Source organism: Prionailurus viverrinus, chromosome E1 (genome assembly GCF_022837055.1).
Source record: "Prionailurus viverrinus isolate Anna chromosome E1, UM_Priviv_1.0, whole genome shotgun sequence".
In the NCBI taxonomy this organism is placed as follows: Eukaryota; Metazoa; Chordata; class Mammalia; order Carnivora; family Felidae; genus Prionailurus; species Prionailurus viverrinus.
In genome coordinates, this window is record NC_062574.1 from 25069263 (window position 1) to 26222695 (window position 1153433).

The window sequence follows — 1153433 nt, forward strand, 5'->3', positions numbered from 1 at the left end:
ATATTTTTAATCTTAAATTTTACTTTTGAAAAAAATGTGCACTTCAACAAACTCACTAAGGCCACTCATGCTATAGATACCTAGGATTGCAATTAAAGAATAGTATTATTTAATAAATCCTAAAGCACATTCCTTCAGATCACCAACAGGGTAAAACCAGTTTTCTGCCTAACACATTCCTGAGATTTGTGGACAATACAACTACTAGTGTTCAAGCTGGATAGTAATCCAAGTGTCAGATTAAAAAATTTTCTTTTTCCTAGCAAGAACTGAGGTCCTCCAAAGCCAAGAGGTGAAATATATACATTAATTTTTAAAGCAAAAATAAAACTCTTAAAAAAGTCTATACTTATATAAATAAGTATTTTTCCAGTAGTAACTTTGCCATCCAGGAAAGGAAGAGTTTGCAAGCAGCAAGGCTACAAATTCTCGGGAGAAAAATAAAGACCAAGTGGCAGTTAAGAATACCTGCTACTAAGCAAACCGTTGTTTCAATTCGTAAAGTACGGCCACAAGCTTCAATTGTGTTTCAGGTGTGTTTACTGTTCAGCATTCTGTTTGCACGTAAGGAGCTACCAAATGGCACTCCCATTTATGTATAAGATTGCAGCCTATGTACTTAATTTTCACAACATTATGAACTCTTCCCAAACAGGCTGGGAACAAAGGCCTTTGTCAAATCCTTTATTTTCACTAATGAGCGCATACTGCACAAGGGTTACTACAGAGCAATGGTGAGTTTGTTTTTAACCAAGCAGAGACAGAGCTTTGATGACAATAGAGGTCCTAAAGCTTTGGGCAAAGTCAGCTTTGGGAACCCTTAAATATGGTGTTCTAAAAAACCAAATCAGTTCTATTACACTGGATGCTGGAGTGACTGACAATCTGTAGCACATGAGTATTTGTAGAGCCCCCTGATGCACCCAACTTGAATAGCACCAAACTTTAGGAAAAAGACTGGGTAAGAGGAAAGAAATGAAAGTCAGGAAGAATGAGACCAAAGGCCCTTTATTATTTTGCTGAACTTTCAGAAATATCTTTAGGTTGGTTTAGGCTTCCTTACACCTAACCCCACCCTATGTGAAAAGCTTGTGCAAGCTATTGGTTATTGTGAGGTAAATTTTCTTTTCTTTCTTTGAGATTCTTTTTAACCCCATAAATCATGGTGACATTCACCTCTCTAATTTACCCTAAACATCCCTAGGAAAAGGATAAATCCCACACTTAAAATCATAAGGGTATTATTCATTAGAACCAGAATTAATAACATATTGTTAGATCATTAACAGAAACTGGCAATCTCTTTTCTCAACCTACAGTGTTTGCATTAAATCAAAGAGATTTAGGGGCGCCTGGGTGGCGCAGTCGGTTAAGCGTCCGACTTCAGCCAGGTCACGATCTCGCGGTCCGTGAGTTCGAGCCCCACGTCGGGCTCTGGGCTGATGGCTCAGAGCCTGGAGCCTGTTTCCGATTCTGTGTCTCCCTCTCTCTCTGCCCCTCCCCCGTTCATGCTCTGTCTCTCTCTGTCCCAAAAATAAATAAACGTTGAAAAAAAAAAAATTTTTTTAAAAAAATCAAAGAGATTTACAGAACACTACATTAAAGCAGTGGTAATAAAGGGAAACTACCAATGGTTTTTAGAAAAACTGGCTGCCACTTAACATTATCACCCTGTGATCTTAGGCTTCTAAATATCATGTTGCTTTATAGCTCAAACTGAATTAAGAGAGGATGAGGCCTTAAGTCATTTGCTTGATTTTATCATAGGAAATGCTGTATGTGCACAAAACCAAAAAATACAGATTACAAAAAAAAAAAAAAAAAAAAAAAACTTCGTATGGAAACGTGAGTTTCAAAATATTTATTGAAAAACAATTTACCATGACATTCCTATACCACAAACATACCACAGGACTCTAAATAACCAACAAAAGTATACAAAGCCTATCCTGAAAATATCTTTGGAGGTATTAAATATATAGGCCCACGAGGATAGAGCTGAGTAACTTAAAAAATGTTAGTCCTTGGTCACAGACTATTTGGTAATTAACAAAGAGGTGCCTCTTGGCATTAGACTGCAATGAGCTGGGAGGGGAGATGCAGGTGTGCCAATGTACTCCTTTTAAAATTAAAAAGAAACTAATTCAATTTGAGGAATAAACTCAGGTTTTGAAATCATAGTTATAATCCTAGGGTCCAGGCTTGTTTCATCTCTTTACGTACCTCCCCCAGTCAATTCCCTCCTGGGGTGTTAAAAACACTGGCTCATAACTAACAAGACTGCAAATAATAGTTTTAAACAAGATTAGATTTGCGAAGTTCAGAAGTGTTTAAAATCAAATTGATCTGAAATCTCTAATTAATTTTTCTGTACTCAATGTGGCAGACAGTTTAGATTTCTTCCTCCCTCCAACCCCAACGTGCATGTTAAAAGAAAACCAAAATTCAACACACATTCACTCACCCACAGACTACTCCAAGCATTAGCCAAGAGCAACATCTCTAACAGCCAAGTCATGAACCCCTGAAAATAGGGGGGAAAACCCTGATTCTTAACTATAGAGGCACCCAATAGGCCACTATAATAAGAACTGAGGTAACAGCAAAAGACCTTTTGTTTCTTGAATTGCTACATGTTACAACTTCCCAAATTTGAATATTAATTACCTCAACATTAAATAACCCGACTGGGTTAAAATTTAAAAAATCAAAACCCAGTAAAAGGAAGACAAGTTAGTGAAATAGATATATAATTAGGGGATCTTTGTATTTGACTCTTGAAGTTCAAATAAAACGACCCAGTTGTACTATTATTACCATAAAAACAAAGGATCTCAGAAGAATTGCTTCTTTTGGGCATTCATTTTTCCATGAATCCCCACAAACCACATAGTAACCTAAAAGTCCCTCCCAAACATGAGCTATTATTTCATGACTCTTAGCCAATATACTTGTTAATTGCACTGATTATTAGGGTAACATTTAAAATGAGGGGGTTGGTTGCGGCAGATATTTATAGACTTGCTTATGGCACTGCCATCTGTGCACACTGACTAAAGATATGCCACTGAAATTGCCAAATTTCTCAAGTTTGGTGTCTAATTACATGAATATAAGTTTTGCATTATTACTTTTCATCATATATCTAAATGAAACATTCTACTGATAAAAGTATATGCAGGGGCTAAAATAATAACCTAAAGCCTCTGGTCCAAATAACCCCTTTCTAGATTAGGCTGGTCCATTTTAGGTCCTCCTGGTCCTGTCAGCAAATGCTATCAGAGCATCTTGCATTGTTGTACCAAAAAACCCCAACACAACCAAAGGGTTAGTAAAAGTGCTGGTCTGTTAGCTTTTCTATGATTTACAGATCAACACTGGTCCAGTTCAGATGAATCTGACAGTCCTTCCCGTAAGAGAGCTCTGGAGTGGTTGTATCCACTTCCGTGGGTAAGGTGGCCAAACCTAAGTCAGGATGTCCCTCTTCTATCAGCACTGTGTTAACTTTTCCATACTGCATATAAAGATTTTCCCCATAAAATTTCTTTACAATACAGTATTGAATACCTCCACAAGGAAGAATTATATGTTAAAAAGTTGTTAAAATCATCCTTACGTAATAAGAATGCAACTCTTTTAAACTCTTAAATAGTTTTATTTAGGGGTTCTTTTCAGGCTTTCTGCAAAATGAATTATTTTTTTAAATGAAAAAAAAAAAAAAAAAACAACAACAAAAAGATTTCCTGTTGTTTGTTCTACTAGGTTGAAAATATGGGCCAGACTACTTATACATGCGGTACATGCTGAATATAACTGAATATATGCTTATTCCTACGGACACTCTGCAAGATAGGGATCACCCAAATAGGGTCAATGGACTGGACCAGTGTTTCAATGCAAATTCCAGCCCCAAAAAACAACATGGTTTTGATTTCACAGTATGAATTCCCTGGAATCTGGGAAAAGGTAAATTAGTTAACTGAGGTACTCCCTCAGCAGCTCGGTCCCTCCACATTCTGAGAAATCAAGAAGGACTGTACCACTTCTTCAGTGGACTGGGGGCTGGTGTTGACGTCTTCAAGAGCATCGGTCACCGAATACTGACGATCTCGCAACCGGTTCCAGTTAGACAGAACGTTGTGATATTCAAACACTTTCTCATAATTCCCAATGGAGTTGTAAAGTTTAATGAGACCTCGGTAGTCATATTCTAGTCCACTGTAGCCTTCACCAAACAGTTTCTTCCCTGAAAGTAACACACACACACACACACACAAGGAAAGAAAGAAAGAAAGAAAGCTCAAATAATGAAGCAACAAGAGGTTCTTAAAGACAACACAAGTTCAATTCTTTAAATAGGATGGCTTGGTTTTATTTCCTAGGATAAATGAGAAACTAATGAGATTGCGTACCCACAGACAAGATAAATATATTCAATTACATTAGAATTAAGAACTTCTGTTCTTTGAAAGGCACCATTTAGAAACAAGCAACAGAGTGAAAGTTATCTACCTGCAACACATATAACCAACAAAGGGCTTGCTGCATCCATAGTATATAAAGATCTTCTATAAACCAATAAGGAATGATAGGCAATTCAATATAAAAATAGGGAAGAATTTTTTTTAAGTAATCACTACCCCCAGCATGGGGCTCAAACTCATGCTCTACTGACTGAACCAGCCAAGTGCCCCAAAACAGGGAAGAATTTTAACAGGCACCTTAGATGATGGCCACAGTATCTTATTTTGTAAAAGGCCTGAAAATGGAAACCAAATGTTCTGAATATCCATTAACAGCAGAATGGATAAATAATGATATACTAATCCAATAAAATATAGCGCTAGAAATTAATAAACAACAGTGATATGGAACAACACAGATGTATTTCACAATTCACGTTCACCAAAAGAAACCAGACATATAAAAATATACATTGTATGATTCTATTTTATCAAAAACAGGTAAACCTGATCTATGATGTTAAAAGTCAGGAAAAGGGAGGCGGAGGGAGCAGTAACTACACAAATAGTTTAGAATTACTGCTTTTGCCTATCCTTGACACTCTGCCTAAACTGTCATACTTCTTGCTACTGGCTTCAACATCAATAAATCATCTTTAGCAAATGTTTCAGATGAGTTTTGAGTGGTTTCTGGATATCCTTAGCAGCTCTAAACTCATTGAAGTCTTAGTAATTACACTTCCCTACACAACATATGGGACATGTTGATATCTAATCAGTTGACTAACAAAATTTTAAAATAACATACCAATCGCTATAGAGCGCAAATAAAGTTTCTCAGCATTTTCATACTGATTCATGTCATAATTGTATAAAGAAGCCAGATGTCCCACGGAAAGGGCTACTTCATAATCTTCTTGACCAAGAAGTTGCTCTTTAATCTGAATTGCTTTGATGTGCATTTCTTCAGCTTCCTGAAAAAAAATGAAGCTGTATTAGCATTAGATTATATTCTTTCTTATGTTAACAATTCTTACCCAACAAGCAAGATTCTTCTAAATGCCAAAAACATGGATGGCATAACATAATCAGATCAGAAACCATACTATGTTAATCCAAAAGTCGCCTATGCGCAGCATTACTACTTTGGGAAGTTACACACTTAGTTGATGACAGTAATAGTGTCCTATGCCAAAAATGATGAGAAAACTTGTCCTGGTAATAAAAAATTATTAGAAGAAATTAACATTAAAACCTTTTAAAATGAAAATTATTTGTTAACATGATCCCAAATTTAATTGAACCTTGTTAAGAAACCCCATACTATAGTACGTTCATTCACATAGGCATACACTTGATTAAGAATTTATACCCCAAAATTCTAAAAGAGAATTCAGTAAATTTTTATCATTACAATTAATAACACCTTAGTATCTGACATTCCCTGTATACCAGCCTGATGCCCCGCTGTTAGCTATATAGTCTATAGTTATATAGTCTATATAGTTAGCTATATAGTCTATAACTATGGACTATATAATTATAGTCTAACTATAATAACCATAATAGCCTTTATGGTTTTTGATGTATTCTTATTTTTCCAGGGTCTGGATTTTGAATTTTGTTTATATTTTGACTCTGTTGTTTTACACTAGCTATCTTCTCAATTTTTTCATGGAATAAGGTAGGAGTAAAATAAATGTACACTCTGTTATTTTTAAAAATTGTTTAAAGTTTATTCATTTTTGACAGAGACAGAGGGTGAGTGAGGGAGGGGCAGAGAGAGAGGGACACACCCTGAAGCAGGCTCCAGGCTCCAAGCTGTCAGCACAGAGCCTGACACAGGGCTCGAACTCACGAGCCATGAGATCATGACCTGAGCCGAAGTAGGATGCTTAACTGACTGAGCCACCCAGGCACCCCAATAAATGTACACTTAAATAGTTAAGATTACTGATGATGTATTATTTAAGACTTGTTATTTAAGACTGGACTTTATTACCTAAAATTATTTAGTAAGAGAAAAATGTAGTAAAACAGGCTTTTACCTTAAATTTTCTCATTGACTGGTAAAGTCTTCCAAGGTTTCCATAGTGTTTTGCAGTCTGTACATTAAATTCCCCAAAAGCTTTTTTAGCTAGTTGGAGTGAAGACAGGTGCAAATCATGAGCTTCTTGAAGCAGCCTCTGTTCAGTTTCTTTATTATGACAGTCAATTGCAATCTCCTCTAAAATAAGAGCTGATTAAGAAAGCAATAAAATTAGCATAAATAAAACCATCAAAGCTAATCAGAGCATATAATTTAAAATTAAATTCAACAAATGTTTGTGTTTATGGTTTAGAACTGGTAAAGATGAAAATATTCCACTTTAATGAAAATATATACTTTGGGGAGGGTCATTCTACTTCGGATAGTATAATGAACTTCGAATTTAAAAACAATGGTACACATCAAATATTTTGCAGAATTAATTTCTGCTTTACTAGAGTGTTATATTTTGCCAATGTGAATTCCTTATGTAAAGCAATCCGAGACAAGGAGGAAAAGGCAAAATTTTTAAAGTTATGAAACTGTGTCAAGGAGTACCTAAGTACCGTTGAACATTTTGAAGCCAAACTTTATAAAATATAACCTTTAACCAAATACAACAGAAAGAACTGGTTTCCTCCTACTCATTTGACCAACTAAATCAGGCAAGAAGACAGTGCAATTTCAAAGTCACATACAAGACTTTCAAATTCCACTTAAAGTCTTAAAAATACATATTCTTTTACGAGGTGATTTTATTTCTAGGAAAATTGTCCATATGCACAAAAGTAAAAGAAGTTTAGTTCATTATAGCATTAAAAAAATTTTTTTAATGTTTATTTTTGAAAGAGAGAGAGAGAGAGAAACAGTGTATGAGCAGGGAAGGGGCAAAGAGAGAGGGAGACACAGAATCTGAAGCAGGCTCCAGGCTCTGAATTGTCAGCACAGAGCCCAAAGTGGGGCTCGAACTCATGAGCCGTGAGATTATGACCAAGCCAAACTCAGATGCTTAATTGACTGAGCCACCCAGGCACCCCCATTATAGCATTTTTAAAGAACAAAAGGTTAAAAACAATATAAAGGACAAATAATAGAGGTGAGGTTAAAAACATTAGAAAAGGATATATATCCGCATGTACTGCAATGAAAACATGTTCACAATGTATAAAGTGAAAAAAGCAAAATACAACTAAAAAAGTTCATTCATTTCATAATTTGGGGAAAAACAGTATAAAAAATATTCACCAAAATGCTGAATCTGGAAAGATTCAGAAGATTCAGAAATTTAACCTTAACCAAATATAACCTTTAACTTAATTTATTATTTTTATTTTTTCTCTAACTTTTAATTTTTACGTTAAATATGTATTACTTGTGCTTCTTAAAAATGCAAACCTAGAGAGAAAAAAGAACCAGTTCCAGAATTAAGGTAAAAACTTCTCCAATATGCATGGCATTACACTAGTGGCCCAATCATGCTGGCAAAATAAATGCTTTCAATGAAAGGGCTTTGGTGGTGATTAGAAGAAAAGTGAAAATAAGAAGAGAAGAAAGTCAGGGCACCTGGGGGGACTCAGTCGGTTAAGTGCCCAACTTATGCTCAGGTCATGATCTCATGGCTTGTGAGTTCGAGCCCCATCAGGCTCTGTGCTGACAGCTCAGAGCCTGGCGCCTGCTTTGGATTCTGTCTCCCTCTCTCTCTATGCCCCTTCCCCGCTCACACTGTGTCTCTCTGTCTAAAATAAATCAACATTAAAACAAATTTTTAAAAAAAGAAGAGAAGAAAGTGGTATTTAGTAACAGTCCTGCAACATTAAGGGTAACCTGATATAAAGCTGCGTTTCAAAATCCTGCACTATAAAGTTGAAGGTATGTAAAAACTCATCTATAGTCTGCTATCCATGTTACTGTGCAATAATCGTGCTATTCTTTCATCCTCCTCTCAAAAGAAATGAATGAAGGAAGGCATGACAGAGAGGAAAAGGAGGAAGGGAGGGAGGAAGAAAGAAAAAAGAGACAAAAGATATTCTGGCTTATTAAAAATACTATATGACAGAAATTAACCTTTTTACTATGAACTACTGGAGATTCTTAAGTAGAGCTGCAGGCAGATACATTAAATCAGTGACCTGGCTATCTTAGTAATATGTAGATATAGTCTAATCCTATGCTACTACCCAAGGAAACAAATAGTCTTAACATATACCATATATCATTAAAAAATTATGAGACTAGACATATATTACAACTGACAGCAAAACAAATCTAAAAATATATATATATATACACACACATATATTGGAGACTAATTGTAAAGGGTACCTTTCACCCTCTTTGAAGAAGCCAAAAGAAGATGATCTTCAGGTAGAATGTGGGTAATGATACCAATAGCTCTTTCTGCATGAAATCTGCAATACAGACAGATATATTCTGGCATTTTTTAGTTACAAATAATTAAAGCATTTTTTAAAAAATCACAATTTATAATGTAATACCGATGAAATTTCTAAAACTATCTGTGGTAAAGGGTGCTGGTTTTTGTTTTTTAAATTTCCAATCTGTTGTGGACTGGACTTTTGGCATCCAACAGATTTCCATCTCCCACAGAATAAACTGTGAAACTGTTATTGCAGCCTACAAGTCTCAACATGATCTTTCACTGGGGCTGCTTCTCCAACCTCATCTACATTCTCAGAAACAGCCCTCTCCTTGCCCTCCAAACACAAAGGCATCGCAGTTTTCTGAACATGCAAAAGCATACTCTCACCTAAGATTCTTGCACTTGCTTTACCGTCTCTACAGAATACTCTGCCCCTGAATATCCATCCATGGCTTACTCTTCAATGAAAAGCCTTTCCAGACAAGCCTATACAAAAGTCCCTAAAAAATGTACTATAGTTCTTTACTGTTAGTTTATTTTATTCTTCTTCACATAGCAAGCATTCTCATCTGATGTGTTTGGTTGTTTGTTTATGGCCCCTCTCACCAAACAGAAGGTAAGCTATCTGCCTATTTTATCTACCAGTTCCTCTCAAATAACTCCAAGTCTTCTATCCCCATCTGCCAGGTAATTATTAATTTTCTCATATCTGTCTTCCAATTCACTAATGGTCACTTTTGTTGTGTCCAATGTGCTGTTTAACTTGTCTACTGAGGTCACTTTTGTTGTGTCCAATGTGCTGTTTAACTTGTCTACTGAGTTTTAATGTCAATGACTATGTTCTAATACTAGCTATTACATTTTATTTTTTCAAATAGCTCTTACTGAAATATGATTCATACCACACAATTCACCCATTAAAATGTACAAATTCAGTGGTTTTTAGTATATTCAGAGTTGTGCATCCATCACCACAAGCAACTTCAGAATATTTTCATGACTCTAATAAGAAACTCTGGCATGGGATGCTTGGCGGGGGGTGGGTGGGTGGGGCAGGGGGCGCCTGGGTGGTTCAGTTGGTCAAGCATCTGACTCCTGATTTCAGCTCAGGTCATGATCTAATGGTTTGTGAGATCGAGCCCTGCATAGGACTGTGCACTGATAGTGTGGAGGCTACTTGGGATTCTCTCCCTCTCTCTCTCTCTCTCTCTGCCCCTCCCCCACTCACGTGTGGCACATGTGCATTCTCTCTCAAAATAAACATTACAAAAACAAAAACAAAAAAAGTCTCTCTTGACTTTCTTCCAATTCTATCAGCCCTAGGCAACCACCAATTTACTTTCTGTCTCTTACAGATTTGCCTATTCTGGACATCTCATACAAATGGAATCATACAATATGTGGTCCTTTATGACTGGTTTTTCAATTAGAAGAATGTTTTCAAGGTTCATCCAGGTTGTAGCATCTATCAGTTGTTTTATTTTAAAATTTGCCCTTTTTTTCACCTTTATCTACCCTCCAAAATATTACTGATTCCTTCTTTTACATCAAGGTCAGCAAATTTATTCTGTAAAGAAACAGATAATAAATATTTTATGTTGTGTGGGGCCATATACTCTGTCCCAACTTCCCAAACTCTCCTGATGTAACATGAAAGCCACAGACAATACATAAGTGAATGAGTATTGCTATATTCCAATAAAACTATTTTCCCCATAGGCCATAGTTTGCTAACCCATTTTATATATTTAATCATTTAAGAATACTTACTTTATAGTATCAACCAAAAAGTTTTATTAGCTGATACTGTTTGGGTTCTAATCCTGTTCATTATATCTGCTGATTCCCACTAATAGAAGAAATGCTTCCCTAGTGGATTTTGAAATACATATTTTTAAAGTCTATTTATTTTGAGAGAGAGTGACAGACAGAGAATCCCAAGCAGGCTCCATGCTGTCAGCACGAAGCCTGATGCAGAGCTCAAACTCACAAACTGTGAGATCATGACCTGAGCCAAAATCAAGAGTCAGATGCTTAACTGACTGAGCCACCCAGGTGCCCCTATTTTGAAATATTTTTATGGTGAGTTCATCTTAGGTAGAGCTAGATCTATGGAAAATCTGTATGGTTTCAGTTGAGAATTAATCATTTTCGAGAGTTTTGCATTTTCTTCCAAAAGGCATCTCAGGAGAACTAGCAGTCCTAAAGTACTTTTTAAATGTTTTCCTCAGTTTGGGGGTTCCTGAATGTATGACAGTTATAAATTCTGCTATGAGGCTCCTTTTTTGTTCAACTGAGAGCCCAACCTGAGATGAACAAGTTTCCTTGCCCCCTTTCTTGTCAATGGGAATTTTTTTTTCCCTCCCAGTCTGCCCTTTCTTTCCCTGAGGGTGCAACCTTGATCTTGGCTTCATCTGAGTGTTTCACTTCTAACTCACACCTTCATGTGGGCTAAACGCCTCTTGAATCCAGGATTGCTGTCAAACCAAGGGTACAGAAACTTCTAAGCTTTCTCGTCATCCCAGGGCAGTTATGCCATAGTTCATGTCTACCCTATTGGATTTTAGTCCATGACTGGCCCTTGGGGATTTCCTCTCTCTCCTTGAAGCTCAGTTACACATTTAAAAAGATGATTGTTATATTTTATTCAGTATTTCTGCATGTTTTGAGCAAAATGTTTCTAAGTCTATCATTTAGACAGAGGCTATTGTATTATACCCAAAGAAAAATTATTAAAGCATTCAAAAGATAAGCCATATTCTGCATGAAGATATACAAGTCCCAACATTAAACCACATAAAATCTAAATGAATGGCTTATAAATTGGTACTATTTTGGATGACTTCAAAAACATTTTAGGCATCTTGTTAAGACTCCAGGAAGACAAATTTAATCCATAAAGGATTAAGAAAAACAAAATAACAGCAACAACATTTAATCTCTCACTGAAAAGGAACGTGGAACTTACAGTGCATTGTCAAATTTCCCAGAGCTATACTGGTGAACATAAGAAGAATAAGCCAAGTCTTCATGAGCTGTTGCTACATGGATATTTTTGCCACCAAACACGGACTGCCGAATGTCAAGGGCTGCCTGAAAGGGTAATGAAAACACTACTATAAATCCTTAGAAAATGCTACCCAGTAATATTAAGCACCCTAATAATTTAAATATATATTCTATGTACAATCTCATCAGTTTTGAGGCAAAAGTCCTGCTGTATTTAAATCACAAGAGAACATAAAAATCACTTATAAGGCCTGATTTTCTGAAGACTGAATCGAACTTAAAAGGCAATGGTTTCATACTAAAAATCATTCATATATCTAGGAATCATATCAGTATTTTTGTCTATGTCCTTCTTCAAAAGTGAACTATAAAATCAAGAATGCCTTGTCCAGAGTGATGGCATAACACATTTACCTGAGAATGACTAATATAAGACCTAAAAGAATTGTTATCAACTCTCGTTGCTATTACAAAGACAGGTCTAATGACTCATACCAAATCAACAATGAAGACAAGTCATTACGGGGGCAAAATGATAAATGGAAAAGTACTCTTAAATATGAGCCCACAAACTAAAAATTCTTTTCCTGGATAGTTCTCTTTAACTCTTAAAACATTTACTTTTAATCCTTCTAGATATTATTTAGTAAAATAATGTGCCATATTTGAGGAGGGGCTCAGAAAGAGTTGTTCTTAGAAAGTGGGTTATACACCACAAACAAATACAGGTCAGCAAGGCAATTCCAGTTTAAAGAAAAAAGTGCAACCATTAACATACCTGATAAATTGCAACAGACTGACAGATATTATCTACATTGAGTAAGTAGAACCCATAATCTAGCAGTGTATCAGAGTATTTTGGGTGTTTGGATCCAAAATGATCCCTATAAAAAGATATAAAACTATTAGGATATAAAGCAGGGAGAGACAATTTGAAATGGTATTTTTATTAATAATCACCTACCGTGCCAAATACACTGCATGTTTAATTAGCTGTTCTGCCTTCTTAAATTCACGTTTTACAACACAAGCCTAAGGATAAAGCAAAAGATTATTAAATAACTCTCAGTTAATTGGTGTGCTAAAATAAGTACATATTATATATTCAGACTATAAAGGTCAAAAGAAAAAAAGCATCTTCAAACATAAATAAAAGGGTTCTATTTATTAATTTCTTCCCTTCCAAGCACTTGAAAATTCTATTATAAGCAGATCTGTACATATTCTGGGAAATTACAAAATTAAAAATTTTGACAGTCATGCCCAATACAAACCTGTTATAACAAAGTTATCTTACAAAGCTGGTATACTCCCATCCTTCCAGATTACATAATAAGTAAGTGGGGGGGGAGGGTTCAATATAGTATTTTCTAAGCTGCTTATTTATATCTCAGTTCTAGAGTGGCTTAAGTATCTTGTAGTTTTCCTCTGTTAATTTTAAAATGCATAGAATTTCAAGTTTTCTTATTCTTAAAATATTCTGATTCATGAAAATAGCCAATAGTTTTCAAACTCTAAATATTATCTGCATATAGAAATACAAATCTTGGGGGTGCCTGGGTGGCGCAGTCGGTTAAGCGTCCGACTTCAGCCAGGTCACGATCTCGCGATCCGTGAGTTCGAGCCCCGCGTCGGGCTCTGGGCTGATGGCTCAGAGCCTGGAGCCTGTTTCCGATTCTGTGTCTCCCTCTCTCTCTGCCCCTCCCCTGTTCATGCTCTGTCTCTCTCTGTCCCAAAAATAAATAAAACGTTGAAAAAAAAAAAATTTTTTTTTTTAAATAAAATAAAAAAAAAAAGAAATACAAATCTTGGAATCTTGCACCTATATATATTAAGTTTATTTTGAGAGAGAGAGAGAGAGAGAGAGAGAGAGAGAGAGAGAGAGAGAGAAAGGATGAGCAGGGGAGGAGCAGAGAGAGAATCCCAAGTAGGTTCCGTGATGCCAGCGCAAAGCCCAGTGCGGGCTCAAACTCATGAGCCATGAGATCATGACCTAAGCCGAAACTAAGAGTTGGATACTTAACCAAATGAGCCACCTAGGCACTCCTAAATCTTGCATATATATTAAACTGTCTTAACATTAAGTGTATATTCAATGTTTTAAATTAATTAAAAATATAGTAATATCCCTCTTCTAGCTCTGATAATCTGAATAAAGTTATGCTACTTACTTGTCTAAAATGACTTATTTAAGAAGTTTCGCAGAATCTTAGACCCTTTTAAATTACAAATTTAGGATCTTTATTCTAACTGAAATTTCCATAATTAAAATCAACCAAAATGGAATACTCAAAACTGAAAAACCTCTGGGTAGAAAGAAAATACTTGAAAAGTATGACACTGTGAGGCTGTAATACTACCACTCTAAGATTTAATACTAGGTTAGCCTTGAGGAGAAAAATGACCAAAGTCCCTACAATTGTGGCATAAGGAATTGAGGCTGCTGGAAAGGCTAAGAAAAACAAAAGCAAACTTGGGGCGCCTAGGCGGCTCAGTCAGTTAAGCATCTGACTTCAGCTTAGGTCACATCTCATGGTTTCTGAGTTCTAGCCCCATGTCCGGCTCAGTACTGACAGCGCAGAGCCAGTTTCAGATTCTTTCCACACACACACCCCACCCCTCCCCCTCTCATGCACACGCACGCAAGCGCACGTTCTCTCTCTCTCAAATAAATAAACATAAAAGAAAAAGAAAAGCAAACTCAAGTTAGGATAGCACCAAAATAATGTTTCAATCTGTACTTCAGTGAGTTGTATTATCAAAATGAATTTTTTCATGGGTTTTCTGGATATAGGTAAATTAGCTCAATTCTATACATAGGATAGTTTTAGAAACCAGTTTTCTGAAAGTGAGCATAGAAACTTAGAAAATAGACCTTGTTGGTCCATGAAGTACATAATACCTAACTTGTTAAATAACAAGTTAACTAAAACAGATTTAAAGCTTGCTAAATCTTGTAATTCATTAATAATTTTAACATTATACTCACCTTAGAAGCTTGTCTTAAAACATCCACCACAACTTTGACTGGTAAGCCCACTGTGATTTCTTTCATTGCCTCAATGCACCATTTGTAAGCCTAAAAAATATTTACAAAGAGTAAAAACTGATTAATCAAACTGACAGTATGTAATGAAATGATTGTGTATCTCTCTCCTAAGCTTTCAAGTACCTGAATAAGAACACACACAAAGTATTTACACTTAAAATTTTCTGAGACTAAGTTTTCTTGAAAGTGTGAGTTTGTTACATTTTTCTTTGAAAAACTGACAATGAAGAAATCAAGAGCATGTTCTCTCTTGCCCACAAGCCTTTGCAGATACTGCTCCCTCTGCCTTGTATACATTCTTCTCTCCTGAACTCTTAAACCCAAGTTAAGTTAACCAAGTTAGTTAAGTTAAACCCACCTAACTTGTCTTTCAAGCCCTAGATTAGGCTTCCTATACTTTCTTCTCCTAAGGCAATGCTTATTATTTTGTATCTTAACTACCTGTTTAGTTGAGTGCTTACTTTGTGAGAACTACTATTCTAAGCACTTTATGTGTATTAACACATTTAACTGACACAACAGCCCTATGAGATGCAAACTACTATGGGAAAATGAGGTGCAGAGAGGTTTGGTGCCAGGCAATGTGTTAACACCTAGGTATCTATTGGGAAATAAAACAATATGTCCTTCCTCTCCCAGTGCTTAGTGGAAGAAAATACTTCCTTTGCAAGCTTCCTTCTCCATTCCACCTAAAAGATTCAGAAGCAATTTTTATATAAAAATGAAATGTATGTGATTTAGGCCAAGAAAACCTGGTTTATAATAACCAGATGTTTTTTCAGAGTAGTAAGTTAAAATCCTTCAAACTGTAGTGGACTGTAATACTGCTTTAAAATATTTACTGCTCCTGGGGTGCCTGGGTGGCTCAGTCAGTTAAGTGTCTGACTCTTGGTTTTGACTCAGGTCATCATCTCATGGTTCATGAGTTCGAGCACTGCATCAGGCTCCGCGCTGACAGCACAGAGTCCGCCTGGGATTCTCTCTCTCCCTCTCTCTCTGTCCCTTGTCCGCTCTGTCTCTTAAAGTAAATAAAAAAAAAAAAAAAAAAAAAATTAAAATATTTACAGCTCCTCTTTGGGGAAGGATATACTTCCCTTCCATATTAAAGATGACATGCTCGGGGCGCCTGGGTGGCGCAGTCAGTTAAGCGTCCGACTTCAGCCAGGTCACGATCTCGCGGTCTGTGAGTTCGAGCCCCGCGTCAGGCTCTGGGCTGATGGCTCAGAGCCTGGAGCCTGGTTCCGATTCTGTGTCTCCCTCTCTCTCTGCCCCTCCCCCGTTCATGCTCTGTCTCTCTCTGTCCCAAAAATAAAATAAACGTTGAAAAAAAAAAAAAAATTTAAAAAAAAAAAAAAGATGACATGGTCATGTGATTTCCTTTGGCCAATTTAAAAACTAATTAAAATATGAGAAGTGAAATGTGTGATTTCTGGGAAAAAGCTCTTAGAGCAAGTAATACTTCCTCATGATGTTTTTGCCTCTGCTCTAAGGCTGGTAATGTTCTAAATAGAGGATGCTTACCACATGGTTTTGATCAAAGTGTAAACAATGTTAAGCAGAGCCACAGGCATCCCAAGACAGAATGTAGCATGAGCAAGAAAACCTTATTTTTCCATGTCATTGCTATTTTGGGGCTTATATTACCTCGGCATAGCTGAGGCCATGCTAATATCAAAATATGATGATAATTCATTAAGCTATATCCTCGATATTTGCATACTTTTCTGTAGCTATCAATGACAAACTTATCTATTTTTAAAAGAATAAGCTATCTAGGGTGCCTAGCTGGCTCAGTTGTTAGAGCATGTGACTCTTGATTTTGGGGTGGTGAGTTCAAGCCCCACACTGGGCATAGAGTTTACTTAAAAAAAAAAAACTATCAAAATCCTTCAAGATACATTTACGGCCTTAAACATTCCTCATGAATGTGCTGAGTGTTGCAAAGACCACGAATAAAAAACAGTATAAACTCTTAATCTAAATGTAGACACAAAATAACTGTCAATTAAACAGTAACTGCCTAGTAAAGAAAGTGGGAACTGATAAATAAAAGGCATTTTTGTTCCACTGAATACACTGGTGAGTCTGGACCACCAATACATTGGTAGAACTGGGTATGAAGCAAAGAATGGCAAGATATGAATCAATCTACATGACAGAAAGAAGAGTGCAGAGTTCCAGAGGACAGTATGAACAACAGGAATGAAAAGAGGAATTAGAAGTGCCTAAGATGAGTTCCTATGCAGAGATATAAAAAGATGGGGGGGGGGGGGGAACGCACCTGAAGAACTTTAGAAGTAGGCATTTCTTTCTCTCTTTTTTAATTTAATTTTTTAAAAACGCTTATTCATTTTTGGAGGAAGCGAGAAAGAGAGGCAGAGGGAGAGAGGCAGAGAGAGAAGGAAACACAGAATCTGAAGCAAGCCCCAGGCTCTGAGCTATCAGCACAGAGCCCGACATGGGGCTTGAACTACTCATGAACCTGAAATCATGACCTGAGACAATGTCGGATGCTAAACCAATTGAGCCACCCAGGCGCCCCTCTTCTTTTTAAGTAAGCTTCATGCCCAGCACGCAACCCAATCAATGCCAGGCTTGCATTCATGACCCTGATATCAAGACCTGAGCTGAGGGGTGCCTGGGTGGCTCAGTTGGTTAAGCACCAGACTCCAGATTTTGGCTGAGGTCATGATCTCAGGGTTGGTGAGATGGAGCCCTCCCTGTGCATTGGGCTCTGTGCTAGGCCTGGACATGCTTGGGAGTCTCTCTCTCTCTCTCTCTCTCTCTCTCTCTCTCTCTCTCTCTCCCTCTCCCTCCCTCCCTCTCTCTGCCCCTCCCCAACTTGTGGGAGCATGCGTGCACATCACTCTCTCAAAATAAATAAACTTAAAAAAAAAAAAAAAAAAAAGACCTGAGCCAAGATCATGAGTTGGATGATTAACCAAATGAGCCACCCAGGTGCCCCTTAAGGTAAGCATCTCTACTACTCAAACTGTTGTTGGAGATCTCTCTCTCACTTCCTCCTTTACTGTCATTGGAGATCTCATAAAGTCAGCTATCCACACAAAGGCCTTCTGTGAATGGGTTCTTTGCTCTTGGTGTGTGAAAATAAAAGAAAGAGGCTAAGTTCTATATTTGGGTTGAGAAGCTATGGAACAATCATTGCACACAAGGGGCAGCAAAACAATCCATCAACAGAACTAATTCAGCAGATACAGGATTCATCATCAAACGTAACCAGAAAAACATACATAACACCCCTAAGAAATTGAAGGCATGTTGGTAAAGGTTTTAGATTTTTACAGGTGGGTTTGATGTCTTCTTACATGGATATGAATAGCAGGATGATCCTAGCAGCAGGGTTGCACGTCATTGTATAATCATTCTAGAATTTTCTAGCTTTACCTCTAATTGTAATTTTCCTTTATGGAGAATATGGAATATATTAATGGGGCAAAAATCAAGATAGGAATAATTACAAAATATGAAAGTTAAATGACAGTTATGTGACAGCATAAAATAATTATGATATCCTTCCCATAAGTAAAGCAACCAAGTAAAGGAGTTAAAAAGACATAAATCACTTCTCAACTACATATTCATTAGCACTAAAGCATTAATTTAATAGTATAAAGACAGGAGCAAAGTTATCTTTCTCATAAGGCAGAGGAAGGAGAAAAACAATGCAATAAAGTATAATAAATAAAACCCAGCTTCCCATTAAAATGAATGCCTTCAAGTTATGATATTTTACCCAGAGCTGCACATCCAATAAGAAACCATCTACTAAAGGTTCATTTGACAGAGCATGCCCATCAAAATAATTTAGATAGCAATATATTTGGTCAAATTAAAAACAAAAATAGGCCATAAATCATATATGTGTATGTTTAAAATACATCTCACAGAATGTTTTTTTGTCTCATTTTAAATATTCCATTACAAAAAATAAAATCAAAACAAATAATAAACATTCCATTACAAATGTGTATTGCTTTAAGTAAATCCAGTATGTAAAAATATGATTAAGACAAATATAAGATTGTATGATTTATCCTTTCAAATTTTTATTTTATTATTTATTTTCATTTTTTAAACAAACTTCATTATTTTTTTTTAAGTAATCTCTATACCCAGTATGGGGCTCAAACTTACAAACTTGAGATCAAGAGTCACATGCTTTACCGACTGAGCCAGCCAGGCACCCCCGTCCTTTTTTTTAAATCGAAGTACAGTTGGGGCGCCTGGGTGGCGCAGTCGGTTAAGCGTCCGACTTCAGCCAGGTCACGATCTCGCGGTCCATGAATTCGAGCCCCGCGTCGGGCTCTGGGCTGATGGCTCAGAGCCTGGAGCCTGTTTCGGATTCTGTGTCTCCCTCTCTCTCTGCCCCTCCCCCGTTCATGCTCTGTCTCTCTCTGTCCCAAAAATAAATGTTGAAAAAAAAAAAAAATTTAAAATAAATAAATAAATAAATAAATCGAAGTACAGTTGACATGCAATGTTAGAGTGGCTTCAGGATACAACACAGTGATCTGACAATTTTATACAATATGCTATGTTCACCACAATAAGTGTAGTTCCATCTGTCACCATACATTATTACAATATTACTGACTACAGTCCCTATGCTGTACTTTTCAAGCCCATGACTTATTTTGTAACTGGATATTTTGTACCTCTTAATATCCTTCACCTATTTCTCCCATCCCCTCAGCCTGTAACTATTAGTTTCTCTTTGTTTATCTGTTTGTTTTGATTTTATCCTGTTTATAGCTACCTGCTGAGCACAATGAAATGCACTTCAAAACACTCACCTCATCATAGTGACTTTTTGCAAATAGTAGTGCACACAGTTCTCCATACAGTGCAGCTTTGTTTGCTTGCTGGCCATGTTTTGAGAGTTTATCCATGTATGTCTGAGCTAACTTAAACGTCTCTTCACCCAAGTGATATTTGCAGTTTCCATTTCGCACATGAAGCAACCTGCAAAACCAGAAATAACATTCCTCTATTTTTGACATTTCTAGCATGGTCCTCTCACAGATCGCTACTTAGTACCACCCAAATGAGTTAAGGAAACTAGATGTAAGAAGTACGGGGCAGCACTGGAAAATAACTATCTGGCCCAAACCATGACTGACTAAAGCACACAGAGTTGTCTCTTCCCAGAAAACTACCCATGATTAATCTCATCCAACTCTGATTCTTTTTGTTCTTTAAATATTTTGCATACTTTGTGCACTCAGAATGTGCTACATCTAACCCTTAACTCTTTTTGTTTCAAATCCAAAAGTAATGCAGTCTCATTATAAAAAAAAATTGGAAAACAATGAAAAAACAAGATCAACATGAAATACTATTACCTACCATTACTTTCCATTCTTTTGTTCTAGTTTATTTGTGCAATACTTGATTACTAACTTTATCTCATGTTGCTTCATAAATGCTCATTTTTTTTGGTTATCTTTCCAGTAAGGTAGGTTGACTGAAAATAGTGGTATTGTCACCTATTTCTTTTATAACCTTTATCTTCTACGGTGGAAAAACACAGTTCTTTACACAAAGTAACTGTAAAACCATGTACACTATCTAATGATATATAAGAGTAGCAAAATGCATTAGGTCAGATTGTGGTACCAACAGACTACATACATCTGTATAGACTATGCAAGACAGAACAGTGAGGACCTGACATATATTTATGTATCTATTGTAATGCTGGCTAGAACTTTATGTGCATGTATTATGCCAATACAATCTTCTGAAAATGCTCAGCCCTGAGAGGGAACAGGGTATAAAAATCATTTGAAAGAAACCAGATATGGAGAATCTGGGAAGGATTCTTCAAGAATATAAAAAACAGATATTTAAAATTTATTTTTTCTAACTATACCAAAAATATTAACAGATCAATGACTCAGAATGAGAAACATGTAACAGTCTTCTAATCGCTATCATTTCTTTGTACAGTCAGGGAAAACAGATGGAATAACTTCAAATGAACCAAGACAACTCAGAAAGGTGGCAAACAGTATACAATGCCAGTGTGTATCCTTCCAACATTCTCCATACAGTTATCTGCTTTTAGAAAAGACTAAAACCCTCCAGCAAAATAATATACTAAGGTTAACCAAAGATTCTGAATTTTTTATAACATCAAATTCAAACTTAAAGCAGAAATAAGCAGTCATTTTCAGGCTTTCCTAGAATGGAGAATTGAATGGATTTATATTTTTAAGCAGAAATATAAAAGAAAAAAACGTATGTTTTGGTATACATTTCAAGTAAAAAAATTTTTTCAATGTTTTATTTTTGAGAGAGAGAGCATGAGTGGGGGAGAGACAAGGAGGGGAAACAGAGGATCTGAAGCAGGCTCCAGGCTCTGTGCTGACAGCAGAGAGCCCAATGCAGGGTTCAAACCCACGAACCATGAGATCATGACCCAAGTTGACGTCAGACGGTTAACTGACCAAGCCACCCAGCATCCTGGTATATAGAAAATTTTTAATGCTAAAGTAAGTGTACTGATACAGAAAAAAGAGAAAATGTCATGTGACTGCCAAATTGCTATTCTAAAGGTCAAGTAGTTAGCAATGATCCCTGTCACAATGGAAACTACGCACAGGAAAATAGAACTGAAAACTAGTAAAAGATTACTGGAAAAAGAAATATGCTGGTTGATATGATAAAGTTTTGAGAGACTCTTACAGTCCATTATTGACTGAACACCTATTATGTGCCAGTCATTTTTCTAAGTGAAAGGGATGCAGTGGTAAATAAGACCCTAAGGAGATTCACTCTAGGGGGAAGGAGTACAGGATAGGCAGACAAACACACCAAAAAGTAAGACATTCATTTAAAAATAAATGCGGGGTGCCTGGGTGGCTCAGTCAGTTAAGCATCCAATTCTTGATTTCAGCTCAGGTCATGATCTCATGGTTCTCTGAGTTCGAGCCCCGCATAAGGCTATCTGCTTGGGATTCTCTCTCTCCCTCTCTCTGCCTGTCTCAAAAATAACAAATACACTTAAAAAAATATAAATGCTACGAATCTTATAAAAATAGGGTAACATTATCAGGAACTTCCTTTTTTTTTAAAGATTTTATTTTTGGGGCACCTGGGTGGCTCAGTCAGTTACGTATCCAACTCTTGATTTCATCTCAGATCGTGATTCCAGGGTCATGGGATTGAGCCTACACTCAGCGTGGAGCCTGCTTGAGATTCTCTTTCAATCTTTCTCCACCCCACCACCTCTCTCCCCCACTCACTCTTGCTCTCTCTCAAATTAAATTTTTTTTTTTTTTTTTTTTAAGAAATCTCTACATCTGGGTGCCTGGGTGGCTCAGTTGGTTGGGCATCTGATTTCAGCTCAGGTCATGATCTCGCAGTTCGTGAGTTCAAGCCCTGTATTGGGCTCTGAACTGACAGCAAGGAGCCTGCTTGGAATTCTCTCTCCTTTCATCTCTGCCCTTCCCCTGCTCACTCACTCTCTCTCTCTCTCTCAAAATAAATAAAATAAACATTAAAAACAAAATAAGAAATCTCTACATCCAATGTGGGGCTCCAACTCACAACCCCAAGATCAAGAGTCATGCTCTACCGACTAAGCCAGCCAGGTGCCCCATGATCAGGAACTTCCTAAAGAAGGTTCTCAGGGTAGATATGGAAGAATTCTCTTGAGAAGCTAACATCTGAGTTGATACCTAAATGATGAAGAAGCAATCATGTGAAGGTCTGTGAGGAAGCATGTTTCAAACAGAAGGAATAACAACTTGCAAAAGCCCTAAGGGAAAAAAATGTGGCATAATCAAAGAACAGACAGAAGACCAACATGTCTGAAGTATTATGAATAAAGGATTATGTAAAAAGAGACGAGAAACCAGGGGTGTCTGGATGGCTCAGCTGGTTAATTATCCAACTCTTGATCTCAGCTCAGGTCATGATCTTAGTTTGGGAGATCAAGCCCTTAGCTGGACTCTGTGCTGACAGCATGGAGGTTGCTTGGGATTCTCCCTTTCCCCTTCTCTTTGCCCTTCCCTCCCTCTCTCTCTCTCTCTCAAAATAAACAAACTTAAAAAAAGAGAGAGGGGGCACTTGAGTGGCTCAGTCAGTTGAGCGTCCAACTTCAGCTCAGGTCATGATCTCACATTCTATGGGTTTGAACCCCACATCGGGCTCTGGGCTGACAGACAGCTCAGAGCCTGGAGCCTGCTTCAGATTCTATATCTCCATCTTTCTCTGCCCCTTCCCTGCTCATGCTCTCTCTCTCGCACATTCTCTCTCAAAAATAAGTAAAACATTAAAAAAAATTTTTTTTAAGAAGAGAGAGACATGAGAAAGCAGAGATAACAAAGATTTAATAGGGCCTTGCCAGGTCAGGGTAAGGAGTTTTGGCTGTAACAGTGAGATCTGGTTTATGCTCTAGAACAACGCTAATAGAATTTCCTGAAATATTCTATATCTGCTCTGCTCAATCTGGTAGCCACCAGCCACAAGTGTCTACTGAGTATCTGAAATGTGCCTAATGTGACTGAGGACCCAGTTTTTAACTTTAATTAATTTTATAAAGTTGTACATGGTTAATGACTATATACTGGACAGTGCAACTCTAGAAAGACTCCTCTGGCTACAGTGTGGAAGATGGATTATAATAAAGCCAAGAGTGAAAGGAAGACAACCAGGACAGAAGGTATTACAACAGTCCAAAAAAACCCAAAAATGACCTTGAGAAAAAAGGATGCGTATTAGAGATACAGAGTTGGTAGTGATCCAAAGGGTTCAATGAGGAAAAGGTTAAACTCAAGCACAGGCTGTAAACTTACAGAAGGAAAAGAACAGTATTCACCTTTCATTTATACAATACTAGAAATTGCATTTCCAACAATATTCACTATATTCTCACTAAAAATAAATTTCTAGAAATTATTTAATAATTGGCATATGATGGGGTATCAAACTAAATATTTTAAGCCAGAAATGCACAGCTTGATATTTTCTCCACTTCCTGCTGGTTGTCTACTGAAACAAAAGGGCAAATTAAACATATGGAGACTCTTCAGGGTCTGTATGTCCATCTGGGCTGACACAGAACAGGATGAAGGATCCAAGAAACTTTTAGATCCAACTGAGGATCCAATTTTGCCTTAATATACTCAGTCTAATGAAAAGGCAGGTTCTCAAGGTTCTCCAAATGTGGTTCTACAATGTAAGTATAGTATTTTATTATCTTTTAAAAATATTTTATTTTTAAGAGCAGTTTTAGGTTCACAATAAAACTGAGAAGGTACAGATTTCTCATATACCTTCTTTCTCATAGCATGTTATTCTTTTTTAATGTTTTGTTTTTGAAAGAGGGCGCGCAAGCAGGGGAGGGGCAGAGAGAGAGGGACAGAAGATCCAAAGCGGGCTCTGCACTTGACAGTTGCAAGCCTGATGCAGGGCTCAAATTCATGAACTGTGAGATCACGACTTGAGCTGAAGTCAGACACAACTGACTGAGCCACCTAGACGCCCCTCCCATAGTATGTTATTTTTATGAGAAAATACATTTGTATCTACCTGATCAACAGCTATTGTCAAAAGCAATTACTATTTAACTGGTTAAACTATTCACTGTTTGGAAGGAAAATATACAAGTTTAGAAGTCATTAGCTTATGAATATATTCATGTTAAGACTGAGCAAGATGGGGTGCCTAGGTGGCTCAGTTGAGTTCCAACTCTGGATTCTGGGTCACATGATCTCGTGGTTCATGAGTTTGAGCCCCATATGGGGTTCTCTGCATCAGCACAGCCCACTTCAGATCCTGTCTCCCTCTCTCTGTGCTCCTCCCCTGCTCGCACATGCGCAGGCTCTCTCTCATTCTCTCTCTCAGAAATAAATAAACATTAAAAAAAATGTCAAATCAAATTTTGGGACAGAGAGAAAACTTACATAAAAATACCCATAACTAAATGTTACATAGAAAAAAACGAAAACAGTAAAAAAGAAGAGTTATTTCTAGCCTTGCCTGCCTTTCCTTTAAGTACATGTTAAAAAATGTATTTTTAAAGAAAATAGTTATTTATAAATAAAATACTAATCTTATTACACAATTCTAGAAATGTAAACGGGGTAAAAAAAAATAAACACCCAAGAAAAACATGTTTTTATTTTCCCAGCATCCAGTGCCTAGCACAGTTTTGGGTACACTGAGGCATTCAATAAATAATTGTTGAGTGAATGAACACACAAGCTCTACGACATAGCAAAAATATATATATATAAAATAGGGACACCTAGGTGGCTCAGCTGGTTAAGCATTCAACTTCAGTTCAGCTCATGATCTCAGGGTTCATGAGTTTGAGCCCCACATTGAGCTCTCTGCTGTCAGCACAGAGCCTGCTTCAGATCCTTTGTCTCCCTCTCTCTCTCTGCCTCTCCCCACTCTCATGCTCTCTCTCTCTGTCTCCCAAAAATACATACATACATACATACATACATACATAAAATATACAGTCTGGTTCATAATATTCAAATCTAAACTAAGATGCCCATAGCAAGTTAACTATATTTTGGTGATCAGAGATAGGAGGCCAGACTAATGAAACTATGACAAACAAATATAACCTCTGAGGTTTGTCCAATTGTTAGGAGTATACTTATACAAGCTAAAACTATAAAAGCCACTAAGGACCATTACAGTAGGATTTGTTCCAACTTACCTCACACAACATTCTACTGCACGAAACCAATGAAGCATCTCATCATGTAGAGTACACAACTGAAGGCAGGACAGAAAAACTTTCTCAGCATCACTGTACCATCCTGCATCTGAAAGAAAGCCACCTAAAGGGCAAGAAAACCAGTAACTTTAAATAATTTTAAATAATTTAATAAGTAATTTTTTAAATAATTTAATAAATCACTTGAAAGCTAAAATGACACGCTTAAAATTAGTATTATCTAAAATGAAAACACCCGTAATATTAAAGTCCTGTGTTTAGCCCAAAACAAAGCTACTGTGAAACAAAAAACAAAACAAAAACTTTCAAACTAGGGGGATTAGATCAAAGTTGAGACCTTGAATAAGGAGTCAAGAGTTTTAACCCTCTAAAAATACTCTATACTCTAAGAATTGACATTTTCCAGTTAATTAGCCATATATTTCAATAATCCTAACATTTTCAGTCTCTCTATACCCAATCTCAAAGAACATCTCAATAAAGCTATTATTAAGAAAATTGTCTCCATTGTCTCCAAATTGCGGTAATTTTAGGATCAAGACCAATAACTTAACTATGAGTGTGTTAGAACTTGATTCTACCTGCAAGATATTTCTTCAGTCTGGCTCATTATAACAACCAGACATTGGTATAAATGTTTGTGGAGCTGACAGAGGACGTCAATGAACACTAAAAACTTTCTGCCTTTCACTTTGGTTGATACTGAAGTTGTTCTACAGATTTTTACATAATCATCTAGGACCAAAGGGATGTCAACCTTAACATTCATCAAGATCACAGATACTCTTTTGCTAGAGACATTTTTGGGGGACAATTCTTGGTTGCAGTTTTATTCCATGGGACTATCAGAGGATAAATTTCTTTTCAGGAAAAATGTTCTGAAGTTCTTCCAGCAAACTGTCTATGACCACTACAAAGAATTATTCTAAGATTGAAGGAAATGATCATGAAAATTTGTTAGCAAAGAAAGTGTATGTGCATGTGTAAGAGAGCTAAAACAGGCATGTGCACACATTAATGTAAGGAGTTAAAAATGAAAGGTAGTCTGTGTTGATGGAACAGTCCTGTATCTTGATGGTAATGACAGTTATATGAATCTTTACATGGAATCAACTGCATAGAAACATACACACACGTGAGTACATGTAAAAATTGTTGAAAATGCAATAAGGTCTGTAGTCTACTTAACAGTACTGAACTTGGGGGCACCTGGGTGGTTCAGTTGGTTAAGTGTCCGTCTTTGGCTCAGGTCATGATCTTACGGTTCATGAGTCCGAGCCCATCAAGCTCTGTGCTCACAGCTCAGAGCCTGGAGCTTGCTTCAGATTCTGTGTCTCCCTCTCTGCCCCCCTGCCCCCCTGCCCCCCACATATCTCTCTCTCTTTCTCTCTCTCTCTCTCAAAAATAGACATTAAAAAAACTTTTTTTTAAACAGTGTTAAAGTCATGTCAATTCTTGGTTTTGATATTGTCTGTGAATCTATAATTATTTCAAAAAAAATTTTTTAAAGAAAGTAAAAAGAAGGGTAAGTAACAACTTTAATAAGTAGTTGCCTGAAACATACTTATCTATGTAGATTTGTAAAAAATATATAAAATGTTATGCAGGGGTGCTTGGGTGGCTCAGTCGTTTAACCGTCTGACTCTTGATTTCAGCTCAGGTTATGATCTCATGGTTCATGGGTTCGAGCCTCATGTCAGGCTCAGTGCCGACAGAACAGAGCCTGCTTGGGATTCTCGATCTCCATCTCTTTCTGTCCCTCCCCCATTCACGCTCTCTGTGTCTTTAAAACAAACATTTAAAAAAATTTCTTTTTAATGTTTATTGCTTATTATTTATTTTTGAGAGAGAGAAACAGAGCACGAGTGGGGGACAGACAGAGAAGGAGACACAGAATCCAAAGCAGGCTCCAGGCTCCAAATTGCCAGAACCAATGCAGGGCTTGAACTCATGAACGCAAGATCATGACTTAAGCCAAAGTTGGCTGCTTAACTGACTGAGCCACCAGGCACCCCCAAATAAACATTTTTTTTAATGTTACACGAAATTTAAACAGTATTTTTCTCTGTATATAACAAACAAAACCTTCTCAGACTCCTTCCCCATATGTTTTCAGTATTCTTGTAACATCCCATCAGGAAATACAGGATTACCCTCATTTTAGAGACTGAAAAACTGAGGCCTTAAAAGGATTAAGTCTCATGCCACAGCATATGGTAAGCTGGTGAAAGAGGCTGGAGGCAGCAGGACATGTTAGCAAAACATGTGATAAGGAATTTATAGATGCAGGATTCTAAACTTTTAGTACACTACCAGCTATGTGACTTGAGTAAGTTCTTAACTTTTCTGAATCTTTCATTTGTAAAGTGCCATTAATACCATCACACCACTGGAATGTTATGAGGATTTGGAAAATATAACATTTAAATGCCTACTTTAGTGTTTGGCACAAAGTTAATATTCAATAAATCACACCTAATTTTTCTGATGTTTTTCTCAACTTCCTTATGTAGACTTTGGGAATGTTCTGGTGTAATCCTTTATCATTAGTAGGTTTAATGAGTCATGTCCTACAATAAAACACTCCTCTATTTTACTATTACTTACCTAAAACAAAGCCAACCTGAATGGCTTTTTCTTTTACTGCAGCATCAGATTCTGCTATGTAAGAGCACCGCCTACTGAATGAGTAGGCCAAGACTGAAGCAACTTTCACACCATGATCCATCAAAGCCTGGAAACAATGATGAAGCAAATGTCTGAAAGAGAAGAAAAGATTATTTTACAAAGATAACATATTTTACAGTTTTAGAAAGTGCTAGCTTGATTTTTATTTTTTTTTAAGTTTATTTATTTATTTTGAGGGAGAAAGAAAGAGAACACATGTGCATGGGTGTGCACAGGTGTGTGCAAGCAAGCAGGCAAGGGGCAGAGAAAGAGGGAGAGAGAGAATCCCAAGCAGGATCCACGCTGGGAATGAAGGGCTTGAACTCACGAACTGTGTGATCATGACCTAAGCCCAAATCAAGAGTTGGACACTTAACTGACTGAGCACCCTGGCGTCCACTAGCTTTCTTTTTAAAAAATAACACTACCATTATTTTCCAACATGGAATAAGATACAAAAAACTTTCTGCCTTATGAATTATGAGGCCGTAATAATCCATAATTTAGCCTAATATTTTTATTCAGTAGATCACTGTGTGTTCCTGTATGTGTAAACAAATGTCAATAAAAAAGAATAAAACTAATTTTTCTTTTTTAAAAATTATTTGAGAAAGAGAGAGAGAGAGAGAGAGAGAGAGAACACGAGCAGGGGAGAGGGGCAGAGGGAGAGAGACAGAATCCTAAGCAGGCTCCACACAGTGTGGAGCCTGACGTGGAGCTCAATCCCACAACCCTGGGATCCTGACCTGTGCCAAAATCAAGAGTCCCTGAGCCGAAATCAAGAGTCAGATGATCAACCAACTGAGCCACCCAGGCGCCCCTAAAACTAACTTTTAAAAACCAAATGATCTTATAATTCAATAATAACCCAATTTAAAAATGGGAAATGGATTTGAATAGAGATTTCTCCAAAGAAAGTATACAAATGACCAATAAGTACAAGAAAAGATGCTCAACATCATTAGTCATTAGGGACATGCAAACCCAAATCACAATGAGATACCACTTCACACCTGCTAGGATGTAATCATTATTCTAAAAAAGTGATGACAAAAATATGTAAAAATTGGAACTCTCATACATTGATGGTAGGAACATAAAATGATACAGCCACTATGGAAAACAGTTTAGAGTTTACTAAAAAAATTAAACAGAGTTATCATATGTATACACCCTTAGTTATATACACAATTGAAAACATATGCCTACACAAAATCTTGTCCATAAATGTTCACAGCAGTATTATCATAATAGCCAAACAGCCAAAATGTTCACCAACAGATGACTAGATAAATAAAACACAGTATATTCATACAATGGAAAATTACTCAGCCATAAAAGGAAAGAAGTACTAATACAAGCAACACCATGAATAAACCTTCCAAACATTGTAAGTAAAAGAAGCCAGTCACAAAAGACCATATACCATATGATTCTCTTTTCTAGAACAGGTAAATCTAGAGACAGAAAATTGATTAATGGTAGGCTGGGGGTAAGAGGAAATAGGAAGTGATTGTTAATGGGTACAGGGTTTCTTTATGGGGTGATGAAAATGTTCTAGAATTAGATGGTGGTGATGGTTGCAAAACCTTGTGAATATACTAAAGACACTGAATTAATTATATAATTTAAAATGGTGAATGTGGTGGTATGTGAATTATATCTTAATAAAAAACTTTTAAATGACAAAATTGTAAATACCAGAATCACTGCTTTGGATAAAGGGGAAAAAAGTCAAACTACATGCTTTTAGTTTCACAAATACATTAAACACTTACCAAGGGATTTTGACTTGGTGAAAGATAACCTGAGAGATGAAAGAGAGGTATTCCACTAAATCTTTACAATGGCTATGTTTAGAATTGTATAGAGAAATTTAAATTCCAGAAAGGTAACCTTTTCTTAAAGAATGCTTTTTTAAAAGTTTTGCTATAGCCTTCTTTCACCAAAATGAAGTTCTCATTTATTTATTTTACAGATTAATTTTAATTATTCAACTAACCAAAGAGTTTCTCTACAGTACATAGGCCACATTTCAAAGTTACCTCTAACAGCGAAATTATATTATTTACCTATTATTTTCCTCTCTCAAATACAAAATCCATGAGGAAGAGATGTTGTAGAACTTATTCACAGCATCTTGAACAGTACCTGATTCGTACTAGGCATTGAACAAGTATATACTTAGTTAATTTGTTGAACAAATAAAACAACTTGGCAATATTCATATTAGAAATTAGCAGTATTTTGTAAAACTATATTCCTATTTTCCTAGAAGTGTGGGTTAGGAAAAAGAAATAGCATTTAAAGCAAATTTCAGGAAGAATGCTAAAGAGAACAGCAAGTATATAATCAAAGGCTGTGTCGTCTATACTTGTATGTGGCTCCACCACATGTAACAGCCAAAATGGGGAAGATGAATTCAGTCTCCTTTTCTTGAACACAAAAAGCAAGGTGGTAATGATGGTTTCACAACATTGGGTAGGTAGGTACTTAATGTCACTGAATTGTACACTTAAAAAGTTACAATGATAAAATTTAGGTTATGTATAGTTCACTACAATTTTTAAAAAGTGTATTTACCTTTTATCCAAAGCTCTCAATACTTTAGCAAAAACTTCCAATTCACAAAATTCACTGCCCAGTTGACATAAGCGTCCCTGTTGGTAAAGCTGAAATGAAAAATAAAAAAGGTAATTAAAAATTTTTAATTTAATTTTTATTTTACTTTAATTATACTTCTAGATATAATTTGATGGACTTAATATTTAATGAATTTAATGGGTACTACCCAAAGTCAGTATGATTACACAGCAATAGTAAATTAACAAATTTTTACAATTCATACAAGACATTTTAATAGTTGTATATAAAGTTAAAAATTAACATTTAAAATTAATTTAATTTAAAAATTAGTATCTGGTACATGTTGAATTCTACAAAGTGCTATACACTTATTAAATAAACATAAAAAGTTATGTTCAAGAAACTTTTAAAATTAACAGATCATGTCTAAAGTAATCCAGGAATGGGGGGGGGGGGGGCGGTGCCTGGCTGGCTCAGTCAGGAGAGTGTGCAACGTTTGATCTCAGGGTTGTGAGTTCAGGCCCCACATTGGGTAAAGAGACTGCTTAAAAATAAAATCTTAAATAAATAAAGTAATCCAGGATGAAAAATAAATAAATTAAAATAATCCAAGATGGCAGGATTTCTAATCATGTCACAATCCCTTACTCATTTTGCCTGACTTTTTAGAACTTCTTTTAAAAGTAACATTTTGGGGCGCCTGGGTGGCGCAGTCGGTTGAGCGTCCGACTTCAGCCAGGTCACGATCCCACAGTCCGTGAGTTCGAGCCCCGCGTCGGGCTCTGGGCTGATGGCTCAGAGCCTGGAGCCTGTTTCTGATTCTGTGTCTCCCTCTCTCTCTGCCCCTCCCCCGTTCATGCTCTGTCTCTCTCTGTCCCAAAAATAAATAAACGTTGAAAAAAAAATTAAAAAAAAAAAGTAACATTTTAACAAATGTGTTCACTGTTTATCACAAATAATATATGCACATGGTTAAAAAGAGACAAATACTACTGTCCCTCCTTCTCCCACTCCAGCTTCACCAAATGCTTTGAATTTTTATATGCTATATAAATATAGTGCCTTAGAAGGCTGGAATTTTATCTTATTCACTTTATATTACACTTAACTCTTAGCTCAGTTTACAGAAGAGGGGTTTCAAAAAGACAAGATCTAGAGTTCATGTGCCAAAATGGGCCAGTTAACTTTGTGCTGGGAAAATATACTACAAACTCAATCAACTAGTTCTTGGGCATAAATCACTAGTCACAATGGAAGCCAGGTCAAATTACATAAGTATATTAATGCAAATCAATAAGGACTGCTGTGAAAAATCCGTAACAATTACCGAAGAGAAGAGATAAGGGGCTACCACATGCCCAGGAAGGGGAAGCAAAATGTTATCTTCACATAAAATGGCTGGATACTCATTAACAGTAAACTTTCGTAAGGAAAGATTTGCTAATTTTAGAGATGATTATGTTTTCTGCTATAGTAAGAGCTTCTGGGAATGTAAACAGTAAAATTCACTATTATTAATCACTGTCATATTTACTTTGACTATTAACCAACAGAGAATAACTCAGAAAATAAAGTTGAGAATGTATGACCTAATCTGTATTTGGAAGCTTAACAATGTGATAAGTTTTTATCTAGGGCAGAAAAGTAAATCTACTTATCAAAATAAATATATACACACACTCCCAAAATGGTATAATACAAAAAAACCTCACTTCTTACCAAAATAACTTATCATTAGCAAACTTAAGGCTTAGAATTTCTTTAAGATAGGAGAAATGAAAACAAGTTATACAACCTTTTTGCCTGTACTCACCAAAGACAATTAAGCTTTGTATACATTACAACTCATCGTATGCCTTTAATGACTGAAAACTGGTACATCTTACTAAATGGGATTTGAAATTAAAATTCTGAAAAGTTGCTTCCTTAGTTACAATGTAAACATGCCCTTATTAACACAAGCCCCTCCCCCTTTTACTCTGTTCAATTTTTCTAGCTAAAAATGGGTTCACATTTAAATTCTGGGAAGAGGGTAATGACTTAATTGTTTCCAATTATCCTTACCAGGTTTATCCAAAAATGCAAACTTAGACATTCTGTGAATGGGATTTATGGATACTGATCCAGAATAAAAATAGCATTTAATTCTTAAAAAGATCTAATATGTGCCAGGCATTGTTCTAAGTGCTTTACATAAGTTACTCACTCTATACTTTCACAGATAAGGAAATTGAGGCATATAAAATTAAATAACCTGCTCAAAATCATACAACTAAAAAGGGGTAAAGCACAAATCCGGCCCCTGGCAGTCTGTCTTTACATCCATGTTCTTAATATTGTACACTACACTGCCTCTTAAAGATAATCTATCAGGAAGGAAGAGTATATATAAAAAGAGTAATTTTTAGCTTGGTTGGGGGGAGTCGGATGGGCTAAATGGGTAAGGGGCATTAAGGAATCTACTACTGAAATCATTGTTGCACTGTATGCTAACTTGGATGTAAATTAAAAATAAATAAATAAAAACGGTAATTTTTAACGTTTTTATAGAAGACTTAAAGATTTATTCTTTCATAGATTCATACAGCTTATAGAGTAGAGCTTGGAGGAAACTGAGGCTCCAGATTCCTTGGTAAGAACTCTGATTAGATTTTTAAAAATCTGACTTATTTAGGGGCGCCTGGGTGGCGCAGTCGGTTAAGCGTCCGACTTCAGCCAGGTCACGATCTCGCGGCCCGTGAGTTCGAGCCCCGCGTCAGGCTCTGGGCTGATGGCTCAGAGCCTGGAGCCTGTTTCCGATTCTGTGTCTCCCTCTCTCTCTGACCCTCCCCCGTTCATGCTCTGTCTCTCTCTGTCCCAAAAATAAATAAATGTTGAAAAAAAAAAAATTAAAAAAAAAAAATCTGACTTATTTAGGGGGTGCCTGGGGGCTCAGTTGGTTAAGGTAACGATTTTACAGTTCGTGAGTTCGAGCCCCACAATGGGCTCTGTGCTGACAGCTCAGAGCCTGGAGCCTGCTTCAGATTCTGTGTCTCCCTCTCTCTCTGCCCCTCCCCCATTCATGCTCTGTCTCTGTCTCAAAAATAAAAAAAAAAATTTAAAAATGTTTAAAAAAATTATTTATTTATTTATTTATCTTACTTACTTCAGTTCATTGTTAAGTGTTTCATATTATATTCTGTACCCAATGAATAACAAGGCTATTAAAAGACTCTATCAACTTTTGGTTCTTTAAGGGAAAATAATTTTTAGAAGTAGGTAAATTACCTCCCAAGAAATATAAAACCAGACAATATAATACAACTAAAACAATACTGGAAAGGTATGAAGACAAACCAATCAATGGAACAAAATGCAAACTTCAAAAGTAGACCACAGTATGTGTAAAAAATTAACATGATGAAGAAAAAAATTTTTGATCACTGAAGAAGGAGCTAACAAAGAGTGCACAAAAATGGGGAAAGGAGGAGCGCCTGGATGGCTCAGTGGGTTGGGCATCTGACTCTAGATCAGGTCATGATCTCAAGTTCCAGGTATAGGCCCCATGTGGAGCCTGCTCAAGATTCTCTCTCTCCACCCTTCCTGTGGGTGCATGCATGTACTCTCTTTCTCTTTCTCAAAACTTAAAAAAAAAGGGGGGGGGCACCTGGGTGGCTCAGTAGGTTAAGCATCAATCAGACTTTGACTCAGGTCATGATCTCACGATTAGTGAGATCCCTTTGTCCCCCGTCTGCCCCTCCCCTGGCTCGTGTGCATGCTGTCACTCAAAAATAAATAAACATTTAAAAAAAGAAAAAAATGGGAAAGCAAAGTTAGATGTCTCCTAATAAAATATAGTAAAAATAAATTCCAGACTTAAATGACAGCAATACTAAAAGCTACTTGGTAAACACTGCCTTTTGAAACATATCACAGGCAAAAATCATAGAGATAAGTGATTACATAAAACCCTAAAATGCCCAAGAATATAAAATATTATAAATAAAAAATGTAAATACAATGAAACCGAGTAAAATATTAGTAACACACATATATAAGAATTAACACCTTGAAGATACAAAGGGATGGAATTCCTGGTGATGTTTTAGAACAGACTAAAGTAAAAATCTTATAACATACTGAAGGAAAAACTACTGCAAGGGCAATGCAAGCCATCCCCAAACCCAGAAAACTCTTTGGGAGATAAAGATGGGGATGAAAGTCTTCCTTAACCAGAGGATTTTTAATTGGTTGCTTTCCCAGCCAACTCAAAATCACCACAGGCTAAGACTGAACAGCTTAGTTTTGACATCAGATTAGCATACAAAATAATCTTGGCTAATTCCCAACAACAGAAACTTGGAAAGGTTTAGAAAAAAATGTAAAAGAAAGTGAATTCAAACTATGGTCTAAGAACATACAGACACAATCTATGAAACTCATGTAACTCATGTTTGAAACTGTTATCCCCTCTTGAAGAGTCAGTAAAGAGCAAAAATCTTCAGAAATGAAAAGCAGTTGTTATCAAAGAAAAATTACCATGACACGTAAAAATGAACAAATTTTAGAAAAGTTTGAGCAATATAAGCCCTCTTTTGTTTTTAAATTGTTTATCTACCATTACATATGTGTATGTTTTTTCAAAAGCTGGACAATATTCAATAAACTGCACACCTGTGAGACAGGATTTATATTTCAAATCGTTCACTTGGATTACTGAAAAGGTTAGGGAGAACTGGCTTCTCCATTACCACTCTTGTCCTCTTCTAATCAATTCCACACAGCAGCCAGAATGATCTTTTAAAAATGTAAATTATTTCATGGCATTCCTTGTTTAAAACTTTTCAATGGCAGCCTCAGTGTGAACATAATTCAAAATTTTTAATATGGGCTACAAGTCTCTAAAAGTTATCTGACTCCTGCCTATTTTTCAAACCTCATTTTTTACCATTCTTTCTCCCTGTCTCCTATATTCCTGCCACATTAGCTTTCTTTTAGCTCTATCTCACCTCGTGAGTTTTGCACACATATGCTACTGCCTCCACATGAAGCACTAGTACCGTGATTCTTTGCCGGGTTAATCTATAACTCTTCCTAATGGTCTCCACTAATTTGTCACCTTCTCATAGAGACCTGCCCTTTACTCCCCAATCTAAATTCTGTTCCCTGTTATACTTTCTCATGACACACTGTATTTTCCTCCATATCAGCATCAAGACATACATGCACACATTCACTAAACTTGTTCAACATGTCACTCCATTACACTCTACACTCCGTGAGGTAACCACTGTTATCACTATACCCCCAATACCTAGCACATTGCATAGCATTAGCTAGATATACATTCAATGCTTTCTGAATCCATAATCCAAATTGGTAACGATCTACTTTGGATGGAACTCAACCTCAGAAGAAACAAACAAAAAAAATCAAGACACAGTCTCTATTCTGAAGTTTACAGTTAGAGAATCAAATATTTAGTATTGTTATTCTATCATTATTTATTGAAACTGCCCAAATTTCGCTAAAGAATTCAACACTTAGGGAAAAACCCCAGCTTCATACATAGTTACTTATTGTCTCCCAACCACACTGTGAGCACCTTAAAGAGAAACACTGATTAGGCATAATCTTATGTCCTTTCTTCATAGTACTCTATACAATAGTGCTCATACAATAAACTCTGAGAACAAATTTCAATGCAAACTTCATACACTAGTGTACCCTAGCGATGAAGAACATAAACTGCCAGTACCTACATGCGAAAGTCAAGAACAAATTCTAAATAATAGATGCTTAAGTTGATAGACAAAAATAGATGTTTCCTATTAACATCTGATCTTTTACCAAGTACCCTGGCATATTCAGTACATGAAACTCATGGCTTACTGAACCTGTTTTATCTTTGTCATTTTTCACATCAAAGGCAAGAAAACTATAGCTAGAAATATTCTACTTATTTTCTCATTAATAAATATCAGGAACATTTGTGTAAGACACTGTGCTAGGTATCAGGGATATATTAGTGACTATGATCATCACAGGAATACAAAGTAAGAGTTGTTCTCTGACCTCAAAAAATGTAGAATCTGTCAGAGCAGAAAGATAATGCTCATAGATTATACGATGGAGGTAAACAGAGTGTTTTAGTATCACAAATGAAGTAACTACTCTAAGAAGAATTTCAGCTGAGTTTTGAAGACAAACCGGAGTAAAGCTTCTGGCAATAGGCAGATGACAGCGACACATATGAAAACCTTCCAGCTCTTTTCCAAACAAAAGGAACTGCTGAATAAAGTTATCAGAAAAGAACTTTTGGATAAATAGCTGAGTTTGAAACCAAGAGCAAAAACTTCACAGCTGTCAAAACTCAAAAACAGCTGGGAAGGAAGAAAAACAGAATAGTTTATACCTCTGAGTGGTTGTGGGTAGAGTACAAAACACCAGATAGGAAGGAGTCCAGACAGCAGATCCTTGTAAGCAAAGGGACTTGGAGCTGAACTACCTGCCTAAACCAGGAATGAAAAAGTCAAGAATATCCACAGCCTTCAAAGTCTGCAGTGAAAAACTGAAACTTCAAACCTAAGACACATAGGACTATGCAGTCCCAATTCATACTACCTAAATGATTTACAGACCCCAAACCCAAAACTTTGTATTAAAAGCTGAAAGCTGAAATCAGTGAAACCCATGAAGCCCCCACAGAGACAAAGACTAAAACATCTAGAAGGGATGATGAAAATGTTTTATATCATGATCACTGAAATCCAGGCTACAGGAAAACTATGTACTGTCTGTAAGACAAAGGATTCTCTTTCTTCAACAAATAAACTGCAAAGATAAGAAAACAGATGGAAAGGCCACCTATAGATCAAAAAAGACTTAAGAGAGAGATCAACCAACAGCCAACCTGTAGAACTTATCTAGATCCTGACCCAAATAAGCAAACTGTAAAATTACATACAAATTTCACATTTAAAACTGAAAATTGAATAACTGTATATTCAGTAACAGTAAGAAACTATTAAATTTTTTAGGGGTTGTAAGAGTAAGGTGGCTACTAAAACATTAGCAGATGAAATTATATGATGCCTAGATTTGCTTCCAAATACTATAGGAAAGGGGGATGTGGTAGAACAGATTTACCAAGACTGGCCAAAAACTGGTAACTGTTAAAGCTGGACAACAGACACACAGAGGTCTTCTATCTACTTTTGTGTTTAAATTTTTTAATAAAAGGTTTTTAAAAAATGTCTCCTTTATCTCTAAACAAATGTATCCTTCACCTCTAAAATAAATGAAAGTAACAAATTGTTCTATTTAATACACACGTACTATCTTCACTCATGAGATATATTTACTCGAAAAATTCTCTAATCTCAAAATTCATCTGAAATGTAGCTCTGAAAAAATTCACATTGTAATATATTATTTCCTTTGCTCTTATATTGTATATGATATGTAAATCCTGTAACTGATTACATTGGGGTTCAGATTATAAATTCTTGGATTAAAGTGTCACAGAAGTATTTTAACATAATACACACATAATTAAAAGGTAAATGCTTTCTTTTGAAGACAACACTTAAATGTCTTGCTTCTTATTAACATTTTAATTTCTTAGCTGCTCTACCCTCATTGGTTCCATGTCATACTTTTTTAAATTTAATTCAACTGACCAACATGATTATTCTTATCTTGCAGGGCAAATGCTTTGCTTATTGGCAAGTAAGTCCAAGAGGTTAATACACTCATATTATTAAAAAGCACAAGAAACAGTTAACACTCAAATAAGAGGGCAACCCTTTACTAAAGTTTAAATATGCTGTCCACATATGAAGATGCTATTACATCCACATCCATTTAACAAGAAACTAAGAGTTTTTTCCCCAATCATTATGAGGATGAAATCAGGTCTAATATACAGATTCTCTAACTCTATCCCTCACTTGAGGGGGTCACTTGTGTAATTTACATGAGTATGTTAATGGTGGAAGAGGCTACCATGATATAAATGATCAAAAAATCTGGGTTAGTAGTAATACCTAACAACGATAACCAGCCATATGTAAGTCAGTATGTGTCTGTGATCTCTATTATTTGGTAAGAAGTTTCTCAGCTTCTCAAAGCTTCATTACCAATCTGCGGTGAAAATTAGGTCTATCCAGGAGGCAGTAGAAAGACAGCAGTATAGTTCTAAGAAATACATTCTGTCTCTATATGGAAACTCATTCTGTATTGTAGGTAACCAACTTTAAACAATTTGCTTCCTCTGACTTAGAAGAATTACATGTTTTCAGAAAAATTAGAGAATATGGAAAATAATGTATAAAAAGGAAAAACATTCACTCAATTTTACCATCTAGTGAAAATCACTATCAACATAATAGCACATTTCTTTTCAGTCCTTTTTCTTACTGATTTGCAAGAGCCTTGAGTATGTTTCATAAACTTTAATACTCCATTATGTAAATTAAAACCTTTTTCCATTTCACATTTTTTAAAATTTGTATTTAAGAGAGACACAGAGAGCATGCAGGGGAGGGGCAGAGAGAGGGAGAGAGAGAATCCCAAGCAGGTTCCATGCTGTCAGCAGGGAGGCAAATGTGGGGCTCAATCCCACCACCACGGGATCATGACCTGAGCTGAAATCAAGAGTCAGACACTCAACTGAGCTACTAGGCACCCCTTAAATTTCTTTATTCTAATTGCACTAATCAACACCTCAGAAATCCTGAATATGCAGTATACAGTTCCAGAAAGAAGTATGAAAAGTCTAAACACTTAAAAAAATAAAAATAAAAATAAAAAAATCTAGGGGTGCCTGGGTGTCTCAGTTGGTTAAGCATCCAACTCTTGCTTTTGGCTCAGGTCATGATCTCACAGTCAGTGGGTCCAAGCCCCACATCAGGCTCTGTACTGACAGTGTGGAGCCTGCCTGGGATTCTCTCTCTCTCCCTCCATCCTGCCCCTCTCCTGTTCGAGTGCACACTCTCTCAAAATAAACAAAAATAAACTTAAAAAAATAAAAACAAAAAAACTGAATGATACTCAACTATATTTCACTTAAGAAAAAAATCAGTCCAGGGCACTTGGGTGGCTCAGTTGGTAAAGTGGCCAACTTTGACTCAGGTCATGATCTCATAGTTCAAAGGCTGTTTGAGCCCCGTGTCGGGCTCTGTACTGACAGCTCAGAACCTAGAGCCTGGAGCCTGGAGCCTGGAGCCTGCTTTTGATTCTGTGTCTCCCTCTCTCTCTCTCTGCCCCTCCCCTGGTCACCCTCTGTCTCTCTCTCTCAAAAATAAACAAACATTAAAAAAAAAAAAAAAGAAAGAAAGAAAGAAAAAAGAAAAAAATCAGTCTGGAGTGCCTGGATGGCTCAGTTGGTAGAGCATGCAACTCTTGATCTTGGGGTTGTAAATTTGAGCCCCATATTGGGTATAGAGATTACTTAAAATCTTAAAAAAAAAACAAAAAAAAAAAAACAAAAAAAGGAAGAAGAAGAAGAAGAAGAAGAAGAAGAAGAAGAAGAAAAAGAAAAAAATCAGTGGCCAAAAGAAACAACAATGGCAACGATACGGATAATAGAAGGTATCTTATTATAGTCCTGATTTTAATCGGAATGCTTTAAGTGTTTCACCACTAAGTATTCCTGTTTATATATATATATTATCTTTTAAGTATGTTTATAATGTCAATCTATTTCCTATTAAAAGTTTAAAGGGAGAGATGTTTAGGTTTTTATATTATGATGATAGTTCCCTGTCTTATTAATATGATGAATTATATTAATAGACACACTGATTTGTATTTGTTATTATTTAGAAATTCTGCCTCATGAATCACAAGTGAGGTTCTCAAGAGATCTTCTTTTTGTTGCTACTTTAGGTTTAGGTATCAGTGTTACGTTGACCTGTTTTGTTTTGTTTTTGAGGGAGGGAAGAGGCAGAGGAAGAGAGAGAATCTCAAGCAGGCTCCAGGTCCAGCACAGGGCCCAACTCGGGCTGGATCCCATGATTGTGAGATCATGACCTGAGCTGAAATCAAGACTTGGACGCTCACTGACTCAGCCACCCAGGCACCCTATGTTGACCTCTTTTCCTTTTTTTTTTTTAATTGGAAAGAATTAGGTCGGTCTGAAACAGGTTAAGTTCCAGTAGCATCAATTCTTCTCTGAATACACTCAAGAAAGTTCCTGAAGTCAGTGGTAGTTGTTTGCCTGCTGAGGGAGAAGGCAGATGTACAAAGGGAGAAATATAATTGTTCAACTTTTTAAAATGGTTTTTAGTCTATTAACTTCTTTGGTCATTTATATTTTCCTAGAAACATAATTTCAGTAAAGTTTTCAGGCAGATTAGCATAGAATTATACACACTCTCCTACAACTAAAGAAGCCATTCTACAATTTAAAAAGCTACTTTCCTCTTTCCAGTGTATCTGTGTGGTTTTATTATTTTCTTTCTTATTCTTAATTTTGAAAATGAGAGCTTTCACTCATGTTTCTTGATTTGGCTAGCTACTGAATCAACTATGTAATTAATTAGTTGAATTATTTTTTTGTATTAAACTACATGGACTTAGTTCTCATTCACACTGACAAATATTTGAGTTTTTAGTTTATTAGGACGATTTCACATTCAGATATCCTATCTTAAAAATTCAATTTTTAACTCAACTGAGACTGGGTGGCTCAGCTGGTTAAGCATCCAACTCTTCATTTAGGCTCAGGTCATGACCTCACAGTTTGTGAGTTCGAGCCTCATGTCAGCCTCCACAATGACAGTGTGAAGGCTGCTTGGGATTCTCTGTTTCTCCTTCTCTCTCTGCCCCTCTCCTGCTCGTGCACATACACACACTCTCTCCCTCTCAAAATAAATAAAACTTAAAAAAATTCAATTTTACTTATTTTATGTATCAAAATAATACATGGTCATAAAAATCCAAGTATTAAAATAAAACAGAAAGGATGTGCAAAGTAAAAAGCAACTGCAATCCTATCCCTTGAATAAATACCATTAAAACTTTGTGTTTCTCTAGATTCTTTATTTCAACGCACATAGAAACATACACATATATTCTTCTACTTTAAAATGCACGCAAGTGTGCACGCACACACCCCTGGGTGGCTCAGTTAATTAAGTGTCTTGACTCTTGGTTTCAGCTCAGGTCATGAGCTCACGGTTGGTGGGATCGAGTCCCATGTCAGGTTCTTCGCTGACAGTGCACAGTCTGCTTGGGATTCTCTCTCCCTCTCTCTCTGCCCCTCCCCCACACTTGCTCGCTCTCTCAAAATAAATAAATAAGCATTTAAAAAAAAAAAAACACAAACAGGATTATGTTATTCATACTACTTTATAAATAGCTTCTTATTCTCCCCACTTGATGTGCTCTGGCATCTCTACCTCAGTATATACAGCCTCCTCATTCTTTATAACTGCAGTATTATATTCTGTTCCTGTTTGATTAGCATTTAGTTTGTTTCCAATTTTTGCCATCATAAACAACATTGTAGTGAACATCCCTAAATGGAACTTTCCCACATTCACAAGCAGTCCTGTAGAATTAAAATCTGTAAATGGTATTGTGGTTAAAGGATATGAATGATTTCAATCTTTAAGTTTGACAATCTGATAAAGACGGATGTTATTCTTTAAAAACCTTTTTACTGAAGCATAACATAGAGTGTACAACTCATATTTAAATGTAACAATAAATTTTCACAAAGTGAACACACATGTAAACCAACATCTAGATCACAGAGTATTATCAGAATTCCAGGCACCTCCCTTTGTGACCCTGTGTAATCAATACCCTCCAAAGACTAAAAAAGAAAAAAAAAAAAAGATCCTCTCCTGACTTCCAACACTTTTGATTAATTTTGATCGTTTCTGAACATTAAATAAATGGAAAAATACACAATATACCCACAGTTTCCAAACTGCACCAAGGGTGCCTGGGGATTGCAAGTTATTTTAAATTTGAGAGAAACGATATTCAACATCTGTATTACACCATGCCAACTACTAGATTGCTATATTCTTTTCAGTGATGTCTAATCTTTGTTAATAAGCTGCCATTTTCAGTGGTTGCTATAATAATAAGTAATGTGTAAAAATCAACATGGAACAGAAAATGAGGGTGGTGGGTGTCCAATCTGATTCCAAGATTTGAGAAGTTGTACAGTGCTGAAAGTATAGATCCCATTACTAACTAATTGTGGTTATTTAAAAATGAAATAAAAGTACTAATTTTTTTTTCAATTTTTGTGCATTATTTTAATGGCTCTTAACTTGTTGGGACGTAAGTATTACTAAGTTGTTCATATCTACTACTTAATAAACAGAACAGTTTAGGTATTTCTTTTGGCCCACAAGTGCCATGAACCAAGTACCATGAAGGGAGAAAGTCTGGGAGCCTCTGGTGTATATTCCTGTCACTGGTTTCTTTTTTTTTTTTCAACGTTTTTATTTATTTTTGGGACAGAGAGAGACAGAGCATGAACGGGGGAGGGGCAGAGAGAGAGGGAGACACAGAATCGGAAACAGGCTCCAGGCTCTGAGCCATCAGCCCAGAGCCTGACGTGGGGCTCGAACTCACGGACCGCAGATCGTGACCTGGCTGAAGTCGGACGCTTAACCGACTGTGCCACCCAGGTGCCCCGTCACTGGTTTCTTACAGTATCAGTTGTAAGATTCATTCATATTGTGTCAAACAGCTGCAATTCGTTCATTTTCATAGCATAATATTCCACTACATGACTATTCCACTACTTACTAATTCTACTGATGGTGTGTGTGAATTTTAAAAATTTAAATTCCAGTTTAGTTAACATACAGTGTTATATTAGTTTCAATGTACAATATGGTGATTCAACAATTCTATATGTTACTTAGTGCTCATCACAATGAGTGTACTCTTGATTCCCTTCACCTATTTTAACTACCCCCCCACACACCCATCTCCCCTCTGGTAACCATCAGTTTGTTTTCTTTTTTTTTTTTTTAATTTTTTTTTCAACGTTTATTTTTTTGGGACAGAGAGAGACAGAGCGTGAACGGGGGAGGGGCAGAGAGAGAGGGAGACACAGAATCGGAAACGGGCTCCAGGCTCTGAGCCATCAGCCCAGAGCCTGACGCGGGGCTCGAACTCACGGACCGCGAGATCGTGACCTGGCTGAAGTCGGACGCTTAACCGACTGCGCCACCCAGGCGCCCCCATCAGTTTGTTTTCTATATTTAAGACTCTCTTTTTTCTTTGTTCACTGTGAATGTTCTTAAGTGTACATTTCTTGAAGTGGAATTGCTGTGTTCCAGAGTATGTATATGCTCAGTTTTAGCAGACAGGCTAGTTTTCCAAGATAGTTCATCAATTTACACTCCCAGTAACAATGTTTGAGAGTTCTGATTGCTCCATGTCCTAACATTGTTTTGTTTTGCTTCATTTAGTCATTCTGAAGAATGTACACTACCACAGCAATTTCCCAAAATGAGGCTGAGCCCCTTTCATGCAATCATGATTGCTTTCCAAACACTTGCTTGGTCCTTTGAATATTGGTCTTTTTAGGTGCCTATTCAAGTTCTTTTCCCATTAAAAAAAAGGGGGGTATATTAATATTAGATGCAGGATATTTGTCTTTTTAGGTGCCTATTCAAGTTCTAATTCTAATATTAAAATATAGCATTGAATATTGGTCTTTTTAGGTGCCTATTCAAGTTCTTTTCCCATTAAAAAAAAGGGGGTGTATTAATATTAGATGCAGGATGAGTCTTTGATCAGGCATATGTCCTTCAAGCATCTTCTCCCACTTCTCCCACTCTGTGCTTGGTTCTTCATGATCTTAATGGTATCTTTTAATGAATACATGGTCTTAATCTTAACATAATCCAATTTATGAAATTATCCTGATGTTTGGGCCATTTTGTAAATATATCTTTGTTGACATAGTGAGAATTGTTTTCCAAATTTAGGTCAGCAAACCATCCAAAAATGATCACTGCATATGGTGGTAAGGTAAAATCATGATACTTTTCCTCCTATATGGATATCTAATTGACCAGCCTATTTATTTGACTTTCCTTTCCCCACTGTACCACTGTGTTACTTTTATCATAAATCATGCGACAGTATACATATCAGTCTGTTTCTGGACTGTTTTATTCCATCAATCTATTTGTCTATCCATGTGCCAATGCCACATTAATCTTAATTGCTACAGCTTGATACTTGGGTGTGAATCCTCCAGATTTTTTTTCTTGTTCCTCGTGATTGCTTTGGCTTGATTCTGCATTTCAGTTGAGCATCTTTTGATGTTTACTGGCCATTCATATCTTCCTCTTGTATGAGCTGGCTGTTCAGGTGTTCTGGAAATGAGTTGGTTATTCTTCACATACTGATTAGTATTACATCTTTCTCAATTAGAAAATACACCCCTTATAAACATTAAAAAGAAAAAACAGGAGGGGGCACGGCACCTACGTGGCTCAGTCAGTTAAGCATCCAAACTCTTGATTTCGGCTCAGGTCATGATCTCACAGTTTGTGGGTTTGAGCCCTGCATCAGGCTCTGTTATGACAGTGCTTGGGATTCCCTGTCTCCCTCTCTCTCTCTGCCCCTACCATACTGCTTAAGCTATCTCTTGCTCTCTCAAAAATAAATAAATAAACATTAAAAAAAAAAAGAAGAAATATAACCCATGTGTCAAATGCTGTCATTTCCATAGTCTTTAAAAAAATGCTTACATTTTTTCCCCTACTTTTTTAATGTACTTAGAAGTATTGATTTTTTTCCTTCTAGGTTCTGGTTTCGCGCTTAGAAAAGCCTTCTCCATGCCAAGATGGCATCACAGTGTTGGCAAAATGAGTAACGTAGGACTTCATCTTTTACGTTACGTATTTTTATAATGTTTGACTTTTTAAATTTATTATTTTTTTTATGTTTATTTTCAGAGAGAGAGAGAGACAGCGCACATGCGAGTGAGGTGAGGGGCAGAGAGAGAGGGAGAGAATCACTTGGGGCTCAATCCCACAAACCTTGAGATCATGACCTGAGCTGAAATCAAGAATCGAATGTTTAACTGACTGAGCCAGCCGGTGCCCCTATAATGTTTGACATTCTTTACATTTGTAAAGCACCTTAATAATTTCTTCAAAGAAGAAATTTCAGTCATTTCCCACAACAGAATAATGACCCAATAATTTATTCTGATACTTATATGATTTCATTTGCCATACTTAAATCTTTAATACACCTGGAAGTCATTTTAATATATAGTGCGAATATATTCCCCCAAACAGCCAGCTGCCCAAGGTATTTTATTTTCCCCAATTAAGGCACCTGGGTGGCTCAGTCGGTTGAGCGTCCGACTTTGGCTCAGGTCATGATCTCACGATCCGTGAGTTCGAGCCCCGCGTTGGGCTCTGTGCTGACAGCTCAGAGCCTGGAGCCTGCTTCCGATTCTGTGTCTCCCTTTCTTTCTGACCCTCCCCCGTTCACACCCTGTCTCTCTCTGTCTCAAAAATATTTTCCCCAATTAAAATACAGCACTGTTAGGGCACCTGGGTGTTTCAGTTAGTTAAGTGCAGCTCAGAGCCTGGAGTCTGCTCCAGATTCTGTGTCTCCCTCTCTCTCTGCCCCTTCCTTGCTCGCTCGCAGGCATGCTCTCTCTCTCAAAAGTAAATAAAGCATTAAAATATAGCATTGTCTCTGGGGTGCCTGCCTGGGTGGTTCAATCAGTTAAATGTCCAACTCTTGACTTCGGCTCAGGTCACGATCTCATGGTTTGTGAGTTCAAGCTCTGAGTCAGGTTCTGTTTTGACAGTATGTAGCCTGCTTGGGATTCTCTCTCTTCTTCTCTCTCTGTCCCTCTCTGCTCGCTCTCTCTCTCCCAAAATAAACTTTAAAAAATTAAAATATAGCATTGTCTCTTTAATCATTTAACAAATTCTTTTTAAAATTTTGTTTTAATGTTTATTTTAATTTTGAGAGAGAGTGTGTGTGTGTGCACACGTGTGCAAGCAGGAGGTGGGAAGGGGCAGAGAGAGAGGGACATACAGCATCTGAAGTAGGCTCCAGGCTCTGAGCTGTCAGCACAGAGCCCGACGCAGGGCTTGAACCCACAAACTATGAGATCATGACCTGAGCTGAAGTCGGCCACTTAATCAACTGAGCCACCCAGGCGCCCCGTATCATTTAACAAATTCTTAAATGTGCTTTCACTTCTATTTAGACTGCCTACTATGTTCTATGAATCAATTTATCTCTCTGCTGTTCTTGTGCCAATGCTACACAATTTTAAAATATGTAGCTTTCTAAGGTGCCTGAGTGATTCAGTTGGTTAAGCATCTGACTCTTGATTTCGGCTCAGGTCATGATCTCAGGATCAAGAGATGGAGCCCCACGTCAGGCTCTGTGCTCTCCCTCTCCCTTCCCCTGCTTTTGTGTGCACACGCACGCACGCACACACACACACTCTCTCTCTCAAATACATAAAATATGTAGCTTTCTAATGCACTGGACTACATTATAATGCATATGTCTCCTAAATATTGTGCATCTTGGAAATTTCTTTGACTCCTTTATTCCAATTTCTCCAGATGAACTTCATATTTAGTCACTTTCCTGCACTGGTAAAGTTTTGAGCATCTGATTCATATATCAGATGAATTCACAGCTTAAATTGAGATGAGCTGACATTATAACATATTACCTTACCATCCAGAGATACATGGTATGTTGGGCTATTTATGTTCTTTATGCCCTTCCCCCATAAAGTTTTTAGCTCTCAATTTATTAATCTGAAGAGCTCATTATATGAAAAGATTATTAATTCTTTGGCTGTCAAATATGTTGCAAGATTTTTTTTTTCAATTTGTTACCAGCCAATTTTAAAAGAGTACCAAGGATATTAGTTGAGGCTTTATATAGCTATACAACAGAAATATACATAGAAAAAGAAAACATTGACTCTAATACCAAGTAAAGGCATTAATTTGTATGGTTTTCTGCATGAGACAAAGCCAAAATCATTGAAGTTAAGACTAAAAATAATAAATTGGGCCACCTGAGTGGCTCAGTTATGAATCTGACTTTGGTTCAGGTTGTGATCTTGCCATTGGTGAGTTCAAGCCTTCCATCAGGCTCTCTGCCGTCAGCCCAGCCTTCTTTGGATCCTCTGTCCCCACTTCCTCAGCCTCTCCCCTACTTATACGCTCTCTTTCTCTCTCTCAAAAATAAACAAACTTAAAAAAAAACTAAAAATAATAAATAGAACACACTGGGGCATCTGGGTGTCTCAACCAGTTGAGCATCAGACTCTTAATTTCAGCTCAGGTCATGATCCCAGGGTCATGGGATTGAACCCTGTGTCAGGACTTCATGCTCTGTGGAGTCTGCTTAAGATTCTCTCTCTGTCTCTCCCCCTCCCCCTTCAGCCCCACTTGCATGCTGTCTCTCAAATTAAAAAACAACAAAAAAATTATGGGCACCTGGGTGGCTCAGGGCATGATCTCACAGTTTGTGAGTTCGAGCCCCCGCATTGGGCTCTGTGCTGACAGCTCGGAGCCTGGAGCCTGCTTCGGATTCTGTGTCTCCCTCTCTCTCTGCTCCTCCCCCACTCATGCTGTCTCTCTCTGTCTCTCAAAAATAAAATAAAATAAACCTTTTTTTAAATTAAAAAAAATTAAAAATAAATAAACAGAACACATTACTGAAACACCTCACCTAGCCAAAACTTAACTCTATGGCCAATTTTGTAATTGGAATAGGACACAAAACAGACCAGTCAGCAGTTAAAAAGATCCTAAACTTCATTCTTTAAAAACCCAGCCCTACACTCTATATTTGCTTTCACTTGGTACACAGCTTTACAATTCCTTCTATTTATCTTTCCATTTCTATACCTAAATGGTTGAGCACTCCTGGTTAAAAGCTATACAGATTCAAAGACATTATTTTACAACATATGGATTTTTATTGAACCATCTATACCACCTGTGACTTTTTAAAAATTTTATTTTTTTTCCACCTGTCACTTTAAAAAAATATATTTTCTAATGTTTATTTATTTTTGAGACAGAGGGAGACAGGGCATGAGCAGGGGGAGGGGCAGAGAGAGAGGGAGATACAGAATCTGAAGCGGCTTCAGGCTCAGAGCTGTCAGCACAGAGCCTGATGTGGGGCTCAAACTCACCAACTACAAGATCATGACCTGAGATGAAATCAGAAGCTTAACCGACTGAGCCACCCAGGCGCTCCTCCACCTGTCACTTTTTAAAACAAATTGTTAATAAACTTCCCTTCCCATATACATCAACAGCCACTTCCAACTTCGGTTTAGCTTCCCTACATAGAAACCACACCACTCCTATCCCTTACTCTCAGCAGATGATCTTACCTCCTTATTCAGGATAACCATTCTTTGCAAACTTAGCTATGCTGACACCTGAAGTCCCTAACTTGTTCCATTTGATCTTAGAGAAAAAAGTACTCTTTCTCCAACTACAATTTAAGACCCATACCTTAATTTACACATGGTGAAGGAAGAGACAAGACTCATTAATTAATTCTCTTGTTCCAGGTCTCCACTCCATAATCCATTTCCCACCTAACTTATACAATTAAACTCTCATTCCATTTTCAGCCAATAAATTCAGCCAATATATTCTAATGTCGTCCATGCTTTAAAAAAAATCCTGGGGTGCTTGGGTGGCTCAGTTGGTTGGGCTTCCAACTTTGGCTCAGGTCATGATCTCGCGGTCCATGAGTTTGAGCCCTGCATCGGGCTCTGTGCTGAGAGCCCAGAGCCTGGAGCCTGCTTCAGAGTCTGTGTCTCCCTCTCTCTCTGCCCCTCCCCTGCTCATACTGTGTCTCTCTCTCTCTCAAAAGTAAACATTAAAAAAAAAAAAATCCCTTCACACTTTACCCTTTCTACATATTTCTCCCTTCCTTTCCTTAGGGAAAAGTCAGCATGCCTACTTCACCTTCCATTCATTCCATTACCCCATCTCCTAAAGCTTTATGACTGTGCCTTTGCCTGAAGCTACTCACAAAAATTAACAGTGACACTGGACTACAACAATCAAGAGGAACTGGGTATTTTTTTGGTTCCACAAATACTATGATTTTGTCTATAACTATGCCTATTGATGGAAGTTGGGACTGCTGAAGGAATCTGATTATTAATTTCTCCTTGGCTCTAAATTGGATAAAATTGGAAACTATAAGCAATCTCTTAAAATGCTCAAAAACTGGGCAAGGGGTATCTTATATTTATATGCATTAAAATGCTTAAAAAGCATTTTATATTTATGTACCAAAACGGTGTTTTAAAGCAAGAAAAGTTCCTTATATTTCTATCAAAGATTCAAGTCCAGGGAATTAGTTCTATAAACGTCTTTCATGAAATAATCGATTACCTCAAAATGCAAAATCTTCTCAAGCAAGAAGGCAGGATAGGTAGGAACTAAATACTAAATATTAGACCTTGATTAAATTACTTAACTTTCTCACCCTTAATACAGGGTTATACCTTACTCTACAGTTTAACTGTGAGGATTAAACAAGACGTGTAAAAGCACTTAGCACAGTTCCAGGAACACATTAAATACCTTCCTTCACTTTAGCGCAATGCCATACTCCAAGATACATACAACTATTTAGAAGTAAAAGTGTATCAAAAAGAAACAATATTAAAACTTTGTGAACTATTTGAAACAGAAAATGTGGCAAAAGCACCATCTGTTTATACTAATAATAATCTTCAAATGAAAGGCTTCAAGTAGAAGCACAAGTTACTAAAAGATGTTCAAGTATTTTGAGGGAATTCAACTACTAAACGTACTTAGCTTGAATTTCCAATGTTCTCCTCTACGGAGTGTAAAAGATTACATAAAATTTAATAAAATGGACAGAGTAAGCATACACACAAAGCTGTAGTTTCCCAGGTTGAGAAAGACAAATCTAAACTCACCCTTCCTTGGGAGGAATGGATCTCAAATATACGAAGTTTCCTTAGATATACACAAAAGCAAATCAATGTATCAAAGGGATTTGAATGAATGGAGGCTTTCTTTACTTTAGGGGCCCAAATAATAAAATGAATAACCAAAACAAATCCTCTCCAAATATTTATGGGGGGAAAAACATTTTAATTATTAGAATTGGTGTAAAGCAGCTGGCTTGAGTAGAATGTAGCAAGTCGGTTGCTTTCTGAAAAAATATTGTGGGGTGGAGAAGGTGGGCAATCTTCCCAATAAAACAACTGCCATAAAACCCTATACATACATAAGAATATACACATCTGTTAAGTATCAATTTACACTGTTCTGCCAACTTAGTAATCAAGAGGAAGTATTTAAGATCTAAAAAATAAGTCATATTCCACTTCTGGTCACATTTTGCACGGGTGGCTACTGGCAAGTAGGGGTTATCTACGCAGATTCAAGGCAGTGAGGACTGAATAATAAATCCACTGTTCACTTTCAAATGTAGAGGGAGAGGAAAAGGGAGGCTCCGAGTCCGTAAAGTATCTCCTCCCTCTCTAAACACTGCAAAAACTGTCCAAGGCTAAGACATTTACCCCTGAAACTCCTTGGAGAGTGACTTGGGAGACTTTGTTCAGATTTCTGAGGGGGAGCTATTTAGGAATGCGGCAAGATTGCAACTTTCAAATACATGAACGTAACTTTAGAATTTAAGTATTTTTTCTTTCAGGAAAGATTTTCCCCCTTTCCTTTCAAATAGTTTACCACCACTCACATATTAACAAAATCTCCAATTCAACCCCAAGTATAAACAAAAACCAAAGTTAAAAAAAAAATGCCAATAAAGCAGACAACTACTTCTACTAATTCCTCATCTCCCTCTCAATTAGGAACGAAGAACACGAAAGGCGAAACGAACACGAAGCAGAAAAAAAAATGCTTGGCAAGAGAAGAAAGTAAGTAGGAAGGAGGGATATGAGCAGAGCAAAAAGTTCAGCTGATGCTGACACCTAATATGGGTAAAAAGGGAGAAAATATTCTGAAGACACAGGTGAGAAGTAAAGAACTGAGTGGGACAGGGGAGCAACAGAGGAAGTCCAAGCAAAAGGCCTATGGGGGTGGGGGGCACAGTGTTGGAGGGAACACCAAAATACGCGGAAAGATTCATTAGGAAGAGATACCAATCAAGGCCCAAGAACTTGAGAGACAGAGGATATGGAGACAGAGTATTCCTATCCTGGCAACCACGAGACCGCGCCAGATGTCTGGGGAGGCGATCCTGCTACGAGGGGTGAGGGGTTAACTGCGGGGGCTCGCAGACGTGGAAGGGGGTGCGGCCCTAGGGGTTGCAGCAGGGGAGCGGAGAGCAGGCCTACGGTGCGTACCTTGTAGTAAACATCGAATTGGATGTTCTCGGGCAAGGAGCGGATGTCTCGGCGGGAACGGATGTAGTTGTCCACGACAGCGGAGATGGCGGTGTTATACAGAGTCTCTGGGATCCACTCTAGTTCCACGGCCGCCATCTTCCTTCCCTCCTCCTCCGCCTCCTCCGCCTCCTCCTCCCGAAGGCCCCCGCCTCCCTCCGTAGCGAACTCCTCTGCGGCCCCGGAGGATTCGGACGGGCGGCGGCAGCCACGCGGGCACACGGCAGAAGCGCACGGCCACCCTGGCTCCTTCGGGGCGAGCTGTAGGGCAGCAGCGGCGCACCCAGGCCCGGGAAAACAGCGGCGCACGGGTAGAGGGAGAGCCAAGCCCAGGCCTCACATTCCGGGTTTGAGAGAAACCCGGGTTCCGTCCCAGCACCGAGCTCTGCAGGGGTGGGGCTGCGTGTGCGGCGTCATGACGTCAGCGCACGCTGACGCGCCGGAGGGAAGGAATGCGGCAGGCGGAAAACTTGGGAAGAAAAGAGTGGTGGTTCTTTTCGCAGAGAACGTACTTTCCGAAGGGGCCGCAATTGGGTGGGTGGGGGTGGACTTTTCACACTAAGACGAGTAACGCTCTAGCATTCCCGATTACACGGGCGCGTCAGTCGTGCCACGGGAGTTCCTAGGCATGGACTGTATCGCGGCTCAGGTAAAAGTTTGGATCCTTCACAAAAGTGCACAGTATCTGCACACTGAAAATTAGGCATTCAGGGAATTCATATGGGTCTCAACACCCTTCTTTAGATTCGTAAGCCAACTTACGAACCTTCGGTCCAGGAACTAAGAGTCGGCGTAGGTCATTGTATAACTAACCACTTGCATTTTTGAACTTTTTACAATATTTTCTTTTTCCAAAGAAAACTTACAAACAAAAAATAAGAAGAAAACTCCTGCTGTAGAAGAATTTGGTAGGAAGGTTAGCCTGATTATGGAATTACAAATAGTGGTGAGAGAAAAAGGGCTAATTGCTGGCTGTGTCAGGGGTCAATGGTGAGATAGAAATCAAGATTTCAATTTTCTCCCATAATTCTAGTCCCAGCCTCAGGGGATTGTTGAATAATTGAGAAAACTTGTTTCAGCTCCCTTCCTTACTCAGCCTGAACATCTGCTATTTATGTAACTTAATTTTCCAAGTCGGCCATCTCAACAACTTTATGCAATATCTTTCTGCTCTAGGAATTTAACAAGGAAGTTACTGGCCGTAATTGATGACACTGTTTCATAGTCACTTTATAACAATGCAAAACTTGGAGACAATAATGATAATATGTCCTGACTTAGAGCTAAAGGAATTGGAAGTGGTTCTTGGAGTTCACCTTGGTATTTTTATGTTAAATGTCTAAATAATTTGGCAAAAAAGAAACACAGTTCTTTTCTCAGTCTATACCAGTTCTATAATCCATGAATCTAGGAAATCTCTGGTTGGCCTTAAGGTAGGGTTGCAAACTGAGCAAGTAGAAAAAATATATAAATGCCCAGTTACATTTTAATTTCAGATAAACAATGAATGGCTTTTAATATAAGTATGTTGTGTACAGCAGTTTTACGCACCCATTTCAAGTCACTGTAGCACATAAGTTTCTTCCAACAAATTCTGCATCAGGTGTTCTTAGATCTTTTGAGGCTGTTTGGACCTTTTTCCACAAAAATGTATAATTATCCGTATATTATCCATGCAAATGTTGCATGGGACATACTCATACTAAAAAATTATTCATTGTTCACCTGAAATTCACATTCGAATAGGCATCTGTATTTTATCCAGCAATCTTACCTCAAGAGATCCATGAATGCCCTGAAATTGAACGCAGATGTTCTAGGAAATTTTGACTGAATCAAGACCTGGGCTCAAGTCCTATAAAAAGATTGAGCTGTGTCAGACACATTTATTGATTGCTATATGGACCTTAGATGCTGCTGGGCAGAGTTAGACATCAAAAATGTATATAGACAGAGGGGTCTCAATGGACAAACAGGCCTCTTGATCCCTTCTTCATTGTTTTAAGATTGAAAGTTATTAAAATGTGTTTGATGGACTGGGAAGCCCTGACCAAGGGTGACAGATTGCCTGAAAGGACAGGACCTCCAAGAAACAATTCAACATGAGGGTTGGAAGAATCGGGACCAAAGTCCTGTACAAAGGACTAAGCATCAAAGGGGAGCATTGACTCCAGAACTAGACCCATCTGCAGGTTTGGGCCCTCAAGAACTGGCTTAACAAAGAAACCAGTGGAAACTAGGCTATTTTTCTTGTACACTACCATCAACTGAGGGAAGAACGGTTCTCCCTTGTGCCTAGGAAATTAATGAGTCCCAGCAGAACTTGGATTTGAACTCAATAATTATATAAATAATGTCTTGCCATATATTGTACAATAGCATAGCATCTGAGTTTTCAGTGGTCAGGGCCAGGTCATAAACGGGTTTATATGTAATGCTAATGGACTGGGACTTTATCTTAGAGATAATAGGAAATCCTTAAAGGATTGTAAACAGGGAAGTAAAAGGATCAGATTTATGTGTCAGAAAGAAGACAGAAATCATCTATGATGGAAGAGCCAGAAGGTCCAGAAGCATGCACTCTTAGCTATAGGAGGGTAGAATACAGAAGAGGCCTACTAAATTGTCATGACCACCTATACATTTGATGGACAGATGTCCCTTTTATCACGAAGTTACCTCTACAGTGCACCAAATCCTCTTTAAGCCTTGGTAGCCTCAAATTTGGCAGAAGTCTTTCTAGCATACAAAGCTATATGAGGCATGAACCTGGTCCAAAAAGAATCCTAAGAGGCAATCTACATCGTGACCATTTTTAAATTGCAATTACTCCCTTAATCGAGTTGTGGGGTCTAAGTACCTTTCTTTTGAATGTGGTTAGATTGTGTCTGCTTCAACAAGGAAAGTTCAGCAGAAGTGATGCTAGGTCAGAAAAAGCCATACAGAGTCCACTTTGTTCTCTGGAATACTAATTTTTGGATTCCTGAGCCACCATATTAAAAAGAGGAACTACCATGAGGCAACCATGCTCTCAAAAAACCCAAGCCACATGGAGATGCTATGCCTAAGTGCTCCAGTCAACAATTCCAGGTGAGTACAACTTTTGAGTCATCCCAGCTCAGATGCCAGTTATTTCAGTGAAGAAGCTTCCAGATGATTCCAACTCCCAAGACATTTGAGTCACCCTAAGCCAGTGTTCCCAGATGAGGGCTTAAGCACCATGGAGCTGAGACAAGCATCCCTGTTCTGCTCTGAGTTCCTCACCCACAGGAGCATAATAAAGTGATTGTTAATATACCACTAAGGTTGGGTGGTTTATTATGTTACAGTAGATCATTGGAACACCCCATTCCAGTCCCCTAAAGTTCAGGAACGCATCACCTTAGACTGCATATTGAACCTATTCCCTTGCAGGGCTACATATTACTAAGGATATAAATGCATTCATGAAATGATACAATTCACAACCCATGCTAGACAATCTTAACTTTCTGATGAATTGTCCAACCATAGAGTATCAGCATAGAGACAATTTTTGTCCTAAATTTGAAGAATCTTTTTCAGAACCCTCCAAGTCTAAATCCACATATTCAGCACCCATTAGCCACAGACCAAAAATCACAGGGACCTCAGAAATAAGATTGTCAAGGCACACCTATGACATGACACATCATAGAGGCAAAATGACTAGGTCATGTAACTTGCAGCCACCGAAGAACAGAGCAAGGGTTTGTCAACAAGTTCTTGTCATTTGGGAAAATAATGCAGATAGGAGATTCGGCCCAATTCTCATTCCTCTGTACTATTACCCATATCCCTAGAAAACTTATGCTGCTGATGCTGGTCCATCGTATGGAATAAAGGCTTACAGATCATTCTTGGAAAGACAGACACATAATAATAATAATACAGTGTGAGAAATACTGTGATAGTTTGCACAGGACATTGTGGGAGTACTAAAGAGATACTGAGTTGGTTTGGGATATAGTAATGCTATAACGGTTCCAATGTAGGTTAGTTCTCAAAGTATTCTTAGTTGCAATGAAATTCATAGGAAAAGAACATTTGAATAGATTCATTTGAACAATTATAAGTAAGTTCATTTTGCCATGACACTACACCACGAATTTTGGGGAAATTTCCTAATTATCAGAATGTAAAAAACACATGGAAAAGAGTGAAAATTGTAGTTCTTCAATAGTGACAGTGAAAAGTTTTAGCTTTTTCAATGAGGTAGAAATAGGAACGAGGTAAGTGATATAGTAATAACTCTTGAGCCATCCTAGAGAAATGCCATTATCCTACCTGAGTGATCCCATTCACCTCTAATGCCCCACTGAACATTTTAGTTAAAATATACAAATGATACAGATTTTTAACTTAGATGACAAAATGTACGGTGAACACATTTACTGAGCTTAACAACATACTGAAGAGCTTAGGTCCAGTTTTGGATTTTTAAAGTATGATATATGTATAAGATACAAAGGCAGACTTGGGAAAGGTTTCAAGTGTGGGAAAAAAAAATCTTGATGTTTATGATAGTTGAAGACAAGAGAGTATATAAAAAGAAAGGAAGACTGTGTATTCCAGAGAAGAGAAAAAACTAAGAGATCACATTATAATCTACCCTGTAACATCTCTTATAATGATGTCTTACGTCAATTATATCATGCATGGATGCCTTATCTCCCCAAAGCGCTCATTAACATCTTGAGGACTGGACCATAAATAGTGTGTGTTTCAGATACAAAGCCTTATGTCTTGGTGCACTAGCAGACATAAAGTGAACATTTGGTAATTAGATTGATAAATGGCCTTCCTACCTCTCTTTGCGGGGGGGGGGGGGGGCGAACCACACAATTTGCTGTTTTGTAAAATATTTATTTTACACTCAAATTTTCAAAAACATACTCTTTAAAGTGTTTTGTTCCTTTTTTAAAAATTGTGGCAAAATATACATAACATTAAATTTACTATTTTAGCTGTTTTTAAATGTACAATGCATTAAGTACATTCACAGTGTTGTGCAGTCATCACCACTATCCGTTTCCATAACTTTTTCATCATCTCCAACAAAAACTCTGTATCCATGAAACAACAATTCCCCATTTACCCCCTCTTCCCGTCCCCGGTAACCTCTAATCTGCTTTCTGTCTCTATGAGTTTGCCTATTCTAAGTACCTCATATAAGTGGAATCATGCATTTGTCCTTTTGTGCCTGGTTTATTTCATTTAGCGTGTTTTCAAGGTTCATCCATGTTGTAACATGTATCAGAATTTCATTCATTTTTTTTTTAAACATTTATTTTTTTAATTTTTTTTTTCAACGTTTATTTATTTTTGGGACAGAGAGAGACAGAGCATGAACGGGGAAGGGGCAGAGAGAGAGGGAGACACAGAATCGGAAACAGGCTCCAGGCTCTGAGCCATCAGCCCAGAGCCTGACGGGGGGCTCGAACTCACGGACCGCGAGATCGTGACCTGGCTGAAGTCGGACGCTTAACCGACTGCGCCACCCAGGCGCCCCTCATTCATTTTTTTTTTTAAGGATTTTGTTTTTAAGTAATCTCATCCAGCCTGGGGTTCAAACTCACAATCCCAGGATCAAGAGTCACATGTTCAACCAACTGAGACAGCTAGGCACCCCTATTATTTGTTTTCTGTTTTTGTTTTTTCTACTTTCATTCTTTTTTAAGGCTGAATAATATTTCAATGTATGTATATAATACATTTGTTTATCCAGTCATTTGCTCATGGCCACTTTTTCCAACTTTTGGCAATTGTGAATGACACTGCTATGAACAGAAGCATACAAACATCTGTTTGAGTCCCTGTTTTCAATATTTTTAGACATATACCTAGGAGTATAATTGCTGGACATTTTGGTCATTTTACCTTTAGCTTTTTGAGGAACTGCCAAACTGTTTTCCACCCCCATTTTATATTCCCACCAGTGATTCACAGGGGTTTCCATTTCTGCACATACTCACTAACACTAAAAAAAAAAATTCCATTTTTTCATTTTTTGGATAGTAGCCATCCTAATGACTGTGAAATGTATTAGAATATTTTTGTGTTCCACCAAAATTCATGTTAAAAATATTCAAATTCCAACTTAATTTATAGATGTTTCCTCATGTGTTCAAATAGACGTATATATAAGGATGTTCACACAGCTTATGTGGTTATCAGTTTTAAAATATGTACAGCAACAGTCCTCCCCCTCCCTCCACATTGAGACAGCAGACAGAATGGTTCTATGCCATTTGTTTTTAGTGAGAGGACATGGAAGAGGGAAAACAAGGAACCTTTTATTTGCCTTTGCATTTTAAAAGTCTAGGCCCTGCAGGGAAACAGAAAGAACTTACATGCATGGACAACTCGGTAGATTTGATTAGTAGAGCTTCCCCCTCCCTTACACCAGCCAGTGTCCCAGGAAAAGAGAAAGAATGAAGAGGGAAAACCCAAAGTAAAATGATTATTGTTTATGATAGTTGAAGACAAGAGAGTATATAAAAAGAAAGGAAGACTGTGTATTCCAGAGATTCCAGAGAAAAAGAATAGGAACCTGATAATGGAGGAAGTGCCCTACATGCCGTACCCTGACCACAACTACCCTTCACTTCCACATCTCTGTATGGATCCTAGAGTAGCTATGAAAAGAAGATTTAGGGTGGTCTGAGTGCAGAAGGTTTACTTTCATAAGCAGAATCCAGAAAGGCAGTAAGAATGTACAGTGAGAAGGGCTGCCTGATGACAGGCCCAGGCAGATGAGCCTAAGAACATCACAGGGCTCTCCAGCATGATAGGAGAGTAGTAGAATGACTTTCTTTAATTATTTGGGGGTAACCAGCATTTATGAAGGGCTTTCAGCATCCCAAGAGTTGCTCAGAACAATTTCTGTGCCCAAGAGCCTTACACAGCCTCCCAGAGCTGGTCACTGGCTGCCTGTCACAGGGGCAGAAAATCCAACATACAGAAAGTGCCCATGAGGGAGGAGAAAGAATTTGTCTCTTAAGAACCTCTGAGATCCAGAAGGAGAAAAGTACAGCAGTGATGGGCATGGATTATGGCAAAGATCTAAATAGGACATTGACATCTTGAAGATGCTGATCATTAGCCAGATAAAACAGCTTCAACCCTTTTTGGTTCTCAGATCACATGACTCAAGATTCAAATTCCAGGAATAGAGAGTTTGATTGGTTAGCTTGGGTTACATGTCCACCTTTGGCCAGGGAAGTACAAGGCAATATAATTGACTATTCACCAAGACTATATCAAGTAGAAAAGATTATTTTTACATTTATTTATTTATTTATTTATTTATTTATTTATTTATTTATAAATATAATTTATTGTCAGATTGGCTAACATGCAGTGTGTACAGTGTGCTCTTGGTTTTGGGGGTAATTCCCATGATGCATTTGCATTTTAGGGGCACCTGGTGGCTCAGTCGGTTAAGTGTCTGACTTTGGCTCAGGTCATGATTTTGTGGTTTGTCGGTTCGAGCCCCATGAGACTCTGTGCAAGACAGCTTGGAGCCTGGAAACTACTTTGCATTCTGTGTCTCCCTCTCTCTCTGCCCTCCCCATCTTGTGCTCTGTCTCTCTTTCCCTCTCTCAAAAATAAACAAAACAAACAAAAAACATTAACATTTTTTTAAACATTAAAAAATTTTTAAGTAAAGATTTAATATTTTAGTTTATTTATTTATTTTAATTTTTTTTTTATTTTTGAGAGGGAGAGCAGGGGAGAAGCAGAGAGAGAGGGAGACACAGAATCTGAAGCAGGCTCCAGGCTCTGAGCTGTCAGCATAAAGCCAGATGCGGGGCTCGAACTCACAAACTGAAAGATCATGATCCTGAGCCAAAGTTGGATGCTTAACCAACTGAGCCACCCAGGCATCCCAAAATATTTTCCATTTTAAAGATTCTTTTAATAAAGGGAGGACGTGCTTTGTTTCCAGAGAGAAAGACAATAATGTAAAGATGTGATTTTTACTTTATTCTCAACAATTTCATGTCATTTTTATGGTCAATATAGCATATAGTTGGACTTTATCTTTTAAAAAGATATATAGATTCATGTTAATAAGTGGTATATATAATTTTGCTCTAGTGATCATGGTTTACATTTTCTATCATTGTATATTCTTGTTTCCTTTCTTTTTCCTGTCCCTTTGGCTAAATCGATTTTTTAAAAATCTGTGTTGTTTAAGTACTGTACCCTATTTCCATTTTTAGACCAGTGATTTTTACCTTTTATAAAATAATAGTTATCGTTATTTTCTAATTATAAAAGTTATACATACCCATGAAAAGAAATTTGGAATAAATAGAAAAGTAGGAGAAATTTTGCTGTAATCCCACCATGTAGATGTTAATCACTGTTAATATCTTTAAACTTTTTATGTCTTTAAATTTTTTTCAAAGAAGTAGTGCACACTTCCTGTAACAATTTCAATTAATACATGGCCACCATAGTGGACATATTTTATTTTTGCTTGTCCTGTATCTATTTCTTCCTTTTCTGGTAACAATATCCTGATTTCCCTTTGAGGAACTCTCTCTTTCCCTCATTTTCAGTCCATATGTTTCAGATGGGACTGATCCCACCCCTCAGCTCCAAGCACAAGACTCAGGTTTGGTCAGTGATAAGAACCCAGGCTAGACTAATGAGAAACAATTCTAGAATATTGATTGAAACTGTTGGGAAAAAGAAATTCTCTTTCTCTGCTGTGACAAATAGAATATGGTGGAAAGCATACTATGACTTCCAAGGACATAGCTTCCACTCAGTGTTCCCCTTGAATTATTCATTCTGGGGTAAGCCAGTCACCATGTTATGACCCCTATAGCCTTGTGAAATGGACCTGAAAAGAGGAGCTGAGGCATCAGCAATGTGAGTGAACCATCTTGAAAGGGGGCCCCTCCACACTCAGCTGCGATTTCAGAAGACTGCAACTCCATCTGACATCTTGACTGAATCTTCATGAGAAATCCCAAGCCAATGCTGTTCAGCTAAGCTCCTCCTGACCCAAAGAAACCTTGAGAGGCAATAAATGTTTGTTGTGGCTTTAAGTGATGAAGTTTTAGGGTAATTTGTTATGTGGCAATAGATAACTAATAGAAGACTTAAGCCAATGAGAACATGGCATTCCCAGGTAAACTCTATTAGTTTAGGAACAGCCATATTACTAAACTGTCCCAAATCTACCAAAGGGACAGGCTTCCTTTTTTTTTTTTTTTCAAATAGTTAAGTGAGCAACTCTCTTCCACTTATCCATAAACATTAAAACCTATATTCAGATTGTAACTGGCAACCATTCTATTATCATAAAGGAAGCCTAGTTTAGGATGAATATAATATTGCAGGGTACAAATCACACGGATCAAATAAAGTGGGACCTTGGTGAAATCATTGAGCTATAGAAATAACCATAAACCCCTCCTTAACTTTACCCTTCCAGTTATATGAGCCAATACACTTCCTTATCATTTTACCCACAAAAACCTTCTTTTGTTGGCACGTGTTTTAATATAAAACATCTCCCTTTATTTTCAAACTGTTTTAGTCATATTATTTCAGGTGTGTCTTTGGGGATTTTTCTTTTCTCAACACGAGTGCCTACAAATGGGAGAATTTACTGCATTTACTTTTATTGTACTTAAATCATACCTATTCTTATTATTGCTATTTTGGCTCATGCATTCTATGTATTTTACTTTCCTGATCTTTAGTAATTTTGAAGTCCTATATCAGTGGTTGCAAATTGATAGTTTATATTCAGCCCACAGATATGGTTGGGTTTTCTTTTTGTTTTTGTCTTGGCCTCATAGAGTATTTAAATTTTTTTGATCTAATATTTAAAATTCTGGATATTTCACATAGAAATTCAGGTATCTGTCTAGCCACACTTGAAAAACCAGAAGATCTATAATAAGGTGCTCCTAGCATGGCAACAATCATCTGGAACTAAATGGTGGCTGGTCCCCTATAGGAGGTATGTGCCCTCTGGTCTACCATATTTTTCACCATTTTGTGTTCTTCTTTTCAAGGTGGAAAGTAAATCTCACTTTGTATTTATAATCTTTGTTTGCACTTTTGTTTTCTTATGGTAGAACATGCCTCTGTTCTCATGGTATGATCATTTTTATTAAAGACTGAAGAGGGCCATTGCCATGGACTGAATTGTGTCCCCTGCCCCCCATATATATGTTGAAGTCCTAACCCTCAAGTGATAGTATTTGGAGATGGGGCCTTTGGGCAATAATTAGGTTCAGAGGCAGTCATGAGAGTGGGACTCTCATGACGGGATTAGTTCTTTTATAAGAAAAGATACCAGAGGGCTTGTTCTCTCTCTGTTCTATGTGAGGACACAACAAGAAGGCAGCCATCTGTAAGCCAGGAAGAGAGCTCTCACCGGAACTAGATTATACTAGCACCTTGTTTTCAGACTTCTAGCCTCTGGAACTGTGGGAAAATAAATTTCTGTTGTTTAAGCCAACCAGTCTATGGTATTTATTATGGTGGCCTGAGCTGAACAATACAGCTATGTTTCAAGGGAAAAAAAAAGGTAAGACTGCTTACTTCTATGTTACCTCTCTGACCCCTGTGGACATTTGAGTTTGCAATTTTTGTTTCCGTCCTATTTCTCTTTTACATGTGGTTACCCATAAATTGTTAAGAATTATGATGGGAAACAACATTTTTTATAACCATCAGGATACATTATCTAATTTTTGCTCCCCTATAAACAATTATTTTATTTTATTTTATTTTATTTTATTTTATTTTATGTATTGGTTTAACAACAGAAACTTATTTTTCTCACAATTTTGGAGGCTAGAAGTCTGAGATGAGGATGTTGACAGAGTTTCTCATGTAAAGCTTATATCACTTTTACCTAAATTTATTACTAAGTACTTTCAGGGTATTTTTGCTATAACTAATAATTTCCACTACAGATTGACCTATATTTTTCTAAGTATTGCTGCAGTAGAAAAAAATGGGTTGATTTATGTTTATGTTTATTCCTTCCATTCACATTACCCAATTTTTTTAACATTTTATTTTTTTTTAATTTTTTAATGTTTACTTTTGAGAGAGAGAGAGAAACAGAGCACAAGCAGAGGAGGGGCAGAAAGAGATGGGGACACAGAATCTGAAGCAGACTCTAGGCTCCAAGCTATCAGCACAGAACCTGACGCGGGACTTGAACCCACAAACCATGATATCATGACCTGAGCTGAAGTCGGATGCTTAACTGACTTAGCCACCCAGGTGCCCCCACATTACCCAATTTTTTGATGGATTCTAAACGTCTTTAATTTTTTCTTGGTTGCTTGCATTTTATGGAAATATAATCCATCAGCAAAAATAGAGCATTTTATTCTTGTTTTTCTAGTGTTTATGCAAGACATTGGATGCTCAAAAACTTCTAAGGCAATGAATAATAATGTTGACAATAGACATACCTGTCTAGTTCCTAATTAAATTCAAATCTTTTTTTAACTATTGATTTAATTTTATAACTCTACAAATTTTACCTTTTCAGAATTTCAAAAAACTTGAGAAACATAAAATTTTTTTCATTTCACTAAAACACCTCAAGTCCAATATAAAATGTGCTCTATACGGGGCGCCTGGGTGGCGCAGTCCGTTAAGCGTCCGACTTCAGCCAGGTCACGATCTCGCGGTCCGTGAGTTCGAGCCCCGCGTCGGGCTCTGGGCTGATGGCTCAGAGCCTGGAGCCTGTTTCCGTTTCTGTGTCTCCCTCTCTCTCTGCCCCTCCCTGTTCATGCTCTGTCTCTCTCTGTCCCAAAAATAAAAAAATAAACGTTGAAAAAAAAAATTTTTAATGTGCTCTATGACTATCATAATTTAATTTCAAAGGCCTATATTTTTATGGGGTTAGTTTTTTGGAGAAAAAAGTCTGTATCATATTTTATTAGTACCTATTTTTAATATCTTACTTATATAGAGAAGTTGTATGGCAAAAAAACCCCAGAGCTATTGAATTTAGTCAAATACATTTTCACTATCTACTGATCTACCAACATGAATTGTTTATTTTAGTGTGTTTTAATAATTATTATTTATTTCTGGATATTAAAATAAACTTGCATTCCTTAAACTCTAAAAAACAAAAAAAGATGTTGACAGAGTTGATTTTTTCTGAGGCTTTGCATCTTGGCTTGCAGATAGCTACCTTCTTCCTGTGTCTTCACGTGGCATTCCCTCTGTGCATTCTATGTCCTAATCTCATCTCTTTAAAAAAAATATTTGTTTATTTGTAATTTTTAAATTTTTAAAAAATTCCAGTATAATTTACATACAGTGTTATATTAGTTTCAGGTGTATAATGTAGTGATTCAACAATTCTATACATTATTCAGGGCTCATCATAAGTGTGCTTTTAATCTCCTTCACCTATTTCCCCCATTCCCCCTTTCACCTGCCCTCTAGTAACCACCAGTTTGTTCTCTATATTTAAGATGCTGGGTTTGTTGTTTGTCTCTTTTTTGTTTTGTTCCTTTTTTTTTTAATTAAAAAATGTTTATTTATTTTGAGAGAGAGAGAGAGAGAGCATGTGTGCATGCATGAGTGGGTGAGGGCTAGAGAGAGAGGGAAAGAGAGAATTCTAAGCAGGGATCTGTGCTGCACTGTCAGCACAGGCCCAAGGCATGGCCTGATCCCACAAACCGTGAGATCATGACCTGAACCAAAATCAAGAGTCGGACACTCAACTAACTGAGCCACCCAGGTGCCCCCTTTGTTTGTTTTGTTTCTTAAATTTCACACATGAATAAAATCATATGGTATTTGTCTTTCTCTGACTCGCTTATTTCACTTAGCATTATACCCTCTAGATCCATCCATGTTGTTGCAAATGGCAATATATATGTATATAATATGTATATATGTGTATATACACATATATTATGTATATATATAATGTAAATAATGCTACGATAAACATAGGAATGCACATATCTTTTCATATTGGTGTTTTCATATTCTTTGGGTAAATACCCACTAGAAGAATACTGGATCATACAGCAATTCTATTTTTAATTTTTTGAGGATCCACTATATTGTTTTCCACAGTGACTGCACCATTTTACATTCCCGCCAACTGTGCACGAGTTTTCCTTTTTCTCCACATCCTCACCAACACTTGCTGTTTCTAACATGTGTTTTTGATTTTAGCAATTCAACAGGTGTGAGATGATATCTCATTGTGGTCTTGATTTGCATTTCCCCATTGATCAGTGACGTTGAACATCTTTTCATGTGTCTGTTGGCTTCTTTGGATGAAAATGAGTTAAAAAAAATGCTCATCACAACAGTCAAATGACATCAAGGTGTCTTCTTTGGAGAAATGTCTTTTCGTGTCTTCTGCCCATTTGGATTATTTGGGGTTTTTTGAGTTGTAGAAATTCCTTACATATTTGGATATTAACCCTTTAGCAGATATGTCATTTGCAAATATCTTCTCCCATTCAGTAGGTTGTCTTTTAGCACTGTTCATTGTTTCTTTTGCTTTGCAGAAGCATTTATTTTGATTAAGTCCCAATAGTTTATTTTTGCTTTTGTTTCCCTTGCCTCAGGAGACATATCTAGAAAAATGTTGCTATGGCAAATATCAGAGTCATTTCTGCCTATGTCCTCTTCTAGGGTTTTTATGGTTTCAGGTCTCACATTTAGGTCTTTCACCCATTTTGAGTTCATTTTTGTGTATGGTGTAAGAAAGTGGTCCAGTTTAATTCTTTTGCATGTAGCTGTCCAGTTTTCCCAACACCATTGGTTGAAGAGACTTTTTCCTATTGCATATGTTAGAGGATACTTTTACCAAGACTTTATTCTCCCCTTCCTTTTACCCTACTTTCACTTTTATGGTGAGTCAGTTCAAGATTGCTATTAATTTTTCTTATTTTGTCTCTCCTATTTTAAGAATTTCTTCTAGGAATCACCTTAAACTTCAAAATCACTTTACCAACAACTATTTATACTTAACTCTAAGCTTTCCAGTTTCTTTGCTTATCACTATTTCTTATATATCATGCTTTTTTTGAGCTTTTTATTGTGATTAATTTTTTTATTAAGGACAAAAAACTGTAGATAGATGGTTTGCACTCCCTCAGAACTTGTGTCAGTCACTGAGCTGTTCAATTTCCCCTGAGCTAGGCCTCCCACACCAAGGCTGCAGCATTCTGCTGGCAGGCTTTATCCTAGGGGTGATACATGGGCACAGAACAGATCTGCAAAAGAAGGCCCTCCCAGGCAAGAAAGCAAAGGAGGTGGTGGTCTTAAGGTGTTTCATTGATGTCATTTGACTGTTGTGATGAACATTTTTTTTTTTTTACTTATTTTCTCTTTTTCCATTGTGGTTGCCTAAAATTAGTTTGATCTCAGCCAGCTGATCTCTCTGACTGCCACAGTAATTTGCCACTTCAGAGACAGCTAGGTATAACAGCCTAGGATCATGATCTTTTCCCCTTAAAACAGTTAGCAGAATTCCATTGTTATTTTTCATCTACATATGAGAATGCATGGAATCTTATGAGTTTCTACTTATCTTTGGAATAAGAAAGTCCTCAGGATTCATTTGGAATCACCTTTGATTCCCTTCTTTCTCACAGTGCATATCCTACCCACCAGGAAATCTGGTTAGTTCCTCCTTCAAATTGCATGTAGAATCTGATTACTTCACACCGTATCTATTGCCACCAGCCTGGTCTAAGCCATCATCATCTCTCCCCTGGATGCTGAGATAGTTCCTAAAATGATCTCACTGTATTCGCTCTTGTTATTCCTCTACTCAAAACCCTGCAATGGTTCCCCTTTCACTCAAAGTAAAAACAAAACCTTTGTAATAGCCAACAAGACTCCACAAAACTTGAAGTTCCTCCCACCCTACTTCACCTCCCTGATCTGATCTCCTAATGCTTTCTTCTTCATTCTATTCCAACCACAGTTGTCATCTTGCCCCTCTGTTTTCTCTGCCTGGAACACTCTTCCCACAAATAACTTCACTATTGATTTGCTTGCCTTCTTTAAGTCTTCACTCAAATGATACCTTTCAAATGAGACCTTCATTGGTCACCCTAAATAATGTTGTAACTAGCCCTCCAACCCATCTACTCCAGATCCTCTCCTTTCTCTGCTTTATTTTTCCCATAACACTTACAGTCTTCTCACATACTACATATTCTCATAATTATTATGTGTATTGTTTATTGCATCTTCTCCTGCTGGAATGAAGTTCCACAAGGGCAGGGATTTTTGTCTGTTTTGTTCATTGTTATATTTCCAGTGACTAGGGCAGTACCCAGCACATAGCAGGTACTCAATAAATATTTGTCGAATTGAATGTATGCAATATATCTAAATGTGGCTTACCTTTTAGGAACCTAAAATAAAGACAATACCAGCTTATATTTTTTTCCCAAAAAGAGGTAATCTTTGGGGAATTCTCAATGCACAAGGTTGTTTGTTTGTTTGTTTGTTTGTTGTTTGTTTTCTTTTGTTTTATCTCCAAATGAGATAGTCCCAAACTTTAGAAAATTGTCCATATAGTTGCTTCTCTGCTCCAAACCTTTCAATAGACTTAGATCCATAGAAATTACATCAAGATTAAAGTGGGAAATGGGTTCCTCTTTAGTTTCCAGAAAAAATTTTTTTTTTACAATTCTTGAATCATTTCATCAGGAAGTTGGAAAGATAGGAAGTAGAAGTGTGTGATTTGTTCACTACCTTGGCCAATTCAACATCTGTTTTTTTTTTAATTAATTTTTTTACTAAACAATATTTAACACATTTCTGACTTCTACTTAAAATGGTACTTTGTTGTTTTTTTTTTTAATTTTTTTTAACGTTTATTTATTTTTGAGACAGAGAGAGACAGAGCATGAACGGGGGAGGGTCAGAGAGAGGGAGACACAGAATCCAAAACAGGCTCCAGGCTCTGAGCTGTCAGCACAGAGCCCGACGTGGGGCTCGAACTCACGGACCGTGAGATCATGACCTGAGCCGAAGTCGGCCGCTTAACCCACTGAGCCACCCAGGCGCCCCTAAAATGGTACTTTGAACAACCGTGGGTTTTTTTGTTTCTTTTTTGTTTTGTTTTGTTTTGTTTTTTTGCCAAAGATCCCTCTTGCAAAACTCCATTATAGAAACAATGAAGGTATTTAAAAAATAAACAAGTAAGGATAAAGAAAACAAAAATGATAATAGCAATCATATTTTGGCAACTGGAATGGAGATGGATGGGTATTAACTGACTTAGCAGATCTTAAGGCAACAATGGAGAAAACAGGGAATCAATCTGATTTGTATCAGAGAAACTCATAAAAGACTCAGAAGTTGGTGGCACCAGACACTTCTGAATTGGGGGAAAATGAGAGGCTAAAGACAGAAAGATTGAAAATCTGATTAGGAAATGTTAGGCTCCCGGGTGCCCACCCACACATCTGCTGACAAAACAACTTTTGCTTCTTCCATCCTGGCAGAAGAATGGAAGCTTGTTCTTTAGAAAGGGTAAAATACAGGGTCACTGGACTAGGTGATACCAGGTTCATTTGAAGGTAAGGGTTTCACACTAGAAACAAGTATACTAAATAAAAATTCTTATAACAAATCTTGAGGTGCCTGGATAGCCCAATCAGTTAAGTGTCCCACTCTTGATTTCAGTTCAGGTCATGATTTCACGGTTCATGAGTTCAAGCCCCGCATCAGGCTCACTGCTCTCAGTGCAGAGCCCACTTTGGATCCTCTGTCCTCTCTCTCTTCCCTTCCTACACTCATACTCTTTCACTCTCAAAAATAAACTAAAAGCATATATATATATATGTATGTATATATATATATATGTATATATATATATATATACACATATATATATATATATATAGTTGTTGAGATACTTCCCTACCCCTGTCCTTCCTGACTCAGCTCCCAGAATGCTAACATCCAGGTCCACATCTTTCATTCAAGAGAAGAGGCTTCTCTAGAGAGTCTGATCAGCCCAAAACAGCTAAAGAAAGTGACATCAGTGGTTCCTTGATAAAACAGCTAAGTCAGGTTGCCATATAGTAAAGGCCACAGTGAACAATTCCTACCCACATAAAGAGGCTAGAGGAAGTGCAATATTAAATATGAGCACTTAGCCACACATCATCAGACATTAAATGAAAAATCTAACATGAAACACAATAACTAGGAAAAAAAAAACAGAAAAAGCAACTTGGAGGAAATCTGTATCATACGAAAGAAGAAAACAAATAAAAAAACTATTTCTCATAGCTTCAGAGATATTTCATCTATAAAACAAGAATAAGTTGCAATTAAAATGGACTTTAAATTTTTTTAAAGAGACCTTATTTTTTTAATGTTTATTTATTTTGAGAGAGAGAGAGTGAGTTGGGGAGGGGCAGAGAGAGAGGGAGAAAGAGAGAGAATCTCAAGCAGGTTCCACACAGCACAGAGCCTGAGGCAGGGCTTGATCTCACAAATCCTGAGATCATGACCTGTGCCAAAATCAAGAGTCGAGACACAACTGACTGAGTCACCTGGGCGCCCCTAAATTCTAAATTTTAAAGAGCAATACAAAGTCTTGGAAATTGAAAATATGATCACAGAAATTAAAATCTTGGCTGTAGTTTGGGATTCTGACTTGAAGAGATCTCCCTGAAAATTGAGAAAAAACTAAAAACTAAAAAAAAAAAAATTATAGAAGAGAAAACAATGTAGGATCAGACTGAGAGGAATAACATTTTCAAAGAGTAGGAGTTTTGTTTGTTTTTTGCTTTTAAAAGGGAGAAGAGAGAAAAATAGAGGGGAGAAAAATAATCCAGAAATAATTTATGATTTTATTTTATTTATTTTTTTTTTTACTGAACCACAGGACATGAGTTTCTAGACAGAAAAGGTCTACCAAGTGTCTAGTAAACATGGATGAACACAGGCTTCCACCAAGGCTTATCACTGTGAAATTTCAAAGCACCAAGGATAAAGAATAAATCCTTCCAGCAGGATTTTAAAACACAGTAAAAATGACAGTAAACCTATCAGCAGGAACATTACTATGAAAATATTTATTAGTGTACACTCTCAGGAAACCTCTTTGAGAGAAAATTATTTCTAACCTAAAATTCCCTACTCAGACAAATTATCAGTTGTGGAAGTAAAGTAAAAATATTTTCAGGCATAGAACATCTCAAAAAAAAAAATGTATTCACCATTTACCCTTTCTCAAAAACAACTAGGAAATGGACTCCACCAAAGTCAAGGAGTAAGCCAGGAAGGGGGGAAAATATGACACAAAATCGAAGGTCCAATCAAACAGAACTAAAGTAGTAAAACCCTTAGGAAGATGGTAAAGGCAGTGACCAGCAAAATAGTGGTACAGGTCTACAGAGAAACCAATATAGACTGGAAAGCTCTGGAAGAGATGTCTAAAAGTAGATTAAATTGATAAAATATTATTGCTAGAATACCAATGTTTTTGCATGTATCAAAAGCAGATTTCTATAACTAGAGGAAGTTTGAGGTTACATTAATAAATGAAAAACCAAGGGGCGCCTGGGTGGCTCAGTCAGTTGAGCGTCCGACTTCGGCTCAGGTCATGATCTCGTGGTTCATGAGTTTGAGCCCCACATCGGGCTCTGTGCTGACAGCTCAGAGCCTGGAGCCTGCTTCTGATTCTGTCTCCCTCTCTCTCTGCCCCTCCCCTCCTCACGCTGTCTCTCTCTCCTTCAAAAATAAATAAACATTAAAAAAATAAATAAATGAAAAACCAAGATAATCACAATAGATAAAATGTGAAAGAAAGGAGAAGTGCTCATAGTATAATACTAACTTCAATAAGAATAGCATTTATTTAGTTTTATTTTTTTATTTATTAAGTTTTAAATTTTAATTCCAGTGTACTTACCATACAGTGTTCTATTAGTTTCAGGAGTACAATATAGTGACTCAACAATTCTACACATTACTCAGTGCTCATCATGATGAGTGCGTGAAAACATCATTTACATAATTATAATAAAGCAAATGCTGTATGTTGCTCTTTTGAAATTCTATTTCAATATATGAGAAGCATAAGGAAATGGGAAGAATACATGTGACATGGTACAGAACAGCAAAAGAGTTAAATCCTCATCTTCCGTGAAAGGAAGACAATAAATAATGCCTGAATTTGAAAAATAAGAAGCAGCAATGCAGGGGCACCTAGGTGTCTCAGTCGGTTAAGCGTCTGACTCTTGGTTTCAGCTCAGGTGGTAATCTCATTGGTTCCCCACATCAGGATCTGTGCTGACAGCGTGGAGGCTACTTGGGATTCTCTCGCTCCCTCTCTCTCTCTCCCCCTACCCCCCCCCCCCCACACTGTCTCTTTCTCTCTTGAAAATAAATAAATAAGCTTAAAAAAAAAAAAGAAGAAGTAGCAATGCATGTTATTTTAGAGACCCGGAGGTAAATTCCAAAAGAATTACCTAAGAAGGTGAAAATTGGTTGCCTCTTGGGAACATATTTCATAAAAAGGGTAAATAAGTAACAAACATATTAAGCTTTTCAATGGAAACATCGTTATTGAGAAACTGTTACTTAGTGTATACACTCTGTAAATAACCTTGAAGGAAAAACTGTTTCCAATCTAAAACAATCTGAGAACAGAAAATGGAAAGAACCGCTATTTTATATATTAGAACTTGTAGAATTATTTGACTCTTGAAATTACATGAATGTGTAGCTTTGAAAAAACTAATTATAAAATATTTTATGTAATTCTGTTTGGAGAACCATATTAAAAAAAAATGACTTATGGGGCACCTGGGTGGCTCAGTCAGTTGAATGTCTGACTCTAGATATCGGCTCAGGTCATGATCACAGGATAGTAGAATCGAGCCCTGTGTTGGGCTCCGCACTGAGTGTGGAGCCCTCTTGGGATTATCTCTCCCTCTGCCCCTCTCTCCTGCTCACATGCTCTCTCTCTTTCTCTAAAATAAAAAAAAAGGAAAGACTCATGATGATTGAATTAGCTGGTTAATTATTATTCATATATGGAAATAAAAAGCTAATTTTTCTACTTGATAAAGTAACTAGCAAGTGATTAAGTTTAATGTTTTGAAAATGTTTACTTGTGGGGCGCCTGGGTGGCTTGGTCGGTTATGCGTCCGACTTCAGCCCAGGTCATGATCTCACGGTCCGTGAGTTCAAGCCCCGCGTCCGGCTCTGTGCTGACAGCTCAGAGCCTGGAGCCTGTTTCAGATTCTGTGTCTCCCTCTCTCTCTGCCCCTCCCCTGTCTCTCTCTGTCTCAAAAATAAATAAACGTTAAAAAAAAATTAAAAAAAAAAGAAAATGTTTATTTGTGTATGGATTCAATAAAGTCCTTTGAGGGGCCCCTGGCTCACTCAGTCAGAAGACACAATACTTGACCTTGGGGTTTTGAGTTTGAGCCCTACCTAGGGTGTAGAGGTTACTATAAATAAATAAATAAATAAATAAATAAATAAATAAAGTTAAACTTTAAGTTTTATAAATTTAAGTTTTTTGTGTTTATTTTTGAGAGTGAGAGAGAGAGAGATGTTTTTTAAAATGTTTTTAATGTTTATTTATTATTCAGAGACAGAGACAAACTGTGAGCAGGAGAGGGGCAGAGAGAGCAGGAGACACAGAATCTGAAGCAGGCTGCAGTCTCTGAACTGTCAGCACAGAGCCCAACGTGGGGCTCAAACTCACAAACTGTAAGATCATGACCTGAGCCGAAGTCAGTCGCTCAACCAACTGAGCCACCCAGGCGCCCCAAGAGAGAGAGAAAATGAATGTGAGTGGGAAGTGGCGGGGGGGGGGGGGGGGGGGGGAGAGGGGAGGGTAACAGAGGATCCAAAGCAGGCTCTTTGCTAATAGCAGAGAGCCTGATGTGGGGCTCGAACTCAAGAACTGTGAGATCATGACCTAAGCCAAAGTAGGTCACTTAACTGACTGAGCCATCCAGGCGCCCCTAAAATAAAAAATATTTTTAAAAATTCCTTTGACCCACATAAAGAAAGAATCTGACATTCACAAAAATAATGTGACATTCATGTCGTGGTAACTTGAAATCCTTTAAAATAGTTGTTCTGTAGTTTAACATTAATTTGGTTTTTCTTTTTTAACATGCTTATGTTATGAGAAAAAACTTCTGTCAAGCCTGAAAAAAGGGAATGAATTCTTCTTTTGCCTGAGGGTCCTGTCCTTCCCTGTGCTGAAACCACATAAGTGGCTGGACTTCAGTGGAAGCCAAGAAGAGTTGAGAAGGTCTGACTAACCAAAGGTATCTTCTCCACCTGGCTGTTAAGATGTCAAAAAATTTCCTCCTATCAGTTACTCTTTTACATGTGGACAACAGGTTGAAACAGGCTTTAACTGAGCAAATTTACTAAGTCATCATTTATTAAAAATTTAGACAATAAGTTTACCAGACTTAATCTCTTAGCAAAATCTTGGTGTTACAGGACCAGAAATGGTGAGCATTGAGGAGGAGAGAACAAAGAATTGTCTGAATCAGCACTGTCCAACAGAAATGTAACATGAGCCACATATGTTAATTGAAAATTTCTGGTAACCAACATGTAAAAAGAAACGTGGAATTTTTAATATATTTTCTTTAAAACAATATATCTTAAATATTAACATTTCAACATAGAATCAATGAAGAAAATTACTAAGGAGATATTTTACATTCTTTTGTACTAAGTCTTTCAAATCCAGCGTGTACTTACAGCACACCTCGATTTGGACTAGACTCATTTGAAGTGCTTAGTAGTCACATGTGGCTAGTGGCTATTGTATTGGACAGAGTGGGTTTAAATCAGAGCTTCTCAAAATGTGCTCCCTGGACCAGTAGTATTGATAAGGACTAGAAGCAGAAAAACGTTCACCTTCAGCCCAGGAGGCTGACCTATAGCCTGCATAGTTTCGATAAGGATCAAATACATGCTGATTGCTACATTCTTAAAGGGTCTCATGACTGCCTATATATCTCACCAATAGCTAATATCGAACTGAATGATAAGCACCAGAGAAATCTTGTGAAAGTAGTTTTATGAATAGAAATTCAAAGAAACATATATGATGTAATACTCCCTGCTCAAATCCCTCCCCCTTGAGCACAAAGCATATAACCACCAGCTTCATAGAGCAAAAGTGTAGCTCTTTCTGCCCACTAGTCCTGCCCTCCTGATATTTAAATAAACTTACTAAGTTGCACCATAAAACATCTCAAGAATTCTTTCTTGACCATCCTGCAACAGTATCAGCATCACTCTAAAAGTTGTTAGAAATACAAATTTTCAATCCCTACCCTTGACCTATTGAATCAGAAATTCTGACATTGGAACCCAGCAATCTGTGTTTTAATAAGTCTTTTGGTGGGATGCCTGGGTGGTTCAGTCCATTAAACATCTGACTCTTGATTTCAGCTCAGGTCATGATCTCATGGTTCTTGGTTTCAAGCCCCATATTGGGCTCTGCACTGATACTGTGGAGGCTGCTTGGGATTTTCTCTCCCTCTCTCTCTGTCCCTCCCTTGCTTGCATGCACACATGCACACACTCACTCTCTCACTCTCTCTCTCAAAAATAAATAAATAAACTTAAAACAAAAAACAAAAAAACAAAAACAAGTCTTTTGCTGATTCTATCACATGTTAAATTTGAGAACACCAGTCTAAATCATGGAGGCTCTTTGGTCTCAGCTGTAGAAACAAGGTGACGAAGGGGGCGTCATCATTTGGAAAACATCACAGTAAGACCCACTTATGGGTCACGTACATCATGTTGTGCCACTGCTGGGCTTCAAGGCCTACCACCTTCAGAAGTTGACCTGTGGTGGGCGTCTAGGTGACTCACTTGGTTAAGTGTCTGACTTCAGCTCAGAACATGATCTTGTGGTTTGTGGGTTCAAGCCCCACATTGAGCTCTCAGCTGTCAGCACAGAGCTGGCTTCAGACTTTTTGTCCCCCTCTCTCTGCCCCTCCCCTACTCACACTCTCTCTCAAAAATAAATAAATGTTTAAAAAAAAAAAAAAGCTGACCTGTGGTAAATGTGGCTCTCCTGCCAAGCAGAAGAGAAAGTATAACTGGAGTGCCAAAGCTGAAAGACCAAATACCACTGGGACTGGTCGAATGAGGCACCTAAAAATTGTATACTGCAGATTCAGGCATGGATTCCTGAACCCATGAACAACACCTAAACCCAAGGGGGCAGCTGTTGCAGCATCCAGTTCATCTTAAGGATTTCAGCATTTAGTCACACAATATATGTTCTGATTTAAATAAACAAACACATAAATAAATCATGGGGAACTGGTAGGAGAATCTTTTTTACTTTACTTTTAAATCATAGGGAACTGGTAGGAGAAATGTTGTTCTTGATATATTCCACGTGGTGGGGGGTGCCTGGATGGCTCAATTAGTTAAGTGTCTGACTTCAGCTCAGGTCACAATCTCACAGTTCAGCCTACGTTGGGCTCTATGCTGACAGCTCAAAGCCTAGAGCCTACTTTGAATTCTATGTCTCCCTCTCTCTCTCTGCCTCTCTCCCACTCATGCTCTGTCTCTCTCTCAAAAATAAATAAACAGGGGCACCTGGGTGGCTCAGTCGGTTGGGCAGCTGACTTCGGCTCAGGTCATGATCTCGAGGTCCGTGAGTTCGAGCCCCGCGTCGGGCTCTGTGCTGACAGCTCAGAGCCTGGAGCCTGTTTCGGATTCTGTGTCTCCCTCTCTCTGACCCTCCCCCATTCATGCTCTGTCTCTCTCTGTCTCAAAAATAAGTAAACGTTAAAAATTTTTTTAAATAAATAAATAAATAAACATTAACAAATTTTAATATATTTAACATGGTTCAAAATATTTTTAAGTACAAAAGCATATACAGTGAAAAGCTTCCTTTCTTGCCCTGGCCCAAACCATCAGTTTCCCCTCCCCAGAAGCAATCAGAATGGTATATTGGTAGGCAGCCTCCAAGATGGCTTCCACTGATCCCTGCTTCCTGGTATTTACTCCTCTGATATTGTGATGTAATAAGAAGCATATGTTTTGGTCTTTATCCCCAACCCCTGGCCAGAGCTCTTAAAACCTTTGTAATTTTCTAAATGATAAGGGTGCTAGAAGAATCTTTTGTTTGAATATTTGGTCTTTGACACTGATTCTTGACAGAGCTCCTAAATCTCTTGGAATTTCCTGGGTGGTAGAAGCATTTTTTGTTCTAATGAGTTGATTTAGTCTGCTCCTGGATGGTTTCAGGACGGGGGCTGGTCACCATAAAGACGAGTCATGATTAGAAGGTTTTCAGCCCCACACCCTACCCAAGAAGAGGAGTTAATAATCAATCATAGCTACATTATGAAGCTTTCATTAAAATTCCTGAACTATAGGGTTCAGGGAGCTTCCAAGTTGGTGAACACATCCACATACTGGGAGCATGGCACACCCAAACTCCAGAGGGACAGAAGTTCCTGCATGGGGATCCTTTCAAACTTCTTTCTATGTTTGAATGACTGTCATCTGTATCCTTTATTACATAGTAAAATGGTAAGCATAGGTATTTCCCTGTTCTGTGACCTATTCTAGCAAATTATCAAACCTGAGGATGGGGTCATGAGAACTCCAATTTATAGTTTCAGTCATCAGAAGTATGAGTGACAACTTGGGACTTGTGATTGACATCTGAAGTCTTGAAGATGGTCTTGTAGGACTGAGCCCCTAACTTATGGGATCTGTTGCTAACTCCAGAGAGATGGTGTCAGAACTGAATTGAATTGTAGGACACCCAATGGATTTGTTGGAGTATTGGTCAGTATGTGGGGAAAAAAACACAACAAAACACATAATTCATGACCAGAAGTAGAGTAGGAAAACAGGGTATTTTCCATAAACAACTTCCTTGTAGAGTCTCCTCTCACAGTGTACAGGGATGGTCTGTGTGACCAGTAGTATACTGCAGGGGTGATAGTATGTCCATTCTGAGTATAGGGTATAATAAGATATTATGGCTTTTGCCTACCACTCTTTGGACCACTTACTGGGAGTGGGATGAGGAACAGTTGCTATGCTGTGAAGATACTCAAGCAGCCCTATACAGGGTCCATGTAGTAAGGATCTGAGGCCCCCAGCCAACAGAAAGAAGGAAACTGAGGCTTCCTGTTAACAGCCATGTGAGTGAACCATCTTGGGAGCCCAATAAGTCTGCAATGACTGCAGGCCCCAAATGATACTTGAATTGCACTCTGATGACACACCCTAGGTCAAAAACACCCAACTAAGCCCCTTCTGTGATTCTTTTTTTTTTTTTTTTTTTTAACGTTTATTTATTTTTGAGACAGAGAGAGACAGAGCATGAACGGGGGAGGGTCAGAGAGAGGGAGACACAGAATTTGAAACAGGCTCCAGGCTCTGAGCAGTCAGCACAGAGCCTGACGCGGGGCTCGAACTCACGGACCGTGAGATCTTGACCTGAGCTGAAGTCGGCCGCCCAACCGACTGAGCCACCCAGGTGCCCGGACCCTTCTGTGATTCTTGACCCACAGAAACTGTAAATAAGAAATGTTTGTTATTTTAAGCCACCAAATTTTGTGGTAATATCCTATACAGTAATAGATAATAGATAATAGTAATAGTAATAGTAATAGATAATAGTAATAGTAATAGATAATATACTATGTCCAGGATAAATTTCAAAGAGTTAACTCAAGGTTTATACATATAGGAAAAACTGGGCCAAACGAATCTGAACTGCTGCCGTAAAAATATGTCACTCATACTAGCTTTTGGAAAACAAAACAAAATAAAACAAAACAAAACATGACAATTCTTTCCTAAAGTTTAAAAATTATAAACATAATGTGTCTTTGTTTCATACACACACACACACACACACACACACACACGCAGTACAGAATTATATGAAGTAAATAGGATACCTCATTCTCTGAAACTGCCCTGATTCCAGCAACTCCTGAGTATTAATTTTTAAACTTTTCCTTCCTTTTCATGAAATACAAAATATTTTTAGTATATTCTAATTCCCCCCCCCCAAAACCACCCAGAGTCTGTTTCTTTTTCCTTTTTTTCTTAAACTTATTTATTTATCTTATTTTTTGAGAGAGGGGGAAAGGGGCAGAGAGAGGGAGAAACAGAAGGAGAGAGAGAGAGAGAGAGAGAGAGAGAGAATCCCAAGGAGGCTCTGCGCTGTCAGCTTGGAGCCCGATGTGGGGTTCAAACCCACAAACTGTTGAGATCATGACCTGAGCTGAAACCAAGAGTCGGACGCTTAACCAGTTGAGCCACCCAGGTGCCCCAGAGTCTGTTTCTTTTTGATGCTATCAGAAGAATATTGATTGTATAAGATGGAGGAACCATATTTAACCTGTCTTGTCCCTGGACATTTAAATTATTTTAAGGCTTATTTTTATTTTGTTGTTGTTTAATTTGAGAGCGAGAGACCGCTCAAGGAGGTAGAGTGGCAGAGGGAAAGAAAGAGAGAATCTAAAGCAGGTTCCATGCTCAGCACAGAGCCAGACTTTGGGCTTGATCCCATGACACTGGAATGACTTGAGCCGATATATCGAGTCAGACGCTCAACTGACTGAGCCACCTGTGTCCCCCTCACGTTTTTAATATTATTAAAAAAATTTTTTTACACTTATTTTTGAGAGACAGAGAAAGACAGAGCACAAGTGGGGGAGGGACAGAGAGAGAATGAGACGTAGAATCTGAAGCTCTAGGCTCTAGGCTCTGAACTGTCAGCACAGAGCCCGATGCAGGGCTCGAACTCACAAACCGTGAGATCATGACCTGAGTCCAAGTCAGACGCCTGACTGACTGAGCCATCCAGGTGCCCCAAGTTTTTAATATTACTAATAAACATCCCTTATATCTTTACATACCTATACACTATCTTTAAAATAATTCCTAGAAATGAAATTGCTAAGTGAAAGAGTATATACATTTAAGCATTTGATAAATATTGCCAGATTTTTTTCAAAAAATGTCATACCACTATATACCTTCATGAACTGTATTATTGGAGATTTTAGATGCTCCTTTCCCCATATCTACCCCAATTCTGATTAATGAAGAATATCACCCCCCAAAAATTGGTCAAATGGTAATTGAAGTGCAATTCCATTAATATGGACAAGATCATACTACTTCAATGCTAAGCTGTAATTTAGCTTAGGTCTGAGGCCAAAATACAGATTCCAATTGCTGGCCTGAATTCAGATCTTGTGACCCACACACTCAGCCAGTCTTGCAGAGAAATCAAAGTCAAAAAATGAAATTCCCTTAGTCTTATAAATTAAAGCCCCAACTTTTATCCTCCCCACTTTCTATTGGGCCTGATGAATCTGGTTTCCAATAGCAGTATCTAAATCTCAAATCTTGCCTCTCTCCAAAAGTGAAGCCCTTTTGAAATACCTCCGAAGTGGAATTAATCTTCCCTGTTGAATAGTTCCCAGATGAAGGAGTATTCTCTTGCTTCAGAATGAAAAAGCGCATGTGTAGAGGTAGTCCCAAAGGATTCTTTTTGTTGAGGAAGAGAACTAGGGTCTGTTTCTCAGACTTGTTTTTTTTTTCTTTGTAATGTTTTATTTATTTTTGAAAGAGAGAGAGAGGCAGAGTATGAGTGGGGGAGAGGCAGAGAGAGAGGAAGACACAGAATCCAAAGAAGGCTCCAGGCTCTGAGCTGTCAGCACAGAGCTGATGTGGGGCTCTAACTCAAGAACAGTGAGATCCTGACCTGATCTAAAGTTGGATACTTAACCGACTGAGCCAAAGGTGCCCCCCCTTTTTTAATATGAAATTTATTGTCAAATTGGTTTCCATACAACACCCAGTGCTCATCCCAACAGGTGCCCTCCTCAATACCCATCACCCACCCTCACCTCCCTCCCACCCCCATCAACCCTCAGTTTGTTCTCAGTTTGTTTGTTTGTTTGCTTATTTTCCTTCCCCTCCCCCATGGTCTTCTGTTAAGTTTCTCAGGATCCACATAAGAGTGAAACCATATGGTATCTGTCTTTCTCTGTATGGCTTATTTCACTTAGCATCACACTCTCCAGTTCCATCCACGTTGCTACAAAAGGCCATATTTCATTCTTTCTCACTGCCATGTAGTATTCCATTGTGTATATAAACCACAATTTCTTTATCCATTCATCAGTTGATGGACATTTAGGCTCTTTCCATAATTTGGCTATTGTTGAGAGTGCTGCTATAAACATTGGGGTACAAGTGCCCCTATACATCAGCACTCCTGTATCCCTTGGGTAAATTCCTAGCAGTGCTATTGCTGGGTCATAGGGTAGGTCTATTTTTAATTTTCTGAGGAACCTCCACACTGTTTTCCAGAGTGGCTGCATCAATTTGCATTCCCACCAACAGTGCAAGAGGGTTCCCATTTCTCCACATCCTCGCCAGCATCTATAGTCTCCTGATTTGTTCATTTTAGCCACTCTGACTGGAATGAGGTGGTATCTGAATGTGGTTTTAATTTGTATTTCCCTGGTGAGGAGCGACGTTGAGCATCTTTTCATGTGCCTGTTGGCCATCTGGATGTCTTCTTTAGAGAAGTGTCTATTCATGTTTTCTGCCCATTTCTTCATTGGATTATTTGTTTTTCGGGTGTGGAGTTTGGTGAGCTTTTTATAGATTTTGGATACTGGCCCTTTGCCTGATATGTCATTTGCAAATATCTTTTCCCATTCTGTTGGTTGCCTTTTAGTTTTGTTGATTGTTTCCTTTGCAGTGCAGAAGCTTTTTATCTGCATGAGGTCTTAATAGTTCATTTTTGCTTTTAATTCCCTTGCCTTTGGAGATGTGTCAAGTAAGAAATTGCTGTGGCTGAGGTCAGAGAGGTCTTTTCCTGCTTTCTCCTCTAGGGTTTTGATGATTTCCTGTCTCACATTCAGGTCCTTTATCCATTTTGAGTTTATTTTTGTGAATGGTGTGAGAAAGTGGTCTAGTTTCACCCTTCTGCATGTTGCTGTCCAGTTCTCCCAGCTACATTTGTTAAAGAGACTGTCTTTTTTCCATTGGATGTTCTTTCCTGCTTTGTCAAAGATTAGTTGGCCATACTTTGGTGGGTCTAATTCTGGGGTTTCTATTCTATTCCATTGGTCTATGTGTCTGTTTTTGTGCCAATACCATGCTGTCTTGATGATTACAGCTTTGTAGTAGAGGCTAAAGTCTGGGATTGTGATGCCTCCCGCTTTGGTCTTCTTCTTCAAAATTACTTTGGCTATTTGGGGTCTTTTGTGGTTCCATACAAATTTTAGGATTGCTTGTTCTAGCTTCAAGAAGAATGCTGGTGCAATTTTGACTGGGATTGCATTGAATGTGTAGATAGCTTTGGGTAGTATTGACATTTTAACAATATTTATTTTTCCAATCCATGAGCACAGCATGTTTTGCCATTTCTTTATATCTTCTTCAATTTCCTTCATAAGCTTTCTATAGTTTTCAGCATACAGATCTTTTACATCTTTGGTTAGGTTTATTCCTAGGTATTTTATGCTTCTCGGTGCAATTGTGAATGGGATCAGTTTCTTTATTTGTCTTTCTGTTGCTTCATTGTTAGTGTATAAGAATGCAACTGATTTCTGTACATTGATTTTGTATCCTGCGACTTTGCTGAATTCATGTATCAGGTCTAGCAGACTTTTGGTGGGGTCTATCGGGTTTTTCATGTATAATATCATGTCCTCTGCAAAAAGTGAAAGCTTGAATTCATCTTTGCCAATTTGGATGCCTTTGATTTCCTTTTGTTGTCTGATTGCTGATGCTAGCACTTCCAACACTATGTTAAACAACAGCGGTGAGAGTGGGCATCCCTGTCGTTTTCCTGATCTCAGGGGAAAGCTCTCAGTTTTTCCCCATTGAGGATGATATTAGCTGTGGGCTTTTCATAAATGGCTTTTATGATGTTTAAGTATGTTCCTTCTATCCCGACTTTCTCGAGGGTATTTATTAAGAAAGGATGCTGAATTTTGTCAAATGCTTTTTCTGCATCAATTGACAGGATCATATGGTTCTTATCTTTTCTTTATTAATGTGATGCATCACATTAATTGATTTGCGAATGTTGACCCAGCCCTGCAGCCCAGGAACAAATCCCACTTGATCATGGTGTAGAATTCTTTTTATATGCTGTTGAATTTGATTTGCTAGTATCTTATTGAGAATTTTTACATCCATATTCATCAGGGATATTGGCCTGTAGTTCTCTTTTTTTGCTGGGTCTCTGTCTGGTTTAGGAATCAAAGTAATGTGGCTTCATAGAATGAGTCTGGAAGTTTTCCTTCCCTTTCTATTTTTTGGAACAGTTTGAGAAGGATAGGTATTATCTCTGCTTTAAATGGCTGGTAGAACTCCCCTGGGAAGCCATCTGGTCCTGGACTCTTATTTGTTGGGAGATTTTTGATAACTGATTCAATTTCTTCGCTGGTTATGGGTCTGTTCAAATTTTCTATTTCTTCCTGTTTGAGTTTTGGAAGTGTGTGGGTGCTTAGGAATTTGTCTATTTCTTCCAGGTTGTCCAGTTTGGGACATATAGTTTTTCATAGTATTCCCTGATAATTGCTTGTATTTCTGAGGGATTGGTTGTAATAATTCCATTTTCATTCATGATTTTATCTGTTTGGGTCATCTCCCTTTTCTTTTTGAGAAGCCTGGCTCGAGGTTTATTAATTGTGTTTATTTTTTCAAAAAACCAACTCTTGGTTTCATTGATCTGCTCTACAGTTTTTTTAGATTCTATATTGTTTATTTCTGCTCTGATCTTTATTATTTCTCTTCTTCTGCTGGGTTTGGGGTGTCTTTGCTGTTCTGCTTCTGTTTTCTTTAGGTGTGCTGTCAGATTTTGTATTTGGGATTTTTCTTATTTCTTGAGATAGGCCTGGATTGCAATGTATTTTCCTCTCAGGACTGCCTTCGCTGCATCCCAAAGTGTTTGGATTGTTGTATTTTCATCTTCATTTGTTTCCATATATTTTAAAATTTCTTCTCTAATTGTCTGGTTGACCCATTCATTCTTTAGTAGGGTGTTCTTTAACCGCCATGCTTTTGGAGGTTTTCCAGACTTTTTCCTGTGGTTGATTTCAAGTTTCATAGCATTGTGGTCTGAAAGTGTGCATGGTATGATCTCAATTCTTTTATACTTCTGAAGGGCTATTTTGTGACCCAGTATGTGATCTATCTTGGAGAATGTTCCATGTGCACTCAAGAAGAAAGTATATTCTGTTGCTTTGAGATGCAGAGTTCTAAATATATCTGTGAAGTCCATCTGATCCAATGTCTCATTCAGGGCCCTTGTTTCTTTATTGATCCTGTGTCTAGATGATCTATCTATTGTTGTAAGTGGAGTATTAAAGTCCCCCGCAATTACCACATTCTCATCAATGAGGGTGCTTATGTTTGTGATTAATTGTTTTATATATTTGGGGGCTCCCATATTCAGTACATAGACATTTATAATTGTTAGCTCTTCCTGATGGATAGTCCCTGTAATTATTATATAATGCCCTTCTTCATCTCTTGTTACAACCTTTAATTTAAAGTCTAGTTTGTCTGATATAAGTATGGCTACTCCAGCTTTCTTTTGACTTCAGTAGCATGATAGATAGTTCTCCATCCCCTCACTTTCAATCTGAAGGTGTCCTCAGGTCTAAAATGAATCTCTTGTAGACAGAAAATGATGGGTCTTATTGTTTTATCCATTCTGATACCCTGTGTCTTTTGGTTGGAGCATTTAGTCCATTTACATTCAGTGTTATTATGGAAGGATATGTGTTTAGAGTCATTGTGATGTCTGTAGATTCCATGCTTGTAGTGATGTCTCTGGTACTTTGTGGTCCTTGCAACATTTCACTCACAGAATCCCACTTAGGATCTCTTGTAGGGCTGGTTTAGTGGTGATGAATTCCTTCAGTTTTTATTTGTTTGGGAAGACCTTTATCTCTCCTTCTATTCTGAATGACAGACTTGCTGGATACAGGATTCTTGGCTGCATATTTTTTCTGTTCATCACATTGAAGATTTCCTGCCATTCCTTTCTGGCCTGCCAAGTTTCAGTAGATAGGTCTGCCACTAGTCTTAGGGGTCTCGCTTTATATGTTAGAGCGTGTTTATCCCTAGCTGCTTTCCGAATTTTCTCTTTATCCTTGTATTTTGCCAGTTTCACTATGATATGTCATGCAGACGATCGATTCAAGTTACACCTGAAGGGAGTTCTCTGTGCCTCTTGGATTTCAATGCCTTTTTCCTTCCCCAGATCAGGGAAGTTCTCAGCTATGATTTGTTCAAGTATGCCTTCAGCCCCTTTCTCTCTCTCTTCCTCTTCTGGAATTCCTATTATACGAATATTGTTCCATTTCATTGCATCACTTAGTTCTCTAATTCTTCCCTTATACTCCTGGATTTTTTAATCTCTCTTTTTCTCAGCTTCTTTTTCCATAATTTTATCTTCTAATTCACCTGTTCTCTCCTCTGCCTCTTCAATCCTAACTGTGGTCACCTCCATTTTATTTTGCACCTCATTTATAGCATTTTTTAGCTCCTCATGACTATTTCTTAGTTCCTTGATCTGTGTAGCAATAGATTCTCTGCTGTCCTCTATACTTTTTTCAAGCCCAGTGATTAATTTTATGACTACTATTCTAAATTCTTGTTCCATTATATTGCTTAAATCGTTCTTGATCAATTCATTAGCTGCCACTACTTCCTGGAGTTTCTTTTGAGAAGAATTCTTCCGTTTCATCATTTTGGATAGTCCCTAAGGTGGTGTGGAACTGCAGGACACTTCCCCTGTGTTGTCTGGATAACTTGTGTTGGTGGGCTGGGCTGCAGTCAGACCTGATGTTTGTTCCCAGCCCACAGCTGGGGCCGCAGTCAGACTGGTGTGTACCTTATCTTCCCCTCTCCCAGGGGCAGGACTCACTGTGGAGTGGTGTGGCCCTTGTCTGGGCTACTTGCACACTGCCAGGCTTGTGGTGCTGCTGTGATGGGATCTGGTATATTAGCGGCGGGGGGGGGGGGGGGTGTCTACAAGGTGCACAGGGGCGGGAGGAGTAGGCTTAGCTCAGTTTGCCATCGGTGGCAAGGGAGGGGCCCTGCAGCACCGGGAGGGAGGCAGACCCGTCAGAGGGATGGATCCACAGAAGCACAGCATTGTGTGTTTGCCCGGTGCAAGCAAGTTCAGTGAGGAGAACTGGTTCCCTTTGGGATTTTGGATGGGGGATGGGAGAGGGAGATGGCTCTGGCCTTTGTTCCCCACCGAGCTGAGCTCTGTCTTCCAGGGCTCAACACCTCTCCCTCCTGGTGTCAGACTTAGTTTGAAAAATAATTGACTAGAGACTGGAAAGGCTCATTTCTGCTTCACTGTTGTTCTGTTGTTCCATTGGTTGGATGGAGTAGACACTTGATTTTTGGTGCCAGTGGTTATATTAAGCTATATTTCTTGGGGCAAGTAGTTATAAAGGTGGGGTGTTGGCTTACTGTTACATAGTTACTGATAGCAGGGTACATTTCTAAAGTATAAATATATTGTTTTACTTCCCTGATTAAAGACCTCTCATGATTCATCATTGTCCAAATCATAAAGTCTACATTCTCCTAATTTGGCTTTTAAAGCCTTCACAGTGGAATCCAAACCTACATTTCTTACCTCTTTCATTATTCTTACCCTGCCTTTTACCCCACTCCCCTATTTTTTGAAATCCAGTTTTCAATTATGCTAAAAAAATGGCCATTGCCTCATTAGGCAACACATGATGAATCGTGTTCTTGACATTCTTATCAATATTGAGAACACCTATTTACCCTGAATTACTCAGAGTATATCCTGTCTGGGCTGTCAGGCAGCTCAAAGTTAACTTTGATGTCTATGCACTGAACTGCTATTACTCTTATTAATTACCCTGATTATCTTTTCCATTTCTTTGGACAAGATCTCTGTCCTTATATTTGAGATCATGCTTTTTTTTTTTAATTATAAAATGTACAGAGTATAGAAAAGGTAAAGAAGAAAAATATTATATATTAGTTTTTTAAAAAAATAAATAATGCTGTCATTTTTTTAAAGGACTTAAATGTATACAGCTTTACTCCTAGGTATATATCTAACAGAAATGTAGATATATATAAACTAAAGAAAAAAATGTGAAAGAAACAATAAAAAAATATTCATAATAAATCAAAACTAGAGACAACCAGTTACAGACTGCACAAATAAATTTTAGTGTATTCAATAAAAATACCATGTAAAAACAGAAATTAACAAATTATAGCAAGATTCAATGTGACTATATCTTACAAATAACGATGCCCAAAGAAGCCACATGAAAGAAAATATTCTGTATGGTTACACTTATATAAAGTTCAAACCAGGCAAAACTAATCTGTAGTGATAGAATGAAGGAAATGGTTATCTTGGAGAAGATGCTTGTGTCTAGGAAAGTGCATGAAGGGGCACCTGGACTGTTAGTGGGTGTAATTGCTTTGTAATAATTTATTGAGCTGAACATTGATGTGGTAAAAAGATATTGATCTCATTATTTTTAATGGCTCCAGAGTCTTCCATTAGATGGATGTTTACTAATTTATTTAACAATTTCCTTTTTATTTGATATTTACATTGAACTTGGGTGGGTTTTTTTTTTTTTAAGTTTTTTTAAAGTTCCTATTGTAATACTGCAGTGGACAACCTTCTACATGTATCTTTTTCCATGTATATGAATATGCCTGTAAGATACATTCCTAGTAAAGGAATTGATACTTTAAAAGAAGTACATGTTGTAAAGGTTGACAAGCATTGCCATATAACCCTGCAAAAAAAGCTGTACCAATTTGCATTTTCACTCACAGGACATGATTGCTCATTTCCATAACTTGAAAATTCACTTGGTAGTATTGGTCTTTTACACTGCTGCCTCTCTGGTAGGTGAAATGAAAACATTTTCTTACTGCTGTATTCATTTGTATTTTTAAATTTTTGGCGATATTGAAAACCTTTTCATATTATTAGCCATTTGATTATTATTTTTCATGAGATGTCTGTTTATTTTTTTCTCCTTTTTTCTCCCTCTAGGGAATGATTTACTTCTAATAATATATATTAAGAATATATATATATTCTAATATATATAATTCTATATATACTTCTATATATACTATAATATAATAATATATATATAATAATTCTTTATATACTTCTAATAATATGTATTAAGAATAGGAACCCCATATCAAGTGGTGCAAAATATTTCTCCTGGTTTGTCCTTTGTAGTTTGTCTTTGTTTATGGTTATTTTTGGCTTTGGAGGAATTTATATTTCTGTGTGTTCTGTTTTGTATTTTTAATGTTTTCTAGTGTCTTGTCAGACTTGAAGTCCACTAGGCAAGTTTTTCAGAATTTGTCATGTGCTGACCATTTTGTATCAGTTTTTCCTGGAACAGTGTAAACTTTGCATGTTCTAGGGAAGGAGATCAAGTAATATCAGACAAGTCCTACCCACACATCCTGGACTGGGCTCCCAGACACTGGTCTGGAGCAAGTAGGACAAGCAGTCTAGTTAGTTTAGCTCCTCAAAGCCTTTATGAATGCCTCTTTGATACTGGCCTCTGAAGCCTTTGAAATGGGTCAAGGCAGAACATTCACTTTTTATCCAACAGCTACATTATATACTACCTGAGAAGTCATGTTATTTTCTGCTCAGTTATATTTTCTATTTTTTTTTTATTTATTTGAAGGAGAGAGAGGGAGAGAGAGAGAGAGAGAGGGAGAGGGAAAGAGAGAGAGGAGAGACAGAGAGAGAGGGAGATACAAAATCTGAAGCAGGCTCCAGGTTCTGAGCTGTCAGCACAGAGCCCAATGCAGGACTTGGACCCATGAACCTTGAGATCATGACCGGAGCCAAAGTCGGGGCTCAACCAACTGAGCCACCCAGGTGCCCCTTTTCTCACGTCTAGTTTATTAGATGACACCACCCAAATAATACTATGCTAGCTCTTTTTAAAATCATAACATTTGGATTTTAACAGAATGATCCCTTTTCCTTATGTTTTAAGAGAAATTGATGTTCCCCAAAATGAATCTGTTTCTTACTGCCAGAGAAAAATTAAAATCCCCCAATTTTCCCTTTCCCAATTCTGGATTTTAGCTGGAAAGGTCTCATTCAGGTACCTGCTTATCATCAGGGTTCTTTCTTTGACTACTACAGCTCTATCTATCTTTCACTAGACTCACTGTGGTTCTTCTCTTTCCAGAATGTGGCAATCCAATTCTATACTTTTCCCGAGTTTTGGAAGGACACATGAAAATGTTTCAGCATAATCCTCTAGTCCACAAAACTTCACTTCCTAAGCAACAGTGTTTTCCATAATCTAATAGCAGTCTAAATCCACAGACTAGGTGTCAATCTAGGAGAGTTTGCATTGCTGGGGCTAGAAAGTAGAGAAAATAAGAAAGGGCTTCCTTGTTTTAGATTTGCCGTGAGTCTTATCAGTTCCTTCCAGATATTCAGAACATACCATCTATGTAATGGAACTTCAAGTGGGAGGAGGTCCACAGTAAGAAGTTGTGACGCTAAGCTTCCCACGACCTGAGAAGAAAAATTTACCTCACATAGAAACTTCCCCTTCTCAAACAATAGCATCTGAATTACCTCTTTCTCTTTAAAAGAAAAAGAGAAAGGAAACTTGTAATAGTTTTTCCTAAGACCCAGATTAATGGGCTTTGTTTTTTGCTGTCCACCATCCAACTATTTCCTGGTAAGAAGTAGCAGTTCTCTTCCCACTACATAAACCAGAGAGGCAAATCCTCCCTCCATCTTTCTCCTTCTTAGCAGCCAGAACACAAAATCAAACAAATGCTCCCATCCAGGGATTTGAGCCTTGATCCAGTGATGAAAAGATGAAGTGATGGTCAATTTCTTCACAAAAGGGGCTGTTGTTTAAAGACACCTAGGGGGCATCTGGGTGGTTCAGTTGGTTAAGCGTCATTGACTCTTGATTTTGACTCAGGTCATGATCTCAGTGTTCATGGGTTCAGGCTTCTGTGCTTACAGCATAGTCTGCTTGGCATTCTCTGCTCCTCCCCCACTCTCACGTGCTTGCTCTCTTTCTCTTTCAAAAATAAATAGATAAATATTTGGGGCGACTGGGTGGCTAAGTTGGTTGAGCGTCCAGCTAAGTTCGTTTTGGCTCAGGTCATGATCTCACAGTTTGTGAGTTCGAGCCCCACATGGGGCTTTGTTCTGGCAGTGCGGAGCCTGCTTGGAATTCTCTCTTTCTCCCACTCTCTCTGCCCCATCCCCTGCTCTCTTGCTCACTCTTTCTCAAAGGAAATAAACTTTAAATAAACAAATAAACATTTAAAGATACCTAATTTGTGGTAATTTGCTATGGTAGCCCTAGGAAACAAATACGGGCACTTACAATTATTTTCATAATACTATACCCTTCTAACTCCTGTCTTGTGGTGAGCTTCTAGAGTGAGATATGAAGTCAATGAGCCTAAGGTCTGAAAACTTCCTCTTAACCCAGCATGTCCTTGGTGGGGCTCTTAGGGAATGAGCTTTCCATTGTCAGCTGGGGATTCAACCCAGTCTGATGTATGACCTTTTGTGGTGTTGTCATTTGTGGAGCTTTCTGGCTCCCATTTCATGTGTCTCAGTGTCTGTGGGTTCCCTTGGCTTCATATACATTCTAAGCCCAGCTTCATATACATCCTAAGCATGCTCCTTTATCATATGTCTTTATGTGTAAGATGGGCTTACACACACACACACACACACACACACACATGCACACACACACACACACACAATTTTTTTTTTTTTTGCTTCTTCCAGAAGAGATTTTTCCACAACATAGAATTAGCTCTGAATCCCCCATTGTTTTGGAAAACAGGGGTAAAAGGGTGGGGACATCACTGTGTAATATCTGAAACAAAAGTCAGTAAGTTCTGATTGTAAGTTCAAAAGCCATTTCTGTACTGTAAAGCAAAAAATACTAAGAAAGTAAATAAAAACAGCCAGCAGAGAAGAGACTGAGAAAGTGACTTCTTACTTCCATGACCACCCTCCCATCCCCACTCAGGGAGGTTAAAGTCCAAAGGGAAGAAGGACCAAGTAGAAACAAAACTAAACACACTGTATTTTATTTAAAATTTTTTTTTAAGTTTATGTACTTACTTTGAGAGGAAAAGAAAGTGTGAGTGGGCAAGAGGCAGAGAGGAGAGAAAGAAAATCTCAAGCAGGCTCTGCACTGCCAGCTTGGAGTCCAACATGGGTTTTGAACCCACAAATTGCGAGATCATGACCTGAGCCAAAGTTGGATGCTTAACTGACTGAGCCACCCAGGTGCCCCTCAACACACTACAAGAATTAAGGCATAACTGAATTTGATTGTTTGCCTTAAATTGGCAAGATTGTTTTCTGCCTCAGGCAGGATGGAGACTCAAGGTCAGAAAATACACTTGAATTGTAGAGAATAGGTCTGCTTTATACACAGCCTGCACTTCTGGGAGCCTGAGAGGGAACACCTCCTTCATTGTACACTCTAGTGCCTCACTTACCAGCCCTGCTCTTTATTTACTGCTTTCAGAGGGTAGCTTTCTTTCTTCCTTTTTTTAATTTTTAAAGATTTTATTTTTAAAATCTCTATACCCAGCATGGGGCTAAACTTTACAACCCTGAGATCAAGAGTCACTTGCTCTACCAACTGAGCCAGCCAGGAGCCCCTCAGAGGGTAACTTTCCACAATTTCCTAAACTTTTTTCCAGGAAGAGATTCAGCTACTTCTGAGGGTACTGCTTGATTCTTCGTTATATCTTTTGGGGTCCCCAATCCTCCCTGAAATAGTAACAATTGATGGACTGCCTGTTTTCCAAGACCATTATATCTGAGTAAAGATTTTTCATGTGTCCCTTCACTTGTAAGAGCACAGTCTTTTTTTCTGATAGGGCTTTCTCCTCCCTCATGTCCTAATAACCCCTAGTCTATCCTCTGCCAATTCTGTATACAAACTGCTGTTTGCTTCTTTGTTTAAAATTTCCTATAGTCACAGGGACACCTGGGTGGCTTAGTTGGTTAAATGTCTGATTCTTGATCTTGGCTCAGGTCATGATCTCACTGTTTATGACTCCGAGCCCCAAATCCGGCTCTGCATTGATGGTGTGGAGCCTGCTTAGGATTCTCCACCCCGTCCCACCCCTCTCCCACTTGCACTCTCTCTCTCACTCTTTCTCTCTCTCTCTCTCTCGAAATAAATAAATAAACTTACTAAAAGTTTTTTCCGGTAGTCATTCTTCTTTCTGCCAGAGGCCCTTCCTCCATCTCTCTCAGCCTAACTCTTAAGGTGAGGATTCCAAATGCAGATTCTCTTTAACTGAAATTTCATAAACCTAAAGGTCAAAAATGTCACTCATTTTTCTCCCACTTTTTTTCAAGAAGCCACACATGGTTCACATGGATTTTTCCGTTCACTGTTGTTGCATGGGCATCATGGATGTCTGAAACGCAGAAGTATAAAGGCTTATCTAACAACTACTCAGAATTCCTAATCAGCAAAGAATGGGAAAGTGGTGGTGGTGGATAAGTTAAATTCCTTTGGATTTAAACAGAAAGTGACTGCTACATGCTAAGGGAAAGAGAAGAAATTCGATGTTGAAGCAGCTCATGGGCCTTGAAAAAAATAGTCTTGTTTTGTTTTGTTTTGTTTTGTTTGTGTGTGTGTTGCTGTTTTGACCATTTCAAAGTGTACAATTCAGTGGCACTAATTCTAATCACAGTGTTGTGCAATGTCACTACTATTTCTTTCCAAAACTTTTTTCATCACCCCAAACAGAAACTCTGTACTCATTAAGCAATAGCTTCCCCATCTCCCAACCTCCCAGACCCTGGTAACCTCTATTCTATTTTCTGTTTCTATGAACTTGACTATGCTAGGTACCTCATATAAGTGGACTCATACAATATTTTTCCTTTTGTGTTTGGCCTATTTCACTTAGCGTAATGTTTTCAAGTTTCATCCATGTTGTAGCATGTATCAGAATTTCATCCCTTTTTATACTTGTTTTTCTGTCTATCTGTGAGTGGACACTTGGGTTGCTTTTGGCACTTGTGAATAATGCTGCTGTGAACATGGGTGTACAAATATCTAGTTGAATCCCTGTGTTCATTTCTTGTGGTCATATACCCCAAATTGGGCTGGCTGGATAATAGGGTAATTCTGTATTTAATTTTTTGAGGAATCACCATACTATTTTCCATAAATTAATCTTCTAGTAACATTTATTTTTTACTGATTCCTTATGGGATTTAGAAAGTATTTCTTGGGGTGCCTGGGTGGCTCAGTCAGTTAAGCATCCGACTCTTGGTTTCGCTCAGGTCATGATCTCTTGATTCGTAATGGTTTGTAAGTTCAAATCCCGCAATTGGCTCTGTGCTGACAGTGCAGAGCCTGCTTGGGATTCTCTCTCTCTCCCTCTCTCTCTCTGTCCTTCCCCTGCTCTCCCTCTCTCTCAAAATAAATGAATAAATAAATAAACTTAATTTTTTAATGAAGTATTTCTTAAATGTGATCATATCATAAATCTTGGAATAAATAAAAGAATCTTGTCATTTTCCATCTGCAAAAGAATATGGGATTTTGCTAGGGATTACATCGAATCTGTAGATCACTTCAAGTAGTATTGACATCTTATCAGTATTAAGTCTTCTGATCCATTACATGAAATGTCTTTCTATTTGTTTAGGTCTCTAATTTTATCCAGCAATATTTGATAGTTTTTTTTTGGTTTTATTTTTTTATTTTTTTATGAAATTTATTGACAAATTGGTTTCCATACAACACCCAGTGCTCATCCCAAAAGGTGCCCTCCTCAATACCCATCACCCACCCTCTCCTCCCTCCCACCCCCCATCAACCCTCAGTTTGTTCTCAGTTTTTAACAGTCTCTTATGCTTTGGCTCTCTCCCATTCTAACCTCTTTTTTTTTTTTTCCCTTCCCCTCCCCCATGGGTTCCCGTTAAGTTTCTCAGGATCCACATAAGAGTGAAACCATATGGTATCTGTCTTTCTCTGTATGGCTTATTTCACTTAGCATCACACTCTCCAGTTCCATCCACGTTGCTACAAAAGGCCATATTTCATTTTTTCTCATTGCCACGTAATATTCCATTGTGTATATAAACCACAATTTCTTTATCCATTCATCAGTTGATGGACATATTTGATAGTTTTAAGTATACAAGTCTTACACTTTCCTAGTTGAATTTATTCCCAAGTATTTTATTCTTTTTGATCCTATTACAAATAGAATTTTTTTTTTGCCTGTTTGTTTTCAAGGAGCTTACTCTTTATTAGGAGTGTATATATACAAGCAACCTTTTTACATTAGTTTTTAATGTTCATTTATTTATTTTGAAGGAGAGAGAGAGAGAGAGAGAGAGAGAGAGAGAGAGAATGGAGGAGGGGCAGAAAGAGAGAAGGGAGAATCTCAAGCAGGCTCCACGCTGTCAACGTAGAGCCTGATGCCAGGCTCCATCTCATAAACCATGAGATCATGACCTGATCTGAAATCGAGTTGGACACTTAACCTACTGAGCCACCCAGGTGCCCCAGAAATCTTTTTTTAAAGTGAGGCATAATTGACCTATAACATTGTATTGGTTTCAGGTGTACAAGATAACATTTTGATAATTGTATACATTGTGAAATGATCCCCACAGTAAGTCTAATATACCATCTGTCATCATACACACTTAAAAAAATTTTTTTTCTTGTGACAGGACTTCTAGAATCTACTCTCTTAGCAACTTATAAATACCAGTATTATTAATTATAGTCGCTATGCTGCACATAACATTCCTATGATTTGGAATTGTTTTCTTAATTTCCTTTTTATATTGTTTGTAGCTAATGTATAGATACAGAAGTGATTTTTGTGTGTTTATTTTGTATCTTGTAATATTACTAATGTCATGCATTAGCTCTAACAGGTTTTTTTGGCAGATGGACTCTTTAGGGTGTTCTACATATAAGATCATACCATCTGCAAGTAGAGACAGTTCTACCTCTTCCTTTATAATTTGGATACCTTTTCTTTCTTTCTTTCTTTCTTTCTTTCTTTCTTTCTTTCTTTCTTAATCACTCTGCCTAGACTGGAAAGAATAGACCCTAGAGCAGTCCAGGTACCTCAGAGAACTTCTTGTTATGCTGACATAGGGCATCTCCATTCTAGACTGTTTCTATGTGTCTCCATTCAAAATTGCAATTCCTGGGAGATAGAATCTGCACATGTTCATGACTGCTGGTGCCCTAATCCCTGCAGGTGAGGTGTTATGATTAACCTAGTTTGGTCATATGCCTTCTCTCTGCCTAGAACGTGAGTCTGCTAGCAGAAGAAAGTGATGGCAGAGATGCCAAGCAGATAAAAGCAGTAAGTACTTCAGTAATTGAGGATCCCACAAAGAAACCACCCATCAGGTCTGTATAAATTTGATTGAGGTTGTCTGTTTTCTTGTTGATTTTCTAGAGATAAGTAAAAAGTTCAATCTTAGTACTTTGCTGTCAACTGGATGGATTAGGATTTTGGTGAGGCAATAAGAAAATTCTTTGTTTGGGATCAAAGCATTATACCTAATATCCAAGAGAAGATGGGAGAGTTCAGGTACTCCTAACTAAACAGAACCTGCCCGTGATCCTATGAACAATCAGGATCATTAAGTCCATCATGTACTAAGATCTAGAACCCAGATAGAACCCAGATGATAACTCACTGTGGACTAGCAACAGAAATCTCTCTTACATCCTGATGATATGTAGTATCTTTCTTTTCTGCTAACAAGTGTCCTCAGGGACCTGGTTTCTTCAGAAGAGACACACCCTCTCTGAAACTGGATGTCAATTTTAGAACTTTGGATCATTCCCCAATTAGGCAAGAGCAAATTTTGTAACATAATGTTATCCATTCTATTTTGAAAATGCCCTCTGGTGGACAGAACTAGTATCGTTTTCCTTTGTAACAGTTAACAACAGTCATTGAAGATAATAGAATAGGCATAGGGAGTGAACAAACCCCTCTACTTGGGTTCACTCTCCGTGTAATCCAGCCAATATGGCCTTTGATGACCACCACCATTTTGCTTGTCTTTTCTGCTTCCCTCTAAATTAATCATAATACAATTATTAAGAGGAAAATATTTGTTTTTACAATTTATGTTATCATGCTGTCCAAGTTTTTAGGTATTGTGGTAGCAAGATATTTTAGGAAGGTATATGCAGTAAAGGTCAAGTGCTATGCAATTATGGGAAGTTAGTCATTAAAAAAATTTTTTAATGTTTATTTTTGAGAGAGAGAGAGAGAGAGCAGGGGAGGGGAAGAGACAGAGGGAAACACAGAATTTGAAGCAGGCTTCAGACTCTGAGCTGTCAGTACAGAGCCCAACATGGGGCTCAAACCCACGAACTGTGCAAGATCATGACCTGAGCATGTGCAAGATCAGACTCTAAACTGACTGATTCACCCAGGCACCCCAGGAAGTTAGTTACTAGTATATCCACTCTCCAACAGCATAGAATGCCTGTGCTCACCAGGAAAACCACTAACCCAAAAATCCTATATATCATCTAAGAATTCAATAGATGCCTTATTACTTGCAAAAAGTATAAATCATGACTGTTTCCACGCATAAGAGTAGCAACCAAAAGCTCTGGAAGTTTTTTTAAACAAAGGTAAGAAGCATTCCTTGACCTCAGACATTGAACCATTTTAGACAAGATCCTTGAAATCTTATCTTGAGAAATGTCAGAGAAAAACTGAAATCCAATCTGGGTTTAAACAGAAAAACTATCTGAAACTTATAGAAGCACTTGAAACATCAAATTATCAGTGACTACACTTTTCTTGAGTCATGTAGAAGCCCTTTTGTGTTTCTTCCCTCCTGTTGATCTGTCTCCTAGGGTTAGTGGAATAGTACATTTCTCCCTCTCTCCCAGCCAGGAATTTCGTATTTGAATGTTGTCAGTTAGAGGAAGTGACAGAAATAAACACCTATTATAAGTTGTCATCAATAATAGTTTCTGATGAGAAAGTTTTAGAAATAAGGGGAGGGGTCTATGGCAGACCCTCTGGGCTTCCTCCTTATATCCCCTCAACTCATCTCTGCTTTCAGTCACAGCTGTGGTGGATAGTTCTGTGTGAGTCAGGTGTGTTTAGCACTGACAATGCCCATGGCCATATACTGTGCATCTTCCATATTCTGCCCTAGGACAGTCCCCAGTGCCACAGGAGTCTGCTAGACCCATAGACAAGTGCAGTCCAGGGCAAACTCATCTGAAGGGGAATGAGAGGGGATGATGATCCAGGCTCCCGTCCTTCAGATGGACCATTCTGAGAGGCATCCTGTAGTTTCTCAGGAGGTCCTGGCTAACTGGAGCCCCTGTTGCCCACAAAAACAATCTAGTTAATGACCCTTATGTGATCTTTTCCTTCTCTATTTCATTCTCCTCAGTCCCTCCTGTGATTATCTTCCAAACAAACTACCTTTACCCAATTCCTTCTCGCAGGTTCTGCTTTCAGATGAACTGAATAGTCATCATTGGTATTTGAGTTCTCTGTACAGGAACCCAGATATCTTGGCACTTGGTCCCTCCAGGGAACCATGTGGCTGGGGATATGTGGGAACAAACTGATGGCTTTGAGTCTAGGATAATACTGCAGTGAACAGAGACAGATAAGGGAGGAGAGAAAAGAATTCAGACCTGGACAAGGCAGAAGAGGAAGGGTTTTCATGGAATGGAGAAGAGGATCAGTGGGGGTCCTGGACAATCCAAAAGGAGCATACACCTTCACTCTAGAAAGGAGACTAGCTCAAGACTGTACTGAGGCTACATTGACATATTACTCCCCCTTCCTATTCTTCCCTAATTCTTATTCTGATATGATCTATGAGCCCCAGACACGTGCAGGAACATAGAATAATGGCTATTACCTCCATTCCAGGGATGATATATGACAAATATGAAACTTCTAAGGAGAGAAGGGAGTGCATGGGTCAGGCCCTATAGCCAAGAATCCCTAGTTCATTCCTACCCTTCCTTAGCCCCTTATCTCCCTGCTTTTTTTGATATTCCTAGCTGGTCATCAGGTAGACATTCATGATAGGTTATAGGAAGGCAAAGGGCATTGAGCTCTTCACTTTTACCCTGTATATGTGATTCTCGGGTTCAGGAGTTGTGGTGCAGCCTCAGTGCTAGGTCACTTTTGTACCCTTATATGATCGCACTGTTATTTTGCTTTCTCCATTTCTCCCTCTAATTTGTCCAGAGGAGTAATTCTCTTCTTCTTGTACTCTTTGGGAATGGGTTTCTAGATACTGTTACTCATTCCCTAAACATATGAAGAAAAATTAAAATCCATTAGGAACAGACTTCAAACCTCAAGCAGTCTCTAAGACAGACTCAGCTTTCACTTTTGCTTGCAAAGAGCCTTAAAGTCAGCCTGAAATTAGTAACTAGAATCTTCTCCATTCCCATGTGTCTCCTGGGCATGTGCACAGCCTTGTGCATTTGCACAGTCTTATTTATTTATTTAATTTATTCATTCATTCATTATTTATTTATTTATTTCATTTATTTTTAAAGATTTTATTTATTTATTTTTTGATTGGTCTCTCTCTTTTTGTTCTTTGTTCATTTCTTTCTCTTTTTTTTGTAATTTAACTTTATTTTTATTTTTTAAAATTTACATCCAAATTAGTTAGTGTATAGTGAAGCAATGATTTCAGTAGATTCCTTAATGCCCCTTACCCATTTAGGCCATCCCCCCTCCCACAACCCCTCCAGCAACCCTCAGTTTGTTCTCCATATTTATGAGTCTCTTTTGTTTTGTCCCCCTCCCTGTTTTTATATTATTTTTGTTTCCCTTCCCTTATGTTCATCTGTTTTGTCTCTTAAAGTCCTCATATGAGTGAAGTCATAGGATTTTTGTCTTTCTCTGACTAATTTAACTTAGCATAATACCCTCCAGTTCCATCCACGTAGTTGCAAATGGCAAGATTTCATTCTTTTTGATTGCCAAGTAATACTGCATTGTGTGTGTGTGTGTATACACCACATTTTCTTTATCCCTTCATCCATCAATGGACATTTGGGCTCTTTCCATACTTTGGCTATGTTGATAGTGCTACTATAAACATGGGGGTGCATGTGTCCCTTCGAAACAGCACACCTGTATCCCGTGGATAAATGCCTAGTAGTGCAATGGCTAGGTTGCAGGGTAGTTCTATTTTTAGTTTTTTGAGGAACCTTCAGACCGTTTTCCAGAGTGGCTGTACCAGCTTGCATTCCCACCAACAATGCAAGAGATCCTCTTTCTCCGCATCCTCGCCAACATCTGTCGTTGCCTGGGTTGTTAATGTTAGCCATTCTGACAGGTGTGAGGTGGTATCTCATTGTGGTTTTGATTTATATTTCCCTGATGATGAGTGATGTGGAGCAGTTTTTCATGTGTTGGTTGGCCATCTGGATGTCTTCTTTGGAGAAGTGTCTATTCATGTCTTTTGCCCATTTCTTCACTGGATTATTTGGTTTTTGGGTGTTGAGTTTGATAAGTTCTTTATAGATTTTGGATACTAACCCTTTATCTGATATGTCATTTGCAAATATCTTCTCCCATTCCGTCAGTTGCCTTTTAGCTTTGCTGATTGTTTGCTTTGCTGTGCAGAAGCTTTTTATTTTGATGAGGTCCCAATAGTTCATTTTTGCTTTTGTTTCCCTTGCCTCTGGAGATGTGTTGAGTAAGAAGTTGCTGCGGCCAAGATCAAGGAGGTTTTTGCCTGATTTCTCCTCGAGGATTTTGATGGCTTCCTGTCTTACATTGAGGTCTTTCATCCATTTTCAGTTTCTTTTTGTGTATGGTATAAGAAAGTGGTCCAGGTTCATTCTTCTGCATGTTGCTGTCCAGTTTTCCCAGCACCACTTGCTGAAGAGACTGTCTTTATTCCATTGGATATTCTTTCCTGCTTTGTCAAAGATTAGTTGGCCATATGTTTGTGGGTCCATTTCTGGGTTCTCTATTTTGTTCCATTGATCTGAGTGTCTCCTCTTGTGCCAGTACCATACTGTCTTGATGGTTACAGCTTTGTAGTATAGCTTGAAGTCTGGGATTGTGATGCCTCCTGCTTTGGTTTTCTTTTTCAAGATCGCTTTGGCTATTCGCGGTCTTTCCCGGGTCCATACAAATTTTAGGATTATTTGTTCTAGCTCTGTGAAGAATGCTGGTGTTACTTTGATAGGGATTGCATTGAATATGTATATTGCTTTGGGTAGTATTGACATTTTAACAATATTTGTTCTTCCTATTGAGGAGCATGAAATCTTTTTCCATTTCCTTGTGTCTTCTCCAATTTCTTTCATAAGCTTTCTATAGTTTTCAGTGTATAGATTTTCACCTCTTTGGTTAGATTTATTCCTAGGTATTTTATGGTTTTTGATGCAACTGGAAATGGGATCGATTCCTTGATTTCTCTTTCTGTTGCTTCATTGTTGGTGTATAGGAATGCAACCGATTTCTGTGCATTGATTTTGTATCCTGCAACTTTGCTGAATTCATGAATCAGTTCTAGCAGTTTTTTGGTGGAATCTTTTGGGTTTTCCATATAGAGTATCCTGTCACCTATGATGAGTGAAAGTTTGACCTCCTCCTGGCCGATTTGGATGCCTTTTATTTCTTTGTGTTGTCTGATTGCAGAGGCTAAGACTTCCAATACTATGTTGAGTAACGGTGGCAAGAGTGGACATCCCTGTCTCATTCCTGACCTTAGGGGGAAAGCTCTCAGTTTTTCCCCATTGAGAATGATATTAGCATTGGGTTGCTTGTATATGGCTTTTATGATCTCAAGGTATGCTCCTTCTATCCCTAATTTCTTGAGTATTTTTATCAAGAAAGGATGCTGTATTTTGTCAAATGCTTTCTTTGCATCTATTGAGAGGATCATATGGTTCTTGTCCTTTCTTTTATTGATGTGATGAATCACGTTAATTGTTTTGCGGATACTGAACCAGCCCTGCATCCCAGGTATAAATCCCACTTGGTCGTGGTGAACAATTTTTTTAATGTATTGTTGGATCCGGTTGGCTAATATCTTGTTGAGGATTTTTGCATCCATGTTCATCAGGGAAATTGGTCTATAATTCTCCTTTTTAGTGGGGGTCTCTGTCTGGTTTTGGAATCAGGGTAATGCTGGCTTCATAGAAAGAGTTTGGAAGTTTTCCTTCCATTTCTATTTTTTGGAACAGTTTCAAGAGAATAGGTGTTAACTCTTCCTTAAATGTTTGGTAGGATTCCCCTGTAAAGCCATCTGGCCCTGGACTCCTGTTTTTTGGCAGATTTTTTATTACTAACTCGATTTCCTTACTGGTTATGGGTCTCTTCTAATTTTCTATTTCTTCCTGTTTCAGATTTATTTATTCTTTCTTTCTTTTCTTTTCTTTCTTTCTTTCTTTCTTTCTTTTGTTTTTAAAGATTTTATTTTTAAGTAATCTCTACACCCAATGTGGGGCTCAAACTCACAACGCTGAGATTAAGAGTTGCACGTTGTACTGACCGAGCCAGCCAGGTGCCCCTACACAGTCTTTCAGATCTCCTGGAATATGATACAGCTTTTCAGAGTTCCCTATGGTTACCCAGTTCTGCAGGATGTACTCTAAAATTCCTATCCTGTCTCTTGCTAACTGCAACCAAAAAAGCAAAGACTTACGCAGCAGCAATGTTGCCAGTAGATGGCTATTATTTTTGAAGATGCCCTGGGAGTAGGGCTTTTCTTTTTTTTTCTTTCTACTGAGCTGAAAGAATTCCGAGTTAAATCAAACAGCCAGAACAACCTAAAGAAAGATTTTCCAGGGAGCTGCAAAGTTTGGACAAAGACACTGTCTGTGCTCTGAGGATGTTGCTTTTAACTGAGCTCCACAAGAGGTCAGTCCTCTCCATTGGCCATGAGACTGCTGACTTTTTTTTTTTTTTACCACAAAGTGAGCTGGGAATGGAGGGTGGATGGAAATAGCATCCCATCCATAAGTTAAAATACCCCAGATCCCACTTTCTAACCGAAGTTCAGTAGTTTCTCTTCAATAGATGACTTCCAGTTTGTTCTGTGGTTCTGGTTAATTTCCAAAATTCTAAAATGGTTCACTTTAGTTGTTTTGCCAGTATCTTCATTGTTTTTGCGGAAAAGCAAGTTTCACTGAGGTCCTCATTCTGCTATTCTGGAAGTTGATTTCCCGGCAAGCTCATTCCTAAACATGGTTCTTCTCACATATCCTACATCTCTGCAACAGAGCTTTTATTTAAAGTTTGTGCTGCTTCCATCAGACTCAAGGTCAGAATGTGAGTCTTTGTCACAGCATGATTTAAAATTATTTTGATGTGAAATATCCCAGTTATCTTTAAGGTGTATGGTTCTCTTAAATGGAACTTCCAGAGATCACTGGAACATATTTCATCAAGAGCATCCCACTAGCCAGCTGTGCAACAGAAGATTGCTTACTGACAGCAGACCCTGACAGAAGGTGATCACTTGAGTGCTGTCAAGTTCTCTGTACAACTGCCGTAGCTGAAAAAAATCCCAGTAGATTCTTCTCGTTCTGTTTTCATCCTATCGCCCAGGATGTGTTCTTGACCCATCATTGCTACCTTTGGGGAAGGGAAAAGCATCATGGGCTATTTGGAATGAAGTGCTAATCTTTCCTCCTTAGCTCTGGACCTTTCACTTGGCATTAGTGGAGCCAATCAATAATGCCTTTTTTGCAGACTTCTCAGTCCCTCCCCTAAGAATCAGTTCATATCATTTCCATGTCATTCATGACTTTACTGCTAGGACATGAACTATGCCTTTTTCAGGTCCTAGGTGCTAGTCTGACAGAAGTTTTCTGTCTTTAATGAGCTTGTTGTTACCCTCCAACAATTGAGAGTGGGTGAAAGACATATATACCTACTCCCCTATCTCTATGGAGCTGATTGAAATAATCAAAGAAAATAACACCAATGATGAAATGATGGAAGGGAGATGTGGATATATTCCACAATCATAGAAGAATTTTTGGTAGATAATGGCCACCTAGGACTCAATGTAAGGCAAAAACCCATACATATCATTCTCAAGAAAGTAGTGTAGTATCATGAAAACTAAGCAGAGGAAATCCTGGCAGAGCCACACTAGTACTTACTAATCTAAAAAATAAAATCTCCTAGAAAAAACTGTTTTTTGGAGGGATTGAGGCCATTATTACTTGGAAACTCTTTTGATGCTGCAGATAAATAGTACCTGAAGGCCGTTGCAGAATTTAGAAAAGGAGGCCATGAAAACAAAACAAAACAAAAAACTATGGAGACATCTTTCCCTGACTGTACCTCTCATTAGAGCAGGTAGTTCATCTCAACGCTGGAAGAAGTTTCTTTATTTTCAGGGACAACTGACCCTGTGAGGCAGCTACCCTCAGCGCAACTTACAAAACAGCCAGGAAGGAAGTCATACACCTGTCCCAAAAACAGAAACCAGGCCAAACAGAAAATTGATACCAAAAACTGTTACCTACGGCAGCAATTTGAACAAACAATGGGAAAAGTTCTACCAAGACAAAGTTCTGAATAAGAAGACCCATGACTCTGACTTCCTCTCAACCCTGTGCAGGATGCTGAAACACTGAACTGGTGATTTAAACCCACATAATGAAGGACTCCCACAGCAGCCAGGTAAATAGTGAGGGACCCAAGAAAAATAAAGACAAGATATTTTTAGTCAATTATCATGTCTATCTAAATCAGGGGTTGGCAAGGTTTTTCTTAAAGGGCCAGAGAGGTAAATATTTTAGGCTTTGTGGGCCAAAAGACACAATCAAGACTATTATACAGATACTTATATAACCATCTAAAATGTAATCATTTAAAAATATAAAAACATTTCTCGGGTTGTGGGCTGTAAAAACAAAACAGGTGGCTGGCCAGTTATGGCCCATGGGCTCTAGCTTGCTGATCTAGACTTATCCTCACTCAAATATGAATAATGAGGGAAGACACTGAGTCTGTGATTCTTATGAAACATAGAAGAAAAAGATAAACAGAGCATACACAAGATATATAAACATTAGTTAAGATACTTCTTGTCGTGACAGAAATCCAATTCATACTAGCTTAAGTAGAAAAAGACTATCAATTCAGATAACTGAGGATGGGTGCTTCAAAAGGAGGGGCAATATCATACTTTTTATCCCTTCTCTTATCTCATCTGCTTCTCTATGATTTTGTCACTTTCCTTCTGCATATGTAAATTAAAATAAATATGTGTTATGTCAGAAATTTAGATTAAGTGAAAGATTTGGGGAAAATAAAAATGACTAAAATTGACCAAAAGAAGATCTGAACAAAGGTATAACATGAAAGTGATTTCAAAACTAGTCAAGAGTGAGCTGCAGAGTGGGTAGCTCTGGACTTCAGGGGGCTGGAGGTGAGTGGGGGAAGCTTGGGATGGTGGGAGAGAAGAATAGGAGGGGCCTGACCAAGGACAAAGTATAAGATTCTTGAGCATTACTCTGCGCCTGCAGATCCAGAAATTTGTTAGCAGCATCTATCTTCATGGCATTTCTCATCATTCTCGGTATGGGGCAGAGAAAAGGGCACAGAATTTATTTTAGAGATGGTGTTTTAATGTGTAGGTTGATTGAAGAAGGAAGGGATGTGAGGGAGGTGACAGTTCTGAAAGAATAGCTGAGGTGACAAGCCATGGAGGTTAGACTAAAGAGTGAAAGAAGTGAGGCAACAATGGGGCTGGTGGGTGGGGAAAAGAAGAAAGATCAAGAAGCTATAAGTATTTAACAGTTAAACCTCAATAAATATGGAAAATGAAAATAAACTATAGGTCTCTCTGTATGACCTAAGAACAATAGTAATGAAAGTTAGAGCAGGTAAAAGGTGGAAGACAGAGAATGGTAGGTACATTAGAGTCAAAGATTTCTAATGTGGAGCAGTTTCTAGCATGGTCATGTGTGAGTCTGGTTGACCTGGAGTGAAGGATGTGTGTCACTTGAGTTGAGAAAGTCATGGAAGTGTGAGGTTTAGGGGTTTAACGGTTCTTCCAAAAGAAAGTTATCAGAGTGCTGGCACAATATGGGATTTAGAGGCAGATAGGAGCCTAGTGCTACATGCTATTCTTATAAATGTAGAACAGTAACCATAAACTGGAAGATAAGAGAGAAAGTGGTAGAGGGATTTTTACCCATCTGAGAGGAATACTGGTTTGGCAATAATGGAAATGAGAAAAATTCAAAATTCCCTCAGCCCCTATACTGTGTGGATTATGGGAGACCACAAGCCCCCTAACTTCAACAGGATAGCAACCGGAATAGGATTTTCAGGATAAGACAAGAAGGAAAGGAGGAAGGGAAGAATATAGGAGAGAAGAGTGTGGGAAAGTTTGTTTATAATGGAAATAAATACCCAGAAGGCACAGTGGAAAAGTAATTTAGGCAAGGGAGCAGTGGGATGATGAGTCAGGAAAGAGAGAATAAAGTGGTTTTGGTTTGGAAGTATGGAAAAGAAAAGAAAAAAAGAATGGGAGATATAGAGGTTAAATGATGGGTTGCCTATATTTTGGGCAAAATCCGAGAATGATAGGTGAGTTCAACTGCCCTTTAGATGAAATCCTGGTGTCTGGCTTCAGGAGATCTCCTAAGATGGCTATATCTAGATAAGGTCTCAGTGGATTTGTATCATGATATCCAAGTTGGGGAGCTGAGGCAATCATATTGGAGCCAGTCTAGTTTGGCTCTATCATTGAATAACTTCCAAGCTATTGTATATAGTGAGTGTTCAATGTGTATTAGTTATTTGTCCCATTTCAACAGTCCTAGGACTGGGGTGGGAGTTGCCTATCCCATAGTGTGATGGGAATGGCCTATCCTAGGGAACTGGAATAGCAGAGACCATCCTGCCCAAAGGCAAGGGTATTGACCAGATGAACTTAATTTTGGGTAGGAAAGTGTGTTTATTGAAGAGGAGGTAGAGGGAAGAATTCATTGTACTCTATCCCATGAAACATGTCCAAAAGAGTCACTCACTGAAAAGTCTATGAGACTCAAGCTTCTGAAAAGAACATAGGGAAATCATTTCATTATCAGATGAGGTGGAAGAAATGTCTTTTAAACAGAATTTCCCTGCCCCTCTCACTCCCTACCATCATCTTCATCTAATCAATCTACAATTGTGACATTTCCTTACCTCACTTAATCTTCTGAATCTTTTCCCACAGATCTAATCTCAATGATGTTGTCACTTCTTCTGCGATTTTATTGTGTTGTAGTGTATGTTTGTTTATTGATTTGTTTCCTCCTCTCTTTACTATGCTGTAGTAGAGAGGGTGCTGAGCGGGAGGGGGCAGAGAGAGAGGGAGAGAGAGAATCCCAAGCAGGTTCTGTGCTTCCAGCACAGGGCCTGATGTGGGGCTCAAACTCAAAACTGTGAGATCATGAACTGAGCTGAAATCAAGAGTCATAGGCTTAACCGACTGAGCCACCCAGACAACCCTACACCATGTTTCTGGAAGTAATTAATTTCGTTCTAAAATGTAGGAAATAGGAAAACTTCCTTGACTCCCAGCAAATTTTTAACTTCTATTCTTATCTATTAGGGGCACCTGGGTGGCTCAGTCGGTTAGGCATCCGACTTTGGCGTGGGTCATAATCTCAAGGTTCATGAGTTTGAACCCAATGTCAGGCTCTGTGCTGACAGCTCAGAGCCTGGAGCCTGCTTCAGATTCTGTGTCTCCCTCTCTCTCTGTTCCTCCCCTGCTCATACTCTCTCTCTCTCTCTCTCTCTTAAAAGTAAATAAATATTAAAAAAATAGTATTAGTATTTACCTTTGCAGAGCTATTGTATTAAGCATACAAGGAACCCAGCATGAAATAGACAAATAGTGACCAGTATTATAATTTTAATTCCCCATAAACTATACTTTTTTAAGTATAATAGTCCAGTTGAATAAGTAGTTGGCAACCTAAATAGGAGACTATTGAGAGTTTGTGTGAAGTAATATGCTTAAAGCTAATCTCTGTTTAATTGGTACTACACCCTAGGGATCACCACTTGGGATCTGAACAAAACTGAAAGAGGTTGTTCCTGAAACCATATCCTAGATTCTGGAATCCCAAAATTCATTAATACCAAATGGAAGTTAGCCATTTCAGTGTTGCCTGGGTGGCTTAGTCAGTTGGGTGTCAGATTTCAGCCCAGATTATGATCTTGCACAGATCGTGGGTCTGAGCCCTGCGTCAGGCTCTGTGCTAACAGTTCAGAGCCTGGAGCCTGCTTCAGATTCTGTATCTCCCTCTCTCTCTCTGCCCCTCCCCTACTCATGCTCTGTCTCTCTGTCTCCCAAGAATAAATTAACATTAAAACAAAAAATTTTTAAGCTCTATAGTATTAAAAAAGAAAAAAGCTACCGCACTTGACCCACTTATTTGACACTTAATCTGAACTGAATTCACATTACAGAGCCCTCAAAAGACTATATTATGACATGGTTGAGAACATAGCCCTGGATTTAGACTGTTTGGGATCAAACCCCACCACTTATTTTCTGTGTGACTTTGAGCAACTTATTTTCTTCAAGTGTCACCTACAAAATAGGGATAATAATAGAACCCATCTCATGGAGCTATTGTGAGGATCACCTGAATTCATATGTGTAAAGGGCTTAAAACAATACTTAGCACACACAAAAAATGGCTCAATAAATGTTAGCTATTACAGTAACAACAATATATATTTTTTCTACAACTTCTCCTGAATGGTCACCTAGAGTTGTAGATGAAGTTGGGTGTAGCTCTAGATTTGATTTAATTCGATCCTCCCACAAGATCTTCATGAAACAGATTCAAAGAGAGAAACTGACTTGAAGCATTTCCTATGACACACACTGGGCAGAAGTACTTACTGCATAATCTTATTTAATTCTCCCCAAACTCTGTGAGATAGGTACCATTCCCATTCATGTCCCCGTTTTACAGGTGAGACACTGAAGCCAAGAGAAGTTAACACACTTGCCCAACACCGCTAATATGTGGTGAGGCAGGATTAGAAATCAGAGCCTCTCATTCTAGAGTCTATCCCTTAGTAAATTCTATGTCACTCTGCCTTTTGAAACCAATTGAATTCCTAAATTTCTACATCAAAGCACATGGTCAACAATATTCAAGCATGGAAATTTCCGAAGCAGAAGTTTCCAGTTAACCAGCTAAAGGAAAATCTTGCTAATTCTTCCACTGCCCCACATAACTTCCTGGTCAACTTGTCTGGATGAATTAATTGCAAACATTCCTTTAATAAGTAACAAAATAAATAGACTTTTTGTATGGTGTTATGAGGAGAGTTAATTGGAGGGCATTAAGCTTCACCTAATACTTATGTTCCTTATTCCATCCTCCTCTCTCTCTTGCTTTCAGCTGATGATTTCACTCCTACTTCACAGAGAAGATACAGGCCAATAGGCAGGAAATTCTTTAGCATCCTACCTCCCCCCAAAATCTACAAAATTATCTGCAGCCCTGTCATTGTTTGCCTTTTCCTTATTTTCTCAGTGGTGAAGTGATCTCTCTTTGAAGGTGATTTTCTCTACACATACAGTAAATCAGTGATTCTCAGAGTATGATCCCTGGGCAAGCAGCATCACCAGCACCTTGGAGCTTGTTAGAAATGTAAATTCTCGTGCCCAATCCCAGATGTACTGAATCAGAAACTCTGGGAGTGAGGCCCAACAACCAGTTTTAACAAGCACTCAAGGTGATTCTGGTGCATACTTAAGGCTGAGAACTGCTGGTCTAAATTCTTACTATTCAAAGTCGGGTCCATGGACCAGCAGCACTGATAATATCACCTGGGAGCTGGTTGGACATGTAAACTCAAGGAGTGTCTGGGTGGCTCAGCTGGTTAAGCGTCCAACTCTTGATTTTGGTTCAGGTCATGATCTCACAGTCCCTCTCTGTCCCTAGCTTGCTCACACATTCTCTCTCTCTCAAATATAAGTAAAATAAACTTAGAAAAAAAAAGAGATGTGGAATTGTAAGCCCCAATCCAGATTCACTGAATCAGAATATGCATTCAATAGAATCCCAGGGATGATTACAAGATCTCCAGGTGACTCACATGCATATATAAAGTTTGAGAAGCACTGCTGTAGATGACATTCTCAGAGACCAGGCTCATTTTTATTGATCTATTACATTCACTCCTTTGGATCTTTCTGATCAGCATTTTACTTTATTATTTTTTTAATTAGTTTTACTTTTATTTTTTTAAAGTTTATTTATTTTTTTTTTTCAACATTTATTTATTTTTTGGGACAGAGAGAGACAGAGCATGAACGGGGGAGGGGCAGAGAGAGAGGGAGACACAGAATCGGAAGCAGGTTCCAGGCTCTGAGCCATCAGCCCAGAGCCCGACGCGGGGCTCGAACTCATGGACCGTGAGATCGTGACCTGGCTGAAGTCGGACGCTTAACCGACTGCGCCACCCAGGCGCCCCTAAAGTTTATTTATTTTTGAGAGAGAGAGGGGGAGAGAGATAGCGCACGAGGGGCAGAGAGAGAATACAGAGAATCCTAAGCAGGCTCTATGCCATCAGTGTTCTCTCTCTCTCTCTCCCCCAAAATAAATAAATAACAACTTTTTTTTGCTCATTTATTTTGGGAGAGGGAGAGAGTGAGCGGGAGAAGGGCAGGGAGAGAGTGAGCGGGAGAAGGGCAGAGAGAGAGGGGACAGAGAGTCTGAAGTGGGCTCTGTGCTGACAGCAGAGAGCCTGATGTGGGGCTTGAACTCATGAACCATGAGATCATGATCTGAGCCAAAGTTAGACACTTAACCAGCTGAGCCACCCAAGTGCCCCAATAAATAAAAACTTTTTAAAAATGATCCTGTCTCTTCATAATTTAAAAACAAATTATTTCCTGACCCCTTCATCTACTTCTCTCTTTCCTTTCATTCACACGCAAGCTTTTTGAATGATTTGCCTATACCATAATTAAAGTCTCTTGATTACCATCTCTCACTCATTCCATATCAGCCTAACTTTGGCTCCTACCACCCTCCTGGAACTTCTTGGGCAAAGGTAACAAGTAACACCTTTATGGATGAATCCAATGGATGATTTTTAGTCATAAACATACTTGACCTCTCTACAGTCTTTGATAATACTGGCCATATCTTCCTTAAAATTTTCCTTTGGCTTTTGAACAAGCCATTTTTTCCATCTTCTACCTCTCTGACCACTTGTTATCAGACTTTCTCTGGTATGTACCCCTCCCTCACCTAGTCTTGGTGCTTCAGAGGAGTGGGTCTACTTGGTCTAAAACAGGATTTCCCAGTCTCAATATTCTTTTTTTTTAATGTTTATTTTTTTATTTTTGAGAGAGAGAGAGCAGGGAATGGGCAGAGAGAGAGAGGAGAGAAAGAGAGAATCCCAAGCAGGCTCCAAGCTGTCAGTGTAGAGTCTGAAATGGGGCTCAAACTAACGAACTGTGAGATCATGGTCTGAGCTGAAATCAAGAGTCAGACGCTTGTGGGAGCTGTCCTGTGCATTGGAGAATGTTTAGTTGTATCCCTGACACTAGATGCCAGTAGTGGCCCCTTCTTCCAGTTGTGACAATCAAAAATGTCTCCAGATATTGCTAAATGTCTTCTCAGGAGAAAAAGTGCCTATGGTAAAAGTGCCTACGGTGAAAGTGGCTAAAAGCAATCTAATGTGACCTAGTTCTAATAAGCACTAAGAGAGGTTTCCTGAAGATTTCTAGGAAAGTTCTGTACTTGAGAAAGAGCTATGGAAAGCCATTCTTTTTCTCCCACTACATGTGGGAAGCATGTAATGTTGATTGCTACAGGCAGCCATCCTATAACTCTGAGTGAAGAATGAGATGCATCTCATGACATCACTGGATCACTGGATCAACCAGTTCTAATGTCTGTTCTTCCTCTGGATTTAATCTTGAATAATATACCTTCCAAACTTACTCATCTTGTTGCTTCCTGTTGTCTCATTTCCTTATACTTGTTTTTTGTCTCAGCTTGTTCCCTTTAGACTGACGTTTTATTTGCACTTTATGTTTGGTTTTCTACTTTAGTTTCCCAGTGGAGACTAATTTTTCTTTCTTTCTCCATGTTTTTCATGGAGGCCAGCCATTTCACCACTGGCCTGATGACTCCCAGCTCCCAGGGCTCAACTGAAACCTCAGAAATAACTCTCTCTGCGCAGCTGAAGGGACACCTGGAACACGTAAGTCAGAAAAGAGGTCTGGCTGGGCTCCAGAACCCTCTTTCGATATACTTAAGGCTCAGTGGTTCCCTCTGCTGATATTATTTCAGGAGACTGAACTATTCTAACTTGAAACCAATTTTCTTTGGAGTTTTAAGAACTCCACTTAATCCTACAGAAGAATTGGAATTGAGAAATAGAAACAGGAAGTCCAAAAATTAGATTCTTGCAGTTACAAGGACACATAGACTGGCGGGGCATGGATGACATTTGGGGAATACATATTTCTGTCTGTTTTATTTCTTTCTCTGTCCCCAGTGCATGGAACAGTCCTGGTCCATGGTAAGTGCTCAGTCAATATTTGATGAGTGAAAGTGTGCTGATGAGCAATTAAAGGGCTGGTCTGCTGAGAAAGGCATAGTTGAGGCCCTTTATGCCCCTAGAAAGATAAAGAGAACAATTGCCTTGGTTTGGTTTCTGACAAGTCCCTATTCAAGGTCCTAATTCGTCCTGGTAGGCTTCCTGAATTTTGGTTCCATGAGAGACCCCTATATTTGTATAACAAATTCTTTTTTTTTTAAACAAAAAAAAATTTTTGAGAGAGAGAGAGAATCTTAAGTGAGCTCCACACTCAGCACATTTTATTTATATTAGAGAGAGAGAGAATGCATGTGCGAGCTGGAGAGGGGCAGAGAGAGAGGGAGAGAGAGAGGGACAGAAAGAATGCTAAACAGGCTCCTCAATGTCAACACAGAGCCCAGTGTGGGGCTGGAGCCTGATGTGGGGCTGGAGGCCAACATGGGGCTCAATCTTATGACCAGGAGATCATGATGTGAGCCGAAATCAAGAATCGACACTTAACCAACTGAGCCACTCACAACAAATTCTTTTTTTTTTTTTTAATTCTTTTTTTTAACGTTTATTTATTTTTGAGACAGAGAGAGACAGAGCATGAACGGGGGAGGGGCAGAGAGAGAGGGAGACACAGAATCAGAAGCAGGCTCCAGGCTCTGAGCCATCAGCCCAGAGCCCGACGCGGGGCTCGAACTCACGGACCGCGAGATTGTGACCCGGGCTGAAGTCGGATGCCTAACCGACTGAGCCACCCAGGCGCCCCAACAAATTCTTTTTTAAGAAGAAGAATTGGGGTTTGGCCTAGACTGCCATAGAATTTTTAATCTGGGCACACGGTCCATTTAGAAAGAGGAATTCATTTCCCAGCCTTCTATAAGTTAGTGTGGTCAGGTGAGTAAAATCTGGCCAATAGGATATAAGTAGAAGTGTTCTGGGCCAGTTCCACATGACACACATGCCTCGGACCATACTTAGAATATCTGTGCTTAGCTCAAGGACTGACCTGGGAAACCCTACTTCCCAAAGAATGAAGATAATGGCAACCAAAAATTTCTAGAATACTCTGGATTTTATCTCAGAGATTATACTTTTTATAGATCTGATATCATTCTCATAATGGCACATTTTATTTCCTGACCCAGTCCCCACTATACTATTCATTCAATTTTCAGTGGTATCTGCCTGCATGAATGGCTCATTCCCTTCTAAGCATTGCCTTTACTTTAAATCCCAGATTTTGAAGTGAGGGGAGACAAATCCTTTACGTGCTGGATTGCAAAGGCAATCGCCTCTACCCTTGAGTAGACTGACAAAGAGCTGGGTCAGCTGAAATGATCTGGCTCAGCACAAAGGGCTATAATACTACTAGTAGATACCAGCACTAGTGTTTGAACTCCTTTAGACAATTGTCCCACAGAATATCCCTTTTGTATTCATGGCCATTCCTCCAAATAAAAAACTCTGGTTGATTAGTGTTCTCTACTCCCTCCCATTTCCCTGTAAATACAAAGAGCAGATGGGGCGCCTGGGTGGCGCAGTCAGTTAAGTGTCCGACTTCAGCCAGGTCATGATCTTGTGGTCCGTGAGTTCGAGCCCTGCATCGGGCTCTGGGCTGATGGCTCAGAGCCTGGAGCCTGTTTCCGATTCTGTGTCTCCCTCTCTCTCTGCCCCTCCCCCGTTCATGCTCTGTCTCTCTCTCTCCCAAAAATAAATAAACGTTGAAAAAAAAAATTAAAAAAAAAAAAAAAGAGCAGCTTGGGGCAGGGTGTGTGTGTGTGTGTGTGTGTGTGTGTGTGTGTGTGTGTGTGTTTTCCTGGAGCACTATTTGTAGAATGTCCTACCAAGCTTACCTCTCTATGGGATAATGAGACCCTAGGGGACTGTGTGCACTCTGCTGACTCTGCTATAAACTTCTTCCACAATAGGCTTTGTGTTGTATCTGTATCATGTATCTCTAGTATGTTTCTCACAATCCTATGCTTGACAGAATCTTAGAGATTCTTAAAGAATCTCTAAGTTCACTGCTTACCAGTCACACAGATGGATGACTGTGTCTATAATTTCAAATGGATTCTTAGGGAATGCCCGTGTCTCTATATATCTTACTGATAGTATGACAGATCCACCAGTATTCCCACTACAGAATTTATGTCTAGTAAATCACTGCAGTCCTCTAGGCAGAACACCTTGTTTCATCGTAATTATGGTTTTCGGTCATGTTACTTCTCTATACCCTCAGGATCACTTAAATCTTTAGAATCCCTACTTAGAACCTGGGCAAAGTATAGACCACCCAGGACAACTACCTTCAAGACTCCCCAGCAAGACAAGGTACAAGGAAAGGATATCTGAGTAAGAGATGGTGCCTAACTGGTGCCTCTCTCCCTCTCCCTTTCTCTCTGTATGAGTGTACTATCCCCTCAAAGCAAAGCCACTATAATGAGTTTATGAAAGTGTTAGACAGTTTGCTGGCTTTCTGTTTTCAGGTGGTGATTCCCAAAAAGTGTTTTAAAAATTCCTCTCCAATTGCATCAGAAGATACTTATCTATTAAAGGAAATGCAAAAATCAAGCAGAGGATGCTTAAGATGGCAAAAAAAAAAAAAAAAAAAAAAGGAAAGAAAGAAAGAAAGAAAAGGAAACAAGAATCTATAGAGTACCATCACACAACCTTACCTAATATTTTGCAAAATGTCTTGGAGAAAATCAGAGACATCCAGATGTAGTGAGTACACAAACTCAGGTCTGGGAGGAATGTAAACTTATTTTCTATAATTATGTTCATATTTAATATCCCTACTTTCCCAAGTTAATGAAAAATTAATCTTTTAAAAATGTTTATTTATTTATTTTGAGAGAGAGAGAGAGCATGTGCAAGTTGGGGAGGGGTAGAGAGAGAGGGAGAGAGAGAATCCCATGAAGGCTCCATGCTGTCAGCACAGTCTAATGTGGGGCTTGATCTAATGAACCATAAGATCATGATGTGAGCTGAAACTGAATCATACGCTCAATCGACAGAGCTAGCCAGGCACCCTGAAAAATTAATCTTAATTATTTGAATGTTCTTTTTTTAAGTTTTAATTTAAATTCTAGTTAGTAAACATACAGTGTAATATTAGTTTCAGGTGTACGATATAGTGATTCAACACTTCTACAACACCCAGTGGTCATCACAACAAGTGCACCCCTTCATCCCCATCACCTATTTAACTCATCCTTCCACCCACCCCCCTCTGGTAAGCACCAGTTTGTTTTCTATAGTTAAGAGTCTGTTTCTTGGTTTGCCTCTCTCTCTCTTTTTCCCCTTTGCTCGTTTGTTTTGTTTCTTATATTCCACATATGAGCGAAGTCATATAGTATCTGTCTTTCTCTGATTTCATTTAGCATAATACTCTCTAGCTCCATCCGTGTGGTTGCAAATGGCAAGATTTCATTCTTTTTATGGCTGAGTAATATTCCATTGTATATATACGTACCACATCTTCCTTATCCGTTCATCAGCTGATGGACACTTGGGCTGTTTTCATAATTTGGTTGTTGTAGATAATGCTGTAAACATCAGGTTGCATGTATCACTTTGAATTAGTATTTTTGTATTTTTGGGTAAATACCTAGTAGTGCAACTGCTAGATTGTAGGGTAGTTCTGTTTGTAACTTTTTGAAGAACCTCCATACTGTTGGCTATACCAGTTTGCGTTTCTAACAAGAGTGCAAGAGGGTTCTCCTTTCTCCATATCCTTGCCAACATTTGTTGTTTCCTGTGTTTTTTATGCAAATTGAATATTATTTTAAATATATCAGATGAGCTGATTCCATTCAGGGTCTCACATATGTGAGGCTTTACTTAACTTGAGTGGTGAAAGGGACCTTGGATACATCTTCCCAAATCCTAAAGGTAGTCATTTCTACTTTCCTGATGCCTTACCATGGTGGACAGAGCAGAGAGGTAAGGCTTAGAGGTTGCTGCCTTCCCAAGAAAATGAGGCAAAACACTGGAGGATCAAACCATGTGGAAGACTTTGATGGACTTCCCCCAAGCTTAGCTCGCAGAGAAGACTAGGCACAGGATAACATTCTCTTGAACACACCAGTATCTAAGATCTTTAGTTTCTCCTTTAGTTCTCTTCTTCATACAGGCTATGGAATCATTTGCTTTTTCTCTTTGAGAACTTTTTTTTTTTTTTGCAGAAAATGTAGAGAACACTAAAATGAACACCTGTGTCCTCACTACCAAGGAGTGAAGATTGTTAATATTTTCATAACATCTTTTTTACCTATTTAAGTAAAATAAACGAAATATCACAGATACTTTGATGTTTCTTTGGGGCTAGATTTCAATTCCCTATTACATCCAAGTGTGGGGAGATGTGTTCAAGAATTCCTTATAGTTACATAAATGGGTTAAAAAAACTTAGGGCAGGGGCGCCTGGGTGGCTCAGTCGGTTGAGTGTCCAACTTCAGCTCAGGTCATGATCTCACACTCTGTGAGTTCGAGCCCCGCGTCAGGCTCTGTGCTGACAGCTCAGAGCCTGGAGCCTGCTTCAGATTCTGTGTCTCCCCTCTCTCTGCCCCTCACCTGCTCATGCTCCGTCTCTCTCTGTCTCAAAAATAAATAAAAACATTAAAAAAATTTTTTTTAAAGCTTAGGGCAGAAAGCCACCACCATAGGGCGAAAGCACCCAAGGTTAGTTAGCAAGATATTATAATGGGATAATGAGTAACTTGTTATATTACCTGCAGGAAACTACTTTCTGTCTGGCACCAATATACTTTGATCACAACTTCAAACTCCACTTGCCCCCCTCCACCCCAGACCCTTTGCTTCTTACACACACAAGTTAATGATACTATCTGATTGTTTTCTTCATGTTCACTATGTGTGTAAGATCTTGAGAGCTCAATAAATTCGGACACAAGGGGCACCTGGGTGGTTCAGTCGGTTGAGTGTCTGACTTTGGCTCAGGTCATGATCTCACGGTTCGTGGGTTCAAGCCCCGCATCAGGCTCTGTGCTGACAGCTCAGAGCCTGGAGCCTGCTTTGGATTCTGTGTCTCCCCTCTCTCTGCCTCTCCCCCACTCACGCTCGGACTCTCAAAAATAAATAAATGTTAAAAAAATTAAAATAAATAAATACAGAGATGAAATCCCTGTTCAGGGCTCTTGTCTTCTCCCAGACATCAGCCTCTCTCATATGCAATTCTGCGTCCACTCTCTTGCTGGACAAGAGAGAACTCCAGACTCATAGTCTGCAACATCCATGCACTACTGCTCCCACATGGTGAGCCAATGCTGGTTCGCAAACTTGTTTATTCCAGTTGTTCTTGTTTAATTATATATTTAATTAAATGTTGTGCAACATGATGAAATATGAATGTAGGAAAAACAATTTCTCTCCGTGAAAATTAAATTCAATGCTTTAAGAAGATTTAATAAAGGCAAATCAATAACAACAACAACAACAACGAAACCCTGCTGTGAATTAGGTATACATGTGACAACTATAAAAGATTGATGGTGTTTTGGGTAAATTATAAAACCCAGAAGGATTCTGCATTGAGAGCACTTTGCATATGTTTTTAAGGTCTTGTTCCACTTTATAGTAAGTAGGAAAACTGAAAGACTTAGGTGATACACTATTGATGTGGTTTATGAAAAAAAAAAAGGATGCTGAACTCCAAACAGTGGACTCATATACAAAGTAAAGGTCTTGGCTGTACATCTAAAGATTGGCAAATTAATATATGTTCATGCAAATGAAAATAAATGTGTAAGATATGCTTGTATATGTGTGTTGAAAGCTATAAATTAAGCAGAGAGGTCTGTAAACAAGAGAACTGGAATTGAAGTTGGTAATTAGGAGGTAAGAAGTGGTTCAGGAAGGTAAAGAAGATGGAGGCCAGATTACAGGAGAGTAAGGTGAAAAATAAAACCACTGTACTGAGAAAAATTAATCAAGATGCTTAATAACAATAAATCATTAATAACAAATGACAAGAGATAACATTTACTGAGTGCTTATTGTATGCAGGCACCATCCTAGACCTTTTCCATGCCCTATCTTCCTACAAACAACTAAGGAGGTAGATACAATGTAACTCGTGCCAAGTTAAATAGCAAGAAAGTGAAATGGATTTTTCTGTTAAAGCACATGCTTGGGGGTGGGGGAAGGATGGGGAATCTGGATTTTTCTGATGTGAGAATATCCTAGGGAAAAAAATAATAAAAAGTTTAAATCAAAAGCCAACTGTAAGTTATTAAGTGTTCTTGCTACTTGGCCAATATTCACTTAAATGTACAAACTTCCTCTCTTTAAATAGGTGATCTAAAAGTTCACTTTTAACAGTTACTTCTGACATCCCTACTAAGTTCACTCAAGTCCCACAGACTGGATGGAGGAAGAAAATGGGGTGGTGGAGTAATATCATGCCTTACAGCTCAGCACAGGGTATGCAGTGAGTATTCTAAGTAATCTGTTCCTACCCTACCTCAGAAACCAAATGTAATGTTTGAATTTTATTGGTTTCTCTCTTAAAGGTGGTCTCTGATTTTGTCTCTAATTCTGGAGGACACATTCTTTGGGGCTTAAAATTTTCTCCAACATAAATATAGTAAATAGTACTACTGAGTAAAAATAAAGCACACAGTAGTTACTTCAAGGAAAAAAAAGATTTTTCTAAATTATTTAAATAACTTTTGTGTAACTTATCAGAAAATGAAAAGAATGGAACTTACATCAAGGAGAAGCAATAAATTCAAGAGTAGGTCTCTTTAGAAGAAAAGGCTAAGTGTATAAGTAGAGGTATCTAAAAAGAAATAGTATGAGCATTCTTTCCACATTAATGACTCTGAAAATAGTTATCTGCAGAAAACATGACAGATTGAATTTCCATGGCTAATTAAGAACAGATACAGGTTTGACACCTTTGGGACTCTGGCAGCAGTGATTCTAATTTTGTGTCTCCTACCAGTTTACATTTGCACACAACGAGTGTGACAGCAGTAGCCAGATTAGACTGATTATTTTGTCAAATATTGAGTTACAAAAACAACAGGGGCAGAGTAAAGGTAGAGTCATAGAATTTAACCTCTTGAGGCACATTACCTCACAGTTCTAAACACACAAGGTGGCTCTGATAGATGAACAATAGACTAATACTTAGGAGTAGATATTACTGATTTTTTTCTAGCTATGAGAAGAAACAATAGGAAATTAATTAGGTTCTTATTTTGGTTCTAAGATTAATTCTTATAGTCTACATTTGAAGACTTTGAACTCAATACAAGCAAGACAGGACTCCCAAATCAATAAATCAGTGTATAGGAATAGTTAACCCTGAAATAGATCCCAGGGTGTGTAAAAACCTACTATCTAATAATGGGAGTATCACTAATCAATAGGTAAAAAAAAATGGATCATTTCACAAAAAGCACTGGGGAACAGTTATTTGAAAGAAGTTCAAACTCACTTCACGCCAAAATAATTCCAGAGAAATTTTAATGTCAAGACCCATTTTAACCATTAAATATTCTAGAAGAAAAAAAATGCTAGAAGAAAATATGAAACTTTAGGGGCACCTGGCTGTCTCAGTCTGTTGAGCGCATGACTCTTGATCTTGGGGTTGTGAATTTGAGCCCTGCGTTGAGTGTAGAGATTACTTAAAAATAACAAACCTTTTTTTAAAAAAAGTTCTATAAGTTCTATTGAACTGATCTCAAAAGATAAAAGGACATTTTAAGCATAACATCACTGGAAATATAAGAAAGGAAATATCAAGAGTTTTTTTAGTGTATTCTATCCCATATTTTCTTCTAGTACTTAAAAAAAATTCCCTTACTATTATAAGCAATGCTGTGAAAGTCCTTACATATGTACCTTTTGCAAAGATGCCCGTATGGTAAATTCCTAGCAATGGAACTTCCAGGCCAAAAGATACGTGTAGTTTAAATTTTGTTTGATATGAACTGATATTAAATTACATTCCCACTAATAGTTAATGAGAGTGCTTGTCTCCACACCTTTCCCAGCCTTACATATTACTAAATTTAAAAGGTTTTTGCCAATCCAATAGGTAAAAAAATATCTCATTGTTACTTCTTGCACTCTTACACTTTTTTCTTAATGTAGTTCTTTAATCCACTTGCCATTTCACTTTCAGGGTGGTCCAAGTTGAGGACTTCATCATTTTCACCCCTCAAGAGAGTGAGTTATCCTACCAAAGGGATAGCCAGATGTCCTCACATCAGTGAATAATCAGTCTTTCCCTCAATTGTTTGAAATGTCACATCCATCATATACTCCTTTGCATTGTATATTGATTCCTTTCTGGACTCCTGGTTCCAAATGACCAAATGGACATTTATCTGCCACTGTTGATTTTATAAAATATTTGATATCTGCAGGGCACCTAATTGTCTTAATATTCTTCTTTTTCAATAACATCCCTTTTCTCTTCTGGATAAATTTGAGAATCAACTTGTCAAATTAAAGAAAAAAAACCCAGTTGGGCCAGTTGATAGAGCACGTGTGACTCTTGACCCCAGGGTCCTGAGTTCCAAGCCCCACATTGAGTGTAGAGCTTACTTAAAAAAAAAAAATCCAGTTGGGATTTTGATTAAAATGATGATAAATTTATAGATTCATTTGGAATAAACAAGTTTCTCATCCAGGAATGTGATTTATTTTCCCATTTATTCAGAGATTTATTTTTTCCTTTATAACAAAAAAATTTCATGGTTTTCTTCATAACAATTTTACACATTTCTTCCGGAATGAATGAACGCATTCACAGAACAACTTTTTGTGTTAGGTTCAGGGAATATAGAGATGAACAAGGCAAGTTCCCTGTTTCCATGGAGCCTATATTCTAATTGAATAAGATAGCCAATAAACAAATAACTAAAAAAGATCAGAGGGGTGCCTGACTGGCTCAGTCAGTAGAGCATCCAGCTCTTGATTTCAGCTCAGGTCATGAGCCCAAGATCATTGGATCGAGTCCCGCCTTGGGCTTTGTACTGACCTTGGAGCCTGCTTAAGCTTCTCTCTCTCTCTCTCTCTCTCTCTCTCTCTCTCTCTCTCTCTCAGATAAAACAAATATAGGAGCACCTGGGTGGCTCAGTCAGTTAAGCATCTGACTTTGGCTCAGGTCATGAACTCTCTATTTGTGAGTTTGAGCCCCATGTGGGGCTCTATGCTGAAAGCTCCAAGAGCCTGCTTCAGATTCTGTGTCTCCCTCTCTCTCTGTTCCTCCCCTGCTTGCACTCTGCTCACAATCTGTCTCTCTCTCTCTCTCTCTCTCTCTCTCAAAAATTAAATAAATAAATAGTTAAAAATTAAATAAATAAAAAATAAAAAGAATACAGGGGTGCTTGTTGACTCTGATGGTTAAGCGACTGACTTTGGCTCAAGTCATGATCTCGTGGTTTGTGAGTTCAAGCCCCGATTAGGTCTCTGTGCTGACAGCTCAGAGTCTGGAGCCTGCTTCAGATTCTATGTCTCCCTCACTCTCTGCCCTTCCCTCCCCCCTCTCTCTCCCTCTCTCGAAAATGAATAAACATAAAATAAAATAAAATAAAATAAAATAAATATATTTATTGATTTAATTTTTTAAAAGTTTGCTTTTGACAGAGAGAGAGAGAGAGAGAGAGAGAGAGACAGAGCATGAGTGGGGGAGGGGCAGAGAGCAAGGAAGACACAGAATCTGAAACAGGCTCCAGGCTCTGAGCTGTCAGCACAGAGCCTGATGAGGGGCTCAAACTCACAGACCGCGAGATCATGACCTGAGCTGAAGTCAGAAGCTCAACTGACTGAGCGACCCAGGTGCCCCAAAATAGATATATTTTAAAAAGATCAGATAGTAAGAAGTCCTCTGCAGAGAATTTAAGTAAGGTTATCATAGAAGTCGCTTTTTCTTTAAATATGGAATGCTTCACGAATTTGTGTGTTATCCTTGCGCAGGGACCATGCTAATCTTCTCTGTATTGTTCCAATTTTAGTATATGTGCTGCCCAAGCAAGTGCTAGGGGCCGCTTTTAAAAAACAGGCCTGACTGCTTTCAACAAGAGCAAAACTATGGAAAGAGCCCAAATGTCCATCAACTGATGAATGGATAAAGAAGATGTGGTTTATATACACAATGGAATACTACTTGGCAATGAAAAAGAATTAAATCCTGCCATTTGCAGCAATGTGGATGGAACAGGAAGGTATTATGCTTAGTGAAATAAGTCAGTCAGAGAAAGACAGATATCCTATGTTTTCACTCATATATAGAACTTGAGAAACTTAACAGAAGACTATGGCGGGTGGGAAGGGGAAAAAAATAGTTACAAACAGAGAGGGAAGGAGGCAAACTGTAAGAGACTCTTAAATACAGAGAACAAACTGAGGGTTGGTGGAGGGGGTGGGGGAAAGGGGAAAATGGGTGATGGGCGTTGAGGAGGGCACTTGTTGGGATAAGTGCTGGGTGTTGTATGTAAGCAATGAATCACGGAAATCTAACCCCAAAACCAAGAGCACATGGTATACACTGTATGTTAGCTTGACAATAAATTACGTTAAGAAAAAAAAAAAAGAGAAAAGAAAACAGGCTTGAGCAATGGCAACTTGATCAAGGCAAAAGGGCCCCCAGCAACCACTTGGCTGAATACACAGGCCCATCAGGCGGCCCACATCAAAATATCTATAAGCTCTAGCTCACCAATGGGCTATTTATATCCAGGCAGTTACCAAAAAGGGGAAAATTTCATATGTCCCCATGTCTCCTCACCTTCTTGCTTTAAATACAACCTCCACCCACTGCCTCCTTGCGGACAGTCTCTCCTTTGCAGTCCTGCCTACCCATCCCTTGCAGTGTATTCAACAAACTTCTTTTTTGTTGTGCTTTGGGTGAGCCCTTTCACCGTCCATGCCACCATCTTCCACCCAATCATCGCCTCACATTTGGGGGCCGCCATCCGACTGGGCAGAGAGACACCGTACGTTATGTGGTAGAAATACTGGGTGGCTACTTTAGACTGGATAGCCAGGAAAGTCCCTTAATATTTAGACTGAGGTCTGAATAGCATGAAGAATCCAGCCTTGTTAAGCTACTAGAGGTGAGGCAAGCATTCTTTATTTATAATTCTTTATTTACAAGTTTATTTATTTATTTTGAGAGAGACAGAGACAGCGTGAGTGGGGGTAGGGGCAGAGAGAGGGGGAGAATCCCAAGCCGACTCTGCACTGTCTTCCTGATGTGGTGCTAGAACACATGAAACAGATCATGACCTGAGCCGAAATCAAGAGTTAGTTGCTGGACTGACTGAGCGACCTAGGCTCCCCCACAGGCATTCTATGGGGAGGGAACAGCTAAATGCAGAAAGTCCTAGGACTGTTAAATAGATTGGCTGGTTCAAGGAACAGAAAGAAGGCCAGTGAGGCTGGAGTGTAGTGGGGAAGGGGAAAACTATTATGAAATAATGTTATTTTACTTTATTATTTTTTATTAAAGAATAATTGACATACAATATTGTATTAGTTTCAGGTGTACAACATAGTTGGTTAGAAATTTATATGCGTTATGAAATGGTCACCACAAAATCTAGCTACCATCTGTCACCATACAAAGTTGTTACAATATTATTGATATTTCCTATGCTGTACGTTACCTCCCCCTGTCTTATTCATTTTACAACTGGAATATTGTACCTCTTAATCCTTCACTTATTTTGTCTATCTTCCCACCCCCATACATATTATTTTAAATGTGAGGGGAAGTCATGGAGCATAGTGAGTCGCAGAATGACTTGACCTGATTTACGGTTTTGAAAGATCACGATAGTAGCCAGTGGAAAAAGGAATGCCAGGGTCAAGAGTGAAAGAAATGAGATTTTGCGAGGAGACTGATGTAGTGACCCAGGTGAAAGGTAATAGTGACTTAAACTGGGATGGCAGTGGTGGAGGGAGTGAGAAGTGGTGGATTCAGTATTGATCTTGGAGATTTAGTCAAAAGGATTTGCTGATGAATTAGAAGGATTGGAAATTGGTAGGGAGATGGAGTGGGGGGAAGAGAATGAAAGAAAGAATAAAAAAACTCCTAGGTTTGGTTTTTTTTGTTTTGTTTTTGTTTTTGTTTTTTTGGCTTGAATAGCATGGTGGATAGTGATGCTTACTGATGTGGATAAGACTGAGCGAGGAGAGCTATGGTCCTGGATGCTGTTACCTAGGGGGAGTGTATAGGAAGAGAAAAGAGCCCAGGACCAAGCCCTGGACTCTCCCCAGCAACTTAAGGTCTGGCTGGGGAGCAATCAGCAAATGAAAATGAGAAAGGGTGGTTTGTCAATCAGGTAGGAAGAAAACCAGCATAGTGTGGTTTCTTTTCAACCAAGAGAAGTTTTAAGAAAGAAGCATTGGTTTGACTTGCTACTAAGTTTCAAGAAGGAAACAGTGGTTTCATTTGCTTCTTCATTTGGAGCAGAGTCAGTAACAGAAAAATCATTCTTAGCTTTGGAAATAAAGAGGTCTGGTTATGTCACAAAAAGTCTAAGAACAATGGGTATTGTTGCTTGTTTGGAATAGGTTAAGGAGAAATTATGAAGTAGGAATTAAATGTAGAATATTAGAGACAAATCTTTCAAAGAATCTTCCTGTGAGGGGAGCAGAGACATGGGGTAGTGTAAGGGGTCAAGGTAGGTAGTTTTTTGTTGTTGCTTTTTTAAGTGTTTATTTTTGGGAGAGAGAGCAGGTGAAAGCAGGGGAGGGGCAGAGAGAGAGGCAGAGGACCTGAAGTGGGGTCCAAGCCGACAGTAGAGAGCTGGATGCAGGGCTTAAACTCATGAACCATGAGATCATGACCTGAGCCAAAGCCAGAGGCTTAACCAACTAAGCCACCCAGGTGCCCCTGTTGTTTTTTTTAGTTAAAATAGAAACCAGAACATGTCTGTGCACAGATGGAAATGACCCAGTAGAAGAGGAAAAACTTATGAGGTAGGAGCAAGAAAAGATAATTGGTGGAGCAAAGCTCTGGGGAAGGAGAGAGACGAAAGGATCTGGAACACAAATGGAGGGTTTGCTTTTAACAGTATCAAGACCACTTCATGAAGAGGAGAATTTGGAACCAAGACAGGGTGTTGGATGGAAAATGTGGATTACATTTTGAAAAAGTGGCTGAGAAGTGACAAAAATAGCGGAAGAAAGGAAGACAATGAGCCATGAACAAATGAAGAGGGAGTTACTAGGGTGATGACATCTTGGTGTAGTAGCAGTTGGCAGTACTTTTAAAAAGCTTGGGTTTTTGAAGGAAAAAGAGAAATGATTTGGAGGAACATGAAGAGCAGGTTTGAAGATAAAAAAAAAAAAACTGTGAGAAGTAAAACAATCTCCTCCACTTGGAAAGTTGCAAGAGAGGTAATTTTGCCAGGTGATAAACCAGTTTTCAGTTGGAACAGGAAGTTGATGGGAACATTTAGAGAAGAGGTGAAGAATAAAGGGGAAATGACTGTTAGCAGATGTTGAAATCTAAAGTGTGGAGTGAAATGGTTAGAATGGTTGGTGAAAAGTGGACGCTGAATCAGATTAATGGAAGTAGTGGGTAGCATGGAGATGCTAATCAGTGTAATGGTGTATGACCTGGAGGCTACCGGTTGTGAATGAATGAAAAGGATTATAAAGCTCAAGGGAATTATCTTTTTTTGTAATCTCTAGGGAGGGAGGGAAGGTGGGTAAACTGTTTAAGATGAATAATATAAAGCTACACAAACTGTTTTCTCTTGCAGGTCTCAAGGTATGCAGGCTACTGGGTTAGAACTGCTAATTTTTCATTTAGGATTTTTGCATTTACAGTTATAAAATACTCTATAGATTTTCTTCTGGTGTTATGATTATTAGGTTTCTTGTTTATTTTTTATTTTTAGAGAGAGAGCTAGAGTGGGGGAAAGGGGCAGAGGGAGGGAAAGGAGGGCAAGAGAGAGGGGGGGGTAGAGAGAGAGAGAGAGAGAGAGAGACATTGATTCATAAGCAGGCTCCATGCTCAGGAAGGAGCCCCACAAGGGGCTTGATCCCATGATCCTAGGATCATGACCTGAGTGGAAATCAAAAGTGAACACTCAACCACTGAGCTACCCAGTCCTCCTGATTGATTTGGTTACAGGATTTGATTATCTTTCAAAACAAGCTGGTATTTTTTCCAAGTATTTTCACACTCTGAAACTATCTGGTCTAGTGTATTTTGGTGTATAGGGTCATCTCTGATTACACTTTTAATTGTAATTTTATGTAATTCAGATTTTCTACATTTTGAGCTTGTTTGTTTGTTTGTTTTTAAGTTTACTTACTTTGAGACAGTACGCAAGGGGGGTTGCAGAGGATCCAAAGCAGGCTCTGTGATGCAGTTAGCCCCATGCAGGGCTGGAACTTATAAACCAAGATATCATGACCTGAGCTGAAGTCAGACACAACCAACTGAGCCACCCAGGCGCCCCCTGATTTGGTTATTATTAGTAGTAGTAGTACAAGGAGGTTTTTTTTCTCCTATTTGTACTTCTTGAGCCAACTTTTTTTTTTTTTTTTGGTGCCAATTGTTTGAATGAACATTTTCCCTACTCCTATTTCTGTACTAGTAGAATTCCATTTGAGACTCTGGAAAGCCCTACAGCAAAAGGCACACGGGAGAATTGATGAAGTGGCTAAAACTGGAAAAAGGGAACTTTAAACTGATTCACTTCAAGAAAGTTTGCAGCTAAGAACATATAACCTGCCTACTCTGAGGTTTCATTTGTGGAAATCCGTGCAAAGGTTTCAGTGCTTCGAATACAACCTATTGGGCAAAGGGGGTGGAAAGCTAACCCAATTGTTAGAGCACTGAGTGCTTGGCAATTTCCGTAAGCTATTTCCAAGTGATAACTTGAAGTGGTACCACCAAAGGAGTACAATACTGTACCCAGGGCTCGTTGGGAAAAGTACTAGGTTTAACAAAAGCTGAAAAGATGTTTAAAATTAGTTAAAATATAACCCTTTTAAGTCTCCGACATACTAGTTATGTGAAACAAAACTGCAGCGGATGGTGGAAATTTCCCGTTTCCTTAACAACACAAACTGGATTCCCTGCCAGTCGGATACATCCCACCCAAATCCAGTTCAAGAGTGCCCCACTTTTTCCAGCCTTTTCACAACTACCTTCCTAAGTGGGGTTTCCCGCCATTTCACTTCAAGGAATGAAAAGTTTCCCCTCCCCAGATTGTCCACTCGTGGGAGGCCCGAGCCTACGCGGCTTCCCACTCAGGCGAGCGGCGGAACGCCAAGCGCAGTAGGCTGCATTACGATCCCGGCGACTGAGCAATAAAGGTGACAGCCCAAGCTGTACAAGTGCTCAGCATCCGACGAAAACCCAGAGGCGACAACACCCACGGCAAAGCGGAAAGCCCGGCAGGGCAGCGCGCGGGCCCAGTGCCCGCGCACGGAGGATGAAGCTCGGCCGTTGCGGGTAGGAGCGAGGGGTGGGGGCGGGTTTGCCCCAACCCGACTCCGGATTGGTCAGGCCCAGAGAGCCGAATGACGACAGCCAAGGAGAACGTCTGATTTGTGTGGTGGGCGCGGGCAGGCGGGGAAGCGCATTGCGCAGGCGCAGCTGCTTGGCTCCTCTCGCCCCAGAGCCCCGGCCCAGCTCTCGCGGACAAGTCCCGACATCGCGTGCCCCCCCCTCCGGGACCGCCCCCTCCCCCCTCTCGGCGTCGTCGAAGGTAAACAATAGTTGGCCGGCGGGCGCGGAGTGTGTCTCCCGCCGCCAGATTCGGCGGGCTGCGTGGGACCGGCGGGATCCCGGCCAGCCGGCCATGGCGGGGCTGTACTCGCTAGGAGTGAGCGTCTTCTCCGACCAGGGCGGGAGGAAGTACATGGAGGACGTTACTCAAATCGTGGTGGAGCCCGAGCCGACGGCTGAAGAAAAGCCCTCGACGCGGCGGTCGCTCTCTCAGCCGTCGCCTCCGCAGCGGTCACCGTCGACTCTTGCTGGCAGCGAAGTCTCGGGGAGAGGCCCGGCGGCGGCAGCCCGAGAAGCTCGCGACCCTCCCCCGGACTCCGCGGCCTCACCAACTCCCGGTCGCTGCTGCCGCCGCCGTTCCTCAGTGGCATTTTTCGCCGTGTGCGACGGGCACGGCGGGCGGGAGGCGGCACAGTTTGCCCGGGAGCATTTGTGGGGTTTCATCAAGAAGCAGAAGGGATTCACCTCGTCCGAGCCGGCGAAGGTTTGCGCTGCCATCCGCAAAGGCTTCCTAGCTTGTCACCTCGCCATGTGGAAGAAACTGGGTAAGTTCGCTGGCTTGTTTGTCTCTTCTTCGTGCAGTTGAGGGCTCTTATAAGAGCGCCAGCCCCGAGTGGGCCCCCGGCAGCCAGATCGCTACAAAGTGCACCTTGGTTGTAAGTGAAGTCTCTCCTAGGTTCAGTAGCGCTTTCGAGGGTGGCGGGTCGGGCGAAGTGGCTTTGGGAAAGATCGGATCGCCGTCTCCCCGCAGTCGGCCCGCGCTTAATTTCCACCTTCCAAGGACCCAGGGAAGCGGTCCTCTCCCAGCGTCACTTTGGTGGCAGCCTGCGGAAATGTATTTGAAACCTGGCGCCAGATTTTGGCCAAAAGATGAACTGAAGATACGTTGTTACCTGGGCCACGCGCAAAGGAAGCGGGAGACGGCAAAAATGAGAGTGCTTCCCTAGAATCTGTCATAATTTTGCTCTGGAAGGACTTGTCCCTGTCGGTTGCCTCCTACCGGTGGTGTCAGTTCACCAAATTGACCCCGGGTGGTTGGTAGTTGAAGTATACTGCAGACTAATTTAATAAGGTTAAATGTAATTATCCAACGAGTTAAGTCTTGGGAGGAATTCGGTTGCTTATCATAAAATGTATTAAAGATCTTTATGCTTATACTGCTTATGGGAAAAAAAAAAAAGGCGGGGAATGCATTGCTATGTCTCAAACTGGCCCCGCCTTAGGCGTGTGTGTTAAATTCGACTAGGGCTTTTTAAAAGTATACTTTTTTTTTTTTTTAATAGTTGCCTTAGCTAAGCCATCAGATAATTCTCACCATTTCTCACTTTTACTACTTAAAAGTTGTAACTGCCGGTCAAAGTAACAGGAGAAATTACTGATATGCTAAAAGGAAATAGCTTTATTTTTAAAAATTCAGCAGAGTTGTAGTTTCCTCTAAGCTTTAAATGTTTTCTAAAGCAGCCATTGTTTCTGTACCCAACATGTGTTATACAGAGTTATAGGTGCTTATCCATTACTCCGAATGAATGGCATGAGCCTTTTTTTAGAGAGAGGATAATAACCTCTGTCATTTAAAAAGTTCTCGTTTGTGGTAGCATAATATTGCTTTATTTTCGGCAGCGGGACAGGGGGATAGAAGAGTGTAAAAATTGGTCAAATAGAGAACAGTTTTTATAAGGTATTGTCAGAGTTGTAGACTAGCTTCTTTCAAAGTCTGTTTTCTGTTTGCCTGGCTTTCTGCCAAAAATTGTTTGATTGACTCATAGAACAGCCAGTCCTCCTGTCAGAGGCGTTTCCCATCCAATCCCAGAGGCCCCTATTATTTGTTTTGTTTTTGTGGAGGCAGAGCAGAGCTGGAAAGCGCTGCAGTATATTCCAGAAATATGTCATTTCATTGCCTACAGGGCAACTAGGAGTGGACATCAAGATAGAGGAAGATTAGACACAAAGAAGTATTTAGAGGCCTATTTATTTTGCAGTACACTTGGAGCAGCATGAGTGTGCCATATATTTGAACTAAAAGTATAAAGTATAAACCTTGTTACTTGAGCATTTTTTTAATAAGGCAGGGACCATGCTGTCAAATGTGAATGTGTATGTTTTTTGACATACCATACTTTTTAAATCAGACTTTCACTCTTATGAGGCATAGTTTAGAGCCTTATACACCAAACGGATGTTAAAGTTTGCTTTGTTCCACAGCTAAGCCTTGTACTCAAAACTTGAAAAAAAAAATATTGGGTGCCTGGGTTGCTCAGTAGGTTAAGTTGCCTGGGTTGCTCAGTAGGTTAAGTGTCCAACTTCGGCTCAGGTCATGATCTTGCTGTTTTTGAGTTCCAGACCCTGCATCCAGCTCTCTGCTGTCAACACAGAGCTTGCTTTGGATCCTAGGTTCCTGTCTCTTTCTGCCCCTCCCCCACTAATTCCCTCTCTGTCTCTCAAAATAAATAAACCTAAAAAAAAAGGAATATGCTGAGTATATGAAAGTCTTGACACAGGAGTTGCAGATTTTTTTTTAAGTTTATTTATTTTGAGAGAGAGAGAGAAACAAGCAGAGGAGGGACAGAGAGAGGGAGAGAATCTCAAACAGGCTATGCGCTATTAGCTCAAACTCATGAACTGTGAGATCATGAACTGAGTGGAAATCAAAAGTCAGATGCTTAACCGACTGAGCCACCCAGGCACACCCAGGAGATAAAGGTTGTTAGAAAAAAATTGTTCTTCAGTCCCAAATTCATGGATAGCCCCTCATTTTCTATATAAATGAACTGCGTTTATAATTTATAGGGTAAGCCCTTCCCAGTCCAACTTTAGACTCTTTATTCAATTTTGTTACCCACATTTCTATTACATTAGTCTTTTCACAGTCCCAGAGCACATTGAAATACTCCATTTTCTTGAATTCTCCCCCAAAAAAGAAAACTGAAAAATAAACTCCTGTAAGTTTCTAAGTCAATATGTTTTCTTCTGTGAAGGTTTCTGTTTCTTTTGGAATTAAGCATCCTTTGTTTCTACTTTTGTAGTGCTCCTTAGGTTATAGTAGTGGTTCTCAAACTTTCTGCTCTCAGAACCCTTTTTACTCTTAAATGATTGAGGACTCTGAAGAGCTTTTGTTTATGTGGACTACATCCATTATATTTGCACTGTGAGAAATTAAAACTGAGAACATTTAAAAATACTTATTAACCTATTAAAAGTAAATCAAATGTATGTTAATACATTTAAATGAACATATTCATAATTCATCATATTCATTATTCAATAAATATTATTAATATATAATTAAAAATTTTTTTAACGTTTATTCATTTTTGAGAGAGTGTGAGCGGGGGAGGGACAAAGAGAGAAGGAGGGACAGAATCTGAAGCAGGCTGGAGGCTCTGAGCTGTCAGCACAGAGCCCGATGTGGGGCTTGAACTCATGAACCATGAGATCATGACCTGGGAGGCTTAACTGACTGAGCCATCCAGGCACTCCAATATATAATTTAAGTGAAAATGCTTTTTTCTGAAATAAGAAATACTGAAATAAATATTCTCATATCTGTTTCTGCATTCAGTCTATTGTGTTGGGTTTTCTGGTTGAAGTATGTAAGGAAAAGGCAACCTCACATATATAATAGGAAAAGGGAGGAATAGTTAAGTGGTGTTTTCAGATAATTGTGGGTATCCTACACCAAAGTGATAGTTTCTTAAGGTTGGTAAAAATGGAATCTGAAACCTGATTGATTGGTCTGCCTTGCACTTGGAATGAATCATGAATCATTACCCATGTGTAATTTATGACATGGTACATTAGTCATTTGGGAAATAATCACTGAATTATGCCTATTTTTGAAATATTGACATTTTATTATGCAATATGAAAATGTCACATTGGGGCGCCTGGGTGGCGTAGTCGGTTAAGCGTCCGACTTCAGCCAGGTCACGATCTCGCGGTCCGTGAGTTCGAGCCCCCCGTCAGGCTCTGGGCTGATGGCTCAGAGCCTGGAGCCTGCTTCGGATTCTGTGTCTCCCTCTCTCTCTGCCCCTCCCCCGTTCATGCTCTGTCTCTCTCTGTCCCAAAAATAAATAAACGTTGAAAAAAAAATTAAAAAAAAAAGAAAATGTCACATTTGTTAATATTCCTGATCTCATCAGAAAAGTCTTAAGATTGGGAAGCTATCAAGTTCACTGTAGTGAATACACATTTTCCAAAATGTGAGTTTTTAAGTAGCAATTAGAAATTCATCACTGGCAGGGCACCTGGGTGGCTCAGTTAGTTAAGCGTCCAACTCTTGATTTTGGCTCAGATCATGATCTCACGGTTCATGAGTTTGAGCCCCAAATTGGGCTCTGCGCTGACAGAGCAGAGCCTGCTTGGAATTCTCTCTTTCTCTCTCTCTCTCCCCCCCTCCCCCACTTGTGCTCTCTTGCTTTCTCAAAAAAAAAAAAGTTGATCACTGGCAACAAATACTGCCAGTTGTTTTTCTTGAAGTCAAGAGCTCACTTTGTACATATTGTTTACTTTTTCTTTATTTTTTAATGTTTTAAAATTTATTTTTAAGTGAGACAGCACAAGCGGGGAAGGGCAGAGAGAAAGAGGGAGACGCAGAATCTGAAGAAGGCTCTAGGCTCTGAGCTATCAACACAGAGCCCAATGCAGGGCTCCAACTCACCAGCTGTGAGATCATGACCTGAGCTGAAGCTGGATGCTCAACCGACTGAGCCACCCAGGTGCCCCTTGTTTATTATTTTTTAAAGTTTATTTTATTTGAGAAAGAGTGTGCTTGGGCACATGCATGGGGAAGGGGCAGAGAGAGAATCCCAAACAGGCTCCATGCTGTCAGTGCAGAGCCTGATATGGGCTCACGAACCGTGAGATTGTGACCTGAGCAGAAATCAGTAGTCCAACGTTTAACCAACTGGGTCACCCAGGCGCCCTTCACTTTGTTCATTTTGAAGAAAATGTATGTCAAATGCCCAAGTGTTGTTAATATAGTTTATCAGTCTTGCAAGTAAAAATGATGGTCCGTGAAAAATGGGCTAGATAATTTCATAACTCACAGAGTCAAAGGTACTTTTCCTCTAGACAGGCATAATATGCAACAGAAGCCTGTTGTATGTACTTCTCTTTCTCTACAGAATATAAAAAGACACGTGTTCATGGGTGGAGGCTTAATACAATTAATTTTTTATTGCGACATCAAGGACATTAAGTAAAACTGGTTTGGTTCCCTCCCCCCACCCTCACCCCCCCCACTTGGTTTTTGTTTTTTAACTGTAAGTGGGTGGCTGTGGAGAATACAGAGACTACTAATTCAGTTTGGTGTCACTGCCTTGATTCCTGCTAAGGCACCAGCAGTTTTACAAACCACTGCTTTTGAACCATCAGTTCAAATGTCAACACAGTGAAAAGGGCAAATAAGCTCTTAGAATTATTATGAAAAGAGTTTGGCTTTGTGAAATCCCGGTAAAGATCACACAGACAATTGTGAGATGACCATTACGTTTTTATCTGTCTTTCAGGTAAATTTTGAGGTCTTTTGGTTGGGGATGCCTTACATACTTCATAATTAATCTCTTAGAGCTGATTTCTTGCTTAAAGTAGCTGCTAGTTTAGTTGAATTTCTGTGGGTGAAATGATTAAATTGGATTTTTTACTTCTATTTTTTAATTACAAAAATTTTTCCCATTTAAAAAATTGTGGTAAAATACATACAAGATTTACCATTTTAGCCAATTTTATGTATACAGTTCAGTATACTCACAGTATTGTGTAACCATCACTATTGTCCATTTTCAGAATTTGTTCATCCTCCCATACAGAAACTGTAATCATTAAACAGTAATTCCCTATTATCCTCATCCCTAGCCCCTGGTAACGTCTGTTTTACTTAGTGTCACTATGAATTTACCTATTCTAGGTACCCTGTATAAGTGGAATCATGTAATATTTGTCTTTTTGTGTCTTATCTCACTTAGCATAATGTCTTTAAGGTTCATCCAGATTATAGCCATGTATCAGGATTTTTTCCTTTTTAATGGTGAATAATATTCTATCCTATGTATATATGACATTTTGTCTATCCATTCATCTGTTGATAGACATTTGGGTTGTATCCACCTTTTGGCTAGCATGGATAATGCTGCTGTGAACATAGGTTGTTTGATTCTGTTTTCATTTCTTTTGGGTAGAAACTCTAGAAATGGAATTAAAGTCATTTTTTTTCATATTATTTTCTTATTTTCTTTACTCTTTGTTCCCAAGTTATAATACGTACCTGATTTATGTGTATTCACATGTATGCATTATTCTTGTGTTATGCTCGCCTTCTAAGAAATAATGTTTTAAAGTTTGTGCTTTAAAAAAATTTTTTTAATGTTTATTTTTAAGGGGGGGGGGGACATTTTTGAGGGAGAGAGAGAGACAGAGGCACAGAATCCAAAGCAGTCTCCAGATCTGAGCTGTCAGAACAGAGCCTGAGGCCGGGCTTGAACTCATAAACTGTGAGATCATGACCTGAGCCTAAATCAAGAATCTGATGCACAACTGACTGAGCCACCCAGGTGCTGCTGAAGAATAGGTTTGGCAGATAGTTTTCATTTACCTTAAATTTAGAAATGAGACCAACACTGAAAGAGAATGGGAGGGATAGAAGGAAAGATAAGGGAAAGTGTGATAGAATTAAATTTGAAGAAGAGTTCTCTCAAATCAGAGAATTTTAAACCTGTATCTTTATTTTGGTTTGGTATTTCTGTTTTTACTTTCAAGGACCTTCACCTTCTCACACATCACATGTTCGAAAGAGTTTGCCATGTTTATCCAGTACTAGATTTTTTCTATTTTTGTCAATCATTTCTTTCGATCAGTATTAGATAATTTCTGTTACCACATGTTTTGGCATATATCAGTAGTTCATTCCTTCCTTTTTACTGAGTAGCATTCCATTGTGTAGATACACCACAATTTGTTTATCCATTCACTTACTGATGGACATTTGGGTTGTCTTCAGTTTTGGCTATTACAAATGTGTAAGGCTTTACAGTAGAAAGGCCACTAATAAATGTAGCAGGAATGATAGAGAATCATGTTTAGTAACCATCATAATAATGATTCAATCAGGAGACATAAGTGAATGCTAAAACTAGTGGGTGAAAATTTGAGGAACAGAATTATATTAGTTTCTTAAAGGTGTTATAATAAATTAGCATGAATTGAGTAGCTTAACATAACAGAAATTTATTCTTTTATGGTTCTGGAGGTCTGACATCTGAAATCAAGGTGTTAGCCTCTGTTTTGGAAGCTCTGAGGGAGAATCTGTTCCATGCTCTCTCCTAGCTTCTGGTGGCTTCCAGCAATCCTTGGCATTTCTTGGCTTGTAGATTTATCACCTAGTTGCCACCGTCTTTTTTTTTTTTTAAGATTTTATTTTTAAGCATCCTTTTTTTTTTTTAAAGGTTTATTTATTTGAGAGAGAGAAAGAGAGGGGAGAGGGAGAGAGGGTGGACACACAGTGGGGAGGGGCAGGTTGAGGGAGAGAGAACATCCGAAGCAGAGTCCACGCTGTCAGTGTAAGACTGATGTGGGGCTTGAACTTGTGGACCGTGAGATCATGACCTGAGCTGAAACCAGAAATCCATTCGGATGCTTAACTGAGCCATCCAGGCACCCCTGTTTTAAAGCACTGTATACACACAAAGTGGGGCTGGAACTCACAGCCCTGAGATCAAGAGTTGTGTGTTCCACTGACTGAGCCAGCCAGGAGCCCCATCCACTATCTTTATATCCCTTTGTGTCTTCTCCCCTTCTCTTTTAAGGGCACTTGTTCCCTTTAAGGGCACTAAATCCAAAATTTAGGGCCCAGTCTAATCCAGGATGATCTCTTAAGATCTTTAACCTAATTACACCTGTAAAGATCTTTTTCCCAAATAAGGTCACATTCACAGGTTCAGGGTGGACCTACATTTCATTCAACCCACTACAAGGATTTTTTACATGGTCTCAGATTATCTTCCCACAAAATACTTATTAATTACAAGAGGAAAAAGATTAGAGTGGAGAAACCTGGTAGACACGAACTTAAGTGACCAAAGGTAGTGTTATTTTAATGCATAAATTGAGATTGCATACTGCCAGCAATGAGAAGATGATATTTAACACTTCTGTGTTATTCCTGCCAAAAATGCATAATCTGAATACAAACATGAGGAAACATGAAACAAACCCAAATGGAGAGACATTCTTGAAATGATTGATCTAGTAGTCTTAAAAAGCATCAAGGAAACAGAAGAATTTTTCCAGATTGAAAGGCTAAAGAGATAGGATGAGTAAATATAATAAAGAGGTCCTGAATTTTATCCTTTTATTATAAAGCATATTGTTAGGATAATTGATGAAAATTTGAATGAGATCTGTAGATTAGTTGGTAGTATGGTATCAGTGTTAATTTCCTGATTTTGATGGTTGATTGTGGGCCTGTAGGAGAATGCCTTTGTTTATAGGAATTAGATACTGTGATAGTACTTGGGAGTGATGGGATATACTCTTGGCTATTTAGTCTCTATCCGTTCAAGAACAAGAAATTCTCTGAATTATTCATGCATAATTACTTCATTTTATGCAAAAAAGAAAAAAAGTAAATCCAAAGAAACAGGTCTCAGAAAGATCGGAAGCCTGGGTATCTCCAGGAATTTAAGTAGCAGTTTCATCAGGGCCTTGCTGCTGAATGCATACCAGATAGCCAAGGCTGTATTTACTTGTTTTACTAAAGAGGATAAATCAGAAACAGCAGTTGCATTTAGGATCACCACTGAATGTAATCCACTCTCGTTTTCCAAGAACTGTCAGAACTTTTGCAGTGGTCAAACTATAGAATTAAATATGTTGGATCCCTACCCCTGCTTTCATGTTTTAATGGTGCCAACCAATCTTTGTGATTCTTTGAGAGATGAGATAATGCTTTTCATTTACTATTTTGGAGGAGAGTATCATTGTTAGGGTGCTCTAAAATCTCAACACTTGGCCTCTTCAAGTATAATAGGCTTCCTGACTCGTCAATTAAGAGCTATGAGGAGAAGCTATTAGTTGCTGCAATTATTTGGGGACTAAACTAGCTGTGGCATAGGTTTGGGGTTCCACTGAGCCTGAGGTGGACTGGATTCAAAGTGCTATTTAGTACTTGCTCTCCATGAGCCTTAGCCCATGACCAGTGGACTGTGGTTGTGTTCTGTAGCTCCAGAATTATTATCTTAGAGCCGTCATTCATTAGTTACTCAATAATGTGGGTATTTCTCTTTCCTTGGTGTACAAGTACATGTAAATGGCCATATACCATTTTAAAGAAGGTTAATGATTTCTTTAATTAAACTAGGAAAAGTTTTTGGTTTTTGTTTTGTTTCTTGTTTTGTTTTTGATTCTTTGAATCAAGGCCTTGTGAGTGACCATTCTGGAGATGCATTTTTTCCCTCTGCCCTGTTGTCAGTTAAGTAAGGTAACCCTACCAACTTTGCTTTGCGTTAACTACTCCTATCTAACTACTCCTATCTGATCTCTGTAACCTCATGGTTCTCTAATCCCTACACAGATCAAGGAACCCATTTTAGTTGCGGCTTCTTTGACTGATATTCTTGCCTCAAGAGAAGGGTCAATAAAATGTGTTTAAAAGATTTTAGTGTTGGAACGCCTGAGTGGCTCAGTTGGTTGAGTGTCCAACTTCAGCTCAGGTTGTGATCTCGCAGTTCGTGAGTTTGAGCCCCACGTTTGAGCCCCCTGCTTTAGATTCTGTCTCTGTGCCCCTCCCATGCTCATGCTCTGTCTCTCTCTCTCAATAAATAAGCATTAAAAAAATATTAAAAAATAGATTTTAGTGTTTACCTAATTGCTTCCTTTTTTTTCTTGAATTTTTAAAAATGTTTATTTATTTTTGAGAGAGAGAGAGACAGACAGCGTGGATGGGGGAGGAGCAGAGAGACAGGGAGACACAGAATCGCAGGCTCCAGGCTCTGAGCTGTTAGCATAGAACCCGACACAGGGCTCCAACTCACAGGCTGTGAGATGACAACCTGAGCCAAAGTTGGATGCTTAACTGACTGAGCCACCCAGGCGCCCTATGATACTGTCTTTTTAATATGCTCCTAGTTTTAAGTCATTTGTTTTTAAATCATTTTTTGAATACATTTTTTAAAAAAGTTTATTTAGAGAGAGAGAAGAGAAAGGATCCCAAGCAGGCTCTGTGCTTCTAGTGCAGGGCCTGTTGTGGGGCTCAAACTCATGAACCATGAGATCATGACCAGAGCCAAAACCAAGAATCAGACACTTAATCGACTGAGCCACCCAGGTGCCCCTTTTTTAAGTCATTGAAAAAAAATTCTTTTTAATGTTTATTTTTGACAGAGAGAGAGAGAGAGAGAGAGAGAGAGAGAGAGACAGACAGAGACAGAGTGTGAGCCGGGGGAGGGGCAGAGAGAGAGGGAGACACAGAATCCCAAGCAGGCTCCAGGCTCTGAGCTGTCAGCACAGAGCCCAACACAGGGCTTGAACTCACAAACTGTGAGATTGTGACCTGAGCTGAAGTCGGACGCTTAACCGACTGAGCCACCCAGGTGCCCTGTTAAGTCATTTTTTAAAAACTAAAAGATTAAAATAAAATGTAAAGTAGAAAACAAGGAACACTAATTATAAAGATGTTGATTCCTTAGTATATAAATTTATTGCAGTTTTAATCAGACCTCAACAGGGTTTGTTATTTTAAATTTCCAACTTATAAAGTTTTTTGGAATTCTTTTTTTTTAATGTTTTTATTTATTTTTGAGACAGAGAGAGACAGAGCATGAGCAGGGTAGGGACAGAGGGAGAGAGGGAGACACAGAATCCGAAGCAGGCTCCAGGCCCTGAGCTGTCAGCGCAGAGCCCGACGCAGGGCTCGAATTCATGGACTGTGGGATCATGACCTGAGCCGAAGTCAGACACTCAACCAACTGAGCCACCCAGGCGCCCCATGGAAATCTTAAGATTGTTAAAAATAGAAGAAGAATTGGGGAATACTTAAATTCCTAATTATTGAAAAGAACCATAAATAGATTAGTAGGATGAGTCTAGAAATAGGTCTGAGGCAAAATGTAGCATATGATAAAAGGTGACTTTCAAATGATGAGAGCATGTTCAGTATTTTTAGATCATTGCAGAATATCACTTTGTACATATTAGTGTTTTTGACCAAAAAATGTGATTTAAATAATGTTAATATTATAATTTTGAATATTCTTTTTCTTTAAAGTTCTTTTTCTTCTTTTCTTTTGCAAACAGCTGGTAAATTTTAGGTAAATTTTGCTTTCTGAATGTGCTTAAGAACCTTTCTGGGAGTTCTCTCATTCATACTTACTGTGATAATTGTTTTTTACAGCTAAGAACTTAAAAAAAATCTATTTTAGCTTATTTGAAAAGAAAAGGTTTTATGGGGGCGACTGGGTGGATCAGTTGGTTGAGTGTCCGACTTTGGCTCAGGTCATGATCTCACAGTTCTTGAGTTCCAGACCTGTATTGGGCTCTGTGCTGACAGCTCAGAGCCTGGAGCCTGCTTTGGATTGTGTCTCCCTCTCTCTCTGCCTCTCCCTCACTTGTTCTCTCTCTCTCTCTCTCTCTTTCATCTCTCTCCATCTCTCTCAAAAATAAATAAATGAAAGTTAAAGAAAAAGAAAATTTTAAGCGGGAGCTGTAGTTAACCCACAAAATAATTGAAAGAAACATTCAACATACTGTAGGTTGAGCTTCTAGGAGTAATACCTGTGACCAAACTGGGAAAGTAGATGGGCTAGGGAGCTGTCTGCTGTGATCTATGCATGCAAAATTGATGCTTCCTTCCTGCTTTTTTGTTTTTGTTTTTGTTTTTTAACTTTAAACAAAATGTGAAATATAGCATACGTATAAAAATGTCACGAAACGTAAATGTACACTTCAATGAGTAGTTACAAAATGAACTTTAAAAGTTAAGTAAGAGAACATTGCCTGTACAACAGAAGCCACATATGTCTTTTCTGATCTCATATTCTTATCTTCTCAAGGGGTAACCACTGTCCTGACTTTTGTGGTGATAGTTCTATAGCAATTTACTTATTTTTCTTTCTTTTTTCCTTTTTAAAAGAAAGTTTTTTTGAGAGAGCAAGCACGAGTGGAGAAAGAACAGAGAGGGAGGGAGGGAGGGAGGGGGGGAGAGAGAGAGAGAGAGAGAGAGAGAGAGAGAGAGAATCCCAAGCAGGCTCTGTGCCCTACACTGAGTCTGACGTGGGGCCTGATTCCATGACCACAAAATCATGACTTGAGCCGAAATCAAGAGTTAGATGCTTAACCGACTGAGCCACCCAGATACTCCTTAAAGATTTTATTTTTAAGTAATCTCTTCACCCATCGTTGGGCTCAGACCCACAACCCCAAGATCAAGAGTCGAATGCTCCACTGACTGAGCCAGCTGCCCTGATTTACTTATTTTTCTCAATAGTTTTACTACTTATTTTAAAACATGATAGTTTTCTTTTGAAGAAAATCATGCGGTTTGCTTTTTATCTCATGCTTCTTGTGAGATTCTTACATGTTACATGTAGTGTAGTCTATTGTAGTCTTTTGTCACATTGAAGGACATTTGGGTTGTTCCTCCTTTTCAGCCCATATGAATGATGCATCTCTGAACATTCATATGTATTGTGTGTATGTATATGTGTGTGTGTGCGTATATATATATATATATATATATATATATATATATATACGCACACACACACATTGATTTATGGTATATGTCTAGGGATAGTGAGTAGTCAAAGTGTATACGTATATTTATTTTTGATAATGCCTAGATGTTTTCCCAAGTGGTTATATCAGTTTATACTCCCACCAGTAGTTGATAGAACATGTTGCTCCATATTCCTAATCACAGTTACTATTGTCAGACTTTAATTTATGTGATCTGATAATTGTGTAGTGGAATCTCATTGTGATTTTTATTTTATATTTCCCTATTGATTAAAGAAGCTGAATACCTTTGCATGGTTTTTGTCTGTTTGGATTTCCTTTTATGCAAAAGGCCTGTTCAAGCCTTTTGTCCATTTTTTATTGCATAATCTGTCTTATTGATTTGTTTTGTAGGAGCATTTTATATATTCTGGATACTATTCCTGTGGAATGTATATATATTACAAACTCCATTTTTTGAGATATCTTTTCGCTCTACTCATGGGATCTCCTGACAAGAATTCTTAATTTTGATGGTAGTACAATTTCGCATTTTCTTTATATGGCTAGCCCATCTTTTGTCTTTAGGAAATCCTTCCCTATCTTGAGGTCATGAATGTACCTTCCTAAGTATTTTCTAAGCAGCTTAAGCTTTACTTTCATATTAAGTCATTTGATGTACCTGGAATTGACTTTTTGTGCTTGGCATCAGGGACCCAAAATGTTTGGTAGTTTTGGGGTTATTTAAAGAGAGAGAGAGCAGGGGAGGGGCAGAGAGAGAAGGAGAGAGAGAATCTCAAGCAAGCTCTGCGTGGTCGGCCACCCAGACACCTGTTTTTTGCTTTTTGTTTTGTTTTAAATCTTGTTGCAATTTCATGTACTGGATGCTATCTTTACTGTTCGTGTATCAAGTGTTTAAATATGCATGGGTCCGTTTCTGTGCTTACCATTCTCTTGTAAACCATACTCTGGTTTACAACTTTTCCATAAAAGTCTTGTTAGAGATTTGTTAGCCACGTTCCCAGATATATACCTTTTGCTGTTAATTGTGAGTGGTATTTTAAAAGTTACATTTTGTAATTTTTTTTAAAAGACAGTAAGAGAGAGAGAGAAAACGTGTGCCCCTGAGCAGCGGAAACGGGCAGATGGAGAGACAGAATCCTAAGCAGTCTCCATGTTCGGCACAGAGCTGGATATAGGGCTCAATCCCACAACCCTGGGATCATGACCTGAGCCCAAATCAAGAGTCAGATAGATGCTCAACCAGCTGAGCCATCGGGCACCCCAACATTTGTAACACTGTAATTTTTTGTTGCTGGTTTACAGAAATAGCATTGATATTTTATATAACAATATATAACCGTACCGAACCTTGTCAGTGCCAATAATCTATAGATTCTTAGGATTTTTCCACAGATTTTTTTTTGGGGGGGGGGGGCTTTTTTGTTTGTATACTCCTCTTGATGCCTCTCAGGCTCTTTGCTTTTCTTAAATAATGGTCATAACAAAAACTAATATTTATTGAGCATTTACTGTGTGTCTAGTACTGTTGCAGTGGTTTTACATTGTGTGAATTTCTAGCTTCATCAGTATTGGTAGCTGTTCTGGTTTCCCTCAGCAGTTGTGAGGGCCATTATTTCATATGTTGCAAGCAGCCCTCTGCTGTGAATGACAGGACATTCTGTGGGGTGGATTCCATCTGCTGGATGAGATGAGGAGATGCACTGTAGGATTCAAGAAATATCTTTTTAGCGTATGTAATATTGTAAAGAAAAGAACTCTAGGTAGAGGCGCCTGAGTGGCTCAGTGGGTAAGCATCCGACTTGATTTCAGCTCAGGTCATGATCTCACGGTCCATGAGTTCAAGCCCCGCATCGGGCTCTGTGCTGACAGCTCAGAGCCTGGAGCCTGGATTCGGTGTCTCCCTCTCTCTCCATTCCTCCCCTGCTCATGCTCTGTCTCTGTCTCTCAAAAGTAAATAAATGTTTTAAAAAAAAAAAAAAAGAAAAGAACTCTAGTTAACCTGAATACACTAGAGAAACCTTGTGGCTATGAAAGGTGTGTAGCACCCCATCCAGTTTTTTAGGCCCTATTTCTTATCCCTCATCCCCTTTGAGCCCCTGTTGTCTCTATCAACAGATGCATCACTTCCCTTAAAAGAAAGGTATTATAATTACTGGCAGCTTAAGAACTAAAATGTTTCACCTTTTACTGTGCAGAAGTTTAGGCACTGACCTAGCTCCTGAAGTTTTAACTATATCTGCCAAACTTCTGCTATCTATTCCTGACACAGCTGCTGTCACTGTCTGTGAGTTTGAGCTTTTCTGGGACTCTTTTAACAGGGAAAACTGATGTATTGCTTTTTTTACTGACTGTGGTTTTTGCTTATATTGGATTACAAGTTTTGCATTCTGATTTTTCCTTTAATGTAATTCCATTTCTTTAAAATTCTGGGGATTCCTCAGATTTGCTTATGCCCCTTCTCTGTGTTCATGACTGCTATGGACTTTTTCTAATACTCATGTTCTGTCCTTTCAATGGGATTTTGGTGAGGAGAATGTGTCAGTGTTTGGATTCAGTTGGCTATCTTGAACCATAAATTGTAGTTTATTTAATATTACAGAATATTTCAAGTTTTTTTTTTTTTTTAAATTTTTTTTTTTTTCCAACGTTAATTTATCTTTGGGACAGAGAGAGACAGAGCATGAACGGGGGAGGGGCAGAGAGAGAGGGAGACACAGAATCGGAAACAGGCTCCAGGCTCTGAGCCATCAGCCCAGAGCCCGACGCGGGGCTCGAACTCACGGACTGCGAGATCGTGACCTGGCTGAAGTCGGACGCTTAACCGACTGCGCCACCCAGGTGCCCCATCAAGTTTTTTAAAAGTTTATTTTAGAGAGCGAGAGCGCGCTCACAAGTGGGGGAGGGGCAGAGAGCGAATCCCAGGCAGGCTTTGAGCCTCAAGCTCACGAACCCTGAGATCATGCATGACCTGAGCTGAAATCAAGAGTCGGACCCTTAATTGACTGAGCCACCCAGGTGCCCCCAGAATATTTAGAGTTTTTCAATAACAATGAACTAGACATTTAAGATTTTGGAGTTGAATATATTGGGTCTCTGCCACTTGATATTTGAGTTGTCTTGAGCAACTTTCTGAACTATTTCAAACTATTGATTTCCCTATTTGCAAAATAAAAATAATGGGAATAATTTTACCTGTCTTGGAGGTTTGCTGCAAGTATTATTTTAATTAAAAAAATTTTTTTTAATGTTTATTTTTGAGAGAGACAGAGTGTGAGCGGGGGAGGGGTAGAGAGAAGGAGACACAGAATCTGAGGTAGGCTCCAGGCTTTGAGCTGTCAGCATGGGGCTCGAACCCACAAACCATGAGATCATGACCTGAGCCAAAGTTGGATGCTTAGCATACTGAGCCACCCAGGCGCCCCATGCAAGTGTTATTTTGTTGTTTTTTTTGTTTTGGTTTTTGCAAGTGGTTATTTTAGATTATTCATGTAAAGCTCTTAGCACAGAACCTGGTATACAATAAGTGCTCAATAAAAATGTTATTTGTTAGATTATGAATATTCAAAACAGCTACTTCAAAAACAACTCAAGTAGCTTTTTTATGGAAATCTTTTCAAAGAGAAATTAACAAATAGATGCTAAGCTACTGGCTATAGAGGTATCAAAACTCTGAGGACATCCTTGCTGCTAAATGTAGTTAGGACTAAGACATTTGGAACTAGTTACTTTATCCTATAATATATTTTTAAAAAAATATTTATTTATTTTTGAGAGAGTGCAAACGGGGTGGGGTTGGGAGAGGGGAGACAGAGGATCCAAAGTGGGCCCTGTGTTGACAGGCTGACAGCAGCAAGCCCAATATGGTGCTTGAACTCACGAATAGGAAGATCATGATGAGCCAGAGTCAGACACTCAATCAACTGAGCCACCCAGCTGCCCCTATCCTGTAATATTTTTTTCCTAATGTTTGTTTGATGGTTGTAATATAATTATATTATTTATAAAATTCATTAATATATTGATGAAGGAATTAACACAAGTTCTTTTTGAATAGCTTTAAAAATATTCTTAAATTTTATTCTATGCTAATTCAAGTCTTTTTTTTTTTTTTCTAAATCAAGTCTGATTCAGCACATGTTGCCATTTTTATTCTGATACAATACTAATGTTTATATCTGGAAGAGTAAAATATTTTATTTCTTATTACAGCAGAATGGCCAAAGACTATGACAGGTCTTCCCAGCACATCAGGGACAACTGCCAGTGTGGTCATCATACGGGGCATGAAGATGTATGTAGCTCACGTGGGTGACTCAGGGGTGGTTCTTGGAATTCAGGATGACCCGAAGGATGATTTTGTCAGAGCTGTGGAGGTGACACAGGACCATAAGCCAGAACTTCCCAAGGAAAGAGAACGAATCGAAGGACTTGGTGGGAGGTAATCCTTGTGCTGTTTTGTCTTTCCTCTCTTGGTTCTGTTTAGTCCTTTTCTGCTTTACTAACCAGATTGACCTTTACTCACTTTTGAAGTTATTTTCTCAGTATTACATGTTTTTAGTTTGCCTAATAAAGTACCCATCTGTGTTCATACTTACCTCATTGTTTTGAATTGACTTTTTTTTTTTTTTTCTAATAATGGCTCCAGAGGGAAATACTATTTTAATGGGAGTCAAGTAACACATACAAGGATTTACCGATCACCTTTTACATAAATACTGATCAGCATGACTTTCAGAACAGAAGAGCCCTTAGGATTCTGGAGTAGAACAGTTTGAATCTGGCTTTGAGAATAGAATTTTGTTACAGTTAACCTTCAGCTCTTTGTTTATTTTTTTATTAAAAAAATTTTTTTTTAATGTTTTTATTTATTTTTGAGACACGGAGAGGCAGAGCATGAGCAGGGGAGGGGCAGAGAGAGAGAGGGAGACACAGAATCTGAAGCAGGCTCCAGGCTCTGCGCTGTCAGCACAGAGCCTGACACGGGGCTCGAACTCACGGACTGTGAGATCATGACCTGAGCCGAAGCCGGACGCTTAACCAACTGAGCCACCCAGGCGCCCCTAGCTCTTTGATTTTTAAGTCAGATGTGCTGCTGCAAACCTTTCTTCTGATTATTTTATTTTGCCTGTTTCAAGTTATTGTTTCAATGTGTAGTTTGTAAACTATGAACTGAAAGTGGCTTTAGCATATTTTATGATGCACACTAAAATGCAAGATTATTCTAAAAACCAGAGGAATGAATAACATGAGAACATTTAAAAATTATTCCAATACTAATTTTTAAAAATTCAGGGTATGAGGCAAGTTAAATAGAATCCAGTATTTTCTAAATAATTGTTCTAACTAAAGTCTTACCATGATATTATTTCTTGCCTCCTTTTTCTTCCTTCTATTAGATCAAAATAGTTTTTTTCCAGAGTATTAATAAACTGGGAAAAGAATTAATATCCTTAAACTATAAGGGGTTCAAAAATCAGTAAGAAAAACACTAAAACACTGCCACACCCAGATGGGTGAATGAAGGAGAGGACTTTTGAACAACAGCAACGAAAATGCAAAAGCGAGTAAATAATTTGAAAAAATTGCTGAAGTGAAACTATTTCTTGCTATTGGGTTACCAAAGTTAAAAAAAAACAAACAAACCAGATACTTCTCAATATTTTATAGTGTGAAATGGGAATCCTGTTGGTAGGATTATAAATTGGTATGACCTGTATAGAATATAATACACATCACTAACTTAAAAATGTTTATAGATTCTGTAATTTTGGGAATGTATTCTAAAGAAATCTGAAATGTGGACCAGAATATCTAAAGAGAGTTATTGATTGCAGTGATGTTTAATGGCTGTTGAAGCCTGGAAATAACTTGAAGGCCCAACAATTGAAGAATTGTTAAGTAAATTATCAAACATATTTATAACATTGAATATGATATAGCTATTAAAAATAATGTTTATAGTAAGTTTTTAAAAATCATAGTGTTAAGAAAATTTTCAAACATAGGTAAAGGTAGAGAGAGTAGTATAATGAACTCTCATATGTATGAAGAATTTTTAGTAATATAGGATAATGCTTGCTAGTCACAAAATAAGCAGGATGTAAGTTATATTTGTAGTGTGATCTCAACTATGCAGAGAAATAGGAGTAGTATAGGAATACACCAAATGTTAATAATTTTCTGTATGATGATTTACATATATCTAAATATGTATAATTTTTAAATTTTTTTTTTTTTCCAACGTTTATTTATTTTTGGGACAGAGAGAGACAGAGCATGAACGGGGGAGGGGCAGAGAGAGAGGGAGACACAGAATCGGAAACAGGCTCCAGGCTCTGAGCCATCAGCCCAGAGCCCGACGCGGGGCTCGAACTCACGGACTGCGAGATCGTGACCTGGCTGAAGTCGGACGCTTAACCGACTGCGCCACCCAGGCGCCCCTGAATATGTATAATTTTTAATGGGAGCATTCATTTGGTTAAAATTTAGGTAGCATAAAATGATGTACTTTAGAAGGTCTCTCAACTACTACTGTCCCACAGGCCACCCAGTTCCTCTCCCTCTCAAGAAACCAGTATTACTGTGTATTCTTTGATGGCTATTCATGCACAATCTAATATGAAGCTGTACCATGTATGGATGTACCATCATTTATTTAACTAGTCTCCTGTTGAAGAGTATTTGTTTCTATTTTTTTGTTGTTGTTGATATTACAAACACTACTGTAAAATGAAAAATCTTGTGCACGCATCTTTTTGTGCATACAAATATATTTGTAGGATTATTTCCAGATGGAATTGCTGGGCCAAAGAGGAGTATTTTTAAATTTTTAAATCATTAATTAATTAATTTAAAATGGTTACTTATTTATTTTGAGAGGGATCGAGAGAGAGCGCATGTGATTGGAAGAGGGGCAGAGAGAGAGAATCCCAAACAGGCTCTGCACTGTCAGCACAGAGCACAACATGCTTCCCAGAAACCATGAGATCATTACCTGAGCCAAAATCAAGAGTTGACATTTAACTTACTGAGCCACCCAGGTGCCCCAGGAACCCTTTATACTCTTAAAAATTGTGGACCTCAAAGAGCTTTTTGTTTATATGGATTATATATAATGATTTTACCGTATTAGAAACTAAAAATGGAGACATTTTCAAATATTTCTTAATTCATTAAAAAATAATACTAAACCCATTGTGTTAATATAAAGAACATTTTTATGAAAAATAGCTATTTCTCAACACGTGTATTTAGTGAGAGGATTGGCATTGTTTTACACTTTTGAAAGTCTCTTTAATGTCTGGCTTAATAGTGATAGCTAGATTCTCATATCTGCTTCTGCCTTCAATCTGTTGTAAGATGTTTTAGTTGCAGTATCAGAAGTAAAATGTGGTCTTTCATAGATACATAATTGGAAAAAGGAGGAGTATTTTGTTTCATTCATTCATTTATGTATTTTTTTTTTAATGTTTATTTTTGAGAGAGAGCAGCATGTGAGCGGGGGAGGGGCAGAGAGAGAGAGAGGGTGAAATGGAAGCAGGCTCCAGGCTCTGAGCTGTCAGTACAGAGCCCAATGCGAGGCTCAAACCCACAGACTGCAAGATTGTGACTATAATTGACTGAGCCCACCCAGGTGCCCCAAGGAGGAATATTTTAAAAACTTTTCCATGTATTGGAGATATTCATCTTTGATGTTATTCCAGAACTCAAAAAGAGGTAGTTTCTTAAGGGTTAATAATAGTATATGTTAATGACCTTTTTATACACTCACATTAAGATCCATAGGTATATCAATTGAGAGCTATTGCTTAAATGGCTTTTTTTTTAAATCCACATAGGATTTTTTTTTTTATTAATAGACTTTATGTTTTAGAACAGTTTTAGGTTCATGGCAAAATGGAGTGGAAGGTACTGAGAATGCCTGTATACTCCCTGCCTCCTCCTATACACACAAACTTCACTCCTACACCAGAGTGGTGTATTTGTTACAATTGATAACCCTACATTGACATATCATTATTACCCCAAGTCCGTAGTTTACCTTAGGGATGTTCTAGAGTTTTGACAGACATACAGTAACATGTATCTACCATTACAGTATCATAAGAATAGTTTCACTGTCTAAAGATTCTGTGTGCTTTGCCAATTTATCCTCCCTACCTCCTTTGTTACTGGCAACCAGTGGTTTCTTTGTTGTCTCCATGGTTTTGCTTTTTCTAGAAGATCATATAGTTGGAATGGTATAGTATTTAGTGCCCATGTGTGATTTTGTAACATAGGCATTGGTCATTTGTAAAATACTGGTTTATTGAGTTACACATATCCAAATATTGACACGTTTTATCATATATCATATCAAGACATATAGCCTTTCAAAAATTCCACTGTATACACATGGTCTTACGAAAATAATTTTGACCTGGCAGACCCCCTGAAAAGATCTGGGAATCACTTTTCTAGTACTTGTATGGAGAGACCTTCAGTCTCCCTGGAATTTTAAAATCTGAGATGTGTAGTAGGGTACAAGTAATTTTTTTTCTTTATGGCCATTAGTAGCTACTGGAACAATTATATATCTTTTTCTTACTGATTAGAAGTCTTTACCAGGCATAAAATTCCTCTTTAATGGGAAGATGACCTTGAGTTTACTCTCTTCTAGCACTGTTTCTCTGGTTAAGATAAATAACAGAGTGTTAGCTCTGTTATAAGGTAACATTGCTTATGGTATACTGATCCTTGAATTGGAACTGTATCTGTTTAGAGAAGATTTTGAGTGTCTGTTGGAAAGCACAGACCTTATTAGCAGCCCTATATCATGCAGTTTGACTTGTGCAGGGATGGGCTATTAAAAGACACTGATTTCCTGTGGCATATGAAGCTCATTTATGGGGGCTAGAAAATGGCTCTTGGATTTCTGTTAAGGATCATTTCTGGAGACAACATGACTGAAGCTGCCATGCTGGCATACTGTGCTTCCTGTTCTGTATCCTACAAAGTTAAATGAGCCTGGTTTCATGCTGTCATTTATGTGATCCTATGAGTTTGAAAGTCAGTCTGTATCTGAGACCACTACTGGTAGTCATGCAAAGTGGGCTTTGCAATTATAAACTGAATTCCTCTATATCCTTGGGTCTTTTTCTGAGCTTTTTTAATATTATATGTGTACCAATAGCATGCTTTTTTTTAATTGAGGCTTTGTTGCAATTTTTAATATTGGTAGGCCTGATCCCTTTTCATTAATCTTTTAAAAATATTTTCTTGATGATTCTTTATTTTTTATATGAATTGTTAAATTAGATTTTCTTTGATTTTTTTTTAATAACTTTTTTTAGAGTTTGTTTTTTGTCTTATCACTTAAAATACCATCTGGATAGTTGGACAGATGCTCTTTGCCATTTGGGAGCAGGTGTCTTTTTGCACAAATTGAGCTGTTTTATTAGAAGTTATTTCCTCCTTTCCCTCTGTCTCACCCTAGGCAACTGGCCAGTGCTATGTTTTTCCAGCCTTCTGTTGCTGCTCAGTCAGCTCTCTGCATATCAGGCTGTTCCTTTTGTGTATGCCTTTTAATCATACAGGACAACAGCAGGGAGTACAATAAAAGCAGTCTGCTTTTGTTTTTTGTTTTGTTTTTTGTTCCTCAGAAACACAGAGACCATAATATCTTTGACTATTAAGTGTCAAGAGAGCTCCTACTTAGATTTATAATGGAAACAATTTGGGTAGCTACTGTAATTACCTAAGTATGTATTAAAACTTACATTTTAGGGAGCAGGTTTAGGAAAGAATAGGACTTAGGTGGTATGAAGACAGAATGATGGTGTTTCTTCTTGTGAATGGTAGATTTAATCTTTACTCTCCTGTTTGTTTTTTGAGGATCAGCATCGAAGAAAGCATAGAATAACAAAATGGCCACCTTTGATAGTCTCACTCTTGAGACTATGACCTAGAATAATGTTGCTTTGAGGACTGTGAATTAAACTAAATGGGTTCTCAAAGGGATAGTAAATAAACAACTCTCTTAATTTTCTCTTCTGTGTTATCATTGACAACGTTTTGTGACCATTCTGTACTTGCTTCATTCCTCCTTTGTGCTATCCAATATAGTTTCCACTAGCCACATATAGCTGTTTAAATTTAAATAGAATTAAAATCAAATAAAATTAAAAATTCAGTTCCTCATTTAGCACTAGCCACAGTTACAGTGCTCAGTAGCCATGGAGAGCAGCAGAGTGAACATTTCCATCGTTACAGAAAGTTTCGTGAGACAGCTGCCCAAGTCCCCTGGCATGCCCTTATCAGATAAGTTTGTTTTCTACTTCAGAAAGGTTGAGGCTGTTCTGCCATATTCATGTTTTTCTTGGCTCAGAGGAAGAGTGGCCTTTTCTCATTTATATGGCTTATGCCTTTATTTTTCTTCTCTTAGGACTTTTATTCCATTTGTTATCTCTTTTTTCTCTAGTATCTTCATTCTTTTGAAGTTAGAGTAGAGATAGAAAATCCATAGTTGGGGCTTAACTAGCTGGCAGCTGCTGAGGTATATGGCATTTTATAGTGACATTCCTTTGAGGGTGGTTGCCATTAGTTGTCCTGTCTTCAGCTTTCTAAATCTTTTTTTTTTTTTTTTTTTTTTTTTTGAGAGACAGAGACAGAACATGAGCAGGGGAGGGGCAGAGAGAGAGGGAGACACAGAATCAGAAGCAGGCTCCAGGCTCTGAGCTGTTAGCACAGAGCCCGATGCAGGGCTCGAACCCACAAACCGTGAGGTCAAGACCTGAGCCGAAGCTGGATGCTTAACCGACTGAGCCACCCAGGCACCCCACAGCTTTCTAAATCTTAAAGCCAGTTTTATTTTGGTGTTCATCAAGTTTAGGAGGATAGAGTCATGCTACCCAAGGTCAACATAATCAACTGATAAGGGACTCATGTATTCATCAAGATGTCTTAGTACTCATTAATCATGAGAAAAATAACTGACAAAACCTCATGTTATTGTCAGTTGGCCTGCTGTTGATGAAATGAAATTTCAGATTATAATCAAAGGGTTTCTGGATGCATGGGAGTTCTAAGTGAGAAGACTTAATTATATTATCTTAGTGTCATCTGTCTCAGAGTCTTGGGAATTACCCTCTGTCTTCTGCATGTATCTGTCAGGTAGACTTAATATCAATTAGGCTAATATAGTTTCTTGAAAATTCTCTTTGTGTTTTTCTCCCCAACTTTTTTAGCCTTCCAGAGGAACATTTTTCTTGTGTAGATTTTTTTTTAATCCAGGCAGGTTATTTTTTTTTTTTTTTTTTTTATTTAAAAAAAAATTTTTTTTTCAACGTTTATTTATTTTTGGGACAGAGAGAGACAGAGCATGAACGGGGGAGGGGCAGAGAGAGAGGGAGACACAGAATCGGAAACAGGCTCCAGGCTCTGAGCCATCAGCCCAGAGCCCAACGCGGGGCTCGAACTCACGGACCGCGAGATCGTGACCTGGCTGAAGTCGGACGCTTAACCGACTGCGCCACCCAGGCGCCCCCCAGGCAGGTTATTAAATTAAGAGTCAGTTTACCATTTCAGTCATGCCAGGTAACTGCAGAGAGACCATCTCTATTGTGTTATTACTTTTTTTGTTCAAAGATTGACTATATTTTCATGTTTTAGGTACCCTAATATGTACTAACTTCTCCATATACTAATTACAGATTTCTGTTGCTCCTATGCCACATTCCTTTTTAAGAGTTTCCTTATTCTGTAACTCCCACATCTATAGCTCTACAGCTGATCTGCTTGCAAAGTCTACTCTCATACTTCTAATTACAGAAATATTTCTGTAATACATAGTTGTTTCTATTTAGGTATATCCTATGCCTCAAATTAAGAATATTAAAACTGAATTTGTACCGTTTTCAGTACAAGTCTCAAAAACTACATAACCTTCCCCTTTTAATTTTTTTATCATTATTTATAGCCTCTTCCTCTCCTCAGTTTTGTTAGTTATCACATTACCTTGCTTTTTTCTCTGACAAGTTATCTACTCATTTTTCTTCTCATTACTGCCACTCTGTTCTGTCTAACCTACCTTAGTAATCTCCAAATTCCCCATGTTAATCTACCCTATTTTGTCTTTGCTCTTTAAACAGGAATCTTGGCTTATGCATCTTTGTGTCTGAAATAGATAAGTCATTATTTCGTGATAATTGATTGTATTAGTTATTTGACACATTGACCTACTTTGTTATATTTTATTCATTTAGAGTATTTTTATGAACTCTTTTTTCAGTGTGATGAACAAGTCTGGGGTGAATCGTGTAGTTTGGAAACGACCTCGGCTCACTCACAATGGACCTGTTAGAAGGAGTACAGTTATTGACCAGATTCCTTTTCTGGCAGTAGCAAGAGCGCTTGGTAAGTAGGACTTACTTAGTGAAATCCTATTACGTTTTCTACAGTGTACGGTGGTAACATAAAAGAGGAAACTAAGAACTAAACCTTCATTTAACAGATAATGGGGGTAGAAATATGCTGTTTTAATAGTAAATGCTTTAACACTCAATCCAGGGGAAGGTTAAAATACGGATTTCAGTGCCAATTGCTTCTTAATTAGGAGTCACGTTTAATGTTTCGCTGATTCCTACCTATACTTAGGGAAGTATATGTATGTCTGGGCTTGGTGTTACCCTTAAAACTGTTTTTAAATGTGCTTCCTTCAGCCTTTCATATTTCTCTTAAGAGCCTTTAAGGTTCTTTTTCTTTTTAGCTAGCAAAATAATTGTTCATTACAAAATAAAAATACTTCTTTTCTAGTCTACCTGGTTTTGGAAGAAAGGCTAGAGGATTATAGCTACAGAAATATCTTACCTGGGATGTGCCAGTTAAATTTTCTTGTACAGCAAATTTCTTTTAGGAAACACTGATTTTTTCCTTCTTTCCTCTAACAGAAACTTGAGTACTGACTTAGTGCCAGGCACTGAATTAGGCTTTGGAGAGATTTTACTGGTAGATATATTCTGTTTGTTTTCACGGAACAAGAAAGACTATGTAGTTGAGGAGATAGGCAATAAAGAAATAAGCTTGTAAATGAAATAAGTATGGATTAGGAAATACTGTGAGGAAAAGAAATGGGGTTCTGTAATAAAAAATAATTTAGAATGGAAAAACTTTTATATAGTGTAATAGAAATGCTCCTTTTAGGAGGTGTTATTTTAGCTGAGATTTGATGGCTGAGAAGGAGCTATTCTTGTGAAGAGTCTGTTAAAGAATATTTCAGGCCTGGATCCTGAATTGGGAAAGAACTTGACATGTTCTAGGAATTATCAAGAGACTGGAGTTAATGAGGCAGACATGGGCCATATCATGGCAGATATTTGCATTCTAGTCTGAGTGTACTGGGAAACATTGATACTAAGGTAAAGAGTAACACCATCTGATTTGCATTTTCAAAAGATCATTCTACCTTTCATATTACTATCTCTTAATTCATCTTTGGTGATCAAATGCAGATAGGCTTAGCATTCATGGAACCTATAATCTAGTGGAGGAAATAGACAATAAATGAACAAATGGGAAAATTGTTCTAAAAAGTGTCATAAAGGAATTAAACAAGGTGATATACCTGTAATTGGTAGGAGGCTTAGTGGGTAACAGTGGAAGGCTACATTAAAGAGGATGATCAAGGAACATTCTTTAAAAAAGTATTTATTACTTGAGTTAAGACCTGAAGGAGGAGAAGGGGGCGAGGAAAATAATAGTCAAAACATTCCCACAAAGCCATTAGGCAGTAGGTATTTGATTTGGGGCAGTGGATGGGTGAGTTGTCCAGCATGTATTCTCTTTTCCTACTAAATAACATACTGAAATTTTGGGAATTATGTCTCCCCTAATACGTGCAGTCTTAATTTAGACGTTCCTATTCAGGGTCCTTTTGTAAAACATAGGTCAGCTCAGTTAAATCAGTCAGATTCTCTATTCTAGGATTTTGAATTGTGACTCTAGTAAGGACAAAAATTAAAAACAAAGAAACTGGTTGGAATGAATTCATCTTAGGAATATTGACTTCTTTCGGCAGTGCCCATTGATATGGTAGGGTTTTCCTGCCTAAGGCTTGAAACTGACCTGTATCCATGCTTCGTTCTCCAGCTTCTTGTCTGTTGTGTGAACTACTTGGGTTTTCTTCTGAGTTGCCTTTTGGGCCTAACTTAACCTGAGTTGGAAATTGTCATTTGCAAGCACAGAATCCTAATGCAGGAAAGAAAGGGCTTGATGTCTTTAAGGAACATGAATGAAACCAGTGTGAGAGAGAGGAGGTAGAGATGTAAAATGAAAGTGGAGATGAGGATACTTACCCAATTAAGAAGGGCTGTGCAGGCTAAGTAAGGTAAGTTTGGTGAAGACATTATGGGTGGTAGGCAGGAACTAAACCCCACAAGGCTTTATGGCTAGACTATGATAAGGAACTTCATTTTAAATACTTTTGAGAAAAGGGTACCTGGGTAGCTCAGTTGGTTAAGCATCTGACTGACTCTTGGTTTCAGCTCAAGTCATGATCTTGTGGTTCATGAGATTGAGCCCTGAGGCATTGGGCTCTGCACCGACAGCGTGGAGTCTGCCTGGGATTCTTTCTCTTTGCTCCTGTCTCACTCATGCTGTCTCTCAAAATAAATAAATAAACTTTTGGGGCAACTGAGTGGCTCAGTTGGTTGAGCATCTCACTTCAGCCCAGGTCATGATCTAAGCAGTTTGTAAGTTCGAGCCCCACATTGGGCTCTGTGCTGACAGCTCAGAGCCTGGAGCCTGCTTTGGATTCTGTGTCTGCATCTCTCTCTGCCCCTCCCCAGCTCGCACTCTCTCTTGCTCAAAAATAAATAAACATAAAAATAAATAAACAAATAAATAAATACTTTTGGGAAGGAATTGAGGAGTAGAAGTATACCACAGTAGTTGAGAGAAACTTTGGAGCCAAGATTCCAAGGCTCCAATCCAATGCTGTTTACTTACTATACAAACTTGGGCAAATCACTTATTATATGTAAATTACTTAATGGGGTATAGTTTTTTCAGCTGTAAATGGGGTTAATGATGGTACCTGCCTCATTCTTTTGTGAGGATTGGATGACAATATATTTAAAGTGCTTAAAATAGTGTCTGGCACATCACAAGCACTCTATAAATGTTAGCTGTTGTTATCGCTTATCGAAGTAGGACAGGGACTGATTCAGTTTTTTATTTTATTTTTTTATTATTTTATTCATTTAATTTTATTTAAATCCAAGTAGTTAACGTATAGTGTAATAGTGGTTTCAGGAGTACAGTTTAGTGATTCATCACTTAAAAATAACATGCAGTGCTCATCCCAACAAGTGTCCTCCTTAATGCCCATCATCCATTTAGTTCATCCCCTCACCAGATACCCCCTCCAGCAGTCCTCAGTTTGTGTATATTTAAGAGTCTCTTATGGTTTGCCTCCCTCTCTGTTTTTATCTTATTTTTCCTTCTCTTCCCATATGTTCATCTGTTTTATTTCTTAAATTCCACATATATGAGTGAAATCTTAGGATATTTATCTCTCTGACTGACGTATTTTGCTTAGGATAATACATTCTAGTTCCATCCACGTTGTTGCAAATGGCAAGATTTCATTTGGTCACTGAGTAATATTCCATTATATTTATATATATATATATATTCCATTATATATATATATATATATATATATATATATTCCATTATATATATATATATATTCCATTATATATATGTATTCCATTATATATATATATATTCCATTATATATATATATATATATATATATATATATACACACACACACACACACACACACACACACACACACCACATCTTCTTAACCCATTCATCAGCTGATGGACGTTTGGGCTCTTTCCATAATTTGGCTATTGTTGATGGTACTATCGAGTTTGTTTTTAAAGGGTCGTTTTGGCTGCTATAATGGCTAAAATTATAGGGTAATAAAATTAGAGACAAGGGTACTATTTAGGGGCTTGTAGCAGTATATAGGCACTTTACATATTTTGTAGATTTTTGCAGAACTAGAATGCTATCTTAGTTACCCAGGTTATTCATGTCATAGTATAAGCATGTGATGTAAGAGATCCTTCAATTCTTAGCAAGGAAAAAGAGGGAGGAAGGTGATAATTGGTAGAGAATTAATACTACTAAAGGATAGAGGGTTTTTTATGGGGCAATTCACTGGACTGAGGGCAGGGTCTCACTTCAGGTTCAAAAAGTAAAGTGAACCTTCAGTTTAGATTCTGGGGTGCCTGGGTGGTTCAGTTGGTTGAGTGTCAACTCTTTATTTCAGGTCAGGTCGTGATTTCACAGTCATGAGATCAAGCCCTGCATCTGGCTTTGGGCTGGCAGCTCGGAGCCTGCTTGGGATTCTCTCCCTCCCTCTCTGCCCCTCCCCTGCTCACATTCTCTTCACAAAAATAAATAAACATTTTTTAAAGAGTAGATGCCAAGTTATTATGTATATATGAAGTATATGTGCCAAGTATTTTAAGCCTTGAAACCCATTAGTGATTGTGTAGTGGAAAAGAAGGAGCAGAAAGACCAAGAAAACTAACTGGTTTTTCTGTTTCACATATTCTTCTGTTCAGAGATATCTCTAGAGCAATTCAGACAAGAAATAATTCAGCCCATGCTTGAATATCTTCAGTAAATCCTAATATTTCATAGTATAAACACTTGCATAATTGTCAGTTAAAATCTGCCTCCATGAATCTTTCAGATGTTGGCTCTAGTTATGTGTACTGAAACAAAAACAAAGCAGTATATTTATTTTGCCTTTTGCCTAATGACCATCATTTTACCTATTCAAAATTGCCTAGCGTGTTTCTCTAGTCTTTCCTCTAGGCTAATTTCAGTCTCTTCATTATTCTTATCATATTCCTCTAGATGTTTCCTTCAGTAAATGTTCCAGAATTGAAGACACTCTACAAGATGTGGTGTGACCAATTTGAAGTATAATGGAAATACTTAGTTCCTGCTACCTGAGTGTTGTACTTCTACTAATAAGAGTCCTGGAATCCTGTCATTAGCTTTTAGTAATCACATCACATTTGTTTTATTCAAATAGCTCCAGTCTTTAGATGTTTTTCTTATTAACTGCTACCAGGTCAAATTTCTATATTGCATCTTTGTTCTTTATTGGGATAGTGAGGGTGGGGAGATGGAGACTGAATAATAGCATTCAATGAGCTTCTTACAGAATGTATAGTCAATACAAAAAGTATTGATTGGTGTATTTGGAGAGATTTTTTTTTTTTTTTAAGAGAGAGCACAAGCAAAGGAGGGGCAGATAGAGGGGAACAGAGAATCCAAAGCAGGCTCTGTGCTGACAGTAGAGAGCCCAATGTGGGGCTCAAACCCACGAACCATGAAGTGTTCCATGAAGTGTTCACATGGCTAAATGGCTACCCATTGTGGTTAGCATAGATTTCTACAGTGGATAGGAAGTTAGAGAATATAAGACTTTGAGGATCTCTTATAGTTTTGAGAGTCCGTGGTAATATTTTTCAAATTGTTGATCTTTGGGATGTGAGGGCGATCTGGCTGTGACATCTGTCAACCCATTGATTGCCAGGGTTGATTTGACTGATCTGGCTGGCTAGGTGGGTGTCCCCTTCCTCCCTCACTGCTCCATGTGCATCCCTCCTGAAGCTGCATACTTGGTTGATGAGGATGACCTTCCCTGATAGAGGAGGACCCTTCTTCGGTTAAGGGTATATTAGTAGCTGTGCTCCCCAGCTAGAGTCTCCAAACAAGCTCTCAAGGTCCACTGATAGGAGAACGTAGGGTAGTGTCAAGCTTCCAAGACTCCAGACACATCCAAATAAGGTCTGCATGTGGCAGTCTGCCTTTTTTTTAAATAAATAAGTTAAACAAACAAATAAATAATTAAATGTTGATCTTTGGATTAGCTTTCTATCATAGTCAAAACACCTTTTTTTAACTTGCTCTTTTCACTATGTGTTGTTTTTGAGATTTATTCATCTTTATAAATGTAGTTTTAATTTAATTGTTGACTATTAGACGTTCAGTCTCACTATGAAACTGTATTTTCTTCTTCCACACCCTGATTGGACAGTTAGGTTATATCTATGCATTTGCTACTATGAAAAATGCTGCTATGAATATATACACCTATGAGATTTCTTTAAGGCATATAAATTGGAAGTGGAATTGCTGGGTCATAGTACATTACTTACCAACTTTTAATCTGTATTTATTTTTGAGACAGAGAGAGAGAGAGAGAGAGAGAGAGTGCGAATGGGGGAACAACAGAGAGAGAGGGAGACACAGAATCTAAAACAGGGTTCAGGCTCTGAGCTGTCAGCACAGAGCCTGATGCAGGGCTCGAACTCATGAAACTGTGAGTTCATGACCTGAGCCAAAGTCAGACACTTAACTGACTCACTCAGGCGCCCCCTACTTTTAAAACACCACATCAGGGGCATCTGAGTGACTCAGTCAGTTAAGCGTTCGACTTCAGCTCAGGTCATAATCTCCCAGTTCGTGAGTTTGAGCCCCATGCTGCTTTGGATTCTGTGCCTCCCTCTCTCTTCCTCCCCTGCTCATGCTCTGTCTCTCTCAATATCTGTCTCTCTCAATAAGTAAACATTCAAAAAATTTTTTTAAATACTATGACATACACATACAGTATGATAATATTTCTTCAGTAAGTGAAGGAGGCTACTTCAGGCTGGAGGTAACTGGCCTAAAGGCTTTAGCCACTCAGGTCCCATCCTGCTAACACATGGTCATACTCAATCCATTTAAGGCATACCAGTTGGAAAACTCAGTTCATAGATAACATTTTTAATGTTGTTAGATCTTACTCAATATCTCCCCAGAGTGAGTAACTGAATTAGTTATCTCTTGCTCTCTGACAGAATATTCTCAAACTTAGTTTAAAACATTTATTATTTCATATGGTTCCTGTGGCTCAGAACCTGGGAGTGATTCTGGCTCAGGGTCTCGCATGTAGTTGTAATCAAGATATCACCTATGGGTATCATCTGAAAGCCAGAATGGGGTTGGGGTATTCACTTCTAGGATGCCTTACATACTTGGCTATTGGAAGTAGGCCTCAGTTCCTTGTCCTGTGCGCTTCTCTGTAGGGCTCTTTGATGCAGCTGGCTTCCCCTGATCAAGTGATGCAAGAGAGCAAGGTGCAACAACCATAATGTGTTTTTATGGTCTAGTGTCAAAAGCGACACATCACCACTTCCTCTTAGACTAGACTAGAAAATCTAGTCAATTTTTCTTCTGAGCAGAATTAAGCTGTGCTTCTTACGAAGTATAATGAATTTGTGCACATATTTTAAAACCACACAGAGTTCCCACTTCTTCATGACTCATAAATGAATCTTTGTTGATTTATTTACCAAATATCTATTAAATGTCTATTATGTGCCAGGTACTCTTCTAGGTTCTAGGGATTCCACAATGAACAAAACAATAAAAAAATTCCTAGACTCATGGAACTTACCTTCTAGTAAGAGAAAACAGACAATAAAGAAATAATAAGTAGACTATGTATTGTGTTATGTAGTGAAAGGTGCTATCATGAAAAATAAAGCAGGGAATGTTGTGGGAAGTAGGGGTGTAATTTTAAATGGAATACTCAGGAGATCTGAAAAAAATGACATTTGAATCAAGAGATGAGGCATTGAGACCTATGGGTGTCTTCTGGGGCAAGAGAATTTATTAGGCAGAAGGAACAATGAATGCAGATATCCTTATTAATGATTTTTTTTAACTGAACAGCTATTAATCACATAGCAAATACTGAAACATCAGTTGTAAAAGGAGGTCAGGAGTTCTGTTTTTAACAAGTTAGTTTGAGGTGCTTATCAGACATAAAACCACTGATGTCCAGTTGACTTCTGGTTATGAAAATTGGCAGTAGGTGAGGTCCAGGCTGGAGATAGCAATTTGGGAGTCAGTGGCATAGATAGGAGTATTTTAAATACTGTTGATGGGGTACACCTGAGTGGCTCAGTTGGCTAAGTGTCCCACTGTTAGTTTCAGCTCAGATCATGATCTAATGGTTATGAGATTGAGTCCTGTGTCTTGTTCCGAGCTGAGCGTGGACCCCGCTTAAGATTCTCTCTCTCCCTCCGTCCCTCCCCTGCACATATGTGCATGCGTGTACTCTTTCCGTCTCTCCCCACTCCTGCTAAAATTTTTTTAATTAAAAAAATTAATAGTTTAACGTGTTGCATGATAATACTTATTGGCTCATAGTAAATTAAATTATCGTATTTAGCACCATTCTTATGGTATGTGGCCATTTTTCTTCTAGCGTTTTGGGAAAGAGGGAAGTTTGCTTAGCAGAAATTGGTATCGTTTTTAGGCACTCATTAGGATATAGTTACTTGAGTACAGATGTGACAAAAGTGCCTTCTTGTGGCTGCCTCATGGAATTGCATGTGAATCTTGCAAATCATTTATTCATTGAACAGATACTGATTACAGTATGTGTCAAGCATGTGGTTGGCCTTTGTCCTCATGGAATCTTACAGTTTAGAGAAGGGGAGAGGCATTCATCAGATCACAAAAAGGACTGAAAAATTACATCTCTAAATATTTGTATGCATGTTAATAAGAACTTAAAATAAGAGTATTTTAGGGGCACCTAGGTGGCTCAGTTGGTTGAGCATCTGACTTTGGCTCAGGTTGTGATCTCACGGTTCATCATGAGGCTCACTGCTGTCAGCGCAGAGCCCACTTGAGGTCCTCTGTCCCCTCCCCCCCTTCACTCTCTCCTCCGCTTGCACACGTGCACTCTCTCTCAAAAATAAATAAAACATTTAAATAAAATAAAATGGTATTTTACTAGCTGCAGAAGCAAGAGATATTTAAGTCTGAACAATTACTTGATGTTAAAAGTGGAAGAATGTGTGTTCTAGGCATAGGAACTGCATTTACGAACAACTCTGTGATGGGAGGAAGGCTGGTGAATATAAGGAGCTCTGACAAAGGACAGTGTAGCTAGAACAGAGATTGATACAGGAATAAGAGGCACAGATAAAGTGAGAAAATATTTCATGTTTTTAGACTGTGGTTAAGAGTTGTGTCTTAAGAATAGGAATAAACTGTTGCAGAGTAGAAGTGGGAAACAACTTGATTTGTGTGTGTGTTTTCAATTATGGCAAATACATATATAGTTTTGCCATCTTAACCATTTTATTTTATCATTATTGTTTTTAATATATGTTTATTTATCTTGAGGAAGAGAATCCCAAGCAGACTCTGCGCTGTCAGTGCAGAGCCCAATGGGGGGCTTGATCCTATGAACCTGTGAGATCATGACCTGAGACCAAATCAAGAGTCAACCACTTAATTGACTGAGCCACCCAGGTGCCCCCCATCTTAACCATTTTAAGTGTGCCATTCAATGGTAGTGTTAAGTACATTTACAATGTTGTGCAACCATCACCACCATCCATCTTTTTCTTTTTTAACTTTTTCTTTTAACATTTATTTATTTTTGAAAGAGAGAGAACACTAGTGGAGGAGGGGCAGAGAGAGAGAGACGGAGGGAGACATAGAATCTGAAGCAGGCTCCAGGGTCTGAGTTGTCAGCACAGAGCCTGATGCGGGGTTTGAACCCATGAACTGTGAGATCATAACCTAAGCCAAAGTAGAACACTTAACTGACTGAGCCACCCAGGCGCCCCATACCACCATGTTAAATTTGAGTTTTAAAAGGATGATTTGGGTTGCAGTTTTAAGAATGGATTAAGTGAGGCAAAAGTTGTTTGGGAGCTCTCCATGGGAAGCCACCCAAAGAGGGTAGGGAGAGGAATGTTGAAATTCACTAGGGGTGAGGACCACTGTGTCCTGTGCACTGGGCTGCCATGTGCCACAGAAGAAAGCAGAAAACATACTGAAACCAGAAGGAAGACCTCTTTCTCCTCTGGGGTCCCTCCAGTGCCTCTACTGAAGACAAAAAGGAAACAGCCAACAAGCAGGCAACCAACTACATCTGCCCCAGTGCCCAAGGTCCCTCCCTTTAGAATGTACAGGAATGATACTCTGTGATCCTATTTTGGTGTACAAACTGTAGGTCAGTGATAGAAACAATTAGTTCAAGGGCCAATTCTAATCCTCATTCATTTGATCTCAGGTAAAGCCATGTAAATTGTCTGAATTGGTAACATAAGGGAACTGTGGCTATATCATATATTCTTAAATCTGGCTATGAATACAACTCACGTAATGAGTTTGTTAAAAATTAACACTCCAAGGACTTTTACTGGCAAATTTAAAGCAACTTGAGCATCAAAGCAAATAACGACAGGAGTAATTTATAGCATATTGAAGGAAAAAGAATCCATAAGTTTATAAAGATACTAAAAAGATTATAAACAAGTAGAGGAGAATGGGAAACTCTTCTTCAGAAAACACAACAAAAAGTGTAATTTAGAATGTTCTTATTCTGTCACCAGTTTACAACCATCATAGTAACAGTTAATTATAGAGAGTTAAAGTTAAACATACAGTTAAACATAGGGGGCTAAGAATCATTAATGAATGCTAAAACATGGCATATTTTGGTGGACAAGAGGATATTTCACACAGACTCAAAGCTACCACCCTTTGGATTACATATCAATTACAAAATGAAAAGGGCACCTGTACAGTGGTGGTTGATAGCATTTGAACCAAAAGGTTCAGGTTGGCATTGCCAATGATGGGAGAAACTGACACACTGTGCCTCTTAAGTGAAAAAAATTACTTATTTAAAAATATTTTTAAATTTATAAAGGTATTAATACTAGTTTATACATGAGAAATTGTGGCCCTTTTTAAAGGTCATGTAATCTGCATTGTATTGAAAATTGGAATTTCTTTTTTTACATAGATTTTAAATTTAGAAATATGTTCTTACTTGGAATGGCAATAGTAATTCCAAATAATGAGGAAAAACTGCTTTTGAAAGCTTTTAGCATCACTTATGAATTCTGTACTTGCTATATTAATATTTATCTGAACTGTTTCCATGCTCATTTTAAAAGTTTCATCAGCCAAAGAACTTTGTTTTGCTAACATAAAGAACTAAATGTGTCTTTGTGAGTCGACCTGGATTATAATTAGCTTTTAGTGGTCCCATGTGTTCTTTTTTGTTTGTTTGTTTTTAAAGATTTTATTTTTAGGTAATCTCTAAACCCAGCATGGGGCTTAAACCCACAACCCCAAGCTCAGGAGTTGCATGCTCTACCAACTGAGCCAGTGAGGTGCCCGTATGTGCACTCTGTTGCTACTCTGAAGACTGAATTGCCCCTTTCTCTTTCAAGGGACTTGTTTAGCAATGAATTTTGCTCTTTTAGAGTGGAGTAATTGATATGAATTATTTTTTCCTTAGACTCTGAGCATGTTTGAATTGGCCGATACTTCTGCTGGGTGGTAATAGGGAAGCTTAAGTAAGGAAGAGAAAGGACCAGGAGCTTCCTCTTTTTTAAAAAGAAGTCAGACATGGTGAAAGTGCAAAAACCACCTTCTTGTCTGAAAACCTTTTGCTTTTAATTTAGGTCTTTACTCAGAGTACATTTCACTATAAACAAAAGAGTCAGAGATTAATGTTTTCTCCTTTCTTTCTACTCTTCCCCCAGTTTTGGGGAGCAAAAGAAAAGTTACATTGTTCCACTTATTTTGTGTTATGTATCACAGAAGAATAAATGGTTTCTGTAAAATGTTTTTTCTGTCTCACTTGTAAAAATCTTTTTGATGGCCTGAGTCAACTAAAAGTTCTTAAGTTGCACATTTTGAGGTTTGTACTAATACGTCTGAAAGGTAGGAGTTTAGGTATTGTTTCACAGAGAGCTAATCAAGAAGGAGGGTAACTGAATGAGGACTTCTTTTCCTCACTCACTGAAAGGGTGAACTATTAATCTCCAAAGACTGGTCATGTGGTAGATTAAGAACATAAAAATGCTCATTTTTATTTCTAGAATTTTCTTCCAAGTGACTGACATTTATTCTGTAAGTTTTGACTAGATCCTTTCTTGACCCTACGGGTGAGCAGGGGTTTTCAGATAGCAACTAAGACTCCTCGTTGTTAAGCAAGTTCTGTCTTTTATCTTTTCTTCACACTTGTCTTGGTTAATCTTGGCCCTTGTTCTTCCCTGTACATTTTAAAAATAAGCTTGTCATTCTACAAAAATTCTTTAGGGGTTTTGCTTGGAATTACATTGACTTTAAAAGCTATTTTTGGGAGAATTAACATCTTTAAAGTATTAAGTCTTCCTTTGAAATAGTTTATTTCTCCATTTATTTAGATAGTCTTTTTAATGTTTTGTAATCTAATTGTATAATTTTGTCCACAAAAGACTTGCACAACTTTTGTTAAATTTATTTCCAGATATTTACATTTGGTTAACTATTATAAATACATTGTTTAAATTTATATTTACTATTTCTTACTATTGTCTAGAAATACAGTTCACTTTTATAAACTGGGTTTGTATTTAACAACCTTTCTAAATGTTCCTTTTCTGATAATTTATCTGATTTGGTTTTGATTTCCCATGTAGAAATAAAATTATCTGAAACAAATGGTAGTTTATTTTCTCCTTTTCAGTTTATATATCTGATTTTAATTGTTTAAACTTACTATGCAGGGAGGGACCTTCAGTATAGTGTTAGAAAAGAACTTTTATCTTGTTAAGGGAGTTGTCTTTTATTTCTAGTTTGCTTAAGAAGGTGTGTGTGTGTGTGTGTGTGTGTGTGTGTGTGTGTGTGTGTGTGTGTTTTAAATCATGTGTAGACTTTGAATGTTATCAAATACTTTTCTACATCTGTTGAGATGAATATGTAGATTTTCTCCTTTAATCTGTTGACATGATATTACTAGCTTGGAAATAATACTTCTTGCTTCTTACTTCTGCCCCCCACCCCCAGGTGATTTGTGGAGCTATGATTTCTTCAGTGGTGAGTTTGTGGTATCACCTGAACCAGACACAAGTGTCCACACTCTTGACCCCCAAAAGCACAAGTACATTATCCTGGGGAGTGATGGACTTTGGAATATGATCCCACCGCAGGATGCCATCTCAATGTGCCAGGACCAAGAGGAGAAAAAATACTTGATGGTGAGAAGTGACTCAATAATTTGATATTATGACCTGTACATTGTTTTAGTACGTTGGTCAGGAGTCTTGAATATGAACTAAGGATGTTCACTTTGTGTAGATTTTTGCATTTGCCTGGCTCTAGAATTAGTAAAACAGACTTTGCAACTCATCAGGAGAAGGAGACAGGATATAAATAAATGAAACTAGATAACAAAACACACAACCATAGACTTTTATGAATAGCCTTAAGACTTAAGGGTCTATGAAACCTCATTAATTTTTTATTTTATTTTTTTTTTAAGTTTATTTATTTTGAGAGAGAGAAAGAGAACACGAGGGGCAGAGAGAGAGAGAGAGGGAGAGAGAGAATCCCAAGCAGGCTTCGTGCTGATAGCACAGAGCCTGACACAGAGCCGGAACCCACTAACCATGAGATCATGAGCTGAGCAGAAACCAAGACTTGGATGCTTAACTGACTGAGCTGCCCAGGTGCCCCTGATTTGATTTTTAGCAATGGATCTATTAGGCTTCCTTTTGGAGGCTACTGTTATATTCCAAATGAGAAATTTTGCAAGCTTGATATAGGGTAACAGTGGTAAAAAACAACAAATCCATATATACACAATAACAAAAGAAATACATGAGTGGTAGAATTGGTAGAATTTGGGTTTTTAAGGAGGAAGAATGTGGTGATGCCCAAATTTTTGACTGGTGATAGCTATTATCAAGAAGAAACACATTATTCTGGGGTAGAAGGGTGATAATTAATTCAGATGTAGGCATGTTGAATTGGAGGTGCTTGTGGTTAATCTAGATAGGTATTTTCATTAGGCAGAAATATTTGAGAGAGAAGCCTCTCAAATACAAATTTGAGTATTAAGAGTTAGGTAAAGCTGTGACAACTTATGAGATCACCTAGTAAGAGTGTATGGTGGAAGAAAATCGTTTTCATTTCTGTTCTTTGAAACTTAGTAATTATTGAATACATGTATTGAATCTGTGTATGATACTAAAAGTTTTATTCCAAGCCACATTTATTTGCATAACATGAGATCATTTGGAGTTTTGTTTTTTTTTTTATTCTTTCTGTTTGTATGTGGTGATCTCCATACCATAGCCACTTACTGTATTGTTTTTTTCCTCATATCAGTGGCATCATTTTTATGTACAGTTGACCTTTAAACAACATGAGTTTGAACTACGTGTTTTTTGTTTGTTTGTTTGTGTTTCTTTTTTTTTTAACCATGCCTGATTATCTCATTTGCGAATTGTTTATCTGTAATAATTTGATGTTTACTTCCCATTTTAGATAACTTCTATATAGCTTTTCCTAATTAAAGTTACAGTGAAGACTAAGTTTCTTGCTACCAAAAAGAAAAAAACACAGGTGAAATTTAACCACAGCATAAAGCCTTGTTTTATTACTTTAAAAAATTTAGAGCAATACTATTTTAACATAGTTATGGGGACTGTGGATAATGTTTGAAATTTTGGAGATTTAATTTAAGCCATATGAATACCCCATTTTAAATTTGATAAAACAGGGACGCCTGGGTGGCTCAGTTGGTTGAGCAGCCGACTTCAGCTCAGGTTATGATTTCACAGTTTGTGAGTTCGAGCCACGTGTCGGGCTCTGTGCTGACAGCTCAGATCCTGGAGCCTGCTTCGGACCCTCCCCCACTCACACTCTGTCTCTCTCTCTCAAAAATAAATAAACATTAAAAAAAAAACCCACACACACCTTTAAATTTGATCACAGATATAGTGGCAACTAAATCTGAGTTGTGAACTTTCTTTCTTCTTGTTCTTTTAAATATAGGGTGAGCATGGACAGTCTTGTGCCAAAATGCTTGTGAATCGAGCACTAGGCCGCTGGAGGCAGCGTATGCTTCGAGCAGATAATACTAGTGCTATAGTGATCTGCATTTCTCCAGGAGTGGACAGTCAGGGAAATTTCACCAATGAAGATGAGCTCTATCTGAACCTGACAGATAGTCCTTCCTATAATAGTCAAGAAACCTGCGTGATGACTCCTTCTCCATGTTCTACACCACCAGTCAAGGTATGTAATTCTCTTAAATGGTATTTAAGTTGTTCTAATAAACAGAATTTCTTTGGTTGGTGTTGCCTGAAAAGTTTTCAGATTCTTCATAGAAAAGGATTTTGGATTTGAATGAGGTTCAAGAAAGTGATAGATCTTTGTCATGTAACTTATTGTCATTGATTCATCTTCACATCAGTGCTATTTTGAATGCTAGCTATGTGTACAGCACCTAATAGAAAGGTGATGTAGATGTAATAATATTCTAATGATCCTCTTCTAATACTATGAACATTTGTGTAAGCATTTAAAAGTTTGTGAAGTACTTTCATATATATTTCATTTGAACCTCATAACCCAAATAGGTAAATAGTGCAGTTGTTACTCTGTCTTACAGATAAGACTGAGAGATTAAACAGTTTGGATTAGATCGTACAGACTCAAGATTGAAGTGGACCTTAGGATATCAGACCTTAGAACTGGTTGTCTGATAACATGGATAAGAAACATTATTCCTCTTCTTACTCATGTTAATATTGAATGAGTTTAAGATAGGCTATGAAACAAATTTAAGTGGTACCATATTTCCTTTTTTTCTGATTTCATCCCAGTATTTTCCTACTAAAAATTAGTAGTATTGATAACTACTTTGTTATACTTGGGCCTTCTGATAATGTGCTTTTTAGAAGACTGACCATTAAAATAGGAAATACAGTAGAATTTTATGTTATGTATTCGACAGTTTTTTAAGGTATTCAGAGCTACACAGTACAAAAAATTTGATTGATTTTGGTATTGTGATCCTATGCTCAGTACTTGGAAATTTACTTTTAGTGCTTTCTTTTACTTCACATACAGGTGGCAACTTAGTTTTCCTTGCATTGACTCTTCATTTAGAAACTGACAAATTAATATTTTGTACTTATATTCTTAGAAGAATTTCTTGTCAAAGCTTTCTTTTGTTTGAAAACTTTTGAATAATAATGCAGATTGAAACCTTTTAAAATCTCCTTTCTCTTTTTGAGAGTTGTGAAGGAGCTTATGTTCATTTGAGTATTTGTCTATTCCTCAGTTTGAATGTATTCATTACTTTCGTGTTCCCTAATGTATTTATTTGTATTTGAATCACTGACCTTTAGGCAGAATAAAGAAGGAAGCATTCATTAGAATGGAGATAAAGGGTAAGGGGCCATAGATTGTGATAGGAATAAATATTATTACTTTTTAAGTTAATTTATTTTGAAAGAGAGAGCGCAAACAAGCACGCGACCAAGTGGGGGAGGGGCAGAGAGGGGAAGAGGGAATCCCAGGCCCTCTCTGCACTGTCAGCGCAGAGCCCAATACAGGGCTCCAAGTCATGAACCATGAGATAATGACCTGAGCCAAAGTTGGACATTTACCCAAATGAGCCACCTGGGTGCCCCCAGGAATAAATAAATATTCTTAAAAATTTTTTTTTTCTTTAATGTTTATTTATTTTTGAGAGAAAGAGACAGTGTAAGCAGGGGAGGGGCAGAGAGAGAGAGGGAAACAGAGAATCTGAAGCAGGCTCCAGGTGCCGAGCTGTCAGCACAGAGCCCGACGTGGGGCTAGAACCCACAAACCATGAGATCATGACCTGAGCTGAAGTCGGATGCTCAACTGACTGAGCCACCCAGGCATCCAAAATAAATACTCTCTTTTTTTTTAATTTATTAATTTATTTATTGTTTAATTTATATCCAAGTTAGCATATAGTGCAACAATGATTTCAGGAGTAGCCCATCCCACCTCCCACAACCCCTCCAACAACCCTCTGTTCTCTATATTTAAGAGTCTCTTATGGGGTGCCTGTGTATACACCATATCTTCTTTATCCATTCATACACACACCATATCTTCTTTATCCATTCATCTGTCGATGGACATTTGGGCTCTTTCCATACTTTGGCTGTTGTCAATAGTGCTGTTGTAAACATCGGGGTGCATGTGCCCCTTCAAAACAGCATACCTGTATCCCTTGGGTAAATACGTAGTAGTGCAATTGCTGGGTTGTAGGATAGTTCTATTTTAAATTTTTTGAGGAACCTCCATACTGTTTTCCAGAGTGGCTGCATCAGTTTGCATTCCCACCAGCAGTGCAAGAGATTTCTCTGCATCCTTGCCAACATCCGTTGTTGCCTGAGTTGTTAATGTTAGCCATTCTGACAGGTGTGAGGTGGTATCTCATTGTGGTTTTGATTTATATTTCCCTGATGTTGAGTGATGTGAGCATTTTTTCATGTGTCAACCATGTGAATGTCTTCTTTGGAGAAGTGTCTATTCATGTCTTTTGCCCATCTCTTCACTGCATTTTGTTTTTTGGGTGTTGAGTTTGATAAGTTCTTTATAGATTTTGGATACTAACCCTTTATCTGATATGTCATTTGCAAATATCTTCTCCCATTCTGTCAGTTGCCTTTTAGTTTTGATAATTGTTTCCTTTGCTGTGCAGACGCTTTTTATTTTGATGAGGTCCCAGTAGTTCATTTTTGCTTTTAATTCCCTTGCCTTTGGAGATGTGTCAAGCAAGAAGTTGCTATGGCCAAGGTCAAAGAGGTTTTTGCCTGCTTTCTCCTCAAGGATTTTGGTGGCTTCCTGTCTTACATTTAGGTCTTTCATCCATTTTGAGTTTCTTTTTGTTGTATGGTGTAAGGAAGTGGTCCAGGTTCATTCTTCTGCATGTCACTGCTCAGTATTCACAGCACCACTTGAAGAGACTGTCTTTATTCCATTGGATATTCTTTCCTGCTTTGTCAAAGATTAGTTGGCCATACATTTGTGGGTCCTTTTTTGGGTTTTCTATTCTGTTCCATTGATCTGAGTGTCTGTTCTTTTGCCAGTACCATACTGTCTTGATGATTATAGCTTTGTAATACATCTTGAAGTCTGGGATGGTGATGCCTCCAGCTTCGGTTTTCTTTTTCAAGATTGCCTTGGCTATTTGGGGTCTTTTTTGGTTCCATACAAATTTTAGGATTGTTTGTTCTAGCTCTGTGAAGAATGCTGGTGTTGGGATTTTGATAGGGATTGCCAGAATAAATATTCTTAATATTGATTTCACATAAAAATTATTGCAGCCTGCTGATTGGCATTAGTAAAAATTGTACATATGTTTCAAAAGTTATTTCTAGAATTTTAGAAATGATGATCTAGAGATATAAGGATCTAGGAAAATAATGATTATAGAGAAATAATGATCTAATACTAAAATAAAGATAAGGAGATTTATGTATACACTAACTTATATTTAGGCATAGTTAGTTGTTAACCAATTGGCCCCACCCAAATAGAGGAAAATATTTGGAGCCATCCAGCATAATTAGTGTTGTTGGCTCTGACCTAACAAGTAAGTAAAGGCAAATTTCTTCCCAAGAAATTGTGTTTTATCTTAATTGGCAACCATAAGTACATTGTCTCTGATTTATTTCCTTGTTAAAATAATCCCATGTTTAGTAACATCTAGATAAATATAATGACGTTTTGGGCAATTTGGTTTTTAAGACTTTCCCACATTTAAATTTAAGTCACAAAACAGATGAACATAAGGAAAGGGAAGCAAAAATATAAAAACAGGGAGGGGGACAAAATGTAAGAGACTCTTAAATGTAGAGAACAAGCTGAGGATTGCTGGAGGGATTATGGGGGGGGGGGTGGGGTAAATGGGCAAGGGACATTAAGGAAGACATTTGTTGGGATGAGCACTGGCTTCTACTTCCGAAATCATTATTGCACCATGTGCTAACTAACTTCTATGTAAATTAAAAATAAGGAAATAAAACAGACTGTCCCACATTTGGACTAGGCATTTGAGTGTAGGTTTATCTATCTATAGACATGTGAACTTGGGTATGGATTCTAAGGTATACCACTAGTTATATCTTTGTTTTGGAATAGATATGGTAGAAATACTTTGTTTAAGTGATATATTACTCTGGCACACATTTCTTTCTCCATCCTTTTTTTAGGGCAAAACTAAATTTACCTTTTTTTTTTTTTTTTTAAATAAGCCAAGAGCTATAGGAAGGAGGAATAGGGAAGGGAGTTGTTTCAGAAAATTAACATTTGGTTTCAGTTGAGTTCTCCACACAATTTTCAATTAGTTGTTTAATATTGTTGGATTGTAAGGTAGATGGAGCGAGGAAGTTGATCTCTGAAGTAGTGAAACTTGTAAAGTATGTATTTTTAGGAGGTAATCTCAATATCACATATGTTTTATGAACAGTAAAAAGGTCTAGTAAAACAACTAATTAATTTGGGATGAGTGTGAGAACTCTAAGCAGTTGCCTGTGCTGACAGATGCAACGTATTCCCACAGAATGCCAATAAAAAGAGAATGAAAAGGAAAAGTTCAAGGAGAAAGTGGGGGAAGAAAAGCCAGCACGCCTCTAGTGTCAGAATAATAATCTGTGAATTTAAAAAGACCCAGCACACCAGAAATTACAATAAATTGTGTTAAAATGTGTAACGTTGTTTTACAAACTGGAGCAGTATATTCTATTCCTATCAGTGGCTTGACTATTACCTTCTTTCTTAGGCCTGAATTAGTGATGTGATTGTTTGGTTAGTAGGAATCCTTCTGTCTGCCTTGTCTTGTTGTAAATCCTTTTTCTGTATTAAAGCAGGACAAACTCGAGGTCAATAATTTCTTACGAGTAGATACAGTTTTCTGTGATTATCCAGAACATGCTTGTGACCACAGTAGGCATTGGAATCAACTAATGCAGAAGGATAAACTCACCTACAACTCTTGTTGATATTATTGAAAGTCATATGTAAATATCCTGGAATGAAGACTGTTCCGTTGTCCTTTCTTGACAGTGGCACTTGGAAATAAGATTGCTGCCCAACATCTAGTCAGTGTTAAAACAGATAAGAACTGGGCTTTCAATAAACTATGCAATATAAAATAAATGAACCAATGACTGCAGAAGGAAAGAGTATTTTCTTAGTTAAAACAACAACGATAAAAACAGCAGCAATCTAATTGAGGCAGTACCAAATTAGGAACTAGGGTTTCTCATCTCCAGTCTCCATTTGACCTAAAGTCATTATATTTTGATTTGGTTTGATTGAAATGCTTTCAGATGGCTTAAATTTCCCTTTTTTTTAATTCTAGAAACATAAAGCATTCTTTTTAGAAGTATACTTTTATATAGCACTTTCTGAAAGGTGTTTATTTCTAAGGGATTTTATATCAGGAAAATAATATGTTTTCATTTACCCTTCTATAAAAGGGTTTACTTCAGAATATGTTAATATTTTAATAAACTTGATTTGATTTAAAAGAGGTAATGATTTGAGGGAAATGTTACATACCTGAAGGAGCCATAATATTTATGCTTAAACTCCATTTTTGAGAAACTATTAAGACAAGGATTTAAAATTTTTTTTTAATGTTTATTTTTGAGAGAGAGAGAGAGAGAGACAGAGCACGAGTAGAGGAGGGGCAGAGAGAGGGAGACACGGAATCTGAAGCAGGCTTCAGGCTCTGAGCTGTCAACACAGAGCCTGATGCAGAGCTTGAACCCATGAACTGTGAGATCGTGACCTGAGCTGAAGTTGGACACTCTACCGACTGAGCCACCCAGGTGCCCCAAGGATTTTATAAAATATTAGTGGTGTGGAAGATTTGGGTTTGATAGGAAAAATATCATCTACCAATGGGAAAAATATTCTGAGTGTATGTAGAGCACTATATCTGAAGGAGTAATGCATATCTGAATCACTTGTCAAACTTTTAAAAAACTATCTGAAAGTTTCCATATGATTTTCATTTGTTTCTTTGAGAGTTGCCCCATCCATGCTCTGTAGGTTCCCATATGTCCTGCTTTTCTCAAGTCACAGAACAGCCTCTAGTGTTTGGGAAATAGGTACAAAGCAACGATATGAGTTTGCATTATGACATTGTTGCTTTAATGTTACACTTTACATTATCTATACTACTAAATATTCAGAAATGAGAATATAGAAAAAAATGGGAAAGTAGGAAATAAACCAACCAAATTTGTCACTTACTCTAATGAAACTTCTTCATCTCCCCAATGGTTGAGTTGAATTCTAGAATAAATTATTTATTTGGCTTACTTTCTTGTTTTTCAGTCACTGGAGGAGGACCCATGGCCACGGCTGAACTCTAAGGACCATATACCTGCCCTCGTTCGTAGTAATGCCTTCTCAGAGAATTATTTAGAAGTCCCAACTGAGATAGCTCGAGGCAGTGTCCAGGCGGCAGTCATACCCGCAAAAGATCCAGAGCCACTTGAAGAAAATTGCACTAAAGCCCTGACTTTAAGGATACATGATTCTTTGAATAATAGCCTGTCAGTTGGCCTTGCGCCTACCAATTCGACAAATACCATCATGGACCAAAAAAATTTAAAGATGTCAACTCCAGGTCAAATGAAAGCCCAAGAAGTTGAAAGAACCCCTCCAGCAAACTTTAAAAGGACATTAGAGGAATCCAACTCTGGTCCTCTTATGAAGAAGCATAGACGAAATTGTTTAAGTAGAAGTAGTGGTGCTCAGCCTGCAAGCCTCCCCACCACCTCACAGCGAAAGAACGCTGTTAAACTTACCATGCGACGCAGACTTAGGGGCCAGAAGAAAATTGGAAATCCTTTACTTCATCAGCACAGAAAAACTGTTTGTGTCTGCTGAAATGTGTCTGGAAAATGTTTTTTTCCCAAACTTAGGATATAAGAGGGCTTTTTGAAGTTGGTGCAGAACTTGAACTTTTTTTAGGGGGACAAAATAAAAATAGTATACAGTTTCACTTTTTGGAATTTGGCAGTTTTATCCTGGCCTTGTATTGTATTATAAATGTGAATTTTGTAGATGTTAGGGTATAAGTTGCTGTAAAATGTGTGTAAATTTGTATACTCCACACAAACTCAGTCTCTTATTCTGACACAGTAAATGTAACAACAGGGCTAAAATTTAAAAAAAATCAAAAGAATCTATTAGATTTTAGAAATACATTTAAACTTTTAAAAATGCTTATTAAGAAATTTGTATAAGTCACTTGTGATGAAAACTACACAACTTTTTAAAGTAAATTATTAAGCAAACTGGAAAAGTGATGTATTTTCATAGTGACCTGTGTTCCACTTAATGTTTCTTAGAGACAGCTAGTGTCTTTTAAAAATTATTTTTTATTTCTAATTTCATAATTCAGAACTAAATTTTTCATAGCAGAAGTGTTGAGCCATGCTTGAAGTAGCTTGGCATTAGTCTTCTTGTCCTAATAAAAAATACTATGCAGTATCTCTTATTTCATTAGCATTTTTGTAAAACATCAATCATCAGATATACTCCTCAAATCTTTGGAGTAGAAGGAGGTGTGTTTGCCTAAAAAGGTGCCCTTCTCAATCATCCCAGACATTCAGTGGCATTATTGGGTCTTAAAGTAGTTACCCTCTTCTCGTGTTTGCATAAAATATGTGAAGTTTTTCTTGCTATTTCAATAACGGATGGTGCTGCTAATTCCCAACATTTCTTAAATTATTTTATATATTGGACAGTTTTCATTGATTATATGGATATATGTTTGTTCATCTAATAAATCAGTGAACTGTTGTTGATGTGCTGGAATTTTGTCGTTGGTTTAATGGTAGATATTAATTTTTTGTTGTGCTCTGATCATGCTTTAGAGCAACATTTTAAAAATACATGTTTATTTTTGCACTCTTGACTTTTTTTAATGTTTATTTATTTTGTGAGAGAGAGAGAGAGACCAAGCGTGAGCAGGAGAGGGCCAGGGAGAAAGGGAGACACAGAATTTGAAGCAGGCTCCAGGCTCTGAGCTGTCACACAGAGCCCGACGTGGTGCTTGAACTCTTGAACCGTAGGGTCATGACCTGAGCCGAAGTCAGACGCTTATCTGACTGAACCATCCAGGTGCCCCCCCTCTTTTTTACATGTTTATTTAGCTCTTAACTTTTGGTTTTTTTAATGTTTATTTATTTTGAAGGAGAGACAGAGCATGAGCAGGGGAGAGGTAGAGAGAGGGGGAGATAGAGTGTGAAGCTGGGCTCCAGGCTCTGAGCTGTCAGCACAGAGCTGGACGCGGGGCTCTAACTCACAAGCTGTGAGATCATGACCTGAGCCCAAGTCAGATGCTTAACCAACTGAGCCACCCAGGCACCCCTTAGCTCTTGACTTTTTAATGTTATTTTAGAATACATTGAAACAGGCTAAATATCCAACAATAGACTATGGTTAAGAATATGGTTAAGTCAGTTATGGCTTGTAACCATTTGATGAAATATTATGTCCCACTTAAAAGTGAGTAGAAGTATACTATACCTAAGAGTATGTCATTTTGGTATGAATTGTTCTCCAATAAGAAAACTTTTTAATTTATTAATTTAGAACAAGATATCTCATTAAGAGATTGAAGAGCTAATTCATGCATTCAACATCCACAATATGCTAGGAACTGCACAACCGGAAGCATACCAGTTTTCAATAACAGGATTGAGAACCAGTGGTCCAGGTAAAACAGTAATTGTGGTTCTTAAAAAGGATTTTTAGTTACTGAAGAGTTTGCTTTTCCAATCTTTCCAAGACAGAGACCTAGCAACTAATAGACACTTTAGAAGTCAATTTATTGTGAAGGGTTATTCCATCTTGTATTTATTTTTTTTTTGGGGGGGGGGTTCCATCTTTTAGACCTATGATACCATCTTAGCTGCACCAACTAGAAATTGAACCAATCTGAATGTATATTAAAGAAAATTCATTTAACTGCTTTTACTTTTTTTGCCAGTGATTGTAAATGTATCTACATGAAATTAAAATTTTCACTTGATTAGAGTAATGCATTATTGAATCTTGATTTTTCAAATCAGTTTTTTTTATGTTTATTTGTGAGAGCGAGCGTGTGAGCGGGGAAAGAGAGAGGCAGACACAGAATCTGAAGCAGACTGCAGACTCTAAGCTGTCAGCACAGAGCCCAATGTGAGGCTTGAACTCACAAACTGCAAGATCATGACCTGAGTCAAAGTCGGACTCTTAACCGACTGAGCCACCCAGGTGCCCCTCAGGTAAGTTTTTTAATGTAAAAACGTTACACATTTCTTTCCTAGATCACCTTTTTAGTGCAATGGAGTCCAATTCCATATAGTAGTAGCTATTTAATACTAGAAACATTTTTGGTTTAAGACACGACTACAAATGCTAAGATTAGCCCTTTTCTGTATGCGTTTCTAGGATTGTGTTTAGTCCTGTACTTTAAGGAGTTGAAGATGTTATGCAATCACAAGCAGTGTTTTAATGTTTCTACTTTGTTTTATTTTCTAAATTTATTTGCCTGTGTGACATAGATCAGTAGTATAGTACATTATGGAAAGTATATGATGTATGAGATGGTACATAAGAACTCCCACCTCGGTTCCCAAGGCAGCCAACATTTCCCCCTTTTTGTGTTATTTTAGTGATAATCTATGCATAGCATGCAATACACATGCAAATTTACCTCTTGATCTTGAAAATTTTCTCTATCACTATTTCACAGAGCCTCCTCAGGTTTTAGTATTCTAATCTGTGGATATAAGTTTATTTAACAGTGCATTACCTATGTCCACTGAAAGGAAAACATTTCTTCCTTTACTCACGATACTTATGACACCAGATGTGTGGGTTTTCCTTCACCAAGCAATTCTCTAATTTTCTGTAGATACCAGTTGGGTGTCCTACAATTCAGTTCAGTTCTGACACTTCCTAGGGTTATCATCAGATCCCACAAGTTAAGGGCTCAGTCTCACAAGACTGCCCCCACTCCAGAAACCAACTGCAAGTCCTCGGTTGTCACATATACTTCTAATCAACTGGCTCTAAATCTGTTTCCACAAGCCCCTCAAGATTGATAATTTGCTAGAACAGCTCACAAGAATTTAGGGAAACGTTTACTGGTTTATTCTATAATAAAGGAGACAGATGACAGCTAGATAAAGAGATGTATCAGGTGAGGTCCAGAATGGTCCCAAGCAGAGGAGCTTCTGACCATTGGCTTGGGGTGAACCTCTTTCAGCATGTGAGTGTATTCACCAACCTAGAAGCTCTGAACCTCATACTTCAGGGATTTTTGTGGAGGCTTCATCATTTAGGTGATCAATTATTAATCTCGAGCCTCTTCCCTTCCAGGAAAAAAAAAGGTGTGTGTGTAGTGAGCTCTCCAAGAAAGAGTTATCTCATTAGAACAAAAGCTGCTCCTACCAGGAAATTCCAAGGGATTTAGGAGCTGGTGTCAGGAATAGGAGTTAATGACCAAAGACAAAAGTTCCTAGTGACTTTATTACCTAAGAAATCACAAAGGTTTTACATACTCTAGCCAGGAGCCTGGGACAAAGGCCAAAATATGTGTTTCTTATTTTATCACAATATCACATCCACACACTGGTTCTTTTCAATATTTTGTAAAACATAATTATCCTGTTTCTCAAAGATTAAAATACGTATTATATATTGCTGCATAATAATACCTCAAAATTCAGCAGCCTAAAACAACAAAAAACATTATCTTCACAGTTTCTAAGTGTTAGGGAACTGGGAATGATGAAGCTAGGTTACAGAATCATGTGGTTGCAGTCAAGATACCAATCAGGGCGACAGTCATCCAAAGGCTTCACTAGCACTGTTGCACAGTGCTCACTTAACCTATCTGTTAGTAGGAGGCCTCAGTTACTGTCACATGTACGGCTTCTCACAACATGTTAGTTAACTCTTCCCCCGCCCCTGCCACCGCCATAGCAAATGATACCGGAAACAATGCAGAAGGCTCAATGTCTTTTGTAAACTAACCTCAAAAAAATATACCAATTCTGTGTTTAATCTTTTTCTTTTTATTTTTTTCTATTAAAAGATTGAGATTTAATCATAATATTATAGAATGTTTTTCCTCCTCCACATCTTACCACCACACAACAGAGTATATCCAGTATAAACACAGAGCTGAAACTAAAATTTAGACTTTCTCTGAGTAGTGCAAAGCCCAAAGTCAAGAGAGGACACAAAAATTAAGTGATAGGAATTTGAATTTATTGGCACCTCTGGCTACAGCCAACATTAAATAAATCTGACTCCCAGCCAAACCAACATAACCCTTCATGCTAGACGCATACTCTAGTTCCTATTACTTAATGCATGTCTGGATTTTTTACAAGTTTTTCTTTAAATTCCACACAGTAACATACAGCGTAATATTCATTTCAGGTGTACAATTTAGTGATTCATCACTTACATATAATACCCAGTCCTCATTACTACAAGTGCCCTCCTTAACCTGTCAGACATTTAACACAACCCCACCCACTTGATCTCCAGTAACTTTCAGTTTCTCCTCTATAGATAAAAGTCTGTTTCCTAGTTTGACTCTCTCTCTCTCTGTCTTTTTACCTGTATGTTTCCCTGTTTTATTTCCTAAATTCCATAAATGTGTGAAGTCACATGGTATTTGTCTTTCTCTGACTGAATTATTTTGCTTAGCATAATACTTTCTAGTTCCATCCCCACCATTGCAAATGGCAAGATTTCATTCTTTTTTATGGCAGAATAATATTCCATTGTATATATATACCACCTCTTCCTTATCTATTCATCAGTCAATGGACATTTGGGTTCTTTCCTTAATTTGGTTATTGTTTAGAATGCTGCTATAAACAATGGGATGCATGTGCATGTGATTCCCTTTGAATTAGTGTTTTTGTATCCTTGGGGTATAAAATACAAAGTAGTGCAATTGCAATTGTAGAGGAGTTCTATTTTTTTTTTTATTTTTTAAATTTACATCCAAATTAGTTAGCATATAGTGCAACAATGATTTCAGGGGTAGATTCCTTAATGCCCCTTACCCATTTAACCCATCCCTCCTCCCACAGCCCCTCCAGTAACCCTCTGTTTGTTCTCCATATTGAAGAGTCTCTTCTGTTTTGTCCCCCTCCCTGTTTTTATATTATTTTTGCTTCCTTTCCCTTATGTTCATTCATCTGTACTGTGTCTTAAAGTCCTCATATGAGTGAAGTCATATGATATTTGTCTTTCTCTGACTAATTTTGCATAGCATAATACCCTCTAGTTCCATCCATGTAGTTGCAAATGACAAGATTTCATTCTTTTTGATTCCCAAGTAATACTCCATTGTACAGATGTACCACACCTTCTTTACCCATTCATCAGTTGATAGACATTTGGGCTCTTTCCATACTTTGGCTATTGTTGATAGTGCTGCTATAAATATGGGGGTGCATGTATCCCTTGGATAAATACCTAGAGGTGCAATTGCTGGCTTGTAGCATAGTTCTTTAAATTTTTGGAGGAACCTACATACTGTTTTCCAGAGTGGCTGCACCAGTTTGCATTCCCACCAGCAATGCAAAAGAAATCCTCTTTCTCTGCATCCTCGCCAACATCTGTTGTTGCCTGAGTTGTTAATGTTAGCCATTCTGACAGGTGTGAGGTGTTATCTCATTGTGGTTTTGGTTTGGATTTCCCTGATGATGAGTGATGTGGAGCATTTTTTCATGTGTTGGTTGGCCATCTGGATGTCTTCCTTGGAGAAGTTTCTATTCATGCCTTTTGCCTGTTTCTTCACTGGATTATGTGTTGAGTTTGATAAGTTCTTTATAGATTTTGGATACTAACCCTTTATCTGTTATGTCATTTGCAAATATCTTCTCCCATTCTGTCAGTTGCCTTTTAGTTTTGCTGATTGTTTCCTTCGCCGTGCAGAAGATTTTTATTTTGCTGAGGTCCCAATAGTGCATTTTTGCTTTTGTTTCCCTTGCCTCTGGAGACATGTTGAGTAAGAAGTTGCTGTGGCCAAGATCAAACAGGTTTTTGCCTGTTTTCTCCTCAAGGATTTTGATGGCTTCCTGTCTTACATTGAGGTCTTTCATCCATTTTGAATTTCTTTTTGTGTATGGTGTAAGAAAGTGGTCCAGGTTCATTCTTCTGCATGTCACTGCTCAGTATTCCCAGCACCACTTGCTGAAGAGACTGTCTTTATTCCATTGGATATTCTTTCCTGCTTTGTCAAAGATTAGTTGGCCATACATTTGTGGGTCCATTTCTGGGTTCTCTATTCTGTTCCGTTGATCTGTCTGTTTTTGTGCCAATTTCTGTGTTTTATAAGTTGCACAGACCAAACTGGTAGCAGTGTAGGAGGCAACTACACAGGGCACGAATATCAGCAGATGGGCATCATTAAAAGCCATCTTTGAGTCTAGCACAATCTAGAAGTTAAAAGCATTAATCATGTAAAATACAGGCTTTTTAGCATTGCTTTCATAAGCTGTGCACTAAGTTTGTTTTGGTCACATTAATGATGTTATTTTCATCTTCCAGATATCTGGAAGATAGTGCTTTAATGGAGGGAAGCATTTTAGTGGGCTTTTTTCTCTTGAATATACTATGTCGTAGAAAAGTTGAAAACTTAAACTTTGATCCTTGAGGCAAAATATTTTGGCTCTGTGAATGGTTGCATTAGGGATTACAATATACAAACTTTGGTAGTCTGCTTAAAGTCAGTATTTTACCACTTAAAGTACAATGTAGAAAATTTACCACTGTATTACCCTCTCCTCTATATGGTATAGTTGTCATATCTGTATATGTTGAAAACCCCATCATGTGGTATTGTAACTTTTGCTATCAAAAATCAAACATTTTAAAGAACTCAAGAGGAGAACGCTCTGTGATATTCATCCAGATATTTACCATCGCTATTCCTCTTTTTTCATTCCTGATATTCTAGGTTTCCTTCTAGTATTGTTTTCTGGTTTCTGATGAAAAAATCTGTAGTCATTCAAATTGTTCTGTGGGTAATGCATTGTTTTTCTCTGGCTGCTTTCAACAATTTTTCCTTTGTCTTCAGTTTTTAGTAGTACGATTATGAAGTGTCTGTACATGGATTCCTTCGAGGTTTTCTCTTTGGGGTTTGCTGAGCATCTTGAATCTGTAGGTTTATATCTTTCACCAAACTTGAGGAGGTTTACAACCATTTCCCCCCTTCCCCATTTTTGTTTTCAGCATCACATTCTTTTTCTTCTTTCTTTGAAACTCTTTGTTTTTCCTTTTGTTAGAACATTTGTTGTTATATTTTTGAGTTTGAAAATTTCCATTTGGTTCTTTATTTTTATTTTATTTTTTCCATTTGGGTCTTCTTTGTATCTTTGCTGAGCTGTTCTGTTTTTTCATGCATGTCAAGGGTGTTCACAATTGCCCGTAGAAACTTTTTTTTTTTAAGTTTATGTATTTATTTAGAGAGAGGAAGAGAGCAAGCTGGGGAGGGGCAGAGAGAGAGGGGGGACAGAGGGGATCCAAAGCAGGCTCTGTGCTCCAGAGAGCTGGATACAGGTCTGGAACTCAGGAACCACGAGATCATGACCTAAGCTGAAACCAGGAGTTAGTCACTTAACTGACTGTGCCACCCAGGTGCCCCAGGAACATTTAAAAACATTTTTTTTAATCTTTATTTATTTTTGAGAGACAGAGCATGAGCGGGGAGGGGCTGAGAGGAGACACAGAATCTGAAGCAGGCTCCAGGCTCTGAGCTGTCAGCACAGAGCCCATCGTGGGGCTCAAACTCACAAAATGTGGGGTCATGACCTGCGCTGAAGTCAGAGGCTTAACCGACTGAGCCACCCAGGAGCCCCTCCAGAAACATTTTTATAGTACTGCTTTAAAGTGTTTGAAGGATAATTGTCATTTAGGTATTGGCATCTGTTGATTGTTTTTTCTCTGTGAGTTAAGATTTTCCTGGTTCTTTCAAAGTTCTCAAAGTCTTTGATATGCTAATTAGGACCAGATCCTTGCTATCTATAAGGTCCCTCTCCTGAGTTCCTCTCTTCCTACAGTCTCCATGGTACTTTCCCTACTCAGCATCTCCCCTTTTCAGTTTTTGTTTTTAAGTTTATTTTTATTTATTTTGAGAGAGATAGAGAACAAGCAGGGGAGGGACAGAGAGAGAGGGAGACAGACAGAATTCAAAGCAGGCTCCACGCTGTCAGCACAGAGCCTAATGTGAGGCTCAAACCCACGAACTGTGAGATCATGATCTGAGCAGAGATGGAGTCCAACAGTTAACTGACTGAGGGAGCCCCTCCCACCACCTTTTTAAATATTTATTTTTGAGAGAGAGAGAGAGAGACAGAGAGACAGAGAGAGACAGAGTGCAAGAGGGGGCGTGACAGAGAGAGAAGGAGACACAGAATCGAAAGCAGACTCCAGGTTCTGAACTGACAGCACAGAGCCCAACACAAGCCTTGATTTCACCAACCATGAGATCATGACTGAGCCACCCAAGTGTCCCTCCCCTTTTCAGTTCTCTGGGCAGAAAGCTGTGACTTTAGGAACTATGCACTTCTACCACTGTGCCTACATTTGGAGCTAAATGGCTTAACACCTTTGTGTCTTGGTACTCATCTATAAAATGTAGATAATAATACCACAATGCCTGGCCTATATAGCTAAATGTTACCTAATATTACTCTTATTAAATGTTTAGCCTCTCAAAACTATTAATACAGATTCGGTTTTCTCAGATTTTAAAGCAGTTTTTATTCAGGGTTATGTGTATATGGGGAAGGCAAACTATGCCCTGGGCATCATTAAAACGGTTGATGAAACTAATTTTTGATCTTTGTAAATAGTTTTGGTTTTCAGTATCTTTTAATTATAAATACATGCTCCAGATTGCAGGATAAATCGTTGGGGTTCTGACATGTAATTTTTCCTGTTAGTTTTATGTTTCATAGTTTTATGGAGAATAGAAATGAAACAAATGATCCCTTCTAAAGAGTTTCCATGTTTTCTAAGTAGACAATAGAATTATACATTAATCAACTAGAAGAGTTACAAAGTAGTACTAATGTATCAGAAATAAAGGGAAGCCGTATTTAATGGTTTGCCTGAGACAGTCCTACTCTACCTTTTCTTGCAGGTGTGTGTGTGTAATTGTTAACAGACCCTCATTTCATGAAGGTTTTCTGGTTAGGATGATAAATGGTATAGATACTGGTTATTTTCAAGACAATGAAAGGAAAACAATCACCATGTCTTCAGAAAGTTTGCTGGGCCTCAGAATGAGCTAAATGAATCTAAACAAAGACTTAGAATTTTGAATAGAGATGTGGGAACATGCTGTTTTAGAAGCCACAGTTATGTCCTAATATGCAGGACAGATAAATGGCAGGCACTATTGCAATCAAATAGATATGAGGTGATATGACCTTTGTTGGTTTTACTCTTCTACAAAGTTTAGAATTCTACTTTTTAGGATATTACTATAAAAGGTAGTGTTCAAAAGTTTCAACCGAATAAATGCACCAAAGAAAGTCTATATAGTGAGTAATTAATGTAGTTTTACCTCACAATTGGGGGATTTTAGAGAAATGTGATTTTAAACAATAGACTTTTTTTTTAAGAGCAGTTTTAGGTTCATGGCAAAATTAAGCAGAAAGTGCAGCTATCCCACATATGCCCTCTCCTAACTAGTTTCCTATCACTTTCTACTTATACAACACATGTATAGTATCCCTCATTATCAAAATCCCCAGAGTGATACAATTGATGATCCTACATTTGATGATGGTTATTTTTTTTACCTGTTTGGTTTTTTTTTCCTTTCACTTGACTAAAAACTAAAATATTAGTGTTTATCATAGTTCTGTGTGAAATCAGATTATTTTGCCACTGCTTAAATCATGTGATTGTTGTCCAAGTGGTTTTGGTGGCCAAGGTAAATGAGGCATTGGCTTGCTTGAGGCTAAAAAGGACTCCTAACGCTACCAAAACAAAAACTCATGATAAAGTATAAACTGCCCTTGAAATTGGTTTTCTTCTTTTCTAATTTTTTACTGTTTTTTAATTTATTTTTGAGAGAGACAAAGACAGAATGCAAGCAGGAGAGGGGCAGAGAGAGAGGGAGACACAGAATCCGAAGCAGGATCCAGGCTCTGAGCTGTCGGCAAAGAGCCCGATGCAGGGCTTGAACCCATGAACTGTGAGATCATGACCTGAGCCAAAGTTGGACACTTAACCAACTGAGCCACCTAGGTGCCCCAAAATTGGTTTTCATATGGATCATTCCCTGATGATTTTCTGGAGATTTTTTTGTTTTGATTTGCAGGGCCATTAGGAGAGGCAATTTTAATCATTAGTGATTTATTATACTGGATCATTTAGGAACTGGAAGAACACAGAATTCTGGCTCGAAATCACTCTTTTACACTGAAAATCAGTTTCCTAGTTAGTATTGCTCAGCTACAAGAACAGATTGTTGAAAAGTTTCCTCATATACCAATGCTTTAAAATGACTCAAAAGCTGGCAATATGTACTGAGTAGCCTTAAGTTACTTCCATTTAAAAAATGATCTCCACAAATTTGCTTTCTCTCTATTTGAAGTCTCATGAGAGAATCTTATACCATCTCTGTGGAGAAAAAAAATGGAGTAATTAGACATAGTGGTTAATTAGAAGTAGTTAATTTGGAGAAATTTCTAACTGGTTCTAAGACTCTATCTATCTATCTATCTATCTATCTATCTATCTATCTATCTATCTATTTAAAGTTACTTATTCATTTTGAGAGAGAGAGAGAGCACAAGCAGGTGAGAGGCAGACAGAGGGAGAGACAGAATCCCATGCAGAATCCCAATACCTGACTGAGCCACCCAGGTGCCCCTGGTTCTAAGAATTTAAAATTTCTTTACTATTCATAAAAATCCTATGAACCTCAGAATAGTCTTTTTACAATTTATAAAGGATGAAACCAAAACACAGAAATGCGCCCTTCCTAAAAATGTGTAACTTCACCAGTGTTCATCCTATTCATAATGTCATCACTTAGTTGTTAAAGCCCAAAACACAGGCATCATCCTTGATTCTCTTTTTCCCTTCTATCCCACAACTAACCCAATACTGCTTCACTTCTAGGCCCAGTTCTAGACTGCATCTCCCACCTGGTCTACTGAAATAGCTTCACTACTTGACCCACTGCTTCCACTCATACTTCCTCCCTGACAACAGTTTATTCTTTGTATACTGGATAGAATACTCTTTTAGAAATGTAAATATGATCATGATACTTTCTAGGTGAAAGTCCTCCAAAAGATTCCCACCTAGAATAAAATTGAAACTATTATTCTATACAAGACCATACTCCATCTGCCACTACTTACCTAGTTTGCTATCACTTTCTACTTATCTCACTTTGCTTAAATCATACTCTTTTTCTCACTCTTCATCAAAATTCATTCCCTTCTTAGACCTTTGTACTTGTTCCTTTTGTCTGGACTGCTTTTTTCCCACAGTAGCTTTCTCACATACTTCATTAAAGTCTTTGTTAAAATACAGAGAAAGACAGATACCATATGTTTTCACTCTTATGTGGATCCTGAGAGACTTAACAGAAACCCATGGGGGAGGGGAAGAAAAAAAAAGGAGGTTAGAGTGGGAGAGAGGCAAAGCATAAGAGACTCTTAAAAACTGAGAACTAACTGAGGGTTGATGGGGGGTGGGAGGGAGGGGAGGGTGGGTGATGGGTATTGAGGAGGGCACCTTTTGGGATGAGCACTGGGTGTTGTATGGAAACCAATTTGACAATAAACTTCATATATTGAAAAAATAAAAAATAAAAAATAAAATGTTATCTCCTGAGAGGGCTTCCCTGATGACACTACGTATATCCAGCCATCTATTTATCTGGATTATTATATTTTTTTCATAGCATTTTACACTACTTGAATTTCTCTGTTTATTTCTGTATTCCCATCAGAATGTAAATTCTCTGGCTGAGGAAAGCACATTGATTGATTTGTTTATCACTGTACCTGTGGAGCTTAGAACATGCCTGACATTTTATAGGTATTAAAATATTTGTTGAATGAATGAATGAATGAATGAGTGAACTTGTGTACAACTGTATTCTTTATGTTTTTTTGTTTCTTTGTTTTTTTCCATAGCTTTGTAGAGGAATAGTCAAAGAGCTATGGAGTTTAACAATGCATATGAAACAGCTATTTTAACTGAATAACTTCATACAAATGCTGGTTGTCCCATTTGTGATTATTACCTATTGGTTTCCTCTGGATTTTCTCTTTATTCCTGCTCTGGGTCTTGACGGCATGAAAATAGTAATTATTTAATTCAAGTAAGTCTGAATTTTGAAATACCTGTTGTGTTTGGGGCTGTTAGGTGGTAAGAGGGATTGAAAAATATGAAAACTTTAGTCTTCTAATACCTAGGAAAAATTTAACATTCTAGTTGGGGAAAATGCGATATGCACAAGAGAAACTCCAAACATTTCAAATACAGCAAAGAAGTAAGCTAATGATAGCAATAAGAGCAAAAGGAATTTAGAACTGTGGAAAGATTCTTCCGTTAGTGGGCTTAATGTAGGAAGCAAATCTTAAAAGGCCATGGTGCTCAGAATTTGTGTGTGTAGTGGAAGAAGATAAATGTTCAGAATCTGTTATTAGCCAATGTTCAAACATTAGCTCGATAAATAGCACTTTGGGTGTGCTATTTATTGGCATTGATAGAGCGTCAAGAGCATATAGGTGGTTTCTTGGCTACATCTACATCTATATCTATATCGGTATATCTATCATCTATCTCTCCAGCACCTGATTAACTGCATATTTCCGTTGAGGTAGTTTCTTTACTAAACTTTTCCATCCTCCATTGTGCTTAAAACCTTTAAAAAATTTTTATTGCTGTTTCAGCCAATTTTCTACAAACCTCATGCCTATTAATAAGCTATATCCTCATGGGATTGCCGTATTACATTTGATAATACTTATGAATTACTTAAGACTGTATTGAGCGTTGTTTCAAAAAATCTATAAATGTAAATGTAAAGGAAACGTAACTGACGCAATGACACTGGCGAAATCGCGATCTCTTCCATAGGCGAAATGGAAACAGGTAAGGAAGGAGTCAGGTGAGCTCCACAAACCTTGCTCAAATTGACACGATCACCGGCCGCGCCCCTCATTTAGCTCAATACCTCCTTGGCTCTAGGTTTGCCCACCCGCGCAAGCCAGCCGAGGCTCCCGGAAGGTAAACACATCGAGAAGGGCGGGGCAGAAGGCGGGTTAGGGATGGGTGAGTGGCCAGCAGAAAGTGATTGGCAGCTGCCATGTCCACGTGCTTTGTGCTTCGAACTAGCTGTCGCGAGAATTCGATGTAAACAGACCAGTCCCGGGTCCTCCGACTCCCAGCCCGAGACGCTCAGCTGAGGTGCAGAGGAGTCTGAGACCTAATTCCTTTTGACAAAGCCACGAAGGTGTGCTGTCTGCAAAGGAAAATAGACATGTTCGTAACTCTCCCTACCTGCCTGCGTTCGCAACCGAACCTGACACCTCGGCTTCACCCAAACTTACATACTGTTTTGTTTTCCCTGGAGCCCCAGCGGATTGGATAAATTCAGGAGGCGGGTCCGCCTCTTTTCTACTTGCTGGTTGGCGAAGCTGACCTCCAAGGGCGGTGCCCGGCCGTAGCCAGTTTCCTTCTGGGATTGGCTAGAAAAGTAGTTCCGCTGAGGCGTGGTAGGAAGTGGTAGCCGTCAATCATGAGGGGAGACTCCAAACAGTGAGCCTTGAGCTGGAGAACAGCGTTTACCGGCGGGGCGGCCGGTGAGAGGGCTGGTGGGGCTGTGGCTTTGGGGAGGCTTGGAGAGAACGAGGTGCAAGCAGCGTGAGGGGAGAGGGCTTGACTGGTATGGATTCGACGAGAGAGAGCTATCGAGATTGGAGGGGGAGGGGAAGAAGGGCAAGGGGCCAGAGGGCGGCCGGGGGCAGCGGTGGCTCCGCGTTGGAGGTTAAGTGGGTATCGCTGTTCGTGTCTTTCAGGAGAGTGGGGCCTGAGGGTCGTCCTCAGGAGACAGGGCCCTTATAGGACATTTCTTGGAAGGCTCTGTTTCGGGAAATGAAGGGTGGAATGGAAATGAGAGTGCTGAGGGGTTGGTGGTGAAGATACCTACCGAGGAAGGGGTACCTGGACTAGGTGGGGCAAAGGGTGTTTTTGTTGTAGCAGGTGAGACTCCTCAGTTTGGGAATTTTCAAATACGGTGAGAGAATGCTTCTTACTTAGAAGTGATGGTTTTAAGGGCTTTCAAGATTAGTTCCAGGTTGTGGACTTTCCTGAGCCCTGTAAGAGATCATTGATATTGCTGTCAATCCTCTTTTAGCCTTAACCAAGTACACTCTATGTTCTTAACATCTACACAGTGATTCAGATGCTTAATGACCATTAAAGGATCAAGATTCAGTGATGTGACAGGAAAGGACAAGGGGCTTCTAATGTCATATAGGTTTTTATTACTTATTAAGGCTCTGGTGTTTAGGTTATAATAGTAAGGGGATTGACAATCTGATTTAAAAACTCCTGTCAAATTATGATCATGCAATCCTTTTTTTATAGCTGTTACTGACATAACGTTGTATTAGTTTCAGATGCACAACATAATTTGATTTGATATTTGTGCATATCTTGAAATGATCACCACAATGTCTAGTTAACATCCATCACCAAACATAGTTACAATGTACAGTCTTGCTTATAGATTCCCAACAGTTTTAGTTGGAAGATATTACCTCACTGTTCCATTAAGTCTCCAAATAATGTGTTATGTGTATTTTCACTATCTCAATTTAAGATTTTAGTACATTTAAAAATTTTGGCACACAGAGATAGCACATTTTTAAAAAATATTAAGTGGTCTTGTGCTAGACTCTCTATGTAGCACATCTTACCTTTCTAGTTTGTGTTAACAGTGGATGAGAGGGGCCAGAAAGAGTCTTAACTAGTTTTGGGGTTCTGAGGCTTAGTCCAAAAAAACCCACAAAAACCTCTCACGATAATTAGAAAACTTCTTTATCTACTTCCTCTCCTAATCTTCCCCCTTTCTGGTATAATTGGAATTTCTGGGAAGGTTTCCTATATTTTAGGCATTTTTGATAAGGGATCTCTAGTGAGCAACCATAAACCTTTCCCTCTACCGCCAACAATAATGATCAGTTTTTTTCTATCTCTTCCATTCTGCAAACAGGTTTAGTGAATGAAGCTATGGCTACAGATTCTCCCAGAAGACCCAGTCGTTGTACTGGTGGAGTTGTGGTTCGCCCCCAGGCTGTCACGTAAGCAAATTTCAGTATAAGCCTAAAAGCTAAAGAAAATTTTCTCAGAATAGTAACTAACATTCAGGTTTCCTTTCTGAACGTTGATTACTTTTTAAATTTAATTAAGGCTTTATAGGATGATAAATATCGCCAAGGCCAAATAAAAGGAATAATGGGAGGGTCAAGTCGATGTAGTCACGTTTACAGAGTATGTCAAAAGCATTGTGCTAAATTCTAAGGAATGATCGTTTTTCCAACTCCAGGTTCAAAAATTGGTGGATCATTAATTCAGTGGATCAGGACCATTATTTAAAAAATGAAATAGCATATAATAGAAAATATAATTGGGAGTATTCTTTTGTGACACACACATGGATATTTTCATATGTATGTATATGTTCACCAGATCCTGATGTAAAATGTATCTCTTACTCTAAGTCTCAGTCAGAAAGTTTCAGAGTCAGTGTCATAAAGAGTACATTCTATATTTTAAGCATTCTTTGACAAAGCCTATTTATACTTTCTGGGAGCATATGATCTTTTTTTTTTTTTAATGTTTATTCACTTTTAGAAAGGGGGCACGCATGTTTGTGCACGTGAGCAAGGGGAAAGGCAGAAAAAGAAGAGAGAGAGAATGCCAAGTGGGCTCTGTGCTTGCTTGATCTCATGATCTCTGAGATCATGACCTGAGCCAAAATCAAGAGTTGGCATTTAACTGACTGAGCCACCCAGGCGCTCCTAGGAGCATATGATCTAATGTGGTTTTAAGATATGTTACTTGAGGGGCACCTGGGCTCAGTCTGTTAAGCATCCGACTTCGGCTCAGGTCATGATCTTACGGTTCATGAGTTCAAGCCCCGCATTGGGCTCTGTGCTGACAGTTCTGAGCCTGGAGCCTGCTTCAGATTCTATGTTTATCTCTCTCTCTCTCTCTCTCTCTCTCTCTCTCTCTCTCTCTGCCTCTCCCCTGCTTGCACTCTGTGTTTTTCTCTTTCTCTCTCAAAAATAAATAAACATTAAAAAAAGATATGTATACTTGAAATCACTATAATTAACAAAAAAGATGCCAGCACAACAGCATGAGAATTGAAAGGAGTATTCTAGTGGGAGTATTTAATGGGAATATTTTAGTATTTTAGATCCTAAAGGGTTTTATTAAGAAGCTAACATAATGTACTTTAAAGGCTGAATGGAGTTTAGACAATTAGAATCAAAGGTACATTTTAGGCAAAGGGACTAGAGTGAACAGATATGGGTAAGGCAAGCTATTTTCGTAAATGGAATATAGGGAGGTTGACCTATATAAAGTAGGTTAGGGTGGACAATTAAGATCCTTCAGTATTTGGATGAGGTGAAACTTGTTTTCTACCTTTTAAAATGTTTATAAGGGAATGTTAATATTTTGTATTATTCCCTTGGGCAGTTTAGCATGTTACATAAAGATTGCCTTTTCAGACTAAGAAAAGTATATGTATTTTACTATAATACTTCCTTTTTTTCCTTCCTGTATTTCCTGGGGCCATATTTCTTTGCTAACTATGGGCCATGGAACAAGTTAAGCATGTTATTAGCTATGAGTTAGGTACTATTTCAGTCTTCATTTTTTCCCCCTCCCTCTCAGCCTTTGTTTTATAGGTGAGAATACCAAAGCAGGGAGAAATTAAGTAAATTGCCCTTGGGAACAGCCAAGAAGGGGAACCTGGATAAAACCCAGGCAGTTTGTCTCCAGAGCCTGTGCACTTAGGCAGTATTGTATGTTGCATTACCATATTGGTATTCAACATATATTGCTTTTTTTTTGTTAATTAAATACGTAATTTTAGTGTTTTTTTAAAAAAAGTTTTTTATTTATTTGTATTCTTTTAACGAATAATGCTCAAACATCCACTCCATGCCTAAAGTACTGGATTGTAGATTCTGGAGGTAGAAGGGAAAATGAGAGTTGGATTCCTTTCTGTAATAGAGTTTATATTCTAGTGGGAGGAACACTAAGTTACTATAGGCTTGAACACTACACAGTGTGCTATGATAGAGAATGATAGTAGGGAGTAGGACTTAGGCTGTCAGGAAGGGCCTCTCTGAGGAGGTGACACATAAGCTGGAGATATGAAAGGATGGAAGAGTATGGGAAAGATTCCTGACAGGAACAAAGCTGGTGTAAAGGTTTTGATTCAAGGAGCTTGGTCTATTTTAGGAATTGAAGTTGCAGGAGACTGAAGCAGAGTAAGTTAGGAGAGTGGCAGGAAAATAAGGTTGGAGAGGTAGGCCTAATCAAATTGTTTTTCTTTTTTTTTCTTTTTAGGCCTAATCAGTTTTGGTAGCTATCTAAGGCATACCGCTTTTTTTATAGGATTTAGGATAACTCCTATGATTTTATTTAAATGTAATTTTTCACATGAAATGAAATGAATTGATTTGGTATTTTGAAGAATTTTTTCCCACTTGCTGATATCCATATACTTCCTATTTAAAATATCTCAGTGACCCTAACAGTATCATTTTTCTTCACTTCTATGCATTGTAATATTTTCTCATGTCTTGTCTATTGCAAAAGTTCTGTGAGGATGTCTTAGTATCTCCTAATTTTGCACCTGCAGCAAAATACAGATTCATTTTGCTGTATACAGGTAAGAGACTAAGTACGTAACCAATTTGAAGAAAAGGTCATGAAATACTGAGTCATCAGCAACAGTTTTTCTTGCTCTGGTAAATTCTTTTGCTTTGACTCAAGAGGAAGGTCCTGCCATAGCCTTGTGTCATCACTCTTTCAAATACAAGTTAGAATATCTGTGTCAAATTAAGAGAACCTGACTTTTAAGAAGAGACAATGTTTAAAAATATTAAAATTTCATTTGCATTTCACTTAATAACATATTCAAAGAAACTAGAAAGCAGGGTTGCAGAACTATCAGTTGATGAGAGTTGGTTTTTTTTCTTTTTTCTTTTTTAAATATTTTAAGTGACTTTAGAAAGAACTTTTTCATGTTTTGTTTTAAGCTGTCAGGATAAATTTTATCCATTTCACCCCTTTCCAGGGAGCAGTCCTACATGGAAAGTGTTGTGACTTTTCTACAGGATGTTGTACCACAGGTAAGTGTCTGTGTAGTTTCAGAAATAGTAGGCCCCAGGAGTAGAACCATTGGCCAGGAAAGTTCTGAAATGTTGTCTTTCCTAAACTTGACACAGGTCTCATCAACTTCACAAAGACTTTTGATGTTTTAGCATCCTGAGCATTGGTAGGGTAGAACCATACTTGTTAGTATTACATGTGCCTTAGTTTTGTGCTGACAGTGGCACAATTATCATTCCTCAGGACTTGCTCTCATAAACAGAATCAAGGTGAGATATTAGTTGAGAGATGGGACTTGGGACTCTCTAGTTGGGTTCTATTTCCAGAATCTTTCTCTTGTCCTCGTTAAATGTTGCCTGTCTGAAGTGATTAATGCAAAGTATATATTTTGCATTTTATTAACTAGATATTATATTAACTAAATACTATACTGAACACAAATCTATATCTTTTTCATATTGAGCAGTATTTATATGCCAAGTAGAGTATACCTTGTTACTCTAACTTATACAGAGTTCCATCTATATAAATGTAACAATAAAGAATAAGAGCAGCCCTTCTGGGATCATATCTAGTGCAGTGTTGTCCAGACTTAACATAAATGTCACTTGGCTCATGTGTTAAAAATAATAATTTCCAGGCCCCTTTCCCAGAGAGTTTGACTCAGTGGAATTGAGGTGGCATCCAGTTTGAGCCTCTGGTGATTCTTGTGAAACAGTAGCTGTGGGAGGCACTGTTCCGTGGAACTACTGAAGGGAAAGTTATTTTCTCCTTGTGGTGATGTCAGTATTTCCTGACTGCAAGGGATCTGTAACTGCACTGTTCAGAAAAGGACATTCATAGATCCAGTGTCTCAGCTTTATGACCACATCCTAGAAAAGTCTAAAATCCAGATCTCAGTTATACTAAATAAATTGTATTTATCAAATAAATTAAAGTATCGGGGTATTGGTATTCCTTTATTATGTTCAGACAACTCTAATGGAAATAGGTCACAATGACAAGGTTCATAGGAGCATGTAAAGAATAACAAATGCTTTGCGGTGCCTGGGTGGCTCAGTCAGTTGAGTGTCTGAGCTTGGCTCAGGTCATGATCTCACAGTTTGTGAGTTCAAGCCCCACATCGGGCTGCTGCTATCAGCACAGAGCCCACTTCAGATCCTCTGTCCCTCTCTTTCGGCTCTTCCCCCACTTGTGCGTGCACTCGCTCGCTCTCTCTCTCAAAAATAAATAAAACATTAAAAAAACTTTTAAAAAAGGAATAATAAATGCTTTCCTTTTTTGAGGAACTTGGTTACTAAGGGAAGTAAAATTGCTAAAACAAGCATATCAGTAAGTGTTCTACATGATAGTACAGACTGAATGTGTAATTGCTAAGAGAATGCATAGCAGAGAAAGAGTGAGAGTCAAGTTCCAAAGGATATCAAAAGTAGCATTAGTTAAAATGAATGGAATGCTTGCGTATGTGATGTTGGAGGAGGCTGGCTACCTGGGTATGGTAGGCAAAGGAATTGCTGTGGCTGTAGAGTATCTTAGACTATGTACAGAAGAATAGTTCTGGAGAGCAACCTGGGACTGAAATCCAACCTGGGCTCTACAAACTGCTCTTTCTCTGAAGCCCTGAGCCCTGGCATGAAACTAGTTCCAAGGAAGGGGCGTTTAAAATTTTTTGTAATTTGCCTGCCCCTGGAGTGCCTCTTTATCACATTTTTACAAAGGCACCTTTTGTGTTAGTGGAAACCCTGCATGGCAAGCAGTTCTTGCTGGCTGGAGGAGAAAGGCTGTGGTCAGAGGCTTTGAGGGAATAGAGAGTTTGGTAGAGAAACAAGAATACCAGATTGAGTAATAGATTGACAAAAGGGGGTTCTTAAAACTGATAGGGTAAAAGTTCTGGAAGGTATAAGATTAATATAGTGTTTATGAGCATTACTACATTAGAAAGGGGATAATCTGTGCAATTGATTGTGAAGATTTGGATCAGAGTAGCAACTGTGGAGGTAAAGCTGTAGTCATGGATCTAAGAATTAGAATGTTCATTCAAGAAATATGTAAGTCATTATTCTGTTTACTCTGGAAAGAAAGCAAAAATTCAGGCAGCAGACATTTACTTGAGCACCCACTATGGGACAGGCACTGTGTTACACTGAAGGGATATTTGGTGCTTCTCCTTAAGGCTTCATGGTCTTGTGTAGCAGTAGTTGGCAAACTTTCCCACAAAGGGCTGGGTAAGCTCTGCAGGTCATACAATATCTGTTGCATCTACTCAGTACTGCTTTTTATGTAAAGGAAAGGGCATGGCCATATTCAAATAAAATTTTATTTATGAACACAGGTGGTGGACCAGATTTGGTGTTTGGTGACCTCTGGTCTTTTTTTCCCCATATTTAATCCAGAATCCCCCAGTGGTACTGTGCAGTCAACCATTCGGAAAAATTATGTTTTTTGCTGATGTTATGTTCCAACTCCTGTTCTGGAAATCGTCAAATTCATGGAGCCTAGAAATTATTCTCTGGGTTTCCAAATAGCCACAAAAGGGGGAAAATGTGTTGTTAGACTGGTATCAGCTTCTTCAGCTGTTACAGATAGAATGAATTACCACTGTGTTCAGCAGATGTCATTGATGCCTTTTAGATGCCCTTAGCTGTGCTGTTTGATCTAGTAATTGTACTTATGAAAATTTATTAATAAATAATTCAGCAAGGAAAAAGTTAAAGCTCAGAATTTTTCATTTCAGTGTTTGTGTGTGAAAGTTCTACATTTTCAGTGTAAAAAATTGTAGCCAGCCCAGGGGTCACTGGGTGGCTCAGTCTTACTTAAGCGTCTTACTTTGGCTCAGGTCATGATCTCATGGTCTGTGAATTTGAGCCCCGCAATGGGCTCTGTGCTGACAGCTCAGAGCCTGGAGCCTGCTTTGGATTCTGTGTCTGCCTCTCTCTTTGCCTCTCCCCAACTTGTTCTCTCTCTCAAAAATAAATAAAACTTAAAAAAACTTAAAAAAAATTATAGCCAGCCCAAATGTCAATAGCAGTCAAACAAATTATGGTACGTTATCCCTATAGAATAATTTGCGGTAATTAACAATTATACTTTTTGGCAAAAGGGAGGTTATTTCTGTATGGTAAAAGAAACAAAACATATACGTACAACAAAAAAATACAACATACCTACAATGGCTGTAACTATGTCTTTTAAAGTTCAACAAAAACTTTATGCTTATGAATGGGTATATGTGGTAGAAACCTGGTAAGGAATAAAAGGGAAAATAACAAAATACTGTAAATAATGGGGTGGAAGTTTTGATTGTAAATAAGAGGGCTAGAGTAATTGCATCTTGGTTGAAGAAGGATTGCTAATAATCAGTGCTCGGCAGGAGACTTTTGTGTGGTACGTTGATATTGACCTCCATTAAGGTAGCAAGTGAAAGCTGGATGGGCACTGGGTGAGTATGTGCCTCACTAAGAATAAAATACCTACACATGGGCAAGAGATATCATAAGCTAAGAGGCAAAATGACATGATGTCACATGCCTTTTTTGTGCAGACCTGCAGGAAGGCACACAGGAAACAGCACTCAGATGCCTCAGCTTCATATTTTTTTCAAGAATGCTTAGTAAAGAACACCATGTCTGCTAAGGAGAGAGGAGAACTTGAAGACATAGCAAAAGTAGACAAGGCTTGTTTTGAAAGTCTTATTTTCCCCTGAAGGGGAAAGAAAAGTTCAAGAATCCCAGTACACTGAAAGACCTCATTCAACTTTGTTTTGTTCTGCATATCACTCAGAAATCAAAGGAGAACATCTTGCAAATGTTGCAGAGGAATTGAGAGAATGTTGAATAATGCTGCAGGTGATAAATCTGCTAAACTGAAGAAAATTCTGAAAAATGTTACTGCTTTACCAGATGAAAGGAGAGCGTGATGTGGGGAGAAAAAGTTGTCTTAAGTGCACTGTGCTATTCCAGATTGGATCCTGGAACTGAGAAAGAACATTAGTGGAAAAACTGATGAAATCCAAATGAAGTGTGGGGCTTAATTAATAGTAATGCATCACTGTCAGTGTCCTAGTTTTGAGAAATGTTCCATGGTAAAGTCAGATTTGATTAGATAGTTAACATTAGGGGAAACTGGTTGAGGGATATATGAGAACTTTGTACTGTATTTAATAATCTAAAATTATTCAAAATAAAGTTTATTTTTACAAAAGATTTTAAGCATAAAAAGAAAGAGGAAGGAGGTGAGGATGAGGCAGTTGAAGATAAAGTTGATAAATTAGTTAGATATAGTACAGGTTTTCTCCTCTTCTTCAAAGGAATTAACTACTCTATACACATCTCACTTTTTTTTTAAAGGCAATGAGATTTGTGAGGATTTGTAAGATAATTTCTTTTACGTAGTAAATTTATTAAAGTAATTTTGTCTTTTAGTAGTATTTTCAATGTAGATAATTCTTTTTGAGAGAGCGTGCGTGTGTGTGTGTGTGTGTGTGTGTGTGTGTGTGTTTGCATGTGTGTGCACTAGCAGGGGCAGAGAGAATCTCAAGCAGCCTCCATGGCCAGTGTGAGCCCAATGCCGGGCTCTGTCTTACCACTGAGATCATGATCTGAGCCAAAATCAAGAGTCAGATGCTTAATTGACTGAGCCACCCAGGCACCCAATGTAGATACTTTTCAGTTATCATACAAGGTAAAAGGGCTGTAAACTGGCATGGAAATTTAAAGTGGGTTGAGTATAACACAAATTATATGCAGGTTGGTAGTTTTTATATGCTTTTGGTACAGTTTATATTAAATAATTATTTTGTGAACTGGGTACCACTTTATAATTGAAAATATTGCAGGCCTTTTGTTGACATTCTAAATGCTTATAAATATATACAATTTTTAAACATTTTAAAATGGAAACATTTGCTTTATGCAGCAATGACTCCCTTTAAATACGGATGGACACCGTTGACACTTATGATTTCATGGCAGCTAAGCTTATCTTTGTGAACTTTGCTGGCCTGCAGAAACCAGCTAATAGGTTGGGTCTAGAAGCCAGATAAGAGACTTAAAAAGTTTAATACTGTACTTTTTTATTCACCCCCAACTCTGGCTCTTGTCTTCTACCTGGAACTGGAGGCAAGCAGAAAGTAATATGTTAGAAAATTCTAGGTAGAGTGTAGTTACATGATCATAAACACCTGAGACTAAATAGATACGTGTGGTAGTTTTGTTTTTTTCTTCTTTTTAAAAAAAAATTTTTTTTTTAACATTCATTTATTTTTGAGAGACAGAGACAAAGTGCGAGTGGGGGAGGGGTAGAGAGAGAAGGTGACACAGAATCCGAAGCAGGCTCTGGGCTCTGAGCAAGCTGTCAGCACAGAGCCCAATATGAGGCTCAAACCCACGAACCATGAGATCATGACCTGAGCTAAAGTCAGATGTTCAACTGACTGAGCCACCCAGGTGCCCCAATTTTGTTTGTTTCTTAAGCCTTCTTATTTGTTGATCAATATAGGGGGTGATGTAGGTTTTTGAGTGCCTTTCAGTTATAGTGATGTTTCCTAATAGACTATGATCATTGTATTTTAGGTTTCTGCAATTCTTTAGTAAGTTAAAACTCCTTTTCTTGGCCAAGGTTATCACAGTTCTATATAACTTTCTTTGGGAGTAAAGATACTACAAAATGTGCTAGTTCCTAAGATGTTGGAACATCTTGGTGAAGTTGGAAAGAGATAAGATTGGCTTTATTTAAGTTACTTTTTGTCTTGAAAATCTATAATACTATAACTGTAAAACATTTTTATTTAAACATTTCTATTTACTATGCAGGCTTACAGTGGAACACCTCTGACAGAAGAAAAGGAGAAAATAGTCTGGGTCAGATTTGAAAATGCAGATTTAAATGGTATGGTTTTAACTTTTTTGGAACATATGAATTAAATGTTTGTTGGAGGATGACCTAATTCTAAAAAGAACTCTTACTTTAGATTACTTTCTCTACAGTAAGTTTTTAGTTTTCAAACGAAATTTATTTTTAGTTGAAAAAGTAACGTAACCACACTATGGAAACTTCATTAGAACTTGTACAAGTCTTTAAAAAAAGTTTTTTTTTTATGTTTGGTTATTTTTGAGAGACAGAGAGAGACAGCATGAGTGGGGGAGGAGCAGAGAGAGAGGGAGACACAGAATCCAAAGCAGGCTCCAGGCTCTGAGCTGTCAGCACAGAGCCCGATGGGCTTGGACTCACGAACAGTAAGATCATGACCTGAGCCGAAGTTGGACACTTAACCGACTGAGCCACCCAGGCGCCCCTGTATTGTACAAGTCTTAAAGTAACTGTAACATATGGTGCCTAGCCTTAAGCTTTAGGACATAAAGATTTCTTAGAGAAGTTAATGTTTGATCAGTTGTATAGGATTTATAACTGCACACTTATCATTACTGTTGAACTTTTTAGACTTTTAACATTTTTTTCTGGACAGGATTTATGTCTGGGTTGGCTCTTTTGTTCTCACATACATTCCTGCATTCCATTTCTTTGCTCCATCCTGCTCCCTTGCAAGGTGGCTGCCCATTGTCTTTTTCCCATGATACCATGTCTGTTGTCTTCTGCTGAGTTTGGGAGGCATTGGTGAGAAATTGAATGAGAGGATGGGAGAAAGGGAAGAGTATTATTCCTTCTCCTCTCTCTGTTAGTGACTGCATTTCCTCTGTCATTCTAGCTTCTTCCAGGCAGTTCCATTGGTGTTCCAGTTTTTGCCAGATGACCCAGCATCCTATACTCTCTGTCTCCCTAGCCTAGGGGTGGTAATGGTTTCCTACTGTTGTTAATACAATAGGCAGCCTCAAAGTTCCTTTTTTGGTCTCTCAGCTATTCTGTCGTCTGTAACCAGTTGTCTTTATTAAATTCTCAGTTATGAACACACTGAATTATTTTCATTTCCTAGTGGGTCTTTGACCGATATCATAATCTTGAGTCTTCATCTCCTCTAAGACTTTGAAAATGTGATGCTGTATTTTTTTTTTCTTTAAGCTACTGTCCAGGAGAGAGAGGCTAAGTAGCACTTCTGCAAATTGTTTTGTTTTGTTTTGTTTTTTTTTTTTTTTTGCATTTTGGATTCTTTATTAGCTGATTCATTCAAATAATAGCAACTTGTTGGGCTCTCTTTGTGGGAAATAAAAATTCATTTGTATGGGTAATTATTTATGACGTATAAACTTTTCCTACTATGTTTGCCTTTGAAAGCTTCTTGTATCTTTGATTTTCTTTCTTTTTATGACTGTTAAATTGCCTTGTTTACTAGTGTATCCTTCCTTCTTTTTTCCTTTCCTCCATTAATAACTAGGTAACTATTCATCTTTTGTTTTCTATCTTTTCCTCTTGAATTCAGACTCTTCTTTTCTGGAAGTATATTTTGTTTTGTGGATGTCAGAAAGTATTAGAGAGCTCTCTCTCTCTCTCTCTTTCTTTTTTCTTTTTTTTAAAGATTTTATTCTTAAGTAATCTCTGCTTCCAGTGTGGGGGTCAAAGCCACAACCCTGAGATCAAGAGTTGTATGCTCCATTGACTGAGCCAGCCAGGCTTAGCATTAGAGCACTTTCTTTCTTTCTTTCCTTTTTTTTTTTTTTTTAATGTTTATTCTTGAAGAAGAGACAGAGTTCAGGCAGGAGAGAGTCAGAGAGACACAGAATCCAAAACAGGCTCCAGGCTCTGAATGGTCAGCATAGAACCTGATGTGGGGCTTGAACCCACAAACTGTGAGATCATGACCTGAGCCAAAGTTGGATGCTTAACTGACTGAGCCACCCAGGTGCCCCTAGAGAACTTACTTACCTTAATAACAAAGCAAATGGTTGTCATCTTGGAAATATTAGTGCCAGATAGTAGCAAAAGCTTGTTATACAACATACGTGAAATATTAAAAATAATTTTTATTTTTTTTATTTTTTAACTTTTAATTATTATTATTTTTTAAATGTTTATTTATTTTTGAGGGAGAGAGACGGAGTGAGAGCAGGAGAGGCAGAGAGAGAGAGGGAGACACAGAATCCGAAGCAGGCTCCAGGCTCTGAGCTGTCAGTACAGAGCCTGACATAGGGCTTGAACTCATGAGCTGTGAGATCATGACCTGAGCCTAAGTTGGACGCTTAACTGACTGAGCCATCCAGGTGCCCCTTAGCTTTTAATTATTTTTTTAATTTAAATCCAAGTTATTCAACATATAGTGTAATAATAATTTCAGGAATAGAATTTAGTGATTAATCACTTACATATAACACCCAGCGCTCATTCCAACAAGTGTCCTCCTTATTGCCCCCACCCCTTTAGTCCTTCCCCCTACCCAACACCCTGCCAGCAACCCTCAGTTTATTCTCTGTATTTAAGAGTCTCTTATATTTTGTTCCCCACTCTGTTTTTGTTTTAATTTTTTAATGTTTATTTATTTTTGAGAGAGAGAGAGAGAGAGAGTGAGTATGAGAGGCAGAGGAGCAGAGAGAGGAGACACAGAATCCGAAGCATGCTCCAGGCTTTGAGCTGTCAGCACAGAGCCCGACGTGGGGCTTGAACTCATGGACTGCGAGATCATGATCTGAGCCGAGGTCGGACACTTAACTGACTGAACCACCCAGGCGCCCCTGTCCCCCACCCTGTTTTTATATTATTTTTGCTTCCCTTCCTTTATGTTCATCAGTTTTTTTATCTTAAATTCTACCTGAGTGAAATTGTCTATTTGTGTTTCTCTGACTTGTTTCATTTAGCATAATATGCTCTAGTTCCATACACGTTCAGATGGCAAGATTTCATTCTTTTTGATTGTCGAGTAATATTCCATTGTACGTGTGTGTGTGTGTGTGTGTGTGTGTGTGTATGTATGTATATATGTCACATCTTTTTTTTTTTTAAATTTTTTTTAACGTTTATTTATTTTTGAGACAGAGAGAGACAGAGCATGAACGGGGGAGGGTCAGAGAGAGAGGGAGACACAGAATCTGAAACAGGCTTCAGGCTCTGAGCGGTCAGCACAGAGCCCAACGCGGGGGCTCGAACTCACAGACCGTGAGATCATGACCTGAGCCGAAGTCGGCCGCTTAACTGACTGAGCCACCCAGGCGCCCCTGTCACATCTTCTTTATCCATTCATCAGTGGATGGACATTTGGACTTTTTCCATACTTGGCTATTGTCAATAGTGCTGCTATAAACATTGGGGTGCATGTGGCCCTTTGAATCAGCACTCCTGTATCCTATGGTTAAATAACTAGTAGTGTAATTGCTGGATTGTAGGGTGGTTCTATTTTAAATTTTTTGAGGAACCTCCATACTGTCTTCCAGAGTGGCTGCACCAGTTTGCATTCCCATCAGCAGTACAAAAGGGTTTCTCTTTCTCCACATCCTTGCCACCATCTGTTGTTGCCTGAGTTGTTCATGTTAGCCATTCTCACAAGTGTGAGGTGGTGTCTCATTGTGGTTTTGATTTATATTTCCCTGATAATTAGTGATGTTGAGCATTTTTTCATGTGTCAGCCATGTGGATGCCTTCTTTGGAAAAGTGTCTATTCGTGTCTTTTGCCCATTTCTTCACTGGATTGTTTGTTTTTTGGGTGTTACACTTGATAAGTTCTTTATAGATTTTGGATACTAACCCTTTATCCTATATGTCGTTTGCAAATATCTTCTCCTATTCCATTGGTTGCCTCTTAGTTTTGTTGATTGTTAGCTTAGTTGTGCAGAAGCTTTTTATCTTGATGAAGTCCCAGTAGTTGATTTTTGCTTTTGTTTCCCTTGCCTCTGGAGACATGTCAAGTAAGAAGTTGCTGTGGCTGAGGTTAAAGAGGTTGTTGCCTATTTTCTCCTCTAGGATTTTGATGGCTTCCTGTCTTACATTTATGTCTTTCATCTATTTTGAGTTTATTTTTGTGTGTGGTGTAAGAAAGTGGTCCAGGTTCATTCTTCTGCATGTTGCTGTCCAGTTTTCCCAGCACCGTTTGCTGAAGAGACTATCTTTTTTCCATTGAATATTCTTTCCTGCTTTGTCAAAGATTAGTTGGCCATTCATTTGTGGGCCCATTTCTGGGTTTTCTTTTCTGTTCCATTGATCTGTATATCTGTTCTTGTGCCAGTACCATACTGTCTTGATGATTACAGCTTTGTAATACAGCTTGACATCCAGGATTGTGATGCCTCCTGCGTTGGTTTTCTTTTTTCAGGATTGCTTTGGCTATTGGGGTCTTTTCTGGTTCCATCTAAATTTAGGATTGTTTGTTCTAGCTCTGTGAAGAATGCTGGTGTTATTTTGATAGGGATTACTGAAAATAATTTTTAAAGGCATAGGTTCATGTCCACAACAAAAAACAAAATGATTTTAATACCGCAAAATTAACATTTAGAAAATGTCAAAATAATCTTTACCTAAGCATGGTTTCTGTTGTTTTGTGTTTTTTTTTGTTTTGTTTTTAAATAGTGAGTAAGAATTGCTGGCATAATATTCCATAAAGCCTTTGCTTTATTGAAGTAAAATGCACCTGGAAATGTAGATGGGTCTTGCTTGAAAATTATTTTAGTCTGTGTGTGCTATTGAACTTACAGTAGTTGTTTTATTTTTATTTATTTATTTATTTTCAGAAGGTTATCTTTTGGTTTTATTGATTGTTTCCTCTGCTGTACAGAAGCTTTTTATTTATTTATTTATTTAAAAAAATTTTTTTTTCAACGTTTATTTATTTTTTGGGACAGAGAGAGACAGAGCATGAACGGGCGAGGGGCAGAGAGAGAGGGAGACACAGAATCGGAAACAGGCTCCAGGCTCTGAGCCATCAGCCCAGAGCCTGACGCGGGGCTCGAACTCACGGACCGCGAGATCGTGACCTGGCTGAGGTCGGACGCTTAACCGACTGCGCCACCCAGGCGCCCCTACAGAAGCTTTTTAAAAAATATAGTCCAAATAGTTTATTTTTGCTTTTGTTTCCCTTGCCTTAGGAAATGTATCTAGAAAAGTGTTGTTACAGCTGATATCCAAGAAATTACTACCTGTGCTCTCTTCTAGGATATTTATGGTTTCAGGTATCACGTTTAGAATACAGAGCTTTCACCTCTTTGGTTAAGTTTATTTCTAGGTATTTTGTTATTTTTGATATAATCATAAATAGGACTGCCTTCACAATTTGTCTTTATGTTCCTTTATTGTTAACGTATAGAAGTGCAACAGATTTCTATACACTGATTTTGTATCCTGTGACCTTACTGAATTCACTTATGAAGTGTGAATTCACTTACTGAATTCACAGAAACTTGTAGTTTTTTGGTGGAGTCTTTTAGGGTGTCTTTTTTTTTGATATTTTATTTCATTTCATTTCATTTCATTTCATTTCATTTCAGTCATTTACATCCAAATTAGTTAGCATATAGTACAACAATGATTTCAGGAGTAGATTCCTTAATGCCCCTTACCCATTTAGCCCATCCCTCCTCCCACAGTCCCTCCAGCAACCCTCTGTTTGTTCCCCATATTTAAGAGTCTCTTATGTTTTGTCCCCCTCCCTATTTTTATATCATTTTTGCTTCCCTTCCCTTATGTTCATCTGTACTGTGTCTTAAAGTCCTCATATGAGTGAAGTCATATGTTATTTGTCTTTCTCTGATTAATTTCACTTAGCATAATAACCTCTAGTTCCATCGACGTAGTTACAAATGGCAAGATTTCATTCTTTTTGATTGCCAAGTAATACTCCATTGTATGTATGTGTGTGTGTGTGTGTATGTATATATATATATACATATATATGTATATATATGTATATATATATGTATATACATACATATATATATGTGTATACACACACACACACACACACACACACACACACACACACCACATCTTATCTATTCTTATCTATTCATCCATTGTTGGACATTTGGGCTCTTTCCATACTTTGGCTATTGTTGATAGTGCTGCTATAAACATTGGGGTGTATGTGTCACTTCGAAACGGCACACCTGTATCCCTTGGAAAAATACCTGGTAGTACAATTGCTGGGTTGTAGGGTAGTTTTATTTTTAATTTTTGGAGGAAACTCCATACTGTTTTCCAGAGTGGCTGCACCAGTTTGCATCCCCACCAGCAGTATTAGAGGATTCTCCTTTCTCCACATCCTCACCAACACCTGTTGTTTCTTGTGTTGTTAATGTTAGCCATTCTGACAGGTTTGAAGTGGTATCTCATTGTGGTTTTGATTTATATTTCCCTGATGATGAGTGATGTGGAGCATCTTTTCATGTGTCTTTTGGCCATCTGGATACCTTCTTTGGAAGAATGTCTCTTCATGTCTTCTGTCCATTTCTTCCCTGGATTATTTGTTTTTTGGCCATTGAGTTTGATAAGTTCTTTATAGATTTTGGATACTAAGCTTTTATCCAGTACATCATTTGCAAATATCTTCTCCCATTCCATAGGCTGCCTGTTAATTTTGTTGATTGTTTGCTCTGCAGAAGCTTTTTATCTTGATGAAATCCCTATAGTTCATTTTTGCTTTTGTTTCCCATGCCTCTGGAGACATGTCAATAAGAAGTTGCCACGGCCGATATCAGAGAGATTGCTTCCTGTGTTGTCCTCTAGGATTTTTCTGGTTTTCTGTCTTACATTTAGGTCTTTCATCCATTTTTTAATTTATTTTTGTGTATGGTGTAATAAAGTTGTCCAGTTTCATTCTCTTGCATGTTGCTGTCCAGTTTTTCCCACACCATTTGTTGAAGAGACTGTCTTTTTTTCCCTTGGATATTTTTTTCTGCTTTGTTGAAGATCAATTGACCATTTAGTTGTGGGTCCATTTCTGGGTTTTCTGTTGTGTTGCATTGATCTGTATATCTGTTTTTGTGCCAGTACCATACTGTCTTGATGACTGCAGCTTTGTATTATAGCTTGAGGTCTGGAATTGTGATGCCTCCAGGTTTGCTTTTCTTTTTAAAAATTGCTTTGGCTATTTGGAGCCTTTTCTGGTTCCATCCAAATTTAAGATTGTTCTAGCTCTGTGAAGAATGCTTTGATATGGATTTGCATTTGGTAATTTGATATGGATTGCATTAAATGGCTAGATTGCTTTGGGTAGTGTAGACATTTTAACAATATTTGTTCTTCCGACCTATGAGCATGGAATGTTTTTCCATTTCTTTGTGTCATCTGCGATTTCTTTCATAAGTGTTCTATAGTTTTCAGAGTACAGACCTTTTAGCTTTTTGGTTAGGTTTATTCCTAGCTATCTTACGTTTTTTTGGTGCAATTTTAAATGGGATCAATTCCTTGATTTTGTTTTCTGCTCCTTCATTATTGGTGTATAGAATTGCAACAGAATGTACATTGAGTTTATATCCTATGACTTTGCTGAATTTGTGTATCAGTTCTAGCAATTTTTTGGTGGAGTCTTTTGGGTTTTCTGCATAGAGTATCATGTTGTCTGTGAATAGTGAAAGTTTGACTCCTTTCAATTCCATTTGGATGCCTTTTATTTCTTTTTGTTTTTCTGATTGTTGAGGCTAGGACTTGAAATTTTATGTTGAGCAACAGTGGTAAGAGTGAACATCCCTGTCTTGTTTCTGACCATAGAGAAAAAGCTTTCAGTTTTTCCCCATTGAGAATATTAGCTAAGGGTCTTTTGTATATGGCCTTTATGATGTTGAGGTGTTTCCTCTATCCCTACTTTGGTGAAGGTTTTTATCAAGAATTGATGCTGTATTTGGTCAAATACTTTTTCTGCATCTGTTGAGAGATCATATGGTTCTTATCCTTTCATTAATGTGGCATATCACATTGATTTATGAATATTGAAGCACTCCTGCAGTCCAAGAATTGTGGTGAATAATTCTTTTAAGGTACTGTTGGATTTGATTTACTAGTATCTTTTTGAGAATTTTTGCGTCCATTTTCATCAGGGATATTGGTGTGTAATTCTCCATTTTAGTGGGATCTTTGTCTTGTTTTGGAATCAAGGTAATGCTCGCCTCATAGAATGAGTTTGGAAGTTTTCCTCCCATTTCTATTTTATGGATCAGTTTGAGAAGAATAGGTATATTAACTCTTCTTTAAATGTTTGGTTTAAATGTCTGGTAGAATTCCCCTGGGAAGTCATCTGGCCCTGGACTTTTGTTTGTTGGGAGATTTTTTATTACTGATTCAATTTGTTTGCTGATTTTGAGTCTGTTCAAATTTTCTGTTTCTTCCTGTTTCAGTTTTGGTAGTTTGTATGTTTCTAGGAATTTATCCATTTCTTCCAGATTACCGTTTGTTGGCATATAATTTTTCATAATATGCTCTTATAATTGTTTGTTTTTCTGTGGTGTTGGTTGTGATCTCTCCTCTTTCATTTGTGATTTTATTTATTTGAGGCCCTTATCTTTTCTTTTTGATAAGTCTGGCTAGGGATATATCAGTTTTATTATTTCTTTCAGAAAACCAGCTTTTAGTTTCATTGGTCTGTTCTGTTTCTTGTTTTGTTTTGTTTGTCTGTTTCTATGTCATTTATTTCTGCTCTAATCTTTATTGTTTCCCTTCTTCTGCTGGCTTTAGGCTTTATTTGCTGTTCCTTTTCTACCTCCTTTAGGTGTTAGATTAGGTTGTGAATTTGAGACTTTTCTTGCTTCTTGAGGTAGGCCTCTATTATAATATACTTCCCTCTTATGATTGCCTTTGCTTCATCCCAAAGGTTCTGGACTGTTATGTTTTTATTTTCATTTTCTTCCATGTATTTTTTTTATTTTTTCTTTAATTTCCTGGTTAACTCAATGATTCCATAGTAGGGTGTTCTTTAGCCTCCATGTATTTATCGTCTTTCCAAATTTTTCTTGTGGTTGACTTCAAGTTTCATAGTGTTGTGGTCTGAAAGTATACACGATATGATCTCAGTCTTTTTGTACTTGTTGAGGACTGATTTGTGACCAAATATGTGATCTATTCAGGAGAGTGTTCCATGTGCACTCAAAAAGAATGTGTGTTCTGCTGCTTTATGATGAAATGTTGTGAATATATCTCTTAAGTCAGTCTGGTCCAGTGTGCCATTCAAAGTCTTGCAGAATAATTTAGAAGGTTATTAGCTGTCTATAGATTTAAATTATTTTATATTATTAATGAAACTCTATTAGCTATTAATTAAATTAAAAGTTACAGTGTTCTAATTGAAAATTCTGCTCTGGTGGTTGCTTTCTCCTCCTTTCATCAGGCCTGGAAGCTCTGCTTTTTAGTTTGGAATGATAAGAGTGGTACCAGTTGGCCCTTTGTCTCCAGATTGCAGCCCGTTTCATTATGACTTATCATGGTTGGGGGTTGAGTAGTTGACGACTGACAGAAGATAATTCTAAGGAACATGGCTTATTGGGACTCTCTAATCCTGGGTTTTCCTAGGTGTCTCCATTCTTAATCATTGCATTAACTTTGACTTGGTGTTAGGTAGAGACTACTGCTTTTGGAACTCATTGGAGAGTGGGATTATGTCCCTTAGTGTCATTGTCACTATTCTCTTTCTGCTTCCAGGCAGTCTGGTTTATATCTAAGCTTGTTTTTCTTGAGGCATTGTACTGGAAAAAGCACAAGAAGTAGCCAAAGCAAGTTAATATCCTAACATTTTTCTATCAGATTCCCTAAAGGTGAGCATATAATTTGAGTCCCAAAATGCATCATGTTAACCAGCTGGTTTTCTATGGTATTACAAGAACTGCCAACCTTCTAGCCTGTGAGGGGAAATTCTTATCACTCTCTAGCCCATCTTGACTTGGTCAGTTCTAGTATAAAAGTACTAGTATACTACTATATTCCATGTGTTATATAGTGCATTATATATACTATGCTATAGTATAGTATAGTACTCACTATTATACTTAGGTATCCATTTTTATATTCAACAGGTTTGTTTTTTTCCAGGTGTGATTGGTTTAAGAGAATCAAATTTTTTTTTTATTGTGGTAAAATACATATAACATAAAATTTACCATTTTAATCTTTTAAAAAGATGTTTTTTTAATTGAGAGAGAGCCTGAGTGAGTGGGGTAGGGGCAGAAAGGGAAGGAGAGAGAGAATCCAAAGCAGGCCCTGTGCTATCAGCACAGAGGCTGCTGTGGGGCTCAATCCCACAAACTATGAGATCATGACCTGAGCTGAAATTAAGAGTCTCTCAACCAACTGAGCCGCCCAGGTGCCCCCATTTTAACCATTTTTAAGTGTACAGTTTAGTAGTGTTAAGTGCATTCACATTGTTATGCAAACAATGCCTAGACCTCTTTTCATCTTGTAAAACTGAAACTCTGTACCCAGCCCCACATTCTCACCTTCCCATTAGCTCTTGGCAACCACCATTTTACTTTCTGGCTCTATGAATTTGACTACTCAAGGTACTTTGTAAGTGGCGTTTGTCTTTCTGTGCTGGCATATTTCACTCCAGATGTCAAGGTTCATCCATGCTGTAGCATGTATTTCCTTTTAATATGATATAATGTATACTATATTATATTTAATATATATAAAAAATATAAATAATTATTAAATATTATATACGATATGATATTTCTTTTCTTTTTAAGTCTGTATAATATTGCATTGTTTGTATATATCACATTTTGTTTATTTGTTCATCGATGGTCATTTGGGTTGCTTCCATCTTTTGGCTTTGTAAATAATTGTGCTATTAATATTTGTGTACAAATCTCTCTTTGAGTTTCTGTTTTCAATTTTTTCTGAGTATATATCCATAAGTGGAATTGTTGGCTCATACATTAATTCTGTTTTTAATTTTTTTGAGGAGGCACCATACTAGTTTTCATAGGGGAATTATTTATTTATTTATTTATTTATTTATTTATTTATATTTTAGAGAGCACGAGTGGGGGAGAGGGATGGAGGGAAAGAGAGAGAGAATCCCAAGCAGGCTCCACGCTCAGTGCAGATGGAGTCTGATGTGGGGCTTGATCCCATGACCCCGGAATCATCTGACCTGAGCCAAAATCAAGTTGGATGCTTAACCGATTGAGCCACCTAGGTGCCCCAGGAGAATTAGTTTCTTTATCCTACTCATATCATATAGCTGGAAAGGATAGTGGCTTGAAACTTCTAGTCATTCACTTCTTGCCACTACTTCTTTATGAATGCTTGCTTCTCTTCTTTGACTTCTCTAACGAGGATGGAGCAGTGATTACTCAGAGCTCTCTGATCATACCTTTATGATTATGCTATATGATCAAGGAGGACAAAGTATTCTTTCGGTGATCCACGAAGATTACCTTCCAGTTACTGGTATAGTTGCAATGGCCAAGGATGTAGTACTAGAATTGGCTCAACTGGCTGTGTGCCTGTTCCTATGCTTAGTGGGGAGTGAGATCAATTACCAGGTAAGGGGGGAGGTTTAGAGTAAGAAGTGTGTGAAGCATACAAAGATAATAGCTGCTGTAAGTCTCTGTTGCTCTAGTGTGCTTGGGTCCACATTTCAGCTGTCTCCTAGACCTTTCACTTAGATGTCTCACAAGTGCTTCAAACTCTTATTCCTTTTCCCATCTATGTCCCCTCAAAAGCTATATTTCAACCCCACTTGGCTTTCAGGTCATTAATGGCACAGAACTTTTCATTCCTCAGAATCTTTGTACAGGGGGCCTTTTGGCTGAAACATTCTTTTCTGCCTTACTTCTCATTCATCTACTAGCATCTACTAAAAATGACGTCTCAGTTTTTAGACTGGGTATTGGCAGTTTATTTTATTTTATTTTTATTTTAGAGAGAGTGTGAGTGGGGGAGAGGGTCAGAGGAAGAGAGAGAGAGAGAGAGAGAGAGAGAGAGAGAGAGAGAGAGAGAGAATCTTAAGCAGGCTCCATGCTGACTGTGGATCATGAGTCTGGGATCATGACCTGAGCCAAAATCGAGTTGGACACTCAACCGACTAAGCCACCCACCAGGTGTACCTAGCTGGGTATTGGCAGTGTGTTGCTGCTGTTAGTACAATGTGGAATACAGAAGAAGCTGGTTTGGGAGAAAGATCTAATTTCACTTTACACCTAGATTTTTTAGGTGAGTCGAAAACCCAGCCCCTGCCTCCTCCACCAATTGCAAACATTTTTCTAAGGAGGGAGAGTGTACAGAGTGCAGTATGAAGTTCACTTATAAGACTGGACAAGGTTTTGGAAGATGGGTGAATGAAAGGAGAACATTGTAGTTGTCTAAAACCACAAAAGAATGCTACATATCTCTAAAGGAGAGACTGTAAAATCCATATTTATGGGTGGAATAAAAAAGAAACCAGAAAAGAAGATAAAGAGCAGCTATGGGTAGAATAACCAGTGATGGTATAATAGAGGATATAAAGGAAAGTCAAAGAATAAGGATGCATACAATTTTTATAAAATTAGGAGTTTCATTCAAGAGTAATGAAGTCTTCTGTACCACCATCCAGAGAAAGAAAAGTAGTGCAAGTGACTAAGCAGAATCTAAAATAAGAGAAAGGAGATTTTGTTCATATAATGACCTCAGGGTTTTATATGTGGCATTTGAGCCCTTCTAAAAATAATAATCTGTGATCAAGATGGTAGCTGTATTAGAAAGATACCTGGATTGTGTATCAAGAATCTGGAGATTTCTTGGGGCACCTGGGTGGATAAATTGGTGAAGTGTCTGACTCTTGATTTTGGCTTAGGTCATGATCTCATGGTCATGAGATTGAGCCCCAAGTTGGGTTCTGTGCTAGGTGTGAGACTTAAGATTCTCTCAAAATCTCTCTCTATCTCTCCCCCTCCTCCTTCCCCCGCCCTCTGCCCTTCTCCTGTGCTCACATGTAATATCTCTCAAAAAAAAAAAATCCTGAGGGATTTCTTCAGTTTTGAGTAAATTATACCTAATTTGTCAAAATGAAATTGGCTCCTGCTCTTTGTATAAAACAGGATTGTTGTGTGTCAGATTAGATGATCTAGGTATCAGAGCACATCGAAAACTATGAAAGACTATTGATGTTAGATATAAAGAGAATTATGCCCTTGGAAAATAAGTTTGTAATTCTGAATTTTCCTAGACATAGAACCATGTGCTGTTAACTTTGTGCCAGGGAATTTGTGTCAAAAGAAAGTAAAAAAAATGACTGATTATAAGCTTTGTTAAACATTTTGATCTTTATAGTTGAGCAATGGGGCATAACTAATATAGTGGATGGAGGTGAAGAAGTATGTCATTATTTGTATTTTTTAAAAAAGCACTTGTATGGAGTTTATGGGCAATGGTGGATGCAGGAAGCCATTTTATGCTTTTGGAGTTGATGTTGGTGTAAGAAGAGAGCTGTTTAGGAAGACACAGGTGATAGATTGGTGGTAGATTTATTGCAAGAGAGAAGGAAGAAGGTGATTCCTGACTTTGCCAACTGGCTAGATAATCATGCTATTCACCAAAATTGTGAACCTTGGAGGAAGATCAGGTTTGCGACAAAATCATTATCTTTCTTTTTTTTTTTTTAATGTTTATTTTTGAGAGAGAGAGAGAGAGTGTGTGTGTGTGTGAGAGGAGGAGAGGGAGACACAGAATCCAAAGCAGGCTCCAGGCTCTGAGCTGTCAGCCCACAGCCTGATGCAGGGCTCAAACCCATGAACCACGAGGCAGTGACCTGAGCCGAAGTGAGAGTCTTAACCAACTGAGCCACCGAGGTGCCCGGGAAATCATCTTTGAGTAGAATTTGATTTTCTACTGAGACGTCCAAAAACCTATGTTGAGGAAGTCACTAGCATACACTAATGGAATTAGTGGATGGAATGAGACCACTTGAGAGAGGGTATATTGTGAGAAGAAAAGAGTGTTTAGGAATTAGCTTTGGACAACTTCAATATTTAAATTTTTTTTTTCAACGTTTTTATTTATTTTTGGGACAGAGAGAGACAGAGCATGAATGGGGGAGGGGCAGAGAGAGAGGGAGACACAGAATCGGAAACAGGCTCCAGGCTCTGAGCCAGCAGCCCAGAGCCTGACGCGGGGCTCGAACTCACGGACCGCGAGATCGTGACCTGGCTGAAGTTGGACGCTTAACCGACTGCGCCACCCAGGCGCCCCTGGACAACTTCAATATTTAAAGAATAGTTGGAAAGGGTTGAGCCAGTGGAGGAAATGGTGAAGGAATGATTACAGCAATAGGAGGAAAACTAGGAAAGGTTGTACATGGAAAACCAAAGGAAAATATTTTAAGGAGAAACTGATGAGCATTGATTATAGCTGCTAAATAGTCTGAAAAGATGGGCTTAAAAAACACATGTTGCATTCAACAACTTGGAGATTATTGCTGAGGTTATATTGATTATCAGTGAGAACAGAAAACGTTTTGAAATGGATTTGGGGTGAAAGAAATGCAGAATAGACGACAGTGGCAAATAATCAAGGAATTTAGCTTCTAGAAGGAGAGGAGAGTAATGAAGTCAAATAAAGGAAGAGGGATATTATTGTTTCAATTTATGATTTTTTAAAACCTTATTTATTGTGCAAATATATCATGGTAAATAATACAAAAGTATGGCTCAGTGAACAAATTTTTACAAAACCACCTGTGTAACAATCACCTAGGGTAAGAAATAGAATATTGCTACCTAATTGCCTAGTGATTTTGAATTTCACATAAATAAAATTATTCACTATATAGTTTTTTTTATATCTGGCTTCTTTTGCTTATTATGTTCGTACGTTCATCCATGTTATGATGTATGGCAGTGGTTCAGTACTATTCCATTGTTGCAATATACCCACTGTGCTTTTCCACTTTCGTTTTGATGGACATTTGGATTGATTCCAGCTGTTGGCTCTTTACAAACACTGTTGCTATGGAGGTGCTTGGCTGGCTCGGTCGGTAGAGTGTGTGACTCTTGATCTAGGGGTTGTGAGTTCAAGTCCCATGTTGGGTGTAGGGATTACTAAGAAAAAAATAAATAGGCTTGAAAAAAATTTTTAAAGTTAATGCTGCTGTGGATATTCATGTGCTTGTCTCTTGGCTTCAAATGAGTGTATATCTGGAGTAGAACTACTTGGTCAAAGGGCATGGTATCTTCAATTTGAGAATATATTGTCAAACTGTTTTCCAAAGCGATTGTACTGCTTTACATTCACTAGCAGTAAATAAACAATTACTTTATTCCACATCCTGCCCCTTGGTTTTGTCATTGTGGTTTAAAAAAAATTTTTTTTTAACGTTTGTTTATTTTTTTGAGAGAGAGGGCGGGGGAGGGGCAGAGAGAGAGGGAGATGCAGAATCTGAAGCAGGCTCCAGGCTCTGCGCTGTCAGGACAGAGCCCGATGTGGGGCCCTAACTCATGAACCATGAGATCTGTAAGATCATGACCTGAGCTGAAGTTTGGGTGCTTAACCGACTGAGCCACCCAGGGGCCCTTTGTCATTGTGGTTTTAATCAACACTTCCTTAATTACAAATGCGATTGAGCTACTTTTCATATTTATTGATATTGGATTTATTTGAATATCCTTTTTTTGAAGTGTTTTTTCACATCTCCAGCCTGTTTTTCTAATGACTTTTTCATATTGATTTTTAATTGTTATGTGTATGAGATATGTCCTTGTGGGGTTATATTTGTTACAAGTCTCTTTTCCCCTGCTGTGGCTTGCTTTTTCACTTTTCTGGTAAGGGTGGCTCATGATTAATTGAAATTCTTCATTTTAATGTAATAGATAATGTAGGATTGTGTAATATTTCTTTTTTTTTAATATTAAAAACTTTTTTTTTTTATTTTTGAGAGAGAGAGAAAGTGAGCATGTGTGGGCATGTGTGTGAGAGCAGAAGAGAAGAGAGAGAGGGGGACAGAGTATCCAAACTGGGCTTTGTGCTGACAGTAGAGAGCCTGACGTGAGGGTTGAACTCATGAACTGTGAGCTTATGACCTGAGGCAAAGTTAGATGCTTAACTGACTGAGCCACCTAGGTGCCCCTAGGTGATATTTTGTGTGATATTTCTATAGCAGTGCTGGATTGCCATAGAATGTACTAAGATAATGGATAGTTGGATTCATCTAGGATTGAGATTTTGTGAGTTGGGCACCATGCAGAGATTCCACAAAAAATGATTTGAGACTGTAGATTATTGACAGAAGTTACTGAGATAATTGATCCAAGGTGTAAGATGGAAAGAGTCAATATAAGATGATCTATAGAATAGAGAGAAGGTAGGGGTGTCAGTGGACCTGAGGGCCTAATGAAGTCAGAGAATGGATCATAATGGAAGTGGTTGAGCAAACTTGCTGGAAGATAAGGTTGTGATTTAAGAATAGAATGCTTGAATTAGTGTTTTGTGAGGTGCCATAGTTTTGTTCAGGAAGGATATCTTTTGTCATATTGATTTTATAACAGATGCTTAATATTCATTGATGTGAATTGGAAGTTGATTACACAAGTACATATAATTCTCTTGTAGTGGACTCTATGCCTGGTGTTTAGGTATATCAGGATTCACTTCCTATACATGAAGGAATATAACTTGTCTTCCACTGTTAAATTTACAAATATTAGAAATTCTAGCAGATTATACTTCATATTTATATTTAATTAATTTTAGTAAAATTTTTTATTTTCATGTATCACTTACAGATAGATGGTTTTGTTCCTGGTATTAATATTCCCAAGTTCTCTAATGAGACTTTGGTTTTTAAAACCTTACTTGTGCAGATAATTATAAGTACTGTTAAAAAAAAATACTAGTTTTCTAATTTCAGCTTCCTGATCCCTGTTCACTTTCTTTTAAATGATGTCTTCCAAATACTTTTTATTGAAAAAATGTTTGTTTATTTATTTTTCTTTTTTTAAAATTTAAACCCAAGCTAGTTAACTTGGATTATATAGTGTAATAATGTTTTCAGGAATAGAATTTAGTGATACATCATTGAAAAACAATTTAAACAACTGTTACACTAATAATATTAAAGAAGAGTAGTTGTTTACTTTTTAATTTGCTTCTTTGTGACTTAATTCTAATGCAGATACATCAAGAAATCTGGAATTTCATGAAATACACAGCACTGGGAATGAGCCGCCTCTGCTGATTATGATCGGCTATAGTGATGGAATGCAAGTCTGGAGCATCCCGGTAAGTATGAAGAAGGTTGAATCCCTAAAATATAATACTTTCCACCATGCTAGCTGATGTGAAATCTGGTGATACTTTCTGTAAGGTCTCATTAACTCTATTAAGTAGTTGTTATTATTATTATTATTTCCCTTCTATTTTCCAGAATGGTAAAAAAGCTTGCAGAAGGCTTTTTCTTTTCTTTTTTCTTTTTAAATTAATTAATTAATTAATCAAAATTTTTTTTGGAGAGAGTGAGAGGGTGCAGATGAGCAAGGGAGGGGATAGAGAGGGAGAGAGAATTCCACGAGGGGCAGAGAGAGAGAGAAGTGGGGCTCACCCGAAGCGGGACTCGAGCTCACCTGATGCGGGACTCGAACTCATGAACCCTGAGATCATGACCTGGGCTGAAGTCAGATGCTTAACTGACTGAGCCATCCAGGCACCCCTCTTTTCTTTTTTAAATTAGCAGTCATTAAAAATCAAAGTTTTGAATCAGTTAAAACATTTATGTGGTACAAAATTCAAGTTACAAAGGGTTAAAAAACCTCCTTTCCACCCTTGTCCCCCATTTCCCCTCGAGGCAACTAGGATTTCTAGTTTCTTTTGTATCCTTATGGCTGTATTTTATGCAAATGATAACATAAATAAATCTGTTTCTGCTACCCTGCCCTCTCTAAAAGATGGTAGCATAATTTGCAACTTAGTCTATACCTTGCTGTGTTTTACTTTTTTTTTAATTAAAAAAAAATTTTTTTAATGTTTATTTATTTCTGAGAGAGAGAGAGACAGAGTGTGAGCAGGGGAGGGGCAGAGAGAAAGGGAGACACAGAAGCCAAAGCAGGCTCCCGGCTCTGAACTGTCAGCACAGAGCCGGACGTGGGGCTTGAACCCACGAACTGTGAGATCGTGACCTGAGCCAAAGTCGGACGCTTAACCGACTGAGCCACTCAGGCGCCCCTCTGTTTTACTCTTAATGTCGATATTCAGAGAGCTTTTTCTTTGAAGGTTATAGCTGTGTATAATTCCATTGTTTGGATTTTCTTTAATTTATGTCATTTATTTCCTATATTGAAAAAACTTGAATGTCTTTTTTTTTTCCCTGCTCTTAGCCATAATGATATAATATGTGAATTTGAACAAAGGTTATTTTATGTCTGTGTATCCGTATAAGATAAATCTAAATTTTGATAAATGTTTAAAATTGCCTAATATTGGTCCCAGTTTGCCTGTTAAATCTTACATGTTCCTCTTTGGGATGACGAAAAATAAAATGTCCTAAAAGAGGAAGAGGCTAGGTAGGATCATAGCTGAGTGAACTGTAGTAAAGATTGCATAATTTGGCTTGTACTTACATTCTGGTATGGCCTAAATATCGTATCTCTCCAGTAGATGATAGGGGGAAGGGGAACTTCTGTTGTGTGGTTCTTTTGCAGTTGGAGGCTCAGGGTCAATACAGAGACTTTTAATTTATACCTTTAATAAATTCATTCACCAAATTGTTGTATGTGTGTGTTTCTGCTAAAATTTTTGCCCCCTCTTTTTGGTTCCATTGGGTAATACCAATTCTTAAAAGATTTATAGGAAAACATAGTTTATTATGTCAAATTTAAAGGAATTTGAGATGTTCTTGAGTACAGAATTTGGCTTCAGTGGCATAAGGATTATTAAGTAATGATCACATTGGACTTCATAATTCTTTAACATTTTTAGTAAAAAATTATTCTTTGATAAATCACGAACTTCAGTCTTTCATCTAATCATATAATTAATTATGTATGGTATTATTATTTAGGGTTTGGGGTTTTATATTTCTTGTTTTTTTTTTTAAATTTTTTTTTTCAACGTTTTTTATTTATTTTGGGGCAGAGAGAGACAGAGCATGAACGGGGGAGGGGCAGAGAGAGAGGGAGACACAGAATCGGAAACAGGCTCCAGGCTCCGAGCCATCAGCCCAGAGCCTGATGCGGGGCTCGAACTCACGGACCGCGAGATCGTGACCTGGCTGAAGTCGGATGCTCAACTGACTGCACCACCCAGGCGCCCCTATATTTCTTGTTTTTAAAGATTGGCTTTTTTTTTTTCAGAGGTAGAAGAATCCTGCTGATATGTCATATAATGAGTGTCCTCTTTCTTTTGCCTTTTTTGGATGTGTAGTTGATGTTTTTTCATGGGTCTACAATGTTGTTTGTGATTTAAGTATCATGCCAAAGACGTGGACAAAGGACTTAAAATTAGGCAGTGTTTTTTTGTTTTTTTCCCCCCTACCAAGAGAAATATTTCTAGGTTGTGATCAGAGGAAAAGATTTTGTAAGTGTAACTTTTTCTTATTAATAGATACAACATTTTAAACCCTTATGCTGTCTGTTGACAGTCTTGAAGGCAGAGGGGAAGCTAGAGCTTTAACAAGAAGGTTGAGTCTGTGTGATTAGGGGTGTTGACTGGATTGAGCACATTCCTTTGGTGGTACTCAGGCTACCCAGTTGTTTTGGTTATAATTAGAGGTATCACTTTTAATAGTTTTAAAGTTAATTTGTGTTTAGCTGTGAGTAACTTTAAAAGTTTTCTGACTAATTCGGGGCGCCTGGGTGGCGCAGTCGGTTAAGCGTCCGACTTCAGCCAGGTCACGATCTTGCGGCCCGTGAGTTCGAGCCCCGCGTCGGGCTCTGGGCTGCTGGCTCAGAGCCTGGAGCCTGTTTCCGATTCTGTGTCTCCCTCTCTCTCTGCCCCTCGCCCGTTCATGCTCTGTCTCTCTCTCTGTCCCAAAAATAAATAAACGTTGGAAAAAAAAAATTTAAAAAAAATAAAAGTTTTCTGACTAATTTAAATTACTTCTTTAAAATAGTTCTTATGCCCAGATTGTATTTTGAGAGACTTGAATAATCTTTTCTTCATGGAATATTCATTAGCTGGTTGTTTACTCTTGTAGTATTATAGCTCTGTGAGAACTATTTCATGAATTAGGAGGCATTTTGGGAAAATAGGCTCCTTCTGTTGCATTGATTGTGCTCTTACTATGTCCAAAGCGTTTTACATACACATGATCTCATCTGTTGTATACTGTGAGGTAGAAGTTGTCGTATTTATAGGTGTTAACATCACACTACGTGTAAGAGGCGGGATTAGAATTCAAACCCAGTTCTATCTGACTTCGTCTTCAAAGCGTATGATCTCAGAGCTGTACTTCATTACTCTCCAAATGTGATAGCAAAAGATATGCCATGCAAGTACACCAGTGTTCATTGTGAAAGGTTATGATATGGCTTCAAATATTCATCTTTTATAGAGTATCATGACTGTTACCCATTACTAACTAACCCCTTCCAAAACTTGTTTATCACTAGTCAGTTATTCAGTAATCACTTAAGTGTTACCATGTGCTAGACAGTGGGGAGCTTTATGTTGGTCAACCCAGGAATAATCCCAGCTCTTAGGGGTCTTTGCAGACCATAAATCATATTTGCTTTTGAGTAAGTGTGAGTGGGCAGAAAGTCAATCCCTGTCCAAACCATAGCTCAGTTTTTGCTTCAAGTTTGTGAACAGGGTTCCCTCGTGTTGATTTTATATAACCTGTGAGTCTCAGATGAAGAAAATAAACATATCCTGGGTAAACATTTAAAAAATTGTTTACAAATTGCACAAATTTGAACAAGGCTTAAATAGTGCCTTGACAGACAGTTAAGTGGAGTTAGCTCAGAAGCAGAACTGCCCAGAAGTAGTTTCTCGACTGCCTAGTCCCCACCACTTTGTTTACAGGGTGGCTGTAGGAAAACACTGGCTTTCCCAAGCTGTCAGGCCCTTCTTTTTTCAACACATCTGATGTAAGAAAGAATGATTATTTGTTGATGTTTTGGATAAACAGGCCCTTTTCCCATTCATGCCTAACAATCTCTTTGCCTCTTTTTGTAATATAAATACAGGTTCTTGTGCTTAAAATTCTTAATTTAAAAAATAAATAAATAAATAAAGGTTGTACATGGACTAAAAGCCAAATAGTTTTATGAGATTTGTTTTAAAAAAAGCAGCTCTATACTTTTCCTTTCATGACTCCTTTAATTCTATTAGCTCTTATCTCAGTATATATTTCAGTTATTTTAATACATCATACTTACATTCATTATTTTTCTTTTCTCCGAGTCTTATACATAGAGTGATTTCGTGCTGTGAACTATGAGGACTTAAAAGGTGTTCATTTATTCAGCACAGGCCTGGGATAAAATAATGTATTTTGAACAAAACAGACATGGTGTTTGCTCTAATGGAGCTAGTAGGGGAGGTGAATTTAAATAAAAATCAATTAATATACAACTTAAATTGAAATTCAAGGAAAAGAATAAGAGATTATAGTAAGAAAGTGGCCTAGAAGTTAGGATTTAGCCAGGGAAAGCTTGAAACAGCAAACAGTAAAGTCTGTGGCTCTGAGGTGGAAATGTTCTTTTCTGTATGGTTGGACATTGATTTAGATTTTTTAAGTTTTTGTCTTCTTAAAGAATATTGAGACAAATATCTTTATGATCATGTAATTTGGAGAGATCAATGAAAGTAGATACACCAAGGCTCTTGATAGATTTTCCAGATTGCATTCTTGTAAAGCCATTTGTACTTACCCCATTCATTTATTAATTCACTTACTCAGCAAAGATTTATTGATTTTTGTTTATAAGCCAGACCCTGTTCAAGGTGCTGGGAAAACAGTGAACAAAACAAAATCATTCTTCGTGTGGTAGGGAGGAAGATGATAATAAACAAACATCTAGCATACTAGATGATGGTAAGTGTTAGGATGGGGTGGTTGATGTTGCTGTGGGTTGCTGTATTATACAGGGTGGCCTGGGGAAGTCTCTCTCAAAGATCTTTTGAGCAAAAGTGTGGAAGAGTGATCCTTATGGGTATTTGAAGGAGGAACATTCAAAGCCAGTACTCTGTGGTAGGACTTTGTTTCCTGTGTTCAAGAACAGCAAGGAGGCAGTTTAGCTGGAGGTGGGTGGGCAAGGTGAAGAATGCTTGGAGATGATACCTGAGAAGTGGTCGTGGGCTAGAGCTTTGTCAACTACAGACTTCACAAATTTCAAATGTAGAGCAAAGTTGTGACAATTTTATGGTGAAAGCATGTATATCTACACCTAGATTTGAACCATTAAAATTTTACTATACTTCCTTTATTTCATATCCATCTTGTTGAATGCATTTCAAAATAAATTGTAAACTTCAGTATACTTTACCCTATTTTTTCGTGCTATCATTAATTAGAGTTCAATATTTGATTAATTTTTGTTGGATAAACTCTACAACCATTAAATACACAATTCTTAATATGTCAAGTTATTGAGCTTTGATAAATGCATACACCTAGGTAACCCAGATCTCTGTCAAGATACAGAACATGTTTATCACTGAAGAAATTTCCTTCATGTCTATTCCTAGTTAATTTTTTTCCATCCCATTCAGAAGCAACCACTGTTCTCATTTTTTCCCTCACTATAGATTAGTGTTGCCTGTTTTATAACTTCCTGTGCTATTCTACTATATGCACTTTTTCTTTTTTTGTGTGGAAGGCTTCCTTCACTCAGCATGTTTATGAGATTCACCCATGATGTTTATTCCTTTTTATTGCCAAATAATACTCCTAACTTATGAATATACCATAGTTTATCCCTTCTTTTAGTGATGGATAGCTGGGCTATTTGTAGCTTTTGCCTTTTCTGACTAAAGCTGCTGTGAAGATCTTCTGTAAGTCTTTTTGTTAAGTGTGTGTTCATTTCTCTTAGGTAAATGCCTACAAGTGGAATTGCAGCTTCATAGGGTAGGAATGTGGTCAGTTTTATAACCAACTCCAAACCTTTTTGTACCATCTTATATTTTCCCCAGCCGTGTAGGAGTTGTTCCATTAACCTCATCAACATTTGGTGTTGTCCATCTTTTTAATTTTAGCCATTCTTATGGGTGGCACCTTGTGGACTAATAATGTTGGACTACTTTTTCATATATTGTTGACCATTTGAGTATCTTTTAGGAATATCTTTTAGGATTTTTTTTGCCCACTAAAAAAATGAGTTGTGGAAGTCATTTGAGGATTTTGAACAGATGTAGACAGCGATGCCTCTTACAAAATAGTAAAGGTATGATAAAGAGCAAATATGGGTGGAAAGATAGTGAGTTCAGTTTTCAGTTAGTGGAGGATGAACTGGTAGTGCAGGTCCACGAACTGGTAATAGTGAAGTATTTGTTACTGTATGCAACAAAATAAGTACAGAAAATGAGAGTAAGCTTTTAGACATCCATAACAGTTTGCTAGTTGCACATCATCTAAATATGTGTTTGTCATTTACAGAAGTATCTGTTTGTGCCAGAATGGAAATTAAAAAATAAATAATTGGGCATTTATAACATGGTTTGACAAATACTATCAACAGGGCATCCAGGTGGAGGAGGAGTTGTTTATGATAGTGTCTATGTTTTAGACATTGTGTAGTCATGTTATTTTATTTAACACAGACAACTCTCACTTCTATGATTGTTAACATCCATTTTAGTGGTTATATGCACTCTGGACATGGGATGAGATATAGAAGTTTCAGGGAAGAAATCTGAACTGCAGGATGAGAACTTGGATTTATTAAATCTTTCAGCCAGTGTGAACTCATTAAAAATCCTTGAGCAACAGAGATACATTGCAAAATCCATACTTAATAAACATTTATTTTGCAGTGACAGTGGGATGAATAGAGAATAGGGAGAAAAGAAGAGGTTATAAGGCTACTTAGGAATCAGTTTCAACATTGTCCAATGTGAGGTTGAGAACCTTGAACAAAGTTTGTTTTTGTGGTATCTGATAAGATATTAAGAGGAGAAGAAAGAGTCAAAGATGTTCCCAAGGTATTGACCTGGGGCTGGTGCTACCTGGTATGTAAGATGGCTAGTTTTAGAAGAAGTAGAATTTATTATTAGACTTATACTTACATTATGTTAAAAATTATATGAGGCAAAAATTGTATTGCATAGTGTAAGTAATAGAGTTCTCACTTAAAATTTTCAGTGGATAAGAAACCCAAGATATACCATTATAAAAGTCTTGATAGTTTTCCCTACTTTTTATGTTGTCTCTTTTTTTATTTATTTAAAGATTTAATTTAATTTTAATTTTAATTATTTTATTTTTATTTTTTATTAAATTAAAAAAAGTCTTTATTTTTGAGACAGAGAGAGAGAGAGAGACAGACAGACAGACACACAGCATGAGCAGGAGAGGGGCAGAGGCAGAGGGAGGCACAAAATTTGAAGCAGGCTCCAGGCTCTGAGCTGTCAGCACAGAGCCTGATGTGGGGCTTGAACTCACAAACCTTGAGATCATGACCCAAGCCAAAGTTGGACACTTAAACAACTAAGCCACCCAGGAGCCCCTTAGTTTAGTTTTTAATTTAATTTAATTTAATTTAATTATTTAATTTAATTTAATTTTTATTTATTTTATTTTATTTTTTTTTCAACGTTTTTTATTTTATTTTTGGGACAGAGAGAGACAGAGCATGAACGGGGGAGGGGCAGAGAGAGAGGGAGACACAGAATCGGAAACAGGCTCCAGGCTCCGAGCCATCAGCCCAGAGCCTGACGCGGGGCTCGAACTCATGGATCGCGAGATCATGACCTGGCTGAAGTCGGACGCTTAACCGACTGTGCCACCCAGGCGCCCCTTTAATTTATTTTTTAAATTTACATCCAAGTTAGCATATACTGCAACAATGATTTCAGGAGTAGATTCCTTAATGCCCCTTATCCATTTAGCCCATCCCTCCTCCCACAACCCCTCCAGTAACCCTCTGTTTGTTCTCCATATTTAAGAGTCTCCTATGTTTTGTCCCCCTCCTTATTTTTATATTATTTTTGCTTCCCTTCCCTTGTGTTCATCTGTACTGTGTCTTAAAGTCCTCATATGAGTGAAATTGTATGATATTTGTCTTTCTCTGACTAATTTCGCTTAGCATAATACCCTCTAGTTCCATCCATGTAGTTGCAAATGGCAAGATTTCATTCTTTTTGATTGCCGAGTAATACTCCATTGTATACATGTACCACATTTTCTTTATCCATTCATCCATCGTTGGACATTTGGGCTCTTTCCATACTTTGGCTATTGTTGATGGTGCTGCTGTAAACATTGGGATGCATGTGTCCCTTCAAAACAGCCTACCTGTATCCCTTGGATAAAGACCTAGTTGTGTGATTGCTGGGTTATAGGGAAGTTCTATTTTTAATTTTTGAAGGAACCTCCATACTGTTTTCGAGAGTGGCTGCACCAGTTTGCATTCCCACCAACAATGCGAAAGAGATCCTCTTTCTCTGCATCCTCGTTACCATCTCACAACTAGTATGGAGGTTCCTCCAAAAATTAAAAATAAAACTACCCTACAACCCAGCAATTGCACTACCAGGTATTTTTCCAAGGGATACAAGTATGCTGTTTCGAAGTGACACATGCACCCACATCCTTGCCAACATCTGTTGTTGCCTGAGTTGTTAATGTTAGCCATTCTGACAGGTGTGAGATGGTATCTCATGGTGGTTTTGATTTGTATTTCCCTGATGATGAGTGATGTGGAGCATTTTTTCATGTGTCGGTTGGCCATCTGGATGTCTTCTTTGGAGAAGTGTCTATTCATGTCTTTTACCCATTTCTTCACTGGATTGTTTGTTTTTTGGGTGTTGAGTTTGATAAGTTCTTTATAGATTTTGGATACTAACCTTTTTCTGATATGTCATTTGCAAATATCTTCTCCCATTCTGTCGATTGCCTTTTAGTTTTTAGTTTCAGTTTTAGTTTTGCTGATTGTTTCCTTCACTGTGCAGAAGCTTTTTATTTTGATGAGGTCCCAGTGGTTCATTTTTGCTTTTGTTTCCCTTGCCTCTGGAGACGTGTTGAGTAAGAAGTTGCTGTGGCCAAGATCAAAGAGGTTTTGCCTGATTTCTTCTTGAGGATTTTGATGGCTTCCTGTCTTACGTTGAGGTCTTTCATCCATTTTGAGTTTCTTTTTGTGTATGGTGTAAGAAAGTGGTCCAGGTTCATTTTTCTGCACATTGCTGTCCAGTATTCCCAGTACCACTTGCTGAAGAGACTGTGTTTATTCCATTGGATATTCTTTGCTGCTTTGTCAAAGATTAGTTGGCCATACATTTGTGGGTCCATTTCTGGGTTTTCTGTTCTGTTCCATTGATCTGAGTGTCTGTTTTCTTGCCATTATTTTTTTTTTAATTTTTTTTAACGTTTATTTATTTTTGAGACAGAGAGAGACAGAGCATGAATGGGGGAGGGTCAGAGAGAGGGAGACACAGAATCTGAAACAGGCTCCAGGCTCTGAGCTGTCAGCACAGAGCCGGACGCGGGGCTTGAACTCACGGACCGCGAGATCATGACCTGAGCCCAAGTCGGCCACTCAACCGACTGAGCCACCCAGTCGCCCCTAGCCATTATTTTTAATTTGAGAGAGAGAGAGAGAGAGAGAGAGAGAGAGAGAGAGAATCCTAAACAGGCTCCATGCTCAGCATAGAGCCCGACATGGGGCTCGATCCTACAACCCTGGGATCATGACCTGAGCTGAAATCAAGAGTCAGATGTTCAACTCACTGAGCCACCCAACTGCCCCTTAAGATTTTATTTTTTAATTTTTTTAATGTTTATTTATTTTTGAGAGAGAGAGAGAGAGACAGTGTGTGTGTGTGTGTGTGTGTGTGTGTGTGTGTGTGTGTGTGTGTGAATGGGGGTGGGGGGAGCAGAGAGAGACAGAGACACAGAATCCAAAGCAGGCTCCAGGCTCTGAGCTGTCAGCACAGAGTCCGATGTGGGGCTCAAACTCATGAACTGTGAGATCATGACCTGAGCCTAAGTCGGACGTTCAACTGACTGAGCCACCCAGGCACCCCAAGATTTTATTTCTAAGTAACCTTCACACCCAACGTGGGACTCGAACCCTGAGATCAACAGTTGCATGCTCCACTGACCAAGCCAGTCAGGTGCTTTTTCTGGTGTCTGTTTAAGTGGCTACTTAGTTTTATCATTCTCTTTTGAAATTCTTAATGTCTTAAAAAAACTTTTTTTAATGTTTATTTTTGAGCGAGAGAGACAGAGAGAGGGAGGGAGGGGGAGGGGCAGAGACAAAGAATCTGAAGCAGGCTCCAGGCTCTGAACTGTCAGCACAGAGCCTGATGCAGGGCTTGAACTCAAACCACAAGATCATGACCTGAGCTGAAGTTGGACGCTTAACCTACTGAGCCACCTAGGTGCCCCTGAAATTCTTAATATCTTAAAAAATCTTGAAAATATATTCATTACAGTACCTAGAAGATGACGGTTGCATTGCACGAAACGGTATTTTTTCTTTTTTTTTTCCAAAGGTTTTTTTTAATGTTTCATGTTTTTATTTAAATTCTAGTTAACACACAGTATAATAGTTTCAGGAGTAGAGTTTAGTGATTTTTCACTTACGTATTACACCCAGTGCTCATCACAACAAGTGCCCTCCTTAATACCCTTAATCACCTTAATACCTCCTTAATCACCCTTTTAGCCTAAATCCCCCACCCCCTACCTCCCCTCCAGCTCCAAGAAAGCACTCCAAATGTTAACTTACTGAACCTAAGGTTCATGTGGAGTGCCTTCTTGGAGCTTTGAATGTACTTCAAAGATGTGACACTAGGTGTCACTAACACATTGCGGTAAGAAAAGTGCAGCTGTTCCCTTGAAAGAAATATTTCCCCTAGCTTTTAGTGTATGTAGCTTTTACACTAAAGCTTTAGAGAAACATGCAAGGGCATATTTGAGGTAAATACCAATTAGTCTTTTATTTATTAGAAGTTGGGTGCCAGTAGACCTTGCCATGTCACGATTGTTAGCCAGGAACAATTTTTATGAGTTTCACTTGGGAGCAATATAAAGTCTATGATTTGGGTATCTGGCAAACAGAGGAAGTTTGAATATGGACCTGAATCAAAAAATTGTGTTCATTGAAAATAGGTCCTTATTTTGTTTGGTCTAGTCTCTTGTTTACTGGGAAGAGAAGTAAAGGATGGCTCTTTAGTCATCTGCAGTAGAATAGCATTGATTGTCCTGGAATGAATGGAAGCAAAAATGAAGAATGATGTTACAACAACTTCTAGAATCCACCTGTATTAATAGAGAAAAATACTTTTGCTTAGAGTGTTTCTTACACTGTCACTTTAGAAAAAGTCTTACATCTGAAGTTTAATTTTTCCTTGTGTTTTAATAGTGGCTTTATGTTACTTTTGTTGATGTAATATATGCACTCTACTTTGAGTTTGAAATTTATTACCACAAATTGGAATCTTGTTTGAAATATTTTTGATGTTTTTCTGTTCTAAAGCAGAAAGTATTCTTTGGACACAGACTTATGAGTGTGTGGAACGCAATTTTTTCTTTTGTTATAAATCCTCTTGTTTTAAATTTTATTGAGTATATTAAATACAGTAAAGTACACAGGTCTTAAGTGTGCAGACTGAATTGTTTTATATGTATATAACCTTCTGTAGATCACTCAGAATAAGATATAGAACATTTGCAGCAACTCTGAAGAATTCCACTTCCCTGTTAATATTGTCCTCCCTATACCTCCAAATAACCAATATGCTGACTTCTACTGCCAGAGATTAGTTTTTCTGTTTTTGAACTTCATAAAAAATATCATAGATACCTGTGTTCTTTTATGTTTGGCTTCTTTCTCTTTTAACAGTATGACTATGAGATTCTTTCATGTTCTTGTGTGTAGCAGTAATCTGTTCTTATTTTTTTTCTGTGTAGTATTTTATCATGAATACAACACATTTAAAGAAGTCCACTATATAGCCAATAGACATTTTTGGTTGTTTCCAGTTTTTGAGCATTATAAATAAAACTGCTCTGAATGTTATTTTATATGGTTGTTGGTGGACATATACTGTATCCATTTCTCTTGGATATATAGACCTAGAGTAGATTTGCTGTGTTACAGCGTATATGTATGTTTAATGTTAGTTCATATAACGAGTTTTCCAAAGTAGTTTTACCAATATGTATGCCCACTAGCAATGTATGAGAGTTTCATTTGCTCCATATTTCTCATTGGTTTTTGGTATTGTTAGCTTTTAAAATTTTTACCATTCTGGTAGGTGTGTACTAGTACCTCATTGTGGAGTTTGAAAGATGCTTTTTATTTTGCAATAATTTTAAACTTCCAGAAAATTTTATAATTAGTACAAGGAGCTCCTTGATTTACCCAAATTTACCGGTTATGGACATTTTGCCTCACTGGCTGTATCTTTCTCTCAGTTTTTTTATTTGTGCACATTTTTTTCTGAACGGCTAATAAGTAGGAGAAATAATGTACCCCTTTTCCATAAATAATTCAGTATATATTCCTAAGAATAAGGCACATTATCTTATACAACTATAGCACTATCAAAACCAGGACATTTACATTTGATACAATACTGTTATGTAATCCACAATCCATTTTCTGATTTCATCATTTGTCCCAATAGTCTCCTTTATAGGTATTCTGACATTTTCACTTTTCTTTATGATTTTACTCTTTAAAAAATTTTAAAATTATTTATTTATTTATTTATTTATTTATTTATTTATTTATTTATTATTTCCAAGTTAGTTAGCATATAGTGCAATAATGATTTCAGGAGTAGATTCCAGTGATTCATCCCCTATGTATAACACCCAGTGCTTATCCCAATAAGTGTCTTCCTTAATGCCCCTTACCCATTTAGCCCATCCCCCCACTCACAGCCCCTCCAGCAACCCTCAGTTTGTTCTCTGTATTTAAGAGTCTCTTATGTTTTGTCCCCCTCCTTGTTTTTATATTATTTTTGCTTTCCTTCCCTTACATTCATCTGTTTTGTATCTTAAATTCTGCATATGAGTGAAGTCACATGATATTTGTCTTTCTCTGACTAATTTCATTTCGCATAGTATGTTCTAGTTCCATCCACGTAGTTGCAAATGGCAAAATTTCATTCTTTTTTTTTTTTTAATTTTTTTTAACGTTTTATTTATTTTTGAGACAGAGAGAGACAGAGCATGAACGGGGGAGGGGCAGAGAGAGAGGGAGACACAGAATCGGAAGCAGGCTCCAGGCTCTGAGCCACCAGCCCAGAGCCCGACGCGGGGCTCGAACTCACGGACCGCGAGATCGTGACCTGGCCGAAGTCGGACGCTTAACCGACTGTGCCACACAGGCGCCCCCAAAATTTCATTCTTTTTGATTGCCAAGTAGTACTCCACTGTATAGATATACCACCTCTTCTTTATCTGTTCTTCTGTTGATGGACACTTGGGCTCTTTCCATACTTTGGCTATTGTTGATAGTGCTGCTGTAAAACATTGGGATGCATGTGTCCCTTCAAAACAGCACACCTGTATCCCTTGGATAAAGACCTAGTTGTGCAATTGCTGGGTCATAGGATAGTTCTATTTTTAATTTTTTGAGGAACCTCCATACTGTTTTCCAGAGTGGCTGCACCAGCTTGCATTTCTACCAGCAGTGCAAAAGAGATCCTCTTTCTCCGCATCCTCACCAACATCTGTTGTTGCCTGAGTTGTTAATGTTAGCCATTCTGACAGGTGTGAGGTGGTATCTCATGGTGGTTTTGATTTGTATTTCCCTGATGATGAGTGATGTGGAACATTTTTCCATATGTCTGTCAGCCATGTGGATATCTTCTTTAGAAAAGTGTCTATTCATGTCTTTTGCTCATTTCTTCACTGGATTGTTTGTTTTTTGGGTGTTGAGTTTGATAAGTTCTTTATAGAGGCATACAGTATGTACTCCTTTGTGTCTTTTTTTGTTTAGTGTATTTTTTAGATTCATCCATGTTGTTGTATGTTGTCATGGTTTGTGTTTTTGATTTTATTACTTTGATCATGTTTTCATGGTCTTTATATATCTGGTACCAAGTACATTGTCTGGCAGTTAGTTGGATATATATATATATATATATATATATATATATATATATATATATGTATGTTTATATATATACATTTATGTATGTATGCGTACATGTACACATATATATGTGTGTACATGTTTAGTAAATGTATTTTAAGATTTCAATATTTTGCTGAGTATTTTCATCTAAGAGTGCTAGAGAGTCAATTTTAGAAAGATACAAACTAAAGTTCATAATCGTTTGCTATTGGCTTACATCCCATTCTATTCCCAATCTGTCCCTTCTTCCTAAAGTCTCTATGTTTATTAATTAATAGCACCATACTTTTTCCATTTAGCCACATTGAAGCCTAGGGTCTATGCCACGTATTAGGAGATACAAATATCACTAAGACCTGAGTCCTGAGCAGATCACATTCTACATATGTGAGGTGTCACTACATAATTGCAGTCTGGGTCAGTGCTTCCCAGATGGGAGTGCTTTTGCCCGCAAGGAAACATTTGCCATGTTTGCGGACATTTTTTATTGTCACGATTGGGAGTTGCTACTGGCATCTAGTAGATGAAAGCCAGAGATGTGCAAAGCTTCCTACAATGTTTAGGACATTTTTGCTCAACAAAGCATTGTCCATTCCAAAATGTCAGTAGGGCTGAAGTTGAGAAACCCTGGCCTGTGAAATTCATGTTCCAGTGGAGGAATGAATGGAGCACCGCAGAGCACTGAGTAGTGAGGAGATGCCTGGGGGAGTTTCTGACACTTGCGCTGCCTAGTGAAATTTCATAATGTTAATATAAATAATAGCATCTGTAATTTGAATAATCAGAATATACCACACCATCATATTAGGTGCATCACCTATTATTCTCTATTATCCTGTCAATTTTACTATTTTTTTTTTAAGATTTCTTATTTTTGAGTACTCTCTATACCCAACAATCAGGTTTGAACTCACAACCCTGACATCAAGAATTGCACACTCAAGATGCACACAAGAATCTTTGATTTAAGCCAGGCAGGCACCCCTTAGTTTCACTATTTAGTGTCATTCTCATTTTGTAGATAAAAAATTAAAGCTCATATTTAACCCTTAAAATGCACAGCCTCCCCACTATCAACATTCCACATCAGTAGTCCCCTTTATCTGTGGTTTTGCTTTCCATGATTTCCGTTACCCACAGTCAGCTGTGGTCTGGAAGCAAACGATCCTGCATCTGTTGTATTGCCGTAAGGTGAATAGTAGTCTAATACTACGTCACATGCCTGCATCATTCATCTCACTTCATCTCATCACGTAGGCATTTTATCATCTGACATCACCACAAAGAGAGTAAATACAGTACATTATGTTTTGAGAGAGAGACATTCATATAACTTCTCTTATAGTATATTGTTACAATTGTCTTATTTCATTGTTGTTAATCTCTTACTGTGCCTAATTTATAAATTAAACTTCACCATGGTATATACATATAGGAAAATATATTTATAGGATTTCTTACTATCCACAGTTTCAGGCATCCACTGGAGGTCTTAGAATGTATCGCTCATAGATAAAGGGGGACTGCTGTATAGTTTTGCCTTTCCATAATGTCATATAGTTGGAATCATACAGCATGTAGCTGTTTCAGATTGGCTTCTTTCACTTAGTAATACACATTTAAGTTACGCCCAAGTCTTTTCATGGCTTGATAGCTCATTTCTTTTTAGCACTAAATAATATTACATTGTCTGGATGTACCATAATTTATTTATGATAGATATCTTTAAAAAATTCAGATATAGCATACATACTCTAAAAAGTACAAACCTCAAGTCTGTAGTTTGAAGACTCTTTGTGTGTATATGTGATTATGTAAATGTGTATGTTTGTTTGTACCCATATGTAAATAAGTGAAAGTAACATTGAGAACAAAAGGTAGAGCATTTTTCTTACTTATATAGTTCTCCAGCCAATATTTCCCTTCCCCTCGGGTAAGATGATAACTATTCTGACCACAGATCTGTATTGAACGTCATATAAATAGAGGCACACAGTATGTACTCCTTTGTGTCTTTTTTTGTTCAGTGTATTTTTTAGATCCATCCATGTTGTTGCATGTTGTCATGGTTTGTATTTTTGATTTTTGATTTTATTACTGTGTTATATCCCACTGATTAGATATACCAATTGTTTAGCTATTATCCTTTTGGGATGGGCATATATGTTTCTATAATGAATATAGCTCCTATGAACATAATTGTAGATTTATGTGCTCTATTTTTGAGTATGTACTTAGGAGCAGCATTGCTGGGCCACAGGTCAGGCATATATTTAACTTGATTAGAAATTGCCTACAGGTTTTTCAAAGATGTTGAACCATGATACACTTTCACCTGCAATATCTGAGAGTTGTAGTTGCTCTGCTTCCTGCTACCATTGATGTTGTCATTCATTTTTTAAATCATCTTGTCAGTCCTACAAGTTCATAAGGTATCTATTTTACAGAAGAACAATCTTAGGCTTCTATTTAATATAATGTTTCTTTTTGGTTAGATATCTATGCAAAACTATCTTCAGCCAACAGATTGTATCAGGATACATTTACAATACCAATCAAATATGACAAACTCAGTCTTTAAAAATTTTTTTTTAACATTTATTTATTACTGAGAGACAGAGCGACACAGAGCATGAGCAGGAGAGGGGTAGAGAGAGGGGGAGACACAGAATCTGAAGCAGGCTCCAGGCTCTGAGCTGTTAGCACAGAGCCTGATGCGGGGCTCGAACTCATCATCTATGAGATCATGACCTGAGCTGAAGTCAGTTGCCTAACCAACTGAGCCACCCAGGCGCCCCCAAACTCAGTCTTTTAGAAGTAGAAAGAGGCTGTAATCCAAAATTGGCTTATCTGTAGTACTGTTTTCTCTCTTTCCAATTGGACATGTATTCTGCACAAAATAAAGTAACAAGTTAAAGGGAATCCAGTTTGTGTGTCTGAGTGATGATGAAGTGTTTATGACAGCTGCTAGGCTGACACTCTCTGTAATGGTGTTACATTGACTTCTGAACACCTTCCAGGCTGCTTCCAGCCATATGTGTCTGTGTAGTCTGAGTGGTTTTACATTAACATCTACCCTGAGTAAGATCTTTTGACTACAAAAGTGTTACTTTCAAATGGAAGATACCATTAGGGCTGCTTCAAAGCTCGGAATGGTATTTGGATTGGTGGTGCTGAAATAATGGCTGGGGTTTTGAAGTGTAAGGTCTAAATCTGTGTTGCATAACCAAAGGAACGTGTGAGTTTAAACTGCTTTTCTTTGATCTTCCTTTCAAAAATCAGACTGGAGGGGAAAGGTTAAAGTCGCCTTAAAGTACTCCTCTGTGTGTGCAAAAATTTGGAAGTATGAAAATATGATTACAAGTTCCATTCATTATTTGTGTTCTGTGGTTTTCATATTGTTCTTGAAACTCACTTCCTTCTTGCTCAAGTTTTGTATTTTGAATTTCGTGTCAAGAACAAAATATAGACTCAATTGCTGTCTGCTTTATGTGGTTAGCAAATATCTGCTCTATAAGTTGTTAGTCCTCAAAAATATGTGTTTCAGGTGGTTTTTGTGGTTTGCATTTTTTTTTTTTGATGGCATACACAGTAGGTTACAGAGATACTGACACTCTGACATTAACTGAATCATTTGTGGTTAGTTAGGCAAAAATAAAACAAAAACATTATCCCTGTCTTCCTCCTAATTTTAAGAGCTTTCCAAAGCTGTTACTATTAGGAATCCTTTCTTCAAACTGTGCTGTCTTAAGTTTTTGAAATTGTTGGAACAGAGTTGTAAAACATAAAATAACGCCCTGGCAGTGACTTGTTGGAGAAAAAAGGCTTGAGGTTAAAAACTGTTTTGAATACAGTATATTAACAGGAGATTTTGATGCCTCTTTGGTCTGGTCATGTTTGGAGAATATTGTTTTTTGTTTCCTTACATCTAAAATGAAAATATATCATCAAATTGGCTCATGGGGTGATTCTAGAGAGAGACTATCAGCTCTCATTAGAGATTGCTTTGTAGTTATAATAGTTACTCATGTAGCTAGTGGAGTCATTTTGTTGCTTATTAATCGAATACCATGGTATAACGTCATACTTCTCACTCCTTTCCCTATATTTCTTTGTATTTTTGCTTTTCCTCCCAATTAAAAAAAACTTGTGACTTCTAAAGTTAAAAAAAAAAGTCATTAAATGTTCAGTTTTTTAAAGAACTTCATCGTCAGTTCAGTTGTGTGGTCTGTATGATTAGCACATGTGAAGTAGTTAGCAAAGTGGTAACTATACACTTGTACATACATTTAAATAGGCGAAGTGAGTTCCTTCTGTTGCTTTAAGAACTGAATTCCCTTAGTATAAGACCTCATCACCTCTTCATTCTCACTCTCTGTATTTTTGGGAGGGGTATCAGGAAAGGTTAAAATTTATTTGTGGAATTTCCACATTTTTCCATACCTATATATGTAAATAAAAGTTAATAGACATTATTTTTTTGACCAATTATAGGTCTACCTAAAAATTGAGTAGAAAGTACAGAGTTCCCATGTATCCCCTCACCACCGTATTTGCCCCTGTTTAACATCTTGCATTAGTGAGGTACATTTGTTAAAATTAATGAACCAATATTGATATAAGTTATTAATAACTTTATAGTTTACATTTTCTCCTTAATTAAAAAACTTTTATTTGGTGTTACCTTTCAAGGAAATGATGCTCTTTTTTTAAGGAACTTCATTTCAGTTGTATCTGTGTGGTTAGTACATGTGGCACATTTAGAAAGATTGATAACTCTCTATTTGCATATTTAAATGTGCTGTTTTTAAAACATCATAGTTGGTAAGAAAACCTGTTGCAGGTAAAAACATCATATAAACACATAAAGATTGGAATGAGTGTAGGGTATTTGCTAGAGAGGGTGGAGACTGCCTTGTAAGAACTGTTGCACAGATGATGTGCTGCTTTCCACCATGGTAATAGCCCTTTTACTGAGAGCTGTAAAACATAGGAAGTAATATACTGGTGGCTTCAAGAATGAGATGTACCAAATGTGTTTTATTGTATGGTATTATAACACATTTTCAGACATTAAATATTAATAACATGCTTTGAGAACAGTGGGGCAAAGTCAGATTTATGCTAAATACCATTAAGATTGAATAATGAGGCTGATATAGACCCAGTCATTTATTCATCCATTTATTCAACAAGCATCTTTTTGATTTAACTGTCTTTTTTGTTACCTATTTTAGATATGCAATTTAATCATTACAGTTGCCTTCTTAGATATATCATCACCTCTATTTTATTTTTTGAGAGAGAGTGAGAGCAGGGGAGGGGCAGAGAGAAAGGGGACAGAGGATCTGAATTGGGCTCTGTGCTGACAGCTCAGAGCCTGGAGCCTGCTTCAGATTCTGTGTCTCCCTCTCTCTCTTTACCCCTCCCCCCACTCGTGCTCGCTCGCTCTCTCTCTCTCTCAAAAATAAATAAACATTAAGAAAAAAAATAGAGCCAAACTCATATTTAGCAAATTTGTATAGTTAATAAACACAAGTCCAGTTTGTTTTCTACTAAAATAAACTGTTGGAATATTTGATGTGGTTGATGTGTGATATTTGCAACCTATGATCCTGGCATATTGTTGTATGTACTTGCCATTGTACTTGTCATTGTTGTACTTTCCCTTGATTTTGGGAAAAGAATAAAACTTCCAGGGTCCCACCTGTGGGCTGCTTTTACTCTGTCAGACTTTCCAAGTGGAACCGGAGCCATTACTGGTGTGGAGAACTCTGACATGAAAGATATTTTTGATTGAAAGTCTGCATGTGCATGAGATAAACATGGGGAATTTTTTTCTTTTGTCTTTCATGTCTGGTGTCTTGGTTTTCTTTTTTTTTTTTAAATTTTTTTTTTCAACGTCTATTTATTTTTGGGACAGAGAGAGACAGAGCATGAACGGGGGAGGGGCAGAGAGAGGGAGACACAGAATCGGAAACTGGCTCCAGGCTCCGAGCCATCAGCCCAGAGCCTGACGCGGGGCTCGAACTCACGGACCGCGAGATCGTGACCTGGCTGAAGTCGGACGCTTAACCGACTGCGCCACCCAGGCGCCCCTGGTGTCTTGGTTTTCAATTCATATTTCTAGCCTGGAAATCATCTGCTATATATGCTGTACCCATTTTGAAAAAAAATAGGCAAATTAATACTTCTTTTTAATTTTTTTTAAAGATGAAAACTTGTTAAAGTATCAAGAAAAAGAACTACTAGTCATTATCTTTTGTTTGAGCTGTTTGAGTTCCAGGGAAAGTATAGCAATTTTTGTGTGTTTCCTATCTTTAACAGAGACGGAATTTTCTTTGAATGTTAGTATGAATTTTTACAAATCAATATTTTTCACTTCAAGAGATGGATATCATGTCGCTATAACCAAGCCATTGTACCTTGTTGAAGGGAGGGTTGCTTATTTATTACTGGATTTGGAATTAAGATACGAATTTGATTAGCTACAAAGAGTTCTACCTTTTTCTTGAAATGAGTTCTTGAGTCTCATTCATATTCTGAACTATTCATCATATATACATGTGGTAATCAAGGGTCCTTCAGGACAAAAGTCTTACATCATTTTCCCTGATGGCAGGCCACTACAATAAAGACTATTTATATAGTTAGTTTGAGGCAGCATTACTTTTCAGAGGATACTGACCTGCATTTCATTCGCTGTGCACAATAGATTTAAATCCATAATGTCTTAGAATCAGGGAACTGTAGTGGGCAAGAGACTTTAACAGTCATTCATGGAATAGTATAACTAATTCCAATAAGCATATGAAAAGGTGTTTGATCCATCTCCTTAGTCATGAAGAAAATACAAATTAAAACCATAGTGAAAGTCCCATTGAACACGCCAGAGTGCCTGATACAAACTGTTGGTGAGGAAGTGAGCAGGTAGAACTCTTTTTCATTGCTGGTGGAAGTGTCAATTTGTACAATCACTGTAGAAAACTATTTTGTTGAAATCTACAAAATATGCACATATGCCTAATATAGGAGCAATTCTAACTAGTAGATTTATACCCAGGAGAAATATATATATATTCACTAAATGAAATGTGCAAGAATATTCATAACAGTATTCTTTACAATGTTCTTTTAAAAATGCTAAAATCATGGCTCTCCTACAACTGTAAAATGGAACAGATGTCATAGATTTTATTTAACTCATTAATAAATGAGGTGTTTGGCAAGTTGTTACAGCTGGTTCAAGGGAGAATCTGAAGAACCAATATAGGCAATTAGAAATACTACAATGAACTTTTTACGAGGTGCAAACCTGGTTAATACACTACTGAAACTAAAATGTACTGCCTGGAATCATCTTTTTTATAGAGTGGAATTCAATTGTATCTCTTCCAGACAAAATTCACTTGCATTTCTGTGGACAAGAGTCAGTTACTATCAGTTTTCTATAACTTACAATATTGCAAAACAAGGGTATAGATGCATATAAAATCAAATAACCCCAAAGGGTCCACTAGACACTCTTGGTAATCCATTGAAAGGACATATAGTGATCTTTTTCTCATTTGAAAATTTTTTCAATTTTTCCTGACATCTTAAGAGCCAAGAACTAGAAACAACCTGGAAGTCCACCAATAGTAAAATGGATAAATTGTAGTATTTTTCACACAGTGGAAATCTGTATAGCAATAGAAATTTGAAAACTACAATAAAAAAAAAACCAATCGTATGCAACAACATGAATGAATTTCATACATATGTAATTCACAAAAGAGTGTATACTGTGTGATTCTATTTGCATAAATTTGAATGAGTAAAATTTATATGTAATGAAGTCAGGATAGTGGTTATGATTATTCTTGAGTTGGGTTTGTGACTGGGAAAGGGGTGTGAGGGACCTTCTGAGTATCTGTCATGTTCTGTTTCTTGATGTCTGTGCTGGTAACAGAGGTATTTTAACATGGAAAATTCATTAAGCTGTACATATATGTATGACTGAGGTGTTATTTCTGTGTCTGTTATTCAACAATGTTTGATAAAAAGAATTAACTGCAGACACAATTCTCCATTTGACTAGTATCTAAAAGGGAAGTTGGGGGTGTAAATATGTACTCTTGTCCTAATTCTGTGTCATAAAGCATTATTATTGTCCATGGTATTTGATTGACTTTTCTATTTTGTAGTCATATATCTTTGAAAAGTCATCATGATTTCAGAAACAAGTTTGGTTCTGAGGGCTAGATGACCTTCATTTGCTTTTAGAATTTTCTAGAGGTAGTTATAAACTCCCACAACTTTTATAGCCCTTTCCCTGTGTGTATTGTCTCGGCTGTTATAATTTCCCTTTGCCTTAGATTGAGTTGTGAGATTCTAAACTTGTACTCTCCCCCCCACTTTTTTGGTTTGGTATGTAATTTGCATATTTTCACCATGCGAAAGCTATTTTCTATGGTTGGAAAAGATTTTTTTCCTACAGTGTGAACAAATCATTCTTTGTTCTCCTTATTGTGCCTCCAAACTGGTACGTCCGGTTTATGCTCCAAACAACAAAAGTCTGTCATCAGAAATTAAAATGCCAGTAAGAACAAAGGCAGAGACCCATGAGGAACTCTTGGAGAGGTTTCCTCCCTGTTTGCGCCTCTCCCCAAGTTACCACAGTTGCCAGGAAGTTGGAACATTGCTTGGTACAACTCCTTCCTTGTAGTTCTGCCCTTGTATTTATTATTATTGTTGGTTTAAAAATGAACTTAACGCTCCTGGTAATTCTTGTCAGGATATATAAAATCCTCATCTCTGAGATTTTTTTCCCCCATTTTCAGTGAGCTCTTTTTTAAGAAATGTAAAAATCACTTTGAAAGCCTTTAAAAACTTAATCAGTTTTGACACGCATTTATTTGAGAGCAGAATTACCAGTGAACATGCTGTATAAAATTATTAGAGACAATTGAAAGCGGCAGCTAAAGCCGAGCCTGTAAGGACATATCCAACTTGTGTTCTTTCTAAAATGTGCACGTCTTATCTGTACACACTTTGTTGGCACTCTTCTGAAATAGTATTCCAGTGTAGCATTTGTACACATTATTTGGAGACTTCTCTCATCTCAGAAGTTTGGCATTTGAGACTCACTTAGGATACTTTGGAATTATGCTTCTAACCACGTTGATTTTAACATAGTCACAAATATTTGTAAATAGTGACAGAATGTTTCTTCATCCCTCCCTTCCCTTATGTTGCAATTAAAGATTCAAGGATCTTAACTTAGAGGTAATAAAGGATGGGTAATAAATGTGGGATGCATTTTGTAATCAGTCCTAATGTTTTTTCTTACCTTTTGCGGTATATTTAAAGAGGGATTTAGAGTAGAAGCTTAGAATAGAATAGAGCATTTAGGTCTGTTTTGAAAGCTGTTATGCTGGAGAGCATGGTGTGTTCAGATTTCAAAATGTTTTTCAATGTCAGAGTAAAGCTCATGTGAATTAAATCCAGTGTTAACAAATGTTTATCATATTGTGAGAATGCCAAGACACGTTTGCCTTGTTCTTTATTATTTAGTATAATTTAGTACACATAGGTCAGTTAAATATGATTAGACTTTTATTTTTTATTTTACTTTACTTTAAGGCTTTATTTGATAGAACCAAAAGCTAAATGCTAGATCTGTGGAATATGGCCATAATAGTACACAGCAGACTTTGTGTTAGAATATTATGATTTGTTAAAAGTATGAATGTATATTTGTTAGAGTGAGAAGTGTTTTTCATTGCTCTGAATTACAATTTCAGTGCAACTTCTATAATATTGTTTTATAATTTTTTATTTCCTTGTAAGTAGAATAGTCTGTATATTGAAGAATATTATTTATCCATTTTTATATCCCCATTTTGGTGGAGATAGCTAATAATAACTCTATAATATAAATGTATTACATTAGTGACGTACCTTTCAGCAAAAGTGTGCTTAATATCAGCAAGATCATACTTTTTGGATTTTAGAGAATGTGTGATTCCTGTGTTGGGTGGGAGGTTGAACAAAGTGACCTTTTAAGGCTTTTTCTAAATTTTAAATTCTGTTCTATAATATTAAACTGTAGACTTAAGAGCTATAGTATATAATGGCCATGTTTTTCATGTAGAAAATTAATGTTCACAAAGGAGTTTGTAGAGAGCTAAATTCTTATCTTTTGCTATACTGAGTTTATAGTTTGGTGTGTTTAATTGGTGATAGGTGGTGCTGTTGTTGCACAGTTGGTGAGAAGAGCTTAGCATTCCTCAAACCTGCATCCCAAGTGCTATAGAGAGATTTGCCATTGTGGCCAGCGAATAAGTTTATAGTAATTTTTATAGGCAGAATGAATATGATGGCTCTTTAGGCATCACCATAAGTTAACATTTATAAGAAACAAAATATTTATAGTTTGCAGTCCTTAAATTCAGACAGAAGAGAAGCTGAAGATCTGAAAAAGTAGTTAAAGGAAGTGCTGCAGATTTACAGTTTAATATTGAAAGCTTTATAAGCCTTTTATCTTATATATGTTGTTTATATTTTAAACTGCTTGTTTGGCAGGCCCTATTGAAAAAAAACTACCATCCGCATGTTTCTCTTATTGAATGTTTATTACATGTGTTGTAAGTTCTTGAGTATTTAGAACTAGTTTTATAATTTTGGCCATTTTCCCCATCTGATATCACATATTCCATCAAACGCTTGAGAGTTATGAAAATGTATCGGGGACTAAATTATCACTTAAAGCAGTCTTAACTAATTCTAGTTTAATCTGCTCAATACTTCAATTAGCAGCAAACTGTTCTCTTGAAACACTAATTTGGAAAAGCAGTTGTTTTTGCACTTGCCACATATATTGTCATACCCTTTTACCTTTGGATTAATATACTACTGTACTCTTTATATCTGAGGAATAAATCTGATATGACTCAAAACGAACATTCATACAGTGTTTGATCTATGTGTGTAATAAAAATGATGACATTTAAAGATGCTTACATATTACTTCTTTAATTCATAGAATATTGAAATGATTAGTATTTTGAGGTTCTTTGGCACCTTTACCTTTTAAGTTTATAAATGCAAAATAATACAGGCTTATGGGAGGTGAGGGGAGTGGAGAGATGTTGGTCAAAGGGTACAGAGTTGCAATTATGTAGGATGAGTAAGTCTAGAGATATAATGTTCAGGCATGATGCCTGTAGTTAATAGCACTGTGTTGAATACTTTAAAAATGTTGAGGGTAGATTTCATGTGTTCTCATCATACAAAAAAGGAGGAAATGACTGCAGTAATAATTTTATTATGTATGCATATGAAACCATCATGTACACCTTAAATATCTATGATTTTAATTCAAAATATATTAAAAAAAGAGAAATATATAGGTTTATAGATGCTAAATGATTTATTCAAAGTCGTTAACAGGAAGGTAGTTGCAGAACCATAACCTGGTGCACAGGTTATTCATGTTCCACTATGTGTTCTTTGCAGTATGTTTTGCTTTTTCTCCTTTACAACATATTTGCAGAAATTACTGCATTTAAGTTCTGTTTTTCAGAATACTAAGAATATTTACCTTTTTGTTACGTGGAACACCTGGTACTAATTAAAAAAATCATAGCTGCTCTGCTCTAAAATGAAAGGCAATCATGCAGGAACTGAGCAGACTAACAGGAGTTTCTTAAAGATAAGAATTATAGACTTTAAGAGCAGATCATTCATTTTCCTGTTTATATTAAGTGTGTGCTCTTATCATTTTCTAAAAATATTTGTGGTAATTTAAATATGAATATGCTGAATGTGTATGAACAACCATAAATGTGTGTGTCTCTGTGTGTACATATATTACATTTCAGACAAAAAATTGTGATAAAATTTAGGAGATCTTGTTTTCATATAATCATGTTCTGACCTGTATTTTCATTTACGGAAATTTTTTGTCTTCTCATGCAGATCAGTGGGGAAGCACAGGAGCTCTTTTCTGTTCGACATGGCCCCATTCGGGCGGCTAGAATCTTGCCTGCTCCACAGTTTGGTGAGTGTAGCCCTTAAGAAGAAACAAATCATTTAGGAGTTTCTCTTTTATTGGTCTTGGACTACAGACAGCAAGAATGATAACTAAAGTCTGTTTTCCTCCAAGTGTCCATGCCCCATCCTCTCCTCCCCACAAGATAAATTCTTGTTCTGTCAGTTGAGATGGAAATAGGTAATCTTAACCAATTCAATATGGCCATTCACATTCTACTGTGGTTTTGATTTATCTTCATCCTCTTTGATCTCAATTTAGCCTCTGACTTTGCTGGCTCTTTCTTGAAACCCTCTTCTCTCTTGGTTTTCATGGCATCACTCTTCCCAGATCCCTTCCTTGCTGACTGTACTGCTTTTGTTATGCTTCTGGCTTAGCTTTCTTCTGTGGGTATTCCCCAAGTCTCTGTTGTTCTCATGTCTTTGCTCTTCTTCGCAGTTATTCTTAAACTGCCTTGGAGAGCTTGGTTTTCACCATTATCTCACTTGTGGATAAGTCTGCTGTCTACATTTCCAGCCTTGTCAGAAGTACAGTTTCGGGCTTTTGACCTTTAATCTCTGCTTTAAAAATGAATACTTCTTAATGTTGTATTTAAATATTATGTATGTTTTGATTTAAAAAGTCAAATATGTGTTTAAATTAAATATGCTATTTGGGTGCCTAATAACTCCTGACTCTTTAGTGATATGTTTTCTCATTAATTTGCCTGTGTTCACTCAGAATGTTTTTGCACGAGCAATGAAAACATAGTCATTTTAATCTTGTTTGCATACTCTAAAATCTTTTTAAAAAGAGGATATTAAAAAGTCTAATTCTGTTTTTAAAGTTTACTAGAAGTTGGATAATCTTCCTTATAATACTTCATTTAGCTTATAATTCTCTAAACTGGTGAGAATGAAGTTCATTAAAACTTACTACTGTGTGTGTTATGCACTAACCATATGTGTAAGTAATGTCAGGGATCAATTTAGCGATTAAATCTGCTTAATTGAAATGGGAAGGGTGGAGGTAACAAGGCAACAGCATCCTGCAGTCATGTAGAGATTTTTCTCCTTGTTATTGGGCTGTATGACACATCCAGAGTTCAGCTGTCTCTCCTTTGCTCTCTCTCACTCTCTCTTGCTCTGATTTTTATTGCATTTGAGTTTTGGTGAAATCCTTTAACAAGGAAGATTGTTGAACATCTTTTTCTGGAAGGTTTTTGGAGTAGCCAGCCGTCTCTTTGGGTAGTTGGACTCAAGAACAACTTTATTATTAAAAGACTCTGCTATGTCTTTGTTTCTTTTGTATGTAATTCAGAGGCAGATTTTTCTCCTTTCAGTTCATTTATGAAGCTCTTTTGTATATGTCAATTATTAATTTCCCACGTTTTTCAACTTTTACTTTGGGCAGAAATACTTCGTGAGAGAGTATAAAGCTATAAAAGTTATTGTTGGTAGTAGAATTTGAATATGCTTAATTTATTTTTTCTAATTAAAAAAGATTTCTCTTCTATAATATAATATTTAAAAATATAATATATTTAAAATATAATTTCACACAGCTAAATGTTCTTGTGCAAAAGTTACATATGTATCACTTTTGTTGTATTTGATTAATTTTTAGGTTTGTTTTCACTGAAGTTCTACATGTGACTGATCACATAAAATTTGTAATGGAAAATAGAATACCCCATCCCTCTCTTTCATCCATTTTGCTTTGTGTGATCATTTTGATGGAGTAAGTTCTTTAGTAGCTTCTGGAAAAAAGATGTGTGGTAAATCTTGTTTGTCTGAAGTTGTCTTTATTCTTTCTTAATTCTTGATTGCTAATTTGGCTGGCTAACAAATACTTTTTTGTAAATGGTGTTCAGAATTTTTAAGGCATTCATCTAGTGTTATGGTTGAAGAGTCTGAAGCCATTTTGATACCTTTTTCTTTGTCTATGGCTTGTTTTTCTCTGGGAACTAGCATAATGTTAGTCTTGTTCCCAGTGTTCTCAAACTTTACAATGATGTTTCTTAGCTCATACATTGTCCTGGGCCCCTTCAGTGAGGATGAAAATTAGTGCAGTTTTAGAAAATTTCTTTAAATTTATTTTTTGATACCTTCTTTTAGTTTTATTTGTTCTCTCAGGTACTTACATTATTTGGCTGTTACACTCCCTAGAATGATTAATTTTATTTTTTATTTTTTTAATTTTTATTTTTTAATGTTTATTTTTGAGAGAGAGAGAGAGAGAGAGAGAGAGAGAGAGAGAGAGAGGCAGAGCATGAGTGGGGGGGGGGGGGCGGGCAGAGCGAGAGGGAGACACAGAATCCGAAGTAGGCTCTAGGCTCTGAACTGTCAGCACAGAGCCCAATGCAGGGCTTGAACTCACGAACCATGAGATCATGACCTGAGCTGAAGTTGGGTCGGATGCTCAACCAACTGAGCTACCCAAATGCCCCTAGAATGATCAGTTTTAAAAAACAATTTCTTTCCTGTTCTTTTTGGGAGATTGTCTCCCTCAGGATTATAAACTCTTCTGTTGAATAATTCTTTTCTATTATCATGTTTTTCTTTTTTTTTCCTTATTTTTTAAAAAAAATGTTTGTTTATTTTGAGAAAGAGAGCATACACGTACATGCATGAGTGCACGAGAGAATTCCAAGCATGCTCTGCTCTGTCAGCTCAGAGCCCAGTGTGGGGCTCCATCCCATGAACTGTGAGATCGTGACCTGAGCTGAGATCAAGAGTTGGACTTAACTAACTGAGCCACCCAGGCACCTCTATACTAACTTGTTTTTCTTAATCTTACCTTCTCATACCCAACAATTCGCTCTCCCTCTCTGCCTACTCCCTTCTTATCCTCTCTCCCTCCCCTCTCCCTCTTCTTCTCTTTTCTTTCTTTCTTGATGTAATTTACATATAAATATTACCAACTAGAATCCAGTGATATATGCAAAGAATGATATATCATGACCGAGTAAGATATTTCAGAAATACAAGGTTAGTTAACATTTGAAAATCATTCAGATCATTCAGTGTAATTTGTATTAATAGAACAAAGAAGAAAATCCAGATGAGCATCTTATTAGAAGTGGAAAAAACCTTTGATAAAATTCAGTAATCATTTATGATTAAAAAAACCTTTCCACAAATTAGGATAGAAACATCCTCAGTATGATAAAGATTATAAAAAACCTACAGCTTACATTATACTTAATAGTGATATATTAAATACTTTCTGCTGAGTTTGGGATAGCTTCTACCACAACTTTTATTTATCTTTGAATGTAGATCCTAGACATTACAATAGGCAAGAAAAATAAATAAAAGATGTAAATACTAGAATGAAAGATGTAAAATTGTCTTTATTCATCGATAACTTGATTGTATATATGGAAAATGCAAAAGAACCTATAAACTTTAGAATTAAGAAGTGAATTTAGCACAGTTGTTGAATCCAGGTTCATTAGATCTTTTGTGAACTGATCCCCTCACTGTATTTTTCCAGCATCATTTTCAGCCATCCTTTTAAAAAAATATTTTTTTAAGTTTATCTATTTAATTTTGAGAGAGGGACAGCATGAGAGGGGAGAAGAGGAGAGAGAGAGAGAGAGAGAGAGAGAAAGAGAGAGGGAGAGAGAGAGAGAGAGAGACAGAGAGAGAGAGACAGAGAGAATCCCAAGCAGGCTCCATGCTGCTAGCACAGAACCCAGTGCAGGGCTCGGACCCAGGAACCATGAGATGGTGACTTAAGCTGAAACCAAGAGTCAGATGCTTAACTGATTGAGCCACCCAGGTGCATGCATTTTCAGCCATCCTTAAAGAGTGTCTCACATCTTCTTCCTTGCTCTGATAGTACTCCTTTGTGATAGTTGTACTGAACTTCTTTCATTTCCTCAAATGACCCATTCTCTTTAAGGTCATTTCATTGCTATTTCCTTTTCTAGAATTCTCATGTTCTGCTGACCCTTTTGCTCCATATTCAATTTAATAGTATGTGCTGATGTACGATTTACTCTCCTTTTTTAAATTTTAGTTGCTCATTTACCTCTTGTTAGATTGTTTTTGTTTTAAAGATTTTATTATTTTAAGTATTCTCTACACCCAACATGGGGCTTGAACTTGCAACCCCTAGATCAAGAGTCACATGCCCCACTGACAGAGCCAGCCAGGCACCCTATACCTCTTGGCTAGATTTGTATTCTGTCTTCATATCTTTCGCACTTCACCAAGTACTTGTTTCAAGGTGTGAATAAATATTTGTTGAGAGTTGTTACATGGTGGGGCACCTGTGTGGCTCAGTTGGTTGAGTGTCTGACTTCAGCTCAGGTCATGATCTCATGGTTTGTGAGTTCGAACCCCGCAGCAGGCTCTCTGCTTTCAGTGCGGATCCTGCTTCAGGTCATCTGTACCCTCCTCTCTCTGTACCTCCCCCTCTCTCTCTCTCTCTCTCAAAAATAAAATAAAAACATTAAAAAAAAGAAAAAGAAAGAAAGTTGCTTCAAAAGATGGTAAGATCTTTTGAAAATTATGACCCAGAAGAAAAGCAGGTTCCCTTTCTGTAGGTGTTTCTGTGGAAAGTCTGTCCTTTAAAAGTGAGAAACTGAAGGATTTGGATGGCATCTTATGCCATGGTAGGTCGTTATTAAATATAATATACTATAAATGGGCATTTACTCATATCAGCATAGTTTGTGCTTTCCATGGTCAGCAATAATTGATTATTTTCTTAATGAACCTACACCTGCTTTAGAATGTTTTATGAGAGTATTTCAGAAAAGTATGACCAATCAATTGGTGTTCTAATATCAGATAAAAACTGTTATTTATTTTTCAAAATTTTCAAGAACTTATTTCAAGCAAAGTAGGTTCTTCATATCATTACTCTCAGTAGCCATTGTGGTTTTTAGTATCTCAGTACCTCACATTTGAAATAAAATATATTAGCATGTATGTGTTAATGTAAAGTTAAAAATGTATATGATTATAAACTTTGTGCTAGTAATGATTATTTCCAAGGAGTGGGATCAGAAAGCACTTTCACTTTAATATGTTTTTAATATCTTAAAATAAAGACCATATAATTCTAACCAGTTAAAATATTTATTATAAAGATTTAAAGAGGGGTGCCTGTCTGGCTCAATTGGAAGAGTGTGCGACTCTTTCAGGGTTGTGAGTTTGAGTCCCACATCGGGTGTAGAGATTACTTAAATGAATAAAACTTAAAAAAAAAAGATAAAAATTAAAGCAATACTAATTGTAGAAAGTGAAAATTCATTTGGTTCTGTGTTATCAGAGATAAATCTAGGTTACTTCTTTCCTTCCTTTTCTTCCTTCCTCCAGATACTGAGTTCACAGCTTAGAGTATCCATTTCCTGACTTTTCCCCTTAACATGCATGAAATTAACTTGTAGTATTATTTCCAGGGCCTGATTCAAGTTCTTTACATATGTTGCATGTATTGGCTCTAGGGTGTGTGCATCATTCCTTTGTATAAACATTTATATTAATTTTGACTTTCCCCCTAGCAGGTTATGTTGTTACATACTTCTATATATGTGCAATTAAAAAATACAGGGAATTATTTTCTTAGGATAGCTCTTAAATTTTTTTTAACGTTTATTTATTTTTGGAAGACAGACAGAGCATAAATGGGGAAGGGGCAGAGAGAGAAGGAGACACAGAATCTGAAGCAGACTCCAGGCTCTGAGCTGTCAGCACAGAGCCTGATGAGAGGCTTGAACCCATAAACCATGAGATTGTGACCTGAGCCAAAGTCGGATGCTTAACTGGCTGAGCTACCCAGGCAGCCCTTAAGATAACTCTTAGAAGGGAATTACTGTCCCATAACCAGTAAGGAAATCGAATTAGTAATCAAAAATCTGCCAAAAAACAAGAGTCCAGGGCCAGATGGCTTTCCAGAGGAATTCTACCAAACACTTAAGGAAGAGTTAACACCTATTCTCTTGAAGGTGTTCCAAAAAATAGAAATGGAAGGAAAACTTCCAAACTCTTTCTATGAAGCCAGCATTACCCTGATTCCAAAACCAGAGACCCCACTAAAAAGGAGAACTATAGACCAATTTCCCTGTGAGCATGGATGCAAAAATCCTCAACAAGATATTAGCCAACCGGATCCAACAATACATTAAAAAAATTGTTCACCACGACCAAGTGGGATTTATACCTGGGATGCAGGGCTGGTTCAATATCCACAAAATAATTAATGTGAGTCATCACATCAATAAAAGAAAGGACAAGAACCATATGATTCTCTCAGTAGATGCATAGAAAGCATTTGACAAACTACAGCAGCATCCTTTCTTGATAAAAACCCTCAAGAAAGTAGGGATAGAAGGAGCATACCTTGAGATCATAAAAGCCATGTATGAATGACCCAACGCTAATGTCATCCTCAATGGGGAAAAACTGAGAGCTTTCCCCCTAAGGTCAGGAATGAGACAGGGATGTCCACCCTTGCCACCGTTACTCAACATAGTATTGGAAGTCTTAGCCTCTGCAATCAGACAACACAAAGAAATAAAAGGCATCCAAATCAGCCAGGAGGAGGTCAAACTTTCACTCATCATAGGTGACAGGATACTCTATATGGAAAACCCAAAAGATTCCACCAAAAAACTGCTAGAATTGATTCATGAATTCAGCAAAGTTGCAGGATATAAAATCAATGCACAGAAATCGGTTGCATTCCTATACACCAACAATGAAGTGACAGAGAAATCAAGGAATCAATCCCATTTCCAGTTGCACAAAAAAACATAAAATACCTAGGAATAAATCTAACCAAAGAGGTGAAAATCTATACACTGAAAACTATAGAAAGCTAATGAAAGAAATTGAAGAAGACACAAAGAAATGGAAGAAGATTCCATGCTCCTCGATAGGAAGAACAAATATTGTTAAAATGTCAATACTACCCAAAGCAATATACATATTCAATGCAATCCCTATCAAAATAACACCAGAATTCTTCACAGAGCTAGAACAAATAATCCTAAAATTTGTGTGGAACCGGAAAAGACCCCGAATAGCCAAAGCGATCTTGAAAAAGAAAACCAAAGCAGGAGGCATCACAATCCCAGACTTCAAGCTATACTACAAAGCTGTAACCATCAAGACAGTATGGTACTGGCACAAGAGCAGACACTCAGATCAGTGGAACAGAATAGAGAACCCAGAAATGGACCCACAAATGTATGGCCAACTAATCTTTGACAAAGCAGGAAAGAATATCCAATGGAATAAAGACAGTCTCTTCAGCAAGTGGTGCTGGGAAAACTAGACAGCGACATGCAGAAGAATGAACCTGGGCCACTTTCTTACACCATACACAAAAAGAAACTCAAAATGGATGAAAGACCTCACTGTAAGACAGGAAGCCATCAAAATCCTCGAGGAGAAAGCAGGCAACAATCTCTTTGATCTTGGCCACAGCAACTTCTTACTCAACACGTCTCCAGAGGCAAGGGAAACAAAAGCAAAAATGAACTACTGGGACCTCATCAAAATAGAAAGCTTCTGCACAGTGAAGGAAACAATCAGCAAAACTAAAAGGCAGCCTACAGAATGGGAGAAGATATTTGCAAATGACATATCAGATAAAGGGTTAGTATCCAAAATCTATAAAAAGCTCACCAAACTCCACACCCGAAAAACAAATAATCCAGTGAAGAAATGGGCAAAAGACATGAATAGACACTTCTCCAAAGAAGACATCCAGATGGCCAACCAACACATGAAAAAATGCTCCACATCACTCATCATCAGGGGAATACAACTCAAAACCACAATGAGATACCCCCTCACACCTGTCAGAATGGCTAACATTAACAACTCAGGCAACAACAGATGTTGGCGAGGATGCAGAGAAAGAGGATCTCTTTTGCATTGTTGGTGGGAATGCAGGCTCTCGAAACCAGTAGGGAGGTTCCTCCAAAAGTTAAAAATAGAACTATCCTGTGACCCAGCAATTGCACTACTAGGCATTTTTCCAAGGGGTACAGGTGTGCTGTTTCAAAGGGACACATGCGCCCCCATATTTATGACAGCACTATCAACAATAGCCAAAGTATGGAAAGAGCCTAAATGTCCATCAACGGATGAATGGATAAAGAAGGTGTGGTATATCTATACAATGGAGTATTACTCAGCAATCAAAAAGAATGAAATCTTGCCATTTGCAACTATGTGCATGGTACTGGAGGGTATTATGCTAAGTTAGATTAGTCAGAGAAAAACAAAAATCCTATGACTTCACTCACATGAGGACTTTAAGAGAGAAAACAGATGAACGTAAGGGAATGGAAACAAAAATAATGTAAAAACAGGGAGGGGGACGAAACAGAAGAGACTCATAAATATGGAGAACAAACTGAGGGTTATGGGAGGAGTTGTGGGAGGGGGAATGGGCTAAATGGGTAACGGGCACTAAGGAATCTACTCCTGAAATCATTGTTGCATTATATGCTAACTAATTTGGATGTAAATTAAAAAAAAATTAAAAATAAAATTAAAAAGAAGGGAATTCCTGGGTAAAGAATATATACGTGTAAAATTTTGATACATCTTGTAAAGTTGCTTCTCAGAGAGAGTATACCGACATCTGTACATGAAAATTCCTTTTTTCTCCAATTCTGTCCTTTACTGTCTATCTATTATGCATCTTTACAGTTTTTGCATATCTGATGGAGGAAAACCCTTTTCATTTGTAATTTTTTGGTCTTTGAGTGCTAGGAAGAGTAGAAAATCCTCACATTTTTGCTGTTTATTCTGATTAATACCTTGCTTATTTGTACCCTTTGCTCTTATTGATTGAGCTCTTGATTATTATTAGTGATATATTGTTATGGATATGTATCCTGTAAACTTCATATATAGTTTGCCATTTGTCATGTTATCTGATGAAATCTATCAGTCTTTAGTTTCATGCAAAGAAAATCTTTGCATATTTTATAACCATGTCTAACTTTAAATCTTGACTCTTCTTGAAAGTTGAATTTAATTTTTTTTGTTATTTGTTTTATTTTTATATTTTCTTGGTTGTTCCTTGACATCTTCTGATTTTCATAGGTTTTTGGGGAGTTTCTCCTTTATTAAGGTGTTTTTCCATACTATGATATATTTCTTTGGAATAATGGGACAGCAATCTAATCACCACTTTCTCTGCAGTGCTTTCCATAATTATGTGGAAAATGCGTAGTGACCCAAAATGTATTTATTCTGTATTTCACAAAAGAGGAACTAGAGCTCTACTTTTGTATAAAGTATTTTTTAAAAATCATTTGTCAGTGACCAAATGAATAATGCTGTTTTTAACTGTAATAGAGCTTGTAACTGTATTAGAAGTTATATTAGCCTTGTATTCATGCTGTTTTCTTATTGGTTATGGAGAAAGATTATTTTAGTCTCAGACTTGAATCAGATTTCTTAGAAATGCAGATTAAATCTTATTCATTATCCTTAGGAGTCCAGTGTACTGAGTACCTGAACTTCTTCATATTGAGAATGTATTAGAACTAATTCTTATAAGCCAGGACCTTTTTTTCTGAGAGTAGAAGGACTCTGGAGATAGAAGTTTCCTCGAGTGTCTATGAGCCAAAGTTCTCTCATCCACAATACTGGGTAGCCAATTTGGTTTATTTCTTCTGGGTTATTTATACTTATCACTGGAAAGGTACTATTATTTTTTGTTCTGCTATAAGGAATTTACAATTTCACATCTCAAAATATTTAAGGGTTTAAAAAGAACCCTAAGATCCAACCCAGTTTTTCCTAGTGGAAGGTAAATTCCAGGTATTTTCTGAAACTTATAATATTTTTTTTTTTTTTAAATTTTTTTTTTTCAACGTTTATTTATTTTTGGGACAGAGAGAGACAGAGCATGAACGGGGGAGGGGCAGAGAGAGAGGCAGACACAGAATCGGAAACAGGCTCCAGGCTCTGAGCCATCAGCCCAGAGCCCGACGCGGGGCTCGAACTCACGGACCGCGAGATCGTGACCTGGCTGAAGTCGGACGCTTAACCGACTGCGCCACCCAGGTGCCCCTGAAACTTATAATATTATAAACAGACCACCAGGCAGTCAAAAATACTAATCATTGCTGGTTTTTTATGCTATGAATGGCTAAAGTTATTTTTCTAGAAACAAACATGCAGGGTGATTCTAAAGTTAAACTTTTTTCATTTGCTTATTTTTGTAAATTTTCAGAGTACTTTTTCATAAGGTACAACCACCAGTTTCATCCTTTTCGAATGACTTAAATGTGCTTTTTGATCACATTCAAAGAAGAGCTGTTTGATTTTTCAGCTGTGTGAATTCAGAAATTTTGACTAACTTCACCAGAAGGATTTGCTATAATTTTTTTTTTTTGTTTTGCTGTAAAATTCTAACTTCAAACAAATAAATCCTGTTAACACGCACACAGACGCACAGAATCTGTTCAACCAAGACACCGGCAGCCTTCCAAAAGTAGGCCAACTGACATTTGCTCATAGTCATCACCAGTACTTTGCAAAGAGGAAACAGGCTTATTGACATTTTAAATGGCCAAACTATGAGATTTAAGGCCTCCCTAATGTTTTCTGCTCTAATTATTTCTCAGTTTGCCTTGTGTATTCTTTTTTAATAACACCTCATCTTTTTCGTTGGGGCCTTTACTACTTGGAATCATTTAGGTTTTTACAAAATTTTGCTAAACCTGTGATTTAGGTAAATTATGACTGGAAATATATATTCCTCTTAAATTTCTTTAATTGTTTTGGTCGGAGAAACAGTTTCCAGGAGAGAATATCTGTTTTAGAAGTGCTGCTTTTTTGGTTTTTTAGTTTTTGTGATGTCATGGTGTTGAATTTGAGACATTGATCTAAGAGTATTCTCAGTTTATATCTATTTGAACCCAGTAATTAAAGATTTTTCCTATGAGGGCTATAGTGAGAGGGAAGTGTACTAAATAGAAAAGATAGGAAGTAAATTTATAAATGAGTGAATAATAATGCTTGATATTTTTCAGATGAAATTCTAGGTTGATTATATTCATTATCATCACTTTACCACTAGTCTGGAAAGGTGAGTACCATTACCCTGTTTGATAGGTAAGGAGACTTAGAGCTCAAAGTTGGTAAGTGGCTGGCATAAAGACATATAGCTGACGGGTGGTGGAACTGGAATTTGAACTTTAAAGCTTGGCCTCTTAATCATTAGGCCTCACTGTCTCCATGTTTACAGGGCAACACTTTTACCAAATTCAGGTGTTTCTAGGTTATGCTTCTGACTGAAGAAATCAAACAGTTGTGTATTCATTGACATGCGTAAAAAGTAGCTGTTTCTCTGTATTTCTTCCATTTTGAAAATTTAAAGTATCTTCAGTTGTTTTAGTGTCTTCATTGTATTTGGAGTCCTTGGTTGTTTAGTCTAAGGGTGAAGAGCAATTAAAAGAGTCAATCTGGGCATCAATATATAGAAAAGCCATTATCCTACATAACTACATTTAAAATTTTAAGCTGTCAGGATAAAGTATGTCACAGAAACAGCTGTAGTCTATTCAAGTTACATTCACCTTAAATTAAATCAACTGTTGAAAAGAAATGTTGGTTTCTTTTTATAGGACTTGGTATAAACTACTAAAAGTACATCAAAAGGGTTAGTGACGGATATCTTGAATCAGATAAAAACAAAGGTGTAACACGAAGCAACTAAATTACATGTGAGCTTAATGATTCTGACCCAAATAAACAGACTTGTAATGGAGATGCTGATGATTATCAGTGCAGCTTAAATGCTTTTTACTGTAGAGCTGTAAAGAAGAATGTGGGTGTCTTAGTGAATTGGACAAGTTGTGGTCTTGGAAATCTTTGTTCATTTATCATAACACATTCCTAGGTGTGAAAGTGAAAACTCATAATTTTCTAAGTATACTTATTGTAAAGTTAGCCTTTTATAAAATTCATCTTTATTGAGAAATAATTTACCTATAACACAACTTATGAATTTTGGGTATATAATTTGAGTTTTGCCAGATGGATGCAGTTATGGAACTACCACCACAATCAAAATACAAAGTCTTTCTTTCACTATAAAAAGTCCCCTTTTCCAATTCACACCCACTAAAATGGCTTACATACAAAGAGAGGTAATAACAAGTGTTGGTGAGGATGTGGACTAATTGGAACTCTCGTATGTTATTTATTAGAATGTTAAGATAGTACAACCACTGGAAAACAGCTTGGCAGTTCCTTAAAATATTAAATATGGAGTTACCATTAACCCAGCAATTCTACTTCTAGGCTTGTAGCCAATAAAAATGAAAACATACATCTATAGAAATTTGTAAATGAATATTTATAGCAGCGTTATTTGTAATAGCCAAAAAGTGGAAACAACCTAAATGTCTATCAGCTGATAAAGAAAATGTGGTATAACCATACAATGGAGTATTATTTGGCCATGAATAAATGATGTTGTGATATATACTGCAAGATGAACCTTGAAAACATCATGTTAAGTAAAAGAAAGCAGCTGCAAAAGGCCACAAATTGTTGATTCTGTCTATATGAAATATCCAGAATAGGCAAATCTGTAGACACAGAAAGCACATTAGTGGTTGCCTAGGATTAGGTGACTCTGAGAGTTTGGGGAACAACTGCTAATATACACAGGATTTCTCTTTGGGGGCTATGAAAATGTTCTACATTTTTTGATTAGTTGTTGGGGTACCTGGGTGACTCAGTTGGTTGAGCGTCTGGCTCTTGGTTTCGGCTCAGGTCATGATCTTGCTGTTGGTGAGTTTGAGCCCTGCATTGGGCTTTGTGCTGATAGCACAGAACCTGCTTGGGATTCTCTTTCCCTGTCTCTCTCTGCCCCTCCCTTGCTCACTCTGTCTCTCTCTCTCAAAATAAATAAACTTAAAAAAAATTGTGGTGATGGTTGCACAACTGTAAATATACTAGAAACCATTGAATTGTACACATTAAATTGGTGAAATATATTTATGTGAATTATATATGTGTATATTTTTAAAGGCTTTTTAAAGTGTATTTTTGAGAGAGAGTGTGAGAGAGTACGCACAAGTGGGGGAGGGACAGAGAGAGAGGGAGACACAGAATCTGAAGCAGGCTCCAGGCTCTGCACTTACAGCAGAGAGCCTGATGCGGGGCTTGAACTCACTAACCGTGACATTATGACCTGAGCTGAAGTCAGATGCTTAACTGACTGAGCCACTCAGGTGCCCCTGAATTATATATTTTTAAATGTTTATTTATTTATTTTAAGGAAGAGTGAGAGAATGTATGTGCACACACAAGCAGGGGAGGAGCAGAGAGAGAGGGAGACAGAGAATCCCAGGCAGGCTCTGTGCTGACGCGGGGCTCCATCCCACAACTGTACGATCATGACCCGAGTTGAAATCAAGAATTGGATGGTTAACTGACTGAGCAACCCAGGTGCCTCTATGTGAATTATATTTAATAAAGTTGTTTATAATAAAATTCCCCTTTTTAAAATTTTTTTTTAACATTTATTTGTTATTGAGAGACAGAGAGAGTGAGCAGGGGAGGGGTAGAGAGAGGGGGAGACACAGAATCTAAAGTAGGCTCCAGGCTCTGTCAGCTGTCAGCACAGAGCCCAAAGCAGGGCTCGAACTCACGATCTGTGAGATCATGACCTGAGCCGAAGTCAGTCACCTAACCAACTGAGCCACCCAGGCACCCCTATAACAAAATTCCTCTTGTGCCCCTTACCTCCCCGCACCTGGAACACCAGCAATGACTAATAGAATTTATGTCACTACTGTTTCTGCCTTTCTAGAATTTGAAAAAATGGAATATGTAGCATTTATATGTGCTTGGTTTCTTTCACTTCACATAATGCTTTTGAGAATCATCTATGTTGTTGTTTCAGTTGTTCATTCCCTTAAAAAAAAAATCTGAATAGTGTTCCATTGTCCAGATATACTAGTTTGTTTTTTCTTTCACCAGTGAATGGGTGTTTGGATTGTTTCCAGTTTTGTCTCATGCATAAATCTTCTCTGAATAGTTGCTTGGAGATACATGTTTTAATTTCTCTTGAGTGAGTAAGAGTAAGATTACTAGGTCATATAGGAAGTGTAGGTTTATCTTTGTAGAAAATTGCCCAGCTGTTTTCCAAAGTGACTATACTGTTTTGCATTCCTACGAGCAGTGTTCCAGTTATCCTAACGACTAATGATACTGATCTTTCTTGTGCATATTTGCCATTTTATTGTTTTTATAAAACTATTGAAATTTATTGCCATGTTTTAATAGTGTTGTTTTATTTAGTTGTAAGAGTTCTGTATATAGTCTAGATACAGGTCCTTTTTTAGATGTATGTAAAATATGTACAAAAATTTTATTCCTTTGTGTGACTTACCTTAATGGGATTTTTTAAATAGACTACTTTTTTAGGGTATATTTCGGTTCACAGCAAAATTGAGCAGAAGGTACAGTGATTTCCCTTATATGCCCCATGTGCATATTCTCCCCTATTATCAACATCCTCCCACAGAAAGTACATTCAACTTTTCAGGAGCAAATTTTTTTTTTTTTTAAGTCTATTTACTTATTTTGAAAGAGAGAGAGAGAGAGAGAGAGCGAGTGTGCACGCTGGGGAAGGGCAGAGAGAAGGAGAGAGCGTCCAAACCAGGCTCCATGCTGACAGCTCTAACCCACAAACCATGAGATCATGATCTGAACTGAAACCAAGAGTCCACACTTAACCAACTGAGCCACCCAGGTGTCCCAAGAGCAAATATCTTTAATATTCAAAAGTTTTTACATTTTAAACTTCATTTTTAATTTCCAGTTTATTGAGTTTTTAAAAAATAGGTTGTGTTTGTTACGTTCTCTTTTTCATTCAGTTCAACACATTTCCTAGGTTGCCCTGTGATTTTGTCCTTGACCTATGGTTAGTTAAAAGGATGTTATTTGTTTTTAAATTTTGAGAGATTTTCCTGATGTTTTTCTATTACTGATATCTAATTTAATCCCCTGAGAAGACCTAGTTTATATGATTCCAGTCCTGTTAAGTGTTTTGAGATTTGTGTTATGGCCCAGAATATGGTCTATCTTACTTCATTGATCTCTATCCTTAGGAGTTGTGTTCCTGCTTATTCTGTCAGCTGTAGAGAAAGGGTTGTTGAAATCTTCCATAATATTGTTTGGGTATTCTTGTAATGTTATCAGTTTTTGCTTTATGTATTTTGCTACTCTGTTATTAGGAGCAAAACTATTTAGGATGGTAAAAGTCCTCTTTGTGAATTGATCAGTTTATTGTTACTGAAATCCCTGGTAATATTCCTTGCTCTGAAATCTTCTTTTTCTGTTATTATTATAGACATTCTTGCTTTCATTTTTTAAAGTTTATTTATTTACTTATTTTGAGAGAGAGAGTGAGAGAACGTGCACAGGAGGGGCAGAGAGAGAGGGAGAGAGAGAGAATCCCAAGCCGGCTCAGCACTGTCAGTGCCAAGCTCAGTGAAGGGCTTGAACTCACAAACCATGAACCTTGAGATCATGACCTGAGCTGAAATCAAGTGTCAGATGCTTAACCGACTGAGCCACCCAGGCGCCCCAGACATTCTTGCTTTCTTTAGAACTAGTGTTGGCATGACATATTTTTTTGTGATTTTTTTTTACTTTTAATCTTTGGATTTCTTCATATGTAAAATGCATTTGAGGCGCCTGGGTGTCTCACTCGGTTGAGTGTCTGACTTTGGCTCAGGTCATGATCTCATGGCTCATGAGTTCTAGCCCTGCGTCAGGCTCTGTGCTGACAGCTTAGAGCCTGGAGCCTGTTTTGGATTCTGTGTCTCCCTCTCTTTCTGCCTCTCCCCTGCTTGTGCTCTCTCTTTCTCTCTCTCTCTCTCTCAAAACAAATAAACATTAAATTAAAAAAAAAATTTATATGTACAATGCATTTATGTAGGCAGCATAGAATTGGGGCTTACTTTCTTATCTACTATTTCATTGTCTTTTAATTAGGTCTTTAGACAATTTTTTTTTTAAATTTTTTTTCAACCTTTATTTATTTTTGGGACAGAGAGAGACAGAGCATGAACGGGGGAGGGGCAGAGAGAGAGGGAGACACAGAATCGGAAACAGGCTCCAGGCTCTGAGCCATCAGCTCAGAGCCCGACGCGGGGCTTGAACTCATGGACCGCGAGATCGTGACCTGGCTGAAGTCGGACGCTTAACCGACTGCGCCACCCAGGCGCCCCTAGACAATTTACATTTAATGTGTATATCAGTGGGAATTGATTTAAATCTGTTAGTTTACTATTTTCTCTTTTTCATATGTGTTCATTGTTGTTCTTTCCCACTTTTTCTGTCTTCTTTTGGATTGGGTATTTTTATATCTCTACTTTATCTCCTTTGTTTATGTCTCTTTATCTTGTTTTTAGTGGTTCTTTAGGATTTATAGTATATATCTTTAACTCATCGCAGCCAATCTTCAAGTAATATAATGCCATTTCACATATTGTATAAAAATCTCAAAACAACAAAAAACCTTATTTAAAAATAGTCACATGACTTGAAGAGATATTTTTTCCAAAGAAGGTATAAAAATGGTCCGTAAGCACATGAAAAGATGCTCAATATCATTAGGGAAATGCAAATCAAAACCATGATGAGCTACTACTTCATATCCATTAGGATGGCATTATTAAAAAAAGGAAACAAAAAACCCCAGACAATAACAAGTGTTGATGAGGATGTGGAAAAATTGGAACTCATATGTTTAGTGTAGCCACTAAATAGTGTAGCCACTGTGGAAAGTGGTATGTGGTTTCTCAAAAACAGTGGATTTATGAAAAATTTTGGTTATTTATATAAATATTAAAAAAATAGAATATATATTTTTAAATAGACTATTTTCTTAATTAAAAATGTTTTTTAAATTTATATTTATTTATTTTTGAGAGTGAGAAAGACAGAGTGTGAGCAGGGGAGGGGCAAAGAGAGAGAGGGAGACACAGTATCTGAAACAGGCTCCAGGCTCTGAGGTGTCAGCACAGAGCCCGACACAGGGCTTGAACTCATGGACTGTGAGATCATGACCTGAGCCAAAGTTGGATGCCCAACTGACTGAGCCACCCAGGCACCCCTTAAATAGACTTTATTTTTTAAGAACAGTTTTAGATTTATAGAAAGATTGAGTGGAAAGTACAGACGGTTCCCATATATTTCCTGAAATGAGAGTTTCTATTGTTCTGCATCCTTGCCAGCATTTGATGTTGTCAGTTTTGGATTTTGGCCATTCTACTAGCTGTGTAATGGTATCTCAGTTTAATTTGTTTTTCCCTAATCATGGATGATGTGAAGCAGAAGCAGCATCTTTTGATATGCTTATTTGCCATCTGTATGTCTTCTTTGTAAGGTATCTGTCAGGTCTTTAGCCCAGGATGTTTATTTTCTTATTGTTGAGTTCTAAGAGTATTCTGTATATTTTAGATAACAGCCCTTTATCATACACACACACACACACACACACACACACACACACACGTACATGTATATATGATATGTGATATATATCGTATGTAGTATTTTTCAAATATTTTTCCCCAGCCAGTGGCGTGTCTCATTCTTTTGACAGCATCGTCTTTCCCAGAGCATATTCAAAAGTATCTAGTATATTATTAACTTATCTAGTGTATTTTTTCACCTCAAATGCTGCATTTTTCATTTTTAGATGTGTGTGAGTGTATGTTTATCTATATGGCAAGATCTTCCATGTGTCTTTAACTTGCTCTCACTTTGCTCTCCTTTTTTGAATAAATGAAGTATTTTTCTGATAGTCTTTAAAAAAATGTTTATTTAAGAGAGAGGGAGAACATGCACACATGTGCATGTGAGCAGGGGAAGGGAAGAGAGAGAGAGAGAGGGAGAGAGAGAATCCCAAGCAGGCTCCACGCTTTCAGCGCAGAGCCTGACATGGGACTTGATGCCATGAACTGTGAGATCATGACCTGAGCTGAAATCAAGTCATCGGATACTGACTGAGCCACCCTGGTGTCTCTCTCATAGCAGTTTAAATATCACTTTATTCTGTTGATTCATTTATCTCCTTATATGGGTCATATTTTTTTGCTTATTTGCATGTCTTGAAATATTTGTTTGGATGCCACACACTGAATTTTATGTTGCTCAGGGCTGGTGTTAGTATTCCTTTAAGTATTTTGGGGCTTTGTTTTGGGCTACCTGACTTAAGTTACTTGAATTTTTGCTTGATATGCCTGGAACAGCCTTTATTCTAAGACAGGGGTGTGCAAACCTTTTCTTAAAGGGCCAGATAAATATTTTAGACTTGTGGGCCATATAGTATCTGTCGGGACTATTCACCTCTGCCGTCACAGTGCAAAAGCAGCCATTGGTTGTACTTAAATAGATTAGAATGTTGGAACATTCATAGGGCTCCCTTGTCTCAAGGATTACTGGTCCTATGCTGCCTATTGTTCAATGTCTGGAAGCTGTCTTTCCATACATCTTATCTTTTTCAAGTTTCCAGCAGGAGGGTATATCTACTCCCTGTTACTTCATTATGGCTGGATGTGAAAGTTCAGCATTTTGCTTTAATTCTAAGTTTTAGATAGTTTTTCTTAAGATTGTTTAGGACAGCACCTGGTACATAGTAAAAGCTCCATGTGAATTTTGTAAATTAAGCAAAGAAATAAATTGGATTTGGATTTTATTTGTAGGATAGTTTAAAATTTAATGTATCTTTAGAGAAGTTGAATCTCAGATCCTTTAAAAGTTGCCAGTATTATACAGGAATTTCTAGAGGTATTGTAGTCTTAATTGTGCTTTATTCTCTCTGGTGCTAGATGTAGTAGCAAAAGAAAATGATAAAAACATCAAGGGATTCCTTTATTTCTTTTGATCTCATGAATAGGTAGAGGTGGCTTAAACTTTCCTTCCTCTTTTACTGTCACCAAGGGACTGCTGTGATTCTTGGCTTTCAGAGAATGGCATCTTGTTTTTTTTTTTTTTTTTCTCCTTTGCTTGTGATGCTTTTAGTCTTAAAAACAAGAGGATTGAGCCTTTGTTGTTATCATTTGAAGTATCTTCTTGGCACCTACTGTTTATCCTAGGTTTCACTGAAAGTTTCCCTCTTGTTGCTGTTGCTGTGCCTTGCAGTTTTAATGTGTATATGGTTTTACTTTGGGAATATTTTTGAATTTCCATTATTTTCACTTGTGTAACATGAGAGAATCTATTTGAGGCCACATGCATTTATTCAGCTTTATATTTAACAGCAACAGCCTGCCACATGAACTAATCAAAACTCTAGTTTTAAGATGTGAAAAACAAAAATACAACTCTGGGTGTATGTGTGTAAGAGTGAGAAACACGAAGTTTAGGAGAATGGCTACCTGGTAGTGGGTGAGTGTCAGGGTATGAATCTATATAAGTAAATGGAAATTATTGGTAATATTTTACTTCTCATTTTTGGGTGATGGGTTCATAGGTGTTTAGTTTATTATTAAAACATACAGGAGAGGTTCAAGCGTTCACCATTGAAGAGAAATAAACCAACGATTATTAATGGTATAATTCTTTGCACTCATTGCCCTAGGTGGAGAGGAGAAAGAAGCAAGCAAAGAAACTGAATATGGCAGTCTTTACTGGGACAGAAATGGAAATCAGAAATGAGAATTAAAAGTTTAGAGTAAAGAAGTACAAGGGCGGGTTATTTTTCTCTGTATGTATTTTGCCTTGAGAGATTTATTTTATTTTTGCATAAGGATACATTCCTTAATTTGTTAATGTTTTAACTTTAGTAGTATTAAATCAGTTCTTTGTTTTAAAAGTGTGTGTGTGTTTATGTATGTATATATGTGTGTATTTTTTTCCCTCTTTTTCTTTTATTTTCATGTAGAGCAGTGACTGCATGTATGGAGCTAACATCTGTTCTTGGTATTTTTATTAATATTATTGAAAAGACCAGTGCAGTATCATCTCAAATTAGTCTTTTGACCTGTAGATCAACGTTTTAAATGTAAATAATATCCTTTTTAAACTTTTTTTATATGAAGTTTATTGTCAAATTGGTTTCCATACAAAAAACTTTTATTTTTTTAAATGTTTATTTATTTATTTTGAGAGAGAGTGTGCATGTGAGTGGGGGAGGGGCAGAGAGAAAGAGAGAGAGAGCGCGCATAACAGAGAATCCCAAGCAGGCTCCATGCTCAGCCTGGAGCCTGATGCAGGGCTCGATCCCACAACTGTGAGATCATGACCTGAGCTGATATCAAGAGTTGGATGCTCAACTGACTGAGCCACCCAGGTGCCCCAATATCCTTTTTAAACCTACCTCACAGAACTCTCATGAGGATAAATGAAGTAAAGTGTAATTCTTTTGAAAGGTTTTACTTTTTTAAAAGTAATCTCTATACCCACGGTGAGCTCAAACTCACAACACTGAGATTAAGAGTCATATGCTCTTCTGACTGAGCCAGCCAGGCGCCCTAAGTAACGTGTAATTGAAATTTTTTCTTCACTGATGGAAGTTGCTAAAATGAGCAGGTATCAAGAGGGAGTCCCATGACCTCCATTCCATTACTGACAGGAGAGAAAAAGTGGCTCTAGAATTCTTAGTGTCTTCCCCATCACCTCCTTCTCCTCTCACACTATACTCATAGTGTTGCCATCACTATCTGGAGACCATGGGAACTAAATTCCTCATGTCCTTTATTCTTGTGTTACTCAATTGCCATAAGAAGCTTAAAGATCATCTCTCATCCTTACACTCCTTCCATATAGCATTCACTTGCCAGATTTTTCAGATCTCTCTCTTAATTCCCCTTCTCCTTGCACTGCTCACCCCAGCTCCTGAAATTTTTTTACCAGGCCCTCTGGAAGTCATTGTTATCTGCAAAATCCCCTGTATCCTCAACCAACTTCTTTTGGAATGTTCTTTTCCTTTTTCCATGTTGCAGTCTTTCTTGGTTATTACCTTTTTGGTTTTCGAAGATTAAATTTTTATTTTGTGGTTTTATGTATCACATTCCTGATGATAGCTAATGATGTTGAACATCTTTCATATGCTTACTTGAAATCCCTGTATCTGCTTGGGTGATAGCGTCTATTCATGTATTTTGCTAATTACTGTTGAATCTAGAGAGTTCTTTACGTATTCTAGATTCATGTCCTTTGTTGGATATATGATTTACAAATAACTTTTTTTCTATCTGTGGCTTTTTTCCCCATCATCTCAATTTAAATGAAGTCCAATTAATCATTTCTTTTCAAATGAAAGGATTCTTTCCTCAGGAATATTTTGGTACAGTAGTAGAGATCCATCTACACATTATTAACTTTGATACTCAGTATTTTGGTTCTTGTTTCTCAGATATTGTTATGCTTGGGGAAACTGGTGCTTATTCAACAAGGATTCTGTGTTATTCAAGATTTATTTCTCTGTAGTCTGCAAATCCTGAAAGGAACTAGATAAATCCCCAAAGTTTACTAGTTGATATAGTTGCTCCCTGGGTGGTGTAAGAGGCTTTACATCTCTCTATGAGTATATAATTACCTATCATGTAAAAAGACCAAGCCTGGTATTTGACCAGGATGAGGTAGTTTATACCTAAATACAAATTTTTGCAGTACCCTTTTTGGTTAATACAGTAGTAGTGTTTTTAATTTGTCTTAATTGTGCCTTGATTCTAAATACATTATTCTATCACTACTAATAGAGTTAGTCTAAATCATGCATGTGTGGCATGATGCTCTTTGAAAAGTATTCTTGGTAATATAACTTGAAGTCTGGAATTGTGATGCTTCCATCTTTGCTTTTCTTTTTCAAGGTTGCTTTGGCTATTTAGGTTTTTTTGTGGTTGCATACAAATTTTAGGATTGTTTGTTCTAACTTTGTGAAAATGCTGTTGGTATTTTGATAGGGATTGCATTAAATGTGTAGATTGCTTTGGGTAGTATAGACATTTTAACAGTATTTGTTCTTCCAGCCCATAAGCATGAAATGTCTCCATTTCTTTGTGTCCTCTTCTCTTTCTTTCATCAGTGTTTTATAGTTTTCAGAGTACAAACCTCTTTGGTTAGGTTTATTCTTAGGTATCTTCTGGTTTTTGGTGCAGTTATGAGATTGATTCTTTAATTTCTCTTTCTACTGCTTCATTATTGGTGTGTAGAAATGTAACAGATTTATGTATGCTGATTTTGTATCCTGTGACTTTACTGAATTTGTGTATCAATTCTAGCAATTTTTTGGTGGAGTCTTTTGGGATTTCTGTATAGAGTATCATGCCATTTACAAATAACAAAAGTTTGATTTCTTACTTGCAATTTATTTCTTGCTGTTATCTGATTGTTACAGCTAGGACTTCCAGTACTATGTTAAGTAATAGTGGTGAGAGTGAACTCATTGAAACTACACTGTGTGTAGTGAGTCCTTAAACTAATAACTTTTTCATTTAGATACTAGTTTTTGTAAACATCTGTGTAGGAGCATATGGAAATAGAACTTTATTTTTTTAATTCAGTAGAAAAAATAAAAAGTATTCTTGGTGGGTATTTAATGTATAGGCTCTGACATGGTTATTGGAACATGGTATATTATAGTATTTTAGGGAAAAGAATAATATATTTTAAAAAGTTGACATTTATCCTTTTAACACTTTAGGTAGCTTCTCATACACAGAAATTTATTGGGGCTGAAAGTAGGCCTTTTATTTTATTTTATTTTATTTTATTTTATTTTATTTTATTTTATTTTTTTAATGTTTGTTTATTTTTGATTGAGAGGGAAGGAGGGGCAGAGAGAGAGGGAGACAGAGGATCTGAGCAGACTCTGCTCAGAGCAGGGAGCCTGATGTGGGGCTTGAACTCAATAACTGTGAGATCATGATCTGAGCCAAAGTCAGATGCTTAACTGACTGAGCCACCCAGTTACCCTGAAAGCAGGCCTTTTAATACTAATTTTTGATAATTTATTTAGAAGATAGTTCCTCTTAAACAACATGACCTAGAGCTTCCTATTATAAGTTGTAGCCACTCAGAGCATAAAAGGATGATATAGGTAGTGATCAGAGTGTATGAACAACGTTGTTGCTTCTAATTTCTAGGTTGGAGTTCTTTACATCTTTCTTAGAGTTGTGGCTAAATGTGGCATTTTTTGAGGTACACTCCTAAGCTAATTATAGGATATCTATAGATACTTTGATAGACATACATGGAAACAACTTAAATGTTGGCCCTTTAAGATAATTTTTCCACCATGTTTAAAATTTTTTTTTTATTTTGGGATTTGAAGTCATATCCCAAAGAGTTTTCCTTCTTCTCCTTGTTTTTCTTCTTGAATTTATTCTATCATATACTTAATTGGATCATATTTCCTTGTATTGTCTCTGTCTTGTTCTCATCTTTTTTCTTAGTCTTTAAAATTTTTTTTAAATTTATAAAAATGAATTACATGTAGTTATACATGTATATTTCTTTGCAGGAATTCTATTTCTTTCTTTATTAGTGAAAATATTAACAATTGGTGTATGTGTTTCCAGGCTTTTTTCTAGGTGTGAATTTCTTTTTATTCTACTAGAGATTTATCAAGCTTATTGGATCACAGGATTGTTGCCTTTACATAATTCTGGAAAATTCTCTGCTTATCTCTTTGAATATCATATTTTTAGTTCTTTCTGTCCTTCTGTCATTGCCTTTATCATGTTCCACAAAGACATTTCTGTCAAGAATTCAACCAGGTGAACAACCTAGCTAGAAAACAGGCTAACCTTCACAAAAGGAAAAGAAACCCTCACCAGATACTTAGTTTTTTGTTTTTGTTTTTGCCTTAAATAGGAACTGAAAATTAAGAATGAACAGCATATGAGGATAACTAGTGGTTTAAAGAGCAAATATACTTGGGGTGCCTGAGTGGCTCAGTTAGTTGAGCATCTGACTTTTGATTTTAGCTCAGATCATGATCCCAGGGTCGTGGGACCAAGCCCCTCATCAGGCTCCGTACTGAGCGTGGAAAGTGCTTAAGATATTCTCTCTGACTCTCTTTCTCTCTCTCTCTCTCCCTCTCCCTCCCTCTCCCTCTCCCTCCCCTCCCTCTGCCCCTCTCCCCTGTTCAGTGTGTGTGTGAGTGCTCACGCGCGCGCTCTCTCTCTCTCTCTCTCTCTAAAAGAAAAAAAAAGGAAAAAAAAGAAAAAGAACAATATACTGTTAGGAGAGTCTTGAATTATAGATGAAATACTGTATTATTTGAAGATAAATTTGTATTTTCCTGATAATGAGTGAAATAACTTAGACACATACTGCAGTTGTTAGAGCAAGAGAGAAAAGGAAAAGCAGAAGGAAAAAAACAACAAAACCAAATAAATGTAGTTCATCATACAATAGAAGGGATAAAATAGAATATTAAACAAGACTTAGTTAATCCAAAAGAAGACAGGACCTAGTTATATGCAGTCAATAAAAAATAAATGTTGAATATAAAGATACCAATACATTTAAGGTAATCAGGTGGTAAATTTATACTGTGTAGAAACTAATAATAAGAAAGCCAGAGTGGCTATATTAGTATTGGGTAAAGACTTTATTTAGAGACTTTATAAGAGCAAGTATTCCTAGGGATAAAGAGGGACATTTCATAAAGACGAAAAACATCAGTTCATTGGAAGACAGGACAGTCCTAAATGTGTATTCATTTAACAACAGAGGTTCTTTTTTTATTGAAATTTAAGTTTTATTTTTTAGAAATCACTCATTTACCTAGCTTTATTTATCTATTTATCTATTTATTTATTTAGAGTTTATTTTATTGAGAGGGGGAGGGACAGCGAGTGGGAGAGACAGAATCCCAAGCAGGCTGCTTGCTGTCAGTGCAGAGCCCAACACAGGGCTCTAACTCATGAACCATGAGATCATGATCTGAGCTAAGATCAAGACTTGGACGCTGAGCCAACTGAGCCACCCAGGTGCCCCTCATTTACCTAACTTTATTTTATTTTATTTTTAATATGAAATTTATTGTCAAATTCGTTTCCATACAACACCCAGTGCTCATCCCGAAAGGTGCCCTCCTCAATACCCATCACCTGCCCTCCCCTCCCTCCCACCCCCCATCAACCCTCAGTTTGTTCCCAGTTTTTAAGAGTCTCTTATGCTTTGGCTGTCTCTCTCTCTAACCTCTTTTTTTTTTTTTTTCTTCCCCTCCCCCATGGACCTCTGCCAAGTTTCTCAGGATCCACATAAGAGTGAAAACATGGTATCTGTCTTTCTCTGTATGACTTATTTCACTTAGCATAACATTCTCCAGTTCCATCCACGTTGCTACAAAAGGCCATATTTCATTCTTTCTCATTGCCACATAGTATTCTATTGTGAATGGGAAAAGATATTTGCAAATGACATATCGGACAAAGGGCTAGTATCCAAAATCTATAAAGAGCTCACCAAACTCCACACCCGAAAAACAAATAATCCAGTGAAGAAATGGGCAGAAAACATGAATAGACACTTCTCTAAAGAATACATCCAGATGGCCAACAGGCACATGAAAAGATGCTCAACGTTGCTCCTCATCAGGGAAATACAAATCAAAACCACACTCAGATATCACCTCACGGCAGTCAGAGTGGCTAAAATGAACAAATCATTTACCTAGCTTTAAATGTCAAATAACCTTAGGACTTGAAAAAATTAGTCATCCTTTACAGGCAGAGTGTCAAGACCCTAAGGAGGGAACATTGTTTGCATATTTGGGTAACTTCAAAGAGGATGCTAGTGAGACAGAAAGGGTGAGGGGTGTTAAGAGACCGGTGAGAGAGAAATAAATGATGAACCAAAGGATGTAGGACTTGTAAACCATTATAAGTATTTTTGGCTTTTATTTTCCATCTCTGAATGAGTTGGGAAGCCACTAGAGGGTTTTGCAAATTAGATCAATCAGACTTGTACTTTTATAGCATCATACTCTGCTGTGTGGAGAATAGAGGGTACGGTGTAGGGCTTTATGTTATTCAGTTTTGGAAAATTGTTGTATTATCATTTTATTTATAATTTCCTTCTGTTTTTCTTATTCTCTTTTTTTGGAACTCTTACAAGTTAGATATTGGGCATCTATAACTTTCTTATTTAATTTTGCTTTTTATCTTTCATTTTCCATTTGTTCTAATTTTGGAGGAGGATTTCTTAAATTTATCTTCCATTCTGTCAAATTTAACTTAAATAACTTTTGGTTTCTGATTATATTGTAAATTATAACAGGTTTAGAAAAGTACATAAGACATATACAGTTTAACATATATAGCTTAAGATATACAGTGTAACATGAGTACCTTTTCAGCAACATGGAGGATAAGAACCACAACACTGTTAGCAAGCCCAAAGCCCCCAAGTGACTCATTCGAGTCAGTCTCCTTTCCTTCCTCTAAAGAAATCACCATTTTTGATTTTTATGGTGAATAGTTCCTTTCTTTGTTAAGCTACTGCAAATGTGCATCCCCTGAACACTATGGTTTTTGAACTTACATAGAATCATAGAGTATACATTCTTTTGCATGGCTTCTTATTTAGACATGTGTTTTCAAATGCCTTCATGTTGTTTTTTGAAGCTATAGCTTACCAATTTCCATCACTGTAGAGCAGGGTTTCTCAGCACTAATGACATATTTGCCAGAAAATTCTTTGTTGCGAAGGTCTTTCTTGCATAATTTTAGGTGTCTAGCAGCATTCCCTGGCTTCTACCTATTAGATGTCACTAGCACAACCTCCTTCTGTCCCCTTTGTGAACTCCCACTGCAGTATAGAGGCTGACATAGAGCAGGGGCTGACAGACATGGCCACAGCTGGTTCCCTGTTTTTTTTTTTTTTTAATAAAATTTCATGCAATACAACCATGTCTATATGTTCAAATATTGTCTAAGGCTGCTTTTGTGCTAAGTGGGCAAAGCTAAGTAGTTGTTTCAGAGACATCATTGCCCACAGGCCTGAGATATTTACTGTCTGTCCCATTAAGAAAAAGTATGATGACCCTGTGAAAGTTACCCACTGTATGAATGTATCATATTTGTCTGTTTTACTGTTAATGGACATTTCAGTTTTATCTGGTTTGAGACTGCAATGAATAATGTCCTCCTCTGCCCCTAGTCATGACAATCAGAAATGTCTCCTGGCATTGTCAAATCACCCCTGGTTGAGAACCAATGTGTTAGAGCACTCATTATACAGATTAATTAATTTGTTGATTGAGCAAAATCCCAATCAAAACACTAGGGTGTTGAAGAAATTGACAAGTTGATTTAGTTATTTTTTTTTTAATGTTTATTTTTGAGAGGGAGAGAGACACAGTGTGAGCAGGGAGGGGCAGAGAGAAGGAGACACAGAATCAGAAGCAGGCTCCAGGTTCTGAGCTGTCAACACAGAGCCCAATGCAGGGCTCGAGCTCACGAACCATGAAATCATGACCTGAGCCAAAGTCAGATATTTAACTGACTGAGCCACCCTAGCACCTCAACAAGTTGATTTAGAATTTATGTGGAACTGCAAAGGACTTGGAGAAAAATAAGCTTGAGTTCTCCATCCCACTCCCTAAATCAGATTTCTCATTGTTAACTAGAGTCTTTATAAATAATGCTGCTGGTTAATTCCTCTCTAACTAGTGGTTTTATTTGTTTGCTTGTTTGATAAAGGCTTATTGTTGTATATCACCTTTAATTCCAAACTCTCTTTTTTAGGGTCCAAACTGGTCCAGTCCTAACTCATCAACTTTATTTTTTATTAGTCAATTGACAATAAATCCTTGTCTAGTTAAACATATACATACTTTGGACTTCAGTCCTATGTTGATTCATTTGTATTTCTTGTGTCCATGTTTTTATTTTTTTTCCTCTCCTTATCCACATATTCTTATCCTTCATGGACCCCTAATTCCAATTTGATATTCTCCATGAAACTTTTCTTATCAACCAAGCAAAGATGATCTCTATGAGCTATTTGGTGCTTGAAAAGAGAACCTAATGCCTATCATTTAGTTTTCTTCTTATTATTTCATGTGTGGTAGTTTTCTGAAGTCCATAAATTCCTATTGAGGAGGTATGACTTTAATAACACTACTTTTGTTTATCTCTTGCATTCTTTCAAATAGCTTATAGCACTGTGTGAAGCTCAACATTGTTTTTTAATAATTGCCTGCTATGTTTAGTTTATGGTGAAAGATTTGTGCTCTTCTGCCAACTTTTTAACATCAGCTCTCCCCTAGAATTCTTTCATTTTATCTTACTTTATTATAATAGCTGCCATTTATTAAGCACTTGCTATGTGTAGGTTAGGTAGAATCTCATTTATAGAAGTGGAGACTAAAGTTCAGAATTAAGGTTATAAAGCAATTAGTTGCAGAAATGAGTTTTGTGTGTTTCTGTGTGTCCACCTGTGTCTGACTTCAAATTCCATGCTCTATTTACTATATTATGTTCAAATCAAAATTTAGGACTAGAAAACATGTTCATTGGCCTTTGGATATTTTGCATTAAATCTTAACATGTTAAGCTAATTAAAATCAAGTCTTTAAGTGCATGCATATTTATATTTACACATTTGTAAATTTTTACATTTGTAAATAGATAATTCCTAAGCATCTTTAGATTTTTGGTAATGTGGTTTTGCTTCCTTTATTGTCATACTAGCCATATAATAGAATTTTCATCATGAACTTCCTCTTTACCTTTCTTACCTGAGTGTATTTGTTCTAAATGTACATTCTTTTCTGGTATATACAGAGTTTCTGTATTAATATAAACTGTGATGTAATGCCACATGTATGGTTTGAGACTAATTTTGCTTTTTAATGCTTTTTTTTTTTTTAATTTTTTTTTTTTTTTTCAACGTTTATTTATTTTTGGGACAGAGAGAGACAGAGCATGAACGGGGGAGGGGCAGAGAGAGAGGGAGACACAGAATCGGAAACAGGCTTTAATGCTTTTTTTAACAAGTGTATTTATTTTTGAGAGAGAGAGAGAGAGAGCGCGTGCGCGTGCACGCGCGTGCACAAGTAGGGGAGGGGCAGAGAGAGAGAGGAGACACAGAATCCGAAGCAGGCTCCAGACCCCGAGCTGTCAGTGCAAAGCTGGACATGTAGCTTGAGCTCACTAACCATGAGATCATGACCTGAGCCAAAGTCAGATGCTTAACCAACTGATCCACCCAGTGCCCCAGGAGGAACGTGAATTTTAAAAGCTTTTTTGGAAAATGAGCAAACAGTGTTTATTAAATTAAATACATCTAGCAATCCCACACATGTCTTTTGACTTAGCAGTTTCATGTTCGAAAGTCTATTTCATAGGAACAGAAGTATCAGTCAATACTGATATACTATATATTTACAAGAATGTTTATAGCAGACAGCCTGGATGCACACATTAAGAGGAATAGTCAAATAAATTATGTTGTGGGTGCACCATGGAATATTAGGAAGCTATGAAAAAGTGCATTAGATGTTGACCTGGAGGGATGTACATGATGCATTGAGTGAGGAAAATAAGATTCAGATGATATGTATACTGTGATCCCATTTTGTAAAACACATCTAAAAAAAATCTGTATTTAATATACATATGTTTTATTTGAAATGTGAAATATACATGTATACAATGACTGTGAATATGTAGGAAATTTATTATATTCATGATTAAGACTCAAGAACAATTGTAAATATTATTTGACTTTGATATGGGACTGTGCATGATCATGTTCACGTTTGTAGTTCAGCAATTCAAATGAAAGATTAGTTATCCTTTCTGAGGTTATTTTGCGTTTTAGGCAAACCTTTTTTCTAAAAAGTTTGAGGTAAAACTTGTTAAAAACCTTTATGTTGTAGCATTGGCCATCACTTCTAAAGTGGATATAATTAACATTTTGAGTGAAGTAGATTACTTTGTATTCTAATGCATATATATTCCAACTTCTTATTTTGAAAAACATCAAAGCCCCAGAAAGGTAGAAAGAGTGGGATAATAAACTCCTCTATACCTTTTTCCCTGAATAATTATAAATATTTTGGTCACATTTTAGATAAGAAAAAGGAAAAGCTCACTAGTCTTAACCATTCTAATTAACCATTATCAATGTTATGCACACAGTTTATTTCCTTTGCTACTGAACAAATTTCTCATTTGCTTCATATTTTTAATGCAGGTATAATTTACCAAAGAGAAATACATATATATTATAATGTAATCTGTTAAGTGTTTTGAAGAAAAATCAGAGTTAGGAGCCTGAACATGATTAGCGATGATCTTTCTGATTGGAAAATATTTAGCATGACCTAAAAAAAAAAAAAGCATGCAAGTGACCTATGCACATAACTAGGGCATAACTTGGTATTTCTAAGCAGAGAGCAGAAAAGTGCAGCATTCCTGAGGCAGAAGTGTGCTTGGCATATTCCATTATGAGTGTACAAGACACAGAGGGGGTTAGGTCAAAGAGATACTGGCCCCATGGTAGGAGAGCAAATAGAAACTCAAGGATGTGAACAGTATTTTGTTTGTTTTGTTTTGTTTTGTTTTGTTTTGTTTTGTTTTGTTTTGTTTTTTACCAGAAAAGCAGATGAATGGATTCACCACACTAGAGTTGCCAGCAACAATCATAACTACATCAAGATTATTGAGTTGTTACATGTTACAGCACCTTGCTTAGTCCATTGCATTTATTATCTTTCTAAATCCTCACAGCAATCCTATGTGAGGTATTGGTATTTATCCTCACTTTACAGATGAAAGAATTAAAGCACTAAGGGATTAAATACATTAGCCTTTGCCAATAATTTTGTTTATTTTTCAGCAGGGAAGTTGATCCTAATTTTCTGGCAGTAGCTTTTTTCAGTGACCAATGGTAGCAAAGGAAGGAATTCTGGACTGTCTTTCAGGTTCACATGTGGCATTTAATAGCACAACAACTTGGTCGAGTTATTTAACCTCTCTTAATATCAGTTTACTCAGCTGTCAGATGGATGGTTTGTACTTTGTGTTTGTTAGGGTCTGAGGAGTCTCATCTGTGAAAGAGCCACAAAGGCCAGATTATTATTATTATTTTTTTAATATTTTTTTTCAACGTTTATTTATTTTTGGGACAGAGAGAGAGACAGAGCATGAACAGGCGAGGGGCAGAGAGAGAGGGAGACACAGAATCGGAAACAGGCTCCAGGCTCTGAGCCATCAGCCCAGAGCCCGACGTGGGGCTTGAACTCACGGACCGCGAGATCGTGACCTGGCTGAAGTCGGATGCTTAACCGACTGCGCCACCCAGGTGCCCCATGGCCAGATTATTAAAGTGAAGCATGTGATGCCATTATTAAGGGATACTTCACATATCGAACACTTTAATTTATGGAGGAAGGTAATAAAGCTAGCTGTAATGAAAAAATGTCTTTAATATATTAAACTTTTTGAAACTGTGGAAGCTAAAATGTATTACACATATTTTGGATGTTTGAGGCAAATGACAAATATGTCTTTGGTGGTCATATTTAGATAAAATTGTTCAAGGTAATAAGATTTCTGTCCTGTTTATCTTCCTTGTGGTTGGTTGATGGAACCTGCAACCTCTTTATCTAGTTTCCTGTATCTATCTCCCTGCTCATCTCCAACTTCATCTCTGTCTTCTCTGTCTTAAAAAATTCCTTGCATTTTTCTCTTTTAGGTAAGATATAAATATGAGGATTACCCAGATTATACTGGAGATTATTTTGAAGCATAAAGTAGAAAATTTTGTAAGAAAATATAATTTTTTAGTGGGAAAATATCCTGAAAGAATCTAAAATTACACACAATAAAATTTGATTATAAATGACAATAGAATCATATTTCTAGCTAAAATTTAGATCTGCAGAATAATGACTGCAACTTGAAGCTCACATTGAGAGAATCTATAAGGAAAACTGGACATGGACAAACTGGTTGGATTAAATCTTTTCTAAAAGAAAATTATTTCAGTAAAATAAGAAAAAATGGAAGAGGCTTGGAAATGGTTTAATTAACTGATAAGATGAATTAAATTGTTCAATGGGATCTTTCTGTAAAATACATTCTCATTTAAATTTTATTAGTATTAGCATACTTTTGTGTAAGATCTTTATGTTCAAGGCATCATAGTAGAGTTGGAATATTTCATTATCACTTGGATTTGTATTTGCCTCTGGATCTGTTTTCGGATCCTTGCAAAAGTGGTTTCTGTTTGATTTCTTGAAATCTTTAAGGCTTATTTATGAGCTTAAACTCTTTGGTTTAAATGAGTTTATAATGGTATGTATGGTGGGGGATATTATTTAACATTTTCTGACATGCAGACTGTCTTGAATTTTGTTGAGGGAGAGGGGAGTTGTGACTTGGTGGGCAAGCCCATTTTCATTACTTTAATTGTGCGATTTATTAGGATTTTAAGCTTTTTATAAATGTTTTAGTGTTATAGGACAGAATTAAAAGGATTTAGAATAAAAGGAGTTTAACAAAAGGACTTTACAACAGGATTGCAATAGTTTTTATATTTGATGGATTTGGCTAGCCGCTTTTCATTTCAATCATCATGCTACATTCTGTTAAATGCTGTAGAACAGGTGTGTGTAACGTCATTCTCTCTATTGTACATGCAAATAAACACAATTTTATATATAAAAAGTTAATCCTCTACAATTTGGAGGATTACATTATGGGAGGGTGATGACTCCATTAGGCATCATGGAGAGTACATGCTCCTATTTATACTGCATGAAAAATCAGGTTAATAGCTATAGTGTTCATGAGATTGTAGAATTTTTATACTAACACTTTAAAAACTGTATTTCTTCAAACCATCTACAATGACATTATTTAAAGCAGAGTTAAGGTTTTGTTACTTAGTTTTCTAACTCCAAAATTAAAGTTTTTTTTTTTTTTAAACTGAAAAGCATGCCTCAAATAGATTTGGAGGTTCTGTTATTATTTGTTTGCTTATTGTTGACATTGGTCTTTTCTACTTGCATGGTTTTGGTAGTAGTTGCATTGGAGGTTATGCTTTTGGCAAGTTAAGGTTTTTAAAATTGTGTTGAGGGAGAGGGTTTAAAATTTTTGCTTGGCTGTCTTCTCTGAATATCCATGAAGAGTATAAGTCTTCAGTAAGTGTCAGGTGGCTGACCTTCTAGTGCAAAGTCGGGAGTACTTATGTAACCTGTTAGGTCAGCTGAAACCAATGGGAGTTCTCTGTTTAGGTTTGAGAAATGCAAAACAATCAAACTATTCTTGCCAGTATTATTTGCATTTTAAAGACATGATGTTTCATTCATCAGAATATCAAGTTGTTATGTATAACACAGGTACAAACTGTAAAGACCTTACAGAGACCAGGAAGCAGAAGTAAAATAGTTATTGTTAAAAGTGAAGGTGAAATATGTAGGAGTGAAGAATTAGGTTTGCATAGATGAAGTCAAGCTGTAATTAATTTGGAACATAAATATTGTGGGCTTTGGACCAGTTAATTGTTAACTTGTGCTTCACTCAAGTTACATTGTTAATTGTGAAATTTGATTTATTTGTTTAGCAGGGATAACAGCACATAATCCTTAGTAAATTAATCATTTATAAAGTTAGTTAACATATAATGTAATATTGGTTTCAGGAGTAGAATTTAGTGATTCCTCACTTACATATAACACCCAGTACTCACCCCAACGACTGCCTTCCTTAATGCCCATCACCCATTTAGCCTGTTGCCCACTCACCTCCCTCCAGCAATGTTCAATTTAAATATACTTTTCTCTATATTTAAGTCTCTTATGGTTTACCTCCCTCTATTTTTATTTTACTTTATTTTTCCTTCCCTTCCCCTATGTCCATCTGTTTTGTTCCTTAAATTCCACATAATGAGTGAAATAATAGATGTTTCTCTTTCTCTGACTTATTTTGCTTAGCATGATAACCTCTAGTTCTATCCGCATTGTTGCAGATGGGAAGATTTCATTCTTTTTGATCTTTGAGTAATATTCCATTGTGTTTGTGTATATGTGTGTGTGTGTGTGTGTGTGTGTATGTATATGTGTGTATATATATCATATGTGTATAAATATACATACATAATATATATGTACAATGCATATTGTCTATACATACATATATGTATATATATTCTTATATATATATATATACACACACACACATATACATACACACATATATGTATGTATATATTCACACACACATGCCACATCTTTATCCATTCATCAGTTGATGGACATTTGGGCTCTTTTCATAATTTGTTATTGATAATGCTGCTATAAACAGGGTGCATGTGCCCCTTCAAATCAGTATTTTTGTATCCTTTGGATAAATACCTAGTAGTGCTATTGGTGAGTTGTAGGGTAGTTCTATTTAAAAATTTTTGAGGAACCTCCATACTGTTTTCCAGAGTTGGCTGCACCAGTTTGCATTCCCACCAACAGCACAAAATTTTTTTTGCATCCTCACCAACATCTGTTGCTTCCCAAGTTGTTAATTTTAGCCATTCTGACAAGTGTGAGGTAGTATCTCATTGTGGTTTTGATCTGTATTTGTCTGATGGTGAGTGATGTTGAGCATCTTTTCATGTATCTTTTAGCCATGTGGATGTCTTCTTTGGAAAAGTGTCTGTTCATGTCTTCTGCCCATTTGCTCTCTGGATAATTTGTTTTGGGTGTTGAGTTTGAGAAGTTCTTAATAGATTTTGGATAATAACCCTTTATCTAGTATGTCATTTGCAGGTATCTTCTCCCATTCTGTCAGCTGCCTTTCAGTTTTGTTGCTTGTTTCCTTTGCTGTGAAGAACTTTTTATCTTGATTAGGTCCCAGTATTTCATTTTTGCTTTCGTTTCCTTTGCCTCTGGAGACATGTTTAGTAAAAATTTGCTGTGGCTGAGAGGTTGCTGCCTGTTTTCTCCTTTAGGATTTTGATGGTTTCCTGTCTTATATTTAGATCTTTCATCCATTTTGAATTTATTTTTTTGTATGGTGTAAGAAAGTGGTCCAGTTTCATTCTTCTGCAAGACATATGTACTTTTTTGGGGCGCCTGGGTGGCGCAGTCGGTTAAGCGTCCGACTTCAGCCAGGTCACGACCTCGCGGTCCGTGAGTTCGAGCCCCGCGTCGGGCTCTGGGCTGATGGCTCAGAGCCTGGAGCCTGTTTCCGATTCTGTGTCTCCCTCTCTCTCTGCCCCTCGCCCGTTCATGCTCTGTCTCTCTCTGTCCCAAAAATAAAAATAAACGTTGAAAAAAAATTAAAAAAAAAAAAGACATATGTACCTTTTTAAGGAGTAAAATCCAAATTATTTAATATTGTAGAAAAACATTTATAAAGCAATCCTAGCAAGGAGTTTTTTTGAAATACTATGTATTTTTTTTTTTTATTTTTTTTTTTTCAACATTTATTTTTTATTTTTGGGACAGAGAGAGACAGAGCATGAACGGGGGAGGGGCAGAGAGAGAGGGAGACACAGAATCGGAAACAGGCTCCAGGCTCTGAGCCGTCAGTCCAGAGCCTGACGCGGGGCTCGAACTCACTGACCGTGAGATCGTGACCTGAGCTGAAGTCGGCCGCTTAACCGACTGCGCCACCCAGGCGCCCCTGAAATACTATGTATTTACAGGAAGTTGCAAAAATACTAGAGAAGGGTGCTGTGTACCTTTCACCTAATTTTTCCCACTGGTTACATCATATATAAGTATAGAATAATATGTTAACCAAGAAATCGACAGTGCTGGAATGTGTGCACATAGTTCCATGATGTTTGATCACAAGTGTAGATCGCTTTAACCACCACCACAAAAAAGATACAAATCTAGACCATCACTACAACGATTTCCTTCATGTTGTCTTCTTCCACCATCCCTAACTTTTGAGAACCATCAGTCTGCTCTCCATTTCTATAATAATTTTGTCATTTCAAGATTGTTACATACCTGGAATAACACAGTATGTGAAGTTTTGAGATTGGCTTTTTCACTTAGCACAATGTTCCTGAGTTATATTTGAGTTGTTCAGTGTATGAACAGTTTCATTTTTGTAATGATTAATATTACATGGTATAGAGATATCATTCATCTGTTGAATGACATCTGGGATGATATCACTTTTTGGCTACTACAAATAAAACTACTATAAACATTTGTGTACAAGTTTGTTTGGAAATACGTTTTTATTTCTCTGGGATGAATGCCCAGTACTGTGATTGCTGGGATGTATGGTAAGTATATGTTTTGTTGTTTTTGTTGTTGTTAAAGAAAACATCAAACTCTTTTCTAGAGGGACTGTACTATTTTACATTTCCACTAGGAATTTATGAAAGATCTAGTTTCTCTACATCTTTGCCAACATTTGTCACTGTAATAATTTTCTCTTCTAGTTATTCTAATAGCTGTACAATTGTATCTCATTGGTCTTAATTTCCATTTTCTTGATGGCTGGTAATGTTGACAGTCTTTTCATCTGTATTATTTGCTACCCATATCTTTTCAGTGGAATATCTCATTTTTTTATTTAAAAATTTTTTTAATGTTTATTTTTGAGAGACAGAGAGAGATAGAGTGTGAGTGGGAGAGGGGCAGAGAGAGAGAGAGAGAGAGAGAGAGAGAGAGAGAATGAATCTGAAGCAGGCTTCAGGCTCTGGGCTGTCAGCACAGAGCCTGACACAGGGCTCAAACTCACAAGCTGTGAGATCATGACCTGAGCCAAAGTTGGATGCTTAACTGACTGAGCCACCCAGGTGCCCCTCAGTGGAATATCTCTTTATATCTTTGGCCCATTTTCTTTTCTTTTCTTTTTTTTTTTTAATATATGAAATTTATTGTTAAATTGGTTTCCATACAACACCCAGTGCTCATCCCAAAAGGTGCCCTCCTCAATACCCATCACCCACCCTCCCCTCCCTCCTACCCCCCATCAACCCTCAGTTTGTTCTCAGTTTTTAACAGTCTCTTATGTTTTGGCTCTCTCCCACTCTAACCTCTTTTTTTTTTTTTTTTCCTTCCCTTCCCCCATGGGTTTCTGTTAAGTTTCTTAGGATCCACATAAGAGTGAAACCATATGGTATCTGTCTTTCTCTGTATGGCTTATTTCACTTAGCATCACACTCTCCAGTTCCATCCACATTGCTACAAAAGGCCATATTTCATTCTTTCTCATTGCCACGTAGTATTCCATTGTGTATATAAACCACAATTTCTTTATCCATTCATCAGTTGATGGATGTTTAGGCTCTTTCCATTATTTGTTTGGCCCATTTTCTAATAGGATTGTATGTTTTTTTTAGCGTTGAGTTTGAGTTTATATATTGTGGATATGGGGTTTTTGTCAGACATGTGTTTTGTAAGTATTTTTTCCCCCAAAGTGTAGCTTTTTTTTTATTATTAAAAGTTTTTTGCTTGCTTTTAATTTTAAAGATTAAATCCAATCTATTGATTTTTTTTGGTCCTGTGAATCATACTTTTTATGTTGTGTATGTCTGAGACTCTTCTAGGTCCTGCAGGTTTTCTTCTAAATCTTCTTCTAAAAGCTACATAGTTTTACATATAAATCTATGATCTATTTTGAGTTAATTTTGGATAAGGTGTATGGTTTAGGTTAGGTTTTATTTTTTTCTTATGGATATCCATTTGCTCCAGGACTATTTGTTGAAAAGACAACTACTCTTCCTCCATTTAATTGCTGTTCCCCTTTATAAAAATCAGTTGGCCATATTTATGGGTGCTTTTCTGTTCCCTTAATCTGTGTATCTTATATCAATTATATATCTCCATTTATTTGGATTGTCATTCGTTTCTTTTGTCAGCATTTTGTAGTTTTCGGTATGTAAGTTCTACACATGTTTTGTTAGATTTATACCTGAGTATTTAATTTTAGAGCAATTATAAATGTAATTTTACTTTCTAAAGAAGTTTTTATTTAAATTCCAGTTAGTGTAATATTAGTTGCAGGTGTACAAATTGTTATTGTACCTTTAATCTCATTTTTCATACATTCATTGCTAGTAGATGGAAATAGCTGATTTTTCCCCCCAGCTTTATTAAGGTATTATTGACAAATTACATTACATATTGGTATAATTGAGGTATACATTACATTGAGGTATAATTGCCAAATTATATTACAAATTACATATATTTAGGATTACAGTGTGATGTTTCGTGTATGTATATATCCTGAAATGATTACCACACTCAAACTAATTAATATAGCTATCATTTTACATAGTTACCGTTTTTTGTTTTTTTGTGTTGTTTTGGTGTGGTGAAAATAAAATCTACTCTGTTAGCAAAATTCAAGTATACAATATAATATTATTAGCTACAGTCACCATGCTGTACATCTCCAGGGTACATTCATCCTGCATGACTGAAACTCTGCACCTTTTGGCTAACATCTCGTCATTTCCCCCACTCCCCAATCCTCGTCAACCACCATTCTACTCTCTGCTTTTATAAGTTCAATTTTTGCAGATTCCACATTTATTTTTTTCAGTGTTTTATATATATATATATATGTATATATATATATACACACAGTATATATATATAATACATATAATTTATAATATTTAGTGTATAATATATATAATTTATAATATTCAGTATATGATAATATATAATATATAACTTATAATATTCAGTGTTATATATATAATTTATTGTCAAATTGGTTTCCATACAACACCCAGTGCTCATCTCAACAGGTGCCTCAATACCCCTCACCCACTTTCCCCTCTCCCCCAACCCCCATCAACCTTCAGTTTGTTCTCAGTATTTAAGAGTCTCTTATGGTTTGCCTCCTTCCCTCTCTGTAACTTTTTTCCCCACCCTTCCCTTCCCCCCCGGTCTTCTGTTAAGTTTCTCAGCATCCACATAAGAGTGAAAACATATGGTTTCTGTCTTTCTCTGCCTGACTTATTTCACTTAGCATAACACTGTCCAGTTTTATCCACATGGCTGCAAATGGCCAGATTTCATTCTTTCTCATTGCCAAGTAGTATTCCATTGTATATATAAACCACATCTTCTGTATCCATTCGTCAATTGATGGACATTTAGGCTCTTTCCATAATTTGGCTATTGTTGAAAGCGCTGCTATAAACATTGGGGTACAAGTGCTCCTATGCATGAGCACTCCTGTATCCCTTGGGTAAATTCCTAGCAGTGCTGTTGCTGGGTCATAGGGTAGATCTATTTTTAATTTTTTGAAGAACCTCCACACTGTTTTCCAGAGTGGCTGCACCAGTTTGCATTCTCACCAACAGTGCAAGAGGGTTCCCATTTCTCCACATCCTCTCCAGATCTAAAGTCTCCTGATTTGTTCATTTTAGCCACTCTGACTGGCGTGAAGTGGTATCTTAGTGTGGTTTTGATTTGTATTTCCCTGATGAGGAGCGATGTTGAGCATCTTTTCATGTGCCTGTTGGCCATCTGGATGTCTTCTTTAGAAAAGTGTCTATTCATATCTTCTGCCCATTTCTTCACTGGATTATTTGTTTTTTGGGTGTGGAGTTTGGTGAGTTCTTTATAGATTTTGGATACTAGCCCTTTGTTCGATATGTCATTTGCAAATATCTTTCCCCTTCCATCAGTTGCCTTTTAGTTTTGTTGTTTCCTTTGCAGTGCAGAAGCTTTTTATCTTCATGAGGTCCCAGTAGTTCATTTTTCCTTTTAATTCCTCTTGCCTTTGGAGATGTGTCAAGTAAGAAATTGCTGCGGCTGAGGTCAGAGGTTTTTTTCCTGCTTTCTCCTCTAGAGTTTTGATGGTTTCCTGTCTCACATTCAGGTCCTTTATCCATTTTGAGTTTATTTTTGTGAATGGTGTAAGAAAGAGGTCTAGTTTCATTCTTTGCAGATCCCACATTTAAATGGGATCATGCAATATTTGTTTTTCTTTGTCAGGCTTATTTCATTCAGCATAATATGCTCCAGGTACATCCACTATAGGATATCCTGTTTTATTTTTTTAATTTTAATTTTAATTTTAATTATTTATTTTTAATTTACATCCAAGTTAGTTAGCATATAGTGCAATAATGTTTTCAGGAGTAGATCCCAGTGATTCATCTCTTATGTATAACATCCCAGTGCTCATTCCAAGTTTCTTTCTTTTTTTTTTTCTTTTTTTTTTTTTTTTTTAATTTTTTTTTCAATGTTTTTATTTATTTTTGGGACAGAGAGAGACAGAGCATGAATGGGGGAGGGGCAGAGAGAGAGGGAGACACAGCATCGGAAACAGGCTCCAGGCTCTGAGCCATCAGCCCAGAGCCTGACGCGGGGCTCGAACTCACGGACCGCAAGATCGTGACCTGGCTGAAGTCGGCCGCTTAACCGACTGCGCCACCCAGGCGCCCCCCAAGTTTCTTTCTTAATGTTCCTTACCCGTTTCGTCCATCCCCCACCTGTAGCCCCTCCAGCAACCATCAGTTTGTTCTCTGTATTTAAGAGTCTCTTATGTTTTGTCCCCCTCCCTGTTTTTATATTTTTTTTGCTCCCCTTCCCTTATGTTCGTCTGTTTTGTCTCTTAAATTCCTAATATGAGTGAAGTCATATATTTGTCTTTCTCTAATTTGGCTTATCATAATACCCTCTAGTTCCATCCACGTAGTTGCAAATGACCAAGATTTTATTCTTTTGATTGCTCAGTAATGCTCCATTGTGTGTGTGTGTGTGTGTGTGTGTGTGTGTGTGTGTGTGTATATATATATGTGTGTATATATATATATATATATATATATATATATATATACACACATACATACACATACCACATCTTTTTTATCTGTTCTTCTGTTGATGGACATTTGGGCTGTTTCCATACTTTAGCTATTGTTGATAGTGCTGCTATCACATTGGGGTGCATGTGCCCCTTCGAAACAGCACACCTGTATCCCTTGGATAAATATCTAGTAGTGCAATTTCTGGGTTGTAGAAATAGTAGTGCAGCACACCTGTATCCCTTGGATAAATATCTAGTAGTGCAATTGCTGGGTTCTAAGAAATAGTTGATTTTTGTATGTTGATCGTATCTCCTATAACTTTGCTGAACTAACTCACTAATTCGCTTCTTTTTTATTTTGTTATGTTTGATGTTGATTCTATGTGTCAGTCATATTATCAGCACATAGGGATTTTATTTCTTCCTTTCTTATCTGTATACCTTTTTTCTTTCCTTCTTGTCTTATTGCCTTGGCTAGAACTTCCAGTAGTATGTTAAATAGCAGTGGTGAGAATGGATATTCTTCCTTGCTTCTGATTTTAGGGGGAAAGTATTCAGTTTATATGATGTTAGCTGGGGTTTTTTTTGATGTTATATAATACCTAGAGTAGCCACTGGAATTCTTGCTTCTGTAAACAACCTGTTTTTTTTCCATGGAGACTTGTAGAAACTTCTTCTTGCCAGTATCCTGAAACGATACACATCGGGGTTGATCCGTTCAATCAATTGTTCTAGACTCTCAAAGGGCTTATAAACTCATATACTTTTGTTCAGTGAAAATTTTTTTGAAACATTTCATAGATGATTTCTTCCTCTCTGTTTTCTCTGTTTTTTTCCCTTTTCTCCTATTTATATTAGACTTTTGAGATTGCTCCTTTAACATTTCATGTGTGTGTGTGTAGATTATGCCATTTCCCTCTAGTTTTGTGTTTTTGCTCTCTGAGACATTTTCTCAGTTTTACCTTTGACCCTTGTGTTGAGTTTATTAAATAATCTATCTTGTTTTTTAATTTCCAGGAGTTCTCTTTTATTCTCCAAGAGTCCATTTTCATTGCATTCTTGTATTGTTCCATGCCTAAAATAGCTTCTCTTATATCTTAGAAATGATAGATAGATAGATAGATAGATGTTTTTCTTCCTGTATAGAGTTAGCCACTTTGCAGATGATTGTTTTCCTTTTCCTTGTCTGCACATATTTATAAGTGACAAACTAAAAACCTGATTGAAAGTTCTGTGATGTGTTTGTCAATTTTTAATTTATTGTTTGGTGCTTTAGTTGTGCTCTTTGTTGGGGTCTTCTGACTGACAATGTCTTTTGGTCTTTTATTCATGGACTGACTTGTTAAATTCTCCAGAGAAAGCTTACAAACTCCTTTACAATCTCCTAACTGTATAAGGATAAATCTCAGGTATACCTGGTATAATCAGGTGTCAAGTAATTTGAGTCTCAGATTCTGTTTTTTTCTCCCAAGAGTAGCTTGAACTTTCACTTAGGACTGCTAAGTTAGTTATCACTTATCTAGTTCCAGTATTTGTTGATGTTATTATATAGTTTTTAACCCTGTTTGATTTAATATGCTTTCACTGGAATTTTCAGAACGGACAAAATGAAATGCATATCTTCAGTCTACCAGCTTATCTCAGAGAGTGAAATAAACACATACTGGTGTCTTCTGGCATTTGTCTCCTTATTTCAAAACAAAGCAAAATTTGGGGGGAAATTAACATGTTCATATGGTTTTAAAATTAAAAAGTATAAAGTATATAGACTATGAAAAACTTTTTTTCCCATTTTTGTTCTCTATCTTTTGCTTTTTCCATTCTCCCTCCCATTGGTGGCCATTAGATAAGATTTTGTATGTATCTTAGAGTGTGTGTGGATATGTTTATATGCAAATAAGTCTTTTTTCTCCATGTTATACAAAAAATGGGACAATATTTTGTATTTTTCTGCTATTATATATATATATATATATATATATTTTGGATTTCATTCCATATTTTCATAGAGCATACATTTATTCTTTTACAGCTATAGGAAATACTTTGTTATATATTTAGAACTTACTAGTCCTCTGCTGTTACAAACAATGCTACAGTGAATAATTTTGTGTACAAGTTACTTTCCTCATGGCTGAGTATATATGTAGGATTAAATCTTAGCAGTGATATTTCCCTATTGAAGGCTATTTGCATTTATAACTGATTGATATAACCAGAAAATTTTACAGAACTTTTGGATTTTTTTGAGAAGGTCTTATGTAAAGGTCAGTGTTTATAAGTATAATTTAAACATTTTTAATGGAAAATTTCTAATTTATTCAGAAGTAGTAAAAATAGTATATCAATCTCTAATCATCTATTACCCATCATTTTATGGCTAATCTTATTTCATTAACATCTATTCCCCTTTATCCAGAAAATTGTGAACTATCCTCTCCCAGATATCATGCCAGCTTATTGGTTAATATTTTATTATTTATTTCCAAAATATAAGGAATCTTAAAATTATAACCATAATACCATTATCACTTCTGAAAATTAGCAAATTTCAATATAGTTTTAAGTGGAATTTCTCTCATGTGTGAGGTTGAGCATCTTTTTTTTTTTTTTTTTTTTTTTTGTGGTTCTGACTCCTGACTTTATTCTTCTGCTTGTTGCTGCTATTACATTGATTTTATATCCAGCAATATTATTGAACTCAACATTATTGAGTTCAATATTATTATTATTGAACTCAATATTATTGAGTTAATTTATTGTTATTATCCTGTTTAGGACTTCCAGAATAGGGTTGAATAGAACATTTAATTGGATATCCTTGTGTTATTACTGAGTTTCATGGCAGTACTCTGAAAGCATTACCTATGATTTTGTTGTAGAATATTTTGTAAATAATCATTATTGGGACAAGAAAACAAGTTTTTTTGTTTTGTTCTCATCATGACTAGATGAATACAGGATAGTATATAGAATAGTGCAGAATAGAATGTTTTTTCTGCATCTGCTACATTGCTAATATAAGCAATTACATTAGTAGGTTTTGTAATGTGAAATTATAACTTGAGTAAATCCAACTTTGTTATGAGACTTTGTTTTTTCTCATATATTGCTACTCAGTTTACATTTTTAAAAAGGAATTTTGCATTTATGTATATTGATAATGGCCTATAATTTTATAATTTTTCTGGCCTGACCTACCTTTATTTAGTTTTGACATGAAAATTATACTAGTCTTAGGTAATTAGTTGGTGGAGTTGGAAGAGGTTTCTGATCTCATGGAGAATGTGTATAAGATTGAAGTTGGTGCCAGTTTTTTAAAAAAGATATTTTAAATGCTGGTTCCACTTTAAAAATAGTTATGTTTTACTTATAGCTGTTCTATTTTTGTTCAGTCAAGTGTATAAATTATGTCAATTTATAATGAATGTTTTGCTGTCTCTTCAGCTGTAAATAATTTGAGAGCATGAAGATAATGGAAAATATACAAGAATACTTCTCAAAGTTTTATTTTACATTTTATTTTATGTTCTTTATCAGGTACTCAAAAGTGTGACAACTTTGCTGAAAAAAGGCCCCTCCTTGGTGTTTGTAAGAGCACTGGATCTTCTGGGTAAGGAAATTAAAAAAATTCTTTGAACCACTATTAAAAGTTTATATTGTTATTCCAGAGAGTGAATTTTGCTATCCTAAAATCTTTGTTACCATAAGACAATGCTCTTACAAGAGAGAAGAGAAAGGAATTAAAAACATATTTAGGGTTTCCTGTGGCTCAGGCCTTGTTATTTCCCTGCCTACTGTTTTCTCATATGCAGGGTGACAGTAGGAGACAAAAGAAAACAAGTAATAGAACAGAATTCAGTTTTGAAATAAAAGATTAGCATCATTAAGGAAAATGTTTTTTAGTTTCTGTGTTTTTTTATTGTAGTAACTTTTATGATGGCTTTCCACAGTGGAGACTAAACTAAAATGTGGGGAGACTTGAAACTGTTCTGGATGTTGGATATACTACCCTGACCACACATAGATCCTTTTGGAAAGGATGACAACCTTTATTGAGTATTTAAGTAAATTCTCTGTTGAATCATTGGCTAAGCTACATAGACACAGGGGCAACTCCAGGAAACTAGGCTTTAAAATAACAAGAATTAAAGAAAAGCAGAGCAGAGCAGAGACATTAGTAGCTGCGCATTGTGGAGGAAGACAGATTTCTAGAGTTGTTATACCATATATTCATATAATATGTTCTAAGAACTAAATGAGTTGTGTTTCTAAAATTAAAGAAAGCATGGTAACAATGACTCAACAGATAAAGGATTTCAGTAAGGAGTTAGAAATTATAGAAAACCAAATGGGAATCCTGGAGTTGAGAAGATGCAAAAAGTGAGATGATAATCTGGCTAGAGGAACTCAATACTATATTGAAGCCAGCGTGAGAATTAGGGCACTGATGTGTTGACAAAGGTGCTGAAAAAGAATGGGTGTCACAGAGAAGAAGATAAGCTGCTGTGCTGGAGGGAAACTTTGTTGATTTCAGTTTTCCTGATGTTTGGCCCTTTAAGTTCAAGTGCATGTAGACCTGTGGAAACTCCACAGAAAGATGTATTCGTAGAAGGCATTTGCCTACCTGCTGGGTTGGGTTTGCAGTTCTTGAAAGGTTTTCCATTCCTTATCAACCCTGCTAACTGTATTATTAAGGAGATTGTTTTTGTTTTTACAAGATTCATTTATTGAGGGATCATTTTATAAAAAAAAAAAATAAGACAAAAAGGAAGAGTAAGGTGATTATATGTAATTGGTGATGAGGTCATTTATTGAGGGTTGAATTTAATGGTATGGGAGTCATATTAGTTAGGGTTCTCCCTAGAAACAAAACCAGTATCATGTGGGATATATGTGTGTGTATGTTTATGGTGAGAGAGAGAGACAGAGACAGAGACAGAGAAAGAGAGAAAGAGGGAAGGAGAGAGATTGAGATTTCAAGAAATTGGCTCATGATTGTGAAGGCTGGCAAGTCCAAAATTTAGACACTGAGGGAGGAGTTGCAATTTCAGTCCAAAGATAGAATTCTTTTTTCCCCCAAGGAGGTCAGTTTTTTGTTTTGTTTTTGTTTTTTCATATTAAGACTTTCAACTGACTGGATAAAGCACACTCACATTATAGAGCATAATCTGCTTAAGAATCAAACTTTACTGATTTAAATATTAATCTTACGTAAAACTACCTTGACAGAAACATCTAGAATATTATTTGGCCAAATCTGGTTATTGTGGCCTAGCCACATTGACACAAAATTAATCACCACAGGGGCAATGAATGTAGTCCTGATTAAAATAGAATTTGCCTATTTAAGAAAGTATATCTATTGTAGACATTTATTTTTCTCTTCTCATTTCTGCTCCTTAAATTATTTCACAGTAGAGGAATCATTCTAGCAAGAGACTTCTATATCATTTGCTGGGTGGTTTTAAGAGTGGTTATTGATGAATAAATGCAAAGATACTTTTGAATTAAGTTCACAAGTCATTTCATGGACTGTAACTTCTGTAACTTCTAGGGTGTCTTGTTATTATATATAAGCTTTCTCTTGCCTGCATGCTGTCTTTTTTCTCTCTTGTTTTATACCTTTCTTTCTAATGGAAGATGATGGCAGGAAATACTCATTTTGTTTTCACTTATTTGCTGATCTGATTATAATAAACAACTGTATGTAGCATCTCTGTCAGAATGTTTATTGTCTCAAGGACATTTCCACATAGGATTGTCTTGTGTTTCTTGCAAGTGTTGCATTATGCTTGCTGGTGAATAGAATTTTCTCTCTGAGCTAGTGCTTTGTGAATATGTACACATTTTAAGAGTTAATTCTAAATGTGCAGTGGGTTAGAAGATGGTGATGTTGAACAGATTAGACACTTTTTAATAACTCCAAAGTTGAATATAATAACGAGTCTAATTATAGGTCAATTCTTTTAAAATCTGTTTCCCAGATTCTGGGATTTAGAAAAAAGTTATAACTCAAAATTTTTATGAGGCATATGCTTGTTGACTATGCTATTATAGCACTGGGGAATGGAAAGCAAATGTTGAATGCCTACTATGTATCTAGTCTGTTACATATTTTCCATTATGTAACATCATTTAATCTTAAAACAAGACTGTGGAGGAGATTGTGCTATTCTCATTTTATACATGAAGAAACTGAAACTAAGTGAGATTCAGTCATAGTTAGTTGTGGACCCAGGCCTTTGCCCACTTGCCAGGTCTGTAGATGGAACATACCTTTGCATTTAGGGTACCCTAACTTCTTGTTCATGCATCCAACCTTCCTATTCTCTGGCCAGTTATTTTTAGAGTTAATAATAGAATTATTTTAAAATTAGCAAATAAGTTACACACTTACTTAAACAGTAACTTCTTTTTTTTTTTAATTTTTTTTTCAACATTTATTTATTTTTTGGGGGACAGAGAGAGACAGAGCATGAACGGGGGAGGGGCAGAGAGAGAGGGAGACACAGAATCAGAAACAGGCTCCAGGCTCTGAGCCATCAGCCCAGAGCCCTGCGCGGGGCTCGAACTCACGGACCGCGAGATCGTGACCTGGCTGAAGTCGGACGCTTAACCGACTGTGCCACCCAGGCGCCCCAAACAGTAACTTCTTAGTAGAGTTTTTGTTATGTGCATATGTTGTCTCAGTATATTTCTGTAGAAGTGGAGTATACTTTTGTTGTTGATTTTACTTTTATTGTTTAAAAATTTTTTTTTTCAACGTTTATTTATTTTTGGGACAGAGAGAGACAGAGCATGAACGGGGAGGGGCAGAGAGAGAGGGAGACACAGAATCAGAAACAGGCTCCAGGCTCTGAGCCATCAGCCCAGAGCCTGACGCGGGGCTCGAACTCACGGACTGCAAGATCGTGACCTGGCTGAAGTCGGACGCTCAACCGACTGCGCCACCGAGGTGCCCCATACTTTTATTGTTTTAAACAGAGTGACACATACTGTTACATAGCTACTTAGCTGGAAGTTTTTCAGTGTAAAGGGACTGCCCTGATTTGTTTGTTTGTTTGTTTTAACACATTGTTTTATTAAATGCAGAGGGGATCTTCTTTGCATGATAGCAGGAACATGCAAAGCACATGGAGATTGGAAAATAGAAGTAGCTAATTTAAGAAATACATAAAAATTTTTTGTTGTTTTTATTATGTGCTACATTAATACACTGCATAACCTTCCAGAAGAGGTAGATGATCATAAATGAGTTATTTTTCATCAATCAGGAAAATGCTTCCTTAATCGATGTTCTCCAAACCACATTGCACTGTGGTTACCAAGGCCTAGAAATACTCTTATTTAATGAAGTGTAGTGCCAACTTTTGTCTAATGCAAAGTAATTTCAAGACAGGGCATGTTCCCTCCCCACCCATTCCAATTTTTTTTTTAAGTTTATTTATTTATTTTGAGAGAAAGAGTGAGTGTGTGCACAAGTGTGTGAGTGTGTGTGAGTGGGGGAGGAGCAAAGAGAGAGAGAGAGACAGACAGACAGACAGAGAGAGGGAGAAAGAATCCCAAGCAGGCTCTGTGCTATCACTGTAGAGCCCCATGCAGGGCCCAATCTCCTGAACGATGAGATCATGACCTGAGCTGAAATCAAGAGTGGGATGCTCAACTGACTGAGCCACTCAGGTGCTCCCACCCCATTCCAATTTTAAATAAAGTAACAAAAATGGAAGGCACTTGAAAGGAGGGTATGAGTGTATCTAAGGTATAGTAGTCCCCCGTTTCCTAGGGGGAGTATGTTCCAAGACCCCCAGTGGATGCCTGAAACCATAGATAGTACCGAACCTTATATATACTGTTTTTTCCTGTACATACATACTCATGGTAAAGTTTAATTTGTAAGTTAGGCACAATAAGAGATTTTTTTAAATTAATTTTTTTATTATGAAATTTATTGTCAAATTGGTTTCCATACAACACCCAGTGCTCATCCCAACAGGTGCCCTCAATACCCATCACCACCCACCCTTCCCTCTCACCCCCCATGAACCCTCAGTTTGTTCTCAGTTTTTAGGAGTCTCTTATGTTTTGGCTCTCTCCCTCTCTAACCATTTTTTTTTCCTTCCCCTCCCCCATGGTCTTCTGTTAAGTTTCTCAGGATCCACATAGGAGTGAAAACATATGGAGTCTGTCCTTCTCTGTATGACTTATTTCACTTAGCATAACACTCTCCAGTTCCATCCATGTCGCTACAAAAGACCATATTTCATTCTTTCTCATTGCCACGTAGTATTCCATTGTGTATATAAACCACAATTTCTTTATCCATTCATCAGTTGATGGACATTGAGGCTCTTTCCATAATTTAGCTATTGTTGAGAGTGCTGCTATAAACACTGGGGTACGGGGCGCCTGGGTGGATCAGTTGGTTAAGCGTCCGACTTCAGGTCAGGTCACGATTTCACAGTCTGTGAGTTCGAGCCCCGCCTCGGGCTCTGTGGTGACAGCTCAGAACTTGGAGCCTGCTTCAGATTCTGTGTCTCCCTCTCTCTCTGCCCCTTCCCTGCTCATGTTCTGTCTCTCGCTGTCTCAAAAATAAATAAAAACATTAAAAAAAAAACCACTGGGGTACAAGTGCCCCTATTAGGCACAATAAGAGATTAACAACAATAATAAAATAGAACAGTTATAACAATATGCTGTAATAAAAGTTATGTAATGGTCTCTTTCTCTCAAAATATCTTATTATACTGTATTCACTCTTCTTGTGACAATATGAGATGATAAAATACCTATGTGATGAGATGAAGTGAGGTGAATGAAGTAGGTGTTATGACGTAGTTAGGCTACTATTGACCTCTCATGGTACTTCAGAAGGAGGATCATCTGCTTCTGGACCGTGGTTGACCATGGGTAACACTGAAATCCAGAAAATGAAACTGTAGGTAAGGGTAGACTGCTGTAGTTTGAATTAAGAAACTCAAGTTTGGGGTGCCTGGCTGGCTGATTTGGTAGTGCATGCAACTCTTGATCTTGGGATCATGAGTTCGAGCCCCACGTTGGGTGTGGAGTTCACTTAAAAAAAATAAACTCAAGTTCATAGACATAAAGGTGGTTGATATAAGGAACCATTGAGGAAGGAAAAGGAAAAAACTGAACTAATGGAAAGGTAGGAGAATAATTAAAAGAGAAATGACTGAATCAAATGGAGATGGAGAAAGCCATACATTCATGCAGTGGCTGCTTGAGATACTGTCTAATGTCACATGCACCTTGAGAATGTTGACTTTATCTTGACTTTATTATCTTCTTGTTATTAAGCACAATGTCTTCTATCTAGTAGGCCCTCAAAATATTTATTTTTTAGTGAATAGATTTTAATAAGCTTGCTTTATAGTCATACTAGCCCTTTATTTGAATATTAGTAGCTCCAAAATATAGAAATCATTTTTTATGATTGAGAAAATCTCAGGGGAAGGAAAAACAAAATAAGATAAAAACAGAGAGGGAGGCAAACCATAAGAGACTTTTTTTTAAAAAAATATTTTTTAAATGTTTATTTTTGAGAGAGAAAGAGACAGAGTGTGAGTGGGGGAGAGACAGAAAGAGAGGGAGACACAGAATCCAAAGCAGGCTCCAGGCTCTGAGCTGTCAGCACAGAGCCTGATGCAGAGCTTGAACCCAAGGACTGCGAGATCATGACCTGAGCTGAAGTTGGACACTCAACCTACTAAACCACCCAGGTGCCCCAAGAGACTTAATACAGAGAACTGAGGGTTGCGGAAGGGAGGTGTGTGGGAGGATGGGCTAAATTGGTGATGGACATTAAGGAGGGCACTTGTTGGGATGAGTATTGGGTGTTATATGTAAGTGATGAATCAGTAAATTCTACCCCTGAAACCAATGCTACACTATATGTTAACTAACTTGAATTTAAGTTAAAAAAAAAAAAGTCTCTTAATCTGAGAAGCCATACATACTGCACCTGGGTTTTGATACCTTCTTCCAAACCAGTGGTGCACAGTCTTAAGACCTCCTCCTTCCCCCTGTGGAGATGTACAAGATGTGTCCATTGCCATCCATTTCTCTGGCAAATACTTTGTTGATAACCTGTTGCTATGGACATTGTCAGTTGCTTATACTGCTTATTAAATTCTTATGAAAAGTCAACAGCATTTTCTTTCGATTTGATTGGATTATAATTTTTTATTTTTATAAATTTATAGTGCCTTTTCAAGGAAGGGGTAATTGCTATGGAAATAATCCTAGTCTTCCTCATATTTTATCCTTTTTATATAAGTATGTTGTAGTTAGCCCACAGTTTTTTGTTTTATTTTATTATTTTTTAATGTTTATTTATTTTTGAGAGAGAAAGAGAGAATGAGCAGGGGAGGGGAAGAGAGAGAGGGAGACACAGAATCTGAAGCAGGCTCCAGGCTGTGTGCTGCCAGCACTGAGTCTGACGTGGGGCTCTAACTCACGAGCTGCGAGATCATGACCCAAGCCGAAATTGGATGCTCAACCGACTGAGCCACCCAGGCGTCCCTAGCCCACAGTTTTAAATTGCATGCATGACTATCACTAAAATATATATTTTGGTATTCTAGTAATTTTTAAATTATTATTATTGTTTGTGTGTATGTGTGTATGTGATTCCATAATAATTCCAGATAAGCCATTTAGGTTTTGGAGGGAGATTTTGGTGTAATAATATGAGGGGAGGAGAAGTACAGACAGTATACTACAGAATATACACTCTTTTAGGAAAACCAGAGTTCATTGTATACTGTATGCTAAATGGCTCCTAGAATGTAGCAAAAGAGTAACATTATTTAACAGCTGACTGCAGACCTTAAAGAATGTTTAATCATATAATACACTGTCATCACTTTATATACATTATATGGAATAGAGATATGTCCTTTATAATGACAGAATCATAGAAAATTGGAAGTGGAAAGAATGTTGAACATCACATAGTTTGTCTCCTGATAAAGATAAAGAAAATCTTGGGGCACCTGGGTGGCTTAGTCGGTTAAGTATCTGATTTTAGCTCTCAGGTCATGATCTCACTCTTTGTGAGATCGAGCCCCGCATTGGGCTCCGCACTCACAGTGTGGAGCCTGCTTGAGATTCTCTCTCTCTATGCCTTTCTCTCTGTGCAATTTGCACATTCTCTCTATGTCTCAAAATAAATAAATAAATTAAACAAACAAACAAAACAAAGCTGTTCCAGAGACTTCTATCATATATCCATTTGGTGGTGAGAAATTCTTGTAAGAGTGAGAAAATTTCCTCATTTCATTTGGTTTGGAATCCCTTATCTCTTATTAAATAGGCACTCTCTGGCCATATTTCCAAGATTGGATTTTAATAATCAGAAAAATTGAAATTTGGCAACCAAAGACATGTAAAAAACATAAAATACCTGTTTTTATCTTAAATTCACCTTGAAAAAAGCAAAGTAAGTTAGCTATATATAAGACTAAAGTCTTAATTTAAAAATTAAGGACTGTTCATTGAATATAATACAGTTAGTTCAAAGGATTAATTTTTTGCAGTTTTTTTTTTTTTTTTTTTTTTTTTTACAGACTGCCAAAGAGTCATCTTGGATTGACAGGATTCCATGGGATGGGTGTTTGGTAGCCACTGCCTGAAAGCAGTAGTTATTTGGGTAGAAGTTAAGCACAGTTTCAGTGTCCTGAAGTGTCACTGAAGAGACTTTATTTCATGTTGTGTCTAAAGTAAATAAAAGTTCTGTTAATTAGAAGTAGAAGGGAGATTGCTTGGGATAATAGGTATGCAATGTTTCTTTTTGTTGTGAAATGTCACCAATGATTTTACATGTGATACTATGTATTTTGAGTTTTGACTAATTTTCATCCTATTGTGTTCATGAGGAATGAGGAAATCACATTTGGGGCTGGTATTGCTTCTGCAGACACAAAAGAGAGATTTATGCTAGTCTTCCAGTCTTTGATGTTTTTTTAATACATGCGCTTTCCAAGCAGTTCCTTGGCCTTCTTTCAAGCACAACTCTTTCACTTGCCCATCTCTCTGGTATTTTTCCCTCCTGTGGGTGTTCTGCATTTTCTTCTAGTTCTCTGCATGGCCCTCTGGCTCTCTTTACTGCTTTCAAAGAATGGGCTTTTACGTAAAAATCTTTGACATATCACTAATCAGAGCTGCCACGTTGGCATAGCGGTTTTTAATGCAATCAGTCTGTATAGTAGGGTATCGAATATCATGGATTGTTCATGAGCCTCTGGACTTTAGTATTTATTATCTAGAGTATGCCTTATTCATCTAATTGTAGATGTAATGAAATCTTAAAGAAATAAGATGACATTACTATTACTTATATCTTATAATGACATTAGAAGATGACATTACATTACAGTGCTTTCTCTCATGGACTTAGAGATATACTTTATATATCTTGAAATGTTACACTGCCTTTAGTAAACAAAAGTCATTAGCATGAATGTTAATTATGCAACATTTACCAAGTTCACTTACTTAAAGCAAATTTTTAATTTTCCCATGGGGGAAGGAAGAGAGCCAGGATACTACATACTTGACTCACACTTATAAAGTTTTAAAACACATGCTGGACAAATCTGTAAACTGAGACACATATTATTATGTTATATTTTAACCCGGGAAAGTTTTTAAAATGTATTTATTTCAAAAAAATAGTATCTGAACTATGGACACTCCTAAGTGGTGTGTTGTAAGGTCATATTTACAGATACTGCTGTATATTTCCTTGTGATCCTGAAATTGGCACAAATCTCAAATGGCCCAGCAAAATGGATGTATGTAAGTGACCAAACCAAAGGAAAGTTGGCTTAGTTTTTAGAAAGAACTTCCTTATTTGCTATTATATGCTATATGTATTCCTCAAAACCTGTTTTGTTAGGGTCTTGCCTAGAAACAGACTCAAATTGGATATTTTGAGGAAAGTTACAGTGAACCATGCGGGAGCTGAGACCTTTTACCATTTTCAGACAAGGGGAGAGAGCCATTAGCAGAGCCTGAAAAGGGACCCCTGTCAGGAGGGTCACATACAGAAGCAGTGGCCTCTGGTGGAAGGATTTGGTAGAGATAGAGCAATCAGAGGTGTACCAATTTTACTCTCTTTTCTCTAGATGGCTCCCTCAGGCTGAACCCAGCCAGAAGCCAGAGGCTGGGTTCTGAAGGTTCAGAGAGCCCATTTAGCAACCTCTATAGTGTGGGTCAATCTCCCAAGGCAGGAAGCAGGGTGCAGAGAATATAAAGTGTATTTGGAGGAGCAGCACGCTTACATTCAGCAAAATTTCATACTAAAGCAGAGTTTATGGGGAAAACAAGTGTGGAGGAAATTTATGCCATGTTGTAATCAGAGCAATAATCCTGATTCAAAATCAGAACTATTAAAAAGAAAGGTTAATGCCAATAAAAATTACTAGTAAATAAAGAATTTTACCTAGAAAGGAGAGTGAAGATACCTTGTTGGAACGGGGGTATAAGGAAGAGTTGAGATAGTTAGGTTAGCGAAGAAAGAGCAAAATGGACAACGATCAGATAGAAACAAGCTCTAAGTACATTGTAGCCCGAGCACATGGTTAAACTGAGCCATAAAGAACCTGATTCCTCCTGGTTTTATGCATTCAATTGAGCCAGCGTATTCAATTGCTGTTATGTTGTAGCATAAAAAATTAAAATACTGTCAGTTTTATTTATTAATACAACTTCCTTGATATACTGACATAACTCTCCGTTTAGAATTATAAATTGTAGCAAAAAAAACCCTGTAATGTGTGTGCACATACTTTTAAATGGCTTTATTGAAGTATAACTGACGTAAAATAACCTATATATACTTAAAGTGTACAATTTTGTGTTTGACATATATATACACTTATGAAATCATCACTATAAACAAGATAAGGAACATATTTATCACTCCCCAATATTCTTTGTGTCCCTTTATAACTCTTCCCTCCCAGTTTTTTTTCCTCAGATGATTACTTATCTACCTTCTATCACTATAGTTTACATTTTCTAGAGTTTTATATAAATGGAATCATACAGCATGCACTTTTTCTTTGGCTAGGTTACTTTTTCTTCTGTTATGCAGCATATTTAATTTGAGGTTCATCTGTGTTATTGCATTTATCAATAGGTCATTTTTATTGCTTACTACTATCTTATGATGATTGATTATCCATTCACCTATTGATGTATCTTTCAATTGTTCCTGGGTTTTGGCTTTTACAAATAATGCTGCAATGAACATAATTTTCAAGTATTTGTATAAACATGTGCTTTCTTTTCTTTTGGACCGATACCTATGAGTAGAATGGCTGAATCACATGTTAGGAGTGTGTTTTTCAAAGTGGTTGTCCTATTTTTACAATCCTACCAACAGCATATGAGATTTTTAGTTCTACTTCCTCATTAACACTTGGCTTTATCAATCTTTTTCATTTTAGCCATTCTAAGAAATATGTAGTGGTTTCTCATTATGGTTTCATTTTGCACATTGTCAATTTTTAAAAAATCCTCAATCTTCAGTTAATTCTTCTTTCATATCTTCTTATTATTTGACCATTCTGAGTTTGTGACTTTCTGATTCATAGTGGTGTTCACATCTATAATTGATTATTTAGTTACAGACTTACCATATGTAATAGTTCTTTAAAATCTATACAACTTTTTCTTCTTGTTATAATAGAGCTTTAACACAAAACGCAGTAATTGAATATGAAATAAGAGTCCTATTTCTACATATGGTTTCAGGTGAAGCTACCACTGCAGCTTAATCAAAACAGTAGTTTCTAGTCAGAATATTCTATCAAATAACTTTTTTTTAAAAATTTTTTTTTCAACGTTTATTTATTTTTGGGACAGAGAGAGACAGAGCATGAATGGGGAGGGTCAGAGAGAGAGGGAGACACAGAATCGGAAACAGGCTCCAGGCTCTGAGCCATCAGCTCAGAGCCTGACGCGGGGCTCGAACTCACGGGCCGCAAGATCGTGACCTGGCTGAAGTCGGACACTTAACCGACTGCGCCACCCAGGCGCCCCTCTATCAAATAACTTTTAAAGTACACTACTTCTAATTATTATGGTTAATGTCTTTCAGTGAATCGAACTTCCCAGTCCCACCTCTCCATGTTCTTGTATAGGCCCCTCCCACTTGAAACTAAGCTTGTTTATGAGACTTGCTTTAACTAATAATCTATCAGTAAATGTACCACAGTCACATGCTTGATAAATATTTGCATACTGAAGCCTCTACGTCAAGTCATCATCACCAGCAGCATGTGAGGGTGAAAGTCCACATGGAAAGAGACTTAACCATTCTTGCTTTCCCAACTGAGCCCAAAGCTCAGCCAACTTAGAAAGTGGAATATGAGCCCAGGAGAGAATGGCAGAACCAGCACCTCTCCAATCCACAGAATCATGGGAAATAAAGTGGTTATTGGTCTAAAGCAGTATGATTTTTAGTGCTTTGTCATATAGCAATAGGTACATGAACTGTATTAACCATTATTTTTTATACCTGGTGAGAAGGAAGATGTGGAAGCACCTTCTTAACTCTTGTCTGTTTTTTACAGCCACAACTTTCAGATGTTGGGAACACTCTTTTTATTTTTTTGTGAAATAGAATTTATTGTGACTCCAACTATGTATCTGTGGGATGTGCCTGGCCAGGCCAGCTAGACTCGTATGGTTTGTATAATAAATACATCAGAGGGGCCTGCTCTCTTCGGCCAGAAAGCACCCACACCAGTTTCCACCCAGCTTCCAGTTTCTCACTTTCACAGGATCCTTGCCCACCTTCTTTTCAGTATGTTTGGCCTCCAGCTCCTGCTGATGCTCCTCTGAGCTTCTTCCAGGCTTGCTCAGCTTTCCCTTACGGTTCATTGTTTCCAGACCTTCCCAGTTGTCTTTGCTCCACAAATCTGGTCTCGGCTGGGCGCCAGCCTCCCGTGGTACCAACAGGGCAGCAAAGGGACTACCTTTGTTACTGGGCTCCTGGCCACCCCAGTTATACTCATTGGCCAGCCGTGTGTCCTCACGGCGCTAGGGGACTTGGGTCCTGCCACCCCTGCTGGTCTGGGAACACTCTTGATTTTAGTTTTTATTTTGTCCCAGTATTTCTCTGCTATAATTTTATTTAAATGTGTGATCTGGGAGCAGGGGATCCATGAATCCCAAAAAGGTTGAAAAGCTGATGGGGAGAATGGTGTAGATAAAAGAGAAGCAAAGGGAAAAAGCTTAAATCATTAAGCAAAAGATGGTCTTTTTTATAAAGAGGATTGAAAATGGAAATCGAGTTTTAAAAAAGGGCATTTTCTTAAGAATTAGCCAACTACTGACCTGGTGTATGTTCTCAGAAATTATATCATGTCATTAGAAATAGTCATATTTGAGAACCTTAAAATGTATGTGATGTATTAAATGGAGACAAACTATGAGAAGTCAGTCAAGCTTTCACATTGTACTTTTGTTCACACACAGATTCTTCTTTTATGGCTATGTGAGGTTGAAAAATTTTTTTTTATTATCATAGTATGATGGAAAGGTAATTCTCATTAAACATGTCTCATTCTGATACTGGATATCCACCTGAAAGTAGGTCACCTGAAAGGAGATTTACCTTCCATGAAATGGACTTCCTGATACCTTTAAAAAAAATTTTTTTTTTTAACGTTTATTTATTTTTGAGACAGACAGAGCATGAACGGGAGAGGGACAGAGAGAGAGGGAGACACAGAATCGGAAACAGGCTCCAGGTTCTGAGCCATCAGCCCAGAGCCTGACACGGGGCTCGAAGTCACGGACTGCAAGATCGTGACCTGGCTGAAGTCGGACGCTTAACCGACTGCGCCACCCAGGCGCCCCCTGATACCTTTTTTAAATCAACAACCACTTACAAACAAGTCTTTCTACTTTGACTAGTGTGATAAACTTTCATTACATTATAATTAAAGTACAATGTGTATTTACTTTCAGACTAATGTTTGTCATGTAAGTACATATTTAGTATTTATTTACTATCTTTTTCTCTGTGAAAATCTGGATTGGAATAGAACTTATTACAGTTTTTACCATTGAAAGTAATAGAAATGATTTTCCATTTAATGCCTTTTCATTTAGTGGTAGAGTTTTCAGGAACAAATTAAAGTCACTAAGTGAGGCATGCATGTTTAGGTGATTATCTTGTACTGTGGGGTTATAGTTTTCTATTTTGTGGGATTTGGGGGGGTATTTTCATTAAGATAAAATTCTGTTTTTTAGTAGTTTAGTGTGAATGTTATACTAATTTCTTTTTTTCTTTTTCTTTTTTTTTTTTCTTTTTCTTTTGTCTTTTTTGCTCATGATGAACACAGTATGTTTTTTTTTCTGGGCCAGTTTTAACAATAGTTTTATAGAGGTTAGGAGTTGTGGTTGGAGGGGTTCAGATGTGTTACCTGGTTTCCTAGTGGGTGTATGTTTTTTTCTGTAGATATGGTGAAGTATAGGGTTTCTTTAATAAATGACACCTTGGGGCAATGACTTCAGTTCTTCCTCTTTTTTTCCCCCCCTCCTCTGTTTTTCTGGTAAGACATTTACCTTCATCTGCTTTCTTCCATATTTTCTTTTCCTGTTGAGTTCCTGAGGACATGTCTGTTGTGATTCCTCTCTGACGCTTTCCCTCTGACTGGCATCTCTGGTCCTGCACTCATTCTCAGCCCTTTCCATTGATTCATTAGTAGACAACACTCTGATCCAACTGATCTGAGACCTGTTTTCAGCAATTCCCCACTTAGGTGAGACTTCTTGCTTCTGGAAGTAAATCCTAGGTGATTTTATCTATGTTCTGCCACTAGTAGGACCTTGCAGTTTCTACTTTTTTCCACATAATCCTTACTGAGCTCTGGGCCCAGAGCTCAATTTTGAATATTTCTGATCTCCCTATGTAAATGTTATTTAAATTTGTTGGTTTTTCTCGTTCTTAGTTATGCTATAGTACAATTCAGGAGTAATTTCATTTGCTTTCCTTGTTGAGATATATATATATATCTCAAATATATATATATTTGAAGATATTTGGAGATTCAGAGTTAATTGGCCATATATACACACACAAACACATTTTTAAAAAACATTTGGGTTGTATCATTCTTATTTGCACCTTGCTTGTTTTTGCCTTTTGTTAATATGGTGTGTTTTCATTTAACAATGATTATTAATGCTACCTTATGCACATTATCCTATTGTATACATATTTCATGAATATACATATTTTAAAACATATTGATCATAAATAGAAAGCTTAAAGCTTAAAATAGGCCATGATGTGCTATCACCAGATCTAAGGATCTCATGTTTAGTTTTGTAAGATTTTGTGTAAGAGAATGACGGTAAGGCAAAGAAGAAAGCATTTGTGAAAGGTTTGTTTCCTATACTGTCTGATTCTAAATTTGAGATAAAAAATTAGCCACAAATTTTATTAAAATGGGGCTGTTTCTCCTGCCATTTTACTACAGTGTATGTTTCATGTAGCAGTGTTGCAGAGAGGTGTATTTTCCAAGAGCTACATTTAATTCTTGTCATGTGGTTCTGCCTGATTTTAGTAGAAGTCCTTGAGGAACGAACCCACACAAAGTTTTGACCCTCTTTTTCAGAAAGTGAGTGTTGAAATACATCATTACAAGGAGTTGAGAAGATGCTATCTCTTCTCTTGGATGTGTTTCGTATGTTTTCCACTTTTCTTTAGGATCCGTATACTTAAGTATTAGCTGACTAGCAATTCTTGTATTGTTCAAGCAGATTTGGCTATGAGAAATTTAAACATGGTTGATGCCAATTGAAATGATAATATTGTGGATATATTATGTAAAAGTATATTAAAATAAATTTCACCTATTTCTTTTTACTTTTGTTTAATGTAGCTACTAGGAAATTTCACATTACGTATGTAGCTCACTTTATCTTTTTATTAAACTGTGTTGCTCTAACCTTAATTTGGTGTATGGGTATACATATGGATTCTTTCTGATGACCTCTTTGTGGAAAACCATCACAGTTTTTCTCTTTTTCTTCCCCACATTTTCTTGTTACATGTACAGATCTATAGATTCATCTCTCCTGAGCTGTTAGCCAGGAATATTTACAGGAGTTCCTGGAAATGTAGTGTAAGGAAAGATTGCCAGAGGATAATAATCTATAATGTATAGTTGAAGAAAGAAGCCTTCAAAGCAAACCTTGACTTTATGATATTCTGGATGACATTGAGCCTTCAGTGGCAGCATTTTTAGTATTAATCTAATAAGAACACTACCTATTGTGATATTTGTGTTTAATGCATCTGGTTTTCATTTTTGGTTCTATAATTCTCTTTCTGTAAACATTTATGCTGAGGTTAGTGCTCTATAATATTCACTAATACTCCAGAATGCATGGCAAAAAGTGTAGAATAATGGAAAAAAAAAACAAAGGTTTTGGAGTCACACAGACCTAGATATGAATTATTAGCTGCATAAATTAGTAAATTAGTCAACAGTATTCAGGCTTAATTTCTTATTTGTAAAGTGGTGCTCATAGACAGCTACTGGGCTTGGTTCTTGTGAGGATTTAATAAGATAATGTTTTCAAGTATCTCATACAGTGTCAGGTCCATATTAGACGCACCTCACATTAATTGGGTGAGAAAGATATGAAGGGCAGCCAGGGAATACTCGACCATGTATGTATGTATATGTGCATGTGTGTGTATATATGTATACGTTATGTATATATGTAATGTTTGGGGGAAGCTTTGCCTGTATGACTGTTGGAGAAATGTGGCCGTGCCCAGTTTATCCAGTACTTGTGCTACAGGTTTGTCAGGCTTCATGTCTTAGCCCAGTACTGTCTATCTCTGATGAACAGGAGCCCTTTACTTTCATTGGAAAATGGTTATTTGTTTATATTCCCTAAAGAAGCTCGTGCTATATTTATATATTTATATTTTCACTGAGGTGTAACTGAAATACAACAAACCACATCTTTAAAGTGTATTGTATGGCAAATTTTGACGTATGTACATACCATGAAACCAGCACTCCTGTGAAAGTAATGAGCGTGTCCATCAGGCACAATAATTTTTTCATGCCCCTCATTAATGCATCCTTGCTGTCCCTCCCAGTAGGAAGAATAGAAGCAGCACATTTTTATGTAATAAGTCTCCAAGTATCACTGAGGTCTTTTTTTGGGGGGAGATACTTTGCTGTCATGTAGTTTAAGATGACTTTAGTATATAGTTAAAAACATAAAGGTAGTAGTTTTTAATTCAAAATTGTTTTTTCTTCTGCTCTACATCTGAAGCTAAAGGCCTTTTAAAAGAAAAGCTTTCCATCTAGGACAAGTTCATAAAACTACTAAAGGGCTTACGGTTTCTCTGTGTAATCATTTCAAAACAAAATTTTTCAGCCACCAAAAGGATGCAGTCTTGACATATAAATAGAAAACAGATTGAGTTTTTGGCTGATATTGCTATATTGGTTTAGATGTTGGTTCGGTCAACTTCAGGCTTAGATTACAAGATTTGCAAATTAAAGGAAAACCAAAAGGGGAAGAACATCTGCATAGATTCCGACTTTGTGGAATTCCATACAGGCCCACTGACTCTACTTCTGGTGGAGCAGGGCATGTGCACAGTGAATAAGCTGTAGAAAGAGATCACTGTTTTGTTGTGCTTGTCCTAAAGACAAAATTGATGATGAAAATTAATTCATTATGAAGAACCATGGCAGTTTCTAAATCAAGTATAATTCCATAATTTTGGGGGGAAATATTTTGTTAATGCAGCCATATGGTATTTAGCCAGAATAAAATCTTGCTAAATGTCACTAGTTGTGACATGGTGACAAGGATGCGGAGAAAGAGGATCTCTTTTGCACTGCTGTTGGGGATGCAAACTGGTGCAGTCACTCTGGAAAACAGTATGGAGGTTCCTCAAAAAATTGAAAATAGAACTACCCTATGACCCAGCAATTGTACTACTAGGTATTTATCTAAGGGATACAGGTATGCTGTTTCAAAGGGGCACATGAGCCACAATGTTTATAGCAGCACTATCAACAATAGCCAAAGTATGGAAAGAGCCCAAATGTCCATCGATGGATGAATGGATAAAGAAGATGTGATATATATACACAATGGAGTATTACTCGGCAGTCAAAAAGAATTAAATCTTGCCATTTGCAAGTACGTGGATGGAACTAGAGGGTATTATGCTATGCGAAATTAGTCAGAGAAAGACAAATATCATATGACTTCACTCACATGAGGAATTTAAGAGACAAAACAGATGAACATAACGGAAGGGAAGCAAAAAGAATATAAAAACAGAGAGGGGGACAAAACATAAAAGACTCTTAAATATGGAGAACAAACGGATGGTTACTGGAGGGGTTGTGGGAAGGGGGATGGGCTAAATGGGTAAGGGACATTAAGGAATCTACTCCTGAAATCATTGTTGCACTATATGCTAACTAACTTGGATATAAATTAAAAAAAATAAATAAAATGGCAAAAAAAATGTCACTAGTTCTGTTACTTGATGACTTTCTTGAATCCAAGTATTGGGATTTGAGAAAGATAATTTGCTTTAACTAAGAATTAAACATGTTTTAATCAAGGGCTATGTTGATTACTACATAGCAGTAAATTGACACATTTCAGTGAGATATAAGGAATCCTTACTTCTGAGTAAATCATACCTGTGTGTGTATGATTTAAAAATGTTTGCTATGAAAAAATGTTTGCTATGGATTACCTATGCTGCTATCACAAAGAAATGCTTTAATATTTTTCCCTTTTATCCTAAGAAGGATCATTATATTCTCTCTGTTTTTTAAAGTTTTTAATGTTTTATTTATTTTTGAGAGAGAAACAGATTGAGAGTGGGAGAGGGTCAGAGAGAGAGGGAGGCACAGAATCTGAAGCAGGCTCCAGGCTCTGAGCTGTCAGTACAGAGCCTGACGTGGGGCTCGGACTCAAACAGTGAAGTCATGACCTGAGCTGAAGTTGGATGCTTAACCAACTGAGCCACCCTGGCACCCCTATATTCTCTTTTTAAAATGTTTACTTATTTATTGAGAGATAGAGAAGAGAGAGAGAGAGCATGCAAGCGAGCATGTACATGTGTGAGCAGAGGAGAGGCAGAGAGAAAGTGAGTGAGAGAATCCCAAGTAGGCTCCACACTCAGCACAGAGCCTGATGTGGGGCTCTATCTCATGACCATGAGATCATGACCTGAACTGAAATCAAGACTGAGATGCTGAACCAAATGAGCCACCCAGGCACCCTGAAACATTATGTTAAGAAATATTTATGGGTTCCTACTATATTTCAGCTACTCTCACAGTATCTGGGAATTTAATAGTAATCTGAGGCAATGGTTTTAAACTGCGGAAAGGAAGGTGGATGGGAGGTGATTTTGATCTGAGACCCATGGCAGTGTCTGGGGACAATTTTTGGTTGTTATAACTTGAGGTGGGGAGGAACTAGTGGGTAGAGTCAAGGATACTGCTAAACATCCTGTTATGTAGATATCAGCCCCTGACAATAAAGAATTATCTAGCCTGTCAACACAAAGGGCCAAGGTTGAGAAACTTGCACCTAAGGAGACAAAAAATTATGCACCAGATGAGCTGGCATTCTAGCATAGAGAGAAACAAATAAGTAAAATACATAGTATGGTGATGAGAGATATGTAAACAATACTAGATAAGGTGGTTAACTGATGTTGGATAGAGCAATATTATGTGTTTTTGATGGATATTTAAATAACTTGATGTTTGGGCTGTAGTGAATAGAGCTGATCATTTGTGTCCATGTGTATACCCTTTTGGAGTATATTTCTGTTTGGCATATATACCTAGGAGTAGGATTGCCATATCATAAGTTATGCTTTGTTAGATAGTTCCATGCAGTTTTCTAAGGTGTTTTACCTTCCTACCAGTAGTCCATGAGGGTTCCAGGTGCAGTACTTCTTGTGAAAACTTGGCATTGATAGTCTTCATTTTAGCCATTCTGATGGGTTTGCGTTGGTATCTCATGTGGTTTTTGCTTGCATTTTACTGACAGCTAATGAGTTTGAATACTTTTGCATGTATTTGTAAGCTATTTCAATATCTTCTGAAGTGCCTGTCCAAGTCTTGCTCATTTTTCTTTTGCATTATATGTCTTTTTCATTTGTAGGAGTCCTTTTAATGTGTGCCCCTTTTATGATTAAATCCTGGTTACCCCAAGGTCATGAAGCTGATTCCAAAATGTACATGGGTATCAATACAGAGGTCCAAGAATAGTGAAGACAGTTGTGAAGAACAAATTTGGTGGGGTTACACTACTTGATATCAGCTTATGAAGTGACAGTAAATAAGACACATTGGCCTAAGGAGAAGGTTTAGATTAGTTGAATCTAATTCAATTAGTTGAATTAGTTGAATTAGAGAGTCCGGAAACAGATAAAGTTGTTACTGCAGTACAGAGAGTGTTCATGTATGGTTCGTTTGGATATTCATATGGAAAATGAAGAATCTTATTCCCTACCTTATACCAAGCAAAAATAAATTTAAGATGTATTGTGGACCTAGATCTGAGGGAAAAAAACAACAATATTTGAAGATAAATCATCTTCATGACTTTAAGGTAGGCAGATATTCCCTAAACAGAACATATTAAGTCCTGACTAAAAAGGAAAAGATTCATGAGGTGCCTGGGTGGCTCAGTCAGTTAAACATCTGACTTCGGCCCAGGTCAAGATCTCATGGTTCGTGAGTTTGAGCCCCACGTCAGGTTCTCTGCTCTGAACCTGGAGCCTGCTTTGGAGTCTGTGTCTCCCTCTCTTTCTGCCCCACCCCTGCTTGTGTTCTGTTTCTCTTTGTCTCTCAAAAAGGAATAAATGTTAACAAAAATTTTAAAAAAAAGGAAAAGATTTATATTCTGTTAGTTTTGATATTATACAGAAAATTGCTTCACTGGGTGATATATCATGTTTTTGTGATAGCCTTTTATGTGAATGCAATGAAAAGCTAGGATTTCATTGTCCCACAAACCTTTATTTAATGTCAGCATGTGGAATTATCATCTAGTGAGGACAACACAGCAGAATGTGCATCATTTCCTATGTGGATGATACTGTAGGTCCCATAAGATTGTCCTAAAAAATTAGCTTTGAAATCTTGGATTTGCTTTTTCTCCATTTGTAGTCCTTTAAAAAAAATTCCTTTGTGCCTTAATTTATCTTCCTAATATTCCAATTATTGAACACTTTGATGTAGCATTTCTTTATGTTTGAGAAATGTAAATGCAACTATAATGGTACAAAACATGATATTGTCTCATAAATCTAGTTGGAAAACTTACCTGAAAGATAGCAGAAATCCTTAAAGTCATCTAGGTCATGGGGGCAGGGGAAAGGACAAATAGGAAGTCCTGGATAGTTACTTTGAAAGGGCATGCTAAATGAAATGGTAGAGGAAATTTTTTTTAATGCTTTAAATTCCTGGATTTTGTATTCTGTGCAAGATGGTATAGAGGGTCACAGTTTTCTTGTTTATTTCTATGCGTAAAGCTGTTAGTCGTATCTTAGGATACTTTGAAGGGGATTTAAAAAGAGAGAAAAACTCCTTTTGGACTAATACTTTGCTGAAAACCTTGAAAAAATTACAAATGAATTGAAGTATTGTTTCATGTATATAAACAGATTATTATTATTTAAAAATAAACTTTCTGGCCTCGATAAGGTAGTTGTCACAATCAATATAATATCCCAGAGGCAAGATTTATTTTTGTTGTTGTTTTTAAAGTCTTTTGAGTGTGTTATATCTTAATGTTAACTGATTTTATCCTTTGTTAGACACAATTGTTATAACAAGTGGTTTTTCTTGGCATTCAAGTAATTTTATTAATATCTTGTTTTTCAAACACAGTCTAAAGAAGGTTACAGCAATTACTGTGAGGTATCTGGCACATTAGTTTGAGCCTCCTGCTTGGGTGGGGGTGAATGTGCTTATGGACTAGCAGCGTGGGTAGAGATGCACAAGAGACAGTGTTTTGAGTGCCCCATTGGAGTTATTATTAACATTTTTTAAACCTATAAGGGCCACGGATCGTTTAAACGTGTGGTCTGTTTAGATTTTATCACTTACTTAAATGTAAGTTACTCTTTCTCTCTGTGGAAACAATGAAATATAATAAATTTGTGTGTTGTAACATTTCCCATTTCGTTTTAAACTCTATTTTCTTACAGTCTTTTCATTTCCTTGAAAAGTTTCAAGAACACATTCTGAATGCATCTGTTTGTCAGTTTTTTCCACGTACCTTTCTCTAACAAAGAAATAAAAGTTAAGTTTATGTGACCAGATAGCTTGATGAAAACAGCTGCAGAGCATACTTCTGTGAGTCACTTGTCAAATGAAGCAGTGACATAGGAAAAATGGTAATGCACCCCTCCAGTCTCACCGACAAAACTGCTGCGTTTGGGGCCACTTGAAATTATTAAACACTAAACGCCATCATGTTAATTAGAAGAGGAACAAACTCTACAAAGATAAATATGTTTTCAATATGATTCTTAGGGAGGGTACAGTAGAAACCAGTGAATAGAGAGGAAATTTATTTCTGGCAGGACTCTAGACATGGAACTGTGGCTGAACTTTTTACCCTAATTACCTCCTGCTAATGCCTGCAGCGGTCTGGAATCAAAGTGGTGCTTCGGGCCCTGGAAATTCTCTGATGTGGCAAACGTTTGTTGTGTGAGGAGGGTTTCTTAAGAAAAAGCAGAATATTGTGACAGGATTTAAAAAAAATTTCTCAGTTACCACCCACCTCACTTGTTGCCTACAAAAATAGAGTAATTGTTTGCATCTGTGTGTGCTTTTTTTCCCTCTAAGAAATAACTGTTATAAATCAATGTGACATAGATCCAGTGAACTGAGGCTTGCCCGAGGTGGCTTTTTTAAAAATATGTTTCTCCTTTATTTTAAAATTTAGGTTCAAATGTAAAGAAGTTATTTTTGCTAAGTGAGAAAAAACATTCTGTCCATTTCTTAGGAGAATTCGGATCTTAAAGTATGCTTTGCAAAATGAAGTGTAACTACTTTCGTAGTATCAAACTGATAACTATTAAGTTGCTTAATCCTGGAAGATGAAATGGGAATTTCCAGTTTCCCTTTTTAACTCTCCATCCAACTGGGACTTGAACCTTTGAGACATTTCTTTTTAATTTTTCTGAAACTTTACATCATTCCATTTATCTGTCATAAAATTTCTGGTTCCTTGTACATATTTTTGAAATGAAAAGAGTAAGTTTTGTGAAAACCACCTGCTTTTCATCCTTTACTTTTAAAATCAGTGTTTCTATACTATACATAGGATAAATACATCGACCTTGCATTCTCTATGTTCTGAGACCATCCACATTTCAATTATGAACATCTGTGCTAACTTACATCTCCAGCTCTAGCCCTTTACTAATCTTAAATACCTTGTAGATAATTCTTGAAAAACACTAATTGCACTGTTATTTTGTAGTGCAAATAAATTCATGGTTTCCCTTGAGTAGAAATTTATTTTAGCAGTCTTTTATTTAGGTATTGTATAGAAATAGCTTTAATTTATAAAGGTGATAGGTTATTAGTTTTCTTGATCCTGGGCAATAATTTTTATTCCTCATAATGAAATAAAATCTAAAATTTCTTATAAGGCTTGTCACAAATTCACATCTTGCTGTGGTTAAGCTGTGGTTACAGTTGCTCCAGAACAACCTTAGTATTTTGTATATTGTATAGTTTTGCACTGCATCTGTGACCACTCAAATAGTTTTATTTGTGAATTGTGGATTAGGGTTAGTTTTTTGACTTAGCAGTATCAAAATTATGTTGTAAATACTTTATTTTTATTTTGTTCTGTACATAGGTTTGTAAACAACTTTTTAATTAGTGGAAGGCAGTTATACATTTTCTCTTTAATATATTGTTTTGAAATTGTAAATATCCATATTGGATGTAAAATATGAATTTCACAACTTTTGTTGTTTGATTCCCCTTGATTCCCTCCCATTCCACATACCTTTACAAGAATAGTCAAATAAAAACAGTTTTCTTCTAATTATACTATAAAAGTAATCTTTTATTGCAATAATACTGTTAAAACTGGAAAACTACTTATGCTTTAACCATGTCTATATCTTTAGGCATTTAGTGCTGTTGCAATTTAATTTATACTTCATTATAAAATAACTTTGCATATTATTCGAGAAGTATTTATAGCCTCATCTGCTTTTTCCTAAATCTGATACCTCAGGTAAAAGAAGTGACAATGATGTGGCTTTATTGTGTATTATGGAAGATAAATATTCCTTCTAGCTTTCAAACAAACACAGTCTGTGGTACAAATAATGACTTTCTTGAACTTTTAATAAGTCAAATTAGAAGAATTGATTTTGAACAGTATATTTAGTTTTCCTCTAAAAAAATAAAAGAAATGCTCAGATTTCTATTAAGTATTACTACTTATAAGTATTAATACTATATTAAGTATTAAGTGAAAAAAATAGAAGTAACAGATTTTACACATGTCCTTTTCTGAAAGTATATGTGAACAGCAGTACATGTTGGTATTCTTTGATTTTGAGAAACAGATTTCATATAATCTATTAACTACTTTTCCTACATTTTTCAAGGTGTCTCAAATGATGTAATAATTTGTTGGATTCTTTGACATGTTTAATAAGTTGGTTTGTACTGGTTCCATGCACATTGATAAAGCCTTAGGGTAACCCTGGAATAATAAAACTATGTGTGCTTTCACACTATAATGTATTTGGCCTCTGTGCTTGCTTGGCAGAAGTTGGTGTAGTTAACATCTTTTTGTAAATTGAGCCAGACTTCAGTGTTCTCATTTCAAGTATCCCATGTTTGTCAGTTAAGCTATGGTTATACATATCTGTTGATGTGCAACATGATTCTGTATATACTTTATTTATCATAACAGATAAGCAGTTATAAATTAGTTTGCTTAATAGGGAGATAAATTCAAGCAAGATTTTGCTTTGTTTTGTTGGAGCATTATTCTACCATAAACACCACATACATTTCCCTTGATACAGTCTTTTTCTACTCAAAGTTTCATTATAATATTATGATTCAAAATTAACTATATCTTTTTAGGGAACGTATTATGTATTTCTTAATTATTAAGTAAATTTTTAATTTTTAACTTTTTGTCTCTGTTCTTCTGTATCCCTCTGTCAGTGGTTTTCCTTATTTTAGAGGAAAATGTCCATGGGAAGGAAAAAAATAGGAAGTTACGATCAAAGTTTCTAATAGACTCACTAAGAGGGTGTACCTGGTAGGCTTGGTTGGAAGAGCATGTGACTCTTGATCTAACAGACTCACTAAATTTCCATATCTTCCAAACTTATAAAGTAGTGAACAATTTGCAAATATTTCTGCAATGATAAATAAAAACTTTTTCTTCTACATAGGGAATTACAAAGTGAGATTTTAGGATCCTGAACTATTACTTTCAAGAATACTATATTATAGTTATAACTGTGGCTAATTATAATATTTACTATGTGAATACCAGAGGCAGATTTATTTGTTTTCCTTTTGAGTTTTCGGAAACATGCGGATAAAAGCAAGGTTGGAGCTTTTTTAGCCTTTGTTATCCTTGTTCTCTTCTGTGTCTATAAATCACTTTTTGAAGCAACCAGTAAGTGAACATCAGCACCTTAAGATATTAGCTATCTAATATTTGAAATCTTTGCTGTTGATATAAACATTTCCTATGGTCTTTTTATTACTGAACATTGAAATTTATTTGAAGAATGAAATAAATGCTTAAAGAAACACTTTCCTCTATAAAAATTTTTCCTGCACCATAGGATCATTGTAATGGTTAAAATTAAATACTACATATAATGTCTTTATAACAATAGCTGGTATTTATCAAATGCACAGTAATCAGAATTACTGAGCTGCCACAGACATGGGACTTAGTACTAGAAAAGTAAGATTCACAAAAGGTAGAATGTCAAACATTTCATACCTTTTTTCAGAAATGGAGTTTTGCCAAGTATCTCTCTTTTGATTTTATTTACTCCTTTAGTTTTTTAAAAAAATAGACTTCATTTTTTTATAGCAGTTTTAGGTTCACAGAAAATTTTAGCGGAGGGTAGGTACAGAGATTTCCCATATACACCCTTTCCCCACACATGCATAACTTCCCTCATTTTCAACACCCCCCCCCCCAAGAATGGTGCATTTGTTACACTTGATGAACCTACGCTGACACATCATAATTACCTGAAGTCCATGTTGTACATTCTGTGGGTTTGGACAAATGTATGATGTACCACCATTATAGTATCATGTAGAATAGTTCATTGATAATAAGTAATTAACATTGATTAATTAGTTTTCTTAATTCTTGATTCTTTTAACGAATAGTATAGTGTTCAACATACAACAATAAAGAAGATGTAGTCTCTGCCTTATAGAAACTTACGGTTCTTTTTCATGAAAGGGCTTATATGTCTGCAAAATGTACATGTGGCACTAACTACCTTTGTTTAGTCCCTTTGTTAGCATTCCTTCATTAAGAATGTTTTAATATCTCTAAATTATTAAAAAACATGGAAAATATTTTGGGAGGATTAGTGGACAGTTATTTTCCTCATTTGTTGGAATAAACTATTTGTATGTTTTAAATTCTGTTATTGTCCTCAGAAATGTTGGAGTTGTTCATATGGATCGTTAATGTTATTTATAAATATCTCACATGTATATTATTATGAATTGTCATATCATTTTTGCAGTTGTATCATGTTAATAGCTTTGAAATAAAATGTTTCCTATTTAATTATAATAATCTTTAAATAGTTATATATTACTTTATGTTAGGTCAGGTTATGTAGGAAAGTAATTAAAATATGTTTCACTTGAAAAAATACGTTTCACTTGTACCTAATTAGTCTAATTAAAACCTGATGAGAAGTTTAAAAATGTTCTAATTCTTACTGATCTTGTTGAGTTATTTTGGGTGGGGGAAGATCCCTAGATTTTAAAGTTAGGAGAGATATTTGAGAGGCTTACAAAGTTACACTTTGTGTTTTTGGGAAATGAGACTTGATAATTTCTTGGAGACTTGGAGGATTTTCTATTCTCAAATGATTGCACTTTAACCTTATTTTCCTTTTATCTAGTGGAAAATTTACCTTCTTAGTAGATGTCAGAAAAGTTCAACTATTTAGATTTGGATGGTAAAACGCATATTAATGGGTGTATGTACAACATTTAATAAATAGATGTAACAAAAGATGCTGAATTACCTGTTCTAAACATTCATAACTTTGTTTAAGCCGTTTCATATTTAGCAGATTACCATACCTGTTTTTTTAAGTTTTTATTTAAAACTTTAAAAATTCCTGTAACATACAGTGTAATATTCACGTGTACAACATAGTGATTCAGTACTTCCATACAACACCCAGTGCTCATCACAAGCACACTTCTTAATCACCCTGACCTACCTATTTACTTCATTAGATCTTTAATCCAATCTATTTGGAATTCCCCTAGATTATTTCTCCTCTGCCTCTAAACTTACCTATGCATAATTATAAAGGAATACCTGCTTAATCTGTGTAATATATCTGATCACCTAACATTTTTTTATTCAGAGGAGATGACTGGCAAACACATGTTCTTTCTTGAATATGTCAATATTTTAGAAAATGACTATTCAAATATGTGTTTCAAAACGCACACATTTTCAAAAGACATGAAGCAGTAATACAGCTGAAAGAGAGAGAGAGAAATCAACAATTAAAATTAGAAATTAACCCTCCTCTTTTGGTAACTGATGTAACCAATAGGAAATCGGTAAGGATTTGGAAGACATAAACTACATTATCAATATGACTGAACTGATATTATAGAATATTATATCCACATACTTTTATGTACACATGGAACATTTACAAAGACTGATCATACTGGATGATAAACCAAGATTCAGTGATAGACTGTGTTTTATAACCATGATACAATTAAATTAGAATTCAATAACAAACATCTCTTTGGAAAATCTGTACAATGTTTGGAAATTAAACTGTGGGTCAAGAAATATCATGAAAAAATAGAAGTGATATTGAACTGAATGATTAAAAGAACATAGCATATCAAAAATTTAGGATGTAACTAAAGCAGAGACAGAGGGCTATTTATAGCACCAAATGCTCACATTTGAGAAGAAGAAAGATCTAAAACCTTTCACTTTAAGAATCTAAAAGAGAGGAGTAAGTTTACCTAAAATAAGTAAAAGGAGGAATATAATAAATGGAAATCAGTGAAATAAAATGGGTAAACAACAGAGAAAATCAGTTAAGCCAAAAATTAGTTCTTATCAAGAAGAACAGAAGACACATTAAAAAAAAGAAGAAGAGGAAGAAGAATGGAAGACACAAATTACCAATATCAAGAATGCATGAAGGGGCATTACTACAGATCTTATGGTCATCACAGGATAATAAGCAATAGTATGAACAACTTTATCTTTGAAAACTTACATGAAATGGATTAATGGAGAACTTAGCTCAGTTAAAAGTTATTAGTTAAGTGAAGAACAATCAGTAGAATAATGTTACTATGGAGCAGTTGATAGCTGTAAACAAATATTTTACAATTTTTTTTAATGATTTAATAAACTGATTTTCTCTCTGAAGAGCACAAAACAGAAATACAACTCAGGGAAGACAGGGTGAGATAATAGGAGGGGAAGAAATAGAAGGAAAAAGCCCCACAAATTTATTACAGAATTGATGGAGAAATTAGAAGGTACAGAAGGGAGAAGAGATAGAAAACTGAATAAAACAAGAACTTGAGAAAAATGGAGAGAAAACAAGAACAATAACATAGTTCCCAAACAAGAGAAGCAAAGTAGTCCAATGAAAGGAAATATTAAATATCAGAATGGTGAGTCCCCAAAGAAATCACTGTAGAGTTTCCTATATTTCAGGAACTCAGGCTTACCTCATTTTCTCCCACAACAATTGAAGCAAATAATTTAAGACCCTTGAAAAAGACTATGTAAAAGCAACTCAGTTACATTAGAATAAAAAACTGCAGATCATGTATCAGTAAAATTTTTTTGTCATATGCAAAATTTTTTTAAATGTTTATTTATTTATTTATTTTGAGAGGGGTGAAGAGAGAGGGGCAGAGAGAGAGGGAGATGGAGAATCCCAATCAGTGTCTGTACTGTCAGTGCAGAGCCCGATGCAGGGAGGGCTTAAACTCATAAACTGTGAGATCATGATCTGAGCTGAAATCGAGTTGGATGCTTAACCGATTGAGCCACCCAGGCGCCCCCAAAATCTTTTTTAAAAATGTTTATTTATTTTTGAGAGAGACAGAGCACAAGCCAGGGAGACACATTCTGAAGCTGGCTCCAGGCTTTGAGTTGTCAGCACAGAGCCTGACATGGGGCTTAAACCCATGAGCTGTGAGATCATGACCTGAGATGAAGTTGGACCCTCATCTGACTGAGCCATCCAGGTACCCCTACAAAATGTTTTAAGCTTGGTAGATTGTATGGTCTCTGTGGCAGCTACTGAACTCAGCCTTAGAAAATACATACATTCATACATAAGTGTAGCTGTGTTCCAATGAAAGTAGCAGTAGGGTTGGATTTAGGATGTAGTTTGTTGACCTCTACTACACATTAAATTTTTTGAAAATTTTTTCTAAATCAAATTTTAAGTGCTATGTTTATGAATGGTTTTTAGGGGACAAAGATTGTGTAGGCATTGTTGAAAATAGTATTGTAAATATATAAATTATATATATGTTTATATTATTCATATATGAATACATGAAATAAACTGAAGACTTGTTTCCTTAATATCTTTCTTCCAGGATTTGAATTTCCCTTGCATTTGTTTTTCACTGTGGTATTTTAAACATATTTCCTTGTATTCTTACTTTATTCTCTACCCTTTTTAAAAAATCAGCTGATTATTTAAAATCCCCTTGAAGGTAGGGTATTTCTAACTCATCTTTGCATTTAAGTACAAATAATAAAAACTTGGGGCGCCTGGGTGGCTCAGTCGGTTAAGCGTCCGACTTCGACTCAGGTCATGATCTCGCGGTCCGTGAGTTCAAGCCCCACGTCGGGCTCTGGGCTGATGGCTTGGAGCCTGGAGCCTGCTTCGGATTCTGTGTCTCCCTCCCTCTCTACCCCTCCCCCGTTCATGCTCTGTGTCTGTCTCAAAAATAAATGTTAAAAAAAATAATAATAAAAACTTATTTAAAAAATACAATGTATTATGCCTTTGGCTGCCTCTTAATGGTATGTTAGATGAGGATCACTATTGAAGAATATCTGATTCCAACCCTGATTCTAACATTACCTCCTATTTTTATGTGAAGATATTACTTCTTCCTGCATGATTACCACCCCATATAAAAGCATCATTAATACCATTCTCTCAATGTATGGGAATGTTGGGAGGTTTAATTACCCAGTGTTTATTCAGCACTTTACAAAAGAAAAATGTTATTATTAACGAGGCTAATCACAAATTTAGCTTTTAATATGGTTAAGTTTCCATTTCTTTGCTTTTGTTTTTAATTACTTAATAAAAAACGTGACCAACTGGCTTTTGTTCTTTAGGAGCTGAATAAGAATACAACTAATGTAATACTATCAAAAATTTTCCTCTTACATTTAAAGGATTAGATTCAGTAACACATGTTGAAGGTTGTGCAGCTTTTTCCCATTTAAAAATAAGTGTTTCCATGCTTCTTGCAATTTGTGGTAGATTTAAAATGTCTTTGCTATTTTGTGTTTCAGTTTATACATGCACATTCTTGGAAAATGTCACTTTCTCCAATACTTTGTTCCGCTTTTCCTAATTTTGGTTCAATCTGTTAAATATCATGAATAAAAATAATAGAAGTCTTTGTAAAGAAAAATGGTATTAATGTTTAGAATTTTCAAATCATAAAAGCCATATTTCACATTGCTTTAACATGATGCTCATTGTATTGCATTACAAAAATACTATTTTGAAAACATCATCCATGGTAAGAAATGGCTATGATTCTGATAAAATATATGAAAATAAAAAATGTATTGTTATAAAAATTGAAAGTAGATTGTGAGAGTGAAATTTTAAGTATTTTTGGTAGAGATTTATAAATTTGAGCTTAGGAGTTTAATATTGTATTATGTGTAATTATTGTTTTCCATCAGGCACAATAGATAGTTTTGTATCTAATACACCATTTTTAGGCAGTCTTCAAATTTCAAAGATAACGTGTAAGGATGCCATCATCATTTGTTCATACATTATTTTTTTTAATTTCTAAATGTTTATTTTGAGAGAGAGAGAGAACATGAGTGAGAGGGAGTATGAGCAGGGAAGGAGCAGAGAGAGAGAGAGAAAGAGAGACAGAGAGAGGGAATTCCAAGCAGGCTCTGCAATCATAGCTCAATCAGTGCTATCAGCACACAGCCCAATGCAGGGCTCAAACTCTTGAACAATGAGATCATGACCTGAGCTGAAACCAAGAGTCAGATGCTTAACTGACTGAGCTACCGAGGGACCCCTGTTCATACATTATTTTAAAAAATGCCAAAGTAGTCAACATCATACTAAGTCTTCACAAAAAGCCTAAAATACCTAGGTCATTCCTCATTTTCTAGATGCTGATAACCTAGTTTTGAGAGGATGGGGACTAGTAATGGGAAGGAATTATTGATTCTTCCATGGAAAGATGTACTTTAACAGGAATACTTAACTGTACAGACCTAAAAATCTTATTTAATTCCTGTCCTTTGACCAATTCAGTGCTCCTTTTAGTGGTTTATTTGGCTAGGCTTCACCATATTGTTGATTTTTTCCTTATGTTGTAATTGTTGAATCTGAAACACTGTCAGAATGTTTTCCCATGTTTACAACATGTATAATATTATTTGTATATAAAATGATTCTGAAGTAATAGATTTAGAGTCTGATGATCACTTAGCCAAATGATGTGGTTATGTATATTTGGCTAAATCTTTTAACTGCACGACCTCAATTTATTAAGAACAATTTCTTGATATAACTTAAGAAAATTAAAATAAATTTTTGATTAAAAGTGCTTAATGCTCAGTAGTTTTCCAGTTTTATTATTTTGGAAACTGTCTCTGTTGTCTTAATAAAAGTGGATTAGGATACCAATAATGTTAGTGTGTCATAGAAGAACCTGAAAAATGGAAGTCCACTCAGATTTGTTTCAGAATGGCTTATATTAGTGAAATTAAAACAAAAAACATATTTAAATATGTATTGGTTTAATTGTTCATGTTATACTTTAAGAAACTTATAGGGGCGCCTGGGTGGCGCAGTCGGTTAAGCGTCCGACTTCAGCCAGGTCACGATCTCGTGGTCCGTGAGTTCGAGCCCCGCGTCGGGCTCTGGGCTGACGGCTCAGAGCCTGGAGCCTGTTTCTGATTCTGTGTCTCCCTCTCTCTCTGCCCCTCCCCCATTCATGCTCTGTCTCTCTCTGTCCCAAAAATAAATAAATGTTGAAAAAAAATATTAAAAAAAAATTAAAAAAAAAGAAACTTATAAACTAGTAAACAGTAAATCATAATTCTAGTTACACTGCTGAAATTTAATCGTTAAATACAGTGAAATGAAAAGACAACCTGATGTTATTTGAAGTAGTACAATGGCAGAAGGACTTAAACTTTTATATTTCCATTGAAAATCCTACTGGTCTTTGGGATTGTACTGTATTTAAAGATCATTGTGAACAAAAGAGGGAGAAGGTCTTTATTGGTTATTTGTTGCTGTGTAAGAAATTATGACAGACTTAATGTCGTAAGACAACAAACACTTATTATTTCATGGTTTCTATGGATTGGCAGTCCAGGCACAACTAAATGGGTCTTCAGTGTAGGGACTTAAAAGGCTGCTGTCAAGATGTCCACAGAATTGGGTTTTTATCTGCAGGCTTGACTGGAAGAGAGTCCATTTCTAAATTTAGTCAGGTTCATTTCTTTTGTAGATTTAGGATTGAGGGCTCTGAAATACTGTTGGCTATGTGCTAGAGGCTGTCTGCAGTTCCTGGACATGGGGGCTTCTCCCACATGGCTGCTTAATTACTTAATCAGACCACCAAAGAGAGACATATAGTGATGACCTTTGAGAGGATAGGGACTAGTCATGGTAACTTATTGAGGCATGAGGAACATTTCTGAGATACTGGAAATGTATTTTTCTATCTGTGTAGAGTTACATATGTGTATCTACCTTATGAAAATTCACCAAGACTTCACCTTAGAATTCATCAACTTGTACACTCTTCTTTATGTATGTTTACTTCAGTTATCTTTATCTGAAAATAATTATAAAACATAAAACAACTGCTAGTGACTTACATATTTTTCAGTGTATTTTTTAGTTTTTCAATGTTTTTCATTTTTTTCATATTTCTTAACTTTTCTACTTTGAAACTAATTATTTGGTCAATATTACTTATCACTAGAAGTGAGTGATAGGTAAATCCTACCACTTTTTTTATTTTTTTATTTTATTTTTTTTATTTTATTTTTGGGACAGAGAGAGACAGAGCATGAACGGGGGAGGGGCAGAGAGAGAGGGAGACACAGAATCAGAAACAGGCTCCAGGCTCTGAGCCATCAGCCCAGAGCCTGACGCGGGGCTCGAACTCCCGGACCGTGAGATCGTGACCTGGCTGAAGTTGGACGCTTAACCGACTGCGCCACCCAGGCGCCCCAATCCTACCACTTTTTAACCATAGATCATTGGATAATAACCTTTTAAAATAGGAGATGTTTCTTTTTAAATTTTTTTCAACATTTATTTATTTTTTAGAGGCAGAGAGAGACAGAGCACAAGTGGGGGAGGAGCAGAGAGAGAATGAGACACAGAATCCGAAGCAGGCTCCAGGCCCTGAACTGTCAGCATAGAGCTCGATGTGGGGCTCGAACTCACAAACCATGAGATCATGACCTGAGCCGAAGTTGGACGCTTTGACAACTGAGCCACCCAAGCACCCCCAATTTTTTAAAAATTCCAGTTAGTTAACATACAGTGTAATGCTAGTTTCAGGTATAAAATTTATACCTGAATCAACACTTACATAAGACACCTGGTGCTCATCACAAGTGTACTCCTTAATCACCAATTTAACCTGTTCCACTCCCCCCCGCCCCCACCTCTCTTTTTGATTGCAGTGGAATTTCATTTCAGTTTGTTGGTAGTGGACAGCCGTACATTATTTGGTAAATTTATTAGGAATCTTGTAAACATTGATGATGTTAAGAATGCTACTTCATAGAATATCATATGTAGTGGTATTGGCCCTTAATATTACTCTGGTGTTAACTTTTGGGGCCAAGGTACTAACAGCCTATATGATGATAGAAAATAGAAGGTGGGGTAAAACAAGCTTTTTCAACTTTCTGTTTAGAACCCTGACCATAGCTAGTTCTAAGCCATTTTCCTTCTCCTTCCCAATATTCCACATACTTTGTGGAATAGGGATTCTGTCTGACCTCTTATGGTGGGATATAGTTCTTTCTCCACTTTTCTGTTTTCTTATTGATGTATAGGGTACTTTCCCCTTCTCTCTTTCTTCCTACTCTGGTGTCCAGTTTCTAGGGTCTGTCTTTTATATTCTTAGATTCTGCCATTGTATTGAAAATTAATTCCTCCATATCTACAGCCTGGCTTTCTTTCAAAAGACAAAATTTCCTAATAATACTCCCTTAATTTGATCTTTGTATTCTCTTAGCTTTATTAATTTTTATGTGCCTTTTTGATCGTTGTTTTATGTAGTATTTGTTGTTTAAAAAAATTGGCTTAAAATATGTAATTCCTCTTTCCCTAGTGTCTGTGTCACTGTTCAGTGAAGAGGAAATCTCATTTCCATACTCCAGACAAGATGTGCTCTCTTGCTCTTCTCCCTACACTCTTAATCACACTGCCATTTTGTACCTTGTGACCATAATGACAGATTGTGCCTGTTTACAGGTTTATATTAGTCCTCAGAAGACACCAGTACACGCAGGTTATTTCTAATTCTTACTCTCTAATCCTCGTAAGACTTTGTGGGCAGTGAGGCATATCCTTTCATCCCCTGCACTTACTCTTTTAACCTGCTGTGTTTTTCTTTATTCATACTATTCACCAATATTCACCAACGATCAAATCATTTGGTTTATTTCACTTATTTATGTATTTATGTTTGTCTTCATCTACTAGAATATACTCAATAAGGGAAAGATCTTTGGCCTTTTTGTTCAGAATACCCAGCACAGAGATTAGTAATTAAATTTATCAAATGAATAGATTAATGAAAAGATAAAAGGCAATAATTCTCTTCCATCATTCTGAAAATAAAACCTAATTTTGACACTGCATTTTGTTCATTGTTTACTTCCATATTGCTTTATAATGTTATTGCTCTTTAACCATTTTAAATATGTGATATATGAGGTGTTAGGATATACTGCCATCACCTATAATCCTCTTTTCTCTGAATATAGTTCTTTTTTTTTATTCTTTTTTTTTTTTCCTTTTTTAAGGTGCTATGGTACATCTCTATATGGATACAGTTTTATACTACAGCTACCCATAGGTTGCTTGTCCTTAAGTCAGATACATCCTCTAGTCTAAGGGGAGGGCCTTTGTAGCAAACAGCATGGCCTTTTAAGACTGCTGACTAGTCATGGGATGGTTAGTAGGACATTTCTCAGTAAGTCGATTATGGCTGGTAGATCTTTAATTGACCTGGCAGATTCATGAGATTTCAAAGAAAGAAGCAAGTACTTCAAGCTAGGAGGATGTTATTGTGCTTATTATGAAGAATGTTTTAGATTTAGTGGAGTTGGGAGTTGTGTGGAGTTGGGGATGGAATAGAACCAGGTAGATAGAAATCATGAGTTAAAAAAAAAAAGGCACTAATGGTACATGGGCTAGGTGACTCGGTTGAGCATCTGACTCTTGATTTTGGCTCAGGTCATGATCCCCAGGTCATGAGATCAAGCTTTGTGTCCAGCTCTGCACCGAGCATGGAGCCTGCCTAACTAAAATTCTACCCCGCATCCTCCCCGCCTCTCTCTTCCTCTGCCCCTCTCCTCACACACTTTCTCTAGAAAAATAAAATACAGGAGAGAGTGTCAATTAAATATTTAAAAAATTGAGTCTATATCATGGAGGGCTTTATCTGCTTAGATGAAAGGTTGAACAAATTGTTGAATAAATTCTGTGAGAGTGAGTGCCTTTGAAAGTTTCTGAAACAGAAATAAATGATCGGAGATGTTGTTTAAGATTACTGTGGCAAAGTAGATAGAGTTTTAAGTTTGTAACTTTTGAGTGTGATATAATGAAACAGATCAAAAATCCTTACACTGATAGTCCTTAATTGTGGGCACTGCTCATTACACTCTGTTTCTGAACATCTTCTTTTTCCTTCATTCACTCTGATTACTCTCAAAAATATTTATTGATGGTATACTATGTTCTAGGCACATGATGAGGGCATGAAAAATGAATATGCCATTAGTGGCTTGAACATGATTGCAGTATATTGGAGACTTGAAAATAGATAATTTTGATAAAGCATAATAATATCATAATATTTTTGAAATGTGATTATTTCCCAAGGTTCCATCTTCTGTTCTATTCTCTAGGTCAAGTTTCCTTTTCTACTTATTTATTACCTTTTTCTATCAATATGGTTGAATATATACACATAGATGCTCCCACTGACTGTCTTGTTTAATAATATTACTGTGTTTCTCAGACTGGATAATGGCATGTGTCTGTCATTATTGTATCAAGCAGAGTATTTTCACTGCTCTAAAAATTCTATGTGCTCTGCCTATTCATCCTTCACTCTTTCCCTGACTTCTGGCAAGCACCAATCTTCTTTTATTATCTCCATCAATTTGCCTTTTCCAGAATGTCATATAATTGGAACTTCATTTTAAGGCCAAATAATATTATATCATATGTGTATACCACAGTTTGTTCATGCTTTCATCAGTTAAAGGGATGAATGGGTTGTTTCCAATTTGATTGTTATGAATAATGCTGATATGAATGTTGATGTATTTCTATGGACATATGCTTTAATTTCTCATGAGAATATATCACGTACGAGTGAAATTACTGGGTCACATGATAATTTTTTAAATTTTTTTTAACATTTATTTTTGAGACAGAGAGAGACAGAGCATGAACGGGGGAGGGTCAGAGAGAGAGGGAGACACAAAATCTGAAACAGGCTCCAGGCTCTGAGCTCTCAGCACAGAGCCCAACGCAGGGCTTGAACTCACGGACCACGAGATCATGACCTGAGCCGAAGTTGGACGCTCAATCGACTGAGCCACCCAGGCACCCCATATGTCTAGAGCCATCAAACTGTTTTCCATGGAGGCTGCACCAGTTTACATTCCTATCAGCAACAGACCAGGGTTCCACTTTCTCTACATCCTTGCTGATGCTTGCTCTTTTTCAGTTGTTTTATTATGACCAACCTAGTGGGTGTGAAGTGGTATCTCATTGTGGTTTTGATTTGCATTTCCTTAATGACTAATGATGTTAAGCATTTTTGCATATGTTTGATGGCCATATCTCTGTCTTCTTTGGAGAAATGTCTAATCATATCCTTTGCCCTTTTGTAAATGGGGTTGTTTGTCTTTTTGTTGTTGAATAGTAAGAATTCAACATATTCTGGGTACTAGACCCTTATCTGATCTCTGATATGCAAATATTGTCTCAATTTTTTTAGGTTGTCTTTTCACTTTCTTGATAACACCCCGTTTTTAAAAGAATGTTTATTTTTGAGAGATACAGAGCATGTGTGCAAGCAAGGAAGGTGCAGAGAGAAAGAGAGAATCTCAGGCAGGCTCTACACTGTCAGCACAGGGCCCACTGTGGGGCTCAAACTCACAAACTGTGAGATTATGATCTGAACTGAAATAAAGAGTCAGATGCTCAACCGACTGAGCCATCCAGGCGCTGTTTTATAATGCCCTTTGATGCACAAAAGTTTTGTGCACAAAATACTGATGTAATCCAATTTGTCTATTTTTTCTTTTGTTGCTTGTGCTTTTGGTCTTGTATCTAAGAATATTGCCAAATCCAAGGTCATGAAGATTTATCTCTCTTTTTTCCTTCTAAGAATTTAGAGTTTTAGCTCTTACATTTAGGTCTTTAATTTATTTTTAGTTAATTTTTACATATGATGTAAGATAGGAGTCCAACTTTATTCTTTTGCACATGGACTTTCAGTTTACCCAGCACCATTTTTGAAGATACTCTTTTCCCCCTCATTGAATAGACTTGGCATCTCTCTCAAAAACTAATTGATCATAGAGGTATGTGTTTGTTTCTGGAATCCTAATTCTGTTCCATTGGTTTATCTCTCTAATATTTCACTATTTCAGTGTTTTGATTAAAATCACTTTGTTGTAAATTTTGCAATTGGGAAATGTGAATTTGCCAAGTTTGTTCTTTTTCATTATTGTTTGGCTGTTTGGGGCCTCTTGCATTTCTACTTGCTTTTTTAGGTTTGCTTTTCATTTCTGCAAAAACAAAAATACATCTTTGGAATTTTGATAGAGATTGCATTGCTGTTGTTAAAGGAACTGCTTTCTTAATTTCTCTTTTGGATTGATAACTGCTGGTTTATCTGTTTGATATTATACTCTGCAGCTTTCATGAATTTATCAGTTCTAGTATTATTTCTTTTGGATCCTTTGGGATTTTGTATGTATTGGATCATGTTGTCTGTGAATAGAGCAAGTTGATAAAACTTCTTTTCCAGTTTAGAAGCTTTTAACTTCTTTTTCTTCCCAGCTGCTTTTGCTAGATCTTTCAATATAATGTTGAATAGCAGTGTTAAAAGTGGGCATCCTTTTCTTTTTCCTGAATTTAGGAGGAAAACATTTAGTCTTTTGCCATTGAATATGTTAGCTCTGGGTGTTTCATAAATGCCCTTTATGATAGTTAGAAAATTTCTTTTATTCCTAGTTTCTTATGTGTTTTTATCATTTAAGGATGACTTTCAGGAAGTGCTTTTTCTGTATCATTTGAGATGATCATGTGTTCCTCCCCTACTCCCCTGCCCCCTGCATTCCGTTAATGTGGTGTTGATTGTTAAAGAGTTTATTGTTTAATCCCACATACTTGTGGCTCAGTGATTGTTTAAGAGGTGTTTAATTCAACATATTTGTGAATTTCCAGTTTTCCTTCTGGTTTTGATTAGCAGTTTCATTCCATTTTGGTTAGAAAGCTTGTTTTCATTGTTTTTAAATTTATTGAGACTTGTTATGTGGCTAACATATGGTGTACCCTATAGAATGTTCCATGTGCACTTCAGAAGAATATGTATTCTTTTGTTAGGTGGAGTCTTCTGTAAATTGGCTAACTTTAGTTGATTTATAGTGTTGCTCATAAGCTGTGTTAATTTTTCTTCATTCTTTTTTAATTTTCCTCTGATGTATAATTTCAGTTGTCTTATTTTCAAGTTTGCACATTCTATCTTCTGCCTATTCTGATATTCAGATATGCTTTTGAAACCTTTAGTGTGTTTTCCACTTTATTTTATTTTATTTTTTGAACATTAAAGTCACTTTTTAATGTTTGAAATATGTGAATCATCATTATTAAAGCCCCTCAAGCATGCAATATCACATATATTAGAGCTGAGCATTCTTGGATGTAATTTCCCTATCAATAGAGATCTTTGAAACCAAAGAGAAATAAGCAGGTGCCTGTGTGGCACAAATACACTCCCCTCCCCACATTACTACCTGAATTTTGTCCCAGTGGAACCCAGAACTGCTGGGGAGAATGTTTAAAAACAGATTTAAACTTAATATAAATTGTACTTGAATGACCAGGAGGAGAACAAAACTGTGAGGTCAGGACTCTGATGAGTTTTGTAAAATCAGGAAATCAACACAATGTTGAAGAAGATCACGGCAGGAGATAGAAGAGCTAGCCCCTTTAAACTCACAGAAGTCACAGACCAGCACAAGCTGCTTTCCACATAGCATTCTTCATCTCTAATGGCATCATTCTTCCATGCTGTCTCCATCATCCTTGTAGTCATTGAACTCGTTCTTTGCCCTCCCTAGAGCACTTCAGCACTCAGTACCTTCCATTCCATTTGAATCATGACCATGTGATTTGGTCACAACAGCTTCCCTTCCCAGGTTGCACTCTCTGGTCAGCTAGTTTAATGGTGTCCTCCTCACTACCTTGGACTCTGTTCTTTTCGTAAGTTCCAGCTGGACTTGTTTCTGCTATTTGAATTCCTGACTGTGAGAAATTGCAGCCCAGCATGACAGTAGTAAGGAGTTCAGGCTCTGGAATCCAATGGAACTAGATTTGAAACCACTTGATAGCTGTATGATCTTAGCAAGTTATTCAATTTCTCCAAGTCTCAGCTTCTTTTTCTGAAAAATGGAGATCATAATAGCACTTCGATCACAGGATTACTGTTAAGTATAAATGATACCAACCATGTGAAGTGTCTGGCTCAGAATAGGCATTTGATAAGTGTTAGCCATCACGAAAGCCATTTTCTTTTTCTTTCTTTCTTCTTTCTTTCTTTCTTTCTTTCTTTCTTTCTTTCTTTCTCAAGTTTATTGTGTTTTCCATTTTAATTATTGTACTTTTTAGTTCCATTATTTCTATGTGATTCCTTTTTTCATAATTTCTAGATCTTTATTGATATTCTCAATTTGTTCATCTTTCTCTCTTGTAGTTTCTTTTAGCTCTATGAGCATAATATTTAAATCAATTGATTTAAATTCTTTGTATGGTGAGAAATACAATGTTTTGGTTTCCTCTGATAGTTTCTTTCAATTAATTTCCTTAAAAAATTTTTTTTAATGTTTATTTTTGAGAGACATTTATTTATTTTAGAGCATGAGCTGGGGAGGGGCATAGAGAGAGGGAGACACAGAAACTGAAGCAGGCTCCAGACTCTGAGCTGTCAGCACAGAGCCTGACATGGGGCTCGAACTCACTAACCGTGAGATCATGACCTGAGCCAAAATTGGACACTTAACCAATTGAGCCACCCAGGTGCCTTTCTTTCTTTTTCTTTTTTAATGTTTATTTATTTTTGAGAGAGGGAGAGAGAGAGACAGAGTGTAAGCAGGGGAGGGGTAGAGAGAGAGGGAGACACAGAATCAGAAGCAGGCTCCAGGTTCTGACCTATTAGCACAGAGCTGAAGCGGGGCTTGAACTCACGGACTGCGAGATCATGACCTGAGCCAAAGTCAGACGCTTAACTGACTGAGCCACCCAAGCGCCCCCCCCTCTCAATTTATTTTCTATGAATAGGCCATACTTTCCTGGTTTTTTTTTTTTTTTTTTTTATGCCTTGCATTTTTTGTTGATCAGTGGACATTTGAATATTGCAATTCGGCAACTCTGAACATCAGGTTGTCCTCCTCCCCAAAGTATGCTGGTTTTGCCTGCATCTACCCATTGTTTAATGGCTTTTCCAAACTTTTTGTATGTTTATCGTCTTATGTGATTACTGAAATCTCTATTATCTTGGCAGTGAGTCAGTGACCTGACAGAGGTTTGCTTAAATGGCAGACCCCAAAATGAAAAAATAAATACTCTAACTTTTGCAAATTGGTACTGAGCTGGAACAGTCCTTGAGTGTGTAGTTATGCCATCTATTATTCTGCCTTAACCCTCACGTCCAGCCTGTGCAGAGTCAAAGGCCCAGCCAGAGATGCAAGTCTAGTGTCCTTGTGGTTCTTTTCTGAGCATACATCCAGCTCTGGGCATGTGTATTATATACTGAATTACCCAGTATATCATTCAGTTTACACACCCATACCCACACACATGATTTTGCTTTTTGTAAAAAAAATCATTTTATTTTAATTTTGTTATAATTAACAACAGTTTTATGTTAGTTTCAGGTATACAGTATAGTGATTCAACATGATTTTCATTTAAAGGAATTATGTGATTGTAGGGGATGGCAGTTAAGAAATAGGGTGGGCTGGCAGGCTGGAAATTATCAGGTAGGGATTGATGCTACAATCTTGAGGCAGTTTCTTCAATGATATGTATTTCCATAAATTGAATTTCTATGTTCAGTGATTTTTATCTGTTGTTTTCCATTTCATCCCTTTTATTCATTTCCTCTTTATTCTGGAAATGTTTCTGAGGTTATCCTATACTTCACAGATTCAATTTTCTGAACAAATTTGGACATCATTAAAATTAAATACTTCTGCTTTTCAAAAACACCATCAATAGAATAAGAATACAAAACAGTGACAAAACACTTGGAAAATACACATCTGATAAAGGACAGAGATCTCTTAAAACCCAACAATAAGAAAATGAACGACCTGATTAAAAATTGGGCAAAAGACCTCAAACCAATATATAGATGTCAAATGGGCATGTGGAAATATGCTCCGTATCTTATGTCATCAGGGGAAGCCAATTTAAAACAACAATGAGATGTCACTATATACCTGTTACAATGGCCCAAATCCAGAAAGCTGACAGCATCAAATGCTGGTAAGGTTGTGGAGCAACAGGAACTCTCATTTATTTCTGGGAGGAATGCAAAATGGTAAAACCACTTCGTTAAACAGTTTGGCAGCTTCATACAAAGCTAAACTCATACCATTACAATCCTTGAATTGCCTTGCTTGGTGTTTACCCAAAGGAGTTGAAAATTCAAATTTTCACAAAAAAGTGCACATAGGTGTTTATCTTTGCTTTATTTATAGTTGCTAGAACATGAAACAATCACGATATCCTTCAGTAGATGAATGGAGAAATAAACTGTTGACATCCAGGTAATGGAATGTTAATCAGGACTAAAATTAACTGTTAAGCCATAAAATTAAATGGGGGAAAGTTAAATGCATATTACTAAGTGAAAGAAGCCAGTCTGAAAAGGCTACATCCTATATGATTTCAACTCTACTCTCTGGAAAAGGCAAAACTATGGAGACAGTGAAAAGATTAGTGTTTGTCAGGGGTTGGGGGTGAAGGAGGGACGAATAGGTAGAGCATATAGGAATTTTAGGGTAGTGAATCTATCTTTTATGATACTATAATGTTGGATATATGCCATTATAAATTTGTCCAAACCCATAAAATGTACAACACCAAGAGTGAACCCTAATGTAAGCTGTGGACTTTGGGTGATTATATGTCATTGTAGATTCATCGATTGTAGCAAACATTCCATTCTGATGGGGGATGTTGTTAAAGGTAGTCTATGCATGAATGGTGGAAGGGGTATATGGAAAATCTCTGTACGTTTTCAATTTTGCTATGAAGCAAAAATTGCTCTAAAAAAAAAACTTACATTAAATATATTAAAATATTTTTAATGTGGTGAAAAGTATTACATAGAAAGTAAGAAATACTTAAGTAGGCAAGATATTTATATGGAAATGTTTAGTGTTTTCTTGGTGTTTATCTATAATATTTATAGATGGTATTTATAGGTGGTATTTATAATATTTTCTTTTTTTTTTTTTAAATTTTTTTTTCAAACGTTTATTTATTTTTGGGACAGAGAGAGACAGAGCATGAACGGGCGAGGGGCAGAGAGAGAGGGAGACACAGAATCAGAAACAGGCTCCAGGCTCTGAGCCATCAGCCCAGAGCCCGACGCGGGGCTCGAACTCACGGACTGCGAGATCGTGACCTGGCTGAAGTCGGACGCTTAACCGACTGCGCCACCCAGGCGCCCCTATAATATTTTCAATATTTTTCCTTTTGAGAAATCTAATGTAACTACTCGGTTTTATAGTTCCTTATTGCTTAATTTAACCATTGCATTTTCTTTTTTTTTTTTTTAATTTTTTTTTTTTTTCAACGTTTATTTATTTTTGGGACAGAGAGAGACAGAGCATGAACGGGGGAGGGGCAGAGAGAGAGGGAGACACAGAATCGGAAACAGGCTCCAAGCTCTGAGCCATCAGCCCAGAGCCTGACGCGGGGCTCGAACTCCCGGACCGCGAGATCGTGACCTGGCTGAAGTCGGACGCTTAACCAACTGCGCCACCCAGGCGCCCCTAACCATTGCATTTTCAATAATGGAGGCTTTTAAAAAAATTTGCTCTTTAAGTAGTTCTAGTCAATGCTCTTCACTGAAATAGATGAAATATGTAAATATCATACCATTGGCTACGGAAGGACTTTTCCAAAACTCTCTAATAGAAGCTTAATAATTTCCCTTATGGGTATAGGTCACTGGTACAGTAGGTGACACATTATTCTGATACAAAAATTTTCAACTTATGTTCTTGGTTGCTTACTATAAAACAGGCTACTTAGGTAAAGAAAAGGTCAGTTAAGGACAATTTGTATTCGTGTCTGTTTTTTAAGTTTTTAAAAATGTTTTATTTACTCTTGAGAGAGAGAGAGAGACAGAGCATGAGTGAGAGAGGAGCAGAGCAAGAGAGGCACACAGAATCTAAAGCAGGCTCCGGGCTCTGAGCTGTCAGCACAGAACCTGATGTGGGGCTTGAACTCATAAGCTGTGAGACCATGACTTGAGCTGAAGTCGGATGCTTAACCTACTGAGCCACTCAAGCACCCCTGTATTCATGTCTATTTTATATTTATCATAAAAAGTGTAACATAACTTTATACTATGCATGTTGCTGTCTGTGTATTGGTAAGACAGAGGTGCTGGGTTCACAAGTTAGAGTTCTTGAACCAACCATTTAATAATAAAAACTGCATCATTCCTGCTTTTTCTTCTAACCTGTGGTGTTTGCTTGCAATATATTCAGTTACGTTCTACATTTGGCTCTCAACATATCTATGTGGAACTTTTTTCCTTAAAGAATTAATTAGGTTTATTGTAAAGTTAAGTCACAGCTTTATCTTTAAATGTCAGACACAAACATATGAAAATGTTACCCCATTCAAATTCTAGAAATCTAATGAAAACTCATTCTGTAAACAACTTTCTTGTGGCACTGTTTGGTGTATACTAGAGTGCAGAGTCAAAACTTGTTTCATATCTTCATTTGAGTTTAACACATATCCTTTCTGTTATGGGGCATGCACACTGCTGCTGTTATGGAAAGCTTTCTCATCAGCCTACCCATGAGAAAAATTAAGATTGTCTTGCTGTGTCCCAGGGAAATAGTCAAGGCTTTTAAAAAGAGAAAAAATAGAGAACAAAAGGATATGTCAGGCGTGTACACAACTGTGTTATTGGCAGATAGCATGACTGACTCCTTTATGAATGTGTGACTTTCTGAAAACTCTTGTTTTAAAAGAATTATCTTTTTTCTATTAGGCATTGAATAAAAGGTCCCCCCCCCCCCCCCCCCCCGCCCCATATAAGTAGATTTTTCAATTCTACCAAGTCTTGTTTGGTCAACTCTAAACTGAGCCTTCATAGTATTTGTTTTGTCTGTTTCTGTTGAAGATTTTCTGCAGGAAGAATCTCAGTTGTGACATAGTATGGATGCCAGTGAAATGATCAGAATTCAAGTTTCTAGTGTACTGTGGCTATACTGAGCTGCTAATTGAAGGTGACAAGCTGTTTTTTTCTTCCCAATCGGTCTGGCAAAATGTTAGATTTCATTCATTATTAACTCATTGCTTCTCAGCAGAGGACTGGATTAATTAGTTGGGAACATTAAGAAAAGAATTTTGCCTTGTGTCAATTTAGAGATTGAAGTTCAGGTTTTACTAGTTTCCTCCCACCCCAGTTTTGCCACTTGTATACAGTTGTGTATCAAGTGTATCAAGACACAGCAACATTTCCATTATCCCCAGAATTTTCTCATGGCACTTTACTTCCCTCTTTCTTTGTCCCCTGGCAACAACTGATCTACTTCAATAATTATAGTTTTACCTTTGAAGCTTTTCATTGAAAAGGGACTCATGCAGTGTGTAGACTTTTGTATCTGACCTTTTCTTTCTCACTTCCTAATGGTTTTAAGATTCATTTTGTATGGATAATTCATTTTTCAAAATTGCTGAGTAATATTGCATTACCTCAATATATCATAGTATATTTATCCATTCACTTATTGACTTACATTTAAGTGTTTTGTTATTATGAGTAACAAATTACCTAGATGTGACACAGTAAGGGTATGTTCACTGTATAAGAAGCAGCTATTTTTCAAAGTGAGTATATCATTTTGCATTCCTAACAGCAGTGTATGACAGTTTTAATTACTTTGCATTCTTATATTACCAGTCTTAAATTCTAGCCATTCTAATGAGTATAGTGGTATCCCTTAGTGGTTTAGTGGTTTTAATTTGTATTTCCATGATGTTCAGCATCTTTTCAAGTGTTTAGTTGCCCTCTCTATATTTCCTTGGTAAAGTGTCAAATATTATGGCCATTAAAAAATGTGTTGTATGGGGGCGCCTGGGTGGCGCAGTCGGTTAAGTGTCCGACTTCAGCCAGGTCACGATCTCACGGTCCGGGAGTTCGAGCCCCGCGTCAGGCTCTGGGCTGATGGCTCAGAGCCTGGAGCCTGTTTCTGATTCTGTGTCTCCCTCTCTCTCTGCCCCTCCCCCGTTCATGCTCTGTCTCTCTCTCTGTCCCAAAAATAAATAAACGTTGAAAAAAAAAATTAAAAAAAAATGTGTTGTATGTATCATTATTGTTGAATGATAAGAGTTCTTTTTATGTTCTGGGTACAAACCCTTAGTCAGATATATCTTTTGAAAATATTTTCTCACGATATGGGGCTTGCTTGTTCATTTTTAAATATCAATTAAATTGTCCATCAACTGATGAATGGATAAAGAAATTGTGGTTTATATACACAATGGAATATTACGTGGCAATGAGAAAAAATGAAATATGGCCTTTCGTAGCAACGTGGATGGAACTGGAGAGTGTGATGCTAAGTGAAATAAGCCATACAGAGAAAGACAGATACCATATGGTTTCACTCTTATGTGGATCCTGAGAAACTTCACAGGAACCCATGGGGGAGGGGAAGGAAAAAAAAAAAAAGAGGTTAGAATGGGAGAGAGCCAAAGCATAAGAGACTTAAAAACTGAGAACAAACTGAGGGTTGATGGGGGGTGGGAGGGAGGAGAGGGTGGGTGATGGGTATTGAGGAGGGCACCTTTTGGGATGAGCACTGGGTGTTGTATGGAAACCAATTTGTCAATAAATTTCATAAAAAAAAATAAATATCAATTAAAAATTTTTTAAAAATTTTATTTTTTATTTTTTAAAATTTACATCCAAATTAGCATATAGTGCAACAATGATTTCAGGAGTAGATTCCTTAGTGCCCGTTACCCATTTAGCCCATCCCCCCTCCCACAACCCCTCCAATAACCCTCAGTTTGTTCTCCATATTTAAGAGTCTCTTGTGTTTTGTCCCCCTCTCTGTTTTTATATTATTTTTGTTTCCCTTCCCTTATGTTCATCTGTTTTGTCTCTTAAAGTCCTCATATGAGTGAAGTCATATGATACTTGTCTTCCTCTGACTAATTTCACTTAGCATAATACCCTCCAGTTCCATCCACATAGTTGCAAGTGGCAAGATTTCATTCTTTTTGATTGCCAAGTAATACTCCATTGTATATATATACCACATCTTCTTTATCTGTTCATCCATTGATGGACATTTGGGCTCTTTCCATACTTGGCTATTGTTGATAGTGCTGCTATAAACATGGGGGTGCATGTGTCCCTTCGAAACAGCACACCTGTATCCCGTGGATCAATGCCTAGTAGTGCAATTGCTGGGTCGTAGGGTAGTTCTATTTTTAGCTTTTTGAGGAACCTCCATACTGGTTTCCAGATTGGCTGCACCTGCTTGCATTCTCCAAAAAATAAAATTTGTTTTGATAATTTTGTGTTGTCAATTATGTCTGTGTTCATACTTTCTTTTTCTTATTTAAGAAACAGATTTATCTAGGGGCGCCTAGATGGCTCAGGTGGTGAAGTGTCCGAGTCTTGATTTTGGCTTAGGTAATGATCTCACGATCTTGAGTTTGAGCTCCACATCAGGCTCTGTGCTGAATCCTAGCACAGAGCCTGCTTGGGATTTTCTCTGTCCCTCTCTCTCTACCTGTCCCCCTGCATATAAATCAATCAATCAATGAATCAATCAATCTTAAAAAAATATATTTTATCTATATTTTGTTCTAGAAACTATTTGGTTCTTATATTCTTAGGCTGTGATCTATTTTGAGTTATTTTTTATAAAATAACATGTAAAATAACTTATGTTTTATAAAATAACATATATATAAAATATATAACATAAGTTAGGGAAAAATTTAATTCCTTCCGTGCAAATAATTAATTTTTAAAAGCAACATTTGTTTAAAAATTATTCTTTCATCACTTAATTATATGGCACCTTTGATGAAAATCATTAGGTCATACATGTGAGTTTATTTATGGACGCTCTATTCTGCTCCCTTGACCTATATGTCTGGGCTCAGACCAGTACCATAATAACTTTTTTTTTCTTAAATTGAGATACACTTGCCATATGACATTATATTAGTTTCAGGTATACGATGTAATGATTTGATATTTGTGTATACTGCAAAATGATCACCACAGTAAGTCTAGTTAATATTTGTCACCACACAGTTACCATATTTTACTTTTGATGAGAACTTTTAAGACCTACTCTCTTAGCAACTTTTAAATATATAATACAGTATTGTTAACTATAGTCACCATGCTCTACATTGTATCCGCAGGACTTATTAATCTTCTAACTGGGTGTTTTTTCCTTTTGTCCATCTTCTCCCGTTTTGCCTACCTCCTACCTCTGGCAGGTATAGTCTGTTCTCTGAATTGATGAGTTCATCTTTTTTTTTTTTTTAATTCCGCATATATGTGAGATCGTACAATATTTGTCATTGACTTATTTCACTCAGCATAATGCCCTCAAAGTGTATCCATGTCACAAATGGCAAGATTTCCTTCTTTTAAAAATGCCTGAATAATGCTCCATTGTGTATGTATATCTGTATCTACCACATTTTCTCTATCCTTTTATCCATTGATGGACCCAGGTTGCTTACATGTCTTGGCTGTTGTAAATAGTGCTGCAATGAATATACCAGTGCATGACGTATCTTTTATTATTGTTATTATTATTATTTTAAGTTTTATGTTTATTTATTTTGAGGGCAATAGCAGGTGGGGGAGGGGTAGAAAGAGGGAGATGGAATCCCAAGCAGGCTCCATGCTCCAGTGCAGAACTCTGTGCGGGGATTGAACCCACCCACGAACAGCGAGGTCATGACATGAGCCAAAGTCAGAGTTGGACGCTTAACCCATTAAGCCACCATGTGCCCCTTGAGTGAGCCTTTTTTTTTTTTTTTTTGATAAATACCCAGAGGTGGAATTGCTGGATCATATGATGTTTTTACTTAAAAAAAATTGTTTTTAACTTAAATTCCAGTTAACATACAGCATAATATTAGTTTCAGATATAGAATTTAGTGATTCAGCACTTCCATACAACACCTGGTGCTCATCACAAGTGCAACCCTTAATCCCCTTTACCTATTTCACATACCCCCATTCACTTACCCTCTGGTAACCATCAGCTTGTTTTCTATAGTTAAGAGTCTGTTTCTTGGTTTTAATTTTTTGAGGGACCTCCATACTATTTTCCATAGTGAGTGCTGCAATTTACATGTCCCACCATCAATGCACAAGAGTTCCCTTTTCTTTGCACCCTTGCTAACTCATATTTCTTATCTTTTTGATAATAGCCATTCTAACAGATGTGAGGTGACATCTCCTATTATCTTAATTATTATAGATTAATAATGTTTCATACATATAAAGTCACTAATCATGTTTTGCAAATTTTCATAAATATTTAGAAATTAACTTGTTAAATGAGAGTGGTCAGAGCAGACAGGTTTGCCTTGTTCTTGATCTTTTGGTGAAAGATTTTTTGTTTTGTTTTGATTTGTTTTTAAGTCTGTGTAGATGTCCTTCAGCAATTTGAAGTTGTCTTATATGCAACAACCTTTCATTCCTGGGATAAACCTCGTCTCATTTTGTATTGCTGGATTTGATTTGTTAATATTTTGTTGGAGAATTTTTATGTATAGTCATGAGATACATAGATACAGAAATGTTATCTGTAGTTTCTTCCAAAGTATTTGTTTAGTTTTGCAATCAGGTGTTACTTGCTTCATAAAATAAGTTGAGAAGTTACTCCTCTTCTACCTTCTGAAAGTGTTTATGTAGGATATCTAAATATTTTTGTTTAAATGATTAATAGGATTTACAAATGAGCCATTTTTACAAGGATTTCACTGTGAGAAGTTTTAAATTATGAGTTCAGTTTCTTTTGTAGATACTGGAATAGTCAAATTATTTGTTTCTTTGTAGATTGGTTTCAGAAAACTAGGTTTCATGTTTTCTTTTCTTTTGCTTACTCCCGTTTCAATTCATTGATTTCATATTGTATTTTATTATTAATTCCCTCATTGAACTTTTATCGGATTTAACTTGTTCTTCTTTTCCTACCTTGTTAAGGTGGAAACATGAATCTCTTTATCTGTTCTAGAGTCAAGAACCCAGTCTCTTAATAACTATACCTTTCCAAAATAATCTGATCATGTGGAATGTACATTTATATACATTTTGGAGTGAGGTCTCATTCTGGTAGATTTTTTTATTAGAGTTGAACTGTTTCAGTTTAGAAAGTCTGTCAGCCTGTGGTATATACTTCAGTTTATTTTGATTTGTTTTGTTTTGTTTCTTTTTGTGTAAATATGTCAAAATTTTTACTTAGATTTATTCCAAGGTATTCAATATATTCATATATCCAATATATACGGATTTAAAATTTCACTTTATAATGGTTTGTCCTTAATTTATAAAAATATGGGTGGTATTGTACCTAGTGACCAGGGTAAATTGATATGTCAATTAATTAGCAATCCATATTACCAATTAATTCATGTATTAATCCATATATTAATGGTTCTTCTTTATTGTGGGGTTGTCTTTATGTATATTTTGACATACAGATTTGTCTCACTGGGTTTTATACAAACACAGGCAAATTCTTGGCAAATAATGACAGCTTTTTTTCTTCCTTATAGTAATTTCTTTTCTTGCCTTATGCACAGGACTTTTGCATACTGTCTTGAGTAGATGTGGTAATAATGAGTATTCTTGTCTAGTTCCTGATTTTAGGGTGAAGGTTTTCAGTGTTTTACCATTATATATAATTGATAGTTTTTCTTAGTTTTAAGGTTGCTATACATTATCAGATTAATGAAATATTTCTTATGAACAAGTTTTTAATTTTATCAAATACTTTTATGTATTTATTGAGATAATCTTATAGTTTTCTTTTGTATAGTAATAATTTGGTGAATGAGTTTCATTTTCTTTTTTCCCCCTAATTTTGAATTAATGAATTGATTGGGATATATTATGATATTATGAACTATTTTAATAGTTCAAGTAAATTTCCTTGTATTATGTTAATTAGGGGTTTTAAGATTATGTTAATAAGAAAATATAGAGCTTACTGCCCCCCCCCACATTTTTAAAAATATGGCTTTTGTCTTTTTTTCTTTTTGTTTTTCTTTCTTTCTTTCTTTCTTTCTTTCTTTCTTTCTTTTTAGCACAAGTCCACCTTACTGTTGTGTAGATCTATATTCACTTCGTACTGGTGAGATGGTCAAGTCTATTCAGTTTAAAACACCTATCTATGATCTCCACTGCAACAAGCGGTAAGCATTTTTTCATGTATTTCTTCTTTTTAAAAAATATTTTTTAATGTTTATTTATTTTTGAGAGAGAGAGAGAGACAGACAGACAGACTGAGCAGGGGAAGGGAGAGAGAGACACACACACAGAATCTGAAACAGGCTCCAGGCTTAGAGCTGTCAGCACAGAGCCCCATGTGGGGCTCAAACCCATGAACCTCGAGATCATGACCTGAGCCGAAGTGGGATGCTTAACCAGCTGACTGAGCCACTTTGGTGCCCCTTTCATGTGTTTCTTATACAAAGTAATGCACCTCCTGGGCATGTAGAGCTCTACTGGTATCATTGACTATCTTTGATTTATTCATTTTTTTTAAAGTTACAAAATACCTTCCCTGAATTTTGCCAAGTGGAGTAACTGTTAAGATTTCTGAATGAATGTTTTCAAACTTCCAGTCTTGATCCATTAGTGAATTAAGTTTAGCGAGTCATAATCAGTATTTTAAGACTGAAGATTAAGCATTGCTTTGGGAATACAAGCATACAAAGATTAAGCATTGCTTTGGGAAACTTTTTTACATGTATAACATAGCTTTTTAATATATAGAATGTATGAACTTCTGTGGGTTTACTGGTTTATAATGTGAAATATAACTTTCCTGTTAGCATTCATCAAAACAAAGCATATATCTGAACAATAAAAGTGGCTTTTAAATATTGTTATTTATTTATATTTAACAGTAGAACTAAAGCATGGACTAGATACATTTTCCTTCTTTCAAATCTATTTTGTTAAAATCTCTAAGAAAACACTCAGATCTGGGTTGAACCTGACCTAATGATAATGAAGATTTAACTTATAGCCATTGAATATTAGGGGAGAAAGGGACCTTAAGAATCTTCTATTACTCAGCACTTCATTTTACGTTTGAGAAAATTGCAGCCCTGCATTGCAAAATGTCTTGATCAAGGTCATGGATGCAGACTGTAAATCTGAACATCTCATCAAAAAGCAAACACATGGAACATGGAAAACACAATATTTTGTGCTGTGTCAATATAAAATAAATTTTGTAATAAAAGACTCTCGGGTTAGATTTTAAAGAGATTCAAAAAGTGACTCAGAAAGGTTGAATATAAAAAGAAGCTAAAGACAGACCTGACAAATGCAAACTAAAAGGATATGTGGGCTTTGATACTAATGATAAAAGTGTTTGAATTCAAGTATAAAAACATGAACTAGGACAAAGAAAAGCTGTTCAGTGACAGTGTGCAGTTCATAGTGAAGATCTAATTATTATGCATATTTATACTTTAAATAATCTCAAACTCAAAATTATAGGAAACAGAAATATTGTTGCTGGGATAACGTAATTATCCAGTGACACAGCAAATTATTCAAAATCAACATTATTGAATGGCTGGATCCAATGGATAATATATTTAACCTGGGAAAATGTAATGAAAGCCCTTTTTCAAGTGTCCTTGTGCTGTCTCACACAACAGATTACATACCTACTTAGCCAAACAGCAACTTGCACACACTTGGAAAGGGAGATTAAGTACAAATAAGATTTGTAGGGCACAATTTACTTGTAGTACTACAAATACGCAAATACACTAGAAGACAGAGGAACAAAGTGCACTTAAATTTTTAAAAAAGTATTTCTTGCAAAATATTTTAAAACTGTTACAGAGACAGGGTGCCTGGGTGGCTTAGTTCGTCAAGCTTCCGACTTCGGCTCAGGTCATGATCTGATGGTTCACGAGTTCGAGCCCTGCGTTGGTCTCTGTGCTGACAGTTTAGAGCCTGGAGCGTGCTTCAGATTCTGTGTCTTCCTTTCTGCCCCTCCCCCGCTTGTTTTCTCTCTCTCTCTCTCTCTCTCTCTCTCTCTTTCTCTCTCTCTCTCTCTCTCTCTCTCTCTCACACACACACACACACACACACACACACACACACACACACACAAATAAATAAGACATTAAAAAAAACACAACCTGTTACAGATGCTATGAATGGCAGATTTGGGTTTTTCTTAAGTCTGCACTTGTTCCAAGTACTGTGTTCCAAGTACTGCAGTTAGGTCAGCTTTTCCTACAACAAATATTTTTGTGTTTATCACTTTTAATTTTAGCCATGAAGTAATGAGCACATTTAATGTGAAACAGATATAAATTACATTGAAAATTAATACAGTTAATTTTTTTGTAGTCATCAGTGTGCTCGTCGTAATTAGTAATTGTGAAACTTGTAAGTAGGAGTAAAAGGAGATAAAAGAGTGATTTATGAATATGAGATATCATTAATGAAAAGTGATTATGAAATTCTCTGGATATTTGGTTGATATAGCAAAGGTTCATATTCTACCTTTATTTTTTTTTTAAGAAAAACTATTTGAAGATATGTTCCAACAAAAAACATCTGTTGATTTGGGCACATTATGTAGTATTTTTAAAAATTGATTTTCCCATTAGAAGTTGCATGAGTTCAAATGGTGAAGGTTAGAGGAAAAGCTATCATGCGGATTTCAGGATACTGCTTAGATTTTGCTCTATAAAGTGTCAAATCTATTCACCAGGTCTTTCCCTGGTTAATTTTGCATTTGGTTTTGCAAATCAGCTCTATGGCACAGTGTTTTGGACTTAGCAATATTCATAATAAGTTAAACTGTCCTTGTTGGAATCATTCTTTGTTACTGTATTATGGGGAGGGGCTGCTTAATTATAGCAAAACTTTTCATCTCTGGTTTTCTGCGTTTTCTCTCATTTGAGTTTGTCACCTTCTTATTATGGGTTCCCTAAGCCTTTAACCTGGGTCTGAGGATTGGTTGGTTTCTTATGTTAAGTGCCATGACTGACTCATTTATTATGTGTTGTCAACTGTGTTAAGGATTTTGTTTTGCATTAGCAAATGAACAAGATTATTAAAGCATGCATGTTGAAGACAACACTTTTCTTTTTTCCCCGCTCACCATTAACATCTGTTACTCAGGCTTACCTCCCCCAAATTTGGAAAAATACACTGAGCATGTTAAATATTTAACAATTGTAATCTTTAATTATTAAAATGACTTTGAAATTTATATCTTTACATTAATGTTATGCAAGGAGAAGTATTCTAAAACATAATTTATAAAATAACTTCATTTTGGATGTATTTTAGGAATTTTGATTATGAAAAAATTTTATAACTGAATTATGTTCCTAATTATTTGCACATCTTGGGCTTTGGGAGATAGTTCATACAGATTCTGATTAAATTTTAATATATTGAATCAATCAGAAATGGCTCATTTATACTGAATAACAGTTGTCTGAGTTTGCTTTCTTTCTTTTGCTCTTGTGTTGGGAAATTCAGCAGTCATTTTAAGTGACAGGTTACATAAATCCATTTTATGTTTAATTTCATGACTTTGAGCAGCACTGGAAAACACTTTTAGTAAATAGCCAGCAGTTTATTGATTTCATACATTCCTAATGAAGATAGATTTATTTGATTAATAATGAATGAAAATAAAATTTTATTCAGAGAAAAATAATTTTTTAAGCTATAGTTTGTTCTGTCACTTTTCTTCTAATCATGTTTTTCTTGATTACTATAAGGATTTTGTGGTTCTGTTTTTATATTTTAACAGGCAGAGGTTTCTTGCCAAAATTGCATTGGTAGATACTTATTTAAATCTAATGATTTATCTTATTTATAATTTAATTTACAGAATTTCACATTCACATTTTTTTCCCCCCTCTAATTTTAGGATCCTCGTTGTAGTCTTGCAGGAGAAAATTGCTGCCTTTGATAGCTGTACTTTCACAAAAAAATTTTTTGTCACAAGTATGTATCAAATTGATTTCTTATACATTTGAGTTTATACTATTTGATAGAATCAGCAAACTTACTGTAATCATAACATCAGTGTTTCGTGGTTATTTGATTATTATGATATTCCAGTGTTTCTGTGGATCTCTTACTACTGTAATTTTATGGTGTATCTTTACAACCCACAGCACATTTTCTATCTGTTATCGAGGACACCTTGTACTGTATTGCCTCAATTTCTCCTTAGTCTCCTTGAGTAATTGTGATTAATTTAGGTTCATGTAGCTATCTATGTTATACTTTCAAAGCCTGTGTTAAATTACTTTATTAACATAACATACTTGAAGAGATATCTGGGTTATTGCAACTGAGGGATTTGAAACTTAGAGAAATGTTTCAGTCTCTTTCTGTGTCTCCCTCCTTCTTATTCCATCTCCCATGACTTCTAGTACTGTTTGAAAGTGCAAAAATAAGCATAGAATCTGGAGCCATACATGCACTCACTGATTGGTCGACTGATTTTTTTTTTTAAGACTTATGTATTTATTTTGAGAGAGAGAGAGAGAGAGAGAGAGAGAGAGAGAGAGAGAGAGAGAGAGAATCCACACACACATGTGTGGGGGAGAGAGAGGGAGAGAGAGAATCCCAAGCAGGCTCCATGCTGTCAGCTCAGAGCCTGATACAGGGCTTAAACTCATGAACTGTGAGATCAGGACCTGAGCCAAAATCAAGAGTCAGATGCTTAACTGACTGAGCCACTCAGGCACCCCTGACTGATTTTTGGTTTTTTTTGAAAGGCATTGGTTCATGCAGTTGTGGGGGCTGGCAAGTCCACAGTTGTGGGGGCTGGCTGGCAGGTCAGCAAGGTGGAGATTCCAGTAGGAACTGAGTCCAAAGGAAGTCTGGAGTTAGAATTTTTTTCACTATACTTCTAGTAAAATAGTAGTTTTCATTCTTATCTTCTATATTTTAACTTCTATAACTCACCATCAAAACTATATATGTTTTTTCCAAAGAGTATAATTATGCATATGCTGCAGAAATAGTTTTGTTGGAACAGATCCCAGGTTTGTTATAACTAGGGAATCCAAATCATATTGCTGTAGCTCTTGAAGTATCACGGTTATTTACATACTTATTCATTAGGCTTATCAAATATCTGCGATGTATTAAGCACTGGGTAGTAGACATTATCCTTTCTGATAAGAACTCATGTTCTTGAGATAACTAGCACATTTATATGGAATTGCATGTATTATATATGATATATAACACATAATGTAATAACTCATAATGCATGGTTTATAATTTTGTAGACTAGGAAGGAGAATTATGACAACTTGTCTTTGGCTTGCAATCATCTCTCAGAGATCCACAAAGATAATAATGGAGATCATGTTACTGGGATATTTTTTGTTTTATCACAAGGCCTAATGTGTACCATTCATATCTTTGGCCCCTGGGACATTGATTAGCACAGTGTAGGCTCTCATTAAATATTTCTTGAATGAGTACATTAATCCAGCTATCAGTGATTTTATGGTGATCAGAAATGTATTTATATTTTAATAATTATTAAATGTAGATTATTAGGCAGGATTTTATATTGTTACATTTATATGTAAAAAAATTAAAAAGTTTTTGAGGAACATGTATATTTGTTAATAACATCTTCATTCACAAATGTATTATATAGGTAATCTGGGAAACTTTGGATATTACATGGCCTGTTTTAGCTTATTGTTTCTTATACAGGTCTTATGCATTAATCTATTACATTATATTTGTATTACTCATTATTACAATTAAAACAATAGAGAAATAGAACATATCTAAGGAGCCATGTCTGAATCTATCCATTACTTCCATGGGTGTGGGCTACAGAGCAGTGAATCAGGACAGTGTGAACACTTCAGTCAGATTCAGATACCAGGTTTTTTTGAGCATTTATGTTACATTTTATCAGTGGTCTTCTGCCCTTCATCATTAATCAAAGATATGTGTGGCCTGACTTCTGCAAAGTCAGATATCTCTGTTGTGACTCCATATCTTTTTTTATATATTTTTTTAATGTTTACTTATAGAGAGAGAGATAGAGAGAGAGAGAGAGAGAGCGAGCGACAGAGCATGAGCAGAGAGGGGCAAAGATAGGGGGAGACACAGAATCTGAGCAGGCTCCAGGCTCTGAGCTGTCAGCACAGAGCCCGACGCGGTGCTCGAACTCACAAACCGTGAGATCATGACCTGAGCCAAAGTCGGTTGCTCAACCAACTGAGCCACCCAGGCACCCCTGTTGTGACTCCATATTAATTTTACACTTAGAATCTCTATTTTTTATTAGCTAATTTTACCTTTTAAAATCAGTTCAGGAGAATAGAACTACTTTCTTTTTTCTTTTTAAAAAATAAAGATAGCCTACTTTTGCCCTCTCAGCTGAGTGTTAAATTGGGGGGAAAAATCCCAAATCATTATTTGTTAAGATAGTTTATTTAAATGACAATGTATGTTTTGAAATTTAAACCTTATTTAAACATTAGGCTCTACTGGACTGTGTATGTTGAAAGTAATATTATATTTACCAATAGATCTAAGTTTCTTTCTTTGTAGTAAGTGTTGGTAAAACTTCAGTTGTCACAGTGACTAAAGAGAAGTTAATAAATATAAATAATTTAATAATAGAGATATTTACTTTAATTTATTTATAGTTTTTTTAGTAAATAAGTAAAAAATACAGATTTTCAGTAATTAATTACCCAGTATAGAATTTTAAAAGAAAAATTAAACTTTATTATAAAGGAACAACTATAAAAGCGTTGGTGTACAATATAGTAATTCAGCAATTCTACACTTGATCTTACCCAAAAGGCCAAGAAGTGATAGTAATTCAACAATTCTACACATTACTCAGTGCTCATCATGATATGTGTGCTCTTAATCCCCTTCACCTATTTCACTCATCTTCCTCTTTCCCCTGGTTTGTATTCTGTATTATAGACTCTGGGTTTTTTTGTCTCTCTTCTTTGATCACTTATTTTGTTTCTGAAGTTCCACATATGAGTGAAATCATATGGTATTTGTTTTTCTCTGATGTATTTCACTTGGCATAAAATCATTAGACTTATGTATTGAACTTATAATTAGATTTGAAGGACACAAGCTTTGTAATATTTTTGATACACTGGAATAAGAATAGGCCTTCCAGAGTACTCTGAAGGGAGAGGGGCAGAGAGAGATGGAGACGCAGAATCAGAATCAGGTTCCAGGCTCTGAGCTGTCAGCACAGCCCCATGAGGGGCTTGAATTCATGAGCCACGAGATCATGACCTGAGCCAAAGCCGGACACTCAACTGACTTGATCCACCCAGGCGCTCCATTAGTGTTCATTCTTCCTTGAAATTATGAAGTTCTTGTTGAAAGAAGGTGAATTTTTAGTTACGTTAAAATGGTTAAATGTATTTTTGATTTTTAATAATTTTGCTTATTTGATAGACATTTAGTATATATACGGTAAAAATATTGTGTTTTATTAAATTAATAATGCTGCAGAAATACTATTTCATCTCCTATGAATGCCATTGAAACATTTTTAAAAAAATTTCAGTAAGTACATACTGTTATTTAAATAAAGTCATGGTATAATGAACCACCATGTACTTATCATCTAGTTTCAAGAATTATCAGTTCATGGATAGTCTTTTTTATTTATACCTTTCCTCTAATTATTTTGAAGCATATCCTGGACATTATTTAATTTCATCAGTACATATTCTATTATGTATATCTAAATGATAAGAACTTACAAAATTATATTTTTGATACACTAAATGACCATATATAATATGTCATCTAAACTGAGGTCTTTTTATTTGAACAAATGCTATACTTGATTTAATCTTGTCAAGTCTGGTTAACAGGTATACTAGAAATGTTCTGGGCCAACAGGGACATGTATCTTACATATTTCCTACCATCTCAGCTTCCAAGGTTTTTAACATAGAAAAACCTTCTTAAGAATATCCAATATCCTTGTCAACTCTTTATTTCTACAACTCATTTTCATGCTGCTTATGCTACATTTATTTTGAACCCCACTCATTATCCTCATTTCTTTGCAGGTACACTGTTGCTTTATTTTCCTGCCTCAGTTGGCCTTTTCACTAGCACCCTGCCTTCCCAGAATGTATTAAGCCTACATATCTTTCTAGGCCCTGTATCTGTTTTAGTTCTTTTTTTTTTTTTTTTAAATTTTTTTTTCAACGTTTATTTATTTTTGGGACAGAGAGAGACAGAGCATGAACGGGCGAGGGGCAGAGAGAGAGGGAGACACAGAATCGGAAACAGGCTCCAGGCTCTGAGCCATCAGCCCAGAGCCCTACGCGGGGCTCGAACTCACGGACCGCAAGATCGTGACCTGGCTGAAGTCGGACGCTTAACCGACTGCGCCACCCAGGCACCCCTATCTGTTTTAGTTCTTATGTGAACTATTTCCTGACACCTTTAGTTTAAAGCAACCTTGCCTTCTTTTAAGTCCCCAAAGATAACAATTCCCAAAGTCTGTTGGCAGAACACTAGACCTTCAACATGTGCAAATCAGAATGCCCTGGTCAAATATACTCAGGAAATGCTCTCTCCTATTGGAGAATGGTAATGGTGATTAACCTTTTTATTCTGCTTAAATTTATTTACTGCCATTTCTTTTTTTAAAGAAAAAAATTTTTTTAACATTTATTTTTGAGAGACAGAGTGAGACAGAGCACGAGTCGGGGAGGGGCAGAGAGAGAGAGAGAGGGGAGACACAGAATCCAAAGCAGGCTCCAGGCTCCTAGCTGTCAGCACAGAGCCCGATGTGGGGCTCGAACTCACAGACCACAAGATCATGACCTGAGCCAAAGTCAGACGCTTAACCGACTGAGCCACCCAGGCACCCCACAGGTCATGATCTCATAGTTATGAAATTGAGCCCCGTGTCAGTCTCTATGTTGGGCATGGAGCCTGCTTAAGATTCTCTCTCCCCCCTCTTCCTCTACCTTGCTCATGCTCTCTTTCTTTCTCAACACCCCCCCCCAAAAAAACCAAAAAAAACACCCGAAAAACCTTTATCACAGCTATTTTCTGGTTTCAAAGCATCAGTGGCCCTTTACCAAGATGTTTAGTTAACCAATATAGTTTAGAATGTAGTACAGCTCTGTTACAGGTCATCAGATAAGGAAAAAATTATTAATATAAGATCAGTACTGACCTCATGGAGGAGGTCTGAGGTAGAAATTAATAGTTTTTGGTGAATATTTAAAGAAATGAATATATGAATGAAGATTCTCCTACATATTGTGTTGGAGTAAACCCAGAAATTTTCTTGAAATACGAGTTTATTTGAAAAATGTATGTTTGTAGTCATCAGCTCTTGAGTATCTCTCCTGTACATGGAGTGTTTCCCCTTTTGAGAATAGGAAGATCTGTTTTATGAGCCTTTAGCAAGTACAAACTATCAGTGAAGTTAAAGATGAATGGGAGACTGAATCATTATTACTCTTTCTTAATGCTTTTGTTTTTTCTTTTTTAGTTGATATCCCTTGGGACCTTTGCCATGTAGTCCTAAATGCTTCCTTCTGCATTGCTGGACCCACCGAGTGGTTGAAATAAGTGTTATTGAAGTGTTAGTCTCTCTTGTATTCTGTGAATTGTGCATGATAAGAAGAGATCTGGAGGGATTGGCAGTGTATATAGTATTGGAGTCAGGTGCCTTATAAGTGACATACAGCTTTATAAGTAAGTCTTGGTCAAGTGGCTGGAGGCCCCAAGAAGTGAGTTTTTAGTAATACCTGATTCATTAGGATTATTACTTATTCTCTCAGTGTGGTGTTTGTAAAATAGCTCTCATGATATCGGGATGCCATAAAGTCTATTTAATGTGAAGGTCATTAAATCTGAAAGGTATGTTACTAAAAAATATTGAAAACTGGGGTAGTATAAAAGTACACCTGTCATTTCTGGGGATAAATAAAATGGAAATAAGTGTAATAAACTGTGCTTTAAAGCCCAGTGATGTCTTTTGAGGACAGATGTTTAGTATAGTTGTCAGAAGGCAGGGTAGTGCATAACCTTGGGAGAATAGGACTGGAGGGTATATGAGATTGGGCTTTTGGGATTCTATAAAGTTTTGGGGTTTTTGTTTATTTTGTTTCAGGTACTGCATATGCGTGTATATGTTCACTTTGTTGATTTGGGAACTTATGTGTATATATACATATTGTACTGAAATATATAGTTTACATAGAAAAAGAGTTGAGAAAGCATCAACAGCAATGACAACAACAAAAGTCTGTGATTTTCTGAATACTATCCATTGTAGCATTTCACAAGTCTTCCCAACCCCTTCATCTGTGAATACTCTGACCAATAGTGGTAACACACTGCATTTCCTATTTCTGTGGAGAAGTATCTCATTGTTAGTTACATATTATTTTACTTGACTTGAAAACCCTAGAGATTGGATTTGTGTGAATGATGTAGGGTCAGTAAGATTGATACTATTTGTCAAATATTTGTATGAAGGAATGTAGCTTCTTGTCTCTGAAGTGCTGCTTCACCTAAAGTGATTTATATCAACATGTTGAACAAAATTCAGAATAACCTAATATTTAAGATCAAGGAACAAGCGAGCCATTTCCTAACTTGATAGAAGCTTTTTTTTCTTTAATTACTGCCATCTTCCTACTGTTCTTTTATACAGACTGAAACTTTTAGCAGGTGAAACGAGTCATGTTTATATTTGTTTCTCTAAATTTGGGTTATCCCATGAGTATAAGCCATCCTGCCTGGGGCACTGAAAAGATGCAGCTGAGCCAGGCGGCATACTGAAAATAGCATTCGTTGTAGTCCATTTGCCTGTGCCACATAGTATATTTCTCCAGTGATTGGTTTCTAGTTCTTGAAGAATTAGGACCAAAGCCCACATAGACTGACATATTCTCTGCTTAATGATAATGTTTTGATCATGCAAGCATTTGATTTCTAAAGTAGTTTGAAAAGCTCTTGTATAATACGATTGTGAGTGCCTTAGTTATATATGAATACAATGATGGGACTGTAAAATAAGTAGAGACACCTGTGTCCATCAGAGAAGGCATCATGGGAATTTGTGACAGAGGGTGGAAGGATCAGGTAAAGAGAGCTGATAGAGAACTAGAAAGGGAATGCAGCCAATATAATGAGAAAGGAGACACCTTTGTATTTGCCTGTATAGAAACCGTGGCCTTGAGCAGCTGTCTGGTGTGGAAATTCAAAACCCATGTATGATTAAGAAAACAAAAGACAAGGACTGATAGATGTCATTAGCAGTCATTTCCAGTGTGCTTAAATTGAAAGTTAGATATGAAGTCTCTGGAGAGACCAGAGGATTGTGTAATAAGTAACTCTTTTCAGTGGCCTCTGTATTTACTTTGGGGAAGAAAATTTATTCCTTATAATCATAATGTTATTTCTTAGTGTTACTATGTGTATTTTTGATTTATGTTAATGATGAATTAACAAATACAAGGAATGAATTTAAAGGATCTTAAAAATGTAGGATTATTTTTAGTTTTGGAAAGAAGAAGCTTCCTTTTTATGTTTAGAACCAAATTTGTAACATTTTTTAGGAGAGATGGGCAGGTTAATGTGAGCTCTAAGCTCAGGACAAGTTAAAAGTCAAATCTATCCCTCTTCTTTCAGGTTCCCATCTCTATACTGCCATGATGTTTTCACAGCCTGGGCAGTTGCCCAGTACAAAGTGGACACTCAATGGATATGTGTGCAGTGAACTAACTTGTGACTTTCCTACTTCTCCACATAATTCCTACACATTTAACCCCACAATGGCAATACTCTTAAATTCATGATACATTTATATACATGAAAAATAAAGCAAAAATAAGTCAGAAAGCTAATGGAACTTTAAGAAGGTCATTAATCAGGGGTGCCTGGGTGGCTTAGTCGGTTGAGCGTCTGACTTTGGCTCAGGTCATGATCTCACAGCTTGTGGGTTCAGGCTCTGTGTCGGGCTCTGTGCTGTCTCCCTCTCTCTCTCTCTCTCTCTCTCTCTCTCTCTCTCTGCCCCTCCCCCACTCGTGCTCTGTCTCTCTCACTCTCAAAAATAAATAAATGTTAAAAAACAAAGAGGGTCATTAATCAGTTATAAGAAAGTCAAATTAATCTCTTAAAGTGGTGTTTAATATTTTATGTGCTTATATGTCTTTTTGAGAGGGTGTTGAGAGTTTTTTTCTGGACTTCATAGAATATGTGGTCTTTTGTGACTTTTTTTTTTTTATTGAACATAGATAATCATAGTTCATGTTGTAGGATGTCAGTTCTTTTAAAAGGTTTTTTTTTACATTTATTTTTTTAGAGCAGGTTCTTAAAAAATTTTTATTTATTTATTTTTTTGAGAAAGAGCATGTGTGCAAGCTAAACAGAGGGAGAGGGAGATAGAATCTCAAGCAGACTCCACACTAGGGAGAGCCCGGTGCAGAGTTCGCTCTTAACAAACTATGAGATCATGACCTGAGCCAAAATCAAGGGTTGGATGCTTACCCAACTGAGCCACCCGGGTGTCCCAAGAGCAGTTTTAAGTCTACAGCAAGACTGAACAGAAGATACAAAGATTTCACTGTCCCTATACATGCATAGTGTCCCCCATTTTCAATGTTACTTATCAGAGTGGTACGTTTGCTACAGTGACACATCATTATCAACTGGAGTTTGTAGTTTACCTTAGGGTTCAGTCTTGGTTTTGTACATTCTGTGGATTTGGATAAATGTATAATGACATATATCCATCATTGTAATATCATACAGAGTATTTTCGCTGCCCTAAAAATCCTCTGCTCTGCCTGTTCATCCCTGCCCTCCCCGCCCCAGCAACCACAGATCTTTTTGTTATCTCCATGGTTTTGCATTTCCTAGAATGTCATATAGTTGGAATCGCATAGTACATAACCTTCTCAGATTGACTTTTTCTGTTTGGTAATACAATTCAAGTTTCTGCCATGTTCTGCCTGACTTCAAGATTTACTATCAAGCTACAGTAATCAAGACAGTGTGAGAGTGGCAAAGGAATATACAAATAGATAAGTGGAACAGAATAGAGAGCCCAGAAATAGATCTTTGACAAAGGAGCAAGGGTAGTACAATGGAGCAAAGATAGTTTCTTCAACAAATGGTGCTAGAACAACTGTACATTCACATGTGAAAAACTGAAGCTAGACACAGTCCATACAGCCTTTGTAAAACTTAACTCAAAATGGATCACAGACCTAAATGTAACACACAAAAGTATAAAATTTGTAGAAGATAACATAGAGAAAACCTAGATGACCTTGAGTATGGTGATGACTTTTTAGATATAACACCGAAGGCACAATTCATGAAAGAAATAGTTGATAAGATGGAATTAATTAAAATGAAATACTTATGCTCTGCAAAAGACAGCATCAAAAGAACGAGAAGGCAAGCCACAGACTAAGAGAAGGTTTTTGTAAAAGACACATCTAATAAAGGACTGTTATTCAAAATATACAAAGAATGCTTAAAACTCAAGAAGAAGCAACTGAATTAAAAAATGTGTCAAAAACCTCAACAGACACCTCACCAAAGAAGATACATAGATAGCAAATAATCATATGAAAAGATGCTCCACATCACATGTTTCTAGAGGAAGTAAAATTAAAACGAGATACCATCACACACCTATTAGACTGACTAAAATCTAGAACACTGACAATGAACACCAAGTGCTGACAAAGATGTGGAGTAACGGAAACGCTCATACATTGCTGGTGGGAATGTAAAGTGATACAGCCACTTTGGAGGATGAGTTGGCAGTTTCTTACAAAACTACACATATTCTTACCATACAATCTAGCAATCACACTCCTTGGTATTTACCCAAAGGAGTTTGAAACTGACGTCCGCTTATAAAACTTGCACAGTTGTTTATGGCAGCTTGATTCACACTGCAAGCAAGATGTTCTCAGTGGGTGGATGGAAAAATAAGCTGTGGGATTTCCAGACAACGGGATGTTATTCTTCATTTCTTTTTATTGCTGAATAATATTTAATTGTGTGGATAATACCATATTTATGTATTCATCAGGTGATGGACATTTAGTTTGTTTCCATTTTGGGACTATTATGAATAATATTTTCATGAATGAAAGGTTTTTGTGGGGACATACACAGTTGACCCTTGAACAACATGGGGGCTAGGGGTGCCAAATGCACACACAGTTGAAAATCCACGTATAACTTTTGACTGTCCCAAAACTTGGCCTACTGTTAATCAGAAGCTTTATCAATAACATAAGCAGTCAATTCATACATATTTTGTATGTTGTATGTATTATATACTATATTCTTACAAAGTAAATAAAATGTTAGTATGAAAATCATCAGGAAGAGAAAATACATCTACAGTAGTGTTCTGTAAAAAATCTGCGTAGAAGTAGACCTGTGTAGTTTAAACTCATGTTGTTTAAGGGTCAACTGTATTTTCAGTTATCTTGGATATAAGTATTTGTGTGGACATGTGTTTTCATTTCTCGAGTATGCAATGAGGAGTTGAATTGCTGAGTCATATGGTAATTCTATCCTTAACTGCTTGAAGAGCTGCCAGGCAGAGTGATTGCACCAGGTTACATTCCCACCTTCAGTGTATGAATGTTCCAATTTCTTCATATTCTCACCAGTGATTGTTACTACCTTTCTTTGATTATAGCCATATTATTAATACCTCATGAAATGCTATCAGATTGTACTTTAGATTTGTGTTTCCCTGATGGCTAATGATGTTGAGCATCTTTTCATGTGTTCATTCACCAACATATATCTTCTTTGTCAAAATTTATGAGTTATTTGTGTTTTCTTTATCAAGTTGTTACAGTTCTGTTTATATTCTGGATACAAGTCAGTTAGACATATGTTTTGTAAAACTTCCATTCTGAGTTTGTTTTCTTTCTTAGTGATGTCTTTTGAAGCACAAATGTTTTAGTTTTGGTGAAGTCCAATTTTTCTATTTTTTTCTTTAAATTTTTTTTTATAAATGTTTATTTTTGAGAGAGAGGGAGTGCACAAGCAGGGAAGAGGCTGAGAGAGAGGGAGACACAGAATCTGAAGCAGGCTCCAGGCCCTGAGCTGTCAGCACAGAGCCCAGTGCGGGACTCGATCTCATGAACTATAAGATCATGACCTAAGTCGAAGTCGGATGCTTAACCAACTGAGCCACCCAGGCGCCCTACTTATTTTTTTCTTTTATCACGCATACTTTTGGTGTCATATCTAAGAAAGCATTGCTTAATCTAAGGTTATGAAGATTTACCACTATGTTTTGTTCCAAGAATTTAATAGTTTTAACTTTTTTGGTAGTTTTATGGTTTTATTAACACAAATATGACATGTACAGAAGCTGTTTGTCTATTCATTTTCTTTGCTGTGCAGCCTGGCCTTGGGATTGGTGGCTCTAATGGCCAGCTGGGCTACTCTTTCCATAGTGGCTTTGTGGTTCTTGGAGGAGACACTGTGAGCAATCTCTGCACAGTAAGATTTGTTACACATCAGCAGCACTTTATGACATTGTGGACTAGGAACTTCCAGAAGCTACTGGACAGCATGTGCTTTGTTTTGTTATTGCTCCTGTAACCAGTGTTGGGCATCAAAATCTGGCTCTTAAATCTTCTGCACACCCTGTTGTCATTGCCTCTGGGTTTACACCGGTTGCACTTAATTTCAACATATCAGTCTGACGGGTGTCGGATGAACTTCTTGGTCCTCTTTTTTATGCTCGTGGACTTCACCAGAGGTCTGAGGGCAGCTAGGAGATGGCTGCCACCCTGCAGGCAGTGCCAAGGAAGAGAGCAGTACTTTTAAATTTTTGATTTAAGTCTTTGATTCATGTTAATTTTTGTATGCACTATGTGTGAGGTCAGGTTTCAGTTTCATTCTTTGGCATGTGGATATGGAGGTGGCCCGTCATCATTTGTTGACAAGACTATTCTTTCCCCATTGACTTGTCTTGCTACCCTTGTTGAGAGTTAATTGACCATAAATGCAGACATCTGTTTTTTTCAAAAAGTTCTGAAATCTTTTGAGTTGTCTTTATCAAGAAAAATAAGGCAGAGTGTTACAGAGAGTAGTTAAATCCTTTGTTTTTCAAAATGGGATCAGGTCACCTCCCCATTAGGGATCAACCTTATGGGAGGATGCCATCTAAAATTGTATCATTCTCCTGTGCCTTTAAAAATATTTCTTTAGTAATGGAGGAATCTTCATTTAATGTGTTATTCTTGGATTTTACCTTTATTTCGATTTGGAAATCTCCGTATTTTTAATATACAGTTCTCTTATTTTATTCACAAACATTGTAAAACATGTTGGAATTAGTCCTAGTATTATAGAGATTGGGTTTCCCCCCCCTTGTTTTCAAAGTTTAGCTGGAGGCAGTGGTTAATTTTTAAAGGAGTCATGCTTATAAAGTTGGGATAGTGCTGAGTGGCTGATGGTCTGGTGATTCCAGCTGTAAAGTGTTTTTTGGAGAACAGAAAAACAATTTGCTTTCATTCTAGTACATAATAATTCTTGAGGTCCACTGAGTTTGTAAAAACATTGACTCAAAAAGTGAAATGAAGAATTGTTAACTACATTTTTCCTTTAGTATCTTCTAGTATTTGGAAAGGAGAATATACTTATTAAGATCTATTGAGATGAAATTGTTACCTGAATTGAGTGATAGTTAGATTACATTGACTTTAAAGTTCAGGGCATTAGCCACATATAATGTAATGCTGAAGTTCACAAGTATTTATTTCTGTTTTTCATTTGGTTCTTTTTTTCATGACATTTTAAAAGGGGGAAGTTGTCAAAAAATATTTAAAAGGGGGAAATTTTCTTATAGGACATTTTCCAGCTCTGAAAATATCTATGCAATATGTGTTTGAATTAGTTTACTCAATGGGATTATAATAATTAAATCTATGTAGAGACTGCACAACATATGTTAGAGTGTATTGTCTTTGTACTATTTTAGTGGGCCTTGGTCCTTTGTATGTGTCCATAATATGTGGACACATTCAGTGGATATATTACTTAGAGGTCAGTTTTCCCAAAATCCAAAACATCCCAAACACAACCCTTTAAAGCTTGAAAGAAACAAAAAGTTGTGTTTGTTTTTTTTTAAGATGAGCAAAAATTAGAAACCTCATATTTGATTTGTATTTCATTTGACATATGGATCTTCTCTTAGGGCCATTATCTGCTTTATAAAATCTTTATCTTCTTTAAAAAGGAAAACTCAGGGTACCTGGGTGGCTAAGTCAGTTAAGTGTTTGGCTCTTGATTTCGGCCCAGGTCATGATCTCATGGTTTGTGAGTTCGAGCCCTGCATGGGGCTTCACACTGACAAGTGAGGACCTGCTTGGGATTTTCTCTCTCCCTCTCTCTCTCTCTGCTCCTCCTCTACTGGAGCTCTCTTTCTCTCTCAAAATAAATAAATAAACTTGAACAAATAAATAAAAAGGGAAACTCAAAATAGATGGCATTTGAAGGAGCTCAAATGAAAACTGCTATGTCATGGAAGCAGCAGCAATGTGTGCTTCTTTAGTGCTTGCGAACACAGTGGCACTAGCATTTCAGAATGGTGACTGTTGCTATTCAGAAGGCTTTCTGAGTCAGAAAGCATGTAATACATGTTTACAAAAGATCTATGTTTTTGAAAGATTCCTATTAAAAAAGTGGCTTTAAAATGAAAGATCTGGCTTTTAGGTGAGCACACTATTTGAGTATTTGAAAAGTTTTCTTAATTTGTTCAGATGTATTTATCAAGCTGCATTCAGGTGTTATTCTAGGCAGTGGAGATTCAGCAGTGAATGCAACAGACACAAATTCTTGACCTTACATACCCCCTAATCAAGTGGGAGGAAGATAGAAAATAAATTTAAAAATAATAAATATATCACAGAACATATAAATTATTTTTATTATTGAAAGTAAGTCTTAAGGTAGTTTATTGTTCTTTTTCTCATTAATAAGTGTGCTTTTGGATAAAAAATTATCATACATTGATAACTCTATTCCTCTTAGGGTCAGTAACACAGACCAGGACTTCTGCAGGGTAACACATTGTCAGGTGTGCAGTTTACAATTCAGGTCATGTTATTTTTTTGCTATTATGGTCATGATTCAGGTAATTTGGCTACTATTTTGCTACAAGAAGAAAAGCGTTTTGTTATAAAATCTTGTTTGTCTCAAGATTGTATAAATTTAGATTCCAAACTGGGACCTAAACTGTGAAATAGAATACCTCAGTTTGATCCTCTGGTGTACATTTTGGAGGAGAACATTTGTGAAAATATTAACCAGATACTTGTGGAATGATAAACTTGAAGTTCTTTAGTTTAGGCTTTTTGTGTTGTCTGATTTTGCAGTTGCCTTTGAGTAGATCCTTTAAAGCTGTTTTGTGACTCAGTGGAATATTATTTTGTGTAGTTGATGATGAGGGCATTCGACTCAAAGACCTAACTGGCATGGCTAGGAGGGGAGAGGAGAGCCTCTAGGATGACAGACATCACTTACTTGACTGAATTGTGGTGTGTCTTGGTTAGTAGTTCAGGAAGACGGCATTGGAGTTTCCATGCATTGATGGTGTCCACTATCACGACTGTATGATTTATTCTTCTTGAGAGGAGGAGCCACAAAGCAATCCTTCCTACTAGTTTGCTATTGGCTGGACTGAAAGCAGGAAGAATGAAGTAGAGTGCTTAATGTAAATACACAAGATTATGCAAATTAGTTTTCCATCATCTTTCCATTGAGGCAATCTTGGTGAATTACGTTGCCCCCCTGGTGCCTTACTTAAGTACTTGCTCTGTTTTTTTCTTCTCACCAGTGTATCATCATTTTCTTTTTAGGTGTTTGTTATCTTTTGCCTTTAAATTCATGAACCAATTGTATCCTTTTTCTTTCTTCTCTAAACATTGTTGCTTGACCTAAAAGCATTGTTTCCTTTTAGCTACTCTTTCTTGTTCTAGGAGTAATTGTAAAAAATGCCCAATTTTTGCTAAAAGTTATTACCAGTTGTTCCCAGATTTGTTTCTTATTGGAATGGTGCCAAAACCAAAAGGAAACTGTAGAGGGGGAAAAAGAAAGAACTTCACTTAGCTATTAAAATAATGACCAGTTTTATGGGAATTTTATGTGAGACTTGAGAAAATAAAACCATTTGGTTGTTTTGTTTTTATGGCATCAAAATATGATGCGCCAACAGAAAACTTATTAAGAAATATCTCAATATTGCCATTTCAAATTTTTCAGGCTGCTATCCTTGCCCAGGGCCCAACATGAATCCTATTGCTCTTGGGAGCCGTTGGCTTGCTTATGCAGAAAACAAGGTAAGGTGTGGCTCATGTTTGGATTGTTTGTAATGGAGCAAGTGTTGAAGAATTTTCCAAAGTTCATTGCCAACCAATAATGAATATTTAACTTACTAGTTTTTCTTTGGTTAGATTTTGGTTTTAATTGGGCAACCAGTAATTATCCTATCTCCCTTCTTGCTTAGGATCAGTATTTGGTCTCAACTTTAATTTTCTAGGCTTGGTTTTTGTTTTTTGTTTTTAATTTTTTATGTTTATGTGTTTATATAATTTTATTTTTTTATTTTATTTTTAATTTTTAAAAAAAATTTACATCCAAATTAGCATATAGTGAAACAATGATTTCAGGAGTAGATTCCTTAATGTCCCTTACCCATTTAGCCCATTCCCCCTCCCACAACCCCTCCAGCAGCCCTCAGTTTGTTCTTCGTATTTAAGAGTCTCTTCTGTTTTATCTCCCTCCCTGTTTTTATATTATTTTTGTTTCCCTTCCCTTATGTTCATCTGTTTTGTCTCTTAAAGTCCTCATATGAGTGAAGTCATATGATTTTTGTCTTTCTCTTGACTAATTTTGCTTAGCATAATACCCTCCAGTTCCATCCACGTAGTTGCAAATGGCAAGATTTCATTCTTTTTGATTGCTGAGTAATACTCCATTGTATGTATGTGTGTGTGTGTGTGTATATATGTATATGTATATATCTATATCTATATCTATCTATATCTATCTATATCTATCTATATACCACATCTTCTTTATCCATTCATCCATCGATGGACATTTGGGCTCTTTCCATGCTTTGGCTATTGTTGATAGTGCTGCTGTAAACATGGGCGTGCATGTGCCCTTTCGAAACAGCACACCTGTATCCCGTGGATCAATGCCTGTATCCCGTGGATCAATGCAATAGCTGGGTCGTAGGGTAGTTCTATTTTTAGTTTTTGGAAGAACCTCCATACTGTTTTCCAGAGTGGCTGCACCAGCTTGCATTCCCACCAACAATGCAAAAGATATCCTCTTTCTCCGCATCCTCGCCATCATCTGTTGTTGCCTGAGTTGTTAATGTTTGCCGTTCTGACAGCTGTGAGGTGGTATCTCATTGTGGTTTTGATTTGTATTTCCCTGATGATGAATGATGTTGAGCATTTTTTCATGAGTCAGTTGCCCATCTGGATGTCTTCCTTGGAGAAGTGTCTATTCATGTCTTTTGCCCATTTCTTCACTGGATTATTTGCCTTTTGGGTGTTGAGTTTGATAAGTTCTTTATAAATTTTGGATACTAACCCTTTATCTGATATGACATTTGCAAATATCTTCTCCCATTCTGTCAGTTGCCTTTTAGTTTTGCTATGTGTTTATTTTGAGAGAGAGAGAGAGAGGGAGGGAGGGAGAGAGAGAGAGAGAATAAATTCCAGGCAGGCTCCATGCTGCCAGCACAGAGCCTAACGCTGGGCTTGAACTCACCAGCTCAGGACCTGAGTCGAAACCAAGAGTTGGATGCTTAACTGAGCCACCCAGGCACTCCTAGGCTTGGTTTGTTTGTTTGTTTACTTTTAATGTTTATTTTGAGAGAGAGAGAAAGACAGAGCATGAGCAGGGGAGGGGCAGAGAGAGAGGGAGATACAGAATCTGAAGCAGGCTCCAGGCTCTGAGCTGTCAGCACAGAGGCCGATGTGGGGCTTGAACTTACGAACTGTGAGATCATGACCTGAGCGAAGTTGGGTGCTCAACTGACTGAGCCACCCAGGTGCCCCTAGGCTTGTTTTTTTATAGAGAACTTTACTCCATCGATCTTAGGTACAGCATTGATACTACTTTAATAGCTTCTGTGGAGCTAGAAATCAGGGGGCAGGAATGACTTAAAAAAATTTTTTTTTAAATGTATTAATTTTGAAAGACAGAGCACGAGTGGAGGAGGGACAGAGAGAGAGGGAGACATAGAATTCGCTCCAGGTTCCGAGTGGTCAGCACAGAGCCCTATGTGGGGCTCAAACTTGTGAACCGTGAGCCCATGACCTGAGCCAAAGTCGGCTGCTTAACTGACTGAGTCATCCAGGTGCCCCTGGAATGACTTTGTTTTTATTGGTAGATTGGGAACTGAGGCATAGAATAATTTAATTGATGTTATGTGTCTACAACTAAATCTAAACAAGGGTTAAACTATTTGTCTTAATAATTAAATCATAGGTGATCACATTTTGTTGAATCTTTTAGTTGTTTTTATGTTTTATTTATGTCCAATTCAAAACCAAAGACAAATTGAATTTTCAGAAAGAAAATGTGAAATCTTTTTTATACCATTTAGTGCCCTTCATGTGAATATAGGATGAAATCTAAAAAATATTACAGACTTCAAAGAAGATTATCATTTTTTGTTTCATTTTAGTTTGCTTATATAGTTATATATTGAGATAATAGCAGAATAATAGGAAATAATATTTATTGAAGAGTTCTTAACACAAATCTGGATATGGTAAGTACAATAATTGGAGAAACTACATTGCATGTAAATCTCTGGAATTCACAAAATCAAGAAACTACTGAAGAAAGTTATTTTTGTAGATGAATTCCTTGATACTTTTTCCAAAATTCTGTTTGCTACAGATAGATACTTTGTATCTTACTGAATGCCATGTTTATGCTCCATTCTGTCATTTCTCTTCATTTTCTAGTATATCTCATAAAAATAGCTCTTTACAAATTACTCTTTTCAAACAAGGCAAGAGGCATACAATTCAGTGTGGTAACATAATGGTGTCTTCAAATGTTTAAATATATAATACGTTTCTTTGAGTGCTGGAGACATCCAACAAGAAGATGTATAAATTGTCCCTTGGTTCTTGTAGATGTATTCTCACATGTGGGAAAGTACCCATTTAGAATTGTAGGTGATATGCAAATAGTTACATATCGTTTTCTAGCAGAGGAAACTCCCTTCACAGATACATACTGGGTGTGTGCCAGTTATCTTGCTTGTCTTGCCTTTGTAGAGATATGTGTTGATAATATCTAGCATTACATACAGAGATCAGAAAGTGTAGTGGCATTTATGGGGAGTTTGCTAATCAGATAGCTCTACCATCCTTTGGAAGAAATATTTTCAGATACATGTATTTCCAATAGCATTTATGTAAATGCTAGTATTCATTAACAGTTTCTGATTGTTTTAGTACCAGTGTCTGATTGCTTTGGTTTTGGGGCTGAGTGTGGAATTGCAAACTTAATTGAATTTTGGAGTAACAATCTTTTTTAATTAAAATGCTTTTTGACTAAAATTTTAAGCAAGACGCCATATATACTGATTGGGTTTGCCTTTCTGTGGTTCTCTTTATTTTATTTTATTTTATTTTTTATTTTTTAAACTTTACATCCAAATTAGTTAGCATATAGTGCAACAATGATTTCAGGAGTAGATTCCTTAGTGCCCCTTACCCATTTAGCCCATCCCCCCTCCCACAACCCTTCCAGTAACCCTCTGTTTGTTCTCCATATTTAAGAGTCTCTTATATTTTGTCCCCTCCATGTTTTTATTTTTGTTTCCCTTCCCTTATGTTCATCTGTTTTGTCTCTTAAAGTCCTCATATGAGTGAAGTCATAGGATTTTTGTCTTTCTCTGACTAATTTAACTTAGCATAATACCCTCCAGTTCCATCCACATAGTTCCAAGTGGCAAGATTTCATTCTTTTTGATTGGCAAGTAATACTCTATTACTCCATTATATATATATATATATATATATATATATATATATATATATATATCACACCACATATATATATGTGTATATATATACACACCACATCTTCTTTATCCATTCATCCATCAGTGGACATTTCGGCTCTTTCCATACTTTGGCTATTGTTGATAGTGCTGCTATAAACATGGGGGTACATGTGCCCTTTCGAAACAGCACACCTTTTTCCTGTGGATCAATGTGTAGTAGTGCAATTGCTGGGTCGTAGGGTAGTTCTGTTTTTAGTTTTTTGAGGAACTTCCATACTGTTTTCCAGAGTGGCTGAACCAGCTTGCATTCCCATAAATGGTTCTTTTTAAATGTCCTTTTAACTAGGAAAGCTTATAGAAAAGTTGTAAGAATAAATATAGTACAAATAGCACAAAGCACACCCATATATCTTTTACTCAGATTGACCTTTTAATTATTTCAGAGTAAGTTGCATATATCACATTACTCGTAAATACTTAGTCAATTTAATATTTTTTTTTTTTTTGAGAGAGAGAGAGAGAGAGTGAGAGAGAGAGCACAAGTGGGGGAAGGGCAGAGGGAGAGGGTTCATCTAGCATCTGCCCTGTCTCAGCCCTGGAATCTGCTACTTCTTATTTTCCTGGTTCCTTTTAATGGGCCAGAACTTTAGATACTTAGCTTTGTCCAGTAGATGTGCTCATTGTTACTGGGGTGTTTTACTTCTAGACACTTTCATTGGACAAAGTTTGGAAACACACATACTTCTATGCATACATAATGGGAAAATATACAAATACATATATGTATTTGTACACCTATACACACACACACGCGCGCGTATTTTGGAAATGAAGGTTAGACATTGGTATTTTCCACAGGATTCTTTCCTTTCATCCTCCATTTATTTCTTATTTATATGTTCCTTGTTTCGCATGGGAGACTCTGATATCACACATTTGTTTCATTTGTTGAATCCTATAATGGCAAAAGTAATTGCAGAATTGTTTGCTCACACAACTACAAATATCAAGCCAAATAAAAAGAGTTCAGGATTTCTTGTAGTTCTCTCCAGTCCCATTGCTGCCCCAAACTGAAGATATACAGTCAAATACTGTGTTCAAATATTACTTTGATTAGATTATCCTTATCTCTCCCTTTCTGCCTTCCTTCATTGTTGTTACAGTTTTCATTTGATATCTAATTACATACACTTATTTTTATTTTTATGTTTTATTTACTTGCTTATATATTTCATTGTTTTATGTATTTATATTTCCCTTTCTTTCCAAAAGATTAAATAATATACTTGCTCTTTCGTATGTTGCCTTTTAACTTATATTTTTTGAAAATCAGTCCATTTTATAGAGGTTTGCACTACAGAAATTTCTGATTCATCTTTAATTTTTGATGAATTGAGTTGCAAATGTAATTTTCTAACAAGGCTAAAGTTTAAACAAAAATTTCTGGCTTAGTTATGTTTGTGTTGAAATGCTGACTCAGTTTTAGTTGAATTGAAAAAGTGATAGTGTTGCTTATTTTCACATATTTATCCTTGATTATTTTAATTACTGGAAGCAGAGAAAAGATGGTAGTATTTCCAAGATAATGTCTTTCATTGCATATGTGGCAGGAGGCAGCAGAGGGATAACTTGCATAATTCTTTGAAATTGTATTTATGACTGAATGAGCGAGTGAGTGAATGAAAGAGATACTTTTTATTAGCTGAAATGATCACTTTCAAACTACCTGTTTTCCCCTATGTGAAATCACATTTGTGATCATCTGTCATTTGAAAAATTCCCTCACTACTGACCTTGAAATCTGCTCACGCAACAACACGTTTAGTGTGGCAGCTTGACATTTTATATCAGACTTCTAAAGATACCCCATTATAACATATTATTATTGCTTTGAGCAATTGCTTTTCAATGTAGTGTCAGCGATATAAAAATTTTGATTTTGGAAGAATAAAAAGGTGACATTCATATTTATCAAATAATCATGTTTTAAATTATATAAGCATTTTTGTTTTTATGTTCTGAAAGAGGTAGATTCTTTCTGAATTATGTAGGCTTTTAAAATCATAACACAATGTGGAGCTTTTCTAATACTCTACAATTGTCATTTCATTTTTTTAATTTTTAAAAAGTTTATTTGTTTATTTTTGAGAGAGAGGGAGAGTGAGCAAGCAGGGAAGCGGCAGGGAGAGAGAGAGAGGGAGGGAGGGAGGGAGGGAGAGAGAGAGAGAGAGAGAGAGAGAGAGAGAGAGAGAGAGTCCCAAGAAGGCTCTGTGCTGTCAGCACAGAGCCTGATGCAGGGCTCGAACCCACAAACTGCGAGAAAATGACCTGTGCTGAAACCAAGAGTTGGATGCTTCACCAACAGAGCCACCCAGGTTCCCCTGTCATTTTATTAAAAAAATTTTTTTTAAAATATAAAGATCTGGCTAATGAATTAAAAAACCCTAAATTTAGGAAGTGTAGGAGCAGTGGAGATTTTAATCCTGGTTTATTGCTTTAGTCCATGAGAGAATCATGCTATCAAACTAGTGATTCACTTTGAAAATTGAATCAAAGTGAATTGATTTGGTTGGTTTATTTACATCAGTCGTGGCTAAAGGCACGTCTTTTTCATTCTGTGGTAATACTAGTAAGCCCTCTGAAGTGGACAGCTACTATATGCCTCACAGTTGATTTATGCATGATTTGTGCCACTATTCCCCTGACTTAATTGAAAATGGAAATATGATAAATTATTTTGCCTCTTTTTTGGCTTTTCTTTTACCATCTTTATGTAGGAATTAAGAGGACAAAACCTCCAATTTGCTAGTATGTTAAACATTTAATGTTAGAAAGTCAAGTCTAAGTCCTTTGATTATGTTTTAAAATTTATTTGTGGAATGGCTGCCAGGTCCCAAATACTACCATTTTAGAGTTTATGAATTCTTAAAGATTATTCATCTGATAAATAAAAATTGTATTTGAGCATGACACTGCCTGAGTGGCACCAGTAGATTATAAAAAGAGGGAAAAGTGTCTTGGTAGGGCTTTTAGCTGTTTGCCTGAAACACTCATACAAACATTCACCCCTCCCACCCTCATTCTGCTTGATAAATAAGCTCCGTCCTAATAGCCTGTAGAATTAAACAGTTTAATAGGAATAACTTTCTGGCTTTTCTCTCTGTCTCTTTTTCCAGTTGATTCGATGTCATCAGTCCCGTGGTGGAGCCTGTGGAGACAACATTCAGTCTTATACTGCCACAGTCATTAGTGCTGCTAAAGTGAGTATTGAGTAGTCCCTAGGAATTGTGATTTTGTGGAGTAAATATCAGGTTTCTCTCCTGAATTGTGTTGAAATTTTTCCTTCCCTTTTTGTTCACAAATGTGGAATAAACTTAAGTAAGTCAGAATATTTTTGCCACTCGTGAAGATTGATGAATACATAATTAGATATTTAATCTCTTAAGGTTCATAAATCATACATTTTCTATTATAATGATTATAGGGTTTGTATTTATCAAATTTTAAATATTTAAGTCTGTTAGCTAGATTAAAGTCTATTATATAATTAATAACACTTTTGAGAGAAGTTTTATATATATGTTTTAAGTAGTGACTTCTGGGTTCTTTTTCTGTGATTTCCATCATTCCATCTATACTGACATCCTTTTGTATCTTTGAACATTTATGAATCTTCATGTAAAAAGAATATTATTCCTTAAGAAAACTTGAGTCAAACCCCTGGCACATTCAAAGACTCTTTCATGTCACAGGGCTGCCCTCTGTGTGTTTGTCAAGTGAGCTCTGTTTGTGTGTGTGCGAGGGTTAATTTTGATGATGGCTCTTAAACTTTATGCTGATTATAAGGTATTCTTATAATCACTATCCTTTTGAATTGTGAAGTATACAACAAAACAATTCTAATAATAGGGATGACATAGTGAATCTAAATGACAGCATGTAATAGAAAGCACAACTATTCAGAAAAGAACAACAGTTTAAAGCAAACCACAGGGAGGGAATGAAAGGTCACACTGTTTTATGTAAAACAAATACAAAAATACTTCAAGATTGATCACAAGTACTTACATGATATGCTTTAGAATGTGTTCCTTGGTTTGATGAGAGAAGCATTACATATTTTTTACTCAGAAAGGAAATGAAATACTGAATGTCTTTATGCTTACAGCACTATATACTTTGGATTTTAGAATGTTCAAAAAAATGGCTTACTTTTCTCCATTGTGTATGTAAAAATTATGATGGTTTTTTCAGTGAAGAGAATTCTGAGACAGAGTAGCCAGCATCAGTGTTCGTCTATAGTTAGTTTATAATAGATCCACAAAATATACCAATGAGATCTAGTTCTCATGTATTATATTCATTTTAGACTTATCTGTGCCATACATGTTAATTAGGATAGTTCATTGTATTATCATTTGAATAATTTTCAGTTCTCTGGTAGTGGACAGCTTTTCAGGTCTTCTTTGCTATAATGTGTTTGTGTGCTTATGTAAAAGAAAACTGACCTGCTTCATTCAGTAACAGTTTTGCTGTTTAACTTTTAGCTGAATGTGGACATGTGGACAAACTCTAGCTAAATGAGGCTAGAGTTAATGTGCTTGGAAAAGAACAAGTTTGAACTCTCCAGTTTTCTATACCACATATTGAGAACTGTGAGGGATAAGCTCATGTCTTCCACATTTTAAATTCTCAGAAATTATAATGATGACAACACTCTAATTCAATCAGTTTCCAATAGACCATTGGTCACCAGTGGAATTGGTGTTGATTGAAATTCATCATTAGCTCAGACAGTTGATAAAATTCTGCCATTGACCCTTGAATAAAGTAGTTAATATTTAATTTTTGTTTAAATGCTTTTGCCTGATTTTTAAAAACATTTTTACTTATTTTTTTAATGTTTGTTTATTTTTGAGAGAGAGATGGTGCAAGAGGGGAGGGACGGAGGGGGGGCGGCAGGATAGAGGATCTGAAGCAGGCTTTGTGCTGATAGCAGCAAGCCTGATGTGGCACCTGAACTCACAAACCTGGAGATCATGACCTGAGCCGAAGTTGGACACTCAACTGACTGAGCCACTGAGGCACCCCGCTTTTGTCTGATTTTAATGCTTATCCATGCTCCTATTTATAAATTTACAAAATGAAAGAAAAACAAAACCATAAACATAAAAGTTACCCATTTCTTTTTTTTCCCCCACATTTTTATTTAAATTCCAGCTAGTTAACATACAGTTGCAACATGAGTTTCAGGTGTAGAATTTAGTGATTCATCACCCACATACAACACCTGGTGCTCATCACAAGTGCCCTCCTTTTTACCCATCACCTATTTAACCCATCCCCCTGCCCACCTCACCTCCAGTAGCCCTCAGTTTGTTCTCTATGGTTAAGTGTCTGTTTCTGATTTGCTTCTGTTTTTTTTCCCCCTTATGTTCATTTGTTTTGTTTCTTACACATATGAGTGAAATCATGTTTTTTGTCTTTCTCTGACTTCTTTTGCTCTCTAGTTCCATCCATACTGTTGTAAATGGCAAGATTTCATTCTTTTTTATAGCTGAGTAATATTCCATATGTACATATTATATATCCATCTTCTATATCCATTCATCAGTCAGTGGACACCTGGGCTCTTTCTGTAGTTTGGCTCTTGTTGATAATGCTGCTATAAGTATACAATAGGGTGCATGTATTCCTTTGAATCAGTATTTTTGTATCTTTTGGGTTGGTACCCAGTAGTGCAATTGCTGGGTTGTAAGATAGTTCTATTTTAATGTTTATTTTTGAGAGAGAGAGAGAGAGCGAGAGCGAGAGCGAGCAAGTGAGCACAAGTGAGGAAGGGGCAGAGAGAGAAGGAGACACAGAATCCTAAGCAGGCTCCAGGCTCTGAGCTGTCAGCACAGAGCCCTATGTGAGGCTTGAATTCACCAACTGCAAGATCATGACTTGAGCTGAAGTTGGACGCTTAACTGATGGAGCCATCCAGGTGCCCCAGATAGTTCTATTTTTAACTTTTTGAGGAACTTCCATACTGTTTTCCAGAGTAGCTGCACAAGTTTGCATTCCCACCAGTACTGTAAGGGGGGCTCCCCTTTCTTCGCATCCTCACCAAACCTTTGTTTCCTGTGTTGTTGATTTTAGCCATTCTGACAGGAATGAGGTGGTATCTCATTGTAGATTTGATTTGTATTTCCCTGATGATGAGTGATGTTGAGCATCTTTTCATGTGTCTGTTAGCCATCTGTAAAGTCACCCATTTCTTGAGTCTTACTGGACTTACCAGGTAGTAAAATCCATATTGTACACTGCCTTTTAAACTTATGTGTAACTTATATGCCATGAAATATTTTTGAAAACACTTTCATATGTAATATTTATGTACTTATGGACTCCTGTGTTACCATGAATGTTTTGAGATTTACTTAAAAATATTAAGTTAATTTGGTATTTAGTACTAGTATTTAGTTATTTTCCTGAAATTCTACCAGAAATAGAATGATCCTTCATTTCACTTTCAAGGTATGGATATTTTATATAGGAAAGATTGGAAAGTTGAGATGATTTTGCCTCCTACGTGATAATTTCTTCTAGTAAGATATTAGATACAAGAAGCTTTGTGGGTAAATTAGCTTTCTGAGGTATAAGGCAGTTCCAGTTTTCCATGGTAGGTACATCAGAATTAAGTAGTCTTTGTTACTATTACATTATGTATTATACTTCTATTTATATTAGTATATTCACTTATGAAAATTCATCATGATGTACACTTATAATTCCTGTACTTTTCTGTATGAGGGAATATAAGTTTACTAAGAAAAGAACAATGTCACGTATATATCTTCAGGCCTAGAAACCTTTTCCAGAGAATGCTCACATTTAAGAATGAACAATGGCAATATTACAAAGACTCTTCCATAGAATAAGAGATAATGCCTAATATTGTTTTATGATGCAGGATGACCTTGAATCTTGACAAGAGCATTGTGAAAAAGGAAAACTACAGTCCTGTCTTACTCATGAACATGAAAAATCCTGAAAAATCCTAAACAAAATATTAGCAGAGAAAAATTAAATATGTTGTAAGGATAATGTGTCCCATCCAGTTGGGATAATTCCATAATATAAGGCTGGTTTATTACTCAAAATCAATGAATGTAATTTGTACATGAACAGAATAAAGGAGAAAAATTATATGATTATCTTAATATATACACAAAAAGGGTTTGATAAAATCAAACATATATGCATTGATAAAGTCTTTTAGTAAATAGTGATCATTTCTGGTTCTCTAGAATTCAGTTTTTTCTCAAATTACCAAATTGTTTAAATGTAGTAAACATAGTTAATATAAAGTCTTCCTGATAACTCCAATGTCTGGCTTCTTTTTGGGTGTATTTTTATTGTTTGCTATTTTTGCTGGTTCTCACTAATGATGTCTTGACTCCTTGTTTGCCAGAATTTATTTTAAAAATCTGTAGAAACAAGTTTGAATTTGAGATACCAGAGTTCTGTGGCACTCTTAGTCTTGGACCCTCCTAATCCAGTTTCAGGGATTGAGTTCCTTAAGGAATTTAAAGCTCACCTGAAATAGTTATGGGAGCCTGATTACTACAGATTAACTATTATTTCTATTGTTGTGTTCCTTTGTGCCTCAACCAAAAACATGGAAACTCATTAAATAGATCCCCTTGGACATGACCACCTAGTACCACAGGTCCATCAAAAACACCACTTAGAAGTCTCCTCTAGAATCATCAGATCCATCTAGGCCTAAATACCCAACTCACATGTGTGGGATTTTCTTGTTCTCTTGGATTTGGATCTAGAAGCTCTCTACTATCTTGTTAAATATTCAATACCTTTAAGCAGAGTTAAAAAAAAAAAATTCTCCTCGGTTATCCTACTTGCTTTCATTGGTAGGATTGATCTGATTTACCTAGCCTGCCATTATTGAAAATAGAAAATAAAATTTCTATTTATTTTCTGCCTACTTATTTATCTACTTAGAAATGATAAAAAAGGTAATTTTTGAGGGGCGCCTGGGTGGCGCAGTCGGTTAAGCGTCCGACTTCAGCCAGGTCACGATCTCGCGGTCCGTGAGTTTGAGCCCCGCGTCAGGCTCTGGGCTGATGGCTCGGAGCCTGGAGCCTGCTTCTGATTCTGTGTCTCCTTCTCTCTCTGCCCCTCCCCCGTTCATGCTCTGTCTCAAAAAAAAAAAAAAAGGTAATTTTTGAGATACAACATGGAAAATATTTAAAAAACCATGTAGTATGTGCTCCTTAAAATACTAATCTTAAAATATTAACTTTGAGGAACTTGTGAAATCACTTTTTCTGAAAGTGATCACTTGTCAAATCACTTTTTCTGAAAGATTAATCATTAATATTTTTCTCTTGCTGATGACAGCTGCTTATATGACTTCATAGAGGTTAACCACTTTGTTATACAGAAGGACTCATTATTAAATTTTTATTCTTATTTTTTGTCTCACTAGATACTTGTAAGCAAAAATATGTTAATTGCGTATGTACTTGGATCTCCTTAGAGGAAATAATGTTTTTACATTAATTTTATATTAATGTTTCTCTGGATTTTCAAATAGTAGTTAAAATTTATCTTTCTACTTCTAGATTTTTCTCTTTGTTTTTCCAAATAATTTATTTGGCTTTCCTTATAAAGAATATAATGGTGATGAATTCTCTGTGGCAGTGCTAAGGGGAAAAATTTAATACTTAAATAGTTCAAATTGGGTTATTTTGATACATTTGTAAAATCTTGGTCCATATTTCCTAGTTACCACATAATTACCACCTATTTGATTTTTCCTTTTAATGTGTTTTAACCCCAGTGTGGTAAATTGATTTAGTAAATATGCCTCTTTTTTTCCCCCTGGTTATCTGATAACTTCTTAATGACAACTAACAGCTTTTGTGAGAGCAGCACCATTAGCACTAATGGACAGGGGTGGACAGCTGATATGGCATGAGAAAGGTTAAAGATGACTAGCGACCCTTTGACAAATCTGTCTGCACACAACAGAATAAGTACCATGCTCATTTGAATTTTTGGTCTGAGTGGATTATCTGACATATTTGTTATAATCTTACATTCAGCTCTCTTACGAGATAGAGTTTGGTCCTGTGGATACTCCTGTTAAGGTTAGTCAGGAATATGGTAAACTTTTTAGCTACCTCAGGCTGTGAAGACACTCAGTGTAAGTTAATATCTCCATTTGGCCAAATTAGATTTTTTTTAGTCCTAATTTTTACTGAGTCTTCATCCTTTTTTGGTATGTTGAGGAAATTATCAGGTATGTATACACTCTTTTGACTAAAATGTAATGAAAAGACTACTCTGAGGTGATTTAGATATTTAAATATGTTATATAGACACTATTAAATAACATTATATATTTCTTCTGGACAATGTGTTTGAGTGTAACATGGAAACAAATTTCTTCTAGAAGCAAAGGTCTTTATTGATGCAGAAAACTTCCAGTACCCCTCTCTCATCCCCTGCATTATACCTTATTTTGAAAGTTAATGAACTATAATAGATAGTACTATCTTGTCACTTACTATAAAAGTGCAGATTTGATGACTGTTAAGTCTTGGGTTTAGATTTTATCCACTAATAAGATGACCCCACTGGTTGTTGTTAAGTTGTGTGTGTGTGTGTGTGTGTGTGTGTGTGTGTGTGTGTGTGTGTGAATTATCAGTAACTCTTCATGTGTTATGAGGCTTTGTGAAATATACTACTCTGTTTTCCCCCTTCCTGGAGTTTTTTCCTAGTTCTCTTGTATTGACTTTTCCTTTTATCTTATGGTTTCTTTGGTACATTTCTTCCCACTTTCTGTGTGCTCCAGTTATTTTAGTTTTATTCCTATTCATTGGTATCAAAGCATGAAATAATAGGCTCAAGGGCAAGTTGGGAGGATATACAACCAAAGGCTTGAAACCTGAAAGGCACATTCCTTTGATAAAGGGATAGCTCTGTTTAAGTGGGAGCATCTCCATTAGCATTAATGGAGTAAGTATAGCAGCTGAGGCATCTTAGAGGTTAATCAGGCTTCCTAGCCAGCTTTGACATCAATACACTCTGGCGCCTGATTTTGTTGGTCCTTCAGAGGCTTTCTTGACAACACTAACAGACTTTGTGTAAGTCATTTCTTGTGAATTATTGAAACAAATGTTTGGCTGCTAATTGAGGAACGCTAATGTGTTTTATAATCACTGCAGCTTGAGTTTTTAGTGCTAAACAACGGAGTTACAATTGATTTGTGGCCTTTTCTTGGTTTCAGTCAGCTATAAGTTACATCTTTTTGCTCAAGTTCAGCAAATGGCTTTGATGGTCATTTTATTTAAGTATTTATTAGGACACACTATTATGGTCTTCATTCCCCCCACCTCCCCAGAATTTGTCTGTGTTCTGAATTCATGAAGTGTGAGATCACAAGTAGTAACAGGAATAGATTACAAAGCAGTACTGGTTGGTGGTTAAAATCAGGCTTTGGAGATAGACAGTTCTATTATTGAATTCCGGCTTTGTCATTGGTTAGCTGTTTGAGATGCTGTTTTGCATCTACTGTGGTCTCAGTTTTCTGTTCTATAAACCTGAGGTGTTGTAGGAAATCTGTACAGATCATTTATGTTAAGAGCCTTGACAAGTTCACAGTTAAGTTTCCACAGAACATAGTTACAGTAAAATGATACATATATTACTAGTGTTATATGGTGTTTTAATGAAAAATTTCCTTGGAAAATAGATTTCCTTATCTTAATTCCAATCTAATTGTTGCTTAAATCACGTTTAGGCCTTTATAAATTACCTTCTTTGCCTACCATTTATAAAACTATTTGAAATATTATGTATATTAATAATTTTCATTTTAAAATTTAGCTATAGTATATATCAGAGTATAGGTGAGCATATTTCTTTGATTATTCTGAAAAGAGAGTCACTTCATTAAAGGTTAATTTGCAATATTTTAATAAAAACTTTCTCACAATTGGAATTGGAAGAAAATTATTTCTAAATGTCTGTATTACATGTAAATTTTGATATATCCATGTAATCTACATTACTTATTTTGGCTCTACTGGTTAGATCTTTTTTCACTATTTATGAGTCGCGTGCTTTTCTTTTTGTTTTTTTTTTCTCTTTTAGACAAAAAAATCCCACAAAAACCTGTTGTTACTTTAACATTATTGTTAAAGTAATCAGATAATAAGATTCACATAAAAGAAAAATACTCACATGAATTAGTTTATCTATTTGCTTCAAATGAAATGGAACTAAAATGTAATTATAAAACATCTTAAGTTGTCTTTAATTGAAATAGTATATTAGAAGTATTACATTGAATTGTTTTCTGTTACCAGAGAGAAAATAACCTTCTTAGCTAATCTTTTATGATGTTTTATTCATCTAGTAATTGGTATCTTGGATGGAGACTGTATTTCTACGTGCCAAATATTTTTTTTAATTGAGGTAAAATTGGTATATAACATAGACTTTTACATGTACATTATAATTGACATCTGTATGCACTACAAAGTGATCACCACCAAAAGTCACCATTCATCACCATCGAATTGACTGCCTTCACCTATTTTGCTCACCTCCCAACCCCCTTCCCCTCTGGTAATCAATCTGTTCTCTGTATCTGTGAGTTTGTTTTTATATTCTTCTGTTTGTTTCTTAGATTCCACTTATGAATGATATCAAATGGCATTTGTCTTTCTCTGTCTGACTTATTTCACTTAGCATAATACCCTCAAGCTCCATCCGTGTTGTCACAAATGGCAGTATTTCATTCTTCCATATGGCTAAGTAGTATTTGTGTGTGTGTGTGTGTGTGTGTGTGTGTGTGTGTGCACGTGTCAGACACACACACACACACACACACACACACACCCTCTTTATCCATTTATCAGTGGACACACTTAGGTTGTTTCCATATCTTGGCTATTATAAATAATGCTGCAATGAACATATGAACATAGAGGTTTATATATCTTTTTGAATTAGTATTTTCATATTCTTTGTATAAATACTCATAAGTAGAATAGCTGGACCATATGGCAGGTCTATTGTTAATTTTTTGAGGAATCTTAATGCTAATTTTTGTAGTGGCTGCACCAGTGTACATTCCCACCGACAACATATAAGGGTTCCCTTTACTCCACATTCTCTCTAATACTTGTTATTTCTTGTCTTTTTGATAATAGTCATTCTGACAGGTGTGAAGTGATATCTCATTGTGGTTTTGATTTTTATTTCCCTGTTGATTAGTGATGTTGAACATCTTTTCATATCTGTTGGCCATCTATGTCTTCTTTGGAAAAATGTCTCTTCAGATATTCTGCCCATTTTTTAAAAAAAATTTTTTAATGTTTATTTATTTTTGAGACAGAGAGAGACAGAGCATGAACAGGGGAGGGGCAGAGAGAGAGAGGGAGACACAGAATTGGAAGCAGGCTTCAGGCTCTGAGCCATCAGCCCAGAGCCCGATGCGGGGCTCAAACTCACGGACTGCGAGGTCGTGACCTGAACTGAAGTCGGACCCTTAACCAACTGAGCCACCCAGGCGCCCCATCATTTTTTTTCTTATTGTTGCTATTGTTGAGTTCTAGGAGTTGTTTATATATTTTGGATATTAACCCTGTATCAGATGTATGATTTGCAAATATTTTCTCCCATTAAACATTTTAATTTTGATGTTGTTTTCCTGTGCTATGCAGAAGATGCTTTTTGGTTTGATACAGTCCCATTGGTTTATTTTTGCATTTGTTTCCCTTGCCTTTGGAGTCAGATCCACAAACACATCTCTAAGATTGATGTTTGTGAGCTTACCGCCTATGTTTTCTTATAGGAACTTTGTGGTCTTAGGTTGGTCTTACATTTAATTCTTTAATTCATTTTGAGTTAATTTTTGTGTATGGTATAAGAGAGTAGTCTAGTTTAATTCTATTACATAACTGTCCATTTTTTCTGGAACTATTTATTGAAGAGACTGTCCTTTCTCCATTGTATGTTCTTGGCTTCTTTGTTGTAAATTAATTGTATATTTGGGTAGTTATTTCTCAGCTATCAATTTTGTTCCATTGATATATTTGTCTTTTTTATGCCAGTACCATACTGTTCTGATTACTATAAGTTTATAGAATAGTTTGAAATCAGGGACCATGATTTCAGCTTTGTTCTTTTTTTCTCAAGATTGCTTTGGCTATTCTGGGTCTTTTATGGTACCATGCAAATTTTAGAATTATTTGTTCTAATTCTGTGAAAAATGCCTCTGGAATTTTGGGAGGAATTGCACTGAATCTATAGATTGCAGTGGTGGTATGGACGTTTTAACAGTGTTAATTCTTCAATCCATGGGCATGGAATATCTTTCCATTTATTTGTGTCTTCTTCATTTTCTTTCATTAGTGTCTTATAGTTCTCAGTGTACAGGTCTTTTGCTCCCTGGTTAAATTTATTCATAGGTATTTTATTCTTTTGATGCAATTGTAAATGACATTGCTTTCTTAATTTCTTTTTTACTGATAGCTTATTATTAGTATATAGAAACATCACAGATTTATGTATACTGATTTTGTATTCTGCAACTTTACTGACTTTGTTTATTCGTTTTAACAGTTTTTTGATGGAGGTTTTCTGTATTTGCACATAGTAATGATTTTACTACTTCTTTTCTGATTGGATGCCTTTTATTTATTTTTCTTGCCTTATTACTGTGACTAGGCTCCAATGCTGTATTGAATAAAAGTGGAGAAAGTGAACATTCTTGTCTTATCGTGTTCCCAATCTTAGAGGACAATCTTCCAGTTTTTCAGTATTAAGTATGATACTAGCTATGGGTTTATCATATAAAGCCTTTACTATGTTGAGGTATGTATCCTTCATACCCACTTTGTTGAGAGTTTTTATCATAAATGGAGGTTGGGTTTTTTTAAATGTTTTTTCGGCACCTATTGAAATGATCTTATGATTTCTATCCTTCATTTTGTTAATGTGGTGTACCACATTGATTCGTGGATATTGAACCATTCTAGCTTCTCTGGAATAATTCCTACTTGATCATGGTGTATGATCCTTTTAATGTGTTGTTGAATTTGGTTTGCTAATATTTTGTTAAGGACTTTTGCATCTATGTTCATCAGTAATATTGGCCTGTAATTTTCCTTTGTTGTAGTGTCCTTGTTTGGTTTTGGTATCAGGGTAAAGTTAATGTCATGTTTTACATCTTTTTATTTTATGCATCCCTTAACTAATTGTAGTTTTAATTAGTTTTACTACTATTCTCTTTTAGCCTTTATACTTGTTTTATAAGTGATTGATCCACTCTCTTTACAATATATTTATCTTTTCCAATGAGAGTTTTCCTTTTGTATGTTTCCTTGTGATTAAATACTAAATATTAAGTATTTCTTTTCAACTTAAAAGAAGTCCCATTAACATTTCTTGTAAGGCCATTTTAGCAATGATGAACTCCTTTAGTTTTTGCTTATCTGGAAAACTCTTAATTTCCCCTTCAATTATGAGTGATAACTTTGCTAGGTAGAGAATTCTTGGTTGGAAGTTTTTTCCTTTTAGCACTTTGAATATGTTGTGCTCTCTTCTGGCCTGCAAAGTTTCTGCAAAACAATCTTGATAGCCGTATGCGGTTTCCTTGTATGTATTTATCTTGATACTTTTAAGATTCTCCCTTTAACTTTTACCATTTTAATTATAATGTGTCTTGGTATGGAACTCTTTGGGGTTCCCACTTGTATGTCTATTTCCTTCACTAGATTAGGGAAGTCTTTAGCTATTAGTTTTTAAAACTTTTTTTCTGGCCCTTTCTCTCTTCTCTTCTGGGAACCATGTAATGTGAATGTTTTTCTGCTTGAAGTACTCCCAAGTTTTTTTTTTTTTTTAATACATATATGTTTATTTTAATTCTTTTCTCTTTTTGCTCCTTTGTCTGGGTGAGTTCCATTGTTTTGTCTTCCAGCTCACTGTTCTGCTTCATCTAGTCTGTTGTTGAACCTCTCTAGTGTATTTGTCAGCTCACTTATTATATTTTCAGCTCTGTAGCTTCTGTTTGATACTTTTTAATGTTTTCACTCCTTTTGTTGAAGTTCAGTCTGTGTTAATTCATTCCTCTGAGTTTTGTGAGCATCTTTATGGCCATTTATTTGAACTCTGTTGCTTATCTCATTTTATTAAGGTCTTTTTCTGGGGTTTTGTTCTTTGTTTGGAACATATTCCTCTGTCTTCTTATCTTGTCTTTCTGTGTTTGTTTCTATGTATTAGGCAAATCAGCTACCTCTATACCAATCTTGAATGAGTGGCCTTCAAGTATCCTGTGGGACTCAAGCATTTATCCTTCCTGGCCACCCAGTGCCAGATGCTCAAGGGGTGTCTCCTATGTGAGCTGTACATGGCTGCCCATCTCCTGTGGAGGAGCTGTGGCTGTGGCATGAGTGCATGGGGCTCTTGTCTGGCCCATCTTGTCTGTGATGTGTGGCTGTGACATAGGAATGAGTGTCTACATGCCTAATCTTGTTGTGCAATATTATATAACAGCATATTATAGATTTAATTTGGAAGCATAACATTTTTCACATAGGCATTCTACCAGTGTTCAGTCTTTTTCATGCTAAAAAATAGATTGAAAATTAGATTTATAATATTTCAAAAAATAACCATAGATGTTGGTGAGGATGTGGAGAGAAGGGAACCCTCTTACACTGTTGGTGAGAATGCAAACTGGTACAACCACTCTGGAAAAACAGTATGGAGGTTCCTCAAAAAGTTAAAAAATAGAACTACCCTACGATCCAGCAATTACACTACTAGGTATTTACCCAATGGATACAAAAATACTGATTCAAAGGGACACATGCACCCTGATGTTCATAGCAGCATTATCAATAATAGCCCGGGTGTCCGTTGACTGATGAATGGATAAAGAAGATACATTAAAACAAACAAACACAAACAAATACAAATAAATAAATAAATAGGAATATTACTCAGCCATAAAAAAGAATGAAATTTTGCCCTTGTTATAGGCATTAAAGACAGGAGAAAAAAGAAATATTTTTTTAGAAAGATATAATTGTTCCTGGGGTGCCTGAGTGGCTCAGTTGGTTAAGCGTTTGACTTCAGCTCAGGTCACAATCTCATGGTTTGTGAGTTCAAGCCCCACATCGAGCTCTGTGCTTACAGCTCGGAGCCTGGAGCCTATTTTGGATTCTGTGTCTCTGTCTTTCTCTCTGACGCTCCCCCAAACCCTCTTTCTCTCTCTCTCAAAAATAAATAAACATTAAAAAATATATATGTAAATATATACTATATATCTATATGTAAGTATACATACATATATGTATATGTATATACACATATATATGTATAATTGTTCCCTTATGTGAAACAAAGTTCTTTAATCATTTACTTGTGGCTTTATTCTCACTATGCTGATTTTGGGGATTCTACTGATACCATTTACTCAAACTAATACTGATTTTCTAACTAAAATTTAAGATCGTATGAAAAGTCAGACTGAATTTCTGTGACAGTTCACTGCTACATATAGGTTTGTAAGACAATAGGGAATTGAAAAGGTAGGAGAATGAGCCAAATGCATATTTCTGTTTAGAATTCAAATACTGATGTGAAGTCATATATTTTATATTTCATTGCATAGACATTGAAAACTGGTCTGACAATGGTCGGGAAAGTAGTGACTCAGCTGACAGGCACGCTGCCTTCAGGTGTGACAGAAGATGACATTGCCCTCCATAGTAATTCAAGGCGGAGTCCTCTGGTTCCAGGCATTATCACAGTAATTGACACTGAAACCGTTGGAGAGGGCCAGGTAAGAACTTCCAATGCAAGTAATGTAAAAATAATACCTGTAGGGGTGTCTGGGTGGCTTAGTCAGTTAAGTGTCCAACTCTTGGTTTTGGCTAAGGTCATGATCTCATGGTTTTGTGAGTTTGAACCCTGCTTCGGGCTCTGTGCTAACAGTGCAGAGCCTACTTGAGGTTCTGTTTCCCTCTGTCTGTGTCCTTCCCCCACTTGCCCTGTCTTGTCTCTCTCTAAATAAATAAATCAGCTTTAAAAAAATAATGAAGATGACACTTGATAGAACCTAAATTGGAAGATTAATAATTGATCTTTAAGGCAGAGGCTTGCTGATAGAAGCAATCAATAGGACCTTCCATATTTTGGAGGGAATTAAATAAATTATTGATTAATTATGATAGTTACAAGTGACACTACTGTAAATAATATCAAGTTTTATTATAGACATTTATAAATATGAGAAATACATAAAGTCTCAAAGTATATGTTAAGATACATACATGGTAATGCTTATCTTCATACATACGTTGTAATCCTTTATCTTCAGATAATGCAGAAACATTTAGATTATAAAAATCTAATTATTATAAACATGGAAAAATAAATTACATAGTGTAAATCTGGCTGGTAAGAAACCAGTTGGGTTTTTTTCTTCCCCCATGTATTCATAAAAATCTTTTTCTTTTGTATCATAGTCTTGAATTTTAAAATACATCTCTGGGGGTGACTGGGTGTCTCAGTTGGTTAAGTGTCTGACTCTTGATTTAGGCTAAGGTAATGATCTCATGGTTCGGGTGTACAAGCCCCACGTCAGGCTCTGGGCTGGTGGCGTGGAGCCTACTTGGGATTCTCTCTCTTTCCCTCTGTCTCTGCCCCTCCCCTGCTCGTGTTCTCACTTTCTCAAAATAAATAAAATAAACATTAAAAAATACATTTTGAAAGGAAGGTAATTTTAAAATTCTAATAGTTTGTGATCATTGCTACAAAAAAAAATCCAATCTAAAATTGATTACTAGAATAGGATAGGAGTAGATCAACATTTATGAAATAGAAATTATTTTAATTTTATATAGAATATATATTTAATTCTTTTTTCAGAATATAATGTCTGGAAGCTATGTGAGTCTTTAAAGTATTAAACCTAAATACTGCATTTTTTTTTTTAAGGAAATATGTTTTCAGTTTAAATGGTGATTCGATACCTGATAAAAAATTAGCTTTGACTCAATACTCATGTACTAGTTCCTACAGTAAGATCAATTCGCATTTCTAAAAAACGTAGACTCTACTGCAATTAAAAGACAAAAAAATCTTTGAAGTTCTAGATTACTGAATTTAGCTATTGTATTTTATTTGAAATCTGAATAATAATCAATCTCCACCACCCCCGTGTTAACTTTATGGTTCACCAAATATGTTAGAGTGCAGGCCTGTATTCTTGTTTAAAACTCTTTTTAATGAAGTGCTAGCAAACTTTTCAGTTGACTTATAATGAATTTTTTTAAGTTGTGTTAATTAGCTCAAGTTGATAGATACAGACAGATGTTAATTTTCTTTCTTAATTGGAATTAAATATTTAAACCCTAGTGTTCTATGAGTGTTAAAGTAAAAAATATTTTCTTTTGTCCTTTGATTCTTAATCAATTTACCTCCAAGGCCACACACATTTACTGAGTAGTAACAATCCTCCTGAACATTGTCTAGTTTGGTGAGCATAAGTCTGTTAAACATCTAACGTTTGTTGACAGATGGATTGTGGTCATTTAAAAGTAGAAAATGTTATCTCATGATTTTTGATGAAATAGAGGTATAACTCAATTTATTTTATTATATTTAAGTGTAGAAACATGTAAAAAGAAAAATTTTACATAATTATATAATTCTAATTAATGACATATTAAATAGTGGCCTTATGTTTCCAAATATGCCCCCCATTCTTTATTAACTTTTTATAACTTTAAAGTGCAATTCTCAGATTTGAAATATGGAAATGAACTGTAGATTGTGGAGTTGCAAAAGTTCACTTTTCTTTGGTAAATGAATTATTAACACTTGAAACAAGTAAAGTTGTTTATTAGGAAATAAGAATTATAGAAATGTTAACTTTAAAAGTTAAAAGAAGTTAAAAAGTGTTACTCAACCTGAAAAATATTATCTTTTCTATTATTTGTTGAGCTCATAATCTCTTTTCATTCCCACTTATAACATTCTGAATTTTTATTTGATTTAAAAATTGTTTTTATAAGGGAGGAAATAAATTGATACTCAGTAAATGGTAAGTTACTATGTGCATTTTGAAAGAATTATAACTATTTTTTTAAGCAACAAGATTTCCTGACTATAATACTATCCTCCTTTTTTTTTTTTTATTACTGTGAATCTGTTTTTTGTTAAGAAGACATTTTTGTCTCTGATACATAGTTCAGTTGGAGTACAGAGCTGCTTTTAGGTTATGCTGGATTGTATTAAAAAGACTTCATGGGTTATTGTCCTAGATTTATCACCTCTAGCCCTTTCCGACTGATGTTTGACCTTAGCTGTAATGTTTTTCCTTTTCCATCTAAAGCTGACATTATGTCCACTTTTTCTGTTTAAATCCATTGAGCCTTTAATAAAGACATTTTCATGTTTACAGTGGCAATGTATAAAATTTGATTCACCATCTTTCTAATGCTAAATTGATTAATTTGATTTTATGTTGACGGGATCATTGCGTGGTAACTGCATTAAGGAAGAGTGGATTTGATTGACTTTGTGTCCATTTTTTAATCTGTGTTACTTGTTTTATTTAAAAGCATTTTGTGGCTAAGATAAGCTAAGTGATATAATTTGCCTTTACACATTTATATAATTGAAGTTAGCAGTGTGGCAAAGTCCCTAATCAAAGGAAAATGCTCCAGAATGATGACCTAAACTTGAGCTATTTCTTTGGGTACAAGTGTTATTCATAATAATTTACTGGTTCCTGAAGTGTTTTATCTATCTTTTTGTTCACACGGCAAAAGCTTATCCACCTTGTATCAGTTAAAGTACTTTGATTAATTTTAACATAGTCAAGTTATTATTAATGTATACTTAAGAAGTTCAGCCTGTTTAGTTAAATGGGTACATATCTTAGGATAATTGTATTGGGATGTATTTTATATTATTAATTTGATGTTTTAGGCGAAGTGATAAGGCAATGGAGAAAATCCTTCCAAAAGTATCTGGTTGTTATGTTTGTGAAACTCATAAAGAGAAGCTTCAAAAAGTCTTATGTAATGGTATCAGGCTTTACTGTGCACCAAGATTAATGTGCCTTTTTACTAGACGGCTTCTGTATTGGTACCATCAAATAGAGTACTCAGTACTAATTGTATTGGAGACGGAGATATAAGATTATAGTGTATGAAAGGAAAGGGAATCTTCTAAGATTGAGTTAAAATAGAAAAGTAGACAAAACACAAATATTTCACAGACAAAAATAAAACATACAGATTGTCCCTGACTTAAAATGTCTTGAGTTAATGATTTTTCAACTTTATGATGATATGAAAGTGATAGGAATTCAGTAGAAACCATACTTGGAATTTTGAATTTTGAACTTTCCCTAGCCCAGTGATATGTGGTATAATACTCTCTTGTGATTCTGGGTAGCAACAACCAACTGCAGCTCTGAGTCAGCCTCGTGATCGTGAGGGTAAACAACTGATACACTTACACCTGTTCTGCACTCAGATAGCCATTGTGTTTCTCGCTTTCAGCATAGTATTCAATAAGTTACATGAGATATCCAGCATTTTACTATAAAATAGGCTTTGTGTTAGATGATTTTGTCCAACTGTAGGCTAATGTGAGTGTTCTGGGCATGTTTAAGGTAAGGTAAGCTAAGGATGATGTTTGGTAGGTTAGGTGTATTAAATGCATTTTTGACTTAAGATGTGTTCAACTCACGATGGATTTATTGTGATGTAACCTCTTTGTAAGTTGAGGAAGATCTGTATATAAATGCTGTATAATCTATATCCATGACTTCACTTGTTATAAGGAAAGACAAATTTAAACTACACTGAGATACCATTTGTCGCCTGTGAGAATGAGGGAAATTCAAAAGCAGTGTATTCTACGTTTTAACTTCTAATTTTGAAATAATTGTAGAGTCACATTAAGTTGCAGAAATGTATTCATGTGATCTTTACCCAGATTCCTGCAACTTCCCTTGAATAGCGACATCTTACATAGATGTAAGAAAATATTAAAACCAATATCAAGTTGACAAATATCAATACTGTTCATATACTATAGACCTAGGATGTCTGGCTGGCTCAGTCAGTGGGGCATGCAGTTCTTGAGCTCAGAACTGTTAGTTCAAGCCCTGTGTTGGGTGTGGAGATTACTTAAAAATAAAATCTGTAAAAAAATATGGCACAGACTTTACTCAGCTCTCACTATTTGTTTTACCTGAATTTATTTGTGTGTTCCTGGGTGTATATAGTTCTATAACTTTTATTCCCCATATAGATTCACATAATCAACAACACCATTAAGATATAAGACTATTGAACACATACATTTTTTTGTATTCAGACTCATCCTTCAACCTACCCCTTCCTTTTCTCCTGAAAACTATTATATGTTCTCTATCTCTGTAATTTTGTGACTTACAGAGTGGATATAAGAGAAATCATATAGTATATTACATTTTAAAGTTAACTTTTGGACTAAATAGACTAAATATGATATCCTTGAAGTTCATTTAGTTTGTTGTGTGTAATTAAGTCTTTATTATCTCTCTGTTGTATTCCTGTGAATAGCTGTGTCTATTTGTGCAACCATTCACTCACTGGAAGACATTTGAGTTGTTTCTAGCATTTTGCTGTTATTAATAAAGCTGCTATGAACATCTAGGTAAAGGTTTTTGTGTGATTTCTGTAGAGTTTTCATGTCTCTATATTAAATGCCAAAGAGTATGATTGATAAATTTTATAAGTGCATATTTAGTTTTGTCAGAAACTGCCCAACTTTTTTTGCAGAGGGGCTGAACTGGTTTACATTCCTTCCAGTAATGTATGATAGGTGGCAGTTTTCTCATCAGAATCCATGGATGATGAAAGCAGTGTTAGAACATCTTTAAAATAGTGAAATAAATGAACTGTTAAACCTGGTTTAACATTCCCTTTCAGGAATGAAGGGAATATAAAGACATTCTTATAAAAGGAAAGCTAAATTAATCACTAGCAGATCTATTTAAGACATTCTTATAAAAGGAAAGCTAAATTAATCACTAGCAGATTTATTTATTTATCTATTTTTTAATGCTTATTTATTTTTGAGAGGGAGAGGGTGGGAGAGAGAGAAAGAACGAGTGAGCGAGAGAGCACATAAGTAGGGAGGGGCAGAGAGGAGACTCAGAATCTGAAACAGGCTTCAGGCTCTGAGCTGTCAGCACAGAACCTGACATGGGGCTTGAACTCGTGAACCATGAGATCATGATGTGAGCCGAAGTTGGATGCTTAACTGTCTGAGCCCCTCAGGCACTCCTATGTTTTTAAATTTTTATTTGTTTGAGAGAGAGAGAGCGAGAGAGAGAGAGCACATGTACAGGAGCAGGTCAGGGGCAGAGAGAGGGGGAGAGAGAATCCCAAGCAAGCTTTGCACTTCCAGTGTAGAGCCTGACGTGGGGCTTAATCTTGGGAACTGTGAGATCATGACCTGAGCTGAAACCAAGAGTTAGATGCTTAACCGGCTAAGCCACCCATGCACCCTGCAGATCTACTCTTAAAGAATGTCTAAAGGAAGTTTTCTAAAGAAATTATAACAGAAGAAGGCTTGTAACTTCAGAAATAGAGAACAGTGGAAGAGGTAAAAATAGAAGCGTATATAATATATCGATTTTCGTAAGTTAAATTTGGTTGAAGCAAAAATGATAACATCTCATGTTATGATCAACATATTTATGAGAAATATTTGTGGGGAAGTAAATTGAGTTTCATAAAAATGTTAAAATTTTAAACTGCATATCACTGTATCTGAAAAGTTTAAACACAACCCACTAAAGGGGAGAAAATATTTGGAAATTATATTTTTTATAAAGGACTGCTATCCAGAATATAGAAAGAACTACAACTAAATAAAGAGATAGATAATCTAATTTTAAATTGAACAAAGATATGAATAAACATTTTTCTGAAAAAGATTTACCAATGGCCAATAAACACAAATGAGAGCCCTCATACACTGCTGGTGGGAATGTAAAATTGTGCAAATGCTTTGGAAAAGAGTTACAAAATGACTTAGCAATTTATCTTCTAGGAATACTCAAAAGAAATGAAAATATATATTTACGTAATTGTATGTTCATAGCAGCATTATTTGCAAGAGCCAAAAACTAGGAGCAACTCTAGTGTACCTCAACTGATTAGTAGATGGATAAATAAAATGTGATATGCACTTACAATGTAATATTCTTCAGCAATAAAAAGAAATGAAGCACTGTTTCATGTTATAATGTGGGTGAGTCTTGAAAATATTATACTTTGTGAAAGAAGCCAGTCTCAAAAGAGTGTATGTTGTATGATTCCATTTATATAAAATGTCTAGAATAAGCAAAGCAATAGAAAGAGAAAATAGATTATAGTTTCCCAGGGCTGGGAGTTTGGAAGGAATGGAGAAATGTGGGGTGACTGTTAATAATTATGGGTTTTCCTTTGGTGATGAAAATGTTCTAAATTTGGTTGTGGTGATGGTTCTACAATTGTGTGAATATACCATATATCCCAAAACAAACCTTTAGTAAATATTTAACAAGTGTAGTTTAACACACTTTCCCAGATACTATTACTATAAGACTTCGTTTTCTTGTTCTTCTCACTTAGTACTTTGAAAGTCAATCGAACAACTAAAAAGAGAATAACTTATAATGCATGTTCCCCTCACCCCCATTGTGATAAAATATGCATAACATAAACATTGACATGTAACCATTTTATAAGTTTACAATTCAGTGCATAAGTGTATTTACAATGTTGTGCCATCACAATGGCACATCACAATATCCATGGTTATCACAATAACCATCACTGTTATCTATTTCTAGAACTTTTTCATCATCTGGATTCATTAAATAGTAAACAGTAACTCCCCAAGCCCCTGTCCCCACGGTCCCTGGTGACCATCATTCTGATTTCTGCTTCTAGTAGATTGCCCATAATTAAAAAAGATGTACAATACAAAGTGTTGGAAAGGTTGTAGAAAAATTGGAAACCTCACGCTTTACTGATGGAAATATAAAATGATGTAGCTATTTTGGAAAACAATTTGTTAGTTTCTTTAAAAGTTCACCATATGTTTACCATACGACTGACCAGATTCACTTCTAGGTATCTCCCCAAGAGAAATAAAAACATATTCACAAAAATACGTGCACATAGATATTCATAGCTGCCTATGCATTGTAACAATTGACTAGAAATAATCCAAATTGCCAAGAACTGGTGGGTGAACCCACATGTTGTGGTATTTTCATACAGTGGATAACAGTTTAGCAATATAAAGAAATGAATGATACCTGAAACAACATGGCTGAACTATAAAAATTATATAAGTGAAAGAAAGTAGAAGGCAAATTGCATGATTCTATTTATATGAAACATTTTCAAAATTTTTAGAAAAGGCAAAAGAGATAAAATATACATAGGGGTTGCCTGGGGCTTAGGGTTGGAAATCTACTGTAAAGTTAATATGAAGACATTTTGGGGATGGTGGAAGAAATCTAAATGGAGAATGTGGTGATGGTTACACAATTGTATGGATTTACTAAGCATTATCCACTTATGTATTTAAAATGGGTGATTTGAACGTATAAATTTACTGATGTTTGGGGATGACTATCAGTTATGCTAAGAGGTACATAAGTAGATCCTGTCTCCAGAAAATGAATACATTACTAGAAAGAATTTTTAAAAATAACTATCTGGGGACTCCAGAAATTGACCAAAACTAAGAATGAAATGATAAGTGTGTAAAGACTTTAGAGCTTGGATAATAGTTGTAGGAGAAAATGGCCTTTTTGCATGAGGCTGCTCTCATTCACATCTGCCTGGAGCTTGGTGAGTGTGATTAGTTTAACCAGTGCAGAGTGGGCCATGTAAACAAGCCTTTTCCCTTCTAGACAGGGGATTTACTTGATTTGGAGTAGTATGTTAAAACCCAAGCCCAACAGTATTTTCACTTGGTGGGTGATGAGTAAGGGAAAATGTGTAGCTCCACTGGCCTGAGATTGCAATTCAGTTGGGGGCCAATTTGAAGAACAGGAGAAAAAAATGTTGGTGAAGTATAAGCAGAGCCACAGAGACCTTTGGGACAACGTCAAGTGTACCAACATATGTGTGACTGGGATCTCAGAAAGAGAGGTGAGAAAGGGGCAGAAAAACATTTGAAGAAATGAAGTGTATAAATACTTACCTTTCTCTTCCCTTAATTTCTTTAAAAGGTAGTTTAAAACGATTGTTTTAGGGAATAACTATAACGTTTCTCAGCTGATAATATATATGACAACAGTAGCACAAAGGAATGGGGAGGAAGTGCAGCTATATTGGAGCAAGGAACTATAATTTTTGCAATTAACTGACAATCTTGTAATCTGTATTGCACCTTGTTACCTATACAGCATCCACTAAAAAATTAACCCCCCAAAATTAACAGAGGAATTAAAATAGTAATATTAAAAATAACACAAAAGAAGAGGACCAGAGGTACAACACCTGAGACAAAGTAAATAGCAAAATGGCAAACCTAAATCCAATTATGTGCATAATTATATTAACTATAAATGGACTCAAGTTAAAAGACATTGATTATCAGACCAGAATCATTCAGATTCAAAGACATAATTGGCTGAAGTAAAAGGATTGAGGAAACGTACCACATAAACAGTAACCATAATAGGACTGGAATGGCTATATTAATATCAGAAATACTTTGTCAGGAAATATTGCCAGAGAAAAAGATATTTCATAATAATAAGAGGGTCGATGTAATAGGTAGATAAAGCAACTATTAATGTGTAAACAGCTACAGCATTTCCCAACAAACATTAGGCAAAATCTGACAGATTGAAAGGAGAAATTATAGCTAACTAACATTTACAGCATGAGATTTAAATACTGTGCTCTCAATAATTGATAGGAAAAACTAGACAAAATTTGTGAGGATTTAGAACACTACCAACCAGCACGGTGTAACACTACCCTCCAAACCTGTAGAATTTGCATTCTTTTTCTTTAAATATTTTTAAAAGTTTATTTATTTATTTTGAGAGAGCAAGAAAGCAAAAGAGCGAGAGCGAGCGAGCGAGAGAGAGAGAGAGAGAAAGAGAGAGAGAGAGAGAGAGAGAGAGACTTAACTGACCAAGCAGGCTCTGTGCTGTCAGAGCCCTGACATGGGGCTCGAACCCATGAACCGGGCGACCCCAGCCAAAATCAAAAGTTAGACACTTAACTGACTAGAATTTGGATTCTTTTCAAGAACATCTGGAATGTTTTCCAAGATAGACCTTATGGTTGGGCAAAAAAATATATAAATAGCTTTAAAAGTATTAAAATTATGAGAAGTATGTTTCCTGAGAACTATGGAAATCAATAACAGAATGGGACGCCCCAGTGGCTCCATCAGTTGAGCGTCCAGCTCTTGATTTCAGCTCAGGTCATAATCTCATGGTAGGTGAGATCAAGCCCCACACATCGGACTCTGTGCTGGCTAATGGGGACTCTCTCTCTCTCCCTCTCTCTCTGCCCCTCCTGCGCTTACCTACTGTGCTCTCTCCCCCTCAAAAATAAATAGACTTAATTTTGTCAAATGCTTTTTCTGCATCGATTGACAGAATCCTCTTTTCTTTTACTAATGTGATGTATCACATTGATTGATTTGCGAAGGTTGAACCAGCCCTGCATCCCAGGAATGAACCCCACTTGATCATGGTGAATAATTCTTTTTATATGCTGCTGAATTCGATTTGCTAGTATCTTATTGAGAATTTTTACATCCATATTCATCAGGGATATTGGCCTGTAGTTCTCTTTTTTTGCTGGGTCTCTGTCTGGTTTAGGAATCAAAGTAATGTGGCTTCATAGAATGAGTCTGGAAGTTTTCCTTCCCTTTCTATTTTTTGGAACAGCTTGAGAAGGATAGGTATTATCTCTGCTTTAAATGGCTGGTAGAATGCCCCAGGGAAGCCATCTGGTCCTGGACTCTTATTTGTTCAGAGATTTTTGATAACTGATTCAATTTCTTTTCTGGTTATGGGTCTGTTCAAGTTTTCTCTTTCTTCCTGTTTGAGGTTTGGAAGTGTGTGGGTGCTTAGGAATTTGTCCATTTCTTCTAGGTTGTCCAGTTTGTTGACATATAATTTTTCATAATATTCTCTGATAATTGCTTGTATCTCTGAGGGACAATTCCATTTTCATTCATGATTTTATCTATTTGGGTCATCTCCCTTTTCTTTTTGAGAAGCCTGGCTAGAGGTTTGTCAATTTTGTTTATTTTTTCAAAAAACCAACTCTTGGTTTCGTTGATCTGCTCTATAGTTTTTTTACATTCTATATTGCTTATTTCTGCTCTGATCTTTATTATTTCTCTTCTTCTGCTGGGTTTGGGGTGTCTTTGCTGTTCTGCTTCTATTTCCTTTAGGTGTGCCGTTAGATTTTGTATTTGGGATTTTTCTTGTTTCTTGAGATGGGCCTGGATTGCAATGTATTTTCCTCTCAGGACTGCCTTCGCTGCATCCCAAAGCGTTTGGATTATTGTATGTTCATCTTCCTTTGTTTCCATATGTTTTAAAATTTCTTCTCTAATTGTCTGGTTGACCCATTCATTCTTTAGTAGGGTGTTCTTTAACCTCCATGCTTTTGGAGGTTTTCCAGACTTTTTCCTGTGGTTGATTTCAAGTTTCATAGCATTGTGGTCTGAAAGTGTGCATGGTATGATCTCAATTCTTTTATACTTATGAAGGGCTATTTTGTGACCCAGTATGTGATCTATCTTGGAGAATGTTCCATGTGCACTCAAGAAGAAAGTATATTCTGTTGCTTTGGGATGCAGAGTTCTGAATATATCTGTCAAGTTCATCCGATCCAATGTATCATTCAGGGCCCTTGTTTCTTTATTGATCCTGTGTCTAGATGATCTGATCTACCCATTGTTGTAAGTAGAGTATTAAAGTCCCCCGCAATTACCACATTCTTATCAATAAGGGTACTTATGTTTGTGATTAATTTTTTTATATATTTGGGGGCTCCCGTATTCGGCACATAGGCGTTTATAATTGTTAGCTCTTCCTGATGGATAGACCCTGTAGTTATTATATAATTCCCTTCTTCATCTCTTGTTATAGCCTTTAATTTAGAGTCTAGTTTGTCTGATATAAGTGTGACTACTCCAGCTTTCTTTTGACTTCAGTAACATGGTAGATAGTTCTCCATCCCCTCACTTTCAATCTGAAGATGTCCTCAGATCTAAAATGAGTCTCTTGTAGACAGCAAATAGATGGGTCTTGTTTTTTTTATCCATTCTGATACCCTATGTCTTTTGGTTTGCGCATTTAGTCCATTTACATTTGGTGTTATTATGGAAAGATATGCGTTTAGAGCCACTGTGATGTCTGTAGATTTCATGCTGGTAGTGATGTCTGGTACTTTGTGGTCCTTGCAACATTTCTCTCACAGAATCCCCCTTAGGATCTCCTGTAGGGCTGGGTTAGTGGTGATTACATACTTTCTTAATAAAAACCCTCGATAAAGTTGGGATAGAAGGAGCATACTTAAACATTATAAAAGCCATTTATGAAAAGCCCACAGCTAATATCATCCTCAATGGGGAAGAACTGAGAGCTTTCCCCCTGAGATCAGGAACACGACAGGGATGTCCACTCTCACCGCTGTTGTTTAACACAGTATTGGAAGTGCTAGCATCAGCAATCAGACAACAAAAGGAAATCAAAGGCATGAAAATAGGCAAAGATGAAGTCAAGCTTTCACTTTTTGCAGGTGACGTCATACTATACATGGAAAACCCAACAGACTCCACCAAAAGTCTGCTAGAACTTATACATGAATTAAGCAAAGTCGCAGGATACAAAATCAATGTACAGATATCGGACAAAGGGCTAGTATCCAAAATCTATAAAGAGCTCACCAAACTCCACACCCAAAAAACCAAATAATCCAGTGGAGAAATGGGCAGAAAACATGAATAGACACTTCTCTAAGGAAGACATCCAGATGGCCACAAGGCACATGAAAACGTGCTCAACGTTGCTCCTCATCAGGGAAATACAAGTCAGAACCACACTCAGACATCACCTCATGCCAGTCAGAGTGGCTAAAATGAACAAATCAGGAGACTATAGATGCTGGCGAGGATGTGGAGAAACGGGAACCTTCTTGCACTGTTGGTGGGAATGCAAACTGGTGCAGCTGCTCTGGAAAACAGTGTGGAGGTTCCTCAAAGAATTAAAAATAGATCTACCCATGGATAAAGAAATTGTGGTTTATATACACAATGGAGTACTACATGGCAATGAGAAAGAATGAAATAGGCCCCTTTGTAGCAACATGGATGGAACTGGAGAGTGTGATGCTAAGTGAAATAAGCCATACAGAGAAAGACAGATACCATATGGTTTCACTCTTATGTGGATCCTGAGAAACTTAACAGAAACCCATGGGGGAGGGGAAGGAAAAAAAAAAAAGAGGTTAAAGTGGAAGAGAGCCAAAGCATAAGAGACTCTTAAAACCTGAGAACACACTGAAGGTTGATGGGGGGTGGGAGGGACGGGAGGGTGGGTGATGGGTATTGAGGAGGGCACCTGTTGGGATGAGCACTGCGTATTGTATAGAAACCAATTTGACAATAAATTTCATATTTAAAATAAATAAATAAACTTAAAAAAATAACAATGAAATTATGGAAATATCCAAATATTTGGAAATAAAACACACCTATCAATAGCTCTGGGTGGAAGAAGGAATCCCAAGGATATTAGAAAATATTTGGAATGGAATAAAAATAAAAAGTGAACATATCAGAATTTATGAAGTGCAGCTATTCTTTTACAGAGAGGGAAATTTATAGCTTTAAATGCTTATAGTAGGAAGGAAAAACAGTCTGAAACTAATAATCTTCACTTTTCCCATTTTCTAATCTGAAAAACAAGAGCAAATTATAACCAAACAACAAATGAAGTAAATACCAAATATATGAACATAAGTCAACAAAATAGTAAATAATGAAATATTGGGGAAAATCCAAAATTGGTTCTTTGAAAAGATAAAAAAAAATTGATCCTCAAAAAGTTAAAAATGAAACTATCATATGATCAGCAATCTGATTTCCTGGTTTGTATGCAAAAGAATTCAGAGCAGGATCTGGAAGCACTATTTACACACCCTCGTTCATTGCAGCATATTCACAGTAGCGAGGATATGGAAGCAATCCATATATCTATCACTAGGTGAATGGATAAAGAAAAATCTGGTATATACATACTATAATATTATGCAGCCTTGAAATAGAAGGAAATATTGTGACATATTACAACATTGACAAACCTTGAGGACATTTTGGTAAGGGAAGTAAAGCCATCACAAAAGTGTAAAAACTATATTCTTCCAGTTATTTTGACTCTCTAAAGTAGTCAAAATCATAAAAACAGAAAGTGGAAAAAGTGGTTATCAATGGCTGGGGGGAGGGAAGAAGAAGAATCAGAGTTTAGTGGGTAGAGTTTCAGTGTTGCAAGATGGAAAAGTCCTGGAAATTTGTTACACAGCAATGTGAGTATACTTAATGAACCGAACACTTAAAAATTGTTAAGATGGTAATAAAGATCTATGCACAAAAATTTTGATATATCAGTAGCTTTACTGAATTGTAGGTTTGAGTCAGCAATAGGCAATAAAATTAAAGCATTAGGATAGTAAAGGATGACAAAGCAGACATTTCTATATAATGGATTGCTGTAATGGTTACAGTACTATATAAAATCATTGAATTGTAAACATGAAATAGGTGACTTTTATGGTATGTAAAGTATGCCTTTGTAAAGTTTTTCATACTAAAAGAAAAATTAACATTGCCCGTTTAGGATTAGCTCCTGATTTACTTCAGATTAAATTATTTATGTCTGAATATCATGATCTAGTAATGATCTAGTTGTAAGCAAACATCTTCCAGTAGGTCATAACATAATAAGAATTGTATGTTCCTGTCTTTGGATGAAGCTCTGCAAAGCTGATTTTATGCTTTTTGTTTTTTTCTGAACCTCTACTTCAAGAAATTTTTGTCTCTGTCATCTACAGTAAAGCCCATCAACTGTTTTTAGAGTTTATGTGATTGATCTTCTGGAGTATATTGTATCTTTTCCTCATTCCTAAAGTGGCATTCTCACCTTACAGTGACAATAATCTTCCAGTATAGTGGAAGCAATCATGCATACTTTTGGTCAGGGATATTGTAGTGTAGCTGTGTATATCTTCAGGCTCAGTAATTGGTGAGTAAAGTTTAATTTCCATTTTCCTTCTTTCTTTCTGTGAAGGTGCTTGTGAGCGAGGATTCTGACAGTGATGGTATCGTGGCCCACTTTCCTGCTCATGAGAAACCAGTGTGCTGTATGGCATTTAATACAAGTGGTATGTCCTTTTTCTTTCCATTTATGTCATGGGATTTCAACAAGTTTTTTTTTTTTGGAAATGGAAAATATGAAATATGGAATCTGACTTTTCATAATGTGTCAATGTGTATCAGAAAAGTAAGTAGACTTCAGTAAGTGGTTCTTGAGTGAGTGAATTTAAAATAAAAATTTAGGCGGGTGGGGGGCTAGGTGGCTCAGTCAGTTAAACATCCAAATTTGGCCCAGGTCATGATCTTGCAGTTCATGAGTTTGAGACCTGCATCAGGCTCTGTGCTGACAGCTCAGAGCCTGGAGCCCTCTTTGAGTTCTGTGTCTCCCTCTCTCTCTTTCCCTCCCCTGCTCACACTCTGTCTCTCAAAAATAAATAAACATTTAAAAAAATAAATAAAAATTTAGAAACCCACCAAGCATTAGTTTTGCTCTCAGTAAAGAGGTAATTGAATATCAGCAGTAGGTAAACTGTGCTATTGAGTTGCATTAATTTCTGTATTATAATTAAGCCAGGAACTGCAGTATTCCAGACTACATTTTAATGTATGTAAGTGGCACTTTCCTTGTAATTTAAAATTTCTTTTTCACTTTCACATACAAGCGTATTATAAAGTATTTGCTTGTATTTTTCCCTGTGTTTTGGTAGTGGTTTTGTTTTTCTATTTATTCTTAAAGCATTTGATTAGGAGAGATGTTATAGTAATGTGGAACGTCCTACTACTTTTCATTTTTTTCTTCAAACTTTTTGTTATAGAAAGTTTCAGACATAAAAATAGATTTAAAAGATAGTATAGTAATGACCCATGTATCACTACCTTGATTAAATAGGTGTTCACATTTCTGTGCATAATAAATAAATATATATATGTATAGGTATGTGTATACTTACATATATGTACTTGTATACCCATGTATGTATAATAGATGTACATAAGTATATGTATTTTGTTGAATCATTTGAATGTAAGTTATGCATGTAATGACAACTTACCCACTACAAATTAATCATGATTTCCTAAGAATAATGACCTTTTCCCATATAGCCAGATATTATATTGTAGTTTTGAAAGTTAACACATTATGTTATCTAATATCCAAGCCATAATTTAAAGTTTCCAATTATCTCAAAAATGTATCCTGCAAAATATATAATATGATACTGTGTTGATCACATGGCTATGTTGGTAGACCCTCAAAATATCTACATATTGGAGATAGGTTTTTTTTATGGAGATCAGCAAGTAATCTGCAGAGCATTATTTTGGCTTCATTTCTTTTTATCTATTTCTTTTTTATTTTAGAGAGGGCAAGAGAACATGAGTGGGGGAGAGAGGCAGAGAGAGAGAGAGAGAGAGAGAGAGAGAGAGAGAGAGAGAGAATCTCAAGCAGACTCCATGCTCAGCATAGACCCCAACGAGGGGCTCGATCCCATGACCCCGGGATCGTGACCTGAGCTGAAATCAAGGGTCAGACACTCAACTGGCTGAAGCCACTTGGCTTCATTTCTGAAACAACTTTTTACTTAATAGTTGTATTATGTTGAAGCCTGGAGAATGGTGGTTTTTCTAATAATACCATGTTTTCTGCAAGATTAACTACTGTTCTATAAAAAAAAGTTTTCTCTCATCAACCAGGAATACACCACAGTTCTCTTGTATGTGAAAGGCAGGATAAATACTTAATTCTTTCCCTTTACTTACCAATTTTCATTGTTAGGAGTTGGTTTAGTACTTACAGTGGTGTAATTCCATTCCAGTGTAGTCATTTTTAAAATACTTTGTTTTTAAGTAAAAGATAAAATTGCTCTTTTGCTTTGGGAGCTGAAATAGTCTTCATAAACTTACAGTCGTTTTAGATCTTATCCCTTTGGTTGATGGATCTGAAAGAGATTGTCATTTTTATCTTATTCTGCAGAAATTATCCTATCAGTTAAAATTGATGGAAAGACCCATCTTTTTTTCCCTTTTCATCTTTTCAAATAAAGAATGATGGTAAGAGGATAATATAGAGCATTTTGAATAATCTTCCTTCTAATGTCTTAATTAGTCATTTTTGATAGAGAGGAAGATTTTTGTAGCGGTTGTTGATCAGTAGGATTGATTTAATTAATAAAGACAAAGATTTATGGAAATGCTTTGAATGTTATGGGAATTAAGTTAAATTTGAAGAAACAATCTGGAAGTTATGTCACTTACAGCACTCTACTTGGAGTAACCAGTATGACTCATTTTGATGGTCCATCTGTTATGTCAGATCTCCTTTGTATGAACGTATATTTCATATCTCCATAGTCAGAATGCTTTAGACATTGGAAGCTCTACTTTTTCCATCCTGTGGCTTTCCATTGTAACAAGAACATACCACTTACCTTAAAGAATATTATAGTTATCTGTATCATTGTCTAGCAATTAATTCTAGAAAACCACAGTTTACTATGATTTCATAATTTTGACATACATTTTTTATTTGATTTTATTTGAACTCGCAAATTTGTGTTTTTTTGGTAAGATTAAAAATTTTTATATTTATACCTTCTTTTTTGTGTTCCTAGAGCACTATTTGTTTTTTGTTTTTTGTTTTTTTTTTTTTTCCTTGAACTCCTGCCTGTTCTTTTCCACTATCTTCTATTCTATTTTATTTTATTTTATTTTTTTTTTTTTTGTTTGTTTGTTTTTTTTGTTTTTTTTATGAAATTTATTGACAAATTGGTTTCCATACAACACCCAGTGCTCATCCCAAAAGGTGCCCTCCTCAATACCCATCACCCACCCTCTCCTCCCTCCCACCCCCCATCAACCCTCAGTTTGTTCTCAGTTTTTAAGTCTCTTATGCTTTGGCTCTCTCCCATTCTAACCTCTTTTTTTTTTTTTTTCCTTCCCCTCCCCCATGGGTTCCTGTGAAGTTTCTCAGGATCCACATAAGAGTGAAACCATATGGTATCTGTCTTTCTCTGTATGGCTTATTTTACTTAGCATCACACTCTCCAGTTCCATCCACGTTGCTACGAAAGGCCATATTTCATTTTTTCTCATTGCCACGTAATATTCCATTGTGTATATAAACCACAATTTCTTTATCCATTCATCAGTTGATGGACATTTAGGCTCTTTCCATAATTTGGCTATTGTTGAGAGTGCTGCTATGAACATTGGGGTACACGTGGCCCTATGCATCAGTGCTCCTGTATCCCTTGGATAAATTCCTAGCAGTGCTATTGCTGGGTCATAGGGTAGGTCTATTTTTAATTTTCTGAGGAACCTCCACACTGCTTTCCAGAGCGGCTGCACCAATTTGCATTCCCACCAACAGTGCAAGAGGGTTCCCGTTTCTCCACATCCTCTCCAGCATCTATAGTCTCCGGATTTGTTCATTTTGGCCACTCTGACTGGCGTGAGGTGATACCTGAGTGTGGTTTTGATTTGTATTTCCCTGATAAGGAGCGACGCTGAACATCTTTTCATGTGCCTGTTGGCCATCCGGATGTCTTCTTTAGAGAAGTGTCTATTCATGTTTTCTGCCCATTTCTTCACTGGGTTATTTGTTTTTCGGGTGTGGAGTTTGGTGAGCTCTTTATAGATTTTGGATACTAGCCCTTTGTCCGATATGTCATTTGCGAATATCTTTTCCCATTCCGTTGGTTGCCTTTTAGTTTTGTTGGTTGTTTCCTTGGCTGTGCAGAAGCTTTTTATCTTCATAAGGTCCCAGTAATTCACTTTTGCTTTTAATTCCCTTGCCTTTGGGGATGTGTCCAGTAAGAGATTGCTACGGCTGAGGTCAGAGAGGTCTTTTCCTGCTTTCTCCTCTAAGGTTTTGATGGTTTCCTGTCTCACATTTAGGTCCTTTATCCATTTTGAGTTTATTTTTGTGAATGGTGTGAGAAAGTGGTCTAGTTTCAACCTTCTGCATGTTGCTGTCCAGTTCTCCCAGCACCATTTGTTAAAGAGGCTGTCTTTTTTCCATTGGATGTTCTTTCCTGCTTTGTCAAAGATGAGTTGGCCATACATTTGTGGGTCTAGTTCTGGGGTTTCTATTCTATTCCATTGGTCTATGTGTCTGTTTTGGTGCCAATACCATGCTGTCTTGATGATGACAGCTTTGTAGTAGAGGCTAAAGTCTGGGATTGTGATGCCTCCTGCTTTGGTCTTCTTCAAAATTCCTTTGGCTATTCGGGGCCTTTTGTGGTTCCATATGAATTTTAGGATTGCTTGTTCTAGTTTCGAGAAGAATGCTGGTGCAATTTTGATTGGGATTGCATTGAATGTGTAGATAGCTTTGGGTAGTATTGACATTTTGACAATATTTATTTTTCCAATCCATGAGCAGGGAATGTCTTTCCATTTCTTTAAATCTTCTTCAATTTCCTTCATAAGCTTTCTATAGTTTTCAGCATACAGATCCTTTACATCTTTGGTTAGATTTATTCCTAGGTATTTTATGCTTCTTGGTGCAGTTGTGAATGGGATCAGTTTCTTTATTTGTCTTTCTGTTGCTTTATTGTTAGTGTATAAGAATGCAACTGATTTCTGTACATTGATTTTGTATCCTGCAACTTTGCTGAATTCCTGTATCAGTTCTAGCAGACTTTTGGTGGAGTCTATCGGATTTTCCATGTATAATATCATGTCATCTGCAAAAAGCGAAAGCTTGACTTCATCTTTGCCAATTTTGATGCCTTTGATTTCCTTTTGTTGTCTGATTGCTGATGCTAGAACTTCCAGCACTATGTTAAACAGCAGCGGTGAGAGTGGGCATCCTTGTCGTGTTCCTGATCTCAGGGAAAAAGCTCTCAGTTTTTCCCCGTTGAGGATGATGTTAGCTGTGGGCTTTTCATAAATGGCTTTTATGATCTTTAAGTATGTTCCTTCTATCCCGACTTTCTCAAGGGTTTTTATTAAGAAAGGGTGCTGGATTTTGTCGAAGGCCTTTTCTGCATCGATTGACAGGATCATATGGTTCTTCTCTTTTTTTTTGTTAATGTGATGTATCACGTTGATTGATTTGCGAATGTTGAACCAGCTCTGCATCCCAGGAATGAATCCCACTTGATCATGGTGAATAATTCTTTTTATATGCCGTTGAATTCGATTTGCTAGTACCTTATTGAGAATTTTTGCATCCATATTCATCAGGGATATTGGCCTGTAGTTCTCTTTTTTTACTGGGTCTCTGTCTGGTTTAGGAATCAAAGTAATACTGGCTTCATAGAATGAGTCTGGAAGTTTTCCTTCCCTTCCTATTTCTTGGAATAGCTTGAGAAGGATAGGTATTATCTCTGCTTTAAACGTCTGGTAGAACTCCCCTGGGAAGCCATCTGGTCCTGGACTCTTATTTGTTGGGAGATTTTTGATAACCGATTCAATTTCTTCGCTGGTTATGGGTCTGTTCAAGCTTTCTATTTCCTCCTGATTGAGTTTTGGAAGAGTGTGGGTGTTCAGGAATTTGTCCATTTCTTCCAGGTTGTCCAGTTTGTTGGCATATAATTTTTCATAGTATTCCCTGATAATTGTTTGTATCTCTGAGGGATTGGTTGTAATAATTCCATTTTCATTCATGATTTTATCTATTTGGGTCATCTCCCTTTTCTTTTTGAGAAGCCTGGCTAGAGGTTTGTCAATTTTGTTTATTTTTTCAAAAAACCAACTCTTGGTTTCGTTGATCTGCTCTACAGTTTTTTTAGTTTCTATATTGTTTATTTCTGCCCTGATCTTTATTATTTCTCTTCTTCTGCTGGGCTTAGGCTGCCTTTGCTGTTCTGCTTCTAGTTCCTTTAGGTGTGCTGTTAGATTTTGTATTTGGGATTTTTCTTGTTTCTTGAGATAGGCCTGGATTGCAATGTATTTTCCTCTCAGGACTGCCTTTGCTGCGTCCCAAAGCATTTGGATTGTTGTATTTTCATTTTCATTTGTTTCCATATATTTTTTAATTTCTTCTCTAATTGCCTGGTTGACCCACTCATTCGTTAGTAGGGTGTTCTTTAACCTCCATGCTTTTGGAGGTTTTCCAGACTTTTTTCTTTGGTTGATTTCAAGCTTCATAGCATTGTGGTCTGAAAGTAAGCATGGTATAATTTCAATTCTTGTAAACTTATGAAGGGCTGTTTTGTGACCCAGTATATGATCTATCTTGGAGAATGTTCCATGTGCACTCGAGAAGAAAGTATATTCTGTTGCTTTGGGATGCAGAGTTCTAAATATATCTGTCAAGTCCATCTGATCCAATGTCTCATTCAGGGCCCTTGTTTCTTTATTGACCGTGTGTCTAGATGATCTATCCATTTCTGTAAGTGGTGTATTAAAGTCCCCTGCAATTACCACATTCTTATCAATAAGGTTGCTTATGTTTATGAGTAATTGTTTTATATATTTGGGGGCTCCGGTATTCGGTGCATAGACATTTATAATTGTTAGCTCTTCCTGATGGATAGACCCTGTAACTATTATATAATGTCCTTCTTCATCTCTTGTTACAGCCTTTAATTTAAAGTCTAGTTTGTCTGATATAAGTATGGCTACTCCAGCTTTCTTTTGGCTTCCAGTTGCATGATAAATAGTTCTCCATCCCCTCACTCTCAATCTAAAGGTGTCCTCAGGTCTAAAATGAGTCTCTTGTAGACAGCAAATAGATGGGTCTTGTTTTTTTATCCATTCTGATACCCTATGTCTTTTGGTTGGCGCATTTAATCCATTTACATTCAGTGTTATTATAGAAAGATATGGGTTTAGAGTCATTGTGATGTCTGTATGTTTTATGCTTGTAGTGATGTCTCTGGGACTTTGTCTCACAGGGTCCCCCTTAGGATCTCTTGTAGGGCTGGTTTAGTGGTGACAAATTCCTTCAGTTTTTGTTTGTTTGGGAAGACCTTTATCTCTCCTTCTATTCTAAATGACAGACTTGCTGGATAAAGGATTCTTGGCTGCATATTTTTTCTGTCTAGCACCCTGAAAATCTCGTGCCAATTCTTTCTGGCCTGCCAAGTTTCAAAAGAGAGATCAGTCACGAGTCTTATAGGTCTCCCTTTATATGTGAGGGCACGTTTACCCCTTGCTGCTTTCAGAATTTTCTCTTTATCCTTGTATTTTGCCAGTTTCACTATGATATGTCGTGCAGAAGATCGATTCAAGTTACGTCTGAAGGGAGTTCTCTGTGCCTCTTGGATTTCAATGCCTTTTTCCTTCCCCAGTTCAGGGAAGTTCTCAGCTATTATTTCTTCAAGTACCCCTTCAGCACCTTTCCCTCTCTCTTCCTCCTCTGGGATACCAATTATGCGTATATTATTTCTTTTTAGTGTATCACTTAATTCTCTAATTTTCCCCTCATACTCCTGGATTTTTTTATCTCTCTTTTTCTCAGCTTCCTCTTTTTCCATAACTTTATCTTCTAGTTCACCTATTCTCTCCTCTGCCTCTTCAAGCCGAGCTGTGGTGGTTTCCATTTTGTTATGCATTTCGTTTAAAGCGTTTTTCAGCTCCTCGTGACTGTTCCTTAGTCCCTTGATCTCTGTAGCAAGAGATTCTCTGCTGTCCTGTATACTGTTTTCAAGCCCAGCGATTAATTTTATGACTATTATTCTAAATTCACTTTCTGTTATATTATTTAAATCCTTTTTGATCAGCTCATTAGCTGTTGTTATCTCCTGGAGATTCTTCTGAGGGGAGTTCTTCTGCTTGGTCATTTTGGATAGTCCCTGGAGTGGTGCGGACCTGCAGGGCACTTCCCCTGTGCTGTAGTGTATAACTGGAGTTGGTGGGCGGGGCCGCAGTCAGACCTGATGTCTGTCCCCAGCCCACTGCTGGGGCCACGGTCAGACTGGTGTGTGCCTTCTCTTCCCCTCTCCTAGGGGCGGGATTCACTGTGGGGTGGTGTGGCTCGTCTGGGCTACTTGCACCGTGCCAGGCTTGTGATGCTGGGGATCTGGCGTATTAGCTGGGGTGGGTAGGCAAGGTGCTCGGGGGCAGGAGGGGCAGGCTTAGATCGCTTCTCCTTAGGTGATCCACTTCAGGAGGGGCCCTGTGGCAGCGGGAGGGAGTCAGATCCGCTGCCGGAGGTTTGGCTCCGCCGAAGCGCAGAGTTGGGTGTTTGCGCGGAGCGAGCAAGTTCCCCGGCAGGAACAGGTTCTCTTTGGGATTTCGGCTGGGGGATGGGCGGGGGAGATGGCGCTGGCGAGCGCCTTTGTTCCCCACCAAACTGAGCTCTGTTGTCAGGGGGCTCAGCAGCTCTCCCTCCCTTTGTCCTCCAGCCTTCCCGCTTTCCGAGCAGAGCTGTTAACTTATGACCTCCCAGACGCTAGGTCGCGCTTGTTGTGGGAACACAGTCCGTTAGGCCCCTCCGCTTTTGCAAGCCAGACTCGGTGGCTGTGCTTGGCCGGCGAGCCGCCCCTCCGCCCCGGCTCCCTCCCGCCAGTCCGTGTAGCGCGCACCGCCTCGCCGCCCTTCCTACCCTCTTCCGTGGGCCTCTCGTCTGCGTTTGGCTCCGGCGACTCCGTTCTGCTAATCCTCTGGCGGTTTTCTGGGTTATTTAGGCAGATGTAGATGGAATCTAAGTGATCAGCAGGACGTGCGGTGAGCCCAGCGTCCTCCTAAGCCGCCATCTTGCCGCCTATCCCTAGAGCACTATTTGTATAACGCTATGATATAATTTATCTTGAAGTAATCATTTATTTAAATACTTGTCTTCCTACCTAACCTCTGAGTTCCAGTTTACATTATTAGGGTTCACTCTTGGTGTTGTACATTCTGTCAATTTTGGCAAATATGTAATGACATATATCCACCATTTTACAGAGTAGGTTCGCTGCCCTAAAAATCCCCTTTGCTCTACCAGTTCATCCCTACCTTCCTCAACCCCTGCCAGGCAACCAGTGATCTTTTTTACTGTTTCCATAGTTTGTTTCATTTTCCAGAACGTCACATAGTTAGAATCTTACTGTATATAGTCATTTCAGATTGACTTCCTTCAATTACTAATAAGCATTTAAAGCTCCTCCATGTCTTTTCATGCCTTGATTACTCATTTCTTTTTAGTGCTGAATAACATTCCATTGTGTGGACATACCATAGTTTATTTGCCATTTGTGTATCTTCTTTGATGAGGTGCTTGTTCAGATCTTTTTTCCATTTTTTGATTGGGTTGTTCATTTTTAAATTGTTGACTTTATGAGTTCTTTGTATATTTTGGATAGCAGTCTTGTATTAGGTGTTTTGTAAATATTTTTTCCAAGTCTATGGCTTGTCTTCTTATTCTCTTGAAAGTATTTTTGAAAATCAGAATTATTTAATTTTAATGAAGTCTGAGTTATCAATTATATTTGTCTAGATCATTCCTTTGGTGTGTATGTAACATTTTAAAATATACAAATTGATGTTCTTCTGTTGTATTCTTAATTCAATTTCACATTGGATGTTGTAATTTCTTGGAGGGAAGATCTGTATATGAGAACTATTTTATGAGTTTTAGGATCTCTTTCATTTTTTTCTTGAATCTCAAATGAAGCTTCTTAACCTCAGTCTAAGATCTGGAAGGTTTATGGATAGGATTCAGAGAGTATGTGAACTTAGGAAAAAAATTACATCTTTATTTTCTCTAATCTCTGATGAAAATTTCCTTCACTTATGAAAATGTAAAATAAAATAGTGAAATATTAGCTGTACTCCTGAGTTTATGAACAAATAAAAATAATAGATGTTTTCACATCATTTCTATCTTATTTACATAATTCTCCCAGTATTGCTTATGGTTCAAAATTATAGTAGATACTGTATTTTAATATATAACAAAAAAAAAACTAAAAAAAAGACATACACTGTATGTCAATTTTTAAAATGTTATGTATTTTACTTTGTCTTAAAAATATATTATTCTGAGAAAGATGTTCCTAGGCTTTACCATATTGCTTAAAAGGTTCATGGCACTAGAATGTTTAGGATCCTGTTAATCAAAAAGGTTTATGCTCCCTAGAGACTCCATTCACATTGCCTGGCTCAGTCTTTGTGATTAAGTTAACAAGGGACAGTCCTTACTCATGGCATCTACTGGTGTGATAGGGACTTAAAGCAAGGAAGGAAAATCCTTTGTGGAGTAAGGACAGAATGCTAGGAGATGAATATTTACTTGGTTTCGACTATTGGGGAAAGTTCTTCAAAAGAAGTCAATTCTAAATTGGAACTTAAAAGATGATTAGGAAATAATGATTCTGTGTCTGGTATATAAATAAATATTGGTTGAATGAATGAGGCAAGAAAAATATGGCATATTTGACATAGATTGTGAAGCAGGGTCTATACAGTGGACTCATCCGTTTATTATGTGGCAGATACATTTTTCAGTGTGTCATCATTTCTGCAGCATTTTATAAATGCTTTGTACATGTTTAAATATTTGAATTAAATGGAGGATTCATAACTCAGCGACCACTCACAAAATTGGTTTGCAAAATCTTTCATATAAGATAGTGGAGATTTCATGCAACTGCTTGCAATTCATCTTAGTTATTTACTGTTCAGCTCTGAGTGTCTTTGCTATTCAGAGTATGACTGTTATTGCTTGAGTATAAGCAAGTGTATCTATAAAAGATTCAATTCTCAGTGATTTGAAAGCCTTGACTTTTTTTTTTAAGCTGGTCACTATCTGAATTGTTACTTATAGAATGATATTGGGTTTAGCTGTGGCTGCTAACTATTACTCAGCTCCTGTGTGACATTTTATTTTACTTGTCTAGTTTCTGTATTATATTGTTTGTTTTATCCTAACCTTCTCAAATTGAGAATGCATATGAAATGTTTGAAGCAAGAGGCTGCATTGCCCTTTGTAAATGCATGGATTCCTTAGTAATTGTTATTTTTCCCCTGTAGTTATTTACGTTATAGTTTAAAAAAATATTTTTGGGAGAGCAAATGATGTATTTTCTATTGATCTTTAAATCCTCCTATATTATAAAATGATACATTTTCTTCTCTCTGGTTGAAAAAGTTTTATTAGCTTCTGAACTTTTATTAATTGGTATTTTTTAGAAAGGTGTGTAATTTAAATGGGCATTAAAACAGTACTTATAATTTTTTACTTAAATTGATCTTTTCAAAATACAACTTGTAGATCCTCTAGTAACACCTTCCAGTTTTTCTTTAACATGTATCCATACATATTTCTAAATTTATTTATGTCAATAAGTTTTAACTGTTTTGCTCCTCCAATAATTCTCTTATTTAGTTAAAGGCTTTTTCATGGGGTATGTAGTGTGGCCAATAATAACAGTAGTGCTTGTTAGAATACTTTTTACAAGTTTAGGGAAGTTCATTAAAAAATAAGCAGAACAAAACATAGCAATGTTTATTGTGTGTTTTGTTTTTAAACCTGATCATTCTGTAACCACTTTACCTGAACATATCCCTGTTATGCTTAACAATATAAATACATTTCTTAGTCTTTTTTTTTTTTAGAGAGGCATATTTTCCGATGACAGAATTATTAAGATGTCCTAGACATACATCAGGATTCAAGGAGAAAACCAGACCTGTTGTCCACCTTCTGAGAAATTTTAAAAACAATGTAAAATGTACATGATGAAATAACAGTCCAAAGTGAATTAAGGAGAAAATGTAGGTTGTCTGGGTGGTATGCAGTTCGGTTTTGTATGGGACCTATTCAGCAAAGAAATTAAGGGATGCCATTAAATAGCGTTGTGAAACTTTTAGTTCAGCAGCTGCATTCAGTTTGTTTTTCAATTTATCCTCCCCCTTCTTGTTTATTAGCTGTGACTCTGAGTCCTGAATTAAAACAAATATTTTAATGGCAACATTTATGATATGGTTTGAAGTGCCAGAGAGGCCTCCGGTGCTTAGATCTGGGTAGGTTCAATATGGGTGGTGTAAATTTGTTGGTTTCAGTGATTTAGATACACAATGAGTAACATTTTCTCAGGAGCTTTTTTTAAAATTAATAAACTCCAATTTTGGGGGGCAGTTTCAGGTTCACAGCACAATTGGAAAGTACAGAAAACTCTCATATAATCCGGCCCCCACTCCAAACCTCCTACACTATTGACATTCCACACCACAGTGGTAGATTTGTTACAGTTGATGAACATATATTGACCCAATCATTATCAACCAAAGTCTGTAGTTTACACGAGGGTTCACTCTTGGTGTTCACATATTCTCTGTGTTTTGACAAATTAATATTGACATATATCTACCTTTATAGTATAATACAGGATAGTTCCGTTGCCTAAATGTTTTTCATCATGTTTGGGATGTTATTATTTCTTTAAACATTCTTTCTACCTTTTTTTCCCCTCTTTTCTCCTTCTAGGACTCCTGCTACTCACAGATTAATCTTGGTGGTGTCTAACAGGTCTCTGGGGCTCTATTCATTTTTCTTCTTCTTTTTTTCCCCAAACTCGATAATCTCAGTTGATTTCTTCTGCCAGGTTCAAAACCACGATTTGAGCCCCTCTATTGAATTTTTTATTTTAGTTATTGTACTTTTGAACTCTGGAAATTCTATTTGTTTCCTTTTTTTATAATATTATCTCTTTATTGCTATCCTTTGCTTGGTGCGACATTGTTCTCATACTTTCCTTTAATCCTTTTAACATGCTTTCTCTGCATCCGTGCTGGCATTTGGTATTATTGCCACTTTTTAATTTTATAAATACTAGATGGGGACCTCTGTAAGAGAGGTCATTTGGAAATCTTTTTTCCCAGTCAGAAGTTTGTATTTTTATCTTTTTAACAGAGTCATTTGCAGAGCAAAATTGTTTACTTTTTGTCAAATCCAATAAAAAATGTATCAGTTGTGTTTTTGTGTTCCTGCATAAGAAATGTGCACCAGTCTGGGGCCTGAAGATTTTTCTCCTATGTGATTTTCTGATAGTTTTCTAGTTTTACATTTTGTATTTAAATTTATTTTTTTTTGTTTTTATTATTATTTTAATATTTATTTTATTTTTGAGAGAGAGAGAGAGAAGGAGGAGCAGAGAGAGAGGGAGACAGAGGATCTGAAGCGGGCTCCGTGCTGACAGCAGAGAGCCTGATGCAGGGCTCGAGCTCACAAACCAAGAGATTATGACCTGAGCTGAAGTTGGATGTTCAACTGACTGAGCCACCCAGGCACCCCTACATTTTATATTTAAATTTATGATCCAAATTCATTGTTATTTTTTGTATAATGTATCGGATTAGGTCATGGTTATTATTTTTTGGCTTATGGATATCCAGTTGACACTTTATTATTTTTTCAAAATTCCATTCTTTCTCTGATGAGTTTCTTTTGTACTTTTTCATTAAAGTAACATACTTCTGTTGGCTATTTCTGGATTCTCTGATGAAGATGACTTTTTAGCTATTTTCTGTATGGGAATATCTGTATTTTGCCCATAATTTTCAGGCATGTTTCGACTAGATAGTTTTTGACAGTTACTCATTAATTTTTCAGCAGCGGTCAACACTCTTACTTTGTTCACAGCTTTTAGTATTATTACTCTTGATACTCTTGATTAGTTGGGTACAGAGTTGAATTTTTGGGGGGCAGCATTCTAATCTGTAGCATCAGCTCACTGAAAATTTTTGAAAAGGTTGCTGTGTTCTCCTTGCCTTCACATATTGTGGGTTTCTCTTCCTCCGGCTGTTGTTCTGCCTGATGTAAGAGCTACTATTTTTATTTATGTTTTTTTGTATTGAACTTTGAGATAGATTTTTTAAAACTCTGGGGTTTTCTGTTTTGTTTATTGGTTTTGTTTTTGTTATAGGGTTAAAACAGCAGTCTCTTTTGATTTTACAAATTCAACCCAAAATCCTCTTTGCTGGTCATTTGAGTGGGTAAAATGTTCTCAGGGACCCTAAATTTAGGCAGTAACCTGTGTACATATATTAGCTTGGGCTGCTGTGACCAAATCCCATAGATGTAGTAGCTTAAACAACAAAACCTTTTTTTCTCACAGTTATGAATGCTAGAAGTCTGAGATGAAACTTCCAGCTGATTTGGTTTCTAGTGAGGTCTTTCTTCCTGACAAACAAACAGTCACCTTCTCAGTGTGTCTTCACGTGTCCTTTCTTTGGTGCAAGGAAGTGGGGACAGAGAAAAAGAGCTAGTTCTGTGGTGTGTGTGTGTGTGTGTGTGTGTGTGTCTTTTATTTTTTATTTTTTTATTTTATTTATTTATTTATTTTTTAATATATGAAATTTATTGTCAAATTGGTTTCCATACAACACCCAGTGCTCATCCCAAAAGGTGCCCTCCTCAATACCCATCACCCACTGTATGTGTCTTTTAAATTGAAGAATCATCAACATACAATGTTATATTAGTTGCAGGTGTATAACATCTTGATTTGACAATTCTATACATTACTTGGTGCTCACTATAACAAATGCAGTCACTATCCGTCACCACACAATGTTATTACAATAATATTGGCTATATTCCCTAAGCTGTACTTTTCATCTCCCTGACTTATTTATTTTATAACTAGAAGTTTGTACCTCTTAACTTTTATCCATTTTGCCCATCCTCCTTACCTCCCCTCTGGCAACCATCAGTTTGTTCTCTATATTTAAGAGTCAGGTTGTTTTTTTTGTTTGTTTGTTTGTTTATTTGTTGATTTGTTTCACTTTTTAGATTCTACATTTAAGTGAGATCATATGCTTTTATCCTTCTCTGTCTTATTTCACTTAGCATAATACCTTGTAGGTCCATCCATGTTATTGCAAATGGCAAAATCTCATTCTCTTTTATGGCTGAATAATATTCCTTATTTTATTTGTAAATATATATAACATCTTTATCCATTCATCTATCAGTGGACATTTGGGTGGCTTCCATATCTTCGCTATTATAAATAGTGCTACAGTAAACATAGGGGTGCATATATCTTTTTGAATTAGTATTTTTGTTTTCTTTGGGTAAATACCCAGTAGAGGAATTACTAGATCATATGGTTGTTTTAATATTAATTTTTTTAGGAACTTCCATATTGTTTTTCATAGCTGTTACACCAATTTACCTGTCCCTCCAATAGCGTACAAGGGTTTGTGGTGTCTCTTCTTATAAGGACACTAATCATACCAGATCAGGGTCTCAGCCACTGACCTAATTGAAACTTAATTACTTCCTTAGAGACCCCATCTTCAAATATAGCCTGGGTTTTTAGAGTTTCAATATATGAATGTGAGGGCTGCACAGATATTTAATTCATAATAGTACATATATAGAATCATTTGGTTACTCTTAGTTTTTAAAAGACTCTTATTTGGTCATAGTCCAATTCTGGGTTATTCTGTTTGTGATTATTGTATCATACTTTTTCCATGTGTTTAGTTTCATTTTAAGATAAATATTTTAGGGGGGCCTGAGTGGCTCAGTCGGTTAAGCGTCCGACTTCAGGTCAGGTCATGATCTCGTGGTCCGTGAGTTCGAGCCCCATGTCGGGCTCTGGGCTGATGGCTCAGAGCCTGGAGCCTGCTTTGGATTCTGTGTCTCCCTCTCTCTCTGCCCCTCCCCTGTTCATGCTCTGTCTCTCTCTGTCTCAAAAATAAATAAATGTTAAAAATTTTTTTTTAAAAAATAAAAAATAAAAAGATAAATATTTTATAAGAAATGTTAAATGTTAATGATCTCTTCATCTTGTATTGTGTTGTCCAAAAGTATAGAGCCTGGCACAACTTTAATGCTTTAACCCGTTCTTCTACCTTTCCTTCCAACATTTAGCCATACTATTTTTCACCTCCTTAAACATTTTACATCACTTTTCCTCCACCTGAAATCCTCTTTTTCCTGGGCAACTCTTATTTATCTCTCGAGTCCCATTTTTTATGTATTATTTTGTGAAGACCTACATGACCCTAAACAAAATATCATGTTCTCCCCACCCCCACCTTGCTGCTTAATTGGGCAAGTAACTTAATACGCTTGCATCCCCCCTAGTACTTCAGTTTTCTCATCAATGAAATGAGAGGGTGATAATGGTATCCAAAACAATACCCAAAACATAGGGTCACCTCCAAAAATTTAGCTGTTGCTGTTTTCATTATTATTAACTTCCCTCATCCTAGTTTAAATTTTATACCCATCAAGAGTATTCTTTCAACATGTTTTCTGCTATAGATAAGCTTTTACTTCATACCCAGGTATTTATTATTAGCCTGGTAATTTTCACATAATTAATAAGTAAACACTGAATAATTACACTTATTATTTTTTTCTATAATTATGAAAAAAACCATGGCAGGGCAGAGATAAGGCACTAATTCAATGTAATTACTCATTTGTTGAATAAAACTCAGTTATTTCTAATTTGTAGTTTGAATGAGAATTGTCTTTTTCCCTATGAATTGTAGGAGTGATCCCTGATGCCAAATTGTATAAAATGAAGAAACATATCACACATCCTTAAGATTGAAATATGTAACATATATTAAAAATATCTTGTGGAAATTAAATCATATTTGTGTAACTAAGTAAACTAGATTGGGGTATTAAGTATATTACCTTTGACATAAAAGAAGATAAGCATTTTTATTAATCAAATTGGAAATTAGAAACATAAAAAAGAAATTCTTGGGGTGCCTGGGTGGCTTAGTCGGTTAAGCATCTGACTCTTGATTTTGGCTCAGGTTATGATCTCCCAATACATGAGTTCAAGCCCCGCCCATGTCAGGCTCTGCACTGACAGCATGGACCTGCTTAGGGATTCTCTCCTTCTCTCTCTGCTCCTCCTCTGCTTGCTCTCTCTCTCAAAATAAATAAACATTGAAAAAAAGAAAAGGAAATTCTCAACTCTCTGCAGTAAGCCTGACATTTCTAAAACAGACCTGTTGTCTTTAATTTGGTAAATAATTGATCTATTTTCCAGAGGCATTATTTCTGCCAGCTGAGTAGCTGAGAGCTGTGAAGTACAGCACATCTACATTTTAAATAATTGCCCTTCCTTGGCAGAGAAATTGCTTTTCCATCCATTAATAAGAGGAAAATTAATGTTGGGTCTGTAGTAAAGTAGATTAAACATGTATCCCTTTGGATGCTTGACTGCATCTTTAACAGACTTGAAATTTTTCTGGTTACTTAAATGTTGTATATTGAAAGGTGATGGTGGTCGTGGGTTAATCATTAAAAAACTTTAGGTTGGATTTTTTTTTCTTTTGCACAGAGTTTCCCCCATTGATCACAGTAAGTGGTCAGAAAAATACCTTGTCTTGATTTTTGCTAACATCTATAATGCCTCACAGATTTACAGAATTATGTGGCTTCTGAGTTTTCCTCTCATCCAACAGCTTCTGGTTTATTACTGCCAGTCATTTATACTATATCACTAATAATTCAAAGACAGCTTGAAGAGTTTATTGCTTTTTTTTCCCTAAGCAGGGGATGTTTCCATTATAGATTTGTAATTACTCTCCTCTGTCGTCATCTTGCAAAATGACATATCTTACTCACATAATGGATTACTCCCTGAAGGATTTGTTCTTTTTGCTCTCTGTTCATTGTGGCACAGGCCTTATATGAGAGTTAGTGGTAACTTTTCAGGTTTGACTTATAAAGTACAGTAGGCATCATAATTTTGGGCCCATGCTGGTATTGTGGTCCCACCAAAATGTTTAATTCCTTTTAAAAGGAAAAAAATAATAATAATATTATTAAAAGTAATAAACTTTTAAGCTAATGGAATACTTTAATATATTTTTAAAACCAGCAACTGTAATTATAAAATATAATTGTAAATATTTTTTTTTCATGGAAGAGGAGGTCCATAAAGGCAAAATTGCCCAGGGCCCATGAAAGTCCTAATGTAGCCCCAGGTCCTGGGTATCCATTAGTAAGGAAGAGCCCTTCTCTTTCGCCACCACCATTGCCACAGTATTTCTAGTTAATTAAACAGAGATGCCCAATTCACACTAAATGAACTAATGAAAGATGTGAATACATACATTGGCATACTATGAAAAATGAGGTAAATGCATACACAAACACACACACACTTGTAACACTATAGCTACCCATAACAGATATAACTATAACAGTATTAAATTTTGAAGAATGTAAAGAATATCTGTAGCCAAGTACATACATGCAAAGTAGCCAAGGGTGAATTAAACTTTTTCTTATCAGGACAACTTTAGTGGTTGTTAAGCAGTGAAGTACTTGAATATTTATTGTCCCTTCTGCTTTCCTGTCCTCTGGAATGCTCTGGCCCTCCCCCAGATTCAGGCTTGTTTCAGTGTTCTCATTCAGATTTGTTTATACTCTTGCCATGCATTATTTTGAACAGTACTTTGAAAACAGTGAAAATATGTCTCAAAAACACATATTTCAAAGGACCTACATTACATCCAGTCGGGTGGGTACCTATGGTGGGAAGGGATGGGAATGAGGACTGGGTGCAGGAATGGAGGATGAATAGGAGAATGTAAAAAACAGTAGGCCGTGTTAGTATTCAGAATTAATATAATGGGTGTTACAAAATCTTTAGGGTACCAACAGTATAGAAAAAAATAAAATTCATGGGACGTGGGTGGCTCAGTCGGTTAAGCATCTGACTTCAGCTCCAATCGTGATCTTGCAGTTCATGAGTTCAAGCCCCGCGTCGGACTCTGTGCTGGCAGCTCAGAGCCTGGATCCTGCTTCAGTTTCTGTGTCTTGCTGTCTCTGCCCTTCCCCCTGCTCACACTCTCCCACTGTCTCTCAAAAATAAGTAAACATTAAACAAATTTAAAAAATGGTAAAATTATTCTTCTCTAATTTAAAATGAACTAATCTTTTGGTTTTCCTTGTGTTGCTTTGATGGTTTCAGGGAAGTTTCTGATGGTTATTGTTTTGGTCTCTTTTTTCAAATCCTATCTTTTTGATGGGCTAAGAAACCACTACACTAATCTGTGTAGATATAGATGTATAGAGTTAGGTTGTGCAACAAATGCCTACCTGCTTAGAAATCTTTGTTATGTGTTAGCGGTTGTTCTTATAATTACTCTTTCTGAAACATAATTAAGGAGTAATGTTTTGAAATAGATCAGATAGGTAAAGAAAACTAATTTCCAGAGACACTTGGTAATTTGCTAATATTTGATATATTTGCAAATATACCCAAAATAAAAATGCTAAATGATGGGGGCGCCTGGGTGGCTCAGTCAGTTGAGCGTCCAACTTCAGCTCAGGTCACGATCTCACGGTTCGTGAGTTCGAGCCCCGCGTCAGGCTCTGGGCTGATGGCTCAGAGCCTGGAGCCTGCTTCTGATTCTGTGTCTCCCTCTCTCTCTGCCCCTCCCCCATTCATGCTCTGTCTCTCTCCGTCTCAAAAATAAATAAACATTAAAAAAAAAATTTAAAAAAAAATTTAAAAAAATGCTAAATGATGAAAATGTTTATTTTTCATCTAATACTTTTTTGTTCTATAGTTATTTATTTTTTTAAAAAAAGATTTTATTTTTTTTAAGTAATATCTACACCTAACATGGGGCTGGAACGTACAACCCTAAGATCAAGAGTTGTAGGAACCACTGACTGAGCCAGTCTGATGCCCCTGTTACATAGTTTCTGATCTCCACTACTAGAACCTTGACTGAAGTCTGTTATACTGTCATATATGCGCTCTGGAATACATGATTTGTGGTGCTTTGACCACCCATTTGGCCAAGCTACACATCTGAGACTCATTGACCTCTTTCTTGACTCCTCACTATGTATCTATATTTCTTATACATCCCTCTCTGGCTGCTGTGTTTTTAGATTTTGTTGTATTTACCCCATCCCACCCCATAGGGGTAGGATTTTAACTTTCTTTCTTTTTTTTTCCCTTTTGGAATTTTTATTGGAATTGTATTGAAAGTGTAGGTCCATTTGGGATAGAGAGATGGTATCTTTACAATATTGGGTATTTTTATCCACAAACGTAGTATATCCTTCCATTTATTAAGTTGTCTTTTAACATCTTGCAACATAGTATATCCTCCCATTTATTTAGTTGTCTTTTAGCTTCTTGCAATAAAAATTTATAGTTTCTACATAAAGGATTTGCCCATCTTTGTATTAGAATTGTTCTTAGGAGCCTTTCTTTCTTTTTCTTTTTCTTTTTCACATTAACAGGTATTATTATTATTATTATTATTATTATTATTATTCTCAAGTTAGTTAACTTTATAGAGCGTAGTCTTGGCTTCTGAAGTAGAACACAGTGATTAATCTCATATGTGACACCCAGTGCTCATCCCAAAGAGTGCCCTCCTTAATGCCCGTCACCCATTTAACCCACTCATTCATGGATTTTAAGTTTCTAACTACTGTGTTTACATTCACTGTATGTAAAACTACCAGTTTTACTCTTACCCTTATTTTTGTTTTGGTTTATATTCATTTTTATTGAACTGTAGCTTACATAAAGTAGATTGCATAAATGTTAAGTGTCTAGCTTGGTGTATACACACACACACACACACACACACACACACACACACACACACCTGTATAAGCTCTACCCAGAAAATTTAAATGTTCTGTTTTACACATCCCTGAAGCACACTGAATGGCATTCCTTTGGAAATACTTAATTTCCAAATTTACCTTTCAATTTATATTTTATAGTCCTAATACATAGAATATCTGCTCCAAACTGACTGATCTGCATGACATCCTCTTTACTTCTTCAGCTTCTGCCATTTGGTCATATTTCACTTTCTTCTCCCTTCCCTCTGTCTACCGAATTCCTTTTAACCTCAATTTAAAATGTATTTAATTTTGAACTTCTAGCAGTGATTGTCTGTGATAGTTGTGTGTATGTGTGTCTGTGCCTGTAATTTGTCTTTGAGGATAGAATGTTGTATTGGTGCATAATAAGGACAATACAAGCTAACACTTTTATCTTTAGACTTTTAAATCTGGTTTTCTCACTGTCTGTGGGCTTCAGTTATCATACCTGTTAATTGAAGTCAGTCATGCTATTTCTTATTTTTAAGATTTTTTAAAGCCCTTTTACTTTTTTTTTTTTTTTTAACATTTATTTATTTTTGAGAGGGACAGAGACAGAATGAGAGCTGGGGAGGGCAGAGAGAGAGGGAGACACAGAATCTGAAGCAGGTTCCAGGCTCTGAGTTGTCAGCACAGGGCCCAATATGGGGCTCGAACTCATGACCTGTGAGAACATGACCCAAGCCGAAGTCCACCACTTAAGCAACTGAGCCACCCAGGCGCCGCAACATTTTTTTTTTTTAATGTTAACAGTTGGCATTAAAAAAATTGTTTTTAATCCAAGTTCATTAACATATAGCATAATAATGGTTTCAGGAGTAGAATTTCATGATTCATCACTTACATATAACACCTAGTGCTCATCCCAACAAGTGCCCTTCTTAGTACCCATCACCCATCTAGTCCATCCCCCCACCCAACACCCCTCCAGAAGCCCTCAGTTTGTTCTCTGTATTTGAGTCTCATATGGTGTGCCTCCCTCTCAGTTTTTGTCTTATTTTTCCTTGCCTTCCCCTGTGTTGATCTATTTTGTTTCTTAAATTACACGAGTGAAATCATATATTTATCTTTCTCTGACCAACTTATTTCACTTAGCATGATACACTCTAGTTCCGTCCACGTAGTTGCAAATGGCAAGATTTCATTCTTTATGACTACCAAGTAATATTCCATTGTGTGTGTGTGTGTGTGCACGTGGGTGTGTGTGTGCGTGCACGTGTGTGTGTGTGCACGTGTGTGTGTACGCATGTGCATGCACATGCTCGCACAATCCATTCATCAGTCAACGGACATTTAGGCTCTTTCCATGATTTGGCTGTAGTTGATAGCACTGCTATAAACATTGGGGTGCATGTGCCCCTTCAAATCAGCATTTTTGTATTCTTTGGATAAATACCTAGTAGAGCAATTGCTAGGTCGTAGGGTAGTTCTATTTTTAATTTTTTGAGGAACCTCTATACTGTTTCCTATAGTGGCTGCACCAGTTTGCATTCCCACCAGCAGTGCAAAAGGGCTCCCCTTCCTCTGCATCCTCGCCAACATCTGTTGTTGCCTGAGTTGTTAATGTTAGCCATTCTGACAGGTATGACGTGGTATTTGTGTCATTGTGGTTTTCATTTGTATTTCCCTGATAATGTGTGGTGTTGAGCATCTTTTCATGTGTCTGTTAGCCATGTGGATGTCTTCTTTGGAAAAGTGCCTCTTCATGTGTTTTGCCCATTTTTTTCACTGAGATTATTTGGTTTTTGGGTGTTCATTTTGGTAAGTTCTTCATAGATTTTGGATACTAACCCTTTATCTGATATGTCATTTGCAAATATATTCTCCCTTTCCGTCGGTTGCCTTTTGGTTTTGCTGATTGTTTCCTTCACCATGCAGAAGCTTTTTATTTTGATGAGGTCCCAATAGTTCATTTTTGTTTTTGTTTCCCTTGCCTCTGGAGACATGTTGAGTAAGAAATTGTTGCAGCCAAGGTCAAAGAGGTTTTTGCCTGCTTTCTCTTCAAGGATTATGTTGGCTTCCTGTCTTACATTTAGGCCTTTCTTCCATTTTGAGTTTCTTTTTGTGTATGGTGTAAGAAAGTGGTCCAGGTTCATTTTTCTGCATGTCGCTGTCCAGTTTTGCCACCACTTGCTGAAGAGACTGTCTTTATTCCATTGAATATTCTTTCCTGCTTTCCTTTCTTTCTATTCTTTCCTCAAAGATAGTTGGCCATATGTTTCTGGATCCATTTCTGGGTTCTCTATTCTTTTCCATTGATTGGAGGGTCTGTTTTGTGCCAGTACCATACTGTCGTGATGGTTACAGCTTTGTAACACGTCTTGAAGTCTGGGAGTGTGATTGCCTCCAGCTTTAGTTTTCTTTTTGAAGATTGCTTTGGCTATTTGGGGTCGTTTCAGGTTCCATACAAATTTTAGGATTGTTTGTTCTAGCTCTGTGAAGAATGCTGTTGTTATTTTGATACGGATTGCATTGAATATGTAGATTGTTTTGGGTAGTATTGACATTTTAACAACATTCGTTCTTCCTATCCAGGACCGTGGAATCTTTTTCCATTTTTTGTGTGTTCTTCAATTTCTTTCATAAACTTTCTATAGTTTTCAGTGTATAGATTTTTCGCCTCTTTGGTTAGATTTATTCGTAGGTATTTTATGGTTTTTGGTACAATTGTAAATGGGATTGATTCCTTGATTTCTCTTTCTGTCGCTTCATTGTTGGTGTATAGGAATGCAACTGATTTCTGTGCATTGATTTTTTATCCTGCCACTTTGCTGAATTCACGGATCAGTTCTAGCAGTTTTTTGGTGGAATCTTTTGGGTTTCTACATACAGTATCATGTCATCTGCGAAGAGTGCAAGTTTGACCTCCTCCTGGCCGATTTGGATGCCTTTTATTTCTTTGTGTTGTCTGATTGCAGAGGCTAAGACCTCCAATACGACATTGAATAACAGTGGTGAGAATGGACATCCCTGTCTTGTTCCTGACCTTAGGGGGGAAGCTCTCAGTTTTTCCCCATTGAAGATGATATTAGTGTTGGGTCTTTCATATATGGCTTTTATGGTCTCGAGGTATGCTCCTTCTATCCCTACTTTTTTAAGGGTTTTTATCAAGAAATGATGCTGTATTTTGTCAAATGCTTTCTCTGAATCCATTGAGAGGATCATATGGTTCTTGTCCTTTTTTTTATTGATGTGATGAATCATACTGATTGTTTTATGGATATTGAACCAGCCCTGCATCCCAGGTATAAATCCCACTTGGTCATGGTGAATAATTTTTTAATGTATTGTTGGATCTGGTTGCCTAATATCTTGTTGAGGATTTTTGCATCCACATTCATCAGGGAAATTGATCTGTAGTTCTCCTTTTTAGTGGGGTCTTTGTCTGGTTTTGGAATCAAGGTAATGCTGGCTTCATAGAAAGAGTTCGGAAATTTTCCTTCCATATCTATTTTTTGGAACAGCTTCAAGAGAATAGGTGTTAATTCTTCCTTAAATGTTTGGTAGAATTCCCCTGGAAAGCCTTCTGGCCCTGGACTCTTGTTTTTTTGGGAGATTTTTGATTACTAATTCAATTTCTTTATTGGTTATGTGTCTATTTAAATTTTGTATTTCTTCCTATTTCAGTTTTGGTAGTTTATATGTTTCTAGGAATTTGTCAATTGCCCATTTTATTGGCATATAATTGCTCATAATATTCTCTTATTATTGTTTATGTTTCTGCTGTGTTGGTTGTGATCTGTCCTCTTTCATTTTTTATTTTATTTATTTGGATCCTTTCTTTTTCTTTTTGATCAAACTGGCTAGTGGTGTATCAATTTTGTTAATTCTTTCAAAGAGCCAGCTTCTGGTTTCATTGATCTGTTCTACTGTTTCTTTTTTGGGGAGAGGGGGGTTCAATAGCATTGATTTCTGCTCTAATCTTGATTATTTCCTGTCTTCTGCTTGTTTTAGGTTTTATTTGCTGTTCTTTTCCCAGCTCTTTAACATACAAAGTTACGCTGTGTATCTGAGACTTTTCTTCCTTCTTTAGGATGGCCTGGATTGCTATATGCTTTCCTCTTATGAGTGCCTTTGCTGCATCCCAGAAGTTTTGGGCTGTGGTGTTATCATTTTCATTGGCTTCTATGTACTTTTTAATTCCCTCTTTAACTTCTTGGTTAGCCCATTCATGCTGCTTAGCTTACTGGGGTGGATTGTGGGGCTTGTAGGTGTATGTACGCATGCATGGGAGGGGTGAAAATGGCATCACCCAGCTACCCAGTCTCTAGTATTGGAACTTTGTTCTCTCCAATCAGCAATTGTGCACCCGTCCTTTGTCTCTGGCCTCTGTCTACTCCCTGCTTTTACACTGTCTGTGACCAAACCATCAGGTTGCCAGGAGGCATCTCCCTCTTGCGTTTTATCTCAGATGTGGCTGTGTTTCCCAGCCCCTCACTTCTGAGGGACTGCGGCTTTGACCCACTCAGATCCTCTGGGGGAGAGTCTCACTAAGCAATGGCTGAGTGCCCACCGCACCCAGGAATGTTCGCAGGACCATGCTGATGCCAATGCCCAGAGACTGCAGTTGGGTGCCAGCCTTCCCCAGAAAAAGTTCACAAGATCGTGTAGCAGCAGCATTTAAGGGATTATGGAAAATCGCAACACACATCTGGCACCAGGCTTCACCCTTAATGACCTTGTTCCATCACCAGTGAATGTGGTTGTTCTCTGGGGTCTGCTGGACCAGGTGGCCACACAGCTTCTACCAAATATCCTTCCAGCAGTGGAACTGCTTCTCCCCATGTAGCCTGAAGACCTTCTGGACCCCACTCTGCTCCTGGGGATTTGCCCTTCCCACCAGGGCACTGCCAGGTATTGAGCTGTAGAATTTCAGACTCTGTGCTCCCCCTGTTTATAGAGTCTTAATGTAATTTAAACCCTCTCCTTTCTCCTTTCTCCCTTTTTAGTTCAGTCCCTATGGCTGTTTCCACATTTCCACTTTCTCTCCAACTTCTTTTGTGTGTGTAGGGTGCTTTTCCCAAACTCTCCCCCCATCTCTGTCCTCTCTCTGCAAGCAAAAACAGCTCCCTGCCCTCCACGGCTTCTCTCTCCCCCAGTTCACCTCTCTGTGCCACGTACTTGCTGAGTTCTGTAGTTCAAGTTGTGCAGATTGTGTGTTAATCCTCAAATCAGTTTTCTAGGAATGCAGGTTTAATGTTGATCTGGCTATATTTCATGGATGCGAAACGCAAAAAAAACCTTCCATGCTGTTCTGCCATCTTGGCTTCTGTTCCCATTCAAATTTTAGAATTTTTGTTCCACCTCTGTTAAGAATGCTGGTGTTATTTTGATTGGTATTGCATTGAATGTGCAGATTGCTTTGGGTAGTAGTGACATTTTAACAATATTTGTTTTCTGATCCATCAACATGGAATGTTTCTCCATTTCTGTGTGTCTTCTTTACTTTTTTTTCATAAGCTTTCTATAGTTTTCAGCGTACAGATCTTTTACTTCTTTGGTTAGGTTTATTCCTAGGTGTTTTATGGTTTTTGGTGCAGTTGTAAATGGGATCGATTCTTCGATTTCTCTTCCTGCTGCTTCATTATTGGTGTATAGAAATGAACCAATTTCTATATGTTGATTTTATATCCTGCGACTTTGTTGAATTCATGTATCAGTTCTAATAGTTTTTTGGTGGAGTCTTTAGGGTTTTCCACATAGAATGTCATGTCATCTGTGAAGAGTGAAAGTTTCACTTCTTTCTTGCCAATTTGTGTGCCTTTTAAATTTATTTTTGTTGTCTTATTGCTGAGGCAAGGACTTCCAACACTATGTTGAACAACAGTGGTGAGAGTGGACATCCTGTCTTGTTCCTGACTTTAGGGGGAAAGCTTTCAGTTTTTACCCATTGAGGATGGTATTAGCTGTGGGTCTTTCATATATGGCTTGTATGATCTTGAGGAATGTTCTATCTATCCCTACTTTTTTAAGGGTTTTATCAAGACAGGATGCTATATTTTGTCAAATGCTTTTACTGCATCTAGAGAGGATCATGCAGTTCTTATCCTTTCTTTTGTTAATCTGATGTATCATGTCAATTGATTTGTAGACATTGAACCACACTTGCATCCCAGGAATAAATCTTGATCGTGCTACATAATTCTTTTAATGTATTGTTGGGTTCAGTTTTCTAGTATCTTGTTGAAAATTTTTGCATCCATGTTCATCATGGAAATTGGTGTATAATACTCATTTTTAGTGGGGTCTTTGTCTGGTTTTGGAATCAAGGTAATGCTGGCTGCCTAGAATGGATTTGGAAGTTTTTCTTCCATTTCCATTTTTTGAAACAGCTTCAAAAGAAGAAGTATTAACTCTTCTTTAAATGTTTGGTAGAATTCCCCTGGGAAGCTATCTGGCCCTGGAAGGCATGCTATTTCCAAGGCCCTTAGAGTTGTAAAACTCTGAAATTGTATGATATGTTTTTTTCCTGAATAAAGACAGGAGTCAAATTACTCTTCCCAATCTATACTTCCTTATCTTCCCAATTCTTCTACTTTATCTAAAAATTTTACATTTTTGCCCGCCATGTTGTGAGGTGTACAATATGATAGGGTAAGAAAAACCATTCAGTTATGAAAGAAAATTATATTTTATAAAAATATTTAATCACTTTTATGCCTTGGTATCTTATTAGTGTTTTGTGTTAGTATTGTTCACTAATCGTTAACTTTATTAAAAGTGCATGGTTAAATCAAAAGTAATCAACACAAGTTTATTCTAAAATTGTATAGAAATTCAAAGGATCCTGAAAAAGATGGGTGAATTTTGAAAGCTGAAACTACCTAAATATCTGACCTTCTCTAATTGTACAGTAATCTAGAGAGTATGGTGTTGGGCAAATATAGTTATAGGTGGATGGAATGGAATCCAGAATTTGATTAAACTCACATGGTCACTTGATATATGACCAAAACAGTAGGTGATTCAATGTGGATGGTATAGTTGTCTGAAAAAATGTTGGTGGAACAACTGGGATATCCACTTAGGGAAAAAAATAAACTTTTACTTAATGTCATGCACAAAAATGAACTCTAAGTTGATCATAGACTTAATTTAAAATCTTAAACTGTAAATCCTCAAAAATAAAACAAAGGATTATATCATTGTCACCCAGGAGAGATAAAGAAAGAGGTTTAGGTAGGACACCAAAAACACAAACCATAAAATTGTTCTTCTTTAAAGTAAGCACCTTGGGAAAGATATTGTTAGGAAAATTAAGTGGGAGAAAATATCATATATGATATATATATATATATGTATACACACACATATAATTATATATCATATTCATAAATATATATGTAATAAAGGGACAAAACAATTTAAAATGGACAAAAGATTTGAACAGTCATGTCACAAAAGAAAATATGCACGTAGCCTTAACACATGAAAAGCCGTTCAACATCACCAATCACCAAGGAATATGGCATACTAAAACCATAAGAAATCATCAGATACTCACTGAAATGATTAAGATTTTGAAAGACTAACAGTATCAAATGTTAATGAGTCATGGGGCTCGTGGGAAAGTTAAAATGATACAGCTGCTTTGGCTAAACATTTTCAGGTTTTTTTTTTTATCAAGTTAAACATACATATGAGCTAGCAGTTCTACTCCTAAATATTCACCTAAGAAAAATAAAAACATATGTTCACACAGACACTTGTTTTGAATCTTACTGGGGGTTTCTTTCACAATAGCCAAAAAGAGAAATAACTACTGAATGGATATATAAATTATATGTGTTTATAATGGAATGCCACCCAGTAATATAAATAAATGAATGTAGTACTGTTACTCACAGCGGTAGGTTTAACAAGGTATTGTGTGAATCTATTTACATGAAATTCTTAAGTAGGCAATATTAATTCATAATGACAAAGCCAATGAGTGGTTCCCTGGGGCTAGGCAGTGGGGATGGGATGGACAGCAGGTGGACACAATAGAATTTTATCACATGTGCTCTATCTTAATGGCAGTAGCCTAGGTGTATATATACTTGTCATACTCATCAAACTGTAGTAAAATGACTGCATTTATTGTGCATAAATTATATATTAAAGGTTAATAAAGTTTAGAAACTTTTCTGGAATCTGAGAAAAAAATATATTCAGCCACTTGGAAAAAAAATACACATAGACATGCACCACTTTCCTATATGTCTCTTGGATGAAAAGACCATTTAAAATAATAGTAGAATATTTAATATGAAGACCCATTGGATATAGCCAAAGATGTCTTCAGAACTCTAAATATGTCATGACGCTAAGTGAAAGAAGGAAAACAAAGTCTTCGAATAAAGATGTTAGAACATTTAACGTTGAGACTCCTAAAAACACGAGGATAGAAATAGTAAGCTATAAAATAAGTGAGCTAGAAACCCAATTATGATTTTAGTTTTTCCCACATGGAAAAAATTGGTAAGAACCATATCAGGTATTTTGGTCTAATTTATCTTGATCGTGGATATATGCAACTTTAGGAAGGGATAAAATGAATCATGTGTTTTATGTGTTTGACAGTGTGTACATCAGTGCTTTTAACAGTGTTTTTGAGCTTAAATTTTAGAAAGACTTTTACTATATCCTGGACCACAAATTTAGAAAAATACAGTGATGAGTTTGATTATTAGCATCTTTAAGCAGGTTAAGAAATCTGCTAACACTGACGCTGCCCACAGGGAGACTTTGAGACCATTGTTTTCAGGTATTCACATTTACTTTAAATCAGACTTTAATAGGCTATTATTGTGATTTTATGTATTTGAAGACCTAAAAGACCTTGATCAGTACTAGGGTTCTGTTTCTCTGCTTTTATGGTTACAAATTAGACTAGTAACTTTATTTTTTTTTATGTTTATTTATTTATTTTTGAGAGTGAGAGAGAGAGAGAGACAGACAGACAGACAGGCAGGCAGGCAGGGGGAAGGACAGAGAGAGAGGGAGACAGAGAATCCCAAGCAGGTTCTGCGCTGTCAGCACAGAGCCCGACATGGTGCTGGAACCCACGAACCGTGAGAACATGACCTGAGCTGAAATCAAGAGTCAGACAGAGGCTTAACTGACTGACCCACCCAGGTGCCCCTGGACTAGTAACTTTAAAAGATAATTAGATAATGTGTAAGTTTTTAATCTGTACAAGTACTGATGGGGAAGTATTAAATTCACAAGAATTAATATCAAAATATAAAATTATTTTATGAGTGATATATTTTGAATTCCTGTAAGGATTTCCATTTGCCCCAGCATATCAGTGTTTATATCTATTTTTGGAAGAGAGTGTGAATAGCTGGTAATTTGTTTTCCAATTCATATGTGTGCACGTGATAAAGAACCGTACAATTAGGGAGGTGTTATAAATAGGATACGGTAAAAAAGACCTACCTACTCATGTTTCCAAGATTTTATAACATATGCCCAGTAGAGGTTTGCTACTCTTTAATTTTGTCTTTTGGGCTAACCAGCTGACGCCCAGTTGAAAAGATTTATGTTCTTATGAGGCCGCAAAAGCCTTAATGTTCAGTCTCCAGCTACCTCAGATTTTGGAGAACGCCATGTACCATCAGCAGCTTCAGTCTCCACCCTCTAATGCTAATGCTCATCTATCAAACTTGAGGCTGAGAGTGAGGGAGAGGAAGCTTCCAGATAAACACACAGCAGCGCCTAAACAGCTAATCACTCTAAGCTTCCGCTTCCAGGCCCTATAATTAGAAGTCCTTCTTTTCCTTGTATTCCCAGATGACGCAAATGCTTTTTGTGGCTTGGCACCTCATTTGGGGCGTGGGTTTTAGTTTATGGCCAGGCTAGAGTCTGGTTTAGTCTTCTGATGCTGCATAAATAGTTCTTAAGCCACAGTCTACTCTGTACCAGTTTTTCCTTTTATGTATATCTGCTTTTTAACTTGTTTTCTAGAAAAAAAAAAAAAAGCTTGTCTTTCTCCCAGCAGAATGTGTGCAAAAGAGGAAATTATAAATTAAAAGAAAACATGATTGTATAATACTATACTAGTTATTTATTTCTTCTTTTTCTCTCTGCTCTTTTATTTTTATTTTACTTTATTTTTTCTTACTATTTTAAAGTTTTGTCAAAAATGGTAAGTTCATTGGTGGATCACAGAAACTACATTTACATGAGGAAATGGGAAAAAACTTTTGGGATAGGATACACAGAAGATAATAAAGATACATTTTCAGTGGCCCATTTCTCTAAAAATCTGAATTCATTTTACATATTAGAAACCAGACAGATGTTGAAAATCTAGGAGCATGTTGAAAAGTGTACATTTGTGATTATCGTTCACATGCGAAACAATAATCCTCTTAATATGGCTACTAGGGACTTTTATTGGAGTGCTTATTATGAGTAAAATACTGATATGATTCTAGAAGAAATGAAGTTTGTCTTCAGTAGGTGAGTCATATATTTGTATTATAAATATAAGCTCATCATTTTCCTGTCAGAATGTTTCAATTGAATTGTTTATCATGTGCAGAAAATAGTTTTGTAGTGGAAAAGTGATATCAGAACATAGTAGAATTGTGATAATTCAGACTTAGTATAACTCAGCAAAAAGTAGGAGTGAAGAAATATTGTTCACAAAAGGACAACTAAGCATTCATGCCCAATCTTAGAAATTTGTTGGTCGGTTAACAACAATAAGATGGACAGAATATAAAGTATGTCAGTGACCTCATGACCATAGCTGGTTACAGGGTGGGATCTAATTGTTATCTAAATGTTATCTAAATTGTTATACATTTGAAGTAGATCTCAATAAATAACACTTTTTTATTTTCTAAAATGTATTCTCTTGGAAATAGGCATCTAGTATGGTATTTTTTAATTTAACATCGTGACAAGAACTGTACCTTTTATTACACTAGTAAATAAGAAGCTCAGATATACTTCATCTTTCTATTTAAATGTTTACCTTATCTTCTCACTAGTACTTAATATTCTTTCATACATTTTTTTTCAAAAGACAAAAGTTTTAGGAGTTAAAAAATGTGATTCTGCCTCCGGCACAGCAGAGTAAACTAACAAACCATTCTTCCCACAGAAAACAAATATAAATTCTGGACAAAATATAAACAAACATGCACAAATTTAGATATGTGTATTATAGTTCCAAGAACGGCTGATAGAAACTTAAAGAGAGACACAAAAAAAGGAAATGGAAAAATTAAAATTGGGTATTAAAAATATTGAAATCATATAGAAAAAGGGAAGAAAGCAAGAACAGAGAAACAAAGAATAAAAACAAAGAAACCATCAGAAAAATAATAAAAAACAATAAAATGGTAGCTATAAACTCAACCAATAAGTTAGGCTAAATGTGAATGAACTACAAACACCAATTATAAATCCAGAATTAGATTAAAAAAAAACAAATTAGACCTCAATTATTACCTAAAACAGTCATTTTTTTAATGTTTATTTTTGAGAGAGAGAGAGAGAGGCAAAGCATGAGTGGGGGAGGGGCAGAGAGAGGGAGGCACAGAATCCAAAGCAGGCTCCAGAGCCTGACATGGGGCTCAAACCCACGAACTGCAAGATCATGACCTGAGCCAAAGTTGGACACTCTATCGACTGAGCCACCCAGGTGCCCCTAAAACAAAGTCATTTTCAGTACAATTATATTGATTATAAAAGTGAAAGAATAGAAAAGTATATGCCATGAGTGCACCAATCAAAACAAAGCTAGAGTGATGGTATCAGTATCAGAAAAGTAGACTTCAGAACAAGGAAATTACCAGGTTAAAGTGGGACATTATGATGAAAGAGGCAGTTCGCCAAGATGTCCTAAGAATACTAAATGTGTGTGAACTTAAAAGTTTAATATTTGGGGGCTATATAATAAACATACCCACAATTATACTTGGAGATGTTCAGTGTTCAGTTCAATAGTAGAACAAGAAAGCAGGCAATCAGTAAGGATATTGAAGATCCTAACAACGCTATCAGTAAACTTGAATTAATTGACCTTTATAGAACACTCCAGGTGTTTCAAGTATACATGGAACAGTCACCACGATCTCTTCTCAAATATAAAACAAGGTTTAACAAATTCCTCATCGTCACTAAAAATTAGTATGTGAAAGATACCTGAAAAATACCCAAATACTTAGAAAAGCTGAACAATATATCTTTAAATATCCCATGAGTAAAAGAGGAAATATCTAGAAAACATTTAGAACTGAATGCAAAAGAAAAGGCAGCGTGTCAAAATTTTGGAATTCAGGTTTACAGGGAAATTTATATCAATATATGCTTACTCTGAAAAAGGAGAAAGTTCCTGAAAAAGTAATCTAAGCTTCCACCTTAAGAAAACAGAAAAAAGAAAGAGCAAATAAAACTAAAGCAGGGAAAATGAAGTAGCAGAAGATACTAATAGCAGAAGGAGAAAGATAGGAAAAAGCAGAAATTGAAAAAAGAAATCAGAAAATCAGTGCTACTCAGAATAGATTTCCTTGAAAACATCTAGCTAGAATGATCAAGAAAAAAAGAGGGAAGACAAATTGTTGATAACCTCAATGAAAAAGTGGACATCACCAAAGACCTTACAGGTATTAATAAAGGCCATTTCCTTGAGTTACAGAAAGTAATTCACCCAAGGACATTTAAATTAAGCCCCCAAATTTTACATTTTAAAATAATAAAATTTAAATTACAAAGAAATTAAATTAAAAATATTTAAAGGTATTTTTAAAAAATTTTTTTAACGTTTATTTTTGAGACAAAGAGACACAGAGCATGAACGGGGGAGGGTCAGAGAGAGGGAGACACAGAATCTGAAACAGGCTGCAGGCTCTGAGCTGTCAGCACAGAGCCTGACGCAGGGCTCTAACTCACGGACCGCGAGATCATGACCTGAGTCGAAGTCGACTGAGCCACCCAGGCGACCCTAAAGGTTTTTTTTTTTTAAAGGCCCATATAGTTTTACTGACAAATTCTACTGAAAATCTAAGTAGGAAATAATAGTGGTTTTCCGCAATCTCTTTCTCCAGTTTCACAAGACCAGCTTTAGCCTGATACTGAAAACAGACAAACACGTGATTAGAGAGCTACAAACCAATAACCCTCAGGAACAGTCATGAAAATCTTAAAACCTTAGCTAATTGAATCCAGCAGCATATAATAAAGGATTTTGACCAGGTGGAGTTTATCCTAGAAATGCAAGTTTTATTTGACGTTTGATTTTGTTTGACATTTGATTATTTACTAAAATTCACCATATTAATTGAGTAAAGAAAAAAATGCGTAGTCATGTCACAGGTGTAAAACACTGTACACAATTCAACATGCATTCATTATAAAAACTATCAACAAATTAGGAGTAGAAAGGAACCTCCTTCACTTGATAGAGAGTATTTATATTAAAAAAAAAAACCCTACAGCTAACATCATACTTAAAGATTGAATGCTTTCTCCTAAAATTTGGAAGACACGAATATTACTTCTCCCCATTTCTGTTTTCCTCAGCAGTGTAGTAAGTGAAGAAAAATAAAAGGCATGTAGTTTGTAAAGGAAAAAATCAAATTATGTCTATTCACAAAGTACATCATAATCTGTAAAGAAAACTCCATGTAATCTACAAAAAGCCCTGACTAGAACTGGCAGACTATCCAGTCAATATAAAAAAATGTCCATTATGTCTCTATATGCCAGCAGGGAATAATTGACAACTGAGATAAAATAAAAAGTACCATTTATAATGGATCCAAGAAAAAATGTATATAATTTATGTGCTCAACAGGAAAAACAAGAAGTCAAAGAAAACATATATCAAGAAATAGGAAGTGTTCATAGATTAGAAGGCTCAATATTGTTAAGCTGTCCATCAGTGACAATTTGATTTATAAACTTAATATAACCTTCCCCAAAATCCTAAGAATTTTTATTTATTTAAGATTTTTTTAATGTTTATTTACCTTTGAGACAGAGAGAAACAGAGTGCGAGTGGGGGAGGGGCAGAGAGAGAGAGGGAGACACAGAATCTGAAGCAGGCTCCAGGCCCTGAGCTGTCAGCACAGACGCTGACCTGGGGCTCGAACTCACGAGCCATGAGATCATTACCTGAGCCGAAGTCGGCTGCCCAACTGACTGAGCCACCCAGATGCCTCCCTAGGAATTTTTAATATCAAAAATCTGATTTTGGGGTACCAGGGTGGCTCAGTTGGTTGAGTGTCTGACTCTTGATTTCAGCTCAGGTCATGATTCCAGGGTAATGGGATGAAGCGCCACATCTAGCTCCGTGCTGAACATGGAGCCCACTTGAGATTCTCTCTGTGTCTCCCTTTGCCCCTCTCCCCACTCATGTGCTCTATCTAAAATTAAAAAAAAAATCTGATTTTGTGTTTGGAAAGGAATTGGAATAACCAAAATAATGTTGAAAAAAAGGTTCTTTCTTCAACATTTGATATAAAGTTATGGTAATCAAGCAAGTGTGGTATTAATGAAAGTATAGACACAGAAAATGATGGACTAGAATAATACTTCCAGGTGAAGACCTATGCAGATACAGCCAGTTCATCTTTGGCAAGTTGACAATGGATAAAGAATAAAGGATAAAGACCTCAGTGAGTAAAGAATATTCCCTTCAAGAAATCTTGCTAGAATAATTGGACATTGTTTGCAAAAAAAAAGTTAGTTTGATACCTCACAATTTATACATAAGTTAACTTAAAATGAATGATAGACCTCTATGCAAAATATAAAACTGAAACTTTGACAAGAAAACAAAATTTTTGTGACCTTGGATTAGGCAAAGAATTCTTAGCTATGACATTTCATCAAAATTAAAAATTTGCTATGTGAGACACTGTTCAGCATTTGAATAAATACTATGCCAGGGTAGAGAAATATTTTTAAACTGGTGGATTAAGTGTAGGGTATTTCAGATACACTGAAACTTAAAATTCAGGTTTTAAGAAGTGGCAAAAAATGGGAGCAAGTTTTAGTTCCATGGAGAGAAGTCATTTTCACATTCTTTGTTATCAGATTTGCTATATTAAAAGGCTTGTGAACTCTCCATAAACTTTTCTCTACTAGTTGTACAGGAACCTCATAAAACCTTTACAGCTAGTATCCTCACTATGCTTGTATACTGATATGGCATTAAGGTTTTGTGTTCATACAGGAAAAAGATGCTGCATTTTAATTTTTTTTTTAATTGGGGAAATTTTTTACATCTTTGGTCATTTTTTCCTTCGGTGATATTTTAAAGCATAATGAATATTTTGTGAAAATATTTCATCAACATACATAATTGTTTTTATTTTTACTCTCTTTTTGGTGTGTTCTTCAGGAATGCTTCTAGTTACAACAGACACCCTTGGCCATGACTTTCATGTCTTCCAAATTCTGACTCATCCTTGGTCTTCGTCACAAAGTGCTGTCCATCATCTGTATACTCTTCACAGGGGAGAAACTGAAGCCAAAGTAAGTTGTATATTTTTCAGAAGGTGTGTGTGTGTGCATGCGCATGCATGTGTGTAATATGACATCTAAAATAACTGGTTATTTATATCATATTGAAGCTTAATGTTAGTGACAACATACTATTCTTGGTGATAGAGTATATCAGGTAATTAAGAAAAAATATTTATCCTATAAATATTATTCTATATAAATATTTGGCCCCATAAATACATAAGTAGTAGGTGAACAAGTCAATGAATGTTGATAAAACAAAAGTTCCATAAGTTCTATTTATCCTTCTCCTCCTACCCTGTACCATTTCTTGCCCCAGCAAAAACTCTGTCATCCTATCTGATGTCTCTCCAGGTGCATGCATACATGTACACACACACACACACACACACACACACACACACACATACACATACATGTAAACACATTCACATATACACAAAAATAATTGAGTTTTGTAATGTATGACTATATGGATAATATTCAGTGGTATGTAGGAGTCAGTTCACAGTGGCTAGTGAGAATGAGTTATGTACATTTCTCCCAAACTCTGGATATAGTGACATTGTATTGGTGGTATGAAATCATCCATGGTAAGAGTGTTTACATAATTGGAGTGAGGAAACGCTACAAATCAGAACTATTTTTTTCTTATTTAGCCAGCTTTTAACATTTAGCAACACATCACTGTGCACACATGTATGGGCATGCCCACATCCACACATCCACACACACACAACCACATATGTAATTTACTAAGCATTTGTATTAGGCACCATGCTAAATGCTTTTACATGTATTTAATACTCTTAATATCACTTGGTAGATACTGTGATAGCTTAATAAGCTAAAATCCCAACTATTCTTTTGTTTCCCAGAGCCTGTGGTTATGCATTTACCAGTACACTACTGTAAATACTTTATTCTGAGAGATAGCTCATTGCCACCCACCACCATTTATTGACTAGTCTTGTCCTTTCCCAATAGTCTAAAATGCTGTTTTAGAGGGGCACCTGGGTGGCTCAGTTGCTTAAGCATCTGACTTCGACTCAGGTCAAGATCTCACAATTCATGGGTTCGAGCCCTGCATTAGGCTCTGTGCTGACAGCTCAGAGCCTGGAGCCTGCTTCGGACTCTGTCTCCCTCTCCTCTGCTCTCCCCTCCCCCCCTTGTGCGCTGTCTCTCTCTCTCTCAAAAATAGATACACATTAAAAAATTTAAAGAATTTTCTATAATAAAATGAAACATCTTAAATATATAGCAATCCATGAGTTTATAATGATACTTTAAAAGGAAGCATTGGACATAATTGTAGGTAGCTTGTTTACTAACTCATTATCCTCAAAACTGGTAATTAAAGAGAGAATATTCAGCATTTACCTTGTCTTCCTTGTATCAATTTAATAAGATAACTGAATAGTTGATGAGGTAAAGTTTTTCCTTATGGAAGAGTTCCAGTATTAAAAATTTTAGAATTTAGATTTAGTGTGGAGGTCATTTTGTAATATATACACAGAGTGAATTATGTTGTACCCCTGAAAGTAATATCATGTTGTATGTCAATTATATGTCAATTAAAATAAAAGTTAGAATTTTAAGAATCACCATTGTCGCTACCCCTAATGAAACAATGAATTTAGGCAATAATCATCTGTATTTGGCTTTAGCTGATGAGTCTTAACATTACCAAAGTGGAACAGTCAGATATCATTATGTGCTTCCTGATTTGTGTAATAGGATGTATATATACAATATCATCTATGAAATATTTCTTCCAAGTCCTCTCAATTAAATCTGAATCTAATTCAGCCCCTAAATATAATTAGTACCTTACATAAAAGACAGAGATAGAGGGTCAAGTTAAACAGTATCTTGAGAATGCAGCTAGCCAACTCTGAAATGTAGGAAGTTCCTCATTATAAATGTGGCCTGATTTTTTCCAAGTTTTTTATTTAAATTCCGGTTAGTTAGCATACAGTATAATACAAGTTTCATGTGTAGAATTTAGTGATTCAACACTTACAATATCTGGTACTTAACATGGACAAGTGCACTTCTTCATCCCCATTTAACCCAATCGCCTCTGATAATCGTCAGTTTTTTCTCTGTAGTTAGGAGTCTGTTTCTTGGTTTGCCTCTCTTTAATCCCCTCTATGTTCATTCGTTTTATTTCTTAATTTCCACATATGAGTGAAATCATATGGTATTTGTCATTTTATGACTTATTTCACTTAGCTCCATGCACGTTATGGCAAATGGCAAGATTTCATTCTTTTTTATGGCTAATAATCCAGGGTGTGTGTGTGTGTGTGTGTGTGTGTGTGTGTGCGCACGTGTGTGTGACATCTTTTTTTGAAGAAGAGACTTATGTATGTATTTATTTATTCTTTTTTTCAAGTTTTTATTTAAATTCCAGTTTTTTAACACACTGTATAATATTAGTTTCAGGTGTAGAATTTGTGATTTGTTGCTTCACATACAATACCCAGTGCTCATCATAACAAGTGTCCTCCTTAATACCCATTACCCATAACCCATCCCCTCCTATCCCCATCCCCCTCCACCTCTTGCCCACCTCCCCTCCGGTAACCCTCATTTTGTGCTCTATAGTTAAGAGTTTGTTTTCTGGTTTGCCTCTCTTTCCCCCACCATGTTCATCTGTTTTGTTTCTTAAATTCCACATATGAGTGAAATCATATGGTATTTGTTTTTCTTTGACTGACTTACTTCACTTGGCATAATACTCTTTAGCTCCATCCACATTGTTGTAAATGGCAAGATTGCATTCTTTTTTATGGCTGAGTAATTAATATTCCATTGTAAATATATATGCTGCATCTTCTTTATCCATTCATAAATGGACATTTGGGTTCTTCCCATCATTTGGCTATTGTTGATAATGCTGCTGTAAACATTGGGGTGCATGTATACCTTTGAATCAGTATTTTTGTATCCTTTGGGTTAATACCTAGTAATTGTAATTGCTGGATCATAGGTTAATTCTATTTTTAACTTTTTGAGGAAACTCCCTGATATTTTCCAGAGTGGCTGCACCAGTTTGCATTCCAACAGTGTAAGATGGTTCCCCTTTTTCTGCATCCTCACCAACATCGGTTGTTTCCTGTGTTGTTAATTTTAGCCATTATCACAGGTGTGAGGTAGTATCTCATTGTGGTTTTGATTTGCATTTCCCTGATTATGTGTGATTTTGAGCATCTTTTCATATGTCTGTTTGCCATCTGGATATCTTCTTTGGAAAAAGATCTATTCTTGTCCTCTGCCCCTTTTTAATTGGATTATTATTATTATTATTTTGAGTGTTGAGTTTTATAAGTTCTTTATATATTTTGGATACTCACCCTTTTACCAGATATGTCATTTGCAAATATCTTCTCCCATTCTAAAGATTGCCTTTTTGTTTTGTTGATTGTTTCCTTTGCTGTGCAGAAGCTTTTTATCTTAATGGAGTCCCAGTAGTTCATTTTTGCTTTTGTTTCCCTTGCCTCTACGGATGTGTGTAGTAAGAAGTTGCTACAGCCAGTGTGAAAGAGGTTGCTGCTTGTGTTCTCCTGCAGGATTTTGATGGTTTCCTGTTGATGGTTACAAGTTAGGTCTTTTGTCCATTTTGAGTTTATTTTTGCATATGGTGTAAGAAAGTGGTCCAGTTTCATTCTTCTGCATGTCACTGTCCAGTTTTCCCAACACCATTTGTTGAAGAGACTGGCTTTTTCCTGTTGGATATGTTTTCCTGCTTTGTCAAAGATTAATTGGCCATAGAGTGGTAGTTTCATTTCTGGGTTTTCTATTCTGTTTCATTGATCTGTGTGTCTATTTTTGTGCCAGTACCATATTGTTTTGATTACTACAGCTTTGTTATATAACTTGAAATCTGGAACTGTGACACCACCAGTTTTGTTTTCTTTTTTTACAATTTTTGGCTATTCAGGGTCTTTTGTGATTCCATGAAAATTTTAGGATTATTTGTTCTAGCTCTGTAAAAAACGCTCTTGGTATTTTGGTAGGTACTGCATTAAATCTGTAGATTGCTTTTGGTAGTACAGACATTTTAACAATATGTGTTCTTCCAGTCCATGAGCATAGATTTTCTTTCCATTTGTTTGTGTCATCTTCAATTTCTTTTGTCAGTGTTTTATAGTTTTCAAAGTATAGGTCTTTCACCTCCTTGGTAAACTTTATTCCTAGGTATCTTATTATTTTTGGTGCAATTGTAAATGGGCTTGCTTTTTTTTTAAGTTTATTTATTTATTTTTTAAGTTTATTTATTTATCTCTCTCTTTCTTAAAAGAGAGAGAGAGAGAGAGAGAGAGAGAGAGAGAGAGAGAAAGAAAAGGACATGGAGAGGGAAAATCCCAAGCAGGTTTTGCATGGGCAGTGCAGAGCCCCATGCGGAGCTCAAACTCATAAACTGTGAGATCATGGCTTGAACCAAAACCAAGAGTTGATCGCTAAACAACTGAGCCACCCAGGCACCTTTGGGATTGCTTTCTTAATTTCTCTTTCTCTTCCTTCATTACTTACTGTATAGAAAAGCAATTGTATTTCTGTACATTTATTTTTGTATCCTGTGATCTTACTGAATTCATTTATCACTTTTAGCAGTTTTTTGGTGGAATCTTTTGGGTTTCCTATATACAGTATCATGTCATCTGTAAATATTGCAAATTTTGTTTCTTCCTTACCAATTTGGATACCTCTTATTCCTTTGTGTTGTCTGATTGCTGTGGCTAGGACATCCAGAACTATGTTGAATAAAAGTGGTGAGAGTGGACATCCTTATCTTGTTCCTGATCTTAAGGGGAAAGATTTCAGCTTTTCCCCATTGAGTATGATTTTAGCTGTGGGTTTTTCATATATAGCCTTTATTATATTGAGGTATGTTTCCTCTAAACCTAGTTTGTTGAGGGTTTTTATCATGAATGGATGTTGTGCTTTGTTGAATGCTGTTTCTGCATCTATTGAAATGATCATATGGTTTTTATCCTTTATCTTTTTGATGTATTATATCACATTTGTTGATTTTTAAAATTTTTCTTGACTAATTTCTCTGACTAGGACTTCCAGTACCATGTTGAGAAAAGCGGTGAGAGTGGACATCCTTGTTTTGTTCTTGACCTTAGAGGAAAAGCTTTCAGCTGTTGACTGTTGAGTGTGATGCTAGTTGTGGGCTTGTCATAGATGGCCTTTATTATGTTGAAGTATATTCCCTTTATACTCATTTTGTTGACAGTTTTTATCATGAATGGATGTTGAATATTTTCATATGCTTTTTCCTTATCTATTGAGATGATAACATGGTTTCTATCCTTCTTTTTGTTAATGTGGTATGGATCTCAGTCAGCATCTAGATAGAGGCTGATTGGAAGCTGGACTGTCAGGCCACATCTTTTAAAGTATGAAAAAATACTTCTTTTAAGGATGGTCTAAGAGATGGACATTTTAGTCTACTGTTCTGGTTTGTGCCCTGAATGGATAGGGGGTTAAGAGAAATCATTTTAAACTATGTAAATATCCCATTTTCCCCCCAAAATTTGTAACACTGCTTTTATTTATATATATCATTAAATTCCTATTTTATTCAGTGGGTTATATTCACTCAGTAACTGTTTATTTTAATGCTCTGAATATCCCAGATTTGGCCAGTTAGCACCTATCAACTTGACATCTGTGTCCTTTGACATATCTCCATTTTTCTCTGACAATGTCCTTACCCTCTGGCACAACTAAACTTCTTTTTTTTTTTTATTTTTATTTTTTATTTTTTTATTTTTTAATTTTTTTTTTCAACGTTTTTTTTTTTTTATTTATTTTTGGGACAGAGAGAGACAGAGCATGAACGGGGGAGGGGCAGAGAGAGAGGGAGACACAGAATCGGAAACAGGCTCCAGGCTCTGAGCCATCAGCCCAGAGCCTGACGCGGGGCTCGAACTCACGGACCGCGAGATCGTGACCTGGCTGAAGTCGGACGCTTAACCGACTGCGCCACCCAGGCGCCCCACAACTAAACTTCTTTATTCTTATTTTAGTTGCCATTCAATTTTGTTTCTTTTGTATGGAAGGTACCAATTAGATGAACATTTTGGGTTAAAAATTCAATATTTCACTGTACTGCTGGGCACATTTTATTTCTGAACTCTGGTCCTCACCAGTCACTGGTATTCCCTACCTTAGCTATAACCTCCTAGAACTTGAGTATTTTAAATATTTATACTTTTTTTTTACCTTATACCTATTAATATATTTAACTTATACTTCATTTGCATTAACATTATTTATCATTTAATTTACTTGAACATGCAATCTGGAAATAGAGATCATGCTTAACCTTCTTGGTATCTGTCATCCTTAGAACAGTGCCCTGGACATGGGCAAACGTTTATAGGTACAGATATTTGCTGCTGCCAATGTTATTCCGGTTTAACATGTAGGGAAACCAAATAGAAATTATTAAAATTATTTTGTTCTGTGTCACACCCTGTAATTTAGGAGACTGGAAATTTCTAAATGTCAAATATTAAGATCTAAAGAAACTCAATGACCATAAAATTAATTTTTGTAACCTTCTACTAAAAATTATTTTGAAATGATATATAAAATTTAACACTGATTTTGAAATCTACTTAGCATATGATCTATCTGTCTTTGAGTACTTCAAAATCATGTCATTCTGGATTCTTCCAACAACTCTGAGGGTACTTTAATCAGGCAAGGAAAAAAACCTCAAGTATGTGGATCTAATTATGTTGAATTAAGTTGTTTTGTGATCTATGACTTGGGATATCCTCTGCATCTGACAGCAATTTTCCTCATAAGTCACATATGCAGTTAGAAAAATATTCCTAGTTTTCAACAGTCACACACACGCATACACACACACACACACACACATAGTAAAACCTTACAATATTTTGTTAATATACTTCCATAATATCTTATTCAAGCAGATACAAGTCATTTTAGTACTTAACATGCTAATTTTAGTAAATGGTCAGCTTACTTTGGAAACATTTGCACATCAGATAAGTGTTACTTCTACCTTATCAGAATAGTTGTATAAAATGGTAAGATTTTAGGCTTAATTCTCAATGGCAAAGAATCTAGCTATTTAATATCACTAATTGATAGTATTTGATAGTTCAGATAAAAATAAATAATTTTAGTATGAGTATGTCTAGATTGCCTACTTATGTTTATACTGAAATTTAAATTTTACTGGACTTTATTTTTTTAATGCTTATGTATTTAATTTGAGAGAGAGAGAGAGAGAGAGAGAGAATGAGCAAGAGCTGGGGAGGGGCAGAGAGAGAATCTCAAGCAGGCTCCACACTGAGTGGATTGGTAGTCACTAGCTATTAGTAGTCACTCCTCATTCCCCATCCCCAATTTTCATATATATTTGGATGGTGCTTAGTAATTATATTACCAAGGATGAATTATCTACTTTCCTTAAGTTTCAATTTACTGTAAAATGGGACCAAAGTCCATTTCATAGCATTTATTTCAAGAAATGTTAGAAATAATATATGTAAAATGTGTTTTACTATGCTTAGTAGAACATTTGGCACAGTAAATGACAAGGATTTAACATGAGGACCTTCACGTTTGGTCATTGTAGAGTAAGAAGGAGATTGGTGGGAAGATGGTGGAATAGGAGGACTTTAAGCTCTCCTCATTTTAGGATACAGCTAGATAACACTTACATCAGTATAAATAACCTAGAATAACAGGAACTGGATTTACCTTCCTACCTGAAACAGTTAAAGAACAAACAGTACTTTTTTAGAGACTGGCTATGAAGGATGGGATGTAAATGAGAGAAACCCTGTGATTGCCTCAGCTTACTGCCTGGGCAGAGTTTCCATCCTGTGGTGCAAGAAGGAGGAGCCCAAGTGGTGCGTGGTAGACTCCCCCTGTTGATAAGGTAATGCTAAGAGTGCTGAGAGGTGAAGATCATGGAGTTCTCAGGACAGAGTACTGGAGAGATAAAAGCTGCAATGATACAACCTCCTGAGATCTGCAGAGGAAATCTTAGGCCATGGAAAGAATCATCATCATATCAGAAAGGAAGAAAGTAAAACTGTGTGTATTTAAAGATGATGTGATTGTCTGTGTAGAAAATCTAATGGATTCTACAAAAATAGTTAGAGTAAGTGATTTTAATTAGGTTTCAGTATATTAGATCAGTATATAGAAGTCAGTTGGACCTCTACATGCTAGCAACAAACAATAGGTAATTGATCATTTAAAAAAGAGTTAAGGGGCGCCTGGGTGGCTCAGTTGGTTAAGTGTCTGACTGGCTCAGGTCATGATCTCACAGTTCATGAGTTCAAGCCCCGCATTGGGCTCTGTACTGACAGCTCAGAGCCTGGAGCCTGATTCAGATTCTGTGTCTCCCTCTCTCTCTGTCCCTCCCCCACTCCTGCTCTGTCTGTGTCACTCTCAGAAATGGATAATGTTAAAAAAATTGTTTTAAAGTTAAAAGTAAAAAATAGTGTGTAATATGTACTTACCATGTGTAAGACATGCCCTTTGAAAACAATAAAACATTGCTGAGAGTAAAGACATAAATAAATGGAGAGTTGAACCTTGTTTTGGGGGTTGGAATACTTAATATTGTTAGGATATCAGTTCTCTCCAAATTGATCTGTATATTCAATGCAATCCCCATCAAAAACTCAGCAGGATAAAAACAAACAAAGCTAGCAGGAATTTTTGGAGAGGGTGTAGAAATTGACAAATTACTTCTTAAATTTTTTTTTTCAACGTTTATTTATTTTTGGGACAGAGAGAGACAGAGCATGAATGGGGGAGGGGCAGAGAGAGAGGGAGACACAGAATCGGAAACAGGCTCCAGGCTCTGAGCCATCAGCCCAGAGCCTGACGCAGGGCTCGAACTCCCGGACCGCGAGATCGTGACCTGGCTGAAGTCGGGCGCTTAACCGACTGCGCCACCCAGGCGCCCCAACAAATTACTTCTAAAATTCATGTATAAATACATAAGGCTTATAATGGGCAAAATAATGCTGAAAAAGAAAAACAAATTTGGAGGAATATTACCACCTGATATCAAGACTTATTAAAGCCACAGAATCAGTAGGGAATCCAGGAACATTCCCATACATATGGACAATTGATTTTTGACAAAGGTGCAAAATGAGAAAGGCTAGTCTTTTCAACAATAGTGATGGACTGCTTGGGTATTTATGTGCAAGAAAAATAAGCATCAATCCATCCCTCATCCCATATACAAAAATGAACTCAAATTTGGATCATAGATTTAAATGTAAAACCTACTATGAAAAGCTTTTAGAAGAAAATGTAGGAGAAACCTTTGTGATTTGGGTTAGACACAGCTTTCTCAGATGTGACACTAATAGCAAAATCCATGAAAGCAGTATTGATACATTGGGAGTTCATTAAAACAAAACATATCTGCTCTTTGAGAAACACTGTTAATAGAATGAAAGGCACAAATTGTCTTCCCATCAGCCAATGGAATCTTACCTTGGGCATGAGTGACCCAGATTGTTCAGTTATCACTGTGATTTGTTTTGTGTACTCTTGGCCTTAAAAGAGGGACATCTGCAATCTGCCAGTATGTAGTCTTCCTCATGGTAAACCACACTAGGTTTGGCCAGTGTGTCAACAGTATTGTTTAAAGCAGGGTCAGCAAACTTTTTCTGTAAAGGCCAATAGTAAATATTTAAACTCTGCATCGTATATATTCTCTGTACTCACCTTTGTCATCTAGTACAAAATCATCTATAGATGATATATAAACAAGTGGATATGAATGCCCCATAGCTATAGTGACCCTTCAATTAAAACTGAGGTCAGCTTTCCATTATCCTGCTGTGCTAATTGGTCTTCATTTGTTCCACCAGAGTTTTTGTTGGGGCTGTACAGCTGCCATAGGCTAGTGGACACCATCAGTTTTCATCTTAGCCAAGCCATCAGGGAATCAGGCACAGGCATTTAAAGGAAGCTCTGTGAGTCAGGGGTCTATTAAACCAGTGGCATTGCTTTGGGCAGTGGAGTAGATGATAAAGTAGTTGTAAAAACAAGATGTTTCTAGGGCCAGGCTGGAACATACTCTGGAACATACCATTTCCACTTGACTAGCAAGCTCTGTTGGGTCCTTACCATCATGTTCATTATCAGATTTGAGTTGATCCATTCCAATATCGGTCTTGAAAAATCACAAGGCCTCATGGGTCAGTTGTTCATTCACAAGAACTTAGTAGCAGATTAGTAGCTACCATCTGAAAAAAGGGAGTGTATTTGGTTGTTGGACCAGGCAGGTGGCGATGTTGTACTGGGATAACACCTTAAGTACTTCAGCAGCCATTAAGTCATTACCTAACTTATTCCTACTGGGATTCTGTTGTTTGTATTATATAACATTGGGAAGGAACTGGAAGCCTAGTAGGCACTCTGTCATGCATTTTTCCCACTATTATTTCAGTCTGCATGGCAGAGGATACCGTCTGATACTTACAAGCATGTAAATACAATCAATTAAGCCATTAATACCAGTTACACATTTATCAACAGAAGCACAAGAGTATTCCTACAAGGTCACTTTAGCTTCTCTTCCCTATTGCAAACTTTGCTTACATTTCATTCCAGGGTATTTTCCCCCACCCCCACAAGGACATGGAATTCTTTTCCCTACAGAACACTGACTAATGTATTTAATGTGCACATGTCAGTTATTTAAGTGACAGCTGCCAGGCAATCATATTATTCTGTCTTGTTGGCAGGGGAGGCTAGCCTGCAGATACTATGGGGGCAGCCAGAAGTGTTGGCCTTTTTTCTCACTTGGCCAAGTGTTGGTTCCCCAGTGTTTCTGCCACTTATTTCCCTATGGGCAGTAGTGCTACTTGCTAGCATCCAGTGAGTGTCCAGGCATAACCACCCCTTTTTTTTCTGCCCCCACTCAACACTGCTGAGTTTCATCCCTACAGCCTTTGGCATTTTGGACACCCCTCATCCTTGTTTCCACTCAAGTTCTGATTGCAGCAGGAGCTGGCTATTTAGCACTGCTGGCTCTGTGGTGTTTGTGAGGCATCATATTCACTTTTTATTCAGTTCAGATTTTTATTGAAATAATTGTTGATTCAATTGGACTTGTAAGAAATAGTACTAAGAGATCCCATGTACCCTTGGCTCACTTTATCTCAATAAGGTAAACATTTTGCAAGCTAGAGTATATCACAACCAGGATATTGACATTGGTACAATCCCTGATCTTTTTCACATTTCATTAGATTTACTTGTACTCATTTGTGCATTTGTGTGTGTGTATGTGTGTGTGTGTAAATGAGTGTGTTTAGATCTGTACAATTTAATGTAGGTTTGTATGTCCATTAAGATACTGAACAGTTCCCTCACATTGCCCTTTTGTAAGTGGACCTACATTCACCTGGCATTTACAGTTTGGGGCTGTTATGAATATATTATGTGAACATAGTTTTCATTTCTCTGATGTGGATGCCCAAGAGTGCAGTTGTTGGTTCAGATGATAATTGCATGCTGCTAATTAACATTAGCTCATTTTTTAATTTGTGACACTTTAGAAGAGTGTAAAACCTGTAATAAGCTTTCCATAAATATTTACTGAATAAATGATTATGAAGAATTGATAGGGAGAGGGAATTGGGCAGATAGGATAGAGGGTCTGTGGGGATTATCTGTCTAATTTAACACATTTCCTTTCTAAGCAACTTATTCCCAAGTAAACTTTTATTGCCATTAACCTTGTCATGATAGTAAGAATTACAGCATTTAAAATGAAAGTTTATATTAATTTTGAAGGATAAAACCTATTGAAATGTTGTGTTGGGAATGTGTCTAGAACTTGTATATTAATTCTTAAGCAAATAACTTCTTTTATATATTTTACTATAAGTTTTCATTAAACATAAACATCTGAGGGCTTGGACCCTGGCTAGTTTTTGCTCTATGAGGGACTTATCTTTATAGTGTTGACTGCCATTCTTACAAGCTTCTGAAAAACAATAATACTCTTGGATTGTAGACTTTCTATCCAAGTGCTGTCTGCTTTTGGGTTTTCTTTCCTTTTTTCTTTTTAAGAGAATTGGAAAGCAATTTGATATTTGAATCAGTAGGTTTATATTTGGCTACAGAAAGAAAATCATATTTAACGATGGTTTTAAAAACTTAGGATTTATTTTTGTCATGTTATAAGAAGGCTGCTGCTAGTTTTGGTACAGTTGTTCAACAGTGTCCTTGTGACTTTTTTGTTCTTTCCCTCATGACTGCTTTATAATTGCCACTCTTGTGGGTATCATTTCTGAATTCAAGGCACTAAGATGGGGAGTTTTGGCAGCCTCGGTGATGTTAATTTCTTATATCAGGGAAGGAGATACTTTCCCAGAATCCTGCAGTAGTATCCTGCTTTTGTCTGACTGATCATAATTGTGTCAACACTTCCTGTTAGTCTGGGCAAGTCTGAAGTATCTGTAGAGGTGTCAGGTGTGAGAGAGAATGTTGGAAATGCTTGATTTGCCATTTACTAGTCATATATGTATAGCCATCACAACAATCAAGATACAGATGATTCTCATCATCTCAGAAAATTTCCTGCATCTTTTTTTCAGTCAATATTCTACCTCATTCATGCCCTGGGCAATCATTGATATTACTTTGTTATTTTTTAAAATATCTTTTAATGCTTTCTAACGTTTGGTATGGGAGTAGGGGGACTGCCGTTTCTGGCCACTTTATTTTCTGGCTCCGTATTAGAGACTCTAGGTCAATATCAGAGTCATTATCTGAGTGTTCCAAAAGTGCAAATTTCTTGGTTATGTCTCTCCCACCTCCCAGTACCTACAGAATCATAATTCTGAAGGTTGGACCAATTATCTGCACTTCTTACAAATAACTTAGGTACTTCTTTTCACACTAAAGTTTGAGAAATTTTGCTTTAGATTTTAGGATATTATACTGACCCTATGCTTTTATTGCTGTTATTAATTAGGTTTTGGTGATGAATTTGTGGCATAAGTTGGAGCCCTTTAAAATGCTGATTTCTATACCTTAGATGCTTAAATGTGGTACCACTTAATTCTAGAGCTCAAATACTCTTTTTCATGTGTAATTTGAATTCAGCCTGTTTTATGACTTAAATACACATTTGGGATGGAGTTTTTTTTTTTTTTTTGGTTTTGATAAAATGGGCGTAATTGTTCTAAGTATATGTCTGCTAATTAGATTTGGTTGCTCCATATATTGTTGCTTTGGATTATTAAATCAGCAAAATATTTGAAAATGGATAATTTAGATTTTCAAAAAATATTTGTATAAATTAGAATTACTGGAATATATTACCAACAATAGCCAAACTAGGAAAGAGCCCAAGTGTCCATCAACTGATGAGTGGATAAAGAAGATATGATATTTATCTGCAGTGGACCATTACTCAGCCATCAAAAAGAATAAAATCTTGCCATTTGCAATGACATGGATGGAACTAGAGTGTATTATTTTAAGCAAAATAAGTCAGAGAAAGACAAATACCATGTGATTTCATTTATATGTGGAATTTAGGAAACAGATGAACATATGGGGAGGGAAAAGAAGAGGAGAGGCAAACCATAAGAGACTCTTAACTATAGAGAATAAACTGAGGGTTGATGGAGGGATGTAGGTGGGGGATGGGCTAATTGGGTGATGGCTATTAAGAAGACACTTGTTATGATGAGCACTGGGTGTTATTTGTAAGTGATGAATCACTAAATTCTACTCCTGAAACCAGTATTGCACTATATGTTATCTAACTAGAATTTAAATAAAAATTTGGAAAAAACAAAGATTTACTGGAATATAGCTATATTATATTTTAAGGAACAAATATATTAGCTTTCTAGAAGCCTAATGGTTTCTGGTAGCCAAACTTCACATCATTGCAATAAAAAACAGTTGTGAGATGTTATCAATATTCCAAATAACACAGGAGCCATTTAGCAAAAATAAATTATGTAACTTAGTATAAATTTGCAAAACATTTAATTAAGTACTCTGTATTTTTAAAATTCATATCTCATTAGCTAAGAATTTTGACATTTATATTCTTTTTTATTTTTATTTTTTAAATTAAAAAACTTGTAATGTTTTTATTTATTTTTGAGAGAGAGAGAGAGAGAGAGAGAGAGAGAGAGAGCGCACAAGCAGGGAGGGGGCAGAGAGAGACGGAGACACAGAATTAGGAACAGACTCCAGGCTCTGAGGTGTCAGCACAGAGCCCAACACAGGGCTCGAACTCACAGGCTTTGAAATCATGACCTGAGTTAGTTAGACACCCAACTGACTGAGCCAGCCAGGCGCCTCTGACATATGTATTCTTAAAAGCCTCTAAAGTGATAAAATTGATAATAATGAGCATCTAATGAGGATTCCCAGACTATGTTAGTTACTCTTTGCTTGATTTTTTCTATCATTTTATACCACACTTCTTTGCTGAATGGAGGGACACTTAATAAGAATATACTGCTTACCCATGTTATGTTGTAGTCACTTATTTACTCCAACCCCAGATGTGAAGTGAGCCATGATGGGCACAGATAAAATGCTAACTTAGGCTATGTAGCAGCTGTGTATCTTCTTTTGAGCACAGAATAATAGAGACACCTCAAAGAACTAAATGACAGTTAAAAGAAACCTCAACTATAAAAAGAGGCTGTAGAACTTCCCTTTTAGCAAACTGACTAGTTAGTTTTTTCATTTTTTTAAGTAACAGCTTTTCTGAGACAGAATTCACATACATAAAGTTCACCCTTTTAAAGTGTACAGTTTAGTGCTTTTTAGTATACAGAATGGTATATTGATCACTACTATTTTATTCTAGAACATTTTCATCACCCCAGAAAGAAACCTGGTACCCATGAGCAACTATTCCCCCTTCCCTTCTTCCTGGCTCTTGAAAATTGCTAATCTATTTTCTATATCAATGGATCTGCTTATTCTGTACATTTCATATAAAGAGAATCATATAATATGTAACCTTTTCTCATTTTACCTACTATTTTAGAAGTTCATTCATGTTGTAGCATGTATCAGAACTTTATTACATTTTGTGGCTGAATAATATTCCCTTGTATGGATATACCACATTTTTTCCATTTATTAGTTGGTAGACATTTGGGTTGTTTCCACTTTTGAACTCTAAGGATACTGCTATAAACATTAGTGTGCAGGTTTTTGTTTGAACATGTTTTCGGTTCTCTTGGGTATTTAAGAATGAAAGTGTATGTTTAACTTTTACAGGAATTTTCTGAGTGTCTACACCATTTACTTTTTTCCCAGCAATGTATGAGGGCTCAACTTTACCCACATCCTCATCAACACTTGTTATTTTATCTTTTTTTTCACTGTAATGAGGTTTATTTATTTTTTTTATTTTTTATTATTATTATTTTTTTCAACGTTTATTTATTTTTGGGGGGACAGAGAGAGACAGAGCATGAACGGGGGAGGGGCAGAGAGAGAGGGAGACACAGAATCGGAAACAGGCTCCAGGCTCTGAGCCATCAGCCCAGAGCCCGACGCGGGGCTCGAACTCACAGACCACGAGATCGTGACCTGGCTGAAGTCGGACGCTTAACCGACTGCGCCACCCAGACGCCCCTATTTATTTTTTTTAATATGAAGTTTATTTTTATTTTTATATTTATTATTTATTATTTATTTATTTATTTTTTAAATGTGAAATTTATTATCAAATTGGTTTCCATACAACACCCAGTGCTCATCCCAACAGGTGCCCTTCTCAATGCCGATCACCCACTTTCCCCTCCCTCCCATCCCCCCATCAACCCTCAGTTTACTCTCAGTTTTTAAGAGTCTCTTATGGTTTGGCTCCCTCCCTCTCTAACTTTTTCTTTCTTACTTACTTACTTACTTTTTTTTTTTTTTTAATAGCCATTCTTTTCAGTATGAAGTGGTATCTCATTGTGGTTTTTATTTACATTTCCCCAATGACTAAAAAGATGTTGCACATCTTTTCATGTACCTTTTGGCCATTTCTATACCTTCTTTGGAAAAATATCTTTTCAAAATTTTTGCTTGTTTTAACTGAATTATTTGTCTTTATGTTGTTGAGTTGAAAAACTTATTTATGTATTCTACATGCTGGACCTTTATCAGACATATTATTTGGAAAATTTTCTCATATTCTATGGATTGTCTTAAATTTTTAATAGTATTCTTTGCTGCAGAAAAGTTTTTAATTTTGAATAAGTACAATTTATCTACTTTGTCTCTTGTTGCTTGTAGGTAGTCTCAATTAATAATCCATTTAAGAATCTAGGGGCGCCTGGGTGGCGCAGTCGGTTAAGTGTCCGACTTCAGCCAGGTCACGATCTCGCAGTCCGTGAGTTCGAGCCCCGCGTCGGGCTCTGGGCTGATGGCTCAGAGCCTGGAGCCTGCTTCCAATTCTGTGTCTCCCTCGCTCTCTGCCCCTCCCCCATTCATGCTCTGTCTCTCTCTGTCCCAAAAATAAATAAACGTTGAAAAAAAATAAAAAAAAAAAAGAATCTAATGTAGTAACCTGTTAGAGTGATAATAGTCGTTTAGTCCTTGTTGTTAGCAGTGAAAATAGATGTTTGAACAGAATAGGGATATATTTTTATGGTAATTCTGATAATTATAGCAAACATCTTTGTTCATTGTTTAATAAATGATAGGCACTATTCTAAGTGCTTTACATGTTAATTCATTAAATCTAAAACCCCAGAGACTTGCATTATTGTTTTCATTTTACCTGTTGAAGAACCATAAGGCAGAGAGTTGTTAACTAACTTTTCCATGGCTCTGTACCTAGTAAGTGATAGATACATTTACTCCTCTGTGCTACCTGTAGGGAAAGCCTGTAATCACATGTAAAGATTTTATACTTAACAGTGCTGTTTCCATATGTTTTCACTATCTTTTTTAATATTAAAGTTTAATGATTATTTTACATTTCAAATTGGTTACTCTTATCCAATGAAAATTATATGTGTATGTGCATGTCTCACATGTCTTTGTGTATCTATATGTGTGTTTATGTGATATATATATACATATATACACATAAATATCTATACATACTTATCTATTTTTGCATTAAGAGATGTCCAAGATAATTTGAAATAGTTGTCTCTGGGTTTGGGGGTTTATATGTGTATATGTGTGTGACTTTTTTTTTTTCAACCAAGATGACTTTCTCCAATAGTTTTGGGTTAATGTTGAATTGAATACACCTCTATTCACCTTGAAGACAAACAGAATGTCTGCTGGCTGTTGAATTTAGAAAAGAACTATAATTTCATTGGTGTCATGTTCCTAACTAATATCTTGCATGGATTCTTCTTATGGGGAAGGCTTTCTGTGTAGTTTTCCCTCTCTTTACTGTGGAGTATCTTGTAAACCATAGGAATAATACTGACTTGAGGGTCTTACTGTGTTTTTAACTTTGACTTTAGATTTTCAAGGCCCTTTCTGCTTTGAAGTTTATGATGATTTGACAAGTTTACATTTACTACCATGGTGGTGGTATAAAATGGGTCAGCAAACTGTGGTCCATTGGCCATATGTGGCCCTCTGTCTATTTTTGTACATCTCATGAGCCAAGAATGGTTTTTATAAACATCAGCATTGGGATCTACTTGATGATAATGTTATGGGCTTTGAACCCTAAATAAACAAAATATTATCTCCTGTAAAAAACAGATGCCATTCTTCTTATTAGTAGACTTACATTATAAAAATTATATTTGGTAAAAATTTTGTCAAATTTTGTTTTCTTTCTTGTTATTCTCAGTACCTAGATAGTATCCTTGGTTTTGCTTTCTTGCCTGAAGAGCCTAAAATTTTACTTTCTGGCCCCTTATGGAAAAAGTTTTCTGACCCCTGTTCTGAGAGAAACCTGTACTTGTCTCAAGTCCACATTCATTCTGTGCTCTAGTTTCATAACAGTTTGAAATGCTAAGTAGGAGCCATACAATATATCTCTTGCTGTCCAGATCTGCTTGGATTGGGTTAATTCCTGAGTTCAGTATAGTAAATAGTCCTTAAAAATAATAATTATCTAAGTATGCTTACTTCCTAAATTTGAGGGTACATGTTTGGACCATACTTTTTTGGTACCTGTACTTGTTTAGTTTAAGCTTCTAACAATTGCCTGATGTTACTTGCCATGATATTTAGTACTGTAGCATGGAAACAGAGATATAGCTGACATCTAGCTTTCCTGTTTTGTGAAGAGAAAGTCTTTATTAGAAATATCATTTCAAAATTGAGGTCCAGAAATGCTGCAGATGATGTTGTCATTTTATTACTAGTTTGCCATTTTATAGTCTTTTTTGTCTTTAATAATATATGAAAAACCACCCAACTTGTTTCATAAGACCAACAGTTATATTATTTTGCATTTTGTGAGTAGATGACTTATTATCTTCTATGTTATGTAAAGGATTAAACTTTCTCTAAGTCTCTTGACGGCTAATATCTTCTGTGTTCATTTAAGTATCCTGATGTGTCTCAAGGTCATAGAGCAGAATCACTTCTTTAATAGCACTTTTGTAAGCAAGCATTTAGGTGGAATTCTGTCTTCCTGCCTTGACCCTGATTGTTAGCACCACTTTATATCAGAAGTGTTTTTAAAATGAAAGAAGAAAACTTCTTTTCATGGACAGACCAGGAAGTGGTCTTGATTATAAAGTATTCTGGAAAAAGGTTTTATTTTTATTTTTTTTTTTTTTTTTAAATTTTTTTTTTTTCCAACGTTTTTATTTATTTTGGGGACAGAGAGAGACAGAGCATGAACGGGGGAGGGGCAGAGAGAGAGGGAGACACAGAATCGGAAGCAGGCTCCAGGCTCCGAGCCATCAGCCCGGAGCCCGATGCGGAGCTCGAACTCCCGGACCGCGAGATCGTGACCTGGCTGAAGTCGGACGCTTAACCGACTGCGCCACCCAGGCGCCCCTGGAAAAAGGTTTTAGATAACGTGGATTAGTTGCCCTGTGGATGGAACACAAGTTACTCAATAAGTCTACAGGTGTTTTTTCTTTATATGTTTGATTCTGGATTATGTTAATGCATTTCATATTACAATATTAAACTTGTCTGGAACTATTTTTCTTTTCCTTGCTTCTGCTGTTTATACTTTTCTTTGTCTCCTTCCCTGTATTTTGCTTTTCTGTAAGTCTGTTTAGCTGGAAGTTATTGTAGGCATACTGCAGAGGTAAAGCACTTGTGGACTAGCTTTTTATTCATAACTCTAGAATCTTGGGAGTTAATTTTTTCAGATTTCAGGAGGTCCTTTTAACATTAAACATAAACATGTCATTAGGATATATCGCAGTGATTGAAATAAAAGGAGTTTGGTTGAATTTTGGGTTTATCTATGTATTGATAATTTTAGTCTAGCAATAGCCTAGCAATGAAGTATCCTGTCTTGATATATATGACTAAGATTTCTTTTGATTTCCAAGGTTCTGGGCTCTTTTAGAGACTTGTACTTTGATGTATACTTGTAGGTTTTGTTGGTAGAATATTTCTGGAATATTAGTCGTGGTTTTAATCTGAACTTAGACTTATTTGAACATCTAATATATTGGAAAGTATTGGTTTCTCTGACTGCTGAAGGAGTTTTACTTAGCTCGTATTATAATGCTATGCCACACATTCATATATTATGTGTCTATACCTGTATACATTTTCCATGTTAAATTCCACTTACAAGCGTATTATCTTTATTATACCATACTTTTACTTGTTTGAATTCTTTTTTTTTTAAAGCACTGTTTGACTATAGTTTTATATGGTGGAAAATTAATCATTTAGTCAATAATACAGAAAATCTTAACAATCTGTAACTTGCCTTTATTTTAGAGGCTATGCTTTAAAATGGCTAGAACAACGTTAAATTTTACTTGATTTTCTTTTTAAGAAGAAAAGTAAATGGAGACATTTTTGTTCAAGTTTTTATCATTAGATTGATATTAAGATGAGTGTAGTAAATTAGGTTTACTAATTTGAAAATAATTGAACTTCTGTATTCAATGCCTGGTAAGTGTCATACAAATTAGTAATTAATTTCCCCTAAATCAAGTGTGTGATCAGCCACTTGTTGCAAATAAAGGTTTCTTTGAACATAGTTGCACTCATTCATTTATATATTTTCTGTGGCTACTTTGACACTAGAAGGTCAGAGCTGAGTAGTTATAGCAGAAAATAGAGACTGGATAACCTGTAAAAGTTTGCCAACCACTGCAGATACATGAGGTGTAGGGGTGTGTGTGTGTGTGTGTGTGTGTGTGTGTGTGTGTGTGTGTGAAAAAGAGAGAGAGAGAGAGAGAGAGAGAGAGAGAGAGAGAGATTAGAGTGCTTTGAGACCTTTTCTCTTCTGCATTCCACCTTTCTTAAGGGTCCTATGTTCCTGACTGTTGAAGGAACTTTTACATAATTTTCCTTCAGTCACCCTCATCCCTGCTGCAAATCCACTCCCCTGCATTTCACTCCCATAATCATTCTTCCAAACCTGAAATCTTGATTGCACTATTTCTTAAATAAAACGCAGACACCTCTTGTTCTGGATTTGCCAAGTCTGATTTTTTTTTTCTGACATGCTGAACTACTTGCTCATCATTTCTGTGTTATGCTTTTGCATTTATAGCTAATGTAGAATATCTGAATATCTCTAAATTGGAGTGTCTTCTCTTATTTCTTTGTAAGTATATCCTACTTCAAAACTTATTTCCAGAATCCGGGTCTTTCCTATACCTCCACCTTCACCATCTCCTTTTTACCTCTTACAGAGACTATATATTTCTTCCTTTTTCTTACCACTGTGCCTGGTACACAAGACACTTATTTGCTTTTTAATATAATACATTATCACAAATGTCTCACATGTCTTTAACTCCTGTTAGACTGTGAGCCCAAAGATTATTTCCTATTCACCTTTTTATTCCTGGTGCTTAGCGTGGAACCCAACAGATATTTGCTCAGTGAATGATTGGATTAATAACTTCACCTACATTGTATAATGTTTGTTTTTATTTTTACTATTTTATGCTTATTAGAAGGAAAATTAATTTAGAGAAATAAAGCTGACCCATATTTTTGTAGCTCTGTAGGTAAAACTGCCTAGGTCTGGATTTTTTTTACTTGGCACTCTGTGCTGCAAGGGACAGAACTTTCTACTCTAAAACTTATCAAATCCCTGATATGGTGGTTTGATCAATATTCACCATGAAACTTGTCTGTAAAATAAAAAGTTTTAAGTTGTACTTGATCTTAGGTAAATTTGGTAAGAAAGGCAAGTATTTCTATTCACATCTGCTGATATGTATGTGATACTCCTAGATAAATCCAAATAGTTTCAATCTCTCTTTTTGCGTTTTTCCCTATCCATTTCCAGGTACAAGACATCTGCTTCAGCCATGACTGTCGCTGGGTTGTGGTCAGTACACTCCGGGGGACTTCCCATGTTTTCCCCATCAACCCTTATGGTGGCCAGCCTTGTGTTCGAACACATATGTCACCACGAGTTGTGAATCGTATGAGCCGTTTCCAGAAAAGTGCTGGGCTGGAAGAGATAGAACAAGAACTGACGTCTAAGCAAGGAGGTCGCTGTAGCCCTGTTCCAGGTCTATCAAGTAGCCCTTCTGGATCACCTCTGCATGGTAAACCTAATTTTCTCTCTCTCCACTGAACCTACTATCTTTCTCTCATTATCCTTACTAGTCAAGATCTGGGATAAAATAATTAAAACATTTTTCCCCCTCATGTGTTCATGCAAAGACAAGATCTTAGGCTTATTTTGGGACATTCTTAATTTATTAAATAATTTAATAAATTGAAGTCCATATGGGAAAGGTGATTTTTGCCATGCTAACTAACTTTTAGTTCATTGAGAAATATTCATTGTTGGAGAGTAATAGTCATGAGTCATGTGTATTTTGGAATAGCATTTGCATTTTATTTATTTTTTTAATATGAAATTTGTTATCAAATTGGTTTCCATACAACACCCAGTGCTCATCCCAGAAGGTGCCCTCCTCAATACCCATTACCCACCCTCTTCTCCCTCCCACCCCCCATCAACCCTCAGTTTGTTCTCAGTTTTTAAGAATCTCTTATGCTTTGGCTCTCTCCCTCTGTATGCATTTTATTTTAAAATACACCTGTGGGATTATGTTTATGAGATTAATTCATGTTGTTCAATGGAGGTTTACTTCATTTATTTCCATTGATCTTAGGTATTTCATTGTACAAATATGCTTCTATGTATTTATTTGTCTATCCTTTTTACTACTATTGTTGATGTATATTTGGGAGGTTTCTGGTGTTGGGTTATTGTACATAGTGATGCAGTGAAAATGTTTGTACTTGTTTCTTGGTGCAAATGTGTTCTCATTTGTGTGTGTGTGTGTGTGTATGTATTCTCATTTTTTAATGAAATGCTGGGTGTGTATGTGCATCTTGACCTTGGTAGCTAATACCGGAGTGGTTGTACCATTTCATTTCCATTAGAATGGCAAAAAAAATTGTTTATATTAGATGATACTTTTTCTAGAGCATTGCAGGTTCTTCTTGACAGATGACCAATTTATATTTTTAAGAATAGAGGATTTTATACAGAGAGATTATGGTTACTACAGAAACCAATTTTTAAAAAATGTTTTAATGTTTAGTTTTGAGGGGGGGGGAGGGGCAGAGAGCGAAGGAGACACAGAATCTGAAACAGGCTCCAGGCTCCTAGCTGTCAGCACAGAGCCCGACACGGGGCTCGAACTCACGAACTGTGAGATCGTGACCCGAGCTGAAATCAATAGCTCAACTGACTGACCCACCTAGGTGCCCCACTACAGAAATCAATTTGTATTTATTCAATTGATCTGAAATGTACATAACATAAAATTAACCATTTAATATTAAGAATTCAATGGCATTTAGTACACTCACGATGAACCACCACTTCTAACTAGTTCCAAAATGTTTTCCTCACCTAAGAAGAACACCGTGTATTCTTTAAGCAGTTACTACCTGTTCCTCTCTCACTAAGTCCCTAGCAACCACCAGCCTGTTTTCCATCTCTGTGGGTTTACTTGTTCTGGATATTTCATATAATAATCCATATGTGATCATATAATATGTGATTGTTTTTTCTGGCTTATATGACATGGTATAATGTTTTCAAGGTACAGCCACACATAGTATATATCAGTACTTCATTCCTTTTTATGGCCGAGTAATATTTCACTGTATGTATATACTCCAATTTTATCTATTCTTCCATTGATCAACATTTGGGTTGTTTCCACCTGTTTGCTGTTTTGAATAGCGCTGTGCTGAATATGAGCATGCAAGTAGTTGTTTGAGTACCTCTGAAGTTCTCTTGGCTTTATACCTATCCTTATTTGTTTCAGCTTCTGCTTAAACATGTATCCTTTTGTAATACCTAATCAATTCTAGATATATATTTTCTGTAGGAAGTTTTAAGATAGACTGAAATCATATAAGTACATAGAATCCCGGGGAGAAATTCTGTAACTCAAAAAAGCTTGGAACCTCGTTTTCTCCTTAGGTGATGCTATATGCTTTGGCCCCATTATTTTTATAAGAATAGTAGTTATTTATGTTTATTTACCTAGTGACCCATGATCTTCAAGGTTGAAGATCTTTAGAATCAGTCCTATGTGAAAATCTTCTAGAATCACTCCTAGAAGTCATTTTGAAAAGCATTTAGAATTAAAAAAAAAAAAGCTTAGAAAGTTACGGGATATTTGTATTTTCAGCCATTTGCAAGAAATTTTACTTCAGAAATAATTACTTAAACTTTGTTGTATAATTAGCCTCATAGTGTAGATTCTTTGAGGACCTTTCTCTTTGTGTTAAGGAGTTTCCTTCAATTAAATTTCACCAAACACTTTATGGAGAGAGATTCAGAGTACACATGGGGCAGCTAGGTTGACCAAAGAACAGAAGTAATCATAAAAAATTACGAAGGATTTATAGTCCTTATATTTGTACATCTTAAGAGAGTATCTTTTGAGCATCTTTTTTCTTCCTGTTCTTCCTTCCCTGTTAAGCTTACTACACACCAGTCTTTGGTTACAAAGTTCACAAAAAATTAAGGTGATCTCTGCCGTCAGATATCTCTGGTCCAAGAGAGAATGCAGATATTAAATGACTGTGAACAAATACCTTTCAGTGTATTTTTGTAGAAGGGTGCGATGTGCCAATCAATTAAGGATGTGTCATTTGTGAAAGAACAAATAGTTGAAGAGAAATACTTGATTTCTGAGTAAAAATACATGATTTTCTCTCAGCTTTATTGATTTCACAGCTCTGTTCATTTTTTTGCGTGAAGCTAACAGAAGGCATCTCAGAGAGGAGATTATACTGTTTGACAGTACTGCTGTGCTTAACATTCCCTTTGAAAGCTAGGAATTTCAGGAGGCATTTTCTTCCTGATAACATGTCTTATTATGTTAGAATTTCACCCCATATTTCTGTGTAGTATTTCTCATTTGTAAAGCATAGACCTTTGAGTGATGGTCATTTTTCTCCATGATCTTTTTGTATCTTACATGTCAAAACAAAATGGGCATTGTTGTTGGATAGTTCTAAAAATGATGTATTTACAGTTTGTGTGGATAAACAGTCTGATGCTGGTCAAAAACAATGTAAACCTTTGAACAGGGAGGGATTCATCTTGAAAATGAATCATGCTTTGGCAGTATTACCGTTGTTTGTGTGTGCTCTTTTTAGCAAAGTAAAGGAAACTGTTAAATAACAGTTGATATAGGGATATTTCCTTTTTACTCTCTGGAGTCAATCCAGTTTAGGTTAGGATTATTTTATCTATTTGCCTTTTTTTTTCTTAACAGAGGATGTTTATTTATTTGAAATATATTCTCTCTAAATAATCTCTTTCATTTCCGATCTTGTTGCCTGGACCTTAGTCTCTCTGAGGGTTCTTAACTTAAGATCCATGAACATGCATGGGGAGAAATTGCATCTTTGTATTTTCTATCTCCTAACCAAAATGAAGCATTCATTTTTATTTTGAATATAGACAAAACATCTGTGTTTTTATTGGGGACAACGTCACAAGTAGTACATTGTCACCAATAGAAACACAGATATTTTCATATCACATTATATGCAAAATATGTGTATCTTGAAATGCTTTGAATTAGTGAACATATTTTGAAATACTGATTATGCTCATCATTGCTTTGCAGTTATAAGTTATGACATAATAATATTACTGATTTAAATATTTATTATGTATAATGCTATACAGAACTTAATTTTTAGAATGTATTGATAACTATGCTTCTAAATAATTTTTAATTTGTAATTCTATTTATTTCATTAATTTGTAAGTATTATTCCAAAAAAGAGTCCACAGCTTTCCCAGACTGCCCAAGTAGTCCTTGACACAAAAATTATTAAGAGTACCTAATCTTTGGGGCGCTTGGGTGGCTTACTCGGTTAAGCATCCAACTCTTGATTTCAGCTCAGGTGATGATCTCACAGTTTGTGAGTTTAAGCCCCACCTCAGGCTCTGCGCTGATAGTGTGGAGCTTGCTTGGGATTCTCTCTCTCTCCTTCTCATTCTCTCTCTCTGTCCTTCCCCTCCTCGCTTTCTCAGTCTCTCTCTCTCTCTCAAAAATAAATAAATTAATTAAAAAAAAAACAAAACCCTGATCATCATTTCTTACCTCATCTGTTTCAGTAGCCTCCAGCCTTTTGTGACTGTCAAAAGCATTTCCTTTGTTAACCATAAATATGATCTTCTACTTTTCTGCTTAAAATCTTTCAGTGTCTCTTCATTCTTATAGAATATTAGAGAAGGTTCCATCTTATTTCCAACTTCTTGTCCCTCCCACCATAGCTAGGTTTCCCTGAATATGCCACATGTGTCTATTTCTTGGCACCTTTCCTATTATATACTTTTCTCTATTTGAAATAATTATAACCCCCTTGAATGCCTATTAAATCCCTATTTAGCTAAAAATATCCTTTCATCTTTTAAGCTGTCTTAAAAATCTCTTGATGTTGTGTCAGTCTGTATTAGCCTTGATGTTGGCTGAAGATGGGGTCCTTTTCTTGTTTGTATTTGTATTTTGATACCTCACATAGTATTGGTAAAATGTAGACTCTAAGGCTTCAAGCCAGAGTTTTCAAACATCTTTAGAAGTTCTAATAAAAACAATTTAGATTTAAATCATTGCTTGTCAGGGGCGCCTGGGTGGCTCAGTCGGTTAAGCGTCCGACTTCAGCTCAGGTCATGATCTCACAGTCCGTGAGTTCGAGCCCCGCGTCGGGCTCTGGGCTGATGGCTCAGAGCCTGGAGCCTGCTTCTGATTCTGTGTCTCCCTCTCTCTCTGCCCCTCACGTTCTGTCTCTCTCTGTCGCTCGATAACAAATAAACTTAAAAAAAAAAGTATTTAAATCATTGCTTGTCAGAATGAAGAGCTTCTCATTCATAGTAACATTGCTTTTCATTTTAACATCTGTGAGATACATTCATTTGTTCAACAACTGTTAATTAATGTTTACTATGTCCAGGCACTGTTCCTGAGCCCTAGGAAAAGAGCAGTGAACAAAAGAGGAAAAAATCCCTATTTCCATGAAGGTGACTTTTTAGTATAGTGATATGAACAATGAAAAGGATGGATGGATGGATGGATGGATGGATGGATGGATGGGTAGGTAGGTAGATAGTTTTGTGTGCTGTGGAGAAAAATAAAGGATGAAAGGGGAAGTAGGGGATGCCTGGATAGGATCCCAGTTTGAAATTAGAAAGGTTCCCACAGGCCTTACTAAGATGACATTTGAACAAAGATCTGATGGAAGTATGGGAGAAAGTCATGCAAATATCTGGGGAGTATGTCTGAGGAAGAAGGAACAGCCAGTGTAAAATCCCTGCACTGGGAGTGTGCCTAGAGTGTTCAAGGAAAGGCAAAGAAGACAGTGTGGCTGAAGCACAGTGTGCAAGGTGCATACTAGAAGATGAGGTTACAGAGGAAATATGGTCAGATCATGTCAGCCTCTGACTTTTACTCAGAGTGAGGTGGAGAAGCTGTGAAGAGAGCTTGGAGAAAAAGAGTGACATAAGACTGTGTTTTAGTAGGATCAGAATGGAGATTTGTATTAAGAATTCACAGTCCTAGGTGACAAGGGTAGAAGCCTAGTGAGACTGGTTAGGAGAGTATTGCAGAAATCCAGGTTAGAGAGGAAAGGCTTAGACTGAGTTGTTTATAATGGAGATTGTGAGTAGTGATTTTATTCTTGATACATTTTGATGGTAGGGTTAACAGGATCTGGCATTTATTATGTCAAGTATGACAGAAGAGAGGAGTGAGGGTAACTAGTAAGGCTTCTGTCCTGAGCAGATGGAAGGACGGGGCTGCCTTCATGTCAAATGAGGAACACAATGTTAAAGTAGGTTTGGGGATAGGGGCAGGATCAGAAGTTTCGGACATGTTTAGCTTAAGATGTGTCTTTGGCCTCCTAGAGATATTAAGTGGATATTCGGTTCTACAGGCCTGGAGTTCAGTGGAAAGGACTAGACTGAGGATAAGTGTTTGGAAGACACAGGTGAAGCCAAAAGCTGGATGAGATCATCTAGTGAGTTGAGTAAGAAAAAAAAATAAATATGTCCCAAGACTGAGACCTGGGCCCTCCACCATGAAGTAGCTAGTAACAGAGAAGGAAAACCATATATGAGAAATCCTAGAGGTCAAATGAGAAAATTTTTTTCTGAGAAAAGGGAGGGATCCAGGTGTCAAATTCTGCTGATAGGCCACTTAAGATAAAGACTGAGATGGGAATGCAAACTGGTGCAGCCACTCTGGAAGACAGTATGGAGGTTCCTCAACAAACTAAAAATAGAACTACCCTACGACCCAGCAATCGAACTACTAGGCATTTATCCAAGGGATACAGGTATGCTGTTTCGAAGGGACACATGCACCCCCATGTTTATAGCAGCACTATCAACAATAGCCAAACTATGGAAAGAGCCACATGTCCATCGATGGATGAATGGATAAAGAAGATATGGTATATATATACAATGGAGTATTATTCAGCAATCAAAAAGAATGAAATTTTGCCATTTGCAGCTTCATGGATGGAACTGGAGGATATTATGCTAAGTGAAATTAGTCAGAGAAAGACAAATATCATATGACTTCACTCATTTGAGGACTTTAAGAGACAAAACCGATGAATATAAGGGAAGGGAAACAAAAATAATATGAAAACAAGGAGGGGGACAAAACAGAAGAGACTCATAAATATGGAGAACAAACTGAGGGTTACTGGAGGGTTTGTGGGAGGGGGAATGGGCTAAATGGGTAAGGGCACTAAGGAATCTACTCCTGAAATCATTGTTGCACTATATGCTAATTAATTTGGATGTGAATTTTACAAAATTAAAAATAAAATTAAAAAAAATAATAATTTATAGAAAAAAAGACTGAGAAAGCAATAGAATACCATCAAATTTCGTAATGTAGAGGACATGTGACCATGATAAGAGCAGTTTGGTAGAGTGGGAGGAGCCTGATAGGAATGGATTCTGGTGAGACAGGAAGAGGGAAATTGGAGACTGGTATTAACAAGTCTTTCCAGAAGCACTGATGTAAAAGGGAGCAGAAAAATGGGGAGAAGTTAGAGGGAAAGAAAAGACTGCTTTTGTTTCTTCATGGAATCAGGAAGTGAGGATGGTGGCAGGTATTGGGAGCTTTAAGGAAAAGGGCAAAGGTCACAAAATAGTCCTCTAGGAGAACAGCATTTCTTTTACCAGTTAGTAAATTTTTGATGAATAGAGAAACCATTTCTTCCACGATTATTTATGCCCCAAGCAAATTCAATGACTTGTCTTCGCTCTCTAGTATGATACCTTATTTCTACACCTGAACTGCTTTCTGCATATTTCTTCTGGTACACAATGCATTTTTCAACCTCAGCTCAGATTATGATGTGTAACTTTATGTATTTACTCATTCTGTATGCTCTTGTTGCTTACTACTTTGTACCTTTTTGTTTCTTCTTTTTTTGATGACCTCTATTATGAAGCTGGAATGTGTTCAGGGAGGCAGTTGGAGGACTAGAGTCAGACTACTTGTGGTGGAATCTATCCCCCATGATTTCATAACTCTGTAATCTTAGACAAATTACTTAAATACCTGTGCCTTAATTTTCTATCTATAAAATGGGGTTAATATTACCTACCTGGCAGGATCACAGCACTTTAAATAGTGTTTGTACATATCAAATCCTAAGTAAAAATTAGCTGCTATGATTAGTGTCATTGATAGTGTTTATTATTGAGGAGGTATATAGGACTGATTCATTTTTTGTATTTTTATATAGTACCTCTTGAATCCAGAAAACAGAATAAACGAGTAAGTCACTGAATAATGTAAATGAAATATAATTGTGACTTTATTGTATATAGGTTTTAATATCATTATAGAACTCAGTATTGGTAAGTTGACTACTTTTTAAAAAATGTTTATTTATTTATTTTGAGAGAGAGAGAGAGAGAAGGAGAAAGAGAATCCCAAGCAGGCTTCACAGTGTCATTGCAGAGCCTGAAGCAGGGCTCGATCTCAGAACCATGAGATCATGACCTAAGCCGAAATCAAGAGTCGGATGCTTAACCAACTGAGATACCCAGGCGCTCTGATAAGTTGACTTCTGATATGTTTCTGAAATGAAGGGAGATACCAACACAAAACTGAAAGTGCAGGTAGTGGTATTCCTTCTTTTTTATCTGTTTTTGTTATTTTAATATCATCAAGAAATACATTTTGATTAATTTATTCACCTCTTGTTTAGTCCTTTGCATTTCTTTACAAGTGATAGGGCTTTTTAGCCTTTTTTTTTTTTTTTTAATCCTGCTATTTCCACTGAGTTAACACAGGGGTTTTGGATTCACTTTTGCACTTCTCCAGAGTTCTTGGAAGTGTCTCCTTTCCCATCAACTCGTTGTTCCTCAGGGGAGGAGTCCTCTTTGAGTCACAGTTTTTGGCATCTGAATTCCAGATTCTGCTTCTTCCAAATGGAGCTGGCTGATGAGACTGAGACCTCTAGAGGGGCCTCTGAATTCTTGGATGTGAAGCCTCTAGATTTTAGTAAAGTACTTTTAAATAACTGGTAGCATTACTAGTCTTTTTAGCATCTGTGTGTTGCATTCTTTTTACCGCTCAGAAATTGTTTATAGTCTTTATGATGGTTTTGTAATTACTTACTTTTGTTGATCAGTAGTTTTCTTGATACAGACCACAACACAATTGTAAATACAAAACAACCACACATTTCAGCCTTATACAGTTTCACCTACTTAAGACAATCAATAATGTGATGATTCCTGACTTCTCTTTCCACATCACTGTTTACGTGTGGATTGAAGTTTCCATTTGTATGTTTTAATTTTTGCCAAGAAAAATCAATCATGTGCACTGTAGTTCTGCTTTAAATTTTATGCCTCATATCACACAGAGTATATATAGAGTATATACATGTTAACTGGATAAAATCTTCTTTTAGGCTATATTAGTTTACTACCTGGATTTTTACTGGTTATATATACTTTACTGTTTTAGTTCAGATTGAAGTCTTGTTTCTAATTTGTTCTTGTTAGATCTAATAGTTTTCCCAGTGAATTTGTTTTCTTATAAGTTCTTTGATCATCCTTTTTACAATGTTGCTACAATATTATGCTAGTCTTTACCTTTACCATGCACCAAAATCATATGGTATTTTAAGTATTTTTATGTCAATTCCTATTGCTCCTCAGAGCAGATGAGTTCTTTAGGGCAAGTGGATTGAAAAGAGAGACCTCATAATTAATACCTTACTGAAAACAAGATGCTTTCATTTCAGAAGCAGTAATTGAAGAACCATCTATTAAATAAAGATAGCATAATTTTTTACTAGACTATTTTATAGAGCAGTTTTAGGTTCACAGCAAAATCGAGAGGGAGGTTCAGATAGCATAGTTTTTGAGGAAAATAAAATTACCTGTGGAGTATTTTTAAAAACTCTTACATTGCCTGTAAGATAAACTTTCGTGTAGTGCTATGAAAACTGATTAAACTCTGCTAGAATATTTTATCATTTTGTCTATTTCATTTGGACTATGCTACATTTTTTCCCTCTGGAAGTTTTCTCTTAAATGCCACATAAGGTATTTAGCAATTGAAACCCACCCAGAATTTGTTCTTTCGTTTTTTACTGCTCATGCAATTATATTCTCTCTCTATTTTTTGTGTTAGCAAATCAGACTCCATCCAGGTTTTTATAGTTTTGCTTTTAAATGGTTAAGGAGACATGCCTCTAGAGGGCGATCTTTTCTAAACTTTCCCATGATTGTAATCATGGCCACCCTAGCATGAACTTGGTGTACTATGGATGTGGATGTCTTATAACATTTTATAATAACCTGGCTTCCTTGTTACTATGTTTTCTATGGTTTATTTCTCAGAGTCTTCTTACAGAATCAGACTTTTGAAATATATTACAATTAATTAATATCCATTTTAGTACTCCATCCAGATGCCTAGCTTCTGGAGGCAAATTTTTTAATCATTTGAATAAGTGATGTCTATATGTTCTAAAAATTCCTTTCTTTAGTCCTCTGTGTACTACTGTTCAAGGATTTGTTATCTCTATACTTTATGGGACCAGAGTGATTAAAGTCTACCACTGAGGCATTATTAGAGTTTACAGTTAATCTCTGCTTCTCTTTTCTGTTAACATTGTTTGGAGTTTTGTTGTTTTTCTTTACCTATTTAATGTATACTTTGGTCAAAGTAATACATGTATTATAAAAGTCAAATAAGACCACAATTTTATAATGACAAATGCACTCTCTTGCCTCACCCCTCTCTACTCTTAGGTGTCACTCCTGAGAGACGTCTTCTTTCAGTTCTTCATAGTTTCTTCCTTGCTGTTTTCTTTTTTGCCCCTTTCTGGAAATCATGTTAGTTGGATAATGGATCTCCTACATTGAATCTGTAACTTCCTTTTCTATTTTTCTATTTGTCTTTTTGTTTTACTTTATGAGAGTATCCCCAACTTTGTCTTCTAATCTTGTATTTTTATTTCTGTATCATGTTTTTAATATCCTTTTCTCCAAATGATTTTTTTTAACATTTATTTATTATATTATTGAGAGAGAGAGAGACAGAGCATGAGTGTGGGAGGGGCAGAGAAAGAGGGAGACACAGAATCTGAAGCAGGCTCCAGGTTCTGAGCTGTCAGCACAGAGCCCGACACAGGGCTTGAACTCACAAACCGGGAAATCATGACCTGAGCCAAAGTCAGATGTTCAACCAACTGAGCCACCCAGGCGCCCCTCTCCAAATGATTTTTTTATCACATCCTTTTCTTTTTTTTATAGGTGGAATATTCTTTATCCTTTTGAGATATGGATATAGTTTTGAGGCATTTTTTTTGCTCGATGCATTATCTCTATTTCGTATGAGTTCCTTTTTCAATTTTTTTGTTGTGATCATTATCTTTCATATTAGGACAGTGGTTCTCAACCCTGATTGTACCTTACAATTTACCTTATAAGTATAAAAGGTACTGGTGCCTAGGCCCAGTCTCAGACTGATTAAACCAAAATATTGACCTGGATATCTTTGGAATCCTTGGTGATCATTCTTATTTTTATTATTGAAATTTTATTACTTATTAATTTGTTTCATTATTTTATTTTTATTCAGCTAATTAATACATCTGTACTAAAGAAATGATTGGAAGTTCTTTGAGCAGGAGGAGGTCATACCAACTTCTAGTTCCCACTGATCCCTCAGGTGGGACTGGCAATTGTATTAGGGAACCCCCAATCAATACTATTTGTAGATCTTTTCACTTAGACTGGTCAGTTTTCCCACAAAGGAATCCTCTGTTTGGGGTGGATTTGGGGTAGTAGAAACTTTCTCTCAGTAAACTTAGAAGTCAGTTTTCAGGGAGTTGAAGGAGTTATATTATTTTAGTGATTAGAATAACAACAAGAGGATTTGGCATATCTGTTTGTATGTTACTATATTGCCTTACTTTTCCAGTGAGGAAGACAAAGAAGTAAGAAAATTCTGGTCAGAGTCCAGTGAAACATTTTTTTCAAAATTTGGTTTTAGAAAAAGTGGAGAAGGAAAAGAGAGTAGAAATTAGGCTTCTTAGGATACATAATGACCAGTGTCTGAATAACTGACTCCAATAAACAGATTTAGAAATTATCACAGCTGGGAGTAGCAGCCATGAGTACTCTTGAACTTAAAATCTGAGCAGGAAGTAAAAATCTGACTGCTGGCCCATAGTTTATAAGCTACAAAAGGGTACAGAGAGTGGGGTCAGGGCTGTGCCAGGGTTACACATACTGACAAATAGAAACTATTATGGTTCTTAGCATAATAGGTTCTTAGCATAAAATGATGTTTAGAATTTGGAGGAGGATGAGAAAAGGAAAGGGATTTAAGGTTCATTGAAAGAGTTATTAACATTGGATGGTGTGTTTTTGCAGGTGAGAATATTGAAGCTAGAACGAGGCACAGGAGTGAAACTATTTCAGAATGCATATACTGGAATTGATGTGGGCATTGTTGTTGTTGGCAGCCTCAGAAGAGAGAGGCTATTCTATTTTCATCCTTAGTTGGGAATGCTTAATATTTCACCCTTGTCTGATTTGGGAGTGGATTGAAATGTGTCCACATTTGATAAAATCATGGATAAGAGAAAATATAAAATGACAGTACTGATAAATGAATATGGTTTTTGGCAGTGAGCCAGCTGATTAAGAAAAAGTGTTTCTGCTATGGCAGAAGAATTACAGGGAAGGATATGGCGCCCAGATATGGTCATAGTAGCACTCCTCTTTGTGGTTCTCACTCTCAGGGAATTTCTATCAAGGGAGTTTTTATGTACATGAGTAAATTCATGGTTTTGCTTTAGGAAAAGTTAGTTTTTAAGACAAGGACTTGAACATTTTATTAGCACCCTTATGGCATACTCTGATTTTTTTTGGGGGGGGCGGGGAGGAGGTGAACAATTCTCTTTCACAAATTGTTGGTAATTTAGGCAGCTAAATTGGGCATGGGTTTCCCATTTTCTTCTTGAGCAGAACATGTAAGCATACTTTGATAGAGAGATATTTAAATGTTTTTAAGCTGGAAATAAAATATATGTGAATATAAAAGGTTTTATCTTCCCTGCTGTCAAAAAAGCTGACTTGGCCCTTTTGCACTATACTCCCAACTTTGTATGGTTGTTAAAATCTGTTGCTCTTTCCCATCTGAAGGAAATGCATCTTTGACACTTCTCATGACCTGAGTCATGATGCTGAAATAGAGCCAGAAAATATCCTTAACAGTCATGGGTAAAAAGAAGGGAGGCTTCTGTGTGGTGGGGGTGGGGGAGCGGGAAGGAGAGCAGGGGAGCAGGGCATCTTTGCTATTGATATTCCAGTTTATATCTTTTTGAATATTAGGAATGTTGCTTACATTTTACTACTGTAATTGTTCAACAGAAAATACTCTGATTTTATATTTAATTTTTCCTTAACTATACAGTGCTTATTTGCAAAAGACAAGTTTTGCAAATGTTAAATTAAATCATTTGAATCCTCCAAGTCTGAAACAAATGCACCTAAATCTTGCAACTTATTTAATATGTTGTCTCAGTGTTTGTTTTTATCTCATAGCCAACTCCCAATTCTTCCACATGCTCTATGTTCAGCAGTTTAAGTAATAAAGTTATATTTGTTGAATGATGCAGATAAGTTTATGTATTTTTTCCTTCAGACAGTGAAGTTCATCCTCCTGTTTGCTTTGCTGACATGATACAAAATTCATTGTGATATAAGCATGGGGGATATGAGCGTAGGTATATTTTCAAAAGAATTTCAGTGAGGATTTATTTATACTTTGGGAAGTTCATTGAACCCCAAATTTGGTTTAAGTGATGCTAGATTGCCGGGTTTTTAATTCTGGAGATTTTTCACCAGGGCTAACAGTCTTCACTTCTGAGCACTCAGAAGCTTGAGCTCAATTCAAAGTGGGAAATTTTGAGGCTGCTTAAATATATTAGATTTAGGAATAATGTGAATCTTAAAGTGAAAGACCCAGGATTCTTTTCTTTTATTCTTCTTATTCATAAAAGAGTTTGCTTCGTCATCTCTAGTGTTAAATATAGTCTAAATGCTGTTTTGTTTGTTTTTTGTTGTTTTGTTTTTGATATTTCATTGTTGTAAGAGTGGCAGGCTACAATCCTAATGTTTATAATGAATTAAAACTTGCTAAAACTTCTTGATATTTAAATTATTTAAGTTATTTAAATTAAAACTTAAATATTAAGAAGTTTTATAGTTTATAAAATGTTTTTCATCTCCAATCTTGGAATGCTCTAAGAATAATAAACTTAAAGTAATGAAATTTTTACTTAGGGAGGAATTTTTTTTCATTTATTTTATAAATTTGGGTTGGCTATGTGATTGAGACTAAATTGTGCCACAAATGTAGTGGAGAGGAAATGTAGGCAAGAGATTTTCCTACAATGTATTTCATTGCCTATCTCATACACCTTATTTTATCTTGAACTTTTTGGACATATTTCTTCTATTTTCCTCTGTTTATATTTTTTTCCCCTGTTTATATTTTTATATTTTATAAACGATGTTTCTAACTCTTGATCTCGTCTCCCTTTTCAGGCTTATTTTTACATTCCAGACTCCTTGTTCTAAGCATGCTTTAGTATCTTTTTGGAGCAGGGTGGATTGTCCCTTGCTGTATGTATAGTTTTAGCAAACTGGTTTCTTTTGATTTTTATTTTTGTGTTCTAACTTTCTGAATTTATTGAGTTTATTTTAGATTTAAGGAAAGAAAAATAATCAAACTTGTATATGATAGTTGTGAGCCATTTAAATCATTAACTGGTGAAAATGTATTCAGACTACAGAAAGGAAAGCAATCTAGCAGTTTTTTAATTTATTTATAAACATATATTTGTATAAATAGATAAACAAATTTATATATAAATAGTTATTCAATAATTAGTGGCATCTCAATTCTCCAGGGCATAAAGTTTTAATTCTTCTGACATTTAAGAAGCACTAGCGCAAATCTCCACGCAGGCGACTTTGTATGTAGTGAGACGCAGTGATGACAATGTCATCATTCAAAACCTCAGTCCCCATCACGTAAAAATAAAAAAAAATAAAAAAAAAAAAAGGATTGGACACTGGTTTTCAAGTCGGATTTGTGGGAGATTTCTCTTCTTACCTTCCCACCCTTCCCCAAAGTACCTAGTGTAATGTCTGTGTCGCCGTGAACTGTTTGGTTGAAAAGCAACAAGTGTTTTTGCTTGAAATGCATAAAGATTTGCAGCACTTTGATTTCATCATCTGTCACTCCCCTCAGAAAAGTTACAAGGAGAAACAAGTCAATGCCCAATCAGGATTGTCCTGAACTCTTTTCTGTCTTGAACTTTGTCACCCAAACTGTTTGATTGTTGTGTTAACAGTCTTTTAAAAAATATGTATATATTATTTTTTCTTTTAATTGTGTGTTCTACTCTCCCTGGCTCCTGTGAACAAGCATTGCTTCCGCCCAGTTTGGTATGTGGGTCAGAAGGCGCTGTTTCTCACCAGGGCGCTGCTGTTTCCTTTTCCTACTTGAGTAGATTACAGATTATACTGGAATACGCCTGAGAAAAGGTCAAAAAGGAGGGTGAAAGTCCTGGAACTGCAGCTGGGAAGCTTGTCATTCTCATCTAGGAAAGGAGAAAGAAAAAAAAAAAAGAACAAGAGAAAGAAAGAAAGAGAGAAATAGAGACTCCCATCTCAACCAAAACAACCCACATTCAGGAAATTCCTATTTGCACAGGATACTTTTTATATACTCTGAAAGGATTTTATTTGGTTTTGATTAAATAATTATCGAGTGTTTGGCTGAGAAAGCTTTAATGTTAAATTAGATGGCAAGCTAGCGCTAAGCAGTGTTTTTAACTTTTCAGAGCCCAGATTTCCAGTGATTGTTTCAAAACAAGCTACCATTGTACTCTTTGACAGAGTCAAGAAGTCGGGAGCTTTTCAACTACAGAGTTAACTTAGTTAAACTCACTGGTATATTTTGGATTTTTATCCCTGTCAATTCCACAGCAGGATATTAAAAGCAGACCAAAAGTTTTGGTTGTCTGTGGAAAGCAAAAAGCACACACAAAAATCCCCATACGAACTTATTACCCGGTTTTTATTTTGGAAAGATATGTAGGGGATAGAACATCTACATGAGGTCTGAGAGTAGGGAAATTGACGGGAGGAGAACAGTCACAATGGGATATTGGGAGTGGGGCTCTTTCTATAGAACTGCCTTCTTGGGAGTGCCAGGGTGTTATATGGACATTGGCTTTCAGTGGCCGTCATTAATCTGATTACAAAATGTAATGGTTCAAAATATTAGCAGACCAAGGACCCTAACAGGGAGGCTTGTATCCTAGAATAAGAGTGGATCTTGTTGATAAGTGTATAGAGAGGTGATAAGAAGAGAGTTTGATACTATTGTAGGAGTCTCATATATAGAAAAGTTTCTGTGGTAAACCTTCTGAAAAGTGGAATACCTAAAGTGAACAAGTTCTATGCCCATGATAAGGAACAAAAAGTGAGAAAAAAAATGCAGACCTTCCAATAATAGTTCTCTCCCAGAGGGCATGGTCAACACAGCCTGGTGTCCTTTGCTTTTTTACAACTACACCTTTGCCATTTTTGTATTTATCCCTGTGTCCCTACTGACAACAAAAGACAATGCTCCTTTATCCTTCAAATGCTCCACTTGGTTCACTTTATTCCATGATAGTTCTTAGTTTCTTACACCTTCTGATCCTAGAATATTCTAGTCCTGTAACCCCCATTGGCAGCAGACTGTAGTTTGTGCTTCTAGAAATCTATAATAAAAAGTTTTCCCTTTCTTACTGATATGATACTGTCTTAAGGTACTTTCTGATTTATAACTCTATCCCTTGATTGCTTAATGTCATTTTAACTGCTTTTATTTGCTTTAGTTCACAGTATGGTGGGATAGGGAAAGTTTTTAAAGTGGGAGAGGAGGCAAGTAATTACATTTATGGCTTGTTTTTCCTCTTGACTGCATTTAAGAAGAAATGCATACACATATAGATAAACTGATATTAACTTTAATATTTAGCATAATCTGAAATGGTCAACAATTTCAGGATATTGCTGGCTTCAGAAACTTCTTGAAGCTGGCAGTTTGCCACATTCACGTGTTCTCACATCACTGCATTCAGAAGCTAAGAATCCCAGCCTGGCAGCTTCTGAAGAGAGGGTAAAGATGAAACAGAAAGGAGTCTAGCCACATTACCTGGGAGTTGTTGCTGATGTCTTTTCCACAAATGTTCACGTTTGTCAAAGCCCAGTAAATCTTGCAAAGTTTATTTTCCTTGTAGCATCTGTGTTTTATAATGGGTCTTTTAATTTGTTTTTACTTTGTCTGCAGGGATTTCTTTTGTCCGGAGTTTTCAGACTCTGTCTTTTTTTTTTTTTTCCTGTGGAAGTGAGTCCATTAATGATGACTGGTTTGGGAATATGCCTCTCTGCAAAGCTGACCTGACAAGCTGTTCCTCTAGTGCAGCAACAAAGCCCATTGTTATTTTCTCTCTTTACTTTTATACTCAACTTAATCCATTTTTCCTCTGTGTTTTTATAGTATAGAATGTCTGGGAAAACATACTTAGGGACAATGCATAGATGATAAGATGGCATTTTGAAGTTAGCAAAACTTCTTGTAAACAGGTTATACCATGTCAACCTGACACACAGACAATGGTACCATATGTTGGTATGGAGATTGAGAGTTCCTCAGTAAAAGGTATCTGCAGGTATTCTTCCAAAAGGTGGAAGGAAAAAAAAAAAAGAGTGCATGAGGTTGTTTTCATAATTCCTTTTTCAAAAATGCAAACTTGTTCAAGTAAACCCAGAAGTCAGTGGTTAAAGCCCAGTGTGAACTGTACTGGTTTAGTGCCTTGCATTCTAACAATAAAAACAATAATAATTAAGCAAATAAACAACTGAAAACAAAAACAAAATATCATAGCTTTAAGCATCAAGGGATGTTTTATAAATTCTGATTTTTAAATGATTTCCTACTCCCAAATAGAATTCCTGCTTTAGTTTATTGAGAAACCATTTTATTGGAACTTGGGATTTTTTTCTCCCAAGAGAACTCTGTCTATCTTGGAGACTGGTAAACCTCTAAAGGATCAAAGCTCTTGTGGATTTGGATAAAGACCCAAAAGCCCGAAGGCTTATAGAAGTTTATCTATATAGAGTAAGCCCAAAAACTGGGATGAGAGTCTTAGAAGAGCTTATTTTCTCATGAGATCTTTGGGACTTCCTCTGTTTGGATGTGCCAGAAATACTGTGAGAATATCCATTCTCATGGCATTTGTCACTTACAGGTCTTGTCCCAGCTGGAATTCAAAAGTATAATGGTGTGTGGAAATATTACATGTGTCTTAAGATTTTAAAAAGCTTACTACTAAAACTGCAATTCAACAACCTCTGCTATTTTCATTGTACTTATACAATTAAGAGAAAAGAGAAAAGGAAAGAACAGTTCGTGAAAATGACATTTAGCATATATGTAGTGACTCTTCATTGAGCTTGGAAATTTTTAATTTTACTGTTACTCTCATATATATATGCCTGAGAGGTGCAAGAAAGAAATAGTGCTACTATTCCTTTCTGTCCAATGGGAAATTGAAGGATAAAATGGAGGGACAGACTTAATCCTCATCCAAGACTTGGGATACTACAAGTTTCTTCCTGCTGAACCTCATTATATTAAGAGACTTCAGGCTTAATGAAAAATCTTGACTTGGAAATTTAGGCTTGATATACCCGTAAGGAAGTGTCTGAAGATCTGTTCGAAAAGTTATCAAGTCTAGGCTTCTGGTTCAGTCAACATGAGACTAAGCAGAATAGCTAAAGCCATAGATTCCAGCATCTGGCTATCTTCTGAAGTATTTTGTGTCCCTCCAAAATTAATTTTTTCTATGGATCATAGGACTCTGTTTTCCTGTACTTCCTGGATATGGGAAAAAATATATTTATTTCATTCATTCAGCAAACATTTGTGCTGTCCACAATAGTAAAACACTGCCCCTACTCTGGAAGAGTCTCCAGTTTTCCTGGAGAATAAATCTGGAGGTTTGTTAGATCTAGCTGCATTTTCAAAGAAAATCCATGATACAAGAGACAGTGAAAAATTATTTTTAACCAAAGACTTTGAACACTGGAAAAGGGAAGGAAAGGATCATTATGACTTTTGTATGTTTGATTTATTGAGTATGAACTTTCATTTTTAAATTTGTTGTTTTTTAATGTATATTTTTTACACGTAGATCATTATGTGTCAGCTAATGAGATTTCCTGTCTAAGCCATTTCCCTCATTTTACTAACTGCTATGGAATTGTTCGCACATCTCTCATTTTATCCTTTATTTTCTATTTGAAAAATAAAGGTATAAAGATACAGGTTTCTTCCTCTATGCTTAAAATTTGTATGCCTTAGCTTCCCTTTTAAGTTGTCCCTTTGAAACAACATAAAAATGTCTCCCTTTTATAGTTGTTGTTCCTGAGACATTCTGCAGATATCTTTGTTAGCATGTTTTCGCCCATTTAAAATTTTTTGTTTATATACTTTCTGTCTCATTATGTTATGAACTCTTTAGGAGGCCCTTGGACTTATTCATCCAGGGCTAGAACAGGGCCTTATACTGATAAGGCTCAAAAAATATTAAGTGAAAGAATGAATATTGATGAAAACTTTGCTTGGGACAGTGACTCATCTTGATGTCTGCAGACATCAAAAGAATGTCTTATTTTCAGGCCCAAAGTTCTTATATCTGTGTTCTATATCCATTACCTTGATCATTTGCGATCAATGTTTCTTTTACTTATCCCTTTCCATCTGAGTTTTCCACCTCTTTACTGAAACGACCTTATTGAAGATTACCAAAGTTAGTAGTTTTTTGAGTTTACCTTCCTGAACCTTATCATCATGGATGTTTTATTAATCCATTTATTCTTTCATTAAAGCTATTGTTATAAGTTGCTTGCCATGTCCAATAAAATATAAGACAGACACTATACCTATATGAATATAAAACCCTTTACCCTTAAGGTAGACTTACTTTACCCTTTCAGATGGACTGCGTGTCAGAGGCTACATCATAAACACAGACACCAAGAGTAAATGCCCACAAACTTGGGTGTTGCTTGGCAATACAATAGCATGCTGAGAGGGATAGGTATGAAGCACCTTGTATACTATTATGAGGTGAGGGGTTTTAAGTTATGGCTAACTATATCACAAGATTTGGAGCTTCTCAGTGAATCACTTCATTTTTCTAGACCACTCATCCTACCTATAAAGTTCAGTGATCTCAAAATCTGTATATTCCCTTGCTGAAGAATTTACCTAAGTCCCTGCTCCTCTGGCTCAATTAAAAAGTTCTTCTAAAACTGAAATCATTTAATCTTCCTACTGCTTTCTATTATAATCTCCTCTCGTTAGAGATTCCTTACTGTTGCTCACATATGTGGCATCCCTTTACACCCTCTGCTTTTCATGTTATCCTTCATGATCAGCATATTTCTTCTCTCCTAGTCATCTCCATATTTTGCACATCTTTCAAAGCCTAGGTTATGTCCCATCTGCTCCATGATCTCTTCTCCAAATAGTTGATCCCATTTGTGCTTATCTTTCAGTACTAGGCCGTTAGCATTTAAATTATTCCTGTTTCATGCTTATAAGACTGTAAGCTCTGTGATAACAGAGAAGGCAGTCTTCACAGCATGTAATCTTAGGTTAAGGCACTCATGAAATATTTGACTACTAGTTGTGAAATATGTGTCATGAACATTCCTTGAATTTCATTAGCTTGTGATATTTTAGTGCTGCAGTCTGATTTCAGATTCAAATTAGTATTACTATAGTTGTCTAATGGTGAATCTTGCATCTACAGTGGTCTAAAGAGGGTCATAATAAATCACTGAATGATTTAACCATATTTTTTTTCTTTTTTATGGTTTATTTTTAAACTTCTTATTGAAATTCTAGTTAGTTAACATATATGGTAAAATTGGTTGCAGGTGTAGAATTTAGTGATTCATCACTTACATATAACACCCCGTGCTCATCTCAAGTGCCCTCCTTAATGCCCATCACCCATCTAGCCCATCCCCCACCCACCTGCCTCCATCAACCCTCAGTTTATTCTCTATAGTTAAGAGTCTCCTTGCTGGAGAGGATATGGAGAAACGGGAACCCTCTTGCACTGTTGGTGGGAATGCAAACTGGTGCAGTCGCTCTGGAAAACAGTGCGGAGGTTCCTCAAAGAATTAAAATAGATCTACCCTATGACCCAGCAATAGCACTGCTAGGAATTTATCCAAGGAGTGCTGATGCATAGGGGCACTTGTACCCCAATGTTTATAGCAGCACTTTCAACAATAGCCAAATTATGGAAAGAGCCTAAATGTCCATCAACTGAAGAATGGATAAAGAAAGTGTGGTTTATATACACAATGGAATACTACGTGGCAATAAGAAAGAATGAAATATGACCCTTTGTAGCAACGTGGATGGAACTGGAGAGTGTTATGCTAAGTGAAATAAGTGATACAGAGAAAGACAGATACCATATATTTTCACTCTTATGTGGATCCTGAGAAACTTAACAGAAGACCATGGGGGAGGGGAAGGAAAAAAAAAGTTAGAGAGTGAGGGAGCCAAACCATAAGAGACTTTTAAAAACTGAGAGTGAAATGAGGGTTGATGGGGGGTGGGAGGGAGGGGAAAGTGGGCGATGGGCATTGAGGAGGGCACCTGTTGGGATGAGCACTGGGTGTTGAATGGAAACCAATTTGACAATAAATTTCATATTTAAAAAAAAGACATAGAAAAAAAAAAGAGTCTCTTATGGTTTGCTTCTCTCTCTCTTTTTCCCCCTTCCCCTATCTTCATCTATTTTGTTTCTTAAATTCCACATATGAGTGAAATCATATGGCATTTATCTTTCTCTGACTTACTTTGCTTAGCATAATACACTCTGGCTCCATCCACATCATTGCAAATGACAAGATTTCATTCTTTCTGATGGCTGAGTAATATTCCATTGTGTATATATACCACATCTTCTTTATCCATTCATCAGTTGATGGACATTTGGAGCTCTCCATAGTTTAGCTATTGTTGATAATGGTGCTGTATATACATCAGGGTGCATGTGCCCCTTCAAATCTCTATTTTTGCATTCTTTGGGTAAATACCTATTAGCATAATTGCTGGATCATAGGGTCATTCTATTTTTAACTTTTTGAGGAACCTCCACACTGTTTTCCAGAGTGGCTGCACCAGTTTGCATTCCCACCAGCAGTGTAAGAGGTTTCCCCTTCATCCACATTCTTGCCAACATCTGTTGTTTCCTGTGTTGTCAATTTTAGCCATTCTGATAGGTGTGAGGTGGTATCTCATCATGGTTTTGATTTGTATTTCCCTGATGATGAGTGATGTTGAGCATCTTTTCATGTGTCTGTTAGCCATCTGTATGTCTTTGGAAGAAAGTCTGTGTCATGTCTTCTGCCCATTTCTTAACTGGTATAAAAAAGTTTTCTGTTATTCCTCTACAGATATCAAATGTTGTATTCAGAAATTGAGGAGATAGATAAAAATTTGTGTGAATTTCTTTTCTTTTTCTTTTTTTTTTTTTTTTTGCTGCCCATTGTGTGAGCACAGAAAGAGAAGCTTTTTTTTAATATCAAATTTATTGCCAAATTGGTTTGCATACAATACCTAGTGCTCATCCCAAAAGGTGCCCTCCTCAATAAGAATTTCTTACATTGCTGAAGAGACATCAGTATTTAACCTGATTATTCCATAGGTTTGTGCCCCCAAAAAAAAGTCCCATTTGATTAAGCCATTATGCTAAATCTGAAGATATCTTCATTTTTGTAATGATTTTTTTTACATTTTTTAAATGTTTGTTTATTTTTGAGAGAGAGAGAGACAGAATGTGAGCAGGGAAGGGGCAGAGAGAGACACACAGAATCCAAAGCAGTCTCCAGGCTCTGAGCTGTCAGCAGAGAGTAGACGCAGGGCTCAAACTCACGAACCATGAGATCATGACCTGGGCTGCAGTCAGGTACTTAACCGACTGAGCCACCCAGGTGCTGCTTGTAATGATTTTTTAAAAAGAACTTCTTACCATTCCACTAACTCTGAAGCTACCATTAATTATGGTGTGATAGTTCTCCCTCTGTATTGAATCCATGCTGTTTTAAGAGTGAATGTCTTTGAGAGAACACAGGCAGTAAATTCTTTGACATCAGCCATTGCAACTTCTTTCTAGATATGTCTCCTGAGGCAAGGGAAACAAAAGCAAAAATAAATTATTGGCACTACATCAAAATAAAAACCATCTGCACAATGAAGGAAATGATCAACAAAACTAAAAGTCAGCCTTAGAATGGGAGAAGATATTTGCAAGTGACATATCCAATAAAGGGTTAGTATCCAAAATATATAAACAATTTATAAAACTCAACACCCCAAAAGTGAATAATCCAATAGAAAGTGGGCAAAAGAGGAATGCCTGGGTGGTTCAGTCGGTTAAGTGTCTGACTTCGGCTCAGGTCATGGTCTCATGGTTTGTGAGCCATCGGGCTATACACTGACACTGTGGAGCCTGCCTGTGATTCTCTTGTGCTCATTCTCTCTCAAAATAAATCAATAAACTTAAAAAAATGGGCACAAGATATGAATAGACATTTTTCCAAAGAAGACATACAGACAGCTGAAAGACACATGAAAAGATGCTCAGCATCACTTATCATCAAGGAAATGCAAATCAAAACTACAATAAGACATCACCTCACAACTGTCAGAATGGCTAAAATCAACACCACAAGAAACAACAGGTGTTGGCGAGGATGTGGTGAAAGGGGAATCCCCTTACACTGTTGGTGGGAATGCAAACTGGTGCTGCCACTCTGGAAAACAGTGTGGCGGTTCCTCAAAAAGTTAAAACTAAAAGTTGTAGAACTACCCTACAACCCAGCAATTGCACTAGTAGCTATTTACCTAAAGAATACAAAAATACAGATACAAAGGGATACATGCACCCCAGTGTTTATAGCAGTGATTATCTACAGTAGCCAAATTATGGAAATAGCCCAAATGTCCATCAACTGATGAATGGGTAAAGAAAATGCGGTATATATACACAATGGGATATTACTCAGGCATTAAAAAGAATGAAATCTTGCCATTTGCGAAGATGTGCCTGGAGGTAGAGAGTATTATGCTAAGTGAAATAATTCAGGCAGAGAAAGACAAATACCATATGATTTCACTCATATGTGGAATTTAGGAAACAAAACGAATAAAAGAGGAGGGGAAAGAGAGAGAGAGAGAGAGAGAAACCAAGAAACAGACTCTTAACTATAGAGAACAAACTGGTAGTTATCAGAGGGGAGGTGGGCGGGGGAATAGGTTAAATAGGTGTTGGGGATTAAGGAGTGTACTTGTTGTGATGAGCACTGAGTGATGTATGGAAGTGTTGAATTGCTATATTGTACACCTGAAACTATTAAGCTGTATGTTAACTAACTGAAATTTAAATACAAACTAAAAAAAAGAATGTCTTTCAGGATGTCATTTAGAAATAAGATATTCATTCTGATCTCTTGGGGGGATTGTTTGCTTTTTTTATATAAATTTGTCTTATTCAAATTGGTAAAAAAAGAGAGATCCTGGAAGATGGCAGCGTAGGAGGACGCTGGGCTCATCGTGCGTCCTGCTGATCACTTAGATTCCACCTACACCTGCCTAAATAACCCAGAAAACCACCAGAAGACTAGCAGAACGGAGTCTCCAGAGCCAAGTGCAGACGAGAGGCCCACGGAAGAGGGTAGGAAGGGCAGAGAGGCGGTGCACGCTCCACGGACTGGTGGGAGGGAGCTGGGGCAGAGGGGCGGCCCACCGGCCAAGATTAGCCCCGGAGTCTGGCTTGCAAAAGCGGAAGGGCCGGACGAGTGTGTTCCGACAGCAAGCGGGACTTGACATCTGGAAGGTTATAAGCTAACAGCTCTGCTCGGAGAACGGGAGGGCTGGAGGACAACGGGAAGGAGAGTTGTTGAGCCCTGGATGACAGAGCTCAGCATGGCGGGGAACAAAGGCACTCGCCAGCGCCATCTCCCTCGCCCATCCCCAAGCCAAAATCCCAAAGGGAACCAGTTCCTGCCAGGGAACTTGCTTGCACCGCGCAAACACCCAAAGCTGTGCTTCTGCGGATCCATCCCTCCTGCGGGTCTGACTCCCTCCTGGTGCCGCAGGGCCCCTCCCGAAGTGGATCTCTGAAGAAAAGCCAGCTGAGCCTGCCCCTCCCGCCCCCGTGCACCTTGCCGATCCATCCCAGCTAATACGCCAGATCCCCAGCACCACAAGCCTGGCAGTATGCAAGTAGCCCAGACGGGCCACACCACCCCACAGTGAATCCCGCCCCTAGGAGAGGGGAAGAGAAGGCACACACCAGTCTGACTATGGCCCCAGCGGTGGGCTGGGGGCAGACATCAGGTCTGACTGAGGCCCCGCCCACCAATGCAAGTTATTCAAGACAGCACAGGGGAAGTGACCCGCAGTCCCACACCACTCCAGGGACTATCCAAAATGACCAAGCAGAAGAATTCCCCTCAGAAAAACGTCCAGGAAACAACAAGGGCTAACGAACTGATCAAAAATGATTTAAACAATATAATAGAAAGTGAATTTAGAATAATAGTCATAAAATTAATCACTGGGCTTGAAAACAGTATAAAGGACAGCAGAGAATCTCTTGATACAGAGATCAAGGGACTAAGGAACAGCCAGGAGGAGCTAAAAAATGCTATCAATGAGTTGCAAAATAAACTGGAGACAACTACGGCTCGGATTGAAGAAGCAGAGGAGAGAATAGAAGATAAAATTATGGAAAAAGAAGAAGCTGAGAAAAAGATAAAAAAATCCAGGAGTATGAGGGGAAAATTAGAGAACTAAGTGATGCACTAAAGAGAAATAATATATGCATAATTGTTATTCCAGAGGAGGAAGAGAGAGGGAAAGGTGCTGAAGGGGTACTTGAAGAAATAATAGCTGAGAACTTCCCAGATCTGGGGAAGGAAAAAGGCACTGAAATCCAAGAGGCACAGAGAACTCCCTTCAGACGTAACTTGAATCGATCTTCTGCACGACATATCATAGTGAAACTGGCAAAATACAAGGATAAAGAGAAAATTCTGAAAGCAGCTAGAGATAAACGTGCTCTAACATATAAAGGGAGACCTATAAGACTCGTGACCGATCTCTCTTTTGAAACTTGGCAGGCCAGAAAGAATTGGCACGAGATCTTCAATGTGATGAACAGAAAAAATATGCAGCCGAGAATCCTTTATCCAGCAAGTCTGTCATTTAGAATAGAAGGAGAGATAAAGGTCTTCCCAAACAAACAAAAACTGAAGGAATTCGTCACCACTAAACCAGCCCTACAAGAGATCCTAAGGGGGATCCTGTGAGACAAAGTCCCAGAGACATCGCTACAAGCACGAAACCTACGGACATCACAATGACTCTAAACCCATATCTTTCTATAATAACACTGAATGTAAATGGACTAAATGTGCCAACCAAAAGACATAGGGTATCAGAATGGATAAAAAAAACAAGACCCATCTATTTGCTGTCTACAAGAGACTCATTTTAGACCTGAGGACACCTTCAGATTGAGAGTGAGGGGATGGAGAACTATTTATCATGCCACTGGAAGCCAAAAGAAAGCTGGAGTAGCCATATCAGACAGTAGCCAATCAGACAAACTAGTAGCCAATCAGACAAACTGAGTAGCCAATCAGACAAACTAGACTTTAAATTGAAGGCTGTAACAAGAGATGAAGAAGGGCATCATATAATAATCACAGGGTCTATCCATCAGGAAGAACTAACAATTATAAATGCCTATGTGCCGAATACAGGAGCCCCCAAATATATAAAACAATTACTCACAAACATAAGCAACCGTATTGATAAGAATGTGGTAATTGCAGGGGACTTTAACACTCCACTTACAAATTAGTAAAAAAAAAATGCTTACTGTTTGCTGTTATTTATAAAATACAATATTTATTGTTAACCATTGAACTGGGCAGATAACTTTTATAAGTTAAGAACAATTATTTGAAAATAACATTGGGTCAATAAGGTGTTTTCTGTATGGAAGAGTTGTTGAGTTATAAACACTGGACTCGTTTTTATAACATGGAAAGTGTGGAAAATTTTCTGTAAAGTTTCTGTGTAAGTGCATGGATCACTATGAAACTACAGTAATCAACAGGGTGCCTGGGTCACTCAGTGACTTGAGTGTCCGACTCTTGATTTCGGCTCAGGTCATGATCTCACGGTTTGTGAGATCGAGCCCTGTGTCTGGCTCTGCTCTGACAGCACAGAGACTGCTTGGGATTCTGTCTCTCCTCTCTCTTTGCCCCTCTTTCCACTCATACAGGCTCACATGTGCGCTTTCTCTGTCCTAAAAAAAAAAAAAAAACTACAGTAATCAAGAAAATGTAGTATTAGTGAAAGGATAGACACATGGATCAATGGAACAAAATCTAGGAATAGATGCACACGTGTATGGTCATTTGATTTTTGACGAAGATGAAAAGGCAATTTAATGGAGAAAGGATCATCTTTCTAATGGTGATGAAACAAGTTGATATCCACTTTCAAAGCATGAACACAACCTCAACTCACACCTCAGTCCATATACAAAAAATAACTTAAAATGAATCATAGTCTGTTCTTGCCACTTCTGTTCAATATTGTACTGGCAGTTGTAACCAAGGCTTTTAGGCAATAAAATAAATAGAAGTCATCTGGACTGGAAAGGAAGAAGTAAAACTTTCTTCTTTGAGGATGACATGATCATGTATGTAGAAAATACTAAGGAATCCACAAGAAACTGAGATAAGTTCAGCAAAGATTATAGGATATAAGATCAATGTACAATAATTAATTGTATTTTTATACATTGGCAATTAACAGTTTGAAAAGTGAAGTTAAAAATAATTCTTTTTACAAGTTGCATCCAAAAGAATAAAATAGGACTAAATTTAACCAAAGAAGTATAAAACCTGTACCCTGAAATCTACAAAATAATGTTCAAAGAAATTAAAGAATACTTAAAGAAATGAAAAGACATCTCATATTCTTGGCTTGGTAAGATGGCAGTAGTTCCTCAGCTGATCTACAGACTCATTGCAGTTCCAATCAGAATCCTAGCTGGCATCTTTGCAAATAAATGACAACGTTGGTGGAAGCAGCAGGTTTTGTTGAATACAGTGACATGAAACCACTGACTAAAAGAAATGAAATTCAATATTATTTTTCTCTATTTTTTTTCTATCTTTAGTCCCTCTGAAAAACCATTATTTACTGGGACAGAGGTGCTTCACAATAATTTTTCCTTGGAAAAAGGTGACTGAACAGGGGTGCTAAGAATTTTGAAAATAAAAGCACATTTTTAGTGAATTCTGTGTGCATTTGGGTAGATGTTTGTGTAATGTCTATTTTAGAAGTTATGAGTTGTTTAGGAACCTAATTCCCAATATGACAGCATTTCAAAACATGGACATTCAGAAAAACACGTAAAATATTCTAAAATTTCTAATCCCATGTGGCTTGTATCTGAAGAGAACTTTGATAACATAATAACAATTTCTGTCTTTGTATTTCATAGCCTTCTCTCTATGAGATCTGTAACTAATTTGAATTTTGTAGCTGTAGGCCACAAGGTGGTGACACCAAATAATATAGAAATAATAAATGTCCAAGTGGGTGCTTCTGTTCCAGAATATAGTATGTTCCCTTTTGATATACTGTTCTCTTTCTTTTCAGTAATTATAATACGATTTCTTTTTGTGTTAAGAAAACAATCCTGAGAAACTTAACAGAAGACCATGGGGGAGGGGAAGAAAAAAAAGTTAGAGAGGGAGGGAGCCAAACCATAAGAGACTCTTAAAAACTGAGAATAAAATGAGGGTTGATGGGGGGTGGGAGGGAGGGGAGGGTGGGTGATGGGCATTGAAGAGGGCACCTGTTGGGATGCGCACTGGGTGTTTGTTGTATGGAAACCAATTTGACAATAAATTTCATATTAAAAAAAAAAAGAAAGCAATCCAAATTGGCATACCACTTCAGCTCACCAAAATTTAGCTCAAATTTGTCATTTGGTGAATATATCAAAAAATTACAGAGATCATGGATCCTGCCTTGTCTCAGGCTTCAGTTATCATAATACTGGAGTAATAGACATTATCAGTAATATTTTATATTGGTAATATCATAAAATTTTTATCATTAATATCAGGGCACTGATTAAAAAATAAACAAAAAAATCCTAATATGTAAAGTTGCTATAAACTTCACTTAAACTTTGGAGATTTTGTTTTATTTGCTTTCATTTGTTTCATTTCATGTCATTGTTATTTTTTTTAAAAATCACATTTCATACCTTAAAAAATTACCTGTATCATGTAACAAATGATATAAATTATATATATGAAGATAAAATACAAGACTTAAAATTTTTTAGATTGAATTTTTTGGCCTTAGGTTAGCCGAATAGTTCATCAATTCAACACCACATATACTAAACAAATTCATGAGGTGGACTTTATGGGAAAAAATCTTTTGCTTATTGAAAGATCTGTAAGAAGACAAGTTACAGGGTGGTAGAACATATTTGAAAATTTACAAAAGGCTTATGTCCAGAATATATAAAGATCTTTTAAAATTTGAGAGTAAGATCTATAAATAATTCCTTACATTTGTAGCCTTTTGATTTTCAACAAGAGTGCCAGGACAATCTGTTGTTGTGGGAAAGAAGAGTCTTTTCCGTGGAAAGACTGGAACAAGTGGATATCCAAAATTCACAGTAATGATATTGAACCCCTACTTCACACCATTTATAACAATTGATTCAAGATAGATCCAAGACCTAAATGTCAGAACTGAAAATATAAAACTCTTAGAAGAAAATATAGGCATAAATCTTTGTGTCCCTGGATTTGGCAATGGTTTCTTAGATATGACAATAAAAGTATAAGCAACTAAAGAAAAAATGGATACAGTAGACTTTATCAAAATTAAAAACTTTTATACTTCAAAGAACATCATGAAGAAGGTGAGAAGACAACACATGTAATGGGACAAATATATTTATAAATAATATATTTGACCAGGGGCTTGTATCCAGAGAATATGATTAACTTATGACTGAACAGTAAAAAGACAATCCAATTTTTATTTTATTTACTTTGAATTTTCTAAAAATGTTTATTTTTGAGAGAGAGAGAGAGAGAGAAAGAGAGAGAGAGAGAGAGAGAGAGACATAGCACGAGTGGTGGAGGGGCAGAAAGAGAGGGAGACACAGAATCCAAAGCTGGCTCCAGGCTCAGAGCTGTCAGCACAGAGCGTGACATGGGGCTCAAACTTATGAACCATGAGATCATGACCTGAGCTGAAGTCGGACGCTCAACCAAATGAGCCACCCCGGAGCCCCAGACGATCCAGTTTTTAAATGGGCAAATATTTCAGATTAGACATTTCTCCAAAGAAGATATACGAATTACCAAACTGCACATGAAAAAGATGTTTAACATCCTTAGTAATTAGGGAAATGCAAATCAAAACCACATAAGACACCACTTCATACCCACTAGGATGGCTAAAACAGGGGCGCCTGGGTGGCTCAGTCGGTTGAGCATCTGACTTCAGGTCAGGTTATACTGTCACAATTCATGAGTTCAAGTCCCGCATCAGGCTCTGTGGTGATAGCTCAGAACCTGGATCCTGCTTCAGATTCCGTGTCTCCCTCTCGCTCTCTGCCCCTCCCCTGCTTGCCCTCTGCCTCTCCCTGTCTCTCAAAAATAAACATTAAAAAAAATTAGGATGGCTAAAATAAGAGGTAGACAATAACAGTATTTTTGAAGATGTGGAGAAGTTGGAGCCCTTATACATTGGTGCAGCCACAGGTTGGCAGTTCATCAAAATGTTAAATACAGACTGAAATGTTCCACTTCTAGGTGTGTACCCAAGAAAACTTGAGAACACATAAATGGATAAGTCAAATGTGGTACATCCATGCAATGGAATGCTATTTGGTTATAAAAAATAATGAACTACTGACATGTGGCACAACATGGATGAACCTTGAAAAGATACTAAGTCATAAAAGGCCACATTGTATATGATTCCATTTATGAGGCATCCAGAATAGGCAAAGCCATAGAATCAAAAAGGAGGTTCCTGGTTGTCAAAGGCTGAGAGGTGGGACAAAGGAGGAGTGATTGCCAATGGGTATGGGCTTTCTTTTTGGGTGATGAAAATATTCTGAAATTTGATAGTGGTTGTGGTTGTGCTACACTGTAGAATATACTAAACACCACAGAAGTGTGCATTTTAAAAGAGTGAATTTCACAATATATGAATTATATCTCAGCATAAATATTGACTCAGTTTTTAAAATGGGCACAAGATTTGAGCAGATACTTTATCAAAAAAGAAATATGGATAACAAGTATATGAACAAAAAAGTACTACATTGTATTATGCATTAGAGAAATCCAAATAAAGGCCAGAATAGCTAAAATCAAAAAGAATGACAATACTACATGCTGGTGTGGATATGGAAGATCTGGAACTATGATACTTTACTGGTGAGAATGAGAAATGGTTCAGGTACTTTGTCAAACTGGCATTTTCTTATAATCTTAAAACATACAATTATTATGTCCATGCATACATTCATTTACTATGACCAGCAATTCCATTCTTAGATTATTTATCCAAAAAAGGAAGCTTATATTCATACAAAACCTGTACATAAATGTTTATAGCACCTTTATTCATTAATAGCCAAAAGCTGGAAACCTAATAGCCAAAAGCAGTGACTAGATAAACAAACTGAAGTATTCCATATAATTCCATCATACTCACGAATAAAAGGAAAGATCTGGGGTGCCCTGAGTGGCTTAGTTGATTAAGCATCTGACTCTTGATCTCAGCGTTGTCAGTTCAAGCTCCACATTGGGCTCTGTGCTGGGAATGAAGCCCACTTAAAAAAAAAGGGGGGGAGGAGAGGGAAAGATCTGTTGATACTTTCAGGAAAATATAGAGTGGGTGAATCTCAGATGCTTATTGGCAAATGAAAGAAGCTGGACCCCATAAGCCCCATACTCTGATTTCATTTATAGGACATTCTGGAAAATACCATGGAGAGGGAGAAAAGATAAATATGTAGGAGGAATTTGGCTTACTAGTGAGCTGAAAGTAATTATTCCCTCTGCAGATCAGATTTTATTTCACAGATGAGTTTGTTTTTCCTGGTTACTAGTGAGCCATAATGACTATTCTTTTTATTTTTTATATTAATGCCCAGCATAAAATAAAGGGAAATGTGTTGATTTTTGTTTTTAAACTTTATGATGGAGGGTGGTAGATATTGGGAAGAAGGTTATGATTTTACCTATGACTTCTGTTACTCATCCTGTGTCTCCTATTCTCTGTGGATACTCATCTCATGACTCCTCTTTCTTCCACCCTCCCAGCTTTCACAGGCTGCTGTGGCTGGAATATTCTACCCACTTACTTTCAGCTTGTTTAGAGAATTGCTTCATGCCTCCTCTAGACTACCTTATATCTTCCTGTTTTGTTTTCTGTTACTATCCTATATTCCTTCATAAGATCATAAAATTATAATTAAATTTTATACTAATTATTTGTATAACCACTTAACATCCATCCATTTCTGTATCCTCCATTCCCCTATCCTCAAAGACTAAAATCTCTGTTTATAATCAAGTCACACTTGGTGTTACCAGTATCCTTTGTTTTTTCCCATCCATATAACCATGATTCTTTTAGAATCAATTCTGCCTTTGATAACTTTCTTAAATGGTTAGTGGAGTGAGTGCAAATCACATGAGAGAAGGAAACATCTCTTGGTGATGCTTTTCTTTATTTTTCTTTTTGTAGGGAAACTAAACAGCCAAGACTCCTACAATAATTTTGCCAACAACAACCCTGGCAACCCTCGGCTCTCTCCTCTCCCCAGCTTGATGGTATTGATGCCTCTTGCACAAATCAAGCAACCAATGACATTGGGGACCATCACCAAACGAACAGGGTAAGGCCTTAGGCTTGCTACTTTTTAAAATAGCTGCTTTAGAGGATTGGATACATAAAAATAAAACACATTTTCTTTGGGTCGTTTGAGTACGTTCTTCATTTCCAGCCCATGTGAGACTTAATGGCAGCAGAATAAGTACAAAGTATAGAACATGTACAAACATACTCAAATACAACCATGTGCACATACATTCATAGCAAAGACAAAGCAGTGACAAGTTGTGAAAACTAGTACTGGCTAATAAAAACCAGACCCATCTACTCAGTCTTATACTTGCTGCCTTGCGGCTTTGTCTGAAAGTACAGTTTCAGTTTCTTGCTTTTGTGGACATAATCTGTGTTTATAATGACCACCAGATTTTACCTGGCCCAAATACTAAGGAAAGAACTTTGTTAGATGACAACCATGTTTCTGAAACTTAAAGGAAAAAAAAAAAACCTATATCGTGGTATAATTTACAAATAATAATCTGTCATTAGTGTTACGACAATGTGATATTATGGGTAGTTTTCAAAAGCCAGAGTCCTAAAATTTGGGCTTTACTCAAGATTGGTCATTAACATCCACAAAGACATTTGATGACTCACTTGATGTGTCTGTGCTTATTTTAGCTATTTAAAAACATTTTTAATTGCTACTGGTTAGGAATATAAAACTCACTTCTTTGAGTTCTTGAAAATAAAGTACTATATTTAAGATATCATTAGATGATCAGTCGCAAAATGATTCTGAAATTCCATTTGTACCAGAAAAATATGTATCTATAGGCAGATTACCTGTTTCATCAATATGCAATCCTGAGATTGTTATCTAATTTGAAATGAAACAACTGTCTTAAATTTTGTCTGCAGGTAGCTCAGAGAAAACCCAATCCTGGCTTCAAACAATCCTCAGGGCCTTTCCAACAAAAGAAATAGATTATATTATTTGGCTACTATATCAATAGGTCTTAATATTTTTGTGCTGGATGGTAAAGTGTTTATAGAAGTCACTTTTGTGAGAAGAAATACTCATGCTCAGGGATAAGGCCTTTGAACTCCCGATTTCACCATAGCACAGAAATGGACCCTCTACCTGGTGGGGTGGTATTCGTATACAAAGTGATCTTATTGCTGAATGCAGAAATAAAATGGAGTTTGTGGCATATTTGGGGAGGGGGAAGGAAAAATATACTTAGGTCCCAAATTAGGCATGTTATGATATAGATCATTGGGCCTGTATCCCTTTTTTTTTTTTTTTAATTTATTTCAGCTTTTTAACTATGTTCAGTGATTTAAATAGAATGTTGGCTTCCCTTTCCTCTTTTAGTTTCTTTTTTTTTAAATAAGATAAGTAAAGGGTGCTTGGGTGGCTCAGTCAGTTGTGTCCGACATCGGCTCAGGTCATGATCTCGCTGTTTTTAAGTTTGAACCCCGCATCAGGCTCTGTGCGGACAGCTCAGAGCCTGGAGTCTACTTCTGATTCTGTGTCTCCCTCTCTCTCTGTCCCTCCCCTGTTTACTCTCTCTCTCTCTCAAAAATAAATAAGCATAAAAATATTTAAAATTACAGTAGCTATTAATAGGAAAGAGGTTATGAAGAGGTTATTTACTGTTCATTCATTTTTTCTTTTACTTTTCTGGGATGTAGAATCAAATAAAAATTAGACTAAATCTTGAATCATAATTATAAGTTATTTTTTTTACTTATAGAAATCATCCATAATTGTACCTTTTTGATTCAACTGAACATTGTACAATTCTGCAAAGTACTTATGAGTTTTTGTGTGTGTTTCCTGAATCCAAGTGAAAGAATACTCAAAATTCTTCTTCTTGAATTTAATTCTAGCTTTGTTTCTGGTGTTTATTGTTTTTAAAACTTACGAGCTATGCTATTTTTATAATGTAAAGAATTAGCTCTCTTTTTCAAATAAGCTTTTGTAAGACAGTGACTGAGGTTCTATGCATGAAATCCTATTATATTAGAATTTAATTCAACATAGTTGTGGGGAGGAGTGGAAACTGAGCCTACTTTTGTATGTATATGAAATTTTCCACAATAAAAAGAGAAAGTCTTTCACACTCTTTCACACTCTCTCTTGCTACTCTCTATTTCTCTGCCCTTAGATGGACAGAAACTATTAATCATCTGGTGTCTCCCTCCACTGCCATATTTTATGAACTTGGATAAATTCTGTTTCTTTTCTTTTTAAAAACTTAGTCACAATTCTTAGATTTTTAGATTGTATACATTAGGCTCCTTTATGTTATAGACAACTTAGTAATTATTTATTAATGAAATAAATGAATTTGAATTATGTGCTTTGGAATTAATATTAGTTCAAGGTACACATGTTGCATTGTTGACTTGGTTTTATATCTCAGTTCCCAGACCATTATATTTTTGCTGAGTTTTTAAATTCTTTTTAGCATGTCCTGTGTTGAAGTGTTTAAAGAGAATATTTGTCCTACAACGAATACTTGGTTTGTAATTTTTTAAATTTTCGGAGGATTCAGATTTACAAAAAAAAGTTATAAGACCAGTAAAATGAATTCCCATTTTCCCCAAATGTTGACAATCCAATATTTTTGCCTTATCATTCACATTCTCTCACTCTGCCCATACATGTATGCACACGTGTGCATACACACACACATACAAACACACACACACACACCATATTTTTCTTAAATTGTTTCAAAGTAGAGTTAGTAATTCCTTATTCCTACAAATTTCAATATGTAACTTCTACAGACAAGGATATTCTCTTACATAACTATAGTACAGTTATCAAAAGAAGAGATTTTAAAACTCACTATTGGTCTTTTTCGTAGAGTTGTCTGTAATGACTTCTCTACTTGTGGCAGAGCCATTAGTGTAGCACACATTATTACCCTGCCCATTATTTTCCACTCTCCCCACCTGCTGTTCTTTTTTTCCCCACCCCTCCTGCTATTTTCTCTGGCTTCCTATTAACACAGATCACAGTGACCTATAAACACTTTGATAATAGTATTAATAACTTATAGTTGGCTCTTCTTATGAGACTTAATACCCTAAGCCACTTTTTTTTTTAATGTTTATTTATTTATTTTTGAGAGAGAGATTGAGATTGAGAAGTGGGGCTTAAACTCACGAACTGTGAGATCATGACCTAAGTTGAAAGCAAGAGTTGGATGCTTAACTGACTTGAGCCACCCAGACACCCCCTCTAATCCATTTTCTGAAGGGTTTGTTGATTATATCCAGAAATTGCTATAGTGTAATTTCCTTACAATTTTTATTCTAAGTCACCCCAACATTTGTTCATAGAATTTTTAGAATACAATTTATGGTTTTATTACCTTAAAATTTGGCATTTTCACTGAAATACATGTATTTTGCCTTACCAAAAGTAATATTTGTTTTATGAGAAAAAAAATTCCCTTAATTTCCATTTTTTATATATGCTGAGATTTGAACCAAATCCCATACATCTCATATCATTAGATTTCATCCCATTAGATTTTAAAAGCTATATTTATTTCATTTTTATTAACATTTTTTTACTATGACCAAGTCTCATGACTATAGTTAGCTAAGTTGCATTATTTCCATTAAATTTTGTTACATTTACTGAGAATTTTGCTTGCTATATTAAGGTTACCAGAGTGATGAGCAAATGGGATTTTCATTTTCCAGGTCTCTTTTCATTCTAGAAATTCTCATTTACTCTAACTTTGCTTCTATGAAATGCCTTTGGTAGCATTTTAAAAATAAAACTAACAAGAAGTATTTGACATAGAATATGTAGAAATAAAGCACAGAGCTGACTCATTTATAGACATGTAAGTTTTGTGACTACTTCCAGTATACCTGATAATAATATCTAATAAAATTATGTACTTACCTAGGCTACATCAACCTTTATTTACTCCATGTCCTAGATATTTGGCAAAAAGTCAAAATAAGCACAAAAAGTTGTATTTCTAGCACAGAGATTTTTTAAGGATTGCCTAGGATCCTATACTAGAATATTCAAATTGAGATAGAAGCCTCAGTTCAAACCTTGAGGGGATAAAACGTGTGCTTACCATATTTCACATCTGCCCTCTTATTTTTGGAAATATATATCCCTGGAAGCCTGTGCAATGTCAGGGACCATCTGTCTTACTTCAAGACATACACAAGGCCAGTAGAACTGCAAATGGCAAAAGACAGATGTATTTACACCTTCATGTTCTGTACCTTGAAGCAGCACTTGGAGGAAATAAGGCCCATTTTGGCAACAGCTGTTGCTTAACCTGACTACAGTATACATTGATGAAGGCAAAGCAAGTGCTAGAAATCACTTGGCTCAATAATCATTCATTCAAACAGGGTCCATTTTCTTCCAGTATAAGACTGGAGAATTGGAAAAACCTCCATCATGTTTTGTGACACATAAATAAGAATAGTTCTCATCTCTTAAAGTGAAACTGGGTACTAAGGAATTGCTCATTTTTTTGAAGTGTTAAGTATTAATAGTAGGGATTTATTAAGTAGCATTTCATAGATGTTTGGTTGAATTACTGAATCAAGTAAGTGATAATTGTTTGTTTGAATGCTTCCTATGTAAAATTTACTAAATAGATAATTTTTCATCAGTATGCTTAATTTTATGTGCATTAAATCTAAAGTTATTAACCTATACATATCATTGTCCAGGAACAAATAGAGAGCAGCAAATTTCTAAAAGAGATCAGAGTAATTTCATGGGAATAAAAAATACAGATATTGGTAATGAAGTTACTTCCTTACTCTTAACTAACAGTGAAGTAAACATGAGACGATTTGTTGTCTTTCATGTTTCCTTTGTCTTAAGTGAAGAAGCTTCTTGTTCTTTTCCCTTCTCCTGTCTTTATATTTATTCATGTCTTTGTGAGCAATTTGAAGTGTGTATTAAGAACCTAAAGCCCGACACTGTAGAAATAGGTTAATGTAGTCAAAGGATATTGACTTAGAATCTGATGCCTTGACTTCTCAGTTGGCTCTGCTACGTATTACCATTGTGTCCTAGATAAGTTTCTTCATCTGAAGAATATAAGTTTATGTATTTGGATTATCATCTTTTAGCTGTACATTGTGTGAGTTCCTACCAGGACTTTGGTTCCATTCCCTAATTTCTAAGCCTCACTCATTGTCAAGGTATAGGCCAGTAACAAGAGCTTCATTTAGAAAGCATAGATGATTGTTCTTATTTAGAAATGGAAATATTTAATAGCGTTTATTTGATTATCTCAAATTTGTAGACAAATCTGCCACAGAGGTTGCTAAGTGGGTAAATGACATTGGCCTACAGTAGGCCTTGCAGAAAGGTCCATTCCTTCCTTGGCTTATCTAAAGTTTGCCTGAACCCCAAACCTTATATGCTAAGTTCTGAGAATTAAATGGGAAAGATTTGGAGAAAGGCTCACCAGATACTGTAGCAGATGGTAATTTTCCACTTCCCAGCCTTGTCTTATATAGGTGTTAGTTTTTGATAACTAAAGTTATAAATGTTTGGTTCCAAATATGAAATAAGATAATGTATTTTCATTAGAATGGATATGGATATATCTGCATGTACAATATACTTACCACAGTTCGAGTTTACAATTTTCATGCTCCATCAGTAGAGTATTTAAAATATGCCATGGTTTGTTCCATTTTACCATAAATCTATGGATTTTTTAGTTTTTGAATTAAGTCTACTATTAAAAATCAACAGTGGTAACTTTATACAGAAATTTGATAGTCTGTGCTACTCCAGTCTCTTCTGAAACATCTGGTAGAATTTTAACATTATCTAATGTTTTTCTAATGAAAATCTTGAGTTTGTAATTTAAATTTGCATGTTGAGTATATCTCAGATAGTGAACCTGTCTGTTTCAGCTTCAGTTTGCCCTGTAGATCAAGAATTTGAGAGCCAACAGTGCCATGGGTGTCTTTATTATGGAGTGGTTAAAATTAAATTAATGAAAAGTTATAAGTAACACTGGAAAAATTGACACAAGGACTAATTTTGCTCATATGTATGTGAGAATTGTAAGTCCATTTCTGTAGCTCTTTAACAGAGGATATACAGAATGTAACAGAGTCATTTAAGTTCCTAGGATATATTGGTAGAGGATACGTCTTTACTTTACAATTTTACACATACTATTTTCTCTACATTTAACATTTATATGAGCTTATTTTTTTTCAGTTTTTTAAAGACATAATTGACATGTATCTCACTATATAAGTTTAAGGTGTGTAGTGTGATAGTTTGATTTACACATATAGTGGAATGATTACCATAATAGGTTCAGCTAACATCCATCTTCTACTGATACAATAAAAAGAAAAGAAAAAAGAAAAGAAAAAAGGAAACACTTTTTCCTTGTGATGAGAATTCTTAGGATTTACTCTCTTAACAGCTTTCTTATATGTCATACCACAGAGTTAGCTATGGCCATCATGTTGTACATCACATCCCTAGTACTGATTTATTTTATAACTGAAACTTTGTACCTTTTGACCACCTTCCTCCAACTCCCCCTTCTCTTACCTTCTGTATCTGCGAACCACAAATCTGATGTCTTTTTCTGAGTTTTTCTTTTAAAGATTTATCTTAAGATAAATAAGATCATACAGTATTTGTCTTTCTTTGACGTATTTCACTTAGCATACCTTCAAGGTCTTTCCATGTTGTTTGAAATGGTCAGATTTCTTCATATTTTTATGACTGTATAATATTCCACTATAATATATAATATATTAAATATTAAATATAGTTAATATATATGTAATATATAATATAATATATATAATATATACATATACACATCACAACATTTTTATCTATCCATTCATCTATCCATCAATGGACACTCAGGTTGTTTCCATGTCTTGGCTGTTGTAAATAATGCTAGGAACGTGAGGATGTAGATATCTTTTTGTGTTTGTATTTTTATTTCCTTTGGTCATATCCCCAGAAATGGAATTGCTGGATCATAGGGTAGTTCTATTTTTAACTTTTTGAGGATCCCCCCCCCACTGTTTTCCATAGTGGCTATACCAATTTACACCAACCATGCGCAAGGGTTCCCTTTTCTCCACATCCATGGCAGCATTTCTATCTCTTGTCATGTTTAATTTAAATTTTAATTAGTTAACATACAGGAAATATTGGTTTCAGGAATAGAATTCAGTGATTCATCACTTACATGCAACACCCAGTACTCATCACAGCAAGTGCTCTCCTTAATACCTATCACCCATCCAGCCTATCCTCCACCCACCTCCTTCCATCAACCCTCAGTTTGTTCTCTATTGTTTTTACTTAATTAAAAAAAAATTTTAATGTTTATTTTTGAGAGAGAGACAGAGAGTGAGGGAGGGGGAGAGAGAAAGGGAGACACAGAATCCGAAGTAGGCTCCAGGCTCTGAGCTGTCATCACAGAGCCCAGTGTGGGGCTTGAACTCATGTAACTGTGAGATCATGACCTGAGCTGAAGTTGGGTGCTTAACTGACTGAGCCACCTAGGCGCCCCTCAAAATTTTTTTTAATGTTTGTTTATTTATTTACTTATTTATTTATTTTTAACCTTTATTTATTTTTGAGACAGAGAGAGACAGAGCATGAATAGGGGAGGGTCAGAGAGAGAGACACACAGAATCTGAAATAGGCTCCAGGCTCTGAGCTGTCAGCACAGAGCCTGACATGGGGCTCGAACTCACGGACTGCGAGATCACAACCTGAGCCGAAGTTGGACGCTTAACCGACTGAGCCACCCAGGCGCCCCAGTGTTTATTTATTTTTGAGAGACAGAGAGAGAGGCAGAGACAGAGGGTGAGTGGGGGAGGGGCAGAGAGAGCCAGAGGCACAGAATCCTAGCTGTCAGCACAGAGCCTGTTGTGGGGCTTGAACCCACAAACCGTGAGATCATGACCTGAGCTAAAGTCAGATGCTTAACCAACTGAGCCACCCAGGCACCCGTGTTCTCTATTGTTAAGAGTCTCCTGTGGTTTGTTTCCCTCTCTCCTCCCCCACTCTCACTTCCCATATGTTCATCTGTTTGGTTTCTTAAATTCCACATATGAATGAAATCATGTTTTTTGTCTTTCTCTGATTGACTTATTTTGCTTAGCATAATACATTTTAGTTCCATCCACATCATTGCAAATGGCAAGATTTCATTCTTTTTGATGGCTGAATAATATTCTGTCATATACATATACGTATATATGTATATATGTATATATATGTATATATGTGCGTGTGTGTGTGTGTGTCTGTGTGTATACAAACACATTTATATGTGTATATATACACCCACATCTTTATCCATTCATCAGTCAATGGAAATTTGGGCTCTCTCTGTAGTTTGGCTGTTTATCTCTTGTCTTTTTGATGGTGGCATGTTAACGGGTATGAGGTGGCATCTCATTTTGCTTTTAATTTGCACTTCCCTAATCACTACTGATGTTGGGCACCTTTTCATGAACATGTTGGCTTTTTGTATATGTTATTTGGGAAAATGTTTATTCAAGTCATTTGCCCATCTTTTGATTGGGTTGTTTTTTGCCATTGAATGCATGTGTTCTTTATATATTTAGGATATTAAGCCCTTATTAGATAGATGGTTTGAAAATATTTTTCCCATTCTGTATTCTGTAGGTTGTCTTTTCACTTTGTTCGTGGTTTGTTTCGACGTGCAGAAGCTTTTTAATTTATTTTTAATTTTGTTGCTTGTGCTTTAAGTGTCATCTTTTAAAAATTACTACTAAGATCCAGGTCAAGGAGATTTTGTTTCTGTATTTTCTTCTAGGAGTTTCATGATTTCAGGTCTTACATTTAAATCTTTGATCCATTTTGAGTTAATTTTTGTGACTGGTATAGGATTTGGGTCCAGTTTCATTCTTTACATGTGAATATCCAATTATCCCAGTACCATTTATTGAAGAGACTGCATTTTTTCTATTGAGCATTCTTGGTCCCCTTGTCAAATATTAGTGGACCATGTATGTTTGCGATTCTTTTCCATTGGTCTATTTGTTTTTATGCCAATACCATACTGTTTTGATGACTATAGCTTTATAGTATAACTTGATGTCAGGAAGTGTGATGCCTCCTGCTTTTGTTTTCCTTTTTTAGGATTTTTTTTTGGCTATTTGGGGTCTTTTGTGGTTCCATATAAATTTTAGGGAAGTTTTTTTCTATTTCTATAAAAAATGCCATTGGAACCTTGATAGGGATTGCATTGAATTTGTAGATGGCTTTTGGTAGTATTGACATTTTAACGTTAATTCTCACAGTACATGACCACAGGATACCTTTTCATTTATTTGTGTCTTTTTTGATTTCATTCATCAATGTCTCATAGTTTTCAGAGTAGAGATCTTTCATCTTCTTAGTTATATTTATTCCTAAGTGTTTTATTGTTTTTGTTGCTATTGTAAATGGGATTGAATCCCTTGTTTGTTTTTCAGAAAATTTTTTATTAGTGTATAGAGACACTACTGATTTTTATATGTTAATTTTGTATCTATATAGATCTAACAGTTCTTTGGTTAAGTCTTTAGGGTTTTCTATAAATAAAATTATGTCATCTGCAAATAGAGACAGTTTTCTTTCTTTCTTTCTTTCTTTCTTTCTTTCTTTCTTTCTTTCTTTCTTTCTTTTTTTCCGATTCTGCTTTCTTGCCTGATTGCTTTAGCTAGGATTTCCTGTACTATATTGAAAAAGAGTGGTGAGAGTGGGTGCCATTGTCTTGTTCCTGATCTTAGAGGAAAAGCTTTCCATCTTTCACCATTGGGTATGATGTTAGCAGTGCTTGTTTTATATGGCCTTTATGTTGAGGTATATTCCTTCTTTGCCTGATTTGTTAAGAGTTTTTATTATGAATGCATGTTAAATTTTGTCAAATGCTTTTTCTGTGTCTGCTAGATGATCATATGATTTTTTTTCATTCTACTAGTGTGATGTATCACATTGATTGGTTTGTGTTATGTTGAATCATCGTTGCCATCCCCAGAATGAATTTCACTTGATCATGGTGAATGATCCTTATAGTGTGCTGCTGAATTTGGTTTGCTGATGTTTTATTGAGAATTTTTCCATTTATATTCATTTTGAATATTGGCCTATAGTTTTTTTGTTTTTTGTTTTTTGTTTTTTGTTTTTTGTTTTCCTAGTGGTGTCTTTTTCTGGTTTTGGTATCAGGATTATGCTAGCTTTGCAAAATGAGTTTGGGAGTGTTCCATCCACTTTGATTTTTTGGAAGAGTTTAAGAGTTGGTGTTTTTTCCTGCTTTCTCCTCTAGGGTTTTGATGGTTTCCTGTCTCACATTCAGGTCCTTTATCCATTTTGAGTTTATTTTTGTGAATGGTGTAAGAAAGTGATCTAGTTTCATTCTTCTACAAGTTGTTGTCCAGCTCTCCTAGCACCATTTGTTAAAGAGACTGTCTTTTTTCCATTGGATATTCTTTCCTGCTTTGTCAAAGATTAGTTGGCCATACTTTGGTGGGTCTAATTCTGGAGTTTCTATTCTATTCCATTGGTCTGTGTGTCTGTTTTTGTGCCAATACCATGCTGTCTTGGTGATTACAGCTTTGTAGTAGAGGCTAAAGTCTGGGATTGTGATGCCTCCCACTTTGGCCTTCTTCTTCAAAATTACTTTGGCTATTCGGGGTCTTTTGTGGTCCCATACAAATTTTAGGATTGCTTGTTCTAGCTTCGAGAAGAATGCTGGTGCAATTTTGATTGGGATTGCATCGACTGTGTAGATAGCTTTGGGTAGTATGGACATTTTAACAATATTTATTCTTCCAATCCATGAGCATGGCATCTTGTTCCATTTCTTTATATCTTCTTCAATTTCCTTCATAAGCTTTCTATAGTTTTCAGCATACAGATCTTTTACATCTTTGGTTAGGTTTATTCCTAGGTATTTTATGCTTCTTGGTGCAATTGTGAATGGGATCAGTTTCTTTATGTGTCTTTCTGTTGCTTCATTGTAAGTGTATAAGAATGCAACTGATTTCTGTACATTGATTTTTTATCCTGCAACTTGGCTGAATTCATGTATCAGTTCTAGCAGACTTTTGGTGGGGTCTGTCAGGTTTTTCATGTATAATATCATGTCATCTGCAAAAAGTGAAAGCATGACTTCAACTTTGCCAATTTGGATGCCTTCGATTTCCTTTTGTTGTCTGATTGCTGATGTTAGAACTTCCACACAATGGAATACTACGTGGCAATGAGAAAGAATGAAATATGGCCTTTTGTAACAATGTGGATGGAATTGGAGAGTGTTATGCTAAGTGAAATAAGTCATACAGAGAAAGACAGATACCATATGTTTTCACTCTTATGTGGATCCTGAGAAACTGAACACAAGACCATGGGGGAGGGGAAGGAAAAAAAAAGTTAGAGAGGGAGGGAGCCAAAACTTAAGAGACTCTTAAAAAATGAGAACAAACTGAAGGTTGATGGGGGGTGGGAGGGAGGGGAGAGCAGGTGATGCGTATTGAGGAGGGCACCTGTTGGGATGAGCACTGGGTGTTGTATGGAAACCAATTTGACAATAAATTTCGTATTTAAAAAAAAGAGTTGGTGTTAATTCTTTAAAAGTTTTGGTAAAATTTACCAGTGAAGCCATCTAGTCCTATGCTTTTCTTTATTAGGAGATTGTTGATTACTGATTCAATATCCTTACTAATAATTGTTCTGTTTAGATTTTCTATTTCTTATTTAGTCGTGGTAAGTTGTATATTTCTAAGGTTTTTTTCCTTTTCTTTTAGATTGTCCAGTTTGTTGGCATATAGTTGTCCATAATATGGGCTCATTCTGATGTCTGTTATACAATAGTGTATGAATTTTCATAAGACCTGAGCAATTGAGAAATAGGACTTTCAGAGTATATTTATAGAATTTTTCTCTTAGACTCCAGTTAATTCTTTAAAGATGATTGAACCATTTATACCTTTCAGCGCTAAAGTTGGGTTATGGAACACTTCAGCGCATTCAAAATAAAATCTAGTTTTACTTTTTCCTTGCATTTAAAAAAATCTTGGTGTGCCTGGGTGGCTCAGTCAGTTAAATATCTGACTTCGGCTCAGGTCGTAATCTCATGGCTGGTGGGTTTGAGCCCCGTGTCAGGCTCTGTGCTGACAGCTCAGAGCCTGGAGCTTGCTTTGGATTCTGTGTGTCTCCCTCTGTCTCTGCCCCTTTCCTACTCACACACTGTCTCTGTCATTCTCTTAAAATAAATTAACATAAAAAAACCTTCATGTTTGCCTTGCTTTCAGCTAGTAACACCAAAGCTTTTGTTTTATTATGTGACATTCAGCCAAATGAATCAGTGTTTAAAAACTTATATAGCATTTATTATGATATAAAACACAATTCCTTCTTGGTTTCTGAGAATCTCTGGAAGAAACCCGTTGAGAACCAATGGTCAAGTCCCTTCACGTTGCACTATAAATAAGTATATAAAAAATATTTCTGGATTTTTCATCTCTTGGCCAGTCCTGATGTTTTTGAATCAGAATTCAGCTTAAAAAGGACATAACTGTGACAAAGTGAATAGATTTTGTATGGCAGGATTGTTAAACCTGTTGAAACTTAATAGTGTTGAGAAAACACAGAAATTCTTAATATCTGAACATCATAATTTGAGTTGCATATGTTAATATAAACCATTTTATTCAACATACACTCCCACTCACATACTCTCTTCTTCCTCCTAACTATCCTCATATAAAACTACAAATGTGGGATTTTGAAAGGGGAGGGGAAGTCATAGGCAAAGACAGCTGGATCATGGACTTGTCCTTTGTGACTTTATATTTTCATTCTTTTGCTACTGAGGAAAGATGAAGCAGACACATTTCAAAAGAACAGCTGACACTACCCATACAAAGTCAGTAATTATGTGAGTCACTCTAATTCTTTGGAGTTTGTGGCTCTTCTTTTACATGTATGTGGCAGAGGTCCAGTTTGTAGGAGTGGGTAAGAAGTGGGTAAGTGTAAATGGGGAACATGCCAAGTGTATATGAGAGCGGGTCCTCATTCAGTTTCTCTAGCCCTCTATTTTCTCCTTGAGCTGTGTTAGCCAATGGATCCTTATTTGGTTGAAGGAGGGTTGCTTTTAACTCACACAATTGGGTTATGTTTTGAACAGTGAGAACCGTATTGTCTTTAAATTTGACATTGCTGCTGCTTTGTACCGGCCTGTTTACTACAGTGTCTGGAGAGTTAACAGTCATTTTAGGATTGTGGGGAAAGAAATGGTTGTTGAAATCTTTTGTTAATAACATACACTGCTATTGCCTAGAAAGGAAAATTTAGGAGATTTTTTTTAAGCTTGTGTTTAATTTGTTTGGCAAATTCATGTTTCCTTTTTATATATATGGAAACTTTAACCTAGGAAAGGGTTTTTGCTGGCTCTACAGGTGGGGAGCATCAACTGGTCTTTTGAAGTGTAGAAACTTTAAAGTTTTGTTTCAATTTTGTTGGGTTGTTTTTTGGTATCAGTAGAGAAGCCTTTTAAGTCATGAAGGAGTAGGATGAAACTTTCAAATGTTTTACAGTGACTTAGCTGTAGTCTGATATTTAGAATAAGATGGGACACTGTCCAGTGTTGATATAATATATACACTGAAGAGCGACTCATGTCTAGATGTTCCCAATGGTCAGCGCATGTGTCAGAATCATTTGAACTGTTTGTTATTTCACGTGCCTTGCCTAATGAAACTCAAAGGAAGTTGGGTACTGTATGCTAACAATAACCTTTTCATTTTGGAAGTATTTGTGGGCATATAGAAACATATCGAAGCTTCCATTTTCTGATAATTTCTGCAGGGCATTATTGTGTTACTGAGATTGGAGTCTTCAAGTGGTCTGAGTTATTTAAATGGGTGTTTGGTTTGTCGGAGTGCAGGGTGAGCTCCAGTAACATTTTGTTTCTGATACAATTTGTGAATCATGCAATCAGATAAGGGGATTGTGACTATTTTTCATTAATGATATAGAATAAAATAAAATGTAACTTTGCTACTACTGGTTCTGCAAACAAGCAGCTTTGGTATGACCTGGGAGCTTGTTAGAAATATAGAATCTAGGGCCTCACCCAGACCTACCCTGTCAGAATGTGCATTAATCTTCCTTGTAACTAAATCCCAACATTAATGTTTATAAAACATTGAAATATAAAATAGTAAATTTGATTACAGACAAAAAATACATTCATTCAATTATTGTTTCAATTTATGTGTATTCATGTACACATCAGCCTGCACCTTAAAATGTATTTTATGGGTCTCAGTTAAAAAAGTTTGAAAATCCAACGTTTTAATGTGGATAATGACATCATATCTTTTGGTTGTGTCTTATTAACTATGAGAGAGATTTACTTTGCATTGACACCATTTCTAAAGTTTCTTTTCTTTCTCTTTGATATCCCAGTTCTTCCAACTCACTTTTCTCTGATTAGTATCTCTAATCAGAGATACTTACCTTTCTGTTCTTCTCTTTGTTTCTTCTGTGCATCAGTCCTGAGAATTGTACTCATTGTTGTGAAAACATTTTACCCAAGTTTCTTTTTGTGAAACTCAATTCACAGGCAGATTAATGCTAATCATTTGGCAGAAATTTTTATTTTTATAATGTTCTTAACACCAAAGTTGAAGAAGAATATCCAGGTTTTGCCAGTGTGCTTTCTTTCTCAATTTATGTCTTACTTCCAAATGTCAGATACTACAGCAACACTTTTTTTGGATATAGTTAAATCAGCCAAACTTCTTTGTATGCAAATATGTGTAGCATGTCTGAAATGGCGGTGAACAGAATATTAATGAGTATGTGTAACAATGAAATTGGACTTTGTATCCCCAGTTGTATTTAAAAGAAACAGTTGTGGCTTTACAGTATTCAAACCTAACCCAATGCAGGCTGGGTAGAAGAAGCCAATCTCTATCACTATTAAGAGAAATGCTAATTTCTGGGAATGTGACCCTACATGGAAATAAATCATACTACTTATATTTAGTGTTTGTTCCTTTGGCCAGCAATGCACAGTTCAATTTACTTTAAATAAGTAGCCTAGAAAATACATGCTTTCTTTCTGTGGCTCTGAGAATGCAATCAGTGAAGAGCAAATAATGCTTATCAATTTTTTATTGAGTTCTCTTTAGCTGATTTTAAACATTTTGTGTCATACAACCACACATCTGTTGCTCCTGATTCCACTCTTCTCTCTATCTGATTATTCCACTTGTACTTTGTTTTAAGGGCCTCAGAAGTGAAATTTATTTTATTTTACCTTAGGAACCCTACAGGGGTACTCCAGAAAAGGGGGAGAAATAGACCATTTTGAAATCGCCAATCCTATGAAAATTAAGGGACTTGTTATTTCACGTCATTCTATTTATTGGTTATATCAGACTCATTAGTATCTACAGCAGAATTGCAAATGATTACTAATTTTTTCAGTTATTTTATCCATACTCGATAACAGTATGATATACATGTATTTGTTAATGTGAAATGAGTTTTCCTCTAATTTTTTGTGCGTTTTCCCCCCTTTTCCATGAAGGCCTTATCTGTTTGGAGCGGGGTGTTTTTCCATAAAAGCTCCATGGTGAGTCCCAGTTCAGTCCCGCATGCCTAATTCATTTGCTGTACTCTCAAAAAGTAACTCTGTTTCGTACTTTTGTCTTCAGTTGCATGGCCTGATCACAGATAGATGCACATTACTGAACAATTTATCGATGGGACATGAATGTTGATATTTAAGCTTTAAAAGAGCAGGGTTTTCTTTTTTTTTTTTTTTGGTTTCACTTAATTTCTTGAAGAGTCAAATAAAACAATCACAGACTAATATTTAAAAATAAGAAATTAGGATTTTCTCATAATGCTAGTGTATGTTATAAGACAAGGCTAACAACAGAGTTTAAAGCTTTGAGTAGTATAGTGATAAAAGCGCCTTATGTATCGTGCTGAACATTTGAAGATAGGATTTATTTTGAAATATAAAGATATTTAAGGTATACTAAAAATAGCCTATAAATTTTTACTGCATTTTATTTGGTACCTAAGGAATAGGGTCAGTTCTGTTTTGAAGAGTTTAAGTATTTAAGGGCCTACATGATGAAGAAATTTGTGATTCACATAAAAACCCCTAAATAATTTATTATTTTGACTATAACTTATTTATTTACTAAATTCGCATATAATAATGCCTAAAATATAACTTTGTCAGTCTTAGACACGAGAGTCATAGAAAAGAAACAGAGCATATGTAATACTTTCAGGTAAAGATGTGAAGTAGAATGAATTTAGAGCCTGGTATATTTAATATTCTGGTTAAAAGTTAGGCCTCCAGAATCAGACTGTCTAGGTCCTAAACCCCAGTTCACACACTTACTACCTATATGATCGTGCGTAATTTTCTAAAACCTTCCTGTTTCTCGGTTTCCTTATCTTTTAAGTGGCACATAGTAAGAGATCAGTAAATGTTAGCTGCTTCTACTACTATGTTGTTAAAAGGAAAAATACCATTTTTGAAAAGAAGCTTCTTTGAATTAGATCATACTTTTTTTTTTTTTTTTTTTTGCTTTTAAGAGTTAAGTGAGCCAGAAGGACTGGGGCAATATAAGGTATATCAGTTTTATAAATGTAGTCAGACTACTTGAGAGAGTTTTGCACATGTGTGTGTAGTTCTTATAACTGTTCCTGGGAATTGTTCATACTGTCCCATTATCCTAGGGAAAAGCCTGCCAATGATTTTTCTCCTGAATAAAAAGAAACTGCCGTAGTTCTTTCAGGTACACTCTAATGTAATGCAAACTAATTTCAGTGTTCATTTGCCACAGGAACATCTGAAAATTTTATTATCATATAAGAACAGGGTGACAAATCATAAAGACTTCCTCCTTGAAATGCAGCATCAAAATTAGGACACAGATTGTGAAACTATTTTAAAGAAATTCAGGGAATAAGGGCATAAAAATTCCCTGCAAGTCCATCTTCATTCTTTTTGTTAACCAGATTTCATCCCCAAACAAATAAGATACATGGATCTTACTTAGGAGCTTATAGTGAGCAGTTTTTAAATGCTAGATTCAACATATGACAGATTTCCTTTGTAGACTAAACTTAGAATTAGATTCCATCTTAGGATAAATTTCTCATTCTAAGTACAAAGAAAAGAGTTTTAGTATGTTAATAAAGACTGAAGTTTTAGCATGGAAGTAAATAAAGATGGAGTAACAAATGTTGTATGTTAAATAAGAAAACTCCATTCCTTCACCGGCTTATATGCTCCTCAAATTTAAGCAAAAGCACTTGTCAACCAGAAATGATTTGAGGTTGAAACAAGATTAAAAGAGCCAGATTAAAGAAAGGGATATATGAAATATAGTAGACTTTTAAATCATTGCCTGTCTTTTAGAAGACTGCTTTGTGGTTTGTTTGATGCCATCGTTAGCTCACAAGAAACTCGTTTTTAGTCACTTATACTGGCCTAAAAGATCCTCCTTTAAAATACGTTCCTTCACTAGTGGTGCATGTTTTTCCCATTAAGATCTTAATGAAACCTCAAATTAAGGCAGCAAAATGAATATAAATTTGACAACTTCTAGCTTGTTTATAAGAGCTTCTTTGTTTTAACAGTTTTTGCTGTTTTTCCATGCTATTTAGCATTCAACCGGAGGATGTTTTTATTTACAGTTCCGAAATAAAACGTTATGCCAAACAAATATTTTTATAGTACTTCCAGTTGCAGGTTAACATTTGTGTTTTGGAAGAATATGAAATTTTTATAGTTCCTCTTAAAATGTAATGAACACTTCATACAATTTTTTTTATTACTTTCAAGTTGCAACCTTTGTATTTAGCTAAGATTTTGCTTTTGATAGATCACAGTTTCTGCTAATTCTTCATTCTTTGATAAACTGGTTTGTTTTTATTCATGCAGTTGCAGTGAGTCAGTTTAAAATAATGTCTTTCCTTTTGATAACAAAATAAACTTGTTGGAAAGTTATATAGGTCGTCTTCGACATTTTAGCCATCTTCTACACTCTGGGGATTGTGCATCCTCCAGGATATATGAGTTTGAATGACTGTCTAAAATATTAGAAAAGAATCACACATATAATACTTCTTTAATATGGAAATTTTAAGAGAAATAGTCATTGTGAATTGTTAAAAATGGATTTTGCTTTCAGTATTACAAATAAGTAACAAGTATTTATTGAGCTTCCAATGTACATGAAGTATTATGTTTAAACTGCTGGTATTTTTGAATTGCTTATCACAAGAAAAAATATATACATAGTAGTGTGGACAAAAATAGCCCATTTGGATATATCCCATACTCATAACCTGTATTTGTATTATATAAGGTTAAGTTAAAGAAGAATTAAAACTTACATATCAAACTATATTTAAATTTTAATTAGTGCTGCCTGAGAATATTCAATTTATATATAAATACTTTATTTAAACTAATCTTGTTCTTTTGAGAATCTTTAAAATATTAGAAATTCATTTTTGAAAGGAAAGATTTACATGGAGGGGAGAATCTTATTTGTTAAGTTTACATGAATCTGTTAGAGCTTTAAGAATAACTTGTGATAGAATAATTTTAGGTATATTATTAATATCTTTATTTGAAATAAAATACTTTCAGTTTCCCTCTTAGTTCTTCTTTTAGAAAAATAAAGTTGAAGAGTGAGAGAAAACTTCTAAATTCCTTTTAAAAGTTCAATCACAGTGAAGAATATAAAAAAAGATTTTTCTTCTTATCTACAAAGACACCGTACCACTTGTAATTCTTACAGCAATATTGTGTCCAACATTTAAACTGGAATATCGAGTGTACCCTTATGTTCTAGGAAAGGAAAGAAATGGTGCTTCTATCTCAATTTAGCTCTTTCCATGCTTGTGTCCTTCTAACCAAGGCACAGAACCAAGGCTGCTTTTCATGCCTTCCGCAGATACTCCATTTGTGCCCTGTTCTATGGGACGTAGTAGATTTATCCAGATGGACATAATTTTTCTGTAATTTTAAAGCAGATATTATTAGTTTGCTTTTTTTTTTCCTCTTTGCAGTAGGGTGTGGAGAAACAAAAAAGGCAAGAGGAATTCAATATGTTAATCTGATTGGATTACATAATACAGTAAAAGCCAATGGGTAACTTCAGTAGTCTCTATAAGTATTTTGGAAGATGTCATAATGTTAATGTCCCTAGAACTTCTGATGGCAGTGAAAATGATTCTCACTTAACAGTTAGATGGTTAAGTCTCTCAAAAAGAAGTGACAAAAAGGTAAACTCCAGAGTTTTAAATTTAGTACCTTATTTGTTTTTGGTTTTTTGTTTCTTTGTATGTTTATTTTACTTTTTATTATGTTGTTTTCTGGTATAAAATTTAGCAAATATGATATTCTATGATCATTATTGTGCCCAATATGGTGAAAGTTGAATTCACTTCATTTTTCTTTTACATACTGCACACAAATTAAGCCAAATTCTACTTTTAATTTTTGAACATGTTATTTATGATGGGCTCAGGAGAGTAAAGAGCAAGAGTTCTCAGTAGAAAGGAATCCATCATAAGCTCTATCAGAATGCTTTTTTCTGATTTAAACCATAACCAACACAATTGAATTTCTGGACACCATATACATTGAAATTTTATTTTTTATATCAAGACAATTTAATACGTTGATAAATAAATGAAGGAAGGCCTCCAAACACCCAGAGGTATTCTTTTTAAACTTGCAAATGTTTTGTAATGGGATTTATTAAGTCCCTTTTCCAGAATAAAGGGAGAGGTTGAGAGGAAGAAAGAAAAAAAAAGGTAGTAATGGAATGCTTTCCTAAAACGGTTGGGTCACCAATATAAAGTGAACATGATTTACAAGACTACTACTTTTATCTTTTGTTCCTTCCATGTATGTTTCCCTTTTCAGTGTTTTATTTTTCTGCCAACAGAACGTTATTTTGCAATAGAAGTATTCTGGATCGTTTTGGAAAAGTTCATTTCTGCTTCCATCCAAAATTCCTGGTGTTGGTCTTTTTAAAACTTAGGATAAAGAGCAAAGTTAGTCAAAATTAAATTTTCTCCCTTTAGGTAGGAATACTTTATTAATAGTAACCTTTTCTTCAGATTATTTCTCCTTTTAATTTTTCTGAAAGTCTTCTAGACACATGCATATTTTTATGTTGTTTTGTTAAATACCACAGTCATTCCAAATATAGATTGATGATAGAAATGACTTGCTATGAATATATTCACCAAATCTGCTCTATCCCCAGTACACAGCACTATACCATGTACAAGGTAGCAAGTTATTCTCAGGGATAAAAACTCTTTTAATCACTTATTTAACACAAACTTTTACTAATATGATTTATTAAGACCCTATCAGAAGAAAAAGAAGAAATAAGGTCTAAAACTTAAAATGATGATTTTTTACATAATTTTAAGCATACTTTTATCATAAGATACTTACTCTCTGCAGCAGATAATGAGTTTGTGTAAGATAATACCATGTTGATGCTTTTTAGTTGTGTGCTCAGATGCTGAGTTATGTGTAATATTATGGAAGCGTAAGAAGTTTTAGCTTTTGTCATGGACTGAATAGACAATATGCTAAAAACCACACACAGAATATATTTTTGCATGGCCAAAGATTAAGTTGATATCTTACCATATTTCTACTCTTTATTACTGTGTTGTGAAGGTAACTATCTGGCCTGATAGCAACTATTTTTTAAGTCTGTTCAGTAGGCACATTTTATCTGTACCATAGCCTCTCTTAAGAAGTGTCATGCTGTTCACTTGTATTCTATCTTGTTGCTTACCACATGCTTAAAAAACAAAACAAAACAAAACAAAAATAGCATCCAGTAATTTGCAAAGAGCTTTGAATTTGTCCCTGTGAAAGCTTATTTGTACATTGTAGTATTATTGTTCCCTGATGGTGATTCTAGTAAAAACACATAGTCACATAATTGGAAACACCTTTCAACAAATTATGGAATTTTTTTTTCTCTCCTCCTCTCTCCAACCTCCCCAAACTCCTAAGGGTTAAAAATGACCAGAGGAACTAAAAGATGCTAGTTATAGCAACTTACTTGCTCAGTGATAGCAGTTCAGTGATGGAAATAAAGGCTTTGAAGGAGAATTTGGACTCTAAGGTATTCCAGCAGAGAGCATCATAACCAGAAGGGATAAGCTGATGTTGGTTACCCAGATATGGAGGAAAGGTACATGTTTGTTCTGGTGTAGGTCAGGGTGGAGGAGGGGGTGGGCTGGTGTCTTCTTTCCTGTTGGTAGATTATTGTAGTTGTGGCAAATGCAACAAGGAAGTTGTGAAACTGTTTGTAGAACCAGATTCATTTCCTCACAGAAAATTTTAAAAAAAACAACAACAAAAAAACATGTCTTTATCCCCTGTCAGTGGAAGTCTGACTGTGACTGGTATTGGTATTTTAGGCACAGGTATGATTTTTATGGGTGATGATGTGAAGTGATTAAAAAATGTAAATGATGGAAAGAAGAGGCCTTTTCATATATGACAATGTGCATTACCATAGATTTGGTACAAAGGGAGAGACCAAAAAGATCAGTCACAGTTACCTCTGATCCAAGCTTTTTGCTTTCCCTAGCAGGAAGATGTCAGAGCTGAAGGCTGGGGAAATAAAATATGTGGAAGCGTATTTCAAGTGTCATATGGGCCTGGAAACTGAGATAACCAAAGCACAGTCTGATGTTTTTGAAAATTAGGTTAAGGCTGTGTGCCATATAGAAGACAGTTAACATTGTTGAATACCATAATATGGGAAGGGCTTGTTGAGTACCATAATATGGGAAGGCACTGCCCTGATTGCTTTATGTACTTTTCCTAATATAGCAGTTCTTAAACCTGAACATTCACTGGAATCTCCTGGAGGGCTTGTTTAAAAAAAAAAAAAAAGATTATTAAAAAAAAAGCACAGATTATTAGCCCCATCCTCAGAGTTGGGGTGTGGCTTGATGAATATTTGCATACCTAAGAAGTTCTCAGGTGGTACTACTAGCCAGGGAGCATACTTAGAGAACAAATACAATAAAAAAAAACGCTTAAAATAACCGTATGATGTAGGCATTACTATTTGTATTTTACATATTAGTAGTCTGAACTCTAAGAAGTTAAATACCTTAACCAAAATCACCCAGCTAATAAGTGGCAGTATTCAGGTTTCTTCCTGACTCCAAAACCCAATCTTTCTCTACCTAATCATACTTTATTAAAAGATAAAGAGATAGAGGATAGTGAACAAAAGAAGGTAGAAATAATGTTATTTGACATTGGAGACTGACTAGCAGAGTAGGAACATCAGAGCTCTGGTGTCCCAGCTGGGCTGTGATCTTGACCAATATGCAGCAAGGCTATTTTCTGGTGTATGAATTAGAGAAAACCTTACCATTGTTTATCTGAGGTGGTCAGCAGGATTGTCAGTGAGTTTTGAGGAAGTCTTTGCCAAGTCAAAAGAGTCACAGAAGATGAAAGGTTGATATTAGAAGTTGATGGTATGAAAGCTAAATTGGAGAAAACAAAGAAGAAAGCAAGTACTTTTTTATGGTAGTTACATCAGTTACTTAATGTGTCCTCAAATATGTGAAGAACAGAACAAAAACAGACACATCATTTTCACAGACCCTTGAAGAAAAAATAAACAACAAATAGGCAGATCAGTGAATATTGCCCTAGAGCACTAGATCTTCCCATTCATTGTCTCACCGTGCATAGCATTGTGGCTGAGACCATTTGCAGGGTTTCATTCTGTATCATCTCGTTATTTTCACACATGGTGTGTGCTTTCAACTGTATCATCTCGTTATTTTCACACATGGTGTGTCAATCCCACGTCTTATATATCAAAATGAAATGATAAACTATTTTATTATTGTGAGATGTTTATGTTGATTCTATTGTTCTTTAAAATCTCCAGAAAAATGTTATTCATCTGAAAAGAAATGAGTTGGATTTCACCAGCACATAACTCAAGGAGTTAATTTTTATCATTTTTATAAGTTACTATTCTCATAATACTCTGGAATTTTGAACTAATTTTACTTTTACTGCAGAACGCAATCTCACACTGCCAATTATTACTTAAGGCAAAATGCATGTCCACATTGAAGGGTTTGAATACTTAGGGTAGAATTTTGAAGAAAATATGTCACTGTCTTGAGGTCTGTGATTCCATCATGGTAATTTTCTTACTATCATTTTATTTTTTAAGCAAAGTTAAACCACCTCCACAAATCTCACCCAGCAAATCAATGGGCGGAGAATTTTGCGTGGCTGCAATGTTTGGGACGTCCAGATCGTGGTTTGCAAATAATGCAGGTCTGAAAAGAGAAAAAGGTATGTAGTTTACTGATGCTTAAATTTGCCTTTAGTAAAATTCATAGTGGTTCTCCTTGAATAATCTTGGACCCAGTATTCTCTAAATCCATTTTCCATTCAGTTAGCGTATCCATCCTCAACTACTCAAGCCTCGTGGAGGAGAAAGGCTATCCTCTCACTATAAATGTGAAATAAACTTTTAGCCCATCTGAATGTTTGTATTTTGTTTTATTGGCCACAGTCTACAAGTGTCTTCAACATTGTTAATTCCATACCATTATACATTTTTTTTCATTACATTTTTGACAAGCTAATTTCATGCCATTGCCTCTGAGGTGTGGAAAGGAAAACCCTTGTTATCCCTGTTTTAGAGACAAAGAGCTTGAGATCAGCGAGTTTAAATGTCTTAGCTGAAAGCACCAGTTAGGAGGTGATAGTATCAGAGTTTGAACCCAGGTTTTCTAAAGCTCAGTCTTGACTTTAAAAAACAAACCAAAAACTACCGACAACTTTGTCGTGTTATAAATTAAGATAAAAACAGTCTCCCACTCAGAAATAGGAGTCCTCTTTTACAGTAACCATTGCTTCTTTGAATTTATATAGTTTGTTTTTTATCCCTACTTCAGTCACCAAGATCAGTACCTAAAATTTATATAATTACAGTTTTAGTGTATTATTCCTTCTTGTGTAGAAGAGTGCCTGCATTCATGGAACAGGTATTTGATGTTGAGTGTTAAGACTTTGTCTTTATTATTTTAGCACTATTAAAGTAGGTCAGAAACTGAGTTGTTAGCGAGGCACTTTTCTGCCGTGTTCCACAGGCTGTATTGTTCTTGGCAAAATGGCTCTGCTTTACACTTAATACTGGCAGTCAGACATCAGCCCTCTCCCTTGTTATCGCCTTTCTGTGACCCTTTCCTTGGAAATAGGATCTCAGGCACAGCAGGTTTCTTGCCTAAGTGGGAAAGGATACAGTAGAGTATGCAGGCCTTCCATTTTCTTATCCCATCTTTATTTTTTTGTTACCTCCTTAGTTTTAATGATGCTATCAAAATGACTTTTTGTTACTAGTTAAAACCCTCCGTGAAACTCGATTTCAAATGCTTCTCCCTTCTGTTCTAATTACCCTTTTAACTTACTACTCCTTTATGTCTGACTGACTGGTCGTTAGCCATTTTCTCAAATCAGCTGTAATTGATTCCTCTGGCATGGAGATAAGGTGACCCACCCAGCATTCATGAGTGATTTTATATGCTCCTAGGTTTACTGTAAAACCCAAGATAGAGAATTAAACCTGTTTTGGTCGTGAGGACATGTGTACTCCTTATAAAGTCATTTGATTAAATCCATATTCAGCACCTGACCTTAAAGTATGAGTGGTCTTCATTTACTATAGGGGCCAGTGATCCCATGGAGAGGAAAGAAGAAAGAGGATTTGGGGGGAGGGGGAGGACTTGCATGTTTTTCATTTGTTGATTTTAATCCAAATTTAAAAGACAAAGTTTTCTGAGAGAAAGTAGAGGAGAAGTTAGGCTAATTTAGGCATACAGAGAGCCTCTCATGCAGTTGAGTTAGTACATCCCTTGTAACTAAATACTTAGTCCATACAATGTTCCTTTCCAGTCAGTCCTTCCCTGTCCCACCTGATGTCATTCATTTTTTGTAATGTGGAACAAATTACATTGCAGACAAATAAAAAAACTGAAATATTGTTTCACTGTATTAGAATTTTGGTATATTTTCAACATTCTTGAAATTAATTGCTTAAGATTTAAAAATATTTTGATAGCACAGAGATTCTCATATTCACTAGCATCTACTTCCAAGAGGCAACCTTTAGGCAGGGAGCAGGCACCATGTAAAAAATTTCCTGCTGTATTTTCTCTCAACAGCCTCAGAAAGGTCTCTTTCAGCCTCTGAAAGGTCAGTAACTTATAAAATTTATGCTGTGCTACTTTTATGCCATTATCACACAACCAGGTTCCCTTTTTCTGTTTGTAGATCAGTCCAAACAAGTTGTCGTTGAATCTCTCTACATTATTAGCTGCTATGGGACCTTAGTGGAGCACATGATGGAGCCACGACCACTCAGCACTGCCCCCAAGATTAGTGATGACACCCCACTGGAAGTGATGACATCACCTCGAGCCAGCTGGACTCTGGTTAGGTTAGTACCTCTTTCCATTGTTTTAGTGGCTTTATTGAAGTATAAAATATTAAAAATGTACAGTTTGATAAAGTTGACATATGTATACGTCTGTGAAACTGGCACCATAATTAACATTATAAAATATCCATTGCCCCCAAATGTTTTCTTTCGCCTCTTTGTTGTCTTTCCCTCCTGCCCCTCTTTATCCCTACCTCACCCACCGAACTCCAGGCAATCACCGCTCTCTGCAACTAGAGGTTAGTTTATAATTTCTAGAATTTTATATAAATGGAATCATAGTGTGCGTACTCTTTTTTGTCTTACTGCTTTTCACCCAGCAAAATTATTTTGATCCATCTCTGCTGTTGCATTTATCAGTAATTCCTTTTTTGAGATATAATGTACATACAATCCATTTAAACTGAATTTTCAGTAGGTTTCCCTACAGTAGTGTACCCATCACCACAATCAATTTTCATCACCCCCAAAAAGAAACTCTGTACCCATTAGCAGTCACTCCCCACTTTCCCCCAACGCTTCAGCCCTAGACAATCACAATTTACTTTCTCTTTGGATTTCCCCACTATGGACATTCCATATAAATGGAATCATACAAAATGTGACCTTTTACATTTGGCTTTCTTCATTTAGCATAATGTTTTCAAGGTCCATCCATGTTGTAACATGTATCATTCCTCTTTATGGCCAAATAATAGTCCACTGCATGGATATACCGCATTTTGTATCCATTTGTTTAAACATTTTGTTTATCCATCAGTTGATGACATTTCCGCTTTTTAGTTGTCATGAATTATGCTGCTAAGAACATTCACATACAAGTTTTTGTGTGATCATATGCTTTCAGTTGTCTTTACTGTATGCCACCTTTTGAATTACTTTGTCCTTGCATCTTTGTGTTATGTTTTCTAGGACTTGGGTTGTTTTCTGTCTCACAGATAGAGCTTTATGCTTCCTCTGTTTCCATTCTCACGTTCACTGAAAATAGAGAGTACATTGGAACAGCCATTAAGGGGACTGGAAACTAATATAAATAGATTGGAAGGTTTCCTTTTAAAGTGATTCCCCAGGATATAATGGCTAAGCACTGTAGAAATGTTTATTAAGAGTCAGAGTCCTTCTAAAAAGTATGTGATCATTAGAATCTTTATAAGCAAGTATTAAAGAGGGAGAAATAAAATCTAGAATAATACCTGTTCAATTTAGTGTACAGTGTTACAGAAGAGGCAGAAAAAAATTTGTCCTGACAAGTATGGAAGGAAACAGACAAAAATGGATCTGAAAATAAGCCTCTCCTTTTGACATTTAAAATATTCTTATATTGATTTTGGGAGGCTCCAGCATTCTTACTACTACTTTACTGGACCAGATTGATCTGATCAATATCTTATTTATCAAGCTATTTAGGAGCAGGCAGATCTAATTAAAATTACTGCACTATCGTTGAAATAAGTGGCTTATTTTGGAACTCAAATACTAATTAGGTCTGTAATAAGTCAACCATTAATTTAACTGCATGGTGTTTTTTAAAAACCACTTTACCTGCTTTATTTTATCTTAAAATATACACATATTCTGAATAGTGAGCTCTAACAGTTGTCCAAAATTAAGTAAAATTAGAACTACTTAGTTGTGACATTTGAATTCTACACTCCCTCTCTGTCCAGTGCTTTGAATGTCTTGTCTATGCTATTAGTAGGTCTTCTGCCATTAAACTAATATCAGCTCTACTTAACTGTATGACTCCCTGCCACCTTTTTATTCTTTTTAAGCAGATGACCTTGTATTTCAGGTTTCAGCATTCCAACAAGTTCATTTTAATGATTGCAAAGATAGTGTGAGTTTATATCAGTGTCTATAAGTGGTGACAGTGATGGTGATTTACATCCCATCTATTAAGCTTAAATATTAATATTCTTCTGCTGTTTCCTTAGAACTCCTCAATGGAATGAATTGCAACCACCATTTAATGCAAACCACCCTCTGCTCCTCGCTGCCGATGCAGTCCAGTATTATCAGTTCCTGCTTGCTGGCCGTAAGTAGTTCTCATTGTTTTTTATTTTCCATACAGTATTTTGAGATTTCATCTTAAAATGCTGACTTTTAATGCAGCCATGCATATGACCACTGGCCCATAGGCTGTAAACAATCAGATTGAGGCAAATAAGAAATTTAATATAAAAGTAAACCGTAAGCTTTAGCACACATTAAGTATGCCTCTATTCATATTACTTGGCCATGAGATATACTCCTGCAATTATATAAGTTCATGGGGGGTATATCTGATGGTCTCCAGAGTTTTTTTTTTTTAATTAGGATACTAGGATATAATAAACTTCATAAAACTTGGTATCTGTTTCTGACATGAAAAAGCACTTCTCACCGTGAAAGTATCAGCAGGTTTTTCTTTTTGTAGGATTTTACTTGGAACAATGAAGCAATGATTGCAACTCCATGGGGTATTTATTTGTTTACTTTCATATCTAAGCCCTAACATTTATAGAGATTGATCCACGGTCTTTTTTCACGTAAGGGAAAAATGTACAGTGAACTGGAAACAGCGTTTTTTGCAGGGGAGACATAGAAAGACAATTTAGTATTTATTATCCAGTTTATGTTCATAGAATTAAAAATTCTTTACAATTATAACTTAATTTTGTAGAATTGACTGGATCCTTAATTTCACTTGATGGCTATGAGCACTGTATGTTTTTAAGAAACTTCCTAAAGAATCAACATTGACATGCTTTTAATGGAGTTTTGTTGTATTGAACTTACTATCTTGCCTGGCCGTTTTATGCAGCATGAAGTAAAATAGTTCTAAAACTATTTTATTTTATGTTTATAATGTGTTACATATTACACTGGAAACAGAAAATTTACTGACTTTCCTTGAAATTTCTGAAACTCCATAATTGTAACAAATAGTTGGCGCCTTGCTCTCTTATAAAATTGAACTCACTGATTCTTCCAGCATGTATTTACTGAGTGACTTCTGTGTGTCAGGCACTTGTGATTTAACATGAAGAATATGTTGCTTCACTAATGCAGGAGACAGGCGTTTAATAAAGAAGTAAAATAAAATGAGATGGGTATATTAGTAACTGTGAGGGCAATGACTTTAGTTGCTAAAGCCCTCACAGGGGGGTGTGGTAAGTCATTTTCAGGTTCAAGAAGCAGAATATATAAAAGTTGTTAGGTTCTAGGTTATTGAAGCATGTATTTAATTTTTATCATTTGAATTGGGGAAAAAATGTAATTTGTATAATATCACATGAAAATCAGGAGAACATTTTCTCCCTGCCTCTCAACAGTGGTGAAAATAGTGTTGAATTAAGAAGAGTTGACTCAGAATTAATAATGGTTTTCTTTGTTTTGTTATTCTGATATTTTGTTATTTATTGTGTTCCATAGACAAATAGTAACAAGTCCCAGATATATAAGACAAAGATAGGGGCATAAACCAAATGCAGCTCTGTCCCTTGATTTTTGTGTCCTGGCAAATTAAGCTGATTGACATTACTTGATTTTAACAGCTGTAAACACCTTTGTCTAATTCTTCGAGTTACAGAGATCCCCAGGTGCACAGTTTAAGAACTACCACTATAGGCAGTAGCAAACCACCAAATGTTTTCAAGCGTTGGAATGACACCATCAGAACTGCATTTTAGAAAGATCGCTCTGACAGTGTTGTAATGGGAGGTTCAGAGGAGGGGAGGGGTGTGGAGGCTCGGTAACCCTGGAGCAAGGTGAGATGGCTTTAATTATGTCTGTATTACAGAGAAGACAGGACAAACCTGTGAGATGTTGCAGAGTTGGAATAGAAAAGAATTAGAGATAATTTGTAAGAAAGTAGTCACTGATGATTCTACAGTTTCTAGTTAAAATATGTAATATAAATGCATTTCATGTTAGACCATTCCAGATGGACTAGCTTAGGCCAAGGATAAAGAGGCCCGAGTTCCAGTACCAAACCACCTCTCAATAATTTGATAAGTGTAAAATATTAATAACAACACTTGCTCTTAATAAAGATGTTATTATGGTCAATGAAGGGATGCTGAAGTTCTGTAAAAACTGTAAAACAGTTTAAGCATCACTCTTTATCTTTGTTTCTTGTCTCAAAAGTACTGAATTCCAAATAATAGACTTCAGAGAGTTAATAATGAAATACCTATGCTAACTATGCGATACTGGCCATGTTGTAATATCTGTTTTCCAAATGGCGAATATAATTAATTTGTTTTCTCTGATTTTGTGAAATGTCACTGTAGATATGATTTAATAGGGTATAAAAACACCTAGGAGATAAGTATTTTTGTAATAATTATTATACTACTTCTTTACACTGATGGTAGGGACACAGAATTAGCCTGATTTTAAAGTCCTGTTTTCTTACACAAAGAAAGTCTGTTTGATTGAGAGTCCTTGGACATGCCCGTGTATTACAGGACTGAAGCAATTAAATATGCAAAAGATGGACATCGGCGTCAGAGGAATAAAAGCCTGAAATAACAATTGGTAAAAGCAATGCTGGAGCCAGTTTAGAGAGAATGTCTTTACCTGCCCATCTGTTGGCTCCTTTATGCAAGTTAGAGCCTCATTAAGAAGACGTTCTTATTACCCTCTTGCTTTCTCTCCAATTCCTCTTACTGAAACCATTTGAGAAGATGTTGTGACCTCTTAAAACACAAGGATACCATACCTGATGCTGGGAAGCTTTTGTTTTACCTAACCATATTGGAAATTACCTCTTATTTGCCAACTTGAAAAATTGATAAATATATTACTCAAAGTATTTTCAGATATAACCATTTGGAGGAAAACTCTACTGCAAACGTCTCAGATGTTACACACATTTTCTTTGTTGTATTTGGATCTGTGAATCAAGTGAAGCAGACTTGTACAAACTCCGGAAATTATAATAATAGTAGACAAAGTATGATGTAAATGGAAATGGGAAAGAGACTTTGTCTCAGGGAGAAGAGAGTAGGAGAGCAGGATGTTTAGCAAGGAATCCCCACTCCCCTTCCAGCCCTGTAATCATAATAAGTACACTGCTAGTTGATAAACAAAGTTCTGCATATGTGGCAAAAGGGTGACTGATGGGGGAGGAGAAGAGAAACTTGCCTGAAACACTAAAGACTTCTCACCTAACATTGAACTGAAGGAAGCAAAAACTCCAAATGTTGTGTTCTTAACTGTAAGTCACATTTCCCACCTGTATTAATTGAATGGGAATGATGCAAAATTGAGGCATTTTGGTCTATCAGAAATTGAATCATACCAGAATGCTCCTTACTCTACAGAGGTGGAGATGTCTTCTTTGTTATTAGGTTGAACCTTAGGAAATTACCATTTTGAGTAAGTAAAACAGAAGTCAAATATCAGCAAATTCAAATTGTTTGAGTACATTGATTAATTTAAATGTGTAAAATGAATGTACAGTTGGTAATCTAATCTTGCTGTATGGCTCAGTAAAGGTAAAAGTCAAGAATCTAATATGAAAAAAATGTTTTGCTTTGGTCATAAGAAATCTTGGGAACAGTTTATAAAAAGATTATAGCAGAGGAAATTAGTAATTTTTGTGTTAACACATAAAAAATTTTCTCCCTTCAAAAAAATTGCATACTGTAATTACCTTTTCTGAAATAAGCACTTTATTTCAGTGCATTACTTTGCCAAAAACAAAGATAAGCATTAGAAGAGACTAACAAATATCATTTTGCTTTGAATATGACCCCAAAATAGACAATAGCTTTTTCTTTAGTCTGCTTCAGTGCTTCCCAAATTATAAATTAAAGATAGGATTTACTGAGTTGATTTGGGAAAGTTTTATTTAGGGGAAAAATAATGTTTCCTCCTTTTCTTTCAGGTAATTTGGCAGCAGCAGTATTTTTAAGTTGCTGACATTAACTAGCTTTATTGGGGGGAGGTCAGACTTTGAACTTCTTTCTGAGATAATCCATGGGTATGTGAGAAGTTCCTCCGTAAGCTTATTGAATTTTCCTGGTTAAATGGGAACAGGAGATCATTCAACAGAAACATAGCCTTGATACACAATAGAAAGGTAACTGGGATCCATAGAATCTGTCTCTGTTTTATTTGGGATATAATTGTTTTCCTCTACCTTTACAAGCATTATAGGAAAGGTGGACAGAACTTTTGACACCATATGGAAAGGAATGAGAAACACAGAAAATGGTTAAAACATATAATATATACTTTAGATATATATGTTTCAATTGGATTTAAAATTTTATGTGTGTGAAAATAATGTTTTTATTGGGTATTTCTCAAAGTTCCATTTGGGTTGTACCATTCTTCCTGAAACAACAACAAAACCCAGAATATATGTTTTCAAACAGAATATATAACTGTTTTCAAGTTACTGGATACCAGATATTGAAAGACAGTGGTTCCTGGGGTGCCTGGGTGGCTCAGTCGGTTAAGCGTCCAACTTCGGCTCAGGTCATGATCTCACGGTTCGTGAGTTTGAGCCCTGCATCGGGCTCTGTGCTAACAGCTCAGAGCCTGGAGCCTGTTTCGGATTCTCTGTTTCCTTCTCTCTCTGCCCCTGCTCTGCTCACACTCTGTCTCTGTCTCTCAAAAAGTGAATAAACATTTTAAAAAGAGAAAGACAGTGGTTCCTGAGAGATGGGAAACAAACGAGGCAAGCCTTACAACTGCCTCCATTTATTGCCTTGAAAGAGTTTCTGGGCTGTTCTGCAGTGAGGGGGGGCAAGGGGGGATCCAAGTGGAATACAGAGAGAGGACACAGAGCTGAGAGTCCAGTAAGACCAAGGAAGAGCATCTACCAGCAAAGTATTATGAGCTATTATCATAAATAAAGTTCACCTGTAACAGCCATACCATTTCATTTATATGTTGTCTCTGGCCACCTAAAAATTATAACCAGAAAGTTGAGTAATAATGACCCACAAAGCACTACCTATTTACTGTTTGCTAACTCCTAACTAGAATTTTCTGGATTAAGCCATCAGAGAGAATGGATCTGCACAGAATGTGAACTCTGAACATCTGCAGAGGGTCCTTCTCTAGTATTCTGCACAGTACTGGTGGTTGTAGGAAACCACCAGAAGCCAAGGAAACAACCACCAGAGAGTCCTAGAGCTCACACAGGGTCAGGAATAGTGACTCTAAAAGAGTGATTGCAACTGTGTTCCATATGTTTGAAAAGATAAGCAGAGACATGGGAAATTTTAAAGATTCAAATCAAAGTTCTAGATAAGAAAGCCTACATGTGAAAGTTGTACTGGATAAGATTGAAGATAAATTAGAAATCATGGAAGAAAATACTAGTGAACTTGAAGATAGACCAAGACAAATTGTCCAAAATGAAACACAGTAAAAACAGTATTTTAAACAGTTTCACTGAGCTGTAGGATAACCTGCACTTGAAAGCAGAGTCCCTGAAGGAGGGGTTGTATGACAAGAGAAATAGTCAAAAAATGTCCAGATATGATATAAATTATAAATTCACAGATCTGAGAAGGTCAATAAATCTCAAGCACAAGAATCTTGAAGAAAACCATACCAAAAAGTACATTATAATCAAATTGCTCAAAATCATTTAGAAAGAGAAAAGTCTAAAAGCAGCTGAAGAAAAAAAAAAAAGATGTTACATACCTAGACAAAAAGGTAAGAATGGCAGATTTAAGTACTGAAAGGAAGCAACTGTTAACCTAGAATTCTGTCCCCCTTCCCCAAAAAAATCCTTCAAAAGGAAGGCAAAATAAACATATTTTTCAGATATACAAAAAATTTAAAAAATGATCAGCCATAGATGTGTTCTGTATGGAATGTTAAAGGAAGTTGCAGAAGAAAAATGATACTAGATGGAAAGGAGTGAAGAACACTGAATATGGTTAAAACACAAAATATGCGGGGTTTTGGGGTAATGATTTCTGTCTCTTTAAAATTTACTGTTAACCCCAAAATAGTATCAATGTATTGTAGTCTTTAAAATACACACACACATAATGTATTGTAGTCTTTGTGTGTGTGTGTGTGTGTGTGTGTAAATGTATGACAACAGTAGCATTGAGGCCAGGAGTGTGGGAAATGGAGCTATTCTAAGGCTTTTATAGCATATTTGAGTGGTATAATATCACTTGAAAGCAAACTTTGATGTATATAATTAAATTTATATAATGTATATAATGAAATGCATGTGATGTATATAATGAAACCAAAAGCAACCTACACCAAGAAAGAAAATAAAAAGAAATAAAGGAAATAAAAATAGATAAGCATGATGATGTAACCCTAAAGCATATCAGTACTTATATGAGTTATAAATGGTCTAAATGTTGTAATAAAAAATCAGTTTTTAAAATTGGATAAAAAAATAAGCCCCAACTATATTCTGCTTAGGAGAAACATACTTGATACCCTGAGTTACTACATTAATATCAGACTACATGAAATATTTCATCCAACAAAGTATGATACACATTCTTTTCAAGTGCACAGCAATGACCAGGATAGACCATATTCTGAGCCATTAAACAAGTCTCAATAAATTGAAAAACTTTCAAGTCATACAAAGTATATATTCTCTGATCACAATAGAATTAAATAAGAAATGAATAACAGATCTCTGGAAAATCCAGAAATATTTGGAAACTAAACAACATACTTCAAAATAATACATGGTTCAAAGAGGAAATCAAAAGCGAAATTAGAAATTATTTTAAACTGAATGAAAATTACAACAGAAAAGATCCATATCTTAGAATACTATTCAAGAAAAAAAAAGTGGATTGAAGTGTAAATATATGCAACAAATTGGCTGAATCTCGAGGACATTATGCCAAGTGAGAAAGCCAGTCTCAGAAGTTTGTTTACTACAGATCTTAAAAGCACCAAGAGACAAAAAAGAATTCATTTATATAACATTCTCAAAATGACAGAATTCTAGAAATGAATAACAGATTAGTGTTGACCAGGCCTTAGAGACAAAATAGAAGGGAAGATACTGAACATGACTGTAAAGGGTTAGGTCGATCTTTGTAGTGATGGCATAGTTCTGTATCTTGATTGTAGTAGAGGTCACACAAATTAACACATGGCAGAATTTGATAGAACTCTACACGAACATATACATACCCTTACACAAAATGAGTGTATGTAAAACTGAATATACAAAACTCATGAAATCTGCATAAGGTCTGTGGATTGTACCAATAGCAATTTACTGGTTTTGAAACTAGCTGAAGGCTATACAGAAGACTACTCTATATTATTTTGCAGCTTCTCATGAATCTATAATCATTTCAAAATAAACACTTTAAAGAAAAATAGAAAAAAATGCATGGGGTGGCACTACCTCAGTTTTCAAGAGCAAATTTATAGGACTAAATAATGCCTAATGTTATGAAAGAGAAAGTTCTGAAAGCAATGGCCTCAGCTTCCACATTCAGAAACTAGAAAAAGTAGAGTAAATTGAGGCAAAAGAAAGAACATGATGAAGATCAGAATGGAAATCAGTGAAATAGAAAACAAAAACAGTAGAAGAAATAGAAAATATAGAAAAAAAACAGGAAAAATCAATTAAACTATGATGTCATGGGGTGGTTTTCTTCTGCTTGGGGTTTATGAGATTCTTGGACTTGTGAATTTATAGTTTTTGTGAAATTTGAACACTTTTATGGAATTACATGTTCAAATATTTTTTTCTGTCACTTCCCTTCTCTCCTTTTGTGACTCCAGTTATATGTATGTTGACCACCTGATATTTTCCCAGCTTACTGAATTTTTTTCATTTTTAAAAATTCTTTCTTTTTCTCTCTGATTTCATATAGTATTCTACCTCTTTTAAAAAGTTTATTTTGAGAGAGTGTGTACATGCATGCTGGCAGGGGGAAAGGCAGAGAGAGAGTGAGAGAGAATCCCAAGCAGGCTCCACACCACCAGTGCAGAGCCCAACACAGGGCTTGATCTCACAAACCATGAGATCATGACCTGAGCCAAAATGAAGAGTTGGACATTCAACTGACTAAGCTACCCAGGTGCCCCTCTACATATTTAAATACATTAGGTCTTCTACTCGGCCTAATCTGCTGTTAATTTCATTCAACATATTTTTAAAATTTCAGGTATCATATTTTTCATCACTGGCAGTCCCATTTGGATCTTTTTTATATCTTTCATTTCTTTCCTCATCATGTATGTGTTTGAACATATGGAACATTTGTTTTATAATGGCTCTTCTGGAATCTCAGGGTTCTATTTCCTTTTACCACTATGGTGTTTCTTGGAGGTTTTTCTATTGATTGATTGTTCTCCTAGGTCTGGGGTGTGTTTTCTTGCTTCTTTATATCCCTAATGATTTTTGATAAGATGCTGGGCATTTTCAGTTTCATGTTGTTAAGTGGTGGATTGTTCTTTACTCCTAGGATGCATTCATATTACTTGTAATAAATGTGATTCTTTCTATGCCTATTCTTAAGCTTTATTATGGAGGTTCCAAATTGCCTTTTGCTTAGGCCTAATTTAGTTATTTTAGGAGATAATGAAAATCAAGTCTCTCTTATGTGGCCAGTAGTGGTAATGTATGATCATAATTATTTTTTAAGCTTCAGTTGCTTGAAACCTGTGTATTATCTTAATTATTATCTTGCATTACACCACTTCTGCAGTTTTACTTCTGACTCTTTTTACTTTTTGCCTCTAACATAAACACAAATAAGAAAGATATATGTGAGTGACTATAACACATTGTGATAAGTGCTATGTTGATAGCATGAATTAATTGGTACAAAAGTTCAAAGAAGAAAGAAGTTAGTTATTAGTGGGGCTGGAGAGAAGTGGCTGAGGAGGTTAAATCTCTAGGATTTAGAACTATGTAAGGTGACTGAAGAAAAGTGAGGAGGAAAGGATGACTGGCTTGGGCAATAGCTTATGCCATTCATTGCAACATTAACCGAACTATGTTGTCTAGAGTAGGAAAGAGAATTGGTGATTGCATTGTGGCTTCTGTATTGGTACCTGTGGTAATGTTCAGTAGGCTTTTAGAAATAACCCCAAAACTTCCATATGTGTGTTTACAGGTTGCAGCTCCCTACTGAGTTTTGTTTTGTTTCTTTGTTTTTCTTTTTTTTTTTGTGGGGTTTTTTGGGATGTAATTGGTAATGCAGGTACACTTTCTATGAAATAATCTTATCCCAGCAAGAGTGTAGAAAGAAGCAGTAAGGTTGCATTGTGATTCTCTAGACAGTACGACATGTAAGAAGGTGGTATTCACTCTAAAAATCACTCTAAAAGCTCCAACTGGAACATTACTTTCAAGGAATAGTGTTGCTTTGACAGAAATCTTAGTTTATTATTATACTAAAGAGAACTAAGTTCTGAGTTTCTTTTGAATAGCTAGGCTCTCTCTTGGTATGTATGGTTTCAAAACATGTTATTGCTTTACTAATCTCTTACACTTCAGTAGCACTTTTATTTTAGTCTTTATATATAATGAAGGAGATAGTACCTGAAAATAGTATTGAGATTTATGTTACATATAAAAGTATAAAAATCACAAGTCAACAGTGTATTTAAGATTAGAATCTAGAGATCTGATTCCCAACAGATTTTGTACTACTGTCCTACCAGCTATAACCATGAAAATAGAAATAGCAAATATTTTCCCTTGTAATATAAAGTCATACTTTTGACTTCAGAATGAAGTTATTTTAGAATTTTACTATCCTATTGTTTTATTGGTTTTACAATATAGTGGTGATATATTTTGAACATATTGATACAAAAAGGAAAAAAATCACTGGTCTTATCTCCTATGGTCATTGTCAGTGCCTCGGAAAAGCAATTAAATATGCAGTGCTTTTCTGAGCTGCTCTCTTTTGAATGTGACATCGGATTTAACTTAACATCCTGGATTGCATTGCTGCTGTGGTATGTACCAAGTATGATGGAGGTACTCAACAATATTTCCTTGCATTGTCCATAATAAATATTTGCCCAAGAGTGGGTAGGGTGGAAGGGGAAGAAAGAAATGTTTTTCTCTTGTAGAGGAAACTTGTAATGTAGGACTTATTTAAAGAGTATTTATAGTCTATTGTTGGTCCTTGGGTGTGTCATACTGCTCTATCCAGGTCTGAATATCTGAGGTAGTTAAGAAACCACTTCAGACTGAATTGTATTCGATGATTTCTCTTATTTGTACTTAATTTTATCAACTTGACATGTCCTTCCATAGATAATTTTAGTGAGATGAGTGTTTTTCTTCAAGAGACCTCAAGTTTAATATATATTGACCCCGAATTTAGCCATATATATGTTGTATAACTTGGGGAACACTATGAAATTAAATACCTTTTCTTCAATGTAAAGATGTTGAATAAAGGAAACTACCATCAACAATCTGCAAACTTGATAAATTATGGATTGAATAGTTTAGATTAGATTACCCTTTTTCCTTCTTCTTTCTCTTTGTGTCTCTGGGAGATATACTTCTTATTGATACCCATATCTTTATGTAGAGCTTCACATTTATGGAATAGTTCCTTGGGTTTTTCTGTCACTGCTGATTTATTGTCGAGATGTTTCAACCAGAAGCCCTGTTTGTTACGATGTAATGACCTATATACTCCATTCTGAAGTGAACCTTAGCATTCCTGTCATTTGCTTGAGCATTTACCATTTGGGGAAAAAAATAGTTTACATGTCAGTCCACCTTCCTGTCTTAATTGTCCTTAAATTTGAAACGAAACAAAAGGAAAGTTTTTTTTTTAAAGGGCTGTTTTGTATTTTTATTTTTTGTTGTTAATTTTTTTAATGTTTATTTATTTTTGAAGAAGAGAGACACAGCATGAGTGGGGAGGGGCAGAGAGAGAGGGAGACACAGAATCCCAAGCAGGTTCCAGGCTCTGAGCTGTCAGCACAGAGCCCAACACGGGGCTTGAACTCACAAGCTGTGAGATCATGACCTGAGCTGAAGTCGGATGCTTAACTGACTGAGCCACCCAGATGCCCCCCTTGTTTTGTATTTTTAAATGTCCTTATTTTACAGAATTGTAAGTGATACTAGTATCTTAATGTTTGTTAGGTTGTTTTATGACTTCCTTTTTTCAGGTACAGGTTAGAGTATACATTCCTTTTCATTGACACTATTACTGTTTATTATCAGTGGATTGGTAGATTTGACTAGGAAAGGACACTGATTCTGATTGGTTAAAGAAAAATAATTTGTAGATTACAAAGCCTCTAGTCCATGAGTACCTTGGCTTCTGATGTCATTTATACTATCCCACCTGAGTTTAAGGTTCGTATATTCAGACCCTGATATCCCTGAATGTTCATTTTGTCAGTTGATTAGTGGGAATATAGGGTGGAGGGTATGGGGATATTTGTTTACTTCTTTTCTTCAAAAAGAAGGAGCTAGAGCAGAATGATCTGTGTCTGCTTACCTGCGATAATGTAATGGGTTGATATTGGCAGGAGCTTGTGGTTTGATGTGCCATCACTTCCATCAGTAAGGTTAATTGCTAACAAATGACTAAATGGGAATTTAGGGGGAATGCTACAGCTGTCTGCTATGTTAGTGGTAACAGGAGTTCTGGCGCCATTTCAGGGTCGCTATTTGTGTCTGTCTATCAGAGTTAGAATACAGTTGTTTCTCTCAGTTTCAGCCTTCTCTATAGAATTTCTGTCAATTGTTTGACTCCATTAAGTGTGGAGAGGAAATAAAAGCTTGAATGACCAATCCACCAGGGGCTATGGATAGACTCTTTCTTTGTCCATACCCAGAGCACTGCATTAGGTCTCATTATCCATTTATAATAAGTGACCTTTGCCCCCTGGGTCATTGAAAAATATTCAGTGTGCTTTTCTGACACATAGGGCACCTTTCTCAGCAGACACATGAAACAATGGGACGTCTGGTAGTCTGGAGGACCAATACACATTTTAGGTTTTAAAATACACAGCCTTGTGCCAAGTCACTTTGGCAATTTTTTTTCTCTTTGCTCTTTCATGGTTCATAAATGGGTTAAGGGGATTCTAATGTCTGGAAGATAAGTGTAGTTTTCCTTTTTTTTTCTTGTAATTCAAAAAAAAAATTGTTGCCATATTTTTCAGTTTTGTTCTCTAGAAGGGGTTTGCCTTCATCTCTACTCTTGTATTTTCTGATAGAGAAATATAGAGATTTGGATGTAGTGCATGGAGAGAGCTATCATATTTGGAAACTATTTGCCAAATATACCCAGGTGCTCTGGAAGTTATCTGTGACATATTAAAAACCTGTCTTCTAGTCCTCTGCTCTGCCCAAACTGGTAGTGGTTAAATCTCCCAGTTGAAAAGTTTGAGAAAGGATTTGACCCTTTCTTGGTTACTATAGTCCAGATTTCTAGTGTGATATGAACTTGGACCCCGGACCAGAAATCCTTGCACATCTAGTTGTTCTATCTCTGGCTCCTAGTACATAGATAGACCTGGAAAAAGATGGAGATAGCATAGTAATTAGCAGATGAAATATATTTACAAAGCAAAAAACCTGTCACGTCCAGAGCTTCACACCGTGTAAAGTGAAGCTTGACTGCCAGTAACTAACTGTGTGGCCTTAGTACACTGTGTGTGTTAAGTACTGGTGAGTTCTTGCCTGAAGAATGTTGGGGTAGGGAAAATAAAAGATTGAGACTACTTCCTTAGCAATTCATATGCAGAAAATTTTAGAATAGGGGAAAATGTTTATAGAAGTACTTTTTTTTTTATTTTTTATTTTTTCAACGTTTACTTATTTTTGGGACAGAGAGAGACAGAGCATGAACGGGGGTGGGGCAGAGAGAGAGGGAGACACAGAATCGGAAACAGGCTCCAGGCTCTGAGCCATCAGCCCAGAGCCTGACGCGGGGCTCAAACTCACGGACCGCGAGATCGTGACCTGGCTGAAGTCGGACGCCCAACCGACTGCGCCACCCAGGCACCCCTAGAAGTACTTTTTAAGTTTAAGATGCATGCATTTCCTTAGTAAAGCCTTGTTCCTCTCTTAGAAGCCTACTTATTTTGTGTTTAGTGTCACATGTATTGGCTTGCTAACTTTACTAAAAACATATGAGACACACAGGGATTGAGAGAAACCCAGCTGATTACAAGGAATCAGCCACATTGTCCAGTGGAACCCAGGTATCTTTATTCCGGCAAAGTAGTTTTCCTATTAAGTGATGTGCTATGGCATGCTCTCAGATATTGGGATATAGAGGTGTTATCTCCCAAGAATAACCTGTGAGACCCAGTACAGATTTTTCTTTCCAAACCAGTTATAGAAAACCACTTATGGTTGACCGTTGAACAACATGGGTTTGAACTGCATGGGTCTCCTTATACGTGAATTTTTTTATAGCAGTACTGTAAATTTATTTTTTCTTCCTTATTATTTTCTTAATAACATTTTCTTTTTTCTAGCTTACTTTATTGTTTATTGGTATGACTTCCGGTCAATAGTAGGCAATTAGCAGTAAGTTTTGGGAGAGTCAAAAGTTATATGTGGATTTTTGACTGTGGGGAGTTTGGCACCCCTAGCCCCTGCTTTGTTTAAAGGTCAACTGTAGTTGTCAGAACTCTCTCCATGACAAGAATTAATATATTAACCGGATTATAGCACCATTTGACAAATTGCTTACTAAATACATCAAAATTGATTGGACATTCTGTATTTGAATTGACAAATGGCTGCATTAAGAGAAGGAGGGAAATCCATTAATTATAGCTGCTCTCAACCATAGGAAATATAATCACATAAATATGGATTTTGTTAAAACAAAAATCTCTGCTTTATGGTAGTGTTGCTTATGTGTGTATCTACACTTCTTTGCCATTAATAAAAGGGCTGCTCTTACCCACTGTCCTTTAACTGAGACAAAAATAATAATTTCTGCTGTGTTATAGGTCTCAGGCTCTACTGACTGTAAAATAGTTTTTAGTTATTACTCCAAAAAAGTGGAAAATACTGGGCAGCCTCTGTAGTTGAGCCTTGCTGCTCAGTTCTTGATTATATCTCTATTTGTCCATCTTGCATGTGTGTTCTCGCTTAAGTCAAAGCTTTACTTTAGCTTTGATGTTGTATAGGCTTTTTATCATCACTGAATTTCTCCTTTTTAGAAAAAAATTTTTCGCATGATCTGTCTTACTAAAGGTAACCATCCAGTGACCGAGGCATAAGGGAGGTGGGTGAATGCCATAGATTGTCTCTTTCCAGTTTGAATCTGTTCTCCTTATTGTTGTCATATGACAGGAGGCATTTTGCCATGTGATTTTGTGGAACTTGGTAGAGAGACAAGAAACACTGAATTGCCTTCATTGCTTTTATACCATTGGTTTCTTTGCCTTTTCTACTATGCTCTCTTTGTATTTTATGACCACATGAAGAACATCAGAATCACTCTTATAGGATGTCAAGTCTGGGTCAGACTGAGATTTATAAGGAGTATTTTGAGGCTAGTGGTTATTTTTGGTTTTTGTTTGTTTGTTTGTTTGTTTGTTTTCTTCCTCTTGGGCACTTTGCTGCCTTCCAACGCTATATTCCAAGTGCCAGTGGTCCTTCCATGGCTATGTCAGTTGGCTTTTAAGTATAAGACCAATTCAATATTTTCTAACATGAAGTCTTCTAATTCCTCAAGGGTATTATAGAGAATGTAGAGTTGTGGCCCAAAGTACTTTCTTTGTTTCTGTCACTACATGTAAAGCTCCCTTGAATGTCTGCAACTTCCTTGTGTTGTGAACTTCTGGTCAAGGTAATTTTTCTCCATTGTTTGATAGCATTATATGGTAACTCAGATCAGGATACATAGATGTTTATTAAGATGATAAAATGATTACATTAAATTAAGGAGACATGGAACACAGACATCATGGAGACTAAATCAATGAACAGTTGATATTTGAGGATAAACATCTTTTATATGTTTATATGAAAATTTTATTTTAAAATAAAGAACCTATTAGGTAAAGCCATGATGAGTTGAGGCAGTTTATGCTTGAGATTAAGAACTTGGTCTTTGGAGTTTGCAGTTGTAAATTCCATTTCTACTAAATGCTAGTGATTTGGGGCAAATAACCTCTCTGGGCTTTTGAAATGGGAAGTTAATAATACATTATAGATTGTTGTTAGTTAGATTAAATAAGGCTATTCATCCAAAAAGCTTTACACATTATCTTGGATAGAATAAAAACTCACTAGAGATAGCTGTTAGTTGTAGTTGGTATTAATAGAAATAGTATCCTTGTTCTCTCTGGACGTCTTTCTTGCCTGTCTCAATTCGAAGTGCTTTATGACTAAGATACTACCAGATGGCATGGCTAAAGATGCTTTGTTGTTAACAAACAGCAGTGAAGATAAAACATTGGTGCTGAATCATATCTCTTCTGTTCTTAAGTGGTCATCTGGATAAGTGTGGCTCTATCCTAGTATGTGTGCATTTTCAAAGCTATGGAAAGAAGTTTTACTTAGCAATTCTAATTTATTGATGCAAATTGAAAATTTCTCCTAGACTTCTTTGTTTTGAGTATCTTCATTCCCTTAGTAATTTTATAGGGAGTGAGATTTTTCTTGGCATCCACTGCATTCTAAAAGGCTTTACCCTGAAGGTCCTTTGTAATGGTTGCTTTAAGACTCTGAAATTTTTACTTAACAGGTAAGACCCTCAACCTTAAGATTTCTGAAAAGCCAGAAGAACATTTGATTTTCTGCAAGATTATCATTAAAATCACTGTTCACTATTTCCAGTAAGCCTTTCATTTTTTTTACTTCATGTTCTTTGAAGTTTATTATAAACATGTATTCATATAATATTAATTAGGTGATTTTCAAAAGTTTTTTGGAAAGCAAAGAGAGAAAGAGAAAGGAAGGAGGGAAAAAAGAAGGCAGGAAAATAGAGAAGAGAAGGAAAGAGGAGGAAGGACAAACTATTTCAGTTTGTTATAGAGACTAGACATTAAATGTTACATAGTAAACTAGAGCTAAAGGAACTAACAAATGATTCTCATACATATAGTGCTGTGTGAAAACAACATAGTTCTGAATACTTCGCATATCTCATAGCCAGCCAAGAGAAGAATCAAGATGACTCTGTCAGTCTGCAGATCAAGAAATGTCTTCTCAGTTGTTTTCAAACATTCACACAAGTCTTTTAAATATGTTTATTATGGAAATGTTCAAGCATACACAGAAATACAGTGACTAGTATAATGAAACTACCCATTACCCAGCTTCAGCAATTAACAGCGTTGTCCCTGTCTTGTTTCCTCTGTTTTTTAAAATCTTTTTTTTTTAAGATTTTATTTTGAAGTAATCTCTACACCTGACGGGGGGCTCAAACTCACAACCCCGAGACCAAGACTTGCATGCCCTACTAAGCCTGCCAGGTTCCCCCAAATCTTTTTTTTTTAATGTATGGCAGATAAAGTATTATGATAAAGCCCACCCACTATTGTATCTTTTCACCTACAAATACTTGAGTGTGTATCTAATGATAAAGTTGAAAGAATCATAACTACTGTGCCATTACATAATAGATAGTTTATACAGTGATGATGATTTGTGGAAGTAACTCTTTCCAGTAGTTTTACACTGTGGAGCAGTAGAGGGGAGAGCAAGCCTTGGAAACTGTTCTTGGAAACATTTGGAAAGAGAGAAAACCCTGTGGTTGTTGTAGGCTAGAATTCTCTGTCTCATTCTTTCCTCCATTTTCTTGGTTCTGTGAATTTTCTGATTTATTTAGAGGTAAAATTTTGAACATGTAGTTTCTCTATTGTGTGGAATACATCATGGATCCTTAATGATTGTTTGGAAAGATTTTTATTATATTCTTAAGCATAGGTTGCAGACATTGACGTCTTCCACGTCTAAAAGCTTTTAACTCTCCATGCCAAAAGAACTTCACCTCTTTTGCTTAGGCAAGAGAAAATCTGTACTTAATTCTTCCTGCTGTATAATGATCTGGACTTTCCTAATATGTAACTAGATAGTAAGTAAATGAAGCATGGAAAAGACTGCGTTAATTCTTTGCAAAAAAAAAAGATTTTTGTTGTTTTTACATTTACAAATAACTGTCTCTATTTTTGTTTGTTGTACTTTATTGTGGGGGCTGGACTAATGACATTAGAGTGTTTGCTCTTCAACTATGCCATTAGAGATGGGACCAAGAACAGTAAGTTTAACTAGCCTGTTGCCTACTTGTACAAATTGGTACATTGATGACTGAATTCAGTTTAATGAGCAAAAACAGTGATTTGTTTTTTCTTTTTACCTTCAAGACATTAGTTCACAATAGTTTCTGCAAATCCTCTACTTATCTTAGTCTCTTTGCAAAGGGTATTCTATTTTAGTGTTCCTTGAATTTAGAATGGAAAATTGATTATTCCTGAGGGAAATGCATCTAGCATACATGGTTACCTGTAAGAATACATTTGCCATTATTGAAGGATTACAGCTCATAATTCTACATAGAATTAGCATTGGCAGACCTGGCTTCCAGCAAACAGTCATTTTCCTCAACAGAAACACATACTACCACATGTCCTTGAGCAGTTGCTAAAAGCTGGTCCTATATTTGATACGTGTGTGTGCAAATAGAGAGATAATGATAAATGGCTATATATGGAGATAAATGGCTATATATGGAGAGATAAATGGCTATATGAGTGTGTATACGCACTTCCACAGTTCCCCCTTAAAGAAAATATCACTAAACCTAAGAAAATAGGGGAGAAAATGCATGACTCATTATGCAATAAGCTCAACTTTTGTTTCATACATTGGTTTCCATCATTCACTGGTATGCAACTGATTTCTATGTTTTCCTTTCTTGGACTTCTTGGATTGACTGCACTTACCGTATCAATTGTAGTGTGCTTGTTCCACAACTTTTTACAAATATCAGTTTTTAAATAGGTACATGGTAAATACAGTTTTAAAGATATCAAGGAATGTTAAATGAAAAATAATCTGTCTCTGTGCCCAGCCATCCTCATCCCCTCCCAGGAGGCAGTTGCTATAACTGATGCCTTATAATCTACATTTCTGTAAAGGAGAACTTTGATAAGAATGGTTTTGTTGTTATTCAGACTTACACGTCTTGGTAGATTCCGTGACCCATGGTAAGACAAAGTTGTTATCCGTAAGCTCCAAGCAAAGTATTATGTAGTCATAATATGATCCTTTAAAATAGTAAGGGTGGACTTTTAAAGCTATCCTGCTCTTGTTTTAATGTATATATAATGTAGTTGAACTAAGAATTGAGTTGCCATAATACATATTAAATAGGCATTGTGTGCATCATTCCAGGTAAATAAACTCCACCTTGACCTTAGTTGCAGATGTTTTGAAAGGACTGTTGCAGTCTCTTTAGCTCTTAGAAGTATATTAGGTCAGTTTGAAATATTTAGTGGAATACCTGATCTTGCTGATAGCATGAAGCCATGTTTTCTTCTTTCTCTTCATTTTATGATATTTAGGGGTATGGTGAGCAAAACTAAATTGTGAACCCTTTCAGACTACCTCCAGGTCTAACTTGTCCAGATGCTGTATGTCAAATGACGGTTAGGGCAGCAGGAATAACAAATGAAAGCTCCTTAGTTTATGTCTTCTGTGGGAATATTATATGATACTTTGGGGGTAGAGAAAAGGAGACAGAGCAGGGCGAGGAAGAGGTGCATCCAGTGTTGTCAGTTATTCAGTGAAATCTATTATCTCATAGGCAATGAGGATATGTCATTTTTCTAATTATATATTGCCTGTGACTGTTCTTCTGGGAATGTGGAATAAAAGGAAAGTGAAACCAGAGATGTACAATGAGTGACTGTTAGAAAACTTTAATAATTAATTAGAGAACATCTATGGTACCACAGGGTCAGGGTGCAAGGAAAATCATTGATCCGTTTAGTATATAACGTAGGTAAAGCTTGTTCCATTTTATGTATTGTAACACTTCAACTATTGTTGCTCTGGTACAAGAGATGGCCCCTAATAAACAGAATAGCCAGTAATATATAGTGCTATTGCTTAACTCCTCTATGTACGAAACTCAGTGAATTTACTTTTAAATGGAAACATTTATAAATCAGAGAAAAAACTTCTTTCTAGACTTGAGTAGAAATAGAGTTGCCTCCTTAATAAGAGTAAGAATGTTTCCCATTTCTTTTTTTTCAACGTTTTATTTATTTTGGGGACAGAGAGAGACAGAGCATGAACGGGGGAGGGGCAGAGAGAGAGGGAGACACAGAATCGGAAACAGGCTCCAGGCTCCGAGCCATCAGCCCAGAGCCTGAACGCGGGGCTCGAACTCACGGACCGCGAGATCGTGACCTGGCTGAAGTCGGACGCTTAACCGACTGCGCCACCCAGGTGCCCCAATGTTTCCCATTTCTTAATGTATTTAGGTGTGACATTTTTGACCTGAGAGCCTTCTCCCTTCTTTTTTATTTTTTTAAATTTAATGTTTATTTATTTTTGAAAGAGAGGGAAAGACTGAGAGGGGAAGTGGGCAGAGAGAGAGAGAGAGAGAGAGAGAGAGAGAGAATCCAAAGCAGGCCCCAGGCTCTGAGCTGTCAGCACAGAGCCTGATATAGGGCCTGAACTCATGAACCTTGAGATCATGACCCTGAGCCAAAGTCAGATGCTTAACCAACTGAGCGACCCAGTGTCCCTAGCCTTCTCCCTTCTTAAAAAAATTATTTTAAAAGACTAGGGTTTAATTTTTGCCAGTTTGATAGTATAAAAGCCTAACTTGTTTAAATTTGCAAGTCTCTGATTGCTACTGTTTACATGTGTTTGTTGGCTGTCGTATTTCCTCTTTTGTGAATTGCTTGTTCACTGGAAAATGCCTTAGACCACTTTGCTTTTAGATTGTCTTTTGAGCCTTTCTTTTTAAAAGGCAAATTTTGATTTCTGTACTAGGAAAGTACATTCCTAAGCAGCATTTCTTCCTCAGATCCCAAGTGCTTTCTGATCAGAAACAGAGTTTGGTAAAGAGCCCTCTCTTATTGTATGGCTGCTATATAAATGCTGTTTTTAATAAGTACCAAAAATATATTGAAGTTTGTCCTTCGGTGAGAGTTTATCACTGTTGGCCTTTGGGTGAACTTTGAGCCAGAGCTGTTTCATTCAAGGCAACATGATGTCATTTAACTCACAAATTTCTCTTTTGCTAGAAAAAGGAATGTTGTTCCCCTAAATAACTGAAAGGACCAAATAATGCCGGCACAACATTATTCACCTCTCAGGTCTCCACTAAAGACTTCAGCATGGTGAAGGTTTTATTGTTTGTGGAGGATGGGGTAGGGGGGTGGGATACGTTAGGGAGTAGGAAACAAGCTGCATTTGGTCTTGAGTCTTTCGAAGAATACTTTATTCCACTGCCCACACGGCTGCTGCTATGACCCAGCTCACACTCCTCCAAAAAAAAACCTTTTGGCTCCACATTCATTTCTTCATTAAAAAAGACTCTCTAAGTTTGTTTCTAAATTTATATATTCAGGTTACAAACACATTTTAGGTTTTTCAACAGGAGCTAAACCAGAGAATTGTATCTCATATAAAAAACTAGATACCATTTAGATTAACATTTTGCCCCTTATTTGAGAAGCAGACTTCTCTATTCCAATAGCGTTGAGGTTCATTTCAGGGAGTAGAATAGTTTTTTAAAATCTTCTAAAGTTGGGAGTGTGGAGTTCACTGGCAGCAGCACCTGTAGTTGATTAGCTATGTCCTCTGAAGCTTCCAGAGCTCCATCTAAAAGAATTTATTACTGGGAGTTCAAGAAATGTAGGGAACAGTAGAACAAGAACAGAATAGAACCAAATAGATTTTCCTTCATTGGCTTCATACATAATCACTGCTCATTGTTCAGTGTTATGCTTTGTGTTAGTTTATGTAAAAAGGATGCTTATAACCTGTAAGTGGTTGGTCTGTTTACTTTGATATGCATTGCCAAATCTTTTTTCTTTCATTGTTTTAAAAGCACATGGTACTGGGAGCAAATAATTACTCCTTTTATTCCAACATCTTAACAGAATACCTAGACCCTGGGTACTCTGTTGTAAACTCTATAGTTAGGAGATCTGACTTTTTTTTTTTCCTGAATATCTAAACCATGCCCAATACACTAAGAAAATTAATTACCTGCCCTAATATGTTCAATATATTAATGGTGAAGACTTATCTTCAACCTTCTAATTGGAAGACTGGATATTTTATAGGTGAATCTAGATTACTGAGATCTAGCTGTTACTTTTAGCATATTTTAGAAAGAATTTGATTCCTTGGAATTGAGGATATACTGTTATTGTTTTGGCAAAAACACCCTGAAATGTCAAGAAGTTTAAATTTCTCCAGGACTAAAACTCATTTTTGGAACCTTGATTCAATCCTATATACCCTAACCTACAAGTAATAGTCTATATTCATTCTATTACTCAATGTTAACAAGAAGACTTAAGTGTCTTTAGATGTCTGTTAACACAATGTTTATAACTTTCACTTAGTTATTATTTGAATCGCTTACTACTTTGTATTTATAGTTTAACAGAATCTAAAGCAATACTTTTAACTATCTCTAACCCAGAAATACTGTTTTTTGTATGGATAATTTGTAAAAATTCTGTACTGTTTGATCCTTGTGTTACAGGGCAGAAGACATCTAAAAATTGAAAACCAGAGAACTTATGCAAAGTATTTATATATTTGAGAAGTTATATTATGAATTGACATTTACCACTTTATAATATTGAGAATTTTGTTATGTGGGATTCAGACTTAGGGTTGTTATCAAAGGAGCATTTAATCTTTCTGTTCATAATTTTACTCATGTTGTTCTACTGACTTGGAAGGTTTTTGGGTTTAGATTAACAGAACTAATTTGCAAAGGTCGGCCCTGCAGCAGATTTGTTTTTGCTTTGCATATAAACACATATTAAAATATATAAATATGTACATAGGAACACACACATATGTACACATACACACACCCATATATCACTTAAGACAGCAAAATACACGTCGTGATTTTTTTTTTTAGCATTTATTTACTCACTAGAAGCATGATCTGCTTTCCTGAGAACACAATATAAACAAAGTCTGGCTCACAGTTACCTCATAATGATCTGCTCATCCTGCTCTTGCTTGTTGATCTATACTTACCACATGCCTGTGTGTAGAGGCAGTACTTTTGAAGTTGTATTCTCTAAAGTAAATTGGTAGTGTATCCTTTTTAGTTAGATGGATAGGTTTGTCTTAAATTATTATTCTAAAGGTAGGGAAGGAACATGGCAGAGGTTTTTATTTCAAAATTCCATAGTCTTTTCCCACCCCAAGCTTATTAATTATCTAAGAACAGTTGGCAAATGCAGAAGATACTAAACATTTTTCTTTATATAGAAGGTGTGTATGTTGGTCCATTAAACTTAGGCTTGTGAGATACAGAGCTTAATTTTTTTCTATAAAAAAACTGCCTTCCTGTAATTCTCTTTTGTGCCTTCTTTCTAACATATGTGGAAAAAATTGATCTCAGTCAATTATACCCCCTCCAAAATTGCATCTAAATTCTATAGGGCTTTCAGAGTGCAAAGATATGAGATAGGAGAATTGGAGACATTTTATCCTTAGCATGACCACTGGGCTGTTCCAGTTCCCTGCCTGATCGTTGGTTACTGGTTCAGATAGGTCTCTGCAACATTCATCCGTGTTTCTACTTCCAAGCCTTCTAAATACCTGTCAGTTCTCTGGATCTCATCCATATTACTCTTGGACACATACTAAATATTATTCTCACCTGATCCATGGGGAACTTGGAGAGGTTATCATAGACTTGGTTGTGTAGACACACTATGTGCATACCTCCTTTTCTCTTGCACCGTGTGGAATCTCTTGCTACTTCCCCTGAACTCTACTCAAGAATAAAGATATGATTTTTCACAGATGTTTTATCCCTAAAACTCTCGGGATTCTGCCATTTTTTACCCTTCCTTGGGGACTGGACTCTCTTTTTATCCCTTTTATGGCACTCTTGCTCAAATCTCAATCTTTCCTAATAATGGGCTGGTTAGAGAACATGGAAGCTTTACTCTTTTTTTTTAATATGAAATTTATTGTCAAATTGGTTTCCATACAACACCCAGTGCTCATCCCAAAAGGTGCCCTCTTTATTATCATACTTAAAATTTTTTTTTTGTCCCAGGGTCAACATTTTGAATTCTTTTTTCATTGTGACTTCGTGGGTCATTGCTTCCTTAAGGTAGTGAACGTGACTGTTCTTCTGACCTGTATTAGGGAAAATTTTTTAAACACAAAGAAAAGTGAGAGAAAGGGAAGGATATTTATTTGATGCTGAAAATATCATCCCACCAGACTTGTATTTTATATTGTGAATCTTCTGAATGCTTCAGATCTATTGGAAAACTATTTTTTAGTGAATGTAAGGTAATGGAACACTTCTTACAATCTCTATTTAAGAATTCAGGATTCAGGGTTAATGTTTTATAGATATATGTTTGGTATTTTTATCACTTTCTTTGGAAAGTAGAGGACAGTTGGGAGGAGAAAGAAGAGGATTCTTCTTTTTCTTTTTCTTCCTATTTTTTTTTTAACTTTTTGCTATGGGAAATGCCAAACATACACAAAATTAGAAAACAGTAGAATAATGATGGCTCCATGTACCTATCATCCAGCTTCAACAATGATGAACTCATGACTAATCTTCTTTCATCTACAGTCCTACTCCTTACCCCCTCCCTGACACTGCATTCTTTTAAAGTTTATCCCATTTTGATAATGGATAAATAAATGTCCAACCATTCTGGTGCCATTACTTAGTCCAGAACCCCAAACTCCCTTCACCTAATACTTACTGAGTGCTTATTCTGTGACAAGTACTAGCTTTGACTCAGCATGTAGAGAATGCAACATAAACTCTTGGAAAAATTCTCATCAAATACTAGTTAGTTATAAAAGGGTGCAATTTCTCACTTCGCATTACAACTTTCTTATATCTTTCCATCACATTACCATAGCTTTATCTTTAAAAAACAAAAATCCCTAGGTTTGTCGTCCCTCTCTGCCCCCTTTGTTTTACTGACTCATCTTCCACTCTCAACCTGCCTCCTCACACCCAACCATGCTAGCCTCCTAATAATTACTGAAAATTTTCCTTTATGTTCTCACTTAAAAATTTTTTGTACTTGATATTCTCTTTGTAACACTTTCCTCTCATATATCTGTACGGCCTATTACCTCACCTCCTTAAAATCTTCTTTGCCCTCAACTGCTTTTCAAAGGCTGTCCTAACCTTTAAATATTTGTCCTTAGTTACCTTCTCGACTACTGTTTGTAGAGGGTTTGAAGGATCCACTGCTCTGTTCTGTATTAAGAATTTAATATAAAATTTATTTATTGAAAAGATAATAAATGGTTTAGAAACAACTCAGCCTTTTGCAAACATAAATGTACTTAACAGTTTTGTAGTATACACCAAAATTATTCCCAAGAGGATGCTTAAATATTAATTAGATAATTATTATGATACTCTTTTCTTCATGGTAATCATTTAGAATTGCAAGAAATCAGATGTTATGCTTTGGTGGTCATTGGTATTTTGTGCCAAAGGCCACACGCCTCTCACTAGTAGAACTATGATTTTGAAAAAATAGCAGCTAATCATTTTAGCCACTGCAAATCTTACACTTGAATACTATTTATTTCCCTCTGACTGGTAATTGATGGCTTAGGTACCACTTGTCCTCTGCCACCAAGTTAAGTTAGGTTTTTGTGAGTGTACATCCTTTTACAATCTTGCCCAAGGTTCTTCTACTCGGTCTACTTCATCTGTTATCTGTTTCACTAAGATTTATTTCTTCAAGATACCTTGTTCTGGCAAGAGTGCAGTGAGATTTGTGTTCTCAGTCAGTGCTCCTGAAAGTGTATAACTCCTAATAAGCTTTGAGATATTTAAATATGTTCATATCCTTTTATTTCCTTTTTAGGAATGTAGCCAAGGAATGTATCTCTGGGTGATGGAAATTATGAGATAATTTTCTGTTTGTAATTCTTTTCTTTTTTAATACTCACCTATTTTCCTCCCTCCTTCCCCCCCTACTTTTCCTTTTCTATTTCCCCCAGTACTTCACTGTTTTATTTCTCTCAGTATTAAAATCATACATGGAAGCAGAGAGTATATGAGAAATTACTGTGCCTTCTGCTCAGTTTTGCTGTGAATTTAAAATTATTCCAAAAAATAAAGACTATCTTATAATAAAAATAAGCAAATAAATATTTAAAAAGAAGCGAAGTTTTTATTGGGTTAATATTTGGTTTATAGTAGGAACTCAACAAATGTTTGTTAAATAATTTTATCACTTTGACTAAGCAAAGGTTCTTCTTTGTGTGAGAAAGTAGGCTTTTTGTGTTTTCAGCCTATATTCCACCACTGAAGAACTGGGGAAACTAATGAAGTGCCCAAGGAAATGAAATATTTCTTTGGATAAATGAAATGTTTCAGGAACTGAAAATGTTTTTAAATTAAAAATGCATATTTATGCCTTGTAATTTATATGTAACTATTAAATAGACTCTTAAAGAATCTTGGCATTTGTTTCAAAAATTCCTTCACAAATTATAGGAACTGCATCAAATTAATTTCTTTGTTAATTGGAGGTGATTGAAATGTCCTAAATCCTGAAGGCTATGAAATACACTGGTGCATGTGTAGTGGATTTGTCACTGCTCCTTAACGTACTTGCGCTGTTAAGATGTAGTTGGTTGTTTATTTCTTTTACACCGATATATGTCATGATGAAATTTGTATAGATATTTTTTAAAGTATACTCTTAATTGGAGATCTTTCTTAGTCCTAAAAAATTCAGTCTTTCTTGTTCATTAATTATTTAAATTGCCTTTGTGCATTTAATGTTGTATTTTATCTTAAAAATTAACACAATATCCAGGATGGTCGTGCCCACATTAATTTTTCCACTGCACGGGTTAAAGTTGTTAAAATATGTTTTCTTTCTCATACAGTGGTTCCCCCTGGAAGTCCTGGGTCCATTACTCGGCATGGGTCCTATGACAGTTTAGCTTCTGACCATAGTGGACAGGAAGATGAAGAATGGCTTTCTCAGGTAAAACTGTAAAATGTTTGCCTACTAAAGTGAAAGAGAACAGAAATCCATTGTCTGTTTTTATTACTGAATTTTAAGAACTGAAAAATTATTTTCCTTAGAGGAAAATAGGCAGAATTTGGAACTCTTTGTAGGATCACCAAGAATTAATCAGTTGTCTTTCCATATTAAGAATTTCTTATAGGGGGCTCCTGGGTGACTGTTAGTTGAGCATCCAACTTCAGCTCAGGTCATGATCTCTCAGATTGTGAGTTCGAGCCCTCCATTGGGCTCCGTGCTGACAGCTCAGAGCCTGCAGCTTACTTCGGATTCTGTGTCTCCCTCTCTCTCTGCGGCTCCCCCACTCGCACTCTGTCTCACTCTCACTCACTCTCAAAAATAAATAAATAAACATTTAAAAATTTTTCAAATAAAAAAATAATTTCTTATAAGTACTGCTGCAGGGATGTATATCCATATATTTTATATGTATTAGATACATATGTGTATGTGTACATTAGCCCTCTGTATAAAATAGGCATTTCTTTCAAACAATCCATGTATATCTCTTAGAACCTTGGATTTTAGATGGACTGTTTGGGTTAAAATAAGAATTGGCCTTGTTGAAAGTGCAACCATTCAACAATCTGTGGGATTTGTTTTGTGGAGCCAACATTTTCTGAAGATTGGGCCCATACTTTGATTAGAAAAGTTCAGCATTCTAATCTGCACATGTCCTGATTGTGCCCAGCTGGGTTTCTTTTCCTCAGCTCATGTACTACTGCTTCCAGTGGTCTCCAAAGCAGTCCTGTGACAGCTTCAGCTGACCCTTTCTCCCTTTGCCAGGTGAAGCTGTCTTCATCTCAAGGGCTTTGAAATAAAAGATACTTGGGCAGATTTCAAAATGATGAGATTACAAATGACTTCATTACAAATGCTGTTATGTCTGCCTCAAGTCTGACATCATTTGGTGAAGTTAATGACCTGTCTCAGATTACCAATCCAGAGGCTTTTCATCAGACAGGTGCCTCAGTGGAGGCCCATGCAGTTTCACTGCTTTCTCAGGGAGGGTAGCGCCAAAAAACAAAAGGGAATCTGGAAGTTGGAGAATCAAACTGTTTCTAGGTAACATACATTTCATTACACCTAAAGTACTCACAGGAAGCTCCTTGGATAAAGGGTTGATACTTCAGCTCCTGGCATATGGAGATGCCTCCTTCCTTGAGGAGATACCACGATGAAGTAAAAAAACCTAAAATGCTGGCAAAGAACCCACTGTCCTTCACTTCAACTTTTCAATCAGAAAAAGGGGTAATGTGTGCTGTCAGTGTGAAAGTATATACAATATGTTTGTACTGCACACAACAGGAGAGTGAATAGGAACATCTGGCCATCGCCTCAGTGAAATTGCATAGGCATCTGTTTACCTCTCGGCTCTGTGACACGGATGGTTTTGAGCTTAAAATACACAGAATGCTTTATCTGTGGCCTAATTTGTGTTGTGGAATACAACTACTTGAATCAGAAATCACTGTCCTAAATCTGAGTAGTTTTCGCCCTGTGATTAGTGGGAATGTGAATATTGTTCCAAGACCATGATGCTTTTGCCCTTTAGGACTTAACAAACCCAGAGCTGCACTCTGAACCTTTTCAATTTATGTTTTGTTAAGAATTAATCACCGCAATCAGAGAAATGTGATTAAATATAAATGAACTCAGGGCAAAAATACGGCATGTGGAAGTCAGTTCTATGAAGTGTATATACAGACATGGATGTAGCAATTAAAGACATTGAGAAGTAGTTTTTCACCAAATGTTTGCATATTTAGTGTCTTAGTCAAGTTGCTCATGTATAAAATCATTTGATATGTTTATTTTCAGGTTTTATCTTCTACTCTATGCATTATCTTTAAAGTCTTTATTATAATATTGGCACCATTCCCTATCCCCTCCATAGAGCATGAAACTTGTAAACATTTTAGTGTTACTGTTTTGCCACACTTATCGGTAGTGGAGGAAACATTCTAATTGAATAACAGTATTTTGAAGACAAATCTAGTCTGAGAGAAAGTATATAATACTCTTTTCATTTATTTAAAAGTTGATTTAGGGGAATTTTGAGGGCAGTATAGTAAATATTATAATATTTAATTGTAGAAAGAAACTGGCTTTGGGTGTTGAAAATTATTTCAGACCTTTTCTTTTCCTTGGATAGTTCAAGAACAACTTCAAGTTTGTCATGAGCTTGATCCTCAGTGAAGGAATTACTTTTAATCTGTGGATTGATAGGTGTAGTATTCAGTGCATGGCCACAAAGTGGTAAGTACTGTCTAGAATGAATAAAAAAGGTACTTCCTAGGGAGTTGATGCTAGTTATATGAGGCAGGCAACTGGTCCTTTTACTCTCACGTGACTTTGTGTTCTGTATGTGGGGGAGCATGTGTGTGTGTGTGGATTCACACCTATATAAATACACACACACACACACACACACACACACAATGAATTTTTCATTTATTGTGGTAAAAATCAGTACAGGGAGGTAGTGAATGTTTATATAGGCTGTGATTACCATTTCCTTCTGATTGTGGATGCCCCTTACCTCTCCCACTTGGTTAAGATGGGCTTCTCTTAGAGGGTGTTCAGAGACAAGATGGAGGGAATCATGAAAGGCTCTTTGAAGGAGGTCATAATACATTTAAATCATGATTTCTAATCTGTTCCAGGTAGAAATTGTAACGCACACTGGACCCCACAGACGTCTGTGGATGGGTCCACAGTTCCAGTTCAAAACCATCCACCCCTCAGGCCAAACCACAGTCATATCATCTAGTTCATCTGTGTTGCAGTCTCATGGTCCAAGTGATACTCCACAGCCCCTTTTGGATTTTGATACAGATGATCTTGATCTCAACAGTCTCAGGTAAGAAATAAGAACTGGGGAGTGATTTAAGTAGATTAATATATTCATTTGTAATGAGCATCTTAGGTTATATTTACCTAATTTACTGTGTCCTTTTGGCACACTACTAATGGTGCAAAATACATGCACTGTAGCTTGTGATTCATTATTATTGGTGGAGAATCTTATGTGGGTTCTCCTCACATTCAGTAAGTATTTGTATTTCAGATTGTGTTTTCCTAAACCTAATATTCAGTGCATTAAAAAAAAAATCTCAGGGGCTCATGGGTGGCTCAGTTGGTTAAGCATCTGGCTTCAGCTCAGGTCATGATTTTGGGGTCCATGAGTGTGAGCCCCATGTTGAGCTCTGCGCTGATGGCTCAAAGCCTGGAGCCTGCTTCGTATTCTGTGTCTCCCTCCCTCCGTGTCCCTCCCCCTTGTGCTCTGTCTCTCTCTCAAAATAATAAATCAACATTAAAATAATAATAATAAAATCTCATGCTGCTTTCCTCCTATTTCTAACTGCTTAAAGTCTGAGAGTACCCTCCTTTCCTGATCTTACTGATGCTTCTTCATCTTTCAACCAACCTTCAATCCAAATCCTGCTTATTCCCTCTTTTAGGCTTTAAAAAGTTTTTGGATGAGAAAGAATTGATATAAATTCACTTATAGTTGATTGTATCTATATATTCCTCATAGGTATTCTCTGACCCTCACTTGTAAGAGTCATAGTACAAAGTTTACAAGTATGCTTTTTATTATTAAAGATCTTTTTTTTTTAATGCAATGGAGAACTTTTTGACTTTTTTAGGTCTCAGGTTTGCTAACCAATTTAATTTGTTACACCCAGACTTGACACATTAGGATATAACACATTAGGATATAACACATTAGGATATGACACATTAGGATATAACACATTAGGATATGACACATTAGGATATAACAATGAAGGGCTTAGTCTAATGTAATCTCCCTTTCCTTGTCTTCTCTTATAAAAAGTTCTGTAATGTATCTTATTTAAGTCTAAAATAGACACTTTTCTTGAATCTCTTTAAAAATTATGGAAAAGTATGTCCCAATCATATGTTGGAAATATATTTTTATATATCTCTTTGTCAATATCATTTCTAACAATGCAAAAGGTGTTGCAGAGATAGATTAGTCCCAAATGTTTCTTCCTTAAGAGTGATTCATGGGGGGCACCTGGCTGGCTCAGTTGGTAGAGTATGCGACACTTGATATCAGGGTTGTGAGTTCAAGCCCCACATTGAGTGTAGAGCTAACTTAAAAAAAAAAAAAAACAAAAAAGAGTTGGGCACCTGGGTGGCTCAGTCGGTGAAGTGTCTGACTTCAGCTCAGGTTATGATCTTACGGTTCATGGGTTTTAGCCCCACATTGGGCTCTGTGCTGACAGCTCAGAGCCTGGAGACTGCTTCAGATTCCTTGTCTCCCTCTCTCTCTGCCTCTCTCTCTGCCTCTCTCTCTCTCTCTGTATCTCTCTCTCTCTCTCTCTCTCTCTCTCTCTCTCTCTCTCTATCAAAAATAAATAAACATTTAAAAGATTTAAAAAAAAGAGTAATTCATATAATGGAACATGCCTCCTGTAATACCTTTTTCAGTGTTTTAATTTTTTGTTTGCTTTGTACTTTATTTCTTTCCTCTATACATTTTTTTTTAACCTAGCAGATCTTCAGCTTTTCAGAAGTGGGACTTTTCCCCCAAGATGTTAGGCAATAGTGGCAGTACTGAGTGTTAACGCCAGTTTTCACCGGTACCAACTATTAAATGTGATCTGGTTTAGATAGCCAGTCCATTTTCAGGAAGTCATCAGTCCTCAACTTAATGATTTAGTGTGTAGTTATTCATGTTTCTAAGTCACTCATGTACTTTAATGTTAATAATAAAGCATGTAAACTACGCTACGACCTAGCAGTTGCACTACTAGGTATTTATCCAAGGGGTACAGATGTGCTGTTTCGAAGGGGCACATGCACCCCAAATGTTTACAGCAGCACTATCAACAATAGCCAAAGTATGGAAAGAGCCCAAATGTCCATCGATGGATGAGTGGATAAAGAAGATGTGGTACACACACACACACACACACACACACACACACACACACACAGTGGAGTATTACTCGGCAATCAAAAAGAATGAAATCTTGCCATTTGCAACTATGCGGATGGAACTGGAGGGTATTATGCTAAGTGAAATTAGTCAGTCAGAGGAAGACAAGTATCACATGACTTCACTCATATGAGGACTTTAAGAGACAAAACAGATGAACACAGGGAAGGGAAACAAAAATAGTATAAAAACAGGGAGGGTGACAAAACAGAAGAGACTCATAAATATGGAGAACAAACTGAGGGTTATGGGAGGGGGGATGGGCTAAATGGATAAGGGGCACTAAGGAATCTACTCCTGAAATCATTGTTGCACTATATGCTAACTAATTTGGATATAAATTTAAAAATAATAATAATAATAATAATAAGCATTTAAAATAGATGACTCATAAAACTATATATATTCTCTTTATTGAACTATTCACAAGTTCTTTTTTTTTTTCTGATGACTGTCACCTGGTGCTGTAATAAACCCCTGTCCCTTTTCTTTGGAGGACATCTCTAGCTTTTCTATATAGACAGCTCTGTTCCTCTGCTTTGTGACCTCCAGCTTGCTTAATTACTCTTTACCTCAGACAGAGCCCTTCATCTAAGAGCTCTCTAACTTGCTTCTTCAGACAAAGCTACTTTTCTGAACTCCTTCTAGAATTTTCCCTAGGGGCTTTCCTTTTTCTTATAATGAGCATATAGACTCTTGGTTACAACCTTAACTTCCATTAGAACACAGTTTTGATGGGAAATTCAGATTTGACTTACATCATTTCAGTTGCAAGTGGACTGTTTAGTACCATTTCCTGCCCAGAATCCAGCTAGAAATGCAACTATTTACATTCTCCTCATTCCTGTTTACTATTGCTCTTAGTGCCTCACCTCTATTTCTTCTACATTTCTTTAGTCTTATGTACAATGACACCATGGCTGTTAGCCTTATTTTGTCCTTTGAATTGTAAAAACTTATTTAGATGTTTTTGATACAGCCTAACCCTTTAACATCTGGTACCCTGTCCTGCACTCCATAAGGTATCACCAAGAATTACGTGGTGCTCTGATAGTCTGCCTCTCTAGATCCTGATCTAAGTGGGGAACAGGCAGGTGTTGAGTTGACTGTCATATTCATAAGGACATCAGGGATGGCTTAAACTCATGGCAGCTCCTGACTTGGGGGAGGGATTTAAACTGTAAAAAAGGTGAATGAAATATTTATTCAGAGACCTAAGAAATAGATCACATAAAGAAGCTGAGATACAAAGTCTAGTTTTCTACTCAAGAATAGCTCCTTTTCCTTTATTATTTTATTTTTTCATCTGCTTAATTAACACATCCATCAGCTCACATATTTAGTGTGTGTGTATATATATAATATGCATATTATATATATATATAGGCACTATATATATATATATATATAGTGATTTTTTTTTGAGGACCTCTAAGTTCTCCTCTTTTAACAGATTTCATTCATGTAACACCGTGTTATCAATTATAGTCACCATGTTATACATTAGGTCCTCAGACCTTATTCATGTTATTTTATTTTAAGTGATACATAGGGGCACCTGGTGGTGCAGTCGGTTAAGCGTCCGACTTCAGCCAGGTCACGATCTCGCGGTCCGTGAGTTCGAGCCCCGCGTCGGGCTCTGGGCTGACAGCTCAGAGCCTGGAGCCTGTTTCCGATTCTGTGTCTCCCTCTCTCTCTGCCCCTCCCCCGTTCATGCTCTGTCTCTCTCTGTCCCAAAAATAAATAAACGTTGAAAAAAAAAATAATTAAGTGATACATAATTCACATAACATAAAATTCGCTGCATAATTCAGTGGTTTTTAGTATATTCACTATTTTAAGCAATATCCCCACTATCTAATTCCAGGACATTTCCATCACCTCTACCAGTTTGTTTTTATTTTTGTCATTTTTATTATGGAAAAATTTCAAACATATATAACCATATTAAAAGTTAAAGAAAATAATAGAATAAGTCCCCATGTATCTGTTGCCAACTTCAACACATCAATTCGTGACCAGCCTTGTTTCATCTATAACCCCATGTACACCCCACCCATAACTCTGGATTTTTCAGACACCCCGATATAGATTGAATTAATAATGGGAAATTTATTAGCCCACTTAAACTATTTAGACCAGGAGGGGGCTTTACTTTGGATAAATTGATCATATCTGTCTAGCTTCTTTTCTCTTAAGAACCAGGAAACATCTTTTCCAGACACCAGCTCCTCTTCTCCCACTGGCCCAAATTTGCTTAGGCCTGCCCATCATGGAGTTGACTAATCTCTGCCATGAGATGATGAGATTACCATGACTGGTTTAGCAAAATCAGCTGGGGTAGAACGAATGCTGGGTGGTACATGTTGTCCACAATAGCAGTGACCAGTATTTGTATATCAGTATTTCTAGCTTCCATCTTCCAATGCTGAATCAAATGCATTGTCCTTCACCTGTCTCCCATTTCTTTTACTCACACAACAAATACACGTAAGTTTAAACTGAGCTTTCAATAACTACTCTTTTTCTGAAGTCTGTACTTGGTATTTTAGGCTTCTATAACCTGTCCATGGCGCTTATCAACCGCTTCTCTTCCACCAGTATCCACTATGAACTCTATGCTTCTGCCAAATCATGCTCCTCAAGATGCCCTGCATTTGCCATGCTTAGTCATCAATCCAACGCTCTTCTTGTTCCAGTTCTGTGCTTAAAGAGCACTTCTTGCTCCTCTGCATATGCACACATCCTGTTACTGTATTCACATCCAATTCCTGTTACAGCTCCACAAGATCTATCTGCTGTGGACCATGTATTCATTCCCCCGTTTTCTCATTCTGAGCTTTTATTACCTATTGCACTCATTTTCACACTTTTCTTTTGCATCAGCCAGGAATGTGCACCTGCTATACCATATATCCACGTGTACACCTTACATTTCATGTTTTGTTTCTGCCTGTTCCTAAAATAATACTGATGGCATGATTAATATTCACCAAATACTCATTGAATGAATGAATTTGCCAAAAATGCATGTTTGTATTGCTATGACAAGTTTTTATTCCTCTATGTTGCTTAGGCTCTCAGATCTTCTAGTCATACAGGTATTTTTATGTTAATAGTATTAATCTAAGACAGCTGGAAATAGACTCTGTATTTGTAGATTTATCATTCCTAAGCAACTTGAAATTATATGTAGTAAATTTCAGTTTTGATGAAACTCTAATTGATTCTCACATGCTAATTGGTAATTTTATGGAGGTAACTCAGATGATAGTGATCCTAGCTAAGCCTCTGGCCCACACATTTGAACACAGCTTTGTTTTCCTCCGCTTCTTGTCATATATAAAGTAACTTTCATTAAGGATCGTAAGGGAGTTGCTCAAAATTTTATATCTAGTATATGCTGCGTTTTATGGCCTGTGTTACTAGCTATGGTGCTATTCATGAATTTTAAGAGTGTTATAACTCTCATATCTGTCCTTTGGAAATGTCAAAGGTTTTGGTATAAAGTATTTTGTTTCCTTTCCCATTATATTAAATTTATCCTTTTGAATTAATGTCAATTTTTCGATCCCTTACTTAAAATCTATTGAATAACTTACAAAGAAAAGAAGGGGCCCGGAGTGTAGGGAATATTTGCAGTCCTTCAGCTTTGTGCAAGAATTAGGAACTACAGTTCCCCCGTTTGTCTAGTTTTAGAATGAATGGTTCTTTAATGGATTGGCCTATTCCAGCATTCCTGATTTAAGGTCTGTTGTAGCATGCGACAGTTTTGATGCCAGTAACATATGTGAATTAAATTAAATTGCATTGCAGGATCCAGCCGGTCCGCTCTGACCCAGTCAGCATGCCAGGGTCATCCCGTCCAGTCTCTGATCGAAGGGGAATTTCCACCGTGATTGATGCTGCCTCAGGTAGAAAACCACCTCTAAAATGTGTGCTGGAGAGTTCTGTGCATTTTAAATTTCTTTTCCTGCACAATGTAGAGAATGGTATTTTTTTTTTTTTTTGCCTTCCTCTTCTTCTTCTTTTTTTGTTTTGTTTTGTTTTGTTTTGGGATATGTGTGCATGTGTGTATGTGTGTATCTGTTAAACCAATACTGTGCCTACATTTGTTGCTAAACAATGCCATGCATTTAAGTATTGTTAAGTTTCGTGAATAATGCTGTGGGGTTGGCACTTGATTAAATGTAATGAACACGGTATTGAAGGCTACAGGGTTGATCATTGTTTTGCCTTTGATCTCTCAAATGTGGAGAAGCAACCTTGACAGAGAACGTAAATACAATATATGGATTCAATTTACTCAACCTGTTGAGTATCAAAGTGCTCGATCTGTGGAAGTAGAGTCCAAGTGCTGTAACTTAAATGGTTTTATTATTGAAAGCATAAAGTTTAGAAATTCATTAACTTAACTTTAGTCTATCTATCACAGTTATTAACCACCTATCCTTGGAACCAAGCCATGGCTATGTATCATTAGTATCTGGAAGTAGGTCTTTGCCTCTGTAGGTGATAGTTGCTGCATTAGTATTGTAAAACTGTGTTCTGCCAGGTCTGCCAAGTAATAGAACTGTTTATAATAATACATTTTTCATCTCTGAATGCATTGATAAAGAAAATAAGGACAGTGATGCTTTATATTATGGTGCAGCTGCAGAGCATCTGAAGCTAGCGTACAGCAGGGTTTCATCAAGAAAAAGTCTCTCCTGAGTGGAATTATTAAATACTCGGCATTAGTCAAACAGTTGAGTCAGACAGGATTTTAATCTATAGCAATTTCAAAATCCCCAGAGACTGCTGATTTGATTGAGGCTTAAACTGTGAAAGAAAATGGAAACAAACACAAAACTGATTTGTGAAGGTCACTTTTTAAAGACCAAAGCTTCTGTTTCTGATTCTGTGTCTGGATGTATTTTGAAGTTTGAAAGCTAAATGGTTTTGTACGTTTTCTTAGCTTTCTGATTTTTTTTCTCTCAGTGGATCGGACCTTGTGTCTGATTGAGCTGTCCGCATCCAGGGCTGTGCCTTCGTTTGTAGTGTAGACTCTTGCTTGAGAGGGCTCATACTTGTCCTTCTGCTTTCGCTTGGCAACCATGCTTGTCCCCTGGAAACAAGCACAGAAATGTGTGAAGTCTCTAGCCTTCCTTCCCTGCATTGAATGAAATATTGAGATAGGTGTCTCAAACAATAAATCTTTTTGATAGTTTCGATCTGAGAGTGCTAAGAGATCTTGCTCATCTGGAATTATCATTTAAAAATTGTGAATCCTGGAAGTGATGTATTGTAACCTAAAGTATTTTATTCAAGATTACAGTAGTAGCCTTTGTTGTAGGGGTTTAACATTCTTGAACTGCCATATTATTAATGTTTTAGAGTCAGGTGACTCCCAGTCAAGTAAAACACACATCACTAAAGCAGTTGTTGTGCGTTATTAAAAGTTGCCATATTCAGCGCTTTACTCTGAGGTAATGATACTCCACATTTATCATATAGCAGTATATCAATTTTAGCTCTTTGTAAAGATATCCTCATGCCACAGAGAGGAATATCAGTGCACTATTGGCAACCATAGTTTGATTTAAATCTGCTGCAAGAAGAGTTTTTAAAATGATGTTTAAAAAAGGAAACATCTTTGCCCTTGATTCACTCATATTTCCATCAGAGACACATTGTAGGAGATTCTAGGGTATTGTTCTACAGCTCTGAGCCTCTGCCTGAAAGTGATAATCTTTTTGAGTAGAGAAAGAGCTTCTTGGTGACTAAGCTCTGTTGTTATTTTTCTAAGCCTGTTTTCATTCCAGAAAGCCATAGTTCCTTTCTGAGACAGAGCAATGAAATGTGTGTGCTGCTTTCTGTAACTTGGAGCTAAAGAAACCCTATAGATGAGGAGTCGGACTATTATGAATAATTCTCTGCCTCTCAAATGGTTTGGATCCCTATTGTTCAACGTATTTTTTAAGTGAGTGAAAATAATATCTTGTTGGGGAAACTTAATCTACTTTATCCAGTAGGACCGGTGTTGTAACAGACTTACTTTTCTACTGATATTTAGGGAAGTTAGAGACTAAATGGTTCGGGTTCCTTATAAAAAGAAGCTCATGGGAAAATTCCGTTTTAGATTTTTCTGTTAAAAAGAGTCTAATAAATTTGTATAACTGCTCCTGAACCAGGAAGTACTTCTCTGATTATGACCATTGGAGTCAGCTGCATATTATGAAGATGCTTATCTGGAGTTCTGATTGCCTTTGCTTAGAGATAAGACCACTGTGGTGCCTCCTCTGAATGGTCTTCATGGCTTTGTCTTAACCTTCAAGCAATTTATACAATTAAATGTATTGTCTTTTTAATTGTTCTTGTGGCACATTTTATAACTATCCTTCTATTTTAGTGACAGCAATTGCTCTGTCTAAACTAGTGGTGCAGTAATTATTTTTCGTATGATTACTTTTCAGAGGCATTTAATGAAATGAAATTTAATGTGTTATGATTAATTTTTGACAGTTGTAACAATTTTCAAAATGAAAATGTTTTATTTATACTTTATTTATTTATTTATAGCATGTTATGTTTTAGAGCTCTATCTATTTATCTGGCAATGTTATTCTGTTCAAACTAAAAGAGATCAGCAGAGCATTATACCACTTTTGCTAAGAAATTTTGTTTTTATGATTTCTTGATCATCTAGTATATCTGTGCTTCACTCCTTCACATCAAAATACGTTTCCCAAAATATGTATGTTTTGCTTATTAACTTCAGTGATTGAGGCATGGCATAAATTCTATGCCTTTAGATACCTACGAACCAGCTTCTTAATGTCTCTATATAAATATGTGTATTTAGACTGGCAGAACTATAACTGCTTTATAAGTAGATGTCACTCCCACAGCATGTTTCATCTGAACTTTGGTGAGTCAAAATGTACTATCCTAGCTAAATTTTGAGTTTAGATAATTATGAGATGTTCCCTTCTTGACCAAGAAGAAGACCATTCTGGAAAGATACTTTATAGGATTTTACCCTTATACACACAGGCTACGTAGGACAAATGAGATTTGAAGGAACTACTCCATTTTTCATTAACATCAGTGTCTCCAAATCATAGATAATATTTCTAGATGAAGTACTTTCTTTCTCTGTACATTTCCTTTCGGTCAGCTATCTAAGAATTTCTTTTCATTGTTTGTTTTTTTTTATAACCTGTGTCCTTCTTTTGATAAAGATATAGGACCTCTGAAGGAAAAGTAGAAATATAGCTGCCAATATCCTATTCAAACTTTGTTTCTCATTCCCAGACCTGTAGGCTATACCTGTTGAGTAACTTAATAATAGCTCTAAAGTTGCTTTTGAGCCCTCCAGGCAGAAAGCCTAGAAAGATCTGGTTCATCCTAAGTTTGCTTCTCCTCATTTGTGGTTTTACTATGGAAATTGATGTTTACCAAGAAAGAACTCAAAGCAACTGAGATTTAAAGACAGACTCATGCCTGGTTCATATGAAGAGCAGGCCTCTTTGTCAAACTCTACTAAAGTAAACATTTTAATAGAGAAAATGTTATTGGAAGTGGTAGGAGCAGTATTTATGTACATTCCTGAGGAAGATGACAGTAGAAGGAAAATTGTGACAGTTAAGCAAAATGAGTTCTTATCCTGTAGAGTAGGCTTTGATAAATAAGGTATTAGTGTTATGTCAAGTATTTCTACAAATAAGGACAAAGTTCCAGACTTAGTATTTGATGTTCTTGACTTAAGAGGAATATTATTTTTGTTGTACAGTTGAAGTAATCTAAATAATTTCCAAGAGATTTGTTAATTCAGGAGATACTTTTTCGACACCCATTTTTTCCCATTAGCAAAGTAATTTGTGTACTGAAGAAAATGATATGCTTAAAACCCAAACTGATTTGATTTGGTGGATTTTGTAATAATTTTTTTGGGCCTGCTCTGACTGATTTTGTAACGATCATTTGTGCCTGCTTTGTGTATTTGGCATTTGATGCATCAGGCGTTTTTTTTTTTTAAAAAGGTACTTACTAGAGAAGTATGATTGGGTAGGCAACAAGGAGATTATTTAAGTCAAACCTCTGCTGGAAGGAAGGACGTTCACTTGGGGCATGCTTTTATTTTACAGAGATTTTTCTGATATGCTGGGGGAAGAATATTCCTAGGGATTATATTTCATTGTATCTATAGTTGCCATTCCAATCTGAGGCAGACAAGCTTAGTCACTGTGTCTTACTGCTATCAGAGACACAAGAGATGCTGGTGGTAAGAAGCAAAGAGATTTGTAAGAAACACCATTAGTCTTCCAATGGTGAGGCAACTTAGTGCCGTGATTTTAAAAACTAGAGCTGAATGATGAAAGCCATGACATTATAATCCTGGTTTTGAACATTTGTTGAAACTTTCAACAAGTGATGTTTCCTACCTATCTAGTCTTCTCTGCGTCTGTAAAAAGAGTTGAAGGTCCCCCACACACAAAAAAAATTGTTTTTCTTTTTTTGGCAGGGACATGTTCATTATTTCCTAAAATAATTCTCAGATATAAAGTTTTTTAGAAATACTGATATATTTCTTTGAATACGTGATGTGGCTTTCATTTAATGGACTTCCATATATTCTTTGTGATTATAAGGTGACGAAAACCCCAGGCATACTTGTACCTTGAGTATTCAAAGCCTATGTGGGATCAGTAAGAGGATTATGGATGAGGATGAAATTAAAAGAAGGCTTAGTCGTGAACTGTGAACAGTCCCTCAGAGAGGAAAAAGGAGGTCAGCAATTTTACTTTGACACTATTTATGCTTGAGACAGTTAGCAAATATTCGAATTCAGATATTAAGACTGGCTTTTTTATTAGAAAAGAGGGAGTTTATGCTTTGTTTCAACTCTAATGAACACCTACTTGTCTGTATAGAATCAAAAATAGGTGTTAGAGATTAAGAGCATAGGGAAAAGACCTGATTTTGCCATGAGGAAGGTGATCAGCCACATCTCTCTCCTTCTGACTTAAATATTCCTCTCATTCTTCTTTCTAATATTTATAGGATGTTAGAAGATGAAATTCAAGTTAACAATGTGGAAAATTTTAGCTCAGCACAATTAAGAAAAAAAAAGTGCCCCACTTGAAGATGAAGAAATTGTAAACAGAAGTAGAAGAAGCTGTTGGGAAAGCTTTTTTCTGCTGACACATTGCTTCTTTGAATAAATCTTTGTGTCAACTAAAACCTCGCCTTTGCTTTCTCTATTGCAAGCACCAAGTCCTTGACATGACTTTAAGTCTTTCCTAAGCATTTTGAGAAGGAATTGATGGAATTCTCCCTACTGTTGATACACCAGGGTGCCACATATTTACAAGGGGCTTTTTGGCCAAAAGACCCAACTTTCCTTTTTTGTACCTTTATTACTACATCTTTAATACAAGGCTGGACTGTTTATGCAGTCTGTTGCCTGAGACTGTGGTGGCAGAGGGACAATATTGGGGGCAGTATTAGAATTTGTTTAAGTCTGAACCGGGAATTCCATTTGTCTTAGTGACGTTAGTGTCAAACTGTTAGTGCCACGCTATTTTAAATTGTGTCCAAGAGCCTGAGAGGCTTATGCTTATAGGTGCCATCTATAAACTTAGAAAGAAACAAAAGAGTCTCTTTCCATTGAATATATAAGCCCAGTGAGCAATTAAAAAGCAGCCTGGGACCTCACCCGGGCAACTAGTCGGAACCAGAGCTCATGATAGTCCCCTGGATATTGTTGAAAACTGTCAGAGAAAAGCTAAAGCAAATAATCGAAGTGAAAATAATTGTTCCCAGGAAAAAGTCTTGTTTTGTAAAGTTGGTGTAGTGTAAAGAATAGAGACTAGTAACTTGTGAATCTTTGGCTCTGTTCTCAACTTTGCCTGTAATTACCTGTTTGGGAAATTGCTTCAAAACCCAAGACTTTTCTACCATAAAATGAAGGAATTGAAGTAGATTATTTCCAAAGCCCCTTCCAGCTTGAGAAATTGATAAACTTGTACTTTGGATCACCTTTGAAGAATTTTTAAAAATCAGGGTAAAATTTATATGTAGCAGAAATGTACATATCTTAATCATACAACTTGATGAATTTTTATATCTATGTATATCACTACTCAGAATAAATTAGAATGATTTCCATGATTCCAGAAATTTCCTTCATGCCCCTTCCAGTCAATACTACCTTTGAGCTAGAGATGACCACTATGAGTTTTATCATCATAAATTAGTTTTATCTATATTAAACTTTATAGATACTTTTTTGTGTCTGGCTTCTTAATGGTTTTGAGTTCATCCAGGTGTTACATGTGTTACTAGTTCCTTTTTTTACATTGCAATGTAGTAAAAATATAACACAGTTTATGTATCCATTGTCCTGGGAGCCTGGGTGGCTCAGTTGGTTAAGTGGCCGACTTCAGCTCAGCTCAGAAGCCTAGAGCCTAATCCAGGTTCTGTGTCTCCCTCTCTCTCTGCCCCTCCTCCACTCACAATCTCTCTCTCTCTCTCTCTCTCTCTCTCTCTCTCTGTCAAAAATAAACATTAAAAAAATGCTTTTATATATCCATTGTCTTACTGTTTTCTGCTTTTAGCTTATTATGAATAAAGCTGCTATAAACTTTACTGTACAAGCCTTCTTTTTTGACATATGCACTTTTTTTTTTTTACATATACATGCATATATTTTGAGCATATACCTAGGACTGGAATTGCTGGCTCAAGAAGTAGGCATGTCTTTAGCTTTATTAGGAACCTCCAAGAAGGTATTCCAAAATGACTATGCCATTTTTCATTCTTAGAAATGTATGAGCCATTCTTGTAAATGTAAACGGTAGTTTCAATTTGCTTTTCTCTGATGAATATCAATACTGAGTACCTTGAATATACTTTCTGGCCAGTTGGAGATCTTCTTTTGTAATGTACTTGTGGAGTGAACTTTTATGTGGTCTCTTGTCTTATTACATTTAAATTCTTTAAATATTTTGGATGTAGGTCTTCTGTCATATTTTACAAATATTTCCTTTTAGTTTATTGCCTTTTCACTTTCATATTGGTGGTTTTTGACAGCCAGAAGTCCAATTTTTCCACTTTTTCCTTTTATGTTTTGTGTTTTAAACAAAAATTTTTCCCCATTCCACCCAGTCTTGAGTGATGCTTTTCTCTAGTAATTGTATAGTATTGGCTTTTGCATTTAGGTATATGAACCTTTTCAAATTATTTTTTATCATGCTATAAGGCAAAGATCAAGGTTCAGTTTCTTCCATGCAATTTCTTCTGGCACTATTTATCAAAAAGATACTTTTTTCCTCCAATGAATTTCATTGCTGCCTTTTTAAAAAATCCATGTTTTTCCTGGATTCTCTATTCTGTTCCTTTGATGTGTGTGTGTGTGTGTGTGTGTGTGTGTGTGTGTGTGTGTGTATGTGTGTGTGTGTGTGTATGTGTATCTGCCTTTACACCAATATGATACTGTTTTAATATTGTAGCGTTTTAGTAAGAGATATAGCAGTTTAATATCTTCACTTTTGCTTTTCATGTCTGTCTTGGCTACTCTAGATTCTTTGCATTTCCAAACACATGTGTATGTATATACATACCAGTAATTCCTGGTGTGGTCCACTGACCTATGGAAGTCCCCAAGACACTTTTAAGGGATCGGTGCTTGAAAGCTATTTTTATGGTAATATGAAGTGATTATTGGCCTTTCTTTTTTATGCTGTGTTGATTAAGTACAGATGATGCGGAAGCAATGGTTGATAAAACTGATGGCATCTTAGCATAGTGAAAGCAGTGGTACCAAACTATGCTTGTAGCTATGGGTACTCACTCATAGTTTAAAAAAGCTACAATTACTTAAGAATGTCTATGATACAGACAAAATCATTGACATGTGAAAATTTTATTCAATTTTGCTGCTTGTATACTTCTTTTTATTATTCTATATATCACAGTTGAATTAATGAATGATAGTTGTCTTGACAAAATGCACTTGTGTGATTATTGTGAACTGAACTAGCAACTATTTTCATGGAATACTATTTTATTAGAAAGAACAACTGGCAAACTTTGTTTATTCAAACCTGGGTATTTGGCAAAAATTTTCTCAAAAATAAACAAAATAGGCCTGCCACTTCAAAGAAAACAACTGACAATATTTGTTACCAATGATAAAACTCATTTTCAATTAAAACTTGGAAAATTGAAAATCGTATATCCATGTATCTACCACTGTTTAATAAGCTCCCAATACTTAAAGACATTTCTGATGACATAGGTGGTGATATTAACTAGTGTGATATTTTTATGTCATATAATAATATAAATCCACATTTGGAGATCTGAAATATTTTCTGAAAGACCAATTTTATTATATTACAAAAGTATGTATGGGTAATGGACTCATTCCAAATGTAAGAAAGGACAAAGGATTTTCATGTAACAGACTACAAAAGTTAATTGATACCGTTTCAATTAACTTGTTAAGGGTCATCTCAAAGAACAATATTCTAAGAATCTGAAAAGGCTCAGGATCTGAATATGTTCTATCCTTCTCCAGTTACATTTTTGAGTGAGGCCAACTTGTCTTTACATACTCAACCAAAACAACATATCACAACAGATTGAATGCACAAATTGATAAGAGAATCTACCTGTTGTTTATTATAAAAGTTTCTGTCCAAAAAAGTAAAAATGACATTCTTCTCATTATTTTTCAGTTTGGAAATTTTGAATAAAAAATATCACTTATGTTAATACATAGAGAGTTTCTTGTATTTTAATGAGTTAATACATAAATGTTTTCAATGTTGATAGATATAAAATACATAAACCTTTTGTGCTCTTTGGAAACCTCAATTTTTAAGAGCACAAAAGGGTCCTGAATCAAAAAGTGTTTGAAAATCACTGAGATATAACTATATCCTCATATACATACACATTAAATGTATAATCATCTCTACAGAAATTTAGATGAGATTTCATTGGATCAAATTTTGGAGAATTGACATCTTAACAATATTCAGTCTTCTAACCCATGAACATTTTATAGCTCTCCATTTAGTTAGGCCTTTTTAATTTCTCCTACTACTGTTACATTTCAGTGTAGAAGTCTTAAACATATTTTATACAATTTACTTCAATTATTTGATGTTTTGATGCTAGTATAAATAGCGTATTGTGTTTCATTTTTCAGACTTTTTTTCATAGCATATAGACTACATAATTTTGTTTGTATGTTGACCTTGTATCCAGAAACCTCTTTTTTTTTTTTAAATCTTCCAAGTTTTTATTTAAATTCCAGTTAGTTAACATATAGTGTAATATTAGTTTCAGGTGTAGGATTTGGTGATTCATCAGTTACCTACAACACCCAGCACTCATCACGAGTGCCCTCCTTTCTAAATTCATGTATTCTAATAGATTCCTTTGGATTTTCTACTATGTAGTCATTGATCTGCAAACAAAGATGATTTTCTTTCTTTCTCATCTTTATACCTTTTATTTCTTTTTCCTCTTTATTGTACTTGCTTAGACATTCCAGCTAAATGTTGAATAGAAGTGAAGATATTGAACATTCTTGTCTTACTCTTAGAAAGAAGTTTTTAATATTTCCGTATAATGTTACATGTAATTTTTAAAATGAAAACCTACATTTGAATATTATTTCTTTATTGGAGTGAGGAATAGATGGACAAAATTCATAAAAGAATCAAACTGACATTCTAAAACTGAAAAATATACCTTAAATAAATAATTTGTGGAATGGGCTTAATAGTTGACTGGATGCAGAAGAAAAGGATCAGAGACTCAAAAACAAGTCAAAAATTATCAGACTGAAGCACAGAGAGAAGAAAATAATGAAATAAAACAACTCAGTGTGAGAAGCATGTGGGGTAATATTAAACTGTCTAATGTATGTGGTTGTTACACATGGATGACAAGGAGGGAAAGGGCAAAAAAAAAAAAAAAAAAGTGAATGGCTGAGAATTTTCCAAAATTACTTAAAGACCTGAACTCTCAAAGTTTCAAGAAGCTCACTATACCCCAAGTAGGATAAAAACAAAATCACATGAAGGCATATCAGAGGCAAACTGTTGAAATCCTTAAATCATGAAGCAATTTTAAAAACTCCACTGTATTTCTTTATTTCTTGGGTTCATATTTGGGTGAGAGTTTAGAGTTATGACAAAATTAGGGTGATTCTTAAGTTTCTTTGGCAGTATGAGATCCCCATCTCCCCAGTATGAGATGAGGAATCTTTAGGATATTCACCATTAGATAGAAGTAAAAGATATGGAAAGCCAGTATTTATTGATAAACAGGTCTGTGCCCAACACTGTGCTAGGTGCTTTTACATGGCTTATCCCACTGAATCATATTTAATTAGGATCACAGGCCCATCTCAGAAATATGCAAAGCATGGGACCTAAGACACCTAGCTCCTGATACTTAGAATTACTTAAAGTGCATTATGGTGACACCTCAGATAAGTCCAAATCTCCTTTTACCCTGACTGATCAAATATTCATTTCAAAACACTGTATGCTGAAATGAGTCACATGGGAGTTGAAGAGAATCAACTATTCAGGTGGTGAAAATGTGTGAATGCAGCTGGCAGATGAAGTTCCAGTATGATGAATTCCCAACTTGTCCTTATTGCTGCAGGCAACAACTGACAGGCCTGACTGGTCATTGGCTTTCCATTTCTGGCATTGATAGGACTGAAAATTCTTCGTGTCACAGATACTTAAAAGCTGTCCCTGTTATAGTGGATACAAACAGTGCTGGAGGGTCCTTATTGCATAGAGATGTAATCAATATGGTTTAGAGTTCTTGACCTGAACCTATAATTATCTGGATGTTATAAAGGTAGCTTGTTGTTACAGAAAATGCTTATATTCAGAACTTTGGGACTAAGTTGTGAATGGAGGGAAGAAAAATAGAAGCTTTGTCCCTCTTCCTATATTTCACAGTATTTAGGAAGCTATCATAGTAATCACAGAACAGGGTATTCTTATAGGATTAGTAGAACATTGTATCATCAGGCTTTGGGGTGCTGAAGTTTAAATCTTACCTCTGATGCAATCCTAATCCCAGAAAAAGTTGTGACTTTAATGTTTTGCAGCTTGTGGCTATGATTGTTTTGAATGCCAAAATAGGGTTTTTTTTTTTTTTTATTGAGCCAAATTCCTGGATTTGAAGTGCAGCTTTAAATAATAATACATTTTGAGTTTGCTATTTTCCTGCTGCTAAGAGTATGGTGAAAAAAGCCGGGTAAGCAGACATTACAGCATCTGTGATCCATGGGCAGGAGTGAGCAGAAGGAGATGACACTGGTAGCAGTTCTTAAGTCATTGTTTGTACTGATGTGTTTAAGTATATTGTGATCGAGATTAATTTGCCATTGAAAATAGTGGGGGAAAAGGCACAGAATGACTTAACAGGAGATGTGAATCCTGATTCCTCTGTTACTGCTTGGTTTAACATAATTCTGGATGGCATTATTATTGGATTACCCTATGGATAGGATGCCTTGAAAAAGAGGGGGGAAGTAACGTTTTATAGTAAAGGGCTCTTTAAGAACAAGAGCTGTCTTTGTATGTCTCATGTCTGGTATTGGTGCTTGGCATGGAACAGATAATCAATATTTGTTGCATTGTTGATTTCTGATAAGGCTTAAAATATACCATAAACTGATTAAAATTTAATAGCATTGCATCTTTATATCTACATTACATCACTTACACCTAGAAAATATGATCTTGGCCTAGAGTTCTTTATTAGAGTTGCCCTTAGGCTTATTGTCACTATTTCTTTGTTTGGGCCGTTAGTAAACTGTGTTATCAGTAGGAATATTTTTTTTAATTTTTTTTTTTTGATTTTTTTGAGAGACAGAGAGAGACAGAGCATGAGCAGGGGAGGGGCAGAGAGAGAGGGAGACACAAAATCTGGAAGCAGTCTCCACGCTCCGAGCTGTCAGCGCCGAGCCTGATGTGGGGCTCAAACTCATGAATTGCGAGATCAGGACGTAGGCCAAAGTCAAACGCTTAACCGACCGAGCCACCCAGGCGCCCCCAGTTGGAATATTTTTGCAGAGCATTTCAAATGATCTTTCATGTCATTTTTTAAAAGCAGCATTATGTTTAAGTAGTTTGTTTCTCATCTTTGATAGCTTTTACATAACCAGATAATAAAAATAAGGGAATTATGGCCCTCAAATCAGTTGTGTTTTTGTAGTATTAGACTTGCATAGGAATTTGTGTTTTAAGGTTATCTTTACAAATCATTCACTATAGCAAATTTCTGCTTTCTGGAATCTTCTCAAGCCTGGAAAACATCCACTGAAAGGAATGGACCTTCTTTTGTTTTCTGGTCATACTGGGCTAATTTTCAGACATACCATTGTATGGTTATTTGGGGCTGTCTTTTAAGCTTGCCTGTCTTATACATGAACCCAGGATATTAGCATTTAGGGATATCTGACCTAAATTCCATTAAACCAAAATAATTTCTTGAAGAATTGCCACCATTTTTGTAATGTCATTGCAGTTCAGTGACTTGTACTTATGCTCCAGGCAGCCCTGTGAGACATGGTATCTTGAGTCTTAAACCTGTTTTACTTTGGTGAGCTAAGAATATTGGAAAGACCACAATTATTCTATAAATGCTCCATGTTAAGACTGGAGAGAATACCAAAGTTACACTTGAAACTTTAATTGAATTCCCGTTAGTAATCCCTTTTTTAGATGAGTTTATATACTTTTCAAATGAACAATGTTTGCATGATTGGGAAGAGAAAAGACTTTCATTTCACTCTTCTGTTTCTTTCTACCTAAAAAGGACACTTACAGCATCCATACTAGTCCCTTTGACATTCTCCTATTGGGCTGACCTTTCCTATGTTAGAAATTTTTAGCCATGAGTGAATACCTTTAAATAGAGTATTTATAGCCATGGTAGGATCCTAATTCCCGGAGTCAGAGGGCCTAAACTAGAGAGATCTTAGTAAAATTTTGGTATGGTGCCTGAAACTTTTCATTTGCCTTGAAACCTGTTCTTAATTTTACTCTTTATTCCAATTCACCCCATTGATTAAATTAATTGCTTTCTCCGCTGTTCTTAAACTTTTACTGTTGTGTTTATCACCTCATATTAAAGTTAGCTGGGAACCATTTCCCATTCTAGACTGTGAGCTCATCTTTGTGCTCCCCACAGCACCCTGAATGGTTCTGACCCATAATAGGCACTCAATAAATGTTAATGAATTCAACATTTCAGCATGAAATATTGAAACCAAATTTTTGCATTTGACTAGATACAGTAGTTGCCTTTTAGGAAGGGAACTGAGTGGCCAGGAAACAGAAATAAAAAGGAGACTTTTTTTTCAATGTAGTCTTTTAGAACATGTGTATGCATTATCCACAAAACATAAATGAAACTGTTTAACACCTAACATATTTTTCAGTATTTGATAGGTTACCATTGCAAGTTGTTTGTTTGTTTATTTACATAAATGAAGAAACTGAGGTTAAGGGATGTTAAATAACCTGTCTGTTGTCACATAGCTAGTAGGCAGCAGAGCAAAGATATGATTCTGTGAAACCTTCACTTCTTCCAGGGTATTAAATAGCATCTTGGCCACAATAGCCTGCCTTGATTTCATTCATATGATTAGCAGGTGTTATATCTGACCTAGGAACTGTCTTTCTTTCTTTCTTTCTTTCTTTCTTTCTTTCTTTCTTTCTTTCTTTCTTTCTTTTAAGAGAGATAGAGCACAAGTGTAGGGAGAGGGTCAAAGGGAGAGAGAGAGAATCTTAAGAAGGCTCCACACTTAGCCTGATGCAGAGCTTGATTCTACAACACTGGGATCATGACCTGGGCCAAAATCAAGAGTTGGGCACTCAATCAACTGAACCACCCAGGTGCCCCTATTCTTTATAGCATATATTGTGTACATCATAGAATTCTTCAACTACAGCCTTTCCACTCTTGGGTGGCACCTCTATTTTAAGGAGCCATTGGCCAGACCTCTTTGATAAGGTTTTGATGGCTCACGTAGGTATTCCTGCTGCTCACAGAGAAACTCTTACTCTTTTTTTTTTTTTTTTAATTTTTTTTTTTTCAACGTTTATTTATTTTTTGGGACAGAGAGAGACAGAGCATGAACGGGGGAGGGGCAGAGAGAGAGGGAGACACAGAATCGGAAACAGGCTCCAGGCTCTGAGCCATCAGCCCAGAGCCTGACGCGGGGCTCGAACTCACGGACCGCGAGATCGTTGCCTGGCTGAAGTCGGACGCTTAACCGACTGCGCCACCCAGGCGCCCCAGAAACTCTTACTCTTTAAGCAGTAAATATTTACTTTCAGCTAGGAAAGCCACTATCAATCAGGTAATGCTTTCTGAAGCTGAAAAAGGCATTCACTAAAGAATGGTGATTGCCCAAGGTCACTTTCTTTTCCATCTGCTTGTGGGCAAATGCAAACTAAAAGAATACTAGTGTTTGAAACTCACAATTTATTCTGCATTTGGGGGTAGGGGAGAGGGAGGCAAAGTGATGATATTTCTCTTAGAAATATTTTTAATTGCTTTTTCAAAGTATGGATTAAAGCATAAAAGAAGCCAAAAATGTCCTGATACTAAATGGACTGGACATCTTGATCTATCATGGCGTAATATATGAGTGGGGATTCTCAAAGGACCTTTGTACACTACAATATTTATTACTGTAAAGATCTATGAGTTCTTAGCCACTTTGAAACTTATAAAAGCTGTTCACATCCCATCCACTGGACTTGTGTTTTCACATGTTTAAGTTATTCTGGTTTGTTTTGTATAGTTTATTCAGAAATAACTCCCCACTTCAAATTCTGAAAAATAATATCTGGCCCTTTAATAAAGGTGGAGAAAAGAATTCAACTCTGGTATGAAAGTGTACATGAAAGAGAAATGTATTTGCTTGCTTTTCCTGTCCATTAATGCTTGGGAACTACAGGATCTTTAACCAGCCCATTTATGCCTCTGTTTCTCATCTGCAAAATGGTAACTAAATATTTGCCTTGTATTTGGTTGACATAAACAAAATACTAACAAACCAAAAGGCTCTGGATTGATACCTCTGTCAGCTCCTGCTGTCGATGGTGGAATTTTCACTTGTAGTTTGTTCATTGTTATTTCAAGAATAAACATTATGACTTATTCTTGGTTTATTATGGTTTATTTTTAACATTATAGTCTTGGGGCACCTGGCTGTCTCAGTCGGTTAAGTGTCTGACTCTTGAATTCAGCTTAGGTCATGATCTCATGGTCCATCGGATCAAGCCCTGTGTTGGTCTCTGTGCCGACAGCATGAAGCCTGTTTGGGATTCTCTCTCTCCTCCTCTCTCTGCCTCTACCCTGCTTGCATGTGCTCTCTCTCTCAAAATAAATAAATACACTTAAAAATAAAACAAAAACAATATAGTCTTAAGAATAAAAAAAGAAGTTACTAAGGAACATTAATGAATATAAAACCACTAACATGCACAAAAATAGCTATATGCTTGGGGCGCCTGGGTGGCTCAGTCGGTTAAGCGGCCGACTTCAGCTCAGGTCACAATCTCGCGGTCTGTGGGTTCGAGCCCCGCGTCGGGCTATGGGCTGATGGCTCAGAGCCTGGAGCCTGCTTCGGATTCTGTGTCTCCCTCTCTCTCTGCCCCTCCCCCGTTCATGCTCTGTTTCTCTCTGTCTCAAAAATAAATAAAACGTTAAAAAAAATAAAAAAAAATAGCTATATGCAAACTAATAGGTGTCCTTGACTGAGACAAAATTATTTTGAGGTGGTGATCATGAAAATTATCATAATTTTAAATTATGTGTTTCCCTACTTACGAAGGAAACCTAACTGGACTATGTATTCTGGGAAAGTTATAACATTAAAAGACAATAAATAGGATATTTAACATCTCTATTTAAATCTTGAGTTACATGCAGCCTATACAGTTCCTGTGCTGCATATTAAATTTTATATATAATAAATAATACCTTTTTTTACAATATTTGATTGCTTAATATACTGTGCTAAGTACTTCATATACATTAGCTTTTTTATTCTTCATAAAATTCCCATGAGGTAAAGGTATTGTTATACAGTTGACCCTTGAACAGCGTGAGGGTTAGGGGGGCTGACCCCCCTGTGCAGTTGAAAATCCATGTATAAATTTTGACTCCCCTAAAAGTTAATTACTAATAGCCTGATGTTGGCCAGAAGCCTTCCTGAGAACATAAACAGTCAATTAACCCATATTTTGCATGTTATATATATTATATACTGTATTTATATACTGTATTCTTATAATAAAGTAAGCTAAAGAAAAGAAAATGTTATTGAGAAACTCATAAGGAAGACAATACACATTTACAGTACTATACTGTGTTTATGTATTTAAAAATCCATGTTTAAGTGGACCCATGCAGTTCAAACCCATGTTGTTCAAGGATCACCTGTAATTCCCTTTTTTCAGAATAGGGAACTATGACTCCGAAAAGTTATGTATGCTGTACTATCTTCCACTTTGGCAATGCCATCTAAATTTCTTTGTCATGAACGTGTTTGATGTAGCTCTCTATTAAATTTTATTTTTGATAGGTGCATTTTTAGAATAGGCAGGTTACACGTAGCAGAAGTACATGAACTTTGTGGTCAAGTGTAAATTCTGTCCTTATAGCCAACCAGGTATATGACCTTGCGTCTCTTTTCCTTAAGAATATAAGAACACCTGTCTCCTATTGGGAAAATTCATAGGACATTTGTAAAGATTCTGGCCATAGCCCAGGTATACAACAAGGACTCATTAAATGTTAGTTCTTTCCCTGTTACTGTTACTTTATTTCAGTGATGATGATGATGATGATGATGATGGTGATGCAGCAATAGCTTTTACTATATCAAAGTTTTGGTACACAACAAGGACTCATTAAATGTTCTCTCCTTGTTACTTTATTTCAATAATAATGATGATGATGATGATGATGATGATGCTTCAATAGCTTTTACTGTATCCCAAAGTTTTTGTTTTCTATATATTTTATGTTTATATACCTTTGGAGACTGGCTATAGTATTGTCCTCATTTTATAATTGAGGACACAGACTTTGAGAAGTGGTAGATCCTATGTTGGAAGCCAGGCAGTCTAATGCCAGAGCTTGTATTCTTAACTAATATGTAATTTTCTTGGAAGACATGTTCCATTAACAATAGATTACATCCTGATATTTTAAGCAACAGTTTAAATCTCAGAAATTGTCATCCCACCCCCTCCTACACCATCCATTTCTTCCAGTTTCAGATTGTGACAGTATGACAATTTCTTTCCTGATCCTCATTTGATTCCTATGGTAAGTTTGTTAGATTAGATATGTAGAGACCTTTCTGATTGTAAAATCTGTGATCCTATATTGTTTGGTTACATTTGCAGTATTCTGAGGCAGCTCTGATAGTCCCTTAAGGGAAAGGGATTCATCACTGATTTTGATAAGGAATATGTTGACTTCTTGACTGAACTGAAATTAGCCATTTCATGGGAGTTTTGGTGGGGACTACAGAATAGGAATTAACTCCTTGAGCTGCTTCACTCCTTAAAAAGAGGAACCTCAAAATAGTTCTGCCCAAACGGATTTGACTTTAGGGATGTTCGTTTTTGCATATAAATACATTTCACTCAGTCTTCAGAAGGTACTCTGTCTTCAAAAATGGAGCTTGTTTTGTTTGCGAGGGGAGCAGACCACTCTCCGGAGTATGTTAGACTGGCTGTTTACATTTGGTTTTGACTGTCTTGATCTGTCCCTGTCTCTCCTTCACTCTTTTTACCCCTGTCTCTGTTTCAGTTTGTCTTCTGTTTCTCTTTCTCCTGTCTAGCTTCTATCTTCCTATTTTGATAATTCTGCTTTATTTCTGTAAGTGAAAGACTCTCCCAGGATGCTGAATATGCCTTTATTTTTACAGCACTCCTTATATGCACAGAAGATTTTAGCTTGGCTATAAAGCTTGCTCTTGGCATAAACTTGGCAGATAGTTTTTAGCCTGGGTGAGACTTTTTATTGGGATCATGAAAGTGTTGGGCCGTCACTGCCCTCCACTTTTCCTTCTTGAAGTATGACATTAGTGGTTTCAGCTCTTGTTGACCCTTCTTTTTAAACCAAAGCTTTATAGCTTATTAGTGCATAGTGTGGATTTTTCTTATGATATGTTGGAGGGAAAGAAAAAAACTCCTCTAAAGTTACAAATGGTTTCACTTACCAAAATGATTATTTCTCTTGGAAAGTTCTGTCTTTTCTTTAAAATTTCCGGGAGTTGGGTGGGCTCGATGTCCTCTCTCCCACTCTTTCTCTACCCACACTCTCACACTGGCAGAAATGCTGAGAGCTTTAAGCATAATTCCAGGCTTCTAGGAGGCAAATCATTGACCAAGGAATAACCAAGACACGCTTATCTGCTGTTATTTTTAAAGAAAGTTTTTCAGTCAAAATGGAAGTAAGGACAGGATGCTGCAGGCTTGTTTTTGACTGTTTGTTTCACTTATGGAACATAGAACAGATGCTTTAGAACATCAGTAATGAGTATTTCAGGCACCGTTGGGGAATTGAAATCTATGCTTTTCAAATCTGCAATTAATCTCATACTTCGTCATTTATTGGATCAAATAGTTTCATTTGCTTAGGATCCAGGTCAGCGCCTTGAGCTCCAAATCAGGTATTACTTGTCCCTTTGTGAGAGATTCTCTGCTTTGCCCCTATCTGTTTCTGCTTCATTTAAGCGTCTTCATTTTTCCAAGGTATCTAGGGCTTTAATGAAATAAAAATTATTTGCCCTCTCCCTAAAAATAATACTTAAAAGACTTTTATCTTACATTTTGTTTATCAGAGTAACTTTGCTCAGCCTTGGAACAGAGCACTCTTAATGTGAGCCCGATAGATCTAAGCTTCTGATGGGTCCACAAGAAACCACTGAAGAAATTTAAGGATTTCCTGGCCAAAGCAAGTTGTGTCCTTCGGTAGGGTTTCAGATTATAACATAAACCTAGATACATCTGAAAAGAAGAAAAATTGTGATTTTTTTTTATCACCATAAACTGTATAAATACATACTTCAGGTAACCTCCATAGGTTGCCTCCCTGCTCTTGGCTCAGCAGTGGATTTTAATGGAGCCACTTCTGCACCTCTGCTCTTTCATCCCTCCCTTTTTATGAGAATAAAAAGTAAATTGGGTGCTATTTAAATATTCTCAACTTACATTTATTGAAAACTACCCTGCCGTGGGGCATAGCACTTTGAAAAACTGCCTTGCTTTAGCCCAGTTTTCCACCCAGGTGGTTTACCCCAAAACCTGGACTTTGCTTTACTCAGACTTTTAATTTCTTTAAACTAAATAGAAGGAACCTAGTTTCATTTGTGAGGTTTTTCAATAAAAGTTAAGTGGAGTGTGGCTAGGAAACCAGACCTGTGAAAAGCCATGACTCTGCTGACACTAGAGGAAAAGCTACAGAATTCTTATACTGCTTTTGCTTTCAGTGTTCAGGAGAAAAGAGGAAATGAGGAAGGTGGAAGAGCTTTAGTGCTGATACATTTTGGGAAAGCAGGGGAGCAAGGAAAGTTTGTTGGGGTTCATGTGTCACTTACTGGTGCTTTATTTGAAAGTCTCCCCTACTTGTAGGTCTATGTTCTTTCTAGAAAACTTGTCAAGTACAAAAAATTATAAAGAATAAAATTTAAAGACTGATTTCATTCCACAGATATAATTAGTCTTAACATTTTGGCATATAACTTTTTAGTGCCTTTTTATTTATAAAATATTAGGAAATTGGCAATACATTAAACAATATTTTGTAACTTGCCTCATTTACCATCAGCAGATTTCTTTTAAGTAATTAAATATTTTTTAAATTTTTTTTTCAACGTTTTTAATTTATTTTTGGGACAGAGAGAGACAGAGCATGAACGGGGGAGGGGCAGAGAGAGGGAGACACAGAATCGGAAACAGGCTCCAGGCTCCGAGCCATCAGCCCGGAGCCTGACGCGGGGCTCGAACTCACGGACCGCGAGATCGTGACCTGGCTGAAGTCGGACGCTTAACCGACTGCGCCACCCAGGCGCCCCTAAATATTTTTTAAAACATAGACAAGTTTTGATGTTTAGCTATTTTGCGAGAGGGAGAGAGAGAGTGAGAGAATCCCAAGCAGGCTACATGCTATCAGTGCACAGCCCAAGATGGGGCAAGATCATAACCCAAGCTGAAATCAAGAGTCAGATGTTTAACCAACTGAGCCACCCAGGCACCCCTCAAAACATAGATAATTTAATAGTTATATTCTTTGAATTATTTGTCTAATCTTCTGTCATTAAATTTTTTGGTTTTTAATTTTTTACCATGCTAATTAAGAATAAATAAAATTCTTATATATAAATCCTTGGTTTATATATTTCCAAACATTTAGGGAATAATTAATATCAATCCTTCTCAAATGCTTCCAAAATAGAAGAGTAAGGAACACCTCCAAACTCGCTTTACAAGGTCAGCATTACCCTGATAGCAAAACCAGATTAAGGACACTATGAGAAAGGAAAATTACAGATCATTATTCCTGGTGAACATAGATACAGAAATCCTTAATAAGCTATTAGCAAACCAAATTCAACAATATGTTAAAAGGATCATATATCATGATCACATGGAATTTATTCCAGGGATGCTTGGATGGTTTAACATCCACAAATCAATCAATTGGTGTGGTACAGCACATTAACAAAATAAAGGATTAAAATTATATCACCTCAATAGATTCAGAAAAAGCACTTGACAAAATACAACTTCCATTTTTTATAAAGACTCTCAACAAAGTGGGCATAAGAGGGAATGTAAAGGCCATATGTGACAAACCCACAGCTAACATTATACCCAGTAGTGAAAAGCTTAAAGGTTTTCCTCCAAGGTCAGGAACAACACAAGGATGCCCACTTCTGTGCTTTGATTCAACATAGTATAGAAGACCTAGCCAGAGCAATTAGGCAAGAAAAAGAAATAAAAGTTATCCAAATTGGAAAGGAAGAAGTAAAACTATCACAATTTGCATATGACAGATGTTTTATATAGAAGCCCTAAAGACCACCAAAATGCCACTAGAACTGATAAATGAATTCAGTAAAGTTGCAGGGTACAAAAACAATATATAAAAATCAGTTGTGTTTCTATACACTAATAACAAACTAACAGAAAAAGAAAACAATCTCATTTACAATTGCTTTGGAAAGAATGAAATACCCAGGAATAAATTTACTGAGGTGAAAGACCTGTATATGGAAACCATATGACATTGATGAATGAAATCAAAGAAGACACAAATAAATGGAAAGATACTGTGTGCTCATGGATTAGAAGATTTAATATTGTTAAAATGTCCATTCTACCCAAAACAGTGTACAGATTCAATCCATTCCCTATCAAACTTTTAATGGTATTTTTCACAGAAATAGAACAAGCAATCTTAAAATTTGTATGGAACCACAAAAGACCCTGAATAGCCAAAGAAATCTTGAGAAAGAAGAACAACATGGAGGTATCATGTTTCCTGATTCCACTCTATATTACAAAGCTATAGTAATCAATACAATATTGCCATAAAAATAGACATATAGATAAATGAAACAGAATAGAGAGCCTAAAAACAAACCCACAGATATATGATCGATTAATTTATGACAAAGGAGCCAAGAATATACAATGGGGAAATGATAGTCTCTTTAAAATTTTTCTTAAAACTTTTAATTGATTTTTTATTTTTTATTTTTTTAGAGAGAGCATGTAAGTGGGGGAGAGGGGCAGTGGGAGAGAGAGAATCTCAAGCAGGCTCCATGTTCAGCACAGAGCCTGACTCAGGGCTCGATCCCACGATCCTAAGGTGACCTGAGCTGAAATCAAGGGTCAGATGTTCAGCCACCCAGGCACCCCAGGATAGTCTCTTCAATAAATGGTTTTGGAAAAACTGGATCACTATCTTACAACATACACACATTTCAACTGAAAATAGATTAAAGACTTTAATGTAAAACCATTTTGAAACCATAAAACTCCCAGAAGGAAACAGTCAGTAAGCTTGACATTGGTCATGGCGATAATATTTGAATTTGACACCAAAAGAAAAGGCAATGAAAACAAAGGTAAACAAACAGTTGAGACTACAGACTACAAAGCTTCAGTACAGTGAAAGAAAACATCAACAGAATGAAAAATTAACCTATGGAGTGAGATAAAATATTTGCAAATCATGTATCTGATAAAGGGTTAATATCTAAAATATATATAGGGGCGACTAGGTGGCTCAGTCTGTTAAGCTCAGGTAGTGATCTCACAGTTCATGAGTTTGAGCTCCGCTTTGGGCTCTTTGCTGACAGCTCAGAGCCTGGAGTCTGCTTCACATTCTGTGTCTCCCTCTCTATCTCTGCCCCTCCCTTGCTGTCTCTCTCTCTCTCTCTCTCTCTCTCTCTCTTTCTCTCTCTCTCTCTCAAAATAAATAAATAAATAAAAATTAAAAGTAGAACTACCATATGTTTCAGCAGTTTCACTTTTGGGTATTTATTTGAAACACTAACTTGAAAAGATACCTGCATCCCTGTGTTTGCTACAGCATTATTTACAATAGCTAAGACATGGAAACAACCTAAGTATCCATCAATAGATGAATGGATAAAGAAAATGTAGTATATATACAATGGAATATTTTTCAGCCATAAAAAAGAAGGAAATCCTGTCATGACAACCTGGATAAAATTTGAGGGCTTTATGCTAAATGAAATAAGTCAGACGGAGAAAGGCAAATGCCATATGATCTTACCTGTATGTAGAATCTAAACAAAACAAACTAATCTCATACATACAGAGAGACTGGTGGTTATCAGACATGGGGTGGAGGTAGGAGGTGGTCGCAATGGTGAAGGTGGTCAAAAGGTACAAACTTCCAGTTATAAAGTAAATAGAGTAAATAAGTCCTGGGGAAATAATATACAGCCAGGTGTCAATAGTTCATAATACTGTATTGTATATTTGGAAGTTGCTAAGGGAATAGATCTTAAAAATGTTCATCATTAGGAAAAAAGTTTGCAACTGTGCATCTTGATGGATATTAAATAGGCATACTGTGATGATCATTTTGCAATATATACATATATGATCATGTTGTACACCTGAAATTAAGATAATGGCACATGTCATTTGTGTTTTGATTTTTTAATATAAATAATGGTCAAAATAGCAAATTTTGTTATATATATTACCACAAAAAAGAATGAGTTTTATTTTTGTTAAAATAACAAGCAAGAATCAACAAGATTTATTTTTGTTAAAAAGGTAATTTTAATTTGTATTTATTATTGAAGTTGAACACTGAAAAATTGTTAATTAGCCATTGACCATTACTTTTGGAGTTTTCCTATTCTCATTGATTTTAAGATCTCCTATAGATATAGATGGATACCCAACATTTCTATATCATTATGTTTGAAATGAGGTTCTTATAGACAGCATATTGTTGAGTCATGTTTAAATTATCTACGAATTTCTCTTTTATTTGGTGTTCGTAGGCCATTTACATTGAATGTAGCTATATGTTAGGGCTTAAGTATACCATTTTATTTATTGTTTTCTATTTGTTCTCTATGTTTTATGTTTCTTTGTTTTCTTTTCCCTGCTTTCCTGTGGGTTGCTTGAACATTTTATAAAATTCCATTTTGATTTATCTGTTTTTTATTTACCTCTTTGTACAGCTTTATTGGTGATTGCCGTAGGTGTACTACATTAACTATGCATAACTCTACTACATGCTTGCTCTCTACTACATGCTGTACTGATGTTGTCATTTTACCAGTTTGAGTGAAACTTTTCCTCCTGTTTTGTTCCTTTACCTTCCTATTTATAATTATCTTAAAGAATATTTCATCAATATACATCAAAAACCACACCAACGATGGTTACAATTTTTACTTCAACTCTTAAATATAATTAAGAAAGCTCAAGAGGAGAAGGAAAGCCTATTATATTTATCCTTATTTTTAAAAAAATTTTTAATGTTTATTTTTGACAGAGAGAGACAGACAGACAGAGCATGAATGAGGGAGGGGCAGAGAGAGGGAGAAATGGAACTTGAAGCAGGCACCAGGCTCAGAGCTATCAGCACAGAACCCAACATGGGGCTCGAACTCACGAACTGTGAGATCATGACCCGAGCCAAAGTCAGACACTTAACCGACTAAGCCACCCAGGCGCCCCTACCTATATTTTTGTTTCCTATGTTCTTTCTTCCTTCTAATGTTACAAGATTCCTTCTTTTATTGTTTTCTTTTTGTTGGAGAACTTCCTTTAGTCATTCTTTTAGAGTATGTCTTCTGGGAGTCCATTCTTTTCATTTTTGTTCATCTGAGAATGTCTTAATTTTCTCTTCATTCCTGAAAGATATTTTCTCTGGATACAGAGTTCAGGATTGATGATTCTTTTCTTTAAATGCTCAAAATAATACTGTTTTACTTTTTCCTAACCTCCATGTTTTGTTGTTGTTGTTGATGATGAGGAATCTGTTGTCATTTGAAATGTTTTCCCCAACAGGTAAAGTGTAATTTTTCTCTGGCTGCCCATAAGAGTTTTTCTTTGTCTTTAATTTAAAAAAATTTTTTTTCAACGTTTATTTTTGGGACAGAGAGAGACAGAGCATGAATGGGGGAGGGGCAGAGAGAGGGGGAGACACAGATCGGAAGCAGGCTCCAGGCTCTGAGCCATCAGCCCAGAGCCCGACGCGGGGCTCGAACTCACGGACCGCGAGATCGTGACCTGGCTGAAGTCGGACGCTTAACCGACTGCGCCACCCAGGCGCCCCTGTCTTTAATTTTTAGAAATTTAATTATGATGTGTCTTTCCATGAATTTATTTGGGAATATACTGTATAGGGTTATTTAACATGTAGATTTATGTGTCTTGAAAAAATTGTGTAATTTTCATTCATTTTTTTTTCAAATACCTTTTTAGCCCCACTCCCATCTCCACTTCTTCCAAGCCCATTATGACTTAAAAGTTAGACTTTTTTTTTTTAAATCCCACGGATCCCTAAGATTCTGTTAATCTTTCAGTGTGTTTTCTCTGTATTGTTCAAATTGGGTAATTTCTATTGTTCTTTACAATTTACTGATTCTTTCCATTGTCCCTCCATTCTGCTGTTGAACCTATCCACTGAATTTAAATTTTGCTTGTTGTATTTTTAAGTTTTAAGATTTCCATTTGATTTTTCTTTACATCTTCAACTTCCTTGCTGAGTTCCAGTTTCCTTGTTTAGGCTTTTTACTTTTTCATTTTTTCTTGTTCTTTGAAACATTTTTTTATCATGGCATTAAAAAAATACTTTGTCAGCTAATTTTAACATCTTTGTTATCTTGGTGTTGGTTGTCTTTTTTTCATTCAGTCTGAGATCATCCTGGTTCTTGGTATATTGAGTGATTTGCAGTTGAAATTTTCTAAGGTTTGGATTATATGTAAACCCTTTGCTTTAACTGGCTTTCTCAGACATCACTCTGGCAGGGGAAGTGAGAGATAGAAGTTCCCCTTGAATAGCATTGCCATCTAAGGTCGGATTACTATGGGCAGAGATGGGAGTTCCAGTTCCCCATCTGGTCTCCACTGATAATGCTGTGGGGTGGCCTCATTACTGCTGGATGATGACATAAGACCTGACTTTCTCCTAGGCCTCCTCTGACAGCACCCAAGTGAGGAGGAGCAGGGGTGATTCTTTACTGCCAGATAAGGATGGAAGTCCAAACTCTCTATTTGTTGTGCTTTGACACTCTGTGTGTGTTAGGGGGTTGTACTTATTAACAGCTGGCAGAAATTAAAGTCCTCCTTCCTACTTAGCTTGCTCTGAGACCACCCCAGTAGAGGTGTTGGGCATCTTGTTACTGGCTCATGAGAGTGAAAGTCTAGGTTCCCCACTTGGCCTTTGCTGGCATGGATAGTGTGGTAGAGCCAGTTGTTTCCTGTGGTGTTTGCTAGAGTAATGCAGTTATTTTTAAAAAGTTTCCATCTAGTGAAGCTGCTCCTTTCATATTCCTTTGGCTAGAGAGATCTTGTTTTTGTTCAGACTTTTTGTGCCCTTATCCATTGGCATTTTCAGGTTTCTGACTTCTTCAGCTCCAAGGCTAGGATATTTGAGGCAAAAAGAAAGCCCAAGGCCTTCATGTTCCTTGTGTCATTACTTGTATACTGAAGAGCCTAGCTTGACTGCTTTTCCTCCACCTTTCAGAATCATCTAGTGTTTGTTTTATATATAATGCTCAGAAATTTTGGTTGTGCCTGGCAGGAGAAATGTGCATCTACTGCTGTCTTCCCTTAAGTGGAATCAGTTTTTGCAATTGACTCAAATCTTTCACCAAAATATATATGTATATGTCAGTCTGTGTGTATATGAAGAAATCACATATCTTGTAAGTGAACCAGTCGTCCATGATTTGTCAGTATCAGGAGCCAACAAGTTGTATCTCTAAAGAGCCATACAGTAAATATTTTAGACTTTGAAGACCATACTGTAATGGTAGGCACATTTGAATTTTTTATTTCTTCCTTTATTCCTTTTACTTTACCCGTATCTTAGAGCATCCTGTTCAGTATTACACAAGTCAAAGACCAAGCTGGAAATTTCACCCGCAATAAAGTAAGCTAATGTTTGCCAACACTACCTCTCTTTTTGAAATATGTTGTAAAAAAAAAAAACTGGGAAGGAAAAATATTGAAACCACGATGACCATAGATTGTGCCTTGACTGAGTATGAGATTGGTTTTGTGTATGGAATCTTGAGGCTTACTAAGTCTGGGTGCAGACTTTGCTTTCTTTCCATTTCTTTTATCTGGCTTTATTCTTTTACAAATAGAGTTTGTAGACCAATCTCTTCTCTGCTAGCAGCCTTACTAGTAAACCTGCAGAGATCTCAAATTCAGGCTTCTCTGAAAATGAGATGGTAGTCTTTCATACAGTAGGTGATTTGAGTTACTGCCTCTGTTTAGTTCCTTTGTGTACTGAGTATCTTGCAATTGAAATGTCATTACTCAGGGATGTAGTACACTTCATAAAATGAAGAACCTATCCCAAAGATGAAATCAGAGTATTTTCTTTCTCCAGGTCATTGTGTAGTTTCTATCACAAACTGGTAGAATCTGTAGCAAACTAGTACTAAATCTAAGGATTCTAATGAGCTATAGAAATGTTCAATGCCTGCCAAAGTCGGGACTAACTTCTTAGGATTCTAGTGCTCTATTTGTAATATATATTATTTGTGTGTTTTCTAAACCAGCTTTATTGTTTCTTATTCCATACTGATACTGAGAAAAAAATGTGTTATGGTTTTTAAATTATCTTCCAAAAAGTTGACAGTTCTTGTGTTTGTCAATTACTTTAATATTCTATATATTTTTAAATGGTGGCTTGGTTCAGAGTCTCTAGACACAACACTTCACACTAAGTAAGACTGACAGCTAAGTGATGTGGAAGCCATTATCTCACCTTTGTGCATGCAGGCTGGGGCCTCTTGCCTTTTCCTATTTCATAATAAATAGCATTAGCATTCAGGAACTTTGTAACACCTATTGAGGACAGGATTTTTATAAGCCCCTATAAGACAGTATTTTAAAAATGAATGACTAAAACCTAACAAACATAACATACAAAAAAGAGAGCTATGCATCAATCTTACATTTGAATTTAGACTCATAAATCTCAAATAAAATACCAACAAGCCAAATTGGACATTACAATAAGAATCATTTAGCATGACCAAATATGATTTATTTCATGTTAGAAAATCTGTGGTTAGTTGGTCCAGTAAGAAAACATGATAAACTCACTAGATGCTGAAAAGGTGTTTAATAAAATTCAGCATTTATTTATGAGATTTATTCTGTGGTAACTAGGGATAAAATGATAAATTCTTTAAATAATAAAGAATAGCTATCTTAAACCAATCACCAGCATCACTTTTAATGTGGGATACTATTAACATTTCTTCTAAAATCAGGAATAAGGCAATCATGCCATGACCATTATTATACAATTACTCAGAAAATTTCAGACAGTGCAGTAATACTAAACCATAAAGAAGAGATACAATTACAAAATCATGATTCATAGACAATATAACTTTTGACCTAGAAAATTCAAAAGCATGAACTTTTTAACATGTTTATTTATTTATTTTGAGATAGAGAATTCATGCATGCAAGCATGAGCAGGGGAGGGGCAGAGAGAGGGGGAAGAGAGAGAATCCCAAGCAGGTTCTGCGTTGACAGCTGAGCCACCCAACTGAGCCACCCAGGTACCCCCAAATCATCAACTTTTAAAGAACTCACACTAATCAGATACTCAGTTAATAGACAAAGCATCCATGCAGTTTTTATAAACCAATAAAACTAATTAAATGATCTAATTCTTTAAAAAAGTTTATCTCAAGGGGCACCTGGATGACTCAGTTGGTGAGTTCTCACAGTTTGTGAGTTCAAGCCCCACGTCGGGCTCTGTGCTGGCTTGGGACTGTCTCTCTCCTCCTCTCTCTCTGCACCTCCCTCTGCTCTCTCTCACTTTCTCTCTCTCTCAAAATAAATAAACTTAAAAAAAATTCTCTAATGATAGTATCAGAAAACATAAAATATTTGGAAAAACCCTAAGAAGAAATATGGAAAGTCTGCAATAAGTAAAGCTTTGAAACTCTTCAGAGAAATACAGATTATTTATATACATTAACAATATATAATGTTTCTGAATAAGGAAAGTAACTATTGTAAAAATTGCAGGTATTCCAAAATTAATTCAGAATTAATTGCTAACATTTTGTAATATCTGTCTAGAATAAGGTTTAAATAAAAATGAGTGAACTGTGAGGTCTGTTTCTGCTTTAAAAGTGGTATCAGCTGGGGCATCTGGGTGGCTCAGTTGGTTAAGTGTCCAACTCTTGGTTTCAGCTCAGGTCATGATCTCACACTTCGTGAGATCGAGCCTTGGTGTCAGGCTCTGTGCTGACAAGTGTGGAGTCTGCTTGGGGTTCTCTCTCTCCCTTTTTCCCTTCCCCTCACCTGCTCACACTCTCTCTTTCTCTCAAAATAAATAAATAAACATTTTAAAAGTTTTTAAAAAGTGGTTCAGCTACAGACCCATTTCTGTCCTTTTCTTTAAAGCATAACTCCTCAAAAGAATTATCTGTCCTTGCTGTATGCAATTTCTGTGTGTGTGTGTGTGTGTGTGTGTGTGTGTGTGTGTACACACATGTTCTCTCATCTCTTTAACTCCTTATTATAAAAATTCCAAATATATGCAAACATAGAAAGAATAGCATAATGAACACCTAACTATCAGGTTCAACAATAGACAACTCTTGACCAGACTAGTTTTGTATCTTACCCCGCAGCCCCAACCAGATTATTTTTTAAAATATATTTATTATTATGTTTTAGAGAGAGTACAAGAGGGGGAGAGGGGCAAAGGGAGGGAGAGTGAGAATTCCAAGCAGGCTCCACGCTCATCATGTAGCCTAAGCAGGGCTCGATCCCATGGCCCTGGGATCACCACCTGAGCCAAAATCAAGAGAAGCTCAACTGACTGAGCCACCCAGGCACCCCCCTAACACACACCATATTATTTCGAAGTAAATTTAGACATCCTGTCATTTCTTCCATATGTATTTCAGTACATATTTCCACAATATAAGGACTCTTTTTTTAAAGCATAGTATTATCAAGCCCAAAAAAATTAATAATAATTCTTTAATATCAAGTTTCCAATCCATTTCAAATTCCCTGATCATCTCATTTAAAAAAATCATGTTCCATGTTTCCATTGCAATTGGTTGACAGATCTCATAAGAATCTCCTTATATATAGGTTTCTCTTCCATCTCTTTTTATCACCTCCTTGTATTTTCTGAAGAAACAGGACCATTTATGCTACACTGTTTCCTTTCCCACAGACAGGATTTTGCTGATTGCATCTCCATGGTGTTCTTTGGTTTCTGAAATTTCCTGTGAATTGTTAATTACATCTAGAAGATTTCTTAGATCAGATTTTATTTTTCGGCATAAAATGCTTATTTTTTATGAATTTTATGTCATGGGCACCTGAAAAAGGAATATTCTCTGTTTTCAGGATATAAAGTTATATTGATGTTGGGTAGATTTACCTCCTTAATTGTGTATTTTCTGATGCTATGTGTATATATTATTAAGTTTACACACATACACACACATCTCCTATCATGCAGTTAAATTTAAAATCTCATGCTACTAATTTTCTCATTATCTCTCCTTATATTCTGTAGCTATACTATACAATGTTAATGTTATATGATGTGATATGTGGATATGCATAACTCTTAGGGATTCATTATAGAATGAATATAATATACCTAGGTATCCTTTTTAACTTTTTTTTGAGGTGCATTTTATTTTATTTTATTTTTATTTTTATTTTGGATCAAATTCTGCCATTTTTAATACACAGTTAAAAATAAAACTAAATAGGGGTGCCTGGGTGGCTCAGTCGGTTGGGCGACCGACTTCGGCTCAGGTCATGATCTCGCAGTCCGTGAGTTCGAGCCCTGCATCAGGCTCTGTGCTGACAGCTCAGAGCCTGGAGCCTGTTTCAGATTCTGTGTCTCCCTCTCTCTCTGACCCTCCCCTGTTCATGCTCTGTCTCTCTCTGTCTCAAAAATAAATAAATGTAAAAAAAAAAACTAAATAGCTTATCAATAGCATGCAGATTCATACAAGTCATATAATGTGATTCAAGACAATTGTGGATATTTTTCAAAACAAATATTATATCTAAAATCATTTATGTTAAATAAACATTAATGAGCAAATCTTTACAGATGAGCAAAGAATTCATGATTTTGGTTTCTGTGACTTAATAGGATAATGACAAAGCTATTCTACAGCATATGTAAAGTCCTATTATGCTGACTTTATTATTTATTTTATCATTTAATTTAATTTATTTTTTAAATTTACATCCAAGTTAGTGTATAGTGCAACACTGATTTCAAGAGTATATTTCTTACTGCCCCTTACCCATTTAGCCCATCCCCTCTCCCACAACCCCTCCAGGAACCCTGTTTGTTCTTCGTATTTAAGAGTCTCTTGTGTTTTGTCCCCTCCCTCTTTTTATATTATTTTTGCTTCCCTTCCCTTATGTCCATCTGTTTTGTCTCTTAAAGTCCTCATGTGAGTGAAGTCATATGATATTTGTCTTTCTGTGACTAATTTCGCTTAACATAATACCCTCTAGTTCCATCCACGTGGTTGCAAATGGCAAGATTTCATTCTTTTTGATTGCCAAGTAATACTCCATTGTGTGTGTGTGTGTGTGTATGTGTGTGTGTGTGTGTGTGTGTGTGTGTGTGTGTGTGTATACCACATCTTCTTTATCCATTCATCCATTGATGGACATTTGGGCTCTTTCCATACTTTGGCTATTGTTGATAGTGCTGCTATACACATTGGGGTGCATGTGCCACTTTGAAACAGCACATCTGTATCCCTTGGATAAATACCTAGTAGTGCAATTGCTGGGTCATAGGGTAGTTCTATTTTTAATTTTTTGAGGAACCTCCATATGTTTTCCAGAGTGGCTGCACCAGTTTGCATTCTCATCTTTTTAACATTTTTAAGTGTCCTTTTTTTTTTTAATGTTTAGTGCTTTTTGTTTATTAAAATTATGACCAGTGCTTTTCATTTTGTCATTATAAACAAGGATACCAAACTGTATAAAATGTTATTTTAAAAAAAAAGTATGTTTATATACAATGTTATAGATATAGCTATAGGTATGTGATAAACTAGAAGGATACAGACCAGAGTGTAAACAGTTTTTGACCTCTGAGTGATAGGATTATGGGCAATTTTAATTTTCTTCTGTAAAGTCTTTCCAAAGTTTTTTACCATGAGCCTGTGTTATTTTTATGAGGCTCAAAACCCTTTTATTTTTACAGAAGAAAATATTAAAGAAAGTATACAAAGTAGTTTGGTTTCCTTAATATTTTCAGCATATATATATGTATACACACACACACACATACACACACACACACACATATATATATATTCAGCAAATAAGTGTGTGTATATATATATATATACACATATATATATTCAGCAAATATGTATATATATATATATGTATTTTTTTTCCACAGCCTAAATAATGAGCTAGGGACAGTATTGCACAGCACCCCCATCCCCATTTGAGTCACAACTAAAATCATACACATGACTCTTCCAGCGACATGTTTGAAATGGGAAAATTTGATTGCTAGGAATTGCTACACAAGTGAGGAAAAATTTACCGGTCTTTGATATGATTCGAGGTCTGGGAAGGAGAACATGGGAGGCCTCCTGAAAACCTGCCCAACATGCACTCAGGCTCCTCTTGGTTCAGAGCCAAATAACGAATCCTTCTGTTGAATTTTTCTGTCCAGACACTGGCTTAAATGAAGGTATACTTAACTTGGAAATATCATTTCAGCTTTTGGCTGGAAGAGTTGTTGTAGAGGAGTTTCTTTAGATGTGAGACCATGAGGGAGTTCTCGGAGTACATGCATTTTCACACATCTGCTAATGCAAAAGCCCCCGTGTGAGCATTAGTACTCAGGAATGTGATGTGGATTTGAGATGATCTCCCCAGGATTTTGGCAGGTCAGGACAAACATTATCTTGCTCCCATATGTTTTTGTGGGATCTTGAAAGGGAAATCATATACATTTCCTTAGACTGACATGCCGAATTTTCCCACATATACCAAAAAAAAACCCCTCTCAGCAAAAATAAATTCAGCAATATGTATATATGACATTCATATACTTAGCATCTGTTGTCAATACAACAATATAACCTGATGGCTATTGGGAGTCACATACAGTTTGCATTTACTTTGATTTATGTTTAAATGGCTTATCTCAGAAAACCTGGCCCACAGATAAAAACTGTGAAAGATCCCACATTTTCAATAAGGCCTTTTTATTTGTTTCTACTCTGCTTTTCCTTGGGGGCAATGTACATGGAGCTAGGGTTCCTAATTTTCAGTAGTTCTCCATTGATAGCACTGTTCCCCCACATGGATACCTCCTCCCCCAGTTTTGTAGTATCTGATGTGTATGTGACACATTCAGTATAAAAACGACCAGGGAACCCTGTGAAGCTAAGAAATTCCAATATAACAACAACAACAACAACACATACTGTGTGTCGAGACTGTGTCTGTTTTTTAATCACCCTTGAGCAAACCCAGTCCTGTTCCATGTGGGGTTTCATAAACAATAGGTACTCATTTAATGTTGACTAACCCTTTTTCTGAATCTTCCCATTCTCCAGTCTCTAGTCCCCCTAGAGAATGATATATCATCTGCCCAGTAGTTTGGCTCCTTTTCTGTGCAAGTATATTATTAAAAGTTGAATAAAGACAGCACTAGTTTCAGCTACTTAATGGTCTGTGTGCCAAGGATAGCACATTGGCTGATTCTCATGGGCATGCAAGCTGATAGACATAGTCTTCATTCTGTGTCACAACTCAGCCCTCCTGTAGGACTAAACCTCATTTTGAGAGAGTAATAATCCCTAATCACTGTTTGTTTTCATGTTTTGTAAATGAGTTTTCTTGCTGCAGTGTCACATGCATAATCAAATCAGCCCTCCAGTTCTTGTATCTGCTTATACCACATAGTTTTCAGGCTATCAGATGATATTTAAAGGAATATCTTAGATCTCTCTCTCTCTCTGTGTCTCTCTCTCTCTCTCCCCCCCCCCACCCCCTCTCTCTCTCTCTCTCTCTCTCTCTCTCTCTCTCTCTCTTTCTTTCCGCATATGGAGGGAGGTCATGTATGTATCTTTGACCTCCTTTCCTTTATTTTGTGCTTATTTATTTACCACCAGTGGTTTACTATTGGATTATTTAGCTGGAAAAAACATGATTTCCACAGGGAAGCAAGAGCTGGGATTTTGCTCCGTAAAGGAAAACATGCAGATGGAATATTATAAAGTTAATTTAATTTTAAAAAATAGGTCTTGAGTTCTTTTCCCAGAGTCTTGAACCACTGAGGTCATGAGCTTTACTTAGTCTGATTTTTCAGTCTATAAAGGTAGGGATCCTAACAGTATATCTTAGTTTGTTGACTGCATTCTATTCTGGAACCTGTTATATCATTTTTAAAATCTTGTGATTCCCAGAAATATTGGTATTTCTGGACTAGTTCTTATTTCATTGCCTGTTGGTGCTTTGGTATTAGTTCTTACATCCACGGTTGTTTTTTAGGGGGCAAACATGGAAGAGTCTTTAGTTGGGTTCCCCCCCCCACTTATTTTCCTTTGTGAGTTATACACTTAATTACATGAAAATGTTCTTCTGTTCTTAAAATATGTGAGATTTTCAGTCCTTTGAAAAAATGCTTATAGTCCATTTTCCATATATTACTCAACATTAGCGATCTGCCTGCCAAATGATCCCAGGTGTGGGATTGCAGCAGGTAATTTCCTGAGCTGTATGGTACAGATGATTTTCTGTGTTGGAAGATGCTATCGGCTCACCTGGCCTCTTAGTGACAGAGAAATCCTTTGTTTATTCATTTAGTAGGCAGATTAACCCTAATGAATATTGGCTTCCTGGAAATAGATACAGGTGACAATGGCAAAGTGAGGAGAGGGGAGAAGTAAGACAAATTCCCTTTTCTTTCTTCACTTAGAAATAATGGTGGCTTTCACTGGAGAGTGTTTTAAGTCAGAAAGGAATGCAAAATATTTTAATTTAAAAGCTAGATTTAAATAATCAACTTTCAATTTTTAGTTTTGAAAGTCTTTATGTTCAGAAGGACTAAAGATTTTCTCATTTTGGCAAACAAGTTAAAAGTTATATGTCTTTCAGGTTACTTACACGAAAATATTTAATTAAACGCTCCATGCCGGTTTGGGCACAGCCAGTCATTTGAAGAGGAGAGTGCAATCCTAATATGTCCTTGCACTCAGTTAAAATTTTATGAATTAAAAAAATATATCATTCCTCAGCCTCTCCTAGCATATGAAAGAAAATGTGCATTGTGCCGTGGTCATTTCTAGTCTTTTCATACTGCTTCAGTGACAGATTTATCTGTTTTCTGGGAAGCAAAGATGAAGAACTAATACAGCCGTTAGGAAAATTATTCAGAGTTATAGTGTAAATTGTAAGAAGTTTTTAGCGTTAGGCTATTTTAAATTCTCTGGTTTGCAATAACATATTGGCAAAAATTATTTAAATTAATATAATTATGGATATTTGATGTAACTCTCAACAGCATATGATGAAATGTTTGCTTACTGAAGGAAGGAGTACTTCACAACATTTTTCTGTGAATGGTTTTGGAGATACATTATTCCCAAGACATGAGTGTGTAGAGACAGATGGGAAAATCTCTTAACGTTCAACCAAACTTTTCCAGATCTTGCAGCTATAATTTATTCTGCACTCTCCAAAGACTCCCAAAATGTCTTCTTTTACATAACTTTATCCATTGGAGGAAAAGTTAAAATTCTTCTCCTCCACATGCTGAATGATGGAGATAGGCTTTTCACGATACATTTTGTAGCTGACTATAAAAGCTCTAGGATTTCAAGGGAGAAGTGAAAAAGCAGAGTTTACTTCTCTATGAAGATTTAAAATTTATGATTTCTTCTAGCTATAGGGTTGAGATGCTGCTTGAATTGTGTTATGGAGAGTTCTGAATAATGTAAAATATATATGAATCAGAGGCAGTAATAAATTCTGAATGAATCTTTGGGTTTTTACTTTAGATTACTTTATCCTTAAAACTAATGTTTCTATAACCTCTGACCGAATACAGAAGATCCAAAGTACTTCCAGGGGTGAGAATTTTTCCTGGCCTCGTGTGAGTAGTTTAATTCATTCTGATTGTGTGATCCAGGATAGCATGTGATATGACTACAGCAGAGGTATATTTACAAATTTTTAATTTACATGTCACCTTGCCAAAATACAAGGCAATCCTTTACTGAATTGTCCGGAATATTTTCAACGATACTGGAAAAAGAGAAAGCAATGTATATGTGTCATATTATCTTCAGATGAACGACTCACTGCCTGTGTTAACTGGATTTTTCTACCCTTTTAGTGAAAAACCAAAGGACAACAGTCATTATACGATTTTGTGTTTTAAGTATTTTCATAATCCAACATAAATTGGCCCACCCAAGGATTATGTCTGTCTTATAAAGATGTGTTTACATAGTCATTGGGTGAAAGATTGCAGAAGTTGAACCACTAGTTTTGAAAGTTGAGCCAGACCAGGAAAAATCAGGATACAATTTGGCACTTATGGAGACGAAATGATTTCCTTTTTAGCTGCTGATTTCTACTGGGAAATGTATCCTTGGACTGAAAATTGCATCCGGAAAAATGTTTATGTAGTGTTTTTCAAATGACTGATTATTCTTCTAACCTTTAACATGAACTATGTCTAATTTTGTTCTCTTTTAACTCTTTCACGACTGGGGAACTTTTCTCTTTGTGGGAAAAAAGATTGCTAACAAACATATCTTTACTACTTCAGATACAAGAATGTCTTATGTGGCAACAAGATAAAACGTGTTAAGATTTATTCTTGAGTTGTTTTTCCAGGTGGTAGTACAATGCCCGGCATAATCCACCCTTTATCACAGGTGCTTAAGTTTTATATTATGATACATCTTTATATTATGGTACAGTGGTTTTCATCTGCATGAGCTCCTACAGCTCCCCCTCTTATTCCACCACCACCTGTATATGGGAAGTAGGAGCTTCTTGACATTTTCATGGGTCACATTTGACCCTAAGTTCTTCACAAAGATTAGACTATGCTCTATTTTCTTTCTTGTATATTTTTGTGGCTTTTCTGGCTAAGTAATTGTCAGGTAGCACGGGTCTTGATTTCATGCTGTATCCACTCAGGAACCTAGGTTAACTAAGGTTCCAACAATGAATTATGGCAAGTGACAATGTCAGGGTGGAAGGGGACACTGGAGGTCTCACAACTGGTTACTTCTTATAACTCATAAGTTAGAACTGTGCTGTGTGGTATGATTTGGTTACCTAATTTAAATGTGAAAAATAAAATTTGTAATTGAGTTCCTCAGTTGCCCTAGCCACATTACAAATCTACTATACTGGACAACAGAAATGTAGAACATTTCCGTTAACACAGGAAGTTCCATTGGAGACGACTGTACTAGAATGTTAAGGGATGGGGAAATGCAGTCCTCTTGTGTGCCCAGAGGTGGTGAAGTAGCAAATATTACTGAACTGCAATAATGTCTACCACCTTTGGTAAACTATATGCTTGCAGATACTCCCTGAGATCCTCTAAGCCCTTTTTTTTAACCTTGTGGTGTGTGTGTTTGTGTGGTGTGTGTGTGTGTGTGTGTGTGTGTGTGTGTGTGTGTGTAAAACATGAAAAGGGTAAGATAGATCAATATGTGCACACACACACACACACACACACACACAGACTGCTTCTAACTGCATGAAAAAGAAAACATAAGAAACATGCAATTGAAACTAACATTTTGCCAAGGGAGAGTCCTCATGTTAGATATCCTTTTGAAGGAAGAATCTGTACTGCATTCGTGTGGCTCTGGAAACAAACACCACAATTCCCATTGAGCTCAGAAAATGTGATTAAGGAATTTGAATGTAATTACCCAAAGTTTGGCTTTTCCTTTAAAGAACCCATTCATTTTAGAGATTCCTTGATACTGTAAATCTGACAACTAAATCTGGTTGTTTTTGGAAGACTTCCACCAGGAATAGTGAGAATCAAGGATGAGTACATAAAAAAGAAGCCCATACATCAAGGACAGCCTGAGCAATATTATGTTTTGACTTAAATCAGATTTTATCTATGGCTGATATACAGAGGGGATAGTTAGTGGAATGTGCAGGGCTTTGTTTGAGATTCCTATCTTATTTGATTGGTGTACAAGCTTATTTAAATGAATGTTGAAGCAACAATAAATATACATTTAAGCAAATCACACTGCAGTTATTTCTGAACACAGTAATAATAGATTTGGAACATTTTCTCTGTTTTCAAAGACAAAGTTCCTTTTTACCCCATAATCAATGTATTAGAATTTGACAGGTAATAGACAAACCTTCAGTGCCTTTCTATCCTAAATTGTTTGACAGCTGTGTAAAATCCCCAGAACACAAGTAACTCAGCAGAGTTTGTGACAAACTGTGAACCAGCCTTTCTGGCGTTCCTGTGCTGTCGTGTCCAACATCTGGAGATCAGCATGTTTGCAGCCATCTCACAACATGACTTTGCATTTACATCACTGTGCTTGCTGGTGAAGTTGTTTTTTTTTTTCTTTTTTTAAGAAAAGAAATGCAGCAACTTTTGGTCTGTCACAAGGTCAAGTGATGATTAGTGATGCAGCCTCTCCTAAACATATGTTTAGCTCAGAAAAGTTAAAGCAGTTCCCCTAAATTTGGTAACCATTAGAGTACTTCCTAAGTCACTTCCGGATGTCAAGCCTGAGGTGGAGGGGGACAGGGCTATAGTGAGTTCTCTGCAGTTTTCGAGCAAAGGGACTTAATTTGGCAACTGATCCAGCCAAGGAAACACGCAATGGCAGCACTAGACAGGAAACAGTTTTGAAAGTGCTGTTTTGATAGAGGATCATGAGATCAGGCAAAGGGCTGTGAACTTTATATGTAGCCTAGGCCATATAGCACAGGGCTAGCCACCTGAGGGTAGAGAATAAGAAAGGAGGGCCATATAATTTATGTGCAGTTTTACTAAGAGGAATGCTAAAAATTATGAAATTCTTTGAAGTAGAGGAGCATAATTAATGATTTTGTTGTGGCTGTTGCTTTTGTTTTTGGTAAAACATTCCACCATCATTATTCACCTTTACGTTTTTAACATGATTGTTAGCATAGACTTCAGGAGCTAACCTCATCAATTCTAACCACCTTTTTATAGCTCTCAGAAGAGCTGTCTACCAAGGAAAACATTGTATTGAGCAAAAGTTGTACTTTTGGAAGATGGACGTTTTATAATGATAAGTTTTGACAACTTGCTCTGGTCGCCATGTGTCTCCCAGGCCTGCCAGTGGGTGGGTATTTGTCAGGAATGAGAATATGTCTGAGAGGGGCTGCTTTACAGCAGCCAGACTTGATTTTCAACTTCCATGGCTTTGAGTCTCCTTAAAGCACTCTGGAAACAGAGAGGAGGGGCTTTGCTGCTCTTATGTGTGACGTTGGCGGCACCTTGAGTGTCCAGTTGAGGGAGGTGTAGAGCCTCAGTGTTTGAGCCTTTGTTTGACACCTCTTGCTCGTTCTCCTGTGACTTCTTCATGTTGTTCTGTGCCCACATTTTAGAAACTACATTTGACTTATTTCTTTTGTTGAGCCACTCTGCCAAGTCTGCAGAAGCCATCTTTGTGCAGAAGGTAAACCTGTTTGTTTCTCACAGCAGATCATTAAATTATATCGTGCTTAATTGCAAAATTTCAAAGAAAAATAAAATCCCTATCTGTACTTAAAAAATGCTGCCAACACTTCTCTGTAGACCAAGAGTGATTCTTGGTTTGTTTGCAAAGCAATGTTGTGTTCCACAACATCTTCACCCACACTCAACTTCCGTGGCTCAGACAGCTGGCAGGTCCCAGAGAGAGCATATGGATGATGCCCTAATAGCATCTGCCCAGTTGTTCTAATCACATATTTGGTAGACAGCTGAAAGGCCCACATTCAACTTTACTAAGTTTATATGACTAATTCTAAATTTACTGTAAACACTTTTTTATCCAAAGCCCTTTCAGATGCTTATTAATACTTAACAATAATTGCTTAAGTATTTCTCTCAATTCTAATTTCCAGAGCTTCTTAAAAACCAACAAATAAAACATGTTTCCAATTAATTAGGAGAAACCAATCTGTACAATTTAGTTATCATCATTAGTTCTCTAATATCCCAAGGAATAATCAATACAACTCATCAGAATAGCACAAAACTGATTCTTAACTACTTCTTGCCTGGAGCACTGTAGCAGTATCCAAGTTGGTCCCACAAACCTAAGTCTCTGATGCCGCCAGGTCACTCTGTTTCCAAGAACCTTTGATATATCCCATTTTACAACATGAAGTCTAAATACTGTGGATGAAGATTCACAATTCTGGCCATGTTTCTTGTATATCCCTTCTGTAAGCACCTGGACTCAAGTCAAATTGACCTTTTTGGTTCAGTCTCCAAGCAGTTGAGGTTCTAGCTTCTGAAGTCAGTATCAAGAAACAGGTCTCCTGAGGTCTTATGAGAGTTTTTCTTCATAAAGTCAATGAAAGAAAAGGGTTCTGCTTGAAACAGGACAAGCAGGAGGCTGTTTTATGCAGTTAGATTCAGGAAGTATTCATCGCTTTGATGGATGCTAGTTCCTTAGTTATATTTTAATAATATTGGAGTGTTGGAAAACTAGCATTTTGGGATAGATGTGACTCTGCCTCAGAGGTGGCTCCTCTGTGTAAGGATAAGGTCCATATCTGTCAGGCCATGGTGAGATAATATTATTATGCCAACAATGTTCACAGACAACAAGCAGTAAGGTGCCAACAGAGTTGGGACAGTAGTAACTCTTGGCTCCTGGGCAGGTGTGTTGCCTCTGTTGCCAGATAGCATCATGTATTTGGCTAAATGTCACTCATGATTTCCTTCTGGAGTCCATGCCATACACACTCTGTCATAGGCTGATAGATAAAAAGTAGGGTTTTAGGTTTGTCAGTAGAAAAGTTAGCATCAATTTTGGAAGCCATGGATCCAACTTTTGCTTGCTGATTTGCATGCCAAGCTATGGTCTGATTTTAAACTTAAGGGGTGATTTCATATTTATACTTGTCTCCAAGAGTCCTAGAAGCATTTGCCATCATCTGGATCTATCTTCCTATGAAAAGTACTTGTTCTCTTTAACATGAACTCTGTTAGCTCTTCAGCGCATTAATGCTCTTGGAAAAATTGTTTATAATAATTTAAATAATACCTTTAATTTAGGAGGAAATTGCAACAACCCTATAATACGTTCAGTAAATATGTAAACCCCATTTCACAGATGGAGAAATTGAGACTCAGACTATTGGATTATTTTGTCAAGATAAACCAGTAAGTGGTGGGTATAGGACTAGAGCCCGCATTTCTTGACTTATATTCTACTTTTTTCTTCACTTTTCTCACTCTCTGTAAGTGGTGGGATTTCAGTATTTGCCTCATGCATGAGATCTGTAGCGGTACAAGATGTTTGGAATCCTAGGTTCTAGAGGAAACTCTGCCACCAACCAGCTATGCTGACTTTTTATAAGACCGTTTAATCTTTCTCTTACAGTATTTCTAAGATCCTTCCCAGTGAAAAAATACAATGTGTTTTTAATTTTATGATCCTTATTCCATTTAAGCAAAGTAATAGTCATATCATAGACATTAGACAGTTCTCACCTGGAATTTTTTATTTCATTTCTTAATAATATCCCTGAAAACAAGAAGCAAGGAGTTTCTGACTTCATTTTAATTTTAAAAATTTATCTCCTGCCCCTCTGCCTTGGTTTTACTCAGCTTTGAATTAGCTATTGAAATCAGTAAGCTGAGGTACAAATTATAATTCATTAAGCAAACTCATAATCTATTTTACATTGTTCAAATGAAATTATATTCCAAACTCTTACACTTAAGTGTGAACAATTTATTTTTGAGGTTTTAAAATAAATCCTAAACACAGGAGTGCTATTCTACTTTGCCTATGCCTAACTTATTATTTCTACACAAAGACCTTTCTTCCTTGAGGCCTGTGAGCCCCCAGGTTTTCTCAGCATAGTGGTCTACACGTCTCTGTTTTTCTTTCCCTGGGAGTGCTGATTAGTGACTTGCGGTGTGGATTCTGATTTATCGCAGACCAGAGCTGCCCCTTAGGGGCTGAGCAGAAACACTCATGAAGGAGCCCTGATTAAAAAGAGTGGTAATGAAGACAAATGTTTCAGAGGGAGTTGAGAGAAAACCAGTCTTTGGCATTCCCCGTAGCTCCTCTGAGCTTTTGAAAAGGAGGCAGTGGTAGCCAAAGGAAATATTTCTCCTTTGTTGTTTATTTCTCATGGCACTGGAAACATTTTTCTTTTCCTCCTGGGTGTTCTAATTCTCACTTGTTAACTGCTTTCCATGCAGGGTTGCAATTAACCCCTGGCAGATTCCTCACCAGGTTCCCCTTATAGCCACTCCATCCCCAAAGAAGTCTTTAATGCTTTGACCTATAACCATTTTTAAATTCTTCAGACTTGACACTTGTGCCTAATTTCTCAGATCATTAAATCACACTTCTGGGTTTTTTTTTTTTCCCAATGATTTTTAATAAATTTGATGTTAGGTAGATGCCCATAATCACCTTTCCTTCTTCTTGGTTTTTGTAAGACAGAATGCCAGTGGAAAAACCAAATTCTCAAGTTCTCTTGGTAATTTTAATCAAAACTAGGTCAAAAGTTTCATATCTTATGTCCATAACTAAAGACACTATTCCAGAATTACCTGAGTCTAGGTGGGACCTTTGCAAATAAGTGCCATGGCTTGATTGGGGTCTTTGGGCATGACCAAATCAGTAGTCCCACCATGTGTGGCCATGTGAGCTATAATCCACTGCCCTGGTCAAACGTAACCAATATCCTGTTTTCTTTCAGAAGAATCACTAACATAGGAATTAATGCTAAGGATCTAGATTGTTTCTGACAGGCTTACACAATGAGTCTCTGAACTACACTGAATGGTCAGAGTATCATATTCGGAACACATAGAAAGATAAAGTACCTTGGAAGCTATGAAGTAGTCTGGTGAGCAGGAGCAAACCACTATGCATGCATCTGGTTAGTGGGCTGCATACTTTGTTCAGTGCTGAGGAGGATGCAATATTCAAGGAGGAAAGAAGGAAAGGCAAGGAATAGAAGTTAGAGTCTGCCTCCTGCCCCTGTCTTTATTAGCAGATCTGCATGCATTAACAGGAAAATATCAGAGCATCCAAGCAAAGTTCAGGAAATGCTACCCCACCCCTGACTGACCTGGCCTACTAAAAGGTTTGATTTCCAGAGGCAAGTAGTGGTTTCTTATTGAATCAAGTGGATCCCTTTTTGCAGAGTCTCAGCGAACTTAGAGAACCTTGTCAAACGTCTAAGGCTAAAGGAAAATTTCAGTCTAATCCTATCAGATGAACAAAGCTGATTAAAACAATCATTAGTGTGAGAAGAGCCTTTCAAGTTACCCTTGTGGCATTTTTATTTCTATCCTAAGGCAAAACAAAAACAAGGAAACAAATAACAACAACAAATAATTATGAGCTTAATATTTGTCAAATATAAGGGAGTATTAGAGGTTATTCCATGCTGACAAACATACGAGATTAAAGATCAACATTAAAGATTAAAGAGCACTCACTGAGAGAACACTGGGTAAAACCTTTCACACTTAGGTTGTTTCTATTGAGGTTCAGTCCCTCTGAACTCTTCTTCAACTATAAAGGCAAGGTCAAGGTCTGAGTCTAGGCTAAACGATGTCAAGTACAGGGCTGTAGGAAAGGCCAAAAATTGCTGCAGCTCATCTGGCAACAGATGAAGATTCAGGCTGCTGGAGTAATGGCCAAGATCGTAGGATTACTTCAGGAGCATGCTCCAGGGTAGTAGAATTCCATGCAAATTAGAGCCGTTTGACATTACCTCCCTGTTAACTGGGGAAGAAAGACTCTTTTAGTAATTTCCAAGACTGTACCAAATTCCCCCCAAGTACTGATGGACTCTTCCTGGTCTTAAATACTGGCATACTGTTCTTTATTTTTCCTGGCTTCAAACAGGCATATTAAGATTTCATGGATATCTGAATCTTTCTTTGAGTATCTGGGAACACATCAGAGAAATCAGATAGAAAAGAGGGAAAAGGAAATAGGTTATTTCCTTAGCCTTTTGAAGCAAGTGAATTGGAAGGATGCTTTCTGTGACGTTCATTGGCCCACAACTGCCTAGAATCTCCAAAACATCATCTTTTGTTCCTTATTGTGTAATCTTTAACAAAGTATTTCACAGACAGATTTAGCGCATGATTTTCACATATGTATTCCCAGGATCCATGGAGCCAAGTTGGGAGAGACCAAAGCCTTAGAAGACTTCAAAGTAATTTGAAATTGAGGGATGTACTAGGGAAGGAATCACACACAGGGAAAGGTGGAATTTGCCTGATTTGGAATAGTCTGTTTTAGTTCAGTGTGGTCAGCCAGTAGGGTTAGGTATGGGTCAGGTTCAGTACAGCAGCAGTTTACTCACATTTCTTCAAAAGATGAATAGAGGAAATACAATTTTATAAGTAAGAAAATTGAGATTTTTCCAGAATTTACTCAGCTGATTGGCTGGTTGAGCCAGGATTCAAAACCATCATAGTCTGACTCCAGAGCCCTCACCTTTTTTTTTTAAGTTTATTTATTTATTTTGAGAGAGTGCACACACACAAGTAGGGGAGGGACAGAGAGAGACAGAGGGAGAGAGAGAGAATCCCCAGCAAGCTCCATGCTCAGCGTGGACCCCAACATGGGGCTTGATCTCATGATCACAAGATCATGACCTGAGCCGATATCAAGAGTCAGATGCTTAACCAACTGAACCACCCAAGTGCTCCCAGAGCCCTCACTTTTTATACCAAGATATCCTACCTCCCTGTGTGACTTTGGTCAGTCAATCCATTTAGATAACATGAGAGTTGAAATGTACGATATCTAGATTATTTTCGTTCTGCAATTCTAAAAAAGTATAAAGTTGGGAGAACTCTCTCATGGTGAAACATTTGAGAGGAACTGAAGTAGAGATTGTAATACCATTTCAAGTTAATGACAGCTAGCATCAATTCAGCATATATGTAATTAAATTTACAAACAGCTCAATTAATCCTCAAAACAGTCCTTCTGACATAGGTTTATTGTCCCTAAGAAAGATCATAATTATTCATAAAGAGTTGACCATATTAAAGATGTAAAAGACAGTTGCTTAGATTTCAAATGGCTGTAGTTATTGTAGTATACTACTTGTGGCTCATAAAAGTAATAAAAAATTTGGAGTCAGGAAGCAACAAAATTTTTAAGGAAATGTTTCTCTAGATTAGTAGTCTGTGCTTTTCTCATACATAATTTTTTTAATAAAATATTTTTTGTATGTATGTATGTATGTATGTATTTATAAATTCCAGTATGGTTAACATACAGTGTTATGTTAGTTTCAGATGCACAATATGGTGATTCAACAATTCTATACATGACTCAATGCTCATCACAGTAAGAGTGTTCTGAATCCCCTTCATCTATTTTACCCATCTTTCCCCTCCCCTCTGGCAGCCTGGTTTTTGGTTGGTCTCTTTTTTCCTTTGTTTTGTTTCTTGAATTCCACATATGCGTGACATCACATGGTGTTTGTCTTTCTCTGACTTATTCCACTTAGCCATATACCCTCCAGATCCATCCATGTTTTGCAAATGGCAAGATTTCATTCTTTTTTATGGCTGAATAATCTTCCATAGTATGTATATTCACAGCTTCTTTATCCATTCATCTACCGATGGGCACTTCAGTTGCTCCCACATCTTAACTGTTGTAAATAATGGTGCAATGAACATAGGAATGTATTATCTTTTCAAATAAGTGTTTTTGTTTTCTTTAAGTAAATACCTGGTAGTGCAATTACTGGATTATATGGTAATTCTTTTAATAAAATATTTTTAAGTTGTATTAAAAGTCATACATTTTCTTTATAATTTGAATTCATGTTATTAAACCTCTCTCTTGAAAATAGCTCCAAATTAAAGGTATGAAGTTTCCAGTAGCTTGAGGTCTGCAGAATGTGACTTGGGATAACTTCAGGACCATCTGAGAGAGTGACAATACCTAAACTATGTGTCATGCACCCTATTTCATACTTCTCATAGTGACACTGGGAGGTATTTGGTATTATTTTCATTGTAACAAATGATTACAAATGAAGAGTTGTTTCTTAACAGTTGGTGCTTTTTGTCACTTAGTCCTAATTGTCTTAATTCAAGGACATACTTTGAGTGCTGGGGAGCTGGTTTAAGGATGACTTTTCTGCAGTAATCAAATTACATCAGTGTCAAGTGCCCACTAATTATGAAGAAATTTATATCTGCATTAGGTAAATGTCATTTCACCACAGTAGCCTGAAATGAGCTATTTATTCCTTTAGTTAGCATACCATCTCATTGTAAGTATTAGAAGCAAGCTATTGATAAAATTTAGACCCACGTCCATTTGTTCTTTAGCTACAGGATGGTCAGTACTTCTAGAGATCTGAAGAGAAATGCCCTGCTTCATTTTTTATCTGATCAGCTAATTTGTCACCTTGAAGTCCTACGTATTCACTATGGCAGGGTTGGCAAACTACTGCTACCACCTGTTTATGTTCAGCCCATGGGTTAAGAATTGTTTTCACATTTCTCAATGGTAGAAAAAATCAAAATACCAAGAATGTGTTATTAAACCTGAAAATTATATGAAATTCAAATTTTAGTGCCTATAAATAATGTTTTTATGGAACACAGCCATATTCATTCATTTATGTATAGTCTAGGGCTGCTTTTTCACTAGGATAGCAGAGTTGAGTAGTTGTAACAGAGACCATATGGCCAAAAGATACTTCCTGTCTGGTTCATTACAGAAATGTTTGCCAACCACTGATTATAAGATCAAATCCAAACTCTTTCCTAGCATGGTGTACAAAACCTTTATGCTCTGGCTTCTGCATACCTCTTCTGCTTCATCTGTACTCTTTCTCTCTGATAAGCAGCCTAAGGTCTAACTGTTCTGAGCTAACCATTCTGAATTACCAGAACTTCTTAGACTCTGGCATGATTTCTACATATCTAAATATTTCCCCATGCTATTCCCTCTGTATGAAATCCTTTCTTTCCATCCTGAGCACCCCTAGCATTCGTCTTCCATTCTTTTGGTTTAAACATCCTTTCTGTGCAACCCTAGCATTATGTGCTCTGTTTCCACCTTGAACACCTTCACTGTACAGAAAGCTTTTATAAGACAGATGTTGTCTCCTGTTCACCTTTGTAGCCCTAGTAGAGTTTCTCAACGTAAACACTATTGGTCTTTTGGACTGAATAATTCTCTGTTGTGGGGCTGTTCTGTGAACTTGTAGGATGTTGAGCAGTACCCCCAGCATCTACCCGTTAAAATACTAGTAGCCTTCCCCATCCCCTGCCCCATTGTGGCAATCAAATGTCTCCAATCATTGCCAGATGTTTCCTGATGGTCAGAATTGTCCCCATTTAAGAATACTGCCCTAGAACTTTCCACAGTCACTAGCCCATAGTGGATACTGAATAAATCTTGAATTACATATTGTACACTTCAAATGGATGATTTATATAGTGTGTTGTCTCTCAATAAAGCTGTTTTTTAATAAAAAAGATTTGGTTTACTATTAGTTATTACTAATGGTACTATTATGGTGGGGTTTTTTTGTTTGTTTTTGTCTTCTAGAATAGTTGCCAGTGCAACTGATTGCACCATGTACTGTACTAGTTGATCCCAAATCTACATTGTCTTATTTAATACTGACCTCAGGCCTGGGAAGTGGCCCGATTTTTCTCGTTACTTTTTTAGGAAATGCAGACACAAAAAGATTTATTAATTTACTCAAAAGTCATGTGACTAGTGAGCATGTATGAAGGAATATAGAGGACTCAGCTCTTGTCTGGTTTTATTTTATTTTTTTAGTATTTATTTATTTTTGAAAAAGAGAGAGGGAGAGGGGGAAGGACAGAGAGAGAGGAAGACAGAGGGTCCAAAGTGGGCTCCGCACTGACCACAGAGAGCCTGACACGGGGCTCAAACTCACAGACCATGAGATCATGACCTGAGCTGAAATCTAGAGTTGTACGCTTAACCAACTGAGCCACTCAGGCACCCCCATCTCTCGTCTGGTTTTAAAACTTGTGTTCATATCACTTGACCAATTTGCTTCCATAGCCAGATGTTAGCCACAAGAAGCCTAACTTCTTAGATTAGGTAAAAATGCATGTACCTACCAAAGAGAGTGTATGTAGGTAGTAAATATGAGCAGTTTCTAAATAATGGGAGCATTATTTTTGTTCAAAGTACTAAATAGTGAGTTTCTTATCATTAGAATAGCATACATGCTGTATGGTGGGTTTTTTAGTTTTGTTGTAGTTGTAGCTGTTAGGGTTAGTTTGTTTTTAGTGTTATACCAAGGGGACACTGATTTCTTTTCCATATCTTTAGATCCTGAGGTGGTGGAGAATCTATTCTAAAACATCATAAAGACCTAATTTTTATCCTAAAACAAAAACAAAAGAAAATCAATAGGTGGCATTATCAGTTCCATCTTTCACTTTGCTTTGGAGCAATGGCACTAAAACAAATATAATGTGTAGGACTGGTAATCTTTAGAATGGTACTGTACAATAGAACTTTCTGCAGTGATAGATATATGCTGTTTAGAGCCCTTGCCATCCAGTATGATAGCCACATATGGTTGATATAACTGAAGAACTGAATTTTTAATTTAATTTTAATTGAAATCTGAATAGCCGTGTGTGTCTAGTGGCTATGATATTGGACAGCATAGCTTTAGAAGTCTTTACTTTTTCTAAAAAATTTTTTAATGTTCATTTATTTAAAACTTTTTTTAAATGTTTATTTTTGAGAGAGAGAGACAGTGTGAGTGGGGGAGGAGCAGAGAGAGAGAGGGAGACAAAATCTAAAACAGGCTCCAGGCTCTGAGCTGTCAGCACAGAGCCCCACACAGGGCTCGAACTTGGGATGGGTGAGATCATGACCTAGGCCAAAGTCAGATGCTTAACCGACTGAACCACCCAGGCACCCCTCATGTTTATTTATTTTTGAGAGAGAGAGAGAGAGAGAGAGAGAGAGAGAGAGAGAGAGAGAGAGAGAACATGAACAGGCGGGGGAGGAGCAGAGAGAGAAGGAGACACAGAATCTGAAGCAGGCTCCAGGCTCCAAGCTGTCAGCACAGAGCCCAGTGCGGGGCTCAAACTCACAAACTACGAGATCATGACCTGAACTGAAGTCAGATGCTTAACTGACTGAGTCACCCAGGCGCCCCTAGAAGTTTTAGCTTTGATAAAGCCACACACCTAAGCTTAACCCCAGGGAATATCTTAAGGGATCAGAGACCCCAGTTTCAGACTGAATAAATTATCACTGTTGAATACATACAGAAGAGTGTAGGATATCTATTTTTATAGTATACAATTTAAAAGGTTACTGTTATATTCAGCTATGTGACTTGTAGAGGACAAAATTACTCTGTAAGGGGTAAACTCACATTGCAGTGTTAATTCAACATTTATGCACATCTTCTAGTAAGCAATTTTGTATTTTTCTGATGACTTGATTCCTATAGTGATAAGTTCTCCATTAAGGAGTAATGTTGAGACATTGAGGAATAAAATGAATAATGTGATATGTTTAATTATTTTAGGTACTTAAGAATTATTGTGGCAATAAGAGACTTTTGCTTTGTTGAAATTCTAGAATCATTTACTAGAATATTTGTTTTTTGTCTTGGTCCACATGAGAGCTACATTTTACTAATTCAACAGGAAACTAACAAAATTTTTCTTGAGTATATTGTGGAGTATTTTCAGAAGATGCAATGTTTTAGAATATTCTTTTCATATCTGTGATATTTTACTTATGCTGATGAAAATAAAAATGATGTTACATTGGTATATTTTCATGAGCAATACATTCTTAAAAAGGAGAAAAATATTTCAAAGTCCATCTTAAATTAATAATTTGTAATGTGGGGCAAGTTATATTTAAACCCATTTTATGCCTTTGCCTGTATTTGTTTATTAAATCTGTTGGATCTAGGAAAAAAGCAACTTCAGTATAGTGGAGACAGAGATGAGTTTTATTATTCTTGCATTTTTAAGAGTTATTGTTAATTTTTTATTTATATTTTATCCCAGCACTTACCTTGTATTAATTGCTAGTAATTGAAGTTCTTAAATATAGATGTATTTTTCACTTGATCTTAGCCAAAAGGCCAAGAAGCAATAGGTGCATTCTTAAAGATTATTCGTTTTTCTCCTTATAGTTACAGATGATCTAATCTAAAAATTTGGAAGAGTTAAAAATAAGTTTAAAGATATTTTTTTTTCCCTTTTCTACTTGCTCCTTTTAAGAAAGTGTGATAAGGTTAAAGATGTCTGTGATCTGTGATCTGGCCAAAAGACTTTCACAAATACTGTTTCCATATTTGTGGCTTTGGTGTTTCCTCTTACACATGTGTCTTCCTTCTTCAGTTTCCTACCCTGTCAAGAGAGAATTGGTTGCTCTATTTGTATTCTGTGCATGTAACAGATGGGCTCAGTGGGGGCTTTGTCTATAGCAGAAACCATAATGTCCAGGAATTGGTGGGATAATTAAGAAATTTCCTTCAAAGAATTCCTTGTGCAGACTGCTTATTAGAAAAGATGTAAGTGCTATTATTGACGGTTTCCTAGGTCTCAAATATGCAGCATAGTTGAGTGTGATTAGAAGTTTCCACGTCCCATGCTTTAGGGGGTACAAAAATGAAAAAAGCATGCTTCCTGACCCCCAGGAATTCAGAATTCAGAACTCAGGTGATAAGGAAAAAAACTCTAGTGACTATAGCAGAAGGCAGATCAAGTCCTCTTAGAGTACGTAGGAGGGAAAGACTAGTTTTAACCGGGGTAAGTCAGAGAAAGTTTAGTGGGGAAAGTGCCATTTGAGCTAGAATCTGGAGAATAGTTAGAATTTTGATAGGTGAAGATTGAGAAAAGGGGCTCGCTCCTCTAGAAACAAAGGCACCAAGGTGTACATGTACTGGACTAATTTGAGGACAAACTTGAATCTGCTTTGAATATAGAGGAAATGATATGTGAAGGGAACTTGTGGAGGTCTCAGCTATCTAGGGAGGTTCGGACCAGACTGTGGAAGGAGAGTGCTGGTAGAAGAGTTGGAATAGGGGACAAGGAATGAAAGGTTTTTGAGGTAGGCAAGTGATGAGTTTAGAAAGCTTATTCTAGCAGCAGAATTGAATAGATGTGGGAAAGACTAAAGAAAACCATTAAGTGGTTATCACAGTCAAACATTTATCGGATAATCACAACTGAGGCTTAATTTGTAAAACCACATGAAAGTTGCTAAGCTTTCCTTTCCCCCCACCCCCACCCCCACAGGAGAAATAGTGCTCTGGCATTCAGCCATGTTAGCAGACCTTTATATAACTTTGAAATACAAAAGAGAGAGAGAGAGAGAGAGAGAGAGAAAAGAACACTTTCATTATAAAGTCCGTAAAAAGCTAATTTGTGATTTTTAATTAGTAGATAGATAGTTTTTACGTAAGATTCTTGTGTCAGTTCTTTTCCTTAGGAAATGACTAAATGACATTGGGCACGTTACAGATTGTAATGTAATGATTTGATAGTGCATCATTTAAGATACATTTTGTCCTAATCTGCAAGAGTCCTGACACTGTTAAGTAAGCAAAAAGCATGCCTCCCTGCGCCCTTTGTTCGAGTGATTTTTTTCAAAAGTATAATAGTGAAGTGGTGCAGGTGTGAAGCCAAGTGAGAGACCCATTGCTGCTGCTACTACTTTTCATTATCAGTGTGATCACTGCTCTTTGCTTGACTCTGGCCCACCTGCACAAATGGACTGGGCTGGTTCATTCAGATAAGGTAGTGAGCGTTGATCCCCCTCTACCCTGACTCTTTATATCAGTATATACATATTACATTCTTTAACCAAAGCCTTTTACGTTTGTGTATGAGACATTTGATTTTTTAAGGTTCAACATTCATGGATAGGTTGAATCACCTGTTTTAGACTATAAGCTTAATCTAATCTCATTAAACAACTATAATCTTTAATCCCATTAAACAATTATACTCAGATACTCAAGTTCTTAAAAGAAGTTAGTTGAGAGTACAGTTTATAAAAATGGACTCTTTTTACTCTCATTTCCTCCCTTACTTGCTCCTTTTCACTGTACACATACCCCTTCTCATTGTTTTATGGGTCACATGTAAGATTCTGTTGCTTAATTTTTAAAAGTGAGCTATCACTTATTAAGGTTCTTGGCTAATAAGCACTCTGTATATATTATTTCATTTACTCTTCTTGACAATTCTATGAGGTGTTAATTATTCCAGTTTTAGTGATTAGGAGACAGAAACGCAGAGAGGTTAGGTAACTTGCCCAAGGACACCAAGTTAGTAATTGGCAGAGCCAAATTTAAAACCAGATCTGAATGAATGAAGCCATTGTCTTAACCACTATACTTCCTTAACCACTGTGCCTGCCTTGGTGCCAGGTGACGTGACCCCAGTTTTGGTAACAGAGGAACACTGGCCTAAAGTGATGTCTCCATAGGGGAGTCATAGAATTTTAAGAATGGAAGGGTATATGGAGGTCATCAGCCCTCATGTATAACAAAAGTCCTGTGTATCTAATAAGTGCTCTCTATTTAATTAGATTCATATAGTGCCTGAAGTAGTAGTAATCAGTGTGTGTGCATCCTATGTGTGTGTGTTGTTGGGGGAGGTAGTCATCATCAGACAAAGATTGCTTTGTAGGTAGAGGTGAAGGCAGAAAGAGGCAGTCTGTGGAATAACGTACTTGGAGGATCTCTGCTTTTCCATGTACTGTGTCTGATTTGATGACGTCTGTGATTTGCTTCAAAAACAGTACAGGAGGAGGGAAGCGGACATGGATGTGGATGGGGCAGGATCGTCCATGGTTTGATGGTTGTTGGCTTGTGCAATGGATGCTTGGGTTTTATTACATTTTTTTGTCTATTTTGGTGTATGTTCAAAATTCTCCATAATAGAATGTTTTAAAATGTTATTTGAAAGCACTGTTTTCATGATTTTGTAGTGGTTAGATTATGTATATGTCTTCTTATTCAAAACTCTCTTGGGTGTTTTAGTCAAAAGAAGCATTTTTTCCTAGCATTTGTTCTCTGTAAAAAACTCCTTCATCTCTTTTTCTGATTATTTGTTAGAGAAAGAACCCAGCGTTCCCAGTGAGGAAGGTGAAGTTAACAGTCAGCTGCCTACATGGCTACAGTATTGGGATAATTTATCTAATTTCTCTTATGAGTAACTTCTCTTTGACATTATTTTTGAACTCAAAGACTTGCTTGCATTGTTCTTGTTAGTAAAAAAATCGCTAGGATGTACTTAGTAATTGGAGTCAGCTGCACTTAAGACTGTTCCGCCAGACTGTTATTTTAGCCTTCACTAGTAGGGTTTTTAACACCAGTTTGACCTTACTTTGAAACATTCTCAAAATACCATACTTTAATATCGATTTATACACTTTCATATTAAAGCAGGGCAGGGTCCCTGGGGAAAAAAAAATAATGAAACTCTTACTTCCCACAAATATAGGAATAAAGGTAGATTTTTCGGATTTTGCTTTTTAGAAAAAAGTAGGGAAAGAGTTTGGGTTAAGTTTTCCTTTGGTCAGGTATAGCGATTGCAAACGTATTCTAAAGTACGCAAGTCACAGAATGGAAGGATGCCTTCCAGTTCAGGGGGCCGATTCCCACGGCCTGCGTGCCTTACTACTGACTGCTTAAGGATAAAGACTGGTTCCTCAGTTCGTAGCACCGAGTAGATGCTCCATGAATTTGTTTCTGACTGGCAAATACTAAATGCCCATTACATCATGCCAATTATATTTGAGGCAAGTGAAGCTCAAATTTTATAAACTATTTCTAAAAATAAATTCTTAATTTTTGTTCATTCCAGAGAGGTGTGTTTCCTGATTCCTTTCTTCTCTTTGCTTTTTTTTTTTTTTTTTTTTTTTTGCCATTGTCCTTATTTTTTGGCCACTGGTAAACTCCCACATGGGAGAATGTCAGAGGCAGAATAAAGCAAGAGTGTAGTTCTTCTTTTTTTAAGTAGATTGAGAGGGTTATAGTACTCTCAGGACATCACTTTTTTCTCTGAAGACACATCCATCAGCAACTCCATATAAGGCAACTGGACCCCTCCCTTCTCTTCTGAGCCTTCTGCGTGTATGTCTAGATACCATAATAGATCCAATGCCTGTGAAGACCTGGAACACTTCAGACAATAACTCAGACTTGTTTTGTTATGCTATATTTAGGAATTGAGCGAGTGTTTTATAATGAAATATCTCTCCATGCATTCTGCATTGTCTAGTGATACAAAACCCTCAGGCACCCAATAAGCATCCCTTTTTAAGTTTAAAATGGTGGCTACTTTAGTTATTACCTTTCTGAAATGTTTGGCCCAGTATTTTTCATGAAAATAATAGGATCTGTGAAACATTAAAATTTTGTAATGGTTGATCCTCACTAGCTAAAAATGAGCTCTTTAACGACAGCATTTCTCTGCATGTTCTGGAGGTATAAGTTCTTGAGCATTTAAGTTTGCTTTAATTAACCCTTTATTTTTCTTGACTTTTCCACATTAGCTATTGGAATCATTTGTGAGTTGCTGAGGAAGCTAAAGGTTAAAGATAGTTTCTTAGGAAGTTGATTTACATCAAAGAATTACTTCATGTAGATTAACTGAAATAATGATACCAGTAAGATTTCCAGACCAGGATCATTACAGGATTTTGAGTAGGCCCGCAGAGACAAATTGCTCTAAACCTGTTTGACTCACCACCATAAGGTTTAAAACATAAAAATATAAAAGTGTTTAAATTTTTCTTTCTGTTTCCTTATCAGAAATATTCATTTAGACCATAACAACTGTTAGAACAAGATAACAACTCCAGGCCAGCTGTCAAATGTTTACCATTATCAAAACTCTCCCTGGAGGGAGATGCAACTTTGGCTCGCCTCACCGGCAGTAATTTAATTTTTCCTTCATTCTGACTCGGAAATGGCAGCATTTTTCAAAGCTTCCTCCCACTGATGGCTGAAATTTTCCTTGTGAAATGATTTCCACCAGTCTTGAATCTTTCTTGTTTCTGCCGTCTTCACCTTTGCTGATGGTTCTGCAACTCATCACCAGCTATGCAAACTGACAGTTCACATCCTGGGGCAGCAGCAGGGGCTGGCCTGCAGAAAGGAGCAGCCTGACCAAATTTACGCTCACAAGATCTCTTAATTCACAAAAGCATTTGCTCTAGTTCCTGTTCTCTGCTGCAGGGGCTATGGAGAGGGAGTGGGGGATGGGGCAGGACCATTGGGAGAATGTTCTGAAGAGAAGAGAGGCTCTCTTCACACTCTACTGAGTACACAGACTTTGGAGATGAAAAACAGACGGAGAGAGGCATTTCCAACCATCTTGCTGATCTGTGCAGGAGTTCATTGAACTGTACAGCATAGCACCAGACCCTTGTGTCATTTAATGTTACTTTTTAAAATTGTTCTTAAATGTTCAGCACAAATATCCCTCCCTTTTACTTAAGTTGACAAAGAATATGAAAACAACAACAAAAAAAAGAAATTAAAAAGCCAGATATTGCAATGAGAATGACCAGAAATCGCTTTCCTCTCTGTAGAGTTCTGTTTAATATGAAAGTCCTCTTAACAAGAGTGGACAGAGGAAGTTTTAGGTTTGATTTGAACTTCATGTACATGACATATTTCATTTTTTCCTTCTCTCACAAGTTTCAGCCCAGGCACTTGTTTGAAAAACCACCAAACCTTCTCTGGCTGCTTCTAAGATACTCCTGGAATTTGAGGTTGCCTTTTATCTTCTTCTTGGTAGAGACCTTTTTTTTTTTTTTTAAAGAGAGAGAGAGAGCAGGGGAGGGGCAGAAAGAGAGAGGGAGACAGAGAATCCCAAGCAGGCTGCATGCTGTCAGCAGAGAGCCCAATGCGGGGCTCAAACCCATGAACCGTGAGATCATGACCTGAGCCAAAATCAAGAGTTGAAGGCTCAACCGCCTGAGCCACCCAGTAGAGACATATTTTTGTACTTTTCCCTGGAGCGCCTCGACTCCTCTACAGAGGACTCATCCCTGGTGTGTCTAGTCTACCCTAGACATGCAGTTGGTACATTACCATTCCATAGCGCGAGGTCACTTATGTACTTGTGTACCAGTTTGGCTCAGTCTGAAAATTGCTTTCAAACACAGATTGTTTAAAATGACTGACCTCTTAGGTTTATTTCTACCCACTCCCTCCCCAGAGGTCTAAAGCGACCTAATCAAATTGGTAGGTTGTTTTCATGGCTTTGAAAATAAAACTATAATTAAAGTAAAAACAACAGAATCCTGAGCTAGAGAGGCAAATTTGAATTTTAGGCTTTGCCCTTGCACTGACTTTGTTCTTCAAGATTTCTTCCTTGTAACCCTCACAATCACAGCAAAAAGATGGGATTATGGCTGATAACAAAATCAAGTCCCTAATTTGGACCCCACTAATTTAGAATGTTTGATCATGCTCAATTATAGCTGATCTTTGAACTACCTGTGAGTAAAGTATGTTATGCAAGTGGTGTTTTAAACCATATCTCAGAGAGGAACATTCACTTATTGAAGAAAATGAAAACATTTCAAACACTTGTATGTATGCAGTTAGTTGTATACAACATTCCCAATTGCAGGTGTTTCTTATATCAAAGTAGCTTTAACAGACTTCTCCCACTCAGCAAGTATTCTTGTTAAGTATCACTCTCCTGTTTCCTTGTTTGAGACTGGCCATTTCTCTAATTGCCTGAATTAGGGTTACTTCTATGTTCTGAACAATGCTGTGGGAATACACACTTAAGGGGCTTACAAGTTGGTTGGGAGTGCAAAGACCAATACAAGGTAGTAGTCTGCTAAATTCCAGAGAAAGCACTATAAAAAGTAAGTGTTGTAGGAATTTTAGATCAGTACAGATATTAGGAAGGTTTTGAAAACAACACATATATATATAAACACATGGGAGGGAGGTTTTTTGTTTTTCATTTTTCATTTCCAGAGCTTGATACATCGTTTGCCACATAAAATGTTTTCCTGATAAACCTCTGTCGATTTTGGTTTCTTCTTATAATACCTATCTTTTCTTGAGTATTTCTTATGTACCAGACATTTTGTGCAGACACTGTTCCAAACTCTGTTTTAAACTATTCAAGGAGGGTTCACAAACTCCGATTCACTGGCTAAGTTTAAGTGGTAGGGGCCATGGCAAAGTACCTGTGTTTCAGGTTGCTGCTGCTGCTGCCACGTTCCATGTTGCCACTGCAGAAATGTGCGTGGACTTGGTATTGCCAGACCTTCCATTTAGTCAAGAGAGACAGGAAATTCACATTTTTATGGATATTTCCTGATTTTAAAAACAGTATAGGCCAAGTAAACGTTTGTGACTTTTACATTATAATACTCAACCCCGTTTTATCCTCACAACATCCCTGAAAAATAGGGATAATTATTTGTACTTGCCCACCTTCAACACGGCTAATAAGTAGCACAAGTGGAATTCTACCCCCGGTCTGTCTCCAATGGCTCCAGTGTTACCGCGCTCCTTCCTTCCAGTCTTCCTGTAGATTCACCGGAGTGGTGGTGGTGATAGTTTTTGGCAGAAAAGTCATCTTTGGTTAAAGCCATGCCCTTATCAAAATTATCTCATCAGGTAATGCTGTACCAGAGTGTCATCTTCCAGAGAACAGTTATTTATGGCTTTGGGGAGAATTAATTATAACAGGAAGCTGTTGGTGACTGTAAGTATCAAACAAAAGCTCTGTCGCCTTTGCTGCGGATTTATTATTTCAAACCCATGGTACTTCTAGAAAAGCTACACAAATATTCTATCGTTGGTAGAGTTCTTCAAGTTTCACAAAGAGTGGCCAAAGTATTTGTGGCAATTTTACAAGGCCTGACCTTGCCAGAGAGAGAGAGAAATCATTAGTTCTCAGGATCTACTAAATATTTAAGCACTTTTGTTAAAATTCTCAATGAACTTTGTGGCCTGAAGGAGTTAACACACCTCCACAAACCTGCTTTCAGCTGGTAAGATCAGGCCCATTATTATTATTATATACAGCTGTAAAAAGCTGGTTACATAGCATAAATTGCATTGAGACACTTAGGCCACAAGATTACTCAAGAAGAATTGTATTGCTTGTTCGGTCATATATTTTGATCTTTATTGCTAGTAGTTTATTCTCATGAGAGTTGGGGATTAGCCTTCCTTTTAATGTAAAAAGTGTATCTATGAGGGTAAAAATATAAAATGAAAATAGATTTTTAATGGCAACTTTGGTTCTTAGCATTAATTTTACATGCATTTTTCATTCTGAACTTTTAAACAGTTTTGAGAAACGCATGAGAGATTTGTGAACAGGGGCAAGAGAGGGTCAAATGTATCAAATCCTTGGATTCCAGCAAATGTAGGATTTGTGGAAGAGCAGAGAAGCACACATGTGTTGGGAATGTAAATTAAAATAAAACCTTGGTGGAGACTTTGAGAAGTGAGTGCACCACACTATGGCAAATGTCGGAGGCGTTTATCTTCTTAATAAATTAACCAAATATTAAAATAAACATTAATTTAATCAGTCTGCATTTTTTCCTCTCTGGATGAAAGTGTTTCAGGAAAAATCATAAAAGAATCTATGGTAGCTCAGAGAGGTTAAACTCAACAGTTGTTTTCTTTGAAGTCCCTGGCCATGAGGTTAATTGCCAAAACTGCTTGTGGAAAAGGTGGTAACAATTTAACAAGACTGTACAACTGCAGAGACGTAGATGAATATCAGGTGTTTGCAGATGTTTTTTCCTAACAGGAAAGGGGGTGGGGAGGAGAGGAGGAAAAGAATGAGAAACAGGGAAAGAGAGAGGCCTGAGTAAAGTCCCAACTAAACAGCCAATAATTCTTTGTTTGCTTAGCCAATCATCCTGTAATTGGCCAGGAGGTTAATAGGAGTCTATTGATTGGTCAGGAGGAGTGCTTACGGTGGCTATTTTTACAGTATGCTCCCAGACAGAAGGCTGCAATTACTGGAGCTCTCATTCCCACTCTTTAGGGCCATTGCTGCTCTGATTTATGAAAGCTGAGCAGGTTGCTGTTGGCAGTTTATGTTTTAAGTGTTGCCTTCTGGGTCTTTGCTGCTTATGGGTCAGTGTGCTATTTCTCATCATTTATTGTGGTCATTTGAATAGGTAAGCTTATTTATGGCTTATTGAAGTAGGAATACATTAAAAATAATAACCACCACCCACATGGTGGAAAGTGGGAACAATCATACTCGAAGTGTGATCGAGCCCTACCTGCTCTAGAAATAGAAATTCTGCTACCGGCATAGAGTTTACAGTAGTTCCAGAAATCAGTCGTCTTTTCTTTACCTGCCTTCAAGAGATGTGTTTCTCACCTCCTCATAATTTATACTAATTGATTACACTTGGATTTTGCTTTTGACTTCTGATAATTAAATTTGCTCACTGATACTTTAGAGTTAAGGAAACTGAGGCCTTGTTTAAAATGTCTTTGAGACGCCTTCTGGAGCTTGCAACGGGGTTCTTCTGTCTTAACCCACCCTGACCTGGTCCTGACCTTAGCATTACTAATAAGGTACTTACTTCATCATTTCATTTCTCACTTGCTAAACCTGACTATAAATCCTTCCGTTACTCAAGATCTTGGTTTCCCACCCTTGTTCAGACCTTCTTTTGTCCTTCAGAGTGCCCTGGGAGCCCAGGTGAAGGGGAGTAAATCTTTACTGATGATAAGGCCCCTGAGCCACAGAATTCTGTGTAGCTGCATCCAGACCACTGGATTTCACCTCCGCTTCCAGCTTGTCACTTAGGGCTGTGGTGACCACAGCTACCGTGGCTACTGTTTACTTCCTCCTGTTTCTTCTACTCTTTTAATTTCACTGCTACTACTTAAAAATGTTAAAGTCTTCTGCAGATCCTCCCATTGCTTTGAAAGCTCTCCATCATTCAGCATCCATGTCTTGAATGACTGCTCTATTAGCAGACACCCCCTGGAAGTGCCGTGGACACAGTGGTGGTGACGACAGACCACAGCTGTGTGTACCGATCGTGCCCCCGCGAACATGATGAACATTCCTTATCCCGCCTGACTTTCTGTAAGAAGTATGGCAAGCACCAACCCCACAGAGTGACACAGTACAAGAAAAGCAAGGATCCTCCATATGCCCACTGGAAGCAGTGTTAGGGACAGGAAGCAAAGTGGTGATGGCAGGTAGCCGAAGTAAATTTCCCTCAAAAAAGGCTAACTCAGCCAAGAACATGGTGCTGAGGTTTGGCTGTGTTGAGCCCAACAGCAGATCTCAAAGAATGTTGGCTAGGAAAAGATGCAAGCATTTTGAACTGGGAGGAGATAAAAGGAAGGGCCAGACATCCAGTTCTAAGCTTCATGTTTCATTTTGTTAGGAAGAGTGTAAAATATTGAGGGTATGTTTAAAATCCTAAAAGACCACAACTATCCCAACACTGCAGATTCCTGGTCATTTTCCTTTTGGAAAGAAAGACACCCTCTAGTTTGATGAGTACACCTCCCTCTACAAAGCTGTGAAAGGTATGGTTGCCCCACCTGAGGCTATGGATCTACAGACAACCTCCCAGGGATTTCTTTTCTGCAAGGGAGCCACTTATGACTGAACTGTTGTTATTTGTGCTGCCTGGACATTGCAAGAGAGATTTCCTTTCCTTCTTACTTCTTTTAAAAATGTGCTTCTATCGTCCTATTCTGACTCAGTTTTTCTCATCCTCCCGAGCTCACTAGCGCTCAAAAGAACCTTGATGGTTTTCTCTCTGGTCAGTTGTACATGGAGCCCTCTTTCTCTTCTGTTGCCTCTGCAAATATGGGTGACTTTTGCCTTCCCTCCTCGCACCACCTCCTGCTCATTACCTTACTTTAGAGGTCTATTCTGATTAGGATTACATCTTTTAGGAGAGTCTATTCAAAGTCTTCTGACCTATTGTTACCATAATGTCATGATGTAGGAGAGTGTAGTCTCTCAGTGTGGTAATTATGGTTCAAGTAAAGCAAAATGTTAGTAGCTAAATCTCTTGTAGGGTAGTTTGGCACTGGTTCCACTAGACTTTGAGAATATCACTCCTGCCTTTCTTCATTCATATCTAGGCAAGATTACCTTTTCTCTCAGTCTGTTTGCTCTGTTACTCTTTTCCCCATAAATATCAGAGGGAAAGAGATGACTCTGTGTGCTTTAAAGATCTGACTTCACCAAACCCTTAAAGTAATGTGACCTCTCCTTTTTACTTAATTTGGAATTCATAAGAGAAAATAGCTTAGTACTTTCAGACTGATGGCATGTTTTTTATCTTTTGCTTTTACCATAATCCAAAAATCTAGAGACCCAGAGAAAGGTCCCTGAAATGCATTCTCTGTTGTATGCGTTTAGAATCCTTGTATTGTTTGTTTTCTTGTTTTTGCTAGACATTACTGCTGACCTCATTATCAACTTTTATATCACAACTCAATAGCATTTATAAGATTCTTTAGTAGCACAGCTATGTTCAAACTTCTGTCTTCCCATTTGGGGGTAGAATCTGCTACTGTTTTCCTGTTTTCCAAAGGAGTTAACAACCACCACCACTGACAACAAATTTGAATGATCCATGTTCTGAAACAAGCCAGTTTAAAGGGCTCATCGTTTTAGTGTCCTTTCCTTGTTGATAATTGAATTATGAAAAAAGGAGAATAAACAGACAATTCATTCTTTTAGAGAAGGGAAGCAAGGACTGAGTAAAGAAGTGTGGGGTCATTCCCTAAGACCACTTTGTTCTCTTTAAGTACCCTTCATTTAGATATTTGTCACACTGCCTTCCTTCAATTTTGTTTTGTTTTGAGCTGGCCATGCCCTTTGCTGGATGAGCATGTGTAAAAACAGAAGGGAATAAACCATAAGAGACTCTTAATGATAGAGAACAAACTGAAGGCTGATGGAGGGAAGTAGATGGGGGGATGGGCTAGATGGTGATTGGTATTAAGGAGGACACTTGTGATGGGTTGTATGTAAGTGATGAATCACTAAATTCTACTCCTGAAACCAATATTGCACTGTATGTTAACTAACTGGAATTTAAATAAAGATCTGAAAAAAAGGGGGGGGGGAAGGGAAGGAAGGGAAGGAAGGAAGGAAAACTCATGTAATACAGCAAGCAGATATTGTGAACTGAGATACAAATACAATATTTGGAGATAGAATTATTTTAAAAACTTTGGGCTCTGACTCAGTCATGACACATTCACCTTTTTGGGAAAACTCAGGGAAATTTTTTGGTGAAATTCTGTGATTTTTGTTTTCGTAGTTTCGGACACAACTCCCCACCACAGACTCACATTCTTGAGAACTAAAACATGACATTGGTTAATCACTGGAATATTTATTATTTAATGTGTTCACTGTACGAAGGAATAAAATTTATTGTGAATGAAGGTACAGGCGCTAAGTATAATCTTATTTTTTTAATGTAAATCTGAAGTATTCCTTTGATTGAATGTGACCTTTTTTTTTTTTTTTAAGACAAAAGAAGTCATTTCAGAGATGTGTTCCTGTCTGCACTTTTACTTGAAACGATCTTTTGAGTATAGAAGAGTGGCCAATAAACAAAACAGAATTTTTAATGAGACTTTTCAGGCTTTGTGGAAGGTTTGTGTGTGCTTCACTCGTGTGAGATGGCCTCAGCAAACTCATTTTACTACACGATGGAAAAAAAAAAAGTATACGAAGCTTACACATGATAAAAATGTTTCTCCATCCTAGAGCATGGATTCAAGTAACTTTGACAGAGTAAAAAAACTATTAAGCATAGTTTGATATGAATTTTGGTGAAAGTTATCAGAGACCCAAACAGTGGTGGACCAACCAAACTGGTATCTTTATAGGAAAAAAAATGAATTGGGACAATAAATATGTCCTGAGGCTTTAGTGGCATCAGAAAAGATTTGTGCTTTGTTCTTTGTGATTTTATTACTTTATCGGCACAAGGGAGCATTTGTGCTCAAAAATGGATAATTCACATAAATCTTTCTCTATTTAATCAAGCTTAAATTACAGGTTAAACGTAGTGGCAAAAGAAAAAAAAAAGCTACAGAAAAAGTGTAATACCTAACTTGAATCTTAGTTTAAATTTGCCACCCAATGCTGAGTTTTCACATGTGTCTAGGGGCAGACTCCTCTGGTATTTGTCAATAAGCAAAAGAAAAACACTGGCTTTCAAATACCAGGCCTTTGGTGAACTGGCGACAGTCGTGCGAGCGAGAATGTTCGAATGACTTCAGCTCTTTCCAGCTTCATTATGTCAGGCTGGCAGATCGCATATGGCATTATGGAAATCAGCAAATGAAAACCATATTGATCAGCATTGAGAACAAATGTAAAAAAGGTGGTCTTGAGGAGGAGCCAGGGAGAAGAATGCTTTCCTGGTCAACCTGATAGGCCCTTGTTAGGGCCTTTTAATCATTTATTAATGGAACCCTCCTTCTTCCCTTTCCACTCAGATTACCTCAGCCACAGAGCATCCTGCTCCATTTATCTTTTAATGTTTCCTTTATTTAATTTATTCTTAAGCTCTAAGTTATACTCTTATTTCAGAATTGAGTTTTACTTTTCATGGGATTGTTTTAAGTGACTGAAATGACTTTTCCCAACAAGCTCACCAGGCATTCAAAGGGAGAAACGCATTTGCTGAGATTCACCTATCAGCAAATAATTTACTTGGTATGCACCACAACCAGAAGCAGAGAGACAGAGAGAGACAGTCAGCCAGACATTAAAAAAAGAGTAAAATCGGAGTCGTTCCTAAACTTAATTCTCTAGTTAAGGTTTGGGTCAGTGTTTCAATTTTAAAGTCTCTTTCTCAGGGTTTGGAATTTAGCCTGGTAAAATTACTTTAGGTCTAAAACCGGGATCTGTCACCTTTCCTTTCCTTCTTCATTCTGTGATTTCAGTAGAAAGCTGCAGCTTTCTTTTATCGTGTTGCTTTGGAAGGAAACTTAGAGCAGTATTCTGTCTGCCTGCATGAGATAGAGAAATGGAAGGCTGTGTTTGTGGAGGATTCAGTTTTCCAGGAGTTTCCTCACCTGAAATGCATCTTGGGTTTTGGAAGGTTTGCTGCTTTTCCTAAATCACATTCAGACCTAGGTTTGAACGGGTCTTCTCTCCCTGCCTCTTCCCTCCCCCAACTCCTGCCTCCCCTTACATTTTTATGTCCAGGTTTACCATTTGGAAAGAAATTTCCAAGATGTTTTCCTCGTACAGAACCGTGTGCTTTCGTAGTTGATGAGTAACCTGTGAATGTGATTCTTCAGAATGCTGATTGGCACATGACAATACTTGTTTCTTCCCTGCCTTGAAGCATAAATCACTCCTAAAAAAGATTCACACACACAAAAAAACCCCAGAATATGGATAGAAGTGGATGCCCCAAACTGCTGCATACAAAACAGCTCTATGATGGACTCCTCCACGAGTTATTTAGCCAGTTGACAAAACTGAGTATTTGCCATTTTTTTTCCTTTTGAAACCACCTTAAAAAAAAACAAAACACTTCCACAATAAACAACTGAGGTTCGCTTTCCTATAAATTTAGCATTAATTCTGGAATAGGTATTTCTAAAAAAAAAAAAAAAAAAAAAAAAGGTTAATCTCTGGGTGCCCTGGGTGATCGAATCATTGAACTTTCTTTTTGCTCTGGACTCCTTGTCTGTGGCCGTTTAGGCATGATTATTTTTATCTTCACTTTGCTATGTTTCCTTTGCTTCCTGAGCATTTTGAGGAAACATCACTGATTTGGAAATCAAAAGATATACAACATGTAGATCTCATTTAGCTAAGTAGAATCAGGAATTTTATTTTGGTTTTCCCTTGGGACCCCAGGGACACATTCAATAATATATTTGAAAAACCCATAGCTAAAATCTGTGTTTTTCCTTCTTGCATACTCATTGATTTCTAAGTGCTTTTCCTCATAGACTCACATTACTATCCCCCTTTCCTTTCTGGGCTCTACATCAAACAGTGTAGGAATTACAGCAGGAGTGCTATCTGTGGAAGACTTGCCCTCCTTGTTTGTTGCAGAAGAGCAGAACATTAAACAGTGAGTGGACTATGCAGAAATGCTCTCCCTCTCCAGTGTTTTTTTTCTTCCCTCCCTGTCTCCCTCCCTCTTTTTTCCACTCTTCCCTCTCCTTCTCTTCCCCTCTTTCTCTCGCTCTCCCCATTCCCAATGGGAGTGTTGTTTATAGAGCATTATAATTTATAACTGAAGAGAGTGGATTTAATTTCAGTGGAGAGGCTCGCCAGCAGGGCGCCAGCCTGCAATCATATGAATCAGCAAGCTGCAAACTCTATTGAATGGAAAGTATTATCGCTGGCCACAAACGGACACTGTTTCTCCTAAACAACTCCCTTGGTGCAGGAAGACCTTGTCTTCATTCATCTATTTTACATATCTACTTCTGTTTTAATTTTGCCATTTCCTAACAGTGTTTTCTCTTTAGATTGCAACTTTTCTCTACCTTATTTCCTGACCCAACATTGGAAACTGCCATTGTATATTTCTGGCTGATTTGATATTTCTTCTATCTCCATCCTTACCATATCTGACTTTAGTTTTCCCTTTGCTTCTCCTTCCTGCAAGTGTTTTTTTTTTTTTAAATGGGAGCTGTTAAACATACAAATAAGACTATGATGAACCATTAGCATTAATATTGTAAAAAGCTAGCCAATTTTAATCACCTAATGTTTTATTTAATCGTGGATATTTTCCTTATACTTGGATTTTTTTTCTGTATTCATGGAAAAATTTGTTTTCCTGTCCTTCAAATCTAGGAGATAATTTCTTATTCTTGACATGACCCACCAAATCTCTTGTAATGTCAGTACTGTACCTTATGCCAAGTTTTCCAAGTGCTTCAGTCATGTTTTAGAAAGTGCTAGAATATGTGCATGACTTTTTGTGGTTGGTATTTATTTTAGTCCAACATTGGCCGCTTCCATGTAGTTAAGCTAAATCTCTGAATAATTTTAAAAATCAAGTTAGACCTACAAGGCTGGTACCTTTTTCAAAAACATTTTACTGACTTCATGTAGCTATTATAATTGGTAATTTTTGGTAGTAAATCTTTAACTGAGATTAGACAGATTGCATTAATATTGCATCAAATATCAGGCTGTCTTTATCTAGACTTTTGAATAATTTCCACACTCCTCTCTCAACAATGAAATAAATTCAAGTTGTACAAATAGCCGGTTGGCTGATACTGTTATTTGCTTAAAAGGAGAGAGGGGTAGTACGTGAGTCAGTAAGGAAGCTCCAGTAAAGGAATTCTATTTAGACATCGGTGGAAAAGCCAGAGTAGTCTGACTACGTTTGTTTAAAATAAGGGTCTAATGTATTTGAAAAATACTACAAATACGAAAGTTAGCAAATAACCAAAATGCTAAAAACTCAGAAATTTGATATGACGTTCACATGTCGTATTGTCAGAAATGCATTTATTTTTTATGTATATATAGGGAGAAATTATTTATATATGAGCTTGCATATTTTCTTGACACAATTTAACATCAACAAATCAAAATACATGTAGCCATAATTTTTCTCATTTAAAGCACAAACTTATGAATCCATATGTATTCATAAATTTTTCTCCTTTAAAGCCTAAGAACAGAGTTATAGTCTCCACTGTCTCAGCTAGGGATTTTTTTTTTTTTTGCCTTTGATTACTCAATAAGAATTACACATAGGAACAGAAAATCAATATGTTTACTTCTGCTTATTTTCAAAATTGAATGTTGCTACGGTTTAATATCAGAGAAGGCATACCCAGGGTCAGCCTAAAGAGGTTTCGTTTGGTTTAGTTTTAAATTGCTTATGGTGGTAGTTGTTACCTCTAACAACAATTAATTATCAACAAAAGTAAAATTTCCTATCAGTCCGTTTTTGTTCCAAGAAGCGGTATGTGAAATGAGGAAGAAGGTTGCAGGTGAATGTATTTCTAAATCCTTTCACTCCTGACTTAAAACCGTTAGTTGGTAAGCCGTCATGACTCTCTGGGTATGTGGATTTTTATTAAATTAAGATTAGGAAAAAGTACTTGCAGCTCAGTAATGAATATCTTTACGAAGAAATATTGTGCATTTTTAACATCCTTGAGGATGCGGGAGATCTACAGCGAAGCGCAAGCATTTCAGTAAGGTTGCAGTGGCTCAACAATAGTGAAAAGACCCTGGGCTTCGTTGTTCCTTTTCAGAGTCAGGGAAAGGGAGGGCCTTTGTCTTTTCACTTGAGTGCTGTGGGCTTAGTTCTTGTGTTTTGGTTGTTTGGGGGGGGTGGGTATTTTTACCTAAATGATATCCCCCTCTTTATCTATAATATAAGATTCAAGACAATCATGGGGGTTTTGTGCCTTATTCTGATTAATTCCTGTTTTTAAAAAATGCAACCATGAGAACTCTCAAAACCCAGTCCCAGAACAGGTAAATTCTGTTTGCCTATTGTATGGAAAGGATTCATTTCTCTAAATTATCACCATTGTTAAATTAATTCCTTTGAGAATTTTCTGAAATTGAAGTAGAAGAAAAAATGGGTAGTTATCTTTGATTTAAATAAAAGTGAACCATCTATAAATACATTCATCCAAAATCATTATATGCTACTAGATTCAAAAATACAGAGTAAGTGCAGGAAAGTACAGTTCCCTGAAAAGTTGCTCTTTTGGCCGAAAGCAGGGTGGTGGTTGGTTTTTTGTATTATTTATTTGCACAATTGTTGTCCGTTATAGTGACGTGACTTCTTAACATATCTGATTCCTTGATCAGAAAAACTTTATCAAATAGTCTGAGTGGATTTTGAAAATGTTCTTGGGTGACCTTGCAGAAGTCCCTACCCTGGTCTTAAAGAGAATAGGTTGCATTTACATAATTGCTATTGGCTTTCTTGTCTGTCAGGGGTTCCAAGTGTTGCTTTAATAAAACACGTTTGGGCATGGAGGCCGACATTTACGTTTCCCCTCCCTGTAACTCTGCTTCTGGACCGTGTGCTTGGCCGACTTAGCAAAGCTTAGAAGTCAGCTGCATCCGTGTGAGCCAACTCTGCTTTGGCTGGGAGCAATTGAGTACACCATTTGTTTTCTTTTCTAAATATCACAAAAGTTTTATTTCTTATTCACTAGGGCTTTTTTAAAAAATTGCCTTGGGCCAAGGGTTTACCAATTTTTCTAACATCTATACTTCCAAAATATAAAAAAGGTCATGTCCTTGTTACTGATTGCAGTGGATAACACTGTGGCCGTGCTAGTTAAAACTGTGACCTGGGTAGGGGGATGGGGAAATGCCCTACTGGTGGCTGCTTTCCTCACTTTTTGGAACTTTGATGTGTTTCTGCAACTGATATAAATGCAGTGGTGTTCAGGGAGAGGCAGCTGGCTGGCAGCAACAGATTAAAATATTTCTGACCCACAAAAGTAACCAAATGCCCATATTTCTTCATTTAACATAATTAATACCTTGTATTTCCATTGACTTTGATAAAGTGGCCTTCCTCCTCCCACCCCATCCCCCTTCCCTCTGTCAACTTTCGGAAGACTGCAAGAGATCTATAGTTAAAATGCTCTACAGATGATGAAGGATAGCATGTCTTAAAAAAGCTAACATCAAAAGTCTCAATTAGGTTGCTGCCTAGCAGGAAGCTTATAACCACATTAAAATGGAAAAGTTATTTCATTTTTAGTATACTGTATTTCAGCAGCAAGGGTTACAATCTAAGAGCAATATGAAACATTTTGGTCTGGCTGCCAAGTAAATCCACGTTTTGTTATAAATGTGTAATTACAGGAAATATATGAAAAGTGTTAAACATCTCTTATCAAATATTGTTAAAGAGGAATTTGGTGCATGTGGAATTTAGAAAAAGCCTGGGATGGATTTCACTCATGGTTGCAAGGTCTACTTGTATTTAATTTAAAGCAGTTGTCCTTTTTTCATTATCACAGAACACACTGTTTTTCAGTTTATTTGTTAAATATAGTGCAACAGAGACAGTGACACAAAATATGCCTGTAGGTTTAGGCAAAATTTGATCAGTCAGTGTCTTTTTTTCTACATTTTTGTACCTCAGTGTACACACTTCTGAGTGAAAAGACTGACAATGCCTTAACTTTGAACAACCTAAGCAATGGTTGAGCAAGCCATCTGGAAAGGTGATGTCAGCCGAGGGCAAGGGTGGTTGCTGGTTGACGGTAGTGCTCCACCCCTGCCCCCCAACACACACACCAGCCTTGCAAACCCAGTTTCATGGTGCCTGAGTTGCTGTCTGGTTGGTTGAACTCCTTCTCCTCAGCTGATATTTAACTAGTAGCTTGTGCTGGAAAAGTATCAGTACTGCCTTCCCTGGCCTTTTATAAACACGATTGCTAGACAAAGATGAACAGCACTGATCTGCTATGATGGACAGAATTCAATTATGTTACTCTCTCAGAGGGGAAAAAAGTGCACATTTGATGCCATAACTAAATTGGATTCCTTCTAAGAAATCCTAAATTTGTGTATAATAGATAAATGTAGAGCTGATTTATATATACATGCTGAATGTAGATTTGGTTGATAGAACATATAATTTAGTCTGTATGTGGATGGTTTTACTATCCCAAGTGGTATGTATGTATCCTGATCCTGTGCAGTTTTTTTTTAAGTGAAAAGTAAAGATCTCATATCAGAAAACATCCTGGGTAAGGAGACAGTGACTGCAGTGTGTTTGGAGCCGCCATTCGAACAGGTGTGTGTACAGGTCACATAAGAAGGGGAAGCCCCAGAAGACTGCGTGTGATTCTTACTAGGATGGGGGTAGATAGAGAATCATGTCATGAGGGATGATTCTCACAGTGGAATTGCAGAAGTGCTCTTGACAGCTGGGTTTCTTTTTATTTCCAACCAATAGAGGTTTCACATGTATTTACTTCCACAGAAAGGGAATTTACTCATATTATATGGCTACAGAGGAAGGACAGATACACACACCATATTTTATCTGGAGACGTCCTGACAGGATTCTTCACTATCTTTTTCTGTGCTACAATCTGTTGTACAGCAGCTAAGACCGAGATGATCCCAGTAATAAACCTTATTGGTATGGTTCACTGATTTTTTTGGACTCTGCATTTATTTTAGCAGACGTCTCTGATAGCTTTTTGCAGTTTTCAGCTTTTTGTTGTTGAAAACAAAAATAATAAGTAAACCAGTTCAGGGATATATTTCTCTTTCTGAAACTGATTCCATGTCATAGTGCCCTCCTTAGGGAGGAGCTATATCTCCAGCCAAGGCTGGAACCTGAGGAACCACTCCTGATGGAATATGAGAACGAACAAAGTACTGTTTACATTCTTAATGTTCTTGTCTTTTCTTAGTGTAGGAGACATTCAAGAGGACCATCATAGTGTTAGAATTTTTTCCTGAAAAAAATTACATACCTATCTTGTTCAAGTTTTGTACGTAGTTCTGGAGGTAAAGATCATGATAACATTCTATTCACATTCATGTAATAAGTGAGCCCCTATTGTGTGATAAAATAGTGAATGCCTAGAATGAATTTACCGGAGTAGATTTTGTCCCCATTATATGAATGAAGCACTACAGCACACATGATAAATATTATTGAATAACACATTTTTTCTATACTAAAAGTTAGGGGGTCGATGCTTCTTAAAGTTGTTATAGTTCTTATAGTTGTTTTTTTTTTTTAAATACTTGACCAAGATATTTTAAAGTTTGAAGGAATAGCTACAATACATTATTCCAACGCAGAGCTGCCCAGATTTTTTATTTAGTTTAAAGATTTTATTCCAGAGTCCCTTCTGGAGTATAGTTTAAGAAATGGTAATATGCCATTTATTTAGGAGTCAAAGAAACAAAACAAATAAACCGAAGTTTTAACTGAAATGACCATATCCTTAGGCACTGAAATCAATAATAAGGATGTGACTTTTTTTTTTTTTTTTTTTGGAGACCTGGATATTGGGAAATTTAGAAAACCTTTAATGGAAGGCAGTAAAAGTACCAGGGAATCATGTGTATAGTGATTCTGAAACAGTGACATGATACTCAACTGTCTTCTAAATCATCAAAAAAATAAATTATGGTCAGTATAGTTTTTGTATTAAGTATAGTTCATAATTTTCTAGTTCCTTATAACTTTGTATTCACATATAACAGACATGATGCCTCTTCATTAGTAAGAACCCCAGAGCATGTTATCTCCTTTTGGACTACTTCCATGATCTGTTTTGAGAATGCTGAACCAGATAAACCATAGGATGGGTATTCAGATTGAAAGGTGGCAATCCCTAGTTGGTTCTCCATTGCGTTATCTGTCGAAGAAACAGAATGCTCAGCAGGCCTACCTGGGGAAGGCATGCCATGATAGTTTCTGTCTACCCACTAGATTCTTACTGCTTGCAATGACTTTTCTTCTCCCTATAGTTTCTTCAGTTATTTGGTATGTTTCAAAAGAAACCCCGTTAGGGAGACTTTTTCCCAAAGGAAGCCCTGGGATCCAAAGGAATTAGTACAAATGCACCTAGGAACTCCAATGCCCTGCAGAAAATAACATCCTTACTGCCCACAATTACTTAGCTTAGCCTCACCTACTTCAATTAAGTGTCATACACTCTGAGCGAGATATGTGATTTTTTTTTTTAATTATTCTAATTTATAGAGAACTCTTCACTTGCATTGCCTCGGTTAATCCTTGAAAGAACCCAGGTAGGAATTGTTACTTTATGTTGTATAGACGATTTTAAACTGAGGCTTAGCATTGTTAAGTAATTTCAGCATGGTGACTAAGTGTTAGAGCTGGGAGTCAAATGGAGGTTCTGTAAATCCAAATACTGTCTCTCCACTGTGTGACACTGCCTGATTCTTTGTGATGATAATGATCATGGTGAAAGCAGGTAATTGCTACTCGGGCTTCTCAATGAACAAAGGAAACTAAGTCTCTGATAAGTTTTCCCCTATTATTGCTGGTTTAGGAGATGCCCCTGCTCAGTTCCTTTTCATCCTTGCTAAACAAAACACCCTTCCCCGGAGCTCCTTTTGGCAGGTTATCAACAAGCAGAAGGCTTGAATGCTGTGGCATATTTTTGTCCTGTAAACTAGCTTATATAACTGACAGCTTCATCAGTCTTCCCTTCCAACTGCGTACTTCTAGTTAAAAGGCAATTTGCAGTAGGGCCTCAAAATGTGAAGTTCCAACCCAATGATCATTTTGTTTTGTGAACTAGGTTGATATTTATTGAAACCTTAACTGTGTTCTTAGCAGTGAGGGAGACGAGAAAATTTTGTTGCTTTCTCCATTCAGGTGCTTTAGTTGGGAAAGATGAGGCATAAATGAATTTGAATTACTTTAAAGATGAAGAAATACCACAAGGCATTATGTGACCAATTGCAAAATTAATGGTACAGATAATAAATGCTTTGCATTCAGGGAAGGGGGAATCATAGTCTTAGAATTGTAGCACTGATAGAGTCCTTATCAAGTCCTACCACCTTGATAGAAGGTAAAATTCAGCAAGATTGATGTGTAGGCTTAAATTTATATAACAGGATCTTGCCAGATCTAGAATTCAACTCTCCCTGGCCTGGAATCACTTAGATTTTTGAGAGAGAAAAGTGAAATCTCACCGTTAGTATTTTTTAAGCTTCTGACAGGTAACTTTTAAGCTGCTACCTATTGAGTACCCTGGTGTACCCTGGGCACAAGGTACTAGGTACTGTAATAAAAAAAAAAAAGATCCCTGACACAAGTAGTTTACAATCAGATGGGGTAGAAATATTTACAGTTAACTGGACTATAGGGTAAACTCACATAAATGCCACGAAAGAGCCATATATATATATATATATATATATATATATATATATATAGTGTGTGTGTGTGTGTTTGTGTGTGTGTGTGTGTGTGTGTGTGTGTGTGTGTGTGTGTGTGATGGGAGTCCCAAGGTATGGGGAGAAATCCTATTTATGGGGACTAAGGCTTCTTGTAGGGGATACATGTGAATGGCTGGTAGTTTTTGGAAGGGCATTCTGTGCAAAGAGAAGTGCTGTGATTTACTGTCTGTTGTTTAGTGCTTTCACAATTAGTTACTATTTTCCTTTACTCTTTCTAATCTCACCTGTTCTCCATACCTGTTTTTCACCACCTTAGCTACTTCTTACGGGGTTTTGCCTTGCTAAAACCTCCTTTTTAAAAAAAATGAAGTATAGTTGACAATGTTGTATTAGGTTCAGGTATAGTGATTTGACAATTCTATACATTACTCAGTGCTCCCCATGCTAAGTGTAGTTGTTACCATCTGTCACCATACAACAGTATTATGGCATTGTCTACTACATTTCCTATGCTGTACTTTCCGTGACTTGCTTATTTTATAACTGGCAGTTTGTACCTCTTAATCCCCTTCACCTGTTTCTCCCATTCCTTCACCCACCTGCCTTCTGGCAACCACCAGTTTGTCCTCTGTATTTAAGAGTCTGTTTGTAAGGTTGCCTGGGTGGCTCAGTCGGTTAAGCATCTGACTTCGGCTCATGTCATGATCTCACAGTTTGTGACCTCAAGCCCTGCATCAGGCTCTGTGCTGACAGCTCAAAGCCTGGAGCCTGTTTCAGATTCTGTGTCTCCCTTTCTCTCTGCCCCTCCCCCTCACTCGCTTTCTCTCTCTCTCTCTCTCTCTCTCAAAGATAAATAAATACTAAAAAAATTGTTTGTTTGTAAAAACTACTTTTTGATATTTGCTGTAACTAAAGTTTACTCCCTCTCCTCTTTGGTATAATATGGCACTGTCTGTCTCCTGATTCTAGAAATAATTTGATTTCTCCATTGGCTTTTATCATTCATAGGAAACAACTGAAATTTATGCCTCTTGACAAAATTCAGCATTAGCTTGTTTCATTGGCTGCATCAATCTTGACTTTTCTCTTTTCTGATCTGTCTTCCTTTTTCTGTCTTTCATTTCTCTGACTCTTGGCTTTTTTTTTTTTCTCTATCTCTCCACAGTTTTTCCCATGTAACTTCTATACACTGGAAGATCTTTTTGATGATTTTTAGACACCAAATCCATATCTATTTACACCTGTTACGTGGAGCTGTCTTATCCCTGGAGCCTTTTCTGTTTCTCTCATCTTACATTTTGTATTTAGCATTTAATTACCATGCTGCAAAATGGTTTGACATCATTTTGTGTTTTTTTTTAAAAAAGGCAATCAAATAAAAGTTAATTTATTTTGAACAGCAATTTTGAATCATTAATGACTGCTTGGAGATTAGGTCATAATTTTCTCACCTTACTCAAATATTTATCTCTAATTTTTTTCCTGCCAAAGTCTAGAATTCCACAGTGTCTTTCTGCAGTAATTTAATTAGGCCACAAGTTTGAGGTTTAATGATGGATCAAAAAATGTATGATATGCTTCAGAGATCAAGACAGCAAATTGATTACTGTTGTAGCAAAGGTTGGCAAATGTGGGAGAGGGAGCAGGTACTGCCCTGTGCTGCAGGATCTGAGTCAATGATCAAGGTCAGCCTTAGTTCATTAACTTCCTCTGAGGGCTTATAGTCATTGTAAATATGACTCCTCATACCTTATGTTCGAAATACAATATAGTACAGTTTTGAAATGACTTATGTCCAATTCAGTAATGCCCTGGGGTGATATAGGATGTTGAAAGATCTACAGTAGTGTAAGCTAATTTCTGGTAATTTTGGCTAGTTTTCTAGTGCCTGCAAATAGAAAATCTCACCCCTAAAGATGTGTGTGAATAAGCATGTCCCCACCAATGGGCACATCAGGCAGGGGTCTGCTCTTAACCTAATTATCTAAAATGGTCCTCTGTTTTAAGGAGCAGAATGCAGGGATTCTCATTGTACTCTCAACTAACACATTATTGAAAGTTGAAATGTGTTTCATGCTGATTTTTAAGACCTCACAATCAAGAAGTGTGTTCTTTCAATATTTCTAACAGCCATTTCATTCCTATGTTTAGGCAGTACCATAAATTGTTTTCACCATAAATTTCTAGCAAGCTTACTTTTAGCTGATTTTTAAATATTTCACATGAAGCAAAATGGTAAATCACTTGAAACTTAACAGTTTTTATGAAATCTAGAATGAAGATAACATTTTGTGTGTCCAGTTCTTTACACACAAGTATAGTAACTTGGTTTGGGATTCTGCACACAGCTAACCTAACTGTGCTATGAGACAGGATTCTTTTGTTTAAGGATTTCTTAATGTACTTTAGAAATTCTCAACACCAACCTTCATAAATAAACAAAATCATAAAAATAAATATACTTATTCATTTGTTATACAGATGTTAAAGACCATTTGAGGAGCAGAGTGTGGTACTGGTGATAAGATAGTGAACTGGCACTTTTTAAAGCTAAGGATATTTGGGGATATCCAACAATTTTTTACTAATCTCCTTTAAAAGACACTTAACAGAAGACCAGGCAGGAAGGGAAGGAAGAAAAGATAGTTGTAAACAGAGAGGGAGGGAGGCAAACCATAATAGACTCTTAAATACAGAGAACAAACTAAGGGTTGATGGGGGTTGGGGGGTAGGGGAGAAGAGGAAATGCGTGGTGGGCATTGAGGAGGGCACTTGTTAGGATGAGCACTGGGTGTTGTATGTAAGCGATGAGTCACAGGAATCTACCCCCCAAACCAGGAGGGTATACACTGTTTACACTGTATATTAGCCAACTTGACAATAAATTATATTTAAAACAAAAAGAGAGATTATGTTCCTTTCAATTTCTGTAAGTTGATTTTAATAAAGGTGAAATAATTAACATTCATTCTCTGAGTGTTAATTGGATACTCCATACATAGAATTTTATAAGGCCTTCAATGAATGGAGGTACCAGACATACCCTCCCACCTAAAACAAATGGATAATTACATGATACAATAGCTCTCAAGGTATTGGGTATGAGGCAGTTAAGGACAGTGATCCCCAAGAGATGGGAAATAAATGAAGTAAGTCCTACAATTGTACTGGCTCATTGCCAGCACATATTCTGGGGAGGGGGACATCCAGGTGGAGCACAGCAGTTTATCTGGTAGAAGAGATGAAGCTAGGAGTTTGGGGAGGCCAAGATGTATAGTATGCACAGGGCAGAGTACCAGAGAGGAGAAAGCTGCATGGATAGAGAACTGTAGAGATCTGCAGAGATCTCTAACCTTCAGCTGACTATTGTTTGGCACATGAGAAGCTACCCAGGGCCCAGGAAAGAACCACCTAAAAAGATTGGAGGGAATAATTCATTGGAGCTCACACAGGACTGCAAAGAAGTTTCTGTTCCCACTAGCCACAGTGGAAAATCTTATTATTTACAGGCAAGTGGGGAAAATACTCAGAAGCTTTTTGTCTCCACAGTGGGACAGAATTTTTCCTAGACTGTTGTCCTAGACTGTTCCAGGCCTGCCTAACAAAGATTAAAAGCACATCATAATCAAATTGCTTAGAGCCAGTGATAAAGAGAAAAACATTGTAAGCTTTTTATACTATATATGAAGTGTTATAATATTCCTTAAGGGTAAACTTTGATAAAATATATGATATAAACCCTAAAGTAACCATTAAAATACCAAAGATTTATATAGCTAATAAGCCAACAAATGAGATAAAAGGAATCATAAAAATACTCAATCCAAAAGCAGTTAGAGAGGAAGAAAAAAGAGGGAACAAAAAACATGAACAAATGGAAAACATAGCAATATGGTCAATTTAAAGCAAACCTTATCAAAAAACATATTAAATGTAAATGGCCTAATACCCAATTAAAAGACAAATTACCAGCTTGGATAAAAAAGGAAGATTCCACTATATGCTACCTGTAAGAAACACAAACACAACTTAACACAAAGACATAAATAGGACAAAAGATATGGAAATAACAATATACTATATTAACATTAATCAAAAGAAAACAGCAATGGTTATTTTAAAAAACAAAATAACCAGAAGAAAGAATATTATTACAGAATAAGGAAACAATCATAGTGTTAAGGGTGTTAATTTATGAAGAGGACCTATCAATTCTAAACGTTTATGTGCCTGATTACAGAGCTTCAAAACATGAAACAAAATGAACTGCAAGCAACATCAGGTAAACACAAAATTATAATTGGAGATTTCAACATCCCTCTGTCAATAATTGACAGAAGAATAGGGAATCAACAAGGACATGGAAGACTTGAATTAACTAATAGCCAACTTAATCTAATTGATATCTATTTATATCTATATATGTATTTATATCTATATAGTTATATATCTCTTCCACTACCACCAGCTGAACCACCTTCTTTTCAAGGCATATAAAATATTTCTATGATAATCCATATTCTGGGCCATAAAGAAAGCCTTGATAAATTTAAAGAATTTAAATCATACAAAGTATGTTCTCTGGCTACAGTGAAATTAAATTAGAAATCAATAACCACAATTCTAACTATTTCAATAATTAGAAATTATTTTGAACTGAGTGAAAATAAGATGCAGCATAGCAAAATTTGCGGGATATACTAAGGCAGTACTTAGAGGAAAATTTATAGCACTAAAATGCCTGTGTTAGAAAATAAGATCTCATATCAGCTCCCATCTTAGTAAACTAGAATAAGGATCAAAGTGGCAATTAATTAAAATGGAAAAACAATAGAGAAAATCAATATAAGATTAGTTTCTTAGTTTTGACGCTAAAAATGTGGTCCAGGGGCACCCAGGTGGCTCAGTCAGTTGAGCGTCCGACTCTTGATCTTGACTCGGGTCATGATCTCACAGTTTGTGAGTTCGAGCTCTGCCTCAGGCTCTGTGCTTACAGTGTAGAACCTGCTTGGGATTCTCTCTTTCCCTCTCTCTCTGCCCCTTCCCTGCTCACACTCTCTCTCTCAAAATAAATAAACTTTAAAAAGTATGGTCCTGGGCGCCTGGGTGGCACAGTCGGTTAAGCGTCCGACTTCAGCCAGGTCACGATCTCGCGGTCCGTGAGTTCGAGCCCTGCGTCGGGCTCTGGGCTGATGGCTCAGAGCCTGGAGCCTGTTTCCGATTCTGTGTCTCCCTCTCTCTCTGCCCCTCCCCCGTTCATGCTCTGTCTCTCTCTGTCCCAAAAATAAATAAACGCTGAAAAAAAATTAAAAAAAAAAAAAAGTATGGTCCATAAAAGAAAAAATTAATAAATTGGACTTCATCAAAATTAAGAACATATGTTCTTATAATGATACTATTAATGGAATGCCACACACTAGGAGAAGATATTTTCAAATCACATATCTGATAAAAGAATATGTAAATATGTAAAAACCCAAACTCAATAAGAAAACAGTGAAAGAAAAATTGGGCAAGTGAGATGAACAGATTTCACTGAAGAAGAAATACAGATGGCAAATAAAGACATGCAAAGATGATCAACATCAGTAGTCATTAAGGAATTGCAAATTAAAACCATAATGAGGTACCGCTACATACTTAGTAGATTGTCTAATGTTAAAAACTGCTGACCATACCAAGTTTTAGCAAGATCATAGAGCAACTGGAGCTCACATACACTATTGGAAATATAGAATCATAGAAACACTTTGGAATATAATTTGGCAGTTTCTTAAAACATTAAACATATACCTACCATATGTCCTAGCCATTCCACTCCTAAATATTTAACCAAGAGAAATGAAAGCATGTGTCCATACAAAGACTCATGCATCAAAATGTAACAGAGGCTATGTTTGTAGTAGCCAAGAACTGCAGACAACTCAAATGTCCATCAAGTCACTGGGTAAACAAATTGCTATTCATCCACAAAATGGAATACTACTCAGCAATATAAAGGAATGGATTTTTGATAAATGCAGTAACATGGCTGGGCTTCAAAATAAATAAAAGGAACCAGACCAAAGAAACCATACTGTATGGTTTCATTCATATAAAATCCTAAAAAATGCTAACAAATTTATGGTAATATAAAGCCAATGAATGGTTTCCTGCATATGTAGTGGGGCAGGGGAGAGAGATGGATCACAAAAGGGCATTAAGGAAGTCTTCGCCATGATGGGTATGTTCATTATCTTGATTGCGGTGATGGTTTCATAGGTGTATACATATATCAGGACATCAAATTGTATACTTTAAATATGCACAGTTTATTCATGTCAGTTAAACTTAAATTTTCAAGGATGGCATTGTGTATACCCTCATTTTAATTCTGTTCAACAATGCTGTTTTGAGATTTTTGGTTTAGTGTTCCGATTAATCTCTTAGGTCTCTCACCTGGAGGTTAAACATTATCTAGCCATTGTACTTGCCTTGTTTCCAAATCCATCACTATTTAGTGAGAAAACCAAATCCAGGGCATTTTTGATTCTGTAGTAAACCAATAAAATGGATGTATTACTTGAGAACACATGTAAGAGCTACTAAATGGATAATCTTTTGTCTTACACTTCTGCATCTTATAATAAAATGAACATTAGACACTGTGTCTTTGAATGTTTAGGTTACTGTTTTGCTTTTTGGACTCTAAAATACAGACTCAAATCCTAAACATTAAAAAAAAATTACCTCCCAAATTCACAGATTCTGGCTCTTGTATGTTTGGTGAGCTATACACACCCAGTCTGCCATCTTATTCCTTGGAAGTCCTGCTTGGGCATTGTATTTTGAAATCTGTATTACAAAGTCTTTTATCCTTTTATTAGTTTAGTACTTTAAGCCTTAGACATAAGAAAGAAGACTATCAGTGAAAATCAATTGAAATGCAGTTAGATAAAGATCTGTTGTACAAGGCAGAAGGCTCAGTTGCAGCACAATATAATCAATTAGGACCCTCCAGCTGCATACAGAGTTTTACCCAGCCAATCACTTTTCACACGTTTCCTCCATTAGCTTGACTAGAGTTCTTTTTTTTTTTAATGTGAATTATGATGAATGAGATTGTTGTTATGAATAGAGAAGATGGGTCATTAACCTACAGAAACCAGACTATGCTGCCGTTTAGTGATTAGGGCTTTCTGCTCCTGCTATCAATAAAGTATAAATTTATCTGTCTCAAACTGCAATTGGGAAGCTGTAGCCATTGTTATCTAATTCATTTAACAATGTTATAATCGTAAATTGTTTTTGTTCATCTGGATACTTTACATAACTTTTAAGTTAGTTGTGAGGGTGAAGGAATATAATTTATTAAATAGCAGTGGGAAATTTTTCATGGGTTAAAATCAAATAAATAGCCCTCAGGAATTAGTACTCCCAAATTTAGCAACCTGGGTATAGCCCTTCAAGATGTCAAAAAGCGGAAATAATGAAGTTTTCATACCCTACGTGAAGATGCTGGAGGTTTGCAAAGTAATGACTATTAGCTTATTACAGAAGTCCTGTGGTTGTTAAATTCTAAAAATTAAGTGACTGCTTTTCCTGGGCTTGGGTTGAGGAATTCAAGAGGGAGGAAAAGAGTTGCAGTTTAATGTATCTGCTAAGTGACTAAGATGGGTTACTGGTAAATTAGGCCAATCAGCCTAATATTAGCATGTTTTATGAAAAGAAAAATCAATCCTTAGAAAACCTTTACCAGAATAAATTAATAGAAGAGGTCCTCCTATAAACTGTTGATTTATAAGCAAATATGAGGGGTTTTTTGCTCTTAAAATAGTTTTTGATTTTTGTTATTTTAACTTTTTCCTATTCCTGTCTCCTGTTGTCACAGAAAAAGGCATGTGTGCGTACGTGTGTGTGTGTGTGTGTGTGTGTGTGTCTAGATTATTGGGCATACTCAGCCTTCACAGATGTCAGTGCATGAATAGAAAAATTTCGTTGTCTGCAGGCATGAATAATTTTAACGTTGTATGGAAAGGCAGAAACTGTTGACTGATTGTGGTGGATACGAAAGAAAACCCCAGTAGAGATGCTGTTCTTGAAGTTTAATGTTCAAGCATACCAGCCTTTGAGGTCCATTGATGAAAAGACTTTTGTATTTTGTGCCATGAGGGTGGGGGAGAAGTACTCAGTACTAGAAGAGTTAATAAACACCAAGAGCTGTGCTCATCTTGTAGCTTTAGTAAGCTTTAATCTGTAAGCTTGATTACCTCCTAACCCTCTATCTCTTGCCTCCCCCTTCAAGCACTGCAGGAGCTTTATGGTGGTATTAGTGGCACTTTGCCCAACATTGGCTTTAGGGAAATCATTCTACAAGAAAGAAAAGCAGAAAAGGATCTGTCTGTTGTGTGAGGTCATTAACACAAGAATAACCTTATGAGTTCTAGAGGGCAGGAGGGATGTCTGTCTTTACTAGAAATTTGCAGGTGGAATATCACTATCCTTTTCTTGAAGCCCACCTTGTTCCAGGCCTGGTGGCATACATCCTCTGGAAGAGCTCTCTTCAGATACTTTCAGCAGGATACCAGTTGTGTATCATGGAGGGCCCTTTGTATTTGCTGGGATATTTCATAAAAACATGTTTGCAATCTATAGCTTCTAGGATTCTTTTTTAGAGACACTCACACAGAGTGGCTATGGAATTAATTCTCAGTATTGAAAATATTCTAGTGTCTGAGACCAGATTCAGTGCTCCCTGTTTTGCCAAATGTCATTAAGTCATTAGTGTAGGGGACTTGCTGTGAAGGACTGATTAAAAGCTCAGAGAGGCCTTTGTACATTTTTATATTAATCCCAAGAGCTTTACAATATTCTCTCTTTTTTTTCTAATGAGTAGTTTGAGAAGATAATATTATTTCACTTAAAAAATTTTGAAAGATAAACAAAGAAAATGATTATGGCCACAGGTAAGAGATTAAATGATTCAGCTAACAAGCTGTAATAAATAAATAGTGAGCTAATATACTGTTACACTGGGAGCCACTGGGTAGAAATAACGTTGTTTGAATTTAAACCCTGTGTTATCAGAGGATGTAAGAGAAACAGTGAAAATTGTCACTGTTACTGTTACCCCCGGGTGTCACCAAAGAACAGGTGTGCCTTACAAGTCTGAGGAAACAACTCAGAGGGACTCTTGCAGCAAGTAATGGGCAAGTGTTGGCTGACACTTGCTACCTTTATCAGGAGCATTGGTCCTGTGCTGTGTGTCTGTGCAACGGACCAAAAAGCAGCAGTCCAGCCTCACAGATGGTTTTGCCTACAACTGGCTTTGTTCTTTAGGCACAGAATAAAATTGAATTGAGGGGGAAGTAAAATGACCATGTAGAGCCCAAGGATAGAATATAAGCTCTCTAGAGCCTTATCTTCTGTCCGTGAATTCCCAGTAGCTGCAATAGTCTCTGGCAGATAATGGTGATTTGATATGAAATTTGAATTCATTAATTGCCATGACTGATAAGAGACAAGAGATGATCAGATCCGGGCCTTATACTTCTATGGTAAGACGTAGAACACTGCAGGCCCACTGGTGGTGGTCAAGGGAAGGATTTTAAGCAGCTCAGAACAAAGTATGGAGTTGCAAGGAGATAATGCCAACCACAGCTCAGTACTGGGAAGCTACTCACTGCAGGTTACGTTCGTTCTGTTTGAACCTTTGTTCAACCATTTATGGATCGATATACCCAGAAACATGTGTTCATTCTAATTGTGACTTGTTGAAGGAATTGTTTCCTTAATATAAGAACCTTCTTTTGAGGTCCTCCTCCTCTTCAAGTGTTGAATGCCGTTTAAAAATTTTTGCTATTATAGTTTTCCATTAAGAAATTTCCTCCATTTTAAAGTTTATAGTTTCTTGCTTTTAGAAAACTTTGGTCATTTGCATATTTACACATTTCATGTGTCAGTGGCCAAGTTGTCCATGACAGGAAAATTCATTGGCAAAAGCCTCACAAGAACAAAGGCTTAAACCTGGTCTTAAGTGTGGCTTTTAGAAAAATATGTTTTCTTTTTTTTTTTTTTAAGTTTGTTTGTTTGTTTGTTTGTTTGTTTATTTATTTATTTATTTATTTATTTATTTATTTATTTATTTTGTAATCTCTACACCCAACATGGGGCTTGAACCCACAATCAAGAGTTGTATGCTCAGGGCGCCTGGTGGCTCAGTCAGTTGAGTGTCCAACTTTGGCTCAGGTCGTGATCTCATGGTCCGTGAGTTTGAGCCCCACATCGAGCTGTGTGCTGGCTTTGTGGAGCCTGCTTGGGATTCTGTCTCTCTCCCTGTCTCTGCCCCTCCCCTGCTTGTGCTCTTTCTTTCTCTCAAAAAAACAAAAACAAAAACAAAGAAAAACAGTTATGTGCTCTACCTGCTGAGCCACCCAGGCACCCCTAGGCAAATGTGTTTTCCAATAGGTTGTTCCACATTAGTAAGAGATGTCTCCTTATCTTGGTAGTTCAAAATAAAAATATTATTTTAATTTAAATATCTTTCATTAAAATATATTACTTTAATTCATATGATGCTTCAAGCTAAATATTGTATAACAGACTTATAAAAATACTATAAACATATGTTTGTTATTTTTTAACATGAGGTTTGCTAAGAGTAATGATAATTAAAAAGTAATTTATCCCTGGGAAATCACAGGTAAGGTTATATGTAAAAATTAATTCTAAATAGGATCATAAATATAAAGAGCTAAAACTGTAAACTTTACTTTAAGAAGAAAAACTAGGAGCATATCTATTTGTTCTTGATTTTGGCAGAGATTTTTAGATGGGATGCAAAACCTTGAACCAGAAAAAGTAACTGACACATCAGACCAAGTCAAAATTGTAAATGCTTGCCCTTGGAAAACTATTGTTAAGAAAATGAAAAGGCAAGCCACAGACTGGAAGAAAATCTTCTCAGAACATATACATTTGATCCTCTTCCTCACAGATTCCATATTTGCGAGTTTACCCGCGTACCAAAATTTATTTGTAACCCCAAACCAAAACCTGTTTGCTGTGCTTTCTTGGACAGATGGGTAAAGCTGCAAAAAATTTCAATTGCCTGACATGCACTTTCTCAACTGACTTCAAATAATGTGACACTTGCTTTGCCTTATTTGAGCTCTCATGCTATGGTTAAATGTTCTTTTTCTGATCTATTTAGTGTTACATTTTTTTTGCATTGTTGTGTTTTTGTTAGTGATTTCACCGTTTAAAACAACCCCCAAGCATAGTGCTGAAGTCCTGTCTAGTGTTCCTAAGTGCAGGAAGGCTGCAATGTGCCTCACACACACACACACAAAATAGACATGTTACTTGAACTTAGTTCGTGTATGAGTTATAATTCTGTTGGCCATGAGTACAATGCTAATGAATTAACAATACGATACATACAGAAAAAGGAAGAGGAATTCATTGATCCATACATGAAGCTGCTCTGGGAAATGCTAGAGTAACATCTAGCAGGGAAAGCAGCTAAATTTCTGGATTTAGGAGATGACAACTGATAAAAATTGTGGTGGACAGTATTGTTAAAAAGGTAAAGTTATATACAAATTAATTCTAAATGGTATCATAAATCTAAAGTAAAAGCTAAAACTGAAAAGAACTTTATAGTCACATTACCCAGGGTCAGGAAAACCTTACACCGATTTTGATTAGTGCCGGCTGGCTTGCATATTTCTAAAGACAGTATAGCACAAAAATGCTAAATTTGTAATCAAGGAAAGTTCTGTAGATTGGGAGGTTGCAGAAAAAATTTTTTTAAATACCTGCTAAGTGATAGGAAAAAAAGTTAAGTGGATGAGAAGGTTTTTGATGCTTTATTGTTATTATTATCATTACTATTATTATTAATATTGAAGTGTAATTGACATACACTATCCTGTTAGTTTCAGGTGTATATCATAGTAGTGCAGTATTTTAATATATTATGAAATGATTCTCACGATAAGTTTAGTTATCATCTGTCACCATACAAAGCTATTACAGTATTAGTGCCTATATTCTCTATGCTGTATTTTATATTCCCATGACTTATTTATTTTATAACTGGAAGTTTGTACCTCTTAATCCCTTTCACCTATTTTACCCACCTCCCTCAAACTATCTGGTAACCAACAGTTTGTTTACTGTATCTATGAGTTTGTTTTGGTTTTGTTTCTTTCTTTTATTTATTTATTTATTTATTTTTATTATTATTTTTTTAAAATTTTTCTTTTAACGTTTATTTATTTTTGAGACAGAGAGATACAGAGCATGAACGGGGGAGGGTCAGAGAGAGAGAGGGAGACACAGAATCCAAAACAGGCTCCAGATTCTGAGCTGTCAGCACAGAGCCCGACGCGGGGCTTGAACTCACGAACCGCGAGATCATGACCTTAGCCGAAGTCGGCCGCCCAACCGACTGAGCCACTCAGGTGCCCCTTTCTTTTATTTTTTAAATTCCACATATAAGTGAAATCCTATGGTGTTTGTCTTTCTCTGTCTGACTTCTGCATAGTACCCTCTAGGTCCATCCATGTTGTTACAAATGGCATTCTTTTTTATGGCTGAGTCAAATTCACACACACCACATCTTCTTTATCCATTCATCTATCAATGGACACTTGAGTTGCTTCCGTATCTTGGCTATTGTAAATAATGCTGCAATGAACATAGGAGTACATATATCTCTTCAAATTGGGGTTTTTATTTTCTTTGCATAAATACCCAGAAGTAGAATTGGTAGATTATATGATACTTATATTTTTAATTTTTTGAGGCACTTCTATACTGTTTTCCACTGTGGCCGCACCAATTTGCATTCCCACCAACAGTATATACAAGGGTTCACTTTTCTCCACATCCTTAACAACATTTGCTTTTTTAATTCTTTTTTAAAATTGCTGATCTGACAGGTATGAGGTGATATCTCCTGATCTTGATTTGCATATCCCTGATAATGATGTTGAGCATTTTTTTTATTTGCCTGTTGGCCATTCAATGCTTTTGAGACTAGTTTTCAATGCTAATGAGACATTGGCAAATGAACCATATAATGTAAATGGCATTTCATTTGATGACAGTGTTGTGATCCCAAGCTCACGGGAACCTTGCTCTAGTTTTCCCTTAGGAAATTTCTCTTATAACTCAATAATGAGAAACACAATTCAAAATGTGGGCAAAGAGACTTCACCAAAGAAGATTTTAAAAGTGACAAATAAGTATATAAAAAGGTACTCTGACATTGGGGAAATGATACTGTATGCTACGAGAATGACTAAAATTTAAAAGACTACTAATACCAAGTGTTGATGAGGATATGGAGAAACTGCAGAACGCTTATGCATTATTGTTGGAAATGCAAAATGGTATAGCCACTTTGTAAACTAGTTTGGTAGTTTCTTATAAACATACATCTACCATATGATTCCACCATTCCACTCATAGGTATTTACTCAAAAGAAATGAAAACATACGTTTATTCAAAGACTTGTACTCAGATGTTCATTGCAGCTTCATTCATAATAGCCAAAACCTTGAAACAAACCAAATGTTCATCAGCTTATGAACAGACAACAAAAGCTGTGTTCTATCCCTGCTTAGCAATAAAAGGAAAGGGAGTACTGATTGATACACGTAACAAAGTGCATGAATTGGAAAAGCATTAGGTTAAGTTAAAAAAGACAGACATAAAACACGACACATGATTCCATTTATATGAAATTCTAGAAAAGGCAAAACTGTAGAGATAGAATGCAGATCAGTGAATGTCAGGGGCCAGGAGTTGGGGGACAGGTATTGACTTCTAAAAGGCACGTGCAGACCTTTTGGAGTGATGGAAATACTCTATATCTTGACTGTGGTGATTGATTGCATATTATATACATTAAAAAAAAAACCTCTCATATTAATGCCCTTCTGAAGCTAATTAAAACAACAGCAACAATAAAACTTACCAGAACCGATAAGGCCCAGCATAATAAAACTGTGCCTACTTTTTTTCAACTTAAAACAAATAAAAGGGTTTTTTTTTTTTGTATTTGAATTTATAGGTCTTCAGCCCAACAAGGGCTACTGATCATGTGGAGTTATCTTCATATAAGCCAGTAATAATTAAAATTTTTCTTTTTTTGAATAGCTAATGGGCTAATGGTTTAAATACTTATCCATATTCTAGTATGTTCTTCTCTTCTATGACCATGCTGTGACCTCTGAAAACAAAAGTTAGAGATCGGAAGTAACTAACTGACAATTACAGTGGTTGATACACTCCAGTTTAAATAGAAGTGTCCTCGGTTAAAATATGGTTCATTCATCGGTCAAACTGTCCTTATTTCCTTTAATTGAATTAAGATGGACAAATGAGAGATGTGTGCAAGACAGAAAAAAAATCCTTTCACAAATCACTGTTATCCTCCCTTTGAGTGTAAAACGAATCAATTAAAAGCATGTCAAAGTATCTTTCACTCTTGAACAACTTTAAAGCAGAAAACATTTTACAAAAATAAAAATTTGACTGAGAAATGGAGAGAAACTGGTTACTTTTTATAGTTAAACATAATTTAATTTTATCTCCAAGAACTGTGGATTATATTACTTTATATGCTCTCGTTTGGTTACAAATTATAACTGTGCTACAAAGCCTTCATCTTTCATTTTATCTTCAACTTGGAAATAGAAAGAAGAAAATAGAAAATAGAAGAAAACAGTCAATTCACAGTTGTCTATACACAATTTGGTTTCATCTGTACATATACTACATAGTATTCCTGGAGGAGGGATGTGGGAGTAGGATAGAAGGTAAAATGTAATTTTTATTTTTCCACCTAGTTAGGCAGCTAGTTTGAAAAATGTGGCATCCCTACTCTTTGTATTCCATTAAATTATTATTGATTTGTACTATATCTTATGTGTGGATTCATACACATTCCATAAAGTAATTTTTAACCTGTGCATTAAAGTGAATTTTATTAAAATTAGTTATCTGCTCCTGTATTTTACCTCTATTTTCACTAGTCTACACATGCATATCTATACCACTTAACTCGGAGCCTGCTTCCTGTTTGTAATTTGTATCTTTTCATACTTAAATATATTTTTCCAGCTCTCTAAATTTGGTTATAGATAGGCTCATAATTTGTGTTGTTTATTCATTTGAATTTTTTTGTTTTTAATGTTTTTAATCTTAATAGGCTCAAAATTCAAACCTGTAATACAAAAGAGTACATAATGAAAAACCTCTCTTCTACCCCAATAACATTATCAGTTTTTTAATCCTTCCAGATATGTTTTATGCAATATATATTCGGGTTAAAGGGAAAAAAATGAAGCAAACTTTATAAATTGGGCCCAGGATCAAAATTTCAAAAATATTAGAGTACTGCCAGTTTCTACCTGTTGATTTGTATAGAATCACCTTGACAACATAAACCAGATCTAAGCTTTTAAGCGTTATCAGTGACATCAAGATAGACTCTTCAATAGGAGATTTTAAGAACTTAAAATACTCTGAATGTCAGGCTTTTGGAGTTTCTTTTCTCTGGACTTGATGTCTATGACATTGTTCCAGGCTAGAATTCTGGTATGTCTGTGAAATTTCTCTCTTGTCATTTACCTTTTAGTATGGACCATGCCAGTGAAAGACAGCATAGATATGAATTATTGAGTAGACTGATCCCAACACATCTAGCCAGGGGATTTTCCCTTACTTTTATAATCTATACTTAATTTTTTTTTTATTAAAGTTTATTTATTTTTGAGAGAGAGAAACAGACAGAATGTGAGCAGGGGAGGTGCAGAGAGAGAGGGAGACACAGAATCTGAAGCAGGATCCAGGCTCTGAGCTGTCAGCACAGAGCCCAACGTGGGGCTCAAACTCACAGACCGTGAGATCATGACCTGAGCCGAAATTGGACGCTTAACCGACTGAGCCACCCAGGTGCCCCTATAGTCTATACTTAAAAAAAATGTCCTAAAATACCCAGGGCTGAGAATACTAATTTTCCCCCTTCCATAACAAATAAATAAATAAAAATTTATAGACACAGGAGAGGAAACTAAAATCCAGAAGAACATTGGCAAACATGTTCAGGGTTATTTATTGATGGTTTTGCTCATTGGCAGTATATAGTGTGTGTCACTTGTCATTAGCAGTAACAATTTCAGCACGTTATGTTCTCTTTTTATTTACTCTGGTGGCAACATGTTTCTGAACAGGGCCACTGGCTGTGGGTCAAGAGGTCAGTCTTTGAGGTTAAGAGTGGATGGGGTCATTTGCTATTAACCTAAGATTAGCAGCTAAGTTTTTTCTCTTTTTTTTTCTTTTTAGCAGATTGCCTCCTATTTGTGTAACATGCCAAATTAATCTTGCCCAATTTTAGAAGAACTTCTCCTTTCTGATCTGAATTTTAGTTAAGTATTCATAAAGGTGTTTTTTCTATACAGATCTCCTACCAGACCCTTTTTCTAGTCCATGAAGCAATGTGACCTTTTTGTAAGATTTAAAAAATTTCTTACCCTCAGCATCCATTTCCCAATGTACAGATGCAGCTATTTTTTTTTAATAGTTTTCAACTTTTACATTTTGCCCCACCCATTTGCATACCAAACTAACCGATCCACAGCACAATTTTAGGATTTCAGAGATGTGTTCTCCCCTAAGATAGCCTGTCTCCTTGCTATTAAACAATGTCCAACTTTTAAACTAGCAAGTTTTGTTATTGTTATAGTTGTTTAATTTTAGGGCCCTATTTAGATGGTTCCCGGATATCTGAAACCTTCTTGTTCTACCTTTCAGCAAAAAGAATCACCTGTTATAATGTAGTTTCATCAGTTGCCCTGTAAAAAGTGTTCTCTGTGGAATTTCCCCCATGAGAATTTCCACACAATTCCTAGTTTATATCCTGGTATAAACCACAAGCCTGTTCCAGTTGGTAAGTCAGTGTTAGGTCTCTTATACCAAAGTTGTTTCTCTTCTGTCTTAGCTCATTTGATTACTAAAAAGACATTTTACTTGCCTTTAAAAAACTTTGTTGCTATTGATGATTTGCTTTCTTTCTCTCTATAACCTTAGTAGCAAGGCTTAGCCTGTGGATAAGCTTATAATGAATACACTGTGGGGGGAAGGTACAACAAGCAGGGAAAGTTCTTTAACACAGACTTCTTAGAGTACAATGTTGAGCTTAATGGGTAAAAAGGAGAGGAAGTAATGCATGTACATAAAAACTTCAATTAAACTTATGGTAAAAGAGAGATTAAAATCAACTGGATTTTTAATAATATTATGCAGTAAGGAACAGCAGACTTCAAAGGGCATGCCCTTTGTTGCTAAGTTCCTTTATATGCTTGGTGTTCAGGAAGGTAGAGAATATTTAAGGAAAGCTTTTTGGAGATAAGGTATCCAGGATGAGGAGCAATTCAGATAGACAGTATAGCATAAGTAAAGGTTTAGAGACAAGAAAAGCCATGGTATATTCAAAGGTCTCATAAGCAGGTTGACATTGCCATAATATAAATTCCTAGGCAGAGAGTTATAGGAGATGAATCCAGAACAGTGTGTGGGAATGGAGAAGGGTTTTAAGCAGAAGAGGAGTGATATAATCAGGCTTGCATTTTATTTTATTTTATTATTTTTATTTTTCCTTTTTGCCTAACTTCTTTGATTTTATTATTTATATTTTATAGTTGACATATATTCGTTTCAGGTGTACAACATAGTGATTCAGCAATTATATGTTACAGAATGCTCCAGTTGGTAGCTATAGAGAAGGCAGATTTGAAGAAAGGTTAAAACTGGAGTCGGGGAGAACACGCATAGTATTGACCTGACCTAGGACAGCGGTAAATGGAAGTAGAAAGTTGAGAAGTGTTTAGCAGTAAAAATTGTCAGACGTGGTGACTGAATATCAGGCATGGGGAAGGGGGAGGAGTTTAAATATGAATCTCAGGTTTCTGTCTGTGCTTATTTAATGGAAGAGAAAATATAAGGGACAAGCAGATAAATGGGGAAATTAATACTTTAAATTTTAGCAATGTTGAAAGTGATGTACCTATAAGAACCAAGGTAGAACACCTGGCCCTGAGTAAAAATATGTGAGTTATCAGTGTAGATGAAAGAGAAATTGTATGGAATGAGAAAAATAGTTGGTCAGGAGCAGACCCTGAAAATCAGCAAAATATTAGAGGCCTTCAAAAGATGATTTGTTCAGAAGGAGCTGTCAGAGAATCAGGACTAGAACCCAAAAGTACATTGCCACCAGAAGTGATGGGGGTAGTGGGTGGGGAGGATTTCAAACAGCAGTGTCATTAAATGTAGGATAGTACAATGATCCTGGCTAATAAAGATAGAAATATACATTGGATTTAGCAATTAGCAAGTCATTAGGGGCATTAGCAAGAATAGTTTTGCGTATAGCAATCAAGATGAGAGCCACACTACCACAAATTATGGAGTGAATAGAAATGACTAGGGAGCGAGAAAATAGGACATGGGAACTCATTTTCAAAAGGGTTTTTTTTCTTTTAAAAAACTTGAGCTTATTCATAGTCTGAGGGAAGGATGCAGAATCAGGGGATGAATTAGAAATTGAAGAGAGATCAGATGCCTGACAGAGCAAGATCCTGAGCAATCAGGAGGAGATTGGGTTGGAGATCTTGAAAAGAAGGAGGGAGAGCTCAGATTTATGTAATACGAAGAAATAGCTCTAGGTGGATGAGGATATATTTACATGTGAAGACAGTCAGTTGAGAGATTTAGTTGGTTGGCCCCAAGCTCATATTATCTCCCTTCTCTTGCCTTCTGTGTATTTAAGAATAATTATTCTTCTCGCCTCTGCTCGATTTTTACTTTTTTAAAGACATATACATACATAGTCTGTAACCATAAAAATTTTAATATCACAGCATAGAAAAAGAAAATAGAGGATACCCGTTAACATACTTGCAGAGTTAACAGTGTGGTATAACCTTTCACCCCTCTTCTGTGTGTATGAGTGTATTTTTAAAGTGACTATGTAGTATTCTGTAATTTATTTAACCAGTCTCATGTTAATAAATACTTTATTTGTTCCTTTGCTTTTGTTTGTTTCACTATTGTTAGCTTTGTTTTTTGCTTTTATAAACAATGAATTCCTTGTACATTTTGGTACATTTATGTTATTATTTTCTCAGGATAAATTTTCCAGCAGTAGAATGGCTGTTCCATCAAGTATGTGTTCTGTTAGAGTTTTTGATGTACGTTGACCAAATCACTTTCCAAACAGATTGTCACATTTGCACTACCATAAAAGTATAAGAGAATGGTTTCTCTTTACTGTCTTAACTGTTTGCCAACCCAGTATGCAAAAGGGGTGTCTTTTAAGTTTGCATTTCTTCTTCTTTTTTTTTTTTAATGTTTTTTAATGTTTCTTTTGAGAGAGAGAGAGAGAGACAGAGTGTGAGTGGGGGAGGGGCAGAGAGAGAGGGAGACACAGAATCCCAGGCAGGCTCCAGGCTCCGAGCTGTCAGCACAGAGCCCGACATGGGACTTAAACTCACAAACTGTGAGATCATGACCTTAGCAGAAGTCGGACGCTTAACTGACTGAGCCACCCAGGCACCCTGAGTTTGCATTTCTTTGACGTTGAATACTTTTTATTTGTTTTGATCATTTAAGAGGATATATTTTAATTTGAGTATTTTTCACTCATTTCTTGAATAATCAAAAGTATAAGAAATTAATTGCAATTATAATTATAAATTATAAGAAGTTTTCATCATGACGTATATTTATAAGTATCTGTGATATAGCAATAATAAGGCCTTTTTGGCTTAGAAGAAAATCAAAAGGTCAATGACATGGAGACTACTAAAAAGTTGGTTGGAGAAACTCTTTTAGTAAAAATGATGTTATAAGTCTATACCTTGATGATAAACTATTGGAAAAACAAAAGAGGAAAAAAACAGAACAGAAAATTTGGAATATATGACAAAGATCAAAAATAGGGCAAACATCTCCCTGGACCAAAATTGGAACAGAAATGTAAGGGGCCAAGAGGTGGAGAATATGGGTGTTAGTGTCTGAAAAATGGCTCAAGTGTCTGGGAGTTAGACTTCTACAGAAGGACTGTTGCCAAGAGCTGTGGCTTGTTTGAAACTGAATGCCCAAGAAGGTGGGAAGACAAAGACCGCCTTAGGAACTGACTCATTTTCTGATTTGGATTTTCCCCAGTGTTACCAAGGGATCTGATCCCTAGTGGTTCAATATAAGACCAAATTCTGGACTGAGTTTTAGAGATTCCATAGAGGCAGCCATTAAACTGGAAGACAAGGAGTGGTATACTCATAGAGAAAGCAGAAATAAATCACTGTAACTCAGATCAAAGGTGAGCCTACAAATCAAATGTCAAAATCCATAAAATAAAGTAATGTATTAATACCAAAAAAGACAGACAATAAAGTCAGCAGATAGGAGATGAATTCACTCAGATGAAAGGAAAATAATAGAAAAATCTGTAAGAAAACCTTTATATTTCAAATTTTCAAAAGGATAAAGGAATAGCTTTATAAAACAAATCATAAAATGAAGCCAGCAGAAATGAAATTAGACAAGAATAAATGAATATGAGAAAAAAATCACTTCAGAATATTAGTAATAAAATAATAAAGACATTGACATTTTAAAACTCAGTAACAATTTCAGGCTGTGTTTTTGGATAGTCGTTCTCAGAAAGCAGCACAGAGATATAAACATGTGAAAGAGTTAAGAAACAAGGAGTTGAGAAACTTCAATATATATTTAATAAGAGTTCCAAAATAATAAACAACATTCACATTATAACTAAGAATTTTACAGAATTGGAGAGATTTAGTCCTCAAATTGAAAGTTTAACTTGAGCAGAATATATATAAATAAATTCACGTCTGTATGCTTTATAGTAAAATTGAAGACCACTGTTTTAAAAAGCTAATAGAGAGAAAAGACATATTACCTACATAGGTATGAAAATTACATAGATCATAGACTTCTATTAGATGGCTAATGCCAGAAAATAATGCCAGAAAATAATGTGGTAATATACCAAAGTGCTGAGCAAAAATAATTCTTAAATTACAATTCTATACCCAGCTAAAATTAGCATTCAGTACTTTCACACTATAGTAAATATTTACTACTGTCTTGTACTTGCTGAAAAGAAAATCCTTTAAAGATGTACTTTATCACAACATTGTGAATTCAGAGGAAAAGAGTGATGTGCACGATAGAGAATTATGCTGGTAATTAACTTTGAATGTTATAGTAGTAATATAATAACATTACTTTTCATGTGATCATATATATTGTATGAAACTACAATCCCAGACAATAAGGACAAGATGTGGGGCTGTTCAGCATCAATTAAAGCATATTTAGGACAAATACTGTGATATTAAGTAACTTAGGGAAATGAATAGTTGTGTACAGTGTGAGAAAAATTAAGGGTAAGCCATTAATAAAAATACAATCTGTAGCTTTCAAATGTAGAGAGAAAAATGATTATAGAAAAGCAGTAGAAATAAACTAGGCACACCTGGGTGACTCACTCAGTTAAGCAACCAACTCTTGATCTCATCGCAGGTCTTGATCTCAATGTCTTGAGTTGGGCTCCATGCTGGGCATGATACCTACTTAAAAAAAAAAGAAAAGAAAAAGAAATTAAGTAAATAAAAGTGCAATAGAAGGCACAGAAGAACGAAGCATACAAAATAAGATGGTAGAGGGGCACCTGGGTGGCTCAATTGGTTGAGCATCCAGCTCTTGATCTTGGCTCAAGTCATGATCTCACAGTTATGGGATCGAGCCCCGCATCAGGCCCTGCACCAATGATGAGGAGCCTGCTTGGCATTCTCTCTCACTCTCTCTCTGTCCCTCCCCTACTCATGCACACGCATGCACTCTCTCTCTCTCTCTCTCTCTCTCTCACTCTCTCCCACAAAATAAATAAACATTAAAAAAATAAGGTGGTAGAATTAAGCCCTAGTATATCAATAATTAAGATAAATATAAAAAGATACAATGTTGAATTTTCAAAAATCTAATTACATTCTGCTTACAAATAAAGTATATCTGGGGGTGCCTGGGTGGCGCAGTCAGTTAAGCATCCGACTTCAGCCAGGTCACGATCTCGCGGTCCGGGAGTTCGAGCCCCGCGTCAGGCTCTGGGCTGATGGCTCAGAGCCTGGAGCCTGTTTCTGATTCTGTGTCTCCCTCTCTCTCTGCCCCTCCCCCGTTCATGCTCTGTCTCTCTCTGTCCCCAAAAAAATAAATAAATGTTGAAAAAAAAATTAAAAAAAAAAACAAATAAAGTATATCTGGAGGTTGTGCCATCAGCTTGTGCCAATGGTGTGAAATTTTCAGTCAGGATCTGCTATAGCAGAAGCAACAAATGGCTTCATTTTCTTTTCCTCATTATTCCAAATATGTTTGTGTCAGAGAAATAAAATATTACTTTGTGATTTCACAGATTTTGTCATTAGTTAATCAGAGTTCATAGAAGCTTCAAAGATCCCATCAGTTAATTCCCCCAGCACTCGAAATTTTCATTGTGCTAAAGCTGATTGAAATTCTGATCTGCCTTTAAAGCAATTCCAGACCTCAAGCTTCTGAGGATTTTAAAAAGATATACTAAGTATGTGACGCTTAAATTCATAGGCTAAATTTCCTTTTGGATTGTTTTTCAAAGACTGAAAATGCCTGTCAGGAAATATTTTCTCTTTCCATCTCCCAGCTTCCCTATTTGTCAACTATTCTATCCTGACCTCTAAGATGGGGTTCACATTTTAATTACAGTTATGTATGGCAGTCTCCATCTGCCATAGCCAGCCAGCCAGCCTGCAGGCTTGACAGGAGAGAAAGAGACAACCTAATACAGGACCTCTTTTTGACAAGCTATCTTGCTACTTTCCCTTTACCATTAGACTCTCAAAATAATAATCTGTTGCAATGACTAAATGACCCAGTAAATCATCAAATACTACAAATCTTCAGTTTTTGTAGGTGTATCACTTTAAGCATCAACAATCAAGTTCTTTTTAATTAAATTTCTTCATTTTCTACATATGCCATTGGTCCTTATGGCCAGAAGGACTTAGTATAGTTTATGAAAGTTGTAAAAAATTTGCTGTTTACTCTCTTATTCCCATTTAACTGCAGATGAAATATTCGTTGTTTAGGATAAATTCATCATTTAGGATAAATTCCCTCCCATCCCTGTGGGTCCCTCTCTCCCAACTAACTGTTCTCTCCCTAAGAATATTTCTAAACTTTCTAGTTCGTTGTGACTATAGTTATCCACAGATTAAACATAGATTTATTCTGGTTGGTAATGAGCATCATAAGTGATCTGATTAGATCCTTAGGAATGATTATTGGTAGGCTATAGTAATAAAACCCAAACTGCTTTTCTTTTTGTCCTGTTAAGGTACAGGAATCTAAATTTTTTTCTTTATGGACATTAACATCAGAAGCATATATACGTAGTCTTAAAACTGAAAATATAACTTCTTTTTACCTCTTGTATAATTATACAGGCCATTGCCTCTGCAGTTCTACCCAGAGAACTTTTGGGGTTCATACTTGTACAAGGGAAAACTAATTTATTGCTGCTGATAAATTCTTGCTCTGACCCTCGCTGGAAATCACTGCAGTCTGAATTACTGAAGAGAAGCTATTCCATAACACAGTGAATCTCAGAATTTATTTTTTCAACTGATACTTCCAGCTCTGGATTCTGTGACATTTGCCCAAAGGGAAACACCGGCCCCTTGGATTATACTGTGCATCCATTGTCTGAACTGTCACAGCAATAGCGCGTAAAGCTGTTTGCATAGCGTGCTAACTCTATCAGGGTCAGTTCCAGTCTGTGGCCGCTAAAAATGAAAACCATGCCCCAACCGGGACAAGAGCAGGGTCAACAGCTGGCAAAGGATATGGCAATCATTTATATAAATATGCTTTCTCAAGCCCACAAAAACAAAAAACCCCAACCCAACAGCTGGGAAGGGTTGGAAGTAGCCCCAAGGCTGGTTAGTCCCCTTCCAGATGGGGAGGTTAGACTGGGGCTAGCCAGACTGCTCCACATAGACTTCCGATTCGCATTAGAAATGAAAAGAGGAGAGGAAAGGGAAAAGGAAGAAAGGCTACAAGCATGACTGCTCTGTTTTTCACCTAACTTAATCAAATAAGTGAAGACTTTCCGAGACGGAAGGCTTGCATTTATCGGTATTCATTTTTTCTGTTTATCATAGTGTCTAATACACGTCTTAACTGCTTAAACAGAAAGCATATATGCTCTAAAGTATAGTTTATATATAATGTCATGGTTATTTGTAGACAGATTGAAGAACCGATCTCAGATTTATATCCTGTTTACATCTTCCAAACACTTATGTAGAACATTCAATGCTAGAGAAGATAATAATTGTGGTGTTGGCTCACTCCCAGAACTTTATCCAAGGGATAGGGTTCATTTTTGTAATTTGATTTGCTTTATAATACATCGTTATTGCACATCTAATATATCCAACAGAAAAACGAATACCATTTTCCTGAGTTCATCTTAAGGTTGCATACCATGAGACAAAGTATTATTTTTATAACCTGTTGTTGCTACAAGAGGCAAAGGTGGAGAGTATATGACTTTCAAACTCTTCCAGAGTGACATAGTGAAATAAAAGACACCACAATGACGATGAAAAATTTGTTCTCATTATCTACAAATGGGCAGCCTCCTCCCTAATAATGGAAAGTTCTGCTGAAGCCAAATTGAATGGCAAGCAGCACTTTCCTCCTCTCCAGCCTTATATTTGCTTAAGGGAAAGCTTACATAATGAATACATTTTTTTAGGTGTAGGATGAGCTCATGCTATTGGAATCCATAAAGAGACATAAATTAGGGTCTTTTGCCAAAATGGAGACGTTGTCTTAGAGAATGCTAGTCTGACATAGAAGTTAAATAACGCTTTTTCCTTCTTGTAATGATCCGCCTGAAACAAACATTTTAGCTTTACTCATGGAATGTAACAACTAGAAGGAACTTTTAGTGATCATCTGAGATACTTCCTCTCATCTTCCTGCCAGAGTAGTGGAGGTCACAAAGGTAGGGTGTGTAGCTGGTGGATGTGGTGGACCCCTAGTCAGGCATGCATACATACAGATCCGGGGCTTAGGAAGAACAGCGCTAGTCCAAGCTGGGTAAAGAGCTATAGAAGCCTGAGATCATCAGTGCCATCTGCTGATCCCAGATACACCCCAGTTTACTCTGTAACTGCGCTTGCTTTCCACTCTGGTCTGTAGCCCTAGAGGATCAAAGCAAGTGTTTCTCAAGCATCAACATTTTATTAGATATTCTGGTGGTTTCTAGATGATGTTTTAGTCAGGTTATTTCCATGGATAAGTAACAAGGTAAGTGTGCTAAGAATGTGTCAGGAGTCTATCTTCGCTGTGTATGTAGTACTTACTAGATGTTAAGCATTCGGAGGGCAAGAAAACTAGGTCTTACTCATTTGTATCCACAGTCTTGCACATACGAGTGTCTAGTCGATGTTTGCTGATGGGAAATTTAAATAAGGTACAGGAAATGCTGATTTTGAAATCATTGTCTCATTTAAATGTTTTCTTCTAGAATACCTACAGTCGCTTAATGTTGAATTTTTTGAGGGGGGGGGCTTTTTATTACCTTAATTTACACGCCAGTTCAGTTATGTTTTATAGGAGAGGGAGAGTATGGCAAAGGGGTTTCTGACAAATTGTCATTGCTATCCCTGCTATTTTCTGCGCCGATACCCAGCCCTTTTTAAAAAGTTTCTGTGCACTTACTTCTGGTTAATCTATTTAACTTGAATACATGTTCAATTCATCTCAAACATCTTCCTAGCATTTATCTACAAACTTTAAGTATAAAAGCAAGACTGAGGCTTAGAAGTGTGCTCAGAATTTAAGAACTAGTGGCTTAATTTCCTGACTCTGAGTATCTAAATGTTTCCTTAGATTGATGCAGATTAGTTTAACATAATTGGAAGTTTGAAAGGTACATGCTTCTAAAGCTTTTAAGGTAATGATACTTAGAAATCACTGATTCTTCCCTGATGACTAAGGTCTCTAATATATGTTTACAAACTCCAAAGACTTTTGAATATATTTTTATCATACTTTGGTTACTAGTAATATATAATGGAAACAAATATTTTTCTTCATTTTGTAATTTTTAGTGAAGAAAAGTATTTGGTAGAGGCTTCTGAATTTAAAGTAGCTCTGTATCTTCTTTTTATGTTTCTTAAAACTTTCCCACTCTACAATTCATTATGGTCTTGCTAGGATATACCAGGAAGATATTTTTTCCTTCCATTTTCTCTTCCTCTTCTAGCCATTTGTGTACCATGTACAACCATATAAGACATACGTTTCTATCTGTTCTGTTGAACTGAATGTATATGACACCAGCCAGCCTTACTCTTCCTCTCCATCCTGCCATGGCTATAACTACTTCCCTATCAAATGTTAGAGAAACAGAGAGAGGAGACCAGTATGTGGTGTTAATCAGTGACATCTTGACACTATATGACTGCCACTTTCCTCTCTTGTTTTAAAGGCAAATAGTACCAAGACAAATTTAGGATATGATTGACACCATTGTTTAGATGTGCATGTGATTCAATGTGGTTATCTAATCATATCTATTCTTCTAATCTGTGGCCTGACTGCTTTGCCAAAGGTTTATTAGGACTAGGATAATAACCATGATATGTAAGTCAAAAGAAACACTTTCAGTATGGACAAATGTTGATTTTAAACAGTGAAGGCAAACAGTAATGAATTACTAATACTATAGCCCCTTCCTCAGAAACAATGACAGGTTAATTTTTATGAGATCTCTATGATCTTTCTAAGTGTCTCCATGCCAGTAATGTTGTTGTAAGCATTAGATCCTATCTCTATCCGTTTTCAAAAAGTCCTGTAAAGTTAGTTGCTTAAAAGTACCTGAAAACATCTTTCTAGACTTCCACCTTACTTCAGGGCCTAGGGTCATAACCTCTTAACCTTATAGGTTATAGGTCTCTTGCTTTTTGATCTTTCTTGGTTCCTTAGTTTTTGCCTACTTCCTCCACAACATTCAAGCCTTGTTATATAAGGAAATTGGAAACACCAATTTTAGATGAGATAAGAGTTACCCTCTCTTCCAGAATAATGCAAAAGAATGATTTTAAATAGAAACATGCTTGGGAAAAATGTAACAAAACTAACTACAGCATCCTGTCTAAGCCAGTTTGAAGTAGAAGGCCCTTCGTTTCTTATACTCCCTTTCAAAAACAAAAAAAACCTTAGAATTTACTGTTGACTTAGTGATAAAAGTTTTACTTAGGTCAGCACAGCTTGTTTGAGGTATCAGAAGGAGTCAAAGTAGTTTGAATGAATGCGAATTGGATTAATAAAATCAGTCAGTTAGCCTATCATTCTTGCCCTACTGGTCAGCATATTATTGGATAATAGTAACAGCTAACATCCCTATGGCACTTACTGTTGCCAAAGCATATCATCTTTATCATTTTATAGCCATATCAATTTAGTGTGAGAGAGACTATCTTCATTTCACAGTAGAGGAACCTGAGCTTCAGAAGAGGTCCTCAACTTGCCCAAGGCCAGACAGAAAATCAATGGCAGAGCTGATGTGGAAATGTTAGCCTCCTGGATCCTGATCCTTTGCAGCCAACCATTCCTAGTAGAGGGGCTTTAGAAGTAGAGCGAATTTCTTTTAATTCTCAATTAGGGTGGTGGTATGATTATCTTCAGTTGTTTGGCTGACTCACCAGCTCTCATGACAGTAATATCTTTTTGGTATTACCCTGTTTCTGTTTCAGCCAATATTTGGGTTTTTTTTCTTTGCCACACCTATGGGGCCAGGTACAGGTAGACTGAATTTATAATTCTTTCTATGAAGACACTTCTCTGAGCTAATACTCAAGTGCTGAAATTCCGAACAGAATTGGAAAATTCTAGACCACAAAAACCCCTCACATAGGATTTTAAAGTCAAAGAGAAGCTCCGAGGACAAGTATTTGTCTTTGATCCTTACTCAGGAAGTACTATTTACCCATCCACCAGGCAGAGCATAAGAGGACATATGGTAAAAAAATTTTAAGTCATTATTCAGTTGTCTTTTAGCACTGCTAAAATTATGAGATCTTGCTTTTAAAAAATTAAGTTGAAATTTAACCTAAACCTAAAATCAAACATGACAGCAGTATTTCTTCTGAAATGCAGACTGACATTTGCAAATATCTACCAGTATCAGAATTAGAGGGAGGAGCCTTATGAACGAAAATCATACTTCTATCCTGTATTAATCACATACTTGTCTGACTCACAATAGCACTGAAGCATGTGTATGTGTGCGTATTTGTTCTGAATTTATTTTTATTTTATCTGACTTGCCAGCTGAATAAGGGGGCAAGGAATGTAATGTGCAAATCTTCCATTGCCACTGGAGAAAGGATCCAAGAGGAATTCCTCAAGCTGAGAACATGAGCTGTGAGCAACATGTTTAAATAGCTAAATATCCAAAGGTTGAGTCAAGTCCATTTATTACTGGGGGGACACTCTCTTCCTTGAGGCTTAACCGAGTCCTTTTGACTTAGACTATAACAGATGTGGTGCTAGAGGAGGTGAGAGACTTGAGGTCCTGGCGAGTTTGCCCGAGTTGTGGTTAATAGTGAGAGAGAATGCTGTGGCCCCCTTCATGAAGTACATTTCATGTTCTGCCTGAAAAAGCCATGGACTTTTAAAGAAAGGCTTTTCTGTATTCTCCAGTGAAATGAGGGGAGAATTGGAAAAAGGAAACTGACATTTTTTAGTAGTTTTTAATGTGGCAGACACCATTCCGGGTACTTTCAGAAGTAACACACTTCATTCTACCAGGACTCCTAGTAGGTAGTGATTTTTTTCTCTCCATTTTGCAGATGAGGAAACTGATGATGTCTGAGATAGCTTGCCCAGTCTAACACAGCTTAAAAGATTGAAATCAATATTTGATTCCAGATCTGGCTTCAAAACCCAGGCTTTTCTCAAATTCCTTGAAGTATTACTCAAAGCATTACTAGAGCTCTCAACAGAGTTTACTTTCCTTGATTTTTCTTGTTTTTCTGCTCTAGGCTATCTGGGCTAATTACTCCATTAGTTAGAATAAGAATGCTTTGGGTCCCAAATTTTGTTTGATCTCTGGATGGGCCAAGTTAATTTTTTGCAAAGCAAAACTGAGAATTATATGGCATCACATTGGCCTGCCATTATGACAAAAGTGTGAGAGATGAGCTAAGAGTGTGTCTGACTCAATGCCAGGCCAGAAAAACAACAGCACATGCCCTGTTGCTTTTACATGGTGAAAGTATCCAAAAGAGATAAAAGTAATGTGTCTATAGTAGAAATAAACAGCCTGAATAACTTGTATGAAGTCCATAGCTTTTCACCAGGAAAGCTGACTCTCATGTATCTGTCCTGTTTCAATTTAGGTAATCAAGGTACTGAATTTTCTCTAAGCAGGTTTATATTTATAATATCAGCATTGAGACTAGGGTGGTCTTCATCCTCTGTTGTGAGTCAGGACTCATATTAAATTATACATGATTACTGGAGAAGTTTGCTAATGCCTGTGTTTATCACCTCTCTCTTGAAAAAAAAATTTTTTTTGTACCTCCTGGATCTAAAAGGGAAGAGTTTTTCATATAATTTCAAAACTTTTTTTTTCCAATGTAAGCACCTTACTGTGCCTGTCTTTAGTCTCTGTTGGTTGTAATCAACAGGTATTTGCTTTTATCTCTGCCACCTCTTTTTCATTCAATATTTGGAAAATAAACTTTTGTTTATCACCATACTTCTCATTTTCAAGTATAATTTTAAGCCATCAATAATTATCCTTCATTCATACCATAGTAATGTTCTCTGAGTGAGCAGATTGAGTTTGGTGTGAAGAAAGAATATGAAGTCTTTAAAAAATCATTTTTGAAGAGTAAAGATTAATGAAGAGAACTAAGTGTAAATCCAGTCAGGAAGAAACTTCTGTGCAGAGTCGTTAAGAAGAGGCTTCCAGAGGGGCGCCTGGGTGGCGCAGTCGGTTAAGCGTCCGACTTCAGCCAGGTCATGATCTCCCGGTCCGTGAGTTCGAGCCCCGCATCGGGCTCTGGGCTGATGGCTCAGAGCCTGGAGCCTGTTTCCGATTCTGTGTCTCCCTCTCTCTCTGCCCCTCCCCCGTTCATGCTCTGTCTCTCTCTGTCCCAAAATAAATAAAAAACGTTGAAAAAAAAATTTTTTTAAAAAAAAAGAAGAGGCTTCCAGAGTACATCTTCCCTTCTCTCTCCCTTAGCAGTTCCTCATTCCTGTTTTTATTTTATTTTACTTTTGTCTTCCTGACTTCTGGGGGACAGTCGGGGCACAAAAGAGACAGTTTATGAAGTACTTAACAGTTTCCACATTGTCATCTGTGTAAAATCAGGAAAAGAATAATTAACAGATGTATCATAGAATAGTTAGGGAGAACAGTGATCAAAAAGGGCTTGAAAAGATAGTTCAAAATTCATGGAAACTTCCAGCTACATATTTTGTCTTCTGTTTATCTTTGTAAACTTTTTTTTTCCAGGTTGAGTGTGATTCTTTCTTCCCAGCTGGAACTTTCAACTTTGTCCCTAGGACCAAAGGCTCAATCAGTATCACTTTGCAGAGAACGTTTTCAGTGTCCTGGTATCCTCACCTTGTGAGGTAGAGGGACAGACAGCGCTGCCTGTGGCCCTGGGCTAATTAAATGAGTGGTTGTCGGAGCTCTGACGTGACAGAGGGGAAAGGGCAGAGAATGGAACCAAGAGATCATTCAAAATGGGGTTCAAGCTGTGAACGGGGCCTGGCCCCCTTCTTTCACAGCTGGGGTTTTGGCTGTGTGTCCTTCGAGTTGTTCAGCATGGTGACCCTGGCCGCCTGTGATTTACTAACTGTTTTACAAACATTTCCTCACTCTGGGAGGTTTGATATACTCTTCATCCTCCTCAGCTCACCAGAGTCATTCAGTCTCTGAGCCAAACCTGCATTTGTTTACAACTTTTCCGGAAATTTTCACAGAGGGGGAAGAAAAAACCTTCCCTCCTCTTCCAGTGTTTTATTTTTAAGTCAACACTTTCCCCAAGTTTATTTGTGCTAAACCAAATTCTCCTACAAGGTATTGCTCTATATTCAAATGGGAATTGCTGCATTTCTATAAATAGAATGAAGGTCATGTGAACGAGCTCAGAAAAATCTAGATATCACATTTTACTGGACCTTTACATTTAGTTCACTATTTTTTGAAAATAATATTCTATGTTTGGACTTGTCTTTTTTTCCCACATTCATATTAAGACTGACCATTATGTGAAACATTAAATTTGGGAAACATTGAGTGGAATCTTTCTAAAACTAAAATACCCATGTTAAAAATAACAAAATTTCTTGTTGTTTCATCATTGTAACTTTCTTTAAAACAGAGTTTATAGCCCTTACATTAAATATATCTAGGATATAATTACCTTGGAAACATAGTGCCAGGATTTTTTTCTTTAAATCTAATTCCCATTGTAGTGTTCAGTCTTTACATTGGCTGAGAAGGAAAGGATACCTTGGAACTTAATAAACATCAAGAATAACGTGAAAAAAAGCTAAAGAATGAGAGGATAAAAGATTAGGAAGTCCAATTCCATCAGAAATCAAAGGCTAACTCCTGGTTCACACTAAGAAGAAATTAAGTAGCAAGTTCTGACAAATCCACAGTGGATTTCCCCTATCTGTTCCTTTTCCCAGCCCAGTGTTAAAGTAGAAGCAAAGTTATAAGACTCTCTTATTAAACAGTGACTTTCTTTGGAACTTACCTGCCTGGGAAATGCAAGAAGTATTATTTTTCTCTTTTCTACCTGTCAAAAAAAGGTTGAAACTGAAAGAAAAAAACCAAATAAGTATTATTTCTTTTCTCCTTTTCTGTCTTCTAGAGCCAGAACAGAGCATATCCTAAGCTGGATACAGCTAATGACTAGTTTCCTGAGAAAATGTGTTTTAGGAAGGAAAAATTGTTTTATTTCAACAAATCCATCTGGACTTCCTGGTAGGCCTCCCACATTGTCAACATCAATAACATTTATTTGTTGACCAACAGAAGACCACCAGAATGAGGCATTTGCATTTCTGCCTATTTCTAAGTGGACAGGAAAGATAGCTGGTAAGAGAACTAGTATGAAGGAAATGGCAAACAAACACTATAGGTGATCCTGTGTGACATTCAGGAACTATTGCAGACTTCCAGTGCTCAAGACCGTCTCCTCAGCCATAATGTCATTGACCTTGACATACTCAGAACAAATTGGTCTTTGTGATTGCTACCACATGCTGTAGGGCCTGCTAACCCTCCCGTTGGTCTAGAGAGAAGGGGGCAGGAGAAAGAATTACTCATCAGAGAATATGTTTCTTGCATGTTCTATAGAGCCTTGCCCAGCATGCTTTTCCCACTCTGGTTAGTCTTAAAATGGCTAATTTAAAGTTGCATAAGTGTTGTAGGACCTATGGAGCGTATGTTTTACCCAAGTACTTCCTGAATGAATAGTCTCTGTATTCTTAGGGTGTGAACTGTGTCAGGAGCAGAGTTTAAGGCTGACACAATCAGAAGGACAGCTTTGGTGCTCAGTTAGAAAGATAATTTTTGCCCCAAAGCGCTTTACACTATCTGTACCCCTCAGACCAGTAGATCTGTGCTTTTAAAGGGGAAACAGTATCTCTTTCCCACCTAAAGAGTCAATTTATTTCTGAATTGTACTTCTCTTTTCCTTTTGTAGGTTTTTCATTTATCTGAGGAGCATAGGTTTTAGCCAGTAAAAGTTTGTGTAGGCTCTTCTGTTTCTAGCACCCTAGTTATAGGTATTTAATAACTGTTGAGTGAATGAATGAATGAATGAATGAGTGCTGCACCACTCAAGATGTGTGGGATAAGCAATAATCCCGGAAAAAGCCTTGCTTACAACCAAATCATCACCTATGAAATGCGTCCTTAAGTCTGTCTTGCCTTTGATTTCTAGCCTAAAACTGATACATTAACTTTTGTGATGTTGTACACCTTGACGTGCAGTGGGGTGTGACTACATGTCAGAACAGCTGACACTCAGAGCATATACTGGGGTGTTCTTTACTCATCGTGTGTATGGTGTTCCCCATATCCTGTGTCAGCGCTGTGCAGATGATTCTTGAGTGCTGGGAATAAGTTTCTTTATGTTTGAAAATAAGTAAGTCCATATTATATCTTGCTTTGTACACACACACACACACACACACACATCTATAAATTATTCCAGTTCTTTTCTGGCACTATGAAAAACTATAATATTAACTAAAACCACTTTTCTATATTAGAAAATTGTGGGGAGGTTTTCCCCTGTGAATGTATGAGTTTTTACTTTGATTCTAGCTAGTTCCTTTTTTGAAAAAAATCTAGTTCTTTTTTTAACTTGAAACTCTGTAGAGATCCAAAATAATTTTGTTTTGAAAGGACAGATATATTAGGGGAACAACTGACATGTAAGCTACCAAAGGAGTGTGTTTTTCAAGTATTTCTTTATTGGAAGATACAGTTTTCATATTTGTTTTTACCACCTTTTCCAAGTTTTCTGCACATGAACTCTTGCAGTGTGCCAAAAGAGCAGAAATGTTCTTTAACCTTTTGTCTGCCACATGCATAAGATTTTCCTTCCCTGCCCTCACACTGCTGTGCCTGCTGCTCTCCAGCCCGTGTTTTTCTCACTGATTTGTATGATAGACATCGTCTCCTTGTCAGTACATATTGTACATACATATCCACCTTATTCTTTTTACTGTCTTCGTAGTAATAATGATAATATTTCTAGAGGCAGGTGTATAGCTGTAGGATATATGTATTGATGGATGAGGAAACTGAGTTAAAGAAAGCTTACAACTACATCCAAGGTTACAAAAACACTAAAAACCAAGACTGGATCCAAACCAAGATGCTCTGGCTCCTTAGCTTGTGCTCCTGATCACCCAGCTCTTTTCAACAGTATTCTATTAAATGGAGATATTACAATTTATTTGACTGCTTCTCTACCAATGGTTGTTTAAAAATCTTTGCTTTTACAAGCAAATCTGCAGCGAACATCTTTTTACATATTTCCTTGTGCACTAAGTAGCATCTTAAAAGTATGGATATAACTGCCCTCTCCACCCACTCTTACCCCAGGCAATCCCTGGATTGCTCCAGAACCCAGAAATGGAGAAAATCTGCCCTCTCCTGTGGCTCAAGGAAATTCAGCTGGCAGAAGATCCATTTTTCAAAGTTTTCTTGGAGCTGTGAGATTTAAACTAAGACCAACTAATGTATATATACATATTTGTGTCTTGTTTGGTGGGAAGTGGTGGGAAGGATAATGTTTCTGTTTTTACTGAAGTTTTATTAGTAACATGGCTGAAAACATTGGCTTTGTAAAATTCTCTGTAAGATCCTTGCACGTAAGCAGAATCAGAAAAAGAAAAGTATTATTAGTATTGTTAATCTTAGTTTCATAGGAACCTCGATAAAAACAAAAACAAACAGGACGTAATCTTGATTACCTCTTTAAGTTATCTTTAAAGTATATAGTAAGGATAGTAAGTAGGGCTCTTTTTAAAATCCTCTCAAAGGGGTGCCTGGGTGGCTCAGTTGATTAAGCACCTGACTCTTGATATCTGCTCAGGTCATGACCTCACGGTTCGTGAGTTTGAGCCCCGGGTCGGGCTCTGCACTGACAGTGTGGAGCCTGCTTGGGATTCTCTTTCTCTCCCTCTCTCTCTGCGCCTCCCCTGCTTGCATACACTCTGTCTCTCAAAATAAATAAATAAACTTAACAACAAAAAAAGTACATCCAGCCACCTGTGTAAGATTTATAGATTGGTACACTTAGGGACTCAAAAACAAGTTCAAAGAAATGCCTCTGTGAATCTAGGGTGGAAATAATCTGTTTTTACCTTTGGCTTTACATCTTACCTGTTAGATCTGAATAAACAACTCTTATTTAATATTTTAGAAAATGATCTGTAAAAAGTTTATTGACTTCAACTTTTACTATTTCAAGTCTAATTCCAAATGGGGAGGTTTCATGGATTCCCAGACTTTCCAGAGGCAGGTGGCTTCCTATTCCACTTCCCTGTGCTTGGTATTTCAGTGACTATATTGCTTACTTACATATATTATTTGAATTTTCACTGTATTTCATTTTCTTCTAAAGCTGAGCTCTCTTCTCCTTCCAGGAACAAGAGACATTTCTTCCCAATGCTCTGCTAATGCCTTGCTAATGCTCTGACTCAGCCTGACTTGAAATCCATAGTTTTGTTTTTGAACACTAGTAATGATTAATATTGAAGACCCAAAGAAAGGAAATGCTATAGTTTCATTAGAGAGCCGAGATAGTAAGTTTTCATGAGAAGTGTGTTTGGGACGTTTCTTATCTTCAGCGTGATTTCAGCTTGAATCTCATTAGGCCTGTTTAACGTGAGGATGTTCTCGGAAAAGGAAGAGGGAGAAAGGCGCATGGTCGTCCTAAATGCTAATGTCAAGGACTCTTCTTTTATGAACCTATTAGGCCCGTGCTTCTGTGAGGAAAGCAGGTATCCATGTTGTTGACACTCCCCGGAGAGGCCCTCAAACACATTTTGTTCCCAAACAGAATTAGAAGGAAAAAGCCTGCTTAGCTGTCTTTTCCTGTTTAAAATACAGCTGCCCCTGCAGCAGAGCCGTCCTCAGCTCACCAGGGCTCTCTGCAAACTTGGGACAAGCCTATGATCGAAGTGGTGTTCAGTGGTTTTTTTGCTAAAGGAAAAGTGCTCTAAGGGGGGTAGGGGAAGATGTATCTCTTCTACCGCTCAGATCCTTTGGGTATTTAATGTACAGTTTCAACAAAGGACATTCAGAATTATACCTCTGGTTCAAAATTGCTTAAATGTTGAAACATATGGTCTCATGTTCCATTCGTTAGGAAACAACCAGCTGTTCTCAGCCTGCCAAATCCAAGTAAACATCCACTGTGTGGAAGAGTGAATGTGAAGAGGTTCAGTAAAAACATAAAAGCTGTTTTTGCTGAAGAAGAGGGAACAAAAAAAAAGGCCACCCCGAAACAACAGCTAGTGTAAAGTAAAAAAGAAATCCTGTTCTGATAACGTATTTTCCCTGGCTTGTTCATAGTGGACTGTGGAGCAGGAATGGCTCTGCAGAGGTTTCAATTAAAAAAGATTTGTAGGCATCCTTGTTGTCTTCTGTTGGTGAAAATCATGTGATTGTCTCAGTTACAGTGATTACTTTAATAAAATGCAATTATCTGAATAATTAATTTATTTGGCTACTCTACTGTGTCCTCCATTCACAGAGGCCAAAATGTCAAAGATCAAGTAGATTAGGAGAATAGGAAAATTCTCATTATAAAGGCAGAGGGAGGAGGGAAAGGATGGAATATTTGGAATTTCAGTGCAGTGGTTTCTATTTATCTGAAATGTCAAGGGCAGTGTAAAATGTATTTTTAAAATGTGTTTCTGTATGGTTTGTGCCCATTCTTGGCGTGGCTGTGGCTCTACAGAGGCCATTGTTCTTTGAAGAGTATGAGGGGGTGTCTTTGTCCAAAGTGACAAAAAGAAGACTTGGAAGACTGGGCTTCCTTTGTTCCTGTGCGGTGCTGTAAAATTTGGTTTGAAATTAGGACCTCAGGGAAGGACCTTCAATAGAGAGCTTTCATTTCCTGCCAGCATTTTAATCACTCTGGGGTTTAAAGTGGATGGCCGGCCAGCATAATGGCCCTATGTTTAATAGAACAGCTCGTATCTTGAAGGCCAGTTAAGGGATCTGTCATCCGCCCAATATTCGTCTTTTCTGTTTCCTGTCCATTTATGAAGATCACCCACCCTTTTAGGTGGCTTCCCTACACTACTTTGTAGGAGAGCTGCTGCCACTGCTTCTTAAGGAGGCTGAACAGAAACCCAGTTGAATGTGGTCCAGTCTTCAGCCTATGTGGGAAGGTCTGGAAAGTGCTTTAATTAGACATAAAATTCGTTGGGTTTGGGAATTGATTCCATCAGATGCAGAAAGGAAGTGTCACGTTTCTCAAAAGTACAGAATATGAGGGAGGTTCAAATGGATAAAATAGATCATCAGAAATATCGGTACCTACTGATCTGATCGTGTTTACAACATCACTGCTGTGAAAGTTAATGTCATCCTGTCAGGAAGAAGAGTCATTTATACCCTGGAAGGTGCAGTCGCCCAGTGGATTTGATCTTGTTGTATAACAAAGAAATTTGTAGTTTTTGTGAGAGAGTGGCTTTTTAACACTGAGGACTCCTTTTGGAACCATTCAGAAATTGATCTTTACAGTTTATGAAACGATATCCAGAACCCATAAAGGAGTGAATATTGGAGTAAAGTCTTGAAAGATAGGGTCAGCATTAACAAGTTGAGGTTCTGAATTTCTTCCAATTCATACCTTGTGGCCAGGAGTAATGTAGTATCAGTGAAAGCCTCAGATTCACTAAATTCTAATCTAGGACCTGTCACTGCAATTGCTCTGTGACCAGGTGCTAAGCAGGGAATTCTCCTTGTGGTGGCAGTAATCGTGAACGAGTTGGCAAAAGCAATTTCAGAGGCAGTTATTAAATCAGAGTATAAAGTGTTTCCCTAACTCTGAGCTGTAACATACATGAACGAGGAGTGAAAGAGAAAGGACTTTTTCAGCCACTAACACACTATCCCATTTTACAGACAGGAGTACCACAAAAGAAACGGGGAACTCACTTTTCATGGGCATTTTCTTCTTTGTAGGTAGATGTAGGGAAACTAAGGAATGTGGAAGAGTTTTCTCTTCTGCTCATCTCAGCCAAGCTTGACCCACACCCACAGAGGTGATGGAAATGAGAGAGAGTCTTCACTGCCTGCAGCCTTCTCAGAGCCAGGGTCCTGGCCCTGGGTGCAGGAAAAGAGAGAAGGGTCAGGTGACTGAAGTATTCTCACTTCGTCAGAAGAAACAGAATGACATTAAAGTTCTTTACAGAAAACTGCTGGAACCAGCTCCCCCTTCACCCTTCCCATCTGTAATCAGTAATCATTGCCTGGTTAGTTCATGTGATAGGCCAGTTGGCCACCAAGTGGTGGTGCCTCCGTACTGACTGTACTTGTGCCCTGGAAGACTTCTCAGACAAGGATTTAAACATCCGGACACTTGCCTGCCTCTTGGAGAGCCACCCTCCCACTGGGTCCCTTCTGACCTCTTTCATCACTTTCCTGGCTATACATTTCTTAGCGGCCCAATTTGAGCCCTTTGGAGTTGGCCTCCCTTGGATGAATAGCTGTTTGAAAGCTGATTTAAAGTGAGTGTTGCTCCCCATAAGAGCTATTGGCTGAAAAGAGCACTATCCAGAGCAGCAGAGGTGGCCACAGAAGGTAGGCAGGCTCTCCTGAGGCTGGTTTTGCAGCTGTGCATTGGCCCAGTAGGAATTATGCATCATTAGACTCAGGATCTTTTCTTTGCATTCAGGCCACTTCTCCATCAAAAAGGCCTCCGACATTTCAGCCGGGAACCATCATTGAACTTATACCAGTCTGTTCCCACACATGAAATGTTATGACTCAAATCACCACTCAGCAGCTCCTCTGAAGGTCTAGGGTGTATTTGCTGGGTAAAATTTTTCAGGCATAGTTTTTGGAGGGAAAGCTGCCCACCAGAGCAGGGCCTTAGCATAAAGTTAATATTGTCAAAGATCTGACTATAATCCGTTTCATTCACTGTTGCAGTTCACTGTGTGGGTGTATCCACAATGTGGGAACCTCATTTCATTGAAGAATCTGAGTATTTTGTAAGGATGTGAAGAGTTGCAAATAATCTTTTATATAAGGCTGTGAGGAGGAACAAAGCAGCTAATGTTAGAAAGAACTGGTACACTATTGTTTTCTATCATTTGTAAAACTCAATAGGAATATTCTAGACTTGACAGATTTATATCCTCAACTTGTTGTTCTTTAAAGACTATCCATATCCTGCCCACAAAAGGCATACCTGTGAAAAGATCTGTTCCATTGTAAGGATATCCTCTTTTGAAGCACAAATAGTTTTAAAATAAGATGATATGTGTAATAAGCCCCTAAATTCTTTGTCTTTAGCAAATAATTTGTCTGTACGCTTACATTTTTTTTTAACATTTATTTATCTTTGAGAGACAGGGATGGAGAGCAAATGGGGGAGGAGCAGAGAGAGAGGAAGACATAGAATCCGAAGCAGGCTCCAGGCTCTGAGCTATCAGCACAGAGCCCAAGGTGGGGTTTGAACTCATGAACCCATACGATCATGACCTGAGCTGAAGTCAGAAGCTTAACTGACTGAGCCACCCAGGTGCCCCTGTCTATACCTTTAAAGAGCTATCCAAAGCCTGCTGTATTAGCAAAAGACATGGCATAGAATAAAGCTTTAATATATATATACACACACATTTTATTTTTAAATTTATTTTTACTTTTTTATTGAAGTATAATTGATATAAAATATTATATTAGTTTTGGGTATACAACATAGTCATTCAACATTTATATACATTACAAAGTGATCACCATAAGTCTAGTTACTATTTGTAACTATATGGAGGTATACAACATTATTGTATACATTTCCCATGCTGTATATTACATCCCCGTGATTTATTTATAACTGGAAGTTTGTACCTTTTGATCCCCTTCACCCTGTTTAATCTACCCTTCAACCTTCCTCTCCTCTGGCAAGCATCAGTTTGTTCTCTTTATCTGTCTATCTGCTTTTATTTTGTTTTGTTTGACTGATTTTTTTCCCCACATATAAGTAAAATCATATGGTATTGTCTTTCTCTTGTCGAACTTATTTCACTTAGCATAATACTCTCAAGCTCCCTTCACATTGTTGCAAAGGGCAAGATTTTATTCTTTTTTATGGCTGAGTAATATTCCATTGTGTTTATATACCACATCTTTTTTATCCATTTATCTATCAGTCAACACTTAGGTTGCTTCCATATCTTGGCTATTAAAATAATTCTGCAGTGAACTTAGGGGTGCATATAATTCAGTACATGTAATTAATTAATATAGCTTTCAATTTAGTGTTTTTATTTTCCTTGGATAAATACCTAGAAGCAGAATTGCTGGATAATAAGGTAGTTCTAGTTTTAATTTTCTGAGGAAGCTGCATACTGTCTTCCAGAGTGGGTGCACCAGTTTACATTCTCATCAACAGTACATGAGAGTTCCCCGTCACCACGTCCTCACAACACTTATTATTTCTCATTTTGTGATGATAGCCATTCTGATAGGTGTGAGGTGATATCTCATTGTGGCTTTCATTTACATTTCCCTGATAATCAGTCATGTTGAGCATCCTTTCATGTGTTCTTTGGTAAAATATCTATTGAGATCTTTGAGATCTTCTGCCCATTTTTTTTTGTCAACTTAAAAAAACAGCTTTTTTGAGATATAGTTCATATAACACAAAATTTACCTTTTAAACTGTACACTTGAATATCTTTTAGTGGATTCATAGAGTCATGCATGAATACCACGATCAATTTTTTAAATATAATTTCTTGTCAAATTGGCTTACATACAACACCCAGTGTTCATCCCAGCAAGTATCTCCTCAATGCCCATCACCCACTTTCCCCTCTCTGTGACTTTTTCTCCCCCTTCCCTTCCCCCAACGTCTTCTGTTAAGTTTCTCAAGATCCACCTATGAATGAAAACATGATATCTTTCTGTGACTAACTTATTTCACTTAGTATAATACCCTCCAGTTCCATCCACATTGCTGCAAATGGCATGATTTTATTCTTTTTCATTGCCAAGTAGTATTCCATTGTGTATATAAACCACATCTTCTTTATCCGTTCATCAGTTGATGGACATTTAGGCTCTTTCCATAATTTGGCTATTGTTGAAAGTGCTGCTATAAACATTGGGGTACATGTGCCCCTATGCATGAGCACTCCTGTATCCATTGGGTAAATTCCTAGCAGTGCTGTTGCTGGGTCATAGGGTAGTTCTATTTTTAATTTTTGGGGGAACTTCCACACTGTTTGTTCCAGAGTGACTGCACCAGTTTTTCTGCCCATTTTTAATTGGATAGTTTGTTTTTTGCTGTTGGGTTGTAGGAGTTCTTTGTATATGTTGGATATTAGCCCTTACCAGATATATGACTTGCAAATATTTGCTTCCATTCAGTATGTTGCCTTTCATTTTGCTTATAGTTTTTTCCTCTGTGCAAAAACTTTTTAGTTTGATGTAGTCCTACTTATTTATTTTTGCTTTTCTTGCCCTTGCCTATGGAATCAGGTCAAAAAAATCACAAGGAGCTTACCACCTATATTTTCTTCTAGGAGTTTATTCTTCTAGTTCAAGTTTATTTTTTTAATTTATTTTTTTATGTTTTATTTATTTATTTTGAGAGAAAGACAGAGCACAAGCAGGGGAGGGGCAGACAGAGAGGGAGAGAGAGAATCCCAAGGAGGCTCTGCACTGTCAGCGCAGAGTCCAAAGCAGGCTCAAACCCATAAACCGTGAGATCATAACCTGAGCCAAAATCAAGAGTCATATGCTTAACCGGCTGAGCCATCCAGGCCCCCCTTTTTTGAGTTAATTTTTTATATGGGGGTAAGAAAGTGGTTCAATGTCATTCTTTTGCATGTAGCTGTCCAGTTTTCCCAGCACCATTTGTTGAAGAGACTGTCTTTTCTCCATTGTGTATTCTGGCCTCTTTGTTGTAGATTAGTTGATCACATATGTATGGGTTTATTTGTGGTCTCTCTGTTCTGTTCCATTGATCCGTGTGCCTATTGTTGTGCCTGTACCATACAGTTTTGATTACTGTAACTTCGTAGTATAGCTTGAAATGAGGGAGTGTGATACCTTCAGGTTTGTTCCTCTTTCCCAAGATTGATTTAGCTGTTTAGGGTCTTTCATGGTTCCATATAAATTTTAGGATTATTTGTTCTACTTCTTTGAAAAATGCTGTTAGTATTTTGGTAGGGATTGCATTGAGTCTGTAGATTGCTTTGAATAGTATGGACATTTCAACAATATTAATTGTTCCACTTCATGTATTTTATTTTTATATATACACTTGAATATATTAAAATTATATATAATAATATAGTAAAATAATGTACATATAAATATATAAACATAATTATGATGTAAGTATATAAAATATAAGTGTGTATGTATATTCAACTCAGTGGAGTTAGTGAAGTGCCTTCACTTTTGCCTTGTTTTAGGCAGTGAGATTTGCACCAGGCTAACTGTAATCAAGACAATTATGAGACTCATTGGTGCTAGTTTCCAGCTTCCATTTCTCTGCAGTTCTTTGACATTACACTAGAAAATGAAGTGGCCTCTGTGGATGCCCCATTTTTAGCCAATAGTATTTGGTTAGCATTGTTTTCATGAGCTCCCTTGGGAAATTTTGCCCCTATCTCTAGATATTTCCAACCTTTCCTTCCAGAACGCTTTCCTGAGAGTTCATCCCTTATTTAGTTAATACCTGTTTTATTATATTGTGTGCAGATGTGTTTATGTTTCAGAATTAAATCCAACCAGGTAGTTAACTTCTTTGAGGCAGGACCCATGTCATACTTTTTCTGTGTTCCTTAAAACCTGACAAACTGTTCAACGCATAAACAGGTGTTAATTTCCTTTATGTATTTAATTGTTATCTGTAAATTTCCCATATAAGAAAAGTAAGGCAGGAAGAGAATTTTATTATTTGTTTAGTTGACAAGATTTTTGAAGCAACAGTAGTACAGTAACCACCTTAGGTCAAGAAGAATGATCTCCTTGCCACTCCTCTACGTTATTGCTCATCTGTCTTCCAGACCTTTAGATGTCTTATATTTGAATGTTTTTTTAAATCACAATTGTTTTTGAAAGTGGTAGAAGAAAAGTAGAGGATGAATGGGCAGACAGATGAATGGCCAGAGGATGAATTTGGAACAGAATTGGATTAGAACTCACAAATTTTGAATTTTTTGGATGTGTTTTAGTATATCATGAATACCAAACTATGGCAGCTCCCAGCATGTGATTGTAAAGGAAGCAGACAGGCAAGAATGGAATGAGATATCAAATTCTGCCCTCTGCCTTTTTGTAATTGTCACAGAATAGCATAGAAAGATTCTAGTAATGTAGTGCAAAGGGATGAGTAAGGAGCCCTGGCAGCCACATGACTCCTAGAGGGAAAGGCAAGAGAATGATGGCTGTGCGTGATTGCTTGATGTAATTGTGGGCAAGAGACCCTAACTCACCACGCAGGATGGCTGGTTTCAAAGCTCATTCCACATACAGGACTGTTTTGATGGAAGTACTCCTTGGATTTTCTGGAAAATACTGAAAGCTGACTATTCAAAAGGACATGCTCTGACTGTAAATGCACTCTACTGATGCTAAGCAGTGTCTAGCATTAACCAGTTTTTGTCAGTTTCATCTCAGAAAATGTACCATTTCCATATATTTAATGCACAGGCTTGCCTTCTAAGAAAAAGAATTCCCACCTGAAGGTCTCCTTCACTCACTACATAAAATTTAAGGAACTTATCAGGATCCCTTTTGATAGCTGGAGCAGATGGGCAGGACATACAACTAACCAGGATTAATTTCACATATTGTCTATTACTATAGTTTTTCTTAATTGACTCTTTGGCTTGATCTAATTCTTTTCAGTTCAGAGAGCTGGCTTCTTAAGAGTAGGGGACAGGGGACAAGTATCCTTTTGACACTTTGCTTCTCTATGCTTCAGTTTCATATTTTGTGGAGCATCTAAACTAGTTGATTCCTGACCTCTCCTGTAGATCTGTAGTATTAACATATCACTTGAGAAATGCAGGTAACATTTGAATGTAAGTTTCCAAACACTCATATGCAGTGCTCCCCCTGCATAGAGTGGGAACCAATGTCAATTACAGTGCTGACTCTCTAATACAAAGGAACATATTTTCACATATTTTAAAAGTTACCTGAGCTTGAATTAAAATTGTTAGAATTAAAAGAAATGTGTTATATTAACATTAGCCTCTCCCAGTTTCCATCTCTTTGACTTTAACCTCCTTCATTTGCTAACTCCTCTGTTCATGGTGTCCAGGCTCCATTAGATATGAACACCAACAACTCCTGATGCAGCAGCTCTCAACCTTGGCCACACATTAGAATTCCTTGGGGGCCTTTTAAAAATCCTCACACCCAGTCCATACTCAGAGCAGCTGAGGTTGGAGTGTAGGCAGCAGTATTTCTCAGATTCCCCAGATGATTCTAATGTACAACCAAATTTGAAAACTTCTGTCTTAGTTGGATCTCTTCGCTTTTCAGACTATAATGTGGAAGTCCGCTTTTCTAATATATTAAAATATATATTTAGGTTAGTTTTGCCAGTATCACATGTTTTATATTTCAGAATATTTTGCCAAGTATTTTATATTTTATTTGATACTAATCTCTCTGATAGCCATTTCCTTTCCTTTGGAGGTGTAGCATGGTTTCAGATGAGGCAACGTGGCATGAATTTTCTTTTTCTTTTTCATTTTTTTAAAACTTATTTATTTTGAGAGAGAGAGTGGGGTTGGGGCAGAGAGAGGGAGAGAGAATTCCAAGCAGGCTCCGCACTGACAGCACGGGGCCCGATGTGGGGCTCGAACTCATGAACCATGAGATCAGAACCCAAGCCAAAATCAAGAGTTGGACACTCAACTGACTGAGCCACCCACGCTCAGTGGGAATTTTCTATTCCCATTTCCTTTGATTAAGCTAGAAGGAATATTCCTTAGTGCTTCATGGGATGTCCAGAAATTGTGTGGCCTGAGACACATGAGTGGATTAAGGTGATATCAATATATTTATTTACAACAGAAGATGCTGCTATTGGAACTTAGGTTACTGTTCTGTCAGATTTGCCTTAACTCAAGTATATACAAGGTTTTGAAGTTCTTTTCTTTCAGAATTGGCTTTACCCAAAATGAAGTTTAAAGTGAAAAAAACGGGTGCCTTACTGTCTCAGTTGGTGGAGCATGTGACTCTTTTTTTTTTTTTTTCTTTAGAAGATTTTGACAGTCTAATACGTTAGAACAGACTTGAGTCACACTTTACAGTCCATGTTACAGGGAAGTTCCATGACTTGTTGACTGAGTCATCCAGTTTAGAAAGCTCACAGATCCCAGGAGTTGAGAATTTCTTTTTTTTTTTTTTTAATTTTTTTATTTTTTTATGAAATTTATTGACAAATTGGTTTCCATACAACACCCAGTGCTCATCCCAAAAGGTGCCCTCCTCAATACCCATCACCCACCCTCTCCTCCCTCCCACCCCCCATCAACCCTCAGTTTGTTCTCAGTTTTTAACAGTCTCTTATGCTTTGGCTCTCTCCCATTCTAACCTCTTTTTTTTTTTTCCTTCCCCTCCCCCATGGGTTCCCGTTAAGTTTCTCAGGATCCACATAAGAGTGAAACCATATGGTATCTGTCTTTCTCTCTATGGCTTATTTCACTTAGCATCACACTTTCCAGTTCCATCCACGTTGCTACAAAAGGCCATATTTCATTTTTTCTCATTGCCACGTAATATTCCATTGTGTATATAAACCACAATTTCTTTATCCATTCATCAGTTGATGGACATTTAGGCTCTTTCCATAATTTGGCTGTTGTTGAGAGTGCTGCTATGAACATTGGGGTACAAGTGGCCCTATGCATCAGTACTCCTGTATCCCTTGGATAAATTCCTAGCAGTGCTATTGCTGGGTCATAGGGTAGGTCTATTTTTAATTTTCTGAGGAACCTCCACACTGCTTTCCAGAGCGGCTGCACCAATTTGCATTCCCACCAACAGTGCAAGAGGGTTCCCGTTTCTCCACATCCTCGCCAGCATCTATAGTCTCCTGATTTGTTCATTTTGGCCACTCTGACTGGCGTGAGGTGATACCTGAGTGTGGTTTTGATTTGTATTTCCCTGATAAGGAGCGACGCTGAACATCTTTTCATGTGCCTGTTGGCCATCCGGATGTCTTCTTTAGAGAAGTGTCTATTCATGTTTTCTGCCCATTTCTTCACTGGGTTATTTGTTTTTCGGGTGTGGAGTTTGGTGAGCTCTTTATAGATTTTGGATACTAGCCCTTTGTCCGATATGTCATTTGCGAATATCTTTTCCCATTCCGTTGGTTGCCTTTTAGTTTTGTTGGTTGTTTCCATTGCTGTGCAGAAGCTTTTTATCTTCATAAGATCCCAGTAATTCACTTTTGCTTTTAATTCCCTTGCCTTTGGGGACGTGTCGAGTAAGAGATTGCTACGGCTGAGGTCAGAGAGGTCTTTTCCTGCTTTCTCCTCTAAGGTTTTGATGGTTTCCTGTCTCACATTTAGGTCCTTTATCCATTTTGAGTTTATTTTTGTGAATGGTGTGAGAAAGTGGTCTAGTTTCAACCTTCTGCATGTTGCTGTCCAGTTCTCCCAGCACCATTTGTTAAAGAGGCTGTCTTTTTTCCATTGGATGTTCTTTCCTGCTTTGTCAAAGATGAGTTGGCCATACGTTTGTGGGTCTAGTTCTGGGGTTTCTATTCTATTCCATTGGTCTATGTGTCTGTTTTGGTGCCAATACCATGCTGTCTTGATGATGACAGCTTTGTAGTAGAGGCTAAAGTCTGGGATTGTGATGCCTCCTGCTTTGGTCTTCTTCTTCAAAATTCCTTTGGCTCTTCGGGGCCTTTTGTGGTTCCATATGAATTTTAGGATTGCTTGTTCTAGTTTCGAGAAGAATGCTGGTGCAATTTTGATTGGGATTGCATTGAATGTGTAGATAGCTTTGGGTAGTATTGACATTTTGACAATATTTATTTTTCCAATCCATGAGCAGGGAATGTCTTTCCATTTCTTTAAATCTTCTTCAATTTCCTTCATAAGCTTTCTATAGTTTTCAGCATACAGATCCTTTACATCTTTGGTTAGATTTATTCCTAGGTATTTTATGCTTCTTGGTGCAATTGTGAATGGGATCAGTTTCTTTATTTGTCTTTCTGTTGCTTCATTGTTAGTGTATAAGAATGCAACTGATTTCTGTACATTGATTTTGTATCCTGCAACTTTGCTGAATTCCTGTATCAGTTCTAGCAGACTTTTGGTGGAGTCTATCGGATTTTCCATGTATAATAATCATGTCATCTGCAAAAAGCGAAAGCTTGACTTCATCTTTGCCCATTTTGATGCCTTTGATTTCCTTTTGTTGTCTGATTGCTGATGCTAGAACTTCCAGCACTATGTTAAACAGCAGCGGTGAGAGTGGGCATCCTTGTCGTGTTCCTGATCTCAGGGAAAAAGCTCTCAGTTTTTCCCCGTTGAGGATGATGTTAGCTGTGGGCTTTTCATAAATGGCTTTTATGATCTTTAAGTATGTTCCTTCTATCCCGACTTTCTCAAGGGTTTTTATTAAGAAAGGGTGCTGGATTTTGTCGAAGGCCTTTTCTGCATCGATTGACAGGATCATATGGTTCTTCTCTTTTTTTTTGTTAATGTGATGTATCACGTTGATTGATTTGCGAATGTTGAACCAGCCCTGCATCCCAGGAATGAATCCCACTTGATCATGGTGAATAATTCTTTTTATATGCCGTTGAATTCGATTTGCTAGTATCTTATTGAGAATTTTTGCATCCATATTCATCAGGGATATTGGCCTGTAGTTCTCTTTTTTTACTGGGTCTCTGTCTGGTTTAGGAATCAAAGTAATACTGGCTTCATAGAATGAGTCTGGAAGTTTTCCTTCCCTTTCTATTTCTTGGAATAGCTTGAGAAGGATAGGTATTATCTCTGCTTTAAACGTCTGGTAGAACTCCCCTGGGAAGCCATCTGGTCCTGGACTCTTATTTGTTGGGAGATTTTTGATAACCGATTCAATTTCTTCGCTGGTTATGGGTCTGTTCAAGCTTTCTATTTCCTCCTGATTGAGTTTTGGAAGAGTGTGGGTGTTCAGGAATTTGTCCATTTCTTCCAGGTTGTCCAATTTGTTGGCATATAATTTTTCATAGTATTCCCTGATAATTGTTTGTATCTCTGAGGGATTGGTTGTAATAATTCCACTTTCATTCATGATTTTATCTATTTGGGTCATCTCCCTTTTCTTTTTGAGAAGCCTGGCTAGAGGTTTGTCAATTTTGTTTATTTTTTCAAAAAACCAACTCTTGGTTTCGTTGATCTGCTCTACAGTTTTTTTAGATTCTATATTGTTTATTTCTGCTCTGATCTTTATTATTTCTCTTCTTCTGCTGGGGTTAGGCTGCCTTTGCTGTTCTGCTTCTAGTTCCTTTAGGTGTGCTGTTAGATTTTGTATTTGGGATTTTTCTTGTTTCTTGAGATAGGCCTGGATTGCAATGTATTTTCCTCTCAGGACTGCCTTTGCTGCGTCCCAAAGCGTTTGGATTGTTGTATTTTCATTTTCGTTTGTTTCCATATATTTTTTAATTTCTTCTCTAATTGCCTGGTTGACCCACTCATTCGTTAGTAGGGTGTTCTTTAATCTCCATGCTTTTGGAGGTTTTCCAGGCTTTTTTCTGTGGTTGATTTCAAGCTTCATAGCATTGTGGTCTGAAAGTAAGCATGGTATAATTTCAATTCTTGTAAACTTATGAAGGGCTGTTTTGTGACCCAGTATATGATCTATCTTGGAGAATGTTCCATGTGCACTCGAGAAGAAAGTATATTCTGTTGCTTTGGGATGCAGAGTTCTAAATATATCTGTCAAGTCCATCTGATCCAATGTCTCATTCAGGGCCCTTGTTTCTTTATTGACCGTGTGTCTAGATGATCTATCCATTTCTGTAAGTGGGGTGTTAAAGTCCCCTGCAATTACCACATTCTTATCGATAAGGTTGCTTATGTTTATGAGTAATTGTTTTATATATTTGGGGGCTCCGGTATTCGGCGCATAGACATTTATAATTGTTAGCTCTTCCTGATGGATAGACCCTGTAACTATTATATAATGTCCTTCTTCATCTCTTGTTACAGCCTTTAATTTAAAGTCTAGTTTGTCTGATATAAGTATGGCTACTCCAGCTTTCTTTTGGCTTCCAGTCGCATGATAAATAGTTCTCCATCCCCTCACTCTCAATCTAAAGGTGTCCTCAGGTCTAAAATGAGTCTCTTGTAGACAGCAAATAGATGGGTCTTGTTTTTTTATCCATTCTGATACCCTATGTCTTTTGGTTGGCGCATTTAATCCATTTACATTCAGTGTTATTATAGAAAGATACGGGTTTAGAGTCATTGTGATGTCTGTATGTTTTATGCTTGTAGTGATGTCTCTGGGACTTTGTCTCACAGGGTCCCCCTTAGGATCTCTTGTAGGGCTGGTTTAGTGGTGACAAATTCCTTCAGTTTTTGTTTGTTTGGGAAGACCTTTATCTCTCCTTCTATTCTAAATGACAGACTTGCTGGATAAAGGATTCTTGGCTGCATATTTTTTCTGTCTAGCACCCTGAAAATCTCGTGCCAATTCTTTCTGGCCTGCCAAGTTTCAAAAGAGAGATCAGTCACGAGTCTTATAGGTCTCCCTTTATATGTGAGGGCACGTTTACCCCTTGCTGCTTTCAGAATTTTCTCTTTATCCTTGTATTTTGCCAGTTTCACTATGATATGTCGTGCAGAAGATCGATTCAAGTTACGTCTGAAGGGAGTTCTCTGTGCCTCTTGGATTTCAATGCCTTTTTCCTTCCCCAGTTCAGGGAAGTTCTCAGCTATGATTTCTTCAAGTACCCCTTCAGCACCTTTCCCTCTCTCTTCCTCCTCTGGGATACCAATTATGCGTATATTATTTCTTTTTAGTGTATCACTTAGTTCTCTAATTTTCCCCTCATACTCCTGGATTTTTTTATCTCTCTTTTTCTCAGCTTCCTCTTTTTCCATAACTTTATCTTCTAGTTCACCTATTCTCTCCTCTGCCTCTTCAAGCCGAGCTGTGGTGGTTTCCATTTTGTTATGCATTTCGTTTAAAGCGTTTTTCAGCTCCTCGTGGCTGTTCCTTAGTCCCTCGATCTCTGTAGCAAGAGATTCTCTGCTGTCCTGTATACTGTTTTCAAGCCCAGCGATTAATTTTATGACTATTATTCTAAATTCACTTTCTGTTATATTATTTAAATCCTTTTTGATCAGCTCATTAGCTGTTGTTATTTCCTGGAGATTCTTCTGAGGGGAATTCTTCCTCTTGGTCATTTTGGATAGTCCCTGGCGTGGTGAGGACCTGCAGGGCACTTCCCCTGTGCTGTGGTGTATAGCTGGAGTTGGTGGGTGGGGCCGCAGTCAGACCTGATGTCTGCCCCCAGCCCACCGCTGGGGCCACAGTCAGACTGGTGTGTACCTTCTCTTCCCCTCTCCTAGGGGCGGGATTCACTGTGGGGTGGGGTGGCTCGTCTGGGCTACTTGCACCCTGCCAGGCTTGTGATGCTGGGGATCTGGCGTATTAGCTGGGGTGGGTAGGCAAGGTGCTCGGGGGCAGGAGGGGCAGGCTTAGATCGCTTCTCCTTAGGTGATCCACTTCAGGAGGGGCCCTGTGGCCGCGGGAGGGAGTCAGATCCGCTGCCGGAGGTTTGGCTCCGCAGAAGCACAGAGTTGGGTGTTTGCTCAGAGCGAGCAAGTTCCCCGGCAGGAACCGGTTCTCTTTGGGATTTTGGCTGGGGGATGGGCGGGGGAGATGGCGCTGGCGAGCGCCTTTGTTCCCCACCAAACTGAGCTCTGTTGTCAGGGGGCTCAGCAGCTCTCCCTCCCTTTGTCTTCCAGCCTTCCCGCTTTCCGAGCAGAGCTGTTAACTTATGACCTCCCAGACGCTAAGTCGCGCTTGTTGTGGGAACACAGTCCGTCAGGCCCCTCCGCTTTTGCAATCCAGACTCGGGGGCTCTGCTTGGCCGGCGAGCCGCCCCTCTGCCCCGGCTCCCTCCCGCCAGTCCGTGGAGCGCGCACCGCCTCGCCGCCCTTCCTACCCTCTTCCGTGGGCCTCTCGTCTGCGTTTGGCTCCGGCGACTCCGTTCTGCTAATCCTCTGGAGGTTTTCTGGGTTATTTAGGCAGGTGTAGATGGAATCTAAGTGATCAGCAGGACGTGCGGTGAGCCCAGCGTCCTCCTAAGCCGCCATCTTGCCGGGAACCTCCGAGAATTTCTTCTGGAGCCTGTGACTCTTGATTTTGGGGTTGTAAGTTTGAGCCCCACATTAGGTGTAGAGATTACTTAAAAAAATAAAATCTTAAAAAAAATAAAAAATTTTAAAAAGTGAAAAAAACAGTTCAGAAAGGAGATAGGAAATTAAAACTCATGTAGGTTTATATAGCGTATGTCATTGTACCTATGAACTCAGCAATTCACGAAATATTTATTGATTTTATGTGAAGTAAGATGATTTTCAAATACATTGCTCCACCAAGATACAGAATTTAAATGTGCGTTTGTTAACGATGACTCTGAGCGGTCTCATGCAGGTTTTCCTTTATCTAAATTTCAGGCCTTTATTCTGCAAAGTTGTTTGCCTACCATGTGTAGGTTAAAGTTGACACTGATTTTAAAGTGTCCTCTACTTTTTGTGATAGTGAAAAATCTGGATTCCTGAAAAGAATAGATTCTTTTCCCACCTGGATGATTTCCAATCCTTACAATGGTTTGGAAGCATGTTTGTAAGCATGTTGTAGCCCAGAAATCATTGTGGTTTAGTTTGGTTTGCTCTAGTAATGTAAATTATAGGAAACCTTTCTTGAAAAAAGATAAACAGGAACTAAGGGCAGAAATGCTTTTTCCCTTGTCATGATTATTTGGAGCTAGTGAATGGACAAGTACAGGAAGGGCATATTCCCAAGACTTAGATTCACTCCAGAATTCCTCCTTTTTATCCCAAGTTGGGTTTTATCATTAGGCAGATTATTCATAACTTGTTAATTTGTTTGAGAAATATTGTTTTCAATCAGGTAGTATCCCATACTGCTTTGCTTTGCTTCTATTCCTCTAAGCCTTTTGTTCCTCCCTTTTTCAAAATGACTTAAAAAAAGTTCCTAATGCCAGGCACAGAATAAACTATATGAGAAAAGTGTCACACTTCCTCTAAAAAGTCTTGGTGATTGAGTTTCTTGCTCCTCTGAAAGGCCTTCCTGCTTATGGAGACACATTTATCTTTTTTTTTTTCAAATTTATTTACTTATTTTTGAGAGGGAGGGAGAACACAAGCAGGGGAGGGGCAGAGAGAAAGAGGGAGACACAGAATCTGAAGCAGGCTCCAGGCTCTGAGCTGTCAGCACAGAGCCTGACACGGGGCTCGAATTCACAAACTGAGATCATGACACGAGCCAAAGTGAGATGCTTAACCAACTGAGCCACCCAAGCGCCCTGAGGCCTTCATGCTTTTGAATAAACACTGCTATAATTGACCCCTGATAACTTAGGTGGCCTAGTTACTGCCGGAATCCTTGGGATTATCCCCAGGTGGCTCTCCATCTAATATTGCTGTGCTTACAATCTAGTTATGCCGTCATGATCTGGATCTGACCAGAACAACAACTGAGGTGTTTAAAGGAAGAAATGCTAAATGTTGGATCATGAGAAATTAAATCGAGCATTTCATTTCTTGTTCATTTCTTGGAGCTGACTACGCGGACTTTCTCAGTCTGAAGTCCCCTCCCTACTGCCCCATGCCTAGGCTGCTATGAGCCTATTAGCACAGTAATTAGAAGCATGCAGAAGGTTAGATAATACTCTTTTCCCTAGCTGAAGACTGTAGCCTGAATTTGGGAGACTGATTGTTGAGATTTTCTTAAATTCTTCTCTTCTATCAAAGTGGCAAATGCCCATTCTGTCTGTCCTCTAGGGTCTGTCCTTTGAGCCAGAGAAAAGGACCCTAAGACCAGTATGGTCTTGGCTTCAGGTCAATTTCACAGAAGTGTGTTGCTAGCTGTTCTAGGACCCTGCACTACAGTGACAGTGGGTAATTACAACTGTGCTGTAATCACTGTGGCCACGCCTCCTTCCTCTCACTAAGGAGTCAGGGCCCTGTCAGCACAGTTGTCTGTGAAAGAACACCATGGATCAAAAAGCCTGATGTTTGTTGTTAAGCAAGCAAGACATCCAGCTGGTGGGCTGAGCATCTCCATTCCATCCTGCCTGTTAGTTCTCTGAGGAAATAGCCTCTTATTCATGTCCTGTTTCATCACATAATTTTTCAGGCCTCAATTTGCTGTGAGGACAGGGACTTAGCGAGGGTAACCATAGGCCCTGATTTACCCAGGTCCTATTTTCACTTGTGCCACTTTAATTATCAGTGGCACTCATTTCCCATTAAGAGTGGACTAGTCTGGATAATGGTCACCCTGGTTGTCACCCAAGGGTAGACTTTGGAGCCAAAAGAAAGAGCCACTAACTGGAATGATACCAGGATGTGTGCTTCTTAAACATTAGAATTGGCCTGAATAACCTGTTGTTTTCAATGCGAATCCAAAAAAAGTTGTAAGGTGTCATCGTCTTTATGTTTACCAACAAAGGAAGGCACTCTAGAATTAGGATTCTGGCCTCTGACTAATATTTTCATAGGAAATCAGAAAGCCGTGAAGTACAAAATCAGGCAGGTTCTGTAGCCTTTTCAATAAAATTTGGCTCTTCTCATGGGGACAGAGGTGGATAGATGATGGTGGACCGAGTTGTCTTCTAAACATACAACCCCTGAGAAGGGAAGCTTATCCAGAATTCCCATGCCTCATGTGGTGCCCATTGGTGCCCTGGAGAGGAACATTCCAGTAATTCCTTTCTGGGCAAATTTCCTTGGGAGTACTGAGAGTTGAGCAGTGTGTATATGTTCAGGACTTTTGGGCCAGATCTCAACATAAATGTCTTTCTCTCCCCAAGGTGGTCCATTGGTTTGGTCTCCATGTGCCCACATCACTAGTGCTGCTAGCTTAGGGAGTTTATGAAATTTTGATATAGAAATTAGGTTGTTGCTTATCTTGTACCTTCTTGCTCATAATATTGACTGTACCACTGAATTGCTTGAGGCAGATAGCATCTCAGTGATCACTGTGCTATTTCAACTCTCTGCTGCTGACAACATCAGAAGTGTTTTAACAGGGTTTTAATGGGCAGCCTCTGTAGCTCCTTGGAGGGTTGCAAATAGCTGCCGTGAGAAACCCTCTCTGCTGCTCTGGGCTGACATGCCCTCTTTTCTCATCCAGCTGCTGCTTGTTTAGATGGCCGCCTTCCTGGTGACAAGCACTTCTTATTTGGGCTGAACAGAACTAGGACTTGAATTCCAGAGATGAGATTGTGTAATATAAAAAAGGAAAGGTCTCCTAAGGACATTTTCTTCCCATCCTGTTGGGGGCAGGAAAAATAAGGCGGGTTATGGGGGGTAGGGCAAGAGAGAGGGTCTAACCAGGAATAAGTCTGCCATTCCCAGAACCTTTCAGAGAAAATTCCTGGTGTGTCATTAAAACTAAAGTGTTCTCATTTGGTGGAGTCACAAGAATCTATTTGGAGAATGCCATGCCCAGAGCCCCTGTTTTCTAGCCTTCCCACATTTTAGAGTTTTATTTAATGGTTGGCAGGCACACAAATGAGGAAGGCACCTTTCCACACATGAAGACAGTTGTTCACTGTTTCATGATACCCTGGGATTTTCTCCACTATTAGGAAACACATCTCAAGAGTTAAAGCACAGTGAATTAATGCTGCTTCATTTACTTTGGTTCCATTACTTGATCATCTGTTGCAACAAAGTGACTGAATTCCCAACCTAGTAACTTAAAACCTCAAATCCTAGGATGAAAGGGGATGGATATCTACTCTTCCTAGGAGTCTTAGTCTTAGTAGACAATGAGATAGTAAAATGAGGTGGAAAAAAAAATGACGTTACATTGACCTCCCAGCTGTGGTGCAATTCGTGATCTCAGTGCCCAGGGTCAACAGGGTATCCAAAAGGAAACTGGTGAGGGGAATGGAAGAAAAAAAAACGGTGGTCAAAATAATAACGTTTTTAGTGTGATAGAAGAACTCAAGTCTAATCAGGAGGGCATCCCCCCCTCTCCCCGCAAGGAGAATATGTCTGCATTCCATTTAGAAAGTTTAGTTATTAGTAGAATCCCTGTGTTTGGAAGTATCAGTGCAGACAGCAGCCGCTGTAATTGTTTCTCTCTGTCAACTTCCTTTCTCAGGGACATAGAAACAGTAGTTTGCCTGGCTGTTTGAAGGAGATCTAAGAATACTTCTTTCTAATGTGAGAAAGAGGCTGCTTTCGCCACAAGCTCTACCTGCTTGCACTTGGTTTTTATCATTATCACCCTCCACAGTTTTTTCAGGCTGCCTGAGAACAATCTCCTATCAGACACTTAAGGCCATTTCACAGCCTTCTCTTTCCAAACCAGACTGATAGTACTGGGTTATCATCTGCCCTTCAGAGATTTAAGATTCTTAACTTCTTGTCACCAGCAGAGGCATGACTTTAGCTATTAAGGGATAAATCTGATTATCAAGGTTGGAAGGGAGAAAAACACCTCTGGGACACATTCAGAAATGGATTCTTGGCAAGGCCCAAGCCTGCTTACCCTTTGATTCTCACTCCTGAAGCTGCTGCCGCTATCCTACCTAAACCAGCATCATAAAAAAAGCCTTTTTAGATGCACCTGTGTTTGGGATCTTCAGTAAGGCATTGAGTAAAGAAAACCGCAGTAAACTACCTAGTGTAAAGGGAAAACCATGAGAATATGGCCCAATGGGAGAGCGTAATGATGGAGTACAAACCTTAGTGTTCGAGAGAAAGCCAACAGCGCCATTAACTAGCAAGTGGATTTATGTCCCTCTACCTCAGCTTCCTGATTTCTAAAGTGAAAATTATAATGAGAGTTGTACCTACTCACAGGATTGTCAGGAATTAAATGAGATATTGCACTATAGCACAGTGCTGGGCACATCGTTAAGAGGCTGGTTAACAGGAGCCAATATTACTATTTCTGTAAGAATACTCATGCCTGGTGCTCAATAAAGGTATATATAATCCCCCCCCATGTGTTCAAAGTGTCCAATTTTAGTGATTTGTTAGCAGTCACACTGACACAGATACAAGTATAGAGAACATGCAATGGCAGAATAAAATCAGTAAACGAAGACACGAAGGAACAGTGGGGAGCTATAAAACGATCAAAATAAAGACTTTGTATAAGCTGTTGACAGAAAGAGCATCCCTGGGTTTGTCAATTCACACATTTCAAGTTTGAGACTCAATATTTTCTTTTATGGTCTAGAACCAAGAAACCTAAGCTTGATACCTTCTTGTGGTCTTGGGATGGTCCTTCCTTTCTCTAGGTCTCTGTCCCTGTAAGATGGGAATAGATGGTCTCCAGGTTATCTTCCATTCTAAATTGTGTAAGTCTATTGAAAGAGAAATAGAGATAGTAGTATTCCTCTTTTCACAATTGCCTAGCTGTATTTTCCCTGAGGTGAAGATGTTTTGTACATCTGCCTTCATATGTCTTTCTGTGAAATTTAATATCCTACCTTGTGTCTCTGTATCTTACCAATAAGGTTCTGTGGTTAATTTATTCTGTTTTGTGGCAGATTGGGTGAGTTAAATCATGTGGCAAGTGGGGATTTTTTTGTTGTTGTTGTTAAGTAAAGTTCTAGTTCCAACGTGGGGCTTGAACTCACAACCCAGATCAGTAGTCGCGTGCTCTACCTACTGAGCTAGCAGGGTGCCCTGGGGATTTTTTTATTTTCACGGTCTTTTGGTTTTTTTTCAATGACCAGTGGCCTTGGTCAAGATGGCCCATGGCTGCTTTACTACTCCAGGTTAATTCCTGGGCCTCATGGCCTTTCGCCTCATTCGGCTGCCTTGAGTACAATCATTTGCTACTCCTCTGTTCCTGTGATCTCCTTCACTTTCATGTTTGCTACTGCTCTGAATGATGGGGATGTAGTTTGCCTGCGGCAGAGGAGCTAGCCCTCCCGACTTCCCTCAGCGACAGCACTACTCCACACTGGACTTTCCTCACTTTCCGGTTGGTCGTTCCCAAGTTCACTAGTTTAATTCTCCAAATCTGAAGAGTACTGTATCTCCCTTTCTTTAATCATAATTGTAGGTGGTAATTGTGGAACATATTCCTTACAAATATTCATTTTGCTTTCAGTGTGTGACACAGGATTCCGAGCTGGTTTTTATAAATATTCAAAACAATTTAAAAGTTAGTAGAGATACCTGTAACCAGGTTCTAGAGGACCCGCAGGCTACCTGACCCAGTCATTCTCCTATCTGCCGTGGGGCCTGTCTCTCCTTAGGCTAACATGTTTACTTATTTTATCTATCACCTGCCAGTGGCTAGCTACAAGATGTCTTTGACCATGAGTCTTATAAAGGGCTGTACAAGTACCTTTTCATGATGTAAAGTTTTTAAAAATTTAAAACTAGCAATTGGGATACACTTAAAAGGGGGAATATCTTGATTTCTCAGAACACTGCAGGAGGCAAGTTATATTTGCATCTCTGAGCGCCATTGGTGAGGTGGGCCATGTAAAGAAAGACTCAGGTCAGGTATTTTCAAAACAACTGATTTCCTAAACCTGGGTTCCTTGAGATGTGTAAAGTTGTTGCTACAGATGTCACTGGGCAATATGGCTAGAACTCACTTAGAGCCTGACTGCACCCGTAGGGTATCTGCTAAGCACATTATCATGTGCTGGGATTTGAACAGAGGGAGGAAACTGCCATCCTTCAGTTCCCTTCAACCATCTCTAGTTGAGGGCAGAGAAGCATTCGCTTTATAGCAATTTGATAGTCCATCTTTCCTCCTGTACTTGATGATAAGCCTGCTGAGGATAGAAAAACAGTTTTTAATTTTAATCCTATATCTTTATTATTTGCCCATTTATTTATAAGAGGAATTTTTGAGCACTAATTATGTGCCTCTCTGCTAGGAACTGTAGGTGATCTAAAGACGCACAAAACAAAGTTCTCATTAGTGGGAAAATGGGCTAAGTACACCTATGACTATAAAATAATACCAGAAATACAGGTGAGGCAGTGGGCACATTCAGAGGAAATGGAAATCTATTTCTACTTGAAGTTTCAGGAAAGGCTCCATGGAAGGTATCATTTGAGCTGAGTTTTGTTATATGGAAATAGGGAAAGGAAAGTCATTCCAGGCAGGAAGAACAGTGCTCAGAAAACATGGTGTACATATGGGGAAAACAGATGATTTGGTTTGCCTGTAGGACAGGGTGTGACCAAGAGAGAAGAGAACATTTGAAAAGTAAGTTACACTGGAGAGTATAAGGCTTTGAATACTTTGCAGCGTTTCTTGCATCTCTGGAATCAGTTGATATGTCAGGATTTGAATCTTGCTTCCACTACCTCTTACCACTGAGACCTTGGGCCTGCTCCATAGCATCTCTGCACTTCAGTTTCGTGCTATGAAACCTAACAGGCAAAATGAATTTTAATCCTGTATTTTATTTAACCTAGTATATGTAAAATACCATTTCAAGATTTACTCAATATAAAAAGTAATGGAGGGGTACCTGGGTGGCTCAGTCAGTTGGGTGTCCAACTTCAGCTCAGGTCATGATCTCACAGCTTGTGAGTTTGACTCCGGCGTCAGGCTCTGTGCTGATAGTTCAGAGCCTGGAGCCTGTTTCAGATTCTCTCTCTCTCTCTCTCTCTCTCTCTCTCTCTCTCTCTCTCTCCCTCTCTCTCTCTCTCTCCCCCTCCCCAGTTCATGCTCTGTCTCTCTCTCAAAAATAAACATTAAAAAAGAAAAAAAATTTTAATTAATGGAATATTTTACATTCTTTTTTCCATGCCGAGTCTTTGAAATCTGCTGTATATTTTATAATTACCAGTACATCTCAATGCAGACTTGCCATATTTCAAATGCTCAACAGCCACACATTGGCAGCACAGATCTACAATCTTTAGAACATTCTTTGACTATACTGCCTTTGGTTTTATGAACACAGAGAAACATTCAAACTGAACTCAAAGTCATTCTATGCTGATATCCATAACTACCATTTATATTTTGACATGAGAGAAGTTAATCCAAATAAATTTTGTTCTCAGTTGGCCAGTCACAAGAGATTTGTCAGCAATTATCCAGAATGAAAGCAATCCCTGGTACACGTCCATCCTGGTAGACATGTGAGTTTTGCTCTGGCATGAGGAGTAAGACTCATCTCTCCTTTTATTCTTTCCTGACCAATACTGCCTTTGTATTCAGATTTAACAACCTTGGAGGAACACAGATTATGTGCTCAGTATAACAGTTATCTGAATTCCCTGTACTGATCTAATTCCAATTGCTTCTGAAGTTTACCTTTTATGCTTGTGTTGCTTTTAGCCAGTGACCACTGGGTCAGAGGTCATGACCTCATACACTTCCTCCCAATAGATTCACTGTATCACTGCTCAATTTGTTAGGATACCTCTAGATCAGTTTATTTAATTTTGCCGCCATTGGCTAATTCATAAAATCATCAGGCCCTTTTTTCTTCTTTCAGTTGGATGGCAAATGGATGATAAAGAAGGAGAAGGAAAAGGAACGGAATACATCAGTTTCTTCAGCATCTTAATTATCTTAGTTTTAAGTTCTTCTATAAGTGTGTCTTTGTGGATGTAGTTTTATGAGCTTAAAGCATCTAATTGAAACCAGATCCTTAAATCTCTTTGGATCAGGAGCAGTACTAAGTCCAGAGCATCTTATCCCTACAATCCAGAAACACGTCTGTGTGCTTGTACGTGATGCATGTGTAATCAGTTTACTCTCCCAGCTTCTTTTTCCACCTAAGACCTTAGCAGGACCTAGTATGGTGATGAAGGGGATATTTATTCCTGTTTTAAATGGGTACAATCAAGGAAGGGAGAGTGGGTGCTTAATTATTAGTGATTGTTCAAAGAATGTTTCCTTTACATATGGTATCATGGTGGTCACCTATCTATATTCAGCTACAGAATATATGATTCTACCTTTGCCAATTAAGGTTCACTTTTTTCTCTATCACATGCTGATTCTGATTTGACACTTGCTATATGTTCAAAAATACAGCATGGTGTTTAAAATGCCTGCTGATCACAAATGGTGTCTATTGCATACATTTTAACATTCTTGCTGTCACGTTCAAATCCTTTCTGTATAGAATTCAGGAAATATTTGTCCTGCAATAGCTACTTTCCAGGTAACTCCAGCTTTTCAGAAAAAAAGGTTGACAACATTTAATGCATTTAAATTATATTAACACTCTTTTTTTTGTGCATAGAGAAGATAGTGATTAGATTTTAAATGTTTTAACCCTTTGTATGGAGATCTTTCTCAAGAAGATTTCATGCTTTCTTACTTCTTGGGTCCTATGGCTCTAGGACAAGGCCTAGCCATAATAGACATAATAGACATAATAGACATGCAGTTCTCAGTTGTTCAATCGTGTTGAATGATTAATTGGTATAAGTATACAATATTGTACTGGCACGTAGATCTTAAATGTTGAGGTTTTTTAAATCTATTTTTTGTTCAGATGCAAAATAGCTTCAATGCTCATTTGTATTTCCTGTAACTTTCCTTTGTCTTTCTGCCATCACAACTGATAACCTTATCTCTTAGAGAAAGAGAGCCAGACAGAAATCTTTTTTTTTAATGTTTATTTATTTATTTTGAGAGAGAGAAATAAAGAATATGAGCAGGGGAGGGGCAGAGAGAGAGGGAGAGAGAGAATCCCAAGCAGGTTCCACACTGTCAGCACAGAGCCCAATGCGAGGCTTGATCTCATGAACTGTGAGATCATGACCTGAGCCAAAATCAATAGACGCTTAACTGACTGAGCTGCCTAGGCATCCCAGACAGAGATTTTTTTATCGACCACATAATATGGTCGATAATAAATATAGCTATAATAGCATATAATATATGCTATATATTATAGCTAAATATAGCATATAATAAATATAGCTTTACATTGGACATTTAATCCTTACAGCAACCACCTTGAGCTAGCGCTTACTGTACCCACTATACATGGGAGGGAATTGAGGCTGAGAAAGATGAAGCTGTTTTCTTACTGCTCTCTGTGTACCTGCCTATGTCATTTCTCTCCTTTTGAATTGGTTGCTTCCAGTTCTGAAGGCCAGAAATCTGGGTAACTGGATCATGCATACAATAAAATATGCTCTGGTGAGTCCTTGTGATGTGAACCTCTGGGTAAAGAATGATGAAGACAAGGGAGGGGGTTCCAGGTCGGGCATTTATGAGGTATGTTAGGTTAGGTAGGCTCGTGCCCCTTTATATAGGTTCGAGTTATGCTGTAGTTAAGGTAATGTTACGCTGTTAGCCAGGATGGGTAGATTTTGGCTAGACCAGTTTTTTGCCTAGGGATAGAGGAATTACATGAAGGAGTCCTCACACACTATTCTAGAAGGGGGCATGTTCCGTAGCCTAACTTGGAAAGGCTAAGCCATCAGCGTTTAGTAGTTTGGTGTCATAGACTGCTCTGAGAAGCCAGTGATATTTATGAGTCCTCTCCAGGAAAACTATGTACAGACACTCATATACAATGTTGCATATGCTTTCAGGGTTTCCAGGACCCCCTTAAAACCCATCCCTGGACCCCAGATTAAGAGAATTCATTTGGCCCCTGGTGGTAGGTGTTAGTCACTAATGCTGTTATCACTGAAATATGTCCCTCAGACCAGAAGTTATACTTGAGGACAGAGGAACTGTAGGGACTGTGGGGGATTTGAAACAGGAAAGGGCTTTAGCTGTGGGGCAGAGGGCAGGGAGGTGGCAGATTCGTATTTGTCCTTGAATCGGGTGAGATGAACAAGGAGACAGTAGAGCCAGTGCTGGATGCCAGAGAGACTTTACACACCTGGAGGTCACATGCCTGAGAGAAGCACTGAAGCCAAGAAAGCAGAGCCCAGGCAGAGGTCCTGTAGAGTTCTGCCAGTCTGTCAGGTTAGAGCACACTGGCCTCAACTCAGGACAGTTCTTTCTGCTCTGAGGAGAGACTTTCAGAATCAGAGAACTGTACTTGGAAAACATGACTTTTGATGCTGTTTATATTTTCTATAATGATTTGGTTTTGCCTTCTCCTTGGTTTTGTGTAAAATTTGCACTAAGTTCAGCATAGAAAGGGAGTTTTGCAAATAAATCCTTGAGCCTTTAGAAAGGGAAGGACAGTACCTGCAATGGTATTAGCAGCACTTTTCCTCTTACTTGTGAGCGAACAAACCCCCTTCCCCCTGAAATAAAGTGCAAAGGCTTAGCGTCTGGTGTAGACTCGCTTCTCACCTGGAGATTCTCCTCTCAGATTTTCAAAGCTGAAGGGTTTTACATCTTGTTTTCATAAGAATGCCTCTTCCTTTACACTCATCCCTGCATGTTCTTGCTTCACCCCACAAGCGCAGTAGACACTCCAGTAGGACCTTCCTCATTCTAGCAAGTGTGACTCCTGTTGGTAGGTCCAGTCACCTGGCTCTTAACTGAAGCCTTGAACAGTTTCAGGAGGCCTTTCTTATTTTGCTTTGAGAGTTTAAGCCCCAGTGGTGTTGAGAAATTATGAAGGAGACTGTAGACACATTGAAGTCTTTAACCAGAGTAGCTGCCTTCACAGGAAACCATAATTTATAGCATGTTTTAAAAGGATTTGAAAGCACTAAAGTAGTAGGTCCAATAAGTATAGTATTCTCCAAAATCATTAGATGTTACCCTAAAGAATGAAAAGCGTCGCCTTTGAAGTCACAGATCTATTTTCTGTGTCTAAATACAGTAACTTTCTTCTAGGCAGCCCCAGTCTAAGTTGGTGAACCCCATTCTTGTGTTTCTAAAGGTTCTCCAGTAAAGTACCTTGCGTAGCAGAGGAGGGGACTTATGTGTCCTCTTTACCCAGTCCCGAATTCTGGAGCCACAGCCTTGTCTGTCACGAGCAAAAATTTTTCTTGAAGGTGGGGTTTTATCTTAAAATCAGTGTGGATAATATATTCTCTTTCACAGTGTGTATGTTTTGATATATAAATTATTTGCCAGATGACTTTTTTCCCTAAAATTTCCAAGTAAATCAGCTCTCCCTGGCCCACCACTACATACCCCCAGAAATAGTGTAATAACACAAACGTTGGTAGAGGTTTTTTTTTAAATTGCTTTCTTTTGTTCCCATTTTACAGAAGAGAAACAGGTTTGTAAAGTTCAGGCACTTGCTCAAGTTCATAAACTATGAAGCAGCAAAGTGTTTTAAACCCAGGTCTTTCTTGAGTTCCAAATCTATGGTACAAAACTATGCTGGGTATTAAGGAATCCTATCTTCAAGAGAAGTAAGAGGTAGGTTTAAAAATATTCCACAAAGTTAGAGATTATGAGTTATTCATGGGCAGTGCGCTTGGTTTCCCGGATAGCTTGGAAACAATTTTGGATAAACATGTATGTTTTATGTAATTGTAGATACTGGCAGTAATGTTTCATAACCAGGTACATCATGGCAAACAAGAGTGGGGGGCTAATTTCTTTCAAAACCATTATCTAGCAGGTTAAGAAGGGAGTGTTTTTCTTTTATGGACAGAGAAACAGAGTCTCAAGTTGAAATCTTCATTCCATTTATGGCAGTTCGGCAGACCCTTGAATATAACCAATCCATGACCCATGAATTGGTTCTGCCCTGAAAACCCCTATTGCTTGAGAAGAAAATCTTTAAAAACCTTAAGTTCCTGAGTTTCATTCTAAGGATCCAGGACCAATTTTCTCTTTCTTAAAAGGAAAAAGAACTAAAATGAGAAATTCTTTGCAAGTCCTATTTTATTCTCCATTGTTGTCTCTCTCCTCCGTTGCTGCTTTATTGGCACTTTCAGCCCTTGTGATTATGCATAATGGAAATAATAATTATTATTATTAAAATAACTGTTTTCCTTATTATCATTTCAGAGTCGTATATCCATTTAGCAGACCACAGCAGCTAGCCTGAACTAGTATTGTAAGATACAAAATTATGTTGCCTGCATCAGTTGGGAATTTCATGGAATTTGCTTCTATTTGACTATATTTCCAGATGGAACCATGTGCCTAAGTGTTTGTTTTAGGCCTCCAAGAAGTCATTCCTTTGCAATGATCTGTAGCCAGACTGCCCTCCCTTGGGACTAACCTGTGTGACTAATTTGAGTAGGAGTGTGATAAACTTTGTCACCGCTTAAGAAGAGGCTAAAAATACTTCGTGTGTGTGTGTGTGTGTGTGTGTGTGTGTGTGTGTGTGTGTGTTTCTCCATATTATCTAACAACACTCTTTGAAGGATAATGGAAAGGAGGTGGTGAAGATTAGAAATGGTTGGGAAAGTTCTGAACGCCCAAGCCTCATTTCGGAAGCTTCACACCTTTGAGCCCCAGGGAAGAGCTTTGACCCCAGGGTTTTACAGGTTTTGTTGTAAAATCCAAGCTGCCCAGAACACTTTGTGGCTAATGGCTTTAGCAGAAGTGATTTTACAACTAAAGATGGCCATCAACCAGGCTTGTCTTAGTTCATTGTCCAGATCTAAAAATAATTGTTAATGTGACTTATTTCACCAGTAAAATATTTCTAAGAAGTGTTTCTTTTTGGGTTGCAGTCTTGTGATCAAAACACAGTAAATGGAGGGCTTCCCTACAAGGTGAAGTAGACAGACATGATTTGAAGATGAAGCATACGGTGGTCCCCCCTTATCTGGAGGGATATGTTCCAAGACCCCCAGTGGATGCCTGAAACCATGGGTAGTACTGAACCCTTTATATACCATGTTTTTTCTATACATACGTACCCATGATAAAGTATAATTTATAAATGAAGCACAGTAAGACATTAACAAGAACTAATAATAAACTAGAATAGTTATAACAATATACTGTAAAAAAGTTATGTGAATGTGGTCTCTCTCTCAAAATATCTTATTATACTGTATTTGCTCTTCTTGCGATAATGTAAAATGATAAAATGCCTATGTGATGAGATGAAGTGAGGTTAATGACACAGGCATGTGGCGTAGAGTCAGAGGGGATCAACTGCTTCCCAGCCATAGTTGATGGTGGAAACTGAAGACTAGAGAGGGATTCTTATCTTAGCCTTGCCCCTGACTGAGAGACCTTGGACAAGTCATAACCTCCCTTGTCCCATGTTTCTTTAACTGTAAAATAAAAGGATTGGACCAGCTCTTTGATTTTCAGACCTCCCTCTCAAACCTTCCTCCCCAACAACAGACCCTTTTTTCTAGTGAAATTTTATGCAGGACCCCAGTATATAAAGCAGATACAAGTGGAGATGTTTCCTTAATGGAGGGTTCAGGGAAGAGTCTTCTCTGACCTCAGTTCTGGCCCCCAAGGCATTTCTACGTTATTTGAAAAGAGCTCTTCCAGCTGTGGCATTCTATAATTCTAATTAATGTGAATGGAGCATTATTAATATCATTGGGTCTGGGTTTTTTTCCCTTGGTACCCACAGCAGGGAGAAAAAAAAATGGTCTTAAATTTTAGCATGACTTAAGTGAATAGAAGATCTAATTCATTGATATTAAAGATGAATACACGTCTAAATATATGACTATTACAAGTTGTAGAAATTCACAATAGAAACCCTTTCTTCCTTTGCCCCAGAATGCTTAGAGCAAGAATGCAGAGGAGCAGATAAAAGATAAACCTTCAACCACTAGACCTCACTTCTCTATATTTCCCCTGGAATACTACTATACAGCTCCCCCTTTTTCCTTCCTCTCTTCTCTCAAGTCCCAGATTACTGCCTGGTTCAGCATTTGAGCCCCAGAAGGGCTTTCCTTGGTTCCTGATATCTTTCTAACTGGAGCCACGTCTGAACCACTCTGATTTCTACCTGTCATCTCCACCAAGACCTTGCAGATTCAGTACCAAACTGTTGTGTAGGATTAAACTCTGAGACTTCCAGGAAAAACTTCAGAAAGGATTCCCTTGGTGTTGTTAATTGCAAAATAAACAGATCTCCCTCCCAGGGAGTAGAGTTTCCTTCTCCTTTGGTGGGCTTCCCTCAAGCAATCTAGGAGCTGCTGGGGCCGGATTTACACGGACAATTCCAGACCAGTTTAGAGCTCCCACCTCACCTTCCCAGTCTGCAGAATTTTGCCAACCTGTGCACCAACAGCTAATCATGCTGGCCTTTTCTGAGCCTTGGGCTTCCCCAGTCAACAGTTTTTCCACCGATTGCTAGATTGGTAGCTCTGAGTCAGGATTTCTCTCCCCCCAAATAATAATAGCAATACTGTTTAGCGTTTTCTGTCAGCCAGGCGCTGTCTTGAGCGCTTTAAATGTGTTAACTCATGGAGGCTCTTTGAGAATGGCCTGACCAAGGCCCAAGTGACAAGATACGTGCAGAGTTTCCAGAATCCTTCTTGGCTACTTATGGCCAACTGACTTCTAGACAGGCAGGCTGGGCAGATCCCAAATGAGTGCCCTTCAAATGAAAATGTACAGTTTTTGAGAATTTGGATTTTCCTTTTAACAAATGAACCACTTGAGTTGTTTACATATGAAATGATTGCTTGGCAGGTAGAGTTCTTATTATGCCATTATGTTAAAAATTATTAACAAGGGTTTAATTTCATTCCAAACAGATTGTGTCAAGGCGACTGGGAGCTGCAGAAATACAGTGAAATATGAGATTCTTGAGCCTTTAGTAGAGGCTGAGCTAGAGACCCCAGTTAGTCCTACCCTTTTCTAAACAGCCGCAGCCATGAAACTTTCTTGACCTTTTCACCTTTAAACTTTGTTTGAACTTGGAAAGAAGACTTTTGAGTTATTAAAAAAAAAAAAAAGAAAGAAAGAAAAAAAAAAAGAGAGAAGAAAGAAAGACAGGAGAAAAAAGGCCGGGGGAGGCTGTGGAAGACTGGGGTAGAAGGACTGATTATATGTTAGAGTAACAGTAATACTAGGAAAATAACCCTCCTCTTGTGTATGAGTTTCTGCTACTGGGAGCCACGGGGTAATCGGCTCACATGACATACCCAGAGGCTAATGCTAGCCTGTGCTGTTTTTGAACATACTCAAACAAAGGCTGATTATCCAAACAAGAATTTGGACTGCAGCAGTCGGACCAGTTAAATTATAGTTAGTAAAACTTGGCGCCTTATGAGCTTGGAATGTTACAATTGCAGCTGGATCTTCGTTTGTCAGGCAGGCCCCACGAAACAATCAAACCAGAGATTTTTATCTGCCCGGGACTCAGTTTAACTCCTTGGATGCAAAGACAAAGTGCCAACTCTCACGGCTTGGACTCCTGGGCACTTCTGTCTCCCATCCTGCCAGAGTTAATAGGCACAGGCATTTTCGTGGTGTTCCGTAGGGAAGTGGTGAAGGCAAGTCGCTTATTTTCTTAGATTTTGTGTTGGAGAGAGGATAATTGTGATTCATTTATTCCTTTAGCCAACATCTATTAAGTGCTACTATGGACAAAGGCCTCTGCTAGATATTCTGTTTATACAGGCATATCTCATTCTGTTGTGCTTTGCTTTATGGCACTTTGCAGACATTGTGTTTTTTACAAATTGAAGGTTCATAGCAACCCTGAATTGAACAAGACCATTGGCACCATTTTTCCAACAGCATTTGCTCACTTTGTGTCTCTGTGTCACGTTTTGGCGATTCTTACAATATTTCAAACTTTCATTATTATTATATTTGTTATGGTGATCTGTGATCAGTAATTATGATTCACTGAAAGCTCTGATGGTGGTTAGCATTTTTTAGCAATAAAGTATTTTTAAATTAATGTATTTACAGTGTTTTTTTTTAGACAAAATGTTATTGCACACTTAATAGACAACAGTATAGTGTAAACATAACTTTCACATGCACTGGGAAACCAAAAACTCATTTGACTTCCTTTAATTATGGTAGTCTGGAACCGAACCTGCAATATCTCTGAGGTATGCCTGTATACAGATGGCTATAATAGGTGCATAAAACAATCAGCTGTCAAAAGATTATAAAATATTCTGAGTAATTTAGCTAGAGGGGAACATGGAAAATAAAGGCTTTTTGAAGAAAGTGTCATTTGAACTAACTTTGAGGAAAGGTAGGCTTGAATCTTTATTTTTTTATTTTTTAGAGACAGAGAAGAAGAGAGTATACACAAGTGGGGCAGAAGGGCAGAGGGAGGGGGAGAGAGAGAGAGAGAGAGAGAGAGAGAGAGAGAGAGAGAGAAGAGAGAGAGAGAGAGAGAGAGAGAGAGAGAGAGAGAGAGAGAGAGAATCCCAAGCAGGCTCCACACTCAGGGTAGAGCCTGATGTGGGGCTCAATCCTATGACCCCAGGATCGTGATCTGAACCAAAATCAAGAGTGGAACACTCAACTGACTGAGCCATCCAGGCACCCTGAATCTTTAAAGGTGACCCTAAATGTGGTTGTATGCAGAGGGAACAGCACAAATAAAGGAATCAAGGCAGGAGAGATGGAGAGTGGATGTGAAGGGAAGGAGGCAGAGGAGGCTGAAGAAGTAGATGAGGACTAAAAGTAGATTGAGAATGGCAGGGCTAAGAGAGTGGCCTTTATTTGCTACATCAAGAAGCCAATAAAAGTTATCTTTCATTTTTACATAGCTGTCTTTAATGATAAGTTAACATGTATTGAAAGTCTACCATCTGTCAGGACACTGAGTCCTCATAATAATTCTCCTCAAGCCTGAGATTCAGAGGAACTACGGAACTTTCCCAAGATCACAGCCCATAAATGGCAATTAAGATTCAAACCTAGACTGACTATAGACCCCACCCCCCGCACTTTTTTGTTCTACTCTCTATGCCTTTTTAACCACTTTTCTGTTCTACTCTCTATGCCTTTTTAATTTGCTGACTTTATGATCGTAATGCAGAATATAAAAGGCATATTTTTATATGAAAGCAAGAAGCTTGATTCTAATGGATTATCATTATTCTTTAGTTGGATGGCTAGAGTGAAGAGAATTACTTTACATGGATGAATTTCTTTGGAGAGAGAAAAAGGCTGCAAGAGTGAGTGTGGGGAAGGGGCAGAGAGAGGAGAGAGAATCCTAAGCAGGCTCCATGCCCAGTGCAGACCCTGATGTGGGGCTCCAACCCATGAGTATGAGATCATGGTACATGGATGATTTTCTTTAATTTTTTTAATGCTTTATTTATTTTTCAGAGAGAGAGACAGAGAGCATGAGCAGGGGAGGGTCAGAGAGAGAGGGAGACACAGAATCCGAAGCAGGCTCCAGGCTCTGAGCTGTCAGCCAGAGCCTGACACGGGGCTCAAACCCACAAGCTGTGAGATCATGACCTGTGCCGAAGTCAGACGCTTAACCAACTGAGCCACCCAGGTGCCCCTACATGGATGATTTTTATATCAGAGTTCAGTTATACAATTACAATGAACACTTAGAGTTGGTTTAAGCATGTGGGTGGTAGTAAGTTCGTGTGAGGAGTATTCTTGACCAATTCCATCAAATGACAGTCTGCTTTCCTAGGTACTTCTGACAGTGATTTTACTGTAGTACAGAGCTGACTTTGGCAGTGAAGGTCTTAGGTATTTATGACGTTGCCTTTTCTGAGAAACACATTTGATACTATTAGAATATGGCTCCCCACTTCCCGGTTTCCACAGGGCATCTTCACTGTATTCTTATCCTCTGCTGACCCTGCCACTGTCTTGTTTTCTTTCCTGTCCTCTTTGATATACTCTGTTATTGTAAGCCAGGCTTGTGGCTTCTGGGAGGGATGATTGGCAGGGTCAGTCAGACATAAGCACTGAAACGTGTGTCCCAGAGGTGGAAGCCAGATTTCCTCTCAGGGCCCTGAGGCCAACTCCTGTGATGGCTTCATGGCTAGAAATAGCAAAAATCGAAATGGATATTGCAGATAGTCCAGGCAAACAAATAAGAAATCCAAATGCTTGGATACTTCAGATTTTTAAATTTATTAGTGGGTATTTTTAACAATAAAAGCAATATTGCATATTTTTTGTCATTTTTTCCTATGTATGGCAGATAGGTTGGGTTTACAGTTCTTATGGGAAGATCAGGTGCTGCTTTAGTGAGCTTATTTTTGAAAAGCCAAAGCAAGAATGAATAAAATAGCAAGTTACCATATTATAGATAGAGGAAGTTAATTGGCACCAACATCCTTATTTAGCTTGGCTTTAAACAAATTCTCTGCATAGGACATACTGACTTGAACAGCGTCACCATGAAGGATAGTTACAAATGCAAGAAGAAAGCCATACGGATGGGGGCAGGGAAGGGGAAAGCGGGTAATTTGTTTGTTTCCTTTTGTTTTTTAATTCAGTGTGTCAGGCCTCTAGCAGATAGCTCCAAAACCTTTGAGAAAACTATCGAGATTCTAGAGACAAGCTTTCTATGGCTTATGATACTTTTGGAAATGAGGGTAGCCTAATGATGAGCAATTCTTCCTTTATAATGTTAATTATTTGTATTTTATCAGTGGCTCTAAAATTCATGTAATAAGGGAACTTCATTTACTTTGGTGATCATGTTTCAATGTGTTAATGTTTCAGGAGTAGCAGAGGATAACTTGCTACTGTTAAGATCTAGATCATGCTAAAAGTATTAAACTTGGCTTTTGGAGATTAGGTTTTCCCTACTTAAAATTAAGGGCTTCAAGATTTTAATCAAGATAATCTTAAAATGTCTTAAGGTGCAACTTATTCTGGAGGTGGTACCACTTGCAATAGTAAAGGCCAAAGGAGAAATTGTGAGTTAATGTTTACTCTTTCATTACTGTTTTAATCAAATGGCTTTACAACTTGACCTTTTAAATGTGAATATGTTTTTTAAAAGAACACTCAGGTATGTGAAGCCATAACTGTTGTGTTGGAAGTTCACAAGACTAAAAGTCTTATCCTTTGAGTTTTAAATATGCATATGATAACAATATTTTGATTGGGGTTTTCTGGGAACACCAGAAATACTGGGAATGACCAGTATTTTGGTATAGGTAGAAAACCAAAACCTTTGGATGCTTGGAAACTGTAACCATGTCATCTCAAAAAATATATATAATAATTTAAAAATAATAATAATAACAGGAGCTACCATTTATTGAATACCTGCTCCATGATAGATACTTTATATACATAATATGTTATCCTCACAACTATCCTTTCAGGTATAATATTTTTATTTCACAGTTAAGAGAACTGAGCCTAAGAGAAGATAAGTGATAGGGACAGGATTTGAACCCAGGTTTCTCTGACTCCAAAGTCTATATTCTTCCCACTGTACCATGATATTAAAAAGGCATGAGTTGTAGGTGATGCTCATTAAAACTTAGCACACATAACCCTAAGAAGTTCTAAGCCAATCTTATCTAATAAAGCAAACCAATTTCATTTACCTGGGTCATGGAGACCTATGACTGAAGGGCTCGTTTTAAATTAGCCTTAAACACACTGAAGTGTATCTTAACTAAAACCTTCCCCCGAAAGAAGCATTCTTAAGAGGTGCCAAGGATTGTTGTTCTCGATTTTGATGAATTCAAGGGCAAAAATAGGTTAGACATCTGATTAGATTTCAATATGCCACTCTTACTTGGGAATTTTCCTTTGGGCATGAGAGAATTCTTGCCATGAGAAACCATCTGCTCCCTTCCCTCCACTCTCACTCCCCATCTCTCACCCTTTAAAAGAATCGATCCCCAAATCACCATCCAATTAGGCTTTTTTGGGGGGACCCTCAAAATAGTAAACACACTGAATCAGTAGATTTGACATTAGAGGTTTGACTATTTGAGAGGGATTCCAAAAGTCAATGAGGAATTTGCTGTTGCTATTGATTTGTAGGAGCAAGTGGCAAAGCCAGTGAGACAGTCTGTTTGACCATCCAGCACCCACATCTCCCTTTGGCTCTATTGTTCCCTATTTGTCATCTCGTGCCATGATTTAAAACATCCACAACATAACTATCTCTTTTTTTTTTAATTATCAGTATTTATTATACCTGAAAAGCTGAGGCTGAATTGTTTTTGAAAAATAAATCATATTTTATTTTACTTATTTTTTTATAATTTTATTATTTTTTTTAAATTTACATCCAAATGGGGCGCCTGGGTGGCTCAGTCAGCTAAGCGTCCGACCTCAGCTCAGGTCACGATCTCGCAGTTCATGGGTTCGAGCCCCGCGTCGGGCTCTGTGCTGACAGCTCAGAGCCTGGAGCCTGCTTCAGATTCTGTGTCTCCCTCTCTCTCTGACCCTCCCCCGTTCATGCTCTATCTCTCTCTGTCTCAAAAATAAATAAACGTTAAAAAAATTAAAAAAAAAATAAATTTACATCCAAATTAGTTAGAATATAGTGCAACAATGATTTCAGGAGTAGATTCCTTAGTGCCCCTTACCCGTTTAGCCCATCCCCCCTTCCACACCCCCTCCAGTAACCCTCTGTTTGTTCTCCATATTTATGAGTCTCTTATGTTTTGTCCCCCTCCCTGTTTTTATATTATTTTTGTTTCCCTTCCCTTATGTTCATCTGTTTTGTCTCTTAAAGTCCTCATGAGTGAAGTCATATGATATTTGTCTTCCTCTGACTGACTAATTTCGCTTAGCATAATACCCTCTAGTTCCATCCTCGTAGTTGCAAATGGCAAGATTTCATTCTTTTTGATTGCTGAGTAATACTCCATTGTATGCATATATATCACATCTTCTTTATCCATTCATCCATCTATGGACGTTTGGGCTCTTTCCATACTTTGGCTATTGTTGATAGTGCTGCTATAAACATTGGCATAACCATCTCTTTATGCTAATAATAGAAGAGAAGAGAAAGTAAGCCTATGAAACAATGGTTCTCAGGCAAAATCAATTTTGAAATCATACTTTCCCCCCCCCTACTAATAGCATTTAGCACATTAGGTATTTGTAAAAGTTTATTGAATAAATGTTCACATTTTCTAAGAAATCTAAGAGCTTTCATGATAATGGAATAAGTTTAGTCTGTGTGTGTGTGTGTGTGTGTGTGTGTGTGTGTGTATTTTAATTAATGGGGAATGGTTTCCCAGTGATAAGTATATCTAGGACCAGAGTGGGTGTTGTTATCCAAGAGGAAGAAGCCAAAATCATGAGGAAGATAGTATAAAGAATCTGACCCAGAATCTGACCCAGAAGTGACCCTTCAATATGTCCTAGTTAGCCCTCTGACAGATCACTATACCTTAAAACACATAAAGATGTTCATAGTGGTGTTTTAGTAACTAACAGGTCTATTTTAGTCCCACTCCATATTTGGTTATTGTGGCTAGGCCCAGGCTCCAGTCCTTCTCTCTTTATATTTGACACTTTCAACAGGACAAGAACTTCCTCACTGACTAGCCTGTGATGCCTAGATTCTTCCTCCAATTAGAACAACATCACTGAATGCAAATTATTGCAAAGAGCTGTGGTGGAACCTATACTTACAATACCATGAGATGCAAAGAGCATGGAATTCAGGAAGAACTAAAGGGAAAATTCACATTCAGAATGTCTCTTCTCCCAGCCAACCTGCTTTTTTGCAAAGAGGTTTATCCCACTTTTTCTAAGTCAATGTTGAGTACAGGGAATACCGTTGATTACAGTTCTCTAAAGATTGTTGAGTCCCTCACTGCTTTTACAAACTAATCCCTATTTCTTTCAATAGATTCATGAGAAATTCACTTATGATCGTATATAATGGGTGCATACTACTCCACCATTTGATATGTCAGGATTTTTTTTTGCCAATTCTTTAGAAGGTTGTGTCTTTAGAAGACAGTGAAGTAGGGGCACCTGGGTGGCTCAGTCGGTTAAGCATCTGACTTTGGCTCAGGCCATGATCTCACAGTTTGTGAGTTCGAGCCCCATGTTGGGCTCTGTGCTGATAGCTCAGAACCTGGAGCCTGCTTCAGATTCTGTGGCTCTTTCTCTCTCTGTCCCTACCCTGCTTGCACTCTGTCTCTCTCTCTCTCTCAAAAATAAATAAACATTAAAAAGTTTTAAGAAAAAAAAGAAGACAAAGAAGTAGGCTTTCAATGGGTTAAAAAAAAACAAGGAAAATCCATTCCATCGATGGAAGTAATATGGGCAAAGACATGAATTTAGAAGCAGGGTGACTAGAAGTTAGCAAAAATATGTGTCATAAAAGAATAACAATAGGTAGAATTTAGAAGATAATCTTACTTTAGTGTTAAAAGGGCCTAATGTTCACAGACTTTATTCTGTGTTTTATGAATTGGGACATACAGGGAAAAAGCAATATTTTTAAAGACTTAACTATAATTGCATAGTAGTTTGTGATTTCACTATTCACCTTCCCAAATGCAATGTAATAGACTGTAATTGTAGGCAATCCTTAAACAAGTAATATTGATCTGTACACAAGTGTTTATTTTTAAAAGTGGAAAAGTTGTTTCCAAACAATCTAATGTCAATCAGTTTTTCTCTCTGGTAGAAAATTGTATATGTACAAATCAAAATTATAGAAAGTACTTCTCTGACTGCTGTTCAGTGGTTTCAGATGGTAGGCTTTAACATAACAATATGAGATGTTGGACTATCATAAAAAACAGTTCCTAAGGGAACACCTAAATTTAGTACTTGTTTTTAATGGTAGTGAAGGGTTTCATTGAAAGACAAAACAACAGGAGATTGTTAGTTACTTCTTACTGCCTAGTACAAAGTCATGAGTGTTAGGGAGCTGATGAGCCAGCTCTTTAGGGTCTAGAGACCCATTCTTTGTAGACTCAGTGTAATGTTAACACTGGAAGGCCTCCTCCTCTAACATGTGAAAAAAAACTGAAGTTCTGAGGATTCAGGTGAGCTCTCCAAGATTCCACAGTGACTGAGAGAGCTGATACTCAGAATGCCAGCCTTCTTACACCCCTATTTAGCCTGTCTCACATAGTGACCAGGGATTCTTTTCTGTCCTGGGAGAACCCTATACCTAACATGACCCCAGACTTGAGTCTAAAGGTAGCATTCAGGAGATGGTTAGAATATACCAAAAGTAAGTAGCAATTAGTCCCTGGGTCTCTCCCTCTACTTCCAAAACTATCCTAAAGATTTTCTAGGAGCCCCAGTGGCCAAGGGATAGACTAGAGATATCATATCTGGTAACATTTTGTACGTGGCTCAACTGGCATGGCCTCACTGGAGCTTGTGTACCTGAATTATGTCAGTTGTTGTAGGTCAGCTTTCTTGGTTGGTAAGAGAACTTCCTTTTCCTCTTTGAAATGCAAGTCATGCTTTCATTTTAATATAATATCAACCATTCAGCCTTGACATGATTTAAAATGAATGCGGCTAGTTTTGCTTTTGAGTGTATATGTGTAGAATAACCTAATTGACAAGTAATCATGAAGTTCTCTTTGAGCTTGATGTTATCCCATCATTCGGAGACCCATTTTGGTTAATTTGTTTTTTCATATAGTTTCTGGTGGGAAAAATGCATTACTTTGGTACTAAAATTAACTTGATTGAAATATCTTAGACTTTGTCATTTTCCAGTGGCTCAAAAGGTTATTTCCCAAGTGTTTAATTTTTTAAGTACAGTGTATATTAATTTAACTGCTACTTTCTGACATTCATCATTCCGTGAAAAATTATCACAGCTGCATGCATTGAACAGATTTTTATTTACACTCCAAATCGTCATTCAATGTAGAGTTATTTAACTTTGAAGATACCATGCAGATTTGATAAAGATGAGGTTTTTAAAAACTTGCACCATTTATTGATTTGCTAAATATAATTTTCACATTTTCTTTATAGTAGTCTATAATATATCTTTCAGAAGGAAACACTTAAAGACTAATGCAATCTACAGGAACTGTTCAATCAGAAATAATGAGTGGAGAGGTCACTTGTCAAGAACATATTGTTTGAAATACTTACATTTAAGGATTTCCAGTCTTTGGGGTAAAAAGTTCTGCCATGAAAAATATGGATTGCATTGGGCTTCTGAATTCTGTACAACATGTCACGATTTTTGCTCCTGGCCTAAAGATAGAAAGTAAAATAAAATGTTCTTTGTCCATTTAGTTATCCTTGACTCCATGAAATTCTCCAAAGTAATTACTGGTGACCACAATACCACCTACTAGCAAGAGCAGCATTGACCCTGTGCCAACTGCCTTATTGCTGACCACAGCTGCTCTTGACTAGAGCAGATGTTTCTCCTTTTGCCTTGCCAGTAAAATTTTATTGAACAGTTTTGCAAGTATAGAGCAGTATACTCTGCCTGGTGAGTGACCAGAGATCTTAGCCACCCTCCTCTCTATCACGAGGCCCCCACTTATAGGTTCCATGTATCTTACTTCCCAGGCCTCTTATAAACTGCAGTCCTCTTGAGTTTGCTTCCCTACCCACCCATGTAATTTAAAAAAAAAAAACCCGTGTGTGTGTGTGTGTGTGTGTGTGTGTGTGTGTGTGTGTACACATTGGAACTTTGCAAACCAGTTGTGGGTTTGCAAAAAAGGAGTTAGGGTACTTTGTTGGGATGTTTTGTTAGGATATGCTTTTCTGAAATTTTCCACATCTCTTTGGTTTGGATGTTGACTTGGAAATCTCTTTTCAATTAGCTTCTTTTGGAGAGCTTTCTGCCTTCCTGAGTACTTCTTGACTCTTTCCCCATGAAGACAGCCAAGGGAACTTCTTCTGATCCCATCTGTTTGTACCTATCATGGATGGTACCTATTTGAGCCTGAAAATTGGAGCACTTTAAAGGCCTGGTTTTGCTTTTGAGTTGGTTTGGATGATTTAATACAATTTCTCTCCATGTTCTTTGTACAGAGGTAAAGGAATAGATTTTCAAATTGTGGCTGATAATATTTTTTTTAATGGAAATTTAAGGACCACTCCATTCAGTGATTGCAGCCTATTCCCTGGGACCTTCCAAAGAAATCAACTCATAAAGATAATGGCAATTAAGTGTCTAAGCCCCAGTCTGGCATGAATTCCCACAGAGCCTTAGGCCTGGGGAGGACAGGTAAGATGTAAGATCAGAGAGCAAAGGCCATATGGTGAGAATTTGCCTGCTTTGTGCTTCCTCAGCCAGGAAGAAGTAGCAGTGACCTGAGTCCCTCAACATCATACTAGGAATGTGTCGTTGTGGGAATTTATCTAGCCAATTTTATAGCAGATGATCAGTTCTGATAGCCTGATTTTAAGGCTTATAACGCATATGATACTGGGACCTCATTGAATATTCCATTTCGTCCATATTAAGATACATAGGACAAAGTGAATGACTTCTTTAGATCTATAGACCAAGAAGTTTGAAGCAGTATATTCATTTTTACAATTTCAAACCACTTGGACTCATTTAAAATACTAGTATACGCTCAAATACCTGTAACATAAAGCTTCATGCTTCTTTGATCTTAAAGAGAAGAACTTGTGTAACTTAATGTATATTCTTTCCCTATTTCCTAGACTACTCCTGCAAACTTTTATTTTTAAAATAAGAACCTTGAAAGCACTATCAGTACTGGTAGACTGGGTATTTGGCTCAAGACCAGGGCTTTAATTTTTTTCTTTTTTCTTTTCTTTTTCTTTTCTTTTTTTAATGTTCCCAGGGCAGAGCACTCCTTAAAGTACGATGAGAAAAGCTAATTTTAATCCTCCAAAGGCTTATTTGCTAGCACAAAAGGTCATGAAACACACCCAAAAACTGTATTGCTGAAATCTTAAGGACATCTGAGCAGCAGAGATGGACTCTCCTATCCCAACATAGAATCATGTCCCTGGCTGAACAAACGGTGTGTTTTAGGAGCACCAATTAATACAAAAGCTACCGAATAAAAAGGCTTTTTTTCCCTTAATCTAAGGGAAAACTCCTTTTTTGTGTTATTTCTGGTGTTTCAAAAGAAAATTCTTTAAGAGTAGCTGTAAAATGGTAGTAGAAGGAGTTATTTTCAAGGATATTCAGGTAGCTGCTCTCTGCCCAATAGTTTTATAATTACCATTCCTTAATCTGTGATCTGTCAAAAGGGAGACAGACTTGCTATAGTTAGCTGACAGGCCCATGGAAGACAAAAATGTCATGACCCAATTTTTTAAAGCTTTCTTTTCAGCTGATTTCTTAAGGTATTCAAGTGTCACCTGCACCCAAATATTAAGAACCAGAAATCAAATTGAATCAGCAATTTGAAGAAGACCCCAAAATAAGGTACTGAATAACAGCAGCCATTGTAGATCTAGAGAAGACTAGGAAAGACCTTGCTTTTCTATGGCAAGGGTCTTTCCCATGAGTTTGGAGAGTTTTAGAAAAGTTCAGACCCTGGGGCCAATAGAGAGCTTTGGCCTCATGGTTACAGTAAGACCTCAATGTCCCTAGTTTATTTCTCCTCCTCAGCACATATATGAAGTAAAAGCTTACTAAAGGGAAGAAAACCCAATTTAAAATGCAAGTTTTGATAATTTAAAGTTAAGAAGGAGATTGATAGACAGTTGCTCTTTCACACAGTGTGACCTCAGGGGCACTGTGAAATCAGGGCCTGCTGAGCCATTGGAAGAATTCTCAATATATTGTGTGAGTTTTGATGGGAAGGGGACTGAGAAAAGGGCTTATTTTTCATAAAAAATTGCTTTAGAAACCAAGGTTGTAGCCGAGCACTGCTCTGTGCTGTATCAGGCCATAATATCCAGTGAGTCATGAAGGCATTAGGGAAACACTGGAGACACCATACGAAACATTGGAGTTAATGTTCGAGATAAGGAAGATGACTGTCTCTGAAAAGAAACTGTAGTAAAAGGGCACACACTCTAATTTTCAGACAACTAAACGGAATTGCTTTTAGTGACGCTTCCCTTACTTTCTGACGGGCATCCTGTAGACGGTCGAATGCCAGGACAGAGAGCCAGAGACCAGTTTCCTAAGCTCACCAGGAGACCTTGGGCAAGTTACTGCCTATCTCGACTTTCATTTCCTCGCCTGAAAATGAGTGATGGACCACAACATCTCTGTGAGCCCTTCTGGTCCAAGGAGTCTTGAATCTGGTTTTTTTGAACATTATCCTACATTGGATAATTTACCCCAAAAGGTTTTATCATTTGTGGCTACTTCCTATCACTGAGAGCACATGCCGCTTGGACCACTGCGGATGCCAGCGCCCAAAGCTGCTGTTTCTTCCTAGCCAATAATTCAGATGGCCAGACACCTTCATCCTCTGCCCCTGCCCCAACAGACTCTTAGCTCAAATGGTCACTTCATTTCCTGTAAGTCTGTGATTCAGTCTTATATCACTGAAGCTGGGTACTGTTTGCCCAACTGGAAGGTGAGCAATGGAGGCCTCAGCCCCCGCAGACTCTGTCAGTGACCTGACCTTCCAGGTGTTGTCTGCCTGGTGACAAGCTATAGAAGAGTCCAGTCCCTCATTTAACTTCAGCCTGATTCTAATGGATTCGGGATTCCTTGCTGAAAAGAAGACTGGATCCTGGTGTGTCCAAGAGTCTGCCCTTGAAACCTCTGGGTCGATGACTGATATGTTGGACTCTTGGGACAAAGCTGTACAGCTGAGAGAAGTAGCAGGAGCATCCGATCTCTGTAGGTCATCTGGCCCCTATAAAAAAGCCATAGCAAGTGGGAAAAGGCTAGACTGCTAGGTTCCCAGCTATACTGGATTATTAGACAAAGCCACCCACTCCATCTTTGTTTATAGAACTCATTTTCAGGAATAAGTGTTTTATATAGTGAGGTGGAGGTTGTTAAGAAGCTATTTATAATGAAGATCTCAAATATGTGAGCCCTATATCAAGCTTGATCTAAAGGAACTTTGTATGGGTGGCAGTTTAGGAGAAAAAGAGAGAAAAGGATAAGGAAAAAAACTAATAAAAATAGCTGAGATCACTCAACAGTTATCAAGAAACAGATACTACAGTTTTATAACACTAAGTACTAAAAGTATATGCACTCTTAAAAGGCAATTAAAACGTATGCTCTGAAACTATAAAACATTTTCTTTTCATCTGCAACATAGAGGGCAGATTACAACGCATTAATAACGTTTTGTTTAGAGTTCAGTTTCTGATGGTTTCCAAATGTAGTCTGTGTAGATTAACCAGAAGGAGTCCAGTCCCTTTTTTAAGAGCGCTTGTAAAGGAAAGCAATGTGGTAAGATTGTTATGAAAAGAGAGTGTATTTAGGAAATAGCACTTAGCAGGGTCTCTCTGAATGGCTGCCAGGTCAGGAAGCTGAAGTGCAAGGCTTGGCCCTCGTTCAGCCCCCCCAGTCCCAGCTCCTTGACCACACAGTACGTCAGGAACATGTCACAAGCCAGCCAGGAAGACTCAGCCCCGCCCATGGGCCAGCTTGGCACGGCTGCTTTCACATAACCCAGGGCTCCAGAGGGGCCGGAGGCAGGCATTCCAGGGCCACGGGAACATGCAATTTTTTAAAATAGAAATGAAGAACTTTAAAAAAAAAAAAAAGAGCCTGGGAATCCAACAGTTGCTGAGTCCTTATGGAACATGGTCCCTCATGGAGAATGTCAGAGCTGAAAAGGGCCTTAAGGGTTATCTCATCTTCTGCCCTTGTCTGATAGATGAGGAAATTGACCTGCCTCAGCAATAGTGGCAGAGCCAAGGGTGGAATCTGTATCTCTCTGCTCTCAGTCTGCTAAGCCTTCCACTTCACTGGGCTAAACCCCATGTCCTAGGAACTCTGTCCTATCTTTAGCGTCCTGCTGTACTGTTTCAGAGCCCTGTGGACATCCTCCTTCTTGGACTTTGGCTGTCCATGATTCGTTGCTCTACTGTTTGCCCTTACTACTTGCCTAACTGCTCTGTGTCTCAGCCTCAGTTTTTTCATCTGCAAAATGGAGATATAACATCAGTGTTAAATCCTCATAGAGTTATTACAAGGATTGACTGAATAAATACATGTAACCTTAATAAAGGCTCAATGTTAGCTATTATCTTTAATAATAGCATCTGTTGGCATTGTTACTGTCATTTATATTTTCATTATTATGACTGCTATTGTTTCAACAGTCGCTACATCAGTAGTCACCCTCTGGTGATTGGAGTTGGCGGGGGAAGGGGCCTCAGCTCTGTCACTCATAGACTGTCACACCCAGGATGGAAGGGCAATGTAAAGGGGACGATGAGTCATGGATATGTCTGGGCCAGCGCTTCATAAAGTCCTGTCATCACATTCCAACTGAGGAGCAGAAGTTTAGAAGGGTTTTTGTTGTTGTTGTTGTTGTTTGTTTTTGTTCGGGGGGTGGCTTGCTTTTCCAACTTTGTTATGTAATTTTTGTTGAAAGAGACTTTAGAAGTGACTGAGTAATTATATATATAATATATATATTATTAGTATAATTCAGACTCCTCAGTTAACCTGGGAAAACTGAAGCTCAGAAAGATAAAGTGATTTGCCTTGTGCCTTGCTACCCTAACATCACAACCGACTGGAGCTCTCGTCTTATTTATATATAAAAGGAAAACTGGAGGAGAAGAGCCTTAGGATAATACCCACAAGACCTAAATCCTTTGGCCTTTCTTCTACATCAGGCCCACTGCTACCTTACTTAAAACCCCAGTTGTGACCTTATTCCTTAGTCAGCATAGAAACAACCCGAAGAAAAAATTCAAGAGATCCAGCCCCTTTCTTAGGTATTATGAGAGAACAACCCCCTATACAAGTTAAATGGATGTTTGTTTTCCATTTAAAACCCTGAAGAGATTTAACCCTGTTGGGCCCTGACTGCCTCACTCACAGCAGTGTCCTCTGTGAGCAGCACAGGCCTCACGTAGTACTAAAAAGACTTACTTTCAGGTTGCTTTAAAAACTGTGACAAGCACATTTCTTTGCTTAATACAAGGCTCACTGGTTTAGAAAGTAAAATTACTTTCTTAGTTTATGCCTCAATTGTCTTTTCCTTGAGTTTTTATCTCTCCCTTGCCCTAGTGTCAAATTGGTTTTCCTGTTTTTCTAAAACGTTTCAAGTACTTGGTGAGATCAGAAAATAAGTACGGTATTGGGTTGCTGGAAAGGTCCTGCATACTTACCAACAACAGTACTATAATAACACCCACGATTATTTACCTACAAAAATCAACCATAAATTCATCCCAGTCTTCAGTTAGAACATTCTAGCGTTTCTTTTTAAGACTTTAAGTTCTGGTGTTGCCTGCTGACACTGAGACAGCCCTGTGTGTCATCCCACTTTCCCTTTCCTTGTACCTTCCTATTTGGGACTTGGTTTGGCTTCATTCATCCAAACTTGCTCTGAAGGTACTAAAGCTGATTTTCAAAGAGCTGTAATTGTCACAGAAAGAGCACAATGACTTATTGAAGTTTCAAATTTTGCTCTGTTTGGAGCCACCGGAGATTGGAACAGATTCTCCATCCTCCTCTCTACCCCAGAGTTGGATGAAAATATCAAAGTTTTCCTTTCTCTGGTGTTTGTCAGAAATACCCTCCCCAGCTAATCACATTCCTAATTTTCCAAAGAATAAAAACAAAGCTCAAGAGGTGACTATTCATCTCAAGGTCACCTGACAAGGTAAGAAGAGAGCTTGGATGTGTGCGCACAAGTTTCTTTCCCCTTACAGCCTCCAAAACACCTCCAGAAATATTCTTTCTTTAGTGCGCACATTTCACTCCGCTAAATTTCTTCTTAGTTTGACAATGTCTAGAAAGCATCATGGGAAACTGATGGTGACAACCAATGGGCAGAGACTTATCATCAGTATGTCATCAGTCATACTGTCATCAGTACCCATAAGTCTTTCTATCCTTCTGTGGAACCACAATGGACACATGCTTGCATCCTGTGGTGTTAGTGTGAGCCCTGAAATTAGAGTAGACTTGGCTTTGCGTGTCTATATCCGTAGTTGGCTTAAGTGTATTGGCGGAAGTTTTTTGCATCAGAGTACTCATTCTTTGGAAGACTTTTATAAACATTTTTTGCCTGACTATGTATGCTGTGTGTAGGGTCTTGGGGCTAAAGGTTTCCTGATAGAGCTGCTCATGTGGAGAACCTTACCACAGCTTTGTTTTCCCTGAGCTATTTTTTGTAGGAAGGCCCTGGCAATTGTTTAGATGTTCAGTGAGTAACACCTAATAAAATACTAAGTGGATGGGGTTTGACTCTAAGGGAATTTGAGGCGTTGATGGTTTCCTCGCCAACTCTCTGCAACTTTGCTCCTAGGCTCAGGATAGGAGATGCCACACCATCCTTTTTCCCCTAAAAAATGAGTCATCAAACTGAGAGATTATTTTCTGAAACTCTAAGTCACAAGTATATTATATTTATTTTCTGACTTTGATATTTACTTTTTGTGGTTAACAAATGTTTCCTACCCACTGCCAACCTCTACTGGTAGTCACAGAATAAGTTGGCCAGTGGATCATTGTACAGTTGAGGCTTCCTTTTTAACATGAAAATACTATGTTTCAGAGTGCCTTCCAAGTGACCCTGAACTGGACCAGACTATGTGAAGTCATCAGTCTTACATTTTCAAGTCAAGAAGTAGTTTCTTTTTGTTGATTTTTTAAAAATTTAATGTCTCTGCCTATGGAGTGCTGTGCATCCAAGGTTGATGCCCACTTGTTGCCTTTAAAACCATTGAGTCTTGGGACTAAAGAGGGATGAGTAGGATTTCCAGGTGAACAGAGATAGAGCTACACAAAAATAACCATTTCAGAAGAGGCCTGGGGGTTAAGCTGGTTTGTATCCCAAGGCGCAAGAACCCAAAGTAATTTACTCAGCCTCAACCCCAAACCCTGCGGACAGACTTTGAGCAACCTACAAGTAAGGGTTGAACCTTATTTTTGCACATAAGCATGTGTATGAATAATTTCTGGGGGTGAACTCAGGTTCTGTTTAAAGTATTTTCTCTACCAAATCAAGAATTTTGGATTTTTTTTAAATTTAAATTATTCTTTATACTTGTAGAGTGCTTCTACCCACATTATATCCTTTCAAATCCAAACCTGTGAGTTGGGTGTTGTCATCCCCATCTTACCAATGAGGCTTAGCAAAAGAAACTTCTCAAAGATCACATTGCTAATAAAGGGCAAAACTCTGGCATTCAACCCATGCCCTCAGTCATCCCTTCAAGAATACTTTTTACCACATTACCTCCCTTTCAGTATTCACCTCAGTGGCCCCAGGAGAGTCTTTATCTCCAAATAACAAATATTTTGATCATGTCAAAATATTTTCCTCCTCTAAAACTTAAACGACACATTGCCACCTTCAAATAATAGAAATCCAAATTCATTAATTTCTTGTTTAAGGTGACATCGTGCTGTGGGAGGAACATGTAATTTAAGAGCAATCAAATAATTCGGAACATGATTCCGTTCTGTAATAAACGTAGGACCTTCACTTAGTGTCTTCCTTCTGATCAGTCTAAATGAACTGACACAGCACAGTTTGGTTCAAACCGACCTTTCTACCTTACCTCCCACTCCTTCTTAGATGAACCCTCTGTTCATGCCAGATTTAATTATTTATCATCTCTTGAGCATGCCTTCTGTCTTCCCACCATCATATTTTTGTACACACTGTCTCCTTCCTCTAAATAGCCCTTCTGTCTTCAGTGTCCTTTCATACACTCCTCTTTAGCCCCCTAGAATTTCTGCTCATCCTTCAAGGTTTAGATCAAATATCACTTCTCCTTGTAGCCTTTCCTGATTGTTCCAGTCAAAAATTGTCTCTCTGAATGTCCATGTCTTTAATAATCACTGCCCTCATGTGGCACTTACCATGTTTTGTCTTATGTTCTTTGTTTATATACTTTGATTATCTTTCACTCAGATTTTAAACTCATTGCCTCCAGATTGGATATCTAATCTGGATTAGATCATGCTAATACATAGCATGATTCCTGAGAGGTTGTATGGTGTGGTCAAAAGAACACAAATTTTAGAGGAAGGCTTATCTGGGTTTGAATCCTGGGTCTGCCATTTCCTTACTAGCCATTGACCTTAGACAAGTTACTTCACCCACTGAGCCTCTATAAAATATAGGTAATCATACTTAGTTCATGGATTCATTGTGTGGATTAAATGAAGTAACATTTAGAGTGCCTGCCACCAAATAGACACGTAATAAATGTTAGATTCTTTCCCTTGATCACAATAAAAAATGGATTAAGTAAGTAGGATGAAGCCGACTCATGCCATGATTTTCTAAGCAAGGAATTTATTGGTAATAATTTTAGTATATTCGTCTAATATGATATTAGATATTAGAATTTAGTATATTTGTCTAATATGATATAAGATGATTAGTATATTCTCCTAATAATGGAGACTGACATACACTCTCTGTAGTTTATTTGGGAAGGCAGGTATTACTCTGTAAAAGAATTATGGAACACTGGCTAAATATTGACAGCTGACTGTTCTATCCCATTCCAGCATATGGATTTGTATTTGTAATTCTCCCTAGATAAGATTTTACCATACCTCTTAATTTTATTAATCCATTCTAAACTGGCAGATGTTGTAGTGAGCCTTGAGCTCTTGGGGATTCTTATTTTGTATCTGATTAAAAGATGAGTTTCTTTCTTAAACCCAAGGGTCTAAGTATATACTGCCCTTCTCTCCTAAACAGCTTATTTGAATGTCAGAAGTAAACTTGTTATTTTTCTATTGAATACTGAAGAGGTTTTATAGTATCGGAGCCCCTTCTAAAATGTTTCCTTCTAGTGGACCGAAGAGTAGTATTAGTAGTACCGGGTACTTTGTAGTTGCTTAGTAAATAGTAGTATGATCTTTACTTTTTATTTACTTTTTTTTAATTATTATTTTGGAAGAGGCTTGGAGTAGTGGGCATAACTAATCTGTGTTGATCTCCCTTCTCAAGGGCACATAGAATTTGAGAACACTGAAATTCAGCCAGTTAATGACCCAGAGTTATGGTCAATGTTCCAGTATGGTTTGTGCTTTGTTCTTATTAGAGTCCAGCTCTGACTTTAATAGCACAGCAGCAACTGTCAACTCCTATCCATAGGGGACAAGAAAAGCAGATCACCTGTTTAAACACTGGAGAAGGTGAGGGTGCCTAAGACTGGTCCATTCTTAGGTTACTGGCTATTACTTTGTGAACTGCTACTCCAGAAAGCAAGGTGGTCAACATAAGAATTTTAATGAAACCATTTAAGTTTTCCACCCATGGGAGTTGGTTCTCTTGTTTTATGTTTTGCTTTTTGTTTGTTTTTCCCCCCTTTCATCAGCCTACCTCCAAGAAGAGGCTCATATTCTTTCTGAGGGAAACAGCCTTAGAATGGGCAGTTGTCCATCATTATTGGCCTAGGACAATCATCTTGGAGATCTCCCTAGACACCAGACACTTGCTATCACCTCTGCTCTCCTGTTGGCTGATCCTCCTAGTGCTTTTAAGGGCACCTGAGGTCATCTTTTTCCCTAGGGGGTGTCCTCTGTGGCACCTTTACTGAACAGAACTGTGGGTTTGACTTCTTTCACTTTGGACTGGCCATAGCTACTATTGATCAAACTGCCGTGTGAGTTGGCACTCTGCAAGTCATTTAACGCAGGTTGTCGCTGATCCTCCCAGCAACCCTTGTCTTATTATTATACCCATTTTACAGATAAGCATGGGAGAAGAGAAGTTAAGCAACTTGCCCGAGTTGCTGTATGTCAAAGCAAGACTTAACTTCAAAGCCCTGTTTTTCTACTCTGTTTACAATAAGCTCAAAATGTCCCTGAAACTTTGAAATCCCTGTGGTATTTCACACTAACATTACCAGAAATTCCCAGGACATTAATGAAGTGATCAGAATTGAACATGTAGAGGCATTAGCCAATTTGAAAACAGTAGATTTCCACAGTTTTACAAGACAACCCAGAGAAGCCCAAGTTAGACAAATTGGAATCAAAAAGCTTAAGTAAAAAATATTCATTTTAAGGTCATCTGTTTATACTGACACGAAGTCTATGGAAAATGAGGGAGCCAGCATCATGTTTCTGAAATATGCAATTTTACAATGGGAACGTGTTATAAAACGCCCTGCCACTGTTGTTTGCCTTGGGATTTAGGGTGAGAGACATGAAGGCTGACAACTCTCTTCCTGTTGTAGGTCAGAGCTTCAAGGAACTCTGTAATCTTCCCACCAGCTTTACTCTCTCCTGGAACTCACGGGTAAAATTAGATGCTGGCTGGACTTCAGTAGTTGGTTTGAAAGCTTTCAGAGGCCAAGTCAGACAACTGCAGCAGACTGCTTTCTCACAGTGCCACTTGGAAAGACACTTTGTACAGACTAACATAGTTTGGTAAACTGACGAGTGCCTGACAGTTCCGCCATAAAACACCATTAATAACAGTACCCATAGGAACACAAGAAAATTAGCTTTGTGTGGTTAATCTCCTTGGAAACAGGATAAGACTTTATCTCCCTTTTACCAAGATGCTGCATTTACCTCTTGATGTTGCTCTACTGCGGGTGTACTGTTGAAGTTAAAATAACAACAACAACAACAACAACAAACCTCTTTTTGAGGATTTCGACCCTCTCAAGTTAGGATTCTTTTTTTATACACATTCTGACTGACTCTAGGAGGCAAACATGGTGAAAAGGGTGTGGGAAGAAGCCATTTAGAGAATGAGAGCTCTCCCAAACCAACATTGAACACATTTATCTAATTTGACACATTTTGCCTGGAAGTCATAGAAAGAGACTGTGGTGCCCCCGTCAGAATATAAAGAGCTAGAGACTAAAACCAGACTAAAAAGAGCCAACCCATTAGGGAAGTACCTCCCTGGGGAGCGGGTGGGCAGGGAAAGGAGGTTACATGGCAGTTATTAAACACTGAATTAAGAATATGTTCAGAGAGGCTGCTACCCAGGAATATCCTCCTTCCCATATTTAGCTGGGCAGGGGACAGTTAAGGAAAAGGAGTTCTGTTTATTCTCTGCTGCAGGATGCTACCCCCTGACCCTTTATAAGTCAGCCTTGCTTGATTACTTCTTTTAATTCAAGACTCGGAACAGCTTGTAAAGCTTTTTTTTTTTTTTTATCATTCCTTTCCAGAATGTGTGGGCCACACTGTAGCCTGTGCTTTCCCTTTGTCCACATCTGTTTTCCAACCTCATTACTCTTCTGTTATTACATTCATTAAAAAAAAAAGAGAGAGAGAGAGAGGGAGCTGTTTATTTCTTTTCGGCATGTTTTCCTCCCAGTTTCAAAAGCTAAAATGGTAAATCATGTAATGTTTGATATGACCATCTCCACAAATTCTGGTGGGTGAATGGATGGTGGTTGCTTATAGAGGAATTGGTTGAACCTTATTGTTTAAATTAGTTCCACCTAAGCCAGAGTTCACAACTCACATAATGCTGTTTCAGTGCAGACTACGATTGTCAAGGCTTGTTATTTCTGTATTAGAATGTTATAGCGTACTCTCCAGGGCACATAGTAGTAACATGAATTTTTGGCTAATGTGACTCCTGGGCGTTTTAATTTGAGTGTAATTATTTAAGGGCAAGTGGAAGCTAGGAGCCATAGCTTTAGGATTTACAGTGGTTTTACTTCATGAAGAATATGCTAAGAGAAATGAGACAAGGGTGCCCATTAACACCATTTCTACTCAACATTGTGTGGAAGTATTAACCAATGGAATGAAGTAAGAGCAAGAGATAGGAGATAGAAGAATTGGAAAGAAAGAGGCATAGCTGACTTTATTTGCAGATGATATGATTTGCAAGAAAGAAAATCCAGGAGAGTCAACGAACAGAATTAATAAAAGAGTTCAACAAGGTTGCTGAATACAGAAATGGATGGTGTTCCTACATGTCAGCAATAACCAATGAAAGAAAAGTCCTATTTGCACTAACGGTTGAAAGCACAAAGAAGCCAGGAATAATCCTTAGAAAAAATATCAAAACATTTACAGAATATTTATAAAATTGAAGGGATGAAAGAAGACCTAAATAAATGGATATAACATACTCATGTATGAGAAGACTCAATATATTAAAGTTGTCAATTATCCTCAAATTAATTGAGAAATGAAATTCTAATGAAAATCATAATAGGTTTTGAATCAGTCAAAGGCGTGGCAGGAAACCAATGGCACATATGAAAGTGTTTACTAAAGAGAGTTAATGAAGGGTCTGTTTGCAAATGTTTAGAAAAAGCTTAGGGAAACCAAGAAACCAACAGAGGAAGGTGAAGTACCCTGAGCTATCAAAAGATAGAAGCCTTTAGGAGCAACTTGCTGGCTCAGTCGATGGAGCATGTGACTCTTGGTCTCGGTGGGGGTGAGTTCGAGCTCCATGTTGGGTATAGAGATTACTTCAAAATAAAAAAATCTTAAAAAAAAAAAATAGAAGCCTTTAGCACCCCTGGGTCTGAAACAGCAAGGGGTAGAGCAGTTGTCAGAACCCAGAGAGTGCTGTAGCTGTAGCTTTTGGAGAAGGTATCTGACAGGCCTTCCACAGAGAAATAGCCACTGCTAACCTGGACCTCATGGCAAGAAAGCCAAGGGGCAAAGTACCTGTTTTTCTTGCTCTTCCTTCTCCTGCCATTGACTCTCATTGGCTGCATCTAGGATAAAGGAACCCAGTTGATGCTATCCACCTGGAAGACAGTGCATGGGGATAGAGGAAGATGGAGAAGAGTGGGAAGTGGATCTGAAGGAGCAATCAGAGAATATCCAGTACAGGTTTTTTCATAAAAATTTTCAAGGTGATCGTGAACTTCATATGGAAGACAAAAGGACCAAAAATAGCAAAGAACAATTTTGGAGAACCGACCAATTATGATTTTCATTAGAATCTCATTTAAGTTCTATCTCTCAGATACCAAAATGTATTATATAAACTGCGGTAATTATATAGAATGGTATTGTTACAGAGGTAGACAAACAATAGAATGAAATCAGCGTGTATTTGAAAACTTGAAATGTGATGGAGATAGCATTACAAATCAGTACTGTAAAATGGACTAGTCAATAAATTGTGCTGAGACAAATGGTTACGCATATAGGAATAATTTAGGAAAAATTCATATTAGGACAACAAAACTAAAAACTTTGACCACAAGTGCGGGCAAAGATGTGGAAAGTCATAGGCTGATGGTGGAATATAAATTGATGTAATCGTTTTGGAAGGTATTTTGCAATGTCTGGTTGCAAAGATTCTAGAGCCAGACTACTTGCCATCTGTAAGATAGTGATAGTAACAGAATCCTCATAAAGTTATTGTGAAAACTAAATGAGTTAACGTAACAAGTACTTAGCACAATGACACAAAGTAAACACTATGTCAGTGTCAGTTATTATCATCATTATTATTTCTAGGATCTGGCGGTTCCACCTCAAGGTTAGGTAGTCCGGAGAAAGTTCTGACTTGAATAAAAGAAGACTCATATAATAATGTTTATTGCAGATGAACAAAAGCATAGATTTATTAAAAATCATGGTATGTTTGGGGTGCCTGTGTGGCTCAGTTGGTTAAGTGTTTGACTCTTGGTTTTGGCTCAAGACATGATCTCACAGTTCATGGGTTCAAGCCCCACATCGGACTCTGCACTGGCAGCATGGAGCCTGCTTGGGATTCTCTCTTTCCCTCTCTCTCTCTGCCCCTTCCCTGCTAGCTTTCTCTCTCAAAATAAATAAATAAACATTTTTTAAATGAACATTTAAAAAATTATGATAAATTTATTATGTAGAGTAGAAGTGAGTTAGCATAACTTATCTTTAGCAATGTAGCTAAATCTTAAAAAACATGTTGAGGGAGAAAACAGACTGCAAAGGAATGGGTATAGTGTGCTACTGGCAGAGAGGACCGTGGTGGAGTAAGGTACACAGAGATTTCAGCTGTATCTGTAATAGTAAATATCTTTAACAGCCTTTAAAAAAAATCTGAACTGGAAAGAGAGAGAGCTAAGCAGTAAGTTATGGCCAGGTTTTAAAAACATGAAAGCGATATTAGAAGTATGATAGGAGGAAACTACCTTGTAGGGAAAAGAGTATATTGTCTTTGTAGGCAGACAGCCCTGGGTTCCATTCTACTTTTTAAAAAAATTAGATCTGTCACTTTGTATAAGTTACTTAACATCAGTTACCTCACTGGGATATTTTGAGGATTAATAATATAATGTATATTGTATGTAGCATAGTATATGTATTTTTATATTGAATATAGCAGAACATAGCATATAAAACATAGCATAGTGCCTGATACATAATAGACATTCAAGAATCGTTCCATTCTTTTCCCTCTTGTACAAGGAAGAAAAAGTCTCATCAACATTTTCCTTGGAAAATATTCTAGACCAAATTTCTGCTTCTGTGGGCCTGGTTTCCACAATCTTGTCTTGGCTTCAGTTCATGTTGACTTTAAATAAGCATTGCCAGTTCATGCCCAAACTTAGTGAAACAAGCTCATTTGATAAAGAAATGAACTTGAGGATCTCACTGCATAAAATCATCGTTCTTTTTCCATCAAGTACTGTTATTTCCCAGTGTCTGCGTGTGTAGTGCTGTCTTGGACTTTGGGTAATAAAGAGCTAATGACCACAGTCCTTACCTTTATCCTAAAACCTCTTTGACTATACTGTTTTTGTAATAAGCACTTGTGAACTTACACCTTCTCTTGCTAGCTGAGCTGGGGAATAGTTCTTCCCCTCAGCCCCATAAAAGATAAACGTCTTTATCTTGTGAAAACCCAGTGTTACTTTTCATGAATACTAAACTGTTTCCCTTCTTCATCTCTAATGAGTTGCTATTTGATTGTTGTTTTTGTAAAGATATGAAATCCATATGAAAGCCTGTGTAGTCAGGGTCAGTTTCTACATGGGAGAAACTTGTCCTCACTGTCATTAAAATTTTATCTATTCTAGGCGGATCCCCTTTGATCATTAACAAGTAATTTGATATTTTTCATATGAACACTTCTGCAACAAGAAGACAGCAAATTAAGGATTGTGGCTTAAGACTTAACCTCTTTTTTACTCTAGTATTTGAGGAGTTACATATGACATTCAATGTTAAAAAGAAAGGCTTTGCAATAGGTAAGGGAAACAGATGGCTTTAAAAACGGAGTGAAAGATCATGGACAAAGAAAATGGCTGGTGTGGATTTTTAAAGGACATCTTCTCTTGTGTGCTTCTCACAGGGAAACTCACTGTGAGCAATGCCATTTAAGGAAAGGTTTGGGAAAGAAGAATTAGTTTCCAAAGGAAAGTGTGAGAAGCACCTTGAGCTTGAATGATTTAACACTAAACTAAGACCTGGTATCTGAGAAGCTATATCTAAGGGTGGAGAGATGAGACAGGAGGCCTAGGAAAATTTTCCTGTCTGGTGTCCCCAGGGTTTACCAAGATGATCTTGCATGTAGATACTGTTTTCTAAAACTGACATATTTAGGAAATCTCTGTAAAGATCTAATTGCTACAATAACTGTGACTCATAGCCTTTTGCACCTTCCGTTGTTGTGGAGTCCGTCCCATGCCGTGTTAGAAATTTTCTATAGTCTAAGCCTATTTAGTCTATTTTCTCCCACTTTGTAAACACCCTTTTTCCATAGTTGCAAATGTCTCCACCATTATTTGTTTCGATTTGTAAATTGCAGAAAGGCTAGAATAAACAGTGTCCTCACACACGCACATCATTTGTTGCCAGAGATTAACCATCTCCGGTCGGAGATACATTTAAATGGGGACAGTCAATATTTTCTTAATAAAGCCAAACTTCCAAAAGCAAGTTTCTTTTCTTCTTGTCCCCTCTCTACTAAGATAGGAAAGTTAATTTTTAAATCACCCCAGTGGTTAGTAACTTAGAAGGTAATTAGTAGTGATGCCGAGGCTTTTATTTCTTTGGAAACTTAAACAGGAGATTGACTGGTCTCTCAGAAGTATTCAGGGCCCTTACAAATAGCTACAGTGGTAGTGACCATGTCTTAACAGTAAATTCCCAACACTTAGCTGTGGTTGGTGGGTGAGTGAGTGAGTGAATGCTGTGTTGCCCAAAAGTATTACCTTTGGCAAGAAACATAGGATGAAAAAAAAAAAAAGCATGGATGCCCATAGACTTACAGTCTGAGTCTGATTCTGAACTCAAGAACAGAGATGGGGAGGTGAAACGTGGAATTTTCCAGAGCATAGCCAGGAAGGGCTATGTAAGAAAGGACTATTTGACCTGAAACATGACCATAGGGTAAGAGATTCTGCTCTCCTTTGTTTTGTTCTCCTCTATGTCCACAAACTTGTCCTATATAGGTCTGTGTATTCTCAGAGCTCACTGAAAACCCAACACCCCCACCTTACCCCCCAAAAACTAGGTCATGTATCTCTTGAATGTTTAATATCATGTCCTACATTTTGTGCCTGGAGAAAAACCTTTACTCACTTGTAGATGTCACTCAAGCCACAGATCTTCTGTCATTCACTGAAGATTCAGCATCGCTCGTCATATTTGATTTGGGGGACTGCTTCCACCTTTACTTGTGTCACCCCTGCCCGTTTTGCATTCATTCATTCATTCAGTACTTTCGTTAACTAAAGATTCTCTTGACTACTCAGAGATGAAAATGAATAAGACATATTCTCCACCTCCGAGGTATATCCTTATTCCAATTAGGAAGACAGAGTTATATAGCCTGTCTGTCCCTCCTTCCCCTTTTGTATCAACAACAACAACCACCCACCCCACTACCACATTTTTTTAGTCTTTTTTTGCTTTCCCTTTACTAGATTCACATTATTATTTTCATAGTAAAAAAACACATAACATAAAAATTTGCCATCTTAACCTTTTTTAAGTATACAGTACAGTTGTATTGACCTTATGCATATTGTTGTGCAATGCATCTCTAATAATTTTTCATCACAGAAGCAGAACCACTGGTATAGAATAAGGTATCCATTATTGGGACTAGACCTATATCTGACCTTGTATGATTGTGGTAGCTGTTTAAGAAATCTGTTGCCTTTGAGTCTCATGGTGGGCCTGAATGGAGATCAGGGCTGATGTTGGGAAGAAAGCTTAATGTGAAGTGACAGAGTAAAAGGACAAACTCTAACCCATGAGGCAAACTGGAACCCATGTCTGTTTCTCAGGGCTGGTAGCCATGATGAAATGGGTGATCTGGAGCAGGCACTGACATTCCTCATTACAGAGCTGCACATGCACTTGGCCCAGGACACAAAGAATCTGAAGGAGGATATCTGGTGAGAGCTGGGGGATATGCAGGCCTGGTGGGTTGGCCAGCACATTAGCAACAGAATGCACAAGATGCCACAGTGCCACGCGCCCAACATTTAACCTTCAGAGTGTAATTATGGCTGCTGCACGTCCATCTTTTGAATCTCATATAAATCTTTCTTATAGACAAGCCTAACTCATAGCCATATAGGGAAGGAAATTCTGGGAAATATAGTTCCAGCTTATATAAGTTGAGTCAGTACAAAGCCACCACAAGACTTAATTATTTTTTAAGAGCTTTAGGAACAAATTCTTACTCAGCAAGGACGCAGAATGTAAGAACAATATATAAAAAGCACTTGTATATCTATGTAGTAGTAATGAGAAAACCAAAAACAAAACTAAGAAAACAATTCCATTTACAGTAGCATCAAAAGGATTAAAACATTTAGGAATAAATTTTTTAAAAGAAGTATAAGGGCACCTGGGTGGCTCAGTTGGTTAAATGTCTGACTATGGACTTTGGCTCATGGTTCGTGAGATCAAGCCCCACACTGGGCTCTGTGCTAACAATGCAGAGGATTCCTTGTTTCCCTCTCTCTCTGCCCCTCCCCCACTCACACACATACTCTCTCACTCTCAAAATAAATGAACATGAAAAAAAATTTGAAAGAAATATAAACTTTATACTCTGAAAATGCAAAGTGTTAAATTACAGAAGACTTCAATAAATGCAAAGACATGTGGATGGAAAGACAATATTGTTAAGAGGGCAGTGCTCCCCAAATTGATTTACATATTCAGTGAAATCCCTGTCAAAAATCCCAGCGACTTCTATGTAGAAATTGATAAGCAGGTCCTAAAATTCATATATAAATACAATGGATGCAGAATAGCCAAAACAATCTTAAATAAGAACATATACAGGCCTCAACTTTTCAATTTCAAAATTTACTGTTACAGTAATCAAGATGATGTCTTACCAATATAAAGACAGACATATGGATTGATGGAATAGAGTGGAAAGTCCAGAAATAAACCCTCACATTTATACTCAATTGATTTTCAACAAGGGTGCCAAGGCAATTCTTGGGGAAAAATAGTTTTTCAAGAAATGGCGATGGGACAGTTATATAGCCACATGTAAAAGAATGAAGTTTGACCCTACCTCTCACCATATATGACTTAACTCAAAATGGATCAAAGACTTATGGGAGCTTATTCTGTAAAACTCTTAGAAGAAAACATAGGTATAAATCTTTGTGACCTTGGATTAGGCAATGGTTTCTTGGATATAACACCATAAGTAGAAACAAAATGAAAAATAGAGAAGCTGCATATCACCACAGTGAAAAACTGTTGTGCTTCAGAGGACAACATCACAAAAGTGAAAAGACAACCCATAGAATGGGAGAAAATTTTTGCAAGTCATATATCTGATAAAGGATTTGTGTCTAGACTATGTAAATGACTACCACAACTCAATAGTAAAATGACAGGTAACCCCATTTAAAAATGGGCAAAGGATCTGAATAGACAGTTCTCCAAAGAAGATATGCAAATGACCAATAATCACGTGAACAGATGCTTGACATTGTTAACCACCAGGAAGATACAACACAAAAACACAGTGAGATGCCACTCTGTACTCACTAGGATGACTATAATAAAAAAGATAGATAATAATAAGTATGATAAGAATGTAGAGAAATCAAAGCCTTCGTACACTGCCTTTGGGAATGTAAAATAGTGCAGCTCCTTTGGCAAAATGTTTGGCAGTTTCTCAAATAGTTAAACATAGAGTTATCATATGATCCGGCAATTCCACAACAGGGTATATATCCAAGAGAAATGAAAACATATCCACACAAAATCTTGTACACCAGTGTTCATTGCAGCATTATTCACAATAGCCTAAAGATGAAATAGCCCAAGCGTCCATCAACAGATTAATGGATAAAATGTAGTATGTTCATACAAAGGGATTTTATCCAGCCATAAAAAAGAATGAAGTTCTAATACATGCCATAACACAGATGAACTTTGAAAATATTTGTGACTGAAAAAAGCCAGTCACATCACAAAGGACCATAGATTCCGTGGTACCATTTATATGAAATGTCCAGAATAGGCAAATCTAGAGAGACAGAAAGTAGATTAGTGGTTGCCTAGTGCTGGGGAAATGAGAAGTTTGAGAGGTGATGGCTAAGAGGTACAGGGTTTTTCTTTTTGGAGTAATTAAAGTGTTCCAAAATAGATTGTGGTGACAGTTGTACATCTTATAACTATACTAAAAGCCATTGAATTGTACCTTTTAAATGGGTGAAATGTATGTAGGTGAATTACATCTCAGTAAAGCTGTTGTTTCAAAGGTGGAGGGCAACCTAGGACTGATATACTTAATAGAATAGAAGCTCTTGCTTATTTCTCCTCTTTTCCTTAGTCAGTAATTCCTTTTGTGGGCAGGTGTGTGAGCAGATGGAAAGCTTTATTCCATTCTTTGTCATTTGGGTTCTTTATAAATGGCAGCTTCTACCTAGCTTGCTGTGGCGAAGAGATTTACTAGACATTGTTTGTATTTGGCAAAGTTTTCCCTGGGGCTTCACAGAGGATATTTTTAGAAAAATTTGGGGCCTAATGTTGTTGTGGCCCAATGTCTCTTCACCCATCCTCATCACTGTCATTGGGATAAGCATATGTTACATCTGTTCTTAATCCCTTGGAGGACACAGAGTTGTTCAATCCATCCTAGTATAGACCACAAACCATGTTTAAAATAGTGGGCCAAGCCATCGGGCCTCCATGGTGAGGGGGCACGGATCCCTCTGCCTGAGTAAAAAAAAGCCAAGCAGGTGACCACAAGCCACGCTGGGCTTGGCTGCTTCATGCTAGCTGGACGACTGTGATGGTGTGAGTTTTGCTAAGCCTCCTTTGGCTCACTCTTTCTCCCTCTCCAGTGTCTCCCAGCGTTAACTCTAGCTTGGCTCCACAGCTAGGAGTACTTTCTTTGTTGTTAAGTGTTCATCCCTGGGGTAATGTGCTCCCCACTGTTAGCAGAACTCAAGAAATCTTCTATCTCATTGCAGAATAGAGTTGTAAGAGCTCTCAGAATTCTTACAGTCGAATCTCCCTACTTGACACTTGAGCACCCTGGATGCACAGGGAAAGGCAGTTATGCTTTGTTAAAGTCCAGGAGGCCATTGGATGCCACTGGATCCAGGGAGTCACACAGGCAGAATAAAGATAGCTTGTAACCGTCACAGCTTGGGGTCTGAGGAATCACAATTTATCTTTTGAAGGGAATGCGAGGTAGTTCGTATGGCAGAAGGAATATCCAGTTTGGAATTAGGGGATGCAGGTTTAAATCACAGCCCTGCCACTTACTGATTTTACATCTGGGGTGAGGACTTGAGTTTCTGAGCTTCAAGGTACAAATTTATGTAACTGGAAGGAATAAAAAGTACCTCCCTTAGAACATATGCAGATTTGATGAAATTGTAGATATAAAACTTCTTGTAACTTGGAACAAAAGGTGTATTCCCATGAAAAGATCCAGTACTGTTTGTGTGTGTTTGTGCATGTGTCAGGCAAGAAGTGGCCCCTCCAAGGACGTTCTTATGACAGATTAGTGTTTGCATGGGCAGTACCAGAGCCAGGGGTTCTGCCAGCTCTCCTCACACCTGCCTGCTCCCCTGGGCAGCAAAGATGGAGACATATGGGAATATCTGGACCTTGCTTTTTCCAGCAAGTTTCAATTCATTGGTCTATTTTATTTCTATGATATCTCAGCTTTTCGAATAGGTATTATGTACCGTATGCAAATAGGTATTATATATACCATGACTGGGTGGCTCAGTCGGTTGAGCATCCAGCTCTTGATTTCCACTCAGGTCATCATTTCATGGTTTGTGAGTTCAAGCCCCACATCGGGCTCTGCTCTGACAACATGGAGCCTGCTTGAAGTTCTCTGTCTCCCTTTCCCTCTGCCCCTCCCCTGCTTGCTTGTTCTCTCTCTCTTTCAAAAATAAATAAACATTTTTAAAAAAAATTTTTTTTAACATTTATTTATTTTTGAGACAGAGAGAGACAGAACATGAACGGGGGAGGGTCAGAGAGAGAGGGAGACACAGAATCTGAAACAGGCTCCAGGCTCTGAGCAGTCAGCACAGAGCCCGACACGGGGCTCAAACTCACATACTGCGAGATCGTGACCTGAGCTGAAGTCGGACGCTTAACCAACTGAGTCACCCAGGCGCCCCATAAATAAACATTTTAAAAAGTTGAAAATTAGGCACAAAAGGGTATATAGTGAAGTCTCCCACCCCATCTCCTGATCTATCCCTAAAGGTAATCAGTGTTACCAGTTTCCTGTGTGTCATTCCAAGCATACTCATGCACATACAAATATCCTTTTTTTTTTCCATCAAAAGAACATCCTACTATGCACACTCTTTTTGTGTTTCAGTTTCATCATACGACAATATATCTTGGATATTTTTCCTTTTTTAGTATTTATGGAATGTCCGTGTTATTTTTAGAGAAAACATGGTTTTCATTGCAGTGATTTACCATAATTTACTTAGAACCCCTATTTTGGACCTATAGATGGTTTTCAATCTTTTGTTGTTATAAACATCTTTTTATATCTTTGAGCATTTGTGTAATGTTCGATTAGGAACTCTACAGTTACTTTCTAGAAGTAAAATTCCCAAGTTAAAAGAGTATGTGCATATTAACAAATGCCAAATTTCCCATCATACTTGTTCTACTAACTTATATTCCCACCAACAATGTATGAGAGTGCTTATTTCTCTATATCTTTCCAATACAGCATGCTATCAGATTTTTAAAAAAATTTTTTTTAACGTTTATTTATTTTTGAGACAGAGAGAGACAGAGCATGAATGGGGGAGGGTCAGAGAGAGGGAGACACAGAATCTGAAACAGGCTCCAGGCTCTGAGCTGTCAGCACAGAGCCCGACGCGGGGCTCGAACTCACGGACCGCGAGATCATGACCTGAGCCGAAGTCGGCCGCCTAACCGACTGAGCCACCCAGGCGCCCCGCTATCAGATTTTTTTTAGTTTTGACTATCAGATTCAATATGATATTTCATTGTGATTTTTTTAAGTTTATTTATTTATTTTGAGAGAGAGTGGGGCAGGAGCAGAGAGAGAGGGAAAGAGAAAGAATCGCAAGCAGGCTCTGCACTGTTCACTCATGAACTGTGAGATCATGACCTGAGCCGAAATCATGAGTCAGACACTTAACTGACTGAGCCACCCAGGCGCCCCTCAATGTGATTTTAGTTTGCATTTCTCTTAGACGGGCTGTGAACATCTTTTCTTATGTTTAAGTTCCTTATTTTTTTTATTCTCCACTCATTGTTTCCATGGTTATTGGGTTGTTAGTCTTACTCCTATTGATTTGGAGAAACTTTCTCCATACTAAGTAAACTGGCATTTTATTTTTCATGTTTATTATAAATATTTTCCCTGGTTTGTCAGTATCTTTTAACAGGTTTGTGATACTTGTTTTGCCATAAAATATTTTAAATTTTTATGGGTTTAAATTTATCAGCAATTTTCAATGGTTTCTGGGGCTTGCATCATACTTAGAATAACATTCCCCTTCTCTACTGATTAAAAAGTTCTCCTGTGTTTTCATGACAAATCTTTTTTTTCTTCCAAGTTTTTATTTAAATTCCAGTTCATTAACACACAGTGTAATATTAGTTCCCATGCAAGTATCTTTACTTTCTTTTCTGTTACTTCCTTCAGAGGTTGCACACAAAAAGATGCTCAAGAACTTTTTTCTTGATCAACTGTTTCAATTTAGACTGTTTCACGTAGTGGAAGAACCACTGAATTTGGATTCAGAAGACCAACTAACTGTACTACATAGATCCCAGCTATCTACTGTGTATCTGCCTCTTGGACTTTTGTGAATGTGTAATAAGACCAAATGAAATAATATATGAGAAAGAGCTGTTTTAGCTGTAAAAGAGTTGTTCAGGATGGTGTCTCAGTGAACACATTCATACATGCTTTTGTTGGGGGCATAGCTCAGGGGTAGATAGATCATTTGACTGCATACACGCTTTTGTTATTTTTCTCCCTAATTGGTCTCAGGTTTGAAATAAAATTTGTCTCTAGGAAAAAGCAAACCTCATAAATGTGAAATTTCCTTTATTGCTTCTTTGGGAATAACTTACCAATGTGAAATCTTTACTGAGCCTTCGAATTGGCAGCTGAAAAAGGAGGGGGATATTGGGCTGTTAGTGAGAGGTTCTCCCCAAGTGTCCAGATTCGTAATTTCTGAGAGTTTAATGGTTGGGAAAAGTGGGCAGGGCATTTGGTTCATGTGCAAGGACAGAGAACCCAGTCCATTCCAGTTGTGTTGAAAGAGTTTGAAGGGAAAATATTTTGGGAACTAAAGTGGGTTTACTCTTAGACAAATATGTCAGCCAGGGAAAGTTCCCTAGCCTGACCTACAGAGGCTCTGGGACATGTTAAATGCCCAAGTTATAAAAAGTTTTGTTGGATTGGTCCTTGTTAATAAAGTGGAAGAGCTGAGTTGAATGAAAAAGAAGAAAGCCTGTCAACAAGGAGTATTGTAGGCCACATCATTCTAGAAGTTTCTATACCTCAGTTTGAGAATAACACTGTTATTTTTGTGTCCATCCTGGTTTAATGAGTTGGTCAAATTACATCATCCCTTTATCTACCTAAACAATTTTTGTTGAGGTAAATATTTCATGCAGTGGAATGCAATGTGTAATCGAGTAAACAGTAACAATTGGAAATATATATATGTGAATATATTTGTGATTTCCCCCCTTTAATATTAAAAATAAAGCAGCCCATGGCATATTATGTCTAAATAATACTATGATGTTGTGATACTAGAAATTGTAATGTAATGGTTACTTCACTCCATTTTGCTCCTTTATGTGATGAAAACACTTGGGCCGCCAGGACGTTCCATAGTGCTGCCTGGTCCTTTCAGCGATTTTACCATCTCGTTTATTTTTTATTACAAATAGGACTATTTGTGCTGGAAATGTACCAATGAATCTAACTTGTCTTGGTTTTGTACAATTGGTACTAAGCACCCACTTTGCACCAGGTGCCATGTCTTCTGTTTCTTTCTGCCTCTCCACTCCTAGCTGGGAGGAGACAGAGGTGACAGAGGGATGGGTGAGTGGATTTAGAAGGGAAGTGGACCGAAATGAAGTTTAAAATAAATTGATTTATGAGCCATCAGAACTTGAGGACCATAGTCCAAGTTAAAACTTGACCTCACTCACCGGAGCAGCTTGAAGTGTACCTTTGGTATTTTGATCTGAAGCCTATTGACCTCCACTGCCTTTGAGCTCCTTGGAATTAGCAGTGCAATCCACAGCTGCAGGTCTTTTCTCTGCTCCTGTTTTCTTTCTCTGGCTGAGCTGTGGAGGTGGCTGTTTAGACTTCGCAGTGCTGGTCCTTCCACCTGCCAGGGCCTTCGTTGGTCCCTGTAAGGCCATGCTGCTTTTTGTAACCATGGAGAGGAGGAACCCTCCGAGGAGCCATCAGAGTCTATTCCGGGAGAGCTCCTCACCCCTCTGCCTACTAGTAAAGTCGGGGGATTTGCCCAGGCACTGCAAGGCACAGCATGGTGACCTGAGGCCTTGTCAGCAAGGGCAACAGAAGCCTCCCCAGCACCTGGCTCAGTGCAGAGAGCCTAGTCACTGAATGGATGGGTGAGTGACGTTCTCAAGCAGTTGTCACCAGGGCCCTATCCTGACTGTCTGGTCTGTAGGCTCTGGAAACCTTGTTGCCCTAAATTCCTGTTCTCAATCTCTACCTAGACACTGCTGCTCTCTCTTGGCCTCCTGCCTGGACCTCAGGGCCTCCTCTGCCCCCTCCTGACTCAAACCACCTCCCTTGAGGCTGCCTCCAGCTAAGTGGACCAGGGACCACATGAACTAGAGAAATGAAAAGTATTACCTGAGATGTGAACTGGGGTCCTTTGCTTTCCCATCCTCCTAGATTGTGGTTTATCTTGCTAAAATACAGAAAAGGAGGAGAAACAAATATGCTATTTAGTGCCTGGCAGAGTAGGTGCTAAGAAAGGTGTCAAACAGAGAACCCCGTGCTACTTTGTTCAGCCCAGCGTAGCCCCCAGGTCTGAATACTGATCTGTATTTTCTGCTGATTTCCAGCAGTTTTCAGTTACACTTTCTTGGCCCTCTAGTGAGGAACTCTGCCTATTTGGTTCCGTTTAGCCATAGGCTCTAGACTAGACTGGAGGATTGACTCAGTGAAAATGTTTACTTCTCTAATTAAGCAGAATTAAGGTCTGGACTCAAAACTGTCTTGGGCTGTGCTAGGCATAATTGAGATGCATGGGCTTTGTGTAAATAATGTACCTCTAATTGGCTTTGATTAAGTGCAAATTAGGATCACACTTCACTCCAGTGTGATTTACATTCCTAAGCCGTTTTACTAACTGAAGTAGTGTGGGTGGCCGATAAGGCTTGTGTATCCAGGATGCCTAGAGAGGTAGGAGCTGGGGGTCTGTCTGCAGTTTTCCAGAGGTAGAGAGCCTACAGCTGAGATTCTGGATTCTGGCATCTTCCTTCCCATTTCTGGTCCCTACTTTGGGCAAATCGGCTTAATCCATTAAATTCTAGAGCTCCACCACGTTTTGATTTTCAAGACTTGGGAAGCTTATCTTAAAAAAATAAAATTTTAAAAAGTCAAACAAATGGTGTTTGCCTTGTGGAAACTCCGTCCTAAAGCCAGCACCAGGCTTTGGCTGTCAGAATATTGTGACACCTTTGTTACTTGTTGACCAGAAATGTTTCATAAAAGGAAACAACCTGTGGCAAATTTTCTCCAAAGAGTTTCCCCGTCTGTGTGAGTCAACAGACTGCTACAAAGCAGCTTAACTCCGTCCATCTCTCCCTCCGCGATTGCTTTACAGCATTCCAAGGGAGGGTCTTTGCAAGTGGCCCTCTGTGGGCCTGGATGGGAAATGTGGCACATTTCTTGCTCACGAATTCTTTCGATCTGCATTTGAAGGTCACCATGAGGAGATGAAGCCTCAATAGTTGGATTGGTATTGATGTCAGCTCCTACTCCTGAGCTGGCGAAGTCTGGCATGTGGCAAGGCCTGTGATTAGTGCGAGCCTGGTAAATGGGCCACCAGAGGAGAATTGTGACATGGTGTTTATGACCCTGGAGGCCTCTGGCAGTTCGACCTAGAAGGAGTGTCTCCAGATTTTCTCACATTAGTGTGCTGCTGCTTGGTGCAGGACCAAAAAATAACCTGACAAAATAGGGATTTTCACACTAACAGAGAGTGCTAACAGTATGCCAGAGTCTGTGGGAATGCTGTTAAGAGGTGTGATGTGTTAAATACTCACTTCACGGCCTGGTGAAAGAGTTGCCCAGAGCATCACAGAGGGACTCCTTGAATGTGTCACCTTCAGAGAAGGTTAGACTGTAAATATGTTTGGTGTCTAAACTCTGCCCTGGGCCTACCAGAGTGAGGAGGCAGCATATTTAGACAGGTTACACTCTAGAAATCCTGGCAGAGTGAGTAGAGACAGAGAAGGCTTTCTAGGCCCTGTAAGCTACATTCATTCTTTTACTCATCCAGTAAATGCTTGTGGGCCACCTACGGGGCCAGACATTTGGAGATGTGAGTAGGAATAAGCCATGGACTCTACCCCAAAAGAGCTCTATCTAGTTGAGGAATTAATCTGTATAGAGGCTAAATCACAACCAAATGTGGTATGTGCTGCGTCAGAAACAAGGAGGCATATGGCGGTGGGCTATCATGGGGAAAATTGTCTGCCCTACTGCATGGGTTCAGAGCAGCTTGGAGTTGGCTCGAGGGCCATGTGCTGTTCCAAAGAAGTGCACTTGTTACCCTTTTCACTTGAGTGGGAATTTCTGAAGAAAAACAGTAATAACAACAATACAGTAATTAAGAACATTTGATCAGTATATACTGTGTACCAGGTACCATTCTACAGGCTTTTGTTCATTCAGTCAAATCTTTACAGCATCATATAGGTATAATTATTACTCTCATTTTAAGAGGAGTAAACTGAAGCTTGCTGAAGTTTCAGTAAACTGAAACTGAATAACTTACCAAAGATAGGAGCCAGAACTCAAATTTCAGAAGCTCTTGGTCTGGGGCTGACTTTCCGACCAACAGGCTGTGAGCTCTGAGCAGGTCACTGCCTATCTCTGCCTCAGTTCCCTCCCTAGCCCCACCATTAGATGAGGCACTCAGCCAGCTTCCTGAATCACAGAAAACACTTGGCTTATGGCTGGGGGAAGAATAGGGTCTTTTGCTGCTTGCTGTTGCTACTATCAGTTGTGAATTTTGTGACCTTGACTTGCCATCTGCAAGCCCTAGACAAAGTGATATTGATCTTTGTCAGTCTTCTTGACCTGTGTACTTGATTCCAGAAAGCCTCTTAAAGTAGGGCTCTCTACCTTTCTTTGTCGTAAGTGGCTCAGGCAGCAGGGACCCAAGGTTATCAAACACAAGGACCTTGTCCCAAGGCCATCTCTGATATAAATTGTCCTAGCTTTACACCAGCATGTACTTTCTACTTTAGATCCCCTGTCAGGCCTTGTTATCAAATGCAGTGTTCTCTGGTCTTTTAAAAGATGCAGTTCAGGGGTGCCTGGGTGGCTCAGTTGGTTGGGCGTCCAACTTCAGCTCAGGTCATGATCTCACAGTTCATGAGAACAGCTCAGAGCCTGGAGCCCACTTCAGATTCTGTGTCTCCCTCTCTCTCTGCCCCTCCCCTGCTTGCACTCTCTCTCAAAAAATAAATCAACATTTAAAAAAAAAATGCAGTTCAGCCCAAGACCCTGACTCAGGTAAGTTCTCCTTCACTCTTGATGCATTAGGAGGAGTGCTTCCTTTTCTGCGTGGTAGAGACAAGGAACCAAGTCTGAGGCAACCACAAAATATGGCCTTCTAGAGGGCCAGGAAGTATTCCTGATGGGTTTTTATGCAGAGATGCCTAGAAAGCACCTACTCTTCACCTGCCAATCCTTTCAAGAGCAATTGCACTCAGCCCTGGGTGAAAGTACTGTACTGAGAACCATCAGGTCCTGCTTAGGCACAGGCAGTGAGTGACTGCTGTTTTGCAGGTACCTTGATGTTAAAGAGAGGCTTGGGCCAGAGGATTTTGGTTTCAGAAGACAGGGATAGAGGGGAGGAAATATGCTCATAGTATTTATCTATCAATGTCTAAAAGTACTAGTGTCAGCTTCATGGCATCATTCCTTCAGTCCCTCCCGTTCCAGAAGGACCACACAGGCCTAACTGCCCTGTCTATGCACACTTCCTTTTAGGCAGGGCCCAGGACAAGTACACCTTCCTTCTTACCCCGTAGTTTACGTAGTAAGTTAGAACAACTTGTTTCAGACCCTTAATGTTGTCTGATCCTTCTAATCATATTCTGGAACTTTGGCTTTGACCTTGAGTTATATTTCCAAGCATTACTTAGAAGAGAATGCAGCCACCATGACTCAGCTGGCTCACTGCAAGTATTGGGGGTGGGGTAAGGGTGCCGACCCAGTAAATTCTCAATTCACTCATGAAAAGGAGCTTCTCTTCATCTTCAAATGAGCCCAATCTGGTTTTTAACTTTTTTTTTTCGCTCTTTGCTTATAATTTTCCAGTATCAGATGTAGATGTTTACCTCCATGTGCATTACTGCAATATGAAACCTCTGTCCTGAAAGCAAATAACTGGCTTTAATGGATGTGCTGTCAGCTAGCAGCTAAAGAGTTAAAAGTTTTAGCAGGCAGACTGGCCAGCAGGAGTTAGTGGTGTGGAGTAAGAGGGACGCCAGGCTGTCTCTAAACTTTTTGGCCCTCCCCAAGTACAGAGATGAAGGAAGAGCCTCTATAAATCACTGGAGATTAGAGACCCTGTTCTTGCCGACTCCGCAGGGTTGCCCTGCTTAATGTCAAAGCCTCACGTATTACTTTAACAGCGCTCCTTTTCTTTATTAAATCCACTTTGAAATAAAAAAAAAAAAAATGATGATCTTTCCAGTAAGGGGGAGAAGGCTAAAAGGATTTAGAAAGTATCTGCTATGTTACATTACAGAGACTAATAACTGTTTAGGGAGTAAGTAACATTTTTGCACCATCTTAAGCCATAAAAATGAAAAGATGTATAAAGGTCTGTGTCTTAAAATGAATTTGTTTGAGCATTTATTTTGTCCCATGTCCTTGCCTTCAGGTCCTTCAAAGTGTGAGTGCAGAAACTGGGAACAGGAGGCGTGGGTGCTAATGACCAGAAAGTCTAGGAAGTACTCTTAAGGAAATTGTTCAGAACTAGGGTATTTACTGCGTGGCGGGGGTGGGGAGTCTGGGAGGGAGTGTGGTGGTGGAGAGAGTTCTACTTTTATACTTAAAAGAAAAAATGCAAACGTTGACTGTGTTCCATTGGAGGCCGAGACCAGGCTTATCTCCTTCATCTGACTTTAATGAAGACATATTTTAAGCAGCTGCACCCATGTCAAATGTCATATTTTTGCTCAAAACTTCCACCTTCTGAGTGGGAGGTTCTCAAAACTAAAAAGTTGGTAGTAATTATAAACTAATTGGAGAGCTCTAGGCAAAAGTTGGACTGTCACAAAACCTAAGTTAAAAACAAATTTATATAGATGAAATAAGAGGAGCCATGAATCGAAAATCATTAAAGCGGGTAATGTGTGGATGCGGTTCATTATGCCATCTTCTGTGCTTCTATATTGCAAAATGTTTCCATAATAGAGAGTAAATAAAGCAGTTCACATAAAATGCTTAGCACTCAATAGAAAAACAACGCACACAAGCCAATGTAGGCCAAAATATTAAATCACCAATTACAGCATCTTTATTTATGCTTTCAGAGACATCTTCAGGATAAAGAAAAGCTGCACAGAAAATTTGGGTACCCTCATTTGTTTACTACCCATTAGACATTGAAGCTTCTTTCTGTTTTGTTTTGTTTTCATTTATAATCAAATGGCCATTGCTCAATTAGAATTATTTCAAAAAGGTAGGATTCTCTCGTTAAAAGCCCAGCAAAAATCTTTCAAAATCTCAGGAGCAAATGTGATCGAGGGACTGTTACAGTTTGCCTGTTTTTGCCAAGCACCCACAAGCCAAGTTCGTTTTGTTTTCAGGATTTCACTCGTTTATTCAGCAAACAAATGCTACCTTTCAGGCATGTTGCGAGCTGCCAGTGATAAAAAGCTGAGTAACCTGGTCTCCTGCTCTTGAGAAACTTACAGTCTTAAATGGAAATATAAAAATACAGATTAAATATAAACTGGGCATGAAACCTTAAAAACAGAGGCCCCTTTTAAATTATGCTGTACTCCATGTGGGAAAGGGAATCATGCTTTCTTTCTGTAGCTCCCAGGTCGTGGCTTAACAGAAGGACTGAGGTTTGGGATGAGCAAGGAATCCCCTGCAAGCCGATTCCTAGATTGGCATGGTGCTATTTCCATCTGCATTTTGAAGTTTAGAAGAAGTTTACACCTTTAAAATATGGTTCATATTTGCCAGGAAAAAAAATAGCTTGTTTTGCAGGGCTTCCCATCCAAAGGTTGACAAGTCACAGCTTTTGATTCTGACAAACAGCTTGAAGGTGTCACGTCTGCAGGCTCCCGACACAATGAATTGCGGTTCTTCATTTATGGCAGTTTGTGCTTCATATATGCTTTCATGTGTTTAGGACGGCTGCCCAGTTTTAAAGTAGCAGCTCTTAAAATAGCTGGAAATGGATGTGGAGTTCAGGTTCGGTTGAAATGGGACTGGTGGTGCTTGTGTGTGTGTTTGTGTGTGCACATTTTCAAGCCTGCGTGCGTGCCTGTGCTGCTGTAAGTCACTGCTGGAACAGTTTACACAGGGGGCCATTGTGACCAGAAAAGAAAATGCATGTAGGGTGAGGTGGAAGAGGGAGGGAGGATTGCATCTAGTGATCCTGGAGCAGTTGCTCGGACCAGCATTTAGTGTTTTATTAGGAGAGAACAACTCTATAAAAGGAACAAGAGGTTCAATCATTACAGAGTGGGGCGACAGGAGGCAGCTGCCAGCATGACTTTGAAAACCCTTTCAGATCCTAAAAAAGTTGCCACATATAACGTGCTGCAGCTGCTGGGATCATTTAGGAGAAATGAAGAACTTGGCACCCACTCACCTCTAGGGGATAGGATTCTAGGATCACCCCGATGTTTTCTTTAGATGAATTCCAACCCCCCCCCCCCACCTCCCCCCCCTCACTTTCCTTCTTTGTCGCTGCACCTTCTCAGAGCAGCTCTTGTATTTCTTATTTTTTCAGGTAGGTTTTCAGAGAATTAAGAGAAAAGGACAGTTCCCTAGTTTTATTGAAAACAAAGGTGGGTGGGGGAGGTCCCGCATGCTTGGGAATTGGGTAGGTGAGGCCGGGTGGGGAGAATACAGAGGATCCCCTAATTGTGCCCCTAGTACTTGTACTTGACGAACGAGTTACCATAGCCTTGCAAACTATCACTTACATGATGTCATGTAAGTAACAAAGTATGTGGATTTCATTTTTTTTAAATCTGCCCAGAGATGTCTGTTTTTCATCAGTACATACAGAATATTTGCAAAGTTGAACCCTTGGTGATTAAACATCTCCAATTAAATCATATAAACTTAAGCAATAACCTGTGATCATATACGCCAGGAAGAAAATAATTTAAGGGGAGTTATTTTTGACAAATGTATTATTTGATATATGTACAAGACTTTTGATAAAGATTTCTTAAAGCATAAATGCCAATTACTGCTAAAATTTGGCAACCAGAAGGGTCTCTGTGAACTCACGTTCTGTGAGCAAGCTCAGAGACCACTAACAAAAAACATTGCTGATGTAATCTTGAAAGAGATGCGGCCCCAACCTCACTGGGGAATAAATGGAGAGAAAATGAGGGGGTGATGGGGTGTGGAGGTAGTTACAGTTCCTTATTTAGAGGGGATATTAGAAACCCTTCGGCTGGAAATCTCAGAATTTGAGAAAAGCCCCCCTGTCCTTCCTATCCAAGGGATCCTGATCACTTTCTCTTTTATTTCTCACCTTCCCCACCCCAACTTAAAAATCGTTCCTGCCCTTACTAGGAGAGATGCTGATCTTTCAGGTATGTTGAGGTGGAAGTGGGGTGGGGAGGGCTCATTTTTAAGATGAGAAAAGTGGGGCCCGGGGAACTCCTAGAGAAGAAAACAGACTGAGGTCTTCTTGTTCTGTCACACCAGGCGTTTCTAAGCCATCAAGTTACAACCCTCACGTAGGTGACCAGGGGTCAACAGCGGTCAAGCAGGAAAGAGAAAAGACCATGTCGCCAGTGAAATGATATGAAGAAATGCATATGGTCATAAGCTTAAATTCCATTCTATGCAGGATTCAAGAGATCTGGTAGAAGTAGCAGCTCCTTTCACTGCAAAGTAGAATGTTGTGTCTGTGGTCAACGTAGTTAAGTAATGCATTAGAGCATTTTATTCCTGTATCTTCCAGTCACCAAAAGGAGTTGCTATTAAAAAAAGAAAAGTATACAAGAGATGCCCAACTACTGTGGAGTTACTCATTATGTTTATTTTAATTTTTGTTGTTGTCGTTATTGTTTAGAGTGAGAGAGAGAGAGAGAGAGAGAGAGAGAGGGAGCGCACGCGCTTGGGAGGGGAGGGGTAGAGAGAGAGGGGGACAGAGGATCCAAAGCGGGCTCTGCTCCACGTGGGGCTCAAACTCACAGACTGAGAGATCATGACCTGAGCCGAAGTCAGACGCTTAACTGACTGAGCTACCCAGGTGCCCTGTGTTTAAAAAGAGCCCTGACATGTAATAGCTTATTAATTTTTTTTTTCCCCTGGGCCCACAGGTAGTTAGAAACTCTATCATGTGCTCACACTTGCAGGTCCTTTACCTCTTGATTTGTGACACATGGAACTTCTCACCAGCCTGGGGAGAATCACCCGGCCTAAGTATCTTTAAACGTTTGATTAAGCCATACAAGGGGCAAACAGAGTTCTGCTACCCACAGCATGGTATTTGGAATTCCTTTTGTTATTAAAAAATTCCACACTGGTAGTATGAGTTCAGGAAGCCCGAGGAGGGGTAAGAAATAGAGAGCTTTTGTCTAGTGCTCTTTTAATGCTCTGCTCCAGGTGTTGGTGGCAAAGTGGCTTTGAAAGGCCTTGCTCGAGTCATTAACAGTGTCGAATTTCAGGCCTAGGCTGGCTGGCAGAAATGCCAGATCCCATGGGGCACCTCTTCTGGTCCACCTCTCCTGTCCCTGTGTTTGTCAGACTTCTCAGGACAGTGTTGTTACTTAAGCACAATCCGGCAGTGCCAGTCCTTTCTGCCAGACTCTGTGAAGTCCCATTTGCTGGGATGTAGCCTGTGTTTAATGCAGCCATGCTTGGGGATAAAATCAGTCTTTTCCAAACATCATAAGACAGTTTCTCTGGAGACTTCCTGTTCATTTCTTACTCTTGAGGTCTTTGCCCCTAAGACAGTTCTCTCTGCTCCTATGGTGCTTTCAGTATGGCAGGTCAGGTGAACAGTTAGCCACCTCAGTAATTCAGAAAACAAAGACTGCCTCCACCCACATGACGTCACTTTGATGTCATCACTACTCAGGATTGTGGCTGACAGGAAGGCCTTGGTGTCACTCTACGGAGGAGACAAGCTGAGATGCCCGGCTTCTAAATAGCCCCTGCTGGGTGACGAAGTCTTGATTGGGGAATGTGCTCCCCTCTGAGACTTCTCTCTAAGCCTTTGGAGGGCACACTCTCTCGTAAGCTGCCTGAGATGGGCAGTCCGGACGGGGAGTCCCTTTAAGTGAGTCACAACATCTGGAATGATCATGCTGGATTACTAGGCAGCCTCACTAGCAACCCCTTTCTTCTTTCCTAAAACTCAATTCTCAAGTGAAGAGGCTTATAAGGAGCAGGTGATGGCGGCAAGGAGGTGTCGGTGATGGGGACTTCTGTGAGAGCAGTCTGACTCCTGGGCGGGGAGGACGGAGTAGAGAACCTCTGTCTCTGAGACTAACAATGCCCAGCATTATTCCCAAGGCAAAGGACAGACTGAGAGCGTCTTTTCAGAAGAGTAGCTGTCTCGCGGCTCTGAGGTAGTAGAGGGAGTGCCTTTTCTGCGAGATTGCTGCCACCAAGAGCCAAAGCAGTGTCTTCAAGGTGAAGGTTCTTCTGTCTGGTTCTCTACGTGCTTATGGTAAAACCTGTTTCTGGCACGACTCAGTTCAAGGCCGATCTTATTGAGATGTCTGTTGTGGCCATTTGAAATTTCTGAAGATCATCACAATTTTAAACATTAACAGTTGCTGAGACAGCTCCTGCGTTGGCCCAAGAGGGTCATGAAAAGTTTCTCTTGATTCTGAAAATGAGTTTTGTCCTGCTGATGATATTTAATGACATTTTCCCCCAGGGACACAAAAATCTAACTGTGTATCATCACCATATGAGGCAGAATGTACTTGCCTCCACTTAACCACTCATTCCTTCATTCTCCCAAGCAGGTTAAACAGCCTCGACCCAGGGGTCTAGGCTTCAGGTCTTCTGCAGAAAGACTGGCCTTTAGGATTCTATCTCATTTTTGGAAAGGCAGTTCTGACAAAAGTAACATTCCCCAGCCTACATTCTTTCCTTTCCCTTTGCAGTTATAACCATGCTTTTGTAGGAACGAGATGTGTTTACTAGAACATGTTTCTACCATTTTGTTTGGCTTATTCATTCAAAAAATGTATGAAGAGCCAAGCATGTGCAGGGAAGCTTCCTGGGGAAATGATGGTTTGAACCAAGTCTTGAAGAATAAGTTGGAGTTAGCCAGGCAGCAGTGATGATGGAACAGCATGGACAAAGTCCACGAATACAAGAAGTCAGAGCACCAGTAGAGCTTCATTTAGGTCAGGAAGGCCAGGATATAGGGCACGTAGGAGGTGAGAAGGGAGAGATAGAAAGTTGGTCATGAGGAGTTTAGGTGTCATGGTAGGAGCCTGAAGACTTTGGGGATCTCTTGTGGAATTTTAAACAAGACAATATGATCAGATATGTGTTTCAGAAAAACCACTTTGGCTACAGTTTGGAAAACAGATTGAAGTGAGGTGAGACTGGATCCAGGAAAACCATCAGGTACTAACTCTATTAATCTAAATGACAAATACCTGAAGTAAGGTAGTGGTCGTAGGAATGGAGACAAGAGGCAAAATGCAAGAGAAATTTAGAGGGACTCTATGAGGGCTAATGGCTTGTTGTGCCCAGAATGTAATAAAGAGGGAGGAGTCCAGGATGATACTCAAGGTCTGGCAACTAAGTATAAGGCGTAAGTACCATTTATATAGAAAAAGAGTGGGGATGGAGAGAAGATATGTTTACTTCATAACCTGTTGAATTTAAGGAGCTTAAGGAACAACCAAGAGAAATCGTGGCCAGAGTCATATTCCTTGACTTTCTGTTGACTTAGACTGTCTCACTTTCCTTGGTGATTTATTTGTGTGTGTGAGTATGGGAGAAGGGGAGAGAGGAAGCATGTGGAAACTCTCAACATCCAAAAGAAGTTAGCATAAACCCTTCTGTTGAGATTATTTCCAAAATTTGACCAGATGTTTAAGCAAATTAACAAATGATTAAAGCGGCAGTCGGCAAAGACCTAGACCACTGTAGGCTAAGCAAAGGAGCAAGCCTATAGAGAAAGCCAAGCCCAGGTGTTCCTGCTAGAAAGGTCACTGCAGTGTGGGTCCCCAGTGGTCGATGGACAGAGATGAAACAAGGCAAGCCGGGTGTGATGGAGAGAGTGAAATAGGGAGTCTAGAACAAGTACAGATGTTTGTATTCATTCTGAGAGGAACTTGTGCCCAGTGGCTAGGCTTCCAAGAATGTTTTATTCTACCCATTATTAGTAACACATTCCCTTTTCCTCTGTAGTCAAGTGTTTCATACCTTAGAAAGACTTTCTAAGTGGTCCAGACAGGATAGTATCAAAGAAGGACCATTGATTAACATTTTTCCATAGCCTGCATGCTGGACCAGCAGTCTGGACTCTGACTTGGGTACCGCCTCCGGCTTCATTAGTAGCTCACTGTGGAGTCTTGAGCAAGTCACTTTCCCTTTCTGGACTTTAGCTTTCCCTTCCCCAAAGTTAAGTAACACATCCTAGCAGGTTTCTAGGATCACTTCTAGCACTATCATTCCCTATCTGTATCTCTTTCTGGACTAAACAAGCCCAAAGACTTGTTTAAAGTGGTAGACTCTTCTCACTCACCAAAGGCAGGCAATATACTTCAGTAAACTGTGCTTCCCAGCACACTCTATACCTGGTGGGTAGATAGGCTGGAAAATTGCCATAGAGACGCTCACTGCAGCCCTTAACCCTTCAGGGGTCATTTAAAATGTCAGGCTTAAAAATCAACTATCTATGCTGCCCCCACCACCACCACCACCAAAGTCAGCTTCCTAGCTAGCCTCATCTAGAGGCTTCATTCCTCATTGGTCTTCATAAAAACAAAATAAAATGAAAAAGATGTTGAGCTCTAATACATGGAAACTCTCCCAAATGTCCTGATCTTTCTGCCTTTGCTAACCCTGGCTCTCTTAACATCTTCATTCTCCATGTGAGTTGAGTCTCTAGCTCAAATTCTCTACCCTGAGAATAATGATGAAAAGGGCACTGGAGACTATCCTACTGCCTTTCCAAACTACTTCCAAAAGGGAGTCAGATCCAGACCCCAGCGGGGATGTCCCACAACCTATGACGTGACACTCATGCTTCTAAAGTTTCTGTGTTTCAGGCTGCATCCTGTCATCTTTCCATTCATCCCTCTCACCTCTTCTATGGGAATAGATTTCTGTGCCCTCAAATGTGGGCTACCTTCCAGCTGAAAGTAGTCACATATCATAATCTAACACTTGCATTGTAGAAGATAGGATTCTGATTAAACTTGAGGGAGGTATGTTAATTAAGTAATTAATTCATGACATTCACGGCAATATTTCATAGTATTCTTCAGAGGGCTTGGGGTTCTTTACCAAAAGAATCTCATTAATATTTGTGCCACTTATGTGAGGCAGTTAACGTGTATCAAAATGTTTATTTCACACATAGGTCTCAGAGAGCCAGAGAAGTTCAGTTACTTGCCTGTGGTCGCACAGCAAGTGAGTAACCAGCAAACATTAGTAACAATCCAGGTGGTAATGAAACTGAAATGTTTTGGCTCTGACAGAATAGTTCAGCAAAAGGATATTGGTCCTAGGATGGGGAGCACGGCTTAGCCTCTAGGCCCCACTGCTATCCCAGGAGAACTGTATATTCTACTCTCCTGAATTTTGTTATGACAGGTTTTTTTAAATGATCTAAAATTTATGTGTACGTATGTGCATGAAAATATGTAGCTGCTCACAGATACATATATAGAAGATGAAAGAGAAAAATGGACAACTTATAATTACAGATATTTTTGTTCATCTGGTATCCAGATGATCTCCCTTGATTCTGACAGTTTTGACAAATCAGTTTATTAAAATTGTAAATGTAACCCAGAGCTGTTTAGTACAGTACTAAGCAGAAGGTGCTTTCTCCTCACATTATATTTTGCTGTTGCATTATTAGAAGTAAATATGGCTTATACTTAAAAGACAAAACAGCCTGTCCTCCATGAGAAAGATGTGAGTTGTCACATATATTCCCAGTTGGTTTCACTGCTCCGAGACCCTGAGGATATTTTCATAGAGCTTTGACCTTGATGAGGCACAGAGAAGCCTCGTCCCCAGGTCCCCTCCTCTCCTCCAGCTCCCCCCATCTTTCCACTTCAGGTTTCTAAGTAGAAAATTCCAAAGTGAAAACTTGCTCCCTACTATCCCATAAGCATTATGCAGGTGACATTTGGGGAAATAAATCATCAGGAAGGCAAGTCACAATTTGGCGTATCTGAACGTGTTGTGCTGAAGTAACATATTTGCACTGTACACCCTTCAGAAAAATGTGTGGCAGCAAGAAGTAATGGTAGGGAAGGCAGACCGGGAATCCTCAGTGCCGTTGTAAACAGAGAGAAGTAATGTACAAAACATGAAACTGCCTGCAGTAGCTGAACAGAGGGAAAAGAATTCCAGTTTTTCATAGACTGCCCTAGGAAGTCCAGAGAGGTTTTGATTTCCTACCTGATTAGTTTCAGTGGACAGTGCCATCTACCACTCTGATTTTGTTTTCTATCTTTCCTCTTCCCTATCCCTTCTAGTCTCTGCCCAGGAGTAATTTGTGAACAAGCACTGTATCTATATGACAAGGCATCTTAATCTTCATGCTGTGGACTATTGGTAATCCAATAAAACCTGTGGGCCCACTCTCAGAATATTTTTCAATGCTTAAAATAACATGTATATGAATGTCAGTATTAAAATATTTTACAGCCCACACATTTATGATATAGTAATGCATATTTATTTTTTTAACATATTCAGTAACAAGAACTAATCACTACTATAATTTTAAAGTCATAATGTATGTACACCAGGTCAGCAAACTATAGCCCACAGACCATTTTCGTAAATAAAGTTTTATTGGAACACGGCCATGCTCATTCATTTACATATCATCTCTGCTGGCTTTCATGCTGCAGCAGCAGAGCTGAATAGTTGGACTGAGATCATATGGCTTTCAAAGTCTAAAATATTTGCCATCTGGCCCTTTACAGAAGAAGTTTCCCAATCCTTGGTGTAAATTACAACAATAGTAATGTGCAATAAAAATGCTAATTTCTATTGGTGACAGTCATAGGTACTGTGAACCACTATTTGTTGCCAACATTCATAATTGATAGAAGTGCTGAAGTTCAGTTAGAGGTTAGCAAAAATATAGGTGGATTTTTTTCCAGCCAAATCCGTAGGCCACCTGAATTCTGTCTAAACCAGTGGACCCTAGGTTAGAAACCTTTGAATGGGGTTACAATTTAAAGGAACTTTTAGCAGAAAGAAAGAATTTTTTGCAGTGTGGAAAATCTGCTCCCTCTGCACTCCTCTTACAATTGTATTGCAATTTAACATTTTCATATAAGGGATATTTAAGTAGTAAATGAAAAATAATCCATATCATCCCTATAATTAGGGGTGTCTTTCTGGGGAAAACTCAGTCAGCTAATGCTAAGAAAAATAGAAGATTCTCTGCATAATCACTCATTACCACTCTTGCCCCACTGGAAGAAAGAGCCAGAATTTCCCTTCCTCCTCCCAGGCTTCTCCTATCATCTATGGTATATAACTTGACTTTTCTTATCTTGCCTCTTGATGTCACATCTAGACATACCATGAAATCTGACTTTATCATTTATGTGGCTATGATGTCTTATTCTCCAGAGACGACGTCAAGTATTCAGCAATAACTCATGTCCACTTAATGTGAAAATTGGTACCATCTAATGGAATCTTCAACATGCTAACCGCACCATTCCAATAATGAAATGCAAATTTTCCCGCTATTTTTTTTTTGGTATGGTCATTTTTTCGACTCTTAAGGAATGAAATATCCTCTTTATTATGAATTGAGAACTGGAAATAAAAATGCATTGTTTTCTTACACTAGTTTTAGTCTCTTTACCAGGAGCCCTTTACCAGGATTGTCATATTTAATCCTCACAACAGACTCAGACTCAGAAGGTCCATATCACTACTCTTATTTTATTGCTGAGAAAACTAAGATAGGGAGTTTAGGTCACATCGGTAAGTGATGAGGTTCCAGAATTCATGTATGTTTTTTTCCAGCTTTGGAAGAAAAGACAACCTTACTTTATACGACCCTTCATTTATAGGATTAGCTATAGCCCCTGGGTGTGTTTTTATCTAAGAGAAAGAAAAACCATGAAATGGAGTAGTTCTGACTATAAACTCAGAGGATCTAGTATAGTGTTTGGATCATTTCCCAAGTTTCCCATCATGCAATAAGGGCTTTTGGAGAGACAGTGCCACTTCAACCATCAGAAGTTCTAGGCTACTCAAAGCAAAGAATGGCTGAAAAAGCCCAATCTGTGATGAGCTCCCATCCTGCCTTTCAGGCTGGCCATTAAAGGCAAAGACTTGCCCAGCAACGGGACCTCTGAGATGGAGCAGCGCACCACAGCCATCGGCCTGTGTGCTGAACAACTCTGCTGATACAGCAAAGCCAGGAGTGTTATTGATTTTTCGAATAATATTTGAATGTCCTCTGATGGAGACAAAATGAAGAGGATTTGTGGGGAACTAGAGCTGCACATGGCTGCAGGAGACTCTGTCTGTGGGCATCTTCTGAGCTGCCTGAGGAAAAAAAAAAAAAAACAATCTCTCCTCTGTGAGACTAGGGAAAGAATGTAAACAAGCGCCTATGTGTGGGGACACAGCAGCAGCCTGGAACTTCTGAACTGCCAGAGAAGCATCCACTGGGTGAGAAGGAACACATGGGCCTCACTGAGCAATTACTGCTGTAGGTTTAATAGAGTTTGAGTACTGATCCAGAGTCAGCCTCAAATCTGCTTGACTTCCAGAACGGCGATTTGAACTGACAGCCTTACCACCTGTTGTTAATTGGACTTTGGTGCTCTCGCCTCCTGTCATTTCTCATTTCTGTCCTTGACCTCTTTTTAGGGGAGCAGGTACAGTGGGGAGAGACCAGCCCTCAGGAAGGGGGCCCGGGTGTATGCCGGTGCTGACCCTCTCATCCCCTGCCCGTCTTTGGTTTGGGGCAGGATCAGTGTTTCTCCATCCTCTCTGGTCCCTCCTTTACTGAGTCCTCGGCACACCATGCTTTAGTTTCCTGGTTAACATTTATTTTTGTTTTTAAGTAATCCCTACACCCAGCGTGGGCCTCGAACTCATGACCTGGAGATCGAGAGTCACATGCTCTTCCAACTGAGCCAGCCAGATGCCCCTGGCTAACATTTCTGATTCCCTTCTGGATTGTGAGCCCCTGGACAGCAGAGATTGAAAAGTCATCTCTGTGACCCTAGCACCAAGCTCTGTGCCTGGCACTTAGTAGGTGTTCTTAATATTGGTTGAATAGATGGCTAAAGAGTAGAAATTATCCTGGCCTGATCTATTCTAACCGTGCTCCACTTCCAACAACGCCAATTATTATTTTCTGGTCTGAACTTGTAGCACCACCATCCACCCTGTCAGTAAAACTAGAAATACAGGAGTCATCCTCACCATTGCCTCTTTCTCCTTCATTCTCCACACAAGTACCCAGCTCCTGCTGATGTCTTCTTAAATAGTTCTCAAATGTGTCCTTTTTCCTTTTCATTCATATTACCACTACCTAATTCATTGCTTGATTATTGGAATTATCTAGACTTCCTGTCTTCACTTTGGCATCCACTTATCTGTCCTGTGACATGGCCACTCTGACCATGTTACTACTCTGTCTTCAGCCTTTCGGAGGCTCCCTGTTTGCCCACAACAAAAAGCCCAAGCTTTTCAGCGTGGTCTACAAAGACTTTCCTTGGTCTGGTTTCTGCCTGCCCCTGTATCTACAGTTCTGACCACTTCCTGCCATGAATTTTATGTTTCAGCATCACCAGACTTTGTGTCGTTCTCCATATTAGTTACACTATTTGATGCCCAGAATGCCCCTCTCACTTTTGCTTTTTCCATTCTTAGTCATACTGTGAGATTCAACATATATGTCACCTTCTCTAAGGGGCCTCCTTGGAAGGGAGGGAGGAAGAGGAAGGTATGTGACATCTCCTGTGGGCGTTCATAGAACTGTGTACGCACCTCAATGTGCCTGACACATCCATAAGTTATCGAACCTCCAACATGTCTCTTTCAGTTGCCTGATATCCTCAAATTCTCTCCATTTGCCTTCTGAGTCATTTTCTAAAGTTTTTATTCATATTAGGATGAAAGTAACGGCTATGCATGATCTTTCATAAGAGGATTGCCATTTTTATGGGGCCTTACTCCTCTAAAGATGAAATACCGGCCTTATTCAGTGAATGAGGATGCCTCCCATGGCATTGCCAGATGACACAGTGGATAACGAAGAATCAAGTGAACTCTGACTCAGCTGCTCAGTTGAGTGAACAGTTTCTACTCTGTGTAGTGCAAGGAATGGAGAAAGCAGAGCATCAGCACACGCTGCAGAACGGGGCAGTGAGCTGAAAGCAGTGCTGAGTCCAGCCAGGAGAAAAGACAGCCTTACTAGAAAGTTCATGGGCTTTGAAAGATGGACAAACCTGGGGGAGAAGCCAAGATGGCAGAATAGCATGGAAGTTTTTTGTGTGTCTCGTGTCCATGAAATACAGCCAGCCCAACACTAAACCATCCTGCACACCTAGAAAACTGATCTGAGGATTAGCACAACAATCTGCACAACCTGAACCACAGAATTCAGCAGGTACACGGCGCAGAGAGGTGAACTGGGGGAGAGAAAAGCCATGGAAGGCAGGGAGCTGCTTTTGCGTGCGGAGGGAGGACAGAGATGGGGGCAGAGAATATGGGAAAAACACCACCCCCCTCCCACCCAAAAGCAGCTGGAGAGAAAGCAGAAAAGTGGAAACAGCCGCAGGGACTGAACTAAAAAGAAAGATGGACAAACCCAGATTCAAATCCATCATTTGCCTCTACTCTGTAAACTTTAGCAAGTTCCTTAAAATACTTCCTCCTCTGTTAAATGTGCACACTGCTTTAAATGAATACATGTTATATGCTTAGAAGAGTCACTGGCGCAGAGTAGGCCAGTAGTAATGATAGTTGCCTTTGTTGTTATTTCCCCCAGTCTTGGTTCCACCAGAAAGACAATACTGAGCAATGAAAACCTTAATCCCTAAGGTCTGTGTGTATCCCTCTTGTTTCACTGAATTTGACCCAGAGGCTTCTCTCCCAAATCCACCAGTGTGCCTAATCCAGAGCCCTGGGCCGCTGCTGATTTAGGAGGCCTCAAACATCGTAGTATGTGCTTCCAGTGTTCAAACACTTAATGAGAACAGTACAAAGCCCCACTTCTGTATGTGGCAAAGCAGTATAGTATAGAAAAGGTGGTACACCTGACTTCTGACCCTGGTTCTCTTCTTGGCAGCTGCATGACCTCAGGTACATCCAGATGCTTCAGCTCTGCACCTGAGTTGTGAACATCCCGTGAGATGAACGTATAGATGAAACTTTCTTTTTTTTTTTTTTTAACTTTTTAATGTTTATTTATTACTGAGAGACAGAGGCACAGAGCGTGAGCAGGGGAGGGGTAGAGAGAGGGGAGACACAGAATCTGAAGCAGGCTCCAGGCTCTGAGCTGTCAGCACAGAGCCCAACATGAGGCTCGAACTCACGAACTGTGAGATCATGACCTGAGCCGAAGTCGGTCGCCCAACCAACTGAGCCACCCAGGCGCCCCTAGATGAAACTTTCTATTGTTGGATGCTTTTTATTTCTTTAAGATACTTTGCTAGCAATGAACGTACTCTGGCAGTACAGTATTGGTTTGGTTATAACTATTTAGTCAGAGACTAGCTGTTTTCGTGGGGCACCTGGGTGGCTCAGTCAGTGGAGCATCTGACTTCAGCTCAGGTCATGATCTCATGATTCGTGAGTTCGAGCCCTGCATTGGACTCGCTGCTGTCACTGAAGAACCTGCTTCAGATCTTCTGTCCCCCCCCCCCCCCGCTCTCTCTGCCTCTTCCCCACTTGCTCTCTCTCTCTCTCTCTCTCTCAAAAATAAATAAATCTCGGGGCGCCTGGGTGGCGCAGTCAGTTAAGCATCCGACTTCAGCCAGGTCACGATCTCGCGGTGCGTGAGTTCGAGCCCCGCGTCAGGCTCTGGGCTGATGGCTCAGAGCCTGGAGCCTGTTTCCGAGTCTGTGTCTCCCTCTCTCTCTGCCCCTCCCCCGTTCATGCTCCGTCTCTCTCTGTCCCAAAAATAAGTAAACGTTGAAAAAAAAAAATTAAAAATAAATAAATAAATAAATAAATCTCTAAAAAAGGAGAGAGATTAGCAGGTTTTGTTTCATTTTTAAATGAAAACAAAACTCACCTTAGGAACCACAACATTATCTGTATCACCAGATATTAATTCCCAAAGATAATTAAAGAAGCTCTTTTCTTTCAAACACTTCTTTGAAAGTAAGCACATAGATCTTCATTAGTATTACTCATTCCTTAATGGAGCTTTGGATTTTTTTCCCCAGGCTTAAGTAGGATGGTTATTTCTAACTCTGTTATTTCCTGGTCTCAGATCTTTCTAGGAACAGCTCTGGATCTCTTGGCCAGTTTGGCATCAGAACCTCCGGGCCCATTTTCCTAGATTCTGTGATTCTCTCCAAAGTCTGACAGTGTTTGTCAGAGAATCATTCCTGCTGAGTCCTTGTGGTTTTCTCCTTCTTATTTCCCCATACGCCAAGGAATTACGAGAGGAAGGATGAAGCTAAGGGCCTAGCACGGTGTCAAGCTTGGGCTGGCACTTGCTGAATGTTGGTTGCTGTCTCCACGGTCACAGAGAATACACTGCAGTCTGCCTCAGCTGTGTCATTCCTCTGGGATTGTTCCCAGAAGGAAAACTTTGTGTCCGTTTTTACTTTGATTTGGGGGGAACAAAGAATACTACCTGTAATTTTTCCTGTCCTCCCCTCTAGTTTTACTAGCATTTACTAGAGTTTTACTTAAGTTCCTTGAGTAATAGGACTCCTAAAATTACTTGAGAGTAATCTCAGACAAATCTAACCCATTCTTTCTTTCTCCCGTTGCATTTCCCACAGCTGTAAGTATGATACATGTGGTATTACCCTTCTTTAGCCTCTAGCCAACATGTAAGCAGCCCCTTTTATTTTTTTCAGTTTTACTGAGATATGGTTGACATCTAACACCGCATAAGTTTAAGGTGTACAACATAATGTTTTGGTCTATGTCTATATTGTGAAATGATCACCACAACAAGATTAATCAATGTCTATCACCTCACATACTTTTTATTCCCTTCATGCTGAGAACTTTTGAGATCTACTCTCTTCACGACTTTCAAATATACAATACATATCATGGTATACCTTACCAAGCAGCCTTTTCAACTTCATCTTCTGTGGACCACCTGTGTAAAACAGGAATAATCCTAGTCTTCCTCAATGGGATTTTGTCCCCCCAAATTAGTATTCAGAAACAAAAGGAACAATATGAATCCCAGAAACTACTGAAAAGCCTCTAAGGAATTTCATGTCCCAAGTGCTCTACATTGAATTACTTTTTCCCATATAAACGGTATTCTGTAAGGAGTCATATTCCTGACTACAGAATTAATGGCTAACTTGTTGGGAAATAACCATAAGGATTTAATTCCAACTTTTAACTAATTTTTTGGAACACCTTCTATAGGCACTTCCACATGACCTCTATAAAACGCATAGCAAAACATCTAATATATAGTTACAAATGTAACAGTTACACAAACAATTCCGATGCACCTTTATACCATTGAGACTTAAATTTTCCAAACACTAATTAAATTGGGCAGATAAATACCTATTTCATCCAATTAGCTCTGTTTTATCTATTTAGCTGTGTGTGGGCCTCCTAAAAAAGGGACCTGGGAACTAGGGTCAGAGAGTAGACTGGCCAGGCAGTGGAGTTTATGCATCCCAGTGCTGTAAACAGCAGCCTGGGTACAATGGCCAAGCCCTGTGAGTGAGGCCGAGTATGTGGGGACTCCTGGTGTTGTTGTTTATGCCATTTGGCAAATATTTCCCCTTAAGTCCTCAGCTAGTTTATAGCATTTCATTTTACAGCCCATCATGATGATAGTAACCAACCCCAGAAAAACATCAACAAGCCGTTAGAAACCATAGTGTTGGAAGATGAATGTGACCCCAGAGACCTCCATTCCATCCGCTCCACCATCTCATCACACTCCCCCTCGCCACCCCCTTTAATGTTCAGTGAATTTCTTTAGTCAAAGTGGTTGCCATGGTTCTTGGGTCAAAAGGAGGATATTTGGAGGGATTTTTCTAAACACACACATATAAATGTTGAGAAATAGGACTCTAAAAACTATGAGTTGTACACAGACCCCAGCCCCTCTGGGTGAGTAAGACAAAAGGCAGCGTGATCTATAAATATGGTAAAGTGCCTTCAAGTGAAGAGTGTTGGGGGTGGAGAGGAGAGGAAGAAGGAGGGGGTAGTAATCTGTGACACCAAGCATGCCTTTTCCTCCCTCTAAACACAGCCTCATAAGCCATTTTCCACTTTTGAACAAGAAAACAACAATTGCATTTTAAGTTGCATTGGTTAAGAACAGAAAACTATAACTTGGCATGAGTTCCCATATTGGCCTTTTAGAACGGGTTGGTCTGTAACACCATACTAAGTCTGTTTTCTATCAGTGATTCCTAGCCAGCTTATTAAACAGATTTATACAATGAAAGAATCTAATAACAGAAACATTCACCTCCTTTATTACTTGGCATTATTTATGGTTTGAGTTTTTTCGGCCAGTATTTTATGCACCGGAATCTGGCAACATTGTACTTATAATAAAGTTTATGTACCAAAGCATAAGTAGGCCTGGAGAGTATTCTGTGTCGTGTCCCCTCTATCTGGCTATATGGACTCTTCCAGCAGAGATGCTGAGGACCTGTCTGGCCCACCCTCTGCGTATTTTCAGCATGGAATCCTGTTTCCTTTCGGAGTCCATGGTTCTTGACCCTAACAAGGGTTAATACCCACCCCACCCCACCCCCACCAATGAAGAGTAAGTCTCCTTTCGAGTTCTAGGTTTAGTGACAGAAGAAAAAAAAAAGAAACTTAGCCTGTGTGAGAAAGCTTATAGGGGAATTAGATAATTCTCTACGGTTCTGCAAACATCCCTCAAAATTTTCAAGATAGAAGAGATATCCAGAGTCTCCTTTTTTTCCCCATTCATAATGAAGGATAATGGCGAGGTAGTGTAAAATTTTGGAGGGCACTGGTGTGGGGAGATGAGAATGTTTGAGTACTAAACTCCAGAGCATCACTCTTCAAGTTGTCTTTTTAAAGTAAGGGCAGCAGGGAGCTGCTTGGAGGGGCATAACTGGACCTGAAGTGGGTGTCACATGGACCGTGCCATGGCCAATGTAGCCCTGACCCTTTCCTGCCTCACTTAGCCTCTGTTTCCCAGCTTCATCACAGCATGAAAAAATATTTTGATTTAATTGCTTTCCCTGAGAGAGAATAGTCCTCATCTCACATAGATGTTGCTTCCTCTTCCCAAAGTGTGTCCTACCTCCCGAGGAAAATGGATATGTAAGGCACTCTGAGAAGAGTCTGGAGCTAGACAGGCGACCCTAGGTGCTTTAAGATTGTGAGGCAGCTGCTGTGGGAAAGTGGTGCCTGTTTATGGATGAAGGAGGAAGGACAGATGACAAGGGGGAGACCAGGAGCCTTCCGTGAACCTCTACATCCTTGTAAGAAACATGTGAAGTCAAATGGCAATTTGTAAAAAGAAGCCATGAACACTAGCAAATGAGAACGTTGGTGGTTGAAGATGAAGGGAAAAGCTTATATGCTTAAAGCAGTTTTCTTTCTTAAAGCATTTAGTCTACCTCCTTGTGTTTCTTTAATAAGGAAGCCATATTCTAGCCATGTGTCAGGAATTAGTCATTGCTGTCCATGTGGTTAATAATAATAATAAATATAAAAACTCAAAGCTTAATGAACCTGGTTCTGATTCTCAATTATCAGAGGGAATTGCCATAGGTTTGCCAGGTGCATGGATCAAAAGGGATCACATTCCTTCCTGATATCCAGCTTCCAGATATCCAGGCCTTCTTCCCTGTTATGCATATATGCATATGAGCTTCCCTGACCCACAGATCCCTCTTTCCAAGGGCCATTTGAGTAATCGGGAATGGAGCCCATCTAAAGAACTCTCAGATGTCTCTCTTTCGCCTGCATGTGAACCATCTCTCGGAAACCAGTGTTTCCCCTGAACCCCGTTAATTAAAGCCAAGCTATGAACCACAAATTAGAGGTGTGAGAGACATGACAAGAGGGAGGCCTCTGTGCCTTTCCCTCTGAGAGCTCCCAGGCTCATGCTGTAGAAACAGATGGCTCGAGTGGCAAATGGTGTGAGAGAAAAAGGGCCCCCAGTTCTGTTGAGCAGCTGGGAGCAAGGTTGAAGGCCAAAGAGGGAAGGCTGTGTTCTAAATGGCTTTTGAGGATCTTCCAGGACATCCATAGCAGGTTAGCTCAGCAGATTAGAACGTGGATTCTGGAACAGCTCACACTGACTTCAGTTCCCAGCTCTGCCTCTCACTAGCTGTGTGACCTTGGACGAGTTACTTAACCTCTCTGTGCCTCATTTCTTCATCCATGAAATTGTATACCTGTATCCTAGGGTTGCTGTGAGGATTCAGTGTGTTAATATGAAGAAGACTTAAAATACTGCCTGCCCACCACACACACAAAATACTACCTGACAGTAAATGCTATATAAGTATTAGCTATTATTATTACTTACACATATTTTGTGTGAGTGTATTGCAAACATCATACATCATACATCATACATCATATCCTTTTTTTCTCACTTGAGCTCATAGTATACAGAAGCCCTAACTTGTTTTCCGTATCAGCACATACAGATTTATCTTAAGACATTAATTTACAATCAACTTTCAGGGCACCTGGGTGGCTCAGTTGGTTAAGCATCCAACTTTGCCTCGGGTCATGGTCTCACTGTTTATGGGTTCGAGCCCTGCGTCAGACTCTGTGCTGACAGCTCAGAGCTTGGAGCCTGCTTCGGATCCTGTGTCTCCCTCTCTCTCTCCCCCTCCCCCCGCCTCTCTCTCTGTCTCTCAAAAATGAAAACATATTAAAAGAAATTTTTTAAAATCAACTTTCTTTTTGAGAAATTTTATAAACCCCATCAGAGGTTAGAAATTCTATGTGGTGGCACCTCTTCAAGATTGGATCTTCCTGCACTTGTCGGTGTTACATCCTTCAAAGTCCACATTTAGGCTGCTTCATTTGTGAGAATTTTATTTTCTTTTTTTCTTTTTTTTTAAATGTTTGTTTTTGATAGCACACATGCAAGTTGGGGAGGGGCAGACAGAGAGGGAGACAGAGGATCTGTACTGTCAGCACAGAGCTTGACTCAGGGCTCGAACCCACAAACTGTGAGATCATGACCTGAGCCAAAGTCGGATGCTTAACTGTCTGAGCCACCCAGGTGCCCCATAGTTTGTGAGAATTTTAGATTTTTGTTTTTTATATCCATATCAGGGCACGTTATTCACTGTTTAGAGAAATCAGTGTATACTAATTTCTAGGCTGCCTGAAGAACCTGTAGGTAAATTGTTACCCTTGAATCCCCCTAAAAGGTAGGGCAGAAGGGAACTTGGCACCCTATGTTTAAAGGTACATTTTAAGTCTAGTGTTAGGAGATATAGGTCACTTCCCATCCTAGCCTCAGGAGAGTCGTATTTCTCCAGGTTGGTGTGGTTTCAGGGAGTTCCGTTAGAAACAAAGCAAGAGGATCTTTTGATCTCTTGCCCCTTGAATGTGGGTCCTGGGTCATCATGAAGAGGTCCTGGCCCTTGCAAGTGTTCTCCACAATTCACCCCCTAAGAACAGCAGACCTGGATCCAAGTCCGGGATTCTACATTTTGTAGTTATTTGGTATCTATGGTGGTATCCTCAGGCCTGTCCAAGGAGATGGAAGGGAGCAGGAAGAAAGGTGGTGTCCACCCAGATGGGCTAGCTAGTCTGGTGGATGCCTGTCCTCCCACAAGGCAGATTTCCTGTGTAACTCACATCTGGTACTGAAGAGGCTGGAGTGTTGGCACACCCCAATATGACACTGATCTTGGCCATGTTGTTGGGGTAATTGGACTTTCAAGATGAACTCCCTGAACAATCTCACCACTGTGGCTGCACAAACAGGCTTTTCTTTAGCAGCAGACGTCCATGTCTTCTTGCTCCAACTTTTTTTTCTTGAACAAACATATGTATTGTGGCCAATGCAAGGAAAATCCCACTCATCCTTTCATTCTGAGTTGGTTCTGTCCTGGAACAATAGTCTAGTGTACTGGGGGCCCTCGAAAATCTAGTTTCCATGCCCAGGTCTAGTTTCGTGAATCTCCTTGGAAGACCCTAAGGCCAGGAAGCCATTGGTATTACTGGGGGACCTCCTGCCACCATCCGTGACATCGGTGGCTTTGTGTCTGATCGGCTTCTTTTCCCATCGCCAGAAAGTAAGCTGCAGCAGCAGCTTCAGGGTCAGCACTGGTCGTATTGGAAAATATCCCCAAATCAAAGGGCTTTCGAAGTGCCTGTCTTTTCTCCCAGGAGGTGCCCTTTCATCACTTAAATGGGCATAACCAAGGGCTTGTATACTTCTTTGAGCATTCACTTCATTCAGGTAGAAATGTGTCTCCAAGCAAGGCAGACTAGTAAATAAGCACTTTCCAAGGGCCAAGTACAAGGTTAGGCATTTCATACCTTTAATCTCATTCATCTTCTCAAAATCCTGTGAGGTTTTTAATCACTGACTCAGTGCATATTAATTGAGAAATTTCTGTGTTAGGCTTAGACTACATAATGGGGAACAAATCAGACAGTCTTTGTACTCATGGAGGTTACCGCCAGTAGAAGTGCATGCTGTTACACCCATAAAAGAGGAAAGTGAGGTTCAAAAAATCAATACTTTCTCAAGGCCATACAGCTGTAGAGGGTGGAGCCACGATGCAGACGCCTGTCTGAATCCAAAGACTGTCCTCCTTCCACCGTGCCATACTGCCTTCCTACAGGAAGCTTAATCTGTGGTTCCACTTAAAATATGAGGAAACATCTGGAATATTAGTTTTCAACCACATTTCAGACACGGAAAGTGGAGCCTAAGGAATAGCCCAGTTGGCTCCTCGCTGAGAGTGGGTAAGAGTAGAAAAGAATTGCTGATCTCAAGCATTTTGTTACCAGAATAACCCCACAGGAGAGACCGGGCTGAACCGGGGCTTGTGTGGGCCAGACAGCGTAGGGGATTTATTTCCCGAGTCGGAGGACAGGACTTGAGTTCTGGTCCAGCTCCGCATCCTCCCTTGAGTCCTGCCCGCTGGAGAGGTGCGGCATCTGGACGCGGACTTTTCCGGCTGAGCTAGAGCTCTTCAGTGCCGAGGCAGTTAACGATTAAACAAGAAGCAGCCTTTGGCTACAAACCTAATGGTTTGGGTTCCAGGGCGCAGATAAAAATATACAACTGGAAAGGCAAGCTCCCAATTAAGTGGAAGAGCTCAAGAAGAGATGTTTCAATACAGTGTCGCCAGTGACCACACGCGGGCCTGCTGTCTCCTCAGACGGCCCCGCTCTCCCCGCCCCATACTTAGTGTTGGCTCCAGAATCTTGTGGGGGATGTCAGCTGGCAGCACGCAGGCTTTTTCTCTTTTCCATTCAAAGAAAAACTTGCTTGCCTTCAGCCCAGCGATTTATCTTATTTGGCGTCTCAGAAGAGTAGAATGTCAGAACTAGAAGGGTCTTTAGAGACCCTCTCGTCTAGTCGAGCTCCCTGGTTTAATGCTATGGAAGCTGAGGCCCAGACAGGGGAAGTGACTTGACCAGAGTCACTCTGTCAGCTAGGTTACCAGCAGGGAAGAGATCAAAGTCGAGGTGTTCTGATGGCCTTAGCAACACGCCCCTCCCCCTATGTGCACTAAGCCACCATTTGACAATATGCCAGACATGCATCTTCCCTTTTTCCCCCCAAACACAGGAGTGCTCAGCCCTCCTCCTCTTTTACAGGAAAGGATACTAAGACAGGGAGTGTAAGCAGTGCCCACAGAACTGACAAGAACAGATGCCAGAGAGGGAACCACAAAATCTCAACCAGCAGGCTTGAGCCTTCACCATCTGACCACATTCCCTCTCTAAGAACATGTTGTGGGAGGACCAGATTTGGCCTCCTCTGAGCTCCAAGCCTGCAACAGCCCTCCTAATGGCTCTACGGTTCCTGGCTTCCTCTTGCCACTGACTTTTCCCTCTACCGCTGCCTGGGACAACCTTACAACTACAGTCACTTTGAGTCTTGCCAAGACAAGCCCAATAGTTACTTTCAGACTCAAGTTCTTGCCAAGCCTGAAATAGTAATTGCCTGAAGGATTCCAAAAAGCTGGGCTTTATCTGCAGCAGAGACTCAGTAAATCAAAACACCGGTCTTATCTCTGTATTCTCTCCTCTCTGTTGTGTGGTCTCCTAGATGAAAAATGTTACCTAATTGCCTAAAACAGCTGGCCTGATGTTTAATTATTTCAGCTTGCTAACCTGATACTCTGGGCCAAGAAATTGTACACAGGGAATGGATAATGCTCTTTACAGATCATACTTGTCCAGGTTTCCTTTGTGGGAAATGTTGATTTCAGCCACCAGAGAGGATTCCAAATTTGAATGCTATTAGCAATAACTGCATTCGTCTGATGTTGGAACTCCTCTTCACCCATCTGAGGAACAGTTTGCTTAGAAAATGCCTTTAATCCTCTCCCAAACATTCCAACGGCATGCCCTTCTGCGCTTCTCTGCACATCTCAGCCTGCACTCCCTGTTCTGAGGCACAGGAGGGCCTACGGAACAGCCTCAAATACGACTCTCAGCCCTGGGGCCTGTGCTCTCACCTCAGAGAGCAAATGATCCCACAGAAAAGGCTGCACAGTGTCGCTGGTTAATGACAGTCGAGATTATGGGCCAGTAAACCAACTGTCCTACCTAATATCAAGTATTCTCCCCACTCTGCACTCCCTCTTGTGGGTCCTGGATTCTGACCAGGCCAAATGGCCTGTAGTTCTCTGACCCCAGTCTCATGCCCCTTTGCCTTTGCTCATTACCAGTCCCTGAGATGTCACCCTACTCACCCTCTCCCCTTCCCTCCCCTCCTCTTCCCTTCCATCTGCCAACTGCCACTTTCTTCTCCTTCTAGAGTCACCCCAGTGGCAACACCTCACGGTCCAACCTTCTTCTTCCCCGCTTGGGGGGTTCGGGGGTTCCCGTGGCTAATATCTTAGCTCTACCTCCCTTGTCCCTCTATTTCTCTGTTTCACTGAACTTCTTCAGGAGCAGGACTTTTCATCTGTGATCCTCTGGTGCTTAGAACAGTATCTGATATATGGCTGGTGCCTAGCAAATATGTGCTGAATGAGACCTGTATCTCACCAGAAAGCCTAAGATGTCATTCTTAGAGCAGCAAAGATAAGATCATAGAGCCAGGTATACTTAATGCCTGAGAAAAGACAAAAGGAAGGGAGGGAGAGAGGAAGGGAAAGAGAAGGAGAAAAAAATAGGTGACTTCTTCAGGAAAGAAATCCAGGCCCTCTGAATGGTGTGGCTTTGACTAACAAGTCAAACACCTGCTCAGGCTTACATGCAGGACTGTGTTCTGGGCTAGATTCCTCAGGGTAAGACACAACAGCTCCTGCCATTTAGGTTTATTAAATTAACAGTTTCAGCTTATATTATGTTTAGCTGCTTTCCCCGATGGAATTCCTCATGAATTAAGTCTATTTGTACAAGAAGCTAACTCCAGCCATGGCTGGTCCTCTTGTGAAACTGCTAGTATATGATCCAAAGTTCCTTTTCCACACAGACACTGATGATACCATTAGAGTTTGGGAGACTCGTATACAGTTCTGAGATGGGTGTGGCATGTATAAAAACTGCTTTCCCTGCTTTATTTTCCTAAAAATTTCAGGTTTCCAAAGAGTAGCATCCTCTTTCTAAATTTAATGTATTTTTATATTATATCCATTATATTATATTTAGCTGTCTTCCCCCAGGTATTTGATCGATGTGTGTGTTTGTTGCCAAGCTTTTAAGAAGCTTCTGCTCCACATCTTCCTGCCACCTTCACTGTCTCAGGACGAACCAGTGGACCAGTAGGAGAGGGGACTTGTCACCAGAGCCCACCCAGAGGTGACATATATAACAGGATGTAATAAAACAAAGGCAACACTGCCTAAATAATAGATCATATGATTTTATCCTTTCATTCGTTCATCTGATTTCATTCATTCATTCACTGATAGTGTCATTTTCACTGTCAGCAAAAAGCCTCTCTTAAACTGTTGGACCTGTGGACCTATGCTGAGCATTAGGCCTGATGAACCACACAGTTCATGGTGTTGGGGCCGTGGCCCGGGGACATACCGTTCCTCATTTGGTAGAGTGACTGGAACCCGAGGAACTGCCCTGTACAGACCTCTGGGCTGACAGGGTAGTAGCAGCATTAGGGGCAGCTGGCCATGGGGCCTCAACGGCACATTGAGAATCCAACAAGATTCTTTGGTTGGGGGTGGGGGGGGGTGCAGGGGAGTGGCAGTTGACAGGGTAAGGCACAGTCTTGTTCTTAGACAACTGAAGCCAGTACAAAGCACACAGTGGGGGACTTGTCCTCAGGGATAGTACAGAGCATAGATATTGGAGCAGAGGCACAGTATTGGAGCCAGCCAATGGTCTGCCTCAGGGGCAGGGGGCAGGGAGGTGCTGATGCCGAATCTCTTCCCCTCTACCACCTGAGGGCAGCCCTGGATGGAGAACCCAGGTCTGAGGTGGGGAGGAACCAGGTAGAGCATGGCAGATTGCCCTGACCAAGACGCCTCTGCAGGCCTGACACGTCCAACCAAGTGGTGAAGGGGGCCGGCAAGGTCAGTGCTTTTATCCCACGATGTGCAAGAAGCAGGGGCCCAGACCTCCTTGGCTGCCAGAGCTCTGTCCTGTGCCTGTGATCCTCTCCTGCACCATCGCACCAGGGATCAGTCCTGGCTAGAAGGGACTAGAACCTGCTAAAAAGGGATGTCTGGAACAGTTTCCCTGCTAGGTGGAATCAATCCTTCATTCAAGATGTTGGCAGTGGCCTGACGTTAGTAAGGCTTCTGTGTGTAAAGTTTGCCGCTTTTGAGGCAAGAGTAGAGATTCCAGAATTAACTGACTTTTCTAAATTGGAACCACCCCTGTCAGGCTCCAGAATGTGCACTGTCCACTCTCTCCTCCTTGGTGACATCTGAGCAGCAGCCATCTCCTCTCTTCCTTTCCTGCTGTTGTAGCAAAATGTGGTCTTCTTGAAGCCCACCAGAGCAACACCATCCCCCTATCCTGTTGTCATCAGCATCCACACCCTACTCCCCTCCCCCACATGGCAAACGTGGCCATTTCTAAGTGTCCTGTAGCATTAATAAGGAATGGACAGCTTAATAACATGTCGAACCACAGACAGACAGAAGGGTATTTCCCATATTTCTCCCCACCCTGCGGTGAGGCGGCAGCCTGGTGTGGGGTTTCTGAAGAGCCCTCCTGCTCGGAGGACGTGTGCTATTTCCAGCCGGTTGTCCACCTGCAACTTTCTGCCGGTGTTAGCAGTTTCATCTCCCATTATTAGAGTCCAGCTGGAGTGCCTTTGAAGTTGGTCCCATAATGTTAAATGTTAACTATAATTTCTCTTGGCCCTTGCAGGAGAGTGCATTCCTTCTGTTGGTATGATAACAGGCACAGTTATACTGACTGTGTTCTAGCTGACCACCTCAGCAATTGCTTTCTCTCCTGTCGTGACATAGAAAGAGCTTTGCACCGTGCATCGTGGAACTCGGGTTTGGATCTGGTTCTGCCAGGTCCATGTGACCTTGAGCACATCCATCCTCTTCTCTGATCTTCATTTTCCTGCTCTGTGTGATGATGGATGAAGGCTAACAGGTCTCTGAAGCCCTTCCACCTCTAAGTCTGAGATTCCAAGAATTGGAGAAGGCAGCTAGTCTAACTCCTACTTCCGCCTCGGCCCTGCTTCTCTCCCCGCACGGTTCTTCTCCAAGTGCCTATCTTACCCAGGACTGTGAATACTAATGATATGTAGGGACCCTCGGGCCATTCTGATCATTTGAACCTGAAATCCTCAGAGAGCTTTTTGTTCTAATAAAAAGGCATAATATTGGTGATATGACACCCCCTACATCAAATTCAGTCTTATTAAGGAAACCTGAGAACTCAGACCTGCAATGTGGCCTGATAATTTACAATTCTGCCGGGATTAGTATGAGGAGTAATTATATCTATTTATTTATTCCACTGTCAGAACGTTGATGCTGGGTTTTCATATTGTCTTTGTCACTAAAGATTATAATTAAATAATATGTCAAATGTATTGATCATTTTCTTATAAATTTGCTTGATATGCTGTAGAGGCCTTTGTTGTTACAGTATATCACAGGATTAAATTCAAAAGTTTGCCAGGCCATCTAGGTCTGTTTAAAAGCTCTTTTTTTTTTTTCTTAATAAACCACAAATTTTTGATGGCTTGTCATTTTGACATTGACTAAAGTAATTTCTTCTTCCTCTCTAGTGCAGTGCTGTCTCTCTTTTAGCCTTTAGTCAGACTGAATAGTTATAATTCCATTAAAACGAAAAGTAGTCTGTATCTTTGAAGGTAGGTTTTAAATGTCTTTTTCTACATGAACTCAGAGTTTTCAGAGAACAGGTTATTTTTTATATACATTTATTATGAGATATTTTCCAAATATGTCTTTATAATTTTTCTAGCTTTCAGTTGCATTCTTCAGTTCAATGTAGAAGTAGCAAATAAACGTCCACTTATTAGCCAACTGCTATATCTCTAACAGTACTGGACATGAGACTCAGTCCAAGTGAGGGAGATGAGATGTAATACGATGATAAGTAGGCAAGGTGGGAGTTGAGAGAAGAGACGTGTTTCTGGATTGGATTACGAGAACAGGTATGGCAATAAACGTATGTACAGAACTGCCCCAGGATTCCAGAGGCCAAAGATGGCAGTAGTAGGGACAGGAAATCAGAGGTAGGCAGGAAAACCTTTGTGATACACAAGGCACACTTATGAGTCTGATATTTGCCTATCTAGAATCATTCTGAAATGCTTGTTAAGTTCTTGTTATACTAAAGCTGTCCATTACTTTAAATCCAAGGCCCTGGATGTTTGCCAAAAGAAGGAAAAACCAAGGCACTTTCTATGTGGTGGGCCAGGAAAAACAACTGGCCACTTTTGTATATCTGTACTTTGCTTTATAGGCCACGAGAAACAATTAGCAAATGAAATTTAAAAGTTTATGTAATATATTTATGATGTCTGCACAGGCAAATTTCAGACACTGTGAACTGTAAAAAAAAGGGGGGGGGATAAATTGAGAAAAGAAGATGTACCTGTAACTGCTATTTATTGATCTCTTATTATGCACTTAGCATTCTAGAGTTTTTCGTAGTTTGTCTCTTATGGTATAGTATTTTTCCTGTGTTACAGAGGAGGAAACTTGAGCGGCTCCTTGCCCATGGTCTCAGAGCTAGTAACCCAGGCCTTCAAAACCTGAGTCTGCTGCTCCACTATGTCTTCAGGTCGTCTCTCTGACATCTTCTTCAGCAAGCCACTAGAATTTTACGGTATCTTAGGAGATGTGTAGGATGTCAGATCACTTTCTGATGAGCATCTGCTATGTGCCAGTCACTTTGGATGCATAATTCCAAATTCTTATGGCAACTCTGCACAAATAAGATACTTTCATCCTCATTTTTCAGACAAAGAAACTGAAGCCCAAATTGATGAAGCACATTCCTCTGGGTACATGGCTAGCAATTGGCGGAGCTCGGGTCTGTGGCTCTAAACCCCAGTTCTTTTGTTCTGCAGTGGGCCATGTCTTCCTGGACAGCTACCTTCAACCCAAAAAGTCTTGGGTTCCTCACTCGTCCTTGGAGCTCGGAGCCAGGGGACCTGGTGAAGGAAAATATTTGGCTGTATGTTCTTTTGTCATCGCAGTTCTCCGTTGCTTTTCTTAAATCACAAAACATTTACCTGCTTTGGTGACAGGACCCAGAGAGTATAATTAGACCTATTCTAATATTTGCTTTGGGTGTTTCATATGTTTTCTTAATAGGCAGAGAGGATTTCTTTAATCTGCCTGCAACATGTGTAATAAACTCTTCAGTCATAATGATAATAGATCACATGTGCATAACACTTTAACATTTACAGAAGGCTGTCCCATACGTTATCTCAGATATCCTTAAAGAATGCTGTGATATAGGCAGGGATTATTACTATTAGTTCATTTTACAGATTTTTGAAAAGAGGCCCAGAGAATTTAATACTTTCCCATGTCAGTGGAGACTAGAACTCATGTCTCCTGAATCCTTAATCTAGTGTCTTTGGCCTCCTATCGTTTTTCCCAAAACATAACTAAAAATGTGGCATCTCCAATTTCCCTTTTTCAGCTTACCTGTTTAAAATAGGCTGTCAGTTTCCTTCTGGCATCCAGTACCCTGGACAAATGTAGTATGAAATTAAATGGCCACATTTTACTCACCCAGGGAAGGACGGAGCTAACAGAAGAGGAAAGCTGTCGGTTATATTTGACTGAGGGATACTCACTCCCCTCTTCCCCCCACCCTCTTCTCCCTGTATCCATCCATCCTCTGCCTTTCTGGGGAGCTCATGACCCCGATTTTCAAAGAGTTTGGTTGCGGTCCTGGGCCAGGAGGAAGCACATGAGAAAAGCAGTGGTTTTAAGTGGCTGATGACCCCCAACAAAAGGCCTTTTGGCCTCGGGTGTGGGAGGCTTGGGCCAGGAAGCCCTTTGCTCCTGGCACCATCTGGATAGCCCTGTGGACTACTAGGCTCCCTATGCTTTCAGGAAACCTTTCTCTGCTGAGTGTCACTAGGTTAGCGTTTGGGCCTTGTTATCAGGAATTCTTCATACTGGAGCCAGCAGATTGTCTCTGTGGCTACCCCGGACTATGAGAACCAGTCTGGCTAGTATTCCCCATTCTGGCCCAGGCTTTGGCTGGAAGAGGAGAAATGATAGTAGCAAGAGCCCCTGGAGGGCTGGGTTTTTGCTCTTGCAGTCTGTACGACCTTAGGCACATTATTCTATCTCTCTGGGCTTCAGCTGAATTTCCTCATCAGTAAAATGTGGCTAGTAACACCAATTCCCACTTATTTCCTCTGGTGGTTTATCATGAGGCAAAAATGAGCTCATGTATAAAGGCACTTTGCTCATTCTCAAGCCCACTCAAATGCAAGAGACTCATGCTGAGGGAAGGTGCTTAGTAGTCTCTGGAAGATGGTGTTGTAGGGGAGATGCCAAACTGAGCAGTTCTTAAGAATAGAAAGAATTCTTTCCTCTCATCACTCCTGGTGAGGATCAGTACTGCCTACTGGGGTTACGCCCAGCCCTCCAAGCCCTCTGCCATCCTCTTAGGAATGAGGTTGTAACTCAGTCCCGACTTGGCTGGGACATTTCTTCAGGCCTGAGGCTGGGCCAAGAACATGGCCTCAACTGTGCCTCCCACTCTGCTTTCCTTTCTTCTCCCTCTCTGCAGCCTCCACTTTATTTTAGACAAGTGAGTTGTGTTGGTTACTTTTATAAGGAGGTTTTTCCAGCCTCTTTTTTTTTTTTTTTTTTTGTCCTTGACCATAAAGAACTCCCAGTTACTCAAAGCTGAAAATAAAATTTGGCCAGAAGTAAGCTGAGAGTATAGTCTCATTATTGGTGTTGATATTTTTAAGTCTCTCTTTAAAAAAAAAAAAAGGGCTCTGGGAGAAAAGGGAGATTTGTCATGGAATGAATATCTGTTTGAGTACCCTAGAGTGAGGACTTTACATCTTTTCCTGAAAACAAGGCGCCTTCCTTCTTTTCAGGGAGAGTTGTGGCTATTTTGATGCCTTTTGAAAGCACCACAATTAATTTGATTGAGCTGCTAAGCAGTTGATTTTAAAAAAAGAAAAAGGAGAAGAAAAAGGATAATGGTCACATGGACTTAGCATCACATGGGGAAATTCACTGTAACCCAGCAGTCTTTTAGACAGCTGATGACCACGGGCCAGATTGTTCATTTCACAAAAGGGAGTCTCTTAAAGATGAGAAGACTTTTGTCTAGAGCCTGAACTTCCCCAGGGGAAAGGACTCATTTATAACCCATTCTGATTATTTTTTTCTCCTAAATCTCACTGGTTAAATATGAATATATGTGGAACACTCAGCTACGCCATGGAAATAAGTAATGCAATAAGAGATCAGCTAACAGGGAGTTCTGGTTCTGGGTTCTGGTCTCTGCTCTGACCTCCCAAGGAGCTGTGGACTCACTAAGTCCACACTGAGGCCACTGAGTGGCCCTGAGATGCCTTTGGCTTTCTGCTCTGTAAAATGAAGCAGTAAAATGAATGCTTCATACCTTGGAGGGTGGGCTTGGAAGGGAAAAAATAGTTGATTATGTAAAATATAATGTAAAAAAGTTAATAATGTAAAAAATACTTGAAGAAATATCTTAGATGTTCTCAAAATTATATGCTTGAAGGTATGGAGGGGAGGTGAATTTGGGGAGGGTATTGGTGGCCAATGTCCCCAGTTCTGTCCTCCACATGGCATCTCAGTCAGAAGGTGGGTCTGTGTTTCCTTAGTAGAACCCACTTCCCTCCAAGGATTCAGAGTCTATTCATCACTACGGTGCACAATCCCCAGGATTGTGCTGTCTGCTGTACTCTGCTGCTCATAAGCTATCCAACAGAAGCAGGCAGCCCTCACTTATCCTTTGGCCCCTTGGTCCCTGTGTGGGTTTGTTGGCCCTTTGTTTCCCCTCTTTCCCAGACTACCTTTTCCCTTCTCGTGTGCACATTCCTCCTGGAGAAAAATGATAACTCACTGTCAAAGCTGGGTTTGGAGACGAAACTAGAACTGCTAGAGTCCGCAAAGTGTTTGGGGTCTTTTCATCATGTACACCTTAGTTTTCAAGGGGAATCCTAGTTCTTCTTCAGCGAGGGCCTCCTTCCTCTGTGTTCCCAGGGCTTCTGCATACACCTCTGGAGGAGCACTTAGCACACAGGGCGTCCTGTGGTCTCTCTTCCTATGGGAGGGGGTCTCTCCCATAGGGTCTCTCTCCCCCTCCTTTCTGCATCTGCGTGTCCCCAGGACCTGACACAGGCTAAGCACTCAGTAAATGTTTCCATCAATGAATGAATGAATTAGAGGTGAAAAGGACCCAGAGTACCTCCTTCATTGCACACATTGAGGAAACCAAAGCCCACAGCTGCTATGTGTATTGATCATGCAGAGAAAACTAGAACCAAGATTAAATATACTTTTAGAATAAGTATATATTTAAATAATCTCAGTTCTAGAATACCCTGCCTCTGGTATATCTACGGCTAAATCCTGACTGAGTGTTGACTGGGTGTTAAAAAGCAAACTAACGTATCCTGGAAAGGAAGGCAGTACCAGATGGTAAGGCAAGAGCCGGGCTTAGAGTCAGCAGCCTGGCTGCCCACCCTGCCAGTGACTGGCTGCATGACCTTGGCTAAGTCATTTCCTCTCCCTCATCTCATTTGCCTGGTTTATAAAATAAGGGTTTAGCTGAGATGATCTCTAAGTCTCTCCGTATTCCAGAAGTCTGATGTTCTAAGAACGGCATGAGTTGTTAGAAGTTTGAGCTTGTTGAGCAGAAATAACAAAACACATAAAAATAAGTTACAGAATTACTGCAAAGGAGGTCTTTTGTTAAAAATTCTTATCTTAAAGCCCCTTTCCACTAGGGTCCCATCGTGAGCACTTTGCCTATGCCTTAGAAGTACGCATCACAGTTAAGTTTCTGGTTGGAGGCTCTTGAACGTTTGACTCTGTGTCCACGGACCACAGCACAAGCCACAGGCTATAGCACAGTCACATTCAGGGCATGGCAGAATGCTGGTATCTGGCCAGAGACCATGGTAAGGAACTCTCAGCCATCCAAACAGCACCCTGACCTTTTCATGTCTGTGGGGGCTGACTCTTAGCCTCCACCCCGCCCCACACCCTGCCCTGCCCTGTCCTGCCTGGTTCTCAGGCCTCAGAGGGGTGGGAAGGGTGACCCTCTGCCCCAGGCACTGGGCACTACCCAGAAGGCGGGGAGCCGTTCCCGGGAAGACCTGCTCTCCCCGAGGGTTTTGCAGAGCAACAGAGTTACGCACCAGTTCATTCTTGGTCAGTGGCAGGCACATTTCACACTAAATTCCACCCTGTGGGGCTGTGTCTAATTGGACAAATTTGAACAGCAGGCAGCATAGTCACTGCAGCAAAGAACGTTGATATATGGCCCAGGCAAGGGACTAAATTCTTAAAGTGACAGGGTTTCTTTTTCAAAAAAATGACTGGCTAGATTCCAGGAGCAACAGGCCTGACTAGCAAGAAAGAGATGGGCCAGCTCTGCAAAGCAGGGGCTCTTTTAGGAGGTGTTTTTGAAAACAGCGTCTCCATTTCTCCTGGTGTCTTTGGTAGTATAAAGAGTACAAGGTGGTCCCTGGGGATTGTCATCTGGGAACCAGTCATGCTGAGTGCTTCTCCCACCAAAAAACTCACAGCATCTGATAAATCTGGTTAAAATATAGAGCAAGGAAACCTTGACAGCAAAAAATTGAAAAACCGTGTTGCCATACATTACCAAGCACCCACCGTTCATTACTTCAACATCCATCCAATATCTATTAAATGCTACTATGTGCATATCAAATGCACTAGGCCTGGACATGGTGGAGCATGTGAAGTCTATGGTCCAGGGAGGAAAAAAAGGCACAAATCAAATGACCTCACAAATAAATGTAATTATAAATTGTGTGATGTATAATAAAGGAAAAATCCCACGTGGTAGAAGAGCATATAAAAGTGGCATTTGAGCAGAGTTTCCAGGCGGGAAGTCACATTTCAGCTAAGCCCTAAGGGGTGAGTTGAGTCAGCAAAGGAGGCAGGGGTGAGGGAGGTGAGGGGAATGGTTAAGGTGAAAGAGAGCCTGTGTGGCTGGCTCAGTGCCCAAAAGGGAGAACAGCATGGGGTTGGGCCTTGCTGTTCACGTGAAGGATCTCAGTCTTATCCTAAAGGCAATGGGAAATGTGTTTGCAACAGAGAGTAGTGGGATCATATTGGAGTTTTGGAAAGATCGCTCTGGAAGCAGACTGTTACAGAAGTCCCATAGGAGAAGATGGCATGGATTGGACTGGTACCAATAATAGAAGTGGACAGGGGCACCTGGGTGGCTCAGTCAGTTAAGCGTCCGACTCTTGGCTTTGGCTCAGGTTATGATCTCATGGTTTCATGAGTTTGAGCCCCGTGTCTGGCTTCATGCTAGCCATGCAGAGACTGCTCGGGGTTCTCTGTCTCTCTCTCTCTGCCCCTTCCTCACTCACACTGTCCCTATGTCTCTCAACATAAATAAACTTAAAAAAAAAAAAAAAAGTAATAGATATGGCCAGACACAGGTGACATTTAGGAGGTACGATCATCAGGACTTTGTGATGGCATCGGTACGGGAAGGCAAGAGGGGAAGAGATGGTAGGGATTGTCCTCAGTTCTCTGACTTGTTTTACTCTTTTTATTTCATTCACTTAGTGTTGCCAGTCATGTGGGGAAGGAGGCTCGGGCCCATTGAGTTTCCATGGAGATGTCAAGACGTTGACTCCACATCCTTAGAGTTGTATCTGTGGGTCCTCACAGAAGAGATGTTTGGGCTAGGCATTTCCTCAGAGAAGGACAGGGAGAAGGATGAAAAAATGATGGAATAGACACCTTCTCTCCCTTTTGGCCTCCCCAAATGTATTTGGAGAGGCAATGGGACTACAGACTCCAGGAGACATTTACAAATGGATATAGTAAATGATGTAGCAATGCGATGTGGGTGTGTGAAGAGGTAGCTGACAGCCAGGTGTGCGGTGTGTAGAGGGAACAGGCAGATAATGAGGAGAACTGCCCAAGGAACTCTCGCAGAAGTGATGGTCCGTGCACAGCAGGTTAACAGTGGTGGGAGTGTGGCAAGCCCTGTTGGCTTGTTTCACTCCAGGACATCCTGTTCTCTGAATCGGTTTCAGACAGGGTATGAGAACTAGAGCTTCGGAAACCTCCTGAGGAGTGAGGGAGGGTTGGAAAGCAGCCTGAGGCCCCCACTTCCTTTTTTTCTAGAGTATACTTACTGCCCACTCTGGCAGAAAGAGAGGTTCCAAATGATATAACCCTTCTTACATCCCACTCCTAGGAGTTAGGGAAAGTGAGAGGGGAATGACTTGTCAAGAAAACCATGAACGAAGAACACATTTCAGTTCCACTTCTGTCATTTCCGTCTGCTGTGGGTTCCTCAGTGTGTGCTCAACACACAGCAGGTGTACAGCTTGTACTAATTGGCCAAAAGTGACTACCCTTCTGAGCTCTCAGCTCATCGCTGGTGCTGACAAGAGTTTTATCTGCCCATAATTGAACCCATGACGGGTTTGGGTGGTGTACTTTTTTTGGTTTGTACCAAACCAGCCTTTTCCATGTACCCTCCTATGCTGGTCTGTTTCTTTTGCATGTTGGGCTAATCTTCTCCATATGTGTGTCTGGTTTGGCATGTGCATCCCGACCTCCCATGAGTAGGGTGAGGCTGCCTCAGTCAAGTTCAGAGAGTTGCTGCCCAGCCTGCCAGGCTCTGGAGCGAGGCCATTGGCTGGCTCTCTGAAGAGCATAGCCCCCTTTAGGCTCTGTGGAGAGGCACCCAGATGGGCTTCTTGTTGGGGTTTAGTGAGGCATGAGGAGAAGGCATTCTTTGAACAACTACTGCCTGGTGACCCACTTGGAACAGAGTCTCACTAGGACAGTGGGCCTAAGCCAAGCAGCACGGGGCTCTCAGGTAAGGAATGCTCTAGGCCTTGAACTTCTTGCTCTGACTACCAACATCCTCTCTTCCCCTCCCTTCACCATGCTAGAGGTAAACTTCCTTTCCCGGCAGAATGTAGCCCTTGCTCACCGTGTTTATAAGAGCAAATAGACTGATTGATAGGGTTTATAGCTACAGATTGAAAGGAGGGGGAACAACGTGACAGCAGAAAAAGACACCTCACGTGAAGAGTATGTTATAATTTTACAAAGTTTTTTTCAAATTCTTAACTTTCATTAATCCCCACAACCACCTCGTGAAGTAGGAAGTATTCTTCTCAAGGCTCGGAGAAGATATGTTGCCAGTAAGAGGCAGAGAGCGAGCCAAGACTATATCCTGGCTTCCTGACTCCAAGTTCAGTGCTCTTTCTAAAACACTGCACTCCCCAAACTTCTATCTCTGCAGCCTCACGCCTCTTCAAGCCCTTTCCCTTAGACCCCATGAGGGTGCCTTTTCAGGCTCTTCCTGTCTCCCTTGTGCCACCTCACACCTGTCTCTGGACCTCAGTTGGTGTATGGGTCAGGGGGCGGCCTCTGTGAGCATAAGAATGAAATCTCTGTGAGGGGAACAAGTGCAGTTACTGCACAGGGAGCAGCTGGCCCCTCAGACTCCGACAGCCACTGCCATAATGGCTGCCGCTCTTGGAAGAGCTCCATCTTCAGAGGCGTTTGTGCCCAGCCACTAATCTCCACCTGTAATCTCCAGAGAGCACCAGTTCCCATCACGCAATAGTTGTCCCTGACCTCACGCCAGGCCCAGGACAAAATGGAGGCATTTTGTGAGACAGATGGGCCTCTGCTCATCATCACCAGTAGCATACCTTCCTGTCGGCCCACTCCCTGCCGCCCCAGCCCTGGCCAGTCCTGAGCATACCATACAGTTGTCCCAGCCCGTCCTTCCTCCTGAGCACAAGAGCCCCTTTTTTGCCCACTAGATTAGCTGTACAGCTTTATTAAGTTCCTGAACCTTTCTGGTCCTTTATCTCCCTGATTGAGAAATGAAGTCAGAATGCATGTATGTATTCATCAATTCTTTCATTTATATTCATTCAACGTATAATTTGATGGGTCCCCAAGATTCAAATTATAGGACTCCAAGCCCTAGAGATTCAGAAAGGTAATCAGACACAATCTCTCTGCCCCCCATCCCCAGATGTTCATAATCTAGCAGGGCAACAGAGGTATAAACAGATGATCATGGTACAGTAGGAGCATCAACAAAGTACTTCCCAGCTCCGGTCAGAGCTATCTGCATTGAAGGCTGTTGAGGGAAAGAGAATGTGGGGATCATCCTCTAGAAGTCACAGAGGGATGAGCTGGATGATTTGGGGCAAGTGATATAACTTCTCTGACCCTCAGTTTCCTTATCTATAAAATGGGATGATAAAGCCTACGATACAGAGTTTCATTGTAAGAATAATGCCCAGTGTATTCAAGCATCGAGTCAATGCCTTGTACGTAATGTCATAGATAGCAAAGATGCCACAAAGAATATTGAATTTTAATTTTTGGAAAAATAAGTGTCACAGGGACAACTCATGACAGCAATATTAATTAGTGCCCAGTAAACACCTGACCCATTTGTGGGACTCAGCCCAGCACCTGAGGCTGAAACCTCGGCTGCACTCTGGGATTCCTGAGCAGAGGTTGGTGTCTGGTAGAAAGAACCAGAACCTGCCTCCAGTGCAGGAGTGCAGCCAAGATTAGAGCTCTAAGGGCACCTGGCTGGCTCCATCAGTAGAGCATGTGACTCTTGATCTTGGGATCATGAGTTCAAGCCCCACGTTGGGTGTAGAGATTACAAATTAATTAATTAATTAATTAACTAACTAACTAACTAAAAAGAAGACAGTAAAAGAATAAAGCTGTAATGGCCCTGGCACTGTTGAAGAACAGTCCATGGAGGGCCTCCTCAGACACACCGCTGCCCTCTTGTAGATGTGCATCATTTTCAACCCATTTCTTTTTCTCACCAGGTCCACAGAGGCAAACCTCCCTTTGGGAGGCCCCATGTTAGTCCTTAAAATCCTCAGGCCTGTGTGCGCTCTATAAATTCGGAACAGCAAATTCCTCCCAGAGGTGGAGAGGAGCACATTCCCTTCTGGCCTGGCACGCTGAGTCCTGCTGTCCTGGGGCTGGTTAACAATATGCCCTCAGTCAAGGCACCTGACTTTTTAGAAATACCTCTTCTTCAACCCTCTCACCCAAAACAGCTATTTTTGCCCTACATCCTTAACATAGTAAGAAATAAGCAGAATAGACTCTGTTACCTTTCGCCATTTGACAGATACTCTTTAGTCTCTTCTCTGAATCCCACAATGTGAGAAATGCAAAGATGCAAGGTGTAGGGATTGTCTGAGCAGCCACATCCCTACCAACAGTTATTTTTGTCAATTCATTAATGTTGACACAGTGAAGGGGGTCTAAATGACTCTTTGCCTTCTGGGCCTCAATGTCTTCACCTGGAAAATGGGCGCAGCGGGGGAGGGGGTGGGCAGATAGTAATAATACCTCACAAAGCTCTTGTTAAGGATTAAACAGTGTACCTAGATGAGCACCTCTGCATATACTAGGTACTTGGTAGTTCTCAGTACTTGGTAGTTCTCATTCATTGCTCCCTTAGCTACCAGACATTTACTGGGGGCCTCCTGTGGACTAGACACTCCAGTGGACCCTGGGGATACCACAGTGAGAAACCCAAGCAGTCAGGAAGCTCTCCACCCAGTCTGTGAGGGAAAACCGACATTAAACAAATAATTGCCTTGGGAATTCATGGCCCTTCACAGTGCTTGGAAAAAAGGGAGAAGAAGCAACTTTGGGCTGTTTTGTCTTCCCAGAAGCCCACAAACTCCAGTCTGGACAGAGTCTGGAGACTCTGGAGACTCTGGCTGGAGAGTGAGCACCCGAAAGGTCACCACCTAGCCTGGCAGCTGTGGCGGTCAACCAGCTTGACAACTGTCTTCCGACCCCACCCCAGAAGGCTGCCCAGACTCCCGCTTTAGAGAGCCCACTCTGCAGGCCTCCTGTCTGTGTTCTGCTCAGATGCAAGGCTTGTCAATTCTGCTGATGTGAGCGAAGCTCCAGAGGCCCTGCCCCAACGGTGCTGCTCTGGATCAAGGCCTTACTAGACTCCCAGCTCCCTGGTTTGCAAAGCAAACTTCAGCCTTGTACTATTTACCTTGGCAAGTCCACGACCAGATTGATGATCTGTAAAGTGGATTTGTTATTTGGCTGTTTGCTTTGGCAGCTCTTGAAAGCGCTTTGCTGATTACAGTCCCAGATGTCATTGCATACATTACCCTGCTCTATAACGGGGCTTTGAACACTTTAATTTGAACTACAAATACTATTAAGCTTTTTGCACCTCTTCTGCCTTTAGTTCTCGGATATTAAATATCAGAACAGACAGCCTACATTTCCGTAGGCTTCTCTCCCATTGTCTTAGTCAGCCTCCTCCCATAGAGAGCTTCCGGCTTTCCTCCCATTCTCTGTGGGTCTTTCTAGAAACCTTACCCACCTATGCCCACCCCCAACCCAGCTTCCCTGGTGGCAGCCGTGCCAATTTTTCCCTAACAGATAATCTGGCTTTCCAGTTTGGAGGTGCACGGTGTGTGTTCCAAGTCTGGCTTCCCCACACTTCCAGGCCTGAGTCCTTTGCACTATTGCTGTTTAACTCACCCACGAGGAGTTTTCTCTATCCATTTTTTGTTTTAATGCTACCAACAGCATTCTTTTAGGGAAGGTAGATTTGGGGCATGAATATGTCATGTCACTTTGCCCATAGAGGACAGACATCTCACCAAAACAAAAGCTCAACATCACACAGAAAAGGCAGCTGCAGAACCAAAAATAACTTTACACTTTCCCAACTCAAAGCTCGACTCAGGCTCCCTTTCTCATACTTTGTTTAAAATCCCCTCATGAGTAGGGAGGAGAGGGGTGGCAGTGTCTTTAAACGGGGGCAGTCACTGGTTCATATATCTTTGGAGATTATTGGTAGAGAGTGCGGTGTTCCTGGCTAATGGTGGGGTATATGACTCCGCATTCTCCAAGGTAATTGCTTCTTCCTGTTGTAAATAAACCATTAGCTGGGTCCTCGCCTCAGGAAGCAATTCAAGGCCCAAGGGAGGTAGCCAAAGAAGTCAGCTCGCAGCCTCCTGGTTGGAAGGCTCAGCCTCGCCCAGCACCCTCAGCCCCAGGTCTTCCCCTTGGAGTGAGAAAATACCCCCGCCATCATCCTGCCAAGCTCCCGACAGGCTGCCCTTGGCCTTTGATTTGCCAAACTCCATGTGAACTGCCTCTGTTTTTGTTACTCTCCAAAACACACACACACGCACGCACGCACGCACGCACACAAAACCACTATTTCTAATCCACCTAAACTGAATACCGGTGGGATTTTTTTTTGCTGGTGTTATTTTTTCCTTTTTCTTGTTTGCTCTCCCTCCTTAAAGGTCATTTTCTGTCCATTCCCTCTCCTCTGGCCTTAAATATCCACAAGGTTCTTAGCTGAAGCCTTTCAGCATTTCACAGGACTTTAGAGATGGAAAAAGTCTCCTTAATATCAGCAATTGGTGGAGCCCCTATGTGTATTTCTGTTCATTCTTATACTAAACCTACAAGGAAGACAGTTCCATCCCCATTTTAATAGTGAGGAAACCGAGGCTCCATGAGGGCCTTGTTCCATGTCACACATGTATGGCACAACTAAGAATGAAGCAACCAGATTTGTGTAAGTCCAAGGCTTGCACTCTCCACTGGGTGGCCTCTCCCTGCTACCTATATCCTATCCCTCCTTCTATGCAAGGTCCAAGTTCTAACTTAGGAACTACAGTATCCCTTCTGTGTTGTAAGCACCTCAAAGGCAGGTTAAATGTCATGCTTAATTTTGTTTCCTGGTGACTGGTGCTGGACCTGGCTTGTACTAGGTGCCCAATAAATATTTGTTGGATGAACAACCATAAGTCCACTGAAGTGGTTCTGCTTTTAAGCAACCGTGGCTTCCCTGTGGCCAGTCTCTACATCAAGGAGGGAGGGCCTTCAGCTTTGAAATATTTCAGTTAAAGAACTTAATTCACTTTGGGAGTTTACTTTAGGAATAGAGATTATTGCAGTGTTTTTGGCCACCACTCTCAAATTCTTCTAAACCTTTACTATAATAAGCAAATTGAGCAGATTAAGGACATACTTAACTGCCAAATGGTGTTCTGAACTGTGTAAAGTTACCCAGGGTGGCTTTTTCCCCCCTATATAAAAGTTTGTGTGGGTTCTGTGAACTTCCCTGCTTTTTTTAGCTCTTCCTGTTTTATTGTGTTTGAAGTATCTTTGTAGTGACCTGTTGGGATAGGGTCCTTCCATATGGAAGTGTTTCTTTAACTTTTTAATCATTTCTTTTGGGAAGTGGAGGGTTAGGGGTAGCAGATGTTTTTCTGGCATTGTTTGCTAAGTGGAGGTAGGAGCTTTTGGAGCTATGAGTCAGGCTACACCCCGCCTGAAAGGAGAAGGTTCCAGATTCCAGCACCACTGGATCTGGAAAAGCAGCCTATGTGGGAATAGACCCTTTTGCCCTTACCCTGACTAATGCCTTTCCCATTTCCCAGGAAGAATACATGTTCCCTTGTGACACTGAGACAAGTTATTTATTTTTTTCAGTGTCCCATGGTAAATCCTTATCAGTCCTCAAATGGGAAGCCAGTCTGGTGCCCTTACCAAAAAAGAAAGGAAAAATAACAAATTAAATGAACCCTTGTTTCTGTCCTTCATGGCAGTCACGTCCCTCTTCATACCCGTTCTCATTGAGCCAAAGTTTAACATCTTGGTTTAAAAAAAAAAAAAGTGGCAAAAAGCCATTGAATTGTCCCATTTCCTCATGTTGTTTTAGACTTTATTATTCAGTCAGTCTATTCAAGAGGCAACCTGTGGGCTCCTTGGAAGGTTGTTCTGTGGAACCTGCAGAAGCTGATAGTTGGCCATCATGTTCCACAGCCGGCAGTTGGCCCTTGTCCTTGGTCTGCTTTAGGGCCTCACTTCCAGAATCCACTTCTTCATTCCCGGGTTACACCTCAAAAGCCAGTGAAGAAAAGGTTTTGGTTCAGTGAGTAGATTCCCCAGGCACTGGCTTACTTGAGACCCAGGTGATAAGGAAGCTGGGGACGAGGAACCTGAAGGAACACAAACTAGGACTTCCCTGGGCACTCTGATCCTTTCTTGGCAAGACCAGGGCTTTGCTTGTTAACTTGGGAGTCTCGACATTTGGAGGCTAAGAAGATGTGGAAGAGTCCACGAGAGGGACCAAGAGCTAGAAAGCAGCTAGAAAGACGAGAGGAAACCAGGTGCATGTGGCATCCTGGAAGCCAAGTGACTTGATCTGCTGACAGGTTGGGGCAGATGACTGAGAAATGGCCATGGTATTTAGTAATATGGAGGTCATTAACTTTGGAAGAGCAGTTTCAGTGGAGAGGTGGGGGCAGCACCATGATTGGTTTCATAGAGAGGAAGGAAATTATAGACAGCAAGTCCAGACATCTCTTTTAAAGAACTTTACGGGAAAGAGAGAAATGGGACAGTAGCTCAAGAAGGAAGTGGGGGTCAAGACATTCTTTCTTTTAATAGAGGAAATACTGGCATAATGGTGACAAGAGGAGATGGGCTCTAGTGCATGGGTGGATGGACTGGACTTGGTGGGAGGAGGGAGGGTATATATACTCAGATGCAGGTGGGTGGGTAGGTGCAGCGCTGGGACTTTAAATCTCCTTCTGATTGCTTCAGCTTTCTTTATGAAGCAGTAATTAAAATCCTCAGCTGAACATGGGAATGGTGGAGAAGGTATGGGAAGTCACTGGCCAGGAGAGCGAGAGAGCAAATGGACTGAGGAAATGTGATCAGAAGGCAGCATTAAAAGCCCATTTGCAGTTAGTGATCATAAATTTAAAGTAAGACCGGTTAGCATGGTGTGCTTTTTTCCTCAGCTGCAAGTAACTGCAGGGGGACAGTGAGTGGGCAGACTAACAAGGTTTTGATTTCACCAGGTGAGTAGAGCAAAAGGAGAGGGGGTATGGAAGTCGAGGATATATATGAGGGATTGAGTGTAACAATTGCATATGGTGGGAGGAGAAGGACCCAAGGCAGGCAGGATCAATGGGTAAGAGACCTTGGTGGGGTCGGAGGCTTGTTGGGAGTTGTGGTACTAGAAAGATAGGAGGTGGGGAGATAATTTGGTAATTGACGTTGTGGCAGTGTTTGCCGTTGTTGTTCATTATATCAAAGGAATGGCCATTGCACTGAGTGGCAGGGGCAAAGGAGGTGAGTGCTAGAAGTCAGGGGGTCCAGGAATTAAGAGGCCAGGTGATTGGAAGGATCGTCTATATGACTTATGACAGAAATCAGGAGCTAAACTCTTAAAGGAGTAAGGGGTGTGATGGGGGATGAGGGGTGGGGTGCTGGGGAGGCCAGAGGCAGTACAGTCTTATGCCACCAGAGTCAAAGCTGTGGGTTTTATGACAAAAAGAAGAGAAGTCTGCATCAGTGAGGAGCTAAAAGGAATGGAGGAGAGAAATCAGCCACAGGGGAGGACTACTGGGCAGGCAGGGTCCTCAGAAGAAATCCTTGTATTTTTCAAAGTGCAGCACTTTAGAGAGGAAGTATATATACACTTCCTATTTTATTTGAGTCTTTCAACAACCTTCCAGTAGGCCTCCATAGAACCCATGAAAACATTCTTAATCCAAAGTCACAAGTGTTGTAATGCTGCCTCCATAGCGTAAGATTCAGCACCCAAAGTCAGGCTGGCCTATTCTCAGCCCTCTCGGATCCACTGTTCTCTGTGACATCCAAAATATCTTACACTTAGCAGCCAGTAATGGGACATAAGTGGACATTTCCTTTCAGGAATAATTGGGATAACAATTCCTAAATGGAAATAATATGGCATTTTAGTTTTAAGGAATTTAGGTGTCTAAGAACATGCCTAAGCCATGGTAGTTCAGGACTTGGTTCTTAAGAATTTTTCCTTCCTGGGGCACCTGGGTGGCTAGTTAGTTAAGCATCCGACTTGGGCTCAGGTCATGATCTCACAGTTTGTGAGTTCAAGGCCCACATTGGGCTCTGTGCTGACAGCTCAGAGCCTGGAGCCTGCTTCAAATTCTGCGTCTCTGTCTCTCTCCCTCTGCCTCTCCCCCGCCTCTCAAAACTAAAAATAAACATTAAAAAAAAAAAGAATGTATCCTTGATTCTCAGGCTCCGTGAGTGGGCAATAGGGCAGTGTGGGAATCTCCCAACTGCTGGGTGACCCCATCCCTCCAACTTCCTTGAGCCACCCACTCTCATAGGCAGAGAGCCCACACCCAAACAAACGTGATCTCAGTTGTTCATTCAGTTAGCAAGCGCGTGTTGATCACCTGTTGCAGTTTTGAGCATCCAGAGATGAGCACTACCCTAAAGAAATAAGTGCAGCAAATGGTTACAGGTTTCTCTCCACGCACTGCATGAAGAGATTTCCTCGTAAAGGAAGGGGAGAATATTCCTGCATGCTCCAAGAAAGTAACCTCTTCTTAGCCACCTCATCCTAGTTTCCCAGCTTGCCAGACCACTGAGGTGGGTCGATTCATGGAGGGTATGCATCAAATGCCTCCATCAGCCCTCTCAGCCATGTTCCTTTGTGAACACGTTGGCCAAGTCCCAGGCGGACACACTGACCTAGATGGGAACAGAGATCTATCTGGTCATGGCTTACAGCAACCGGGAGTGCCTCCGAGCTACCTGGGAATGCAGATGCCCAGGCCCCAATCTTGTGCCCTAGAAATTCTGATTATGATATGGGGTGAGACCCGTACCTCCATATATTTGGAAACCCCCCTAGTTGATTCTGATGTGTAGCCCCAGTTGAGAAGTACTGGTCGAGGAAGCATATGTAGAAGTTTGTGCCAAACAACTGGATGGCCAGATATGCAACATCCCACTGCCAATCCTCTACCAGATCTGAGTGTGATCAAATATTTCTCCTGCCAGTTCCCTTCTCAATATTATCCTCCAGGAACTTGTGATTATCCTCAGCCTAAGTCCAAAGCAGCTTAATTCTTCTGAAAACAGTGCCAGTTGGGCATTTTGCCTGGAAGGAGCAAAGCAAATCTGTGGCAGTGTTCTTTGCTTAGTTCAGTCCTGCAGCCTCCACGGGGCACCCTCTACCACCGCCCCCAAATTTCTCTTCCTGCCACAAGGTCTAGTGCTTTGTTAGGTACCTGCTTGGGGAGGTCAGCTCATTCCAGCAGGAACTGAGGGCCTCGCTGGATGCAGGCTTGGGTATAGTTGGCCAGATAAAATCTGGTTGGCAAGAAGGTCCTGGGCGGGCTGAGAGAGGTGAATGTCCATAATAAGATCAGAGAGCAGGAGACTAGGGCCAGGAGCCTGGACAGCAGGCTGAAGGTGCAGGCCAGAGCAGCACAAAACACTGAAACTGAGTCTGAGAGTCTCACTGGAGCCCGTGAGGAGTTGGAACACATGAGCTCTTGTTACATACAGGAACCTGAGTTCATCTGCCTACATCATTCTTTGTCATTAAGTCCCCTTGGTCTTCAAGGGCCAACTCCTACCAGTTGCTTCTACTTTATCAGAGGCGTGGGCCTCTTCATGTGTGACCTTGTGCTGAAATTTGGGGCTATCGCATCGTGAAACCTGCAATAGTTGATTCTGGGTCTTCTTCTAGAGACTGGTTCCCTCTCGGGCCCGGCTTCATCCTCACCAGGACTTTCTTCCCTCTGTGAACTGATACTGGTGTTCTGTCCACATCTAAAACCCTTGATTTTCTGGGATCAGTATAGAGATATTAGAGAAAGTGGGTCCTAAGTCTTGAGGATACCGTAGAGAACAAGACAGATGATACTTCTGCCTTTGTGGGGCTTCTATTCTAGAAGAGGAAGCAGATACACCAGCAATATTTATGGAGTGTACTATGATGAGGGAGGTTCAGGAGGCTTTGCTGTTGGAGCGCATAGCAGGGGCACCTGGCCTAATCTAGGGGAGAGTCAGGAAAGGTGCCCCAGAAGTTCTGTTTAAGCTGCCATCAAGGGAAGAGCAAGATGAAGATATAAAGGCCAGAGGTGAAAGGGAGCACAGTCCACCGGAGGAACGGAAAGAGGTTTCTTATGTTTAATGCAAAGGACAGGGAGGGAGCGGGATGGGCAAGTCTGGATGAGTGAGCAGGGATCAGGTCATCAAGAGGCTTGGCAACCATGGCAAAGAGTTGAGGCATCATTCTAGCACCTTTCTGCCACTTTGGACAGGTGTTTTCAGAGTCCTGGGATCACTCTGAAATAGATCCACATATGCGTGCAGGTGCACGGCGCACATCTGACAGGAACACTGACTGCCCTGTCCCTTCTCGTTTGGAGGCAGTACAGGGTAATCCGGATTATAAACCACCCGCCTGGGGCAGGAGCTCACTCGCCTGCTGTAATCATCTTTTTCTTCCACCTTAGGATGCCACTCAGCCTCACACAGCACCAGCTATCTGATGAAGAGTAGAAGTGACAAGGGCAAAATCAAAAACCCTCCAGAACATATTCAGTGGGAAACTAAAGGCGGGAAGAACGTTCCTCGTGTTCCCAGCCGACACCCCTCTCGCCTGCTTTCTCTTACCAGAGGAGTCTCCGCTTCCAGTATGCCTGACTAGCTGGCTGGCTGATTCTTCAGGGGCTGCGGTTTGTGCTTGTCACCCCTACACTGGTCGCTTTTAAGATGCACAGACTTCTGAATCTTTAAAAGAAAGAACTAAAAAGGAAATCCCAAAGGCAGTTAGTTGACAGGTCATCTATTGAGAATGAGGGAGAAAGTTGTGACAGGTTTAGGGAGTTTGAGAAGAGGAAGAAATACAGGAGGGAACTGACCAAGAACAAATGGAAAAAAAAAAAAAAGGTTGAGGAGCAGGGAGGGCCTGGCTGGTAAATTTGTCGTGGGACCAGTGGATGCAAGTGCAAGATTTTCTCCAGCGCAGCCCAGCAGCCCAGGAGTAGTTGCAGAGGAATCCAGTGGCTAGATGGATCATCTTGGATGCATGTGGAAAAGCAGGTGGGAGGCAGATAGACCAGGGGAGCAGTGACAGGGGAGTTGTTGAGGGTGCGCTTGGAGCTGTGAGCCTGAACTCTGGGATGGACAGTGAAGAAGTGTCACTAGGAAGGAATGAGTAGATTGGGACAATAGAGAAGGGCTCCAGGGGCTAGCCGGCTCAACGAGGTGGGAGAGCATCATCAGGAAGAATAAAGTCAGGGAGATAGACAAATAGGAAGTTTCATGGTCAAGATGTGGGATTTCTTGCTTAAAATACTAGAAGAGGCAGTTGCAAGATCCAGGTGAGTGAGCTGCTGGAATGAAGGTGAAGTCATTGGCGTGTGAGGTCACTGAATTGTGAGGCCAGGAGTGTTGCTTTGGTCACACACCTGAGCATCACACTTTCTCAGCATTTGGCTGGAGCTGTTGTTGGGACAGTGACAGTGGTGTAGTGCCATAGTCCTCTTTGAATTCAAGGAATTGCCTTAGAAGGTCCGCAGAGTCCAGTGAAAAGGACAAGGGGCACTGTTGTAAACAGTTCCTGGGAGTGTTGCGCTTCTCTCCTGATTGATAAAATAATTCCTTTGGAAAAGGTGATGTAATTCACAAAGAACACTTGTATTCCCTTGGAGAAGAAAGTACTTCCTTTTATTGCCAGCTCATTTCAGCATGATTGAAAAATCAGGGAGAAAACTTTTTTTTAAAGTTTAAGCCTGGAAGAAATAACACTGTAGGAGACATCTAAAACGCTGGCCCCAGGGTCCAGCTCCATGGCCTAGTGCAAAGTCTCTTTGTACCTCAGCGTCTTTGTGAAACAGAAGAACTTCACCAGGTCATGATGAGGACCAGCAGGCTGGTAGTACATGGAAATATTTCCTGTGCGCCAGACACTGTGCTGAGCACATTTGTTTCAGCCTTAATATTTTTTATTAGTCGCCTTTTAAAGAGATGTCCGTTGAAACAGGAGAGTTAACTAATTTGCCCAACATATGCAACTATTAAGTGACAGAATAAAAGCCCAAAAGCCTGAGCCTTTAGCCATCTCCTGTACTGCATGTTTAGGCTCTGTGAATACAAAAATTAGGGAAAACACTCACAGCACTAAGCTGAGAGGAAGACACGAGAACAGGTCGCCACAATCACATGTGCACCGCGTCAGAGGTTGCAGATTCTCTGGGGATGTAGCAGAGGGACCAGTCCCTCCCCAAGGGACTCTAGGAAGGCTTCATGAAGGAGCTCACGCACGGGTTGGGTCTTGAAGTGGCTGCAGGAGACAGCTTGTCGTGTCATTTGGTGCTGCTTCTCACGTTGGTCCGAAATATGCCAGCATGTTGTCTTCTGTGTGTGTGTCCTGTTTTGCCTGTTGGGCCTCAAAAAAAATAAAAATAAAAAATCGATTCCCTTTTCCATAAAATTGCACTTCAAATATTTGAGTACTGGAATCCCAGCTCTCTTAATCTCCAGGTTAGACAACCTCCGTTTCTTCCTTCCCTTCTTTCTTTCCTGCTAAGTGACAAGAACTGAGGCAATATGCTGTGCACTTAGAATACAGAGATTTAGAAAAAAAAAAAAAAAGCAGCAGCAGATGCTGCCCTCCAGGAACTTACAGTCAAGTGAGCAGGGTCGACCAGGAAATACTTTATTGTTCTCCTTTGCACTCTGTCCCCTTTACCAAAATTCCCGGCACCCAATAAGTGTCTGTTGTTGAATTGCCTACACCAGGGTGCAATGAGGAAGGTAAGCCAGGATGCTGTGGGGGCCTTTTGGAAGACCTAAGTCAGACTGAGAAGACTGGTTAACTTTCCCAGCTGATCTAGGTTTTCAAGGATGAGTAGGACTTAGCTAGAGAAGAAGAGCATTCCAGGCAGAGGGAGACACAGATGCAGGGGCACAGGGGCAAAATTCAAGGTGGGGCATGGTGTGCGGGGAGTCTGGAGAGCTGGCCAGGACCGGATGAGAGACGGTGGTACTATGAAGATTGGGCTTTGTCCTGAGGATAGACGAGTAAAATGTTCAGATTTGCATTGCAGAAAAGGTTACTCTGGTGGCACTAAGAAGAATTAAATGAAGGGAAGCTATATTAAGGGACAGAAAGACCAATGTAAAGATTGTTGGAATAATCCCAATGGGAACCGATGAGGGCCTAAACTCAGTGGCTGCGGAGTAGGGGACAGATTGGAGAGGGCTTAGGAAGTAAAATCCATAGCACTTCCTGGGCAGTGGGCTGGAGGAAAGGGGGAAGTCTGGGTGGGCAGTCACTGAGAAGACAGTGCTGCCTTTCACTCGGGTAGAAAATAGGAAGAAGTTTGAGAGAAGTAAGGCAGTGAATCTGTTTTGGACATACTGAGTTGGAGGTGCCTGTGGAGTGTATTTGGTGTGTGACGTGGATTTGGAGGCCAGGAGAGAACTGAGTCAGAAATGTAGTTACGGGAGGCAGCGTGTCAGTGGTAGTTGTAACTATTGGGAGTGGATGAGCTCGCCCAGGCAAAATGTACAGAGGAAGAAGAGAAGAGGGTTGAGGGTAGAACCCTTAGAAGCAGTACAATTTGAGGAGCAGAAGGAGCCAAGCTAGGCCCTGGGAGAGACTTGGGGGTGGTCAGAGAGGGAGAAGGAAAAACCAAAGAAAGCTAAGGAAGGATGGGGAGTCATCAGCAATTTGCCAGTACAGTCAGCTTTTCTTTGTAGCATCTGAGTTGCCACAGGGGACAGTCCTGAGCTACCAGGATGGAGGGAGGGCAGTCACATGCTTTTGCCATAAGGCTGGATTTGAGGACCTGTTACTCTAGAGCAGTGGTTCCCCGAATTCCCAGGTAAAAATCGGACCCTATCCCAGGACCACTACATTGGATTCTCTTGGAGAAGGGCCTGAGAATCTGTTTATTCAGTAAGCACACTGGGTGATTCTTCTCATTAGGAAAATCTGGGAATGATGCTTTACACCAGAGGCTGTTCAGTAATAACCTGAGAGCATTGGAGCACTTTCCAGTGACACAAATCACACCCACCCTCCCACCCTACACACAGCCGGATTCCACCTCAGGTTCCAGAGAATCCCCATAATTTGAGCCATTGTTTCTGTGGCATTCCTCAGATATGTGAAGACGGAAGTGCTACCCCACTAATCTAAAGGAGAGTTTCTGAGCAACTGTCTGAGTATTCGGGAAGCCAATCGAAATCCTGCATTTAGACAGATAATTGGTCCAGTGGTGCTTCTCTAAAGCATTTAGACTAGAGCACCCTCACTGCCCTCTGGTGTAGACAGTCTGATTGCCCACTCCATTTTATGGAATAATGGGCCTGAATGGGATCCAGCATTTAAAAAAAAAAAAAAGCCTGGCACAAAAACAGACACATAGACCAATGGAATAGAATAGAAACTCCAGAACTAGACCCACAAACGTACGGCCAACTAATCTTTGACAAAGCAGGAAAGAACATCCAATGGAAAAAAGACAGCCTCTTTAACAAATGGTGCTGGGAGAACTGGACAGCAACATGCAGAAGGTTGAAACTAGACCACTTTCTCACACCATTCACAAAAATAAACTCAAAATGGATAAAGGACCTAAATGTGAGACAGGAAACCATCAAAACCTTAGAGGAGAAAGCAGGAAAAGACCTTTCTGACCTCAGCCGTAGCAATCTCTTACTCGACACATCCCCAAAGGCAAGGGAATTAAAAGCAAAAGTGAATTACTGGGACCTTATGAAGATAAAAAGCTTCTGCACAGCAAAGGAAACAACCAACAAAACTAAAAGGCAACCAACGGAATGGGAAAAGATATTCGCAAATGACATATCGGACAAAGGGCTAGTATCCAAAATCTATAAAGAGCTCACCAAACTCCACACCCGAAAAACAAATAACCCAGTGAAGAAATGGGCAGAAAACATGAATAGACACTTCTCTAAAGAAGACATCCGGATGGCCAACAGGCACATGAAAAGATGTTCAGCGTCGCTCCTTATCAGGGAAATACAAATCAAAACCACACTCAGGTATCACCTCACGCCAGTCAGAGTGGCCAAAATGAACAAATCAGGAGACTATAGATGCTGGAGAGGATGTGGAGAAACGGGAACCCTCTTGCACTGTTGGTGGGAATGCAAATTGGTGCAGCCGCTCTAGAAAGCAGTATGGAGGTTCCTCAGAAAATTAAAAATAGACCTACCCTATGACCCAGCAATAGCACTGCTAGGAATTTATCCAAGGGATACAGGAGTACTGATGCATAGGGCCACTTGTACCCCAATGTTCATAGCAGCACTCTCAACAACAGCCAAATTATGGAAAGAGCCTAAATGTCCATCAACTGATGAATGGATAAAGAAATTGTGGTTTATATACACAATGGAATATTACGTGGCAATGAGAAAAAATGAAATATGGCCTTTTGTAGCAACGTGGATGGAACTGGAAAGTGTGATGCTAAGTGAAATAAGCCATACAGAGAAAGACAGATACCATATGGTTTCACTCTTATGTGGATCCTGAGAAACTTAACAGGAACCCATGGGGGAGGGGAAGGAAAAAAAAAAAAAAGAGGTTAGAATGGGAGAGAGCCAAAGCATAAGAGACTGTTAAAAACTGAGAACAAACTGAGGGTTGATGGGGGGTGGGAGGGAGGAGAGGGTGGGTGATGGGTATTGAGGAGGGCACCTTTTGGGATGAGCACTGGGTGTTGTATGGAAACCAATTTGTCAATAAATTTCATAAAAAAAAAAAGCCCCCACCATATGTTAAAAAGCTATTAAAGAAGTTTGGAAGAGGCACCATCTGTAGACAAAGAAGACACTTGTAGGTTACTGCCAATGTAGGAGCTGGCTCTACTCGCTTATATGTTTGGGACCTAATACTGCCCACTGGCCCTCACAGTGAAGTTCATGAAATATGTTTAATACAACTATTCTCAGGATAAATTTTGAGAAGAAAGGCTTTGTCTCTACTGAAGGTATTTTATTAGACATAGAAGTGGTTCAGAGGGTCTGTGCCCCTTGTGTGAAATTGCAAATCTTTGAAATTCAAACATGGTCATTCATGAATAGTCAGGACAAGTAATCTTTCCTAAATGATTCATCTTGGGATATTATCTTTCCAGGATAAATAGAGATATTAATTGTATTTGCTTTAATATTGCAGGGAGAGATACCTGCTGAGTAGAATACTAAGGAGTATGGCTCTAAAAAGCATAGAGACCTCCTCTTTTTGGAGTTATTTTAGAATGAGAGATTTAAAGGGAGTGCTGCCTGGAGGGCAGGTGGCTGGGAGGTGCTTTCATGCACTCCTCTTCAGACCCTTGATACACACTTCAGATCAAAATATACTGAAGGTTTGTTCTTTCATTCATTCATTCAATAAACATTTATTAGGCACCTATTACATGGCAAGATCTGTGCTGCAGGCTCTTGGTTCTTGGATATCTCTGGGACACCAGAATAATAATTTCAGGGTGAGGTCCGTTGACCCTGGAGGAGAGCAGTTAAATGTCTCGTGCAGTATTAATGCTCCAGTGAAAACACGATTGGTAACTTCACATTCCCATTTTAGAATCGAGCAGTGTGCTGAGCTGTGTGGACATTCCCCACCTCCAGAAGCCAGACAGCTTAGACATTATCCTTAAGTCTCAAAGGATCTAGAGGGAAGTAGTGAGAACACCAGCATAAAGCCATCTGGCTTCTAAGGGTAAAATCAATACTTTACATACTGATTACCATTATAGTCTCAAAGGCTCTATCACATACATTGTCATTTGAATCTTAGCATAATTTTGGGAATTATGAATAGCTAGTCATAATAATAACTAGCATTATTATTCCTCTTTTACAGTGCAGAGACCAAGGTTCCAGGAAGTGACTTGCACAAGGTCACACAGTACCGGAACTAGCACTTGGTTTCTCACTCTTAAGCAAGTGCTCTTTCTACCAACAGAGAGCTCAGTGACCTTACAACCACCTCATCTGTCCAAGAGATCTGCCCCACACCGCTATCTCACAATGGTTTTTAAAATAAGAAGAAGGTACTAAATGAAGAGAAGAGATAGCAGCTAGATTCAAAGAGTACAGGCAGCAGCTGCTGGGCAGGGGAGGAGGAGGACGGCTGGTTCACCCAGTAAACCAGGTGCCACCACCCATTTTGGATCTTGAGAGCAGGAGAGTCATTTCTGAAGATCATAGAGCTCTTATCCAGGCCTCATTATTTTATTTTATTTTTATTTTTTATAATTTTTTAATGTTTATTTTTGAGAGAGAGAGAGAGAGGGAGAGAGCATGCGCAGGGGAGGGTCAGAGAGAGAGGGAGACACAGAATCCAAAGCAGGCTCCAGGCTGTGAGCTGTCAGCACAGAGCCTGATGTGGGGCTCGAACTCACGAACTGTGAGATCATGACCTGAGCCGAAGTCGGATGCTTAACCGACTGATCCACCCAAGTGCCCCCAGGCCTCATTATTTTAAAGGGAGGCCCAGAAAGGGTTAATGACTTGCCCAGGAGAGTTTTGGTGAATTTGCAAGTTCATTTAGCTATTTGGTAGGTTTTCTACAATAAATATACTTAGTTCTTACTTATTTACTTTTTTTTTTTAACAGTCTGAGGGATGTAAGAAAGCTCTTCTAGTAGCTTTTCAACCCTAAAGGCATTTCTGAAACTCAAATGAAGCACAATGAGAAATTCTTTTGTTCAGCTGTTAGCCCTAACTCAAGGTTGGATGACAGGTCTGTGTCTGAGAGAGTAACAGGAGGTTTCCAGGCCCCTCCTAGGGGCCTCTTGGCGCCTTGGCTTTTTTCGCCTCTCTACTTATGGATGACTCCGATCTCTGGATCCATTATGAACCATAGGTCCAGAGATAAAAAGCTAGGTTTCTGCACGCATGCGCGTGCGCGTGCACACACACACACACACACACACTCGTTCTAGGCTGCTCCTTGTATGAGTGTAGCAGAAACAAAATATGTGGCTTCCTCCTCATGGGAAAGATTGGCATTTCTCACACACTGGGACAGAGCAGAGGAGCTCTGCTGGCCCTTTTGAACTTGCTTCTCAGCCAGGGAAATGAATAACATCCTGATTGGCCTCCATGGACTAGAAGTGAGGGAAGGGAGGGGGAATCCTGGCCCCAGGCTCCCGCCAAGACCTAGGAATCGCTTTACTCACAGGCGCCAAACTTGGCACCCAGGGAGACCAGTGAGTGGAGGGGAAATCATAACCGGCTTAACACAGTTTATTTGGGCATTTTTCACACTTCCTAATGAAGTGGACATTTTATAAGGCCTGTGCAGTATCTCCTCCACAGGTAAGCAGGGGTTTCCCAGCCCTCTCCTAAAGGCAGTAAGGCCATGAGGGGAGAGGTGGGGGCAGTGGGGGGGGGGGGAGGGCTGGCTGAGCTGTGTCCAGCCCTGGGCAGCTATGCCAGGAGCCCCTGGGTGCCCCGCACTCCTGCTTGGCTCCTCCACAGTAGCAGGAGGTCTCAGCTTCCCTATTGGCTTTAATAGAGTGTTAACCCTAGGCCCTAGAACTTGTGTTAACACTTAACACAAGGCTGGAACTGAGGGGAGAGGCCAAGGGACTGGCAGCTGAGAGCAGTTTGAGGGTTGAATTTGTAGAGAGGGAGGAGGCAAGGAAAGGCCAACAGCAGTTGAATGTCAGTTGGATTAAGTGGACCCAGGACTGATTTGCGAGACCAAGGTTCTGTCTGTTCCTGCTTGTATAGCAGGCAACGTCCCATCCTCTCCCTGGGCCTCAATTTCCTGATCTTTAAATGAGTAGATAGAACCAGGTATACTCTGGGCACTCGGGTGATGCAGTGGTTAAGCTCTGACTCTTGATTTCGGCTCAGGTTATGATCTCAGCACTCATGAGTTTGAGCCCCACGTCAGGCTCTACACTCTCAGTGCAGAGCCTGCTTGGGATTCTCTCTCTCTCTCTCTCTCTCTCTCTCTCTCTCTCTCTCTCTCCCTCTCTCTGTCTCTCTCAAAAATAAGTAAATAAACATTTTTTAAAAAGAAGAAGAAGAAGAACCAGATATACTCTGAGGAACCAGGGCAGAGTGAGGGGAGGGCAGCGTCAGCAGCCCTCTCCACCTTTAGTTACACACAGCTCCCTGGGGGTGTGATTTCAGTGCCCACTCTGCTTCCTGGGGCAGGGGCCTGCATTGCTCCCAGGCCTCCAGGTGATGCTGCTGTGCTGGCCAGTGGCTCACACTTTGAGTAGCAAAGGTGTAGCAGGACTGAGTTCTCCAAACTCCTCTCCGCCCCTCACTTAACTCCCTGCACTTACTTCCTCAGCTGTGAAACCAGGACTAGAGGTATCTAGTAGCTTTCCTCTCTAGGGGTGCCTTCCTCTCTAAGGGTGTTGTGAGGATTAAGAGAGTAAAAGCACTTTGTAAAGGGTAAAGCAGAGGTGCAGTCTCAGGGATTATTGTCATTGTTAAGATTTCTGCACCTCATTGCTCCCCCTGTTTGCTCCTGCAGCTTCTCAACCTTTCCCTACATCCTCCCTGGTTTCCATGCCTGGGCTGATGAGTCAGTGTGACCAGCCAGGGCTGAACAAACACTTGGACATGTCAAGGCAGGAAATGACAATTCCCAGGCACCCCCACTGTTTCAGGTGTAGAACAAGCTATGGACACACCTTGTGCAATAAATTCAAATGATACCAAGCTGAACCCCCACCTCCACCCACACCCCCATGGGCTGCAAGACTGGAAACGAGGCCGAAAGTCAAGGAAGTCTCTGTAGGACAGGGGGCCTAAGCAAGCACTAGTTAGGTTTTCAGCAAGGTAAATCACCTGTCTACCCTGTGATCCAGTGTTGGCACCTGCCTCAGGCCACCATGATGGTATTTCTGTAGTGTCAGTTTGTTCACGGAGGACCTTCACCGATGGTTCCACAGCTCCCTTGTGAGGCAAGAAAGTAAGGTGACAGTCAACTATACTGCAATAAAAAGAGAAGAAACTAAGGTGACTGAGGCAAGTCATTTACTCAGCAGGAGCCTCAGTATCCTCACCTGTAAAATGGAATCAACAGTGTCTGTCCTGCTTATGGTACAAATTGCTATGATCCCACAATCAAAAGGAAACAATTATGTGAAAGTATGCACCGATTCTGAGAAACCATGTGAGATATTACTCTTCATGAGGGACCCTCCACCCCAGTGTACTCTACTGACCGCCTCTACATGAGGAACATCGCTGCCTTCCTGTTTGTACTCAGACAGTCCCCTTTACTGTGGAATGTCTTCCACCCACGTCAAACCACCACGACTGATGGAAACCGTCCCCAGCCACCCCAGCTCCAGTGGGTGTCCCCCGTTGTCCAAACAGTGCTGTTTCTCATCTTGCTCTTCTCAGGCCCCGAGGCCAAGTCTTTGCTGAACAGCTTTGTTGTAAGGGCCTGAAAAGTAGGGATCCTGTTATATAATATACCCCGTGTGAGAATGGTAGGCCAGGCACAAATCTTCATCCCAAGACCCCTGCGGCTGAAAATCTGGTTCAGGTTTGCCCCTTGGAGTGAGAGCTGATGGGTTTTGATGGCAGAGAGAAGCGGAAGGCTGACCACACACTACAAATGGCAATGCTTCATGCCCAAGCTGGGAGCATCATTTTAAAGCCCACATGGTTAGGTGACTACCAAAATAACAAAACCAAAACTTGGCACCGCATCAAACCAGTCAGCTCCAAGACCTGCAGGCACATCCAGGACACTCTTTCGGCACAGGGTGACTTCCTGTCTTCTTTCCCACAGTTACTGCCTTGGGGGCTTAGAGGAGCAAATGGCAGTTTGGAACCACTTTGCCCACTCTTCCCTCCCTGGCCTTTGAAATTCCTGAGGCCAGCAGGGGCCCAGGCCTGCAACGTTGGGTCTCCAGACATCTCAGCCAGCCCAGGAAGTGAAGAGGTCTCATCTGAGGAAATGCAGATCCTCAGGAAGGATCAAAAATAACCCAAAAGGACAAGCCATGCATGTCTGTGTGTATATTGAGTTTCACATCTGAAATCCAGTCGTGATAAATCTGATGATTTTGAAACATCTTCTTTAATTAATAAAAACAGGAGACTTCTTAGCCCCAGGTTCCAGACTTCAGAGTTCTCAGTTGAGAGCCTCAAATTTGGCTTATTTGTGGAGCATTGAAATCTCTGTTAAGACAAACACAGGATTTCGGTTGGGTTGTTTGTCCTGTCCCCTCCTCCCCCCCCCCCCCCCCCCCACTGCCTAACTGCAAGAACCACTTAAAAATCCTGGAATAGAAAGACTAAACTGAAAACCGCTTATTAGTACTGCAGCCATATTTTCAGAATGAAAATCCAGCCTGAATTTTAGTTGGGAAAGTATAGGCTTTGGACCTAGAATCCGAATCTTTTTTTTTTTTTTAATGTTCATTTTTGAGAGAGAGAGAGACAGAGTGAAAGTGGGGGAGGGGCAGAGAGAGAGGGAGACACAGAATCTGAAGCAGGTTCCAGGCTCTGAGCTGCCAGCACAGAGCCTGACGTGGGACTTGAACCCACAAACTATGAGATCGTGACCTGAGCCGAAGTCGGACACTTAACTGACTGAGCCACCCAGGTGCCCCTAGAATCCAAATCTTAACCATACCCTTGACATTGTCCTCTTAAGCAAAATTTTACTTTTCTCTGCCACAGTTTCTTGATCTGTAAAATGGAAATGTTAGCACATTCTCATAGACCTGTTGGGGTAATTTCTGTGAGATAATGTCTTATAAAGTGACAATGCCTAGCACAAAATAGGTAACAAATGTTAGTTCTTTTGCCTTCCCTGCTCTCCGATCTGATCACAGAACTAATTATTTGGGAGCGGGACTGTTCTAGAAAACCCAGTGCTTACTTGTCCTGAGAGATACAGTTCCATGAAGTTTTTCCATTCAAGGAGATGTTAGGTTTCCGAGGATATAGTTTGTCTTGCGGTGTATTCTGAGCCTTGCCATAGGAGTCCTATAACAGAGTGCCGTGTGTACATTTTCTCTCTACCCTCAGAAGCAGGGCAGAGCGTCCTGCAGAGAATATTTTCATTGCAGTCTAGCTACAAAATGATCCTTCTCTTCCCACTTGGAAGGATAGAAATCTTGATTGTGTCTGTTTTAAAGCAGAGGGGGAAAGGATCTCTGAGATCCTGTCTGGGAAATGCCAGTGTCAGCCTGACTTGGAAAGCTATTCTGTCGGAGGCACCTCCAGGTCTGCTCTGAGTGTGGAGCCAGTTGAAATTCTCCTTAGTGGGCCCTTCAGTGATGACTGATCTCCTGGGCTCCCAGGCAAAAGTCAGGGGCCCTGTTCAATGACCTCCTAATGATGTGTGAGGGGCTCAGACATTCCTTGACAATCATGAAAGGGCGTCTCCTAGCAAGCTGTGTCCTGTTTATCAAAAGGTTGGGGGCTGGGATGACAGAGCCGGACAAAGATGACAGATAAAGGGACTCGATTTAAAAATGGACTCCTTCCAGAGTTGCTCTTCTGGTCCTTTCTGATCTGATGTATGAAATTTGTACAGAGGTAGAATTGTTTCTGTATTTTCACACACAAGTTGGTGCACATTCCTGACACGAACTTAAAGGAAGTATGTCAAGTGTACACAGGGATGAGTCAACATCACATTCAGCCAGTGATGGACACTGGGAGAGGAGTCAAATAAGGGCCATGGAGCTGCAGGCTCACCTGCCTCCAGCTGAGTCAAGTCCAAGTGCAGGGGAGGCGACTCAGCACTCAGGTCCTCCCCTCAAGTGCTCCTCATGGGGCTGCTGTCTGGGTCCCAGTACAGATGCTTTGGCACAGGGCATTTTTTTCTCTCTCTCAGCTTTTTCATGTTTATTTATTTGTTTTATACTGATTGCCAACATCACAGGAAATATATAGACAGGTATAATCTGTAACAGAAGGGTCCATGGTAACCCAACTACGACCATGATTAACACGTAGTCATAAATTTTCAAGAATGTTTGTCTATGTTTCCTTTACATTGCTCAGTAGTATGAACTCTATAATTTTGTTTGGCTTCTTTTATTAAATATGATATCTTAAAGAATTTCCCCTCTTATAAACATTATTTTTCATGACTACCTAATATTCTACTGCAAGAAGCAAGTATAATTTACTTAACAACTACCTTATTTTAAGGCTGTGTTAAGGTGGCAGTGAGCATCTTTATGCATGAAGGCATCTAATCATACCTAAGATGATCATCTTATCATCTTACCATATTGGCATCGTATTTAGTTGGGCTAGATTTCTGGAAGTGGAATCCCTGGATCAGTAATTGGGCATGTTTTTAAAAGTCTCTTAATACATATTGCCAAACTGTCCTTCAGGTAGTTTATAGCAGTAGTAGTCCCACCAGCAGCAGCCTATCTCATATTATCCTTACCTGTGTTGAGTATGATTCTATTCATTTATTAAAGAATTTAGGAGCTAAAACATCCTGTCCCTGCCTAGGGGTGTAGGGACATCACAAGGATGGAAAGGAACCAACCTCAGAGCTAAGAGGCCACCTGCCCTGCCCTCCTGGGCCCCCTGCAGACATCCTCAGAGAAGTGGGGGACATGCACCCACTTCTGTGCCATAAGTCCCCATCAAAGGCCTTTGCTGTGTGACCACACAGAACCACTCAGCTTTAATAATGGAGCTCCCATAGGGGCCTGGGTGACTTAGCTTGTTAAGCCTCCGACTTCAGCTTGGGTCAGAATCTCGTGGTCTGTGAATTTGAGCCCTGCATCAGGCTCTGTGTTGACAGCTCAGAGCCTGGAGCCTGCTTTGGATTCTGTGTCCCCCTCTCGGCCCCTCCCCTTCTCATGCTTGGTCTCTCTCGCTCTCAAAAATAAATAAACATAAAATAATTAATAAATAAATAAATAAATAAATAAATAAATAAAATGATGGAGCTCCCACACCAGTACCTCTCCTCTAGCTTCTTGTCTTCTGGCCTAGAGGTGTCCCCAGTCACTTTCTTCACTTTCTAAACCTTTCACCGAATCCCATGCCACTCCAGAGAGCTGCACACATAGTCCGAGGGTAGTCCTCTGTATTCTTGTGGCCCTGTGCAGTTTTACGAGGCACTCTTTCATGTACTATCTGATCAGATGCTCACGATAACCTAGAAGGCAAATATTCATTTCCCTGTTTTATACGTGTATTCCTTTCCTAGGGCTGCCGTACCAAATTACCATGGACCTGGTGACTTAAAACAACAGAATTTTATTCTCTCAGACTTCTAGAGGCCACAAGTTCAAAATTAAGGTGTCAGCAAGGTCACACTCCCTCCAAAGGTTCTAAAGGAGAATCCTTCTTTACCTCTTCCAGCTTCTGGTGGCTCCCAGTATTCCTCATCTTGTTACAGCAGAAGTCTGCTCTCTGCCTCTGTCTTCACATGGCCTTCTTCCCGTTCTTTGATCTCTCTCTCCTTTCTCTTGTAAGGATACCAGTCACTGCATTTAGAACTCACTGTAACTCTAGGATACTCTCATCTTCGATCCTTAATTATGTCCACAAAGACCCTATTTCTAAACAAGGTCATATTCTTATTTTGGGGGAAAATGCAATTCAACCCACTTTAGCTGGTAAAGAAACCAAGGTCCAAAGAGGCTAAATGACTTGCCCAAGGTCATACAGTGAAAAAACAGCAGGAAATGGCATTTGAACCCAGGTCTTCTGCTTACCATATGCCTTTAATTAAGAAAACAAACAAACAAAAAGACACATATGGTATGAATGCTTAATTATGTTTTCTGATTCCCAGAAGATGAAATGTGGTACCTTTTACTCTAGGATACATCAAACACCATTTCTCCAGTACTCTGTGTATGACTATTAATTACATTTGAAACCATTCGTGCTAACATAATGAACCCCTTATGTGGGGTCAGTCATTTATTGTCCATGTGGTAAGTGGGGAAGTTAAGACTAGAATAACCAGAAAAGTTCATGGGAGGAGTCTACTTGTAACCTAGATGTCTTGAGTTGTGATTTGTATTCTAATCTTTAACATAGGAGTTGTGATCGTACATTGCACTTGTGAAAGCAGTTGCTAAAACAACTACTCTGTTAAATTGCAAAGAAATCTTGGCATCTTATTTACTGTCGAACTCCTGTTCTCTGGCTTAGGACCCCTCGATATGTTGGTCACACAGGGCAGTCTAGTCATGGACCTATGATGAATGATGAATAATCCTTTCCCAGTAGTGGCCCCAAGGGCCTGTGAGAACAGATGTGCACAACATCATCACATCTGGAATGTCAGCATATCCTGGCTTGCCAACATTAGTGCAGGCATTTCTCTACTTTGCTGGTACCTTTCCTTTCTCTTGCTCAATTCACTTCTGAACTGGGGTAGCAGATCCTTTTTTTTTTTTTTTTAAGTTTTATATATTTAAGTAATCTCTAAACCTAACTTGGGCCTTGAATTCAATGACCCTGAGATCAAGAGTCATGTGCTCTTCCAACGGAGCCAACCAGGGGCCCCAGTGGAGTAGCAAATCCTTTAAAAATGGCCCAACCCTAAAATCCAAACCCCACAGCCAAATGGATGAATAGGGAACAAACATGGCACACTGTCACATTAGATAATCTTGAGTCATAAAAGACTTCAAGAGTCTGGGTCCCTTTGCTTTGTACCATGTCTGTGGGTATGGGATCATGGTTATCTTGGGAACCATCCTAAAGGATTGAGAGGTACAGACAGGGTCCTCATATTCTCTCATCTTCCTACAGTGAACCAATCTCTGTTGGTCAGAACCAACATAGTGCATACTGACATAGTGAAATATGCCAGTGGTCACATCCGGTAACCAAATAAAGCTAATGTCTTCAGCCTGTGCTTATACAGAACGAACAGGGGAGGAGCTCTCCCCCACAGCACCAGGCTCAAGTTCAGTTTAGCGAGCTAGTTCGGAGAAGGGGCAAGGAAGTTCTCCAGTGGCTGCTTTCATCCCACCTGGATTCATTTCTTAGTTATTGCGGACATCATTATTGTCATGAGCTCTAACCTAGAAGGGCTTATGTCTTGAAGAGAATTGTTTAACGATGAGTTTTGTTCTTGCTACTTGGCCTCCCTGGTGGCTGGAAATCCGATCAACGGGCTCTCATCAAGATCCAGATCCTGGGCCGAACCTAATTGATGCAAAGGGAAGGCTGTGTCACAGTCTCCTGAATAGCTATGGTGTGATTAGACACTATCAGCTCAGAGGAACACCCCACCTCCCCCATACCTCCTCTTTCCCTCAAGCTTCGTTGCCCCTCAACAATGGTATACAAAAGACAGAGCACGTGTTCCCCTAGGCTCCCCAGGATCTGCAGGCTTACCAGCTGTCACAGCATGTCTTTAATGGGTTTGTGAAACCCAAGAACCTGACCCATTTCTCCTCTGGGGAACAAGTGTAACACAGGATGCCAAGCTGGGAAACAGAATTCGGGAAGCTCACCTGTATGAGCCTGGCTCTCTGTGCCATCCAAGGCACGTTGTTTGGTTCTTCCAATTCCCAGGGTCTCAAATCTAAAATAAATGCACAGAAGTCAGCAGAGGGATATTGTGACATTGTTTTCTCCTCACTTATAACCTCCTTCCTAACTTATTTAGTTTTAGCCCCCTTTTCTACCTACCTCCATCCCATTCCTCCCAATCCTGGCCCTAGATGTTTAGGTTCTGAGATCCTACTCAAAGGGTATCGACTCCAAAGGGTGTTTCTCAGGTTGTCATAATCAGTTGATAAGCAAACGTATTTTGAGTAAGCATGATGCCCAAAGTCCTGTACTTACTACAGACTTACGGATTATGGAGGAATCCATGCCCTCGAGGAGCTTCTAAACTAGGCTGGAGAGCAGATCATGAGAATAATATAAGGCAGGATGGGAATGATACCACCTGGGATCCAAAGTGGGGCTTCAGAAGCATACAGAAACATAATCCCTTTACAGTGTTTTATGACATTGCTTACATAATTTCATGTGTGCAAACACATTTTTCAGGTAAGTTTATCGCTTTCATCAGCTTCACCAGAGAGGTAAAGGCCCTGTCATACAATCAGGCTTTATGAAACAACACCCATTATAACTTGGGTACTCACTCAAGGTTTCACGGAGCAGGTGAGACTTGAACTAAATCTTAGAAAATGCTGTGCAGAAAATAGCAGGCTGGGTGGCAGCCCTGAGGGGAGGGAGTCCCAGGAAGACTATTACATCGAAAGCCCGTGCCCTTAAGCTACCTCACCTCTCTCCCTCAGACTCAGTGAAAGATAAATCTGTAAAGTGGTGACAGTTGCTGCTTCCCAGAGTTTTGTGAAGGACCATGAACTTATTTTTTATTTTTATTTTTTGGCTCACTGTGTATCCTCATACCTCAGTACAATGCTCGACTCATAATCATAGTGGACACTAATCAATATTTGATGAACGTGCGAGTTAACTGAAATCATAAAAGTAAGGGGGCTTTGCAAACAGCAGAACATTGCTTCCGCAAAAGATCTTTGTTGCTAAGAATGTATATTTTGTGCTTTGAAAACGGCCTGCACTAAGTGTCCTTTCCCCTTGAAACTGACCCTTTCTCCCATAATGGGACTCAGAGGGCCCGCTCATCTGATGGAGTGTCTCTGGGCCAACCCGATGAATGATAGCGGTGCCGACAACACCGACAAGATGTGCGGTTGCCTGAGAGCGAGGAGGTGACCTCACTCTCTAAGGGCTTGGCCTCTTAACCCCAGCCCCTGCTGACACACACACACCTGCAGCTCTCTCTCCCCAAGACTGGGAGAATGCAGGAGCTCCTTTGCTGTCCTCATCTGCACTGGCCGGGGTGGAAGGAAGGACAAGGGAGGGGGCTCTACTGGGATTCCTTCCACCACAATAAGCAGGACCACTGATTGTATCCTCTCTGTGAGTTCTCAGGACAGTAGAAATGGTCCAATGCTCCTTTGCTGGATGCTTTTTGTATCCCCAGCCTCCTACCAACAACATCGTAGTAATGCCCATGTTAAGAGAGAACATATTCGGGGCGCCTGGGTGGCTCAGTTGGTTGGGCATCCGACTTCGGCTCAGGTCATGATCTTGCACTTCGTGAATTTGAGCCCCGCATCGGGCTCTGTGCTGACGGCTTGGAGCCTGGATCCTGCTTCGGATTCTGTGTCTCCTTCTCTCTCTGTCCCTCCCCTGCTCATGCTCTGTTTCTCTGTCTCTTAAAAATAAACATGAAAAAAATTTAAAAAAAAAAGAGAGAGAACATATTCTATCTTCTTTCACTGTTTTTTCCCTCCTGTGTACCATCCAACAGACAGGATAATTACCGTGAGGATCATCAGCATTAGCATGATACTCCAAGGAAGCTGGGTTGGTTGGGAGTGGGAAAGATTTTTGTTTTAAGTTTATTTATTTATTTTGAGAGAGAGAGAGCGAGCGAGCACAGCGGAGGGGCAGAGAAGGGGGAGAGATAATCTCAAGCAGGCTCCACATTGTCAGCGCAGAGCCTGACTCGGGGCTCAAGCTCACGAACCATAAGATCATGACCTGAGCCAAAATGAAGAGTTGGATGCTTAAACGACTGAGCACCCAGCAGTGGGAAAGATTTTTTTAAAGGTATTGGTTGAAGGTGACAAGAGTTCTCAGAACAAGTTAGAAAAGACGAGGTGATTTCTCCATATGCAGAAGCAGCTCAGGGAAGCAATGTGTAAACTGATAGAATGAACTCCCAGGGAAGAATCAGGGGCCTGTGTTCCGGATCTGTCACTTAGAGACTTCCAGCATGCCATTTAATCTCTCTGAGCGTCCAGCTCCTCTCTCATAATTGGAGTAGTACCTGAACTGCCTCTCAGGATCATTGTGATAGTCAAAATTTATGATGATGCTTCCAGTGGTATAAAGTTGTACCTATTTGTTATTATTAACATATACATGAGCACACCCTTCCTGTGCAGAGCACTTACTATGTGCCAGGTGATTGTGCATTTATCTAATGGAATTCTCACAACAACCCTGTAGAATTGTATTGCTTTTCAATTTGTACGGATGAGGTTTCAGAGGATCAGAAGAAATGTGTTAGAGCCTACATTTAGGTCCAGATTTGTTTCCATTCTCCACCAGCGCATGATTCTTTCCTCCTGTGTGCTGTTGTTTTGTCCCTCAAACGCTACTGCTCCTCTGGCCTTTGCCATCTGTCACAGTCCAGGCCCACCCTCTTACCTGAACCTTTCTTGCTGTAATATCTTGCTGACTTATTTTGTTTTCTTCTCCTCTTGGCCCTGCTATATGCTTGGCCGCCCTGACCTCTAAGAGCAGCGTGTACGAACGCTGACTGAGTGCCTTTCTAAAGGCAGGCACGCTGCTCTTGGGAAGTGACAAAAGGAAAGGGCATTCCCCATTCCTGAGACAGGCTCTGAGACATGTCTGCCCATAAGAAAGCCACCCCCGCCCCAGCCCTGAGAGTACAAGGAGCAGGAGTGTCCGTGTTTTATTATTAATTCCCTCAGCTGGAAATTACTAGGCGTACGTGTCCCAGGCAGAGTCTTTGGAGAAACAGTGATGCTGTAGCCCTTGCTGTTGTAGTTAAGAGCGGGGCAGCACTAGAGAGGAACACAGGCTCCTGGCAGGAACCTTGCTTCACCTTTCATTCCTTCAAGGCAGGGTTGTTAGTTCTCCTTCAGAGATGGGAAAAGGAGATAAAGGGACTGGCCTAACATGACTTTGTGAGCGGGGAGGGGAATCAAAATCTTAGCTTCTGTCATCAGTCCCTGTGTGTCTTTGGGGACTGGGCACCTTTAAGTTGTTGCTAATGCTGATCTGGTGTTGGCTCTGGGCTTGGCACTGCCAAGGCATGACTGCACAGTTCAGGCCCTTGGAGGGCTGACACTCAGAGCACCCTACCCCCACTACCAGTGCCTGGCTCTCCAGATCCATCCTGACCCTACTTGATGGGGAGAGACGGTGGTACAGGGCAGCTCCCCATTCCTGGGTCCTACCTGACAAGCCGATTCCCAGCAACCCCGTCCCAAGGTGGGCCTCTTCTTGGGGAGATACATTTATAGATGTCTCCCATTCTCCCAGCACCAGAAATCTACCCAACAATTAGGCAAGAGATAAATCAAAGCCAAACTTGGCTGATGACATTCAGGAGCCAGTAGTGACCCTTGCCACACATATAAATCCCAGCCGGCTGGCCAAGGGCCTTTGTCTGGTCAGAAGAGCTCGGGATTATCTGGCCCTCTTTGCTGATGTATGGAGTCACCGGCTGTCGGAGTGTTTACTAACGGTTATCACCTCAATGCTTTGGCCATTATCAGAGGCAGGGCCGCCTGCCGGGGCCGGGGCTCGCACCCTCTCTATTACCACCTGTCATTGGTAGAGAGTGTGTGCTGACGCTGCCCAGTCCTGACCGCCTAGGAAAGATAGTTTCTGACGGCTGATCAAAGAGGAGAAGCAAGGCCTGATAAAAAGTGTGTGTTGTGCGTACTTTTAACTTTAGGAAACATTGGCATTTGCATTTTTTCCCCATCTTCCTGGTGCTGGCAGGAACCAAGCCCAATAAATGCAGTGGATTCAGTTACCTAATCACTGGGAAAATGGTATGTGCTTAAAGCAACAGAGCATGACGATAATCTCCTTCCAGGAGAGAGTAGATGAAATAAGCTTTCACAGAAGACTTGCTATATAATAGAGTAGAATAACTTAAATTTCTACTTTGAAGTGATCGTGCATGTAAAATCTAATCTCAGCACCGAACAGAGCACCATGTACTTTTTGGAATTGGAGAGCAGCTTCAGATTAAGGAAAGATTTTTGCTGAAGATTCTATCACCCAACTGGCATCCCCCAAGTGGTGCCCCAGTTGTACATATGTCCTTGGGCAGCCAGGAGACTATATGCAGTAGAGTAGAATGAGTTCTGGATTGAGGCATCAGGTGATCTAAGTCCTTGAACCAAGTGTGTCACAAACTTGCTGTTGGATCTTGGGCCATTACTTCTCTGATTCTCAAATGTCAAATGAGGAGATTGTGCATAAGTTATAGAATATAGTGGTTTAGAAAGCTTTAAAAAAATTTTTAAGCTATGTAACCCCTCTTTAAAATGAACTGTGGTGGGGGATGCATGGGGGGCTCAGTCAGTTGAGCATCCGACTTTGGCTCAGGTCATAATCTCACAGTTCATGGGTTCGAGCCCCACGTCATGCTCTTTGCTGTCAGCCTGTCAACACAGAGCCTGCTTCAGATCCTCTGTCCCCCTCTCCCCTCCTCCTCCCCCACTCATGGACTCTCTCTCTCTCTCTCAAAAATAAACATTTAAAAAAAAATGAACTGTAAAGGGAAGCCCTATTATGTCAAAGAAAAGTAGAGGTGTTGTGGTTGAACTTGGCAAGGGGGTTCTCTGCCCTTGACCTGTCTCTGAAGCAGTCCCTGAAGACTTCAGAGGACCCCTGTAGCCCCTAAGGAAACACTTTTTCAAAAACTTTTAATGTTTTTATTTATTTTTGAGGAAGAGAGAGAGAGACAGAACGCGAGTGGGGGAGGCAGAGAGAGAGGGAAACACAGAATCTGAAAACAGGCTCCAGGCTCTGAGCTGTCAGCACAGAGCTGGACACAGAGCTCAAACTCAAGAACCACAAGATCATGACTTGAGCCAAAGTCGACTCTTAACTAACTGAGCCACCCAGGGGTCCCCCTAAGGGAACATTTTAAAAACCACTAGCCCAGTGATGTGAAGGTCTTTTTCTGAATGTCTACACTCTCTGATCCACTGGCATGAGCTGCCTCATTCTGCCCTACACATGTTTCATGGTGTTCTCTCCTCCATCCAGCTTGTAGAGGAGCTGAAATGGGCCCTGGGTGGGGAGGGGAGCTGGTGGTGGGCAGCCAGAAGAACAGTCCGCTCTCTGAAAGCACGAACTCAATGTCAGATGTCCCATGTGTGCCACAGGTACCTTTGACCGGAGCGTGACCCTGCTAGAGGTGTGTGGGAGCTGGCCTGAGGGCTTCGGGCTACGGCACATGTCCTCCATGGAGCATACAGAGGAAGGCCTGCGGGAGCGGCTCGCCGATGCCATGGCAGAGTCGCCAAGCCGGGACGTTGTGGGATCTGGAACAGGTAAAGGTGGCCTCACACTTCCAGCCTGACTTGGGCGTGACTTGCACATGTTGGTGTAGACCTTCTCTGGCAAGAGAGGGTATGTGTTTGTTTTAACCATGTGTTTCTTTAGTTAGCACTCTGATTGCCATTGTTTTCGAAGCTTCTGGTATCAGGAAAGCCTTGTGTAAAGGAGTTCCCAGTGGAACTGACCCCTCCTACATGGAAGAATACCTAAAACATGATGTCATGAACACAACTGTATTATGTGTGGCTCCCCGAAGGACATCTTCTCCAGGGGAAGGGACAACCATGGAGTCCCCAAGTTTTCAGCAGCCCTAAGACACTGAGTGTGAAGGCAGGACACCTTCTGTCATGCCTGAGGCTTCATAGATTAGCAAGTATCAGGGGGGCCTGCTGACCTGGAGAGAGCAAACATGAAGTAGGCAAGGCTGGTTTAAGCTCCCAGACTGCTTCTTCTTATGCTGCCTTTGCCCTCGCACTCTTGCCTGTGACAGGGCCCAGAAGCTGGGGCCCAGGGCAGCTTCTCACACCAGAGAGCAGTCAGAAGAGCATCTTTCGAAGATGGGTGAGCCCTGTCCCAGCAGCAGGCATACACGTGCACACACCCACACATGTGTGCACGCACACACGTATACAACATGCAGTTAGGAAAGACCACAGTTCTTCCATCTCCACACAATTACAATACAGCCTGCCTCTCCTTTTTTCCAAAGCGCCTCCTCATTCTAGATATCAGTGCTGCTAATGCCTGCTCCAGCCCACGTTTAGGCCCAAGAGAAAGACTGCACAACAGGCCTCTTCCCCACTCCCTGAGGTCAACAGGAACTTCCTACTGGGTCACGCAGATCCTGGCTGTGGGCCCTCCTGCTCTTGCTTGCCCGAGGCCTCTCAAGACTGTTACTCTTGACCGCCAACGTTTCCGCCCCTGCTCCACATGCCTACCTGGAAAGAGGATCCCAGCCAGGAGAAACTTACAACCGTGGGACAGGAATCAGAGTCAAAGCATTTTTGGCAGGTCTTGAAATGCCTGACGTCATCACACTTCTTCTCACTTCCATGTGGCTCCTCCCTCTCCCTCTCCCTCAGATAGTTGGCAGTTGAGCCTTTCCCTCTCTTCTTCCCTCCCATTCAGTTCTCCTGCTCCTGCATGGAGAGGAGAGAGACCAAAGCACTCCCATCTCCACCTGCACAGCACCAGCTCTGGGCCTGCCCACGGTTCTTGTGCACTGACTGGCAAATGCACAGAGCGGAGGCACGAAGGGGAGAGAAGGTCTTTGTCTGGAGATAGAGAAGTACCTTACCAGGCTGTAGGAGACAGCTGTCTCTGAGGGCCAGCCCCCTTCCACATCCACTTCTTCCCTGGAAAGAGAGGAGGTGTGGATCTCGGAAGTGGCAACAAGCCATGTCCCATTCCGTCGCGCACACGCATGCACACACGTGTGCGCACCAGCACTCCACCCCGACATCCAGCCCTCCGGTTTGTGGATAGCAGCCCGTTGTGCCATTGTTCTACCTGCATCTGGAGGTGAGGCACGGCTGTGCCATCTGCGGGGGCTCCGACCCCTTTTTCCTTGGAAGCCGGTGAAAGGGAGGAGGGCTTTTCCCTTTCCGAACCTCCTTGTAGCACCACCTTCCCTCCTGCCAGCCCCTGCTATGTAAACCAGGGCCTGGCGTCACCAGACTCACTCCCTGGGAGCCACCCTTGCAGGGAGCAGCTCCAGGGCAGCCCTCCTCAGACACGGCTTGGGGCCCCTCAGCACCAGCCAGCCAGCAGTTTTAAAGGTGCGTTCGGCCAGAGCTGGGGAACTTCAGCCTGGCACAAACAGTAACCTGAACAAAATTGGCAGCAATTCATCTGCCAGACAGCTGAGGGATTCAGGAGAGTCTTGTAGCCTTAAGCAGGTTTGTGAAATAAAAAAAAAAAAAAAAAAAAAAGGAAGAAAAGAAACGAGAGAGGAAATTAAAACTGCATGACCCACCGGTCAGAAAATAGGAGATGCCCTTTTTGGGCAGAGGGATTTCATTTTCCTCCCCAAACCATCACCAAAAGAGATTCATTTGGTTTTCTTTGATCATATTAAATGTATCAATTTTTTTTTAATCTGCCTCTATTTTAACGTTCAATAAGCAAAGCAGATATTATGGAAATTAGCTTGTTTCCCCCTGTCTTTGCCGAGAATCACTTTTCACATTTTGCAACTCCAGATGAAGTATCACCTTGGTGGTTGAGCCCAGGGCCTTGGAAGGGCAGCCCAGCACACCCAGAAAGAGCCTAGGAAGTACAGTGTGACAGGGGAGAATTTCCAACAAGCCACCCTTTGCCATAGCAGCCTTTCCCTCTCTCTTTTCCCACAATCTTGCTTCTCTCAGTGGCTCATCGGATATACAGATAAGGTGACATTAAATATTTGCCTGTGTTAGGTACTCTGAGGCACCCGAGATGATCAGTCCTGTAAAGCCTTCCAGCAGGCACTTTGTGTAGTATAGCAACCACGACCGATGGCCTCTTTATCAAGGTATGAATGGAACATGCCCTGTGACCCCCAGCACCGAAACCCATCCTATAGCCTGCCTATTATACAGGCTTAGCTAGTGATCTGCTGGGAATTGTTTCACAACCAGTCCTCCAAAGGGAAGCAGGAAAGCCCCGCTTTGTAGCATTTGAACATTTCTGTAGCATAAAAACTCACATTAGGGCCAATTTCACACTATCAACATGGTGTCAGTAGGCTAGCTGAATTCCTGAACGTGTAACAGTCAGCTGGCTCCAGCACCCCACTGGCAAGCTGTACCGTGGGCAAATTAATTGTCCCCAAAAGTAAAGCAAAACTTTTTAAAGCCTTCCTGTTCAAAGAGTGGTCTTCCAACCATCTATACCTGGGGAGCTGGTTAGAAATGCGTAGACTCAGGCTCCACCCAGACCTGCTGAGTCAACACCTGCATTTTAAACAAGAGCTCTATGCATGTTTGAGAAGGTCTGTTTTAAAACATGGATAACCTATGAGGCAGGTGTTAGTTCTGTCCTCCATGAGGGCTGCTGACCAATTAGTCTAATTAGGTCAGACCTGTGATCTGCAAATCCGCCCTAAAATAACTGGCTGAGTTGCTGTCTTGCAATATCATCACACCCCTTGTCCCTATAACCCTTCCATTGTCCCCATTCAGCAAAACTCCAAATCAAGGTCAGTCCAACTCCGCTCTTACCCTTACGTTGCTGAAGAAGAATCACAGATTGTTCAGATTAGCACCTCTACAAATTTCTGGCTCCTACTCTCCAGTGAGCCATGGGAGGCCTTCTCTGTTTTTCTAGTGCTCCTCCTCTTATTCTCTGTTGGTGCTCATCTTTTGCGGCAGAAACCAGCACCTAGAACAGTGTCTGGCATACAGTAGACATGCAGTAACTATTTACCGAATGAATGAATTCTACATTCAACCTAGATGTTAGCAGTTCTGCTGCTGTGGCTTCTGGCCTGGTTTCATTCTCCTGACAACGCCACAGATTTCTGGTTCCTCTAAGAGTTTGTTCTATTTTTTATATTTTCCCTCCATTTTTACTGTTTATTTCATACAGTGCATATGATCAGTCCATCATTTTTTTATGTTTATTATTTTTGAGAGAGAGAGAGAGAGAGAGAGAGAGAGCATGAGTGGGGGAGGGGCAGAGAGAGAGGGAGACATAGAATCTGAAGCAGGAGCCAGGCTCTGAGCTGTCAGCATAGAGCCCGATGCGGAGCTTGAATTCACAAACCGTGAGATCATGACCTGAGCCGAAGTTGGACGCTCAACCAACTGAGCCACCCTGGTGCTCCTCAGTCCATCTTTTTTTTTTTTAATGTTTATTTATTTTTGAGAAAGAGACAGAGCATGAGCTGGGGAGGGGCAGAGAGAGAGAGAGGGAGACACAGAATCTGAAGCAGGCTACAGGCTCTGAGCTGTCAGCACAGAGCCCAACTCAGGACTCAAACCCATGAGCCATGAGATCATGACCTGAGCCGAAGTCGGATGCTCAATCAACTGAGTCACCCAGGTGCCCACCTCAGTCCATCATTTTGAAATCAGTCTCTTTCCTTCTGCATGGATAGTATTTCAGACTCCCCCATTCTCAACTCTCTTAGCCCCACCATCTTGTCTCTCACTCTCAGTGAGAAAATAGTGGTCATTGTTCAAGAAATATCTTGACTTAAAAAAAAAAAAAAAAGAAGAAGGGAAGGGAGGGAGGGAAGAATCTCTTGCTTTCATGCACCCAGACCCTAACCATACTGTGACCACCTCATGCTCCCCCTGCCTGCAGAATTGCCCAACCACAACAGCTATTCTCCCTACAGTCACCACTGGTCACCACTTTACCTCAACACTGGCCTGGGAGCCTGGCCCTGCGATCTTGAGAGGCTTTCCTGTGGCTCCTGTTCCACCACACTCTCCCAGTTTTACTTCTGCCTCTGACCACTTCTCAGTCCCCTTTCTGGGTTTTCCTTCTCTGTTGGCCTTAAGTTATTTCTCAAGGCACTATCTTGGCCCTCTTCCCTCTCCCTCACTCAGTACAAGGCAGTCTCCTCTGCTTCTGGGGCCTCAGATGCTATCCACAAACTGTCTCCAAATAATCTCCAAGTTGGCTTTCTCTCTTGAACTCCAGAACCATTTATCCAGCCACCTACTGACATTTCCACATGTCTAATTCCTGAACTCCTCTCCCCCAGCCCTGTCCTTCTCCAGGACCACCCCATATCACTGCATACAAAGCCCTTCATGACCAGCCACTGCCCTCTCTCCAGACCCCTCTCCTGTTGCTCTGCGCAAGCTCCAGCCAAGCTGGACTCCCCGGAGGGTCCCCAAGCACACATGCTCTCTCTGCCTGCCAGGCCCTTGCACATACTTCTCCTCCTGCCCGGAATGCTGTCTCCCACATCCCCTCCTCTCTCTATCACCCCCCCTCAAAATGACCTGACTAATTCCTGCTTAGCAGACATTCCTTTCAATATTGCCTTTTCTAGAAAAATAGAATTTTTAAAATAAGCATAACATGTACGTACTCCAATTGTTTTGAGTCTAGGTAGATCTAACTTAATACCAAAAAAATCTTAATAAACACCTGGATACATATTAAGTGAATTTTCTCTTTAGACTTTAACTCTTTCCATCTTTAGCTAAACCTTGTCTTTCTTCTTTGCTCTCTCCCACGTCCAACAGCAAAAGCCCCAGGCCTCATTCACAAGTCCTGATCAGCTTGACACATCTCTGTTTGCAGGCAGCCTCCTTTTGCTGCTGTTGACCCTCAAGAGCTCACTAAGTCAGCTCTCAAGATCAAGAGGGACTGTCTCTTCCCCCTGACTGTGGCTTCCTGCAGTCCTGGGAACACTGTTTCACTCTCCTATACTATCACAGCACTAAAGGTAGGAAGGAGGCTCCATCTCTTTCTGTCTACCGTGTCTTCAGTGAATTCTGTTCTAGTCCAGAAACAGTTACTCTAGAAGATCACACTGTGGGCTCAGTCTTTGCCTCTTACCTTCTGTACATACATTTACTTTCTTACCAAACATGCAAAGCTTTCACAAAACAATATTATAAGCAATGCATTCTAGTACTTTCTATTTTCTTTTTTTTTTTAAGAATGTGGTCATGACCTACTAAACGGACTTCACAATACATCAATGAATTTCCATCTATAGCTTGGAAGCCAATGCGCTAGTATATTCTGCCAAATCCTCTGAGTTCTCCTATATGTATATTAATTACTCAGCAGAAAAGGCTCTAGGATTATTTTCAGCAAAAGCTCTTCCAAAGATTTGTTAGAAATTAGTTTTACTTATTTAAAGGGCTTTGCCTTTTTTTCCTTCTTACATGAAAAGCACATTTTGAACATTGTACACAGTTGTGTTTTTTTTAACTTTTATTTATTTTTGAGACAGAGAGAGACAGAGCATGAACAGGGGAGGGGCAGAGAGAGAGGGAGACACAGAATCTGAAATTGGCCCCAGGCTCTGAGCTGTCAGCACAGAGTCCGACACAGGGCTCGAACTCACGGACCGTGAGATCATGACCTGAGCCGAAGTCGGACGCTTAACCGACTGAGCCACCCAGGCGCCCCTGTACACAGTTTTCAAATGGTCAGAAGAAAGTTTCAGTAAGTTAATCAACAAATACCTGATGATTACCTATGTTTTACAAAAGAGGAACTAAGAGCACTGTGTGTGTGTGTGTGTGTGTGTGTGTGTGTATACACATATGTGTGCACATGTGCACCCTCATGCTAATAACCATCTTTCATTTCAGGACTATAGAAATTAATGTAAATAATTAATGTTAGCCATTGTTAATGGAGTTGACCGGTTATGTACCCCAAAACAAATAACCCAGAGCATTGGCCCTTCTATCCTTCCTCTAGGATTAGCTTTTCCAATGGGTCTTGAAACTCCTGCTCGCCCCACTGCTGACAGCTGAGAACATTTTCATGCTAAGGCTGCATTTCCAGTAGGGGCCCTATTAGCCCTGTCCCATCTCAGGGTGCCACATGATCAGGGTGCCATCGGCAGACCACAATTGCGGGCATGGGGCAGTGAATTACTTCTGTTATCTTTTAGATGCTCCTACTCTCAGGAAAGTACTTTCATCCAGGTAACTTAGCCAGTTGCTTAGGTCCTTTCCTTTGCTTTACCTAATTGGGCCCTGGAATTTTTCTCCCGTTACAGTACATTTACAAAATGCTTCTTGTGTCTCTCTCAACGACCTCCTCGGTGGGCCTGCACCTTCTTCCATGGTTGCAGTGGACAGGCAGGCTCTCTATAGACACCTGCTGGTTTCTCCACACTAGGCTGGGCACTGTGGGGAAGAGGTAAGGCATGGTTCCTACCCTCAGAGAGGTGAAAGCTCCAGAGGAGGCAACAGTGAACTGTGGGGGTGTTCCTCTCTGGCTCCTATCCCCACCTGCCCACTGGGGCCCACCTCGCAGAGCTGGACCAAACAGAAGTCTAGACTGGTCCCCTGCCCACAAGCTGTGGTCTTTCTAGGATGTGAAGAGCAGGATGAACAGATGCCATGACTGTTGAGGGTGGGGAGAAAAGAGTAAGTCCCCAGAGACATAGGAGCACCCAGACATAGAGCCTAGTGCCATCGGCAGGCCACGAGCACTCTTGCTGAGGGTGGCAGGAAGCAGCCATTGGGACTGGGGGTGGCGGGTGGCTCCGGCAGTGGTGGCATTGTTGGTATTGCTATCTGTGCCTCAGTTCGGTGGCAGAGTGCCTGTCCCTAGCTATTTGCCACTGGTAGGAAAGGCCAAATCTGAGAGTCCAACTACTGCCATTGGGAATAATTTTTTTTTTCTTTTCAGTGGCATTTAGAAACCCTCATCAAGAAATGGGGGAAGCCTGTGACCTTGGGCAAGTTTCTTTCCCATTCTTCTCTAATCCCATGGGTGAGGGAAACCAGTAAATGTGGTAAATGTTTGCCCTCCATGTGTGTTGGGTCCTGGCCGCTGGACTGCTGTACTGAGCACTTTGTGTATGGCGTCTCACTTCCTCCTCTCAACAGTTAACAGCCACACCTCCCAAATGGCCTCGGTGTTCCAGACTCTATGCTAGCCACATAAATCACCAACACCACCAGGTGGACGTTCGTCTCTCCAACTCACAAGAGAGGAAAGATTAAAGATTTGAAGTCAGACATAACTAAAAGATATAGGCTCAAAATGAGACGTCAAGGAAGTGCTGGAAGCCCAGCCTCTATAAAGTAGTGCAATTAGCTGAGCTGAGTTTTCTTCACTCTGGTGTTAGAATAGTTATTTCATTAAGGGTCTTTCCCATGGACAATAGCATTCTCAGGGGCAACCATGGTTATGGTGTTCTTGGCGTTCAGACCAAACCTCCTTACAGGGGTTTCCTGGACAGAGGACATTGTTCCGAGGGTGGAGGGAGGGCCTCTGAGACCGGGTGGTGGTGCTGCAGTCCTGGCCAGATGTGCCTACACCCTTGCCTGCAGGTGAAGGTTGGGTGGGATCTCCCACACCTGTGGGTCCTACCTATGACTCTCTGTCTGGGATTTCACACACAAGTTGTGGTTCCAAACCCACCCCCACCCGCAACTGTGAATGTTTATTTCTACCCCAGGTAAAGATAATGGGGGCCCTTTAGTGACCCATCAGCCAACTGGGCGCGCTTCTGTTCTCCATGGGTAACAATATTGGGCAAGGGCCTATGGTACTGGTTATTTTAGTCATGGTTAGAGAAGTGGAAATAAGGTTGCACATGTGTATGCAAATGATAAAAGTTGTTCATGAGAAAGATTTGTGAAATTGGAATCTACACAAAACAGAAGTAACTTTGTATAAACTTGACTCAGGAGATCTAGAGAAACAGGTCTGTTGAAATTGTTTCCATTGTATGCCATGCATTCACCTCGTCCAAAAAGTAAGCAAGGCCGAGGTTTAGAAGCATCAGCTGCAACCTCACAAGAAGTGAATTAAGGCCCAGGAACATTAAATAATGAGACTGTGCTCACACTGCCCAAGAATTAAAAGAGACAGAGGGAGGGAGGGGGGGGAGGAGAGGGGAGGGGAGGGAAAGGGAGGGGAGAGGGGAGGGCAGGGGAGGGGAGGGGAGGGGAGGAGAGGAGAGGAGAGGAGAGGAGAGGAGAGGAGAAGAGAAGAGAACAGGGAAGGGAAAGAAAAAACAAAAAGAGATAACTAGGAGGAATTTAAGATCCCATCAGTCTCACTTGGTCAGAGGGTATTTCAGTGACCCCCGACCCTTTACTCAGAATAAGAGGGGATCCCCAGAAGAGGAAGGGGTCTCTCACCTTCAGGGCCTGCTCTGTCTTCCTGTCTCCCTGTTTGCAAAGTGCCCAGGGCCCACATTCCAGCCTCGGCTCCTTTCTGTGAGATTTCAAGTCTTACCGTACTTCCTCACCTTACTTTCCAACCTGATCTCCCCCTTGCTTGCCCACAGTAACCCCTTATTCATATTTCTTCACCACCACCACCTTCGTGCAAACAAGCTCACCTGTCAAAACCATCCCATTGTCTGCCACACATGTGCTGCTCACTCAGCTGTTAGAGTACCCTCCACCCTCCCTCTCTGCTCAGTCACTTTTTTAGACCAAGCTCCGATCTCACCCCTCTGTGAAGCCCTCCCTAATTATGCAGCCAAATGCCCTTTCTCCTCTGAACTTCTGAACCACCTTCTCACTGGACACTTGACCCTGGACAAGTCGTGTATGTTGCCTTTCCCTTTAACTAGCAGTGTCTGATTCCCTTCTACGTGCCACTGGGGGAAGGCTCAGCTCTGGTGGTCCCTTCAGCTCCCTCAGCCATACTGCCCATACTGCTTGTCTTAACCTAATTCTGGTTCCTTGGGCTGAGTCTGATTCATATTTGTTACCTGTAACCACCAACCTCCTCATTGCCCAGCATCCAGCACTGGGACAGGAGCCAAGCTGAGCCCCAGTGAATGTTTGTTGAATGACTGCATGGGTTTTTATGGCTCCTAAGAGGTAAATGAAAGCCAGCCAGAGCAGTGGGAAAAATTACTGTGTTTAAGACACACTTGTTAGTTTCTGGGCAGTCATCAAATCTGATTCTAGGTAGACAGCTTCTTCCTTCCTTCCTTCCTTCCTTCTTTTCTTTCTTTCTTTATTTCTTTCTCTCTCTCTGTCTCTCTCTCTCCCCCCATCTCCATTCTTCCCTTTCTCCCTCTCTCCTACTTCTCTCTGTCCCCCCTTCCTTCTCCTCCCAAGACTGCTAGAAGTCCAAGGCAGAGACAGAACTATAATGGGAGCTTAGGGCTGAGAGGCTTCCCTGCACATTTTTCAGTTGCCCAAAGTCTACTTTGAATTCTTTAACCAAAGCACACTGTTTCCTATCAACAAGGAGGAAGTGCCAGTGTGGCTTCTTTGGTGAACCTTCAGAGCCCCCTTTCCAGGTATTGCCCCCAACTTGGAGGCGGGAGTCCCTGTGGAAAATGTACAGGCTTGGACAAGCAGGTGGGGAAGGGTGGCTGCACCCCCAGATGAAGGCCCTCCTCTGGAGACATTAACATAGGTAAATGGTTAACAAAAGGGAGTATTTCTCTCTGTTCTTCCTCCTGTGCCAGAGAATTCACCTTTAACCATTGACCTCTCTGTGAGGTGTGAGATCTAAACAAAGTTGAACACAGTCATGGATCGTTAAGTACCCATCTTTCCCTCTGCTCCTGCCTCTGCCTCCTCAGAAGATGGTCTGAGGTATACGGACCACCCCCCATGTTTGATGACTGGTAACAGAGGAGAGACACACATACACACAAACACACAAAAAATAACAGTTGGAAATGACCCTCTGACCCTTTCGGAATCCAGATCCTCACTATACCAAGAAGGACAAGCCATGCCAATCTGATTGAACTGAACAGAATGAGACATTTCCAAGTACCTGTACCAGAATGAGTGGTCTAACCTCTGACATTTGGTGATTTATTTCTCCTTGCCCACTTCTCTTTGAACCCCAACCCTACCCCGAGGCAACTGCGGGGCCCACTGCATAAGCCTAAATTTCTTACTTTTCTGCCAGAATCCTCCAGCACCAGGCTTCACAGACCTCCCCCAATTCCCCCAACATCTTATTTAGTATAGCTTGATAGCTTGCAATTCCACTCCTCTGTGGGCTTAATTAGGTTTGGGAAGAATCGACACCCAGGTTTTTCATTTGTGTAGGGTGACTTTTTCCATTCTGTGTCCTCCCTGTGCTCATTCTACTGGCATGTTCCCATCCTCTCTGGGCTCCAGTTGGCCAGGACCAGCATGCCGTCTCCACTTTGATGTGTACGTTGGTGCTGGCCTCAGAGGTGGGTTGGGAGAGTGCGGGCTAAGCCTGCCGGGGTCCTGCTTACATCTGGGCCTGGCTGGGTCCTCGGAAGGGTTGGAGATTCTTTGATTTCACACTTTGTTCATCCCTAAGCCATGGAAAGCTGAATATGAGTGTACAGTTCATGCCTTTGAGCGTGTTCTCCATGATCCTTCTCTCAGCAGTCCAGCCACACTGCCAAGCAGCTTTGAACTTCAGGCCTGGTTCTACCTCCGTGGACCCCAAGAGGAGGAAGAATGCTTGAGGGGCCACCCAAAGTGCTGGGTTTACCTCCACATCTTTTCCTGCCCCCAGGGCCATGCAGCAGGCAGGAATGTGGGCACTCGGTAGGCAGCACTGGGCAGGAGGAATAGAAGGAAGGATGGCAGTGGTTTAGGCTCGTGAGAGATATAGGTAAAAGCCTGCATGTGTTCTTCCTTGGAACAGACCACAAACACCCCCTGCAGAGCTCTCAATGGTCAAACCAGATTCTGATACCTACTCTCTTTGGTTTCAGCTCTTGCTGCTCTCTCAAAGGTCCATTTCGTGATCCTCTTTAAAGAAATATTCTATTTTCAATACAGACACAGCCCTTGACGTAGCAGTAAAAACCACCACCCCCGAGAGACATGTGGCTGTGAAGTATGTTGGTATGTAACCTCCCGTCTTTGCCTACGTGCAAGGCTTTGTCCCTCAAGAAGTTGCCCCTTTACCCCCTGGTGCTCAGGCTTCAGGAGGCACTGAAACAAGGGCAGGAGGTCAGCACAGACAGGAGGTACCTTCTGGCAACAGACTGGTTTGGGATGGGAAGTAGTTGCTGTTCTTCACCCAACAAGAGTTTCTTTGAGACCCTCGTTCCCAGCCCCCCACTTTTAAGATGGAAGTCAAATTTTCGGATTCTGCTGTGCAGAGCAGAGAGGTCACTAGGCTCTAATGCATTTACCATTGACTGCCCCTCTTGTAGTGCGTCTATTAGTGAGTAATTTGATTTGTACCTATTCATTTGCAGTCCCTGCAGGAGCCTGGAGCTGGCCCCTAGTATAATTGGTGCTGTCTCTATTTTTACATCATTAGATTAGCCCCGACTCCTGGCCACTTGTTGTCTGCGCTTGTCTGTCCATTTATACAACCTAATGTAACACAAAATTCATTACTGATCACATTACTTTCAACTCTGAAGCCAGCCTTGTGATAAACATTTGGTTAACCCTTCCCTGCCCACAGGAGGGCTGACAGAACAAATGCACTTCCACTCGACAGGCAAATCAATATCTTAATACACCAAAGTGGAATTGCATTTCTAGATTTGTTATTCCTCCTGGAGGAGCAAATGGAAAGGCTGGTCTGAGCTAGCTGAATTGAATAATGAATAGAGCCCCGGCACCAGCAGCCAGTCTGTGAACAGAGCACAAAGGCAGACCCGGCATCCACCCCACTTTTTCGTCTGGACGGGTGGCCCCACAGCAATTAACTGAGACTCATGCTCCTCCCGCAGCCATGGAGTGTGGGTGCCAGAGCGCAGGCTGGGACAGTAGGGATCTTGGCCCCACTGTCATTCTCTTTGCTAGGCTTGGCCTAGGACAACTGGCTTAAGTTTCCTTAAAACCTTCTCCACTGATAGGAAGGCACCAGACTCATGGCCTTGGCACTAATGTCACCAAGAAACTAATTAAATACATTACTAAACGAAAGTTTACCATTTGGAAAAAGATACACAAAGTTATTCCTACTTAGAGTGAGGTCAGCAATGTTGGGATTGTGTGTGTGTGTGTGTGTGTGTGTGTGTGTGTGTGTACGTGTGTGCACAGGTGCACCAGTCCCCAGGATGAGCATTCTCTGGCATGGAAACACCACATGAACCTGAAAGGGTCCTAGTTCTCTGATAGAGATGATGGTGAGGACTCTAGTACAGGACCCTCTAACACAGGTCTCATATAGCTCTGTTTAATCTAGAAGATTCTCCCCTACACCACCCTGGTTATCCCCTTCCCAGCCCCTGTTTGTCTTTGGGGCACACCCACTATAAGTCATTAGCTTGCAGGACAGCTTGTTTCAAAAGGGAAAATATCCCAACTTATAAAGAAACTCTTGTAAAGCCTATACCACAAGGATTAGAAAAATAGGCACAGAGGAAGTAGAATGGAACCCATTACCATGAAAGTCTTAAATCCCTAAGTTTAAAACTAAAAAAGCCATAAACAGAAGATACCAGGTTGGGAAGGGGAGCTAGAAAAGGCAGCGTGTTTAGGGGAATTCTGCTTGAATTCGGGGAAGTCCTGAACAGGCGACTTAGGAGAGGCATCGAAGCCTCAGATTAGTGGGCCTCCTTCCTGTTGAGCAGGCCACCTTCCACCTTTGAGGACTGCACCTTGGACCCTGTTCAGAGCCTCAACATGCCAGAAACAACCAGCAATCCTGGGAGACATAGAGATCCCAGGGATTCTTTGAGAGGGCTCAGCGCTGCTCGTGGCCTTCTCCATTCCTCCAGCATTCCCCGTGCCTCCCTCCTTTGTGTGTGGAGGAGGGCCAGGGGCAGGGTGTCACCTTGCCGCAGTCCCTGGGCTGCAAGCTGAGAGTTAAGAGGTACAGGGGGATTGCCTCACCCTGCCTGATGGTGGAAAGCTCCATTTCCCACAGAGGGACTAGAGGGCCAAGCCAGAAACTTTGGAGACTCTCAAGAGCTTCCCACTGTGAGGAACTACAAAGAGGGGATCCTCGCCTCTAGTCAGTGAGAGGACAGGGGTGTGTCCTGGCATAGCCTGGGTAGACAGCTGCCTCCTCACCCCTACCCAGCCCACAGCATACTAACTTTCTCAGTTGCCAGCCTGCTGCTTTGGCCTCAGCTGTTAATCGTCTCAGGTGGGTAAGTGGGCCAGTGGGGGAGAGAGGCTTCGTGTAGCCCCTGCCGGCCCAGCCCCTTTTTAGCTCTAGAAATCAGAGCACAGACCTCTGGTTTGCAGAATGGGACAGACCAGTGGCAGGGAGGAGAATGAGTCGGCCGGCTGGTGGGATGAGAGACTGATTTCTTAACCTTGATGGAAAGGGGGAAAGCCACATCTTACCAAACTCTTCCGCTGCATCATAGAGAATTTAATTATGTTTGGACATTTGAATGAGAACCAGATGTGGCTCTGGCCCTTCAGGCCAGCAGGGTTCAAGGAGCTGCGTCTCTCCTGTGGTCTGCAGACCCCTGTGCTGTCTCTTAGCCCTGGAGGGCTACTCTTTGGGAACACCCTGCCTGGGAGCTCGGTGGGGTCTCCTGAGCTTCAAGGCTGGACTGTAGGTGATAGGCAGGTCAAGGCTAGGTACCAAGCACTGGTTCCACTAGAGAGTTTCCAAGCGCTGTGTCGTCCTGGTAGCCATGCTGAGTGGGCATGTTTGCAGGGCCCTCATTAGCACCCTCACCTACCCCACACGCAGACACACACACACAAAGAACTCATGTCCCAGTACCTGGTGGGGCATTCTCTACCACCAAAGACACATCTCCGAACTACCCAGGCCTGAGTCTACCTTAGATGGCGTCTACCAAGGCTCGGCCCCCAAGATTGTGTGTGACCTGGAGCCAGAAAGGCCTTTCCAGGCCCTCTTGCATGGGGAGCCCTTCTCCAGGGGTCTCAGCCTGCTGAAACACCAGAGATGGCAACACTGATTTTCCAGCCAAAACACCACTGCAGTAATAGTGATCTCTTACACGTGTTCAGTGAATGTTCTGCTTCTGAGAGCCCCATCACATTCCTTTCTCTTTAGAGCCTCACACACCCAGTGAGGTTGCCAGAGCAGCTCCTCCCCACCCCCCTGACAGATGCTGAAGCAGACAAGGAGTGAAGTGACTCGCCCAGGTCATTCAGCACGTGGGCGGCAGGACTGGCGCAAGAGTGAGCCCTCCGCCTCCTACTCTTCCTTCCTGGCATCTATAGCGGGGTTCAGTGCAGAGCTGTTCCTGGAGTGTGGCTTCAGCCAGATTTACCAAATACCTCAAAAACAGGGAAACATGAGCCAGGTCCGCTCAGCCTTTGCTGTCCCCATGTAGAATAGGTTGTGACAGGGCAGGATTTAAAGTTATAGTAACATAGTGGTACTGAGAGGGTCCCTGAACATGGGATACTAGTCCAGGTGGTCTGGGTGGGGGATCCTGCTGTCTTGTGCTTTGAAGCCAAGACTTAGGAAGGCTTAGGTAATGTGGGTTTCCTGGGATTGGAGTGTGGCAGCATTTCTGGTTCAAGTCTTTCCCTACCTGGGATTGGTTGCCTCATCATGGCTATTATTTGGGGGGACCTGGGGAAAGGCTCTAGCCCCCATCCAGACCAGCACACCTTCTGGCTCATACCCCACATACTGCCATAGCTCATCAGCTGTTCAAAGGCTGTGAAGGAACCTGGGGTCAGGCCATGAGCTGCTCTGTTGTAACTCAGATGTTCTGTTCTCCACTCTCCCAATACACACACACACACACACACACACACACACACAGCCAGTTCCAATGGAGAGAGGGGGCACAGGATGTGGTAAGAGACTGGTCTTTTGAACATGGATCCTCCCTCCTGAGTCTTCCTCATTCCTCAGGCCTCCCTCCCCCGCTCTTTCTACTTTTATTCTCCCTTCCCCAACATTCCAGCATGCTCAGCTCCTGCCACCCCCCTCTGCCTACTGGGCCCACCAGGAGTTTGTGAATCTAGCTACCTCTATGCTTCCACGTCATGATATTAATGCCACACTGGCCTGCTGTCATGAGTAGCCTTCCTCTTTGGCTACTGGAGGGAAAGGGCGATGAGGAAGAAAGGTGATGTGCCTTTTCCCCATTTTTCCTTGACGGAGGCTGTCTGCTTGCCTAGTCTCCTCAACCATCATCCTTTCCACAACTTTCCACAACTGACCACAATCTTCCAGGAGCCAGTGGATGCCTGGGAGGATCTGAGGTCTTCCCTAGACTTCAGGTCTCCTGCACCCCAAACCCTAAGGTTATTAGGCACATACATGGCCCCAGTGGCTAAGGGAAATAGTTTGTAATCTGCTGAGCCAAAAGCACCAGATATTTACTCTCATTGTTTGAAACTGAGGGGGGGGGGGGGGGGTGCAGAGCAGGCCATGTGGTCCTAGCCTTGTTCTGTGGCTTTCTGGGCCTCAGTACCTGCAGGGGTCAGGGACGAGAACTGGGCAAGGGGGAGAGAAAGCACATTTGTGGGAGCCCTGTGGGTTGAAAAGGACTCCAGCTAAGAAGGACGCACCTGCCTTCCCACAGGCTGTGTGCAGTCAGGTCACCAGAAGTATGTAACATCAGTGGGCCAGGGCTCTGCACTCAGCATAGGTGTGAGGCCTGGAGGCAACCAGGCCAGAATTAGCCCTGTTTCTTCTCTACTCCCAGATTTCATCAGCCCAAACCAGGACTCCTATTATCTGGATGTGGAGGGGCCATTTCATCCTCAGCTTCAAGAAGCTGCCCTACTTCCTTCTACAAGCATACCTGGAAAGGGGAGGGTGACCTGTGTCCCCCAGCCCCATCCTCCCAAGATGTCCGTGCCGGTCTCTTGGCATCTCTGCCAGCCCTGCAGCCTGTGGGGTTGCCAGAGGAGGAGAGGAGCCCGACACGGCAGGGTGGGCCTGGCAGAGGGCTGGGGAGAGGGAAGGTATGGGGGAGGCAGCAGCCTCCAAGGTGGGCATTTCTGAGTGTGGAGAAAAGCAAGGCCACTTCCTTTACCTGCTACCCTTTCGTCCTCCTCAAAATTGCCAGTGCTGAGGCTGGCTCCAATCCAGAGAGTGGTCTCTGACAGGGCTGTTGGGGTTTCTAGAAACATTTGTAACCAACTCCCTCTCTGTCTCTGCCTCCCTCAGCCGCACTCTGGAGGAGAGAGCAGTAGTTTCCAGACCCAGGACTGTTGTAAGACAAGCAGCCCAAAGCTGTCTTACACCGCTGCGTGGTTGGCATCCAGGTCATCTCTCTGGATTCCACCATCGGGAGGCTGTCAGTCCTGCTCAGCCCCACAGGATGCATTCAAGACCCCTACCTGCTTAACTCTTCTCTCTCTGAGTCCCAGTTTGCTTGGTCCCCAGCCTGTTGGTAGGCCGTGGCTGACCAAGTCGATTGCTTGAGGCAGACCCCATTCGGATCCATCTGCTGAACTTGGCAGCAGTCCAGTAGTCCCCTGGTCTCCTCTCCATATATCCCATCCAGAGAAGTTCTGAAAATCTCTAACTTCCCAGTCAGAGCACCACCCCCTCCTGCCCACCCCAACCTCACTTCCCAGCCAAGAAGGGGATTGGAATATTTCTGTTTGCAGACCTCCTCTGAGCCAGGCAGTGGGCAGGATAGGGCAGTTTGGCTGGCTATTCTGGGTTCCGAGGCCACCCACGCCCCTGGGGTGCCACTGAGCCCAACCCAGGCAAGGGGCTTAACCACAGGCCCTTCTGATAGGGAAGAACGGGAAGGTGGACGCAGGAGGGAAAAATCAATGCATGTCAGCAGGGTTGGAAATTTATTTTCCAGCTTGGAAAAGGGTATTTACAAAGAGGCAAGGAGGGAAATGAAATGTGTAAACACATATCTGCCATCTTCCTCAGCAAGCCATTTCTTGATTAAAAAGAAAAAATCCTTCCCAAGCTCCAGTGGAGGGCGAGCTGCTAGGGCCCTGTTTGGCAGAGGCACCTGCTGGAGAGGGAAGACGAGAGGGACCCAGAGGATCCTGTGGACAGTCACAATCACTAATACAATTGCAACAATAATAGTAACTCACATTTGCTGGATGGATGCTTTAAGCACTTTGTGATGCACTCTACCTGCATTACATTATTTAATTAAATTCTTACAACCACACTATGAAACAAACATTGTTGTTCTCATGCACAGGAAACTGAGGTACAGGAGATGCTGAATAACTTGTCCAAAGTCTCCCAGGTGGCAGCAGGCCGGAGCCTGTGCTCTTAACCATTTCCCTAAACTGCCTCCCCACTCTGGCCAGACACTGCCCCTCCCCTCTTCTCAGGCCCCTGAGATTGCGGGGTGGGGGTGGGGTGGGGATGGCGGTGGGGGGAGCCTTGTCCCCTCCCACTGCCAGGAGTGGATAGGCTGTGGGTGCAGGGTAAGACTCTGCCCTAAGGTCTAATCCTACTCCCACCAGCCTCTTGGGTGGTTAGCTTAGGACTGAGCTGTGTGGCTGCAGCCAGGGCCCAATAAAAGTGCTCTGCTAATCCCTTTAATGAGCAGCATCGTGAGGCTCTAGGTGTACAGAATAGGGCTGGCTGCTGAGCACAGCAGAGGGGCCACTGGTAGATGCTGCTGCTTTTGTGGTGGAGGAAGTGCCAGGGCTGCCTGGAGGCTGAACCAGGGGTCCCAGGCGCCCTCTTCCCAAACACACACACACACACACACACACACACACACACACACACACACGGTACTGCCCTCATTGACCCTGCTGGATCCCAGAAACAGGCCTCCCTCTGAGTCCTGAGCCTTGAGCTTTCCACAATTACCCCCCACCTACCAGAAGCCTCAGGGGCTTCCCTCAGAGTCTCTGATTGGCCAACTGACCCACTGCCATCCTGCCTAGAAGAGGCCTGAAGAGGGTAAAGCCCAACTATCTTCTCGACCTGAAGTCGGGAGACTTCACTCCCAACCTTCTACTGGGATCCCCTGCCCACCTGGGCTTCCCCAGCTCCCCGCAAGTCTCACCTAGTACCTGTCCTCAGCGTTTTGCCCCCTCCCAGGAAATGGGGGAACAAAGACCATGGCATTTAGTGGGGACCTTTGCCAAGGGGCTGCAGTATCCTCCTGTGGGATGAGGGAGTGAACTACCACAGAGACTCCCTCATTCTGCACGGCCCAACCCCGGGTGGGCCGACATTTGCAGCCAGCCAGACTCCTGCCTCCTCACACAGACTAACCGTGACTCCTCCCTAGGTCTCCTTTGCATACATGCCCAGGTAGCAGAGTAGCTCTCTCTGACAAGGGCAGCCACCTCCCTGCCCCCTTTGACACCTTTGCATTTTGCCAGACTCCAGGTGGAATGGGAGCAACAAGAGGCTTGAGCATTCCCTTTCCTTCACTTATTTCTCGAGAGCCCAGGCACCTCCCTTGTAGTTGCTGCTCATCCCATTGTGCCCCTATCCCCCATGACTTGCCCATCCTGGTCATGGCATCAAGGGGCATCTGTGGATAGTAGGCCCATTCTCCAATGAGAGCCAGTATGGGAATGGGTGGGCACAGCCAGCGGTGGGCATTGGGACCCAGTCGGTGATGCCTGGAGTTGCCAACATCTCCATCCTGGGGCCAAACCGGCACCAGTTCTCTCTCAGGGAGACTGTATACCTAGAGCCGGTGGCCTCCTACTCTTCCTTGGTTTTGCCGTCTGTAAGATGGGGAGACAACCACCCAACTCCCCGGCACACAGGGTCGCTGGAGGATGTGAGGGCACAATAAGTTATCTTCTCTCTCAGTCCAGCAACTGGTCTGGGAACTATTCCTCATCCCCTACTGTGCTTTGAGGCCAGGGGAGCAACCTCTCTTAGAGCTGGCATTTTCCCACTGGCCAGAATCTGCATTCTTCTAAGCAGAGAGGCTGCTGGGAGTGATTTCTTAGCCACCACCACCCCCCGCTCGACAGAGCCCCCAGCTCCCCTCTGCAGCCCTGGCAGGTAGCTGGTGGACTCTCCCCACAAGCTCACCTCAACTTCGGCAGAGCTGCCCAGAACTGGGGACTTGGGAATGGGGAAGGAGGGCAGCAGCCCAGAGGCTGGGCCCCGGAGTCAAAAGGTCTGGAGGTGTCCCCCAGAACTCTGCAGGCTGCCTTTGTCTCCTCTCCCTCTAGCAACCTGCCCACATGGGGTGTCTCCTGGCACCCTTCTCTCCCCTTCCCACAGCTGCCCTCATGCTCTGTGTGCAGCTCCTCTCTCCCCATCCCCCCATGCCGAAGGGGGTCTCCACTCTGTCACACCAGTTCCAAATCTGGGACCCTGAAGACTGACCGGTCCTCACTCCCCTACACGTGCATGTCACTACCCTCCTTGACTGCAGGACTTTGCTGCAAGCCTGCCCTCCTCCCAGCGTGACACCCCACACCTCCTCACTCCTCCTCCACCTGCTTGCAGAGATCAGTGTACTTCTCAATCGTTGTCCATATCTTTTCCAAAAAGATTCCTCAATGCTTTTCTTTTCAAAAGGGAAAAAAAAAGGAAAAAAAAAACAATGCCAACAGCCCAGCGTCCGTGAGCAACCCAACAGTAACAAAGCAGGTGTTCGGGATGGAGGAAGGTAAGGCCACACATTTCCATTTGCCGCTTGCTCCTAGGGCTGGGCGGCCGGGGTAACTCGAAGGTGGGGGAACCTGTGTGCAGCCCTCTTCCACTTGCTCTTCCGCACACACTCATTGCCCTGTCTCAGTGAGAAGAGAAAAGGGGGTTGACGGAACGGAAGGCATATGGAAAAGTGCCCAGGTCCAGCCCGGCGCTGGCTCTTTCACTGATAGTCCATACTTGAGAAGAAGCTCCCGACTCCCCTTCCCACATCATTCATTCAAGAAATGTTTTCTGAGCACCGACTCTTTTCCAGGCCCAGTGGTTGGCATCAGGGATACAGAGATAAGGCACAGACCCAGCCCCTGAGAGGCTTTCCCCCTGGATGGGGACACACAGTGTGAACAGATGGTGCACAGAGTGTTAGAGGGCCTGGGGCAGAAGGAAGTACAGAGCACAGTGGGGTCTGGCCAGCTCTGCAGGACAGCAGGACAGGCTCACGGAGGAGTAGACACATGTGCTAACCTTTGGAAGATGAGTAGGTGTTCTGGGGGCCTGGGGAGCCTGGGAAGGGTTTTTCAGTCAAAGGAAATTGCAACAGCACAGACCCAGGGGCCTGAGGCAACTTGGAGAGATCCCAAAACTGCACAAGTTCATTACTTTGGTTCTTCAAATCCAATAATGAGTGGCATTGGTGAGGTGGGGTCTCAGGGGCAGGTCATGAAAGGTCATTTTTGTAGTGCTGAGTTTAGGCCTTATCCTGAGGACTATTGGGAGTGATAAAGGTTTTTAAGCAGAGAAAAAGCGAGATGAGGTTTGTGCTATAGACAAGCCATTCTGGCTTTGGTAAGTGGGATGGACAGCGGGTGCTGGAGGTTAGAAGGCCAGTAGGGAGTTCTTGAAATTATCTAGGTGGGAAGTGCAGGCCTAACCAGGCAGCGGCAGTGCGAGTGGAGAGGAGGGATGAGGCTGGAGGAGATTGACTGGGCAGAGCTTGACCACCCGGGATCTGGGGGCAGGGGAGAAGCCTGCCCACTCCCATCTTACCCCAGGCCTAACTGGTGAAGAGAAAATGGGAGCCAGGTGGGTCAGGCTACATCTGGCCCCCTAAGAATGGCAAACTCATAAGTCCCTTTAGCAACGGTCCCTGCACTGTCACATGATGGGATGAGGTGTGAGTGGGACCCCTGGAGCTGCCGAGGGGGTTGCCCTTGGCCAGTGCCAAGAGGCAGTGGGGGTGCTGTGCTTGGTCCTGGGCTCCAGTCTCCTCAGTTTCCTTGGCAACGTGGATGTGTCAGAACTTTGCATCAAGAGCTATGGGCCTGTCCCCCAGCTCTGGAAGGGGGCCAGCCTTCCCTATACTAGTGGCCATTCCTGCTCCTTCATCTGGGGCTTTCTTGCTTAGGCTTGGTGTCCAGATCCTAAGGAAGCCCCTGCTTTCCTTGCTACTGCGGGTGCTCCTCTCTCCTGCCCTCCTGGCCCTGCCGTTAGCGCCCCCTAGTGCCAGGATGGCCGTGGATGAGGGCAAGGGTCTCTGAAATCCAATGGGGCCTCAGAGATCCCCCACACGCTCCTTGGCTTGCTTGTGGGCAAAGAAGGGAACAAAGGAAGCTTTCTTGGAGTCTGATACTTCCATGCAGAAATTCCAGGGTCTATTCTTTGCTTTCCCATCCTGTCCCTCTCTTGGCACATGGTCTGTACTCCCAAGTTAGGGTGAGACCAGAGAACGAGTAGGGAAAACAGAGCTCATGCAGTAGTCACCTGCCTTGTTTTCTGTCCATATGTAGATAACTCTTGATGTATCCCAGGGCCCCTGGCCCAACAGGGAAGCCAGTGCATCTTGGAGACTGGGACCATCATCGGGCCCACAGCCCCCTCCTTCCACTGCCCCCTATCTGCTGAGAGGTTCCAGTGTCCAGTGCACCCTTCCAGCCTGGACCCGGGCCCCAGACATGTCTATGCAGCCTGAGGGCCCCTCACGCCCAGGTACAGGTGCCTGCTCTGAAGGCACACTCTCCCACCCCATTCTGTGGTGGCTGCGGGGTAGCTTCTGTGCTTTGGGGGTGACCTATAAAGAGTGGGAGTCAGTGGTTAGTGCCTGGATGGCTGCTGGTGGCCAGCCCAAGAGTAAAGTTCATGATTCATTCCCTAACCAAAACTAGCTGTGCTGTGTGTGTATGATGGCAGGGGGCCTGGGAGCAGGTGCAAGCCGGAGATAAAGGTCTCAAGCCAGACCAGACAAGTATAACATTCAAGCACACCTTGCTGTTCCAAGTGGCAGCTTTGGGGTCCAGAGCTCCCGGGGTGGACGGTTAAGATCCTCTCAGTCCCAGGCAAGTGTACCTTGGAAGAAGAGAAATTGCAGGTCACCACATCTTGGCTTGGGGTAGGCTCCCAGAGTCTTCCCAGGTATGTGTGTGCCCGCACCTCAGAGCCCACTATGAGGGACTGAAAGGGGATAGAAACCAGCCGCTTGCAAAAAACCAAGGTGTAATTCCTTCTTCCTTTCATTCAGCACGCAAAGAAATCTATTTCCACCCCACCTGCTCCAGTCCCTATCTTAAGTCAAGAGATGGTGGTGGGGACAGTTAAGGTGCCCACCACTCAATGAGATAGGGCCAGTTGCCCTATCTAAGATGGCAGCATGGCTGTGCTGGGGCCAGGGAAAGGGCAGTAGAAGGGGTTGGAGCCTCCCTGCCTACTTCCCAGGGCAACCCTGAGCAAGTACATTCTGAGGGGCCTCCAGGACACTTGAGGGATAAGAGGAAGGAAGGAAGGAAGGAAGGAAGGAAGGAAGGAGATACTGCAGGCAAGTAGGGACCTTCCCTCCATTGGAATAGGCCCCTCTCAAACCAGGCATTCCCTCCTGCAGGGAAACAGGACACTTTCCAGGAGGTGCCAAAGATGAGCCAAGGCCTGGCCAGCAGGCAGATTGGATGGGTCAGAATATGTGAACAAGTGAGTTGCTAAGCCAGGGTGGAAGCTCTGGGTAACAGGCAGGGCCAGGGAGGAAAGGTAGGGACAGATCAGGCAGGAAAGCTGCAGTCCTTGCTGTGGTCTATCTTTTCTCCTGCCTAACCAGTAGATGCAGGACTGGAGCCACTTACGGAATTGGGGAGCATGCTGGCTGAGCATGAGTATGTGTGCAGGTGTGGGCACACGTCCCGTGTATGGCAGTGTGGTCCAGACAAATCAGCAGGGTGGCCATACTTCTGGCCCAAAGGGGTTCCCACAGTGAGGGAAAGACTGTGGCCTAAAACTGGAGTCTCCTAGCCAAGGGAGCTTCTCCCTCCTTCGGCTGAGCTCCCTGTGACCTGAGCTGCTGCCTGGTGCATCTGGGGAGCAGGTGGAGATCCCCCTCCAGGCAGACAGCCCAGCCCAGGGTGTGCCCCTTCCCCCAGACCCACTCTGACCAGGCCTGGTCCTCTCCTCTGTCTTGCAGAACTACAGCGAGAGGGAAGCATCGAGACTCTGAGTAACAGCTCAGGCTCCACCAGCGGCAGCATCCCAAGAAACTTTGATGGCTACCGATCTCCACTGCCCACCAACGAGAGTCAGCCGCTCAGCCTCTTCCCTACTGGCTTCCCATAGTACCAGCAACCTGCTTCTGACTGGCCGGCCCACTCACCTGCTGGGGGGAGGGGGAGAAGCCCCCCTCGTGGTCCTACCCTTCAGTCTCTGCTCCTCTTTCACCAACCACCTTCCCCAAGCTTAGTGACAACAGCCGCCCACCCTCCCTGGATGGAGAAGAGACCCTTCTCCAAAGCACCTTGGCACACTCTGACCTCTGTCCCCCATCAGTGGGGCTGTGGCTGAAAAAGACTCTGCAGAAGTTCCGTCCCCTCCTCTGCACATGATGTCCTGCATTGGATCCGCTTTTGTATTTTCTAACCATACCCACAGGGGGCTTGGGAGGAGAGAGAGTGGATGGCCCGCCTGGGCATTTTGACCCTGAGCAGACAGCTCTAGCCCACTCCTGGCTATGATATGCACTGCCCAGTTTCCCTTGGCCAACCTCCCTTTGGCATAGGGTAAACTGAGGCCCAGAGTATCAGGGAAGGAGGAAGGAAGGAGAAGCACCCCCCCCCTTCCTCTTTTCTTTCCCCTTTGGCTCATGGGAAGGATTTGTCTTTTTTGTCTGTAAGCCCTTTTACCCTGGTCCTGTACTGTTGAGTGAAGGAAACCGTGGTTACCAAGACCCTGTCAAAAAGTGCACGTCTTGTCCAATAAATCACGCTGCAATTGGTGTCTATCCCTGAGTTGCTGGGATCAGGGTCCTCTCCAAGCACCGAGCAGAGTCCTGTGGGCCTGACCATGTGTCCCTGCTTCCAGCACCCCCTGCCTTGATGATACGAGCAATTGACTGGAGAGTCAGTGGGGGGGGGGGGGGGGGGGTAAGAAGGAGGAGAATATTTGCTCTGCAATTTGGGTAGGGCCTGATTTAAATTTATTCTCCAAATTTCTTGCCTGTTACCAGAGCAGGTAGTTCTGGAGGCACCACAGGCCTGGAGCCTCCCTGGCTGTGGCAGTCAGGGCCAGTCAGGTCCTCGACATGGGCTAAGGGAGGACTGCTGGAGGAAAGACCCTAACCTTATCTTTAAGGCGGGCACTTTGTAATTGCTTCTTTTTTCAAACTCAGAAGGTGAAAAGTTAGGTGTAGGTAGGTCTCTTGAAACGTGGCTGGAACCTTGGATGACAGGTTCCTGATTTTGTTCCCCTATCTCTTCCCAATTCTGGACCTAAAGTGAATGGCAGAAAGGAGACAGGAACAGCAGGAGCAAAAAAGGGTGTTGAGCATGAAGGAGACTAATGCTAGCCCTTGTTCCCCTCTTCCCTGAGAACCCAGAAAAGCCTGGGAGGTTTGAAGGAAACCCACTGAGCCAGGTGTGGTTTGGGGTAAAGTTTAATGTAATGGTTGCAGATGAGTTGAATTCACAAACAAGCAGGGATCCCCATGCAACCATCCAGCCAGAACTGGAGCAGCATCTAGAGGCTCTGCTCCTTTCACATGCATCCCATCCAGTCCTCACAACTGAAAAGAGACTTCATCCTCAGTTCCCTCCACCGGGTCAGCTGGGCATCTTGGGAGACCTCCACCGGGTCAGCTGGGCATCTTGGGAGAAGCGGGACCTGAATCAAACTAGGCTCTGTAGGCGAGTAGATGGCCTTCCATAGGGTGGCTTAAGCCAGTCCCTCCTGTCTGGGGACCTGCAAGGTGAGGAATCACATGCCCTAGAGAGGCATGGCTGGGAACATAAGGAGGTCTGGGCACAGCCAGTGGGGGCTGTCAGACTAGCAGCAGCTTTTCACCATTTCAGCTGAATCAGAGACACTGATGTGTCTGGCACATCCCCAACCCCCAGCCAGAGCAGTGTTTCAGTCAAAAAGGGATGGCGAAAGAGGTGCCACCAGGCTGCCAGTGCATACTATCTATTGCTTGGCTCCCTGGGGATGGGTACAGAGCTCTAGGAAAGGTGAGCCCCTCTGAATCCACGTGGGTTTATGGATGGAGCAAATATGGGGAGCTCTCTCCAACCATTCAGGGAACCGGCTGGCAGCTTAGAGTCAGGAGTCCTCCCTGGCTCAGCCCTTTCCCTCCAGGGGGTGCAAAACATCTGTGGCCTCCTCTAGTCAGGGAAAGTGGTGGGTGTAGGGCTGGACTTGCCGGCTGAGCTTGCAGGACAATCTGGTTATTCATCTGCTCACAGCCAGGGCAACTCTTTGAGTATGTGGGGGAAGGGGAAGGATAAGAGAGGCCAGATAAGCTGGCCCCATGGCGGCTGCCACAGAGCTCAGGTTATCAGAGAGGCCTTGGGCCTGGCCCCTGGCTAATTGGGGAGGTTATGGACCCTGCCACAGCCTGTAATCAGCTGGAAGTGAGATCTGGGCCCCCGGGTGGGGGACCTCACTGCCCACTGGCCCTGGAGCAGCCAGCCTCCTATCCTCTAGAGATAACACCAAGGGCAATCTCCCACCTCACCCCCCAGAAGCCCAGCAGACCTCCATGATGGCATTACTTACCTAGGAGGCCATTAGAACAGGCATCTAGTTGTGGCCTGACCGAGTGACCTTGAGGAAGCCATGTGATCTCCCTGATTCTCACAGTGCTACCTGCTCAACGGGCAAATTACCATGGACTTTCTCTCAGTTTGATGCGGGAAAAAATATCTTCATGGTCTGTGAGGAGGCTGATGGGAGTTGGGGTGGCAGCTCAAGGAGGGAGGGCACTGTCTGGGATTGATCTGAGAAAAGGCCCAGTGGTCCCAAGGCAAATTCAGGCACACAAGCACTCTGCCAAACAGTATTAGCTCTGGAAGCAAGCAGAGGCCAGAGCAGGCAGCTGCCAGTCTGGGATTGGAAATGGTTTCTCAGGTGCTCATTTTTCTGCTATTCACAGATCAGAGAATTTCTAAACTAGAAAGTACTTAAGAGAGCACTATTTGGTCCTCATTTTGCAGATGAGAAGCCTGAGCCCCAGAGAAGGCCCTGGCCTTGCCCATGGTTACAAAGTCACACAGCTAGTCTGACCTCTGTCTGCTCCTTACTGCCTCACATGCCCTGGCTGGTTCCCTTACAGGGCCAGATTCTGCACTGGCCTGCACCCCCGCACAATCCAAGACTCTGATCCCACTCACCCCCATCCCGTACTCCTGAGAGCTTTCAGACCCAGCCCCTGACTTTGAAGCTGCTCCCTGTCCCTGTGTAACTTGGAAAGGCAGCCCCTTCCTACAGACCTAGAGCTGGAAACTCTAGCGGCAACTGGAGAAAGCATCTGGTATATCTTGTATTCAAAGCAAGAGCCCAGCCTGAGGGTGGGTCTCGAAGTCTCAGTATTGTCTTGCTGTAGAAGTAGGGGTAGCTATCGGGACAGCAATGACATCACCAGCTTCTAAGGAGTGGATGGAGCCTTGCTCTCTTTTAAGGTCCCAAGGTCCCATCCCAGCTCTGCCACTGGTAGCCATGTGGCTTTGGGTAAATTACTGCACCTCTGGGCTTCAGGGTCCTCATTTGTAAAATGGGGAGAGGTGCAAGCCCTGCCAAGAGGAAGAGCTGGGCTGAAGCAAGCAAAAGGGAAGTTGCAGGTCAAAAAAGGCAAAAGGTTGGTTTGAGGCCCAGAGACTGCCCAGACAGGCCAGGTAGCTCTACCTCGGGAGAGGGAGGGCCGGTGCGGCACAGCTGGAGCCCTGATTGTAGTGCGCAGCCCCCCGGACGCTTCGCCGCCCGGCTCCCTGGGAAAGTTTCTTGAAAGTAAATCCAGATCCTGGTGAGCGCTGGCAGACCAGCCCCGCCCTTCTCTCGCAGGTGGGCTGGTCCTCGGGGTCCTTCCTGCGATTTGCCCCCTCTCTCAAGTGCCACCGGAGCGTGGCCTGTTCGCGCTGCCGTGATCCCAAGCACCCACACCCACCATTTCACAATTGTGTGCGTCCACGCACACTCAGGTTCACAGAGGTACACCTCACTTTTGCCGACCCGCCGCTCCGAAGCGGACAGCGGCGACCAAGAGTCCAGAGCAGCTAATAGTCTGGAGCCCCTTAAGGTTACGGGGTGCCCAAAACTCTGGGGAAGTCGTCCAAAGTTCAGAGGGGACGCGCCCTGGGTTGCCGGCCCACTGACCTCCCCCTCGCCCTCGCCCTCGGGTGTAGAACGACACCCTTCAAAGACAGGTCTGTCCTGGACCAGAGCGGCCAGGCGGGACCTCGGCTTCGCATTAGCCTGAAAGACTGGGGACTGGGCCACACAGGCCGTGGCTGCTCAGGCACTTCCCGGAACCTACCCGGAAAAAAGTGGCCCCGCGCCTTTCCTGGCGCAAGGCCGGGGCCATAACGCGGGCCTGGAAAAGGTCGCACCTCCCGCTCTCCCCACACCCCCCAAACCATCCCAGGCACTTGGCTCGACCCTGCGCGGGGTAATTGGGTCGGGAGGGAGGCGTCGGGCGGGCGGCGACTCCAGAGAGACTGTGCGCCTGTCAGCAGCAATTTGTCTAAGTGGACGGGACAGGCCCGGCCGCTGTGGGCCAGGGTCATCGAGGCCGCGGCCCCCACCCCAGCCAGACCCGGGACCGCGGGGGAGCCGGGCCCGGCAGCTAAACCGGGCTGGCTGGCGCCAAGACTCCGGGAGGCGCGGGTCGGTCCGGGAAGCGGGAATGGGAAGCAACTCTGTGTCTCCCCGCGCCCCACCACCACACACACATACACACGCTACACGCCAAGACGGGGACAGGCGCCCAGTGGCACCTCCACTGCTGGTCACACGCATAGGCCACACACATCACCTGAGCTTAGCCCGGGCACACTCATTTCCTTAGTACTCTTCTCATGACAGCCCCAGCTACGTCGCACGACGCAGGTCCCCACTCGACCACTAAGCCATCCACGCGGGCGCACGCGAATCCACGCCCGGTCACACAGACCAAAGACACCAGCGAGGCCCAATCCGGGGCAGGTCCCATCAGTGGCCCTTAACCACGCGAAATGTTACGGGGCCAAGGACAGACGGGCAGCCCAGCGAGGCTCAGGACCAAGGAACCACACCTCCCAGGCCTTCCCAGCCCGATTTCCTGGTTGCAGGAAGCGTGGAGCGTACTGAGGGCGCGCAACCACCCGCCAGAGGCGGGGAGGCCCGCGCCCGTCCGACGCCCGAGCCCAGGACTGCCTGGGAGAGGGAGGGGCGGCTGAGCGCGCGTCCCCCGCCCGTCTGCGGGGCCCGACCGATGCGAAGTGACAGGGGCCGGAGCTTTGTTGTGGAGCCTCGGCCGCCTGGCGCCAGCCGCCCCCGCCCGTGCCCTCCCCTCTCCAGCCCCGGGCGGCTTGCGAGGCGCCCCCCGGGGCCTCTTAAAGAGACACGAACTCTCAGCCCCGGGGACCACCTCCCCAAGAGGCGCCTGTTCCCGGGAAGGGGAAGTGGGGTAGACCCAGGTGGGGGAGGGGCCGAGCAGGAGCTGGGAACCTCTAGGCGCCGCTCCGAGGCCTCTTGGGCCTCCCCTGCGTGGGTTTTCGAGGAGGCAAGGATATCCCTCGCTGGAGAGTATGGCTGGGGGGGGGGGGGGGGGGGGCGGTAGATTCAGAATCTTGAGGGCGGCTGTAGCAGGACCTCGGGGTGGTTGCGGGACAGCAAGGCCGGGCAGACGACAGGGGCCTGACTGGAAAGAGCTTGTGACCGCGGGAGGGCAGGTCCATGACCCAGTGGCTGTGGCCAGCTGGGATCGTGGTCCCCAAATGCAGCCGCTGCACCGTCGCCGGGTTTCTTCGGCAAACAACCCAGGCCAGGGTGTTTCTCTAACTCTCCGGGCCTTGGGACTCTGGACCAGCTACGGATCTTTCCCGGGAAAATGTCCGAATTGCATACAATTAGTTGTACACACATTCTTACGAGTAGGAAAGTATGTGTACACGCACGAGTTTGCAAATGTGTTCACGTATTCCCAGGCCCGCACCCGGATTCCCGGCTAAGGAACGCTGCCCTTTTATCTGGTCACCTCACTGACTGCGCAAACCTGCCCACACATGTCCCTCCCTGAGGGGCCATATCCCGCCTAAATGGAGCCGGCAGGACTTTGCCTATGCAAAGCTGCAACGGATCCTGCCACATCTTCGCAGACTGCGCAAAGGGGAGTCAAAGATTCGTTCCGGACAGAGAGAAGGCACTACAAGAAGAGCAGGGTTTTGAAGGAAAACCCTGTGGGGGCGGCGCTCATTTGCGAGCTGGGTAAAGGAGCTTTGAGGGCTCCGGGACTGGCCTGGAAAAGTAGAAAAAAGGTCGCGGAGGCCAAACCACTCCGGCGGGTCCTGAACCCGCACTCCTTCGACTTAGCAGGCTTTACATGCCAGGTCCACGTGTGCAGCGACAAGGTGCCCTGCGACTTGGTGTGCGTAGTGGACGGCCAGTGTTGCCTGGATCACTGTTGGATGTGGGCTGTACACACCTACCACGCGGGCACAGGGCCCGCGCGGCTGAACTCACCCTCACTTGTATTGGTTGTGCGGGCAGGAGTGTCACCTATGTGCAGTACGTGGTCCTTCTTATCCTTCGAACGCGACCACCAGGAATCAGTCTGAGTGTCAGCGCCCCAGCCCGATTCACGGCAGGTGTGTGACGGCTTCACTCTCTGGGCACACTCCTTAAGTTGCCGCTCGCGCCGCGCACAGTGGGCACCACCATACAGAGCGCACAACACACACACACACACACACACACACACACACACACATGTGGCGGGGGGGGGGGGGGGATACTGGGGCTGGTGAAGAACGAAGACTGCCGATAGTCGGGGTGGGGATGGATTCAACCACAGGTGAGTGCAAACATTCCGACCCCCGTACTCGTTTCTCTGCACTACTGAACTTGGGAGACTAGCGCTTCGGAGAGCCGGAAACAAACTCTAGGAATGTGGCCGAGAGCGGAGAAAGGATGCCGCTGTTTAGGATGAGGGAGACTTGTGTCTCCGGTACCGGATAAGGCGAAAATTCGTTGCGCGGGTCAAGAATCTGGGGACCGGGACCAGCCGTCCAGCTCGGCGAACGATGCGCTCACCTTCCTAGCCCCGAGGACCCGGCTCTCCCGGCCGTCGGATGTCTCAGGGCTGGATGCAGGAGGCAGGATACTGGGCTGAGTTCAGGGCTTGCCCAGAATTCCAAGTTCCTCCTGAGTCTTCCTGTGAGGGGGAGGCGCGGACTGGGGGGTCCCCGCGTTTCCCGAGTACAAGGCCGCATCCCACTCCCTCCCATGCCGGCCCCACCGAAGGGCTCTACCACCGCTCCACTCACCGGCTCCCGCCACCTGGGTTCCTCTCCAGGACCTCGGCCGCCCTCGCCTCCCGACTCGCCCGCCCACCGGCCTCTCTTTCCAGTTCCCTCCGGAGTGCAGGGGCCCCGGGCGGCGCCTCCGCCGAGAGCGGGGTCGGAGGCCAAGCTGGGGCGCGGGCCAGAGCGGCTGAGCCGCCGGGCGAGGGAGAAGGAGGGCGCCCCCTCTCCTCACGGGGCCATGTCAATGCTTTGCACTTGGAGCCGGCGTGCGGCTGGGGGGTCCTTCCCCAGGGCCTTGGGACCCGGTCGCCCCCCGCCTCAGGCCCTTTCGGCGGGTCGGGTCGGCCCGCCGCTCTTTCCCGTCCGGGCGCAGGCAGCCGCGGGCGCGGGCGGTGGGGTGGGGGCCGGGGCAGGGGGAGGGGTCTCGGGGCCCGCTTGCCCGTCATTGGTTAATATTTTATTCTGTTGACATGTTTTCTTACTGCTGAGGCTTCCGACACCTTCTCCCCGGCCCCCCCTCCCGGCCGGAGCTTGGCTAGAGCTGTCAAAACCCCGCCCCCGGAGACCCACAATTGGTCCAAAAAGCGTAAAATCAGCAATCAAGGGGGGCCTGGCTCGTTAGCGCAGGGGATCCGAGCAGGGCAGGACATGTGAGATAGTCACAGTTTTCCAGAGATCACGACAAGATCTAACCAGTCGCGCGTGGTCCCCGGCGCCGGAGCGGGCCAGCCCAGCCTAGCGCAGAGCCCCCGCCACCCCCGCGCCCAGAGCCCCGCGCCCCTCGCCGTGCCTCGGACGGAGAGCCGGGAGGAGCCGCCGCTGCGCTTGCCACCCGGGTCGCCCTTCCTCCGCGCGCGCCGCCGCCCGGGCCGGGGGTCCGAGCCGCGCGCCCCCGGCCCCGGCCCCTGGGCGCCTGGGCCGGATGTCCCGATGAGAGAGCCGGCGCTGGCGGCCAGCGCCATGGCTTACCACCCGTTCCACGCGCCACGGCCGGCCGACTTCCCCATGTCCGCCTTCCTGGCGGCGGCGCAGCCCTCCTTCTTCCCGGCGCTCGCACTGCCGCCCGGCGCGCTGGCCAAGCCGCTGCCCGACCCGGGCCTGGCGGGGGCGGCGGCCGCGGCGGCCGCGGCGGCGGCGGCGGCCGAGGCGGGGCTGCACGTCTCGGCACTCGGCCCGCACCCGCCCGCCGCGCATCTGCGCTCGCTTAAGAGCCTGGAGCCCGAGGACGAGGTGGAGGACGACCCCAAGGTGACGCTGGAGGCCAAGGAGCTGTGGGACCAGTTCCACAAGCTGGGCACCGAGATGGTCATCACCAAGTCTGGGAGGTAGGGCGGCCGGCTGGCCGGCGGGCAAGCAGGCGGGCGGGCGGGCTGGGGGACCCGACAGCACAGACCAGCGCCGAGCCTGCCGCTCGAGGTTCCGGGCTCTGGCCCCGGCGCCACGCTTAGCTCCCACGGGCAACCAAGTTGACTTTTCTCATTTGGCACCGAGAGAAATTTTAAAAACTAAAACATGAAAATCTCCCGAATAAAGTAAAACGAAAACATGCTGTTAAAGAACAGTCCTAACCATTCTGAGTCCCAAAGCTGAGGAGGTCCTGCGGCTCTGCCCGGGCGGGTCTCAGACATTTCCGCCGGTAACTCAGCCTCGCCGCCTCGTTCTCCTGCCTCCCGGTCTGACTCGGAGCTCCAGGGAGATGTAGCATCTCCCGGACTGTCCTCTGACCCTGAAGCCCATAATGAAACCTGTACCATGCTAGGCCTGGCTGGCCAGCCGATTCCAGCCGGCCGTCCCTTTCCGGCAGTAAGCCCCAAGCGGCCCTGTCGAAGCCTGACCCAGGCTGGGAGCCTTGTCCTGGCCCAAGGAGCAAAAAGCTCCCTACTCACACACCACTCCAGGCCTTAACGCCTGAAGAAAATCACAGCCCCCAGCCCCTCCACCCTTTGACTCAGCCGCCGGGAATCCAGGCCTCAGGTTCACCCTCTTCCCCCGAAACTTAAGGTTCTTGTTGGGCTGCAACCCAGTTATCCAAGCAAACATCTTCTGGTTTTATTTTTGGGAGTTTCAGTCCCAGTGGGCATATCTCCTGAATGAATTTTGGGAAGATTCAAAAGAAGCAGGTGTATTTCTAGGGGGCCTGGATTTCTTTCCTGGACATCCGCTTTCATCTCAGATGAGGGAGAAAGAGAGTCACCAGATCTGAGGATAAAGCCGATGGGAAACCATATAATAAGAGGGAGTTTGACAAGCGGAAATGGGATCCCCCAGGAATAATAACCACAGGTGGGGTCTCTCAGGCAGTAATATGGGGGCAGAGCCCAGACAACCGGGAAACACAGATGGGGAAGCTCCTGGCAGTGGTGTGTGCTTGGGGAGTGAGGTCCTCCGACATAAAACCGGGTCCCATGGAGTCTTGCCCTTTCCCTTCCTCGCAGGCGGATGTTTCCTCCCTTCAAGGTGCGAGTCAGCGGCCTGGACAAAAAGGCGAAATATATCCTGCTGATGGACATTGTGGCCGCTGATGATTGCCGGTATAAATTCCATAACTCGCGCTGGATGGTGGCGGGCAAGGCCGACCCAGAGATGCCCAAACGCATGTACATCCACCCAGACAGCCCGGCCACGGGAGAGCAGTGGATGGCCAAGCCTGTGGCTTTCCATAAGCTGAAACTGACCAACAACATCTCCGACAAGCATGGCTTCGTGAGTGCTGGGCGGGTGCGGGGATGGGGGTCGGAGCCTGAGTGTCCTACACTGCAGGGGGTGGGGGCGGGAGAGCAGGCGGCGGGATTCCCCAGAGAGGAGCGCTGGCCGAACTCTCAAAGTGCCCTGCTTGGGTCACCGCCCTGTGGCCTATGCTGGCTGAGTCTGGGCCCAGAGGGCTCCCCTTTGCAAGCCTGGGTTGTGGGGTGGAAAGCCCCAGGCTGCTCACAATCTTGGCTGGGGTCAAGCCTTCCAAAGCTCTTCCTAGAGCCCAGCCGGAGGCAGGTGCGACTCAGTTGTGTGGCCTCTGGTGTTTTTAAGTGCTGAGCTTGGAAGTCCTGCCCCCAACCTCAGCTTGTCCTCACCCTTCCCCATGACCTGTGTCCCCATTTCCCTTCCCACCCCTTCCCCAGACTAGGAGATTTAAAAGTTAAACCAGCCCCTTTAACAGCCTAAGTCTCCATTCCCTCCTCCCATAGGCAAACGCCCTACCAGGAGGAGGGAGTTTGGGGGGTTCTCTCCATTTCTGCCTGAGGCAGGGCCCCAGCGAATGGGAAGGGGGGGTTGATGGGGCAAAAGGGATTGTCCATTCAGAAGTAGGGTGCTTGTTGAGCCTCCAAAGATCCAAAGCTTCTCTCTGTAGAGTTACTAGGGGCTTAGCAATGAGCCCAGGAAGAGAGGTTAAGAGTGGAGTTTTATGGGGGTTTTGTTTTGTTTCATTTCTATTTTCAACTGGGGTAATTTTTTTAAGTAGAGAGAGAAACTGTGATAAAGAAAGCTGAGAGAAAAATAAAAAGAAATATAGGAAAGAAAAAAGGCAGAGAAGACAGGAGAAAATAGCGAAGGAGGGGGTGTAGAAGGCAGACGAAGAGAGAGAGAGCATTGGAAAGAGGTCGGGTCCCCAGAGAGTAGAAATGCTCCGGCCAAAAGCTGGGGGCTATCGGCTGACCCGCACCCTCCCCACAGACCATTCTGAACTCCATGCACAAGTACCAACCGCGCTTCCACATTGTGAGAGCCAACGACATCCTGAAGCTGCCCTACAGCACCTTCCGCACCTACGTGTTCCCTGAGACCGACTTCATCGCGGTCACTGCCTACCAGAACGATAAGGTGCGCTTGGGGGGGGGGGGGCGATGGGCCCAGCCCCTGCACCGATGCCCCCTTACACCTGCAGACTCCACCCCTTCACTCATATCTGCCCGTAGACCCCAGCACCCATCTCTCGATCTCACAGCTCACTCCAGAGCAGCAAGTCTCATCTGTAACCGCAGCACCCACTGAAATCCTCCAGGCTCCCCCCCACCACCACCAAGTCCGTGACACGTATACACAGGCTCCCCCTCGGGGCGCTAACAGCTGGGCACTCCAAGGGGTGGGGATATTTACTTAGCAATTAGCCGAGACTCCCAGCCCGTGCTGACATTTTTACATTTTATTCGTTTATTTCTTGGCATTGGAATGGGAATTTAAATGAAGAGAGGGAGCCTGAGGCACCCTGCCCTGGCTCTCCTGACTCTCTGGAAACCAGCAATAGGAACCTGGGGCCCAGTTTTCACTCTCTCGGGGGAGCCAGAGGGCGGGACAGGTGACACAGCTTCCCAAAGTATCCCCACTCTGGGTCGGTCCAGGCTGTGAACCCCTTGGGAGGTGCTTAGAGAATTTTTCTGCTTGCTGCCTTTCTATCCCCCTTTTCTAGAGGTGCAGAGCTCACTCCCTCTGGGCCTGTGCCCATATACCACTCTCGGGAGAGTGTCCAAGTGTCCTGCCGGTCGTTCTTTTTGTCTTTGTGAAATGGCGTGTATGCGGGTATGTGGGCAACATTTCGGGAGACTCAGATACGTGTGGAGGAGTGTGAATTCGTTCTGTTCTCTGGGCACTTGCTTATTTGGTCTGTGTGTACTTGCGTGTGCGCGGGCCCGTGAGTGTGATTTGTCTCTGTGGTGTGGACTCGCAGTGTGTTTTGCTGTCTCCGTGCGCGCCTGCTCCGATGCCCGGTTTGTTAAACTTGAGTGACCGAGTGCGTCTGTGTGCATGCTTGGGCAGATTTCGACTCTTTGCACACACCTTTGGGCTTGTGTGTGCAAGATAAGGGAATATGCTTCGAATAAAGTGGAAGAGGAGAGACCCTGTGGCTTCCCGCGAGGCCCGCCCGCTGGTCTCAACTCGTCTTCCAGCTCGGAGAGTCGTATCCTAGGCGGGCGGGTATCAAGTGGACTTTCGCGGGGTTCTCCTCTGGGGCGGCAGCCTCCGACCTCGGGGTGCCTCAGCCCAGGCTGGAGGAGACTCGTCCTGACCTGGCGCCGCCCCCTCGGTCCCTGCAGATCACTCAACTGAAGATCGACAACAACCCGTTTGCCAAGGGCTTCCGGGACACCGGGAACGGCCGGCGGGAGAAAAGGTGAGGGGTGAGCTGGACGGCTGCGCGGTGGGAGACTGAGCCAGCAGAACGCTGGGGGGTGTGAGCTCGTCTCTGACCGGCTCCCTCCGCTCATCCCCAGGAAGCAGCTGACGCTGCCGTCTCTGCGGCTGTACGAGGAGCACTGCAAACCGGAACGCGACGGCGCCGAGTCCGACGCCTCTTCTTGCGACCCTGCCCCCGCGCGGGAACCGCCACCCTCCCCGGGGTCAGCGCCTAGTCCCCTGCGCCTGCATCGGACCAGAGGTGAGAGTTGGGTGGTCGGACCTGGGGTAGAGGAAGGGGAGGTTCTCCTTCCGACCCCAGGCTGGCTCTTTGCTCAGCTTCCGGATAACCACAAAACCTGCGGGAAGCGTCAGCAGTGTGTCTGGGATGGGGCAAAAGACCGAGGCCTTTCCAGTGAGGGCGTCCGGGTATCCAGAAGATCTGGCTGCCCAGCTAGGTTCTTGGCACTGTGTGACTCTAGCAGTGAGTTTCCTTTACATGGCTCAATTTCTCCCGCTGTAAATACGGAGCCTTAGGTTAGGTGACCTGCAGCTGCCCCTTTGCCCGACGAGGATCTGGAAGTTCCTCGAACGTGGCTTCCTCGGGAGCAGGCCTCTCCCAGTCTCTCCGACCCGGTCCAGACACCGGTGGAGGAGGGGAGGCCTCGCGTCTGTCTCTTCCGGGACCCCTGTGACCTCCCGCGTCCATTCTCCCTGCAGCCGAAGACAAGTCGTGCGCCGCGGACAGCGACCCAGAGCCGGAAAGGCTGAGCGAGGAGCGCGCAGGGCCGGCTCTCGGCCGCAGCCCGGCCCTGGACAGCGCCAGCCCCCCTCGCTTGACCGAACCTGAGCGCTCCCGGGAGCGGCGCAGCCCCGAGAGGGGCAAGGAGCCGGCGGAGAGCGGCGGGGACGGTCCGTTTGGCCTGCGGAGCCTAGAGAAGGAGCGCACGGAAGCAAGGCGAAAGGACGAGGGGCGCAAGGAGGCAGGCGAGGGCAAGGAGCCCGGCCTGGCGCCGCTGGTGGTGCAGACGGACAGTGCGTCTCCTCTGGGCGCCGGACACCTGCCGGGCCTGGCTTTCTCCGGCCATCTGCACGGGCAGCAGTTCTTCGGGCCGCTGGGGGCCGGCCAGCCGCTCTTCTTGCACCCGGGACAGTTTGCCATGGGCCCTGGAGCCTTCTCTGCCATGGGCATGGGTCACCTGCTGGCATCGGTGGCGGGCAGCAGCAGCAGTGGGGGGGCTGGCGGCCCAGGGACCGCCACCGGGCTGGACGCAGGCGGGCTGGGTCCCGCGGCCAGCGCCGCAAGCACCGCTGCGCCCTTCCCGTTCCACCTCTCCCAGCACATGCTGGCATCTCAGGTAAGACCTGTGATCTGAAGGGAGAAAGAGCAAGGTGGGCATAGGGCCTGGGGGTGCCATAGGTGCTCTGAGTTTCTAGCGGACAACGACTCTGTCCTGGGGAGACCTGACACTCCACCACACCTAGGTTCGGGGAGACTGAGAGTGTAGGTCTAGGGTCTCGCCAGGGTGCTGTTCTGACTGTGTGTGACTGTGGACAAGTGCCTGACCCTCTTTGGGCCTGTTTCCTTCCCTATAACTCCAGCATAGAGTGGCACCCAGTAGACTCTTCCTCTGACAGACTGAGTCTGCCTCTGGCTTTGTGAAGTCCACTTTCCTGGCCTCAGGACACTTCTCTTGGAAACAAAAACCCTTGGCTCACTGTCAGTCCCTGAAGGGCTAAGATGCCTGGAAAAAGGGAGTAGGAAGATTTGCAATATTTTCTGGACAATTGACTGCCAAAACGACCCACCTCTCAGATGCCTCTGGCCCCTTTCAGGCCCTCCAGAAGTCCTCCTGTTCCTTCCCCCACCTTAGGTCTCCCAACCACACATCTCAGGAAAGAAGGGCTCAGTTCCCCAAGCCCAGGCTGAAATTCTGAGCTCCCAGGGGAGACTTTATGAAACTGGCTAGGAGCAAAATAAGGAGACCCAATGGGGAGAGCGGCCTCTTTGGTTGCTTGGGTGGAATATTCCCTGTGGAAAGATTTGGAATCTCTACATTCATTTTCTTCCCTCTGAGGTTTCTGGCAAATTGAACCTTTGAGATCTTATCTTAAGGGAAGGAAAATAGGAGTTCAGGTCTGAGAAGGCTCCTTTGGTTCAGAAGCAAATATTTTTAAAATGGGGGAAGGGATCCTGAAATGGGTTTTAAATAGAGCTCAGTGTCAGGGATATGTGGAGTGAGCATTTGAAACACTAACATCACATATCTGTGGCTCTGAGATGGCAAGGAAGCTTCTGGAAAATGTAGCTCAGGTCCTGGAGGTTTAATCTGCATCCTTGATTCCATATGTATGTGAATGCCTCCTCCCCAGCATGGGCATCATAAAGGTTGTCGGGAAGTCAGGGCTTCTAGATACAGCCTGGTCAACAGGTGCAAGGCCAGGTTGAGAGTACCCAGCACTCAGGAGGTATCACTTGGTATACTGCTACTGGTTAAGTTCCTATGCCTGAGTAGCCCGCCCTTGGCCATCAGGTAGAGCCAAATTTGGGGAGATTTGAAGCCTCCCTCCTTCCTCTCCCCCTGAGATACCAGGACTAAATGCCCAGTAGGACTTGACCTTCTCAGGAAGGATATTTTCTCATTCCCGACTGGGCTACTTCTTTCCTTCTCCCTGCCTGAGCCAGGCCTGAGGCTCCCTGGAAGCCCAGCACAGCCAGCTCCCTGCCCTCCTCCCCATACCCTCTTACTCTGGAGAGTGAGCCATTATCTCAAAGGTCAGATAATCCAAAAGTCGGGCCTCATAGACTCAGCAGATGTTTGTCAGGGTTTCCTGGCTACTGTGCTCTCCACGGGCAGACTTTGCATTCCTTCCTCAGCTGCCACTGAGGTGCTGCCAGGAGCTCTTTGTAGAATATCCAGGCCAGTTTATAAACGGATTGGCATCTATGCCCTTCTGACCCAGGCAGGAGATCCCTGAGCAGGCAGGCAGGTAGAAGGAGAATGTACGGAGTTCCTCACCTCTCCTGCCCAGGCTTTCTCAGTCCTTTGGGGCACCTGCAGATGGAAGGGTTGGGGAGGACACTCTTTTAAATGAACAGAACCTCCCAAGACAGCCAAAGCTGCCTACTTGCCACCTGGCTCTATGCCTGCCCAGTTTCCTCCCTCTAGGCTTTTGCTCATGCTAATTCAGCCACCTGGCATTTCTTTCCCTCACTCGTACTGTAATGCCTGGCACAGAGCTTGACGGCACCAGACCTTTGCATCATAACCTGAAGTGAGCTCCTCCTGTCTAACTGGGTTTGGCCATAGGCATACTGGCTCTCCTCTACCTGTGCTGCTTGGGGTTACAGTTATGTGAGCTCTGGTATTATATTCCTAAAACAGTAGGGCAAGGATTCCTGGTGGTAGCACCACCCCCAGCACCCAGCTCACCCTTAGAACACCTCAGGCAGGATGCCTAACCCTTGTCTTGTTCTTTTCTTTCAGGGAATCCCAATGCCCACTTTCGGAGGCCTCTTCCCCTACCCCTACACCTACATGGCGGCCGCTGCGGCAGCGGCCTCTGCTTTGCCAGCCACCAGTGCTGCGGCTGCAGCTGCTGCCGCTGCGGGCTCCCTATCCCGGAGCCACTTTCTGGGCAATGCCCGGCCCCGCCTGCGGTTCAGCCCCTACCAGATCCCGGTCACTATCCCGCCTAGCGCTAGTCTTCTCACCACGGGGCTGGCGGCGGAGGGCTCCAAGGCTGCGGGCAGCAACAGCCGGGAGCCCAGCCCGCTACCGGAGCTGGCTCTCCGCAAGGTTGGGGCCCCATCCCGCGGTGCCCTGTCACCCAGCGGCTCGGCCAAAGAGGCGGCCAGTGAACTGCAGAGCATCCAGAGACTGGTGAGTGGGCTGGAGAGCCAGCGAGCCCTCTCCCCCGGCAGGGAGTCGCCCAAGTGAGGGGACTGCCCAGCTGCTCCGCTGCCACGCAGACCTCCCCGGCTGCCTGCCCCTGCTGCTTGGGACGTGTACAGCACAGAATGGGTATTTATTTAAATAAAGGAGCAAAAGCGGGCTGCTGCAGCCGGAATAGAGCCCTGGCCAGCCAGCCGGAGCCTGGGACAATTCCCTAGGCCCCAAGAAGAACCCGGCTGCGGGGAACACAGTCGCTTAGGAGCCACTGGTCACTGTCCAGATCTGCTCCGATGTCAAAGTGGCATTGACCAGGTGTCCCTCCAGGTCCTCCAGCGCTGTGGGGAGGCCTCATTGCCCCGCCCAGTGGTCTCATCGGGAGACAGAAGGTGCAGGAGTCAGGGATGGGAACTTCGGAGGGAACCCCAGAGCCCCTAGCCTTGGGCCTGGACCGCTTGAGAATCTGCAGTAAGGGATGCGGGCTCAGTGAAGACTGAAATCAGTGTAGACTTGAGCTGGGAGGGACCTGTTCTTTTAGTCCTCCCACTTCTTCCCCCGAAAGACAGGCGCTCCTCCCACCCCTCGGTCAGGGGAGGGAGTGGCACTTCTGCCTTGAGTCCCCAGGGGGAGAAAAAAAAAAGATATTTATAAAATAAATGGTAATTTGTGTAAATAAGCTTTAAGGTTCCCAGAATATACAAATTGGTATTAATTTATTCAAAGGTGTACATTGCTGTGTACATAATATTTAGAGATTAATTCATAGCATTTAAATTTTCTTTTCATTTTACATAAGCATCTATATTGTACAGGGCTGGGGGGTCCTCGGCTGCGGGAGAAGCCCCATCCCTGGAGGGGCTCCCACCCCGCCAGCCCCTCGGCCCCTCCGCCCGGGCTTTGCTCGCCCGGCCCGCGGGCTCCACCTCAGGTTTTCACTTTTCGCTACCGAGCGAGACGAAAAGACAAAAACTCGAGAAAACAATAAAACGCTGCAATGCGAAGTGAACGGCGCTGTGCGCTCTGTGGGCCGCGTGGGGTAGGGGCGCAGCAAGCGCGTTAGGAGGGACTGGAGGCGGGGACAAAACGTCGGGCGCCCCCAGCTCGGCGGCAGCTGCACCTCGGGGGCGGCAGCAGGCTGGCTGGGGCAGCGGGCGGAGCTGCGAGGCCGAGCGGCGCCGGCGCGGGCCACCGGCTGGGCCGGGAGGCGCCGAGCCGCTTCGAGTCCCCCGCGCTCCTGGCGCGGGCCGCCTCCCAAGCCAGGGGCCGGGCTCCCTCTGCTGGCCACTTGCCTCCGGCCGTCGCCCCAGCCACTCTGCACCGGGACTCCTGACTCCCTTTCTGGGGCTCCAGAGTAGAAACGAATCCCGTTTTAGCGCCTCTGGGTAGGCGGAGCTGGTAAGATGGGTGCACCCTACTCCCTCTCTCCCTTCTGAGGAGGAGTTTGGCCGTGGTGCACGCACTACCGCGGACCCTAGAATCCTTTTCATCTCTCTGCCTCCTGGACCTCAAAAAGAAACCGTTCTTGGGGCGTCTGGCTGGCTCAGTGGGTAAAGCACAAGACCCTTGATCTTGGGGTGGTAAGTTTGGGCCCCACGTTTGACTTAGATATTACTTTCTTTAAAAAGAAGAAAGAAGCATTTCTCCTTGTCAGGGCTGTTGACTAGAGTGACAGAGTCTAACCTGAAAGTTCTCCCGTGTAACTCATCTAAATCTCTTTTTGGGGGTGTGGGAAGTGTGGGTCAATAGGCTACTTCCTTTACTGCCTCAGTTTCCTCTGGTATAATAAAGGGCTCCGCTGGGGTATCTCTTGGAGTCCCATGTGTCTTCCCAGTGGCACGTTCTTCCCAGTGGCCCCCTCCTGCAAGTGGGCCTCCCACCCCCATCCTTTGAGCTTCTTTCTGCTTCACTCAGCCAACAGGTGTCTCCGACCCCCTAATCCTAGTAGTGGGAAGGGGTGAGAGATGGGAAGTCACTCCTTTAACCCACCCTCAGGTCTGTCCATCACCGAGCCCCCACCTCCTTCCCAGTTCTCTGCTCTTTAAGCCTTGGGAGTCCGTGCCGCCCTGGACGAACACACTGCCTGCCCACCTTGGGTACTTTAGGGGGCGGCAAGCACAGGTCCCCCAACTCACCAGGAACACCAGGAATGGTAAGATGAAGGAAGGGTGAAGGTGGAGGTGGAACTGCCAGTATCCGGGCCTCCAAGTGCCCAGGACGCCTCCGTGGGCCGACACACTTGCAAAGAAAGAGAACTGTGTCCGCCTGTTCCACGGAGGGAGCTGGACCCAGCCTACGCTGAATTCGGCAAGGGGCTTGGCCACTGAGCGAGCAAAAGGGCGCAAAAACTGTCCCAGCTCCCAGAGTGTGGGCTGTTTCTTCGCTCTCTGACCTTCCGCAGGCAGGACAGCGAATGGGGCAGTCCAGGAACCGGGCGGGCCAGAGAGGCCACTTTCTCAGCTCAAATAGAATCCCTCGTGGACAGTGTGCTTATTTGAGGTCGCTTTCGGCTCAAAACATCTCTGAAATTTTCGAAGAGCGGGGCGCGTTCACTTCTTCCGGTTTCTCCCCGCACGTCTAAGAAGGAAAGTTGGGCAGAGGCTGCAAGTGCACGGCAGTCTCAGGAGCGGGTTGCTGACACCAGGGGGCAGTACCAACCTAAAGCTGCGGTGAGGGCGGCGCGCAGAGTGGGGAACTCCAAGAGGGTGGCCGCGAATGCCAGGCAGGGCGGCCTGGTTGCGGCCGCAGCCTCGCCGCATCGTTGCTGCAGGACCCCGGATGAGGTGGAGTGATACTTAAGGGCCTCGAGAGGCCCCAGGCCCTGAGTGCAGTTTGGGGAGTCGTCCTGAATTCCCCCGCCTCCCGCCGGCAAATCCTGTCCCGGAGTCGCCCTCCAGGCGCTCCGCTGGGTCTCAGCTGAGAACCCGAGTTCGGCTGCGGGAACCGCGCGGCCGGCAGCAAGGCCTTGTCCCAGGCAAAGGCCAGGCCGCTCCCTGGCCCAATTAAGCCACCCGTCACCCCCCTTCCCCGCCTCGCATCTCTCATTGTTCCCGGGGTCGCCAATTAGCCCCGGCGTTCCGCGTCCCACCGCTCTGGTGCCCCAAGGCCTTCTTAACCCTTCTGGGCCTGGCACCAGGGGCCCTAGACGGCAGAATCCCCTGCGCACGGCTGTATGTGGAGGGCGTGTTTGGGTTGATGGGGACTGAGGGGTCACTGCGGGGCCGTGTGCGTTGGAACTGTGGGGTTAGAGAGGGAACTGTGCTTGGCTGTGTGGGATGGTTGAGTGTGACTTCACTGGGGAACTTGGAGACGGGGGATGTGGGTGTGGGGTCTCCGTGAGACCCCTAGCGGCCAAGCAGTGTGGATCGCCAGGCCCAGGAGAACTCATTTCCTCTTGGGATAAATAGGAGTCTACCGAATCCCCTCAAGCCATTCTTTTCCCCCCACCCCCAATCACGCTGCGGCGGCGGAAATCTACGACCTGGCCCCGCCCCCCCCCAAAGGCGCTGAACTGGGGTCCGCCTCCCGTGCGTACCGTGAATGTCCACACAGGGCACTCCTTGTAGCTGGAGCGGAACGTTCAGCTTCGCGCTCCAGGACACAGGTGAACACCTCAGCTCGAGCCCCCTTACCTCACTTTCCCGGATATTGGATGGTTCGAGGGACAGAGTCTCCATGAGACCGAAGTTTAAACGCTGAGCCTTGCCTTCTTCCCAGCTTTGGAAAGCACCCCAAATCTAATCCCACTTTTTCCTCTCTTCGCGATCCTCGATCTCAAAGTCCGGCGAGGGGCCGAGCGACCATGTAATAGGGACCGGACAACAGAGGGAATGTACGCCCGGGGAAGAGGCAAAGGGAAAGGAACCTGAGCTCCGGGCGTCTCTCTGGGTTCCCCGGGGAGTGCCCTTGGGAGTGCAGTCTGGTCTTTCCTCAGTGAATGCGTTGATGCCAATGCCAGATTCTGGAATTCTTATTTGCCCTTGGAACTCTTTTTTGGGTTCTCAGAGGCGCAGATCTGCTTGCCCCACCCCACACCCACTCGCGAAGCCGACGGCCGCTGCTCTTTTCCCAGCCCCTCCCCTAGGTAGCTTTGGAAACTCCCCACCCAAAGCAAACCTGCAGCTTGCCCCGTCGACGAGCCGCGACAACTCCCCAAGAGCCCACGAGATGGCGCTCCAGGCCAGGGGCCAGGCCGCGGCCGGACAGCCGGCCGCGAGCTAGAGCCAGAGGTGAACAGAGAGATCGGCAGAGGCGCACGGAGACAAAACCACAAACTGACGTAAATCCTGGCCTAGAGACGGGTACAAGCATCTGAGGGACCAAGAGGCTCAGCGGAGCCTGAATGGGGCTGTGGTGGGCCTACAGACACACGGACAGGAACGAGGCTTCTTTTCCTCCCTTGGGACCGTCCTGCGGTGCCAACTCCCGGACCTTTGAGACCCTGGCTGCGAATACCTCCCCTCGGCCTTCTGTGTGCCCGACTAGGCTGGGACCTTCTTGGGGTCCTGACTCGGGCCTTCCTCGCCTCTCAGAAGCAGGGCTATGGGCTTGGATCCTCCGCATGAGGGAAAAACTGCTTTGGCCTGCGGGCCCACTTGGGGCTGACTGGCCGGATTCAATGCTCCTCCGTCGCAGAGGTCAGCCTAAGTTCCTTCCTCCAGCTCCTCACCTTTTGCATTGTGGTCTTCAAGGTCGAGCGCGGGTGGCGTGGCGGGGAGGGGGGGGGGGGGAGGCGGCGGGGAGGGGCGCAGGGGCGGGGCGTGCAGGATGCTCCCTCGAGCCCAGAAGAGCTGCTCATCTGGTTGACCTGCCTTAGGCCGCGTGTGCCAGAAGCCCTGGGGAAGCTTTGGGTCTGCATTATTCCTGTGGAAGGTGGTGGGAGATGGGGAAAGCACAGGGGTCAGCCTGAGAATCTCTCCCTTGGGTTAAAAGCCACCCAAGCTCTCTGTCAGGTATGAATGGGAGGGGGGGAAAGATGTGAGGCCAGATTGCCAGTTTGACTCAGGGAAGGCTTTGATTCCAGCTGACCCTTAACGTCCTTGGATGAGCTCTGCACTCTGGGAGATTATCTCCTTTATTATTAACTAAGGGCACATAGCTAGAAAGCAGCCCAGTCCACACCAGCTAGGGTAATTTCCACCACGACACAGTCACCAGCTTGTTGTGATCCCAGCCAGGTGTCTTCCCTGAACTAGGCTTCCAGTTATTCCCTCTTCGATTTATAATGCAGGATAGAGTCAAACGTTTGGTAATTCAATAGTTATCTACATATTCATCTACTGCTGGCATGGGAGATAGGTACAAGGTTAAGTTCTGGCTTCAGCTGTGCGACCTTGGACAATGTGACTTTCTTCTCTGGACCCCAGAATCCTCTTCCTGAGAATAAGTGGTTTGGGCCAAAATCAAATAGATCTGTGAGTGGCCAGTCGACATTGGTCCAATTCTCAGTGATCCCCAGCCTCAACTTCCTCATACAAGAGGTAGGGTTTATACTTCTACTTAATGTTTAAGGAACGGAAGCCTGAGGGATACTGTTGCTGACATTCTTGGTGTGGGGGTGGGGCTGGTGGCCAGGATGAATTCACAATTAGGAAATTGCATTCCAGGTCCTGAAACCCTCAAGAACCAGCTGGCTCCAGCTGCCTCTCCACTCCTTGTGGGATGTGGTTATTTCCTGCCTTGCTTTCCACCTTGGAGCAAACTTTAGGAGAGGCACAGACGGGTGGAGGGTGGCTTTGCCACCTAGCACCAGTTTGTTGAATGTGACTTCTTCCCAGAGCCACGAGAAGACACAAATGGAGGATATTCAGGTGCCTGTGTTGAAGGATGCCTCCCCACACCTGGGACACCCAATGGGCTAATTCCTTACCTGTGTGGAAAGCTTTGTTCAAAGCAGTTGCACATATGAGCTCTCACTGAGCCCTCACTGGCAGAGTGTTGATTATGAATCCCTACTTCAAGGATGAAGATACTGAGGTTCAGAGAAATAAAGGAAAATGCCCCCTGGCTATCCAGTAAATAAAGGAAGAGGTCTTTCCCAATCCCTTGGGTCTGATCCTTGAAAACATTAGCTGATAAGTGATAATGGTTAAGAGTCAGCCTCAGCTGGGAAAAGGCAGAGAGGCTGGGAGAATGCCCTCTGGCCCGCCCGCCCAGAGGTGTGTCCATGAAAACAGCAGCCAGACTCAGAGTCTAAGTGCAGGAGACCAAGGGGAAGAGTGGCCTCCCAGCTTCATATCAACACAGTAGGGCCTGCTGGGGACCCCTGGTGGGAGCGGGGGCTTCTGTGTAAAACAATAGCAGGGATGTTGATGGGTTATCTGAGATGTCACACTGGCAAGTGCTTAGCTCAAGCGTGGCTCATGTTTGCTTTGCTTATTATTGATTTCCATCCCAAAGAAAATAAGATATCCTCAGGTCCTGATGGAGGAGCTATGCAACACACACCAGTGTGCTTAACACCGGGCATACATTTCCTTAGTTCTAGGCACTGGGCAGTGGATATGATTATTCCCATTTTACAGAGGAGAAAACCAAGGCTTGGGCATGCCCGAGGTCATGCAGCTGCTAAGAAGGTATGGCTGCCCCAAACCTATACTCTTTCCTGGAGGTCTCAGAGTTCCTTCTCTACAGCTCTGGGGGATTCTGAGTCCCACCAGGCATTTGGCCCAGCCCCCTGTGGCAGGCTCTTATGTGGCTGGTACTTATTCACCCCTGGTCTGGCTGGTCTGTTTCTTCACCCTGCCCCAACTTTGGGTCTTATTCCCTTCTTGGAGGGGCTGTCCACCCTTCCAGCTTTGGCCTCCCACAGCTGTCCTAGTGTGTTCATGGCAGTTCTAGTTTTATTACTGATATCTTGCGGTTTCCCCTTAGAAGTCACCCAGCAGGCACCCTACCTCTCGCACACAGACACCCACACAGAGTCCCCCTATAGACAACCATGCATACATACCCACGGAGACTCACACATAGCACACTACCACCACCTCCACACAGACACACAAATGTATACATATACGGACACCTCACACACACACCACACACACTCATTTAACAGCACATACAAACACACACAGTCATGCACACACACATAGACATTCATGGATGCAAACACACATAGATATGCTCTCACAAAGATGTTTGGTGTTTTTCCTTGGAGAAATCACCTGTCCAGACTCTCTGAGGCTCCCCTCTTCCCTCAGTTTGCTGGAGCAGAGCCCATTCACCCCACCCCTCAGCATTGCCACATCTCCTCCAGGAGGGGCTATATTTGTTTAAGGTTTCTGTCTTCTATGAGATCGTCTCCCTCAAGGCAGGGCTGGTGTCTGTTGTGCTTATTGCTAGGTCCCCAGACCTAAAATTGCTTAACACATGGCAGGGGTGCAGAAAGTGTTTGCTGATGAAAGAAAGAAAGGAAAGAAAGAAAGAAAGGAAGACTGCAGAAGCAGGGCCCACACCTGGTCCTTCCAGGATATGCTTGCCCAGGCCCCGGGCCACAAGCCCCTGCTGCAAGCCCACTTGACATTGGCCGCAGAGAGTCCCTGAGGGCTGGGAACCTCAGTCACAGCCAATAGAGCCTCCTTTCTCTCCTGAGGAGATATCCAGAGAAGCTGTATATCTTGCCTGAAGACTTGCCTCTGTAGGAAAACAGTCCAGACTGCTGTAGTCTGAATGTGTGCATCACCCCAAAATTCATGTTGAAAACGAACACCCAAGGTGATAGTATTAGGAGGCAGAACCTTTGGGAAGTAATTAGATCACAAGGACAGAGCCCTCATAACTAGGATCGGTGCTGTTACAAGGGACCCTTCCCCTTTCCACCATGTGAGCATACAATGAGACGTCGGTGCCCTGGAAGAGGTCCCTCACTTGCCCCTGCTGGCACCCAGATCTCCAATGTCCAACCTCCAAAACTGTGAGAAATAAATGTACTTTATAAGGTACCCAGTCTGTGGCTTTTACAGCAGCCCAAGCCCTCCCAGCCCTCAAACACTTCTCTCCAGCTATGCTGAGTGATTCTCTGTTTTTGAGAGGCTCTGGGGCCCTCTGGCCTCTGGGCCTTTGCTGCTGCTGAGCCCCTGCCTAAGGGCCTTACCCTGCCACCCCCAGTTCCAGGGCAAGCCTCTGCACCTGGGACACTTGAGAGCCTCACAGGCAGACCACATTTCCTGCCAGCCAGGACCTTCCTGAAACACAGATGAGATGGGGTCGTCGCTCTATTTAAAGGTTTCCCATGACCTTGGAGTCCAGAATCTTTAACTTGGTAGTGGCGCCTGTATGAGTTCTGCCTGCTAACCTCACCCCACCCCCACCCCAGGGCTCTACCCACACTGTCCACCTGCCCAGGTCTATCTAGGTTAACCTTGCTGACCTTGCCTCATGTCCTTCTCACACTCACATGCTCTTCCCTCTGCCTGGAATCTTTCCTTTCTTCCTTCAAAACTTGGCCCACTAGTCCCTTCTCCAGGAAGCTTCCCCTTGACCTTCTCCCTTCTGGGTAAGGTGACCACACACGATGTTTTAAGTTAGTATTCAATGAATGAGTGACTCATTCTAATGAGTGACTAAAGCTAATTACTCCTCCCCCATCACTTCTTCCACATGGAGATAATAGTACCTAGCTTTTGGAATGTTTTGATTGAAACACTGTTTAGAACAGTAAATGCTGGGGCGCCTGGATGGCTCAGTTGGTTAAGGGTCTGACTTCAGCTCAGGTCATGATCTCACAGTTCGTGGAGTCGAGCCCCGTGTAGGGCTCTGTGCTGACAGCTCAGAGCCTGGAGCCTGTTTCAGGATCTGTGTCTCCCTCTATCTCTGCCCCTCCCCTGCTCATGCTCTGTCTCTCTCTCTCTCAAAAAGAAATTAAAAAAAAAAAAAAATTAAAAAAAAAAAAACAACAGTAAATGCTGCATCCCTGCCCCTCTTGAGGAGGCCTTGCCCCTTTGGAGGAGCCTCGGAGCTTCCAAGGATGGGGTCCTAGGAGCCATCTAGAGGCAGAGCAAATTCCTCCCCCATCCTGGGCAGCATCCAGTGTTCAGCCTATCAGAGCTAGGTGACCCCTCCCGCCCTGGAGGCCAGCACAGGCCAATGAGACCTGCCTTCTGGGGTGACAAGTTGTCAAGTCCCTGAGCCTGAAGAATCTGACCTCCACGTGGGGACCTGTGTGTTGAGGTTTCTGGCTGAGGACAGAGCTCCCACAGGCAACTGTGCTGCTGCAGAGAAATCTCAAGGGCAATGAACCCCAGTGTGCATGCCACTTGGGTCCTCTTTTCTCTCTATGGTACTCAGGCCCAGGGAAGGGACGTTTCTTGGCGGGTTGTTTGCTGGTGACCTGACTGCATCAGTGTGGCCAGTGAGCTGCCTGGGCCATGTTGCAGTGGCTACCTTTTACCACTAGATGGGGATCTGGAGTCATCCAGGCCTGGAGTCTGGGGCTTGGGCTTCTACCCAAAGTCCCTGCCCCTCCTGCCTTAGGCCTGTTTCCTGTGCCTCCATTCTAATTTCTGGCTAGGTCCTGCTGCTAGGCAATGACACCGAGGGAAGGGAATGACGGACTTTGTGCAGCCGGACGCCTGAGTTCAAATCCTAGCTGCACCTCTAGCTCTGTGGCTTTGACCCTTTGAGCCTCAAGTGTCCTCATCTCTAAAAAAGACTTGAGTCTATTCTGCAAAGAGCAAGAGGAAATGTGGCCGCCCTGGTTGCCACACAGAGAGGGTGTGGAATGGTCTTGCTGGTGAGCACATAAAACAAGCTGACCCAGCAGGAGAAACTGAATGAATGTAAGACAGTCCTCATTTGCCTCATCCATCATTCCCCTTCCTCCTCGGTCCTTGGCTGAGCTCGAGCCTCAGGCTGGCTTGTGGCAGCTGTACAACTTGCCCTCAGGACCCCTCCCGTGGCCCTGCATGCTGACCTGCTGAATGTTTTTCTGGACAATGCCTTTCCAGGCATTGGTGGAGTCTCACCCTTACCAGGGCTCCCTCCCTTGCAGCAATGGCGGGTGAGGGCCCATTCAACTCACCGGGCTTCATCCTCTCTCTCAGAGGCACTGGTCTCCTTGGGTTGTTTTCATTCTTTTCAAAAACTGAGATATAATTTGGGGCACCTCGGTGGTCCAAGTGTTCAACTCTTAATTTTGGCTCAGGTGATGATCCCGGGGTCATGGGATTGAGCCCTGCACCGGGCTTGCTGAGCATGGAGCCTGCTTAAGATGCTCCCTCTCTTTCTCTCCTCCTTTCTCCCCTGCTCGCTCTCACTCTCTCTCTAAAAAATAAAAATTTTTTTAAATTTGAAATATAATTTGCAGATTATAATAGCCACTCTTTTAAAGTGTACACTTCAGTGGGTTTTAGTGTATTCATAAGGTTGTACAACAATCACTACTAATTCCAGAATATTTTCATCATCCCAAAGTGAAACCCTGACCCATTAGCAGTCATGGCCCCTGCCTCCAGCTCTTGGCATCCGCTAATCTACTTTCTGTCTCTGGAGGTTTGCCTATTCAGGACATTTCATATAAATGGAATCATACAATTTGTGGGTTTTTGTGGCTGGATTCTTTTACTTTACATAGTATGTTCAAGGCTCATCCATGTTGTAACATGAATCAGTGCTTTTATTCCTTTTTAAGGTTGAAAAATATTTCACCATATGGATATACCACATTTTGTTTATCCATTTGTCTGTCAAGGGGCATTTGGTTTGTTTCCACTTCCTGGCTATTATGAGTAATACTGCTGTGGACATTTCATGTGCAAGTCTTTAGGCGGACATATGTTCTCATTTCTCTTGAGTCTACGCTTAAGAGTGGAACTGCTGGGTTAAATGATAACTGTTTAACTCTTTTTTTTAATGCTTATGTATTTTTGAGAGAGAGCGTGTGAGTGGGGGAGGGGTAGAAGGAGAGGGAGGGAGAGGATCTGAAGCAGGCTCCGCACTGACAGCAGTGAGCCCAATGCGGGGCTCAAACTCACGAACATTGAGATCATGATCTGAGCTGAAGTCAGACTGACTGAGCCACCCAGGTACTCTGATAACTGTTTAACTTTTTGAGAGAAACCACCAAACTGTTTTCCGAAGTGGCTGTACCATTGTATATTCCACCAGGAATTCCTTGCCATTTTTTGAATATGCCAGCCATGTACCTCCTTGCTCCCCAACTGCTTGCTTGAAGAGGTCGTCCTTTACAAAATTGTCACCCACCTTCACCCTCCCCATTGTCCTCCTCCCCTCCTGTGACTGTTGTCATTATTGACATCTCACGCTATGCATTTTTTTTTTTATTTATTTTCTCCCTTCATTAGAACATGAGCTTTGTTTTGTTCATTGTATTGTTCCCAGCACAGTGCCTAGCACATAATAACATCTGTTCAAACAATGTTTGTGGAGTAACACATGAATGAAGACATGGATGGCACTCTGCTGTGGACACAGCGTACAGTATGGTGAAGCCTCAGAGAGGTGCCCTGAGCATCACGAAGGGCCCCTTACCTCCACCTGTCAAATCTGTCATGGGGGCTCAGTCCAGACCACTCATGCTTTCACCCTCATCAGCCAGGGTGACAGAGGATCAAACCTCTTCCCTAAGGAAGAGGGAAAAGGTGGGGGAAGCATGTTTGTTCACCACACAATCATTAAATGGGTCCACCTGTCAGGACATTGTCAGGCAACAGTTTAGTCAAGGACTTGAAAGGTGGCCATTGAAGAGGGCAGTAGACTGTGACATCAATGCCCTGTATCAGCCCAGTCTGCCTCAGACACTGGATGTGAGAGCTGCTTGACAGGAAAGGATGCTGGCCTTTCCCAAGCCAGGAGTGAGGGACAAACCATCACAGCTGCAGAGCTGACCCGGTGGGTCTTTTACAGCCTCATCTCAGCTGGCCTCTGGGCACATTAGTCAGGATCCCTCAGTTGCAAGGGACAGAAATAAAGCTGAAGAGAAATAGTTCACTGGAGCATGTGGTACCTAGAAGTGCAGGGTTAGGATGCTGGGGACGAGCGACATGAATGTCCCCAGCTCTCTCACTCTGTCTTCTCTCCTATTTCTTTTCTTTGCATGTTGGTTTCACTCTCTCCTACCATAGTTGAGCTTCTTCATGGCACAGGGAGCTTGGCTACAGAATTCAGCTTAGTGGCCCTGCTGCTCCCCTGCTGATGACACACTCACTGCCCTCATACATACACACAAGTAATCCATTCCCATCTGCCACTGTGGTCTGTACGGTTACACCAGAAAATCAGGCGGGCTTGTTGTTCTCTCGCAGAATGCCCTCCAGGTGCCAGGTACTTGGCAATATAATTTCTTTTAATCCACACAACTGCCCTGCAGAAAGATATATTGGTCAGGGCTTTTTCACCTCCCACTGACAAGAAGCCCGGCTCAAATTAGCTTAAGCCAAAAAGGGAGTTTATTGCTCACATAACTGATAAAAACAGGAGTGGACTTTAGGCATAGCTAGATCCAGGGAGACAGATTAGTTGGGCTGTCTCTCATTAGCTCCAGTTCTTTTATTATTATTATTTTATTTTAGAGACAGAGAGAGAATGCAAGAGGGGGAGAAGGGCAGAGGGAGAGAGAGAAAATCCCTAGTCAGCGTGGAGCCTGAAGGTGGACTCGACCCCACAACCGTGGCATCATGACATGAGCTGAAATTGAGAGCCAGACTGGGGACATACGGGGAAATACAGACTGGGGACAGTCGGTTAAGCCACCGACTTGGGCTCAGGTCATGATTTCGCAGTTTAAGCCCCACGTCAGGCTCTGTGCTGCTGGCTCAGAGCCTGGAGCCAGCTTTGGATCCTGTGTCTCCCTCTCTCTCTGCCCCTCCCCTGCTCATACTCTGTCTTTCTCTCTCTCTGAAAATTAAATAAACATTTAAAAAAATGTTAAAGAGTCAGACCAACTGAGCCACCCAGATACCCCTGCTCCAATTCTTTTTTTTTAAGGTTCCCCCCCCCCCAGTAATCTCCATGCCCAGTGGCACTCAAACTCACAGCCCTAAGATCAAGAGTCACATGTTCTTCCAACTGAGCCAGCCAGGTGCCCCTCATTAACTCCAGCTCTTAACCTGACTCCCTTCTGTATTGGCTCAGGAACATTCTGCCCACACAGCTGGAAAGATGCCCAAGGCATCCAAAGCCTGGATGGCCTTAACAGCCCTCAATCCCAGGGGCAAGAGAGAGGCCTGCTCTCTGTGTGTAGAGGAAACTACTTGAGGATACTTGGGCTTCTCGAAGGTCACATATCTATTCAGTGGACCTGGGAAGGGCAACTCTAATTGGCCAGGCCAGATCACATGCCACCCCTGCAGCCAGAAGATAAGATAGACCTATGGGCAGTGGTGCCACAAGAATTGGGAAGGAGCAAACAGATTGCATATGACCAGCTATTGTTGGTATAATTTTCCTATTGTACAAATTAGGAAACTGAGGCATGGGGAGATTAGGAAACTCACCAGGGCTAGAGACACAGTTGGGATTCAAATTTTGTCTGTCTGCTCTTCCCAGAACATCACCCTACCCCTTTTTAAAGTGATATTGAAACATCACCTGATGAAGTAGAATCTTGTTGACAGCTATATTGTTCCCAGCACCTCTTGTGGCAGCTGTCACAGAGAGGATGCCCTGGGAGGAGGGGGTGGCCACACTCTCAGACCAAATTTTTTACAAGCCCTGCTCCACGATTGAAAGAGCCTCTAAGATCATTAACTCCTGTTGCCATACTGAATCACTGAGTCAGTAATCCATCATCTGGCCTCTGTTTGGACATTGCCCTTACAAGGAACTCACCACCTCTCAAGGTAGGCAACTTATTCCAGATTTGAACTAGTCTAATGGTTAGAAACATCCCCAATGATTAGAAACAGTGTAGTTTGGGCGGGCTCCTGATTGTCTTCATTCATCTGTAGGAAAGCTTTTGGATTATAAGTGGAGGAACAGACAGAATTCTCTAGAGGGGGAACCATCTAAATACTTGAAAGTTGTCATGCACCCCTTTTCCTCTAACCCACCCAGTCATCTCCCTAATTTCCTCAACTGCTTTCCACTAATAAGAATCTATGGTCTCAAGAGACCCTTTGAAAAATGTGGGCCTCAGCGGGTAGAGCACAGAACACAGCATCTCTCTCTTCCTGCACTGGTTTAAATAGAACTCAGTATCACTTGCTTTTTGGCAACCATGAAGCACTGTTGGCTTAAATTGGTTCTATGGGGTCAGCTGTTTGGCCACATCATCTCTCCATTATGGACAAGTGACACTGATTTTTATTTTAATCAGAAATGATGGGTTGGGGCACCTGGGTGGCTCAGTTGGTTAAGCACCTAACTCGATTTCAGCTCAGGTCATGAGTCACAATTTGTGAATTTGAACCCCATGTCTGGCTCTGTGCAGAGGCTGCTTGGGATTCTCTGTCTCCCTCTCTCTCTGCCCCTTCTCTGCTTGCATTCTCTCATTCTCCCTGTGTCTTAAACATAAGTAAGTAAACATTTAAAAGAAAAAAGAAAAGAAATGATAGATCAATGGTGGTTTTTTCTTTTTTGCAAAAATGATAAAACCTATTTTAAAATTCATATAGAATTTCAAGAAACCCTAAATAGCCAAAAACAATCTTAAAAAGGAAGAAAACTCACATTTCCCAATGTCAAAACATATTACAAAATTACAGTGATTAAAACAGTGTGCTATCGGCATTAGGACAGATGTATAGACCAATGGAATAGAACCGAAAACCCCAAAATAAACCTTCACATCTATGGTCAATTGATTTTCCACAAAGGTGTGGAAACTATTCAATAGGAAAAGGAGAGTCTTTTCAACAAATGGTGCAGGGAAAACTGGATATCCACATTTAAATAAAGAAGTTAGATTTTTACCTCATACTGTATATAAAAATTACTCAAAATAGATCAAAGACCTAAAATGTAAGAACTCAAAATATAAAACTCTTAGACGAAATCATGGGAGAGAATCTTCATGGCCCCTAGATTTGGCAATGGTTTCTCAAATATGATACCAAAGCACAAGTGACAAAAGAAAAAAATAAATAAATTAGACTTCACAAAATTAAACACTTTTGTGCATCAAAAGACATTATCAAGAGAGTGAAAAAGCAACCAAAAGAATGGAAAAATCTTGCAAATCACATATCTGATAAGGGTGTAACATCCAGAACATATAAAGAACTACAACTCAATAACAGAGAGACAAATGTCCAACTTAAAAATGGGCAAAGAATCATGAATAGATAGTTCTCCAAAGAAGATATACAAATAACCAGAAAGCACATGAAAAAATGCTCAACATTATTAATCATTAGGGAAATGCAAATCAAAATCATAACTAGATACTACTTCATACCCACTAGGATGGCTAGAATTAAAACAAAACAAAACCAAGTGTTGACAAGGATGTGGAGAAATTGGAGCACTTGCATATCTTGTTGGGAATCTAAAATGGTGCTGTCCTTCAAAAGGTTAAACAAAGAATTACCTTATGATCCAGGAATTCTACTCCTGGGCATATACCCCTAAGAATTGAAAACAGGATTTAAACAGACAGTTGTAACCTATGTTGATTACAGCATTATCCACAATAGTTAAATGGTAGATACAACCTGAGTGTCCATCAACAGATGAATGAACAAACTTTGGTTCATATGTACAAGAGAATATTATTCAGCCACAAAAAAAAAAAACAAAGTTCTGATATATATTACAACATGGGTAAAACCTGAAGGCATTGTGCTAAGTGAAATAAGCTAGATACAAAGGGACAGATATTGTATGATTCCACTCACATAGAATGTCTAGAATAGGAAAATTTTTAGATCCAGAAAGTAGGCTAGAGGTTACCAGGGGCTGACGGAAGGGGGAAATGAATTATTGCTTAATATGTGCAGTTTCTGTTTAGGATGATGAAAATGTTTTGGAAATAGATATTGCTGATGCACAAAATGTGAATGTACTTAATGCCACTGAACTGTACAATGAAAAATTATTAAAATGGTAAATTTTACATTATATATGTTTTACCACAATTAAAACTTTTTTACATGACTGGGGCACCTGAGTGGCTCAGTCAGTTAAGCATCTGACTCTTGATTTTGGTTCAGGTCATGATCTCAGGGTTTGTGGGTTTGAGCCACTTGGGATTCTTTCTCTCTCTGCTCTTCCCCCAATTTCTCTCTCTCTCTCTCTCTCTCTCTCTCTCTCTCTCCCTCTCTCAATAAAGAAATCAACTTAGAAAAATGTTTTTACATGATTAAAATGGCAATTTTTATGTTGTATATATTTTACCTCAGTTAAAAAAAAAAAAGGTAATGGGTCAGCACTGCTGCAAGGTCATAAAATACCTTCAATGTGAACTTGAAAAAGGGTCCTCTTCCTCTGGGTGAAATTGAGTGGAGTGCCTTCATTTTAGCTCCCATTTAGTCTCTCAACCTGTAAGATGCATTTGGGGAGTGAACAGCCTATGCAACCATACATGGTGACCATGTGCTACATTTTCTATTTCTGTCTGTTTCTGGTTGGTGAAAATCATGTTGGGTCTTCATTCTGTTGTCCAATATACTTGCCATCTCCCCCAGTTTGGTGATACCTACAGAGCTGATACTATGCCATCTTCCACACCATTGATTGAAAAGTCAAACTGGGCAGAACTCTGTGGCTCCTCAGTAGAGCCCTCCTGCCAGACTTCTACTGACTTGGACTAACACCCTTAGGGTATGACAGTCTAACTGCCACTCGTCCTACTTGTGCCTCTGGAATAATACATATATCATCATGCTGTGTCCTGCCTCCTTCCTCGCTAGTATTCTCCACATTTTCCCACATTGTCCTCAAAGATTTCTTGAGAACTAGATCAAAGTCTTCACCAAACTCCAGACACAGGGTATCTCCTTCATCTGCCAGTCTGGATATCCTATTACAAAAGAAAATGAGATTTTTTTTGGCCTGCATGCATCTTTAAGGGGATGGGATAAAGCAGGGAAATGGTTTCCCAATTTGAGCATGGCTAAAAATAACCTGGAGGGTGACTGTTAGGCTCTGCCCAAAGAGATTCAGATTCAGGAGGTCTGAGTGGGGCCCCAGCACTTGTATTTCTGGTAAGTTCTCAGTGATGGTAAAGCTACTGGTCCAGAGACCACATTTTGAGAACCACTGATGTATGGGGGCAAAGGAAATGCTTTGGAGTCAAGTAGACCTTAACTTGTTTGCATGTCAGTTTCTTTGAAATCAAGATAGTAATCCCACCTAATATGGTAGCTGTGGATTAAAAAGAGAATGCATAGAAACACTTAGCTTGGTGCCTAGCACATAAGTGATCAATAAACATTGACATATTAATATATCTGGTAATGAATCTGGGCTGGCTGCTTTTCTGAGCCGCTCACACACCATTGCTAGATCATCCATCTGCACATTGGAGTAGGGGGTTGGTCAGTTACTGGCCTCAGTTTTTCTTGGGTTAATCTGGGTAGTGGGTAGGTTTCAAAATTGGTTACCTGAAGAAAGTGGATTGATTAACTAAGAAAGAAGAGAAGAGAATAAACCCTTCAAGTGGGAGGAAGGAGCCCTGGCTGAACTGGGGGAGGATTCCTCTACCCTCTGTTTCTCTTTTGTGTGTTACTTATAATACTGTCAGAATCTTACTTTCCAAAGCCCATTCATAGATAGCAAGTCAAGAAGATGGGTGCCCAGCCAAGCCTGGCTCCCAGGCAGGGCAAACCTCTGCCCTAGATGGATGGGACTCCCAAAGCAGACCTCTGGCTCACCCTGAGCATCCTCATTCCTGCCACACCTCAGATCCTGCCTTACTCTTGAGATGCATGTTTCAAAACTGAGATGTCACAATATTCTGTGTTTGTTCCTGCCTGGTGCTTCTGTCTCAGTGGCAGTCCCCAGGCTCAGAGGTTGAGTAGGACTGATGGACAGAGCCAGCCAGGCAGCAGATTCATCCACCACCTCTACTCCCCTCTCCCAAGTCCACAGGCCTAGGCCTGAGAGGCCCCTCCCACCTCCCCCCCGCCCACCCCCCCAAATCTCCCAAGCCCTGAAAGGAGAAAAATGTCCAAAACCTCCAAGAACTGTAGGAGCAGAGCCTGCCCCAGAACATGCTTCTCAGTACCTGCTGCAGGTACAACAAAGCAGTGGCTCTGGGGCTAGACTGCTTCTTTGTTGGCTCTGCAACCATGGATATGTTAACAAAGCTCCTGATACAACGCAGTTTCCTCTTTTGTCAAATTGAAGCTAATGATCTTACCTGCCTCAGAATTGCCGAGAAGATTAAATGATTTTTTATGGCTAGTGCTCAGGACAGATCTTGACACATGGGAAACTCTTAGTAATATTGATTTCATTACTATCAGTTTCTGGGCCAGAGTTTTTTAAACTAATGGTATTTCCCCATCTGTAGTGGGTTCAACCGTGTCTCCTTCTCCCAAAGGTATATCTAAGTCCCATCCCCTGGTACCTGTGAATAATGGGTACCATTATAATTTGGGTAGGCTGTTAAGGATCTCAAGGTGATATCACCCTGGATTTAGAGTGGGCCTTAAATCTAATGAGTGGTGTCCTTACAAGAGAAAGGACACAGAGAGAGGCACAGAATCAAAAAGGCCTTGTGAAGAACAGATTTATGCCTGCCACAAGCCAAAGAAGTGGAGCCATTGGAAGCTGGAATGAGGAAGGAAAGATTCTTCTTTAGAATTTTCAGAGGGAGTGTGGCTCTACAGGCAACTTGATTCCCAACTCTGGTCTGCATAACTGTGAGAGAAAAAATGACTATCATTTAAAGCACCAGGTCTGTGGTGAGTTGTCATGGCAGCCCTGGGAAATGAATACACCTTTCTTTCCGATTGTCCAGAGGCCCTGCCCAGGCTCACTCTCTCTTGCAAGGGTCTGTTCACATTTCTCTCTCCTCCTAGCAAAAACACCCACCTCTTGGGGAAATTTACCTTGATGTGAAGTGGAAAAAAATATGATAATTTAGCTAAAAAAAAGTCTTTCCCTCTGAGCATTAAAAACTTTCCCTCACACGCCTGCATTCCAAATGAAGCTTTCTTGGTGGAATGTGGGTCTGAAGATTTTCAAGGCCTTCTTGGTCTCCCTGGCTGGGCTGGCTCACTCTGCAGAGGGCACTTCTGCCCAAACACTGACCAGACCAAAAGGTCATGAGAAACCTCTTTGTGCTGCTTGGTCTGTAGGGCAGGCTTGGTACATCATTGTCCAAATAAATATTTATTGACTTAAGAGATAAGGGATGGGTTTTGCTGATGTCCCCACCTTTACCCTAGTCTTAGAAAATTCCATGAGAAGTGAAAACATGTCCATACCCAGAGTTGTACACAAATGTTTAGAGAGGCTTTATTTACAATAGCCAAATCTGGAAATGATACAAATTCCATCAACGGGTGACTGAATAAACAAATGGTGGTATATCCCTATAGTGGTATACTACTCAGCAATAAAAAGGACTAATCTATTCACCAGTATGGGTGAATCTCAAAGTCATTATGCTGAATGGAAGAAGCCAGACACAAAAGAGTACATACTATACTATTCCATTTACATGTAATTCTAGAGAACAGAAAATTAATCTATCGTGACAGGAAGACTAGAAGCTGCCTGGGGCTGGGGTAGAGGGAAGACTGGCTGCAAAGGGGCAGGAGGGGACTCTTGAGGGTGATGGAAATATTCTGCATCTTGATCACGGTTATGGTTACACTGATGTATACATTTATCAGAACTCATCAAATCAATACTTTAAATGGGTTCAGTTTATTGTATGTAAATTATATCTCAATAAAGTTGATTAAAAAGAAAACTCTGTAAGCTGTGGGCCCTAAATACTACATCCTTTACTTCAATAAAAATAGAATATGCATCTTGCATGTGGAGAAGTCTACTTTTTTAAAAAATTTTTTAATGTTTATTTTTGAGAGAGAGACAGAGCATTAGTAGAGGAAGGGTAGAAAGAGAGAGGGAGACACAGAATCCAAAACAGGCTCCAGGCTCTGAGCTGTCAGCAGAGATGGATACGGGGCTCAAACTCAGGAACAGCGAGCTCATGACCTAGGCCAAAGTTGGACGCTCAACTGAGTCACCCAGGTGCCTCGAGAATTTATTTAGACAACAGATATGTATTGAACACCAGCCCAGTGTGTGGGCATCTGGTTGGCACTGGGAGGTCCATAATGTAGGGTGTGCCCTCAGGAGGCCAGGGCTGAAACAGAGCTTGCCAATTTCCCAAAGACAGATGAGCTAGGATGAAAAGAATGTGCCAAGGGAAAAGAATGTGTCATCAGTGCTACCTTGACTGAGATGCTTGTTACAAGTATTAAAAATGCCTGGGCTCCATCCCTGACTTAGAAATGCTGAAAAGGCCTAGGAATCTTTGTTTTTAATAAGTGTCCCAGGGAAATCTTCACACTGGGTAAATTTAGAGAAAATGGTCTCTATTTCAGGCAGAGGTGGGAATCACACCCCCCCCCCCCCATTTAGAGGACTTTGAACTAGAAGGGCCTGTGAAGGGTAACCCTTCCCACCCACCTACCTACCTACCTCTGGCCAATGGGAATCTGCCAACTTCTTCTTCCTCTCTGCTCCTGGAGTCTCAGCCTGTCTACCAGAAATTCCCCTGTTTAGTTAACTCTCTCCCCCTTCAGAAGCTCCTGACTTTTTGGTCCATCATGGGAAAAATAGAAAAAAGTTCCCTCTCCCCAAATCCCACTATCTTTCAGAAGGGTAAATGTTTTATTAAGCAGTTCTGCAACTTGGGTCAAACATGTCGGTCCTTTGACTAGGCAGTGTTTCTGCTCCTCTGGCCTGAGAATTCAATGCTAACCTAACCTAGTGAACACATTCCCCATGGTCAGAGTGGTAGGTGTGAAGCTGTTGGAGGGGGTGGGGGGGATTCCTTCCTCTGTGCATTCAGGCCACAGGGAGAGGTGGTCACCATGTCAATGAGTACTCTCTACTCTGCAAGCAGACATTTTGTTTTCATGAGCAAAACCCCAACACATCAGGAGGATGTGTGGTAGCAGTGGGGACACAACATTCAGAAAAGTTCTATGTCACAGCTAGAGATCACCCAGTACCTCAGGGTCAGCAGCTAGACACCCTTCCCAAAGTTGGCCAGGACTTTGGGCAAAAGGCAAGCATTCAGGCCTTAGCTGCTATCCTTCTCCCAGAAGAGGAAAACTGTCCCCTCTTTGAAAACATGCCATGGTTGGGGCGCCTGGGTGGCGCAGTCGGTTGAGCGTCCGACTTCAGCCAGGTCACGATCTCGCGGTCCGTGAGTTCGAGTCCCGAGTCAGGCTCTGGGCTGATGGCTCAGAGCCTGGAGCCTGTTTCCGATTCTGTGTCTCCCTCTCTCTCTGCCCCTCCCCCGTTCATGCTTTGTCTCTCTCTCTCTGTCCCAAAAATAAATAAAAACGTTGACAAAAAAAAATTTGAAAACATGCCATGGTGACCATATTTTAAAATCCCAAATCAGGGGGTACCTGGGTGGCTCAGTCAGGTCGTTATCTCTCAGTTTGTGAGTTCGAGCCCTGAACTGGGTTTGCTGCTGTCAGCTCAGAGTCTAGAGCTTACTTCAGATCCTGGTCGTCCCCCCCACCCACCCCCCGCCGCCATTCCCCTGCTCTCTCTCTCTTTCTCTCAAAAATAAATAAACATTAAAAAATAGGGGTACCTGGGGGGCTCAGTCAGTTAAGTGTCCAACCCTTGGTTTCGGCTCAGGTCATGATCTCACAGTTTGTGAATTCAGGCCTGTGTTGGGATCCTCACTGACAGTGCAGAGCCTGCTTAGGATTCTCTCTCTCTGACCCTCCCCTGTTCATGTGCTGGCACACATTCTCTCTCTGTCAAAATAAATAAAAATTTTTTAAAAACCTATAAAAATAAATAAAATAAAATAAAATAAAATAAAACAAAATAAAATCCCAAATCACGACATCATGCTTGATAAAAAAAAATTTGTAGATTGATTGATGCAAAAAGTCAATCAAAGTTAAACATATATAAATTATGTTGTAGTTACATACAGAATAAATTCTATTTCTGGAAAAGAATGCAATCAAGGCAAGACACTGTCTTGAAAATCTAGGCCAGTGATTCTAAATGGGGGCGATTTTGACTCCCAAGGGATATTTGGCAATGCTTGGAGACATTTTTGGTTTTTACAACCTAGGGTAGAGATGAGACCAGGAATGCTGCCAAACATTCCACAACAGGACAGCTCCACAACAAAGGATCAGCCAGTCTAAATGTCAGCCTGTGCCCAGGTCGAAAAACCCCGGTCTAGGCTCTCTGGTGCTGTACCTGTGGACCCCAGGGTGTTGGCCCTGGCATTGGTTTCTGTCCTACTTACTTTGGTCCTGGCCTTGGTGTTGTTGTCAGAAGGGAGAGGCTTGGGACCCCTTGGCTCTCTGCTGCTTCCTCTCTTGTCAGCAGATATAAGGAGGCAACTGCCTTTGAAGAGGTGCCCAGGAACCAACCCAAGCATGATGAGAGTCAGGCAAGGTGTTGCATGAGTATCTCCCCTGGAAGAGCATCCAGAGCAGAGACCAGCTGCAGCAAGGGGCAGGAAGGAGCACTGGATCTGAAGGGTTCTAGTTCTGCTTGACTCTGCTTCTGACTTGGTCACTTAATCTCTGCGCTTCAGTTTCTTCAGTTCCTCCTCTGGGCACAGGTGCCTGTTCTTGCCTTCCTCACAGGGTTGTTGTGAGGGTCAGGGGAGATGAAGGGTGTGACTGGATTTTGGAAAACTCAAAGGTCAGGCAGTACCAACCCACCGAGCAGCCTGTGTGTGTGGATACAGGAGTTTCCCAGGTGGCCAGCAAGAGGTGGGAGGATAACTCTGGGCTGAGAGATCAGAATGAGTAGCCTGTGGGGTTACAAACAACCAGGTACTAACGGAAGGAGAAGCAGGGGATGGAGAAGGAGGGGTTGGGGGTGGCTGGCAGCACAGTGCTGGGCAGCAGATGGAGCCTTCGTTTGAGGATTCTGTTTTCTTTTGTAGCTCTCACACAGAGGGGGAAGGTGCTGTATAGCTGTCCAGGAGTCCCAAAGTTTTTAGGAATTTAGGAATTTGGAAAACAATTTTCTTACTTATAAAACTTTCCTAATTTCTTTCTCCCTTTTTTTTTAAAGTTTTTTTTTTTTTTTTTTTTTTTTTTTTTTTTTTTTTACTGTTTATTTATTTTTGAGACAGAGACAGAGCGTGAACAGGGGAGGGGCAGAGAGAGAGGGAGACACAGAATCTGAAACAGGCTCCAGGCTCTGAGCTGTCAACACAGAGCCTGACGCAGGGTTCGAACCCACGAACCGTGAGATCATGACCTGAGCCGAAGTCGGATGCTTAACTGACTGAGACACCCAGGTGTCCCCTAATATCTCTTAATCCATAATCTTTGGCTATGGTTTTCTTTTCATGCACATGTGTGGGAGAGAACATCTAGTTTGTTCCCACAAATTTGTTGTTAGATATTTAATTTTGTTCCAACTAATGTTCATTATAGACCTTTCAGTTATTCCAAATTTGTGCCAATATATACAACATAGAGAAGAAATAGCTACAAAAGAATTAGAAATTTAAAACTAGATTTAAAACACCTTAAAAAGGTGGACAGAAACGCTTAAAGATATCTAAAGGTTGCAAAACCACTTCACAAGGAACTAAAAATATGAATATGTTCAGAACATCAGCTGTGGGTGTAAGTGTTCATCACTTCACAACCATGCTGCTAATCAACCTGCATTGGGCCAACGACACAGCACTCACTCCAGCATCTCCTTCCCGAGGTTGACCTATAGCACATGTGGCCTGAACCCTTGAACTACACAGGGGTTAGAGGCGCCCACCCCTGCACAGTCGAAAATCTGCCAATAACTTTCGGCTCCCCCAAAACTTACTATTAATAACCTACTGTTGACCAGAAGGCTTATGGTAACATAAACAGTCGGTTAATATATATTTTGTTTGTTATATATATTATTTACTGTAATCTTACAATATAGTAAGCTAGAAAAAAGAAAATGTTACTAAGAAAATTGTAAGGACAAGAAAATACATTTACAGTACTGTGCTGTATTTATTAAAGAAAAAAATCCATATATAAGTGGACCTGCACAGTTCAAATCCTTGTTAAGGATGTAAGTAGAAATGAGCATGTGTGTGTATAAATTTTTTTAGAGGCGGCAGTGGAGTATAGTGGTTGTACTTTCTGCCCAGAAATTACAAAGAGACCCCTATTTATCAGCAGTATAACCCTGGGGCTGTTACTCAATTTCTCTTGACTTTGGTTTTTTCATCTGTAAGAGATGGATAATAACGATGGTATGTGAGAGGGACACTGAAGCCAGCCAGAGAAAGAGCTCCCAATGGCTAAAACTGGAACAATTTGAATGACACAATAAATAACGTAAAACTGGATTTTAACCCAAAGTATAAAATAAGTATTCATGAGGTTGTACTGATAGAAATAAATGACTAGATGCATAAAGAAACGTTAAAGAAGAGATAAATCTACTGTGAAGAATTCCAAATACTGTTTGTAGATGCTCTTCCCTCAAGGAGGCCAGTGTAACCCCACTCCTGACACTCCAGCTATGCAAGGTGACTTCCTCCCAACTACTGCAGGGGAGGGGAGAACAGAGGAACTTAATAGGAGAAACCTAGCAAACACTCAGCCAGGTGGTCAAGGTCAACATCATTAGTGATAAGTCATCTTGATAATACAAACCTTTGATAGGATGTGATGAGAAGGGCACTTCACCTCTGAGGCCTTCCTCCCCCAAATCCATAAGCCTAGTCTAGTCATGAGGGAAACATCAGACAAACCCCAATCAAGGGGGGTCCTACAAAATACCTGACTGACACTCCTTAAAACTGTCAAGGTCATCAAAAACAAGGAAAGTTGGAGAAACTGTCTCAGCAGAGAGTGGCCTAAGGAGACATGACTAAGTGTAATGTGATATCCTGGATGGGATCCTGGAGCAGAAAAAGGATATTAAGTTAAAACTAGGGGAATCTGAATAAAGTATGTGTGGACTTTAATTAATAATAATGTAAAATATCTATTCGTTGTGACAATTATATTAATGTAAGATACTAACAATAAGGGAAACTAGTGTGAGCAATATGGGAATTCTACATACTATCTTTGCAACTTTTCCATAAATCTATTCTAAAATAAAAAGTTTATTTTAAAAAGTGGATAATAGGGGCACCTGGCTGGCTCAGTCAGAAGAGCATGTGACTCTTGAGCTCGGGGTCGTGAGTTCAAGCCCCATGTTGGGTGTAGAGATTACTTAAATAAATAAAACTTGAAAAAAATTAAAAGTGGATAATAGTGTTTATGTTATGTTGTTGCTTTCAGTAAGGGAATTTATATCAAGCATTTAGCATACTGGCATATGACAAGTGTTTAAAGTTAGTTATTACTTATCATTATTGTTCCTATTTCTATTTTTCTTATTAAAAATAGCAATACAGGGATGCCTGGGTGGCTCAGTCAATTAAGCATCCAACTCTTAATTTCAGCTCAGGTCATGATCTCATAGTTTGTGAGTTCGAGCCCTGCACTGGGCTCTGCACTGACAGAGCAGAGCCTGCTTGGGATTCTCTCTCTCTCTCTCTCTCTCTCTCTCTCTCTCTCTCACCCCTTCCCCACTTGTGCTCTCTCTCTCTCTCTCTCAAAATAAATAAATAAACATATATATATATATATATATGTAATAGCAAAACATACTCATAATAGAAAATTTTACATACAAAGAAAAACATAAGCCAAAGAAAATAAGGAAGAATATCCACAATCTTACCCTGTCTGAGACAACTACCAATCACACCTTGCTGTGGGTCCCTTCAGATATGATTAACTGTAAAATTTCAATCACACCATATATACAATTTGGTATACATTGGTATATATTTGGTATATATGGTGGCCATAATTCAGTTAAGTAATTTTTGTTGCTTTGTTACAACTCTTTGCTCTTACAAGTACTCAAGAACATAAGTAATGGGCTAAATATTAGTTAGGGAGAAAAAAAGAAAACCCTGAAAAATTATAAAAACTGGGCACTAATGCTTAAATATGCACAAAGGGTATTCAATGGTTCATCAAAACAACCCTCATCTGAAAAGCCAATGACTGACTTTTCTACATCTATTTTGTTTCATAATTTTAAAAAAGTATTTTCTAAAAGTAAAGAAAAAAAGAAGATAATCTAGCAAAATGTTGACACTAGTTATCTGTTTTGTTTCCTTTGCATCTGGCTCTTGACTGCCAGATTCTCTACAAGGAGGATATTTTACTCTAAAGCAGCAGGAGTAGAATCCAGGATGATGGCAAGGCTGTCTTCAGCCTCTCAGCTGGGCTCCTGGGCGGCTAAGTGGGTTTGAGACAGAGCCCCTCAGTACAGGCCCTCTGGGTGGGTGAGGCCTCCAGTGGTGTGTAGGGACGTGCTGGCAAATTTTAGGCGCTGTCCATAAGAGGGAAGGATGATATAGAAGGTAGCACTACTGCTCTTTCCAGAAACCCAGAGAAACCAGAGTGCCTGCTCTCTTATTCTGTGGCCCCTTCCCATTTACAAGAGCCAGCTCATTTGATCCTCCCACAGTCTGGGAAGCAGGTAGACTCCTCTCCCCTGCACTCGATCTGCTCTTCCTGAGGTCCCCGGTGACCTCTAATTGCCCCCCTCCCCTAATCATTTACACTCTCCTCCTTGACACCTTTGCCAGTATTTTACATTGCTGACCTCTCCCTTGCTCTTTTTCTGCCAGGACTGCACTGTGTCTTAGACAACTCTAACTGGCTCTTCTTGGGCGGCATCGCTGCTTTCCTTTCTCCTTTCCCACACCTTCCAGACTCTTCTCTGGGCTTCCTTCTTTTCTCTTTCTAGGAATTCGCCCTTAGTGGCCTTATCGACTACCAGTATAAGCCCCCCACCATGCACTGATGTGTTTGAAATCTTTAGCCCCTGTATTTCGACTTTTTAAAAAATGTTTTTTATTTTATTTTTGAGAGGTGAGGAGGGGCAGAGAGAGAGAAGGAGACAGAAGATCCAAAGCGGGCTCTGTGCTGACACCAGATAGCCCAATGTGGGGCTCAAACTCACAAACAGTGAGATCATGACCTGAGCCAAAGTTGGATGTTTAATCGACTGAGCCACCCAGGTGCCCAGATACCCTGTATTTCCAACTTCAGTCTTGTCATGACTGAAAGGAACCTCTGGCTGGCTTAAGCAGAGAGGGGATTTATTAGAAGGGTGGATCCACTCACCATCTTGAAGGAAAGGCTGAAGATCCAGGCTTAGAAATGATGGAGGCTGGGGCAGTTCTGGGAGCCAAGCAGTTGGTGCAGGTGAATAACTCCTTCAGGGCATGAAGACTGAAGAATGTAGGATAAGAATGTTACCTACCATGTAGCGTTTGTTGAATCTTAAGTGATCGGTATAGATAAGCAAGTTGAGGCCCCATAACATAATTAAATTCCCTTTCCTTTCATTCTTCCTGCCATTATGCTCAAGATGAGAATTCTGGGAAGACACCATCTAATATGATCTTGGCTGGGGCAGACAGATCCCTTTCACTGACAATCCCACCAAAATCCTCAGTGGAAATGATTCTTTCCCCTAAAACTATACTTAGGGTTCTTTTTATTTTTATTTTTTTTAAGGTTTATTCATTTTTGAGAGACAGAGTGTGAGCAGGACAGGGGCAGAGAGAGACACACACAGAATCTGAAGCAGGCTCCAGACTCTGAGCTGTCAGCACAGAGACCGATGTGGGGCTCGAACCCATGAACCGTGAGATCATGACCTGAGCCGAAGTCAGACGCTTAACCTATGGAGCCACCCAGGCTCCCATATACTGGGGTTCTGCACATGAAGAGGGGGAGTGGACTCAGGGGATGCAAAATGACAAATGTTTAACATATTCCTGCCCAGAAACGTCCTTAACTCCTGCCTCTTTCCTGCTCCACTTCTCCTAAATACTATTCTAATAAATTCCCTGCCTGCATAAGTGATCTCCTTGCTGCCACTCTTCACCCCACAATCTTCCCACCCCACCACTAGTCATCTTCTAAAATACAAATCTGATTAGCCCAGCTCTGTTCCCTCCTAAAAACCTGTTATGGCTTCCCCATTGAACTTAGATAAAGGTGTGGGTTTTTTTTTTTTTTTGTCTCAATTCAACTTTTATTACCCTCATTATACACAGGTGTGTAGACAAAAGCTTTTTATCAGCTAACTACATGAAAAGATATATATTGTACGTAATTCATGTGATCCAATAAGGGCAAAAGCAGAGGACTAGAGTTTTCCCCTTAAGAAGAAAAAATTCAGATCTATGAAAAGGACAATGCTAGTTTTAAAAATTTGTGTTTACTTACAAGCATTCAGAATGTCAACAAAACAGCTGCAACTTTTTTCCCCCCAACTGCAGAATGAACAGAAAAACATTTCACAGAAGCTGCATCAAAAACAACTAAAGATGAAAAAACTACCATCCCCATGGATATCTAATTTGGGGTGTGCACCAACAAGAGCCTGCTTTAAATTCCCATGCCAATTTACAGCCTCCACACTGCACCTACCAAGGTTAGTAGCTACTGAAAATACCATGGGGATAAGGCTAGCTAAAGATGCGTTCAGTAGTGTGTAAACTCTATTTAAAAAAAAAAAAAACAAAAAAAAAAACAGCTGTAAATTTTTTTCTTTAAAAGTAGTGAGTTCTGGGGGGTTAAATGCTTTATGGACATGGGAAAAAACTGCCCTAGAACCAACTTTTTCATCATCACCATCTTCCTTACCTAACTTCTTTTTCTTGTTTTTGGCCAGGATCACTCCCGTTTTTGCCGCATCAGCTTTCCTGTAGCTCAGTATGCAGCAATATCCTTTTTTCCTATTTTTTCCTTCAGCTTAGCAGCCTTCTTCTCATGAGGCTGCCTGTTATCTGCAGCAGTGCTATTCCACGTCCCTCCCAGGTCCTTTGCAACATCACCAATGGACAAGCCCAGATGTTCTCCTTTGATTTTTGGATGATACTCAGAACAAAACAAGATGAAGGCTAAAGGCCAAAGGCCAATCTTGGATACACTGGGATCCTTGAACTTCCCTGTTATTTCCCCTGTAGGGGGGATGGATACAGGTTTTCATGTTTCATACTGAGCCTTGTTGGTCTTTACCTTGTCTTCAAATTTTCCTTTCTCTTTGGAAGACAAGTCTTCCACCTTTCTGAGCACTATTTAGAAAACTTTGAAAAGTTGACTGAAACATCTTTGCACTTTGTCTTGTGCTCCTCCTGGCAAGTTTGCAGAAAGAATGCATATGATGATGTTCTGCCTCTCAGAATCCCTCTTAGGATCTCCTTTGCTCCTGTTTCCCTATTTTTCCTCAGTGAGGCTCAGGTCACCCAGTGCCTGACTCTCAAGTGCCCTGGCTATTTCTGTGGAGCTCAATGTACTACACTGGCTGTCTAGGTAAAGTTATTAACATGACTTACAAGGCCCTTCTAAACTTTTACCTTCCCACGAAACTTCATTTTCTGTCGCTGCAGCTCTGCTGTTCCTCAAACATGTTCTCTGTGCCTTTGTACAGGTTATTCCCTTTTCCTGAAATACCCTTTTCACATTCTCTGTCTCTCAGGATCCCATACGTATTCATCTTTCAAAGATGGGCTCAGATGTTATCTGCTCATGGAACCTTCCTTAACAAGGCAGGATGAGTTGGTAACTCCCTCTTTTGTACTCTCATCATACCCAGTATGGGTTTAGATTACAGCCCTGAGCACGTTTTATTACTGCATTTGTTTACAAGTCTGTCTCCCCCACTAGATTGGGAGCTCCCTTCAAGAAGAGCCTCGGTTTTCCTCTGCTTCATTCTTCTAGTGCTTAGCACTGTGCCTAGAATGTAGGGTTCAGTGAATCTTAAGTGAACTATACAGAAAACTGAAGCCCAAAGAGGTTAAGTCACACACCTAGAAGAAGTAACCAACCTGATGGAGGGATTTGGAGAGAGAGATGTGATACATCAGATGGTGCTTTTTATAGTCTAGGCAGTTGCTAAGGACTGTTTGCCCCCCACCTCCCACCCATATACAGGGTGGTAGTCGCCTATTTATTCCCTTGGGAAATTTCCCTTTGGGAAAATTGGGCTCAAACTCAAATAAATAGTCAGGAGAGATTTAAGTTAAAGAAGAGCAAGGCCTTCTTGTTCCTAGACAAAAGAAGTGAGCTGACTCGGAATGCATGGACTTGACCTCTGGAGGCTTTTAAAAAACAAGAGAGACTTTATCAGGAGGACTAATTTCCAAGTCCTGTTAGAAGTAGACAAATGTCCGAGTCTGAAGAGTCGGCCTCTTGAGGAGGCCCATATGGAGCAGAGGAACCAGCCAGAGAACTCCAGTGTCTCCAACCTTGTTCCCATTGAGCTCAAGGATGTTTGGGGGAGGGGAGACAGATGAGGGAGCCCTTGCTAATTAAGCCTCTACCCATGAGCGAATGTGAGGCTAATAAGGCAGCCCCATTCCAGGGCACCTCCACACCAAGCCAGCCGGTCTGCCTGTTTATTGCCCGTATGGAGATCATTAATGCCTCCTGACACTGGGGTCATTCCTGGGGTCAATCCCTGAGCCCGTTCTGCAAAACAAGGGGAAATGAACTTCCCAGCACATGTGGCTCAGGCTTGGCGGGGAGGGGGACTCCTGTCACCCCACACCTCAGCTCTGGGAGAGATCAGCACCCCAGGCTGTCAGACCCCCAACACAATCTTTCTCTGCCCAAACTGGACTCTGGGAAGGCACTCCTGGAGAAGGGTGAAGGGAGCCTTCGTCTGGGCCAGGACAACCCCCACTGAGGCTGTCCCAACCCACAGACAGACACTAATCCCCTGGCGACGGGCTGGGGTGGTGTCTGGGAGCTGCAGCTGCAGCTCGAAAGGGGCCAGGCCCCGGCCGCAGGTGGCGGGAAGGCACAGGTCGGCGGCCACGTGGGCACTAGCCGCGACCTCTCCCCACCCTCACCCGCTTCCCCCCGCCCATCCGGTGGTGATTGGGCCCCTTACCCCTCCAGATCCAAGATGGAGTATGGGGCGGGGTTCCAGGCCAAGCAAAGCTGTGATTGGTGAAGCCCAGGCCTTTTGAGCTGAAGGACGGCCTCAGTAGCCACTCAGGAAGCTCCTGGAGGTGGTAGTGGGCACCTAGCCGCTTTACTTCACACTTAAGCAACCAAGGCGGCCTCGCAAGTCCAAATCTCGCATCTTGGGAAGGGCCAGGGTTGGAACAAGGAACCCCGCCCGGGACGGGCCTCTGGGCAAATCCTTAACGGCCTGGGGCCTCTTCCTCGGGAATGACCAGAACTGGGAATGAGCTCCTACAGGCCCAGGAAGATGTCGAGAAAACCCCCAAATAACTTGAAGGAAATCAATAGGATTATGAAGTTAATGCCACAGCAGGCTGAGTGACAGTTACCAAATAATGACCTCAGGAGGACAAGGCTGAGGTTAAATGAGACCCAATAAATAAAGGGACGTGTTCAAAGGAGGAACTTCAGAAAATACAGGGACATGGGGGTCTAGCGTGGGGACTCCTCCCTGCCCTCCCCTTCTAGGGTCTGTTGAATTCTAGGCGAGCCACAGCCTTGCCTCCCAGAAATGCACACGGGGTCTGTGCCCTGTTCAGCGCCAGTGCTGGCATAGCTCTTAAGCTCAGGGCTCTTTGAATAGCTCCATCCGCCCAGCTTCCGTGGCTGAATGAGGGAATGGAAACTTACTGTGGAGGTCCGACCAGTTAACAGAGCCCCAGTATGCCTCTGATTCCTTAGAGACAGAGAAAGGACCAACTGCAGCAATAGGGGTTGAAGCTAGATGTTAGGAGGCACTTCCCAAACATTAGCTAGGTGGAGAGAGTTTATGAATCTTGGAAGCAAGGAAGAAGGCCTGTTATAGAGGATTTTATTTCAGATGAAAGCACACTTATCTTTATCCCCATTTGTGCCTGGGTTAGTGAACACTGCCTTTTTTTGGCCAATATGGTGTTACCAGCTAGAAAGGGCCATCGTATGGTCTTTGCATAAGAAAAGTTTGTGGTACAGTCTGTGTATCCAGTGCTCTCCATTCCACTACCAAGTGTCCTGGTGAATGAGCAGCCTTTTGCATGAGTCCTGCTGACTCTTCCAGTGGCCAGGTTGGTGGGGTCAGTGGGAGGCAGAGCATGGCGTTTCTGGGACCATGAAGGATGTATTGTCTTTCTTTGGGGAGTCTAAAGAGAAACTAAGTCTTTAGTTTTTTAAAGAGAAACTAAGAGAAACTAGGTAGGTATTTTATTTTTTAGAAAATAAACAATAATGATAGCTAAGCTCTTGGGCTCTTGAGACTTGAGTGTCCAATGACCTCTTTTCTTACTGTGAGACCTTGGGAGAGTCCTGTTTACAAAGATGAGAATAGTGTTATTATGTGTCAGGCAGTATTTTACACTCTTACAACAACCCAGTGGGGGAGGTATTATTATCCTTGCTTAACAAGTGAAATGAACTTAGGTTAAATGACCATAGAGCAGCATATTTAAAATCATGGTCACTGAAGATCCAGACTAATTGGATTCAAATCCTGACTTTATTTCCTGGTTGTATGACCTTGGGTATATTACCCAATTTCTTCTTCTGTTGAAATGAGGACTATGATAGTACTCACCTGATGAGGTGGTAAGGTTGAAATGAGGTTAAGCACATAAAGCTCTTAGATTCCTGTCAGACACATTGTAGGTGCTCAATAAACATTAGCTATTTTTGTGAGCCCTTCAAGCACGATTATCTATATGATAAATAGATACTTTCTACTGTCCTTTCAGGTGGCTGTTATTATTAAATTCATTTTACAGGTGAGGAAACAGGCTTAAAGCAGATCATATTGTAGGTCCCTCTGTTAACAGCCTGCTGATGACCTGCATTTAGGTTTTTTAACTCAAATTCCAAGGATGCTGTGGTAGCTCATGTACTCTTTCATTCTTGAATCCTAACTTGTTTCAGCCCCTCATTCAAAGGGCTCAGTCGGTTAAGTATCTGACTCATGATTTTGGCTCAGGTCATGATCTCATGGTTTGTGGGACTGAGCCCCAAATCAGGCTCCAAGCTGACAGCACTGAACCTGCTTGGGATTCTCTCTGTCCCCCTCTCTCTGCTCCTCCCCACCTCACTCTCTGTCTCTAAGTCAATAGATTAATTAAAAACAAACAGACAAACAAACAAAAAAACTCAGTGTGGCTGGGTGGCTCCATCAGTTAAGTATCTGACTTCAGCTCTGGTCATGATCTCACTCACGGTTTGTGAGTTTGAGCCCCGCATAGGGCCTTCTGCTATTAGCATGGAGCCTGCTTCAGCTCCTCTGTCCTCCTCTCTCTGCCCCTTCTCACCTTTTGTGTGCTTGCTTGTGCTCTCTCTTCTCTCTCTCTCTCTCTCTCTCTCTCTCTCTCTCTCAGAAATAAATAAACATTTGGAAAAGAAAAAAAAAACCACTTGAGGACCCAAATTAAAAAAAACCTTGAGGACCCAGTTTTGGATAGTGTGTGCTTGGGAAGAATAGAGGGCAGAAAGAGGAGGAAAGAAAAGGGAGGTTGGATAATGCAATAGATTCTCTGACTTAGGAATATTTTTTTACCCAATATGACCCTAGCAGATATAACTTCCTCAGACAGGTAGTAAAATAAGTGTGTATTTCAGAGAAGTCTTACTGGAGGAAATGGAAAGAAGTAGCAGTGCAGGAGCATGTAGTGTAATGGGGGAGAAAGTCTGATCTGCAGAGAATCTACCTATGGATAAGGACTCTGGAACAGAAGGCCTAGATTGCTAGCCCTGACTATACAAAATGCAAATTTGATCATTCATTCTTTATCTCTGTAGTGCCTCAACTGAGAGTTATAAGAGGGACTCACCTGTGCTATTGGTAAATCACTACCTCTGTCCTCAGTCCTGAGGGGGCTCAGACCAGCAGGGATCAGAGCAGCACAGTCCTCAGTTTCTTCTCACTGGAAGCTTCCTAATTCTCTTTGTGGGAGAAGGCCCGGGAGGCCAGGGTGAGAGATCAGGTGAGCAGAACTGCACCTGTGGTAGGAGGGAAAGCCCCTGAAGCAGCTGCCACTTACTACCCATTCCCCTTGCTCCATCCTCCAATTTCCAAAAGGAGCTCAAGCTCCTGCTTCCACTACCCCAGTTGCCTTAGCTTGATAAACCCAATGGGATGTGGGCTGGAAAATCTAGAACCAAGATTTGGGGCTACTCAGTAACAATAAAGTCATAGGGGACAAGTGAATTCCCTGCTTCCTCACCCATCTTTTCCCTTTTGGGGACTTACTAAGGACCCCCCAGGCCTTAGATCATAGCACACACTAAATAACATGGCTGGGAAGGGGATGTGGAGGAATTTTGTGTCCTGGAGTTGAATGGGAAGGTATGTGCAAATGCACAAGGACACATGTTCAGATATGTATCTGTCATTATGGAGTGCCTAAGGACTCACTCAACACTGAGCTGGGACCTTTACACATGTCTCTGGAGTGTATTTGGCTGTAAGTAACAGAGACCCAGACTAACAACGATGCAAAGAAATAGGGTTTATTTTTCTCACGTTATAAGAAGCAGTTTGACACTGGTCTACTGGCTCAGTGATGCCATCAGGAACCCAGGCTCTTTCTTTTTGTTCTGATATCCTTAGCGTATTGGCCTTCATCCTTGCATCAGGGTCTCTAGAGAGTGAGAATGCCAAGGATCTCATCTACAGGAGAAAAGATTATGTTTTCCCCTTCATCCAGAAAGCAAAAAATTCCTTCCCAACCTTCCTCTTGCCAGTCTTCTGCCCAGACCTCATTGGCCAACATTGGATCATGTGCCCACTGCTAGCTACAAGAGAGACTAGGAAAGCAGGGAACAGGAATTCCATGATTGACATACAGCAGTGATTTTCAGCTTTGATCCTATCCTCAAAGATTCTGACTCAGTGGGTCTGGGGTGGGTCTTGACATTGGTATTTACTAAATACTCCAAAAGCTTTTCTTTTCTTTTTAAAAAAAAATTTTAATTGTAATTTGCTTTTCACCACACTGTGGAGCCAGCTGAAGTAGTCATCCTCAACAAGCCTCCCCTCCCCTCTGGATAAGCCACGTTACTGCACTGACTGGGATTCTCAGGTTTATCCTGCAGCCCCTGCTCCCCTTGGGATTGATTAATTAGTAAGTTTGCAGGTTATTCATTAGTGAATTTGCAGTTAGTAATTGGTTAGCCAATCAGTTGACTAACTAATAGAACTAATAAACTTACCAATTAGTTGGCCTTTCCTTTTTATGTGTCTGACACATAGTGAGCACTTACTTACATGGTAAGCATAGTAAGGACTTTGGATGAATGAATCCATAAAATGGAATTAATACAGCATCTGATGAGATAGTAGTTGTGAAAGCACTTCGTAAATAGCAAGACACTCTACAGACATAAGAATAAAAGTTGACAAAAGAAACTACTTTAAAATTTAGGGCCAGGAGAAAGTTTGTTCCCCACCCTTCACCAAAAACATACTGTTTCCACATTTCTGAAATGGAGAACTACCTTTTGCCCTGCTGCTGATAAGCCAGCTTTTGTTCTCAATTATAGCAACTTTGTCAACGCTTAGTGATAGCATGTATTCTTTCTCCTTGATCCCAGTTCACCTTTATTTTGTATTTTTATTAGCTTATTTTGGTTATAAACCACCTCAAGCCTTTTTGGAAAAGAAGTGGGATAAAAGAAATTTTAGAAATACTTGGGAACTAACATATTAGCTATCCTACCACATGTCAGGAATTTATATGCATTAACTTAGCCAAAGTTCACAATAAGCTAGTGGGTCCATGTGATTATCTCCATTTTATTTAAGTGTTAAGGGACATGCCCAAAGTCGCACAGTTGCTAAATGATGAGCCAGGTTTCAAAACCATGGTGAGCCTGACACCAAACCTAAGGGTTTCCCCTCAGCCAACCCAAGCCAGTGTGATAGATGCTTGGTTATGGTCAACTATTTGCTTAGCTAGTTGAGGAGAATTTTTATACTTTGAACTCCTCAAATCCATTTTGGAAGAACAAAAACAAAAACACTGGTCTTTTTCTTTCCTCCCACAGGCCATTTATCAGCCCATTTCCTATTATTTTATGTACTACTAAGAAGGAAAAAAAATACCAATTAAACTACAACACTACAAGGAATTAAATACCTTTGATTCTAAGATGTCAAAATTTCAAAGATGTCAAAACGTTAAAAAGAAATGTATGTGTTAATCAGTGAAAGAAAGAATTCCATTCTACTAATGGGGAATGTGTATACAAAACCTCCCTTTCTTACTTGCTGGCTGGTTTGCCCCTTCCTTTTCATTGCCAAAACCTTGCCTGTCCCTTGCATATCTCATTTTTCCATGTCATCATGAACTAGTTGATACTGATTTGGAGTATCTCCTGTGAATCTCCAGAAAGACTTGCACTTACAGAAAGTCTCCATTCTATTTTCTTTAAAGAGCAACACTAGATGGTCTCATTATGAACTTCCTCCAATGATTGTCAACAAATTCTTTCCAGAGTCTGGCCTAAATGTAGTCTTCCCATGGTATCTGGTGATTCACTGCCCTCCCTGTTCACCATTCCATACAGTAGTTGGTTGGTTAGTCTGTACACTATTTATTTGCAAGGGATTTCCCTACAGGTTGTTGGAGAGGGCATGGGAGGGGGCTTGGGAGCAGAAGCTGAGACATGCCATCCAGTCCTCCCTAACACAGGAAACATGACTCCCCAGGCATCTCTGAAACACCAGGGACTTTCCTTTCTCCACTCTAGAAGAAGGCAGGATTGGAGGAAGATTAAGCTTCTCCATCCCTTAGACCTTACTTCCCCTTCCTGGTTCAGGATTCCATCAGACAAATTGTGCAGGGAAGATGGGGTAGTGGAATCTGGTATTGCTAAGGGTGATAGGGATTCTTGAGCAGTGAGCCCATTGTGGAGATGGGTTCCCAGGCTCCTGACAGCAGCAGCTGGCTTTTCTGAGTTGGTATTTTGCCTCCTCCTTTGAGTGCAGGGTAGTGGGAGAGGCATTGATGTTGGCTTTCCATTTCCTAGCATTAGAAAAGGGACAGATCCATCCAAGGAAGGAATTTCCCTGTCCTATTTCCTTCCATCTGATTTTGAGGTAAAAATCTGGATAGGAACAGAAGCTGATTGGAACTATTGGGGGCACCAGTGGAGGAAATGATGCAGCCCATGCTGAGGAGCAAGGAGCTAATTTGGGAATTCTATTGACAGGGGACTCCGGGCCCTTTGGGATAGGTGGGCAGACCTAGCCTTGCCTCAGTATTCTGGGCATGTAACAGGCTGTGAGGCTTGGGCATGGACTGGGGTCCACATGGCTCTGTCTGCCTGTGGAGCTCAAGGGTCCTGTGGAGAGGTACAGACAGACATAAAGAAATAGAGGTAAGTGGAGACAGAGGGAGTGGAGAGTCAGAGGTTGGTCAGGGAGGTCTAGGCAGTGAGGGGGCCTCACTTTCTGACTTTCTGAGGCACAGAGGCCGGGTAGCTCCCAGTGCAGTGGTCTCAGCTTCCTAGACTGGGGCAGGGATTGGGCTTCCTCGTCAGCTTTCTGGGATCTTGAGGCTGCTGGCGGAGTCTTGGCCCTCACCGCTGCAGTTTCGCCCAGAGACTCTGCCAAGCCCTGGCACCTTGAAGCCTGGGCCTCGGCTCGGATTCAGAAGCCGGCCCGGCACTTCCCCGCTGCCGCCGCTCAGGCCTGGCGGCCCGGCCTCCTCCCCGCCTGAGCGAAGGGCCTGCCCTCACCCGTGACCTCCGCGGGCCGACTCCGAGGCGCGCCAGGCCGGGTCCGGCGGCCGCTGTCCGCCAGGCCGGGACAAGCAGGGGCCGGTGAGCAGAGGGGCCGCGCCCTGGCCGTCGCGCCCGCGCCCAGAGCCCGGGAGCAGGAGCGCGCGGGCCGGAGCGCGTAGGTGTGAGAATGTGTGAGGGGCATGGTCTGTGGACGAGTGCGGGGCTGTGGGGCGCTGTGCGCCTGCCTCCCGGGACGTGGGCTTACCGAGCCGCTGCGTGCACCGTTGGGAGCGGGTCTCGGACCGCGGGGTGTGCGGGCGCGGAGCCCGCGGCCTGGGGCTCGGCGGAGGGCGGCTGTCTGCAAGTGGGCCCCCGGCCCGAACAGGCCGGGCCGGGCCGTGCCCCAGTGTGCGGGCCGCGCTGCGGCTCCGGGCGTTCGGTCCTGGTTGTCGAGTCTCCGTGCGAGCCGTGCGGCACCGCCAGGCCGCTCTGCCTCTTCCCGCCCCTCTAATCTAAACCATGCGGGGATCCCTGTCCCAGCCAGGCCTGCCGGGCCGAGGGCCGCAGGGAGGGCACCGAGCCACGCGGTGGGGGAGCGCGCGGCCAGCTCGGGGCTCGGGGTCCTGGGGCCGCGGAGCCAAGGGACCCTAGAGCCCCCCTCCCCGGGGGGCGGCGGGCGCAGACTGATTGACAGCGGCGACGTCAGCGCAGGGGGGTGGCGGCCCCGGAGGGAGGGAGGAAGGAGGAGGGAGCTGAGGCCCCAAAGTGCAGCCTCGGAGATCAAGGGCCCGCTCCAGAGTCAGGATGTGTCGGGCCCCGAGGGCGCGGCGGGCAACGGGACACTGACCCAGCGGCCCCGAGTCGGTGCCCAGGCCGTCCTGTGCCACTCGGACCCGAGCCTGCAGTGAACCTCGGGCCGCAGGCGCCTCCGCATGCTGCAGCGCAGTTAGGGTGAGTGTGGGTTCCGGCGGGGATGGGGGTGAGCCGGGCGTGCGGGACAGGGGCCACCCCGAGCCCAGCGTTAGGCTGCAGGGTTGAGGAGAGTGAACTGGGAAAGAGGCGAGTAATGGGACGGGGGTAAGAACCTCAGGGAAAGGCAAGGCTGCAGGATGGTGCCGCGATGTGCTTCAGATCAGGCTGCCGCCTCGGCCCTACTTCCAGCGGTTTGGGGCGCGAGCCCTCATCTCCACCGAGTAACAGGATGAATTGGGTCTAGGGACCCAAGGGCAAAGAAACAACAGCGCCAGAGCCAAAAGAACATGGTTAAGCTGCGACTAGAGGAACGTTGGTCTTGAAACTGGTGTTTGCAGAATAAGAAAGGCCAAGGAAGAGGGCCCGGGTGCTTGGGGCGATATGGATGAAGAAATGTGTGATCGGAACCCTGGACTTCAGAGCCTTTGATGCAACGGGCTCGTCAAAATTAAAGCAAGGAGCATTGTATATAAATAATTATCAATGATCAGGAAGTATCAGAATGTGAGCAATTACCAAAGAAACAGGGCTAAGTGGAAAACTAATACAGCACTCACACTTCAAAACAACAGTAAAATAATAGTCACTTTCAGAACCAAGCGAAAATTGTAATCACAAACTTAAAAGGATCATAGACAAAGTAACTCCAAATATAGGAACAATGTGATAAGAACCATTGTATTAAAATCAATAGTAAAAATAAAATAAAATAAAATAAAATCAATAGTGATACTATAGGAAATAGTAACAAATGATAAAACTGTAGGAAAAGGGTAAACAATTAAAAACACTATTAAGGGAAATACTAATATTAGTAGTATTGATGGAGTATTATATATAATTTATTATTGATACTATTATGAATTATTATAATAAATATTAACCAAAATCTTTAGAGCAATGCTAATATAAACAAAGACAGCAACAAGAATTGCTGAAATAATATGACAATTTATGACCAACATATTAATAGTCCCAGCAACATTATAAATAATGGTAGAGTAATAAGAAGTATCGTACCAATGTGATGAAAAATAATCAGAGTATTAAGAACTACAGCAATATCACAAATTATGACAAAGTAACAAGGAGTAATGATGTGATGAAAAATAACCAGCGAATTAAGATTGTAACGTTTCAAATAATGACAAAGTAACAAGATATTGTAACGATGTGATGAAGAATACCTGGAGTATTGTGAACAATTCTAACAAAACAAATAATGATAAAATAACAACAAGTATTATAAGGATGTGAAGAAAACTAACGTCTATATTGAGAACAATGATATTACAAGTTATGGTAAATAATAAGTTATTGAAACTGTGACAAAGTACAGAGACTGAGGAGCCAGCAACAGAAGCATTTTAGGGGTACGGAATAAAAATTAAAATAACAATAGATTAACATGACCTGCTGGAATACTATATTTAGTAATTACCTAGATATTAGTAACTGTGTCACTAATGTACCAGGAAGCCCTAGAATGATGGAGCAGGGACCAGAGAGCAACAACATATTTAATAATGATGAATTAACAAATCAAACCAGTACTTTAAGTATACAGTGTTAAAAATAAAAGGTTCTAATAATTTATGTGATATTTTTAATGCTATCGAGCTGACCCGAATACTGCTCTCATAATAGAGATAATTAAAATATTTAAAATAATACAAAATGTTAATTTCCCCAGTGCAAGAAAAATATCACCAGTAACTTAGAGTAAAGAGAAAAATGCTGTTCTCCTTAGAAAGCGAGTTGGTTGAAAGCGACGGACGGAGCGAAAGCGCGCCGAGCCGGCCGGCGCGTCCGCGAAAGGGTCCGCGAGAGGGGCGAGCGCGATGGGCTGCGGCCCTCGGGCTCGGGCTGATGTGGAACGCGGCTGTACAGTGCGCCGGGGCTCGGGGTCCGAGGGGAACCAAGGGGACGGCCAGTCTGGGCCAGTCCAGAGGGAAGGAAAGGAAATTAGGGGGGAGCCCCATCGAGGGCGAGGGCCAGCTGTCGCGATGTCGAGATGTGTCTCCGCGGCTGAGAGAAAAGGAAGAGGTGAAGCCCGCGGAGTGGAAGGAGAGCACCACGCTGCCCTCGTCCCAGGTGGGAGCGGTGGGACCCGCGTCAGTGGATGCCGGCCGCGGACGTGCTTAGTGCCCAGGACTGAGAGTGCCGGGCATGAGCCAGAAGGCGGCCCTGCACGGCTCCGGGTGCGACAAGTGCTCCGTAGAGGACCCGGTGGCCAAAACAGCATCGCGCCAGGCGGCGCGTCTTCCTGCCCCCGTGGTCTGCCGCGCTTGTGACCAGCCGATGGCCCGCGCCCATCCCTCTGACCCCAGATACAGTCCGGACCAGCGTCTTGGGCCAGGGCGTGCAACTACCCTGGTCGCACAATGTCCCCTTGCCTGGGGGCTCTGGGTTTCCTAGGCTCCGCTGGAACCAGCACGTGGCCCAAGGCCGGTACTGGGGCTGGCCATGCTGGGCAAGACTTGTTTCCTGCTGCCTGTGGACCAAGGACTGGGAGGGCTGTCAGCTTTATCTTTATGGGCTTTTCCCAGCCCTACTGGCCCAGGCCCCTTTTTTAATCTCCCTCTGTTGCACTTGGCTTGTTTACTTTGTGAGGCCCTGGGAGCCGATGTCTAGGACCTGGGATGGGGAAACCAGTAGGCAGGATGGCCAGAGGCCTGGGCCTTGGGATGCTCAGGGAGATCCAGGAGAGAACAGAAAGAAGACAGGAGGAAGGGGGAACACTCTTCCACAAGAGAGGCAGCCAGGCACATAGAAAGCCGCACCAGACCCAAAAGAAGGGAGAAGAGCAGGGAGGTGGAAAGAAGCAGATATAATGCAGGGTTGCATCCATGATGGAGGCAGGAAAAGCAGGTTCTGCAGCCTTGGACAGCCTGGTGGATAGTTCTAGATTCTTGGGGAAGGATAGCTGTGCTGGGGAGGGGGAAGGGGTGGGGTGGGCAGGACTAGGTTGTGTCTGTGAACTGGACCCACCCAACTGGCCTGGTCCTTAGCTGGGAAGGTCTGGATCCTTTGCCCCAAAGCAGAGCCCTTTGGACTGAGGGAGCCAGCGAATGTGAACATATGGGCAAGGCTGGAGGGCCCCTGGCTGATTTCAGGGCCTAAATCAGAGCTGCCCTGGGACAGTGTGGCTGCTTGAGTGACTAGAAGACTCTGTGTGGGTGCTTGTGTCTGGGTGTGAAGTGTGTACCTGTGTGAATGACACACAGGGTGTCTGTGGGAGTGGGAATGTGCAGGAGTGAAAGCCTTTGGCTCAGGGAGGCTCTACCTGACTGCTGTCTAAGGGAGTGGGTGAGGGCAGATGGGTGAGCAGGAGCCTGAGGAACTGCCCAACCCTAGGCCCTTTCTGCAGGTGTGGAGCCCCAGGAGCCTGGGCCCTGCCTCCTGGTTTCACTGTCCTGGCTTCCTTGGGCCAAGAGTGAGCCTGGACCCCAATTATTAGGAAACTTCGAAGAGAGACCCAGGCCTCAGGCTCCCCTGGCGCCCAGCAGGAGGGAGGGAATGGGGGTGCAGCTGGGGCAATGCCGAGAGGGCGGTCCTTCCCCCAGACCTGCTCATCACACAGCCCCACACCCAGAGGCAGGCAGACCTTGAACCGCACACAGACCCTCCCAAGTCCAGACCCCAGACGGTGGAGGCGACGGTCCTGCCCTCCGCATTTTCTCCCTCCCCCAGCTCAGAAGGGGGCGGTGTCCACGTGCGCCAGGGCGACCTTCCCGCCCGGCCCCGAAGTCCCCTGGTTGGGCTGGAGCGAGCTGCTGGGCCTCTGGCGAGTGTGGACCTGGGCATGTGACTCGGTGTGTGCTGTGCCCGCAGGAGATGCTGCAGGATAAGGGCCTGTCGGAGAGCGAGGAGGCCTTCCGGGCCCCGGGCTCGGCGCTCGGCGAGGCCAGCGCTTCCAACGCCGCCAACAACCCCGAGCCCGCGCTGGCCGCGCCGGGCCTCAGCGGAGCCGCGCTCGGCAGCCCCCAGGGCCCAGGCGCCGACGCCGCCGCCGCCGCTGCCGCCGCCGAGCAGGTAGGGCCGCGCTGGCCGTCGGGCAGAGGTCGGGCGTCGGTCTGTCTGCAGGGCAGCCTGCGTCTGCCAATCCGCCCCACTGAGGACAAGACTCGCTTCCCGGGGGACCTGGCTGCGTCCTGGACTGCGCGTTCTGCTCCGCTGGGCAGGGCTCCCGCTCTTTGCCTTTCGTCCCTCTTCTGCTTCGCTCCCTTGGGGCTACTAGGGGACAGGCTGGGGAGGGGACCCTTGTGGCAGCAGGGCGAGCCCGGGCCAAGTGTCCGGCTCCGACGACGCTGAGAGGGCGTGGGCGAAAGAAAGCCTGGCATCGGGAGGGAAGAACAGATCCCGGTCGTGTGCGAGCGGGAGCCGCCGCGGGGACGTCGCTGAGAGGGTCACACTGACAATCTGATGATCAAAATGAAAGGAATCCGTCTGTGCGCACCCTCGGCCTGCGTGGGTCTGCGTAGAGTCTGAGGGTGCGCGAGTCTGGCCGCAGGGGCGTTTGTCCCTCCTGTGTCTGTGTGTGTCCGCAAGCCTGTGGCTGTGTCCCGCCACGTGGAGTGTTTATGTTTTTGTAGTGTGTCATCTACCCTGGCACGGTCAGCATGTGTCCTTTGCGGACCATCTATAGGTGCAGCTCCGAAGGAGTGGGTTTCAGCTACTGATTAAATTTTGAAAAATTCACCAGTGGTACAGGATAATTTTATGAAACGAAATCTTGAGGCATGGGCTTCGGGGGCTGGCAGGACTCTGCACAGTTCCTTGGGCCTGTGTTCTCCGTTCTGTGGGCTCCGCATGGAGCCGTGGCTCAGGCCGACCCCTTCCGTCTCATCCCTAGACCATCGAGAACATCAAGGTGGGCCTGCATGAGAAGGAGCTCTGGAAGAAGTTCCACGAAGCGGGCACCGAAATGATCATCACCAAGGCGGGCAGGTCAGCGCTGGGACATTTATTTGGGGGATGGGGATGACTGGTGGGAGCGATGCGAATCCCCCAGGAGCTCCCTTGACAGTCCTCTCGGGCTCCTGCCAAAGGAGCGCCAGGAGTTCCTTTCGCCACTCCGGTCTTAGCCCCTTGTCCTACCACGGCTTTTGACTGGGCCTCAGAACTTCACCGGAGGATCCATCTCCTCCAGGGAGCCTCCAGACTTGGAAGGATGGGAGGGGTAGCGCTATGCAAATAAAATGCAAATAAGGATCGCGACTCCGGAGGTCCCAGTCCCTGCACTATTGGCCCCCAGGGGGGCTGCTTTGTCCTCTTCCTTTTGGGGACCTGCCTGGTTTCTCAGGATTGCATTGATTGGGGACCCGGAGATGACCCTCAACAGATGGAGGAAGGGGACTGGACCATGTTTTCCTACTTCCATAACTTTTCCTGGCAGTGGCAACCAGGAAACCTCTCATCCCTCGGGGTGCTGCTCGCCTATTGCCAGCTCCCCCACCTCAGCCAAGGGGAAGGCACCGTTGGGCCCTGCGTGTGTGTTGTTTGGGGAGCAACTCTCGGGTGGTTGCCAGAGATGATGATTTATAAAGTGGAAACATCTTTAAAATGTGCTGGTGTCTGTGGGAGAGAGTCTCGAGGAGAAGGGGAAAGGAGGGAGATGCAGACGGGGCAAGATGAGAGATTCGTTGGGGCCAGCGGGGCCAGGAGTCTCAGGTGGGGCGCGAATGGCAAGGCCAGCGGTTATCAGTGTAGGGGGATTGCTGCAGACAGAGAAGCTGGAAAGTTCAGGTGTAGGAACTGCCCTCTCCCCACTTACTCACATTTGATTCTAGTCCCTGGGGGACAGGGTAGGTGTAAAAATGTCTGTGGGCCCATAATTGGGTTTTCGAAGAAATAAGGTGGCGAAGCCTCAAGAGCCAGGGATGGGGAGTCAGACCACAGTGGCTTCCAGTTCCACTCAGCTGCTTCCATCTGTGCAACCCTCAGGCAAGGTGCTTCAGGGTATCTGCCCTCTCCACATCCCCCTCTGCAAAATAATACATACAGTTGTATGTAAAGCACTTAGCCTAGCTCCTGGCACATATGAGCATGCCATACATATGAGCCAAAATTAATTGTAATTAGAGAAATGTCTGACACCCACTCAGCAGTTTTCTTCTTCGTTGAGAACTCTGCTGAACTGCTTAGAGAACGGTGAGCTGTTGAAAAGAAGCAAAAAGCTGGTAGTTTTTGCAGTGTGTAGTGAAGGGGTGCTGTGGTCCTTCTTGTCTGCTCACTGGCAGACCTTGCGAGGTTTCCTTTGTTTTGCTGGGGGTAAGTTCTGGGCACTTGGTCAGGCTCCCTGGTAGGTGGCAAGGCCACCTGGAGCCTCTATCAGGGGAAGGAGCATGGGGATGTCAGGGCCTGAATTTGCTGCATTTGGGGGCTGGGGAAGGAGGATGCATTAGGGAAACCTGGTAGAGGGTGCCACTTGGAAGAGTCCTGAAGACAGTGGCCCTCAAGCCTTGCCTCTTCCTAGCTGAGTGCCCCTGGGCAGGTTTCTACACTTCCCGTGGCTCAATGGTGCTGGGGTAAACAGAGCTGGTGACTGTAGACTTACCTGCCATTCTTCTTTTCTTAGTTACTGTGAGACTCAAATGGGGGTCACGTGAGCTGCGTATGGTAAATTGTTGACTGGATTATAGGTATGAAGAGAGGGAATTTATTTATTGGAACTGCTGGGGTGGAGGGATGGAAAGAAGAAAGAGAAAGATCCAGAATTTCCCTTTTTAGGCAGCAGAAATATTCTTGTCTTTCAAAAATAAATGGTCTGCATGTTCTTCGGGTTTGCCTGGCCTCTGCCGTTTTAAACAAAAGACATTTGTGATTCTCCTCAGTGGGGTTTCCTGCATCAGTATGGGTCCTCCTCCCTCCCTCCCTCCCCCAACACACACACACACACACACACACACACACACACCCCCCTCCAGAGGTGACCAGCTTCAGGCGGATGTCTGTGCCTGATCCTAGTGGAGACTTAGAGATGCGCCTCAGGGAATGATGACAATAATTTTTAAATGGCTGTGATGAGGTTGACCACTTATGGTTTCATCACGGTCTTGGCCTTTCATTTCTCTGGCAGAAAGTTATTCTTGCACCAGGCCTAGTCCTTAAGAAAGTCACTAGCCTCGTCGCCCCTCCCCATGGTTCTCACAGACCCTCTTTCCTCCTGGTTGCTGCTCACTGACTTTGGAGACCACATTCTCAGTTCTGATCCCAGTGGCCCCCTCCCCCTTCACCGCCTCCCTTCCACAGGAGGCAGCTTGCTTTGCTTGGGTTTGTGGTTCTTCAACATCCTGTGGAGTCCCAGTTCTCTTCTTTGTGTCTCTACCGGCCCCTTCCTGGAACACCTGCATTTCTCAGCAGACTGCCTGAACCCTTGTCCTGAACCTGGAATCGCAGATTCCTAGACTGCTGGTAAACTGAGGGAACATAAGCCTGACCCCAGAGAAGGGAAGGCACTTGGCTCTTATAGATAGAAGCAAAATTAAGCAGCTGCCAGGTCCACACAAGCCAAGCAGATGATACTCTACCCCCAGAAAAAAAAACCCAACTTTGAGAAATTCCCCTTAGATACAGGGCCCTCCAATATGGGGTTGTTGCTCTGCCCTAGAGACCCCCCTGGCTGGTTAGAGGCATGATACTTGCTATCTGGCTGAGGGAGAGGCAGGTCCCAAAGAAGGGGAACAATGTTTCTCAAGCTGGTTTGAGTCTTTGAGTCACAAGCCTCTTGCCTATAAGCTCTTGAAGGTATGAAGGTCTGAAGGCCAAAGTAGAGGATATTCCCCTTCATTGGATAGTGACTTCGGATTCTGGGGATTAAAATGCCAATCACATTGGGAGACATCAATTTCTGAATGCTCAGTAACCCCTGATGTCAGGTGTAAAACGAGGCCAGAATCCTCCCAGCCAGTTTCTGTCCCTTTCAGGGGCCTCTGCACCCAGAAGGCTGTTTACTGCAGAGACCAGACCCCTCCTCTGTCTACCTCCTTCACATCCCTGCCAAGCTTGAAAGATGTGAGAAACTGCATTTTCTCCCAAACATAGATAAAAGTGAGCGCCACAAAAATTTAAATATAAACCTCCCAAAAATGAAAATTTCCTAACCGTTTGACTGCTCTACTCCTAGGTCATGGTTTTGCCACCAGATAAATCTCCACTATCAGCCTTCATAGCCTGTTGAGTTCAATGTTGCTTGTGTTAGTGACAGTGAATTTGCGTTTGAAAAATGAGCTACCGATGAGAACTCCTGTTGAACCTGTATTGTTTGTTATTCTGAGGCAAGGATTTGGCCCGGCTTAATCCGGGGCTTCAAAGCCAATTGCCCTTGCTCTGTATACAGAGCGTCAGAGCCCAGTGGCGTGGGTGATAAGACAAGTAAGGGTTGAAGACACTGGGAAAGTGGGTTGGGGAGAGAGTCCTTTGATCTCTTTCTAAAGTATTTTCTGAAAGCAAAAGTCTATCAGAAGGAAGTGTCTTTAAAAAAATCTGAGAAGCAACTGATCTTCCAAAACAGCATCCATTCCATATACCCTCACTCTTGCCACCCTCCCTCCCCCGACCTCAGGGAAAATATTTCTTAAAAATGCTTTGAGTGAATTAGAAAATCGTGTGCGTGTTAGAGAGAGAGAGAAAATTGGGACTAAATTACAAAGCTTTGCCATTGCTCTCAGAAATCATTTGGCTCTAGAAGGTTTAGTCTCCCTACAGGCAGCACCAGCAACGCAGCCCCCAACCCTCCAGCAAACTCAGCCTTGGTGGACGGGCCTTAGCCTCTTCCCAACATACCCAGAAATCCCTCTCAAGAGTCCCAGACACTAGGGATAGAAAGAATGGTGGGGTTTTCTGGGGACCCCTGTCCTTTGCCTGCAGCCGGTTTCTTTCCGACCCTGGGATCCACGGCTGGTGTATGTATATACATGTGTGTATAGACACACACATATGATATATACATGTATAATTTTCAATGTCAATTTTATTGAAGTGGAACTTGCCTGCATAAGTGAGCAAATCTTAATTGTACAGCTCTATACACTTCCACAAAATGAATACACTAGTACAAATCACCACCCGGATAAAGAAACGCAGCAGAATCCTCTTGTGTACCCTCCCACTCCCCACCACTCCTCTCCCCCCTCGAAGCCCCTCTCCAGACTTCTCACCCCTTCTATTTGGTTTTGTGTCTAGTTTAAGGGAAGGCACATCTAGCTGCTCCTGGGGTTTCCAGGCCCTCACAGAAAGTCAGGCTGCAACCGGGTTGGGGACTTGGGGGTCCCGCCAAGTGGAGAGAATCTGGCTGGTTTCCTACGTCCTGCTGACTCCCTGCACCCCCATTCGGGATTGGTGGGAGACTAGTAGGTCGGGCCAGAATTTGCCGATCGCTTTGGCCGGAGAGCCGGGAGCCCCCGCCGCTCTCTGAGACCAGCTGAACTTGCGAGTCTCCACTCAGCAACCAGCGAGCATTTGAGGGGTTGTTGCCAAAATCACAAGGTCCCGAATCCTTGCCCCGTGCCCCGCAGGCCTCCCACACGAAGAAACGTCCAAGGAAGCTTATCTTAGCAGTTCATTCTAAAACCATTTCCGAGTATGAAGTAGATAAAGGCTCCAGCCCGCATCCTTTCAGAGCCTGTTTCGTGATCAGAGGAGAAACCCCCGGCTTTCATCTCCTCCCGGGCCGGCGGGGCGGGCGGCTTGTTTATTCCCCGGCGGAGCCGTTTCCGCGTGTGCCGGGAGCGCCCCTCTGTCTGGGGGTCCAGGAGCCCCGAGGGGGCGTCAGGCGAGCGGACCGGAGGCTCGCGGGGCGCAGGGAGAGGGTGGGGGCGAAGGCTCGACCGCGTGGGGCTTGGGGGCCGCGAGGTGTCCGGGGCGGGCGAGCCAGGGATTCCGGCCAGGCCAGCGCTGGCGGCGGAGCAGAGTGGGACACTGGCGGCTCAGAGTCCTTCCCTCCTTTCCTGCCCACTCCCCCAGGTGTTCATTTCCCCCATTGATGTTGGTTTTCAGGTACATTTTACGTCCTAAGCCACAGAAACAACTTGATCTCACCCCATCCTTTTCATCTGTTTCCGTAGAGAGGGTCTTTATAGTGTAGAGTCACCAGAGAGGATGGCACAGCTCCCAGACCCAGCCTGGCCTCTGTGGCAGGAGTCATGCCCATCTGGTGAATGGTCCCATGCTGCGCCTGGGGCTTCAACTTTAGGGCAAGGGCAGATGCCTTCAGCTGTGGCAGGAGGCTTCTGGGGTGGGTGGAACATACACTTCCCCTTGGCACTCAGCCTTTTCCCCACAGGGTGTGCCCTTCATCCCACTGGAGCCCCCTAGGTGGGGCAGTGATAGTGCCTAGGGTCCGCAGGGCCCATGTTCTCAGAAGCAGTCACCAAACTGGACCCTGACAGAAAAGCGGACACAGGTTCTCATGAAACCAGTGGAGTTCACTGAGCCTGAGTAGTTCAGCCTGGAGCAGCGTCCCCTTTCAGACCAGATATCCCATCCCCCGCCCCTGCTTCTAAGGGCAGCTGCCCTAGGAAGGGGGGGATTGGTAGGCAGGGGAGGCAGAAGCTAGGAGATACCTTCCTTCCCTGCCCCAACTCTTGGCAAAACCTCCCTGAGGGTGTTTTCGGTCAGGAATCCAGTCTTTAGTCAGCTTCTGGGTGAAGCCAAATCCTAGGATACCAGCTCCGTGCCTTGGGGAGCTGAGCACAGGCTACTTACAGGCCTTCTAAAAAGCATTTAGTGGATCTTAGCCTGGCTTCCTGAGCTGCTGAGATGAAGTGTAGTAAGGAGTAGGAGAAGGGGAAGGACAGGGTCTTCATCCCCCTCTCAGCCTAGGTTATGAAGAGTGTCAAAGTGGCAGCGGGACATTTTTTCCTGGACCCCTTTGTGGATACTGGCCTGGGGGGAAGCCATGTCTGCCTTCTGCTGTTGCCACCTGGAGTGATTACAGGAGAAACAGACTAAGCGCAGGGCACTGGTGCCAGGTCAACCCCAAGGGCAACCAGGGCTGCCCCATTTTGTGGCAGTTCCTGTAGCAGTTACAAAATGGTGACCTGGAGGGGACAGGATTCTTGGCCTTTCCCCGGGGAGCAGGGGAAGTGAGGCAGCTGATGCCTTCCCTGCTTCAGCTTTAGGCCTATCAGGGGAGAGGCTGGGCCAGGAAAGAAGGTGGTGCAGGCTCCAGCTGTGCCCCCAGGCTGGGCAGGGGCTGGTAAGCAGCAGGCAGGATTGGGTTCCTGAGCCCTCTCACTTCCCCCATTCCTGGAGAGGGGGTGGGGTGGACATTTGAAAATGCTTTCAATTGACATCTGAGACAAATTCTTCCACACGGTTTATAAGTCCCTAGACTTGCAGCTAGAACTTCCCTCCTCCCTCCAGGCACGCACACACGCACACATGCGCACTCCACCGTGTACTCAAGTACGTGCCCTTGAGCGTACACATGGCCACATACCTCCCACATGCCTGGCCCATTGCAGTGCTCTCCCGGGCCTTGCCTCCTGCAAGAGAGAGGGTGAACAGGCTGGGGCTGGGCCAGGGGTAGAACTGAACCTTCCACCTCAGGGTCCTGGCCTGGGCTTGCTATAGGGTCTGCCTGCTTGTAAAGGCCTTGATCCCTTCTGGAAACCCTGGTAAACTGGTACCCATGTTGACAAAACGGGGGTCTGAGGTGTCTAGGACAGCTTCTCTTGAGGTTCCCCTTATGGTCTCTTAGTGAGGCTTTCCTTCAGTGGACTGGTTGGGCACTTTCCCAACTCAGGGGATTTGGTTCCTGATGTCCTTAGTGTCTTCACTTAGGTTTGGATCCTGCCTCTCTCTTGGGGAAACACCTTTGTGGGAGATCAGCTGGGAGGGGGTGGGGGTGTCTGAGGAGGTTTGTGGTAAAGTTCTGTCTGCTCCCTCTGGAGAAGTCCAGTGTCAGGGACTCGATGACTAAGGGGCAGAACTCTGCCCCTGCAGGTATGTGTATATGCTATTGTACCTGTGTGTGTGTTGAGGGGTCTGGGGAAGCCCGTCTCTAGAATATTCACTGAGCCTCAGGGTCCTGGATAGTCTTTGCATGAGCTGTAGAAACTGGAAAACTTTCTGGTTTTTTGGTGAATCCTTTTTCACAGAGGTAAGTCATCCACTGGTTTGAGGAGGGAGGAATGCAGTGGGAGTCAGTGGTAATAGTCACAAATGGACTCAGTTAATCCACAGACCAACCTATAAGATAGGTAGTAATATCCCCATTTTATTTTTTTTTTATTAAAAAAAATTTTTTTTTCAACGTTTATTTATTTTTGGGACAGAGAGAGACAGAGCATGAACGGGGGAGGGGCAGAGAGAGAGGGAGACACAGAATCGGAAACAGGCTCCAGGCTCTGAGCCATCAGCCCAGAGCCCGACGCGGGGCTCGAACTCACGGACCGTGAGATCGTGACCTGGCTGAAGTCGGACGCTTAACCGACTGTGCCACCCAGGCGCCCCAATATCCCCATTTTAGAGATAAGGAAACCAAGGCACAGAGAATGAGATCCAAGCAAGTTGCCCAATGCCTCAAAACTTGTCAGGGGTGGGCCAGGCTGGTGGACCATGGCAGAGTGGTTCTAGAATCCATGCTTTTCTCCATGAGGCTCCTGAACTGACTTCACCTGGTACCCAGTTAGTATACACAAGCCCAGTCAAGGTCTTCACATGGCTAAACACCTCTGCTAAACACACCAAAAGAATCCAAAGACCTAGCAACACTCTCTTGTTTTTCTGTGAGTTGGTTCCAGGCCTGAGGGTTTCCACAGAGACAAGGCCCAGAGGAGATACCCCATTGATTACAGAAGTAACTGACAGGGCCTTGAAGTCTTTTGCTCTGACCCCCTGTAATGGCAGCCCAGAACTTTAGCTGTGTAGGGACTGGCAAAGGGCAGGAGGGAAATTAAGCAGCCAGGTTGGTGTTGACATCCTCTCTCATGATCCTGAAACTTTCTATGCTTTAGCTGCTTACAACCAGTTGCCCTAAATATTAGGGGATTGTTGGGGAGAGGGAATTGCATTGGGGAAGCCATGTAAACCCTCTTTCTAGGCATGCAGACCAGATGAAGCTACCTGGACCCAGAGAGAACAGCTAGTGCAAACTTTCCCTTGTGTAGGGGGAGGCTGAGGCAAGATCACACAGTTCTGATCAGGGCAGGTGTCTCTTAAGGCCTTCTGTTCCCTCACCCCTGGGTGGCATCTCTCTTGATGCTCTGTCTATGCCTCTGCCTCATACCTTGGCTTCCCCTAGGAGGATGTTTCCCAGCTACAAGGTAAAAGTCACAGGCATGAACCCTAAGACCAAGTACATCCTGCTGATTGACATCGTCCCTGCGGATGACCACCGCTACAAGTTCTGTGACAACAAATGGTAAGAACCTGGGACCCTCACATCACCTGCCTTCTCTGAACTGCTCTGTCCACTCACCACACCCATCTGCACCTGATGTTTGGTCCAGGGACTCACCAGTTAGTTCATATGATTGCCCAGATCCGCAGTCTTGGGAGCTGAGCCTGCAGAGGCTGCAGGGTCGGCCAATGTCTGCACACCCGCTACAGCTGAAAGTGAGCTGCAGGGTTTGAGTGTTTAGTGGATTTCGAGTCTGTACTCTCCCTACAGCCATGGGCAAACAAGATTGGTGACTACGCTGTGGGATGACAGATGAACACAAACACTGGATGAATTTAGGCTCTGGTAGTGCTGCACTGGGGAGGAGGATGGGAGCTGTTTGCTTGAGGGACTTTGATATTGGATGGTTAGACATCCAATGACATCTCTCTGCTGCTCTTCCACTTAGTTCCTCATTGTCTGGCTATGAGCCCTCCCTTTAAGTTGTCGATCCAGGGTGAGTGGCAGCTGCCTGATGGTTGGATGATGGGACCCTCTGGCAAGAGGCTGGGGGGAACAAGTGGGCTGTAAGGCAAAACAGGGGCTGGGTAAGTAAACACTAGGCTACTTTTCCTAAGGTCACCTTCTTAGTACCCTGTCTGCCCCCAGAGCCCAGGACAGCGCTCAAGGAGAAAGAAGGATTGACTGAATTAGTAGCTAGCCAGGATGTGGGCTTCACCGTAGACTGGTAGTGGGGCCAGCAGAGACCTGGCTGAGGAGGCTGGATTCGGGGACCAGGTCTTGCCAAGGGCCATGTTTCTATTTCTTCTCTCTTTGGGTTGGATTATCATTCAGAGCAAGCTCTGGCTGAGGGGAGGTTTACCAATTAATTTCCTTGGGGGTGAGCACTCTTTCGGGGACAAGCAGTTTGAAAGTTGGCTAGGTCTTCTGAGAAGCTCCCTCCAAATAATATAATTTATAACATTTTAAAGTTGTAACTGTAATACATACACAGAAGTGCCTAAATCGCCCCACAATATATTTGTGATTAGCCCCATTCTTTGAAGTAAATAATCACATTTGTCTGTACCCTCCCTTTCTCTTTCTACTGCAGTAAAATAAAAGAGGTTCATAATTGCTCCTCCTCCTCAGCACTCTCTCCTTTGACCCACACTCCTACTCACAAAGTCTGAAATTGAGAGTATAAGACTAACAGTGATTTCTTTCCCCCTCAAGTCTATGGGGATTTGCTCTAACAGGGGACAGGGAATCTGGGCTTTTCCAGACCCCAGAGTAATCAACTGCTGTAATCATCTGTTCTGTTGGCAGGATGGTGGCCGGGAAGGCTGAGCCCGCCATGCCAGGAAGGCTCTATGTCCACCCCGATTCTCCTGCCACCGGGGCCCACTGGATGCGGCAGCTAGTCTCTTTCCAGAAGCTGAAACTCACAAACAACCACCTGGACCCCTTCGGTCATGTAAGAAAGAGACTGCCTGGCCTTGAGAGCCAGTCCTTGAGCAGTGCTGGGGGTGGGCTAGGTAGGGATGGAGCTCTAGAGAATCCACTCTGGGGATCCAGCTCCAGGCTTTGGCACTTGCCAGGCCAGTTGGAGGAAGGAGCCCAGAGTCTGAGTCCCTCTGATGTACATCCTTCCCCTCCCACTTGCTAACTGGGTAACTTTGGGCAAGTTTTTGAGCCTTAGTTTCCTTATCTAGAAACCTTTTGTGGTTGCGAGAATTAACTGAGAGAATATGCATGAGGCACCTTGCACATGGGAGGCTCTAAATATGGCAGGTATGACAAGGACAGTGATGCTGGATCAAATCTTTCAGCTTCAGGTTCCCCAAATTTGGCCTTGCTGGAGCATAAGGCAAGTTAACTTTCTTGGGAAAGAGTCACTATGAGTTCCAAAGCCTCTCTCTGGAGTATGCCGTCTGCCTGGCCTGGCAGCCCCTGCCCTCTGGAAGGGAAGGCCTCACTCTGGCTCGGATGGCAGCTCCTTCCTGGCCTTGCCTCGGACCTGGTTCTTGCCAGAGAGACTCTGAAGCCCCAGGGATGCTGCTGCTGACGCCCCATCCGGGCTGTTGAGGCTCATTCTTTCCCCATCTGATTCTGGCAGGCCCACAAAAAGCGTTTTATGTGGAAATTTTTAGCTCAAGTGTGTGGTAAACTGAAGCCTGGGGACCTGGTATTATCTGCCAGGGCACAGGCCCTGCCCTTCTCCATTCCTCATCGGTACCCTGGAAGTACAGGATGGGGTGGGGTGGAGCATGGGTGCGGTAGAGGCTGCTAGATGCAGTTGCCCAGGCCATACATGTAACATTCAGAGTGTGGATGGTGGTCGGGGAAGCAAGGGTGAGGGGTGTGCAGGAATGTGCCTTTTTTTTTATATCTAAATTCTATTTCTGGGGAGTTGTATGCAAATCAGAATTCTGTGAATCATAGTTCCTCATGGAAAATGCCAGCAATGGGTCATTTCTGATTGATTGGTATATAACTGACAGGCAGCTCTTAGTTCTAATTTTCTCAGAGTCTGTTTAATTTTTTTCTCAGTTGGTGATCTATAAACAAGCAAGTAGGAGAATACTTAATTAATGTAATCAACCCCTGAGTTTTCCATCTTGCAAGCAGCACAGGCTTTCCCATGCAAAGCAGGCTGATGCTGTGGGTGAGGGGTGGCAGAAATGTGCAGCCCCAACCTCTCATGGGGGCAGAGATAAGCCACTGATCTAATGGGAAGGGTTGGCCAAGCACCCACTGCCCTTTTAATCGAGGGGCAGAAGGGCCTTCTGGGTCTTACTGGGCACTATCCTGGCCAAGACTTTGCTCCCAGTTGACCCCTACCTGGCCTCCTCTGCTTGCTCAGGCCATGACACTAACCTGGAAAGGTTAGTGAAAGCCTCTGTGCTGGGAGTTGGGGAGCTTTAGCTGGCAGGCAGGTCTCTGCCCCCAAATGTCCATGTGGACCCCATGGGACAGACCACTGGGGGGAGCACAGAGCTTGGCAAGAGCTAGATGTTTCGGTGAGTGGCCAAAAGTACCCAGGCATCAAAGTTCTGGTGAGAATTTCAGATGCACAGCTTGCTATCATGGTTCCCAGCTGCAGGGGTGCCTCAGATGACTCTTCTACCTTTACCCCACCCCTGCCACCCCAGCAGAAAGTGGCAGGGGTGGGACTCAAGTGGTTGAAAATCTGGGCTTTTTAAAATGGGAGAGAGGCTTTCATAGCCCAGCAGTAGATTTTCCCAGCCTGGCTTGCCTCCTTGGTGGCTCTACTGGAGTCCATGAAGGGTTTGCAATAATCCTGCATATGGTCTTGAGTCTGAGCAAGTTGGGCTGCTTCATGGGCTGGTGACATGGGGGTTGCCCCTGGCTACACTTGCCGTGCCTGCCAAGAACTCATGTCTCCTTGGCAATAAGGATACTCCTGACACAAATGCAGCTTTCTCCAGAGGGTTGGGATACAGAGCATCTTCCTTCTCCCCATTCCCGCACCTACCCAGCACAGGCAGCTTATTGGTCATAGCACCCTGCGTACAGTGGCAGGACTCAGGGATGATGTGATTGTTTCAGGGGCTGGGAGTAAAGGAGCCGTGCTTGAACCCACACCTTCTCTTCCCAGTCCAGCATTTCTTTTGGCTTGTCCACCTGTCTTTCTGCACCCAAGGCTTGAGCTGGCATATCTTCAGCTATTTGGAGCATCACTGGAGAGGGAACAACTTCTGATCGAGCAGGCGAGGGCTGTGGAGATGAGCTAAATATTCCTAGATAAGCCACGTGGACCATGGCTTTCTGCTCATTGGCCTGCACCAGTGGGAGTGCTGAGCCCTTCATCACCCTGTTTGGCTTCTCAGTGCAGGCACCTGGGAAAGAGCCATCTCATATACTATGAATTTGCGCCAAACAAGCCCTTCATTCTGTGCTGCTCTCCTCCAGTTTCAGTTTTCCCTAAAATCTCCTAGGTGTTGAGGACCTTTCTCAGCCAAATGAGCTTTGGACTTTTCCCTCAGGTCTCATAGTATCTCAGGGATTTTAACTGAGGTTTTGCAGCCTAGGGTCCCGGGGAGAGCTTGGGCTTGGCAGCCTGTCCTACATACAGGGAACAGGGACCCCTCAGACCACATGGCCACATGTTTTGGCACAGGGTTCTGACTAGAAAACTCTTTGTGGGCTTTTGCCGTAGTCAAGGAAGGCCTCTGTTCCTTCCTGGGGCAGGTTCAGGGATGATGACGGGTTTCTGGGAGTAAGCGCAAGCAGGGACAGAAAGGATCCTGGGGGCTGGGGGCTAGGACTGAGCTGCTGCCTTAGGGCCTGATTCAGTTCCACTTCTGTTCTGCTGGCTGTAGAGACTGCCTGTCCCTTGCTGCCTACCTGCCATCCCCTTCCATCCACAGCAGGGTCCTGGGCCAGGTAACCATGAAATGGAAAGAAAAGCTGCTTCAGAAAGTTGAGGCAGGCTTCACTGAGACAGGGCCTGCATCCTGCAGCAGCACATGGAGATGACTGGGACTTACTTTTCTCCCCATCTGGAGGCAGGGAGCCGATGGCTGCAGTGGTGTGTGTGTGTGTGTGTGTGTGTGTGTGACAGAGAGAGAGAGAGAGAGAGAGAGAGAGAGAGAGAGAGAGAGAGAGAAGGAATGGCCTTCACCACCTCTTATGTCCCAGGACTCCCAGATTGCTGAGGAGGAAGACCAGCAAATGATTTCTGACACAGAAAGTCTAATGGTTCCAGAGGCCGAGTTAGCTCCAGGCTGGGGTGTGGGCTGCAGCTTCTTGGTCACAAAGTGGCGCATGCACTTGTCCCCTCTGTATGCTACTTTCTTCTCTGGCCACATGGCTCTTCACCTAGTTAGTTACTCCTGAGCCTTGGGATCCAAGGTCAAATGCCACCTCTTCAGAGAGATGGTTCAGGGTCCCCACTCTGGCTCTCAGAGTGCCACGCACCTTTCTGTCCTAGTACTTACACACTAAGAGTTTTATACTTATTTATCAAGTTTATTTCTGCATAGGAAATACAGTCACATGGCTTAAAAATCAATCAATGAATGAATAAAAATGTCTGTAATGAACCATTTTTCTCCTCTTGGCTCCCTGTCCGCCCAGTTTCTTTCAATCCCTGCCACCCATAACCATTGTTCCTAATTTCTTTGTGGCATTTCTTTTTGCATATACAAGCAAAATACAGAATCTCAAATCCTTTCTTTTGTACACAAAAGGTAGCATACTATAAACACTTTTTGCACCTTGCGTTGTAAACAGTATAAAATGGAGATCATTCCGTTCATATAGAGCTTCCTTTTTCCTTTTTTTAACAGCTGCATAGAATTTCAGTGCGCATTTCTTTCATAAATTATGTAGCCAGCCCTTACTGAAGAAATTAAGATGCCTATTTTTGCTCTTTTATCTACGTATCTTTAAATTTTCTTATGTTTATTATTTATTTTAGAGAGGTAGAGAGACAGAGTGCAAACGGGGAAGTGGCAGAGAGAGAGAGGGAGACACAGAATCTGAAGCAGGTTCCAGGCTCTGAGCTGTCAGCACAGAGCCCTACACAGGGCTCGAACCCACAAATGTCGAGATCATGACCTGAGCCGAAGTCAGATGCTCAACTAACCTAACCACCCAGGCTCCCCTATTTTTGCACTTTTAATTAAATTTCTACATATATCATTTTACACGTGTGTCAAGTATATCTGTGTGATAAGCTGCTTGATCAGAAGGTATTTGGATTTGTAATTCATAGTTTCACCCTCCATCAGGGTTTTAACTGATGTATAATTCCCACCATTGCTGTAGCCTCACCAACAGGGTGGGAGAGCAAAGTTTTAGACTTTTGCCAGTCTGATGGGTAAAATATAGATACTGGTTATAGTTTCAATTTGTATTTCCTTTATTATGACTAAGGTCAGGCATCTTTTTTCCCTTTCTGTGAACGTCTGTCTCTATCCTTTGCTCATTTTTTCTCTCAGATTTTTGAACATTTATTAATTCTAGAAGGTTTTATAAATTAGGAGAATTTAGCTTTTGTATGTGTTAGGAGTTGCTCGGATGTTTCCCCAGTTTGTCATTTGCCTTTTGATTTTACCTATAGTGGTGTTCCCACATAGAAGTTTTTGACTGAATGTATTGCTCTATCCTTATGGATTCTGGATTTTGACTAGTTTAAAGCCCTTATCCACTCCGTACTTGTAAGGAAAATTTCTTGTGTTTTCTTCTAGTATTTTATGGATTTATTTTTACATTTAAACCATTGATCCTTTTGGAATTTTTTCTGGCATTCGATATGAGGTGTGAATCCAACTTTTCTTTTTTTCTAAAGAGCCATCCAGTTGTCCCGACACCAGCAATTGACTGTTTCTCTTTCCTACTTGGCTTAGGATGCCTTATTTCTGTGCACTAAATCCCCATATGAATTTGTGTCTGTTCATGTGCCAGTGCCTTAACTGTTGAGACTTCATGATAGGTTTTAGTGTCTGGCAGAGCTGGTCCCCCACTGCTGTTTTGTTTTTTTTTTTTTCCAGCGTTTTCTTGGCTAGTCTTATCTGTTTTTTTCATATGAACTTTAGAATCGGCTTATATTGTTGAGAAACTTATTTGTATTTTTATTAGAATTGCCTGAAATTATAATTTTACTTAGGGAGGATTAATAGGAATACCCTTCTCTTGGTTGAAGTCTTCTTTTTTGTCTTTCCAAAGTATATTCAAGTTTTCTTCATAAGGTCCCACACGTTTTCTGTTAGGTATTTCATCTTGTTCATTACTATTATAAATGCAGTCTTCCTTCCAGTACATTTTCTCACTACTTACTTTTGCTTGGTTTTTGGATTACTGTGTGACTTCCCCACCAGATAGGAAACCATAAGGTTTTTGTTTGCTTGCTTGCTTGCTTGTTTTTGGTTTATTTATTTATTTATAAAAAAAAATTTTTTTTTTTTTAGTGTTTGTTTATTTTTGAAAGAGTGAGACAGAGCATGAGCGGGGTAGAGGCAGAGAGAGAGGGAGACAGAATCCGAAGCAGGCTTCAGGCTCTGAGCTGTCAGCACAGAGCCCAACAGGGGCCTGGAACCCACAAACCATGAGATCATGATTGGAGCCGAAGTCAGATGCTTAACCGACTGAGCCACCTAGGCACCCCAGAAACCATAAGGTTAAATCACCATTGTATCCTAGTGCCTGTTACTGTGTCTGGAACAGTGGATGCTGGTAAGCAGTAAGCAAATGAGTGAACCGGCTGAAGGGGGTGGTATTTGGTGTTTAGACAGAGAAGGCATGTCCTCCACCAGGGGCTGACATCTCTCCAAAGCTTATGCTGTCAACTTGTCAGTAGGGACTCAGAGCTACTGATCTCCCTCTTTTCCTCTTTTTCTCCCACATTTGCTGAGCCCTGACAATGTGCCGAGCCCTTGCTGGATGTGTTGGGAGATACAGATGCCCCATACACTCCAGATCAGGCCTGGTGCCCCTGGCCAGGTACACATATGAGCTCAGGCTCAGAAATTAGTATCAATTCTAGCTCTGCCTCCCACTGGCTGTCTGAGGTTGGGAAAATTCCTTCACCTCCCTGAGCCACAGTCAGTGGGTCTAATAATAATGCCTACTTTACAGAGATGTCATAAAGAGTAATTACATGATGTGTGTAGGTTCCTCGGCACAGGGCCTTGCACCTAGGCTATGCTCCATAAACACTGGCTGCTAGTGCAGAGACTGTGGGAGAAGGCAGAGGGTTTCTGGAACCCTGAGTTGCTGCCCTGGGAGTGAGACCTAAGGCATATCTGTTGGCTAACTCAGTTCTAGTTTAGATATTCTTTCAGCCAATCACTTACCTTTCTGGGTCTCCGCTTTTTTTCTTCTTTAAAAAAGATGTTTTTTAACATGTATTCAGTTTTGAGAGACAGAAGTCTCTCAGAGAGAGAGGTAGACACAATCCGAAGCAGGCTCCAGGCTCTGAGCTGTCAACACAGAGCCCGATGTGGAGCTCAAACCTACAAACTGTGAGATCACGACCTGAGCCGAAGTTGGACGCTTAACTTACTGAGCCACCCAGGTGCTCCTCTTCTTTTTATGCAAGCTGTAGATCCTGTCTCTGTCCTTCCCTCTTTGCAGGACTGGAGAGTGTAAGAAGGAGGATGGAGAAGGTAGTCTTAGAAAGTAAAACTATGATGCAGGGGAAAATCTGGTTTTAATAGGTGACAAAATGGACATTAGCCACACTTGTATGGCTAGCATTCAGATACACTGCATTCTGTGATGGACAATAGGGCCTGGTGAGTCCTCATCTCTTATGGTGTTTGGTTGACACTTTGTTATTCGTTACTGAGTATGTTGTTGAGAGCAGTGTGTGCTCTCTCGAAGGTCGTCTGGAATCTTCTCAGGATTCTGTCTCCAACCAGCTATGTGTTCTTGGGCAAGTCACATTCCCACTACAAGCCTCCTGTTCCTCATCTGTAAATTAGGAGGTTGGACTAGAATGATTTCTAAGGTCTGCCTCTCCATGCCCTAATGTTCTGTGATTCTAATGCAGATAAATCTGGACCTCATTGGCCAAGCACGCTATGGAGATCTCTCGAGGAGATGGATGTTTGGCACTATCACAGTTGTTAAAATAGAACAGGCTTCTGAATTGTAGCCAGAACATAATGAATCCCATTTCTGTAAAACAATAACGGGACCAGTCATGTAGTGGGGTTTGTGGATGTGGCTGGTCCATTTGGCCCAGCATCCTCTGCCACAAATATAAATGTGAGACTCTGGCAAAAGAGATTAATGTGGCGCCTGGGGAACTTCCGAGTAAAGCCAGGTGTGAGTCACGGAGTTGGTTTCGCATTCTCCTGGGCTGTTGGGGCTGAGGCTTCACTTTATATTTGCACTGGTTCAATGAGGGGACTTTCTTCCAGACACCTGTCCAGGTTCCAGACTGTCCAAGTTAGAAGGGGTGTTTGGGACCACTTCTTAGTTGAAGACCTCACTTTATAGATAGGGACTGGAGGGGAAGAGCTTGCTCAAGACTTATCACTGGTGAACAGAAATCCATAGAAGCTTCTGGACCCTTCTTGACTTCTCTGTGTCTGGGATTGCACTCCCCTAGTGGCTCCTTCGTGCCCCTGCAGGCAGTTTCTCTCTTCCCAGTTTTCCCTGCCAGCCAGTCTGGTTCCCTCCCCTAAAAGGTGTGTTTGGCAATCTCTCCACATCAGTCAATAGGGGATCTTGTCTGATAGGCTAAGGAGTTTGGCTTTTAACCCAAGGGGCAAGAGGGAACCATCAAAGGTGGCATTATAGATATAAGACATATATTGAGCTCTAAATGCTGGCAGGAACTGGGGGAGGGGAACATGGGAGGCAAGAGGAGAAACTACAAAAAGTGCCGCTCTCAAGCAGTGTGCAGTGTTCCTGGGTGAACTGGAAGGTTCTAATCAGGGGAGTGACCTGATCTGATGCGTGGCATGTGAAGATGGAGAGGAAATAGATGTAGACAGGGAAGAGGTGGTCCCAAACCTGGAGAGAGATGGTGGGCCTGAATCAAGGGTGTGTGGGGCAATGGAGAGGTTTTTATCCTGCAGATGGAGTCACAGGACTTGGTCATTGACTGGACCTGGAGGTGAGTGACAGTGAGGAGCAGGGGAGTTGATAATACCCAGGACTCTGGCTGGACTAACACAGCCTGTGACTGCCCAGTTGGCAGAGGAGCAGGGTGGATGCTGTCATTGGTCTGAAGGTGTCCTGAAGGAATAGCCCAGCCTCACCATGCAGATGCCTGCATCTGCCTTGGGTCTGTTAGTCCGGTGTCTGTGCTCTCCCCGCACTAGGAGAGCCAGCGTGGCCAGGGAACTGCAGTGTGCAAGTGCTCATGGGGAGGTTGTCTGCACACATGTTTAATCACTGTGTTTCACCTGAAAAATGCCTCAGAGGTTGCCTTGTCTCTAGTGAGCAAAGACAGGAGAGGAAGGGACAGGGAGCTTGTGATCATGGCCCAAGTCTCCCCAGTCCTGTAACCCTGCCTTGTACTTACTAGTTCCTGTTTTGGGGTAAAGGAGCCTAGAGGTACAAAAGGAGTAAAAGATCTGGCCCTTTCTCTTGAGGGGTTTATAGTTTAATTGAAGGGACAAGAAGAAATAGGAAGCCACTAGGAAGCAACACAACAGCCAGGCAGACAGTGCACAGGGAGGAAGTTTCAGTCAGCATCAGGAGTTCAGAACAGGACCTAGTAATCTGGGAAGGCTTCCCAGAAGAGTTAGGCCTTGAGATGATTGCTCTAGAAGGTGAGAGAGAATGGGAAAGGAAAATTGAGCAGAAGGAACTTCATGTGAAAAGGCCCAGAGGTAGGAATCTGGGGACTTCTGGATGCATCCAGGCCACCTCCGGTATTTAGTTCTGGGAACTTAGGTCCTTTGTGGACTCCTGCAGCTGGGAGCAGTGCAGGTTGACAGAGTAACCCAAAGGGACTGGGAGGTGTTTCCCAAGTTCCAGCCCCTCTCCCCAGCCTCCTAGAAATGGACGTCCATTGAGGTTTCCCAAGGGAGAACTTGTGTCCACCCTGAGTTGTTGTGGTTTTTTTTTTTTTTTTTTTTTTTAAATCTGGCTGGCTCCCAGTTGAGCAGTGGGTCCCCAGCTGCAGGACCTGGCTTGAGGTTTGGAGTGCTCTGTCCCTGCCCTGAAAGTCCAGAAGTTTATCACTGGGGTTTAGTGGGGCACAACCAGTGCAGAAGGCAGAAAAGCAAGCTCCTGCTGGATGAAGCTACCAGGCCAAACTGAGGAGCCCAGGGAAAGCCAGAGGCCACAGCCCAGCTCCTGACCCACCTACTTCCTCAGCTGAGCCTGCCCTCTGAGCTGTCTCTGTCCCCAGCGTGTGCTGAAAGTGGAGCCTTCCGAGACTAAGACTTCTGCCTTGGTTTTCCATGGAAGAGCCTGGCTCTGGCCTTTCTTTTGGCAGTCTGGTCGCTCAGGACTTGCAACAAGCTTCAGCATCAGGCCTGTCACTGGGAATGGGGAAAGGTGGGAGCCAGCAGGGCTAGCCCAGGAAGGGGCACTCCTGGAAGGAAAGGAAGGAAAGAAAGGAGGTGAGAGAGTAATGGGGCCAGAGGGCCGGCCTTGCCCAGCCAGGATAGGAGCCAAAGGGTTAACAAAAGCAGCGGTGCTGATAACATGCCCCAAATTCCTGGTCCTGCCTCCAATGGGGAGGGCGTCTGGCAAATGTCAACAATAAAAAATACATTTTAATGGCACATGATTCAGCCGCTACCGTGGGGCACAGCTGAATGAAGCAGGTTTGGAGCAGCAACTACTGTGTGTTACTCCCGGGGCTCTGGGGCCAAGCCTCCTGGGCTCTTCGTGTCTGGTGGGGTGGCCCTCCTCCCCAGTCCCAGGCATCCCCAAGGGCCAGTAGGTTCCTGGGGCCTCTGGCCTTCTCTGGCATTACTTCTGGAACTTTGCTGTCTCCTACCTCGCCACCTGGAATTCTAGCCCACGATGGAGCTTCTCTCCAGGCTGTGAGGTGTCTTGGGCAGGTCTGAGGGCAGGATGTAGCTGGGTTTCCCCGGCATCCCTTCCACAGGCTTCTGCAAATGTTGAGACAGATGGAAAAGAGTCAGAGTGGGACTCTTTCCTCCGCTCCACCGCCATTCTGCACACCCAGTCAGGTATCTATAAGAAAGGCCAGTCACATGATGGGGAGTGGGGAGGAGCAGGAGAGGTGGGAGAAGAATGAGAGGATCTGGGTAAAGAGTCAATTGAAGCAGGAAACCTGAGGGGTAAGTTATATATTAGGATTCCATTTTACAAATATGAAAGCTAGGGCTCAGAGAAGTCCAGTGATTTGCCTGAGGTCACACGGCAAGTCAGTGGCACCCTGGGACTTTGCCTACGGCTTGGAATTCCACCTGCTACAATATACTGAGGTCACTTGAGCTTTTAAATGTTTGGTTCTCCATTACTGCAGTAAAACAATCTGTGCCATTAGGAAGGCCAGGTTTTGGTTCCAGAGCAGAGAGGCTGAGTGGGGACCATGGGGGCTGAACTGGCGCTCGGGGACCTGGTTCTTCACTTGGGAGCATTAGCACCTTTCTGGCCGTAGTCAGGCCCTGGAGTCTGGGCTTTTAGGAGAATGCAAGCCAGCCCAAGGCCAGCTGACTGAGACCAGGGTGGAGACCTGGAGCTCAGAAAGAGACACTTCTCTTCCAGATCATCCTCAATTCCATGCACAAGTACCAGCCACGGCTACACATCGTGAAGGCTGATGAGAACAATGCTTTTGGCTCCAAAAACACAGCCTTCTGCACCCATGTGTTCCCAGAGACTTCCTTCATCTCTGTGACCTCCTACCAGAATCACAAGGTACGGCCACCCCCATAGGCCCCACTGCTGATGCTGCCTGGCATTTCTGTGCTACTACAGAAAGGCAGGAAGTGACGTCCCCATGCAGTGCGGCTGAGACGCCCCAGACACCTATATTGTCCCTCAGAGCAGTGAGAAATTGGATGATGAGCAGGAAAGTAGACCAGACCCCTAAATCTTCAGTGCAAAGTAATTATGGAGAATGGACCAAGTTGGCAACTGTAGAAGCCAAGAGCATGGATCTTGCCCTGTGGCTTGAGTGTTAGTTAGCCATTTTGTTTACAAACTTCTTCTCCCTGGTGGGATTTAAAAGTTGATTCTGGCCTGTCAAGGAAGGGGAGAGAAAGGGGAAAGGAGCCCAGGGTACTGTCAGCTGTAGAAGAGCCAGGACTGAGCCTTCTGGAGGCCATTCCCAGGTTGCAGTCAGAGAGGTCCGCCTCCCACCCTACACCCCCTTCCATAGCCTGACCGTCCCAAACTGCCTCCAGACCCCTGCATGGGCTGCTGTCCCCTGTCTCTCTGCCTTTGCCCATGCTACCCTTCTTGGGGCTCTTTTCACATCATGCATATTGGGACTGGCGAGGTGGGCTGGGGATACTGGGGAAGGGCCATAGGCTGTGGCAAATTTTAGGCAGAACATTGACAGATTTGTACGGTCACTTGGAAGCTGAGGTGGCAGTTGTACTGGACAAGGGTGATGCAGATGGGAAGCTGTTCCAGGCACAGTGGGACAGGAGGACAGGAGACAGAATCAGAAGGTCTGCAGTTAGTAGAATGGATGAAAGCTAGCAAGGAGCCAGATGTGAACAGTGAGGCCAAGGAGGACCCAGCAAGACTGCAGCTGGTCTTGGGCTTGGGTGTGCAACTTACCCAGGCTCTGAATGTCTGAATGTGCCTGGGGCAGTGGGGGAGGGCCCAAAGCCGGTCCAGCCCTCTACCCCAGCGACTCTGTGTGTCCTCTCCTGACAGATCACACAGCTGAAAATTGAGAACAACCCTTTTGCCAAGGGATTCCGGGGCAGTGACGACAGCGACCTGCGTGTGGCCCGACTACAGAGGTGGGGCTGCCAGGCCTGGGGGTAGGGAGGGCAGGCTGGCTGGGTTCAGGCACACAGACCTGGTAACCCTCAAAGTATCTTTACTCTCTTCCTGTCTCCCTCTGACTGTCCTCCCACACCTCCAGCAAAGAATATCCTGTGATCTCAAAAAGCATCATGAGACAGAGGCTTGTCTCCACCCAGCTCTCAGCCAAGCCTGACGTCAGCCCCCTGCATGGTGCCCACCAGGCGCTCCAGCACTACCAGTATGAGAATGGTGCTCACATGCAGTTTGCTGCGGCCGAGCCACAGGACCTTCCCCTCAACACCTTCCCAGCCCAGAGGGACTCCAGTCTCTTCTATCACTGCCTGAAAAGACGAGGTAGTTCTCCCCAAGTCTGGAAGCCCTAGAGGGTCAGAGGAGGGATAAAGCTCTTCCTACAAACACTTTCCACGAATGCATGGGTACACACACACACACACACACCTGGTTATTGTGTGGCCTGGGAGAATAAGCCTGAAAGGTTAGGGACCATGGTCAGGCCCCGTGCAGGAATATTGATTCTTGATTTAAAATCTTTTTTATGTTTATTTATTTTTGAGACAGAGAGAAACAGAGCATGAGCTGGGGCGGGGCAGAGAGAGAGAGGGAGACACAGAATCTGAAGCAGGCTCCAGGCTCTGAGCTGTCCCGAGCTGTCAGCACAGAGCCCAAAGCAAACAAGCCGCGAAATCATGACCTGAGCCGAAGTCAGGCGTTTAACCAACTGAGCCACCCACGTGCCCCAATTCTTGATTTTAATGTAGACTTCAGAATCCTCAGAGACAGCTTGTGGTCTTGGTGTCCCCAGACACTGGTACCCCTCCCCCGTTTCAGATGTTGCTTTATAGCCACTGCTTTCAGAGCCTCCACGGGATGGGCAGATCACACAAAGTCAGCTGGACTCCATCTCTAAGCATGGGAGGAGGCTGAAGCATCCTAGTCCAGAGATTTTGAGATTGAGGCTGTCATTTATCAAAGCAACTTCAATCCTAAAACAAGGATGACCCAGAGTCATGAGAATGGAAAGGCTTCTTGAGAATGGAAATAAACTACTGTGGATGTAGATTGGGAGCCAGGAAGACAAGCAAAAGAAATGTTTTCTTCTTCTTTTGGAGAAGAAGAGCCCTGATCTGGGAACTGGCACATCTGAGCTCTGGTAGCAGTTCTCAGTTTCTCCATATATAAAATACAGATGATTGGTGTTTACACCAGAAGAACCCTCAGGGACCCTGAGATTCTCTTGGGAATGGGTTTTAGGGACTTTTGCTTACAATCCAGAATGTTCTCTCTAGCTCCTAGGGAGCAGCTGGTAGAGTTCTGAGTATCTGCTGCTCTAGTCCTGTTAGAATGAATGGCCTAGAGCAGGGGTTAGCAAACTGTGGCCCTTGATCCAAATCCGGACTATTGTCTGTTTTTGTTCAACCTGTGAGCCATAAAAAATGGTTTTACATTTTTTTAGTAGTTGAAAGAAGTCAAAGGATGACTATTTCATGATATGTGAACATTATATGAAATTCAAACTTTAATATCCATAAATAAAGTTTTATGGGAACACAGACATATGCATTTGCTCAACTACTGTCCGTGGCCACCTTCGTGTGATAACAGCAGGGTCAAATAGCTGCAAAAGATTCTGTTACGGCTCACAGAGCCTAAAATGTCTACTATCTGGCCCTTTACAGAGAAAGTTTGCTCACTCCTGACCTAGAGTCACTGGGCCACTTTGCAGGTCCAAGAGCTTAGTGCTCTTGAGAGGAAAGAAGAATTTGGAGAGAAGAGAGAAAGGAGGGATGAGTAAGGGTGAGAGAGCTGGGTGAAAAGAGAGGCAAGTTTCTCCTCTTCAGGGAAGATGCTTCCAGAGGGGCAGAGTGGAGAGATGAGTGCAGGCCTTCAAACTCAGTCCACTCATCCCCCAGGCCACCCTGCCCTGTGCATACACACAGCTCCCAGAATGAATCCCTAGAGAAAACAGAAGGAGGGAGGCCAAGTTAAGCCTTTGGACAAGTGTTCTTAAATTTGTTTAGTGGTCTTTTGCCCAAGTCTTCAGGCCTGGGTCATCCCTGGGTCCCACGGGAGGATGTGACACTCCAGAGAGTCAAGCTGTCATGGTTGAGGAGGTTGAAAGACATGCAAAAATGGTTTGGGGCAGCTGATGTCATCTTTCCCCAAAGAGAGTATCAGTTTAGCCTTAAAAGTAGAAGTCACCTTTTACTTATTATCAACTCCATTTCTTAATTTTGTAAATACTGTTGTGTTGGAATCTGTATAATAACAATCTGCCAGGATTTCTTTGAACATATGTCGTGTTTACTTCTTCTTCTAAAAGTAATAGGAACGTGCCTGCGAGTAGCTTTGGCTTGCTAAGGCCTTCCTGGGAGCTGAGGATTAAGGCAGAAACATTGTGGCTTTAATTTTCTGGCTAATTCAGACAGATGTGGCCTCTGGGCCTGGTTTGGCCTGGCAATTGCCTCCACTTTCCTTGGCCAGGGTGGGCCTAGCCTAAGAATGCTAATGCACATTAAGGCCTCTTACCATCCCCGAGAGTCAGGGTGGCAAAGGATGAAAGCTATATGCCGCCTGGCTAACCACATCACTCAATGTCCACTGATGTGGTATCCCCTGTGGCCTTTGAGCAGTGTCCATAATCTGACCATTTCTTGGCTGCCACCACCTCATAAAAGCTGTTGCTGATTAAAATGGTTCTGGGAGTACCATGGCAACATGGGGCAGGGCAAGCCCTGAATGGCAAGGGTAGGCTGTCTTGGCATCCACAAGGGGTGTTCTGGGCCCTGGGTTGGTAGAAATGGCCCTTCCTGAAGGTTTCTTTGTCTTCCAGCAGACAGTGCCCGCCACCTGGACCTGCCCTGCAAGCGATCCTATCTGGAGGCTCCCCCTGCAGTGGGGGAGGATCATTACTTCCGCTCTCCCCCTCCCTATGACCAACAGATGCTGAGCCCCTCCTACTGCAGTGAGGTGACCCCAAGAGAAGCCTGTATGTACTCAGGTTCAGGGCCCGAGATTGCTGGGGTGTCTGGTGTGGACGACTTGCCCCCACCCCCACTGAGCTGTAACATGTGGACATCGGTCTCACCGTACACAAGCTACAGCGTTCAGACGATGGAGACTGTGCCTTACCAATCCTTCCCCACACACTTCACCGCCACCACTATGATGCCTCGGCTGCCTACTATCTCTGCTCAGAGCTCCCAGCCACCGGGAAACACCCACTTCAGCGTCTACAATCAGCTCTCACAGTCTCAGGTCCGGGAGCGGGGGCCCACCGCCTCCTTCCCCAGGGAGCGAGGCCTCCCTGCAGTGTGCGAGAGGAAGCCACCCTCTCCACACTTGAATGCTGCCAATGAGTTTCTCTACTCTCAAAGCTTCTCCTTGTCCCGGGAGGCTTCCTTACAATACCATTCAGGAATGGGAACTGTAGAGAACTGGACTGACGGATGACTCCCATGTTTCTCGACAGCCCCAGGACCATGTTCATCCAGTGTTAACCTCTGTGGGTGGCCTGCACTACCAAGAAACACAGGAAGGTATTTCAGAGGGTGTGATGTATGCGTGTGTGTGTGTGTGTGTGTGTGTTTGTACATGCGTACATTTGGAGAGCATCTATCTTCTGATATACAGTTGAGGCCATGACAAGAAAAAAAAACTACAATTATCTAAGAAGCGATTTTGGCTGTGGGACCTGGGTCCACTGTTATCTCACATGTCTTGACATGTGCATGGATGGGATGGGAGTAGAGAGTTCATGCGAGTTATTTAGAGATTTGGGTAATATAATCTTTGATTTACTCAGGGGCCAGGTGGTGCAGTCTCTCTCATAGGGAAAGTTGGGGGAAGATTCTCATTGCTGGGGTGGGAGGGCTCTGTGCACATCTTAGAGCTCCTGGCCTTCTGTTAGCAAAGAAGCTGAACATCTTGTTTGGGAGACAGGAGGCCCACTCTTTTGGCTTCTGGAGATTCTGTGAGACTACCTGAGACGTGCACTCAGCTAAGCCACAAAAGCCTGCTCTGAGAGTAGAGCTGACTGCTCAGTTACTGGCCTGGAAATTGATCCCTGGAGTTCTGAGGTCTGAGGGATGATTTTCAGAGAAGGTCATGTGCTAAGTGCTACCTGATGAGTATTAAAAAAGGTTTTTTTTTCCTTCAAGAGGAGGGAAAATGCAACCAATAGCATCTCTGTCATCATTCAGGTTTTCTTATACAGTACAAAGCCCTTCCCTTCCGTCCCTGACATAGTTTCTCACTCTCCGGTGCATAAGACTCGGCCTCTCAGGCACCATCTGCATCCTGTGACTGGCAATTATGAAACACACTTCACCTGGCAACGTCCCCAGGAGGTTACATCGGAGCTGCCGCCAGGCAGAGCCTGTTCTCCCAGAAAATCCTCGCCTCTGGAGCAAGAAAGCCCAACAGAAATAAAAACAAGAATTGAGAAAACATTCATTTCTTCCAGTAAATTCAGCCAGTGAGCTCCGAGAGCAAGGATAATTCTCCAGTGAGGTGAATCGTGTAGTCCCCAGCCCAGCTCTTTAGCATCGAACATCACCAGACCATCCATGGGGCTGGTATGAACTCTGTAATCAAATTTGGGAAATCACTAAACTCTTTGCATGCTGAATAGCTATTTATATATTATATATATATAAATAAATAAATATATATATATATATCTCACAAATGCAGGCCACATGTCAAATTCAGCTTTGCTTTTTACAAATGAATAAACCTAATAAAATGAACGCTGGAGGGGGTATTTGGAAAGACATCTATTTAAAATTTTATTACACATTTGATGTTAAAAACTAAGAATGGTTTAGATAAAACATATAAATAAATAAATAATAAATATATAAATATATAAATATATAAATAAATATATATATATATATATATATAAACATACACACCACAGATTAAACTTTATTAGAAAGACACATTAGCCAACAGGGGGTATGGAACTTCAAGTGTTTTGTTATATAGCATGGACATTTTATTTTACATATCAGAACATAAAGCCATTTTACAACTGTGAAGTGTGTGGATGCTCTTTACTACTGACTTGTCATTTCTTGGCTCAGCAATGGTCTCATCCTCCCTTTTGCTGGTATTTCTTCTGTGCCTCTGAGCATTTACACTATGGAGCCTCTGAGCCTAGAGTGAAGGAATTTAGGACCAACGGAACAGCTGTATCTTTGATCTCGTGCTACTCTGCAGATGATGGGTCTGGATTTCAGGGTCCACAAAGACCCCAGAAGGGCAAGACAGGCAGTACACAAGAATCTGTCACATTTCAGTAGTCAGCACACAACCTGGTGGTTTGGAGGAGGTGGTCTTACACGTAGGGAATTCTCGGTGGGATCTGTGCAGCTTCTTCAGATGAGGAACTGAAGAGCAGGTTGGAGTGAGAACCTGAGGCTTTCCAGAGCAGTCAGATGTATGAGCTCATCAGCCACCTGCACCCTAGAGAAAGGATTCAAGGCCTGGCAGAGACCTCTGCATCCTTCTCCTCAACCAGATCCCTAAAGCTTGCTCACAAGATGGAGTGGCAAAAAAGGAGATGAATCCAGTCCACCCTATTAGATTAGAAGAGAAGCTGGTGTCAGGAGGTATGTTGGGGCTCCCTCCTTACAACGCCTTGCCTCTTGCCCCCTCCCCTCATTGTCACCCACCATGTCCACTGCAGGTTGGTCTAGGAAGCCAGGAGAAAAGAAGACAAGGGTAAGGGTGTTCTTTAAATCCATACCTTCATCAGGATGAAGATGAGATTTCCTGCTGGATAAAAAGTCCACCTTGTCTCCTATTTCCCCAGAGTCCTTTCCTGTGGCTTTAGGGCTGCTCTCTGGGTGGACTTCATCCTGCAGAAGGAAGCCAAGCTCCTTCTTTCCTTGGCTGTTGGCTCCCACCTTGGGCTTTTTGGTCACAGAGAAAAACTTAACTGAACCTGGCTTAGGACACAGAGAAGTGGTGGGTTCATCCTAACTCACACCTGCTCTGTTCTTTTCTTTCTGGGTGGACTGCATTCTGGAACACTCCACACCTTCTAGAACCCCAGGCAGAGGGCTGGAAGCTAGACATGGGTTCCCAGCCTCTCTCCAGATACACAGTTGCCTGAATCCAAGGTAAAGAAAGCTGTCTGTCTCTTATGGGATATTCTGAGTCTAAGCGGCCCATATCTTCCTACCAGCTTTCTGGGAAGCATGAGGTCCTGGGGCTTTCCCACCTGGACATGGCTAGAGAGCAAGGCCTGCAGTGGGATTTGTGGAACTTTCCTGCCCTTCTGAATCAACAAGTCAATAAAAAGGGGGCACATGGGATACCCTGGAACAAAGGGCACCATTCAGTAGCGCCAACAGGTCATACATCATCGGGCCAGAAACCTGCCACATGAAAAGTGTCTGCTTCTACAGTGCCCTGCCTGGGAAGGGGGGGGGGGGGGGGGAGATGAATATTCAGCTGTGAGGCCATAGGCAGGCAGCCCCCAAGGCTCTGCTCACCAGCCCAGAGCCAGCCACTTGGTGAAGCCGGGCTAGGCTCTCAGCTGCAGCTCAGCTACCCAATTGCCCTCCAACAACAGAAGAGCCTGGAATAACAAAATGGAGAATGAAAGAGAAGCTGGAGCAGACTGACAAATTGTTAAAAAACCAAACCAACTTCCAGTCTTGGCTGGGCCTCAGGGGGTCAAGAGGCCTCAGCTTGCCCCACTAATGGAGCCTGCTGGAGAAGTAGCAGCCCCAGCCTCACAGGGTCTTATCTTACAACATAAAATTAAAACCCACTTAAAAGGCCGGAGGGCATGTTAACATTCCCCCTGCTGTCTAATTGAAGTAGTTCCCAGTGCAAAGGATTTCACTTGAAAGATGTCCCCCTCCAAGCCCCAGTTGGCAGGCAGGGCAAGGGAGTGGGGAGGGAGAGACTGTCATTTCAAAAGACCAGCACAAGCTCAGGCAGGAAAAGCCTGGTTCTGTTTGCCTTCCCCACCCAGGCAGCAGGTGGCGACAGCAAAGGTTAGGACAGGCTGGGTTGTTTTGTATTTTTAGAAAATTTTACAAATTCATTAGCAGCTATGTCAGCAGAGGCCAGACTCCCGACAAGAAGCCCTGTAATGATTCAAATATGGCGAGCCCGCAGCTAAATCTGGCAGTCCCTGCAGCCCAGAGATTTCTATTACGTCCCCCAGTGACGCCCTGCTCCTATGCAAATATATTACAGGTCTCCCAGGCATACGGAATCAATCAGGGACATCCTGTAAAGGTGATGAACTTGCACTGGCCATCCTGAGTAATGGGAACCAGTCAGCCTGCAGCCGGTTGGGACTGAAAGCCAAGGTGACAGCTATTAAGCAATTGTGTGCAGAACAAAATGGCAAAGGGGCCGGGTAATCAATTCAATTTCGATGGGCGACCCAAGCAACTGCAGCGTCTGTCGCAGCTGATTAGAGGGGCCTGCTGGAGCTTTCAGTGCGAGCCCATCAGAGATCAGAAACAGGCCTGGGATGAAAAGGGAAAGAACTGTCTCCTGAGAAGCAGGCGATGAAGGACTCTGTTTTATGTGACTGTGTTCTTCCTTCTCTCCTTGAAGAAAGAGTAGAAAAAAAGCAAGCAGTTTGGAGATTAGATAGTTTTCTTTTCAGCCATTTATCATTATGAAGGAAAGTAGACAGGGCAGGGGCAGAAAAATCTCCAGTGGGATTTCTGCAGAGTCTCACTAAGAAAGACCAGGTTTACACTTTGCAGCTCAAACAGCCCCTGCTTATTACCACAGCCTGACGGGGTCTGCAGAGCGTCCAGAGTCTCTCTTCCCTAACGAGTGCAAACAGGTCCCAGCGCTCTGAGGATCACAGAAATTCTCCTGCAGAAACCCCAAACCACCAAATTGTATCATTTGCGAAAATGAAAGCCCGAGCTGGAATAATGGGGAGAGGAGGCAAATGGGAAAGGAAAAGATGAGACAGAGTTGTACAAAGTCCCAGCTGGTTAGGCCCCCACTGTGGCCCCCCATTTACCTGGGCCCAGTGCAGGGCAGGAAGGGCCCTGGCTGTGTCTGCCCAAGTTCAACACTGACCCCAGTCTGATGGTGGATCCTGTCAGCCTGCTTGAAAACTCTAGGCTCGTGTTTGGTTCTCCAGTGCAGAGGAGGCAGAAAAAGAGCACCCCACAGGTACAGAAGCCATGAGAGAGACCAGCTATGGGACTGAGGTGGGAATGAGAGAGGTTTGTGAGCAGATGGCCAGGAAGATGCAGAACCAGGAAGGAGAGGGCTCTCTTGGAGCCCCGGGTGGGAAATAAGCATCTGAGGCAGGGCTGTCAATGAAAGAGGAAGGGCAGATTTAGAAATGAAGAGCCACGGGTGGCCCTGATCAACCCCTCCGTAAGAGAATCACAAAATGATAATTAACTTGAGCAAAGCTAACCTCACTAATAATCTGAAATGCAAATTAAAGTGAGAAAACATCACTTCTATCTAACAAATTAATAAACATTTAAGAAAAGATGTGGGGAGTACCTCTCAATCATTGCTAGTGGGAACACAGATTGTTATAGTCTCTCTGGAAAAAGCAACTTGGTAACTTGGACAAAGACTCTAAAAGTGTTCATATCCTAAAGAAAATAACCAGAAATGTGGACATAGCTTAATGCTCTATAATGTTCATTATGGTATTATTTTTAATAGCCCAAATTGGCAGAAAGTAAATAATGGTTAAATAAATTATGATATACTCATACTCTGTACTATGATGTAGTCATTGAAAATATATTTACAAAGTGTGTTTAGTGACACGGAGAATTGATTTAATACTAAGTGAAAAAAGAGGACCATAACACCGAGTATGATCTCAAGAATATTTGGGAATGAAAAAAATACATCAGTGCAGCCAAACTACAGATCATTAAATAGCAATCGACAAGAGAATGAAATACATAAATATATAGGTCCATGATATATTATGTGAAAACAATTTTCTAAGTAATAGATATGGTTTCCCATTTGTGTGAAATATAAAGCAAAAAACAAACCTGTGTGTGTGCATATATGTATGTGCATGGTGTGTGTGGGGGAGGGTAGGTGGTTGGGTGGGTGTGGGTGTGTGTGGTAGGAGCTAAGAGAAGACTTAGGAGGAATTTTTTCTGATAGTTCCCCCATACATGTCTGTTTTATTTTCTTTGTTACAATGAGCATGTATTTCTTCTGTAACCAAAAGATTCAATTAAAGAACAAAGAAAAATAACTTGTGATTATAGAAGTGCCTGGAATAAAAGAGAAGAAACTGTGTCCAATGCTATGGCAGTAACCCTGGGAAGTGGCCAGTGCTCCCAGTCAGGTGGACAGAGATTGACCTCTGGGCCCCCTCACATCCCTTGTTTTCCTCCTGATCCTTGGGCTGTCCTTCTTAGACACCTTTTCTTCTGCCCAGTCCTTTAATGCTGCTGTTGCTCAAGGACTGGGGCTTTAGCCTTGTCTTCTCACAAGATACTCTCCCTGGGTGAGGCCATTTGTTCCCACGGCTCTTTCACCAACATACACTGACAAATCTCCAGTCTAATCTTTCCGTCTCCTGAGATTGTCTCCTGGATGTTTCTGTTTAAGAGATTCAGAATCTCCAACTCCCCCTGTTCAAACCTGAGCCCTCCAAACATCTCCTTGCCTTATATGTTTTGGTAAATGGCCCTGCCAGCCAAAGTCTCATTGCTCAAATCAGAAACCTGGGCTTCAGTTCCCTACCTGCCCAACCCCCAAACACCTGCTAATTTATGCAGGTTCTATGTTCTAAAGACTGCTTACATCTGTATATTTTTTTCGCTCCTTCATTAAGTCTGTGTCCCCCAGAGTGGCAAATCCTTGGGTCTGGGCTGCCTACCCTCTAGTGTTAGCTGTATGACGCTGCAGGGCTTTGGGCTGGCAGGAGCAGCACTCCAAGGCACTAAAACATTGCTAGTGGGGTGATGGCTGTTCAGACATGTTGAACCAGGGAATTGCCCAGGCAGAAGACAAGAGGCTGTTCAAACATAGGAGTGCTGCTTTCATTCATTGGTGACTCTGCTTTAGGCTTGGTGTGGTCTGCTTCTTCTGCTCTGGCTGCCACTGTGGAGGTAGTGAGAAAGCAGGGCCCTCCTGCAGCTCATTTTGTAGGGTCACAGCCTAGCCCCCAGACTCACAAGCTATCTGAGCACCCTCCTGCCCTGTAGGCCGGCATTCAGAGTGTATGCTCCCAATGACAACTCTCTGTGAACTTATCCAATTGCTTGCTAGGGGGTAAATGAGCCCCAGGAGTACTAGATCGGTGCTGTTTCCAGCATCTGCCCTCCATGTACCTATATCTCTTTCTCTTTCAGGGATTCCAAATTGTCCCCTCTCCCAAGTACTTCCTTGTGAGACCTATGCCAATTTAGGACTGGCTTTGTCTCTCCCTTAAGAAGAGAAAAACCAGGGGCGCTTGGGTGGTGTGGTCAGTTGAGTGTCCGACTCTTGATTTCAGCTCAGGTCACGATCTCAAGGTTTGTGAGAGCGAGCCCCAGTTCCAGGTCTGCACTGACAGTGAGGAGCCTGGGATTCACTTTCTCCCTCTTTCTCCGCCCCTTGCTTGTGCACATTTTCTCTCTCTCTCAGAATAAATAAATAAAAATTTTAAAAAAAGAAAAGAAGAAGAGGGGCGCCTGGGTGGCGCAGTCGGTTAAGCGTCCGACTTCAGCCAGGTCACGATCTCGCAGTCCGGGAGTTCGAGCCCCGCGTCAGGCTCTGGGCTGATGGCTCAGAGCCTGGAGCCTGTTTCCAATTCTGTGTCTCCCAGACTCTGCCCCTTCCCCGTTCATGCTCTGTCTCTCTCTGTCCCCCCAAAAATAAATAAACGTTGAAAAAAAAAATTAAAAAAAAAAATTTAAAAAAAAAAAAAAAGAAGAGAAAAAGACAATAAATCCCCAAACATGACTCTGTACATAAAGCACCTAGAACAGGGTGCATGCTTAGGAAATGATGGTGTTCCTTAGTTAGGTCTAAGGAATTGGGAGATTCCTCCAAATATAATTTAGTGAACAATTGGTGGCACCTCAATTTATAATTGCCTCCACTCACCACATGCTGGCCATGAACTTGCTGCCCTCCACCTCACAGGGAGGTAGGTTGTCACTGCATTAGGTCCCATCCTCTCCATGAGGCTGGGTCAGGTTGGTCCAAACTAGCAGAGTTAGTAAATAATCCAAGTACCTCTAAAACGACTGTTTAAAGTGTCTGGGGAATGGCCTCAAGACCCCCTCGGGTTGGGTGGCAGAGCCAGGGTATCTTTCCCTTGCCTTTGCAACTCCTGGCCACAGAGTTCTTCCTTGGGATGACCTGGAAGAGACTTGTTCTGTAGTCACGATTCTTTACACCAAGAATTCCTAGCTAGGGTGCCCGAAGCAAGGGTTGGGTCTGTAAAATGACGTAGTTCCATTAGGAATGATGGAAACTATGTGAGCTGCTTTTAATAACACCAAATACAGCACAGCACAGCACAGTCCTCCTTCCCTTAAGCCCCACGTGCTGATGGCCTGGCCCACATGTTCTCTGGCCCAGACTGAAAGCCAAGGGCTGTCTCTTCAGGGCAGTCGATGGACCTGAATTTACTCCACACAAGGCACCGAAGGTTCAGGCATTAAGCTCTGGCCTGTCACAGTGCAAACCTGCATTTTCTAGCCCAAGAAAATGAGCTTTTGGTTTTTTCTTATAGCAGTGAAAAGAGCTTGGGATGGGGTGTGAGAGTTCTGTCAAACGCTGGCTGTGTGGCTTGCCCTCTTTTTGAGCCTCCTTTTCCTTCTTCTGTGTAGCTCCTCATTTCCCTTGCAGCACTGAAGGTCTGTAAGTCCGTGAATAACGTCTGCACTCATGAATTTCTTAGCTATAACCAGGACTCTGTTTGAATCTATAGCAGGACTTGCTCCAAAAAAGAGTAATGGAAGGAAATACAGAAACTTCTTTCTAATTATATTTATCTCATCCTTTTCAGAGATCTAGTGTAGCATAGTCGTAAATATGTATAAGTGATAAATAACTTCATAAATAATAAATAATATATTGGGATATGTGCTTTAAAGCTTTTTGCTGAAGGGAGGTAAGATTTCTTTTTTTTAACGTTTATTCATTTTTGAGAGACAGAGCACGAGCGGGGAAGGGCCAGAGAGAGAGGGAGACACAGAATCCAAAGCAGGCTCCAGGCTCTGAGCTGTCAGCACAGAGCCCGATGCGGGGCTCAAACTCACGAACTGAGAGATCTTGACCTGAACCGGAGTCGGACGCTCAACCGACTGAGCCGCCCAGGCGCCCCAAGGTGAGATTTTTAAAAAAGGATGAGGGGCACCTGGGTGGCTCAGTCAGTTTAACATCAACTTCAGCTCCGGCCATGATCTCGGGTTTGTGGCTTTGTGGGCTCTCAGCTGTCAGCGCAGAGCCCAGATCAGATCCTCTGTCTCCCTCTCTCTTTGCTCCTCCCCCTTGTGCACACCCGCATGCGTGACGCCCCCCCCCTCAAAAATGAACATTAAAAAAAAAAAAAAAAGGATGGAGACTAAAGGGTGCTAGAGCAGTCACTGTGAGGCTCTGCGCTCTGCACGACCTCCCAGAGATGGTTTACCAGAGCTTTGGATGGAGAGGCACAGTGAGGTAGTGAAGAGAGAATGGGCCTGGAGCCCTACCACTTATTAGCTGTATGCCTCATCTCTGTGAGCCTCAATATCTCCCTACATTTAATTAGGGGTAATAAAGTGCTACCTACCTTCCAAGCTTAAATAACAGATTAAATGAGATAACACAGATAAAGCTGTGCCCAATTAATGTTGTCCCCCTTCCCTACCATGGGATGCCCGTCTGCATAGGTTTCATTTTAGATGCTGAAAAAATGTAGACATTTTCTTTTCTGGGAAATTCCTTTTATTGCTTTTCGGTACTTTATTGCTTCTCCTGTCTCACAGTTAAGCCTTCTTTAACAGCCGCCAAAGCCTATGCGCAGTTAGGTGTAGAGTGCCAAGGGGAGCCGGAGGGCCATGCTGGGAAGAATCCTGCTTGGTCTTTCCAGCGCTCTGAGCACCTCACACTCCTAGGGGTTTGGGGCTCATCCAGGATTCGGGACACCATTCAAGGACATTTAGGAAAGGGTATCCCTCCAGCGGAGAAGCCAGCCGTCTTCACCTAGGAAGAGACAGCTTGAGTTTTTTGCTCCTTCATTCAAAGCTCATTGCCATATTCAGTGACACTGGAAATGAATCTACTCTTAAAAGAAAGTCCCAACTCTGCCACTATTTTGTTGGAGGCCTTAGACAATCCCTCAGTCTTTTTCGGCTTCAATTTCCTCTTTGCAAAGAAGGATGAGCACTATCTGTGCTGCCAACGGCCTAGGCTTGGCATGGCTCATGGGCCAAATGAGACACTCTGCATGAAAATACTCAGTAAGAAATGAAAGGGATTGCAATTATTAAGCTTCCCGTTGGTCCAATTAGCACCAGCCCACACTAATTTCTGCCTATTCATGAAAAAAAAATCACTGCTTTTCATAGACTAAGGAGGGGGAACGGTTGGCAAGGTATTGAACAATCTCATCAGCTCTGAGAGGTGGATGATTTAGTATCATCACCTACCTTATCATTATCCTTGCCCAGCCTGCATCCTCAGCTTTTGACGAGGTCAATTTCCGGCACACACAGAAAAGCCTGTGGCTGTGGTCGGAACAATCGGCCACAGTACTCCTCTCATGTTGTTGATCCCTTCATTTCCTCCAGCAGACTCCTGCCGGGGACTGAGTTCTAAGTTTTACGCTACTCTTTTGGACTAATCATTTGCAACAGCCCTAAGCACCCTGCCCCTCTCTCACTTTTGCTGTCCAGCTACTGCTCTGGATGGCAAGATTGCTAATTGGGACATGATCCCAGTAAAATGGCAAGAGGGATTCAAGGAGCTGGTTCACTGGACCTTAAATATCCTGCCCACAACTTTACAGCTCAGGCGGCCATGGAGGAAGTATGAGTCATACCCAAGAGGTGAGGCTGCTGCTTAGGAAGGCCTCCACAATGACATTTTTCACGCTTGTAATAAACCGCTGTATTATTAGAACTCACCAAAGCTGAATTTAATGAAAGTTTTAGGCCCCAAGGCCTGAATTTTTCTTTTGTATTGCAAAACAAAACCAACTGGTCCAATTCAAATTAACCCCAGAAAATGCTTAGACTTTAATTATAATTTCTTTCATTCTTTTTCCGTTCTCTCTTTCTTCTTCTCTCCCTTTCTCCAGTCTCTCATCTACAAATTTTGCTGGAGATTACAATCTGTTGGAAGAAAAGGAAATGTACAAGAAGAGGAAGAAATGAAAATCTTAGAAACATATTCAGGTAGTCACAAGTTTGTCTACAGGAGTCTTTAACAAGAGTTCCTGATCAGAGACACAGATTCACATGAGAAACTTTTAAAAGTGCATGAAGAGGAGAAAAATACCAGACCCTCTCCATTTGTACCAGAGATATAATGGGATTTAAAATTCAACTGTATCAAAGCTCCTCCAGTTAGACCTGGGAGGCATCCTTTTGTAACAGCCACTTTGCAAAATACTGGTGCCACAAGCAAACAAATGATCACTCCAGAAATAAGGAGAAGACAAGTCCTTTATTTTTTAAATTTCTGGGGCTGAGCCCTCGGGAACTACCTTGGGGGAGGGTGGGAATGAAATGGGCCGCTGTGCACCTGGCCTTCAGCTATTCAGGAGCTTGGGCGGCAGGAAATAGCTCGGGGGCAGCTTCCGTATTTGCAGGAGCTAGTGAAAAGACATCTTTTTCCCCTCACAGCTACGTTCGTAAACAAATGTTCACTCTCCAACCCTCACCCCAATTTGGAGCATATTTACCCAATAAAGTAGGCCTTCAAATGCCTCCTTGTCCTTCATGGAACTGAAGAGCGCGGCGCCGCTAGCTTCGCCGCCACGGTAGGGAGCGCGCTCTCGACCCTTCCCTGGGGCAGCTCGGTAATCCTCCGAGCACCGAAGCCCCACACGAGCTACTGGGCTGTAAAGTCGCCCAAGATGTCGGCGAGGAAGACTACTTCAAATGCGCTGCCTTCAGCATCAAGGGGCCGGCGGTAGCGGCGGGAGGGGCGGGGGGTGCTGGCAAAAATTCCGGGCCAGAGCTGCCTTTGTCTTAGCTGATCCCTCCTTCCCCTCCTTCCGGGGATCGGGCTCAATGCTGATTCCTGCAGGGGAGTCCCTGCTTGGCATCAAGGCTGGCCCCAGGCATAAGATCCTAATTATTTGAATGGTATTTGTTTTCATTGCTCTTTTTTTTTTTTTTTTTTTTTTTAATGTGTCCAGGTCGATGGCATTTTAATGCCTTATTAAACGGGGGTTTTACAGCAGTCTGTCTGTTCAGTCTCTGGGCCCATGCCTGTACTTTGTGTGCAGGGATTTTATCTTTCCTGCTGGCTGAAAATATTTTCCGAATTCCCTATAAAAGTTTTCGAGATTTCCTAAGACAAATAGAGCTCCACCAGCTCTAAAATGACCTTGATGCAGTCGGAATTACATTCAGACACATGCTCTCTCCCTTGTTTACACAAAGAACTGAACTTCACTTGTGCTCATTAGCTGCCGTTCTGAGTACACACCAAATTTGCTCCACAAATGTGCTGGTGCGTAAAAGCACAACTCTACCTGGGATGGCTCCCCAGAATCCAATCTTTTACTGGTTTCTTCCATCCTCTCAGATGGCTGCCCTGGCTTTGAAGGCAGCATCAATAAAGATCAATAAAGCCTGTCCTGGATGAGGGGTTTGCATAAGAGTGTGCAGCATGTACAGCTGAGGGAAGGAGCCAGGACTGCAACAGGAACACGACTGTCGTGAAGCTCCACAAAGTCGCCTAGAAGAAAATCAGCAGAGTCCTTTACTTGTCAGTGTGTAAAATTTTATGAAAATATGTTTTTCAGAAGGAAGCTGAATGTAAAAAACATCGAAATAAGCCACAAGTCAGGCAACGTAGTGTTATGGAAAAAACCTAGAACAGACATAGGTTCAAATCTCATTTCTGGTGCAATTTAGCATGTGATCTGGGGCAAATTAAATGGGAAAAATTATCTTTATCGGTATCTGTATCTATCTCAGGGTTATTAGGAGGCTTGGAAAGAAGTAATGTATGTAAAACATCTAGTGCAGTGACCGACCCGGTGATTGTAAATAGCTACCATTACTATTTCATGAGGATCCTTAGGACTCAGATGGGCAAAAGCACAATCATTGTGTGTACTCTGGCTTTGTTAAGGCTTCTGGAGTGGGAGAAGGGAGGCCTCAGGGACTGAATGTCCACTCTGAGCCAGATATAGCAATAACTGGTGTAACCTGAATTTAAATCCAGATCTGACTCCAAAAGCTGGTTCCACTGTCCAGGTTAGGTAAAGTAAATATGGAGAATTATATCTCCATAATTCTCCTGTAGCACAACCTAAGGCTGAATCAGCCATATGAGGCTTATTTTGCTTAGGTGGCACTAAAAACCCCTCCAATGCTCACTGCTTAACCACCTGGAAAACTCCCTTTGAATTTCTATTTTGCTGGGTCTTTTTTTTTTTTTTTTTTTTTTTTTTTTAGCATTACCTTCTTGGTGGTGTTTCACTAACATTTAAGACATTTAACGTTTAAGACAGACAAATACCCTGGAGATGAATCGGTAGGGATGCCCAGTCCATTCAGAATATTTCCCACTTATTTCATGTCTGCTGTTGCATTAAGCATGTCACAACAAAAAAATGGAAGGTATCTGGGTGGCTCAGCCAGTTGAACATGCGACTTTGGCTCCAATCATGATCTCGAAGTTCGTGAGTTCGAGCCCCACATTGGGCTCACTGCTGTCGGTGGAGAGGCAGCTTCAGATCCTCTGTCCCCTTCTTTCTGCTCTTCCCCTGCTTGTGCTTTCTCAAAAGTAAACTTTTTTTTTTTTTTTTTAAAGATAGAAGGTTGCTTGATGTCTGTAGTTGGAAAGGACAATAATCAGGGGGTCATGGCTTTAAAAAAATTTTTAAAAAAAAAAATTTTTTTTTTCAACATTTTTATTTTTGGGACAGAGAGAGACAGAGCATGAACGGGGGAGGGGCAGAGAGAGAGGGAGACACAGAATCTGAAACAGGCTCCAGGCTCCGAGCCATCAGCCCAGAGCCTGACGCGGGGCTGGAACTCCTGGACCGTGAGATCGTGACCTGGCTGAAGTCGGACGCTTAACCGACTGCGCCACCCAGGCGACCCTAAAAAAAATTTTTTTTAATGTTTATTTTTGAGACAAAGAGAGAGAGAGTGAGTGGGGAGGGGGGAGAGAGAGAGAGGGAGAGAGTCACAGAACCCGAGGCAGGCTCCAGGTTCCAAGCTGTTAGCACAGAGCCTAACGCAGGGCTTGAATCCATGAACCGTGAGATTATGACCTGAGCCACAGTTGGATGCTCAACCAACTGAGCCACCCAGGCACCCCAGTCAGGAGTCATGTTTATGCTACTACAGTTAAAACCTATCACTTATTTGTCAAGGTTTGACACACTTGCATGGAATCAATGAATACTCTCAATTTTAAGGAGTACGTTACATTCCTTAAAATTCTATTTGATTCCTTTTTCAGTCAATTTAGTCTTTTAAAAAAATATTGCTTTTTACTCTGTGTGATCTGTTTTTTTTTTATCTATCTTAACCATGTTTTAAAATAATCTCTAGATGGTAATTCTGTTCTCTGAGGTTCTTGGAAGGAAGCATCTGATATGCCATTTACTGGGTCTACTGATGTTTCAGAACAGGATTTTTTTCTATTGTTTTGTAATTTTGTAAGAATTCATTCTATACCACTCTTTATCTTACCAGTTGTACCAGCATGGTCCTGGTGCAAAGATAGACAACAGACCAGTGGAACAGCACATAGAGTCCAGAAACACACCCACACATATATGGTACCTGAATTATGAAAAACGTTATACTATAGTAGAAAAGGATGGTTCTGTGTCAATTGGATACCAATTTGAAACAAAATGAAGTTTGACCCCTGACTCACCATACAGAAACAATAAATTCCAGATGTATTGTGATCTAAATGTGAAATACAATAAAATATTTAAAGGAAAACATAGAAGAATGTCTCTATGACCTTGGGCTAAGCAAAGATTTCTTAAAGACACAAAAAACACTAACCATAATGAAAGAAACTGATAGACTGGTCTGTATTGAATTAAAAACTTATGTTTATCAAAAGACATCGCTAAGACAATGAAAAGCCAAGTACAGAATAGAAAAAAAAAAGACGTTTTTTGTATATATGTGGACTTAAGTTCAGAACATTTTAAGAACTCCAATGAATCAACAAGAAAAAGACAAATAACTCAAAAGATAAATGGGCAAAGAACTTGTACAGGCTCTTTGCAAAAGAGGATATCCGAATTTCCAAGAAACATGAAAAAGCATTCAATTTCAATAGTGATCAGGAAAATGCAAATTATGACCATAATGCAATACTACTGTACTCTGATCAGAATGGCCAAAATGAAAAAGACAAACAATACTGAGCATTGGTGGAACTTTCATACACAGCTGGTTGAAATATAGATTGGTACATCCACTTTGGAAAATGATTTGGCAGTATCTACTGAACTGTCAGCATCCTACAATTATGTTTACTAGGAATGTAGGAATGTACTGTATGGACAAACAATTCCCCTCTTAGGTATATACAGAAAAATATGTGCATATGCTAACAAAAAGGCAGGTATGGTATGTTAACAGTAGCACTCTTCATTATAATTCAAAAGTGAAAACAACCCAAATGTCCATCTGCGGGTAGAAAGGATAACAAATTAGAGTATATTTATACACTGGACTATTACACACCAATGAGAATGAGTGAACTACAACTTAATGCAAAAGCATAAATAAACCTTACGAACATAATATTAAGGGAAAAAAGCCAGACTTAGGTGAATACCTACTGTGTGTTTTCATTATACAAAGACCAACCAGGCAAAACTAATTTGATGCTGTTAGAAGTTAGGATTTCCCTTGGAGAGGTGAGTAGTGACTAAATGGGACTCAACTGAGGCTACTGGACTGCTGGCAAAAAAGTCTGTTTCTTGGTGTGAGTACTGCTTGAATGTGTTCACGCTGTTAAAATTAATTAAAGCATACAATTATAATTTCTGCATGTCATACTTCGAAAAAGTCTACTTAAAAAAAAGGTTATTTAAAAAAGACACTCCATAACCAATCAAAAAGAGAAAAACAAAATTCAAGCCCCTGGCTTAATAAGATAGATTCTTTACACCCAGGTAGTCCTAGCATCAACTTAAATTTACAACTTTGTCTTTAGTTCTTCCTACATTTTTCATCTTTGAGGATTTTTCTTACTTTCTTAAAATTTAGCCATATATTTAAGAGAAAGTTACTCTGTTTTTTTAAACTGAGATATACGGGTCATAAAACATTATACTAGTTTTAGTTGCACAACATAGTGATTTGATATATGTATGTACAGTTGACCCTTGAACAATGTGGTGGTTAGGGATGCTGACCTCCACACAGTCGAAAATCCACATATGACTTTTGGTTCCCCCAAAACTTAACTACTTATAGCCTACTGTTGACAGAAGCCTGACCAATAACATAAACAGTTGATTGACATATATTTTGTATATTACATGCATTATATACCGTATTCTTAAAGTAAGCAGCTATAACTATAAAGAATAAATGGATGGCTACCAGAGGAAAGGTGGGTAGGGGGATGAGTGAAATAGGTGAAGGGAATTAAGAGTACACTTATGAGGAGCATTGTACAGAGAGTACAATGTACTCTCATTGTACATGAGAGTAAAGTACAGAATTGTTGAATCACTATATTGTATACCTGAAACTAATATAACACTGTATGTTAACTATACTGAACTTAAAATAAAAAAAATAAAGTAAGCTAGAGAAAAGAAAATGTTATTGAGAAAATCATAAGGAAGAGAAAATACATTACTGTACTATAAAAAAATCTTCATATAAGTGACCACACAGTCCAAACCCACGTTGTTCAAGGGTCAACTGTCTTGCCAAATGATTTCCACAATAAGTTTAATTAACATCCATCACCACACATAGTTAAAATGTTTTCCTTGTGTTAAGAACTTTAAAAAATTTTTTTTTTAGTTTATTTATTTTTGAAAGAGAGAGACAGACAGAGTGAGTAGGGGAAGAGACAGAGAGAGGGAGACACAGAATCTGAAAGAGGCTCCGGGCTCTGAGCTGTCAGCACAGAGTCCAACATGAGGCTCAAACTCACAAACTGTGAGATCACGACCTAAGCCGAAGTCAGCCGCTTAACCGACTGAACCATCAAGGTGCCCTGTGATAAGAACTTTTAAGATCTATCCTGTTAGCAGAAAGTTACTATATTATATTATCCATCTTTGAAAAGGTTTTTGAGCTGGAGCATTTTTCAGATTATAATATTGCCAAATATTATAGGTTATAAGAAGTCTTTTATGAAAAGGTGCTTGACTTCGATAGTCATCCGGAAAATGCGAATTATAACCATAATACAACACTATTACACCGCCTCTTGTTTGAAATTTCCTTAAGCATTTTTACTTCTCAAGTGACTCTCTTCTAATTATGGCAGGGATCTAAACTCAGTCAACCATGAGGCAAAAGACACCAGTGATTTAGTCTTAACAAACAGTTCTTCATGTATCACTCTGGACTCACCTGGATTGTTTTTCCAGATTTATTGAGAAATAATTGACATCCAGTACTGTATAAGTGTAAGGCATACAACATGATGGCTTGATTTACATATATATATATATATATATATATATATATATATATAGTGACATGATTACCTTGCCACAATAGGTTTAGCTAACATCCAACTTCTCAAAACGATACAATAAAAAAAAAAGAAAAAAGGAAAAAAGTTCTCCTTGTGATGAGAATTCTTAGGATTTATTTACTCTCTTAACTTTCCACAATAGTACTAGCCATTCATCATGTTGTACATCATGACTGGAAATTTGTACCTTTTGACCACTTTCCTCTAATTCCTTTTCCCCCCTACCCTCCACCTCTGGTAACAAGTCTCTTGTTACAAGTCCCCTTTTCTGTAAATTTTGTTTGCTTGTTTGTTTGTTTTAGATTCCACATGTAAGCGTGATCATACAATATTTGTCTTTCTCTGCCTGACTTAGACGTACTAGTTATCTTCCCTGTTGTGCCTTACATTCTTAGGCGTTAGATGTACTAATTACTTTCCTTGTTGCACCAAGTAATCCCCCAGCCAGCAAGAAGGTGAGGAGACAGAAGTGACAGGAGAGCGGAAACTCCGGTTTGAAAGAGTGTGCTTTCTCTTTCCCTTGACCCTAGTCTGTTTGAGAATGCTGGTTCTTATGGGTATTCCAGCAGATTCATTTTTAAAAGGCCTTTTTATAAAATGTGCTTAGTTGAAGCGAGAAAAATTTAACAGGAATGTGCACACTGAATCTTGTGTTGTGGAACCATTAGTTCTCAGAGTCAGGGGAAGTAGTTAGAAGAATAATTTTGATATAGTGATATGTTTTCGTTAGTTCACAAACTGGTTATTTTCTCCTGTTAAGTCTCTACTTAAAGTTTAATTTAAATTGGGGAAAAAATGCACAAAAACAAGATGAATCAGATGGTTGCAGCCCTCTTCTTCTGTGCTTAGCTTTCCAGTCGGTTTCAGGGAAGAAACAGAAGGGAAGACATGGTCCTGCAGTCTAGGAGCTTGTTATTTGACTGGAGACTCAGAACTAGCACACGTGCAGCAACAGCAAAAATGTGGAGTATAATTACCACCTATAACGTGGGGCATAAGAAAGAAGTACCTTTAATTTCTTTCCTCTGCATTTCCAAACATAGCTGTTTCCTCATTTTGTTTTTGTTTTTTACATTTTTATTATAATGCTTAATTTATTTTTGAGAGAGTACATGCAGGGCAGGAGCAGAGACAGAGGGGAACAGAGGATCTGAAGCAAGCTCTGTGCTGACAGCAGAGACCCCAATGTGGGGCGCCAACTCACGAACCGCAAGATCTCATGACCTGAGCCCAGTTGGACACTCAACTGACTGAGCCACCCAGGTGACCCCCTTATTTTGTTTTTGTGGTGCATGGTATTTATTTCAATATCTTTCCATTATATTTTCTAAATGGAGGTTTCTGAGATATGGTGGGAAAACAGTTTTTATTTTGTAAATGGGTACTATTACCCTCTCTTGGTTCTAGTAGCTTTGATTCTCTTGGATTTTCTAGTTACACAATCTTATCTTTTGCAAACATTGATAATATTGCAAATAATAAAACCCCTCCCTCCCTCTCTTCCCTTCTATCTTTTTATTGGGCAGAATTTGCTTTAACAACAATGTAAAATAAGTGTAGCGATAATGGATCTTCTTGGGGGCGCCTGGGTGTCTCAGTTGGTTGAGCATCTGACTTCAGCTCAGGTCATATCTCAGTTTGTGAGTTTGAGCCCTGTGTTGGGCTCTGTGCTGACAGCTCAGAGTCTGGAGCCTGCTTTGGATTCTGTGTCTCCCTCTCTGTCTACCCCTACCCTGCTCACGTTCTGTCTCTCTCGCTCTCAAAAATGAATAAATGTTAAAAATTTTTTAAAAATTAAAAAAAACACAATGGACCTTCTTGTCTTGACTCTGACTTCTCTTGAAATCTTTCTAGTACTTTATCCTTATGTTTTCTTATATTATATATTTGATTATTGCATTTGTTCTATTTGTTCTATTCTTTCTAAGAGCATCATTTATCCACTGACTTCTGTATCTATCATGCTGTCTCATTGTTTTTTTTCTCTTTTCCCCGGTATTCTGAGTGATTTCTTTTATAGCTTAACCAGTACCTTATATGCTAATGATTTCCAAATCAAGAAACAAATCACTTCTGTCTTGAATACCAACATCTGTATTCCTAGTTTTGGGTATTGTTATCCGATGTCCTATGGATACTGCAAGCTTGACATACTCAAAATTGAAATCCTTTCCCCATAAAAAAAAGTTCCTTCTCCTGTGTGTCCTAAGCAGAAGCTGATGATTTACCAATCACCTGGTCATTCATCTAAGGAAGAAAACTTAGTTTTGTCCCCTTCCTCTTCCTGCCCTCTCCTTCTCACATACAATTGAAACACAAATGTTTTTATTAAATGAGGCCAAAAGAGTTGGATTAGGGGCACCTGGGTGGCTCAGTCAGTTAGGCATCTGACTTCAGCTCAGGTCATGACCTCACGGTTCATGGCATCCAGCCCCGTGTTGGACTCCACGCTGACAGTGCTGAGCCTGCTTGGGATTCTCACTCTTTCTGCCCCTCCCCTGCTCTTGCTTTCTCTCTCTCAAAATAAATAAATAAACCTAAAAAAAAAAAAAAAGAATGGGAACGGCAAAATGAAATAATCTCATGTGTAAGGTATTATGAATGGTGTGAAATAAGATCCTCACATTTGTGGTGGTAGGAAAAAATTCTATTAAAAAAAACACACACACGTCACAGCCCCAACTAATAGGGAAGTTGCAACATTGATTTTCAGGGTAAATAACACGACTGTTTAAGAAGACACTTTGATGGAACTTTTTAGCTGAGAAGGGCACAGCTTAGATGTACTAGACAGAGAGAGCTGAACGTTTATGTGGAAGAAAGGGAGAAGACTTGAGTTTCTACAGAGAATCATTGTGAAAGAGAGTGGGTGGGACCACCAGATGGAGATGTCCAGAGATGTGAAGAGGGACTAGGAGACAAGAGGGCCAGTAAGCTAGAATCAAAGGAAAGTTCCTTTCTTTCTGAGAGATTCTCTGTAATGAGGGTGGCCTGGGGACTATAGGACCGTGGTGTTCACTTCCGAGTTGTTTGCTGTGCTATGTTGTTAGCCCTTCTATGACTCCCATAAAAAGATACTATCCATAACAGCCTTGCATAAATGGTGCTGAAGGAAACTAGAATGAGGTGCAGTAAAAAGAAGTGAAGCTTTCACCATATCACCTCTCCTCGAGGCTAATGTGGCTGGTGGCAGCAGTGTGTGGCAGAAGGACAGTTCAAGGCTATTCCCTTGAAACAAAACCCCTTTCATCAAGGATATTAGAAGAAAGTGATCTTTTTTATTGATTTTTTAAAATGTTTAGTTATTTTTGAGAGAGACAGAGATAGAAAGAGAGAGGATGGGGGTGGATAGAGAGTGGGGATGGGGAGGCAGAGATTCCCAAGATGGCTCTGCACTGACAGCAGAGAGCCTGATGTGGGGCTTGAACTCACAAACTGTGAGATCGTGACCTGAGCCAAAATCAAGAGTTGGATGCTTAACCAACTGAGCCAACCAGGTGTCCCAGGAGAAAGTTATCTTTGAAAGGGGGCAGGTAGGCACTTATGTGACACCTACAATCTAGAAAGGAGATTAACACAAGTAAAATCATAATACAAAGCACTGTAAAATACATGCCATAGAGCGGTATATACAAAAAACTATTGGAGTACAGAATAGGAAAACAGAAACATTGAAAATCACCACATCAAGGGGAGGCTTTGTTATTAATGAAAAGTAGAATGAGATAAAAGTATCTGAATGCATATATAATAAAAGCAATGTGCATACCAACAACACACAGATAAATGTGCTATGAGTCACTAAAAACTCTAACAGTGATTTCTGCAATAGTAAATTTAAGAGCACATTTTTAAAAGTGAAACAAAATATTTGTTGATTAAATAAATGATGCATGAAGAATTTGTTAAGTAATTCAGAATGGGAGAGTGATAAATGAATCAGTGCAACTAATCAAGCAGGAAAAATTGTAAAATAAAGGAATGGATGGCTTACAAAGAGTGTCTGAGATCTTGAGTTGATACGTTGGCTAAAAATAAATTTGAGAATGAACAGCATAGATGCTAGGATATCTCCGTACTTTACCAAGATCACAAACCCTGGTGCTAGCCAGGGTGAGGTCAATTGATGAAGACTGATCAAGGACAAAGGGTTTAGAAAGCTTCTTAAATTCTGTTATAAGGAGCAGTAAAGATGGAATTGGAGGCAAAACCTCGTCGCAACTGCTCCTGATTCATTCTGATCATAACTGGCTACTCTGAGTACCTTATGGCAACTAAGAAATACTAGTATAAGAAGCAGGAAAGAGCATGTTTGTGTGTGCGTGCATGTGCACGTGCATGCGTGTGTGCGTGTGTGTATGTGTGTGTGTGTGTGAGAGAGAGAGAGAGAGAGAGAATATGAATGAAAGTCTATGTGTAATTTGTGAGTGAAACATTGTGATTGACAAAATGAAAATCAGATTGTCCAATTGTATTTGCCGTAACTATTCCTCCCTAGCTTTTGTGATTGTAAAAATAATACTGGATTTTCATTTGACAAATACAAGGAACATGGTAACTGAGTTGCTTGGAATGGTTAAGCACATGGTTCTGATATTTCTGAGTATTTGAAGAAAAGAAAGAAACAATCAGAAGCCCTGGCCAACAATTATTTGTCCACTGTGGTCTCCATACATGCCAAAGGTGCAGACGCAAATTTGGGGAGAGTGGTGGAAGAAAGGTTTTTGACCAAAGATTAGGGATGGACTGAACAGACTAACTGCTAAAGGGTCCCCCTTCCTAAGGTGAAGGGGACAGACATTTGTTGAGAGCTATGTGTCATGTGGGCACGTGGACGTATCATCTTATTGATTCTCACAAGGGAATAAAGCAAGTGCAATTATCTTCCTTTAACAAACAAGAAGGGTCTGAGCGCTTACACAGTGGGTGAAGATTGGAACTTGGTTTAGATACCAGGTTTGTTAGCTCCATATAACCACACCACCATGAACCCTAAGTAAGGATGAAGATTCTTTTTTACAACTTCTTACTGACTCTCAGGAACAAAAAATCTCTGTGAGACTCTGATGGCTGTTTGACACTAAGCAGAAATCCCCCAGAAACAGGTGAAAGTTATCAACAAAAGCCCATACTTTTTGAGGGCCTCTTGGGACAGACTCCTGCTTTTGGGGAAAAAAAATATGTGTAAAATAAACTGAATCAACTCCAGATTCATTCAACCAATACTATCCAAGTGGGACTAGGGAAGCCATTCACTAAGGATGAACCAAATTCCAGCTTATTTTTCCTCTTGTGAGAAACAATTAGGTAAAAAGAAGAACAAAGATAGCAATAACAAACTATATTTAAAATTCTGCTTATCAAAGGTCAGCATAAATCAGTGAAAAGAACAAGTCAGAAATATATTTTTAACATATCAAGTGACAAAGATTTAGTGTATATAAAGAATTTCTACAAATTAATAAGAAAAAGACAAGCAATTCCATAGAAAACTGACAGAAAGACTTGAACACACACTTCATAAAAGAATAAATATGATCGACTGCTAAACATATGAGCAGATGCTTAGCCTCACTGGAAATCAAGAAAATGCAAAGTAACACCAGAAAGGCAAAACATTTCACATTCATTAGACAGCCAAAACTTGAAATGTCAAATAAAACCAAGAAATCGAAAGGGTATAAAGCAACTGGAGCAAATATACACTGCTGGTGGTTGTGTACAACAATTTGGAAAACAGTTTGGCATTATTTGGGATGTTAAAGATGTGTAAACTCTATGACTCAGCAGAAATAAATCCCTAGAGAAATTTTTGCCATGTTCCCCAGAGGGCAGGTACAGTAATGATCAAAGCAGAATTGTTTGCAATAGCTAAACATTGTAATCAGCCCAAATATCTCTCAAGAGGACAATGGTTAAATCAATTTCAGTATAGTCAAACAGTGGAGTATTATACTGCAGTGAACACAAAGTTTTGCCATGTATATCAACATGAGTGAATATTGCAAGCATGTTGAATGAAAGAAGTAAGTTGCAGAAGAATACACACGGTATGACAACATTTTTATGAAGCTCAAAACAAAAAAACTGAGCATCACAGTTTAGGAATATTTACTTCCATAGGTGAGCTACATAATAAAGAAAAGTCAAGGAGTCATAAACATGACATTCAGGATAGGGTAACCTCCAGGGAAGAGGGAGCAGGATTTGAGATGGGGCAGAGGCACACAGATGTCTTCAGTGGTATGAATGGTGTCCTTTTTCTTAGCCTGTGTTTTGGGTACAAGAGTGCTTATCCTATTATTCTTCTGCCTGATATATATTTTATATGCATTCATTTGTATGCATAACTTAAAAAAATGAAGAAAGAAATAGCATTAAGGGCTTAGAAATGCATTAGTTTTAATAGGACCTCACTAATTTCCCCTCCCTAATCAGTTAGTATTCATCACTTTTACTTTGCCTTAATGATTCTCTTTGGAATGGAATTTGCAGTGGATAAAAGGATTAGACAGCAGTAGGTAAAATTGCTAACTGTTGGTAGATCTGCAGTTTGCTTTTGACATTTAAAAAGTACAAGGTAAACTTCAGGTGTGAATGACCCCTAAATGCTCCATGGACATTTCAGTAGTTCCTCCATTAATGAAGAAGATGTTTTTGAAAATCCCTCTGTTGATAGACACTTTGTTTCAAGAGATAGATATCATATGGGTAGTTTGGGATTAGGGCTCAGAGCCACTGATTCCCCTCCTGGCTCCCAAACCAGGCGCCACAGCCAGACATTCCCTTTCTCCCCTGAGATAAGCCTTGACTCTCCAAGTCTCTCAGACTGGAGACCAGAGGGCGACCTCCTGCTCAGGGATGGGAGGTCCCATATGGTGGCTTCCCTGCTCCCGCTCTGCTTCTCCTTCAGCTCCTCTTTGTTAGCTGCCAAAGTTCTAACACTTGAGGAGACCAGACTCTTCAAACTTCCCTCACATCGGGCTGTTCTAATGAGCTGAGTTATCAGAGTATTACTTACCAGAGCTAAGTCATCTGACTGATTTCTCACAGCTCTTAGGCACCCCTGCCATACAGGTAGCATTATTAGCTCCTTGTCACTTGTCTGACTCCTAAAACTTTGGGGGCTTTCTTTTGGGAATCTATTTTTCACTTTGTCTGATACTTTGAGTGGCTATATAGCTTCAGTGGCCAGTGAAAGGTATTAGAAGAAGAAAAGAATGGGTGAAATTTTTTTCAGTGAAGAGGTTAGGTGCACCTGTGCAGCTTAGGCAGTTAAGCATCAGACTCTTGATTTTTGCTCAGGTCATTATTTCATGGTTCGTGAATTTGAGCCCCACATCCCGCTCTGCGCTGACGGTGCAGAGCCTGCTTGGGTTTCTGTCTCCCTCTCTCTCTGCCCCTCTCTCACTTGCTCTCTCTCTCTCTCTCAAAATACAAAATAAAAAAACAAAATGAAGAAGTTAAAGGACTTTTCACTGATGACTACTATAGATAAACTTCACAGATCTAAAAGACCAATTATTTGCTACCAATAAAGGTCAGTCTATTATATGTCAGGCCGTATTGGCATGTATTATCTTTTCTGTTGGTACCAAACTTATAAGGAAAGTATAACCGAGATTTAAATACATATTGGTCAAAATCCAATAACCTGTAAAAATCTGAACCAGTCACTGACTCCAAACCTCTTAAGGCAAGGACAGCTCCAGCCAGTGTGGTGAGGGACAGTGAAGGTCACATGGCCTGTTACTCTGAATATGCAATAACATTAGATTCCATCACTCCACTGCCCTAGTTCAGTGTATAGAGAATCCATATTTCTGGTGGAAAAACACTGCTTTTTCAAAACATGTTTTCCTGCATATTTACAGAGGCAAGCTTTTGAGGCATTGTGGACCAACAGCTTAGAAGCCTATTTTTTACCTAATGAAGTTTTGGGTGGGGGGGTGTTTATAGACATCCCCCAAATATCTAAAACTAGAAACGTCTCTATTTTTGGGCACACAGCTTAAGAACAGCTAAGAGAGTAGATGCCAAACTTCAACCCAGAGTGAATTTTTATGACTTGAGCTGTAAGCCTATGAAATTAAGGGTTTAAAATGGAAATGCTGACACAATCTTTGCACTTCGTAGAACGTTGAGTGCTAGTGGGGGTGGTGCTATCCTCTTGCTGCTGCTGGCCTCCTCTGTGCTAGGAGACTTCCTGTCCAGCTTTCTTTACTGCGGGGCCTCTTGTTCTCTTAGATCTCCCCAAGCCTTCCCCTTGCCCAGCTAGGAAAGGAAGCTTAGATACAGGCCCATCTGGAGATACTCAGTGTGATGCCTGGACGGACCATAGAGTGCAGCCTGTGGAGCCCTTACTGGTTTCAGAGCTTTGTGGTGTTGCGATGGCGCTGTCTGTGAGCCCTCCTAGCCTAAAATCTCCCAAGTGGCCCTGAGAGGTACTACACTGAGCTATCATGCTGTGGCAAGTCAACACCTTCCTGGGAATACTTCCCATGATGCAGAAGGCCACCATTCCTGAGGTTTACAGGACTCCCCCTGGATTTGCCAGGGCCTTTTGGCTGAGTTCCCATCATCCTGAAAGAAAACCTCTGTCAGAAATGCTTTCCTTCATGGCAGCAAGAATGACATGTATTGATGGCTGCCCGAAAGCTACCTCAAATCAGTATGATTCAAGTATGCAGTCTTTGTCAGACTGCCTGGATTCGAATCCACACAGTACCTATCTCACAGGATTGTTCTGAAGATTCAGTGAGGTCATATACTCGGAGTGCTTGACACTCACTCGGGAAGGCCTGGGTGAGAGCGGTGTGCTCTTTTACCCTGAATCAAGAGGCAGGGTCAGGAACTAAGAGGACTGGCTCTGGGAACACTGCACATGAGTGAACCCAAGGCAGATAAGATGGAATTGATGACTTCAAAATAAAATTTTATTTGCCTGATGTGTTACAGTGTATGGTCTCATAATTTAATCAGAGCATCCTTAGGGAGGTTGTCTCCATTGTACAGACTAAGGCTCAGAGAGCTTAAGTGACATGGCCAAGCCCATATAGCTAGCAAGTGAAAAGCCAGGGCCTGGGTGCCTGGGAGCCTGGGGGGCTCAGTCAGTTAAGCATCTGACTCTGGCTCAGGTCATGATCTCACGGTTTGTGAGTTTGAGCCCCGCAAAGGGTGGGCCCCTCTTCTCTCTCTCCCTCCCCATTCTATGCCCCTCGCTCACTTGCATCCTCTCTGTCTCTCTCTTTCTCTCTCTCTCTCTCTCAAAAAAAAGGGGGGGTGGTGGCTTGAACCACATCCTGATACTAAGTTTGGTGCTTTTTTCACTATTCCATGGGTTTCATGGACTTAGAAGGACTGGCTGATGGTGATGGTGGAGTCCTCATCACCTTATGGGTTCTTAATCTAAAAGGTGGACATTATACCTTTAAAACACTCACTATCTAAAGAAAGCATATCTCATTTCTTTATCACTGAGAACCCCAGAAAGTACCTTGGAATTGGTACAATCAAGGATCAAATGAGCATGTTTTTAAATGGACTATATTAAACTGTCTAACTTAATTCTTCTTTCTTTCATACTTTCTCCAATTTTGGTCTTAGTAATTTTCTTTCTCTCAGAAACTGTCTTATAAAATCTTTCACTCCATGATCAGAATTTAATTAGAAAACAATAGAGTAAAACAACATAAAATCAAAGGACACTGCTGGGAAATTTTTCATAATTTAGTAAAATGTGCTTAGAGTTTTAATGCCTATAAATATATGCTTATATACACTTGTATATATATTTGTGTATATATACACAAATAATGAAACAACAAAACCCTAGTTTGCTACAACAAGAAAGGAAAGTATGGTATGATATAAGAAGAACTATCATTTCTTCTGCACAGTGGAGAAGACTTTTCAGATTGTACCAACCTGGAAACCATTCTCTTTCTTTAAAAAAGAAACAGAGAGGGGAGCCTGGGTGGCTCAGTCAGTTAAGTGTCCAACTTCAGCTCAGGTCATGATCTCACGGCTCCTGAGTTCGAGTCCCGCGTCAGGCTCTGTGCTGACAGCTCAGAGCCTGGAGCCTGCTTCGGATTCTGTGTCTCCCTCTCTCTCAGCCCCTCCCCTGCTCACACTCTATCTCTCTCTGTCTCTCAAAAATAAATAAACATTAAAAAAAAAAAAGAACTAGAGAAAGAGAAAGGGAGAGAACACAAGCAAGTGAGAACAAGAGAAGTCAAAGCTGTAGAAGACAGAGAGTGGATGGCTGTGGCAGGCATTTTGCAGGGTGCACAGTAAAAGAAAATGAACCTTCATATGTTATAGCTTTAAATGGTTCTGTTCAGGAGCAGATGTGGAACAGTTTTGATAGTGCTGTGGAAATGCAGTTCAAAAGGGCTGTAGTTAAAGAGTAAACTTTGAGCAATTGCAGACAGAAAAGCTGAAAATTCTGTGTGATTATTGAAACGCGTTTGGAGAAGGTAAAACAGTGGTGACTGTAAGACAGTGGGACACAGTAGATGGGCAAGCAGTGCACTGTAGCGAGGGCAGACAAAGAAAGAAGAGGAACTTCACAGGCCCAGGAGAGAGCTGTCCCCCAGTGCTTAACATCAGAACGGAGTTATTTATTACTATAGCTGTATTTATAGATTTATGTTCAAATTAACTATTTCACAAAATATGGCTCATTCTATGATATGTTTTTAGTCATTCTCTGAAGAAACTCTGAAAAGTCTTTATGAAGTCTTGAGTTCAAACAGACAAAACCCTTTATTGATGACGCTCGAACGAACTGGGTTCCAGCTCACGACTATAGTCCAGATTTTATGTGAAAAATTAGCGGGCAAGATTGACAGCTCAGACTAGTGCCTGAATAAGGATGCACTACACTTGTAACTGCGTGTATTGTGCTAATGCTTGCTTTATTGATTTTGTATGCTACGACCTTCACAAAATTGCCTTATCACTTGGCATTTTTCTTCCTTTTTTCTTTTATGGGTGGGAAATTATAGCCATACTCCATGTCTCAGCTTCTTGTGGTCTCAGTCTTCTACAGTCTCACTACCACCCCTTTTCTAACATATTCCAAAATGCATGCCATTGAACCACATACCTCACCTGAGCCAGTTGGCAACCTAATCTATTCAGAAACACAGTGAAAATTCAGGAAGAAAGGAAAATGAAGGGCAAGGCAAGGAAAGAGAATGAAGGACTCCATTATACATTTCCTTCATTTAATCATTGTCATTCTATGATACAGGTTTTATTCTTTGTATTTTAAAGTCAATAAATCTGAGGTTCAGATTGATCAAGTAACTTGCCTGAGGTCACACAGCTAACAAGTAGAGGACTTAAGATTCAGACTTAGGTCTGTCTAACTTCCAAACTCATATTCTTTCCACTGTACCACACTATTTTCTGAAAAGGTCTCTGAATAACCAAGACCTGTATTACAAAGTATAAAACCAAAGTGTCTTATTCACATAAGTAGTCTAAAACCCCCATGCAGAACTTGGTTGCCCTTATTTTAAATTATGGTTGTCTGGTTTTGAAGTCCAGAGCTGATTAGAAAGAAGTAGCAAATTGGGGTGCCTGGGTGGCTCAGTAAGTTGAGCGCCTGCCTTTGGCTCACGTCATGATCTCATGTTCACGAGTTTGGGCCCTACATCGGGCTCTCTGCTGTCAGCACAGAGCCTGCTTCAGATCCTCTGTCCCCCTCTCTTTCTGCCCCTGACCCATTCACACACACACACTCTCTCTCACATTCTCTCTCTCTTAAAAATAAATTAATTAATTAAAAAAAATGCTGGGGCGCCTGGGTGGCTCAGTTGCTTAAGCATCCAACTTCAGCTCAGGCCATGATCTCGCGATTTGTGGGTTTGAGCCCCAAGTCAGGCTCTGTGTTGACAGCTCACAGCCTGGAGCCTGCTTTGGATTCTGTGTCTGCCTCACTCTCTGCCCCTCCCATGCTCATGCTCTGTCTCTCTCTGTCTCTCAACAATAGATAAATGTTAAAAAAAATTTTTAATAAAAAAAAAGAAGATGGGAGAAGAGTTTTTGTGAACAAGTACAGTGATTACTGTGAGAAGAGACAAATGATAGCTTGATGGTAAGACAGAAAACCACATTTAAAAGCAGATATAGAATAAAATCATAAATATGAATAAAAGCTTCATGGTAAGTGATGCTAATCCTACACTGCTATCATTTCAATAGTACTTACTGGGGCACCTGGGTGGCTCAATCGGTTAAGTGTCTGCCTCTTGATTTCAGCTCAGGTCATGATCTCATGGTCGTGGGATCAAGCCCCATGTTGGACTCTGCAGTGACAGCGTGGAGCCTGCTTGGGATTCTCTCTTCCTCTGTCTCTGCCTCTTCCCTGCTAGCTCTCTCAAACTCTCTCTCTCTCTCTCTCTCTCTCTCTCTTTCTCTTTCTCTCTCTCTCAAAAATAAATAAATAAATATTATTAAATAGTATCTACTAAGTGTCAGGCTCTGTGCTAGACACAATGGTTTTAAAGACCCAGAGCATTTCCACTTTTTTTTTTTTATTCATGACACAGCTCTGTATAAGATTTCATTTGTAAAAAGAAATTTGGGGTGAAAAATACTGAAAAGTCACTGCATTATATCACTTAATTATCAAATAATCACTGTTCAGTTTGATTCCACCATTCCCATTTTATAGATGAGCTCAAAAGCTTTGAGAAACTTGCCCAAAGTCATATAGCTATGAAGAACAGGAGCCAGTATTCAAACTCAGGTCTGCTGATTTCACAGCCTGTGCTTTTTCCATTGTCATGTTGCCTCCACGTTTATAGGCATGGCTCTGAGTCACTGAAAGAAGGTTAATTTATAACTGCTTAAAAATCCAGGGAAACTGTATTGGTTAAACTAATGGAAGTGTACAAACACCTAGTTCTCTGGAAAACTTAGCTTTCCAGGATGACTAGAGATACAACAACAGAGGAGCACTATATAATCAAGATCCTTACAGTTTTCCTAACTTGATATTAACATTAGTGCAATATTATAATTTTCATGTCTGTATGTCTTATAGATGATCTATAAGTGGACAATTTGAAGAAAATCCAATTCAGGAAGGATTTTGTCATAGTAATCATGAGAACTGTACACTTTTCAGCTGGGGCATGTGTTGGTCTGCCTTTGTGGCAATAATTTTATTGAACCACCATTTGGTAGAGTTTGTACAAACACATAAATATAATTTATGAATTATTGTTAATAAAAGCACATTTTTGTGAGTGATAATCTGTGGGCTGCAAAGTAGTATCTTTCACGACATCTTTCTAATGATATTGTTGGATGGAAAAGGAGTAGTTATAAATCATCCCTCAAATCCCCTAAAGGTTGAAAGGTAAGTAGTTACTAGTCATCTTCAGAACTCATTGGATTTACAAGTTTATCCTCAAATAGATTCATGACTGAGAGTAAGCCTCATTAATCTTAATCATATCAATCTGAGTACCCAGTAAAGTTAGGTCAGAAATGGCTGCTATCAGAGACAGTCAGGACATACTTCAGACAAGAATGCACTCACTTCTTAGACACACATACCCAAGCCAGATAACAGCCGGGGATTTAGGAGAGATTCAGTGGAGACACAAATAGTCTCAATAATGACAATAGCTAGAGAGAGGATCCCACAGCCAAACACACAGCTAATAAAACCACTAAGGTGCAGGGTCAGACCAGAGTTAACTGCAGAGTCATCCAGAACATTACTGCCTCTATTAAATAAGAGAGAGAAGAGAGAGAGAGGGGGGGGAAGAAAGAAAGAAAGAAAGAAAGAAAGAAAGAGAAAGAAAGAAAGAAAGAAAGAAAGAAAGAAAGAAAAGAGAAAGAAAAAGAAAAGGGGAGAGAAGAAGAAAGAAAAGAAAAAGGAACAGAAACCTTGTGTGTAACAAGTGGCCAGTTTAGGGCTCCAACTGGTAAACTATGATGGTCCTAGGAGATAGGGCTGGATATCATTAAGGTCAGGAAGAACTCTGCTCTGACCCCCCCATTTAGATGTGGAGACATGAACACAAGATGATGAACTTAAAAAAGAAGGGGAGGAAAGAAGAAACCACGTAATGCAGCCAGATTTTTGCATTTATTGGAGGGTCTAATCTCTGAAAGTTTAGATCAACCTGACCAGACAAATGAAAAAGAGTCATCTATCACAGTGTAGGGAACATATCCAGTCAAGATTAGTAGTTTTCAATTTTTTTTTAACTTGTGAAGCACACAAACTTGCCAGGAAGCTTCAGGGTACATATTCTCTCCTCCCTCTTGTCTCTCCAGTCCAAATAGCTTGGTCATTTAATCAAATTTCTCCTAGAGTCTATAGCTTCCATGTGAATATATTCATCTTTGTTTCCCTATAAAGCCTAGTACAAAACATACACTAGGCTCTCAAATCTTTGTGGATTTGAATCCCTCTTCATACCTACCCTCCTCCAACTGACAAGGCATTCTCCTTCTTTTCTCATTATTATCGTTAGCTAAATCTTTTACCTCTTAGTCAAAAATTTTAGAAGTGTGAAGACACACAGGATTTGAAACTGACAGTGGAAACCCTTGTGGTATATATAAAGATTCGGATACACGAGATGAAAACCTATTAGGTGATTTGATTCTAGCCAGCCTTGATTCTGTGAGCTTTCTGATTTGTACCTTATTTAATTTTGCCATCTTCTTCTTCTTCTTCTTCTTCGATTTAAACTTCTTCTTTTTTCAATTTTTCTTTATTCTTTTTTAAATATTTGGAGAATTTTTATTTGGGTAAATGCTTTAATTATAATATTCTCTGTCCCTGATACATTTTTGAAAGGTTTATTAAGATTCACATATCACATAATTCACCTATTTAAAGTGTATAATTAAATGATTTTTAGTATATTCACAGAGTTGTCAACCATTACCATAATCAATTTAAAATGTTATCATCACCTCCAAAATAAACCCTGTATCTCTTCACTATTGCCACCATATTTCCCACACGCCCTAGCCCAAAGCAACCTCTAATCACTTTCTATCTCTATGGATTTGCCTCTTCTGGACATTTCATATAAAAGCAATCATGTAATATATGGTCTTTTGTGACTAGCTCCTTTGAAAACATATGTTTTCACTTCTCTTGGGTATATATCTAGGAGTAGAACTGCTGGGTCATCGGTAACATATGGTTTGTGGAACTTCCAGACAATTTGCCAAAACTGCTGCACCATTTTACATCTCACCAGCAGTGTGTGCAAGTTCTGATTTCTCCACACCTCACCAAAGCAACCCTGCTATCATCTGACTTTTTTGATTATAGTCATCCTAGTTGATGTGACCTAGCATCTCATTATGGCTTTGATTTGCATTTTGCTGATAACTAATCATGTTGAACATCTTTTCATGTGCTTATTGGCTGACCATTCATTTATCTTCTTTGTAGAAATGTCTATTCAGATCCTTGGCCCATTTAAAAAATTAGGCCATTTATCTTTTTATTATTGAATTGTAAGAGCTCTTTATATATTCTAAATACAATTCCCTTATCAGAAATGTGATTGCAAGTATATTCTCCCATTCTGTGGGCTAGCTTTTCATTTTCTTGATAGTATCCTTTGAAGCACAAAGATTTCTTTTTAATTTTGATAAAGTCCAATTTATCTATTTTTTTCTCTGGTAGCTTGTTCTTTTAATGTCATATCTAAGAATCTATTGCCGAATTCAAGGTCATGAAGATTTGCCTCTATGTTTTCTCTTAAGAGTTTTATACTTCTTTTTAATTTTTTTTTAATGTTTATTTATTTTTGAGAGAGAGAGAGAGAGAGAGAGAGCGTGTGAGCAGAGGAGGGGCAGAGAGAGAGGGAAACACAGAATTGGAAGCAGGCTCCAGGCTCGGGCTGTCAGCACATGGGGCTTGAACTGTGGGCCTTGGAGCTGTGAGATCATGACCTGAGCCGAAGTCGGCTGCTTAACCAACGGAGCCACCCAGGGGCCCCAAGAGTTTTATACTTCTAACTATCACATTTTAGTTAATTTTTGGGTATGATATGAGGTAAAGGTCCAACCTCATTCTTTTGCATGTGGCTATCATCCAGTTGTCCCAGAACAAATTGTTGAAAAGACAATTCTTTCCACTGAATGATATGGACACTCTTGTTCATAGACACATGGGTTTATTTTTGGAGTTTCAGTTCTATTCCATTGATCTATATGATTATCCTTATGCCAGTATCACACTGTCTTGATTATTGTTGTTTTGCAGTAAGTTTTGGAACTAGGAAGTGTGAGTCCTTCAACTTTGTTCTACTTTTTCAACACTGTTTTAGCTATTTCAATTTTAATTGAATTTGAATTCAATTTGATTGAATTCGAATTTTAGAATTAGTTTATCTATTTCCACCAAGAAGCCAGCTGAGATTCTGACAGAGATTGAATTGAATCTATAGATCAACTTGGGGAACATTGCCATCTTATTTATATGTCTTCTTGTGCATGGGTATGAGATATTTTTCCACGTATTTAGGTCTCCTTTAGTTTCTTTCAACAACTTTTTATAGTTTCCAAAGTATAAGTTTTGTACTTCTTTTTTAAAAATTTTTTAATGTTTATTTATTTTTGACACAGATAGAAAGGCAGAGTGCAAGTGGGGGAGTGGCAGAGAGAGGGAGACACAGAGTCTGAAGCAGGCTCCAGGCTCTGAGCCATCAGCACAGGCCCTGATACAGGGCTCGAACCCACGAACCAGGAGATCATAACCTGTGCTGAAGTCGGGTGCTTAACTGACTGAGCCACCCAGGCACCCCAGTTTTGTACTTCTTTTGTTAAGTTAATTCCTAAGTATTTTATTCTTTTTGGTGCTATTGTAAATGTAATTTAAAATTTTTTATTTTTGAATTATTCATTGCAAGTATATAGAAACACAGTTAATTGATTTTTGTATATTATATGCAAATTATATATATGATTATAGATATAATTTATTTTTATGTATTGCTCCTGTGTCTTGAACACTTGCTGAACTTTTTTATTAGTTCTAATAGTTTTTTAGTGGAATCCTCAGAATTTCATAATAGATTATGTTATTAGCAAATAGATTTACTTCTTCCTTTCTAACCTGGATGTCTTTTATCTATTTTTCTTATCTAATTGTTCTGGCTAGAACCACCAGTACAAAGTTGAATAGAACTGGCAAGAGTTGGCATTCTTGCCTTGTTCCTGAGGGAAAGCTTTCTGTCATTCACCATTGAGTATGGATGTTAGCTGTGGATTTTTATAGATGCTTTTTATTAAAGTAGTTGCTTTCTATTCGTAGTTTTTGTTGAGTGTTTTTTATCATGAAGTTGTGTTGAAGTTTGACAAATGCTTGTCTGTGTCTATTGAGATGGTCATGAGGTTTTGTTTTTTACTCTGTCAATATGATGTATTACATTAGTTGATTTTCAAATGTTAAACCAATTTTGTATTCCTGGAATAAATCCCACTGGTCATGGTATAGAATTCTTTTTATAAGTGCTGGATTCAGTTTGCAAGTATTGAGAATTTTTACGGTCATTTTTCTAACAGGTATTGGCCTATAGTTTTCTTCATCTTCATCTGGTTGTAGTATCAGGCTAATATTAGCCTTCTACAATGATTTGGAAAGTGTTCCTTCCTCTTTTATATTTTGAAGAGTTGGTGAAGAAATGGTATTAATTCTAAATTATATGTCTGGTAGAATTCACCAAAGAAAACATTTGGTTCTGGATTTTTTTTGTGGGTAGTTTTTTAAATTACTAATTCAATCTCTTTACTTGTTATAGACCTATTCAGATTGTCTATTTCTTCTTGAGTCAGTTTTGGTAATTTGTGTGCAGGGCTCAATCTCATGAACTGTGAGATGACCTAAGCTGAAATCAAGAGTCAGACACTTAACTAACTGAGTCACGCAGGCACCCCTGTGTTATTGATTTCTAACTTCATTTCATCATGGTAAGAGAACATACTTTGTATTATTTCTTTCTTTTTAAATCTATTGAAGTTTTTATTTTATGTTCCACCACATGGTCTATCCTGGTCCTCTTAAGCTGTAGCTGAAGAGTCCTCAGATCAAGGAGAATTGGAATATGATAGAAAAATCACTATCCAACTGGGTTTTAACTCTAGCTTTTTCTGCTTATCAACAATATGGATTTGGAAGTCCACTTTCTTTCTCTGGAATTTAGTGTCCCTATTTGTATAAAAAGGACCACTTAAACTCCGGTTCTCTTACTAGCTTGAATAAATCCTTTAATCTCTCTGACGCAAGTTTCCTTATTTCTCAAATGGGGACAATAAATCTTAATTTGCAGAGCTGTCTCAAGAACAAGCTAATGATGGGGGGGTGAGGGAGAGGGGAAAGTGGGTGATGGGCATTGATGAGGGCACTTGTTGGGATGAGCACTGGGGGTTGTATGGAAACCAATTTGACAATAAATTATATTTTAAAAAAAAGAACAAGCTAACGTGTGTCATTACTGGTACATGGTAGACGCTCAATAAATGAATTTTGTTATGCATTTTTTTTAACAATGATAGTTGTCAATTTTTCTATGGTCTAGGGGAGAGAGTTAGTAGGTTCATCCTGGCAGCAGAGAAGCAAGTTCTACAAAGCTGTCTAGTATAATACACTAGAAACAAGACATCCCGTGGTAGCATCAACCCAAGCCTCAATGAGATTTCTTTACATAGTGATATTTACTATTTTGTATTTGATGTCTACTTTCTTCCTTGGAAGTCATGACACTTCATAATTGTTTGCTTTACACTTACTTATGAGGTAGAACTTCTCATCTAGAGAGGGTAATTAGTTTTTCTAAGATAGGGAGAAGCAGCCAAAGACACCTGAAACAAGTATGGGAACATACTAGATCCTTAGTCCAGAAAAAAAAAAAAAAACAACACCTCATGTTAATAGCTTTGACACCTCAAAAAACAAAACAAAACAAAACAAAACAAAAACACCTCAAGTTAATCGCTTGTTAATAGCTAATTTGTATTAGCTCCTTGTCTTTAGTCAATCTAGCTAAGAACAAGGAAAGTAAGGTTGATTTTGAAGCCCAGCAGGAAAGAAAGAAGAAATTCCTAATCAGACCCTATGCTAAATGTGGATATAAATCTACTATATAATACCATACAATACATGTAGATGCAAGGTTCTAAACCTGACAATAAGACTTAAAGCCCTGCATTCAGACATCTTATAAGTATGGGGAGAAAAGGAAAGGTCATTACCCATCTGACGCTTGTTGTGATTATCCAGCTACTGATAACAGAAAAATCAATTTAACTTTAAATAATGATTTTAAGCTCAACCTCTTGGGTGGTGTGGGATACTATGGTAGAGAATGGATAGGGGAGTGGTAGGCATTATTCCAGGCATTTAAAATATGCTTTCCTAAAGAAATCTGGTTCTCAGGTGCACCACAAAATATGAATTTGCCATAATCTTAATTTGGGTGATAAAGAGTGAGTAGGAAGAACTTGGAGAAGAATCTTTCTTTCTTTCCAAAGATTCTGTTAACAACCCTAGTATCTCAATTATTCCAAGTTTTGGCAATATAGGAAAGCAGTCAAGCAAAATTTATTCCTGGATAAGAATTTACCAGGAGCCTACCAGGTGCCCCATCCCACATCTCAGAGAACAGCAAATTCACTAGAGAAACTGGCGGCTACTCCAAACCGCTCCACTGGACCAGGCCTCCAAATGTGTAGCAGCCACAATGCTTTCCTTGGACCAGCCTCCGAGCTTTTATTAGCTTTTTGCTGTTTTTCTAGGTTAAACCCATTGGAAATTGGATTCTCTTTAAAAAGAAGTCTATTTTGGTTGAGAATACAGAGTATGTGGAATAATCAAGTCAGGTAATCTCTGGGGCTTTGGACCAAGAATTCTCTGCCCATGATGCATCATACTTAGCTTTCATTTTTGGTGAAAGCCTAGTCTAAGAAATTGTATGGAAAAACAAACAATCACAATCTTTGGAAGAATAGAAATGATGTCTGACTTAGCTATTCAGTGAACTTTAAGAATTCTGGCTTTGTCCTTTTTGCTTGTTTTAAGTTGACAGGTGTTTCTAGAAAAACAAGTCATGTTTGTTTAAGGTCAGTATTGGAAGCCAGTAAAAAGACTGGCCTTTTTGGCTCTGATATATGGTGTGATTTTGGATTTTTCTTTCTACTACATTAACCATGCATTCCTTAAAGAGTACTTAAAGTCCTGGGAAGGATGTAAAATGTCAGTACTGAACTAAGATCACAAAATTCCTGGAATCATAGCACACATGTTGTTAAGGATCATACTGAAGATGTGCAAATCAAAAACAAGACTTTAAACATATTTTCAGCTTTTCAGTTCATCCTAAAAACTCAACTATTGCTCCCAATACAGAGTAATGTCACCTCCCACCCCTTCTAGGTACTTTTCTGAAGAGCTCAGAGCACTTTCCAGACATGACTTCATTTGCTCGCCAGTAACTAACAGTGCGGGAGGGAAGAGTGAGAACTTTTCTCTATATATTATATATTAAGGAAAATGTGGCTTAGAAAAGAATGTATGTTAGAGTCACATAGGGTGTCAGGTGGAAGTGTATGTGCCTCTCATGTCTATGGCAAAGCCCATAGAATGTTAAAGCTGGGAGAAAACTTAGACCTATCATCTAGTACAGTAATTCCTGATATTTTGGATTTTATATACAAGTAAAACTTTGAAGCTATTTAAAATTTTTTTTTCAACGTTTATTTATTTTTGGGACAGAGAGAGATAGAGCATGAACGGGGGAGGGGCAGAGAGAGAGGGAGACACAGAATCAGAAACAGGCTCCAGGCTCTGAGCCATCAGCCCAGAGCCTGACGCAGGGCTCGAACTCCCGGACCGTGAGATCGTGACCTGGCTGAAGTCAGACGCTTAACCGACTGCGCCACCCAGGCGCCCCTATTTTAAAGGATTAATCATAAATTTTCTCCAAAAAGGACACTAGAAAAACAACACCTGTAATTTTATGAAAAAGGAGACATTATAACACCCTGAAACCAAGAAGTTTATAACTGCTGATATTAGAGGGAGATAAAGAAGAAAGTAACAGAATTTGGAATAATGGAGTCAGAAGTAGGGTTGAAGATGGTAGACATCCAAACTATGAATTCATATGATAGGAGAATAACCTCAAAACAAATGGTAGACCTTCTCAACACAAAACATGCACACAAACACTCTACATACTGCTTATTTTTCTCGTTTTACCATCAAAGACCAGCAGCATTACCAGAGTAGAAATAGAGGAATTTAACCTGAATCTTCATTTTACTTACGAGAAAATTAAGACTTGGAAAAGGAAGTAGGGTTGCCAGATAAAATACGGGACACCTAATTAACTTTAAATCCCATGCAATATTTGGGATATACTTACACTAACTAATAATTCGTTGTTTATCTAAAATACAAATTTAATAGGGCCCACTGTATCTCTATTTGCTAAATATGGCAACATTAAAGGGAAATGTCTTTTAGTCACTTGAACCTTGCTTAATGGTAGAATTAGGAGCAATTAGTTTTGACTCCAGTGATTTAAAAAAATATATATTGTTCTACCTTTTCATACATCATAGTCTTGCTCTAATTCAACACAATCCATTAAGCATACTAATTCTACCATCTTCATCCTCACCTTTAATTATAATTCTATTATTCTGAATTCTGCTACTTTTCTCTTTGGAGCCTAAAGTTTCTTTTCCCTTTATACTAGTAGTTACCAAACTTTTTTGGTTTCAGGATCCTTTATTCTTAAAAATTACTGAAGACCTATGGGGCGCCTGGGTGGCGCAGTTGGTTAAGCGTCCGACTTCAGCCAGGTCACGATCTCGGGTCCGTGAGTTCGAGCCCCGCGTCGGGCTCTGGGCTGATGGCTCGGAGCCTGGAGCCTGTTTCCGATTCTGTGTCTCCCTCTCTCTCTGCCCCTCCCCCGTTCATGCTCTGTCTCTCTCTGTCCCAAAAATAAATAAACGTTGAAAAAAAAATAAAAATAAATTATTGAAGACCTGGGCCGCCTGGATGGCTCAGTCCCTTGAGCGACTGACTTTGGCTCAGGTCATGATCTCGCAGTTCGTGAGTTCATGAGTTTGTGAATTCAAGACCCACGTCAAGCTAGCTGCTGTCAGCCAGTGAGTGCAGAACCCACTTCAGATCCTGTCCCCCTCTCTCTCTGCCCCTCCCCTGCTTGCTTTCTCTCTCTCTCAAAAAAATAAATAAAACATTAAAAGAATTATTGAAGACCCCAAAGAGTTCTTGTGTGAGTCTATCAGTATTTACTGTATTCCAAATTAAAATTGAGAAAATTATATATATTTATTAATTCATTTAATAATAAACCTATTAAATGTTAGTATAAATACATTTATTTTTAAAAACTATACTTTTCATGTGAAACAAGTCAGACTGAGAAAGACAAATACCATGTAATGTCACTCATATGTGGAATCTAAAAAACAGAACAAATGAACAAACAAAAGGCAGAATCAGATCTCTAAGTACAGAGAACAAACTGATGGTTGCCAGAGAGACAGGGGGAGAGGCGGTGGGCAAAATGGGTGAAAGGGAGTGGCAGATGCAGGCCTCCAGTTATGGAATGAATAAGTCATGGGAATAAAATGTACAGCATAGGGAATATAGTCAATGATATTATAATAGTGTCGTGTGGTTAACAGATGCTAGTTACACTTGTGGTGAGCGTAGCATAACATATAGAGGTGTCGAATTGCTATGTTGTACACCTGAAACTAATATAACATTGTGTGTTAACTATACTCAAATTTAAAAATAAAAAAACTTATATTTTCCAAGATAAAAAAAATAACAACAAGAGTGATAATGCTTTATATTTTCACAAGTCTCTTTAATGTCTGGTTTAATAGAAGACAGGGGATTCTGATATTAGCTCCTGCATTTGATCTGTTGTGAAATGTTTTGCTTGAAGTATATAAAGAAAAAACAGCCTCATACAGACATGTAGTTGAAAAAAGGAGAAGTGTTGTAAGTAGCATTTGGAGATAATTGTGGCTATTTTTCTTCGATGCTACACCAAAAATTGACAAGTGGTGGTTTCTTAAATGTTAGTTGTAAGGTAGACTCTGAAACCCTATCAATGAATTTTTGTACTATATTTCATTAAAATCATTGGTTTCTCATGCACTGAGAACAAGTCATCTACTCTTGATGATTTTGTAATATCATTCATTAGTAATTTCGAAAATATTGGTTCACCGAGTTATATAGATCTTCCAAATGTGGACACATTTCATTATACAATATAAAAAAAATCATGCTTGCCAATATCAATATAGATGTGATAAATAAATGTCTTAAAGTTTTCCAAAATTCCATTTTTGCTTGGAAGCTGGACTTTTATCATTGGCAACAAATACCAATTCATTGTTGAAGCGACTGGCTCCCTTTTTTCATCATTAAGAAAATATCTGCCAAATCTGAGCAACCACACCTTGTCTGTCAGTAATTTTTTCAAGTAACAATAAGATTTTGTGGAAAAAAAGGAGTTAGTTTAACTTACAACGCAAACAGGTGCACAATAACTGTCTTTGAGCCAGCCATCATAGTTTGGTATGCAGCAGGAATGCTTTTTGTTGTTGTTGTTGTTGTTGTTGTTACACTGACTAAAAAGTCCTGTAGTGGAGAGTTGAGTTTTAATAAAATTAATAATTTTTACTGTTTCATCAAAGGTATTCTCAAGGGAAATTTACTCTTTTTATTTTGTTGTTGTTTTGCTTTTGCTTTTTACTGTGAGGGTGTTGTGGTGAAGAATACAGTGACTACTATGCAGTTTTTACAGTAGTTTTACCTACCATTGCTTTATTTATTTATTTTTAAATTTTTAATGTTTATTTATTTTGGAGGGGCACAGAGCACGGGTGGAGGAGGGGTGGAGAGGGAGGGATCCAAAGCAGAATCCAAAGCAGGCTCCAGGCTCTGAGTTGTCAGCACAGAGCCTGATGCAGGGCTCAAACCCACAAACTGTGAGATCGTGACCTGAGCCGAGATCGGATGCTTAACCAACTGAGCCACCCAGGCACCCCTACCTACCATTGCTTATGAACCATCAATGCAAACATCCGCATAGTGTAAAAGGAAATTAATGTCTCAGTGCTGTTAAGAAAATAGTTTTACCCTTGTGGATTCCCTGAAAAGGTATTGGGAATTCCCAGGAATCTGTAAAATTGAGATCCACTGCTCTATTTACCACCTTGGCACTAACACACCCACAACCGACTGAAATGCTTAACAAGAAACTGGAGTCCAAAATCCATTAAGAGGGTTGACCCCTTTGTTCCAACTTATCACTACAGTACAAAACCTGCAGGGAAGCTTCTGCAAGTCTTTTTCTTTATGAATTACCAAAAGATAGCTGTGGCCTGCATGGAGGAAACCAGACTGTTAACTACTGCCAAACACATGCTGTTCCTTGGACCTAGAATGTTCCTTGGTCCTTCCCTACCCCTACTACATACTCTTCAGGTTTTGGCTGAAGCACTACCTCCTCCCATAGCATTATGCTAACATCATGGGGAAGATTTAGGATGAGGGTATGGAGAGAATAACATTATTAAGTGCCTACCATCTTTCAGGGCTCATGCAGGATACTTAACATTTAATGCTTACAAAAATCTTGTGAGACAATTTTTTAAATTAATTAACTTATTTATTTATTTATTAAACTTTTTTAGTGTTTATTTATTTTTGAGACAGAGAAAGACAGAGCATGAACGGGGGAGGGGCAGAGAGAGAGGGAGACACAGAATCGGAAGCAGGCTCCAGGCTCTGAGCCGTCAGCCCAGAGCCCAACGCGGGGCTCGAACTCACGGACCGCGAGATCGTGACCTGAGCTGAAGTCAGACGCTTAACCGACTGAGCCATCCAGGCACCCCTAACTTATTTATTTTTAAGCTTACATCCAAGTTAGTTAGCATATAGTAGTAACAATGATTTCAGGAGTAGATTACTTAATGCCCTTTACCCATTTAGCCCATCCCCTCTCCCACAATCCCTCCAGCAACCCTTTGTTTGTTCTCTGTATTTAAGAGTCTCTTATGTTTTGTCCCCCTCTCTGTTTTTACATTATTTTTGCTTCCCTTCCATTATTCATCTCTTTTGTATCTTAAATTCCTCATATGAGTGAAGTCATATGATATTTGTCTTTCTCTGACTAGTTTCGTTTAGCATAATACCCTCTAGTTATATCCACATAGTTGCAAATGGAAGGATTTCATTCTTTTTGATTGCCAAGTAATACTCCACTGTGTGTGTGTGTGTGTGTGTGTGTGTGTGTGTGTGTGCGCGCGCGCGTATACCACATCTTCTTTATCCATTCATCCGTTGATGGACATTTGGGCTCATTCCATACTTTGCTATTGTCGATAGTGCTGCTATTGAAACAGCACACCTGTATCCCTTGGATAAATACCTACTAGTGCAATTGCTGGATCGTAGTGTAGCTCTATTTTAAATTTTTTGAGGAATCTCCATACTGTTTTCCAGGGTGGCTGCACCAGTTTGCATTCCCAACTTGTGAGATGATTTTATAGATGAAGTCACCAAAGTTTAGAGAGGTTGAATAATGTATCTAGTAAGAGGAAGAGCTACCTGAATCCAAAGCATATGTCCTTTGTACTTGATCATGAGTTAGTTTTCTATTACCTAGAGGAATTCTACCTAGTTAAAATTTTTCTCATCTTCACACCATTTATGATGGGATTTTAACCAATAATCTCTTTGATTCCTTTTAGAATTAAATTTTTTTAAATAGCATTAAAAGTTTATGAATCTTGGTTCTTTATAGGGCAACTGATCACTTAACTGACAATCTACATAGAGATACTCATAGTTTTTTTTTACACTTTTCTGAAAAATCAGAGAAGGCAGAAGAAAGGTTGGGATGGAGCTGGAGTTAGAGGAGGAGTAGAGTCAGGAAAGATATTCAGCCCATTTGTGGAATCTTCAGATGGCTAGAAATAGACATGTAGTAAAATCATACTGTCAGAAAAGTCAGGAAAAAGCACACTTTCAAAAGCCAAGGACATAATTATGAAGAAGAACAGGGTGGAGAAATTGTGCCACTTATTATAAAACTATAGTAAGACACAAAAAGCACAAACTATAAAGACTGATAAATTTGACCATTTTAAATATTAAAACTTCAGTTTATCAAATGATAAACTAGATGAAATATAGATGAAAAGAATAAAATAGATGAAAAGAAAAGATAAACACTAGAAAAAGATACTGGTAATACATAGAACAAATAAGGCATAAATACTCAGGATATATAAAGAATTTCTACAAATCTATATGAAAAAGACAAATAATACTCCTGCCCCTCAAAAGGACAAAAGACATAAGCTTATGTCACACAGAAGGTGAAACACAAATGGCCAGTAAACAAATAGATATAAAAACTTACTAAGTAATCAAGGAGATGAGATATGTCACATCCATCAGATTAACAAAAATTAAAAAGCCTTATAGTACCAACTGTTGGTGAGATGGTGAAGCAAAACCTGCTGGTAGGAGTATAATTTGATTTACCACTTCGTTGAATAAATTGGCAATAAGTAGAAAAAGTGAATATGTATTTACTTTTGGGATATGCTCTAGAACAATTCTTGCATGTGTGCACAAAAAGCTGTGCACGAGAATGTTCATAGTAACGATGTTGATAATAGCAAACAATACCAGACAAGCTAAATGTCTATCAACACACGATGTATAAATAGGTTGCAGTATAACCATACGATAGAATACCATACATCAGCAAAAATTAATGAGTCAGAGCTATGTAAATGAATCTCACACACAAAATGTGGGAGAAAAAACAAGTTTCATAAGAATACATATAGTATGACATTTATATAAAGTTTTGAATTTTTTTTAATCTTTATTTATTTTTGTGAAAGAGAGAGAGACAGAGTGCGAGTGGAGGAGGAACAGAGAGAGAGGGAGACACAGAAGCTGAAGCAGGCTCCAGGCTCCGAGCCGTCAGCACAAAGCCCGACGCAAGGCTCGAACTCACAAACTGTGAGATCATGCCCTGAGCCAAAGTCCGACGCTCAACCGAGTGAGCCACCCAGGCACCCCTACTTATATAAAGTTTTAAAAATGGGTATTAGTGCTGTATATTTTTTAGGAATACATACATGTGTAGTAAAAACATACAGAAATGCCAGCAAATGATAAACACCAGATTTCCTCATCTAGGGAATTGGAAGGAAGATGGAACTGGGGAGGGGGACACACAGAGAGCTTCGGTTTTATTGCTAATGTTTCATTTCTTAAGTTAGTCAATGGGTAGAGAGGTGTTTGTTGTATTACTTTTTACGTGGTTTTGTATAGGTCATAATAAATGTTTTTAAAACTACAGGGCAAATGTCTGAAAAAGTCATTCTTTAGGTAAACCAAAGATATATATAGGTATATATACACTCCAGGCAGCCACAAACATTTTTTTCTATATTCAGAATATTGGATTTTAACAATTGGATTGCTTTAAAGAATAGTTTTAGACAAAATAACACAAAAGCTTATTCCCACTAGTTAAGTTTCACATTACACGCCTTCTGGATTAAAATAATGCAATGCAGAATCCAGTTTATGTCACATGAGGTCAGGGAAAGAAAAAAATGATACCTGGAAACTAGCATGGGGAAACAGACCCTATATGCACACAGTTTATTTGTTCAGGCTTGTAGCAAGGAGTAAGGGAAACACGAAAATATCTCGGTCATAAATTGTCATGTAAAAGACAAAGAGAAACTCTGGAATATTATGAAACTATAAATTACTTCTGCTGAAAGGGTAGAATTTGCAGTATCCCCTTAACCGAGGTTTCACCTCCCCACTTTTGACAGAATAACTCCTGTTCTTTGGAGAAAAACAGATGAAATAAATGTAAAACCCGAGAGGGAAATCATCTAATATGTACGCCACCTGCCTAATAAAATGAGAATAAATTTGGCTTTTTGGCTAAGTAGATTTGCTTATGTTTTAACTTAGTTAGAGGCACACGCCATCTAAATTACATATATGTTTTTATTTCAAAAACCCAACATGAAGGGACAAAAAAATAATTTCACCGCATTTAAATGGTTTTGCTTTCAAAACAAACATCATACAATAAAATTTTTATTTATAAAGTAAGCCACAATCAGCTTTCAGGTTAACGTGGAGCCATGTCCACTTATTAATAATGCTAATGAGATTCCAAAACATCATTGCTCTGTCTCCAGCTCAGTCCTGGGATCTTAAAACTGTAGTCTGAGGACTACAGGACTAATGCAGACACATACTTTTACTCCAGAGATTGCTAGTGGTTTAGTTAGCGAGCTAATGGCTGCAGGTACCAAACAATGACTTCTCAAGAGTAAACATCTCTACTCTTTTAAAACTCTCTTTCTCCCGAATCCCAGAAGGTAGCAGGCCTCATGAAGAGCTACCTGCAAAATCCTTCCTTTGAAGAAATACACAAATGAGTCAATCCCCCGTTAAAGGATTTGCTAAAAACAAAGGTCCAGGAAGCCACGTAAAAATGATTTGTGAGGCTGCTTGATGCCTGACATTTTTTTAAACCCTTTCTATGCCCCATTTCAAAAAATGCATCTGCAGGCAACTTGACTGTTTAAGGCTAAATGCTGGTCTCAGATGTATATTTGAGGCATCTATTCAATCTGGAGTTTACTATAGCCACGGTTTAAACCATAAAAATGGAGTTGGTAATGAAAGTATGGAGAACTTTAACTAGAGTCAGAGCCAGATCCCTATCCCGACTCCTCCAGCACCTTTCACTTATGAGTAATTCCTGCCAAATGGAGCTGTGGGTGTTGCAGAGTGGTCCCCCTTCACTGGCCAATGTGACTCTCTAATAGAACACCGTGGTGCCTTGGAGCCATCGGTTTTCTGCAGTTGTGTTGGTAAGATACAAAGCTAGAGCTTCAAAAAGTCAGTCTGAGGGTATTGCTTTGGCTTTATTCCATTCATTGAATTGGATAGTAGAAGCAAATATATGTTTTCCAGTATTCTGTACAAGAGAAAGAATAGCCAGTGTTTGAGGGTCAAAACAGGACCTCTTTTTGGTACTAATTAGTCTTTATTTTTATTATTGGGAAGAAAAATTACAAGAAAATTAATTCAAATATGAGCTTTTACCAAGAATAATAATAGCTACGAATTTGAGGGTTTTCAAGTTAGCCACTCCTCTTAGGGCTTTTCAGACACTGAATTGTGTCATTCCCTTAACAGACCTAATGATAAGACTACTATCCCTGTTTCATAAATGAGGAAACTGAGGCTCTGAGAGATTAAGTAACCTGATCCAGATCACACATTTACTAAGTGGCAAATGTGGGATTCAAATCCACATCTAGTCAAATATTAAAACCCTTTTCATTACCCTGTAATGCTTCTTCAGAGTTATTTTGTATGTGAACTGCTAAAGATGTTGTGAGATCAGAACAACTTAGGTTCTTTGAAACACATTAGGGGTCCCACTATAGTTCACTACTGTAGTGGTAGGACCCAAACCTGCATTCTGTGGGGGGAATTCTGAAGTATGAAGAGGTTAGTTAGTTAGTCTAAAATTACACTGTAAGGAAGAGCTGTGGTCTCGACTTGACCCTTTTGACTTTACTGCTCTAAGAAAGTTATAAAATACTCCTTACATAACTCCTCTTGTTCTACTTCTGTGTTTGATCTGACAGCAATAGTTTACAAAAGCTCCTTTGTTTCCAAACAATGTTAAATAATAGAAGGAGGGGAAATACAGGGTTTCCCTCCCAAATGTGCACAAATAAATTAGCTAAAGATATTAAAAAAAATGTATGGGCTCTTTTTGGAATTAATTCATTGAAAGAACCATTACAGTATCTATATCCCTGTTCATCAACTTTCCCATCTGGATTTTATTTTTTAGGCACTCATTGCTTCTCACAGGTTCAATGTTACCCATTTCACACCATTTAACTATTGAAAGCACTTGAAATTCCGGACCCTAGAAGAGGGCCAGTGTATTTCTCCGTGATGCAGCTAATGTGTCAGACTTGTAAAATAGCTCTTAGTGGCGGGCCTCCATTTAGAGAAAGACGGAAACTAGCTTTAAATACTTAGAGCTTTAATATCTAGTCCATTATACTGAAGCAGGCTCTTGTAAAGAGTCAATTATGGGATACTTCTGATTTGATCCACATGCAAGGGAAATCCGCTTCTTTGCCTTTAAATCCCTGTTGTAAGTGTCTTGTTTAAATAATTAGTGACACTTTTTCTTTGATCAAATTGATTCATATTGTTATTCTTCTATGCTAATTTAAAGCTAAATCCATGTAAAAGTCTAGGCAGATCTTAATCTCTCATGAAGAAAGCTTTACTAAAGACTGTAGTTTTCCAGAAAACATTTTATTTTTTAAAACATTATTAATTGATTAAAATAAATTAAAATTTTCTATGAGGAAATATGGGAGTCAATCACAAGCCAAGAGGGTAATATTATTTTTCTATGTAGAGTGATGTATTTCACACACACACACACACACACACACACACTGCGTAATACATACTTAATAGCATGTTTAAACAACAAATATTACTGAGACCTCTAAAAGCAATCAAATGTAATCTCTGTTTATGGGTTAGAGGCTAAAAAGTTTATGCACATTTGCAACATACTATCAAAGGGTAATATCCGTTATACTAAACTTTATTCATAATCAAGGAATAAACACAAAATGCCAGACTTATCTAATTCATATTTTTTAAAATTACAATACCCAGTGTTGGTTAGGGCCCTGGGAAACTGGTACTCTTATGTACTGCTGGTGGGTACTAAATAGCAGTTTTCTAAAAGGCTCGTGAAAGTACATTTCAAAGACCTAGAAAATGCATACTACATCTGATCCAGCATCAACACTTCTAGCTTAGGAATCTAGTCTGAGGAAATACGCATATCTGTGAATTAAAAAAATGTGACAGTTTATACATCAATATGTTAATGATGGTCATTTCTGGGTTAGGCTAATTTTTATTTTCCTATTTTTCTTCTCTGAATTTTCTAAGTTTTCTATAATAAACATATATTGCTTTTATAATAAGGATGTCATTTCAAACATTTATGTAAATTTTAAATTATTTAACAAGAAATACATTATCATGACATTTTAAACAACACAGAAATAGTAGTATAAATATTGAAAAATTCTTTCTTCCCATCCCTGTCCCCAATTCTATTTCCTTTCTAGGATGTAACTACTAGTGATAGTTTCATATATCCTTCTTGACCATTTTTCTACATATTTATACTTTATGTATATTTTTATATTGTTTATAAATGGGATCATATCCATGAATTGATAGACCCAGAGTCTATTTAGTCAGTTCCATTCATATTAATGTTATTTCTCTCTTTTTTGCCATTATAAACAATGCTTCAATAAACATCCTCATACATATTTCAACATATACATGCACAAGTGTTTATCTAGAATAAAAACCAAGAAACAAGTGAAATGTTGATGAGAATAGTAGATGTCACCTGTCAATAGTGAAGTCACCTCTCAAGCTCAGTGATTCATGTGAGTGGTTATTGCTTTTACTCATCAACAGTGGATATTACCTATATTTTTTGTTTTGGCCCGGCAGATGAGCAAAAGTGGCATCTCTTTTTGCTTATCTTGGCCTTTTCCTGATTACTAGTGCATTTGAACATCTTGTCAGATGTTAATTGGTCATTTTTATTTCTTCTGTCAGTTGCTCTTTTCACTCTTGGTTTACAATTTCTCTAATTGCCTTGTAGTACTCTTTATATTTTGAGTGTTACCTTTATTTATTAAGTATGTTGCAATTATTTTCTCCCTCCCATTTTTTCTATCCTTTAAAAAAACTTGAGGTAAAATTTACATACGATAAGTATACAGTTCAAAAGTTTTTATAAAAACTTACCCTCATGTCATTAAAAAAAACTTTATGTGGAGGCGCCTCAGTGGCTCAGTCTGTTAAGCATCTGACTTCAGCTCAGATCATGATCTCTCAGTTTGTGAGTTGGAGCCCTGCGGCGGGCTCTGTGCTGACAGCTCAGAGCCTGGAGCCTGCTTCAAATTCTGTCTCCCTCTCTCTGACCCTCCCCTACTCTTTCTCTGTCTCTCAAAAATAAATAAACATTAAGAAAACTTTTTTTAAGTTAAAAGAAAAACCTTATGTGTTTTTCAGTTGTACAAAAGTTTTATTTACTGCCAATCTATTTTATGGATTCTAGATTTTTCTTTACAGAAGGACTTCTACAGACCAAATTTAAGATATTCTTTTATATTTTTTCTGATATTTATTTTTTACTTTTGTTTTTAGCTTTCTAATCTATTTAGAATTGAGTTTTGTATTTGATGTGAGATTGTGATATGATTTTGCTTTATTTTTCTAAATTGACATTGAATCACCCCAGCAGCATTTTCTCACTCATTTGAAATACCATTGTTTTCATAAACCAAGTTTATTTGTATGAATATATCTGTTTCTGAGCTCTGCATTTATTCCGTTAACTTCATTGTCTATTCTTGTACCGGTGTCACAATGTTTTAATTATCATAAGTTTATAGTGTATTTTCATATCTGGTAATGCAATTCCCACTTCACTGCTCTGTATCAAGTAGTTTTCTTATGGTCTCATTCAGTTTTTCTTCAATAAATAATTGAGAATCAGCTTGTCAAGTTTCATGAAAAAAACTTACTAGGATTTTGATTTGGATTGCATTAAACTTATGGGCCATTTGAGGAGAACTGACATCTTTACAATGTTGGGTCTGCCAATCCAAGAACAGGGTATTTATCTCCACTGATGCTTCTTTTATGACTTTAATTGAAGTTCAGTAGTTTATATCGCTCATTCAGATTTCTTGTTAGATTTATTCCTAGGAATTTATCTGCTTCATGTAATCGTTGGCATATAAGAAGTCCATTGATTTTTCTATATTGATCTTTAGTTACTTTGCTAAATTTTCTTTAGTTTTTTTCTTTTAGTTTTTGGAGCTGTTGATTTTTCTAGGCAGACTATCATGTGGTCTGCAAACAATGACACTGTAGTCATTCTTTCCAATATTCATAATTCTCATTTCTTTTCCTTTTCATATTGCATTGGCTTTCAGTATAACATTAAAAAGTAGTTATAGTGGGCATCCTCTCGTTCCAGATTTTGAAGGGAATGTTTATATGTTTGCTGTAGATTTTGGACAGATAAACTTTATCAAGTTAAGGAAGTTTACTTCTATTCCTAATTTACTAAAAATTGATGGTTTTTATTTGTTTAATGAGGAATGGAGCTGAGTTATGTTAAATGTTCTTTTTTAGGTGGGGACTATTGAAATTATTGATTTTTCCCTCTTATAATTTATAGAATATTAAATTGTCTTTACATTCCTGAGATAAATCCTAATTAGACATAATGCATTTATCTCCTAATACATCACTGGATTTATGAATATATTTAAAATTTGGAATCTTTCGTGGATGACATTGCCTATATCTGCATGCTGCCCTTGTCTGAATTTGGTTTCAGCCTTGGAGATGGAGTTAGCTTTAGCGCATTCTCTATGTTCTGGAGCATTTTATCTAACAAAAGAAACATTTATTCCTTAAGGCTTGATAGAATCCGTCTGTAAAAAAACTAGGCTTAACGCTTTCTTAGAGGAAGACTTCTTCCCACTTTTAAATTTTCTCTTATTTTTGGTGTATTAAACTATTTATTTTATGGAATAGATTTGGGTAAGTTATACTTTGCTAGAAAGTCCCAATGTCTATTTGTACTTTTTTTTTTTTTTCTGGATCAGATTTACTGAAGTTTTGTATATTTTATTAGTCTTTTAAAAAAACCCAAAATTTGGTTTTATTAATTGGATCTACTAGTTTGACCTTCCTATTAATTTTTGCTTTCATCTTGATTAATTATTTCCTCCATTCAGGCTTATTTTGTTTTTCTTCCCCCTAGTTGTCTGAGTTGAATGCTTAATTCATTCATCTTTCATCTTTATTATTTTTTAATAAATGTAATAATTTTCCTCCAATTATCTAAATTTTTTAATATCTCCTCCAATATCTAAATTTTCCTCCAATTATAACTTTGTCTGAATCCTCTAGATTTAGGTTATGTTATGTATTTATTGTTTTCCATTTCTAAATAGTCTGTGATTTGGTGCAATAGTATTAAGAATGCTTAATTTTTTCCATTTAGAGAAATTTGGGTGGGAGAATACCCTTTAACTCTTAATTCTTAATCGCTATTTTTATTGCATTGTGGCCAGAGATTTGTAGAATAGAAAATATTTGCTATACTGGTATTTGTTAAAATTTCCCTTGTAGTTTAATGTATGGCTAAATTCTAAGAATCTTTCATGGCTGTTTGAAAACAGGTGTACTATGTCTTTGCTGGATATAATGTTCTATGTGTATCATTTAGAATAGGATTGCTTAATTGTGCAATTTAAATCCTCTATTTCTTAACTTTGTGTGTGTGTGTACTTGATTATCTGATTTCTGAGAGAGAGCTATTAGAATATTCCACTCTAATTATGGAGCTGTCCATTTTTCCTTGTATTTCTATCAATTTTTACTTACTATTCTATATTTCAAAACTATGTTTTTAGTTGATAAAAGTTCAAAATTCTTATTTCTTCTTGGTGGATGATACTTTCTATCAATATAAACAATCCTTTGCCCTCTTTATGTTTTTCACTTTTTTAGACTGAAACTAATATTTTGTCTGAAATTAATATTACTATATTTACTTTCTGTTAGCATCTATTTATTATAATGGATATATTTTTCCATTTTTTAATTTTAACCTTTAATCATTTTATATTCTATATGTTTCTTGTAAACAGCTTAAGGCAACATTTTTTAAAAGCTCAATTGGATTTTCTATCCTTTAATTGGAGAATTTAACCTGTTTACATTAATTGTGATTGTTGGTATATTTAGACAAACTTGTCAACTTATTTTACATTTTGTATTTACTATGATTTCTTATTGTTTCTTTTTCCTTCTGTATTGCCTTTTGTTGGATTGATTTAGTTCTTTTTCCCTTTACTGTCTTACTGGAAACTATATATTTTTCTGATGGTTACACATATTTTTAGATTAATTTTTAAAATTTTTCCACCATTTTTCCCTATCAATTAGTCTACTTATCAACACAGCTCTTGCCCTTAACAACAAAAGAGTCTTAGTAAGCATTCAGTTACTGCTCTGTCCTCTCATCTTGTCCCTCCTATTGCTCATGCTAAAATTATCTGGTATTTCAGCTCCAGGTTGTTGTTAATAATTTTTCATTATTTATGAACATTATTAGAATTACTATAGGTTTTGTTGCTATGTTGATCATTTATGTTTCTAGAAATTCCTCTTAGGGAGGAGGGGTCGAGTTATATAATTTAGTAATACTCTAAAGAGAAGGTTGGTGGGTGATAAGCTTCCAAGTCTTAATGTGCCTAAAAATGCCTTAATTTCCTCCATCCCCCAACCCCCATTTAAGTGTTAACTTGGCTGGCAATAAGGTTTTAGCTTTAAAATACTTTTCCCTTGGGGCACCTGGGTGGCTCAGTTGGTTGAGTGACAACCTTCAGCTCAGGTCACTATCTCTTGTGAGTTCAAGCTCTGTGCCGGGCTCTGTGCTGACAGCTCAGATCCTGGAGCCTACTTCAGATTCTATGTCTCCCCCTCTCTCTACCCCTCCCCTGCTCATGCTCTGTGTCTCTCTCTCAATAATAAATAAATATTTTTTTAAAAATTTTAATTAAAAAAATTAAATTTAATTTAAAAAATTAAAATACTTTTCCCTTACTATATTGAGATATTGTTTCATTGTCTTTTGGCATCCAGCCTTAGTAATGAAGCATATAATGTTGAACTGGTATCTATACCTTTGTAGATTATTTATTTTTCCTCTCTTTATCCGTGGTATTTTGGTGTAGGTCCTTTTAATCTGAAGGCTCCTATTTTCCTTTAGATCTAGAAAACTTTCTCCTACTATTTCTTTGATTATTTCCTTCCTTTTATCCTCTGTATTCTTTCAGAGATTCTTCCAAATATCTAATCTGATGAACTGTTTCTTCTTTTTAATGCGTGTTTTCTTACATTTTGTGACTTGCTGGGAGAGGAAGTAGGCACAGCAGACCATGATTTTAATCCAACCTTACAATGTGTTACTAAGAGAAGTTCAAAATGAATTTCAAATTATACCTTTGCATGGGATTGAATTTGAGCTCTGGCTATTTTCTCGAAGAATCTTGCTTTTCTATCTTTGGATGAATTCTCTTCAGAGAATCCTATGAAGTTTTTCACTCATTGAACCAGTTTTTACTTAGGGCCTATTTTTACCTGGCATTGTTTTACATTCTAAGGATCCAAAGTTGAAAAAAGACACAAGTTTATAGTCTGACAGAGTTTCTCAACCTTGGTATGACTGGCTTTTTTGGCTAGATAATTCTTTGTTGTGGGAGGCTGCCCTGGGCATCCATCATGAATGTTTAGCAGCATCTCTGGCTTCTACTCATTAAATGCCAGTAACACTCCTCTCCCCTGTGTGACAATAAAAATGTCTCCAAACATTGCAAAATAGCACCCCACCCCACCCCTCTGCACCCAAACCACTGGTCTAGCAGGAGAAATAATGAATACAATATGGGGAGTATGTTACAGAAGAGTATATACAGGAGAGTACTGGCACAAGAAGGTAATGGTTAACCCCGTCTTAGATTCAGCAAAGTTTTTACGAAGTAGAATATACTTGGCCTGGATCTTAAAGGAAGAGTTCTCTATTTGTCATGCAAACAAGGAGTGAAAGAAAAAAGAATAGTAATACTAGAGAGAATGACAGCATGCAAAGTTTGAAAACTTTGAAAGTTTGAAACAGTTTGATGCATTTCAAGAACTCTAAATAGTTCAGTGTATGACTGGAACATAGATTTGAGGGCGGTGGTGAAGAGAGAAGGAAGCAGTAAAGCTGAAGAGGTAGTTAGGGACAAAGTTATAAAAGAACTTGCAGGCTATGCTAAGAAAATTTGGGCTTTATTGAGTAGTGATGGCAAACCACTTAAAGTATTAAGGAGGAAAACGGCATTTCAGATAGGTGGTTTTGTAAATATGCAGGCAATCGTTTAGATACAGGTGAGACTGGAAATAGATTAATTAGAAGACAGTTACAATAGCTAAGTTAGGGTCTAACCTAGGGCTGTGGGTGCTAAAGAGACGGGAAATGGCACAGCAATATATAGGAGGTAGAGTTGATAACGTTTAGTGATTACTTAGCTGTGGAGAGTGATGAATTGGGAGGAGTTAAGTATGATGTCAGATTTTGGTGAAAAAGAGAGGGTATATAGGAATGTTCTTAGTGAACTGTGTTAATAGCAGAAATTCCTAACAAAAATAAATGAAAAGAAAAATCCCTGGGACAAAGCCAAAAAATAACCTGTCCCAAATCTTGTAGATCCATAGTTCCAAACACAATAAACAATAAGTAAATTGGTAGTTTTTAGAAAACCAGAACTGAACCCCTAGCTCTCCTCCCCAAATCATTGTTGTCCTTCATCTCAAAAAGCTTTAAAATCTTCTCTGAACAGTTTCTCACAGTCTTTTCATTCCAGAATTTCGAGAAAATAGTTTACATTTTTTTTCAAATATCCCACTGTTCAATGACTCATTTTTTTTTCAAGCTTTTTATTTTAATTCCAGTAGAGTTAACAGTGTTATAATAGTGTCAGGTATACAATATAGTAATTCAACAATTCTCTGCATTAATCAGTGCTCATCCTGCTAAGTGTGCTCTTCAATCCCCATCACCTATTTCACCCATCCCCCCACCCACCTGAATAACTCATGTCTGACACATTTCAGCTGTTACAAAAGATTATGAAATTTAAGCCAAGGTAAGACAATTAGAATAAAATTTTTTTTTCATTTACCCATGACATAAAAGTAGACCATTGTACACATAAAGTGACTTAAGTTCCACAAGCAATCTTAAAGCCAAATAATTCAAGAGTGGGATTTTCAGCATCTTAGTTGAAGAACTATGATACTGAGGACCTCTACTGTTGAGAGTGTGAATGGCTTCAATGTTAGGATTAAATGTTCAGAAAAACATCAGGCATGTGCAATATACACCCTGCCCAAAGTTCAGAGATTATTTTCAGAGGCACACAGATAATCACTGAAGTTTATGCAGAAATGCTTATAAAGTTGAATCTAGGTCTCCTCTTATCTCCTGGAACTACTTCATCTCCAGGTGCCCCCTATCCTAGTGCTATTTTCTGGCCTATGACTCTGTATTGGGTCTGATTACTACAGTTTTTCTGAGGCCTGATTACAAACAAATCTAATGTTTACACAATTTAAATTCCCCACTGATGCTAAGAGTTGGAAGTAATCTATTATCTCATAGTAATTTATTACCTAATTTAGAAAGGGGAGAGCGTGTTTCTTAAATCCATCTCCTGCCTCTAAAGAAAAACCTCCATCTAAAATGATTAGTGCTTAGAAATGCAAAATGGCCAAGAGAAATATTACTCTTTTCAGATAATTTTTCTTTTAATCTACCCAGATGCTGAAATGTTGACTAAAAGCACTAAAGATTCTCCTACAGTTTACTCCCCTACAAAGTCGGAATCCAAAAGCTGTTTGATTCTGTCAAACCATTGAGCCTACAACACACATTTTCCCTCAGATTTCCTCTAAATTATCTCAGAAGATTTTAAAGCCGTGTAATTACTTTTTAAACTGGGGTTTTCGTGAGAGGATTTTCTCAACTGCCACAAGTTATAGGGTTGGGAAAGATTTCTGTTTATATTTAATGTCTGCATGGATATGGCTCTCTACACAGTAAGCTTTCCCTTTCAGAGAGCCTTAGTTCCATTATTTCCATGATATTCATTGATAGCATTTAAACTAACCCAACCGGGGGGAGGGGCATCTGGGGGGCTCAGACCCTCGATTTCCGCTCAGGTTATGAGCTCAGTTTCGTGATTTTGAGCTCTGTGGGCTCTGTGCTGATAGACTGGAGCCTGCTTGAGATTCTCCCTCTATCTGTCCCTCCCCCACTCGCGCACGTGCTGTCTCTCTCGCGTTCTCTCTCTCTAGCTCTCGCTCTCGCTCTTGCTGTCCCTCTCTCAAAATCAATAAATAAACTTTAACTCAAAGGCTTCTCCAGATGTATTTTGGATAATAATATCACACCCGCTAAAGCTTAAATTTGGGTTCTGTCATTTTTTAGTTTATTATTAAGTAACTTGTTCAAGTCACTTAACTCCTCTGACTCTGAATTTTCTTTTCTATTAAAATGGGAGAAAATAACTATCTTGCAGGTTTTATGAGGTTTGAGTAAGAAACATCTATGACAAAGACTCACCCCAAATTAAGGCTAAATATATGTTTCCCTACTTTTCCTTTCCCTTTTTAAAGAACACTTTAAATAATAACTTCAAAGTAAGAGTTATCTGTGTTTTAAAATATGCCCAGGTGGGATCCTTTATCAACAACATATTTTCAAGCCAACTGTGAATCAAACCAAATTCTTCTCCTCATCAGATTGTGCTTTTACCAGAAGAAAGGCAGGCAAATTTGGGTTGATGCTGACCAAAGGAAGTGGGTTTTAGGGGGGTTGGGTGTACATATAAAGTACCAAAGGCATAATCCATTTTATATAAGAAATTCGATAGAATTACAAGAGTTTAGTTCATCTTACTGCTGCACGTGAATATGTGGTTTGGTACAGGAGTTGATGAGGGAAAGAATCCTACCAAAGTTCAAAACAAGAGAAACTGAAGCCTCGAATATAAAGGAGGCTCACACCACTTTAACCACCGTCGAGCCACTTTCACAACATGCAACGTGTACATTTGGGCCGTCTGTGCAAAGAAAATTCAACAGCTCCCATGCCTCACCATTGAGGACTCAGAGTTAGGTCATCCTCTATCGGAAACTTCTTTGTGAAAAGATGTATCAAGCCATGTGCAGAGAACTATATGCCGAAATACAAATTCAAGCTAGCACATAGACGTATTTTCACATTGCCGGGAGATTTTTGTTGTTTTCTATGCTTGGAGTGAAGTGGGAAAGCTAATGTTTCCTTTGCACTTTGAAAAATGAAGAGGGAGTAACAATCTGGTTGAAGGAATAGTGGGTTAACAATCAGGAAATCAAGGATCTAAACCTTGTTTATACCACTGCCTATTAATGGGCCTCAGGGACAAATCCAATGCTTCAGTTTCCCCACCAGAGTGCTCTAAATAACAATTCTGGCTGGTAACACAATGGGAGGAGATAATAAGCATAAAATACTCTGCAATCTTCCTTAAGACAGTGTTACATAAATCCCAGTCATTATCACCACTAATACACTGGGATGATAGTACCTGCAGGGAGGTAATCATCACCTAAGAGAGAGAGAGAGAAAGAACAAGCTATTAATCACCTCAAATCCCTCAAGTTGTGTGTCAAGTCAAGGGCAAGTGAGAGATGTACAAATGGTGTCAGAATGATTTTGTACGAGCTTCAAGCCTTCACTGTGAACATCTGCTGCTAAGAAAATGATTCTAACCTCACTGCTATGAGAAGATACGGTTTTGACTAGGTGACCTCTGTTGACGCTTTAAACCTTGGCAACAGTGTTGTGATTCCCACTTAAGCTGAAGTACAAGGGCGGGATTGTGCCGTCAACATAACCAGAAGGTAAGATAAGTACATTAATGCTAACCGAGAAAACCATTTCCAACCCAGGATTATAAAATGTCTTCCTAAATCCAAACTGTAACTTTTTAAACATGTTTATTTAGTTTTCAGAGATAGAGACAGAGTGTGAGTGGAGGAGGGACCGAGAGAGAGAGAGAGAGAGAGAGAGAGACAGAATCTGAAGCAGTCTGCAGGCTCTGAGCTGTCAGCACAGAGCCCAGCGCAGGGCTTGAACTTGTGAAAGGTAAGATCATGACCTGGGCCGAAGTCGGAAGCCCAACAGACTGAGCCACCCAGATGCCCCCAAACTATAACTTTTCTCTTGGACTTCACCTCCAGCTGATGTGGTCATGTGCAGATCAAATGTTTAGATTGATAAATGCGGCTTACTTGGTAAGGGACACACTCAATGACAGAGCCCAGAATCCAAAGGTGATTAGTCGACTAAAGAGGGAAGATGAGCACCAGACAACCTTGTTTGTCATTTTGCCACTTAATCACATAAATCTCTTAACACGAAGTGCATCTGCATGGCAGGAAATTAAACACTGACAAAAATAAAACCCAAGCTCCCAAAGCAGTTCAGACACCTGTTTCACAAGAGTAAGTGTGATAAGATTATCTGTGGGTAGCAATTTTCTTCTGTGGACATTCTTAACATTTGAACATTAACACAAATACTGTAGCATTCATTTTCATAAGGGTGGCTACTTTTTCTACAATGTAGATAAATGTTACATTCTTGGTAAAAAACAGACCGGATTTTAATTGGAAATAAATAGACCATCCTCTTACTATGGTTACTAATTCATAAGCAATATATTTTCTATTTCAGAAGGAAGCCAATTTAGAGATTTTCCTTGCACCAAAAAACATTAAAAGTGACTGATGTTTCTAAACACATACTTAATCTGATTTTGATCAAGATTTCCCTATGATCCTTACATTGTTTAAATGAATTCTTTATAAGGCAGGCTCTAATACCCTAGCATATGAGAATTATTATTTAAAGATTTTTTTTATCCATATGAAAAATATCAACTTAAAGACCACACTTTTTTTCTTAAAAGAAAACCACAGGACCATGGTCTTGTATCATCACTTGACAACTGTTTTTCTCCAATGTTCCATTTTTTAGTTAAAACCACAGATACAAAAATATGTGCAAATCAGTTAAACATTAGAGGAAATATTGTGAAAAAGCAAAGTAGAAAAGACTCTCTTCTGAGAAAAATCTACCACTTACAGGCACTGCTAATTAAACATTTTTTTAATTTAAAAATAATTTTAAGTGGGCAATATTTAAGCAGAATTCCATTTTCTTCTCAACAGCACACATGTACAGAAGATCCCAGAGATGTTCGAGTGCACCAGGCACCAGAACAGCATGTAAGCACGCAGAACTAGGAAAAGGCCCATGGAGGGTTCTCATGGCTACTGACAGGAGTCAGCAGGGCACCACAACTCTTTTCCAAACATACCGAAGGATGGAATAAAGCATTCCAAGCACAAAATGAGCACTCAACAAGAGCTGCAAAAGAGTCTTTTACCTAATTAAAAGCTTAAATTTACAGAACTTCAGAGCATTGCCGTTTCAGCTTAGCCTTGCCAAAATAATCAAGCAGAATGAAGCAAAACAAATAGGGGAACAACAAGCCTACCACTCTGGTTTTGATTTGCTGCCCATTACAGTTGAGCGGTTTGGCCTGCTTGGGCTAGACTGCTTTCAAACGTCTTCCAAATGCCCTATAATGACACCTAATTTTACATTTAACTCTTGGAGGACAAAGTTGTTTTTCTTGTGATGATATTTGTTCTATTTGAACATTATCAAACTGTTCTAATCCATTAGGAAAAAAAAAGACATAATAAGGCTCATCTAGAGGCCTTCCTAGTTAGGAAGGTGACTGAAAAGATTTAGGTCTTTAGCCTGTCTTTAAATCTTCTAAATGAAAGATGATTTACAATTAAGCTACAAAAATGTGAACACTCTCAAGTCTGGAAAGTTTCAGTCTGAATTTAGGTATCCTAAATCAATGTAAAAGACTCTGTCTCACAGAACCAAATCTTACAAAAATCAGCTTCTATGCTCAAATCTTGTTAATAAATTATAAAGCGTTTGCACACTATGTTTAAGTTCAGCTAGTTTCAGCTGTGACGCTATCAGTATTTCCCTGTAATGCACCATGGAAAGGATAATGGAGCTTATATTTAAAGGTAGAATGGCATAAAGTGCCAGGAAATTGTCACACGAAGGTCATTTTCTTAAAAAATGATTACACTTCTAATAATTTGATTAGCTGGAATAGGAAGATAATGTTGCTAGGCTCTTCAGAATATATCTTCGGGTTTAGTTGCAAATTAAGATCAATTTTTACAAACAATATCCTCAAAGTGTTTACATTTTTAACCAGCTTTGGATGATCATATTTAACCAGTTTACAATGACCAGCATGAACTCCTTGATTTCCTTTCTCTGTACTCAGCCTTGCCCTTGCCCTTGCTCAGAGATCTTATTTCCACTCAAGCAATACAAGTAGTAGAAAGGCCACAGTTAGAAGTTAGAAGCCTGGGTTTGACTGTAGGCAAGTTTCTTTTCACCAGAATCATTTTCCTCATCTGGAAAACAATGGAATTAGACCAAGCACCTCTAAGAATTGTTCCAGTTTAAAACACTGAGTTCTCAGCAAAGAAGGAATACGAGGCAGGGGTGCATAGATATCACATTACTCAAGTCTCTCAGCAGACCTTGAGTAAAGGCTATAAAACTACCCAGCTATCTGAAACACTGAAAACAGGAAACTGAAGGCCAAAAAGCTGAGATTTTTAAATCTGCAGATAAAATTTACTAGAGAGAGAAAGCTGCATAGAAAAAGTTGTACATGGTGGAGGTGTGCGTAAGTTCTACTTCAAATAGTAGAAGGAAGAAAAGAGAATACAAATCCAGGAAGAAGACTATAACAAGAACGAGATTTACAAAACTGTGTCAGAGGGGTGCCTGAGTGGCTTAGTTCGTTAAGCGTCCGACTTCAGCTCAGGTCACGATTTCACGGTTTGTGGGTTCGAGCCCCGCACCAGGCTCTGTGCTGACAGCTCAGAGCCTGAAGCCTGCTTCAGATTCTGTGTCTCCCTCTCTCTCTCTCTCCCCCTCCCCTGCTTGTGCTCTGTCTCTCTTTCTCTCTCAAAAATGAATATTAAGAAAAATTTTTAAAAGCTGTGTCAAAAATGACACTTCTCAAAAATGAATAAATAGAATTTCTCAAAAATGAGGATGATGTACTCAAATTTTTTTGTCCTAGAGGCAATGAAGGCAGAAGATAGAACACTGAGCTAGAACTCCGGGAAGACAGATTCTAATGCAGCTTAGGTTCTGCCACTTATTAAGAATATGTGACAGAGAACTTACTTTACCTGTCCAATAATCATTTTACTTATCTGTAGGAAGAAACAGCAGGACTCAATCATTAAGGTCCCTTAGAGATCTTAAATTTTATAATCAGACATGATTAAACAAAGGCATCGTTCCATGAAGTTAGCTGAGAATCTGAGAAAAGCCTTAAAAGTTGAGATAATGCTACCCACTTTCATACATTTTGGAAAACTTAATGAAACGGAGACTATGGAAGTGTTTTTTAAGCTGTAAAATGCTACACAAACAATGGTGGTGGTGGTGGACATTATCATTTATCAGTATTTGAGAAAAATGAGGAGTTAACATTGATGAAAATTTCAGCAATGCCATAGTGGGTGGTCAACACATACTTTCTGAATAAATAAATAGATCCAAAGTAACATGTTCAACCTCATAATGAGAACAGTTGACAAACAGATGTGCAGATATAAGAGGGAAATTCATATCTACATTGTGGAGAACATGGGCAAATAGGGAGCCTCATTCAGGAACAAAGAAGAAGGATGTTTGGAAGGATCCTTCCTGCTGCCTCCTCCACCACCCCCCCAACCTTCAAAGTAGAAGAATTTCTGCTTTGAACCTCCTTTGGTTTCAAAAAACATGAAGTGTCAACAAGGTGCAAGACTTTATGTTAATTTCTTGATCACGGAGAGTAGGTGTTCTAGGACAAATAAGAATTCCTGCCCTCAAGCAGCTTACAAGTTAATTTGGATGAATGACAAATACATATTAACTGTAATATAACGTTTCAAGTACGGTCATAGAAGTGGTACCAGAACCACGGAGTACAGGGAATAATTCTGTTTGGGAAGAATGGAGAGTAAGAAATGGAGAAGAATTTTTGTAGGAAATAATATTCCTTGAAAGATGAATAGGATTTCATTAAGCTAAACAAGGTGAGAAAGGCATTTCAGGCTGATGACTGAAAGGTGTTTCAGAGTAGAAACATAAGTGAGAGCCAGAATCCAAGAGACAAAAATTGAGTATGAGGGTGACCAAGTAAGGATTAAAGTTTTAATTGTTTGAGCCATATAAGAGAACTACATCATCTACAATCACAATTCATTTTTTAAAGGTAGTATGCTTGTGCAGATTGTTCATTCCATTTCATTCCATTGTTAATTTCAAAAAGTGTCAACACAAATATGTATGTTTTTCTGGGTATTTTGCAAAGGAAATTAAAAAGATAAAAAAATTGATCCTTTCAGAGTTTAAATTTAGACTAATGCAGTTGAGGGGACATCATATGGCTTTTTCTTAAGATTTCACCTTTTTTTTTTTTTAAACCTATTTATTTTGAGAGAGAGAGAGACCTCTTGCACGAGCAGGAGAGAAACAAAGAGACAGAGACAGAGAATCCTGAGCTGGTTCTGAGCTATCAGCACGGAGCCCGACGTGGGGCTCAAACCTACAAGCCCGTGAGATCATGAGAGCAGAAATCAAGAGTCAGACACTTAACCGACTGAACCACCCAGGTTTCATATCTTAATTTGAATTCTAACCTGGGATTAAAGGCAACATTGCCTATAATAAATTGCATAAAAAATCATATAGCTAATACATATGCTTGGGGTGGAACTCTTAGTCTAACTTAACGCATGCTTAAGAGCTCCCAGCTCCACTTTTAAACAGCACGAGTCATGCAGGGGAGCTGACTTTTCTCACCATGCGGTTCCAGCATGCATCTTGCGTCCATCTTTTCCCAGTGATTCCTTTAGCTCCCTACCAGAGAGGTAGCAGATATTTTTTTCACTTTTTTGTCATATCTAACTGCTTGCTAATTAGTCTGATTGAAACATCTCTCCAAACCTATCCTTACTACTAGTTAATCAACCTACGTAGTCGCTTTTGAGTGTACAGTGTAGGGCATACTGTCCGCGCCACGTTCCCAGATCCTACTGGCTTAGGTCCAGAGTTTGGGACTGGAAATTCAATCAGAACCATGCTTTCTTATGGAATTTGACCTTATATTATTTTTTTAAACACATATAGTCCAACAGAAACAAACAGCCATGAAAGGGAACTTCACATAATAGGCACATAGCAAGCTGTTAGGTAAAAATGCCATATTATGCCAAGTATATAGCTGCTGTTCGAAGATGGAAGTCTGTCCACTTGGGACGGTTAAGCTTCTGACTCTCGGCTCAGGTCATGACCTTACAGTTTGTGAGTTTGAGCCCCGTGTTGGACTTTGGGCTAACAGTGCAGAATCTGCCGGGGACTCTCAGTCTCCCTTTCTCTCTGTCCCTCTCCTGTGTGTGCACATATGTGCATACTTTGTCAGTCTTTGAACAATAAACATTAAAAAAAAAAGCACCTATCCATCTGAATGCAGCTGAGTAATGCTAAAGCAGGTCATCTGGTCTAGGCATCCTTTGGAGAAGATGGTTCTGGAGGGATGGGAAAGTAACCTTGGGCTTTTCTTCAGTCCCTTCATATTTCCCATGTTCCACAAAGGTCAAACTACTTTATTTTTTAATTTTTTTAAATGTTTGTTCATTTTTGAGAGACAGAGACAGGCAGAGCATGAGCTGGGAAGGGGCAGAGAGAGGGAGACACAGAATCTGAAACAGGCTCCAGGCTCCGAGCTGATAGCACAGAGCCCAACGCAGGACTCGAACTCACGAACTTCGAGATCCTGACCTGAGCCGAAGTTGGACGCTCAACCCAGGCACCCCCAAACTACTATTATAAAAGGAAATTAAATGTTAAAAGCCAGAACTAAAATGAAATCACTCTATTTTCTCACCTAACCCCACCAAAGTCAGGGTGTTTTGAGCTCATATTTCCCTATTTCACTAAGCAGTGGATTCCAGTTTTGGATTTTTTAAAAAATGTCTCTGACTCATATGCTGTAATTCTTCAAAAGAGGATATAATGCTGGTATTTGTTATTTAGGAAGTAATGAATTAGATAATAATGAACTGGACACGTTGAGTTCTTCATTGATTTCCTTTTCCACTTACACCATATGTATAAGTACATTTAGTATATGTGTGATTCTATCTTTAAAGACATGCCTATATTAAGGAAGCAAGCAGGTTATTTATAGGTGCCAATCCTGAAAGCCCTCACTTGCATGACAGGTGTATTTTGCTTTGTAACACCTCTATTTGATTCCAAATGAAATAAACTCACTTTGTTTAAAGCATATATAGTTTCAGATACATACAATGTAAATGGGAAGATTTATGTAGCAAAATTCATGTGGAGGGAGCGTACAACGACCATATTGATAGTAATATTTAAGAGGCAGCATAGTATCATGGTTAAGCATGCTGGCTACAGATTCAGACTGTTGTGCTTCGATTCAGGCCTACTGCCATACAAACTTTCTTTGCCTTAATTGTCTCTCTCTAGGGGAGATTACAATAGTACCTAGGATTAAATCAATTAGTATTAACTATAATTAGTATAATATAGTTGATACAATCAATTATAATACCAATTAATCAAATATGCAAGTTCCTTTGCACCATGTGCAACACATATGAGTGTTCCGAAATGGTAGTGACTACTACTTGCATAATACTACGTGCTTTACAAAGTGTTCTCGCTGGCATATCACTTGCTCCTCCTAAAAACCTCACTCCTATGATACAGCACAGTGTAATTGTTAAAAGAATGGATTCTGGAATCAGACTGCTTAAGCTGGAAGTTTAGCTTCCCCATTTGCTAACTATACAAAATGGTTAAATTTCTTTTCTAATGCTTCAGTTTGCTTACCTGTAAAATAGAGACAATAGTATGTACCTCACAGCTCTGTTGTGTGCACATGCAAAATGCTTAGAAAAGTAACGGCTAGTGTTTAGTAAATATTAGCAATAGTTATCTTCATTTTAAAGATGAAAAAACTGTTTTAAAGAGGCAAGTGATTGGCTCAAGTGCAATTAGCTAAAAAGTAGTAAAGCTATAAGCAAGAAAAAAAAATTCCACCTAACTAACTGTTATAAACTATTATATGTTTACTTCAGAAAACATGCAAGAGTATGCATTTTAAGTTTAGTGTTAGACACTAATGACATAAAAAAAGAAGTAAGGCAGATCTTTTGTGTAGACATAAATGATTTCAATATAATATGCTGAATAGAGATTTGCAGAGATCGTTATGTGATCACAAAGAAAAGGACTTTTAAATTCAACCTAGGACCTCAGGAGAAAATGATGCCTGAATTGGGGTCTTAAAAGATGAGTAAGAATTAGCCAAGCAAAGATTCATGGGAAGTAGAGGTAGAGGGAACATAATGAGAAAAAAGGCACCAAAAATATGAAATAACATATGTGCCTATGTAACAATAAAATATCCAGTATTACTAGAGCATAAAATTCTAGTTGAAGAAATGGATAAGATTGGGCAATGAGGGGCCAACAGTCTTATATGCATATTAAAGAAATACTGAAGTTTTAAGCAGGAAGTTGTAGGTGGATTTTTCTGGGTGACAGATTTAGGAGAAGAGAAGATCAAAAAGAGGCAGGAAGCCTAGATAGGTGGCAAAATATGGTGCAGATTTGAATTAGAGTATGAGTAGCAGAGATGGAGAGGTTTGTCCTTAAGCTTAGGACATTGACAAAACCTGGGAAAGGTCAAACTGTTAAAAACACCTTCAAAACACATTAGTGTATCACCAGTTGTATAGTTTTTTTAAATTACTTTTCCAAATGTTGACAGTTTACCTATTATTTTGGTGTCATGTATATTTTTAATCCTACACATACTATTTAAATATGTTAATGTCACTCCTTTAACTAGACTGTAAGGAAAATTATATTCTGATTATAATAAAACTTAATGTCAGTTAGTGACATGGTTAATAACAGAATTTAGTAAATTTGTCTAAGTAGAAATTCTAAGAGTAAAACAAGTATTTTCGGAATGGCCAATAGTTACTTTCCAAATTACTATTTTATGGAATGTTTTTAAACAAAAAAATAATAAGGATATCAAGAAATATCCAGAAAGAGAAACTATACCTTTAAGAAAAGTTGCAGCAACATATCTGGGAAAGAAATCCTTTTCAAAGACAGGATCAAAAGGATTACTCTGTTCAATTTAAAAAACGACACGCACACCTGCTGAAATATTAGTTTCTATTAATGTTTACATGGTACTAGACTCTTTAGTATTTTTCTTACAGCTTTTCTATAGGATGGGAAGTTGACAAAAGATTATTTCTTTGTACCTTTTGAAAATTCTACTTTTGTGTAGAGGCTGAAACTTCTTTTGCCCCTCTCTTTTGTTCTATTGTACACATTCGTGGATTTTAATTTATGTGACTCACCATTGATGCAACTTGTGAAAAGTTCAGCATAACTGGTAATTAAATCAAGGCATTTTGGAAAACATTACAACTTTTGTGTTAATGGGTGTAACCCAAAAGATGGGCCTGGTGAATATTCTCTTTTATGTATTATGACTCTACCACATTAAAACCAGATGGTAAGTAAACACTAAATACACTTTCAAGTGCAAGGAATTATCAAACAGAAATCATTGATCTTATACCTAACATGTTAACAATGATTAAACAATATTACCTATGAGTAAGAGAGTACTGTACTCTATATAAATTACAAATTGTTTGAGCTCATTCAAAAATATTTTCAATCTGCCCTGAACTTCTTTTCACTGGAAACAATTGTCACTAGGAACTATTATTTCTATAAAAACTAACAATGAAAATGAAGGAAAAACAAGCTGAAAATTTCCTTAACAAACACCTGATTTTTCTATCGAGCTGGAGGGTTGGATATTTTAAAGCATTTGAAAGCTAAGAGGAGTTTCAGACACCTTAGATTAACATTGAAATTGATGTATCCACCTGGTTTTTAAATGTGTTGATCTCCAAGACAAGAAGCTGCATGCTAATTAACACAGGTCTCATTTCAACTGAAAGTTCAAAGAAGCACACTTTGGAAGGTATTACAAAATTATAGAGACTAATTCTACTTGAGAACTATTAGGTACCTGTTTTCTTTCAAGTGTTTCATTTGCATTTTTGTTAAAAAGGCAACTTTTATTTTAGATGTCTTGAACTCTTAGTGGGAAACATTCCCCGTTTATCTCCACCTAGCTCCATTTTTTTTTTTACTTCCAGTCTCAATACCTACCATGAAAAGAAGACAAAAAAAATACTACAAATGTGCAAGTCGTTACTATAAGCACTGAAAATAGAATGTTTCTACAGTTTCAGATTTAGCTCATTTATCTCTTCTGTGTTTACCTAACCAACTGCACCTCTGTTGACATAATGATTCACAGAGAAAAATAAGAACCCATATTTAAGCATAAAGATCAACAACAAAAAATACCACCCAGGAAAATACTATTGAGTGAGATCATGAGTTAGCCAGAGAGATGTATAAATGAATTGCCAACCTAATGGCTCAGGTGCCAGAGGACGCTAATTGGAGCCAAACCTCTCATCCATCTTTGAGTTCTTGTAGCTGCTGGTGTGAGCACAAAGAAGGGGGCAAAGTGAGAGAGGGGAGGAGAGAATCAGACTTGCAATCGCACTCCATACCAGAACATAACGTCTTTCCTGAGTCAAAGGAAAGATTGCATTTGTCATATACGTACGTTAGGAGACGGGGGTGGTCTGTAGAGGTACCTGAAGAACATATAAAATCATCAAACACCAAAGTTCACCTCCTGATAAAATTAGTTTCTCAAAGCAAATATGTTGAAGGCTAATTATTGGTCTGAGACTATAACTGTTGCAAGTCCTGATGTAAAGATACAAACGTACAGTGCCATGTGTAAATATCAAATACAGTTATGATCTAGCCCATACTATTGATCTTATATGGTTATGTACATAGTTTTACTCCCAAATTATTTGAGTATTTTCAATGTGATTGTGTTTCTCAATAGTGTTAATTTTTATAAAATGCTTGGATTATGCTTAGGGCCAGTGTTCTCCAGAAATTGAAACATACGAATTTAAGAATCTTGGGTACTTACTGTATCTTTTAACTATGATTTTCCTTGAATGTTTTATGTCTTATAGCTTAAGTTCTGAAATCTCAGTAGTGACAGAAAAATACATAGAACATAGTAAGACTATGCTTCTGGAATACAGAACTGTCTTTCATGTCTTCTTTTATGTCATTTGTCTTTGAATCATTAGAATTTTTAACTGATGAAATGGTTAAATAGGGCTTCACTGGTGATAGTAGGACTTTAAAGGGGGAGACCAAGTTAGGAGACATCTGTGACAGTTTTTTAATGTCTTAAAATTACATAATAAAATTTACAATATCTAAAATATTGAGTGAAAAGAGCAAAATGCAGTGGGATAGGTATGATACCTTTTTAAAAAAATTTAAAAGTCACATGAAACAATAGTAAATATTGTTTATGGATTCAATATGTAAAAAATATTTTGAAAATAAATGGAACAGATTCACACACACCAAGTTCAGGATAGTGGTTGCCTCTGGGGGTTGAAGAGTGGGAAATGAGATCAAGGAGGAATACAAAAGACACTTTACCTGTACATGTAATCTTTTATTTCTTGAGAAGCAAAACTAAAGCCAATATAGCAAAATGTTAACATTTCTTGAATCCACTGATCAGTTGATGGAATTTGGGATTATTTTTGCCTTTTGGCTATTGTGAATAATGCTGCTATGAACATTTGTATACAAGAGTTTGTATGAATACATCTTCAATTCTTGAGTATATACCTAGGAGTGGAATTGGTGGGTTATATGATAATTCCATAACTTTCTGAGGAAGCACCAAACTGCTTTCCATAGAAGCTATATCATTTTATATTCATACTAGCAATGCACAAGGGTTCCAATTTCTCCATATCTTCATCAACACTTGTTCTTTCCTTTTTTTAAAAAAATATATAGTCATCCCATTGTGTGTGAAGTACTATCTCACTGTGGTCTAGCTTTGCATTTCCTTAATGGCAAATGATTTTGAGCATCTTTTCATGAGCTTTTTGGCCATTGTCTATTCCAAACCTTTATCCATTTTTAAATTGGGTTGTTTGTCCTTTTGTTGAGTTGTAGGAGTTCTTTATATATTCTAGATACTAGACCCTTATCAGATACATGATTTGCAAGTATCTTCTCCCATTCTTCTGTTTGTCTTTTCATCTTCTTGATAGTGTCATTTTATGTACAAAGTTTTAAACTTTGAAGAAGTCCAATTTATTCTTTCTTTTGTTGCCTGTGTTTTTGGTGTCCTATCTAAGACTCCATGGCCAAATCCAATGTCACAAAGACTGACACCTAAGTTTTCTTCTAAAAATTTTGTAGTTTATTGCCTACATGGAGGTCTTTGATCCATTTTGATTTAATTTCTGTATACTGTATGAGATCAACTTCATTATTTTGCATGTGGCTCTCCAGTTATCCTAGAACCATTTGTCGAAGAGACTATTATTTCCTCATTGAATAATGTTAGAAACTTTCCAAAAATCAGTTGACCATGGACACATGGGTATCTTTCTGAACTCTCAATTCTGTTTCATTGATCTATATGTCTATTCTTATGCCGGCATGCTTTCTTACACACACCATACAGAACAAATTGTAAATGTTTTCATAATACAAGATCACTACTCTTAGTGTCAACTATAATGTACTGTGTTACAACAGTGCCACCTCAGGGTACATTGAAATAAACTGGATGTTTACTTCACAGAAAATAAGCTCAGACTGGTGTTTTTAGTTTTATGTGGTTTTCTATCTTCCCCTTGCTCAGGGCTGTTATTTTTCTGCTATGATCAGGGTGCCTATCACAATTTATACTCTCACCTTTCCCTTCTTAATTCATTATTTTCAGTGCCTCTGTGAATTCAGATAACTGAGTTTTATGCATTCCATAAACATTCTGAGTGTCCACATTTTTAGTTTTTGAGAAAGAGTTAATGACTCTCACATTCTAAGATGAGTATGAACATACTCACAATTTAACAAGCATATATGTATATAGCTAATTGTAAAATAAAATGCTCAATGCACTAATAGAGGTAAGAATAGTGTTGTGGGAACATGAAGAAGGTGGAATTAATTTAGTCCTGGGAGATAGGGAAAGATTTCACGGGGTTGGTGACATGTACACTATACCTCGAAAGGGACTCCTGGCTCAGTTGGTTAAGCCTCTGACTTCAGCTCAGGTCATGATCTCATGGTTCGTGGGTTTGAGCCCCACCTCGGGCTCTGTGTTGACAGCTCAGAACCTGGAGCCTGCTTCAGATTCTGTGTCTCTGTCTCCCTCTGCCCCTTCCCCGCTCACTCTCTGTCTCTGTCTCTCTCTCTCTCAAAAATAAATAAACATTATAAACAAACAAACAAACAAACTATACCTTGAAAGATGAATCAGATCTTATCAGCTAGAAAAGGGTGGGAAGTACACCCTCCTTTCGAGGGGAAAAGAACATATGATGCCCAGGGAACAATAAATATTCCAGTGTGACTAGAGTCATGGTAAAAAAGGAGGGGATTAAGGGGCACCTGGGTGGCTCAGTCAGTTAAGTGTCCAACTTTTGGTTTCGGCTCAGGTCATGATCTCGCAGTTTGGGAGTTCAAGCACCGCATCGGCTCTCTGCTGTCCGTGCAGAGCCTGCTTCAGATTCTCTGTCTCCCCTCTCTCTGCCCCTCCCCACTCATATGCTCACTCTCAAAACTAAATAATTTTTTTTTTAAGTAGGGGTTGAGAGAGGATGGGGGGGTGATGAGACAGAGGTAGAGGAAGACAGAGGGAGAGCGAGAAAGAGAAGGGAGAGAAAGAGAGAGAGGGAAGTGGAGAGAGAGGAAGAGCAGAAGGAAAGGAACAGACATAAAGATGGGAAAACATGAGGCTGAGTGAATAGCCTGGAAAACTACGCTAAGGAGTTTGAACTTTACTGTGAAGACAATTGGAAGGCAGTAAAGTTTTTTGTTTGCATAACTGTTATGAGTAGTTCTGTTTTCAGAAAATTTGTGGTATGGAGTGTGGTGCTGGTGGTAAGATTGAGGCAAAGAGTTTTTAATCTCTGTATGAGATGATGAGGAGTGGGCAATGGGAACGGATTTGTGATTTATTAAAGCAAACCACGTGAGTCAGAGTTTCAGGAACTTTCCTATGAATAAAGTGCATCAGGAAATCATAGTGTACAGACTTTGTGATGTTTAACTTTTGGCTACTATGAAGAAAGAAAGTGACAGGGTTCAGGACATGCTACCCCAAAATATGGCACCTTGGCATACTATCCAAAGCTGAAGGAATTTGAGAAATCCCATGTGCAGGAGGAACTTTCTGATCTTCCCCTGAAGCAGGTCATAAGACCCTCATGTCTGTACCTGGAGGAAGGGATCATCCTTATCTCTGACGTGCAGAGGGACACCATGAGGAATGTCAACAAGGCCTTAGCTTCTCCCAGTTCACTACTCTGAGCTCATACTCTTTTTTGCCTTATCACATTTTCCCCAAGACTTTCCACTCTTTGTCACACCTAGCATAAAATCACTCTGGTTTAATCACTTCTTTGGGTCTTCATTTCCTTATGAAGGCTCCTGTGTGACACAAACGTTATATTAAATACCCTTGTATGCTTTTCTCTTGTTAATCTGTCTTTTGTTAGAGGGACCCAGGCAAGATCTTGGAAGGGTAGGAGGAAAAGATATCTTTCCCTCCCCTGCAAAAGCTTAACAAGAGCATAGACTTTAGAGTCATCAGAGCCCCAACTCTGGCTCTACCATTCCCGAGCTTGCTATGGGAAACTTCCTTAATATTTTTAAGCCTTGTCATAAAACAGATACATTACTATTAATATCACAGAATTAAGGTGCAGTATTGAGACACCACGAGTGCTATTCAAAAAATGTCAGTGTTCTTATTTTCCTTCCTCTTCCAGGTTTTTAACTATATTTTTGATAGCTGAGGTTGTTATCTAAGTGTCCTTAGGATTTAGCATTATTGGGGCTCCTGGGTGGCTCAGTCAAATGTCCAACTTAAGCTCAGGTCATGAACTCGTGGCTGGTGGGTTCAAGCCCCCCGTCAGGCTCTGTGCTGACAGCTCAGGGCCTGGAGTCTGCTTCGGATTCTTTCTCCCCCTTTCTCTGCCCCTCCCCTGCTCACATCCTGTCTGTCTGTCTCTCTTTCAAAAATAAATAAACACTAAAAAATGTTTTTAAAAGATTTAGCATTATTATAATGGTTATAGTTAGGGTTGTAGTTTTTTAGGTTATAGTTTTAGGTTATAGTTAAGGGTTGATGAGAAAATAGTGACCTTGACTCTTCCCTTTGACTTCAACAAAACTATTTCCTGGAAATTTCACTTTAATATTAGAACTGTATTATATTATTTAATGTGTACACCATGCTGTCTTTGATTTATGCTGTCCCTCTGTTTGGAATGCCCTTCCTCTATCCCTTTCAGTTGGCTAGTCTAGCTTATAAGCCACAACTGAAATATCAATTACTTCAGGAAGGCTCTCTTGCCCTCCACCCCAGGTAAGGTTTGTCTTTTCTATGTTCTCGTATTACCATATATTACAGTGTACTAAATGCAAAGATAGAGTCACTGTGTTATAATGATCTATTTATGTGCCGGTTTCCCCCCATAGAGTATAAAAGGACAAGAATTGTGTATTATGGACTATGTCAGTGTTTCCTTAGTTCCTATCCAGGGCTTGGTACATACCAGACATTTAGTAAATATTTATTGAATGAAGAAACAAACAAATTTAAAGATCACCCACCACCCATTCCAAGTATTTACAAATTATATCCATTTTCTTGTCTTAAATCTCTCATGTCCTACTTACCAGCCTGTCTTTCTCCAAGGAGAAGCAGCTGTAATGGCTTTGAAAAAACTGGCCTGAGAATTAAAAAATGTGCATTATAGCCTGGTTCTACCACCACTAGCTGGGAAATCTTGGACAAGTCATCGGATTGTTTTGCCCTTTCTTCTTCATGTGCAAAATAAGAATGATGTGGGTTCATAACAAGAGTTAAAGGAAATAAGATAAAAGAACCCTACATAGTATCTGTGACATAGTGAGTTTTCATCATTTATTGATTATAGTTTTCTGTTGTCAAAAATTAAGTCAGAATATAGCTGGAAATGATAAAAGACTTTTCAGGAAAAATTTGGGTCTTTCATATAATTAACTAGATTATTCCAATAATCCAGAGAACTCTGTAAAACTGTTTTTATTTTAGGCTCCACTGTTATCACTAACACCAGAATGAACCTGTTAACAAAAATAAAACAAAGTAAAACACCCCAGCCTCAAAGTCATTGCCAGTCATAAATAACTTGAAAGTTATTTAAATTAAGATATATTGCCTCTATAATGGGGTGCTGTCTATAAATCAGGAAGAAAAACAAACAAATAAAAGACCCATTAATGTGAAATGCTGACAAATCTGTGTTTTCAAAGGCCCTACAATTGGTATTTTCAGAAGCTCTAATAAAATATACATTCATTTTGTCTTCTAAACCCCACAACTATAGGACTATGCTCAAAGCTTTGAGGTTAAGTCTGAATGTAGTAAATTTAGAGGTAGACGCTAGCAGAGTCAAAGAAAGTTTTCACCCTCAACAAAGAAAAATGGTGGCTGGTTTTCAGTCCTGTAGGCACTGGAGAGTTTTCAGCATCTTTCTCACAAATTCACTGCGAGAGGCTTTAGAAAGGATGCATTAGTGTGATGCTGCCATCTACAGCCAGAATTTTCCAAATGCTTCCGTGAAAAATAACTATTCTAGGCCTGTCCAATCTTTTAGGTTGCTTCATTGAATAAGGAGGTATTCATTGGTTCCAAAAACATTTTGGGCTGATATTTCTTCGGATAATCAGATTTCAGGAACAATCTCAAACAGATGATACTTTCACTTCATATCAGTTTTCCTCAATTTCAAAGGCATACATTTCTATCAGTACAACATCTTTTTAAAAGAATTATGTTTGTCTCTGGGGCGCCTGGGTGGCTCAGTCGGTTAAGCGTCCAACTTCGGCTCAGGTCATGAACCCATGGCTTGTGAGTTCGAGCCCCATGTCCGGCTCTGTGTTGGCAGCTCAGAGCCTGGAGCCTGCCTCGGATTCTGTGTCTCCCTCTCTCTCTGCCCCCCATCTCCACCCCTGCTCGTGCTCTGTCTCTCTGTCTTTCAAAAATAAATAAACATTAAAAAAAATTTTTTTTAATAAATAAAAAACAAAAGAATTATATTTATCTCTAATGATGGTGTGAATTCACTTCAGAGTGAAGTTATAAAACAGTCAGATATAGGCAGGTGATTCAGTCCATGGCAGTGCGGATACCAGAATTTCCCATTATTACTCTCTGACCACTTTGCTTGGGTTTTGCCCTTTCGGTCCTGTTTTGACGGCAAGCAGAAGGAAGATGACAGCAGAGGGCATCAGTCTTTTTTTTTTTTCCTAAGAGAACAATGCTGCCTCAATAAGTAGTATCTAATACATAAGTCGCATTTATAAAACACAGAATGTTCCCCAAAATAACCAATTTTACAAAAGTGAAAATTGTGATCGCTATTTCCAGTTTCTAACTTGTTTCCAAGTTTGTTTTTGCTCAGCTAATTATTTGATCTCTACCAACTGTCCCACATTTTTTCTGAAATTTTTGTGTCTCATTATGAATCCACTTATTTTTTTCAAGCTAGGTTTGCTTCTCATATATCTCAGTGCTCACTTAAAGATAAGATAACAAAAATCAGTGTTCATAATCTCTCAAAAATATCATAATGAGTTATTATGATATGAAATGAGTTTCTACCCTTATAGTGTTTCTAGGTATTTTAGATTAAGAATTCAACTGGTTTCCCAAATGTGGACAAGGATATCACAGAAAATTTATAGGTCATATTAAAAATAGTTTGTTGGGGCGCCTGCGTGGCTCAGTTGGTTAAGCATCCGACTCCAGCTCAGGTCATGATCTCATGGTTCGTGGGTTTGAGCCCCGCATCTGGCTCTGTGCTGACAGCTGTGTGTCTCTCTCTCTCTGCTCCTCCCCAGATCGTGCTCTGTCTCTTTCTCTCAAAAATAAACATTTAAAAAAATATTAGTTTGTCGATGTCTTTGTGAGGAACAGAAGATATAAAACTATTTGGTTATCATAGGTAACCACACAATTAGACTACTCTTTACTGTCATTTGGGAGATAAGAAATGAGGCATCTAAGGGTTAAATTACTTACTCAAGGTCATTTCAAGTGAGTTGCATGAGCACTTAGAGAAGAGGTTCTTATTAAGATCTGCACTGAGGTCCTAGAGAGAATGTTAGACCTTTCCTTTTCTACCTCTCTAGTGAGAGGCCTATTTCAAATTTTCCATCTGACCATTATATTGTATACCTGAAACTAATATAACATTGCATGTTAACTATATTTGGATAAAAAAATAAAATAAAATAAATTTTCTATTTGAAAATGGGCACCAATTTCTCAAATTGAACCGTGAGAAAATAATTTATGACAACCCATGCAATTCCCAAGAGATGGATAGGGAAGAAAAATGAGATGCTATATTGAAAGATTTAGATTGGAATGTTAAGGAAAAAAAGGTTTTATCTAAATTTACAGGGGTAGTATTATGTGTTTATAGCTTCAGTAGTCAAGTTACTAAAAACTCATCCGGTAGTAGTAAGATATTCAGCTTTATAAAACGGTTAAGAAAAGACTTTGCAAGCTTATTGCAAAGGCTTAGGTAGAAAAATCTAGCTCTTTCAAAATCAATCTTATGAAATATTAGGGATAAATATAAATATCTCAGTTATTATTATGTATGACTTTAAATCATACCTATGATTTCTAAAAATACAAGCAGTTTTTTCCCCCATGGCTTGAGGAGAAAAGACAACTACTGTCCCCTCTATCACCTTCAGAGTTTTGGGGGGATGTTTTTTCTTAAGGCATGATATTTAATCGTCCATAAGAATTCTAAGTCAACAGAGGCAAAATTTTTAAAAGACTCTAAATATTTAAAATAAATTCAGAAACACATGAACTCTTCTCAGCCACTTATTCATTTAATTGTACTGCAAAACCAGCAAACACACACACTTTTAATTTTTCTATATTCTGTAAACAAAAGATTTCTGAGTAGGATTAGGTAGGTGTTGGATTTCAAATTGAACTGAAAATGTTCCCAAAACACAACCAATTTTATTAACTCTGAATAATTTAAATTCTTACAATAAACAAGGTCCTGAGTGAATATATATGTATCACTTTCATTTTGTTTAAAAAAAATTTTTTTAAGGTTTATTCATTTTTCAGAGACAGAGACAGAGCGTGGGCGGGGGAGGGGCAGAGAGAGAGGGAGACACAGAATCCGAAGCAGGCTCCAGGCTCTGAGCTGTCAGCACAGAGCCTGACGCGGAGCTCGAACTCACAGAGGGCGAGATCATGACCTGAGCTGAAGTCAGACGCTCAACTGACTGAGCCTCCCAGGCGCCCCATTTCAGTTTTGTTTCTAAAACACACCTGTGATTATGGGTCTGCAGCTTTGTAAGCATACTAAACACCATTGAATTATACACTTTAGAAGTATGAATTACATGGGGCGCCTGGGTGGCGCAGTCGGTTAAGCGTCCGACTTCAGCCAGGTCACGATCTCGCGGTCCGTGAGTTCGAGCCCCGCGTCGGGCTCTGGGCTGATGGCTCAGAGCCTGGAGCCTGTTTCCGATTCTGTGTCTCCCTCTCTCTCTGCCCCTCCCCCGTTCATGCTCTGTCTCTCTCTGTCCCAAAAATAAATAAACGTTGAAAAAAAAAATTAAAAAAAAAAAAAAAAAAGAAGTATGAATTACATCATAATAAAAGTGTTATTTAAAAAAGCTAAAATTTCTTGTAACAAAATCCTGTTAGTAAAAAATATGTGATTTTTTTCCTTGCTAGCACTATATTTAAGAGTATACAAAATGAAATAAACAAAATAAGGTTTCACTGCAGCCCAGATAAGATGATGTTCTCTGTTTAGAGTAGGATATCTTCTGTGTTGTAGTTATGGGCACGAAATTGTAATCTTAAAGACTTGTATGAAATGTCCACTGATACCAGTGACCATACACTACAAGGCTTAGAGCATGATTTGGCACATTCTGCTGTATACTTATATTTTTAAAGGATTCTTTGTCATAACTTTCATCTGTTTTTGTTTAACTCACCAAAGGATCAAGCAAAGGTTATGCTCTCATCATGATATTTCTTTAAAGTAAATCTGAATAGAAACAAAAAAGTTCCTCTAGTAGCTTTTGAGCCATATACGTTTGAACTCACTGGAAGTTTTTGGAATAAATGTTGCAGGCACTCTTCATTTGGATTTTGAAAGGAAGAGGAGTTAGAAGGGTCATTCTTTTCTGGAAAAATGACTTTTGATAGCATTAAAGAATCTTAGAGCCAGAAGCAGTTTATAGATAATCTGATTAAATCCACTGTCCTTGATAAAGAAATAGAGACCCAAAGACGTTAAGTGATTTACACAAGGTCATGCAGCAAGTTAGTCTAAGAGTAAAACAGAGAATGGGTCTCTTGATTTTCTGATCAAAAGTTTTCATTCTTTCCTTCCATAGACTACTATCATCTAGGGAAAATAAAAATTTGTTAGGTGTTGTCAATTGAAAAACCATATTTATATGTAGAATAATCTCATGAGCAGCAGGTACTTAGTAAATATTTTTAAATTATGATTTATTTTCCATTTATTTTTACTGTTTTTTTCACACAACAATTTTGTGAGATATTTTGTAGTTAATGTCATTGATGAAGAAAACTGAACATGCAGAGATTGGGGAGAGGGGAGGTCAAGGAAAGAGTCAAACAGCGATCACATCTCTTTCCAAGCTCCATTGGGCCTCATGAAATCCCAAGAGACTTTTAATAATCAGCCATCCAAATAAGCCATGAAATGCAGGCTATCACATTCTACTAGACACGGTGTAAATTAAAACAACCATTCGGGAAAACGATTTCACAATTTGTTTTTAAAAAGTTTGTATATTGGGGCGCCTGGGTGGCGCAGTCGGTTAAGCGTCGGACTTCAGCCAGGTCACGATCTCGCGGTCCGTGAGTTCGAGCCCCGCGTCAGGCTCTGGGCTGATGGCTCAGAGCCTGGAGCCTGTTTCCGATTCTGTGTCTCCCTCTCTCTCTGCCCCTCCCCCGTTCGTGCTCTGTCTCTCTCTGTCCCAAAAATAAATAAACGTTGAAAAAAAAATTTTTTTTTAAGTTTGTATAGTTTAACCTAATAATTCTATATCTGGGAACCAATTATATAAATATAAACTAAGATCCAGAGATACAACTTTGCAGAGAAATGTTCATTGCAACCTTACTTATCATTATAAGAAATGATAAATATTAGTGAGGGAATGCTTAAGAACACCATAGTATATTCAGTTGATGATTGTCATAGTGGCAAATAAAAGAAAATTTAGATGAATTTTACACAGAAATTATGTGATAGAATGTTAAGTTTTAAAGGCAGAATACAGTGATGCCTAACTGGCTCAGTTGGTGGAGCATGCAACTCTTGATCTCAGGATTGTGAGTTCGAGCCCCATGTGGAGATTACTTAAAAATAAAATCTTTAAAAAAGTACAAAATTTTACATGTGGCATATTTTTTAAAAATAAAAACCTGTACACAGAAAAATATATTGGTTGTCTTAGGGTAGTAAAAATATGGGTGGTTTTTCTTTTTTTTTTTTTTTATGTTTATGTCTTCATTATTGAGAGAGAGAGAGCAGAGGAGAGACAGAGAGAGAGGGAGAGAAAATCCCAAGCAGGCTCCACACTGTCAGCACAGAGCCCGATGAGGGGCTTCAACTCACAAACCATGAGATCATGACCTGAGCCGACATCAAGAGTTGAATACTTAGCCAACTGAAAGGGTGTTTTTTCTTATATTATCTGATGTTTTAATAAAAAGTATGTACTGCTTTTATAGTAGAAAAATCTTTAATAGATGTTATTACAACAAATATAAAATGAGTCAGCCCATCAAAAACCGACTCAGAATATAATTAGGCTCTACCATTGGACTAAAGTATTTACAGTCTTTGGGTTCAGATGCCTTTCCACTACGCACATTCTCCAATGCCATCATTTCTTATGTCGTTGCTAGGTGCTTTTGTTTACAGAATCACATATGATTAATACCTAACAAAATATATAGTTCTTTGAGATTCTAAAGAATACCATTAACTCTAGGGCTTATAAACACTTCTGTCTTTTGATTTCCTTGATCAGACTGCACCAATTAAAACCAAATTGCACAAGTCTCCCAAACTTAACTCAGGTGGAGAGGCTCCTCTGGCTACTTCCAGAGAGGTTTCCTAATTCAAGGCAGTCGTCTTTCACTCTTTCATGCACATGGGAGAGTTATGTTTTTTCTTTGTATGCAAACTCATACAAAAGTTTGCAGGCCCATGACTCCTCATTTCACAAAACCCCAAGTAAACCAAAGTTGTCACACATGGGTCTGGGGCTGGGACGGCGGAGGGGTGGTAGCAAACACCTTAAAAGTAACAACCATCTAAAAGGATAATAAAACATTGTTTCAAACAAGAAAACAGGGTGTAGTGAACTATTTAGTGAAAATGTCCTTCATTTAAAGAAGAGAATTTGTTAAAGGGGATTTTGAAATTCCTGAGTTTCACCTTTAGAAAAACTCCCCCTGTTGCTTACACTTGGGAATAATAAGGCCAGACAGAAGAACCTTTTATTTCTCTGTCAGAGTGATTCATGTCCCAACATTTTAAATGAAGAGGATCCTTTGCTGACTAGATCTCAATAAGACAACCATGAAGGCAAACTGACAACCTGGGTTTCTGCTGTCAAAGATTTGCACATCAATCGGCGAGACTCCATATGGCATCTGTTTTCAGTGATCATGTCACTTACCATCAACATCACATTAAATCCTTGCAGTGAAAATGGGTTCTTTCCCCCATATTCACAAGCAGATGATCTCTGATTTCATCCTGAGGCCTCTTGTGTTGGGAAGAAAACAGTGCAACAGTGTCTCCTGCTGCCTATTGGTGTGGTGACATGTGTGCATGGGAGGGACTCCTAATGAAAAGGAATGAAGGCTTAATCCTGGCAGTACTTGACTTCATTCCAGTGTATCCTTCCTCTACACTCAATTTAACTGTGTTTTGATTTTTGCATTGTTCATTTCAAAGTGTAAGAATACCATCATTAGAACTCTTCTATTAAGCAATTTCTCACATTCTTCTAATTTTTCATATGTTCACTCTCATACTTGCCTGCTCAGCATTCTTATCCTCACCTTGCAGAAGCAATACAAGAGAGCCAGTTAAATCTGAAGAACAGTTTTACCAACAGAAGGATCTGAATTTTAGATACCAGAGACAAAATTACTGGTGTCAAGATAGAACCTTATTGCCTCACAAGTTTGACATAACATTCAGCGGGAAATCATTCTGGATGAGTGCCACTAAAACCCACACGAATACAAGTTGGCTTTTTGGTATTATTTCAGATCCTTGATGGAGGAAAAATGCATGTCTGGGAGCAATCACACTCAAGCATATATCTTCCTCTGATGCAATTTTGTGAATCCAAAGTGATAAAAAGAAGTTGTGACTTTTGACATCACTAAATAAATTCTGAGGTACTGTTTGAATCAATCAGGTTACTTCTTCCCCTGAAATAAATTCAGTATGTTTACGCTCTTACCATATGTTAAAGGAATGCATTTGGAAGTCTCATGATGAGTTAATTTATTTTTTAAAAGGCAGTAGGGGCTGGTGGGGAGAGCTCATGAAGAAAATGGCCCCAACCCTTTTTTTTTTTTTTTCCATCAAATTTCCAGTCACTTTTCTAATTTTGAAGATCTGTTCCTGGGGAACGGTTAAGCTTTTATTGTCTCTTGTTTGGGGAAAATTTGACAAGCACAGTTGCACCCATTTTAGATGTTAAAGTACCTGCCTTTGAGTGCAGTGATATGTGCAGTGATATGTCCTCCATATGTGTTCCGAATTAGCTGAGAAAGGGCACTTACTTTCCCTGGTCTCAAAGTGACTACTGAGGTAGTTAGGGTGAAAGACAAAACCATGGCATAGGAATATTTCCTGTACCTCAGGAGTAAAATAGCCCTGGCTCTAACACTGACAATAGATCTGGTTTTCTACCTCTCTATTCAGGTCCATTTTGGCACGTGATCACGTCCAGTGCTGAATATTTTCAAGTTGTTCCAGAAGTGCGTATCTTGCTTCCAAAACAGGACTAACTTACTTACAGGTATTTGAACATGTTGTCACTCCTCCAGCTCAAAGTACACTAATAAAATGGTCTCTTCTCTCTTTGCCTTAGAAATCACAGTGACAACAGCCGCAAACTTTAAAGAGTGTTATGGAATCAATCTGTTAATATTTGTGCAGCATTTGAGAAATAGAAAGCATTCAATATTGTAGTGGATAGCAACTTAATAAGATAATTAACCAACCATTTCTAACTTGAAACTGTGTAAGTATGGACATGTTTTACTTCTGAATATTTTATTCTTTCTTTCTTTTATTGGCTTAGGTGTACTACTGAATGGTCTGATGACTCAATTTGAGTGAAAGAAAAAGACATTTTAGTTTGAATAAGAATTATCTTACCATTTAGCAGCATCATTTTCTCTCAGTATAGGGAATGTTTTTTCATCTTAACATGCCATTTTTTATGCCCTGAGTAGAAAGACTGTTAAAAGTAAACACTGGAGCTAATCTCTAGTTAGGAAAGCATTTGATCACTGGCTTTGCTATACATTTGAATTGGGACACTTTTTAAGAAGACAACCAGTCCCTCCCAGGGTGGAAAGCAACTACTCAGTTCGGATGTATACACAGTTAAACCTTCTATTATGTGTCCTATTAATAATTATATTTACTTTTGTAGTGTGTACTGTCTCCTGATCTCTGAGCTCATACCTATTATAATCCTCTCTAAATAAGTAACGTTCAAGTTCCAGTTCCCAAAGATCTGCTGGCAGAGACCGTTTCCCTCCATTTTCCTAGCACTCTAAGACCCAAGCATACGAAGAGAATCTAAAATTATTTTAGAGCAAAAATAAGAGTGGAATAACAACTAGGAGCCACTAAAATCTCCTACAATATCTAAGTGAATTTACTGATAATTTCTTTGATGGGATGTAGTGTTTAAACCATAAGTAACTCTTACCTTAAACTGTATCAAAGACAGAAAAGCAGATGATAAATGATCAATAATCGAAAAAATAGAGAAAATTATTAGAAATAAAGATATTGCAAATGAAAAGTTATTAAGTTTCATTTACATTACTGAATATTAGGTTTAATGCTATCATTATTATATTAATCTCATATTAATCTAACATTATGATATTAATATTAATATATCAATAGTATATTATACTATTGATATAACATATTAATAATATAATATTAATATAATATTAATATACAATATTAATTATATTATGTGTAATATAATTAAATTATATTACATGTAAATATAATTAATATCATAATATTAATCTTTTATTTGGCATCCTCAATGCTTAACACATGCCTGGAACAATGAAGACACTTAACAACTATTTGAAACATCAGTGAGAGAATGAATGAATGAGTGAATGAATGAATAAGTGGCCGACGTACTCTAGATATACACTGCAGTTTATGCATAAGCCTGTACCTTACCACTGATACTCGGTTTACAGATGTATCTGAAAGAAAAATGTCGGAGAACATAAAGAATCAGTGCAACTGGGCGCCTAGGTGGGTGGCTCAGTCAGTAGAGTGACTGACTCTTGATTTCAGCTCAGGTCATGATCCCAGCCAGAGTGGTGGGACTGACCTCCATATCGGCTCTGGCTGAGTGTGGAGCCTCCTTAAGATTCTCTCTCTCCCCACCCTCTCTCTCTCTCTTCATTTTAAAATAAAATAAGAAAAAGAAAAAAAGAATCAGCACTTTTAACCTGGACTCCTTGAAACTAATCTTGGACTCATCTGAATCTTGGACTTATCTGAGAGGGGGTTTGATTGAAGAAGTTATGGAAGAGAGGAAAAGGCAGAATCTCAGATATTTGGGAGGGTCTAAGTAGATTCTTTGGTTACAGTTGGCAAACTTTATTGCCAAAAACTCCTCGACTTTTGTTTTAAGTATCTTCTAATATTGGGGTGCCTGGGTGGCTCCGTCAGTTAGGTTCTTGATTTCGGCTAAGGTCATGATCTCACAGTTCATGGTATCAAGCCCTGTGTGGGAATCCATGCTGACAGCTCAGCTGTTTGGCATTCTCTCCCTCCCTCTCTCTCTGCCCCTTCCCTGCTCACTCTCTCTCTTTCAAATTAAATAAATAAACTTAAAAAAACTATTAAAAATATCTTCTTTTTTAAAATTTTTTTTAGGGGCGCCTGGGTGGCGCAGTCGGTTAAGCGTCCGACTTCAGCCAGGTCACGATCTCGCGGTCCGTGAGTTCGAGCCCCGCGTCGGGCTCTGGGCTGATGGCTCAGAGCCTAGAGCCTGTTTCCGATTCTGTGTCTCCCTCTCTCTCTGCCCCTCGCCCGTTCATGCTCTGTCTCTCTCTGTCCCAAAAATAAATAAACGTTGAAAAAAAATTTTTTAGCGTTTATTTTTGAGACAGAGACAGAGCATGAACAGGGAAGAGGCAGAGAGAGAGGGAGACACAGAATCTGAAGCAGGCTCCAGGCTCTGAGCGGTCAGCACAGAGCCCGACGCGGGGCTCGAACTCCGGACCGTGAGATCATGACCTGAGCCGAAGTCCGTTGCTCAACCGACTGAGCCACCCAGTCGCCCCTATTAAAAATATATTCTAATACTATTCCACAAACCTTATTCAGCCCTATACTCTATACAAATAATATTTATAAAGGATCATATTATGTCTTCAAAATATGTTTAATTTCAAAGACATAACTGTGGGGTAAAAAGCACAGGGAAGCTGATCCTCTTGCTGAGAGAACACATTTGGAGTTCTCATTGGGATCAGGGTCACGAATGCCCCTAAAAGTGTGTTTATTGAGGGCAATACAGAAAAGCTTGGCATATGTTATCAATTTGGGAACAAGTACATGTATCTACATTGGCATCAGGCAATTTGTTAGACCCAGAGGCAGGATTCTAAGTCATGTACTAAGAAGGCAAAAATAAGAAACCTGTTTTAAAAGCACATCATTAGATTCAGAATAAAAAAAACTTCCTCAGTTTATACATAAACACACCACCTTGTGGAATGAAATATAAATGCTTTATCATGTTCTGCCACTTGTGAATGATGTCGTCACTGTGATTATATGAAGAAGAAACTTCTTAACTCCAGATGGTCACCACTTTCTTTCTCTGACTGCTCTAGTATTCATAAGTTAGTATAATTTTTGTTCAATCTGAATTGTATAAAAACACATTGCCTTTTCTCAGTGATATGGGTGGATGTGCACACTGTTTTATTACTCTCTTCAGTTTTTACTAATGTGTTTTCCTTTGTGATTTATTCTTTTAGTATAGTGATCATTTTGCCTGGATAACCAGAATAGACTTTTAGCAACTTCTATTCCATTAGTTTCTAAGTGGGGTCAGAGATTTTTTTTAAAGGTTTATTAAACTCTCTTGAATTTAAGCAAAGGTATTTACTTTCTACCTACATGATGAGAGGTATCCACTAATAAATGCGGAAAGGAAAGGGCAGATAATTCCTGTTTGTTAACAATTTATATACTAAAAACCTATCTCGAAACTCACTATCCCCAAGATGTTGTGGAATTTAGGATATTGTGGAAAATGAGTCTTAGAAGGTTAAGTGGATCACCCAACATTATACTATCAGTTAATGGCTGAGCTAAGACCAAATCCCAGGCCTTATATACTCTTTAGTACATTTTCTACTATACAGCACAATACTGCTTAGCAGTAGAGAGAATTTCAAATGGGTTTTCCAGACAGCAAAATTCATTATGCTTAGCAACTTTGCTACTTATTCAAATGCTCTCAATTTCTTGTGATTTTTATATTTCATGTCTTAAAAGTAATGCTATCGTTTCAGTTTGGTGCAAATAAAGCTGTTTTATGTACTTCCTAATTGCAATTTTTAAAAAACATGCATTTTACTTTGACATTTGCTTTACTGTATGTGTATTTTAAAAACCAGGATAATGGAAACACTTCTGACTTTTCCATTAGCTATAAAAGCAATGCATTTGCTTCAAGAAGAGAAAACATTGTAGGTATTTAATCTGTTGCACATACGAATTCTGCCAGATATTTGGCTGATCCACATTACATAAGTTTGATGACAGCTATCTTGCAATTTCTAATTGAAGGAGCTTTAAGTAATTGTGCTAAAGCCATGTTCAGTGTGTGTAGCAATGAAGAAGCCCAGATACTGGGGAAGAATCTTTCAGTGCAGCTGTTAATAGAATCCAAATTCCCAGTTTGTAAAGCAGCCAACTGCAACCCACTTGTGATATACCATATAAAGAAGAACAGATGAATTTGATACAAATGATTTATGAAAGCAGAAATCTGCTATTTAAAATTCACACTAGTTGATTTAAAAAAAACATATATGCATCTTTGCTTTTTGACTATTACTTTGAAATAAGAAAAAGAAACCCAAGTAAAAACTCTTTGGCATCCTAAAAATATGCAATGTTGGGCACATGTAACTTCCTTCTTTTGAAGTCTTTAAAAAATAGAATTAGAATACCATTTGTATCACTTCCCTTGTTTTAAAAAATGGGTATAAAATTCAGAAAAGATGTTTCTTGTATGATTCATAACTGGTAAACAAAATGTTCTACATTCCCAGATGAGTCCTATAATAAAATATGAATTCAAGAACACCAGGTCTCTTTGGAAGAAAATGTACATATTTGTCAGCGAAGGGGAAAAGAAGGATCATGTTAAGTATCTCTTACTAAACTTGAGTTGGACTAGCCTATGTCATCACTAACTCTTCCTCTTCCTCCTCCTTCTCCTTCTTCATAGCTGTGGACAACTTAAGGCAGTGATTTTCAAACTCTGGACTTTGACACACTTCTTAGGTCCTAAACAGATTTTTAAGAAATGAAATAGAAATAGTATCAAAGGGGGTCGCCTGGGTGGCTCAGTTGGTTGAGCGTCCAACTTCGGCTCAGGTCATGATCTCACGGTTTGTGAGTTCAAGCTCCGCATCGGGCTCTGTGCTGACCGCTCAGAGTCTGGAGCCTGCTTCAGATTCTGTGTCTCCCTCTCTCTCTGCTCCCTGCTCATGCTCTGTCTCTGTCTCAAAAACAAAAACATCAAAAATATTTTTTAAAAAGTAGTATCAAAGGTTGCATTATACAGAGTAAGGATAACTACTTTTGAGTCTTATGATAAAATGTATTTATTACTGTGAATTATGGTTTTAAAAGTTTGAAAAGCACTGATTCTGAGTAAAACAATTATGAAAAGTATTGCTAGTTTTTTTCAATATTTTGTGCATGTTTCTCTTCTTTGGTTTCCTTCTTGGTAACCCTTGATATTTTTTATCACTAATTATCATATCCTGGAATTTATTTTCCACACTAAAAGCTTTGCAGAAGAAGAATTATGTATACTAACATATAACATACACTAACATATATATAATAGTATTCTAACATACAATAATAATGTATGCTAACAGATAGTGAAGGAACATGTAGCTGAGCCTCTCCAGCAATCAACTTATCTTTAGTAAATAACTTAGTAGGAGTCAGGACATCTAAATATTAGTTCTATAATTGTCAGGAGACCTTGTACAATCTTACTGTGATTTAGTTTCCTCATATATTTTGGGAGAATAATTTCTGCTGCTAACTTACTTTCTAGACCCTTGGAAAACTAGTATTAGCAGACTAATAATACTGTAGGCTGCTCTGAGTAATATAGATGGAGAGACCTGCTAGAATAGCAATTTTTAGACCTCTTTTAATTCTCTTCATTGCATATTTTCTTCCTGATTGTTCTTTATACCCTTACAAAATATTTCTTTTAGGTCAAGAGTTTTCCTTTTTGAGAATATACAGCATGACTTAGAGCTTCAATATCATTTTAAGACACAGAAAAGAGCTCTATAAACAGATGTGATTTAAGAGATGCTTATAATAAATAATTAAATCATGATGAAGGATGAAGGACAGATAAAGAGTTAAAATATTATGTGGAGCTGAAAATAGACTCTACTGACCTTAAAATAAACACCATGAGGGGCGCCTGGGTGGCTCAGTCGGTTGAGCTTCCGACTTCGGCTCAGGTCATGATCTCACGGTCTGTGAGTTCCAGCCCTGCGTTGGGCTCTGGGCTGAAGGCTCAGAGCCTGGAGCCTGCTTCCGATCCTGTGTCTCCCGCTCTCTCTGACCCTCCCCCGTTCATGCTCTGTCTCTCTCTGTCTCAAAAATAAATAAACACTAAAAAAAATAAAAAAAAAAAACACCATGAAATCAGTCAGGAATATAGATAAGAGGAGAAACACAATGAGGTGGGGTTAAAACGTGTTAGGTTGTATGGGGCGCCTGGGTGGCTCAGTTGGTTAAGCGGCCAACTTCGGCTCAGGTCTTGATCTTGTGCTCGGTGAATTTGAGCCCTGCTTCAGGCTCTGTGCTGACACCTCAGAGCTTGGAGCCTGCTTTGGATTTTGTGTCTCCCCCTCCCCTGTTCACAGTCTGTCTCTCTCGAAAATAAGTAAACATTAAAAAAATATTAAAATGTGTTAGGTCGTAAGTAGGTAGAAAAATATTGATTTATAGTTTGATATGCATGTAAGAGTAATGATGATTTTTTTTTTAATTTTTTTTCCCAAAGTTTATTTATTTTTGGGACAGAGAGAAACAGAGCATGAATGGGGGTGGGGCAGAGAGAGAGGGAGACACAGAATCGGAAACAGGCTCCAGGCTCTGAGCCATCAGCTCAGAGCCCCACGCAGGGCTCGAACTCACGGACCACGAGATCGTGACCTGGCTGAAGTCGGACGCTTAACCAACTGCGCCACCCAGGTGCCCCAGTAATGATGATTTTTATGACACAAAGCTTTATTAATTCCTTTCCAATTTCCTTTATTCAGATGTTTCCCTTTCATTGCACATTAAAGGCTCTTGCATCATAGTTTTTTGGCTAATATTAAGCTAGAAGACAAAGATAATGTGTCAACCTACCTACCCACAACAAATCATACTTTCCTCTAAGACCCTCATCAACAGCATCAAGTTAAAAGTGGCAGCTAAATTTGGTTCCATCAACATAATGGCACAATCAACATGTATATATGACAAAAATGTTACGACAGTCAATGCATTCCCTGGGAGACTGACAGTCTATTTGCGGTCCATATCCAAATTGGAATCTGTGTTTGGGCAAAGCATGGATATCAGATTTAATAATTGGGAATGTTCCATCAACCACCCTCTGTTACCTTCCCCACACAAGACTCAATATCAAATGGCAAGAACCCCCCTCCTCCATAGAGAAGGGTTTGTGCTTACCATTTTATAGGAGACAAATGTCGAGGAAAGTTGGTTTCCATAATGCAGGTCATTGGAGGCAACATCTGAGCTTCAGTAACAACTTTTTGGGCAATGAAGTTAGAAGTGAGGCATAAGGACAGTTGAGAAAAAGATGAATGGAAAACTCCTGATTCTCATTTTGAAGAAAGCAAAGCTGCCAGAAGACTAAGACACTGATGACAAGATGAGCCACACAAAAAGTCTAGTCAATAGAGGTGGTACTTCAAATGTACCATCTTTGCCTATGGTGATGGCCTGGTTCATTTTGTATTTTGAGTAAAGTGGAAAAAACTTGGCTTCAGAACTATGTAGAGCATTGGCTCTCAGTCTAGATCTTCCAATTTCTATCTTTTTAATGATGGGCAAGTTAATTAACCTCTCTTAGCTTTGGGTTCTGAAATGAAAAAATAATACCTGCATATTAAATGCTTAGCATTTCTGGCACATAATGGGCGATCTAAATAAGATCTATTAGTGTTACTGTTAATAGGGAAGATAGATTTATTTCTGTAGATCTGTTCTTGCCCATGATTTCCCTTGTGACCAATAATACATATTTTTGAGTAGTCTGACCAGAGTCTGAAGGCACCATCTGTGGCAGTTGGACTCATTCATTAGCTTCAATAAACTGAGCCAACCCAATCTCACCGTGGTTGGTACCCTTGAGAGCTATCTTAGTTGGCAAAGGATTATCCGATATTTCGTAACATTTTTGCTGGAGGAGGTATATAAAGTAGGCCGGTTGAAGTAACTTTATGGTGCTATGTGCCCAAATTATGATGATGATTAATTTGTAAGTGCCTTGCACATTATTAAATGTTCACAATATTGATGATAAGTAACATTTACTTCACATTTCTGGCTCTATTATATCATGCTCTCCCTGAAGCCTTGAGTAAAGCTTACATGTATGTAGAAATTGTGTCTAAAGGAAACAAGAATTATTAAACAAAACAAAACAAAACATTCCTGACTGTATACATCTAAATGAACAGTGTTCCCTGCAAAGAAATTCCCTTGGGATGCTATACAAACATTTTAACAATCCTGCCATTGCTCAAAACATTTTTGAAGCTTCTCTTCTAGAATTGCCTTATGACCCAGTTTATGAGCCATATGAAAAAAATCAGACTCATTCATTTATAGTCATACATAATTTTTTTTTACCTCTGATAATATTGCTCTGCTTGATTACCTATCTTGGCTCTGAGTGATTTTGCTGCTTCCAAAATAAAATCCAACCTCAAAGGATAAATATCTGCCACAATCTAGGGTATTAGAGGGGAATATATTGCATGGAGGCAATCCCAAAAAGAATTCCAAAATTCCAGATGCCTGAATGGCATCTCCCATGGCAATAAGTTTGCTGAGGATAACTCTCCCCTGAATAGAAAGATGTAGTCTTTGGGTTTTGGGGGCTTTTTAGATCACTTCATTCAGCGGGGCACCTGGACGGCTCAGTTGGTTGAGCATCCAACTTTGGCTCAGGTCATGATCTTGCAATTCAGTTCATAAGTTCAAGCCCCACATCGGGCTCACTGCTGTCAGCACAGAGCCCATTTGGGATCTTCTGGCTCCTCTCCCTTCCCTTCCTTCACTTGTGCTCTCTCAAAAAAAAAAAAATAAACATTTTTTTAAAAAAGATCATTTTATTCAATAGTTATTGAGTTCTAACTATTGCCAATTTGTTTATTCATTCATTCACCCAACAAGTATTTATTGATTACCTACTATGTGATAGGCATTGAGCTGTAGATCTAGCAGTGAATAGGACAGACATGGCCACTACTCTTCATCTAGTCAGGAAGACAAAGATTAAATAAGCAATTGCAGAAAGAGGTGTAATGGGAACATATTTGAGGGAGATCTAAGTTAATCTAGGGACCAGGATTAACTCTCCTGAGAAAATGACTTTAAAGCTGAGATCTAAAAGATGAGTAGAAATGTTGCAGGTAGAGACAGTAGCATGTAAAAGCTTCGTGGCAAGGAAGCACGATTTTGCAGGAACTGAAAGAAATTCAGTATGGTTAAGTGTGTTTGGGGGGATAACAAGAGAAGACTGACAGAAGCCAGAACATACAAGGCCTAATAAACCATATTACAGAGGTCAGAGTTGTACATACTGAAGAATGGATATGCAAATCTGGTTGAAGAATGGATTGGTGAGAATGGACACTGGAAGTAAGGAGACCATTTAGTAGGTTATTACAAAAATTTGGAGACACGATAGTAGTAGCGATTGAGAGAAGTACCTGGGTTTGAGAAATGCTCAGGCAGTAAGAGCAACATGAACTGGATGTCACAGTTGATGATGACACAGATGACATTGGATGTCACAGATAAGGACAGGGAAGAGTTAAGAGTGATTATCAGGTTGTTGGTTTGGAAATTATGTATGTGATGGTGCCACTCATTGAGCTGGGGACACTGGAGATGGATCTCTAATCAATCAATAAAATAGAAGTGATTAATTCACTTTTGGAAATGCTATGTTTGAGGTGCCAGAGGGGGATCCAAGAAAGAATGTTAAGTAGGCATTTGGACATACACGTGTGTGTCACAGAACAAAGATTGAATTTGGAATTATAGATTTGTGAGTCATCAGCAACAGGAATGAATCAGATAATTTAAGGTGAATATATAGAGTGAAAAGAGCACAAAGCTGGGAAAAACCCTGAGATATATCAATATTTAAGAGCTGAGATGAGGAGATGCCCACAAAAGAAATTGAGGAGCATGCCAGAGAGGAAAGAAAAAAATCAGGAGAATGTGGTGGCATGGAGGCCAAACAAAAAGAGCATTTAAAAAGACAGATGTCAACAGTGTTAAATGTTGCCAAGAAGTCAAAGAAGGTTGGAATTGAAATAAGGCTGGATTTAGAGGACATAAATTATAGATAGTCCAGAGTACAACAGAAAGCCACTTATTTAGTAATAAAAGGACCTGGGAATTGGTCAATGGGTAGTTCATTGAAAAAGACATTAAATTGGGGAATCATAGAAAAATTTACATTCTTTAACATTTATTTTAACCTAAAACATATAACTGTGAATTTATTTGCCAATCTTTTCATTTAGGGCCTAAAACTTTCTTTGAGTATAATCTGTTCATTGGATTTCTTTAAGTATGTTCTGTTATTAGAATATGTTTATTGGAATCAGCTTCAGTTTTCTTGTATAGACCATATCCATAACTGCATCTTTTATGATAGCCTGTTTTGGTTATTTAAAGTAAATTAAGAACTTAAAGGTGCTCATGGAGATAATTCTGAGAAGATGGTAGGGTAAGAAGCACAAGGAATCTGTATTTCTATCTAGACTACAATTGCACTGGCAGATCCGCACTGGCAGATCCGTTTCATGTAACTATTTTGGAACTCTGGAGTCAACTGAGGCTTGCAACTTCCAGGGGAAGGTTTGGATGGTAAATTTTGATCAATTTCAGCTTTTAGCATAGTAGTAGCTACGTACCCTATGTCTCAGCCCAGTGACAGGTAGCTGTGCATGCACTCCAGGGGCAGCTTGCAATGCAGCTTGCAAGAACCAGGGTAGCAAAAAGGACTTTCTACAAAATATCAACTATCTGTGGTCTAATTGTTAATTACAGGTTCTAATCTCAGAGGTACAAAGAGATATGAGGCCATTCTTGTTGCACCTCTCCAGTTATTACAAGTTCCACCCTTTTTGCTGAACAAATTCCAGGGGATTTAAAAGCCTGGCACTTTATCATTCCTCCTTCATTTTTATCTTTCCTCTTTTGAAAGCCAGACATTAAAGACTAGGACATTCAAAAGCAACTGCATATACAAAGGATATTAGAAAGCCATCATGCATGCCTAGGGAAAGGTGCAGGCTAAGAAAAGACCTAAAAAGACCTTAAGTTTATACCTCAGGCCAATCCTTAGCAAAGAGACACATATAACAATAAAATAACAACAATAATAATAAAAGACAAAACTCAGAAATCCTGGGGAAGGAGAAGAATCTGATTTCCAGAGTTACCACATTATTAGGGTCAAATGTCCAGTTTTCAACAACAGCAAACACAAGGATAGAAAGAAACATGAAAGAATGATTCAACTTATTCAAAAAATAAGTTAATGGAAACTGTCCAAAAAAAAAAAAAAAAAAAAAAAAAAAAGGAGAGGCCTGCTGGTGGATCTACTAGACAAAGACCTTAAAACAAATGCCTTAAAAATACTCAAAGAACTACAGGGAGATGTGGAAAAAGAAAACAATGTATGAAATAGAAACATCAATAGAGATATAGAAAACTTAGAAAGAAACTAAAAAGAAATTCTGGACCTGAAAAGTACAATAACTGAAATGAAAAATTCACTAGAGGGAGTCAAAGGCAAATTTGAGCCAGGAGAAGAAAGAAGGAGTAAACTTGAAGATAGGGCTACGGAAATTACTGAATCTGAGGAACAAAAACTAAAAATATTGAAAAAAGTGAACAACATCAAAGTGACCTGTGGGATACAATCTAATGTGACTACATATGCATTGTAGGAGTCCCAGAAAGAGAAGAGAAAAAGAAAGTGGGTAGAGTATTTGGATAATGGCTGAAAACTTCCCAAATTTGATAAAAGACATAAAAATAAACATCCAAGAAGCTCAAGGTACTTGACATAAGATGAACTCAGAGACCCACTAAAAGACACATTATAATTAGACTTTTGAAAGACAAGGACTAAGAGAGAATCTTGAAAACAGAGTAAAGTGACTCATCTCATACAAGAGATATTCATGGGATTATCAACAGATTTCTCATCAGAAACTTTGGAGGCCAGAAGGAAGTGGGCTGATAGATTCACAGTGCTAAAAGAAAAAAAGAAAAAAAAAGATCTCAAACCAACAACCAAACTCTACAACTGAGGGAACTAGAAAAAGAGAAGAACAAATGAAACCCAAACAACTGAATCTAGCAGAAGGAAGGAAATAATAAAGATGAGAGCAGAGGTAAACAAAATAAGAATTTAAAAAATAGAGAAAATTAATGAAATGAAAAGTTGGTTCTTGGAAAATATCAAAAAATTTGATAAATATTTAGCTAAATGGATTGAGAAAAACAGAAATTTGAATTACTAAAATAAAAAATGAAAGTGGGGACATTACTACTGATTCTGCAGAAGTACAAAAGATTATAAAGGAGTACCATGTATACCAACCAAATGGATACTCTGTATAAAATGGACAAATTCCTAGAAACACAAAACCTACTAAGACTAAATTATGAAAAAATAGAAAATCCAAAAAAGACCGAATCAGTAATCAAAAATCTCCCAACAAAGGAAAGCAATGGATCTGATGACTTCACTGTTGAATATTTAAATAAACCTAAGGATTATACAAAACTAAAGGATTCACATTTACTGATTTAAAAACTTTCTACAAAGCTACAATAATCAAAACAACATAAGACAGACATATAGACCAATGGAATAGAATAGAAATCCCAGAAATAAACCCTCACACATATAGTCAAATGATTTTTGACATGGGTGCCACAATAATTCAATGGGGAAAAGGAAGGTTTTTCAATAAGTGGTGCTGGGAAAACTAGATATCTGCATGTAAAAGAATGAAGTTAGACCCTGACTAATACTATATATAAAAATTAACTCAATTAATCAAAGACCTAAACATAATATTTAAAACTACAAAATTATTTAAAGGAAAACAGGTCAAAATCTTCATTACATTGGATTTGGCAATGATTTCTTGGATAGGACACCAAAGGTACAGGCAACAAAGGAAAAAATGACAAATAGGAGGAGATGAATTTAAAAAAAAATTTTTATATTTATTCATTTTTGGGAGCTAGTGAGTAAGGGAGGGACAGAGAGAGAGAGGGAGACACAGAATCTCAAGCAGGCTCCAGGCTCTGAGCTGTCAGCACAGAGCCCAACCTGGGGCTCAAACCCACATGAGATCATGACCTGAACTGAAGTCAGATACTTTGACTGAGTCACCCAGGCACCCCTAGATGAAAAATTTTTAAGTTTGTGCGTCAAAAGACGCTATCAATATTTGTAACATTGCATCCTAAAACATCAGAACACACATTATTTTCAAGTGCATATGAAACATTTTTCAGAAGAGATCACGCACAAGGCCACAAAACAAGCCTCAACAAATTCAAGAAGATCAAAGTCATACCATGCATCTTTTATGACCACAATGCTCTGAAACTAGAAATCAACCACAGGAAAAAAAAACCTGGAAAGAACACAAATACATGTAGGTTAAACAACATGCTACTAAACCATCAATGGGTCAACCAGGAAATAAAAGAAGAAATAAAAAAGTACATGGAAACAAATGAAAATGAAAACACAACGGTCCAAAACCTTTGGGATGCAGTACAAGCAGTTCTAAGAGGATAATTTATAGCAATACAGGCTTACCTCAAGAAGCAAGAAAAATCTCAAATAAACCACCTAACCTTATACCTAAAGTAGCTAGAAAAAGAACAACAAACAAAACCTAAAACCAGCAGAAGGAAGGATAATATAGATTAGGACAGAAATAAATGATATAGAAACTAACAAAACAATAAAACAGATCAATGAAACCAGGAGTTTATTCCTTGGAAAATCAATAAAATTGATAAACCTCTAGCCAGGCTTACTAAGAGAAAAAAAGAAGGGACTCAAATAAAATCACAAATGAGAGAAGAGAAATAACAACCAACACCACAGGAATACAAACAATTATAAGAAATATTATGAAAAGCTATATGCCAACAAATTGGATTGCCTATAAGAAATGGATAAATTCCTAGAAACACATAAAACTACCAAAACTGAAATAGTAAGAAATAGAAAATTTGAACAGACTGACAACCAGCAAAGGAATTGAATCAGTTATCAAAAAATTCCCAACAAACAAAAGACCAGGACAAGAGAGCTTCACAGGCAAATTCTACCAAACACTTAAAGAAGAGTTAATACCTATTCTTCTCAAACTATTCCAAAAAATAGAAAAGGAAGAAAAACTTCCAAATTCATTTTGAGGCCAGCATAACCCTGATACAAAAATCAGATAAAGACACCACAAAAAAAGAGAACTACTGGCCAATATCCCTGATGAACATAGATGCAAAAAGCCTCAACCAAATACTAGTAAACCAAATCCAACAGACATTAAAAAATTAATCACAAAGAAAAAGTGGGATTTCTTTCTAGGTTGCAAGGGTGGTTCAATATTCACAAATCTATCGACATGATACATCACAACAATAAGGGAAAGGATAAGAACCATATGATCATTTCAATAGACACAGAAAAAACATTTGACAAAGTACATCAATTCATGATAAAAACTCTCTGCGAAGTAGGTCTAGAGGGAACATACCTCAACATAATAAAGACCATATATGAAAAACCCATAGCTAACATCATCCTCACTGGGGAAAACCTGAGAGCTTTTCTCTTAAGTTGGGAACAAGACAAGGATGCCCACTCTCACTACTTTTATTCAACATAGTACTGGAAGTCCTAACCACAGCAATCAGACACAAAAAGAAATAAAAGGTATCCAAATTGGTAAGAAAGAAATAAAGCTTTCACTATTTGCATATCTATAGAAAACCTGAAAAACTCCACCAGAAAACTGCTAGAACTGATAAACAGATTCAGTAAAGTTGCAGGACACAAAATCAATGTACAGAAATCTGTTGCCTTTCTATATACCAATAATGAAGCAGCAGAAAGAGAAATTAAGAAACAATCCCATTTACAATTGCACCAAAAATAATAATACCTAGGAATTTATACCTAGGAATACTTAACCAAAAAGGTGAGAGACCTGTACTCTGAAAATGATGAAACATTGATGAAAGAAATTGAAGATAACACAAAGAAATGGAAAGACATTCCATGCTTATGGATTAGAAGAACAAATATTATTAACATGTCTATACTACCCAAAGCAATCTATACACTTAATGCAATCCCTATCAAATGCCAATAGCATTTGTCACAGAACTAGAAGAAACAATCCTAAAATTTGTATAGGACCACAAAAGATCCCAAATAGCCAAAGCAATCTTGAAACTGAAGAGCAAAGCTAGAGACATCAAAATTCCAGATATCAAGGGGCGCCTGGGTGGCTCAGTCGGTTAAGCATCTGACTTCGGCTCAGGTCATGATCTCACAGTCCGTGAGTTCGAGCCCCACGTCGGGCTCTGTGCTGACAGCTCAGAGCCTGGAGCCTGCTTCGGATTCTGTGTCTCCCTCTCTCTCTGACCCTCCCCCGTTCATGCTCTGTCTCTCTCTGTCTCAAAAATAAATAAACATTAAAAAAAAATTTTTTTTAAATTCTAGATATTAAGTTATAGTACAAATCTGTAGTAATCAAAACAGTATGGTACTGGCACCAAAATAGACACATAGATCAATGAAACAGAACAGAAAATCCAGAAGTAAAGCCACAATTACATGGTCAATTTGTTTTTGACAAAGCAGGAAAGAATATCCAACGGGAAAAAGACAGTCTCTTCAGCAAATGGTGTAGGGAAAATGGGACAGCAACATGCAAAAGAATGAAGCTGGACACTTGCTTACATCATACACAAAAATAAATTCAAAATGAATTAAAGACCTCAATGTGAGACTTAAAACCATAAAAATTCTAGAAGAGCACACAAGCAATAACTTCTCTGACATTAGCCATAGCAACTTTTTTCTAGATACATCTCTTGAGGCAAGGGAAACAAAAGCAAAAATAAACTGTGGGACTACATCAAAATATAAAGCTTCTGCACAGCAAAGGAAACATCAACAAAACAAAAAGGCAACAAGATATTTAAGTGACATATTTAAAAGGTATTTAAAGTGACATATCTGATAAAGGGCTAGTATCCAAAATATGTAAAGAATTTATACAAGTCAACACCCAAAAAACAAACAATCCAATTAAAAAATGGGCAGAAGACATAAACAGACATTTGTCTCAAGAAGACATACGAACAGACACATGAAAGATCCTTAACATCATTCATCATCAGGGAAATGCAAATCAAAACTACAATGAGACACACCTGTTAGAATGGCTGAAATCAACAACACAAGAAACAATGGGTATTGGGGAGGATATTGCACTGTTGGTGGAAATGCAAACTGGTGCAGCCTGTGGGAAAGTAGTATGGAGCTTCCTCAAAAATTTAAAAATAGAACTACCTTAATAGCCAGGATTCAGACTACTGGGTATTTACCTAAAGAATATAAAAACACCAATTCAAAGGTATACATGCATCCCTGTTTTTATAGCAGCATTATTTACAATAGCCAAATTATGGAAGTGGTCCAAGTGTCCATTGATTGATGAGTGAATAAAGAAGACATGGTATATATGTGTACACACACACACACACACACACACACACACTGGAAAATCATTCAGCCATAAAAAAGAATGAAATATTGACATTTGCAATGACATGGATGGAGCTAGAGAGTATAATGTTGAGTAAAATGTCAGAGAAAGACAAATACCATATGATTTCACTCATGAAATTTAGGAAACAAAACAAATGAGCAAAGAGGAAAAAAAGGAGAGAGGGAAAAACCAAGAAACAGACTCTTAATTACAGAGAACAAACGGATGGTTTCCAGAGGGAAGGTGAGTGGGGGGATGGATTAAATAGGTAATGAAAATTAAAGGAGTACAGTTGTTGTGTATCCAAAATCTATAAAGAGCTCACCAAACTCCACACCCAAAAAACAAATAACCCAGTGAAGAAATGGGCAGAAAACATGAATAGACACTTCTCTAAAGAAGACACCCAGATGGCCAACAGGCAGATGAAAAGATGCTTAACGTCGCTCCTCATCAGGGAAATACAAATCAAAACCACACTCAGATATCACCTCACGCCAGTCAGAGTGGCCAAAATGAACAAATCAGGAGACTATAGAGGCTGGAGAGGATGTGGAGAAACGGGAACCCTCTTGCACTGTTGTTGAGAATGCAAATTGGTGCAGCCACTCTGGAAAACAGTGTGGAGGTTCCTCAGAAAATTAAAAATAGACCTACCCTATGACCCAGCAATAGCACTGCTAGGAATTTACCCAAGGGATGCAGGAGTACTGATGCATAGGGGCACTTGTACCCCAATGTTTATAGCAGCACTCTCAACAATAGCCAAATTATGGAAAGAGCCTAAATGTCCATCAACTGATGAATGGATAAAGAAAGTGTGGTTTATATACACAATGGAGTACTACATGGCAATGAGAAAGAACGAAATATGGCCCTTTGTAGTAACATGGATGGAACTGGAGAGTGTGATGCTAAGTGAAATAAGCCATACAGAGAAAGACAGATACCATATGGTTTCACTCTTATGTGGATCCTGAGAAACTTAACAGAAACCCATGGGGGAGGGGAAGAAAAAAAAAAAAAAGAGGTTAGAGTGGGAGAGAGCCAAAGCATAAGAGACTCTTAAAAACTGAGTACAGTTGTTGTGATGAGCACTGGGTGATATATGGCATTGTTAAATCACTATATTGTACACCTGAAACTAATATAACAGCATGTTAATTAACTGGAATTAAAATAAAAACTTAAAAAAATTTAAAACTGTAAAAAAAAGACACTATCAACAGAGTAAAAAGGCAAACCACAGAATGGGAGAAAATATTTACAAATCACATATCTGATAATATCAAGAATATATAAGAATTCCTAACACTAAATAACAAAAGCCAAACAATCCAATTCAAAATTTGGCAAAGGACTTGAATAGAAATTTCTCTAAAGAAGATATAAATGGCCATATAGCACATGAAAAAAGATGCTCAACATCTCTGGTCATTAGAGAAATGCAAATCAAAACTACAATGAGATACCACCTAATATCCATTAGGATAGCTAATTTAAAAAAAAAACAAAAAACAAACCCAAAACAGAAAATTACAAGTGTTGATAACAATGTACAGAAAATCGAACCCTTTGTGCATGCTTGGGAATGTAAAATGGTACAACCACCAAGGAAAATAGTTCTTCGAAAAGTAAAAACAGAATTATCATATGATCTAGCAATTCTACTTCTGGGTATTTATCTCAAAGAATTGAAAGCAGTGTCTCAAAGAGATATATGTATGCCCAAATTCATGGCAGCATTATTCACAATAACCAAAACATGGAAGCAACCCAAATGTGCACTGGCAGATGAATAAATAAGTAAAGTTGTATAGACATACGATGGGATATTATTCTGACTTAAAAAGGAATATTTTTAAGTAGTATGAACTTTGAGGATATTATGCTAAGTGAAATAAACCACTCACAAGAAAAATTAAAAATTAAAAAAACAAATACTGTATGACTCCACTTAGGTTAATACTTAGTCAAAATCATAAAGGCAGAAAGTAGAATGGTGGTTGCCAGGGGCTGGGGCAAAAGAGAAAATGGGGAGTTATTATTTAATGGGTATAGAGTTTCAGTTTTATAAGATGAAAAGAGTTCTCGAGATAGATGGTAGTGGTGATAGCACGACATTATGAGTATATTTAATACCACTGACCTATACACTTAAAAATTTTTAAATGGAAAATGTTATTAACCATAATAAAAAAAAAGAAAAAAAGTGCTCGTGAAGCAATCTGAGTGCAGAATGCTAGATACTTAATATTTTCCCCAATCTTTTTACCCAGGTCCAATGGAAAATTTTTTTTTATTTATTTTTTATTTTTTTAAAAATTTTTTTTCAACGTTTATTTATTTTTGGGACAGAGAGAGACAGAGCATGAACGGGGGAGGGGCAGAGAGAGAGGGAGACAAAGAATCGGAAACAGGCTCCAGGCTCCGAGCCATCAGCCCAGAGCCCGACGCGGGGCTCGAACTCACGGACCGCGAGATCGTGACCTGGCTGAAGTCGGACGCTTAACCGACTGCGCCACCCAGGCGCCCCTCCAATGGAAAATTTTTAAGCCATTTTCCTTTTGTGAATTTTTCCAAAGTACTCAATTTCATTTTCATAGAACTAACATTTTCTTTATTTATATTTCAAATAACAGTTATGTGACAGTTTATACAAACATCAGTTAAGTGACGTAATTCAATAACAAGTATATGTAGCATAAACAGGTTGAATAAACACAACTGTTTCTTGGTAAGTCTACCACTCTCTAGTGAGAACAAAAGTCTACGTGTATACTGGGCAGTGGCATATTACCTCAATGGCTTCAGTGTGCTGTGTGCATCAGTTAATACGTTTTGTTTATAGAGGTAATGGAGAGTACCCATTATTTTTTATTATGTTGGTTAAATAGAGGTTAGTTACAAGAGTTTTTTCTTGAGTTCCAGGGGACGACCAGGAGGAAGTCAGATTGCAGTGGAAGTAGGAGTTTAAAGAATATAGAAAATAGAAAAGATTGAATCTAAATCCCCAAGCATTTTCGAGTAAACTGTAGCCAGATCTAGTGAATTTTCTATTTCTTGAATTCTAGTTGCTGAAAACTGACTGACATCATCATCTTTTGAGAAGTTAAATTTTAGTCGTGGAATTTCTATTTGAACTAACATTACATGACTTAGAGATATATTTTGATTTAAACCTAATGACAGCAAATTGGTTCATAGTAGGAATATAGTAATTCTGGATAAATATAAATTTTATGTTTCAAAATGAAACAATGTGTTCTAATTGCAATGAACAAGAGAATGTAGTTAGTCCCAATTGCCACATGAGACACTGTGCCAAGAATTTCAAGAACAGGAAAAAAAAACAGAATTGTAGTCAACATGAATGCCAGGGAAAGAATGCTTCCAAAAGGCTCTAAGACTCTCCATGGGAAAGCAGTTTCTTTAGTTCCTTAAATCTCCATATCCATACCTTTCATCAACACTGAGAATTTCCTCAATTTTCAAATTCCTGGTTCAGTATTCTGTTTTCCTTTATTAAAACTCCTGTCATTGCTCTGAAATCTCCTTCTCAGTTTTTAAAGGTCAAATTTATGAAGGTCTTGAGGATTTTGTTTTCCAATAGTATCAAATTTTTCCTTTTAATGTAACTAGTGAGGAAGAATATAAACAAGGGCTGGACAGCGGCCCTCTGGCATCCAAAGAAATTACACTTTTTTCCCTTCTATCCCTTGCTTGCTATCTTCTGGGTCTCTAAGAAAATGACAAAGTTTCTGTCCTGGTAACTTGCTTGGTCTGTAAAGTGATAGCTGATATGAAGCTTTTCCGTATCACGGGAATGATTGCACTGAAATTCAGAATCTCGCCAGAAGATGGTCCATTCCTGGGTTTCCGCACCCACCCCCCCACCGCCCCCCCACCCCCGCAAAAAGACAATTTTTCTCAATTCATCACCCTTCCAAGGACATTTTGAATGCATCACTTTCCCAGAGTGAGCATCACCAAAGCAACATGGAAAGAAGCCACATCAGGCTTCTGTCCGTTCCAATTTATATTACTGGTTTTCTAATTGGCTCTTTAGCTACTATAAGTATACATCAATATTGTCCTTCCTTACCAAACTGCTTACTGCTTAAGTCTGAAGATTTGTAAACAAACATAAAGGAAATATATATATATATTTCTCCAAAGCCATCAAAGATAAATGCATTTTCTTCTCATGCATTCAAAAATTGGGGATGGGGTTAAAGCCTCATATGATTCCAGTAGAGTAAAACCTTGAATTGAGAGTAACTTTTTCTGTGAGTGTTCTGCAAGATAAGGAAACATTTTAATACATTTTAACTTGATAAATGAGCTATGTCTTGCGATGCAGGTAGTACAAGACACCGAATGTCACATGATCACAACTGGGCCAATGGTTCTTGGAATTTGCTTTGATATACGAGTGCTTTAGATTACAAGCATGTTTCCAGAACAAATTAGGCTTGCAAACCAAGGTTTTACTGTATCTTAACAAAATTGGTGTTTTTATCTGCGAAAGCTTTCTCTCTTTCATTATTCTCACTTGGCTTGAGAGTTGCTGCTTTCTACTCAACCAAAAATATGAAAGATTCAAGTACTAAGAATTTAAGTGTTGAGTATATTGCAGTATGTGGTGCTGGCTTCACCCACCTGCTGGCTCCCATCCACCAGAATTCAAAATGGAAAATGTACCTAATGAAGGTTTACACATAATTTCTGGGAAAGATTTTTGGATTTAGTTTTTTTTTTAATTTAACCCCATTATTTATTTCATATAAGTGGTCCCAAAGAGATCTCTATAGTGACCAGCTTTAATTTATATACCTCAGGGATCCACAACACCATAAATGGAAGGCCCTGGTCTTAAAATGACAGCATGCTTGGTTACAGGCAGGATACAGCAGTTTGGAATTAACTAAAAGAAACAGAGTTATATATTCCACCTTCTGTTTATTTAGCTACCTGAAAGGTTATTCTAACTGCATCCTATCAAATATATTAGCTGAATTAGATTTAATCCATTGTTCAATACTAATTCTTTATGTAGCATTAGACAAATTGTCGAAATGTTTTGTCTTCTGTACATGTATAAATGGAGATTATATTCTTGCATTCTGTGATGAAATACTTAACTCCTGCTTTTGTTGCCACCACCCAAAGGGTTTAAGGCTACTTCCTGTGTTTATGGCTTGGAAAGGTAACCCAAAAGGTAAGAGATATTAGTCCAACCTTTCTTTTTTACAGATAAGAAAGAACTTAGGCTTTTGTGCTTTGACTTCTGCTCTTCCCTCTATAGTCATATATTAAAATCCTATGTGTATTTTTATTTTTATTTTTTTAATGTTTATTTATTTTTGAGAGACAGAGACACAGAATGCAAGCGGGGGAGGGGTAGAGAGAGAGAGGGAGACACAGAATCCAAAGCAGGCTCCAGGCTCTGAGCTGTCAGCACAGAGCTCTACTCAGGGCTCCAATTCATGAACCGGTGAATCATGAGATCATGACCTGAGCCAAAGTCGGACATTTAACCAACTGGCCACCCAGGTACCCCTCTAGTTATATTTTTAAAAATGAATTAATACAGTTGACTGTTGAACAACATAGAGGTTAGGGGTGCTGACCCTTGTACAATTGAAAATTTGCATATAACTTTGACTCCCCCAAAAGCTTAACTACTAATAGCCTACTGTTGAATGGAAGCCTTACCAATAACATAAACAGACAATTAACATATTTTGTATGTTATATATATTATATACCATATCCTTACAGTAAAGTAAGCTAGAGACAAGAAATGTTATTAAGAAAATCACAAGGAAGAGAAAATACATTTACTGTAATGTTTGTAGAAAAAAATCCATGTATTAGTGGACTCATGCAGTTTAAATCCATGTTGTTGAAGGGCAAACTGTATTTATAAAGCACTTTAAACAGTACCTAGTTCATTATACTATATAAATATTCTACTTTATTTATTTATTTTTTTTCAACGTTTATTTATTTTTGGGACAGAGAGAGACAGAGCATGAATAGGGGAGGGGCAGAGAGAGAGGGAGACACAGAATCGGAAACAGGCTCCAGGCTCCGAGCCATCAGCCCAGAGCCCGATGCGGGGCTCGAACTCCCGGACCGCGAAATCGTGACCTGGCTGAAGTCGGACGCTTAACCGACTGCACCACCCAGGCGCCCCACATTATACTATATAAATATTCGCTCTTATTAAAATATATTTTTATTCCGACTCCTTTGTGAAATCTTCTCTATCTTTATCTGGCCAGTCCTGTACAACAATGTGTTTCTTGGGTTTGTTTTCTTATTCAAACTTAGGTTGAACTTAATTATCTATATGTCCCTCTCCTTCACCAAACAGTATTTGAGGGCAAGAACCATGAAATTTCTTTGTATTATCTTTCTCCCCAGTGCCTAGCATTTTACTTTTCAGGCATTTATTTATTTATTTTTATTTTTATTTTTATTTTTTGAGAGAGAGAGAGAGAGAGAGAGAGAGAAAGCACAAGCTGGAGAGGGGCAGAGAGAGAGGGAGAGACAACGTGGAGCCATACTTGGGGCTCGAACTCATCAGACCATGAGATCACGACCTGAGCTGAAATCAAAAGTAGGACACTTAACCAACTGAGCCACCCTGGCATCTCTCTGGCACTACATCCCTTAAAAAAACTGTTAATTGAAGGGTGCCTGGGTGGCTCAGTCAGTTAGGCTTCCAACTTCTGCTCAGGTCATGATCTTACAGGGTTCATGAGCCTGCATCAGGCTCAGTGTTAATGGTGCAGAGCCTGCTTGGGATTCTCACTCTCTCCTCTCTCTGCCTCGCCCCCAGTTGCACTTTTTCTCTCATTATAAATGAATAAACTTAAAAAAAAAAAAACAACCTGTCAATTGATTTAATTGTAATGATGACCTTAAAAGCCATTTGGAAGTTATCAGTTGACACTATAAAATTCTTTCTTAGATCTGCCTACAAATACTAACAAACACCAAATTAGATTTTTTTTTCATGTTTATTTATTTATTTTGAGAGAGAGAGAGAGAGCATGCACGAGTGGGAGAGGGGCAGAGAGAGAGAATCCCAAGCAGGCTCCAAACTGTCAGCACAGAGCCCAACACAGGGCTCGGTCTCACAAACCATGAGATCATGACCTGAACCAAAGGCAAGGGTCCAACACTTAACGAACTGAGCCACCCAGGAAGCCCCAAATTAGTTTCTTTATGCAAACTGGAGTTGCAATAAGATTAAGCAAGTAACATGGTCAAATGGCAGGGACCAGAAAAAGCTAATTGCAAAACAACAATAACAAAATGCACAAACAATGGGATTAACAATGTTATTAATTTAGAATGGAATTCCCTAAACAGACACATTGATACACTATTAGGGACAAGGATAGATTTAGGCAAGTGAACAGGGCAACTGAAGCTCGGTTCAGACCCCATTTATAGGTAGGAAAGAGAAACTGTAATCTTAAGAAAGCATCTGAAATGGTTTCCAAGTGTTTCATTAACGGGTGATGGCAGGATAGGAGATTAAAAAGAACTATAGGGGTGCCTGGGTGGCTCAGTTGGTTAAGCCTCTGATTTCAGCTCGGATCACGATCTCACGGTTAATGAGTTCAAGCCCGGCATCAGGCTGTCTGCCTCAGCACAGTGCCCACTTTGGATCCTCTGTACCCCTCTCTCTCTGCCCCTCCCCTGCCCATGCTTTCTCTCTCTTACTCAAAAATAAATAAACATTAAAAAAAAAAAGAAACTTGTGTTAAAAATAAATAAATAAAAATAAAAGGAATTATAGCCTCTTAAATACAAAGAATACAGCTTTCTACATTAGTTCCTCCCACAAGATGTTTGTTAAAGAATTCCTGTTTATTACAGTGGTTTCCATTTAACCAGGATCATCTTCATGTGTAGTGCTATTTCTTCAAAGAGGATCAAAGATATAATCACCACTCAAAGACCAATTCCAATTTTCTAAAGACTCTAGGAATTTCCATATGGAATTTGTTCTCTAGAACTCCTAATAGTTGGGCTTTTGCCTAGAGAACCAGTACTGTTCACCCCTCATGCTTACTAAGTGGATTATCAGGTGCACAAATCTCTAGATGGTGTTTGTAGCAGGTCCCAAGTCTACAAGTTACCCCTGTCAATGGAGCACCACTAAGAAATACTAAATGGTTTGGACCTCAAATTCCATAGCATCACTTATTTGAAATCAGTGAAGGAAGGATAGGAAGGGAGTGGGGAGGACATTGTGTAGGAAAGAAAGAAGTTTAATGTTGAGTTTGATGGGACACAGAAAAGATCAGGAAAACAGAAGCTGAAGTCAATAGTTTTAATAATAGGAGAACTAAAGAAAATGTTTTTCAGTCTTTAGGAGAGTGAAAGAAGACTATAAGTATAAATGGTTGGAAGTACTTGGCCTCTAGCTCATTAATATGCCCTGGGGATGGCAGTTCATTTCTAAATTTGCTTTTTTCCCCATTTGTAGAAAGGTGCCCTCTGACAATTTAATTTTTTTAAGAGTCTGCAAAGAGCTCAGGCCTTTGGGTAATGAGACTTTTGGTGTCTCTACCCTTTAGATCCTTGTAATGCTGAAGGATGGTTAACGAAGGGTTTTTAAAGTCTGAGAGCTCTATTGTCTGAGAAAGGGAGTCATCCTTGACACCTCTCTATCTATAGCAGGCATGAAAAGATTAAAAAAATCAGTTGGATTTCTTTCATTCCTGTGATGGCAGTCTAATGAGACTGTCAACTGGTTTCTGCTGAACTTGCTCCATCATTTCTAATCCTAATTCTCTCACCTTTTAATCATTTTGGTGAATTGTTCAATATCCTTCTTTTTTAAATTTCTCTTTTCATGTAAATCAGCTAAAGTTAGTTCTTATATCTCACAATCAAGAATTCTAACTACTTAGGGGCACCTGGGTCGCTCAGATGGTTACACATCCAACTTCAGCTCAGGTCATGATCTTGTGGTTCATGAGTTTGAGCCCCATGTCGGGCTCTGTGCTGACAGTGTATAACCTGGAGCCTGCTTCGGATTCTGTGTCTCCTTCTCTCCCTGCCCCTCCTCCATTCGTTCTCTCTCTCTCTCTTTCTCTCTTTCTCTCAAAATTAAATAAATATTTTTAAAAAAGAATTCTAACTACTTCAATATCCCTTTTCTCACACATGTTATTCAGTCCTGTTAATTCTACTTCCAAAATAGATCTTGAATTGATTCACTTTTATACAGTTACTCTGATATCACCCTTAATCTAGGCTACCATCTTCTCTTACCCAGACTGTTATAAGAACTTTCATGGTTCTGCTTTTGTCATCCTCAAATCTAATCCATTCTCCACATTGCAACCACAGTGATCTTTTAAAACTCAGATCTGATCATGATATTCCTCAGTCTAATATTCTTCAATTGCTTCCCATTGTTCTTAGAAGAAAAGGAGAAAATTTAAAATCCTTAACGCGGTCTACAAGACCTTTTATATTCTGGTTCCAGATACCTTCTCTAATCTTGTCTTATAGCATGCTCCCCAGTTGCTCACTGAGCTCCAACAATTCTGGCCTCCTTTTACCTTCTTGAACACAATAAGCTCCTTATTAACTCGGGGACTTCAAACATGATGCTCCCCCCATCTACAATACTCCCCTTATCAACTGTGTGCCTTGTTGGTCTTTCCTTATTTCTTAATCTAAACTAGTTCATGCTCTCTTCCTTCAAAGCATTTTGTTCCTTTTTTCCATAGTGGTATCACAATTTTTTTAAGTTTATTTATTTATGTTGAGAGAGAGAGGGAGGGGCAGAGAGAGAAGGAAAGAGAGATTCCCAAGCAGGCTCTGCACTGTCAGTGCAGAGCCCAATGTGGGGCTTGAACTCACGAATTGTGAGATCATGACCCGAGCTGAAATCAAGAGTTGGACACTCAACTGACTGAGCCACCCAGGAGCCCCATCACAATTTTAATGAATCTATTTATGTATTCATTTGCATAATATCTGCTCCCTCAATGTCTGTTAAGCTTTATGAGAGCAGACACCACATGTTTTGCTCACTACTGGATCTCCAGCATCCAGTAGGGTGCCTAATATACAGAATGTATTTTTATTTTTTCATTTTTTTAATGTTTATTTTTGTGTGTGTGAGAGAGAGAGACAGAGTGTGAGTGGGGAAAGAGCAGAGAGAGAAGGGGACACAGAATCTGAAACAGGTTCCAGGATCTGAGATATCAGCACAGAGACCAATGCGGGGCTCAAACCTACAAACCTTGAGATCATGACCTGAGCTGAAGTCGGACAGTCAAACGACAGAATATCTTTAAGAATTATCTTTGTCGTCGGGGCGCCTGGGTGGCGCAGTCGGTTAAGCGTCCGACTTCAGCCAGGTCACGATCTCGCGGTCCGGGAGTTCGAGCCCCGCGTCGGGCTCTGGGCTGATGGCTCGGAGCCTGGAGCCTGTTTCCAATTCTGTGTCTCCCTCTCTCTCTGCCCCTCCCCCGTTCATGCTCTGTCTCTCTCTGTCCCCCCCCAAAAAATAAATAAACGTTGAAAAAAAAAAAAAAAGAATTATCTTTGTCGGGTGGGGGGAGGGGGGCACCTGGATGGCTCAGTCAGTGAAGCATCCAACTTCAGCTCGCATCATGATCTTGACGTTCGTGAGTTTGAGCCCTGCGTCAGGCTCTGTGCTGACAGCTCAGAGCCTGAAGCCTGCTTCAGATTCTGTGTCTCCCTCGCTCTCTCTGCCCTTTTCCCACTCGCACTCTGTCTCTCTCAAAAATACATGTAAAAAAAAATTTTTTTAAAGAATTATCTTTGGATTGGAAGAATAAATATTGTTAAAATGTCAGTACTACCCAAAGCAGTCTACACATTCAATGCAATCTCAATCAAAATTGTACCAGCATTCTTCTCAAAGCTAGAACAAGCAATCCTAAAATTTGTATGGAACCACAAAATACCTTGAATAGCCAAAGTAATATTGAAGAAGAAGAAGACCAAAGCGGGAGGCATCACAATCCCAGACTTTAACCTCTACTACAAAGTTGTAATCATCAAGACAGCAGAGTATTGGCACAAAAACAGACACATAGACCAATGAAATAGAATAGAGACTCCAGAATTGGACCCACAAAAGTATGGCCAACTAATCTTTGACAAAGCAGGAAAGAATATCTAATGGAAAAAAGACAGTCTCTTTAACAAGTGGTGCTGGGAGAACTGGACAGCAACATGCAGAAGAATGAAACTAGACCACTTTCTTACACCACTCACAAAAATAAACTCAAAATGGATGAAGGACCTGAATGTGAGACAGGAAACCATCAAAACCCTAGAGGAGAAAGCAGAAAAAACCTCTCTGACCTCAGCCACAGCAATTTCTTACTTGACACATCTCCAAAGACAAGGGAATTAAAAGCAAAAATGAACTATTGGGACCTCATCAAGATAAAAAGCTTCTGCTGTTTGTAAAGGAAACAATCAACAAAACTAAAAGGCAACTGATGGAATGGTAAAAGATATTTGCAAATGACATATCGGACAAAGGGCTAGTATCCAAAATCTATAAAGAACTCACCAAACTTCACACCCGAAAAACAAAAAATCCAGTGAAAAAGTGGGCAGAAGACATGAATAGACACTTTTCTAAAGAAGACACCTAGATGGCCAACAGCACATGAAAAGATAATGTCACTCCGCATCAGGGAAATACAAATCAAAACCACACAGAGATACCATCTCATGCCAGTCAGAGTGGCTAAAACGAACAAATCAGGAGACTATAGATGCTGGAGAGGATGTGGAGAAATGGGAACCCTCTTGCACTGTTGGTGGGAATGCAAACTGGTGCAGCCACTCTGGAAAAGTGTGGAGGTTCCTCAAAAAATTAGAAATAGATCTACCCTATGACCCAGCAATAGCACTGCTAGGAATTTACCCAAGGGATACAGGAGTGCTGATGCATAGGGGCACTTGTACCCCAATGTTTATAGCAGCACTTTCAACAATAGCCAAATTATGGAAAGAGCCTAAATGTCCATCAACTGATGAATGGATGAAGAAGTTGTGGTTTATATACATAATGGAATACTACTTGACAATGAGAAAGAATGAAATATGGCCCTTTGTAGCAACATGGATGGAACTGGAGAGTGTTATGCTAAGTGAAATAAGTCGTACAGAGAAAGACAGATACCATATATTTTCACTCTTATGTGGATCCTGAGAAACTTAACAGAAGACCATAGGGAAGGGGAAGAAAAAAAAAGAGAAGGAGGAATCCAAGCCATAAGAGACTCTTGAGAACTGAGAATAAACTGAGGGTTCATGGGGGGTGGGGGGGGAGGGGAAAGTGGGTGATGGGCATTGAGGAGGGCACCTGTTGGGATGAGCACTGGGTGTTGTATGAAAACCAATTTGACAATAAATTTTATATTAAAAAGAAAGAAAGAAAGAATTACCTTTGAATCCAATGGTCACATTCTCTTCTACCCTCAGCATTCTAAAATCATTAAATCCTTCAATTAATCTCTAAAATATGCTTCTATTATCACTGCTACTGATTTTGTTCAGGCCATCATCATTTCTTACCTGGGCATTTACAATAATCTCCTAACTAGTCCTCTTGTCCCTATTCTTGCCCCTCTCTAAACTATCTTCCACACCACAGCCAGAGTGATCTCTTTTTTTTTGTTTTAATTTAAATTTTACTTAACATACAGTGCAAATTGGTTTCAGGAGTAGACTTCAGTGATTCATCATTTACATGCAATACCCAGTGCTCATCATAACAAGTGCTCTCTTTAATAGCATCTAGCCCATCCCCCACCCATTTCCCTTCATCAACTCTCAGTTTGTTCTCTATCCTTAAGAGTCTTTTCGTTGTTTGTTTCCCTCTCTCCTCTTTTTTCCCCCTTGCTATATGTTCAACTGTTTTGTTTCTTAAATCCACATATGAGGGAAATCATGGTATTTGTCTTTCTCTGATTGACTTATTTTGCTTAGCATAATATATTCAAGCTTCATCCACATTGTTGCAAATGGCAAGATCTCATTCTTTTTGATGACTAAGTAATATTCCACTATATATGTATATGCCACATCTTCTTTATGTATTCATCGGTTGATGGCATTTGGGCTTCCTCAATAGTTTGGCTATTGTTGACAATGCTGCTATAAGTATCAGGGTGCATCTATCCCTTGGAATCTGTATTTTTGTATCACTTGGGTAAATACCTAGTAGTGCAATTGCTGGAATATAGGGTAGTTCTTTTTTTAGTTTTTTGAGGAACCTCCATACTGTTCTCCAGAGTGGCTGCACCAGTTTCCATTCCCACCAACAGTGCAAAAGTTTCCCCGTTCTCCACATCCTCACCAACACCTGTTGTTTCTTGTGTCGTTAATTATAGCCATTCTGACAGGTGTGAGGTGGTATCTCATTTGGTTTTGATTTGTATCTCCCTGATGATGTGTGATGTTGAGCATCTTTTCATGTGTCTGTTAGCCATCTGGATGTCTTCTTTCAGAAAGTGTCTATTCATGTCTTCTGCCCATTTCTTAACTGGGTTATTTGGTTTTGGAATGTTGAGTTCTTTATAGATTTTGGATACTAACCCTTTATCCAATATGTCATTTGCAAATATTTTCTCCCATTCCATAGGTTGCCTTTTAGTTTTCAGAGTGATCTCTTTAAAACACCAGTCACATAATGTCAAGTCCCTATTGACAATCCTTTGATAGCTTTCCATCACCTGCAGGATGAAGACCAAATTCCTCATACAAAGCCCTAAATGGCTTGGTTCTTATCTATTTCTAGCTTCATTTCCCAACTACTCTCCACTTCTAACCTTAAGCTTTCATTCTTCCCTCTTGTTGTTCCCTTGGCCTGGAAAACTGACCTTTTTGTTCACTTCACCAACTCTAATATACCACAATGCCCTGTATTCTATCACAGTTTATCATGTTGCATTAAACTTTATCTGTGTATGTTGCCTTCCTCTGCCATTACAATGAAAGCTCCTTTAGAACATGAACCTTGTTTTACTCACATTTCTATCATCTTAGTATAGTCTTTTTCAATCTGCAAGTTGTAATCCATTACTTTGGTCATTCATCAGTTTAGTTTGTTATAACTAATGTTAATTGTTTAAAATATTTTTTTAAATTTATTTTTGAGAGAGAGAGAGGAGGGGAGGGGCAGAGAGAGAAGGAGACAGAAGATCTGAAGTGGGCTCTGAGCTGCTAGCAGAGAGCCTGATGTGGAGCTTGAATTCACAAACCACAAGATCATGACCCGAGCCAAAGTTAGATGCTTAACTGACTGAGCCACCCAGGCACCCACTAGTATTAATTTTTTTAAATGACATAGAAGAGAAAATATCAGACTGTATCATATGTAGTAAGAGTTAAATTTTTTGTGTGAAACTTTTCTAGGATCAATAACAAGACAAGTTTGTCTCCTTTTGCCATGCCTATTCAATATTGTACTGGAGGTTTTATTCAGTGGAGTAAACAAGAAGCATTTAAAAGCTTCCGGTTGAAAAGGAATTCTTAATCATAGATGACATTCATTTATGCAGAATATCTGATGGAATATACAAAACTCTACTAGAACTAATAAATGAATTTAGTCAGATTGCAGGACAAAGATAAGTATACAAAAATCAATTATATTTTTATATACTAACAACAAACATTCAGAAACTGAAATACAAACCAACAGTAGCATAAAAATATAAAATATTTAGGAATAAGTGTGACAAAAGATGGGCAAGACCTATACATGGAAAATATAAAACACTGTTAAATTAAACAAGACCCAAATAATGGAGAAATATTCATATGTGGATGACTTGATATTTTTAAGATGTTAATTCTTCCAACTGCAATCTTTTTCTTTTTTAGTTTTTTTGTTTTTTTTTTTGTTTTTGCTCATTTTGTTTTGTTTTGTTTTGTTTTGTTGAGAAAGAGAGAGAGCATGTGAGAACAGGGGAAATAAACAGAGGGAGAGAGAGAAAATCCCAAGCAGGCTCTACACTCAGCACAGGGCCCAATGTGGGAATTGATCCCACAACCTTGGGATCATGACCTGAGCCAAAATCAGGAGTCAGATGTTCAATCAACTAAGCCACCCAGGTGCCCCGTAGGTTTTATTTTTAAATAATTTCACTACCAACATGGGGCTCAAACTCACAACCCCAAGATCAAGAGCTACATGCTCCACTGACTAAGCCAGCCAGCCAAAGTTTACGTGAACTTTTTTTGTATAAATTGACAAGCTGATTCCAAAATTCATATGGAAATGCAAAGGACCTAGAATGGTCAATTTAACTTTGATTAAAAAAAAAAAGTTGGAGGATTAACATTATTTTAAGACAGTGTGGTATTGTAAAGATAGACAAATAATAAATGGAACAGAATAGAGACTCCAGAAATAGATCCACACATACATGGACAATTTATTTTTGACAAAGATGCAAAGACAATCCAGTGGAGAGAAGTATTCATTTCAGCAAAAGTTGTTGGAATAATTGGATACAAACAAATAAACTTGGACCTGTATCTTGCACCATATACAAACATTACCCTAATATGCATCATAGACCACAAACATCTAGAAAAATCTCTGCAACCTGGTGTTAGACAAAGTGTTTTTTTTTTTAATTTTTTAACGTTTATTTATTTTTGAGACAGAGAGAGACAGAGCATGAACAGGGGAGGAGCAGAGAGAGAGGGAGACACAGAATCTGAAACAGCCTCCAGACTCTGAGCTGTCAGCACAGAGCCCGACGCGGGGCTCGAACTCATGGACTGTGACATCGTGACCTGAGCCAAAGTCAGATGCTTAACCGAAGGAGCCACCCAGGCGTCCCTAGGCAAAGATTTTTTAAAAATAATACCAAAGGCAAAATCCAAAAAAAGAAAAATGGACAAATATGACTTTATCAAAATTTAAAGGTTCTGTTCTTTGAAAAACACTGCTAAGAAAATGACAAGACCAGGAGCACCTGGGTGAGTCAGTTGGTTAAACATCCAGCTCTTGGTTTCGGCTCAGGTCACGATCTCACAGTTTCATGCGTTGGAGCCCCGCCACCCTCCCTTGTGCTGCCAGCGCTGGCCTGCTTGGGATTTTCCCTCTCCCTCTTTCTTCCCGTCCCCCACTCTCTGTCTCTCTCAAATTACATAAATAAACTTAAAAACAATAAAAATAAATTTTAAAAAGCTAAAAAAAAATAAATTTCAACATATAATACACAAATGATTCATATCTTCATTCAAAGTCTCTTACCAATTAAATAGAAAAGATAGAAAAATGAGGGGAAAAAACATGTATTTCCTGTACTTCACAAATGCAAAAATCTAAATTTGTCGGTAAACAAGATGTGCTACTCTGTCGTATCTAATTAACAAATATTAGAAACATGGATTATACACAGTAGGTGAGGGTGTTGATATCATATACTGTTGATGGCACTGTATATTTGCATAATTCTCTCAGAGAGCACCTAGACAAGATATATAAAACTAAAACACCTAAACACTTAATCCAATAAGTGGAATTTTGGGGATTTTTTCCAAGGAAGTCATTAAACAAATGTAATGTGGTTTATAAAAACCCTGAATTGGAAACAATCTAAATGACCATCGCTAGAGAGATTCATTAAATAAACTCTCATTTGCCTGTAGGGAGTTAAGTATGAACAGAATACTAGGTCACCATTAAAAATTATCAAAATCTGGGGCGCCTGGGTGGCTCAGTCAGTTGGGCATCTGACTTCGGCTCAAGTCATGATCTTGCGGTTTGTGAGTTTGAGCCCTGCGTCAGGCTCTGTGCTGACAGCTTGGAGCCTGGAGTCTGCTTTGGATTCTGTGTCTCCCTCTTTCTCTGTCCCCTCCCCGCTCACACTCTCTCTCGCTCTCTCAAAAATAAAGATAAAAAAAAGCTTTTAATAAATAAACATTAAAAATTTTTTTTAAATATCAAGATCTAAATTCATTGACATGGAAAGTTATCCATAATACAGTCACTGAAAAAAGGCATTTTGCAAAGTAATATACATAAGTATAAGTAAATTTTAAGACTATTTTGTAAAAAAAAATCCTGCAAGCAGAGTATTAACAATGTTTTTCTCTGAGAAGGAAGATTGGGTAGAATCTTCCAGTTTTGAGCTTTTTGTATTGCTTGAGTTTTACAACAAAAATGTATTGTTCCTTAAGGGTGAAAGATCAGTAAAAGTTTTCCATTTTAGGAAAAAAATCTGTTCTAATGTTATTCAATAAGAATTTTCTAATAACATTATGAATCAAATTCATTCCTACCTAGGTTTTTAAATGTTCTATTTTGTTCATTGAAAGCTTTTAGAAAGTGTTTCCTCTATTGAAAAATCATGAACAATTTTCTTGAATTGTGATTTTTAAACATTTATAAGCAAAGTTTCCTAACCAAACAGTTTTGAACACGAAAAGTACAAGATGTTGGACTTGTGTTACTAGCTCTGAGTAAAATACATCTATCATCACTTTGTGAGATGACTTCCCACTAAACAAACACCTGGGCTAAGAAAATTAATGGATAAACCAATATTGCAAGCCTGAGCTACATTCATATATATTGGATTAGTTTCCATTCACATCATTATTTCTTGTTGAAAAGTATTCCATCTGAATAATTTTAAAATTCGCTTTTCACAATATATTGTCACACTTAAATATACACTGAAAACACTCTGGATAATATTATACAAAAGTTACATGGCTCTGTAATCATTTTTGAAAAGATGGTATATAATCATCTGTGCTATATAGTTACACGTGAAAACAAAGCACTATAAGGAATACCAGTTATTAAAATAATGTGTCTGAAAATTAACCATTGAAAATGTAAAAAAAAATCACATTAGGGAATATTGGCAAGACCAAGGCATGATTAAGATAATCATATTATATATCAAATATGAGTTGTATCACTTCTTTGCACCAAATGTTATCATTGCTGCCCATGACAATTTAAACAAAAAATCCAAACACATTATAAATCACACACCCTCACACACACTCTTAAGCAAAAACACCTACCAGGTATACAATCAAATTAAAACTGTAGAGAGATTTACTGGCTTGTAGATGTTCCTAATTATTTGAAAAACTTGTCTTATGTTCAAGAGCAACATCATTCAAGAGTGCATTTCAATCTTAGGTAAGGGGATCAAACCATCATAAAAGTGATCATAGAGAGGGTATATTAAAGCAACGTTTTGGGGCAAAGTAAACTTTTGACAGGTATTGTGAGTTTTACTCTATAATACACACAATAGTGCTCAACCTTTGTCACTATCTAGAAAGCTTGCTATGTACAGGAGATACAATAATATAAAAGGTATACTGGGGTAGGGGCAACACAGAGGGAAAGGAGCTAAGATTTATTACCTTCAATTATTTTTGTTAAAATCTCTCCTCAGGGCACAGGCACATAATATATTGTACTTTCCATTACTTAGTGCAAATGTAAAACATATCTAAAAAACACATTTCATCGTTATAACATATTAAAATAACAAGTAGGATGTCATGATGTTAATTTGACAGATGGACTGTCATTTAACAATGTTGTACAACATTAGTTAACAGCAAATTAATATCATCATACCCAATTTTTCTTAACATTCAGATTGGGAAATTTTCCTAGTAAAGTATCATTGATTTGTTTACTAATCTAATGAGGCAAAATAGCTACCTAAAAATATGCAAATGTAATCCACATATAATTCTAAAATAAGTGCTTTCAAAAAATTTTAAAGCAAATGTTAGAATAATCTAAAAATTCTGATCTTAGCCACTTCCTCTCAACTTTATCCTTCACAAAGGTATTGATTTTTTTTTTGACAAGTTCACATGTACATTATGAACTGACTCATAAAAATTTTCAGCATATTGTACTAGGTTTATTATAACCGCCTTTACTATATATTAAGAACAGTATCTTTTCATCAACACAAGCTGTTAAGCAAACTCAAGTGACATAGTAGATTCATGATTAGCCCATAGAAAAGAAAGCAAAAATAGAGTGACATAAATTTAATTTCATTACACTTTGGCATCTAAAGCCACATTTTATACCCCACTGACCACGAATGACTTCTCTTATTGTAAAACAATCTTGATCTATACAATTCTTATAATGACATTCACCAAGTACATATTAATTTTAGTTTAAAGTCCTCATATCAAATACTGCTGTTTTCTGAAATAATTTTAATAATATTGGAGATATTGGAATAACAAGAAAAAGTTATTTCTTGCAAGTTTATCATCATTGATAATTTATGTTTATGTAGGTACTTTCTGTTAATATTTTTTCTTGATCTAATGTACAATGGGGAGGGGCAAAAGAGGAAGGAGAACTTCCAGCCTAATATCAGGGTTTGGATCAAAATCTTAGTTTAACTTTATATGGCCAGCTCTTGGAGCAAGAACAGGAAGAGTTGCAGAAGCATGGCTTTAAATCTTTAACAGCTACATTCTAGAAAAACAAAATAGTTAAAACATTGAAATAGACTTGCTTTTATGTAAAAGGAATTGTGGTAACCATACTTTTTAGTAAAGAAGCTATAATTTCTCAATGAAAACAAAGACCCGATTTCAGGAATGATTATATAAAACTATAAAAAGGAATATACATGCTTTTTGTAAAATTTGCAAATTCCACCTCCTTTGAGAAGCTAACTCATTCCACACCAAAACCATATAATTTATTTTTCTAGTTGTCTTTTGTATGTTAATTTCATCACTCCCATTGGATTTTACATTCTTTGAAAGCAGGGACCATGTGTTAAACTTTCCCCTCATTCCCTTTATTAGCATGGTTTAAGCATATAATGTGTACTCAATAAATACTTGATTGTGAAATTCTAGCAATACTTATCAGTTTAAAAACTCTAGATGTATTTTTTACCCCCCAAATCCAATATTATTAGGTAAATCTGACTGCCTTTTCCACTTATGACTTATTCTGAGTCTCATTTTTCCTTCATTCTATTTGTTACTCCTGAATATTTCTGTTTTTCTTTTTCCTCCCACTGCCAGGATATACACACATACATCCAACTACACATACACATACACACAAACATAATACCAACTATGTAACCTTCCTACAAAAAATCATATACTATAAAATATATTATTTTACATAATTGATTATTAGAGTTTTAAACTTTGTTCCTATCTTACTGCTTTAAAAGAAATCTAGAAAACTAAATAAAGATAATTTTGGGTTATCTTAAATTGATTTTTCCTACTGAAATCAATGGTCCTCTCTTCTAATGGTTTCTCACATTATCCCAAAATATAGCAATAATTTCACTTAAATGTCACATTTACTACTCAAAATATTTAATTTTATTAATTTCTTGAAAATTGTGTGTTTTGCTGCATTTTCCAATTTCATTGGAAGAAAGTGATGGCTGTTGCTGATAAAAGAATATATTTTTTGAAAAATCATTCTTTTTTAAAATTTTTTTTAGTTTATTTTGAGAGAAAGAGCATGAGTGGGAGAAGGGCAGAGAGAGAGGGACAGAAAGAATTCCAAGCAGGATCCATGCCCAGCATAGAGCCCAAGGAAGGGCTCGATCTTACTATTATGAGATCATGACCTGAGCTGAAATCAAAAATTGGACACTTAACTGACTAAGCCACCCAGGTGTCCCAAAAAATCATTCTTGATTTGTTCTCAAGGTGGTATTAACAATCTTAACTTCCATGTTCAGCCATTCCTAGATTATAAATCCTCATATTTTTTTGTGTGATTTATGATTCTTTTACAAGAAAGGGGTACGTTTAGTATAGGAATGAATACACAGGCCGAGAACTTAGCAGAAAACCTAAATTCAATTCCTTTCCTCCTAAAAATAAAAACAGCATGGTTTCTCAGTTTCTATGTTTGTAAGATTTGAATATTGTTATTCATTTTCATAAGGAAATCTATTGTGTCAAATGGGAGTGATATTAACAAAAGGACAAATAAGACCTGGCAATGTGATATATACAATGCAATAATTATTATATTATCAAAGTATTTCACACAAAAAACTATATTTTTAGTAATTTGAATTATATTATGTATAAACATGTTGAGCACAGGCTATGGAAAGTCAGTATTCAGATCTGTTTCTGGCACTAACAATGTGTGGCTGAAAAAATAACTTGATCTTTGTGTTGGCAAATTGTTATGACATGGATATCATAAATACAATTTGGCTAATGATAAATAAAACCAGTTTTCAATGGGTAGAAAGTACATATTTCAAGTACACTGGTGTTTGGCATTTACTTTGTGAAGTTTAAGGCTTTTTAAATTATAAAACTGGAATCAGAACATTATTTTCATGATTCTGTACCAAATAAATAACTATTATAAATAATAGTTGACACACAATGTTACATTAGTTTTAGGTGTACAACATAGTGATTGGACAACTCTATATAATATGTATGCTATGCTTCCCACAAGTATAGCTACCATGTGTCACCACACAACGCTGTTACAATACCATTCATACACAATATTCCCTACGCTATATCTTTCATTCCTGTGACTTATTCATTCCATACCTGGAAGCCTGTATCTCTCACTCCCCTTCACCTATTTAGCCCATCTTCCACCCCCCACCCCTCTGGTAACCATTAGTTTATTCTCTGTATTTATGGGTCTGTTTCTGCTTTTTGTTTGTTTATTCATTTGTTTTGTTTTTTACATTCCACCACATATAAGTGAAATCATATGGTATTTATCTTTCTCTGACTTATTTCACTTAGCATAATGCTCTCTAGGTTCATTCCTATTGTCACAAATAACAAGATCTCATTCTTTTTTATGTATGAGTAATATTCCGTTGTATATATACCACATCTTTATCCATTCATCTATGAATAGACACTTGGGTTTCTTCCATATCTTGGCTATTGTAAATAATGGTGAAATAAACACAAGGGTGCAGGTATCTTTTCAAATAGATGGAAACACAGTCAGTGTGCTTGCTTTTGTATTCTTTGGATAAATAGTATTACTGGATCAAATAGTATTTCTATTTTTAATTATTTGAGGAACGTCCACACTGTTTTCCACAGTGGCTGCACCAATTTACATGCCCATCAACAGTGCACAAGGGTTCTGTTTTCTCCATATCCTTTCCAACACTAGTTATTGCTTGTCTTTTTGAGTCTAGCCATTCTGACAGGTGTAAGGTGATATTTCGTTGTGTTTTTTATTTGCATTTCCCTGATGATTAGTGATGTTGAGCATCTTTTCATGTGCCTATTGTCCATCTGTATGCCTTCTTTGGAAGAAATGTCTGTTCAGGGGCACCTGGATAGCTCAGCTGGTTAAGCGTCTGACTCTTGATTTTGGGTCAGGTCATGATCTCACAGAGGTGAGATTGAGCCCACGTCAGGCTCTGCACTGGGTGTGGAGCCAGCTTAAGATGCTCTCTCTCCCTCTCCCTCTGCCTCTTCACCACTTCCATGTGAGCATGCACACACCCTCTCTTTCCCTCTCTCTCTCAAAAAATAAAACTAATTTTTTTAAAGTTTACATTTTTTAAAAAAAGAAATAAAAAGAAAAAAAGTCTGTTCAAGTTCTTTGTCCATTTTTAGTTGGATTATTTGTTTCTTTGGTGTTGAGTTGTATAAGTTCTTCATATATTTTGGATACTAACCGCTCCTCTCAGATGTATCATTTGCAAATATCTTCTCCCATTCAGTAGGTTGCCTTTTTGTTTTGTTGATGTTTTTCCTTTGCTGTGCATACATTTATTTTTGTTTCCCATTTCTGAGAAGACACACCTAAAAAAAATGTTGCTACAACAAATGTCAAACAGATTTCTGCCTATGTTTTCTTCTAGGAGTTTTATGGTTTCCTGCCCCACATTTAGGTCTTTAATCCATTTTGAGTTTATTTTTGTGTATGGTGTAAGAAAGTGGTCCTGTCTTTAAATCTATTTTACATGTAGATATAGAAATTTTAAAAAATTGCAACTCCCACAGGAAACATATCCAGTGTGTTTGCCATTAATTTACTGATGACCTCTACATCAGAATTACCTTTTTAAAGATCTCTTTATGTTTTATCCCATGACAAGTATTTGTAATTATAACTATTATAGTAGGCAATTGCAATATAATTAAATCTATATCTGACCTTATTCATGGCACACAACTCCCAAAACTCTTTGAATTTCCTGAGTGATGGGAATGTCTTTATTATGCTAATTAGGTGACCTAGGACAGGGCCTCCAGATAGCTTCAGAATGAGAGGGCTAATAACCAGAAAACTAACCACATGATTAAAGTGTTGGAACTCTGGGCCAGCCCAACCTTCAGGGAAAGGAGGTAGGCTAGAGAGATCAATCACAGTGTCCTATGATTTGATTTATTGTGTCTATATAATGAAACCATCTGGATACCTAGCCCCAGGGGAGCTTTGAGGTTGGTGAACAAATTGATATGCTGGTGTCACATCATGACCCCACAGAGATAGAAGCTCCTGTATTCTGGACCTTCCAGCCTTGCTCTTTGTGTATCTTCATGTGACTGTTCGTTTGTATCCTTTATAATAAAATGTCAGTCATAAGTATTGTACTTTCCTGAATTCTGTGAGTCATTCTAGTGAATTATCAAACCTGAAAATGTTGTGGGAAGCCCTGACTAAATTTGTAGTAGACCAGACAGAAGTGTGGGTGTTTTGGTGACACCCAAAACTTGCAATTGGCAGCTGAAGTAGGAGCAGTCTTATGAAAGACTTTGTCTTAAACCTGTGGAGTCTGACATGACTCTGGGTAAGTGGTATCAGAATTGAATGGAATCGTAGGACACCCAATTGGTGTCAGAGAATTGGTGTTGGAACACAGCAACACACAACTTTTATCTTAAGAGCTGTAAACTTTTGGATTTATTTCCCCACCCCTGCCCCCTGCACTATGAAATCAATTTAAATAGTCTTTTTTTTTTAATTTTTAAAAAATCTTTTCTTGTTTTTGAGAGAAAGAAAGAGACAGAACATGAGTAGGGGAGGAACAGAGACAGAGGGATACACAGAATTCGAAGCAGGCTCCAGGCTCTGAGCTGTCAGCACAGAGCCTGACACAGGGTTCAAACTCACAAACTGCGAGTTCATGACCTGAGCCAAAATCGGACGCTCTACCAACTGAGCCACCCAGAGGCCCCAATTTAAATAGTCTTTAAAGAAAATATGTCAGAGTGGTGTGTCAGTCATTATTCTGGTTGCTTGTTCTAAATGTTATTTTCATCCTAAATAACAAAACAAATAAATAACAACAATTAAAAAAACAACTATAACCTACTAATATATATGGAAAATGAACAGGGCAGGAGAATAGAAGCCATTGTACATTACATATATTCAATGGTCTTTATTAAAATGGTTTTTATAGAGGTCAAAATTGAAACCCAATAGACTTTGATTTAATGGGAAAGCAAGACCTAAAATATCAAAACCCCAAAGCATCAAAAATTTACAAATATAAAATATATTGCAGTTGGAACTTTCTGTTTCATTAATGTCTTTGTAAAAGTGTCTTTAACTATACAATGTTACTTCTGCTATTTAAAATAAAATTTACATTAAACTCTAGATAAAAAGCATCCTGCTAATTTTTGGTTTTGCAGTAAAAGATGAATGGCCTTGAGAAAGACTGGATTATAAGTTAAGAGAACCCTTGTATACAGGACCATACTAAAAGTTAAAAATCTTTAACATTAGTGAATGCCACGTGTTTTAAAGAATTATCAGTTTTCAATACTGATGAGAAACAGATGAAATACAGTAAAGTTGCCACAAGGGCTAAGTAAAAGACCCGGTCACTACTTTTACCAACAGTCAATAGCTCTAAAACATTTGTTAAATTTACTTCCTAGAAACTGAGGCATGTGGAGAGTTACACATGAAATAGAAATGCTAAAGATTCAGAAAAAAATTGTCCATTTCCTTATGATACCATGCATTTCATAATTAAAATAATTCATCTGGTGGTAAAATCTGAAAAATACATTTTCCAGCACACCTTATCCACTTATCATAGTATAGAAAAATAAGTGGATTTCAATTTGGTGATTTAACCTATAGCTTTAAATCTTTAATAAACAAACTTGAAATTCCAAAATTTAATAATGAAAAAGCCATAACTGAAATGATGTCAACCCTGGATATGAATCTCTTACCAATACGATGAAAGCCCCACTTGTAGAGCTGCACTTCTGGTCAGCAGCTGCATTTTTGTTTTAATAAAAGGAGAAAGGGTGCCAGTACACCAATGCGATCCAAGACATGGTTGCTATATAAGCAGTAGGATTAATTGCTTTTCCAGAAAGCTGGAGTAAGCTCTCCTTCCACTGTCCCATCAGGATCAGCTTCCATAAAATGAGTGTAATAAGATAATGTATTACATACGCCAGTAACTCCTACCAGCAGTATTCAGCTGAACAAAGTCATCCATATTTATATCAATCAATAAAAACTTCATTGTTACATATATCTCAGACATCATATTTTAGCTATGTCTTTAAGGAGCAGATAAGGTAGGCTATAAAGAAGCAAAAGTATATTTCCTTACTCTCTAAAGGATGTGTCCACATTTCCTCTACTATCTTCCTTGGCTAATGAGAGGGAAAAACAAAATATATATTAGGCCAGATTTTGGAAAAATAGTGCTACCAATATGAAGGTGATCTGATTCACAAAAATAAGAACTATGACATTTTAATTGGTACCAAAATGGTCATACTAATCATAATTTCATGACTAATGAGATGTGGAGAGATCATATGGTTATCCCATATGTAGCTATGACAAAGTACAATTAGGTTATTGAGGTATCTTCATGATTTCATAGGCTCACACTATCTTTGGAAGTGAACGTAATGGAGAAAGTTATTTCTAAATTTAAGAATAGCACAGAGGGAAGCATGACAAAGGTCACACTCCAACCAGAAAAAGAACTCTTTTCTTCTGGTTCCACAGTCTGGAACTTATCCACTAAATCATTGGGATTTCCAGACCACAACCTAAATGTACCTTCTCATGGCTATGTATGGAATAATCAAATGATCGCTCCAAAACCCATCAATCATTTTAGAAACTATTAGCCTAAAAACCATAGATTTAAGTTTACTTCATAGGTACAAAGGTACTGAGACTATTTTTAGTCTCATTTATGAAATGAAAATGATATTTTTTTATGAAATGAAATTGACACAATGAAAAATTTTTTTTATTTATGAATAAATTTCATAAATTTATGAAAATGACACAATGTACTATATTAGAAACTGAAGGCTTCTCTTGGAGTTTTGTCTTTCTTTCTTTCTTTCTTTCTTTCTTCTTTCTTTCTTTTTCAAATGAAAAAGATGGATCTTTCTCTTTAGGAGAGCAAATTTATTATTGTTATCTAATGAAATCCAAACTAAACCTAACTAAATGGATGCTGTTTGTTAAAATGATATGAAGAATAACTGCGGTCTCTGCTTCAGATTTAGTGAAGAAGCAAAAATAAAATTATGATATTAAACTAAAAATTTTTAATAATGTGTGCCTCTTAACATGTGTGTGTATGTCTGTATGCATACCATTGAAAATAGGTAAAAAGCAGAAATCTCTACTTTTACTCAAATATTTTATGATGAATTTAGCAACAATAATATGTAGAATGACATTTTTGAAGCCAGTCATTAACTACTTAAAATGTTTTAACAATATCAAACCAGCATTTTCTAAATTCTGAATAAAATTATTTTTTGTTGTAGTCTTTACCTACTCTGAGAAAAAACATACAATACTATCATCTTCTATTATGATGCCCCTGATGATTTCCAAATGTTCCTTTGCTATGCAGCAGAAGTATATGATTTCTGATCCAGATGCTTTAAAAAGCAATTCTAACAAAGAAACTTAATCTGAACTGAACTTGGCACAGATTCTAAAAACCTATAGGATGATGTTTTGGAAGCTGCTCAAACAAAAGCTGAAACAGAAATATGCATCCACAATCATATATCCTTGGCTGGTAGTAATAAAGGAAGGATACAGACTTTTTCCATAAGTGTGGGTGAATAGAAGTTAATGCTTATAAAATACAGTGTAAGTATCAAAACAGTATTTGAGATTGATGCTTTTTTTTTAAAGCCAAAACATCCATTTAATTCACAAGAAGTTACAAATCAAAGAAATATTATACTTATTCTTTTGAAAGCTACGCAGAAGCTTTGGTGCTCATACTAAGTAAAAAAAAATATTTTTGTTGCTATGTAGCAAAATTACAGCATGATAGTCTAAAAATATTAATAGAGAGATGAGGACACTTTAAGCCATTTTCTTTCAGTGAACATGTAATAAATTGGGTACAAAAGTTCTGAGACTTTTTCTGGAGCCCAAGAGGAGAGGAGGAGAGTGGGACAGAAAATATTTGAAAAGATACTGCTTGAGAATTTTCTAAAACTCATAAAAGATACCAAGCCATACATTCATGAAGTACTAATACCCCAAGAGCAATAAATAAAAAGAAAAGTATAACTAAGAGCATCATAATAAAAGTGCTGAAACCAAAGACAAAAAGAAAATCTTAGAGGTAGACAAAAGAAAGGACATATAATATTTCAATGAAAACAATGGGAGTCAGAAGAGAATAGATTATTTTCAAAGCAGTTAAAGAAAATAACTCCAACTGAGAATTCTATACCCAATGAAAATATCCTTCAAAAATGAATGTGAAAGAAGAGTATTTACACACAACTAAATATTGAAAGACTTTGTGACCAGAGGACAAACACTAAAAGAAACACTGCTATGTAAAAATAGAATTTATTTTTGTATTTTATCTTGCATCATGAGACCTTCTTAACACACTTCTTAGTTTTAGTAACATTTTGTACATTCTTTATGCTTTTCTGCAAAGGGGGTCATGTTGTCCATGAATAAAAAGTTTTACTTATTTCTTTCCAATATATATGCTCTCCTTTCATTTTTTTTCCCTCCTTGCTCTGGCTAGGGCCTTTAGCACAATGTTGAATAGAAGTAATGAGAGCATGGGACCTCATCAAGATAAAAAGCTTCTGCACAGTGAAGGAAACAATCAACAAAACTAAAAGGCAACTGATGGAATGGGAGAAGATAATTGCAAATGACATAATGGATAAAGGGTTAGTATCCAAAATCTATAAAGAACTTATCAAACTCAACACCCAAAATACAAATAATCCAGTGAAGAAATGGGCAAAAGACATGAACAGACACTTTTTGAAAGAAGACATCCAGATGGCTAACAGACACATGAAAAGATTCTCAACATCACTCATTGTCGGGGAAATATAAATCAAAACCACGATGAGACACCACCTCACACCTGTCAGAATGGCTAAAATGAACAATTCAGGAAACAACAGATGTTGGTGAGGATGCAGAGAAAGGGGAACACTTTTGTACTGCTGGTGGGAATCCAAACTGGTGGAGCCAGTATAAGAAACAGTTTTAAGGTTCCTCAAAAAATTAAAAATAGAACTACCTTATGACTCAATTGCTCTACTAGGTATGTATCCAAAGGATACAAAAATGCTGACTTGAAGGGGCACAACCCCCGCCCCCCCCAGTGTTTATAGGAGCGCTACCAACAATAGCCAACGTATGGAAAAAATCCAAATGTCCATCGATGGATAAATATGTGGTATATATATACATACATACAATGGAGTATTTCTTGGCAATCAAAAAGAATGAAATCTTGCCATTTGCAGCTACATGGATGGAACTAGAGGGTATTATTTTCGCTAAGCGAAATTAGTGAGAGACAAAAATATGATTTCACTCATATGAGGACTTTAAGATACAAAACAGATGAACATAAGAGAAGGGAAACAAATATAAAAAACAGTGAGGAAGACAAAAACATAAGAGATTCTGAAATATGGAGAACAGAGGGTTACTGTAGGGGTTGTGGGAGAAGGAGTGGGCTAAATGCATAAGGAGCATTAAGGAATCTACTCCTGAAATCATTGTTGCACTATATGCTAACTAACTTGGATGTAAATTAAAAAAATAAATTAAATTTTAAAAAAGAGTAGAGAGGGAGTCAAACCATAAGAGACTTTTATTTATTTTTTTTTATTTTTAAAAAAGCTTTAATGTTTATTAATTTTTGAAAGACAGAGAGAGAAAGAGTGTAAGCAGGGATGGGGCAGAGAGAGAGGGGGACACAGAATCTGAAGCAGGCTCCAGGGTCTGAGTTGTCAGCACACAGCCTGGTGTGGGGCTCGAACCCATGAACCGCAAGATCATAACCTGAGAGCTGAAGTCGGATGCTTAACCGACCAAGCCACCCAGGCACCCCCATAAGAGACTTTTAAACGCAGAAAACAAACTGAGGGTTACTGGAGGGGTGTTGGGTGGGGGGATGGGCTAAATAGGTGATGGGCATTAAAGAGGGCCCTTGTTGGGGTGAGCACTGGGGATTATATGTAAGTGATGAATCACTAAATTCTATTCCTGAAATCATTATTACACTATATGTTAACTAACTTGGATTTAAATAAAATTTAAAAAAAGAAGTAGTGAAAGCAAATATCCTTCTGTTCTGATCTTAGGGAAGTATTTAATCTTTCACCAAAATTAAGTATATTGCTGGCTGTAGTTGTTTTGTTGCTAAAAAGTATTGTTTTTAGAGCAGTTTTAGATTCATGGCAAATTAAGAGGAAGGTACAGAGATTTCCCATATCACACATACACAGCCTCCCTCATTATCAATATCCCCCACCAGAGTGGTACATTTGCTATATTTGATGAACCTACAATGTCACATCAAGATAACCCAAAGTCCAGAGTTGACATTATAGTTCACTCTTGGTGTTGCACAAATGCATAACGACATGTATACATCATTATGGTAACAATGATGTATTGTTACCAATGATGTATACATAAAACAATGATGTATACATCATTATGGTAACAGAGTATATTCATTGCCATAAAAATTCTGTGTTCTGCGCATTCATTCTTTCCCTTCCAACCCCAGCCCTTGGCAACTACAGATCTTTTTGCTAGCTCCATAGTTTTGCCTTTAATAGAATGTCATATAGTTAGAATAATACAGTATGTGCCCCTTTTCAGATTGGCTTCTTTCACTTAGTAATATGCATTTAAAAGTTTCCAATGGCTTGATAGCTCACTTCTTTTTAGTGATGAATAATATTCCATTGACTGGATGTAGTCATGTACCATGACCGGAGTTTATTTACCAATTCACCTACTGAAGAACATCTATGTTGCTACCAAGTTTTAATTATGAGTTAAATTTTGTGTGAATAAAAGTGTTCAACTCCTTTGAATAAACACCAAAAGCACTGCAATTCCTGGATTGTATGTTTAGTTTTGTAAAAAACATCCAAACTGTCTTCCAAAGTGGCAGTACCATTTTGCATTCCACCAGCAATGAATGAGTTCCTATTGCTCCACATCTTTCCCAACATTTGCTGTTGTCAGTGTTTCAGATTTTGTTCATTCTAGTAGGTGGGTGGTGGTATCTCATTGTTGTTTTCATACACATTTCCCTGATGGTATAGGAAGTGGAGCACCTTTTCATATGTTTATTTGCCACCTGCGCATCTTCTGTGGTGATGTACCATTTAAGGTCTGTGGCCCGTTTTTAAATTGGGTTGTTCATTTTCTTCTTGTTGAGTTTTAAGAGTTCTTTGTATATTTTGGGTAAATTTCTTTATCAGATATGTATTTTGCAAATATTTTCTCCCAGGCTGTGGTCTGTTTTCTCATTCTCTTGACAGAATAGTTTTTAGTTTTTATGAAGTCTAGTTTATCAATTATTTTCTTCATGGATTGTGCCCTGGGTGTTGTATGTAAAAAAGTTATTGCCTTAGCCAAGATCATCTAGTTCTTCTCATATGTTTTCTTCCACAAGTTTTATATGTCTGTGTTTTACATTAGGTCTGTGGCCCATTTTGAGTTAATTTTTGTGAAGCATGTAAGGTCTGTGCCTAGATTCTTTTTTTTTTTTTTTTTTTGCATGTGCATGTCCAGATGTTCCAGCACCCTTTGTTGAAGAGACGGTCTTGGCTCCATCTTACTGTTTTTGCTCCTTTGTCAAATATTAGTTTGCTATATTTATGGGGGTCTATTTCTGGGCTCTTTATTCTGTCTTATCAATCTACATAGCTATGATTGTTCCAATACCACACTGTCTTGATTATTGCAGCTTTAAAAAAAATTTTTTTTAACGTTTATTTATTTTTGAGACAGAGAGAGACAGAGCATGAATGGGGGAGGGTCAGAAAGAGGGAGACACAGGCTCCAGGCTCTGAGATGTCAGCACAGAGCCCGACGCGGGGCTCGATGCGGGGCTCGAACTCACGGACCGCGAGATAGTGACCTGAGCTGAAGTCGGCCACTTAACCGACTGAGCCACCCAGGCGCCCCAATTATTGCAGCTTTATAGTAATACTTGAAGTTGGGTAGTGTCAGTCCTCCAATATTATTCTTCTCTTTCAATATTGTGTTGGATATTCTGGGTCTTTTGACTCTTCATATAACTTTCAAATCAGTTTGTTGACATCCACAAAACAACTCGTTGGGATTTTGATTGGTACTGCACTGAATCTATAGATCAGTTGGGAAGAACATCTTGATTATACTGAGCCTTCTTAACCATAAATACGAAAAATCTCTCCATTTATTTAGTTCCTCTCTGATTTCATTCATCAGTTTTATAGTTTCCTCATCTAGATCTTGTTCATATTTTGTTAGCTTTATACCTAAGTGTATCTTTTGGAGGTTTGTGTTTTTAATTTCAAATTCCTCTTGTTCATTGCTGGTATATGGGAAAGCAAGAGACTTTCGTATATTAATCTCATAGCCTGAAATCTTGCTATAATCACTTATTAGTTCTAAGGGGGTATTTGGGTTCATTTTGTTTTATTTAATTAATTAATTAATTTATTTATTTATTTATTTTGGATTTTTTGCATAGATGATCATGTCATCCCTGAACAAAGACAGATGTATTTATTCCTTTTTTTTTCAACGTTTTTTTATTTTTGGGACAGAGAGAGACAGAGCATGAACGGGGGAGGGGCAGAGAGAGAGGGAGACACAGAATCGGAAACAGGCTCCAGGCTCTGAGCCATCAGCCCAGAGCCCGATGCGGGGCTCGAACCCACGGACCGCGAGATCGTGACCTGGCTGAAGTCGGATGCTTAACCAACTGCGCCACCCAGGCGCCCCTATTCCTTCTTAGTCTATCTAAATTTTATTTCCTTTTCTTGTCTTATTGCATTAGCTATAATTTCTTGTATAATGTTGAAAAGGAGTGATGAGAGAGGACACCCTTGCTTTGTACCTAATCTTAGTGGGCAACCTGTGAATTTCTCACCATTAAGTATGATATTAGTTAAAGGTTTTTGAAACTAGTCTTAATTAGGTTGAAGAAGTTTCCCTTTCTTCCTACTCTACTGACAGTTTTTATTATACATAGGTATTGGCTTTTGTGAAATGCTTTTTCTGCATCTACTGATATGATCATGTGATTATTCTTTTTAGCATATTGATTCAATGAGGGATTACATTACATGCTCACCTCACTTTTTTCTACTTTGCTTTATTGCTCTTCACAGATATTGTGTGGGTTTTTTTTTTAACAAATTGAAGATTTGTGGTAGCCCTGCATTAATTAAGTCTATTGGTACCATTTTTCCAATAGCATTTGCTCAATTTGATTGTTTTTTGTGTTGTTTGATGTTTTGCATTCACATCCTTCAAAGTCAAATAATATGCTACTAACAAAGAAGCAGTTTATATTTCGATACTCCTGAGAGGTGTCAATGGCAGAACAATCAGCATAAAGCCCAATCCCATTTTAATGAATCTTTATCAAAATATGCAACAACCTAACCTATAATTCTTACTTTTAGCAGGTATTCCTGTAAGCTTTAAATATATACTGATTCCTTGCTTAGAACTACACGGTCTTGAAGTATCAATTCAGGAAGGCAGACAGAGACACATTAACTTGCAAAATGATAGTATGCAAAAACAAATTGTTTAAAGCACTCTTGCAAGCTGCATGTGACCTTTTAAATCTCACATGACAAATTTCTAGAATTAAATGCGATTTCTAACTTAAAGACTGCATCATACCATAACTTAAAAGTAATGTTATATGGCAAAATTCTTAAATTTATAATGGCCAAAGCTAAATTGTAACCCAAAATACAACTATGTATACATTAGCTAATAAAAAAACATACGCACACTCATAAAGTTTTTCATTCATAATATAATGAGCAAAGACAAATTACACATACATCATGTTTATAAGATTTGTTTAATATGCATCTACTTATTTAGACATCTCAAACAAATTATATATAATCATAAATATTTTATTTTATTAAAAATGTTTTTAATGTTTATTTATTTGTGTGTGTGTGTGTGTGTGTGTGTGAGAGAGAGAGAGAGAGAGAGAGAGAGAGAGAGAGACAGAATCTGAAGCAAGCTCCAGGCTCTGAGCTGTCATGACAGAACCAGATGCAGGGTCGAACCCATGAAAGGTGAGATCATGACCTGAGCCAAAGTCAGACGTGTAACCAACTGAGCCACCTAGCTGCCCCTAACCATAAATATTTTAACATTTAAAGGGCCTTGTTAGCGTTTTGAATTTTAGGAACGCCTGGGTGGCTCAGTTGGTTAAGCTCTTGCTTTTGGCTCAGGTCATGATCTGACGTTTTGTGAGTTCAGGCCCCATGTGCCATTTGCACAGAGTCTGCTTGGGATTCTTTCTCTCTCTCTCTCTCCCTGCCCCTCCCCTGCTCTCTTCTTTCTCTCTCCCTCTCTCTCTCTCAAAATAAATAAAATTTAAAAAAAGAACTTTGAATTTTGGCCAACATTATATTATTTTTGTCTGGAATGTGTATTTTTAAATATTAATAATTGCAAACATTTGTTATATCAATTATTTTAATCCTTTAGTTTCAGTTACCAGTACCTATATAATAACAGAAATACATCTCAATATTTGGAAAAGTTCTAAGTTTCTTAAAAGGCTGAAAAATTAAATGATTTCAAAAGGAAACTAAGTGAGAAAGAAAGAAAGAAAGAAGAAAAGAAAGAAAGAAGAAAAGAAAAGAAAGAAAGAAGAAAGAAAGAAGAAGAAAGAAAGAAAGAAGAAAGAAACTAAGTGTAGCAAAATTGTACTGAATTGGTGTAGGCCCTCAAAAATAGAATTATTGGGTACATAAATGCTGGTATTTGAGAACTTCAAAAATTTGTGTTTTAATCATTTTTTATATATATGTAGTATTTCATACTTTGCTGATTTAGTAAGTATACTATACTTATCATTTCTTACATTTATAAAAAACTCAGAATCATTAATACAGATGATTTAGGACACTGAGTTGAATCTATACTAACTCTAAAACATTGGCTGGAACTGACATTCTTGACTAAATCTTACATGATAATTTTTAATTATGATTTTTTGTTTGTTTCAAATAAAAGAAGGATGCAGAAAGTACATGCAGTGGCCATAACACATGGCAAGGGAAATCTGACTGCCATTCTGGAAAGTCATTCTATTGAATCAAATGTTGAAGTACTTATCTCATACATTTTTTTGCACTCAACAAAATGATCTCAATTATTTTCATTTGAATTTAAATATTCTTTACTTAAGTATGTGTATCTACTTTCACTTTGTTTGCATTCATTTCTCAATAAAGTAATACTAACTAAATTTAGATGGATCTTTAAATTTTCAAAATACTTCATTTGATTCTTGAAAATCTTTGTGAGGTAGGCATTACAGGTATTATTTCTGACTTAGAAATAAAAAACTCAGAAATTCTAATAAATTAAGTGTATACATAGTGTCTCTAGTAACTCGGATCTGGAAGTGAGATATAATAAAAAACAAACAAACAGATCCACAGGTTTTGTAGGTAATTAAACTGGGAGTTAAAATCCCACCTCTCCTACCTTAAAATTGTCTGACATTGCAAATTACTTGGCATCTCTTTGTATCAGTTTATTCATATGTAAAATTGGCAGTAATAACTATTCAATATTATTGTGAGGAATAAATTAATGCACAAAGTAAATACATGTCATTTCCAACTGATATTTAGTTTTATTTTTGCCATGCTCTCTCCCAAGTTCTTAAATGTGTATAAAAGTCTATATGACACTTTCATTTAAGTATAACCCATTTAATGCTTATTGCTTTAAGACACAGGCAAATCAAGTAGAACACCTCTAACTTATTGATGAAAACATTAGGTTTTAGGCAGTATAAGCTTTTTACCCAAATTCATCCTGTTGCAGTAGGGTGACAAAAATCATCTTTATTGTAAACAGAAAAATTTATTTTCCACTGAGGAGTCAACTCTTTCTTATTAGAAAAAACTTTGATATGCCACTGGGAAATAAAAAATATGAGATTCTGAGAACATAATTAGCTGGAGACAGGAAAACAAGAGATAGTTAAATTGCTCTACATTAGAGATGAGCAGGAATTGAGGCATAAAGATAGTATAAAAGAATAAATAGAAGAGACAAGGAGAAGGATTGTTAGCAACACTTACAATTCCTGAAGTATACAATCGGATGCACACATTCTTTCAGTTTAAATTTCCCCGTCTCCAAATCTTCATTAAACCTGATATATACACAAATTCCTTGATGCAGGTGGCTCTTTTTCTTTGTTCTTTTTATTTAGCTTCCTTCTCTTTTTTTTCTCACTCTTTCTCCTCCTCCTTTTTAAAAAAAAAAATGATATTTATGAACAGGGTCCAATTCTATAGCTAAGTTAGTATGATGTGAGACAAGGGCAGCATGTGGAGGAAGAGCAAATAATCCATAACTGAATAAATTCAGCAGAAGCAGAAGCTTAGACTTCTGATAAAGAAGAAAACATGCCAATACCTCTCCAGGCTCTCAGAAATCTTGGGTAAAAGAATTAATCCTTTACATGCTGTTCTTATCAAGATTTTAAGGGAAGTATAGTGGAAAAGCTAAGACTAGTATTTAGACTTTTTTTTAAGTGGGCTTCACACCCAGCATGGAGCCCAACACAGGGTTTGACTCACGATTGTGAGATCAAGACCTGAGCTGAAATCAAGAGTCAGATGCTTAACTGACTGAGCCACCCAGGCGCCCCTGTACTCAAGATTTTTTTTCATTCTTCATCCAGTAGTCTTCCTCCCGACCTGCCACAAAAATGTTAATTAACTAAGTGGTACAAATATAGAGCAAGTTAAGGCCTACTGTATTGAGATGACTTAATATAAAAACAACAACAACAACAACAACACACCAGTGATGAAAATAATGTCATGGGTTGATATGTAGTGTTTAAGCTAGAAAAAAACCAAAACTTAAGTATAGTCTTGGCTGTCTTACTGACCAAGTCATTTAACCAGTTCCTCTGCCTCACCGGATTATCAAGAAAATGGGTTTTGATATGAATCTTGCCGAATAAAAATGGGTTTTGATATGAACCTTGCCGAATAATTCAATACCTTAACACCATCAGGCTACACTGTATGAAATTAATGTTTTTGTAGGTAGAAAAGGCCAAATACTGACAATCACACTTAGTTAAATTAATATTGAGCAAAAGGCACATCTTTTAGCTTAACTGCTTTATTTCTACATTCTGATAAAATTGCTGATTAATTTGTTTATGCCTAGTATAATTCATATTCAAATGCATGATGGTTGCTTAGATTGTTAGATGCTACCGACAATTAAGCTCTTTCCTTTTTCTTATACTCTAACTAGATCTTTGCTTCTTATGAATTTTAGTGCCTGGAAGAGATATTAATTTGGCTTCCATCAGAGTGCCTTTAGCAAGTCAGAGAAAACAGTGCTTTGCAAAGAAATTCTCTCCTTCTTCCATATCTTGGCTATTGTAAATAATGCTGCAATGAGTGTGGTGTTTTTGAGTTGAGCAATGAGCCACTTGGGATGCTTCATGTAAAGAACCCCCACAACTGGCCCATAGACTTCCCCAACATTCCGTGCATCTCTTCCCTCATGGCTGTATCACCATGCATAACCCCTGTGGATATGTGCAGGTCTCTGCAGACAACTTGCAAGCACACACAGACATCCAACATGACTTTGTGGGTTTGGGAGAAGGCACACAAACTTAAATATATCAGGGCACCACCCTAGGAAAAACAAATGGGAGGATCTCAGCATTTGACTGGCTTTGTGGGATCAAGAAAAGGCAGATAACCTTAAGAATCCTCATTGCCCAGAAAGAGGTGTCAAATGGGCACACACATAGAAAATGTTGAAGAGAGCCCCAGAATCTCTAGCCAGGCTTACTGGTGATGGTAGCTCTCTCCCAAAGTCAGTTATAAAGACTGAAGGAAGTCACTGCTTCTTCAAATGTGAATACAGAACACAAGGCTTCACAAAACACACACAGAACAAAGAAACATAACACCACCAAAGTGGTGACCATGTGTCACTGGAACATGACACAATTTTCCAGTAGCTAACCCCAGGAAAGGGAGATCTACAAAGTACATGAAAAAGACATAAAAATAATTAGTTTAAGGAAGATCAGCAAACAACAAGATAACATAAACAACACAAAATAATAGGAAAATAATACACAAAAAAATTGAGAAGCTCAACAAAAAGAAAGAAATCATAAAAACCAATGACAGAGAAATTCTGGAGCTGAAAAATACAAAAAAAAATACATGAAATGAAAAATGCAATAGAGAGTGTCAACAGCAAAAGAATCTCTGAACTCAAAGATAAATCATTTGAAATGATACAGTCAGAGAGAAAAAACAAAGAAAAAGAATAAAGAGGGACACCTGGGTGGCTCAGTAGGTTAAGCATCAGGCTCTTGATTTCAGCTCAGGTTATGATCTTAAGGTTTGTGAGATTGAGCCCCGTGTTGGACTCTGCACTGACAGTGCAGAACCCGCTTAGGATTCTCTCTCTCCCTCCTCTCTCTGCCCCTCCCTTACTTATTCTCTCTCTCTCTCAAAATAAATAAACATTTTTTTTTAAATAAAAAGAATTAAGAAAGCCTATGGGATTTATAGGACACCATCAAAAAAAAACCCTAATATATGTGGTATGAGAGTCCTAAAAGGAAGAGAAGAGAGGCGGACAGATGTTTATTTAAAGAAATAATCCCCAAATCGTGGGAGGTATATGAACATCCAGGTACATAGAAGTCAAAGATCCCCAAACAGGTTTAACCCAAAGAGGAAATCACCAAGGCACATAATAATTAAACTGACCAAAATCAAAGACAAAGAGAGAATTATTAAAGCAGCAAAAGTGACTCATCACATACCAGGGAACCCCCTTAAAACTAAAAGCAGAATTTTCAGCAGAAATCTTGCAGGCCAGAAGAGAGATACTTGCAGGCCAGAAGAGAGGGATACTCAGTGCTGAAAGAAAAAAAATTGCCAAGAATAATTTGCTGGGCAAATCTGCCTCTTACAAATGAAGGAAATAGGGGTGTGTGGGTGGCTCAGTCTGTTTGACTCTTGATTTTGGCTCAGGTCATGATCTCATAGTCATGAGATCAAGCCCTACATTGGGCTTCAACCTAAATGTGGAGCCTGCTTGAGTCTCTCTCTCCTTCTCCTTCTGTCCCTCCCCCACTCCCTCATTTTCTCTCTCTCTGCCAAACATTTTTTTAATTAAAAAAATAAGAAAAGAAATGAAGAAGATAAAACTTTACCAACAAAAGCTGAAGAAGTTCATCACCATTAGACCTACCTCACAAGAAATGCTAAAGGGAATTCTTCAAATTGAAACAAAAGGATGCTAATTACTAATATGAACACCATATTAAAGTATAGAATTCACTGGTAAAGGGAAGTACAGACATACCTTGGAGATACTGACTGTTCAGTTCCAGACCACCACCATAAAGTGAATATTGCATTTAAATAAGCCAAATGATACTCTAGGAAGATGGCGGCGTAGGAGGACGCTGGGCTCACTGCGCGACCTGCTGATCACTTAGATTCCACCTACACCTGCCTAAATAACCCAGGAAACTACCAGAAAACTAGCAGAACAGAGTCTCTGGAGCCAAGCACAGACGAGAGGCCCACGGAAGAGGGTAGGAAGGGCAGAGAGGCGGTGCGTGCTCCATGGACTGGTGAGAGGGAGCTGGGGTGGAGGGGCGGCCCGCTGGCCAAGCTTAGCCCCTGAGTCTGGCTTGCAAAAGCGGAAGGGCCGGACGAGTGTGTTCCGACAGCAAGCGGGACTTGACATCTGAAAGGTTATAAGCTAACAGCTCTGCTCGGAGAACGGGAGGGCTGGAGGACAACGAAGGGAGAGTTGTTGAGGCCCAGACGACAGAGCTCAGCTTGGTGGGGAACAAAGGCACTCACCAGCGCCATCTCCCTCACCCATCCCCCAGCCAAAATCCCAAAGGGAACCAGTTCCTGCCAGGGAACTTGCTTGCACTGCGCAAACACCCAACGCTGTGCTTCTGCAGATCCATCCCTCTGGCGGGTCTGACTCCCTCCTGGTGCTGCAGGGCCCCTCCCAAAGCGGATCTCTGAAGGAAAAGCCAGCTCAGCCTGCCCCTCCCGCCCTTGTGCACCTTGCCCATCCACCCCAGCTAATACGCCAGATCCCCAGCACCACAAGCCTGGCAGTGTGCAAGTAGCCCAGATGGGCCACTCCACTCCACAGTGAATCCCGCCCCTAGGAGAGGGGAAGAGAAGGCACACACCAGTCAGACTGTGGCCCCAGTGGTAAGCTGGGGGCAGACATCAGGTCTGACTGCGGCCCCGCCCACAAACGCAAGTTATTCAAGACAACACAAGGGAAGTGCCCCACAGTCCCGCACCACTCCAGGGACTATCCGAAATGATGAAACGGAAGAATTCCCCTCAGAAAAACGTCCAGGAAATAACAACAGCTAACGAACTGATCAAAAATGATTTAAACAATATAACAGAAAGTGGATTTAGAATAATAGTCATAAAATTAATCGCTGGGCTTGAAAACAGTATAAAGGACAGCAGAGAATCTCTTGCTACAGAGATCAAGGGACTAAGGAACAGCCAGGAGGAGCTAAAAAATACTATCAAAGAGTTGCAAAATAAAATGGAGACAACTACGGCTCGGATTGAAGAGGCAGAGGAGAGAATAGGTGACTAGAAGATAAAATTATGGAAAAAGAAGAAGCTGAGGAAAAGAGAGATAAAAAAATCCAGGAGTATGAGGGGAAAATTAGAGAACTAAGTGATGCACTAAAGAGAAATAATATACACATAATTGGTATTCCAGAGGAGGAAGAGAGAGGGAAAGGTGCTGAAGGTGTACTTGAAGAAATAATAGCTGAGAACATCCTGGATCTGGGGAAGGAAAAAGGCACTGAAATCCAAGAGGCACAGAGAACTCCCTTCAGACGTAACTTGAATCGATCTTCTGCACGACATATCATAGTGAAACTGGCAAAATACAAGGATAAGAGAAAATTCTGAAAGCAGCTAGAGATAAACGTGCTCTAACATATAAAGGGAGACCTATAAGACTCGTGACTGATCTCTCTACTGAAACTTGGCAGGCCAGAAAGGAATGGCAGGAGATCTTCAATGTGATGAACAGAAAAAATATGCAGCCGAGAATCCTTTATCCAGCAAGTCTGTCATTTAGAATAGAAGGAGAGATAAAGGTCTTCCCAAACAAAAACTGAAGGAATTCGTCACCACTAAACCAGCCCTACAAGAGATCCTAAGGGGGATCCTGTGAGACAAAGTACCAGAGACATCGCTACAAGCCTGAAACCTACGGACATCACAATGACTCTAAACCCATATCTTTCTATAATAACACTGAATGTAAATGGACTAAATGCGCCAACCAAAAGACATAGAGTATCAGAATGGATAAAAAAACAAGACCCATCTATTTGCTGTCTACAAGAGACTCATTTTAGACCTGAGGACACCTTCAGATTGAGAGTGAGGGGATGGAGAACTATTTATCATGCCACTGGAAGTCAAAAGAAAGCTGGAGTAGCCATACTTATATCAGACAAATTAGACTTTAAATTAAAGGCTGTAACAAGAGATGAAGAAGGGCATTATATAATAATCACAGGGTCTATCCATCAGGAAAAGCTAACAATTATAAATGCCTATGTGCCGAATACAGGAGCCCCCAAATATATAAAACAATTATTCACAAACATAAGCAACCTTATTGATAAGAATGTGGTAATTGCAGGGGACTTTAACACCCCACTTACAGAAATGGATAGATCATCTGGACACACGGTCAATAAAGAAACAAGGGCCCTGAATGATACATTGGATCAGATGGACTTGACAGATATATTTAGAACTCTGCATCCCAAATCAACAGAATATACTTTCTTCTCGAGTGCACATGGAACATTCTCCAAGATAGATCACATACTGGATCACAAAACAGCCCTTCATAAGTATACAAGAATTGAAATCATACCATGCATACTTTCAGACCATAATGCTATGAAGCTTGAAATCAACCACAGGAAAAAGTCTGGAAAACCTCCAAAAGCATGGAGGTTAAAGAACACCCTACTAAACAATGAATGGGTCAACCAGGCAATTAGAGAAGAAATTAAAAAATATATGGAAACAAATGAAAATGAAAATACAACAATCCAGGGGCTCCTGGGTGGCACAGTCGGTTAAGCGTCCGACTTCAGCCAGGTCACGATCTTGCGGTCCGTGAGTTCGAGCCCCGCATCAGGCTCTGGGCTGATGGCTCAGAGCCTGGAGCCTGCTTCCGATTCTGTCTCCCTCTCTCTCTGCCCCTCCCCCGTTCATGCTCTGTCTCTCTCTGTCCCAAAAATAAATAAACGTTGAAAAAAAAAGAAAAAAGAAAAAGAAAATACAACAATCCAAATGCTTTGGGATGCAGCGAAGGCAGTCCTGAGAGGAAAATACATTGCAATCCAGGCCTATGTCAAGAAACAAGAAAAATCCCAAATACAAAATCTAACAGCACACCTAAAGGAAATAGAAGCAGAACAGCAAAGACAGCCTAAATCCAGCAGAAGAAGAGAAATAATAAAGATCAGAGCAGAAATAAACAATATAGAATCTAAAAAAACTGTAGAGCAGATCAACGAAACCAAGAGTTGGTTTTTTGAAAAAATAAACAAAATTGATAAACCTCTAGCCAGGCTTCTCAAAAAGAAGAAGGAGATAAAATCATGAATGAAAATGGAATTATTACAACCAATCCCTCAGAGATACAAACAATTATCAGGGAATACTATGAAAAATTATATGCCAACAAACTGGACAACCTGGAAGAAATGGACAAATTCCTGAACACCCACACTCTTCCAAAACTCAATCAGGAGGAAATAGAAAGCTTGAACAGACCCATAACCAGCAAAGAAATTGAATCGGTTATCAAAAATCTCCCAACAAATAAGAGTCCAGGACCAGATGGCTTCCCAGGGGAGTTCTGCCAGACGTTTAAAGCAGAGATAATACCTATCCTTCTCAAGCTATTCCAGAAAATAGAAAGGGAAGGGAAACTTCCAGACTCATTCTATGAAGCCAGTATTACTTTGATTCCTAAACCAGACAGAGACCCAGTAAAAAAACAGAACTACAGGCCAAAAACCCTGATGAATATGGATGCAAAAATTCTCAATAAGATACTAGCAAATCGAATTCAACAGCATATAAAAAGAATTATTCACCATGATCAAGTGGGATTCATTCCTGGGATGTAGGGCTGGTTCAACATTTGCAAATCAATCAAAGTGATACATCACATTAATAAAAGAAAAGATAAGAACCATATGATCCTGTCAATCGATGCAGAAAAGGCCTTAACAAAATTCAGCAACTTTTCTTAATAAAAACGCTCGAGAAAGTTGGGATAGAAGGAACATACTTAAAGATCATAAAAGCCATTTATGATAAGCCCACAGCTAACATCATCCTCAATGGGGAAAAACTGAGAGCTTTTTCCCTGAGATCAGGAACACGACAGGGTGCTCACCGCTGTTGTTTCACATAGTGTTGGAAGTGCTAGCATCAGCAATCAGACAACAAAAGGAATTCAAAGGCATCAAAATTGGCAAAGATGAAGTTAAGCTTTCACTTTTTGCAGATGACATGATATTATACATGGAAAATCCGAGAGACTTTACTAGAAGTCTGCTAGAACTGATACACGAATTTAGCAAAGTTGCAGGATACAAAATCAATATACAGAAATCAGTTGCATTCTTATACACTAAAAATGAAACAACAGAAAGACAAATAAAGGAACTGATCCCATTCACAATTGCACCAAGAAGCATAAAATACCTAGGAATAAATCTAACCAAAGATGCAAAAGATCTGTATGCTGAAAACTATAGAAAGCTTATGAAGGTAATTGAAGAAGATATAAAGAAATGGAAAAACATTCCATGCTCATGGATTGGAAGAATAAATATTGTCAAAATGTCAATACTACCCAAAACTATCTACACATTCAATGCAATCCCAATCAAAATTGCACCAGCATTCTTCTCGAAACTAGAACAAGCAATCCTAAAATTCATATGGAACCACAAAAGGCCTCGAATAGCCATAGTAATTTTGAAGAAGAAGACAAAAGCAGGAGGCATCACAATCCCAGACTTTAGCCTCTACTACAAAGCTGTAATCATCAAGACAGCATGGTATTGGCACAAAAACAGACACATAGAAACCCCAGAACTAGACCCACAAATGTATGGCCAACTAATCTTTGACAAAGCAGGAAAGAATATCCAATGGAAAAAAGACAGTCTCTTTAACAAATGGTGCTGGGAGAACTGGACAGCAACATGCAGAAGATTGAAACTAGACCACTTTCTCACACCATTCACAAAAATAAACTCAAAGTGGATAAAGGACTTGAATATGAGACAGGAAACCATCAAAACCCTAGAGGAGAAAGCAGGAAAAGACCTCTCTGACCTCAGCCGTAGCAATTTCTTACTTGACACATCCCCAAAGGCAAGGGAATTAAAAGCAAAAATGAACTACTGGGACCTTATGAAGATAAAATCTGCACAGCAAAGGAAACAACCAACAAAACTAAAAGGCAACCAACAGAAGGGGAAAAGATATTTGCAAATGATGTATCGGACAAAGGGCTACTATCCAAAATCTATAAAGAGCTCACCACACTCCACACCCGAAAAACAAATAGCCCAGTGAAGACATGGGCAGAAATCATGAATAGACACTTCTCTAAAGAAGACATCCGGATGGCCAACAGCACATGAAAAGATGCTCAACGTCGCTCCTCATCAGGGAAATACAAATCAAAACCACACTGAGAGGTCACCTCACGCCAGTCAGAGTGGCCAAAATGAACAAATCAGGAGACTATAGAGGCTGGAGAGGATGTGGAGAAACGGGAACCCTCTTGCACTGTTGTTGGGAATGCAAATTGGTGCAGCCACTCTGGAAAACAGTGTGGAGTTTCCTCAGAAAATTAAAAATAGACCTACCCTATGACCCAGCAATAGCACTGCTAGGAATTTACCCAAGGGATGCAGGAGTACTGATGCATAGGGGCACTTGTACCCCAATGTTTATAGCAGCACTCTCAACAATAGCTTAATTATGGAAAGAGCCTAAATGTCCATCAACTGATGAATGGATAAAGAAATTCTGGTTCATATACACAATGGAGTACTACGTGGCAATGAGAAAGAATGAAATATGGCCTTTTGTAGCAACGTGGATGGAACTGGAGAGTGTGATGCTAAGTGAAATAAGCCATACAGAGAAAGACAGATACCATATGGTTTCACTCTTATGTGGATCCTGAGAAACTTAACAGGAACCCATGGGGGAGGGGAAGAAAAAAAAAAGGGGGGGGTTAGAGTGGAAGAGAGCCAAAGCATAAGAGACTCCTAAAAACTGAGAACAAACTGAGGGTTGATGGGAGGTGGGAGGGAGAGTAGGGTGGGTGATGGGTATTGAGGAGGGCACCTTTTGGGATGAGCACTGGGTGTTGTATGGAAACCAATTTGACAATAAACTTCATTAAAAAAATAAAATAAATAAATACATAAATGCCAAATGAATTTTTTGGTTTCCCACTACATATAAAAATTACGTTAACACTACACTATAGTATACTAAGTGTGCAATAGTGTTACATTAAAAGAAATGTACCTACCTTAATTTAAAAATACTTGGGGCACCTGGGTGGCTCAGTTGTTTAGGTAACCAAGTCTTGATTTCAACTCAGGTCATGATCTCACAGTTCGAGAATTTGAGTCCCACACCACACTCTGTGTTGACAGTGTGGAGGCTGCTTGGGATTCTCTCTCTCCCTCTCTCTCTGTCCCTCCCTTGTTTACTTGTTCTCTCTCTCTCTCTCAAAATAAATAAATAAACTAAAAAAAAATTGCCAGAAAATGCTAACCATCATCTGAGCTTTCTGTGAATTATAACCACTGACCACAAATCAAAATAACAAACACAATAATAATGAAAAGCTTTGAAATTTTATGAGAATTACCAAAATGTGACAGAAAGATTACAAAGTGAGAAAATGCTGCTGGAAAAGATAGTGCTCACACACTTGCTCAACACAGGTTTCTCACAAGCCTTCAATTTGTAAAAAGTGCAATATTTGCAAAGTCCAATGAAATAAGATATGCCTTAACATACTCAGATTTAGAATACTCTAATAGAGAATGGTGGTGAGTTAATCACTTTTAACTCCAGTATGAAAGTTAAAAGACAAAAGTATTTAAAATACCCATATCTGGGATGTCTGGGTGGCTCAGTCAGTTGATTTTGGCTCAGGTCATGATCTCATGTTTCGTGAGATTGAACTCCTCACTGGGCTCTGTGCTGAAAGTGTGGGACCTGCTTGGGATTCTCTCTCCCTCTCTCTCTGCCCCTCCCCCTTTCATGCTCTCTCTCTTCTCTCTCTCCCCTCTCTATGTCTCTCAAAAGTAAATAAATAAACATTAAACAAACTGATAAATAAATAAATAAATATAACTGTAGCCAAAATAATTTGTTAATGGATACACAATACAAAAATATATAAATTGTAGCATTAAAAACAAAATACTAGGGAGTAGAAAAAGTGTAGAGATTTTCTTTGCAATTGAATTTGAGTTGTTATCACCTTAAAATAGACTGTTAGAATTAAAATATATTTTAGGTAAGTGTCATGGGAGTCACAAGGCAAAGGCCTATATAGTAAACACACAAAAGATAAAAAGAAAAGAATCAAAGAATTCCACTAATGATAATCATCAAATCATAAAGAAAAACAGCAACTGAAGAAAAAAGGAACTACAAAAGCTGCCAGAAAACAATTAATGAAATGGCAATCCTAAGGCCTTATCTATCAAAAATTTCTTTAAATGCAAATGAATTAAGTTCTCCAAACAAAAGACACAGAGTGACTGCCGAATGGATAAAAAAACAAGACCCAACTATGCGCTGCCTACAGGAGATTCACTTCAGCTTTAAAGACACATGCAGGCTGAAAGTTAAGGAATGGAAAAGGATATTTCACGCAAATGGAAACAAAAAGAGTTTGGGGGGTGGCCATACTTAAATGAGAAAGAATAAACTTTAAGTCAAAAACTGTCACAAGAGACAAGGAGAGTTATCATAGGCTACAACAGTTGTAAATATATATGCACCCAACATCAGAGCACCTAAATATATAAATATTAACAGATCTGCAGAAATAGACAATAATATAATAATAGTAGCAGACTTTAATACCCTACTTTCAACAAGGTATAGGTCATCCGGACAGAAAATTGATAAAGAAACAGTGGACTTAAACTACACTTCAAATGGGTCTAATAGAACAATCCACCCAACAGCACCAGTATACATATTCTTCTCAAGTACATAGGGTATTCTCCAAGATAAATCATATGTAAGGCCACAAAACAAGTCTTAAGAGAAAGAAGGCTGAAATCATGTCAGGTATCTTTTTTTTGACACAAACAGTAGGAAACTAGAAATAAATAACAGGAGAAAAACTGGAATATTCATAAATATGTGAAAATTGACCACATCACTGAACAATCAATGAGTTAAATAAGAGATCAAAAGGGGAATAAAAAAACTATCTTGAGACAAAGGAAAATGGAAACAAAACACAACTAAACACTGGGGATGCAACAAAAGCATTTATTATAGGGAAATTTATAGTAATAAACACATTAAAAAGAAAAATCTCTCAACTAAACAACCTAGTTTCACACTTCAAGGAACTAGAAAAAGAACAAACTAAACTCAAAGTTATCAGAAGGAAGGAAATAACAAAAATCAGAACAGAAATAAATGAGATAGAGACTACAAAAACAAAAGAGCATTAAAGCTAACAGTTGATTTTTTTGAAAAGATAAATGAATTTGACAAATCTTTAACTAGGCTAAGAAAAAAAGATAAAGGATTCAAATAAATAAAATCAGAAATGAAAGTGGGGACATTACTACTGATACCAAAGAAATATGAAAGATCATAAAGGACTACTATAAACAATTATATACAAAAAAATTGGGTAACCTAGAAGAAATGGATACATTCCTAGAAACATACAACCTACCAAGAGTGAATCATAAAGAAAGAGAAAATATTAACAGACCAATAATAAGTAAGGATATTGAAGCAATAATCAAAACCTTCAAACAAAGAAAAGGCTAGGTCTAGATGGCTTCATGAGGGCAAGCTACATAAAATTTAAAGAATTAATACCAGTTCTTCTCAAACTCTTCCAAAAGGTTGAAGAGGAGAGAATACTTCCAAACTCATTTTATGAGGTCAGCATTTGATAACAAAGCCAGATAAAGACATTACAAAAAAAATTATACACCAATATACCGGAAGAACATAGTTGCAGGAATCTTCAAAAGACACTAGCAAACTGAATTCACCAGTACATTAAAATGATCATACAACATGATCAAATGGGAGTTATCTCTGGGATGCAAGAATGGTTCAACATACACAAATCAATCAATGTGATACACTACGTTAATGGAAGGAAGGGAAAAAATCATATGATCATTTCAATAGATGTAGAAAAAGTATTTGACAGAATTCAACATCTGTTTATGATAAAAACTCTCAACAAATTAGGTATAGAAGGAATGTAGTTCCACATAACAGGTCTGTATATGACAAGCCCACAGCTAATATTATACTCCATGGTGGAACAAGACAATGATGCCCACTCTCACCTCTACTATTCAGCAGAGGATGGCAAATCCTAGCCAGAACAATTAGGCAAGAAAAAGAAATAAATGACATCCAAATTGAAAGGAATATAAAATTGTCTCTGTTTATGGATGGCATGATCTTCTATATAAAAAACCCTCAGGACTCCACCTAAAAACTGTTAGAACTACAAAACAAATTAAGTAAAATTGCAGGGCATAAAGTCAATATACATAAATCAGTTGTATTTCTAGGGGTATCTGGGTGGCTCAGTTGTTGAACATCTGACTCTTTGATTTCATCTCAGGTCATGATCTCATGGTTCATGAGATCCAGCCCTGCAGAGGGCTCTGCACTGGCTGCACTGAGCCTGCTTGGGATTCTCGCTCTCTCTTCCTCTCTCTCTCTCTCTCTCTCTCTCTCTCTCTGTGTCCCTCCTCTGCTATGAGCTCTCTCTCTCTCTCTCTCTCTCTCTCTGTCCCTCCCCTGCTATGAGCTCTCTCTCTCTCTCTCAAAATAAATAAACAAACTTAAAAAAATCAGTTGTATTGCTGTACACTAACAATAAATATCCAAAAAAGAGATTAACAATCCCATTTACAATATCATCAACAAGATAAAATACTAAGAACAAATGTAGCCAAGGAAATGAAAGGTCTTTACACTGAAAACTATAAAACACTGATGAAAGAAAATGAAGGAGACACAAGTAAATGAAAAGGTATCTGTGTATGTGAATTGGAAGAATTATTGTTGTTAAAATGTCCATACTACACAAAGTGATCTACAGATTCAATGCAATCCCTAGAAAATCCAAATGACATTTTTTACAGAAATAGAAAAAAACAATCCTAAAATTTGAATGGAATCATAAAACTACCAAAGCAATAATCAGAAAAAACCAAATGGATATTCTTCTGGAGGCATCAGACTTCCTGATTTTAAACTATAGTAATCAAAACAGTATGGCACTGGCATAAAATCAGACACACAGGCAAATGAAACAATAGAAAACCCAGAAGTAAACCCATTCATATAGAAGTCAAGAATACACAATGGAGAAAGGATAGTCTCTTCGGAAAATGGAAGTGGGAAACAGGATATCCACATGCAAAAGGATGAAATTAAATCTTTATTTTTCACCATACACAAAACTCAAAATGTATTTAAAAAAGACTTAAATGTAGACCTCAAACTGTAAAAGTCCTAGAAGAAATACATAGGGGAAAAAACTCCTTGACATTAGTCTTCACAATAATATTTTGGACATGACACCAAAAACAGGCAACAAAAGTAAAAGTAAACAAGTGGGACTGCATAAACTAAAAAGCTTCTGCACAGCAAAGGAAACCATCATCAGAGCAAAGAGACAACCAATAGAATAGGAGACAATATTTGGAAACCATTTATCTGATAAGGGGTTAATATCCAAAGTATATAAGGAAATTGTACAACAAATAACAAAAACCCAAATAACCTGATTCAAAAATGAGCAGAGAACCTGAATAGCCATTTTCCAAAAATGTACAAATGGTCAATGGGTATAATATGAAAAATGCTCAACATAACTAATCATCAAGAAAATGCAAAACAACAATGAAATATCACCTCACATCTGTTAGGATGGCTATTATATTAAATAAAATTTAAAAACACCAAAACCCAAAAACAAACTCAAGAGATAACAAGTGTTTGTGAGAGTGTGGAGAAAAAGGAACCCTTAGGAACTACAGTGGGAATGTAAATTGATATAGCCATTATGGAAAACAATATGGAGGTTCCTCAAAAAATAAAAAATAGAACTACCATATGATCCAGCAATTCTACTTCTGGGTATTTATCTGAAGAAAATGAAAATACAAACTTGAAAAGATATATGCACCCCCATGTTCAATGCATTATTCATAATGTCCAAGATATGAAAACAACGTAAGTGTTGTCAATGGATGAATAAAGAAAATATGATATAAATATATATAATGGAATAATATTCAACCTCAGAGAACAAGATAATCTTGCCATTTGCAAGAATATGGATGAACCTGGAGGATAGGATATTAAGCTGAGTGAAATATGCCAGACAAAAAAGACAAATACTACATGATCTCACTTATGTGTGGAATCTAAAAAAGTCTAACTCACTGAACCAAAGGGTAGGATGGTGTTCACAAGGGGCAGAAGAAATGGAGAGATGTTGGTCAAAGGGTACAGCCTTTCAGTTATAAGATGAATAAATTCTAGAGACTTAATGTCCAACATGGTGACTATATAGTTAATAATAATGTATTGTGTACTTAAAATTTGCTAAGGGAATTAGATCTTTTGTCTTACCACATTTAAAAAAAGGGTCTTATGAGGTGATGGATATATTAATTAGGTTATCGTGGTAATCATATCACAATGTATCAAATATCAAAATACTGTGTGGTACACCTTAAATCTGTATAATTTACCTTAATAAAACTGGGGGAAACCCAGATACATTGTAAATCTAAATGAGGATAGAAAACAATAAAGGCACTAGAGAATTTTTAAGTGAGTATTTTTACTCTTGAATAGATATACAGAAATATTTTTACAGCATATAATAATTGCTTTATTTATAAAATGCTTGACCATAACTCATTCCTAACATAATTTTCATTGTATGAATTTGAGAGGATTCAGTTCCTTGATAAAGCAGAAAATAATAAATAACTCTTTCCTAAGACTCACTGGTCAGGAAATATGAAGGACAACCATCTAATTCCATCTACTCAAAACTTTTAACCAGATTATAAAACTAAGTCCACCTGAACCCTTAATGGGTGAGGATTTCATTTCTAAGGCTGCAATAATTTCATTTGTGGCCAAGTCAGTTCCAGGAGCAGACAGATTACTAAAGATGTTCTAAGATCAGTTTGAAGTACATTCTGCTTAAACCAATTATGGTGAAATTGCCAGATCTCTGATGACAGTCAATTTCATGCATTTCATAGTCACTGAATTTATTTAATCACAACAATAACAGAAACTGAACAAGAAAGAAGGCATTATACATAATTCATTTGGGGAATCAGAACCTTAGATGAATAATTTACAAATAAAATTGTGTGAGTCAGCAAATATGATTTTAAGAAAAATATGTTGCAGGGAAAATGTGGATTTATAATTATATTGTTTAATAATTATACTTTCATGATTATTTTTCTGCTTATTCTACTCATTGACTCATTTTAAGAGAAAACTAACATGTATATTTAAATAATATATTTAATCCTTTTTCTTCTGTATTATTTGATCAAAGTGGATGATAAAATATATCAAGGCAGAGAGCAATGCTTACAAATTTCTCACTTTTGTACTACTTTTAAGCCATGGACTTTAAATGATGCTCTATAATATATACAAAAGGAAACAGTTTTACATAATCAGTAATTATTTCATGCATCCTTCAATATAGAAACCTATAATGAAATAAGAGGAATTCATATGAGCTTTTTCTAAGACTGCTCTTTGTAGTGTGTTTGCATAATAGTAAGACCCAATTCACTAGAAAACAACTAAAGGACAAATTAATTCAGTCATCATTTTGGTCTAATGATGCTTAATGCAGTTTTAAGCAATCTGCTCAAGACAAAAGGTGGCCACTCAGACATAGCCAATTACGTATTTGTGTAGCAGATGAAATCTTTAATAATGAATCTGATTAACATTCGATAATAAACATACAGGCTGAGAAAATGACCAAGCCACCTCCAGCAAACATCAACTAAGGCTTTGTTCAGATTGAGGTCAGACTGGTATTCCAGAAAGGCGCATTAAGATAAAAGTTTATCAAATGTGTTAACATGCACCCCCCCCTAAAAAAATCCACACAAAATCCCTATTATACAAAGGTCACCTTTTTAAAAGCTGACTTGTCTATCAGTTAGGAAAGTAATAGACAAAACATCTTTATGAGTTATATGTATTTAATTTTTCAGAAAAGTTTTAAATCAATTTGATCTCCAAACACTGAAAACATGATAAAATTATGCTATAGGAGATTTAACTGTTCCATTGCTGAAGTTTTTCTACCAATGACATTTTATGAGCAACTTGAAGGTACTCTGTTTTAGTCATTTATATTCCTAAAATGCCTTGGATCCAATGGGGTTTAATAATTGTTCTTATCTAAATAAGCACCAATTAATAAAGTATGTAAGAGGTTAGATGAGGATATCACAAATTGTGTTTTTAAAATGATTTATTGAAGAATAGCATACAGAGAAATACACAAATAATAAGAGGTTACTGGATTTTTACAAAGTGAGCACACACATTAACCAATAACCAGATTTTTAAAACTAAACATCAAAAAACAGCATCCTAGAAGCCTCCCTGCCCGACCACTAACCCTATTTTTTAAAAATTTTTTAATTTTTATTTTTGTAACGTTTTTATTTATTTTTGAGACAGAGAGAGAGAGAGCATGAATGGAGGAGGGGCAGAGAGAGAAGGAGACACAGAATCGGAAGCAGGCTCCAGGCTCTGAGCCATCAGCCCAGAGCCGGACGCGGGGCTCAAACTCACTGACCGTGAGATCGTGACCTGAGCTGAAGTCGGATGCTTAACCGACTGAGCCACCCAGGCGCCCCATACTAAACCTATTTTTTTAAAACATACTTATTTATTTTGAAAGAGAGGGAGAGGGGGAGGGACAGACATAGAGGGAGAGAGAAGAATCCCAAGCAGACTCTGCATGGTCAGCACAGAGCTGAACATGGGGCTGGAACCCAAGAACTGTGAGATCATGACCCGCCCCGAAATCAAAAATTGAACGTTTAACCAACTGAGCCACCCAGGCGCCCCTCACTAACCCTATTTTAAAAACCACACATTAGTTTGGCCTGTTTTTGAACTTGTGTCTGACTTTTTCTCTCAACATAATGTTTCTGAGATTCTTCAATGTTTTTAAGCAGTTATAGCTCATTCATTTTTTGTGTGCAAATATACCATTATTTATTTTGGGTTGTTTATTCATGATACTATTGTCATTTTGTAGCTATAGTGAATTCTGCTGCCGCAAACAATCTTACACATGTCTTTTGGTAAACATATGTATGCATTTCTGTTGAGCATATATCCAGGAGTATCGCTGGGGCTTAGAATATACATATATTCAATTTTATTAGATACTGTGCATCAGTTTTCCCAATGGTTATACCAATTCACATTCCCATTAACAGTATAACAGGAGTTCTGCCTGTTCTACATTCTCACCAATCTTTAGCATTTTCTGTCTTCATTTAGCCATTCTGGTAGGCATATAGTGGTATTAAATTATGGTTTAAATTTGCATTTCCATTAAAACTAATAAGGTTGAACATCTGTTCATATATTTATTGGCCATTTAAATACACTTTTTTGGTGAAGTACCTATTCAAGTCTTTGGTCTACATTTTATCTGCCAAGCCAAACTATAATATCTCCTAAAAGTAGTTGTATTAACCAGCATGTAAATGAAATTTTAGTTATTATTATATTTTTAATATATGAAATGAATTGAAATATATCAATATTTTTAGGTTTCTGAGCCTATAATTAAGCAAAAAAGCAAACAACCAAAAAACATTGCTATTGGATGCTGTTGAACTAACTCATTATAATTATGGTAAAGAAAAATACCAAGTAGTTTTTTTTCCTATTTATATGGTTCCTCTGAGTAACCAGATAGCAGACAAAGAGAAGCTCTTCTCCTGGAAGTTCTGTATATAATAACTGAATAAAGGATGAGAGAATTGAAACATCACTCTTTTGCAACTCTTAATGAATTAATGGCCCTAGATGTTGAACATCAATGACTGTTAACATCATCAAAAGAGAGTTACGTAGACATATACTTCTTGATGGAAGAATACAATACCACCTATGAAGTAGATATAAAAAAAAATTACTAGTTATACTAAAAGATTTAAAAAAAACAGTTTGAAGAGATAAGCATGAGAAGCAGACTCAGACATGGCAGAGATGTTGAAATTATCATACTGGGAACTTAAAACATATGATAAATATGCTAAGAAGTCTAATGGGAAAGTGGGCAGCATGTAAGAATGTATAGATATTATAAACAGAGAAATGGAAATTCTAAGAAAGAATCAAAAGGGAATGCTAGAAATCAAGAATACCATTAACAGAAATAAAGAATGCTTCGATGGGCTCATCAATAGATTGACCCATGCTCAGGAAAGATCAGTGGGCTTGATGAAATGTCAATAGAAACTTCCAAAAGTGAAATGCAAAGAGAAAATACAATGAGAGACAGAATATCTAAGAAATGAGAATTAAAATTATAATTACAAAAGGTGTAAAGTGTGTAATGATAATACCAGAAGTAGAAAAAAAGAGAAAGGAACGAAAGGAATACTTGAAACAATAATGACTGACAATTTCCCAAAATTAATGAGAAACACCAGATCACAGATCCATGAAGCCCATAAACCACTGAGGATAAATGTCACAAAATCTGCGCGAAAGCATATTATATTCAAGCTTCAGAAAATCAAAGACAAAGAGAAAATTTTGAAAGAAGCCAGAGGAAAAAAAACACATTACCTATACAGGAACAAGGATACCTCTCATCAGGAATCATGCAAGCACAAATATAGTGGAGTAAAATAAAGTGCTGAAAGTAAAAAAATAACGAACTTAGAATTCTATCTGCTGCTAAATTAAACTTCAGAACTGAAGGGAAAATAAATACCTTCCTTAGAAAAGCAAAAAATGAGGGAATTTGTTGCCAGTAGGCAACTTTCATGTTTTGAAAGAAATGTTAGAAGAAATTTCTCAGAAAAAAAATGAAAATTACATACACAATGGTGTGGGCTGAATCGTCTCCCCCCCAAATTCATATATTGGAGCCCAACTCCCCACTAACTCAGGATATAACTGCATTTGGAGATAGGACTACTAAAAAAAAACATAAGCTAAAATGAGATCATTAGTGTGGGCCCTATTCTAATATGACTGGTGTCCTTATAAGGAGAGGAGACGGACTTCTTTCGTGCTAAGTATCTTCTAGTGTACTATTTAACTCCTTTGTGTCTCTTCCCATGTTTGTTTGTTTGTTTGTTTTAAAGTAGGCTCCACACGTAGCATGGAGCCCACAACACAGGGCTTGAACTCAAGACCTGGACTGAGATCAAGACCTGAGCTGAAATCAAGAGTCGGACCTGTAACCCACTGAGCCACCCAGGCGCCCCTCTTCCCATGTGTTTAAAATTATTTCCTTAATGCGTACTCTGGAGATTACAATTAGCATCTTAAAACAATTGAGTTCAGACTAGTATTATCTTTTTTTTTTTAAGTTTATTTATTTTGAGAGAGAGAAATGGGAGAGCACAAAGCATCCAAGTTGGGGAGGGGCAGAGAGAGAGGGAGAGAGAGAATCTAAAGGAGGCTCTGCACTGTCTGCACAGAGATCAATGTGGGGCTTGAACTCATGAACTGTGAAATCATGACCTGAGCCAAAATCAAGAGTCGGATGCTTAACCAACTGAGCCACCAGATACCCCCAGATTAATATTATCTTAACTTCAATGGTATACACCAAGTTTTCTCTGACATTTCCATCCTCTCCCTTGTACAATTATTGCCACACAATTTACATCTTTCATTTAGCATTTCTTGCAGGGCAAGTTTGCTAGTAATGTATTCTGTTTGTGTTTATCAGAGGGTGTCAGAATTTCTCCATTTTAAAAAGTAACCTTACTTTGAGATAGTTGTAAACTGATATACAGTGATAAGATATAATACAGAGATCCTGTGACTTTTTACTCAGTTTCCTGAAGTATAATATCTTGCAAAACTAGAGCATGATATCACAAGACTGTTGACAGTCAATATGCAAAATTTGCATCATGACAAGATTCAGCTCTTAATGGCCACACACACTTCTCATCTGTACTTACTCCTTAATCTTTGGTGACCACTAATCTGTTCACCATTGGAGTAATTTTGTCATTTCAGGAATTTTACATAAATGGAATGATACAGCATGTAATCTTTTGAGATTGGCTTTTTAAAGTCAGTGTAATTCAATGGAGATACATCCAGGTTGTTATGTGTACCAATAGCTCATATCTTTAATTGCTGCTTAGTATTTCATAGTATGTATAAACTACAGTTTCTTTACTCACCTGTTGAAGAACATCTGGGTTGTTTTCATCTTTTTGTCTATTATGAATAGAGCTGCTATATGCTTTTGTGAGTGCACAGAGCATTTATTTCTCTGGGATAAATACCCAGGAGTGAATTGCTGTTTATGGCAGTGGGCGGGGGGTAGATCCTTAGTTTATATATCTATGTTTTAAATAAGACTTTATTTAGGGGTGCCTGGGCGGCTCAGTTGGTTAGGCTTCCAACTTCGGCTCTGGTTGTGATCTCATGGTTTGTGGGATTGAGCCCCACTGTGCTGACAGCTCAGAGCCTGGAGCCTGCTTTGGATTCTGTGTCTCCGTCTCTCTGCCCCTCCCCGGCTCTCTCTCTCTCTCTCAAAGATAAATAAACATTAAAAAATTTAAATAAGACTTTATTTACTGTCTCTAAAAAGTTATCACCTTAGCCAAGGTCATCTAGGTTTTCTCATGTTATCTTTTTTTTTTAATGTTTATTTATTTTTGAGAGAGAGAGAGTGAGCAGGAGAGGGGCAGAGAGAGAGGGAGACACAAAATCTGAAACAGGCTCCAGGCTCTGAGCTGTCAACACAGAGCCCAACTTGGGGCTTGAACCCATGAACTGCGAGATCGTGACCTGAGCCGAAGTTGGACACTTAACCAACTGAGCCACCCAGACACCCCACATTAATTTGATTTTTGAATGCTGAGTCAGCTTTGCCTAGTTGGGATAAACCCCATTTGGTTGTGGGGTATAATTTTTTTTATACATTATTGGATTTTATTTGGTAATATTTGTTGACAATTTTTACATCAATCTTCATGAGAGAGATTGTTCTGTAGTTTTCTTTTCTTGTACTATCTTTGTGTAGTTTTGAAATAAGGGTAATTCTGGATTCATACAATGAGTTAGGCAGTATTCCCTCTGCTTTTATCCTTTGAAATAGATTTTAGAAAATTAGCATAATTTCTTCCTTAAATGTTTGGTAGAAATCATCAGTGAACCCAGTTGGGCTGGGTTCTTTCTGTTTTGGAAGGTTATTAAATATGGATTCAATTTTTTAATAGATATAGACAATATGCAGATTGTATGTTTCTTTGTGTGAGTTTTGGTAAATTACGTCTTTCAAGAAATTGGCCTATTTCATAGAGGTTATCAATATTTGGGTATAAAGTTGTTTCTAGTATTTATTATCCTTTAAAGTTCACAAGATCTGCAGCAATATCCTCTCTTCCATTTCTGATATTGGTGATTTTTGTCCTTTTTTTTTTCTTAGTTACACTGGCTTGAGGTTTATTGAGATTTTTGATATTTTCAAAGAAACAGCTTTTTGGTTTCATTGTTTATTATATCCTATTTGCAATTTCATTGATTTCTGTTGTAAATTACTCTTTTTCTTCTGCTTACTTTGGATTTAATTTGCTCTTCTTTTTCTAGTTTCCTAAGGTGGAAACTTAGGTTCTTAATTTCAGATCTTTCTTCTTTTCTTATATATGCATTCAATGCTATAAATTTCTTCTTTGAGTTGATGTCGCCGCATCCCACATATTTTGAAAAGTTGTGTTTTCATTTTCATTTAGTTCAAAATATTTTCAAATTTCTCTTGAGATTTTTTTTTCTTTGACCCATGTGTTATTTAGAAGTGTGTTGTTTGGGTGCCTGGGTGGCTCAGTCAGTTGAGCGTCCAACTTCAGCTCAGGTCATGATCTCACCGTTCATGGGATTGACTGCTGCGTCAGGCTCCATGCTGACAGCAAGTAGCCTGCTTGGGATTCTCTCTCTCCCTCTCTTTCTATTCCTTCCCTATACTCTCTCTTTCTCACTCTCAAAATAAATAAACTTAAAAAAAATAAAGTGTTTATTTTGAAACTATGGTGTTAGATGCAAGTTTAAGATTAAAATAGAAATATACCTAGAGATTTGCGTAATAACAAATAGGTAGAAAATTAACTCACTGGAGAAAATGCCCAGTAAATTTGAATTAAGCAATAGTTTCAAAAAATTACTGAAAACTTAGATGATCAATTATAATAAATGATCGCTATGAGTGTGCGAATAGTTTCTCAGCTGTATTAAGGTATCTTCTAAAGAATCTAGAAGTTTACAAAGATAAATTAAAAAAAAATTAATGTTGATTTATTTTTGAGAGAGAAAGAGAGAGCAGGGAAAGGGCAGAGAGAGAGGGAGACAGAATCTGAAGCCGGCTCCAGGCTCCAAGCTGTCAGCACAGAGCCCTACGCAGGGTTTGAACTCACGAACCGTTGGGATCATGACCTGAGCACAAGTCAGACACTTAACCAACTGAACCATCCAGGTACCCCATACAATAAATGTTAAGGATAACAACAACCTTTTCTGAAGCTTTAATGAACTATCAATAGAGAATGGATTATTAAAAAGAACACCTTAAAATCATTTATTTAGAACTTTTTTTTCTTTCATTTACGTACACATACTAACCAAACTAGGAGATGCAAAAGAAAGCAGTTTTTTACCAGTTCCCTATGGAACCATTATTCTTATTGACCTTTGGATGTAACCTGAGATTTTTAGTTTATTCTTCATCCTTCATCCTGCTTTAGAGATATTGCTATGGCAGTGCCATAATAATCTCACAGTATGTCTAATTCTTAGAAAGAAGTGTTGTCTTAGCTAAGGAGAAATTATATGTTTTGGAATGATATAATGTACTCTTCTAATAGTTGCCAAATAGGATGCCAGTGCTTGCTATAATATTACCCCTTCCTCTTTTCGTTCAGATTCTCTTCCTTATTGATTTGCTCTTCTAATAATGTTTTCACTGAAATAAAGACTTCAAGCTATATACGTACATGTAGGTCCATCATCAAGCCACATGCCCAACATGCATAAAGTGCGAAAACATTCCTACTACCTTTTCTACTGAAGTAAGAGTGTTATACCACCTAAAACAAATAAAATATTTTTACAGAGTAATGTGATTTTTCACTGATGCAGTCATTTAAGGAACACTAGTATGCAAACTCTAATTTAGTATAAATAGTGGCAAAAAGAGAAAAAAGAGAAAAGGGTTATAAATAGGCATAAATGAGAGAAATAAAACAATAAAAAATAAATCTACAAAAAATTAAAAAACTAACATTATTCATTGGATATTTTGAAGACAAAAGGAAAAGGGGAGATGTTAAAAATAATAAATCAGAGAAAAATGTAGTTTGCTTACCCCGGGTGGTAATAAAAATATAAAAAATATATCTTCCACAAGTTATTAAGTTACATATGATATATCTAAGTTAAAAATATGAACATCTCTAGAGCAAATCTCATTTTCATCAATAAGATTGTCAATAATAGTTATAAAAACCACCTTCAGTAAAGCCACAAACAGCAGAACTAATCCTTTATTTGTACCCAGCACATTTGAACATAGAATCATTTCAGATTTCAGATCCCCAAATATATTCAGTATTTAAAAAGAATCACTATCCTGGGGCTCCTGGGTCCCTCAGTTGGTTAAGCATCTGACTTCAGCACAGGTCATGATCTCATGGTTCACGGGTTCAAGCCCCACATCCAGCTCCATGCTGATGGTGCAGAGCCTGCTTGGGATTCTCTCTGTCCCCTCCGCCCCCTGCCCCTTCTACACTTGTGCTCTCTCAAAATAAATGAATGGACTTAAGAAAATCACTATATGGGGGCGCCTGAGTGGCTCAGTGAGTTAAACATCCGACTTCAGCTCAGGTTACGATCTCACGGCTTGTGGGTTTGAGCCCCGCGTCAGGCTCTGTGCTGACAGCACAGAGCCTGGAGCCTGCTTCGGATTCTGTGTCTCCCTCTCTCTCTGCCCTCCTCCTCAAAAATAAATAAACATTAAAAAAAGAAAAGAAAATCACCATATTAAAATAAGTAAAAAAAATATCAAGTTGTTACTATTAGGTAAGACTGAACAAGAGAATAAAAAACAGTCTCTCAGTAACACAGGTGATAGTTATGCTTAGTTAAGACGTGTGATAAGTGATATAATTTCCTAACTCACTAATACAAGAGTGTAATATGCATGGATATGACCTGAGCATAACCAAAAAAGAGAAAGCCATATTTGAAAGTTAATTCCCAGTGGTTCTAACCCAAATAAGGTTATGCTTACTGCCCTGTCTAAATTTCTTATCAGGCAAGACAATGGAACAAAACCTTGTTGCAAAATCTTTATTACATTTCCAATTGGGAAGAGTAAATTTTCAAAAGTAAAATCTATAACCCTGCCAGAACTTTTCAATGTTCCCATACTGCCAATTTTACCTTCCTTGGAAGAAAGACAAGCTCTATTTTTTTCCCACAGAGAAGTATTAATTGTAAGGCATAATTCAGCAGCCCACAAAGGAATACTACTTAACTGTGCTCTTCCTGTGAGCATTCAATTAACTGTATGCTTATAAATGGCATTTCCTCTGAACGTGTATTGAAACTCACCTTATAAAACCCACAGCAGTAGGACATTTCTTGTTGCTAAGGGACTATGATACTATTTCATAATGCTAAAACAGGAATATTATAGTTTAATTGTTCATATGCCTAGCCATCATCAGACAACTTAAACACTAAACTGGATAAATGTTCTAACCTCTAATTACGTTATTTAATGTTGGGATGATGAGTGATCTTGTACTTTTTAATAGCTAAAGACTTTTAAAGTAATATAAATAATAAATAATAGTAATAATAATAACAACAATAATATAGCATTATTATCATTATGATTGTTGTTGCATGAACTCTTGCATCATGCTAGGCACTATTCTAAGTGGTTTATAGGAATTAACTTATTTAATCCTTATTACAACCCTATCGCTTAGGTATTATTATTTCCCTAGTTTTGCACAAAAGTAACAGAAAAGTTAAGTAACTTGCTCTAGGTCATGGAGCTAATAAAGAGTGAGAGAAGTAGAATTTGATATTCAACTGGTCTCACTGCAGAGTTCACATTCTTACCTGCTACATTATATTACACTAAGAAAACATTTTTAAAAATCTTACTACTTTTAGTTATTTGGGATTGATGTTTTTTAAAGTAATGTTATTCATAGGTCTTTAAGAACATACCTAGTCTTAATTCATAGAACATATTTGCTGAAACTTCTATCCTTTGATAAAACTGTATTTATAACCAAATTGTTTACATTACTATTATAACTTTGAATCTTCTTAGTTTGGGATGTACACTGGCAGTTTACTGAGTTGGAAATCTGATCCTTATTTGACAAAGCTAATCTTTGGGTCATGTCTTTGTCTCCAATGTATATTTAATCCTGATTAGGTTTACGTGAGCAGATTAAAAAACACACGAAGAGATAAGACAGAATTACTTTAACAATGCAAGTTTTTAAAGTGTAATTTCACTGTAATGTGGAACTATAAGGTGTCTAATTTTTCTATGCTGACATACTAAATGGCTTTTTGGTTTTGGCTTTGATACTTATGGTTTAATGCCAAATTTACTAAAGCACTATATCTAGGAATAGTTTATCTTTAATAGTATATCATATTTTATATTTGTTTTTATTAAAAAAGAGAATGGACCTTATTAATTATATTTATCTGCATCACAGAAATATTTATGTTATTAAGATATATGAAATATTATTATGCATAAGCGTCTCCATATTAAATTTCAAGAACAAATGTATAAAAACTTACCCTTGATTCAGCAATGTTTCCAGGATCACTTTTTTAATTTCCAGCACCAATTAAAGGGCATGGGAATAGGGACTGGTTGATACAATTCCTATACTATAAGTAGTTGGTTAAAGAACATTCTTTCATATTCCAGATGGCATTTAAAGATAAACCTGTCTCCATGCCTACAAAAAATTTTTAAAAAGGCTTTCAAAAACCCTGAACCACCAGATTCAACATCTCAATTTCACTTATAAATGTCTAATAGAAGGTAGAATGGATGTTAAGACTGGATAAACCATTAGTTTTAAAGGTTTTAAAGGAAAAAGTAAAATCTTAACTTTCACAATCTTTAGTTTAGCATGGATGAGTACAAAAATAGGTTTAAAAAAACAGTACTAGCTTACATTTACTATTGCCTATTATACAAATTCATTAATTCGATTTATTCTCATAGCAACACTATGAAGTAAGTATTATTGTCCTCATTTTATGTATAAGAAAATTGAGTTTCAGAGAATATAAGTAAAACTTAGGAAGCAGTAGGCTGGGTTTGAAAATGTCCGAACCCCAAACACATGCTCCAGTTCCTTGGGCTTAGTGCCTTCCTAAGAATCAAAACTGTTTTCAAGAGAAAAGTATATTTCTTTTTTTTTTTTTTAATTTTTTAATGTTTATTTATTTTTGAGAGAGAGAGAGAGAGAAAAAGAGCAAGCGGGGGAGGGGCAGAAAGAGACACACACAGAATCCAAAGCAAGCTCCAGGATCTGAGCTGTCAGCACAAAGCCCGACTCAGGGTTCGAACCCACAGACCACGAGATCATGACCTGAGCCAAAGTTGGGCGCTTAACCGACTGAGCCACCCAGGCACCCCTATTTCTGTTTTCTAATTAAATTATGTATAAATGAGAATATTAATAAATCTCTATAATCTACCATAAGAAAAACCTCTCTATATTAATTAAATGTGAAATAGCACCTTTAAAATTTTTCAAACCAGTTAGTTTTAAAACAGAAATTTGATTATCATATAAATATATAAGAACTTAATTTTTCCCATAATAGAGGCTATAACAAAAATTACATGGAAGATTCATAGTCTAAGAAAAGGCTAATTTAAAAGAAAAATATTAAAATGCAACTATTTCTTCAGCAGTTAGAAATAGCAAAGTAATTTTATTCAAGCTTCCTCCACATTGTAATACACCTGTGAGAGTTACCATTCCTTTTACAGTATATTCATAATAATAATAATAATAATAATAATATGTTACTGTCACACTACTGGCGTCAGAATAAAAAGTTTCTCCATATTCTTTAGTTGGACCATCCACCAAACAAATCTCAAATAATCGAGGACAGTCTTCTTTGTTAGACTGCCTTTTGTATAAAGTGAGTAAAACTCCTACCTTCTGTAGGAATTAATGGTACTATATAACAGAGGCTTTCAGTTACAGCAAAGAGAAGACATAGACCAAGAGAGAGCCTCCCTTACTACATTCCCCCAATCTCTTTTGGGATTGAATTACATTTGTGTCTGGAAGTCACTGTAGAGAGGGGTGGAAACTCAGAATGAGTAGACATTGTATGATGTAGCTCAAAAAAAAAAAAAATAACAACATAGTATTTTACTTCAAGCTCAAGGGTACACAGTTGAAATTAGAAGAATTTGTGTAATAAGACTATGAATCTATGCAAAGTTGTAATTCTCAAAAACCTTCTTACAGTCTTTCATATTGCACTAAGCCAAAAAGTTCTTAACAACCACATATTCATTTTTTGATAAATGAGTACATTCCCACAAGAAAGAATTTCCAATTCCAGAAAAAATATTGAAATTGGTCAAAGCTGCAAAGTACTAAAGGGAACATTATTAGAACCATATGATCTGACCATATGTTTCTGCAGACATTTGTAACCAAAGTAAACATTCAGACTTGTCATAAATGGTCCACCTTTGAGGGGGTAGCAGCAGAGAAAATCCCAAGTTATAGTTTTAAGTGTCTTTTATACTTAAGTATTGAATGAATGGATATTATCATAGAACTTGTTACCCTCAGATTTTTAAATGGGTAGAAAAGAGAGTTTGGATGAATCCACTGATTTTGAAAATGGGTAAATAATAAATGCTTGGTTATTTAAGTAAGCATTTTGGAATACAACTAATATGCTTCTCCTTGGCCATACTGCTCCTAGGAAAAGTGGAGTTTAGGATTATTTCTAGTTGAGGTTCAGGGCCTGAAGTAAATCATGTGTGACCTAGTCTTTTTCTATCCAATAATAAAAATGGATATGATGAGCAGCATTAAAAGTGGATGGGAGGGGCGCCTGGGTGGCTCAGTCAGTTAAGCGTCTGACTTCAGCTCAGGTCATGATCTTGCGGTTTGAGTTTGAGCCCTGTGTTCGGCTCTGTGCTAACAGCTCAGAGCCTGGAGCCTGCTTCAGATTCTGTGTCTCCTCCTCTCTCTGCCCCTCCCATGCTCATGCTCTGTCTCTCAATAACAAATAGACGTTAAAAAAAATTAAACATTTTTTAAAAAGTGAGTGGGAAATTGAAAAAGGGTAGCAGGCAAACTGAGACATACTTATGCAAAGGAAAAATGCTTATGGGTCACTTGTTTGTATACGAGCACCCATCACATTGCTTTTTAGGAACAGCTGGTAGAACCAGTCCCTTTTATCTTTAGGTTGCTTCCATGAGTTATTGCCCATCCTTTTCCCAGGTCAAGTCTGCCAAGGCATGAGATCTGGATTATGTGTTGGGAATACTTGGGAATACTTGTTTGTTTGTTTTAAAATTCATTATCAGACACAAATAGATCAATGCTTATCTGCTCCAGTGTGACATTTCTTACTTTCTTTGTTTTGAACAGAACTGAGATTGTTTTATTTTTTCTTCCTTTGCAATTATTAAGTCAGTTGGCCATATTTTGAAAAGCAGCTTAAAAATTTCTTTTCAGGGCACCTGGGTGGCTCAGTCAGTTAAGTGTTTGATTCTTGATTTCGGCTCAGGTCATGATCTCATGGTCCGTGGGATCAAATTCCCCCTGGGCTCTGTGCTGATAGTGTGGAGCCTGCTTGGGATTCCCTCTCCTTCTCTCTGCCCCTTCCTCGCTTGTGCATGCAGGCTTGTGCGCTCTTGCTCTCCCTCTCTCAAAAATAAACATTAAAAAATTTGCTTTTCATTTCAGAATTTACATGAAAATGAGAAAGGTGTCTTATTTACATTTGAAGTTTTTCAAATGTAGCAATTGCAATGTAGCAATTAAGTAAGTTTATCTTCATTCTTCACTGAAGTCTGATGAACCGTTAATGTGGCATTTAAATAATAAAGGGTTGCTCTGTTGCCAGTGACATAAAATAAATTTTCTTCTGATCTGTACTCTCAGTTAAGCAATAGCAAAGGAATTTTGTGCAATTTTACATCAGGAAGATTCTTTGGATTTTTTTGATTCTTGGAAAAAGCTTTTAAAACAAATTCCTAAGAATAAAATAAGGTGAGGGGCACCTGGATGGCTCAGTTGGTTAAGCATTCAACTTTCAATTTTGGCTCACCATGATCTCACAGTTTGTGAGATCGAGCCCAGCATCAGGCTCTGTGCTGACAGTGTGGAACCTGTTTGGGATTCTCTCTCTCTCTCCCTTTCCTGCTCACTCTCTCTCTCTCAAAATAAATAAATAAACATTTTTTTAAAAAGAATAAAATAAAGTGAAAAAGATTTAGGAAAGGCATATCATACTAACAATTATGTTAATTTCCTAAAAATACACTGCTGGCTGTAGTAATTTGTTAAGGTGTGGTGTATATATTTAGTCAATCAGATGACAGCCCAATGGAGAATTATTGTACATAGTGGTAATAATAAAACAAGTAAATGTATTATCATTAAAATCTATTATCACCAACATATACTTCTTCTCATAATAAGCTCTATAGTTAGATGCAGTCACAAAGAATGTGATTGAGTGGATTCTTAATTAGTATCTTAATTTGTTAGATTTTGGTTATCTAACATTGTATTTTTCTCTAAGAATGCCCAGAAAAAGAGGCTAAATCAGGTTAATTTATACTAAACTACATTAAAAACAAACAGTGTGTGATGTTGCTATCAATGACCTTGGTCTAGTTTCTCCCTGGGCCTCAGTTACCTCAAGTCTAATGTAAGGGAAGTATATGATTCCTAAAGTTCTGGCCTACTCTTAAATATTAAAGCAGTAATAAACAATATAATAAGCAAATCTAAGCAGCACCTAAATAAAAGTAGCCTATCTTAAAATAGCCTGGTACAGTTCAGCTTGTGGAACTGAAGAGTGCGATAAATTGGGTGGTTTTAAAGCATGTACCAGATGCAAGAGTTACAAAGACAAACAAGTATATAGTATGGTACAGAGACAAGCAAAAATAAACAACTTAATGTGCTGAAAATACTATGTTGAAGTTAGGCACTGGGGGGCCAAGAAGGTTTGATGAAGTACACTTAATGCAGTTGGGAGAACACAATGTTTTCAGAGGAATAATGCCTTTGTTGAATTTCTCAGGATTAGTAGGAGTGTGTCAGGTAAAGGAGAGGGAGAGAACTCGGCACAAGTGAAGGAGCATTAGCAAAAGTAATGGGTCTGAAACAGTATGGTCTGTTTTTAAAACTATTCTTAAGTATAATGTCAGCAAAGGGTGGCAGGAGATGAGGTTGGAAACATCAGCAAAGACCAGATCACAAAAGGCCTGGTACGTTTTCAGGTGGAGTTTTGACTTGGTCTTGTACATAGAAGATTTTAAACAAGTGAATGAAATGGTCGGATTTGCATTTTTGATCGACTAAATGGCAACAAAGTGGAAAGGGGTAAGACTAGCGGCAAAGTGACTGATTACACTAGGTTAGAAGAGATTACAAGGTTCTTAATGCAATCACAGTAAAGATAGAAAGTTGAGCAATATTGCTCAACTCTAACACTTAGATGACTTGAATTTAAGATTTAGAGAACTAGATGAATGATGGGTACCATCAGCTGAAAGAGGCAGAACAGGTTTCAGGAAATAATTGTTTTGTGCAGGGGTGCCTGGGTGGCTCAGTAGGTTAAGCGTCCAACTTTGGCTTAGGTCATGATCTCCTGGTCTGTGAGTTTGAGCTCTGCATCAGGCTCTGTGCTGACAGCTCGGAGCCTGGAGCCTGCTTCGGATTCTGTGTCTCCTCTTCTCTCTGTCTCTGTCTCTCTCTCAGAAATAAATAAACATTAAGAAAAAAAAATAACTGTTTTATGCAAATTGAGTTTGAGATGTTATGGGGCATCCAAGATGTTGAGTACACAGCTAGATGATGATTTAGGAATTATTGGCATATAGTTCAAGAGAGGATAAGATTATTCAGAGGAAGAATATCAACTGGGAAGGAAACTGGGGTAAGAAGTAACATTTAAGTTTAGTTCAGTCGCTAATGGGTGAGGGGAGAGGGAAAACTAATCAGGTAAAATACGTAAGTGGAAAAGTGGTATTGAGAATCCCATTAAGACTAGAAGCCATAATACTGTAGTGGCACCAATCCACACTACTATACAATGTTTTTCAGTAGTAGTCAACTCCCCAGATGTAGTAATAGCAAAAACAGACTGTGACATTGAACTGGGCTTATGATTTTGCAAAGCTAAGATAGTAGAATGATGAAAGTAGACAGGAGTTCAGGACACTAGGAAGAAAACAGTCCTAGTGACTAACTATGAAGTCGAAACTTGGAAGGAAGGAAGCTAAGACTGAAGAAAACTGATAAATTGGGAGAAAACTGAGAGAGTAGGTATACAAGGATGAATGGAGTAAAAGCTGGAGGACAGGATCAGAAATGTAATCAGAAGGATATTCATTCAAGGTTACATGAGTAAGGAAGTTTCAGGGTATAGTCAATGGAAGTGGGTGGATGAAATGGAAATGAAATCACAAGTCAAGAAACTGAGGCTTTGGTATTAGGTAAGTTGGTAAGGTGTTAAGAATATAGAACTTATAACACCTGTGTACAAGTTTTGAACTGTAGTGTCACTAGTTAGCTATGTAACCTAAGGCAAGGTTAAGGTTTTGGGGTAGTTTTGAAAAGATTCCTTTTCTCATCAAAAAATATTTACTAAGCATCTGCTGCTATAGGTCAAGCAGTATACTATACTCGAGGACTGTTCTGCCCTCAAAGAGATTAAACTCCTTAATGGATGTTACTGTATCTTTGTTTAATAGTAAGAAATGTTCCAATTTTAGTATATGTGCTGCCGAAGCAAGCACATTAGTCAGAAATGTTAAGATGATTCTGGCAAGTACTCCCTTGGAAAAAAGTAAGATAATGAAGCTTGCTTTCAGAATTCTAAGGCTATATACTTTTCATAAAGAGATTTTTGGAAACAAAGGTGGACTGAAATCAACATGAAAGTACAAAACTGAAACAAAACAGTGGAAAGAGTATCATGACCTTGATTGTAGCCTCATGTTTAATTTTCCTCGTTTATAAAATGTGTTGCTGACATTGGCTGGCTATTTTGAGAACCAAAGAGCTAATGGTTATGAAAGTTCTGTGATAGACTACATACTATATACTAAAAGTACTATGGAAGATTTACTTGCCGTGTTCTTGTTTTCTTTCCTTTAGGTAAATTAACAACTCAATAATCCTGGGTAGAGAGCCTGAGAGATCCGAAGATAGGATTATCAGGAGAAATAGCATATCCTGAATTTCCTCAAGAATATATTTCAAAATTGTAAGTATTTTTCCATTAAAAAATGAAAGAAAATCTGTCAAGATGTTTCCTGTGTTAAATTCTACTGTTAACTTACAGATCCTCTAACTAGAATAATTAACTATGCATACCAATATGCTGTGTGCCTTGCATCTATTACAGCTTTTACAGCAGTTACTGTACTGTAACTGTTTGCTTGTATGTTAATTAGGGTATGAATTCCTGGTGGATATGATCCTTGTCTTACTCATCTTTGGTATCCCTAGAGCATAGCATAGCTCTTAATGCAAGCAGGCTCTCAAAATATGCTAGATGAGTGAGTGGATGAACAAATGCTAAGTAATATAGGAAGCTGTCCTTAATCTTAGGAAGTCACAGTGTGCCAGAGACAGACAGACTTCTACATAATTAATTGCAATATCATGCAATAAATATTACATTGAGAACAACTCATTTTATCACAGGGTGGTAATGAAAGGCTTACAAAATAGCTGACATTTTAGCTAGTCAATTTAGTTAATATGAAATTCAATTGACATTTATTTTTATTTTATTTTTTATTTTATAGAAAGAGAGTGAGCAGGGGAGAGGGGCAGAGGGAGACATAAGCAGGCTCCATGATCAGACGGGCTTGATACCATGACCCTGGGATCATGACCTGAGCCAAAATCAAGAGTCGGACGGTCAACTGACTAAGCCACCCAGGCGCCCCTCAATTAATATTTTAGAATCCAATTGTGTCGGAATAATACCGTTTATGGACATCTCTATAGAATGTGCAAAAATCCAACATTGCTTATAGGTGAAGTTGGTAAAAGTATACCCCTCAAAATAAAAAGAGAAAAGAAAATCTCTGGCCCATAACTGAAGGAACAGAGAAAATGTGAAAGATTTAATGCTATTAAAGAAATAAAGAAATAAAGAATAAAACATTTGGAAAGAGAAAGGTCATTAGAGTATAGAAATTGGTCAAATGAAATAGGCATTTATGACAGTCAAGTATCATATGATAAAGTCCTGAGAGAAATAAATATACTATTAGAATGCTCCATACATTTTTTTTTTAATTTTTAATGTTTATTTATTTTTTTGAGACAGAGAGAGACAGAACAGGGGAGGAGCAGAGAGAGAGGGAGACACAGAATCTGAAACAGGCTCCAGGCTCTGAGCTGTCAGCACAGAGCCCAGCGCGGGGCTCGAACTCACGGACTATGAGATCATGACCTGAGCCCAAGTCGAACGCTTAACCGACCAAGCCACCCAGGCGCCCCTCCATACATTTTTTTTAATATGAAATTTATTGTCAAGTTGGTTTCCATACAACACCCAGTGCTCATCCCAACAGGTGCCCTCCTCAATGTCCATCACCCACTTTCCCCTCCCTCCCACCCCCCATCAACCCTCAGTTTATTCTCAGTTTTTAAGCATCTCTTATGGTTTGGCTCCCTCCCTCTCTAACTTTTTTTTTTTTCTTCCCCTCTACCATGGTCTTCTGTTAAATTTCTCAGGATCCACGTAAGAGTGGAAACATATGGTATCTGTCTTTCTCTGTATGACCATGGTCACTTAGCAAATAGCAGAGCCAAAACTCAAACTTATTCCTTTGACCCCAAATTCTGTTACCTTTCCCTTCGTCTGATTAAAAAAAAAACTTTTTGGGTGCCTGGGGGCTCACAGTTGGTTGAACATCCAACTCTTGATCTCAGCTCAGGTCTTGATTTTAGGTTGTAAGTTCAAGCTCCATGTTGGGCTCCATGCTGGGTGTGGAGCCTACTTCAAAAAATAAAAAAGCGGCGCCTGGGTGGCTCAGTTGGTCAAGCATCTGACTTCAGTGTAGGTCATGATCTCACAGTTCGTGGATCTGAGTCCCGTGTAGGGCTCTGTGATGACAGCTTGAAACCTGGGGCCTGCTTGGGATTCTGTCTCCCTCTCTGCCCCTCCCCTGCTTGTGCACTCTCTCTCTCTCACTTAAAAATAAACATTAAAAAAATTTTTTTTAATAAAAAAGAAAGCTTTTATGCACTCTACTGAATCTGATAGTCATAATGTTTGATCAATTTCTTATGATTATTGTCTCCATTTTAAGATAAAAAAATGGAAGTTCCGAGAAGTGATTTGTCCAAAAAAGTCAGCAGGTGGAATTGGAACATGTTTCCAAGTCCAGTGGTAACAAATTTCATGTGTATTGCAATCAACTTTAAAGGCTGAAATCTGGAAATATTAATATATCAATCTACTTTATTATGATTTTAGGTAGGCCTATACTAAGGATGGCACAAAATCTTTTTTACATTTCCTACCTCCAGCTTTAGGCAATTGTTCCCCATGTAATACATAGCATCCTGACTGGCAAGACAGGTTACTTGGGTCCCTTTACAACAGATGAAACACATCAGTGTTTGAAAGAATGCTAACATTTAAATATAAATACCATAACAACTAGTTTGAAAAAAAGGGAAAATATATCAAAACTATACTTGATTCAAAATAACAATCTGTATTTAATATCTTTAAATCTTTCAACTACATATGAATCATATATGAAAGATGGTGGCATCTTTTTTTTTTTAATATATGAAATTTATTGTCAAATTGGTTTCCATACAACACCCAGTGCTTATCCCAAAAGATGCCCTCTTCAATACCCATCACCTACCCTCCACTCCCTCCCACCCCCCATCAACCCTCAGTTTGTTCTCAGTTTGTAAGAGTCTCTTACGCTTTGGCTCTCTTCCACTCTAACCTTTTTTTTTTTTCTTTCCCCTCCCCCATGGTCTTCTGTTAAGTTTCTCAGGATCCACATAAGAGTCAAAACATATGGAATCTGTCTTTCTCTGTATGGCTTATTTCACTTAGCATCACACTCTCCAGTTCCACCCACGTTGTTACAAAGGGCCATATTTCATTCTTTCTCATTGCCACGTAGTACTCCATTGTGTACATAAACCACAATTTCTTTATCCATTCATCAGTTGATGGACATTTAGGTTCTTTCCACAATTTGCCTATTGTTGAGAGTGCTGCTATAAACACTGGGGTACAAGTGCCCCTATGCACCAGTACTCCTGTATCCCTTGGGTAAATTCCTAGCAGTGCTATTGCTGGGTCATAGGGTAGGTCTATTTTTAATTTTTTGAGGAACCTCCACACTGTTTTCCAGAGTGGCTGCACCAGTTTGCATTCCCACCAACAGTGCAAGAGGGTTCCCATTTGTCCACATCCTCTCTAGCATCTATAGTCTCCTGATTTGTTCATTTTGGCCACTCTGACTGGCATGATGTGATATCTAAGTGTGGTTTTGATTTGTATTTCCCTGATGAGGAGCGATGTTGAACATCTTTTCACATGCCTGTTGGTCAAGATGGTGGCATCTAACAGTTTAGATAAATGATATGCCACTTGTACAATTTAGTACTTTACAATATCAAAGAGCCAAATTAAACATTTTAATATTGAGTTTTATAAATATTGATGTAAAATAATGTTATGTAAAATGACAGAATTTGGGGAAAATCATAAGAAAATAAAGATCAGATAAATTGCTTTAAAAAGGAAAACCAAGATAAAAATGCAAATTTATTATAAAAAAAAGCACTAAAGTAACTACCTGATTATGCCTTGTTAAAATAGATTCCTCTTCATCGGTATTTACCATTAGATTTTAAAGGTTAATTTCTGGGAATAGTAAGTTTCATGCAGCTTTTAATTTTTTTTTAATACATTGAAACTTGTTTATTACAGAGTGGAATTTGGTATAAGATGGGTTGTTTTGGACCTTGTCCAAGAGTTTAGTTACTGAAAGCACTTCATTATAAGGTAGTTTCACCAATAAGGTGATCCATTGGCTCAGATCCCATGGATATTATAACAAGGCTCCATTGTAGAGTACAGGAAGCTGGGCAGCCAATGTTCTATCAAATGAAACCTTAAGAAACAAACTTCTTTTTTTGCGGGGGGAGGAGGTGGGTAGAAATGAAAACCGTTTAAGCCTAGAGAATCATAAGCCCAGGTCATCTGTCTAAATTTCCATTTCCTGAAGTGATGTTCTTTATTGTACATTTAATAGTTGCACATATACTTCTTGTTATTTTAGCTTCTTTAAGACATTCATTGTCTGATGTAGCATTAAATTTATTTTTTATTATGAAAATGTCCAGTATTAATACTGCCCTTCTCTTTATAGAAGATTGACTTCATTTGTCTACAGAATAGACAAGAAACTACCAAGAGTTTATGAAGGCTAAAGTAAAATCAAGTGCAGCTCATTGATAACTGAGGCATGAGCAAGAATAACTGTGTGGTAATCAAATTTTTAAAAATGCCATCATTTAGAGATTAAATAACTACAATAACCAGTCTTTCAAGTGATTTTACAATAGGCACTTTGATTTATAAAGTTTTATAAACAATCCTGAAGAATTAAATATTTTGAATGTGTTTTACTTTGGAAAAATAACAACAAAGTCGTTGCAGAAAAATATGGAAATAAAAAAGTTAATGAACACAAAGATCAAAAGAATAAAACCAAGGGGTGCCTGGTGGCTCAGTCGGTTAGGCGTCCAACTTCGGCTCAGGTCATGATCTCGTGGTTTGTGGGTTTGAGCCCCATGCCAGGCTCTGTAATGACAGCTCAAATCCTGTAACCTGCTTTGGATTTTGTGTCTCCGTTTCTCTCTGCCCCTCCCCCACTCACGCTCTGTCTCTCTCAAAAATAACATTAAAAAAATTGTTTTTAATGAAGAAAAAAACAAAAAACAAAGCCTTATGAGAATTTAGAAACACTAGCAAATTAAAAAACCATGTAATAACTAAGTGCATAGTAGCAGCATTGTATGAACTGTCATTAATTTCCAATACAATTACAGAAAGTTTTAAATGACTTACCTGAATTTCAAAAGGAAAATCATGAAACATCTACTCTTTACATTATACCTTTCTCCATCAATAAAGCCCTTTCCAACTGGCAGTTTTCCTGATTCATGGCCAGTATGCTTTATATAATTTCAGCCCTTAAATAAATTCAGTATAATTATCTCATATATCCATTGAATGGGTAAGGCAAATTACCTGATAAACAATTTCTAACTTATGTATCTCCAAAGCCTTAAAAAATAACTAGCCAAATAATTTTTCCTTCCTACTATATAACAATTCTTTATTGTCAGTTTATCTCCGTATGTATCTGTCATCTATCATCATAAAAGGGAAGGCTTCATATAAAGCAAGGGTGTACTTTAGATATATGATTGATTTACTAGCTAATATTTGAGGGTTTGACATGTGCCAGATATTCTTTTAAATGCTTTCACACTTTAACTTATTTAACTCTCTAAAACATCTCTTTTAAAAGCACATTATTACCAATTAAAATGTTCTACAACCTAATCTATTATAAAGGCTGGTACTTTAATTCTTGCAATATTATCCTGGTCAAAGTTGCTATCTAAGGAGACTATATACCTGTTTCACTAATGGTACCATTGCACAAAATTTTTAAAATATCTTTTGGAATTACTAAATACTAGTGGCACAGCTCTACATATGTTCTCAGATAGTGGAAATTTTTAGCCTCAGAAAGAATTAGATTTTGGAGAGAATAAATTTGAGATAAGGTTGGATAATACACCAAGGTATGACTAAAAAATATTGTGCTTAATTTTTCTCTTGTAATTTGCCAGTTCTTCTAAAGGCAATATTAAGGGTCAAAAATGTTTTCATTATAGCATTGTTAAAAATAAATATTGGGGCACCTGGGTGGCTGTCAGTTAAGCCTTTGACTTTGGCTTAGGTCATGAGCTCATGGTTTGTGAGTCTGTGAGTTCAAGCCCTGCATTGGGCTCTAGCTGACCATGCAGAGCTTGCTTAGGATTCTCTCACTCCCTCTCTCTGTCCCTCCTCTGCTCACTTGCGCTCTTTTTCAAAATAAATAAATAAAAAAAATATGTATCTTGCTTCTCAAGTTACTATGTACATACTCATACAATTATTCCTTAAAGATATGAGTGTTATCTCACTGTTTCTAAAAAATGGTTTACTTTATTAAAAAAATTTTTTAATGTCTATTTATTTTTGAGAGAGAGAGAGAGAGAGAGAGCGAGAGAGAGCGAGCAGCGGTGGGGCAGAGAGAGAGGGAGACAGAATCCCAAGCAGGCTCCATGCCATTAGTACAGAACCCAATGTGGGGCTCGAACCCATCAAATGTGAGATCATGACTTGAGCCGAAACCAGAGGTCAGATGCTTAACTGACTGAACCACCCAGGAGCCCCTGTTAATTTTTTAATTTTTATTAAAAACACTTTTGTTCATTTTTGAGAGACAGAGCACGGGCAGGGGAGGGGCAGACAGAGAGGGGGACACAGAATCTGAAGCAGGCTCCAGGCTCTGAGCTGTCAGCACAGAGCCCGACGCGGGGCTAGAACCCACAAATTGTGAGATCAAGACGTGAGCTAAAGTCAGATGCTTAACTGACTGAGCCATCCACGCACCCCTGGTTTGCCTTATTTTAAGCATTCTGGAACAAAAGCAAATGAAAATTGACTCAGAATAAAATATTAACATCTTTAAATTATGTATTTTTAAAGCTGAAAGGGATTTACATGATTTTATATACTAAATCCCACATTTCACAGATGAAACTAATTTCCCAAAAGGCATGGTGATTGCCAACAAGACTTAGCAAATTAGTGGCAGAGCCAGGAACAGAACACAAGTCTCTTGTCTTCCACTTGCTTTTCTTTCTACTACCCTACTACCCTTATCTGTGGATTAGGAACTACATCTGAGAGGAGAAATGGTTTCACTCTTGCAAAATTAGAAATTTTCTTTTATTCTAGTGCTTGTAACTTATTACTCACTGATCAACTAAGAAAAATATACAATACTAGGGATCAAATATATCCTAATCTATAGATGAATTCTTTAACTGGTTATCATTTTAAATTTCTTTGAACTATGCTTATAGTTGTACTATCCAGTGCTATAGAAACAAGCTGTATTCAACCTAAACACCTTCAAAATAAAAGTAAACATACAGACGTATAATTCATTTATCCAAATGAATATATAAAATACTGGATTCCTCGGACTTCAAGCTGTATTACAAAGCTGTACATCATCAAGACAGTATGGTACTGGCACAAGAACAGACATTCAGATCAATGGAACAGAGAAACCAGAAATGGACCCACAAATGTATGGCCAACTAATCTTTGACAAAGCAGGAAAGAATATCTAATAGAATAAAGACAGTCTCTTCAGCAAGTTGTGCTGGGAAAACTGGACAGCAACATGCAGAAAAATGAACCTGGACCACTTTCTTAAACCGTACACAAAAATAAACTCAAAATGGATGAAAGACCTAAATGTAAGTAAGATGGAAGCCATCAAAATCCTTGAGGAGAAAGCAGGCAACTTGGCCGGCAACTTTGACTTTGGCCACAGCAACTTCTTACTCAACACGTAGCCAGAGGCAAGGGAAACAAAAACAAAAATGAACTATCATCATTTAGGCTCATCAAAATAAAAAGCTTCTGCACAGAGAAGGAAACAATCAGCAAAATGAAAAGGCAACCAATGCAATGGGAGAAGATATTTGCAAAAGGCATATCAGATAAAGGATTACTATCCAAAATCTATAAAGAACTTATCAAACTCAACACCCAAAATACAAATAATCCAGTGAAGAAATGGGCAAAAGACATGAATAGACACTTCTCCAAAGAAGACATCCAGATGGCCAACCAACACATGAAAAAATGCTCCACATCACTCATCATCGGGGAAATACAAATCAAAACCACAATGAGATACCACCTCACACCTGTCAGAATGGCTAACATTAACAACTCAGGCAACAACAGATGCTGGTGAGGATGCAGAGAAAGAGAATCTCTTTTGCACTGCTGGTGGGAATGCAAACTGGGGCAGCCACTCTGGAAAACAGTATGGGAGGTCCTCAAAAAATTAAAAGTAGAACTACCCTATGAGCCAGCAATTGAACTACCAGGTATTTTTCCAAGGGATACAGGTATGCTGTTTCAAAGGGGCACACTCACCCTAATGTTTATAGCAGCACTATCGACAATAGCCAAAGTATGGAGAGAGCCCAAATGTCCATCGATGGATGAATGGATAAAGAGGATGTGGTATATATACACAATGGAGTATTACTTGGCAATGAAAAAGAATGAAATCTTGCCATTTGCAACTATGTGGATGGAACTAGAGGGTATTATGCTAAGCGAAATTAGAGAAAGACAAACATATGACTTCACTCATATGAGGACTTGAAGATACAAAACAGATGAACATATGGGAAGGGAAGCAAAAATAATACAAAAACAGGGAAGGGGCCAAAAACATAAGAGACTCTTAAATATGGAGAACAAACAGGGTTACTGGAGGGGTTGTGGGAGCTGGGATGGGCTAAATGGGTAAGGGGTATTAAGGAATCTACTCCTGAAATCATTGTTGCACTATATGCTAACTTAGATATAACTTAAAAAAATAAATAATAAAAAAAAATAAAATACTGGATTCCTGGAAATTTTGACTTGAAAATAAACCACATCCACAACTTGAACAACTTGTTAAGATTTTTCAATTCAAATCACTCACATGAAGCCTAAATGTCCATTGAATAAGACATGTTTCTTAGAAAAAGAGGAGTGAATGTATTTTTGGAATGATGACAGAGAAATGCATCTTTTATAACCATTTTTGATCAGAAGTATAGCTTCATTCACAAATACATAAACAGAGTCAAAATTTACAGAAAAATTTAGTGAGCTATAAGAAAACATTTTTCAGCTGCAGTTACATGTTTGGGTTTACTTATAAAATTTATATATGGAGTTTTCTATCTTAACAGTTTCATAATTACAACCTTCATGCTAGAACATTTCACTTTTTTCTACAATGATGAAGCTAAGTAATTAGAATTAAAAATTTGAAGTCATTCCTTTGGCATTTTGTAACTTTATATAATTTGCTAAATATTCAGTGCTTGATTGTGTTTTATCAAATGAAAAAATGTAAAGCAACATCAATTAAAAATACATGCAGTTTTCTTCCTTAATTCTTTTTAAAAAAAAATTTTTTTTTTTAACATTTATTTATTTTTGAGACAGAGAGAGACAGAGCATGAACGGGGGGAGGGCCAGAGAGAGAGGGAGACACAGAATCGGAAGCAGGCTCCAGGCTCTGAGCTGTCAGCACAGAGCCTGATGCGGGGCTCGAACTCACGGACCGTGAGATCGTGACTTGAGCGAAGTCGGACGCTCAACCGACTGAGCCACCCAGGTGTCCCTTTTTTTTTTTTTTTTTTAAATTTTTTTTTTTTTAACATTTATTTATTTTTGAGACAGAGAGAGACAGAGCATGAACGGGGGTTTTCTTCCTTAATTCTTAATTCCCTCTAAGTAGGCAGTCTAATACAGGAATAAACTTTTCAAGAAAACTCTGATTTCTAAAATAATATATTGATTTGAAGTAAATACGTAAGTGAAACAAGACTGAGATATGACTGGATTAGACTGCTATTCATTTTCATGTATTAAACAGATGTTTTATGTATAAAAACAGGACTACAAAATACAAATATTTATGCGACAGGGGCGCCTGGGTGGCTCAGTCGGTTGAGCATCTGACTTTGGCTCAGGTCATGATCTCACGGTTCATGGGTTCAAGCCCCGCATCTAGCTCTGTGCTGACAGCTTGGAGCCTGGAGCCTGCTTCTGATTCTGTCTCCCTCTCTCTCTCTGCCCCTCCCCTGCTCACACTCTGTCTCTCAAAAATAAACAAACGTAAAAAAAAAATAAAAAAAATATTTATGCGACATATGAAGTACCCTCGGAAACTATGTATCTTTCACATTGGTTAATTTTTAAATTGTATTCAGCTAAGGAAGACTTCTTGGAGGAAAATATTTTGTATGAATCTCTTTATCAAAACTTGAAAATAATAAAACACTCTGAATGTAAAATAGACTTTTAAAACACTGTAATAACAATGAGTTAAAGTGAAAAATACATTAAAAAAAAAAGCTATACCACTTATCCAGTGTAGAAATTGTCATTTACAAGAGAGTTTAATACAAGCATGACAACACATTTTTAGTGTGTGACAGTTAAGTATTATTACCTAACACCAGGGAATACAACTTTATTTGTTGGAAGGAGACTGTTTAATATTCTTTTGTATCTGTTTCACGAGTTTTTCCCAGGTCTAATTCATTTATATGAGTTGTTTTTAAATTACTACCATTGTCATCAATTTTACTTTAATATTCATGAGTCTATTCAACTTTGTGCAATCCTCAGCTTTTATTTCTTGGGACTCCTTTCTCAGTTCTAATTTCAAAAAGATCTTCAGCTAAAATGCATTTTGAATTATTAGCCAATCTATTATCTCTATCACTTTCAACTTGTTCATTCTTTTCTTCATTTGTATCTTCAGGATCATAAAGTTCAGGTGTAAAATAGATAGATTCATCCTCTGCTTCTGTGTCAGAAGCTCTATTTGAAGTAGAAAGTTTAGCTTCTTTACTAACTAGAGACAATTCAATGTCCGGACCCAGGGTTTCTTCATAGAACAGCTGTTTGGAATAATTTTCTTTAAGAAGAGTAGCATCAATCTTTATTGGTGAAATAACGATTTCTGACTGAGGGCATGGTTCAACTGCCCTCAATGATGTGTCTACCGTCAGAGATGAGGACTCACATTTATCAGTGAGTGGTAAGACTGTTTTGCATCCTTTTTCTGTTTCAAAAGGGGAAGCGCTAGAGGCACAGTCCTCTGGTGACCTGGATTTAGGTGTTGCAGTCAGAATTTCATCAGTAATATAATGTCCCAAAGAATTAAAGCTAGACCAATTAACTTTCTTTGTCTGTTTGTTGAAGGTTGGGCTTGTCGATCTGGAAATCACAATTCTTTCTGCTTTCATTGTCTGGGCAGACTCTTCCAATAATATAGGATCATCTATAAATACAAAAATTTAAGAATGTTAATTTCCTGTTCCTAACTAATATAATAATTGTCACATTAAAGTAATTTCTGTTAAAAATAATGAAGTAACTGTAGGGATCATAATTGAGAGCCCACAACCAACAGTAGCAGGACTTCATCTTAGAACATAAAGCACAAAATGTGAACTCTTAAAGGAATCCTAGGTCCCCAGTGATTCTGAGCCCAAGTTATAATGCTGTCTAGTAAACTATCAAATTCCACACCAGGGACTTTAGGAGTGAATGAGAAAAGGAGGGGTAAAAAAGGAATAGAAAGAGGGCTGAGTAATGGAGGAAATATATTGTAAAAATTTGCCTTGAAAATCCACTAACCAATGATAGGGAAAAACTGACCCTAGATTAATTCCCTAAAGGAAACTGGCAACCACAAGGACTAAATTATTTGATTTAAAGTTATAAAACTGGTTAGTAATCAGACCCAACTAGAACCCAGGTTTCCTGATTACTAGTCAATGTCTTTGTATTTACTATGACATTTATTAAAAAACAACAACAAAAAAACCCACCAGATACTATGAAGTAAATATCTAATACTTGATATATTAAATTATCATATATTAGTTAAAATAATTAAAATGGTATCCAATGATATAGACCACAGTTTGGCAAATATTTTTCTACACCTGGCCAGACAGTAAATATTTCAGGCTTTGTGGATCATATTGTATCTGCTGCAACTATAGGCATACCTCCTTTTATTGCACTTTGCTTTACTGCACATTGCAGGTACTGTGTTTTTTACAAATTCAAAGTTTGTGGCAACCTTGCATCGAGCAAGTCTATAAGTAACATTTTTCCAACAGCATTTGCTTACTTCGTGTCTATGTGTCACATTTTAGTTATGCTCATCTGTGACCAGTGATCTTTGATGTCACTATTGTAATTGTTTTGGGGCACTATAAACCATACCATATAAGATGGTGAACTTAATAGACAAATGTGTGTGTTCTGACTGCTCCCCTGACCAGCTGTTTGCCCATCTCTTTCCCTTTCTTCAGGCCTTCCTATTCTTTAAGACACGACAATATTGAAATTAGGTCAGTTAATAATCCTACAATGACCTCTAAGTGCCAAGAGTTACATGTCTCTCTTTATTTACTTTTGTCTCTTTAAGTCAAAAGCTAGAAATGACATGCTTAGTGAGGAAGACATATTGAAAACCAAGATAAATCAAGGAGCAATTTTGACTTTCAACTCTTTTTAAGAAAGACATTTTTGTAAGGCAATAGCTGCCACAGATAGTGATTCCTTTGATGGATCTGGGAAAAATAAATTGAAAACCTTCTGGAAAGAATTCACCATTCTAAATGCCATTAAGAACATTCATGATTCGAGCGGCCTCTGGGAGCAGACTTCAGAAGACCCCGCCTCAGACCAGGCCTTTCTGTGCAGAAGTGGTGGCACCGAGAGCTTCTATTTTACAGAGGCTTACTCTGACACATGCTCCACAGTTGGACTTGTTGCCAGGGAAGGCAATGTTAAAGTCTTAAGAAAACTGCTCAAAAAGGGACGTAATGTTGATGTTGCTGATAACAGGGGATGGATGCAGATTTACTAAGCAGCTTATCACAACTCTGTAGAATGCTTACAGATGTTCATTCATGCAGATTTATCTGAAAACTACATTAAGATAAAGACGGTTCAGGGCTTCTGTGCATTACGTCTTGCTGCAAGTCAAGGACATTGGAAGACCATACACTCTTTTAGAACCTGGGGCAGATGCTAATGCCACTACTTCAGAGAAAACCACACCACTGTTTTCAGATGTTGAAAATGGACAGATAGATATATTAAAGCTGTTGCTTCAACATGGAGCAAATGTTAACGGGTCCCATTCTGGATGTGGATGCAACGCTTTGCATCAGGCTACTTTTCAGGAAATGCTGAGATCATAAAATTGCTTTTTTAAGAAAGGAGCAAACAAGGAATGCCAGGATGACTTTGGAATCACACTTTTATTTGTGGCTGCTTGGCACGGCAAGCTGGAAAGCTTAAACATACTATTTCATCAGGTGCACAAGTCAACTGTCAAACATTGGATGAAGTTACTCCCTCATTCATTGCTGCTCAGGAGGGCCACACATAATGTGTAGAGCTTTTGCTGTTCAGTGGGCCAGATCCTGATCTTTACTGTAATGAGGCCTATTGGCAGTTACCTATTCATGCAGTTGCATGAATGGTCCATATTGGACCATTAATGGACTTGTTAATACCACTTACCAACTGGGTTTGTGACATGGGTCAGACAAAGTGAGCCCCGTTTACTCTGCAGTGTTCGGAGGGCATGAAGAGTGCCTAGAAATGTTATTCCAGCATGACTACAGACAAAATGTCTAGATGTGCCACATCTTTGCATTTAGTTCTCCCATGTGTATGGCTTTCCAAAAGGACTGTGAGTTTTTGGAATAGTGAATATTCTTTTGAAATATGGAGCCCAACTAAATGAACTTCATTTGGCATACTGCCTAAAGTATGAGAAATTTTCAGTATTTCGCTACTTTTTGAAGAAAGGTTGTCTATTGGCATTGTGGAACCATATTTCTGAATCTATAAATCATGCAATTAAAGCATAGACAAAATATAAGGAATGGCTACCATCTCTCCTGCTTGCTGGATTTGACCCACTGAATCTACTCTGCAATTCTTGGATTGACTCAGTCAGTGATGACACCCTTATCTTCACTTTGGAGTTCACTAATTGGAGGAGGCTTCTTCCAGCTGTTGAAAAGATGCTCTCTGCTCATGTCTCAAACTCCTCTTGGGCTCTGCAAGCAGCATATTGCCTCTATTCTGTCCCTCACCCACCTTTGTTGTTTAGAAATTCATTCAGTCCAGTCTCAAACCAGAACACCTATGATCCGACAGTTTTATCTGTCAGGTGCCACTTCCCAGATTTGCTCTATGCAAAGGTTCTGAGGATGAATGAAGTTCCAGAACTGGCAGTTATTTAAGATGGAGAAATCAGGGAAACTACTTAATGCAGCTCATGTCTTACTCTGAAAACAACCAAAACAAAGAGCCATGCGGTACAAATTCTTCATGATTTTATGGTCATAAATGATGATTTTTGTTTGTGTGGTCAGTTAGGTTTTTGGGGGGGAGGCAGTAGTTTATTGCAAATGTTTACAATTGTGCTTCCTGGTAAAAAAATACCGTAAACCTGACTTATGTTACATTAGTGCAAATTTATCACCAACACATTTTATGTTGTAAATTCATTTACCTAACCATTTTCTGCATTATTTTGTTAATGAACTATGATGCTGCTTCTAGTGCTGAAAATGGCACATTTCCACTTATGAGTCTGTTTACCTAGGGCTAGGAGCTTAGAATGGAATGCATAAAACTTTCCAGGAAATGTACACACAATGGGGTTGAATCTATTATTATTATTATTATTATTATTATTATTATTAATTGGAGGTTGACTCTCTCTTATATTTATAAGTAAGTCCATTCTCATCTCTTAATTCAGTCAGTTTTATGAAGAATTGCTATTCATTGGCTTTTCACAGGTAAACTCAGGGGAGAATTTTTTTTTAAGAATACAGAAAATGAATAATTTTTCTGTTGATCCCCCTGTCCCCCAAATTTCTTAATGCTCTCTTTGGCTAAAAGAAACTCCCATTTCTGCAAAGGCAAGAACAGATATAAACTCAAACATAGGCTAAGTTGAAAAAAATTAGGTCAATATTGAAATAAATGAGCATATTACCACACTTAGAGTACTAATCAGGACACTGAGAGGGGCATTTCTGTGGCACTATCTTTAAAGAAAGAAAGCTATGTATTTCTGAGTCACATAGTATCAAATAAAACATTCAAGCTCCATTCAGCCTCCAGATCCGAGGGTAGCTTTGATCCTATGAAGCAATGATTGCTACTTTTATTAATATTATAGTGTTTTTCCTTTTTATCAAATAGTCCTTGATCCTATGAAATTTAGACCTCAGAAACCTAGGGTAATGAGCTACGACCTCATTGGTAGTGCTCAATATGAATCTACAGTCAGAGAAGACTAAACACTGGATCAGGTGAGCTATGGTAAGATGCTGTCACGACCAACCTTGAAAGAAAGTTTATGAAATCATTACTGTCACGACAGACAACTAGAAATTGGGCCTAGAGGAGGGAAAATCTTTTGTCCTACTGGGATCCTGTGGCTTGAAATAGATGGGAGTGTGTCAGCCAAGTCCGTCTCTGATAGGCCTTTGCTATTTGCTAAATAGCAAGGATGAAGTCAGACCAAATGATGGAAACATTTGGTTAAGATCCAGAGAGATGACTGAACTCGGTGCAGATTAGAGCTACAGTTGTTGCCTGTGGGTGGAGATAAGAGTTAGAATGTGGGTATACAGGTAGAAATAAGTGTAGATATGGAAAACCAGGTGGAAATTCTGATACTTAATAAATAAATTCCAAGAATGTATGTACTATGTAATAATTTTTAAATGTTGTTATAATCTTTATTTTTCCAAACCCTAAGTCTCTGGTTTTTCACATAACTGGTTTATTATTGGGGCCAAATACACATAGAATATTTACATTTGAGGGTGAATCTTCTCATGTGTTTTTGTTCATGTTCAAATATGTAATAAAAATTAAACTATCAAAAAAATTCATGATTCATGGGAAGAAGTTAAAATATCAACATTAACAGGAATTTGGGAGGAGTTGATTCCAATCCTCATGGATGACTTTGAAGAATTCAAGACTTTAGTGGAGATGTGGTGGAAATAGCGAGAGCACTAGAATTAAAAGTGAAGCCTGAAAATGTGATTGAATTGCTGCCATCTCATAAGAAAACTTCAATGGAAGAGGAACTACTTCCTATGTATCAGCAAAGAAAGTGGTTTCTTGAGATGAAATCTACTCCTAGTCAAGATGCTGTGAAAATTGTTGAAATGACTACAAAAAATTTAAGATATTATATAAACTTAATAAAGTAGCAGCAAAGTTTGAGAGGACTGACTCCAATTTTGAAAGAAGTTCTAATTTGGGTAAAATACTATCAAAAAGCATTGTATGCTATAGAGAAGTCATTTGTGAAAGAAGAGTCAATTGATGTGGCAAACTTCACAGTGGTCTTATTTTAAACATTGCTGCATCCATCCCAGCCTTCAGCAACCAGCACCCTGATCAGTTAGCAGGCATAGACACTGAAGCATGAGCCTCCACCAGTAAAAAGATTATGGCTTGTTGAAAGCTCAATTGATGGTTAGCATTTTTTAGCAATAAAGTTTTTTTAATTAAGGTATATACATTATTTTTAGGACATAATGTTATTACACACTTGAGACTATGGTATTAGTATAATGTAAACATAACTTTTATATGCACTACAAAACCAAAAAATTCATCTGAATTGTTTTATTGTGATACTCACTTTATTGTGGTGGTCTGGAACCAAACCCGCAACATCTCCAAGGTATGTAAGTACTCAATTGTGCTGGTCTAGTGCAAAATACACTATGACTAAACTCTGCTGTTGTGTACCACACATAACTGAATGCTCTACCGACTGAGCTAGCCGGGCAGTTCATACATAACTGAATGGATGTGACTCTGTACCATTAAACATGATATACAAAAACAGATGGCCAAATTGGTCCATAAGCCATAGTTTGCCAATCCCTGACACAGACTATTATATTCTAATATATTTTAAAGTGTTATTTTTTATTATTCAGAATAAATGACTCTCACTTCCCTAAACTAATAAATTCATGTAAGAGAAGTTATCTATACATTAGACCAATTTTTAATATAGCCTTTAGGAAAACATCTGCCATTTGTACAGTATTACTATGCTGTGATATTTATCATCTTATTAGATCTTTGCATCCCAAGCTAAGGGATAGCTATGAAGAGATTCCTTTTTTCTTGTTTTTTTTTTTTTAAAGTTTATTTAGTTATTTTGAGAGAGGGAGAGGGAGAGGGGGAGAGAGAGAGAGAGAGAGAGAGAGAGAGAGAGAGAGAGAAGGAGGGACAGAGAGGGGGAGAGAATCCCAAGCAGGCTCAGCTGACAGTGCAGAGCCAGACGTGGGGCTTGATCCTGCGACCCTGAGATCATGACCTGAGCTGAAATCAAGAGTCGAATGCTTACCCAGCTCAGCCACCCTGGTGTCCCAGAGATTCCTTTTCTATTAAGACTCAAAAAAGTTACGTGACTTGCTCATGGTCACAAAGTTAGGTAATGACAAAGTTTTGAGTGGAAAACAAGAAAATATGCTCAGGTCTCTTGACAAAAGTTTGTTCTCATTCCAATACACCATACTATTTCATTACTTTATGATAATGCCTTCTATTACAAGCCAACATATTTAAGGAAATTAATCTATAGCACAATATATATCATTTCACTTGATATAATGAAAGAATTCTCTATCAAATGTAAATAGGCAAAACTTTTCAAACCTTGGTCCTTTCGGGAGATGATGTCTCCTGGTAGAGATAGACTGGTGGTTATTTTAGGACAGTGTAGTTCTTGGACACACATTTTTGCTTCACCTTCCCTAGGATTTTCTGGTGGTAGATGGCTTGCTGCTTCTGATAAGTAAGTTAAGGTATTGTCCTTCAAACAGGCCACTTCAAGTGTAGACCCACTGTCCTGTATAAACTTTCTGTCCTCTTTGGATACATCAATGACTTTCTGGTGCTTTTTGGAAAATTCAGCCAAGGACTCCATTGCACTTTCAAAGGTTGAATGGTACTGAACCTGCTGCCGTATCCATTTAGAAAGTCCTAAGGAAAAAGTAAACCCAGGGAAGAAACTTTGGTTATTGAGTTTCTTAAGACATTATGTATTAAGAAAAACCTTAGATAATTTTTCTAATGAAGTAATCTATATGAATTTAGGGTATATAGAATGATTCTCTACACTAAAAACTATAGAAAAAACTATAGAAAGTTTATGAAATAAATTGAAAAAGACACAAACAAATGGGAAAACATTCCATGCTAATGGATTAAGCTCTTAATTGTTCTTCTGAACAAATATTGTTAAAATATCTATACTATCCAAAGCAATCTATGCATTCAATGCAATCCTTATCAAAATAATACCAGCATTCTTCACAGAGCTAGAACAAACAATCCTAAAATTTGTATGGAGCCAGAAAAGACTGAATAGCCAAAGCCACATTGAAAAAGAAAACCAAATCTGGAGGCATCATAATTCTGGATTAAAAAGCTGTAATCATCAAGACAGCATGGTACTGGCACAAAAACAGACATACAGATCAATGGAACAGAACAGAGAACCAGAAAAGGACCCACAAATGTATGGCCAACTAATCTTTGACAAAGCAGGAAAGAATATCCAATGGAAAAAAGACAGTCTCTTCAGCAAATGGTGCTCAGAAAACTGGGCAGTGACATGTGGGAGAATGAACCTGGACCACTTTTTACACCATGCTCAAAAATAAACTCAAAATGGGGGCACCTGGGTGGCTCAGTCAGTAGAGCGTCTGACTTCAGTTCAGGTCATGATCTTGCAGTCTGTGAGTCTGAGCCCCACGTCGGGCTTTGTGCTGACAGCCCAGAGCCTGGAGCCTGTTTTGGATTCTGTGTCTCCCTCTGTCTCTGTCCCTTCCCCACTTGTGCTCTCTCTCTGTCTCAAAAATAAATAAACATTGGGGCGCCTGGGTGGCTCAGTCGGTTAAGTGTCCGACTTCAGCTCAGGTCATGATCTCGCACTCCGTGAGTTCAAGCCCCGCATCGGGCTCTGTGCTGACAGCTCAGAGCCTGGAGCCTGTTTCAGATTCTGTGTCTCCCTCTCTCTCTGACCCTCCCCTGTTCATGCTCTGACTCTCTCTGTCTCAAAAATAAATAAATGTTAAAAAAAATTAAAAAAAAAATAAAATAAACATTAAAAAAATTTTCAAAATAAACTCAAAATAGATGAAAGACCTAAATGTAAGACAAGAAACCATTAAAATCCTAGGGGAGAAAACAGGCAACAACTTCTTTGACTTCAGCTGCAGCAATTTCTTACTAGACATGTCTCTGGAGGGAAGGGAAACATGAACTATTGGGACCTCATCAAGATAAAAAGCTTCTGCACAGCAAAGGAGACAATCAACAAAATTAAAAGGCAACCGATGGAATGGGAGAAGATATTTGCAAATAACAAATCGGATAAAGGGTTAGTATCCAAAGTCTATCTATAAAGAATGTATCAAACTCAACACCCAAAAAACAAGTAAGTCAGTGAAGAAATGGGCAAAAGACACGAACGGATACTTTTCCAAAGAAGAAATCCAGATGGCTAGCAGACACATAAATAGATGCTCAACATCACACATCATGAGGGAAATACAAATCAAAACCATGATGAGATACCACCTCACACCTGTCAGGATGGCGAAAATTAAAAACTCAGGAACCAACAGATGTTGGTTAGAATGTGGAGAAAGGGGAATCCTTTTTGTACTGTTGGTGAGAATGCATACTGGTGTAGCCACTCTGGAAAAAGGTATGGAGGTTCCTCCAAAAATTAAAAATAGAGCTACCCTACCACCCAGCAATTTCACTACTAGGTATTTATACAAAGGATACAAAAATGCTGATTTGAAGGAGCACATGCCCCCCCCCCCAATGTTTATAGCAGCACTATCAACAAGAGCCAAATTATGGAAAGAGCCCAAATGTCCATTGACTAATGATGAATGGATAAAGAAGATGTGATATATATATATATATATACACAATGGTGATCAAAAAGAATGAAATCTTGCCATGTGAAACAGGTGGATGGAATTAGAATGTATTATGCTAAGAGAAGTCAGTCAGAGAAAGACAAATACCATATGATTTCACTTGTATGTGGAATTTAAGAAAAAAAGAACATAGGGGAAGGGAAGGAAAAAGAAGATAAAGAGACAGGGAGGCAAACCATAAGAGGTTTTGTTGTTGTTGTTGTTGTTGTTGTTGTTTTTTAAGTTTATGTATTTACGTTGAGAGAGAGAGAGAGAGAGAGAGAGAGAGAGCGAGCAGGAGAGGGGCAGAGAGAGGAGACAGAACCCCAAGCAGGCTCCACACTGTCAGTGCAGAGCCTGATGTGGGGTTTGAACCCATGACCTGTGAGATCATGACCTGAGCCGAAATCAAGAGTTGAATGCTTAACCTACTGAGCCACCCATGCACCCATAAGAGACTCTTAAATACAGAGAACTAAGGGTTGCTGGAGGGGAGGTGGGTAGGGGGCTGGGCTAAATGGGTGATGCGTACTAAGGACAGCACTTGTTGGCATGAGCACTGGGTGTTACATGTAAGTGAAGAATCACTTAATTCTACTTCTGAAACCATTATTACACTATATGTTAACTAACTTGGGTTTAAGCAGGAAAAAAAAAAAGATTCTCAATATTTTTCCTGCCTAAAAATCTTCACATGTACACTATGCTTAGTATTGCTCATGTATCAGTACCATTTTTCTTTACATGCAGTGATTGTCAATTGAAGGGAGGGAAGAGGGAGTGGGAGTAGAGTGGAATAGGAGAAGTGTATTATTTGTCAGTTTAGAGTAACTGGGGAAATAAGGCAAATTTAATTTCATCATAATTCCCCACAAATATTGCCTACGCTTTAATTTTAGAGAAACTAGAAGTTGTAAACAACACGATCTTCCATTCCAACTTTCTAACTTTGACTCCCTTCACAAAAAATAAATGCAAGATTCCAGTCTCATAGGTTTTTTTGTTCCTCTTCTCCCCCAATTCCAAATGTGTCTTAAACTATCCTGGAAATGAAAGGAATAACAATGTTACCATGGACAAATCATGTCCTATTTGAATATTTATGATATATTTTTTAATATATAAACAATTAAGTTGTAAGGGACATGATTTGACCTATGACATGTGAAAACTAAAACCTTGAACCATATTAAAAGTATATGTGTTTTGTAGTATGACTTATTTCAGAATGAAATTCAAAATCAGATATTCACTTTTAGAAAATATTCTCTGCTGGTGTTACTATCATCATCTTCTGGAGTAATTTAAAAAGTCACTATGGTATTTTAAGTTAAAAGAAAAATAAGGCAGGGCTTCAAATAACTTGAACTCCTATACAATCATTTAACATACATTCCTTTAGTTTTTTTTTATGGGAGTTTTTCTATATTTAATGCAAAATGAATTGAGTTCTGTAGTTAATGCAAATTCACTTCAAATAAAAATTAGCCATCAAAAGGAATTTGTACGTTGTTGCGCTATTATCTAGATAGGAAGATTTCACACTTTTATGAGTCTCAGAGAAAATAAATAAAAACCATAAAGAAATAATGTAAAATTCTTAATTTAAAAAATCTGTTGGCAGTGCCTAGCTGGCTCAGTAGGTGGAACATGTGATTCTTGATCCTGGTGTTGTAAGTTCGAGCCCCACATTGGGTATAGAGACCTACTTAAAAAATAAAATCTTTAGGGGCAACTGGGTGGCTCAGTTGTCAAGAGTTAGGCTCAGGTCGTTGTCTCATGGTTCTTGAGTATGAGCCCTACATTGGGCTCTCTGCTATCAGTGCAGAACCTGCTCGGATCCTGTCTCCTTCTCTCTGTCCTTCTACTAGTGCGTGCTCTGTCTCTCTCTCAAATCAAATCAAATCAAATCAAATCAAATCTTTAGGGGCATGTGGGTGGCTCAGTCGGTTAAGCATCTGACTCTTGATTTTGATTTTGGCTCAGGTCATGATCTCACTTTCGTGAGATCAACCCCTGCACTGGGCTCTGTGCTGAGCATGGGGCCAGCTTGAGACTCTCTGTCTCACCCTCTGCCCCTCTTCCCCACTTACGCCCTCTCTCTAAAATAAAATTAAAAAAAATTTTTTAAGATATATAATTTATTTTCAAGTTAGCTTGGAATACTACTCAGCAAGGACAAAGAACGAAATCTTGCCATTTGCAACAACGTGGATGGAACTGGAGGGTATTATGCTAAGTGAAATAAGTCAGTCAGAGAAAGATATCATATGTTTTCACTCATATGAGGAATTTGAGAAACTTAACAGAAGTTAAGTTTCCATCTCTTTCCATGCAGGAAGAGCAGAAAAAAAAAGTTACAAACTGAGAGGGAGTCAAACCACAAAAAACATTTTTTTAAATAAATAAATCTTAAAAATTCAACAAGTCTGAACTATAAGGTAAGAAGTACTAGATGTTCAAATAAGAAAAACTTTTCAGATTTTCCATTTTTTAACTGAAGTTAAGAAAAACATTTGACAAGAAGACCATTTAATTTTTTAACTTTTTAAAGATTTTATTTTTAAATAATCTCTACATCCAATGTGGAGCTTGAACTTATAACCCCAAGATCAACCCTGAACCAGCCAGGTGCCCATAGAAGAATATTTTAAAGAAGGATTTCCCTTAAAGTTCTTCATTTTATTTGGTTGGGAAAAATAATTATACTGATTAAACATCAAACTTTTCTAAAACTGAAAAATTTTAGTATTATACTCGCCTCTTTCATGCGTGGAACTTTTTGTAATCAAAGAAAGCCTTTTCAGTGCAAAATGTCAGTTTGCTTTTGAAAACTCAAAGAATCTGAGCTCCACCTGCTGACTAAATATAAGCACTTAACATTTTGCTTTTAGTTATGTCTGGCCCTAAGTGCAATGGGTTGCTTTACATGGAAAGAGCAGAAAAGACTAATAAAGCAGCACTTGCTGCTTTAATCCAGGTGTATACATTTTAATGCCAAACCAAATACTAGGCTCTGAAATAGAAATAGGTAGTTTATCTGAAACAAATTTAAAATTTTGCATCTCTTTTTATTATTGTCATATGAACTTTTTAGCTTTGAAGATAATAAAGATGCAAGTATTTCCAAACTAAATACTATAGGCACATAATATTTGTTCATCTGAGTGGGGAAAAATGGCCATTCACTATATCTTGAGGCCTACAGTGGAGGTTTTTTCCTTTTAGAAAATACTAGCTCTAACATGAACTCTATAACAGCTGAAGCATTTCAAAACAAACAAAAAACAATCAACAATCTTCAATATAATCAAGAATGAAAGAATAAAGAATCCTAAGCAGCCAAAGGAGATGTGCTTAAATGTAAAAACTTATTTTTTGGAAAATTCATTTCTGTGAATAGCCTTTTCCCTGATAATGATAAATAAATAATTACTGTTACTGAATTAAATCCCACATTCTACAAAATTGAAGGATACTAACTGATTAATACTATGTTAGTTAGTAGCTAGATTCTCCTCTATAAAGATTTTTTTGTAAACACACAAGCATTAAAAGGCTAGATTTCCTGTCAATATGAATTTTTCCATATTTGATCTATTAAAAATCTGTCCCTCCTCAATTTTTAAAAAATTTATTCAATTATTTTGAGGCACCTGGGTGGCTCAGTCGGTTAGGCGTCTGACTTCAGCTCAGGTCATGATCTCACGGCTCATGAGTTCTAGCTCTGCATCAGGCTCTGTGCTGACAGCTCAGAGGCTGGAGCCTGCTTCCGATTCTGTGTCTCCCTCTCCCTCTGACCCTTTCCCACTTGCACACTGTCTCTCTCTTAAAAATAAACATTAACAAAAATTTTTTAATAAAAAAATAAAAAATAATTTATTCAATTTTTAATTCAAACGCTTTGGGATGCAGCGAAGGCAGTCCTGAGAGGAAAATACATTGCAATCCAGGCCTATCTCAAGAAACAAGAAAAATCCCAAATACAAAATCTAACAGCACACCTAAAGGAAATAGAAGCAGAACAGCAAAGCCACCCCAAGCCCAGCAGAAGAGAAATAATAAAGATCAGAACAGAAATCAACAATATAGAATCTAAAAAAAAACAGCAGAGCAGGTCAATGAAACCAAGAGTTGGTTTTCTGAAAAAATAAACAAAATTGATAAACCTCTAGCAGGCTTCTCAGTAAGAAAAGGGAGAGGAACCAAACAGCTAAAATCATGAATGAAAATGGTATTATTACAACCAATCCCTCAGATATAGAAGCAATTATCAGGGAATACTATGAAAAATTATATGCCAACAAACTGGACAACCTGGAACAAATGGACAAATTCCTAACCACACACACACTTCCAAAACTCAAACAGGAAGAAATAGAAACTTTGAACAGACCCATAACTAGCAAGAAATTGAATCAGTTAAAAAAATCTCCCAACAAATAAGAGTCCAGGACCAGATGCCTTCACTGGAGAATTCTACCAGACATTTAAAGCAGAGATAATACCTATCCTTCTCAAGCTGTTCCAAAAAATAGAAAGGGAAGGAAAACTTCCAGACTCATTCTATGATGCCAGCATTGTTTTGACTCCCAAACCAGACAGAGACCCAGCAAAAAAAGAGAACTACAGGCCAACATCCCTGATGAATATGGATGCAAAAATTCTCAACAAGATACCAGCAAATCGAATTCAACACCATGTAAAAAGAATTATTCACCGATCAAGTAGGATTCATTCCTGGGATGCAGGGCTGGTTCAACATTCACAATTCAATCAATGTGATACATCACATTAATAAAAGAAAAGGTAAGAACCATATGATCCTGTCAATTGATGCAGAAAAAGCATTTGACAAAATTCAGCATCTTTCTTAATAAAAACCCTCGAGAAAGTCAGGATAGAAGGAAAATACTTAAACATCATAAAAACCATTTATGAAGAGACCACAGCTAATATCATCCTCAATGGGGAAAAACTGAGAGCTTTCCTCCTGAGATCAGGAACACGACAGAGACATCCACTCTCACGACTGTTGTTTCACATAGTGTTGGAAGTTCTAGCATCAGCAATCAGACAACAAAAGGAAATCAAAGGCATCAAAATTGGCAAAGATGAAGTCAAGCTTTCACTTTTTGCAGATGACATGATATTATACATGGAAAACCCGAAAGACTCCACCACAAGTCTGCTAGAACTAATACATGAATTCAGCAAAGTCGCAGGATACAAAGAAATGTACAGAAATCAGTTGCATTCTTATACACCAATAATGAAGCAACAGAAAGACAAATAAAGAAACTGATCCCATTCACAATTGCACCAAGAATCATAAAATACCTAGGAATAAACCTAACCAAAGATGTTAGAAAGATCTGTATGCTGAAAACTATAGAAAGCTTATGAAGAAAACTGAAGAAGATACAAAGAAACGGAAACACATTCCATGCTCATGGATTGGAAGAATAAACATTGTTAAAATGTCAATACTACCCAAAGCAATCTACACATTCAACGCAATCCCAGTTAAAATTGCACCAGCATTCTTCTCGAAGCTAGAACAAGCAATCCTAAAATTTGTATGGAACCACAAAAGACCCTGAATAGCCAAAGTAATACTGAAGAAGACCAAAGCGGAGGCATCACAATCCCAGACTTTAGCCTCTACTACAAAGCTGCAAGCACCAAGACAGCATGGTATTGGCACAAAAACAGACACATAGACCAATGGAATAGAATAGAGACTCCAGAATTGGACCCACAAACGTACAGACAACTAATCTTTGACAAAGCAGGAAAGAATGTCCAATGAAAAAAAAAGACAGTCTCTTTAACAAATGGTGCTGGGAAGACTGGACAGCAACATGCAGAAGAATGAAACTAGACCACTTTTTTTTTTTTTAACGATTATTTATTTTTGAGACAGAGAGAGACAGAGTATGAATGGGGGAGGGGCAGAGAGAGAGGGAGACACAGAATCGGAAGCAGGCTCCAGGCTCTGAGCCATCAGCCCAGAGCCTGACGCGGGGCTTGAACTCACAGACCGTGAGATCGTGACCTGAGCTGAAGTCGGACGCTTAACCGACTAAGCCACCCAGGCGCCCCAAAACTAGACCACTTTTTTACACCATTCACAAAAATAAACTCAAAATGGATGAAGGACCTGAATGTGAGAAAGGAAACCATCAAAACCCTAGAGGAAAGGGTCACCCGGGTGGCTCAGTCGGTTGAGCATCCAACTTCGGCTCAGGCCATGATCTCACAGTTTGTGAGTTCAAGCCCCACATCAGGCTCTGTGCTGACACCTTGCTCAGAACCTGCAGCCTGCTTCACATTCTGTGTCTCCCTCTCCCTCTCTGCCCCATCCCCCCTCCCCAATCATGCTCTGTCTCTGTCTCTCAAAAATAAATAAGTGTTAAAAAAAAAATTTGGAAAAAAAAAAACAACCCTAGAGGAGAAAGCAGGAAAAAATCTCTCTGACCTCAGCCGCAGCAATTTCTTACTTGACACATCTCCAAAGACAAGGGAATTAAAAGCAAAAATGAACTATTGGGACTTCATCAAGATAAAAAGCTTTTGCTGTTTGTAAAGGAAACAATCAACAAAACTAAAAGGCAACCGAGGGAATGGGAAAAGATATTTGCAAATGACATATCGGACAAAGGGCTAGTATCCAAAATCTATAAAGAACTCACCAAACTCCACACCTGAAAAACAAATAATCCAGTGAAGAAATGGGCAGAAGACATGAATAGACACTTCTCTAAAGAAGACATCCAGATGGCCAACAGGCACATGAAAAGATGCTCAACATCACTCCTCATCAGGGAAATACAAATCAAAACCATACTGAGATATCACCTCATGCCAGTCAGAGTGGCTAAAACAAACAAATCAGGAGAATATAGATGCTGGAGAGGATGTGGAGAAACGGGAACCCTCTTACACTGTTGGTGGGAATGCAAACTGGTGCAGTCACTCTGGAAAAGTGTGGAGGTTCCTCAAAAAATTAAAAATAGATCTACCCTATGACCCAGCAATAGCACTGTTAGGAATTTACCCAAGAGATACAGGAGTGCTGATGCATAGGGGCGCTTGTACCCCAATGTTTATAGCAGCCCTTTCAACAATAGCCAAACTATGGAAAGAGCCTAAATGTCCATCAACTGATGAATGGATAAAGAAATTGTGGTTTATATACATAATGGAATACTACATGGCAATGAGAAAGAATGAAATATAGCCTTTTGTAGCAATGTGGATGGAACTGGAGAGTGTTATACTAAGTGAAATAAGTCATACAGAGAAAGACAGATACCATATGTTTTCACTCTTATGTGGATCCTGAGAAACTTAACAGAAGACCATGGGGGAGGGGAAGAAAAAAAAAAGAGAGGGAGGAAGCCAAGCCATAAGAGACTCTTGAAAACTGAGAATAAACTGAGGGTTGATGGGGGGAAGGGAAAAGTGGGTGATGGGCATTGAGGAGGGCACCTGTTGGGATGAGCACTGGGTGTTGTATGGAAACCAATTTGACAATACATTTCATATTTAAAAAATAATAAAAAAAATAAAAAACCTTTTAATAAAAAAATAATCTATTTGATTATTTTGAGATAGAGAAAGAGAGAGAGTGTGCAAGTGGGAAGGGTTCAGAGAAACAGAGGGTAAAAGAATTCCAATCCCAGTGCAGAGCCCGATGCAGGCTTGAACTCAAGTACCGCAAGATCATGACTGGAGCCAAAGTCGGATGTTTAACGAACTGAGACACCCAGGTGCCCCTGTCCAAATTTTTTCTTTAAAACCAGCAGTTATTAGGGGCGTTGGGCGATTCAGTTGGTTGAGTGTCTGACTTCGGTTCAGGTCATGATCTCATGAGTTCGTGAGTTCGAGCCCTGCATTGATTGGGCTCTATACTGACAGCTCGGAGCCTGGAGCCTGCTTCAGATTCTGTGTCTCAGTCTGTCTCTCTCTGCCCCTCCCTGGCTTGTGTGCTCTCTCAACCAGTAGTTATTAAATACCAATGACTGTTATTAACTCTTACTCTAAACCCAGCTGGGAATCTTACCAGATACATACTGTGCAGGGTTACTACTAAAGCGATCATCCACAAGAATAAGAGCTCCCCAATCATTTTTGTGTCGAATACACCTATAAAAAAAATAGGGAGAAAAATCAAACAGAAATAACTTTGAAAATAAAAGCCAGACTTCTTGTGAGACAGAAGATTGAGAAAAATCAGTGATGTCAGTAGTATATTCCTCTAAGCCTTGTTATTATGAGCAAGATTATAGAAACAACTCAATACAATGTACCAAAGTAGGTATATTAAAAATCTCCTACTTTTGCCAACTCTTGATAACTTACATCAAAAAATGTTTATACGCATTCTATTTTGAAAGCCAAAAATTTATAGAAAATATTTACAAACTCTTACTTAGCTAAACAAATTATTTTTTTTTTTTACCTTCAATGTCACTTTAGTTGTAGAATTTATGTAGATAAACTTTGTTCTAGTTTAATGAGTTTTTATCATGAATGAATGTTTCATTTGTAAAACAAACAACAAACTTGGGAAGAACCAATTGATTTGATCATGTAGTTTTTCTCCTTTAAACTGTTAACATGGTAGATCACACAGGCAAAATTTCAAATACAGACCCAGACTTTCATTCCTAAGATAACCACATGCTGTTATGGTGTATATTCTTTTTATAGATTGTTGAATTTGTTTTGCTAAAATATTTTTTAATTTTAAAAATTATTTAAAAAATTTTGAAGTGTGTAATTCAGTGACTTTTAGTACATTTACAAAGTTGTGCAACCTACACCACTATCTATCACACAACATTTTTATCTCACCAAAAAGAAACCCAGTGTCAATCAGTCACTCTCTTTATCCAATTATTCCCCCTATTCCCTGGAAACCACTAACATACTTTCTATCTCTATAATTTGCTTATTTTGAAATTTTCATATAACCGGAATCATGCAACATACAACATGATTCTTTCAGTTAACATGATGTTTTTTCAAGGCTACTTGTTATCACATGTATCAGTACTTTATTCCTCTTTTTAGCTGAATAACATTCCATTGCATTTATCCATTCATAAGTAAATGTACATCTGGGTTGTTTTCACCTTTTGACTATTATGAATAATGCTGCTATGAACATTTGGGTACAAGTTTTCATATGAATCCAACCAGAAGTGGAATTGCTGGGCTGTACAGTAATTCAATGTTAACTTTTTGAGGAACACTTTTGTCTAAAGCAGTTGCACAATTTTACATTCCTGCCAGCATTGTGTGAGATTTCCAATTTCTCCGTATCCTCACCAACACTTGTTATTATCCATCTTCTTCATTAAATGTACTCTAGGAAGTGTGAAGTGGCATTTCACTGTGGTTTTGATTTGCATTTCCCTAGTAACTAGTGATGTTGAACATATTTTCATGTGCATACTGGCTGCTTGTGTATCTCTTTTGGAGAAATGTCTACTCAAAGTATTGGTCCATTTTTAAATCGCATTATTTGTCTTTTCATTGTTGAATTATAAGAGTTCTTTATATATTCTGGATACTACACCCTTAGACATATGATTTGCAAACATTTTCTCACATGTGTGAGTTCTATTTTTTAGCATTGTTCTTTGAAGAACCAAAGTTTTAACAAAGTTAAACAAAAGTTTGACAAAGCCCAATTTATCTAATTTTTAAAGTTGTTTGTGCTGTTGATGTCATATTTAAGAAACCATTGACTACCAGGGTGCTGGGATGGCTCAGGCGGTTAAGTGTCCAACTTCGGCTCAGGTCATGATCTCCAGGTTCTTGAGTTTGAGCCCCACACTGGGATCTGTGCTGACAGCTCAGAGCTTGGAGCCTGCTTCAGATTCCATGTCTTCTCTCTCTGCCCCTCCCCCGCTCATACTCTTTCTCAAAAATAAAATAAACATTAAAAAAAAAAAAAAAAGAAAGAAACCATTTCCTAGGGGCAACTGGGTGGCTTAGTAGGTTGAGCGTCTGACTCTCGGTTTCAACTCAGGTCATGATCTCTCAGTTAGTGAGCCCTGTATTGGGCTCTGCTGACAGCACAGAGCCTGCTTGGGATTCTCTCTCCCTCTCTCTTTGCCGTTCCCCTGCTCATGCTCTCTCCCTCTCAAAATAGACATTAAAAAAAAAAAAAGCAAGAAACCATTGCCTAATCCAAGGAGTCTAAGAATAGACTTACACCTTGTTAGTCTTTTACCCATCTTGAGTTACCTTTTGTATATGGTGTGGGGGTAGAGGGCTAGTTTCATTCTTTTATATGGATATGCAGTTATCCCAGCACCATCTGTTAAAGACTATTCTTTCCCCCATTGTATTGTCTTAGCACTTTTTAGGAGGGGGTGGTGGCTTAAACAACAGGGATTTATTTCTCACAGTTCTTGAGGCTAGGAAGAACAGATAGAGGTGCAAACTGATTTAGTTCCCTGGTGAAGGCTCTCCTCTTGGCTTACAGATGTCAGCCATCTCACTGTGTCCTCACATGGGTGGGGGTGGAGAGAGGGAGAAGAAAAGGAGAGAAAGAATCAAGTCCTCTGATGTCTGTTCTTTTAAGGGTGCTAATCCCATCATGAGGGCCCTGCCCACAGGACCTCATCTAAACCTAATTACATTCCATAGGCCTCATCTCCAAATAGCATATGTAGGGGATAAGGGCTTCAACATATGAATTTGAAGGAGGCACAATTCAGTCCATGGAGGTAAGAAAATCATATGATATATGAAAAGATGCTAAGTGCTAGGGAAGAAAAACAAAAAGGGAAAGAGAAGAGGGAATATTGGCAGAGGGTGCTAAATTTTAAATAGGGTGATTTTTGAGCACCTGAGAAAACATTACTTGAACAAAGATTCTTCACAGGTAAGGGAATGAGCTGTGTGTGTATCTGGAAGGGAGGTGTTCTAGCAGAGAGAAATGCAAGGGCAAAGTCTCTGCAGCAAGAGCTTACCTGACATGGTCAGGAAACAGCAAGGAGCACAGTATACCTTCTATGATGTACCCTCTTCTCTCCCTTTAGGTGTAGGTCTTTCTGGGGTATATAGGATGATTTGGTAGTTATCTAGCTGTGTTCATGGGACGTGAGGAGCCTAGGGTCCTCCTACTCCACCACCATCTTCCTCTCCCTCTGTCTTGGCACTAATGTCAAAAATAAGCTCACTGTAAACATGGAGGTTAGTTTCTGGACTTTCAATTCTACCCCCTGTCCTACATGTCTATATTATGCAGGTACAACACAAGTCTCAATTACTGTAGCACTGCAATAAGTTTGAAATCGAGAATGGTCAGTTCTCCAATTTTGTTCTTCTTTTTCAAAATTTTTGTGACTATTCTGGATTTCTTTCAATTTCCATATAAATTTTAAGATCAGTTTCTCAATTTCTGCAAGAAATCCAACTGGGATTTTGGCTGGGATTGTACTGAATCTCTACAGACCATTCTGGGGGGATGCTGCGATCTTTACATTAAGTCTTCCAATCCATCGTCACAGAATTCTTCCATTTATTTAGAAATTTCTTTCAACAATGTTTTGTAGCTTTCGGTGTACAGGTCTTGCACTTCTTTTGTTACAGTTACTCCTAAGTATCTTTTGACGTTATTGCAAATGAAAAATATTTATTTTGGTTGAAGTACATAGTTGACACACAGTGTTACATGAGTTTCAGGTTTACAACATAGTCATCTGACAAGTCTACACATTATACTATGCTTACAACAAATGTAGCTACCATTTGTCACAACACTATTACAGTATGCAAATAGTTTATTAATTTCATTTTTGGATTATTCACTCCCATTGTATAACGTGATGGATTTTTGTATACTTTTTTTGTATACTTTTGTAACTTACTGAACTTGTTTATTAGCTCTATTAGTTATATTTTATGGATATAAATTTCCATGTAGAATATCATGTCATTTGCAAATTTTAAAATAATTTTACTTCTTTTCCAATCCAAATAATTTTTCTTCTTTTTTTCTTGCCTAATTGCCCTGTGTAGAACCTCTAATACAATACTAAATATAAGTGGTGAGAGTGGACATCCTTATCCTGTTATCAAACATAGGGGCAAAGTTTCAGTCTTTCTTTTTTTAATGAATGTAATTTATTGTCAAATTGGCTTACATACAACACCCAGTGCTCACCCCAACAAGTGCCCTCCTCAATGCCCATCACCCATTTTCCCTTCTCCCCCAAGCCCCCATCCACCGTTTGTTCTCTGTATTTAAGAGTCTCTTGTGGTTTGCCTCCCTCCCTTTCTGTTTGTAACTATTTTTTCTCCTTTCCTTTCCCCCATGGTCTTCTGTTAAATTTCTCAAGATCTACATATGAGTGAAAATGTGTATCTGTCCTTCTCTGTCAGTCTTTTATCATTAAGATGTTAACTACAGGTTTGCCATAGACACTCTTCTATTTCTGCTTTGAGGGTTTTATCATGAAAATGTGTTGGATATTGTCAAATGTTTTCTTCATCTTGAGAAGATGTATTTTATTCTACTTAATATATTACATTAATTGATTTTAGTTGGACCAACAAAATTGGCTGGATGTTGAATCAACCTTGTATTCCCAAGATAAATTCCGCTTGGTCATTGTGTATAATTATTTTATAGTAAGTTGCTGGATTCAGTTTTCTACTTTTTCTGTTGAGTATTTATGCATCTATATCCATAAAAGATAATGCTGTGTTTTCTTGTGATGTCTTCGGTTTTGGTAACAGGCAATACTGTCCTCATAGACTAAGTTGATATATGTTTGTCCTTCAATTTTTCATAAGAGTTTGTAAAATACTGGTGTTAATTCTTTAAATATTTGCTAGAATTCATCAGTGAAGCCATTTGGTCCTGGGCTTTTCTTTGTGGGAAGTTTTCTGATTACTTACTATCTCTTTACTTTCACAGACCTATTCATATCTATTGTATCAGTTGCAGTACCTTATGTTTTCCTATGAATTTGCCCATCCTTAAGTTATAAAATTTGCTGTCATCCATTGTTCAAGGTGTTCTTTTATAATGCTTTATGTTTTTGTAAGGTTGGTAGTTACATCCCCTCTTTCGTTCCTAATTTCACTAATTTAAGTTCTTTCTGTTATTTTCTCTTGGTCAGTCTTGTTAAAAGTTGTTAGTTTTCTTGGTCTTTTCAAAGAACCAACTTTTGTTATCCTTATTTTTTCTACTGTATTTTCTATTCTCAATCTCCTTTATGTCCATTCTAATATCTATTATCCTTTTTGATCTGCTGGCTTTGGGCTTTGCTTGCCCTTCTTTTTCTAATTCCTTAAGTTAGGAGGTTAGATCACTGATTTCAGATCTTTCTTTTTAAAAAATATAGGCAGTTACAAGTATACATTTCTCTCTGAGCAATACTTTCATTTTATCCTCAAAATTTTGATACCGTGCTTTCAGTTTCATTCGTCACAAGGTACTTCCTAGTTTCTCTTATTTCTTCTTGGATCCATTGGTTAAGAATGTATTAATTTCCACTTATTTATGAATTTCCTATTTCTTCTCCTGTTATTATTTCTAGTTTCATTCCACTGAAATCAGAAAAAGTACTTTCTATGATTTTAACCATTTAAAATTTACTGAAGACTTATTTTGTACCCTAACTTATAGTCTATCCTGAAGAATATGCCACATGAACCTGAGGAGGGTGGAGTGTGATAGATATACGTTAGGTTTGTAATTCTTGGTTTTAAGTGGTCAAGACTCACATTAAAAAAAAATGTTTAAGGTGCCTGGGTGACTCAGTCATTAAGCATCTGACTTTGGTTCAGGTCATGATCTCATGGTTTGTCAGTTCAAGTCCCACATAGAGTGAGCTTGAGCCCCACTTTGGGTGAGCAAGATACCTGCTCTGGGTGAGCCTGAACCCTGCTTCGAGTGGGTCCCGCTTCTCGCTCTCTCTGCCTCTCCCCTCTCCCCCTCTGCCCTTCCTGGGATTCTCTCTCTCTCTCTCAAAAACAAAAAAAGTTGGGGTGCCTGGTTAGCTCAGTCGGTTAGGCATCCGACTTTGGCTCAAGTCATGATCTCGTAGTTGGTGAGTTTGAGCCCTGCGTCGGACTCTGTGCTGACAGCTCAAAGCCTGGAGCCCACTTCCAGTTCTGAGTCTGTCTCTCTGCCCCTCCCCCACTCACGCTCTCTCTCAAAAATAAAAAACATTAAAAAAATTTAAAACAAAAAAATTTATTTATTTTGAGAGAGAGTGCAAGCTGGGGAGGGACAGAGAGAGAGAGAGAGATTCCCCAACAGGTTCCATGCTGTCAGAGCAGAGCCCAACATAGGGCTCAATCTCAAACTGTGAGATTATGTATGACCTGAGCTGAAATCAAGAGCTAGACATTTAATTAACTAAGCCACCCATGTGCCCCAAGACTCACATTCTTTATTGATTTTCTTTTTTTTATTATTTTTTTTTAATGTTTATTTATTTTCAACAGAGAGAGAGAGAGATAGAGCATGAGCGGGGAGGGGCAGAGAGAGAGGGAGACACAGAATCTGAAACAGGCTCCAGGCTCTGAGCTGTCAGCACAGAGCCCGATGCGGGGCTCGAACCCATGAACCATGAGATCATGACCTGAGCTGAAGTCGGATGCTCGACCAACTGAGCCACCCAGGCGCCCCTCTTTATTGATTTTCTAATTGTTCTATTATTGAAAGTAGGGTAATGAAGTATCCAACTATTTAACTGTTGAATTGTCTATTTCTGACAGTTTTTGCTACTGAAGATTTAGGGCCTTTTTGTTAGCTGCATATATGTGTTTAATAGTTGCATATTATTCTTGGAGTGAAAAATTTATTATTATAGACTATTTATTGTCTCTAGTAACAGTTCTTATCTTAAAGTCTAGTTTGTCTGATACTGAGTATGAGCAAACCAGCTCTCTTTTGTTTACTGTTTGCATGATATGTCTTTTCCCATCCATTTACCTTAATCTATTTGTGTGTGTGTGTGTGTGTGTGTGTGTGTGTGTGTGTGTGTGTGTGTTTTAACTAGAGTGTTTCTCTTACAGGCAGCATATAGATGGGTCATTAAAAAAATTCCATTTTGCCAATCTTTGCTTTTTGACTGTTGTGTTTAATGCATTTACATTTAATGTAACTACAGATTAAGGCAGGATACACTTAGCTATTTCATAAATACTTTTTTTACTATTTGTTTTCTATAGGTCTAATTTTTTTTGTTCCACTGTTTTCCCATTATTGTCTTCTGCATGCAATAGATATTTTTAGGTATCATGTTAATTATCTTGTCATTTCTTATTATTTTGAATTATTTTATTTGTGGTTGCTTTGAGGACAATTAACACCTTAACTTATAACAATTTAGTTTGGATTAATACCAATTTCAATAGTATACAAAAATGTTACTCCTATATAGTGCTGTTCCCTCCCTCTTCATCTGTGTTATTACTGTAATATAAATTGCATCTTTATACATTGTATGCCTGTACAGAAAGGTAACAGGAGGCCAAAATGCTTATCCTAGGAAGGCCTGCATACAAGGTAGGTTTTGGTTGTTTTAAGAACTTAGGTTTCAGGAGGGTTCCAATCATTGATGGATAAGAAGGGCTCCCTGTGTCTAAAATGTTCGTGCTAACAGTGATTGATGCTGACCACCCACTTTGCTTTTAAGAGGCTAAACTCTGGAGAAATGCTAGGCAGAGGCTGCTTATCTGACCAGCCCCAAATAAAAACACTGGGTGCCGAATCTTTTGAGTTCTCCTAATTGGCAGTATCTCACACATGTCACCAAAATCACTGCTGGGGAATTAAGTGTGTCCTGTATTACTCCACTGAGAGAGGGGCCTTGGAAGCTTTGGCCTGGTTTTCCCTTGACTTTGCCCATGTGCCTATTCTCTTTGCTGATTTTGCTTTGTATTCTTTCAATGTAATATATCCTACATATGCATGCAACTATATGATGAGTATATCCCTGCTCCTAGTGAATTACTCAAACTGTGGTGGTTTAGGGGGCCCCAAGACAATGCCTATTGCCACATATTTAAAATGATTGCTTTACTGCAGTTGTTTAAAAAAAAAACAAATAGGATTAAAAAAAGCTATAAAAATAGATTTATATATATCAAGTTTATTTTGAGAGACGGTGAGGGAGGGGCAGAGAGAGAAGGAGAGAGAGAATCCCAAGCAGGCTTGATTCAGGGCTCAAACTCACGAACTATGAGATCATAACCTGAGCCGAAGTTGAACGTTTAACTGACTGAGCCACCCAGGTGCCCCGTTTATATTGTTTTTTTTAATATTTATCTATGAAATTACCTTCACAGATGTTCTTTATTTCTTCATATGGATGAATTACTGCCTAGTGTTTCACCATTTCAACCTGAAAAGGACTCCCTGTAGCATTTCTGGTAGGACAAGTTTTCTGGAGATTCATTCTCAGTTTTTATTTGGGAAGGTCTTCCTTTCTCCTTCATTTTCGAAGGATAGTTTTGTTAGATATAGACTTGGTTGACAGTCTTTTTCTTTAAATATGTCAGCCCACTGCCTTCTGCTTGCCATAGTTTCCAATAAGAATTCTAAGGTTAGTGAGTATTGAGGATGTGAGGAATATGTGAGGAATTATTATAATTATATAATATATAACATATATATAATTATAAATATATTATATGTGAGGAATTGTTTCCTGTTTTCTAGATTCTTTGTCTTCAGCAGTTTGACAATGACATATCTACGTAAGGATCTCTTTAATTTTTAACTACTTCAAACTTGCTGGTTCTTAGATTTGATGTTCTCCATCAAATTTGGAAAGTTTCCAGCCCTTTTTTCTTCAGCTAATCTTTCTGTCCCTTTCTCTCTTCTATCCTTCTAAAAGACTCCCAGTATGTGTACACTGGTATATTTGATGGGGTCCTACAGGACCCTGTGACAATGATCATTATTCTTCATTCCTTTGTTTTCAATTACTCAGACTGGATAATCTCAACTGACTTACCTTTAAGTAAACTGATTCTTTCTTCTTTCTGGTCAAAACTGCTGTTGAGTACCTCTAATGAATTTTTCATTTGTTATTGAATTTTTCAAATCCAGGATCTCCATTACTTTTTTTTAAGTTTTATTTTTTTATTTTCAGAGAGAGAGAATCCCAAGCAGGCTCCACACTGTTAGTGCAGACCCTGGCACAGGGCTTGATCACATGAACTGTGAGATTGTGACCTGATTCAAAACCAAGAGTTGGACGCTTAACCAACTGAGCCATCCACGTGCCCTTCCATTAAGTTCTTTTCACAAATTCTATCTTAGGGGCGCCTGGGTGGCTCAGTCATTTAAGCGCCTGACTTCAGCTCAGGTCATGAACTCACAGTTTGTGAGTTTGAGCCCTGTGTTGGGCTCTGTGCTGACAGCTCAGAGCCTGGACCCTGCTTTGGATTCTGTATCTCCCTCTGTCTCTGCCCCTCCCCTACTCACGCTTTCTCTCTCTCTCTCTCTCCTTTAAAAATAAATAAACATCAAAAATTCTGGGGCATCTGGGTGGCTCAGTTGGTTAGGTATCCAACATCGGCCCAGGTCATGATCTCACAGCCCGTGGGTTCGAGCCCCACATCAGGCTCTGTGCTGATGGTGCAGAGCCTGGAGCCTGCTTCGGATTCTGTGTCTCCCTCTCTCTGTCCCTCCCCCAACTCGTGCTCTGTCTCTTTCTCTCTCTCTCAAAAATAAACATTAAAAAAATTCTATCTTATTATTGATTCTACCTTCTTTTTAAAAATTCTATTTGGTGAGGGGCAGCTGGGTGACTCAGTTAAACGTCTGACTCTTGGTTTCAGCTCAGGTCATGATCTCGCAGTTTCATGAGTTCAAGCCCTGTGCTGGGCTCTGTGCTGACAGTGTGGAGCCTGCTTGGGATTCTCTCTCTCTCTCTGCCCCTCCCCACTTACATTGCCTCTGTCTCTCTCAAAATAAATAAACTGAAAAAAAAATCTATTTGGGGAGACATCATTTTCATAGTTTCCTATAGTTCTTTAGACAGAATCTCCTTAGTTCTTTGACTATATTTCAAATAGCTTTACATACTAACTACCTCAGGGACACATTCTATTGATTGCTTTTTTCCCATGTGTATGGGGCAGACATTCTTTCTTTACATATGTCATCATTTTTGTTGAAAAAAGTACATTTTAAATAATACAATGTGGCAATTGTAGAATTCTGATTCTTCCCTCTGCTCAAGGATTTTTGTTTGTTGTTATTGTGACTTTTAAAAAAATGTTTCTTTAAAGTCTGTATTCTATCATGTGTGACCATTGCAAGATCTACTCAGTGATCAGTTAATGAGTAGACAAAATTTTCCTTAAAAATCCATAACCAATATACGTCTTATTTGCCAAGAGGCTTTGCATGTCTTTTGACATGCTTTCGATCCTCAGCCAGGCAGGTGACAACTCTACCTTAGTCTTCACTTCCTGTTTCAACACAGCCAGAGGTGAGAGCACAGGGCCTTCTCAGTCTTTCTTGAGCATGTGTACATCCCTGGTTATATGCACCATTGTACAAACAGGCATGGCCCACTAGAGTCCGAGAAATACATCAGAACTTTTGAAGCGCTCTATGGAGACCTCAGTTCCTAGCTTTTCCCATTAAACTGTTTAGTTAGCTTATTATTTGCCAGAAAATTTAGTCACTGTCTCAGGATACTGTGAAATTAAACAACTAATTGCCTGGGTGAACTCCTAGTCAGGTCAAATAAAGATAGCCTTGTGAATGGGGTCTTCCAAGAAATGGGGTCTTGTGGAAGAGAGGTTCCATAATGACAATTCTCCAGGAATAAGATCCAGCTGCCACTGTGGCCAGCAGATTGCTTGCTTTCACCATGATTTACAACTATTATGAACTAGGAGAAAGGGAAATGGGAACTGGGCAAGTGAAATTGCCATAACACTCACTGTTCTTTAAATTTTTTTTTTCAACGTTTATTTATTTTTTTTGGGACAGAGAGAGACAGAGCATGAACGGGGGAGGGGCAGAGAGAGAGGGAGACACAGAATCGGAAACAGGCTCCAGGCTCCGAGCCATCAGCCCAGAGCCCGACGCGGGGCTCGAACTCACGGACCGCGAGATCGTGACCTGGCTGAAGTCGGACGCTTAACCAACTGTGCCACCCAGGCGCCCCAACACTCACTGTTCTTAATGAGATTCGGCCGTTTTCATGAATGTTTCCTGGAATGCTGTAAACTGGTTAATTGACAGTTTTGAAAAAGTTGATTCTAACTATTTTGCTTATTTTCTCATTCCTTTGTTAGAGATTTTCAGAGTTCTTTTGTCATTTTTGTGCATCTAACCAAATTTGTAAATATTTTGTTACAAATATTTTCATCTAAGTTCATGACAGATATTAGTCTGTAGTTTTTCTCTTTCTTGTTTTTATATTGTCTTCATCTAGTTTTGGTAGAATAGTGCTGGTCTCATGAATTGGGAAGTGGTCTATTTTCTAGAAGAAATCATATGGAATTGGTGTTATTTCTTCTTTAAATGTTTGGTAATATTTATTAATGAACCTATCGAAGTGATTTTTTCAAACTACAAATTAAATTTCTTTACTAGGCAGAGGATTATTCAGGTTATCTATTTCATCTTGAGTGAGTTTGGTATTTTGTGGGTTGGGGGAATTAGTCTATTTCATAGAAGTTGTTGAATGTATGCATATATTTTTTCCTCATATTATCCTTTTAACATCTGTAGAGTATATAGTAATATGACCTCTTTTATTCCAGATACTGACCATTTGTGGCTTCTTTTTTTTGTCAGTTTACCTAGAGGTTTATCAATTCTATTGATCTTTTTAAAATCGATTTTTTAATTTTTAGTTTCACTGATTTCCTTTATTGTTTTTTGTTTTCAAATTCATTGATTTATACTTTTATCTTTATTATTTCCTTTCTTCTGTTTGCTTTACATTTATTTTGCTCTTGTTTTCCTAGCTTAAGATAGAAGCTGAGATTATTGATTTGAGACCTTTCTTTTTCAAAATAAGCATTTAATGATATAAATTTCCCACTGAGCACTGCTAAAGATGCAGCCCACATATTTGGATGTATTTTCACTTTTGATTAGCTCAAAATATTTTCTAATTTTCCTAAGACTTTCTCTTTTACCTTTCACCCATGCATTATTTAGAAGTATGTTTTTAATTAACAAGTATTCAGACATTTTTTTTTGTTATGTGTTACTGATATCTAATTTAATTGTTTAATTTCATTTTGGTCAGAGAATACTATGATTTCAATTCTTTTTAAAAATGTAAACTTTGGGGCACCTTGGTGGCTCAGTAGGTTGAGTGTCCAACTCTTAATTTCAATTCAGGTCATGATCCCAGGGTCAAGCCCTGCATGGGGCTCCATGCTCAGTGTGGAGCCTGCTTAAGGTTCGTTCTCTCTCTCTCTCTCTCTCTCTCTCTCTGTCTCCCCAACTCGTTCTAAGATTTAAAAAAAAGTAAAGTTACTCATCCAGGATATCGTTTATATTGGTAAATGTTCCCTGTGCACTTGACAAAATGTTTATTCTAATATTGTTGCACGTAGTGTTCTATAATATCTATTCAATCCAGTTGGTTAATAACATTGTTCAAGTCTTCTATATCTTTATTGGTTTTCTGTCTACTCTTACTATCTATATCTGAGAGAGGATATGAAATCTCTAGCTATACTTGTGTATTTGTCTATTTCTCTATTCAGATCTGCCAGTAGTTCAAATATATTTTGAAGTTTGATTTTTAGGTGCATACACATTAAGGATTGTTGTATCTTATTGGCATATTAACCTTTTCATCATCATAAGATTTTCCTTTTTAATACTCCAATAATAATACTCTTTGCCCTGAATTCTACTTTGTCTGATATTAATATAGTTATTCCAAAACGTTCACTTGTATTTTGAAATCTATTCTTCTTCCCAAATCTGCCTATTTACTTTTCACAGCACTCAAATAGCTGTTCCATGCATTCTGTCTAGGTTTTTAAGACAGTATGTCTCATGTGTGCTCCATCTTCTCTAGAGTTGAAACCTCCAGACTACTTTTTAAAAGTTAATTTTAACTTTGCACAGGCACCTGGGTGGCTCAGTTGGTTAAGCATCAACTTTTGGTTTCGGCTCAAGTCATGATCTCACTGTTCGTGAGATCAAGCCCTATGTCAGGCTCTGTGCTGCTGTCAGCACAGAGCCTGTTTGGGGTTCTCTCTCTCCCTCTCTCTCTCTGCCCCTCCCCCACTTCTCTCTCTCTGATTCTTTTAGTAAATAAACTCTAAAAAATAAGTAAAAGTTAATTTTAACTTTGTAAATTTTAACTTTTAATCAAATACACAAGTATAGTTTAAAAGTCAAATAATAGTATAATAGTTAGAATTAAAAAAAAAAAACCCAAACAATTCTTTTTTAATCTACTCACATCCTGTCTCCAGTTCCCAATCTTCAGGGGGGAAAAAAAAATCCTTTAAATATGTTAGTTCTTCCACTCATTTACCTCCATGTTTCTAAATAACATTTAGAACTACAACTACTTCTTGGTTTTTAATTTTACACATTATGTAATGACTTTTCTTATACAAGATGTTCATTTTCTTATATCACTGATACTTCATCATCTCTTCATTTTCCTGACAGTTATACCACAATTCTTGTGTCATCAATATTCAGTAGATTACCATTTACAGGTGAGTTATATTGTACACTACGATTATATTTTCTTTCTTGTACAAGATTTTTTGGTCTGCCCTAGAGTTAATAACTGTCTCTCTCTCTCTCTTTTTTTTTTTTTTTTGCTTAATTTTCTATGTATTCTATCATTAATTCCCAAACTTTGCCAAACTGTAAAAATTCTTCTCAATATAATTAAAATCTCCACCCTTAGAAACAAATCTAGACTGGCTACTATGAGACTGCTGCACAGCTGTCACCCCAGAGCATCCTTTCCTAATTTGAGAATTTCCTTTTCTTCTAGGTTGGAACTCCAGTTTCCTAAAACCTTGATATTCCTCTGTCTGAATTTTCTCTTATTTGATGAAGCATATCTTCCTGTAGCATCCTGAGAAAGTGTGCATTTGAAGCTAATGTTTTAAATCTTTCCATGTTGAAGGCTTTTCTATCTTAGAGCTTATTGATTGTTTGGGTTGTATAGAACTTCAATTGCAAGTCAAAATTTCCTTCAAAAATTTGAAGATAAGTTAAAACTGTCTTTTAGCTTCTAATGTTGCTTTTTAAGAAGTCTCTTTCCATTGTGATTCCACGTCTTTTATAGGAGACCTCTTTGTTCCCTCAGGAAAGTTTTAGGACGTTTTCTTTATCTCAGGTACTTTGAAACTGCATGAGGTGCTCTGTAGCTTTTCTCTTACTGGTACTTGAGTGGGCCTTTTTAACCAAGAAATTATGTCCTTCAATTCTGAGTGTTTTTCTCGGATTATTTCTTTGATAGGTTTATTTTCTCTAGTCTCTTCATATAGGTTTCCTTTTTATCAGAAGTTGTCTCTTGAATACTGATGTGTAAATTGTTTAGTTTTTCTTTTTCCATTTTCTACCTTTTTGTCATTTTGACCCAGGAAGTTTTAATTTTATCTTTTTTTTTTTTTTTTAATTCTATACAGATTTTATTTTTTTTATTATTTTTTTTTTCTGAAATTTATTGACAAATTGGTTTCCATACAACACCCAGTGCTCATCCCAAAAGGTGCCCTCCTCAATACCCATCACCCACCCTCTCCTCCCTCCCACCCCCCATCAACCCTCAGTTTGTTCTCAGTTTTTAACAGTCTCTTATGCTTTGGCTCTCTCCCATTCTAACCTCTTTTTTTTTTTTTTTTTTTCCTTCCCCTCCCCCATGGGTTCCTGGTAAGTTTCTCAGGATCCACATAAGAGTGAGACCATATGGTATCTGTCTTTCTCTGTATGGCTTATTTCACTTAGCATCACACTCTCCAGTTCCATCCACGTTGCTACAAAAGGCCATATTTCATTTTTTCTCATTGCCATGTAATATTCCATTGTGTATATAAACCACAATTTCTTTATCCATTCATCAGTTGATGGACATTTAGGCTCTTTCCATAATTTGGCTATTGTTGAGAGTGCTGCTATGAACATTGGGGTACAAGTGGCCCTATGCATCAGTGCTCCTGTATCCCTTGGATAAATTCCTAGCAGTGCTATTGCTGGGTCATAGGGTAGGTCTATTTTTAATTTTCTGAGGAACCTCCACACTGCTTTCCAGAGCGGCTGCACCAATTTGCATTCCCACCAACAGTGCAAGAGGGTTCCCGTTTCTCCACATCCTCTCCAGCATCTATAGTCTCCTGATTTGTTCATTTTGGCCACTCTGACTGGCGTGAGGTGATACCTGAGTGTGGTTTTGATTTGTATTTCCCTGATAAGGAGCGACGCTGAACATCTTTTCATGTGTCTGTTGGCCATCCGGATGTCTTCTTTAGAGAAGTGTCTATTCATGTTTTCTGCCCATTTCTTCACTGGGTTATTTGTTTTTCGGGTGTGGAGTTTGGTGAGCTCTTTATAGATTTTGGATACTAGCCCTTTGTCCGATATGTCATTTGCAAATATCTTTTCCCATTCCGTTGGTTGCCTTTTAGTTTTGTTGGTTGTTTCCTTTGCTGTGCAGAAGCTTTTTATCTTCATAAGGTCCCAGTAATTCACTTTTGCTTTTAATTCCCTTGCCTTTGGGGATGTGTCGAGTAAGAGATTGCTACGGCTGAGGTCAGAGAGGTCTTTTCCTGCTTTCTCCTCTAAGGTTTTGATGGTTTCCTGTCTCACATTTAGGTCCTTTATCCATTTTGAGTTTATTTTTGTGAATGGTGTGAGAAAGTGGTCTAGTTTCAACCTTCTGCATGTTGCTGTCCAGTTCTCCCAGCACCATTTGTTAAAGAGGCTGTCTTTTTTCCATTGGATGTTCTTTCCTGCTTTGTCAAAGATGAGTTGGCCATACGTTTGTGGGTCTAGTTCTGGGGTTTCTATTCTATTCCATTGGTCTATGTGTCTGTTTTGGTGCCAATACCATGCTGTCTTGATGATGACAGCTTTGTAGTAGAGGCTAAAGTCTGGGATTGTGATGCCTCCTGCTTTGGTCTTCTTCTTCAAAATTCCTTTGGCTATTCGGGGCCTTTTGTGGTTCCATATGAATTTTAGGATTGCTTGTTCTAGTTTCGAGAAGAATGCTGGTGCAATTTTGATTGGGATTGCATTGAATGTGTAGATAGCTTTGGGTAGTATTGACATTTTGACAATATTTATTTTTCCAATCCATGAGCAGGGAATGTCTTTCCATTTCTTTAAATCTTCTTCAATTTCCTTCAGAAGCTTTCTATAGTTTTCAGCATATAGATCCTTTACATCTTTGGTTAGATTTATTCCTAGGTATTTTATGCTTCTTGGTGCAATTGTGAATGGGATCAGTTTCTTTATTTGTCTTTCTGTTGCTTCATTGTTAGTGTATAAGAATGCAACTGATTTCTGTACATTGATTTTGTATCCTGCAACTTTGCTGAATTCCTGTATCAGTTCTAGCAGACTTTTGGTGGAGTCTATCGGATTTTCCATGTATAATATCATGTCATCTGCAAAAAGCGAAAGCTTGACTTCATCTTTGCCAATTTTGATGCCTTTGATTTCCTTTTGTTGTCTGATTGCTGATGCTAGAACTTCCAGCACTATGTTAAACAGCAGCGGTGAGAGTGGGCATCCTTGTCGTGTTCCTGATCTCAGGGAAAAAGCTTTCAGTTTTTCCCCGTTGAGGATGATGTTAGCTGTGGGCTTTTCATAAATGGCTTTTATGATCTTTAAGTATGTTCCTTCTATCCCGACTTTCTCAAGGGTTTTTATTAAGAAAGGGTGCTGGATTTTGTCGAAGGCCTTTTCTGCATCGATTGACAGGATCATATGGTTCTTCTCTCTTTTTTTGTTAATGTGATGTATCACGTTGATTGATTTGCGAATGTTGAACCAGCCCTGCATCCCAGGAATGAATCCCACTTGATCATGGTGAATAATTCTTTTTATATGCCGTTGAATTCGATTTGCTAGTATCTTATTGAGAATTTTTGCATCCATATTCATCAGGGATATTGGCCTGTAGTTCTCTTTTTTTACTGGGTCTCTGTCTGGTTTAGGAATCAAAGTAATACTGGCTTCATAGAATGAGTCTGGAAGTTTTCCTTCCCTTTCTATTTCTTGGAATAGCTTGAGAAGGATAGGTATTATCTCTGCTTTAAACGTCTGGTAGAACTCCCCTGGGAAGCCATCTGGTCCTGGACTCTTATTTGTTGGGAGATTTTTGATAACCGATTCAATTTCTTCGCTGGTTATGGGTCTGTTCAAGCTTTCTATTTCCTCCTGATTGAGTTTTGGAAGCGTGTGGGTGTTCAGGAATTCGTCCATTTCTTCCAGGTTGTCCAATTTGTTGGCATATAAGTTTTCATAGTATTCCCTGATAATTGTTTGTATCTCTGAGGGATTGGTTGTAATAATTCCATTTTCATTCATGATTTTATCTATTTGGGTCATCTCCCTTTTCTTTTTGAGAAGCCTGGCTAGAGGTTTGTCAATTTTGTTTATTTTTTCAAAAAACCAACTCTTGGTTTCGTTGATCTGCTCTACAGTTTTTTTAGTTTCTATATTGTTTATTTCTGCTCTGATCTTTATTATTTCTCTTCTTCTGCTGGGCTTAGGCTGCCTTTGCTGTTCTGCTTCTAGTTCCTTTAGGTGTGCTGTTAGATTTTGTATTTGGGATTTTTCTTGTTTCTTGAGATAGGCCTGGATTGCAATGTATTTTCCTCTCAGGACTGCCTTTGCTGCGTCCCAAAGCGTTTGGATTGTTGTATTTTCATTTTCGTTTGTTTCCATATATTTTTTAATTTCTTCTCTAATTGCCTGGTTGACCCACTCATTCGTTAGTAGGGTGTTCTTTAACCTCCATGCTTTTGGAGGTTTTCCAGACTTTTTCCTGTGGTTGATTTCAAGCTTCATGGCATTGTGGTCTGAAAGTAAGCATGGTATAATTTCAATTCTTGTAAACTTATGAAGGGCTGTTTTGTGACCCAGTATATGATCTATCTTGGAGAATGTTCCATGTGCACTCGAGAAGAAAGTATATTCTGTTGCTTTGGGATGCAGAGTTCTAAATATATCTGTCAAGTCCATCTCATCCAATGTCTCATTCAGGGCCCTTGTTTCTTTATTGACCGTGTGTCTAGTTGATCTATCCATTTCTGTAAGTGGTGTATTAAAGTCCCCTGCAATTACCACATTCTTATCAATAAGGTTGCTTATGTTTATGAGTAATTGTTTTATATATTTGGGGGCTCCGGTATTCGGTGCATAGACATTGATAATTGTTAGCTCTTCCTGACGGATAGACCCTGTAACTATTATATAATGTCCTTCTTCATCTCTTGTTACAGCCTTTAATTTAAAGTCTAGTTTGTCTGATATAAGTATGGCTACTCCAGCTTTCTTTTGGCTTCCAGTCGCATGATAAATAGTTCTCCATCCCCTCACTCTCAATCTAAAGGTGTCCTCAGGTCTAAAATGAGTCTCTTGTAGACAGCAAATAGATGGGTCTTGTTTTTTTATCCATTCTGATACCCTATGTCTTTTGGTTGGCGCATTTAGTCCATTTACATTCAGTGTTATTATAGAAAGATATGGGTTTAGAGTCATTGTGATGTCTGTATGTTTTATGCTTATAGTGATGTCTCTGGGACTTTGTCTCACAGGGTCCCTCTTAGGATCTCTTGTAGGGCTGGTTTAGTGGTGACAAATTCCTTCAGTTTTTGTTTGTTTGGGAAGACCTTTATCTCTCCTTCTATTCTAAATGACAGACTTGCTGGATAAAGGATTCTTGGCTGCATATTTTTTCCGTCTAGCACCCTGAAAATCTCTTGCCAATTCTTTCTGGCCTGCCAAGTTTCAAAAGAGAGATCAGTCACGAGTCTTATAGGTCTCCCTTTATATGTGAGGGCACGTTTACCCCTTGCTGCTTTCAGAATTTTCTCTTTATCCTTGTATTTTGCCAGTTTCACTATGATATGTCGTGCAGAAGATCGATTCAAGTTACGTCTGAAGGGAGTTCTCTGTGCCTCTTGGATTTCAATGCCTTTTTCCTTCCCCAGTTCAGGGAAGTTCTCAGCTATGATTTCTTCAAGTACCCCTTCAGCACCTTTCCCTCTCTCTTCCTCCTCTGGGATACCAATTATGCGTATATTATTTCTTTTTAGTGTATCACTTAATTCTCTAATTTTCCCCTCATACTCCTGGATTTTTTTATCTCTCTTTTTCTCAGCTTCCTCTTTTTCCATAACTTTATCTTCTAGTTCACCTATTCTCTCTTCTGCCTCTTCAAGCCGAGCTGTGGTGGTTTCCATTTTGTTATGCATTTCGTTTAAAGCGTTTTTCAGCTCCTCGTGACTGTTCCTTAGTCCCTTGATCTCTGTAGCAAGAGATTCTCTGCTGTCCTTTATACTGTTTTCAAGCCCAGCGATTAATTTTATGACTATTATTCTAAATTCACTTTCTGTTATATTATTTAAATCCTTTTTGATCAGCTCATTAGCTGTTGTTATTTCCTGGAGATTCTTCTGAGGGGAGTTCTTCCGCTTGGTCATTTTGGATAGTCCCTGGCGTGGTGAGGACCTGCAGGGCACTTCCCCTGTGCTGTGGTGTATACCTGGAGTTGGTGGGCGGGGCCGCAGTCAGACCTGATGTCTGCCCCCAGCCCACCGCTGGGGCCACAGTCAGACTGGTGTGTGCCTTCTCTTCCCCTCTCCTAGGGGCGGGATTCACTGTGGGGTGGTGTGGCTCGTCTGGGTTACTTGCACCCTGCCAGGCTTGTGATTCTGGGGATCTGGCGTATTAGCTGGGGTGGGTAGGCAAGGTGCTCGGGGGCAGGAGGGGCAGGCTTAGATCGCTTCTCCTTAGGTGATCCACTTCAGGAGGGGCCCTGTGGCAGCGGGAGGGAGTCAGATCCGCTGCCGGAGGTTTGGCTCCGCAGAAGCGCAGAGTTGGGTGTTTGCACGGAGCGAGCAAGTTCCCTGGCAGGAACCGGTTCCCTTTGGGATTTCGGCTGGGGGATGGGCGGGGGAAATGGCGCTGGCGAGCACCTTTGTTCCCCACCAAACTGAGCTCTGTTGTCAGGGGGCTCAGCAGCTCTCCCTCCCTTTGTCCTCCAGCCTTCCCGCTTTCCGAGCAGAGCTGTTAATTTCTGACCTCCCAGACGCTAAGTCGCGCTTGCTGTCGGAACACAGTCCGCCCGGCCCCTCCGCTTTTGCAAGCCCGACTCGGGGGCTCTGCTTGGCCGGCGAGCCGCCCCTCCGCCCTGGCTCCCTCCCGCCAGTCCGTGGAGCGCGCACCGCCTCGCCGCCCTACCCTCTTCCGTGGGCCTCTCGTCTGCGTTTGGCTCCGGCGACTCTGTTCTGCTAATCCTCTGGCGGTTTTCTGGGTTATTTAGGCAGGTGTAGATGGAATCTAAGTGATCAGCAGGACGTGCGGTGAGCCCAGCGTCCTCCTAAGCCGCCATCTTGCCCAGGATCCTTAATTTTATCTTTTAAGCCCAATTCTGCATTTAAAATTTGCTCCTATCATGTTAATGCCTAGAAACTTTTCTTACAATAAATCTGTTCTTGCTTCATGGAGGAAATATCTTACCTCTCTATGAATATTATTGTTACATTTGTTTTGTATTTTCTTCTAGGCAGGGGTTGGCCCACAAAGAAAATCTGGTCCATACCTTGTTTTTGTACAGCTTGCAAGGTTGTAATGGTATTCACATTTTTTAAGGATTAAAGAAAAGATAAAAAAGAATATGCATGCAGACTGTACATGGCCCCCAAAACCTAAAATATATATTGTCTGCTCCTTAACAGAAAAAAATTGCCAACCTATGTTCTATTGTGCTGTTTCTGTTTTCTACAAGTTCTTCCACCTTGTTTTTCTTTTGTTGGTATATAGTTCTGCTGTTGTTTTTTTCTGTATTTTTCATGATGCAGACTTTGAGCATCAAATGCTGGCTGACTGGTAGCTCTGCCTACATGGGTGTGGCTTATAAACTGGGAAGCTTTGCCAGAGTAAGGTACTCTGGTAGGAACAGGACCACTTTGATACTATTTTACTCACAAGGTAGTTAGTATCCCTAGAACTGTACTTTCCTGCCTTGGAGATATAAGATTGATTATAAGCCTATTCAGAGCTGAGAAGAAAAGGGGGGTGGAGTTCTCACATTCAATAAACATACTTCCTTAACCCCCATCTTTTATGCATCCTTAGCTACAGCTGGAGTTGAAGAATATATAAATTCTCTAGTATAATCTCTCCAGAGAGTAAATTTCAGTGGAGGAGGGAGCTGTCTACTTATAGGAACTTGCAACCAATTCTTTTGTGATTAACCCTACTTCAAATGATACTTCAGTGTCCCCACATCCTGAGTTTTTCCATGCCTGAATCTGAAGGATCTTGTTGGCTTTGCAACAGCCTTCTTTTGCCTGCTAAGTCACTCAATCATTCATTTGTTCTCCAATGTTCAAAATTTGTTGACATCTCATCTGTTATTGTCCCCTCTTCCACTCTTTTTTTAACTCTGTGGTCGGACATTTTTATTCCTTTACTATCATGGAATTTTGAGAGGGGTGAAGGTTAATATAAATATTTGATTTTTCCAGAAAATCTAAAAAATCTAAATTCTATATAACATTCTTTTTTGATATTAAAGTAATCCATAGGTTCTCAGGCATCACACCACAAAATCAGGCAGGAGAGGAAGATGGATACTGCCAATATTATAGAACAGTGATGAAAATCAATGGAAAGTCAGAGTGCCACTTTATTTTTGATTCCACTTTGGTTTATTTTAAAGTGTCCTATGGTAGAAAGGCATTTAAGTTAAAAAAAAAAACGGTTCAGAGAAAAAGAATTTCACATTTTCTTTTTTCCATTGTTTTCATACTGCCTTATTCAAATGAATTATGCCCACTTCAGACAAAGATTATACTTTCAGCAAAGCAGACCTTTTAGGAAACTCATAGTGCAGTTGTAACCTGGTCACAAAACCATCTGGTGCATTCCCGAAGGCTGTTATTACATTTCATGGACTTATATTACTTCAAATACTCTAACAGTCCCATGTGGGCTTAAAAAGAGGATTTAAAAAAAAACTTAATTTGTTTCTGCTTACTTTAGACCTTCTAGACTTATCCCTTGTAAGAGGAATCCTGATTATAAGTACCTTTTATGTCAATCAATACACATTATAAGTTTTATCAAGTGATACAAAACACTCACTTGATTTTTAAATAGATATGTTTCTTTGTAGTAAGTTGCTACTTGTTGATACTGTTTCTCTGAAAATCAATACAATGACAGTTGGACTATCAATTTTTTAATTAATACTAAAACTATAGCATTATATGTAAATATTACAAATGTATTTTTAATGAAAATTCTAGGAAAAGTATGTTTTGAACCTTTAGAAGCTCTCTGGACAACATGGTATATAGTGGCAAAAGTATCAAACCCACCATTTTCCACGAATTCAACAAGTATTTATTGACCATCCATACCCTAAGCTGAGACACAGTTGGTTGCTAATAATGTACAAATGTATAATACATGTTTAAGGAAGTAGGCAGATATATAAATAGGCTATTATAACACAGTAAGATATATGCTATAATAGTAATAATGTATAAACTACTATGGGTTTCCTAAGGAGTAAATCCTCAGAAAAGTAAAAAGAAATTTTCATCAAGAACATAACCTTCAACTGGTTTTGATTGGTAAATATGCCAAATGAATTGTATAACTTGTATGCCAAGGCAGAGAGTAATGATGGGATATGGTATGTTTATTAGTAAAAGATTGTATGTTTAACAGTGAAAACTTCAGCACATAAAGGTAAGGTCTAAGGATGAAAAAGCAGGTCTTGAGGTTTTAAAAGTAGGTGGGGGCCAAGATGTGAAGGCTCATTTAGTAGTATGTGAGGTTAGATAAGTAACTTCATCTCTTACAACCTGTATAATATATGTAGAAAAGGTTTATAAATGACAAAGTAAATATATTTTTGCTTCAAATGATTTCTTAAAATTCAATACACTGCCTACATTAAAGACGAAAAATAATCAACTGAGGTAAGAATATTTATTTTCCTAAAATTAAGTATAGTGACTAAAATTCAGGAATATTAAATAATATTCAAGCTCCCATAGAAACTATTTGCTGAATATTAAAATACAAATAAAAGATGACAAAACAGGTTGATCACCAGGGAGAGACCAAGTAAGCAGATGAAATGCTTCAAGAACAATTTATAATGCAACTTGATGCCAAGTACCAATGGGATTTCTAGGCAGAGAAGGGCAGCAGCTTAACCATATCAGATTAATCACAGAACTGAATCATTCAGTTTGAAGGGAAACACCTGCAGAATATTGGAAGAGGGGCACCTGGGTGGCTCAGTCGGTTAAGTGTCCAATTTCGGCTCAGGTCCTAATCTCACAGTTTGCGAATTCAAGCCCTGCATGGGGCTCTGAGCTGACAGCTCAGAGCCTGGGGCCTGCTTTGGATTTGTGTCTCCCTCTTTCTCTGCCCCCTCCCCCCCCTCACGCTTGGTCTCTCAAAAATGAATGTTTAAAAAAAAAAAATTAGGAGTGCCTGGGTGGCTCAGTCGGTTAAGTGTCTGACTTCAGCTCAGGTCATGATCTCACGGTTTGTGAATTCAAGCCCCATGTCAGGCTCTGTGCAGTTCAGAGCCTGGAGCCTGCTTCAGATTCTGTCTCCATCTCTCTCAGTCCCTTCCCCACTCACCCCTGTCTGTGTCTCCCTCTCTCTCAAAAAATAAACATTAAACAAATTTTTTTTTAATTAAAAAAAATAATGGGGTCTTCCCTTTTGAGGCCATCGCTGGAGCTACACTGGTCAACATGAAGTTCAATCTGTTTGTGACCTCTGACCGGAGCAAGAACCATAAAAGGGATTTCAATGCACCTTCCCACATTCGCAGGAAGAGTATGTCTTCCCCTCTTTCCAAGGAGCTGCAACAGAAGTACAACGTTCAATCCATGCCCATCCCAAAGGACGACGAAGTACAAGTTGTGGAGGACACTACAAAGGTCAGCAAATTGGCAAAGTAGTCCAGGTTTACAGGAAGAAATATGTTATCTACACTGAACAAGTACAGCGAGGAAGGCAAATGGCACAACTGTCTACGTGGGCATCCACCCCAGCAAGGTGGTTATCACTGGACTAAAACTGGACAAAGACCACAAAAAGATCCTTGAATGCAAATCCAAATCTCGCCAAGTAGGAAAGGAAAAGGGCAAATATAAGGAAGAAACAATTGAGAAGATGCAGGAATAAAGTAATCTTACATACAATATTAAATAAAAAATGTTAAAATGGGGAAAAAAAATAATGGGGAAGAAAGTGGGTGATGCGTTCTTGGGACTTAAATCCAGTTATTGTAGTCTTATGTCATTAGCTATCTGTAAATATGAACCCAAATGCAATCTAATCTGCTTATGTGTAAATGGACTAACTAATGAACAAGATACTTGAGAAAAATTTAAATTCTGGATTTGGCTAGGTCAGATAATGGTTAGCGGTGGGTCTTCTGGCTGAACTGAATAGATGTCAAATGGTCATGTTTTCATGATTTTATTCTTTTTTAAAATATTTATTTTTATTTTTTGAGAGAGAGCAAGCTGGGGAGAGGCAGAGACAGAGCAAGAAAGAGAATCCCAAGCAGGGTCTGCATTGTCGGCACAGAGCCTGATGTGAGGCTTGAACACACAAACCACGAGATCATGACCTGAACCAAAACCAAGTTGGACACTTAACCAAATGAGCCACCCAGGAGCCCCTTATGATTTTATTCTTAACCTGTGTTCTTTTATTTTAATTATCTGAGTGCCTTATAGCCTCACAGGAAAATTACATGGCTTTAACTAATTATAATTTCATAAACAGAGAATATGAAATATTAAATTATATTATTAAAAATACAAGAATTACAGTGTTTATAAATTAAACGTTGATGTCCTACAATATGAAAATTATGCTGTAAAATGGTGATTTAATAACTAGTTGTACAAAACACAAATCTTAATGGACCAGAATCCTTAGATAAAGAAGTATTACAATTAAATGTTATTATTAGTTGATGTTAATTCTTTAGTACTACGAGTATAGTTTGTTTTATCTCTTCTTAAATAGTTTGCTTTATACCCATAAAATCATCAATTGGGTTCTGATGTTCACAAGGTAAAACGTTTATTGTTTGAGATAGTGAACTATAAACATTTTTGGAGTACCTCTTCTGTGTGGCATTCATTGATCAATTATAAATCTATACATATTTTTTAAATCCTTTATTTTTTAAGTTTGTTTATTTACTTTTGAGAGAGACAGAGAGAGCAAGTGGGGGAGAGGCAGAGAGAGGAGGACAGATGATCAGAAGCATGCTCTGTGCTGATGGCAGAGAGCCTGATGCAGGGCTTAAACTCACCAACTGTGAGATCACGACCTGAGCCAGAGCTGAATGCTCAACCGACTGAGCCACCCAAGTGTCCCAACCACAAATCTTTAAACTTTAGCAGAGTTTGTAGAGCTTCATTTGTTCCATCAATTCTTTTTAGCTTTCACTTGTGACATCTATCATTAAAAACATACCAGTTCCAGGGGTACCTGGGGGGCTCAGTCATTTAGGAATTGGGACTCCTGATTTCAGCTCAGGTGATGATCTCACAGTTTGTGAGTTTGAGCCACACATTGAGCTCTGTGCAGATGGCACAGAGCCTGCTTGGGATTCTCTCTCTCCCTCTGCCCTTTCCCGACTCACATGCATTCTCTCTCATAAACAAACAAACCAGTTCCTAAGGTTCTAGTGAAATACAATTCTATCAAATTTATTATAAGGATTAAAGTAGCAAGACTATCTCTTCTACAGCCCTGACCAAAGGGTAATATTATAGTTACATTATATTAAATTTCACTTACCTACCTAGGGCCTGGTTTAAGGCCCTATATGCTTGAATTTCATACCATTGACGACCAGGTAAAAGACCTCTCAGTTTGGAGTGCTGATCATTATACTGTCGCTTTAGTACAACCTAATAATTTAAAAATATTAAAAATATAGTAGATAATTACGGCTCAGTTAAAAAACCATATTAACTTCCAACATTCTGAATCATTTTATTAGGGTAGAGAGATTTTGTTTTCCAGTATTTCAGTAATACATTTTTTTTCAGTTTATTTAAAACATGTTTACTCATCCTTACATTCCCTGAACTCATACATGCAAATAATTAATTAGCTGTGTGATGAAATCAGTTTTATTGAGAAATAATTTACATAGAATAAAATTCACAAACTTTCAATGTACATGTAGATAAGTTTTGACAAATACATAGTCACGTAACCACCACTACAATCATAATTTAGAATATTCTCACACCCTCCTAAATGTCCTTTCTATTCCTTTTCAGTCTCTCTCCTTCACTGCTGACTCTGTCAATGATCTGCTTCCTGTTTTGCCTTTCCTAGAATTCCATGTAAATGTTATTATATAGTATGTAATTGCTTGTTGTTTTCATTTAGCATAATGATTTTGGAATTCATTCATGTTGAAATATACATCAGTGGTTCATTCTTTTATGTTTATCCAGCCTGATAATATCTGCTTTTTTGATTGGGATGTTTACACCCTTCACATTTAATGTAAATATTGTTATGATTTGGTTTAAATCTACAGCAGCAGAACACACATTCTTCTCAAGTGTGCATGGAATATTCTCCAGGATACATTATGTCATATATATCATATAATGTATCTTTTACAACATCAATGGTATGAAATTAGAAATCTATTAACACAAGGAAAACTGGAATGTTCACAAACATGTGGAAATTAACACACAACTGAACAATGGGTCAAAGAAGAAATCTAAAGAGAACTTAAAAAATATCTTGATACAAATGAAAATGGCAACACAAAAAACCAAAACTATCAGATGCAGCAAAAGCAGTTCTAAGAGAAAAGTTTATAGCAATAAATATCTACAGTAAAAAAAAAAAAAAGATCTCAGATAAACCACCTAACTTTCCATCTTAAGTAATTAGAAAAGGAAGAACAGCTTAATCTCAAAGTTAGCTTAAGGAAGGAAATTAAGATGAGAGCAGAAATAAACTTTGAAGCTAGAAAACAATAGATAAAAATCACTGAAATGAAGAACTGGTTTTTTAAAAAGACAAAACTGATAAACTTTTTGCTAACTAAGCAAAAGAAAGGGTCAAATAAAATTATAAATGAAAGAGTACATTTCTGGGATAACCCAGAAGGAATGGGTAGATTCCTACAAATATACAACATACCAAGACTAAATAATGAAGAGAAAAAATCTGAACAGATCTATAATAAGAAAATTGAAGCAGTAATCAAAAGTCTCTGAACAACAACAACAACAACAACAAAAAATCCTAGGACTAGATGGCTTCAATGGTAAATTCTATCAAGCATTTAAGGAAGAATTATCACTGTTCCTTCTCAAATGCTTCCAAAATATTGAAGAGACGGAAAAACTTCCAAACTCATGTTAAGAAGCCAGTACTACTCACATACCAAAGCCAGATCAGGACACTACAAGAAGAGAAAATTATAGGGCTATATCCCTATAGGAAAAACACTGTTGCAAAAATCTTTATCAAAATACCAACAAACTAAATTCAACATCACATTAAAAGGATTAGATACATGATCAAGAGGGATTTATTCCTGGAATGAAAGATTACTTTAACTATACATAAATCAATAAATGTAATAAACCACATTAACAAAAGGGAAAACAAAAATCATATAATCATCTCAAAAGAGGCAGAAAAAGCATTTGCGAAAATTCAACATCCTTTCATGATTAAAACTCTCAATAAATCAGATATAAAAGGAATGTACCTCAACATAATAAAGGCCATATATAACAAGCCTACAGCTAATATCATACTCTGTGGTGAAAAGCTGAAAACTTTTCTTCTAGTACCTAAGACAAATGTGCCCACTCTCACCACTTCTAGTCAACAAAATACTGAAAGTCTTTGCCAGGACAATTAGACAAGAAATAAAAGGAATCCAATCCAGAAAGGACGAAGTAAAACTTTGTTTGCATATGACATGATCTCATATGTAAAAAGCCCTAAAGACTCTACCAAAAAACTGTTAGCACTAATAAATGAATTTAGTAAAGTTGGAGGATACAAAAACATCATACAAAAATCAGCTGTTATTTCCATACACTAACAACAAACTATCCAAACAAACAAAAAAAAAAAAAAAAAGAAAAGAAAAGAAAAAGAAAAACAGTTCCATTTACAATAGCATCAAAAAGAATAAAATACATCAAAAAGAATAAAATACTTTGGGATAAATTAAACTAAGGAGGTGAGGAGCACCTGGGTGGCTCAGTTGGTTAAGTGTCTGACTCTTGGTTTCAGCTCAGGTCATGATTCCAGAGTCATGAGATTGAGCCCTGTTTTGGGTTCCACGCTGAGTGTGGAGCCTGCTTAAGATTACCTCTCTCTCTCTCCTACTCACTCTCTCTCTAAAATAAAAATAAATCAAGGAGGTGAAAGATCTTTACACTGAAAACTGTAAGACATTGATGAAAGCAACTGAAGAAACGCAAAGAAATGGAAAGATACTATGTTTATGCATTGGAATAATTAGTATTGTTAAGATGTCCTTATTACGCAAAGTGATCTACAAATTCAGTGCAATCCCCCTCAAAACCCAAATAGCATCTTTTACAGAACTAGATGAATGGTAACTGGCTAGTAACCCACATGAAAAGATACTTAACTTTATTAGTAAACCAAGAAATGCAAATTTAACAGTCCCACTGTTTTTATCTGCAGAATACTGACAAATATTTACCACAAGTGTTTCCATTTTCCTACAAGTACAGATAGATAATATGTGCAAGGATATTCATAGCATCTTTCTACTAAAGACAAATAAGAAACAACCTAAAGGTCTAATTATCAAGTGGATAATTAAATGTTATATTACATTTATTCTGAGATAAATACTAATTAAAAGAGATTTATATATTTTGACATGGAAATTTAGCCAAAATATATTTTGTAAATAAAAAATCAAGTAAAATACACACACACACACACACACACACACACACACACACACACACAGAGTCAGGTATAATGTTTTTAAAAAGGACCATGATTTAGAAAGATGCCAATTCTAAACCAACTCCCAAAAAGACTTAAACCAAAACCCTGACAAAAATCACAGGGGAGACAGAGTTTAAAGATTATGTACTTTGAGGGATGCCTGGGTGGCTCAGTGGTTAAGCATGTGACTTTGGTTCAGGTCATGATCTTGCAGTTCATGAAGTTTGAGCCCCACACAGGGGTCTGTGCTGACAGCTTGGAGCCTGAAGCCTGCTTCAGATTCTGTGTCCCCCTCCCTCTCTTTGCCCCTCCCCCACTCATGCTCTGTCTGTCTCTGTCTCTGTCTCTCTCTCTCTAAAAAATAAACATTAAAAAAAAATTAAAGATTATGTACCTTGAGCTTTTCCAGAGTTCCCTAAAAACCTGTCAAATCATGCCCATGTAAGTTCAAGATCATCAGCTACTAACAGAACTACCTACAAAAAAAAAATCAACATTCTTCAGAGAATAACAGAAAACAGAATCTCTATAATGTACCATCTACAATGTCCAGTGTACAATAAAAATTACTAATAAAAATGTGAGCCATAATCAAAGAAAAAAAAGAGTGAATAAAAACCAATCTAGCAAGGACCCAGCTACTGGAATTAGCCTTGTTGTAGCAATGACCTTGTTGTAGCCATTATAAATATATTTAAACAACTTAAAAATATATAGCTTAATAAATGAACTTTGGAGAAATGGAAACTATAAAAAAGACCCAAATGGAAATTCTATACCTGAAAAATATAGTAACTAAAATAAAAATCCATTGGATGGGTTTAACAGATCAGAGAAGACAGAAGAACTGGTAAATCTTAAGACAGATCCACAGAAGCAATGAAAAGCATCAACTAGAGTCCCACACACCAAAGACATAGGTATGAAAGAATCAAAGCATATGAAAGCAGTCAGTGATGATCTGAACAAATTTAAAATTCAGAGTTGAAACAGTACTAATACATTTGAGACAATACTTAGTACTTCAAAGGCTCCACTATTAAAGGATATCAAGAATCTCTTACTTTTCCAAGTGGCTGTGACTATATTCATTTTCTATCTAGGTACTAATACACAGTACTAACACACAGAGACTGTTAAATTAAACTTCTTTGCTGGAAAAGAGATCACAGTAAATCCTGCTGTCTAGTCAATTGAGCTTGATATTAAAATCATACTCCTTTTCTGGGAATGCAAGCTGGTGTAGCCACTCTGGAAAACAGTATGGAGGTTCCTCAAAAAACTAAAAACAGAACTAACCTATGACCCAGCAATTGCAGTACTAGTCATTTATACATGGGATACAGGTGTGCTGTTTCGAAGGGACACATGCACCTCCATGTTTATAGCAGGACTATCAACAATAGCCAAAGTATGGAAAAGAGCCCAAATGTCCATCGATGGATGAATGGATAAAGAAAATGTGATATAGATATATATATATATATATAGACAGACACAATGGAGTATTACTCAGCAATCAAAAAGAATGAAATCTTGCCATTTGGAACTACATGGATGGAACTGGAGGGTATTATACTAAGTGAAATTAGTCAGAGAAAGACAAATATCATATTACTTCACTCATGAGGACTTTAAGAGACAAAACAGATGAACATCAGGGATGGGAAACAAAAATAATATAAGAACAGGGAGGGGGACAAAACAGAAGAGACTCATAAATATGGAGGATAAACTGAGGGTTACTGGAGGGGTTGTGGGAGGGGGGATGGGCTAAATGGTTAAGGGGCACTAAGGAATCTACTCCTGAAATCATTGTTGTCACTATATGCTAACTAATTTGGATGTAAATTTTAAAAAATAAAAAATAAAATTAAAAAATAGGCTTTAATATCAATAGTGTACTTATATAAAACTGTAATTTAAAATTTTCTGTTAAAAGGACATTTTTTTTTCCTGGACTATTCTATTCTAGGTAATAAGAGACTGTGAACTTGTAAAAGGTTTTTCTTTATACTTGAAGTAATCTTTCAAGACAACAATGATTTTGTATCTTACCAAAATAACTTCATGCTGTCTTTTTTACCAGGTCTTTGGTTACTTAAGAATACTGAATCTCCTCAATATTAAAAGAGGTAAATTTTCCTTAAAAAAAAAAAAAAAAAAAGAATGTTCCTTCAGTAAGTGCCTGTCCTACAGTCCCCATCTCAAGCTCGGCTTCCAGGGAAACAAACCCAAAACATGAAGACAGTAATGAAATGGAAAATGAAGAAGAGAGACATGGAAGATGGAAGGCCAGAGGATCAAGAAAGACAGACTAGAGGATAAATAACCAAAGAAATAAAAGGAATTTTTCTGGGTTGAAAAATGTCTTCAATTCTCTCAGATCCAAAGGATTCAACAAATGATAGAAATATCCAAAATCCACTGTCATCATGTAAGATTACTTGGAGATTCTAATCACTAAATGAACTAAGAAAAACCAATAGTACCAATTAGAAAAAAATAAACATCATCATTATTTGTAGATGATTTGAATATAAACCTAGAAAATCTAAGAACTGAAGTGGGAAATTATTGAAACTAATAAGAATTCTAAAAGATGGTCAAACTATGTAGTCAACCAAAAACATTAATAGCTTTCCTTCATATTACAATGACTATTTAGAAAACATAGTGAGGAGAAAATTCCATTCACAGGACCAACAGAAATTATCAAATTCCTAGGAATAAAACCAACAAAAATGAACTAGATCCATTTTTTAAAAGAATTTATAAAGCTTTGCTGAAGGACCAAAAACAAGATCTATATAAACAAATCAAGGTTCCTAAAGGAGAAGACTATGGATGTCAAATCTTTCCAAATTAAGATATAAATATAATATGCTACAAATACGACTGCCAAACGTAGTTGGGGGGCAGTTTTGTGGTGTGTATACAGTCAAGAAATTAAAAATCAGGTTCATCTGGACAAATAAATTCTTGTTCTATTTAATTAAAGATATATTTTTTGCACAAGAGAATTAAAATTTTAAGAACTGTGAAAAAAATAAATAAAATAAAATCATACTCCTTTTCAAAGATGGACTCAATTACAGCATATAATGCTACATTCCTATTAAAAGCAGTGTCACATCAAAGGATACCACATACACAGCCTTCATATGGTCTTTATAAAAAATGTTAAAATTACATCATCCCAAGAGTGAACTACTTTTATACAAGGTCAGAATGCATGGTATACACAATTAGCTAAACACAAAGTCAAAATTGGAAAAGATGGGAACAACAGATTTTAATAATAAATGATAATAACATTTGTTGAGCTCCTATAATGTTCTAAGCACAGTGCACAGGAGTAGAGCTGGGAACTGAATCTAGGTCTCTTTCCAGAGCTTGCTCTCTCAAGAGTGAAAACTCTCGAGTCAAGACACTATATAGATTTCCTGAGTGATCTTGGGTAAATCAATTCTGTTGTGGCTTACTTTTCCTAATTAGAAATGGAATGAGTAAGAAAATCTAATTAAAGAAAATTTAAAATAGTTCTCAAATACAATGATGGCAATTTATTCACCTATAACTATCTGCTAGTATTGGAAGCTCACAGAAATTGACTACAGGGGTGCCTGAGTAGCTCAATCAGTGAAGCATCTGACTCTTGATTTCAGCTTAGGTCATGATCTCACAGTTTCTGAGCATGAGCTCCACGTCGGGCTCCACACTAACACTGTGGAGCCTGCTTGGGGTTCTGTCTCCCTCACTCTCTGCCCCTCCCCCGCTCTCTCTCTCAAAAAATAAACATGAAGAAGAAGAAGAAGAAGAAGAAGAAGAAGAAGAGAAGGAGGAGGAGGAGGATGGGGAGGAGGAGGAAGAAGAAGGAGAAGAAGAAGAAGAAGGAGAAAGAAGAAGAAACAATTGACTATAATACCCAGCCACTAGTTATTGAATATGAAACAACAGGAACTGCTCTTTCTTCACTTAGTCAACTTTTTAAGATCTCATATGTAGTATTCCTGGGGAAGTATATAGTATATTTTTGTAGTATAAGCCTAATTAAAGGTATAAAGAGTTACTTTCTTGGATAAATTCTGGACTTTCAAGATAAATTAACAAGTTAGTTTTAAGAAGTTGTGAAACTACTTAGGGCGCCTGGGTGACTCAGTTGGTTGAGCGTCCATCTCTTGATTTCAGCTCAGGTGATGATCTCATGGTTAGTGGGTTTGAGCCCAGCGTAGGAGCCTCACAATGACAGTGCAGAGCCTACTGGGCATTCTTTCTCTTCCTCTCTCAGTCTCCCCCCCTCCTCCCCTCTCTTGAAATAAATAAATAAAAACTAAAAAACAAAAAAAGTTGTAAAACTACTCAAGAGAAAACAAAGTCTCTTCAATACACTCTATATTACTATTAACCTTTTTAAAGAAAAGGACATGTGTTAGACGAGAAATCAGAAGAGTATACTTCTGACAAGTAGCTTTCAAATTGGTAGGAAAGAAATTGTACTTTATATCCTCTCAAAATAACCTGTCAAATTTCTATATTAAAACTTTATAACTAGAATACAAAGGAAGTACACTCTCCTTTAAGTGTTATAGGTTATATTTAAAAAAATAATATAATAATATGACATCATAGGAAAGGTTAGATAATAGTATGTAAAAGTAACAATTCAGTGATAAAGTATATTATAATATGTAGAGATTAAAAGAAAATATACTTTAAAAATTCTATCCAACTGGGAAAAATACATATTTCCTACCTATCTCTCAAAATATAACTAAGTAGTTTCTCTATATTCTTTGACGGTACCTGCCAACCCCTGCCAAATTGTAGCATTTATCCTTTGTTAGACATAATAGCTTAAGGGTTTTCAAATTTCCCTACACCTTATTCCAGACAAATAGTTCATAATGATCACTCTGCCTATGGTAACAGTTGTTCTAGGATATGTTAGTTATAAATGAAACAGAGATAATGTAGCAACTATTAGATTAAATAAACAAAATTATCTCTCTTTAGTGTTTTAGTTTTCATTAAAATGAACTAATTTTTATGTTTGACAACATGAATTCAATTTCTTATAAGTTTTCAAATATTCTCTACCATCCAAATAACCTTTAAAATACTGTGAGTATTTTACCCAGGAAAATTATTTTAGGCGAAAAGAAAAAAAAACTTTTGAAGGTAAATTGATATATATATATATATATTTACCTTCAAAAGTTTTTTTTTTCAATTAACATATTTCAATTAACATATTCAATTAACATTTAAATATTTTTTATTATATAAAGAAACAAACTCTTAAAAATTAATAAAAAGAAAATATTGTCTTGGGGAAACACATTTCATTAGGGAAAGCAAGGTTAAGGGTTTAGAAAAGGTAGGAAGATTGTATACTTCATTATAATGACATCAGAATCTATTTCACTGTACACTTAGGGATTATCAGGCATGAAAATCAATGCCCAATTTAAAATGACATAAAGCATATGTGAAAAAGTCAGTTTCTCCTGCCAGCAAATAGCCTAAATGTTAAGTAAACCAAAGGCTGGAAGGGATTAGTTGAAATGTCAAAAGACAACCTTTTACTTTTACCTGCTCATCCTTATAAATGCATTCTCATCCCTCAGGCATGATTTCCAAACAAATAGTTTCAATGTGCAGCAGCAAAAGGCCCATGGCAAGCTCTGCCATCTTGTAACTGTCAAAGAGATTAGTCTTTGATCTATTTGGGAGGTCATGTCCACATTCACATTAGCAATACAGTCTAACAACATTATACCTGTTGACCAATCCTTCTTTAATGCCTAATGAGACAGACATTTTATATTATGGAAGTTAACTGTGAATGTTTTTTCTAAGTTTTGACAGAAAGTAAACACTATAAACTAAGCTGAAGTGTGGTTTGGAAAGATGATCTTGTAGACCAGTTAACATTACTTTTCAAATACATTTTACAAGGCTTTCCCAAAATAGAAAGCTATATTTAATCGTACACTCTAGAAGAGTTTAAGCCACTTGGTCCCCACCCCCAATAAATTAGTATATGTGTAATTCTGGAGGGGTGTGTAAACAGCAGAGAGAAATCAAACTATTTTATCAAAGGTTGCAAACTGAGGGCCCAAACTTACGTTTCATGTGGCTCTTACTGTAGCTTAAAATAATTTGAACTATTTGCCAACCCTCAACTAGCTCACTCATTTAAATAACCTGTTTAACTCCTTTAGTGGCTTGAGTCTGCAACCCATTGGTTCAGATGCTGCACTGAATTTTTTTCTTTTCCATAATGAGTTTAAGTTCACAGAAAAAAAACAAAAAACAAAAAACAACCCTTAATATAGTAGTTTCTGGGCAACTAAAAATATCTGTGCATCAAAAGCTAACCTGATGTAAGCAAAGATGAGATCCTGAACAGCAGACACAGATAATCAAGACAGAGGTGACACTTAGAGAATTATGTAAAAATACCCAGATAACTATTGTCAAGCAGAAGTTAAATGGTTCTGGATTCTGATTTTACTATTACACTATAATATACTTGAGATCAAACAGTAAGTTTCTCAAGTCCTTTAATGACTCAGTTTTACTGGAGACAGTATACGTACTAATCTACTGAACGGGTATAGAATATATAAAATAACCAAAAGGATTATACTGTATATGTCAACAAGAAATTTAAGTCACACTTTTGAACACTAGATTATTTTTTCAACTTAGTCAAACCCAACAGTGTGGCCATAAGTAGCTCTGCATGATGAGAGTATCATTTTACACGTAGCTTCTGAAGAAATAAGTGGTGTGATAAATATGAACTGGAATTACAAATGCATCTCCTCACTTTATTGCCTTATATAAAAGACCGGGGAATTTATCCCAATTCATATGAATATGTATTATGATTTCCGTATTAAATGCTTTTCTAAAAGCAATCACTAGGGGCGCCTGGGTGGCGCAGTCGGTTAAGGGTCCGACTTCAGCCAGGTCACGATCTCACGGTCCGGGAGTTCGAGCCCCGCGTCAGGCTCTGGGCTGATAGCTCAGAGCCTGGAGCCTGTTTCCGATTCTGTGTCTCCCTCTCTCTCTGCCCCTCCCCCGTTCATGCTCTGTCTCTCTCTGTCCCAAAAATAAATAAACGTTGAAAAAAAAAATTAAAAAAAAAAAAAAGCAATCACTATAGGCAGAATATATTTTTTTTCTCATATGTAAGCTTTAAAACAGAAGTTCAAGCATCAAAATAAGACTAACAACAATCAGCTAAACTTATTATTAAAAATATTTTAAAACTTTGCTTCAAAAAAATAAACATATTTGTCCAGCAAACACTCAAGATGCATACTTTTATCTTTTGCCAAGGTAAAGGACCTAAAACATAAACATTTATAGCAAACCAAATCTGGAGACAGAGTCTGTGCATTAGAGACATTTACTGCTTTATATCATCACAGTATAAACACTTTTTATCAGGGTATCACAATATAAATTCCAATGGTTAGAGTTCTAAACTCAGCATAAGATCTTGCATGTAAAATAATTTAGCTAGATAAAAGGAATATAGCTGGTTTTATTTCATCTGGCATATTTTCAAGATTTCTGAAACACCAAGTTAACCAAATATAGTATATATATTTTCTTAAAAGGGGGAAAAAATGGATTTCTGCCAAGACTTAAGAAGCCAGGCTCCCTTTTAGAGTTAAAAAAAAAAAAAAAAAAAACCACAAAAAAAACCACACACACATTAGAGATGGTTTTCAATTGTTACTTACTTTTCTTGTTACAACAGGAATTGACCACAATAATCTACTAAGAAATAAGAATCAAGACATAGTAACAGACACAGTATCAGTAACATAACTTATTTCACATATGCTTTAAGGCTGCTTTGGGTAACACACTTTGTACAGAAAAAAATCTATATTGAACTCTGTGTTATAAATTATCATTGTTAACAAAAAATGGCCTAGAAATTTCAAATATAAAAAAAAAACATTCTCCTCAAACTAGGCATCTCTTATTCTCGACATATTCAACATATTTTACCTCAACTAGTTATAATAATTTAGTTACTATCCAGAATAGCTTATTGGTAACTCAGTAACATCTAAGTAATTCTGAACAATGCAAAAACATTCTGTCAGTATGGTGCATTAGATCTTTGGGTTTTTTTTTACTAAAAAAATAATTTTTCAAGATAAGATAATGAACCCAGAAAAAAGCAGAAATTAATATTTTTCTATTAAAAGAAAAAAAAGACAGTTAATATTTTAAAACATGTAAGAAACCTTAAGTTGAATACACTCATTCTATAAAGGGCAAAGTTAAAAAAAATCTTTTAAATACTAAGTTTTGTGGCAATTTAGTTAGGCTACCCATACTAAAATATCATCTACATAAATCTGAAAATGCTTAAGTTATCATCTCTAGAAAAGGTCATATATATATTCATGCTATAGTAGGTTCTGAGGGAAGGAGGTATAATGGAAAAAATACACAGCTTGGATTCAAGGCTTTGACACTAATTAGTTGTTTGACCTTGGGCGAGGTACAGTACCTCCTCAATTTAGCTTTCTTTTTTAGTTTCCTCCTTTGTAAGTGGAAGAAAACAAGAAAACATAAGAAAACAATTCCTGCCACACAAAACAGTAGAGCATCATCACATACTGGAGGTAAGTGGACTGGAGTCATTACATATCCCATTATTTCTAAAATCCAATGGTTTGGGTGGGCTTTACATTCTGTTATACTATATTGTTGCACATATATGAAAGAAGTCACAGGACTAATAGAGACAACGTGGGCCATCTAGCCAATGTACGCCATCTCTTAGGCTGTTCACCTCAAATTAGGGCTTTAACACCTGGATCAACTCCCTATGAAGGCATTTAAACTGTTCTATTCAGTATATAGGCACATTATCTTAGGTAACATAAAATAAATTTCTTCAGTTTATGATGTAGCTACTTTTTCATCAAATATCAATGAAAATATGTACTTTGGCAGGACATAGAGAACAGCGTTCAGTTTTGAAACACAATTTTTGCTAAATAATTTCTGCAACTGATCTTAAATTTTCTGACAAATTATAACATTAGCACTTTTTAATATCTTTCATAATATTCTTTATCACTTTGCAACCCATGAGCTGTATTTGAACTATATACATATAAAATACATTAGTGATATAATCTATGGAATGAATACATGACTGCTACTTTATTAGTCTGAATATTATCTCATTTGCATATCTTACGATCTAGAGCTTCCCTCACTATGAATAAACTTGTCTAGCAATAACAACCAATAAAATGAAGTAATATCATACGTAAGAAAGCAATGTGAGGCTGTAAATGGAACTCCAGGCTCTTAAAGGAATAAGCTAGTATTAAGAGGCTTTGATGGGGCACCTGGGTGGCTCAGTCGGTTCAGCGTCCAACTTCAGCTTAGGTCATGATCTCGCAGTTCGTGAGTTCAAGCCCTACATTGGGCTCTGTGCTGACAGCTCAGAGCCTGGAGCCTGCTTCTGATTCTGTGTCTCCCTCTCTCTCTGCCCTTCCCCTGCTCATGCTCTCTCTCTCCATCTCAAAAATAAACAAACATTAAAAAAATTTTTTTTAATTAAAAAAAAAAGGCTTTGTTAAGGGGAATGAGTAGTGCTGCATTCAGCAAGTGACAGATTGCTGAATTGCGGCAAGTGACAAAATGCAATACTAAGCACTTTGGCCCTGCGGTGGAGTGGGGTGGGAGAGGGGGGTGCTGGATAAAAGTTTTATGGCAATGGCAGGCATAGAAAGTAGAAGGTAATCACAGTAAGAGGAGGCTCAGACTCAGATTTCACATGATTAAACACTGTGACATTTAAAAACAAACATGGTCACAAGAAAGTATGCATGTAACAAAGATTATAGAAGTACTGAAAAATACTGCAATACACTTAAAACCTTGAAACTGCTTATTACCTCCACAGCCTAACAAATGAATTACGATACTTTCTCCATCTAGATTTTTATTACATCCAAATTTATCTTTCAAATATAAGTATATACTTGATTTTTTAGAACAATTATTCCTTTCTACCTTTACAATATTATTGTTAGGAATATTTGATTTAGAGCTTCTCAAATGTGCATGTAGAAGTGTGGGAATAAAGTATATGGGATCATAGATTTTATTTATTTATTTATTTATTTATTTATTTATTTATTTATTTATTTAAGTTTTTAAGTTTATTTATTTTTGAGAGACCGAGACAGCGGGAGTGAGGGAGGGGCAGAGAGAGAAGGGGAGGGAGAGAGAGAATCCTAAGCAGGCTCCACACCATCAGCATGGAGCCTGATGTGGGGCTAGAACCCACGAAACCATGAGATCATGACCTGAGCCGAAATCAAGAGTTGGACTTTTAACTGACTGAGCCACCCAGGCACCCCTGGGATCACAACATTTTAAAATCCCATACTTAATCTTACAAAGTAATGAAGACTTCTAGTTTCAGAAAGGAAAAAGACATAAAAGACATAAAAACTTCTCCAAACTTAAAAGACAAATAAGAGAAACAGACCTCATCTTCAATTAAACTAAGAGACATCTGCGAACTCAAAACCTGATACATGAATGTGAAAAGCAGATGGACAAAAGGTGTATGACTGAGCAGAGAGGTGAAAGTTCAAACCAAAGTACCCACAGAGCTACTGATGGGAAATAAGCCAGTTAGGCCAGCAGGAGTCCAAAAAAGCTCAGGAAATGAAAGTATAGATAAACTGCCGGAGGACTGTACTATGAAGATGAAAACATTTAGGAAGATTTGAGACTCAGGAAACTTAGGATCCAACACAGAAGATAGGCAAATCAAATTCCCAGGATGACAGCAAAAGGAAATCTCAGGAATCTGGCAGTTAAGTGGGCTAAAGAACAACTTGGTCTTGCTTGATTGAAGTAGGAGATCAGGAGGCTCCAGGAGCAATGTCTTCAGAGGGAAAAAAAGGACTGACCTAATATCTCACAGATCTGATAGGAAAACTGTATTGAGAAGTGTTGCATATATTCATTGAAGGGTGACCCAAAATTAATTTAAAGATCTTTTAGGGGCACCTAGGTGGCTCAGTTGGTTAAGATTGAGCCCCACATGGGGCTCTGCGCTGACAGCACTGAGCCTTCTTCGGATTCTCTTTTTCCCTCTCTGCCCCTCCCCTGCTCATGCTCTGTCTCTCTCAAAATAAATAAATAAACTTAAAAAAAAAACAACACCAAAACACCCAAAACAAAGATCTTTTGAAAAGGAAAAAAGGACAGAGGGCATTATTAATAGGAAGATAAAAAGTTCAAGAAAGGAAGGAAATTATTTGACTACAATGAACAACATTTTCTTTTTTTATTAAAAAAAATTTTTTTTTAATGTTTATTTATTTTTGAGAGAGAGAGAGAGACAGAGCATGAACGGGGGAGGGGCAGAGAGAGAGGGAGACACAGAACTGGAAGCAGGCTCCAGGCTCTGAGCCATCAGCCCAGAGCCTGATGCAGGGCTCGAACTCACGGACTGTGAGATAGTGACCTGAGCTGAAGTCGGACGCTTAACTGACTGAGCCACCCAGGCGCCCCAATGAACAACATTTTCATAGTCATGATGTGAATATTGATTATGGATTTAATTTTTAAAATGTGATGTAACTATGTTAGGAGGAAAAAGAAGGAAAAGGCATATAGTAAGCTAAAATCCTTATCTCAATATAGCAAATAAATACTTAGGTCTAAAACTGATTAAATAAAGATAAAATATGGAGTAAATACCAGACAAAATAGCTAAAAGAAGCGAAAGTCGCTGCCTCTCAGAAGCAAGGGCTGGGAGTGGGGCAGAAGCCAAGATATTGTTAATATAAGAAACAACTGTATTTTGTATAAATTAGGCTCTTAGTAAAAGCTTTATTGAACTTTTTTCAACTTGATAAAAAATAATTAAAAGATAAACAGATTGCTCATTTTAATTCATGACACACACCCATTATGTCTCTCTCTCTATATATATATTTATATATATCACACATAAATATTTTTAGAGAGAGACAGCATGAGCAGGGTAGAGGGGCAGAAGGGAAGAGAGAAAGAGATAAAATCTTGAGCATTTACCGTGCTCAGCACCCTATGCAGGGCTCAATCCCATGACCCAGGGATCGTGACCTGAGCCAAAGTCGAGTCAGATGCTCAACTGACTGAATTAGCCAGCTGCTCCTATGCCTTATTATATAAAGCAATGGTGCTCAACTGACATTGATTTTGTCTACCAAAAGATTTTGGCAATGTCTACAGACATTTTTGGTTGTCACAACTAGTGAGGAGAGAAGGGTTTGCTACTGGCATCTATAGGTAAAGGCCAGAGATGCTGCCAAACATCCTACAATGCACAGAACATTGCTCACAACAAGGGGATTTGATTAAGGAAATATAAATAGGCCAAAATCCACTGCAACAAAAAATTCTACTCTAAAGAAAAAGAAAACTTTCAGAGAAGTTAAAAGTCAATTCCACCACTTCCCTTGAGGTCAGTGGTGCTGATTATGCTCTAGGCCACTGGAAGTAATGTGTCAATCAACCTCATAAGTTCCCAGGGTGATAATATCACTTTTAAAGCCTTCAACCTACTATGAGAACAAAAGTAAAATACAAGTCAATAAAGTTCTTGCTCTTGCCAACAAGATGCACATAAGAAAATATAATTTCAAAAATTTTCATAAACCGAAAGTTTTTATTTGTTAAATATCCAAAGCTTTAATTTGTAGCTATATTCAGGCATGGCTTTTTATCTGTCCCCCCCCCCCCAACAGAACTAGAATGACATGATTATTGGGAGGAAAAGAAGGAAAAAGGCTAATGAAAACTGCTTGAAATTTTGTGATTTTAAATGTTTCTTCCCCTGATCCCAAAACATTCCTTTAAGAAATATGGGAATTTTTTGGGGCGCCTGGGTGGCGCAGTCGGTTAAGCGTCCGACTTCAGCCAGGTCACGATCTCACGGTCCGTGAGTTCAAGCCCCGCGTCAGGCTCTGGGCTGATGGCTCGGAGCCTGGAGCCTGTTTCCGAGTCTGTGTCTCCCTCTCTCTCTGCCCCTCCCCCGTTCATGCTCTGTCTCTCTCTGTCCCAAAAATAAATAAAAACGTTGAAAAAAAAATTAAAAAAAAAAAAAAAGAAATATGGGAATTTTTTAATTTAAAAATTAAAAATACCTCAGCCATTTATTTTTGTGTTTTTATGCTTGTTTGTTTTTTAAAAAGGATGGGAACAAGGGTTTGGTTATCTCAGTTTTCACTGTCCACGGCAAATTACAAGTTGTTAAATTAGATTTAAACTAGATTCTAATTTTGTTATTTCAAAGTGCACTTAAAACTTACTTTAATAATACTTTTGGCCAAACTATCTTGAAAAAAAAAAAGCATTCTGAGGAGGAAAAAAATGTTTAAGTAATTGAGGATAAACTCATTCTAGACCTTCAGAGGTGACATGGTTTTTCCTCCATATCTGTGCTTTGGTCTAAGTGTTTCCAAAAATTCCGACAGCAAATTGCTGGACTCCTAAATGTTGGGAGTTTAGTATTACAGCCCTTTAAGTTTATATACATAGCCATTTCCCCTGGGTAACCACATGTTATTATTGGGGCTAGATCCAGGTGGGTTTCTGTATCAGATGCTACACTATAACTAAAAATCCACTACACTCTGACCTCAGGCTCTATTCCCAGATCTGGTTTCCCACAGGACAGCTTAGAATTTCCCTTGGCTTAGAATAGTCTCAAATCCTTAAAATGGCATACAGAGTCCTAAATGATTTGGCTCCTTAATATCTCTCCCAGTCTCTATTCACATGCCATTCTCCCCCACTCTCCACCTCAGCCTCTTTCAATTCCTGGAAACTGCTTATCCTCTTTCACACCTTTAGAGCCTTAGCATAGGCCACTCTTTCTGCTGAGAATACTCTTACCCATTCTGTTCATCTATATAAGTCTTAGCCTTCTAGGACAGTATTTAAGTGTCAGCCTAAATATCACTTCCTCAGGAAGTCTTTCTTTACCCACAAAGACTGGGTCAGGATCCTGTTATACATTCTCATAGTTCTTGTGACTTTTTCTTACAGCATTTATCACGACTGTAATTAACTTCATTACTTTAATGTCACTATTCCTTGCTAGACTGTAAGTTACATGAGTCAGAGGGCTATAATCTGTATAGTGGTTCACTGTGTCACCAGTCTATTAAAGTACTTGGTACTCTTGGCAGATATTTAAAAAAATGGTTGTTTCGGTATTCTGAATAGTCTTAACGATATTAATAGTCTTATTGTAATCTGACCTTTGGTGAGGCCATTCCACTTTATCAAATGTTTGTATGCTTCAATATCATTGTAGACAAGATTCAAATCTCATCTCTCTGTCTCCATCTATTTCAGGCAAATCTAAGTAAATGGATATCTGGATGAGAGGTGAAAGAAAGGTATTCCTTAATTTTACTTTCTCTAAGTATTTGAACACTCAGATTCAATCCCACCAAACACTGTAATACATTCATGTCCTTCACTAAAGACTTTAGTAGTATACAGATAGCATCATGTTCATTTAAAAAAATTTTTTTAAGGTTTATTTATTTTTGAGAGAGAGACAGACTGTGAGTGGGGTAGGAGCAGAGAGAGAGGGGGACACAGAACCCAAAGCAGCTCTAGGCTCTGAGCTGTCAGCACAGAGCCCGATGCAGGGCTCGAACTCATGAACTGTGAGATCATGACCTGAGCCGAAGTCGGACACTTACCGACTGAGCCACCCAGGTACCCCAGCATCATGTTCATTTTTATACCTACTGTATTTAGTACAAATTAGGCTCTTAGTAGAAACTTATTACATGAATGAATACATGAATGCTACAATACTCAAGATCATCAGCACAATTATGGAAGTGATACAAAAGGAATAGATAAACCTACTTAAAATTAAGAATAGTTTCTGTTTCCGAAATTGTTTGTCTTGATATACTATAGCCCTTTACATTCCTGCCTTCATTCATCTACTGATGAATATACACACTGCTGCCAAAGGAACAAGGAATAATGAAGAATCAACAACAATCTCCTTAAAAAGAAAGGTCAGATTTAAGAATTCATATATTGCTATCATCTAATAATGCTTTGATACTTGAGGTGGCTCAGTCCGACTCATGCTTGCTCTGTCTCTCTCTCTCTCTCTCTGTCACAAAAAATAAACATTAAAAAACATTTTTTTTTAATTTTTTAAAAAAAGTACTTTGACACTTGAAAACACTGGTTGAATGTGGTTTAATGTGCACTGTTTTATTAATGTTGATATCTTTTTAAAAATGTTTATTTTTGAGAGAGAGAGAGTGTGAGCAGGGGAGGGGCAGAGACAGAGGGGCAAAGGATGCAAAGCAGGCTCTGTGCTGACAGCAGAGAGCCCGATGCAGGGCTGGAACTCACAAACCATGAGATCGCAACCTGAGCTGAAGTTGGACTTAACTTAGCCACCCAGGCACCCCAATGGTGTTATCTTCTGGGGGCATGCAAAGGCTAACAAGCCCTTTTCTGAGGTTTATAAAATGCCAAGGATGCATGGAAGTCTATAAATTTATACATGTTTGTTATAAAGTCAATAACTAATTTAACATACCTATATTTTTCAATTATGAGTATAACTTCTAAAAATTGATTAAAATAATATATTTATATAGTTCAGTACCTTCAGAGCTAAGAGAAGTTTGCTAAAAAAAAATAATAGTTACTGTATGTCAAAACTAAGATAACTAATCAGATCATCCTCTGAATTGTAAATAGTTTCCAAATAAAATCAATTTTAATAACTCAACATACTATATTATAAAGAAAAATAATAAGCACATAAAATTTATCATCTTAAGATATTTCAATTGCTGTAAGAGCACTTCTGAAATTGAATGTTACCATCAAATTTTATGAAACCAATTATAAAAATCTAAAATACCACTTGAACATTTTTAAAGTATAAAATTTTTTTGCCATATTCTGTGGTTTTATGAATTTTCCACAGGGGAGTTAAAGGCACAATATCCACGAAAAAAAAATTTCTATATACTACCAAACTATGTTAAGGAATATAAATAAAATTTAATTTTAAAATCTAAATATTGTACCTTATAATGTCTCACAAATTATGAATATGCCACCAATTTGAGATGTAGATGTCTGAATTAGAAAGTTGAAGGTTTTTGTAGCTTTTAGATCATACTAATTGGCCAAAGGATTTGCTTTAGATATCCATTAAATGGCAGCCTTGTTATACTGTGACTTACCTGCATTAAAAAAACCTTTTCTTTCAGTTATACTTTTCCACCGACATCTAATCATATAAAGGCCTTGGTTCACTTTTCTGCCCCTCAAATACTATGGTTTAGTGCACAGAAAGTTTTCTTTTTAACTATTACACGATTAAGTATGTCCTTATAGAATGATCAGAAGCATCTGGGAAAGGTGGAAGTGAAAAAAACCCTCACTGGGAAAGTTAGCTTAATGCTTGCCCTTCAGAGTGGCCCATTATCAACATTTCATAGTGGGTTTCTTTATTTTCAGGTCCCTGAGGTATGTGCAATAAATTATGACTTGAACTAAACAAGTCACACTTGGCTCCAAAATGAAATTTTCCTACCTCTACTTTCTAGTCCCCAAGGTGGGAAGAGGAAATCCTGGTCACAGCCAAAGAAGTCATATTTTTGGCTCTAACATACATTTTCCTGCTTCTCTAAAAGCCAAACTCTGCAACTGAGACTATAAGAGTCTTAAGTTAGTATTTTAAACTGTATTTTCATTTTTATTTCCATAATCTGTGTCTCAAATTTAAGAAAAAAATTTTAGTATCATAAAATTAATGTCATTGCTTTTTCCCACTCAAATCACTTTTCTAACTCAGACACTGATCTTAATCTTCTAAAATATGAATTCAAATGAAACAATGAAGAAAATAATGTAGAAATAGATTGTTTCATTTCCAGAAGCTGTAATATTTAAGGTCTTCAATATAAATAGCTTCCACTTATTTCTGTGTGATAGACTGAGTATTAATATAAAAGTCCTATTAATAAAGTCCTAAGTTATCCTAAGTCTAGTAAGTAATTTGAAGCACTATTTTGGTTTTGGAAGAGCCATTTATGGAAATCATTTAGTTCATCATCTCATTTTACCAAAAACAAGAATATGGCAAACATACCATAAGGTGACTCAGAGAGTTGTGTCTTATATAATCTTCTCACCTTAAGTATGAGCAGAACCTGTGACTTGCTTCTTATCTATCTTGTTGACCTTGTGAAGAAGTTAACTGCCATGTGGTGAGAGGGCTTGTGAGAAGGCCACAGGGCAAGGAACTCTGCATAGCCTGAGATGAGAGTTGCCCCTGGTTGGATCAGTCCTACAACCATAAGGAACTGAATTCTGCCAACATCCTGGATGAGCTTGGAAGAAGACCCCAAGGTCCAGATAAGAACACAACCCAGCCAACATTTTGGCTGCAGCCTGTGGAAGCCTGAGGAGAGAAGCTGGTTAAGCCACACCTACATGCCTGCCCTACAGAAACTGTGACATTTAAGAAATGTGTATTGTTTTAAGCTACTATGTGATCATACTAATGCAGCAACAGAAAAATAATATATAAAGAGTGACAATCAGTATAACCAATATAAGACACCCGCTTCATTTATTATGTTCTACTATGTATTAGTATAAAATGGTACTGGGATTGAGCATTTTCTTCTGTAACTCCTTTAATGACTGTAACAACACACCATATTGCCTCATTTAAGTCATATTAATGTTCACTAATGTCCTATTATCATCTAATAATGATTACTATCATTACCATGTTTTAATTAAAGTATATAGAACTGGAGGATTTTTTTAAAGTTTACTTATTTAGAGGGGTGCCTGGGTGGCTCAGCTGAGCGTCCAACTTCAGCTCAGGTCATGATCTCACGGTTCATGAGTTCGAGTCCCGTGTCGGGCTCTGTGCTGACAGCTCAGGGCCTGGAGCCTGCTTCAGATTCTGTGTCTCCCTCTCTCTCTCCTCCTCCCCTGCTCATACTCTGTCTCTCTCTCAAAAATAAATAAAGATTAGGAGCGCCTGGGTGGCGCAGTCGGTTAAGCATCCGACTTCAGCCAGGTCACGATCTCGCAGTCCGGGAGTTCGAGCCCCACGTCAGGCTCAGGGCTGATGGCTCAGAGCCTGGAGCCTGTTTCGGATTCTGTGTCTCCCTCTCTCTCTGCCCCTCCCCCGTTCATGCTCTGTCTCTCTCTGTCCCAAAAATAAATAAACGTTGAAAAAAAAAATTAAAAAAAAAAAAGATTAAAAAAATTTTTTTTAAGATTTATTTTTAAGAGAGAGAGAGAGAGAGAGACAGAGAGACAGAGAGAGCAAGCACGTGCACATGTACAGGAGAGAGGCAGAGACAGAAAAAGAGAGAGAATCCCAAGCAGGCTCCATGCTATCAGTGCACAGTCCAAAGTGGGGCTTGAACCCATGAACCATGAGATGAACTGAGTGAAAACCAAGAGTTGGATGTTCCATTGACTGAGCCACCCATGCGCCTTAGAATTGTTGTTTTTAAATAATAGTGTCAAGTAAAACAAACAACAAAACTAAATACTATTTTAATAACTTATATTAAATAGGAATAGACACCTCAGAGATATTATGGGTTTGATTCCAGACCACTGTGATAAAGCAAATATGAAAATAAAATGAGTCAAGTGAATTTTCATTTCTCAGTACATATAAAAGTTATGTTTACACTATACTGTAGTCTATTAAGGGTGCAATAGCATTATGTCTTAAAAAAAAGAAACAACATAAATGCCTTAATTGCTAAAAGTGCTAATCATCGTCTCAGTGAGTCAAAATCTTTCTGCTAGTGGGGTTCCTCCCTCAGTGATGATGGCTGCTGACTGACCAGGGTAGTGGTTGCTAAAGGCTGGGGTGGCTATGGCAATTTCTTAAAATATGACAACAATGAAGTCTGTCATATTGATTGACTCTTGCTTTCATAAACTCTCTCTATAGCACATGGTGCTGTTTAATAGCATTTTACCCACAGTGGAATTTCTTTCAAAATTGGGAATCCATTCTCTCAAACCCTGCCACTTCTTTACCAACTAAGTTAATGTAATATTCTAAATCTTTTGCTGTCACTTCAACAATCTTCACAGCATCTTCACTAGGAGATTACGTTGCTCATCCATAAGAAGCAATTCCTTTTCCATTAAATTCTTATCATGAGATTGCAGGAATTCAGTCACATCCTCAGGTTCTACTTCTAACTCTAGTTCTCTTAGTATTTCTACCACATTTCCAGTGAAGTCTTTTTTATAATTTTTTAAAAAAAAATTTAATGTTTATTTTTGACATAGAGAGGGAGAGAGAGAGAGTGTGGGGGGTGCGGGGAAGGGGCAGAAGAGAGGTGGGGACACAGAATCTGAAGCAGGCTCCAGACTCTGAGCTGTCAGCATAGAGTCTGATGTGGGGCTTGAACTCATGAACTGCGAGATCATGACCTGAGCTGAAGTTGGGTGTCCAACCAACTGAGCCACCTAGGCACCCCTCCACTGAAGTCTTGAGTCCCTCAAAGTCATCTCTGAGGGTTGGAATCAACTCCTTCCAAACTCCTGTTAATGCTGATATTCTGACCTCTTCCCATGAATCATGAATGTTCTTATTGGCATCTATAATAATGAATCCTTTCCAGAAGGTTTTCAGTTGACCTTGCCCAGATCCATTAGAGAAATCCCTATCAATGGCAGCTATTGCCTTATAAAAATGTATTTCTTAAATAGTAAGACTTGAAAGTCAAAATTACTCCTTGATCCATGAGCGCAGAATGAATGTGGTATTAGCAGACATGAAAACAACATTAATCTCATTGCATTTCTCCATCAGAGCTCTTGGGTGTCCAGGTGCACTGTCAATGAGCAGTCATATTTTGAAAGTAATCTTTTTTTTTTTCTTTTTTTCTGATTAGTAGGTCTCAGGAGTGGGCTTAAAATATTCAGTAAACCATGTTGTAAATAGATGTGTTGTCATCCAAGCTTTGTTGCTCCATTTATAGAGCACAAGCAGAGTAGACTGAACATAATTCTTATGGGCCCCAAGATTTTTGGAATGGGAAATGAGCACTGGCTTCAGCTTAAAGTCACCAGTTGCATTAGCCACTAAGAAAAGTCAGCCCATCCTTTGAAGCTTTGAAGCCAGGAATTGACTTCTCTTTTCTAGATGTTCCTATACTAGATGGTCTCTTTTTCCAGTATAAGGTTGTTTCATCTACATTGAAAACCTGTTGTTCAGTGTAGCCACCTTGATTAATTATCTTTGCTAGATCTTCTGGATAATTTGCTGCTTCTACGTGAGCACTTGCTGCTTCACCTTGCACTTTGATATTATGAAGATGTCTTCATGAACCAACCTCTGCTAGCTTCAAACTTTTCTTCCTCACCTCTCTCATCCTTCATAGAATTAAAGATAATTAAGGCCTTACTCTGGATTAGGTGTTGGCTTCAGAGAATGTTGTGGCTGGTTTGATCTTCTATCCAGACCAAAAAAACTTTCTCCATCAGCAATAAAGCTGTTTTGCTTATCATTTTTGTGTTCACTGGAGTAGCATTTTAAATTTCCTTCAAGAACTTTTGGCTTTGCATTCACAACTTGGCTAACTGTTTGACACAAGAGGCCATTTGACACATTTCAGCATATCTCAGCTTTCGACATGCCTACCTCACCAAGCTTAATCATTTCTAGCTTTTGATTTAAAGTGAGACATGTGACACTTGAACACTTAGAGGTCACTGAAAGGTTATTAACTGTACCAATTTCAATATTGTGGTGTCTTAGGAAACAGGCCCAAGAAGAGGGGGTGAAGTGTACCAATTTCAGTATTGTGGTATCTCAGAAAATAGGCCCAAGAAGAGGGGGAGAGATGGAGGAACAGCCAGTTAGTGGAGTAATCAAAACACATGATGAATGGATAAAGAAGATGTGGCATTTATGTGTATATGATGGAATATTACTCAGCCAGCAAAAAGAATGAAATCTTGCCATCTGCAATACCATGGATGAAGCTAGAATGTATTATAGTAAGCAAAATAAGTTAATCAGAGAAAGACAAATACCATGTGATTTTACTCCTATGTGGAATTTAAGAAACAAAACAGATAAATATATGAGAAGCGGTGGGGAGAAGAGAGAAAAACCACAAGAGACTCTTAATGCTAGAGAACAAACTATGGGTTGACAGAGGGAGGTGGGTGGGAGATGGGCTAAGTGGGTGATGGGTACTAAGGAGGGCACTTGTGATGAGCACTGGGTGTTGTATGTGTGAATCACTGAATTCTACTCCTGAAACCAATATTGCACTGAATGTTAACAAACAAAAATTTAAACTAAAAGAAAAAATTTAAAAAAGAGGTATGCCTGAATATTAATACATATTTAACTTTTAGTTCTATTTTAATTTATTTCAATCAATATATTGAATATACTTAATACTTAAATATAATATATTTAAATATGTTTAAATATGAGACATGTTTAAATATGAAAATATATATATTTAAGACTTAAATATATTAAATGAGTTTATATTAAGTGTTAATTAAATCAACATTTATTGAACACTCACTACATTCCAATTATAGAGACAAAGATGTTTAAGAAATTATCCTAATCCTTGAAGTACACCATATAACAGATTACAAAGTGCATTTATAAACACTAAAATATAATATAATGAAGGCAATATAGTAGGAAGTACTTCAGTTTAGTTTAATACTTCCTACTATAGTAAAGGAAGTAAAGGAAGTAATAAAGGGCACTGGTAAAGAGAACTGTGTAGTTAAACATACAAGCCAGTATTATTATACTTTTAGTTTGTAATTCTTTTTTTCTACATGATTTAAAAGGCAAATGTGTAAAACAATAATTATAAATTATGTTAATGAGCATACAATGTATAAAAATGCAATGTATGACCGTAATGATATAAAACAGGAAGGACAGAGGTTAAGATGTTACTTGTAATCCCCAAGGTAATACTAATAACTAAACAATGTACACAAAAGAAAAGAAGGGGACCAAAATAGTACACAACAAAAAAAACCAACTAAATACAAAAAGGGGTAATACCAAAGCAACTGGAAACAAAAAGCACAGAAAAGAAATAACTAAATAGTAGAACTAAGTCCTTCCTTATCAGTAATTACTTTGTGAATAGATTAAACTCTCCAACAGAAAGGCAGAATTTGGCTGGATGAATTAAAAAAACTATATGGTGTCTATAAGTGACTCATTTCAGATGTAAGGAAGCTGAACTCTTATCTTATGTCATATACAAAAATTTACGCAGGGCACCTAGGTGGCTTAGGCAGTTAATTGTCCAACTCTTGGTTTCGGCTAAGGTCATGATCTTACGGTTTGGTTTGTGGGATCCAGCCCAGCGTAGGCCTCTGCGCTGACAGTGCGGAGGCTGCTTGGGATTCTCTCTCTCTCTCTCTCTCTCTCTCTCTCTCTCTCTCTCTCCCTCTCTCCTTCCCTCTCTCTCTCTCTGCCCCTCCCCTGCTCGTACTCTCTCTCCCAAAATAAATAAACATTAAAAAAATTTTACTCAAACGGGATCACGTATCTAAATTTCAGAGTTCAAACTATGAAACTCTTTGAAGAAAACTGGGACAGATCTGCATGGCCTAGATTTGTCAAAGTTTCCTAAATATGCCACCAAAAGCATAGGCAGAAACAAAAAAATGAAGTGACTTAATTATCAAACTTTTGTATTTCTTTTATATTTTGTTTATATTTGTATATATGTATATGTATATTTGTGTATGTATATGTTTATATTTTTATTCTTTTATATTTTGTTTATAAATTAAATTAAATATATTTTTAATATATAATATACAATATATAAATACATAATATACTTAATTATTTAATATATAATATATAATATATTTAATTATTAAATATATTTAATTTATAATTATAATTTTATAATTTATAAATTTAATTTATATATTTTTTCCTTTTTTATCCAAAATAAATATCTTCAATAACTTGTTGGATCACTTACGAATTTTAAGAAATCACCCACTGGGAATGCAAGCTGGTGTAGCCACTCTGGAAAACAGTATGGAGGTTCCTCAAAAAACTAAAAATACAACTAACCTATGAACCAGCAATTGTACTACTAGGCATTTATACATGGGATACAGGTGTGCTGTTTCGAAGGGACACATGCACCCCCATGTTTATAGCAGTACTATCAACAATAGCCAAAGTATGGAAAGAGCCCAAATGTCCATCGATGGATGAATGGATAAAGAAGATATGGTGTGTATATATATATACAATGGAGTACTACTCGGCAATCCAAAAGAATGAAATCTTGCCATTTGCAACTATGTGGATGGAACTGGAGGGTATTATGCTAAGTGAAATTAGTCAGAGAAAGACAAAAATCATATGACTTCACACATATGAAGACTTTAAGAGACAAAACAGATGAACATAAGGAAAGGGAAACAAAAATAATATAAAAAAAAGGGAGGGGGACAAAACAGAAGAGACTCATAAATATGGAGAACAAACTGAGGGTTATGGGAAGGGGGATGGGCTGAATGGGTAAGGGGCACTAAGGAATCTACTCCTGAAATCATTGTTGCACTATATGCTAATTTGGAATTAAATTTTAAAAAATAAAAAATGAAATAAAAAAAAAAAGAACGCTTCTTTCTATTTGATACAAGAAATATGGATCCCTGGTAGTAATCAGAGAGAACTACTGAAGATGATTTGTGCTGATTTTTTATACATTTCGAGAATCATCAGTAAGCATAATTGCAACTACAGAGCAAAATGTGGTGTACTGAGCACTGATGTTACAAAGAACCTGGAATGTCATATTCTCTAGCCATTAAAATTTCCCAAATAATTACCATTCTTCAATATTCTATTTTTATTGCTTCATCCCTTCATTTAAAGTTTTATACTACTCTCTACCAATGCTCCACATATTGTCTACTAATACACCACCTTGCTTGTAACTTGAAATGAACTTTTAAACAATTTTGAGTTACTCTAGCAGGTGTCAGTGAGGTGTCTGGTAAATATATCAATAACAGTTATTCAACGGCATTAACAGCATTAATTTCTGTCTTCAAAAATTATGTATTATATATTTTAAAATATATAAACTTATATATCTAAAATTATATAAATTTATGTATTTTTATGGTAACAAGGGTGTTACATGCCCACTGTAAAATAACTAAGCAATACAGAATATATGAAGTTGAAGATTACTTTTCCATAGTTTCACTCCCAAGAGAGAATCATAGGTTTCGCTTTGATGTGTACTCTTTTGGATTTTTTAAAATACATATTCAAGATTTATACCATGTATTTTACAAAAAATGTGTTCAGATTATACACATTTTGACCATTAAAAATCACTTATCAGTTATCATTCCTTGTCAGTATGTACAGATATAACTTACTATTTCCGCAAATGTGTGATAGTCAATAGACAACTGCTATATGCTTTTTAGCTAGATTTCAGTTGATAGGCAATTAGGTGGTTGCCAATTTTTTTATATGAAAACATAAGTGCAATTAATACCTATAAACATGTATCTTCCTACATTTGTACAACTATTTCTTCAGGAAAAATTCTTAAACATGGTGTATCTGATTCCAAAATTTATCAATAGCTTAATTCTGAAATTGACGTTTCTTTAAATATGTATTTCCAACTGCTCTCAGTAGAGTGTGTTAACTTACACTTCCACCTTCTAAAATAGTCTAATTCCATCACTGGCATCACCACTCATTTCAATCTTTTCCAAGACAAATATCTCATTGTTTGAATTTGCATTTCTCTCTTGGGTCAGGAGGAACATCTTTTTTTCATATGTTTCTGGTTATTTGCACTTTTTTCTGTGGATTATGTTTTACGACTTTTGCATTTTTCTTATTCCATTTAGTTATTTGATATTGATTTGTAGTACTTCTTGTAATTTATGGCAATTAACCTGTCAATCATATATATAGTAAATATTAATTCCAAGTTCAGAAAAAAAAAAAAAGAAAAGAAATCACCCATAATGGTGTTCTGATTTATTTCAAGTATTCAGAAAATTTAGGTATCGATGGCTATATTCTGGTCACTTCCAAATGATAAAAGAACTTCCTAATTATTATAAAAATTGTATACCTATACTCCTAAAGCTTATAAACATCAGTCTTTTGAATGGATGCCTTATAAATATTCTTTAGTTATTAAAACAAAAAAAGCCAAAACTCCTTTTTGGAGTCTTGATTCTAAGCCCTTTGCCATGTGTGGTAGGAAATAACCACACCCCACCCCTTGCTCTAGACTTTGGGCTTAGTTAGGCACATGACATGCTTTGGGCAATAGGTTAGCAGATGTGATATAAGTAGGTATTTGAAAAGTATTTGCACAATCAAGCCTGCCTTCTTCTATCTCTGACAAGGTATAAAACATGGTAAAACGTTCTGGCTAGTCTGCTGGTATACAAAGGATGAGATACATGTAGAGCACAGCTGACCCAGTCGGGCCAAACCTACATTGGTGAAACCATAGCAGGTGACTAAGCCCAGCTGAAATCAGCAGAGCAGCCCAGCCAAGTTCACTCAGATCATTTACCACCCAGCTACCACCCCCACCAATTGATGTGTGACTCATAACAGATGGTTATTTTAAGCCATTAAATTTTAGACTTGTTTGCTACATAAGAAGAACTGATCTAGACATAAGGCAGTAAGAAATACACTTCCCTTACATCTGGTATTGCCAATAAAGAATTTTCCTCTCTATCTGTCCCTTGTCCCTGCAGTTAGGACTACTCTTAGGTCTACTCCACTTGCCCCTTTCAGGAACTACTGGGGAAACTTCTTTAGAACCACCCTCCTCCTCCGCACCCAGATTGCAGTGAAGCTTGTTGTTTTGCTGTTCTGTAGAACTACAGTCAGTCATTGTAATTCAGATAAGCAGAACTGTAACAAGCAAGACCATTACTAAGGAATGTCAGAGCAGGTTACCAGCTATCTTTTTTGTATGATGGAGTGAGACACTGCCTGAGAAAAAAAAATGCTGAGGAAAGAGAGCAGTAAGAACTCAATACCTGTGCAAAAACAATGCCCATAATCATAGTTGTTGGGAGTGAGAGTAGAGAAAATATAAGGTAAATGTAATTTTGTTCACAAGTAACATTTTCTTTAAATGTAAATTTTTTTCAAAGAGTGACATAATACACATCTTTATTCTTCCTATATTTTCTTAAAACTTGTTTTCTACTAAAACAAATATAGGAAAAGTTAAAGTCCCTTTTGATAGCTACCCACACCATCATTCCTTTCTCTTCTCAGATGTAACACGATTGAGTTTGATGTGAATTAATCCCTTCAGGATTTGCTATTTTTGTGAGCATATTTTGTACAACCTAGTATCGGCCAAAAAGTTATCTTCTTTTATGGTCCTCAAGTACTCATACATAGGTGCAAGAAAGAGAGGAGATAATAAGCAAAAATTTAAAGAGCTAGTTTTAGGGAAAAAATATATTTAAGACATTAGGAGAACGTGTGGTACAAAGAGGGGAAAGGGATTCTCTCCACTTTAACAAAGCGGCATTAGTGCAACGATATAGGGCCAAGGTAAAATGATAAGACATCAAAGAGAGCCAGTAACACTGCCAATAGCAGTACCATCAGCAGCATTCAGCTTCAATGGAATGTGGCAATGAAAGCTGTTGATAGTGAACAAAACGGTTTTCTTGACTGGATGTCAACTATTTCATCAGTAGTCAGAGGCAGCATTAACCATTTTAGGATAGGAGCTCTGGGCATGATTGTCAGCACTCTCAGTAAGAGTCACGGTACTTGAAGAAAGGTAGTGAAAGCCACCAAAGTTAGTGAAGGCTGAAAGGATTAGGTAACCTCCTAAGGACTTTTAGAAACTTTCAAGAAATCCAGAGGTTAGGGAAGAGTAGGAGCTAACCAGAGAAATACTGTTTATTACTGTTAATATTATATAATTCACAGTGTCTGCTAAAGTATTAATAAATGTAACTGTAAGGGAAAGAATTCTTGCTTTGGTATGAGACCGTAACAGACTGCACCCTAGGAAGAGGGATATAAATTATGCTCAGCTCAAAGGCCAGAAAACCTGAAGTCTGGGTCTCAGATGGCTAGAACCTTCAAATTCCAGCAGGGAGTAAGAGAAAATCCTTCATGATGGAAAATAACATCACCTTAGGCTTCAAGTTATTGCTGCAAATAATTTTTCAAATATAATGGTTAGCAATCAGTGATAATGAAGCAAAACTCCTGTTTCTGGCTTTGACAGAATAACCAGTTTGGGATCCCTCCTCCCACTGTAAGTAAAAGTAAAACTGGACAAAAGAGATAAAGCAACTGCTTTCAGCCAGTAGATATGAGGTAGCGTAAGACTATAATCTCTGAGATAAGGGAAACCATTCGGTGAACTCCATGATTCTTAGCTCTCTTCCTGGGTATAATTTCCTGACAAAAGCACAGAGCACTGACATACAGGCAGAGTATGGTGATCCTACTGAGCTGGGGTCCAAGAGATCAGATTTTGGAGCAGCTAAAATCACTGAAATCAGCAGGGCTGGGCATAGCACTGAGAGAAGGGAGACAGAGAGAAAGTCCCCTAGAATTCCCTGAAGAGCCTTTGTAAGTCTGTGGTTAAGAGCTTGATAAAACACAAATTGCTAGGCTTCACCTATACAGTTTCTGATTGAGCTGTATATTTCTATCAAGTTCCCAGGTGATTCGGATACTCCTGATCCAAGATCACACTTTGAAAATCACTCTTATTGAGCAAAAGATAATATAAGTTAAAAATAAAATAAATCCATATCTACCAAACCTTTCTCACTCATTCTGAGTCATCAAAGCATTTAAATATCTCAGGATAGAAGAAAAACATATAATCAACTTTATGTAAAGATAAACAACTTCTGCATCTAAAACTAATATTACACTGTATGTTAACTAATAGGAATTTAAGTAAAAACTACAAAAAAAAAAAAAAAAGAAAAAGAAAAAGATCAACAACCTCTGTGGTAAATAAAACTTAAGGCTTTGATGGCTTACCTGTAGATCTTTCACATTCGGAAAAGGAATCCCTATTGTTATGACAGCACGGGCGTTGTCATCTGAGAAATCCAGACCCTCACTCACTTTACCACGACAAACTGCTACCAAGAGGGCTCCATCTTAAGCAATAAAAAATAAATATTTTAAAAAGTACATCTAAATTTCCTCAAAACTGCTTATTCTTGTCATTTTGAAAAGATCTAATTAAGTAATCATCATAGCAAATTTTAAAACATCAAAATAAAAAACTATGATGAAATAAAGTTTTAAAAGGGCCACAAAATTGCATTTCTGTGTAATATGGTACCAAACCAATTTACAAACTGTATCTCCCAGATAACTTCCACAGAAAAACCACATCAGAGTAGAATTAACTTGCAGATGAACTGAGAAATTTTAGGCACCAACTGTTTTATCTTTAAGAGTGTAACTGCAATCATTACTTTTACCACCAAAATGTAAAGGCCTCAGATTGATTTAAACAACTCTAGTTTGTACTATATATTATATTGAATCACTAATATATTGGAAAGCATTTAAAACATACACACAGAATACTCTGTATCATCTCATCATACTGACAATATTGACAATTATGTTACAGTATCTTTAAGATGGTGCACTATTCATTAAGTTATTACTATTAGCTCTTCCTGTCAAACTTTTTATGGACATTCTCTAAACTTGAAATTAAGACTTCAGCTATGCTTTGAAAACTCAAACTTACCTTATGTAATAGAATGTAAGCATAAAGTACATTATTTATATCAAAATGCAGGACTCATTTGGCTACTTAGGTAGATATTTATGCATACTCCATCCATCCTCTTTCACAAAGCATTTTAGGTAGTGTAGGGAAGACTATACTAAATGTCTTCCTAACCTGAATATATGCTGTTTCTCAAGTTGAACTGGCATCTCCAATGAAAATATCCATAGCAGAACAACTCCAAATAAAAGAGTTTCTTCAGTTTATTTTCTTTTCACCCAGATTATAAAATATAACTTTTCTCTTAAGTGAAATTCATTTAAAAGGTAACAGAATTCTGACAGCATCAACTTCTTTATGATAAAAAATACTTTTTGATTGGCCATCAAATAATTTCCAATTACCTTTCTCTCCTTTGTATTTGATTGCATCATAGTACATCTGTAGTAATTCATCAAAATCAATTTTTTCTGCTGCCGGTGGTTCTACAATGACTGTTTTCACCAACTCTAGATTATGCCATAAACCAGTAGAGAGCCAACGTTCTTTTAACTTTTCTAATAACTGGAAAGGAAAAAGAAAAAAAAAATAAACGTTTTGTGTGTCCAACTGAACTTACCTTGGTTTGCTGAAAGAAAATGTGACTACAATGTGACTATGGCAAGTGAATTAATAACCTGTGTTTTACTTTTCTCATCTATAAAGTGAGAAAAACAATAATATGCCATAGTGTTGTTAGTGGGTTAAATTCATGAACTGATTTAGATAGCTTTGAATGATGCCTTGCACACTGTAAGAACTCCACAATAGTTAACTGCTAGTGCTGATGTTACCATTTCTATTACTACTAACATTACTTCTGCTGCTGCTGCTGCTGCTGCTACTTCTATGATTGCTATTTTGGGGTTTCAAAAACAGAAAAATGACTTCTGACAAAGTGGATAAATTTTAAGTTATCTCTTTAAAATGATTTTTTTTAAATATGAAATTTATTGTCAAATTGGTTTCCATACAACACCCAGTGCTC

At 38.7% G+C, this 1153433-nt stretch overlaps 6 protein-coding genes, 2 long non-coding RNA genes, 1 other non-coding gene and 2 pseudogenes across 12 annotated transcripts in view; 7 read left to right on the plus strand and 4 right to left on the minus strand.

Moving 5' to 3' along the window:
- Nucleotides 1-1846: 1846 nt before the first annotated feature.
- Nucleotides 1847-52691, minus strand: APPBP2 (amyloid beta precursor protein binding protein 2). The gene is made up of 13 exons (XM_047833101.1): nt 52253-52691; nt 30904-30992; nt 28261-28412; nt 25633-25756; nt 19745-19913; nt 14871-14960; nt 12846-12913; nt 12660-12765; nt 11841-11965; nt 8815-8900; nt 6512-6702; nt 5272-5437; nt 1847-4246 (listed from the first exon to the last, which is right to left on the minus strand). Exons 1-13 carry the CDS (start codon nt 52388-52390, stop codon nt 3993-3995), a joined length of 1758 nt encoding a protein of 585 aa, XP_047689057.1. The 5' UTR covers nt 52391-52691; the 3' UTR covers nt 1847-3992.
- Nucleotides 52692-102861: 50170 nt separating this feature from the next.
- On the plus strand, nt 102862-119333 carry LOC125151956 (uncharacterized). 2 transcript variants are annotated; one of them, XR_007146992.1, is made up of 4 exons: nt 102862-103090; nt 110552-110653; nt 113473-113710; nt 119142-119333. It is a non-coding gene; the product is annotated as an uncharacterized LOC125151956 (long non-coding RNA). The 2 variants fall into 2 exon arrangements; XR_007146990.1 differs by lacking the exon at nt 119142-119333 and adding an exon at nt 115174-115291.
- A 1562-nt stretch (nt 119334-120895) lies between these two features.
- On the minus strand, nt 120896-120998 carry LOC125152290 (U6 spliceosomal RNA). The gene has a single exon (XR_007147139.1). It is a non-coding gene; the product is annotated as a U6 spliceosomal RNA (small nuclear RNA).
- Nucleotides 120999-126565: 5567 nt separating this feature from the next.
- On the plus strand, nt 126566-174191 carry PPM1D (protein phosphatase, Mg2+/Mn2+ dependent 1D). The gene is made up of 6 exons (XM_047833538.1): nt 126566-127264; nt 143658-143886; nt 151717-151841; nt 164382-164572; nt 166374-166616; nt 172716-174191. The coding sequence occupies exons 1-6, from the start codon at nt 126793-126795 to the stop codon at nt 173271-173273; spliced, it is 1818 nt and encodes a 605-aa protein (XP_047689494.1). The 5' UTR covers nt 126566-126792; the 3' UTR covers nt 173274-174191.
- Nucleotides 174192-186529: 12338 nt separating this feature from the next.
- On the plus strand, nt 186530-814887 carry BCAS3 (BCAS3 microtubule associated cell migration factor). Its single transcript, XM_047833397.1, has 29 exons — nt 186530-186539; nt 186636-186719; nt 187255-187332; nt 188665-188752; nt 191770-191824; nt 197615-197690; nt 214753-214859; nt 240785-240866; nt 285100-285172; nt 336248-336355; nt 340087-340163; nt 355485-355561; nt 362445-362528; nt 375968-376138; nt 390695-390788; nt 426576-426709; nt 448146-448410; nt 480898-481048; nt 496611-496655; nt 504313-504437; nt 506421-506586; nt 508521-508621; nt 534620-534720; nt 537426-537622; nt 543551-543648; nt 790435-790602; nt 801997-802062; nt 810569-810659; nt 814083-814887. The coding sequence occupies exons 1-29, from the start codon at nt 186530-186532 to the stop codon at nt 814117-814119; spliced, it is 3009 nt and encodes a 1002-aa protein (XP_047689353.1). The 3' UTR covers nt 814120-814887.
- Nucleotides 351594-354699, minus strand: LOC125151807 (60S ribosomal protein L32-like; annotated as a pseudogene).
- Nucleotides 356285-359500, plus strand: LOC125151983 (uncharacterized). Its single transcript, XR_007146996.1, has 3 exons — nt 356285-356430; nt 356733-356734; nt 359486-359500. It is a non-coding gene; the product is annotated as an uncharacterized LOC125151983 (long non-coding RNA).
- Nucleotides 814888-822017: 7130 nt separating the features above from the next.
- TBX2 (T-box transcription factor 2) lies at nt 822018-831382 on the plus strand. The gene is made up of 7 exons (XM_047833589.1): nt 822018-822707; nt 823818-824085; nt 825052-825198; nt 826410-826486; nt 826587-826750; nt 827209-827846; nt 829977-831382. Exons 1-7 carry the CDS (start codon nt 822313-822315, stop codon nt 830427-830429), a joined length of 2142 nt encoding a protein of 713 aa, XP_047689545.1. The 5' UTR covers nt 822018-822312; the 3' UTR covers nt 830430-831382.
- Nucleotides 831383-869013: 37631 nt separating this feature from the next.
- TBX4 (T-box transcription factor 4) lies at nt 869014-901168 on the plus strand. Of its 3 annotated transcripts, XR_007146646.1 has the most exons (10): nt 869014-869158; nt 873014-873214; nt 874035-874129; nt 882429-882548; nt 883836-883983; nt 894681-894833; nt 895803-895891; nt 896017-896252; nt 898750-899455; nt 900165-901168. XR_007146646.1 is itself a non-coding variant. In XM_047831578.1 (9 exons), exons 2-9 carry the CDS (start codon nt 873017-873019, stop codon nt 899367-899369), a joined length of 1659 nt encoding a protein of 552 aa, XP_047687534.1. In that variant the 5' UTR covers nt 869014-869158; nt 873014-873016; the 3' UTR covers nt 899370-901168. The 3 variants fall into 3 exon arrangements, 2 of the variants coding, with proteins under 2 accessions (XP_047687534.1, XP_047687535.1); XM_047831578.1 differs by having other exon boundaries at nt 898750-901168; XM_047831579.1 differs by having other exon boundaries at nt 898753-901168.
- A 175466-nt stretch (nt 901169-1076634) lies between these two features.
- BRIP1 (BRCA1 interacting helicase 1) overlaps nt 1076635-1153433 on the minus strand; it is a 212543-nt gene continuing 135744 nt past the window's right edge. Inside the window, 8 exon segments of the mRNA XM_047833355.1 lie at nt 1076635-1076847; nt 1076850-1076899; nt 1076901-1077543; nt 1084008-1084334; nt 1094358-1094440; nt 1120329-1120441; nt 1151695-1151816; nt 1152811-1152970. Coding sequence (XP_047689311.1) covers nt 1076750-1076847; nt 1076850-1076899; nt 1076901-1077543; nt 1084008-1084334; nt 1094358-1094440; nt 1120329-1120441; nt 1151695-1151816; nt 1152811-1152970 — 1596 coding nt within the window. The 3' untranslated portion in view covers nt 1076635-1076749.
- On the plus strand, nt 1118165-1118722 carry LOC125151868 (60S ribosomal protein L26-like; annotated as a pseudogene).

Excerpts from the sequence above, each read along its gene's own strand:
- BCAS3 (XM_047833397.1), top strand. Across the intron at positions 187,333-188,664 it reads GAGGGGAGAGGGCTTGACTG|GTTTAGTGAATGAAGCTATG; the intron begins GTATGGATTCGA and ends TTCTGCAAACAG. Across the intron at positions 543,649-790,434 it reads CGTGATTGATGCTGCCTCAG|GTACCTTTGACCGGAGCGTG; the intron begins GTAGAAAACCAC and ends TGTGTGCCACAG.
- TBX2 (XM_047833589.1), top strand. The coding sequence starts at position 822,313 with ATGAGAGAGCCGGCGCTGGCGGCCAGCGCCATGGCTTACCACCCGTTC. Across the intron at positions 824,086-825,051 it reads TCTCCGACAAGCATGGCTTC|ACCATTCTGAACTCCATGCA; the intron begins GTGAGTGCTGGG and ends CCCTCCCCACAG. Across the intron at positions 826,487-826,586 it reads AACGGCCGGCGGGAGAAAAG|GAAGCAGCTGACGCTGCCGT; the intron begins GTGAGGGGTGAG and ends GCTCATCCCCAG.
- PPM1D (XM_047833538.1), top strand. The coding sequence starts at position 126,793 with ATGGCGGGGCTGTACTCGCTAGGAGTGAGCGTCTTCTCCGACCAGGGC. Across the intron at positions 143,887-151,716 it reads ATCGAAGGACTTGGTGGGAG|TGTGATGAACAAGTCTGGGG; the intron begins GTAATCCTTGTG and ends CTCTTTTTTCAG. Across the intron at positions 166,617-172,715 it reads GTTCTACACCACCAGTCAAG|TCACTGGAGGAGGACCCATG; the intron begins GTATGTAATTCT and ends CTTGTTTTTCAG.
- APPBP2 (XM_047833101.1), bottom strand. The coding sequence starts at position 52,390 with ATGGCGGCCGTGGAACTAGAGTGGATCCCAGAGACTCTGTATAACACC. Across the intron at positions 14,961-19,744 it reads CAAAAAGTCACTATGATGAG|GCTTACAAATGGTGCATTGA; the intron begins GTGAGTGTTTTG and ends AATATTTTTTAG. Across the intron at positions 12,766-12,845 it reads CATGCAGTGTATTTGGCACG|GGATCATTTTGGATCCAAAC; the intron begins GTAGGTGATTAT and ends ATCTTTTTATAG.
- TBX4 (XM_047831578.1), top strand. The coding sequence starts at position 873,017 with ATGCTGCAGGATAAGGGCCTGTCGGAGAGCGAGGAGGCCTTCCGGGCC. Across the intron at positions 873,215-874,034 it reads CCGCTGCCGCCGCCGAGCAG|ACCATCGAGAACATCAAGGT; the intron begins GTAGGGCCGCGC and ends TCTCATCCCTAG. Across the intron at positions 883,984-894,680 it reads ACCTGGACCCCTTCGGTCAT|ATCATCCTCAATTCCATGCA; the intron begins GTAAGAAAGAGA and ends CTTCTCTTCCAG.